The sequence below is a fragment of the Giraffa tippelskirchi genome, chromosome 10 (genome assembly GCF_054371585.1).
Source record: "Giraffa tippelskirchi isolate mGirTip1 chromosome 10, T2T-mGirTip1v1.2.pri, whole genome shotgun sequence".
Taxonomy (NCBI): domain Eukaryota; kingdom Metazoa; phylum Chordata; class Mammalia; order Artiodactyla; family Giraffidae; genus Giraffa; species Giraffa tippelskirchi.
This window is the reverse complement of record NC_137284.1, coordinates 160,631,569-161,768,791: the sequence shown is the minus strand read 5'-3', so window position 1 is coordinate 161,768,791 and position 1,137,223 is coordinate 160,631,569. Positions and strand designations below refer to the sequence as shown.

Here is a 1,137,223-nt window from a genome sequence, read left to right as displayed (position 1 = left end):
CTGAAAAGTACTCAAAAAGTTAAATGTTAGAGTTCTCAGTCCTTCTCCAGATGGCCTTGAGTGGACCCCATGGTCTGGGAGATGAAGCCACTTTTGTGTGGCAATAAAAACAATCCCTGCTTCAAACTTATGGGAAAAAAATTGACGTACATAAGTTGAGTGAATCTTAAGTGCATGACTCAGTGAATTTTACACACACATATCCCCCTGAATCCAGCTACCAGAACAACATACAGAGCCTTTCTGACATCCCCGACCCTCAAAGGATCTCAACTCTGACTCCGTCACCAGAGCACCGTCTGTTTTCATACCTGGTGTCTCCAGGCTCCTCCTTCGCAGACAGTCTTGGGTCTGACTTCCTCCCCGTTTGTCACATCGTGTACGTCAGCGGTCTGTCTCTTTGTAGCTGTAGCTTATCCCAGGGCACAACAATAGCACAGGTTACCTGTCTCTCCTATTATTGATGAATATGAGGTTGCTTTCAATTTGGGGATGCTATTAAAAGACCGCTAAGAGTATTGTACATGTGCTGCAGTGGACACACACACACACAGTCATCTTGGGTGTCACCATGGATGGAGCCAATGGATCACCAACTGACATAGGTTTGGTCTTCAGCAGCTACTTCAAATGGTTTTCCAAGGGGCTTGTACCAACTTTCACTCTTACCAACAAAGAATGTGAGCTCCCTACTCCATCTCCTTGCTAACACTCGATTCTGTTGGCGTGTTTAATTTCAGCCATTTCTTTGAGTATATAGAGCATTTCTTTGAAAAATAATGATGAGTAAGTAGTTTAACCACACTTCCATTTGCTCATTAGCCACTTGGGTCTCCTCTTTTGAAAGCAAGTGAAGAACATATGGTTTTAATTCTAAATAAAATCCTACTACATAACATTACGCTGCTGTTCAGTCGCTAAGTCGCGTCTGCCTCTTTGTGGCCCCACGGGCCGTGGCCTGCCGGGCTTCTGTGTCCTTTAGCATCTCCCAGAGTTTGCTCAAACTTTCAGATCACTTCACGAAATTAAAAGATGCTTGCTCCTTGGAAGAAAAGTTATGACAAAAGTAGACAGTGCATTAAAAAGCAGAGACATCACTTTGCCAACAAAGATATGGTTTTTCCAGTAGTCTAGGTTTGTCAAAGCTTTTCTTCCAAGGAACAAGCATCTTTTAATTTCATGGCTGCAGTCACCATCTACATTGATTTTAAAGCCCAAGAAAATGAAATCTGACCCTGTGTCCACTTTTTCCCATCTATTTGCCGTGAAGTGATGGGACCGGGTGCCATGATCTTAGTTTTTTGAATGTTGAGTTTTAAGCCAGCTTTTTCACTCTCCTCTTTCACCTTCATCAATAGGCTCTTTAGTTCCTCTACACGTTCTGCCTTTAAAGTGGTATCATTATGCCCTCAACAAAAATGGTCCATGAAAAATAATAGATGTCAAAGCATATCTTATTTTCAAAAATTACCTGAAAATTTCAGAAATGGATTTCCTTACTCAAGAATGTCACCCTGGAAATTTTTAGAGTAATAAGCTGACAATGAGCTGTCTGTGTCCAAATGATCTTAAGTGCTGAACCGCTGAAACCCACCCTTGAGAGCTTGCATGGAAACGGCTCAGCCTGGTCTGACGGCACAGAGTCTTTGCTCCGGTCACCTGAGGTCCTGTTGGTGAGTGACTGTGGTAGATCACGTGGGCGTGCGGGACGAAGGGTCTCTCTTATGGAGGAGTTCACGGCTCGTGGCTACCGCACTCAACTTACGGACACAGGGCCTCTGCTTCCCTCCCGCCTCACCTGTCTCTCAGAAAACAGCTTCTGTTTCAGTTCCCAGAGCACCTTGCTATCCAGACACAGCCTCCCTGTGACCCAGTGCATTCCCACGGTGCCTGTTGGGACAGGGGACAGGCCTGACGTGGATCATCCTCTCGGTGAAGCAAAGAGAAACAAAGAGCAGGCTCCTGGCCAACGTGAAACTGAGGGGCATGCGTGATGGGCTGTAGAAAGGCCCACACATCTCTAACTCCAGCAGCTTCCACGGGGGAAGCATCTTGGCCTCCCTCCTCTCTGCCCCAGCAGAGGTGGACCCAAGCAGCACCAGGTGGACCCATTCCTCCAGGCAAAACTCAGCATCGCCCATCCCACAGCTCAGGGGCTTGAAGAGGCCATGGGCAGGAGAGACCCCAAGAGAGACAGAGAGGCCAGACGCACAGGTGAGAAGCCGTGTTAGTGGTGGCTCCTCTGGCCTTAGCCAAGAGGGGCAGACAGCAGCCTTGTCCTTCCTGCACATCTGACCCGGAGCCATATGCAAGAGAAAACAGCCGTGTTAATGCCCTAACTTTTGTGGTAGTTTGTCACAGAGCAGTAAATAAGCAGAACATGCTCTGGTGGGGTGGGGCGCTGTCCACCCACGTGCTTTTCTGAGTGCAGAATACAGCGGGGAACAAACACCTAACCACTGGTTTCATCTCAGAAGAGGCATTAAGATCTCTGCCTGGGACTCAGTGACATCCTGCCATCTGTGCTCCTCCTGTGATAAGTGACGTAAGCCTCAGGAGTGGGCATCGTGGGAGCTGAGCACGGCCTCCAGGCAGACAGCTGTGGGCTCCGTCAGCTCCTCCAGCAAAGTGAAGACCGAGGCTCTCAGCTCCCCCCTTAGAGACTGTGATACACATGTGCAGTGAAGGCCTTGATCAATGACACCCTGGCAACCAATGGCTCTAATTACAGGCGAGTCTTCTTTTTAACGACTTCTAGCTTGAGGCTTGAGGATGACATCTTCAGGCTGCATCTGAATCGGAGGCTGACCCAGAGGCTGACCCGATGAAGATGTGGGCTTGTGGCCACTGCTCACCTAGAGGCTCTGTGTTTGTGCCCCAGCAGGACCCCTCCCTGAGGGTCAGGGGAGAAAATGCATCATCTGTCAAGTTTCTTTTGCAGCTGCAAGATGTTCAACATCACTAAGATTTAGCTACTTTTGCAGGACGAATTACTTCAAACCTTAGGGGCTTCAAACCAGCACTTTATGTTGCTTTTACACAAACTGGGGTGCAGGAATTTGGTAGGGACATGGCTGTGCACCTTTCACTTAGGGTCTTTAACGTGGTTATGCTCCATTGGCAGCTGAGGCCACAGTTGTTTGAGGGCCTGTTGCAGTGAAAAGGAAAAAAAGAGGAATGAGTTTTTCTCTTTCTCTTTCCTGAGAACAAAGAATATAAAGAGAACAGTGAATAGGCCTGAACATTCCTACATTTTTTACTTTAACTGCTCCTAACTCTGTATGTCTATAACTAAATTTGCTTTTCTGCCCCCTAACTCTGCAGAAGCTACACTTCGCACCTATTTTCCTTTGACTCTATGTTAAGTACATCCCCTATCTGGTGTTTACCCTTATAACACTCTTCCCCTTGTAGTCACATATCAGAAAGAAGGTGCAGAGCCACCAAACTGCCAAACTCAATTACTGGGTTACTACTGACAGTTTCTGACTATCTTTGACACAATGCAAGAGGGAGAAATCAAGATCCTATCCCCCTGTTCCCCATCACTGGCTCCCACCTGGGAGCCCTGCCGTCTGCAAGCCCCTGGACTCCTCGGGGTGGGGTGGGGGGTGTGCGCACAGCTCTTCAGGCATGAGCCTATGGGGTTCCCTCTCAGTCTGCTGAGACTAAAGCCACATTTCTATTTCCTCCAAACTCTGTCTCCGTATTTTTCATTCTCATTCGGTGGGCAGAGAAGACCAATTTTGGCCACTGACAGGGCCTGGAGCCAGATGCCCATGGTGGGAGCTTACTTCTTGGATTTCTCTGGGTGTGGGGCAGAGGCCCAAATCATTGCAGATGTCTCAGGATAACTCCTCACATGGCCTCCCTTGCTGGCTCCCCAACGGAGTGTCCCAGGAGAACCAGATGGAAACCATGGTAACCCAGATCTTAAACATTAAAAAAGTCAGAGTTGATTTTTAAGGACAAATTGGCAAACGATATAAAAATACAGTGAATAAAAATTTAAAGAACAAAATTATTTCATGAACTTTTCATTCGGTTCAGTCGCTCAGTTGTGTCCAACTTTTTGCGACCCCATGGACTGCAGCGGGCCAGACTTCCGTGTCCTTCACCCACTCCCAGAGTTTGCTCAAACTGATGTCCATCAAGTCAGTGACGCCATCCAACCATCTCATCCTCTGTCGTCCTCTTCTCCTCCCACCTTCAATCTTTCCCAGCATCAGGGTCTTTTCCAGTGAGTCAGCTCTTCACATCAGGTGGCCACATCAATATTAGAGCTTCAGCATCAGTTCTTCTGATGAATATTCAGGACTGATTTCCTTTAGGATAGACTAGGTGGATCTCCTTGCAGTCCAAGGGACTCTCAAGAGTCTTCTCCAACACCACAGCTCAAAAGCATCAATTCTTTGGCACTTAGTTTTCTTTATGGTCCAACTCTCACATCCATACATGACTGCTGGAAAAAACAGCTTTGACTAGCCAGACCTTTGTTGGTAAAACAATGTCCCTGCTTTTTAACATGCCTTCTAGGTTGGTCATAGCTTTTCTTCCAAGGAGCTAGTGTCTTTTAATTTCATGGCTGCAGTCACCATCTGCAGTGATTTTGGAGCCCCTCAAAATAAAGTCTGTCACTGTTTTCATTGTTTCCTCATCTATTTGCTGTGAAGTGATGGGACCAGATGTCATGATCTTAGTTTTTTGAATGTTGAGTTTTAAGTCAGCTTTTTCACTCTCCCCTTTCATTTTCATCAACAGGCTCATCAGTTCCTCTTCACTTTCTGCCATAAAGGTGGTGTCATCTGCATATCTGAGGTCATTGATAATTCTCCCGGCAATCTTGATTCCAGCTTGTGCTTCATCCAGTCTGGATTTCCCATGATGCACTCTGCATATAAGTTAAGTGAGCAGGGTGACAATACACAGCCTTGACGGACTCCTTTTCCTATTGGGAACCAGTGTGTTCTTCCATGTCCAGTTCTAACTGTTGCTTCCTGACCTGCATACAGCAGGCAGGTAAAGTGGTCTTATATTCCCATCTCTTGAAGACTTTTCCACAGTTTGTTGTGATCCACACAGTCAAAGGCTTTATTGTAGTCAATGAAGCAGAAGTAAATGTTTTTCTGGAACACTCTTGCTTTTTCTGTGATCCAATGGATGTTGGTAATTTGATCTTTTGCTCCTCTGCCTTTTCTAAATCCAGCTTGAACATCTGAAAGTTCTCAGTTCACATACTGTTGAAGCTTAGCTTGGAGAATTTTCAAAATTATTTTGCTAGTGTGTCAGATGAGAGCAATTGTGCAGTAGTTTGAGCATTCTTTGGCATTGCCTTTTTTGGGGATTGGAATGAAAACTGACCTTTTCCAGTCCTGTGGACACTGCTGAGTTTTCCAAATTTGCTGGCGTATTGAGTGCAGCACTTTCACAGCATCATCTTTTAGGATTTGAAATAGCTCAACTGGAATTCCATCACCTCCACTAGCTTTGTTCGTAGTGATGCTTCCTAAGGCCCACTTGACTTCACCTTCCAGGGTGTCTGGCTCTAGGTGAGTGACCACACCATCATGGTTATCTGGGTCATGAAGATCTTTTTTGTACAGTTCTTCTGTGTATTCTTGCCACCTCTTCTGCTTCTGTCAAGTCCATACCATTTCTGTCCTTTACTGTGCTCATCTTTGCATGAAAAGTTCCCTTGGTGTCTCTAATTTTCTTGAAGAGATCCCTAGTCTTTCCTATTCTACTATTTTCCTCTATTTCTTTGCATTGATCAGTTAGGAAATCTATCTTATCTCTCCTTGCTATTTGTTGGAACTTTGTATTCAGATGGGTGTATATTTCCTTTTCTCCTTTGTCTTTCACTTCTCTTCTTTTCTCAGCTATTTGTAAGGCCTCCTCAGGAAACCATTTTGCCTTTTGTGTTTCTTTTTCTCAGGGATGGTTTTGATCACGGCCTCCTGTAAAATGTTATGGACTTTCATTCATGGTTCTTCAGGAACTCTATCAGATCTGATCCCTTGAATCTATTTGTCACTTTCACTGTATAATCATAAGGGATTTGATTTACATCATACCTGAATGGTCTAGTGGTTTTCCCTACTTTCTTCAATTTAAGTCTGAATTTTGCAATAAGGAGTTCAAGATCTGAGCCACAGTCAGCTCCTGGTCTTGTTTTTGCTGACCATATAGAGCTTCTCCGTCTTCAGCTGCAAAGAATATAATCAATCTGATTTCAGTATTGACCATTTGGTGATGTCCTTGTGTAGAGTTGTCTCTTGTGTTGTTGGAAGAGGGTGTTTGCTGTGACCAGTGCATTCTCTTGGCAAAACTCTGTTAGCCTTTCCCCTGCTTCATTTTGTACTCTAAGACCAAACTTGCTTGTTACTCCAGGTATCTCTTGTCTTCCTAGTTTTTCATTTCAGTCCCCTATGATGAAGAGGACATCTTTTTTCAGTGTTAGTTCTAGAAGGTGTTGTAAGTCTTCATAGAACCATTCAACTTCAGCCTTTTCTGCATTAGTGGTTGGTTGGGGCATAGACTTGGATTACTGTGATATTGAATGGTTTGCCTTGGAAACAAACAGAGATCATTCTGTCGTTTTTGAGATTGCACCAGAAGTACTGCATTTTGGACTCTTCTGTTGACTACAAGGGCTACTCTATTTCTTCTAAGGGATTCTTGCCCACAGTAGTGGATATAATGGTCATCTGAATTAAATTCGCCCATTCCGGTCCATTTTAGTTCACTGATTCCTAAAATGTTGATGTTCACTCTTGCCATCTCCTGTTTGACCACTTCCAATTTATCTTGATTCGTGGACCTAACATTCCATGTTCCTATGCAATATTGCTCTTTACAGCATCAGACTGTACTTCCATCACCAGTCACGTCCGCGACTGGGCATTGTTTTCTCTTTGGCTCTGTCTCTTCATTCTTTCTGGAGCTATTTCTCCACTCTTCTCCAGTAGCATATTGGCACCTACTGACCTGAGGAGTTCATCTTTCAGTGTCATATCTTCTTGCCTTTTCATACTGTTCATGGGGTTCTCAAGGCAGGAGTCCTGAAGTGGTTTGCCATTCTCTTCTCCAGTGAACCACAATTTGGCAGAACTCTCCACCATGACCCATCCATCTTGGGTGGCCATACATGGCGTGGCTCATAGTTTCATTGAGTTAGACAAGGCTGTGATCCACGTGATCAGTTTGGTTAGTTTTCTGTGACTGTGTTTTTCGTTTTGTCTGCCCTCTGATGGATAAGAAAAAGAGGCTTGTGGAAACTTCCTGATGGGAGGGACTGGTTGCAGGGAAATCTGAGTCTTGCTCTGGTGGTTGAGGCCATGCTTAGTAAATCTTTAATCCAATTTTCTGTTGAAGGGTGGGGCTGTGTTCCCTCCCTGTAGTTTGGCCTCAGGCCAAACTATCATAGGGGTAATGGTGGTAATGGAGACATCCTTCAAAAGGGCTTATGCAGCATGCCCGGTGGTTCCCAGGACTGCTGTAGTCAGTGTCCCTGTCCCCCTGGCAGGCCACTGTTGACCCACGCCTCTGCCAGAGACTCCTGGGCGCTCCCAGGCAGGTCTGGCTCGTTCTCCTGCGGGGTGGCGGCTCCTTCCTCCCGGGTCCTGGTGCACACAAGGTTTTGTTTGTGCCTGCCAAGGGTCCGTTCCCCAGTCCTGTGGACGTTCTGTAATCAAACCCCATGGCCTTGAAAGTCAAATTCCCTGGGGAGTCCCAGTCGCTCTGCAGATCCCCAGGTTGAGGAATCTGTCGTGGGTCCTAGAACTTTGAAACAGCGTGAGAACTTCTTTGATATCACTGTTCTCCAGTTTGTGAGTTGTCTCCTCGGTTGTTCTATGGTGGAGCTAATTGCAACCTTCTCCAGGAGGATTTATGCCATATAGCACAGTTCCCAGGTCTGCTGCAGCCAGAGCCCCTGTCCCTGCAGCAGGCCACAGCTGATCCCTGCCTCCACAGGAGACACTCAAACACTCAAAGGCAGGTCTGGCATAGTCTCTTGTGGGGTCTCTGGGTCCTGGTGTGCACAGGTCTTATTTGAGCCCTCCAAGCATCTCTGGTGGGTATGGAGTTTGAGTATAAATGGAATTTTCCCCCTCCTACTGGCTTGTTGGGGCTTCTCCTTTGCCCCTGGGTGTGGAGTACCTTTTTTTGGCGGGATCCAACATTCTCCTGTCCGTGATTATTCAGCAGCTAGCTGCAGTTTTGGAGTTCTCACAGAAGAGGAGCACACATAACTTCTACTCCGCCATCTTGTAACTGTGTCATGAACTTTAACTTCAAATATAAGTTACAATTTCATTGGTTTCTAAATTTACTGCTAAATTATTTCTTATTGCATGGAGCTTTGCCGAGCTCACGCAGACCTGGCTTCATGGGTCAGTTCTCTGGGCTATAAGTGTCTGGGATGCAGAGTGTGGACAAGAGCAGAAGTGACTGCCAGGTGGGCTTGTTCATGATGGGGTGATCTTGAGTATTACTAAGGAAGGGACAGCGAGGAAGGAATCCCAATATGGGAAATGGCTCCAGAGAGTTGTGAGAATAAACTACTTTTATTTGGACTGAGCAAAGTGTTTGAGTGGGAAGGCAACAAAAATGTGTAGTTTGGTGGAGAAGCTAGGAGAAGAGAGAAGGCAGTTCTTGGCGCTGAGGAACACGGCTTTGGGTAAACACCTGAGGGAGAGCTAGCAGGGCTCCCCGGTCCCTGTTGCTCCGCCTTCACCACACCCACCTCCTGAGTCCCCAGTCTTGGTCTCCAACCGGAGAAGCAGCACTTTATTTTTCTGTCTTCTTAGGAATTAAACTCTAAGAAGATGGCATTAAAACTGCATTTTCAAAAGAGCATTTCATAAACAGAACTATACGGAAAATTAAAATAAACAGGTTTTATATTATTATTCAAAGGGAAGAAAATGTGAGCCCTGCCTGGGGTGCAGAGTGGGGCTGCAAACACAGGCGGTGCGGGGGAGGGGGGGGAGCCCGAGCTGCAGGTTCCCAGGGACCGCGCCCAGGTGAGGGCGTCAGACGTCACGACACCTGCCCGCCCACGTGGTCCGGTCACAGCCGCCCACACACGGCGCCGACCCCAACCGGCGCGGAGGCCGGCAGGTTGACCGCGCTGCCCTCTCCGAGCCTCCGTTTCCTCTTCCGGTTTCCTTTTCCATTCCTATTCCGGTTCCGGCTCCGCAGGTCTCGTGTTGTACAAGCTGCAGAGAGAGCTGACCGCGCAGAGAATCCAAGCAGGAAGTGAGCGTTTGGGGCATGAGCACTCTAAAGGGATCAGCAAAGTGCTCTTGGTTACAACCAGGCACAGCCTCAGGACACACGTGGGCCTAAGGGAGCTTCCGCTTCTGCAGTCACATCGCGTCCAACTCCTCGTGTTTACTTTATGTTGACTCATAAAGGCATTTGAGCTAAAGCTCACTGTTTATTTCATGTGTAATCATTTCTGCGTTCTCTGTGATCAGCCGGCTGAGTTTACCAGAACAAAGCACTGATGACAACTCTGCTTTTCCTGTCAGCGCCGAGGCGGTCTCCCTGCAGGCGGTGAACCCTGGAGGCCAGGGCGAGCCTCTGGTCCTCAAAAGTCCAGCACTGCCCACCACGCTCTGGGTGCTGACTGCTGACTAACTGTGTTGGACCACTGAACATGTGGTTAAAAACAGTTCTTTATTTTGTTTTCCTTTGCTGCTGCTGCTGCTGCTAAGTCGCTTCAGTCGGGTCCAACTCTGTGCGACCCCATAGAGGGCAGCCCACCAGGATCCCCCGTCCCTGGGATTCTCCAGGCAAGAACACTGGAGTGGGTTGCCATTTCCTTCTCCAATGCATGAAAATGAAAAGTGAAAGTGAAGTCGCTCCGTCCTGTCTGACTCTTAGCGACCCCACGGACTGTAGCCTACCAGGCTCCTCCGTCCATGGGATTTTCCAGACAAGAGTACTGGAGTGGGTTGTCATTGCCTTCTCCGTTGTTTTCCTTTAAACTTGCCCATTTTCTTCTCTTCTTCCTTAAAAAAATTAAGGGAAACAAGCCATTGAAAAGGTAGCACCTCTTTCAGATGCTCTGTGTGTGGTGTCTGTCCACACCACTGGTCAGGGCTGCCGTGTGAAAGAAACACCGCATGGGACCCTTCTCAAAACCGACAACGGCCTCCTGTGCAACCGGGCTCAGCAGATACCATCCCTCCACCCTGGGCAGTCCACATCAGTCCCCCGTCCCTGCCACATGCTCCACTAGTGGGCTCAGGCCCAGCCCCAGCCCCAAGGCCTCTGCATCTCTGCCCTCTGGCTCTCTCCCTTCTCCCCTCCTCCTCCTCTCTGGACCGGTCACCCCGTCATGGTCCTCTGGGCACCCCAGCATGCCTCCCCCCCAGCCAGCTCTGAGGGAAGGGCCCTGGTCTTGCAAGGCTGGGTCTACTTTGGAGGAGGACCTGAGGGGGCAAGGAGCATCCTACCCCACCTCCCTCCTTCCCCACAGCCCCGCCTCTCCAGGCTCACCACAGGGCATGCTCTGCCAGGCTTTTCTCAAAGATGAAGGGTCTGGGTTACCAGTTCCTGTTAAACATGAACGATTTAACACCTGTCACCTGCGCCCCAAAGCTGGGGCCTGGTTTAGGAGACCAGCTTCTCCTCCTGAGAGCTGCTGGCTTTGTTTCTGCTCGTTCTGCCTGGGGAGGGAGCCCTAGCCCCCGGGTTGCTCTCCCCGGGGCCTCCTCATGCCCATCTCCTGGCTCTGTTGGGTGAGAACTCCGGCCTGGCCTGGCGCTAAACTCTGCTTAGACGAGTGGAGAGTCTCCGTGTTTCCCTCAGCAAGGAAAACAAGATGCTTCCCGAGATGGGCTGAAGGTGAGAGTGTCCACCCTGGGCTTGTAGAACCTCCAGTTGTCCAATTGGGAGCGACAGCAAGTTTTGCTCATTGCAGACTCAGACAAGTGGTGAGAGAAAGGTAAGGAGGGGTCAGATCACCTGTGGCCTCAAGTCTAGGGTGACCATGGAATAGTTCCAAAGCAGGACAGGTCTGAGAATGCAAGTGAAACTGAAAGTTGCTCAGTTGTGTCTGACTCTTTGCCACCCCATGGACTACACAGGCCATGGAGTTCTCCAGGCCAGAATACTGGAGTGGGCAGCCTTTCCCTTCTCCAGGGATCTTCCTGACCCAGGGCTCCTGCACTGTAGGTGGAATGCAAGGGACACTGGTGATAGCCATGCTGGAGCAGCGGGTGAAGCAGATGGCGGACTCAGCATGATGCTGAAAGGCGTTTTAATGGCAGCCATAGGAGGGTTCTGGGCAGGAAGGGGTCATGGTCACTGCATTTTAAAAGTGAGTTTGTTGGTTGTTCAGCAGAACCTGTATCTGCAACATCCCCCGACCCTCCACTCCTGTCACTGCAAGGAACTCATCATCAGGGCTGTCCTTGAGCTGTGCAGGGACTTTGGGCTCACCCCCACGCTCCTGTTCATGGCCTTGACCACTGTTGTGCCCTGCATGATGCCTTCCTCGGGCCACACCATCAGTCCCCTACATCTTACAATGGTGTTGGGGAAAATCCCCACATGACCAGATCTCATCTTTCTAAGCTGATTGTGAGGTTTCATCTAAGGCTATGTCTCTCCAGTGGCTTTGTTGACAGGTCTGAAGGGTAGATCTTTAAGGTGAGGAAGAGCTGCCTACATCTTGGGATGCTGTGCACCTGACCTCACTGACGCTCACAAGCCCCTTCCTTTGCTCCACAAACCCCGGGAGGGATGGCTCTACCTGAGACAGCTGGTGGTCTGGGGCCTGTTTTACGCTCCCCACACTCACAGTCAGTTGGTGATGGAGGCAGCCAGTAAGAAGCAGAGTCTGCCTCCCAGGGTGGACCCTTGAGCTGGGGGTGAGGAAGAGTGTTGGGGGAGGGCAGGTGTGCAGGACAAGCTCTACCTGTAAGGACATCAGCATCCCAAAGACTGGCCCCACCCCCTGGACCCGGCATCCTGAGCAGAAGCAGCCCTGAATCCTTGCTGGCTGCTTTGGTACCTTTGTGTGTGTGTGTGTGTGTGTATGTGTGCATATGTGTGTGTGTGCACGCTCAGTCACAGAGACAGAAATACCTGTGACTTGGGCATTAAAAACACTTGATGTCACTGGTGAGATTTTTGAAAGAAAAGCTGAGGAGATTCCAGCTCAGTGGGGAAGCAGGTGCTTTGTGTGGCAGTGACCTGGGAGGCAGCAGCAGGAAAGGCCTTCTGAGCTCCCAGGCTCCCACTAGAGGCTGCCCAGCCTGATGTCAGCTCGGGCCATGCAGGCATCTGCAGGGGGCAGTCACAGCACCCACCGTGCAGGAATGATTTCATCAAGAGGCAAGAAGAGCACATCAGACGCAGAGCACGGGTCGGGGAGCCAGACGGAGCTAGGTGGGCTGGAAGGTTTGCTCTGTTCTGCCCCTTCCCCTCTTCTGGGAATGAGGGTCAACCATTCCGTCAAGGTCACTGCACTCTCCAGGCTGATAATCTCCAGCTTTTTGCTTTGAGTTTATCAACTCTGGAAAGTCAGCCCGCCATGTGAAACATTAAAGCTACAACTACAAGGCTCTCCTGATCTTCAAAAAGTACAGAAAATCTCCTTGTTTTATCACTTAATGTGCTGATCAGTTAATCATTTGATCCATTTTCCCTGGACTTTACCAAACGTTGAGTAAATGTTAGAGTGCATCTGATTTATACTCTGGCAAGTCCTTTAAAAAGTAATCCAGTATATTTACAGAAGTATCATGCTATATTCTACCCCACCCCTGACTTTCCTTAGGCATCCAGTTACTAATTCAGGACACAGGGAACTTGGAAGCCATCAGTTTTGTCTTCACGGCAAGAAAAAGCTGAACAACCTGGACATCAAAACCTCATTTAGAATATAAAAAATTGAGTTCAGAGGGCCCTCAAACTGGAGAGACGGACAGCTGTTGCAGAGAACCACAGCTTTCCAGACAAAAGCCCAGGAGCTGAGGCCATTGTGGGAACCAGGCCCAGGGCTGGAAAACCTGATTTGTAATTATTAATTGATGGAGGTTCATTGTGGACAAATTCAAGAGTTAAAAACTCCAAGGGGGACCCAGAGGGCTTCACACTTTCGTGACTTTTACCCCCAGGAGTGACCAGGCTCTCACAGGGAAAATCCCTTCATGCTTCCAGCAGGGGCGGAGAGAAAAAGCCATTTTTAAACACTCAGGGTGCTCTGTCCCTATCAAGGCCTGCCTCTGGGGCAGCTGACTGACCTACTGGGGGCAGGGAAATACTCAACTCCAGCACCCCCGACCTTCTGCGTAAAGGGAAGAAGAACCTGGGAAGCCCTTGGAAAGTTCGGTCCAAGGACCCAGGCCGGAAGGCTGAGGCCTCCCACAGGTTATACCCCACCCCACCCCACCACCCCCACTCCCACCCCCCCGCCGCACCAGTAGGGCTGCTGGTCACAGCAGGGAAAGAAACCAAAAGGCCTGCACCCCTCAGAGCTTTAAAGAAGAAGTCATCTCTGGAGACAACAGAGACGACAGAGGAGGAACAACCAAGAACACGAGAAACCAGCCTCCAGTAGCCAAGGCTTGTTCAGACAAGCAAAAATGAGGACGTTTGTTGCAGATAGTCCTGCCTTGCAAGAAATGTTAACATAAATTCTTCGGAAAAAGGAAATATGCCATAGGTTAGAAATCTGCATCTCTATAAAGAAGAGTGTTAAAGAAGGTATAACTGAAGGTAAAATAAATTTTTTTATTTTTATTTCTAATTGATCTAACACATAACACTTTGCTCAAAATAGTAAAAGAAATGGTACATTTTTTTAATAGCTGATGGATAAATAAATTGAATGACATAAATAACATTAGGATTTATTTGGGATATTCTGTTATAAGGTACTTATGTTCCTAGTGGTTTAGTGTCGGGTTTTTTTTTTTTTTAACTTTGCAAAATAAAACTTACTCAAAGGACACTTTTATACTTCAACATATTCCCCTAAAGACTTGTTAAAATTTCAAAGTATTGGAAACAGAGTCAGGCTGGAGAGACTGTCTCAGGCAGCTTTCCTATTTTACAGATGAAGAAGCCAAGCCTGAGCAGAGGGGACCCCAGGAATGCCAGTCTTCAGCTGGGGTGCAAACCCAAAGCTCTTGACTTCAGTGCTTTCTTTTTCCTTGTGTTCTGCCTGTCTTGTGGTTACATCTGTGCAGGGAGGTGTCCTTTGAAAGTGGACATGAATTGGTCATAAATGTATATTACAAACTCAAGGACTACCACTAAAAAAGGTCATTTTTTTAAGTACAACTAATATGCTTAGAGATGATAAAATTAAATTACATAAAATGATAAACCAAAACCAGAGAAGAAAGAAGAGCATGGAAGATGAAAAAACAAATAAGAAAAAAATACTCATACAGGGCAATGAATAGAAAACAGTAACAAAAATTGTAGATTTATCCAATTATATCAGTAACCACTTTAAATACCAATGATCTTAATATACACAAGTTATAAGGCAAAGACTGTCAGAGCTGATTAGAAACAAGGCCTATCTATATGTTGTCTACAAGAAACCCACCTTAAATAAAGACACAGCTAGATTACAGGTGAAGGAAAGAAGAAAATATGTCATGCTAACAGGAATCAAAAGAAAGTTTGAGTAGTTAGTTTAATTTCAGACAATGCAGACTTTATAACATGGAAAATTATCAAGAATAAAGAGGGGCACTGCATAATCTATATAACAATCATGGATGTGTGTGTGCATAGCAGCAAAGCCCCAAAATGCATCAGGCAAAAGCTGACAGAACTGTAAGGAGCAATAGCCTGAATCTGCTGTTTATGTTGGACTTCAACACTCCTCAGTGAGCAGTTGGCAGATCTACCAGGCAGGTAATTAGTAGAGACAGCTGAACTGAATAGCACCATCCATCAACTGGATCTAATTGACATTTATAGACCATGCCATTCAACAGCAGCAGAATACACATTCTTTTCAGCCTTACCAGGAACATTCACTAAGACAGATCACATTCTGGGCCATAAAACACGCTTTAACAAATTTAAAATAATAGAAATCATACACTGTGTGCTCTCAACTCACAGTGAAAGTAAACTAGAAATCTGTAACAAAAAGGTAGTTGGCAAACCTCTATATCCTGGGAGATTAAACAACATACTTCTAAATAACATGTGGATCTAACAGAAGTCTTGCGAGAAATTTAAAAATATTTTTACCTAAATGAACATAAAATCCAACTAAACAAATTTTCAAGATACAGGAAAAATGGTGCTTAAGAGAAATTTATAGCATTGAATGCATACATTAGAAAAGAAGGAAGACCTGAAACCAGTCATCCAAGCTTCCACTTAGGGAACTGGAAAAAGAAGAGCAAATTAAATCCAAAATAAGCACAAGAAAAAAATATAAAAATTAGAGCAAAAGTCTTCTGTAAACAGTTTTTTTGTCTCCTTAGGTAAGTTTATTCCTAGATATTTAAATCTTTTTGTTGCAATGGTGAATGGGATTGATTCCTTAATTTCTCTTTCTGATTTTTCATTGTTAGTCTATAGAAATGCAAGTGATTTCTGTGTATTGATTTTGTATCCCGCAACTTTGCTAAATTCACTGATTAGCTCTAGTAATTTTCTGATACTATCTTTAGGATTTTCTGTGTACAGTATCATGTCATCTGCAAATAGTGAGAACTTTACTTCTTCTTTTCTGATCTGGATTCCTTTTATTTCTTTTTCTTCTCTGATTGCTGTAGCTAGGACTTCCAGAATTATGTTGAATAATAGTGGTGAGAGTGGACACCCTTGTCTTGCTCCTGATCTTAGGGGGAATGCTTTCAGGTTTTCACCATTGAGAATAATATTTGCTGTAGGCTTATCATGTATGGCCTTTACTATGTTGAGGCAGGTTCCTTCTATGCCCATTTTTTGGAAAAGTTTTAATCATAAATGGGTGCTGAATTTTGTCAAAGGCTTTTTCTGCTTCTATTATCATATGGTTTTTATCTTTCAATTTGTAAATATGGTGTATCACATTGATTGATTTGTGTGTATTGAAGAATCTTTGCATCCCTGGAATAAACCCAACTTGATCATGGTGTATGAGCTTTTGATGTGTTGCTGAATTCTGTTTGCTAAAATTTTGTTGAGGATTTTTGCATCTATGTTCATCAGTGATATTGGCCTGTAGTTTCCTTTTCTTGTGTTGTCTTTGTCTGGTTTTGATATCAGGGTGATGGTGGCCTTGTAGAATGAATTTGAAAGTATTCCTTCCTCTGAAATTTTTTGAAAGAGTTTTAGAAGGATAGGCATTAGCTCGTCTCTAAATGTTTGATGGAATTCTCCTGTGAAGCCATCTGGTTCAGGGCTTTTGTTTTTTGGGGGAGATTTTTGATCACAGCTTCAATTTCAGTGCTTGTAATTAGGTTGTTCATAATTTCTATTTCTTCCTGGTTCAGTCTTGGAAGATTGAACTTTTCTAAGAATCTGTCCATTTCTTCCAGGTTATCTATTTTATTGCCATATAGCTGTTCATGATAGTCTCTTATAATCCTTTGTATTTCTGCATTGTCTGTGGTAACCTCTCCTTTTTCATTTCTAATTTTGTTGATTTGATTCTTCTCTCTTTTTTTCTTGATGAGTCTGGCTAACGCTTTGTCAATTTTGTTTATATTCTCAAAGAACCAGCTTTTAGTTTTATTAATCTTTACTATTATTTCCTTCATTTCTTTTTCATTAATTTCTGCTCGGATCTTTATGATTTCTTTCCTTCTTCTAATTTTGGGGGAGTTTTGTTCTTCTTTTTCCAGTTGTTCTAGGTGTAAAGTTAGGTTGTCTATTCGATGTTTTTATTGTTTCTTGAGGTAGGATTGTATTGCTATAAACTTCCCTCTTAGAACTGCTTTTGCTGCACCCCACAGGTTTTGAGTTGTCATATTTTCATTGTCATTTGTTTCTAGAAATTTTTTGATTTCCCTTTTGATTTCTTCAGTAACCTGTTGGTTATTTAGAGACAGCTTGTTTGGTATCCATGCGTTTGTGTTTCTTACACTTTTTTTCTTGTAATTTATATCTAGTCTCATAGCTTTGTGGTCAGAGAAGATGATTTCAATTTTCTTAAATTTTCTCAGGTTTGCTTTGTGACCCAAGATGTGGTCTATCCTGGAGACTGTTCCATGTGCACTTGAGAAGAAGGTGTACTCTTCTGCATTTGGATGGAATGTCCTGAAGATATCAATGAGATCCACCTCATCTAATGTATCATTTAAGACATGTGTTTCCTTATTAATTTTCCATCTTGATGATCTGTCCATTGGTGTGAGTGGGGTGTTAAAGTCTCCTACTATTATTGTGTTACTATCAATTTCTCCTTTTATGTCTGTTATGAAAGAAATCAAGACATAAACAGATGGAGAGATATTCCATATTCCTGGGTAGGAAGAATCAATGCTATGAAAATGACTATACTACCAAGTGTAATCTACAGATTTAATGTGATCCTTATCAAATTACCAACAGCATTTTTCACAGAACTAGAACAGTAAATTTCACAATTCATATGGAAACACAGAAGAGCCCAAATAGCCAAAGCAGTCTTGAGAAAGAAGAATGGAGCTGGAGGAATCAACCGTCCTGACTTCAGGTTATACCACAAAGCTACAGTCATCAAGACAGTATGGTACTGGCACAAAAACAGAAACCTAGACCAATGGAACAAGACAGAAAGCCCAGAAATCAACCCATGCACCTATGGGTACCTTATTTTTGACAAAGGAGGCAAGAATATACAATGGGGCAAAGACAGCCTCTTCAATAAATGGTGCTAGGAAAACTGCACAGCTACATGTAAAAGAATGAAATTAGAACACTTCCTAACACCATTCACAAAGATAAATTCAAAGTGGATTAAAGACCTAAATGTAAGACCAGAAACTATAAAACCCTTAGAGGAAAACATAGGCAGAACACTTGATGACATAAATCAAAGCAAGATCCTCTATGACCCACCTCCTAGAGTAATGGAAGTAAAAACAAAAGTAAACAAGTGGGACCTGATTAAACTTAAAAGCTTTTTCACAGCAAAGGAAACTATAAACAAGGTGTAAAGACAACCCTCAGGATGGGAGAAAAATAACAGCAAATGAAACAACTGACAAAGGATGAATTTCCAAAATATACAAGCAGCTCATACAACTCAATACTAGGAAAACAAACAACCCAATCAAAAAGTGGGAAAAAGACCTAAACAGACATTTCCCCAAAGAAGACATACAGATGGCTAACAAACACATGCCAAGATGCTCAACATTGCTCATTATTAGAGAAATGCAAATCAAAACTACAATGAGATATCACTTCACACCAGTCAGAATTGCCCTCATCAAAAAGTCTACAAATAATAAATGCTGGAGAGGGTGTGGAGAAAAGGGAACACTCTTGCACTGTTGGTGGGAATGTAAATTGATACAAACAGTATGGAGATTCATTTAAAAACTAGGACTAAAACCACCATATGACCCAGCAATCCCACTCCTAGGCATACAGCCTGAGGAAACCAAAATTGAAAGAGACACATGTATCCCATTGTTCATTGCATCACTATTTACAATAGCTGGAACATGGAAGCAACCTAGAAGTCCATCGACAGATGAATGGATAAAGAAGTGGTGGTACATATACACAATGGAATATTACTCAGCCATAAAAAGGAACACATTTGAGTCAATTCTAATGAGGTGGATGACCTACAACCTATTATACAGAGTGAAGTGAGTCAGAAAAAGAAAGATAAATACTGTATTCTAATGCATATATACAGAATCTAGAAAAATGGTACTGAAGAATTTATTTCCAGGGCAACAGTGGAGAAACAGACATAGAGAATAGACTTATGGACATGGGGAGAGGGGAGGAGAGGGTGAGATGTATGGAAACAGTAACACGGAAACTTACATTACCGTATGTAAAATAGATAGCTAACAGGAACTTGTCATGCGGCTCAGGAAACTCAAACAGGGGCTCTGTATCAACCTAGAGGGGTGGGTTGGGGAGGGGGATGGGAGGGAGGTTCAAAAGGGAGGGGATATATGTATACCTACGGCTGATTCATGTTGGGGTTTGACACAAAACAGCAAAATTCTGTAAAGCAATTATCCCTCAATAAAAATTAATTTTAAAAAATCAGAACAAAAATCAATGAAATGGAAAATAGGAAATTAATAGAAAAAAATCAAAGAAACCCCAAGGCTGGTTTTTTGCAAAAATCAATATAATTGATAAACTTCAGGGCAAGTTAACTTTCAGACTTAACTAAAGAGAGAAAACACAAATTACTAATATCAGAAGTGAAAGAGGAGACATCATTACTGATTTCATGGACATTAAAAGGATAACAAATATTAGGAGCAATTCTGTGCCCACAGGTCTGATAGCTTAGATGAGATGAACCAATTTCTTGAAACACACAATCTATCAAAGCTCACATAAAGAGAAACATATAATCTAAATAGGCCTATATCTGTTAAATAAACTGAATCAATAATTAATACTCTTCTAATACAAAAAAGAACCAGGCCCAAATGGGTTGCCTGGTAAATTCTATCACTTAAGAAAGAAAGTGTACAAATTCTCTACAATCTCATCCAGAAAACAGAAGTAAAGTAAATATTCCTAACTCATTTATTTCCTTAATACCGAAACTAGATAAAGACATTGTAAGTAAAGAAAATTAGACTAAGATCACTCATGAACACAGATGCAGAAATATTCAACAAAATATTAGCAAATGAAAGTCAACAGTATATAAAAAGATATGCACTTCAAAAAAGTGAGATTTATTCCAGGTATGCAAAGCTTGTTCAACATTTGAAAATCAGTTAATATAACTTATCACATCAATGGGCTTCCCTGGCGACTCAGCAGCAAAAATCCACCGGTCTTGCAGGAGACGTGGGTTCAGCCCCTGGGTTGGGAAGATCCCCTGGAGAAGGAAATGGCAACCCACTCTAGTATTCTTGCCTGGAAAATCCTGTGGGTGGAGGAGACTGGCAGCCTACAGTCCATGGGGTCGCAAAAGAGTTGGACACAACTTAGCAACTAAACAATAACAACAAATCACATCAGCAGGCTGAAGAAGAAAAATTATATTCTCACATAAAGTAGATGCAGAAAAAGCATTTAATAAAACCCAACTCCCATTCGTGACAAAAACTCTCAACAAAGTAGGAATGCAGGAGACCTTCCTAATTTAATAAAGAAAACCTAGGGGGCAGACACCTGCAGCCAGTATCATACTGAATGGTCAGAAACTAGATGCTTTCCTGCTAAGGTCAGAAACAAGGTAAGGATGTCACCTCTCCCCACTCCTATTTAACATCGTACTGCAAGTCCTAGCTAATGCAACAAGACAAGGAAAGAAAAGGGATACAGATGCACAATGAAGAAAGGAAGCTGCCATTTTCACAAATGACATCACTGCTTATGTAGAAAATCCCAAAGAATCAACAACAACAAAAGATCTCTTGAAACCAGTAAGTGATTACAGCAAAGTTACAGGAAACAAGCTTAGTATACAAAACTCGATTGTTTTCTTATATACCAGTAACAAACAATTGAGACTGAAAAATGAAAACACAAAATACCACTAACATTAGCACAAAAAAACCGTGAACTACTAGATGTAAATCTATAAATCAAAACAAAATATGTACGAGATCTGTATGAGGAAAGCTACTGAGTTCTGATGAATGAAACCAAAGGAGAACTAAATAAATGGAGAGATATCCTATGTCCGTGGATAGGAAAACTCGATAAAGTCAAGATGTCAGTTCTTTCCCAATTAATCTATGGATTCACTGCAATCCCAATTTAAATCCCAGCAAATTATTATCTGTATGTGGACAAACTGATTCTAAGATCTATATATGGAGAAGCAAAAGACTCAGAATAGCCAACACAATATTGAAAGAGAAGAACCAGATCAGAGAACTAATACCACCAGATTTCACAACTTACTAGAAATCTACAGTAATCAAGACCACATCATATTGGCAAAGAAATAGACAAATAGATCAGTGGAACAAAATAGAGAACCCAGAAATAGACCCTCACAAATACAGTCAACTGATCTTTGACAGTTGAGGAGCAAAAGCAATTCATGTTAGTCTTTTTAGCAAATGTTGCTGGAACAACTGAATATCCACAGGCAAAAAAGTGAGCCTGGACACTCATCTTACACCTTTCTCAAAAATTAACTCAAAATGGATCATAGACGTAAATGAAAAATGCAAAACTATAAAAATCCTAGGAGATAAATAGGAGAAAATCTTGGTAACCTTCGGTTTAGACATAACATCAAAAGCATAAGTCAAGAGAGGAAAAATTTGATAAGTAAATCTTTATTAAAATTAATAACTTCTGCTCTGAGAAAGACACTGTTAAGAAAATGAGAAGATAGGAAAATTAGAAGACTGGGAGACAATATTTGCAATCTGCTTATCTGATAAAAGATTGCAATGTAAAATTCACAAAAGATTCTTAAAATTCACAATAAGAAAACAAATGAAACAATTTTTAAAAAGCAATAAAAGATCAGAATAAGCACTTCACCAAGTTTAATTAGACAGATAACAAATAAGCATGTGAAAAAATATTTCACCTCTTATGTCATCAGGGAAATGCAAATTAAAAGAGAGAGATTACTGCTGTTCAGTCTCTAAGTCATGTCAGATTTGTTGTGACCCCGTGGACGGCAGCACACCAGGCTCCCCTGTCCCCCACTATCTCCCAGAGTTTGCTCGATTCATGTCCATTGAGTTAGTAATGCTATGTAACCATCTCATACTCTCCTACTGCCTTCTCCTCCTGCCCTCAAATCTTTCCCAGCATCAGGGTCTTTCCCAGTGAGTCATCTCTTCGCACCAGGTGGCCAAAGTATTGTAGCTTCAGCATCAGTCCTTCCAGTGAAAATTCAGGGTTGATTTCCTGTAGGATGGACTGGTTTGATCTCCTTGCAGTCCAAGGGACTCTCAAGAGTCTTATCCAGCACCACAATTTGGGAGTATCAATTCTTCAGTGCTCAGCCTTCTTTATGGTCCAACTCTCATATCCATACATGGAAAAACCCCAGCTTTGACGATATGCACCTTTGTCAGCAAAGTGATGTCCCTGCTCTTTAATGCACTGTCTAGGTTTGTCATAGCTTTTCTTCCAGGAGCAAGCATCTTTTAATTTTGTGGCTGCAGTCACCACCTGCAGTGATTTTGGAGCCCAAGAAGATAAAATCTGCCACTGTTTCTACTTTTTCTCCTTCCATTTGCCAGGAAGTGATGGGACCAGATGTCATGATCTTAGTCTTTTTTTAATATTGAGTTTCAAGCCAACTTTTTCACTCTCCTCTGTCTCCCTGATCAAGACGCTCTTTAGTTCCTCTTCACTTTCTGCCATTAGAGTGGTATCATCTGCATATCTGAAGCTGTTGATATTTCTCCTGGCAATCTTGATTCCAGCTTATGATTCATCTAGCCCAGCATTTCGCATGGTGTACTCTGTATAGAAGTTATATAAGCAGGGTGACAATATACAGCTTTGTTGTATTTCTTTCCCAATTTTGAACCAGTCAGTTGTTCCATGTTCTAATTGTTGCTTCTTGACCTGCATATCTATTTCTCAGGAGGCAGATAACGTGGTCTGGTATTTGCATCTCTTTGAGAATTTTCCACAGTTTGTTGTGATCCACACAATCAAAGGCTTTAGCATAGTCAGTGAAGCAGAAGTAGATGTTTCTCTGGAATTATCTTGCCTTCTCTATGATCCAACGAATGTTGGCAATTTGATCTCTGGTTCTTCTTCTGCCTTCTTAAATCCAACTTGTATATCTGGAAGTTCTCAGTTCACATACTGCTAAAACCCAGCTTGAAGGATTTTGAGCATAACCTTGTAAGCATGTGAAATGAGTGCAATCATATGGTAGTTCCAACATTCTTTAATATTGCTCTTCTTTGGTATTGGAATGAAAACTGACCTTTTCCTGTCCTGTGGCCACTGCTGCATTTTCTGAATTTGCTGGCATGTTGAGTGCAGCACTTTAACAGCACCATCTTTTAGGATTTTAAATAGCTCAGCAGGAAATCCATCACCTCCACTAGCTTTATTCATTAAAAAAATGAGATACTACTATACAAACGTTGTTGTTGTTTAGTCGTTGTATCTGACTCTAGTGACCCGACAGACTGTAGCCCACCAGGCTCCTCTGTCCACAGAGTTTCCCAGGCAAGAATACTGGAGTGGGTTGCCATTTCCTTCTCCAGAGGATCTTCCCAACCCAGGGATCAAACCTACATCTTCTGCATAAGCAGGCAGATTCTTTACCTCTGAGCCATTTGGGAAGCCCACTCACACATTAGAACGTCCAAAACCCAGAGCACTGACCTCGCCAAACGCTGGCGAGGACGCGAAGCAGCAGAAACCCTCCTTCAGGGCAAGAGTGCAAAACGGCGCCACCGCTTCCGAGGAGCTTGGCAGTTTCTTAGAAAAGCAAACATAGACTCACCGTACTTACCTAGCAGCTAGCCCCCTAGGTATTTAGCCAAACCAGGTGAAAACTTACGTCCACATAAAAACATGCTCACTGATGTTTTTAGCAGTTTTATTTATTTATTTGCAGTATAGTTAATTACATTGTTGTATAGTTTCTGGTGTACAGCAAAGTGATTCAGTTATACATAATATATATTTTTTCGTATCTTTCCCATTATAATTTATTACAAGATATTGATTATAGTTTCCTGTGCTACACAGTAGGACTGTTTTGTTTTAGCAGCTTTATTCACAATGGGAAGAAACTCGGACGTCCTTCAGTAGGTAAGTGGAGAAATAAACTGTAGTACATACAGATACTGGGAAAGTACTCAGCTCTAAAAATAAATGAGCTGTCAAGCCTCCAAAAGACATGGAGGAACCTTAAATGCATGTTTTTAAGTGAAAGTAGCCAATCTGAAGAGGCTGCAAACTATTTGAGTCAACTGCATGTCACTCTGGGAAAGGCGAAACTATGGTGGCAGTGAACGATGAACCTCAGTGAATAATAACATTGGCTCCTCAGTTTTAACAACGTGCCCCTGTGGGACAGGGTGTTAACACAGGGAAGTGTGTGTGGAAGGGTGATGGAAATGGCAACTCTGTACTTCCCACTCAGCTTTCCTATGAACTTGCTCTGCTCTAAAAAATAAAGTCTGTTTCCAAGACCGCAACCTTTCAGGGGAGTCCCGCACACCACCGCCTCACTGCCTCTCCTCTTGGGAAGCCCTGATGGCAGGTCTCTCCCCAGATGTTTCTGAAGGCCCCCTGGCCGCAGGGCTGAGAGTGTTGTCAGACATGGGAGGCAGCTCCGCTGGTCATGTCAGCGTGTAAGCCCGAAGACCAACACAGCTGTGATCGAGCGCCCGGTGTTTCAAATCGAGGGGCTGGACCATCCACAGGGTGTCGCCCTGGGTGACCCTGAGGCCCATAAGTCCCAGCTCCGGGGGGAGGCACTCTCAGAGGCGAGGGACCCGGGGCTCAGCACTCCCTTCTCCAGGACGGAGCGGGGAGCGCTCTGCACCCGCAAACCGAGTGGCGCTCAGCCCGCGTGCTCCGCGGGGGCAGGCCGGCTCCCAGCCTGGCCGCCCGCCCTCAGAGTCCCGGGAGGACGCTGTCCTGGCAGCCTCCGCTTCCCCGTTTGGCCAAGCGCAGGATGGGCTTGTGTCCTCATTAGCCTGAGGAGGACCATCTGAGAGGCTCCTGCCGGAGAGGACCGTCTGGGGACGGAGGCTGATCCAAACCAAAGGACCGCCTCTGGGAGCAGCAGGCGTCCTGAGAGGCTCCCACCGCGCTGAGGGTGGCGCTGGTCAGGAGGGGCCCCAGCTCTGCCAGGAAGTGGGACTGTCTGACCCCCCACCCGCCCTCTGAGCCTGGGGGCCCCCAAGCCTCGAAAGGGGCAGAGGTGAATCAGGGAAGAAAAGACACTGCCCGCCCCCGGCCCCTGCTGCCCAGCGCTCTGTCTTTGGGCAGCTCTCCAGACAGCCGTCCCTGCCCTGCCACCTGCAGAGGACAAAGCTCCCCAGCCTGGGGCTGGGGCCTGATCCAGAACAGGGCTGCGGGAGAGACCTTTGAACCTAAAGGAAGCGGGTGCTTTGCAATCCCAAGTGCTGGGCTTTTTCATAGCTGGAAAGGAAAGCATCACCAGCAAAGGGCCCAGGACTGCCGGCATCGTGCAGGGCTGCAGTTGTAAGGGAGCTTTGCCCTAATTATTCCCTTTCATGGGACAGGTTATGATTGAAAACAGGAGGGGCTGTAAACCACCCAGGGCAAATGAGCAGGTCAAGTAGGTCCCTGACCTCTCCTGAGGCCTGAGCCCAGACTGCTCGTGTTGGCCTGGGCAGCCCAGACCCCAGAGTGGGGTCACAGGGGCACAGCCCCAAGGCAGCATGTCACATCTGTATACTTGAAAAACGTCTGTGAAGGCTTTCCAGGGCTGGTATTTGATTTTATCTTCACCATCATTTTGAGAAGTAGGCTGAGCACATATTAGGAATTCCACCACAGCCTGGGGATCTAACTCAGTCTGATGTTACAAGCACACGTGGGCACCTCCTCTGTGCCACAAGGCAGCTGGGGTGCTGTGGTACCCAGGGGCCAGGATGCCCTGCACCTACGGGAACCAGGACGCAGCAAAGAAACATGTTCTAAGTCTGCTTCCAGGAAACCAGGAGGCACAGGCCAGGGTCCAAGCTCAGGAGAGTGCTCCCTGCCGCCTCGATCCCCCAGTCAAAGAGACTTCCAGTGACAGCATCTCCGACTCCCCTGGCTTTTTTAGCAGGAGGAAGAAGTAAACTTTTTACTAAAGTCTAGTCTCCCAGCTTTCAAAGGACGCAAAAAGAGGGACACAGGTGACAGTTACATTTCTTTGTAGGTACGAGTTAAAAATGCACCTGGGGGTGGGGGCATGTCCCCTCCCAAAGCAGATCTAGATGGAACAGAAGGACCAGGCAGCCGCACAGAGTCACATGGCTGCGAGGCTTCTATCCCCCTTTGGACAAAGTATAAGGTAACAGCATGGCACTTATTTCTGAAGCAATATCAGTTGCTCCTGATTGCAAAGGCCTGAGGCTTCCCTCACTGAACAAGTAGGTTTCCAGGCTTCTGGTGTGCGGGCTGGCACCCCAGGAGCCAGCCAGTTTCCACCAACAGACGAAGCTCAGCCTGGACACCCAGGGACGCAGCCGAGTGGGAGCGGTGACAGGCAAGGGTGTCCAGACAGGGAGTGAGGAAGGCAACTGAGAAGCGTCTCACCAGCTCGGCCCCTCCTGGGGCCTCAGAACACAGGCGAGTAGGTGCCGGGGCCCACGTGGTCCCGGTCGGGAGAGGCCCAGGAGCGGGAGACGCGGGTGGGGTCCTGGAGACCAGGGCCGGAGCAGGGACCCAGGCTTCCACGGGCATCAGAATAACCGCGTCTGGGGGCTGCCACGTCTCGGGTCGCCAGTGCCAGGGGTCTAGAGACAGGACCACCCACCCCACCGCATCAGACACCCACAGAGGAGCCCCTCTCCCCACCAGCCCCAAGGACACACAGACCTCCCCCTGCAAGGAGAAGTGGGAAAATTCCTGAAAGAACGGGCATTCACCCAGAAGAAACAGAGTAACCTTCAATTGACACATGTAGGTACCACTCATCCCAACATCAATTTTGAACAAGAACAGTCAGTCAGAATATAAAGAACCTTATGCTGCGCATTCGCAATGTGTTAACATTTTCAGTCCTGAGTGATTCGGGTTTTGCTCTCCATGGAGTGAAGACTGTTCTTCAGGCCCTCAGGCCTCCCAAGGTGACCCTTTCCTTACACAATCCTGGCCCTCAGGCTTCTGCCCAGGCGCTCCCTGCGGTGGAGATGCCTTCCCCGCCATCCTCCTCTCACTTTCCATCACGGCTCATTTACACATTCACTTCTCTGGGCCCCTCCTCCTCCCATTTGTCTGCATCCGGTACTTACCACACTTCTCTCCACATCACTCTCCCCTTCTCTGGACCACAAAATCCTACAGAGGGGAGACCATGTGTCTCGCCTGCAGCTGATGCAGTTAATGTTTACAGCATGGTATTTACATTCGGATAAATGGTCTACATTCTTGGCCATCCTCCAGGTGAGGGGCCGGTGTCAGCTTTCTCATTTACAAGGGCACTTGGCCCAAAGTTCAAGGCTTGTCCAGCTTCAAATAGTGAGTAAAAGAAACGTCTGTCAAATTGGATGCAGAATCGTTACGTTTCCAGATCCCAAGCTGCATACCCCGAGTCCAGATCCTGTCTCTACTACTGATCCCCGCCCACCCACCCACCCCCCCGACAGAAGGAGAGACCGTAGGTGATGATGACCAACAGACGACAGACTGATAGATAGATAGATGATAGGCGGAGGACAGAAATACAGATGAAAATTCCCGGCTTCATTTTTCATTTCTAGCGCTTTTCCATTTGCTGGGTAACAACCAGCTCTTAGGCTTCGCTGCTCCTTGCGAAGTTCTGAGGCAGGTGTGGAATGAGGCGGGGTCTCAGGCCCGGGGCCGCCCCTGCCCAGCGCCCAGCTCTGCGGCCCGGGAGCAGCTGCGGGGTGGAGGTCAGGGGTCGGGGTAGAGAATGACCTGCCCAGCTTGACGCGGGTCTGCCTCCATCAGGACGCCCTCCAAGTTTTTCAGTTGCCGCAACCGACCCACTTGCCCTTTCTGCCAACTTCTCGGGCGTCTTTAGTTTAGCAAAGAGGACACCGTAGGTGCAAAGGCCTGGAGCCGGATCTCCGATAAAGTGGGTCGCTCCGGAGTCGCTCTCCCCTGGCGTCTCCGCTAGGAGCTGGGCCGCGCAGGGAGCCCACTTGTGCGCACCCGTCACCCGCGGCTTAGAGGCGGGAGAGGGAGCGAAGGATGGGGGTCGCCAGGGAGGGGCCAGGGGCGCGGGGAAGTAGGTACAAGCGGCTGGGGGCGGGCGGCCGAAGGGAGTGCGGGTGGCCGGGGGCGGTTGCGGAGCGTGCGGCGGAGACCCAGGCGGCTAAGCCAGCGCGAGGGGCGGGGAAGAGACGGGAAGGCGGGGGCGAGGGGCGCGGGGTGGGGACGGAGCTGGGGGAGGGCGCGGGGGCGGAGCCGGGGCGCCGGGCGCAACCTCTGCAGACTGCCGACCCGGAGACGGCTGCCGGGCGCCGCGCACCGACTTCGGAGCGGGGAGCCGACCCCGGGGCCGCGTCGCTGCGCACGGGCGGCCCGGCCCATGTCCGCGCGGCAGAGCCGGGATGAGGGCGCCCGCGCTGTTGCCGCCAGCGCTGCTGACCTGCTGCGGCTGGCTGCTCGCCCCGGTGAGTGCGCTCGGACCCGCGCCCTCACGACCCGCCGCGCCGATCCTCCCTGGAGGGAGCGCCCCGGGCGCCCGCCTTTACTGCATCTCCGGGTCTTGCGCGGGGCTGGGCCGAGTTGCGGGGATCGGGGCTGGTCCCGGGGGCGCGGGGATCGGGGCTGGTCCCGGGGACGCGGGGATCGAGGCTGGTCCCGGGGGCGCGGGGATCGGGGCTGGTCCCCGGGGCGCGGGGAACGGGGCTGGTCCCGGGGCGCGGGGATCGGGGCTGGCCCGGGGCTCCACCTGCCCTCCGAGCTCGCTGGACGGAGCAGGCCTGCCGGGGACTCTGGACCTCCACGCAGAGCGCGAAGAACCGAAGCCCCAGCCCGGCCCGGTGTAAGACCCGGCTGGGAAGGTGCGTTTGCTCGGTCTGCTCCGCCGTCCCGGGTTTGCTGGGAATGGAACCCAATGCCTTGCTCGACGCCCTTCCTAGCAGAGCGGGTCCGGGGCCGTGGCGCCTTGGCTGGAGTTGGGGACAGGGCTGCGGTCACCTGCGCAGACTTCTCGTTTCAGAGGGAAACTGGAGTTTGCCTTATCATTAAATACTTCCCTTTCCACCTGCTAGTACTGGTCACGCTTTTTGTTTGTTTTAGTGTGCGTCAGGGAGACGTGATGTGGCTAAAGAAAGTTTCCTTTCGGAAATAGCCTGCTTTGATTTTGTTACCATTATTTAAGAGCACCGGAGGAGGTCATATGCTAGGTGGAAGTTTGTTGAATGAATGCATTTATAGACTATTTAATTCTCGACAATTATTCCTCTTACGTGAAGACCCTTAAACCGTAAGCCCCGTTTCTTGCTTCCTTCCCGCAGCCTGGAGCCAGTTTGGCTGTGTGCGCTTACGCACTTTACACCGGGGCCAGATCACCCTCTCTATTGACTCATAGCCCCTCTTAAGGTTGCAAGCCAGGGATGGAGCTATTTAGGGAAAGTCGTCCATGCTGAGAGTGTTTCCCGTCTGCACCTAGCCCACCCCTCAGCGCGCCAACTCCTCCTCTGAGTGAAGGCGAACCATGCTTTCCTCCCTCAGAGGAATGCTGTGGGGGTGAGACCCTGCCTGCTAATTTCAGTACTGTGAAAGAGCTACAGGAATTGTTACGCTTAATGCTGCTTTAACTTCTAAAATGTCCCAAAATGAGGCATCACTGAGCATATTCAAGAATATCTGATATTATGATGTCTTTTAGTACCTTATCAAAAATCCATTTAAGTCAATACAATTTTCCTAATTCTGACATTTAAGCTATTGACTTGTTAATGTATGAAAAATACAACCTGCTTGAAATCAGAAGCTTCTACAGTGTTGGTTGCCCAGTGATGAGCCATGGGAGAAAAAAAAAGACCAAGCTTCACATCTTTTTTAAATTTATTTTTATTTTTTTATAAATTTATTCATTTTAATTGGAGGCTAATTACTTTACAATATTGTGATGGTTTTTGCTGTACACTGACATGAATCAGCCATGGGTGTATGTGTGTTCCCCATCCTGAACCCCCCTCCCACCTCCCTCCTCATCCCATCCCTCTGGGCCATCCCAGTGCACCAGCCCTGAGCGCCCTGTCTCATGCATCAAACCTGGACTGGCGATCTGTTTCACATATGATAATATACACGTTTCAATGCCATTCTCCCAAATCATCCCACCCTCGCCCTCTCCCAGAGTCCAAAAGACTATTCTATACATCTGTGTCTCTTTTGCTGTCTCCCATATAGGGTCATGGTTACCATCTTTCTAAATTCCATATATATGCGTTAGTATACTGTATTGGTGTTTTTCTTTCTGGCTTACTTCACTCTGTATAATAGGCTCCAGTTTCATCCACCTCATTAGAACTGATTCAGATGTATGCTTTTTAATGGCTGAGTAATATTCCATTGTGTGTATGTACCACAGCTTTCTTATCCATTCTTCTGCTGATGAATGGACAATGAGGGTACATGTGGCAGAAGCATTCAGCATTAAGTTTCTGCTCTTAACACTTGCGCACATGCTCAGTTGTGTCCCACTCTTTGTGGCCCCGTGGACTCTAGGCCACCAGGCTCCTCTGTCCATGGGATTTCCCAGGCATTCTTGGAGACCTGGGATGGGAGTGGGTTGCCGCTTCCTCCTTCAGGGGATAGTCTGAACCCAGGGGTGGAACCCGAGTCTCCTGCATCTCCTGCCTTGGCAGGCAGATTCTTTACCACTGAGCCACCTGGGAGGCCCCTTAACACTGTGGGGAAGTGTTATTTCTGGTTAGAAATCTATTGACTTATTTCAGTGGTAGGCTAACTAAATATGTGAACATGTGTGCTAAATCGCTTCAGTCATGTCTGACTCTTTGCAGCCCTATGGACAGTAGACTGCCAGGCTCCTCTGTCCGTGGGGTTTTCCAGGCAAAAATACTGGAGTGGGTTGCCATGCCCTCCTCCAGAGGATCTTCCCGACCCAGAAACCAAACCTGTGTCTCCTGCATTGCAGGTGGATTCTTTACTCCTCAGCCACCAGGGAAGCCCAATTAAGTATAGATGGCCATAATATATGCAAAAGTATGATTCTCTTCAGTAAAATAAAATTTTGTTCAGACATGAGAGTGAGGGACACAGCTCCAGGCTACCATGTGACTATTTACAGGGGTTGGAGATGGTGATAAGAACAAGAGGATACTGGACCTTTGTGAAAATAAAGACCAGAGAATATTACCTTCCAGGACTCAAGCGGTATTTGGCTTTGGCTTTTGCGCACATTGACAGTGTTAATCACATCTTTGGTTCCCGTAATCAAGCCTGACGCGAAGTCCCCCGCTGAGCGGTGGAAGCCTCAGTGCTGTGACTCTGCCCCAGGCCTCTCCCTGCTCACCCCTCATCTTTTTGAAAAGTTCGTTCATACCAGATTCCAAGGTTCAGCTTTGAATGTGACCTGCAGCCTCTAAAAATAAAGTTATTCTATTAGGGCTCTCCAGTGAAGGCGGAGGCTGGCCTTAGATGGAGCACACTGGCGTCTGGGGCTGTGTGCAGCCACCAAGAATGGGCTGATGAGTAAACATGTATTTACTTTGATTAAATCAAGGGCTATGAAATGGAGGACTCAAATATTGAAAGATTATTGGATTAAAGAGCTCTATTGCCGCCAAATTAGTACTGACAACATACAATGTATTGTGTTAGTTAGTTTGCTTTCCTGCCAGAAAAAAAATTATATCAAGTTTCTTACTTGTTTACTAATTCCTTTACAAAGTAAATAGTGAAGCTTTTTTAAAAATAACCAGGCCAAAATATGAAGGTTATTGCTTTTAAATGAGTGTTAGTTTGGAACAGTTTAGAACTGTGAGGTTTAGGGACTTTTATGTAGAGTTTTTGCTTGCCTTTCCTATTACAGTGGAATTTTCCCTTTCTTTTAACCATGACTAGGTGAGCAGTATTCACCCAGAATGCCGATTTCATCTGGAGATTCAGGAGGAAGAAACAAGATGTGCAGAGCTTCTAAGGACTCAAACAGAAAAACACAAAGGTAAGGCAGATAGATGCTTGGTGAGACTCTCCCTGGGATGGACAGGCTGACTTGCAAGTAGCCTGCACCTCACTCAGAAAACTGGTGTTCACGCTCACTTGTGTCTTTTTTAAAAAGTCTGCTTCCACTGTTTTTTAATGAACTGCTGGTGAAACTCCTATAACATTGTGGGTAATGGGCAGTGGGGTATGTGTGTTGGGAAGGGCAGAGGGGAAGGGGTCCTTCACATAAACCTTTTAATGTAATAGTTTCCATGGTTTGAGACAATAGCAACAGTTACTAAAGTAATTTATGACGGTTACACTTTGCAAAGGCAACTCCTTTTCCCACGGAATGACGATTTATCTGATTTGTTGCATTTTAAATCCTTAGTTACATCACAGATGATTTCGATCCAGTTAAGAACAGTGGGAATTTATCAGAAATCAAACAGGGAATTGAGACTTTTGCTTTCTTGAAGAACAGACCAGTTACGAGTGCCGTGAGCTTACTGACTTTATTTCTCCCAGAAGCGAAGCTGGGGTGATGCGCACCCCCCCGGGTACCGTCTCCTGTTTGTGAACTCTGAAGGTTCTGGGATGACACCCAGACCGTGAACAGCAGCAAAAACCTCTTGTCCTTCAGCTTTCTTTTTCTCTGTTCTGGGCCTTCATTTTATTCTCTTCAAGAAAAAAATTAAAATCAAAGTACAGCCGTGTGTTACGAGTCTGGTGTCCTGCAGAGGACCGTGAGTGGGAAGTCCCAGGTGTGGGTGTTGCTCTAGACCAGTACTGCCCAGTAGAAGCAGGATGCAAGCCTATGGGTTGCTTGAGTTTTCTAGCGGCCATGTTAAAATAAGCGAAAAGAAACTTATGACTTTGACGATGGTTTTATTTATCCAAATATATCCAAATCGTTATTTTTTCAACTTGTAATTAATATAATATATTGATGAGAGATTTTGCTTTTTTTGTATATTGTCTTAGAAACCCAATATGCATTTCACACTTAGAGTGCATCACAATTTGGACCACACATTTCAGGTATTCATGGGTGGTCTACAGCCAGAGGGGTTCTAAACCGGTATTAAAATAGCTCTCCTGGGCACCTTCCTGTCTCCCTGGACCCTTCCCTTCCTCAGCTGAAAAAAAGAAGATTCTGGCTCAAGGGTTCCTTGCAGCCTTTGAGATCTGTGGTTCTGCAGTGCACACAGCGTCCTGAGAGCCATGTCTTCCAAAAGGTCTGGTCAAGCTCTGTCCAGAGGAAGACAAAACAGGCGGTTCAAACATGGACTCAGGAGCTGTCCTGTAAAAGCCACGTGTGACCGCTAGCCAGCTACTAGGATCCATGAAGCTGGGTCTTGCCAGTCAGGTCAGCCTCAGGACAAGACAGCTGCCACGGCCACTGAGGTCTGTTCTTTCAGAAAATTAAGCGACTTAGGGGAGCTAAGGACACGGCAACCCACTCCAGTGCTCTTGCCTGGGAAATCTCATGGACAGAAGAGCCTGGTGGGCTACAGTCCATGGGGTCGCAAGAGTCGGACACGAGTTAGCGACTAAAACCAAACCACCTGGGGAGCTAAACACTGGGAGGGGACAGGCCGAAACCCCAGAAGCCTCTGGTCGGCGGCAGCGAGCGGGTCTGGTCAGCACAGCACTCGGTCCAGGCCTCCCTCGTGGCAAGTGTGGGCGGGTTCCCTCCACCACGTCTGCAGGGGTGGCCCTCGGCCTTTGCCCCCTCACACCATCGTCACTGGACCGTCAGGTTGCTGGGCTCTAAGGCCACTCACAGATGGTGTCCACTCCCTGGCAGTGACTGGGGGCGGTTGTGAACGGGGCCCCTGCTTCACGCGGGGCATCAGCCGGCATTCAGAGGGCAGGCTGAATGCCTCCAGGTCCTGCGGCCCTCACCGGGTATGCTGCCAGGCCCCACCACAGGCTCTGGATACAGCAGGCACTCCTGACGTGGGGCCGGGGGGGACGCGGGCCCTGACACAGGGCAGACTGAACTGGAGTCAGTCCATCACCGCGGGTAAAGCCTCTGCCCAGCCGGCCTCGCAGTAGCCCGGGGCGGCCCCCTCCCGCCCCTCGTTGTCCCCTCGGTTTGGGGACGGCTCCTGAAACACTGGCCTAGTGTGGCCTCCTTAACACTCTTCCTCTCCCACACTCACCAAGAGCATTTTGCTAGCAAGGGGACCCTGACCCAGCGGGGAGCAGGGAGCGTTTACTTTTAGGAGACCGGCTTTGGCCGTGACTTTCCCTCATGGAGACCCCCCCCAGCTGGCCAGGGTTATTGGGCGTCGGGAGGGGCGCCTGCAGGTCTGTACCCACGACTCACCCTGACAGATGCGGGCCCGGGAGAGCAGGTGTGCGCGTCCACCGTGAGGCAGGAGGCGTGGTCCTCGGGTCAGCTCTCTTTCATAAAGAGACTCATCGCCTCTGGTTGGCCCAGGTGGGTGGAGTGCGGCCTCAAGCAGTGCAAAGCCTCATCCTTCAGCGCGTCTCGCCCCAAAGGCTCGAGTCTCTCGCTGTTCCATGGCCGACAGCTCACGAGTGTGCGCCAGGGCCGTGCCGCTGGGCAGGGTAACACCTGGCCGTGGGGTCTTGGGGAATGTCCCGCGCCACCCACTTGTCGCTGTGAAGAAAAGGGGAACCGAACCTCAGAAACGCACACTTTAGGTCCCTGTTGTTCAGTTGCTCAGTCGTGTCCGACTCTTCGCGACCCCACGGACTGCAGCACGCTAGGGCTCCCTGTCCTTCACCGTCTCCTGGAGTTTGCTCAAACTCACGCGCATTAAGTCAGTGAAAAAACTCCAATTCTTAAAAGTCTGCAACTAGTACTTTTTAAAAAGTTCCGTGGAGCAAGCGGAGCTGTTGTGTAGACGCTGCCTGAGCTGCTGGGCTGCTCTGCGGGGACCGCGGACCAGGCCGGCCCTGCTCGGAGAGCTGCTCGTGGAGCAGAGACGGGCCAGGGTGTTGAACGCACTCCTCAGGGCTCAGCCCTCGCAGGCTCTGCTGTCTGGCTCCGCGTTCCTCAGAGTGACCTCGTGGGGCCCGCTGGGCGTGCTGGCCGGGAACGTGGATGGCACAGCCTGTGCAGACTTGGCGTTGGCTCGAGCAGAGAGGACGTGGGCGAGTTAGATGACGGCCCTCCCGTTTGGAGTGGGGGGAAGGTGTCACTCAGTCTTTCTGCAGTGACAGCGTCAGTCCTTCGATGTTTTCTTGTATCAAAGGCTCTTATTTCACTGTTAGCTCGACAGCAAAAACTCCTGCCAGAGCCCCTTCACCCTGACTCACAGGAAGACTGTGTGGGCAGCCCTCTGCCCTCAGAGGAGGGAGAACGGCCAGGTAGCCTGCCTGGCACCCTCGCTTTCTGCAGAGAGAAGCAGCTTGTGTTCTAAATTCCCATCTTTTCCTTTTTGCTCTTTGAAATGTGCGTGGCTCGAATACCAAGGATATAAATAGTAATGAGTTACCAGAATAAAGATACTACAGATGAGGTAAACCGGGAGCTGCGCGAAGGCCTTCTCGCGAGTAAGAGGAGAACGCGTCCAGTATCCACAGTGACCGTCAGCGGAGACACTGAGGGTCTGCAGGAGCTGCAAGAGAGCGGGTGAGACAGCACCCGAAGTGGTAAAAAAAAAACCCAAAAACTAGTTTTCAATTCTGGTGAGGTAATTTGTATAAGTCTAACAAGGAATTCTTTTTATCACATGTTGGATCTAAAACAAACACAGACAAACCAACACGTAAATCTAGACAAAAGCCAACTTCAGCTCTAAGCCTCTTCAACGGATTCACTTTGTAAAAAAGGAAAGTTTAGGAGGCATTTAGAGCTCTGCGACTTAACATTGATTCAGCACGAAGACTGACTTAGTCCTGCACGTGAGGCTCAGGCCACCGATGCCTGGAAATACAGCTCAAAGCCGCTCTGTCCCTGCCTGCGCCACTGACCACGGTGGAAGGCCCCGAGTCAACGCTCCTCTCTGCCAGCGTTCCCGCCTGTGCCCAGGTCACCTGGGACCTTCCCTGTGACTTTGCATCATTTTTGCCCTAATTTTGGGAAGGGGGGTGCCGCTCTACAGTCTGAGCCGTGTCTTGAAGGTTCATGGCTGTGGAGGCTTTGATGACAAGCAGTAGCTTAAACCAGGGCCCTGGGAGGTGCTGGACTAGGAAACTTCCCGCTTTTGACTTTTCTAAACAAAGGATACTAGACTAATTTTGATTCACTCGTCGAGAGCCATGGTGGGTTTGGGTTTGCGGCCCTTCAAGCTAGCGGGAGGTCCTGGCACATTCCGGGCGCCTGCGGAGGGCACAGGCCCTGGCAGTTTTGTCATCAGAGGCGACTGCTCCAGGAAGAGCAGGCTGTGGGCGACGGGCTCTCACTCCCATGGGTGCCCTTTGCCCTGAGCTCCACGAACTGCGGAGCAAGGCCCAGGGCGGTGTGTCCTGCCTGAGGAGCCCTGAGCTGGGGGACCCCAGGGTTGCAGAGATGCTGGTGTGCCCACCCATCCTCCGCTCCATGAAAGATGCCCTCTCGTTATGGAGATCAGTCCCGGGGCTGCGCACCGTCTGCCAAGCCCGCTGCCCTACACTCATCCTCAGGGAGGGTCTGGAGCAAGGCTGTCCGTGCCACTCCCGAGGCACGCCCATGCCTGTCCCCGGCTCAGGGGCGACTCCCCGCAGGGTGGCCGTCCGCAGCCTCCGGGCAGCGGTTCCCGTGTGGGCTGCTGGCCCCTCAGCCGTGCTGTCCACTGTCCCTGTGGCCACAGGGTCCTGCCCGGCACGTGGTGTTGCCGGCCTCCTGGGGGTGGCCAAGCGCACCCTCTGGTGTTCCAGGCCAGGCCCTGTCTGCTCTGCCCAGCCTCCCGGCACCAAGGCGTCTACCACAGGGCGGTCCCGTCTGTTGACCCAGAAGCAGGAGTGCAGACCCCGCCTGGTGGGCAGACGGAAGACACTGAGGCTCCTCTCTCTGGACAAGGAAGGGAGATGCCCACCCGGCAGGCACAGGGCATCCCGGCCTTGATGCTTGAAGGTGCCCTCAGCCACCTCCCCAAAGTGAGGACACAGGACAGGACCTCAAGGCTCTTGCCCAAGCTGCTGGCCCATCCCAGCTCCCTGGACCCTGAGCCCAGTGCTCTTTTCATAAAACTGTACTTGGCACATTAGTGACAGAGGTGTGCTTCAGACCAGGGTTTTCTTCCCTCCCAAGCCTGCTTCAAAGCTGAGGGGCCTTCCCCTGAACCCCGACACCTGCCTCACTATCTGCACCTCTGCTCAGGCGTCCCCTTGGGATGAGGACCCTCCCTGGCCACTCACAGTGGCGTCGCCCTGCTGGGGTTTGGGGGCAGCATGTGGATTTGGTGAGTCCTTCCTGGCTGGCCGTCCTCACTACACGCCCGGTTCTCTGCATGTCCACAGGGGCCGTCAGAGGTGGCTGGGGTTCAGCTGCAGGCAGAGACCCCACAGTGTGGCCGCTGACCGGGGCCCAGGGCGCCACAGACGCCTGTCTCTGGTTGCCACCCTGGCTGTGAGGTGTGAGGGGCTCCCGCAGCCCAAGAACTAACAGGTCGCCTCTTCTCCATCCCAGGCATGGGCTGCTACTGCTTCTCAAGTCATCTGTGACTTCTTACAGCTCCTTCCTTCCCTTCAGGAAAGGACTGAGGCCAGTCTGAGCGGATGCGGAGAGTGAGGCCAGGCTGCTCGGGGCCTGCCGGCCAGGGTGACAAGGACAGTACGTGCCCCCTGCTGCCCCTCTGCTCCTGACCCGCCCTGTGCAAAGCACCAAAGGTCGCCGGGCAGGTGGCAGGCAGGTGGGGGGCTCGGGTTTGTTCCCGAGCTTGGAGAGCTGGGCAGGCTGCCTGAGAGGCCACTTGGCCGGGGACGCGGCTGTGGAACAAGTGGAGTGGGGGGGGGGCAGAGGCGCCCCAAGGCCTGAAGCTGCAGATGGGCGGGGTGAGAAGATGCAGCCCCTCCCTGGGGGGCAGCGGGGGCCCGGCAAAGGGGGAGGAAGGGCTGGGAGGAAGGCTGGAGGCCACCCACCAGGTGGGACCGTGCGGGGCCACCGGCCCCGGAGGCCGGAGGAGTGACCCAGGAGGAGGAAGGCAGGGAGAGGGGGCTCCCGGGCTTCGAGGTCAGCACGATGTGCCCCCGGGGGGCAGCGGCGGATGCATGAGGCGCCCCTGGCCCTGGCCACGCCCCTGGCCCTGGCCACGCCCACAGCCGCGCCCACCTCACAGGAGGGCAGCCGGCGGGAGGCTGGTCTGGGCAGCTCGGTGTCCAGGCCCGGGGGTCACGCCCAGCTGAGCGGCTGCCGGGCCGTGTGAGGATGCCTTGTCATAACACTGCGAGATGGATGTCCAGGGACCATCCCGGGACGGCACCCAAGTGCTGCTCGTAAATCCATGGAAGATCACCCTGGGAGTAGCATGGCAGGATTCCCCACGCGCCAGCCCCAGCCCGTCAGCCGAGTCTGGCCTCCCGTGGGATGCGGCTTGGCTCTGCCCACCCGGGAGCTTGTGCGGCACCAACAACGTCCCAAGGGGTCACAGACACCAGAGGGAAGGTTGTTGAGGATTTGTACAGAGGACGGCGGGTGAAGGTGCGCCGTCTGCACAAGCTTAGCTCTCCATCAGTTCTCCTGAGCTGACCCGCTGCGGGGCCTCATGGGTCTCCTGACGGTCCGGTCCTGGTGCTGTGGGAGGAGACGCCTGTCTCAGGGGGATTTCCAGTCAGCCCTCAGGCAGGTGTGCCTGCCCAGACACCCACCACAGGCACCGCATTTGCTCAGCTCAGTGTGGGGGACATTTTGATGTTTGGGGTTGACTGGATTCAGCATATTTTTTTAAATAGGTTCAAAGTGGATTTCCACATTTTTTAAAAAATCGTTTTGTTCAGTTAGCAGCTTTGGTTAGTTCTGGGTTTTGAGTCTTTGTTTTGGGTTAGTTCAAGTCCCAGAATATGACTCCCAACTATGGGATCCACCTGAACTGAAATGAAACCTTGCTGCTTCCTTATTTGAAATTCCAGAGTGATTTAATCAAGGCACCGTCTGGTGGCATTGTCCCCCAACATGGCATTTCCCAGACCTTGGTTGGTGGTTCGCCTTCAGCTTACCACAATTGGGGTCATTGTAGCACCCTAATTAGACTGAATATTGGGATATCCAGAAGGTGTCTGAAGAATGAAGTCCCCGTAAAACATTCCTTACAGCCCTCCAAACGCTTTTAGAGCTGGAGCACTGTTGTGGAGCCTGGGTTTGCTCCTGTATAAAGTCCAGGCTCCTGCACAGGTGGCCTAGGAAGCAGCGTGGCTCTGGGTCATGATCCACATCCGCACGGTTGTTTCTTTCTGGCCCAAAGGCTTAGCCTGCAGTGTGGACTCGGAAGAGCCAGCCCCAAGCTGGTGCCTTTGTTGGCTTGTGAATCTGTGCTGTTCCTGCTTCAGGAAGTCCTGGAGAGACCCTCCTGGCCCAGCGCCTCCATCAGGCCCCTTGGGCAGCCTCAGGACCAGTGACACTCAGTGAATATTTTTTTTTTTGGAGATGTGAACACTCATCACTTCAGGTGTGAAGAGTCCAAGGCTGTAGCTGGTCCCAGAGCTGTGCTGAGTCATGAAGAAGGTCCAGTCTGTTTGTGGAAGATGAGTGCTCCATCTCTGTCTGCACGGGCGGAGGCTGTGATCTCGCCCTGAGCCTGTTCTGTGAGTGCCTTCCAAGTCCTGGTTGTAGCAGCCCAGTCCCAGCACGTGGCTGATTTCACCTGCACTGACATCTCTGAGAAGTGCACCTCCCGACGTGGGCTGTTATTCTGGGGGGCTGTCCCCTCAGAAGGCTCCTTTCCTCTCTGCTTCTGCCCTTGGCAAGTACTGTTGTCATCCCCGATCACAGCATTTCTAAAAAGATGTTTGGCTCCATGTCCAGCTGAGGCAATGTGTGGAAATAGCGCTTCTTACACCACTGCAAGTATTTTGAGAACAAAGGGTGTAAATATGCATCCTTAGAACAACAGAAGAAGGAGGTCTCCATCTGGGAGAGTTTGGTCATTGCTGTTAAGTGTTCATGGTAACTGGGTTCTCTGCAGGATGTCGGGATACAGGACATTTGTAGTTGGACACCTGGACAGGTCACACCAAAGATGCCCAAAGGGTGAATCTGAAACTGAGGGAGGGGCTGGCAGGCCAGCATCTCAGAGCCTCCAGGTCCAGTGCAGGGGTCCCCAGGGATCACGTCACCGTCTGCGGGGCTGAGGATCTGGACCCACTCAGCATCACGTCCACTCCCTCGGTGCGCACTAAGACTGCTGGGGGCAGGGGCTGAAACATGGGCATTCCGGGCCGGCTCCCTGGGGGTACCTTCCGCATCTCAGCCTTGCACGCCCCAGGGTCAGGAGGCAGACCCTGGGGTCCTCCACGTGCTGTGTGGCCATTCAGGTTGCTGGGAAATGGTGGCCTGAGAGTCCAGGATGGGAGCGTTCTGAGAGGTGGTCTCAGCAGGAAGTCAAGGCGAGGCGGTAGTGAGGATGTGGGGAGGTTTCTGCTGGTCATGACCGCAGTCACCCTGGGAAGGGGCCAGACTCGACCAGGGCTGAGGGGGGAGCCTCCACGGAGCCCCACTTTGGCCGCGGGCATACAGCAAATCTGACCAGAGACAGAGGCCCTGCAGGATGGCTGCTTCTGGCCGCGCTGTTCTCCGTGCCCTGGGAGAGTTGGGAGGGTCTGGGCCGCCCCAGCTGCCTCTGTGGCCTCTTTCGAATCCCAGGTGCCCACTGGCCTGGGGAAGCCCTTTGGGCAGAGTCGTCCCAACCCCGGGGGTCTCGAAGGCTGGCCTGGATTTACCTGCAGAAAGTGGCAAATCACATGCCCACCATGCACCCGGAGCAGGGCCCTCGGGCGGCAGCCAGGTGGGAAGTGGCCTGTTTGGTGATGCGGGTCAGAACAGGTGAGCAGGTTCACGGAGACGCACAAACCCTTTTATTTGGGTTGACCAAAAATGTCGTTCGAGGTAAAGCTGGCCGGGTGGGCCCGAACGAACTTTTTGGCCAACCCACTTTAAAAAGGGTTTTTCCCAGCTCCATTGGTGAGATGGCCCATCAAGCTTTCAGTTACTTACATTGATAGTAGACGGGGGTCACTGGGAGCCCGAGGCCGATCAGTGGCTCTGAGGGCTAAAATGAAGATAACTCCTTTCTTTAAAACTGTTCAGTCAGAGTTTCAGAGCTCAGAGGACCCCTGGCAAGCCTCCTGGGTCGGCACACCCCCCTGCAGGAGGGGCTGCAAAGCTGCGTCTGCACAGGGCAGCTGGGGTCCTATTTTAAGGAGGGCGGTTTCACTGTCCGCCCGGCCAGCGGTGACCACATCTGTGCTGCCGCCCCGGCAGTGTTCGTCTGGCAGTTTCTCTTTCCCTACGGGCATGCAGAGTCCTCACCTTCAGGGAATAAGATCAAGTGAGCTACACAAGAGCGGCCACGCTTTCAGGCTCTGAGACTGGTCCTTTGAGAGCGCCCGAGGCCTCTCCTGTGTACAACTTCCCTCTGTCTCTGTGCCCTCTGCTCGTGGGCCCAGTGGCAGGCGCATGAGGCCTGGGTGAAGGCCTCGCCCCCCGGGGACCCTGGCCGCCTCTCTCCAGCCAGGGCTCAGGATCCCACATTGCTCCAGCTACTCCAGGGCCGGACCGGGCTCTGCAGGCCAAGGGACTGTGGCTTTCCCCTACTGTCTTCGTGAGCAGTTTTCCAGCAGAGAGGCTGCCCTTTCCGTGTGACTGAACACCCATGTAATCAGGTGTTGCAAAGGAGGCGTTAGGTGTTCAGCAGTTGTCAGCACTTCTGCACTTGCTGTACCGGCTAGTACAGGACACAATCCATGGACCATGTCCACAGAGCTGTGGGCCCTGACCCTAGGGGTGCTCCCGCCTGCACCCCCAGACATTAAGCAGCAGATCGGTCACCTCACAGAGTGTCCCATAGTCCAGGTGCGTTTCGGTGTGTCCTTCCAGCCCCCATATCTCCTTTATAGCAGCTTGGACACGAAGGCTCAAGGAGACTCAGGTCAGACCCTCTGAGAAAAGCAGATGCAGGTGACATGTGTGCTCCGTGGGGTCCCCACACTGGTGACCGATATGTCCCTCAGTATCCCATTTCGCTATCTGGCCCCTTGCTCTAAGTGGCCTCCACCAGGTTCTTTTCCCTCCGGTTGGCTGGTGGCCTTTGCAGCTGCTCGTCTTTCCCAGCCTTTCCCGCATCCTGTTCCTGATTCACACTTAAACCAGTCTGTCTCAGGTTCCAAAATGTCAGCTTTTAAAGTTCTAACCATTCTTTGCACATATCAATTAGCATTCTCTGTAAAGAAGAGCTTTTCCTCATCATTCGGGGAAGAACTGCAGTTCCTTCTAAAAGAACAGGGAACAGGTCCAAGCACCCGGGGGGCACCTACTAAGGACTTACTAACTAGAGTTCCAATCAGACAGTTATCTCCTCACTCCCTGTTTGTATCACAAGGAAGTGGATGTTGGAATATTAGGTAGTCATTAAAAATGCTGCGCACTGCAGAAATAACGGGAAAAATATGAGACATATATTGTTGAGAAAGCAAAGAAGACAGCATACAAGACACCCTGCTTTTCTGAAAGGAAAGCACGTCATGTCTCTGTGTCCGTGGTGCACAGAGTATAGGATGTGGTATAGAGTGTATACAGTGTTATACAGGATGTGGTATAGGATGTCATATAGGATGTGCTATAGGGTGTATAGGATGTTCTATAGGATGTATACAGTGTTATACAGGATGTGGTATAGGATGTCATATAGGATGTGCTATAGGGTGTATAGGATGTTCTATAGGATGTATACAGTGTTATACAGGATGTTGTATAGGATGTATAGGATGTTGTATAGGATGTATACCCATTTGAATGCAGGGTTCCAAAGACTAGCAAGGAAAGATAAGAAAGCCTTCCTCAGCGACCAATGCAAAAAAATAGAGGAAAACAATAGAATGGGAAAGACTAGAGATCTTTTCAAGCAAATTAGAGATACCAAGGGAACATTTCATGCAAAGATGGGCTCAATAAAGGACAGATAGGGTAGGGACCTAACAGAAGCACAAGATATTAAGAAGAGGTGGCAAGAATACACAGAAGAACTGTACAAAATAGATCTTCACAACCCAGATCATCACAATGGTTTGATCACTCACCTAGAGCCAGACATCCTGGATTGCGAAGTCAAGTGAGCCTTAGGAAGCATCACTACGAACAAAGCTAGTGGAGGTGATGGAATTCCAGTTGAGCTATTTCAAATCCTAAAAGATGATGCTGTGAAAGTGCTGCACTCAATATGCCAGCAAATATGGAAAACTCAACAGTGGCCACAGGACTGGAAAAGATCAGTTTTCATTCCAATCCCAAAGAAAGGCAATGCCAAAGAATGCTCAAACTACCACACAATTGCACTCATCTCACATGCTAGTAAAGTAATGCTTAAAATTCTCCAAGCCAGGCTTCAGCTATACATGAACCGTGAACTTCCAGATGTTCAAGCTGGTTTTAGAAAAGGCAGAGGAACCAGAGATCAAATTGCCAACATCTGCTGGATCATCGAAAAAGCAAGAGAGTTCCAGAAAAACATCTATTTCTGCTTTATTGACTATGCCAAAGCCTTTGACTGTGTGGATCACAATAAACTGTGCAAAATTCTGAAAGAGATGGAAATACCAGACCATCTGACCTGCCTCTTGAGAAACCTGTCTGCAGGTCAGGAAGCAACAGTTAGAACTGGACATGGAACAACAGACTGGTTTCCAATAAGGAAAGGAGTACGTCGAGGCTGTATATTGTCACCCTGCTCATTTAACTTATATGCAGAGTACATCATATGAAATCCCAGACTGGATGAAGCACAAGCTGGAATCAAGATTTCCGGGAGAATTATCAATAACCTCATATATGCAGATGATACCACCCTTATGGCAGAAAGTGAAGAAGAACTAAAGAGCCTCTTGATGAAAGTGAGAGTGGAGAGTAAAAAACTTGGCTTAAAGCTCAACATTCAGAAAACTAAAATCATGGCATCCAGTCCCATCACTTCATGGCAGATAGATGGGGAAACAGTGGCTGACTTTATTTTTCTGGGCTCCAAAATCACTGCAGATCATGACTGCAGCCGTGAAATTAAAAGACGCTTACTCCTTGGAAGGAAAGTTATGACCAACCTAGATAGCATATTAAAAAGCAGAGAGATTACTTTGCCAACAAAGGTCCGTCTAGTCAAGGCTATGGTTTTTCCAGTGGTCATGTATGGATGTGAGAGTTGGATCATAAAGAAAGTTGAGCACCGAAGAATTGATGCTTTTGAACTGTGGTGTTGGAGAAGACTCTTGAGAGTCCCTTGGACTGCAAGGAGATCCAACCAGTCCATCGTAAAGGACGTCAGTCCTGGGTGTTCACTGGAAGGACTGATGTTGAAGCTGAAGCTCCAATACTTTGGCCACCTGATTGGAAGAGCTGACTCATTGGAAAAGACCCTGATGCTGGGAAAGATTGAGGGCCGGAGGAGAAGGGGACGACAGAGGATGAGATGGCTGGATGGCATCACCGACTCAATGGACATGGGTTTGGGTGTACTCAAGGAGCTGGTGATGGACAGTGAAGCCTGGCATGCTGCGGTTTATGGGGTCGCAAAGAGTCAGACACGACTGAGCAACTGAACTGAACTGAACTGATAGGATGTATATGACTTTCTACAGGATGTTGTATAGGATGTATAAGATGTGGTATAGGATGTACAGGATGTTGTATAGGATGTGGTATACGATGTATAGGATGTAGTATAGGATGTTGTATAGGATGTGGTATAGGATGTTGTATAGGATGTGGTATAGAATATGGTATAGGATGTATAGGGTATTGTATAGGAGTATAGGATGTGGTAAAGGATGTCATATAGGATGTGGTATAGGATGTTGTATAGGATGTTGTATAGGATGTGGTATTGGATGTATAGGATGTTGTATAGGATGTATATGATGTTATACAGGATGTTGTACAGGATGTATAGGAGGTTGTATAGGATGTATAGAGTGTTGTATAGGATGTATAGGGTGTTGTATAGGATGTATAGGGTGTTGTATAGGATATATAGGCCAATGTATAGGGTGTCTTCAGGCCCTGAAGAGAGCAGGAACCAGGTGCCCATGAGCTGCCAGGAGGAGGCAACTCAGAGGGGTCTTTTCCCAACACCCACAGCACGGAAGCAAAGGGGCAGGACTGTTTGGGGAGCGGGTATCTCTGGGGAGAGTCCTCGGAATGCCCTGTGACTTCTGCTCCCCTGTGGAGGGAAGGGGGGCCCCCCGTCCCAGGGGACGCGGGGATGAGAGGTGACTGGCAGCCACCCCTGTGCAGCTGGCAGGGAGGCCTGCTGGGTCTGTAACTGTCCTCTGCCAGGTAGGACGGCTCCCAGAGCAGGGCTCAGGAGGGGTCAGGGCCAACACTTGGGGTGAGGAACCCCTGGGCCGTGGGAAGTGGAGGTGCTGGATTCTGCGAGGAGCCCAGAAGACCACCACCAGCAGGGCGGCCCCAGTCCGCCCTCCCCTGAAATAAGCCAGGGTCAGGGAGGCGCGTTCACTAGGGACCAGGCTGCACCTTGGAGCAGCGGCCACGGGGGCCGCTCCACCCGCAGCACGATGTGCCATCAGGCAGGAACTAAGCGGAGCAGGCACGGGCTCCTGGCACTGCGCACATCTCCTCGCACCTGGACTGACGCCCATGCAAACACATACCCAGGGCATGTGCAGCACTCGTAGTTTAGATCACACACCTGGAAGATTTTGTAGGATTGTAAGGGCATCTCCATGAAGGGCTGAGGCGTTCCAAGTGGACAGAGGCTGGTGTCGCAGGAAGTGGCCTGCGTCCCATGGGCCTTAAGACTCCTGAGACCCTCTAGGTGTGGACCCCATCTATGGGGCAGAGTGCCTCCAGGGATCAGCGGGTCCTCCCGGCTCTGACGCCCTCGGGCCCTTTTAGTGAGCCTCAGCTGGCCCCTGCCCCACAGCCCTTGTTCTCCAGGCAGAGCCCTGGCACTTGTTTTCAAAGGCTCACGAGGAGAATGACAGACGGAGTGAGGAAATGTGACAGTAATTCTTAATGTGCTTTGTTCCCGCTGGGAGATGTCTAGTAATTAGTGTGGCCTGAATCACCCCAGACCGGAACTCGGGACGAGAGCGGCCCCGACATCAGAGCTGTCCCGCGGCACCAACCAGCCAGTGGGTCACCCGTCCTCGGCCTGGCAGTGGGCTTGTGGCCCTCACAGGGGTGGCCCTGCAGGAGCACCAGGGTCGGGGGCCCTGGGGACCACTCGCCACCCGGGAAGCCCAGGTGGGTCAGCGACACTCCATCCGGCCCAGGCCGAGTCCACCGGCCCGGCACTGCCACTGACGGCCAGGGCAAAAGCAGCCTCACCGGGCTGGGCACCCGCTGGGTGTCTACCCTGCCCCACCCAAGACAGGTCATGCAGAGGCACTGCGGGCAGGACTGCTGGGCACTGCAGCAGTGCAGGCCCCGCCACATCACTCAGTCAGTCCAGTCACTCAGTCGTGTCCGAATCTCTGCGACCCATGGACTGCAGCACGCCAGGCCTCCCTGTCCATCACCAAGTCCCAGAGTTTGCTCAAACTCATGTCCATTGAGTCAGTGATGCCACTCAACCATCTCATCCTCTGTCGTCCCCTTCTCCTCCCGCCTACAATCTTTCCCAGCATCAGGGTCTTTTCCAGTGAGTCAGTTCTTCCCATCAGGTGGCCAAAGTATTGGAGTTTCAGCTTCAGCATCCGTCCTTCCAATGAATATTCAGGACTGATTTCCTTTAGGATGAACTGGTTGGATCTCCTTGCAGTCCAAGGGACTCTCAAGAGTCTTCTCCAACACCACAGTTCAAAAGCAGCAATTCTGTGGTGTTCAGCTTTCTTTATGGTCCAACTCTCATATCCATACATGACTACTGGAAAAACCATAGCTTTGACTATACAGACCTTTGTTGGTAAAGTAATGTCTCTGCTTTTTAATATGCTGTCTAGGTTAGCCATAACTTTCCTTCCAAGGAGCAAGCATCTTTTAATTTCGTGGCTGCAGTTACCATCTGCGGTGATTTTGGAGCCCTGCAGGGTAACAATATACAGCCTTGATGTACTCCTTTCCCGATTTGGAACCAGTCTGTTGTTCCACGTCCAGTTCTAACTGTTGCTTTCTGACCTGCATATAGATTTCCCAGGAGGCAGGTGAGGTGGTCTGGTATTCCCATCTCTTGAAAAATTTTCCACAATTTGTTGTGATCCACACAGTCAAAGGTTTTGGCGTAGTCAGTAAAGCAGAAGTAGATGTTTTTCTGGCACTCTCTTGCTTTTTCAATGATCCAGCGGATGTTGGCCTCCACGTACACATCCATGAGCTGAGACTGGGGAGCCACCCCCGCCCAGCTCCTTGGGTCTGGGGATGAGATGAGCTCCTGAGGGCAGAGCTGGCCCCTGGGGGTGGCATCGTGCACCCTGTTGCTCTCAGAACTCCTCCTGGGCAGCCCTTTCCCCAGTGGGCTCACGTGATGGGGCAGTCATCAGGCCCGGCCCCCGGCTCTGCGGAGGTGTTGGGAGTCAGTGTTGCTATCACAGCAGGAGGTGCCCCACGGCCACTCTGGGCTCCCTGGGCCATGCAGACCCTGGCACCTGCCATGTGGGGGGGCCGAGGTGCTGTTTCTCCTGAGCAAGGTCAGCGGGTCGTGGGGACGACCCCGGGCCTTGTCAGCCCCTGCTGTTTGCAGGCTGGGGTCCAGCGACCAGCTTGGCTCTGGCTTCAGAGCCCGGGGGCACATCCAGCACGTGCCTGCAGCGTCTGATTCTAGCTGCTTGTGGCTTCACCTGTAAACTAGACTTGCGTATGGAGGGGGGACGGTGGTCCCACTGCTGGCAGACCCCGCCCCTTCGTGCCAGTCGCACTTCGTTTTCCTTTCCCGCCCCTGCTCCTGCAGCCCCTCCCCCACATCGCGTCTGCATCAAGGTGACCCGGGGGTGCTGGGGTGCTGGTCCCTCTGCCCCCTGCTGGCCTGCCGCAGCAGTGAAGCCCCCCCCTGGCTCTCCTGGTGGGAGTGGGATGCTCCTGCATCACCCCTCACCCGCCCGCCCTGGCACCCCCAGTCTGCCGGGGTCCCTGGGCACCCGCGGCCCCATTGCTGGGCTGTCTCTCTCTGCCTTGGTGTTGGCTGCGAACTGGATTCCTCCCCCAGTGAAAACAAGGATGGATCAGAGCCCAGCCTTCGCTGGGAACGCCCCAGGAGCCTCACCCAGAGAAGGCAGGCAGCCGTGTCCGTGTGGTCAGAGCCTGCCTGACCATACTCAGAGGCTTCAGCTCCTCAGCCCCCAGGCGCGTGCTCAGAGCCGTCCTCTGTCCACATGCTCACCGGGACCCCGGCGCGCCTCTGGCTCTGCGTCAGGGCTCTGACCACAAACCACCAGTGGGGACATGGCCTTCAGAGGTCAGGGCAGTGGTGGCCAGACGGGGTTCCGGCCCCGACCTCCCTGTGTGCACCCGTAAGCAGGAAACACAGTGCCTGTGAAAGCTCTGCCAAGAGAAACTGTGACACCTGAGTAGTGAGACTCACGTGGTTTTCTGGAAAGAGATGTTTATGTCATTGAAATAATGACAAAATAAACCCAGGACTCAAACAACACAGGTACCCTCATCTGTGGTAGTGTGACTTGCCTGGAGGTAGCTTGGAGAGAAAATTGGTTTTGGGGAACAAGGGGATTAGGGTTCTCTCCATGATGGTGGGTCCCTCCCCCCTCAAGACTCCTGTCTGGCGGTGAATTGCCGCTGTCCCCTGGAGCTCCGGCATATTTATAGGCACGTGTTCCGACAGCAGCCCTGCCTATACGTGATTCAGCGGTGTCTCCAGCACATTCCTTGTGAGATGCCGTGAAGTTTCGGGGATGTCTGCAGGCTGCACCCTGCGTAAGGTCAGTTTTCCTGAACCACGTGGTCTAGAAGGTTGCTTTCAGGGCACTAAGCTGCCCTCGCAAGAGGAGCTTAGGAAGCCCCAGCACCAGTCAACGCTGGGCTCCTGTGCTTTCTTTTCCTGTGACCCTGGTGGGAGGCTCTTTGGTCCAGGCTCCCCGCCACCTTCTCCCTGCAACCACTGGGACCACTTTGCCGAGTTTACAATGTATTGTCACCGCCCACATCTGCTACTCAGTCAACTGCTTAGTTAAACAGTATGTAAGCTGACAGATACCAAAAGGCACTTGTTTCTGGGAAAACCAATTCGTGTGCTTTGGAAAAACTAGGAAAGTGAGTTGCTAAGCAGCCACAGAGTTAGAGGTGAGAATGATGGCTGGGAATGTCTGGAAATCTGGCTTTGCGAAGCAAAGCTTTGCCAGGTTCCTTTGTCCATGGGATTCTGTAGGCGAGAGTACTGCAGGGGATTGCCATGCCCTCCTCCAGAGGATCTTCCCGACCCAGGAGTCAAACCCGCATCTCTTACATCTCCTGCATCAGCAGGTGAGTTCTTTACCATCAGCAGCACCTGGGAAGCCCCGTATCTCTCAACAATTAGCATCAGACTTTGCACCAGAACAAGACAAGCTTCTCTCAGGACAAGCTAACACCGGGTGGTCCCCAACTGCAGTTCTCAGAGCGACTCCGGCCCGTCTCAGGTGGCCTGGTTGTCTGGGGCCTCCCCTGGGCACTGCTCCAGCAGGTGGCCAAAGCAGAGCTTCCACAAACACTTGGCAGGCTGAGGGAGGCTGGGGTTCCCAGAGTTCAGAATTCACACTCAATGATTTTTCCAAATTTAGTCCGCCCGAGCCCCATGTCCTGGGGTCCAGGGCCCTTCAAGGGCACTGCCCATTTCTCTCCTCCTGCGGGCTCTTCTCTTTGCTCTGCCTGAGTCTTTAAAACACACATGCTGTCTGTCTTCAAAGTTTTATGAGCTCTAGGAACTGCCCTTTCTGATTTCTGGACTGTCATTTTCATGAGGTTTGGAAAGTAGAGAGAGAAGCGCGTATGTTCCCCGTTATCTGTCACCTGTGCTCAGACTCACTGCCCAGGTAAACCCCCCACCACTGACCCCTACTCACCCACACACCCCCAGGCCTGCAAGCTGCACTGTCCACCTGACCGGGAAAGTGTTTCTACTGACATCTTTGTCCTTGATGACTTGTTCTAATTAATTTTTCAGAAAGCAACATTTTCTTTAAATATGTAAGCTACTGTAGTATGAATTTAGGTACTCAATCTCTGGTATGTAATTTGGTTTGTAGGATGAGTGTATTTTCATTTTGGGGCTTCCCTGGCGGCTTAGATGGTAAAGAATCGTCCTGCAATGCAGGAGACCCGGGGTCGATCCCTGGGTCAAGAAGATCCCCTGGGGAAGGAAATGGCAACCCACTCCAGTATTCTTGCCTGGAGAATCTCACGAACAGAGGAGCCTGGTGGGCCACAGTCCATCGGGTGGCAAAGAATTGGATAGGGCTGAATGACTAACCACACATCTTCATTTTATTTGTGAAAGCCTTTAGAAAGATAGTTTCAACTTTTTTGCAAAACTTGGTTTGGAGCCTACTTTTAATTATCTGTTTTCATAGAAGTAAAACATTCCTGCGGTCAAACCAAAACTACGTCACGGTTATCGTGCAGGTCTGGATGGCATGTCAGAGAGCAGAACTTGGTTTCTTTGTTTTAACTGAAGCCAGCACACTGCTCCTCCAATACTGAAGTTTAACTGAAATGTAAAAGTTTAGAGGTCACAAAATATAGTAGAAACACCTTGAACTTGTAGTAAAATATCCCTGGTTTCAAGGATTCATTTTCTGTTTGTTTGACGTTGAGAAGTCCTTGCACCATTTGAACCTCAGCGCTGTTTGTTGGTTAGATGATTAATGCAATGCTTGTGTGAATTACCCTCATGGGGTGGTTATTACGCAAAATAAGCGATCTGAAAAATGTTTTAGGCTTTAACATTATGCGAAGTTATTAGATAATTCCACAAAGGTAGCCTAATATCTCATCACGAATACATCATCTTGACTGCTGCAATCAACTAAATCTTATCAAATATTTAAATTTGCAAATTGTCCTTAAAGTCAGAATCCATAAAAGCACAAGGGTGTGTGCCTCAGGGGACCCTCACCTCCAAGACTTGCACAGGTACCCGGTGGTGCCCACTGTGTCACAGGGGCAAGCACATCGTCAGGAAAAAGTACTGATTCTGCTGAATTCCAAAGTGCACAGTGCACACTGAGTGCCTCAGAGTCGTCCCTGCACACTCACTCACTTCTGCAAAGCTGACCACAGTGAACCCATGCCAAGCATGTTCTCAATAATATCGTGGTGCGAGTTTGTTTCACAGGGGAATGATTTGCAGTATAATTATCTAATTGATAGGCTTTCTAGTTGCAAAGTTTCAGGGCAGATCTGGCCCCACCGCTCTGGGCGCCTCGTGCGCGGCCTGAGGGAGCTCCCCGAGGTGGGGAGCGGGCCTCGCTCACCCCTGTCTCCTCTGCAGCCTGCAGCGGCGTCTGGGACAACATTACTTGCTGGCGCCCCGCGGATGTTGGCGAGACCGTCACGGTGCCCTGTCCAAAACTGTTCAGCAATTTTTACAGCAAACCAGGTACCGTTCCGCTGTGTCATTTTTGAGCTTTTCGGGGGTTTTGGTCAGAGGGACTGGCTTCTCCACGAAGGCACAAGAAGTAGGGCATTGGTGGCCACGATCCGGTGGGTCTAGGAGCAGCCGTGCTGACCTGGCCTTAGAGCTTGGGAAGACAGCATGCCTCCTGCCAGGTCGTTCACCCCACAGCACATGCGGTGGGCTCAGATGGGAGACCCCGAGCAGGAGCCTGGCACACAGGTGCCCAGTGCAAACAAAGGGCCGTGGGCACCAGGCAGGGAGAGAACATGAATACCTGTCTTGCCTGGGCACCTGTGGCCCTCAGAGAGTGTCCTCCAGGTGTCCCCTGCTGGCCTGGGACGCATTCTCTCCCTCACAGGAAGCATCTCCTTTCCTGGACCGACTCTGGGTTCTCAGCCCCTGAACACCTGCAGGAGGTGCTCATGGGGCCGGGGCTGCCTCTTCCCAGGGCTTGCTCTGCATACAGACCCTGAAAACCCAGATGTTTGAGAAATACATCTGTTTTTTGTTTTTTTAAAAAAAGCTGTAGGTGGGAAATTGGCGGGGGGCGGGGGTGTCTCTCCAGACATTGGTGCACGTTGTCATGGCGAATATGCCAGTGGCCCTGGGGCCCACAGGAGGTCCGTTCCCCACCCCCCAAGCAGGGCTAGGATGGGGGTGGGAACGGCCCGCAGGAGACTCTGCCTCTGGGCAGGGAGCCGGGCTGGGTGTCGCTCCCAGGCAGGTCTTTGAAAGGGACGGTGTCAAACCTCCAGGTGCAGCAGGGCCAGGTTCAAGGACTCTGAGATCTGTTCTGATGAATGGACGGAAGCCCTCAGGGGGTCTACCCCATGAGGGGAGGGTGCTGCACCCTGCGTCCAGCAGCGAGAGGGCCCAGCCCTGCATTCCACCCGCTTCTCTCTAGAAGACGCGGGGCTGGTCCTCAGAGGGCTGCAGGGCTCTGACCTGCCCCTGACTCGGAGCCTGAACGAGACCCGGGATGGGAGCTGTTCCCCAGGACTGGTGCCTTGTGGAGCCCGCCGCCGCCCCAGCCTCGCCCCCGAGCCAGGACCCTCCGGAGCAGGGTCTGAGCCCAGCTGTCAGGACCAGACGCTGTGACCACGGCCCCTACGGGACGGTCACACGCAACCAAGCACTCAGCAGCAAGGAAAAGTGTGGGAAAAGTGCCAGCCGCTCTGTCACGTCTGAGTCGTTGAGACTCTGAGGACTGTAGTGACCCCCCAGGCTCCTCTCCATGGGATTCTCCAGGCAAGAATGCTGGAGCAGGCTGCCATTCCCTGCTCCAGGGGATCTTCCCAACCCAGGGACTGAACCCGTGTCTCCTGCACAGCAGGCGGCCTCTTTCTGAGCCATGAAGGGTGTGCAGTCAGCTTTGGGGGGCTGGGTGAGGGGGTGCCTGTCACCACTGTGCTGAGACCACCGTGAACCACAACTCAGCATGGCCAGAGTAGGGGGCGGCCTGGAGATACGGGGGCCCCGCAGCGGGGGGAGGTCCCACAGCGAGTGACACCCCCGGAGAGCCAGGTTCTCACAGATCCTGGGGGAGAGACGCTCTAACTGTGCCCTGCTTCCTTCACTGCCCCGCCCACTTCCCCTCACAGCCCCACCCCTCAGTGCCCCGCCCACTGACCCTCACAGCCCCGCTTCTCACTGCCCCTCCCCCGCCCTCACTGCCCCCTCCCTCACTTCCCCTCCCCCTCACTTCCCCTCCCCTCCCCCACTTTCTGTCCCTCCCCTCACTTCCCCTCCCCCTCTCCCTCACTTCTCCCCTCCCTCACTTCCCCCTCCCCTCACTTCCCCTCCCCTCTCCCCTCACTTCCCCTCCCCCTCCCCTCATTTCCCCTCCCCTCACTTCCCCTCCCCCTCACTTCCCCTCCCCCTCACTTCCCCTCCCCCTCCCCTCATTTCCCCTTCCCTCACTTCCCCTCCCCCTCACTTCCCCCCTCACTTCCCCTCCCCCTCCCTCACTGCCCCCCTCACTGCCCCCCTCCCCCATTTTCTGTCCCTCCCCTCACTTCCCCTCCCCCCTCTCCCTCACTTCTCCCCTCTCTCACTTCCCCTCCCCCTCACTTCCCCCCTCCCCTCACTTCCCCTCCCCTCTCCCCTCACTTCCTCCCTCCCCTCACTTCCCCTCCCCCTCCCCTCACTTCCCCCCTCCCCTCACTTCCCCTCCCCTCACTTCCCCTCCCCTCACTTCCCCTCCCCCCTCTCCCTCACTTCCCCCCTCCCCTCACTTCCCCTCCCCTCACTTCCCCTCCCCCTCACTTCCCCTCCCCCTTACTTCCCCTCCCCCTCCCCTCACTTCCCCCCTCCCCTCACTTCCCCTCGCCCCTCCCCTCACTTCCCCTCCCCTCGCTTCCCCTCCGCTCGCTTCCCCTCCCCCCTCCCCTCACTTCCCCTCCCCACTCACTTCCCCCCTCCCCTCACTTCCCCTCCCCCTCACTTCCCCTTCCCCCTCCCCTCACTTCCCCTCCCCCCCACTTCCCTGCGGGGCCCCCCCACCCCCTCTGCACTTTCCTGTCTCAGGTATCTCCTGCCCTCAGGTTTCACTGAAGAGTGTGACCCCAGGCAGATGACAGAAGGATGGATGGATGGGAAATTTGTAGGGTGAGGCCAATTGAAGCCTCTGCTTCGGTGTTTCCCGTGTACTAGCTGAGTAAGGGCCAGCTCGGCGCCCACTCCTGGCTGTCCAGAGCTCAGGGCACAGTCCCAAGGGCAGGTGGGCCACAAGCGTGCTGTGCACCTGAGGAGCTGACTGTACAGGCCTGAAGCGGACCGCTGGCTGTCAGCTGTGGAGCTGTGGGCCGGTGGCCACCTTCTTTAAGAGTCAGGTTTCTCGTCCACAACGGGGGATCGTTGCAGAGCCGCCTCATGAGCCGTCAGGGTTGCGGGAGTTACAAACGGAGCCCCGCACCCTGCTCTGCCATCGCTCATCTCTGTTCCCGACTCCATCTGGCAGGACAGGGTGATCGGGGTCTGGAGAGCAGGACGGGGTGATCGGGGTCTGGAGGGCGGGACGGGGTGATCGCGGTCCGGCTGCAGACACTTCCCACTTGACAGGATATGGCCCGTTTACTTCCACTCTGCTCTGTGGTGATCAGAGTACTGTTAACTTCACCCCACGTGACCACCATCATGTGCCCGTGCTTTGTTGGAGAACTTGCTCCCTCCAGACACTAGGGCCCCCGAACTGCAGAACCGCTGCCTGGGTTCCAGGGGTCAGGAGGCCTTCAGCAGTGGGCGCCCTGGTCCAGGCCCCGACCCTCACCAGCCCGAGGGAGAGAGAGGCCCCGAGGCGCAGGTGCAGGCCCTGGACACGCAGACAGACCCATGGCATTCACTTTCCAGGAAACATAAGCAAGAACTGCACCAGTGACGGGTGGTCAGAGACATTCCCGGATTTCATGGACGCGTGTGGCTACAGCGACCCTGAGGATGAGAGCAAGGTAAGGGCGCACGGCCCCCCCATCCTGCCGGCTCCCGGCGGGGCACCTTGTTCACTGCTCCCGGTCTTGTTCACATCTCCTTCCACTTCCGGTCAAATCCAGCCAGGCCCCTATTTCAGCTCAGCTGCCTGGGCTTCAGAATCGTGAAGGTTCTGTAAGGTTGGGGTGGGGAGACCTCTCCAGCCTGCTGCGTCTGGAACGTGACCCCAGAGTGGCGGTGCCTGCTGAGCCCAGCTGTAACGCGTGTCCTTTCTGCTGCGAGGGTTTCTTGTTCCCGTGGAGATGTCGCCACAATACAGGCTCTCGAGAAGCTGTGAAGCGGTTTTCTTAGCCTTGAGCCAGCCACAGGGATGGGACCAAGCTTGGAGCATCTTTGCAGACGTAGAGCTGGTGTGTCTGGCCAGAGCTGCCTGGGCTCAGTGCCTGCTGGTGATGCTTTCAGGCCGGGTCCAGACTTAGCCCAGGGTAGGCGAGGGTGAGAAGAGCCCCTCCTCCAGGAATGACTGCAGCTCCACTAAAGCCTGCCCTGGGCCTTCTGTGAACTCCCCAGCGCCGACTCACTCACCCAGCCGTGGCCCGTGATGGCGGTTACTTTGTTTACCACCAGAAGACCAGCCCACTGTCTCCCCTTGGGCTCTGTCACAAGTGCCATGACCTTGTGTGGACAGGGAAGAGCCTCAGGAGCCCCAGGTTGGGCCTGGTTCAGATGAGTCCTCCCTGCCAGCTTCGGGCGTTCAGTTCACTTGCTCAGTCGTGTCCGACTCTTTGCGACCCCGTGGACTGCAGCACACCAGGCCTCTCTGTCCATCACCAACTCCCAGAGTTGACTCAAACTCATGTCCATCGAGTCACTGATGCCATCCAACCATCTCATCCTCTGTCGTCCCCTTCTCCTCCCCCCTTCAATCTTTCCCAGCATCAGGGTCTTTTCCAATGAGTCAGTTCTTCGCATCAGGTGGCCAAAGTATTGGAGTTTCAGCTTCAGCATCAGTCCTTCCAAAGAATATTCAGGACTGATTTCCTTTAGGATGGACTGGTTGGATCTCCTTGCAGTCTAAGGGACTCTCAAGAGTCTTCTCCAACACCACAGTTGAAAAGCATCAGTTCTTCAGCACTCAGCTTTCTTTATGGTCCAACTCTCACATCCATACATGACTACTGGAAAAACCATAGCTTTGACTAGATGGGCCTTTGTAGGTAATATCTCTGCTTTTTAATACGCTGTCTAGGTTGATCATAGCTTTTCCTCCAAGGAGCAAGCGTCTTTTAATTTCATGGCTGCAATAACCATCTGCAGTGATTTTGGAGCCCAAAAAAATAAAGTCTGACACTGTTTCCGCTGTTTCCTCATCTATTTCCCATGAAGTGATGGGGCCAGATGCCATGATCTTAGTTTTCTGAATGTTGAGCTTTAAGCCAGCTTTTTCACTCTCCTCTTTCACTTTCATCAAGAGGCTCTTTAGTTCTTCTTCGCTTTCTGCCATAATGGTTGTGTCATCTGCGTGTCTGAGGTTATTGATATTTCTCCCAGCAATCTTGATTTCAGCTTGTGCTTTATCCAGCCCAGCGTTTCTCATGATGTACTCTGCATATAAGTTAAATAAGCAGGGTGACAATATACAGCCTTGATGTACTCCTTTCCCAATTTTGAACCAGCCTGTTGTTTCATGTCCAGTTCTAACTGCTGCTTCTTGACCTGCAGACAGACTTCTCAGGATGCAGGTCAGGTGGTCTGGTATTCCCATCTCTTGAAAAAATTTCCACAGTTTGTTGTGATCCACACAGTCCATGCATTGGGTGTGGGGCCCATTTAAAGAGCCTGGGGAATACCTGCCACCCAAACAGGACCCCAGAGAACCTTGGCAAAACCCTGTCTGTGGGGCTGAGGCCCACCTCCCGCCAGCCGCCCCTCAGCCCCCAGCCCCCATGTCAGTCTCACCGCTGAAGCCCCCTAAGTGAGACCCGCAGGGACATTGCTGCCCGTCGTTTTCCTGGATGACCAGGAGGCTCCTTTGCGCTCTTCACTAAGGTCTGTAATTTAAAGCCAGTTCCTCTCCTGTAGGATCAGGAAACCCTGGAGAAGAAGCACCTTTTTTTTGCGTATACCCCTCTAACTGGGAGGTCAGCCTGGTGAGCCGTGACTGGGTGGTCGGGGAGGATGACTGGTGGTGCGGCTGGGCGCCCGTGCCGTATGCTCCTCGCTGACAGATGTGAGGTTCTCCTGCGTGCGCTGTGCGTGGGGACCCACCAGCCCCCGCACAGACTCCATCCTTGGGGAGGCGCAGAGCCTACTCCTCTAACCACTGCAGGTTTGTGCGCATCGACCACCTGCCTGCCCCTCACCTCATTTAGTCCAGGTGATGGCCCACTTTATAGACGGAGAAACTGAGGTTTGGAGAAACAATGTGGTGTGGCCAGGGGCCCCCGCCATTCTGACGGGAGTCAGTCTGTCAGACCCCTCCTTGGGGGCAGTTCCCGAGCCCCCCACTGCCCGCACGAGGGGAAGCCACCCAGATGCGCTGGGATACAGCTGGGCAGCCAGGCCGGGGCTGCTGACTCGTCCACAGACCCCGCGTGGACCTGCCCCCTGGGGCGCTCTGCAGGGACCCCACAGAGAAGGGGCCGCCGGGAGGCCCCCCGTGGTCCCCGTGGCTGCAGCACAAAAGCAGGTGAGGCCTCGGTGCTGAGCCTGCGCCCTGGGTGGCGCTCACCGCCTCCACTGTCAGCCCCCGCCCCCCAGGACAGGCCTGAGTGCCACAGCCCGCGGGCTCGCTGGTGGCCTGGCCCCCAGGCGACTCAGAGACCACCAACGGGATCCAGGGCCAGCCACCTCTTCACGGGCCTGTGAGCCGTCTCAGGTTCCGGACTCACCCCAAACGGCTGTTCCGCGATATAAGGTGTCCAAACTGGGAACCGTCCCCTTGATGTTCTTCGAGTGAGCCTTAAACCGTGTAGCATTAACTCCAGTTTGAGGACCGTCCCTGTAGAGACAAGTGTCCCAGCCCTGTTCTGATGACCCTGTTCTGACCAGGAGCAAGGACAGCCCAACGACAGCCCAGCCCCTGTTGCCTCGCACGTCCTCCCAGATGGGCCAGGGCCACAGCCCAGTCTGGGCTGGAGAGCGCCCAGTCTGCGGGGCGTGGAGGGCGCATGGGGCTCCGACACCCACCTACCATTGCCCACAGCTCCTGTCCGCCGTCGCAGCCAGCCCGGCGTGGGTACCTCCCAGGCCTCGGGAGCCCGTCGGAGGGAGCAGAGTGTCCAGGGCCCCCCAGTGCTCATGTCACACGTGAATGTTCCGGGAAGCCCGGCGTTCCCCTCTGTCTTCAGACGACAAAGCACTGACGCGGCTTTAAAGGACACCCTGTGGGAACTGTGTCGGCTCAGACCCCTGAGGATGGAGCGCCTGTGACTTCCCGATGCTTTTCTATCCAGTGTGAAGAGCTATTTTTGTTCTCAGTTAAACATTTCAGAGACTCTGCAAGTATCACGAGTGCATATCCCCTGCTAATGGATTAGAAACTCAAAATATTTTAATATGAGAAAGTGAAGGAAATAATGGCACAAAGCCAAGATGAGTAACTCTCCCTGGTTGCAGCTCCCACGCGCACATACTTTGGATGCCTGGTTGTTTAGGGAGTCCGTGGAGGATGAGATCCTCCGGGCGTGGGGCTGCCCCAGCGAGGCCAGGATGGGCCCTCCCGGGTGGGGAGCGAGTGCCTGCAGCCCACCTGCCCCTCCGTGGGCTCCTGCTAGCGCGTCACTCCGCGTCTCACCAGCCCATCTTTCTCCCCAGTTCTACAGTTGTAATTGGATTTCCTGCTGTCACACAGCCAAACTCCACTCTGGGTGCTGTGCGTGCAACCTTTGTTGGTTTCAAAGTTAATTAAATTCAAGGGGAAAAACAGCCTCCACAAAAGCCACATATGGTGAAGGAATCAGGAGGTAAAGTAATGGGGATCGTGAGCCCTGAGAAGCAGACACAGGCTTGAAGACCCCAGAGGACCCCTTGGGTGACGGGCGGAGCTGTGACTGTGAAGCAGCGAGGGGCTGGGGGGCACTCAGCGGTCTAAGCCTGTGTTCCTGGTGCCGTGAAACCCTGACCCAGGCCCCGCTCAGCTTGGTACACCCTCTCACCGCATCCCAGCTTCCATAGATGAGGTCTCCCCCGTCTGTTCCTCCCCCAGCAGAAGCAGCTTCCAGCCTGTGTGTCTTCATCTTAAGCCTCTTCTCTTTTAACCCTTGGATAAAGGGCTTAATACCACTAAGAAGGTTTAAGGAAGCCCCGCCCTTATCATGGGAGTCTGGGATTTCCCTGCTGAGAGCTGAGGGTCTCCGGAGCCAAGGAGCTCGTCCTGCACCATGGCCTCGGCCTCAGGCGGGACCAGCCAGGACTGGGCGCTCCACCCGATGTCATCTGCCTGCCCACCTGCCCCTCGAGGCCCCCGACTAGTCCTGCCCCAGGCCCAGGGACTCTCCTGGCCCAGGGACTCCTCTGCAGCATGTCAGACAGACCCTGTCCTCCTGACTTCCCTTCTCTGCTGAAGGCCATCTGGAGGCTCCTGGCCAGAGAGTCCTGGCCAGCCTCCCTGCCTCCAGCTCCCACCTCCTGCCCAGTGTCCCACCCGAGAGCTGACAAAACATGCCAACAGCTCGAAGTCAGCAACCGTGATGAGTCTCTGTGGGCCCAGGAGGTCTCCTTTCCCCCGTTACCGAGAGCCTCCCAGATGAAGGACCCCAGGGCTGTACCCCGCTACAGCCACCAGGCGTGACTCAGTCACTGCATGTGGCTCCACGCCTCTCCACGGCCCCTCCCAAGGACAGCAGCCCAGCGACAGGCTGGCGTCCTGCGCTGGGTGGACACGCCAGGCCGGGCACTCCATACGTCTCCTACATTATATATTTGCTAACATAGGTCTTAAATAAAGAGCGCTTCTGCTAAATTTAGCCAAGAGAACTGTTTGGCATTTCAACCTTCCCATGCTTCAAGCAGACACATTTCTTCCATGTTATGCCATATTCCTAAAAATATTTCTGCGGTCTCCTCTCAGCTTTCAGACCACTGCAGTAACTTTCACATTGACCGCTACTGTCGCCTCCCCCAGGGTCCCCGTCCCTAGCGTGCGCAGTCCTTCCGTGTCAGATGCCTTCCATCTCTCACTCCCAGGCTCTGCAGGACCACGATGTCCCCGTGTCGGGGGGGTGGGGGGTGGGCGGTCGGCAGGGATGGCCTGCGTGGGGCGGAGGCCAGGATTGGAGCCCTAAGGTGCAGCCAGGCCCACACTCAGCTCCGTTACAGTGGCCAGTCCTGTTCTGCCTCCAAACAATCACCAAGGGCGGTGTCTTTGCCTCACTTTGCATCGAGTGGCGGGAGGAAGCTTCCCAGGGATGTTTCAGGGCACGCGAGGGCATGCTCACCGCGTGGACTGCGCATCAGATGATGGGGCGGCACTGCGTCGGGGCAGTGAGGCAGGCAGGGGAAGACCTGGCGATTCAGGCTGGGGGGGCCCCGCCAGCACGGCTGGGTGCCCACTGGCCCCAGCCATCCCCCCCAGGCACTCAGGAGGGGAGGCGCTGCTCCAGGGTGGGTTGGGGGCAACCAGGATATTCGCTGGATAATCCTGTCCATTTCCCCACATGACATACAAATTTCAGGACTAAAAGTCTGTGGTCCAAAGAGATTGAAGAAAATATGGAAATTAGCAATGCTTGTTTTACTGGGTGTTTGCAATCTGTTATAGACCTAGAAAGAGAGGACAGGCTTTGGGAGAAGCTCCCGTCTGCACTGTTAGGGTGGTACCACCTGTCACGGGGGTGGGATGTGGGCATTTCAGGGGCTGGACAAGGGCAGAAAGAGACTCCCCGCCCAGAAACGTGCTGATGAAGGCCAGGAAGTAGGGACCTCGAAGCTGCATGTCCCCTTTAGTGGTTTGGTTATATTTTCTACTTCTTCAAAAGTCAGCAAATACATTATTTCTATACTCAAATAGTTTTAAGTCCCCCCAGAACAAATTTCTGCTGTTTGACAAATCATCTCTCAGTGACATTTGCCTCCCACCCTCACTCTGTCAGGACAACGGGGAGACTCAACCATCAATTTCCTGCTGTCGAGCATTTCCTGAAGCCTGTTTGGAGGCAACTTTCTTGCAGGAGTGGTTCAAGGAACCCGGCTGGTTGTCCTGCAGCCTCTGAGGTGGGGGGGATGGAAGGGGGGCTGGGCGAGTGGCAGACCCCCGACCACACGCACACGCCGCCTCAGGTGTGATCAGCCCTGGTGTAACCCAGCACCGCGCGTCTTTGCGAAGGTGCTCCCTGACTGCTGTCTGGGTCCCCTGCCCAGGGCGCTGCCATCCGAGGAGCCAGGGTGGCTCTGGTGGTGTGGCCAGCCTCTCCCTCCCCAGCCTTTCTCTGTCCTTCCCTCGTCATGTTTGAGGCCTCGGCCCCACAGCCAGGCTGCCTGTGGGCTTTGCCTGGTGTTTCTAGAATCAGGCTCGGGTTCTCCACCGAGGGTGAGGATGCTCGGTGGCAAAGCACAGTTTCCCAATCTCTTTTTCTATCGCCTTTTCTTTATCATAAACCCTGTGCTCGAAATAGGTCTCAGTGGGAGAAAACATTCCAAAATATCTACTGCTTTTTTTTTTTAATCTCAGAAATGTCACATTTGGGTTTTAAAAGAAAATCTATTTTCCTCTAACCCATCCATACCAACAAAGGAGTGGTCCCTGTGGTGACTGAAAACAGGGAGCTGGGCGCACAGTTCTGACAGCTGTGCAGACAGGGACCCCGGGGCCCCAGGACCCCAGGATCCCGGGACCACTGCCTCTGGAGGGTCGCCTCCTGGCCCGCGGCCAGGCTGCCCGCCTCTCAGGGGTGCGGTCTCCACGGGGAGTCTGCCTATGCTGAGGGGGCATCAGTTGTGGGGACCGTCTGGACCCCCATCTCCTGCTCCTTCTTGAAGCCTCTGCTCGTCCTTGGGAGGGCAGTGGCCTCAGGAGCGACGTGAGTGATGTCCCCAGGTGAACCCGACTTGCCGTGACAAGGGCCTGGTCATTTCCTCCCGGGACAGCGCTGTCGGGGTGCCCAGCTGGGCTCAGGTCAGTTCCTCAGACGGCCCCGAAGGCTGCAGCGGAGTCCGGAGGGGCCCAGCACCAAGCCGGGGGCCCGCGTCTCCCCTTCGGGAGCCCCGCAGACGGGAGGAGGAGCTGCGATCAGCAGGAGCCCACCCGTCCATCAGCCCGTCCCCTGACACGATGCTGGCGGGCCGTGCGAGAGGCAGGACCACGCTGCCCCGTGGTGGGGCGGCGGGTGTGATTCCGGGCGCCCCGTGAAGCAGAGCATGAGCAAACGAAGCCTGACCAGGGGGACTCAGGGCGCCAATCCTTGAGGATCTCCTTCATCGTAAAAACGGTCTTCATTATAAAATCAGACCAAGCGCCGTAAATCACGTCTCGGGCGTTTACTGAGAGTGTTTACAGCTCTTGCATGGATTGTCTCATTTAACCCCCCGACAAGCCCAGGAGGTAGCGAAGGGACGCTCACCCCCGGGGTCCCCGGTGAGCGGAGAGGACGCACGCTGGTGCTCGCGCGGACACTGCCCCTGGGGCCTCTGTCTGCCCGGACACCCTGACCTGCGCTTTCTGGGAGCATCTTCTCACTTGGCTGTTTGCCATCTGAATCCGTTCTTTCCAGAAGCACCTGTTAAGTCCTTGGCCCATTTTTAATTGGGTTGTGTGTTTTCTCATTGTTGAGTATTAAGAGTTCTTTATATGTCTTGAATAACAATCCTTATCAGACGCTTTTGCAAATATTTTCTCCCTGTCTGTGGCTGGTCTTCTCATTCTCTGAAATTCTTTCACAGGATAGAATTTTTTAATTTTATTGAAGTCCAGCCTATCAATGATTTTTTTCATGAAAGGTGCCTTTGGCATTGTGTTTTTTTCAATTTATTTTTTATTGAAAGATAATTGCTTTACAGAATTTTGTTGTTTTCTGTCAAATGAATCAGCCATAGGTATACATATAGACATTGTATTTTAAAAAGCATCACAACCCAAGGGAATCTAGGTTTTCTCCTATGTTATTTTCTAGGAGTTATAGTTTTGCACTTTACCTTTACATCCATCGGAGCTTCCCTGATAGCTCAGATAGTAAAGAATCTGTCTGCAATGCAGGAGACCTGGGTTTGATCCCTGGGTCAGAACAATCCCCTGGAGGAGGAAATGGCACCCCACTCCAGTATTCTTGCCTGGAGAATCCCTTGGACAGAGTAGCCTGGTGGACTTTGGCCCATGGGGTCACAAAATGTCAGGACTGAGTGACTTCCAACTTCCTTTAGGGCTATAGCTCACTTTGAGTTAATTTTTGTGAAAGTATAAGGGTGTGTCTAGGTTCATTTTTTTGCATGTGGATGTCCAGTTGTCCCAGAAACGTTTGTTGAAGACTGTCTTTGCCCCAGTGTATTGCCTTTAGTTTTTTGTCAAAGACCAGTGGCTATCACATGGGTCTGTTTCTGGACTCCGTTCTGTCCTGCTCATCGATGTCCTTTTCTGCCCTTTCCACGGCACCAGTGTCTGATTCCTGCAGCTTAACAGGCAGCCTCGCGGTTCTGTTTGGGGAACCCCCCAGCTCCTGCTGCTGCCTGGTCTCCCCCTATTGTCCTGTGTCATCCCTTCTCTTGTGGACCCAAGGAGAGCCGTTGATTTCCAGTGTGTTCCGAGTTCTGCTCTTTGTTTGGATAGAGTGGTGATGTCCGGGTCCTTATCTGAACTGACCGATTCCTCTTAAAGGAAAAAGCTGAAACAGATGGGTAACTTGCCCTCAGGGAGGGGCCTCTGCAGGGAGAAGACACTGGGTCTGGGTGGGGTCTCAACCCTGCACCTTGGTGGCCCCGTGTTTTAGGACAGTTCCCAGACTCAGGTCCCATTTGTATAGGAGAAGGGTGGCAAGAATGCGTCTGCTCCTCCACAGGCCTTTGGAAGAAGAGAATGAATGAACTTCTGTGTTACATTCTGTAAACTGCAAAGCACCATCACAATTAGGTTATAGGTAGAATCTTCTAATCAGAATGGGTGGGTCTTAAAAGATATTTGCCAACGACCTTCAGGAGGAAAAACTCAACTGTGAGATTGTTACCAACGTGACAGCGAGCCTCCGCATGAATCCTGAGATGGGACCTGAGCCTGGACCACAGGCCCTGAAGACGGGCCAGGCTGTCGTTTCTGGCGGCCTCTAAAATGAAGACGCCCCCAGCTTCCATATTTGAGGTGAGAACAGGAACCTCCTTGCACGTGACACAGAGGCTGCCTCCTGGCCCTGCAAGGCTGCCGATCCACAGGCTCCAAGATCCTGCCCCGCGCCAAAGCCGCCACAAGGAAGGGCCCCAGACAGGCCAGCCCACTGTGTGTCCTGCTGTGGGCAGCACATGCTGCCCGCTCCACCCTCCGCCCCACCGGATGGCGTGCGTGGGTCCCTGCGGTGACTTCTCGGAGGAGCTGGGAGACCCAGCAGGACCAGCGTGTTCTGGGCAGCTACCAAGCAGAGTGAGTGCCCTGTGCTCCTGATGCCTCCACGTGACACCCGACGGCCCCGCCCCCGCCCTGTGCAGAGACACCCAGGTGTCCCCAGCGCCCCCACACCCCCTCTGAGCCCCTGCCCATCCTTACTGCCAGCCAGCCACGAGGGGTCCCTGCCCCTCCCTCCCCCGCCCCCCCAGTCCCCGCCTCTGCCGTGGCCACTCCGTCTGAGTTTGCAGTTAGAAGCACAGGTTAGCACTTACTCGTCCATTTTTCAGGATTTGTGTTAGTCTTGTTCACCCAACAGGACGTTGTATGTCCTACGTTCCCCAGAGACAGGGGCCGTGCATTTTAATCAAGTGGTTCCTGTCGAGACAGACACTGCGTATCAACGGTGGTTTCCTTTGCATTCCTGGGGCCCCAGGTACGCAGGTTAATCATTACCAAAAGGTCTGGGAGAATGAATTAGCTTTTGTGTTACAAAGGTAGTGAAGCATGGGGCTTCCGCGGGTTCAAAAGAGAACCCGTCAGGGTGTTTGTGCCTCAGCTGGGGGGTGAGGCGATGGGCCGAGCCAGGCTCTAATCAGAAGTTTCCCGAATCAAGTCTCTGGTCCAGCCAAGGAGCTTTCAGCTCTTGATTGAAATCCACAGTTAGAAATGGGTTTCACGCTGAGAGCCAACACAAACACTTCACAAAGCCACATTTTCCACGCTACCTTCTTATAAGTGTTGGTTCTTACCTTCGGAATTGATTGCATTACCCACTACTGGGTTATAAATAGGGTGGCTGTATAAAATATCGACCAAACCTGGCCTCTCAGGAGCGAACGGGAGCTATTAATATTCCCGGGGACGGCAGAGGCGAAGCAGGCCTGGTGGGCCAAGGGGAGGCTCCATCGCTTAGTTATGACTCGGCCTTTGCACACACAGGCCAGGCCGCGGGGCGCCTCGGGGAGGGCTCTGTGGGCAGCTCCAGGCAGCGGACACGCGTGGACGGCTGGGTCTGCGGGGGACTCGCTCGCCACCTGGCCCCACACGCTTGCTGAGGCAGGAGGCCGCCCTGGGTGATGGCCGGGGGAAGGGGCGGCGTCTTTGCCCAGCAGGGCCTCGACGGCTCAGCAGGCAGGGTCTCATCCCCGCTGCCCACCGCAGGCCCCTCCCAAGGCTCCGAAGCTTCGAGAAGGGGAAGCTCCTGGCGTGCTTTCCCCGCTGCCTGATCACGTGATGACGGTGACACGCTGTAAAGCGTTTTCCCAAGTAAATCAGAGCCTCACACTCGTGCCTGTGACACGACCTTTAGGGCATCTCCCCTTAGAGTCATGACGTGTGTGTTGCTGGGGGGCTCGTGCCGAAGCCCTGGAAACGTGGCCCCCCCCGCCCTTGGGTGTCCCCTTAGGGGGCACCCTCAGCCCCACCGGGACTGACCTGTCTGTTCCCTGATAATCAATCACCTTTACAGCTTCAGCCCCTCAAGAGCAGGCACCCCCAGAAAAGTTCTGCCCCCTCTCCACTCCCAGGAATCATCCTGTAGGCCTCAAGCTTCGAGAATCTGAGGACTCTCTGGGAGAACAAGAATACAGCATTGAACACGAGCGCGTTGTTTATCCTGGACGAGAAGGGACATGTCAGGTCCTGGGAGGCTCCGCCGTTGAGGCCTCCCCTCCTGCCATCTGTGCACTCGGAGACTGTCCAGCTCTCGCAGAGCCGTTCCGCAGGGACCCGCCTGCCCTCCTGGGCTCCCTGCGCTGAGTCACGTCGCTGGCAGAGACGCCGGGGTCCCTGGCCCCTGGCGCCCGCTCTGTGCCAGGCAAGGTCGCTTTGCTCCAGGAAGAACTGGCAGCCGGAACTCAGGCCTTCCCTTGTTTCGGAAGAGCGCGGGCACCGCATCCATTCAGGGAGGGAACAAAGCGGAGCAGCCGCCTGACTGAGGGCGGCGGCCGAATTAGCTGCCTGACTGGGCTTTTAGGTTTGCGCCCTTGTTTCGGGACGACAGGGTTTTAACAGTTCAGAGTAACAGTGGCCTCTGACCCACATGCTGATGGACAGCGGTCCCGCCTCACTCAGGCCCGACGGTCCCCGCACTAGACACCGTCAGTAGCAGAACCACAGCCGGGCCAGCCCGACCCCATTGCTGGTCCTCCGAGAGACACCCCGGGACAGTGGAGACGTCTGGCCACGGCGGGATACAGAGCAGTCGTTTCAGAGGACGGCTCAGGCCTCGGCTCTTGTGTGCGAGGCTCGTCTGCTGTTTTTAACGAGTTTTCTCCGTTCACCCCAATGTAATCCTTAGACACCCATCGGAGAAGCCTCGGGGAAAGCCCCAGAGGTCCCCTTCCTCCCTAAGATGCCCCGGTCAGGATTGGGGGATGTGATGTCAAGTCTGAAACCCAACTACATAAACTTGAGGACAGCACCACTGCAGGGCACACGTGAAGGTTTTCTCTTAGGAGACAGTGAAAAACTTACTGGGACTGCACGGGAAACAGCAAAATCCGCAACAGATGCCCTCCGTGATTTTTTTGCCCAAGATACCACAAGGGTCCAAACGTGTACAGTACACAGGTTAGGGTGATGGGCAACTCTGAACACTTGAAAGGGTCTGCAAAGGCCGTGTGTGTGGACAGAGGCTGGCAGAGACCGTCTGGCTCATCAGCAGTGTAGCCAGACATGGCCTGTATGACTCCAAACCCCATACAGTCAAACATCAGCTAAGCAGTGTATTCTCTGAGCTAACTTCTTACGGCCCGCAGTTTAGTGGATGCCCAAAGGGCTTACAAAGAAGGGAGTTAAGAACTGCAGAGTATACTGCATGTTCTTTGATCACCTCTCACTGGCATCAGGAAAACAAGTCCTTACTGACAATATAATTAAAAACATTAAAAACATCCTTTTGATACTTCACTAGACTAGATATCTAGTTCTAAGACTTCTATAAATTCACAAAGTTCATAAGAATAAGTTTGGGGAGGGTGTCATCCTATTATCCTGACTGGGTCACAAGTGAATATTAAATTGAGCCAGTCATGTGGAATAAATCTTTTGTGTATCAAGAAATTATCACAAAGGAGCGTTTAGATAAGCCCGTCACCCTGAAGGGGACAAAGGCTTCCGAATTTCAGAGGAGTTAGAAGGGGGGTGAGCACTGGACTCGTTGCAGTTCCCCCAGGTATTTGCGCCTTCAGCTCTGCTTCGTGAGGTTTGTGGTGCAGATTATGGATGTTAACAGATGATAGAAAATAGGTATTTTCTCCCTTGGGAGCTTGACAGTAGTTTTGCTGGGAACTGAAGGCTGAAGGCCCGTTACCGACCTCTGAGCAGCCTCTGTCCTCATGTGTGGTTTGTGCATAGCCGGCTCCTATTTCTGCTCCTCTGACTACACGAGCAGCAGTGTGAACAGGGTGGGGGCCCTCCAGGAGGAGAGCGTGGGCAGTGCCCACTCTGTCCCTCCCCCGCCCGCGCTCATGTGTTTACTTCAAAGTTACCATTGTGCGCAATGTACACCCTGCTTGTTCTGTTTTACAGAGTATTATATATCATGAACATTTTCTGAAGTCAGTCAACATCCTTCAAAAACAAGATTGTTAAGGGAGTGTGATATTCTGTTTTATAAATACGCTGAGTTTACTCAGTCATTCATAGCTTAGACTGTTTCTAATATCTTATTATTCTAACCAAACAAATCTGTGTACCAATCTCAAATTCCTGGTTAAAGGACATGAAGTATGAAAAGGATGTTTTTAATGTTTTTAATTATGTTGTCAAACAGCTTTCCCTGAAACGTGCCGATGTGTATTTTCACTGGGAATGGATGTGATTTAGCTGACACCCTCACCAGCAGTTTCACATTCTTTCAATTATCACCAATTTTGCAAACAAAAAAGTGATGGTATTATTTTCATTGTACTTGGTTGATCCTAGTGGACTCGGGCTGCCCGTGGGTTTCCTTTGCCAGCTTCCCTGTCAGGCTATCCTCCTTCCCGGCCGCCAGTCTTCCCCGGGAGCTGTCACCCTAGTTGTGCCTTCCTGCAAGCCGGTTTCTTGTTATGCTGCTCACTACGGAGACTCCGAGCTGAGACACGCAGGAGGAGCACTCCTGACCGGGCAGCGCTGGGGGGCCTGGCAGGTGCAAACACAGGTTCTCCCAGAAGGCAATCCTTGCCCAGGCCTCCCAAATTCCCGAAACCAGCCCCAAAGATGAGCTCACGCCTAAAAGTACAAACCGCACAAAGAAGCTTCCCAGGTGGCGCTAGTGGTAAACAACCCACCTGCCAATGCAGGAGACAAGAGACACAGGTTTGATCCCTGGGTTGGAAAGATCCCCTGGAAGAGAGCATGGCAACCCACCCCCGTATTCTCGCCTGGGAAATCCCATGGACAGAGGAGTTTGGCAGCTACCGTCCATTGGTTGCACAGTCGGACACAACTGAGTGACTTGGGACACACACAAAGAAGAAAGCACTGTGAACCAGTCAGCAGATCACAAACAGTGAAATCATATCCCCAAACTGGAGACAATGGATTCATCACACACAGAATACATAGGTGCATTTAAAATGTTTTTTTTTTAAAGGAGGAAACTGAAAATAACCAAAGACAAGATATTCCAGAAAGGACCTGCTCTGACTAGTTCCAAATAGGAAAAGGAGTACATCAAGGCTGTATATTGTCACCCTGCTTACTTAACTTACATGCAGAGTATATCATGAGAAACGCTGGGCTGGATGAAGCACAAGCTGGAATCAAGATCGCAGGGAGAAATATCAATAACCTCAGATACACAGATGACAGCACACTTATGGCAGAAAGCGAAGAAGAACTGAAGAGCCTCTGATGAAAGTGAAAGAGGAGAGTGAAAAAGTTGGCTTAAAGCTCAACATTCAGAAAACTAAGATCATGGCATCCGGTCCCATCACTTCATAACCAATAGATGGGGAAACAGTGGAAACAGTGGCTGACTTTATTTTTTGGGGCTCCAAAATCACTGCGGATGGTGACTGCAGCCATGAAATTAAAAGATGCCTACTCCTTGGAAGGAAATTTATGACCAACCTAGACAACATATTAAAAAACAGAGACATTACTTTGTCAACAAAGGTCCATCTAGTCAAGGCTATGGTTTTTCCAGTAGTCATGTATGGATGTGAGAGTTGGACTATAAAGAAGGTGGAGCGCCAACGAATTGATGCTTTCAAACTGTGGTGTTGGAGAAGACTCTTGAGAGTCCCTTGGACAGCAAGGAGTTAAAACCATCAATACTAAAGGAAATCAACCCTGAATATTCACTGGAAGGATTGGTTCTAAAGCTGAAGCTCCAATACTTTGGCCACCTGATACAAAGAGTGACTCATTGGAAGAGACCCTGATGCTGGGAAAGATTGAAAGCAAGAGGAGAAGGGGATGACAGAGGATGAGATGGTTGGATGGCATCACTGACTTAATGACATGACTTTGAGCAAACTCCAGGAGATAGTGAAGGACAGGGAAGCCTGGAGTGCTGCAGTCCATGGGGTCACAAGAAGAGTCATTCATGACTTAGAGACTGAACAACAACAACAAAGACTGACCAAGAAGATGAAAGACTTATATGCTGAAAACTATAAAACACTAATAAAGGAAATTGAAAATTATTTTAAACATGGAAAGAAACCACATGCTCTTGGATTGGAAAACTTATCATTAAAGTGACCATACTGCCCAAAGCAATATACAGATTTAATGCAATCCCTATCAAATTACCCATGACATTTTTCACAGAACTAGAACAAATAACCTTAAAAATTATATAGAACCACGAATGGCCCAGAATTGCCAAAGTAATACTGAAGAAAAAGAACAAAGCTTGAGGCATAACCATCCCAGACTTCAGACAATACCACAAAGCTACAGTAATCAAAACAGCATGGTATTGGCACAAAAACAGAACTATGGATCAATGAAACAGAGCAGAGAGTCTAAAAATAAACCCACACGTCTATGACCAGTGAATCCTCAACAAAGGAGACAAGAATATACAACAGAGGAAAAACAGTCTCTTCAGCAAGTGCTATTGGGAAAACTGGTCAGCTGCATATAAAACAATGAAGTTAGAACACTCCCTCATACTATATACAAGAATAAACTCAAAACGACTTAAAGACTTAAATATGAGGCAGTGCGCTATGAAACTCCTAGAAGAGAACGTAGGCAAAACATTCCGACATAAATCATAGCAGTGTTTTCCTCAATCAGTCTTCCAAAGCAATAGAAATAAAAGCAAAAATAAACAAGTGGGGTTAAGCTTATAAGCTTTTGCACAGTGAATGAAAGCATAAACAAAATAAAAAGACAATCTACGAACTGAGAGAAAACATTTGCAAATGATGAGACTGACAAAGGCTTACTTCCCAAAATATACTTCAAGCAGCACAAAAACAGTAAGATAAACAACCCAAAAAAAAAAAAAAATGAGCAGGAGACCTAGACATTTCTCCATAGAAGACATCCAGATGGTCAACAGGCATGTGAAAGCACACTCAACATCACTAATTAGTAAGGAAATGGAAATCAAAAGTACAACGAGGTGTCACTTCACCTGGTCAGACTGGCCATCATTAAAGACTACAAATAATAAATGCTGGAGAGAGTGTGGAGAACAAGGAACCCTCCTCCACTGTTGGTGGGAGTGTAAGCTGGTGCGGCCACAATGCAGAACAGCATGGAGGTTCCTTTAAAAACCAAAATAGAGCTACTATATGATCCAGCAATCCCACTCCTGAGCATATATCTGGAGAAAATTCTGATTAGAAAAGAAACATTCATCCCAATGTCCATCACAGCATTGCTTGCAGTAACCAGGGCATGGAAACAATGTTTGTCCATCAGTAGGTGAACGGATAAAGACGAGGTGGGGCATATATACAGTGGAATGCCACTCTGCCTTAGAAAGCGTGAAATAATGCCATTTGTCGCAACACGGAGAGGCACCTAGAGACTATCATACTAAGTGAAGCAAGAAAAGAAAAATGTCATATGGTATTAATTGTATGTGAAATGTAAAATACGATATAGATGAACTTACTTACAAAACAGAAACAGACTTACAGACACAGAAGACAAATTTGTGGTTACCAAAGCAGATGGGGGGAAGGTATAAATTAGGAGTTTGGAACGAAGGTACACACACCACTATCTGTAAAACAAATAAACAACAAAGGGAATTATGCCCAGTATTTTGTGATAACCTATAAAGGAAATGAATATGTGTGTATAACTGAGTCATTGTGCTGTACATCTGAAACTAACCCAACATTGTAAATCAACCACAGTTCAATTTTAAAATGAAAGTCAAGTGGATTCATCAAGGAGCAAAATCAGATACAGATGAAAAGAAATTTCTGAAACAGGGAAGATAAGTCCAAAGAAACTGCCAGGACACCGCAGAGGGGTGAGGGGCAGGCCGTGGAGGGTTCCCGGAATGAGGGGGCAGTGTCACTGTGATCGCAGCCCCAGCAGGAGGGACAGACCCCGGCCACCCAGGCACCGCGGTGAGACCAGAAGACACCCAGCCGCTGAGAGTCTGAGACATACTGCCCCCCCGCAGCCGCGCAGACGCCGTCTCCTCCGTGGGGCTCTGGGGACCCAGCAGAGAGCAGCGCTCAGAAGCGCAGGAGGGAGAGATGGTCCAGGAAACGAGCCTGATGGGTCCACGGCTGCAGACCCGCCTGACGTGCCTGAGGAGTGCGTCCAGGGGACACAGAAAGCAGAGAGGGGACTGAGAATCAGCAGACATGTGAGAAGAGGTCGAGAAGGGAAAAGGCAGCAGACCGTTCGAACGATAATAAAGGAGGCGGGTAACTACAAACAGGGTGACGGGCACAGGAAGGTGAGCAGCACGGCCAGGAGGGAGGCGGTTTCAGGAGAGGAGACCGCCCGCGACCCGACCAAGACCCAAGAACAGACCACGGGTGTTAAAGGCACATCAGGCCTGGGGAGGGTCCTCAGGCGCCCCTGGTTTTACTCAGCTGTGGCTTCGGTTCTGGGGTCTGTTTGCAGGTGTGTGGGCTCATCACATCATTTTCTGTGCTTTAGGTGGGCTTGAAATACGTCATTTCCCAACTGTCCAACCTGAAATGTAGCTGCAGCTGACACGGTAGCAGCTGCTCCAAACATGCCGGTCCCGCCTGTGATCCCGCGTCAGGGGGATAAGGGGGACAGACCCTCCAATCAGGGTTCCCAAGGATGCTGCTGAACCCCAGTGCATCCCTGCTTCCTCCCTCACGGGCTCGAGGCCACAAAGAGTGACACCTCCCCCACATGCTGACCTGTGAGCCTCGCAGTCACCACAGGCAGGACCTGCTGTTTCTCTCACTCTTGGCTCTGCCGTCTCCAGGCACTTGAGACCCAGATCACACCAGGAGTCCACGGTGGGAGCCGGGACCCACGCGCCACGGAAGGCAGGATCCTGCCTCCGGCTGGTCTTCCCGGGTCAGACCCCCCTGCTTCTGCTTGAAAGTGGCCATTTCCGTTGGCAGGGTGACCTCGAGGAAGACCATGGGGCTGGGCCGAGCACCCACCTGGGTGGGCTTCTCCCCCCGGAGGCGAGCACAAGCTGCAGAGATGGGTCCCTCCATCTGGAGGGCTGACCGCGTCCAGTCCCCCTGCCCTGGGCAGGCCTGGAGGCCTCTCCAAAGGTGCCGCCCGCCGTCCTGGCTTCCTGAGGTTCCCCAGCTCACGCCCTCCAGACAGGTTTGCCTGATGGAGACCAGACCAAGTTGTTCACGGTGCATTGGAAGGGAACAGGTGGGCATTTAGTGTCGTTTCTTGTTCAGGGCGGAGGTGGAACTCCAGGACGTACTGCCTCCTTCATGCCAGCAGCAGCAGCCCCCAGCCCCTCCCGAGGAGGAGGGTCCTGCTGTGGCTCACGGACACGTCTTCCTCTCTTTCAGATCACCTTCTACGTTCTGGTGAAGGCCATTTACACCCTGGGCTACAGCGTCTCTCTGATCTCCCTTACAACAGGAAGCATAATTCTTTGCCTCTTCAGGTAGGTAGCAGAAATGAGTGATTCTGCCCAAAACAGGAGATGGGAAATCACCCATTTAAGCTGTCTCAGCCTGTGATGGGGGCAGAAACCACTCCCCCACCCTCGTCTGTGCCGAGCCAGCCAGACTCCTTCGGAAGGTACAGTACAATGCCAACACTGACGTTTGCATGTCTCATTTGAGGAGAAAATGCTGACCGTGGATAAGAATGCAGTTCAAATGCTGGAATTCTCCAGGCAAGAAAATCAGAGTGGGTAACCATGCCCTTCTGCAGGGCAATGTTCCTGACCCAGGGATCGAACCTGGTTCGCCTGCATTGCAGGCAGGATTTTTTACCAGCTGAGCCACCGGGGAAGCCCCACACTGGTGTCATGCTTTGAAAACACAGAGGCAGCCTGGCCTCCCCTCCCCGCTCAGAAATGCCTGGGTCGAAGCCTCCCAAGGGCGCTCTGTTGAGAGACAGTGTCACGTGTTCAGGAGGATCAGGACAGGTTCAAATCCGGGGCGGTCTTGTAGCAGCTGTGTGACCCGGAGCAGACTGCCTTCTTTCTGTGCGTCTGTAAAGCACACAGGCTGACGGAGCCGGAGCCACGTGGCGTGTAGGAGGCGCTCCGTCAACACAGCCTGCTCCTCCCCTGCGCCCGGACCCTCGCTGCCTCTGGAGCTAATGCCAGACGTTTGCGGCGGGTGGTGGGGTGTGAAGGAAGTGTAGACGCTTCCACCTGAGAAAAGCCTTTACTTTTAGGTTAAATCCACGTCTTAAGCAGCAGCAGCCTTAGTAAAATGGGTGATATCCAGCTTATTTTAATGGGTTGTGATCACCTGTCAAAAAATAATCTGTAAACAACAAAGAGCTTTATTTGGGGGTCTTAGGAATTGCAACTTGGGAAACTCAAATTCGGGTAAAACTGAGAGGGTTCCAGGGAAGAGAAGGAGTCGGAGCCTGGTAAAGCAGAAGCCGCGGGTTGTTAAAGACGTCTGGTGGGAACTGGGATTGGCCCTGACTCAGAGGGAAATAATGTCCTTACGGCGTAGACCGTGACGAGTTGTCCAGGGTCGGGGTCCTATGTGTACCGAGTTTCGGGGACTGTGCAGACCTTCTGGGCGCCTTCGTCAGGACAGCAGGTGGTCAGAGCTCAGATTCCATCAGCTGAGATGTGGGCGGCCCACCTCCTCCAGGCCTCCAGCCCCGTGTGGGCGCTCTCTTTGCAAGACTGCCTCCATTTCCTTTTCCTCCACACACCACGTATCTTATTTCTCTTTGCTAAAATGTAGTTCGCATGTTGGTCAGTCTTCAGATAACATCAGTGACATAGCAAATGGAGTGTTTTCAAACATTAGGAGATCCGTTCTTGGAAGAAAAATGCGTGAGTGGAGGCAATGGAGCGTGTAGCCGCGATCCCAGCAGCTGTTAGGTGGGGCTTCTCTCGGTTCAGGCATCTCAGATGTGACAGGTGGCTGATAATTCTCAGAAAGAATGAGGCAATGCCTTTAGTCCAGAACTACACTTTGAAAAATGTAGGGAAGACCTGTCATTTTATATGATAAAAAACTCTTTTAAGAAACTGATATAATATTATTACTATTTGCTCTGCTATCTTCTATATTTTACTGTACATTTTAAAATCTTCAAATTTTAAATACAGAAAAAAAAAAGCAATTTAAGGAGGTAAGCTGGCACAGGGTAACTTGAATGAGAAAAACTCAGCTTGTTTATGAAGAGCTTCTATCTTGAGCAATCCATATACTTGACACCACTATGGAACTTCCCTGGTGGCTCAGCTGGTAAAAAATTCTGCCTGCAATGCAGGTGACCCAGGTTCGATCCCTGGGTCAGGAACATTGCCCTGGAGAAGGACATGGTTACCCACTCTGATTTTCTTGCCTGGAGAATTCCATGGACAGAGGAGCCTGGCTGTCTACAGTCCATAGGGTCGCAAAGAGTCGGACACAACTGAGCAGCTAACACTGACACCAACAATTTCTCTCAGGTTTGTACTTCACGGCGTATTTAACTATTGCAAGTACGGTCACGATCCATGAGGAGAATCTCAGACGGTTTTATGCGTATCAAACGCCGTCACCGTTTGTCACCAGATGGTGACACTTCCTGGTTGCAGGCAGGACATGCCCACAGTGGCGACCACTGTGCTGCTGGCCCGGTGTGTAACGGCTGCTGGAAGAGGCCTGCAGGCCGGGCGCCGCCCTCCGCCTGGGCTCCTGTCCGTCTGCTCACGCCACCCCCGGAGAGATGTGAGACTGAGCCGATTCTAAAATCCACGTTATAAAACAACACACCCCACTGTCTTGGTCATTACACCCAAGAAACAGACTTCTTTGCAGTCACCAAACATTTATTCTCCAAAACAGCCCAAAGGCTAAGGAAGGACCGAGCCACCACGACCTTGCTTTCAGACAGAGAGGGAGCATCCCGTTGCATCCAAGGGCGTGCAGACTCGGTGCCGGCTCAGGGCCTAGCTCTGCGCGGGAGTCGTGAGCAGTCACTATGGCTGGGTTCTCGTCCGCATCCCGCGGTCCAGGCATGTGGGGACGGCCTGTCCGCACGGGCCCAGGAGGAGCTGCGGTGACTGCTCCAGCCTGTGCTGTGCGTCTCGTCAGGGTCGCTGTTAATAACGGGGTCCTTACACCACCTCCGCCAGGTGAGTGCTCTTGGTCCCAGGTGTAGCAACTCGAGGAGGCCCTGCCGCTGGATAGGGGGTGGCAGGATCTGGTCCACAACCACGTGCACCCCGTTCACCTTCAGGAATCAACTGGCGCAGTCATGGAGCGTGTTACACACGCGGAACAGACTTCACTACTGAGGCCCCACGGGTGTGTTACACACGCAGAACAGACTTCATTACTGAGGGCCCACGGGTGTGTTACACACGCAGAACAGACTTCACTACTGAGGCCCCACAGGTGTGTTACACACACAGAACAGACTTCACGACTGAGGCCCCACGGGTGTGTTACAGACAGGAAACAGACTTCACGACTGAGGCCCCATGGATCTGTTGCACATGCAGAACACACCTCACTACTGAGGCCCTGTGGTCTGCTACACACAGAGAACAGACTTCCCTGAGTGCAGCCTGCAGCAGGGGCCTGGGTGGGGCTCCCCACGCTGTGAGATCCGTCTCCCCACGAGCGCAGCTCACAGGCCGCGGTCCAGCACAGGCGGCGCCAGGAGCCGGGCTTGGGACACTGCACATCCATCGCCTCCCACTTCCTAGCAGGTGACCGCTAGTCAGAGTTCTGACAGCAACGCTAATTTTGCCTCTTTTAGAACCTACGGAGGGAATGCCCAGCCTCTGGGCTTGTCACTCAGCGTTTTGCAGGGAGATTGATCCACGTTGTCACATGTGGTTGTCCTGTGTGAAGATAACACAGCTCACTCATCCATTCATTGTCCGTGGAGCTGGGGTGACTGACGACGGGCGGTGCTGCTGTGGACACTCATGTGCCGTCTCCTGCACACATGTACACGCTTCTTCAGACGTGTGTGTGCATGCCTCCCCTTATAGTCCCATCTGGTTTATAATCATGCGTCTCTCCTGATCACAGCCGTGCACACAGTCTCTGCAGGAGCTGCACACGCGCACTGCTGAGTGAAGATCCCTTCTGCTCCATCTCCCACCACCGTTTGTTATCCCAATTTTAAAAGATGTTGCCATGCGGTTTAAAAGATGTTGGGTCTGTATAATATAGAATTCTGTTTTTAATTTGCATTTCCCTGGTGGATCATGATGTCATATGTTTGGGAATTTTTTTTTTTTGCAGTACCATTTCAACTGTTTGCTCATTTTTCTGTTCAGCTGTCTCTCTTTTTTTTAAGTTAATTTTTAGGAGTTCTGAAGTGCAGCCTTTTGTCAGCTCTGGGGATTACAGATTTTATCTCCAGCAGTGTGGTTCAACTTTATACTCCCCGATGAGGTTTTTGATCAGTGAAAGTTCTTCATTTTAATGAAATCTGTTGACTGTTTGTCCTTCTGGTCAGAGCTTCCTGAGCCTGTTACCATCTAGAAATTTTATTATGTTAACTTGTGTTTGGGTTTATGGTCCACGGGTGATTTATTTTCGTGGATGAGTGAGGTAGGGATTGAGATTCATGTGCTTTCTGCATGTGTGTCTTCAGTCTCTCCAAGACCATACCTGGAGAGCCAGCCTGTGCCAGGGCACTGCAGAGGCCTCTTTAGGACCGTGCACTGAGGGGCTGGGTTCTCTGTTCCGTCCTGTCTGCCCCCTCATCTGTCGCGTGCCATTTTTGCGTCGTTGTGACTGCTGTGCCTTTATAATAAGTCCTGATTTCCAGCAATGTAAGCTTGTCAACTCTTCTTTCTCCTTATGAAGAGATTGGTCATCTGCACTTTCATGTGAATCTTTATCAATCAGTTTGTCAATAGCCATTAAAAAAAAAAAAAATGATGGGATTTCATTTTGGATTGCATTGAATCTGTAGATCAGCTTGGATAGACTGGACATCTTCACCATTTTAAATCACCCAACCAGTGATTTTAGTAGCTCCTTCCATTGGTTTGGGCTTTCTGAATTTCTTTCAATACTCTTCTGTGGTCTTCTGGGTAAATATCTTGGATATCTTTTGATAGTCATGCCAAAGTCCTTGTTTATGCTATTGTATACATTTGTGTATTAACTTTCTAGAAAAGGAATTGATTTCTGTATATTAATCTTGCTTCAGCAGCCTTGCTTAATTTATAAATTTTATAATTATTATGTAAATTCGTCTGGATTCTTCTATGTGCAGCTCATGTTTTGGTGAAGTACAGTGACTAGAAGTGATGGTAGCAGACCACCTTTCCTTATTTATGAGCTCAGAGTGGAAGTTTTAGATATTTCACTGTAAAGCATGAAGTTCACTACAGATATTTTGATGACACTCCTTATCAGATTAAGAACACGCCTTTTAATTCCAAGGTTTCTGAGTTTTTAATCATGAATAAGTCATGAATTTTGTGATAATTTTTCTGCATATATTGACATAAGTAGGTGATTTTCTCATAAGTTCATTTAATGTGGAAAATTATATAGGGAGATTTTCTGATATTAAATCTCCCTTCATTCCTAAAATAAACCTTATTTGGTTGTGCTATGTCCTAGCCTTTCACTATGTAGCTGTGTTTAATTTACTAATATCTTGTTTAAGATTTTTGTGTCTACATTTATGAATTTAATCTATAATTTCCTTTCTTGTAAAATCAGGCTTTGCTATGACAGTTATGCTGGTCCACAAGTGAATGAGCAAGTGGCCCTATTTCCTATTCTGTGGAATAGTGAAGGTTGAATAAGGCGCTGTTTCCTCCGTAGCGTTTGTGGAATTCACCAGGAAAGCCATCTGGGTAGAGAGCTGTCATGCGGGAAGGTTTTATTTTTAGGTTCAAGCTTTTAAAAACAGACATAGGATGATTCAAATTCTCTGCTTCTCTTTATGTTAATTATAAGCTGTATTTTTCAAGGAATCTGTTCATTTCATCTATATCTCTATATCTCTTATCATATTTTCATGTGTGTAAGAGCTATACTGATATCTCCTTTTTCATTCCTAGTATTGGTCATCTTAGTTTGTAGTAATGCTTCCTAAGGCCCACTTGATTTCATACTCTAGGATATCTGGCTGTAGTTGAGTAACCACACCATCGTGGTTATCTGGGTCATTAAGACCTTTTTTGTACGGTTCTGTGTATTCTTGCCATCTCTTCTTAATCTATTCTACTTCTGTTAGCTCCTTGCTGTTTCTGTCCTTTGTTGTGCCCGTTTTGCATAAAATGTTCCCTTGGTATCTTCAGTTTTCTTGAAGAGATCTCTAGCCCTTCCCATTCTATTGTTTTCCTCTATTTCTTTGCATTGCTCACCTAAGAATGCTTTAACTCTGCATTCAGTTAGGTATTTCATTCCCTTTCTCCCTTGCATTTCACTTCTATCCTTCTTTCAGCTATTTGTAAGGCCTCATCAGACAACCATTTTGCCTTCTTGCATTTCTTTTTCTTGTGGATGGTTTTGAAGACCCCTTCCTGTACAGTGTTACAAACCTCTGTCCATAGTTCTTCAGGCACTCTCTCTACCAGATCTAATCCCCTGAATCTATTTGTCACTTCCACTGTATAATCATAAGGGATTTGATTTGGTCATACCTGAATGGCCTAGTGGTTTTCCCTACTTTCTTCAATTTAAGCCTGAATTTTGCAGTAAAGAGCTCATGATCTGAGCCAGAGTCAACTCCAGGTCTTGTTTTTGCTGACTGTATAGAGCTTTTCCATCCTCAGCTGTAAAGATTATATCAGTCTGATTTTGGTATTGACAATCTGATGATGTCCATGTGTAGAGTCATCTCCTGGAATGTGAAGTCAAATGAGCCATGGAAGGCAGTACTACAAACAAAGCTAGTGGAGGTGATGGAATTCCAGCTGAACTATTTAAAATCCTAAAAGATGATACTTTAAAGTGCTGCAATCAACATGCCAGCAAATTTGGAAAATTCAGTAATGACCATAGGACTGGAAAAGGTCAGTTTTCATTCCAATCCCAAAGAAGGGAGATGCCAAAGAATGTTCAAACTACTGCACAATTGCGCTCATTTTACATGCTAGCAAGGTAATGTTCAAAACCCTTCAAATGAGGCTTCAAGAGTACGTGAACCAAGAACTTCCAGATGTATAAGCTGGATTTAGAAAAGGCAGAGGAACTAGAGATCAAATTGCCAACATCTCTTGGATCATAGAAAAAGCAAGAGAATTCCCTAAAAACATCTACTTCTACTTCATTGACTTTGGTAAAGCTTTTGACTATGTGGACCACAACAAACTGTGGAAAATTCTTAAAGAGATGGGAATACCAGACCACCTGACCGCCTCCTGAGAAACCTGTATGCAGGTCAAGAAGCAGCAGTTAGAACTGGACATGAAACAATGGGCTGGTTCAAAATTGGGAAAGGAGTACATCAAGACTGTAGATTGTCACCCTGCTTATTTAACTTATATGCAGAGTACATCATGCAAAATGCTGGGCTGGATGAATCACAAGCTGGAATCAAGATTGCCAGGAGAAATATCAACAACCTCAGATATGCAGATGACACCACGCTAATGGCAGAAAGTGAAGAGTAACTAAAGAGCCTCTTGATGAAAGTGAAAGAAGAAAGTGAAAAAGCTGGCTTAAAACTCAACATTCAAAAAACTAAGATCATGGCATCTGGTCCCATCACTTCATGGCAAATAGATGGGGAAACAATGGAAACACTGACAGGTTTTCTTTTCTTGGACTCAAAAATCACTATGGCTGTGACTGCAAACCATGAAATTAAAAGATGTTTGCTGCTTGGAAGAAAAGCTATGACAAACCTAGACAGCATATTAAAAAGCAGAGACATTATTTTGCTGACAAAGATCCATATAGTCAAAGGTATGATTTTTCCAGTAGTCATGTATGGATGTGAGAATTGTACTATAAAGAAAGCTGAGCACCAAAGAATTGATGCTTTTGAGCTGTGGTGTTAGAGAAGACTCTTGAGAGTCCCTTGGACTGCAAGGAGATCCAACCAGTCAATTCTAAAGGAAATAACACTGAATATTCTTTGGAATCAGCTGAAGCTGATGCTCCAATACTTTGGCCACTTGAGAACAGCTGACTCATTGTAAAACACCCTGATGCTGGGAAAGGTTGAGGGCAGGAGGAGAAGAGGCAAAGAGGGTGAGATGGTTGGATGGCATCACCGACTCGATGGAGATGAGTTTGAGTAAGCTCTGGGAGATGGTGAAGAACAGGGAAGCCTGATGTTCTGCAGTTCATGGAGTCGCTAAGAGTCAGACACAACTTAGTGAGTGAACAACATTGGTCATTTTTATTTTCTCTCTTTGTATCTTGATGAGTCATACTGTATAAAGTTTTATCAGTTTTATCAGTGTTTTCCAAGAACCAACTTTTGACTTTTTTCTCCTGTGTGCTTATTTATTAACTTGCTAACATGCCCTCTTATCTTTATTATTTTCTTCCTTTTGTGTTCTCTGGTTTCGACTTGGTGTTCTTTTTCTAGCTTGTTAAGTTAGATGTTCAGCCTTTCTTTGTTTAAACTGCTTTTATTTGTATCTACAAATGTCCTTCTCAGACCTGGTTCATTCCCACCTTTCAAGTTTAAAGATGTGTTTTTCATTATCATTTAGTCCTAGATTTTCTAAACTCTTCTTTTGATTATCCTGTAACTATAAAAGTTTATAGTTTAATTTCCAATCTGTTATTAGTGTTCTATTCAGCTTGGTAATGATTTCTGGCTTAACTCATGGTAATCAGAGAGCATACCACATGAATGAAATCCTCTGAAATTTGTTAAGATTTGATTTGTGACTCAGAATCTGGTCTATTTTAGTCAAAGTTTCATTTTCATTTGAAGACAATGCCAATTCTACAGTTATTGCTTTGTATGCTACATATATCATTTAATCATTTATCAATCATGTTATTTAAATATTCTAAATTTTACTATTTGGCTTAACTACTTGCCTGGTGGCTATGGTCCATGGAGTCACGAAGTGTCGGACACAACTGAGAGACTAACACTTTCACTTGTTCTCTCAGTTACCGAGAGGCGTGTATTAAAATCTCCAACTATAATTGTGGACTTACCTATATCCCCTTTATTTATTCCACTGTTTGCTATATATAGTTTAAGGTTAAGTTATTAGGGGCACACCCATTTCATGTTTTATCTTCCTATAAGCTGTCCATGTTTAGTAATGTCCCTTGCCTTAAAAATAAATCTACTTTTATACTAGTTAATTATGTCCACTTTCTTTTATTCGATATCTGCAAGATATATCCCTGATTTACATTTGAGTGTTCTCTAAGCTCCATTTAATTGAGATTTGTTGTTTCCTTCCGGTCTGTTTTTGGTCGTACACACAGCATCTCACACTCACGTTCCGACCGCTTGCTGACAGGCTGGAGTCTCGGTCTGCTCCTGTCTCTTCGCTGTTGTCTCAGCTGTTTTGTGGCCCCTGCACTCTATTCATGTTTGCTTTTAAGTTGTCAAGTGTTTTTATTATTCCAGTTTTTCCCTTTTGGATTGTTAGTCGTATATTCAGTATTCTTCCTCTGGTTTTCACCTCATTTTAACCGAGCGCATCCTCCTCTCACAGGCATTAACCTCTAGTTACTATTTCTCTCTCTTCCCAGGCAACTCAAGCCTTCCCTTCAGCCCTTATGGCTTCTGTGTCATTGTTATGTATTCTAATTGTGCACATATGTTAAATGCCACACGCATGATTACTATGTTTGTTATTTTCAAAGTCTGTATTTGTTTAGAATTGCCCATCTGTCTGTCTGTCCTTCCTGCGTCCTCACGTTTCCATCCAGGTCATCCTCCTCCTCCCTGAAGATCTCCTTTTAGGAGACCAGGGCTCCCAGCAATGAATTCTCACGGTTGTTGATTGCCTGAAATCATCTTAATTTTGCCTTCACATTTGAGGATATTTTTGAGAGTACTGAATTCTTTGTTGGCAGTTACTTTCTTTTATCACATTAAAGATGTACATCATTATTTCTTTTGAAAAATTCAGCTGCCAGTCTCACCATAATACCACTGAAGGATGAGTCTTTTTCTCTGGGTGCTTTGAAGATTTTTTTGTCTTTGGTTTTTAGCAGTTTTGCTGTCATGGGCCTTAGTGTGGTTTTCTTTATAATCCTCCTTCTTAGGGTTAGTGGAATTCCTTTAATCTGTTATTATATTTTGTAAGTTTCAAAAATTCTTGGCCAGCAGCTCTTCAAATATTTCTTCTACCTTATTCTCGCTCTCGTTTCCTTCTGAAACACCATTTTCCCATGATAAATATTTTCAACATTTCCTGTACATTTCTTCTTGTTTCTTTATATTTTCCATTAATTTGTTTCTCTCTACTTTAGACATGGGCTTCCCATGTGGCTCAGTGGTAAAGAATCCTGTCAATGCAGGAGATACAAGAGATGCAGGTTTGATCCCTGGGTCGGAATGATCCCTTGGTGGAGGAAATGGCAACCTGCTCCAGTATTCTTGCCTGGAAAATCCCATGAACAGAGGAGCATGGCAGGCTGCAGTCCATGGGGTCGCAAAGAGTCAGACACGATTAAGCACTCACGCATGCAGGACTTTAGACATAGTCTACCATCTGTTTTCCAACCGATAATACTCCATTTTACTGCGTCTAATCTAATATTTAGGCCCAGCCATTTAATTCTTCATTTCATTGGTTTTTTAAAGTTTACAATTTTCCATTTGATTTTTGCAATTAATTCCATCCTCTGATCAGTATCAGTTCAGTCGCTCAGTCGTGTTTGATTCTTTGCGACCCCATGGACTGCAGCACGCCAGGCCTCCCTGTCCATCACCAACTCCTGGAGCTTGCTCAAACTCATGTTATCAAGTTGGTGATGCCACCCAACCATCACATCCTCTGTCATCCCCTTCTCCTCCTGCCTTCAATCTTTCCCAGCATCAGGGTCTTTTTCAATGAGTCAGTTTTTCACATCAAGTGGCCAAAATATTGGAGCTTCATCTTCAGCATCAGTCCTTCCAATGAATATTCAGGACTGATTTCCTTTAGGATTGACTGTTTTGATCTCCTTGAAGTCCAAGACTCTTCTCAAGAGTCTTCTCCAACACCACAGTTCAAAAGCATCAATTCTTTGGTGCTAAGTCAGAAATAAAGGGAAATATTTATTACAGCATCATTCTCTAATTTTCTTGGATATATTAATCAGAGCCATTTTACAGCCATGTCTTAAAATGCCAATATCTGGATTTCTTTCTATTCTGTTTTATTTTTGTTTTTCCATTTTTAACTGCATTTGATCATTTTGTACTATTTCTGGCATATTTATTAATTAATTATTGAAGTTACATATAATTAAATTGTAGAGGCTTTAGATGGTATCTTACCATAGAGAGGATTTACTCTTTCTAGCAAGAGGGCAGACAAGCCTGAGCCAGGCAGGGATTGAGTCAAGCTAAGGCTGTTTTTCAGGGTCTCTGAAGGCTGGTTCATCATTATTCCTAAGTCACAGCCCTTTAGGGGTTTTAGATGACAGCCTAGGAATCCTTCTACTCATCCTACACATGAACACCTTGGGAAATGGAAAACGAGAAGGAAAACCTCTTAGGTAACTTCCTGCAGAATTTGAGGCTCCCTGTGGCTTCCTTTTTTCCACTCTGTTGCCTTGAAAGCCCTTAACGTCTTTTGTCGTCCATTCCATCCAGAGACGCTGTTACAAACTCTGGGCCTCCGCTCTCTAATCAGCACTGTGCCCTGAAACCTGGGTTAACCCTCAGCCAGGAGATGAGAGGAGGTTGCAGTGCCCGATGCTCCGCCCTCACCAGGGCCCCAGTCCTTTAGGTCCCAGCCGCCTCTGCTGCCCTCCAGAGCTCCATAGACAACTTTTAAAATCACAGTTGACATGGGAGGGAGGTCAGATAAGTTTCTCTTTGGAGCCACAAGTGGAAGTCTGCTTAGAATATATTTTTTAATATCCTTCAAATTTGTAAACTCTACTTCAACCTAAAGAGTTAATGTTTTAATGATCTTGGAAGTGCATTTGTGTGGAACAGCTTGTCTCCAAACAATTAAAAATCAGAGTTAAATCAAATATCTAATTAAGTCTTCTCCAAGCATAATTTAACTGTTGTGAAATGATTATAAACAAAATGTTCTTAACATGTTTTAGAGAAGCAAATATCACATAAGTTAAGTTCAAAGACAGGTCGTTTGAGGTGGGTCTTGCAGGAAGTTTGCTGCAGAGATGCATGGTGTTCACATCTGTGAAGTGGGGCGTGCTTCTGCAGGCTCAGACTCACTGAGGCTGTGCTGTATACATTTATCCCGAAATCTTGTTTCTGGGTCTCTGCTCTAACGCGCGAAGACAGAAATAAAGGGCAATATTTATGCACAAAAATGTGTACCGTAATGCAAAGCTGAAAACATCTTAAATACACAAGGAATACCTAAATTGTTTTACTTCCATAAAAAAAGAAGCTTTAAGATTAAAGTCACACAGTGTTTGACTCTCCATTTCCTGCCTCTTCCCATCACCCCCATTCGCCTCTGTCCCCCTCCTCCCTTCCCCTCCCCCCGCCCTCCCCTCGCCCCCCCTGGGCAGGAAGCTGCATTGCACCCGGAACTACATCCACCTGAACCTGTTCCTGTCCTTCATCCTGCGGGCCGTCTCGGTGCTGGTCAAGGACGACGTGCTGTACTCCAGCTCCGGAACGCTGCACTGCCCGGACCTGCCGTCCTCCTGGGTAAGGCTGTACGGGGCTGGGCCCTCTAGGCGGCCTTGTGAGCTCCCGCCCCGCCACCGACCTCCGTCTGGGATGAGGTCCAGAGCTGGGGCTTCACCGAGGCCCCAGTCAGGGGGGTGTGCGGCCTGCGCTCAGAGCATCTCAGGGCGCCACGAGTGGGGGCAGGGCACTGCCCGCTGGAGCTCACGGCCCGAGCGCTGCCCCGGGCAAAACCGGACTCACTCGAGGGCACCGCCCGGGGGCCCAGCAGCAGCTCGGGGCTGGAAGAAGGGGACATGGATGGGCACGCCCGACGCTGTTTTCTCTCCCGTGTCCGGGATTCAGAGCGGTGGATGCGTCCAGCTGGCCAGGCGGGTACCTCCTGGGGGAGCACGGCCCCGGCACTTGCCCTGGACGCAGTGCGGTGACCGGGCCGCGCGGGGATCGCCTGGACTGGTAGTTTCTGCGGTGCAGGCCAGGCTCGCGATGGACTTAGTGGGGCTTTAGGACGAAGCTCAGTTTGGTGCGTTCATTGAGCGCGCCGCGGTCCAGTCCTTCCCGCCACCCGGTTTCTTCACCTCACCCTGTCAGATCGGCTCTTCCACGTGGAGCCAGACCCGGCTCTCCGCCCGCATCCCTCACGGATGGACCCATCTGCTGACTCCATTCTCTGGACTGAAGAGGTCTGAGTCAGGGTCATTCTAAGACAGTAAAGCCTTTACCACGCCGTGCAACAGCTGCTTCCCAGGCCCGCAGGTTTATATACTCCTGGGGACAGTCCTGCCGTGAGGCGTGTGGACTGAATGCAACAGTAAAATCAGCAGCACTGCCCTCCACCCGGACATCCCACCCCAGGTGGAAGGGAAGCCCTGGGCTCTTGTCCTGGGATGGAGACTCTTCTGCACAGATGGGGGTCCCTCGGAGGCCAGGGGCCGGGAGACCCGGTTCTCCTCCTGCTAAGAAATCTTTGGCTGCTTCTCTGTCTTACTCAGAGGTCTGCCCTAAGGAGCCCTCCTTACTTAGTTCCTCCTTCATTAAAGGCCGTACTGACCCTGATGGACCTATGGACACCAGGCCCTTGCCCCGAGTAGTATACTGTCCTGCTGTGTAGACAGAGGACCTGGCTGGCTCCCGGCTGAGGGGGGGGGCAGGAGGCAGGAACTTGGATGTCCCTGCCCCGAGTCCCACCTGCCTGGGGCGTTGGGGGCAAACTCAGAGGCCTTGAGCTGTGCGGTGAGGCCTGAAACATCTGAACAGGGCTACTCCCAGAGAGGAGGGCAGAAGGCTGGGCTGGGGGCCTGACCTTGCCGAGGGTCCTGGGCTCCACAGCCCAGGTTAGACTGGGAGGGGATGGGAGAGAGGGAGCAGGAGGAAGGGAAGTGAGCAGAGCCCGTCAACACACACAGGTGCACACGTGCACACAGAAACACAGCTGTGCGTGCTCACACTCTTACATGCAGAAACACAGCCGTGTGTGCCCACACTAACACAGCCGTGTGTGCTCACACCCTGGCACACACACACTCTGTCCCATCAAGAAAGTTTGGCTCCAACCCTGGAAGGACAGCTCTGAAGACAGGGGCTTTGAGTGGTGCTGGGGGAGCCCGCATCCCCGAGTGTGGAGTGGCTGGCACACAAGACACCGGAAACCACACAAGCGGCCATGGCCGCGGCCCTCCCCTCTGCTGCTTGCTGAGCAGTGAGGGCTCTGGGCTCCAGGCCCGCAGAGGTGACAAAGCCTCCTTCCCCAGCCCTGCAGCCGTCACTTCCACACGTTTAAGTAAGATCTCCTGTCTGCTTGCTCTTAGCACCTGTGGATGCTGTAAGTCTCCCCAGCACCGTAGGGAAATGCCTTCTGTCCCCTTAAGGGCCTGAGAGGCAAGCGTTTCCAGGTATGACCCCTGATAGTGCCTTGGACAGTCCTGGACGTGGGTGCAGTTTTCTTGTCCTTTTCAAAGGGTTGGATCTCAAAGAAGCCAGCTTTATTGGCTCATAAAGTGGACCTAGAGACAGAACCTGGCTTCCGCCCCTACCAAGACCAGCCACACTCACACGGGCGCCTCCTTCTCTAAACTCCTTGGTTTGGCTCTCATCTAAACTGTGGAAACTGCGCTGCAGTCTGGAGAGAACAAGCGACCCGAGGGCCCCCGGAAACTGACCTTCAGCAGGACTTCCTGCGGACACGGGGGCTCAGCCCCCTGCACGCCTGGCTGCCGTGGGTGGTAGAGGCTCCCCGCCGGGACAGGACTGGCCGAGGACATGCTGGGCACCGAGCAGGGTGCCACCCTGGCCGCTTGACTCTTCGACCTTCCCACAACGGAAGGTCAGCAGACAGCCCCTCACCCCAGAGCCTCTGCCCCTGGAATGAGTTGGTGGCCGATGAGCCGCAGGGAAGAAGTGCAGAGTTGGCATCTGAAACATTTTACCAAGAAGAGGGGATTGGGATCATCTTAACACCCTTTGTCTTTTTTCCTCCTTCTGTAGTTTATCTTGGAAACTCTCTGAATCTACCAGTGCCTCAGGGTCTCCTTTGAATCTGGAAAGTGTGATGTAGTCTGTGTGACCGTCCCGCCAATAACAGACACACCGTGGTTTATGTTTTCTGCCACCACTCGGCCCGGGGGGACTAGAGAGAGACTGGAGGCTGCGAAGGGCACATGTATTTAAGCTGTAACAAGCAGAGCTGGTCGCCATGGGCGCCGCGTGTGCAGGATGCTTGTGCAGCAGCCAGCAGGGCTCATCGTGGACGCCTCCACCCACGGGCGTGGGGCTCCTTCTGCCCGACACCCGGACCTGCCTGTGTCACTGTTCCAACAAGGGGTGCCGGTCCCAGGGTCTCATCGTTGGGTCTTTACATGCCTCTTTCCACTTGCCGGGCCCAGCCCTGGTGTCCGGTGGGGAGCCTCCACACGCCGGAGCCCATACTTGGCATCAGTAAAGCTTAACCGCCTTAGAAAGACACAGAGCAGGAGAAGCCTAGTGCCAGGTAGCGGGAGCGGGCGTCCTGGAGACCGTGGAGCCGCTCTGAGTCAGGGCTCCTCACGGCCCGCCGCCCGCTTGAGAGGCTGCCGTGCGCTTCTTGCCTGTCCACCGAGTGCACGTGTGTGGCTCTATCCACACGTATGTTAGTGTATCCACCCCATCTGCCCACAAATACGTATTTGGGGAGCAGGATGTAAAGATACAGAATGATAGAAAGAAAAGTGCTGGGGGGTTGTTTTCAGTGCATTTGTATCAACCTAGTGATCTAAAGCCTTAGTTTCCCCTTTCTAAACACCTGAGGAAATAATTTGTTTGGTGGGTTTCTCTTGTTTTTCCTTTACTTCTCGTCTCTTGTTGAGAGTGCACAGTGCGGAGGGAGAGAGGAGGGAAGTGGGAGTGAGGGAGGGTTCGTGGAGCCGAGGAGGCAGGAGGAGAGGGGGCCAGGCCCCACGTGGCCACTCAGGGTGGCCGTCCCCTCGGGCGTGGTGCGCATCTGCCCGCGTGTCGCCCTCCGCAGGTGGCGGGCCTCGTGCAGCGCAGGGCGCCGTGCGGCCCGGAGCTGCGGCCTTTGACGGTGCCCTCCCCGCGCAGGTGGGCTGCAAGCTGAGCCTGGTCTTCTTCCAGTACTGCATCATGGCCAACTTCTACTGGCTGCTGGTGGAGGGTCTGTACCTCCACACCCTGCTCGTGGCCATCTTTGCCCCCGGCCGGCGCTTCGTGGCCTATCTCCTGATCGGATGGGGTGAGGACACCCCTGCCTGCCAGGTTCCTGATTCCTGTCCCCCCGGACCTACACACGGAGATGCTCTCCGCCCAGAAACACCCCGTGCTGCCCCTGGAGGAAGAGAGTCAACACCTTAATGTTTGGGGAGACAGAAAGTGAAAGTCGCTCAGTCGTGGCCGACTCTTGGCGACCCCGTGGACTATACAGTCCGTGGAATCCTCCAGGCCAGAACACTGGAGTGGGTAGCCTTCCCCTTCTCCAGAGGATCTTCCCAACCCAGGGATTGAACCCAGGTCTCCCACATTGCAGGCGGATTCTCTCCCAGCTGAGCCACCAGGGAAGCCCTAGAACCTGGTTTAAAACCACTGTGACTCTCATTCCTGGGGTGAACCCCAATGAGGGGCAGAGGGGGGGAAATCAGAAAGAAGGGGCCTGGGAGGAGAAGAAGCAGGAAGCCCGTCCACAGTGAGGTCCCGCTAACGTGCTCATCAGCGGGGCTCTGCCCAAGCCGGAATCGGAAAGGGGTGAAGCTGTGGGCCCCCCACCTTTACAGTGAGGGGCGCCCCTTCAGGTCCCTGCCAAGTCAGGACACAGCCTCTCCAGTGTGTATTTAATTATCTTCGCTGCTTAGTAAGGCGTGAGGGTAAGCCTGTGTGCATTTATGAAGAGTTTCCACTAATCTGTCCGTCAGAAAGCCCTTGTCCCTGCCGGCGGGGGCTCACAAGGGCTCCCATGTGTGTCCCCGCCGGGCTGGTCCAGGTGGCCAGTGCAGGGCTGGAGTGACCGGCGTCTCTCTGTAGGCATCCCCACGGTCTGCACGGGTGCGTGGACTGCGGCCCGGCTCTCGCTGGAGGACACGGGGTGAGTGCTGTGCCTGTGGCTAAGGGCGTGCGCCGCTGACTGAGGTCCTGGGGAGCCGGAGGGCAGCTTTGTGTCTGGGCAGAAGGCAGCCTCTGGACGCTCAGGGGGGGATTCAGGGCGGGGGAGCTCTGAGAGGGGCTGCGGAGCAGGTGGGACTGAACCAGGGCTGGCCGTGGAGTGGGGCCTGGGGTCCACCAGGCAGAAACGGAGTGGCATCTTGGGGAGACCGGTGCAGCCCGGAGCCCAGTGGGAGGGCATCCAGGCTCAGCCCTCTGAGGCCCTGAAGCTGGGCCAGGCCTGGAGGCTTCTGCCCTGTGCGCGGTGAGGCAGGCTGCGCCCAGCCTGAGGCAGCCAGCTCCCACCGTGGAGCCCAGCAGCTGCTGTGCCTCATGTGGGGCCGGGTCCTCCAGCCGCCCCCCCACCAGCCATCCCCTGCCAGTAACAAACACCCCAGGCTTGGTGCTGACACAGGTCCAGTTTATCTGGTGTGCTCCCGTCCCTGGGTCTTTGGGCAGCTCTCCGGCTCAGTCTCGCTCACTCACCTGCCGTGGGTACCTTACCTGCAAGGGAGGCCAGGGCTGTGGGTCTAGAGAGGCCACAATGAATTCTACAGACTCCACACCCTACTGTCGGAACCAGCCAGGCTCCAGGACGAGGGTGGGTCTGCTCAGCTGGGAGGGATGTGGGTAACAGGGAATCGGGGGGCATTTTACAAGCCTCCTGTCCCAGCTTCCTCCTGGAGACAGCACGTGGCAGTCAGAAGGGACCACCTAACAAACCTGTGAGTGAGGGGTTGGTCGTGGTGGGGCGGGGCGGCTTGTTTGGTAAGCCCCGCATATGGGGCGAGGCCACAGGCGTGTGCTTATCCTCCTGTGCTTGGATTGTAGATGGAATCCGTGATAATGTGATTTTCCTTCTCTTTCTTCAATAGTTGCTGGGATACCAATGACCACAGTGTTCCTTGGTGGGTTATACGAACACCGATTTTAATTTCAATTATAGTAAGTGACTTCTGTGCAGAAACCTGAGTTACCCGCCAGGTTGCCCTTGGGCAGAGAGCCCTGTGGTGAATACAGACGGCCCCGTTCCACTCGGCCTCCGAGACAAGAATCCCAGGCCGAGCTCTTCCACGGGGGGCTCGGCCCACCGTTAGGAGGAAGGGGAGGGCGAGAGGGAGACGCACCTTCGGAGGGGTCACGGTCAGCTCCCCCAAGTGCGCAGCTTTGGATCTGAGCTGGATTTCCATCTGTGGATTGCACGTCCTAAAATTAATTTTCTCAACTGCCGCACCCTGGGGTCAACACATGGGTGACGCCACAGACAGACTGCCACGCTCTGACTTGGGGAGGCAGGCAGGGGGAGCAGACCCCGACTGGGCAGGGCCCTGGCGCTCCTAAGACAGCGGAGCCCGGAGCCCCATTTTGGGCAGGGCTGAGCCACAGACATCCGGGCCTCGCCACCTCCCTTGCAGGGGGACTTCACACCCTGATATGTCATCTCCTCTTGTGCAGGTCAATTTCATCCTTTTTGTTAGTATTATACGAATTTTACTGCAGAAGTTGACGTCCCCAGACGTCGGCGGCAACGACCAGTCACAGTACAAGTGAGTATGTGTTTAGAGCCAGCTCGGAGCCGCCCTCACCAGCCTCACGTGGCCTGATAACTCGGGGTACCTGTGTGGAGAGCAGAGGAACTGGGGCTTGGGGACCCACACCTGACCCCAGGTCTTCTCCTTTAGTCACAGGAGTGTGCCCGTGGCCAATTTACAGGGACCCCCGGACATGGAGTAACTTGTGCAAGGGCGAGCATCGCCATGGCCATTATTCACGTCCTTCCCCTCCCTCCAGCGTGGGCCTCCTCTAGAGAGCTGGGAATTGAAGTGTTCTGTCCACTCTCCTGTTTCGTACCCTGACCTTTTCTCCTTGGCCACACGTTATTTGCATTTTATATTTGGTTCTGTCTTCCCTGTCGGACCACAGGGTCCAGGCAACACCTCACGTGCGCCTGGTACTTAATAATGACGCAGTTGATGTTTGTTGCCTGAATGATAACAGGAAGGTGGTTACCATCATCTCCCTCATGAGAAAGAGAGCGGAGTTTAAGGAATCACCCACCCTCATCTAGCTAATTAACAAGTACTGAGAACTCTGTAAAGGAACTGGAAGATTCTGTAAATGTCTATCAGGAGTTCATAAAGAACAAATAAAGCCTGTGACTCGAGTGTAAAATAAAACTAGTTCAGTGTGGAGGGGCTGCTCCAGCTGGTAGGAGCCTTGGGTTCAGGCAAATGGGGGCTGGATTGCAGCCCCCGAAGCTGCGTGGCCCCAGGGGGCTCCCCGCCCACCACAGGACGGTGGGCCCTCTCAGCTGCATCCATCCCTTCCCTCTTTGAGACGTAGGGTGGCCTGGGGAGACATTCAGGTGGCCTCCCCGAGGTGGGCAGCACCAGCTGGAGGCTCAGGGGAGGTGAGTGCCCTGCACCCCGCCTGCTTCCTCACCTGTGGAGTGGAGATGCTGCAGCAAGAGCAGCCACTAAGGCTGTGAGCGCTGAGAGAGGGAATCTTCAGATGACACCTACTGCTGGGCGCCAGCGAGCGCCGTGACGGGGTGTGGGAAGCACGCACGTGTGAGTGGGCCCCACTGAGCGCCGTGACGGGGTGTGGGAAGCACAAACGCGTGACCCGGGCCCAGGCTGTGGCAGGCTCTGCCCAGCCCTCGATAGGGTCAGGCCAAGAGGAACGGGCGTCCACCAGCACTGTCCCCGCCTGGGCTGCCCCCGGATCAGCTGCAGCTCCGGCCTCACCGGCACTCCGGCTTCCGCAGATCTCGCTCACTGCCACCTTGACCTTTCCTTTGGGCTCTGGGGAGCGATCGTAAGTGGATCTTAGAGAGCGATGCTTTTGTTTTGGAAACAAAATTAAGTGGGGATAATAGAATCTACTCTCTTTCCAGAATAACAACAAAGGCAGAGAGCACATCTGTGATTCTCGTCTGGTTGTATTTTGGCGTGTGTTCTGTCTCCATCTCATAACAGAAGTGACAGGTCCCCAGGCACAGGGCCCCAGGGGTCCCGCCCCTAAGCCACCTTTCTAGAGACCAGCAGAGTCTCAACAAGAGTCCAAGCAGGTCTCTCTGACGTTTGCCTAACGTGCCGCTCCCTGCAGAAACCCAGCCTCACTTGCCGGGCAGACACCAGCCGCGATGCTGAAGGCCGCGAGAGCGCCGTGAGCTGCGGTCAGGCGGTCAGGCCTGCACGTGCTGGCGGGGGGTCCTGAGGCCTCCCCTGCCCGGCGAGCCCCAGGTCACGCGTACAGCTGGGGCAGAGTTCATACAGATCACCCGCTACGAGGAAATCCCTTGTTGTGAACTCCTCAGGTGTCTCAAAATATGTAAACAAAGTGGTGACTTCTTTCTAAGTATTCAGTTCAGTTCAGCCCAGTCATGTCCAACTCTTTGCGACCCCATGGACTGCAGCACGCCAGGCCTCCCTGTCCATCACCAACTCCCGGAGTTTATCCAAACTCATGTCCATGGAGTTGGTGATGCCATCCAGCCATCTCATCCTCTGTTGTCCCCTTCTCCTCCTGCCTTCAATCTCTCCCAGCATCAGGGTCTTTTCCAAGTACTGAGTGCCGCCAACCCAGCAGAGACGGTGGGGAGGAGCCGGAGACGCCCCTCCCTCGGTGCCCTCCACGCTGCCAGGATGAGGCTGGTCATTGGGGTGGTGGCTGGTTGCTGGTGTCACAGGGGCACCCAGCCCCTGCCTGCCTGCCCAGCCTCCAGGGACCCCAGGGCTCCTGACCCTCAGACCGTGGTGGGGTCACTGCATCAGACACAGCCACAGGGACTCCCCCGGGAAGAGGCCAGGTCACCCGCAGAGACCTGATGTAACTGGGTTGGGGGGAGCTTGGATTCCAAGTCTGAAGAGCCGCCCGATGACTCGTGTGCAGTTGTGAGAGTCCCTGGCTCATGGCAGTGGTTCTCCACGGGGGTTCCGTTCAGCAGCCATAGCGCCTCTGTGCACGTGAAAGAAAAGCAGAAAAGCAGCTTCTCCGGCTGAGGCCCAGACGCTGAGTCGGAGGCGGCCTGCTTCAGCGTGGCCTCGGGTGGGGCCGGGCCGGCTCTGGGGCCTGGGAAGCGCAGACTTAGCGGAGCGGACCTGTACCTGGCTGGGCCGTGGGACGGGCATGGGGGCAGGCAGGACTGAGTTCAGCTGTCTTGCTTTCAACACCACCGCAGTGAGAAGGAAGTCTGCTCTTTGGTTAGGAGGGTGCGAGCTCCCGGGAGGGAAAGGAGATCGGGTGCAGGCTCCCCCACTCCTGAGACTTCTGGGCCCACAGCAGGGCCGCCTGCAGCACCCGTCCCCGGCTCTCGGGGGACCCGGTCGCGCTTGTGCCCCGGGGCAGCCCTGCCGCCCCTGCTCTTTTGATCTGAAACTGAAACTTGCCCCGTCCTCCGGATGCTGGGGAGGGTCCCCACTGCTAAAACCACCGACGCACAGGGCTGTCTGACCTCCTCAGACCGGTGCCACCCTTTCCGAGTGGCCGAGATTCCCGGGAGGGCTTTGCTGCTCTGCGTTCGCACGCTCTCCCGGGGCGGGCAGAGGTGTGGCTGCGTAGGGAGGCCCCTGGCTGGCCAGAGCGTGACCCCTCTCTCCGCTGCAGGAGGCTGGCCAAGTCCACCCTGCTGCTCATCCCGCTGTTTGGAGTCCACTACACGGTGTTCGCTGTGTTTCCCATCGGCGTCTCCGAGTACCAGATCCTGTTCGAGCTGTGCCTCGGATCCTTTCAGGTGCGGCGGGCGGGGCCGCGCGTCCGGGCGGGGCGGGGGGCGGGGCCGCGCGTCTGGGCGGGGCGGGGGCGGGGCCTCTGACCGGCACCTTCTCGCCCTCAGGGCCTGGTGGTGGCGGTTCTCTACTGCTTCCTGAACAGCGAGGTGAGTCCTCTGGCCTCCTGGGGAGCACAGGCCCCCGGCTTGTGAGGGATTCCTGAAAACACCCCTAAGAGACCGGGCTTCCCTGGTGGCTCAGCTGGTAAAGAGTCCACCTGCAGTGCAGGGCTCGATCCCTGGGTCGGGAAGATCCCCTGGAGGAGGAAATGGCACCCCACTCCAGTATTTCAGCCTGGAGGATCCATGGACGGAAGAGTGGGCTGCAGTCCATGGGGTCGCAAAGAGTCGGACACGACTGAGTGACTTCACTTCAAAAGATCTGGAGCAGGGACCCCCTGCCGGGGCCCACCCGGCTGGGGTCACCCTGCTGGGGTCCACCTTCTGGGGGTCACCCTGCCGGTGCCCACGGCTCTCAGCTCAGCCCTCCCGCGCGTCTCGGCTCCGGGTCAGAGCCCTCTTCTCTCGGCAACCCCCGCGTCCCCGTCCTCCCCTGGTTCCCAAGCCTGTCTGCCCCCCGTCCACAGATATCACAGCTTCCATACCCAGAAGGGGGCCTCGGCGGGGAGATTTGCTCCAGGGGCCGCGGGGGGAGGTTTGCTCCGGGGCCATGGGCCCCCAGCTCCGGCCCGCTGAGCCCACGCGGCCGTGCCCCGCCCTAGGTGCAGAGTGAGCTGAGACGCACGTGGCGGGGCCTCTGGCCCAGCCGGCCCTCCGCCCGGGACTACCGACTGCACAGCTCGTCCATCTCCAGGACCGGCTCAGACGGCGCCCTGCAGGGCCCGCGCGGCTCTCGCGCCCCGTCCTTGCTGCAGACAGAGACCTCGGTCATCTAGGGGCGCCTCAGTGCAGCCCCAGACACGCGAGGGGCACTCGATGGGACTCGGCGCTGACCCGCCAGAGCCGGGCCTGGCTGATCCCCCCGGGCGACTGGGGGACCTCGAAACTGCCTGAGACTTAAAGCCCATGATTGTTAAACTCCAGCAATCGGGTACTTTTGTTTTTCATGTTGTTTGGCCATGCAGATGGACCCATTTTCAAAGAGACTAGGAACGACCAAGGTGGTAGAACCCAGGACTTGGGTCCAGTGACTGTGGAAGAAAGAAGGGGTTTTCTAATCTCACCGCCAGTTCTCGGGGGGCGCAGGCATGGGCTGGGGCGCTGGCCCTCAGGGACATGGTCACCCCCCGTCTCTGCATGACCTGCACCGCTGGCCTCCCACCCCCAGTCACGGGGGCGGTCCACCCCGCTGTGTGCAGGACACGTGGACGTCCCCCGAGGGCTCCCAGGAGCCTCCGCAAGCCCAGCTGGGCCCCTTGCCTCCGCACCCCCGGGCACCCAGGGTCCCGTCCTGCTCACCCCGCATGTGGGCTCTCACCGCTCTGCTGCTACGCTCGGTTCTCCGGCCGCTCTGTGACACCGGGCCCCCTTACCAACGAGGCCACGGAGGCTTCGTCTCGAGGCGTCACGGAGCTGAGCGTGGGTGCCTGTCATCAGGACAGCCGGCGCTGGGCAGCAGGCTGGGGGGCAGGGCTGGGCTGAGGAGTGGGCTGCACATCCGGGGCAAGACTGGGAGGCTTGTCACCCAGCACAGTCCCTCTGGGGGGGTGCCCGGCCCCCGGTGAGAGGAGGCTGGCCACAGAGCGTGGGGCAGCCGCGGGGGGCCCAGCAGCGGAATCCCAGCTCAGACAGCGAGCGAGCACACGCCCGACGTGCCTGGAGAGCCGGCCCAGCGTCTCGGGCCACCGTCTGGCACGGGTGCTGGTTGCGTACCCGGGGGGTCTGTCAGCTGCCGGCGCCAAGGCCGCTGGCCTAAAACTGGGCGGTCCAGCCTGATGGGAGTAGAGGGGAGACTGTCCCTTCCTGTTAGCAGGACAGAGGTGACCGACACACCCGTGTAGTTGCAAAGTGTTGTAAACGTGTGTGCCTGGAGTGTCCCCCAGCCACCGCGTGACACCACTTGAATAAAACCCATTTCATGTCTGTTTGCTGGCTGACTCTGAGAGCAGATCCTGAGGACGTTCGGAGGAAGCTTCCCGCCTGTGAAGAGGAGCCCGGGCAGAGGGTGGACCAGTGGGGGAGGGTGGGTGGCGGGTCAGGGCCTCTGGACGCCATCGCCTCCCAGGCACTGGTACCACTGTCGGGACTGCTCCTCACTGGCCTGGTCAGTGGTGGGTCCACCTAGGGGCTCCCGTCACCCCTGGAGGCGGGGAGGGGGCTGCGCTGCCAGCACACCCAGCCCCACTCCATAGAACCTGCGAGCCTGCTCACCAGGGCAGGCTGAGCACGTGTGCTCTCGTGGGTACATGTGTGTGAGTGCACACTCGTGTGTGCATGTGAGTGTGCATGTGTGTGAGCATGCACGTGTGTGTGCATGTGAGTGTGTGAGCACACGTGTGTGCATGTATGTGTGTACATGTGTGTAAGCGTGCACGTGTGTGTGCATGTGTGTAAGTGCGCGCGTGTGAGCGCGCACACGTGTGTGCATGTGTGTGCACACACATGTGTACGTGTGAGTGTGTGCGTGCCTTCTGGGAGCACACTCCTAACTGTGGCATTTGCACCACAGACAGATAAAATCTATTTCTGATAAACTCCATGCTCAGTCAGACTGCCCCATTCCGAGGGGAATATCGTACCATGCGATCTCTGGAGGCTGAGCTGCAGAGGACTTAGAAAGGAGCAGAGACCCGCCTCCGGTGAGCTTCTGAGAGCCCCAGGCTCCAGGTGACAGGACTCTGTCAGCTGTCTGCTGGTGGAAGGAGCTTCCTGAGGACTTGCATCAGGTCTGTTCCAGACTTGGGGAATGGAAGCGCACACACAATGTGGGAATGGCTGTGTGCCCAGGGGCCACTCTGCAGGAGATGCCACCTCTATAGATGGAAGTAGCCAACGCCTTCCTTTCTTATCAATAATGGCAATTTTTTCCAGTGGTGCCATTTTCAGGCTAGAGAAGCTATTCACAGGCATTACCAAAGCTCAAATATTAGAGGCAGATATTAGCTAAAAAGTGAAAAAGCTGTGAATTCCATCCGCCATCTGCCTCTCAAGGCTCGGGAAGTCAACATTAACCATCATGAGTGCGTGCTGTTGCCCCGATATTTTCTTTTGGGCCGGTGCAAACTTCTCTCCCTCTCTCCCACTCTCCCTTCTCTTCCTTGTGGAGAGTACGTCATATTGTACAGACATTTCTGCAACTTGCCTTTCCATTGGGACAGACGTGTGTGGGTCTGGCCTGTCTGCACACAGATGTGCTTTACCCCTAACAGCTGCGCAATGCCCCATGGCACATGCGCTGGGTTTATTCCACCACCACCCCCCACCCCCCCGCTGGTGAGTGTCTGAGCGCTTCTGCGTCTGCGCGAGCAGCCCCGCAGAACCGGCCCAGAAGTGGGGGCCCTGGGTGTGTGCGCTAGGCTCTGGGCAGGCGTGGCCCAGGAAGAGGTGGGCACAGTGCCCCTCTGGCCGAGCTGCTGTTGACGCATCTCTGGGGTTCCCTTCTGTCCTCACCCCAATCTGCCTGTCTTCAGTCCTGAGGATGGTGAGCGTCTCTTCTTTACGGAAAGCTTTCCCTTTAGTCCCGAGCCTCAGCCCGACCCACTGACACAGGCGTCAGGGAGCCAGCCGCTGCTCCAGGCGGCCATCCTACCTGATGCAGGCCCTGCTGAAAGTTAACAGATTAACGCGTTTATTCTTGGAAATGGGGACGAGACTCAGCAGAGGCCAAGGACAATGTGCGTCTCCGTCACCTGTTTGCATCGGCGGCCACCGAGCCCTCTGAGAGGCGCCCTCAGCTTGTGGACATCACGAAGGATTTAGGGCATCTTTTATACAGAAGCGTGCTCTTTGGAAGACGGAAAGAAAAGAGCCTGTCACTTCCTCTCCTCTCTAAAGCTTTCCTGGGGACAGGGGGGCGGGCAGAGGTGGCGGGAGGTCCCCTCACTCCTGACAGCAGTCCCACCTCCCGGGGTGTCCTGGCCGGAGCCTTGGGCAGCAGGCCTCAGCGCCAACACTGACCCAGAGCTGCCACAGGGATCGCTGTTAAAGCTGCTTGTATTCAACCCCTGACCCTGAACCACAGGGGATGCAAACTGTTGGAATATGATCACCAAACGTGAGGCCGAGCAGCTCCAATCTCTCCTTCAGAGATGTAGGGTTTTACAAACCCTTGTGTGCTGGATGCGGTAGGTGACAAATATGAGAAGCATCGTGTAAACTCAAGACACCTGAAGGATACAAGGTTTCGTATTAATCATTTAATTTAATCATTGCAATCATGCACCCAGAATATGCAAAATTTGTGATTTTCTGATCTTCATACAATCACAACCCTTTCAGGTTTAAATCACACAATATAGTAAGAACCCATGATAAGGTGACTCGTCACCCTGCAGACTTTCCCATGCTTGGGTCGATGCGTTTTCCCAAAACTGTCAGCCTGCTCTGAAACCCAAGGACTCTCTGTTCTTGGCACTGTAGAAGGCCCAACTCTGGAAGCATAGTTCCAGGTTCTGTGTGTGTGTGTGTGTGTGTGTGTGTGTGCACAAAACACTCGTGAATGCCGGGCAGGGGATATTTCCAGCGAGGCACCCCTAGCCGCCTCCCCAGGGCCTGCGCAAAGCATCTTCCTCTCCCCTCCGTGAGGAGGGTCCCCCCTCATCAGACAGGCTTAGGGCTTCGTGATGGAGAAGCTGGAGGAAGGCAGGGCCATCCCAGCCCCTCCTCTGTGACCTCGTCTGGTGGGTGTTAACCAGCAGCTTCTTAGCTGGGCTCCCAGCGCTGCTTCTCGCCCAGATTCTCCCCAAATCATCCACAGGACGACCTTCCTGACGTGCACTTCAGGTCACACTGTGCTCTGGGGGGCCCTCACCACCGTGACCCCAGGTTCTCAGCCTACTCCATGAAGCAGTGTGCTCCCTGCCGGCAGGCTGGGCTAACCAAAAATGCACAACGTGGGAGCTGCAGGTTAAGTTTTACTGGGGGCAAAATGAGGACTAGAGCCCAGGAGACAGCATTTCCGATAGTTCTGAGAAGGCGCTCGTAAGAAGTAGGAGGGAAGGTCAGTATCCTCATGATTTCAGTGAAGGGGGCGTACATACAATTGGGCACATATTTTTCTTGCAGAGGTTTCTGCTAGTCACGAGGAGCAGTCATCACCGTGAAGGATTTTAATGTTCTAGATGTGAGGAGATAACAAGAACTGGCTCATAAACTCAGCTCCTAAAACGCCTACCTGAAGGCCTGTTGTGCCAGGTTCCCTGGAGCACAGAGCGTCCCGTCCCTCTCTCTGCCCTGAGCTGCTCTCGGGGGGTGTTGAGGGTCGGTGGCTGCGGCGGCACCTGGTCCAGTCCTTGCCGAGGTGGGTGGCAGGTGCCCGTCTGTAGCTGAGGTGAGGACTCCCCCAGGGGCCTGAGGCACCGCCTTCCCTTGGCACCCATCTCACAGTGAACAAGCTCGTCCCTCTTCTCATCTGGACTCTAAGTCTCCTGGGACAAAGAGTGTCTTGGTCACCTCTGCCCCCCCAGGACTGAGGCATCAGTGCAGAAAGCAGGTCCCTATTTACTCGCTCCACGTTCATGGTGGTGGCCGAGGCGGGCGTCCTGCCTACAGAAGTGTTCCTTGCAGGGATCTGGCCCAGAGCAGAAGTCGTTCCTCTGGCCCACGTCCCTGGGACTTGTGAACTCAGGAGGCAGATTTTCTAGATGGAATCAAACGGGCAGAGTGTCTCCTCTGCTTCCAAACGAGAGCGACGTCCAAAGGCTGCTTAGACGTTGGCCTACTGACTTTCGTCCATGCTCGGAAGCAGAAAACCTCAACTTAGAAATGGAATTCCTGGAGAGGTGCCGCGTTAGATTTCTCCAGGGAGGAGAGATCCAGGTGACTCTCAAGCCAGCTCCTTACGGATCCGTCAAGTCGAGGCACACCCTGCGCTGCTTGTCTGCACACGGCGGTGAGTGGAGGAGACAGCTGAACACGAGCGCCCGGGGCCCCCGGGTCTGCAGGACGTGGTCCCGGCGCCTGTGATCAGGGGCTGGGCGGCGGCGCCTGAAACAGAAGGACGCCCTCCACTCGGGCCCGGAGGCCACTGCACCAGGCCCCAGGGACCCGCATGAACCACGGTCCTTCCCCAGGCAGGCAGCTGCAGAGAGAGAGAGAGCGTGGAGCCCCCAGGCACGCCTTAGGCATGGTGACCACAGGTGTATTAACTTAAGAAGAAGGAGGTCTCTGAGAGATTCGGGACTTCATTAAAATTTTCCCTGGTGATAGGATGGGTCACAGACGGCCCCTGGAGGGTGGAGGTGCCTGGAAGAACACAGCCGTCCCAGCAATCGGCCCACCCACGGCCTGGCCTGGTCAGCAGGGGAGGCCCATACCTGATGAGACCAGGACTATCTAGGCCTTGGCTTTATTTTCCTGGGACTACATTTGACAACATTTATTTCTCTGAGAAAAAAAAAAACTTAAATAAAGTAACTCATTTTCTCAAGTAGTCGCTTTGGCTCCAGCTATCTGCCTTAGCAAAAGATACTTATTGTCATAGCAACAAGTGTGGAATGAGAAATAACCAGTCCAGAAATTTCAGAGTTCTTCCTCAGAAAACTTTTGGTTTTGTTTTGATAGGATCTTTTCATTAAGACGGTTTTGTTCTCAAATAGCAGATGGACCTGGTTTGGCGCCAGGGTCAAGGAAGCAAAGGTTTCCCAGCCTCACGGTCGGGCCGTGTCTCCCTCCAGCAGCCCGGCCGCCCTGTGCTGAGGACACGTTTACTGTCCCCGGGGGTCACGAGCAGGGCCCGGGCTGGAGACCTGGGGTGGCATCGCGCTGGCCAGGGTCTGGGCCAGGCCCGCCAACAGCCCTGCCCGTCCGCAGAGCTGCAGGCCCCCCATCGCCTCAGGGGGGCCAGTATGAGCCATGCCTGAGGCCCAGGTGCCCGTGGGCTCCTCGCAAGCCACGCACGTCCCACCAGCACCCCGGGAGCAAGAGACGCCTCACCTGACCAGGGGTTCTCAAGGGCCCTTCCAGAAAAAAAAATCAAAGCTTGTTTTAAAACCAGAAAAGAAAAACATATGCTAGTACTTCGCATTAAGGATGAATATGAACCTTGGATAGATAAAACAGTTAATAATGTATTAAAAATCAAAACCAAAAGATAGTACAAGAATATATAGGTTCACAAAAAAGTAATATATGGGTGAATTTTTTTTATCACTAATTGAGAAAACTCTTCCTAAATTCAAAGAAACGTGCTCCATTTTACCACATAAAGTTTACCATTTTAAAGTTCTGCACGTCAAAAAAAAAAAAAAAAAGCTGAAAACTAAATTAAAAGGCAAATGAAAATATTTGCAAGAACTGTGAAAAGCAGTTAGTATTCCTAAGGTTCAATGAGTAAGAAACCTGCCAAGACTCCAAGAAATACGTAGCCAGGTTACATAAAAAGCCAATCCATGTAGGTATGAATGAGAACGACTAATAAACATATGGAACTTGTTCAGTCTCACAAGCGAGTGAAGTGACACATTTTTATTTCCTGATACTTAACAGTAACTTGTGAAACAAATAAGGTTCAACTCTGACCATGTGAGGCAGGACCTGGAATGTGAGTGACAGGATTAAATTGGCCCAACAGTTCTAGAAAACAATTTGGTAAAGACAGCAGTAACTTTAAAAATGTTCACAAACTTTGACAGCTTAACTTCTGAAGAATCTGTCCTGGGGGACCTGGCTAGCGGTCCTGAGCCTAGGACTCTCTGCTCCAGTGCAGCAGCCGCAAGTTCAATCCCTGGTCAGGGAACCGAACCCCACACCTGCAACAAAGGTCCTGTGTGCCACACTGAGACCCGCGGCAGCCAAATAAAGACAGGTGCTTTTTAACAAGAATCCGTCCTAAGCAACAAAAGGGGAAAAAAGGTTTTAAGCAACTATTTATGCATAAGAATGCACACGGGACAAGAAATGGGAACAGGAGGCCGTGATCTGATAGCAGTGTGCCCATTCACTGGGATATAACTTGACCACTGGATACAGATGATAAAATGATGAAAGATAATGCTTAGGAGGTTAGATGAAAACAGAAACCTTAAATTGTATGTAGAATCTTCATATTGTTATTGTTGTTCAGTCGCTAAGTCGTGTCCGACTCTTTGTGACCCCATGAACTGAAGCCCGCCAGGCTCCTCTGTCCTTCACTGACTCCTGGAGTTTACTTAAACTCGGGTCTGTTGAGTCAGTCATGTCATCCAACCATCTCATCCTCTGTTGCCCCCTTCTTCTCTGCCTTTAATTCATATGATAGACATTAAAAATACAAAATATTAAAGTGGTGACTCCCAGGAGCACTAGTCACTCATTCTCATCAGCTCATCCTTCCTTCCCGTCACCTGGTATGTGTGATGTGCCCTGCACCCAGCAGGCTGCACCCAGCTTTGGGGCTCTGGGAACACACGTGGACGGATCAGACCCCTGCCTTCCCGGGACTCGCGCTCCAGTCAGGAAGGTGGATGGTCTGTCATGCCCTGCACACTCGCTGCACAGTCTCGGGGCTGAGGAGCATCGGGGGGTAAGACGGAGGTACCTGGACACTGTTACGATGAGAAGGAAACAGTGGAAACAGAGATCCCACAAGCCTGGCTTGCGGGAGTTCCTTCTCGCTTAAGCACACTCCTGCCATGTGCCGTGGGCCTCTGCCCTTTGAGGTCAGCGCGCCACCCTGAGATGCAGCTCCAACAGTCAGACACAACAGACACAAAGTCTTAGGACAGTTTATTCATCAAAACCTGCGTTCCATCCCAGACACTAGCTTTTTAACACAACCACACATTCCTGCCCAGGCTGCGTCTTCCAACCGTGGCAGGACCAGCCACTCTGTCTGAGCCTCTGGGTCCCAGGCGCACCCCTTCTGCCCTGGCTGTGAGACCTTCTCCTGGCATAAAGGGAGCCCCGCACAGCAGAGGCTCGGCGGGAAAGAGGGACAAGCTCTCCACAGACTTTAGAAACGATAAAGTCTGTGTTTACTTCAGCTTTTTATTTCCAATACTTTGTTTATACTAAATTTCATGTAGAACTGTGTGCACATGTCTTTAAAAGAGGAAAGCATCTTATTCTATTAACTAAAGACCTGAGTGAATACGTGCTCACTTATGTCTGACTCTTTGTGACCCCATGGACTGTGGCCCACCAGGCTCCTCTGTCCATGGGATTCTTCTGGCAAGAATGCTGGAGTGGGTTGCTATTTCCTACTCCAGGGGATCTTCCCGATCCAGGGATGGAAGCTGTGTCTCCTGCATCTCCTGCATTGCAGGCAGATTCATCACCAATGAGCCCCTGGAAAGTGCATTAACTAAAGGACTAAGTGTCCATAATGTAACTCAGATTTCCATTAAGTGGATTTTGTGATAATTCAGATTGAAAGTATGTAGGAGGTATGTGTGGCAGTAGTAATTGAGCTTCAAATTATTCTTCTAAATTGTATTTTGACTTTTTTGTAATTTAAAAAATCTTCTACAAACATTGAAACAAATAAAGGCTGAAAATCCAGCCACTGTCAAATTTCTCTGCAAACCTAGACATCAGATTTATACCCAGCCAGATCTCTACATGTGTAAAGGCAGGAAAAGATGTAAATGCTCAGCAAACATAAAACTCAGACGCCACCCAGGAACTCCAATCTTTTTTTAACAACGATACACGTCAAAAGTTCAACAAATAGAGAAAATGAAAATTTTTAAGAATGAAAAAGTGTTGGTATTATAAAACCTGTTAGCCCCGAATCAGTCTAAGAGATGAACCTAAATAATTAAACTGCTTTTAAAATGAAAATGTAAAAAGAAGCCCCAATATTGAATTACATGACATAAGATTATGTAAAATAGCTGCAATAGTCATCTAAAACAGTAGGTATTTCCTCCCATCCTGGGCAATGGACATACACAGGGCACATGTGGGAAGAGGGGCGGGCTCTACAGACACGTCTTCAGCAGAAGGGGGCTCAAGAGAGAGCACGACACCAGTGTCAACTGCAAAGTGGCACTTTCCAAGAGCATTGCCAACGACTCAACAACAAAGGCATTTGCCATCTGCCTCTACGGAGATTGAACCCCATGCTGCCATAGCTGGTGACACCCCCGAGGGAGTTCAGGGTGGAGTGAGGCCCTCTGCGCTCCAGGGGATCTGGTGGGACAGGTCTTTAGATAATCGGGTGTTTTTAGGAACAGAATTTATGATCTCAGTCCTTGCATCTCCTCATATGTAGAGAAACACTAAATCCCTTCATGGTGATATCAGATCCTCATGACTAACAAAAAGCCCTTTGTAAAATGAGTGCTTCATGGTATTGAACTCCCCCTTCACCAAAACCTTATATATAGGCCTTCCCCCACCGCCACTTTGGAGCAGTCTCTCAGCTACCTGAGATGCTGCCTCCCGGGCTGCAGTCCTCACTTTGCCCCAAATAAAACTTAACTCGCAACTCTCAAGTTGTACATCGTTTTTAATTCAACACCAGTGACTCTACTAATTAGGGAAATATGGCTGAAGAATGCCATTAAAAACTAAAAACAATCACTAGTTAGCACTGAATATAGTACATATTGCTTGTAAAACATAGAGAAAACTGAAGAAAATACAGTTCCAGTACCAAAAGAAAGAAGCTGCACGCAAGCCTAAGTTAAAATGAGGAAACAGTATTTAAATTAGATATGATTTTAAATCATTCCCAGGCTTCCCTGGTGGCTCAAATGGTACAGAACCTGCCAGCAATGCAGGAGACCTAGGTTCGATCCCTGGATTGGGAAGATCCCCTAGAGAAGGAAGTGGCAACCCATTCCAGTATTGTTGCCATGAAGAAGTCCATGGACAGAGGAGCCTGGTGGGCTACAGTCCAAAGTGTCACAAAGAGTTGGACACAACTGAGCAACTAACCTGAAATCATTCATAGGTTAATTCTCTGTGGAAGAATAAATCTAAAACTGCATCTAAAACCAAAATCTAACCACATGCTATTTTTGGAAGTTGCACCTAAAATAAATGATACTTGAAACACTACTATATTTTATTCATCTATTGGCAAAGAATCCAGGCAAATACAGTGCCAAGTAATTCCAGGTGGACTCAGGGAGGCTGTGATTTGGTTACTGGTCTGGTTTCTCTCCCAGAGTTTCTCTCCTACAGTAATATGCAGATGACACCACCCTTATGGCAGAAAGTGAAGAACTAAAGAGCCTCTTGATGAAAGTGAAAGAGGTGAGTAAAAAAGTTGGCTTAAAGCTCTCAACATTCAGAAAACTAAAATCATGGCATCTGGTCCCATCAGTTCAGTTCAGTTCAGTCACTCAGTCATGTCTGACTCTTTGTGACCCCACGAATCATAGCACACCAGGCCACGCTGTCCATCACTGTTCCCAGAGTCCACCCAAATTCGTGTTCATTGAGTTGGTGATGCCATCCAACCATCTCATCCTCTGTCGTCCCCTTCTCCTCCTGCCCTAATTCTTTCCCAGCATCAGGGTCTTTTCCAGTGAGTCAGCTCTTCGCACCAGGTGGCCAAAGTATTGGAGTTTCAGCTTCAACATCAGTCCTTCCAATGAACACCCAGGACTGATGTCCTTTAGGATGGACTGGTTAGCTCTCCTTGCAGTCCAAGGAACTCTCAAGAGTCTTCTCCAACACCACAGGTCAAAAGCATCAGTTCTTCGGCACTGAGCTTTCTTTATGATCCAACTCTCACATCCATACATGACCACTGGAAAAACCATAGCCTTGACTAGATGGACCTTTGTTGGCAAAGTAATGTCTCTATTTTTTAATATGCTGTCTAGGTTGGTCATAACTTTCCTTCCAAGGAGTAAGCGTCTTTTAATTTCATGGCTGCAGTCACCATCTGCAGTGATTTTGGAGCCCAAAAAATAGAGTCAGCAACTGTTTCCACTGTTTCCCCATCTATTTCCCATGAAGTGATGGGACCGGATGCCATGATCTTAATTTTCTGAATGTTGAGCTTTAAGCCAACTTCTTCACTCTCCTCTTTCATCAAGAGGCTCTTTAGTTCTTCTTCACTTTCTGCCATAAGGGTGGTGTCATCTGCATATCTGAAGTTATTGATATTTCTCCCGGCAATCTTGATTCCAGATTGTGCTTCTTCCAGCCTAGCGTTTCTCATGATGTACTCTGCATATAAGTTAAATAGCAGGGTGACAATATACAGCCTTGACGTACTCCTTTTCCTATTTGGAACCAGTCTGTTGTTCCATGTCCACTTCTAACTGTTGCTTCCTGACCTGCATACAGGATTCTCAAGAGGCAGGTCAGGTAGTCTGGTATTCCCATCTCTTTTAGAATTTTCCACAGTTTATTATGATCCACACAGTCAAAGGCTTTGGCATAGTCAATAAAGCAGAAATAAATGCTTTTCTGGAACTCTCTTGCTTTTTTGATGATCTAGCAGATGTTGACAATTTGATCTCTGGTTCCTCTGCCTTTTCTAAATCCAGATTGAACGTCTGGGAGTTCACGATTCACGTATTGTTGAAGCCTGGCTTGGAGAATTTTGAGCATTACTTTACTAGCGTGTGAGATGAGTGCAATTGTGCTGTAGTTTGAGCATTCTTTGGCATTGCCTTTCTTTGGGATTGGAATGAAAACTGACCTTTTCCAGTCCTGTGGCCACTGCTGAGTTTTCCAAATTTGCTGGCATATCGAGTGCAGCACTTTCACAGCATCATCTTTTAGGATTTGAAATAGCTCAACTGGAATTTCATCACCTCCACTAGCTTTGTTCATAGTGATGCTTTCTAAGGCCCACTTGACTTCACATTCCAGGATGTCTGGCTCTAGGTGAGTGATCACACCATCGTGATTATCCAGGTCATGAAGATCTTTTGTGTACAGTTCTTCTGTGTATTCTTGCCACCTCTTTTTAATATCTTCTGCTTCTGTTAGGTCCATACCATTTCTGTCCTTTATTAGACCCATCTTTGCATGAAATGTTCCCTTGGTATCTCTGATTTTCTTGAAGAGATCACTAGTCTTTCGCATTCTATTGTTTTCCTCTATTTCTTTGCATTGATTGCTGAGGAAGCCTTTCTTATCTGTCCTTGCTATTCTTTGGAATTCTGCATTCAAATGGGTGTATCTTTCCTTTTCTCCTTTGCTTTTCACTTCTCTTCTTTTCACAGCTATTTGTAAGGCCTCCTCAGACAGCCATTTTGCTTTTTTGCATTCCTTTTTCTTGGGGATGGTCTTGATCCCTGTCTCCTGTACAATGTCACGAACCTCCATCCATAGTTCTCACTTGCACTGTATAATCAGAAGGGTTTTGATTTAAGTCATACCTGAATGGTCTAGTGGTTTTCCCCACTTTCTTCAATTTAAGTCTGACTTTGACAATAAGGAGTTCATGATCTGAGCCACAGTCAGCTCTCGGTCTTGTTTTTGCTGACTGTATAGAGCTTCTCAATGACTTCATGGCAAATAGATGGAGAAACAGTGGAAACAGTGGCAGACTTTATTTTTTGAGTTCCAAAATCACTGCAGATGGTGACTGCAGCCATGAAATTAAAAGACACTTACTCCTTGGAAGGAAAGTTATGATCAACCTAGATAGCATATTAAAAAGCAGAGACATCACTTTGCCAACAAAGGTCCATCTAGTCAAGGCTATGGTTTTTCCAGTAGTCATGTATGGATGTGAGAGTTGGACTATAAAGAAAGCTGAGCACTGAAGAATTGATGCTTTTGACCTGTGGTGTTGGAGAAGACTCTTGAAAGTCCCTTGGGCTGCAAGGAGATCCAACCAGTCCATCTTAAAGGAAATCAGTCCCGAATATTCATTGGAAGGACTAATGCTAAAGCTGAAACTCCTATAGTTTGGCCACCTGATGGGAAGAACTGACTCATTGTAAAAGACCCTGATGCTGGGAAAGATTGAAGGCAGGAGGAGAGGGGGATGACAGAGGATGCAATGGTTGGATGACATCACCGACTCAATGGACATGAGTTTGAGTAAACTCCGGGAGTTGGTGATGGACAGGGAAGACTTGCGTGGTGCAGTCCATGGGGTTGCAAAGAGTTGTTCACAACTGAGCAACTGAACTGAACTGAACTGAAATGGGAGAGTCAATTCTTAGGTTGATAAGAAGTCCAGGATCCCCAAGGAGGAGAAAGGGGTCTGGGGCTCTTGAGCAGGAGAAAAGGACAACCTTCTTTTCTACATTCTTGTGTCTTAATCACATAAAACATTTTTTCTTTAAGCCCAGAGCTGATGATTACACAACAGAACAGGTCATCTTAAACTCTGTACCAGTGATTATATAACAACAATGTATCCTACTTGAGGACAGGGTTCTCCTTCTTGACTAATCCTGTCACCTTAAAATGTATATTACAGGAGTGAACCTGGTAAGATCTTTCTTTTGTTAGTTCAAATCTTGTTATCTCAAAATATAAATTGTGGAAGTGGGTCTGGTAAGACCTTTACAACCTTGAGACATTCTTCTGATGTACTGTAAGAGCTAGTTGAAAAAGTATGTACCTCCCTTGCTAAGACTAGCAGGGGGGCACTCTCTGTCCCCCTTCTGATGTCTATGTCAGAAGCTTTCTCTGACCCTTTCTCACTTTAATAAAACTCTGCTACACAAAAGCTCTTCAGTGATCAAGGCTGGTCCCTGGTCCCAAAGCTAAATCTTCTTCGCAGATCACGCATCCAACACCGTTCACCATCAACTCTCAGTGCCTGGCCCTGTGTTTCTGGAAGGACCAGAGAAAGATCACTATCTGATGCCCAGGCAGCTCCAGCTGCCCTCTGGGCACCCCAGCAACTCCGGTCTCCTCTGGAGCCTTGTCAGCGTCGGTGCTCTGGACCGATGCCCACATCTAAAATCGGCAGGGAGTCGGGGAGGGTGTAGGGGTGCGCCGTGAAGGCAGAGCAGCAGCACAAAGGTCTCAGGGGGCCTCAAGGTGGGGGTCTGCTGGGGCTCAGGGGCTCTGGGAGAGCGACCTCCCAGAGGCCAGCTGTCGCCCTCACACAGTGTCTGTCCTCCTAGGAGGGTGACTCGACGCGCAGTGACTCGCAGTTTCTCCTTCCAGGCAGGCGTTTCTTGGACAGTGAGGTAGGCAGGCAGCAGGACCATTTTTCTCTCACCGCAGGAGTCGCTTTCGACCCAGGCTCGGACCACGCTTGTTTCACTTAGGGTTCCCCCCGGGCACACCCCCAGACAAAGTCTTGAGTGCAGGATGTTTATCTGGGGAGGATGTCTGGAAACCCAAGGAGGGGCAGTAGCCTGACAGAAGAGTGACATCCAGCAGCTGACCTGTGTGGACCAGCCTGACGGGATGGACCTTCAGACACCCCCTCACCCCGTCTCCTGGACAGCACCCACTCTGCCCCCAGAGATGCCCTCTCACCCCGTTTCTGGACAGCGCCCCACTCTGTCCCCAGAGACGCCCCCTCACCCCGTCTCCTGGACAGCACCCACTCTGCCCCCAGAGATGCCCCCTCACCCCGTTTCCTGGACAGCGCCCCACTCCGGGCTGACACTGGGCCAATAAGGCTGGCAGGGACTTCCTCTGGGGCTCCTGCAGCGTCCCTCTGTTGGATGGGGCTCTCCCGCGGTGCCTACGACCAGCGCCCGGAGGGCCCGTCCGCCGTGGGCAGCTGAGCGTCCTCACCCTTCCCCCGGCGGTCTGGCCTCCAGGACACAGCAGCACACACTTGGTCCGAACCTGGCAGCTCAGCTGCTGCAGACCGGCTTCCGCCGCTGCGCTTCTCAGCGTGAGGCCAGGCCCGAGCCTCTCTCTTCGCTGGGCTGGGGTCCCGCGGATGCATCAGAACGTCCCTACGCTCTAAGGCGGCCGGAGACGGGCCCGCGGTCGGGAGGGTCCGCAGGCTGGCGGCCTGGACGCCTGCAGTCTCCACCCCACCTCTGCCGCCAACGTGGGGATGTGTCCAGTCTCCATGCCGACGGAGCCGGCGCCCGGAAGCACCCGAAGTCCAGGGCAGGGCGCAGAGTCGGCTCTGGTCTAGGGGTCGGCGAGTCCGCCCAAAGCCCCCAGCCGCTGCCACTTCCTTCCAACCTCCTCTCTCCGAGTCTGAGGAGAGCAGGCCCTCAGAAGGGACCAGTTTCTATTCCGTTCAAATCCCGTTTGGGGGCTTTCCCAGGATTTTGTGGTGTTGATTTTCAGATTAGCAAGCTCCAGCCTGAGGATTGTAAATCACTTTCAGATCATCCAGACTCAGTTAATCGTGAAGGCGGTGCCCCCTCACACATCCAGCTCCAGCTCCCCCGGGGCCACGGTGCGCGCACATGGTGGGACGTCCCACTTCTGCAGGGCAGTGGCTGCTCCTGAGTCCCTGCTGTGTGGACACCCCCCACACAGTGGCACCCCAGGAATGAGGGGAGCTGGGAGGTCCGCGTCACGAGAGAGAGAAGCCCCCGCCCCAGGCTGGTGAATGCGGTCTTCCCCTTGGCCCATGTATCACAGGGCAGGTCTGGCTAGAATCAAGACAAGAAATGCACGGACCCTCCAGCCACAGCGGCAGAGCGCAAATCAACAAGTCAGTACAGTCCTTCCGGTTCACCAGTGCGCAGGTTTCTCAGGGGCTGGCCCTCTGGGGGCATGATTTTAAGAGTCAGCGACCACCTCTCCTGGACCTCTCTTCGTATGATAAATAAACCCTCCTTTTCTAAGCTAAGTTTTCTGTTAACTTGCGGCCAAGGAGAGGCTGGGACCAGAGATTGGACCATGTCTGCCTGTGTTGCTCCCCGACCCCGGGTGTGCTAGTCACCCCCACTCTCACGGCACCCCTTCCCGGGGGAGAGGGGGGCCTGACCCTGCTTGGCCAGTCCTGCAGGGGTTTTGCCCTTTTTAGGGTCTTAGAAACCAGAAGCTTCCATGGCCTGAGTCTTGGTAAACACTGCCAGACCAGAATTACTCCAGCTGGTCCCCCTGTCAAGCTGGTTGTCTGACCCCTCAGGGGCTGTGGACCTCCTGCCCAGGGCTCACATCAGAAAGGCCAGTCCCCCCAAGCTGAGCCCAGGGTTAGAGGAGGAGCTGGCCGGCGATCCGAGAATTCCTGGCGCATCAGATGTTGGGTTACTCTTTTCGTCACTGACAGGTCTCGGTGTGATCATTTCTCAACAGTGTGCCTCAGTCCTCGACTAGATGGATGATCCTCACCCAGTGTCTTGGTGGAAACCTAGCAAAGGGCAGCTGAAAGCTGAGGCTGGCCACCTGAGGGCCCTCAGGGAGGCCTGGCCTCTCTGCCAGCAAAAGCCGCAGCAGCAAGGCTGCAAAGCTGGCAGTCAGGAGACCTGGGTGCTCTGGCCTGGCTGTCTGTCCACAGCCCTGGGCCCCGGGAGCTGGTGTCCAAGGCATCGTGCCTGACTCGCTGGGTCAGCCCACTGCAGGTGCCTCGCTGCCCTGCTTGTCAGTTCCTGCAGGGCAGGAATTTGGGATAAATGGTCCTCCTAATTTTCGAGACAGAGGATGAGATGGTTGGAAAGCATCAGACTCTATGGACATGAGTTTGAGCAAGCTCTGGGAGTTGGTGATGGACAGGGAAGCCTGGCGTGCTGCAGTCCATGGGGTGGCAAAGAGTTGGACACTAAGCGACTGAACAGAACTGGACTGAATTTTCTGTGATGCACGCCTCCTGTAATTAAATCAAAAGGCAGTTCTTCACTCAGCACAAGTAAGTTTCAGACATTTTGGGCCGGCAACTTGTGACTGCAGCATCGTTTCAAATGAAACCAAAAACGGCCCCCAAAGTACTTCAGCTGCTGCAAGAGGCCCCTCCCATAGGGTGAGACTTCGCGCAGACGGCCTTCCAGTCCACTGTCGGGGCTAATTTGTTGTTAATCTTACAGGATGTTATGGCATTTTCTACATAAGGGGGGCCTGTTGGGAAACGGAAGGCAGGAAGGCCCAGCTAAATGGAAGGACCGTATCCTTGCAGGCAGCTCACCCAGCCAAGCTCTGGGTCTCGATTACAGGGGCCAGGGGTGGCGGTGGGGAAGGGCAAGGGGGAGGCAAACTGGAGCCCCCACCTATAAAACACCCTGAAAAAGGTGCAGACGTGAACGTCGCCCCTCACGTGTACATGGCTGAGTGCTCCTTTGAAGGAGGTGCAGGGACGGGGAGAGGCTGGCCCCGTGAGCGCCCCCAGGGGAGAGAGGGGCTGGCCTCCCAAAGAGCCTTCACTGGTGGCAGGCTGACTCAGTGCCTTCCTGGAAAGATCTGCTAGCGGTGCCATCCCAGCCACCTGGACACTCGCTAGTCTCCCTCTTCAGGAACCAGGAACCACCGATACGACCTCACTGCGTGGACTCCTCAGCAGGACAGAGAAAATCCTGGGCTAAAGCCAAACACCTCAGGTGTCTTCACAAAGCAGTTCGTGAAAGGCGTGACCACATAAGTTGTCTACAAACACAGTGAACTTTTTTCAATCAACAAAGAGCACGAAAATACTTTTCTTTCAGAACCTGAGGCCCTGTTGCTTGGCTGGGAAGTTTGGCCCCTAAAGCCAGAGCTGCGGCCCTGACCCTGAGCAAATCATCAAATCAGACTCAGTTTACCAACTTGTGAAATGGGGTTCTTTCACCTTCCCACCTACTTAGTCAACCTGGAACATGTGAGAGCATCCAAAATGCAGAGTCATTGTTAAAATTCCGGTCCTTTTCTGCGCCACGCAGACAGGGCGACGAGGGCGCACTAAGGGAGTCGCCTGATTTTACCAGGTGGCGGGGTGTCGAGAGCCAAACGTCCACCAGACACGCCGGAGCAAACTCGGGGGAGGGAAGGAAGACAGCAGGCTGGCTCTGGGGCCTGGGTCTGCACGGAGCCCAGATCAGCCTTCTGTGACGGGGTCCCTCACGCATAGGTGGGGGCTCGTGAAGGATCACCTGAGCCCCAAGGGACGTCGGAGGGCGCGTGTGCCCCTTGGCTCTGCAGGACACCAGGAGTCTGGGAGGCCGGCTCTCCTCTCTGCCTGGGAGGGAATGCGGTGTCAGCTTCCTTAACACCTTCTCTGGGTGAAGAAATTTGAAGTGGAGCCTTCTCAAGAAATACTCTTTATAAAATAAAACCTTAACTCCCAAGATAGCTTGGCAGCCAGCACAGACACTCTTAGGAGAGTCTGCTGACCGTGCAGGAGTCTGGCCTCAGAGCCTAAGAACCAGTGGAACTCCAGAGGGCTTCCCCCTCCCCAGGGGACCCCCATCCCACTCACCACCATCCTGCCCCCGAAAGCTGTAAACTCTGGAGGACTTGGCATCGCTGTCCATTACTGCCCAGCCCCATCTGCTCCGCTTTCACTGGCTGCCAACAGAAAAACTTATGGACACGTGGCTGCTGTCAACCTGATCCGCTGAATTTTTAGTCCAAGTTTGGGGCAAAGGCTTGAACAGACCAACAGCATTGTTTAAACGTATCTCAGTCAACTCCTGCTGGCGGCTCCTACATCAGAAAAGTCTAACGCTCATCTCTGCTTTGAAACGAAGCAAAGCAGCATTTCAGATCATGTATGTTACACGCTGCACGTGGGGTGTTGGCTGAGCACAAAACGTTCAAGAGGTCCCCCACGCACGGACCCCACCAGCCACGTCTTATCCTGGCGAACCCCGCCTGGAGACTAGTCCAGGAGGTCTACCTGGGGGGCCTGGCCCCCCGCTCCAGACGTCTGGATCACAAAGAGTAATGCCCAGGTGACATCTGGGACGTGACAGGCTTGCCTGCTTAAAGTTTTGGCCAGTAAGGACTCAAAACAGAAATGACTGTCTTTTGTCATTAACATGACAAAAGACATAAAATTTTAAAAATAAAGGACACTCTGTTGAAAACATTTCTGCTCATCAGGACTGGAGAATCCTGGTATAAAACCGTCTCTGTCCCAGAGAAGCAGCAACAGCTCCTGGGCACAAACGTCGGACAAATGCCCACGTCAGTGGGCCTGCTCCGCCCACCCCAGACGGGACGTGGACAAGTCACCCCGTCATGGACATGAGGTGAGGCAGGCCCTCGGGTGAGACTGCGGCCAACCACACTCTTCTCAGCTGCTGGAAACCATCTGAGCATGTTTGGAGTGAAAAAGGCCATCAGATGTGGGCCAAAGAAACCAGCTCACACTTCCTGGGGCCACACACAGGGACACAGTCCTCAATCCAGAGTCCAGAAATCAAAGACAGACTGAGGAAGTAGAAGCTCTGGCCCAAAGCTGGGAGGACTTTAGTTAGCGTAATCAACCAGCAGAGAGAGAGGCCCTATGTTGGCCCTATATCTCATGGACGGCTTTCTGAGGTGCCAGGCGGGGCAAAGTGTTCAAAGTAGCACAGTCTCCGTTGCTAAGAGTCGCTTCCCCAGCTTGCAGGCAAAGGTCATTGACCTCCTGGACTTCCCTCCCTCCCTAAGTGAGAACGTCCCTGGACACGGACCTGACCGCCTGCTGCTGATCCAGGAGTCGGCTTTCCCCTCTCCACCCACGTGGTCCCGGGGAATTCTCTTGTTCCAGAGCACTCAGGCCTACAGCAGATGATGACACAGGGAGACAATGGTGGATTCTGACCCCAAACCCCCCAGGACATGAGCCTGCGGGAGCCCAGAGCCAAGGGCAGGGAGCACCACGCTGTCTGGGTGCGGGTGCCCGGAGAGGAGCTGTGCGGACTGCAGGGCAGACTCGCAGGCGCATCAGCCTCTCGTGAGGAGGAGTGTGGCTTGCCCAGCACCTAACCGCGGGTAGGCCGGAGAGCAAAGTGTCCTCCGCTCTTTCCCTGAAGTGCTGGCTGGGCTACAAAGGAGGCCAGGCTGCGCTCCATCCTTCAACCCTTGCAGAGGCTGTAACCACTTCAGACATGTCAGCTCTCGGAAATCCACATGTTAGCAGGTCCTGAGTGAAGCATTAAGAAGATTTGGGGCGTAGAGAACGTAGCACGGCTGTCACTCGGGCGATGTAGGCTTGAGGACGGTGGCTTTCCTTCCACAGAGGGCCACCGTCCATGCAGGTCATAAGCTCCCTTGATTAAACTCCTGTGCCTTAGCATACTTTTGTGATATATTCTGATATCAGGAAGTGTAATGCCTCCAGCTTTGTTCTTTATCAAGATTGCTTTGGCTCTTCTTTCTGGGTCCTCATTAACTTTAATTTTTAGCTATTCTCCATTTCTGTAAAGACTGCCATTGGGATTTTGATGGGGATAAACATTGGCCCTGGACATTATAACACTAAGTCTTCCAATCCACAAACATGCAGTATCTTTCCATGCATTTTTACCTCCTCTAATTTCTTTTTTTAATGTTTTGTAGTTTTCAGAAATAAGACTTTCATCTCCTTAGTTAACTCCTAAATATTTTATTATTTTTGATGCTATGTAAATTAGATAATTTGATCAATTTCCTTTTCGAATGATTCATGTTAGTGTATAGAAATGCAACTGATTTTTGTTTGCTGCAACTTTACTGAATTCATTTATTAAATCTAACAGTTTTTTTTATGGAAACTTTGAGGGCTTCTACATATAAATCATGTCATCTGCAAACAGATCATTTTACTTTTTCCTTTCCAATCTGGATGCTTTTTATTTCTTTTTCTCGCCTGATTGCCCAGCATGGGGACAGTCTTGTTTTGCTCTTGTTCTTAGAGACAGCGCTTTTGGTTGTCATCACTGAATATGATGTTAGCTGTTGGATTGTCATACATAACCTTTATGTTGAGGTAAATTCCTGCTAATTCCTCTAAGTCCCTATGGTGCATAACCCTTGTGATTTTGGATTCTGCAGTAACATGGAAATGATGAACACAGAAACAGGTCAAGGCAGAAGTTTGTCTTAGAAATAAAGGAAAGTCTGTTCAAAAACAAACAAACAAGCAACTCCAACAAACTCCAGAGTAAATCTCTGTGACATCAGCTTTGGAAGGTGAGCTCCTTTGACGTCTGGGGTCTGCGAGCAGTAACTTTGTTCAAGGGGTCAAGCTTGACCAGGGTCAGTCCCAGAGAAACTGGTCCTGTAGTAGTCGGAGACGAATTGGGTTAACTCTAAACCTTCTGCATCTTATTGCCGTGTGCACCCCTAGAATCAGGCTGATGGCTCCATTTGATTATCGACATGAGACCAAAAGTAACAGAAATGTGCTGCTTCACAAACTGCAGCAGCAGATTTTTCCCTGTTTCGATCTAGACTCTCGTGAGTGGTGGTAATAGTGATGCTTCGCTGTGTGAGAAACACTCCACGTCCTGCATGTGGAAGGACAACCAGCACCCTTATGAGGGCTGTTTCCAGGCAGCAGCCTCGGTTTTCACTGGAATCGTCTGACATTAAAGGTGTCCTCTGCTGAAACTATGACTGGGGTAGTGGCTGGAAGTGCCTTTAAAGGTGCAGATTACTTCACAGGGCAGAGCAAGTGCCCACAGCCTCCCTCATCTCCCCGCTTTTCAGTCCAAGCTCATCTCCCGGGGCAGCTGCTCCTGGTCTGTCACCGACTCCAAACACCCTTTCCCTCGGGCTCCAGGTTCCGCTCTGTCGAGTCCTCTCTGTGCACGTCGCTCTGTGTCCGAAGGCACCTGGACTCCTCTCCGGCCAGTGCAGGCCCCCCGGAGAGGTGCTGCTTGTCACGTCGTCAGACGTCCACCAGGAGCCGGGAGTGCTGAGCATCTGGAGAGACCTCACCCCCGCGGCAAGATCACCATCTTGCAGGGAAGGCAAAGAAGATACGGAGACTGTAAGCAAGCGTCCGTGCAGATCGTGGGGACTAAGGCTCTTATTCATGTGATACGTACTGAGCCCCTGTGTGTTGGGCGCAATTTTAAGAACTAACAGGGTTAAAGGGCTAACTTTTAATTCGTTTTGTGAAAACTCAGACCTGAGTCAAAGAGAAAAGTAATTTCTCTTCTGGAAAAAGAATTTTTAAAGAAAACTGTGATTGTTTGCCCCAGTTATTGAGTTATTAATGCATATAACAGTCAGAAGACTGATGGTCAGACAGAACTTTCTAGCAGCCATTCTGTAAGAGTGAGGATGTGACATCAGCTTTGGAAGGCGAGCTCCCTTGACGTCTGGGGTCTGCGAGCAGTGACTTTGTTCAAGAGGTCAAGCTTGGCCAGGGTCAGCCCCAGAGTAACTGGTCCTGTAGTTGAGCAGAGCTGAGCCGAACTGCGCAGTCAGTGGAATCAAAGCTGCCCTTCATCTCTCCCCAGGAAGACTTCCAGGGGTCACCTTCTTGGCTACGAAATATTTGGTCCTGGCTCTGTCACAAGTTACTTCGGCAATATCGGCTTGATATTTTTAAGTAGTAACTGGCACCTTCTGAAAAGCATGTTTGGCTTTGGGGGACTTCTTTATTGTTTTCCCATGAAGCCTAACCTTTCAAATAGAGTAGCAAATATCCTGACATATCACACTTACGACACTTTACCCACCGATATTTAGAGACTTGACATTTTCTGAGTTTTCCTGGCTTGCAAAGGCCAAGCAGATAACAGGCTCTACCCATCAGAGTCTGATCACATATGAGCGAAGCAGAAAGCCCTGCAATATTATCACAGCAGTTTCAGATGGGGACCTGAAACCAGAGTCTCTCCACCCTTTCAGGCTTGAGAGCTGCTCTGCGGCTCTCAGCATCACCACAGACAGCGACAAACGGCCGTGGGGGGTGGACTGAGGGAGTCTGAAGGAGCATCAGGAGCAGAAGCAGAGACCCCCCACCTGCTGCGGGGCTGCGGTCGGGGAGCCCTTTGGCCAGGGTCAGGGCTCCAGAGTCCTTGTCTCTCACACACTCACCTCCTCCTTGGAGCCTGGTCCAGGCTGGGGCCCCAAAACCACCTGACTTCAGGATTCCTCTTCCAAATCTGCAGGGTCTTCCACCACAGGAAAATACAAATATTTTTCACTTTTGAAGACACTTAAAAAAAAAGTGGTTTGTCAATTAAGGCTACTTGTGAGGGACAATTCACGTGGAAGAAACTGTGCCCGGTAGATTGTAATATTGTGCGGGAACTTCATGCTGAAGACCTGGATCTCTTCCCTTTTCCTAGATGACACAGATCTTGACTAAACTGGATTCCTACTCTTATCATATATGAAACAAATGTCTAGTTTTCCACACTTGAAGACTTGCCTAGTTAAAAAAATAAATCAAGAAATTCTTCAACAGCCACCTTTATTTTTACAGCCACATGCCTCTCCTTGGCTCCCTGACTCTGAAATGCCAGCCCACCCACCTCCCATCCACCAGCCTAGCCAATAACCACCCCCACCCCTATTCCCTAGAAAACTCCGTGTAGGCCTGAGCTGCTCTTTCTGCAGCCCTCATCCCACCCCTGAATTTGCATCACAGCTTGCCCACCCCTGTCCAAAACTTTGGGCCGCCCATGAGTGCCCACCTGTGAGCTCCCAGCCACGAGTGCCTCCCCACTGTGAGTGCCCATCCATGAGTGCCCACCTGTGAGTGCCCAGCCATGAGTGCCCCCCCGTGAGTGCCCAGCCACAAGTGCCCAGCTGCTCTGGCGTGTGCGCTGGGGTTGATGCTGCACAGGAGCCTGGGCCGCCCACCTTCTCCGCAGCACACACGTGTGCCATGAGCCACGGAGATCAGCTGTGCGAGTCTGAAGCAAGTTGGCAGAGAAGCCCTGGGGGACGGGAGACAGTGCGGGGCAAGAGCCCTTCAGACAAACTGCCGTCTGCACAGGGAGCGGGCGGGGCCGCCTGAGGGAGGGGCCGCAGGGACATCACGCTGCAGGAGTCTGCCCGGGTCCCTCTGTCATTGCCAACGATTTCATCCTCTTCCTTCTTTCCAATGTCTGACCGTGGTCATCGGAGGACTGCTTATGCTATCCTTCCTGGCCCTACCTGCCTGTCCTCTTAGGAGACCCATAAAAAGCTAAAAAAAAAGTCCGGAAGCTGAGCAGCCAAAACTGGGCAGAAGAAACACCAGTAACTGGAAGGACAGCGGGTTTAACTCAGAGGCAGAGTTGCATGGGCCTTAATGACCTCCTTAATGGTTTTCAAGCTGGCAGAACATTTTGTTCAAATTACATGGAATGCAGAATCCCAATTTATAAATGGATTTGTTGGTTCTGGTTGATGGAGGGGTAGCGAGTCCATTGGCCAACAAACCACAGGCTTGGCCTGTTCCCAGCCCCTCCCAATAGAGAAGCTCAGAAAGCAGTTTGAAACAAGCACATTTGTTCTGCCGCTCTTTCTACAGCATAGAAACTGACCAGGAAGGTTAAGCAACCTGCCAAAAGTGGTGTCCTGAGTTTGGGCAGGAAGTGTTAGTCACTCAGTCATGTCCGACTCTTGCGACCCCTTGGACTGTAGCCAGGCTCCTCTGTCCATGGGATTCTCCGGGGAAAGAGTACTGGAGTGGGTTGCCATTCCCTTCTCCAGGGGATCTTCCCAACCCAGTGATTGAACTTAGGTCTCCCACACTAGAGGCAAGTTTTTTACTGTCTGAGCCACCAGGAAAGCCCTGGGTCAAAGTTCAGGGCACCTGACCTCTACCCTAGCACTCCCTTTGTAACGCCAAGAGCGCCACTATCAAGAAGAATCACAGTGAAGTGTGGATCCGAAGGACAGGAGGGCCCTGATGCTCAGAAGTGGCAACTGCCACATTCTCCTAACCTCCCTTTTCATAGAAACACGGCAAGTTCACAGCTGTTAGATTTCCTCTGCACTAAGTGTAGTGCATTAACCAAAAAACAATGTCTGACACTGCAAATAAGAGTTTACTTGAGTCTTATGAATTGCCCTTCAAGAGACACAGATGCAGGTGAACCCAAGTGAATGTTCTGGGGAAGAGAAAGTCAGGAGCTTATAAAAGCAAAAAGCCAGAAAGTTATTAAAAGTTGCCTGCCAATAATTGTGATTGATGTGAGTAGGGAAATAGTTGTCCTTAAGGAATCATGAGTTATTCTAAGGTTGTTGTTGTTGTTCAGCTGCTCAGTTGTGTTCAACTCTTTGGGACCCCATGGACTGCAGCACACCAGGCTTCCCTGTCCTTCACTATCTCCTGGAGCTTGCTCAAACTCATTTCCATCGAGTCAGTAATGCCATCCAACCATCGCATCATCTGTCACCCCATTTTCCTCCTGCCTTCAATCTTTCCCAGCATCAGGGTTTTTTCCAATGAGTCAGTTCTTCCTATCAAGTGGCCAAAGTATTTGAGCTTCAGCTTCAGCATCAGTCCTTCCAATGAATATTCAGGGTTGATTTCCTTTAGGATGGATTGGTTGGATCTCCTTTCAGTCCAAGGGACTCTCAAGAATCTTCTCCAGCACCACAGTTCGAAAGTATCAGTTCTTTGGCACTCAGCCTTCTTTATGGTCCAACTCTCACATCCGTACATGACTATTGGAAAAACCATAGCTTTGACTATATTAACCTTTGTTGGAAAAGTGATGTCACTGCTCTTTAATATGCTGTCTAGGTTTGTCATAGGGCATATACCCTGAGAGAGCAAAAATAGCTGCCAAATGATCACACCATGAGAGACTGACCTAATCCATTTTGCTTTCAACAAGTGGTAATTTGCAGCAGCCATGTTAAGAGTTGTGTGAATATGCCCTTGAGTTCAGAGAAATCCTAAGGAAGAACACCCTGTCTACTCAGGAGGGGGCCAAGCCCAGAAGTTAGTTCTGCAAAGCCGTTGGGTTCCGTGTGGGGTTGCCCAATAAACACTAGGTCATCTGTCCCAGTCAGTTCCAAACCAGCCTTTAAAGTGACAGTTGCAGTTCAAGAATCACGTGGTGCCTATCCAAGATGTCAGGTTGAAGTCAGTTGGTGACTTCTTTTTCGTATGGTTATGCTGTCCCCAATAGACAGTGGTCTTGGTGTTTAGATATCCATACTCTGGTGTTAACCATAATCCATCCTACAGTTGGGTCATGGCATCCTCTAAAAGATGGGAGGTGACATTTCTAAGTTCTGGTCTAGCTCTTTCCTGAGATTGGACCTTGGTAGCACCAAGAAGAAGAGAGGAAGAAAGAAACAGCGTGCGGCATCCTTGAAGGTTGGGTTGGTGGGCTATTCGTGCGGGTTCCAGTTGGTGATATCTGCTATTGCTAGAGGAGCTTCCCTGGTAGCTCATGTGGTAAAGAATCTGCCTGCAATGCAGGAGACATGGGTTTGATCCCTGGGCTGGGACGATCCCCTGGAGGAGGGAGTGGCTACCCACTCCAGTATTCTTGCCTGGAGAATTCCACAAAGGAGATATAGAGTTCCACTATAATTCCCTTCTAAAATAAAATTTCCTAAGCTAATCAGTCAGATCCCTATAATGAGGATATCCATCACGGTAACCCAGAAGTACTGGAGCACGGCAGTTGTCTACAAATTCAGCAATTGATTTATTTTTTTAAATTAGCATATGCTTGTTGTCATAGAAGAAAAAGCATTGAAAGGTGGAAAAAAGCAAATAAAAATTAAGATTATACAGGCCTGGCCCTGAGTCTTGGGACAGTTGTCCACAATGGATGTTGTCTGCTAGCTTTTGTCTCGTTAATTTTAGTTTCAAGTCTTCAGATGGTTGTGAAGTCCAAGTAGGAGGTGATATCTTCTTTAAATGAGAAAAATGAATCCACACGATGATGTCTTTAAGTTTAGCAGCACAGAAGTTAATTAGAAATACGTAAAGGAAATCAACCCTGAATATTCATTGGAAGGACTGATGCTGAAGCTGAAGCTCCAATAATTTGGCCACCTGATGTGAAGAACTGACTCAATGGAAAAGACCCTGATGCTGGGAAAGACTGAAGGCGAGAGGAGAAGGGGACGACAGAGAATGAGATGACTCAATGGACATGAATTTGAGCAAACTCCAGGAGATGGTGAAGGACAGGGGAGCCTGGTGTGCTGCCATCTATGAGGTCTCAAAGAGTCGAACACAACTTAGCGACTGAACAACAACAAAGGTCCCCACGAGGCTGGAGGGCGTCTCTGTGAAAGTGTCATTCCCAGTGGGCACAGTCTCCAGGTTGGAGCGCATCATCACGTTGCCTGTTTTCGTCTCCCAGGACTGCACTGTGGGAAGGCTGCTCTGAGTTTGCTTTCAAGGCCCTGGTAAGCTCCCTACAGCAGGTTAAGATGCTTCTTTAATAGAGCAGGTTCACAGAAGCGTTCATCTGATCTCACAGGTCTGCCAGTCAGGATTTTGAATGGTGACAACCTGCGCTTCCCAAAGCGAGTAGATCTCAGGTTAAAGACAGTGCTCTAGGCCAAGGTAGCCTAAAAGATGCGGCAAATTTAGTTACTGGATCATTATGGCTCCATTAGTACATTCTGCCAATCCTGACGCCTGGGGATGAAGGCGCAACGGAAGCGCTGTAAAACTGGCCAAATTTTAGAAACAGATTGGGTTACTTGCCAGTAAAATGGGAACTTCTGTCACTGTCCCCTTTCCCATCTTCTGCCACCCTCACTAGGAGTCATAGGGTTTTCCCCAAGTGGGAATAATTCAACTTTACCTACTGCCATGGTCGAGGGTCTGTGACAAGCAAGTCTTCCCTGATGAGAGACACGCAAGTCACTACCAACACATATTTATATCCCTGAAAGGGCAGCAACCACCCCAGGGCAAGGGGAAATGGCTCATGAGAGTATGGACAGGTTGTCTTTCCTGGGCTATGTTTAGGACAAACTGGACAATTTAGGAATAAGTTGAGCCATTTTAGGAGATGGTTTTTTACAATATGGTTTTCCCCATTGAATTATCTTGTCCCATGAGTCAGATTAAAGGTATACCCAAGGGTGAAAGTGTTAGTCTCTCAGTCGTGTCTGACTCTTTGTAACCCCGTAGACTATAGCCCACCAGGCTCCTCTGTCCATGGAATTCTCCAGGCAAGAATACTGGAGTGGGTTGCCATTCCCTTCTCCAGGGTATCTTCCCGACCCAGGGATCGAACCCAGGCCTCCTGCATTGCAGGCAGTTCACATTCAAGGATAAGTTGAATATGAATTCATGTTCAGTTCAGGGAGGACAAGCTTACCATTTGGTCCTAACCAAAGGTTTCTCTTAGAGTCATGTACACAACCTTGTTTGATACAACTTTTTAAATCTCCCTGAATAGAGAGTTTCTGTGCTTCTAATTAGCTCAGAGTCCATCATGAGAAACGCTGGGCTGGAAGAAACACAAACTGGAACCAAGATTGCTGGGAGAAATATCAATAACCTCAGATATGCAGGTGACACCACCCTTATGGCAGAAAGTGAAGAAGAACTAAAGAGCCTCTTGATGAAAGTGAAAGAGGAGAGTGAAAAAGTTGGCTTAAAAGGAAAAGGGTAGTTTAGAACTAGGGTGACCGAAGCCAGGGGGATGAGGAAGACAGCCTTCAGTCAGCTTCTTGAGTTTCTTTCGTCCAAATGCTAGGTTTGGTCTGATCAGGCGTAAGGAGGGAGTACAGAGCTGGGCCATGGCAGAAAGATCTGGGTCCAATTTCCACAGAACCCTGGTCATCATGAGAACCTCTCAGTCGGCTCTTTGCTGTGCGGTGAGGAAATGTTAGGAGACCCTCAGTTTTATAGGGATCCAATACCGGCCATGTTCAGTAATTAAGTGGCCCCAACATCTGACTTTAGGTTTACAAAACTGGAGTTTTTCTCTTTGACACCTCATGTCCCCTTTCTGCAAGTTCTCAGAGAAAACGGAGGCTACCTTCCAAGAGTGCTTCTCCCGAAGGAGGGCGGGGAATATCATCCATATGCTGTAAAGGGGAAGAATCTGGAGGGAAGGGGACTTCAATCTTTAAATTCTGCAAAAAAAAAAACCAAAAAACAAAAAACACTGGGCTTTCAGTGTAGCCCCAAGGCATACAGGTCCATGTGAACTGTTGATTTCCCAGATGGAGGCAAACACATTTTGACTCTCAGGGCAGCAGGGGTGCTGAAGAAGACGCTACCGAGGTCGACCACAGTAAAGGTGGGCCCCTCAGGGGTGTGGCTCAAAGAGGGGTAGGGGCATTTAGCCCAACTGGGTGTCAGGGTGCAGTGATGTTGCTAATGGCTCTTAAGTCTTGGGCGAACCTCCAACCTCTTCCAAGTGGTTTCCAAAGAGCGTGCATGGAGTACTGCAGGGGCTTTTACACAGAACAATCAACCCTATTTAACATATTCTTCAATTACGGGTTAGATTCCTTGAACAGCCTCTGCTTTCAGTGGATATTGATGACTGCTTGGCAGAGGTTTTCTTTTACCCAGCAGAATCTTCATGCCTGGGGCAGAGTGGATGCGACTCTTAGACCAAGGTTTATCAGGGATGTTGTCTAAAAGAGGGTTAGGCTCAACTATGGAGGGTTAGGATCAAAAAAGCGGAATGGCAATAGATGAGTCTCCTGGAGAATCTTGAGGTTTAGGGTCTCCTTGGAGACGTAAAAATATTTCCACCTTTGGAGAGAAGGAAAGATGGACTTTATAAGCTTCTAGGAAATCTCTCCCTAGTAGGTGGATAGGGCAGGAGGCAGTGGATGAGTCCCCTGAATCAGTCATAATAAAAAGGGACTGGATGGTGGATGGATGGAGGAAAGGAAAGATAGGTGGATGGTGGATGAATGGATGATGGATGGATGGTGGATAAAATAATCCTCCTGTTTCTTTCCTCTATGAAAGTCAACTAATCATATTTCTAAGCTGCCTATTATACCAAAGGCAGCTTTCCCCAGTCATGATCCAAATAATTTTTCAAAACACCCCTAGCAGTCAGACGGTTTTGACCTGCCTTCTTCCATGTTTATAGTTAGTTAAACCACTTAACAAAGACCATCGCTCAAGTACAATTACATTTATTCTTGAGAAATGATGCCACTAACCTCAGTAAATATTTGTTGAATAAATATCAAGATGTACTTTCTGAAACAGCTAAAGCCATTGACTGGCAAATAAAAAAAATGTTAAATGTGGCCCTAAACTCTGAATAACCTGCTTTACAATCTCTCAGAGGGAAAGCTGGTTGTACCAGAGCATGAAATTTTGAGAGTGGGTCCCCAAACGCTTTAAGAACTTTTCTAATTGTGTGTTCATTATGAACACAATTAAACTCACAGCATTCCATGTTTAACTAGGGAGCACGTGGATCCATGTGGACTTAAACCCTGAGTCATTCGAGCCCAGAGTCTGCTTCAGAGGACGTGCAGTCTGAGCTCTGCCGTGATGGATGGGGGCGCAGGACGTCCTGGGAGAGGGCTGCCCACAGGGAGGTGAGGAGGACCGCCTTCTGCCCGGGACCCGGGAGCCGCTCCAGGTGAGGCCAGCCCTCCCCAGGTTCCCGCACAAGCCTGTCTACTGTTCGGGGCCAAACGGTGGGTGCTCAGTTTCTAGCTCCAGGGTCAGCGTCTTGATGAGACAGAGTTAAAAGTGCTGTAAGAGCTGCCCCGCAGAGGAAAATGCATCACAGAAGATGCTGGGCAGTGAGCCTCTTCCTGCGGTCGGGGGGGCTCTGGGGTGTGGAGACCACAGGGGCAAATTTGGACACTGTATTTTTCCTCCCCCTGGATCCGTGGGAAGACCTGGCCATCTGATGCCTACAGCTGAATGGGCTTGGGTCAGTCATGTGTCCTTGGGCACAGAAGCTCGTGTGACAAGCTTCAGAGAGGAAGCCAGCTCCCTCCAGGGGTGCCAGCCTCCGAGGGCCCCTTCCTGGCCCCCAATTCCGGGAGCGTGATGTGACAATTTAGGGATTGTGGCCAAGGACCTGCAACAGGAGGGGCACTGCCCGCCCACATCAGTCCCTTTTATTTTTGCAGCTTCAGGCTTTGGGTACTCAACAAGATTCTCCACGCAGAGACATCGCCATCATCTGCGGCACATACTGAGCATCTCTCCGGATGTGTCACTAAACAGACAGATGAAAGGACCTTCCTCCTTGAAGAGTCTACAGGATTGGTCGCAGTGTCTGCCTCGTGCCCCAGGAGGATCCCAGGAGAATCTATTTTACTCAGCCCTTAGTATGTGGACTCTCAGAGTCTTCACAGCTTTCCATTACTGTAAACAAGAAAGCCATCAGTATCCTGGTGTGGAACTTTGGGAGCAGAAATTAGCCTAATCTGGGGCGGCTGCATAGCTGTTGGCTCTCCCCTTGGGCTCATCAGCTTCCCACTTTGGTGCCCTTTCTCTTAGAACCACGATAAGGGTTCTGGAAGGAAGGTCCTGGCAAAATACTCCGGTTCACAGTTTCCATCTGAACTTGTAAACACTTCTGTGGCATCATCCCTGGACGATATCCAAATGAGCATGTAAGAGGTAATTGGAAGTAAACACAACTGTTCCTCCTGGTGTTTGGCATCCAGCAGCCCTTTCAGAAAACTTCTGCACAGTGTGATCTGAGACCCCCGAGTTGGTCCTGGGGACTGAGGTGGGGGGCGGGGGGTGCTGTGCAGGGAAGGCCCCCGCAGGGCCCTGGAAAAGGCACGTCTTTCGCTCCCCACTCTGTGGGAGCCCCAGCGGAGGGGGCCAGGCTCAGCGCCCTGGACCTTGGTCCTTCCTGTGCATCTGGGGGCAGCCTGCTCTTCTCAGCACTCTCCAGCCTGGTCAGCCCTTTGTCCTGGGAGCCGGCCACATGCTGACCCTTTGCCAATGGGGCCTAATTCTTCCGTGAACAGCCGCCACTTTGATGGAAATCATTTGTCTTTATCACTGTGGGGTTCTCCTGGTTTCCACAAGTATCTTCCAGATTATCAACTAGACCACGCCGTGCTGCCATCCATGGCGCTATCCTGCCATCGCCTGGGGTCAGCCCTTCACAAGGTGTGTCCAGGGGTCCCCACGGTGCATGAACATGTTTCTCCATGGTGGTGCTTGGCCCTAGAAACACTGAAGCCAGTTTTACAATCTTCTGTTATAAACGTTCTGTCATTTTAAAAGATGAGTTCGAGTTAATGAACCTCAGGGTGTTGGTTAAGCCATCAAGCGGGGACATGCTTTACCCTTGCTGTGACCATACCAGAAACAGCAGCATCTGCTATTTAGCGCCCAGAACCAGAGAGACACACTGGACCATAAACATAGCCTTCAGACATACGTAAGACGCTCCTGCAACTCAATAACCAAATTCACAACTGTGTGCTGTGCACTGAGTCACTCAGTCGTGTCTGACCCTTCGTGACCCCACGGACTGAGGCCCGCCAGCCTCCTCTGTCCATGGGATTCTCCAGGCAAGAGCACTAGAGTGGGTTGCCATTCCCTCCTCCAGGGGATCTTCCCAACCCAGGAACTGAACCAGGGTCTCCTGCATTGCAGGTGGGTTCTTTACCAGCTGAGCTACCAGGGAAGCCCTAAATTCAAAAATGTTACAATTCAAAAACAACAAAGGACTTGAGTAGACATTTCTCCAAATAAGGGAAACAGACAGCCGACGGGCACACGGGAACAGTCTCAACATCCGTCACGAGAGAAGCACAAATCTAAACCACGATGAGATACAACCTCACCCCCATCAGGGTGACCCTTGTCCGGGAGAAAACAGAAAACAACAAGTGTTGGGAAGGATGTGGAAAGGCTGCAACCCTGGTGCACTGCGGTTGGGCATGTAAAACGGTGCAGCCCTGCTGCAGGACACGGGATGCTGGTCTCTCTAAAATTAAACGGAAAATTACCCAGAAGAGTTACAAGCAGGGTCTCAAAGAGATCTTTATACACTCGTGTTCACAGCAGCATCATTCATTGTAGCGAAAACATAAGAAGCAACCCAAGTGTCCGCCACAGATGATGGGCCAGCAAAACACGATCTTGACACACGGCGGAATATCATCTGGCCTGTAAGGGGGAGCAGATTCTGACGCTCACTACAACACAAATGAACCGTGAGGACATTGCGCTCAGTGAGATAAGCCAGACACAAAAAGACAACACTGTGTGCTTCCGATCATGTGATCCCCAGAGGAGTCAGGCTCACGGAGACAGAAGGGAGGCTGGCGAAGGGGCAGCTAGTGTTTGATGGGGCAGAGTTTCTGTTCGGGCCGATGAGAGTTCTGAGGATGGTGTGAGGGTTGCCCAACAATGTGCTGAATGGCACTGAGCTGTGCCTTTGAAACTGGTTAAGGTGGTGGTTTTATGTTGTGCCCATGACGGGCTCAGGACCACGATGTCACCCAGTTTGGGGCAGACAGGAGGGAGGCGGGTCAGGGAGGCGGACCCAGCCCAGGACTGGACAGCAGTGGTGGGGGCGGCCTGGAGTCCACGTCTCAGTGAGGAAGCCGGGCCCTGGGACCCCGATCCCTCCTCCCCTGCCTCGGTCTCCATCTCTCACTCCAAAGTCACCAGCTTGGAGGGGCCAGGGTGGGGGCATCAGGAGGCCCTGGAGTGAGGCAGGAGTGAGGGGTTGGCCTGGCACTTCCACATCCATGGAGTTCTGGGGCTTCAGTTCAGCTACAGGAGCCCCCATCTGCCTTGGGCCCTCTGGCCCTGGACCAGTTAGTAGAAAAGACGTAATTTAACTGAGCATCATAAGAAAAGATGTAGAACGCTCCCAGCTGAGCAGACTTTACAATTTAAAGATGTCAACTGGAACCTAATAAATCCAAGAGCGTGATTCCAAACAAAAGGCCAGACGGGTGCCACCCTTGCTGGGGCTGGACGAAACAAATCTGAGCCTCACCTGCCAGAACAATGGCATGAAAGACTCAGATGCTGCTCCAGTTTGAAGACAAAGGAGGTGGACAATCAAAGGGACGCACTTAAGTTCACAGCGGTACTGCTCGAATGAAAGAAAAAAAAGTCAGCTCCGTAGAGAAGCCTGGTTATATAATAAATGGTGCTTTTCTTGCTGAGAGAATCCGGTGTTGATGCTGAGTCCCCACGCCTCCCTCCCACCCTGCGGTCAGGGCAGGGTGCTGTGGGGACACCACGCACCAGACTCAGCCTCCCCAGCAGGCAGAGCCCCAGCCACCCCTCTCAGTCCCGGGTCAGCCCTGGAGCCCCGGGACCCAGCCCCCCAGGCCTGCACGTCAAGCCTCCAGGCTCTGACTCACTTCCATGTCGGACCCTTCCACTTTCCTTCCACCAGCACCTGTCAAGAGCCCACAGCATCCACCATATTTGCAAAAAGATTCTAGGCTGGGGATTGGAAAACACAGTCTCTGAAGGAAAGTTACATGGCTCAAAATAGCCTGGAGTTAAAACTCCCCTCCAGGTCTTCTCCACCATTCTATAGAAAACAAAGAATTCCCTCACCCAAAGGAAAGAATGGACATTAAGGTTGATTACACCCAGCTCCCAGCTGGTCCCAGCCTCTGGCCATCTCTGGAATTCCTTGCCCCAGCCGTTTAAGAGAAAACTACCCTGAGCAACGTTGGAGAAGAACAGACCCCTTAAGACAGTAGCTTTCCACATACATGCCTGTATATGCTTACTCTTTTCCAGGGTTCGTGCAGCAGCTCACTAATCTGACTGCTGCCCCTTCTCGCCTCATTACAGGTGATCTGTTCCTGTAAAGTGCCGGCCTCGTTCTTTCTCCAAAGCTCGCTTTCTCTAATTCCCTTACCCTACCATCTCTACCATACTTTACAAAGAACTTCTCTAAACTTCCAGTGACTTGCAGACAGCCTGGGAAAGCACACGGGTGCCAACCACACCCATGTGCCCGGTCCCTCCAGCTCCCCAGGGGCAGCCCAGGGTGTGGCTAGGTCAGGGGAGTGTGTGTTTGGGGGACCCTCTGCTCCCACCTCCAGCCGTCCTGCCGGGAGCCGACCCACTAAGGAAAGTGACGCGCTCACATTTAACAAGCCAAATGCCAGGGACAGCGCTGAAGGTGGTAGCCACTGTCTCAGGGGAGGGCCTTAGAGAAACGCCGTTTCCAACAAGCCTGCCCCGCTGCCATGCGCCTTCCCCACAGCTGACTCAGCCCTGTGACTCTGACGGGCCCCGGGGATGCAGACTTCCGCACGGTGACACGGTACAGGCTGCTTCAGGGATGAGACCGCAGTTCAGAGCTCAGGAGAGAGCAGCCACCGGCGCCCTGAAATGTGAACAAAATGATGTCCCAGGGCTGACGGAAATGACCACCTGCCGGGGATTTCCAAGCCACCACGGGACCCACCTGCGTCTGCTCGGGACGCCGGGGAGAGATCACAGCGAGGCTGGAGGCTGGAAGGGCCGGCAGGCTCCGTGTCCGGTGGGAGCTCTTCCTGGCTCACAGACGCGACCTCACGGAGCAGCTGGGGCCCAGGGGCAGGGGCTCTCTGAGCCTTCACGGAGGAGCACCTACCGCACCGTGGGGGCTCCACCCTCCCGACCCCATCACCTCCCGGAGGCCCACCTCCGGACACATCCCCCAAGGTTTGGTTTCAGCAGGTGAATCTGGGGGACACAGGCCTTCGGCCCGCAGCGTGCAGAGCTGTTTGTAGAGCTGCTGACGTTCAGAGCTGCCCTGCAGGGAGAGGCGGACGGAGCTCCGCCGTCATGTGAAGACAAGTCAGTATGTGTGGTCATAAAAGGTTGCAGCTGTGCGAACTACGCTGGGATTCGTGGCCTCCAGGGGAGAGGAATTCGATCCAGGGCCAGAGAGGAGGCTTGATGACCAGGAGGTTTGCATAGCAGAGTTTTATTAAAGTGCAAAAGAGATAGAGAGAGCTTCTGACAGAGACATCAGAAGGGCCCAGAAAGAGTGCCCCCTTGCTAGTTTTTAGCAAGGTGTTTTATACCTGTTAGCAAAGCTCCTAATCAGAAAAAGAAACACCTCAAGACTGAGGGAGTGGCACCCGGCCCCTCTCCCGCAACAGGCATTTAGAGAGACAACGGCAGTGGGGAGCCGTCTCCGGCCGGAAAACACCTGACATGAGTATTGAGAGGCAGGTTTCCAAGCAAATGCACAGCTTCATTGACACGGCTTAAGAAAGTATCTCCAAAGGAAAGCGTGTTGGTGAGCTCAAGGCTTGGGATGAAGTTCGGGTGGAACCAGGTGTCGTCATGACAGCACAGGATTCAAACCGGCTCCTTTAATTTTGTGCAGGGAAGGAAAAAAAGAGTCTGCCACTTGGAATTTACTTCCTCCTGCCTCTTGGGGACCTCTGGCCTCCCTTCCGAGCCTGTTAACCTTCTCAGCCACACAGGGCGGCCGACCTGAGACCGCGAGAGTAGCTGTGCTGGACGCAGCCAGACACCACGCCAGGCAGTGAACCCAATGCCTTCAGGCCCGTCTCCCGAGGCCTCTTTTCTTCGCTCTGCCACCCTAACCCTCCCGTATTTATGAGCATGAATCACTTTTATAACAGAAAGCGGTAAACCATTTTTAAAATAAGTTACAATCATCAAGAAATCACCTTCAAAAAGAAGTCTGGTTATATAATCAAATCGTAGGTTTCTCGCCAAAAAAGTCAGTTGGGGCTTTTGTGCAATGTTCCCTTCCAATGTTAATATTCTGAAATCCAAAAATACTTGATTTCCCATAATCAGAAGACGCCACTATCCTTACAAAACACTACTGTGCAAATTAGGATGATCATTTCTGGGCCATGGAAAAATAAACTGGGGACATCACTTTTTAACATTTGTTGTTAACCTGGGATATAAATGCCTTTAATTTGGGATTTCTCTTCTAGCAGCTAATTTTAGATCAGCTATTAGAGTGACTGCCCCCCATGAAGAGAGTTTATGTTTATACCAGCTAACAGGAAGCTTCATCTCAGAGCCAGGAGGGGCCAGAGCTGACGTAAACATTTGGAGCCATTTTTAATACAGGGGTTCCTATTATTCTTAATAGAAAGAAGCATAATTCAAATAGTAACAACAAAATCAGCAACATGAACATTTTCTCTTAAAGATTTGTGGTGGTTGTCTTGGCCCCTAAAGAGGCACAGACTTCCTCTTTCAAATCCCATTTCACTTCCCGCCTTCCCCCACACTATTGTCTTCAGAGTAAACGCTGATGTTTCTGGCCAGGCAAGTGAAGAAACCAGTGTAACTGACTGGTCGCCCTTGAGAAATGTGTAGACCCCAGCTCCCTGAACTGAGTCCCCAAACGCTGCATCTCTGAGCTGTCAGAGGTGACAGGAGGTGGCAGTGATGGGGGGTGGGGCGGGGTCCTGTGGCTCAAGGAATTTTCCCTTCTTATTAGCGGACCCTTCACACTTGTGTCCCACGTGCCGGTGTACATACAGCTACGTGTTGCTTCCTTGTATATTCCTTGACTCCCTGCTGGAGGCTCACCCTCCACAGTAACTCTCAGGAAGTCCGCAGTCAACAAGCTTTGTTTTCAGCCCAGTTTTTCCAAACACACTGTATTCGACTAGTCTGTGTACTGAGGAAGTAAGAGAGGAGAAACAAGCCCCGCTAAGTACACTGAGCCCCAAAGGCTCGGCGTTAGGCTGTGTTGTTGTTGTGTTGTTCAGTCGCCAAGTTGCGTCTGGTTCTTTAGCACCTGTAGCCTTCAGCAGCCCAGGCCTCCGTGTCCTTCACCACCTCCCAGAGTTTGCTCAGATCCATGGTGGCTCAGCTGGTAAAGAATCCGCCCGCAATGCGGGACACCTGGGTTCGATCCCTGGGTTGGGAAGATCCCCTGGAGAAGAGAAAGGCTACCCACTCCAGTGTTCTGGCCTGGAGAATTCCATGGACTGTACAGTCCCTGGGGTCGCAAAGAGTCGGACACGACTGAGCGACTTTCACTGTCACATGTCCAGGAGACGTTGTGACTCTAAAAATGTTATGATGCTCTGATGAGCATATTAGGGTCTGCTGACCTCTGTTCTCTCTCCAGGCACATCGGCTACCCGCTGCCACCAGGCACATCCCCCAAAAGTCAGTGGTGTGAACAGTCCTCTTTATTTGCTCGGACTCCAGAGTCTGCACTGTGGGCCCAGTGGGGGGTTCCCTTGCCCACTCCAGGGCCCTCCTCTCAGCCACCAACGCGGGCAGCCTGTGGAGACGGCTGGTCACAGACCGTGCTCCCTCGTGCGTCTGCCAGGCCGCCTGGCGGAGGTGCGCTCAGGGCTCCGAACCGTCAAATGATGGAGGCCTAGGCGTGCTGTGAGAGCCAGGATGACAGGCATCACATCTTAAGGACGTCTGGGGCCGCTGCAGGTCAAGGGCCTGGAGGGAGAGCAGATTGGGGAGCCCCCAGACCTGAGTCTAGCTCCTCAGCCGCTTGGCGACCCCTGAATTTCACTGAACTCCCCTGGGGGAGTCCAAGGGCAGGGGAGGAGGGATCCTGGAGATGAAAGAGCTGAGTGGGAGGCCTCCGCCCTGGACCCTGGAGTGTGGTGTCTGAGTCTCTCCAAGCTCAAGGCTGCGGGCTGACTCTCCACTGAGGTCCTGGCAGAAACATGACCACAGCCAAGAGCCAAGGGGAAACTGAAATAGATCCGTCCTCACAGGCAGTGAAGCCAGCCTCCACGAGCTCAAGACCCTCCAGCACACAGCCCAGAACTTCCAAGGGAGTTGAGGGAAGCCAGCTCCAGAAAGTGCTCCTCACAAGGCCAGGGACAGAAGCAGAAACAGGAACACTGACTCACAGCTAAAGGTCAGTCAATAGGAGGAGACCCACCAATGAGTCAGAGCCTAACCAGTAAAGGGGCTTTAAAATAACTATGAAACACGTGCTAAAGAGTCTGCAGGTAAAGGATATACACAAGGAGCAGGAAATTTCAGAAGAGATTTAGAAACTTTTCTAGAAAGATATTCTAGACATGAAAAATATAGTATTTAAAGTAAAAAAAAAGTCATTGATTGGGATCAACATTCGATTAAACACATCAAAATAAAATATTTGTGAATTTGAAAACAAGTCAATAAAAAAGATTTATTAAAAAATGAAGAAAACCCAAATGACCTATGGACAATATCACATGGTTTACAGATATGCAGCTGGAGCCCCAGAAAGAGACAGAGAGCGAAAGAAGGCATAAAAATTATTTAAAACAAGTGGTGAAAAAAAAGGATGTTTAACGAAACTTGCTAAAGATGGTGAGGGTCTGCCCAAAGGAATGAACAAGGACCCTCTCCAACAGACGCTCCCCCTGCCCAGGAAGCCAGCGGAGGACATCTTTAAAGGGTATCTTTATCTTAGACTTTCCCCCGTTTCTGGGTCACTGTTTGCTATTCTGTTGCTGTGACAACACCCAAACTCTGGATTCCTTTTGTCTAATAAGCAGATCTCTCATGCACGACCCTGAGTCAGGACACACCAGTGGATCCCCTCTTCCACTTTTTCACAGTAAGTCACTGAATTCGGCCGTCCCTTACCTGAGTTACTCACCTGTCACTCACCCATGCACGCAGCTGTCTGTCAAGAACTGACTCAGAACAAGGCTCACATGTATTCAGCTCTTACCCTGTGGCGGGAACTGTGCTAAACACCCCACGTGGAAGGTGAATAAATTCATTAAACCTGCTGGCCCTCCATGCAGGGGCGTCATCGCAGCCTCTGTGCCAAGCGGAAGGCGCACAACCAGGCCAGGAGCCCCTGGTCTAAACACCATCTAAATCCATCCTTCCTGCAACATCCGAGTGCTGGAGCAAGACAGAAAACAGGCCGAAGCAACCGTGCCCCTAACTACTCCAGGCCTGCTTCTCTTTAGGAAGGCGACAGGAGCGGTTTGTGTGTCCACTGGTGTCAGAGAGAAGGAAACACAGGCAGGGGCCACTGTGCGAGGTTCTGTAGGGAGTCATGTGAGACGCTCCATCACAGAGGGACAACTCCGGGCCCGACCAGCAGCTGACCTCGGAGAAGACGCCTGAGGAGCCCCTCGGGGGCCTCTGGGAACCGACTCCCTCGGCTTCCCGTCTCTCCTTCATTCCTTCTGTGTTTGGGGTTGTTTCTAAAACTCGAACAAATGAGCAAAACTTCTAGGGTTTGAGAGCGTGAGGAAAGGCTCTGTGCCCGCCCCTCCTGTGGTGAGTGGACCTGGGAGACGCCTCCCCTGGGGGACAAAGAGGGGCCCGTGGAAAGCAGCGAAGGGTCAGTGGCTGAAATCAGGAGGAAAGGTGGCTTCGGGGATCAACAGGCCACGGAGGGACAAGCTTGGGGCAAGTCGGCTCCAATAAACCCTCCTCTCCCCCCACCCCCCCAAGCTCTTCCTCCCAAATCCTGGTCTCTGCAGGCAACTGCTCCACCCACACCCCACCGGAGCCTCACGGGAACCCCTTTACATAATAGGAGGGGTTGGATGGAAAGTAAAATAATCACCTGTTGAAGAAACGGATTTGACATCCCAAACAACAAGTGTAAAGGAGGTTTGGAATAACATCCGCTCATAAATCCCAGATTATTTGCATTTAAATAAATGCACAATTAATTTGGGAGAAAAGAGGTTCTAATATTGATAGATAAAGAAAACTCCGGTCATCCAATTACTTAGAATAGGCAGACAAGGTAGAAGGCCCTTTCAGAAGACGCAGAAATGGAGTCTGTGATGAGCCTGTGATGAGGAGGTTGTCCGGTAACACTAAGAAGGAAAGTGAGGAAGACCGGCTTCTGATAAACAGTCGTTAACAGAGCCAAGTGACCTCAGAGGTCACTCTTCCTGAGAAACTCTTTCACCCAGACTTTTGGGCATTCCCCGGGTGGCCCCCTAAGAGCCCACGGGTCAGAGACCGGCGCCTCTATGAACCCTGCAGGGGAGAGAGAACGCGCTCCCACACACGCTGCTGCAGAACAGCGGGAGAGGCGTGCTGCCTAACCGGAAAGAGGCAGCGGAGGCGCCCTTGACCCCTACTCCCACCGTCGGCGCGGAGGGCGGCGTTTTCACCCCCCCCCCCGTGCCCCCTTCCCACCCTCAACAGCGCTGGGCGGGAGGGTGAGGTCGTCACAGATTCGACGCTAAGGACCCTGCAGTCAGTTCGGGGCTGCTTTGCACACACATTGAGGCAACCTAAAAACAGAGTTTCCGCCTGCGCCTGCGGGGCTGGTGAACGGGGTTTGGGGAAGGAGCCTGCTGGTCAAGTTCGATCCTTTCCTGGAGGCGCCCTCCTCGAACTTTTGCTTTTCCTCTGCCGCCCTCTTCAGGGTGTTTGTGAAAAGTGCCCCGAATCTAAGGCCTCTGGGCGAGTCGTGCTCAATCTCTGGGCTACTGACACGGAGCTGGGGCGGCTGCCAGACCTGGGTGATGGAGGGACGCGCACAGGCCACCTCGGCCGGCCCAGAGCTGGGTCTCGGGGGGGAACCGCGGCCACCCCAGGGGACAGACAGGTCCTAGTCGGAGCCCGAGCCACTGTGCGTGAATCCTCTGGGGGACACAGCTGTGGGTGAGCTTGCCAGAGTACCTCCTTTAGGTTACAGGGAGGAAAGAGGCACCATCCTTATGAAGGTCCAGTGAGAGGCCCCTTGTGAGACCCAGGGCGCCATGCTCATACTAGGAGAGGCCTGGCGCTCAGCCTGGCAGGACTGGCCCCTCCCGCGGAGGCCTCCGGCCTCTGCCCAGGGTGGCCTGTGGTCCTGCGTGGAGGAGCCTGGTTGGACTTCCCTCTGGGGAAAGGGTTGAGCTCACCTTTCAGCAAGTCTCCCTCAAATCTCACACAGCACTCAGCTTGTCCTGGACCCACAGGATGCTGGTCTTGTGAGTCATCTAAAAGTTGCAAACACAGGCTTTGAGTCAGAAGGCAGCTCCGCCCCTCCGCACTGGGTTCAGGGTCTCGGATTTCATAAAGGGGACAGTCGCTGAAGGCCAGGCCCACAGGACTCAGCAGGAAAGGCTCTGATGACCAGGACCAGCCCAGAGGGAGCGGGAGTGGTCCTCAGTGTGGCAAGAGCTGCCACACTTTACACACTTTATGTGTAAACGTTTGTATGCTTACACATTTTATGGGTAAATATTTGTATGCTTACATATTTTATGGGTAAATGTTCGTATGTTTACAAATTTTATGGGTAAACGTTTTCACAAGAGGCAAGGGGACCTGTGGGGCTGCAAGTGGTTACTGTACAGGTTTTGGGGGGGTGGGATTTGGATACGTACGTGCCACCCACCCCAGATTATCCCGCGCTTTCTGGATGGGTTAGGCCAAGGAGCTGATGGGAGCAGACAAGCCACGCGGCTGCGTCTGAGCAACACAGTGCTCTGAGCAGGTGCCCTGGCCTCGCTCCCCGGAAGCCAGCAGCCACTGGAGGCAGGAGCAGGACTCTGGACCAGGGGTTCTGGGGCCCCGGTGAGCAGGAAAGAATGGCCGTGTCTGGGTCTCCGGCAAGCGGTGAGGTGATGCCACTGAGTTCTCAGAGGAGAGGACAGGCTCACACGTGCCCCCGAGCCGCAGCGCTTGCTGTGCGGTGATGTTTCTGGAATCCAGGCGTATCTCGGAACCAACACCAGAGGAAATCAAGTAGACACATGCTCACACTCCCAGCCCAGCCCCATGACCTAGCGGCCTATAGCTCCCTGCCTCTGTCGTATCACACACAGGGAAACCATAACTTCAGTTTCAGTCCCTAATTATGACTTCAAATAGTTTCAAAACCTCCTCAGTCTGATGCATTAAAATAAAAAGTTAGTGGGTATACCACTGACTGTGAGCCGATGGGCCAAACGGCAGAGAAACACAGCACCCAGGTCTTCTCAGCCCCACCATTCCCCTTCCCACCTCCTTGTCTGCTCTGCGCACAAAGGCTAAGGAAGCAACTGGGACGCGTGCTTCCCCTGATGCTGAACGCCTGAGGCTGGCCGGGCTGAAGGTCCCAGGCAGGGCCTTGCCTCCCTCCACAGGGACAGGCTGTCGCTGACCTGCAGCAGGCACACTTCTGGCTTCCCCGAGGGCACAGCACACTCCTGAACGTAAGTGGATTGTAGGGCATGCCCTACCAGTACAGATGGCGCAGACACTCATGTGAGAACTAAGGGAACGTTGCCCTGCATCTGGATGGATTAGCCAGTTGTTAGCGGCTCTGTTTCTTGGCTGCAGACTGAAATCTTAGCAAAGGCCAACTGGCCTGCAAAGCACAGGCTGGATCAGGGCAAACAGATTTGTGCAACCCACCAGAGCTTCTGGAAAACAGCTCAAAGGGCAGATAGTGCAGAGAATGGGCCGGGAGTTTCTTTTATAAATGATAGGGTTGAGCATTATGGGACAGGTCATATTCTTGATTTTATTTAAGAATAATTATGCTTCACTAAGTATTAACGCTGCCCCTAGATTATCTGATGCTCTATCTCTTATGAAAATAAGAGAAGTGCAATTTCAATATACCCTTTGTGACTCATTTAAAACCCAGACCTTTGGAAACATCTTCAAATCTTACTTTGCATCCTCATAGCTACCTCCTAAAATCACCCCAAAGCACCAACCAAGAAGAACTCAGTGTCCGCCAGAATGGAGCCCTTGGTGCAGAATGTCCCACTAGAATGGAGCCCTTGGATAGAATGTCTCACCAGAATGGAGCCCTTGGTGCAGAATGTCCCATTAGAATGGAGCCCTTGGATAGAATGTCTCACTAGAATGGAGCCCTTGGGGTAGAATGTTCCACTAGAATGGAGCCCTTGGATAGAATGTCCCAGTAGAATGGAGCCCTTGGAGTAGAATGTCTCACCAGGATGGAGCCCTTGGGTAGAATGTTCCACTATAATGGAGCCCTTGGATAGAATGTCCCAGTAGAATGGAGCCCTTGGAGTAGAATGTCTCACCAGGATGGAGCCCTTGTGTAGAATGTTCCACTATAATGGAGCCCTTGGATAGAATGTCCCAGTAGAATGGAGCCCTTGGGGGAGAATGTCCCACTAGAATGGAGCCCTTGGAGTAGAATGTCTCACCAGGATGGAGCCCTTGGTGCAGCAACACAGAGCTAGTAACCTGGTTCTTAGTTCTTGCAGAGAGCAGGGTGCAGCCCAGAGCATGGGAAGAAGGCAGGCACTCGCTCCGGGCCTTGCAGGAAAGAGTGGCCAGGCTTGGTGCTGCTGAGGAGGCTGACCTCCATGGACAGACCAAGCATGTCTTAAAGGACAACAAGGAAAAGGAGCAAGGGGCGGCACTGTCATCCTGACTGCATATAAATATCTCATTTAAAAGACAATGGTATAGCCACATGCAAAAGAATGATACTGGGCCCATATCTACTTCACACTATGTACAAAAATTAACCCAGAATGGATCAAAGAACTAAATTTAAGAGCTAAAACTAGAATATGCTTAAAAAGCATACAGTAAGTCTTTGCAATTTCTTGTTAGGCAAAGCCTCTTACACATAACACCAAAAGCACAAGCAACAAAAGAAAAAAAAACCCTAGACATCATCAAGATTAGAAAATTGTGTTACAAAGTAAACCATCAAGTAAGTGAAAAGACAAGCAACAAAATTAGAAGAAATATTTGTAAATCATATATTTGATAAGAGACATATCTAAAAATATATGAAAAACACTAGTCGACAATTTCAAAGATAAATTGCCCAATTTAAAAATGGTAAAACAATCTGAATAAACTTTTAAAGGGCCAATATGTATGAATGGCTGATAAGCACATAAGAATAGGCTCAACATCACCGGTCTTTAGGGAAATGCAAATCAAAGCCACAGGGAGACGCCAATGCACACACGGGTATAATCAGAGCATCAAAGGCGAGCGCTGGCAAGGATTCTACTCTGAGGCGTGTGCCCAAGTAGAATGAAAACAGGCATCCACACAAAACTAGTACACAAATACTCCTAGTAGCACAGTAGCCCCAAACTGGTAACAATTTGAATGTCCAGATGATGAAGAAATAAAATGTGGTGGATCCATACAATTGAATAAAAAGAAATGGAGTACTGATACATGGAAAATCTTGTGAACATCATTATGTAAGTGAAAGAATCCAGTCACAAAAGGCCACTTATTATATGCAATTCCATTTGTATGAAATATCCAGAATGGACAAATCTAGAGAGACATGACGTAGATCAGTGTCCATCCTGGGCTGGTGGGACTGGGGACCACGGGGAGAGACCACTATTGGATAACTAGGCACGAGATTTCTTTCTGCAGATACTGAAACATCCTAAGCTGGGTTCACTACACTGTGCTGGGTCTGCGGCACAGGGGACCCTCACTGCTGTGGAGGGCAGCCACGGCGGCTCTGTGGCGTCTGCAGGGGACCCTCACTGCGGTGGGGGGTGGCCTCAGCAGCTCTGTGGCATCTGCAGGGGACCCTCACTGCGGTGGGGGGCGGCCTCAGCGGCTCTGTGGCATCTGCAGGGGACCTTCACTGCGGTGGGGGGCGGCCTCAGCGGCTCTGTGGCATCTGCAGGGGACCCTCACTGCGGTGGAGGGCAGCCTCAGCGGCTCTGTGGCGTCTGCAGCACAGGGACCCTCACTGCGGTGGAGGGCAGCCTCAGCTGCTCTGTGGCGTCTGCAGCACAGGGACCCTCCGCTGCAGTGGGGGCAGCCGCGGCGGCTCTGTGGCGTCTGCAGCACAGGGACCCTCCGCTGCAGTGGGGGGCGGCCTCAGTGGCTCTGCGGCGTCTGCACTCTCAGTCCTCAGGTGGGGACGGCACCCTCCTCCCCTGCACTGGACGGGGGCTTTTTAGCACTGGACCACCAGGCAAGTTCCAGCCTGCAGTTTTAACACCAAAGCCACTGACCGCACCCTGTAAATGGGCGAACTGTACTGTATGTGAATTGTATCTCAATAAAGTTGCTTAAAAAATGAGAAAAAAAAGACACAGGAAAGAAATCCAGTAATATTGAAGATATTTGCCCCCGGATGGCCCAAATACAATTACCTTTTTCTTATTTACTTATTTAATTTGTAAATCTTTATTTTTTTAACCACAGAACACAGTGTGAGATGATTTATTTGTTGAGAAACTGGATATTTATCTCCAGCTCTTGGTGAGTCCTTGATATGTGATAGGGTATATCTTCATCCAAGTAAAACTATGAGCAAGAACCAGTAATATTGTATCGTGTTGAGTCCAAGCTCACTCTGTTCGCTGAATGACAGGCCAATGAATCCGAGACGAGGTGTTGAGGCAAGGAAGAGGCTTTAGTCGGGGAGCTGGTAGACCAAGAGGATGGCAGGCTAGCGCCTCAAAATAACCATCTTACTGGGGTCTGGATGCCAGGTTCATTTATAGATCAGAGAGAAAGGAGCAATGAGGAACTAAAGTCAAAAGGCAGAATAGAGAGGGAGATGCAGTGGGGAAGTAAAGTAAAAGGGTCTTTCAGTTCAGTTCACTCGCTCAGTCATGTCCAACTCTTTGTGACCTGCAGCACAGCAGGCCTCCCTGTCCATCACCAACTCCTGGAATTTACTCAAACTCATGTCCATCGAGTCGGTGATGCCATCTAACCATCTCATCCTCTGTCATCCCCTTCTCTTCCCGCCTTCAATCTTTCCCAGCATCAGGGTCTTTTCAAATGAGTCAGTTATTTGCATCAGGTGGCCAAAGGGTCTTTAGTCTTGCAAAACATCTCCAAGGGAATGTCTAGCCTTCGGAAGGGGTCTGCTAACCTCTTCTATTCATAGGCAGGCAGGGACGAACTATCTCTCCTTGAGCTGAACAAGGCACTTTAGTTTACAGTCAAGCGGAGGGGCAGGGTCCTGCAGGCAAGCCATTGAGTATGATTGTAATAATAAAAACAACTCAAAGAAACAGTTTGCAACATGAAGTCAGAATTGGCTTCCTCCCTGCAACAACTATATGATACCACCATATTTAAGAGAATTCTTCTCTTCTAACCACTGTACACAAATCACAGAATCCTGACAGATTTAGAGCTTCAGCTCAGCGCTGCTCACATAGCCCTGAGGACCCGGCCTTCCTGGGAGGCGGCTGCTGACCAAAGGGTAGAGCCACTCCGGGGCTCAGGGCGGTGCAAGGGGCGGTTCCACAAACAGATGTTGGGCGTAGGGTGCGGGGCAGAGGCAGGGCTTGGAGCAGATCTCCGCTCTGCTTTGCTAGGTCTGTTTCAGACCTGTCAGTTCCTGGGTATTGACACCACACCACACAACATGCTGTTTCCCTGGACCGATCACATGGAAGGAGCAAAACCCTCGCGGGCGCAGGCGGCTGTCCAGAGGATAGAGCCCAAACCCACAGACCAGACCCTGGACCAGTCTTGTTTACTGTTTCCTGTCTTAATTGCTTTTCCTCAAATCTCTGCTGCTGCTGCTGCTGCTGCTAAGTCACTTCAGTCGTGTCCGACACTATGCGACCCCCTAGACGGCAGCCCACCAGGCTCCCCCGTCCCTGGGATTCTCCAGGCAAGAACACTGGAGTGGGTTGCCATTTCCTTCTCCAACGCAGGAAAGTGAAAAGTGAAAGTGAAGTCACTCAGTCATGTCCGACTCTAAGCGACCCCAGGGACTGCAGCCTACCAGGCTCCTCCACCCATGGCATTTTCCAGGCAAGAGTACTGGAGTGGGGTGCCACTGCCTTTTCCACCTCAAATCTCTGTTAAATGTAAAAAAAGCAACACAAGATTACAAACAGCTAGATATAGAAGCCAAATTACATTCAGGTACTTTAGTCCATTCAGGAAAAAAAGATGAATGGAGGGCTGAACACTTTCAAAGTGAAGTTTTCGCACTGAAGCAGTGATGCTGATGAAGTTCTCTCTGCAAGAGGTTCCTTCAGCCGCTCCTCCAGGAAACCCTCATGGAGCCGGGCTGAGTCAGATGTTGGGGCTCTGACCACCAGTGGGGCAAGCACGCTCCCGCTCCCTGGAGCTCTTCCACAAGTGGGCAGAGACCCCGAGGCTGACACTTATGGAGCAGGCAGAGGGCAACGGAGGCTGATGCTCCAATACCGTGGCACCTGATGAGAAGAGCCAACTCACTGGAAAAGATCTGGATGCTGGGAAAGTCTGAGGGCAGGAGAAGCAGGCAACAGAGGATGGGATGGTTGGAGGGCATCACCGACTCCATGGACCTGAGTTTGAGTAAGCTCCGGGAGTTGGTGATGGACAGGGAGGCCTGGCGTGCTGCAGCCCATGGGGTTACAAAGAGGTGGAGACCACTGAGCGACTGAACAACAGCAGGAGACTTCTAGGGACAGGACCAGGGGAGGCCTCAGAGAGGAAGCGGCTCTGAGCTACGCACAGCAAGGGCCACGGCAGCAGGTACAGCAGGGCACAGGCTCTCAGAGGACCACAGGCAGCTGAGGGATTTACGAGAAACTCAGAGAACATAGGCGGGGGCCCTGGGAGCCTGTGTTCTCGGCTGGCTCCCAGGTCTGGGCTTAACCCTCCTGTCGCTGGCACAAAGCAGCAGCTGCTTGTGGCCCACAGAGAAGAGCGAGCCCCTCCCCCTGCTGACCGCTCACCTGTCACCACGACAGTGATACCGCGTGTGGGCAGAGGCCGTCAGCCCAGGGTTCTCCTGCCCCTAAATTGCTATGATAACTGTACAGTTAAGAGAACTTTTGTAGTCACATCATCCTTACACAAAGCTAACTGTTAACACTAAAGCATAAAGCAAACGTGCATCAGTAGATGTTCCAACATTTCCAGTAGAAGAAGCACAAGAAAGTCCTAAGAAAACACAGTGGGAGGTCATTTCACTGGAGTCAGGTCTTTAATTTAAACCAGTCAATATGTCATTTTATATAAGACTAAGAAAACTTCATTAAAATACATTTTCATTTGGAGTGTTTAAAAATCTAACAATAAATTTTACAATATTTCAATGCTGTTTCGAAAATGAGTAGAAATATCCTTGGAAGAGAGTGTCCCCCACGGCTCTCTGTTGCCTCTGGAATTTAGTATACACTAAAAGGTTTGCTGTTTCCATTCAAAAATAGTGATTTATTTATGGCGTATTGAAGTGACAGTCTTGAAAAATGAATTCTGTACAGACACATGCCTTCTATCTATACAAATGTGCATGCATCCAATGTAAGCTTGGAGCCACCACATGACTTCATCTCGGGGTCCCACCACCTACGGGGCTTCCTGCAGCAGCAGCCGCAGCCTCTGCAGCTCGTTGCTGGCCGGGGTCGCCCACTCCCGCCGCAGGTACTGGATGTCCATGCTGCCAGAGGCTCTGGCCAGCACCAGGGCCAGGAAGCCGCCGCGGGTTTTCTCTGCGTCCCCCATGACGGTCATGGCCACCAACCTGAAATCGAGAAGCACACGCTGTGTGACCCTGAGTCACCGTATTACCCACCTGCCCCGGGCGTAGCAGGAAGAAGAGAAACACTGAAAACACAGTGGGCAGCTCCCTGACATCAGTCTGGGGATGGTTTTCTGGAACTGAATCTAAAAGCAAACAGGTGGGATGACTAAGAAGGCAGAAGAAGCCAGAAGCAAACAGGAAGGGCCACCTAGAGATGGAGAAGACATTTGCCAATCCTATGTCTGTTAAAGGGTTAATATCTAAAATATATAAAGACTCCTACAACTAAACAGAAAAAAAAAAAAACAAATCCAATTACAAAACGGGCAGAAGACCTGAAGAGTCATTTTTCTAAAAGACACACAGATGGCAAACAGACATGTGAAAAGATGTTCAACATCACTAATCAACAGGGAAATGCAAATCAAAACCACACTGAGATATCAGCTCACAACGCTGAGATATCACCATCAGAATGGCCATCATCAAAAAGATATGAAATAACAAATGTTGGTGAGAACAGAGAGAAAAGGGAGCCCTCGGACCCTGTAGATGGGAATGTAAACAGGTGAAGACACAATGAAAACCAGTGTGGAGGTTTCTCAGGATTTAAAGATAAAACTAACATAGGTCCAGCAATCCCACTCCTGGGTATTTACCCAAAGAAAATGAAGTCAGTGTCTCAAAGGGATATCTGCACCCCGTGGAATGGGATGGAAACGACCTAAGTGTCGGGTGTGGGACACCCCATGGCCACGGCAGCACCGCTCAACAGCAGGACCTGGAAACGACCTAAGTGTCGGGTGTGGGACACCCCATGGCCACGGCAGCACTGCTCACAGCAGCAGGACGTGATGCAGGGCACCACTCAAAGTGAAGTAAGTCAGAGGACAGATGCTGTGTGATCTCACTCACTTGTAAGCCTCCCCATCTGAAGCAAGCTCAGCTCACAGACAGAGGACAGAATGGTGGCCAAAGGAAGGGGTGGGGTGGGCCAAACGGGTGAAGGCGCGCACGCTTCTAGTCATAAAACAGCAAGTCATGGGATGTAGTGTACACACGAGAACTGTAGTTAATAACACCATTGCAAATCTGAAAGCTGCTAAGAGAGTAAACATTGAAAGTTCTCATCACGAGAAAAAAATTCTGAAACTATGTGAGGTGACAGATGTAATCCTTTGACAAAATATGCAAATATCAAATCATTATGTTGTACACTTGAAATTAGCATGTTTTACACCAATGATACCACAATATAAATGAAAAACAACAGATAATAATTCTTTAATCCTGAGACTACTTTGGGCTATTATGAAATAAGCCCATTTTAAAGTGGCTTTTTCAGAACTTAAATATAAAAATACTTAAATTTAAGTATAAGTAACTATAAAGTACGGAGGCCTTATACATAAATCAAGCTAGAAAGACCATCAGTGATGCATCTGCAGAAAGTCACCTGTGCCATCCCACCCTGGGCTTTCCCAGACTCACCTGTCTGGACAGATGGGCTGCCTGGCCACAGGCCCCAGGTCGCTCTCCAGGAGGTCCCACACGTACACGCAGGACGTGTCGTCCTGCACCAGAAACATGGCCGGCCTCGTCAGGGCCCACTGCAGGCTGGTGATGGCGTGGCCGTGGGTGCTGTGGTCCCACTGCAGGAGCGGGCGCTGGGCCGTCAGCCGGTGCAGCCTGATGCTGCCGTCAGAGCAGCCGGCCTGGGGGAGGCGGGGAAAGCGTGTCACGGTCCTTTTCTCTTTTTCACTCAAACTCAGCAGCCAACGAAAATTCTCGGAACGTTAGCTTTCACACTTACACAGCAAAAGCATTTGTTTATTCTTTTGTTTCCCAAACATAAAATCATAACGTTCCATCTTGTTCTCGCAAGTTACAAAGGTGGGTATTTGGAGATCCTGACACACTCTGTACCTCCTCCCCTCCAAAGAGGGCTAATAATCAGCGAATTCAGTGAATATATAAATAGGTGTTTACTTTTTAACAAAGCTGAATATCATTGACTCAAACATAGGACATTAAGATTGGAAAGATTGACTTAAAAAAAAAACACATACATTTGTACCAATAATATGGTTTTATATTCTTTTCCAATTGAATTTCCCATAAAACAAAACTTAGCTGGTCTAGTACAAGGATAAATTTTTACCCTCCTAAAATTAATTCCTTTTTACTCAATATATTTAATTATTCACATATTTAATCTTTCCAAAAAAGCAAAGGCAAGAGACAGCAATCACGAAAGGTTCTGTGAATCCCAAAATGGAGGAAACAGACTTATTACAGATAACAGGAGCCGGGTTCCCACTATTGGGAGGACGGGGAGGCCCCTAGGCCAGCCTGGGACTGGGGCGTGGGGTAAGAGGACACCCTGACGTCTCTCCTGTACAATGAGCACTCTGACTGCCCAGGCCTGGTATCTAGGAGTCTTTCTTCTAACAGGAGCCAAGACTCCTCGGAGGAATGGCTGATCCCAAGGGTTCCTGTACCAGAAAGCAAGAGGGGCTCACAGATCCAGGTCAGAACCATCTCCAGGGGCTCCTGCCCCAGGGGGACCATCTGAGCAGAGTAAACAGAGGCAGTGACTCTGAACCCACTGAGGACACTGAAAAGCCTTGTGCCCACGTTAAGAAAGAAAATACACAAGGAGGAAAGGAAGTCTTCTGACCAGGGTGGCTCACATGGAGTAAACAACAGGGCGACAGAACCGCCCTGGGACAGAACCGCCCTGGGACAGAACCGCCCTGGGACAGAACCGCCCTGAGAACAGAACCGCCCTGGGGCAGAACCTCCCTGGGGACAGAACCGCCCCTGGGGACAGAACCGCCCTGGGACAGAACCGCCCTGGGGACAGAACCGCCCTGGGAACAGAACCACCCCTGGGAAAGAACCGCCCCTGGGGACAGATCCGCCCTGGGAACAGAACCGCCCCTGAGACAGATCTACCCCTGGGAACAGAACCTCCCTGGGAACAGAACCGCCCCTGGGAAAGAACCGCCCTGGGAAAGAACCGCCCTGGGAAAGAACCGCCCTGGGACAGAACCTCCCTGGGACAGAACCGCCCTGAGGACAGAACCGCCCTGGGGCAGAACCACCCTGGGGACAGAACCGCCCCTGGGAAAGAACCGCCCTGGGACAGAACCGCCCTGGGGACAGAATCTCCCTGGGAACAGAACTGCACTGGGGACAGAACCTCCCTGGGACAGATCCGCCCTGGGGACAGAACCTCCCTGGGGACAGAACCTCCCTGGGACAGATCCGCCCTGGGGACAGAACCTCCCTGGGACAGAACCGCCCCTGGGAAAGAACCGCCCTGGGGACAGAACCTCCCTGGGAAAGAACCGCCCTGGGACAGAACCGCCCTGGGGACAGAACCGCCCCTGGGAAAGAACCGCCCTGGGGACAGAACCGCCCTGGGACAGAACCGCCCTGGGGACAGAACCGCCCTGGGACAGAACCTCCCTGGGAAAGAACCGCCCTGGGGACAGAACCTCCCTGAGGACAGAACCTCCCTGGGGACAGAACCTCCCTGGGACAGAACCGCCCCTGGGGACAGAACCGCCCTGGGACAGAACCGCCCTGGGGACAGATCCGCCCCTGAGACAGATCTACCCCTGGGGACAGAACCTCCCTGGGACAGAACCTCCCTGGGGACAGAACCACCCTGAGGACAGATCCACCCTGGGGACAGAACCTCCCTGGGGACAGAACCTCCCTGGGGACAGAACCGCCCTGGGGACAGAACCGCCCTGGGGATAGATCCGCCACTGAGACAGATCTACCCCTGGGGACAGAACCTCCCTGGGGACAGAACCTCCCTGGGACAGAACCTCCCCGGGACAGAACCTCCCCGGGACAGAACCGCCCTGGGACAGAACCTCCCTGGGGACAGAACCTCCCTGGGACAGAACCTCCCTGGGGACAGAACCACCCTGAGGACAGATCCACCCTGGGGACAGAACCTCCCTGGGGACAGAACCGCCCTGGGGACAGAACCGCCCTGGGGATAGATCCGCCACTGAGACAGATCTACCCCTGGGGACAGAACCTCCCTGGGGACAGAACCTCCCCAGGACAGAACCTCCCCGGGACAGAACCTCCCCGGGACAGAACCGCCCTGGGACAGAACCTCCCTGGGGACAGAACCTCCCTGGGACAGAACCGCCCTGGGACAGAACCGCCCTGGGGACAGAACCGCCCCTGGGAAAGAACCGCCCTGGGAACAGAACCGCCCTGGGAAAGAACCGCCCTGGGGACAGAACCTCCCTGAGGACAGAACCTCCCTGGGGACAGAACCTCCCTGGGACAGAACTGCCCCTGGGGACAGAACCGCCCTGGGACAGAACCGCCCTGGGACAGAACCGCCCTGGGACAGAACCTCCCTGGGGACAGATCCGCCCCTGAGACAGATCTACCCCTGGGGACAGAACCTCCCTGGGACAGAACCTCCCTGGGGACAGAACCACCCTGAGGACAGATCCACCCTGGGGACAGAACCTCCCTGGGGACAGAACCTCCCTGGGGACAGAACCGCCCTGGGGACAGAACCGCCCTGGGGATAGATCCGCCACTGAGACAGATCTACCCCTGGGGACAGAACCTCCCTGGGGACAGAACCTCCCTGGGACAGAACCTCCCCGGGACAGAACCTCCCCGGGACAGAACCGCCCTGGGACAGAACCTCCCTGGGGACAGAACCTCCCTGGGACAGAACCGCCTTGGGGACAGAACCTCCCTGGGGACAGAACCTCCCTGGGGACAGAACCTCCCTGGGGACAGAATCTCCCTGGGGACAGAACTGCACTGGGGACAGAACCTCCCTGGGACAGATCCGCCCTGGGGACAGAACCTCCCTGGGACAGATCCGCCCTGGGGACAGAACCTCCCTGGGACAGAACCTCCCTGGGGACAGAACCTCCCTGGGACAAATCCGCCCTGGGGACAGAACCTCCCTGGGACAGAACTGCCCTGGGAGCATCAGGAGCTCAGTCCACAGGTCCCCCCGCCCGGCCCTGGCTGATCAGACCAGGAAAGAGGAGCCGATGGTCAGGACAAGGCCTGCCTCTAAACACGAGGAGACACCCCCAGACTCAACTCAGGGCATCAGGTGCCCAGGCCCTCTGTGAGGTGCTGAGGTTGTTCCCAGGTGAAGGCAGTGAGGACAGGACACAGTAAGTGGACAGGACTCCCGACGTGGGCCACGATCCCGCTCACAAAGGCCACTGTTAGGACAGTCACGGGGCTGCAGTCAGACCTGCAGAGAGCAGGACTGACAGACTGACCTGTGGCCACAGGAGATGAGCACGCAGACCCTGGGGTGGGGCGCCCCTGCTGCACGCGGGCCAGCGCCCTCGGGGCGGGGCGGGGCATGCTCTGTGCCCGCCTTGTGACTCCTCTACAGACTTACACTAGGTTAGAATAACGAGTGCAAAGAAGATCCGCACAACAGCGCAGTGGGACGCACTGTACTGACCACGCAGACGGGACTTCAGGACGCCCGGAGCCAACGCATACAGACCCAAGTGCTGGAGATTACAGCAGACACTGCCAAGGCGTCAGTGCTTACAAAGAGGCGTCCTTACCAGGAATACGGGCTCCTCAAATGGTGAGAAGTCAATCACGGTCACTTTCACAGGCCTGGAGCCCTGCTGCTGGGGCAGGAACAGCCTGGGAGACACTCTGATGTCCTGTCTGCTGCCGTGGCTGACGAGGCCCTGCGGGGGAGTAGGGGGTGGGAACCAGGCGGGGTGAGGCTCGTATTCTCGGAACTATTTAAACAACATTCTGATCAGAGCAAACAGGAAGCTAAGCTCCAATGAAGATACTTATTAAGCCACTGTAGTTACAGAAAGAGGTCTAGCTGGTTACTCACCACGTCTGTGCCGACAACAAAGTGATTAGGGTCCGAAGGCAGAAATTTAACATTTAGTGTCTGCACGGACCCCCAGGATTCATAACCTTTGTAAGAAAGGCTGGAAAAAAACAGCAAAGATGAATGGATGGGCAGTCTTGAAACTGTCAGGGCAGATGTGACAACACCACCGCCTGCCGTCTGCCGCTGGACGCATCTCCAGCTCCATTTTCTAGGCTCCAGACAGTCCCTTCCCCCATCCCGTCACCCACTCGTTCGCTCACCCACACTCCACGCATCCCCTCCAGCACGTCACGTGTGCCACAGCACAGGGACAGGGCACGGGCCAGCAGGACCCTCTCAGTGGAGGCCTTGTGGCCCCAGGGATCCCCCCATCCCAGGGACGCCCACATTCAGGGACCCAGGAAGGGGGCTGAGGCTGGCAAGGTGGGTGCTGAGCTCCGGGGCCAGGCAGCTCCCTGTCCCCCTCCTGCCAGAAGCCAACCCCGTGGGCCACAGTGGCCTGCACTCAGGAGCCCCTAAGGGAAGAGGCACCACACAGCAGCTAACAGCATGCTCCGTGTGGCCAGCGTGTGGACGAGGTCTGGGTGGATGTTGGCTGCCCCCGGATAAGGGCTGGGCACTGCTAGGCGTTCTGCGGGGGAGATCCAACATCAGCTCCAGGTGATACTTCCTTTAAAGCAGGTGAAGATCAATGCAATGCAAGGCACAAAGTGACAAGGCCGTAACGGAGACGAGAACAGTCTCACGGAAACTCCACGAGGGGCTGGGATGGCCCATGGGGGAGTCTGCAGTTTATTAGGTGGGTTTTTGCAAACGTAACAGACTCCTTGTTATACTTATACCGAAAGAAACGGCAGGTAACGTACAACCACAAAGCACGTACGGACTCATTAACGCAACCCGGAGGTGCTCCAATGATGGAGAGCAGGGAGGCGAATATCAGGGCTCTCCAGGTCAGTCGCAGGCTGGGAGCCAGCCCAGCTGCGGTGAGTGACAGGAAGAGACAGCTTCGGGAAACAACTTAACATGAGATAGATACATATATACAATACTCATATAGCTAGTAAGAGTTTTACATCACAGTAAGTTATCTGAGTGAAAACAGAAAACTAATTTCTGAATAAAACTTTCATGTCAATGTTTCTAGTTTCTGAATTTCATCTATTTAACTTCAGGGTTGTATTAAAACTGGATGAAAAACAGTCAAATAGTACCAATTCATAAGATAGAAAATATTTTAATCTCAAAAAAAATGTTAGCTCTAACACCCGTCAATTGCATTTGTTACACTGACTCATTAATAGCAAACCAGTTAGCAAATAAACTACTTAGCAAAAACACAGTGTGGGAAGCCAGGATTCTCCAGCTCCAGTCTGGCCATGACTTATTACCCAAGGCTGTTTCCGCCTATGGGAAACAGGGCTTTACGGGGCCCAGACCCACCTGTCACTCAGCTGGATTGCAGCGCTGTGCACCAGTTTTATCCGTCCTCCAGGTATTAAACCTACAAAGAGAGTAACCAGGAATAAAGGCAACTCTTAGTACAAGTTACACCAAAACCCAAGCATTCTGGAATTCCTTTTCACTGTTTAAGGCCTGCGCTGGGAACACCAAATGCAAGGCGGTGATGACTGGCCTGCCGTCTGCACGTGGCGCGGATGAACTAGGAGCTAGCAGTTGAGGGCCTGGAGGGAAGAGAGCTGCTGTAATCAAAAACCCTTTCCATTTTTAGATTTGATTTTAAAAGGGAAATATACTTCTAAAAGCAAAAAGTCAATATTCAACAATCCTCCAACTGCCCACAGAAACCCTCCTCTGGAAATTTCCTCCCACTGGCCTGGGTTACCTGTGCTGGCGGGGACGTCCCTCCAGCCCCATCCCACCCCGATGTCCCCCCCAGGCACCCCCGCTCGCACAGCCCCGCTCGCAGCCCAGGAAACAGAGCGGACTGCACGAGAGGTGGAAAAAAGGCCCCTTGGGAGCGAAAGGCTGTTGCTGAGCCATGAAAGATGCCAGGATTCTTGGCCTCCGGAGGAGAGGAATTCAATCCAGAGCCAGAGATGAGGCTTGATCTCTCAGAGTTCCGTGTGATAAAGATGTATTAAAGTATAAAAGAGATAGAGACAGCTTCTGACACAGACATCAGAAGGGGGCAGAAAGAGTGCCCCCTGCTGGCCTTGAGCAGTATGTTATATTCCTATCAGCAGGCTGCTACGTAGAGAAAGGAGATGTCTCAAAACTCAGAGTGGCACCAGGCCCCTCACCCACAACATGCATTTTGAGATAACACTGGCGCCAGGTGACTAGTCCCGGGACATAAAACCAGTGACATGAATCTTGAAGAAAGGCAGGTTTCCAAGCAAAGACACAGTCTCCTTAAAACACAGCTTAGCTATTATAAACAGTGCTGCGATGAACACTGGGGTACACGTTAATAGCCAGGACATGGAAGCAACCTAGATGTCCATCAGCAGACGAATGGATAAGGAAGCTGTGGTACATATACACAATGGAATATTACTCAGCCATTAAAAAAAATACATTTGAATCGGTTCTACTGAGATGGATGAAACTGGAGCCCATTATACAGAATGAAGTAAGCCAGAAAGAAAAACAACCATACAGTATACTAATGCATATATATGGAATTTGAAAGATGGTAACGATAACCCTATATGCGAGACAGAATAAGAGACACAGATGCATAGAACAGTCTTATGGACTCTGAGGGAGAAGGTGAGGGTGGGACGTCCTGAGACAATAGCTTTGAAACACGTATATTATCATATGTGAAACAGAACACCATTCCAGGTTTGATGCATGAGACAAATGCTCAGGGCTGGGGCGATGGGATGACCCAGAGGGATGGGATGGGGAGGGAGGTGGGAGGGGGGTTCAGGATAGGGAACACATGTAAACCCATGGCTGATTCATGTCAATGTATGGCAAAAACCACTACAATATTGTAAAGTAATTAGCCCCCAACTAAAATAAATAAATTTATTAAAAAAAAAAAAACACAGCTTAGGAGAACATTTGCATGAGTAAAACATACTGGTTTGTCAAGTCGGTTCTGAGTCTTAGGCGGAACTGACTTGAAGACAGACCGAGTCTAGGGTAAAGACACCGCACGTTAATACGGCTTCAGACAGACGTCTCCATGAGGAAAATGCACTGGGCAGCTCAAAGGATGAGAAACGTTAAGTTCAGGTGGAACCAGGTGTCATTATGGCAACACAGAATTTTAACAGAAACCCCTTTTTAAATGTGTATAGAGGAGGGGAAAAAAATATAACACTAGTTTCCTCCTGCCGCTTAAGAGAGATAAAAAACGTCTGACACTTGCAGCCTATTTTCTCTGTTTGGAGACCCCCGGCCTTCCTGCCTGTTACCCTCTCAGGAGGGATCCCCGAAAGGCCCTGCATCAGCTCCTGGCTCCCAGCATGGGCCCTGCTCGCAGGAGATGCCCCTCCTTCATTTCAAAAAGTCAGAGACAGTCAGAGTGACTCTGGTCCTATTTTTTGGCCGGATCTATGGCAGCACCTCCAGCCTGGTTATTTAACAACCGGCTGGGGCTCTGACAAGGGCAGGCCAGCGCTCCTGGGTGCCTGAGCCCTGGGCATCAGGACAGCAAACTGCCGGCCAACCCCCTCACCCCCGCCCAGGGGTGGGGCTGCGGTCTGAGGCCTCGGGGGTCACATCAAGGGCTCCTCAGACACTGGAGTCACAGGGACGCCCCGGGGGATGAGAAGCAGACGCACAGAGGCACAAGGAGGACACATGTCCTCCTGTGACAAGGGCGTCAGGCGGGTGCAACAGTCGGCCGGTTATAAAATACACAACTTTAAGCTCCATTTTCCACGCAGCTAGTTACTGATTCTTCAAAGTGATTCTGGGTATTGCTAATCTTTATTGATTTTAGCAAATGTTGACTAAAATTAGGTTTTTTATTTTTAGTTACCTAAGTCACTTATTGAACCTGCAACATCTGCCTTCTGTAATTCAACCACCACCTGAAACAGACCATCAGAGATGAGGGTCAGCACACGGGGTAACTGGGCAGCAGTCTAAGCAAAGCACAGCTCTGATCAAGACGACACGTCACACGACACACTAAAGACACAGTCGCTCCAGAAGCAAGACTAATGTTTAAATGTTATAAACCCCCGACTTTGACCTTCTTCTTTCCCCCGTGACAGGCCCTCATTCTGCCCCCTTCCATTCCTCATTCCCTCGGGAGTTCCCTGCAAGCTGCCTCGTCCTGGTTTCCTGGCTGAGAGCTCGGCCGCCTCTCACATACACGGCGCCCCCTGCCCTTCCCCACCCCCCCACACATCACCTCCTGTCCCCCCACCACTGACCACGCGCCCAACTCACCCACACGTTGAGAAGCCCACTTTCGTCCAAGGAAGCGACGTGGAAGGACAGGCCTGCCGTTTCTGGTGAGGGCAGAAGTGGGGAAGGACCGGCTTGTAACCAGAAACCACGTCTCACCACTGGAGCTCAGATTTACGGAAGTGAAGGTCACGTACCTTCTTGAGCAGAAAAGGGTGAAAGCACACAGCTCTGCCTCTTGCAGACAGACCCCGAGACGGCCTCTATTGCCCGGAGGGGGCTGCGGTGGTTCACAGACGTCAGGACGCCGTCTAGGGGAAGAGCACAGGCAGGGTGTGCACGCGGTGGGTCACGGAGCACAGCCACCAGCATGGGGCACACACATGTCCCCAGGCGCCCACCGCGTGCATCACCGTGGAAGCGCATGCCCCACCCGCGCGCATCACCGTGGCTCTCGGCATGGCTGAGGAGCAGAGACCCCAGGCCACATCCGCCTGGGAGGAGGAGGTGAGCGGAACCCCTCGAGCACCGTGTCTGCACAGCTGCAGGTGTGAGGACAGACTGGGGGGTGCGGGCACTCTCCACAGCAAGAGGGGGTCCCAGAGACAGCAGGAACTGCTTCCCAGGCCAGGGCCCCACGGGGCCCCCAGCTTCCGGAAGAGACGGAGGCTCACGGCCAGAGCAGAAGCACCTTCACAGCCCAACAGAACAGAGCTCCTCTGACCTGGCAAAGCCACCTACAAAATGCCCCCTAGCAGAGAAAGACACTCTCCACACAACACTACCACAGAAGCCAGATAGAAAACACAAATGGAAGCATTTCAACCCATGAAAATTCTCCCTCCAAAAACGAGCATGAAACAGTGCCAGAATCTAGCACCGAAACGACATCACGGGTCTTCAAAAAGCACTTGGAAATACACTTAACAAAGAAAAACACTTGGAATCAGAACAAAAATGGATTTAAAAACATCAGCAAGAAAATACGAGTTAGGGTTGCAACTGAAGAGAAAGACAAAGCGCTCTGGGGAGGGAGACTGACAGGCTTCAGGCCGAGTGAGCTGCAGGCCCCCCGAGGAGGGGTTCTCCGGCTCAAAGTTACCGGAGCTTCGAAGGTTTTAGTGACAACATTTAGATAGCAAAGAAAAAAAAATGAAGGGAGCATTTTAATGGAATATTAAGTTTCAAATCCTAAGCGTTTCAGTGTTTGGCGGTGAATTCAAAGGTTAGTAATAGCAGCAGCAGTTAGAAAATACACTTTCTTAAAAAATACCTTTTCCAACAGCGTCAGACCCATTAGGTGCCTATAAACTCACACATTCTCAACAGTGGCAATTTCACCCCCAAAGGGGCAAAAATTGGTTGTTGGGAGACAAAAGAAACGTTGCCCTTTTATGTATAAAACACAGATGAACTCACAGTACGTGAACAGGCACACAGTATACGCGATGAGTTCCCCAGAGCGGGGCCAGGACAGAAAGTTGAGGGCTGGCCTGGTTAAGGGTTGGAGACAACCCAGACAAGTCTACACAGGACGGTATTGAGAACACACGGACTCTTAAAGCACCACAGTAAGAGGCAGCAAGTCAGTTCACGCACGTATGGAAGGCCCGCACAGACGCCCTGCTGAAGACAGACACCTGGCACCCTGCGTCCTCAGGGACGCCCGCTGGAGCAGAAAGGCTGCCGGCCTGCAGAGAGGACCTGGAGCCCCAGAGCTGACAGGACAAGCAGCCCGTCACTGCCCAGAAAGATGCCGCTCCCCTGGCTGGCGCAGGCCTCCTGTGCCCTTAGGTCAGGGCATCCTCTGGGGCGACCTGCGTGCAGGACGCAAAGGGGCCTCACAGCTGCTCCGGGCACCCGAGCTGGTGGGCGGCATCACTGACCGGTGGAGAAGGTGGGGGTCCTGAACGTCCAGGAGCACCCGCTCAGCGTCACGCGGAGATGGATCCTGGGGTCCTCCCTCAGGTCCCACACGACCACCGAGCCATGCACGGTCCCCGCAAACAGCAGGAAGGCTTTCCCGGGGCTGAAGCAGCAGCACGTGACCTAGAGAGCCGCACAGAGAGCAAGAATGGGGGGACAGGGCGTGGGGGGCGGGGCCGAGGAGGCGGGGCCGAGAGGCGGGGCCGGGATGGCCAGGGAGAGTGGGGGTGGGGCCGAGAGGAGGCGGGGCCAGATGGGGCGGGGCCGAGGGGCCAGGGTGAGTGGGGGGCGGGGCCGAGGGGGGCGGGGCCGAGAGGCGGGGCCGGGGCCAGGGTGAGTGGGGGGCAGGGCCGAGTGGGCGGCAGGGCCGAGTGGGCGGGGCCAGGATGGCCAGGGCGAGTGGGGGTGGGGCCGAGAGGAGGCGGGGCCGGGTGGGGCGGGGCCGAGGGGCCAGGATGAGTGGGGGGCAGGGCCGGGGGCCAGGGCGAGTGGGGGGCGGGGCCGAGTGGGCGGGGCCGGGGGGGCCAAGGCGAGTGGGGGGCGGGGCCGAGTAGGGGGGCCGGGGGGCCGGGCAGCCTGGCTGGGTGGGGGGTGGGGCCAGGAGCACCGCCCCTGTGGACTCTCCATCCGGACACTGGGGGCCACCGCAAGCGGCTGGCGCCTCTGAGGGTCCCCTCCTCGGGATACGAGGGTGGCGGCCACAGGGTGTCCGGCACAGCCGAGCCGCCCGTCATTTTATCTACACCCTTCATCGTAGTAAGCTATTTTCAAACCCCCCACACCAACGAGCAGTGGAATGGAAATCAAATGGTTCTGAAGTCAAGAACCACAAGACTAGAAACAGCTCTCCCCCGCACCCATGCGGTCACCACGCCACAGCCCCACTCACCAGGGGCCGGGAAACACACGCGCTAAGGACTCGGAAAATCCTAGGCACGGTAGGAGACCTCTAAAGCGCCCGTGACCCAAACAGAGCAAGCCGGGAAGCTCGCTTCCGTGACCCCAAGGACGCCAGGCCGGAGCTTCCACGGAGCCACAGCCGGGCTGACGCCCACCGTCGGGGCCCTGGGGAGTGTGGCCATGTGGCCCCTCGGCCGACCTGGGCCTTCGTATTAAGAGCTCCTGCGCCCTCACCCTGCACACGGCAGCCGGGACGCCCCTCCCTGGGCCCCACCCCCTCAAGTCACACCCTTGGCTCCCCCAAGCTGTACCTTCGACTCGCACACCAGGACCTTCTGGGGCCCCGATGGCTGCCAGACGTCCCACACGCAGAGCACGTGTCTGTGGTCCAGCAGGGGCCCCAAGGCCTTCCCCGGCAGCCCGTGCACGGACACCACCGTCCGCCTCTGAGCCTGACACGCGTGCAGGCAGGACACTCTCCGGTCTGAGAACAAGACAATAAAAACGCTCCAGAACCCACGTTACATTAACACACAAGATCACTCAATATGTTTCAGCTTAGTGAAGAAGACATGGTCTTTCAAAGACACCCTCGCCTGAAATCGTGGTTTTGATGAGTGGCCAAGCTCAACTCGAAAACGTCTGAATGGCCTCATTTGCAAGAAGCCACCTTCCTCCACAGGCAGCACAGCACGGCCCAGGACCTCACCGTCCACCATCTACTCCCACAGGCCAGGGGTGCGGAGGAGACCTGGGGGAGCGGCGAGGGGCATCACGTCTGCCCTGTCAGTGCTTGTCCACCTGCAGCAGGGCCCCAGCCGGCCTCCTCCCAACTCCTGCCCTCAGACGCACCATCCAGCGCCCTTGTTCATCCTGGGATGCGGGGATTCTGTCCGTCCACTGGGGCTCCAAGGCCCAGGACCCTGCCCGTGCGCCCGAGTATCTGCGGGGCCCTCTGAAGGACGGTGGGCAGCCGGCGCTGGACGGCCCGATGACGCTGAGAAGGGCCCACCGCTCCCTCCAAGCTCAGGCCCAGGACAGGACCCGGGCTCAGGTCACGGGCACCTGCATCCAGGCTCAGGTCACGGGCACCTGCATCCCAACTTCCCTCTTCGCTGCCTCAAAACTCTACTAAAACAGACCCAAGAAAAACCTCCACTCTGCCCCCTCCGTGGGGCTAAGAGGCGAGTCCCGGGCCACACCCATGCATCCTTCTCTGAGGAAGGGTTCTGGGAGGAGCATGGCCTCCCCACCCCTCCTCCACTGCCCCCCCTTCCCCCACCTCCCACCTCCCACACCACGCCCGCCCAATCCCTGCCCCAGTCCAGGGATCAGAGGAGAGCGCTTCTTAGACTCCTATTTCCTGGGGTAGAGAGGGAGGTGAGTTTGTGGGCTTCTGTGTTTTCAATGTTACAATCTATTGTTTTTCTAATAGGATAACTCAACTTTTAAAAACAAAAACATGCTCAAATAACATGTGCTTGTTAACTTCACGCCATTGGTGCTAATGGTCAGTGTAGAGGGCTGGACGTGAGTCTGAATCTCCGCAGAAACTTCTAGAACAAGTGGCAGCCATGCACCAGGTCCCGCCGGCCCAGAGGTGCCCTGGAAAGCCGACCACAGGGCCAAGCACTGCCCACCTTCCTGCACTCAGACCACGACCCTGGCCCCACCCAAGTCCTCAGCAGCTGGCGAGGTGGACACTCACTGAAGAACTGAACACACGAAGTCTGTTCAGCTTATGATCACAGGCAGCTACACGCCACGTGTGAAGACACAGGCTTTACTGTGGTAGCGCTTGCAGTGTAACCACGGATCAGCTCAAATCTCACCACACGACTCCCACCTGGACTGCCCGCAGCTCCCACTGCTCCTCTACCCAAGAAACCAAAAGAAAGTAAGAGACACAGGGACTGAAAACAAATGTTCCCTTAAATCACTGCGTATCCCTCTCGTGAGGACCGTGACATACACGCTCGAGGCTGCAGAAGCCAAACCTCTGCTCAACAAACCCCTCCCAGGATGCACCAGTGAGGATCACCATCTCGAGTTCACGTCCACCCCGAGGGCCACTTACCCTGCAGGAAGGGCAGGCTGGTGTCCAGCCGCGTGCAGCTGTCGCTGAAAGGCAGGGTGCAGCCCTGTGCCTGGGACGTCCAGCCCGGCTCCGCCGCCGCCCGGTCCTCTTCCAGCAGAACTGCCATCACCTGCAACAGACACGTGAGCAAGCCTTCGTCGACCCTCCCAGGGGCTCGTTTCCAAAAAGCCAGAAACGCAAAGCACCAGCTCAACTTACCCGTCCCAGACTCACAGAAACGAACAGAAGGAAGTTATACTCTCCCTTCGGCACAGCAGTAGATATTACCAAGAAAAGTCCCCCCTCTGTAAACCCCAGAGCCATGATATCACACTAAGGCTGTTTTTCAGATACACACGGGAGGGGGGACAGGGCCCTCCAGCTCCTCCAGGAGAAGCGGGGGCACAAACACGTTACCCACAGCCACGCAGCCTGCCCGCTGGGCTGCGGGGAGGACCCGCGTGACACCAAGTCCTGCCACGGCCCTTGTGGGTGGGGGGCCACACTCGTGACGACCACAGGGAGGGGAAGGTGGTGGACACTGGGATCCTGAAGTACACGGGACCACATGTGCCCTCTGACCTTTGTATGGACTTTGAAAATTCCCATAACCAGTCTTTAAAGTCATGAGTTTACTAGTTTTAAAAACCCTAGACACATGCTTGCCTTGCCGACTTAAGTTATGTCTGTTCTTCTGTCTACATTTATTCTACAATGCAAGCGATCAGTATTACTGGTCAGAATCCAAGCAGCACGTGCAGCGCTGGGGTCCCTGCCCCCACGGAGCGCACCTGGCAGGCCGCCCGCAGGAAGCTGGACAGACGGGGCGCGTCGACCTTCGGGAGGACAGCAGGGTCACCAGGGCCGCTCCGCTCACTCCCTGAAAAACAGGCCACATCAACCCTGCTGAGGTGAAACCCACCGGGGGCTCCCAGTCGAGGCCACACACCTGGAAGGGCGTGCCAGCAAACCAAGACCCCGAGAAGGAGAAGCCGGGAGGTCACGTCTTATCCTCCAGAGCTCAGCTCCTCCTGATTCCTCAAGGGAAACTGTTCACAGAAGGTCTGTAAGCAGAGTCCTACACAGAGCGTCATTTTACTGTGCACGTTACATTTAGGATCTTGGTTCATTCCCAAGACAAATGATTCAACATCACAGTAATCCAAGTCAATGCCCCAACCACAATGCCACATTGACTGGTTCTATGAGACCTACAACACCTTCTACAACTAACACCAAAAAAAGATGTCCTTTTCATCATAGGGGACTGGAATGCAAAAGGAGGAAGTCAAGAGATACCCAGAGTAACAGGCAACTTTGGCCTTGGAGTACGGAATGAAGCAGGGCAAAAACTAACCGAGTTTTGCCAAGAGAACACACTGGTCATAACAAACACCCTCTTCCAACAACACAAGAGAAGATTCTACACATGGACATCACCAGATGGTCAGTACCGATATCAGATTGATTATACTCTTTGCAGCCAAAGATGGAGAAGCTCTATACAGTCAGCAAAAACAAGACCTGGAACAAACTGTGGCTCAGATCATGAGCTCTTTATTACAAAATTCAGACTTACATTGAACATAGTAGGGAAAACCACTAGGCAATTCAGGTATGACCTAAATCAAATCCCTTACAATTATACAGTGGAGGTGACAAATAGATTCAAGGAATTAGATCTGGTAGACAGAGTGCCTGAAGAACTATGGACAGAGGTTTTTAATACTGTACAGGAGGTGGTGACCAAAACCATCCCAAAGAAAAAGAAATGCAAGAGGGCAAAATGGTTGTCTGATGATACCTTACAAATAGTTGAGAAAAGAAGATAAGCAAAAGGCAAAGGAGAAAAGGAAAGATATACCCATTTGAATGCAGGGTTCCAGAGAATAGCAAAAATACATAAGAAGGCCTTCTTAAGTGAACAGTGCAAAGAAATAGAGGCAAACAATTCAGCACCACCAAATCAGCTCTTCAACAAATGCTAAAGGATCTTCTCTAGACAGGAAACACAGAAAAGGTTTATAAACTTGAACCCAAAACAACAAAGTAATGGCAATCGGATCATACTTTCAATAATTACCTTAAATGTAAATGGGTTGAATGCCCCAACCAAAATACAAAGACTGGCTGAATGGATACAAAAACAAGACCCTTATATAAGCTGTCTACAAGAGACCCACCTCAAAACAAACGGCACATACAGACTGAAAGTGAAGAGCTAGAAAAAGATATTTCACACAAACGAAGAGCAAAAGAAAGCAAGAGTAGCAATACTCATATCAGATAAAATAGACTTGGAAATAAAGGCCATGAAAACAGACAAGGACATTACATAACGATCAAAGGATCGATCTAAGAAGAAGATATAACAATTATAAATATATATGCACCCAACCGTGAAAAGAAAAGCGAAAAGCAAAGGAGAAAAGGAAAAATATACCCATCTGAATGCAGAGTTCCAAAGAACAGCAAGGAGAGATAAGAAAGCCTTCTTCAGCGATCAACGCAAAGAAATAGAGGAAAACAATAGAATGGGAAAGACTAGAGATCTCTTCAAGAAAATTAGAGATACCAAGGGAACGTTTCATGCAAAGATGGGCTCAATAAAGGACAGAAATGGTAGGGACCTAACAGAAGCAGAAGATATTAAGAAGAGGTGGCAAGAATACACAGAAGAACTGTACACAAAAGATCTTCATGACCCAGAAAATCAAGACGGTGTGATCACTCACCTAGAGCCAGATATCCTGGAATGTAAAGTCAAGGGGGCCTTAGGAAGCATCACTACGAACAAAGCTAGTGGAGGTGATGGAATTCCAGTTGAGCTAATTCAAATCCTGAAAGATGACACTGTGAAAGTGCTGCACTCAATATGCCAGCAAATATGGAAAATTCAGCAGTGGCCACAGGACTGGAAAAGGTCAGTTTTCATTCCAATCCCTAAGAAAGGCAATGCCAAAGAATGCTCAAACTACCCCACAATTGCACTCATCTCACACGCTAGTAAAGTAAACTGCTTAAAATTTCTCCAAGCCAGGCTTCAGCAATACGTGAACCGTGAACTTCCAGATGTTCAAGCTGGTTTTAGAAAAGGCAGAGGAACCAGAGATCAAATTGCCAACATCCACTGGATCATCAAAAAAGCAAGAGAGTTCCAGAAAAACATCTACCTCTGCTTTATTGACTATGCCAAAGCCTTTGACTGTGTGGATCACAATAAACTGTGGAAAATTCTGAAAGAGATGGGAATACCAGACCATCTGACCTGTCTCTTGAGAAACCTGTATGCAGGTCAGGAAGCAACAGTTAAAACTGGACATAGAACAACAGACTGGTTCCAAATAGGAAAAGGAGTACGTCAAGGCTGTATATTGTCACCCTGCTTATTTAACTTATATGCAGAGTACATCATGAGAAACACTGGGCTGGAGGAAGCACAAGCTGGAATCAAGATTGCTGGGAGAAATATCAATAACCTCAGATATGCAGATGACACCACCCTTACGGCAGAAAGTGAAGAACTAAAGAGTCTCTTGATGAAAGTGAAAGAGGAGAGTGAAAAAGTTGGCTTTAAGCTCAACATTCAGAAAACTAAGATCATGGCATCCGGTCCCATCCCTTCATGGCAGATAGATGGGCACACAGTGGAAACAGTGGCTGACTATTTTTCTGGGCTCCAAAATCACTGCAGATGGTGATTGCAGCCATGAAATTAAAAGACGGTTACTCCTTGGAAGGAAGGTTATGATCAACCTAGATAGCATATTGAAAAGCAGAGACATGACTTTGCCGACAAAGGTCCGCCTAGTCAAGGCTATGGTTTTCCCAGTGGTCATGTACGGATGTGAGAGTTGGATCATAAAGAAAGCTGAACACAGAAGAATTGATGCTTTTGAACTGTGGTGTTGGAGAAGACTCTTGAGAGTCCCTTGGACGGCAAGGAGATCCAACCAGTCCATCCTAAAGGAGATCAGTCCTGGGTGTTCATTGGAAGAACTGATGTTGAAGCTGAAACTCCAATACTTTGGCCACCTCATGCGAAGAGTTGACTCACTGGAAAAGACCCTAATGCTGGGAAGGATTGGGGGCAGGAGGAGAAGGGGATGACAGAGGATGAGATGGCTGGGTGGCATCACCGACTCGATGGACATGGGTTTGGGTGGACTCTGGGAGTTGGTGATGGACAGGGAGGCCTGGCGTGCTGAGGTTCATGGGGTCACAAAGAGTCAGACACGATTGAGCGACTGAACCTAACTGATGCACCCAATGTAGGAGCACCGCAATATGTAAGGCAAATGCTAACAGGTATGAAAGGGGAAATTAACAGTAATACAATAATAGTGGGAGACTTTAATACCCCATTCACACCTATGGATACATCAACTAAACAGAAAATTAGCAAGGAAGCACAGGCTCTAAGTGATACAATGAACCAGTTAGACCTAATTGATATTTATAGGACATTTCACCCCAAACAATGAATTTCACCTTTTTCTCAAGTGCACATAGAACCTTCTCCAGGATAGATCACATCCTGGGCCACAAATCTAGCCTTGGTAAATTCAAAAAAATTGAAATCATTTCAAGCATCTTTGTACTCTTGCCTAGAAAATCCCATGGATGGAGGAGCCTGGTAGGCTACAGTCTATGGGGTCGCTAAGAGTCGAACACTACTGAGCGACTTCACTTTCACTTTTCCCTTTCATGCACTGGAGAAGGAAATGGCAACCCACTCCAGTATTCTTGCCTGGAGAATCCTAGGGACGGCGGAGCCTGGTGAGCTGCCGTCCATGGGGTCGCACAGAGTCAGACACGACTGAAGCGACTTAGCAAGCAAGCATCTTTTCTGATCACAATGTGGTAAGATTAGATGTCAATTACAGGATAAAAGCTATCAAAAATATAAACATATAGAAGCTAAACAACACGCTTCTGAATAACCAACAAATCACAGAAGAAATCAAAAAAGAAATCAAAATATGCATAGAAATGAATGAAAATGAAAACATGACAACCCAAAACCTATGGGATTCAGTAAAAGCAGTGCTAAGGGGAAGGTTCATATCAATACAAGCTTACTTCAAGAAACAAGAGAAAAATGAAATAAGTAACCTAACTTTACACCTAAAGCAACTAGAAAAAGAAGAAGAACCCCAGGGTTAGTAGAAGGAAAGGAATCATAAAAATTAGGGCAGAAATAAATGAAAAAGAAATAAAGGAGACCATAGAAAAAAATCAACAAAACTAAAAGCTGGTTCTTTGAGAAGATAAATAAAATATGCAAACTATTAGCCAGACTCATCAAGAAAAAAGGGAGAAGAATCAAATCAACAAAATTAGAAATGAAAATGGAGAAATCACAACAGACAACACAGAAATACAAAGGATTATAAGAGACTACTATGAGCAACCATATGTCAATAAAACGGACAACTTGGAAGAAATGGACAAGTTCTTAGAAAAGTATAACCTTCCAAAACTGTACCAGGAAGAAATAGAAAATCTTTACAGACCCATGACAAGCATGGAAATTGAAACTGTAATCAAAAATCTTCCAAAAAACAAAAGCCCAGGACCAGACAGCTTCACAGCTGAATTCTACCAAACATTCAGAGATGAGCTAACACCTATCCTACTCAAACTCTTCCAGAAAATTGCAGAGGAAGGTAAACTTCCGCACTCATTCTATGAGGCCACCATCACCCTAATACCAAAACCTGACAAAGTTGCCACAAAAAAAGAAAACTACAGGCCAATATCACTTATGAACATAGATGCAAAAATCCTAAACAAAATTCTAGCAAACAGAATCCAACAACATATTAAAAAGATCATAAATCATGACCAAGTGGGCTTTATCCCAGGGATGCAGGGATTCTTCAATATCCGTAAATCACTCAACATAACATACCACATTAACAAACTGAAAGATAAAAACCATATGATTATCTCAATAGATGCAGAGAAAGCCTTTGACAAAATTCAACATCCATTTATGATAAAAACCCTCCAGAAAGCAAGCATAGAAGAAACATACCTCAACATAATAAAAGCCATATATGATAAACCCACAGCAAACATTATTCTCAATGGTGAAAAACTGAAAGCATTTCCCCTAAAGTCAGGAACAAGGCAAGGGTACCCACTCTCACCACTACTATTCAACATAGTTTTGGAAGTTTTAGTCACAGCAATCAGAGCAGAAAAAGAAATAAAAGGAATCCAGATTGGAAAAGAAGAAGTAAAATTCTCACTGTTTGCAGATGACATGATCCTCTACATAGAAAACCCTGAAGACACCACCAGAAAATTACTAGAGCTAATCAATGAATATATTAAAGTGGCAGGATATAAAATTAACACACAGAAATCCCTTGCATTCCTATACACTAACAACAAGAAAACAGAAATTAAGGAAACAGTTCCATTCACCATCTCAAGGAAAAGAATAAAATACTTAGGAATAAATGTACCTAAAGAAACAAAAGACCTATATATAGAAAACTATAAAACACTGATAAAAGAAATCAAAGATGACACAAATAGATGGAGAAATGTACCATGTTCATGGATCGGAAGAATCAATATAGCGAAAATGAGTATACTACCCAAAGCAATCTATAGATTGAATGTAATCCCTATCAAGCTACCAATGGTATTTTTCAGAGAACTAGAACAAATAATTTCACAATTTGTATGGAAATACAAAAAACCTCGAATAGCCAAAGCAATCTTGAGAAAGAAGAATGGAACTGGAGGAATCAACCTGCCTGACTTCAGTCTCTACTACAAAGCTACAGTCATCAAGACAGTATGGTACTGGCACAAAGACAGAAATATAGATCAGTGGAACAAAATAGAAAGCCCAGAGATAAATCCACGCACCTATGGACACCTTATCTTTGAAAGAGGCAAGAATATACAATGGAGTAAAGACAATCTCTTAAACAAGTGGTGCTGGGAAAACTGGTCAACCACTTGTAAAAGAATGAAACTAGAACACTTTCTCTAACACCATACACAAAAATAAACTCAAAATGGATTAAAGATCCAAATGTAAGACCAGAAACTGTAAAGCTTCTAGAGGAAAACATAGGCAAAACACTCTGACATAAATCACAGCAAGATCCTCTATGACCCACTTCCCAGAGTAATAGAAAGAAATACAAAAGTAAACAAGTGGGACCTAATTAAACTTAAAAGCTTTTGCACAAAGAAGAAAACTATAAGCAAGGTGAAAAGACAGCCTTCAGAATGGGAGAAAATAATAGCAAACGAAGCAACTGACAAAGAATTAATCTCCAAAATATACAAGCAGCTCATGCAGCTCAATTCCAGAAAAATAAACGACCCAACCAAAAAAGGGGCCAAAGAACCAAACAGACATTTCTCCAAAGACGACATATAGATGGCTAACAAACACATGAAAAGATGCTCAACATCACTCATTATCAGAGAAACGCAAATCAAAACCAAATGCGGTAACCATCTCACGCCAGTCAGAATGGCTGCCATCAAAAAGTCTACGAACAATAAATGCTGGAGAGGGTGTGGAGAAAAGGGAGCCCTCTTATACTGTTGGTGGGAATCCAAACTAGTACAGCCACTATGGAGAACAGTGTGGAGATTCCTTAAAAAACTGGAAATAGAACTCCCATACGACCCAGCAATCCAACTGCTGGGCATACACACTGAGGAAACCAGAATTGAAAGAGACGCATGTACCCCAGTGTTCATTGCAGCACTGTTTACAATAGCTTGGACGTGGAAGCAACCTAGATGCCCATCAGCAGACGAATGGATAAGAAAGCTGTGGTACATATACACAATGGACTATTACTCAGCCATTAAAAAGAATGCATTTGAATCAGTTCTAATGAGGTGGATGAAACTGGAGCCTATTATACAGAGTGAAGTAAATCAGAAAGAAAAACACCAATACACTATACTAACACATATATATGGAATTTAGAAAGATGGTAACAATGACCCTATATGCGAGACAACAAAACAGACACAGATGTAAATAACATACTTTTGGACTCTGTGGGAGAAGGCAAGGGTGGGCTGATTTAAGAGAATAGCATTGAAACGTGTATATTAGCATATGTGAAACAGATCGCCAGTCCAGGATCGATGCATGAGACAGGGTGCTCAGGGCTGGTGCACTGGGACGACCCTGAGGACGGGATGGGGAGGGAGGTGGGAGGGGGTGCAGGATGGGGAACACACGTACACCCGTGGCTGATTCATGTCAATGTATGGCAAAAACCACTACAATATTGTAAAGTAATTAGCTTTCAATTAAAATAAATACATTAATTTTAAAAAATAAAAAATAAAATAAAATGATAAAACTTTTAAAATACTCAAAAACAAGAATCTTGGTGACATCTCAAATAAAAACAATAAATCTTATGGTGTAAGAATATAAAAAAGAAAGATAGATTCTTCTCAGCCTTCCACCTATTAACATATGTAAACTTTCCTTATTATTTAGCCTGTTTTTAAATTACTAGCATATTTTCCCTATGCAATAATTTTGTCATTTTCCACTTTTTTGACCAATAAACAGTTTTAAACCAAAAAAGAAGAAATAGAGGAAAACAATAGAATGGGAAAGACTAGAGATTACTTCAAAAATTGGAGATACTCAAGCGAACATTTCATACAAGGACGGGCATGATACAAAACAGAAACGGTAAGGACCTAACAGAAGCAGAAGAGATTAAGAAGAAGTGGAAAGAATACACAGAAGAGCTATACAAAAAAGCTCTAAATGATCAGAATAATCATGATGGTGTGATCACTCACCTAGAGCCAGACATCTGGGAGGGCAAAGTCAAGTGGGCCTTGGGAAGCATCACTACAAAGAAAGCTAGTGGAGGTGACGGAATTGCAGCTGAACTATTTAAAATCATAAAAGATGCTGCTGCTAAAGTGCTACATTCAATATGCCAGCAAATTTGGAACACTAAGCAGTGGCTACAGGACTGGAAAAGGTCAGTTTTCACTCCAATCCCTAAGAAAGGCAATGCCAGAGAATGTTCAAACTGCTAGCAAGATTATGCCCAGAATCCTTCAAGCCAGGCTTCAACAGTACATGAACCAAGAAATTCCAGATGTACAAGCTGGATTTAGAAAAGGCAGAGGAACCAGAGATCGTATTATAAACATTCACTGGATCCGAGAGAAAGCAAGGAAATTCCAGAAAAAACATGTTTCACTGACTACACGAAAGCCTTTGATTGTGTGGATCACAGCAAACTGCGGAAAATTCTTAAAGAGATGGGAATACCAGACCACTTTACCCGTCTCCTGAGAAACCTGTATGGAGGACAAAAAGCAACAGTTAGAACCGGAGATCGAACAACAGACTGGTTCCAAATTGGAAAAGGAGTGTGTCAAGGCTGTATATTGTCACACTGCCTATTTAACTTACACGCAGAGTACATCACGTGAAATGCCAGGCTGGAAGAATCACAAACTGGAATCAAGATTGCTGGAAGAAATATCAACAACCTCAGATATGAAGATGATACCACTCTAATGGTAGAAAGTGAAGAGGAACAAAAGAGCCTCTTGATGAGGGTGAAAAAGGACAGTGAAAAAGCTGGCTTAAAAATCAATATTCAAAAAACTAAGATCATGACATCCAGGCAAATCACTTCATGGCAAACAGAAGGGGAAACAGTGATAGACTTTATTTTTCTGGGCTCCAAAATCACTGAGAATGGTAACTTCAGTCATGAAAATATAGACACTTGCTCCTTGGAAGGAAAGCTATGACAAACCTAGACAGTGTATTAAAAAGCAGAGATATCACTTTGCTGACAAAGGTTCGTCTCGTCAAGGCTATGGATTTTCCAGTAGTCATGCAGGGATGTGACAGTTGGACTATAAAGAAAGCTAAGCATAGAAGAATTGATGCTTTTGAACTGTGATGTTGGAGAAGACTCTTGAGAGTCCCTGGGACAGCAAGGAGATCCAACCAGTCCATCCTAAAGGAGATCAGTCCTGGGTGTTCATTGGAAGGACTGATGCTGAAGCTGAAACTCCAATACTTTGGCCACCTGATGTGAAGAACTGACTCATTTGAAAGGACCCTGATGCTGGGAAGGATTGAGGGCAGGAGGAGAAGGGGACGACAGAGGATGAGATGGTTGGATGGCATCACCGACTCGATGGACATGAGCTTGAGGAAGCTCCAGGAGATAATGAAGGACAGGGAGGCCTGGTGTGCTCCAGTTCACGGGGTCACAAAGAGTCGGACAGGATTGAGCAACTGAACAACAATGTTTAGGTTTGTTACTTCTTAGGATGAGGCTTCCCTGAGGAACGGGAGTGACAGAGGTAATTCCTCAGAATAAACAATCATCCAGTAAAGTAATATTTAGCACATAAGTAACTGATAAGAACCAGCGGGAGCAAAACGCCGCGTTGTCCTGGGCCTTCCATCTGCCTCGATGTGACACTCCTGGAGAATGTACTCAGAGAAGAAAACTCTCCAAGAACGTGAACCACGGAGAGCACAGGGTCTCTGAACGGCGCCTCCGCAGGTTGGGCTCCATCCTCTGCTCAGGGCCCAGACCAGGCCTCCAGGCTGGGCTGGTGTCTGCAAACTCACTGGTATTTCCGCACTCAGCACACCCACAAGCACACACGAGACCAAGAAAAGAACAAGAAAGGGGATGGACACAATCCCCAAGGCCGCGAGCAGAGGCCGTTACCCCCGGACACTGCAGCGCCTTCCCCCGGGTGCTGGGTCCACACTTCCCGAGTCTCCACTTCCTCGGTCTGGACGTCGCGGTCCACGCTGTCTTCATTACACTGAATGTAGGCCTGAGAAGGAAGGCAAGCTGAGTTAGCCCTGGATCTCCACCTCAGACCCGTTTCTCATCGCTGAAAAGAAAACAACTAAATTTAAGGGTGACACTGTTCTTGCTTCCGTCAAAATTAAGCATCATGGCATGAATAATAATCATGCAAAGACTGCTTGTGTCTTAAACGTTTGGAAAACATGGGCCTAAATTTCAAAAGTGTTCTTAAAAGTCTCATCAAACAGTTCAGCTCCAGTTTGAAAATACGATGACCTAGAGACTTCCCTCATGGTCCAGAGGTTGGGAATCCCCCTTCCAGTGCAAGGGACATGGGTTCCATCCCTGCTCAAGGAACTACGATCCCACTTGCCTCAGGACAACCAAGCCTGCACACTGCATCTGCTGGGCCCAACTGCTGAGCCCAGGCGCTCTGCAGCCCACACACCACAAGGAGAGAGGAGCCCACACACTGCAGCTAGGACCTGATGCAGCCAAAAATAAATAAATAAGTAAAATCTTTAAAAAATCTTATGACCGCAGCACTGTTTACAATAGCCAGGACATGGAAGCAACCTAGATGTCCATCAGCAGACGAATGGATAAGGAAGCTGTGGTACATCTACACAATGGAATATTACTCAGCCATTAAAAAAAATACATTTGAATCGGTTCTACTGAGATGGATGAAACTGGAGCCCATTATACAGAGTGAAGTAAGCCAGAAAGAAAAACAACCATACAGTATACTAATGCATATATATGGAATTTGAAAGATGGTAACGATAACCCTATATGCGAGACAGAATAAGAGACACAGATGCATAGAACAGTCTTATGGACTCTGAGGGAGAAGGTGAGGGTGGGACGTTCTGGGAGAATAGCATTGAAACATGTATATTATCATATGTGAAACAGAACACCATTCCTTGTTCGATGCATGAGACAAGGGCTCAGGGCCGGGGCAATGGGATGACCCAGAGGGATGGGATGGGGAGGGAGGTGGGTGGGGGGTCCAGGAAGGGGAACACATGTAAACCCATGGCTGATTCATGTCAATGTATGGCAGAAACTATTACAATATTGTAAAGTAGTTAGCCCCCAACTAAAATAAAAAAAAAATAAAATAAAAAAAAAATAAATGCACAATGAAGGAAAAAAAAAAAAAAAATCTTATGACCTAGTCGGCCGATACCCTACTCTCTTACAACACAGCAGCTTTGCAAAACCGGACACAAATTTGTTTCAAAAAGGTACATGCTTCAGTTTTGATACTAACTAAAAGCTTTGAAAAATTGATGCTTTCAAACTGTGGTGTTAAAGACAACTCTTGAGAGTCCCTTGGACTGCAAGGAGATCAAACCAGTCCACCCTAAAGGAAATCAATCCTGAATATTTATTGGAAGGACTAATGCTGAAGCTAAAACTCCAACACTTTGGCCACCTGATTCGAAGAGCTGACTCACTGGAAAAGACCCTGATGATGGGAAAGATTGAAGGCAGGAGGAGAAGGGGAAGACAGAGGATGAGATGGTTGGCTGGCATCACTGACTCGATGGACATGAGTTTGAGCAAATTCCAGGAGATGGTGAAGGACAGGGAGGCCTGGTGTGCTGCAGTCCATGGGGTCACAAAGAGTTGGACACGACTGAGTGACTGAACAATAACAACAAAAAGCTTTGAGATAAGGAAAATAAGCAAAGAAGTTAAAGAGTCTACTCAAGGTCAGAGTAGGTCAGCTGCAAAGCCAGGGTTAATCTGTCAGGCTCTTAAATTTCCAGCTGTGACCCTCTTCCTGTTAAAGGATTATTGACAGACAAACCCAAGAGCACGTTGAGGGACGGCGCCATGGGGACAGGAGAGGAACAGCGGAGGGACTGCTGACCTCAAGACTTCACCCCCCGGAAGGCCCGCTGGCACAGCCAATGGCTGGAAATGAGACGGGGAAGGGCAGAGTGGTGCCGGGCGGACTGAGCAATGCTGGGGTCAGAAGGCACGCAGGGATGGGTCACCTAGTTCACCTGGAGGACAGGCCGTGGACACAGAGAGACAGGCAGGCAGATACGGGACGAGGTGGGGACAGCACAGGCCAGGTAACGGAGAAAGACAGGCAGATGCCCAAGGGGCCTGCAAGGGGGTCCAGGGGCAGGTGGGGGGAGCCTGGTCAGGTGGGGGGACCCGGGGCATTTACCAGAGGGCCTGGCCAGGGCCGAATTTTCCCAAGTAAGGGCGAGTGGAATGGAACAGGCAGGAGGGACCCTGAGGCGCATCCAGAACCTTGGGAGCTCAGGGCGAGGTGGGCAGGGGGGCACTCAAGCCCAAATCTTGGAGCCTCTGCACCTAGGGTCACACATGCAGCCCCACAGGGATGGGAGCAAGTGATCTGAGGTGACACTCAATAAACCTTCTCTTCCTGGGGTGTCCTCAGAGCCCGGGAGCAAGCCACATGCGTGCCCAGGTGCCTCCAGAGCACAGGCTCCGGTGATGAGAGTGTCCTGGCCACCCCCGCTCTGATGTCAGGACAGTGCGCACCACACCGCAAGTCCTGCCACCGCAGGCGTCCTGTGCTAACCTGCGTGGTGTTCTTCTTCCCAAAGTTCCTGATGTACATGTCGTACTCGTTCACGGGCGGGAGGTCGAGGAGGGAGTAGGTGAAGGAGAAGTCCATGTCGATGAGCCGGAGCAATTTGGCGCTGCGCATCCTGGAGGGAAGAGGACGGGCGTGAACGGCGGGCGGGCAAGGACGGAGGCTGGGGCCTGGGAGCAGCAGGCGCCCCCCACCAAGGCGGCACCAAGTTTCGTCCATGCTCACAGTCACCACGCTGGGGCCCCCCGGGGACAGCGAGGCTGCGGGACTGGACCCCCACCTCCCACGCTGGGCCCCCCGGGGACAGCGAGGCCGGACCCCCACCTCCCACGCTGGGGCCCCCGGGGACAGCGAGGCTGCGGGGCCGGACCCCCACCTCCCACGCTGGGCCCCCCGGGGACAGCGAGGCTGCGGGGCCGGACCCCCACCTCCCACGCTGGGCCCCCCGGGGACAGCGAGGCTGCGGGGCCGGACCCCCACCTCCGATGCTGGGGCCCCTGGGGACAGCGAGGCTGCGGGGCCGGACCCCCACCTCCCACGCTGGGCCCCCCGGGGACAGCGAGGCTGCGGGGCCGGACCCCCACCTCCGATGCTGGGGCCCCTGGGGACAGCGAGGCTGCGGGGCCGGACCCCCACCTCCCACGCTGGGCCCCCCGGGGACAGCGAGGCTGCGGGGCTGGACCCCCACCTCCCACTGCTGTCAGTCACTCCCCCCGCTCCAGGGGTGCGTCCAGCCGGGCGAGCCCCCGCCAACCTCACCCTGGCTCTCTCTGCTGCAGAGGGCTGGCGCTCTCAGGGGAGGCGGGGTGGGGGGAAAGGCCGGCTCCTGCCAGCACCACTCCCTGGCTGACCGGACACTCTCCCTAAGTCCACTGTGTCCAGCCCGACCTGGTGGACTCCGACATCTATCCCCAGACTGCACTGGGCTCGGTACCGCAGACCATGGGCTGAAAGTCTGTCCTTCACTTTCATGAGCTTCTGGGTTCACGGCAGTCAAGTCTGGACTCTGACCCCACTGGCCCTGGCTCTTCACCCTCGTCTCCACCCTCACGGGGCTGACCAGGGCCTGCGACTGCTCGTCTGCACCGGGGGCCTGCAGCCCACGGAGGACACTGACCCGGGGGCTCGGTGCCCGGGACACAGGATGGCTGGGCCGACATGGGGCTCTCCGCCGTGACTCTCTGGCTCCCTCGCCTGAGACGAGGCAGGAGGCATGGGGCGCAGGCAGACCCACCCGCTCTCTGCTCTCGGTCCCGCCTCCAGAGCGCCTGTGACGCTGCCCAGCCATGACGTGGTGCTCCTGGGGCCCCCAGAACTGACACAGATGCTAGGTCGAGCCTGCCTACAGCACTGCACACCTGTATCAGGAACCACCCAGGACACGGGAACGCAGGACAAATGAAACCACGGCCTGAACACCAGCAGTGACAACAAAATAAATGCTAATATTTACAGGTCCCGTTGCAGGAGAAAGTACAGAAACTCCTAATTCCTTCTGCAATTTTCCCAGTATACCTACTTTTGCTTAAGGGCCTGAGTCCGATTCTTTTGACGGTGTGAGGCTGTTGCAAAATCCATGAAAATTCCACACAGGGGTGTTTTGGAAGGGGAGCTGTTTGCATCTGCACATAAAAAAACCTTATTGTTGTGAAACTGAAATATTTCTTTCAAGCAAAAGAAATCAAGAGTAAACCAATTAGATGCATATAAACAAATTATGTTCACACTCAACTAATGACAAATGTCTTCTATGTGCACCTAAGACCCACTTCTGCTCATTTCATCTAAGACTTGCAACAAAGCAAAATTTCCTACATCTGTGCCAGTCACACTGCTCCCAGAAATATTTAAGAACACATGTAAGAGGCGGGCGGTCCCCCACTCCCACCCCACTCTCCCCTGCCTGCTCCAAAACCCGACTTCCCAGGGAAGCGAGTTGAGGCCTGAACACACAGAGGCATGCCGGACAGAAGACAGGAACCAGGCGAACACAGGCGGGGGTCCCTCAGCTCACAAGGGGCAGGCTGGTCGGCCTGGTGACGGGCCACAGACTGCCAGAAGCCCCCACGGGACAGACAGCTTCACCCCCACGAAGCCCTGTGCTTCTCGTGCAGACAGACCCGCCTGTTTCTCTATGCGCTTATTCTCACTGTCTTCTCACGCCCCTTGGACGTGTGTTTGGACTCATGCAAACAGCGCGCCCTGTCCTGCCCTCTTGCAGCTCCACTGGCCCACGGGCCGCAGCCTCGGAGGCCGCCAGCGGGTGCTGACCGAGCACCTCCTGTTTCTCCTGCCTCAGAGCACCATCACTCAGGGCTGCCAGGAGCGTTCATGGAGAGCGCTCTCCTGCCCTGACAAGTAACCTTCTCACACCCAGATGCCAAGAGCTTTGGAGCAAAACACATTCCCAGGTTCACTGAGAAAGTCGCCACCAGGCTGCCCCACCGGCCCGCCGACGCCGTCACTTCCTCCGTCAGAAGAAATGCAGCCGGGGCCTCGGACGCCGACTGAGCGCCCGGCACGGGGCTGGCTGGCCCCGCCGCAGCGCCCTCCCCACGGCGGGCCTCAACACGCTCCCCGGGGCTCCGGGGCATCACGGGGGCGGGGCCGCGGCCGCTCACGTACCCGGGCCCGGCCCCCCAGCGCGCTCCGGGCCGCCGTGCTTCTGGAGCAGCTTCGAGGACAGCTCGCCGACCCGCTGGTTCTCTGCGAGGATGGCCTTCTGGATCTCCTGGATTTCCCTCCTCCTGGCCGGAGGCAGCTCCTCCGCCGCCTCTGCCTCTCTGGGCTCGTCCGCCCCGCAGTCGTCGGCCCCGTCACAGACCTCGAAGTCGTCCTCATAGTCCTGCGCACAGAGCGGACACGCTCGCGGGCGGAGCACGCGGCCGGCGGGATGCACAGACGGGCTCCCGTGTGCTCGGCGCCGGGCAGCTCGCACATTTCTGTGCGAACTGCTGTGTCTGTTTCTCCGCGTCCGCACACACCCTAGGAACTGTGCGCTCTGAGCGCTGGGTAAACAGGAAAGTGCAAACGTGCCTGTGCCGGGAATCGGAGCGCAAGCACACGGAGACCTGGGCACCCGTGTGCACTTCATGGAGACACACACACATGCACACACATCATGCACACACATGTGCGCGCACACACATTTGGCTGCAGCGCACCATCGACAGGCTAAATTGAAAAATCATTTAATTACACCATACTGGTCAGCAATGGTAGACGTCCGGCAAACTTTTTATAGGTACCAGATCTAAGTCAAATAGATACGGAGTACCCAGAGCAGTGAGAGGAAAAAACAATTAAGTTTCTGATTTTAGAACCAACTATCCTTAAGCTGAGAAAATTTTAAATACCTACTTCAAAATCATCTTCAAAAGTGGCTGTATACTCATCCGTTCCAGCATTTTCTAAATCAAGGTCTTCCTTTTCAATTTCCTACAGGCAGAAATCAAACATATAGTTAAAATATTCAATCACAGGTTGATTCTTGCAAATAGGTTGGAAAATACATGTTTTCTGAGGTTCACTTCAGGTTGTTAATTTAGAAATTCAAATATTTATAAAATTAACATAACCTAATTGCAACTCTTAAAGAAATATCCTGACTTACAAGTATGACCAGAAAGAGAAAACAGTTAACAATCACATTCTTTTTGAGAAAACTCTAAATTCTGATGGCCAAAGAAAAACGTGGGTCTCTGGTTACTGAACAAATAAACCAGAGACCCAGCATTGCAGGCTCACCACGTCCCAACAGCTCATGGCTCGGCAAACACGCCTCGGGCCCCCCAGCCGCCCGGGGTGCCTGCCAGGGACAGACGGGAGGACGGCAACAGGGCCTGCCGGGCCCCGAGCCCAGGGCCCCCCGCTCCGCCTCTGGTTGGAAAGAACGCCCCAGCGCCACCAGCAGTGCTCCTGCAGGAGTGGGCTGCTTCTCCACCCTGGTTTGGCGTTTATTTCTGCGAACTTTCTGCTCCCTGGACCGTTCCTCTTTGTGAGGCCTCTGTTCACTTTCTTGCATTCTCCCCGAACGCACTGACTTTCAAGGCAGAGCAACGGTGAAAGGCTGCGGGCACGTCCAGCCCGAGTTCCTGGGAGCGCACACAGTGGGGCACAGGGCAAGCGCACAGCAGCCCCCAGGGCGCAGACAGACGCGCCCTCTCCTCACCATGGCCTCTTCGCTCCCCTGCCTCTGCTCCAGCTTCCACACCAAGGGGCTCTCCTCGCGGCTGTGCTGGGGGACAGAGCACGGCGGGTCAGCCGGAGGGCGGAGGCAAGGGCCAGGGGCCACCCTCCTCCCGCGAGGACCAGGGTCCGGCGTGCAGGGGCATCAGCGGAGTAACGCCTCACAAGGAACTCGACCTCTCCGGGCCTCAGTGTCCTCCTCCGAGAAATGGGGAGACTGACCCTTCCTCCAGGTGCTGCTGAGGCGGGGGCACCTGGCTGTCCACTGGGGCCATGGCCACAGGAAGGCACGGCTCTCAGACGCCACCAACAACAACCATTCAATGCAAAGGCGTGCGGATGGCATGGTGCCCCCAGGAGGAAGGGGAACTGCTTTCCACCCAGAAACTTAATCTGGCATAGTGTGGGCTCTCCCTAAGTGGTGAGCAACTGCACCAAGGTAACTCAGTGCTGACACAATAAAACACGTGGCCAGTCACAAGCCAAACAGGCTGCCAGCTGTTTTCAAGATCACTTCTGGGCGCTCTCAGGGGAAAAACACCTCTCATATATTGAACTACATTCGTGAAAAAAAAGAATGTAAAATGTCTAATTTTGTATATTGGCTACACGTTGAAAGACTTTCAGAAATGTTGGATTATATGTTGTTAAAATTAATTTTATGTTTCTTTTTTAAGGTGACTACCAAAAAAATTAAAATTACAAATGTGGCTCATATTATAATTCTAGTGAACAATGCTAACCCTTACCAAAAAAATTGAGAGACAGAAAATATTAAAAACTGTATATTTTCATTCAATAATTCCAGTTCAAGAAACTTACCCATGAGAAGGCAGAGGAGAATCATTAGGAGGGAGATCTGAATCATGACAGCTAGAGGGGTTTCCACAGAGTCAGGACAAACAGCACATGTTGCGGGAGTGTGCAAGTCGGAAAAAAGGCACCAACCCCCCAACACAGACATCGGAACAGGACAGTGAAATATTATACAGAGAAAACACTACGTGGGAAGAATTACTGTAAGGCTCACTTTTTACTAAGGTGTGGCTATAGCTGGACAGGGAGGAATCCAAGCACTGCCCAGACTGAACAAAACATTCGGACATCAACCAACATGGCCGCACGACCTGACTTATCAGAAAATACTGTGCTTCCGTGTGTGCGCGTGGAACAGAGACCCATAAAAACACCGCACCAGATGCTAAAGACAGTTCTCTCACAGTCCAGTGTTTCAGATAACTATCAGAGAAAGAAAAAGATTATTCTTCACGGAAAACAGAAGGAAGTAGGTTAAACCATTAGGCCATTCAGCTATGACCTAAATCAAATCCTTTATAATTATACAGAGGAGGTGACAAATAGATTCAAGGGACTAGATCTGGTAAACAGAGAGCCTGAAGAACTATGGACAGAGGTTCATAACATGGTACAGGAGGTCTGACCAAAACCATCCCAAAGAAAAAGAAATGCAAGAAGGCAAAGTGGTTGTCTGAGGAGGCCTTACCAATAGCTGAGAAAAGAAGAGAAGCAAAAGGCTAAAGAGAAAGGGAAAGATATTCCCAACTGAATGCATAGCTCCAGAGAACAGGTAGGAGAGATAAGAAAGCCTTCTTAAGTGAGCAATGCAAAGAAATAGAGGAAAAGAAAAGAATGGGAAAGACTAGCAATTTCTTTAAGAAAATTGGAGATACCAAGGGAACATTTCATGCAAAGATGGGCACAATAAAGGAGAGAAATGGTATGGACCTAACAGAAGCAGAAGAGATTAAGACGAGCTGGCAAGAATACACAGAAGATCTATACAAAAAAGCTCTTCATGAACCAGATAACCAAGATGGTGTGATCACCCACCTAGAGCCAGACATCCTGGAATGCAAAGTCAAGTGGGCCTTAGGAAGCATCACTATGAACAAAGCTAGTGGAAGTGATGGAATTCCAGCTGAGCTATTTCAAATCCTAGAAGACGATGCTGTGAAACTGCTGCAGTCAATATGCCAGCAAATTTGGAAAACGCAGCAGTGACCACAGGACTGGAAAACGTCAGTTTTCATTCCAATCCCAAAGAAAGGCAATGCCAAAGAATGCTCAAACTACTGTACAATTGCACTCATTTCACATGCCAGCAAGATTATTCTCAAAATCCTTCAAGCTAGGCCTCAGCAGTACGTGAAACAAGAACTTCCAGATGTACAAGCTGGATTTAGAAAAGGCAGAGGAACCAAAGATCAAATTGCCAACATATGCTGGATCATAGAAAAAGTAAGGGAATTCCAAAAAAAAAATCTACTTTTGCTTCATTAACTACACTAAAGTCTTTGTGTGGATCACAAAAAACTGTGGAGAATTCTTAATGAGATGGCAAAGCCAGATCACATTACCTGCCTCCTGGGAAACCTGTAGGCAGGACAAAAAGCAACAGTTAGAACTGGACATGAAAATGGTTCCAAATTGAGAAAGGAGTACATCAAGGCTGTATACTGTCACCCAACTTATTTAACTTACATGCAGAGTACATCAGGTGAAATGCTGGGCTACATGAAACACAAGCTGGAATCAAGATTGCTAGGAGAAATACAAACAACCTCAGATATGTAGATGATACCACTTTAATGCCAGAAAGTGAAGAACTAAAGAGCCTCTTGATAAGTGTGAAAGAGAAGAGTGAAAAAGCTGGCTTAAAACTCAACATTCAAAAAATGAAGATCATGGCATCCAGTTCCATCACTTCATGGCAAATGGAAGGGGGAAAAGTGGAAATAGTGTGAGATTTCATTTTCTTGGGCTCTGAAATCACTGCAGACAATGACTGCAGCCATGAAATTAAAAGATGCTCCTTGGAAGAATAGCCATGACAAACCTAGACACTTTGCTGACAAAGATCCGTCTAGTCAAAGCTATGGTTTTTCCAGTAGTCATGTATGGATGTGAGAGTTGGACTGTAAAGAAAGCTGAGCACCGAAGAATTGATGCTTTTGAACTGTGGTGTTGGAGAAGACTCTTGAGAGTCCCTTGGACAGCAAGGAGATCCAACCAGTCCATCCCAAAGGAAATCAACCCTGAATATTCAGTGGAAGGACTGGTGCTGAAACTGAAGCCCCAATACTCTGGCCACCTGATGCAAAGAGCCAACTCACTGGAAAAGACCATGATGCTGGGAAAAATTGAAGGCAGGAGGAGAAGGGGACGACAGAGGATGAGATGGTTGGATGGCATCACCAACTCAACTGACATGAGTTTAAGCAAACTCTGGGAGAGAGTGAAGAACAGGGAAGCCTGGTGTGCTGCAGTTCATGGGGTCACAAAGAGTCAGACACGACTTATCAACTGAACAACAGAAGCCAAAATCTGCTTTTGCCACATTACCTACAACAGAACAAAAACCTAGGAAACGGTATGATAATTTTAACATCACAGTATACAATTCTAGAGATATTAAATAATCATTATGAAGATCCTTCTGATGATAATTATGAAGATGGCATAAAAAATAAAGACTAGGATTGTGGTGTCTGAATGATACCATATCACTGGCATGTGTTCTAACATGTACACATGCATGCATAATCCAGAACGTGAAAGAACTATTACACCTTATGACTTGCATGTGCTTGTCATGTACACACACATGCACACACACTTAATCCAGGATATGAAGTAACCATGAAAGGAATGGAGCCGTGAGGGCATCAGTGTTAATAACAAACGCCTGATAGAATCTGCCAGTGAGGTCACCAGAGCCTGTGCTGCTTTGTGGAAAGATCTTCAACACTAACGCAACTTTTTTACTAACTTGGTCACTCAATCGGTAAAGAATGTGCCTGCAGTGCAGGAGATCTGAGTTTGATCCCTGGGTTGGGAAGATCTCCTGAAGAAGGAAATGACTGCCCACTCCAGGATTCTTGCCTGGAGAATTCTATGAACACGGGAGCCTCGTGGGCTATAGTCCATGGGGTTGCAAAGAGTAGGACATGACTGAGTGACAGTATATATATAATTATACACACACACACACACACACACACGCTCGACTTTCTATTTCCCCCCGAGGCAACGTCACTAACGTCGATCTTCCAGGAATTTCCCTTTTGTGAAAGTGGGAGCTAAAGTCCTAATCTCTATTGAATTTTCTGTGTCTCCCTCTGATTCCGTCTGCTTCCGCTTCTTGTATTTTGGGGACCTCTTCTGAGCAGCATGTTCATTTACGCTTGTCCTGGCTTCCTTGCAGTGACCTGTCTTATTCCTATGATGTGTTCTCGGGCCTCTGGTCCAGCCACCCAAGCTCTGGTACAACTGTTGTTTGGTGGCTACCTTGTCCATCTTTTCACTTTAATCCATTTGAGTCTTTTAATCTAAAATGTATCTCTTATGTGCCTCCTGGAATCACCACTCACGCAAACCACGTGAAAAAAGGCCTGCCAGCCTCTGCTCTCAGCATCGCAGGACCGCACAACAGAATCCCCATGAAGGGTCTCACCTTCCTTCTTGAGTCTCTGTTCTTCCCGTTACTCCTCACTAAGTTCTCCATGTGCCTAAAAAGCAAATACGATCACAGTCAAACTCATTTTAAACAAAGACTTGAAAATTAAAGCATTTTCATCTCAGTGAAGGCTGTTGTCAGCATTTGATATGATTAAGAATAGCTGTAGGTTGGCATATTTGCAAAGCACGCTTTATTAGAACTATCAATCCTAAGGCCTTTTTAAAAATATTTTTTAAACTATATTTTTTAAACTTTTTAAAACTATTTTAACTGTCTTAGCAGTAGTACAAGATAGGACATGTCTTCAGTAGAGAGAAGAAATTTTGTGTTTTAACAAACTTGTGCTTATGTATAAATCTATATCCTTTAACAGTTCTAGAAAATTCCTATAATTTTATTAGAGAATTAATCCCAAATGTTTTAGGTTTAATATAATATTTATATTTCCAAAAGATTTATCTTGAACTATGTTCTATTTTTATAGAACATATTTTGCAGGTTTACTTTGGACCTAAAATTAAGGTTTTCAAAATTACAACCTGATTCTCAATTTTTGGAACTTACACTCATACCAGTTCAACACAGTGTATGTTTAAAAACATACAGAACCAAGCAAAAGCTTCACTGCATTTCTAGCAGATCTGCAATACAAAATCTAGGAAACTGCACCCCAGGCTTAAGTATAACTTTGTGCAAACCTGTAGGGCAAGGCGTGTAACCTGAATCTCCCTAATCTGTGAAAAAGAATCACCAAATATTGTTGCTGCAAAGAACAAATTAAAATCTGGAGCTCACATACAAAATGAGGATTTACACACAAACTCTAACCCTAATTTCATAAAACCCACAAAATCGGCCTCGTCCGAGCTTCACAGTAAAGACAGGCTCCGAAAGGCCAGCCACCCCCAGGAAGACGTGGACACGGCGGTGGGGCAGTGCCCACGCCTTGTCAGACCTGCAGACGTGGGGCAGTGGGTCTGCTGGGCACGTCTGTGCTCAGCGTCCAGGGGTCGTGAACCAGAAGCCCAAAGCCCACCTGCAGGTGCCCTGCCCCGCAAAGCGGAGACTCCCGGGGGACTGGCGCCCAGGGGGGCTGACATCCTGAGGCCGCACCAGCAAGCGTGTAAAAGGCAAAGCAGGATTCATAACCTATAACAAGCTCCCAGCTCCTGGAGGACCCCGAAGACACAGCTTGGAGGGTTCATGTCTGGAGAACCTGAAGTCTATCTGTGGTGAACCCGCATCTCCTGGCCATAATCAGGCCCAAGAGGAAAAGTCCATTTTGACGCATTCTGGGAGAAGTGAGCTATAAACACCGCAGTTGGCCAAAGGACACATTTCACTCACTGCCGGCCCGTGCCGTCTCTCCTCAGACTCGTACCGCGATGTCCGTGCTCCCCATCCTGTCAGAAAATTCCACAGCCGTTAATGAGTACAGCACAATGAACGCACCACAGTTAGTAGGCTCTGAAAAGGAAGTCATGGGCTCAAAATCTAACAGCCGCATCTATGCTACAGGCACCTCTTAAAATGACTGTTTTTACCACCTGACTTAGTAAAAGGTGCTTGATGTAAGGGAGATGGATAAGGTACACTAAAATGTGGTTATCCATCATCTCAGTAATATTACCTAAGTAAAAGAAACTCATCCTTACCAATTCTACACAATTTTCAGAAAATCTGACTAGACCCTTATACTGTTTAAAATGATAAAACTTTCAAACATATGCAATATGGCTGCTTCACAAATCTGCACACCTATGAAAAAAATTTAAACTGCTCTTCTCTTAAATTAAGTCAATTTTTTAAAACAGAATGTAAATCAACACATGAAGGTAGGCTGTTTAAAAGGAGAGCCATCTGTTGAGTGGGCACCGCCCAGAAGCACACAGGAAAGGAGGGGCGTTAGGCTGTTCCCAGAGGAGGCCTGGGGCAGAGGGGCCGCGCCTCCCAGACAGAGGGACTCCAGGCCTGGGGGGCCAGGGGTGGGGGCAGGGGAGCGGCCGGGTGAGAGCCAGGAAAAGCACAGAGCAGAAGGAAGCTTGGCGTGCAGGGCAGTACACAGCAAGTAGCAAACGCCTAATAAAAGCTAACATTATTCAGACACTTTCTCTGACCAATAAATTCTACTGACCTGCATGTTCAATATTAGGTTACTTGTAAATAAATGAGGTTATGACCATGACAGAATACCACACAGCTATTTAATGTCACAGTGTTAAAAAAGTAATTTCCAGAATAAAGAAAAAGCATAATTCCAATCTTGCATTTTTAGAAAGCTCATTTAAGCTCATTATGTAGAAACACGACTACAAATAAATACATGTTGTTGCTGCTGTTCAGTCACTCAGTCATGTCTGACTCTTTGCGACCCCATGGACTGTAGCCCGCCCCGGTCCTCAGTCCATGGGATTTTCCAGGCAAGAATGCTGGAGTGGGTTGCCATTTCCTTCTCCAAATATATGTTACAAAATGGATTAGCTCCAAATCTGAGATCACAGGTAACTGTTGTTTTATTCTTTTATTCTTCTTAATTTAAAAATCTTTCCAAAATCAATTAGAAAAAAGCATAATTAAGATGTTTAACTGGAGAACAGTCTGGCATCAGTCTATAAAATAGATTGGAACAGAAGAAACAGAATGAAATCAGTAGTGCTAGGTAGGAAAACATTATGATTTAATGGCTATCTAGGTATAAAGAATTCTCAAGGAAATAAGTCCTGAATATTCATTGGAAGAAGTGATGCTGAAGCTGAAGCTCCAATACTTTGGTCATCTGATGCAAAGAACTGACTCATTTGAAAAGACCCTGATGCTGGGAAAGACTGAAGGCAGGAGGAGAAGGGGACGACAGAGAATGAGATGGTTGGATGGCATCACTGACTCGATGGACATGAGTTTGAGCAAACACAGGGAGTTGTTGATCGACAGGGAGGCCTGGAATGCTGCAGTCCATGGAATCGCAAAGAGTTGGACACGACTGAGTGACGGAACTGAACTGAACTGACGGAAACACAAACAACCTCCAACAGCCAGACAGTCTTGCAAAAGAAGAATGGAACCGGAGGAATCAACCTGTCTGACTTCAGACAATACTACAAAGCTACAGTCATCAAGACAGTGTGGTACTGGCACAAAGACAGAAATATAGATCAATGGAACAAAATAGAAAGCCCAGAGATAAATCCACGCACCTATGGACACCTTATCTTTGACAAAGGAGGCAAAAATATACAATGGAGAAAAGACAATCTCTTTAACAAGTGGTGCTGGGAAAACTGGTCAACCACCTGTAAAAGAGTGAAACTACAACACTTTCTAGTACCACACACAAAAATAAACTCAAAATGGATTAAAGATCTAAATGTAAGACCAGAAACTATAAAACTCTTAAAGGAAAGCATAAGCAGAACACTGTCTGACACAAATCACAGCAAAATCCTCTACGACCCCCTCCCAGAGTAATGGAAATAAAAGCAAAAATAAACAAATGGGACCTAATTAAACCTAAAAGCTTTTGCACAATGAAGGAAACTATAAGCAAGGTGAAAAGGCAGCCTTCACAATGGAGGAAAATAATAGTAAATGAAACAACTGACAAAGAATTAATCTCCAAAATATACAAGCAGCTCACGCAGCTCAATACCAGAAAAATAAATGACCCAATCAAAAAGTGGGCCAAAGAACTAAACAGACATTTCTCCAAAGAAGACATACAAATGGCTCACAAACACGTGAAAAAATGCTCAACATCACTCATTATCAGAGAAACGCAAATCAAAACCACAATGAGGTACCATCTCACACCAGTCAGAATGGCTGCCATCAAAAAGTCTACAAACAATAAATGCTGGAGAGGGTGTGGAGAAAAGGGGACCCTCTTATACTGTTGGTGGGAATGCAAACTAGTACAGCCACTATGGTGAACAGTGTGGGGATTCCTTAAAAAACTGGAACTAGAACTCCCATACGACCCAGCAATCCCACTGCTGGGCATACACACTGAATAAATCACAACTGAAACAGACAAATGTACCCCAGTGTTCATTGCAGCACTGTTTACAAGAGCTAGGACATAGATGGAACATAGATGTCCATTGGCAGATGAATGGATAAGAAAGCTGTAGTACATAGACACAATGAAATATTACTCAGCTATAAAAAAGAACACATTTGAGTCAGTTCTAATGAGGTGGATGAAACTGGAGCCTATTATACAGAGTGAAGTAAGTCAGAAAGAAAAACAATACAGTATATTGTATATTAATGCACATACAGCATATTAACGCATATATATGGAATTTAGAAAGACGGAAACAATGACCCTATATGCAAGACAGCAAAAGAGACAGGATGTAAAGAACAGGCTTTTGGACTTTGTGGGAGAAGGCGAGGGTGGGATGATCTGAGAGAATAGCACTGAAACATGTATAATACCATATGTGAAACAGAGGACCAGTGCCAGTTCGATGCACGCAGTAGGGTACCCAAAGCTGGTGCAGTGGGATGACCCAGAGGGATGGGATGGGGAGGGAGGTGGAAGGGGGTTCAGGAGGGGGACACATGTGCACCCATGGCTGATTCATGTTGATGTATGGCAAAACCACCACAATATTGTAAAGCAATTAGCCTCCAATTAAAATTAATTAATTAATTTAAAATACATTTTAAAAAATCAGCTTCCTTTTTAATGTTAAATTTCAAAATGTTATGATAAATTTATGAATATACGGTAAAAGTTCATTCCACTTCACGTCTGCTGGGAGATCAGCCACGTGCGTACCTGGTCACGTGATACCACCCTGACTTTACACCGCGGTCACCGTTTGGGAAGCAGCCTCTCCCCGAGGGAGCTGGTCCCAGCAGCTGCGGGGCAAGGGCGCAGGGGGCGGGACGGGGACGGTACCTTCGCCTCCCTCCTCCTGTGCTCCTCCCTGCGAGACGGCTCCTTCCTCTCCGCGTGGCCCCACGGCCTCTCCTCGCCTTCGGGGAAGCCCTCTTTACGGCGCCTGTCTGCGTGTCTCTCTTCCCCTTCCTTGTCGGAGAACGAACCGCCTTTTTCTTTGGAATTCCTCTCCCTCTTCTCCCCCGCGCTGCTCTTTTCCCGGTGCTTCTTTTCCCGGTCCGGTCCTCTCTGCCTCCTGTGTCGCCTTTCGCCTTCCTCTTTGTACAGCCAGTACTTGAGGGGGTTGTCTTTGCTGTCGCCATACTGCAGCTGTGGACGTAGCAGGGACACACAGAGTGAGCTGTGGCACGCTCACTCCCCGCAGAGGTGGCGGACACAGGGCTCCCGCGCGGCCGTCCCAGACGCACTCGACGGCCGGGGCAGGAGATGGCAGGGGGCAGGGACGGCGCCACCAACACACCCACAGCGAGGCAGCCTCGCCCCGGGGGGCCGTCAGCCCAGCTCCTCCGGGGGGCGAACCCTCCCGACCTTGCTGCTCTCCCCTCCCCGGCTGCCCGCTCCCGAGCACCCGGCCCTCCAGGCCCCCCGACGGCGCCGTTTGAGGCGTCCAGGGGGAGACCGGCATCCGGGAGCAGCACAGGGCGCCTCTCCTCCCGGCACGCGTCTGCCCCCACCCGCAGGGAGACCACCGGGTCTCAAGCCCCAGGGGTGCCCGGTGACCCCGGGCACGCAAGGCAGTGAGTGGCTGCAAACTCATACAGCGGGTCGTGAGCGTCACCACGACGTCTTAACAGAACCCAAACCGCACCATCCTTTCCCTTCAGTCAGGGCCTCCTCCGTCTCTGCGCCCTGTGGGACCACCTCCACCACCCCTCTGGGGACAATCCCACTGCCCCTACCCACTCTGCTCACAGCACTGAAATATACATTTATATTATATATATATATATATATATAAAACATACATACAACTATCAGACAGTTCATCTTCAAAGCACCCTCATTCCCGCACCAGACAAGTAGGCAGACATGCACAGGTAGCAACAAGTAAAAAGGCAATAGACCCCTTCACAGAATGCCCTTTGTGTCTGAATCAAGTGAGCAAACATCACAAACTATGATAATGCCCAGGCGCTGCTCAGGACGGGGGGAATCACACTCGGATAACGGGAACGACTACACTTGGTGTGAAGGAAACAGGTGAGAGGACACAATGTGGTCCAGCAAGTTGACTTCCAGAAATTAATCATTAGGAAATAATTATGAATAAATGCAGAAGTGTTTAAATACACCTCAGGTGTCCTCATAATAAAAAAATTTTAGAGTCAAAGTAAATTTCCAAGAAAGCAGATGTGTCAAGAAAACTATGACATGTCGATATCACTGAATAATGTATTATGCAGCCATTAAAATACTATAGACAGATATGACAGCTTAGAAAAAAATGCTCAAAATGTATTCAGTTTAAACAGCTATAAAACAGTAAAAATCCAACTTAAAATTAAGTTTCCATGTGTATATCCAGACAGATACACATGTATGAATACACGGACACGAACCTACAGGACACACTCCTGAACACGGTCAGTGGTGACCTCTAGGCGGGCACCTACCTCTCCTTTTCTTCTTCTTTATTGACTCTCGGAGAAACACACTTGCCTGAGGGGTCTCAGCACCTGAGCAGGGTCTCAGGCCGTGGAAGCGCTCCCAGAGCGCCTGCCCGGGTGTCCTGGGCCCTGCAGCTGGGGCCCGGGGCCGCCCCCTGCGTACCTTTCTCTCGCGGTACCTTCTCTCCCGATCCTCGTCTCCTCGTTCAGAGTCTTCCTCTCTCTGCTCCCTCTCTCCGATTCTTGCCTTGCTCACTGCAAGAATGAAACAGAGTTTGAACGTCCTGCCGCGGTCCAGGGCACATCACAGTGCCACGTGTGAAAACATGTTCTTTAATTAAGACACTTTCTCCAGTCTCAAGAATGGAAAGGTCTAGAATCTAAACTTAAAATGGAATAAAGAAGGAGGAACCTGGAAAGTGTCAGAGGAGCCCAAGACGGGCACCAGGCCAAACACAGGCCTTCAGAGCTCCGGTCGCCGCCAGAGACTCAGGGAAGCAAAGTCCAGTCCAGCTGGGCAGGCGTTCCCTCCCCATGCTCAGCCACAGGGAGAAGTTGCCTTGGACAAACTGGGGGACTGCCCCCTCCTGCCCCCAGGTCCCCTGGAGCCCCGCCACCCAGGGCACACCAACGCAGGAGGCCCTGTGATGCGGGGGCAAGGACGGTCCACTCCACTGGCTCCGGGAGGAGGCTGGAACGCCCCCACCCCACCCTGTGATCTCTCTGCCACGGGGACCCAATAGAACCCCCTCAATCACCAGTGACGCCCGCTGCCCCGTCCAAGGGCAAAAAAAACAGACTTTCACTTTTGAATCTGCACAATACTTATTAGGCTTAAAGCTACAAAAACCCACATTTTTAAAGGTGGAGACAAAACTCAACATACAGAAATCACTAAACAAATTTCATTCACCACAAAAGTATTCACCAAACCTGACCACTTTCTAAAAGCTTTGGGCATACGAGATCAAGGGCTTCCCTGGCGGCTCAGATGGGAAAGAATGTGCCTGCAGTGTGGGAGACCTGGGTTTGATTCCTGGGTTGGGAAGGTGCCCTAGAGTAGGGCATGGCAACCCACTGGAGTCTTCTTGCCTGGAGACTCCCCATGGACAGAGGAGCCTGGCGGGCTGCAGTCCACGAGGTCGAAAAGCGTCAGACACGACTAAGTGACTAAGCACGCACATAAGAGACCAAATCAAACAGGGGGGCCCCTGGTGGGGGCGACGGGGGCGCAGGGAGGGCCAGGCTCTGAGAGAGAGAGTGGGCGTCAGGTGGTTCCCAGGGTTTGTGACATAACGAAGGAAGGGAGGGTCTGGGGATCCAGGGGAGACACGGAGACAAGGGAAGGGGCAAGGAAATGACCAGGCGAGGGGGAAGGACCAACCGAGTCAGGTTGCACAGACTCTGCACAGACTCCTAAACAACCAGGTCAATGCTGCACTGAGAAAACAAGACCAGGGAAACCAGAAAACAAAAAAGCCTTCATTATTAAAAAAGTACCGAGAACATCAAAATGATAATCCTGAAAAGAGGCAATGGATGGTAAGGGGGTCACTGTTAAACCTGAGTCGAGATAGCCCACTTAACCTCACCCTGCCCGAACCTCGGGTCCCAGGGCCCGAGCCCCTACACAGGGCAACACAGGCCACCAGACCGTGAACTGAGGTCCTGCGTCCATCACGATGACAGCCTGAGGATTCCGGAGCCACGATATGCTCTTCTAATACATTCCTTTTTAGTTTATGTCAGCTAGTTTGAATTTTTATAGGAAGAAGATACCATTTGTATAATAAAAAACAATGAAGATACTTAATTCCATTTGGGAAGAAAAAAGTACGTACCTCTACCTTTAGAATCTCTAGGAATTTGAACAAATACTTAACTACGGCTAAAATAAATCTGATACTTTTGAGAAATTCTTTTTATCAAAGAGCATGATTTTTTAATTTAAAACAGGAGCTATGAATTATGGAGGTAATAAATCTAAAGTGTATGTCAATAGTAAAATTCCAGCCAATAATTAAGCTGCTGCTCCTTCTGTTCACTAAAGACAACCAAAAGAAAACAGTGCCAAGCGCACACACAGGGGCACCGCAGGGCTCTGATCTCACAGCCAAAGCCTTTACAAGAACCACAGGAGAAGACTAGGGGGCGGGGTCGCCGCCTCGGAGACAGACCTGCCCGCCGGCGCTCGGGCCTGTCCGGGTCCCGGTCCCGGGCCAGCAGGCCGTGGTGCGCAGCCGCCTGCCTCAGCTCCTCGCGGTACGCCCGGTGCTCCTGGTCCCTCTCGCGCTCCTTCCCCCGGACACGCGGCTTCTCCGCGTCCAGCTCCCGGTGTCTCTCCTTCGGCCGGTCCCTGTCCTTCCGCCTGTCCCGATGCTTGTCCCGCTCCCGGTCCCCGCGGGGGTGCTCCCTGGCGGCGTGGCCGTCCCGCTCGGCAGCCCGCTCTCTGTGCTTGGCCTCGCGCTCCGGGTCCCGGGGTCGATGCTCTCTGCCCTCTGCCAGGTCCGCTTCCGACTCCCGCGGCAGTTTCCGGTCTCTGTGCTTCTCCTCCTCCTTGGGACCAGAGGACTGAGCCGCCTACACGAGGGAAGGAGAGCGGGGGTCTGCACCGCGGGGTCACACCCACCGAAGAGCCCTAAGCAGCACTGGCTTAAACTGTCGTCTGTCCCCGCAGGCCGGGCCTGCAGTCAGCTTGGCAGCCCTGTGACCAGCAAGGTGCTCACCTCCAGGGACATCTGAGGGTGCCAAGTCAAACCTGAAGGGCCACGTGAATCCGAAAGAAAGGAAGGGAGGTTGAGGCTGTGCCTGAAAGTCTCAGGACACTGGCCGCCAGGGTCCCCTCAGAGAACAAGGACCATCGCCATACAGTCTCAGGAGGTGTGTGTGTGACCTCACAGCATGGCATGCGGGGTCTTAGTTCCCCGACCAGGGTTGGGACACACGCCCCCTGCAGTGGAAGCTGGAGTCTTAACCGCCGGACCACCAGGGAAGTCCCTTCTCAGGAGGTCTTGATTGCAACCCTTCAGCTCCCCACATATACGAACGCAGACCACACACACACACACCAGGCCCGAGTTAGGAGCCCCAACAGGAGCCCCACTGGTGGGATGCTCAGGTGAAATGGGCCAGAAAACCCCAGCCAGGACGGTTCCTGAGCAACTAACCATGTGGCTTTATCTCTGCATCAAAACGCCTCTGAAGTGAGCCATGTGTAAGTAAAGCCGTGCAGAGCTGAGAACCAGGTAACACTATCCAAGATTACCATCCAGGGTCCACACAGACCCAAACTCAACATTTTTTTCCCCAAATCTTTAAAATATACTACCCAAAGGTGTTTTCGGAGGTCATCTGCTTTCCAAGTATCATCTTTGGTTCTTCTCTAAAAAGAAAAGTATAGAGTTAGAATTTAATTTTAGAGTTTAAAACATCTCGTTTTTTTATGCTCCAGTGAGCTGCTTTTTCATTAGACCATTTTAGTCAATGGCAATGCTTGATATGCCAGAAATTACTGTCTATAAGAATAAAAGGTATTATAAACAGATTTTTTTTAAGTTGCCCATAAACGATCACAGGCTACCCTGTATTCCTGCTGCTTCGAGGCTCCAGTGCAGACAGCCAGCCCCACCTCCCCAGGCAGACCCGCAACGGACCCCTCGGTGGGAGGTTTGCTGGGCAGATGCCTCTTCAGGTGCTGACAGCAACAAGGCCACAATACAGGGCCCCTGCTACGTGCCCTGGGTGATGACAGAAACCAGTCAAGGGTGGTTTCCTATAGAGAGCAAGATAAACCTATCCCAACTACGTCATTTGCCTTTGAGAAACACTGCCTTAAGAGCATAAATACAGGAGGACCTGGTGTGTTTCAAATTTAAAGCAAATGGAGTGCAAATAAAAAACGAAAACACATTCATGGATCAGCCACCAAAAATCATCCTGGTGATATGTAAATGAAGAAAGCAGGGGGAAAATTCACAACAGCTCATAACACTCTAAGGAGAAATAAATAAAAAGCAACCAGGTCAAGAATCTGCCAAAGTGCAAGCGGAAAGGGCATTGTTCTCTGCTCTCGGTGGATGTAACGAAAGCAGCGCACAGTAAGACGTGGAGAGCATGGTAAGCAACAGTCAGCATCACCACAGCCTGCAGCTGCTGAACTTGAAAACATTTTCTCTCAAGTTAACTGCTCTTCAGAGAGGTTTGATACACGATCTTTCCCAAACAAATGGCCCAAAGCCGAAAGAGTGTGCACTGCCGGTGGAGCAGGCAGTGGAGTCCAAGACCTCTACCCACGGGGGGCACCTGCAGGAATGTGATCCAATGTGGAAAACCCACTGGATCAGGGCTCTTAATGGTTGTAATTATATTACTTACACCAATAAAGTTAAAAAAATAAAAAGGAACAAGGCAACAGATCAGCAGAGACCCCAGGATTTTCCAGCTGCCTCTTACATTTTCACCAACAAAAACCTGGCTTCAGGCCTTACTTCATCCTGAAGCTTTACTTCCTTTCCTTTTTAAATTTCTCGTTTAAATGCTTTAAACTGTAACATGACACAGAGCTCCTCATGCCCATCACAAGCCCAGGAGTCACCCCGCATATGCTTGGCCACTGGCTTCAGACCAGGAGCCCCTGCCTCCTGCCCTCTGCTTGGCCAGGGTCCCATCCTGTGAGGCAGAAAAAGGCAAATAAATTAAAACTGAGGCTCCAAGTAGGGAGGCAGTGTTTTCCCCCTTGAGAGGAATAAACCGCACCCTGAAGACAAAGGAAAACCCCAGAAGAGATGCCTGAACAGCAGAACCTCCAACCTCATTATCCAAGTGTAACTTATATACAAACAAACCCATCCTATTTACGTACATGTAGGTATGTACACGCCCACATCGCTCTTTGACCAGCAAGACTGCACTTCTTCCCTTGGTCCAATCACACAACTTAGCTCTGCAGTGGACTCGGTGTGAACTCTGCTTCTATAATCACGATATGACAACCGAAGACAAACAGACATTATAATGGAGTGATCCCAGTTCAGGCAAACAAAAGGGGTGACCATTGAGGATCCGGCCTCAGACACTACCCCGCAGCATTGAGAAATTGAACTTTCTCTGAACAGCACCACACCTAAGATCACCAACAGAGATCAGAATAGCACCTACCAGCTGTAAGGACCCCAGGCAAGCCCTCATCTCCTCCCAGCTCCAGTGATAATTCTTGACAAACAACTCAAGCAGCTAAATGTAACATTGTAAATTCTTGCCTTTATAAGCCTCTCCCACTTTGCAATTGGGGAACACAGTTCAAGAGCTTGAATCTGTGTCTCCCAAGCTGCAGTCGTAACATAGGCCAAATAGACAACGTTTTAACCTCAATCAAATCTCCTTTTCTACAATTTTGGTTAACACAACTTTTAAAACTTCCTATAAACAAATCAGAGAAAACAAGTTACAGAATAACTTATGAAAATGTAAAGAACCGGTGCAGAAGATGACAGAAGTCAGGAAGTTGATGCGCTAACTCCTAATCGATATTACTAACATGATAAAAGTGAATGACACAAGACAAAAAAAGGGGGGGGGGCGGGAAATGCATGCAAACTAACTCCTCATCTTTTACGGGAATCCACAGACAAGCAGAACGAGACAGCTCATTTACTGGGTTAGTAACACCGTCCTGAGCACTTTCACGTACAGAACCTCATCCAGCCCTACTCGTAACGCCCCGATGTATCCGCTGGGAAATGGGACACGTCGGTAAGTTCCCTAAGGTCCCACAGCGCAGCTCCGGGGCGCCTCTCGCCCCCGAGGAGGAGGCGGCCCCGGCGGGCACGGGCTTGCTCGCGTGGCGTCCGCACCCACCTTCCCGGGCTCCATCGCCGCGCGCAGGCCCTGGAGGCCGCGCTGCCCTCCAGCCGGCGAGGCCGGATGAGAGACGCTCGGGCTCCCGCACCCCCAGCCGGCGTCCTGCCTCCTAGCAACCTGCAGGCGGGGCAGCCGAGCACCGAGCGACCGCCGGCCCAGCGTGCCCCGCGGCCTCCCCCAGCGCGCTTGCGCTTCTCCTCCTCCTAGCAACTGGTAGGCGGTGCAGCTGAGCGGCCTCCCCTAACGCGCTTGCGCCGCCCTGCCTCCTAGCAACTGACAGCCTGGGCAGTAGAGCACCGAGCGACGGCCGGCCCGGCGTGCCCCGCGGCCGCCCCAGCGCGCCTGCGCCCTCCTGTCTCCTAGCAACCGACCGGCAGGACCGCAAAGCCCTGCGCGACCGACGGGCCGGGATTCCCGTGGGGCCCGAGCAGGGGAAAGGGGTGCAGAGCAGGGCTGAGCGCGGCCGGAGCTCGGCCCAGCGGCTCTCTGGGCGGGGACGCAGCCGGGCAGAACGGGAGCTGCTGCAGGGAAACGGGCAAACCCGCCTTTTGAAGCGGAGCGGAACCCAGCCTCCGTCCGGGCGGGCGGCGGAGGGCGCTCTCCTTCCGCGGAGGCTCGCGCTGCTCGAGTCCCTCTGCCCGTGGTTGCCCTTTGACTCCGTGCGGGATTGGTAGGAATCACAAGGTGTCTGAAAAAGTAATTGTTGAAAGACTCAACTTTTACACAAAACTGGAGACAAGGGGACTGAGACATTAAGGCACTAGTCTGCATCTCACGTTTATAATATTTTATCACAACTATTTTAAGGTTAACATAATAGCCATCCTTAAGCATGCAAGACTGGAGAGGGATGGGTCCTACTCCCGTGATGCACATTGTAACTGCCATTCAGCTCTGATTCTGCGAAGTGTTTCGCGTCAGTTTAGCCTGCAAGTGTTACTTAGAAAAGATTTCACTTACCGGTAGAGAGAGAGAGAAGTCGCTCAGTCGTGTCCTACTCTTTGCGACCCCGTGGACTGTAGCCTACCAGGCTCCTCCGTCCGTGGGATTTTCCAGACAAGAGTACTGGAGTGGGTTGCCATTTCCTTCTCCAGAGGATCTTCCCGATCCAGGGATCGAACCCAGGTCTCCCGTATTGCAGGCAGATGCTGTATTGTCTGAGCCACCAGGGAAGCCACGGTAGAGAGAGAGAGGACTCAAATCTTGTGCTAAGGAGCACATCCGTGAGCGTGTTATTAGGGGATCTGTACTTTTGATGTCTTTTTCCCTTTTCATACTGTTCATGGGGTTCTCAGGACAAGAATACTGGGGTGGTTTGCCATTCCCTCCTCCGGTGGACCATGTTTTGTGTTGTCAGAACTTTTTACTATGACCCATTCATCTTGGGTGGCCTTGCACAGCATGGCTTATAACTTCGTTGAATTACCTAAGCCCCTTCCCCAGGACAAGGCTGTGGTCCATGAAGGGACCATAAAGAAGGCTGAACACCAAATAATTGATGTTTTTGAACTGTGGTGTTGGAGAAGATTCTTGAGAGTCCCTTGGACTGCAAGGAGATCAAACCAGTCAATCCTAAAGAAATCAACCCTGAATACATTGAAAGGACTGATGCTGAAGCTCCAGTACTTTGGCCACCTGATGGGAAGAGCCACCTCATTGGAAAAGACCCCGATGCTGGGAAAGATTGAAGGCAAAAGAAGAGTGTGGCAGAGGATGAGATGGTTGGATGGCATTACCGACTCCATGGACTTGAATTTGAGCAAACTCTGAGAGATAGTGAAGGACAGGGAAGCCTGGTGTGCTGCCGTCATGGGATCACAAACAGTTGGACGTGACTTAGCAACTGAACAACTTTTGATGTCATGGTTTTGCTGTAGATATGAAATTTTGCGGACGTTGTGTTTTTGAGTCACATACTGTTATGGTTTATGGATCTACTTCCCTCTGGATATAAAAGCCATTTTCTTGGCTGCTTGCCTCAGAGGAATTAGTATCAGATCCAATTGGCCTTTTATATTTAATTGTTCTCTGGTTTTGAACTTTCCAGTACTACCTTTTTCATTTTCACTAAAGCATTTAGGAAGAACCAAACAGGAAACAAGAATAGAAAACGTAATTTCAGTGATAGCTATGATTTACTTAGGGACTGCTCCAAAGGAGGCATCAAACTGAAAATTTCCCCTTGGTAATTCATTTAATCCTCCTAGCGTTCCTGTGAGATAGGCATGTTACTGTTTTTCAGAGGATGAGCCTGAGGGCCGGACAGATTGAGTTGCCTGAGCTCAAAGCTAGGCTGGTGGATGATCTGACAGCAAAGTTAATTCTCTTAACCACTGGGTCAGTCTTTGTCAGCTGAGAAAACAGCTGATACTGGAAAGGCTTCAGCCTTGACTGTGAGGATAAGGCGGTCAGCTACAGTGTTTGATAAAGTCATGGACACACCCACTGCATGAATGACCTGGGCTTGGCCCTGGAACTCCTCTCTCCCCTCCCGAGAGTAGTCATACACTCCTGTCAAGATCATTGTGCCTTAACTCTCTTCTTCCTCTTTTCCCTCTCCAGCCCTGACCAATCCATTGTCCATTGCAGCCAGCAATCCAACAGGTGACGCACTTCAACTCCCTGCTTCTGACTCCATCTGGCTCTCACCCAGTTGCACTCTTGGTCACCAAGCAGACTGACTTAGGGTTCCCCAGATGCACCATATTCACAGGTCTTTGCAAGTGCTATCTCCCCTCTCTCACCGTCCCCACCATATGTGCCAAGTAAATGTCCATAGAGGAAGTTGAAACAGTTTTTCTCTCCTTAGACCTCTGAATTCTTTTCTAAACAATTCATTTGCCAACCACATTTTATCTTGTGATAGTTTTTCTATCACTTTGTTCACTAGATGACGCTCTAATTCATTTGATGACGTGGGAACTCATAGACTGCTGAAGACAGATAAATAAAACACTGGGAGACGTCCCTGGTGGTCCAGAGGCTAAGACTCTGCACTTCCAATGCAGGGGATCTGGGTTCCATCAGGGCACTAGATCCCACATGTAACAACAAGATCAAAGATCCTGCTCGCCACAGTTAAGACCTGGCACAGCCAAATAAATAATGTTTCTTAAAAACGCTGCCTGGACCTCCAGTTGCTCATAATTGCAAACAATAATTAAACAACATGGAAGTGTAAGAGCTACTCATAAAAATGCAGTGACTGAGGAAGTCCGCCTGCAGGGAAGGAATAGTTTGGGAAGGGCGCCCTTTCAGGTGGACCCTGAAGCACAAACAACCCACAGGCAGAGACCCACAGAGAACATCTCGGGCAAAAGCAAATGTGGGTGCACGTACAGAGGAAGGGAGGGAAGAGTGTAGAGGGTTTAGGAGACGTAATAACTTATCTATAGCAGTGCTGTTCGATAGAAATAGAATATGAGCCACAGGGTCATCATAGATTATCTAGTAGCCACATTTTACAAAGTGAAAAACAGATGAAATCAAATATAGTATTTAACCAAGTATATACCAAATGTTATCATTTGGTCATAGAAAATATATTTAGAATTTTGAGTTGTTTTCTACTTTTTTCATACCGTCCTTGAAATCCAGTGTGTTTTTATACTGACAGCACACCTCGGTTCAGACTGGCCCCGTTTCCTGGGCTCACAGCCCCAGGCGGCCAGTGGCTTCCACTCCGGGCAGCGCAGGTCTGGAGCACAGGGTGTGTGAGTAGGGGCAGGGGACATGCCATGGGGGGGTGGTAGGAGATGAGACTGGGTCGGGGGGGTGGGGGGGGCAATTTGTCAAGGGCCTTGGAAGGTTTGAGGTAAAGATTGAAAGTATTAGATTAGGCAGTGATCCGTCCTTAACATGGGAAGAGAACGCGGCAGCTGAAGTCTGGGCCGGGAGAGAACTCCTGACGCCCAGAGACCAGGTGGTGGCTTGGCCTTCGTACAGGCCGCTTCTCTGCCTGGACCCTGCAGCTTCACCTCTGCTTCCCCAGCACCTCCTCTGCTCCATCTGTGTCTGATTCCTCTGCCACAGTCCCCCATATCCTTGTCCCTGCAATTTAAAAATGTATGTTCTGGACTCCCCTGGCAGTCCAGTGGTTAAGGCTCAGAGCTTCCACTGTCGGGGGGTGTGGGAAATGAGATTCTTCATGCCACGCAGTGCAGCCAAAAAATAAATAAAAATAGGAATGTATGTTCAGCTCTGGCAGGTTGTGGTAAAAACGAAACTTTTTTTCCCACAGTAATAACTTTGTTACAGAAGTCACATCACAATAGTGTCACGAGGTGTGTGGATGTGAAACTTGCCTGCAGTGTTAACTAAGGGCTGGTGAGAAGTCTGAGTTCAGGTCACTAGTAGAGTGTTTTACCACCTGCATAGAAGCAGGATCACAGGGCACCTATTCTGCAGGGATCACAAGGGCTGAACAAGTAATTCTATAAAGTACTGAGCATCTGTACTTGCAAAGGTGAGCAGTCAATAAATGTGAGTTTTTGACATTTTTATTATTGTTGCTCTTTTTTTTTTTAGGTTCAATCTAGTTTATTTGACTGGAAATTTTGATTTCATTTTTTTTCCAGCCTGGAAATTAATCAGAGAGGAAGCTTCCCTGCAGGAAGCAGAGTTGTTCACTCGCCAAGTCCAACCCTTTGCGACTCCATGGACCAAGCACGCCAGGGAGCAGAGTAGCCAGCAGCAAAAGTCAACCCCCACAGGCTGAGGATCAGGGCTCAGGCTATGCAAGGATTATGAGAGCAGTTTGGACATCCCTGACTGCTGTCTCCCAATTCAAGCTTTGCACTCGGGGCTCTGTAAACAGCATCCTTCCACATACTGATTCTTACCTACCTCCCTGAGCTACGGAGACTTAGTGATGCCAGCACTTGTGTCTTGGACAAGAAAGAAGCCTTGTAGCCTTTCCATCCATCTTTGTCACTGTGATGGGCTCTTGTCATTGCAAGGCCGACACCCTGGAGAATGAGTACCATGAGGCTCTGTTGTGATCACCAACTTGATGGACATGAGTCTGAGCAAGCTCTGGGAGTTGGTGATGGACAGGAAAGCCTGGTGTGCTGCGGTCCACGGGGTCACAGAGTTGGACCCGACTGAGCGACTGAGCAGAACTGAGGCTCTGTTGTTGTTCAGTTGCTAAGTCCGGTGACTCTTTTGCGACCCCATGGACTGTAGCCCGCCAGGCTCCTCTGTCCATGGGATTTTCCAGGCAAAAATATTGGAGTGGGTTGCCATTTCCTTTTCCAGGGTATTGTTGCTCTTATAGACTAGCGCCTAAACCATAAGCATTTAGAAATAAAAATGGGTGCAGTACCAAAATCATAGCCTTCCTTTGTAAATTCATAAATCATCTGCTACCATAGGAAACCAGGCTTCCCTGCTGGCTCAGTGGTAAAGAACCCACCTGCCAATCCAGGAGACTCAGGTTCGATCTATGGTCTGGGAAGATCCCTAGAGAAGGAAATGGCAACCCACTCCAGTATTCTTGCCTGGAGAATCCCATGGACAGAGGAGCCTGGTGGGCCATAGTCCATGGGGTCACAGAGACTTGGACACGACTGAACAGCAACCATATGAAACCATAATTGGAGCCCCTGTTGTGATTTCAGATGGCCCATCAGCACCCCTTTCTTCTCTCAGTCCACAAAGAGACCATAGTGGCAGAACCCTAAATGTCCCTCAACTCCGTGGTCCCCTCTCCGTGAGCGTGTGATGGGATTTCACACCCAAGACTAGTTTACTGATCAACTAAGTCAAAAAGGAGATTGCCCTGAGCGGGCCTAACAGCAAAGGAGGTGACACTTCAGAGAGACACTCCTGCTGTCCTGAGAAGATAAAGCGGGCTGCCACACGGGGAGCGGCAACACGGAGGGAGCCCAGGGCTAGCCCTGACTGTCAGCCCCACAGATCAGGACCTGCGTCCTAGAGCCGCAGTGAACGTGGAGAGGATCTCAGGTGAGGCTCTCCAAGAGGACTCAGCTAACACTTGACTTGCCTTTCTAGACCTGAGCAGAGGGCCCAGAGAGGTCACGCAAACACCATCTTCATTACTGGTAAACACTGAAATACGGCTTGTGACTCGATACACGGCTTCAGTTGGGGGTTCTAAAGTGTACTGCCTAATCCAGCCTTCCCCATGAACACCAGGGCTCCCCTCACAGGCACAGAGCTGCCTCAGGGCTCCTGAGGGCTGAGCTGTAATCACCAGGTAAATTTCATCATGGAGACAAGCAGAAAGTATAGACAAGATTAACTCACTACAACAAAAGGCTTCTCAGAAGTGGAGACATACAAATCAGGTTTTGAAAGATGCATGGGAATTTTGCATAAAGACAGAAGGAAAAAGTCCAGACACAGAGAACAGCGGTGCAGGTGCAAAGGCTTGGAGAGACAGAAACCCAACAGTGAGGTTTGGTGAGAGCAAGTGGGGAGCAACGTGCCGATGCAGGGTGCAGACCCTGGGTGGGGGGTGAGGCGAGATGCAGGTCAGACTGAAGAGCTCTGCTTGCTCTGAAGGTCTTTAGCTTCACAGGAGAAGAAAAGGAAACAGTTTATAAGCAGGGGAGAGATTCAATAAAACTTGCTCTTTAAATTGGCCAGGCAGATTCTTTACCATCTGAGCCACAAGGGAAGCCCAAGAGTTCTGGAGTGGATAGCCGATCCAATCTCCAGGGGAACTTCCAGACCCAGGAATCGAACTGGGGTCTCCTGCATTGCAGGCACATTCTTTACCAGCTGAGCTACCAGCTGAGCTTACCTATCATCTTTAGTTTTTTTCTGAGTCATCTGACAAAGGGTCTCAGATATGATTACTCATCACCCTGAAATACTCCAGTGCCTATATCCCCCAAATAACGACAGCCTCTGCTCCACAGCCCTCTCACTCAAGAAGTAAAGATGGATACAACTCTACTATCTAATCCACAAACTGTCCCTAGAGTATTTCCTTTGTGGCCCAGATCCCACTCTGCAGCATACACTGCAAGGAGTTGTGTCTTTTCAGTCTCCTGGGATCTGAGATAATTATAGTTTCTCAGTAGAAAAAAGGGCCCCTGAACACCCCATCTGTCTGGTGAGCTGCCAGGCTACACTTGGACCAAGATTTCTGGCAGAAATGCCACAGGCATGCCGCTCTGCTCCTCTCTGCTTGTGGAGTCAGGATGCAAAATTCCACCCTGACCCCCACCCCAACTAGGTCACATCTGCCAGTTTTTCCCTTTGAGATGGAAAAGTACCTTGTGACAGGTATTAAGGCCTCCACCTACCATCCTTGGCCTCCACTGATAACTCACTCCAGCCCCATGATGACTCTTAAATGGTGATTTTTCAGTTTTCATCACTCCCAATTATTTATTTCTACACATTCAACACTCACTTGTCTACCTATCTTGGTATGGACTCATGGGTTCCTGTTTTACTCACTGGATGGTAATCTGTCAACATCATTTTTGACTTTGCTGCTCAAATTCACTTCAGTTCAGTAGCTCAGTCGTGTCCAAGTCTTTGCGACCCCATGGACTGCAGCACACCAGGCTTCCCTGTCCATCACCAACTTCTGGAGTTTACTTAAACTCATGTCCATCGAGTCGGTGATGCCATCCAATCATCTCATCCTCTGTCAGCCCCTTCTTCTTCCGCCTTCAATCTTTCCCATCATCAGGGTCTTTTCAGATGAGTCAGTTCCTCACATCAGGTGGCCAAAGTACTGGAGTTTCAGCTTCAGCATCAGTCCTTCCAAGGAATATTCAGGACTGATTTCCTTTAGGATGGACTGGTTGGATCTCCTTGAAGTCCAAGGGACTCTCAAGAGTCTTCTCCAACACCACAGTTCAAAAGCATCAATTCTTTGGCACTCAGCTTTCTTTGTAGTCCAACTCTCACATCCATACATGACTACTGGAAAAACCATAGCTTTGACCAGATAACCTTTGTTGGCAAAGTAATGTTTCTGCTTTTTAATATGCTGTCTAGGTTGGTCATAACTTTTCTTCCAAGGAGTAAACGACTTTTAATTTCATGACTGAAGTCACCATCTGCAGTGATTTTGGAGCCCCCCAAAATAAATTCTGTCACTGTTTGCACTGTTTCCCTATGTATTTGCCAAATTACCCAGACTTAATCAATGGGCACCCTTCCCATTGCCTCCCATATGTCCTTTGATATCTCACTTGATTCTTTGATAATTTTCTTACTTTTTGGCACAACAAAGAATTTCAGGCTCAGTGAAGTACTTTCACTTCTCCAGCCCTGAAGTCAACTATTTCTCAAAAGATCTCTAGTTCCTCCTTTTACTGGAGAATGGTATTCAGGAGCAAGATCTGCGAAGTATGCATATGATCTCTACACTCACATCACACTCCCTCCAATGCCAATCCGACACCTCAGGGCTCTTCCTAGCCTCCCCTTTTCCCGTGCTGAGAAGGTCAACAGCTAATAGCCAGTGTATGTGTCTCTTCACTGGTATATCCAGGCTGACTAGTCACTAGTGCTAGGCCCACCACTGTCCCTTCTGTGCTGGGGCGCAGAGGCCTCTAGAGAGCTTTTAAAGAGAGAAAGATTAAAGGGATATCAATCAGTTAAGACACTGTTGTAATAATCTAGGTGAGCCAATGAGGACCAAGCTTTTTCTGATTCCTCTAGTTGCACAGCAAAGAGATCGACTTGGCGACTCAGATAAAGAATGCATGATTGTGTCACCAGAGAAGCATCTCAGAGACACAGGAATAGCAGTCTTGAATAGTTTGGGTAAAACGAGTCTGGCTGGTAGAGTCAGCTAAAACTTGTCGTCCGCTACCTGCCTCTACAAGGATGAGGTCACCGGCCACTACAGTCGCTGCCCTTCCACACCCCTGAAAGGAGTTCAGGACAGAGACCAGGAATGAGGGAGGCCCTCTGTGCTCTGGGGAAACTGGCAGAACAGGCTTTTAGGCAGTTCAATATGTTCAGGAGATTTTATGAGCTCAATTTCTTGCATCCTGTCATAGCTTAGAAAAGCACTACGATCATTAACAAAGATGTCTCCTCCTTGTGACTAGTAGCAAACCTTCTGCCAAAACGTGTCCGACTTCATGCACCTCCTTCACCAAAATCACACATATACTACACCCCCACCCCGACCCCGACCAGCTCTTTGGAACAGTTCCTCAGAACTATCTGACAGGCTGTCTTCTGAACTATGGTCCTCATTTTGCCCCAAATAAATCTTCACTCACAAATCTCGCTCTGTGTATTTATTCAGTCGACAGCATGAAAGGGAGGCCAACTGTGCCCCTCCCCTCTGCAGTGAAGCTGGTGTAGAGGTGCAGGGAATGAGCTAGGACACAAAGCAGGGAAAGGTTCATTAAGGCCCAGTTCTCCACCACAGGGGATCTAAACCAAGGCAGAATGGGTTGAACTTACAGAGAAGGCAGCACTTTGCTCTGAAACTAGACAAGATGAATGCAGAGGCTGAACTTCTACAGTTCTGCACTGAACACTCACGATCATGCTCTTCTTTCCTCTGAAAACTGTCTGCCCCAAAGGTAAGGAAAGAGGCACCATGAAGAGGTCACAGGAGACTGGGATGTAGAGTAACGTGCTATCAAAGACTTAAGAGCTGGGCTGGATTTGCTGACAGGCTCAATGCAGAAGGAGATGGTTCCGCCTTGCTGGGAAGGGGCCAGAAGTTCAGTGGGGTCACAAAGGCAGCAGAGAGGCTAGAGACTGATGAGTGCACATAGTATTTTATTAGGTTGGTGCAAACATAATTTCAGTTTCAGGCCATGAATTTTAAATCATAACTAAGCTCAAACACATCTTTATTAATCAAAATAGGAACCATTACAATCAACACATCTTTCCCAATGAGAAATAAGTTTGCTTATTCCTCTAGCATAAAAATCCACGCTTTGAGATTTGATGAACTCTTGGAAAGCATTTCCTGCCTCCTGCTGGTTGTGGAAGCATTTTCCCTGCAACAAGTTGTCAAGATGCTTGAAGAAGTGGTAGTTGATTGGCAACAGTCAGGTGAATATGGCAGATGAGGCAGAACTTCAGAGCCCAATTCATTCAACTTTGGTTAGTTGTACAACATGTAGTTGGGCATTGTCACAGAGAATTGGGCCCTTTCTGTTGACCAATGCCAGTGCGGCAGTTTTCAGTGCATCTCATCCATTTGCTGAGCATTCCTCTCAGATGTAATGATTTTACTGGGATTCACAAAGCTGTAGTGGATCGATGGGCAAGAGACGACCAAACTGTGACCATGACCTTTTATTGGTGCAAGTTTGACTTTGGGAAGTGCTTTGGAGCCTCCTCTCGGTCCAACCACTGAGCTGGTCATCGTCAGTTGTTGTATAAAATCTACTTTTCTTCACACGTCACAGTCTAATCACGAAATGGTTCATTGTTGTTGCACAGAATAAGAAAAGATGACAGTTCAAAACGACTTTTTTGATTTTCGGTCAGCTCACGAGGCACCCACTTGTGGAGCTTTTCCACCTTTCCAATTTACTTCAAATGTCCAACAACTGTAGAATGGTCAATGCTGAGTTCTTCAGCAACTTCTTGTGAAGTTGTAAGAGGATTAGCTTCTATGACCCTCTCAATTGGTCACTGTCAACTTCCGATGGCAGGCCACTACACTCCTCATCAAGGCTCTCATCTCCTTTGCAAAACTTCTTGAACCTCCACTGCACTGAACATTCATTAGCAATTCCTGAGCCAAATGCATTGATGTTGCAAGTTGTCTCTGCTGCTTCACAATCCATTTTGAATTTGAATAATAGAATTGCTCAAATTTGCTTTTTAATATCATTTTCCAAGTTTTAAATAAATATAAAATATACAGTAAGTAGTAAGTCATTAGCAAAAAATATAAAAGGAAGAAATTCACATTAAAATGATGTATAACATAACCACATTTATTTAAGAATGTACTCCAGTATCAAACAGCAAAGTTCAACAATGCAAAACTGCAATTAGTTTTGCACCAACTTAATACATCCCTAGGCCCCCAGGAAGCTTCCATAAGCCTCTTATCTTTATCTGTCAGAGGGCAGACAGAATGAAAATCACAATCACAGAAAACTAACCAAACTGATTACATGGATCACAGCCTTGTCTAACTCAATGAAACTATGAGTCATGTCATGTAAGGCCACCCAAAACGGACGGGTCATGGTGGAGAGTTCTGACAAAATGTAGTCCTCTGGAGAAAGGAATGGCAAATCACTTCAGCATTCTTGCCTTGAGAACTCCATGAATAGTATGAAAAGGCAAAAAGATAGGACACTGAAAAACGAACTCCCCAGGTCGGTAGGTGCCCAATATGCTACTGGAGAGTGGAGAAATAGCTCCTGAAGGAATGATGAGGTTGATCTAAATCAGAAACAATGCCCAGTTGTGGATGTGACTGGTGATGGAAGTAAAGTCTGATGCTGTAAAGAAGAATATTGCATAGGAACCTGGAATGGTAGGTCCATGAATCAAGGTACATTGGAAGAGGTCAAACAGGAGATGGCAAGAGTGAACATCGAAATTTTAGGAATCAGTCATCTAAAATGGATTGGAATGGGCAAATTTAATTCAGATGATCATTATATCTACTACTGTGGGCAAGAATCCCTTAGAAGAAATGGAGTAGCTCTCAGTCAACAAAACAGTCTGAAATGCAGTAGTTGGGTGCAATCTCAAAAACGACAGAATGATCTCTGTTCATTTCCCAGGTAAATCATTCAGTATCACAGTAATCCAAGACTATGTCCCAATCACTGATGCTAAAGAAGCTGAAGTTGAAAAGTTCTATGAAGACCTACAAGACCTTCTAGAACTAACACCCAAAAAAGATGTTCTTTTCATCATATGGGACTGGAATGCAAAAGTGGAAGTCAAGAGATACCTGGAGTAGCAGCAAGTTTGGCCTTAGAGTACAAAATGAAGTAGGGTAAAGGCCAAGAGAACACACTGGTCATAGCAAACATCCTCTTGCAACAACACAAGAGACGACTCCACACATGGATATCACCAGATGGAAAATACCGAAATCAGATTGATTATATTCTTTGCAGCCAAAGATGGAGAAGCTCTATACAGACAGCAAAAACAAGACCAGGAGCTGACTGTGGCTCAGATCGTGAACTCCTTATTGCCAAATTCAGGCTTAAATTGAAGAAAGTAGGGAAAACCACCAGCAGCCATAACCGTTCAGGTATGACCTAAATCAAATCCCTTACAATTACACAGTGGAAATGACAGATTCAAGGGACTAGATCTGATAGGCAGAGTGCCTGAAGAACTATGTACGGAGGTTTGTGACAGGAGGCAGTGATCAAGAACATAACCAAGAAAAAGAAATGCAAAAAGGCAAAATGACTGTCTGAGGAGGCCTTACAAATAGCTGAGAGGAGAGGCAAAGGGCACAGGAAAAAAGGAAAAATATTCCCATCTGAATGCAGAGTTCCAAAGAATAGCAAGGAGAGATGAGAAACCCTTAAGTGATCAATGCAAATAGAGGAAAACAATAGAATGGGAAAGACTAGAGCTCTCTTTAAGAAATACACAACGTTGACAAACTCCTTTCCCAATTTGGAACCAGTCCATTGTCCCGTGTCCAGTTCTAACTGTTGCTTCTTGACGTGTATACAGGTTTCTCAGGAGGCAGGTAAGGTGGTCTGGTATTCCCATGTCTTTAAGAATTTTCCACAGGTTGTTGTGATCCACGGTAAGGATCACAACAAATTTTCTCTTCAAGAAAATTGGAGATATGAAGGGAACATGTCATGCAAAAATGGGCACAGTTAATGACAAAAATAGTATGGACCTAACAAAAGCAGATGATATTAAGAAGAGGTGGCAAGAATACACAGAAGAACTCCACAAAAAAGATCTTCATGACAAAGATAACCACGACGTGTGATCACTCACCTAGAGCCAGACATCCTAGAGTGTGAAATCAAGTGGGCCTTAGGAAGCATTACTACGAACAAAGCTACTGGAGGTGATGGAATTGCCGTTGAGCTATCTCAAATCCTAAAAGATGATGCTGTGAAAGTGCTGCACTCAATATGCCAGCAAATTTGGAAAATTCAGAAGTGGCCACAGGACTGGAAAAGGTCAGTTTTCATTCTAATCTCAAAGAAGGGCAGTGCCAAAGAAGGTACACCTTACCATGGATCACAACAAACTGGAAAATTCTTAAAGACATGGGAATACCGGACCACCTGACCTGCCTCCTGAGAAACCTGTATACAGGTCAAGAAGCAGCAGTTAGAACTGGACACAGGACAATGGACTGGTTCCAAATTGGGAAAGGAGTTGTCAAGGTTGTATATTGTCACCCTGCTTATTTAACTTATATGCAGAGTACATTGTGCAAAATGCTGGGCTGGCTGAATTACAAGCTGGAATCAAGAATGCTGGAGAAATACCAATAACCTCAGATATGCAAACGACACCACCCTTATGGCAGAATGTGAAGAAGAACTAAAGAGCCTCTTGATGAAAATGAAAGAGGAGAGTGAAAAAGTTGGCTTAAAACTCAACATTTAAAAAGCTAAGATCATGGCATCTGGTCCCAATACTTCATGGCAAATAGATGGGGAAACAATGGAAACAGTGACAGATTTTCTTTTCTTGAGCTCCAGAATCACTGCAGATGGTGACTGCAGATCATGAAATTAAAAGATGCTTGCTCCTTGAAAAAAACATATGACAAACCTAGACAGCATACTAAGAACCAGAGACATTACTTTGTAACAAAGGTCCATATAGTCAAAGCTATGGTTTTCCCAGTAGTTATGTATGGATGTGAGAGTTGAACCATAAAGAAGGCTGAGCACCAAGGAATCGATGCTTTTGAACTGTGGTGTTGGAGAAGACTCTTGAGAGTCCCTTGGAGAGCAAGGAGATCAAACCAGTCAACCCTAAAGGAAATCAGTCCTGAATACTCACTGGAAGGACTGATGCTAAAGTCCAATCTTTGGCCGTCTGTTTCGAAGAGTCGACTCATCAGAAAAGACTGATGGTGGGAAAGACTGAAGGCAGGAGGAGAAGGGGATGACAGAGGATGAGATGGTTGGATAGCATCATTGACTCAACAGACATTAGTTTGAGCAAGCTCCAGGAGATGCTGAAGGACAGGGAAGCCTGGCGTGCTGCAGTTCATGGGGTCACAAAGAGTCGGACACAACTGAGGGACTGAACAACAACAAGGCCCCCAGGTCAAAGGCTTTATCACAGACATGTGGGATTTCGCATGTGGATCGTGTTCATCCAAATTTTTATCTATAGGATATGATTCTACAGGTTTTTAGAGGCAATATCACAAGACAGAAAGGCTCGTGCTTCTTCCTAGTTTAACAAGGCAATTACTTGAAGTTGTAACTTGCCCTTGAGTGACAAGTGGCCTTCCAGCTTTAAGCTGCTGCCTAGCAAAAGGGATGAGACTCACCCTTTTACATATCTACAACTCACATGATGTAATTTGGGGAAGAGAAAGAAAAAACCACTCCTTCCCTTTCTTGTGGTTTAGTGCCCTTGCTTAATGTTGTGTGTTCAAGACCCTAGAGCAATGTTATGAGATTATATATTTACATATATCTCCATAGCCACACACACACACACACACACACACACACACACACACACACACACACACACACACACACTTATGTATACCTACTCATACAGACTCACAGATGAGGGGAGGGAGTATCCTTCATTCACTCAGGACTTGCTGTGCCAGGTACTGCGCTAGCCTGAAGATACGATGATCAACAAAATAAATATGGTTCCTGCCCCTACCAACTTAAGCCTCAGTTCAGTACAGCTCACTCAGTGTCTGACTCTTTGCGACCCCATGGACTGCAGCACACCAGGCTTCCCTGTCCATCACCAACTCCCAGAGTTTACTCAAACTCATGTCCATTGAGTCTGTGATGCCATCCAACCATCTCATCCTCTGTCAGCCCCTTCTCCTCCCACCGTCAATCTTTCCCATCATCAGGGTCTTTTCAAATGAGTCAGTTCTTCACATCAGGTGGCCAAAGTATTGGAGTTTCAGCTTCAGCATCAGTCCTTCCAATGCATATTCCTTTAGGATGTGGACTGGTTGGATCTCCTTGAAGTCCAAGGAACTCTCAAAGAGTCTTCTCCAACACCACAGTTCATAAGCATCAATTCTTCAGCACTCACCTTTCTTTACAGTCCAACTCTCACATCCAAGCATGACTACTGAGAAAACCATAGCTTTGACTAGATGGACCTTAGTTGGCAAAGCAATGTCTCTGCTTTTTAATATGCTGTCTAGGTTGGTCAGAGCTTTTCTTCCAAGGAGCAAGCATCTTTTAATTTCGTGGCTGCAGTCACCACCTGCAGTGATTTCGGAGCCCCCCAAAATAGTCTGTCACTGTTTCCATTGTTTCCCCATCTATTAGTCCTGAAGCGATGGGAGCAGATGACATCTTAGTTTTCTGAATGTTGAGGCCTCTTTCACTTTCATCAAGAGGCTCTTTAGTTCTTCTTCACTTTCTGCCATAAGGGTGGTGTCATCTGCATATCTGAGGTTATTGTTATTTCTCTCGGCAACCTTGATTCCAGCTTGTGCTTCATCCAGCCTGGCATTTCTCATGATGTACTCTGCATATAAGTTAAATAAGCAGGGTGACAATATACAGCCTTGACGCACTCCTTTCCTGATTTGGAACCAGTCGTTCCATGTCTGGTTCTAACTGGTGCTTCTTGACCTGCAGATTTCTCAGGAGGCAGGTAAGGTGGTCTGGTATTCCCATGTCTTTAAGAATTTTCCACAGTTTGTTGTGATCCACACAGTCAAAGGCTTTGGCATACTCAATAAAGCAGAAGTAGATGTTTTTCTGGAACTCTATTGCTTTTTCTATGATCCAGTGGATGTTGGCAATTTGATCTCTGGTTCCTCTACCTTTTCTAAAACCAGCTTGAACATCTGGAAGTTCACACACTATTGAAAGCTGGCTTGGAGAATTTTGAGCATTACTTTGCTAGTGTGTGAGATGAATGCAATTGTGCGGTAGTTTGAGCATTCTTTGGCATTGCCTTTCTTTGGAAGTAAAATGAAAACTGACCTTTTCCAGTCCTATGGTCACTGCTGAGTTTTCCAAATTTGCTGGCAAATTGAGTGCAGCACTTTCACAGCATCATCTTTTAAGGTCTGAAATAGCTCAACTGCGATTTAAAGCCTGGTTGAATCATTGCTGAGACTTTGTCAAAGTTACCATATCTGCACGTGCTTCCTGTCCCATCCCCCTAAAAAGCTCACGGGAGCAGCAAAGCTTTCACTGGTTTCGTTTTACAGGGCTGTGACTGCAGGTGTCTTCAGCTGGTGGTCCTCTTCATTTTACAGGCTTTTACTTACCTGTGTGCACAGCAAAGTGGTCTATGTAGCACCACTGTTTTGTTCTGAAAATGGGCTTCTGCCTCCCTCCCTCTCCCAATTACTGCATAGTTTTCAATACTCCAGAATCGCTACAATATGGTAGGGAAGGGCCATATAACATGAACACACCCACCAAGAACTTCAAAACATGTAAGCATGATCTATTTCTCTCCAATAGGCCCTGTCCCTCCTAAAGGTAATCATTCAAGGCTGCCAGTAATTGAATTAAAATATCCTTCGAATCCACTGGATGTGCTTTAAAAACTTACTTAGGCTGTCCTCTGCAACTGTTTGGCTTTAAGGAGACTTGAGTGCAAATATAATTACCCTGATTGAGTTTAAGGGGAAACACAGCGATCAAGAGCGGTTTGGCCTTCTAGAGAAGGGATTCAGGAACCGCAGGCGCCCGTCAGACATCATGTTGAGGGCGAGCGCCGGGTCCCCGCGGTCCCGCGGACGAGGACAAGTCCCGCCCTCGCGCACACAGCGGCCTATCCGAGCTCCCGCGCCTCGAAGAAATCGTCCGTCGGCTGTGGGCGGTCAGTACCCGCAAACTCAGGAGCGTGGGCTTCTCCTTCCGCAGTATCCCGCACGAAGCGCGGCCCAGGCGACTGCGCGAGCGGAGCCCCCTCGGCGAACACGGAAGCCGCACCGCAACCTTCACGCAAAACCCGCCCGCCTCGCCTCCAGGCCCGTCTTCGATGACGTCACAAAGCACCGCCCACTCCGCCTCAGGGGCGCTCTCTCAAGCCTGTGAGGCGACACCCACGCCGGGCCCGGCCACCCCGCGTCAGAGGCGCCCCGCCCGTCCGCGACGACGTCACAAAGCACCGCCCACTCCGCCTCAGCGGCGCTCTCTCAAACCTGTGAGGCGTCCTCCACGCCGGGCCCAGCCACCCCGTGTCAGAGGCGCCCCGCCCGCCCGTGCGATGAAGCCACACACCAGCCAGCCCCGCCCACCCCCGCCACCGCGGCGTCGGCGGGCCTGTGGGATGACGTCCCACGCGGGCCGGGCCCACCCCGCGTTGGGCCGCACCCAGGCCCTGGGCCACGCCCGGCTGCCGCAGTGGAACACTTCGGCTCCTCGCCGACACCGCCACCGCCCCGTCCTGCGTGCTGACGTCACACGGCGCCGCGAGCGGAAGCGCGGGCGGGCCGGGCTGTTGCGCCGTCCCCTCAGAGGGGCGCTGCAGCGCGGACTGAGGCGCTGCGGCCGGGAGCTGGGGGGATCGCTACGCGGCGGGGCCATGAGCGGCTCCAGGGCTCCGGGCCCCGAGGCGGGCGCCTCCGGGACAGAGCCCCCCGGCGCGGCGCTGAGCGTGGACGTGGCAGGGCTGCTGGCACAGCTGGCGCGCAGCTTCGCGCTGCTGCTGCCGGTGTACGCGCTGGGCTACCTGGGCCTGAGCTTCAGCTGGGTGCTGCTGGCGCTCGGGCTACTGGTGTGGTGCCGCAGGAGCCGCGGCCTTAAGGCCACTCGCCTGTGCCGCGCGCTGGCGCTACTGGAGGACGAGGAGCGCTCCGTGCGCCTAGGGGTGCGCGCCTGCGACCTGCCGGCCTGGGTGAGTGGGCGCCGCGGACCCCGGCCCGCCTGCGGCCCTGACCAGCCCGCCCGCCTCCACCCTTCAGGGTCAGGGGTCCCCGCCCCTATGACCCCGCCTTCCCACTCTGTCTGGGAGGTGCTCGCTTACCTCGACTCTGGCCCGGGTCAGACCAGGGATGCCCGCACGCCACGGTCCCGGCCCTGACTCCGCCTGCCCGCCCGGCCGGGAAAGCCCGTCGGGAGTGCGGACTCGCCACTACCCCGCCCGAGTCGGGGTCCCCGCCCGCCACCACCCCGGCCCTGACCCCGCCCGTCAGCCCCATCAGAGGTTCCTGCCTGTCCTCACCCAACCCGACCGGACCCCGCCCGAGTCGGGGTCCCTGCTCGCCGCGACCCCGACCCTGAGCCCGGCCGCCCGCCCGGTCGGAAGTCCGGGCTCGCCTCCGCCCCTCCCTGGTCTGGGGTCCCCTCACTCCCAGACCCCACCCAGGTGGGGCGTTCTGAGCCGCGGGCGCCGGCGTCTGTCCGAGCCGTGCAAAGCGGGGGTCCCCGCCGCTGTCGCCGGGCCCCCCGCAGGTGGGCGCCTTCCCCCGGCCGCGCGGGCGGGTTCGCACAGGTGAGGCGCGCCCCGCGCGCTCCTCCCGCGGCCACGTCGCCAGGCCTCCCCGCGCGGTGCCGCGACTCCCGCCGCTGGAATGTGAGCTCGGGGCGCCTGGTGCGCTCCGCGGGCCTGGACGCCGCTCCCTTCTCCGCTGCGGAGAAGGCGGCCAGCAGTGAGCGCGGAAGGGCGGTTTCCTCCTCCCCTGAGACGCCTCAGCCATTTCTTGGTTGTTTCTGACACAGTTGAGCGGGGGGGGGGGGATGACCGGGGGGGGTGTCCCCAAAAGGTCCTCTGATGTTACGATAATTGGAGGTTTGTTGCACTTCTTTGGAAGTAACGTTATAAGCGGAGTAACTTTTATGTAGGGTAGACTTGAATCCGAGGTGAATTTTAGGTGGGTGGGAGCAGGAAGTTTTGCAAGAGTTGGTACTATTAGAAGGAGTCCTGGTACTGATTATTTTTACACCAGGGAATTCTCATAATTTATTTATGCAGTGTGGAAACTAATGGAGTTGGCTCCCTCCTGCTTTCTTAACCATAAGTTGGTGTCATAGTTTCAGGCAACAGGAAATAGTGCTTATTTTAAGATAAATGATGCTCATGTTAGGCTGTATGTAAAACTTCATGGGGAAATGGCCAGCCAGTGACTTTCAAAAGGGTCGTTTTCTCTTAGCGGAGAAAAGGACTTGGAGTGTGATCCTTGTTTCCAGTCATAAGACATTTGTGAAGCAAGGCATGGAGTACATGACACAGGCAGACAGGTTGGAAGACTGAAGTGCCCAGGGTCAGGAGCAACCTAACCCAATGGCTATTACCTGTGATGACAAATAGCAATTGTAGTAAGAATCTCACAGTCAGGGACTTTGGAAATTTAAAATTCTATCAATACATGGTGGATGTGTGCACTGTAGTATTTAGAAGAATCAGAATAAGTAGTGTGGTGTAGCTTTTCGCCAGAAGCAGAAAAGAGGAGTGAAGCGTAGAAAACAGGAACTTAGAAACCCAGGTGTGAAAAGCCAAGAACAGAGGTGCACTTTTTGGAAAGGCAGAAGGACTTTCAAGTGGCATCTTGTGTCTTATGTCACACCAAATTAAATGATTACAGAAAGTAACTAAAAACAGTGAGTAGTGACATTACCCAAACTGCAGACATAATCAGGGTTGAGATTCGCAGGAATTGGGGGTGTTGACATTCATAGATACTTGGTTATGGAGCAGTTGGCTAACATCAAATTTCCTTGTAAAAGCTGTGAAATGCTTGCTATTTTAACATAATAAATTAACAGGTATGTTTGTTACTATATTGAAGAACATGACAATTTTTTTTTTTTTTTTACCAGAAGAAGAGGGTGATTAGCCAAAGATTCCTTTCTTGGATTTTCCTCTGTGTGACTTAAACTGATGAACCTTGATGTTCATCTCATACAGTATGGAATTTCTACTTTTCACAGTTTTTCACCTGTTCATCAAATTTGTATTTGTACTCACATTACACATATATACACTTAAACATGCCTGTATTGCTTAGAAAACTGCTATGAGAATTCACGCAAAACTTGATTGTGATCATATCCAACAAAAGCCTAGGAGTCTGAGGTTTGAGGAAGATGTTTTAATACCTTTTTTATTGTAATACCCATGTGTTATTTTCCTAATAAAGCCAGTGAGTTACACTGCCTAGAAGTGGACCTGCTGTTCTGTTATACCTAGGAAACAGATCAGCAATAGAAATCATTCATATATAAGAAGAGTTAAGATTTCTGTATTAGTAGTTCTTTGATTTTTACTGTACAAACTTAGGTTCTTTGGGTTGGTATTTTGCTTTGAACAAGATGTGTTTGTGCAGATTTCATAGTGTGTCACTGACAGCTGTGATTCACAGCAGGGTAGAAGCAGAGGAAAACATGAACTAATGTTGTGCTCACTTCCTAACTTCACTTTTGAATATGTTCACTCACAATTTTTCTTTTTATTTAGTAAAGTAAAAACTTATGCTGGCTGTAAAATGAGATGATAAATAGAAATACTTTGAGAAAAATATACTATTTCAAATCAAGGCTATTAGGAGGATATGAAAAATGGCTCTCATTTAACATGTGACAATTCTGTAAGACTTTGATCTTACAGCTTTAATGTGAACCACAGTACTATTCATTTCTTCACTCTTTTCCCATCAACAGGGAAATCGCCTGGTAAGCTTGAGTTGACAGATTGAGGACTGGCCTTTTTGTTGTACCTGTGGTCATCCCTTGTTAATTGAGCCCTGTAAAATTAGACTATGGGTGAAGAAAATTCTTGAAGAGTTTTAATAGAGATGCATAAAGATGATTTTCCACTATGATTTTTGTTTATTTGAAAAATTAGAACTTGGTGTGAAGTCTGCCCTTTTCCTGTTTTCACTGCTGCCAATTAATGCTGATCCTATGGCTGCAAATAAGTAGAAACCCAAACCTGCCATAAATGACAATTGGTCTTCTATTCCCATGCACCTTGGTGATTGAGATTTAAATCATAGTCAACTTATGTGTTCTGCGGTTTTTACTGTTATGCACTAGCTTTTCTTTAGGGAGAGCTTTCTTCCTGTGGTTCTTCTGGGAAGTTCAGGAGAATTTAAGTCTAGCCAAAATTTAATATGTGTAGACTGAAAACCAAATGAGCAAAAGAAAAGGATACACTTTGGTCTTATGTAAAGGAAGGGCAAATACTTTTATTCTCAGTGTTAATCATTGACTTATACTATTAAAAAATTTTGTGAAGACTTATAAGTACATCAGGATCCAGAGTTTAGCTATTTTAAACTGCAGTTGCAACTTTAGATCCTAGACCAATTAAGTGCTTGGAGAAAATGTTCGAACCTCCTCAAAGCTGTGAAAGAGATATGGATACTCCGGGGTTTCTTTTATGCGCCCGCTCCTGCTGTGTCACCCTCATCTCGCTGTTACGCTAAGTGCCTCACACAGTTAGAGCAGAAGGCCCCACAGTTGCCGGACATAGAGCAGTAAATATCTGTTTTTTAGTTCAAGCTGAAAAATGGATTTAAATTCAGGATATATGCCTACATCAGGTTGGGTGCTCTGGTTTTTCTGCTTCAGGTGAATATTAGCCTCACTTTATATTTCAAGATAGGAGAATGTAGAGCTAGGACTAAACTGTAAATAATTTAAACAGATACAGGAATTGAAAATGTATGTAATATATTTATATTAAATTGCATTTAGTTAATATATGTTGTGTTAAACTATATTAAATATGTGTGTAAAATATAGATCTTGGTCCTGTGAAGAATCAATTATGAACAACTGACTAGTGACTTAGTGTCCTCCTTAGCCTGATGAACCTCTCACTATATTCTTTGTGAGTTTTCATGATTTCTACATTGGTTGTGACATTTAACCTTGAATGATATCACAGATGTTGAAAATAGATGAAAAACAACTGAATTGTAGATGTTAAATGAGTGAATTTTATGGTATGTGAAATACTTGTCAATAGTGCTATTGAAAAATATTATAGACATTAAATTTCTTTTAAAAATAAGTGAAACGGGTCATTAGTTATAGTACAGGGTAAGCCACACAAACCACCTTGCTTATGGAATCCAGATAAAGCTGTTATAACTTTTAAAAACTATTGTTTCAATGTAAATTTGAAGTAATTTATATTTTAAAGAATATTTAATGAAGGAGGAGGGCTGGTGAATGAAAAAAGTAACTCCATAAATATTTTTACCTTAAATCTAATGTTACTTTCAACTTCCCTATGGCTCAGTGGTAAAGAATCTGCCTGCCAATACAGGGATGTGGGTTTGATCCCTGGTTCTTAAAGATCCCCTGGAGAAGGAAATGGCAACCCACTCTAGTATTCTTGCCCAGGGACAGAGAGTCTGACACAACTTAGTGACTAAACAACAACAGATGTTACTTTAAGCATTGATGCTCCATTGGCTAAATGAACAAATAGAGATTTTGCTTCAAAGATATAAATAGCCTAAATGTGTGTGTGTGTAGGGGGTTGTGTGTGAGTTATTGTAAACTCTTAACTTTAATTCAAGGTAATGATACGTAATTACAGTGTGTGTTTGAGAAATTTAGCTGATAACTTGGTTTGTTTTTTATAAGATATATTCTATCATAGGGCTTCCCTGGTGGCTCAGACTGTAAAGAATTTGTCTGGAGTGCAGGAGACCCGGGTTCGATCCCTGGGTTGGGAAGATCCCCTGGAGAAGGAAATGGCAACCCACTCCAGTATTCTTGCCTGGGAAATCCCATGGATGGAGGAGCCTGGCGGGGTACAGCCCATGGGCTTACAAAGAGTCATACATGTCTGAGCGACTAACATTTATTCTATCATAGCGTGATTTTATTTTTTTAAGGCCTACTTTTTAAAAATTTCTAATTAATTTATTTGTTTATTTGGGCCACCACCGAGTGGCATGCACTATCTTAGTTCCTCTACCAGGGCTAGAACCTGTGCTCCCTGCAATGGAAGTGAGATTTTTTTATTTATTTATTGTTCGGCTGTATTGGGTCTTCACTATTGCACGGCCTCTGTCCTGTCACAGCGAGCGAGGGCTGCTTTCTAGTTGCGGTGCCCTGCCTTCTGAGCGTGGTGGCTTCTCTTGCTGAGCGTGTGTTCTAGGGCACTTGGGCGTTAGTAGTTGGCGGCGTGAGGGCTCAGTAGTTGCGGTTCACAGGCTCTAGAGCACAGACTCAATAGTTGGGGTACAGGGGCTCAGTTGCTCCACAGCATGTGGGATCTTCCTGGACCAGGGATCTAACCCCTGTGTCCTGCTTGGGCAGGTGGATTCTTTACTACTGAGCCACCAGGGAAGTCCTGGAAGTGTGGAGTCTTAACCTCTGGACCACAGGGAATTCCTCTTAGCATGATTTTAGAATGAATGTACTATTTGTAGACTCGTGCATTTCATTATGTTTTGTTAATTTATTACCTTTTTTGGTTTCCATGACAACACTGTGTCAGATGAATTTTCCTTCTTCATTTAAAGATCTAAGCACCCACTATCTACAGTTGTGTTAGAGGTCACCTTCCCTTCCTGTGTGTACTGACTTCCAGGTAGCTACGAGGTGAGGTGTGATGGCTGAAGAGTGCCCTGGTGGGTCAGAAAGTGGTTACAGATGGGGGGTGTGTGTATAGACACCCTAACGGACACTGAAGAATAAGTGGGAACACCAAAATCGGGCGTGTCTCAGGGTGGACGTGTCAAGTGTCAGAGCCCAGTAGGACAGCACAGTGGATACCTGGGCTCTTCCTTGGTGGGGGCTGGGGGGGAGTTGTAAGTAAGGTGGGAATTGTCCGCTGGGCCCAGGGGTGAGGAGCGGCGGTGCTCAAGCTAGGGCCTGGGCCACCTGTCAGGGTAGCACTCCCGTGTCTCAGGGAGACTGGGCGATGTATTCAGAGCCAGGCCTGTGAGGCCAGAACACGGGAACCCTGTGCAGTGCCGGAGATCTCCTGCCCTGGCTGCAGAATACTTAGCGCCGCACTGCTGCTGGACTGCTCAGCCCCTGAGGGGGGTGGAGGTGCCTGTCCACCTTACCTTAAACACTGTTCTGTTTTACTTCTAAGGATCTTATTGTGCTGTAAACACTGAGTCACCTTGTGTTCTTTTGGAACTGGGTGGGGCATAGTTCTTGTATAAATAGTGTCTGTAGTTGTCTTGCATGGAATCATTTTTCCATTTAACATGTTTAATTCAGAAGTTTCCTCATGGTCTTTCTCCCTGTCAGTGGCTTTGCTTCATTTTTTTTCCCTGCTTAACTGTTTTTTTAAAAAAAAGTCTTATAAATTTTTTTAGAGGAAACCATCAATTTTGGTGAATTTTTCCTAGAGTAGATGATATTTTAAGTAATAAGCCTAGCTTAAGTGCAGGAATAAAAAGTGAGCTTTTATTGATTCATCTGTTCACTGAGCCTGTATTTATTAAACCTTTGCTGTGTTCCATGTACTGTGCTAGGTGATAAGTAAGACAAGGCCTTAAACTCAGAAATTTATAGCTAGTAATAACACAAATCTAGGAATAATCCTAATTTTAGTTATAGTATGCACTGGTAGTTTATTCTTTCTTAAAAAATAAAAATAATATTCATTTTTCTTAAATAAAAAAAGTATATTAAAACATTATTCATATGGAAAAAGAAAGGCAAACCTTTATTAGGTCTTTCAGTTGGTGAAATAATATGTTCATTTTTTTAAAAGATTCTGCCTTTTAGAGCATTTTGTGCATTTGTTTAAGTAATAGCTCATCTCTTTAAATCAGTGTATTGTAAAAGATTTTATTGATAAGGATTAAACCCTTTTTTCTAGGGTTTGTAGAGGTAGCTAGCTGTGCATATAACTTCAATTCTATATTGTCCTGTCTTTGCCTATTTTGGGAAAGGCAGTCTTGTGATTACTCACAGTGGACGCCTCTGAGACCTATAGTTCAATATCTGTGCCTGTTAAAGGATTACAGCAGGATGTGCAGGGGAAAGCATCAGAGTGGCTGCACCGTCAGCAGCAGTGACTTCGTGTTTTAAAGAACGTCGTTGTTGCACCTGGTGACTATACTTGCGAGCTGGTGATAATCACACGAGTGGCAGATGTGGAAATACTAATAGGAAAGTGTTTATTATGCTTTCTTTTTTATTATTTGCAGAAATGTCATTGAAGTTGAGCTTGAAGTTCTTCTCTTTGTTCAGTCACTTAGTGAACTTTATCTTTCTACTTTTCATGAATATGCAGTCATGTATTTCTTATATTATGGCTGTGTGCTCAGTGGCTCAGTCATGTCTGACTCTTGGCAACCCCATGGACTGACTGTAGCCTGCCAGGCTCCTCTGTCCATGGGATTTCCCAGGCAAGAATACTGAAGTGAGCTGACCTTTCCTCCTCCAGGGGATCTTCCTGACCCAGGGATCAAACCTGTGTCTCTTGCATTGGCAAGCAGATTCTTTACCACTGAGCCATCAGGGAAGCCCTTATATCATGGCTGCTGCTGCTGCTGCTGAGTCGCTTCAGTCGTGTCCAACTCTGTGTGACCCCATAGACAGCAGCCCACCAGGCTCCCCCGTCCCTGGGATTCTCCAGGCAAGAACATGGAGTGGGCTGCCATTTCCTTCTCCAGTGCAGGAAAGTGAAAAGTGAAAGTGAAGTCACTCAGTCGTGTCTGACTCTTAGTGACCCCATGGACTGAAGCCTGCCAGGCTCCTCCAGCCATGGGATTTTCCAGGCAAGAGTACTGGAGTGGGGTGCCATTGCCTTCTCTGATATTATGGCTAGACAAGTTTTAAAAACATGTTTTTCCGGTGTGAGAACACATACTCATTGAAGAACATTTCAAGCTTTGGAGAAGAAGAAACGGAAAACAGTTACCTGCCGTCCTGCTAACGAGTGATAGCCGTTATTAATGGTGATTTTCTGAATTCTTAGTACTGAGATGATTGGAGATAATGGATGTATGTGTGCGTTGTATTTGCCTCCATTAAGCATTATGCTGTGAACATTATGTCACTATTCTTCAGAAACATGACTGGTTTTTGCAATAGTGTCTTGTTTATGGGAGTGCCATGCTTTATTTAAATTATATATCATGTACAGATTCCAAAAATGAGATTGTCAGTTAATGAAGGTTAAGAAAAGGTAAAACTAGAGTCTGAGATATTTAATTTTCTAGCTTTTCAAGTTACAAAAGGTGGTTTGCGTGAGCCATTCATCTAATCTGTCTAGGATATATGAAGTAACTTTGAGCTCCTAAGAGTAGAATAGTAATTTTATAAGCAGAAGTCCAGCTTTAGAGGGCAGTGTTTGTTTTTGAATGGTGTGATGTTAAAATAAGCACAGTAGATTTGTCCAGATCTCCTCTTACGTAAATAACCTTTAGAAGAAGGGAGTGCTCCCACGCAGTCGCTCTTCGAAGGGCGTTTCTTCCTCCGTGCTGTGTTGGCAAGTGAGAGTTGGCTAAGCCAAGTCATTGCTTTTTGTAGCTGCGTGCAGGGATGGTTGTTTGGGAATGGCTGAGAGGGCTCACTGCATTGTCCTTGATCTTGTCGGAAAATAACTGGCTGTGTGACGGGCGTCGTCAGTGTTACCTGGCAGCCCTTGGGCACTGAGTGCTGTGGGTCACCCTCAGGGACCTGTGTCACACGTGACGGCGTTGCTGCTCGGGCACACACTCGAGAAGCAGGCTCTGGGTCTGACCCATGTGGGTTCCTGTCTGAGACCCACCCACTCCCAGCTCTGACACGTCAGCACACCTTTCAGAACCTTGGTTTCCTCATCATTAGGTGGGCACTGACAGGAGCCCCGGCTGTGTGTTGCGGTCATGAGGCTGGAATAAGGAAGGCCCAGGGCTGGCAGCCGCGGCTGGAGGTCCCTCGGGGTTGGGGATCCGGTGCTGATGCCTCCTTTGAACTGTCAGCCGCCAGCTTCCTGCCGCCTGAGGCTCTTCTCTCACCTTGCTGCTCCTCCCCCACTTCAGCTGGAGCAGAAAATGACAGCTTCTGTCTGTGTCTTTCACTGTGGGTGTTTGTGTTGTTGCTAAGAGTTGATCTACCATAATGCTTTGTTATGAGTCGCACTTCAAAACATTCCTTGTATTTTCTTTCTTTTTTCTCTGAACATCCTAAAGTAATAATATCCAAGGAGCCTGTGTTATTACCCCTCATCCTCGCTGCCTCTTCCTTAAGACAAATTCTGTCCTGCTGCTGTTCAGTCCCTCAGTCGTGTCCAACTCTTTGCGACCCCATGAATGCTGCAGAATGCCAGGCTGCCCTGTCCTTCACCATCTCCTGGAGTTTGCTCAGACTCATTCCATTGAGTCGGTGATGCCTCCAGCCATCTTGTCCTCTGCTGTTCCCATCTCCTCCCGCCTGAGGTTGTGGTTACTCTCCCTCTGCTTGCAGCAGCTGCCCTGACATAGTAGATAGCCATAGCTAGTTCCATTAGGAGACTGTCATGTAAAATTTTTAAGTTCATGTACTCATTTCCTTCCTTTTGTGAATAAGTGTTGGTTGGGGACTAAAGTGGGGGTTTGAAACTGCATATCAATAACCTCAGAGACGCAGAAGACACCACCCTAATGGCAGAAAGTGAAGAGGAACTAAAGAGCCCCTTAGTGAAGATGAAAGAGGAGAGTGATAAAACTGGCTTAGAACTCAACATTCAAAAAACTAAGTTCATGACATCTGGTCCTGGCAGTTCGTGGCAAATAGATGGGGGAAAAATGAAAACAGTGACAGACTTTATTTTCTTATGTTCCAAAATCACTATGGACAGTGCAGCCATGCATTTCACTATGCACCCATGAAATTAAAAGACGCTTGCTGCTTGGAAGAAAAGCCATGACAAACTTAGGCGGTGTATTAAAAAGCAAAGAGATGTCTTTGAGACCTTTGCTGACAAAGGTCCATCTAGTCAAAGCTATGGTTTTTCCAGTAGTCATGTGTGGAGGTGAGAGTTTGACCATAAAGAAGGCTGAGCGCTGAAGAATTGATGCTTTTGAACTGTGGTGTTGGAGAAGACTCTTGAGAGTCCCTTGAACTGCAAGGTGATCCAACTAGTCCATCCTAAAGGAGATCAGTCCTGGGTGTTCATTGGAAGGACTGATGCTGAAGCTCCAGTACTTCGATGACCTGATGCCCGACTCATTGGAAAAGACCCTGCAGCTGGGAAAGATTGAAGGCAGAAGGAGAAGGGGATGACAGAGGATGAGATGGTTGGATGGCATCACTGAGTCAATGAATGAGTTTGGGCAAGCTCCAGGAGATGATGAAAGACAGGGAAGCCTGGCGTGTTGCAGTCCATGGGGTTGCAAAGAGTCGGACATGACTGAGCTGAACAACAACAACAAAATTTCTGGGTCAGCTTATATTAGATGTAGAGTTGTTTCCTTCTGTTTCCACCTGGTGGGTTATGTTTTGGGTTTCTTAGAGTATGGTGGGTCTGCAGAAGATAAATCCAGTGATGTGGAAAGACAACATCCTCCAGCTTGCTTTGTGCCGTAAATTCTATCCTGGAGTGCGTGTGAGATACTGGGTTTTGAGTCTGCCACTCATAATATGAGATACCAGCATCAGATGAAAGTTATTCATCTGGGCGATGCTCTTCCTTCCTGTTTTCTCACAGAACCATTTCGTATTTGTTAAATCCTTCAGTTAAGTGTGCTTAGTCTTGTAATGTGTGTAGGATCAGGAGTTTGAAGACAGGGACTTTTTATGTCTGCTGTAGCATCTAACAGTTTTGCAAAGAGTTTGCTTAGAAAACCTAGTGGGTGGTTGAAACATTGAACTGCTAATTGCTTGTTTTATGAGGACTCTCTACACTCAATTATGAATTGTCGTGTAATGCCTGTGTTGCCAATATACATATTTGAGGTGAGCTGCCTACTGAGATCATTAATTTATTTCATTTGTGCTATAAACATTTGAATGCATAGCAAGTGAGCACATAAGATCTATTAATGCTAAATTAATGTGAGTACCAGATTTTTAAAACCAAAAAGCCAAATATAATCTGTAACAAAAATGAAAATAATTTTTAATTATGTTTTTTCATATACATAGATTTTGAAATGTATTCAGAGCTGTTAGAAAGTGTTGATTTTACTTAATAGCTTGAATCTGATTGTGGTTTTACACTGGGGAAATGAAAGCATGAACACTGCTGTGTGTGTGAGGGGTGGTCTTAGCAGGACTTACCTGGGGGCTGTGTTTTGGCGTGGATGGGCAGGAGGGGAAGGGAGCAGCCCCCTTGGCATGCTGCCTGCACTGGGGCCACTGTAGGAAAGCTCTGCAAACTGGTGGCTTAAAACACCACAGATTTATCATTTACAGTTCTGGAGGCCAAAAGTCTGGAATCAGTTCCCGAGGGCTGAAAGCAGGGGATCAGCAGGGCCATGCTCCCTCTGCAGGCCCTTCCCAGCTTCTGGAGCTGCATTCCTGGGTGTGTGGCTCTTCACCTTCACTGCCGGCAGCTGATCCGATCAGTCATCACATGCTTTCTGTTTCCTGTCTGTGTCCATTCCACCTCTGCTCCCACCTGAGAGGACGTGTGTGATTGCATCACGGCCCACACGGGATGCGGGACAGCGCCTCAACTCAAGCGCCTTAGTTTATCACATCTGCTATGTCCTTTTTTTTTTTTGTCTCGTAAGGAAACACGAGTTCTAAGGAGTGAAACGTGGACATCTCTTGCGGGCCCACCAGCACCCCTGCGTCTTGGATACTCAGGAGGAGGGTAGCTGAGCACAATGGTGATGGCTCAGCTTTGTCTCATCTGCTCTGAAAGGCCTTTCCCTCCACTGGACCTCTCGACTCAGATTCATGTCGTGTCTCGGGTTCAGTGCGGTGACTGTTCCCCTTCGCTGCCGTTCATTCCCCCACGTGTGGCTTGTGGGGGTAGGTGGGTGAGAGGAGCTGAGCCCCTGGATGCAGCACGGCCCAGTTGGGCCCCAGTGTTTGCACTGGGAGCTGAGGAGCGGAGCAGGGCCTCCCGCTGCTGGTGTTTGGGCCAGATCTGAACAACACCAGGAAAACACCGAAACATTTAAAGGAATGGCATGTCCCAGTTTGAAAAATGGACATGTAGCAAGATAAATCTGGCTGTGATGTCCAGGGAGACTGAGAGGACAGAGTGGGGACCGGATCCAAGCCTGAGGAAGGCAGGAGCGCCTGGACCTGACGGCTCACTGGAGGGAGGGGTAAAGGGCGGGGCTGGCAGAGGGAGAGAGGCTCCAGCTGGGCTCCTGGGGGAGGACAGGTGATGGCATTTGCCAATACCCATTCAGTAGGAGCAGGAGTTTGGGGGCCTAGGGATGAGGCTGGGAGATGGTTAATCTTGTCTTATAAACGTTGAGTTTAAGAACCCTAAAGGAGTTCTGCGAGGAGTTGTCCCACAGCAGCCAGTGGCTGGTAAGGGAGACCTGGGAGCATAGCCGGATACCTCAGTTCACAGGCGATGGGTACCTGAGATCATGCTTGAAGTGGAGAAATGGAGGAAGTGCGTGTAGACAGTGTAAAAAGACCAGAGGGCCCAGGACAGGCCTTTGCGCCCCGGAGAAAATCAGGAGGTGGACAGTGAGGAAAGGGGATTGCCTGGCTGTCCAGTCGTTAGGAGTCCGTGCTTTCACTGCCATGGCCTGGGCTCAGTCCCTGGCCGGGGAACTAAGATAGCACAAGCCACACAGCGTGGCCAAAAAAAGAGGGGCACAGTTCATCCATCAGTGCTCACCGTGTGCAGGTTCTCTTCCAAGCACGCTGCGTAGAGGAAGTCAGCTAAGGCCCCCAGCGCACCTGGCACCCCGTCTTAAGGATGAGGGACAGACCACACTGGCACTTCCTTCGGGTCTGCGACAGACTGGACTGGGAAGTCTGAGCTCTCTGCCCTCCCTTGGTGGTGGTGAGGAAGACACTGAGGATTGGACACCACCTCATCCAGTCGTTTAGGGGTCGGAGACGACGGGGTGGCTTCACTTCCACTCTTCACTTTACTGCACTGGAGAAGGAAACGGCAGCCCACTCCTGTGTTCTTGCCTGGAGAATCCCAGGGACAGCGGAGCCTGGTGGGCTGCCCTCTATGGGGTCACGCAGAGTTGGACACGACTGAAGCGACTTAGCGGCAGCAGCATCTAGTCATTTACTAATGTGGGCAGGAATCCCTTAGAAGAAATGGAGTAGCCTTCATAGTCAACAAAAGAGTCCAAAATGCAGTACTTGGGTGCAGTCTCAGAAACAACAGGATGATCATGGTTCATTTCCAAGGCAGCCCATTCAACATCATAGTAATTCAAGTCTGTGCCCTAACCACTGATACCAAAGAAGCTGAAGTTGCTCAATTCTAAGACCTTCTAGAACTAACAACAAAGAAAGATGTCCTTTTCATCATAGGGGGTTGGAATGCAAAGTAGGAAGTCAAGAGATACCTGGAGTAACAGGTTAAGTTTTGCCTTGGAGTACAAAATGAAGCAGGGAAAAGGCTAACAAAGTTTTGTCAAGAGAACACATTGGTCATAGCAAACACCATTTTCCAACAACACAAGATACAACTCTACACATGGACATCACCAGATGGTCAATACCGAAATCAGACTATATCCTTTGCAGCCGAATATGTAGAAGCTCTATACACTCAGCAAAAGCAAGACCTGGAATTGACTGTGGCTCAGATCATGAGCTCCTTATTGCAAAATTCAGGCTAAGATTGAAGACAGTAGGGAAAACCACTAGACCTAAATCAAATCCCTTGGAGTGGGTGGTGACAGTGGAGGTGACAAGTAGATTCAAGGAATTAGGTCTGGTAGACAGAGTGCCTGAAGAACCATGGACAGAGGTTCATAACATTGTATAGGAGTCAGTGACCAAAACCATCCTGTTACTGAGTCCAAGCTCACTCTGCTCACTGCACGACAGGCCAATGAATCTAAGAGACAAGGGGTTGAGGCAAGGAAGAGGCTTTATTCAGGGAGCCTGCTGACCAAGAAGATGACAGGCTGGCGCCTCAAAAGAACCATCTTATCGGGTCTGGATGCCAGGTTCTGTTATATATCAGAGATGGGAGGAGGTAAGAAAGCAAAATAAAAAGGCCATTAATCTTCCAAACATCTGCTAGAATGGCATGCCTCAGGAAGAGAATGTGTTAATTTCTTCTTTTGTGCCATCTGCTGGTGGACAGGGTTCTGAACAGAGGTGCTTCAGTTTAATAGTCAGGCAGAGGGGCAAGATTCTCTGAGGCAGGTCATTCTGTATGATTATAGTAACAGAAGCTACCAAAGACAAGTCAAAGAAACAGTTCCAACATGGAGTCAGAATTGGCTGCTTCTCTGCAATAGTCCCGAAGAAAAAGAAATACAAGAAGGCAAAGTGGTTGTCTGAGGAAGCTTTACAAATAGCTGAGGAAGGAAGAGAAGCAAAAAGCAAGGGAGAAAGGGAAAGATATACCTAACTGAATGCAGACTTCCAAAGGATAGCAAGTAGAGATAAATCCTTTTTAAGTAAGCAATGCAAAGAAATAGGATGGGAAAGACCAGAGATCTCTTAAAGAATATTGGAAATATCAAGGGAACATTTCATACAAGGTTGCGCATGATCTGTAAGGACCTAATAGAAACAGAAGAGGTTAAAAAGAGGTGGCAAAAATACACAGAACTATAAAAAAAGAGGTCTTAATGACCTGGATCTGATTTCGGTGTTGAACATCTGGTGATGTCCATGTGTAGAGTCTTCTCTTCTGTTGTTGGAAGAGGGTGTTTGCTATGACCAGTGCGTTCTCTTGGCAAAACTATATTAGACTTTGTCCTGCTTCATTCTGAACTCCAAGGCCAAATTTGCCTGTTACGCCAGGTGTTTCCTGACTTCCTACTTCTTCATTCCAGTCCCCTATAATGAGAAGGACATCTTTTTTGGGTGTTAGTTCTAATAGGTCTTGTAGGTCTTCATAGAACCGTTCAAGTTCAGCTTCTTCAGCGTTACTGGTCATGGCATAGACTTGGATTACTGTGATATTGAATGGTTTGCCTTGGAAACGAACAGAGATCATTCTGTCGTTTTTGAGATTGCATCCAAGTACTGCATTTCGGACTCTTGTTGACCATGATGGCTACTCCATTTCTTCTAAGGGATTCTTGTCCACAGTAGTAGGTATAATGGTCATCTGAGTTAAATTCACCCATTCCAGTCCATTTTAGTTCACTGATTCTTAGAATGTCGACATTCACTCTTGCCATCTCCTGTTTGACCACTTCCAATTTGCCTTGATTCATGGACCTAACATTCCAGGTTCCTATGCAATATTGCTCTTTACAGCATCGGACTTTGCTTCTATCACCAGTCACATCCACAGCTGGGTATTGTTTTTGCTTTGGCTCCATCCCATCATTCTTTCTGGAGTTATTTCTCCACTGATCTCCAGTAGCATATTGGGCACCTACTGACCTGGGGAGTTCATCTTTCAGTGTCCTATCCTTTTGCCTTTTCATACTGTTCTTGGGGTTCTCAAGGCAAGAATACTGAAGTGGTTTGCTATGCCCTTCTCCAGTGGACCACATTCTGTCAGACCTCTCCACCATGACCCATCCGTCTTGGGTGGCCCCACACGGCATGGCTTAGTTTCATTGAGATAGACAAGGCTGTGGTCCCTGTGATCAGATTGGCTGGTTTTCTGTGATTATAGTTTCACTGTGTCTGCCCTCTGATGCCCACTCGCAACACCTACCGTCTTACTTGAATTTCTCTTACCTTGGACTTGGGGCTGCGAAGCGCGGCGGCTGCAACGGACCGCGCAGAAGCACGGCCAAGAGGAGCTACCCCAGGGCCGAGGCCTGGGGCGGCAGCCGAGAGTAGCTACCCCGGGCTGGAGGCTGGGGGCGGCGGCCGAGAGGAGCTACCCTTGCAGGCAAAGATGGAGAAGCTCTATACAGTCAGCAAAAACAAGACCGGGAGCGGACTGTGGCTCAGATCATGAACTCCTTATTGCCAAATTCAGACTTACATTGAAGAAAGTAGGGAAAACCACTAGACCATTCAGGTATGACCTAAATCAAATCCGTTATGATTATACAGTGAAAGTGACAAATAGATTTAAGGGACTAGATCTGATAGAGTGCCTGATGAACTATGGACGGAGATTCGTGACATTGTACAGGAGACAGGGATCAAGACCATCCCCATGGAAAAGAAATGCAAAAAAGCAAAATGGCTCTATGAGGAGGCCTTACAAATAGCTGTGAAAAGAAGAGAAGCGAAAAGCAAAGGAGTAAAGGAACGATATTTCCATATGAATGCAGAGTTCCAAAGAATAGCAAGGAGAGATAAGAAAGCCTTCCTCAGCGATCAATGCAAAGAATTAGAGGAAAACAACAGAATGGGAAAGACTAGAGATCTCTTCAAGAAAATTAGAGATACCAAGGGAACGTTTCATGCAAAGATGGGCTCAATAAAGGACAGATATGGTATGGACCTAACAGAAGCAGAAGATATTAAGAAGAGGTGGCAAGAATACACAGAAGAACTGTACAAAAAAGATCTTCATGACCCAGGTAATCATGATGGTGTGATCACTCACCTAGTGCCAGACATCCTGGAATGTGAAGTCAAGTGGGCCTTAGAAAACATCACTACGAACAAAGCTAGTGGAGGTGATGGAATTCCAGTTCCGCTATTTCAAATCCTGAGAGAGGATGCTTTGAAAGTCCTGCACTCAATATGCCAACAAATCTGGAAAACGCAGCAGTGACCACAGGACTGGAAAAGGTCAGTTTTCCTTCCATCCCAAAGAAAGACAATGCCAAAGAATGCTCAAACTACCGCACAATTGCACTCATCTCACATGCTAGTAAAGTAATGCTCAAAATTCTGCAAGCCAGGTTTCAGCAATACGTGAACCGTGAACTTCAGACGTTCAAGCTGGTTTTTGAAAAGGCAGAGGAACCAGAGATCAAATTGCCAACATACACTGGATCATCGAAAAAGCAAGAGAGTTCCAGAAAAACATCTATTTCTGCTTTATTGACTATGCCAAAGCCTTTGACTGTGTGGATCACAATAAACTGTGGAAAATTCTGAAAGAGATGGGAATACCAGACCATCTGACCTGTCTCTTGAGAAACCTGTATGCAGTAGGAAGCAACAGTTAGAACTGGACATGGAACAACAGACTGGTTCCCAATAGGAAAAGGAGTCCGTCAAGGCTGTATATTGTCACCCTGCTTATTTAACTTATATGCAGAGTACATCATGGGAAATGCTGGGCTGGAAGAAACACAAGCTGGAATCAAGATTGCCAGGAGAAATATCAATAACCTCAGATATGCAGATGACACCACCCTTATGGCAGAAAGCGAAGAACTAAAGAGCCTCTTGATGAAAGTGAAAGAGGAGAGTGAAAAAGTTGGCTTAAAGCTCAACATTCAGAAAACTAAGATCATGGCATCTGGTTCCATCACTTCATGGGAAATGGATGGGGAAACAGTGGAAACAGTGTCAGACTTGATTTTGGGGGGCTCCAAAATCACTGCTGATGGTGATTGCAGCCATGAAATTAAAAGACGTTTACTCCTTGGAAGGAAGGTTATGGCCTACCTAGATAGCATATTGAAAAGCAGAGACATTACTCTGCCAACAAAAGTCCGTCTAGTCAAGGCTATGGTTTTTCCAGTGGTCATGTATGGATGTGAGAGTTGGATGGTGAAGAAAGCTGAGCACCGAAGAATTGATGCTTTTGAACTGTGGTGTTGGAGAAGACTCTTGAGAGTCCCTTGGACTGCAAGGAGATCCAACCAGTCCATCCTAAAGGAGATCAGTCCTGGGTGTTCATTGGAAGGACTGATGTTGAAGCTGAAACTCCAATACTTTGGCCACCTCATGCGAAGAGTTGACTCATTGGAAAAGACCCTAATGCTGGGAAGGATTGGGGACAGGAGGAGAAGGGGACAACAGAGGATGAGATGACTGGATGGCATCACTGACTCGATGAACATGGATTTGGGTAGACTTGGGGAGATGACGATGGACAGGGAGGCCTTGCATGCTGCGATTCATGGGGTTGCAAAGAGTCGGACACGACTGAGCGACTAAACTGAACTGAATGACTTGGATAGCCACAGTGATGTGGTCACTCACCTAGAGCCAGACATCCTTGAGTCTGAAGTCAAGTGGACCTTAGGAAGCATTACTACAAACAAGGCTAGTGGAGGTGATGGAATTTTAGCTGAGCTATTTCAAATCCTAAAAGATGATGCTGTTAAAGTGCTGTACTCAGTATGTCAGCACATTTGGAAAACTTGCCAGTTGCCACAGGACTGGAAAAGGTCAGTTTTCATTCTAATCTCAAAGAAGGGCAGTTCCAAAGAAGATATACCCTACCATACAGTTGTGCTCATTCCACATGCTAGTCAAGTTATGCTCAAAATCCTTAAAGCTAGACTCCAGCAGTGCGTGAACCAAGAACTTCCAAATGTACACGCTGGATTTAGAAAAGGCAAAGGAACCAGAGATCAAATTGCCAACATTCTTTGGATCATAGAGCCCAAAAATACTGAAGTGTGTAGCCTTTCCCTTCTCCAGTGGATCTTCGCATCCCAGGAGTCGAGCTGGCGTCTTCTGAATTGCAGGCAGATTCTTTACCAACTGAGCTATGAGGGAAGCCCAGATCATAGAGAAAGCATGGGAATTCCAGAAAAAAACATCTGCTTCATTGACTAAGCTAAAGCCTTTGACTATGTGGATCACAGTAAACTGTGGTAAATTCTTCAAGAGATGGGAATACCAGACCACATTACCTGTCTCCTGAGAAACCTGTAGCAACAGGTCAAGAAGCAACAGCTAGAACTGGTTCCAAATTGGGAAATGAGTACGTCAAGGCTGTATATTGTCACCCTGCTTATTTAACTTCTATACAGAGTACGTCATGGGAGATGAAAGGCTGGCTGAGTCACAAGCTGGAGTCAAGATTGGCAGGAGAAATATCAACAGTCTCTGGTATGCAGATGTTACCGTTCTAATAGCGGAAAGTGAAGAGAAACTGAAGAACGTCTTGATGAGGGTGAAAAAAGAGAGTGAAGAAGTTGGCTTAAAACTCAGCATTCAGAAAGGTAAGATCATGGCATCTGGTCCCATCACTTCATGGCAAATAGATGGGGAAAATGTGGAAGCAGTGACAGATTTTATTTTCTTGGGCTCCAAAATCACTGCGAATGGTTACTGCAGCCATGAAATTAAAAGAAAGTTGCTCCTTGGAAGAAAAGCTGTGACAAACCTAGACAGCATATTGAAAAGCAGACATCACTTTGCCCACAAAGGTCCGTCTAGTCAAAGCAATGGTTTTTTCAGTAGTCATGCATGGATGTGAGAGTTGGGCCATAAGGAAGGTTGAGCGCTGAAGAACTGATGCTTTCAAATTGTGATACTGGAGAAGACTCTTGACAGTTCCTTGAAGTGCATTGAGATCAAACCAGTCAATCCAAAAGGAAATCAATCTTGAATATTTGTTGGAAAGATTGATGCTGAAGCTCTGATACTTTGGCCACATGACAAGCCGACTCATTGGAAAAGACCCTGATGCTGAGAAAGATTGAAGGCAAAAGGAGAAGAGGGCAGCAGAGGATGAGATGGTTGGATGGCATCACCGACTCAATGGACATGAATCTGAGCAAACTCCAGGAGTTAGTGAAAGACAGCCTGATGTGCTGCAGTCCATGAAGTCGAAAAAGTCGGACATGAGTTAGCAACTGAACAACAACAATCTAGTCATTTTGATGTTAATAACGTCTCCTTTTCAAAGAGGAGGAGACTCAGGCCTGGGGGTTCAGCTATCACCACAGTCTCCCAAGAATGAGATGCGATGTCCCTGCAACCACAGCCTCTGCACTCCCCCTTGGCCCAGAGAGCACCCTCATTGCACTGGGGCCCAGCTCCCTGCGTATGCAGCGTTAGTCTCCTGAGTGTTGGTTTAAGCAGCACAATAGACTTGGAGCATTTTTAGTCTCTATAGTTGTGAAGAGACCTTCCATTTCCACATTTTTGTGGGGGATCATTTTCTTTCTACCTGAAAAACTCACATTAATACTTCTTTTAATGCAAGTTGGACAGCAACAGGTTTTCTCAACTTAACTTGGTTTACAGAAAAGTCAAACAGATACAGTTCCCATATCCCCCCTGCAGGCAGTTTCTTGAGTTAGCATCTTGTATTAGTGTGCTACATTTGTTGCAATTATTGAAACAGTGTGATACATTATTAAGTAAAGTCCCTAGTTTACATTGGGAGGCTCTACTGGAGTCTTCCTTCCTGCATCCCTAAACTTCTTGGTGGCCACTTATCTTTTTACCATTTGCAGTATGTCAGGGAGTTGGAATCATGCACTGTGTAGTGTTTTCACGTTGGCTTCTCTCTCTCTTAGCGACATGTGTTCAAGATTTCTTCTTGTTTTTTCCTGGCATGATAGTTCATTTCTTTTATTCTTATTGCAATAGGTTTCAAGTAACATAAAATTATTCAGGTCATGTAGTACCTTCACAGTGTTGTGCAACCATCACCCCTATCTTGTTCCCCAAGTTTTCATCACCCCAAAGAAGCCCTATACCCCTTAGCAGTCATGCCGCATTTCACCCTCTCCGTGGCTGTGCCATCATATATTTCTGTCTTTATAATCTTACTTTTTCTTAATGTTTCATATAAATGGAATCATACAATATGTATCTTTTGTATCTTTCACTTAGCATAACATTTTTAAGATTTTACCCTATAACATACTTCTTATCTTATGGCTGAATAATGTTCCATTGTACAGATATGCCCCACTTTGTTTATCTTTTCATCCTTTGAAGAACTTTTTGGGTTGTTCCTGTCTTTTGGCTATTATGAGTAGTCTTCTGAACATTGATGTTCACATTTTTGTTTGAATACTTGTGTTCAGTTTTGGAGGGTATATACCTAGAAGTGGAATTGGTGGGTTTAACTTTTGGAGGAGCTGCCAAACTGTTTTCCATAATGGTGGAAGTATTTTATAGTCTCACCAGCAATGCAAGAAGGTTCTAATTCCTGCACCTGCCTGCGAACACGTATTATTTTCTGATTTTTGATTGCAAGTCGTCATAGTGTGTGTGGCCTGGGGCGTCACTGTGGGTGAGTCTGCGTTCTCCAGTGATCGATGTCACCTCCCATGTGCACTTCCTCCCAGCTTCACATGGTGAGGTTTTCTCGTAGTGTGAAACGGCGGTGGTGGGACAGTTTACCCGGAAGTCGGCAGTCCCAGGAACTGGCTGTGAAGGTGCCGCCTCTGCCCCTGCTCTGAACCATCTTCGTTCCCCTCCTCCGGAGATCTGCACCCCAACCTCTGAAGGCAGAGGGGACAGACCGCCTTAGCCCAGCAGGTTTGAGTTGGCCTGCAGGCGGGTGGCAGGGAAGAGTGCTCCCTGATCTGGACCACCTGTGCCCCGGGTTCCGTATAGTGGAGGCTGTACTGGAGCCTGTAACAGAAGAGGACCTGCCCTGTTGACCAGGTCCCTTCCAGTCCCTCTCAGAGTCCAGGCTGTGCTTTCTCGGTGCAGGACACCTGCCAAAAGCTCTAGTTTGCTTTTTATAGGCTAGCTCCTTGCCCTCAGTAGCTCAGGAATTTGGCAGATGCCTGAAGGGAAACTTAGTTGGCCTCTCCTCCCCTCCCCACCCCCCAGGGTCTGGGCCCTGGGAGCATCGCTCAGCCGACCTAAACTCCAGTTCCTTTCTCCCTGGTCTGGGGAGGTTTCTGTCAGCTCATCTGGCTTCTCAACTACATCCCTCTGGGTTTCTCAATCTCTGGTACCACGGCTGTGGGGGAAAGCCACCACAGAGTGCCGCGTCCCTGCCCTGCGGGCCTTCTGCCCTGGGTTCTCGTCCTTCATGCCTTGAGTGCCCTGGTCCTCAGGTAGGCATGGAATCAGGGTCTCTTCTGGATTTTCTCATGTTCTCAGCAGATAGGCTGCTGCAAGGTGCTCTGACCACCTTATCTGGAAGCCAGTGTTATTTTTTAGGAGAAACATCGATTTGCACTCGAGTATATTTCCATGTGAAAGTTGGAAGAACAGACACTTTCTGTCGGGAGGTAGGTTCAGAAGAAGCAGGGCAGAGGCTGGCTTCTAGGTGCAAATTGTTTCAAATATTTCCCTGGGCGGATAGTGTAAATTGAGGTGGGTTTCATGGTTTTGGGGGTTTGTTGTAATTGTTGTTTTCAGGAAAATACTGCACAAGGTATGAGGTAAATTTTAAGCAGTGCGGCTTGATGTAAACAGCTGTAGAAAAATTCCAGTTAGGGCTTCACTTGTTTTACCTGTGAAATGCCACCTGGCAGGTCTGGTAAACTCTTGGAAATACCTGTTTAGCTTGACCCTTTAGTGAACTTATAGCTTTACGAGTGGTGAGTACTGTTTCATGGATTTTATACTTTGTAGCTTCAGGACAAAGACAGCCTGAAAACACTTGGAGTGTTATAAATAGCGGAGAAAAGAGTTTTGAAAAATGGATTTTAGAACTTTTCACTAGAGCCCCTCCTGTGTAAGGAGGGCCCGGGAACCTGGCCCCCTGGAACAGTTTGGCCCAGCACTGCCTCGGGTACCCCAGGGTGCCAGCGTTGGAGCTTCGTCGGAGGCCAGCCTGGGCGTGCCCACCTGAGCTCCGTGGCCTCTGGCTAGTGCCCACTTTCTGGGAGTCGGATTCTTCACCTGCCGAGTGGGGAGGAAGCACAGTGATTCACCTGTCAGGTTCCTGCACGGCCTTAGAGAGAAAACAACAAAGGAGCCAGGAGTCGGGGCTTCAGTGAGGGGCAGCGGAGCAGAGCGGTGCAGAATAGGGGAGAGGCTGCTTTCGGGTGGGCAGCGGGTGTCACCGCGATGAGGAGGAAGCGAGAGGCGGTGAGGGAAGGAGCAGCTGGCAGTCAGGAAGTAGAAGCGTTGTTTGTTATATTCACAGTGGATCGTATGACAGGACAGTTTATTCTCAGTTTTATGCCTCAGGAAGTATTCTGGTTCTGCGTATAAACAGGTTTTTAACTTCAGGGATCATTTGGGGGCCCACAGTAGCGTCTGCTCTTGCTTCATCAGGGAGTGGACCAGGTGTCCGTTAAGGCCAGAACATCACCACTGTGTCCGTGTTTGTTGGCTAACCCATCAACAGCTCTGAGTCAAGCTGCCGGCTTGCCCTGGGACTCTGCAGCCACTTATTTGGTTTTGTGATTATTTGGGGAGATATTTTATCCCCACGAGTACACAATACTACATGATCCACGGTCAGTTGGAACTGAGGATACGGAGGACTGACTGTAAATTATATGTGGATTTTTGACTGGGCAGAGGGTCAGCTCCTCTAACCAACCCCTAAGTTGTTCAGGAGTCAGCTGTGTACAGTTCAGTTTTTTTTGTTATGTTCACAAGATTGTGTAACCATCATCAAAATCTAATTTTAGAATGCTTTTGTCCATAAGCACTGGCACTCACTCTCCATTCCCTCCGCATTCCTTATGCCAGCCTCAGGCAACCGCTAGTCTCCTTTCTGTCTCAAGGCTTCCCTTTTCTGGATGTCCCATGCATGGGGAATCAAACGGTGTGCGGTCTTTGTGGCTTTGACAACCCGTATGATAGATGATAGAGGTTGGCAGATAGGTGACAGAAAATGAGAGAGGTGATGTGATTGATAGATACGATGGTGATGGGTTGGTAGATAAATGGAGATAAACAGAGATACCCATCCATTCCCTCTTGTGGTGATGTACTCTAGTTGTATAGGGAAGGCTGGGTGGAGTGCACACAGGGGCTTTCTTTTGCAGTATTGCTCTTTGCTTCTATTGCTCTTTTGCAATATCTGTAATTATTTCAAAATACAAAAATTTTGAGTGTGATCTTATGATCTAGTTATTGATTTCTGTATAATTATGCATTTATAGTGAATAACCTAGTGGGTTTTTCTAGGAAAAATTGGGAGAGTTTGGGATTTGATCAAGAGATATATAAAAATTTTTGTAGTTTTTTTCCCTGAGATTTCTTGTTATTATTTTTTTCCCTGAGATTCTTGTATGGAAAACAAAGAATGATAAGGTAAGCTATAGTATTTCTCCCTGGGCTATCACTGTAACACCAAAACTGAAGGGTTTCTTTTTTATTTTTGTTTTTAGGTATTTCTGTATTGCATGATCACAGTTAATAACAGACAAGCACTGAGGGATGTACTGGAACTTTCGTCTCAAAGATCCAATAAAGATAAATGATTATATTCAGGAAAAAGTCTCAGTGTTTTCAGGTGCCTGATTCTTTATTGTTTCTCCATTGCATACAAATAAAGGAATAAAAGTAGCCAACAATAAGATTTTAGGTTGATAAATTTCTCTGTCTTCATTCTCATAACTTTTGAGATATTTGTGTCAGTGTGAGAGAATAAAATTAAGCTTTTAGAAATATCATATATTTCTTTACTGTAAATCAAACTATTTATTCATGGCTTTTCTGAATTTGCTTTTGAAAAAACAAAACCAAAACAAACACCTCTCCCCCCAAAAAAACTCCCACACGTTTTCCAGTATTTCTCAGAGCTCTAAGATTTTGCTACACTTATTACAATGGTAGTTTTCCCCCAGGATAATTGTGTAGATATCCACAGAATTGAAATACTGCCAAAAGTCACTCTATGTTAATGTTTAATTACAAGATTGCTTTTTCTCCTTAGAAGAGTATTTAAAAATTTAATAAATATACATGGTACTAAGCCTGTTTCTTGAAAATGAAAATGTTATGTAAAATTTCAAACATAATGTGACTTCTAGTTCCATGTAGATGTTTGGTATACCTGTCCGTTCTGTAATCTGTAAATTTAATCCCAACATCACAGTCTCATGGGTTCTTTCTTCCCTTCCTCCCTCCCTCCCTTCTTTCCCTTTTCCTTTCCTTTTCATTTTTATAACAGAACAAAGCTTGGTTGATTCCACATAGAACAAAGAATGTGTCCAGTTAATTCAGCACAGTAATTACCTCTCTATCTTCTTGTCCCTTCCAGTCAAGACATAAGCCTGTAAATTTGAAGGATAGCTTTGGATTTGAGTTAAAAAAAAAAAAAAAAAGCCATATTGTCTTATGTGTTTAGCAAAGGAGATGAGAAGACATGTTTCCTATTGTTGGACTCGTTTGAATTTGTGAGATATATCTCATGCCAAAAACTCAACTTTAAACCAAGATCGTCAAGTAATTTCCTTGTGTAAGGTTTTTTTTTCTTTTTAGCATTTACAGAAAGAATATGTAAATGACTTTAGAATTTTATTAAAATATGCTTCAAGTCTTTGAAAAATATCACAAGCATGCATCTATATGTAAGGCATTAAACCTCTTGGCATCAGTATTTTGATGAAGGGGGAATGTCTGCTTGTTCTCCTGGGTGGAGGTTACAGTGCATCACTGTTGTTGGTTTTTTTTTGCTTTTGCTTATTTTCTTGTATCCCTGTTTTGACCCAGCCATTGACTCTGTGTCCTGGCTTAAATCCTCTTAATCATTTCATGCATGCACTGAAATTTAAGTCCCGTTCAAAAATAAATGGATGGATAAATGGTGTACCTAACACAGCCGCTGTCTGAAATTATAGGGAGCCTCACAGTAACATTCTCTTTAGTGAATTAGAAGTAAGAATTGGTTTTCACATAATTTGGACAGCCTTCTTAATTATAGAAATCGTGCTGGAATAAATCTAGCTTTCTTTTTCTTGGCCATGCCATGTGGCACACGGGATTTTAGTTCCCTGACCAGGGATTGAACCCATGGCTGCTACAGTGGAAGCACGGAGTCCTAACCACTGGACCACTGAGAAATTCCCCAAGCCAAGCTTTTTAATTTTTATTTTACTGTTTACTGATCTGCAAAAATAGGTAGTGGTCAGTAATCAAAGTCTACATAAAGCTGATCAAACCACCAAGAAAATTGTAATTGTGGATGTTGAAAAATACTAATTGCTGTGTTGACTGTGTGACTGTGTGATTGATTGCCTGTTTTTTTGTGCACTAGACATAGATGAACCGAATTATTTTTTTACCCTCCAAAGGAGTCATTTGGCCCTGCTGCTACCATTTGACAGAGGTTCTGAGAGACATTCCTCCCCCACCTTTTTAGCCTTGAATACTTTATTCTTTATAGAAGTAGCTATTAGGAGAAAGTGTCTGGGTATTTTAGAAAAAAAATATCGTCAAGATTTCTTGACCCTATTTTTCCCATTTCCATGCACGCTGAATCTCTGGAGAAGAGGGGAGGCAGCAGATTGGAACTGGGGGTTGTGAGGCTTTAAAGACAGAGATGGTTTAATAACCCATGTACGAAATGGATTAAGAAGTTTTAATATAAAAAAATCAGAGGCTACACATTTAGCTGATGCCAGTTTGCGTTTGAGTCATTTTCTTCTGATATGCGTATCAGCCAGTCTTGAGGATGCTCAGAGTCCCCCTCTGCGGTGCTGGGAAGAGCTGACTGGGCCTGCAGGATGCTGGTGCCGTTTAAACTGTGTTCAAACCCTCTTATTTGGAAGTTCTCCCCAGTGTCAATGTTTGTTAGTGTCTCTGATGCTTTTTGCCCATCATAATTACATAGCATAAAGAGGTTTTGAGGGGCTTTTCCCCAGGCCCCATACAGATGCCCCCAGGGCCCCCAGTTCATCGCAGCAGGCCAGTCACACATGGTTTTCTGTGTCTGTTGTGGTTGGAAAGCACTGGCATAGAGACCTGTCGATGTCTGACTGACCCAGGGTCCAGAGAGGGAGAGTGGTTTCTGACCTCCTCTTGGACTGGCGTCCCACTCTTCCCCTTCATTGACAGCATCTCCTAGATCCTGGCTTCTCCAGGCAGTCCTGGCTTAATTGGCCAGTTTACTGTTTGAAGTTTAATGACATTTCATTTCTAAATTGATCATTTTATCCATTGTCTTTTGTATTTTACTTAAAGATGTTAAATCAGTAATGCTTCCGGTGTAGTAGATAGGCCGTCTTTACTTGGTTTTCCCAAACACTGACTGCCTTCTTTTAGATGTTTAAAATAAAGGAGTGAGTTACTTTAGTGCAGTTTCAGCGCTAATGATGCTCGTGGGGTTTCAGCAGGGCTCCCTGCAGCCCCAGGAGGGCGCCCACTGCACTGTGTGTGGTTGTTTTGGGCTGAACAGACCTGGGCACGAGTGCCGACCATCAGCAGGGTCTCCCAGAAGGGAGTCCTCTGTTTAGCTTCAGTTCCCAACGTTATCTCATGTTCAGAAATGGGGGAAATAGGATTTAAGTAGAAGATGTTAGCTGTGTGTAAATTGGTTCCATCCTTTATGCTTCGGGGAGGACTTTACAGCCATCAGGTCTGGGCCTCTTCCCTCTAGCTCACTTGTTGATTTGAACAGATTATCCTTGGAGAGATTATCCTTGTTTCCTCATCTGTTAGGTGGTGCATGGACTGCTGACAAGATTGTTGTGAGGATTAAAAAAAGGCATTGTTTGTAGGGTTCTGGCATACAGTGTTGTGTCATTGTGTATTGGATTTATTTTTCCTAAGCAAGCAGCTTTGATGATATCAACATCGTATTAGAATCGAAAATATGCCTTTGTTGTTTTTGAACAAAAGATTAAAGAGATTTCTTAGTGTCAGCTCTTAAGTAAAGTCAAAATTTCAGTGCTCCTACAATGGTTATTTCTAGTTTGTAAAGATACTATGAATAATAAGTGTGAAAACATGTTTCATAATTAGACATATAGAGATTTCAGTGGATTTTCTTCTTCCTTGGGTTTTTTAAATGATTTAGAACCAAATGACATGTGTCCACCATTCCTTTATGCTTTGGGGACACATTTTCTATTTTCCCTGTACATATTTACCTATCTCTGTGAGGTTTTTGCTGCTTTAAATTGTTTTGTGGAACATAAACAAATGTCTGTGAGTATGTATTAGTGAGAAGCAGATTTTCGACTTAGTAAACAGAATTAAAATGTGGTAACAGGTTTACTTACTTCAATTTTGAAATACTCTTTTTCTTTGGCACTTTGAAACAATCTGTTGTAAATTAAAAACCACAGAATTATTGAATATCTTGGGATTCTCTACTAAGAGATGGCTTGATTTTCAAATTCTTCTTATATAAACTTTAGTGATGTAAGCCGGTTCTCTTGCATTGAAAGCTTACTTGTGCAGATGGTCTCTCTGCCCTCTCCTCTGGTAGTGCCAGAATAGAGTTCCTCAAATATTAATCTTATGTAATTTCTCTCTTGAAAACCCCCAGGTTGACCCATTGCCAGTAGAACAAAATCCACACTCCTTTGTGTGGCACAGAAGGCACGTTGGGCTGTCCTGACCTGATTTTCCAGCTTCAGCAGCTGCCATTCTTCCCTTTTCTTGGTCCAGCCGGAGTAAATTACATGCTCCATTATTTTTGCTTAGAATGTTCTCTTTTCTTTGCATGGCAGACCCCAGCTAATCCCGTCAAACCCATGTCACACGCTATCTTCCTAAATCTCTCATGGACTCTTAGAGGCAGCATCAAACCCTCCCCAGCCTGTACTGTCCTTCCCTCTTAGGCTGGTGGTCACACCTGTCCTCGCCAGTGTGAGCCTCCCAAGGACATGACCACACCCAATTCTGCGTTATGTCCCTGGCCCTGGGCACAGCGCCAGACCCAACTAACTGAAAAGTGGCTTCTTCAGCCTGTTTATTTGAACAGAAGAACAGCCTGTATACTTGTGGTAGATTAAAGAATAGCACAGTGATGAAAACGCAGTAACAGAATCAGACTGACACCAGGAGAACTGTGCTCCTTCCTGGTGCACGGTGGGGAGCAGAGAAGTTCTCTTATTAGGAGTAGGTGACTCAAGGGACTGCTGTGTTTTGCCTGAGGTGTGTGACAGGATAAACAGGAGTTGCTGGTTTGTTAGCAGGAATGGCTTGAGGAATATCAGTGAGCTTGAAGAAATCACATTATGTTAGAGAAGGCAGATATTAAATTTTTGAATAGTTTTGCAGGAGTTATTATTTGATCATTAAGGTGTTTGTTTCAATGTAGTTATACTTTACCTTTAAAACTTGAGGATTCAGATAAAATTTTTTTTTCAAATCAGATTTAGAGTAGGTTACTTGTGTTGTACTGTTCATGGGGTTCTCAAGGCAAGAATACTGAAGTGGTTTAACATGCCCTTCTCCAGTGGACCACATTCTGTCAGACCTCTCCACCATGACCCGTCCATCTTGGGTGGCCCCACACGGCATGGCTTAGTTTCATTGAGATAGACAAGGCTGTGGTCCCAGTGATCAAATTGGCTAGTTTTCTGTGATTATAGTTTCACTGTGTCTGCCCTCTAATGCCCTCTCGCAACACCTACCGTCTTACGTGCGTTTCTCTTACCTTGGACGTGGGGTATCTCTTCACGGCTGCTCCAGCAAAGTGCAGCCGCTGCTCCTTACCTTGGACAAGGGGTATCTACTCACAGTGGCCCCCCCATGAACAGTATGAAAAAGCAAAAAGATAGGACACTGAAAGATGAACTCCCCAGGTCGGTAGGTGCCCAATATGCTACTGGAGATCAGTGGAGAAATAACTCCAGAAAGAATGATGGGATGGAGCCAAAGCAAAAACAATACCCAGCTGTGGATGTGACTGTTGATAGAAGCAAAGTCCGATGCTGTAAAGAGCAATATTGCATAGGAACCTGGAATGTTAGGTCCGCGAATCAAGGCAAATTGGAAGTGGTCAAACAGGAGATGGCAAGAGTGAACGTCGACATTCTAGGAATCAGCGAACTAAGGTGGACTGTAATGAGTGAATTTAACTCAGATGACAATTACATCTACTGCTGTGGGCAGGAATCCCTTAGAAGAAATGGAGTAGCCATCATGGTCAACAAGAGAGTCCGAAATGCAGTACTTGGATGCAGTCTCAAAAATGACAGAATGATCTCTGTTCGTTTCCAAGGCAAACCATTCAATATCACAGTAATCCAAGTCTATGCCCCGACCAGTACGGCTAAAGAAGCTGAACTTGAACGGTTCTATGAAGACCTACAAGATCTTTTAGAACTAACACCCAAAAAAGATGTCCTTTTCATTGTAGGGGACTGGAATGCAAAAGTAGGAAGTCAGGAAACACCTGACGTAACAGGCAAATTTGGCCTTGGAGTACAGAATGAAGCAGGGCAAAGGCTAATAGAGTTTTGCCAAGAGAATGCATTGGTCATAGCAAACACCCTCTTCCAACAACACGAGAGAAGACTCTACACGTGGACATCACCAGATGGTCAACACCGAAATCAGATTGATTATATTCTTTGCAGCCAAAGATGGAGAAGCTCTATACAGTCAGCAAAAGCAAGACTGGGAGCAGACTGTGGCTCAGATCATGAACTCCTTATTGCCAAATTCAGACTTAAATTGAAGAAAGTAGGGAAAACCACTAGACCATTCAGGTATGACCTAAATCAAATCCCTTATGATTATACAGTGGAAGTGACAAATAAATTTAAGGGGCTAGATGTGATAGACAGAGTGCCTGATGAACTATGGACAGAGGTTCGTGACATTGTACAGAAGACAGGGATCAAGACAATCCCCATGGAAAAGAAATGCAAAAAAGCAAAATGGCTGTCTGAGGAAGCCTTACAAATAGCTGGGAAAAGAAGAGAAGTGAAAAGCAAAGGAGAAAAGGAAAGATATTCCCATCTGAATGCAGAGTTCCAAAGAATAGCAAGGAGAGATAAGAAAGCCTTCCTCAGCGATCAATGCAAAGAATTAGAGGAAAACAACAGAATGGGAAAGACTAGAGATCTCTTCAAGAAAATTAGAGATACCAAGGGAACATTTCATGCAAAGATGGGCTCAATAAAGGACAGATATGGTATGGACCTAACAGAAGCAGAAGATATTAAGAAGAGGTGGCAAGAATACACAGAAGAACTGTACAAAAAAAGATCTTCATGACCCAGATAATCACGATGGTGTGATCACTCACCTAGAGGCAGACATCCTGGAATGTGAAGTTAAGTGGGCCTTAGAAAGCATCACTATGAACAAGGCTAGTGGAGGTGATGGAATTCCAGTTGAGCTATTTCAAATCCTCAAAGGTGATGCTGTGAAAGTGCTGCACTCAGTATGCCAGCAGATCTGGAAAACGCAGCAGTGGCCACAGGACTGGAAAAGGTTAGTTTTCATTCCAATCCCAAAGAAAGGCAATGCCAAAGGATGCTCGAACTGCCCCACAATTGCACTCATTTCACACGCTAGTAGAGTAATGCTCCAAATTCTCCAAGCCAGGCTTCAGCAATATGTGAACCGTGAACTTCCAGATGTTCAAGCTGGTTTTAGAAAAGGCAAAGGAACCAGAGATCAAATTGCCAACATCCGATGGATCATCGGAAAAGCAAGAGAGTTCCAGAAAAACATCTATTTCTGCTTTATTGACTATGCCAAAGCCTTTGACTGTGTGGATCACAGTAAACTGTGGAAAATTCTGAGAGAAATGGGAATACCAGACCATCTGACGTGTCTCTTGAGAAACCTGTATGCAGGTCAGGAAGCAACAGTTAGAACTGGACATGGAACAACAGACTGGTTGCAGATAGGAAAAGGAGTCCATCAAGGCTGTATATTGTCACCCTGCTTATTTAACTTATATGCAGAGTACATCATGAGAAATGCTGGGCTGGAAGAAACACAAGCTGGAATCAAGATTGCCGGGAGAAATATCAATAACCTCAGATATGTAGATGACACCACCCTTATGGCAGAAAGCGAAGAAGAACTAAAGAGCCTCTTGATGAAAGTAAAAAAGGAGACTGAAAAAGTTGGCTTAAAGCTCAACATTCAGAAAACTAAGATCATGGCATCTGGTCCCATCACTTCATGGGAAATAGATGGGGAAACAGTGGAAACAGTGTCAGACTTGATTTTTGGGGGCTCCAAAATCACTGCTGATGGTGATTACAGCCATGAAATTAAAGGACACTTACTCCTTGGAAGGAATGTTAAGACCAACCTAAATAGCATATTGAAAAGCAGAGACATTACTCTGCCAACAAAGGTCCATCTAGTCAAGGCTATGGTTTTTCCAGTGGTCATGTATGGATATGAGAGTTGGACAGTGAAGAAAGCTGAGCACCGAAGAATTGGTGCTTTTGAACTGTGGTGTTGGAGAAGACTCTTGAGAGCCCCTTGGACTTCAAGGAGATCCAACCAGTCCATCCTAAAGGGGATCAGACCTGGGTGTTCATTGGAAGGACAGATGTTGAAGCTGAAACTCCAATACTTTGGCCACTTCATGCAAAGAGTTGACTCATTGGAAAAGACCCTGATGCTGGGAAGGATTGATACCAGGAGGAGAAGGGGACGACAGAGGATGAGATGGCTGGATGGCATCACCAACTCGATGGACATGGGTTTGGGTAGACTCCGGGAGTTGGTGATGGACAGGGAGGCCTGGCGTGCTGCGATTCATGGGGTCGCAAAGAGTCGGACACGACTGAGTGACTGAACTGAATTGAACTTGTGTTATAAGAAAGCCTTGTTTCTAAGTATTCTCTCTGATGCAATCAATATGTTCAAAATCAGTTTACGGAAACTCGTGTTACACTCTTTGAGTTACTTATTATATAAAGTACTAATTTCTGTGTTAGAACATTCTTGGTTTTAATGTTAAGTTAGACTAATAACTGGAAAAGTAGTTTATGCTTCTTACAACTAGTTCAAATGTATAGAAATAGAGGAAAATGTAAAAGCCTCATTCCGCTCCTTGTTATACTACTTTGATGTGTATTTTTGCAGAGTTTTTCTGTACACTTATAAGCATGTGTAACATATGTAAAAGTATATGTTTATATGTACACAGAGAAACATATCAGTGTTTTTAAGAATATATGGCCTCTATTTAGTACATTTTCATTAACTGGAAAGTTTGGCTATACTTTATTACCAAACATAGTAATTTCTTGTAATGCTTTCATTGAAAGTAGAAGTTCATTGAATGTTATTTGCACAGGTGAATTTAGTCCACTGTACTGACTTGCTCCTTGGAAGAAAAACTGTGACAAACCTAGACAGTGTATTAAAAAGCAGAGACATTACTTTACTGACAAAGGTCTGTGTAGTCAAAGCTATGTTTTTTCCAGTAGTCATGTATGAAGGTGAGAGTTGGACTATAAAGAAAGCTGAGCGCCGAAGAATTGATGCTTTTGAACTGTGGTGTTGGAGAAGACTCTTGAGAGTCCCTTGGAGTGCAAGGAGATCCAACCAGTCCATCCTAAAGGAGATCAGTCCTGGGTGTTCATTGGAAGGACTGATGTTGAAGCTGAAACTCCAATACTTTGGCCACCTGATGCGAAGAGCTGCTGAATGGAAAAGACCCTGATGCTGGGAAAGATTGAAGGCAGGAGGAAAAGGGGACAACAGAGGATGAGATGGTTGGATGACATCACCAACTCGATGGACATGAGTTTGAGTAGGCTCCGGGAGTTTGTGATGGACAGGGAGGCCTGGTGTGCTGCAGTTCATGGGGTCGCAAAGAGTCGGAAACGACTGAGCAGCTCAACTGAACTGACTGGGAGACAGAAGGGATGACAAGGGCCCAGTTGGTAAATTAAGTCCCTTGTTTGGTCTGTGAAGGAGTTCTCTGATGCTGAGAAAGTAGAAAGGAGCCATGTGAGTGTCTTGAGGATTGGAAGAGTTGGACAGGGAGGCGAGAACTGTGGATCTGCCCCTTCCCTTGCTGGTGAACCTCAAGGCCTGTCTGTGCGGTGACAGTGGTGGCTGTGGGGACAGCTGGCCGTGCTCCCCGACGGGAGCGGGGCCGGGTGGGCGCGGAAGGGGGCTTGGGCTCTTCTGTGCTCGTCTCTTCTCTCTTGTCCTCCTTCCTTGGGAACAGTGTTTTTAAGTTTTTGTTAATTTTTATTTTAAAACTGCATTACATACACCTCCTCCCTCCACCCCACCTCCCTGAATGAATGGTAGCCAGTTGTACCTGCTTTTCTCTGTGTTTTCACTGAAAATAAGTCTTGGGAGTTACTCCACAGAAGTATCCCAGCAGCTCTGGCAGCCCCCGCCCTAGGCTGCTCTTCGCTCCTGCGGCTGCGCAGCCCTCGTGTGCGGGCACATCCGTTCCACCTGGCCACTCGGGGGATGGTGGCTGCTACTGGCCTGCTGCACACTCATCGTTTCTCTAGGCCAGTCTCTGAGAAACGGGATTGCTGGTTCACGGAGTGGATGGATGCACATAGAATTTTGTCATTACTACTTCATTATTATTTCGTGTTCATGGACACTAGTCCTTTCCTGTGGCAAGTTTGAATGTTAAGTAAAACTAGTCTTAAATTGCTCTGTTCTGAGTCTTGGGTAGAACATTAGGTCTGGTAATAGTATTTATTGTGAACTGCTGTCTGGTTTTCTGAACTTTGTCATAGCTGTTTCAGGATTTGTATAATCTCTGGAGTGTAGATTCTTGTTGTTCAGTCACTCAGTCATGTACGACTCTTTGTGACTCCATGGACTGCAGCACGCCAGGCTTTCCTGTCCTTCACCATCTCCCAGAGCTTGCTCAAACTCATGTCCATGGAGTCAGTGATGCCATCCAACCATCACATCCTCTGTCAACCTCTTTTCCTCCTGCCTTCAATTTTTCCCAGCATCAGGGTCTTTTCCATTCAGCAGCTCTTCACATCAGGTGGCCAAAGTATTGGAGCTTCAGCTTCACCATCAATCCTTCCAATGAATATTCAGGGCTGATTTCCTTTAGAATGGACTAGTTGGATCTCCTTGCAGTCCTAGGGACACTCAAGAGTCTGCTCCAACACCACAATTTGAAAGCATCAGTTCTTCAGTGTTCAGTGTTTATGGTCCAACTCTAGATAAATCACCATTAAACACACATTTTTTACTTCTGGCTACCACTCAGGACCTCGTATGTTTTAAGGCATGAAATCAGACTTTCAGGTTCTGCTCTTTGATGAGGGTGTGTTCTCTTGAGGGTTCAGTGTGCTCTGTGAATGTTGATCTCCATGCACTTTCCACATCCCTTGGTAGCAGAGTGGCCAAGAGCACAGGCAGGAAATCTGGTTTTTCATCCCCATTCTGTCACTAGTAGCTGTCCTGTAAATTTGGGATAGTAATAGTCCCAATTTGTAGATTTGTTCTAAGAATTAACTCAGGGAATGTGTCTGACTAACCTAGCACAACGCCTGCTGCATAGACAGCAGTTTATGCTCAGTAAGTGGTAGTTCAGCCTGGTGCTCAGTAGCTCAGTCATGTCCAACTTTGTGTGACCCCGTAGACTGCAGCCCTCCAGGGGATCTTCCCAACCCAGGGATCGAACCTGCAACTCTTGCATCACCTGCATTGGCAGGCGGATTTTTTACCACTAGCACCACCTGGGGAGACCGAATGGTAGTTACTTTTGTATTATTTTATACAAAAATGGTTGGATGACATCACTGACTCAATGGACATGAGTTTGAGCAAACTCCGGGAGATGGTGAAGGACAGGGAAGCCTGGATTTCTGCTGCAGCCCGTGGGGTCACAAAGAATTGGACACGACTGAGCGACTAAACAACAACACACAAAAACAGTTTATAGTTTAGTCATATTGTCCACCTTGATCCTCCAGAAACCTAGTTCAGGGGAAATCTATGATATGTCCATCGGCCATCCCTCAGCGTCTGCCTTCCCTCGCTGTCTGCTTCTCCAAATCTCTCACCTGAAAGACCTTGAAGAGACCTTGCCCTCATCACCCCCTAACCTCTCACCCCTCATGCCAGATCTAAATCTCTTGCAACCTAGTCTGGCTGGCCTGGCGAGCCCTCAGCTTTCCCCAGCCCCACATGCCTCCTGCCTCTGGGGAAAGTGCAGTCCTTTTGGTGCTCCGGTTCCTCTCAGGTAGAAATCGCTCCTCTGCAGTGACGTGACCTCCAGACGTGAGCAGCATTGTCAACATCCTTTCCTAAATCTCTGCTTCTTAAGCATCATCTTTGTCAACTCTTGAGCCTTTTCCTTAATTCTGGAAGGTTGCCATCTATTTGGTTTTGTCCCAGAATGGGTTCAAGCTAAAACTTAATTTAGGAGAATTTGTTGCAGGCACACCAGCCCACCCTGGGGATTCACGCAGATTAAAGGCTTCCCATCCTGCAGTGTGAAGGGGCAGGTCTTCTTGGGTTTGTGGGCGTGGGGAAGGTGGAGCTGTGCGGCCGTGACAGACGTGGTGACAGTGGTCTCGCCAGCCAGGACCTGGCTGCTCATGGCCCCATGCCCTGGTTTGTGCTCAGGGACCAAGCCTGAGAGGTGGAATTGGTCCCAAGGAAACATCTTCTTGGGCACATACCCCAGAATAATGTTTCCTGAGCAGCTGCTCTCAGCCGGAGGATGGGATGGGGCATGGTTCTTAGTGTATGTTACTGAGAAAAGTTGGCGTGGCCATGTCGGGCCCTGCCCTCCTCCCCACCCCCGGTCCCCAGGACAAAATTGCCATACTCCAGTCTGTCGTTGGGCCCCAGAGCAGTTTTGAGAATGTTCCTGTGGCCAGCATGTATTTCTTTCTTGGAGGGGCGTGGAAGCATTCCTCAGAGGAGAATTCCCTGCTCAAAACTGCTTTAGCCTTTTTTCTGCAAGGGTTGTTTTAATGACAGAGAAAGCACTTTCTCAGCTATTTCTAAGTAGGTTTTTTTTCCCTACCTCTCCACTTATTTTCTCCAGTATACAGGCCCCATCATGGAGAACTGTAATTATAATCCTCGTTTGGGAGACTGTGTGGGGAGGGGCCAATTAAGGAACATTGTGTGCCGGCTCCTTTGGGCCAAAAGGGGAAAAGAAGGGTGGGCTTCTGAGGCTCTGAGCCCGAGCCCTGCGGAGGGTGGGGGTGCTCCTGAGGCCAGCGGGGAGGTGGGCAGGGGTTCCAGAGTGTCCTCAGAACATGAGGGCTTGGGCCACACGCTTCTGTGGGAGGTTTCCCAGCACGGGGTGACAGAGCTGTATACACAGCGGAGATACACAGTAAGAACACTAGCTGACCTGTGTGACCCTTCACTTAGAGGTGTCAGGAGTCACTAAACTGTGTGTGTGTTTGCCTCTTAGGTCCATTTTCCAGACACTGAGAGAGCAGAATGGCTGAATAAGGTAAGAGGAGAGGAGGTGGGACACCAGACCTCACTGGGGGTCGGAGGGTGGGATGCCGCCTTTCCGTGTGTGCGGGTTTGGGTGTTGACAATATGTGGACGCATTTGGACTTAGCAGGTTGGCTTCTGCTCTCAAAATAACTGAGACGTTACTTTCCTTTTCTAAACAGTGCAGACTGTGTCTTTGACATAAGAAAGCTAATAATACTCTCATAGTTGGACGTTTGGCCCTGGGTCTCCTCACTTTGATGATAGTCGTAAGTGAAAATTTTAGAACGTTCTTATGAAGAGGGGAATAACTCCCAAGAAATCTAGCCTTTTTCAAAAGGTTATGTTTTTAAATCATTATACTTTGAAGTAGATCTCTTTTATCTCTGTATTTTATATATCCTTAGAATTGTATAGTAATGTATAGTATAGTAATTGTATAATAATTGTAATGTAGGTAATGATTACCCGTAATGTAATCACTGGAAGTTAGTCCATCCTTAAGGACAACTCATTAATGTTTGTTAAGAACAATACAGTTTTAGAAAGTTTTTAGCACTGAGTTGAAACTGCAGGACTATCTGACTGTTTGTGCATACCAAGTTGCTTCAGTCATGTCCAACTCTTTGACCCTGTGGACTGTAACCCACCAGGCTCCTCTGTCCATGGGATTCTCCAGGCAAGAATATTGAGTGGGTTGCCATGCCCTGCTAAAGGAGATTTTACCGACCCAGGGATCGAACCCTCGTCTTCTGTGGCTCCTGCATTGCAGGCAGATTGTTTACTGATGAACCACTGGGGAAGCCCTTTTCTGACTTTTTAGTAATGATTAAATGTGCTGATATGCTTAAACAAAATATTTAACTAGAATAACTAATTCCTGCAACATACTGGTTGGTTAATCAATAGTTTATTGTTACAATACATTTTTAAATCTTAGATGCTGTTTTTGCATAACAAAAAAGGACACCCCCCTTTTGCCTTTTAAAAATTCTGGTGAACTATACGAGCAGGATTTTTCATGATGATTTAGGTACTGTACTATTTGTTTGAGTGAGTGAAAGTCCGACTCTTTGTGACCCCATGAACTATACAGTCTTTGGAATTCTCCAGGTCAGAATACTGGAGTGGGTCGCCTTTCCTTTCTCCAGGGGATCTTCCCAACCCAGGGATGGAACCCAGGTCTCCCGCATTGCAGGGGGATTCTTTACCAGCTGAGCCACGTGTAACCCGAGCTTCTTCTCTTTTCCAGACTGTAAAACACATGTGGCCTTTTATTTGCCAGTTTATAGAGAAGTTGTTTCGAGAAACCATAGAGCCGGCCGTGCGGGGCGCACACACCCACCTCAGCACCTTCAGCTTCACCAGGGTGGACGTGGGGCCGCAGGTTTGTTTCTTCTCAAACTTTCCTACCTGTGCACCACTGGGGAGAATGATCAACCACTTCCCATTGTTTCTAGAGCGCGATGTTTTCCGGAAGGCTGGCTCCTGTCTCGGGGTCTCTCCTCCTCTGTCAGGACCTCGCCTCCTTTGTCCACTGTGGTGTCTCTGCCAGTCCAGGTCCATCTGTGGGCCCTTCGGCCGCACATTCTCCCGTCACAGTTACCTTTGTGCAGTTTCCACCATCTGTCCTGCTGGAGAGGGAGTTTGCTGTGGAAACTCACTGATGATTGACACAAGCCGGAAGGAGCCCCCACCCCCACCCCATGTGTAAAACCAGCAGCTCCAGGCTCTAGTCTGGGCTCGCAGCACTGCGCTAGTGACACAGGCGAAGGGAAAGGTGGGCTTTGTTCTTGGAACCGAGTTATATACAGAGGACGGTCACTGATTCCAGCACTGCCAGAAGCCTCGGGACCACCATAACAGCAGGTTTCCTTTTTTATTGTTTTAAGTCAGTGTTTACAATAACTAGCAACCGTTGAAGGTAACATTTTTTGTATTGAGACATAATTGACACATAACCTTATATTAATTTCAAGGTAACATTGTTTTTATGCCTAATAAGAGTTCAGAATTCAACAGTACTGTTTTTTAGTTTATTTTTTGGCCACACTGCAGCCCTGAGGGATCCTAGCTCGCCAACCAGGGGCCAGCGGCTGCAGAGCCCGACGCGCACCCTCCCCGTGCGCTGCGTCCTGATGCCAGTGCCCCCGCCCAGCAGGCCTGACCCCGGCTGTGTCCCTGCCCCAGGCCCCCTCCAGCCCCCTCCCGGGTGTCCGTTGCCTTTCCCTGTCGAGGTCCATCTTCTTTGTGTGGAGACGCAGGTGTGTGTGTCCTGGCCAGCTGTGTCGTGCGGGCTGTTTGCCCTCTTGGCTGTGAATCGGCGGCATGCTGCCGTTTTGGGTGCGGTGGTCCTGTTCAGCACGTGGGGCCAGTGCAGGACCCCTGCAGGACGCTGCCTCTCATTCCCACTTTACCTCGGTCCCCTGAGAGGACCGCGACAAGCGGGAATGCACAGCCAGAAGCCGGAACGCCACGTGAACATGAAATGGGGCTGCAAGGTTTCCTGTGAGGGACCGAGGGTGAATAGCGTACATTTTGATGGCTACATACTGTCTCAGAGGCATGTCCTCCTCCCGCCCTGCCCCCTTCTTTTCCAGTCCTTTAAAATAGCAGTCTCTCTTAGCCCACAGGCTGTGTCATAGAGTCAGGTACGCTCACGTTCATGCAAATTTGGAATTCTTGCTCCAGCTGGGTTTGTCTCAGGAAGAATTACATTCATGTTCTTGTGTATACTTTCAACTTAATGCTGATGAAGGGTAGGAATGTTGAGAGCAGTGCAGGTTCTGTCAGCTCAGTGTCACAGGCCGCTTGGACTTCTCGTGGGAATAGGGGACCCATGCATCTGATGCAGGGACCAGAGAGGGCATGGGAGCCTGAGCGGAGACCGTGCGACCTGGGGTGGTGGCAGCGTGGGCCCGGAGTCTGCTCCTGCGGCCGACTGGGGGGTCAGACTTCAGGACACCCGCACTGTCAGGGTGAGAGTGGGGACCCGGTGGTTCTTCAGCTTGAGTTTTTCATGTCCAGCTGTCATGTTGAGAGCTTCCTTAGAAAGGGTCTCAAAACAGTAAATTGGGAAAGATTTTGAAATGATGTTGAAATATAATATTTACTATTGTCTGCCTTTGTATAGTCATTTGCTTCTCACCTTGTTGCATGCATTATGTGTTGAAAATATAGTTAGTATTTTCGATTCAGTCATAAAGTCCCATTTTTATGAAAATATTAAGAAATAGAAAGTTATGACATAAAGATAAAATGAAAAGAACTTCTATTTTAGACAGGATATTAAGGGTGGACTAGAGGGAATGGGTCAGAGGTCCCCTGGAGGAGACAAGGAATGAGGGTCCTTGGGCAGGAGTGAAGCCGGGTCACGGCTCCGAGCCCCTGCCGAGCTAGGCCGCGCTCTGGGATCTGCTGGTCCCCCGTCCTGTGGGCCACTCTCAGCCTGCAGGGCCCTCCCGAGTGTCTTACCGACAAGGGTGCTCAGGGCCAGAGGTTGACAGCATCTGGGGGGTGAGACAACAGCGCGTCGTGAAGCGGAGGATTCACGCCCGGGCCTGTGACCCAGGCTCGTGTTCTGAGCCCTGCTGGGTTACAGGGTTTGCTTTTCTTCACCCTTCATATGTTTTAAATAAGCCTGTTCTTGTTTCAGCCCCTCCGGATCAATGGTGTTAAGGTGTATACTGAAAATGTCGATAAAAGGCAGATTATTTTGGACCTTCAGATTAGGTAAGTTTGTGTGCCCATAAAGTAGAGAATATAATGAGCACATATCTTACTGCTATTTGATGGAATTGGATGAACTTCTTGTTGGGGACCTAAACTTAGCTACTTTCTGGTTTCAGTTCCTGATAGCTTACATAATGGAGAAGGCAATGGCACCCCACTCCAGTACTCTTGCCTGGAAAATCCCATGGACGGAGGAGCCTGGTAGGCTACAGTCCATGGGGTCGCTAAGAGTCGGACACGACTGAGTGACTTCACTTTCACTTTTCCCTTTCATGCACTGGAGAAAGAAATGGCAACCCACTCCAGTATTCTTGCCTGGAGAATCCTAGGGACGGCGGAGCCTGGTGAGCTGCCGTCTATGGGGTCGCACAGAGTCGGACACGACTGAAGCGACTTAGCATAGCATAGCATAGCATAGCTTACATAATTGCCATTCGTAGAACATGTTAAAATAAAGGAAATTGAAGGCACTACCAGAGAACTACAGACCCATATCCCTTGTGGACATTGATGCCATAATCTTAAGAAAATGCTCACAAACTGAATTCAGCAACATAGTAAAAGGATTATACACCATGACCAAGTGAGATTTATTTCCATAATGCAAGGATGGTTCATTGTAAGAAAAGTGATCAGTGTAATACTCCACATTAACACGAGTGAAGGGGAAAACCACCTAATCATCTCAGTTGATGCAGAAAAAGCATTTGTTGAAATTCAACATTTACATGATAAAAACACTTAAGGCACAGACAGAAACAATGTTAGCATGATGAACTTGTTTATTGAACTTGTTTTATTGGACTTGGAATACTTGGCATGTATTCTCAGCAAGCAGCATGCTCAGTGGTGAAAAACTGAAACCTTTCCTCTGAGATCAGGAACATGATAAGGACACCGCTTTCACCACTGTTGTTCAGCACAGTACTGGAAGTTCTTTCAGGGCAATTAGGTGTGAAAAAAACAAAATAAAAGGCATACATTGTTGGAAAGGAAGTAGTAGTAAAGTAGAAGGATACAAAATCAATGCAAAAAAAATGTACAGTTGGCATTCTATACATTAACAATAAACAGTCCAAAAAGGAAATTAAGAAAATTTCATTTACAGTAGAAACAAGAAGAATAAAATACTTAGAAATTAACCAAGGCGGTGAAAGGCTTGTACAATGAACACTACATAACATTGATGTAAAAAATTAAAGAAGACGTCAATACATAGAAATACAGCCCATGTTTGTAGTTTGGAAGACTTAATATTGTTAAAAGCCAACACTAAAATTTATCTATAGAATCAGTGCAATCAGATATATGCATATAATCATATATATGATAAAGGATTGAGATCCAGAATATATAAAGAACTGCTAGAACTCAGCAACAACAAAAAAACAAATAACCTGATTCAGAAATGAGCAAGGGACTTGAGTGGACATTTCTTCAGAGAAGATACACTACTGGACAAAGGCACATGAACGGGCGCTCAACGTCGCTGTTAAAACCGCCGTGAGCCATCACCTCATACCCATCAGGATAGCAACTATCACAAAACCAGAATGGATTAGTGATAATGTACAGAAATTGGAACCCCTGTACACTGATGGTGGGAATATAAAAGGTACAGTTGGGATAGCAACAGAATAGTAGCTCCTTAAAAAAGAGAAACAGAATAACTACATGACCCAGCACTTCCATTTCTGGGTAGGCACCCAGAAGAATCGAAAACAAAATCCCCAAGGGGTCTTTGTGTACTTCAGTTCATAGCAGCTTTATTCACAATAGCTAAAACATGGGAGCAGCCCACGTGTTCACTGACTGTTGGACGGGTAAGAAGGCGTGTTATGTGCATACAGGGGAGCATCGTTCAGGCTGTAGAGAGAAGGAGATCCCGCAGTGAGCAGTGTCCATCCAGCTATGGTGGGATGGATGGACCTTGGGGACATCATGCTAAATGAAGTAGGACAGTCACAAAGAGATTGTGTGTGACTCCCCCCATGTGAGACCTCTCGAGGAGCAGACCCACAGAGACAGTGAGCAGGATGCAGGCTGCTGGGGAAGAGGGGAGGAGGATGGAAGTCACCGAGTGTTGGGCGTGGGATTTCAGTTTTGCAAGATGAAGAGAGATGGTGGAAATGGATGGAAATGACGGCGGTGATGGTCGCTCAACAGTCTGAATGTGCTTAATGCCACCACCATGCGCTTAAACATGAGTGAGGTGGTGATGCTGTGTGCATTTTACCACGATAAAAAATAATCGGGAAAAAATTGATTAGGGGTCTGCCGGGGGCCTTCCCTGGTGGTGAAGGGCTTCTCTGGCTCTCGTCTTTGTCCTTCAAAACCTGCTCGTGGCTTCCTGAGGCCCCTGCACAGGTGTGTGCCAGCTACTGACTGACACGGCTCAGCAGGCTTGCTTTTGTTTTGATTAAGGGTCGTTTTTTTCATCATGTCGTCTTTGAGTTTCTAAAGTGTATTAATGTAGTAAATGAACAGAGTCCGTACCAATTACCTTTATTTTAGAAAGAAGCATAGAGTGTTATGATGATGTAATATGGAAAACTCTGCGTCTTCAACACATTTGGCACCACTGCAAATACTGCTGTCATGAGTGGAGTAAAAGGGGTGGCCCCGTGTTTGTCTTGGGGTCAGCTGTACCTGGCAAGGCTGTGTCCACAAGGCTGAGGGTGAGCTTCAGGGGGTGGGAACCTTGTTCTCTTATTCCAGCACTGAGGGAGCACTTCATACACGTTGGTTAAACAAACACTGAAATGAGTTTGTTACCTGATGCCATTTTGAAGACTGCAGGCTGGCTTGTGTGGTTTCAGCAGACATAGCAGCATATGCAAAATATGCAGCTCAGATATTTATGTCTCTGAAACAGTCTGTATTCTACTTTTTCCTGTGTTCCAGACAAGAACCGTAACTAGATTACTGCCAGTAGAGTTGGGGAAGGAGTAATTGAGAGATAATAGAACATAAAATTATCGCATCTTAGGGTATGTGGAGAAAACTTGTCATTTGCCATATGCCTCTACAAGGATGAGGTCACCAGCCACTGTGGTCGCTGCCCTTCCACACCCCTGAAAGGAGTTCAGGGCAGAGACCAGGAATGAGGCCCTCTGTGCTCTGGGAAAACGGACAGAACTGACTTTCAGGCAGTTTGATATTTTCAAGAGAAGATTTTATGAGCCCAATTTCTTGCATCTTCTCATAGTTAGAAAAACTCTACAATCATTAATGAAGATGTCTGCGCCTTGTAACTAGTAGCAACCTTCTGCCAAAATGTGTCCTTGATTGCGTGCACCTCCTTCACCAAAAGAATCTATAGATAGTGACTTTTACGGCGGGAGTGTGACCGTTGGCAGACTTTCATCCCAGATGCCCTCTGTTGGTATTTTGCTCATGTGCTTGGACACTCTGCTGTGGTTATCAGATTCCTCCCAATGCTCCAGGGCAGAAGCAAGATGACCAGCTTCCAGCATCAAACCATTCAGGTTCCACAAAAACATCGTGGGCCTGTCACATTTTTATAAAGATAGGTGAAGCCTTACATGCAGCATCGCACAGTGTTCATGGATGTTCACATTAATGATTGAAGTGACAGTTGCTGAGTAAAATTGATGCCTCGAACAGGTGTAATGTCTCTGAGGGCCCAAGCACTACTAGTTTCTCACGGTGGGAGAGCACGGGCACAACAGTTATTTGTGGTGAAATATGATCTAAACATTGTATGTGTTTTAAACAAACAGAGTTATTTATGAGACAAATGAAAACTATACTCCATCAAGAGACTGCTCCAGAAGCTGCCCTTTGAGAAGTGACATTTGTACCAAGACCTCTGGCCAGGCAGCCAGCCTCGCCCCCCACGTGGCCGTGCTGACTCTGGTGGCCGTGGCTGCTGCAGCCCACGTGCTGGGACTCTGGCCCAGCTGGCCTGCAGGTTACAGCTTGCCTGCAGTCCAGTTTTGGTGGCTTTACCAGCATTGTATTCAGATTCTGTAGCTTGGGTCTGTGGTGATGAAGAGAATGTGATACAGAACTTTTTCTTTGCTAGTTTTGTAGGGAATTGTGAGATCGATCTGGAGATCAAGCGATATTTTTGTAGAGCTGGTGTGCAGAGTATACAGGTAAGGTTTTTTAAGTTTCATTTTCTTCTCATTCTCTGTGCTCTATTCAGAAAGAAAATTGTGAAGTTTTTATTAACTCAGAATTTCTTTGAAGTTAAAGAGAGAAGCCTAAAGTCATATGCTCAGGAATCACTGTGAGGACCTGGCATCCTCCTTTTGAGTCAGTAAGCGCCTGTGAAATTATTCCCATTCACATTTTGTTTTCCCGTTTGAGTTTAGATTCATGGCACAGTGCGGGTGATCCTGGAACCACTGATCGGAGACATGCCCCTAGTAGGAGCTTTCTCTATCTTCTTCCTTAGGAAGCCAGTAAGTCAAGGTTTATTTCATTCTCTTCTTCCCATTCACTCACGAGAATGTGTACATGCCAAAGAGCAGAGTAAGAAAAAGAGCTTATCTCACTTTATTCCCTTTGAGGCATGAATCCTGTGTGCTTTCATCTCTTTATGCTTTAACATCCCTTGATAGACAACTTTTTCCTCATTATAAAACTAATAAGTTTGGGACTTCCCTGATGGTCCAGTGGTTAATACTCCAGACTCCCACTGTAGGGGATGGGATTCTACCCCTGTTCAGGGAGCTAGATCCTGCATGCCGCACAGCCAAAAAATAGAAATAACGCTATAATATTAATTTCCAAATGAAACTTTAGTACTCAGAAAAGCAGGGTGTAGCTGTGAAAGGTTGAGAATCATTGGTACCCTTATATGATGAATTACAGCCCCTAAGCACAATCTTCAGAGAAAAGGGACTTTTTCGGTCACTTTCATCTGGAAAATATGAGGGCACAGTTCCCTGCCGTCTGCCAAGTCCTTACCCACCCCAATGAAAAACAAGAGATTTTGGGATTTTGACTGGATGATTTAGACGCATGGAAATCTTTGGAATGTGAAACTTTTGTACATTGTTCTGCTTGTTGATTTGTTTAGATTAGTTTTGATAATGTGCTACTTGCTTAAAAAAAAACAAAACTGCAAGTTTCCGAAGTGCTGCCCTCATGGAGCACATGGAGGCAGGACGGATGTACTGTCCCGTTTCAGGTTCAGTGATGGACGCAGGCCTCCCAGCCTCACTTCCCTCTCTCGGTTCCTCCTGTTCTTTGAACTGTGTTCTTTGATCAAACTGCCGTCTCCTGCCATCGGTCTCCACAGGGGATGGTCCCAGGACTCCCACAACCAAGTTACACAAATGCTCAGGTTCCTTAGTAAATGGCGTAGTGTTTGCTTATAACCTCTGCACAGCCTCTAGCATCCTTTAACTCATCTCCAGATCAGTAGTGACACCTAATACAGTGTAACTTCTGTGTTAATAGTTGAAATGTAAATGATATGTAAATGGTTGCCTTAGTGCAGCAGATTCAAGTTTTGCTTTTTGGAACTTTCTGAAATATTTTTTCTTTCTGAATACTTTTGATCCATAATTGGTTAAATCTGAGGAGACGGAGCTGGAACCCTCGGACACTGAGGCCCAACTGTTTTTGATTTCTGTAAGCCTCAGTTTCCCCATCAGTAACATGGAGAGTATAGTAATACCTCCCTTAAAAGATTAGATGTGACAACTAAATGTCAGTGGGTAAAAACACTCAGTATAGTACCTGGCATACAGAAGTCTTCAAATGTTTAAGAAATAAAATATTTTCCTATATGTAGGTTTAGCATTCTGGTGGGGCCCTAACAGCAGAGGTCAAGGTTTGGTAAGCTTGGATGAAGGTTCTGGGAAGAGCCAGGGAGACCCACTGTCTGCCCTTGGACATGTCCCAGAAATTGGTGGCCACCCACTCATGCTGACTTGACATTTGTTGGCATTGCCTCTGGGGTATACTCTTGAGGGTGTTTCAGAATCCTTAGGTCACATTTAGGTTCGTCTCAGGAGTGTGGATTAGACTAGACTGAATCAGGAGGCCTTCTCTAGAGCTTCCCCAGGAGGTGGTCTGGGCTCTGAAAGCGTTTATCCCAGGGGTCCTCCCCAGTGGCAAAGCACATGTCTTCTGAGTCTGTGATCCACAGATTGAGTTTCTTCATCTATAAAGTGGAATTAATATCTTCCTTTAAGAGGGATTGTGAAAAGAAATTGAGTCCATCTAGCTAGGACTCCAGCAGTTGAGGTTGTTGTTGTTCAGTTACTCAGTCAGTCTGATGCTTTGTGACCCCACGGACTGCAGCGCGCCAGGCCTCCCTGTCCATCACCAACTCCCAGAGCTCACTCAAACTCATGTCCATCGAGTCAGTGATGCCATCCAACCATCTCATCCTCTGTTGTCCACTTCTCCTCCCGCCTTCAGTCTTTCCCAACATCAGAGTCTTTTCCAACACCAGAGCTCTTCACATCAGGGGCTAAAGTATTGGAGCTTCAGCTTCATTCAGCATCAGTCCTTCCAATGACTATTCAGGACTAATTTCCTTTAGGATTGACTGGTTTGATCTCCTTGCAGTCCAAGGGACTCTCAAGAGTCTCCTCCAACACCATAGTTCAAAAGCTTCAGCACTCTACCTTCTTTATGGTCCAGCTCACATCCATACATGACTACTGGAAGAACCATAGCTTTGACTAGATGGACCTTTGTCAGCAAAGTGACGTCTCTGCTTTTTAGTACTCTGTCTACATTTGTCATAGCTTTTCTTCCAAGGAACAAGTAGTTGAGGTCATTAAGCAAAGAAGGAGGAGAAAGGGGGGACTTTAAAAACAGAATGAGCAGGTACTGCTGTCTCATGAAAGCCACGCAGGGGCTGCAGCTGAGGATCAGGAACAGGATGAATGTGGCATGTGGCCACTGTGGCTGCCGTCCTCTCTTGGGCCTGTTCTGCCTGCTTTATTCTCTCTCCCCGAGACCAGTGACCTCTGGTCCTTCAGGCCACAGGCCAGAGTCCCAGCTGCCATGGCTCTGAAGAGGAGCTAGCCTCCCACTCTTCCTTTGTCCTGGCGTGCGCTCTTCTAGTTGTATCAGGCACAGGTCCTTGGCCCTGAGACCAGGAGTGGGGAGGACACAGCGTTTGAACGAGGGTCCCAGAGGCTGATTCATGCCACCCTCTGGGGGAGGCAGCAGTGAGGTGATGAGGCAGAAATTGGCAGGCAGGTCCTTGGAGCCCACTGGACTGAAGAGGGCCCAGAATGGGGCCACTGGGAAGTTTGGTGGGTCTTTATCCTGCCAGATGTTCTCTGAGTTTCTTGGATGAGGGGTTTGCTATCCTGCATTATTTTGGAGCTTCTTGCCGCACTGCCAGGGTGCTGGTGCTCTCAGTGGCCCCTCCCTGTGCCCCGGGAGGGTCTGACAGCGCCCTTAGCACCCTGCATCTGTGTGGAGTGGAGGGAGTCCTCGTCCTGGCCTCCGAGCAGCGGGGGGCTGTCTGTCCTGCCTTTCTCTGTCTCTGGATCTCACAGGGCTTGCTCTGGCTCTGCTGCCCGGAGCGGCCCTGTCGCCTCGCCCTCTGTGCCTTCAGGAGTGACGCTCTTCCCAGTTTGCTGCATCCCACGTGGAAGCTGGAAGTCTCAGGACTGTTAAAGCATAAGAAAAACATTGGTGACCTTTATCACCAGCCCAAAGCAGCAAATTCGAAAGCTCTGGGGAAGGGCGGAGCCACCACTCTGTAACAAACTTCCTGTGGAGGAGGCTGGCGTGTAGTCAGCACTGAAATGAGCAGTGTCTGTGGGTTAGGATCCTGCTGGACCCACAGACCCTCGGAGGGCAGTCAAGGGAGGCCCAGCTGAGGCTGCCCTGCTGCTGAACCTGCTCAGGCTGCTGGGGCTCCAGTGGCAGGGGGGCCCGCCCCTCCGCTCCCCTCCCCCTCCCTCACTGCTACTTCTCAGCCCTCAGAGAGAGATGATTTCCTGTCCTTTGGAAACACTTCCCACTGGCTCTTCAGTTTCCCAAAAGGAGATCTGTCCAGCCTGGGGGCTGATGGGGAAGGCACTTATTTTAGTTGCTTTTTCTAGATCTGCCCCTCTTGGTGACTCTTCCCTACTGCACAGGCCAGGTGGACTTTTCTCTCACACAGCTGGACACCTGTTCAGTCACACACTCTCAGTCTCGTCTTCAAACACAAAATCACTCACACTCTTCTCCCTCCACAGCCCCTCCGGCTTGGCTGTTGTGTCCTTTGGCCTCCCTTGTGCTCAGGGACAGGCCAGCTCCCCTTTCAGGGCCTTGAACAAGCGTGCCTGGAGCCTTCTTTCTTGCATTCATATCTCTTCAAACTCAACTGAGTCTGTCCTTATGTGAATTTTGTCCCTGTCCCCCTAGTATTATTCTGTTTCTCGGAACTTGGGTAGCATTCAGGTACATCTCATCATTTTGACAACTGTCCTGCAAGTAGGTGCTCTGTTGCCCCTGAGTTTACAATCTAGTTTTAGTCCCTTGAGGTGATCGCCCTTTGGGGAGGGCCTTTGAGAGTTTCTTTGACCTTCTGATTCAGCAAGATGCCCCAGGTTCATGTTAACAGTTTTTGTCCCAGACCCAGAACCAGCCATTTCTTCAAAGTCTCCTGTTCCTTTTAGTGGAAGATGCATCTAGAGATCACAGTCAGGGTCTAGGGAATCCATGGGGCTTCCCTCTTAGCTCAGTTGGTAAAGAATCTGCTTGCAAGACAGGAGACCCGGGTTTGATTCCTGGGTTGGGAAGATCCCCTGGAGAAGGGAATGGCTACCCACTCCAGTATGCTTGCCTGGAGAAACCCATGGACAGAGGAGACTGGCAGGCTACAGTCTATGGTGTTGCAAGAGTCGGACACGACTTAGCAACTAAACCGCCAGGGAGTCCTACGGAGGTTAGTTTCTCAGGACTTAATATATATATTAAAGTTGTTGCTTTTGAGTTTGGGTTTGTCCAAAGGAATCTTGACTCTTCAGTTCATACTTAAAACTGCTCGCTCCCCAGCTCTGTCACTCCGGTGTATGTAAGTAATAGAGGTCATACAGTCTCACTTAGCATCTTCTACAGTATAAAGCACAAGCATTGCATTATGTGCAGTATCCGTCTTGACAGGAGAAGCATTGTTTTAATCAGTACTTTTTACCTGTCCACATCTGTTTAATGGAGTCTCAGCCAACTATATAGAAATTATACTAATTAAATACCCACTAGAAAAATGAGCAAAAAAAATACAAAAGTTGACTAAATGGATGGAACATGTCCCACTAATATCAGGAAAAAAGTGAAAGTCGCTTAGTTATGTCCAAGTCTTTGTGACCCCATGGGCTGTCCAGTCCATGGAATGCTCCGGGCCAGAATACTGGAGTGGGTAGCCTTTCCCTTCTCCAAATATCAGGAAAATGCTGTTTGAAATAGTGACAGAGTAACCATTCTTTAACTGCCAAATAGACTGATTTTTAACATCTGTGTTTGGTGTGGATGTAAAGAAAGTACCTTTTATACAATTTTGATGGAAGTGTAAATTAGTACAATATTAGAGCAATTAGGTACTGACACGACTTAGCAACTGAACACCAAGGTAACGTATATCAGAATAAACAAATGAACATATGTCTTTGACCAGAGCTTCCACTTTTTGAATGCTAGTCTCTGGAAGAACGTGTGTAGACAGATACCCACTCAGTCATTTTGTTATTGTTGTTCTTCAGTCGCTCAGTCGTGTCTTACTCTTTGCATCCCCATAAACTGCAGCACAACAGGCCCCCCTGTCCTTCACTGTCTCCCTGAGCTCACACTCAGGTCTGTTGAGTCGATGATGCCATCCAACCATTTCATCCTCTGTCACCCTCTTCTCCTCTTGCCCTCAAACTTTTCTAGCATCAGGGTCTTTTTCAGTGAATCAGCTCTTCACATCAGGTGGCCAAAGTATTGGAGCTTCAGCATCAGTCCTTCCAATGAATATTCAGAGTTGATTTCCTTTAAGATGGACTGGTTGGATCTCCTTGCAGTCCAAGGGACTCTCAAGAGCCTTCTCCAACAGTGTAGTTCAAAAGCATCAATTCTTTGGCCTTCAGCCTTCTTTATGGTCCAACTCTCATATCCATACATGACTACTGGAAAAACTATAGCCTTGTGTACACAGACCTTTGTCGGCAAAGTAATGTCTTTGCTTTTTAATACACTGTCTACGTTTGTCACAGCTATTCTTCCAAGGAGCAAATGTCTTTTAATTTCATGGCTGCAGTCACCATCCGCATTGATTTTGGAGCCCAGGAAAATGAAATCTGACACTGTTTCCACTTTTTCCCCATCTATTTGCCATGAAGTGATGGGACCGGATGCCATGATCTTAGTTTTTTGAATGTTGAGTTTTAAGCCAACTTTTTCACTCTCCTCTTTCATCTTCATCAAGAGGCTCTTTAGTTCCTCCTCACGTTCTGCCATTAAGGTGGTATCATCTACATATCTGAGATTGTTGATATTTCTCCTTGCAATCTTGATTCCAGCTTGTGATTCATCCAGCCTGGCATTCCCCATGATGTACTTTGCATATAAGTTAAATAAGCAGTGTGACAATATACAGCTTTGACGTACTCCTATACAGATTTCTCACGAGGCAGGTCAGGTGGTCTGGTATTCCCATCTCTTTAAGAATATTCCTCAGTTTGTTGTGATCCACACAGCCAAAGGCTTTAGTGTAGTCATTGAAACAGAAGTAGATGTTTTTTTAGAATTCCTTTGCTTTTTCTGTGATCCAGCGGATGTTGGCAGTTTGATCTCTGGTTCCTCTGCCTTTTCTAAATCCACGTCTCGAAGTTCTCGGTTCATGTACTGCTGAAGCCTCGCTTGAAGGATTTTGAGCATAATCTTGCTAGCATGTGAAATGAATGCAATTGTACAGTAATTTGAACATTCTTCAGCATTGCCTTTCTTTGGGATTGGAGTGAAAACTGACCTTTTCGAGTTCTGTGGCCTACTGCTGAGTTTTCCAAATCTGCTGGTATAATGAGTGTAGCACTTTAACAGCAGCATCTTTTAGCATTTGAAATAGCTCAACTGGAATTCCATCACCTCCGCTAGCTTTTTTCATAGTAATGCTTCCTAAGGCCCACTCAGGATGTCTGGCTCTAGGTGAGTGATCACACCATTGTGGTTATCCGAGTCATTAAGAGCTCTTTTGTATAGTTCTTCTGTGTATTCTTGCCACCTCTTCTTAATCTCTTCTGCTTCTGTTAGATCCTTGCCATTTTTGTCCTTTGCTGTGCCTATCTTTGCGTGAAATGTTCCCTTGGTATCTCCAATTTTATAAAGAGATCTCTAGTCTTTTCCATTCTATAGTTTTACTCTGTTTCTTTGCATTGTTCACTTAAGAAAGCTTTCTTATCTCTCTTTGCTGTTCTCTGGAGCTATACATTCAGTTGGGTGTATCTTTCCCTTTCTCCTTTCCCTTTTGCTTCGCTTCTTTTCTCAGCTACTTGTAAGGCCTCCTCAGACAACCACTTTGCCTTCTTGCGTTTCTTTTTCTTGGGGGTGGTTTTGGTTATCGCCTCCTGTACAGTCTTAGGAGCCTCCGTCCACAGTCCTTCAGGCTCTCTCTCTACCAGGTCTAGTCCCTTGAATGTATCTGTCACTTTCGCTGCATAATCCTGAGGGATTTGATGTAGGTCATACCTGAATGGCCTAGTGGTTTTCCCTACTTTCTTCAGTTTGAGCCTGAATTTTGCAATAAGGAGCTCATGATCGGAGCCACAATCAGCTCCTGGTCTTGTTTTTGCTGACTGTTTAGAGCTGCTCCATCTTTGGCTGCAAAGAATATAATCAGTCTGATTTCAGTATTGACCATGTGGTGATGTAGATGTGTAGAGTCATCTGTTGTGTTGTTGGAAGAGGGTGTTTGCTATGACCATTACTTATATAATAAAAGAGAAACTGCAAATATTCTAAGTGCTCATCAATAGGAGGGTGGGTATATAAATAATTTTGGATTTACTGGAGAAAATTATGATATCAAAAAACATAAGAACAGGCAAGCTATCAGTAGCAATAAGGGACAACAGCTTTGATATTTTATAAAGTGAAAATCAAGGTATAGGACAGCATTAGGTACTGAGTAACCCATTTCATTTATAAAGAAACAGACTTGTATAATTTGATAATGATAATCAGAAGTAGTTTGCATACTTATTATATTTGCCCTTTTTTTTAAAAACAGCTTTTAGAAATTAACTGGACAGGATTGACTAATCTTCTCGACATTCCTGGATTGAAGTAAGTACTCTGTCATGCCCTGTGGCCAGCTTGCTGAATGTGCGTTGGCAGCATCATGAGACAGCCCAGCGGCGAGCGCCGCCTCCCAGGCAGGCTCTCAGGCTCCCGGAGCCCGAACCGCGTCTCAGGCTCTGGGCTGCACGCGAGCCCTGTTGGAACCAGATGGAGCCATTCCATCTGTCAGGAGGTGTCTTTCTGGTTTTGCTGTTTTAATATCCCAGAAAAATAAAGAAAACTTTAAAAAGTTTTCAAGCTGATATGTTTCAAGACAAGCCCTTTCTGGCTGCATTGCCTTCTCTGCCTTGACCTACTCCTCCTGGGCGGGGAGGAGTCAGCCTGGACCTGCGGCTGCGGGGCGCACTGGGAGTCCTTTTGCTGTTCCGTGTGCTGTGGTGTCTGAACCGTGAGGACTCCTTCCAGATGAGCTGTGAAGCCTTCGGGGCACGTCCCTCCTGTGAGAGCAGTGAGGCTTCCTAGTCAGGCTTCAGGTCATCTGTCTTCCAAGATGGAAGGCGACAGCGGCAGACCGTTGGTCACCACGAAGCAGGGAACCTGCTTCTTCTGGTCTCGCCGCTGCATCTGAAGGTTCAAGTGCGTTAAGTGCTGGTTACAGTTACGTGTGTTCCTAGTGGACACTTTGTTAATCTGTGGGATTCTTTTGCCTAAAATAGCTTAGAAAATTGAATTATGAAAGCCTTGGTTCGCTTTTTTTTCTATTCTTTTGTATTTATTATGTCCTTGAGGAGAGTGAAAAAGTTGGCTTAAAGCTCAACATTCAGAAAACTAAGATCATGGCATCTGGTCCCATCACTTCATGGGAAATAGATGGGGAAACAGTGGAAACAGTGTCAGACTTGATTTTTTTGGGCTCCAAAATCACTGCAGATGGTGCCTGCAGCCATGAAATTAAAAGACGCTTAGTCCTTGGAAGGAAAGTTATGACCAACCTAGATAGCATATTTAAAAGTAGAGACATGACTTTGCCAACAAAGGTCCGTCTAGTCAAGGCTATGGTTTTTCCAGTGGTCATGTATGGATATGAGAGTTGGACGGTGAAGAAAGCTGAGCGCCAAAGAATTGATGCTTTTGAACTGTGGTGTTGGAGAAGACTCTTGAGAGCCCCTTGGACTGCAAGGAGATCCAACCAGTTCATCCTAAAGGAGATCAGTCCTGGGTGTTCATTGGAAGGACTGATGTTGAAGCTGAAACTCTAATACTTTGGCCACCTCATGCGAAGAGTTGACTCATTGGAAAAGACCCTAATGCTGGGAAGGATTGGGGGCAGGAGGAGAAGGGGACGACAGAGGATGAGATGGTTGGATGGCATCACCGACTCGATGGACATGGGTATGGGTAGACTCCGGGAGTTGGTGATGGACAGGGAAGCCTGGCGTGGTACGATTTATGGGGTCACAAAGAGTCGGACACGACTGAGCGACTGAACTCAACTGAAGTGGCCATTAGAAAGAATTTTATTTTGTTTCATTATCAGGAAAAAATGAAGAGTTTAATAAGCTGAGGCATAGTTGTAATAATAAGTCTTTTTTAGGTACTGTGGTTTATTGGGTATAGAAAAGTACCGTTATCTTGGGTTCTTGGAAAGATTCTTGGAAAGGACAGCTTTAAAAGAATTTTGTAAAAGGGTTGGTTAGGATTCTTGCTAACCCAAGAGCAAACCCAGCTCACTTGGTCTTCATTAAGCGAGTAAGGTTTTTTGAAAGACAGTCTATTCATTCATCCAACAAGCGGGTGGGGAGCGTCTGCTTTGGGCCTGAGTGTGGCCTGCGGCCCTGTCACGTGGCCAGACTGGGCCGGGTACTGATGTCCAAAGGACGGCTCCGGACTCGGGTTTTCTGTGTGTGGCTTTGTTGCCAGGCAGGCTCTTGCTGTGAAGTAGCAGCTTCTAGCTTCTGTTCTGCATGCATGCTTACCAACCTCAGTAGACAGTTCCCACAGAGGTCCCTCTGGTTCCAGCAAAAGTTCCAGAGTTGACCTCTGTTTGTCCACCTTCCTTGGACACATTCTCCTGGTTCTGGTGATCAGGTCTGGATCTTGTGCCCGCCCTGAGAGGAGGCAGAGAAGTGCTTGAGAAAGTTGCAGTGAAGGACAGGAAGTCCCCCAAAGGAAGGACTCCAGGAGTTGGAGAAAAGGATGCTGGTCAGTGGCCAAAACACCAAGTCCCTGCTGTCCTTTAGTGCAGAAAAGAATGTGCGTTCTGCTTCCCTCCCCTCAGCACCGTGACCGGGCTTGTCAGGCGTCTCCTCTGCAGGTAGCGCTGTGGCAGAGAGCTGGTGGGCGGCTCCTGCCTGTGAGCCCGCAGCTCTGGAGTCCGTCCCAAACCGCTGGGAAGGCAGAAACACATGTGCACAAGGACAGACAGACACACACGCACAGGCGCAGCCTCGTTTCGTTTCGGATTTTATGTGAAGACAGACTCTCTGTATGGTATACCTTCTAGCTATTGTTTTATATGTAGATTTTTATTCACATATAAAACATATTCTTATATATTAGGTATATATAGGATTGCATATATTGTTAAGAATATATATGCATATATATTAGAAATACAGGTGGAAATAGACACACACCATGCAAAAATGAGGCCATGGTATAAAAGAAATATAGTAAAATACTCCTTTAAAATTACATATATTTATATATGACATATAATTTATATATAATTATGTAAATTTCATGCTATAAAATATATGCATGTGTACTTAACATAAAACTTGGGCCACTATTTTGTGAAGATTTTATCAAGTAACAGCTGTGGCAGACCTTATCTTGTAAATATTCAATAACTTTGAACCTAACATAAGGTAATGAAATCTTGCCCCAAGCTTTACTAAATGAACGTCTGCCTGCTCCCTGCATTGACTGCAGAACAGAAGCCAAGGGGTGAGGAGGTAGCGGGACCCCTGAGTCGCTTCACCTCACCACGCGTGTTCGCGCTCCCTGCCGCTGTTCAGTGAGGAGCCCTAACCCGAGTGTGCGGGGTGACGACTGTCGGTGATGCGCAGGGCCAGTTCAGGAAGACCGGGAGGGCGGAAGGCGTGAGGAAGCCATGCTGTGTGCTGAGCCCTGCCGCAGTCAGGACGGGAAGCGGCGGCTCGGGGGGTGTGCAGCCGCGCTCGGGAGCTGTCGGTGGAGGTGCCAGCTGGGCCTTCTGCTGGCGGCACAGGCATCAGCGGGAGGTGAGGCACAGCCCACCACCGTGGCAGCTAACAGGTTCCTGAAGCACTTATGTCAGCAGTGAGGGGCCTTCTGTCTCAGTAGATTTTTCTATATAAACAAAACTCGTGCTTCTGCAGGGAGATTGCCCGAAGTGAGAGTGTGCTGGGTGCTAAAGCTTTGAGGGACCACTCTGTCATCAGCTTGGTGAGCACCAGTCCAGTGTCTGCCAGCGTACGCCCTCCGAGTCCCTCTGGAGTGTAGACGCTGGTTAACTGGCCTCTTCTCAAGAGCGGAGCTGTCTGGGGAGTGTGGTTCCCACGTTCAACTGAGAGGGCTGTCGCCGAGCCTCCACATTGTGGTCGGCATTTGGACCCCAGCCTGCAGCAAGGCTCAGTCATCTCTCAGGGCGTGGTAGGACTGTCACTGTGTCCCGGGGGATGTTCCGGCTGTGGTTCCTTTACGTCTGACATGTTCATAATGCTGACATCTGAGAAGTACTGGCAAGAAGCAAGTTTCTTCTAGGACTCTGCGGTTCTGGCTAAAGGTGCTCGCACAGGGCTCAGCTTCTGTGCCCTCAGAAGTGGTGTTGCAGAGAACCTTGGCTCTCCGTTTCCACACATTTACAAAGAAGAGACAAAAAGTATATTGAAAGTACATTAGTTTCTTTAGCCCCCACAACTTTATTCCTACTGCTGAATTCTCTGTGCAGTGGTGTATACTATTTCAAATTGATTATAGTCTTCAGTACCTAATAAAGTATAAAGAAGAATGAACTAAATTCTTTTACTTCATTGGGAGCTCTGCGTATATAACAAGAAAGATGAATTTAATGTAATAAATGTGAAATGAGTAAATGCTGATTTTCATATTCTCTGCACTTTTATGTGTGTTTGTAATATTTTATGTTAAAATAAGAAATTTAATTAAATGTATATTCAGTGTTAAATCAATGATAAATTTATGTGGAAATGTATGAATGTGATTCAGGACATTGAGAAATGTAGCCAGAATATTACCTTGTGTTCTCAGAATAAATCCCACATAATTGTCACCATAGCAGCATAAATACTGTGTTAGGGGAACTAGCTCTGACCTGTTGGTGGGATATTGTATCGTGTTTATGCTAAGTTCACTGTTACAAGTGGTAACTAACATGAAGTGTCTAATCATTGTTTTTTTTTTTTTAACCTCCCACCTAACAGTGGTTTATCAGATACTATCATTTTGGATATAATATCAAACTATCTGGTGCTTCCCAATCGAATCACAGTCCCTCTTGTCAGTGAAGTTCAAATAGCTCAGCTGCGATTTCCTGTACCAAAGGTAAGCATGTGTTCATTAACACTTAAAATAGACTGAAGGAACTTTTCACACCCGTGGGTGCTGTGACGTCTTGTATTTCTCCTAAAAACGACCTTGCCATGTGGATCTTGATGCTGTAAAAGTGGTCTGTCCTGCCCATCCTTAGGAGGTTGGATAAGGGCCATCTGGCCTAAAGCTTTCAGGGAGCTTTTTAAGGGCAGTTCTTAAACCTCAGAAGTACTCACAGGGATTTAATTCTGTAGATGTCGCTGCAAGTTGTAAAGGACAACTGTGATAGCTTATTTACTGCCTCAGAAAGCACTTGCTGCTTGTGTATAAGATGTACATTTTAGCCTGAGCTGGGAACCTTGTGCCAGGCCCCTGTCAGGCTTGAGAAGCTGTCGTCTGTGGAGTCCTTCAGGGGCAGACGCGGCAGGCGCGCCATGGGTGTTAAGCCCCCCGGACGGAGTGAGCGGGCAGGGCTGGGCTGAGTCACGACCTGGGGGTTGGCGGCAGCTTCACTCTGGGAGCGCATTCCTCAGAGTGTCTTCATTTGTAGGTTGGGGTGGTGCCTCACACACACAGGTGGCCACACGTGTTGGAGGCACCATCATTTGAGTAAACTAAACAGCCTCAGCCCGAGGCCACGAGAGCCTGCCAGCCACGGATGTGGAACCCTGTCCCAGGCCCAGCGCGCGTTCTCAGAGGGTTGCTCCTCCCGCTTTGCACCTCACCCCTGTGGTCTCGCTGACGGTGGGCTCCAGAGGTGGAGTGGGCAGCCTGTCATGGGGTGTCTGGTCTCCGTTTAGAGTTTGTTTCATGAAGTAGAAGTAGCCAGCCTTTCCCCCTGCCTGTTACCCTTCTAGTAAGCTCGACCTTACTAATAGTGCACAAACCAACAAACATTCATGAGCATTCCTACTTTTTTCAAAGTAACAGCACCCCAGTCCTCACATCTCAGTTAGTCATATTGCTGGCATTCAGCAGGGGTGATGGGACACGTGTGAGGTGGGGATGTCTTTCTTCCTTCACTAAGCATCCTCAGCTCGGGGAGTGCAGGCCTGCCTTTGCACGCGGGAGTCCTCGTGCTCCTGGGCCACGGGCTCTGGGTTCTGTGAGCACTGGGGACCATCTGCACCCGCCCGGGGCCACCCTCCAGGCTGCTCAAATATGTGGCCACAGTGTCTAAGCATTAGATCTGTGAAAACGTAAATGGGAGGTTGGTTACGATTTTTAAAAGTGTATTTATCTGTAAAAATATGTGTCTTCCTATGCTAATTGGTTCAGGAACAGTACTTGGTAACTTGTTAAAAAGTGTTTATGGTATAGAATGCTACTCCCTCAAAAGGTAACTTTACTACTTGTGTTTACCTTGAAAGAAATGAGTGGATATTTTTTATCAATTAAGCAACATTTTAGGGAAAGAGAACTATGTTGTCTGTGAGTGTATGTATCTCAGAGTTTCAGTCTCCTATCCATGAAATAGGTTTAATGACAGTATTTCATAGGATTATTCTAAAAATTCAGCGAAGTAATCGGTGTGCATGAAGGAGTTAGGAAGAGTCTCTTGCATCCTGTAGCGCTAGTTTTCACTGCAGTTACCGCCAGTGGTATTCCTACCGGAACACAGCGCTGTTTGCCACCCACGAGGCCCTGTGTCATCTGCCTCCCTCCTGCCGTCGGCCCTGCCCAAGCCAGGGCCCTAGGGCGCAGGGCGGCTCTGGGACCCCTCCCTCCCGGGAGGGTCAGCAGCTCACGCTGGCTCCTCCATCTCTGGCCTCCTGTCAGACCCTTGGGGCCCCGTGGTCTTGCCCCTGAGGCACTCACGTTTGCCTTCTTTGCTCAGGGGACAGGATCTGTCTGGTCCCCAAGCCAGCCTTTGCTCCGGGTCTGCGGGTGAACCGGTGAGTAGTCTGCTGTCTTCCTTCTTCCCAGGGTGTCCTGAGGATACACTTTCTTGAGGCTCAGGATCTTCAGGGGAAAGACACGTACCTTAAGGGGCTTGTCAAGGGGAAGTCAGACCCCTATGGAGTGATTCGCGTTGGCAACCAGATCTTCCAAAGCAAGGTCATCAAGGAGAACCTCAGTCCAAAGTGGAACGAGGTGTACGAGGTGAGGGGCGGGCGCCGCGCGTGCTTCCCCAGGGTCTGCTCCCGGTCCCCGTGTGGTGAGTGCTTAGCTCAGTGCGCGGCTCTCTCCGCTTGGATTGTCTCTTTAAAAATACCTCACCTTGTATCCCTACCTCACACACAGTTTTAAACCTTAACCACATGAAGCTATCTCAGTCATAACCGGCCACTATCACACGGATGTCCCCCACGATGAGGTTAGTTATGTGCTGCTGTGTAGGTTTTCATTTAGTGCATCTGGACATCTCTTCATGTCCCAGGTGCAGCCATTCACGTGAGAAGATGCCCTTATGTCTTTACACAAGGGATCTGGCCTTTGGTCTCAGCACTGTAACCAGTGCCTTTTGGGTGTCGTGGGGCCGTATTTAGTGGACTTGGCCAAGTTGCACCCAGAGAATGCCCCTCAGAGTGAACTGCTGCATCACAAGGCATCCGGCTTGGAAAGAACTGGAACCCCACCAGCTTCTGGTCCTCCCTGCCCCATCTGTTGCCAGATCCCAACTTCTGAGTGGTGGTGAGGGGCCAGCCCTGACCAGGGCTGCAGCAGGAGTGGAGAGATGTCCGCGCCGGTAGCCCCGATAACTGGGAGCAGACACAGTGCCATGTGTGAGGGTAGTTTCCAGGGGCTCCTGCCATCAGGAGTGTATCGGGTCTGATGGTGGGGGCCTGGGTGTGGAGCAGCTGCTGGCACCGATGTTAGCTGCTGTTATGACTCAGAACAGACGCTCGTAAGTCTGAGACAGCCGTGCACTGGTACCTTTCAGGCTCTGGTCTATGAACATCCTGGACAGGAACTGGAGATCGAGCTCTTTGACGAAGACCCAGACAAGGATGACTTCCTCGGAAGGTGAGCCTCTGTGGCCGGGGCTGTGGACGCTTCCTCTTTGATAATCACTCTAAAAACGTGTCACATCAGAGCAGATTTATCACATTATTGTGTGTATTAAAATGGCTTTTTGATGTTAGGTTTGTTTCACCTTAGACCTCTTAAAACACATTTTGTTCCTAAAGCAAGTTTTACAATTAAGAAAAGGAAAGCTAACTTAAACAAAACTTGAAATTCACTTTCTTGGTTGTGCTGCCCCATTTAAGTGCTCAGCCACCAGCTGCGGCCCCACAGGCAGTCCAGCCGCTGGGCTCTGGGCTCTAGAAACGGGTTTGTGAACTTCTGATTTGTTACTGGCCTATGGGGGTGGGGATAGATAGTAATTTACATGTGCCTAGATACTGGAAAAATAAATACTGACTTGTTTACTTAAATTGAACGTGTACAGCTGAAAAAATATGAACTATCAAAAAACACACTTTAGCCTAGTCTTATTATATAACTGAATTTCTTGTGGCAAAAAAAGATATAAGGGTAAATGACACTGAACAGGTCTGGTTTCATCAAGGATGGCCTGTGTGTTAGGCTGTGACCTCAGAATTCATTTGTGAGACCGTTTATCGAAGAGCAACCAAAAGGTTGTAAGCAAGGCAATGAACAGATGAGATTTGCAGTAAAGCCTCTGTTAGATATGGGCATCAGCGTCAGTGGCTGACGCCTGGCTGGGCCTCAGGCATCTGTGATAGAACAGGGCAGCGCTCAGGGACAGAGAGGAGGGGCGGCAGAAGACGGGCGTGTTATCGTCCTGCCCTGGGCTCCGGCTCAGGGGGCCACCTCACGCTTCCCAGCAGAGCAGGACTACTGAGGGAAGTGGGACAGGCTGTCGGGATCGTGCCAGGCATGAGGCAGAGGCCTTCGCAGCCCTAGAGGTGCCTGTCAGAGCTGAGGAAGCAAGGCTAGAAAGGCGGTCAGCACCTGATTCAGTGCACGGTGACTGAGCCCGAGCTGGAGCGGCGGGTCGCTCAGAGAGCACGTCCCATCGACCCTGGTCGAAAACGCCCGCCCACCCCGGGCTCCAGGGTGCCTACAGCCACTGACTGTGGGGAGGAGCGTTCCCAGGCCTGACCTCCGCAGTGCCACGCTGCGTGCTCCCCGCTCACTTCACACCCGGGTGGAAGCTTGAGGAAGCTCGGAGGATGGAGCTTGTTTCTTGATAAACTGTAGCATTCTATTGCTTCTCTGGAGTACTTTTTCATAGAGTAATGCTTAAGTTTATTTCACTTTTCAGAAGTGGTTTTCTGTGTTCTAAAGTTGTTGTATTGTTATTTCTATAGTCTTATGATTGATCTTATTGAAGTCGAAAAGGAGCGCCTTTTAGATGAAGTAAGTTTCCTTTGAGTATTGTTCTATTTCGTGAGTGTTGATGGAGAGTACCCGCTGCCACCATCCCCGATGGTCTGAGAACTTAACAGCTGCTCACAGACGTTGAGAACTTAGGCCTTCCAGTACGAGCAAAGTGAAAATAAATCAGCACCTACCAGAAACACAAAATTCCCAAGGATCCAAACACACACCCACTGTTTCAGGCAGGCATGGTCTGCTTCGGAGTCAGGGCAGAGTCTGGTAGAAGCTCCCGAGAATCGGGCATTAAAAGGTAGTTGGGGGTCATAGCAGAGCGGCGCAGTGCAGTTGATGAGACACTGTCCCAGGAAAGACACTCACAAACGCATCATGAACTGACAGCCACAGACGCTGCTTCAAGCAAGATGCTGCTATCAGAATAAAAAGGATAAAAAAGGAAGTTTGTGATGGCTGCTAAAAGATGGGTAAGATTTGGATAAGTAAGCTGCAGTTAACCAAATCACTGTTGAGCACTGCTTTCAGCTGCACAGCAGACACTGGACAGGCGTCTGCAGTCTGTCCTGCTGTCGCGTGTGCTGCGTGCGGTGACGGGCCCGCCAGACACGCCCTGCTCTCGGACGTCTCTTCTAACGCCCAGTGTTTGAGGACCGTCCTCAGTTAATAGCTTGATGGCTTTTAAGCTGAAACAAGTGTAAACTATTGTTATATAGTCATGAGGAAAAGCACACTTGTTAGCATGTCTGATATTGAAACCCAGTACTTGGGATCAATGTTATGTTTTTTCTTGGCCCCTAAAGTCTATGGATGTCCATACGTAGAATCCTGATAGTGCTGGGTGGTACGAGAGGACATTTGCATCCTTGCATGTCAGACAGGGATGGCATTGGGAGTCAGAGAGCTAACACACAGAGCGGCCACTGCTGTCGGCTTCTGGGGCCAGCAGCTTGTTCTCAGGCCTGGAGCTAAAAGTGGCAGGACGTGGGCCTTCCGGGTTTGTAGAGACTGCTCAGCTCGTGTGTCTGATCCAGAGGGGCTTTGGCTGAATGGTCTCACTTTCCCCACAGTGGTTCACCCTGGACGAGGTGCCCCGAGGGAAGCTGCACCTGAGGCTGGAGTGGCTCACGCTCGTGCCCGACGCGTCGGACCTCGAGCAGGTGCTGGAGGGGCCCCGCGACAGCCCGCGGTCCTGGTCGCTAAGACTAGTGCCTGAACCGTGCTGCTGCTCACTTACAAAGCTCACAGCAGTAACCTGGACTTCTGTGCTGTGAGTCACTGCGGTGGCATCGGCGCAGATTAGAGCCAGTGGGAGTTGGCAGGCGTCCGCAGCGCTCTCGGAGGCCTCAGGTCTCGTGCTCGGGTGCCCTTCAGGGACTTGGGGAGCCTCAGGTCACCTGAGCTCTTTGATCTGAATGGAATCTTGTCGTATTCGTTCTCTGTACTCCGTATATTGGAAGCTCATTTCTCCATCTTCCTTGTTTTCTTGAGCAGTATAGGCATAATTAGATAGAAACAGGAAGCTTGGAAACCCGCCTGCTGAGGCTTTCCCTCTCGCTGTAGGTGCTGACAGACATCAGGGCCGACAGAGACCAAGCCGACGACGGGCTCTCCTCCTCGCTGCTCATCTTGTACTTGGACTCGGCCAGGAACCTTCCGGTAGGTGCTGACTTCCGGCAGCGGCTCCTGCCGGGTTCAGCCTGTGCTCGGTGCTTGCTGCTCTGCTCTCCCTTCCCTGCAGCCAGGAGGGCAGCGGTGGAGAGGGGCACAGGCACATGCCCTTCATGAACGCAGAGTTGCATTTCCCTGTTACCGGCTTACCCAGGATGGTCAGAATTAGCTGACGTGTTTTGGTACACATGAAAGAATACACTTAGTGCTTAGGAAAGAAAATACCCTGTGGAAAAGTGTTAATTACTGAGATTCGTGCGTGAAGACGAAAACCGAATCCCTTTGGCATCGCCCCGGCCGTGGCACGGTGGGGTAGGGGCCGCATGGGGCAGGGATGCCCTGCGTGCACGGCTTCTAGCCCCGAGCACGTGCTCCTCCCTGCGGCTGTCAGCGTTCAGCCCTTAGAAACACCGTGGAGGACAGTTTCATAGATGCTAACCAGCGCGAGGGGAGGAGGGGTCATGCCAACCCTGCTGTGGCGCTGCCTCCACGCTGAGGGCACTGGCTTGTCGTCAGAGCTCACTGTTCCGACAGCACATTTTAGTGCCCGTCTACCTGCTCAGCAGACGGCCTGTCTCCTCCATTTCATTGTGGCGGAGGCCAGTTTTGTTGAAAGAAAGACTGCTGTCTCCAGAGGCAGGGTGTTTCCTCATGAGATGGCGTGATAGTCCGTGCCCAGTCACCTGAGTGCCCCGTGCGTGCCCCCTGGGTGCATCCTTGGTGGGGGGATGCCTAGGCATCCCACCTGGCCGTGCTCACATCGCCCTGCCCGTTTACCTCATGAAATGGACACCCTAATCTGTTCAGCACCTCTCCAGGGTTTAAATGGTGCATTACTTGGGCTTTGCTCAAAAGCAAACTTAATGTATTTTGTGTATGTCTGTTTTATTTAAAATTTTTAACAATTAAAATCTGCTTGATCATCTATTTTTTTTTCATTTTGCAAAGATGTTAACTGAACTGTGTTTATGAATGTATATAATTGTACCCTTTCTTTCAGTGAAGATTTAACCTTTCTGCAGAATTACTTGTACGGTAGAACTTTTTGTTTTTAACCACAATTTAAGTTTTAAAGTCTTTCATAATGCCTGATGGGAGTGAATTTGTTGTATATTTTAGAATAGAGGAAAGTAGTAGTGAATTGGCCTCTCTTTAGAACTGTGTGTTTTGTCACATTAAATTAAAATAGAGTAATGTCACATAAGCAAGAGACAGAAAGAAACGTGAATGTATTAACCTGCTATTAAAAGGGCACTTTGTGCATGAGTGTGCCCTGGCCATCAGCGGCAGAGAGTCTTGACCAGACCCCGCCTGGGGGCCTGTTGGGTGGGAGTGTGCCGCGCCCCCACGCCTCCGTGCGGCTCTCTGACTCTGCCCGTGGCATCCTGGATTTAGTGCTTCCATGCCTCCATTGACCACAATCCACCATTCTTTGCTTTCTCCTCCCATTCCCACTTTCCCAAGAGTATCTACGAGGGAAACTTTGGGTGTGGCTACTTAAAAGAGAGGCGCGCGTCGGGACTAGTGTTCTGTGAGAATACTGCCTCAGTCTGTAGAGCACTATTTGTGAGTTCCCAATGTTCTTCCTCCTTGTGTCTGGTGGAGACTGCGAGAATGTGGACTGGAGACTAATGCCGTCTGCTCAGTGCCGGAATGACGTGCATGCCTTTCAGTTTTGCATGATTTCAGTTCCTGTGAGTGTTGCTTTCATGCCTGTTTTGTGAAACGTAACTCTGCTGTAACTAACGTTGGTGACTGCATCTGATACCGAGGTGGACTAGCCCGATGAGCCATGGAGGAGCCTTGGGCTCTGACGCTGCTCCTGACCCTGAAAATTTTTTTTTAAAAAATCATCTGAGGAAACAGTGAAGCCATAATGATTAAAATGGATTTTCTTACGGTTCATCTCAATGTGAGATGTAAATATTTCTTTGCGAGCTTTCAGAAATCTTCCTTAAATCTGCTTTCTCCTCCTGACCAGACACAAAGGGGTATCAGAGCTGGGCTTTCCATCAAGTCCCCGTGGCCCCGGGAACAGTGGGTGAGACAGAAACTCACTGCTGCCTGAAGACGTGCCTTCCCCCGTGTACCCGGAGCTCCTTGGGGGAGGAAGTGTGTATTGACTTTGCGATTCGCTGCTTTTAAGGAGCTTCAGGAGTTCCTGGGGTGGGCAGTTGAGCATTCTGACCTTTATCTCTGGGAGGTGGTTTTCATCCCCTGTGTTTCCTGAGTCCATGCTCTGGAGCCTAGATTCCTGGCACTGTTCTGGTCCTTTTAGCAGAGTTATTTTCACTTGCTTCGGGCTCAGAGAAAGCCGATGGCTTAGTCCTTAGTCTAGAAACTAATTATTGATTTAATTCAATAACTAGTGAGATTCTTAAAGCTCACTCGTTTCATTTTCATTTGTTTTCATTTTTATTTCAGCATGCATACTCAGTTTATTCTTATTTTTAAAAAGAAGGGGTGGGGAACAAAACTGAAAGAAGCGGCATTTTGTCCCATTTGATGGATAAAGACAGTCAAGTCAGACCCCTGAAGGGTGGGTGAGCTGCTGTCTCCTCGCAGCCCCCGCCCCCTGGCCATCTGTTGGGGGGTCAGGAGGAGGCAGTTGTGCCTCTGGCCGCTGCTTCCGGTCACTCCCAGGAGTGTCCCGGTGGGGGTCTCTGCTGGAAGCTGCTGCCCGTGCCAGCCGAGCTGGCTGCATGAGTTACTGTTTTCTGTAACTGCTCCTTTTATAGGAAATACTTCTGACCTTGTGTCAGGATTTTTTTAATTGCTTTGTTATATTTAGCTAAGATGTTGGTTTATCCAAACTAACTTTCCTCCTGAGTTATCAAAACCGCATACTCCGCTTGATGATTCAAATATAGGTGTCACCGAAAAGTCCTGCAAAACGAATCTGGATAGATTGATCACCTCCCTGCTCTGGTTTCAGTATGTTGTAGATCTTTCCCTTTGTCAGCTGTCCCCAAAGGCTGAGCCTGTTGCTATTTCCAGCGGAGGTTTTGGGTGGCTGCCAGCCTCACACTCTGGCACCTTCTGCTGCTCGAAACTCTCCTCCTGTTCAGCCCCATCAGTGTGCTTCCACCCCTGGTCCCGTCTGGAAACCTCAGCACACAGAACTCGCTCCCAGGCTGGAAAGGGCCTCTTTATCCTGTGGCCTCAGCACTTGGACCTCCTCCTCTGGCCAGAGGAACAAGAGGGTGTTTTCTGACCCCCAGAGGCCTCCATGACCAGATGCATCTCCCGAGCACTTTCCAAGGGCTCTGCGTGCAGAGCTCATTGCATCTCAGGTCAGCGGGATGCCTTCTCAGATGAGGAGCTGAGATTAGAGACCAGGGTTGCCTCTAGGAAGCTGCAGAGCCAGGATGATCTGAACTCAGCCGTGTGACCCAGAGCCCACATTCTCCACCCTCCTGTCTAGTCCGTCCTCCTGTAGAGTGAACTTGGTACCACTTCGTTAAGTCTGTAAGTTCATAGGCTGTAGGTGGAGTTTATTTGCGAGGAGTGGCGTTTGCACCAATGTCCACCTTGTCCATAGAGATGCTGACTGTGTGGCGTGGGGCCCCTCGGGTGTGGTGCTCCTCGGCTCTCTGTTAACAGTAGTCTCAGCTCTCGCTTGAAAACAGCGCAGGTGACTGCTTGTGGTGAGTCGCCCCAGTGGCAGCGGTGCGGTGATGTCCGGAGGCTTCACACTGGGCCCCCACTGGGCTCTGTCCACCTTCTCTCACAGCCCAGGCCTGGGCAGCCTCTCACGCCCTCACATGGCTGCTCCTGCTCACTTAGCCCACACCAAAGCCTCTCTGCTTGCATCACGTCAGCTGGTCCACGCTGGAGTAACACGCACGCAGTAAGGTCACCTCTGCAGAGGGGGAGCTAGCTGCAGGGCGAGTTCTCGATGCCCGCACACCCACTGTCCTCACCCTCAGGGCTGCAGTGCCCAGCCCAGCCCAGCCCCACCCCGAGGGGATCTGCTGAACCCACTGGTTCAGGGTGCTTCATAAAGAATAAAACTCAATTTGAGGTTAATTCCAACTCAGGTGACAAAATCTTTCATCTTAAATGTTAATCCTCAAAGGATCTTGCAGAGCAACTCTCTTGCCTTTTTGAGGGCAGTAAAGTAATGAGTTTTTAAAAATCAATAAAAGTAGGACATAAAACCCATAATAATAATAATAATAGAATAGTAGAACTTTAAAGCGAGGGGAGCTTTTGAGATGATCTGATCAGCTTCTGCATTGTATGCTTGTAAAAGAGTGGGGGACGAGGTAGATCAGATCCCATCTTTGCTGCGATTTTTTTTCCACAAGAAGATAAAGTTTAGAAGGAAGAAAGGTAGCATTTGCTGTTCCAGGATATGATTGGCTTGAGAGCAATTGGGGCATCTCTGACCCATTGATTTGTACTTTAGATGAAACCTTAAGCTTAATTATGGTTGAAATTTTATGATTTTTTTCAAGGGACAAATCCTAGAGTTCGTTCACGCTAAGGATAGTAAACAGAACCCTTTCCTCAGGTGTCACTTTTGGATTTTTCAAATCCCAAAGACAAGAGGGATGGGAGTAAAAGAACAGTGATGTAGAGGCTGATCTGCTTTGATATTTACAGATTAAAGGTTTAGTGTAAGAAAATCTTGGGCATGAAGAATACTTTTATAGCTAATATTTACTGTTTCTTTGTGTAATTCTTGGTGGGTTTTGTTTAAAAAAATTTTTTTGTTCTCATAAGTTTTCATGTCATTAACCTTAACATAAACTCCTCATTGCATGTTTTATTAACCCTTGGTATATTCATTTTCTTCTGACTTGAAAGAGTAACCCATTAGAGTTTAACCCTGATGTCTTGAAGAAGGCTGCAATTCAGAAAGCTTTAAAGGTAAACTAATAGTTTTCCCTTCAAAAGTTGATGAAAACGTATTGAAAGAGATGATGCTTTAACCCATATAGGTTTATTGACAGATTCTTCACAAAGTAACAGAGTAATAATTACTTGTTTAGTTGAAGAGAGGCTACTTTTATTGTTAAAGAATTTAGTAGTTAGAAGAATTTAAATCAACTTTGATGATAAGTTTATAAGATATCAATATGGTAAATTAGACTTTTGTCCTGTTGGCCTTAGGCAGCAGTATCTATGGTGCTTTTAAATCATCTGTACTTTAATTCGATTTGGGTTAGTGAAAATGGTGAAATAGAAGTTCTGTTTAAAATCGTAACCAAGTTTTAGATTATGATTAAAGTGTGTGCCCAGTGCACTGTGACTTTCCATTAAAAAATCACCTCTTCCAATATGCTGCCCCAGGGCCGTCTCTGAGTCGGCGACCTTGGGCTTTTGGTGCTACTCGTTTGGGAGACACAGCTTTCGAGAAGCTTTAAATTTCATTAAATGAGGTATATTGAAAACTAAGCTCCACTTCTTAAAACAACATGAGCATGTATTTTCTGGCTAAATTAAAAATGTTTTATTATTTTTTTCTGATTTCTTTGAGGCTTTATTTTAAGCTTAAATATTTAGGGGGATGCATGAGGGGGTCAGTGTAGTTGTTTTAATTCTATGCAAAGGAATCGACAATGGGTTTTGATCAGTTTCATCTAGAAGAATAAGTTAAACTTCAAAAGAGGAAGACTAGCATTCTGCTTTGATACAGGATTTAGAAAGCCCTTAGCCCACCCCACTGTGAGGAGGGGAGGTGGAGTGCTCCTTTGGAGTACTACTTGGTTAGAGGGGTAGTTCCTCACCAGAACACTGGGAGGGAACATCTCCGCAGCCTTTGCTCACCGCTTCTTTGGTGAGTGAAGATTATTGACCCGCAGAGCGTGATGGCTAGAATGAAGGCTCTCCAGTGCAGGGGTTCAATGAAGGTTTGAACCCCTGCACAGCCAGCCGAGTGGGCCCTGCAGTCGGCAGCAGAGTCCTCCCTGCTTTGTTCTTCAGAGTGGCGGTGATGTTCTCTTCCCTGTCGGAGTGCTGATCATGCATTTAAAGTGCCCAGTGTAGCTAGCAGAATATGTGTTATTTTTAATTGCTATTGTGTTATCTTATTTAAGCCTAACAACTTGGTTCTGGAAATGGTTTTACACCCATGAAAACTGAGGTTCAAATAAATGAAATATGTAGATCTTAGTAATCAAGTAGAGAAAAAACTAAGGTTTAAATTCAAGACAGTCTGACTTTGAAAGCTCCTATTCTCATTATACCCTGTGTGTCTGTCTTGTGCTGAAGCGTTTTGAATATTGCGTCCTGATAGAAGACTTAGTCACTGATTTAACCTTGTTTCATAGCATCCAGAATATCATCCATTTCAGGACAGTCAGCCCTCGGTATCCGCAGATTTTGTATCCACGAGTTCAACCAATCTAGGATCGAAAATACCCTGGAAGAATCTACAGAAAGCTCCAAATAGCAGCATTTACATTGTGTTTACAGCTATTTATGTAGCATTTACACACTTTATTAGGTGTTACATATAATTTGGAGATGACATAAATTATATGGAGGATTATAATACTAGGTCATTTTATAAGTGAAATTTGAGCATCTTTGGATTTTGGCATCCTGACGGGGTCTTGGAACCAACCCCCCAGCAGATACCAAGGGATGACTCTACACCATTATTTTATATACGACTGAGAAAGAAAACATGGGCTTCCCTGCTGGCCCAGTGGTAAAAACCCACTTGCCAATACAGGAGACTATAGTTTGATTCCCTGGGTCAGGAAGATCCCTTGGAGAAGGAAATGGCAACCCATTCCAGTATTCCTGCCTGGAAAATCCCATGGACAGAGGAGCCTGGCAGGCTACATTCCATGGGGTTGCAAATGAGTCAGACAAGACCTGGTAACTAAGTAACAACAACAACAAAGAAAGAAAGTAAGGTACCAGTTAAGGTTTCATAGCATTTATTTTACACTTACTGAGAATTTTTAGACTTAGGATAAACATTTTTTAGGATGCCATTCACACACGCACATAAAAGGAAAATACAAGCAAAATAAATTGGGGAGGGCAGTGACAGCTACCACTCTGCCACAGTCTGCCCCAGAGCAGGCACTGAAAGTCATCCGTTGTAAATTCCATTTTGTTTTCAGAGATGTTAGAAAGTTTAGACAAGGGGCTGGGGGATGTATTTAAATTGATAAGCTACAGTAAATAGGAACAAATGGCTACTTTTTCAGAGATTAATAAAGCGTATAAAGTCAGCTTCTGTATCAAAGACACCAAAGTAGCAGTAGCTTAAGGAAGACAGACGTGTATTTCCCTTGGATGTCACAGAATGCTGACTTATGGCTTTGTGGTGCTCCATACCTCCAGCCATAAGGGTCACACAGCAAAGGCGAGACCCCGAGACCACTATGGGGCCACACCTACCACAAGGGAGATTCAGAAACAGAATCCTTGTCACACAGGATGTGTGCTCAGCTACAGCCCCAGGGCTCTCGTGTTAACGGAAGAAGGAGAAGTGGATTTAGGGGGAAATTAGTATTCTCCCACAGTAGTTTGTAGCCTTGGTTTTTTTTTTTAACAGTGTTTATTTCATTTTGCAGAATTAATTGACATCAAAAAGATGAACCAGAAACTAGATTATCACAGTAGGTTTGGGCTAGTAATATTTTATTCCAATAATCATAAATTTGACACCTCTGTCATTGCTGCAGTGTTGAGGAGTGACTCTAAAATTATTTAACTTAAAAACATTTTGTGACTTTCTTCTAATTAACTTCCACTAACACAAATATTTAACTGCATCTTCTTGTGGGGCTAAGTTACAAATAAACCTCATATATGTTGCATTTTACTATGTATTCTTCTATCAGCTATCTGTACTAAAGTATGCTTCTTACCATTTTAACTTATTCCTGAATTTTTCTCATTGCATTTGTATCTGCTTAAATGCAATTTAGATTGATGTCTATTCTTCCAGTCAAAATTACTTAGCAGCTGGTAAGCAAGATTTGATGATTGCTACATGTTCAAACAGAAGATACTAAATTAAAAATGTAAAAACATGCCTCTGACACGTTAGTATTTTTAAGATTCCAACCAAAAAACCTGTTCTGAATCAGCGCTCTCACATTGTCCTTCCAGTGCTTTTCTCTTTCCATTTGTTTCACTTTGTGCAGTTTGTTACCTGAGTCTTCAGAGCTGGAATTAACATGAAAGATTTTCAGAAGATTCCATTTGTCCAGGGTTGCTTGCTTCAAACGTAAAAGACCTTAACATTTTAAAATTGTTTGCAAATACAAGTTTCATTGATTTATGTAGATACAATTATGGCTTTGGGGTGTGCTTAGCAATTAATTGTTTTCCACTTAAATCATGTCTAGATACTCCCTGTAGCTGAAGTATCAGAAATAAATAGAAATGACTGTTAATATAAGCAGTAATTCCATTTTTAGTAATCCTATTTCAAGACATGCTGATTGATTTTATCTATTTTTCTTTTTGGATAGTCTGGGAAGAAAATAAACAGCAACCCAAACCCTCTTGTCCAGATGTCAGTTGGTCACAAGGCCCAGGAGAGCAAGGTAAGGTGGTGGCCCTCTGGGTGGCCCCTGTGGCCTCGCTGCCACAGGCACCCGTTGAGGAGGGGAGGGTGCAGGTATGGAGACGGTTGACGTCCGTGTCTTTGTCTCTTAGTCGCAAATCAATCATTTGATAATGAGCTACTTAATTTGGAATAAAATATATTCACTTAAAAATAACATTAAAAAGACATGAATATGTTCATTATGCTTTTGCTTGATTTCTTGGGTAGATGACATGGGACAAATTTCTAAGTTTCTTTTGAATGCACTATTAATATTTTGTTTAAAAGACAACGGTGTACTTAAAATTCAAGAAATGCGAATTGAGTAGAAGACATTGCTGTTGCTGTAACATGTGCTACGTTCAGGAAACATTTTGGGAATTCCTCCCTTTTTTTGACTGCTAACCATTAATTTAAGAAACTTCCTGAGGAGCAGCACTCCACAGGCCAGGGGAGTGGGGGCTCTCCATGCAGAGGACATGCTGTGGGGGGGCCGGGACCTGGGCTGGGAGCTGCTGGCAGTCCTCCTCCTGACACGCGGCAGCTTCCATAGCTGACGCCTAGTAGCACAGCCCAGCTGGAGAAGGGGTAGGCTACCCACTCCAGTGTCCTTGCCTGAAGAATCCCCAAGGACAGAGGAGCCTGGCGCGCTACAGTCCATGGGGCCACAGAGAGTCGGACACGGCTGAGCACAGCGCAGCCCAGAAAACAGGCGTCATCTCGGCCTCCATCCGCAGCGCTGGCAGCACTTGTCCACAGAAGACATCCTAGAGCTGATTTAGGATATTTTTTTCAGATTCGATACAAAACCAACGAACCTGTGTGGGAGGAAAATTTCACCTTCTTCATTCACAATCCCAAGCGCCAGGAGCTCGAAGTGGAGGTAATTTATTTGTGTGTTTACACAGATGTGTTTCTCTCTCCACATCACGCAGCACGCAGAGAACTGCCACCATGGACCCAGCAGACATGTTCCTGTTTAAGTGTTAGCAGCAGGGCAGGAGGGGTTAGTTTTTAATTTCGACTTGTGGCTGAGTGTTCCTGGTGTCTAGCGCTGCAGCTGGTGTGTGTCTCTTGGCATCACTGTCAGCCTTGCTGTGCGTGCTGCTCCGTAGCTTCTGTGCGGACACCCAGGGCGCCGCTGCCTGCTGTCCGCTCCCAGTCAGGCCGCTTCCCTTCCTCCCTCGCCTCGCTGCCCGCCCGGCCTCGGCCGGAGTGGGCCCCTTTGCCTCCTCCAGGTCCTGAGGCCCACCCTGGTGTTTCCCTGTTGCTGAGTCTGATGTTGGAGGAGGTTTCTTTCTGCTTCTGCTGGTTTGCTGCAGGCGTCTGTCATGAGTGGATGTCGAATATTGTCAAAGACTTTTCCATGGTGTTTGAGATGATCATGTGGTTTTTCCTTGTGAAGTTTGTAAATATGGTGAAATGCAGTACTGACTTTCAAATCTTAAATTTTGTAAACCTCTATTGATTTTCAACATTAGAAAGCCTTGCAAGCAAACTTTTTTGGGGGAATAACCCCGCTTACTTGTGATGTAGTATCCTTTTTACACACCCAATTTAATTTGCTAAAATTGTATTAAGAACTTTTGCATCATAAATAAGAATAAAGATGTATCGTGCAACACAGAAATAGAGCCATTATTTTGTAATAACTTTAATGGAGTCTAGTCTATAAAATTATTGAATCACTTTTGTACACTTGAAATTAATGTTATAAACTATACTTCAATTTTAAGAAAAGAATAAGACGAGATAATAATTTTAAAAGATAATTTTTGCACTACAACCCAGGGATTGAACCCGTGTCTCCTGCATTCCAGGCAGATTCTTTACCCACTGAACCCCCTGGGAAGCCCACTCATAAAATAATCTATAGTAACTGGACCTTGAATTTACAACAATAACTTTTAAAGTTCTGTAAACTTAGTTATTTCATTTAGAAATGCTTTTGTATTTACAGTTTAAAAAATAAGCAGTCAGGATTTTAGGTTTTCATGTGTAGTTAACTTACTTGATCATTTTTGTATAGTCTATGAAACCATCAAAGTTCGTACTCTTTTTGTTTAAACAATTTGTAGCATGACAATCTTAACAGGAATAATTCCTATTGTAGAGGTAAAGCTGAAAGTTATTATTCATCAACCAGATAGTGCCATGCCTTTAAAGCAGCTATTGTAGATTTTGAATAGAAAGCTTAAAAGAAACTTACAAATGTGTCTTTTCCATAAGCAAGTGTTTATGTTTATCCAGTAGAAACTTGGCACAACACCAGGAATGTGTATTGTCACCATTTTCGCAGGACTTAAGGCGTTTCGTTCTGATCCTCAGATTTGTGTGGACCGCTGCCTCGAGTTCAGGGTTCTTGTGGTGGATTCTTTGGACAGGACTCTGCCTCTCTTACTCTCATTACGACTGTGCTGAGGGGGTGGCCGGCCCTGTGACACAGATGCCCTGAGACGCGCCTTGTCACGGTGCTGTGTCTCCCGAGGGCCCCTCCTGCGTCACCTGTGGACGCGTGGCTGGGGGGGCTGCGCTTTGTGTCTCCGCCCCCGCGCTGAGCGCTGTGTCTTTGGCAGGTGAGAGATGAGCAGCACCAGTGCTCCCTGGGGAACCTCAGGGTCCCTCTCAGCCAGCTGCTCGCCCGCGAGGACATGACCCTGAACCAGCGGTTCCAGCTCAGCAACTCAGGTCCCAACAGCTCGCTGAAGATGAAGCTCGCCCTCAGGGTACTGAGTCTCCAGAGTGGCTGGGGGAAGGGTCCCGGGTGGACGGGTCACAGTGCAGGGTGCAGGGCCAAGGGGAGTGTGCAGATGATTGCTGACGGCTGTGTAGCTCAGGGGAGCGATGACCAAGGCTTGTGCTCAGACACCGATGGCTGCGGTGTTTCCAGGTTGTTGAGGCTGGAATTGTTCCTCACACTGTCAGATGAATCCAACCAGTCTTTTTTTTTTTTTTTTTTGATCCTTTGGCCCAGTAAGTATTGCTACCTAGATCAATAAAGTTTTCAGCTATTGTTAAATTTTCAAAAATCATTCAGAAGGGAGAATTTAATAAAACTCTGCAAGATGGTAGAGATTACAGGAAAAATAAATTTTGTCCAAAATAGACAATGATTCATCTGTAAGTACCTAAGGAAATGCTGAAAATAAAAGTGGCAAACATATGGGAAACTGCTAAAACTCTCTAATTTTTAAAATGCAAATTAAAATGAAGAACCAACTTCTTAAAAAATTCAGCAGTCTGTGGAGGGTGTGGTAGAAACAGTGTCCTTGGGCCTGGTCACAGCCTCTCCAGGCGGAACCACAGTGTCTCCGGTTGTAAATCATAGAGCTCTTTCTCTGGAAGCCCGACTCCTGGAGCCAGCACAGAACAGGGGGTGTTGGCTGCTGCAGCTTTACTTGGTAAAGGTGGGAAGAGGCTTCAGGCTGTCGGGATGAGCCCCGATGCCAGGCGTTCACGGGTAGGCCGCTCAGGGTGTGCACACTCAGAGCAGGTGTGGAAGGAGCACGCGGGGCGGGCCTGCTTGCACGTCGACCCTCGGAGTCTGGCAGCCTCGCCTTCCGTGACCACTGGTGAGACGGCGGGATGGGGGTCGGTGGAGGAGGAGTTTATGACCTGGGCTTTTCCACCACAGAGCTGCCACCACTGTGCCAAGAGTGGCCACTGGTGGAGGCCAGAGCACATTGCACTGTTGGGTGACCTGCACACTCCTGGTCCTACACTTTCTGTGACGTGGTAGGATAGCTGAATAGGTAGACTACTTTGAATGTTTTGTGCCAGGGTTTAAAGAAACTTTGCAAATGAGGATCTGTAAAGCTGTTCACACGTGAGCCCATGACCAGCATCAGCGGTTTTCATCCTGTGTTTGTTTTCACCCCGAGGTGCTCCACCTTGAGAAGCAAGAGAGGCCTCCAGACCACCAGCACTCGGCTCAAGTAAAACGACCCTCTGTGTCCAAGGAAGGGAGGAAAGTCTCCGTCAGGTCTCAGATGTCTGCGTCGCCAGGCTCGGGCGACAGTAGCACGGCCCCGTCCACGCCGGTCGTTGGGGGCAGCGAGAGGCCTGGCGTGGAGGAGCGAGCCCCGCCCACGGAGCCCAGCCTGCAGGGCCCGAGGGACCTTGGCCGGAGCTCCTCCAGCCTCCAGGCGGGCCCCGCCGGCTCCCCCAGCCACGTCTCTGTCAAGGAGCCCACCCCAAGCATCGCCTCGGACATCTCGCTGCCCATTGCCACGCAGGAGCTGCGGCAGAGGCTGCGGCAGCTTGAGAAGTAACTAGACGTGCCCTCGCTCTTGGGGAATCGGCGTGTGGCCCACGGGCTGCGCGGGGGGGATGCAGTCTTAAGCAAGACGGTTTCAGGCAGTGTGGCCCTTTTGCTCCCTGAGCTTCTGGCTTTCAGGATAAACCTGCTGTTTTCTGGTACCTAGTGTTTGGCTCACTTAAAGCTTAAGAACAGTAGGGTGACCCTCAGATCAGGAAGGCAGAGTCTGGAGTGGATCTGCTGGATCTTAGCCCGGGTCGTGGAAAGGCCTGGTGGCAGTGGGGTGTGTGTGCTGTTTGAGGACGAGCCCTGCTCTTTCATGCTTGGTCCACACCCGCCGCACCGCCCAGCGCTTTGTCTGGGGATGTTTATGTGGATTGCTCCCTCACACCCCTGCCTCCCAGGTGTGTCCATGGCCCCCTTAGATAAGGACAGAGTCTGCTGTTAGCCTGAGCCTCAGATGTGAGCCTTTTCCTCTCAGCGGGAGGAGAGACTTGCCCTTTGAAGCAGCTTCCTCTGCTGCCCTGCCGTGCTCAGTATGACGTGGGGGCCGAGGTGGGGCAGGCGGTGCAGAGCGCCCCTCGCGTCCGCGACCTCAGGAGACACGAGCTCTGTGCTTCAGCCTGAGACGGGCGGAGGGTGTGACCTCATCAGATGACCCGGGAGGCTGGGTCCAGGGGCTCCAAGAAAGGAGCGCAGATTCGGGCAGTGCCCGGGTAGACGTAGCCTCAGAAGGAGAGAGAGTCGATGTCTGTAAGGAGCGCCCATGTCTCGATTTTACTGTGGGCCCCAGTTTTTAGGAATCGGGCTATATTGAACCCTTGAGTGGACTGTGAATCCTGCTGGTCCATTTGTGCCCAGACGTTCAGACAGGGTTCCCGTTCGTGGGTTTCCTGCCTGCTCCTCGTGGGAGGGCAGGCGCGTGCTCACAGCCTCTGCACCGCCTGCAGAGCTCACGCCCCGCTGTGTCTCCGCAGTGGCAGCGCCCTGGGGCAGTCCCCCCTGGGGCAGGTCCAGCTGACCGTCCGGCACAGCGCGCAGAGGAGCAAGCTGGTGGTGGTCGTGCACTCCTGCCGGTGAGTCTGCGCGCGGGGCGGGGCAGGTGGGCGGGGCTCTGACTGAGGCTCCTGCCGGTGAGTCACAGCACGAGGCACGAGGCGGCAGGGCTGCTGCCGTTTGTGTTTGGTTATTAGTGTTGATGGTGTGGAGCTGACTGGTATTTATGTGGCTTGTCGGTCTCACTAGTAGCTGTGGTGTAAATAGGTGATATAAAAATTGGGGGGGTTCTAAAAAAGTGTTGGAAACAGGGAAGAAACATCAGTGATGTTCAGAAGCACGATCACGTGGACGCGTAAGTTGGTCCAGCACGTGTTTACTCACTGAGCACCTCCTGTGTTCCTGCTGGCGTGGCGCTTCCTGGGAGAGCGTCCAGAGCAGCAGGCTGGCCAGAGGACCCTCCTCTGGGCTTTCAGGCTCCTCGAGATGAGTGAGCGGTTGGAAGTGGCTTCAGGGACAGTTGAGCCTGGAACACTGTAGGCTTGAGCAGTGTGGCGACACCGACATGTAGATTTTTTTCAGTACTAAATATCACCACCCTATACCACGTGCTGTTGGCTGACTCCGCGGGTAAATAACCACATATGTCCTTAACCTCCGTGGAGTTCAAGATCAGCTAGAATTAAATACTAGGTGTGTGTGGCCCAGTTGTCTGGGGACAAGAGCCACGTGAAGGAGGTGGGCACGTGTCTGTGACAGAAGGGTTCAGGGGGACAGAGGGCGGAGGAGGGTGTCCTCGGCCTGAGCAGAGGCCAGGGAGCGGTCCTGGGGACTGCATCTGCACGGCCTCCTGGGCCTCCCGGGAGGCCGGCCTCGTCTCTCGCTCTCCGGGGCCTCCCGGGAGCCTGACCGCGTCCCTCCCTCTCCGGGGCGTCCCGGGAGCCTGACCGCGTCCCTCCCTCTCCGGGGCGTCCCGGGAGCCTGACCGCGTCCCTCCCTCTCCGGGGCGTCCCGGGAGCCTGACCGCGTCCCTCCCTCTCCGGGGCCTCCCGGGAGCCTGACCGCGTCCCTCCCTCTCCGGGGCCTCCCGGGAGCCTGACCGCGTCCCTCCCTCTCCGGGGCCTCCCGGGAGCCTGACCGTGTCCCTCGCTCTCCGGGGCCTCCCGGGAGACTGACCACGTCCCTTCCTGGGAGGGCCAGTGAAGCGCTGTGGAGGGTGATGCTGTGGTTTCCATGTTGGCAGCAGAGCAGGGAGTCAGAACGTCCCCCAGACTCTGGGCTCAGGAGATGGGGCTGAGGCCACCTCCATGGCCACTGGAAGCCGTGAGCACGGGAGAGGGCCGCCGCCTCCCTGGGCTGCTAGCACCTGGATAGATGCGAAAGAGGGGGTAGGCTCTCGTGTGGGGCTCACTGGCATTTCTCTAGACCCTGACACCCAGTGTCCTCTGCTCTGTGTTACCAGAAATCTCATCGCCTTCTCTGAGGATGGCTCCGATCCCTACGTCCGCCTGTATTTGTTACCAGACAAGAGGAGGTCGGGAAGGAGGAAAACACACGTGTCGAAGAAAACGCTGAACCCCGTGTTTGATCAGAGGTACGGTCCGGGTCGCCGTTTGAGGAAGGCCTGGTGGTGCCTGTGGGGAGAGTGTGTGTGAAAAACACCTTCCTGTGAGCAGTCGGGGGCTTGTTGGTAGATTTGAGTGCCGCGTGAACCCTCAGGCCACACCCCAGCAGCCTTGGCCTGAGCACGTGTGGATGGAGCCCCGTCCTCGTGGCTCAAACACCACCGACATCGGGGAAACGGTGAGCTGAGTGGCGCTGATGTCCACTGATACGGTCCCCATTCCATCGTTAAAGGTGCTGGTTGCTTACCGTGCTTTCACACCAGTGACTTCGTTTAAACTGAGGTCACGAACCAATGGGCAGGCACTCGGTCTTGGTCAGCCGCAGCCTCTATAAGTTTGGGGACCCACCAGCAAACCTGGGGTTTAGGCTGCTCGCTCTGGGAAGACCAGCACATCCACGTGTCCCTGTGAGGCCTCAGGCCTCATCCTCTGCTTTGCCAGCCTGGCTGCCGGAGGCTGTTGTCCTGCAGCCTCTGGCCTCAGCCGCCAGGAGCTGCCTCCTCCACGAGGTCTTCCTTTACTCAGAGCTCTGAGCTCTTGCTCCTCAGTCTGCAGGTGAGGGACTGGCCTGGACTCCCCGGGTGTCTCACACCACAGCCCAGGTTTTTCCCCAGGAATCAGGCATTGTGTCCACACCGGGGAGCCACAGGGTCAGCTTTCCAGTCTCCTGTTGTGTTTGGGAAATAATGGGTGAAAAAAACCTGAGTCTTCCTGAAGGGCCGGGGCTAAACATCTAGCCAAAGAGGTCACTTCTACAATAAAGAAACAAAGACCATGTTTGGAGCGGACGCATAAACAAAAATGCCATCTTTAGTTACAGTAAAACAGAGCGAAATCACGGAGACGTGTAGGGTGATCTTCTTTTTCCACTTTAGCTTTGATTTCAGCGTTTCACTGCCGGACGTGCAGAGGAGAACCTTGGATGTGGCTGTGAAGAACAGCGGCGGCTTCCTGTCCAAAGACAAAGGGCTTCTTGGCAAAGTAGGTTAAAAAAAAACAAGTTCTGTGTTTTGTAAAAATTAAACACGTGACCCAAAGTGAACGTTTTAGACTGGATTTATGTACATGGATAATCCACGTCAGCTAAGCTGCTGTGAGTGGTTTGTAAGTCAATATTGATGTGAATTGTGTCCACTGACACTTCATGATAACCTCCCATCAAGGCTGTTGGCTACAGGAAGGGCCTCTTGGGTATAATCAACTGTAGGTCATGGGTGGATCTTAAGGGTAGAAAAATTGAAAAGCGGGACACCCAAAATGCAAGTTGCCAGAAACCACTTCTGTAGGCGTTTTCTAACCCACAGGTGCTGGTTGGTCTGGCATCTGAAGAGCTCGCCAAAGGCTGGACCCAGTGGTGAGTGTCCCCCACAGACAGACACAGAGCCCGTGTGTCCACTCAGGAGCGCGGCCCTGTGACCGCGTGTCTGCTGTCTTCCTGTCTCAGGTACGACCTCACAGAAGATGGCACGAGGCCCCACGTGGTGACATAGGCCGCCGCCAAGAAGCCCCCACTGCACCCGCCAGCCCTGCACCAACAAGCCCCACACCCCGCAGACGCACCCACGCTGCCCCGCACTCCCCGCAGACGCACCCATGCTCTTTTTATAATTTCATGTACTTGGTTACTGGCCCCGTGATGGTTTTATAAAATGTTGATATTTTAGGCATATTTGGCCAATATTAGCATTAAGTTTTGTATGTTTAAATTTCCTCTAGTATTTCACCAGTTGTTACGGTGCACGTAGCTGTTGTGTGTGTAAAGCTGTATGTCGGCGGTCTCTCCCAGGAAGCCGATGTGTGGACCTGCTTATTACTGCCTTGTTTTGTATGTCACTGAAGTGCACTATGCTATATAAATAGACTATTTTTTATGATCTCTACATGCTGGTTTGAAATTCAGAGAGAATGGATCAAGGAAATATATATATTTTTTTCTTCTAAAACTTATTAAATTCTTATTACAAATAATCATTTTTGTCTTTGCAGGAAAAAGTTCTCAGTGACCTATTTTGTGGTGTTTCTTTTTAAAAAGAAAAGCTGAAAGATTAGTGAATGCTAGTATATTTCTGCTCGTTATGAATGGTAAAAGAATATATGCAAAATATTTACACTTTCATAAATATAAAGATGTATTATGAGGAGTCAGTTGTAGCCCTTATTAGGAAAAATGTTGCATAACTGAGCAACATAAAATATCACCAGAATTGTCACGGTTCAGAGTGCACTAATCTGACATTTCTTACATAAAATAGAATGTCTTAAGTTTATTTTTAGTTGCTTGTTATAACTTATTCATGAAACAGAACAGATACATAATCCTTTTCCTGAAATATAATACTTCAATGTTAGCAGTTAGTCTGTTGTGGGATTTTCGGTGTTTTCTCAGCTGTAAAAGAAAGACTAACTCAGGTTGTCGCTGCAGAGGCTGTGAGATAGGCCGGGGTGAGCAGATAGGAAATGACGTGGGAAGCCGCCTCTGGCGCATGCGCGTCTGTGTGCCACGCACGGGGCGGGGCAGGCGCCTCCACCGCGGGGACTCGGGGGTCTCGAAACGGCAGCCGCAGGCTGTCAGTAGCCTCCTGCTGGGTTTCCTCACCTCATGCCATGACTGACCTCAGTATTGGGATGTTGTTATACAACTTTTATTTGGGAGTATTTTTTCTTCTTAGATTAGGAAAAACATGTTTTATATCCATGTATATAAAGGTCCCAAGCCTCCTGGGAGGTGAGATTCCATAGCCTTGCGGCAGCTGTGCGTGCCCTGAACACGGTGCACGTGTGCAGAAAGCTTTAACTATTCTGAGCTGTGGGATGCAGATGACTTCCTTAGCCATGAGGACATCCTACAGCCCTGTGTAAATACCGGGGGAAGTGCGGCTCTGAGCTTAGAGACCGCACCCTGCGTCCCGCGTAAACTCCTGGACACTCGCGCGGCCTGACTGCCCAAGTGCCTGTGGATGCTGCCTCTGCCTCTCCTACCCTCGGGGCTCAGCTCTGGCCCGCGTCACACTCTGACCCCGGGCGGGTGTGGTGGAGCCCGGAGCCTCGCAGCTTCCTGGGCCCTAAAGCTGCTCCGAAGCTCCAATGAGACCACCTCCTCTGTCAGCGCGGGAGGGCGTGGCAAGCCTGGTGACACACAGGGACACCTGACTCGGTGTTTTAGCGGCAGGAGAAAAACAGGCCATTACTAAACCCAGTGGCCTGCCCATGCTGTTAGATTTATTGGAGACTTTTTGAAAATTGGGTTTGTTGTGGGAATTCCCGGGTGGTCCAGTGGTGAGAACCAGATGCTTTCACTGCCAGGGACCTGGATTTAACCCTTGGTCAGAAATGAGATCCCGCAAGCCTTGAGGTACCCACTGCTCCCCCCAAAACCAGGTTTTTTGAAGGGCTTCTGGCATAATTTCTAAAAGAAGGGAAACACTCACTGAAATTTAGCACACCCATGATTTCTGCCACCATCCCCAGTATTTGGGTTTTGTGGCCATGCACTTCACCTGTTCAACATGCTTTACTTGATGGATTGCTTTATTTAAGCAATTAGGCAAAATTAATGCCACGAAAGGTGCAAAACCCAAACAAAGCCAGTTAGCACGATGCCCACCCTTTGTGTGGACGGTGGGGCCTGGACAGACCCAGCAGCCAGCACCATTCTCTGTAAAGGGAAGAGATGACTCGAAGGCCGGGACTCGGCCTTTATGGCCCACGGGGTGTTCAGAGGAAACCTCTTGTGTCCTGGTGGGGCAGCTGAGAGTCAGCTTTAGGCCAGACCCTGGGCTCCATGATTCTGGCGATGGACCCTCAGTTCTCAGAACCTTCATCGCCAGTTCTGAATAACTGCTTCATCTGGTAAAAGGGAACTTCAGCTTTTCTACCTTGACCCAAACCAATGGAGGGAAAATTAACATTCGTTAATTTGAATTGTTACTTTACTGCTTATTCTGTGCCTTAGAGTATGAAGTGTGGGGCGTTGCTTCAGGTTAAAACAGAAGATGCCTCGCAGCTGAGTTCACCACAGTGTATCCTCATCAAGGGTCAGCCCCCCTTTGTCAGGAACTGAAGCCAAATGCAAACAGTGGTGGTTTGTACGCGGTTGTTGCTTTAACGCCATTCTAGCTGAACCACCCCCTGCAGATGGAACACAGCAGAGGGTTTTTTGTTTTTGTTTTTTATTGTAAAATGCCCTTTTTGCTCCACTAATTTTACATGACAGTGCATGTATTTATTCAATAAAACTTTTTGTGTTATCTCGCTTGTGATTTATTCTTCCTTTGTCTTTTGAAGTAAAATTTTTAGTGTGGAACTAGGCAATTGGAAAAGTGTATGTAGTATAGTACTTGTATTTCTTATTTGTGAATTCTGTTCTTTTCAAAACTATATCAGATCAATGATATTACTCCTTAGTTTCCATTTTAATTTGACTCTTCTCTGCCTCTCGCAAACTCTGAGTTTTGAAACCAGCTCTTCTGAAAGATAATCATGAATAGAAAAAAACAAGTCTTTAAAACCAGAGTGCTGAGAAGTTGTTAAGAGGGTCTGGTTTGAACAAAAGGAGGGAAGCCACTAGAGGCGGTGTAACTGAGTCCAGGTCACTCTGCTGGCCACAGGATGGGCCAGTAAATCCAGGAGATGACGCCCCGAGGCAAGGAATATGACTGTATTCAGAGAGCTGGCCGACCTACAAGATGGCAGGCTACCGTCTCAAAATAATCATCTGGACCAGGCTTGGATGCCAGGTTCTTTTATGTATCAGACATGGTGGGAGGTGAGAAAACAAAGCAAAAAGACCATCTAGTGTCTGCAGATAGCTCCTAGAGTGGCGAGCCTTGGACAGGGGGATGTGGCGGCTTCATTTCCTTACAGCCATTTCACAGGTGGTGTGAGAAGGAATATTTCCTGCCGTATCAATAAACAAGGATGAGCTAACAAGGGTTAGCGGTCTGTCATTTCAGACCCCAAATGTGAATTTTGAGCAGGCACTACTCTCCACTCAAGAAATTCTGGAATGTCACAGTCATTCACAGGTGGGGCCGGGGCAGGTTATCTCCCAGTGAGCTCAACAGTCACTTTAGCCCTGTTCCTGGCACACAGTTGATGAAAAGGTGTCTGCTGAATAAAGGATGTATAAACTTGGCAGACCTTAAATAACAATAACATGAATTTGTCCTAACAAGTTTCCATTTAACGAAAGATAGACACCGATCAACAGGTCTTGTTATGGCTAAAGAGAAAGATACTGATGAACACAGTAAAGAATACTGTTGAGACAAAAGCCAATAGTGTAACTGTCTGAGAAGTAATTGAACCAGGAAGTCTGTTTTTGTGTTAGTCTGGAAATCCTGGGCAATACAACAAGGACAGAAAAAGGTTATAAATTTTGTCTTGGTAAAGAAGGTCGTTTTCAAATATGAGATTGTCAACCTGAAAAGCCTAAGCAAGTCATATGAAAACCCTTGAGCAAGTATTTCATAAAGGACCAGTTATAAAAACATAGAAATTTCTATGTCTTATCCAGTAATAGCTACTAGAAAACAGAATGGAAAACATCCTACAGCAGGCCTGGCGCCACACCAGCGGTGAGACCCGCAGCCCATCAGGAGCGCGGCGTGATTGGGCTCAGCTCCCCGGAGCCCGCCCGGAGCACTGCTGCTCCCATGGAGACCGCCCGGGAGCACCACTGCTCCCTGGAGCCCGCCCCGGCGCACCACCCCTCTGGGTCCTGGGGGACCATGTCGAAAATAGTCAGTGGCGGTTGTCTGACGTTGCAGCTCCCTGGGGTGGTGAGGCCAGTTGGGACCAACAGGAGACTGACTCAGAAATCTTAAAGGAAACCCTGGGAGACAGATGTCAGAGGCTTGGAAAGCCTCGCGAACCCCTGGGCTTCTAGGAAGCTGTGCTCCTGTGCGGCTGCGCCTGCGCCCACGAGTGAGACTAGGCCGGTCACCTCTAGCTGTGCCGGAGGTCAGCGGGGTGAGGGCCGAGGCAGGACCACGTGATGGGGCACTGAAAACAGCGCCCACACACACACCAGCTCTCACCCAGTACGGGAAAGTGAAAGCCACTCAGCCGTGCCTCTGCGACCCCACGGACTGCACGGTCCATGGGATTCTCCAGGCCAGAACACTGGAGTGGGCAGCCATTCCCTTCGCCAGGGGATCTTCCCCACCCAGGGATCGAACCCAAGTCTCCCGCGTTGCAGGTGGATTGTTTACCAGCTGACCTATCAGGGAAGGCTAAGAATACTGGGAGATGAGTCCAAAGTATTAAAGAAACCTCTGAGCGGTCATCAGCTAACGAAACTGGCCAACTGGAGACTTCAGAGGCAGCGTGTGACAAAGAATATGGCTTCTAGAGAATTTATCCAAGAAGGCTACTCAGTGACAAATATCTGAGTCGAGGGGAGGCCTCTTACTTAAACAACGTTGCCACACTGTATTATTTTAAATTTTCAACAGCAGCAGCAGACATACACAAAAACAGGATAGTATAAGCCACATACGGGAAAAAACAGTCATCGAATGTGCCCCTCAGGAAGCCCAGGTGTAAGCAGGCACAGACCTTAAATCAGATATTAGGTAAGTATGTTCAAAGAAAACTATCCAAAGAATTCACAGAAAGTGAAGAGTGGTTTTCAGCGAAATAGAGAATAGCAGGCAAGAGAAATTATCAAAAGAATGAAAGAAGAATTCTGGAGTATGAAATACAGTACATGAAATGTAACTGTCACTGAAGTTCAACGATAGACGAGTTGACGGAAGAGTCAGAAACTTGAAGCTGAGTCCAGACCGTCCCCTCTGAGCACAGAGGGCAGCGTGAAGGGACACTCAGTGACGCCCCAGAGGGCAGGGAGGGACGGGCCAGGAAGAACATGGAGCGGGACGATGGGAAACGCCCGGGTTTGCTGGAAACATCACACGTGAAAGAAGCTCAGCAAACTTCCCACAGGAGAGGCAGAGGCCCCAGCAGGCGCGGCTCAGTCTAAGCAGGGAGGTCAGGCTCAGGCCTCTTCCACAAGGACGCGATGAGGTCCTGCCCGTGGCTCACCCGCAACCACAGAGACCAGGACGCGGGTGACCGTGCCAAGCGCCCATCTCCAGCAAGACTGTCCTCCGGAAGGAAGGGGGGCGAGCCCCCAGAGTCTCTCTTCACCGCTACACCTGCCCTGCAAGGGCCACCCGGGGACGGACGTCTGCCTCCGGCCATCCCCTTGGGAGTCAGTCCCGTTTCTACCGGGAGCGGCCGAGGCGAGAGCGGAGCCCCCGTCAGACCCGCCCGCGCGGCCCCGCACGCGTCTCGCCCTCGGCTGTGCGGACCCAGGGGGCAGCAGCGGCTGCAGCCGTGCCTGGCGAGCGAGCGGGACGAAGGGGCCGAGTCGTGGGGTCCGTGGGAAGGTGTCTGGCGTGAGCGGGCGGGGGGCAGCCGCCGTGTCCCCAGCTCGGCACTGGCTGCAGGCCCCCCGAGCAGCGGCCCCACGGGCGCCATCTGCTGCCCGCGGCCTGCCTAGGCCCGGGCCGGGGGCCTCCGAGGGCCGCTCCCCGCGGCCCCGCCAGGCCTGGCTGAGAGGCGGAGGACCGTCCCCGCCGCACAAGTAGCCCACAGTTTGTAACGACTGCTTTCATTCATCGCGGTGTAAGAGAAATGTGCAGAAGCCCTAATGGCTGTGCCCTGAATTTTCACAGACCGGCTGCCGGGTGCTGCACATGTGGTGACCAACAGCACTCAGGTGCCCCCGCCCACAGGTGCCCTTCGGGATGCCCACCCTGGCCCGCGGGCCCTCCATGAGCTCCCTGCGGGCCCTGGGCCATACGCCCCCGGGCAGCGCCTGCCTTCTGCGGCCTGGTGGATTCTCCTCGAAGTCACTGCAGAGGAGGGCCCGTGGGCAGGCCGGGCAGCACCGTGGCAACCCCAGGAGGGTTTTCTGCACCAGCCAGGAGGACGCAGTCATGGGCCACACATCGCAGCGCTCGGTCTCCAGGCTGGTCCCCGTCCCTGGTCCCCCGCGGGACAGTTGCACACGAGACACATGCTTTTCTAGAAGCGTCTCTAGAATCCGACAGTGTGGGGGAGGCTGGTCCTCACAGGTTCTGGGTCATTTCACTGCTGCCAGCTGCAGGGCTGGATTTGTCCCCAAGGTGAAAGGCAAGCAGTTCATGGCAGTTTTCTAAATATGTAAAAAAGTAAATGCGCAGCCCTCCGTTCTGTGTGCAAGCCCACCTCCATGTGATGGAGACGGGTTTTCTTTTCTTGGACTTTACTTTCGTTTTCACGCTAATATTTCATATCAAATAACCCAAGATTTCCTTTCATTCGCCTGCAATTTTGCAAGCTGCTTCAACTCAGCTTGAGAGGCTGAGCTCTTTATTGGTGAACACTTGAGCATAACTTAAATGAAACATAACACCAAGAGCTTCTTGGATCATTTTTTATGGAACAGTTTTTCCAAAATCTTGCCCGGATTGTCCCTCACGCCCTCCCAAGTGTGTGAATGCCCCTAACACGAGGAGCCAGGTCTATCTGTTCTTTAAAGAGTACAGAAAATAGCTTTGGGGAAATTTGGTTGTACACACATATTACCCCTCTTTGAAAGTATAAACCTCTGAAGTATCTTGTTGACTTTTTCCAAATGTAAAAGGCCAACTGCTTATAATGCTACCCATCGCTTGGTAACATTTAATCACGTCCAGTACTCATACAAGCCGGCACGCGAGGCCGTGAGGGGACAGCCTGTCTTCACGGGCAAACTGCACATGTGTGCCTGTGTCTGCAGGCAAGAGCGCGTGGGAATTGCCGGTGCGCGCACGAGCGGACACGTGTGTGTTGTGTGTGCATGCTGACTGTGCACACACCTGCCTTGTGTGTTTACACGTGTGTGCACACAAGTATATGGATATGTGCTTGTTGTGTTGCATATGTGTATGGTTTCTGCATATCTATTCACTTTGTGTGCCTGTGTATAAGTATACGTGAGCATGTTTGGCTTCTCCAAGGCGTCCTTCTCACACTCAGGGTCCAGCCTGGATCTCCTTGAGAGCAGAGCCTAAGGCGAGACTCGTGTGCTTAGGGTTATTTGATAACATGGGCCTGAGAGCGAGACTTCCCTTCTCTTCTGGTCTCTGAAAAGGTAAGTTTGCATAAGAGAGTGATCACCTGTTTCTTAACACTTTGGTGAAATTTGCCTATAAAAATTTCTGAGCCTGATGCCTTTCAGGAAGAATTTGATTACCATTCATTTTAACATGTGGTATTAGTTTATTTTCAATTTTTCATCAAATCAGTTTTGCAGACTATCTACCTCATGCTTTCCAATTTATTGGAAAACAATTTCTTATGAATCTCTATTATATTTGTAGTTGCAGCTCCTTTTAATTTCCTAACAACATTGTTTCTGTTTACCTTCTACTTTTTTCTTGATTAGAAATCCATTTATCTTATTAGTTTTGTGAAGAAGAAAAAAAGACAGTGAAAGTGTTAACTGCTCGGTTGTGTCTGACTCTGCAACCCCGTGGACTGTAACCCACCCAGGCTCTTCGGTTCATGGGATTCTTCAGGCAAGGACACTGGAGTGGGTGGCATTCCTTTCTCCAGGGGGTCTTCCTGACCCAGGGATCGAGCCTGGGTCTCCTGCATCACAGATGGATTCTTTACTCTGAGCCACCAAGGAAGCTGATTAGTTTTGTAAAGATATTATTTTATTATGTCAGTTGTTTTCTTTATATTAAATTCTGCTCTTGCCTCCCTTCTGCCTACCTTGGTTTACAGAGTTGAACATCAAGCTTATTTTCCATCCTTCTTTTAAGACAATTAAATGCATTTAATGCTGGAAGTTTCGCCCTACACACTGCTCTGCTTCCCCTCCCAAGTTTCGCTAAGCACGTGCTTTCATCTCGATCTGGATGTTTTCTAACTTACACTGAGACTTACTCTTTATTCAGGGAGTTACACAGAAGATTTTTTAAGTTTCCAAGCATGCTTCCCCCACCTTCTGGTGTTGGTTATGAATTTAATTGCACTGATGTCAGAGAAGACCCCCTTCGTGAATCACTGCCTTGTCGTGGTGAAAGGGCTTGGGTAACTCAGTGAAGCTCTGAGCCGTGCCGCGCAGGGCCACCCAAGACGGACGGGTCACAGGGAAGAGTTCTGACAAAGCGTGCTCCACGGGAGGAGGGATGGCAACCCCTCCAGTATCCCTGCCTCAAGAACCCCATGGACAGCATGGAAAGACGTAACACTGGAAGATAAGCCCCTCAGGTTGGAAGCTGTCCAATATGCTGCTGGGGAAGAGTGGAGGCAATTGCTAATAGCTCCAGAAAGAATGAAGAGGCTGGGCCAAAGCAGAAATGATGCCCAGTCGTGGACGTGTCTGGTGGTGAAAGTAAAGTCCGATGCTGTAAAGAACAATATTGCATAGGAACCTGGAATGTTAGCTCCATGAATCAAGGTGAATAGGACATGGTCAAGCAGAAGACGGCAACAGTGAATGAGCATCGACATCTTAGGAATCTGTGACCTAAAATAGATAGGAATGGGCAATTTTAATTGAGATGACCATTATAACTACTACTATGGGCAATAATCCTTAGAAGAAATGAAGTAGCCGTCATAGTCAACAAAAGAGTCTGAAATCCAGTACTTGGCCGCAGTCCCAAAAACAACAGAATGATCTTGGTTCATTTGCAACGCAAACCATTCAGCATCACAAAAATTGAAGTCTGTGCCCCAACCACTAATACTGAAGAAGCTGAAGTTGACCAGTTCTATGAAGACCTATAAGACCTTCTAGAAAGTGAAGTCGCTCAGTCGTGTCCGACTCTTTGCGACCCCATGGACTATAACCTACCAGGTTCCTCCATGCATGGGATTTTCCAGGCAAGAATACTGGAGTGGGTTGCCATTTCCTTCTCCAGGAGATCTTCCTGACCCAGAGATTGAACCGGGGTCTCCCGCGTTATAGGCAGACGCTTTACTGTCTAAGCCACCAGGGAAGCTCAAAGACCTTCTAGAACTGACACCAAAAAAAGATGTCCTTTTCATCACAGGGGACTGGAATGCAAAAGAAGGAAGTCAAGAGATACCTGGAGTAACAGGCAAGTTTGGCCTTGCAGTACAGAATACAGCAGGGCAGAGGCTAACAGTTTCATCAAGAGAACACACCAGTCATGGTAAACACCCATTTCCAACGACACAAGAGATGACTCTACACATGGACATCACCAGATGGTCAACAGCAAAATCGAATTGACTACATTCTTTGCAGTCAGTGACAGAGAAACTCTATATAGGCAGCAGAAATAAGACCTGGAGCTGACTCTGACTCAGATTATCAGCTCCTTATTGCAAAATTCAGGCTTAAATTGAAGAAAGTAGGGAAAATCCCTGGACCATTCACATATGACCTAAATCAAATCCCTTATGATTATACAGTGGAAGTAACAAATATATTCAAGGGATTAGATCTGGTAGACAGAGTTCCTGAAGGACTATGGACAGAGGTTTGTAACATTGTACAGGGGGTGGTGTAGCCACCCAAAGAAAAACAAATGCAAGAAGGCAAAGTGGTGTCTGAAGAGGCTTAACAAGGAGCTGAGAAAAGAAGAGAAGCGAAAGGCAAAGGAGAAAAGGAAAGATATACCCATCTAAATGCAGAGTTCCAAAGAATAGCAAGGAGAGATAAGAAGGCCTTCTTAAGTGAACAATGCAAAGAAATAGAAGAAAACAATAGAATGGGAAAGACTAAGAGATATCTTTAGAAAATTGGAGATATCAAGGGAACATTTCATGCAAAGATGGGCACGATAAATAAAGAAACAGTATGGACATAGCAGAAGTAGAAGAGATTAAGAAAAGATGGCAAGAACACACAGAAGACCTGCATGAAAAAGATCTTAATGACCCAGATAACCATGACGGTGAGGTCACTCACCTAGAGCCAGACAGTCTGGAGTATGAAGTCAAGTGGACCTTAGGAAGCATTACTATGAACAAAGCTAGTGGAGGTGATGAAGCTCCAGCTGAGCTATTTAAATTCCTAAAAGATGATGCTGTGAAAGTGCTGCACTCAATATGCCAGCAAATTTGGAAAAGTCAGCAGTGGCCACAGGAGTGGAAAAGGTCAGTTTTCATTCCAATCCCAAAGAAAGGCAATGCCAAAGAATGTTCAGACTACTGGACAATTGTGCTCATTTCACATGCTAGCAAGGTAATGCTCAAAATCCTTCAAGTCAGGTTTCAACAGTAGGTGAGCCAAGAACTTTGAGATGTACTAGCTAGATTTAGAAAAGACAGGGGAAACAAGGGTCAGATTGCCAACATTTGTTGGATTTTAGAGAAAGCAAAGGAATTTCAGAAATACATCTACTTCTGCTTCATTGACTACACTAAAGCCTTTGACTGTGTGGATCACAACAAACTGTGGAAAATTATTGAAGAGATGGCAATACCAGACCATCTTACCTATCTCCTGAGAAACCTGTATGTGGGTCAAGAAGCAACAGTTAGAATCTTACATGAAACAACTGATTGGTTCAAAATTTGGAAAGCGGTGCAACAAGGCTGTATATTGTCACCCTTTTTACTTAACTTATACGCAGAGAACATCCTGAGAAATGCCAGACTGGATGAATCACAAGGTGGAATCAAGATTGCAGGGAGAAATATCAACAACCTCAGATATGCAGATGATAACACTCTAATGGTGGGAAGTGAAGAGAAACTAAAGAGCCTCTTGATGAGAGTAAAAAGCTGGCTTGAAACTCAACATTCAAAAAAAACTAAGATCATGGCATCTGGTCCCATCACTTCAAGGCAAATAGGAGGGGGAAAAAGTGGAAACAGTGACAGATTATATTTCTTGGGCTCCAGAGTTACTGCAAATGGTAACTGCAGCCATGAAATTAAAAGATTCTTGCTCCTTGGAAGAAAAGCTGTGACAAGCCTGGACAGCGTATTAAAAAGCAGAGACATAACTTTGCCAACAGAGGTCCGTATAGTCAAAGCTATGGTTTTTCCAGTGGTCATGTATGGATATGAGAGTTGGAACATAAAGAAGCGCTGAAGAATTGATGCCTTTGAACTGTGGTGTTGGAGAAGACTCTTGAGAGTCCCTTGGACAACAAGGAGATCCAACCAGTCCATCCTAAAGGAGATCAGTCCTGAATATTCATTGGAAGGAATGATGCTGAAGCTGAAACTCCAATACTTTGGCCACCTGATGGGAAGAGCTGACTCACTGGAAAAGACCCTGATGCTGGGAAAGATTGAGGGCAGGAGGAGAAGGGGGAGGCAGAGGATGAGATGGTTGGATGGCATCACTGACTCAATGGACATGAATCTGAGTAAACTCCAGGAGATAGTGGAGGACGTGCTGTGCTGCAGTCCATGGGTCACAAACGGACAGGGCTTGGTGACTGAACAACAGCAGCATAGATGTCTCCACAATGTTGATTCTTTGGGGGGAGTTGAGCTCGTCCCCCCATCCCTGTCTTTGCCTCCTGGCCCCTGGTCCAGAGCAGATCTTAAAGGAGGTTCTGAGACCCACTCCTTGAGGAGAGCTGGGATCTTGAGATAGCAGCTCCTGCAACCAAGTGAGAAGGGCCTTGATGTGGCTGCTGGTCAGGGTCTGGGTCCGGGGCTGCTGCGCCAGAAGCACCAGCTTTTGAACCTTTCGGCTTCTTTTCCTGGGCAGATGGGTCTGCCTGGCACTTGGCTGCAAGCAGAGAGCCCAGACCTGGTATCGGTCCTCTGTGGGGCACACGCAGCCCACTTGATGGCAAATAGAAAGGGAAGAAAGTGGAAACAGTGACAGATTTCATTTTCTTGGACTCCAAAATGACTTCGGAGAGTGACTGCAGCCATGAAATTAAAAGACGCTTGCTCCTTGGAAGGAAAGCTATGACCAACCTAGACAGAGTATTAAAAAGGAGGACCCACACTCCGGCTGTACCTGCCTGTCCGTGGCCTGCACACGCGTGGCCCCAGGACCTCATTCTGCAGTCCTGTTCCAATTTTGCTCCACGGGTGCAGCGATGCATTTTTTGTTTTCTCCATTTATATCCTGTCTCCTGAAGCTGCTGGGGCAGGAGAAGTGAGCAGAGCACGCGTTCACGTCACCCTGACCCAGAGTCCTCACGTCCGTGTCGTCCTGAGACAGTCGGGCTGCTGGTGATGGACACCTCCTCGCCGTCAGGAGCCGTGGTCCCACCAGGTGGCGCTGTGGCCAGTGCGAGACCTTGCGGCTTTCGAAGGTTCAGGAAGGGGTCGTTTCCTTCATTTCTGCACGTGTTTTAGAGCCAGAAGGAGCCACTGATTGTGACCGCTCCGCCTGCCGTTTTCCCAGTGAGGAGACAGGCTCGCAAAGGAAACGATTTGCCAGAGATCTTGTTAATTGCAAGAACCAGCTATGGCCCACCAGCATGCTTTACCAGTGTCTCGGGATGGCAAACTTGCCTAACAAGGAATCTCCTTCTAAAGTAGAGATACTGCCCAATCTAAGTACAGCAAAATACTTACAATAAAGTCATTCTTATGAGACTAAATGAGTTGATGGTCAGTTATTATTTTACTAAACTATCTCAATATCACAAAAACCTTTAGGCCATCTCTTGAATTTAATTATTCAGTAACAGCCAATAATTATAGTTTCCTTACTCTCTCAGGAATAGACTTATAGGAAAATATCCACTACATGTAAGATAAAGTTTATGGTGTAAAGTGACTTAACACGATAGACAGTTGATGTTAATTTGGACAAGACAAGACTAACCTCTGAGCTGTGTACTGTAGGTACTCAACATGTATGCTCTGTGACAGCCTCACTTTCCCGCACACAGCACAGTGTTCAGGGCCCTGGTCCTGACCAGGAGGTCCAGACCACATGTTTCATAGACATCGCTGGCCATGTGTGAGTGACAGCAGGAAGGAGTCCCTGCAGGGACAGCTGCGCACGGGGGCCCCTTTCCTGCGTCCTGGGAACCGCAACCTGCTCTGCCTGCTGCCCCGTGCGAGGAGCAGGCACTAAAGGCTGCCTTGCAGGATTCCTGGCACAGGTCCAGAAGAGCCAGATCCACAGAGGTGCTGTGCCAGCTCCCACTCCTGTCTTCCCAACAGGCTCCCCTGGGACCATGTGCACAAAGGGCCCCCAAGAGAGCCGTTCCCACCTCCAGAGAGCCTGACTGGGTCAGTCTGAGGAGGCCCAGGCTGGGCGGTAAGGACTCCCGGGTGATCCTGGCGTGTCCGTAGGTGAGAGCTCCTGTTGCTGAGTGCGGCCACCTTCCGGAAGCTTCCTGTGCATCCCACTGCCTGTGAGCACTACCCAGGAGCGTGGGCCCGGTAGATGCTTCCACACCAGCCCTGCTTTCCCACCCCACTTAACTCGGATTCGAATCACCAGCTGGGTACATCTGTGTTGGTACTCAGCCTGCTGAGATTTGTTTATAACAGCTTTATTAACATATAATTCACATGCTATAAAATTTACCCTTTTAAAGTATACAATTCAGTGGGTTTTAGTATGTTTACAAGGCTGTGAACACATTACAGCCAATTCCAGATGGTTTTCCTCACATGAAAGGCACCCTGCACCCATAGCAGTCATTGTCAGCCTCTGCCATCTCCTGAGCTACCTTTGCCTGTGGATCTGCCTGTTGCAGACATTTCCTATTAGTGGAATCACACACGGTGTGTCTTTCGTGTCTGCTTCTCTCACTGGGCATCGTGTCTTCAAGCTCATCCACATTATGGCCTGAGTTAGAGCCTCGTTTCCTCTAAGGCTGCAGAGGACACACCGTGTGGATGGGCCCGCCTCGCTCGCCCATCCGTCTGGTGCTGGATGTGGGGTTGTGTGCAGTCTCATCGTGCTGGTGCCCTTTGAGAGGACAGTGACCATGACAGGTGTTGGAAGTCTGGCTCAAAAGGGTTCCAACAGCGGGCAGTGCCCCCCAGGCAATGCTTGCTCACGCTGCGCTCAGCATTATAGGTTCTACGCTTGCACCACTCAGATTTCCTCTTGTCCATCTTTTCTGCCAGCAACTTCTGCCCATTAGGATCACCTGAGATTCTGATACTAGTTAGACACACGAGTGCTCCCTGGGCCTCCCTCCCATTGTCTGAGTTCATTGGTCTGCACAGGTACAGGTTCATGTTCTCATTAGCAGCTCAGGAAATTCTAACCTGCAGTGTGGCTAAGGGTGATTTGCTCTGGGGATATATCTCACACTCCTCGGAGTTACCTACCCAAGAGACCCCCACCTAGCTCAGTGGGACTCTCCTGGGAGGAGCTGCCCCGGCCCCAGGAGCCCCGAGGAAGATGAAGGCAGATCGCTCCCCTTTCCCATCTTGTTCCAAGGTCATCATAGAAGGTTCAGTTCAGTTCAGTCCAGTCACTCAGTCGTGTCCGACTCTTTTCGACCCCATGGACCGCAACACGCCAGGCTACCCTGTCCATCACTACCTCCTGGACCTTGCTCAACCTCATGTCCATTGAGTCGGTGATCCCATCCAACCATCTCATCCTCTGTCATCCCCTTCTCCTCCTGCCTTCAATCTTTCCCAACATCAGGGTGTTTTCTAACGTGTCAGTTCTTCCCATCAAGTGGCCAAAGTATTGGACCTTCAGCTTCAGCATCATTTCTTCCAACAAATATTCAGGACTGATTTTCTTTAAAAAGAAAAGATCTCTTTGCAGTCCAAGGGACTCTCAAGAGTTTTCTCAACACCACAGCTGAAAAGCATCAACTCTTTGGTGCTCAGCTTTCTTTATGGTCCAACTCTCAACATCCATACATGACTACTGGAAAAACCATAGCTTTGACTACACAGACATTTGTCGGCAACTAATGTCTCTGCTTTTCAATATGTTGTCTAGGTTGGTCATAGCTTTTCTTCCAAGAAGCAAGTGTCTTTTAATGTCATGGCTGCAGTCACCATCTGCAGTGATTTTGGAGCCCAAGAAAAGAAAGTCTGTCATTGTTTCCATTGTTTCCCCGTCTATTTGCCATGAAGTGATCGGACTGGATGCCATGATCTTAGTTTTCTGAATGTTGAGTTTTAAGCCAGCTTTTTCACTCTCCTCTTTCACTTTCATCAAGAGGCTCTTTAGTTCCTTTTGGCTTTCTGACATAAGAATGGTATCATCTGCATATCTGAGGTTATTGATATTTCTCCCAGCAACCTTGATTTCAGCTTGTGCTTCATTCAGCCCAGCATTTCACATGATGTACTCTGCGTATAAGTTAAATAAGCAGGGTGACAATATACAGCTTATTGACATACTTTTTTCCCAATTTGGAAAAATTCTGTTGTTCCATGTCTGGTGCTAACTGTTGCTTCTTGACCTGCATACAGATTTCTCAGGAGGCAGGTCAATTCAGTTCAGTTGCTCAGTTGTGTCTGACTGTTTGCGACCCCCTGCATGCCAGGCCTCCCTGTCCATCACCAACTTCCGGAGTTTACCCAAACTCATGTCCATCGAGTCGGTGATGCCATCTAACCATCTCATCCTCTGGCATCCCCTTCTCCTCCTGCCTTCAATCTTTCCCAACATTAGGGTCTTTTCAAATGAGTCAGCTCTTTGCATCAGGTGGCCAAAATATTGGAGTTTCAGGTTCAACATCAGTCCTTCCAATGAACACCCAGGACTGATCTCCTTTAGGATGGACTGGTTGGATCTCCTTGCAGTCCAAGGGACTCTCAAGAGTCTTCTCTAACACCACAGTTCAAAAGCATCAATTCTTTGGCGCTCAGCTTTCTTTATAGTCCAACTCTCACATCCACACATGACTACTGGAAAAACCATAGCCTTGACTAGATGGACCTTTGTTGACGAAGTAATGTCTCTGCTTTTTAATATGTTGTCTAGATTGGTCATAACTTTCCTTCCAAGGAGGCAGGTCAGGTAGTCTGGTATTCCCATCTCTTGAAGAATTCTCCACAGTTTGTGATCCACACAGTCAAAGGCTTTAATATAGTCAATGAGGCAGAAGTAGATGTTTTTCTGGAATTCACTTGCTTTTCTATGATCCAGCATATGTTGGCAATTTGATCTCTGGTTCCTCTGCCTTTTCTAAATCCAGCTTGAACATCTGGAAGTTCTCAATTCACGTATTGTTGAAGCCTAGCTTGGAGAATTTTGAGCATTACTTTACAGCGTGTGAGAGGAGTGCAATTGTGTGGTAGTTTGAGCATTCTTTGGCATTGCCTTTCTTTGGGATTGGAATGAAAACTGACCTTTTCCAGTCCTACGGCCACTGCTGAATTTTTCAAATTTGCTGGCATATTGAGTGCAGCACTTTCCCAGCATCATCTTTTAGGACTTGAAATAGCTTAGCTGTAATTTCATCACCTCCACTAGCTTTGTTCGTAGTGATGCTTCCTAAGACCCTCTTGACTTTGCACTCCAGGATGTCTGGCTCTAGGTGAATGATCACACCAACATGGTTATCTGGGTCATTAAGATCTTTTTGGTACAGTTTTTCTGTGTATTCTTGTCACCTCTTCTTAATATCTTCTGCTTCTGATAGGTCCATACTGTTTCTATCCTTTATTGTGCCCATCTTTGCATGAAATGTTCCCTTGGTATCTCTAATTCTTGAAAAGATCTCTAATCTTTCCCATTCTACTGTTTTCCTCTATTTCTTTGCACTGATCACTGAGAAAGGCTCTCTTATCTCTCTTTGCTATTCTCTGGAACTCTACCTTCAGGTAACCAAAGTATTGGAGTTTCAGCTTTAGCATCACTCCTTCCAATGAACATTCAGGACTGATTTCCTTTAGGATGGACTGGTGTGATCTCCTTGCAGTCCTAGGAACTCTCAAGAGTCTTCTCCAACACCACAGTTCAAAAGCATCAATTCTTCGGTGCTCAGCTTTCTTTATGGTCCACCCTCACTTCCATACATGACTACTGGAAAAACCATAGGTTTGACTAGATTGACCTTTGTCAGCAAAGTAATGTCTCTGCTTTTTAATATGCTGTCTAGGCTCATCACAGCTTTTCTTCCAAAGAGCAAGCGCCTTTTAATTTCATGGCTACAGTCACCATCTGCAGTGATTTTGGAGCCCGAGAAAATAAAGCCTGTCACTATTTCCATTGTTTCCCCATTTATTTGCCATGAAGTGATGGGACCAGATTCCGTGATCTTAGTTTTTTCAATGCTGAGTTTTAAGCCAACTTTGTCACTCTCCTCTATCACTTTCATCAAGAGGCTCTTCACTTCCTCTTCGCTTTCTGTCATGTGGGTGGTGTCATCTGTTTCTCTGAGATTATTGATATTTATCTGAGGTTTGTTTCTAAACATCATTTTGACCCTCTTACTGTCTTATTAGGGATTCTCCTTTGCCCTTGACAGGGGTATCTTTTTTGGTGGGATCCAACATTCTCCTGTTGATGGTTGTTCAGCGGTTAGTTTCAAGTTTGGAGTTCTCATAGGAGAAGATGAGCCCACATCCTTCTACTCTGCCATCTTGAGAGGCAGATGCATATGCAGATTCCTCTGGGGACCTTCTGGAAGAGTCTTATTGCTCGGAGTGGTGGCACCTGCAGAGGGGCCCCTGTCTGCACAGCCCCTCCCCGCTGTTGCCCTGAGGTCCTTCAGTCTTGGGCGCAGTCCGCAGGCAGAGCAAGGGTGGGCCTTGAGCTTCCAGTGACTTCTGCTTTACCTTTCATTGTTGTTGAATCCACCCCCATGCACGTTTCCCAAGTTCAGACTTTTACTGCAGAGAAGGTAGAGTGTCAAACCACAAAAAGAAGGACAGGTTTCCACAGGGCCTCCTCCCCAGCCAGCTGGCGTGGCCCCGCCTCCTTTGATTCCTTTCTGCCCCAGGGACTGAGCACACCCCACCCAGAGAACGGACTCTGGGATGGAAAGAGGGAGGAAGCGCAGCAGGGTTTGCATGGGGCAGAGAGGGGGTATGGGATGTGTGGGACTTGTGGGTGTGTGTGTGTGTGTGAGGTGTGTGGGTGTGTGGGTGTGTGCGAGGGGTGTGGGTGTGTGTGTGAGGTGTGTGGGACTTGTGGGTGTGTGTGTGTGTGAGGTGTGTGGGTGTGTGGGTGTGTGGGTGTGTGCGAGGGGTGTGGGTGTGTGTGTGAGGTGTGTGGGACTTGTGGGTGTGTGTGTGTGTGTGAGGTGTGTGGGTGTGTGGGTGTGTGGGTGTGTGCGAGGGGTGTGGGTGTGTGTGTGAGGTGTGTGGGACTTGTGGGTGTGTGTGTGTGTGTGTGAGGTGTGTGGGTGTGTGGGTGTGTGGGGTGTGTGGGTGTGTGGGGTGTGTGGGTGTGTGCGAGGGGTGTGGGTGTGTGAAGGGTGTGGGGGATGTTGGGGTGTGTGGGGTGTGTGGGGGTGTGAGGTGTGTGGGTGTGTGTGTGTGTGTGTGAGGGGTGTGGGTGTGTGAAGGGTGTGGGGGATGTTGGGGTGTGTGGGGTGTGTGGGGGTGTGAGGTGTGTGGGTGTGTGGGGTGTGTGGGGGTGTGTGTGTGTGTGTGTGAGGGGTGTGGGTGTGTGAAGGGTGTGGGGGATGTTGGGGCGTGTGGGGTGTGTGGGGGTGTGAGGTGTGTGGGTGTGTGGAGGGTGTGGGAGATGTGTGAGGTGTGAGGTGTGTGGATGTGTGTGGGGTGTGTGGGGTGTGTGGGGTATGTGGGTGTGTGTGTGGGTGTGTGGTGGGTGTGTGGGGTGTGAGGTGTGTGGATGTGTGGGATGTGTGGGGCGTGTGTGGGTGTGTGGGGGGTGTGTGTGTGTGGTGTGTGGGTGTGTGGGCTGTGTGGCTGTGGGGTGTGTAGGGTGTGAGGTGTGTGGATGTGGGGTGTGTGGGGTGTGTGGGTGTGGGGTGTGTGGATGTGGAGTGTGTCTGTGGGTGTGGGGGGTTGTGTGTGTGCGGGGGTTGTGTGGGGATGTGGGTGTGGGTGGGGTGTGGAGGTATGGGGGCTGTGGCGTATGTGGGGGTATGGGTGTGGGGTGTGTGGGGTGTGAGGTGTGGGGTGTGTGGATGTGGAGTGTGTCTGTGGGTGTGGGGGTTGTGTGTGTGCGGGGGTTGTGTGGGGATGTGGGTATTGTGGAGTGTAGGGTGGGAGGGTGTGGGGTGTGTGGGGTTGTAGGGGTGTGTATGTGTGTGGGGGAGTATGGGGTGGGAGGGTGTGGGATGTCTGTGGGTGTGGAGGTGTGGGCGTGGGTGGGATGTGGAGGTGTGGGGGATGTGGGGGTGTGTATGCAGGAATATGAGGTGTGTGGAGGATGTGGGGTGTGGGGTGGGTGGGATGTGTGGGGTTGTGTGCATGTGGGTGTTGTGTGGGGATGTGGGTGTGTGTGGGGTGTGGAGGGTGTGGGTGTGTGTGGGGGGTTTGGGACGTGTGGGGGAGTGTGGGGTAGGAGGGTGTGGAGTGTGTGGGGTGTGAAGTGTGTAGTGTGTGTGGATGTGGGGTGTATGGGATGTGTGGGGTGTGAGGTGTGAGGTGTGTGTGGGGTGTGTGGGGTATGTGGGGTGTGGGGTATGTGGGGGTGTGTATGTGTGTGGGGGGTGTGGGATGTGTGGGACGTGTGGTGGAGTGTGGGGTGGGAGGATATGAGGTGTGTGGTGTGCGTAGGATGTGTGTGGGGGGGGGTGTGAGGTGTGTGGGGGTGTGTGGGTGTGGAGTGTGAGGTGTGTGGGGGTGTGTGGCGTGTGTGGGTGTCGGGTGTGTGTGAGTGTGTTGTGTGGGGGTGTGAGGGAGTGTGGGGTGTGTGTGGTCTGGGGTGTGAGGTGTGTGGGTGTCGGGTGTGTGTGGGTTGTGTGTGCGGGTGTTGTGTGAGGGTGTGGGGGAGTGTGGGGTGTGTGTGGGGTGGGGTGTGAGGTGTGTGGAGGTGTGGGCGTGGGTGGGGTGTGGGTGTGTGGAGGGTTTGGGGGTATGTGGTGTGTGTGGGTGTGAGGTGTGTGTGGGTTGTGTGGGGGTGTGAGGGAGTGTGGGGTGTGTGTGGTCTGGGGTGTGAGGTGTGTGGGTGTGTGGTGTGGGGGTGTGAGGAAGTGTGGGGTGTGTGTGGGGTGGGGTGTGAGGTGTGTGGGTGTGTGGTGTGTGCGGGTTGTGTGGGGGTGTGGGGGAGTGTGGGGTGTGTGTGGTCTGGGGTGTGGAAGTGTGGTGTGTGGGTGTCGGGTGTGTGGGGGTTGTGTGTGCGGGTGTTGTGTGGGGGTGTGGGGGAGTGTGGGGTGTGTGTGGGGTGGGGTGTGAGGTGTGTGGGTGTGTGGTGTGTGGGGGTTGTGGGGGGGTGTGGGGGCCAGCGGAAGAGTGGGGCGGCTGGGACCCAGCGTAGGCCGGGAGCGCCCACAGCCCCCGAGGTTGCTGTAGGAGGAGGCGGGCGTGGCCGCCCGGGCGGGGTGAAGGGCAGTGTGACGGGGCGTGGCGTCCGGGGACTTCAGGGGCGGGGGCTGAGCGGAAAGGGGGAGGCGGGGGTGTGGCCTGCTCCCGAGGGGAAGTGGGCGGGGCCGCGCCGACCCCTGGGGACAGCCCAGACGCCCCGGGCCTCCAGTGAGCTCTGGCCTCGCTGTCACAAGCGTCTTGACAGACCAGGACCACCCGCTACCTCCCCAGATGGCCAGTTAGTCCAGGGTCCGCTCTGGACGGTTTAGCCTGAGGAGTGGCAGCTGCAGGGCTGTCCTCACAGGCGCAGTGAAAGGACTTCAGACGTCGGTGATTTCAAGTGACTGGGTTCAAATTCTTTTGAAATTCAGATGGTTTCCAAGTCTTTGCTTCCAACGAAAATTGAGGGAAAGTCCAATCAAATTGTTAGCTGATACAAGTTAAATTAAAAGAAATTGATGATAGATCAGTATGTGATTTTTGGCATTTAACAAAAATATGTTCTTTGCTAGGGTATGAACATATTTTAGTTAAATGCTATTGTATTTAACTAGGGTACATTGCTATCAATTGTTTTTTCATTTCTGTCTGCTTTCTTTTTTTAGTGTAAAAAAGTTTTCTCAGTATTTACAGCAAAAAACATAATCAGAATACAACTTATTAGAAAACAGTCTTAAACATAGTATTAAGAAGTGTGCTTCAACAAAAGTTTAGTTTTGTTTGTAATACTTACCACATTTACAATCGATTTATATATGACTTTGATATATTTGTAGGCTTCCCTGGTGGCTCAGATGATCATCTGCCTCCAATTCAGGAGACCCAGGTTCCATCCCTGGGTAGGGAAGACATCCTGGAGGAGGGCATGGCTCCCGCTCCAGTGTTCTTGCCTGGAGAATCCCGCGGACAGAGGAGCCTGGCGGGCTGCAGTCCACGGGGGCACAAAGAGTCGGACACGACTGAGCCACTAACACTTTCACTTTCATCCTTTGATATATTTGTATCCCAATTAATATGTTGGTGAATCTAGAGGATTTTGATCACAAGATAGTAAGTATATGTGTATACATTTATTTATAATTATATTTTGCTGGACAGTTTCTATGGTCCATAGAAACTGCATGGCAGAAACAGATACTGCATTAGGACATAATTATGCGCGAAACGGAGCTCAGCCAGACCCGGAGTTCAGTTGCTAGTGTTCAGACGTCACTGGATGCATGTAAAGGGTGATGTCACAGTTTTATTCTGAGTCAGTCTTTATAATTATGTCAGAGGTTGTATCTGTTTCAATCACTTAAGCCAAGACAAACTTTGATGTCAAGTTAAGAAACGTCACGATCCGAGCTCGCGTGAAGAGGCGTGGCCGGAGCAGCGGCTCTTGCAGCCTTGGAGGCGGGGCCGTGGGGGCGGCCGGGGCGGGAAGTGCGCGCCCTCCGGCGGCCCCGCCCACGCCCAGTTATCGCGAGAGCGGCGCGTGTGACGCGCGGGCGGGTGGGGCGCGTCTGGGGAGCCGGCGGGCGGGTTTGAATCTGGTCAGAACGCGGGAAACGGCGGGTCCCGTGGACGAGGTGAGCGCCGCAGGGTCGGCTGGCGGAGGGCTGGGGGCGGGGGACCGGGAGACGGCGGGCTCGGTCGGGTCGGGTCCCTAGCACCGCAGCCTCCGCGTGGGCCGCGATCTCAGCCCGCGGCCCGGCCGGGGCTCTGAGGCGGCCAGGAAGGTGGCCGCCGGGGCCGGGAGCGCGCCACACTCCGCGCCTGTTCCCCCGGGACTGAGTTCAGAGGCCCCGCAACCTGGGCCGGGCTGACCCCGGGCAGGATCGCCTGAGCCCCGGACCGCGGGCTGACACACCGGGCAGGGTCCCTGAGCCACGGACCGGGGGCTGAGCCCGGACAGGATCCCCTGAGCCCGGATCAGGGGCTGACGCCAGACAGACGCCCCTGAGCCCTGGACCGGGGGGCTCACCCTGGACAGGGTCGCCTGAGCCCGGATCGGGGGCTGACGCCGGACAGACGTCCCTGAGCCCCGGACCGGGGGCTGAGCCCGGACAGGATCCCCTGAGCCCGGATCGGGGGCTGACGCCGGACAGATGCCCCTGAGCCCTGGACCGGGGTGCTCACCCTGGACAGGGTCCCCTGAGCCCCGGACGGGGGCTGACACTGGGCAGGGCCCCTGAGCCCTGGACCACAGACTGATCTCAGAGAGAGTTCTCTGAGCCCTTGTGCCCTGGGAAGACTGTCCTCAGGTGTCTCTCCTAGTTCTGAGATGAATGGTTGGCTCCAGGTGACAGGGGTTTTCTGCGATGACAACGTGACAGGAGTCTCTCTTAAATGCTCATCTTAATTCGGTACCAGCCCTCCTGTGCACAGAGCACCCTGCAGTTGGGACGGTAGGAGGTGATCTCTCCTAGAAGGTAGCTCTGGTTGGAGGGGCGAGGCATTGTGCACATCGTAGTGGTCACTTTGAGAGAGACTGAGGGAAGTTGGAAAATTAATCACCCTTAAAGAACTCCAGTCACAGTGCCAGAGAGAACATGGGGGCTATGGCAGTGAATCTGGTCGTCTACTGGAGGTGGGTTACTGTGGAAATTACGCTTGGAAATAGAGCAAACCAGAAAAGCTACCAGAATCACAAACAAGCAAGGTCCCTATTTTAAGGTAAATTGTTCTGTGTAGTTGGCTGCACCTTCTTTGGAATATCGTTCATTTAAAGTCTTAAACTGAAACTAGCCATCATCATGCGTTAGGCTTGTTGCTGGCGGCCCTCCTGCCTGCTTGGCGGGTCAGAAGTCATGCCCGTCTCTCAGCCATATGAGTTGAGGGCTGAGGAGGCCACACTTTGGTGTTACTTATGTGGAGAAGTTATTTCCCGTTCTTGTTGTTTGACTTAAATGCTGAGATCTTGGGGTTCTGCATTTAAGATGACTCTGTCCTGGTAATTGTTGCCATTGGCACCAGTAATTTTCCATGTTGCTCTACTTGTGACTGCAGGAGGTTTTCATTTATTTTTAAGGTAAGTGTCCTGCTACATGTATGTTCCATCATTTTGCAGTTGCTTCATGATGTCTTTCGAATCAGGTACTGCAAGCACTACGTGGTGTACATGGAAAATTGGGTTTTTAGGGGAGACGCAGTCCCTGAGCTCTCCTCCCGCGGGGCTGGGGAGGAGTGCCCCTGAGGCGCATACTCACCAGCTCCCAGGCGGCCTGAGGCCGCCACTGCACAGCAGGGCGACTGGCAAGGGTTTTCTTAAGGCAGGAATGGTGCCTGAGGAAGGAGAGTCTTCAGGTGTTAGCAGCTGGGCTCCGTCTGTTCTTTGCTGAGCTGCCTCAGACCTGAAGGAGCATCTTGTGAAGGTCCTGAAAGGGGAGAGAAGGTGAGCCTCCTAGAGCTGTTGGCTTTCTCTTTCCTTAGTCGGTAACTTCATTAATAATCGATAAAAACATGATGTTATGTTGATACTGTTCTCAGTGAAGAAAAGAAGGAAGTTATTTTTATTTATTTTTAGCTATTTTTTATCAAAGTATAGTTGATTTACAATGTTGTGTTAGTTTCTGCTGTACAGAATCAATTGTACACTAACCCACTCTCTTTTAGATTCCTTCCCATATACGTCATTAGAGAGCGCTGAGTAGACCCCCAGTGCTGTCATTAGGCTCTTACTCGTTATCGTTTTACATACAGTAGTGTGTATGTGTCGGTCCCTTTCCTCCTTGGTAACATAGTTATTTTTTAGATGTAAATAGCTTGTTTATGTCAGACTATTGTAAGAAAATGTCTGTCACAGGTAGTGTATGGATTTTCTTGCAGTTTTGGATACTAACTGTGATTGTGTTTTTTTACTAGTGTTGCAGAATAAATGCCATATGAAAAACAGTTTGATCTGCTATGGAAAAACGTAAGACATTCATACAAGCAGTGTCTAAGGAGCTGATTGGAAAATTTTTGCAATTCATTCAACTTGAGGTAAGTTTTATGTTTAGCTTTATTGTGATTTTGACTGTTAATATAAGACGTTTTGCTAAAATCATTATATCCACAAGTGAAATATAGTCATTTCAGTGAATCCGTATGGACCAAGGTATATTTAAAAAAGTAAAGCAAAACTATATACTGAAATAGATCTGCCGATGGGCAACTACTCACAGTGTTTCCTGTTTGCTTTAAGAAGGTTGTTGTGAGGATGCTAAGTGGCGTAACACAAGATGTTTCTAATTACTTACTTAAGTATTTTTTGATCTCTTGTTCCGTGCATGACATTGTGAGGAAGACATCCTTTTTTGTCCTCAGGTTATTTACAGTATTGTGGTGAATCCAGGTGTGTAGATACAGCAGGGTGAGGGCTAAACCAGGGCAGGGGTGTAGAGGGACCCAGGTTTAGACATCGAATGTTTCCCATCCTGATGAAAAGGCTGTGAAACCAAAGATCTAAAAGGTGAAATAAGTTAACCAATCAGAGAGGGGTATGGAGAAGGACTGCTTTAACCAACTGGGTTAACTCTGAAGACTGCAGAGGTACCTTATGCTTGAACTTAAAGCTGTTTGGTGTAAAAACACCAGCTGAGGAAGAAGGCAAGAGGTGACACCTGGAATGAGACCTCGACCATCCTGAGGGATTGCGACTGTCCTGAGAGGAACAGGGACTTTTAAGCAGAGAGTGACCTGTGTGCAAAAGGATGAAAGAGGGAGAGAAAGCTTATGAGGCAAGAGAGATAAAGACAGAAAGATAAGACTTACCTTTGGGAATGTTCCTTTGAACAGAGTAGGTTGAAGAGAGCTGGATGCTGGAGAGTGAGGGAGAGGCTGTGTCCTTTGTGACACAGGTCGAATCTGCGCATGGACGTGGGAGGGTGTCAGCCCGTGTGCGCTGTCAGGGGATCTGGTGCTGGCCAGGGAGGAGCCCGGGTTCCTGAGTCTGAGTCCGTTCAGCGAGGTCCTAAGTGGGAAGAGGGCAGGCTTGAGGGAGGAGGTGGCTCATGTGGAACGTGCTGAGAGGCTCCAGGACGCACGCATGAGAGGTGCAGGAGGAGATGGAGAGGCAGCCCTGGAGCCAGGAGCGGCTCTGGGCTGGAGGCAGGCTCGGGGGCGTCAGCTCTGGCTGGGATGCCTGGGATCATCTACGCAGTGTAATAGGAGAAAGGCCTAGGACCGACTCTGGAGGACCCCAGCTTTAGGGCCTCAACTCTAAAATACTGTGACCTCACTAGATCTGATCATGCAGTGCAAGTCAAAGTAGTGACAGCTAAGAATTGCTTGGAGATTGCGGGAGAGAATTCTGGACAGAAGTAGTGGGAAAGACAAAGATCCCTGTGGAGAGGAGGCTGGTAGGACTGGGGTGGAGAGATGGCCTTGCTCCTCTGTCCTGCCTTGCGAGTTCCGCGGCGCCCCCTCCGTGACTGACAGTCTTGGAAGCGTGCAGGCAGCTGCTCTGAGGCCTGTCCTTCCCCTGCCCTTGTTTGCTCGTTTATGCGTATGGAGGGGCTGCGTGTGTAACTGGTGCCACAACCTCCTTGGTGAGGCACCTGGTGTTGATTTGTGTCATTGCTGGTGCGTTAGTATTTCCACTTTTGTAATTAACAAGTGATCTGTGGGGAAATGGGCTTCCCAGGTGGCACAGTGGTAAAGAACCCACCTGCTAGTGCAGGAGACACAGGAGACGTGGGCTTGATCCCTGGGTCAGGAAGATCCCCTGGAGGAGGAAATGACAACCCACTCCAGTATTCTTGCCTGGGAAATCCCGTAGACGGAGTTGGTGGGCTGCTGTCTGTGGGGTCCCAAACACTAAGTGACTGATCATGCACGCATGCTGTGGGGAAGTAAATTGAGACTAGATAAATTCTTTTCTCCTCAACCAACTTCCATTGCCCATTGGAAGAAAACGAAAAGATGAAATACCACTGTCTCCCACCAGACTGAAAATACTACGTGTTGGGGAGATGTGGAATATTTGAAAATTTCATCGCTGCTGGGGATGTGGAAACTGCTACACCACTTAGAGTAACAAATATATATTCAACTGATAATGTTGAATGTATACAGACTCTTCAATTGGCAATCCATTCTTTATTTAGTCCTTAAATAAGAGCCATGTAAAACAATGTTCTTTGCAGTGTTTTTGTGAAATAGCCAAAACCCAGAAACAACTAAATAGTGATCAACAGAAGAACAGATAAATATATTTTGTTACGTTTATGCAATGGAAAACTCTACAGAAGTAAAAACAAAACTATATGGAAATGAAATGAAACTAAATGAACTGTAATGACATTCAATGTATGGATGAGCATCACTAAATAATGTTGGGCAAGAGAAGCAAGATATGAAAGAACAGAGACCTTGTGACCCAATTCTCTACCAAGTGGAAAATAGACCTGTTTACACAGCATGGTTTAGGGATGCAAATGGTGGTGAAGTTATCAAGAAAAGCAAGGCAGTAATTACCATAAAAGCCAAGGAAGCTTGGGAGGGGAGGGAGGCAGCCCTGGAGGCTGGTGGAGACACTCGGCTTTGTTTATCCACCTACAGTCACACTTAGTACGCTTTTCCATATGTATGTGTCACAGTATCTTTAAAATATATTGATAACTGGTATTTCTTGCCTGAATCAATTATTACTGTGATCACTACAAAACTGTGATTTTCCAATCCCAAATTGCTGCTGTATTTATTTATTGCTATTAATAGCGTGCCAGTGCCATTAGTTCATTATTGATTAGTTATTGGCTGTGTGTGTATGCTCGGTTGCTTCAGTTGTGTCTTTTTCTGATGCTGTGGACTGTAGCCCATCAGGCTCCTCTGTCCATGGGATTCTCCAGGCAAGAATACTGGAGTGGGTTGCCATGCCCTCCTCCAGGGGATCTTCCTGACCCAGGGATTGAACCCATGTCGCCTGCATCTCCTGCACTGTAGGCGGATTCTTTACTGCTGAGCCATTGGGGAAGCCCAGTTATCGGCTACTATTTATTATCAGTATGGCTTCATTGGTTTTTATTTTATTCAGAGTTGTTACTGTGGCTCTTGTGGTGCTCAGGTTGTACCAGGTTGGATACAGGGACAAAGTCAGGGCCCAAGACTGGTTGGAGACCAGAAACTCAGCTTGCAGTCCTTGGCATGGCTGTATTATTACTGTTGTGGCGCTTACTGTTACTTGAGCTTTGGCATACACTTGTAACCAGACTTCAGGCCTGGAGACGGAGGACATCTGGGTGGATTGATGTTGGGGGCAGCTTTGCTAAGGGGGTGAAGAGGAGCATACCGGAACTGACTAGGGGAGGAGGAATCTGCTGCTTTCTGTCTGATCGTTCCTGCACTTTGCCTTTAAGGACTGGATTTCAAAAACTACAGCCTGACCCTAGAATCTGAAACTTAGTTACTAGCACATAAACTTCTTCTGATGCCATTATAAAGAAGATAGAACTGTTGTCTTGTATTTCAAATGTAACAGTTGCTATTTATTTTGCAGAAGGATACTTCTGACCCCTTCAACCTAAATGAGTTGCTAGATGAATTATCAAGGAAGCAGAAAGAAGAACTATGGCAAAGGCTCAAGAATTTGCTAGTAGATGTGTTGTTGGAGAGCCCGGTGGAGGGGTGGCAGACAGCAAAAGCCCCCAGTGAAGACAGTATGAAAACAGAGCAGGACTCAAAAATGGTAACCCTCGTCCTTCAGAAATAGATTTCCTTTTTCTTGTTAAAAAAGTAATTGTTTATCGTATATAATGAATTTTACGTTGTTAAAGTTAGAATATGAGAGTGAAGTGAAGTGAAGTCGCTTAGTCGTGTCCGACTTTTTGCGACCCCATGGACTGTAGCCCAACAGGCTCCTCCGTCGAGCACCAGAAGTCTATTTAATGGAGTTATACCTTTTTTGATCCTACCGTTATTCACCTAGTATTCAGGGTTGCTCTTTTCAAACTGCTGACCTATGTTCAACTTTAATTCACTTTTTAGAATAAGTGTCAAGTGTGGCTTTATTTTCATAAATTTAGTAAGTTTTACCTTTAAAATTAAATTTCAAGTTGATTTTAACTTACTTGTGCTTTGATTTTTTTGTTTGTTTTACTTATAGCATAGAAACATAGAAATAATCCATGCAGTTACATCTGTGATTCTTGCTTCTGTGTCGGTGATAAATGAAAGAGAGAATTATGAAGCCTTGCTGGAGTGCGCTGTTATCTTAAACGGTAGGTTGGCTCTGCAGTAACGTGGGGCGTGAACAGGTGCTGTGTCTGAGCGACATTCAGTAAAAGGGGGCCCCCAGCAGTGGGGAGGCAGAGCTCTTGTACTTCAGCTGAAAGAAATGAGCAAAGGAGCATTCTTTTAGGGGCTGTCCTGAGTAATTATTCCATTTGAGCCACGTATAAATGTTTCAGATGGTGAAAATGTGCATTGCTGGGCAACTGATTGCTGTTTAGAAGTTTTTTAGATGTGTCTTATTTGAACCGTCAGGACCCATAAGAGCTGGTAAAGGGGAAGCAGTCATTGTAAGTTGCTCAGTGGGTGATTTTCTGCGCAGCAGTTCCGGGTAGCCCAGTACCTGTGACGCCGCATTTTTCTCTTTAATTGTGTCATGAGGGTGACCTGGGGAATAACTGTTGACGGCTCCTGCTCGAATGTTCCAAGTTGGTGCTCTTCAGATTTTAACTAAACTGTGAAGTGATAGTTATTAATTCAGTAGGAACACTAGTCTGAATTTATGAGAAGATCTGATCATATAATGTTTGAATGAAATTATAGCTATAAAAGATGCAAAGGTAACTTTGAGTGATTTTTTTTTTTTTTTTTAAGAAAAATCGCACAGGTATCCTCACCTCCTACTATGTGAATCTGGTTAGTTCCCTAATGAGATTCTGTCATCAGATTCTCACTGGCATTTTCATTTCACACATAAACCAGAGCCACTTGGCTTAGATATCTGTTTCGTATGCTCTTTTATTCAGAATTCTTGTGCTGAATTACTGTGTCTTATTAAGATTACCCCAGTCAGTATGGAAGGCGCTCCCAGATGCTTGTGGGTGTTACCACCCGTTCATCCTCAGTCTCCAAACATGCTTTATAAAATTCCCCATTAATTCAGGAATTTCACTTTAGAGTAATGGCTTTCAGATGTCTGTGGATCATAGTTACGAGCGCACTGTCAGTATTTTAGTTTAGCTCTTGAGCTCTTCTGTTAATAACAGCACTGCAGCTTTTCTCTTCATTATAATAGTTGCTTTTACTATTTTTCACCAATGAGCCAGAACTTGAGGCCAAGAAACTGAGGGGTAGTTGTGGGGTAACTGGTCGCTTGGCCTGCCCTGGCTTGGCTGTTGAGTGTTGCCATGGGTGTCCCTGCACTTGGGTTTGGAGCCTCTCGTCATTAGGAGTTTGGACAATAGGACCTCTTGGTCTTCTAAAATTTCCTGTTCTATTGGGTCTGCTTTTACAATATTGGTGGAACAGTGTTTTCGTTAACATTGTCTGTGTGCTGGAAATCTCGTGCAGAAGTCCTGGTGAGTTAAACTAACGTCTGCTGGGCGCACCTTGTGAGTCACAGGCTCTTTGGGTTGGAGCTGGACTGGCCCCGGTTCACTGCGCGCACTCACTGTGCAGCGCCTGCTCTGTTGCAGGAATTTTGTACGCGCTGCCAGAGGGTGAGCGAGCGCTGCAGGGCTCCATCCAAGACCTGTGTGTGAAGTGGTGGGAGAGAGGCCTGCCCGCCAAGGAGAACATGGGCAAGACCGCCTTCGTCATGCTGCTGAGGAGGAGTCTCAAGACGAAGACAGTGCGTTCCCTTTCTAAAGTACACGCTGTGCTTTGCGGAGAAGTACACGCGTTTCTACCAGTTAAGAGTTACGTCTGCTTGCGAGAGGCCTGGCCCAGTGGCTCCCAGTCGGGGTTTTTCACAGGGTGATGCTCAGAGGTGGGCGGTCAAGGGTGGGCAGAGGCTCCATGTGCATGCGTTGTACACAGACTCTCTTCCCGTCTTCCTTGGTGTGTGGCCTGTGGAAGGCTATTCCCTTGATGGGAACTGCTCCAGGGAGAACCGAGGCGGTGGGGGTGTCAGGGAGAGCCTGCCGACCCGAGTGGGTGGGCAGGAGGGCAGCTGGGCGGGGCTGTAGACTGCCTCTCAGAGCTGGGGAAGCTTCGGCGGGCCAGCAGAAAGCATGGTGAGCGCAGGATATAACGGGCTGTTTCTCACCCTTCAGTCTTTGGCATGCAACTCAGAGATCCAGAAAAAGAGCAGTTCCCCCCCTGATCAAACAGCAGCAGACACTTAGGTTCATCTTAGAAAACTGGGCAAAAGAAGAAGAGGGAAAATGAATAAAAAACCAAAAATCGTCAGTAGCCCCACTTCCAAGGTGACCCTTGTGAATTGAGGGATCTTTGGGGATTTCTCTTTGACCTCCCCCTATATCTTTGCTGACTTGTCACAGATTCCTGCAAGTGAGATTTGTAAGTCAGTGGGTTTGAACTTGGAGCTCGGTACACATTGCCAGCAGCTTTCTATGCACCTTGCAGCTGATCACGTTCTTACCTTCCGTGGGACGGACTGTCCCACGGTGGCCTCCAAGGAGCAGTCAGTTTTACAGCAGAAAAGAACCTTTTTGCCTGCATCCTCAGCTCGCACTCTGACTCCCTGCTGGCCATAGGAGTAATTGAAAAATCGTTGTTTGTGTCAGAACTTACCCATAAGCCATCCTTGATTTGCCTTTTTAAAATCCATTTTCCCTGCCATTCTTGTTCAGCTTTAAGATCAAGGCTTTATTTAAACGTCTGCACTTGTGCCATTTACCACGGTAGCCAGCAGCCCCACGGGCCGATTACATTTCCACTTAAGAACATTAAAGACTTGGTTCCTGGTGGCGCGGTCCTGTGGCGGTCGCTCTGTGGCTCGGGATGGCCCAGGCTCTGCACGCTCAGCACAGGGTCCCCTCCTCGTTGGTGCACAAAACAATGCGCAGTGCTGGCTGTCAGCATCTCTGCTTGCTTTTGCCTGGGTTTTAGGAAAATGTTCTCTGGAGCTTCATTTGCAAATTTTAAACTGTTTTCTCTTGTCATTTGTTTTTTTTTTGATGACATAAAATAGTCTCATAGTTAATTTGAAATGTGACCTTACCCTTTATTAAAAAAAAAAAAATTAGTTGTTTTTCTTTTCCTGTCATCCTCAGGGTACAGACATATGTCGGCTGTGGCGTATCCATCAGGCTTTATATTGCTTTGATTATCATTTGGAAGAAAGTAGAGAAATCAAAGACATGCTGCTTGAGTGCTTCATAAATGTCAATTACATCAAAAAAGAAGAGGCAAGTAGTTTTTCATCTTAGTGTGTTTGTGAACTGCTTTTTAAACAATTAATTTATTTTCTGGCTATGCTGAATCTTTGTTGCTGCGTGCAGGGGCTATTCTTCGTTGCTATGCGTGGGCTTCTCAGAGCTTCTCTTATTGTGGAGCACGGTCTAAATTGGTGTGTAGCATGTGGGGTTTTCCCGGACCAGGGATCAAACCCATGTTCCCTGCATTGGTTCAGTTCAGTTCAGTCGCTCAATCATGTCCGACTCTGTGACACCATGAACCGCAGCACACCAGGCCTCCCTGTCCATCACCAACTCCTGGAGTCCACCGAAACCCATGTCCATTGAGTCGGTGATGCCATCCAACCATCTCATCCTCCGTCGTCCCCTTCTCCTCTCGCCTTCAATCTTTCCCAGCATCAGGGTCTTTTCCAGTGAGTCAGCTCTTCACATCAGGTGGCCAAAGTATAGGAGTTTCAGCTTCAACATCAGTCCTTCCAATGAACACCCAGGACTGATCTCCTTTAGGATGGATTGATTGGATCTCCTTGCAGTCCAAGGGACTCTCAAGAGTCTTCTCCAGCACCACAGTTCAAAAGCATCAATTCTTCAGCGCTCAGCTTTCTTCACCGTCCAACTCTCACATCCATACATGACTATTGGAAAAACCATAGACTTGACTAGACAGACCTTTGTTGGCGAAGTAATGTCTCTGCTTTTTAATATGCTATCTAGGTTGGTCATAACCTTCCTTCCAAAGAGTAATCATCTTTTAATTTCATGGCTGCAATCACCATCAGCAGTGATTTTGGAGCCCTCCAAAAAATAAAGTCTGACACTGTTTCCACTGTTTCCTCATCTATTTCCCATGAAGTGATGGGACCAGATGCCATGATCTTAGTTTTCTGAACATTGAGCTTTAAGCCAACTTTTTCACTCTCCTCTTTCACTTTCATCAAGAGGCTCTTTAGTTCTTCTTCACTTTCTGCCATGAGGGTGGTGTCATCTGCATATCTGAGGTTACTGATATTTCTCCCGGCAATCTTGATTCCAGCTTGTGTTTCTTCTAGCCCAGCATTTCTCATGATGTACTCTGCATGTAAGTTAAATAAGCAAGTTATAGTATACAGCCTTGATGGACTCCTTTTCCTATCTGGAAGGTATTTCCTATTTGCTGCATTGGTAGGTGGATTGTTAACCACTGGAGCACCAGGAAAGTCCTGTGAGCTGTTTTTTAATGGGTGTTTTTCCTAAGTTTGTGAGTTTGCTGTTGCATTGTGCTCAGTTTTTTAATAAAAGAGGCAGCTTAACTGTCAAGAGCTATTATATTTATTGCAATTCATATTTACTGCATGGCAGTGTTAAGCAAACATTTTACAAGTCATTGTGTATTTCATCATTAAAGGAGATGGTAATAGGTGGCTGTGTGAATCCCGGGGGAACCATGATTGCATTTTAAATTAAAAATGACTAAAAATGAGGTTGAGAAGACACTTCCCCGTGGATCCGATGTGACCTTCTGCCCTAATTCCAGGTTAACTGACATATAACTCAAAGCTGTCATCACAGGATTCTTGGTTTTTTCATTCCCATCCAGTAAATCCAAAGCGAGGTTCCTGGCCCAGTGCTATGCTGTCCACCAGTGGTCACTCCCACACTTGGCTACTGGGCACATGAAATATGGCCAATCCAGTTGTGGCCTTAAATGTAAAATACATAGGGATTTGAAACTTGATATGGAAAAAGAATGTTAAATATCACATTAATAATCTTTGTGTATTTATTACATATTTAAATGTCACTTTGGATATATTAGATTACATAAATATATTATTAAATTAATTTACGGAGTGGCTTGCCTAGTTCTCTTGGACATGCTCATCTGTTATCTTTAAAGTTTTCTGCACTTGTTTTATTTTATTTATTTTTTTAAGAAGTGCTGAGAACATGAGCCTCTTAATAATTTGTTGTAATTTTGGGTAGAGTTTTGGTTCCACTGGGCCTTTGTTGCTGCTCGGACTCTCGTTGCAGCGAGCGGGGCTGCTGGCCGTCGCTGTGGCGGCTTCTCTTCCCGCTGAGCGTGGGCTCCGGAGCACAGGCTCGGTAGTTGTGTGCACGGGCTGGGTTGCCCCATGGCACGGGGTCTTCCTGGGCCGGGGACCAAGCTTGTGTCTTCTGCACTGGCGGCCGCATTCGTTACCACTGGGCCCCCAGGGAAGCCCCTCTGTAGTCTTTCTGTTCATTGTTGAGTCACTCAGTCGTGTCTGACCCCATGGACCCCATGGACCCCATGCCAGGCTTCTGTGTACTTCACTGTCTCTCAGAGTTTGCTTAAACTTATGTCCATTGAGTCAGTGATACCATCTTATCCTATCCTGTGTCACCCTCTTCTCCTCCTGCCCTCAATCTTTGCCAGCATCAGGATCTTTTCCAGAGAGTTGGCTGTTCACATCAGGTGGCCAAAGTAATGGAGCTTCAGCATCAGTCCTTCCAATGAATATTCAGGGTTATCCCTTTAAGATTGACTGGTAGTCTTTTTAGAGTGACTGTATTTCCATGTTGGGATGCAAAGCATGTTGTTTTTGATATAGAATATAGCCCTGTTTCTGACTGCTTGTGGCCTCAAACATGATTTGAGGCAAAAGGGGGCAGCGGTCACCCGTCCCTGAAGGCGGTGTGGGGAAGGACCTCCCAGAGGAGGAGGGCCCCCTGAGGACCTTGCTCGGGCCTCACTCGGAGTGCGACAGGGCCGGGCAGGTCCTGACCCCAGCATGCCTGCTCCCCACGCCCTCTCTCTCGGGTGACACCAAAGGGCTCGACCTGACTGCTGCCCACACTGGCTGAACCTCCAGCTCTGGGTCAGAAAGGCTGTGTTCAGACCCCTGGTGTCCACTGAACAGGTGGGAGCCTTGATCACACACCGTTCAACCTCGGTGTTTCCTTCTGTGGTGTAGGAACAGCGGCCGCCATCTCCCAGGGTCCTCTCGGGGGCACACGGGGCCTTTCACAGGGGCCTCCGTGCCCGCGTGACAGGAGATACTCTGACTGCCGTTGCTGCTCTGATGTCGCTGTTGGAGAGACACTGGGCCTCTGCCCTGAAGTGTGGGAGAGTAAAGTATAGAGTGGATTCAGACACACTTCGTATTGACTTACACGTCTGTGTGTATGTTAGCCGCTCAGTTGTGTCCAGCTCTTTGCAACCCCATGGACTGTAGCCCGCTGGGGTCCTCTGTCCATGGAATTATACATAGCAGTGGGTAAACTGTGCTTGTTTCACACACACACATACACACACACACACACACACACACACGCAAATGTAGATGTAAATGGTCTTTCCCAGGAGGCTAAAGTGGTAAAGAGATGTGGGTTCGATCCCTGGGATGGAAAGATCCCCTGGAGGAGGAAATGGCAGCCACTCCAGAATTTTTCCGTGGGAAATCCCATGGACAGAGCACCCTGGCAGGCTCTAGTCTATGGAGCTGCCAAGACTTGGACATGATTTACCGGCTGAGCACTTAGACATGAATATATATGTGTGTGTTAAAACTCTCTCTTTTTAACATTTGTGTTCTCTTTTGAATTTAAGATAGCTGAACTTAGTGTCCTAATCAGTTATTTGGTCAGGTCAGTTTCCAGTCATTCTAGGTAAATGATAAACCTCTTCTGGACTCTACTTGACAACTTATTTCCATTAAATACTTTTTAAAAACCTTGCCTGTCAAAGCATGATTGCCCTGCTGTTTGCACCCGAGTGTGTGGCCCCCGCCTTCCTGCTGCCCAGCTTGGTCCCCCCGCAGCTTCGGCGTGAAGGGTCCGAGTTAGAAGTATGGGTGCTTCCTTTGTTGGGTGTAGTGAATTCAGTACTAGTTACACTTTCAAAGAACTGTTTGTTTTTAGTTACTGGGAACTTTTTATTTGGTTGCAATTTTAACATTACATCCTATTTTTGATTTATAGGGAAGAAGATTTCTTAGTTCTCTCTTCAATTGGAATATAAATTTCATTAAAATGATTCATGGGACCATTAAAAACCAGTTACAGGGATTACCAAAGTAAGTATTAAAAGCAATTAATATTTTGTGCTTAGTTTGGTTTTGAAAGTTTCTATTTGACCTGACTTTGGTCAGGTCAACTTTTAGGGGCTTCCCTGGTAGCTCAGATGATAAAGAATCTGCCTGCAGTGCAGGAGACGCAGGTTTGATCCCTGGGTCAGGAAGATCCCCCGGAGAAGGGAATGGCTACCCACTCCAGTATTCTTGCCTGGAGAGTCCCATGGACAGAGGAGCCTGCTGGGCTCTAGTCTATGGGGTCACAGAGTCAGACGTGACCGAGTGACTAACATGACGATGATGATGATTAGAAGCTTTAGAAAGTATCCAAGTTATTATTTGTTATGTGCTGCTGTATTACTGAAGACTTATTTTCCTTGCTATAGGAAACCATTCTTTTTCAGTAGTGACGCTGAAATTAAGACTTTCCTTTGTGGTAGTTGTTTACATAGATGATTCACTGGTTCCAGCTCAGCCTCAGCCGTAGTACCGTTCATGTGACTAGCGCGTCTGGGCCTCTGGGTGCCGTGTGCACACTGATCTCCCGAGGGCGGAGCTGTGTGGTGGTGCAGGAGCCCTAAGGAGGGGCTCTCCCGATTCCCCGGCCTCGGGGCCCTGGCAGCGTTTGGAGCTGTTTGCCGCATCCGAGGTCAAGTCCTTCACCTGCTCTGGAGTTTTCAGATCCTCTACCCCGTCAGGCGGCTGTGTGAGAACTGAGTTGGGGCTCGATGCTGGGTCTCTGACTGCTCACTGGAGTGCTGCCTCCTCTCCCCTCATCTGCACAGTATTGGGTTGGAGCAGCAGATTTTCCTACTTATGAGTCTAAGCCAACCCCGGTGTTCAGGGGTCCCTGTGCCTGAGCTGGTTAGTCCAGAATGACTCCGAGTTAAAGTGTGTTTGTATTTAAACTTTTTATGTTTATAGTTTGTATTAGAAATAAATTTATCTTTAAAGTTTTTTACTTAAGAATTTGGTTCTGGGCATATGTGTCATAGTTTCGCAGAAAATAGTAAGTTCTGGGGAAGCAGTGACTGAGAAGGAAGAAGTTGTTTGACATTTCAGTCCTTCTCCAGACTAGTTTCTGCTTCCTGCTCCAGGCAGACCACCTGTCTCTACTTTGCAAAGCACTAGTGTAGAACAGTGTCTCCCTCCCTGGGAGAGGAGCGGACCTGAAATGATACATGTGGAAACCATAGTTCTTCAAACTTGGATTAAATTTTTTCTTTTTTCAGATCTTTGATGGTACACATTGCGGAAATTTATTTCAGAGCTTGGAAAAAGGCTTCAGGGAAAATAATGGAGGTATTTCCTTTTTGTTTTATGAAATGTTAGCACATTTTTATTGTGTTCTGGTTACTAAATAAGTAGCCACAGTAGGGCTGTTTGAAACCCTTGCTTGTGCCCGTCCGTCAAGCCAGAGCTCACAGTGAGTGTCCACACCTGCTCGGGTCACGTCCGCACTGAGCGCCGCCTCAAGAGGTCCCTCACTCACCACGATGTGCAGTTTGAGTGGAACCAAGGCTTTTGCCCATTTTGGCAGCTCTAGACCTGCAGTGTCCAGCCACATATATCTGCTGGGCCTTTGGGACGTGGCCAAAGAGATGGGCTATAAATGTAAGAAACTCACCAGATTGGAAGACAGTCTGGAAAAGAAGAATGTAAAGTTTCTCGTGGATATTTTAAAAAGAATATTGATTGCATGTTGAAATGATAGTGTGTTGGATAATTGGGCTAAACAAAATATATTATTAAAGTAAGTTTGCCTTTTTTTTTTTTTTCTGTTTTTAGTGTGACCACTAGAAAGTTTAAAATTGCGTTTGTGGTTCATGTTGTGTTTCTGTTGGCAAGTGCTCCTTGGGAGACTCAGGCCATCTCTTTAGCAACATAATTTAAGAATTTAAAGACGTTTGTTTGCATCAGGCTTAGAACCTTTAATGACTGTAACACCTACCTTCTGGCTGTGTAATTCACAATTAAACATTCATAGGCTCTTTTGGAAAAAAATCAAAAGAGAGTCTCTGATATCCCTTACGTTCTTCTCACAGTAGGTTCTTAGATGTATTTTCTTCCTTCTGAGAGTAAAATTTTTACTCTAAGTCATAAAAGGGTCTTTTCTCCTGGGGGAGCAGGCCCTGGATGGGTGTCAGGGGCAGAGGGGAGGCTAACCACCCGATGTTTGTAGCTTGTTTCTGTTCACTCTGCTCTCTTGCCCAGCTTGAGCCTCAGTTAAATATGCTGTCAGTTATCACTGATGCCTGCTTCTAGGAAACAAAAACCATTCCTGTTCCCATGTAGACAGCTTCTACAATAGTTTCTCGGTGTATAATTTTGGGGGAAGTGGCGGAACCAGGATGTTCTTACTCATTTTTTGCATCGCTCTATACTCCGTGAAACTGCTCACAGGAAGGAGTATTTGTTCCCCTTTTCTCTAGCAGTGATTTAAAGAATAGGAATTTGTGATTTAAAGTGTAATTGTTTGTCCAGATCTGTACCAAATTAATATCAGAAATTTGTGCTTCTCAGTTTCACTCCCTTCCGTCTGTCCCTTCAAGTTTATAAAGCAAATTCCAGATGTGACACTTCACTCTTGTGTGCTTCAGGATGCATCATCTCTGAAAGGTCTGGTTATACAGTGCCATCATCATGCTTACTTTGTGACCCCCATGGGAAATAGTCCACCAGGCTCCTCCGTCCATGGGACACTTCAGGCAAGAGTACTGGAGTAGGTCGCCATTTCCTTCTCTGGGGGATCTTCCTGACCCAGGGATCAGAGCCAGGTCTCCTGCACTGTGGGCGTATTCTTTACCATCTGAGCCACCAGGGCAGCCCCATACTAATATTTAAACTTTTCTGCTTTGTGTAAAACATGTCTTCATTTTGAAGTCAGGATCCAACAAGTCTGCCAATGGCATTTGCTTATTACATCATTTAAAGCCTTCTTCTCTTTGAAAAAATCTCTGCCATTGACATGTTGGCAAACCTGGTCAGTTGCAGAATGCCCATGTTCTGGTGGTTAGCTCTCAAGGGTCAGCTTCTGTGGCCCAGATGCCTGGCTGGTGGTGCCGTGAACCTCCTGTGTGATCACAGGTCGGGCAGCGTGGTTCCCATGGGAGTCATGCTGAGACCGAGGGTTAGCTTCAGGGAGCATTCTCAGTTAATGGAGAGGTGGTAAACGTTAGTAAGGAGTCTCCCTCATGTCCTTCCTCACTGCTGTGGAGTCCTGGGACCTGCCTGTACCGCCGCTCACTGGGGCACCTCCCAGACATCTGTTTCTGTCAGTTTGGAATCCTGGCCTCCACCTTAGAGGTAGTTCGGTGTGAGTTCTTGGGCGGGGCGTGGGGTAAGCTCTTGGAACAGATCCCTTTTTCTGAGATTATCAGGTGAGTCAGGAGGGGTGCTCCCAGGCCCACCTTTGTCTCTGAGCCCTGTCTGGCTTGATCCAGGCTCGGGTGCCATGCCATTTGGCACAAATGTGATATTTCCTCAAATAAGATAAAGGAAAAGAGAAGTTCTCTGGTCAGTGCGTTATGTGCTTTCTAAGAGTGTAGACAGTGGAGAAGCTCTGATGGCGGGACCCAGGCCTTTCCCCTCGTGAACGGGAAGATGAGCCGGTCAGACTGTCCTCTCGTGCTGGGACCGCTGCTCCGCCCGGCCTGCTGTCTGTGGGGACGCGCTCACCCGTGCTCTCCCGCCCGGCTGTTGCTCCAGGCCATCGAGAACGACTGCATCCAGGACTTCATGTACCACGGCGTCCACCTTCCTCGGAGGTCCCCAGTGCACCCCAGAGTGCGCAAGGTGAGCCATGCTCTTGCAGCTCTTTTGAAAATCGTGTCTCATATTTTTTGTTTTTAGAGCATTGTTTTTGTGAAATTTTGTTAAGCTTTCACAGGCATCAGTTCAAGGAATTTTTTAGAATCTTGACATTTGGAATTCTGGGAGATCTACCTTGATACCAAAGTTTTGATTAGGAAAGCAAACATGTATTGTTAAGACATCAGAACTTTATTCAGACAACCTTTGACTACGTTCTTGGACATAAAAATGTCTAGAACCATCACTTTCTTACTGCCACTACTGCTGTTTACAAAGAAGAGACTATTTGAGATTATTTTTATTGTGTACTTTCATATATTACATTTCCACTTTGTATTCTGCAGACCATATTAAATAAATATTTTGGTAGTTTCTCTTGATACAATTTTGTTTTTAACAGGTAGTCTCAGAATTTGGGTATGGGTTTTATCCTCATTTTGTACATGATCTAACTGAACAATTCTCTGCTGTTGGTATGGTTGTTGTCCTGACAGGAGTCTGGTAAGCAGGGTTCCTGCAGGAGGCTCTGGAGGCTCTGGCCTGCCGTGTGGGGCTGTGTCTGATCCCAGGCGAGGCCTCTGTGCTCTCTGCTGGCTTGGGCGACTGTGTGTCAGGAACCAGAGGAATAAGGATGAGCTGCCTGCTACTGTTTGTGTAGTGGAGTCATTATTTGTAGGCATGAACTATATTAAGTTTGAATGGATAAAAAACATTTCTTATTATTGATGATTTAGTTTATATTATCCAAAGATAAAGAACCAGAGATGAAAATATACCCATGTGCCTTCCCCACCCCCCACCCCACCCAGCACACACAGTCTCTGGCACTTCGTAAGTTGTAGATAGTTTGGGTCATTTGCTTCCCGTGTATGATTTAATGTTCAGATTCTGCTTGATTGTAAGCAATGGTGTCGTGTTAAACTGTACATATTTGTGATGTGGTTGCTTCACTGTTGCTACCAAATAACTAAAGACTTTTTCATGCCTGTTTTTCTGTTGTGATAAAAGTAATGGAGATAAGTACAGATATCATTGTTTGTTCGATTTATGGAAAAATGCACAGCAAGAGTTGAAAGGCAGAATATTAGATTTCACTTCTCAAGTGAAATGTATTCCTGGACTCCAAGTCATTGTTCTTACTGCTTATAACATATTATAGCTTCTTCCTTGAATCCTTTTTTTGATAAATACCAAATTTACTTGATAAGTCACTGTATTGATATGTTGAAAGAAGCTTCAGAAACTACCTTAGAAGTCACTTGAAAGTAAGAAATCCCCATATTGTTGATGAAGATCTTCTGAAATTAGATAGTAGTAATGGTTGCACAACTCGGTGTATGCTAAAACCCACTGAATTATACACTTTATAAGAGTGACTTATGGTGTATGAATTGCATCTCAACACAATTATTTAAAAACTTTCTATGAAGCAAGTGTACCATTAATACCAAATTAACATTGTACACAGAAAACAAATGACAGATTGAAATCTCCTAAATGAAACATTAACAACCAGAAAAATAAAATCCCTAGACTGTAGTTCTTTTGTTGTTGTTGTTGTCCAGTCGCTGAGTCGTGTCTGACGCTTTGCAACTCTGTGAACTCCTGATCTCCAGGCTTCCCTGTCCTTTACTATCTCCCGGAATTGGCTCAAACTCATGTCCATTGAGTTGGTGATTTATAGTTCTTTAAGGGCAAAGTTGATTGACTTTCATTTAAAGTCTGTTGTTTTATAGCCTAATTTATAAAAAATTTCTATTTTTCACTCATATAATTTTGGCTCCAAGAGTTGTGAATTAAGGAAAAAAGGCAACGCCGATTGTTGTTGGGGACAAGAGTCGCAGGAAGGTCCTGGCGGTTAAAGCGGTGTGTTTTCCGATCATCCATGACTTTGGGGATGGACCTGACATCCAGGTTTCTACTGGAAAGGATCACTAGGCAGTGGCGCCCCTTTGAGATATAGTCGCCCCTCGAGGTGTGCGGGCGATTGGGTAGCAAATCCATGGATGCTCCGGTGCCTTTCTGAACACTTTTCATCGTCTCTGGATCACTTATACCCAGTGCAGTGTAAGTGCTGGTTCAGTGCAGTCGCTCAGTCGTGTCCGACTCTTTGCCACCCTGTGAACCGCAGCACGCCAGGCCTCCCTGTCCATCACCAACTCCCAGAGTCCACCCAAACCCATGTCCATCGAGGCGGTGATGCCATCCAGCCATCTCATCCTCTGTCGTCCCCTTCTCCTCCTGCCCTCAATCTTTCCCAGCATCAGGGTCTTTTCCAGTGAGTCAACTCTTCGCATGAGGTGCCCAAAGTATTGGAGTTTCAGCTTCAGCATCAGTCCTTCCAATGAACACCCAGGATTGATCTCTTTTGGATGGATTGATTGGATCTCCTTGCAGTCCAAGGGACTCTCAAGAGTCTTCTCCAACACCACATTTCAAAAGCATCAATTCTTCGGCGCTCCGCTTTCTTCACCGTCCAACTCTCACATCCATACATTACTACTGGAAAAACCATAGCCTTGACTAGACGGACCTTTGTTGGCAAAGTAATGTCTCTGCTTTCAAATATACTATCTAGGTTGGTCATAACCTTCCTTCCAAGGAGTAAGCGTCTTTTAATTTCATGGCTACAATCACCATCAGCAGTGATTTTGGAGCCCCCAAAAATAAAGTCTGACACTGTTTCCACTGTTTCCCCATCTATTTGCCATGAAATGATGGGACCAGATGCCACGATCTTAGTTTTTTGAATGTTGAGTTTTAAGCCAGGCTTTTCACTCTCCTCTTTCGCTTTCATCAAGAGGCTCTTTAGTTCTTGCTTTCTGCCATAAGGGTGGTGTCATCTGCATATCTGAGGTTATTGATATTTCTCCCGGCAATCTTGATTCCAGCTTGTGTTTCTTCCAGCCCAGCATTTCTCATGATGTACTCTGCATATAAGTTAAATAAGCAGGGTGACAATATACAGCCTTGACGTACTCCTTTTCCTATTTGGAACCAGTCTGTTGTTCCATGTCCAGTTCTAACTGTTGCTTCCTGACCTGCATACAGGTTTCTCAAGAGGCAGGTCAGATGGTCTGGTATTCCCATCTCTTTCAGAGTTTTCCACAGTTTATTGTGATCCACACAGTCAAAGGCTTTGGCATAGTCAATAAAGGAGAAATAGATGTTTTTCTGGCACTCTCTTGCTTTTTCGATGATCCATCGGATGTTGGCAATTTGATCTCTGGTTCCTCTGCCTTTTCTAAAACCAGCTTGAACATCTGGAAGTTCACGGTGCACGTAATGCTGAAGCCAGGCTTGGAGAATTTTGAGCATTACTTTACTAGCGTGTGCTGCTGCTGCTAAGTCGAGTCAGTAGTGTCCGACTCTGTGCGACTCCATAGACTGCAGCCCACCAGGCTCCTCCGTCCCTGGGATTCTCCAGGCAAGAATACTGGAGTGGGTTGCCGTTTCCTCCTCCAGTGCATGAAAGTGAAAAGTGAAAGTGAAGTCGCTCATTACTAGTGTGTGAGATGAGTGCAATTGTGCGGTAGTTTGAGCAATCTTTGGCATTGCCTTTCTTTCGGATTGGAATGAAAACTTACCTTTTCCAGTCCTGTGGCCACCGCTGAGTTTTCCAGATTTGCTGGCATATTGAGTGCATATTAAGTGCTGGTAAGAGGCTGTAAATCTGATGTGATTATTACATAAACAGTTGTTAGCAAGCAGCAGCTTCAAGCTTTGCTTTGAAACTTTCTGGAATTTTTCTTTCCCAAAATGTTTTCTATCCACGCTTGGTGGAATCTGCAGATGCAGAACCCGTGGATGTGAAGGGCTGACTCTGCCCACCGTTCCTAATGCCCGAAAGAGGTTCTCAGAACAAGACCGTTGTAGCCAGTGCACTTTAGAGCCAGAATGGGCTGCAGAAACAATCAGGATGGCTCCTTTTCCATTTGACCCTGGAGGTCAGAGGTGTGTCTTTTTAGAGGTTTTGTGGCTATTGGCAGAAGAGTAGGAGTTGGAGCCCACACCTTTGTGCGGCCCAAGGCTGTAGGTCTTTCTCCCACCGTAGGTGCCTCGGTGAGATGACCGTGTGCCGTGCTGTCAGCCTGTCTTTCTGTCGTGGTTCCTGTTAGAAAGAACTGTGCGTCCGAGGCTTGTGGCTGCAGGGGCAGCCTGTGCTCCCTGTTGTCTCCTCAAAATAGGATCTTAAGTGCTTGTTTGAAAACACCAGGATGACTGTTCCTTTCCTCTTTTCTTGGCTCTTAGGTGCTGAGTTATTTTCACCATCAAAAGGAAGTTCGGCAGGGAGTGGAAGAAATGCTTTACAAGCTATACAAGCCCATCCTTTGGAGAGGATTAAAGGTATGCCTCTTAACTGTCCATGTTTAGGATACTGATTATGCTGTGGGGTTTAGCATCTTCTAATTCAGAATTGCAGTAAGGCACTAAAAGTAAGACTCGAGGCTGGCTGTGTGTGAGATTCTGAATCAATACTTTATGCTTTTATTCAAAGCATTTCTTAAACTGGGAATCTGAATTGATGTAGTGCTGGCTGCACAGCTGGAAGGAGGGCCGTCATGCTCAGGGAACCGGCAGGGGTGGTGTGTGCAGAGCTGGGTTGAGCCTTCCTGGTCCTTAGGCCCTCCTGTCGTTGTCTGAGGGCAAGGTGACAGCGTGTGAGGAGGGGTCGGACGAGCACGCGGGTCATTTCAAGGTAGGTGACCCTGGTCTGGGGGCAGGACACGACAGCCACTGACGCTTCACGACACAGTGGACTTCGAGGGAGGGAAACGGCTATGCCGATATGGAGCTGGGAGTTTGGTTTCATTTAAGGAAGGCTCACAAGCTTGGTTAGTTTAAATGTTACAGTTGTCTTTAATATGTAAATAGGAATATGTCTGTGTTGAGACACTAGAAGCATTGCTTGAGGGATTCTGCGCTGACGCCTTTGACTGTCAGCTCTTTGGATTCTGAAACTCCTCTCACCATTCCAGGCCAGAAACTCGGAAGTCCGGTCCAATGCTGCCCTGCTGTTTGTGGAAGCGTTTCCTATTCGGCATCCAGGGTTTAACGCCATTGAGATGGACGGCGAGATTCAGAAACAGTTCGAAGAACTCTACGTATGTATTTCTGTGGCCGGGCTCCCAGCCTGCAGCCAAGTCTGGGCCCGGGTGTCCCCGTGACCGCCCCGTGCGGCCTCTCCAGAGGGCAGTCTTGCCAGACCCTGAGGTTCTTCCGGGATCCCGGCCTCTCCCGGTGCCTTCTGTGGCAGCGAGGACTCGCAGGGGCTGTTTCCTCCTCCTCTCCTTCTCTTTTGGAACCTCTTGTCATTTATTGTGTGTAGTTTGAAGTGTCTTATGTGTTCCCCGGGGCAGTGTCATGGTGGTCAGGACGCAGCCCGGGGTTGGTCCCTCTGTCTGATAGCTGTGTACCTTGGGGCAAGTTGGGCACTGACTTTTGTCTTTTATCTGTGTGGCGGGCGTGGTGGTAGCACCTGTGTAAAGTGGGGCAGTGTCGTGAACACAAACACAACAAGTTAGCTTTTAAGGCAAGTAATGCCTGTTGCAGTGGTCTTTTTCTGATGACTGATTTTCCTAGTGAGACATCAGGACATCAGGATGTGACATTTATTTCCAAGGGGTAATCTCCAATCTTTCACTGGTAGGACAGTATAAGCCTCTGCTGATTTCTCTACAGCCTCTGGCATTTGCAGGGTCTCCTGACACAAGCTAAGAGATACTACTTACTGTCCTAGTTAGTAGAGTAACATTTTAGGAAGGGGTAGCAAAAATGCCATGATAGTGATGGTTACCTATAGCTGTCCTAAAATACTTGCTTTGGTTTGTTTGTTTTCTGACCCACTATAAAGAAATATCAGACATGCAGAAAGTTGAAATAGTAGTATAATTAGTATGTCCTGCTTACCCTCTTCACATTTACTCAGGTGTGCATTCACATTTCACCCCCAGACACCACCCGCGCGTGCAGAGACACGCACCCCCTGAAGTGAACCATCAGTGTTTGGCCGCGTGTGCCTCATCCACATGTGTGTTTATTTAAAAGTTCCTTTGAGGATCATGGTTAACTTTGTGGACAAATGTTGCTGGGCAAGCCACAACTAGATTTTGGAAGCTTTTAGCCATAAGACGATGAAAAACTTATGCTCCTTTTAGCCCAGGTGTCCAATCTGTGAAGCACTTGTGTCTTTGCCTGCAGCGTTGAAGACTCCGCACTGGACGCAGAGAGGGAGCATGTGCCCGAGGCCTGGCGCCACCCCTCTTACATGGGATCTGTTACAGGTGCCTGGGCCTGGCCACAGGCCTGACCGATGAGGGGGAAGGTGTCACCCCAGCCCCCAGATGGGGAGGCCGGTTGCATGCTTGTTTAGAGTGTGTAGTCAGGCAATTTGTTTGAATCCCAGTTCCCAATTAATGTCTGATTTTTCTCAAATTAACCTCTTTCAAGTCCTGTTTCTTCTTTAAAACTGGGGAAAATATTTTATCAGATTGTGATAAGGTTGCAATGAAAAATTGTATATAAAGCATTTATCCCAATCCCTAGCACTAAGGTGACAGTGGTTGTAACTGTCCAAAACGACATTACAATCTGTAAAGTGATTTAACCGTCCCACAGAGTCCGCTCGGACATCAGCTCAGTTCAGTTGCTCAGCAGTGTCTGACTCTTTGTAACCCCATGGACTGCAGCACATCAGCCTTCCCTGTCCATCACCAACTCCCAGAGCTTAACATAGTCCCCCTGTATCATAGACAGTCTGTATTCAGGTTAATCATTGTGAGTTTTGTATTTGCTTTATTAACTATTTAAAAAATAAAAATTAACACTTCCTATTTTGTCTGAATTTAAGGAAGGAAAACCATTAAAGGAATTTCAAGTCAGTTAAATGTTTTTCTTTTTTCAGAACTATAAGTATTAAAGTCTAAATAACTCCTTTAAATTAAAAAAAAAAACTAGATTGTAGAGAACATAGATTTTACGTTTTTTTTTCAGTTTAGTTACTCAGTCGTGTCCGACTCTTTGCGACCCCATGGACTGCAGCACACCAGGCTTCCCTGTCCATGAACATGTCTCAGAGCTTGCTCAGGGTGGATGGCTGAGGTCGACAGTCAACACAATGGAGTGGGTGATGCCATCCAACCATCTCATCCTCTGTCGTCCCTTCTCCTCCTGCCCTCAGTCTTTCCCAGCATCAGGGTCTTTTCCAGTGAGTCAGCTCTTCCCATCAGGTGGCCAAAGTATTGGAACTTCAGCTTCAGCATCAGTCCCTGCATTGAATATTTAGAACTGATTTCCTTTAGGATGGACTGGTTGGATCTCCTTGCAGTCCAAGGGACTCTCAAGAGTCTTCTCCAGCACCACAGTTCAAAAGCATCAATTCTTTGGCACTCAGTTTTCTTTATAGTCCAACTCTCACATCCATACACGACTACTGGAAAAACCATAGCTTTGACTACATGGACCTTTGTCAGCAAAGTAATGTCTCTGTTTTTTAATATGCTGTCTAGGTTGATCATAGCTTTTCTTCCAAGGAGGAAGCACCTTTTTTTTTTTTTTTTTAACTTTCATGGCTGCAGTCACCATATGCAGTGATTTTAGAGCCCAAGAAAATAAAGTCTGCCACTGTTTCCATTGTTTCCCCATCTATTTGCCATGAGGTAATGGGACTGAATGCCATGATCTTAATTTCTTGAATGTTGAGCTTTAAGCCAGCTTTTTCACTCTCCTCTTTCACTTTCATCAAGAGACTCTTTTGTTGTTCTTCACTTTCTGCCATAAGGGTGGTGTCATCTGCATGTCTGAGGTTGTTGATATTTCTCCTGGCAATCTTGATTCCACCTTGTGCTTCAACCAGCCTGGCATTTTGCATGATACACTCTGCATGTAAATTAAATAAACAGGGTGACAATATACAGCCTTGAAGTACTCCTTTCCCACTTTGGAACCAGTCTGTTGTTCCATGTCTGGTTCTATCTGTTGCTTCTTTGCCTGTATACAGGTTTGTCAGGAGGCAGGTCACGTGATCTAGTATTCCCATCCCTTGAAAAATTTTCCACAGTTTGTTGTGATCCACACAGTCAAAGGCTTTGGCATAGTCAATAAAGCAGAAATAGGTGTTTTTCTGTAACTCTCTTGCTTTTTCGATGATCCAGCAGATGTTGGCAATTTGATCTCTGGTTCCTCTGCCTTTTCTAAAACCAGCTTGATCTGGAAGTTCACGGTTCACATATTGCTGAAGCCTAGCTTGGAGAATTTTGAGCATTACTTTACTAGCGTGTGAGATGAGTGCAATTGTGCGGTAGTCTGAGCATTCTTTGGCATTGCCTTTCTTTGGGATTGGGATGAAAACTGACCTTATCCTGTCCTGTGATCACTGCTGAGTTTTTCAAATTTGCTGGCATATTGAGTGCAGCACTTTCACAGCATCATCTTTTAGGATTTGAAATAGCTCACCTGGAATTCTATCAACTCCACTAGCTTTGTTGGTAGTGATGCTTCCTAAGACCCTCTTGACTTCACATTCCAGGATGTCTGGTTTTAGGTGAGTGATCCTACCATTGTGATTATCTGGGTCATGAAGATCTATTTTGTATAGTTCTTCTGTGTATTCTTGCCACCTGTTCTTAATATCTTCTGCTTCTGTTAGGTCCATAGCATTTCTGTCCTATATTGAGCCCTTCTTTGCATGAAATGTTCCCTTGGTGTCTCTAATTTTCTTGAAGATATCTCTAATCATTCCCATTCTATTGTTTTCCTCTATTTCTTTGCATTGATCGCTGAGGAAGGCATTCTTATCTCTCCTTGCTATTCTCTGGAACTCTATATTCAGATGGATATATCTTTCCTTTGCTCCTTTGCCTTTAGCTTCTCTTCTTTTCACAGCTATTTGTAAGCTCTCCTCAGACAACCATTTTGCCTTTTTGCATTTCTTTTTCTTGGGGATAGTTTTGATCACAGCCTTTGTACAATGTCACGAACCTCTGTTCGTCAGGCACTCTGTCTATCAGATCCCATCCTTTGAATCTATTTGTCACTTCCACTGTAAAATTGTAAGGGATTTGATTGAGGTCATACCTGAATGATCTAGTGGTTTTTCCCTACCTTCTTCAACTTAAGTCTGAATTTGGCAATAAGGAGTTCATGATCTGAGCCACAGTCAGCTCCTGGTCTTGTTTTTGCTGTCTGTGTAGAATTCTCCATCTTCCACTGCAAAGAATATAATCAATCTGATTTTGGTATTGACCATCTGGTAATGTCCAAGTGTAGAGTCATCTCTTGTGTTGTTGGAAGAGGGTGTTTGCTATGACCAGTGCGTTCTCTTGGCAAAACTCTGTGAGCCTTTGACCTGCTTCGTTTTGTACTCCAAGGCCAAATTTGCCTGTTACTCCAGGTATCTCTTGACTTCCTACTTTTGCCTTCCAGTCCCCTGTCATGAAAAGGACATCTTTTTTGGATGTTAGTTCTAGAAAGTCTTACAGATCTTCATAGAACCATTCAACTTCAGCTTCTTCGACATTAGTGCTTGGGACATAGACTTGGATTACAGTGATATTGAATGATTTGCTTTGGAAATGAACAGAGATCATTCTGTCAGTTTTGAGTCTGCACCCAAGTACTGCATTTTGGACTCTTCTGTTGACTATGAAGGCTGCTCCATTTCTTCTAAGAGATTCTTGCCCAGAGTAGGAGATGTAATGCTCATCTGAGTTATATTTGCCCATTCTGGTCCATTTTCATTCACTGATACCTAAAATGTCGATGTTCACTCTTGCCATCTCCTGTTTGACCACTTCCAATTTGGAGCAGGCAGGCCAGGCCCCCGGGGCGGGGATGGAGGGTGTCCTGCGGCGTGCTCCGCTCTTCCTGCCTGTGCTGCTTTCAGAGCTTCTGCCTGCTCCCCTGTGTTCCCGGTTCCTCAGCATCTGTCTCAGCTCTTCCCAGCAGCTTGTTTACTCCCACGCCTCCCACCCCCTCCCCAGCCCTCCCTCCACGAAGTCTGCCAGGGCCTGGCCCTGGTTCCGTGCTCTGAGCTCTGGGCACAGTGGTGCCCGCTCACAGCCCTGCTCAGGGGAGCGGAGCTCCTCGGTGTTGGAGGAGAGGAGGAAGGAAGTGCTTACTCATCCGAGTTCAGCCTTTTTCTGGTCTAATTATGGAGTAAGGGTTATTTTTGCTTTTAAACTTTGGATTGGAGACTTCCGTACATAGCAGCAGCGGGCCTTGTGCGGGGCCCCTGGGCCCGCAGACAGTGCTGGCAGTACTGGCCCGGCCCACTGGCTTTCTGCTCCTCTCTCTTTAAGCAGATCTGAGCCACAAAGCATTTCAGCTCTTAAGTACTTCAGGGAATGTGTTTGTTGCTCAGTTGAGTCCAGCTATTTGCGACTCTGATAGCTTATGGTGAATGATGTCTGATTCGTGATATCTGAAGAAGATTTAACTTTGCGAACAGGGACCAGGCTTGATCACTCTAGAGCGTTTGTGAAGCAGAATTTTATTAGAGTGAAAAAGGGCAGAGAAAGCTCTGACACAGACCTCAGAAGGGGGCTGGAGACTGCTCCCCGAGCTAGTCTGATCAAGGCCTTATATGCTTTTACCAGATCTACTCCCATAACTACATCTTAAATTAACAAGATTAGAGTTAACAATGGAAAGGTCTTACCAGATACTCTCCCACAAGTCTTAAGATAACAAGATTAGTCAGAAGGTTCTTGTTAAAAAGGAGAAGCATGTCCTCAAGCAAGATACATTGTTGTTACATAATCCTTAGTATATAAGGTCCCATCACTTCACAGCAAATAGATAGGGAAACAATGGAAACAGTGACAGACTTTATTTTCTTGGGCTCCAAAATCACTGCAGATGCTGACTGCAGCCATGAAATTAAAAGACGCTTACTCCTTGGAAGAAAAGCTATGACCAACCTAAGCAGAGACAGTACTTTGCCAACAAAAGTCTGTCTCGTCAGAACTATGGTTTTTCCAGTAGTCACGTATGGATGTGAGTTGGACTGTAAGAAAGCTGAGTGCCGAAGAATTGTTGCTTTTGAACTGTGGTGTTGGAGGAGATTCTTGAGAGTCCCTTGGACTGCAAGGAGATCCAACCAGTCCATCCTAAAGGAAATCAGTCCTGAATGTTCATTGGAAGGACTGATGCTGAAGCTGAAACTCCAAAACTTTGGCCACCTGATGCGAAGAAGTGACTCATTGGAAAAGCCCCTGATGCTGGGAAGGATTGAAGGCGGGAGGAGAAGGGGACGACAGAGGATGAGGTGGTTGGATGGCATCACTGACTTGATCGACATGAGTTTGAGTAAACTTCCAGGAGATGGTGATGGAAAGGGAGGCCTTGGCGTGCTGCAGTCCATGGGGTCGCAAAGAATCAGACACAACTGAATGACTGAACTGACTGAATCCTTAGTACAGAGCTTAGGATGAACTGTTTTGTTGTGTGATCATTAGCTCTGGTCCTAAAGAAAGTGAGGTGTTAGTCTTACGTGGCAGAGACAAAGCACAAAGACAAAAGTTTGTCCTTTTCTCCTCCTTGAGAGCCCCAGACCCCTTTCTCCTCCTCGAGGGCCCCGGACCCCTTTCTCCTCCTCGAGGGCCCCGGACCCCTTTCTCCTCCTCGAGGGCCCCGGACCCCTTTCTCCTCCTCGAGGGCCCCGGACCCCTTTCTCCTCCTCGAGGGCCCCGGACCCCTTTCTTCTCCTCGAGGGCCCCGGACCCCTTTCTTCTCCTCGAGGGCCCTGGACCCCTTCCTCCTTGAGGGCCCTGGACTCCTTATCAACCTACCTAAAATTAGCTGTCTCGACCCCATGGACTGTAGCCCACTAGTCTCCTCTGTCCATGGGATTCTCCAGGCAAGAATACTGGAGTGGGTGGCTATTCTCTTCTCCAGGAGATTTTCCTAACTCAGGGATCAAACCCAGGTCTCCTGCACTGCTGGCAGATTCTTTACCATCTGAGCTACCAGGGAAGCCCCTTTACTTCAGTAGGTGTCCTTAAAAGACAGGGATCCTTTTATAAAAACATAATCCTACTGTTGGCACAACTCAAGTAAGATGAATCATGATTCCTTGATCTGATCAGATATTCAGACATTGTTTTTCAGCGACATTTCAGTGATTTTTTTTTTTCCAGTTTTGAATCTGTGTCCGAGCAAGAGCTACGTTGTGACTGGCCGGTGTGTTCATCTCTTGGACAACCAGCTCCTGCTCCAGCAGTCACGCTGTCTCCCTCTCTCTTTGTTGTTATTCTTTTTAGCTGGCTTCTGTTGTTGAGGAAACACAGCTATTTTCTCGTTTCCCATAGAACCTGTCATACTTGTTATTCATATGTTCCTCTGCCCTTTAAATTTCCCGTAAGTTGGTTAAATATGGAGTAGGTTAGGGTCACGTCTCCTCTGTTAGGTGCTCGGTGGGATCCATGTATGTGGATCATGGGTGTGTAAGCTCCTCTCCCCACCTATGTTGTTGGCTGCCACCTTGCCCACTGCTTGGACAGTTGATCATAAGCGGGTTCACTGTATCCTGGGCGTAGTGTGTTATGGCACTTTGGAGGTTCATGAGAGTGGTTAATACTCTGTGTTTCACAGGAATGACCAAAGTCCCTGTGTGTCCCTCTGTGTGGCCCTGTGGTGTTGGAGACCCTGCAGTCAGCAGAGTCACAGGCAGGGTCGGCAGGCAAGGCACCACGTGTGTCTAGATCAGTTCAGTTCGGTTGCTCGGTTGTGTCCAACTGCGACCCCATGGACTGCAGCACACCGGGCCTCCCTGTCCATCACCAACTCCCGGAGCCTACTCAAACTCATGTCCATTGAGTTGGTGATGTCATCCAACCACCTCATCCTCTGTCGTCCCCTTCTCCTCCTACCTTCAATCTTTCCCAGCATCAGGGTCTTTTCCAATGAGTCAGTTCCTTGCATCAGGTGGCCACAGTATTGGAGCTTCAGCTTCAGCATCAGTCCTTCCAATGAATATTCAGGACTGATTTCCTTAGGATTGACAGTTTGGATCTCCTTGCAGTGCAAGGGACTCTGAAGAGTCTCCTCCAATACAACAGTTCAAAAGCATCAATTCTTTGGCTCTCAGCTTTATGGTCCAACTGTCATATCCATACATGACTAGTGGAAAAACTATAGCTTTGACTGCATGGAACCTTGTTGGTAAGTAATGTCTTAGCTTTATAATATGCTGTCTAGGTTGATCATAGCTTTTCTTTCAAGGAGCAAGCATCTTTTACTTTCATGGTGATTTTGGAGCCCAAGAAAATAAAGTCTGTCACTGTTTCCATTGTTTCCCCATCTATTCGCCATGAAATGATGAGACTGGATACCATGATCTTAGTTTTCTGAATGTTGAGTTTTAAGCCAACTTTTTCACTTTCCTCTTTCACCTTCATCAAGAGGGTCTTTTGTTCCTCTTCGCTTTCTGCCATAATGGTGGTGTCATCTGTATATCTGAGTTTATTGATATTTCTCCCGGCAATCTTGATTCCAGCTTGTGCTTCATCCAGTCCAGTATTTCGCATGATGCACTCTGCATATAAGTTAAATAAGCAAGGTGACAATATACAGCCTTGATGTACTCCTGTCTAGATGGTTTTCTTTAAACACCCGACTACAGGAAGCACATATGACTGGAGGTCCCCGGGTGTGTGTGTGTGTGTGTGCACATGCGTGTGTGACTGTGTGGGAATGACACGTGACTGGAGGTCCCCAGGTGTGTGTGTGTGTGCGCGCATGTGTGTGTGTGTGTGTGCACATGCGTGTGTGACTGTGTGGGAACGACACATGAATGGAGGTCCCCGGGTCTGCGTGTCTCTGGACTTGAAATGGGTGTTGGGTTATGACTGCCATTGTGCCCACGAGTAAAGCCAATGTGGAAAAAAGTGAACTAATTTAAGATAATCCAGCCTTTTTCCCTTTTGTACTTATAGAGCCTTTTAGAAGATCCTTACCCGATGGTCCGTTCCGCAGGGATCCTTGGTGTTTGTAAAATAACCTCCAAATACTGGGAGATGATGCCTCCGACCATTCTTATTGATCTCCTCAGGAAGGTAACTGAGGAGCTGGCGTTTGATTTGAGCTCTGCTGATGTGCGCTGTTCTGTCTTTAAGGTAAGCTTTTAAATTATATAAGGAGTACCTGTTTATTGTAGAATAGTTCTAAATTATAGAGAAAGAAAAATTGAAAAATCACCCCCAGCTCTACTCCATAAGTATAGCATTATTCACATTTTTGTTGTATATCCAAAGTCACTTGTGAAGAAAACAGAATAAAAGTGTTATCCAAAAAAGAAGTCTACTTGAAATAATACTAGTTTGTCATGTATGTTAGTGGAGGAGGCATGGTGTTTTAGAATAGGAGCTGCATGTATTTAAAATTTTTTAATGTTTTACATCAGAATGAACTTTTTGTATACTGTATGTACTTTGCATAAGAACCTACAAGAACATTCTTTGTCCATCACCCATTTCAGCAGTTCTCAGGACACATCCACACTTGTTTCACTGTAGCTGCTTCTGTCATCTCTCACACACCATTACTTTGATGCAAACCCAGGACATTTATCAGCTCATCTGTAGTCATTTCAGTGTGATGTTTAGAATATATCGTCTTGTAGGGATGTCCTTGGTAGGTCCTGTGCTTCAGACTCTGCTTTCACTGCGGGGAGCGCAGGTTTCATCCCGGGTCCGGGAACTGAGACCTCACATGCTGTGTGTACAGCCAAAAAAATAAATAAAAAATAAACTCTCTTAAAAATACGTATCCTTTTTCCTGATGACTGGAAAGAGAATGTGGTGGAGCGTGTCAGCTCTCCAGACATGCGTGTCTGGTCTGCGCCTGGGCCGCTCCCTCGGATGCCCGTCTGAGGTGCGGGGACGGCTGTGGGGGAGCACGGGTCTGAGATGTGGGGGGCGCTGTGCCCCCCGTTTCCATGCAGCATCAAGTCAGGACATACAGGGGCGCAGTGGGCGGTGAGGAGGACTGGAAGGACTCGGACTCTGGCTTCGGGACCTCCCTACCAGAGCCTCCTGTTTCTTTCAACTCCACTAAAACCCTTTAACATTTAGCTCGGATAGCTCTGGAAAATTATTTTCAGACTCATAACTACGCTTTCAGTCGTGGTTGAATGAAGCAATGGATGAATTGACTATCAAGCACTGAAACCATATTAATTCATTCAATGAATGCTTTTCTATGAAATTGTATTGGTAAAGTATTATTTTCTGCGGATATATTTATTTTACCAGTGATTTTAGTAAAGATGGAACTGAATTTTTCTTACCCGAACTTTTCCTTGTTTATGTTCCAATTTTGAACTGTTTGTCTTTCTTGTTTCTCGTAGTGTCTGCCGATAATTTTGGATAATAAATTAAGCCACCCGTTATTAGAACAGCTTTTGCCAGCATTAAAATACTGTCTCCATGACAATTCAGAGAAAGTGAGAGTGGCTTTTGTTGATATGCTGCTGAAAGTTAAGGCTGTGAGGGCTGCTAAGGTAAGGTGACTGGAGGTTTCTTATTTAGTACCTGAAATAGATAAGTTTACTTATTTTCATCAACAAAAAGACAAAGCAATTTTAGTTCCAAGAGTTTCAGTGACCACATTTTAAACTGACTGATGTCTGGTATATTCTACCAGTTGTATCGTAAAATATAATTTGTTTTGTCAACGTGTGCTTTCTTTTTGAAAGACATTAATGTAAGCAGTCCCCACCTTATAGTTTTATCATATGCCTGAAAGTTTTTGTTGCAATATTTAAATGCTTGGCACACAGTAAGCACTTAAAATATTACTTGAACATGTAGAATTTGAGATCCCCATCCTCCAACATCTTACAGGAGGAAGCAGGGAGGTGTTTGTTGATTTGTGTGCATTTTGGTGTAAACCACTGAGGTGAGAGTGCTTTCCCTTAAGTCTAGTTCTGTTCAGCTTTTGCCTACAGATGTCACTTACGAGGTTGCTAACTGCATTATTATTTGGTAATAGAGTTTTCTTCCCCTACACAAGAGTTCTCTGAAGTTTACTTTAAAGTGCTCTTTTGTTGAGGCTCAGGGGTTGGGAACAAGCTGGCACGTCTGTCGATGTGGGGTCAGTGCCCAGCCCTAGGGTGTGTTCATGCCGTGAAATGCTACCACGTGGCCATGACGAGGGGCACGCGTACGTGGAAAGACTGCTAAGTTAGAGTGAGTGCGGATGAGCTGTGGGGTGCTGCCGGCTCTGAGAACGGGGACACACCTGTGTATTTGCTCAAGCCGCCTCACATGTCCCTGGAGGAAGACAGGAAGTGGACACCAGTTTCTGAGGCAAGGGGGGGATTGGGTGTCTGGAGATGGACGTGCCCCTGAGAGGATGCACATTGTTTTATGCTTTTCGAATTTTCAACTGGATTTTTTTTAATGAGAAAAGAGTATTTTACGTGGCTTCGGTGGTCTCACTGCCTTGGTGTGTGGTCTGTTTCCGGACCATGTCTGCCCATCCTTGGCCAGGGCCACACCCCGAGCTCCCTGCAGCTCTGTGGACGTCCTGGACGCCCCCCTGCTCTTCCTTCAGCGTTCCTGGTGCTCTGAGCCTTTGCATTTCTGTATGGAGTCTAGGATCAGCTTGTTAGTTCAACAGAAAGGCTGGCTGCAGGGTTGACTGGATCGTCGTAACGGCCCGTTCAAAGTGTGCTTGTGAGTCTGAAGGGGGAATTGTGCTGTAGTGTTTTGTTTCAAGTGCATATCCGTTTGCCAAGGACCACTGAGGGGACGGCTGGCGAGACAGCAGAGAGACCAGATGGCCTGAGTCCTGTGGGTCTCCCCAGGAGAGCAGGGGAGGGGCCAGGTAAGACCTGGACACCAAAAACATGTCTGTGACCGGAGAGTCTGGGGTCTGCGGAAGGCGGTGGAGCAGAGGAGGAAGCATAACGCTTCAGTGAGATGCTTCTTGCATCTTAACGCTAAGCTTGCCCAAGCAAGGCGGAGCGTGATTTAGCTGTAAGGTCTCTGGAAGGTTTTGTTACGGGCACACCAGCCAGTTCTCTGAAAATCAAGATTGCAGATGGACAGGCTGGTGGAGAGGCAGCTGAGAGGAGCGGGCGAGTGCCGCTCGCCGCCGGGTTGGAGCGCATGCGCGGGTGACAGGCAGGGCCGCCCTGGCCTCTGTGCAGCGAGGGGCGTCCTCCATGTCCTGCGGGCCCTGGGGGGCCGCCCTGGCCTCTGTGCAGCGAGGGGCATCCTCCACATCCCGCGGGCCCTGGGGGGGCCGCCCCTGAGGGCCAGGCATGTGCAGTGAGGGGCATCCTCCACGTTCTGCGGGCCCTGGGGGGCCACCCTGGCCTGTGTGCAGTGAGGGGCGTCCTCCATGTCCTGCGGGCCCTGGGGGTGCCGCCCCTGAGGGCCAGGCAAAGGCTCTGAGCGCAGAGACTGAACCCTGGGGAATAATTACCGCTGATTCGATAGCCAGGTCCTCAGGCCTGGGGCAGTCACCAGCTTAGTTAATTAGGCTTCTGTTTATGTCTTCCATCCTCAGTGCTGGTGATTTCAAGTTGTTTACTGTTTGTTTTGAAATTCTGCAGATTTTATGTTGTATAGCTGAGATTTAGGCCAAATCAACAGTATACTAATACTGAAATGTTTTTATTAAAAAACCATTTTGGGATTTCTTAATATGCAATTATTTTTAACTTTAGAAATGAAACACCAGTTAGCAGTTTTGTTTATGGTCTTGTCTGCTGTTAATGTCACCTGTGGGTAATATGTTTGGATACAAATAAAACCTCAGGTAATTGAAGAACCCTGAATTAATCCGAATTGTGCTGTTTTATTTCAGGAAAAGTAAATCAAAGAAAAATAGGTTAATATGGGGCTTTTCTGGAAAGGCAGACTTGCAGGGAATGTTCATTGCAGAATCACCCACCCCTGGAACCTTGGCATTCGGTGTTTGTGCCAATTGCTTGTTTCCATTCAAGGTGGTCTGGTCTCCATGAATGCTCAGAAACCAACCCTTTCAGTGTGAAAACCCTCTCTTTTTGGCGCTGCCCCTTGGTCAGGGTTTCCTGGGTGTCTTGGTTGGTTTCAGCAGCTTTGGATGAACTCGGCGGTCTTGAGGCTCAAGGGCCCCTGCTCTCCTGAGCACCCGGCTTCTCTCTTCGCATCTGGTGCTGTGCCAGCTGCTCTGGGTTGACACTGCTGATGGCGTGGCTGGCGGCTCCTGTCTTTCCTGCCGTAACTTTCAGAAATAACGAGTGTGTGCGTGGAAGTGTCCCAGGAGCGTGTGGGGAGTGGTGGTAGGGTCGGTGCTCAGACACCCGCTCCAGGGGAGGTGGAGTGTGTCCGTCTGATGCACGGAGGTGTCGCGGGAGTGTGGAAGGCACTGGGCGGGCAGCTCAGGAAGCCGATCCCTGGGGAGGGGTCTTTGTGTTTATGGCTTGGAAACAACCTGAAAGATCCACCGAAAGTCCTGGAAAGGGGACTGTTGTGGGAGCCAGGTCCTTGAGAAACGTCCGTGTCGCTGTGCTGCTCCCGTTACACAGATGAGTGTGCCTGCACAAGTGACAGGCTCTGAACGCTTCCCACTGGAGTCTGTTTTATGTCTCTTATTCCGTGGTGTTTCCCATTGTTTAAACTTCTTGTCGAGGAGTTTGGCCCTTTTCTATGGGCGGTGGACAACTTTGATGCTTTTGAGCTGAGGGCAGCAGGCAGTTCTGTGTGCATGTGTGTGCGGCAGCTGTGGGCGGTGGAGGAGGCACGTGGCCACCGGGTTAGCGCTCGGGAGACAGCAGGAGGGGTGCGCTCCAGGGATGCCTGTGTCTGAGGTGGGAGACCAGGTGCTCACTTTAGCTTTCTGTGCCAAACCTGTTGCACATGTTTAAATTCAGTTTTCATGTTAATGGCCCGAAGGTTATGTTGTTTCAGGAAACTTTAAAATGACTAGGCTGATAATCATCACTGTCATTTGGGAGTCCACTGCTGCCCTGACGGATTATGATGAACCCCGGCAGCCTCGAGCTTAGCTGCCACGTGCGTCAATCTCATTCAAATATGGGCTTAACAGAAGGGCCCCAGGTTCTGGTAGAGTCATTTGAAATGAGTTTTGTTGAATATAAAAATTAGCTCTTTTTTGATTGTGATCTTGAAATTTTGCTTAAAATGTTTTCATGGTTTTCTTTTGCACGTGTGCCGTGTACACAGTTTTGGAAAATATGCCCCATGGAGCACATTCTGGCCCGTCTGGAGTCGGACTCCCGGCCGGTGTGCCGGCGCCTGGTGGGGCTCATCTTCAACTCCTTCCTGCCGGTGAACCAGCCCGAGGCCGTGTGGTGCGAGCGCTGTGTGGCGCTGCTGCAGATGAACCATGCGGCCGCGCGCAGATTCTACCAGCACGCGCACGAGCACACGGCCTGCACCAACATCGGTACGCGCAGCCCTGGGCCCGCCCCGCGCCCCGCACCGCGTATGCCCCACCCCGGTGCCCCAGGACCCCCACACCTCCAGGCCCTCCCACACCCCACGTCCCCATGCTCCTGCACCCCCATGCCCGGCCCCTCACCCCGCACCTCGTCCTGCTCCCCGCCTGCCCCTGTGTCCGCCTCGTGCGCAGCGCAGCTTGGAACATAACTCAGTACATATAGTGTACACACACATACCCGTGCAGTTCTTAATGAGGTCCCTTAAAATAACACTTTAATTATTTGGGATTATAATTTCACTGTTAGAAAATTTTGTTGTAGAAACACGTGTGATTGTCTTACTCGCTTTAGCAAAGCTGATCCATGTGATCCGCCATTGCCTGAACGCCTGCATCCAGAGGGCCCTGAGTGCCTGTAGGGAGGACGCGGAGGAGCCGGGGAAGGAAAACGCGAGCGTGAGTCCAGCGCGGGCGCCCGGCGACCTGCTCGGGGTGGGGCCCGGGACGGGCGGCTCCCTGGTGCTTACAGAGGGCCGGGTGGCAAGGCAGAGGTGCTGTTTCCACAAGCTGTTACCTTGACAATCTTTTATTTTTCATTTATTCCTTTAGTTCTGATATGCCAACTAATTATTTTGGAGAATCATAAGTAATTTTTTGGAGCAACTTCCTGTGTATTCTTTGTAGTTCATTGTGGAGTCTGAGTAGGATCTAATATACAAAGGAAACATTATTATTGGTGACGCCCTTTTCCCAGTTTTCTTTATGTTAAGCGTCTGTGTATTTAATGAGACAGGGGTGGCACACCTGGATGGTCCTATTCGTCACAGTGTTTTACAGCTAGATGGGTGGTGGGGCCCCTAAGGATTTGTTCACTCCCCCTGCCCTAAGATTCTACTACCAACATCCTTGAGTTGAATTTCAGGATATGAGCTTTATTGAGAATTGTTTAAAAAAGTAATTTATTGAGGAGACTATGTAGCTGATATTTATTTAGAATCTGAAGTGATCAATTATATCATTAAAAAAGGAACATTTAAGACTTAGATGCTTATTACTCATAAACAGTATCTTAAGCTTATAAATAAACTGTCATGCTTATGTACCTCTAAAGCAGAGTCCCCGGGCCGGACTAGCCTGTCCCTGGTGTGTAAGGAGCCGGGCCGCACGGCGGGAGGTGGGCATCGGGTGCTTACAGATGCTCCCCATCGCTGGCATTACCGCCTGACCACCCCCTCCTGCAGCTCATCAGTGGCACTAGACTCGTAGGAGTGCGAACCCTACTGTGAACTGTGCATGCGAGGGCTCCAGGTTGCTCGCTCCTCATGAGAATCTAACGCCTGATGAGCTGGAGCTGAGGCAGTGATGCTGACGCTGGGGGACAGCTGCAAATACAGAGTGTCAATAGCTGACGGGTTTGATAGCACAGAGACCACAGTGAACAACTGCTTGCAGACTCATATCAAAACCCTATCAAGTGAGTGGCAGGTGACAGCTAAGCTGCATCTGGTGGCTTTAAGTCAGAACCCCACGCTGATTTTAGTCCACGCGCGGCCTGCCCGTTATTTTATTTACCGCTTCTGTCCGTGCCTCTTTCTCGTTGTGGGCAGTTTTGGTAAGCCCATGAGCTTACCCTAGCCAAAATGAGTACAAAGCCAAATGTCACTGAGCTTCCTTGAAAATGGGGAAAGACCTCACGGTGAGAGAGCAGAAGACTCTAAGACCGCCAACAAAAAGAGACGTGCATTTGAAAGAAAATACTGAGGCCTACTTAAATTATGAGTTTATAGCAGCAGGTGATTCATATTCTCCAAGCCTGCCTTGTATAATATGTGGCGGCCAGCTATCCAGTGAAGCCAGGAAACCATCAAAACTGCTTCACCGCATGGAGACCAAGCACCCTGCATTAAAAGACAAGCCTTCGAAGTTTTTCAAAAGGAAAAAAACATGAAGAACAGAAGCGATTACTGAAGGGCCACCACTTGATCAAATGTGTCTGCACTGAGAGTATCATTCTTACTGGCTGACCGCATTGCTGAGCCTAAGACGCCCTTTACTATTGGTGAAGAATTGATCTTGCCTGCTGCCAAGGACGTTTGTTGTGAACTTTAGGAGACGCTGTAGTTCAAAAGGTGGCACGTGGTCCTCTTTCGGCTAGCACCGTAACCGGATGAATTGGTGAAACAGAGGATAGTGAGGCACAGCTGTTAGAGAGGATTGAGTCACCGTGGTATGCAGTCGAGGTTGATGAGCCTGCTGATGTTCGTAAGGCAGCAGTGCTTGTTTTCGGTGACATATTTTTCAGGAGGATGTGCATGAGGCTATGTGCACTTTTGTTGCCATCCAACACCACAGCTGCAGAACTATTCGAGGCTTTGAATGAGTACGTGCCAGGAAAATTGAACTGGTCATTTTGTGTCGGTGTATACTGTATCCGTGTATACACGGATGGAGCAGCTGCCAAGACTGGGCAGCCTTCTGGTTTCACTACTCGGGTCAGAGAGGTCGCTTCTGAATGTGTCTGCGCACGGTGTCGTCCGTAGAGAAATGCTGGCCAGCTGAGAAATGGCACCTGAACTTCCTGTTGCAGGGTGTAATTAAAATTACAACCACGTTTAAGTCCGTGCCTTTAACTGACATCTGTGTGTGCAGATTTGTGAGGAAATGGATGCAGAGCACACACGTCTCCTTTTACACACAGAAGTGAGGGGGCTTTCGACACCTAGGTCACTGGCCAGAGTTTTTGAGTTATGAGAGCCGCTCCAGAGATTTCTTTTAGAAAAATAGTCATGGCTGGCAGCACGTTTTAGTGACTCAGAATGGGTCACAAAACTTGCTTCCTTGTGTGACGTAGTCAGCCTGCCCAGTGGACTCAATCTGTCGCTTCAGGGAGGAGTGACAGCTGTGTTCCGGTTAGAAGGTGAAGTGGCTGTATTCAAAGACAAACCAACTGTGAGGGCCACGAGTGAGCACTGGGATTTTTGACATGTTTCAGACATAAGCAGAGATTCTGAAAGAGACGGAGCAGGGTCGTCTTTCTCGGTTCACGTCCTGCTGAAGCCTCGCTTGGAGAATTTTGAGCATTACTTTGCTAGCGTGTGAGAGGAGTGCAACTGTGCAGTAGTTTGAACTTGTCCAATCTACTCCGTGATCCCATTTTGGTTGCTGTCACTGCGGAAAACCCTGCTTCATAAAGATAGGATGTTGGAAATGGAAATGGGCCTTAGGAAGCATCACTGCAAACAAAGCTAGTGGAGGTGATAGAATTCCAGTTGAGCTATTGCAGTTCCTAAAAGATGATGCTGTGAAAGTGCTGCACTCAATATGCCAGCAAATTTGGAAAGCTCAGCAGTGGCCACAGGACTGGAAAAGGTCAGTTTTCATTCCAATCCCAAAGAAAGGTAATGCCAAAGAATGTTCAAACTCCCATACAGTTGCACTCCTCTCACATGCTAGCAAAGTAATGCTCAAAATTCTCCAAGTGAGGCTTCAACAGTATGTGAACTGAGAACTTCCGGACATTCAAGCTGGATTTAGAAAAGTCAGAGGAACCAGAGATCAAATTGCCAACATCCTTGGATCATAGAAAAAGCAAGAGAGTTCAAGAACCACAGCTACTTCTACTTTATTGACTATACCAAAGCCTTTGACTGTGTGGATCACAGCAAACTGTGGAAATTTTTTAAAGAGATGGGAATACCAGACCACCTTACCTGCCTCCTGAGAAATCTGTATCCAGGTCAAGAAGTAGCAGTTAGAACCGAACATGGAACAACAGACTGCTTCCAAATTGGGGAAAGGAGTACATCAAGGCTGTATATTGTCACCCTGCTTATTTAACTTCTATGCAGAGTATATCATGTGAAATGCTGGGCTGGATGAAGCACAAGCTGGAATCAAGATTGCTGGGAGAAATATCGATAACCTCAGGTACACAGATGACACCACCCTATGGCAGAAAGTGAAGAAGAACTAAAGAGCCTCTTGGTGAAAGTGAAAGAGGAGAGTGAAAAGCTGGCTTAAAATTCAGCATTCAGAAAGCTAAGATCATGGCATCCGTCCCATCACTTCATCACAAATAGATGGGGAAACAATAGAAACAGTGACAGGCTTTATCTTCTTGGGCTCTGAAATCACTGCATATGGTGACTGCAGCCATGAAATTAAAAGATGCTTGCTCCTTGGAAGAAAAGCTATGACCAACCTAGACAGCATATCAAAAAGCAGAGACATTACTTTGCTGAAAAAGGTCCATCTAAGTCAAAGCTGTCTATGGTTTTGCCAGTAGTCATGTATGGATGTGAGAGTTGGACCATAAAGAAAGCTGAGATACCATAAAGCGCCGATAATCTAGTGGATGTTGGCAGTTTGATCTCTGGTTCCTCTGCCTTTTCTAAAACAAGCTTGAACATCTGGAAGTTCATGGTTCACATATTGCTGAAGCCTGGCTTGGAGAATTTTGAGCGTTACTTTACTAGCGTGTGAGATGAGTGTAATTGTGCGGTAGTTTGAGCACTCTTTGGCATTAATAGTTTTACTGTTTTTTAAATTTAGTCAAAAGTCGTTCCAAGTATTAAGAGCCTATTGAAAAATCTACCTTTGCATAGCAACTGTTTTTGTTTATTCTGTACACCCTCTTTTGCTGTTCACTCAGTCACGTCCGACTCTTTGTGACTCCATGGACTGCAGCATGCCGGGCTTCCTGGTCCTTCACCATCTCCCAGAGCTTACTCAGACTCATGTCCATGGAGTCAGTGATGCCATCCAACCATCTCATCCTCTGTCATCCCCTTCTCCTCCTGCCCTTAATCTCTCCCAGCATCACGGTCTTTTCCAATGAGTCAGCTCTTCACATCAGGTGGCCAAAGTATCGGAGCTTCAGCTTCAGCATCAGTCCTTTCAGTGAACACCCAGGACTGATCTCCTTTAGGATGGACTGGTTGGATCTCCTTGCAGTCCAAGGGACTCTCAAGAGTCTTGTCCAACATCACAGTTCAAAAGTATCAATTCTTCAGTGCTCAGCCTTCTTTATATTCCAACTCTCACATCCTTATATGACTACTGGGAAAACTGTGGCCTTGACTAGACGGACCCTTGCTGGCAAAGTAATGTCTCTGCTTTTTAATATACTGTCAAGGTTTATCATAGCATTTCTTCCAAGCAGCAAGCATCTTTTAATTTCATGGCTGACGAAGCGTGGTCCACTGAAGAAGGGAATGGCACCTCAGCGTTCTTGCCTTGAGAGCCCCGTGGACAGTAATGAAGAGGCAGCCTCTGTAGTTCAGTTTATTTGGTCCCTGTATCTTTTCCCATTCCGTCTGAGTAGCACAAAAATCCCCGCACTTGAAATGAATCATCCTTTGCACTTCGAGGTGGTGATGGGCTGTGGGCCCACATGCTGTACAAACATGGAGGACTCACTAGAAAGCCTCAGGACATAGCAGTGCTCTGGTTCCCTGCCCGCCGCCCTTGGAAGGTGCACGTAGGTCTGCTACTTGAGACCAAGCTAGAGCAGCCCCTGGTGCGGGGGGTGGCTCCCCTCAGACATCACACCGCAGTCCTGGGGGTTCTGCCTGCCTGGCCTTGGCATTTCTGCTTTAGGGCTGGGATTCTGAGATGTGCTTTTAAAGACAGTGCTGTTCTCTTAATAGTTGCTGTGATTCATTATTTCACAGTGCAGTGATTTGTATCTTAGGCTCTCGACCAGACGCTGTCAGTGAGCGATGCCACGTCCATGGCGGGGCTGCTGGAGATCGTGGTGATTCTCTGGAGGAGCATTCACAGGAGCCTAGAGAATAACAAGGAAGCCCGAGTGTACACCGTTGACAAGTTTGCCTCGGTGCTGCCGCAGTACATGCGCGTGTTCACGGTAAGACGGCCGCCCCGAGGCGCGGAGCAGCCCCGTGCGCAGGGCTGAGCCAGCTGCCGCCCGCGGCGCTCGCCCTGCGTGGGTAGGGCCGGGCGTCCGCCAGCCCCCGCCCCAGCGCCTCCGGGCGGCTCGGCTCTTCTGTTGCTAATGGCCTGCGACCCGGTTTTAGGATCTAGTTTGATTTGCTGGGAATTGAGAGAGAGGAGTTTGTGAACCTCCAGGATGCACAGCAGCGTGCTGTGGGGCCTCTGACGGCACCCGGTAAGCACCTGTTTCTGAGGCCTCTGAGTCGTGTTTGTGGTGTCGGGGCAGATGGACCATGTGTGTGTCTTCTGCTTAAGTGAAGGAAACCTCCTCTCTGAACAAAGGCCGTGTTTCAGAGCTAGTGGAAATAAAACTACTATGTAAAATGCAGGTTTATTTCCAGTTACAAAGGAAGCATGGCTTAGATATAGAATGGTCGTAGCTCTTAGGAATCATTCTTCTCTTGGTAAAGTTTACTTTTGGTTCTTCTACAACTGCTTATGTGACCTTGGACCTTTTAGCTTTTGGAGCTGTATCTCTGTGACTGTTAGATCTCCAAGCTCCATTCTGCCCCTGAACTGCCAATGGGACCTGTCTGTGAAGATGAAGGATGAAGGCTGCCCCATCACTAGGACGTTTAAAGGCTCAGACAGTCACACTGGGCTGAGAAGCAGATAAGACACGGAGGCGGTCGGATCCTGGATGAGATGAAGGAAGAACAGTGTGGCCTGGGTGTGTCTGGGAAAAGGCAGGCAGTTCATTAAGTGTTTTAATCCCGAGCGATTCTGGCCAGAGAGCGTCTCTGCCCTCAGTCCCTCCGAGAACCCCATGGCCTTCCTGTCAGTGGGTAATCTGTCTATGAGCCACACGTAGAGCGGAATCGGGAGTAGTGATCAGCTGTCTGTTTTGACCTTAGGAAAACATTTTATTTCTTGGGAGTTAGGAGTGAGGGTGGGTTCATTCTGCCTGAATGCGGATTAATAATAGATGGAACTGTGAGTTTGCTCCTGTTTATTTTTCAGGAAAATTGTTGTTTCTCTTCCTTTTAGGACCCATCGTCTTTGATTGTGTCACCATCTAAGGGTATTCCTTATTAGTGATCTGGGTGGCGTCTGGCCTGTCGGCCCTGTTACTGTGACAGGGATGGTTGTGGGGAGGTGGCTGCCGTGTGCGAAGTGCCCCCACGGGGGGCCCGCGTGGTTTCCTCACGGGGTCCTTGCCAGCCCCGCCCAGAGACCAGCCCTTCTCCCTGTTGCCCCTGCTGGGGGTCTGTGGGCTCTGGTGGGACTTGGGCTTGGCCAGGTAGCTCCGTTGCTCTGCCCTGCCTTCCGAAGGTATTCTGATTCCTCTGAGAGCTTTCCTGATTAGCTTCATTTCCTTGAGTTTTGTCCTCAGGACACACCGAGCGCATAGGGTTGTTGTTGTTCCCTTTCATCAGTATTCTTTTTAGAATACAAGTCAGTGCCTTGATAGCAAGGGCTTGCGTCTGTTCTGGCCACGACGGTGTCCCCAGGATCTCCTGGGACACAGTCGGTGTGTAATAAGTATGTGCAGAAACGACACCTCACAGGAAGTGGTGCAGCGTCCTGTGAGGGTCGGAGAAGGCCCGGCGCACCCGGAGCCTCCCGGGTTAGGCCCTGCCGTGCGCTGCTGCTACCCAGCAGCTCTGAGCTGGGCTCCTGGGGGTGGGGGCCCTTGGGCCGCCGCGGTCACATCCCTGTCTCTGTGTCTTTTCCTGCCCCCAGGACGACCGCTGCAGGACCCCTTTGTGCGTGCTGGCGTCCCTGATGCCCGCCCCGGCTGTGCCCGCCTTCAGGTGCCTGCCCCCCCCCCCCGCCCGCCCTCTGGTCTCCCCAGTGATGCCTGCGCGGCCTTCAGGCCCAGCGCTCCCTGCCGCCGCCTCCAGGCGGAAGGCCAGGGCAGCAGCTTCCAGGGCGCGGGGCGCTGAGTGCCGGGACTCCAAGTGCAGGTGGGGACACGCGAGGTCTGAGCTGAGCCGCCGCGGAGCTGTGGCCACACGTGGCCCTGAGCGCCTGTGGCGTTGAGGCGGGATGAGCTGTGAGCGCAGGCTGCGCACTGACTCCGGGGGGTCTGGTGTGGAAAGAGGACTGCGATGTGTTCCATCCGTGGTTTTCTGCGTTGCATCTTAGACAGTGTTGTAGGTGGGCTAGGCTGATGTATTACTGAAGTCAGTCTTCCTTTTTAGATATGGCTATTAGAACCTTTAAAATGACACACTGGCCTGTTTTTGTGGCTCAAGTTATATTTTTATTGGGCAGTGTTGCTTTAGAGTGTTGGTTATTAACTCAATAAAAATTACTTATTTTTATTCATATGTGTTAGAAAATGAATGTTTTGATGCTAAACAAATTATTTCCCCCAAATGAGGAATCTTTACAGTTTGACAGAGGCAGCACAGAAACAAAAGACTAGGGTTTGTATGTGCCTGGCGGGTGCCTGGCACCTCACGTCCAAGGTGCGTAGGCTTGGGTCTGCGATTCTGCTGGCAGAGTTCCATTCCTGGAACTCACCCCACGAGTTATTGTGGAAAACAGTGGATTTTTCCTGCAGTGGAGAATGTCCACGTGCTCCCATGATAGGAAGGGTTTATGTCCCTCAGCTTTTAGCTTCTCCATTTTCCCCACCTTTTAGGAAAGCGAACAGTTGTTATCGAGATACAGATGTGATTGTATGTATGTGGCCCTTTCAGCTGCGGTGTGATTTCCACACTGAGGAACCAAGAGGAGGGAACCGCTGACAGGACCTACTGCATCCTGCTGGACTGCCTCTGCTCCTGGGGGCACGTGGGGCACGTCCTGGAGCTCGTCTGCGACTGGCTGCCAGAGGAGCCACCTCAGAGCAAGGTACGGGTCTGCACGCGGCGCTCCGCAAGGGGTGGCGCACCAGGGCTCACGGCTCTCCTCCCGCCTGTCTCTCCCTGTCCCTCAGGGTAACTCGGTCTCCAAGCGGAAAGTGCGGGTCCAGGACCCACGTCCACTCAAACCTGGGCTGGCGCTGGTCTATGTGGAGTATTTGCTGACCCACCCCAAGAACCGCGAGTGCCTACTCTCTGCGCCCCAGAAGAAGCTGAACTGTCTTTTGAAAGCACTTGAAACATCCAAGGTAATTTTGTAGGACAGACACAGGCTCTGGGGAAGTTGATAAAGTCAGATCCAGGGTTTCCGTGTTTACAGTGTCATTTTTCACCTGGGGGCGGGAGGGCGCTGGGTGCACATTTCTGGGCCGTGGTCTTTCCACCAGGTCTGTTCAGAGCCCGATGCCCTGTCCCGTCTGCCCCTGCGGGTGAGCCTGCCTGCCGGAACGGGCCATGGGCAGGAGACTGCCTGCCACCCAGGCCCCTCGCTCTCCTCCTGCTCACGGCCGTGGTGGCTCCAGCCCCCCGAGTTTGGGGCAGGCTGTCCCGGGCTCTTTGCACGCAGTCCTGTGGATTAATTCCCTCTCTCTGCGGCTCTCTCCTCCCGCCAGCCCCGGCTGCTGCTCCCGATTCTGTCATGCCAGAGGCTCCCACGCACCAACAGCAGGCGGAGCGGGCGGGGGTGTGGGAGCCGACAGAGCTTGGTCTGGGCTCCGGGGGCAGCGCCCGTGAAGAGCTGTCGCCTTGCCGCTTTGCGGGAGGCCTGGCGTAGGGAGGAGGCAGCGGGCTTCTCAGGACGCCCTGCTGCGCTGTATGTGCCCAGCGCCCCGGGCCGTGGTGTCATTTCCTTCCATGCGGGCTGCTCGGCCGGAGCCCGGCCTGAGGAGTCCTATTCTACAGGGGGATCTGGAGTCCATTCTGCAGTCGCCAGATGGCAGCCCTCAGCGCCTGAGTGAGGGCACCGCCCTGCGGGCCTTCAGCCTGTACTGTCGGCTGAGCATCCATCTTCAGCACAAGGTGTGTCTGCAGCTCGGGGCGGAACACGGGGTGAGCGGACCCAGGGGCTCCGCGGCTAACCTGTCTTCTGTTGTTTTCGGACAGTTCTGCTCAGAAGGCAAAGTTTACCTGTCCACTTTGGAAGACACCGGGTCTTGGTTAGAAAGCAAAGTTTTATCTTTCATTCGCGATCAAGACGAAGAATATCTGAAGCTTCACAGGGTGGTTTATCAGCAGATTATCCAGGTTAGGAGTCGTGGGACGTGGGGACCCTGCTCCACCTTGTGATGGGCTTCCGGGTCTCATTTTCCAATCTGAACTGTGACTTCGGTCAGTAATGCTGCTTTCTTGAGTACCTACGCTAGCATCTGAGTGTCCAGTTTGTCTTTTGCAAAGGATAAACTGTGTAATTTTAACGTAATTTTACACAGTACAGGTAACAGGTGTTCAGTGCTGTTTCTGGAATTACAGAAAATGTGTTTCTAGACTTCCTATGGAAAGAAAAATGAGAATGGATGTGTCTTTATGGAAACCCCTCTGTGAACACCTTCTCTGTGAGACCCCTGGTGGCCCCTCAGGTACCAGGAGCTCTGCCGGCTACGTGCGGCTCCTCTGGCCTCTGTGTGGGGTCACAGCTACGTGTCTGTCTGTCCTCCAGACCTACCTGACTGTGTGTAAGGATGTCATCATGGTTGGCCTTGGCGACCACAAGTTTCAGATGCAGCTTCTACAGTGGAGCCTTGGAGTCATGCAAACAGGTACTTGGTTTGTTAAAGGACTAGTTAAGAGCAACTCACAATAAGAACCAGTCCCTCCCTTTGCCGGACTCTTGCTTTTGAATGACAGACATGTAATACAAACTGGTTTACATCAAAAAAGGAATTAGCAGGCTGAGGCAGCCAGGAAGTTCGTGGTACTTCCGGTACTGGACGTGGCCAGTGCAGCACTTCCGGCAGGGTCCGAGGCTGCTCCTCTGGGGGCTGCGTGGTTGTGGATGACTGCGCTGCGTGCTCACCTGTCTGCTGCGCCTGTCGGCTGTCCGTGGGCAGAGCTCACGGAAGAGTGCTCGCCATCTGCCTATGAGTCAGGAGTTGTTCAATGGCCCCCCCACTGTGGGGCCCCTGGGAAGTTGCTGTCACCCTGAGGATGGGGTGACAGGGTAGCCCTGGTAGCTGACCCCGCAGTGTCCATACCTGCCTCGGGCCAGGTGCCAGGCAGTTTGTGCTGAGTGAGTGTGGGGAGCCAGGTGCCAGGCGGTTTGTGCTGAGTGAGCACGCGGGGAGCTGGCTGCCCTCAGGCCGCCCAGGCTGAGGGTCACCTGGAGCCCCCCCGGGGTCCGGGCAGATTCCTGCAGCCCCTCTCCCGGTGGCGGGAGGAGTGTGGGGCCCAGGCCGTCCCCTTGGCCTCACACCAGGCTCTGGCTGAGAGCCCCGCCCTGCGGCCTCCCCGGCTGCTGCCAGGTGGCCCCTACTCCACACCCGGGGCTGTGCGTGCTCCTTCTGAGGGTCACAGAGGCTTGGGAAGGAGGGGTTCAAAGGGCTCTAACTCAAATATTTGCTGGAAGAGACTGGAAATGGTATTATCACTTAGCAAATCCAACAGTAAGTTTGCATTAGTCTCCTGGGGTCTTATGTGGACTTGAGCATTGTCGTGCAGACCTCAGAGATGGCTTGGCCTCAGACCCCACGGCCCCATTCTCCCACGCTGCTGTCCCCGGGGCGGTGGCTGTCCCCGGGGCGGTGGCCAGCCTTGGCCTCAGACCCCACGGCCCCATTCTTCCACACTGCTGTCCCCGGGGCGGTGGCTGTCCCCGGGGCGGTGGCCGGCCTTGGCCTCAGACCCCACGGCCCCATTCTCCCACGCTGCTGTCCCCAGGGCAGTGGCCTCGGGTGGCAGTTGCTTTGCTCTGCTGCCTTGATTATACGTGTCCTTATCTATAACTAAAGGGGCTTCAGCAAGATTAATACATTATTTGTTTAAAATACCCACAGAGGCTAAATATTAAATAGAAGAAACTTTTTTGTTTTAAGCTCTAACTTTTTGCTTTGTTTAATTCATTATAACTCTCACTTTCATCTTAAATTTAGGGTCTTCCCTGGTGGTCCAGTGGCTGACCCCATGCTGCCAATGCAGGGGCCCAGGTTCAATCCCTGGTCAGGGAACTAGATACCACACGCCACAAAGAAGACCCAGCGCAGCCAGATAAACAGACAAAAGTTTAAAATAAATAAACCTAAGCCTAATTGTTAGAACGTTAAAAATTGTTTGCATTTGGGTAACTCAATTTATCATCTAGGAATTATTTTCCCCTAAGGATTGAATCTGGGCTTCCCGGGTGACGCTGTGGTAAAGAACCCGCCTGCCAATGCAGGAGACGTAAGGGATGCAGGTTCCATCCCTGGGCTGGGAAGATCCCCTGGAGGAGGGCATGGCGACCCACTCCAGTATTTTTTCCTAGAGAATCCCATGGACAGAGAAGCCTGTGGACTGCAGTCCAGGGGGTCACAAAGAGTCAGACGCAACTGACATGACTTACCAGCACACAAGGATTGAATCTATTTTTAACACTTCTAAAATTCTAATTAGCTCCTTGGAAATTTTTATATCTCCAATGTAGGCAGGTATAGAATTGTCTGTTCCCCTCAAGTATAAGGCCCTTAGCTGCTAACCTTACCTTGGACCGAGCTGAAATGATCTTTGTATTTAGATATTTTAATAATCAGCATTTCCTGGGAGAGAATCTGCTATGAGCTCATTCTTTTAGAGTTTTGTTAGAAATAGAAATAGATCTTCCCTGATAGTTCAGTTGGTAAAGAATCTACCTGCAATGCAGGAGACCCCAGTTTGACAAAGGATAGGCTGCCCACTCCAGTCTCCTTGGGCTTCCCTGGTGGCTCAGCTGGTAAAGAGTCCGCCTGCAATGCGGGAGACCTGGGTTCCATCCCTGGGTTGGGAGGATCCTGGCCAGTCCCACAGGGAGGCAGCCCTGCATGCAGACCTGAATGTTGGTCAGGGCTGGGCAACGTGGGGGCTGCAACATGGGGTGCTCGCCAGAGGGCGAGGCCGCTGGCTCTGGTCACAGTGCAGCTCACAGACAAGTCTGGAGAGAGACAGAGAAGAAAACCGAGGTCCTCAGGTGAATTGTAGGACCAAGTTCTCGCTCTGAAAACAGTTCACCAAGTTACTGCTGCATAGGAAAGGAGAGAAAGACACCAGTAAACTGCAGTGTCGGGGGTTGAGCAGAATTGGCCTTCGAGAGTCTTTGGTCATGAAGCTCGTGGGCCTTTCCTCTCAGACTTGTCATCAGTGTCACCGTCATGTGAGAAAGAAGACACGTCCTACACCCAGGTGTTGCGGGAACTACGCTGTCCACGTGTGCGGGGACTCTCAGGGCCTGAGCCGCGTGTGTACTCACTGTGAGGACATTGGCTTCGTATCTAATCAAAAGAGCAGGTTGTGTGGATGTCAGATTTTACATTCGTGTGGTCAACTTGGTACTGGCTCACCAGTAGCACTCCTCTGAGTTACCATAATATATGTGTCAAGTGAGAAACGCAATAATTTCAGCTCAGTTGTGTGATTAAACAACAGATTTTCCCAACTTTGTTTCCAGTGAAGGGATTCTTTTATGTTTCACTGCTTCTCGGCATTCTGAAAGAGATAACTGGAAGTTCCTTGACGCGGAAAACGGACTCGGAGGAGGAGGTCGCTGCAGTGTTTGACATGGTCCAGAAAGTATTTCAGCAGATGCTGGAATGCATGGCGCGGAGCTTCAAGAAGCAGCCAGAAGAAGGCTTGCAGGTATGGGCTCCTCCCCTGGCGGGGTCAAAACTAGAGCGACAGCGCCCAGCTGGTGGCCCACGGGTATGGAGCCAGGCCTGCAGGCCCCGGAGCCCGTGGGTGCTGTCGGCGTTGCGGGGGAGGTGCTGTGCAGCAGGAGGCGGCTGCCAAGTGCCGCTTCCCACTGCTGCTGCCCCCTCTCCCTGGGGCAGCGTGCTCTGGGGAGGGAGGCTGGGGGACCAGGAGCCCACCTCTGGGTGCTGGTTTGGGGACCAGGTTGGCGGTTCGGGTCAGCGGGCCATTGGTCCAAGAGCGCCTCTGCTCGGCAGGACAGAAGCAGAGAACTAATTGCAGTAGCTTGTGAGTACTCAGCTGCTAGGAGTGAAGATGTTAAAAATGCTTAAATGGGAGGATGTTTATGAATTATTGGAACTTTTCATTTTATTCAGCCTTTAGCTTGTAGAGGGAACTGAAGATCATTGGCCATATTTTCTGTAGCCTGATTCATATTTGAGTTAATTTGAAAGAGTCCTGTTTTTGATGAGTTGGTTCAGGTGTCTGTGATATATTCATGTAATTTGTGCCAGAATTTTTTTTCTTCTCACTATTGGCTGTGCAGCTTTGTTCAGAACACATGGCCTCATAGTGGGTGTCTTCTCTTAATGTCAGTGATACTTCTTCATCTTTCCTTTTGAGAATTTGATTTACGTTGTTGATACTCTTGTTCTCGGGTTTTTTTTCTGGTCTGGGGTAGAGTGCATTCAAGGTACTGCCCAGGGCCTTCAGAGCTGTGTGTCGTCTGCCAGCAGCAGACAGGAGGGCATGGGCCGCAGGGGCGTCAGACGGGACGGGCCTCGGCCCCGGGGAGGCAGGACGAGGCCGCGTTCCTGACGGTGATTGTTAACGGACTAATGCTGAACGGTGCGTTTCTCGTAGCTCCTTTACTCTGTTCAGACTCCTCTGCATGAGTTCATCGGCACCGTGCAGTCCTGGCACGTGGACACGCCTGTCCACCGGGGCGTGTTCTCCACTCTGATTGCTGCATCTGTGGTTGAGATAAGCCACCGGCTCCGGAAGGTGCGTTGTCCTGAAACTGCTGTGTCTCATTTTGACTATTGAAGAGGCTGTTTTCTGCTGGCAGCACATTTTTGTCTTTTTCTAGGTATTTTTCAGAGCTCAGGTACCGCGGGAGGTCAGCTTCTTCCATAGCTGCACCTCACGGTTCCGTGGCTGGTTTGTGTTTAGTCGTGTGACCATGGGGAGGGAACACACGAAGGACGTAGTCGGTCTTTAGTGAAACCACGCTGGTCCTTCCTTCCTTTTCCATACGTTAGAGATTTCCGTGAGTTGATCCATTTCTTAAGACGTCCCTCTCCTGACATGCGGAAGCGGCCACGCTCAGTGGTGAGCAGGATGCGTGAGTGCTTTGGGCTGTTTCTGAAGCAGCTCATATCTCTGACTGCCGTGCGATACATAAGCCTTACTTTTTCTTTTAAGCACAGGAAGTATGAACCTGTAATATCAGTTTAGACAGGTAGTTTGCTCCTAGTCCATAAAGGACTGGCCAGTTCCTGGCAGGAGCCTGTTTCATATGATTAGTCTGCTTGGTTCAGGGCTGACATAATCAGGACGATAATTCAGGTCACAATAAAGAGCGCGTTGTCATGGCATGGCATCCTGATGCTAGCGTGCGAGGGCGTGCAACAGTGCCTTAAGACAGTCAACAGAGATGCTTTGTCTCAGTATGGAAAGGTGAAATCTGACAGGAAACATCATCGAAATATATAAATGCAAACATACAATTTGTACAAATTTTGTATTATGAAGTCACGAATATAAAAAAAGTTGACAAAAATTATAAGACAATAGAATGTCAGGCCCTCTTGAAAACTTGAAGGGAGATCATTTTGGTTTAGGAGTGTGATTCCTGGCCTATACACAGCCTAAGAACTGAAAGTTACTCAGGCCTGTGAGTTACACAGCTGACAGCTGTGAGTCCATCAGTGGCTTGTGGGCCACTGTGGCCCATTTATTTACATTTTTTATCTATGGCTGCTTTGTGCTATAACAGCAGAATTGAGTAGTTGTGGCTGAGATCATTTTGCCCACAAAGTTTAAAATGTTTAATATTTACTATTTTACTGCTTTATAGAAAAAGTTTGAGTTGAGAAAACCTGATCTGGGCTAGTAGAATAACAGTTAAATTTGCTTAGTGTAGAAGCACATTGTTGACAAAAGAAAATAATCAAAGGGTGTTTGACAGAGGGCTTGTCAAGTGACATGTGTCTTTTTTCTTCTGTCCAACTGATCGACACCGCTGTGTATAGTAATAGGTGAATCATAATTATGATAGGCATTGCAGAAGTTAACAAAAATAATTATTTTGAGTTTCTGGAAAGCCTTTGTTAAGTTTGTAAGAAAGTTCAGAGAAGTATAAAATGAGTGATTAGCCCAGTCTCAGTCTTGATTCATGTTACTAACTTGACTATTTTTTAGGTTTCTGATACAGAAGAGCTTACCCCGCCAGAGGGTCTTTCAGCCCTTCCACCATTTTCAAGGTGTTTAATAGGAATAATAATAAAATCTCCGAATGTAGTCAGGTAATCCTTTTCTCTTGACTGTCTTCTTACTCCCGTGGCTGTAAGCTCTCAGTAGCTTTAGCTCCGTTCCTTTTACTCTCAAGATGTTAGCATTATACTTATACAAAGAGAAATTATAACTTCCTCAAAGACGCATTCATCCAAATAGTCTCTGGTTATGCTTATCGTAACCCCACTGCATTTAGAGGGAAACATTTACGTGTCCCTGTGCACCGCAGCACTCCTGACGGCGGGTACTTGGTGAAGCGCTCGTGGTTTTCACTGGGCATGTGCTCATCTCTCCACGCGCGCGTTGCCTGACCTGATCCAGTGTGTCCTGTGGCCCATGCAGCACTGATGGGTACAGGAGGGAGAGTCCTGCAGATATCTGATACCTGTGGAACTTCAGTGGTAGAGATGTTTGTTGCAGACTTCAAAAGCATGATTTCAACAGCTATGACTTATCTTTCAATAGCACATTAAATCTTTTTTGTGATATTATGAGTATGCAGAGGGCTTCATTCACTTACCAGAACATCCCTATTGTTTTTCTGGTAGCATCATCTGATTTTAGTGTCTCACCTGTATGATTTGGCATACTTACAGTGAAGAGTGTGGAAAGAGTTTAATCAATTTTCCATGTTACTGAAACATGGTATTTCCCATTCCCTGAAAACTGGAATTCATGGTGGTTGATGAATCTTGGCTATTATTTGTCTTTCTATAAAGTATTAAGATATACTATAGAGTAATTGCAATTGTTTTTTACTTTTTTGCAGGTCATTTTTAGATGAATTGAAGGCATGTGTCATTTCTGAGGATATTGAAGGCATTGTATGTCTCACAGCTGTTGTGCACATTATCTTGGTTATTAATAAAGGTTGGTTGAATTTCCTCTTGTATTATTTGGGACACTGCTGAGTGTCTCTTACATAGATGTGTTTTGGAATGTTTGGGAACGAGTCCCCTGCCAGTCAGACTCTCCAGGCGCTTTCTCCCAGCTTTTCACATTCCACTCGTGTGCTGTCTGCCGGGGTGTCTGCTGTGTAACTGCCCTGCACCAGCATGAATCACGGGAGTTTTCTAGCGCAGCTCCTGTCCACTTTTCCTAGGACCCATTATGTCTCCTTCTCTGTACCTCAGAGCGAAGTTCTGTTCATTTGTCATTTATTGCCTTTGTCATGTATGTTTAAAAATCAGAATCGTTTTTGCCAACGATAGTGTGTTTTGGTATTAATATTTAACCTATCTGTGTTTTGCTTAGCTTTAACTGTGTGTATTCTGAGTATACCAGCCAGTTGAACTAGTATTGGAAAAATAATCAGAGATAACTCTGAGATGCTTACCAAAGTGTAAAATATACTAAAAACCCTGCAATTGACTACTGTGGTGTTTCTGTATTTTTTGATGAGTTTTACTAATGTTGAAGTTATTTTCTAAGGTATTATGCATAGGGGGCTCCTCGCAAAACAAGTTATCCCCATAAGCATGAATGCATAGTATGGCTGCAGATTCGTGACAGGAATTTGTAGCTAGTGTGACCCCAGCTGGGCATCTGGAAAGACTTGCCTGAGGGTGTGTCTCCTGGGGGCCAATCAGGAAGGTGAGGGACGTTCTCCATGTGGAGGGTGTGAGGTGACTGAGGAGAGAGTGCGGGTGAGGGATGTTCTTCTCATGGAGGGTGTGAGGATGGAGGTTAAGGAGTGAATGAGCATCTAGTACTTAATAGGTACGTAAACATTTACCAAGCAGATGATGATTCTGAAACGTGTTAGTTTCATCACTGTTGAAGGTGCTGATGATCAAGTCTGGCGGCACGGGCAGCACTATGGGGCCGCGCCTTTGGGAGCTGCCTCAGATGAGAAGGGGTGTTTGTGATCCCTCGCCGGGTCTTCTAACATCCCTCTAAAGGGGTTATTTCTGTTCCACGGTCAGTGATGCACTGACTTAGGCGAGGACAGGAGGCTTTGTCTTAATTAAAATTGTACGTGCATTGAAAAAGTGCGTGTGCTTTTTGATTGATTGTGTTCAATATTTTTTTGTCTTTAACAGGTAAACACAAGACTTCAAAAGTGAAGGATGTTGCAGCTACTATTGACAGAAAACTAAAGACATTCATGGAAATTACTTTGGAGGAGGACAGCTTGGAAAGGTAAAGCACTAGGTGTACACCAGCTGTGATTATCTGAACTCTACTAGGCATCCCTTAATATACATTAGATCTCACTTTCACTTCTGCTAGATGCAACCAGGCAGAAAACTGGGGATTGAAGGGACAGAAATGTTTCTGTTGGCAAGACCCCTTGAGCGTGTTTGAATTGCTTCCCCATTCTGTCTTTAAAAACAAAAACAAAACTGTTATTTCCGAGATTCTGCCCTGGAAAAGTTCAATTCAGTTCAGTCGCTCAGTCGTGTCCGACTCTTTGCGACCCCATGAATTGCAGCACGCCAGGCCTCTCTGTCCATCACCAACTCCCGGAGTCCACCCAAACCCATGTCCATCGAGTCGGTGATGCCATCCAACCATCTCTTCCTCTGTCCTCCCCTTCTCCTCCCGCCCCCAGTCCTACCCAGCATTAGGGTCTTTTCCAATGAGTCAACCCTTCGCATGAGGTGCCCAAAGTATTGGAGTTTCAGCTTCAACATCAGACCTTCCAATGAACACCCAGGATTGATCTCTTTTAGGATGGATTGATTGGATCTCCTTGCAGTCCAAGGGACTCTCAAGAGTCTTCTCCAACACCACAGTTCAAAATTCTGTGGCGCTCAGCTTTCTTCACCGTCCAACTCTCACATCCATACATGACCACTGGAAAAACCATAGCCTTGACTAGACAGACTTTTGTTGGCAAAGTAATGTCTCTGCTTTTAAATATGCTATCTAGCTTGGCCATAACCTTCCTTCCAAGGAGTAAGCGTCTTTTAATTTCATGGCTACAATCACCATCAGCGGTGATTCTGGAGCCCCCAAAAATAAAGTCTGACACTGTTTCCACTGTTTCCCCATCTATTTCCCATGAAGTGATGGGACCAGATGCCATGATCTTAGTTTTCTGAATGTTAAGCTTTAAGCCAACTTTTTCACTCTCCTCTTTCACCTTCATCAAGAGGCTCTTTAGTTCTTCTTTACTTTCTGCCATAAGGGTGGTGTCATCCGCATATCTGAGGTTATTGATATTTCTCCCGGCAATCTTGATTCCAGCTTGTGTTTCTTCCAGCCCAGCATTTCTCATGATGTACTCTGCATATAAGTTAAATAAGCAGGGTGACAATATACAGCCTTGACGTACTCCTTTTCCTATTAGGAACCAGTCTGTTGTTCCATGTCCAGTTGTAACTGTTGCTTCCTGACCTGCATACAGGTTTCTCAAGAGACAGGTCAGATGGTCTGGTATTCCCATCTCTTTCAGAATTTTCCACAGTTTATTGTGATCCACACAGTCAAAGGCTTTGGCATAGTCAATAAAGCAGAAGTAGATGCTTTTCCTGGAGCTCTCTTGCTTTTTCAGTGATCCAGCGGATATTGGCAATTTGATCTCTGGTTCCTCTGCCTTTTCTAAAACCAGCTTGAACAACTGGAAGTTCACGGTTCACGTATTGCTGAAGCCTGGCTTGGAGAATTTGGAGCATTACTTTACTAGCATGTGAAATGAGTGCAATTGTGCAGTAGTTTGAGCATTCTTTGGCATTGACTTTCTTTGGGATTGGAACGAAAACTGACCTCTTCCAGTCCTGTGGCCACTGCTGAGTTTTCCAAATTTGCTGGCATATCGAGTGCAGCACTTTCACAGCATCACCTTTGAGGATTTGAAATAGCTCAACTGGAATTCCATCACCTCCACTAGCTTTGTTCGTAGTGATGCTTCCTAAGGCCCACTTGACTTCACATTCCAGGATGTCTGGCTCTAGGTGAGTGATCATACCATCGTGATTATCTGGGTCATGAAGATCTTTTTTGTACAGTTCTTCTGTGTATTCTTGCCACCTCTTCTTAATATCTTCTGCTTCTGTTAGGTCCATACCATTTCTGTCCTTTATCGAGCCTATCTTTGCATGAAATGTTCCTGTGGTATCTCTAATTTTCTTGAAGAGATCTCGTCTTTCCCAATCTGTTGTTTTCCTCTATTTCTTTGCGTTGATCGCTGAGGAAGGCTTTCTTATCTCTCCTTGCTATTCTTTGGAAGTCTGCATTCAGATGGGAATATCTTTCCTTTTCTCCCTTGCTTTTCACTTCTCTTCTCTTCCCAGCTATCTGTAAGGCCTCCTCAGACAGCCATTTTGCTTTTTTGCATTTCTTTTCCATGGGGATTTTCTTGATCCCTGTCTCCTGTACAATGTCACGAACCTCTGTCCATAGTTCATCAGGCACTCTGTCTATCAGGTCTAGTCCCTTAAATCTATTTGTCACTTCCACTGTATACTCATAAGGGATTTGATCTAGGTCATACCTGAATGGACTAGTGGTTTTCCCTACTTTCTTCAATTTAAGTCTGAATTTGGCAATAAGCAGTTCATGATCTGAGCCACAGTCTGCTCCCGGTCTTGTTTTGGCTGACTGTATAGAGCTTCTCCATCTTTGGCTGCAAAGAATATAATCAATCTGATTTCAGTGTTGACCATCTGGCGATGTCCACGTGTAGAGTCTTCTCTTGTGTTGTTGGAAGAGGGTGTTTGCTATGACCAGTGCATTCTCTTGGCAAAACTCTTACTAGCATTTGCCCTGCTTCATTCTGTACTCCAAGGCCAAACTTGCCTGTTACGCCAGGTGTTTCTTGACTTCCTACTTTTGCATTCCAGTCCCCTGTAATGAAAAGGACATCTTTTTTGGGTGTTAGTTCTAGAAGGTCTTGTAGGTCTTCATAGAACCGTTCAACTTCAGCTTCTTCGGCGTTACTGGTCGGGACATAGGCTTGGATTACTGTGATATTGAATGGTTTGCCTTGGAAACGAACAGAGATCATTCTGTCGTTTTTGAGATTGCATCCAAGTACTGCCTTTCGGACTCTTTTGTTGACCATGATGGCTATTCTGTTTCTTCTAAGGGATTCTTGCCCACAGTAGTAGATATAATGGTCATCTGAGTTAAATTCACCCATTCCAGTCCACCTTAGTTCGCTGATTCCTAGAATGTCGACATTCACTCTTGCCATCTCCTGTTTGACCACTTCCAATTTGCCTTGATTCATGGACCTAACATTCCAGGTTCCTATGCAATGTTGCTCTTTACAGCATCGGACTTTGCATCCATCACCAGTCACATCCACAGTTGGGTATCGTTTTTGCTTTGGCTCCATCCCATCATTCTTTCTGGAGTTATTTCTCCACTGATCTCCAGTAGCATATTGGGCACCTACTGACCTGGGGAGTTCCTCTTTCAGTGTCCTATCCTTTCGCCTTTTCATACTGTTCATGGGGTTCTCAAGGCAAGAATACTGAAGTGGTTTGCCATGCCCTTCTCCAGTGGACCACAATCTGTCAGACCTCTCCACCATGACCCGTCCGTCTTGGGTGGCCCCACACGGCATGGCTTAGTTTCATTGAAATAGACAAGGCTGTGGTCCCTGTGATCAGATTGGCTAGTTTTCTGTAATTTTAGTTTCACTGTGTCTGCCCTCTGATGCCCTCTCGCAACACTTACCGTCTTTCTTGGGTTTCTCTTACCTTGGGCCTTGGGTAATTCCTCTTGCCGCTGCCACCGACCCCCAGCCCCCTGCCCGGCCCAGCCCCTGTCAGCCGCAGGCCCCGGCCCCCGGCCCCGCCTAGGCCCAAACTCATTTTATGTGGTTTTAAAGCTAAGCAGATTATATTTGCTGGTTTGCTATATTTTTGAAACCATGGATATTCATTGAACATAATTATCTGTTTACAAGTATACATGTTGGGAACGGGAAAGATCCCTCCAGAGACTGAGGAAATGTGCCTTGTTTCCTGCTTTCTGGGTGGCGCGTTGGTGCCACGTGGACTGCTGTCTAAGAAGGTGCTCGTCGCTCTTTCCCACCAAGTGTTTCTGCCACTCTGCACTGGTTTTGACATGCTGTGCAATCTCCTGTAGCCTCTTGCCTGAATTGTGTCTGACTCTCAGACCAGCCCCAGAAGCAGTGCTTTGCTTCTGTTTTCTGAACACCATATGGTTAGGTGTTACAGGACTTTGAACCAGGTAATTAGTTTTATATAAGCCTGGGAAATAAACCACTTTTCAGGTCTACTTTCTCCTTAGAAGAAAGGCTTTCAAAATCCTCAGTTGCTAGCTTTTAACAAAGATAGTCTTTTCTCCTTCTTGCCAATCCGTAGACTTTTCCTTACTCTTCTTGTCTTACTGTGTTAGCTAGGGCTTCCAGTACAATATTGAAAGGGGGTGGTGGAAGGACATATTGTCTTACACAAGATCTTAAGGGGAAAGCTTCCTGTTTCTCACCATTAAGCACAATGTTAGCTGTAGATGTTCTTTATCAAGTTGAGGACATTCCCCTCTTCCTGATTTACAAATAGTTCTTATCATAGTGGGTGTTGGATCTTGTCAAAAACCTTTTCTGCATCTACTTACAGGATCATATCATTTTTCTTCTTGAGCCTGTTGATGTGATTGGTTACAGTAGTTGATTTCCAGATACTAAACCAGCTTTGCATACCTGGGATAAATCCCAGTTGGTCATGGTACATAATTTTTTAATATACTGTTGGGTTTATGTTTTATTGAGTGTTTTTGCATCTATGGGGCTTCCCTGATAGCTCAGCTGGTAGAGAATCTGCCAGCAATGAGGGAGACCTGGGTTCAATCCCTGGGTTGGGAAGATCCCCTGGAGAAGGGAAAGGCTACCTGCTCGAGTATTCTGGCCTGGAGAATTCCATGGACTCTACAGTCCACGGGGTCACAAAGAGTCGGACACGACTGAGCGACTTTCACTCTCACTTTCTGTTCAGAGTGTTTGTTTCTCTTGAAATGGTTTTGGCAGACTGTGCCTTTCAGGAAGTTGGTCCATCTCATCTAGGTTGTCAACTTTGTGGTCATAGTATTCCTTAATTATCTTTTATAATGTCCATGGGATCTGTAGTGACGTCCCCTCTTTCATTTCTGCTGTTAGTAATTTGTATCCTCTTTTTTTTTTCTAGCCTGACTAGAGGCTTGTTGGGCTTTCCTAGTGGCTCAGTGGTAAACAATCTGCCTGCCAAGCAAGAGACCTGGGTTCCATCCCTGGGTGGGGAAGATCCCCTGGGGAAGGGAATGGCAACCCACTCCAGTGTTCTCGCCTGGAGAATCTCATGGACAGAGGAGCTGGTGAGCTTCAGACCATGGGGCCACGAAAGAGTCGGACACACCTTAGCCACTAAACAATAACAAGGAGGCTTACTGGTTTCATTGATCCTCAAAAGAGCCAGATTTTAGTTCATTGATTTCCTCTATTGATTAATCTTCAGAAGAGCCAGATTTTAGTTCATTGATTTCCTCTATTGATTAATCTTCAGAAGAGCCAGATTTTAGTTCTTTGATTTCCTCTATTGATTTCTTTTTTTTCAATTTTTTTGCTTTTTGTCCTAATTTTTATTATTTCTTTTCTTTTGCCTGCTTTGGATTTAATTTAGTCTTTTGTTTTTCTGGCTTCCTAAGGTAGAAGCCTAATTACTGATTTTGGATCTTCTTTCTTTTCTAATATATTCAGTCGGTGCTATAAATTATTATTATTTTGCTGCATGGCACAGATTTCTATGTTACATTTTCACTTAGTTAAAAATATTTTAAAATTTCTCTTGAAATTTCTTCTTTGCCCCAGGTGTTCTTTAGAAGTGTTTTATTTAATCTCTCAATTTTCCAGTTATTTTTCTGTGATTGATCTCTAGTTTAATTCTGTGTTGTCTGAGAGAAGACACTGTATGGATTTCTGCTCTTTTAAATTTATTAAGGTGTGTTTATGGCCTAGTATGTGATCTGTCTTGGTGAATGTTCCATATGAGCTTGAAAAGAACATGTGTTTTACTGTTGTTGGGTGAAGGCATCTCTAAATGGCAGTTATATCCTGTTGGTTGATAACGGTGAGTTCATCTCTGTCCTTACTGATATTCTGCTTGCTGGATCTGTCTGTTTTTGATAGCGGGGTTTTGCTTTATATATTTTGTTATCCTGATATTAGGAGCATGTGAATTTAGAACTACTTTATCTTTTTGATGAATTGACCCTTTTGCTTTTATGAGAGGACCATCTTTTTCTCTAGCAATGCTTTTCTCCATAGAATCCATTTTGTTAGGTATTAAGATGGCTCCCCAGCCTCGTTTGGTGAACATATTCAGAGTGTTGGTGGTTTTAGTCACGAGGCAGAAACCCCACAGCAACAGGACAGCCTGAGCTCCAAGTCGCATTCCTGTCAGGTGTTGGTGTGATGGGTTGGGGCTGGTGAGGGTTATAGTGAACTCTGAAGTGTCAGGAGCCATGCTTCCACTGGGCAGGACTCACAGCCCAAGGCTGACCCTCACTCCCAGGCTGGAGAGGTCCTGAGGCCTTCTGGGGGGACCGCTGCCCATCTAGTCCCTGGGTGTTCAGGGGGCCCCGTGCACATGGAGGTGCTGAGAGCTGCCGAGCCACAGCAAGCCTTGCTGGGCCCGTGTGCTCCTCCGGGTCAGCAGCCACCCTGTAGGGCCTGGAGGGCAGGGGCCTGCAGTGCCGCTTCTGCTGTCTGGCCTCCCGCAGAAGGCGGGACCTTGTGGGGAGCCCTCCAGTGGCCCTGCTCACCAGGTTGGCACCATGCCTCGGTGACAGTCAGCTGGGCACTGGAGGAGGGGGCTTGAGTGTCCTTGGTCATGAGCCAAGGACTGCGTTCAGCTACATGTTTTATTCTGGAGACTGTTGACTGTTTCCTGTGCAGTTTAAGAAGGATCTTTGAGGGAGAAACCAGCAGACTCTAGGTTTTATGAACCTGTTTTATTTCTGCGTCTGTGGGGAAGAGGAACGTGAGCTTCTGATGTGGAGGAAACTGAGGAGCGTGTGTGTGTTTCTGAGAACACTGTCACCATTTAGTTGCTAAGTGTGTCTGACTCTGTGCAACCCCATGGACGGTAGCCCACCAGGCTCCTCTGTCCATGGGATTTCCCGGGCAAGAATACTGGAGTTGGTTGCCATTTCCTTCTCCAGGGGATCTTCCTGACCCAGGGTTCAAACCCGTGTCTCTTGCATTGGCAGGCAGATTCTTTACCACTGAGCCGCCTGGGAAGCCAGGAGAGGGAGGCAAAAAACCTACAGCACCCAGTACTCCCAGGTGATTCCCCATCCAAGTACTAACCAGGCCCGACCCAGCTTAGCTTCTAAGATCAGATGAGATCAGGCACGTTCAGGGTGGTATGGCTGTTACAACTGGGCAGTGCAAATATTCAATAACGCTGTCAGAATTACAAACCAAATAATGATAAGTAATTGTCATAGGACATAATCATAACCTCAGAAACGCGAGCATCTTACAAGATTTCTCTCTTAGAAATGCCGTCTGTAAGGACAGTTTTTGGAATAGTATGGTATGAACTGCTCTGAGGGACATTTGCACTTGTACAGGGGTTCAAGGCAAGTACTTGAATTGTGTTATTATTAACATTGACAGGAAAAAGGCCGTAGAGGTTCAGAACTTACCCTACGGAAAAGAAAAGAGTATTCATAGAATTTTTAAACAGGCATGTAATATTTGGAGGGCTTATAGCTGAGCCCTTGACAAGAATCATGAGTGTTCAGTGACGAATCAGTTGGACTCAGTGACTAAACAACAAAATGAAATGTTTTGTTTATTCATTGTTTCTAGAACTACATGCAGTTTCCTCTGCTGAGTTGATATAAAGATGGCAAGAAAGAATTCTTCCCTTTAAGGAGGAAATGTCCTAAAAAAGCAGATAGGTAGAGACTGAAATACTGGCTTCCTTCTTAAACATTCAAGAAGCACACTGTAGAAAAACCAGTGTTTGAGGTAAAAGAAGAACCTAGAAACCGGAACATAAAGATCAATCTAATGGAAGATATGCAATTAAGATTTAAGACTATATTTTAAAATATTATTCATGTTTGTCAGCATAGAGACATTAAGGCAGGTTTGCCTTCAAGGCCCTAGGAGCCCTTTGGTCCAGTTAGAACTGAAGGCCGGGGGAGCATTAATTGGGAAGTGAGTGTCTTCCGAACAGACGCAGCAGCCTTCTCTGCAGGAGGGTCAGCGTTTTGTTGACTGGTCCATCAGGTGCTGGCGTTGCACTCTCAGTGCCTCACCTGCCGCGACAGCCAGGCCGGAGGGGCGCCAAGGGCAGTGCTCAGCACAACATCACGCCTAAGTCTGAACACAATTCCTGAATTTTGAGACAAAGAAACATCTTAAAAACTTGTCTGTGTTGGCCTCTACGTGGCCCCTTGTGAAAACTGGAACAGCTGAGTCTTACTTGAGATGTGGCCCAGGTGTGGAAACGCACAGGCTCTGCTGCTGGTGTGCAGAGGGCTCTGAGATGCACCGGCAACGGTGTGTGTTGGTTACAGGTCGACTTTCTTCAGTATATGGAGTTAGATAAAATACACTGTTGGCTGCTGGACAGCACTGGTCTGAACTGTGTGAGTCTGCTTGTATGCAGGTATCTCCAGTGGTAAATACCCTGGGACTGCCCTGTCCTGGCTGAATCTGTGCATGTGGGGAACCGCTTTCTCAGGGCTAGGTTATACTGATTTTCCACTTTGCAGAGGATTGGCATCCCAAACCCATGTGTTGTTCAAGGGCCACCTGTATTAAGATGAATTTCACCAGATTTCTCTTGATCTCTCTGAACGTGGCTACTAGAAAATGTACAGTTACTGTGAGCCTGTGTTGTTACTGTTCAGGGCAGGACTCAGGCAGGCCCGAGTGCTCGTGACAGCTCCAGGCTGAAGAGGGAATAAGCTGAGGCCATTTGGGGCCCAGATTGCGCCTCGGCTCAGCAGGAACTCAGAGGTTGGCTGGCCCACACCCTCTGAAGGAGTTTGGGGGACAGAGAAGCAAGGGGAGGGGCTGACAAGCTGCCTCGCATCTGTGAGCCACCCAGAGTCACCTGGGGACAAGGGTGCGGGGCTGGGCGAGCGAGGGGCGTGCGCAGGCCTCGGGCGATGGAGAAGGTGCGTGCGCAGCAGTGCGCTGTTGGGGAAGCAGTCCGCGTTCACTGGCACTCAGTGGGCCAGTGGCCGTGGGTGTGGAAGGGGCGCCCAGACGGCATCGCACGCCTGCCGCGTGTCTACATAGTGAGTGGGCCCTCCAGGGGCCAGAGCGAGTCCTTGTGCGTGAAGGAGGCAGCGCGCCCAGAGAGCGCGGGCCCCATGAGGGTGCTCTGTCCATCTGTCTGTCCTGGGGCGAACGCGGGCCCTGTGAGGGTGCTCTGTCCATCTGTCTGTCCTGGGGCGAGCATGGGCCCTGTGAGGGTACTCTGTCTGTCTTTCTTTCTGTCCTGGGGCGAGCGTGGGCCCTGTGAGGGTGCTCTGTCCGTCAGTCCATCATCCTGGGGCGAGCGCGGGCCCTGTGAGGGTGCTCTGTCCATCTGTCTGTCCTGGGGCGAGCACGGGCCCTGTGAGGGTACTCTGTCTGTCTGTCTTTCTGTCCTGGGGCAAGCGTGGGCCCTGTGAGGGTGCTCTGTCCGTCAGTCCATCATCCTGGGGCGAGTGCAAGCCCTGTGAGGGTGTTCTGTCCATCTGTCTGTCCTGGGGCGAGCACGGGCCCTGTGAGGGTGCTCTGTCCGTCAGTCCATCATCCTGGGGCGAGCGCGGGCCCTGTGAGGGTACTCTGTCCAGCTATCTGTCCTCGGGCGGCGCAGCTCTCTGCAGGTGGCTGTGTCCCGGTGCCACGTCACACTGAGCTTCTGTGACGCGGGTCTTACTCCACTTACATGAAGGACAGTGGCTACTGCAGTTCTCTCTTTGTTCTGTTGCAAACCTTTTTTGCAGTTACTTTGTGGAAGTTTGGCCACTTTTCTGTAGCTAACTCTCTCTCTCTGTGTTTCAGGTTTCTCTACGAATCATCGTCAAGAACTTTGGGAGCACTTTTGAATTCATAACCAAGCCAACACTTGGTCATGTAAAAATAGAGGACAAGGACCTTACAGAAAGTGCGCTGCATGTGTATTTTTCTAGTTTTTTAATGTTAATAACCCATATAATAGAGAAGAGGTAGGGCTGCTTTTGGGGTAGGTGCGTAGAAAACTGAAAAGTTGTTAACATTTTTGTGGAGTGCCTGTGCAAAGGATACGTTTAATATAACAGGCTCTAGATGTCAATGACGCAGAAACCCACAGTGCATGGAAAAAAGGACAATTTTCTAGCAAACCTGATTGTTATAAAAATGACTTTTATATATAATATTGCTTGCAAGCTATGAGTAACAAAGTGGTGACAACGCCTGTTTGTGTGCTTGATTCATAAATAGCGTGCGTCTTCCCCTCAGCGACAAGGGCTGAGTTCTGGGCCAGGCCTGGCTCTCCGCCAGGGGCAGTGGTGAGACCCCCGGCAGGGCCGGCTGGGTGTGGGGAGAAGGCCACTCGGGGGCCTGCCACAGGCAGGTTTGGTCTCAGCCCCAGCAGGAAGTCAGGCAGTGCTGAAGGCTCAGGGCCTCTGCCCCCCCAAGAACGGCCTGCACTGCAGCGGTGGGAGCTGGGAGTGAGGCGGGGCGTCTGCAGCTGAGGCGGGGCTGCTTGTCGCAGCTACCTCTGAACATGAGACCCTGAACACCTTTGCTGCTGAACTAAGCCATGCTTTATAGTGGTGAATGTCCTTTCTTTTTTGCCCTTGATTTAGTTTCTAGAATAGTCAGGCCTCAGAAAGTGAACTGAGGACTGTTCTGTCTTTATTCCCGGGAGAGTTTGTGCAAGATGAGAAGTAGTTCCTTGGATTTTTGCAGCACTGAACTCTAAAATGGAGCTTGGTGTTTGTTTTCTTAGTGGGAAGAGGTTAATTTGCTTTTTAATTCAAATGAAAGTCTTCAGTCAGGTTTTCTTTTGTCTCAAACGATGTGTCAGTTCAGTTCAGTCGCTCAGTCGTGTCCGACTCTTTGCGACCCCATGAATTGCAGCACGCCAGGCCTCTCTGTGCATCGCCAACTCCCGGTGTCTACCCAAACCCATGTCCATCGAGTCGGTGATGCCATCCAACCATCTCATCTTCTGTCGTCCCCTTCTCCTCCCGCCCCCAATCCCACCCAGCATTAGGGTCTTTTCCAATGAATCAGCTCTTCGCATGAGGTGGCCAAAGTATTGGAGTTTCAGCTTCAACATCAGTCCTTCCAATGAACACACAGGATTGATCTCCTTTAGGATGGATTGATTGGATCTCCTTGCAGTCCAAGAGACTCTCAAGAGTCTTCTGTAACACCATAGTTCAAAAGCATCAATTCTGCGGCGCCAGCTTTCTTCACCGTCCAACTCTCACATCCATACATGACCACTGGAAAAACCATAACCTTGACTAGATGGACTTTTGTTGGCAAAGTAATGTCTCTGCTTTTAAATATGCTATCTAGGTTGGCCATAACCTTCCTTCCAAGGAGTAAGCGTCTTTTAATTTCATGGCTATAATCACCATCAGCAGTGATTTTGGAGCCCCCAAAAATAAAGTCTGACACTGTTTCCACTGTTTCCCCATCTATTTCCCATGAAGTGATGGGACCAGATGCCATGATCTTAGTTTTCTGAACGTTGAGCTTTAAGCCAACTTTTTCACTCTCCTCTTTCACTTTCATCAAGAGGCTCTTTAGTTCTTCTTCGCTTTCTGCCATAAGGGTGGTGTCATCTGTATATCTGAGGTTATTGATATTTCTCCCGGCAATCTTGGTTCCAGCTTGTGTTTCTTCCAGCCCAGCGTTTCTCATGATGTACTCTGCATATAAGTTAAATAAGCAGGGTGACAATATACAGCCTTGACGTACTCCTTTTCCTATTTGGAACCAGTCTGTTGTTCCATGTCCAGTTGTAACTGTTGCTTCCTGACCTGCATACAGGTTTCTCAAGAGACAGGTCAGATGGTCTGGTATTCCCATCTCTTTCAGAATTTTCCACAGTTTATTGTGATCCACACAGTCAAAGGCTTTGGCATAGTCAATAAAGCAGAAATAGATGTTTTTCAGGAACTCTCTTGCTTTTTCGATGATCCAGCAGATGTTGGCAATTTGATCTCTGGTTCCTCTGCCTTTTCTAAAACAAGCTTGAACATCTGGAAGTTCACGGTTCACGTATTGCTGAAGCCTGGCTTGGAGAATTTGGAGCATTACTTTACTAGCATGTGAGATGAGTGCAATTGTGTGGTAGTTTGAGCATTCTTTGGCATTGCCCTTCTTTGGGATTGGAATGAAAACTAACCTTTTCCAGTCCTGTAGCCACTGCTGAGTTTTCCATATTTGCTGGCATATCGAGTGCAGCACTTTCACAGCATCACCCCTGAGGACTTGAAATAGCTCAACTGGAATTCCATCACCTCCACTAGCTTTGTTCGTAGTGATGCTTTCTAAGGCCCACTTGACTTCACATTCCAGGATGTCTGCCTCTAGGTGAGTGATCACACCATCGTGATTATCTGGGTCGTGAAGATCTTTTTTGTATAGTTCTTCTGTGTATTCTTGCCACCTCTTCTTAATATCTTCTGTTCTGTTAGGTCCATACCATTTCTGTCCTTTATCGAGCTTATCTTTGCATGAAATGTTCCTGTGGTATCTCTAATTTTCTTGAAGAGATCTCTAGTCTTTCCCAATCTGTTGTTTTCCTCTATTTCTTTGCATTGATCGCTGAGGAAGGCTTTCTTATCTCTCCTTGCTATTCTTTGGAAGTCTGCATTCAGATGGGAATATCTTTCCTTTTCTCCTTTGCTTTTCGCTTCTCTTCTCTTCCCAGCTATCTGTAAGGCCTCCTCAGACAGCCATTTTGCTTTTTTGCATTTCTTTTCCATGGGGATTGTCTTGATCCCTGTCTCCTGTACAATGTCACAAACCTCTGTCCATAGTTCATCAGGCACTCTGTCTATCAGATCTAGTCCCTTAAATCTATTTGTCACTTCCACTGTATACTCATAAGGGATTTGATCTAGGTCATACCTGAATGGACTAGTGGTTTTCCCTACTTTCTTCAATTTAAGTCTGAATTTGGCAATAAGCAGTTCATGATCTGAGCCACAGTCTACTCCCGGTCTTATTTTTGCTGACTGTATAGAGCTTCTCCATCTTTGGCTGCAAAGAATATAATCAATCTGATTTCAGTGTTGACCATCTGGTGATGTCCACGTGTAGAGTCTTCTCTTGTGTTGTTGGAAGAGGGTGTTTGCTATGACCAGTGCGTTCTCTTGGCAAAACTCTTATTAGCATTTGCCCTGCTTCATTCTGTTCTCCAAGGCCAAACTTGCCTGTTACGCCAGGTGTTTCTTGACTTCCTACTTTTGCATTCCAGTCCCCTGTGATGAAAAGGACATCTTTTTTGGGTGTTAGTTCTAGAAGGTCTTGTAGGTCTTCATAGAACCGTTCAACTTCAGCTTCTTCGGCGTTACTGGTCGGGACATAGACTTGGATTACCGTGATATTGAATGGTTTGCCTTGGAAACGAACAGAGATCATTCTGTCGTTTTTGAGATTGCATCCAAGTACTGCCTTTCGGACTCTTTTGTTGACCATGATGGCTATTCTGTTTCTTCTAAGGGATTCTTGCCCACAGTAGTAGATATAATGGTCATCTGAGTTAAATTCACCCATTCCAGTCCACCTTAGTTCGCTGATTCCTAGAAAGTCGACGTTCACTCTTGCCATCTCCTGTTTGACCACTTCCAATTTGCCTTGATTCATGGACCTAACATTCCAGGTTCCTGTGCAATATTGCTCTTCAAATGATGTGTGAAGTAATGCAATTTGTGAAAAAATATAATTCAGTTTTTATTGAGTCAAAATAGTTCAGAAAATCTTGATGTAGACATACACCCTAGAGAAATTCCTATATGTGTGCATAGAAGACAGGGCAGGGTCTCGATGAGGAGCGTGGGGCGCTGGGAGAGTGTGGCTTCACAAGAGGAGCAGGGTTAGCACATGCGACACTGAACACTGTTGACTCAAGCGCACGTGTGACGGGATGTGGGTGAGCAGGACGGGAACTCGGAACACTAGGCGCACGTGTGACGGGATGTGGGTGAGCAGGACGGGAACTCGGAACACTAGGCGCACGTGTGACGGGATGTGGGTGAGCAGGACGGGAACTCGGAACACTAGGCGCACGTGTGACGGGATGTGGGTGAGCAGGACGGGAACTCGGAACACTAGGCGCACGTGTGACGGGATGTGGGTGAGCAGGACGGGAACTCGGAACACTAGGCTCACTTGTGACGGGATGTGGGTGAGCAGGACGGGAACTCGGAACACTAGGCTCACGTGTGACGGGATGTGGGTGAGCAGGACGGGAACTCGGAACACTAGGCTCACGTGTGACGGGATGTGGGTGAGCAGGACGGGAACTCGGAACACTAGGCGCACGTGTGACGGGATGTGGGTGAGCAGGACGGGAACTCGGAACACTAGGCGCACGTGTGACGGGATGTGGGTGAGCAGGACGGGAACTCGGAACACTAGGCGCACGTGTGACGGGATGTGGGTGAGCAGGACGGGAACTCGGAACACTAGGCGCACGTGTGACGGGATGTGGGTGAGCAGGACGGGAACTCGGAACACTAGGCGCACGTGTGACGGGATGTGGGTGAGCAGGACGGGAACTCGGAACACTAGGCTCACGTGTGACGGGATGTGGGTGAGCAGGACGGGAACTCGGAACACTAGGCTCACGTGTGACGGGATGTGGGTGAGCAGGACGGGAACTCGGAACACTAGGCGCACGTGTGACGGGATGTGGGTGAGCAGGACGGGAACTCGGAACACTAGGCGCATACCCATGACCGGAGTATGTGGGTGAGCAGGACGGGAACTCGGAACACTAGGCTCACATGTGACGGGATGTGGGTGAGCAGGACGGGAACTCGGAACACTAGGCTCACGTGTGACGGGATGTGGGTGAGCAGGACGGGAACTCGGAACACTAGGCGCACGTGTGACGGGATGTGGGTGAGCAGGACGGGAACTCGGAACACTAGGCTCAGTTGTGACGGGATGTGGGTGAGCAGGACGGGAACTCGGAACACTAGGCTCACGTGTGACGGGATGTGGGTGAGCAGGACGGGAACTCGGAACACTAGGCGCACGTGTGACGGGATGTGGGTGAGCAGGACGGGAACTCGGAACACTAGGCTCAGTTGTGACGGGATGTGGGTGAGCAGGACGGGAACTCGGAACACTAGGCTCACGTGTGACGGGATGTGGGTGAACAGGACGGGAACTCGGAACACTAGGCTCACGTGTGACGGGATGTGGGTGAACAGGACGAGAACACTGAACACTACGCTCACGTGTGACAGAATGTGGGTGAACAGGACGGGAACTCGGAACACTATGCTCATACCCATGACCAGAGTATGTGGGTGAACAGGACGGGATGCAGACACTTCCATGCTGGCCCGCCCCGCACATTTCCTGCCTGCCTGCTCACAGAAGGCCTGTGACGCGTCATCACAGGTGGAGTAAAGGCAGGGTCCCTTCACGGGGGGAGTCGACATTCCCAGCGGGGAGGCCCTCCTTGCTGTGTCCACCTCCGGAGCTCTGGAATCCTCTGAGTGTCCAGGCCTCCCGTGCTCACCCCAATTGCTCTGAGCTTTGGGGTGCAGGTCCTGTCTCCCAGTCTGGGCTGTGCCCTGGAGCCGGCAGCACTCTGGGACAGAGCTGTCCCCTGGGCAGGACGAGGATGCACTTGGGGGTGGGCAGTGGTGGCCCATCCTGAGCTGAGCTGGGCAGCCTCTGCAGCAGCGGGATGGGGAGCACTCCCCCCGCCTCGAGGAGGCTCCGAGGGGGTCACGGGCTGGCAGCCATGGGCCCATTAGTGGCATTTCTCCTGGCGGTCTGGCAGCCCACCTTCGCTCCTGGTGGAACCAGGACTATCTGATGACTCACACTGGGTTCACAGTTCAAACAGACCTGGGCTGTGTTTGTGCGATGAAAACCTGCCAGCTGAAAATGGCCAATGGCAGTTCTGACGGAATTAGTCAACAATTCGAATTTCATCACAGCTGACCAGAGTGAGGGACAACGAAGACCAGTAACCCGGGGCTGTCCGTCACTCCTGTCTCAGGCGCCCACCAACACATGGGCTGTGCGGAAGTGGCCTGACTGCTCCCTGAACGCCCGCTCCATGGCTGTTGCTTTGGAGAGTGGGTCCTGGCCGAGTAGCAACCCAGCGGGCATCCCAGCCCAGCGCACCGGGCACCTGCCGACACGAGGGATGACCCCATCAGTGCTGCTGACCTGGCTGAGAGCCTGGGGTCCATGAAGGAGCCCGCCTCCCAAAGGCTCCCACGCTGCCATCCTGCTGAATCCCGTGAAGCAGCCATATTTTCAACACGGAGAATAGGAAGCCCAGCTCCCCATCCTGACAGCTTTCTGGAGCCAGTAAGACCAGGCTGGTTGGCTCCGAGCAAGTCCAGAGCGCTGGCTGACGGGTTTGCCAGCCATCTCGTGTGTCGCCGCTCAGCAGTGCCAAGGCCGCGGGCCCGGGGTCTGAGCCCCACTTGTGGAGGGAGTCCCCCTCTGCTTCCTCCTCGGGTGGGCAGGAGACCCCGAAGGGAGTCATTCCTTGACCCGTGACTGCAGCTGTGTTCTTGCTGTGCAGCGTAGGACTGGATCACACACAGGCCCCGGCATGTGTACATCGTCAGCACCAGCAGTGTGTCAGCGGGAAAGGCACCCACCCCACCCGAGGGGCTCAGAAAGCGAGCACGTGTCTGGGTGTGCGCCGCACACACAGTGGACAGATCCGCGTGTTGACAGCACTGACGTGCTCACACGCACACGTCCTGACCGCACCCACACGCATCCGTGCTCCTGCGTGCACACTCGCCCCTACGTGTCAGGGCCCAGCACGGGCTTCCTACTGTGACCACCTCCCCAGCGGCACCCGAGAGGGCTGTGCGCGGCCGTCCCGCCCGGGGGAAGTCGGCTGCCTCGGGGCTGGCCCTGTTCTTCCCACACGAGGTTTCCTTTCTCCTCTCCTGCCTCAGGTCCCCTTCTGCCCCGGGAGCTTCCTCTGTCCTGCTCCCGTTGGCAGAGGGCAGCCGGATGCTAGGTGAAGCAGGGCCCGGCACAGTCTGCCCTGCTCAGAACCCCGCCCTCCCGTGGGTCCATGCCTCTCCCCATGGGCTCTGAGTGCAGGCTCCCTGCGGTCCCTCCTGTGCCTCCGGTCCCCATGCTCCATCCCGGGGGCCTTGCCCTCTGTTTCTGGGACTGTCAGTCCTGGAGCTGGCCCCGGGATGAAGCAGGGCCTGTTTCTGGAAACAAGAGTTGGCAGCATCCAGGCAAACAAGGCAGGAAGGAACAGTCCCGGGCCCTCCCTGGAGCCCGTGTAGCCATGCCGGGGGTGGGGCGGGGGGAGCGCCACAGCCCCAGATGCCAACAGCCCCGTGGGGTGTGGGCTCAGAGCGCCTGGCTCCTCTGGGTCCTTCACCACGGCCAGCCTGTGCGTGCCCTCAGATTTGCTGCTGACGGAGACCCATCTATGGGACAGGTGGCCCTAGGCCCTTTGGTGTCTCGAGGACATTGCTGGACAGTTTGAGCGGTAAAGATTCAGCCTGCAATGCGGGAGACCTGGGTTCAATCACTGAATTGGGAAGATCCCCTGGCGAAGGGAAAGGCTACCCACTCCAGTATTCTGGCCTGGAGAATTCCATGGACTGTGTAGCCCATGGGGTTGCTAAGAGTCGGACACGACTGAGCGACTTTCACTTTCACAATGCCCTAACCCTAAGCATCTTTTCCCTGGTGGCTCAGTGATAAAAGAATCTGCCCACAGTGCAGGAGACACGGGTTCAATCCCTGGGTTGGGAGCACCCCCTGGAGAAGGGAAAGGCTACCCACTCCAGTATTCTGGCCTGGACTGTACAGCTCATGGAGTCACAAGGGGTCGGACACAACTGAGCGACTCTCACTCATGCTTCAGAACCACTTCACAGCCTGTCACCAACGAGCTCTACCTTCTACCCGCCCTGGTCTTATTCTTGCCTTTTCCGTGTTCCTGTCAGCGAGTGTATCTGTCGGCTCTCGGGACATCAGGACAGGTGTGCCTGCTGGCCCCCGGCCTGCAGGGGTGGGTCTCAGTCCTGGAACCCATGTGTGGGCTCAGCCCCGAAAGCTCCCGCCGCGGTGGCGGGGTGCTCCGCGGGGCTGAGGGACGACCTTCTGGAGCCTTTCACCCCAGGGTGCGTCTATGCGGGGGAGGGCGCACGGGGCTGACGCAGGTCCGGCTGCAGAGGATCGTCAAGCGCACGTGCCGGCCCCCGAGAAGCCCGTTCTGCACGCTCTCTCCAGCCACTGGGCCGCTTTTGGGGACGCAAAGGAGGAGGGAACAGCGCTGGGACCACCATGGATGCGTCCTGTGGGCACGCCAGCAGGGCGGACGGCACTCTCGGGCTGCCCCGAGGCCCCCAGGTCAAAGACAGGATAGGACTTAGGCCCTGCCTGCTGGGCTGGGGGAGACAGAGAAGCTGCCTCTGGGCACAGGCGTGGGCGTGCGGGGGAGGCGGACGGCCCAACACTCAGCCCCAGCCCCAGCCAGCCGGCAGCCGCGCACACAGCCCGGCCTCGTCTGGGCGGGGAGGCCGTGGGGTGAGGGCCACACGGGCACAGCTGACCCCGGGGCCAAGGAGGGCCGAGGGGCTGGGCGGGGTAGGGTGTGAGGACACACAGTTCAGCCACACACATGCACGCACACACCTCACTTCTGACACAGACACGTATGCACACACCTCACTTCTGACACACAGACTCGTGCATGCACATACCTCACTTCTGACACACAGACATGCACGTAATGCACACACCTCACTGACACAGACATGCACATACACACACACCTCACTTGACACACAGACTCATGCACGCACACACCTCACTTCTGACACACACAGGCACATACGCACGCACACACCTCATTCCTGACACAAACAGACATGCACATACACACCTCACTTCTGACAAAGACACACAGCCCACCTCTCTCACACACACACGCACGCACAAAGCCAACCTCTCTGACACACACACACAGCCTACCTCTCTCACACACACACATGCATGCACACACCTCACTTCTCTGACACACACACGCGCACATACACAGCCCGCCTCTCACACACACGCATAGAGCACAACTCTCTCACACGCACACACATACCCACCTCTCTCTCACACACACATGCACACACCTTACCTCTCTCTCACACATACACACGCACGCACACAACTCACTTCTCTCTGACAGACACACACAACGCACGCACACACCTCACTTCTATATGACACACACACACACAGCCCCCATCCGCTGAAGGATCCCCACACGCGGTGCCTAGGTCTTTAGAGAGAAAAAGTCTCCTGGGGAGGGACACACGGTCCCCAGCGACCCCTCCGGACCCCGACAGCGGCCAGTGCAGGGCAGGGTGCAGGGAGGAGGGAAAAGCCTCCGGAGACTCCACTTCGGGCCGGGTTCTTGCTCTGGAATCCTGACCTGGCGGACAGCAGCTCAGGGCCGTAGTGGCTTCCGGGGCCGCGGGCCCGTCCCCGCTGACCCCCGGGTTAGGCTCCCATAGCCTCTCAGTCCCAGGCTGAGGACCCCCACAACCCCTGCACAGCGTCTCTCCTCATGAACCCCGGCCCCTTTCCGGGCAGACCCGCGCTGCCCGCGCTGCGGGCGCTCCGACTCAGGCCCCAGCGTGGGCTATCAGGTGGGCGGGGGCGCCTGCAGGCCCGGAGACGCAGCGAGGAGGCGCACTGACCCCTTCTCGAGCAGGGGTCCGGGAGCGCGGGCGCGGGGCCGCGCGGGGTGGGGCCGGGCGTGCCGGGGGCGGGACCAGGAGCGGAGCGGCGGGAGCAGGCGTGTCGGGGGCGGGACCAAGCACGGAGGGGCGGGGCCGGGAGTGCCGGGGGCGGGACCAGGCACGGAGGGGCGGGGCCGGGAGTACCGGGGGCGGGACCAGGCACGGAGGGGCGGGGCCGGGAGTGCCAGGGGCGGGACCAGGCGCGGAGGGGCGGGGCCGGGCGTGCCGGGGGCGGGGCCGGCGGCGCTGTCCGGTGCTGAAGCCGCGGCAGCGCCGGGAGCGCGGGGAGAAGCGGCCGCCATGGACTGAGCGCCGCCGACATGGGGCTGCCGCTCGCGCTCCTGCTGCTGCTGCTGCTGCTGCTGCCGCGCGCCCCGCCCGCCGCCCCCGCGCCCGCGCCCCGCGCCCGGCCGCTCCCGGGGCTGCTCGGTGAGTGGGGTCGGGGTCGGGGTCGCGTGGGGGAGGGGCGCCGTGTGGCTGAGGGGAGCGGGGGAGGGGCGCCTGAGTGGGCGCGGGCGGCGCTCCTGGGGGCGTCCGGGGCGGGTGGGGGAGGGGTGGGGGGGTGTGGGGGCGGGGGGCGCCCAGCGAGCGGCGTGGGGGCGCGGGCGCGGCGGCGGGCGCGCGCTCTGCGGGGGCGTCCCCCCGAGGGGTGTGGGGGGCGGCGGGGCGCGGGGAGGGCCGGGCCGCCGCCCCGCGGCCTGCGACGCGCTCCCGCCTTGCTGTTGAGGAGGGTCTGTTGAGGCGGGTCCGCGGGCGCCGGCCCCGGGCCCCTGAGGTGAGAGGAGCGCCTGCCGCGGGGCTGCGGCCAGAGCCGGCCCGGGCCTCGCCCCGCCGCCCCCCGGGCGCCGCCGTCCCAGAGCCCGGGGGTTGCCGACACAGGTGGGCAAGGCCGCCCCAGGTCCCGAGCCCCGAGCGCCGCCCTGGCTTTTCTGGGCGCGCACGCAGCCCTGGCCTGCGGACGGCGAGCACGGGGAAGCCAGCGCCCCCATTGCGGGGGGGGGGGCTCGCCGCCGGGTGGAGGTCCTCGCCTGCCCCGGGAGGTCCTGGGGGGAACAGCGCGTCTGGTCCCCGCACCTGGCGTCCTGTCATCCAGCCACTTCCCCCCGACCCACCGTGGGCCCAGGTGAGCCTGCCCCACTGAGCCCCACCCGGGGAGGCTCGGGGGCCCGGCTCACTCTGCCTTGACCTCCAGGACCTTGCCCCAGAGCAGCCACAGAGGCCTGGCTGTGTGCTGGTCAGCTTTTGCTCGGCTGTGCTCCTTCCTCCATCTGGCCGGAACTGGCATGTCACCTCCTGTAAGAGCTGTTTGCTCAGCTCTCCAGACACCGCCCTCCACACACACGGTCAGGGAGAACCAGGGTCAGCTGACACTGGCCACTCGGTGTTCCAGGGAGGACAGTTTCTATGGGATGAAGGCGAGACTGGTCCTCGACTATTCTCTTTCCATTGTAACTGCCCGTTCATCGCAAGCTGAAAATCTCTACGACTTTCAGAAATGGTAGAGAAAGGAGGACGGAGGGGTGGCTCAGGGAGGGAGGGAGCAAAGGAAAACCCAAAGGCAGACACAAGTGAAGAGAAGAGAGCCGCTAAGGCCCGAGACAGCGCTGCTCGACACAGCAGTGGTGTTCTGGCTACCAGCAAAGTTGACTTGTATCATTAAGGGGAGCCTCATTCCCCCTCTGTTCTTGATGTGCTAGGGAGCCTCCTGAACGCAGTCTTGGTGTGGGTCGACCTTAAGGGCCCAGACCTTGTTAGAACTGTCTCAGGGACTCCAGCTGATGGGTGTAGCCTACTGGATCCCGGAATGATCGGTCGCTACTGTGGCGGGGTGCACAGGTAGCCAGATGGAAGTGTCGTCTTCCCACTAGGGGACCCAACCTGGGGCTGCATGTAGCCATGCCTACCCAGATACACGCCCGAGGTCCTGTGCACTCAGCTTTCTATCCCTGCACTGTCCTCACCCAGGGCATGCTGCTGTGTCCTCAAGGTTCACATGCACAGTCTCCAGATGGTGCCGGGGGACCATGGTCACCCAAAAAAGGCATATGCTGCTGTTTTTCTCTTTCTCAGCCGTCTGGACCTTGTAAATAATGGTCACAGCAACTACAGTGTTCCAAATAATGATGGACAAGGAAAGTTGTACTCCGAGAACATAGATCTGGTCCCAGCCATGTCACTTATACCTATTTATTTAACTGTTAACATGCAACTTCAGGTTAAGGTCTATAGAACACATGGTTCAAGGCGATACACAGTTTTACTCCTCAGATGAATCTTAGAGTTGCAGGTTAGAATCAGGGGTCAAATGTCACCAAGACCTGAGGCCAGTTCTTTCTGCACAGGATGCCTTGCTTTGAATTAGGGGCCTTTTCATGTTTAGACAGTGAAGGAGCTCTTGTTGAAAGCCCGGATTGACAAAACGACCATGTCTGAGTTTATGGTCATTGCTCTGAGCCATGTGCCACAGTCCACACAGTTGTTGGCAGCATCTCAGTGACAGTGGACATCTCACCTCTCCCTTTCCTAAAAGGCTCCCTCTCCCCCTTAATCACGTTAGCCTTCTGACCTTCAACACCTATTCTGCCCTGTCTTTCTGGTGCAGAAGGCTCCCTTATGGCATATGGTAGCCTATTATTTATGACACAGTTATCAGAGGTGTATGAGGCAGGAATAAGGCACTTCTTCTCAACGATCGGACTCAACTCTGCTTGTCGCCAGAACACCATTGCTGTCAGGAAGCGCTGCCCTGGGCAGCTTAGCGGTTCTCTTCTGTCTCTGGGTTTTCTCTCTTCCTCGCTCTGCCATTCTCTGTGATTTTAGGACATCCTTTTGTTCAGGTGCTCAGTACTTTTTCCATTATGCTGCTGTGAACTTGAGCCTTTTGTCTTTAAATCATTCTTCAGTTATAGGGAGGCTAGTTTGTGAACCTGCTCTGGCAGCCCCCACATTTAAAGGCAGTCATACATATTAAAGATGCTCCTCTTTTGCTAAAGAAACACGAATTTCATTTGCTAAAGGACAGAATCCACCTTTTCTGCAAATGTAGCTTGGAGAATCCAAAGTCAGACCTACCTGGCTTTGAAGACGAGCGCTGGTTTCTTCTTCTCCTTTGTTTTTGCCTCTCTATTTGCCCACACGCGTTTTTCACTCACCAGTGAGCCCACACAGCTGAGGGGAGAGCTGCCGGGAGCAGTCGGTGTGCTTTGTCACCTAGATGGCATGATGTTTATTTTTAAATCGGAGCATTCTTCCTGCCACAAGAGCACAAATCCATCTTTGCTTCTTGGGGTCTGGAGCTGTTGGTTTTGCCGCTTGTATGGTGGTGAGCAGCCTGCCCCTCCCCCGAGTGGGAGCTCCGGCCTTGCTGCCTGCTCTCCAGCTGTGAGCCTTTTCTCTGCCGGTTGTTGCCTCCTCCTCCTGCTCTGGCCCTACAGCCCCAGGTGCTGATTGATGTCCCTGTGCAGCGGGACTGGGGCGCATGGAGAACCCCAGGCTTCCGGGAGAGGGAGGTGCTGACAATGGGCGCCCCTGTTGGGTGGGATGGTGGTGTGGCTGTCTCCCGCGTCCAGAGATGGCAGTTAAATATATCAGGCTCAGGAGGAATGTGCAGGGAATGAACGCGGTTCTCAGATGGCTTCCTCTCTGTGCGAAGCTCAGCTGTGCATCTCGGCGTCTCGCATCTCTCCTTTTAAACGCTCATCTGGTTTCGCACCTGGTTACCAAGATCATCATCTGTGAGTGTGCCCAGGAGATGCGGGGGTGTGCTCAATCCGTCATAGTCTTCTTTCTCCTTTCCTCAGTGGTGGTGCTGGTCCCCACCGACAATCTCTGAATGCCGTGAAATGTGCAGGCTTGCTGGAGGCCCGGCTTCCCCTGAAGAAGGGCAGCAGGGGGTCCACAGCTCAGGCAGGGTGCAGCCCCAGGCTCATCGTCCTGGGGCACGTGGCTTGGTGAGTTCTGTGGCAGTCATTGGTTCTTTAACATGATATTAATTTCTGCATCCTGAGTTTATTTTGTCCTGTGTTTTACATGTAGTACTATCTAACTTGCAAATGCAGTTATTCACCCCTTTTCTTAGGATTTTTGGAAGTTAGGAATATGGAGTGAGGTAGTGAAGTATGGAGAGATGGGGTCGCCTGAGCTGTCATTACACACGGTCTTATTAAGAAGGGTTTCCATTACCACAACCTCTTTGAGCAATACCTTAGAATTCCAAGATTTTTAAATGAAAACATGTTTGTAACTAATGGGACCCAAACTGAAAAGAACTCTCAGGCTTTGGGTGGCAGATATTTAAGATATGCCTGGGCATATGCAAATCTTGCTAGTTTAAGGATGTTTTATGTGTGGAAAGGTGGAAAGAAGCCTAAGGAGTGGGTGAGGCTTTCATCTAGATGTGTTGGCAGATGCAGGCCTGGTGAGGCTCAGCTAGCTAAGAACCTGTCTTATCTCTTCTGACTAGATGTTCCATTTCCCGAGAAAGCAAACAGTTGAATTCATGGCAGATAACCCTCTGTGCCATATAAAAGCACCTGGCAGCTGTTTTCACATTAGTCTAAATTGACCTTCATAAATGTAGACCCAGCTGGACTTATTTTTCACATCTTGGTTGATAGGAGGCCAGAAAACAGGAGAAGCAGAAAACAGTCAATGGACTTGTCTGCTGCCTGGAAACAGAGTCTGTAGAAGGAGGAAGGAAATTTTTTCTTTTAATTCGTGCCTTCTCTAACAGCTTGGCCACAACCACTATTTAAGTATCTGGGGCAGGAAGTGAAAAGAGGTGCGGTTCTCCTGGAAACACTTATGTTCACATATTAAGTAACATTTTTGTTTGTTAGTCAGCTTCCAAGCTGATAAGTGAGTGACTCCCACATTAGTCTAGGAAAGTGGACTTTGGACTTGAAGTGCTGACGTGTAAAACGTCAGGGTCCATCTGTCTCTAAAATGGCCTTCATGTGAGGTGCGATGTGAAGAAAGGAGGAGAGCATTGAGGGGTTTTCAGTGATCGCTTGGTGTTGACTCTCCTGTGTGGAGGTGGATAGGGGAGTGTTTGGTTCACTTATTTTGCCCAAGTATCGGCTGCAATTCAGAAAATGCAAGGACACACCGTCTTGACCTCATGTGACTAGTGATGGTTCCCGTGAGGGCAGTTCAAGAGCGTGATGGGCCGAAGGAAATGAGCTAATAGTTATAAAACAGACTGGGGTGATTTCTCTCTCTATTCAATTAAAAATTATCACACAGTGAAATCGAGTTTCCCTTTGGTGTGTGTTCTGTGTGCAGATTCCAGTGACAGGTGGTAGGACAATCCCGTAACCCCGGCTCTGCCCGTGCCTTCCCCCTGCCGTCAGAGCCCGCCCGGCCCCTGAGCCTCGGCAGCCCCTGGAGCGCCCTGCGTGTGCTTACGTGTTCGCCCCAGAACAGCTCTGGTAGGCGTGCGCTTCTGTCTGCATCTCACAGGTGGGAAGACTGAGGCCCAGAGCAGCTGGGAAGCACGCTGTAGGACACTGGTGCTGGGATTGGGTCCTGGGCTCTGGCCTCCTCCAGCAGCTGACCCCAGGCTGGGGCAGGGCCAGCCCCGTGGGATGCAGGTCCCGGCAGATGATCCTGTGCGCCCTCAGAACCTGTCCCTCCAGCTCCCAAGAACAAGGACATCTGTAGGAGGGCGTTGATGTTCCAAATTGGGGTTTGTTCTGGGTGTCGGATTCAATTATCTGGTTGGCCTTTCAGAGGGAATTTTGATGTTTAGAAACGGATGACTTGTCTTTGGATACCCAGCCTTCCCAAGATGGCAGGAGTGCAGCGCCACCGTAGCCTTCACAGATTCCTGTGTTCATGCACTCTGCTCAGATGCCTCTCTGCTTCGACCAGATTTTTTGAATGTAGCAATACAAATGCTTGAAGAAGCTAGCTTTCACTTGAGACTTGTCACAGCAAATAGTCTGATTCAGAGTAAGGGAGGAAGGAGGGGTTAGGTTCCATTTAACTTGACATCTAGAGTAGCAGGCAGGTAAGGGAGGGTGCCTTCTGATCATTCCTTATTCTTGCCTGAGGAGGTGAAAGAATGAAGTTTCCCTTGTGTGATGTGGGCAGTCTGTGTCCCAGGTGGTTCTGAAAGCCCATTTTGCAGTGTCCTAATGTACAGTGCAAAGGATGTGTTTGGAAGTTTGTTTAGGGGAAGGAATTTTCAGAAGAAAAACTGACCTGGTTTCCAAAGGGGAAAGGACTTTACATTAATGGTGCAAGTCAATTCTGACTCCAACAGCGAAATATAGTCAACTTGTAAATGGACGGAGCAGCCCCTGAAGGTGGCCCTGGGAGGCTGATGCCTTTTCCATCTGGGGCTGTGGCTTTAATCCAGCTCAGAGCAGTAATTAACCTGAGGTGAGGCTGGAAGCCGGTTCAGCGATGTGTATGTTCTCTGAAATGGCTGGTGTTTTAATGGCACCAGGTGGCAGACAGGTGAGAGGGAGCACGGGCTCTCCGTGGCGGGTGGGAACGGGGTCGTGGGTGAAGAAGCAGCCTGAGGCGTGGTCCGCCAGCCCTCCCACCTGGAGCTGTCTTCCATCCCGGAAAGGTACGTTTACTTTGTCAGTACTTCGGGTCTTCTTGAATCTCCTTTTCTGCTTTTGCCTGGAAAGAGGCCAAGGTTCAGATCACCATACTTGCATCTGAGTTAAGTGTTGTCTGAGCAAAACACGAAGTACCAGGGTCAGTTCTGGGAGACCAGGGCCCACCTATGTGACTGAGCCTCCCCCCGCCTGGTACCTGCCTCACCAGCGTGTTCTGGTCCTTGATTCCATGACACGGTCAGTGTGCAAACCAGAGAGGGTTCTAACAGTTTCCAAACACGTGGTGGGGGGCTGAGTGGATATGGGTCCGGGACCCAGATCGCATGAGAAGGGTTGTCATTTCGGGGTGGGGGGCGTGTTGATAGATAAGAAGCTGCCTCATCTTTCTGTCTGCACTCACAGTGGGACTCAAGAGAAATGGAGGACTTCACCTGAATCTCTCTGAATTTATACCATGAGCAAAACACCAATTTTTTTGTGCTTTTTTGAGAGACTTGGTGGGAGAATTGTTGATAATGGCAGTCCTAGTTGTACCCTTAGTTGTTTTTAGAAGCTCTAGGTTTGTCCAGCTTGCTGGCCTGACACAGTGGAATGTTGTTATTATTGAAAACAGTGTGACTTTGCTGAGTCCAAGTCTCAGCTGAATTGACTACTGAGGTTTTTTTTAAAAAAACAGTTCAGTTCAGTCGCTCAGTCGTGTCCGACTCTTTGCGACCCCATGAATTGCAGCACGCCAGGCCTCTCTGTCCATCACCAACTCCCGGAGTCCACCCAAACCCATGTCCATCGAGTCGGTGATGCCATCCAACCATCTCATCCTCTGTCGTCCCCTTCTCCTCCCGCCCCCAATCCTACCCAGCATTAGGGTCTTTTCCAATGAGTCAACCCTTCGCATGAGGTGCCCAAAGTATTGGAGTTTCAGCTTCAACATCAGACCTTCCAATGAACACCCAGGATTGATCTCTTTTAGGATGGATTGATTGGATCTCCTTGCAGTCCAAGGGACTCTCAAGAGTCTTCTCCAACACCACAGTTCAAAAGCATCAATTCTTCGGCGCTCAGCTTTCTTCACCGTCCAACTCTCACATCCATACATGACCACTGGAAAAACTATAGCCTTGACTAGACGGACTTCTGTTGGCAAAGTAATGTCTCTGCTTTTAAATATGCTATCTAGGTTGGCCATAACCTTCCTTCCAAGGAGTAAGGGTCTTTTAATTTCATGGCTACAATCACCATCAGCAGTGATGTTGGAGCCCAAAAAAATAAAGTCTGACACTGTTTCCACTGTTTCCCCATCTATTTCCCTTGAAGTGATGGGACCAGATGCCATGATCTTAGTTTTCTGAACGTTGAGCTTTAAGCCAACTTTTTCACTCTCCTCTTTCACTTTCATCAAGAGGCTCTTTAGTTACTCTTCACTTTCTGCCATAAGGGTGGTGTCATCTGCATATCTGAGGTTATTGATATTTCTCCTGGCAATCTTGATTCCAGCTTGTGTTTCTTCCAGCCCAGCATTTCTCATGTTGTACTCTGCATATAAGTTAAATAAGCAGGGTGACAATATACAGCCTTGACGTACTCCTTTTCCTATTTGGAACCAGTCTGTTGTTCCATGTCCAGTTGTAACTGTTGCTTCCTGACCTGCATACAGGTTTCTCAAGAGACAGGTCAGATGGTCTGGTATTGCCATCTCTTTCAGAATTTTCCACAGTTTATTGTGATCCACACAGTCAAAGGCTTTGGCATAGTCAATAAAGCAGAAATAGATGTTTTTCTGGAACTCTCTTGCTTTTTCGATGAACCAGCGGATGTTGGCAGTTTGATCTCTGGTTCCTCTGCCTTTTCTAAAACCAGCTTGAACATCTGGAAGTTCACGGTTCACGTATTGCTGAAGCCTGGCTTGGAGAATTTTGAGCATTACTTTACTAGCATGTGAGATGAGTGCAATTGTGTGGTAGTTTGAGCATTCTTTGGCATTGCCTTTCTTTGGGATTGGAATGAAGACTGACCTCTTCCAGTCCTGTGGCCACTGCTGAGTTTTCCAAATTTGCTGGCATATCTAGTGCAGCACTTTCACAGCATCACCCCTGAGGACTTGAAATAGCTCAACTGGAATTCCATCACCTCCACTAGCTATGTTCGTAGTGATGCTTTCTAAGGCCCACTTGACTTCACATTCCAGGATGTCTGCCTCTAGGTGAGTGATCACACCATCGTGATTATCTGGGTCGTGAAGATCTTTTTTGTACAGTTCTTCTGTGTATTCTTGTCACCTCGTCTTAATATCTTCTGCTTCTGTTAGGTCCATAAAACATTACCATTTAAAATAATAATATCAGAAATCCCCTGGTGGTCCAGTGGTTAGGATTCTGTACGTTTGCTTCTAAGGGCCTGGGTTTGATCCCTGGTCAGGGAACTAAGATCCCACAAGCCATATAGTGCAGGCAAAAAAAATAAAGGCAATATTATTTATGTTTTCTAATAAACATATTTAAAAAATAGTCAGAAGGCAATGGCACCCCACTCCAGTACTCTTGCCTGAAAATCCCATGGATGGAGGAGCCTGGCGGGCTGCAGTCCATGGGGTCGCTAAGAGTCGGACATGACTGAGTGATTTCCCTTTCACTTTTCACTTTCATGCATTGGAGAAGGAAATGGCAACCCACTCCAGTGTTCTTGCCTGGAGAATCCCAGGGATGGCGGAGCCTGGTGGACTGCTGTCTATGGGGTCGCACAGAGTCGGACACGACTGAAGCGACTTGGCAGCAGCAGCAACTAAGTAGAATGGAGGCCTGATTGTGTTGTAACAATGAGACCAAGTAGTGATAACACATCTGTAGCTTACGCCATCCCTTCAAAGAGCATAAGGCCCCTGAATAAAAGAAAGAGGGCTTAGATAATAGTCACACAGATTTTTACACATTTGAGTGTAAAGTGTACTAAAAAGAGATAGTACATTCTCTTTTTCAAATGGTCAACACTTTGTTTTAAATAATATTTAACTATTTGACTGACATTTGATAAATTAAAAAATCAGAGCACCTTTGGGGGTATATTTGACATGTCTAGTTTGCACTGTTATTGAGTGTCTGTATTTTTGTCTTATCTCCAAAGCATAAACAGTATTTGATGATAGAGACCAAAGCCCTCACATGTCTTGTGGAAGCATTGGAGGGGTCACACCAGCACTTGGCACCCATGCAGGGCTCCCAAGGCCACTGCGGTCCGCACCACTCGCCTGGGCAGGTGTGAGGACGCCCTCGTCCCGCTGGTGAAGATGGCCGTGATGGTAGGAGCGGGGTGCGGAGGCTTCCTGCCCCCAGGTCTGAGGACCACAATGTCTCTCCCCGGGCCCCGGGCTCAGATCTTGATTTCCGACCCAGGGTGCGTGGGCCTGGCACCAGCCCCCTCTGGGTCTGGTGGCCACTGCAGTCGGTCCCTCGGGCCTGTCTGTGTGGCTCCAGGAGGGAGCTAGGGACCGTGGCCGGTTGCCTGCCCTTTAACTGCCCCGTGTTGGCAGGCCTGCGGGCTCCTTTGGCCACTGGGTCCCTGCTGGGAGCCCCGCTGGGCTCCGGTCAGCGCCCTTTCCCCGCGGTGAGCCCCACGTTCTCCCCTTCTCCCTGCAGCCTTTCTCTGGGAGGACGAGGGGTGGCACGCCCTCTGCTCCTGGTCTCCTCAGGTTCTCGGGCTGGCAGTGGGGGTTTCCTTCCCCCCGCCTGTTTCTGTCAGGGCCAAGCTCTGGGGCCATGCGGGTGAGCGCGTGTGCCTGGGGAGATCTGACTCGCGCTTGCCGGCCTCTCTGGCCGCACTCCACCCCTGTCCTCGCCCGGCGTCCGCAGCTTGTCCCTCCCCAGAGGAACCCGCAGCAGATGTCGGGGGGTGGGGCAGAGGTGCCAGGGCTGCCCTGCGGGAGCGGGCGGGGCCTGAGGCCCTGTGCAGTGGCTGCCCTCCTATAGGGGCTGGCGCCAGGGCTTGAGCAGCAGGACTGCAAGCTCTCAGCCTCGGTGTCTGCTCCGCATCTGCGGCCTGGAATGTGCTTTTAAAGAAGGGCTTTAGGCAGAGCGCGGGTGGGAGGGAGAGACAGCGGTGTCAGAAGCTGAGGCGCCCATTCCTTGCAGCGCCAGAGGTGGACTGGATGTCTCTCTGGCAGGGTGGCCGGGTGCCTGGCTGTGCATGGTCTGTCTCCCTGGAAGTGGCCCCGGTAGGCTTGGGTCTCCCATTTGCTTTTGTCTTGCTTGGGGCAAGCACTTCAAAGGGTGCATCAGGTGCAGATGCTGAAACCCCAGAGATCGCTCTCTGACATGAGTTGTCATTGTGGGAGTTTAAGCAGAAGGAACCATTTTGATGACTGAGTAAAGAAACCTTCTTTAAGTGAAAAGAATATTTTTCAGAATAAAGATTAGATTCTCAGTCTGCTAAGAAGCAGGATCACTTATTTCCTGCAATCTGTGATCATTTCTAATGGTTTTATATCCCTAACATATCATAATGAAAATTAAATTTAAATTGACCCTCGTCATAGAGAATGCGGTGCACACATACAGACCTATAACCAGGACACGTAGAGGACATTGCCAGTGTGCTGGAAACCATTGTGTGGAATTCATCGGACAGCTACATGCCTAGAGGAACGGACTGATGCGATATCAAAGGAACAGCCTGGGAATGGAAGCTTTCTTAGTAAAGAATTCTGCAAGTGGGTACGGGATAAAAAGCGTCAGTACTCAGCAGCGAGGCTAGTTTCTGCTTAGTACATCTGTTCTATCTGAGAAGAAGCAGTTCTTAAAGAATATCTTGATTTAGCACTATCCTGAGAAGATAAAAATGTGCAATCTGTTAAAGGCTGAAGCTTGGATATTTATATAGACATGCCTATTCTTGTTCTCCAAAGGTGGTTTTGCTTGTTTTCAATCTGTATCTAGTTGGCCGCCTCGGGGCTTAGCTGCGGCCCTTCGCTGCGTCAGGCGGGACCTCCCGTCACAGCGCGTGGACTTGGACTGTGGCTCCCGGGCCCAGGAGCTGCAGCTCATGCGCTTGCTAGTTGCTCCGCGCCACGGAGATCCCAGCTGCCTGACCAGGGATCGAACCCACGTCCCCTGCATTGCAAAGTGGATTCCTAACCACAGGACCCTCAGGGAAGTCCTTCTGAAGGGTCTGAGGGAGTGAAATACAGATGTCAAACCAAGTTTAGGGTTCCAGGAGACTACATTATTGACATGTCAGCATATTAACTAAGAAGTCTGTTGGTGATGTTAAAAAGCGATGTATTTGATCTGAATTGATACTATTGAAGAATATGTTGCATTTGTTTAATGGTTAGATGTTTTCCTTAGGAACTCTGAAAGAACATGAGATATCCATAGTATGTTTAAAGTCAAACACTAGGAAAAAAGAGTGATCCAGATTGTTAGAGGAATTCTTACAGGAAATAAGACGTTTCACAGTGATTGTAGGAGATTCAATGGGTACTAACTCCCAAATCAAAGCCTTAACTTGAAAGTTTCTACCTCGGTATCGGCATATGTGTTTCGAGTGCTGTAATAGTTCCTCCAGGATATCACAAGGTGCTGCTTTGCTGTGTAAAATAAATGAATAATGGAGGGAGAGTTTGTCCTCTGAAAATAAGATAGAGGGTTGTTTTAAGTGTCTCCTTGAGAACGAGGTGTTTAGGTCCTTTACTAGCCCAGTGGTTCTCCCCTGCGGTCCCGGCTGCCTTGGGGACATTTTTGGTTGTCTCAGCTCGGGTGGGAGGTGTGCTACTAGGGTCTCCAGGGAAGGGGTCGGGATGCTGGACGTCCTACAGTGCCCCCACCTGAGGAGCCCTGGCGCAGACGGGGCTTGGGAGGGGCTGGTGGCTGTGCGCTCACATGCGGGGCTGAGGGGGCTGGGGAGAGGCAGGTTGATAGGGCGGCAGGACAGCTGTAACAGAAAGAAGCTTGCCTTCTCCCCACAGCCCTCCAGTTCTGGTGGGGTGACCATGGACCACCCTCAAATCTAACTGTCTTCTGCAGGAAACCTTACCTCATGGACGTGGCCTGCACCACGTGTACATGTACGCATATAGGTATACATATACGTGTCCATGTATTTGCAAATCAGATATGCTCTACTGAACTAATGCTTATTATAAAAAAATTGAAAATAAATTTAGAAAGAATGAGATAACATTGTTGTGGTTGTTCAGTCACTAAGTTATGCCTGACTCTTTGCGACTCCATGGACTACAGCATGCCAGGCTTCCCTGTCCTTCATCATCTCCTGGAGCTTGCTCAGACTCACGTCCATCGAGTCGGTGATGCCCTCCGACCATCTCATCCTCTGTTGTCCTCTTCTTCAATCTGTCCCAGCATCAGGGTCTTTTCTAATGAGTCAGCTCTTCACATCAAGTGGCCAAAGTATTGAAGCTTCAGCTTCAGCATGAATCCTTCCAATGAATATTCAGGGTTGATCTCCTTTAGGATGGACTGGTTGGATCTCCTTGCAGTCCAAGGGACTCTCAAGAGTCTTCTCCAACACCTCAGTTCAAAAGCATTAGCTTTCTGGCTCTCAGCCTTCTTTATGGTCCAACTCTGACATCTGTACATGACTACCAGAAAAACCACAGCTTTTACTATACTAGCCTTTGTTGGTAAAGTAACCTGTGCTTTTTAATATGCTGTCTAGATTTGTCATAACTTTTCTTCCAAGGAGCAAGAGTGTTTTAATTTAATGGCTGCGTTCACCATCTGTAGTGATTTTGGAGTCCAGGGAAAAAAGTCTGTCACTGTTTCCATTGTTTCCCCATCTATTTGCCATGAAGTGATGGGACCGGATGCCATGATCTTAGTTTTTTGAATGCTGAGTTTTAAGCCAGCTTTTTCACTCTCCTCTTTAACCTTTTTAAGTGGCTCTCTAGTTCCTCTTCGCTTTCTGCCATAAGGGTGGTGTCATCTGCATATCTGAGGTTATTGATATTTCTCCTGGCAATCTTGATTCCAGCTTGTGCTTCATGCAGCCTGACATTTCTCATGATGCACTCTGCATATAAGTTAAATAAACAGGGTAACAATATACAGGCTTGATGTACTCCTTTCCCAGTTTGAACCAGTTCATTGTTCCATGTCTGGTTCTGTTGCCTCTTGACCTGGATACAGGTTTCTCAGGAGGCAGGTAAGGTGGTCTGGTATTCCCTTATCTTTAAGAATTTTCCAGTTTGTTGTGATCCACACAGCCAAAGGCTTTAGCATAGTCAGTGAAGTAGAAGTAGATGTTTCTCTGGAATTCTCTTGCTTTTTCTATGATCCAATGGATGTTGGCAGTTTGGTCTCAGGTTCCTCTGCCTTTTCTAAATCAACTTAAATATCTGGAAGTTCTTGGTTCACGTACTGTTGAAGCCTAGCTTGAAGAATTTTGAGCATTACTTTGTTAGCGTGTGAGATGAGTGCAATTGTATGGTAGTTTGAACATTCTTTGGCATTGCCCTTCTTTGGGATTGGAATGAAAACTAACCTTTTCCAGTCCTGTGGCCACTGCTGAGTTTTCCAAATTTGCTGGCATATTGAGTGCAGCACTTTCACAGCATTAGGATTTGAAATAGCTTTTAGGATTTGAAATAGCTCAGCTGAAATTCCGTCACCTCCACTAACTTTGTTTGTAGTGATGCTTCCTAAGGCCCACTTGACTTCACACTCCAGGATGTCTGGCTCCAGGTGAGTGATCACACCATTGTGTTTATCCAGGTCACTAAGATCTTTTCTGTGGAGTTCTTCTGGGTATTCTTGCCACCTCTTCTTAATATCTTGTGCTTCTGTTATGTCCATACCGTTTCTGCCCTGTATTGTGCCCATCTTCATTGTGCCCACCTTTGCATGAAATGTTCCCTTGGTATCTCTGATCTTCTTGAAGAGATCTCCAGTCTTTCCCATTCTATTGTTTTTCTCTATTTCTTTGCATTGATCGCTGAGGAAGGCTTTCTCATCTCTCCTTGCTATTCTCTGGAACTCTGCATTTTTCCTTTTCTCCTTTGCCTTTCGCGTCTCTTCCCTTCTCAGCTATCTGTAAGGCCTCCTCAGACAGCCATTTTTCCTTTTTACATTTGTTTTCCTTGGAGGTGGTTTTGATCACTGTCTCCTGTACAGTGTTATGAACTTCCATTCATAAATCTTCAGGCACTCTGCCTATCAAATCTAATCCCTTGAATCTATTTGTCACTTCCACTGTATAATTGTAAGGGATTTGATTTAGGTCATACCTGAATGGGGTGGTGTCATCCAGCAATCTTGCTTCCAGCTTGTGACTTTTCCAGCCCAGCATCTCTCATGATGTACTCTGCATGATGTACACCTGCTTTCCAGGTGGCGCTAGTGGTAAAGAACCCTCTTGCCAGTACAGGAGACATAAGAAATGTGGGTTCAATCCTTGGGTCGGGATGATCCCCTGGAGGAGGGCATTGCAACCAGCTCCAATATTCTTGCCTGGAGAATCCCAAAGTAGAGGAGCCTGGCAAGCTATGGTCCATAGGGTCATGAAGAGTTGGATATGACTGAAGCAATTTAGCCTGTACAGCATGCACTCTGCATATAAGTTAAATAAGCAGGGTAACAATATATGGCCTTGACGTACTTCTTTCCCAATTTTGAACCAGTCCATTGTTCCATGTCCAGTTCTAACTGTTGCTTCTTGACCTGCATATAGGTTTCTCAGGAGGCAAGTAAGGTGGTCTGGTAATTCTATCTCTTTAAGATAACATTGCCAATGATTAATTATTGTTGAAAGTAAAAAAACTTTTGTACTCATTAAAATTATTAATATTGTTTCAGATGCTTAGTTTTTAAATGTTTTTTCAATCTCAGTGGTTTCAGGGTATAATTATCTACTGTATTGAGGCATAATATGCAGCTTGGACAATGTCTACCATTAATGATAATATATAAAAATCCATATTTGAAAAAGTCTGAAGGATGGTTTTTAATCTTCTTGACTGCTTTCTTGTTGGGTCTAATTAAATTGCTATTCCTTTGACCTCGTGTCTGAACAGTTCCCACCAGGACAAGTATCAGCTCATCCCATTTTCTATGTTAGTGTCATCATTAACAATCTATGATTTCTTTGCAAAAATCCTTCGAATCTGACTCATTGTGTTTAGTTAAAATTGATCATAAATCGCATCACTGGGCACACATGAGGGGTCCACCCTTGCACCTTCCTTCACCAGGACTCATGGGCCTATTTGCCACAGACCTAGTAAGGCTGCAGAGTGAGCCCTTAGTTTGAGTCGGTGTAATGGTGAGTGGACAGAGGAGCCTGGCAGGCTACAGTCCATGGGCTTGGAAAGAGTTGGGTATGACTTAGCAACTAAACTAAACAGTTTATACACTCAGTCATTTTTGCTGATGAATGGATGAGCCAAATATAGACCTTCAGAGCTGGAAGATTCCCTGGTCCAGTCTCATCAGTTTTTGTTAGTGTTAGTCTCTCAGTCGTGTCTGACCCTTTGCCACCCAGTGGACTATAGCCGTCCAGGCTCCTCTGTCCATGAGATTCTCCAGACAGGAATACTGGGGTGGCTTGCCATGCCCTCCTCCAGGGGATCTTCCCAACCCAGGGATTGAACCCAGGTCTCCCTTATTGCAGGCATATTCTTCACCATCTGAGCCACCAGGGAAACCCCATTTATAACTTCTAGGTAATGAGATTTCAGACCTGAGGACATGGTAATCACAAAGCCTCCCAGACTGACCCAGAGAGACACTGAGGAGAGATATAGGGATCCTCTTGGTCTGAAAGTCTTCAAGGAAGTCAATAAACATGGCTATGAAGTGTGGGCCAGCCTTGCTCATTGGGATGCGGGCCCAGTTATTCTTCCAGAATCCTTCCAGTTATTCTGGAATTGGACTCCTTATTTTCAAAAGTGATAGTAAAGGATGATATTTTTCCACAAATACACATTGTCTTATTTTGAAAATTTCTTGACTATCTGAACATCTCTTCTGGCCTCATCAGCATCCAAAGCTGATGTTTTGTGTGTTTTTAGGAAGCAGAGTCCCTTTCTTGTTCCCTGCCTCATTTCTCTGGGTCGGTATAAAATGTCAGTGAATTACAGAGGACTACTGATGATCAGATGATTAATTCCTGTCAAGTCTTTTTGTAAAAGCAGGATGCGGGAAGAGAATATCTGATATCAGTCAGATTTTCTTGCTACTGTTCTTCATGCATCACTCTCTCCTCCAGAACACTTAATAAAATCTGGATTCTCATTCTAAGAACATTTCAAAATGAGTGAATGGCTTGTCTTTACCTTAGAAAATGTCAGGAGCGAGATTTACTTATTCACTTGGAATAAAATGTAAACATTCAGAAAGTATAAACTCTTATTTGGGACCTTACTCTATTGGCACCTGTCAGTGGGCTGAAGGACCTGTATCATGGTCTCATTTTCTTTTAGAAACCACCATTGTTATGTCAGTTTAATCGCTCTCTACTAAAGAACAAACTCTAAAGCTATTTCAATGCCAAAGATCCCAGAGGCAGTTCCATTCCCATTAGTGGTGGGCGGAGGCATTTGAGTAACCCACTAGAACACAAGAGGGTCTGGACCAGGCAGGGAGACAGAAGAATCGGAGTGAAGAGTTGGGGGGACCCTAGGGTCAGAGAGTCAGCCGGTCTGGGGAGGGCTCCCCACCTCCCAGGCAGGGGTCCCGGGAGTGTCTCTGAGGTGCTGTATGGAACCCGAGTGCGTTGTGGATGAGAAGTGGTTCAGGGGAGAGAAGACAGGCCTCGCAGGGTCAGAGGTGCAGTGCGAGCCATCTCATCCTGGCCAGATAAGGCTCTCGGGGGCCTTGCCTTTGCCTTCAGCCGGAAGCAGGAGCCAGGCTTCTCTGAGGAAGGTGACACCCTAGAGATTAGAGGGGGCTCCAAGTTCACGTCTGTGCCCAAGGCACAGACGACAACCCACCCGTGAATGGCACAGGTTCGAACTGCACAAATCCACTTATGTGTCAGTGTTTGTAATTAATTCATTACACTGCCGTCTGAGGTTGGTTGAATCCATGGATGAAGAACCACAGACACGGAGGTCCAGATGTGGGACTGTGGCATCCATGGATCTGGTGTCCGTGGTGGGTCCTGGGACTAACCCCATGTATACCAATGGACAACTGTACGTTGAGGAAAATTCGGATGTTTATCCTTCGTCAGGTTTCTCTATTCTCATTATGAACAAAGAGTGTCAATTTTCCCTTGAGCTATACAATAGTCATATAATGCGCTGAGCACTCGCCGAGTGCTAGGTCCTGTATCAGCACTGACATGCAAGCACGTGTGTCTCTGCCCCCCGATCCTCCCTTGCCTCTGAGAACCTTCCTTGCCCTCCAGAATTTTCCATGACCTCCAGAATGCTCCTTGCTTTTGAGAACTTTCCAGAACTTTCCATGCCTTCCAGAACTTTTCATGATCTCCAGAACTTTCCTTGCTTTTGAGAACCTTCTAGAACTTTCCATGGCCTCCAGAACCTTCCCTGCCCTCCAGAAGCTCACCAGAGCCTCTTTCCTGTGCATTCCTAGTGCTTGTCATACAATGAAATTTTCCCACGTGAGAAGACCTTCATGTGTAAGTACTGTGTTTTTCCTTCTGTGGATAGTTATTTTGTTGTGCTTCTTAATTCTTGCCAGGAAATGCAAGTAACACTTGTGAAGTTGACTTTTACCTTTTGGGACCCTGAAGGAATAGATGTTTCTCATTAGCTGTGCTGATGAACATAGGCTTTATTAAAAAATAACAGCATGCCAAAACAAACAAAAATCCCAAACCCTGCAACAGGAAGAATAAAATAAATGAAATATGGCCCCAGTTTGAACCTGGAGACTCAGCAGGCGGAGCTTCAGGTCCAGCTTGAGAGCACACCTTTCAAAACACTTCTGTATGAATGAGGTGGCTCTGGGGAAGCAGGCATTTGGGAAGGCAGGCCTTGCTCCCCACCTCCTCCTCCTGCATAGCCTCAGTTGTTTGGGTCCTTTGGAGCTTTGCATGGGGTAGCTGCTGGGATGAGAGAAGAAAGCCCTTCTGTGAACCCCTAATCGAGGAGCTGCCCCTGAAAAGAGAGAAACATTTCAGCTCTGTGCTGTGAATCGTCTTCTTAGCCACGAACTACCGTTGAGCTCGATCTAGCAGTTTATGACGTGCTCCGCGTATCAGGACTGAGTGGCTGAGAGGTGACCCATAGTCTGTAGGTGCCTTGCTGTTTGCTCAAGGGCTTGTGAGGATGTTCTCTGTGTCTCTGCTCTGTGCTCTGCATGGCTTGTGTTTGGAATTGACCTTTGGCTTCTTCTCTGGGTTGTGTCCTAAATTAACAACTAGGAAAAACTGAAAGGGAAGTGTTTGTGGAAAGGACGCGGGAATGAGAAGGAAGGGCCCTTGTCTAGATTTGCACACTTGGTGGTGCCGGCAGGGGCATAAGTGGGCAGACCGTGTGTGACACTCGGCCAGTCGCGACCTTCCGGGCCCACGGCCCAGGCTGTGAGTGGACAGCATCGGAATCTTCGGTGGATTTGTGGCTCAGAGTTGCGAGTTTGCTCTCTGGCGCTTCAGTTTGGCTCAGAGCTCCCGTGTTCGTCGCCTCAGAGGCTCCCCCCTTTTCTGTATTGGGGTTCCAGGGGTTGGGGCAGCACCCCCGTAGTAAGACCTGGCAGAGCAGCTCTGGCCCTGAGACCTGGAGGTCCTGAAGCCGGAGAGGGCAGCGGTGGTGAGAGAAGAGCCGGCCTCCTGCTCTGCGCCCGGCGGAGGCCTGGGGGTGAGGCTTGTCCCCTGGGCAGAGAGGAGACGGGACTGAGCAGGGGCCTCCTGACCGTCTGGGGTGAGCTTTCCCTCTGTGCTCGCCCTGGGCCTCCTCGTTCTGGGCCTGGCGCTCTGCATTTCCTGACGAGCTGAGTGCCTGGCGGCCCTGGCAGCCTTAGAATTCAGACTGGCGTGCGTGCTCGCTGTCGGAAGGAAGGGGCGGCAGTGTGGTCGTGGCCGGTGGAAGGACAGGCAGCCCGCCGCAGCCTCCGTGGTCTCTCAGGCCTCTTGAGAGGGCGGCCCCTCCACAGGAGACCAGGATGCAGCTGCATCGCGGGCCCCTCCAACCCTCCTCCTGCCGACGCTGGTTCTCCTTCTCCTGTTACTGTTAGTGGCCGGGTGCCTCCTCTGTGGGCGGTGCTGAGGTGGGTGCTCACCCCCGCTCCACCCAGTGCCCCGGGCTCCGCAAACTGCCCTCGCCCGGTTCTCTGGCTGCTGCCCAGCCTGCAGTGGTCAGCGCTGTGTCAGGTCACCACGTGTCAGCACTGTGGTGTGGGGCGTGCCCTCTGTTTTGGGAAGGCCCAACTCGATTTCTTGCTAGGGTGCTCAGTGATGAGTCAGTTCTGGGAACTGAGTCCACACTCCTTGCAAAGCCCGATTTGTAACCCACAGGTCAGTGTAGTACCGGGAGGGGGCGGGGGACGTGTGCCCCAGGCAGTGACGCGTGTGGACCGTTCCCACTGGGCCACCCCAAGGGCTGCTCCCCGGAGACGGTGCACAGACGTCACGTCCCGATGGCAAAGGGACGAGTGACTCATTTCCATCAGTCAGATCTGTTCACCTCAAAAGACTTAAAAAAAATTATGTTTTCTGTTTTAAGATATGTAATTTGATCAATTCATTTATTTCTGGCTGTGCTGTGTGGGCTTTTTCTAGTTGTGGCGAGCAGGGGGTGCTCCTCACTGCCGCGCTGGGCCTCCGCTTCCGGCGGCGTCTCTCGTCATGGAGCGCGGGCTCTAGGGCCCGATGGTTGTGGTGCGTGCGGGTCTCGGTGCTCCGCGCCTGTGGAGTCTTCCCGGTTCAGGGCTCGAACCCGTGTTTCCTGCTTTGACGGGCAGATTCTTTACCGCTGAGCTGAAAGGGAATTCCTCTTCTCTCTTTTTTTGATGCTTGTGATTTTTCTAAGAAATGATTGTGATAGCAGCTGGTAGGGTTTTTCTTTAAGCTTTTAAATTGGAAATGTAAAGATTTGGCAACTTTGTATTGGTTCTCCCAATTTGAAAAAAATGGTTACTAGTTTGTGGGATTAAAAAAATGCAGCCTGCTATTCTAAGGAATAGTTATGTTTTAAATTTCAGTTCTATTGTGATGCAGCTGACATACAGCACTGTGTGAGTTTGAAGTGTACAGCGTTATGACTTGACTTCCATTTATCGTTAAGTGATTATAGTAAGTTTAGTTAACTAACATCCACCATATAGATAACAAAAAAGGGGAAAGTTTTTTACCTGGTGATGAGAACTTTTAAGATCTACTCTCTCAACGACTTCCAAATGCAGTGCATGAAGCGCCCCTGCGGTCCCTGCTGACGCAGGGTTTCTGTGAGTGTGTGGTGGACGGACGCTCTGCCCCAAGATCTCTCCAGGGCATCTGTGGTAAGGGTCACAGTGGCTGCAGCGTGCACTGACGGCAGTGGCGTGTGACTGACAGCAATATTTGAAGGCCTGCTTTCCCTGCAGATTCCCTTGTATGTTGGAAAAAGGAAACCTAGCCTAAAAGTTGTTGTTTTTCCTCCCAGACCAAGGGCCCCAGAAGGAATGATTTAATGCATCTATCATGTCTGTGAGTAACAGAAAAAAAGGAAGGGGTTTCGTGATATTATGAGTGACCGAATTCTCTACTCTCGTGGACCTCAGCTTCCCTGTCTGTCTAATGAGGGAGTTGAACTAGATGTATCCATAGGTGTACACTTTGTAAACACTTGTTGTTCAGTCGCCCAGTCGTGTCTGACCATTTGTGACCCCATGGGTTGCAGCGTACCAGGCCTCCCTGTCCCTTACCATCTCCTGGAGTTTGCCCAAGTTCGTGTCCATGGCATCAGTGATGCCGTCCAGCCGTCTCCTCCTCTGACGTCCTCTTCTGCTCTCACTGTTTCCCAGCATCAGGGACGTTTCTTACAAGTTGGCTCTTCACATCAGATGACCAAAATACTAGAGCTTCAGCTTGAGCATTCCAGTGCGTATTCAGGGTGATTTCCCTTAATATTGACTGGTTTGACCTTGCTGTCCAAGGGACTTTCAGGAGTCTTCTCCAGCACCACAGTTCGAAGGCATCAATTCTTTGGTGCTCTGCCTTTATGGTCCAGCTCTGCCAACTGTACATGACCACTGGGAAGACCATAGCGTTGACTAAGCAGGCCTTTGTCGGCAGAGTAATGCCTCTGCTTTTCAATACACCATCTAGGTTTGTTGCAGCTTTCCTGCCAAGAAGCAGTTGTCTTCTGATTTCATGACTGCAGTCACCATCCACGGTGATTTGGAGCCCAAGAAGAGGAAATCTGTCACTACTTCCACCTTTTTCCCTTTTATTTGCCATGAAGTAATGAGGCCGGATGCCATGATCTTAGTTTTTTTTAAGATATTTAGTTTTAAACCAGCTTTTTCACTCTCCTCCTTTACCCTCAGCAAGCGGCTCTTTAGTTCCCCTTCACTTTCTGCCACTGGAGTGGCATCACCCACGTATCTGAGGTTGTTGGTGTTTCCCCTGCCTATCTTGATTCCTGCTTGGACTCATCCAGCCCAGCATTTCTCATGACACGCTCAGCATGTAGTTAAACAAATAGGATGACAGCAGACAGCCCTGCTGTACTCCTTTCTCAGTCTTGAACCAATCAGTTGTTCTCTACAGGGTTTTAACTGTTGCTTCTTGACCTGCATACCGAAAGCCCTAAAGGATGATGCCATCAAGGCATTGCGTTCAATATGTCAGCAGTGGCCACAGGACTGGAAAAGGTCAATCCTCACCCCAATTCCCAAGAAGGGTAGTACTAAAGAACGTTCTAACCATCGGACAATTGCACCCATCTCCCACGCTAGGAAGGTCATGCTTAAAATCTTGGAGGTTTCTCAGGTAATATGGTCTGGTATTCCCATCTCTTTAAGGGCTTTCCACAGTTTGTTATGATACACACTGTCAAAGACTTTAACGTAGTCAGTGAAACAGAGGTAGATATATTTTTGTAATTCTCTTGCTTTCTCTATGATCCAGTGAATTTTGGCAGTTTGATCTCTGGTTCCTCTGCCTTTTCTAAACCCAGCTTGAACATCTGGAAGTTCTTGGTTTGCATAATGCCTAGCATGCAAGATTTTAAGCATGACCTTCCTTGCGTGGGAGATGGGTGCAATTGTCTGATGGTTAGAACGTTCTTTAGTACTACCCTTCTTGGGAATTGGGGTGAGGATTGACCTTTTCCAGTCCTGTGGCCACTGCTGACATATTGAATGCAATGCCTTGATGGCATCATCCTTTAGGGCTTTTGGTATCTCTACTAGAATTCCATCACATCCACTAGCTTTATTAATAGCAGTGCTTCCTAAGGCCCACTTGACATCACAGTCCAGAATGTCTCGCTCTGGGTGGCTGACCACACCTTTGTAGTGATCCAGCTCATTCAGCTTGTCTTTGTACAGTTCTTTCATGTATTCTTTCCATCTCTTCTTGATCTCTTCAGCATCTACTAGATCTCTACCATTTCTGTCCTTTATTATGCCCATCTTTGAGTGAAATGTTCCCTTGATATTTCCCATTTTCCTGAAGAGATCTCTAGTCTTTCTGCTTTTTTTTTCTAGTTTTATGCATTGTTCATTGAAGAAGGCCTTCTTGTCTCTCCTTTTTATTCTCTGGAAACCTGCATTTATTTGGATGTACCTTCCCCTTCCTCCCTTGCTTTTCACTTCTCTTCTTTCTTCAGCTATTTTTCAGTTCAGTTCAGTTCAGTCGCTCAGTCATGTTTTGACTCTTTGGACTGCAGCACGCCAGGCCTCCCTGTCCATCACCAACTCCTGGAGTCTATTCAAACTCATGTCCATGGAGTCGGTGATGCCATCCAACCATCTCATCCTCTGTCGTCCCCTTCTCCTCCCGCCTTCAATCTTTCCCAGCATCAGGGTCTTTTCTAATGAGTCAGTTCTTCACATTAGGTGGCCACAGTATTGGAGCTTCAGCTTCAGCATCAGTCCTTCCAAAAAATATTCAGGACTGGTCTCCTTTAGGATGGACTGGTTGGATCTCCTTGCAGTCCAAGGGACTCTCAAGAGTCTTCTCCAACACCACAGTTCAAAAGTATCAATTCTTCGATGCTCAGCTTTCTTCACCTTCCAACTCTCACATCCACACATGACCACTGGAAAAACCATAGCCTTGACTAGATGAACCTTTGTTGTCAAAGTAATGTCTCTGCTTTTTAAGATGCTGTCTAGGTTGGTCAGCTGTTGTTAAGCCTCCTCAGATAACCACTTTGCCTTCTTGCTTTTCTTTTTCTTTGGGATGGTTTTGTTCGCTGCCTCCTGTACAATATTACAGACTTCCATCCATAGTTCTTCAGGTATCTTGTTTACTAGATATAATCCCTTGACTCTATTCATTACCTCCACTGCATATTTATAGGGGATTTGATTTAAGTCATTCCTGGCTGGCCTAGTGGTTTTCCCTGCTTTCTTTAGTTTAAGCCTGAATTTTGCCATGAGAAGCTGATGATCTGAAGCCACAGTCAGCTCCAGGTCTTGTTTTTGCTGACTGTATACAGCTTTTCCATCTTTGGGTACAAAGAATGTAATCAATTTGATTTTAGTATTGGCCATTTGGTGATGTCCATGTGTAAACACTTGTTTTCAATACATAAAGAGGTCGCCTCCCTTTGCACTGTCTCAGCTGATGTAGCTGGCAGTGTGCTGCTCATCTCTGCGTCCAGGACAGCCTGCATATCCATCCTGCACCCTGGGGCTGGGGCACCTCCCTCGCCGAGGTGCCTCTTCATCTCTGCTCCTCCTCCCCAAGCACCCGCAGCAGGAGGCACCTGCCTCTCCCCTCTGTCCTGGAGGCTGTCCTTCCTCCAGCATTTCCAATCTTTAATTAACTTGGACGTTGGGTTGCCTGCTTTCATGGGTGGGCCAGGCTGCCCAGCACAGGTCAGCCTGAATGTGTGTGTGTCAGATAACGAGTGAGCCTGGAAGTCTGGAGGGAGCCCATGAAGTCAGCCTTGACATTTTACATCGCCGTAATGAGAAGCCTTCCTAAAATACACGCCACCTGGGCAATGTCTGATCTTTTCTGTTTGGAGGGTGGAAGCATCGCAGGCAGCGTGGCCTCGGCCAGCCTGCGTGTCACAGTGACAGGCCAGCCTGTCGGGAGCCCAGAGAAGCTGGGAAGCAGCCCCACACATATCCAGAGACGTGCAGCGGAAGATGCAGTTCATTCGTTCAGTTGGATGAAGGCCTTTTGGCTTCCATTACCATTGGATCACTTCCATGGTTTTAGTGCTTGCTCATGGACCCACCACGAACAGGACTCTTGGTCACCTGTGACAACCTGGGAGCTGTGCCCCGCTCCCTCTGGGAGAGCACTGTGAGGATGAAAATCCTTTTCTCCTTTGGAGATGTTCGAAGGGAGGAAGCCTGGAAGTTCAGAGAGGACCCCAATTTTGCTAGTCCAGGGCCCCCCACCTGTGAAGGTTGCAAGCACAGGGACCTCAGCACCCTGGGTTGAATTCAGGCTGCCCTGCGGGTGACCAGCAGGGCATGGGCAGGGAGGCAGGGCGTGGGGTTGTGGGCTGGCCTGGGAGGGCTCTGCAGTGGGCGCTGAGCCTCCGTCTGAGGGGCTTGGTGTGCCGTGTTCAGGAGCTGACGGGACTTCCTGCCCGCTCGGGTTGGACTTCAGTGTCTTCAGACCTGTTTGTAATCTCTGGGGGAGGTTTTCAAGGGGAGGAAATGGCTCTGACAAAGACCTCCTGGAGTGCTGCTGTGGTTGGTGAGTGGGCTCGGGTTCAGATGAGAGGGAGGCAGGCACCTCCGTGCCTCACCGTGTGGTCCTGGAAGGGGCGCTTTGCACAGAGGCTGGAGTTGGATTGTTCCTGTTTGTTGTGCAGAGTCGTGACGCGGCAGAGCGTGTCTGCTCCAGGGGCTCCACTTGGACTCTTGGCTGAGGCTGGGCAGGTCACACATGCAGTTAGGGGCCCTCACCACACTGGGTTTCCCGGGGAAGCTGTACTTATGTGGGCATGGCCACTTAGTGCTGGGCTGGACGGAGCCTGGTGGCCCCTGGGGTGGAGGCGACCGGCCGGTGGAGGTGGCTCCGTCTCCTCCTCCAGGTGGGACTCTGCCGACCGCAAAGCTCCCCTTGGCGGACAGCGGTACTGGGAAGGTGCTTCTTTAGCTCTGTTTTGACGGTCAGTGTCTTGTCGTCACAAATCCTGCCTGTATGAACTGCGTATTTGCAGTTAAAAGGTAGCCCACATTGCAAGTACCATCAGACCCCGTTCCTTAGACCTGAGGCAGCGTGGGGCACCTTCGCTTGTGGGAACCTAACGGTTTAGAATGGGGAGGCCTCCTGCCTGTTTGGTCTGACCTCGCCTCTCTCCCACCGTATGGCACGTCCTGGGGCTGCCGTCTGTCCAGAGCCTGGACCTGGTCTCCGGTGGCTTCTCCCAGATGCAGACCCCGTGGAGAAGCAGGAGCTGGCACGGAGGGGTGGCATGGCCCTGCTGGCCCCTGGCACGGTTCTGCTCGGGCTTGCGTGTGCTTCTCTCTGCTCAGCGAGGTGCTCACCCGTCCTCCTTTGTGCTCCTGGCTGACTGAGGTCACAGAGCCTGCTCTGCGGTGAAGGACTGGTCTGCTGGCTGGGCTGGGCCCCAGCTGCCCTGTAAGTAAACACGCGCAGGTGAAGGCAAAGCAGAATGGATCCAACTGGAGATGGGGGACACAGTCGGGGCGAGGGGGTCAGGGGAGGTGCCCCCAGGGCACCCGTCACCGGGACGGGGCAGCTGCTCCCAGGCTGGCTCCCTGCTCACGTGTCACCCTGGGCTCGGGGGCCGCTCCTGTTCTCGTTCGGTCCCCATGCCTCACAGAGCATGGGCGTGACCGGCCGGGGCGTGAGGGTGCCCCTCCCTCTTCACTGCTGGTAGGAGTGGGGTCGCCTCAGCTTCTGCCGTGATGTATGTGCACAGATCTTCACAGCTCCTTTTTTCTGTCACAAAATGGTCCTGGAAAAAACTTCCTTTTTCATAATAAGAGCCTGGTTGAACGCGTGCTGTATTCATACGGCAGAATCTGCAGCTGTCGCAAAGACTGGGGTGGCCGAGTCTTTGGCGGTGCGGTGAATGATCCTCGGAGAAGAGTTCATCCTTGTGGAGAGCTTGCTGTGGGCCTGTGCCGCCCTGCCCTTTGTCCTCATGGTCTGCTTTCATCCTCGCCACCGCCCTGTGCCGGGGGAGCTCCTCTGACGGGTGTTCCATAGACAACTCAGGCTCCAGCCCGAGCTCTTAACTGAGACACTAAATGTCAGGTGTAAAGAATCACCCCACTGGCACATTTTAAATATATATACATACTGCCTGTAAGTGGAAAAGACCGTTCATTAAAAGATGGAAACCTTTACCAAGTTTATTAGGGAATGAGATGAAGGGAGGTGAGCCGGGCCTATGGAGTCCTGGGATCTTAGGCCGCCTTCCCCGTTTCCTGCCAGGCTGGGCCTGTTTCAGCTGTGGGGCTTGCTGAAGGCTGTGGGCCCAAGCTGACAAGGATGCCCACATGCCAGAAGCAGGAACGCACGTTCGCTGCTCCTATTCGAGCTGCCGGGAGCAGCTGAATGCGGCGTGATTAGCTCCATTTGGGAGAGGCGTTCGTTGTAATCAAGTTGTATTTCCAAGGTTTTGCAGCCCAGTTGTTTTTCCAGCTTGCACCAGCTGGGTGTTGGCACTGCCTCCCCCAGACTTCAAATTATGAAACATCACGGCCAATTTGCAAACTGCTCTGTGAATATGGCTTTGCATTCATTACGCTTCTGGTTCTTCCTGAAGCACCCTGTGTCTGTTGCATTTGAGTCCTTCCGGTGTCAAACTTCAAGAAACGGGCATTGGTGAGTAGTTAATGCTGGATGATCCGTTGGTGATTCTGCCTTTTCCTAGAAGCCACTTCAGGAAACACCGCCCCCCACCCCCTAAGACTTCAGCTGTGAGTCTGTGATCCTGCCCCCCTACCCCAGACTTCAGCTGTGAGTCTGAGGTCCTGCCCCTACCCCCCAAGACTTCAGCTGAGAGTCTGCGGTCCTGCCCACCCCCCAGACTTCAACTGTGAGTCTGAGGTCCTGCCCCACCCCCCAGACTTCAGCTGTGAGTCTGTGGTCCCGCCCACCCCCCAGACTTCAGCTGTGAGTCTGAGGTCCTGCCCCCCACCCTGGCCCCCCAGACTTCAGCTGTGAGTCTGTGGTCCTGCCCCCCACCCTGGCCCCCCAGACTTCAGCTGTGAGTCTGTGGTCCTGCCCCCCTACCCCAGACTTCAGCTGTGAGTCTGAGGTCCTGCCCCACCCCCCAGACTTCAGCTGTGAGTCTGTGGTCCTGCCCCCCTACCCCAGACTTCAGCTGTGAGTCTGTGGTCCCGCCCACCCCCCAGACTTCAGCTATGAGTCTGAGGTCCTGCCCCCCACCCTGGCCCCCCAGACTTCAGCTGTGAGTCTGAGGTCCCGCCTCGTTGGCAGAGGTTTTTGGCTCCCGTGTCGCTCCATCCCAGGCACCTTCCTTGTCTGCATGAGGCAGTGGAGGCTCCTGTGCATGAGGGTTTAGCCATGGTGGGCAGTTCTCTCCAGCCAGGAGGACCACTGTCTGCCTCAGAGAATAATTGCTGTAGGAAATACTGAACTACCAGCATTTCCAAACCTGGATCCACTCAGCAGATGTGCAGCACAGCAGTCTACTGATGCAGGGCTGTGGGGAGGGGAAGTACAGTGTTTATTGCAGGGCCAAGAGTGGGGAGCAGGCGGCTCGGGCTCAAAATACCCGAACTCCCTGATGGCTCTCAGGGGAGGGGCTTTAAAGACAAGGTGAGGGAGAGGGTCCCAGGGTTGTGATCAGCCTGTGCACACTTCTCTGACTGTTGGTGGTGAGGTGTCAGGGCGATGTTTTGGAAATCTCAGTCACCAGCCTCTGGTTCCAGCCGGCCCAGAGTCTGTGTGCTGATGGTCCGCATTAGCTCCTTCCCCTAGTGGGATTGCCATCTCTGCAGAACAGCTCCTGTGGTTCAGGATGTTACCTGGGGCCTTTGAGGTCCTTGACTTTGTTATATGTCTAAACAGCTCCTATGGTTCAGGATGTTACCTGTGGCCTTTGAGGTCCTTGACTTTGTTATCTGTCTAAACTCTTTACTGCTTTGTCTTGCTTGATTGTTTTTGTTTCTGCATTTTCTCATTTTTCTGATTAAATTTGCTCTTTGGAACTTGGGGAAGACCTAGGAGGCTAAACCTTCTTTTGGAAACAAGAGGTGGGGGTGTAAGGGGGCTCTGTCCCCAGGAAGGCCTCCCGGTTCCTGCTCGGTGTCACAGCCTCTGCCACCCACTGGTGCCGGGACAGAGCGGGGAGGTACTCCGTGCCTCTTGAAGGAGCCGGTCAGAGTGAGGAAGGCGTTCCATCTCAGGCTGGTGCTCGTGGGCTCCGCCCGCGGGGCTGGCTCCCCTCACACACGGGCGTGGCCCTGCAGCCCTCCTCACCCTCCACCCTGGATTCCTGCCGCAGGCCTTCCTGCCCCGAGGAAGAAGAGGGGTGACGACACAGCAGAGGACAGGCCTGTGCGCGGTCGAGCCGCTGCTGACTGAAGGGCCCCTGCTCGTGGTGCTGCCCAGCGCATCGTGGCCCTTCCCCAGGCCTCCCGGGCAAGCGCCAGCACTGCTGTCGGCCCCGAGCGCCCGAGGATGACGGGAAATGTCCCTCGAGCGCTGGCTCTGTCTGCGGAAGCGGAGGGGGCCCTCACGCAGACAGGCCCTGGGTGCGGCCGTCTGGACTTGGACTTGGTTCACTGGTCCCTTTCTGAGTGAGGGTAGGTGGAGACAGGGCTCACGCCCCTCTCTCCATCTCAGAAGATGGGGATGAGGGTCAGGCGGTCTCAGGAGGCCTCGTGTCCATTGGCCTCCGTGCTGGCACCCATGGCCCTAGACCTACGCTCGCAGGTCTCACTCTGTTGAGATGTCCAGAGACTTCCATCCCTGCACAGCCTTCAAGTTGCTTTCTCAGTGACCACACTCACCCGAACCATGGCGTCCCCGCTGAGGAATCCTGTGTGATTTCGGGAGTGGCACGTCCTCCACAGGGACGCCCGCCCAGCAAGCAGCCTCTGTCTCCACAGGGATTCTCCACCTGAGAGGTGGTCAGTCGTTGGGGGACGCCTCAGGATGCGGCTGCAGATTTGGAGCCGCGATTCTGCATTTCCAGGGCCACAGCTGGAGAGGAGGCATTTGTGCTTGTCAGCTTCCGTCCCAGGCGGAAAGAGCCGCGTCCTCTTTCCGGTGGCGTGTTAGGGGTTTCCTCGTCTGACGGCGGGGCGGGCAGCTGGGCCGCATCCACAGGCACCTGGGGCTCAATGAGGCGCCTCATCCGCGGTGCGCAGAGGGCAGGCTCTGCTGTCCCCCTCCCTGAGCGCTCTGAGAGTCGGGCCCGTAGTTGGCGCTCAGCAAATATCAGGCCCACTTTCTCCTGATGACAAATCAAAAGCAGCCCTGTGTTTTCTCCTGACTGGGTCGAAACATTCACTTATGATTCTGTCACCTCATTAGAAATCATGTAATGTAAAAATTAACGTATGTCCCCTTCTTATATCCAGAATAACTGAAAGCAGGGCTTCAAAGAGATCGTTGCATGTTCACAGCAGCATTATTCACAAGAACCAGACTGTAGAAGTGACCCAAGTACCGTCGACGGATGAGTGGGTAAACAACACGAGGTCCATCCACACAGTGGAACATGAGTCAGGCTGGATCTGAACGTGGAGGACATTATGCACAGGGAAATGCGCCAGTCCCCGGGGGACAAGCGCTCTGACTCACTAGTATGAGGCCCCTGGAGCCGTCAGGCTTGTAGACAGAAAGCAGGATGCTGGGGCCAGGGGCTGGGGTGGAGAGTTAGTGTTCGGTGAGGACAGAGTTTCAGATTTGCACAATGAGAAAGCTGCAGAGGCCTGTTGCACAAGATGTGCCAATACTTAAAAATGATTAAGGCGGTAAATTTTATGAAATGTGCTTTTTATCATATTGAAAATGTTAAAATGGATAAGCGGGAAGAAAAGAGCAAGGAGGGTTGGGTTTTGAAGGAGGGTTCGGTTTGAAGCTGGGTGTCCTGTGGAGCCCTGCTCCCCCAGGCCCCCGGGGCACGGCCGTGTGCAGTGGCCGCTTGCGCCCCTCCCTGCCGTCCAGGGGTGGGGGAGGCGAGGCATCCACAGGGAGGCAGGGGGCCTGGTCTGACAGGGTCGCCCCTTCACCCGGGGCCACAGCTGCAGCATCACCCGCGCAGTGTGTTGTGAGGCTGTTTTCCTCCTCCGCGTGACAGAACACTCGTCTTCACAAGTCTGCAGGCGGGTGACTGGGGGCCGAAGCGTGCCCCTGGGCGCCTGGGGTCAGGCCGTCCGTGCGGCGGGCGCGTCCTCGCCGCCCAGGCTCCCATGGGTGCCCGGGTCAGGCTGTCCATGCGGCAGGCGCGTCCTTGCCGCCGGGGCTCCCATGGGTACTCGGGTCCTCTGCGTCTTCCTCCCAAGTTGTGTTTTCACCAACAAGACTGAGGCTTCTCGACTTCCTCCTGATGTCGACACACGCCGGGATGTTCCTGCCGGCTCTGCAGCATGCGTCAGGGTGCAGGGCCGCCTCGGGGGCTGGCAGACCGTGGGCAGCCTGGGCGGGCGCACTGGGCGATAGCCCACCCCAGCCAGCGCCAGGCAGAGCAGCTCCGCTTCTGCCCTGCGTGTCCTTGAGAGGACTCAACCTCCACTTTACAGACAGCAGGCGAGGACTGCGGGCCAGGGGCGAGCCCCCATTCCCAAAGCCGATGCCCAGGCGGGGGGCCTCTGAGCAGTATGTCTTCCCAATCATGCGCTCCTGGGAGGGACAGGCGCTGTCAGCAGGGATCTCCCCGAGGGAAGGTCTGCTGCGGGCCTTCACAGGCGCCTGCTGTGTCGAGCACTTTCTTGACAAGAGACCATTCTGGGAGCAACCCCGGGGACGTCCCCGCTCCTGCCATAGGCCACGCGGGCCCAAGAGGCAGGGCCGGCATGCCTGCTGGGGTGGAGTGGGGGGTCAGGTTCCCGACTGCCAGAGGGGCCTCTGGGGGTCCCTGGGTGCAGAGGGAGCAGAGGGGCCGTGTCTGGGGCGTAAGGACGATGCCTCCTCCGACACCACCGTGGCCCGTGCTCTCATCAGAACCCCTCAGCTGAGCTCCGTGTGGCTTTGGGGGTGCGGTGGCGGGCCCCCCTCCTCCCGCCCCGGGCCTGCACAGGGGCGTCCAGCAGGGCTGCTCTGTGGAGCTGGGACTGGCGTTTGGCTGGTGCTGCATCATAACTGACACCAGGCCGTGTCTTGTGCCCTCTGGGTTCCTGCCCTGGACTCCATAGCTCTGCTGGCCTTTGTGGATCCACTGCCCTTGCATTATTCAAGGAGGAACTGGATCCACACAGGAAACCCCAGGGGAAGAGCACAGCGGTGGCTGTCTCTGCCTTCCGAGGGCACACACAGGGTAAAACGAGGCTTGTAGTCAGGGACCACAGCTTTCCTGGGGGCTCAATGAGCCTTTATGTTTGTTGCTATAAACTGGTGCATGGAGCCAAGTACAGCCCTGGCAAGTGTCTGCAAAGCACCGTGGATGGGGCAGGGCTGCGGGTGGTCTTAGGGTGGCAGCTCTGAAGGCGGTCAGGGAATGCTGGCTTCAGTGGTGAACTCAGCGCTTCTAGGACTCTGCAGTAAGGGTCCTCCATTTCCAAGGGAAATTGGCTGTCTGACCCACCTGAAGACCACTCTGAGGGGATTTTGGTCTTCCAGAAGAGGAAGCAAGAATAAACCAACATGAAGAAAGTCAGCTCTCCCTGCAGAGAAGTCAGTGCCATGGGGTCGCTGGTGTGCGCTGAGCGGGGTGACGGACAGAGGTCTCCGAGAGGAGCGAGGCCAGAGGGCAGCTTTATGAGTCTCCGGCTGCTCAACTGCTTGCCCACTGCACCTGCTCCGTGGCCTCGCCCTGGGGAGGGCACTGGACACACTTGGCTGCCCTCCTGCCCGGCAGGTAGCCAGTCACCGTTCACGTGCCCTGGGGAGAGAAGGTGTGACCTGTGACCCCTGTGCACGCCCTGGGGAGAGGAGGTGTGACCTGTGACCCCTGTGCACGCCCTGGGGAGAGGAGGTGTGACCTGTGACCCCTGTGCACGCCCTGGGGAGAGGAGGTGTGATCTGTGACCCCTGTGCACGCCCTGAGGAGAGGAGGTGTGACCTGTGACCCCTGTGCACGCCCTGGGGAGAGGAGGTGTGACCTGTGACCCCTGTGCACGCCCTGGGGAGAGGAGGTGTGACCTGTGACCCCTGTGCACGCCCTGGGGAGAGGAGGTGTGACCTGTGACCCCTGTGCACGCCCTGGGGAGAGGAGGTGTGACCTGTGACCCCTGTGCACGCCCTGAGGAGAGGAGGTGTGACCTGTGACCCCTGTGCACGCCCTGGGGAGAGGAGGTGTGACCTGTGACCCCTGTGCACGCTCTGGGGAGAGGAGGTGTGACCTGTGACCCCTGTGCACGCCCTGGGGAGAGGAGGTGTGACCTGTGACCCCTGTGCACGCCCTGGGGAGAGGAGGTGTGACCTGTGACCTGATGGTTCAAGACACAGCAGCCCTTCTCAGCCCACGCCCTTCTGGCTGCTGGCACAGGCTGCACCCGTTGGGGCTGACAGCTGGGGCTCCCATAGAAGGTCATGCTAGCCAGTCTCCTTCCTCCGCATTGGCCCTCTGAGCACCTCGGACATAGTTCACTTATTTCTCAGGGGACAGAGGCTGCTTCTGTCCAGTGATCACGTGCTTTCAGAGAGTGACCTTGGAGGGCAGCCAGTGGATGCCTCAGGCTGTGTGCACATTGCCAGCAGCGACTTGTGAAAGGTCTAAAGCTGTGCTCAGAGACTGTGGGGCAGGAGTCCCCATCTCCGGGGCGAGTGGGAATCTCAAGATGCTGGCGCGTTCTCGTACGTGGAGCTGGAGCTCAGTCCTCTGTGCCTCTGAGCCAGGAGAGAGTGTCCACGGCCATGATTCCTGCTGCTTTCTTGCTCACTCCCAGGAGGACACATCCCGACCCCAGATTCCTCACTTACTGTCACCATGCCCTGTTGGCATCTCAGAGTCCCCCTAGAATGTGACACACGCTGGACTGAGCCTCTGGCTGTGTCGCTGTCCAGTTTGTTGAGGGTTCTCCCGGGGTGATGGTGAGGGGTCAGGCCTGGCTCTCCTGAGATCTACTGGACATTAGGGTAGGTGATGGGAAACAGATGGGGAAACAGTGTCAGACTTTATTTCTTGGGCTCCGAAATCACTGCAGATGGTGATTGCTGCCATGAAATTAAAAGACGCTTACTCCTTGGAAGGAAGGTTATGGCCAACCTAGAGAGCATATTTAAAAGCAGAGACATTACTTTGCCAACAAAGGTCCGTCTAGTCAAGGCTATGGATTTTCCAGTGGTCATGTATGGATGTGAGAGTTGGTGAAGAAAGCTGAGCACCGAAGAATTGATGCTTTTGAACTGTGGTGTTGGAGAAGACTCTTGAGAGTCCCTTGGACTGCAAGGAGATCCAACCAGTCCATCCTAAAGGAGATCAGTCCTGGGTGTTCATTGGAAGGACTGATGTTGAAGCTGAAACTCTAATACTTTGGCCACCTGATGCAAAGAGCTGACTCATTGGGAAAGACCCTGATGCTGGGAAAGATTGAGGGCAGGAGGAGAAGGGAACAACAGAGGATGAGATGGTTGGATGGCATCACCAACTCAATGGCCATGGGTTTGGGTAAACTCCGGGAGTTGGTGATGGACAGGGAGGCCTGGCGTGCTGCGATTCATGGGGTCGCAAAGAGTCGGACACGACTGAGTGACTGAACTGAACTGAACCGAGGAATTCCTCCGAGGGTGAGAGGGTCACATGCCCCTTGTAAGTCTGCATTTCTGCATCTCAGTTTCCTCAAACGTAAAGTGGGCCATGCAGTGCCTGCCCCAAGGGCTGGGAGGAGTGACTGAAATGCCGCAGAGCACATCGAAGTCGCGAAGGTGCTCGGTGGACTGGACTGTCACCGACCTCTCCCTCGGCAAGCGGGCCAGCTGGGGCTCAGTTGCCAGCTGCTCAGGGTCAAACATTTTGGTAAAGGTCCAGCGTGCAGATGTTCCAGTGAAAATGTAAATGCTTTGGTAACAAACGTGACACAGTTATGTCTTAATAGTGAAGTGAGCTCTGAGCTTCCCAGCAACCAAAGCAAAAGCAAAAACTCATCAGACCCCACAGCTTATATTCACAGATCAAAGGAAGCATCGCAAAGGAGCTGTGCACCTTTGTTTCAGCGAAGGCCCCACCCTGGGCACAGGAATCACCTTTAGCTTCTTGTGAAAAAGAGTTCAGAACTGGGCCCTGAGCGGGAGACGCGTTTCCGGTTGGACCAGAGGACAGCGAGGGTGCCAGAGGCCAGGTCCAGCCTCGCGTCCTGCCCCTGCTTCTAGCGGAGCTTGCTGGCTCAGCACATGCGGAGTGTCCCAGGCCTGGTCTCCAGCTCTCACTGCTACTCAGTTACATCTTGTAACATTTGGGAGCCTTAAAGGAAGAGGGGACATGAAGCGATCCCGGGGGAGACAGCAGTTTAGAGCAGAGAGTCCCTGGTCACTTGCTGCTTGCCTGTGGGCCCTGCTTCCCCTCCACGAGGTCCCTCCAGGGCCCCGTGTTTATCTGCACGCCTCCAGTAGCTGGTGCGGGGCTCAGGAAGCAGCTCTGTGGTGCTGTTTTGAGAAGGTGCTAACTCGAGGCCCTGCAGACGCCTGTCTGGGCTGAAAGTGGCCGTCTCTGCCGTGGAAGGGTGTGGGGAGGAAGGGAGTGACACAGACATGTCACTGGAGGGAGGTTGGAGGGTTTACGTGGGAACCAGAGGGCATTGGGCTTTGTGTGCCCTTGTTCTCGAGGGTAGAGAAGGTTCGATGGAACCCTGACGTGGCCAAGCTGCACCCCACTCGCCCCCTTTTGGACCTTCGTTGGCTCCCCTGGCATTGCCTTGGTGTTGCCAAGAGCCCGGAAGGTCTGGCACTGGAGTGGTGTGTGGGCTCCACATGCTGCGGCACCTTCTGGAAGAATCCCCTTGTGGATCGCTGCGGTGTGACAAAGGCCAGCCAGGATGCAGGACAGTGGCGAGATCGTGATGGAGGGGGATTGTGGGGTTGAGCGTCGAGCTGAAAGACAGGCTGGCGCTGCCCTTCCTCGTGGCCGCACCAGAAAGCAGGCGCAGGCACCTTCCTGCTCTGCGCGTCCTCGCCAGAGTGTAAGGGGACCACGCTTGACTGTATGTGTGGTTCTTTGATGTTCCAGACCAGGCTGAGAAATCAGTAAGAAAGAAACAAAAGTAAGGGAGATGCTGAAAAATCTAGCAAACATATCCAGTTCTGTTTTTTTTATAAAGAGTGTAACTAAAACCAGACACATTTTTGCATCTGTTCTTCCTTAGAGTTCTTATTTGATGTGTGTGTGTATATATATGAATGTTAGTAGTTAGCACGTCAATTGGCAGTTTGAAAATGGATGCTTGTAATACAGCGGTGTCTGTGGTCTCAAGTAGGTTAGACCAGTTCGCTGCATAAATCAATTTAACAAACCACAATATCGTGACCATCCTAAGTTCTGCGCAGGTGCCGTGCGGGGGTGAAGCCTTGCTCCTCCTCTGCATTCTTTTGTCTCCGTTTCTCCGTGTTGGCCCCTCCTCCTTCCAACAGAGTCTCCTTTTGTAGCACTTCAGCCGTGGCAAGCGTTAGCGAGTATTTCGGTTTTCTTTGAATCACTTGCTGAACCTTAAAACACTACCTGCTGTCCACAACTTGGTAGACTTACAGCCAGACTTTGCAGAGGGCTCATGAAACGGCAGCCGTGTGGCCTGGATTCAGGCTTACCCGGGAGCGCAGCGGGTTTCCTGTCTTGCTGACGTGCTGTGTGAGCTCGCCTGGCTCGGGGACCCATCGCCCATCTCCGTGGTGGTGACACTGGGTTGCTCAGCAGGATGGGAGGAGGGGGCGCCTGACCCTGGGGTGCAGCAGGACTGGGCGAGGAGCTGCTGCTTTTCTGGTGTTTTGACTTGAGCTTAAAAAACAAGTGCCGTTTGCTGTGGGCTTCCCCTGTGGCTCAGCTGGTAAAGAATCCATGTGCAATGTGGGAGACCTGGGTTCGATCCCTGGGTTGGGAAGATACCCTGGAGAAGGGAAAGGCTACCGACCCCAGTGTTCTGGCCTGAAGAATTCCATGGACTGTATAGTCCGTGGGGTCCCAAAGAGTCGGATGCGACTGAGCGACTTTCACTCCATTTGCCGTGCTTCTGGGCAGACCAAACCTGGTGGTTCCCTGCCGTTGCAGCCGTGACTCTCGGCACGTCGGGCGGCACATGGCGATGGAGAGTCCTCCGGGCGTCCCAGAGTGTCACCCTGACATTTGCGAATAAACTCTGCCCTCCGTCTCCCAGAGGAGAGGCTGGTGGATGCATGACGGGAGGGCCATGCCCTCTGAGAGCAGGTTTGCTCGGGGGTTTGTGGCCGTACGGTCTAGAGCAGGCCTGGATTCCAGTCTCAGCCCTGACGCTGGACGAGCTGCCTCAGATCGTTTAACGTCTCAGAGCCTCTGTGTCCTCATGTGCAAAATGGGGACTTCTATCTCACAGGTTGTCGTGAGGATTAAATGGGGTCATTACGGAGAGCACTCTGGGCGGGACTCAAGGAGTACTTGATAAACGTGACGTATCCTCACTAGATGTCAGATGGCCAGAATTGAAGGTATAACCCTGTAGACAGATGCGGGCACAGAAGACTTGTTGATCCAAGTGGAAGGAAAAACTGGTGAGATTTTGAGGGTGGGCGAGGCACGGGTGGTGGGTAGCTGTGTGAGCACCCCCGGTGGCCGCAGGAAGGCCTGGGGCCACCCCTTGCTGCTCCAGATCCGCGGTGCTGGAGGAGGGCAGGAGCTCTGCTCCATGTCCCCGGGCGTGGGGGAGGCCTCCGCAGAGACCCCGACCCCTCACAATTCCCGGGCGGCGGAGGTCACACAGCCTGGCCCCCCTCGCCCACGGGGCCCCGCCGGCCACTCTGGCCTGTGCCATAGACTCAGGTGGGGAGCCAGCGGCCTGCACGGCCCCAGGAAAGTGACTCAAAGCTAGGTCTTCTGTGGGGCCGAGGGCAGCGACTGACCCTGAAGTGCACCCCGCAGCATGGAGAGCCAGGAAACAGATCAGGGCAGCGAGAGCCACGCGCCGCGACAACCGGGCCAAGCACCTTCCTGACGGCAGTGGGCGTGGTGAGGCCCCGTCGCGCCGGTTCCAGTGGACACTCCACGGCCCGCGGCCCCGGACACTCCACGGCCCACGGCCCCGGAGCCGGAGCAGATGGTGCAGTGACGGCCCCACAGAGGGTGGTGGAGGAGGCCCGCCCTGGCCAGCACTGCAGGCGTGTTCTCTGCAGGGGTCCGGGCCCCTCCTCCCCTCCGGGGGCAGCCCTTCAGACACCTTCTCCTGCCCGCCCAGGGGCGGGGGCGTCAGGGTTTGCTCTGTGGACTCACGTGGGGGTGGTGTCAGCCAGGTTCCGCCTACCCACCTGCGTGCTGGGCTGCTCAGGGTTACTTCTGTGGAAACAAAACACCTCTTTTAAAGGAGCAGCCCCTAGGGTGTTGAAAAGGCAAACACCTTGCCAATTTGGGGGTAAATCTCTGTAAATTAAATGCAGACAACCAATATTACTATTAGTTGTGGCTTAAAGCACAGAAAACGTGAATAAGATAAATAGTAAATCCACCTCTCAGTACATTTGAATATAAATTTCAAAAGATTCTCAGGCTCATTTGAATTCACAGTCATATTTTTAGATGCAATTTGGGGAAATATTTCGTGGAAAAATGTGCCAGGTTCCTAGTTTGTCATCAGTGTAAATCTTTGCAGCGTCTGACTGCGGAGAATCACAGCTAACACCCAGAGCACGGTTTTCCTTGGATCTGCGCTTTCGTTCCCCTCCGAGCTTTTGGAAGGAAAGGGGCGATCACCCCACTGGGTTTGGAAAGAGTGAGGGCATGGGCTTGGGGGTGAGAACTCAGGGTGCAGGGCAGCCAGCCTGCCGCCCCTCTGTCTGGTCGCCTCTGAGATGACAGTGGGATGCCGAGTCTGCGTAACTGAATTACCAGATGAGAAGGTAGAGCGCTCAGCCGGGTGCTCGCACGTGGCCTGTGTCCACAGACATCAGGAGCTGTTCCTCCCAGGCCCGGCCCAGCCCTCTCCCCTCACCCTCCTGTTTGCACCACACAACCCACGTTCCTTTCTGGAGCACGGCGTGCCAGCAGGTTCAGAGCCACAGAGGGCCCGGTTCCACCTTTGCTGCCGGGGTAGAGCCCTGGTCCCGTCCACGCCGCGTGGGGACTGCGAGACCCACCCCTGGGGCTCAGGAGCACCGCAGAGCTCAGGGGTCATCCCATCTGTTCCTGAAGCAGGTGTGTGAGCCGTGTTGGACACCTGGGACATGCATGTCCTCTGGGATCTTGAGGTGTGCCCTGGCTGGTGTGGGCATGCGGGGCACTCAGATGTAAGGCGTGCACTAGTGGGATTCCACGGATGCCTTCAACACCAGAGCTGAATGAGTGGCTCAGAGGGAAACCACGGAAAATAAAGGCTTATAAATGTGCTCATTAATTACGTGGCAAACAGAAGGCGAGCCTTGAAAACTGTTTCAGAGTGAGAGTCGGGTCCCAGCCCTGGAGGTTTGCTTTGTGAAGCGTGAAAATAAAGCGGCCCACGGGGCTCCCTGAAAGCTTGACACTGATCCAGAACTGCCTGCGCCCTGGTGTTAGTCACTGTCCAGAACAGAGTTCCTTCACCGCCCCAGGGGGATATGAAATTCCCTGGCGTTTTCCTCACTGCAGCACTTGGAAAGCCAGCGTTTTGCTTCCAGAGCTAGAAGAAATAAATTATGAGCAAACCCAGTATTTTCTGTCCTCAGCTCTAAAATGACAGCTTTCCGGCATTTTAAAAAGCAATTCTGCTGCTAGAATTTGAAACAACAAATTAAATTTATGAGGTCAAGGTGAAAGTAGCAAATATAACAAGGAAACGAACATTCATAAATAAAAATGAAGAAGAGACAGTCATTCATTAGAGAACTAAATAACAAATAGGCTCAGAGTGCTACCAAGCGAAACTGTTAGTATAAGGGTAATTTAGCCCAACATTCAGATTTTTATGCAAGAAATAAGAGTTTGGCAGAGGAGCCCAGGGCAGGCTGTTTGCTCTGCTGGTAGGACGTGGCGGGGTGTGATTTGTCCCTCTGGGGTGACCCCCTTCCTGTCCCCTCGAGCCCCCCGGGTGCCCCCTTCCTGTCCCCTCGAGCCCCCCTGGATGCCCCCTTCCTGTCCCCTCGAGCCCCCCGGGCGCCCCTTCCTGTCCCCTCGAGCCCCCCCGGGCGCCCCCTCCTGTCCCTTCGAGCCCCTGCTGGGGTGCGGTCCTGGCGATTCTGTTGCTGGCGGCTCAGGGTCCCCGGGCAGCGGGAGCCCAGCAGGCGCTGAGAGGAGCAGGGGTGTCCGGGGCCTCCTCCTCAGAGCCCTCCTAGTTGGCCCTGTCATGGGCCTTGGGTCACGGCCCCTCATGGCGTCTTCATCCCCGGGTGCCAGCCCAGAGCTCCCACAGAGCCCTCCACGCACCGTTGTAAGCGGTCCCTCTGTTAAGCTCTCTCCCTGTGATCTTAACTTGGCTGAGCCATCTGTCTCGGTCCCTTTGGACGTCGGCGGTGAGACACTGCAGACGAGGCAGCTCGAGCAGCAGACGTTTGTCCTCACGGTTCTGCAGGCTCAAAGTCCACGGCCAGGGTGCAGTGCTGGGGAGCCTGGTGTGCTGAGCGGTCTCCTCCGGGCCTGCCGGCGGCCGCCTTCTTCTCGTGTCGTCGTGAGGTGGACAGGGAGCAGGACGCGCTCGCGCGTCCCTTCCTGCCAGGGCCCCAGTCCCTCACGAGGCTCTGCCCCAGGGACCCACCCACAGCATCACCCTGGGGCCCAGCGTCTCAGCGTGAACTTGGGAGGGGCCGTGCCGTCCACGGCTGGGCCTCCTCACCTCCTCCCTGACTCAGAGGACGTCCTCTCCGTCTCCCCCGAGTTCTGGCTCAGCCATGCTGGAGCTAGACACCCAGCAGCCCAGCCCAGCGCAGCCCAGCCCAGCGGGTCTCTTACGTTCTGGGTACAGAATTCAGACGTCGCTCAGCAGGCTCATGTATTTAGTTACTTCTTATCATTTGTTTTTCTTGAAAGTGTCATCAACCCGTAAAGCCTCAAACCTAAAATCTTCAGTTTCACTTGGCGAGGTGTCCCATCCCTATCTGGACCCTGGACTGGAGTGAAGATTCATCCAGCCTGAAAGAGCATTTCAGACCTTCCTGTTTGAATTTTCGTGTTGTCAAATGTGTTGTTTTAATTGATCAATGACATCTGGGCACTGTATCACCAACAACCACAATAAAAACTGATTGGGGACTGGACTGGGTGTACAGTTGCTTTAGGAGGTCTTAACCTTTGACTGTAAACCAAAAGCTTATTTCCCTGTGCATCTTATCTAGGACTTGGACTTTTAGATGAGTCATTTTTGAAGTATTTTTCTGAAATAAAAAGAACACAGGCTCATGGTAGAAAATTTAGACATTCTGTAAAGAATGAAGAGGAAACTGATACTGCTGAATATAGCCCCTGTATTAAGACTTGCTATACTTCTTTCGATCTTTTTTTAAATGAGTGGTTGAAAAAAATGCATGGTTGTGGACATACTTGATGTACAATTAGTACCCTGTTTTTTTCACTTTGCATTGTGTAAGCAAGTTACCTAGTAATTGAAAACCTCTTGATGACCTCCTTTTTAATGATTGCCTCATGAGTGTTTTCATCTGTTTTGAATGAGGAACCATCTGAACGCTGTGAGCGGGAGTCACCTGTGCCATTATCTGGTCCCCAGGGAAGCCCTGATCCGCGCCCCCCCCGTCCCCGCTCTGGCTTTTTCTCTTTTTTTTTTAACATGTGCATTTGACAGCAGTTCAGTCAATGGCACCCCACTCCAATACTCTTGCCTGGGAAATCCCATGGATGGAGGAGCCTGGTAGGCTGCAGACCATGGGGTTGCTACGAGTCCGACACGACTGAGCGACTTCACTTTCACTTTCCACTTTCATGCACTGGAGAAGGAAATGGCAACCCACTCCAGTGTTCTTGCCTGGAGAATCCCAGGGATGGGGCCACCTGGTGGGCTGCCGTCTATGGGGTCGCACAGAGTCGGACACGACTGAAGCGACTTAGCAGCAGCAGCAGCAGCAGCAGCAGCAGTCGCTGAAGGCAGGACTTCAGACACAGTCATGTACAGGGAGACAGCGAAGCCAGCACTGCCTCCAGGCTCCCAACCCCCTGGTGCCCACGAGGTGGGGACCATCCATCCCATTTCGCAGAAAGGAAAACGGAGGCAGTCAGTGTAAACAGCCTGCCCGGGTCTCTCAGCTGGAAGGGATGCGGTGGGGATTTAAATCAGGTGCATTTGGCCAAAGGCCCTGGCTCCCCACTGCCCTGGGTTGCGCAGAGTATCAGAGACCAAACCTGCTGTGTTCTTTGACAAGATTGTGGAAGGAGCATAAATTGCCTTTTCTAGAGGGTAACTTGGAGCGTAAACCCTCAGATTATATAAGAGCCCCAGCCCCCTGGAGACTTGACCTTTCCAGCCTGGGACTAGTCCGTGTCTCAGGCCCTGGGCTGGTGTGTGGGGTGGGGCTTTGAGGCCGGCTCCAGTTCCAGGCTGGCGACTCCTGCTGGCCGGCACTGTCACTGTCGCCTCCTGTGGCTCCCGCGCAGGCTTGCCTGTGTCGTGCCCGTCCGCCTCAGTGCTGCAGAGAGGGGGAAGCTGGGTGCTGCCTTTGTGATCCAGCAGCACGTCTTCGTTGATAAGCTTTCTGTGAGGGGCGCGCTGTCTCCAGAGCTGAGGTCGGACACTGTGCTGGGGAGGCGACCATGAGTGACATCACTTAGCGTTGGCCTGCACGGTGAGGGCCAGCTCGACAGAAATGGCTGTGCAGGGAGGGGCTGGGTGCCCAGCCTGCACTGCAACCCTCTGGGCCTCCCGGGGTGCCAGGAGCGCTGGGGTGGCAGGACGTGCCGAGCCCCCTTTCAGAAGTCCAGTGGCGGGTCCGGGGTGTCCTGACCGGCGCCCTGGGCCGGGGCAGCTATGACCCCACACCAGGCCCTGGGCACTTGGGTCAGGCCGGGCCGCAGGCTCCAGGCATCTCTGGGTGAGGCGTCCTCCAGCAAGGCCGTCGTCTGGACGGGCGGGGGCGGGCCAGGCCACAGCCAGGGGGTGAGCGTTGCCGTGGGTGCTCACGTTCTGGTCTGTTCTCTCTGCGCGGGGGTCTGGGAGGGGGTCCCTGGGACGCTTTGGAGAGCCCACCAGGGCACCTTGGAGAGTGTGATCAGGCTTTGTGAGGGGAACGGCCCCCACTGTAGCTGGGAGCTTTCGTGGCCCGTGGGCGTTGGCTGGTTCCGCACGGCTCACCCTGTGAACCTCGGGGCCCCGTGTGTCTGCAGGGTGGGGAGCAGCTGGGCTGGGGTGAGCGCGTCCCTTTTTCTCTCTGCTTCTGTTGTTTGCAGTTTTAATGCAGCAAAATCCCGTTCTAAAAACAACATAAGCATGATTTATTATCGGTGGAAGAGCACGCAGACTGTGGCTCTTTGCGCCCGTGTTCTTGCGGACAGCTGGCCGGGGCGCCTGGGCCCTAACCCCCAGGTGAGAGTGCATGCAGCAGGCTTGCACGGAGTTCAGGCTTCCAGGTGGTTTTGCAGGGGCGGGGCTGGCGGTGGTTGGTGGCCGTGGGTGAGTGGGCGTGTGTTGTAGAAGGGTGGTGGGGGGAGCACAGCTGGATGGGCTCATTTCCTCTCCACCCCGGGGCTGGGCGCCAGAGGAGGGGCCTGGGGCGGGTGTCTGAGCATCGCTTTCATGGGACATGGTCCTTAAGTTATTTTTCCACGGGTGGTGTTTTAACAGCTCTTTGGTTTTATTCTTTGCTGAACTCTCTAAAGGCTGTGCCCCTCTTGGCCAGGACAGGTCACTTTTGCCTGCCGCTTTCCAGGAGGCTGTTGGTGAAATGCGTGTGTCTGCTCACCCACTGCGCGCCGCGGGCCTCTGTGAGAGCCGCGGGCAGGCCCATCACTGTCCCCGGGCCGAGCTTTGGCCTCGGTTCACGACTTGCATCTGGACGGCCTCACGCCTGCTCTTGGCCCCCACGAGCGTTCACGGAGCGGTCCCGGCTCGTGGGTGCGACGCGACCACTGGCAGTGAGCTGTGACTCCGCGGGGTGACGTGGGGAGGCCGGCACGGCCGGGCGGCGGGCAGCCTGGGGCGGACCCGGGGCTGCCGCGGTGCTCACTCCCACCAGGGGCCCCGAGGGTCCGCGGGGCCCGTGCAGCTCAGAGCAGCCTTGGTTTGGGTTTTGTTTTACTTTGCTCTTGGCCTTGTGGTGGTGACTAGTGTTCACGTGAATTCCATCAGTGGACTTTCAGCAGGTGGTAATGCTGACTTTTCTTTGAGGAAAAATGAGCTCTGTCTGCAACTCTAAAGTTGCTTGTAGGTTTTCCTTATTTTTTTTCCTTTTTAAATAAAAACTGTCCTGAAACATACAACATGCTTCCACTCCTGGATTCTGCTTGTGTCACTCAAGGAAACAGCGGTGGTTTAGCCAGAGACGCGAGTGTGCGCGCACGTGAAGCCGTGCTCCTTGGGCACTCCCCCTCCCCCAGCACGGGGGGGACTGCAGCCCCAGCTCTGCTTTCTCATGCATTTGTGAGAGCCTGTGCATATTCACACTCACAGCCGTGTACACTCCTCACACGCCTGTGGCCCAGGGTGGCTCTGCGCCCTCTGCTCACACCCGTGTCTCACACCCCCTCACCCCACAGCGCTCCTCACGCTGGGAACCGTGCGAGCGGTCCTGAGGGGAAGCAGTCAGACAGGAGGGGTGCGGGCAGGGGAGGAGCCGAGGGCCAGGCTGGAGGACCTGGCCTCACCCGGAAGGCTCCCGGGGCCTCCGAGCTGCCTGCGCTGGCTCAGCTGTCTCCCTCAGTCCGTTGCATCAGCACCCTGAGATAGCGGCGGGAGGAGGACCAGCCTGCCTCATCAGCACCCTGAGACAGTGGCGGGAGGAGGACCAGCCTGCTTCCGGGGCACTGCAGACGAATGTGTGCTCGTGAGCAAGGGGAGCGCTGCAATTCCCGTGTCATACATTTTAATTACACCAAAGAATAATTCAGCGTTGCACCTGTTACGTTCATGTCCCTGGGGACCTGTAGCTGAGGCTCCTCTCAGGAGGGACAGGGGAGCGGGAAGTGTCACTTCCAGGGAACATCGGCCTGGGCCCAGTGCAGCCAGGAGGTGTTCCCCGGCTGCTTCTGCAGAGACGCCCTCACCGCCGGCCCAGTGGCTGCAGAGCCGCAGAGCTCGCCCTGGAGGAGGTTTGTCTGCGTGTCTGAGATTCCTTTTCCTCTTTCTTTTCCAAACCCACAAGGGGTTCAGGGGCCAAGCTCACTGGGAGAGGGTGAGTGAGCTGAGGTCTAGAGTGGGAACTTCTCTTGGCGTCCGGTGGGAAGAAGAGCATCCTAGACCCGGGAATAGCGCGTGCAAAAGCAGGGAGGCGGCAGCCGCCCAGAGCTCAGGGAGGGGCTGGGACCACTGAAGGGCCCTGCGGCTTTTATAGAGGAGAGGAGCCCATCGTTGGGGGGTTTCTGTCGTTGGGTGCGGTTCATCTGGTGTCCTAGGAAGTCCTAGTTCAGAGAGAATGGCTGGAAGGGAGGTGGCTTGAAGCCTAGGACTAGTGAGTGGGCTGCTGAGGCGGGAGAGGCGGGAGGGAAGGCGCGTGGGGGGCGGGCGGGGTTTGGGAGGCGCGGCCACGTGGGCGCGGGGGTCCTTGGTGCCATGAGTGGGGCAGTGGAGGAGTCCAGCGTGGGGCCGCTTAGGAAGAGGGCACGTGCCGTAGGGTGACTGTCCAGAGAGGCTGGATCCCACACTGGGGCTCTCAGAAGAGTCTGGAAATGTGTTCAGGACGCATTGCTGACGAAGGCCATCCCCGTGGAGAGAGACCCAGGAAAGAGTGTAAACCGTAAGGCGAGACAGGCAGCGCTGGGACTGGTGGACGTGGACGTGTGGTGTGAGGGGGCGGACTGGCAGGGAGGAGGGGGCGGCCGGAGGAAGCGGGGGGCCAGGCCTGACGGGGCTTCCGGAAAGGCCGGGGGCCGCCTGCCTGCAGGGGCCGTGGGCCCCGGGGACAGCTGAACCGAGAGGGAGGGGGCCCTCCTCACATCAGACGCCGGGAGGGGCGACATGGACACGCGACACGGACACGCGACACGCGAGCGCCCCCCGACCACCGCTCACCCCTGCAGCGGGCTCTCCGGCTGCTTACGCGTTCCCTGACCGACTTCAGTGTCTTATGTCTTCAACGTTCATTGAAAGTTACTTGGGCAAGAAATAGTACTTTGGGTATAAGTTAAAATGATACAGGTGGACGGTTTCCTTTGCTTTGGGTACTTTTTCCCTCACTGGCTCCTCTGAGGTGTTTGTGATGAGAGAACACAGGTCTGGCTGGCCGCCAGCAGGCGTTCCTCAGGTGGACGGTGGTTTTCCTGAGAGGAGTCAGCCGTGTGGTTATGTCTGTGAGGTCTAATTTCAGTCCCTATTTTCTCTTCTTTCTTTTTCAAGAATGCTGCTGCTGCTGCTAAGGCGCTTCAGTTGTGTCTGACTGGATCAACTTTGAAAGGGGAGTTTTCAGAGGGAAATATCTTTTGAGCTTGAAATTCTATAGAAACTGTTCCTGTTTTCTTTTTAATGGAACAGACTGGGGCAGATTCATCCTCCAGTATTCTCCTTTCATAAATATTTTCCAAGTCTTTCATTAGCTCTAAGTGAGAAAGAAGCAAACTCAAGAAGCTAGCTGCTTATGTATTGGTGGGCACCGTGTTTGTGTACTGGTGGTGTGTGTGCGTGTTGGTGGTGTGAGTTTGTGATATGTGTGCTTGTTAGTGTGTGTGCACGTTGGTGTGTGTGCGTGTTGGTGTGTGTGTGTTGGTGTGTTACTGCTGTTTGTGTGTTGTGTTTTGTGTGTGTGCACGTTGGTGTGTGTGCGTGTTGGTGTGTGTGCACGTTGGTGTGTGTGTGTTGGTGTGTTACTGCTGTTTGTGTGTTGTGTTTTGTGTGTGTGCATGTTGGTGTGTGAGCATGTTGGTAGTGTTTGTGTGTTGGTGTGTTGGTGGGTGATAGGTTTGGAAAGCGTGTCTGGTTCTTACCTGTTTCCTTGACCGTGCTCTGGACACAGAGGAGGGGTGGCTGTTACGCGTACGTGAGCTCTTGCCTCTGAAATGATGACTCTTCTGCCAGTGGGAGCCATCTTCTTGTCCTGGACTGTGGGGTATGTTATGTCCCTCGGGAACACCCAAAGCGGGGGGTGTCCACCCTCAGCACACCCAAAGCTGAGACTGTCTGGTCTTGGGCCACGTGGACTAAATTATTTCACTAGCTGTGAGCATCGCTTCTGATTGGCTCCTGCCTGTTGTCACAGGCTCCCCCACCAACTGTGTGTGCCTTCCCAGTTTATTGGCGTGTGGTCAAGAGATCTCAACCCAGAACCCCTGATATTCCTGAGTGTGATAAGGAAACCCTCAAAGACAAAAGGTTGAGACCTGTTGAGTTACCCTTCTTGGTATCAGTCTTGGCTGGAGCATCAGGAAGGTCATGTGGTTACAGCTGCTCAGTTTGGGATCTGCTTTGTTCAGTTCAGGATTTGTTGATACAAGGTGCTGGGCATTTTAACAATGAAGCAGACTTCTTGGTTTTCTTGGGGTGATGAGCTGAGCAAGTGAACAGTCAAAACCACTTTCAAACTGTGAAGAAATCAAGACCCTGTCCTCAGCTTATTTTATCCAATGAGTTATAAATCCAGTAACAGATAACCTGTAGAATTTTTCATACTACAAAGGCAATAGCATGTTTAAAAACACAGATTCACAAAAGAGGAAGAAAATAAAATGGCCATATATTCCTACTGCTCGATATAGAAGGCCGCTGCAGATTTCAGTGCTGCTTTTTATACTCTTGGTATTTTTAGCAAGCTTTTCAGAACTTAATGTAGCATAGGCTTATTATTGAATTATAGAAACGTTGACTTATGGAATGTTTGGTTTCATGTATTCCATTGTGTGACTATACTATATGCGAGTATATACATACTGGGTTAGCCAAAAAGTTCACTCAGGTTTTTCCATAACATCATATATGTGTGCTCAGTCACTCAGGCGTGTCCGACTCTGCGACCCTGTGGACTGTAGTCCACCAGACTCCTCTGTCCATAGGATTCTCCAGGCAAGAATACTGGAGTGGATTGCCATTTCCTCCTCCAGGGGATCCTCCCAACCCAGGGATCAAACCCATCTCCTGCATTGTAGATGGATTCTTTACCGCTGAGCCACAGGGGAAGCCCATATAAATGCATATATATTTATTTATTTAAAAACAACTTTTTAAAGGAACAACTTTAGATTTGCAAAAAATGGTGACGATAGTACAGAGAATTCTCATATAACCCACACCCAGTTTCTTCTCTTATTAAATCTTATATTAGTACATATATTTGTTGTAATTAATGAACCAATATTGATACGTGTGTGTGGGAAAGTGTGGTCGCTTCCGTCATGTCTGACTTTCTGCGACTGTGTGGACTGTAGCTCTCCAGGCTCCTCTGTCCATGGGATTCTCCAGACAAGACCACTGGAGTGCATGACCATGCCGTCCTCCAGGGGGTCTTCCTGACCCAGGGGTGAAACCCACATCTCTTATGTCTCCTCCGTTGGCAGGTGGGTTGTTCACCACTAGTGCCACCTGGGAAGTCCAATATTGATACATTACTATTAGCTGAATTTCGCATCTTATTTAGATTTCCTTAGTTTTTCTCGTGTCCTCTTTGTGCTCCAGGAGGCCATCCAGGCTCCAGTTACATTAGTCAGTCATGGCTCCTGAGGCTCCCTTGGCCATGACCTTTCCTGAGACCTCCTTGGTTTTTGGCGACCTTGACAGTTTTGAGGAGTGCTGGTCAGGTGTTTTGTAGAATATCCCTCAGTTTGGCTTTGTTCTTAGTTTGTTCATGATTACACTGGGTTATGAGTGTCTGGAAGGAGGACCGCAGAGGTAAACACGGTTCTCGTCTCGTCACATCGCATCCCGGGTGCGCACGAGCATGGAGACTTTCCCCGTTGGTGCTGACCTCGCCCTCCTGGCCGAGGCGCGTCTGCTGGGCGTCTGCGTGGAGACTTTCCCCCTTGGTGCTGACCTCGCCCTCCTGGCCGAGGCGCATCTGCTGGGCGTCTGCGTGGAGACGTTCCCCCTCGGTGCTGACCTCGCCCTCCTGGCCAAGGCGCATCTGCTGGGCGTCTGCGTGCAGACGTTCTCCCTAGGTGCTGACCTCGCCCTCCTGGCCAAGGCGCATCTGCTGGGCGTCTGCGTGCAGACTTTCTCCCTAGGTGCTGACCTCGCCCTCCTGGCCGAGGCGCGTCTGCTGGGCGTCTGCGTGGAAAGTGACTCTTTCCTCTGTTTCCACGCTGTTCCCTTTGGAAGGAAGTCACTATGTATGGCTCACGTCTAATGGCTGGGGTTTTGTTGCACGTTATTTGGAATCCTGCACAGGAGATTTGTCTCTTTTCATCATTTATTTATTCATTGATTCCTTTTATACTTTGGTTAATAATCTTGTACTACTTTATTTTTTCTGCTAAAAATGCCCAGCTTTGGTCATTGGGAACTCTTTCAGCTAGCTCTCTCTGAATACTCCCATCGGTATGGCTTTTTAACAAAATACATGTATTTATCGATTTATTCACTTCCAGCCGTGCGGGTCCCTGTTGCTGTGCTCGGGCCTTTCCAGCTGCGGCGGGCGGGCTGCCCTCGTGGTGCGCAGGCTTCTCACTGCTGCGGCTTCTCCTGCTGCAGATCAGGGGCCCTGGACTCACGGCTTCAGTCGCTGCTGTGTGTGGGCTCAGTCTCCCCAAGCCACATGGCATCATCTCAGACCGGGGAGCAAAGCTGTGTCCCCTGCGTTGGCAGGTGAATTCTTAGCCAGTGGACCTCAGGCCATGGAGAGTCGGATGTGCACAATTTCACAGTATACAGAGAAGTCTCCCTGCTCTAAAATTACTCTACTTCACCTAGTCAGCCCTTTCTCCCTGGACCCCTGGCAGTCACTGAATATTTTCCTGTCTCTATGGCTTTGCCTTTTCCAGAAGTCCCAGACTGGCTTCTTTCACTGACGGATGGTTTCTCTTTAAATGCTGCAGCAACAACCCTGGTCTGCACGGGGACGCAGTGCAGGGCTCCTGCCCACGTGCTTGTGCTGACCCTCTGGGGCCCCAGGGACGCGATGCTTGAGCGGAAACGTTCAGGGGAATCCGTGTGTTACCCGCAGGGCAGGGCTGTAGAAGTTTTCCTTTCTCTTCAGCAAGACCTGTGGACTGTCTGCTGGGGTATGTCCAGGGGACAAGGGCACCCGCCCGTTTGGAGGGTCTTTCACGCGGCTCCAAGGCGTGCAGCTTAGAAGAACTGGAGGGAGAAACCGTTCTGTGGTCTATGGGTCTCTCCTACCTTCTGACTTCTGCGTCAATTGATGTAATCGCCACGTACATGCCTCAGTGGGTCGCCTGCGTCCGGTCGCTTAAGTGGAATCACAAAACCAGTGCCGCTCTCCAGGGACAGGGTGCGGCTGGGGACGCCAGCCCTGGGGGTGGGCCCTGCCGTGGTCTTGCCAGCCCTGACCCATCAGTTCTCCCCAGCGCCTCTCTGTTGAGGAAGGGGGGGAAGGAAGAGAAGATGCAGAGGGGAGGGAGGGGGCCCCACAGCCATTTGCCCCTCAGAAGAGGGTGGAGAGCTGTAGCCGTCAGGAGGAAAGTTAACCCGGCATTTTTCCTGGACCCGAGTCCCAGCCAACTCTTCTCAGCCTTTTGATTCCAGAAAAAAAAAAAATCGTGCATCAGTTGCACGCGTTGCACTGGTGAGATTCTCTGCGGGCCCCAGATGGTCGCGCATCTGAGAGAGGAAGGCTGCTGCGGGAGGGGCCGTCAGACGGCAGAGCCGGGGTTCTCAAGGCGCCCGAGCCGGCCCTGGCCCTCCCTCGTCAGCTCGGCGTCTCTGGGTCGCGCTCGCCCCGCCTTTGTGCCCTTTCTGACTGCCTTTCTCACTCACCCCTGACCTCTCCTTCTCCTCTCTCCTCCTCATTTTCCTAAGAACGTGGTTGCTTCTCCCACAGGGAGTTCTAGCTTTTCGTCAAACTGGGGAATTGCGGATGTCCGTGAGCTGCTTTGCTGTTACAGAGGATAGAGAGAGCCCGGGCTGGAAGGGGAGACAGTGGATGCGAAGAAGGGCGGGGCTTTCTTTTTGTGATGAAATCTTTGAAAAGATAAAATAGGCTTATTCAGCACTTGCGAGAAGGAGAAAGGGGGTTGAGGGAGTGAGGTTTTCACTGGGTGAGAATTTGAGAAATGGCTCCCTCATTCACACGTGTGTTTAGTTACTCGCCGAACCTCTGCTGTGGGGTAAGTGGGCCCTTGGGACGTTAAAGTTATTCTCTGTCTTGGGGCCACGAGGGACCCGAGAGGGAGAGGCCAAGATGCAGGGTCATAAAACTGGGAACATCGAGTGTTCCTCTGAGAACCAGGCCCAGAGGGATGCCCCCAAGCGTTCACAAGACAGAGTGCATTTTCCGGCCTGCCCTTGACACCTTGGGGACGGAGGCCCTGAAACATTCCCGGTGGGTCACCATCCCCGAAGCGAGGGACGCAGCATGTTCCCCCAGTGGCTTCTGGGGACAAGCCTCTGTATTTCACTCGTGTTTGTCTGCGTTTTATAATTTAAGGCCCATAAACGACCTTGAATGAACGCTTGCTGAGTGGAACTGCAGTCTGAGAGGCCTGAGCTGCTCACGGCCCTCCGCGAGGCGTGCAGCAAAGTGGTTGTCCCGTCGCCCCACGCTTCTCCCGTGCAGACCTACGGGCAGAGGTGTTCTCGCCTCGTGTGCCCACCAGGGCCTCCGGCCAGCCTGCCAGTGCCAGACAAAGGCGGGGCTCGGCACACCGTCCCCGCCGCGCGCTGCCCGTGAGCTCGTGCCTGTGGGATGCCGGCTGGCGGCTTGCCCTCTCCTAGAGCGTGTTGTCAGCAGAACCCATAATAGAGACGTCAGCGAGGCTGTGGAGACCGAAACGGGAGAGAGAAGTCTCGAGAGTCACTTCCTCCTGATTCCGCTCGGGAACGCGCGCAGTTCTGGTCCTGCTCTCCACGGTGACGCTCAACTTTGGTTCTACGTCACCTCGACTTTTTTTGTCCGTGCCACGCAGCATGTGGGTTCTTCCCTTTGAGGGATCAAACCTGTGTCCCCTGCATTGGGAGCATGGAGGCTTAACCACTGGACTGCCGGGGAAGCCCCACCTGACCTGTTAACTCCGGTCGGTAGAAGAGGAAATGGGGCGGATGCCGGGTCCTTGACCTGAATCATAGAACTGACTTGCGGTTCCTGCACCTCCTATGGGGCGGGGCTTGGGGGCATGGTGACTCGTTGACTGTGGTCTCCCCCTCCTCTGGAGGAAGAGTCCGTGATTCTACTCCCGGGGTCAAAGAGCTGCGGCAAGTGCAGAAGGCTCGGGGGGGCATTTGGGGCAGTTTTTTCACCAAAGACGTTGGTGGTTAGCCCGCTCTGGACATGGTCCCGGGTCCAGTGCAGACTTGGCTCAACCCTGCCTGTCTAAGACGTAGATACTGCTGGGAAGGACTGACCTGCTTATTAAATCTGTATAGGATTCACAGCTGGGAGGTCTGGAGAGAGGCTGGAATTGCACAGGTAGACTCCAGACTTAGGCTGCGGCTTCGGCAAGACTGAATTTCCACGAGAATGAGGACAGACTCGGGTCTTGGGGTCCGGAGGCCAGTGGTGGGAATGGTACAGGATGGGCCAGGCTGGGGACAGAAGCCCACTTGGCTTAGGCGAGGCCAGCCGGTGCCCCTCCCAGCCCGAGCACGGTGGGAAGGGAGGCCCCGAGGAGCCCCCTGGGTTGGCTGCATCCCTGGGTGGGTCCTGGAGGTGTCTTGTCTTGGTTCCTGCCCATCTTTTAAGCCTAATTTCTAACCTCCTTTTGGTCCTAGAGCAGCCTGCTTCCCTTCTAAGGGACCGGGCCACCTAAGTTTTCCGTAAATAACTGCATAGCTCAGTTGGTAAAGAATCCGCCTGCAATGCAGGAGACCCGGCTTCAATTCCTGGGTCGGGAAGATCCCCTGGAGAAGGTATAGGCTACCCACTCCAGTATTCTTGGGCTTCCCTTGTGGCTCAGCTGGTAAGAATCCGCCGGCAATGTGGGAGACCTGGATTCGATCCCTGGGTTGGGAAGATCCCCTGGAGAAGGGAAAGGCTACCCACTCCAGTATTCTGGCCTGGAGAATTCCACGGACCGTATAGTTCATGGGGTCACCAAGAGTTGGACACGACTGAGTGGCTTTCACCCTTTCAGGCCGCAGCGTCTGTCACAGGTGTTGCGCTCAGCTGCCATGGGCCACAGGTGAGGTGGGTGGGAGCAGGCGGGTGGGCCGGTCCCAAGAGCATTTGGCCTGCAGCGGCCTGTGGCCATGGCCTGCGCGCCCCGGGGAGCCTGCAGTGCCCCTCTCTGACCCCGGGCACTGATGGGTGCTGGTGACAGGAGGGGCGGGTTGCAACCAGGGACTATGACAACCTGTTGTGCAGTTGTCTTGTTTTAAGAGAGAAGCTTTGCTCTGCGTAATGCTCAGAATCGCAAGGTCAGTAAGGGAAGCACCCAGCAGATAAAATTACACTCAGCAGAATAGAATGCTGATATAGTTGGAGCTGGCCCAACACAAGGTCCTCCTTATCATGAAAACATCCATCACCACGTGTAGTGTAGCTAGCGGATGGGAAGTTGCTCTGCGGTGCAGGGGGCTCACTGGGTACTCTGTGAGAAGCTTACGGCTCTGGAAGGTGGGGTGGGGCGTGGGGGGGAGGCTCAGGGGGGCAGGGACATGTAATGCCTGTGGCTGATTTATGCTGACGTATGGCAGAGACCACCACAACACTGTAAAGCCATTATCCTCAGATTAAAAATAGATAAATTAAAAAAAATGGTATCCTATTCAAAATTTTAAATTAAAATCATTTCTACATGCGATGTCATTGCTTCTTGTTGGAAATGAAGAAACTCGAGATCCGCCCCTGGCCTCTGGAGTCGACATGGCATTTTATCAGGGCCCTGGATGATTCACAGGCACTGAGATTTGCGAACTGTGTGTTCTATCATGTGATGATGGCAAAGTAAGATAGATTTCCTAAGGAGGGTCCTGGGGTTTTATACGACTGCATGGGCCCAGTAGGTGAGGAATCGCCGAATCGCTGGCCTGGTCTCCCCCTCTCACCGGAGCTGGAGCACAGGCAGAAGCACGGCCAGCCTGCACCCCGCGGCCCCGCGGGGCTGGGCTGCGTCCCGTGACGCTCCGCCCGCCGCGTCTGTCTCCGGCAGCTGCTCTCCCTTCCACGCCGCTCCTCCATGCGGAGCTGCTGCGCTTGGCCTGGCTCATGACTGTGCGAGCCGGGGGTCTCTGGGTTCCAGTTCTTTCTCCTAACACAGCGGCTATTTGTACCCTCAGCATCTGACATTCAAGGCTCCTTCTTAAACATTTTTTTTCAAAGCTTTACTTTACTTTTGTATCTATGGAAACAAGCTTAGAAATGCTTTCTAAATCCAAAAGAGTAATTCAGCAAATATCCATTTTTCGGAAGGTACTATTGCATTTCAGAGAACCTGAGGACAGAAAGCTAGGAGACACTCACAGTACCACTCAGAACCCACCTCGTCCCGGTGAGGCAGGCGTGTGGGGCTGACGTTACTGCCCCAGCTGTGCTTTGCCCGCCGCGCAGCCAGCCACCCAGGTCTGCCGCAGAGAGAGGCCTGTGCGGCCCTCGCAGAGCCCCGGCCTGACCCCCAGGAGGGGAAGGAGTCGGTGGACGGGTGAGGGGAGGGGACGTGCAGGCTGTGGGAGGAGGCCTGTCTCAGCTGCTCGTGGGGGGCAGGCCGGGCCCCCGTTTCCCCCTCCCCTCCCACTCTCCCCTTTGGTCTCTGAGGCCTCTGCTCTGGCTTTGATCGGAGGTCCGGGTGCCCTCGCTGCCCAGGTGAGCACCATTTTCGGGCTGTGCACTCTGGGCTTCAGCTCTTTAATATCTTGCTTGTTTTTCAGAGTCTTGTTCCAAGAAAAGGGGGTTCTTACGTGGAAGTGGTTTTCAGGTCCTGCCTAGATACCCTGCCCTGAAACACATTTTTACTTTTGATCTGATGGAAACATCCAGAAGCACACAGCGGGTGCAGGGGCGCCTGTGTGGGGTCTGTGCCTGGGGTTGAGAGCGGGGAGGAGACGGGGTGGAGCGGGTCTCGCGCTGCCCCTTGGATATGGCAGATGAAGACGGCTTTCGAGAGGGCATCTCTTCATCCTCACACCTACTCTGTGATGGAGTTCCTAGAAAAGGAAGCATTGTGATTCACAGAACTTCAGGGCTGCAAGCCCTTAGTGATTCCGTGAGAGACAGGGCGAGAAAGTGGCGTTTAGACTATGGCGCTGAAGCCATGTTGATAAGGGGAGGCTGCTACCCAGGGTGTGTGGACTCCTGAGGGTTAGGGGGACCAGGCGGACACAGCACTGCTGCCAGGGCGTGGCCGTATCCCGGGGGCATGGCTGTGCCGGGGGCGTGATAATGTGCCCGGGGGCGTGGCCATGCCCTGGGGGCGTGGCGGGGCAGGGGCGTGTGCCTGAGGGCGGGGCCGTGGCAGGGGCGTGGTCGTGGGCAGGGGGCGTGGCCGTGCGCCCGGGGGCGGGGCTGTGCCCTGGGGGCGGGGCTGTGCCCTGGGGGCGGGGCTGAGGGCCGGGGGCTGGGACTGTGTCGGAGCAGGGTCACTGTGCTGGGGCATCTGCAAGTGAGGGAGAGGCAGGTTTCTGTCCTGCCGTCTTAGAGTGTGTAGGCTGTCACCTGCCTCGTTCTCCCCACCAGGGCTGCTACAGCTGTGGTGAGAACACCTCCTTAGACGCTGTGGCTGAGAGGGGTTGGGTGTCTGTCCCGAGAGGCCGGCGTTCGCACTCACAGGACTGCTCTGTGCGCCCCGTGTGAGCACCGGAGCTGCACTGGGTACCATCCTCCACCTGGGGGCCGGGGTAACTGCTCAGCAGAGAAGGCGGGCGTGTGACGTGTGAGTGCAGGCAGCTGCCGCGGGCCTCGAGGAGGACAGGCCTGGGCCAGGTGTCCAGGTGACAGCTCTGATCCCATCCGGCTGACGGCCGCTTCCTGTGTCAGACGTGAGCTCCATTCCACCGAGCTTGACAGGCGTCTACGAGGTGGGTTAGCGCTGGTCTACAGCCGCCTGTGGTCCCTGCGGCTGTCTCTAGGGGCAGGAGTGAGGCTGAACCTCCCCTGCGGCCGTGGAGGGCGAGCCCAACACGCAGGCCCAGCGCATCTGCCTCTCCGCTGTCCAGGGGTGGCCCCCGCACCGTGAGCCCGGCAGCCACGGAGAGAGAGGGGACCGGCGGCGCCCGGCCCACCAGGCCCTGCCCTGGACTTCTGCCCTCAGCAAGGGCCCCTCCTGGTGCCCAGTGGCTGGTCAGGCGCGGGGGCATCCTGCCTCCGGAGCAGGGTGGGCGATCATGGAAGGAGGGGGGACATGCTGCACTGAGCCCCTCATACCGCTGTGTCGGTGCCCCGTCGCTGCATAAAGGGAGTCACCGGGCCGGCTGAGCCTCGGGCCGAGTGTGGATGCCTCGGTCCGGGAGGCCTTGGAGAGTTCTCGTCCAGCTCCTTCGTGAGCTGGGGAGCGCTCCTCACATGCCAGCTCGGCTGGTTTACCCAGCACCTACCCTGCCCCCGGGAAGGCCTGCACCGCAGGTCACCTGTGCAGGCATCACGAGGGCCCAGGGACCTGCCCAGCTCTGCTCCGAGGGCCTCCAGGACCCATCCTGAGGGTCCCCCAGCCGCGAGCGCCGTGCCGGGGGCGACTGCCTGCTCCCTGCTGGAGCCTCCAGGACCCATCCTGAGGGTCCCCCAGCCGCTAGCGCCATGCCGGGGGCGACTGCCTGCTCCCTGCTGGAGCCTCCAGGACCCATCCTGAGGGTCCCCCAGCCGCTAGCGCCATGCCGGGAGCGCCTGCCTGCTCCCTGCTGGGGCCTCCAGGACCCATTCTGAGGGTCCCCCAGCCGCGAGCGCCGTGCGGGGGGCGCTTGCCTGCTCCCCTCTGGGTCCAGTTGCTCGTGTTCCCCATGGTTTCCTCAGTGTCCGCTCTGAGACGTGCCTCAGCCAGGCCTCCTGGTACCCGGTGCACGGGTGGGCTTTGCTGCACCTTCCCTGGTCTGCAGGGGGCTGATGGCCCCGCGTCCAGGCACACCAGTGGCCCTCTCCGAGTGACCTCCCGTTCCCGCTGCCGGATCGGGAGCTGCTCCCGGGGTGCTGGGCCGGGGGCAGAGCCGCTGCAGGGGTGTCGCCATGGGGGTGTGGCAGAGGGCCCCCGAGGTTGTCAGTGCCTGCCCTCTGCATCCCTCCTGCCCTCCCTCCGGCCTTCTGTCCCCCCGGGTGGCCAGTCATCGGTGGAATAACGCACAGACCGTGCTCCTCCCCCAGGTCTGCTCCCTGCACACGAGAGAGAAGGGCCGCAGGGTGGGGGCAGCTTGAGGAGTCCGGCTGAGGTCTGGCCCTGCCTCCACCAGTGAAAGTCCCGTGGCCTCGCTTGCTCCAGGAGCTGTGGTGAGCACACACCTCTTCCCTGGAATGGCGTGGGGTCGTGGGGAAGAGCATGTTTGGGGTAGAGACAAACTGGGCTTTTGGACATGGGTGATTATTCTCCTTTTTGAGTCCTGGTTTCCTCATCTGTAAAATGGGAACAGCGCAGGGCTGTCATAGGACCAGGTCACAGCGCTCCTCCGAACGGGGCCGGTCGCAGTGTTCGTCCGACGGCAGCTGGGGAACAAGCTGTGCAAGGTATTGGGAGGGCTGCACAGCATATCGTTCACCCAAGAGAAGGGACAGGCGACGGAGAAACGGAAGACCCGCGTGTGAGGAGACGTTCTGGGGAAAGCTGCCGCTGGGCAGCCAGGACATGCTCGTCACCAGCACGCGCCACGGCGCCCTTGTGCCAGGCGATGTCGCTGTAGTTTTCTTTGGCTCCGATAGACATTCTTGGCTAAGGAGCATGATCAGTTCTCAGCTTAACAAAATTGGGTGTGAATACCTTGGTTTCTGAGACTCTTCCTGTTGCCTTGTAGACGATCCATTATCCCTGCTCCCATTCTTGTTCCGTGTGAGAGGGAAACTGTTTTCCTTCTGGTGAGATAATTTGCTTTACATTCATTTTTTTTCTTACATTTTTTGGTCATAAAGCCTCTGGGTTTTGTCAGTGTTTCTCAGCACTTTTAGAAGCCCTGGGGGAGGGGAGCGAGCTCTTTTGATTCTGGCTGGGTGCGAAGGCCAGACCCGGAGGTGATGGGCTGGAGCAGAGGTGCTGGGGTCGGGGGGCCCGCCTGGGGTGGGGCACTGCCATGGAGAGGACAGCTCGGGGCAGGTGGTGGTGAGTCTTCAGCCAGCAGGGCAATGGGATCCAGCTACACAGACTGTTTCCACCACACACAGGACAAAATCCTTCCTAAATGCCTTGTGGGAGTGAGGGGCTGTGAGAGGCTGGGCGGGCCCCGCCCGGGAGAGCAGGTCGATTGCAGTTCTGAAGAGAGCGGGAGAGGGCACAGCAGGATGGTCACGAGACCCCGCTCAGAGTTCAGAGGGAGCGAAGGGAAGATGTCACACTAGAGCTCAGTGTGTGTGTGTGTCTGTGTGTGTGTGTGTGTGAGTGTGTCTCCTGTGTGCTCACGTGCATGTGCGCTCTGAAGCCAAGGGAGACCTGTGGATGTCAGGAGTCAGAGGACTCTGCACACACTGCCCAGCCTTCAGGGACAGGGCAGGTCAGGGGACTCTGCACACGTCACCCAGCCTTCAGGGACAGGGTGGCCCACATCCTTACAGTGAGCCAGCCTGAGCTTTCTTCTGAGATTTAACTCTGCCTTCGGAGCGACCCCTGGCCCCGAGGCCATCCTTGCACTTGACCGGAGGCTGCGGCTTGAGCAATGGTGAGTGGGGTCCGGGGGGTGGGGGGGTGGGGGTGGGGGTGTGGACCTTGGCCAGGAGTGTGTCTGAACCAAGCTCCATCAGACAAACCTCTTTCTCTCCTGACGATTTATGGTTTATATTTAAAATGCAGTTTGGTCTTTCTTAATTTTAGCACAAGTAACAGCACAAGTAAATTAGTGGTCAAATCAGCGAGTTTCCTGGCTGGGTGAGATGTGCTCTGGCTAAGAAAACCTAGAAACGTCGAGGTCTCTGTAGCGCATTTTCTCCAGCCCCCCGGGATGGACCAAGCCGGGTGAACACTGAGCAGGTCTTTGTTCGGGGCTGGCGATCAGGAGTGAATTGTGAGGCGCGTCCTACTCAGACCCACCTGACTGTCAGCAGGAGTCGAGCGTGGGGGGGTGGGGACGCGGGGGGGAGTGAATAAAGCGTTTCCCTGCCGTCTGTTCCAGCAGCGCCACCCCCCACTTGCCTGGGACACACACAGTTCTCATGGTGAGTGAGTCTCCGGCCCTCGCGCCTGCACCCTGCCTTCCCTGAGGTCTTCTGGGGGCAGAGGAAATGCACTGCCATCATCCCAGGCAGTAACGGAGAGGGCCCCCCGAGGGCCTGGGCAGTGGGACAGGCGGCCCGAGCCCCAGGAAACTCGCAAGGCCCTTGGCAGCTGCTTCTGGTCGTCAGCTGAGCGGTTCTCCCTCCGGGGGACTGAGCAAACCTTCGTTGTTCAGATACTCAGTCATGTCCAACTCTGCGACCGCATGGACTGCAACACGCCAGGCCTCCTTGTCCTTCACTGTCTCCCAGATTGTGCTCAAACTCATGTTCACTGAGTCAGCGATGCCATCCAACCAGCTCATCCTCTGTCGTCTCCTTCTCCTCCTGCCTTCTATCTTTCCCAGCATCAGGGTCTTTTCCAGTGAGTCAGTTCTTCACATCAGGGGGAAAAAGCATTAGAGCTTCAGCTTCAGCATCAGTCCTTCCAATGAACACCCAGGACTGAACTCCTTTAGGATGGACTGGTTGGATCTCTTTGCAGTCCAAGGGACTCTCAAGAGTCTGCTCCAACACCACAGTTCAAAAGCATCAATTCTTCTGTGCTCAGCTTTCTTTATGGTCCAACTCTCAACATCCATACATGACCACTGGAAAAAACATAGCTTTGACTCTATGGACCTTTGTTGGCAAAATAATGTCTCTGCTTTTTAATATGCTGTCTAGGTTTGTCATAGCCTTCCTTCCAAGGACTAAACGTCTTTTAATTTCATGGCTGCATTCGCCATCTGCAGTGATTTTGGAGCCCGAGAAAAGAAAATCTGTCACTGTTTTGACTTTTTCCCCATCTATTTACCATGAGATGATGGGACCGGATGCCGTGATCTTAGTTTTTTAAATGTTGAGTTTTAAGCCAGCTTTCTCACTCTCCTTTTTCACTCTCTTCAAGAGGCTCTTTAACTCCTCATCACTTTCTGCCATAAGGGTGGTGTCATCTGCATATCTGAGATTGTTGATATTGCTCCTGGCAATCTTGATTCCAGCTTGTGCTTCATCCAGCCCAGTGTTTTGCATGATGTTCTCTGCATATAAGTTAAACAAAGCAGGGTGACAATATACAGCCTTGTCTTGCTGTGCTAAGTCACTTCAGTTGTGTCCAACTCTTTGTGACACTCTGAGTATAGCCTTACAGGTTCCTCTGTCCACGGGATTCTCCAGGTGAGAACACTGGAGTGGGTTGCCATGCCCTCCTCCAGGGGATCTTCCCTACTCAGGGATCAAACCCATGTCTCCTGTGGCTTCCACATTGTAGGCAGATCTTTACTGCTGAGCCACCGGGGAAGCCCACAGCCTCGTCATACTGCTTCCCAGTTTGGAACCAGTCTGTTGTTCCATGTCTGGTTGTAACTGTTGCTTCTTGACCTGCATACAGATTTCTTAAAAGGCAGGTCAGGTGGTCTGGTATTCCCATCTTTTTAAGAATTTTCCACAGTTTGTTGGGATCCACGCAGTCAAAGGATTTAGCATAGTCAATGAAGCAGAAGTAGATGTTTTGTTGGAATTCCCTTGATTTTTATATGATCCAATAGATGTTGGCAATTTGATCTCTTGTTCCTCTGCCTTTTCTAAATCCAGCTTGAATATCGGGATGTTCTCGGTTCACGTACTGTTGAAGCCTCGCTTGGAGAATTTTGAGCTTTACTTTGCTAGCGTGTGAGAGGAGTGCAGTTGTGCCATAGTTTGAACATTTTTGGGGATTGCCTTTCTTTGGGATTGGAAAACTGACCTTTTCCAGTCCTGTGGCTGCTGCTAAGCTTTTCAGATTTGCTGGCATATTGAGTGCAGCACTTTTACTGCATCATCTTTTAGGATTTGAAACAGCTCAGTGGAATTCCATCACTTCTACTAGCTTTGTTTGTAGTGACGCTTCCTAAGGCTCACTTGACTTCACACTCCAGGATGTCTGGCTCTAGGTGAGTGATCACACCATCATGGTTGTCTCGGTCATGAAGATCTTTTTTGTAGAGATTTTCTGTGTATTCTTGCCACCTCTTCTTAATATCTTCTACTTCTGTTAGGACCATGCTATTTCTGTCCTTTATTGAGTTCATCTTTGCATGAAATATTCCTTTGATATCTCCAATTTTCTTGAAGAGATCTCTAGTCTTCCCCACTCTATTGTTTTCTATTTCTGTGCATTGTTCACTTAAGAAGACGTTCTTCTCTCTCCTTGATATTCTCTCGAACTCCGCATTCAGTTGAGTGTATCTTTCCTGTTCTCCTTTGCCTTTCACTTCTCTTCTTTTCTCAGCTATTTGTATGGTCTCCTCAGACAATCACTTTGCCTTCTTACTTTTTTTTTTCCCCCTTTGGGATGGTTTTGGTCACTGCCTCATGTACTGTGTTATGAACCTCTGCCCATAGTTCTTCAGGCACCTTGTCTACCAGATCTAACCCCTTCAATCTGTTCATCACCTCCACTGTATAATCATAAGGGATTTGATTTAGGTCATACTAGAATGACCTAGTTCTTTTCCCTACTTTCTTCAATTGTAGTCTGAATTTTGCAATAAGAAGCTGATGATCTGAGCCACAGTCAGCTCCTGGTCTTGTTTTTGCTGACTGTGTAGAGCTTCTCCATCCTCGGCTGCAAAGAATATAATCAATATGATTTTGGTATTGACCATCTGGTGATATCTATGTGTAGTCTCTCGGGTTGTTGAAAAAGGGTGTTTGCCATGACCAGTGTTTTCTCTTGACAAACGTGTTAGCCTTTGCCCTGCTGCATTTTATACTCCAAGGCCAAAGCAAAGTCAGTCAGTCATGTCCAACTCTTTGTGATCCCATGGACTGTAGCCTGCTAGGCTCCTCCATCCATGAGATTTTGCAGGCAAGCGTACTGGAGTGGGTTGCTATTTCCTTCTCCAGGGGATCTTCCTGACCCAGGGATTGAACCCAGGTCACCTGCACTGCAAGCAGACTCTTTACCATCTGAGCCACCAGGACTTGCCTGTTACTCCAGGTATCTCTTCACTTCCTACTTTTTCCTTCCAGTCTCCTATGATGAAAAGGACATCTTTTTTGTTAGTTCTAGAAAGTGTTGTAGGTCTTCATAAAACTGGTCAACTTCAGCTTCTTCAGCATTACTGGTTGGGGCGTAGACTTGGATTGCTGTGATGCTGAATGGTTTGCCTTGGAAACGAACAGAGATCATTCTGTTGTTTTTGAGATTCCACCCAAATACTGAATTTTGGACTCTTTTGTTGACTATGTGGACTACTCCAAGGGATTCTTGCCCACAGTAGTAGATACAATGGTCATCTGAATTAAAATCGCCCATTCCCGTCAATTTTAGTTCACTGATTCCTAAGATAGTGATGTTCACTCTTGTCATCTCCTGCTGGTCCATGTCCAGTTTATCTTGGTTCATGATCCTAACATTCCAGGTTCCTGTGCAATATTGTTCTTTATAGCATTGGACTTTACTTTAACCACCAGCCAAGTGAGCATCATTTCTGCTTTGGGCCAGCCTCTTCATTCTTTCTAGAGCTATTTCTCTGCTCTCCCCACCAGCATTTTGCACACCTACTGACCTGGGGGACTCACCTCTGGTGTCCTATCTTTTTGCCTTTTCATACTGTTCATGGGGTTCTTGAGGCAAGAATACTGGGGTGGTTTGCCACCCCCTCCTCCAGTGGACCACGTTTTGTCAGAAGCTCCCCACCATGACCTGTGTGTCTTGGGTGTCCCTGCACCGCATGGCTCACACCTTCATTGAGTGATACAAGGCCGTGGTCCATGGGATCATTCTGGTTAGCTCTCTGATTGTGGTTTTCCTTCTGGAAGCTGTGGGATTGTAGATCTTGCTTCTTCTCTCTGCCCTTTGATGGATGAGGATTAATGGCTCATGCAAGTTTCCTGATGGGAGGGACTGGCTGTGGGGAAAACTGGGTCTTGCTCTGGTTGGCAGGGCCATGCTCAGTAAATCTTTATTCCACGCGTGTGCTGGTTGGTGGGGCTCGCTCCCTCCCTGTTAGTTGTTTGGCTCGAGGCAGCCCAGTCCTGGAGTCCACAGCTCTGTGGTAGGGCTCAATGGCGACCACCTAAAGGACCTATGTCAAGACATCCCTCCCAGGACTGATGCTGCCAGTGGCCCTGACCCGTCGACAGGCCACTGTAGACGCGCCTGCGCAGGAGACCCGCACACTCACAGGCAGGCCTGGCTCAGACCACTGTCGACGCGCCTGCGCAGGAGACCTGCGCACTCACAGGCAGGCCTGACTCAGGCCATTGTGGGGTCTCCGCTCCTTCCCCCTGGGTCCTGGTGCGCATTTGGCTTTGTTTGTGCCCTCCAAGAGTCTCTGTCCCCGCAGTCCCGTGGCAGTTCTGTAGTCAAATGCCACTGTTCCTCCAAGTCGGATTCCCTGGGGATTCCCGTCCCTTGGCTGGATCCCCAGCTGGAGAAGTGTGCTGTGGGGTGTAGAACCTTTGCAACAGTGTGAGAACGTCTTTGATATGACTGTTCTTCAGTTTGTGGGTTACCCACACGGCGGATATGGGATTTGACCTTTAACGTGATTGTGCCCCTCCTACCGTCTCTTTGGGGCTCCTCTGGTGTCCTTGGATGGAGAAGGCAATGGCACCCCACTCCAGTACTCTTGCCTGGAAAATCCCATGGACGGAGGAGCCTGGTAGGCTGTAGTCCATGGGGTCGCTAAGAGTCAGATATGACTGAGCGACTTCACTTTCACTTTTCCTCTTCTTGCACTGGAGAAGGAAATGGCAACCCACTCCAGTGTTCTTGCCTGGAGAATCCCAGGGATGGCGGAGCCTGGTGGGCTGCCATCTATGGGGTCGCACAGAGTCGGACACGACTGAAGCGACTTAGCAGCAGCAGCAGGTGTCCTTGGATGTGGGGTGGAGGTCAGCTACCCTGGCCTGATTTCACTGCTCAGAGTGCCAAGGCCAGAGGAGCCGGGGGACCTCCTCAAGGTCACTCCTTTGGGGGAAAGCAGAGCAGAGTCAGTCTCCCTAGGCTTCCCTGTGCCCGGCTGCCTCTGGGCGGGTGGGGGCATTCGCTGACTTCCCCCCAGGATGTTCTCCTCTCCTCCGCTTGGCCTGGCTCTGCAGGGAGAGCGAAGGGGGCAGGAAGCAGAGCTCTGAAAAGAGGGAGCAGGGCGTGGGGCTCTGTGCATGGATGAGGGAGGTGGTGAAGGCGTGCGCTGAGACTGGACTGAGGAATGCTGTTCTCACCAGGTTTGTTATTTCAGGAGGATGGAGCTCTGCTTAGAGCTGGGGCCCCGGGCGGCGTCCAGCTCACTGCGCGTCTGTGCCCGGGGCCTCCGTCCGAGGGCTTCTCCTCTGGGGCAAAGGGGCTGTAAAAGCGCGTGTGTAAAGTAGTCACAGGACAGGTGAGACTCCTTTATTCTTGTGAGTGTGGGCGGTTCTGCCCTCTGTGAGACTTGCGTTCTTGGCCCTGCACCATGCTTCGCCTCCTCTGCAGATCTGGGCCTTCCTCCGTCCACATCTCTCTGGAGGAATGAGTTCTCCAGCTGTGGGATTTCAGAGCAATTCCCTTGTGAGGAAATTAATGGCTGCAGGCTTTACATGCCCCCGGGGGCGAGTCTCCCTGTGATTAGCAGCTTCCGTCCACTCGTTCTCCTCTGTCCTCCTCTTCCGTTTACTCCTGAGCACCTGCCCTTCGCCAGACACGGGGGCAGCCATCCAGGAAACGGTGGAGGCTAAGAAGCCCCACTTCTGTGGTTCCTCACCGTGAGAGTCTCATGTTCAGAGACGTTTTGCCCTGAGGCTGACATCAGAACACAATGTGGAGAGTCCCACAGTGGACGCCTGGACTGCAACAACCGACCAGCCTCGTCAAGGGGGTTTCCACGGGTGATTGTGGACGTGGGTCTCAGTGGCCGAATAGGAGCTTGTCAGCTGGAGACACAGGAGTACAGGCTTTGTGCTTCTGAAGGGATGTGCATATTCAGGAACCATCTGGCTTTTGTTGGCTTCTGCTGGAGCAGGTGTGGCTACGCTTGGGGCACCCTAAGGATCGCTCTGAGTTTGTTCCTGTTGTTCACACCCTCCTGACTGGCCACAGCAGGCACCGAGGCTGCATTTAGGGCAGGACGTACCCCTCCGTGCACTTCCCCTGCCCCTGCTGTGGGTAAGCGCTTTCCTCACCTCCCGTCCGGTCTCCTGACGGAGCACACGGGCCTCCATCCGTCCACCTCTGCTGTCCGTAGGCCCTGGCGACACCTTGGTGCACGCCACGGGCGTTAGGCACAGGGGGTTGACAGAGGACCCAGAGGTGCTACCTGAGTGGGGTCACGTGCAGAGCACTGTGGGCCTGGCCCCGTGGGGAGCTTGCCACGGAGGTGCCCCCGACGGGCTCACCGCTGGGCTCCCAGCAGGAGGTGGGTGGCCCCTCCCGGTGACAGAGGGACAGGGTGACTGGTTGTCCTCCCAGCCCTGCTTCATTCCGTCCCCCTGACCCGAGCCAGGGGCGTGTGGCCCTGGCTTCCAAATGCCCGGCATCCTCTTACGGAAGCAGGCCCCCTGGATTCTGGGGCCAGCGGGGCTGCCCACGGGCACTGAGGCTCTGACTCTTTCCCCTCTGTGTCTCCTCCCAGGCTGCCTGTTTGAGGATGGCCTCTGCAGACCCGCCGAGACCTGTGTGAACGGTAAGTGCCGGCCCCGCAGACTCGGTCTGTTACGCCAGCCACGGTGACCCCAAGGCTGGCTTCACCACGTGGAGCAGGGTCCCGGGTGGGGTTCACGCTCGATTCTTCCGAAGCGTGTGCAGACGTTGGCCTCGGCCCCTCACGTGCTGACGAGGGTTGGCCAGAGCACCCGCCACGCCCTCTGCACACGGGACCCCAGGCGTGCCGTGAGGACCGGTGTGAGGTGGGGTCGCCTGTGCCCCACGGTGAGTGTTTGCAGGGTGGGCTCTGTCCTCCCCACCTGGCGCGGGCGCCCCGGCTCCACCCAGCTCTCTGTGCCGACCAGAGGCCTGTGGGCGGAGCCCACGTGCGGGACGTGTGCCTGGGACCCTTTGGTCCAGTCCAGCCTCTGCGCTGCCGCCTCCGAGCTGGCTTGTCTCTCCAGGCCCCCAGGCGTGCTGTCGAGGGCCAAGATCCAGGGGCGGCAAGGCCAGCATCCTGGCGAGAAAGTCCCGGTCGGAGCCTGTGGACGTGGGGCTGGGACAGCTGTGTGTGCGTCCCCACAGTGAACGTGCCCTGGGGACCACGCCGACAGGCTGGACAGTCCTGTTGGGTGTTCGTTCTTTTTGGGGAGAATTCTGCAGATTGTGGCGAGCAGTGACCTGGGCTGGAGGCTACAGCAGCTGTGTGATGGGAGGCCACCCGGGTTGGGCTGTCGCGCGCTGGCTGGCCTGAGTGCCTCCTCAGCGCAGCCGCGCGGGCGGGCCTCTCGCTGGGCCCCAGCGCGGCTCCTTGTGCTAATACCTCATGAAGCTTTTATCTGGAGGCAGCTTTTGACAAAATAATTTATTAAAAAAAAGTGTCATCTGCCCTGACTTGGTGAGGTTGGATCATAAAAGAAACAGATGTGTGTTTACTTTAACTGGAGGCTAGGGTGGGCCGGCAGCATAAAAGCTGTAGCTCTGTGCCTCCCCTCTGTCCCTGACTGGGAGCAGGCCTGCCGCTGGCACGGCTCCTGGAGGCTTTCCTTCCCCCAACCTCCGCTTGCCTCCCTGCCGTGGAAGGACACTAACATCATGTAGCAGAATAGCTCTGAGTCATGTGGAAACAGAAGGCAGTTTAAGTGTAAACATGAACACGCAGGCCTTGACTCATGGAGACAGCCGGTGTTTGATATTCCCTCCGGTCCAGCTGAGGGCCCGCTGTGGCCTGACCGAGTGAGCAGGGATGGAAGGTGCTGGCCCGGCTCTGTGGCCCTGGGCGAGGCTGCGGGGCTCAGCCTGGCTGGGGGTGTGTGGGGGCATCAACGGACACTGAAGTCCCTTTGCATCCCTTCATTTAATAAAGCGGTCCTGTGTAACTTTTATAATAAGATTCATCTAATAAAGACGTTTCAGCATCTGCTGAACTGATTCTGAGAGGCAGGTCTGCCTCAGGCCTGCTGCCGTGGGCGCTGACTGAGTGGGCCCAGCCCCCAGCTCCCGCTCAGGGCAGCCCTGGGGAGCCATGGACCCTGTTCTGGCTGCAGGGGGCAGCTTCTCGGCAGAAATGTGCTGGGTGTCTGAGGTGGGTGGGCAGGAGGACAGATTGTCTTCAGTTAGGGTTGGCACTGGGGGTGGTAACGGGACAAGAACCTGGGCACAGAATGGCTCCCCAAGTCCAGTGATGAGTTGCAGGGGGGCCCGGAGAGGAGGAGTAAAGGCCGCGGCTGGGAGGGGCCTCCAGGATGGCCGCCTGGCTCATGAAACAGCGTCCGTCCCAAGGCAGCCACTCCCTGGGCAGGCTGGCAGGGCCTCCGAACCGGGAAGAGCCTAGGTCAGGTCTCAGGCCACCCTGCCTTCCTCCTGAGTTGGCCTTTCTGGGGTCTCGGATCCGCGGCCTCCGGTCCTCGGGGCACAGAGCCCCAGGCCCCAGGCTTGTGAAGGACCAGGCCCCGGGCTTGTGAAGGACCAGGCCCCGGGCTTGTGAAGGGCCAGGCCCCGGGCTTGTGAAGGGCCAGGCCCCGGGCTTGTGAAGCTCCCTCCCTCCCTGCTCACTTGCTTCGTTTCCTCCCGAAGCTTTCTCGGAAGGAGAGACCAAGTCAGGATTTTTGTTGGAAGCTCTCAGAACACGTTTTCCATGTTAATGTTCGGTGACCACAGGCGGAGTCTGTCAGCTGCCGCTGTGACCTGCTGTGCACCCAGCATGTCTCTGCGAGTTTGACAAACGGGGCCATTCTGTTCTATTGCACTGGAAAAACAAAACAGTATGGAGCTTTAATTTGACAACTTGGAGACTGTGAAAAAGTACAGCCAGTCTGAAAAACAGATTAGGTCGGAGCAATAAAATCGATGTGGCCTGAATCACGGGCCACCCGAGAGCCTGGAGAGGCCGTGTGGTCCGGACACCCCCAGGCCGCGGGCAGAGGCTCCGGGACTCGGCCCTGGAGGCTGCCGGCTCTGGGCGGAGCAGCTCTGCGGAGGGGCTGCTCGGTGTTCCCCACCCACCAGCTCTGAAGGCTGACTTTGAAGCTTGATGCGGTTCCCATGGAATGGCTTCACAAAATCCACTTTGTGAGAAGCATTCCCGCATTGTTTCAGGAAGGTCATGCTCCCCTTTTGACTTCTGCTGTTGAGGTAATAAAAGCAGTGCTGAGAAATGGTTGGCTTACTGGTTCTTCACTTGATAATATCCTGACTGGACTTCTAGATTCCAAGGAGGTAGAGTTTGATGATAACTTGTCTGGATACATTTCAAGTTCACGGTGCTGCAAAGCTTGGTTAGGGATGTTGAGGATGTGGCCTTTCAAGCCCTGTTTTGTCAGCAGGATGCAGAAGCCAACCTGTGGGTCTGACCCTCACCAGTGGGCCATCCTCACGCTCTGCTTGGGCAAGTCCAGCTCTTGCAGCAGCTCTTCGGGGTTCAGCTGCAGCCTTTGCGAAACCCTGGGGTATATCTGAGGAGACCCCTGTGCTGGGAAGCGATGCCTGGGGGCCAGCCCCCTCCTCCACCCACCTCCCCACAAAGCGCTCGCTGAGCTCACTGTGGTACAGACGGCAGACGAGACCAGTCACGGAAGTGCAGGGTCTGAATATTCTGAAGTCTGTTGTTTGGGGCAGCTCAGCTGCTGTCTCTGATCCATGCTGCTGTCGGTCCTCTGAGAGGGGTTTTCCTTAAAAAGTCCCTGCATCATGGGAGAGAAGTTGTGTCCATCTGTCTGCAGTTTGCCCAGATGGAGGGGTGGCATTTGTAACCTGGGAGAGTTTTCAACTGTCCCCAAGTCCATTTGTCTGCGTCAGAGAAGCGATCCTCTAAGGAAGCACATTCTTGTGCCGTGTCCTCAGCCTTTCAGTCTCATCTCTTCACTGCGCTGTGTCCTGGGTCCTTGATGGTGTCCTGCTCTTTCTGCAGAGGAGGGGCTCCGGGAAGAGGCTGTGTCCTGGCCAAGGAGAGTGTCAGGTGGACAAGCGCCCCTCCTTGGCGGCCTGGGGACATGAGCCCTGAGTAGTGATGCGACTGCTTCTCAATGAGCAACTGCTTTTGCCTCAGCCGCCCGGGCCCAGAGGGAGGGCTCGGTCCCCTCCACAGGTCTGCAGACACCCTGAGCTGGCCTGGGGCGCTGAGCTGTGGAAAGGTTGTCACCGCAGCCAGGCGTTTCCTCATGAGAAAGATCTAGCAGGGAGCACACCTAACGGCCTCACCGCTTTGTCTGGTGCGGGGTGTGGGTCCGCGGCTGTGCGGGCAGGACCTGGCTCCAGCCACAGCTGCCCAGAAGTGTGTGGCTGGGAGGCTCGTTCCCCTCCCAGATCCCAGTTAATCAGAACTCAGGGGGAATGAATGGGGATTAATTACTGAGTTAAACGGTGCGAAGCAGAGTTTAATTTGGCATGTTAACAGGAAAAAAATGCAATTTCGAGCCTCACATGAATGACTGGAGATGAGTTACAATTGATGCGGCTCCATTTGAGCGGCTGCCACGCGCACGCAGCCGGCGTGCCCGCAGGCGCCCTGGGCTCTGAGGGTCCCTTTGCTGCTGTCCGTCAGGCTCGGATCCTGCAGGGGAGCCAGGAGGGGCAGACCGGTCTTCTCATTCCTCCTTACCTGGCTACCCTCGCATCTCAGCTCAGGAGCCAGGAAGCTGCTCCTGGAAAGTGCCCTGCTTTCCTCCGTGTCAGCCTCTGGGTTGGCTGTCGGGTCACCTTGCAGGAGGCAGGCTCGTGTTCCCTTCCCTCTAGGGCCCCGGGCCCTGAATTCCCAGGGAACCCCTGGGCCACCTCTTCCTGCTTCTGCGCGGGCCATTTCTGGGGGACTAGAGATGCCCCTGTGTCAGAGGTTGAGGACTCCCTTCTCTGCGGCTCACAGGGCGGCTCACAGCATGGCTGGTGTCACCCTCGTGTTTGGATCTGGTGTGTCTTTGTCACCACAGTAACCAGCCCTGGAGGGGGCGGGGGTGTTTTATTGTTCTGAGGAAACAGCGAGAGGACACGTCCCGTGAGTAAAAGTGTAGCTCCAGACCTTGCTGCCTGTGTCCTTCCCTGGGGTCGGGGGGCTAAGGAGGCAAACTCCTGCGGGTCCACCCTGCACAGGGCGGGCGTGAGTGCCCTGATCCCAGACTCCGCAGCAGACTGCCCACCAGACTCGCCTCGCCTGTGCTGCAGTCACTGCTGGACTTGGTCGGCCCCGCTGAGTGCATCCGTGTGCTTGGAGTTTTGGAGCGCTGTCCCAGGTCCCTGCTGCGGCCCCTGCTCCCAGGGCACACAGGCAGCTGCTGCCGCGACCGGCTGTCCATCAGTGCTGGTCCCAGGGGGCAGTTACATGGTCCGGCTGGGGCCTTCGCCTCCCCAGGCCTCTCCAGGAGGCCCTCCGTCAGGACACGCCCTCGGTCAGGACACGCCCTCCGTAGGGACACGCCCCCGGCGGGACACGCCCTGTACCAGCCCCCGCCCCCAACGGGACACGCCCCCAACGGGACACGCCCCCGGCGGGACACGCCCTCCATCGGAACTTGGCCCCCGGCCCAGCAGCCCACCCTTTCCCAGCGCCCGCTGCCCGCCTGCCTACCCATCCTCAGCTGTCGCCTGCTGAGGGTGTCCCCCACCTGGGGACCCTCCCCACGGAGGAACGAGGGGAGATGGGAGGCGGCGTTGCCGTTTCCCGGCGGAATGCCAGCTTTGAGGGGAGCACCCTGCTTGGGGTGCGCGTGTGTGTCTTAAAATGCTCTTGAAATGTTATTTCTTCCTTCCTACCAGTTTCTAGATTGATTTACCAGTTAGTCCAATTAACTCTTAAAAGTCTTTAATTATAAAGACAAGAGAGGATAATGAATTGTCTAGTAGGTGAAACTTACTTGCATGTTTTCCACTGTGTCCAAACCAGGGCTGTTTAGAGTGTTCTATGGGGAAAGTTAACTGGAAGTGCCAGTTATGGACAGCGTCTCCTACGAGGTCCAGGGTCCAAGAGTCTGCCCGTGATCTCAGCGTGTGATGGCTTCTTGGTGGATGGGCAGTCTGTGGAGTCCCGAGGCGCTGTGGCTCTTCCCCTTGGCTGAGGGTTTGCTGTGGTGATGTCCAGTGGGCCACGCTGCGGGGCTCCGTGCAGGCAGGTGAGGGCATGAGACCCACCCCCATGCCCACCGGGTCTCCCTTTCTGGCCTGAGTCTCTGCTCATCGGTCCTGTGGTTTTGGTTTTGGTCTTATAAGTACTGGGTCTTGGTGTCTACTTAAGAGCGTCACCCACATACAGAAGAGAGGTGTCCTGTGGGGCAGGTGCATCGGGGCCTGGGTGAAGCAAGTTAAGCCAAGTAGACTCTGTCAGGGCCAAGACGCATCCCTGTTTGAGCTGTGTATTGAAGTGCTACCTGCCTTGCAGTTTTTTTCTTTTCCTTTCAAATGCTTAAAAATTTGGTTTTTAAGATACTTATGGCAACCTGCTTTTTTCCTGCGTTAATATTTAAAACAACATTTTTTTCCCCAGTTTGTCATTGTCAACTGTTAGATGGTTGGATGATTTGAGCTGTTTCTTGAAGCCAAGATTGGAGTTTTAATTAGTTCTTTTCAAATGAATCTAGATTTTCTGAGGCTATGACCATGTCTTTCTCGGGAGCCCCGTGTCTGCATTTCTACGCTTTAGGAAGCATCCACTGCTCAGAGTTGGGAATCCTTTCCTCCCCAGCCCCTGCCTCATCCAGTTGCCGTAGTGATTATAACGCATCACGTTGGGCACAGGACTGTGGCGTGGTCCAATCTGCAGGTGCGTCTTCTCCCCTGCTGAGCGCAGATGACGTGGGCACGTGTGCCCTCTCTGCTCTGTGCAACGTCAGCCTGCCTCCTTGGAGCTGTCTCAGGCGTGGGCTTCTGCTTACCCACCCTGTCCACACTCACACCCTGAAGTGGCTCCTTATGGAGACAGTTGCTTGTCGCTCTTGAGGAGGGCTGTGGGTTTGCAGCAGGAAGGGTGTTAAAGTTTTAACATATTTTCATGGCTGCTCCTTCTCCGCTCATAGGACTTTGAGTCTAGAATTGCTGCAGTCTTGAGAGAAATGTGCTAAATCCTCGTTCAGTTTTGGTTCGTTTTGCCAGAGGTGTTGGAGGAGACTGGGAGCTGGCTCTGGGGGTCATGAGCTCTTGATGTTTTTAGCCCCGACCAGAGACTGGATGAGTGGTGCATACCTGTGGTCATGCTGCTGTGAAAAGCACAAAAGTCTGTGTTTTTAGAGCAAGATTTTATACTAAACTTGAGTCCTAGAGGTTATACATTGGTATTTTTAAAGAGCTTTTCTTTTCTTTTTTTTGGTCTATGGGTAGCTGTGTGGGGCCTAGTTTCCGTGGTTCGGCCAGTGCTGTGTTGGTCAGCGGTCAGCAGCTAGCTCCGGGCGAGCTGTGTTGATTTGTGGTCAGTTTCTGTGGCCTAAACTTTGCCACTGATTCCAGTCAGCGCAGCTCCACCCTGGGGCAGCTGGGGAGACAGTCAGGAGCTGTGGCCGCCCCCTGGGAGCCTCTGCCCTCCTGGGACACTGGACGCACAGGTTTCACAGGGCGGGTCTGTGGAGGGTCAGCTGGCGTCTGGGTAATGGCAGAGGTCTCTGCCACCCACGGCTCAGGAGTGACCCGCAGTCGAGCTCGGTGGGGCTGTTTTGGAATGTGCCCTGGTTGGCTCCCTGGCTCAGAGCCTGTGAGGGAGTTCCGGTGGACTGGCGCCCCTCACGTCGTTTCTGTAACTGAAACAGCATCACCCGGCAGCAGTGTGCGTGCAGAAGGCTCCGTGCGTCTCTGAGTGTTTTACACATGGACCCCCTTGGGTCGCTGCCGCCTCCCTGAGAGGTTCTTTCCTCCTGAGTTGACTTTGTCCTCCTTTAATGGACGGCAGACCCGATCTCTTCGATGTTGAATTTGGGTGAACGGGTCCGAATCGGATCTGGAACCAGGGCCGACCCACCGTCCCTCCAGCTGAGCCCAGTGTTTGCTTCTCACAGCGGCACAGGGGGTGTGGGGGTCAGTGTTGTGGCTTTGCCACTTGTGAATCTGCAGATGCTGCCACGGCAAGGAAATGGCCATCTGTGGTGAGGTGGGGGTTGAGGCGAGAATGACCACATTGCAGGCACCTTCGCCAGGGCCAGGGCCCGGGGCCTGGCTGGAAGCACCAGCTGGGCGAGCTGCCAACTGGTGTCATCTTTTTCCCTGAAGGCAGATTCCGGTGATGGAATGAGCCAGGAGCCCCACGCTCACCCAAACCCCGGAGAGATCCTGGGCCGGGGCACGCGTCACCCGGGGTCTTGGCTGCTTCCGCTCTCATAAATATTAATCAGAGGAAACCGCCTGTGGAAGGGCCTCCCCTTTATTCATTTGGCTTGAAATTGGTTTTGTTAATGGGTTTTAAACTTGTTCTCAGAATTGGAAGAAATCCCAGAGACTGGAAGCCAGGTGATACTGTGGGTGGGAGAGACCCTGTGGACACAGCCTGTAGCCAGCCTGGGGCTCTGTCAGGAGGGGGCGGCCCTGTGGAGCCCTCCTCTGGCCTCGAGGAGAAGGCTCACCGGCTCTGCATCTTCCAGTGGGGAGGCTCTTCCTCAGCTGCCCGCTGTGAGGTCTCACAGGGGACAGTTTACTTTCCTATTGTTTCCTCCATTTTGGGAAAAAATAACAGCTCTGATTTTTGCTTAGAATAGAAATGATCCTCTGGGAATACTTGGAGAGAAAGAGGGGGAAAGCATGATGGCCTGAAGGACTCTTGGTGGTGGGGCCGGTCTGCACAGACCCCCCCACCCCGCTCTGGGTCTGTGGAAGTTAGGCCAGCTCAAGGTCAAGTATCCAGGTTTTTAAACATTGTGACGCGGTGAAGACATTGGAAGTACTACAAGATTAATGGATGCATTAAAATAGCGATTACCCAGGCTGTGGTCCAGGCGTGGACTGGCTTTATCAAGACTGATGGCCAGGGTTTCACATCCTCGAGCAGCCAGTCCGACAGAATGTGGGCAGTCTGGACACCCCGCGGGTCCCGGCCCCTCCCCACAGCATTGCCCGGCCTTCAGGGAGTCCCTGGCTGCCTGGTGGGCTCACCTGGGACGGGGCAGACCCTTCCCACCCCCGCGCCTTCTCTGCTCGCCCAGCAGCAGGCACCCCACAGCTTCCTCCAATTCTAGTGATGTAAAAATCCACCGAGACTCAAGCTCAGGGTTGTATCTGTACATTACCCTCCCGCAGTGACGGGGGTCCTGAGCCTCCTCCCCGCCTGGCCCTCTGTGGCCCTCTGCGGCCCGCGCCTCCTGCCTGTGCTGCTGAGCCCTGTTCTGTCGGCACGTGGGCCATTTCTGGGTGGGTTTCAGTGTTTGGCTGTGGTAGGAGGGCCCCTGGGAACACCTTGTGTGGGCCTTTGGGGGCTTGCTGACCTCCTACTAGAGGAGAAGGCGGGGCTTGTCTTGGGGTACATACCTGGGAAGTTCCCTTGAGTCAGGTTACTGGCGATTCTGCTAAGATGCAGAAATGTAAGAAATAAAAGGCAGATTATGCCACAGGCCACTAGAAATACACACAGTTGGGAAAACTCACCATAGGATTGCATACTGGGCAGTCTTAGTTCTTCGACAAAACAGAATAAATTTTATGTTCCCAGTTGTTGGAATGAACACTGTGACCTTATTTGATTATAACCTGTGTCCAAATGGAATCCTTCCACGTCTACTTTACTGTTTTCCAGTGTCAGACCTTGTTCCGATGGGAGGAAAAACCCCCATGCCTTTTGCTTTCCATTGGCCAGGGTCTCTCCCTCTCTTACCCAGTGGCCTGAACAAATGCTCTGAAGGCAGCTCTGAGGACTCGCAGGACTTAGCTGTTCCCATCTGTCTCAGGGAACAGAAGCATGCTCAAGCGTTACCCAGGCCTCTGCGGGTCATGGGGACAGGGGGTGGGGGGGTGTCCGTTCACACGGCCGAGCCCAGGCCGTCAGCCCCACCTCTGGTCTGACTGACCGGCCTCCGTGGCCTTCCGCCTCCATGTCACGTCCTTCTGCCCAGGGGCTGGGGTCGGGGGGCCTGGGCTGCCGACGGCCGCTGTCTCCGCAGGCTGGCCGGCTCTTCTCTGCCACAGACGTAGGTGTGTCAGCAACTTGTATTTGGTCTCTCTACTCTTTAAAGGAATTTCACAAGCAAAACAACTAGACCCAGACTTTAAAAAAGCTTCTGTTTGGTGTGGGGTATCGCGACTGAGCACACACAGACAACACACACACAAACACACACACACACACGGCCGACTAACAACCCGAGTGCAGGATGGTGATGGTTTCAGGTGAATAGCGAAGGGACTCAGCCACACAGATACGCGTACACGTTCTCCTAGACCCGGGTGTTCACGTTTTGGGTCTGTTCGCCGTAGATTAATGTTTTCATCTTCTTAATCTGAAGGCCCGATGCTGTTGATTCATCCGGTGTGTGTGTGCGTATGCACCTTCGTGCACACACTGTTGTTCTGATTTCTGAGGCACAGACAGAATGGACCGAGAGTCGGGACACTTAGGGCCGGTCTGGGCTCGGCCACCAGCCTAGACTAATAATTCACTTAAATATTAAGTGAATTCTTCGTGGAAGGAGCTTCTCCTCCTTGGAAAGAGCCCATGTTCTTCCCTGTAAAGCGAGGTGTTTGACTCTGTCACGGTGTTTAGCTCCATCAGGGGTTGCCAACCATGGCTGTGCATCGAGGCTTTTAAACAACCGACGGCCAGGCACTGCCAGAGTGGGGAGAGGGGATTGGCATCAGCTCTCTTCCTGTTTTAAAGCTCCCTGAAGCGGTTCTAGTTTACAGCCATAGCTGAGAACCACTCGGCCACATGATTCCTAAGAAACCTTCCAACCCTGAAAATTCCTTGACATCTACACTGAAACGCCAGCTGTGCTTTGTGCAACAAAGCCAAACGTATGGAGGGGGCGTTCAGTCTCCTCAGTGTTACTTGTATGATTTGTTAGCAAGAGCATCATTAGCATAGAAGATATTTCTCTGTGGACATGCAAATCGATGCACACGACGAGTCTGCCGTTTAAGAAATTGCAGATTTCAACACAAAACTGTCTTAGGTAAATAATCCTAGTCCAAGTAGTTGACAGTATTCTACACTTAGTTATTTAGGATATTTGCCCAAAACACAGAAGCCTGTAAATAGCTATAAATATTACTAATGGCTGCCCAGTGTTTTATAATTTATGGGAGATTTGTACGCTTCATTTCACTTGGGGCTCAAAGTACCAGTTGCACCCCAGACTGGCTGCTTGTGTGGCTCTTCGGTCAGGTAGAGACAGGATAGGGTGCCTGGCAGAACAGGGATGAAAACAGTTGGCACAACTCAGTATAACCCGACCCACCCCAACAAGGCTAGACCTGGTACGGGGCTACTAGGTCTTTGGCGGTAGAATTACCTAAGTTCTGGAGGCCAGTGACTTAATCGTGTGCCGTGGAGAGTGAGGGAGGGAGTGCCGTGCTAAGCTTATATCTGTCCTTCCTGTTGCTGCACGAAGCACCGTCCAACAGAGAGACCCTCGGGGAGGGGGTTGGGGACCTGGGACCAGGTCTGAAACATCGTCCAACAGAGAGACCCCAGGGGAGAGGGCAGGGGACCTGGGCCCAGGTCTGAAACATCGTCCAACAGAGAGACCCCCGGGGAGGGGGCCGGGGACCTGGGTCCAGGTCTGAAACATCGTCCAACAGAGAGACCCCAGGGGAGGGGGCCGGGGATCTGGGTCCAGGTCTGAAACATCGTCCAACAGAGAGACCCCAGGGGAGGGGGCCGGGGACCTGGGTCCAGGTCTGAAACATCGTCCAACAGAGAGACCCCAGGGGAGAGGGCAGGGGACCTGGGTCCAGGTCTGAAACATCGTCCAACAGAGAGACCCCAGGGGAGGGGGCCGGGGACCTGGGTCCAGGTCTGAAACATCGTCCAACAGAGAGACCCCAGGGGAGGGGGCCGGGGACCTGGGTCCAGGTCTGAAACATCGTCCAACAGAGAGACCCCAGGGGAGGGGGCCGGGGACCTGGGTCAAGGTCTGAAACATCGTCCAACAGAGAGACCTCGGGGAGGGGGCAGGGGACCTGGGTTCAAGGTCTGGAAGATTGTCCAACAGAGAGACCTCGGGGAGGGGGTGGGGGACCTGGGTTCAGGGTCTGAAAGTAGGTCCCCAAGCGAGCAGCTTCACAGTGTGACCTGGGAGCCCTATGCGGGAGCCTCAGGAGGCCAGAGGCCCTCTGCCCAATCCCTGGTGCCCATGTGGGCCAGCCCTAGGCGGGCACCGCTGGAGACCAAGTGCTTAGGGTGGCGTCCGGTGCATCATCTGTCACCCGTCTGGCGCTTGCTGTGTGTGTGGCCTCTGGTCTGTCTGCCCCTAGAATGTGAGTGCATGGCCGGGGTCTTGACTGTCCGGCTAATTGTGTTTCTGGGCGTCTACAGTAGCGCCCATGGCAGAGCTGGTCACAGCAGATGTCAGTTTATTTTGTGTTTATGGGACATGGTGCTTTAAACTTTCCCTCAGTTAACCTTATCAAAGTGATGCATATGCGTGGTTTTAAACAGTCAGTTGACGTGAGGTTCTATAAAGTCGGAACGCTCTGCCCGCCTGCCCAGGCTGCCCCCCGTGAGCACCACCTGCGTATTCATGTTGTGCACCTCCGCCCGTGGTCACCAGGGCCCCCTGGTCCTTCTCTTGCTCCTGCTGTAACAGAGCAGGACCCTGTGGGGCCTTCCCAGAACAGACTCTGCACCCCCTGCCCCAGTCCTCTGTTTGCATTTTGTCTGTAGAAAAACTGAAGAATAAATCAGGGACGTCAGAAAATGCAGAAACAAAGGGAAACGGTCAACATGAAATAATAATGTTGTTCTGTCATTTAGTTCTGTCCGACTCTCTGCGACCCCATGGGCGGCAGCACGCCAGACCTCCCTGTCCTTCACTACCTCCCGGAGTTTGCTCAAACTCATATCCGTTAAGTCGGTGACGCCATCCAACCATCTCACCCTCTGTCACCCCTTCTCCTCCTGCCCTCAATCTTTCCCAGCATCAGGGTCTTTTCTAATGAGTCAGCTCTTCCCATCAGTTGGTCAAAGTATTGGAGTTTCAGCTTCAGCATCAGTCCTTCCAATGAATATTCAGGAGTGATTTCCTTTAGGATTGACTGTTTGATCTCCTTGCAGTCCAAGGGACTCTCGAGTTTTTTCTAGCATCACAATTCGAAAGCATCAGTTCTTCCATGCTCAGCCTTCTTTATGGTCCAACTCGCACATCCATACATGACTACTGGAAAAACCATACCTTTGATTATATGGACCTTTGTCAGCAAAGTATTGTCTGGTTTTTAATAAGTTGTCTAGGTTTGTCATAGCTTTTCTTCCAAGGAGCAAGAGTCTTTTAATTTCATGGTTGTAGTCACTCTTCGTGATGGTTTTAGAGCCCAAGAAAATAAAGTCTGTCACTGTTTGCATTGTTTCCCCATCTATTTGCTATGAAGTGATGGGACCAGGTGCCATGATCTTAGTTTTTTGAATGTTGAATATTTTGAATGCTGAAATAGTAATAGTTTAGCCATTAAAGAGTCAAGGAGCTTTAGTTCTCCTCGAGGGCTCTAGGTAGTATTCTGAGCCATGTCCTTTGGGCTGATTTGCGCATGCCGAAACCCCCACCGGGCGGAAGAAGTTAACTGCATGATGAGCAGACTGCAGCCATGACGTAAGCTGGCACCGTTTGGAGAACTGGCCTCAAGGAAATAGGAACAAACCAGCCCTGGAACTGGAGACTAAGTGTACTTAAAACAATCAAGATGACGCTGGTCAGACCACCACTGATCTCAAGACAACTGTCAGAGCTGCCTGTTTCCCAGCGGAGGTGTTGGGGTGGCGAGAGGGTTGGCGGGAGCACGGGGTGCAGACAGGCTGCAGGTGGTCCGGTTAGGTGGGGATGAGCCGCAGAATTGTCTCCCCCTGAGAAGGAGGGAGGCTCCTATTTTAATTCTTTCCTGGTTCATAGAGGGTTGTGGGTGGGGCTTCTCGACATTAGGCTAAGCACTGTGGAGCTCAGACCCGTGGGAGAGTCTCTAGGTGGTGCTGTGCCCACTGCAGACTCCTGCCTCGGGGCTCCCCGCGTCCAGAGCACCAGGCCAGCCCGGACACTCGTGGGCTGCTCGCTCTGCTCCTGGTTTGTACACAGCACGTGGTGGGAAGTGCTTGGGGTGTGACAGTCTGCGAACTGTTTCTTGGGGTCCGAGGCAGGCAAGGGGCCTCACACCCGCTTTGCCAGCTGCCCGAGTTCCAGACGGCAGAGTGTCCCCCAGCCCCACGGCCTGGCCCAGTGCTGGGTCTCAGAGTTACTCCTCCCGGGATAGGCGGGAGGCAAGTACCGACCTCCATTCAGCCCACGGAGAAGGCCAGCTGCCGTGGGGCACCGATCGTGGGAGCCCCGAGTATGACGGGGAGACCCTCCCTGCTCACGGAGCTGAGCAGACGTGAAGTGTCCCCGCTCTGGACTGCGAGTGCCCCGGGGAGATGCACGGAGCTGAGCATGCTCACGCCCACACGCTAGTGTACCTAGTTCCAGTTTATCTGGGCGTGGAGGACCCTGAGTGGGGGTGCAGCATCATCTGAGGTCTGAGTGCCTATTAGCTCCTCACTGCCTTCCAAACGTAGCCGTTGACAGAGAGGGTAGCGTGGAGGAAGCCTGGATGCTTGAGTGGAGATGGGATCCAATCAAACTATTAAAAGTCTCCACAGATACTCCTTTGGGCAGAAGTAGGTAAAAAAGCCTACTGCAGATTAATGATTATTAAAAGTCATTCAAGAGTGGTCTTTTTTCCTATTCAATTCTGTTCTCAATTTTATCTGATTACCTTAAGATCAAAGTTTTTAAAAATGTGCTTTGGTTTTCTCGTGTATCTCCTCTGTCCTGAGTCAGGCTCCCCTCCAGTCACGTGTAGCCGCGGTCAGTCTATCCTGTGGGGTAAAAGGCCTTGCTCTCGGGGCCCGAGCAGGCTGGGCAGGAGGCAGGCTGAATCCCAGTGGCCTGTGTGTGCATGCTCAGTCGCTTCGGTCGTGTCCGACCCTTTGCGACTGCATGGACTGTAGCCCGCCAGGCTTCTCTGTCCATGGGATGCTCCAGGCAGGAATACTGGAATGGGTTGCCATGCCCTCCTCCAGGGGATCTTCCTGACCCAGGGATCGAACCTGCTTTTCTTGAGTCTCCTGCATTGGCAAGGGGCTTCTTTACCACTAGTGCCACGTGGGAAGTCCCCAGAGGCCTGTAGGCAGTGCTTATTTTAAGCAAAAGGTGCTGACTGGCATGGCCCAAAGCACAGAGTTTTATGGAGGTTTTATTTATTTTCCATTCTAAAAGCAGTATTCATCATTAAAGAAAAGTTAGGACATGCAGGAGAGCAGGGAAAAGAGGAGCCCATGGTCCAGTCACCGGAGACAACTTCATTTTGATCTGTTTTTTTCTGTGTCCTTCTTGTATTGGGACATATTTTATGCATTCATAAACAGATATTATTATAATTCTCTTTTGAACTTATAAAATACGTATTTCCCATCTAATTCACTCTCTTCCTAAATACAGCCTTTAAAAGAAAAGTAGTTTGAGATCATAAAATCAACGTCATAATCACGATCCCTCTTTCTTACTTAGAAAATCTGCTTGTTCCTTTGTTTGTTCATTCACTCATTTTGTGAAGAGACTTCTTTTGCGTGTCGGTGCCAGACACTGGTTGGAGCTGGGGTTTAGCCCCCCACCCAGGACGCAGGCGTGTGGGGACCGCCGAATCATGGGGAGGGAAAACCCTCTCCCCTCAGCCATGGCGCCTCTGACCCCACCCCATGTGGGGAGGGGGTGGCCAAGGCCCAGAGGCTTAAGGAGGAGGAGCTTTGAGGGCAGAGAGAAGCATTGTGGGCAGGAGTTACTAAATGTCGACCGCTGGTTTAAACGAGGCTTCTTCTCTGAATCCTCCCTGACCTTTTGTGATGGTTGCTTGTATCCGTTTTCCTCCCCGGGGAAAGGAAGTTTTGTATCCTCCAAGACCACTGACCAGTGTGGGCACACGCGGGCATCCGTGTGTGGTCCCTTGGACTGCGCTGGTCATCCTCAGTGACATAGCAGGAGGCTGGCGGCTCGCACGTGGACTCAGCTGTTGTCCAGATAGACTTTAACACCGGCAGGGCTGTGTGGGGCGCTGGGCCACCCATCCTGTGTGCGTGCACATAGGGGTGCTTTGCCTTAAGTCCATCTTAGAAGAAATGAACTGCACAGAGCAAGTTTTTACAGCAATAGTGTTTATTAAAATGCCATCTTTCTATCCACCTTCCAAAGAATTGATAAATCCAGTGGTGACATGACACAGAGAACCTTCAAATTCTCTGTTACAAAACCAGCATTGTCACAGAAACTGAGACGGCCTACAGGACTTCCCGGGGGTCTGGTGGCTGAGAGTCTGCCAGCCAGTGCAGGGCACACGGATGCCATCCCTGTTCCAGGAAGATCCCACGTGTGGCGGAGCAGCGAAGCCCGTGCACCACACCTGCTGAGTCAGGAAGCTCTGGAACCCCTGCTCCACAGCAAGAGACGCCTCTGCAGTGAGCAGCCCGCACGCCATGTCTGCAGAGGAGCCTCCTCCACAACCAGAGAGAAGACCCAGCGCGGCCCAAAAAGAGATCGCCCGGTCAACAAAGTCATAGCACCGTGCCACTCAAGCATTCTTATACGAATCTGAAATAGAACGTTACTAACATAATCCAGTGGCACACTGCAAGAATACTTTCTAAGAGTAAAGAGTGACTCGACAGTAAGGCGTTGATATGACTTCCCATAGTGATAGGTTACAGCGGGACACACGTATATTTATCTGTAGAGTACCAAAAAGAGAACATTCAAACTCTGTGCCTTAAGATGATAGGACGTATAGGTAGACAGACTGACTGTCAAAGCCTGGCTTCACTGCATGGATTCTTGCCCGCACGTGGCTGACAGCGTGTTGCTGAGCACAGCTCTGAGCCTCAGCCTGGGGTCCGCAGCCTTGCCCTCCTTGGGGTCACCTGGGGACATTCAGGAACTTCCTGTCTTCATGCTGCCTCAGGTCAATGGAATCAGAATTTCCAGGGTGAGACCACTGTGTCAGCTCATCAAACAAATGTGAAAAACATAAGAGGTATAAAACCAAAGGGAAGAGACAACATGATCTTTGTTTTCAGATGATTATTTACGTGGAGAGCCTCAATGAACCCACTGAAGAACTACTGACAGTGTTAGTGCCATGATTAATGTGGAGATGAAGGGTTTTCCTAAATACCAACAACCAACAGAAGACCCTGGAAGAAAATAGGAACGTAAGGAGTTAAGCCATCTTGGAGTAACCGAAGAACGCGCAGGTCATTCATGAAAACCCCCTTGAGTTTTGCTGAGGGCATTTCTGCTTCTGGGTGTGATGGCCAGTTTGCAACAGAAAGATTTTACCTCAAAGCAAATAGGAAACCTGGACAAAGCACAGAGAACTTGCAGCAGAAGACGCGCGGAGCTGCAGCGACAGCCAGGACCCGAGGGGCCAGCACCGCGGACGAGGGGCCGTGCAGGCCGGTCAGTCATCGGCACCCTTGGGGGGAGGCCAAGAGAGAGCAGGGCTCAGAGCAGGTGCGCAGAGCTGCTGGGGCGGGAGCGCTGGGCCAGGGCCTGCCAAGGTGTGAGGACCCTGTGGACAAGCTGGGCTTTCAGTCGGACCCTGCGAGGCTGCGTGTGCAGCAGGAGGAGGGCTGCGTGGCCGTTCGCCCTGCGCCTCTGGCTGCCGGGGGCTGAGGAGCAGCCCTGTGTGCGGTTGAGATGCCGGCAGGTCCTGTTCCCTGTTCACACGCTGTGCCAGCGTTCGGTCAAAACCGCCTTGCGTGTCAGGTGGCAGGGCTGAGAGGAAGCGGGTGGGTGGTAGAGACAGGTGCCAAGTGGTACAGGTAGTGAAGTCATCAGCCTCTGATGCCGAAAAACTGACGATTCAGCTGTTTGAAATGGTAGTTGATAAGTGGAGAGTTTCAGAGAAGTTTTAGATTTTCTACAGTCTGTAGAGAAGAACCACGTGCACGGGATAGCCCTGTAAGATGCACATGCTGAATTCAGAGATGCAGTCGAGGGGTCTAGCAGCACATGACACAGTGGGAGTGGGGTGAGTGACGCAGGTCAGGAGACCGTATCCAGGGGCTCCCTGGGGGTCCATGGTGCAGACTTCGCTTTCCAGTACGGGGCATGCAGGTTTGGCCCCTTGTCAGGGAGCTCCGATCCTTCATGCCTCATGGCCAAAAAACCAAAACATAAAACAGAAGCAGCATTGTAACAAATTCAATAAAGGCTTAAAAAACGGTTCACATCAAAAAAATCTTGAACACAATATCCAGAGAGAAAAAAGAATGCAAAATATAGAGAGAGGGAGAGAGCCATGAGCAAGGAGGGAGCTTACTGTGAATCACAGTCCACAGGGTAGGAGACAGAATGGGTAGAATGTTTGGGGAGATGAAGACTAGTAGGTTTCCAGAACATGGGAGAGACATCAAACAAACACTCAAGAAGCGCCTCGAATCCCAGGAAGGGGCGTGCGGGCAGGCACACACGCCGGGGAGCAGTATGGTGAAACTGTTGAAAATACATTTTTAAAAAGGCCATCACAGCTAGAGAAAGCATAACCTCAAAGGGTCCAAGAAGACCACGGGCAAGACGGCCGCAAGCCCCAGGTCTTCCCTCTTCCTGCACGCGTGCCCTCTGCCAGCCAACCCCGGGTCGCGGGCGGAGCTTCCTCCCCGCTGCCCGGTTCTGGCCACGCCTGTGGCTCGCTTGACCAAGGAGGAGGTCCTGATGCTGCTGCTCTGATGTTGTTACACGCAGACCCCCAGGAGGAGCGTCCCGGGAGCACAGCCCCGCAGCTGGCCCCCGCTCACTCGCAGACTCATGCACAATTGCACTGCTTGTTTCAGCCATGGGTTTTGGGGGTGGTTTCTTACGCCATTGACAGCAGCTTCTGCAGAGTTGGGGGTGGCTGGAAGATAATGGAATGATGTCTTTAAAGAACTGAAAGAAAACAGCCACCAAACTGAACATCTATCCCAGAGAAAGGATCTTTCTAAACGGAAACTGAAATTATGACATTTTCAGGTCATCAAAAAAAAGAAAATTTATTACTAGTTGCCCTAAGGAACAACCAGCAGGAGGTCTTCAGGCAGAAAGCCTGTGACCCCAGACGGCAGCCACAGGAGAAGGGCCTGGAGAGAACGGAAAGGCGCAGACACACACACACAGACACGTGCGCACGCACACACACACACAGACACACACACACAGAGACACACTCATACACACAGACACACACAGACACATGCGCGCGTGTGCACACACAGACACACACGGCAAGACGGGACCCGCTCTCAGACTGCGAAGGAGCAAGTTGTCAGCAGACGGTGTTTGCGGGTAGGAAGCGTCAGCACCGGAGCGCATCAGTGCTCTCTGAGTTAACCTCGGAGTTTCAGTGAGCACAGCAAAACGTTAACAGAATTTCTTTGGAAACTGGGCAAGTTAGTTTTAAAGGTCACACTGGGACATACTGGGAAGGTCGTGAAGCAGGGAGGTTGTGTGGGGGCCGCTGACCGTCCCACGCTTGGTCCTCTGAGACGGTGGAGTCCTTACATCCGAGTGGTGGCAATCATGAACAGACAGACGGATTGAAGGGAGGGAATAGAAAGCCTCGAAATAGACCCCGTGCATACGAGTATTTAGTATATGATAATGATGACATTTAAAATCAGCAGGGAACGATGGATTATTCAATAATGATTTGGGGACAACTGGCCAGACATTTGGAAAATATATAGCTGGATCCCTCCCAAACTTCTTACCCCAAAATAAAATCCAGATGGCTCAAAGGCTTAAGAGTATAACGGGACTTCATAAACACTAGAAGAAAACTTAGTGGAATTTTTTAATAATTTTGACAGAATTAATTTTTTAAAACAAGACAGAAAAACCAATATCTAAGAAAATGTAAAATGCCTTTGCTTTTAACTCTCCAGGCCTATGCCTGTGAAATCCATGATGAATATGATTAAATACGTGTGTAAAGAATCAAATGTAAAATGAGTCTTTGAAACACTGGAATAGAAAATCACATGAATATCGTAATTACTCTTCAAGTTATGGTTTATCCTCAAGATGGAACTGTGTATGTGCAGATACAGAAAGAGCTCAAGGTATTTTAAATGAAAAAAACAAAGCTGTAGAACAGCTGGGATCCATATTAGAAAAGGTGAAACTGGACCTACTTTCTTTATCTAGATCAACTCCTATATACTTAACTGAAAACTGTAAAGATTTTTAGATGAGAACATACATTTTAATGACCTCAGAGTAGACAAAGATTTTTGAAACAGGACTTAAAAAACACTAACCACAAAGTTATTGTTGTTCAGTCGCTTAGTCCTGTCCATGAAGTAAAAGATTGGTAATTTCAGCTATGTTAAAATCAATAACGTCTCTTAATAAAGACAGTATTAAGACAAGGGACAGTCGTGGGAGAAGGTAAAGTATTTGCGCCCAGAAAAGGCCTCATGGTCAGTGACATAGAGACTCCCCTTAAATCTTTAAGGGAGAGACAGACGTCCAAGAAGAAATCGGTTAAACACCTGCACAGGAATTTCCGAGGTGGAGGCGCAGATGACGGAAACGCATACGATGGCGTTCAAGCTAGTTACTGGGTCAGAGAAGTGAGCTGGAAGCCATGAGATACGGGGCGGGCCACCCGCTAGACGGGCGGGGTTCCGGGTGCTGCCGAGAACGCAGAGCGGGGGAGTGTGGGCCGCTGCTGGAGGAGGGTCTGCCCGAGCCCGGCCGGCCCGTGGACGGCAGCCGCAGTGCCCTGCGCGCCCAGGACACCCCCAGACGGCGCTCACCAGTAGCCTTGTTCCTAAGCTTCCCAATCAGGAAATCCCCAAACGCACTTAAGGGGCAAAAGACACAAAATGAGTGTTTCATATGATGGAATTTATGTATTTTGTATATTGTATGAATATTCTTCATATTTATGAGTATAAACTGAGTATATTGTGGATTCCTTACATTCACACGGTAGAAACAGTCCACAGCAGTGAGCAAACCATGGTGACGAGGATCACGAATAAAGTCGAGGGAAAGCAGGACGGCAGGCGGGAGTCCAGGCCACGTGGTCCAGTCCCGAGAGGGGAAGGCCAGAGAACCAGAGGACACAGCGGCCACTGCACGGGGCGCTTGGCCTGGGGCTTCCGGCTGGACTGTATTTCTTGACCGGGGGAGTGATTGTGTGAGCAATTGTGTGTTATACTTGATAACTGTGTGTTATACTGTGAATTTTTGTGCACATTTCTCTGTGTTCATTACCTTTCACAAGAAGACTCAAAAAATGCAAGAATGAAGACCTATTGAGTTTAATCAATATGGTTCTATACAGCCAGCAAAAACAAGACCGGGAGCTGACTGTGGCTCAGATCATGAACTCCTGATTGCCAAATTCAGACTTAAATTGAAGAAAGTAGGGAAAACCACTAGACCATTCAGGTATGACCTAAATCAAATCCCTTACAATTATACAGTAGAAATGACAAATAAATTTAAGGGGTTAGATCTGATAGACAGAGAGCCTGAAGAACTATGTGCAGAGGTTCGTGACATAGTACAGAAGGCAGTGATTAAGACCATCCCCAAGAAAAAGAAATGCAAAAAGGCAAAATGGTTGTCTCAGGAGGCCTTACAAATAGCTCAGAAAAGACGAGAACCTAAAGGAAAAGGAGAAAAGGAAAGATATACCCATTTGAATGCAGAGTTTCAAAGAATAGCAAGGAGAGATAAGAAAGCCTTCCTCAGTGAACAGTGAAAGGAAATAAAGGAAAACAATAGAATGGGAAAGACTAGAGATCGCTTCAAGAAAATCAGAGATACCAAGGAAACATTTCATGCAAAGATGGGCACAGTAAAGAACAGAAACAGTATGGACCTAACAGAAGCAGAAGATATTAAGAAGAGGAGGCAAGAATACACAGAAAAACTATACAAAAGAGATCTTAATGACCCAGATAACCATGATGCTGTGATCACTCACCTGGAGCCAGACATCCTGGACTGTGAAGTCAAGAGGGTCTTAGGAAGCATTGCTACAAACAAAACTAGTGGAGATGATGGAAGTCCAGTTGAGCTATTTCAAATCCTAAAGATGATGCTGTGAAAGTGCTGTACTCAATATGCCAGGAAATTTGGAAAACTCAGCAGTGGCCACAGGACTGGAAAAGGTCAGTTTTCATTCCAATCCCAAAGAAAGGCAATGCCAAAGAATGCTCAAACCACCGCACAATCACACTCATCTCACACACTAGCAAAGTAACGCTCAAAATTCTCCAAGCCAGGCTTCAACAGTCCATGAACTGAGAACTTCCAGATGTTCAAGCTGGATTTAGAAAAGGCAGAGGAACCAGAGATCAAATTGCCAACATCCATTGGATCATAGAAAAAGCAAGAGAGTTCCAGAAAAACAGCTACTTCTGCTTTATTGACTGCACCAAAGCCTTTGACTGTGTGGATCAGAGCAAACTGTGGAAAATTCTTTTTTTTTTTTTTTTTTATAAATTTATTTATTTTAGTTGGGGGCTAATTACTTTACAATATTGTAATAGTTTTTGCCATACATTGACATGAATCAGCCATGGGTTTACATGTGTTCCCCTTCCTGGACCCCCCACCCACCTCCCTCCCCATCCCATCCCTCTGGGTCATCCCATTGCCCCGGCCCTGAGCCCTTGTCTCATGCATCGAACAAGGAATGGTGTTCTGTTTCACATATGATAATATACATGTTTCAATGCTATTCTCCCAGAACGTCCCACCCTCACCTTCTCCCTCAGAGTCCATAAAATTGTTCTACGCATCTGTGTCTCTCATTCTGTCCCGCATATAGGGTTATCGTTACCATCTTTCAAATTCCATATATATGCATTAGTATACTGTATTGTTGTTTTTCTTTCTGGCTTACTTCACTCTGTATAATGGGCTCCAGTTTCATCCATCTCAGTAGAACCGATTCAAATGTATTTTTTTTAATGGCTGAGTAATATTCCATTGTGTATATGTACCACAGCTTCCTTATCTTAAGGAAAATTCTTAAAGAGATAGGACTGTTAGGCCACTTGACCTGCCTCCTGAGAAATCTGTATCCAGGTCAAGAAGCAACAGTTAGAATCAGACATGGAACAACGGACTAATTCCAAATAGGGTAAGGAGTCCGTCAAGGCTGTGTATTGTCACCCTGCTCATTTAACTTATATGCAGAGTACATCATAAGAAACACTGGACTGGATGAAGCACAAGCTGGAATCAAGATTGCCGGGAGAAATAACAATAACCTCAGATGTGCAGATGACACCACCCTTATGGCAGAAAGTGAAGAACTAAAGAGCCTCTTGGTGAAAGTGAAAGAGGAGAGTGAAAAAGTTGACTTAAAGCTCAACATTCAGAAAGCTAAGATTATGGCATCCAGTCTCATCACTCCATGGCAAATAGATGGGGAACAATGGAAACAGCGACAGACTTTATTTTCTTGGGCTCCAAAATCACTGCAGATGGTGACTGTAGCCGTGAAATTAAAAGACACTAGCTCCTTGGAAGAAAAGTTATGACCAACCTAGACAGCATATTAAAAAGCAGAGACATTACTTTGCCAACAAAGGTCCATCTAGTCAAAGCTAGTGAAAGCTGAGCACCAAAGAATTGATGCTTTTGAACTGTGGCGTTGGAGAAGACTCTTGAGAGTCCCTTGGACTGCAAGGAGATCCAACCAGTCCATCCTAAAGGAGATCAGTCCTGGGTGTTCATTGGAAGGACTGATGTTGGAGCTGAAACTCCAATACTTTGGCCACCTCATGTGAAGAGTTGACTCATTGGAAAAGACCCTGATGCTGGGAAGGATTGGGGGCAGGAGGAGAAGGGGACGACAGAGGATGAGATGGCTGGATGGCATCACCAACCCGATGGCCATGGGTTTGGGTAAACTCCGGGAGTTGGTGATGGACAGGGAGGCCTGGTGTGCTGCTATTCATGGGGTCGCAGAGAGTCGGACACGAATGAGTGACTGAACAGCAACAACAACAGAAGGCCAGGGAGGGTAGATGCTCCGGAAGCAGGTGCAAAATGAGTGAATCGGCTCAAGTTTCCTCTGACGCCTCTGAAGTCTATTGAACATGGAACCACGAGGCTGGCTTCCTGGGGCCACTCTCTCTTTAACCCCCAGAGAAAACATGCTCAGGTGTGAACCGCCTTTTGTTGGGTGATTATGTGGACAACGCACCCCCTCCACCCCCACCCGAGTCTGACTCCTGACAGCTGTGTATCCAGGAACAGTCTCCCTGGAGCCCAGCTCCAGGACTCTCCAGGATACAGCTACCCAAGGATGGCCCCAGGGTGGGGCGCCCTGTGCCTTCTGCCGCCTCCCAGCCTCCACCTAGACATCTGAGTTTATTTAAGACCAGGCCGCGTAACAGCCCGCATTATTTCATCACATGGTGTCTTTCCTGTAGCAAGATGTGCGGGTCCAGTGCTGGTCGGGGGAGGCGAGGAGGGGAGACCGGAGTCCTGGGGGGCGGGCCGCTCCCTCGGACCACCAGCAGCCCCACCGCGTGAGGTCAGGCCGGGTCCTCCCTGCTGTGTGCGCAGCGGCTTTGCCTAGTAAACACTGCATTTATGCAGAGTGGCGTGGATGAAGCTGATGGATGGGCCTGCAGTGAGTGGGCGGGAGAAGGAAGTGCAGACGCTGCCGTGGTCTCCGTGGAGGCGCAGGGAGAGCGTCTCTCTGTTTGTGCGTCTGGAGGGGCAGCGAGGGTGCAGAGTGTGCGCGTGAGCAGTGTCTGCGCCCAGTTTCCTGTCTATTAAAGCAAGGTTTGAGGTTGGACCTGGCTCTGCTGGCTTCATTTTAATACCAATTATAACATGATTTTGAGAAGCAAATACTTTAGGAATAAAAAGAGGCTCAGTATTGATATTTATGTTTGCTGGGAAAATCAGAAAGGGTTACTTGATTACAGAAAAGAGTGAAAGCCCACAACCAGTTACATGGCTGCTGAAAACAGTATGACTTGTTAACAATTTCATTAAGATGCTCCAGCTGCAGTCCTCAGGCTGCTGAACGCAGGGGACAAAGCTTTCAGCTCCATCCTGGTCTCCTTGACCATGGTGCTGGTGATGTGGGTGACCTCAGGAAGGACCGAGCAAAAGTCTAAGCCCTCAGTGCTTTCACCGCTACCGCCTAAAACCCCTCGGTTCAGTCCTACTTGATGGGCGGTGCCCCTGCGAGCCTCTGTCGGTGGGCACCGGCCCTGTGTGCGCTTCCCTGCTTCACACCCGAGGCGGCCTCCCGTTCCCAGGGCGTTTCTGTCCAAGGCGCAGGGGGCAGCGGTCAGCAGGCGCGGTGACGTTTGTCCAGGGCGTGCATCTGTCAAGTGGTTGCGCGGTCAGGCTCAGAGGAGGTCCCTGTGCTGCAGTCAGACCTCCAGCGGGGCCGGCTCGGGGGGAGGGGGAGGCAACCGCAGCCTGGGTCTCTCTAGGGAAGGGACGGCCAGTTAGAGGGGCAGGAGAGGCCCAGCCAGAGCTGGTGTGAAGCTGGACTGCAGGCCCTCTGCATGGCGTCCCTGGCCCTCGTACCCAGGGCCCCTGCCCAGTGGGGAGGGCGGAGCCCCTTCTGCAGACTGCTCTCTGCCCGCTGGGGTGGGGAGCCTCTTCCGCAGACAGCTCTCTGCCCGGTGGAGGGGGGAGCCACTTCCGCAGACTGCTCTCTGCCCGCTGGGGTGGGGAGCCCCTTCCGCAGACAGCTCTCTGCCCTGGCACCGTCACGTCATGCCTGTCCGCGTCAGCCTGGCGTGCACACCACCCCCTGCACTCGGCAGGCCCTCTCCTTAACGCTGCAGGCACGGGTGCCTTTCTTCCCCCTGCATTCTGGGAGTCTGGGGAGCAGTCCATGGTCCTGGCCGCAGTGATGGGGCAGGAGGGGTCATGTGACCCCACTACCCCATCGGGGTGAATCACAGGACTTCCCGCGGGTGCTCAGATGGACAGAGCGCAGGTGTGAGCATGCAGCCGTCATCACCCAGAGGCGGGAGCCCGCAGGTGAGCCTGTGCCAGGGGCTGGATCAGAGAGGGCACAGGGCGGCCAGACGTGCGGCTCCCCAAGATCAGTGCTGTCTTCTGGGTGCTTTAGTCACATGAACCAACACATTCCCTACTTTTAAGCCAGCTTCAGTTATATTTTCTCTGATTTGCACTGAAAGTGTCCTGTTACAGGGTCGGAACTTCTAATCGCTTCTCATTTGTTCACAATTTGCTCTGCTAACAAACTGCTGTTGTTCAGTCGCTCAGTCGTGTCCGACTCTGCGACCCCGTGGACGGCAGCTCGCCAGGCCTCCCTGTCCTTCACTGTCTCCCAGAGTTCACTCAGACTCATGTCCATCGAGTCGGTGATGCTATCCAACCGTCTCATCCCCTTTTCCTCCTGCCTCCAATCTTTCCCAGCGTCAGGGTCTTTCCCAGTGAGTCAGCTCTTTGCATCAGGTGGCCAAAGTATTGGAGTTTCAGCTTCAGCATCAGTCCTTCCAATGAACACCCAGGACTGATCTCCTTAAGGATGGACTGGTTGGACCTCCTTGCAGTCCAAGGGACTCTCAAGAGTCTAACATCTTTGCTAACAGAGAGCAGGGACCAGAATTTGAGCTTATGTTTTCCCCGATCCAAGGCTCCTTTCCACTGCACAGTGCCCGTCGCTAAGGCTCGAGACGCGGGCCCTCCAGAGCGGTGGTCTCGGTGAGTGGACCTGTGCCCAGACAGCGGAGCTGCCGCAGGCCTGCTTGCTGGAGCCATCCCACCTGGAGCGCAGGCCTCTCCTGCTGTGGGAGCCCCCGCTGCGCCTTAGCAAGGGCTGAGGAGCTGGTTCCTTGGGCAAGTACAATTCAGTTGGATTCTCTTTCCCTGGGACAAGCTGTTGTTTGAGAAAACCCCACATTGCAAAGTAGGTGTTTGTACCCCGTGTGGTCTTAATGAGCGCGCCCAGCAGGGCTGGTTGGGGGTGTCCTTAGTCTCCGTCCGGGCCCGCCTTCTGCTGCTCGGCCGCCCCGGGTTTCTTGTCTTTGTGATCGGCTAGAATGTGCCTTGGTTCTGACTGCAGCGTGCTCTCCTTGGAGACTCCGAGGACCCCTGCTGCGGAGAGACGTCTGAAAGCCAGGCCTGGGTGCTCGGGACCAGGGACAGCCACTCAGGCGTCCACTACCCACAGACGCTGTTCTCCAGGAGCAGAGCAGCGATGAGACTGTTACCAGTTAACAGCTGACGTAGCCGGAGCTGGGAGTCCAGGCCTGGGCTCTGTGGCCACCCCGCCGAGTGCCCCGGGGAGCTGGGGGGCTAGGGTTTCTCCCGCTCACTCCCGGCCTGCAGTGAGGGGCGCTGACACCAGGGGGCGATGAGAGCAGGTCAGCTAGTTTTCCCATCATCAGTCCAGTTCAGTGCAGTCGCTCAGTCATGTCCGACTCTCTGTGACCCCATGGACGGCAGCACGCCAGGCCTCCCTGTCCATCGCCAACTCCCGGAGTTTACCCAAACCCATGTCCATCGAGTCAGTGATGCCATCCGAGCATCTCGTCCTCTGTCGTCCCCTTCTCCTCCTGCCTTCAATCCTTCCCAGCATCAGGGTCTTTTCCAATGAGTCAGTTCTTCCCATCAGGTGGCCAAAGTACTGGAGCTTCAGCATCAGTCCTTCCAGTGAATATTCAGGACTGATTTCCTTTGGGACTGACTGCCTTGATCAATCCTAATTGATCAAATTGATCAATTTCATCAAATTGATTATATAGTTTCCCATCATAGTTTCTTTTTATTTTTTGCTGTAAATTCTCATACCTATAAAATATAGCTGTCTTTATTGGAAATAATTCTGGGAGGAGTGACTAAATAAAATACAAATACATGGGTGGAGCTTTCTGAGCAAAGTCTGGGTGATAGCTGTAGTCAAGCTGTAACTCCCTTCCCGCTGGATTTTGTGAGAATCTGCCACAGTCCACTCAGAGGACGTTTGCTGGTTGGAATGACCTTCGTATGCAGACGAGGGCACTAGGGCTAAGAACCCGCCTGCCATGCAGGAGACCCAGGGGACGTGGCTTCGATCCCGGGTCAGGAAGGTCCCCTGGAGGAGGGCACAGCAACCCACTCCAGTATCCTTGCCCGGAGAATCCCATGGTCAGAGAGCCTGGCGGGCTGTCGTTTATGGGGTCACAAAGAATTGTACACAACTGAGCACTCACCACACACACACGTGCAGAAGAGAAGCCGGCAGCGTAGCCACGAGCAGATGATGGGTGCTCTGTGCCGATCAAATGAAAAAAAAATGAACATTTTCTAAGGACAGAAAAGCTTCCTGAGGCACAACGTTACATGAAAAAGGAAACCACGATTGTGCAGATAGCGTCTCCTGCACTATGTGGAGAGAGCCGGAATGGAAGGAGGAGGAGCTGCCCCAGGGTTAGCAGTGGGCCCTCAGATGGTGGGGTGGTGAGTGCTTTTGGTTTTCTTCTTTATACTTTTCTCTGTGTGAACAAAAATGCTTTAAAAGGTCAGCCTTTGACAGGACTTTTGGGAAAGTCTCCCTGAAGGCTCTCGCCACCTGCCTCTTTCTGAGCCGGAGGGAGCAGCCCCCTGTCTCAGACGCTCTGTGAATCACCCGGAATCTTGTGTGCACTCACCAGGCATGCTGCCTATTGGAAAGATGACTTTCTTTCCTTCTGGCCTGAAGCAAAGTGCTCAGTCCTACATTCCCCTCATAGGGGCCAGTTCCATGAGCAGGGGGTTTGTTGGGTTTCGTGACAAATAGATTTAAGGGACTAGATCTGATAGACAGAGTGCCTGATGAACTATGGACAGAAGTTCGTGACATTGTACAGGAGACAGGGATCAAGACAATCCTCATGGAAAAGAAATGCAGAAAAGCAAAATGGCTGTCTGAGGAGGCCTTACAGATAGCTGGGAAGAGAAGAGAAGCGAAAAGCGAAGGAGAAAAGGAAAGATATTCCCATCTGAATGCAGAGTTCCAAAGAATAGCAAGGAGAGATAAGAAAGCCTTCCTCAGCGATCAATGCAAAAAAATAGAGGAAAACAATAGAATGGGAAAGACTAGTGATCTCTTCAAGAAAATTAGAGATACCAAGGGAACATTTCATGCAAAGATGAGCCCAATAAAGGACAGAAATGGTATGGACCTAACAGAAGCAGAAGATATTAAGAAGAGGTGGCAAGAATACACAGAAGAACTGTACAAAAAAGATCTTCATGACCCAGATAATCATGATGGTGTGATCACTCACCTAGAGCCAGACATCCTGGAATGTGAAGTCAAGAGAGTCTTAGAAAGCATCACTACGAACAAAGCTAGTGGAGGTGATGGAATTCCAGTTGAGCTATTTCAAATCCTCAAAGGTGATGCTGTGAAAGTGCTGCACTCGATATGCCAGCAAATTTGGAAAACTCAGCAGTGGCCACAGGACTGGAAAAGGTCAGTTTTTGTTCCAATCCCAAAGAAAGGCAATGCCAAAGAATGCTCAGACTACCGCACAATTGCACTCATCTCACACACTAGTAAAGTAATGCTCCAAATTCTCCAAGCCAGGCTTCAGCAATACGTGAACCGTGAACTTCCAGATGTTCAAGCTGGTTTTAGAAAAGGCAGAGGAACCAGAGATCAAATTGCCAATATCCGCTGGATCATCGAAAAAGCAAGAGAGTTCCAGAAAAACATCTATTTCTGCTTTATTGACTATTCCAAAGCTTTTGACTGTGTGGATCACGATAAACTGTGGAAAATTCTGAAAGAGATGGGCATACCAGACCGTTTGACCTGTCTCTTGAGAAACCTGTATGCAGGTCAGGAAGCAACAGTTAGAACTGGACATGGAACAACAGATTGGTTCCAAATAGGAAAAGGAGTACGTCAAGGCTGTATATTGTCACCCTGCTTATTTAACTTATATGCAGAGTACATCATGCGAAACGCTGGGCTGAAAGAAACACAAGCTGGAATCAAGATTGCCAAGAGAAATATCAATAACCTCAGATATGCAGATGACACCACCCTTATGGCAGAAAGTAAAGAACTAAAGAGCCACTTGATGAAAGTGAAAGAGGAGAGTGAAAAAGTTGGCTTAAAGCTCAACGTTCAGAAAACTAAGATCATGGCATCTGGTCCCATCACTTCATGGGAAATAGATGGGGAAACAGTGGAAACAGTGTCAGACTTTATTTTTCTGGGCTCCAAAATCACTGCTGTTGGTGATTGCAGCCATGAAGTTAAAAGACGCTTACTCTTTGGAAGGAAGGTTATGGCCAACCTAGATAGCATATTTAAAACAGAGACATTACTTTGCCAACAAAAGTCCGTCTAGTCAAGGCTATGGTTTTTCCAGTGGTCATGTATGGATGTGAGAGTTGGACGGTGAAGAAAGCTGAGCGCCGCAGAATTGATGCTTTTGAACTGTGGTGTGGGAGAAGACTCTTGAGAGTCCCTTGGTCTACAAGGAGATCCAATCAATCCATCCTAAAGGAGATCAGTCCTGGGTGTTCATTGGAAGGACTGATGTTGAAGCTGAAACTCCAATACTTTGACCACCTGATGCGAAGAGCTAACTCATTGGAAAAGAGCCTAATGCTGGGTGGGATTGGGGGCAGGAGGAGAAGGGGACGACAGAGGATGAGATGGCTGGATGGCATCACTGACTTGATGGACATGGGTTTGGGTGGACTCCGGGAGTTGGTGATGGACAGGGAGGCCTGGCGTGCTGCAATTCATGGGGTCGCAAAGAGTCGGACATGACTGAGCAACTGAACTGAACTGAACTGATAGGTTTAGAGAACCACTGAAATGGAGACTGGGCAGAATTAGACATGAGGCATCAGCCTTGCCCCTGGTAGCGAATCAGGCAGCGCTTCCAGCATATCATTCTGGGCTCTTGGCTGCAGATTCCAGCGGACGGGAGCTGCCCTCCACAGCGCTTTCCCCTCTGCTCCCAGCAGCACGCCCTCCCCCAGCCCCACTCCTGGGCACCGTCTCTGCCTGGACCTGCTCCGTGTGGACCCGCACCCCCCTGCTGCGTGCACTTGGTCAGCTGTCCAGGTAAAGGTCCAGCCTGCCTCCCACGAGCATCTCTCTGACCCCAGGTTCACACTGACCAACCCTAGTGCGTCTCTCCTGCACCCCGAGTGCTTGCACAAGCCTCTAGGTCCACACCTGTCTCACGACATACTGTTGTAAGGACGTATTTGCACATTTCTCTCCCTCCTCACCCCCCACCCCACCCCAACTGCTGTATTGTCGGGGTTTCCAGAGATGCAGAACCGACAGGATGTGTGTGTGTGTGTGTGTGTGTGTGTGTGTGTGTGTGTGTGCAGGGTTTATCTGCAGGGGTTGGATTCTGTGATCGTGGGGTGGGCCTGAGGTTGCAAACTCAGGCAGGAGATGACGCTTCGGTCTTAAGAAGAGCTCCTCCTCCAAGGGGAGCCTCAGTCTTTGCTCCTCAGGCCTTCAGGTGAGTGGCTGAGGCCGAGCACATGGAGGGCAGTGCCCTTTACCTACAGTCACCGATGACGGCTGGTAGTCCCACCACAGGGCCACGCCTGGACCCGTTTGTTTGAACAGCCGAGAGGCCAGCTGACCACGCACAGGGGCAGCATGGAGCCCTTCTGGCACCCAGCCCGGTGCCCACCCTGCTCTGAGGTGGCTCCTGCTGGAGGGCATGGACTGCCCTGTGTGCCCAGAATGCACTTAAACTGGGCCAGAGGCCTGTCGCGAAAGGAGCCGGGAGGGTCACCACGTCCCCGCTCCTGTGAAGGGTGCGCCCCCGGGCACTCGGAGCCGAGTTCTCTCACAGACTTGGCAGCACGTGCTCCGAGGGGTCCTGACAGGGGTGCCCCCCCTCACCCCCCGACCGCGTCCTTTACAGCGGAGAGGGGTCAGTGCGGCGTGGTGGACCCCTGCCTCCCTTCGGCTTCACCAAGCCTAGCAGAGAATGGCCCCCCGTGAGGAGAGGGGGCAGAGCTGCTCACCCTGCTGTTCAGGCTGCAGGCTTCATGTGTGTGGGGCCCCCTGTGGGGCGTGGGCCCCGCAGGCCGCGTGCGTGTGTGCACCTCCCCTGGGAACACGCTCGGTCCGCGGGCTGGGAGGGCTGCGCAGGGTAGTCGGATAAAGGGTGCAGGCTCCACGCCCCCAGCTGCCGTCTGCTGAAGCCCCCTTGGCCCTGCTCCTCCGCCAGCTCTCTGCGTCCCTTTGTCTGTATCTGGAAGAGGCGGAGCCGGTCAGGCCCGTCAGAGGAGCCCCGGGACGTCCTGGTCTCAGTGAAGACAGGCTGTGTGGGGTCCACAGCGGGACAGCTGGGCCTTGAGGGTACAGGGAGGTCCCCAGGACTGGGCTGCCTGATGCTGGCCGCCTGCGCTTTGCCGAGGCCCTGCCAGCCTGAAGCCCGGGCCGAAGAGGGTGGCCGAGGCTCCCCTGACCTCAGCCCTGGGCCTCTCACCTGAGTGTTTCCCCCAAAGGCTCACTTCATCCGTCCGATGCCACTCGGCCTGTCCTTTGTTACCTTAAAAACGGGTGGTTTTGAGACACGTTTTCACATGAGGGGCTTCGCCTCTGGTCTCCGCTCCTTGTGGCTTTGGGTGGACGAGCAGGCCTGTGGGCTCAGATTCAGGCGGGATCCGTCCCCACCCGGGGGGCGGTCTGTGCTCCGCCGCCTCGCTCAGTTTTCTTTGGAGGCTCTCAGGACCCGTCCCGTCTCCGTCTCTCCCGCGCAGTGAGCATCAGACGGACTGGTTGGGCGGCCGAGCTCTGGAGCCCAGGGCCCAGCCATCAGCGTCACCCGGAGCCTGGGTGTTCGCCGGTCATGGCCTCTCACGGGGTATCTGCTGCTTTGGGTGCAGCGGGTGGGTGTTTTTCTTCTTTTCATCTTGAAAGTGAAAGTAAAAGTCGCTCAGTCGTGTCTGACTCTTTGTGACCCCATGGACTATACAGTCCATGGAATTCTCCAGGCCAGAATACTGGAGTGGGTAGCCTATCTCTTCTCCAGGGGATCTTCCCGACCCAGGAATTGAACCGGGGTCTCCTGCACTGCAGGCGGATTCCATCTCACCTTTCTTTTCTCCTCTTGGAGACATGCAGGAGTACGTGTGTGTCTGTGACTTGGGACCTGGTAGCACTGGGCGTGGTCCTGCTCGTGCCCGCGTCCAGATCTGTGCCGCAGGAAAGGGGGGTGCCCCCCACACATGGGCTCTGAGTCTCCCCGAGCCCAGGGAGCCCCCGTCTCCACTTCCGGGGGTGTCTCTGCAGCCCAGAGCCCGCCTGGCCCTGGGCCCCTTCATGTTTAAATGTCGTGATTGGGGTTCCGTGGAGCCCTAACCTCAGCCCTGCCAGCTCCGTCACGGTTTCCAACTCAGAGGCGAGATTCAGTAACTTGTGAAATAGGAATTCCAGCAAATTTGTGTTTTCTTGACAGGTTTCTGTAGGTATTCTTTGAACGGTGGATTTTACTGAAGTATCTCTGTGATGAAGCTTGACTGCTAAGGACAAACCTCCGCTTTAACAGCAGTGTGGCCTCCGTCTCAGCCCCTCTGGAGAGACTGCACACATCTTACAGTGAAGGAAAGAGACCTAGCTGTTTATAGCGAAGACAAACTTTATTTTTTTTATCCCCAATAGTAATTCTTTATTCCATCACAGCTACTGCTGAATATGTGACATAAATGTTTGATCACTACTTCTAAATGTAAAAGGTTTAAATTTCAGCTATAGCCCATTTATATCAAACAGACCATATGGCTCTCAAAGCTGCACGAAGCGTATTGGAGAGAAAACCAACGACTTGCTCCACATTCGGCTTCATTTTTCTTTCACTTTCATGGAAACCATAGATTGTTTCTGTGTTTCAGATCAAACATGTTTTTGAGCAAAGAGTACATTACCCAGCTGTCCTAAAAGTCATTACTTGTCGCTGTTCAGATTTAATCCAAGCCATCTGGTATGCTTCTTTCTCTGCATTTATTTTTGAGGCACATCGCAGGAAAGCTGCTTCTCGACATATCTCTCTTGGAAAAGTTACAAAAAGGAAAATGTGTCAGAAACTTTAGGTATCGTTTTATCAATGCATTTTTGCATAAATAATTCAACTATAGTCTAGTTAGGGTTCAAAACCTCAGTGCTATTACTCCAACTTAGAAATAAAATTGAAGACTCCAGAAAACAAACAAATCTTATATTTATGTTTCTAAATGGGGTGGGTCTCAATACTGTGCAACAGGTTAAGTTCTTCTTTTAAATGTGGTTCTGTTGAAATTTCTATCTGAAGACTTGAGACTCCATGGGGGTTAGTGTGTAATGTCTAAGCTAGTGTATTTGTAATTGGTCGTGTACCCAGTAAACAGGTAGAACTGGACTATTTTTATTCTGAAGCCTGAAATGAAGATCTGGGCCCCAGGGGCTTCAGGAAGTGTAAAAGTCATCTCTCGAGAAATGAGCTTGAGACGCATTCGAGCCGTCACGCGGCCATGGTGAAACAGGGCCCAGGGCTGCTTTCTGAAAAATGCATCAGCTTTAGAAACTACAGGAGGATAAGGATGGGGTTCTTTGCACGGCTCTGCTGGATCCTGGGGTGTTTTGTTCCCCTGGCCGCAGCCCCCGTGGTTTCCCGCTCTGTGACTCGCTAACAAGGACAGGGAGGACGCAAGTCTTTGGCCACCGTGTCCATGCAGTGTTACAGGTGTCAGAACAGGAAGCAGGACAAGCGACAGAATAGGTTTTTCTGGAAGCCGTTTGGTTTAGAGTGAAGACACTGCTTTCCTGATCCACATCCGTGACAGCCCCGTCTTTGGGGAAGGAGAGCTCAGAAGTAGCGCCTCCGCGTGTGGATGATTGTGTAACAATGACGACGCCTCCACTTCCCGGAAATGCCTCCTGAGTTGGGAGCAGAAGGCCGCTTTGCAGCCGTGCTGCTCTCCTTTGCCGGGTATGGGGTGTGGGCCCCTCTGCTGGGGGTGGTCCTGGGCTGCACCCTCGGGAGGGAAGCCTGAGAGAAGGGAGGCGGGGAGGTCCGGGACACACCGTGGGAGGCGTGGTCCTGCTCCAAGCCCTCCCGGAGGCCTCAGGCGGCCTCGGCTCCTCTGGTGTCTGCATCCGAGCCCCAGCCAGGCGGTGGCTGTGGCGTGCGCTACGGGCCTGCTCTGGGAAGGAAGGTGGATGGTAGTGTGTCAGGAGAGAGGCGGCTCTCAATGTCCTCTGCTGTCTTACCGAGTGCAGGACCCTGCCTGGCAGAAACCACTGCCGTGTGGCTTGTTCCCACTTGGGCTTGGCCGGGACGGGTGAAATCGTGTGCACAGACAGCCCCTGCTTCCCGAGTGGATGACAGGTGGGCGACATCTCACCGCTGGGCCGGCTCTGCCTGGCGGCTTCTGGCTCAGCGCTGGCGGCCTCCCCCACGCCACCTTCAAAACAGAGACCTCCACCTACCTCCACGCCTAGAGGTGGGGAAGGACAGAATGCTGAGTGTCCCAAGACACTGAAGCATACTTCTCAGCAGCTTGGAGATCTCCTGGTGGTGAGCGTTGGCGCGGGAAGGGAACCTGGGCTTGTTAACTGGACTCTTTACCCTCACGTGTCATTTTAATTCCAGCGGGCGGCACACTGCTGGTTGGCCTGCTGGCATGAAGCGGAAGAGGAAGGTCTGCAGAAATCGGTGTCAACCCTGGAGGACTCATGATTGGGAAGCAAAGAGCCGATGCCCCTCTGACTTCCCACTTTACCAGTGTTTTTGTGAAGCAGCGCAGTTTTGCGAATCTCAAAGCCTCCCCGATGCACTTGACACAGACTCCCAAGTCTATGATTAGTGATTACAGCAGCAAAGGGATGCTGTTGCGCTGTGTGTAATGTCTGCCAAAACAGCCGTTTCCTACAGTGGCGCCTTCTTGGCCAAAAGGGCATCCTGTTCAAAAAAGCCTGGCAGGCCTGTGCCGTCCTCCCAGAGTGTTCTGGGGAGATGGAGGTGCTCGTGCGACCAGCCGCCAGCCTGCAGGCTGGACGACTCCCCCTCAACGCTTGGCGCGCGGCTGTGTGCCGAACAAGGCGATTGAACACGGAGGGCCTTCACGGGGCCGGTGCCCGACGTCCTCGCTCTGCCCAGAGGGGCAGTACTGGGCTGAGGCCTGGCCAGGCCACCCCGAGACTCCGTGACCCTCAACCGTCAGTGGGGAAATTGTGGTAATCCCAGGGACTTTAAAAGAGTTTGTAAAAAAAATAAAAGTCTCTTAATGCTGGTTTTGTGTGTACAAGTGGAAATAGAAACACTGGTATTGATTTAGTGCCCTGAGGGCCGCTGGTCTTAAGTCTGGCCCCAGCGATCCCCGCCCTCTTGGGCCACAGCCTGCAAGGAGGAGCGCCTTCCCTGTGCGTTGGGGCGCTGTCCTGTGCCTCTCTGCCTCTGGCCCAGCTCCCACCGTTCTACCCTCTGCACGTTCCGTGTCCAGAGTCCCAGCACGAGCACTTCCGCTGACGTCGCCTCCTCTGCTTCACCTCCTTCCTCAAAACCGCGTCCCTTGTTTACGTGGTGAGTCGTCCTCACCGCCTTCCCGGGGCCGCGTGTCTCAAGTGTCTGGAGGGTGGCCGTATGCACGCGCCCCTGGCCAGCGGGCTGCTCCGCGACGCAGGTTTCGCTGCCGCCTTGTCACTTCTCCTTTCTGTGCTGCGCTCCGTCCTCCGGGCTTAGTCTCTGTTCCGATGATCCTCTTCTGGGAGCCGTTCTGTGGTTTGTCCCTGGGCATCCGGGCCTCAGCACACACCCTGCTTGTCTGACGGGCCCTGGAGAGGAACTGTGCGTGGCGCCCAGCACTGTGAGCTCTGTTACAGATGCAGTGATTTGTGGGTGGAGGACCTGGCAGCAGGCTTTGTCCTTCGGGCGACTGGCACCGTCATCATCATGGGAACCAGATGCGAATGTGTGCTTGGGGGCAGTGCCGTGTAACCTAGCTGCCTGCCTGGGGTGGGCAGGGCCGGGATGCCACCATCCTCACGGACAGCAGGGCCGGACCTGAAGACCCGAGTGGAACTGGACTCGGGGTCCCGTAACGCATGTAGGTGCTCTCTGGGCAGCTCTGACGTAGGGCCAGGTGGGATGCTGACAGGTAGGGTCACTGTCCGCAGTCAGGTGTGGACAGATGCAGGCCAGGCTCGGTGTGGGGGTGCTGCGGGGCGACCTCACGGACAGGGAGCCAGGACAGGGTGCAGGGGAGGCCTGGGGCAGCCCCGGGGCCCCGCCTCACAGCTGCAGGGCTTCTGAGGGGACCACCCAGCCCCCGATGCACTCCCACGAAAGATGCTGGGAGCTGTGAGTTCAGGAAGTGCTCTGGAGTCCGTCCTGGTGACTGAGTCTAGGCTACGTCACCCTGAGTCATCGAGTCTTCCTTAAGAGATTTTCTGTTTATCACACAGGCAGACGCAGCTTGGCCAAGGAGCCTTGAAGAGGGTCTTTGCTGACCGTCTCCTTCTTGTGTGTGTGATGAGTCACTGCAGCAGGGTGGCCTGGGGTGCAGAGGAAGTCGGCAGACACCGTTCTGAGGGGGGCGCCGTGGCGTCTGATTGGTGGCTGTGGACTCAGTCCAGGGTTCTAAGCTCCTCTGCGTGTAGAGTCCCCAGGGCATCCGTGCTGGAGTCAGTGAGGCTTCCCACGCCCCCCCAGTCCCAGCAGAGTCGGGCCCAGGCCCTGCATCCCAAGGCCCAGGTGCCTGCGGGGTGCCGCCTGGGCACGGAGGTTGGTGGGGCAGCGGGTAATGCCCAGGGACCCCAGGCCGGGAGGGGTGGGCCTCTGGCTGGCTCGAGCAGCTGGTTGAGGGGCCGCTTCGCCCAGTGCAGACGAGCGGTCTCAGAGCAGAGGCTGGAGAGGAGAAGGGAGTCTGGAGGCGAGAAGCAGCAGGTGCAGCCTGTGGCCTGACCATCAGTCAGGAAAGTGGACGCCTGGGCCACTGTTACAGGGCCTTGTGTGGGAGCAGCCGGTTCCTGTCCAGTCCAGCGGGGGTGTCTTTCCTGGCCCGGAGGGTGGATAGCTAATAAATACCTTCTCCTTCCAGCGCCACAGCCTGGCCGTTCGTGTGAGGGGTTCGCAGAGGGTGGGGCCCCGCACCCCGTGTCCATGGCCCCGGGGGTGAGTGGGGACCGTGACACGTCAGCAGTGCTGGTGGTCTCTGACGGCCTCCGCCGTGTGCAGGGGACTTGCCGCTCAGGGACCAGAAGGGGCACGTGGGGCACTTCCCCGCGCATGGTGGCCCCTTCCTGGCATAGACTGAGGGTGATGGTGGGGGCTTCTGGTGCCTGACGGGGACAGTGGGAAGCTGCCTGGCACTGTGAGCCGGGGCTCCTCACACAGCGGGCAGGCGGAGCAGAGCCCTGCCTGTGTGGGGCTGCCTCTGCCCGCCATCCACCAGCCTGGGAGAGAAACAGACTCTGCAATCTACAAAGCAGCGAGCTTCGTGACTGTGCACAGGAGACCTTACTGACGGGCGGACACTAGTGAGGGCCGAGCTCTCGGTCTGAAGGCAGGACTCAATCTCAGAGGAGCTGGGGCCGCGGTGCGGGCTTCAGGCCGAGCACCTCTCCTGCTGGCACCTCCCTGAGGCTTGGCAGAGGTCAGAGGTCAGACTGGACCATTCCACATCCTGGTGCAGGTCTGCTGGGAAGTGCTGACGGACGCTCAGCCTGACGCTGCGGTGGGAGGGGCAGGGAGCTAGCTCCTCCAAGGCTGTTGCTGAGCTGCGTCCCTCCCCGCTTGGGGAGACCAAGGACGTGTGACCTTCGAACGCAAGCCTGGAGGGGCTTTGAGGGACTCCTCAGCCAACTGAGCTAGTTTCTGCAGACGCTGAGGACTGTGGCGTGAAGTCTGCCCTGACCCCTAATGGCAGGACCAGCTGCTGGGACGTGGGACTTCCTGTGGCCCCGTGCGCTCTGGGAGGGTGTGGCGACCCCGGTGGGGTGAGTCGGGCAGAAGGAGGAGACGGGAGACAAGTGAGAGGCGCTCGGTGCCTCAGGTTGGAGGCCCAGGGCTGCGCACGTCCACTCGTGGGGTCAGAAGGGCCAGGCCCACCGGCATGCTCGCGGACGCAGGGGCTTGATCCCCGGGACCTGCTCTGCACCCGCCAGATGCCTGCTCAGCAAGAGGCTGAGCCCCAGGTGGGGAGTGTCTTGTCTTGGGGGGCCCACCCCGAGGGGGAGATGGTGTCCCGAGATGCCCCAGCCTGGCCTCCCCATGCTCCGCGTGCCTCCTTCCCGAGGGACCCAGTCAGTGGGTCCCAGTGTCATCTCGAGACCCGCAACCTGCAGAGACTCCATTTCCAAGTATGGTCGCGTTCCAGGTGGACGTGAATTTTGTGAGGACTCTTGAGCCCATTGCAGGACCCTATTCTCCAAGGGGTGCAGAGCCACGGACATGTTTGCTCTCTTTCCGGCCTAGGAAACAGAGGCTCGGAGAGGCTGGTCTTGCTCAAAGGCTTCAGCTGCTTTGGGACACCCTGGGAGCCTCTGCCGCCTGGTGCCCAGAGGGCCTGAGAGTCACTGGCTTTAGCAGGAAGAGACATTGGCTAGGGCTGGAGGTCAGCTGAGAGAGTGCCCACTCCATCTCGTTCCTCCTGCAGAAGTTTGGGGTCAGCTGTGTAGCCTGGCAGGACGGCAGTGGACCCTGCCATCTTGACCATCGGCTCTCTTCCCAAGCCGCCCTCCCCAGGAAGACACACGCGTGTCCCTGTTGCCCCTGATGAGGCTGCTGCTCTGGGAGTGGGGAGGGTCTGCAGAAAGAATGTGCCCTGGTGGGCGTGTGCTGGGACGTGGGCCTGTGCTGGGAGGTGGGCGCTGTGGACGTGGGCTGCCTGTTTCTTAAGCAGCTGCACGGGGCGTCCACTCCGGGAGGCACTGGCTTGCTCTCTGATGCTGCGTCTCTGGGTGGGCAATGTCAGCACACGTGTCTGAGCTCCACATCTTGGTCTTGGAAGGCTCCTCAGCTCCTCTAGGAACTGTTCTGAATGTCAGCACCTTTGCAAGAACCCCCTCCCCAGCCTCGGTGGTTGAGGCTGGAGCCAGCCAGCAACTCCGTGCCCTCAGGACCTCCAGGGATGCCCTTGCCATCGTCAGCCACTTGGGGTTCGCTCCCTGATGCCTCTTCAGGGCCTGAGCTGCTGTCCGCTGTGGATATGTCCCGTGTGTGGCAGTGGTCCACTTGCTGGTGGACGAGCCTGGGTCCCAAGGAGGAGGGCTCCCTGTCCAGTCAGCATGCCGGCAGGGGCTGGAGCGCAGAGGCTGAGGGGACGCACTGATTGGCCTCCTCCTTCTCAGAGAGAGAGTGGCTGCCCGGGCCGGTGGCTGAGTCTTGGTGGAGCCAGCTCAGAAGCAGAGCCCCACAGGCAGGGGCACACAGGTCCCCCCTTACGGACCTGCGATAGGCTGTATCCTGACCACTTGCGAGGGGCAGGCCCGGGCCTCTCCTCAGACCTCACGACTGTCCGGGTCGCGGGCTTTCCCTTCTCACTGTATAGCCTGCTCGTCTCTTCAGAAGCTGCCGAAGCTCAAACCTCCAGAGCCCCAGGGCTGCAGCCACAGGGCATCCACCCAGCCCCGGGGGTTGCGGGTGGGCAGGAGGGGGGCCTGCTGTGTGCCTGCACTCCTCCCTGGTGGGCCTCCTCCCTGTAGGTCTCCTCCCTGTAGGGCTCCTCCCTGTGGGGCTCCTCCCTATGGGGCTACTCCCTGTGGGGCTCCTCCCTGTGGGGCTCCTCCCTGATGGGGCTCCTCCCTGTGGGGCTCCTCTCTGTAGGGCTCCTCCCTGTGGGGCTCCTCCCTATGGGGCTACTCCCTGTGGGGCTCCTCCCTGTGGAGCTCTTCCCTGTGGGGCTCTTCCCTGATGGGGCTCCTCCCTGTGGGGCTCCTCCTTGGTGGGGCTCCTCCTTGGTGGGGCTCCTCTCTGATGGGGCTCCTCCCTGTGGAGCTCCTCCCTGATGGGTCTCCTCCCTGATGGGGCTCCTCCTTGATAGGACTCCTCCTTGATGGGGCTCCTCCCTGATGGGGCTCCTCCCTGGTGGGGCTCCTCCCTGTGGAGCTCCTCCCTGTAGGGCTCCTCCTTGATGGGGCTCCTCCCTGGTGGGGCTCCTGCCTGTGGAGCTCCTCCCTGATGGGTCTCCTCCCTGATGGGTCTCCTCCCTGTGGGGCTCCTCCTTGATGGGGCTCCTCCCTGGTGGGGCTCCTCCTTGATGGGGCTCCTCCCTGGTGGGGCTCCTCCCTGTGGAGCTCCTCCCTGATGGGTCTCCTCCCTGATGGGGCTCCTCCTTGATGGGACTCCTCCTTGATGGGGCTCCTCCCTGTGGGGCTCCTCCCTGATGGGGCTCCTCCCTGATGGGGCTCCTCCTTGATGGGGCTCCTCCCTGTGGGGCTCCTCCTTGATGGGGCTCCTCCTTGGTGGGGCTTCTCCCTGTGGGGCTCCTCCCTGTGGGGCTCCTCCCTGTAGGACTCCTCCTTGATGGGGCTCCTCCCTGTGGGGCTCCTCCCTGTAGGAGTGGGTGTTGCCCGGGAGGAGGAGCAGTGGGAGGGTGGGTGGGAGACAGGTGGGCCAGACCCCAGGCCTCCCTGCGCATCCGGGGAGCTGAGAATGTCCGAGGCTGAAACGTAAGCCCGTGGTGGGTGCTGTCCACACCTGGAGACGCCGCTGGTTCATCTGTGAGACAGGAGTCGTGCATGAGAAGGTGTCACTCCTGGGTGCAACGAACATTGGATGAGACCCTGCTTGCTGAGGGAGGCAGGGATGGTCCGCCTTTGATGCCTTTTTTTTTTTTTAATTAGAGACGGTAAAGTGATTGCTAGAATGGGTGGCAAATGTGGGGATTAACTTTATATCTTTAAAAGCAACATTTTCAGCAGCAGACAAACAAACAAACACAACCCCCACAGGGGACGTGCACTGTCTGTGTTAGCAGTGTTTCACAGAGACACACTCGGCCTTTGATCAAAGCTGGAATTCTGATCCGACCTCCCATCTTCTCCGTGGTTCACAGTCACCACCACAGTCAGAGTGAAAGGGTGCGTGAGTGTTTGAATCTATTTCCGCAAACTCAAGGGAAACACATATACCGTGAAAGTACCTCTTCCCATGATTTGGATTTTTCTGGGCCCTTGCATTACCCATTTTATTAGTTTGCTCTTGACACACACAATAATCAAGGTCGCTTATGCAGAAATAAGTGGTGAATGTTCACTTTCTCCTAATTTTACAACAGGAGACTGTCCGGAACTTCCTGTGAGATGCTCCTGGGTGTTCAGCATCTGTGTTTGCACTCTCCCAGAGGAGAGAGGCCCCCTGGCTGGTGTCCACAGGACTGATTTCCTCCTCTGCATCTTCTTGTTCAGTTCTGTTTGAAAAATTCCTCTGAGCACAGAACTACTCCAGTTTGGCTGTTAAGCTGTGGCCCAGGAACAGGTTTATTCAAATAAAAATGATATAAAGATGTGTTCTTAATAATTTCTTTGGTTTATGAACATTTTCTAGTGCCTCTGGTGGTGGTGGTTGTCAATCACAAAGAAGGGGTGAAGGTGTGCTTTGATTATGTGTGTGTTTAGGTTAGAGTGAGACTCCGCCAGTTGTCAGCGTAGCTCAATGGGCAGAGTCTCAAGGCGGCCCTATGGCTGCTATCAGGGGGTCTCCACTGACCTGAAATCGGGGAGCTTTGAGGACTTGAGTCGTGAAGTATTGCTGTTGCCCCGGAGGAGTTTCCAGTTGATCTGCTTTGTCTCAGCTCCACAGCTTTCCAGGCCACGAGAGGGCTCCCGCCTCAGGCGAGGCGGTTCAGTCTGGGTCTGGAGGTCTTTGTCTGAACTTTGACCTTCTCAGAGGCGGAACCCACCCCCCCCCAGGAACTCTCACTCCAGGGCCCTCCCTGACAGCCAGAGGGTGTGCGCCTGTGGGAGGTGTGGCCCACGGGGCCAGCGGCTGAGTGTTTGCCGTGGGTGAGCCTGTGTGGTGTGCACTGTGTCCACTGCACATTTGTAACTTTCTCTCCACGCTCCACAGTCGAGGGAGTGAAGTAATTGGCCTGAAGGCACGGGTCTGTCTCGAACTTGGCTCTGTTTGATGTCAGGCAAGAGAAACAAAAACTAGCTGAAATACAAACCTCAAGGAGACCCCAGGGCAGGGGCGTTTGAGTCCAGGAAGTTTTCACGGAAGCCAAGTGTGGAAGGTGGCAGCTGCTCGTTCAGCAGGACAGCGGGTGAAAGTGGCCTCGTGACGCCGCAGCAGGACAGGACCTGGGCGGCGAGTCCAGGCTACAGCAGGAGGCCATCGGGTGACCAAGGGGTACAGACGGTGGGGGGCAGCCCGGCCTCCATGGGAGCCGCCGCCCTGGGGGCCGTGGGGGGAGTCCAGCCCTCAGGGTACCAGCCTCTCCATGGCAGAGGCCGCCCTCCCATCTCCATTTCAGCTGAACGTCTCAAGAGCCTCAGCATCTTCGGCCAGAGGACACGGCCTCCCCGCTTTGCTATTGGAAAGGGTTCTAGGCTCTCCACGGTGAGGCCCCACAGAGGAGTTTCACCTTTTCAAGCATGGACAGAGTATAAACTAGGTGGAGTTCAGAAAAGTAAATTCTGTACGTTCAGGAAAATACTGGCTACTGCACAGCTGGACTGGAGAAGGCAACGGCACCCCACTCCAGTACTCTTGCCTGGAAAATCCCATGGACGGAGGAGCCTAGTAGGCTACAGCCCATGGGGTCGCTAAGAGTCGGATACGACTGGGCAACTTCACTTTCACTTTTCCCTTTCATGCACTGGAGAAGGAAATGGCAACCCACTCCAGTATTCTTGCCTGGAGAATCCTAGCGACGGCGGAGCCTGGTGGGCTGCCGTCTATGGGGTCGCACAGAGTCGGACACGACTGAAGCGACTTAGCAGCAGCAGTAGCAGCACAGCTGGACAAGTCGCATTTTTGCAGTAGGGAGAATTGTGCAGGTAAAACACTATTTATTAGAAATTCTTGCAGTTTGTGGTTTGTTACCTGCCGATTCCCACGGGTCAGATGCCTGTAGCTCCTTTTGTGTCCCTGTTGAGCAAGCGCTGAGCAAGCGTTTCCTCCAGAGGCCTGTGCTGGACAGGCCAGCTCTGCGGAGGTTTTAATTAGGACTTCAGACTCGGGACCAAGCCTTGGTTCACAGCCAAAGCCTGCGAAACCTCCATGGCCACACCTGGCCTTGGCTCTGGGATCCAACGCTTGATGCCCACCGCCCCCCTTGCTAGCATCGGGCACCACATTTACAGTCACTAAAACCAACTGTAAAACTTTGGTCGGGGGCAGTGCATTCTGCGTAAGTGATTTTTTATAGAATTAATTTTTCTTATTGTCACGGTGATGCCTTTTAACTTAGAAAGTTCAGAGGGCACAGGTGATCAACAAGAAGGTCTGGGTCGCTCCAGTGTTGTGTCCGTGCTGATATGTGTGTCCTGTCTTCTCTATGGGAGGTGCCTGAGTGTTCCTAGAGATGAAGTCATAGTGTAATTTTAACCTGCATTGAAAATTGGCTTCCCTCATAGCTCAGTTGGTAAAGAATATGCCTGCAATGCAGGAGACCCTGGTTCGATTCCTGTGTCAGGAAGGGCCACCGGAAAAGGGATGGGCTACCCACTCCATTATTCTTGCACTTCCCTTGTGGCTCAGCTGGTAAAGAATATGCCCGCAATGCGGGAGACCTGGGTTCGATCCCTAGATTGGGAAGATCCCCTGGAGAAGGGAAAGGCTACCCACTCCAGTATTCTGGCCTGGAGAATTCCATGGACTGTATAGTCCATGGAGTTGCAAAGAGTCGGACACGACTGAGCGACTTTCACTGATCACTGACCACTGAAAATTTTATTACCTTGATTGGGTGAACTTTTACATTAACCTAAGAGGTAAAGCAAATCTCCATTTCCTCCCTTTCCACAGCTGTTGATTTTTCCAAAGTGTGTTATCCTGTAACTGGCTTCAGAACTCTGGGAAATCCAGTGGAGTCGGATCTCAGGACTGGTGGGTGGGTCTCCTCTGAGCAGTGGCGGCCAGTCTGACTCCCAGCCTGCCGTGGTGCCCCCACCCCAGTGGGCTCTTGGTGCCACATGGAACCCCCTTCTGGAGTCAGGGCCTCACGTGCAGTTTTTACTATTAGCCCCTGGTTCTCAAACCTTCTGCCCTGGGGAACCACCTGGCAGCCTGGGTTCGGCGCCCGGGGCCTGGTCTAATTGGCCGGCACATCCCTACGAACCTTCTTGTTGGATCCCCACATCCAGTCAGGATGGAGGAGGACTGCTCTAGGTCACACCCCGTGATTATTTTTTAAAAAATTATGCAAGAAAGGAAATCCCTGCTTTTGTGTCATTGGCTTCTTTAGCTAAGAGGCCCTTCACTGGATTTCTGTTAATGGAGCCCCGTGAGCCACAGTTCTGCCATTTGAGCCTTTGCTGGGGCAGGTCTGTCCCGTCATGTGGCTGAACGAACGTGCTTTGCCTCCTGTGGGCACATCAAGAAACGCACCATGATGCCTTGCTGGGCATCTTACCCAAATTCCTGAGCTGTCTTACCAGGAAGAGGCAGGACGTCCATCCTGTGAGGTGGGGTGTGTGGGGACAGAGGGCGGGAGGTGTCCAGGGTCCCCCAAGCTTGGAGGGAAGCGTGGGGTCAGGAGACACTGAAGACGCACCTGCCGCTCATCCTGTCCGAGTTCCCTGTTGATGCCCTGAGCCCGGGCCCTGCAGACGCGACTGGTACTTGGAAGGAGGGTTGTGGCAAGTGTGACGAGTTGGGCTGAGTCATTGGAGTGGCCCTATTGCTGTGTGACAGGGTGTGGGAGGAGGGCTGGCCGCTGAGGGCACGGGGAGGAGACAGCCGAGGGGAGAGGCCCCCAAGGGCCGGCCTCCAGGAGTGAGGATGTGCGATTCTGCTCCTCTGAGCTGCCTGGTCTGTGGACTTGGCTACAGCCGCTCCCCTGGCTCCTTAGCTGGGACTCAGGTCCGTCCTGTTCTGGGGTGTCATCTGGCTTCTCCAGGGCACATAAGCCGCCCTAGCGGCTTTCAGGTCTCTGACTCTGGACGCGCATCTTTTTCTCTCACTCAGCTCTCAGCCTTCCTGCCCCTGAAACCAAAAATCTCAACTTCCCATTTGTGCGCCAGATGGAAAAAAATGCTCATTTGGTCTTTGCCCAAAAGTAGCCTCTTTTTTTCTCCTGAAAGTCAATTCAGCCTCTCTTGAGTGACAGGAATAGGGAGAGCCTGTGAACTTTTCTTGGGAGTAAAAATAATGTCTTGACAAGGTTGCCATATCCATTCTGGTTTGATGGGAGCTGGTTTTCAGTCCAACCTCAGAGTATTTTTAAACACGTGCAGATAGTGTCACATGCTTTGGGAGGAAGGGCAAGCAGCAGATGAGGCAGCTGACTGGCCCTGGAGTCTCCGTGGCATGAGGTTGTGTGGTCCTGGGAAGACGGGGTCGGGAAGGCTGGCTCTTATCTCAAGAGACACCAGGACGGGTGGCTGTGACCTGCGTCCTCACTCACGCTCAGGTCTGTCGCGTGGAGGACTGATGCCCCCACTGTGGGCACCGGGGAGAGGGCCAAGGATGACCCCGGCAGGGCCGGGCCTTGGGAAGCACTCCGTCCCTGTGGCTGCTTCCTCTTTGGTGCAGGTTCCCAACTCTCTCTTCTGCTCAATTGCTGCAAACACTGAAATCAGCCCTGGATGTGCCGCCATCAAGAGGAGAGGCCGGTGGCCCACCATAATTCCACGATAGAGCACTTCCAGCTGCGCATGTCCAGGGGCCCGGGGTGAAGGTGGTGCTTGCAGCAGAGATCCAAGTTCCCTGGAGTTGTCTTTCTGTGTTGGATAGCACCTCATGCCAGCCCTGCATGTGTGAGGCATTTGGAGGGCTGAGGTGGACGGAAATGAACAGACACCATCACATAACCTCCCGGGAGGGCCAGTGGGATGGAGGCCACGGCTGAGGGGAGCCGTGGTTCAGTCACAGTAGAGATTAGAGTCATTGCAGGACTGACTGGGGAGGACTGACTACAGGACTGACTGGCTAATGAGATACCTCTCCACAGAAGACCCAGCTAGAGGCTACTTAATCACATGACTGTCTAGGGCAGTAACTCAGGTCCGGAATCCACGGAGAGCTGCAAGTTCAACTGAGGGATGCGTTTCACTGAGAAAGAAAAACAAAGCAGGAGGATTCTGAGGAAGTGGTGAAGCAGGAAGCAGCGGAGTCTGTCTCCCACCTGGACCACAGCTGAGCCGGCAGAACCTCCCGGATGGCACTGTTTGGGGACTCGGCCGTCTCGGGAAGGCTGGCGATGTCCAGGAGAAGCCCTGGGTGAATGACACAGTAGCAGTTACCTGCTCCCCCAGCCGCATGGCGGCCCCTGTGCGTGCTCCCCGAGCCACCTGCACGGACTGTGGCAGGGAAACTGGGACGCGTCCTCCAAGTGCAGGGACCCTGTGGTCTGCTCTGACCACACAGATGCAGTCAGAGCCCAGGCCCGCATGGTTACACCTCCCTGTTGTCACATGGCCCTCGCCCTCTGGCTGAGGTGACTTCCAGGGCGTTTAAAGGGCCAGCGTCCTTTTATTCACCCCTTCGTTTTTCATTTCCCCCTTTTGGGAGCTAGACGTTAAAGACTAGGACATTAAAAACAACCACGTATACGGGAAAATTAGAAAGTGACTATATATACCCAAAGAAAAGCTCCAGAAAAGACTCCCAAAGACATTAAGGTCACACTTCAGACTGACCCTCAGCGCAGAGCCAGCCTGACAGTCACAGAAACGGCAAGCCTGGGAAGGGTGAGAGTCTGACTTCCAGACTTACCACGTTACTAGAGCTCAACACAACAACAACAGCAGCAACAGCAACAGCAACAGCAGCAACAACAACAGCAACAACAGCATCAGCAACAGCAACAACAACAGCAGCAACAACAGCAACAACAGCAAATCACAGGGCCTACAAAGAAACAGGAAATATGGCCTAGTTGAGGGAAAAACCCGCAGAATCTGTCCTGAAAATGAGCCTAATAGCAAAGGCTGTACAACGGCTGTCATAGAGATGCTTATGGAACTAAGGAATGATGTGGGGAAAGTCAAGAAAACAATATGTGAACAAAATGGAACTATTGATAAAGAGGTAGAAACCTAAAAAGAAATCAAAAAGAAATTCTAGGAAAAATATGAATATTGCTATTTGCAACAACCTTAAGGATGTTATGCTAAGTGAAGTGTCAGGAGGAAAAAGACTAATATCACATGCTTTCAGTCATATGCGGATGTAAAAACATGAATGAATGAACACACCAGATCACAGGAATGAACGTGTAGATCTGAAGGACAGAGTAGAGGTTACCAGAGGCGAAGGGGTGGGGATGGGATGGGAAAATGGGTAAGGGGAGGGAGCTGTACGGGGACACAGGTGTGGTGGTGAGCACGCAGAAGTAGGAACGCCACGGTGCACACATGGACCCTGTATAATGTTATGAACCGCTGCTACCTCAATTTAAAAAAAATTCCGGAGCTGAAAAGTACAGTAACTCAAATGAAAAATTAAGTGGAAGGATCCAAATGAAAATTTGAGTGGTCAGAAAAAAGCATCAGTGGATTTGGAGAAAGGGCAGCAGTGGAGACTGAGTCTGAGGAACAAAAAGAAAAGTTGAAGAAAAGTGAGCAGAGCCTGCGTCCCGGGGGACCCTGTCGGTTGTTACATGAAGAGGCACTTTGTGGGGTTCCCAGGAGAAGGGGGGGTGGGGAGGATATTTGAAGAAACAGTGGCTGAAAACGTCCCCAGTTTGTGGAAAGACATGAGTCCAGGGAGTTCAGTGGACTCCAATAAGATCAACTCGAACAGACCCACATCCAGACTCACTATAATCAGGCTTTCAGAAGCCAAAGATTAAACCTTAAAAGCAGCGAGATGTGAATCATCACATACAATGGTCTAAATAAGATCATCAGCAGATTTCTCATCAGAAATTCTGGAGGTCTGAAAGCAGGAGGCTGACATATTAGAAGTGCTCAAAGAAAAACTGTTAACCAAGAAACCTGTATCCGCAAAAGTGTCCTTAAAAAGTGAAGGATAAATCAAAACATTCCCAGGTAAACAAAGGCTGAGGGATCTCATGACCACTAGACCTGCCCTTCAAGAAATGCTCAAGAGAGCCCTGCAGGGGAGCCAAGGGGCACCTCTAAGCCGTGTGCGGGATGAAGGTCTCACTCGAGGTAAAGACGCGGGCTGTTACAGAAGCAGGTTTCTGTAACCTGTGTAGCTGCACACTTCATTTTGTCCATGATTTAAGAGACTAGTGCATTTAAAGGAAAAAAAGGTAGTGCCAAAGCCAATGTTGCTGTAACTTTGGTTTGTAAATCTGAACCTCATTTGCTACATAATTTAGTGGACTGATGAATTTAAAATAATTATTAGTTTGTGTTTGGGGGCACACAGTGTATAAAGATGTAATTTTGTAACAACAAATGAAAAATGTGGAGATGGAGCTGTAAAGGAGCAGAGTTTTTGTATGTTGTTGAAGTTAGGTTGCTATACATTCAAATTACAGTGTTAAAACTGTAGGATGCTAAATATAATCCACATAGTAAACACAACATAATCGCTATAGAATGCACACCAAAGGAAATTAGAAAGGCGCTGAAACATTTCACTGCAAACAATCAGTTAAACAGAGAAGACAGGGATGCAGGCAATGAGGGACAGAAGCTGTGGGCGCATAGAGAGCAAAGAGCGAAAGGGTAGAAGCCTGTCCTTTAACTGTAAATGCACTAAATGTTCCGAAAGACAGAGGTGGACAGAATGGGTAAAAGTGCACGGCCCCACTGGGTGCTGTCATCCAGAGACCCAAAGAGGTGAGAGAATGAAAAGGCGCAAGGCTGATAGTTGCTATAGAAACAGGAAACAGCAAGTAGGCCGTGAGGAAACGGGCCCTGGTGCACGCGTGGTGGGAATGTAAACTGTGCTGCCGTCGTGGAACACAGTCTTGAGTTTCCTCAAATTATTAACGTAGAGCTGCCCTGTGACCCAGAAGATCTCTGCATCCCTTTGTTCATGCAGCTCTGACCTATGATAGCCAACTGTGGGGGCACAGATACAGTCGTCTGTTATTCAACCTTAAAAAGGAAGGATACTCCATGATGTGATGCAACACGGGTGAACCTTGAAGGCAGTGTGCTCAGTGAGCTAAACCAGTCCAAAGGACAGATGCGGAGAGTCCCTGCAGGAGTCCCACTCAGACGTGGAAAGCAGAGCAGTGGGGGCCGGGGTCTGGGCCGGAGTGGGCAGTTAGTGTTTAATGGGGATAATTTCAGTTTTCGAAGATGAAGTTCTGGAGATGATGGTGGTGAGGCTGCACAGCAGTGTGAAGGTCACCCTGAACCCACGCGTGGATGGTCACGTGGGGCTGTGGGGTGACAGCAGATCCTCCACCAAGACCCCCCTTCCCCGGGGGAGCCGCGGGGGCTGCCCAAGGCGTCGGCCTCAGGAGGGGCTCAGACGGATCCCCTGCAGTGGGGGCAGGTTCACGTCCATCCGGCAGCCGTGGGCTGAGCCCTGCATGCAGGTCAGGATGAGCGGTGCTGTGGCGCCATGTGTGTGCCCGCTGGGACCCCGGGTTCTCACTGATGCGCGCGCCTGCGTGGAGGACAGCAGTGTGTCAGCACAGACCCACGGCACTGCCGCCTGTTCCCGAGCGCCCAGGAGACCTTCTGACTGTGGGACTCACCCTCCCACCTGAACAGCCGTGCACTGAGCTTCGAGCCGCCCTGCACGGAAAACCGGGGTGCCAGGCCCTGAGCCTGCGGTCACGGCCCCGAGGTGGGCTCAGTCATCATGACCGCTCCGCCGCGGGACGCGGGTTCCTGAACGCGCTCGGTTCTCCGGCCGCGTGTGGACTGAGGCTGACGGTGCCACCTTCCCAGCGCCTCTGTCCCAGGCCCTGCTGGACACCGGCCAGGCGTCTCGACTCCCCTGAAGGCGGGAGCCAAGGCGGGCAGCGCACGAGACGGCTCTCCCACCCCGTGCTCAGCCTCCCGTGCCCACCCCGCGCTCCTGCTGTGTCCGGGCCACCAGGGCCGCCCCCAACCTCCCCTCGTCCGACCCCGGAGCCCCTCAGACCTGGTCTTCAGCTCTTCTTTTTTCTTTTTTAAATTAACTTACTGATTTTAGTTGGAGGCCAGTTACTTTACAGTATTGTGGTGGTTTTTGCCAGACATTGACCTGAGTCAGCCGTGGGTGTCCATGTGTCCCCAGTTCTCTCATCCTCGGATACATCAAGGTGTTTTACTAACTGTGCTTTTTACACGAGAGTCTCCTGCTGGCTGTTCTTGTTTGTTTTCCACGGCTGAGCTGAGTCTTCATGGCCACACGTGGGCTTTCTCTGCTTGCGGTGACCGGGGGCTCCTCTCAGGTGGGGTGCGGGGCCTCTCGTTGCCGAGCTGGCTCTGGGCACGCACGCTTCAGCCATAGCGCGCGGGCTTCGTTGGTCCACAGCACGTGGGGTCTTTCCGGACCAGGGGTCAGGCCTGCATCCCCTGCACTGGCAGGGATCCTTTACCACTGAGGCTCCAGGGAAGCCCCACGGTTGGCTATGAAGCCAGCCCTTCTTCCCCTACTCACGACCCTCCAGCGGAGTGACCCAGGCCCCAGGGGCCCCCTGCTTCACGCCCAGGGCGCGGGCCCTCCCGCCATTGCCTTCCCTCCTGGGCTGTGCGGTCCCACTGCCTCTGTCGCAGGTGCAGGGCAGGGAAGGCGCTCCTGGCATGTCTGCTGCTCCGCGGGGGCTCTGAGGGGCTTGTCCCTCTGGAACAGCGCTGAGCAGCACAGCGGGAACCACGGAGGAGGAACCAGGCCCCAGGTCCCAGGCCTCCCGCCAGCGCGCAGGGAAGGGGCCTGCCCCTGCCCATCCTTGGTCCGTGTTTCTGAACAACCGTCAGCGCCTCGGGCGTCTCAGGAACCCTTGGGCCCCTGAGGATCATGGCACAAGCCGCACCCCCGCCCCCAGGGACGGCTTCCTGCCTTCCCATTTCCTTCCCCGTCTCCCAGCGATGCAGAGAGCGCCATCACGGCGACGGGCCTGCAGGTCAGCGGAGGTTGGAGTGGCACACAGGCCCGTTTGGAGGAAACCCAGGCTTCCTGCTTGCTCAGCTCTTCCCCACGAAGGGAGAAGATCCTAGATCCTTGGTATTTTTCAGGGGATCTGGGTAGGGAAGGTAAGGGATGGGGCCGTTGGCTGCTGTTTTAGGAGCTTCACCAGAGCCAGAGTGCCTGGAGACCTGCCCCGGCCGGCGTGGCTCAGGCCCTGCCTGTGTGCCGGACCCGGTGGTGAGAAGCTCCGAACTTCTGGTCGGTGCCGCGGGGTTAGGGACACAGGCGTCCCACCTGCACTCCTGGCTGGGCGGGTGGCCGCTGACTCTGCTGCTCCCTGGGGGGTCTCGGTGCTGCCCGCAGCGCCAGCCGGGGGCTCACGGGGACCGCGACTCCCGACCAGTCCTCACTTCAGTTCCATTCAGTCGTTCAGTCGTGTCCGACTCTTTGCGACCCCATGAATCGCAGCACACCAGGCCTCGCTGTCCATCACCAACTCCCGGAGTCCACCCAAACCCATGTCCATCGAGTCAGTGATGCCCTCCAGCCATCTCATCCTCTGTCGTCCCCTTCTCCTGCTGCCCCCAATCCTTCCCAGCATCAGGATCTTTTCCAATGAGTCAGCTCTTCGCATGAGGTGGCCAAAGTACTGGAGTTTCAGCTTCAACATCAGTCCTTCCAATGAACACCCAGGACTGATCTCCTTTAGGATGGACTGGTTGGATTTCCTTGCAGTCCAAGGGACTCTCAAGAGTCTTCTCCAACACCACAGTTCAAAAGCATCAATTCTTCGGCGCTCAGCTTTCTTCACCGTCCAACTCTCACATCCATACATGACCACTGGAAAAACCATAGCCTTGACTAGACGGACCTTTGTTGGCAAAGTACTGTCTCTACTTTTTAATATGCTATCTAGGTTGGTTATAACTTTCCTTCCAAGGAGTAAGCGTCTTTTAATTTCATGGCTGCAGTCACCATCAGCAGTGATTTTGGAGCCCCCCAAAAAATAAAGTCTCTTACTGTTTCCATTGTTTCCCCATCTATTTGCCATGAAGTGATGGGACCAGATGCCATGATCTTAGTTTTCTGAATGTTGAGCTTTAAGCCAACTTTTTCACTCTCCTCTTTCACTTTCATCAAGAGGCTCTTTAGTTCTTCTTCGCTTTCTGCCATAAGGGTGGTGTCATCTGCGTATCTGAGGTTATACCTGACCATTCCTCACTCTGATCTTAATTGAAGCCAGAGGCCAGAGGTTAATGCAGTTCAGCTGTTCCTGTCGGGTGTGCAGCGGACTGTGCTGCATTGTGATGTCAGGATGGCTTGGGCACCAGAGACGCGGACTTGAGTGACTGCAGAGCAGTCCCATTGATTTCTGTGGCTGTTATTTTGTTGTGGTGATATAAAGAGGTTTCTCTGTCAGGTTTTTGAGGGACTGTATATCTGATAAAATACGCTCTCGGGCACCCGCCGCTCCGGGCTTCCGGGTGGCACAGGCTGCCGTGAGTCTCTGAGGGCGCTGCGCTCCGCCCGCCCTGCGTGCGTCTGTATATTCGAGGAGCTGCGTTTACTCTGGTTATGCTTTTACCCTGTGCTTGTTTCGTTTTGGCTGCAAATGCCTCACAAGACCTTGGAGCAGCCCAAGCAGAGGCTCACAGGGATGCGACTGGTCCGTCAGTGGCAGGACTGTGCCCTCCGGGGAGCCTGGGACCAGCGTCGGGATTTCCGACCGTCTCTTCCTCCTCCTGGGAGGCCCAGCAGATCGCCAGGACGTGAGGGGCTCGGGTGGAGTCGTCCCGGCCCCCCCAAGGCGGGGACACTGGGAACTGTTTCCCTGGGAGGGTGGGTGGGGTCCTGGGACACGAGACACCCGGGCACCGGCCCTCGCGTCCCCCGCTGCTGCCCCAGCCAGTGCCCCACGGGCAGGTCCGCGGGGGCGTCCAGGCCCCCATCTGCAGGATCGGTCAGGGTGGGGTATGCCGCCCACCTCCACGGGGGGCCCATGCCCCTGGCCCAGGATGCAGGCTGCAGGTCCCCTGGAATCTTGCTGGGTTTGAGAATGATGCAGGGCAGGGGGACGAGCAGAAGTCCGAGCTCACGCGTGTGGGCAGGGGGCGCCTATAGCAGGAGGCTCTTCTGGGTCGGAGATTACCGTGGTCCCCCCAGCCTTAGGGCCTGGGCACGCCTTCCTGGTCTGCAGCTGGAGCGTGAGGGCGGGGGCGGCACCCCCTTTCTGGGCCCATTTCCGGGGGACTTTCGGTTTTAGGCAATTCTACATATTTGAAAGTAAAAGTATACATAGTACCATTACCCTCGGGGTTTCCCTGGTGGCTCAGCGGTAAAGAATCTGCCTGCAACGTAGGAGCCGCAGGAGAAAGCAGTTCAATCCCTGGGTCGGGAAGATCCCCTGGAGGAGGGCATGGCAGCCCACCCCAGTACTCTTGCCTGGAGGGTCCCATGGACAGAGGGGCCTGGCAGGTCACAGTCCACAGGGTCCCAAAGAATCGGACACGACTGAAGCAGCTTAGCACACATGCATGCACCATTACCTCAGGTGATACTTTTAGTCTGTGTTTCAAATAGCTTCTTCTTTTTTTAAGTAAAAATGCTCAAAAGTTATTTGATACTGAAAGTGAGAGAAATGGTCTTAGTGGGGAACAGTGTCTCCACTGGAAGAGGGGCCCTCGGTTCTATGACCTGTGGCCCTGAGCGGCGTCCCCAGGCTGTCTCCAGAGAATGTCCCCAGAGCAGCGTCCCGAGGCCGTCCTTGGAGCAGTGTCCCAGGCTGTCTCCAGAGCAGTCCGGGGTCTGAATGCAGCCTCCTCTTCTCCCTGAGAACTTGGGCAGCTTGGTCACGGTGCAAGGAGGCTGGGGCCAGCCTGAGTGTGAAGCACGCTTGGGAGGGAGTGGCCCACCCCCTTGCTCACCCTGGACTTGCTGGGCCCGCCCTGGTAGCTGGAAACTGCCCTCTCCTGGGCCCTTCTCCAGAGGCTCTGGGTGGTCCGCGGGCCCTGCCTTCACCCCTGTAAAAGCCGGGAGGGAAGAGCTGACTCCCCCTCCCTGCCGCCCCGGGGAACCAGCTCTTGCCTCTGGAGGGAGGGCACTGATGGCCAGGTCCCCGGGGCCCGTGAGGCCCCCCAGCGCCTCCTGTATCAGGTAGGCGGCTGTGCCTGGGATTCGGGGTAAGGCCTCTTCTGGTGCCATCTTGTGGCCACTTCCTGGTATTGCAACCGTCTTACCCAAGCCGGGCGCCCGTGCCCAGTCGCTTCAGTTGTGTCCAACTCCATGGACTGCAGCCCTCCAGGCTCCTCTGTCCGTGGGATTCTCCAGGCAAGAATACTGGAGTGGGTTTCCATGCTCTCCTCCAGGGGATCTTCCCGACCCCGGGATTGAACCCGAGTCTCTTATGTGTCCTGCATTGGCAGGTGGATTCTTTCCTACTAGCACCACCTGACCAAGCCAGCATCCCACAGGTGGGTGGAATTAATTCCACGCTAGCGGCCTTCCTGGGGGCTCAGTGGTAAAGAATCTGCCCGCAGTGTGGGAGCCCTGGTGGCCGGGGGAGGTGGCAGGGGGCTGCAGGCAGGCGTCTGATGTGCCATCAGGGGTGTCTGGCTTACCCCGGGGTCCCGGCTGCGTCCTCAGCTCTGTGCACCTGCCCGGGGGCTGCGCTTGCTGCCGAAGCTCCCCCTGCGCCTACAGCCTTTGCTGCCCCGCCCAGAGAATTAGACCCCCTGAGGTTTATTTTTCTCCCGCCAGAAGGGAAGTTTCTCGGTCCGCTCAGCTCACCCTGTGTCTTACCTCCTCCCCTTGCTTTGGGGGCCCCGCAGCGGGTACTCAGCGGTGCCTGGGCGGGGGCACAGGGGGCTCATGGGTCCTAAGCAGCCGTGCTCCCAGCCCAGCCCAGCCCGTCCTAGGGGAGCGGCCACCACGTCACCCCGCACACCAGCACCTCTGCCTGCGGGGCCCTCCTGCTCCCTGCACCAGGAAGATTCTGGAACCCTGGAAGATTCCTCCAGGCCTTCTCTCACCTGCTGCTGTCTCTTTCTTCTGAATCGTGTGTCCCCAGGGCTCCCTCACTTTACCGCCCAGGCCCCGGGTACAGGCCACAGTGGTGTCTGACGGAGTCGTGTGGTGAGAGGGGGAGAAGGCAGGCTGTGGAAGCACCTCATGCCTTTTCCGAGAAGCCAGTAAATGATATTCCATCATGAGGAGCTTCATTGCTGTGCGTTGCAATTACACTTCATAATTCCACCTTTTTCAGTATTAGGTAATTAGGTTATAATGAACACCATTAGAGTAATTACACCGTTTGGAAGGCTCACCCAGTAAGCCATGAGAAATTGCTTTGAAATACAAGGAACTTGATCAGATGAAAATTACATTTGAAGAGTTTCAGTTCTACGGTAGCCAATCCACCAAAGTAAGAAATGCAGAGTGAGGTTTACCCCAGCAGGCCGCAGACAGGGGCCCTCCTGTTGGCCTGAGAAACGCTTCAGCCCGCGGTTACCCCTGTCTCCCGCCGCGCCGTCCCCGCGGGGCTGAGCGCGGGGCGCCCCAGTGGGTGTGTCTGAGAAGCCGGGCTGCCCGCGGTTTCCCGCGTGGGAGTTGGGGCGCTTGCGCCATTCTGAATTTATAACCAGTTAGGTGTCTCGATTGTCTGCAGGGTTTTCGAAGTCGGGTGTTTGGGCTGAAAGTAGACCGGGTGAGGGAGGCGGGTCGTGGCTGCGGTCAGCCTCGTGTGCCGCCTCTGCCGCCTCCCGGCCCCGCGTCCGCCTGCCCGTGGCTGCTTTCCGGCCAAAATCAGAGTCAGACCACGGCTCCTGCTGCGTCCAGGGGCCCTGCGAGGGAGGCAGTACTGTGGACACTGTCTGGTGACCCCTCCCCTCTGGAGGGCATGCCCCACATCATGGGACGCAGGACGGTCAGAAAGGTAGACAGGCTGCCCTCTGCGCCCTGATCATCCTCCCCTAACAAAGGAGTTACTTCCCAGTTGTACGCAGGGGCTGCATGGGGGCGACCTGGGCAGGAGAGGAGGTCTGGGAACTTGATGGGAGACTGGTGTGGAGGCCAGCGTGCCGGTTCCTGCTGGAGGCGGTGGCGGTTTGGGCGGCGTTGGTCGGGGATGGGGCGGGGCTCAGGGCTCAGCTTCGCGTCCTGCAGGAACCCTCCGTTTCCGCGTCATCGCCACGTGGTGGCGTCCGGTGCCTGAGTCGGCTTGACCGCAGGGCGCGTGCACCTGGCTGCTGGGTGGGCACTGGGGCAGCACCGCCCCACCTAGGCTGCGCCCTGGGTCTCTGACCAGCTGGGGGTGCCCTGGCCCAGCAGTGGAAGGCCCGCCTCACATCAGGAGTGGCGTCCAGGGGGCAGCACACGGGGGTGGGGGTGGGGCCACTTCCTGCCTGCCCCTACCCACTGGGCTGATGTGCAGGCAGACTTGCTCATTTCCCCAGTTTTCATCTGCTCTTCCCAGGACGAGCCTTGGTTCCTTCTTGCCTCAGCCTCCCGGGCCCGGCGCCCTCGGTGGTGCCCTCAGGGTGCCCCCACATAGCCCCCAGTGTCTGTCCTCCAGTTCTGCCTGCCGTGGGCACACCAGCCAGGCTGCTGCCCTTGGTCAGAAGCCCTCCACACCAACCCCCTTCCCCGGGGCGTGTCCCCTCCCTGGCCCCTCTCCAACCCCCTGGTGGGGCATTGTCCCCGAGATGCCATCCCACACCCCCGTGGCCCTGGGAATGTCCATCTTCTAAAACCCTCGTAACTGCCCAAGTGGGGTTTTCTGTCTGTCTGCATCCAGGGTGGCGGAACAGTACTGTTTGAAGATGTCCCTGTTCACGAGGCTGGCTTTGCCTGGGCTGCAGCTCCTCGCCCTCACTGACCACTGGGGCTCCTGGCCCAGCCCGGGGCAGCCCACCCCCATGGAGAGGCGACCTTTCCACCCCATCCCTGTCATCCACCCTTGGCACCCCAGGGACTCTCTGCCCTCATGGGGGGCCTCAGGAGCATCGGCACCAAGCGTGCATATTGGAAGGCCCATGTCCTGTGGGGGTTACGGGTTTCTTGTCATATGGTGAGCCAATTTGTCCCCTAGTTTGGTGATTTCTGTTACAGGAAGAGCAGGGGGTGTCCTGCTCGGGTGGGGGCCCTTCCCAGAGCTGGGTCACCCCCTGATGAGGCCCTGACAGCCAGCGTCCCGGAAGGGGGGCCTTTGACTCAGGGAGCAGGACCTGGCTTCCAGGAGAGCTGAGGACAGCCAGGATAGGGGGGTCTTCAGAAACCGCCGGCCCTGGTGCACCAGTGTCATCGAGTCCCAGCTGGTCTGTCCCCCACACAGCCGGCCAGTGAACCCGAGAAATGAGGGGTTTAGGCAACAAACACACGCTGGCAGACTGAGAAGACGGCAGACTAATGTCTCAAAATGACCATCTTACTGGGGACTGTATGCCAGGTTCTGTTATAGATCAGAGATGGGGGAGGTGAGGAAACAAAGAGAAAGCACCATCAATCTTACAAGCATCTGCTCAGATGGCAAGGCACGGGCAGGGGCTGTGTTAGTTTCTTCTTTCGTGCCATCTGCAGGTGGACAGGGCTCTGAACAGAGGTGCTTTAGTGTAACAGTCAGGCCAAGGGGCAGGATTCTCTGAGGCAGGCCATTCTGTGTGATTATAGTAACGGAAGCTACGACAGGCAAATCAGCGCAACAGCTCCAACACGGAGGCAGAACTGGCTTTCCTGTGGCAGCGGCACCCCTGCCCAGGGAGCTTTTCAGGAGCAGATGTTGACGCCTGGGTGGTGCCTCTGTTCTTCGAGGAGCAGCAGCTATGAGTCGGGGCCTTGGGAATAAGAGGTGTTTGTTTCAGCTTGTAACTGGTGGTGTCGCATCTGAGCTTTAGAGTAACGCGGCTGCGCTCAGAGCCTTCTCACGCAGGAGTGGCAGCTGGTCTGCTGTTGGAACACTTCACCCCCACGCGCCTCGTGCCTGTGGTCAGTGGTCTGCACGGCGAGCACGGAGGCCTGGGGCAGCGTGTGATGTAGACAGTGAGGCGACACCACGGTTTCCCAGCTGCCTTCCTCCGGTGTTTTGCGGTCTCCCCTTCCTTGTGTTCGGACGCTGCACAAACAGGTTCCCCATTGGCCCTGGTGCCGCACTCCGTGAGGGTGTCTGGAACACAGCAGGTTTGGAGTGGTGAGTGGGGCAGGCCCTCCCGTGGAGGGAAGCAGGGCTTGTCCGCAGCTGCAGAGGCCGCCGGCTGCACCCGGCAGAGGGCGGGACGGCCCCGAGGACACTCCGGCTCTGTAGAGTCCTCCCTCAGACCGGGCGGCCGGGGCCACGGCTCCGAGCACTGAGTCTCAGTTCATCTGAGTCCTGTTTTGCAGGGACAAGGAGGAAGGCCCAGCAGTCCGGGGTCCCCATCCCACTCCACGGGGAGGAATTCCTCCCCGCTTTCACCCTCTAGCCCATCCAGCTATTGGTTCCACTTTGCACTTTTTTTTGAAGGCGAGTCCATTTTCCATAAAGCAGATTAGTTTGATTTGACTTTTCCTTGTTCCCTGCCTCCAAATAGCTTCTCAGAGAGGACACGTTCCTGCTTCTCCAGAGCTGCGAGCACTCAGTAGGCTGAGCTGAGCTGTGGGGCCCGTCAGAGAAATGGGGAGAGACTCGGGGTGAGTGATGCCCTGGTGTCCAGGTGGACCTGTGTTTGCACACACTTCAGTGCATCTGGCAGGTGGGTGACAGGTGGGTGACAATGGGTCTGAATGGAAGTGGCTGAGGCTTGAATGGTTTGAGAGTTACGACCCTCTTAGGCTCCATCTGGTCTTCGGAAAGGACCGTGAGTGTAAATACGTAGCATCGTTTCCCGGCCCCTGGAAGGGAAAGCTGGGCTCCACACCTCCGGGAAGCGGGCTGGTCTCCAGGCTGGGCTGCTTTGACCGCAGCCGGGCCCAGGGCCTCCTGTGTTTGGGCTGTATCTGTGAAAGCTGTGAACCTTGCCCGAAGACCCCTGATTTGTACTGTTTTCTTGCCAGTGGCCCCCGTTTGTGAAAATGAAGAGGACGTGCTGAGGAGGCAGGGAAGAAAGTGGGAAGGGTGGGTTTCCGCCCAGCGGTCTCTGTCTCGGGGGCTGTAAGGCTTCTAACGGAGGGACAGACCGTCACGTCCTTCAGGCCCACGGGGAGGCCAGGGCCCTGCTCTGCAGCCGGAACCAGAGTCGGGTTTGTGAAGACAGCATCTCCTCATTTTCAGGGTGTTTTCTCCTGTACCCTGTCACAGGGCCTGTTATTTTGAGCTTACTCACCGAGCAGAGGGTTTGTTCACTGGTTCAGAAGCAGCGCTGCGGTTGCTCCCGTTTGCTCCCGTATCTGGTGGGGCGGTGGGCCCCCTCCCCGCTCAGTGACAGAGACCCGCCCCCCAGTCCCTCTCTTGATGGACTTGCGCCGAGGAGCTTCAGCCCCAGGAAACTGTTCTGTAGCCAAGTGCTCAAGCTCCACATCTCGTGGTCAATGAACGCAGCCACGTGTCATCCACAAGTTACCTCGTGTGTGCACTGATTCTAGAAACGACTTCACGAAAAGTAGCTGTGTTGGGTTTTACTTGTAAGGAGCCACTACCTGAACGTGGGCCAGGCCGGGGGGTGTCAGCGGGTCCTCGTCGGCATGGCCTGCATTCACCTTGTGTTCCTGCGGTTTCTGGCCCACGTGCAGGCAGCATCACCCCCAGCCGTTTCTTCTCATGTTGCGTTGAGACCCTGTCCTCAGATTCTGTGTCCCCTGGGGGACCTCTCCCTGGGGACCCACCACGGCCGAGCCCAGCGCCAGGGGTTGGAGTGACCCTGAGTTTGGCAGGATCTTGTGAGCTGTAGTCTGCTTTTACCAAAGCAAGCATTAGGTTGAGTTAGCAGGCTGCTTTTCAGAGCACTGTCAGGCCCACGGGACATCGAGCGGGCCACGGGGAGTCCCCACGCCCACAGCCCCGCTGGCACTGCCGTCCTGCATCTGTGTCCGCGTCTGTGCGGACACTCAGCATCGTGGTTTGTCAGAACTGGAATGAAGAACAGGGTGAGACCCAGCATGGACCCTGGGCCGCAGGGTGTCTGTCATGGTCCTGGTCCCCAGCTCGCGGCTCCTGAAACCTTGGAGTCTCCAAGGGACGAGTAAGATCACCTATGCGCTGATGCGGCGGCTGGGGCCCGGGATGGGGGCAGGGTGGGGCTGCTCCCCAGAAAGACCAGGCATGGATTGAGGGCTGGGACTCAGCACCCCCCACCCCTGCCGGCACCCCCAGGGGAGAGAGGGGCTGCGCCTTGGACCAGGGCCAACAGCCGATGAGTTGATCACAGTCACACCTTTGTGATGGAACCTCCATAAACCACATAAAGGACTGCGGCTCAGAGAGCCTTGGGCCGCGAGCACAAGCAGAGCTGGGAGCTGGGCGCCCCGAGGGCTGGGAGCTCTGCCCCCCACCCCCGTGCGTCCTCCTCCCTCGCTGGTTTCCGAGTTGTGTCCTTTATGATAAACCACTAACGTCCCTGGGCAGAGTGTTCCTGAGTCCATGGGCCGTGTGGGCAAGTTACCAGCCCTGTGGCGGGGGTGGGGGTCAGAGGGGGTTATGAGGACCCCGGTTTGTAGCTGGGACTGGGGCTGGCGTCTGAAGCTGGCATCTGAACCCAGCTGGGACTGTCCCACTGGGCAGCCTCATGGGACAGAGCTGTGACCTGGGGGTCTGCCCTAACTCCAGTGTGAGTGTCAGACGTGGGTTAAGTCCTAGGACATCCAGTCTGTGTCGAGTGTCAGGGGACTGGGCGTTGGGCTGTGCTTCCTGCCATGAAGGAGGACTTGGACTTGCTTGTGTGCGTTTAAGTGCCGATTGCTCACCGATGGACATGATCCTCACCTGCTTGGTTTGGGAGAGTATGACAGACACGTGGGAAGCCGCTTTCTCGGTGCACGTGGGGCAACACCAACACCTGGGAGGAGGGCGGGGCCAGGGTGGAGGTGGCCGTCCCGGAAGAAACCATTATTGGATTTTTGTGATCAGTTTAGTACTAGATATTGTTGGAGGAAAATAAAACATACTCATAAAACCGTAAATGAAGTGTTAGCCAGCCGTGGGGAAGCAGGAACTGTGGGTGAGGGAGCCCAGAACAGCACATTGCGAGCGTCTGGTCTCCAGGCCAGCCCCCCACTCTAGCAGTTGCATGAGTGTAATCCTCCTGAAGCACATCCCCCTGGAGCACATCCTACTGTGGAGACCTGGCAGCAGCTGCACGTGTGGTTCCCACCACCTGAGGCTCAGCCCCCGGGCTGGACGGGCACCACCTCCTGGATCCTGGGCAGGAGGTGATGGTAAGTCCTGAGCCTGAGCGAGTGTTTGCTCCAGGGCCCAAGCTAGATTGCATCTCAAGGACACATCTGAGCGGACTCTGGGCAGCGGAGCCTGCTGGTGTCTGAGGGGCCCTGGGTGGTCATCCCACCTGATGGGAAAGGATGAGCTGGAAGGAGGGGCTGCCCTGGGAGCAGAGTTGTGCACGCCCAGACCCCTCGGAGCAGGACCCGCCACCCCACCCGGCAAGTGCAGGCAAAGCTGCCGTCCAGTCTGGGGACAGAGGCTCACGATCTGGACCATTCAAAGTGCACTTGACTTTGGGAGCAGGCTTTGACAGGAACAAGTGATTTGGGTTTTCAGGAGAACGATCTCAAGTTTCCTTTCAATTCAGAGGAGATGTAACCCTGCGCCTGCCTGTCTTGGGCACAAGGACGAGGAAGGGAGGACAGGGTGAGAGGCCTCGTGGGGAGCTGGGGCCTCAGCATCACCCCAGCACCCCGGGGACCACTCGCAGTTTGGCCAGAATCAAAAAGAATTTTTTCCGAAACATGGAATTTAAAGAGGAAATGATTGGCATTCTAATCACTGAGAGAAGTGGTGTTATGGTCTCAATTATCTGATTTTCAATTAACTAGGACATTGTATGTTTGCCCAGGTGAATCTGGGCCTTTGATTACTGCCGAACAGCTCTTGTTGGTTGTAATGCCACAAGAAATAAAAACAGAAGTCAATGCTACTTTGGTAGTTTTGTGTTAACTTTTAAATCCCTTCAAAGCTGAACTTCATCAGAGCAAATTTTCATGACTGTAATTAAGAAAATTTCCCTGGGCCTCTTGCTTTAATTATAATGAATGAAACAGAATTGGCTGGAGTTCTGGTCTCCTGAGCTGCTCCCAGGACCTCATATCAAAGCAACTTTTGTTAGCCAGGACTTAAAGAGTGGAGGCCTCGGAAGAGGGAGTTCAGGTTCTTGTCCGTGTTGCCAGAAGGGCTGAGTCATCTGCTCTTTACCGCTCAGTGTCCCCAGGGCCCTGGGACTGGGGACAGAAAGCTCGGAGGAGGTTCACCCACGCGGGCGGCCGAGTCCGGGGGGCCTTCCCGTGAGCTCTGCTTGGTCCTGCACGGCCTGTCCCCTGAGGACGTCGCTTCAGGGCCATGCCGTTGGTGCCTTGTGCAGGCAGGCACGAGCCAGAGCTGAATATCACCATTTTTCCTTAAAGGAAATGTATTTCAACCCTACAGAGTTTGCTGTGATTTTGGACAAGGTGAAGGTCCTCTCTGCTGAGGAGCCCACGCGGGCTGACAGCCCCTCAGGGGTGGCCCCCGAGCCCCAGAGCCTGCGGATGCGCTGCTTGGTCCTGGGGCAGAAACCTCTGAACGCCGGAGCCCTCGCCCCGCAGACTCAGCGGGGGGCAGCCTTGAGGCTGCACTGCTGCTGCCTCCGGAGTGGTGGTCTCTGCTGCCCGTGGGTCCTGCAGCTGGATCCCTTCCAGTGCCACCTCGAGTGTGAGCTGCCGAGAGGCCTTCCTGGTCCCCACGTGGCCTCGGGCCCTCCGAAGCCGCGGACTGCTCGCTGTGGAAGGCGCGATGGCGCAGACCCTAGTGGTCTTCCTCCTCCGCCTCCCACGCCGCCCGCGGGGCTGTCAGTGGACACAGGCGTGTCCAGCGAGGGTGGGTGAGGAGGGCAGGAGGCGAAGCAGGCAGCCCCCATGGTCACTGTGCGGGACATTTGAGGCCGGTCCGCGGTGGGGGGACAGGGTCTCGAGAGGGGGTCCTCAGAGCCCAGTGTCTGCCGGGGTCTCTTCTCTGTAAGAGAAGAGTGCTCCATTTAAAACGATCTTTTCTCCCAAAGTGTTCAAAGTCCTCAACGAGGAGTCGCAGCGCAGAGTAGGGAGCCTTGCAGACAAGTCTTCTGGGAGGATGGTTCCGTCTGTGTGCTCAGACCTTCTGGGTCACAGTCTCTCTCCTGCGTCAAAAGAAGCATCACTGCCCACGCTCGGCAGCGCCTCCCCAGCAGAGGGGACCCAGGCTGGTGAGCCCCGTGCCCGCCTCGGCCTGCCCTGCCGCCGGGCCCCTCGCCGCCCCTGCCCCGGGCTCAGGCCCAGGCTCCCGACTGTCGACTCTGTCTTCCCTGCCACCTTCTCTTGCCTTCTGCCTTGATGACTCTGTCTAGAGTGTTACCTTGACTTTTGAACTTCAACTTATGTTTCTGACATTCTGACAGGTTTAAAGTCGCCCCTTGGATCTCCTGCAGGATATCAGTATCTGTAAGTGTGTAATTAGGAAGAACTGGAGCACGCTGGGCCCAGATTGCCTGTGTCGTCCCGGCAGCTCTGCACGGCTGGGCGTGGGCTTCGCAAGATGCTCATATTTAAACCCCAGGGTGCCCAGGCTTCTGTTTTGTTGGTAGGAGTGATGTTACTTACATGGCTGTTGAGTCACAGCTTTCCTTCCAAGGGGCAAGTATCTTTTAATTTCATGGCTGCAGTCACCGTCCACAGTGATTTTGGAGCCCAAGAAAATAGAATCTGTCAGTGTTTCCACTTTTTCCCCATCTATTTGCCATGAGGTGATGGGACCAGATGACATGATCTTAGTTTTTTGAATGTCGTTTTAAGCCAGCTCTTTCATGCTCCTCTTTTACCTTCATCAAGAGGCTCTTTAGTTCCTCTTCACTTTCTGCCAGTAAAGTGGTATCATCTGCATATCTGAGGTTGTTGATATTTTTCCCAGCAATCTTAATTCCAGGTTGTGATTCATCCAGCCCAGTATTTCACATGATTTACTCTGCATATAAGTTAAATCAACAAGCAGCCTTGACATACTCCGTTCCCAGTTTTGAACCAGACAGTTGTTCCATGTCTGGTTCTAACTGTTGCTTCTTGACCCACACACAGGTTTCACAGAGACAGGTACGGTATTTCCATATCTTGAATTTCCCACGGTTCACTTTGATGCACACAGCCAAAGGCTTTTGTGTGTGTTACTCGCTCAGTCATGTCTGACTCTTTGACACCCCGTGGACTGTAGCCCACCAGGCTCCTCTGCCATGGAATTCCCCAGGCAAGAATACTGGAGTGGGTAGCCATTCCCTCCTCCACGGGATCTTCCCGACCCAGGGATTGAACCCAGTTCTCCTGCATTGCAGGTGAATTCTTTACCATCTGAGCCACCAGGGTATAGGAATCAGAAGTAGATGTTTTTCTGGAATTCCCTTGCTTTTTCGTGTGATCCAATGGATGTTGACAATTTGATCTCTGGTTCCTCTGCCTTTTCTAAATCCAGCTGTACATTTTTTCCCATGACATTTCATAAATGGCAATTCCTTATATATTTTTAACTTAAAAAAATTTCTTTCATGCTTATATGCTTATTCAGGAATTTTTCAACTGCTTTCTGAGTCAAATCTGGTATTTGTTTCCCAAGAAAATAATGATTTGCCCAGACTTTAATTTTTTAAGCATAGTTGTATATAGCGCATATTTTTAACTTTTGTCTTACAATGGGCTGCTTTACCAAGACTCTTTAATTTTAATAGTTCATTTGATTCTTTGTAATTCAAAAAAGTTGCACGTAAGGACTTTAATGTGGTGTTTGGGAAACTCTTCCATCTTCAGACTAGAACTTTGGTCCTGGAAGCTTCGCTGGCCCAGGCCTTGATTCTGCTCCCTTTCCTCTACCCGCTCTTCCTCCTGCCCTCCTGCTCCTCTTCTGGGTTCTGTCCTGACACTGGCTCGCCTTCTCAGTCTTGTCTGCGCGTCATCTTCGCCACCACAGCTCCCAGCACTGTGGTTTGCATGTTGACCAAGCTTTTCATGTTTCCGAGTCTGGCTTCCTTGTGGCCACCTGGGTTCTCCGTGGGGATGGCTCTGTCCTGTGAGTCTGTGGTCCAGATTCCACCATCACTTCTTCCCTCCTTTTCTAATCAAACCTACTGTTTTCTTTGAGTCTTTCCTCAGCTCTCTTTACATCTGTCCTGTTGTCCTGTTATCTCCTTTTCTGTAGTTGCCATTTCTCTAAATTTTACTGAGAACAAACATCAGATGCTTTTTAGAATGTATGTGGGTTTCTGATAGTAAGTTTTAAAAGCATGTTTCTTGCGCCACCCGTGTGGGTTTAGCTTTCCATGTTGCAGAATCCTTTTTCCCCGTCATGCTCTTGTTTTGGTGTCTGATGTAGACTGTAACTCTTCTTTATCGTCACAACAAAGAAGCGTGTATTCAGGCTGATTCTGCCCAGAACAGGACACATGGGTGTCTTGGATCCCGGGGGAGGCAGGTGTCCTTGCGGTTGGGCAGTGCCCCCTGACGAATGCCCACACCGGCATGTTTCTTTCATGGCCTCGCCAGACAGGGGCACTCTGAGCCTGCCCCCTGGCTGCTGGCCAGGTGTTGAGGGCTTGGTTCTCGGACGCTGGGTTGTAAAGTACTGCTCACAACCCACCTCCTCATTCTTCACCTTTGTCCCATGCGGTTTTGTCCGAAAATCGTCATTCCCACATGGACATTGGGGCAGAGAAACCAGACCTGAGGTTCCCTGCGGCCTCCGCACGAGCTCATCCCCACCTTCTGGGAGAACTTGCCTTTCTGAGCAGAGTCAGTTCCCCGACCCCTGCGTGTTTCAAGTCCAAGGGGAAGAGGACAGGTCTTCGCAGCTTTGGTGGGTTTGCACCGCTGCAGCAGGAGCACCCACCGGAAGCTGGGAGAGGGATGACTTCACCCTCCTCTCCTTACATGTCCTTAGTTATCTTCACGGTTTTTTTCCACCCGCAAACCCTGGAGGCAGAAATTAGTTATGCGGCAGCAGGTTCGGATCTCTGGTGACCAGAGGTAAAGGGAAAAATCGCGGAGCTGGCCGCCGGGCCAGCTGGGAGTGATGATTGATTTAGCAGGTGCATTCCTTGAGCCAGGCCCCCAAACGTGGCGAGAGAGCTGCCCATAACCGTGTGGCCTCCCGTCCTTCAAACAGCGTGAGTGCCAGTTGCCGAGATGCGGCTCTGGCTCTGTGTTGGGCGCGGGACGCCAGAGGTGCCGCTCCTGCTCAGGTTGCCATGGCGACCCCTCATTACCACCGACCTGCCAGGAGAGCGTGCATGGGTGGTGGTTCACGTGTGTCCTGCTGCTTCTTGTTGTGCTTGTGTTCATGTGCATGTATGGTGCACACCAGAGCACACGCCAGGGCACACGCCAGGGCACACGCCAGGGCCCTGGGTGGGCACAGGCTTCTGGCGACCCCCCCCCGCACTGCACACTTCAATCTGCACCCCTACCCTGGAGAATAAATACCACACGGCTTGTGGTGGGAGGAAGGAAGAGACAGTCCATGGCTTTTTCATGCACAAAAAACTGTGTCTGCCTAGGCTATAGAAATTTATTCCTTTCATTTCTGTGAACATTTTTAAAACTATAAACACTTTCTGTAGAAAATTAGGGCAGGCATGCAAAGGCAACATCTCACATTTTGCAAATGGGTATTATTTTTCTATAGAATTAGAAGGATTTTTTCTTAACTAACTGAATATTCTCTATCCACTGAGTCCCTAAGTATCTCATACAATCATAATATGACAAATTTAAATGTAACAGCTTGTTCTTTGAGACTTCGGGAGTTTAGAAGAATTGATCACAAGCACCAGTCCTTGTCCTGTTGCTTTGGCCACGACGTGGTGACAAGCAGGGGAGAAGCTGGGGTTGTGTTGCTGACCCACCCGCGGGTTAACCACGAGCCTGGTTACAGGCCGCGCTGCCCTGGGGTCGGCAGGGGCTCCCCGGGCTGTTTGGCAAGGCCAGCTCTGAGAACACCAGGCGCCTTAGAGAGTGCTGTCAATAGTTGATAGCTTTTTGACAAAACCGTAATTCAGAAAGGGTGCGTCCCACTTACGTGCTTCCCAGGTCATTTAGTTTTGAAATGGACAAACCTGTCACACTTACCACACGCCAGCAGCCAGACCGTCAGCCCTCAAAGCCTCTGCCAGCCTTTTGGGCAAAGCCTCTCTTTGCTGTCATTCGTGCCTCCTTCATTACAGGTCAAGGAAAAGGTTTCTGTGTGTGTATGTGTGAGTGTGTGAGTGTAGGTATATGTGTATGTCAGTGTGTGTATGTGTGAGTGTGTGTGTGTACGTGTGAGTGTGTGAGTGTAGGTATATGTGTATGTCAGTGTGTGTATGTGTGAGTGTGTGTGTGTACGTGTGAGTGTGTGAGTGTAGGTATATGTGTATGTCAGTGTGTGTATGTGTGAGTGTATGTGTGTGTGTGTATGTGTGAGTGTGTGAGCGTGTGTGTATATGTGTTTGTATGTGGATGAGTGTGTGTGACTGGGTATGTGTGTGAGTGTATGAGTGTGAGTGTGTGTGAGTGCATGCATATGTGTGAGTGTGTGTGTGTAAATGTGTGTATGTATATGTGTGAATGTGTGTGAGTCTATGTGAGTGTGTGTGTGAATGTGTGTATGTGTGTGTATATGTGTGTGTGAATGTGTGAGTGTGTATGTATATGTGTGTGTATGTGTGTGTGTGTGGATGACTGTATGAGTGGGTATGTGAGTGTATGAGTGTGTGAGTGTATGCATATGTGTGAGTGTGTGTGTGTAAATGTGTGTGTATGTATATGTGTGAATGTGTGTGCGTGAATGAGTGTATGTATGTGTTTGAGTGTATGTGTGTATATGTGAGTATGTGTGAGTGTATGTATGTATGCGTTTGTGTGAGTGTGTATGTGTGTATATGTATGTGTGGGGTGTATATGTGTGAGTGTATGTGTGTATGTATATGTGTGAGTGTGTGTGTGAGTCTGTGTGAGTGTATCTGAGGAGTGTGTGTGTGTGTGTGTATGCTTGTGTATGTATATGTATGAGTGTGTATGTGTGTGAATGTAAGTGTATGTGTGAGAGTGTGTGTTTGTGTGAGTGTATATATGTGAGTGTATGTGTGTCTGTGTGTGTGTGTGTCTGTGTGAGTGTATATGTTTGTGTGTCTGAGTGAGTATATATGTGTGTGTGTCTGAGTGTATATGTGTGTGTGTGGGGGGGTGTATACATGTGAGTGTATGTGTGTGAGTGTGGGTGTGGGTGTATATGTGTGAGTGTATGTGTGTATGTATATGAGTGTGTGTGTGAGTCTGTGTGTGAGTGTGTGTGTATGTCTGTGTGTATGTGTGTGAGTGTATATATGTGTATGTGTCTGAGTGTGTGTGTGAGTGAGTGTATATGTGTATGTGTATGTATGTGTGATGTATGTGTGTAGGTATATGAGTGTGTGTGAGTGTGTGTATATGTTTGTGTGTCTGAGTGAGTGTAAATGTGTATATGTGTGTGTATATGTGTGTGTGTATATGTGTGGGTGTATGTGTGTATGTATATGAGTGTGTGAGTCTGTGTATGAGTGTGTATGTGTGTGTGAGTGTATGTGTGTATGTCTATGAGTGTGTGTGAGTCTGTGTGAGTGAGTGTATATGTTTGTGTGTCTGAGTGACTGTAAATGTGTATATGTGTGCGTGTGTATACGTGTGAGTGTATGTGTGTACGTATATGAGTGTGTGTGAGTGTGTGTGAGTGAGTGTGAGTGTGCATGTGCTCTCTGTGCCAGCCCTCCTCTGGCCATCTGGCTCCGTTGCCCGGCCGCACGGTGCTCTGACGTTTGGTGATGGCGGGTGCAGACGTTCTCACCTCTCCACTCTGGGGCTGGGTCTTAAGTTGCATCAGAGAAAAGGTCTGGATCAGACGGCGCACAGGAAGGGCGACGCCGCCAGAGGGCGAGGAGAGAGAGCAGACGTGGGCGAGGGAGTGAAGTCGGCATTCAGAGAGAAGTGAAGCTGACCGCGGAGGGACGGTCCGCAGGCCGCCCAGGGCAGGAGGCCAGGCGGCCACACAGCCCACCCGGGAGCTCTCTGCACCTCCGTCCCCGGCACGCCGTGCACTGCCGTCAAGACACCCTGGAGGCCCGAGCCTGCCCAGAGCCCCGGGTGACTGGCCGTGGGCAGGGGAGGCCTGGGAGCCACCTTCCCAAGGCCCGTGTGGGCTCATCCGTGGGGCCGGTGCAGACACAGGGTCCTTCACGTCCACACCCACCGTGGGCCCCACCTGGAAGGTCAGCGAGTCGACTCCCCTGGCCGGCTCCGGCTGGCTGCAGAGCCTGTACTGAGATCCGCGGCTCCGTGTTGCAACGTCTCAAGAACCTGCTGTGTGTCCCCCGTGGCTCCTGTGGTCTCAGAGGCTGAAAACTAAGCCCAGACTTGGTGAAGACTCCGGCAGTGTCAGGGCATCCTGGGTGCGGTGGACATGGGCCCAGGCCCCCGTCTGGGGCACTCTGTTGGGGGTGGTCTCAGTGGTCCACTTCTGCGTGTGCCCCAGATCTCGGTTCTGAGAGGACAACCCCGTCTGTGCGTGCAGGGCCTTGGTATTACAGCTGTCACAGAGGAAAGTGGTCTCCTCCAGACCTGAGCTAATGAGGCTGGCTGCACACCCCTTTCCTCAGGCATCTGGGCTCTTGCTTGCATGGACTGCCATTCTTAATCATATTTTAATTTTCAGATAAATCACTTTCATTATCTTTCCATTTACCGTGTGCGCATCGCTGCCTGCTCATGTCTGTCGGCTCCTTGGTGAGCTCGGTTTTCAGTGGCCGTGGCGCCAGCGCAGTCACTAAGGACCATGCGTGTTGGTTTACAGGGATTATTATTTTTCACTCTTTGAGAAAACATCGTAGAGAGTTGCTGAAACTGGTCCTTCTGATGGAAACCATGAATGCCATGTGAGGACAGTGACTGTTATTGGCTTTGTCAGGATGAGGCCCCTGTGTCTGGCTGGCTCTCCATCACGTCTGTCCAGGGTCCTGCAGGGGCTGGGCCGGTGGTCAGCCTCGCAGGACATCTCTTTGCCAACAGGAAACCAAGTGAAGTTGTTTTTCAAAATCTACCATTTAAAAAACGAATCCCCCCCAAAAGCTGATTTTGTCCAAATTGAAACCAAGACAGCTTTGAGTTGAGTCCTGGGCTCCTGCACTGTTTTCTTGTCTCTCTGAGGCTTAGTTGACAAGTTCCGACCCATACATGGATGGCTCTGGGCCGTGGGTTCTGGCTCGTTGGCCTTGGGTCAGCGAGGCTTCTTCCTTATCTGTGAGCAGCTCTCCAGCCGTCACTTCTTGCCATCTGGAATTCACAGCCTGGTGAGTCTGCAGGCCTGTCCGCATCACTCGTCTCCACGTGGAGAGCTTCTCTGTCAATCGCTCCTCATTCTTTGCCAAGTATTTATCGCTTTTTAAAAATCATTGTAAAATATACATGGCATAAAGTTTACCAGGGTTCCCTTTAGTCCAGTGGTTAAGACTTCATTTCCAGGGCTTCCAATGTGGGGGGCATGTGTTAAGTGCTCTGGTTGGGGCACTAAGATCCCCCATGCCATGCAGCGCGGCCGAAAGATTAAAAAGGAAAACAGCATGTTTAGTGACAAGAATGAGATGCACAGTACAGTATCATTAACAGCGAAAGTCCTGCACTTACAGCGCACATTGATCTTAACCTGGGTGGACGGTTCTGCGGCTCGCAGCACCTTCGCACGGTCATGCAGCCGTCACCACCGTCGTCTCCAGAACACCTCACCTTCCCAAACAGAGCCTCTCTCCTCATCACAGAGACCCCACCCCAGCCGCTGGGAACCCACCTACGTTCTGCTTGTGTGAGTTTCATCATTGTAGGTGCTTCTCAGGTGGCACAGAGGTAAAGAATCCGCCTGCCCACGCAGGAGATGCAGGAGGTGGGGACGTGAGTCTGAGCAGACTCCGGGAAGTACAGGGGACGGAGGAGCCTGGCGTGCTGCCGGCCGTGGGGTCACAGAGAGCAGACGCGGCGTAGCGCCTGAGCCGCAGCACGGTGTGGCGGGAGGGCAGTCACGCAGCGCTCGTCCCTCTGCGTGTGGCTCCTGTCAGTCAGCCCGACGGCCTCGGGGCTCATTCCCGTTGTAGCAGGGGTCGGGGTGTCCTTCCTTTTTCAGGCGGGATTCTGGATGGACATTTTGTTTACATGTTCACCCATCAGTGGACCCTTGAGTGGCCTCCGGGCTGCTGTGACCACGGAGGTACAACTGTCTCCTTAAGGCCTGCGTTAGACTTTGGGGTGCTATTCTTAAGTAACTTCCACGGGCCGAGACTTCTGGTGAGCGCCTTCTGTACTGCAGGGGGGCAGATGAGTGTGGATGGTTCCGGAATGTAGGACTCACTGGGCCCCGGGGGCGGCAGGAGAGGGGGTCCTGGGAGAGGGATCCGGGGGCCCATGGGCGGACATGGGTGAGGAGGGGCGGGCCTCCCACACGGATGCCCGCTGAGCACGCGGAGCGCTGGGGGCCAGAGCAGAGGGCGGCGGAGCGCCCGACCCTGCCCTTCACGGCAGGAGGCTCAGAGTCAGGGTCATCGTCAGGAGGCGCGGCTGTTGCTCGGCGCTCAGCTGGTCCACCTGGGCTCGAAGGCACAGCTGTGGGTGACTCAACGGCTGGGACCCTCCATTCTGAGGCGCTGCGCTCATCCTGTGAGAGTGGAGGGGCCAGGGAGGCAGGGAAAGAGGAGGGGTAGGGGCCGGGAGGGGGGAGAAGGGGGAGGGGAGAAGGGGGGAGGGCTGGGGCCCTGACGGGGCTGGTGTGGGCCAGTCCCTCCCCCTGCCCTCCCCCTGCCCTCACCCCTCTCCAGCTTCGGGGCCCTGACAGAAGGCTGGTGTGAACAAGTCCCCTCCCCCCTCCCCGCCCCCTCACCTCCCCCGCTTCCCCGTCTCTCTCCCCTCCCCCTCCCCCTCCTTCACCACCCCGCCCCTCCCCCTTCCCTCCCCCTCCCCTGCCCCTCTCCAGTTGAGGGACCCTGACAACAAGCCTGGTTGTGGACAAGTCCCCGCCCCTTCTCCTCCCCCTCCCCTCCCCTCCCCCCCCCCCCCCCGCTTCCCAGTCTCTCTCCCCTTCCCCTCCCCCTCCTTCACCACCCCTCCCCTCCCCCTCTCCCCTCCCCTCCCCCTCCCCCCTCCCTTCCCCCTCTCCCCCTCCCCCCGTCCCCTCACTGCCCCTCCCCTTTCCCCCTCCCCCTGCTGTCCTCCTCCCTGGGAGGTGGGCGCGACCCTCCCTGGGAGGTGGAATAGGAGTGGGTGCAGGGCAGGTGATGGACGGCTGTTTCTGAGTGACTGTCACCTTCCCGATAAGATGAGGCTGACAGATGCTACTCCCGGAATCCCACATGACGTGCTGTTCTCCTTCAGTGCGGCTGACGGCCCACAGCGCCAGGCCTTTCTATTCTCCTCGGAATAGTCAATGAACAGTCCAGGCTGATAAGAGGAGGCCTGGTTACCTGGCAACAGGCTGGAGCGGAGGGCTGCTGATGGGAAGATCAGCTGCGGCGATAAACTGCCTTCCTTTCCCGCTGCTTCTCTGTGGACCGGCAGACAACAGCAAACCCGGCAGCCCCAGAGAGTTGGGGGGGGGTCTGAGCTCCCAAAGGAAGCTTGCTGCGTGCCCTTGAGCCAGCATTGGGCAGGTGCCCCTGCCAGGAAGAGCATGGCTTCCTGGGACCCGCGGGGGAGGCCTCTAAGAAGCTGGGGAAGCACCATTGAAATCCCCACAGCCTGGCTAGCGGGTCAGCCAGGCCAGGCCGAGACAGCAGCAGGACAGGCCGGCCTGGGGCAGAGTCAGCCCCATCGGGACCCCGAGAGCTGGCAGCGAGGCTTGAAGATTGGGTGCGGTCGGTGGTTTGGTTCCCGCTTCTTCATCGTCTCTTCCAGTAAACGCCTTTGTGTGGATGAGGCCTGCCGGCCGCTGCATCAGGAAGCTGTCTCCCTGCCCGCCGGCCCCATGTCCACTGCACTCTCCTCTGCCCTTGAATCTTGCCTTTTGTCTGCTGGTCGTTTGTACAAGACATGGAATTTTAGAACTGGGAGAGGTTCAGACCATTTGCTTCTCTTCCGTTATTTTCAGAAACAAACAAAATCCAAACCCCAGACCCCTGAGGACCGGAGAAGTGGAAGTCGCACAGCCCTCTGGGCTCCTCCAGGCCAGGCTCCTGGCCGGCACTGCATGGGTGAATGGCCACCACACGTTTCTGCTGGTCCACGGGAACGTTCTGTCCTGGTCATTCCATCGGATTCCACGTAGAAAAGGCAAAGGCAATTTGGCCGCTAGACACTATACTTTAGCATTTTTACTGTGATACCTGGCTGCTCAGATATGCGGTGAGCTCATCTCCATCACTGCATTTCCTTCTGTGCGTGCCTGGTGCGGGTCCAGTCTGGCTTCTTCCTCGGAGGCCTGCCTGCCGGAACTGGAATTCTGGTCGCCTTTCAGATGGGAGTTTAGAGCGATGGTGTTTGATTATGTTCTGCTTTCCTCTAACGACAGTGAAGGGAGCAGCACGGAGCTGTGGGAGCCTGGTGCATCTGAGCTGAAACGAGACATCCTCGCCGAGGAGCGGAGGGAAGCAGGCAGCCTGCCGGCTGCTGGAAGGCGGCCCCGCACAGGCCTCGCTCTGGCGGCTCTCTGTGGGATGAAAGGCCTGGTGCAGGATGAGTGGGTGCTGGCGGGGTGAGCTGCTGCTCAGAAGGGGTGAAGCAGCGCAGGTCCTGCTCTCAGAACAGCTGGAGGCTCAGCACTGCCCGGGGGTTTGCACTCGAGCCCGGAGCCCTCAAGCTGAAGAGACCTCAGGGAAGGTCTCATTTGGCAGCTGTGTTTCAGGAACTGGGACACAGAGAAGGGAGGCCGTGCACCGGGGGCTGCACAGCAGGCTGGCGGAAACGCCGGGCCGGGGGCCTGGCTCCTGCCACTGTCTCCTCGCCCTTTAATGGGACTCAGGACACGGCGTGGGGGGGGGGGGGCAGACACAGTCGTACCACCCGGTGAGGGGGGCCGCAGCTCCAGTCTCCTTGGCCAAGTGGAAGCCGTCTGACCAGGTCTTCTCAGGACCCAGCCCGAAGCGGGGCTGTCTTTCTGCCCTGACTTTCCGTGTTGTTCCACTGTCACCCGCCCAGGGAAAACCTCGATGCCCAAACCTCTGATGCCAATGCGTCACACCAGGGCTGGGAGCGAGGGGGGCGGCTGCTGACAGCCCGCGTCCTGGCGCTGAGCGGGGCTCAAGGACATTGGCGACCCTCGGGACAGCAGCTGTCCCACCTGTAAGCCAAAAGTGAAAGCCGCTCAGTCGTGTCCGACTCTTTGTGACCCCGTGGACTCTACAGTCCACGGAATTCTGCAGGCCAGAATCCTGGAGTGGGTAGCCTATCCCTTCTCCAGGGGATCTTCCAACCCAGAAATCAAACCGGGGCCTCCTGCATTGCAGGCGGTCCTTCACCAGCTGAGCTCTCAGGCTTGAATAAAGGGCAGGCTCTGTTCTCTTCAGCTCCGGTTATTCCAGGGTCTCAGACTGTGCTCTGGGGCCTGTGGTGCGAGCGTCTGAGGCAGCGGGCAGGGTCCGGCCATTTCGGGAGCAGGAAGCGGGCAGAGCAGCCCAGTGTGCGGAGGAGGCGCTCAGAGGGGCGGCTGCTCCCTTCCGGCCCATGACTGCTCCCACCTGCGTCCCGAGTCCACGCCCCCTCGGTGACCCTGCTGGGGTTTTCTTGCAGGAGCCTGGGTGCTGGGGGCTCTGTGCCAGTCAGTGCTCAGGATCGGCCCCCACTCCCACCCCGACACCTCTGGAGCCCAGAGCCTCTGTGCTGGGTGGGCAGCGCTTCGTGCTCCGGGCGGGGCAGTGAGGGGTGAGGCTGCAGCCGTGTGGGCGGGGCGCACCCAGATCCTTCGGTTCTCAAGGCTGGCAGTGGGCGACTGTGCTGAGGGAGGGCGCAGCCTGGAGCCCGCGCCGGGGTCAGCAGAGGGCAGCTCCCGGGCCTCTGCCCTCCTCTCAGCTCTCTCACAGCCAGAGCTGAGCAGCTGGGACACCCACGGCCTTCCACGTGGGGGTCCATCCGTGTGGGGGTCCTTCCACGTTGGGGGGGGTCCATCCATGTGCAGGTCCTTCCGTGACACGCGGGAGTCCTTCCACGTCATGTCACAGTACTTCCTGTCGGGCTCTGCAGGGGCAGCAGTGCATGGGGGGGGGACTCCCCGCTGCTGGCCTGCAGGGCCCCCGAGGGACACTGGCTCAGCCAGAACTGCCATGACGGTCCTCTCCCACCTCGTCAGAGCGCTCCTGAGGCTTTTCCCTCTGCAAAAAGTGCCACGCCCCGGGATCTAACCAACCAAAGTCAGTTTCATTTAAACGGATCCTTGTGGGTCCTTCCACTGGGAGAGACAAGAAAGCCTTCCTGAGTGATCACTGCAAAGAAATAGAAGAAAACAACAGAATGGGAAAGACTAGAGATCTCTTCAAGAAAATTAGAGATACCAAGGGAATATTTCATGCAAAGATGGGCTCGATAAAGGACAGAAATGGTATGGACCTAACAGAAGCAGAAGATATTAAAAAGAGGTGGCAAGAATACACAGAAGAACTGTACGGAAAAGATCTTCACGACCCAGATAATCACGATGGTGTGATCACTCATCTAGAGCCAGACATCCTGGAACGTGAAGTCAAGTGGGCCTTAGGAAGCATCTCTACGAACAAAGCTAGTGGAGGTGATGGAATTCCAGTTGAGGTATTTCAAATCCTAAAAGATGATGCTGTGAAAGTGCTGCACTCACTATGCCAGCAAATTTGGAAAACTCAGCAGTGGCCACAGGACTGGAAAAGGTCAGTTTTCATTCCAATCCCTAAGAAAGGCAATGCCAAAGAATCCTCAAACTACAGCACGATTGCACTCATCTCACATGCTAGTAAAGTAATGCTCAAAATTCTCCAAGCCAGGCTTCAGCAATACGTGAACCGTGAACTTCCAGATGTTCAAGCTGGATTTAGAAAAGGCAGAGGAACCAGAGATCAAATTGCCAACATCCACTGGATCATCGAAAAAGCAAGAGAGTTCCAGAAAAACATCTATTTCTGCTTTATTGACTATGCCAAAGCCTTTGACTGTGTGGATCACAATAAACTGTGGAAAATTCTTCAAGAGATGGGAATAACTGACCTGCCTCTTGAGAAATCTGTATGCAGGTCAGGAAGCAACAGTTAGAACTGGACATGGAACAACAGATTGGTTCCAAATAGAAAAAGGAGTACGTCAAGGCTGTATATTGTCACCCTGCTTATTTATCTTATATGCAGAGTACATCATGAGAAACGCTGGGCTGGATGAAGCACAAGCTGGAATCAAGATTGCCGGGAGAAGTATCAATAACCTCAGATATGCAGATGACATCACCCTTATGGCAGAAAGTGAAGAACTGAAGAGCCTCTTAATGAAAGTGAAAGAGGAGAGTGAAAAAGTTGGCTTAAAGCTCAACATTCAGAAAACTAAGATCATGGCATCTGGTCCCATCACTTCATGACAAATAGATGGGGAAACAGTGGAATCAGTGTCAGACTCTATTTTTCTGGGCTCCAAAATCACTGCAGATGGTGATTGTAGCCGTGAAATTAAAAGATGCTTACTCCTAAGAAGAAAAGTTGTGATCAACCTAGACAGCATATTAAAAACCAGAGACATTACTTTGCCAACAAAGGTGCGTCTAGTCAAGGTTATGGTTTTTCCAGTAGTCATGTATGGATGTGAGAGTTGGACCGTAAAGAAAGCTGAGTGCCAAAGAATTGATGCTTTTGAACTGTGGTGTTGGAGAAGACTCTTGAGAGTCCCTTGGACTGCAAGGAGATCCAGCCAGTCCATCCTAAAGGAAATCAGTCCTGAATATTCATTGGAAGGACTGATGCTGAAGCTGAAGCTCCAATACTTTGGCCACCTGATGCGAAGAGCTGACTCATTTGAAAAGACCCTGATGCTGGGAAAGATTGAAGGTGAGAGGAGAAGGGGACGACAGAGAATGAGATGGCTGGATGGCATCACTGACTCAATGGACATGAGTTTGAGTAAACTGCGGGAGTTGATGATGGACAGGGAGGCCTGGTGTGCTGCAGTCCATGGGGTCAAAAAGTGTCGGACACAACTGAGCGACTGAAGTGAACTGAACTGAACTGTGGGTCCCAGAAGCTGGTTCTGATGGCATCTGATGGTCTCAGGACAAGGCTGCCCAGTTCACTCTTGGGGGGTGGTTCAGGCCATCACCAGGCAGGTGTCTCCCTTCCCAGGGCCTCACTGGAGGGGGACCCGGGGGAGCCAGCAGCCTGAGAAATGGGGAGAAGACGTGTCCATCCAGCCCTCTGGCCGGGTCTCCTCTCCCAACCTCTGCCTCCCTGCGGCGTGTCCGAGCCTTCAGCCATGGGGTTGCTGGGTCCTGCGTGGAGAGTAATTCCATTCTTTCCCTCCTGCCTCTCTGCACACACTCAGCAACTGCACAGGGGCTACTCCTGCAGGTTGTTTGCTTTTCAAAGAAAAACCACATTTGTCTTGATCCTTTATCCAGGTGTTAATTTCCTAAGAGCCGGGTCCCTCTTGGTTCTCCATCCTTTCAGACACGGTGCGTGTCTGTGAGTCACAGTGACCGTCAGACCCTCTGCCTTTGATTTCGTCTTGTTGGAAAACATGGAGGCTGCTAAGCCGTGAGAACATCCTGGCCTTGTCCAGCCTCAGCCGCGAGCTGGGCTGGGAGCCTGGGGCGGCTCCCATTGACTGAAGCAAGCTCTGACTGTGACCTGCGGTAAGTCACTCAGCCTCTCTGGGCCCTAGTTTTCCCGACAGTGAGGTTCACTTCAGCCGCTCGGTTGTGCCTGACTCTGTGTGAGCCACTAGTTTGATCTCCATGTCTGTGAGTCTGTTTCTGCCTTGGGATAGTCAGCTCAGCTCAGTTGCTCAGCCATGTCTGACTCTTTGCCACTCCATGGACTGCAGCATGCCAGGCTTCCATGCCCATCACCAACTCCCGGAGCTTGTTCACACTCATGTCCATCGAGTCAGTGATGCCATCTAACCGTCTCATCCTCTGTCATCCCCTTCTCCTCCCACCTTCTATCTTTCCCAGCATCAGGGTTGGCTCTTTGCATCGGGTGGCCAGAGTATTGGAGATACTTGCTCCTTGGAAGAAAAGCTATGACAAACCTAGACAACATGTTAAAAAGTAGAGTTATCACTTTTCCAACGAAGGACTGTATAGTCAGAGCTGTGGTTTTTCTAGTAGTCATGTACGAATGTGAGAGTTGGACCATAAAGAAGCCTGATCACTGAAGAATTGATGCTTTTGAATTGTAGTGCTGAAAAAGACTCTTGAGAGTCCCTTGGACAGCAAGGAGATCAAACTGGTCAATCCTAAAGGAAATCAGTTCTGAATATTCATTGGAAGGCCTGATGCTGAAGCTGAAGCTCCAATACTTTGGCCACATGATGCGAAGACCTGACTCATTGGAAAAGACTCTGATGCTGGGAAAGATTGAAGGCAGGAGGAGAAGGGGACGACAGAGGATGAGATGGTTGGATGGCATCTCCAACTCGATGGACATGGGTTTGAGCAATCTCCAGGAGTTGGTGATGGACAGGGAAGCCTGGTGTGCTGCAGTCCATGGGGTTGCAAAGAGCCAGACACAACCGAACAACTGAACAACAACAATACATGAGACCACAGGGCTCTGGAGAACACACTCCGTCAGCGCAGCGTGACTGTGACGATCACATTTTCTTCATGAGAAGGTGGGACGGCGTTCTGGAGGAGGCTTATGCTCAGGGTGCTAATGCCGGAAGGTGAAGGGGGCATTTGGAGGATCCCCGGGGCTCGCGGGTGCCGCGGTGGGACCCGCAGCTGTGACACTGGTGAGTCCGGATCGTCCGCGTGAAGTGGGCTGACGGGCATGTGCAGCGCGGGCCGGAGTGTGGCTGGGACTCCACAGCTTATGACCAGTGAGCGCTCCGAAGGCCGCCTGGGCGGGAGCGGGCTCCGTTCCGTCTTCTCACTCTCGGCACGCGGGCGACCTCAGCGCAGCTCGGCCCAGTCCTGCCCGCCAGCCCCGGCCCTCGGCCTGGGGCTCATCAGCAGGCTGACCTTCCCGGAGATCTCTGCGCGCCGGGGGGTGGGGAGGTGGACCCGGAGACTGACGGCAGGGGCGGTGGGCCTCAGGAGCCGGGGCCTGGGGCTGAGGGCAGTGGGCGGCTGAGGACGGCTCGGGCCTCGGTGCTTCCCGCGCGCAGAGAGCGCGTGCGGCCCGGCTCAGGAGCCGGAATCCATGTTCCCGAGAACTGAGACAATTTAGCTTCGCTGCAGAAATTATGTGGAGGATATTTTATCAATTCAAAGGAGAGTTTTTTCTCCTCTCTGGAGAATTCAACAGGGCAGTGATCCTGGGCCTTACTCTTCTCTTGATCGGGAAACTGCAGGGCAGTGGGCGCCTTCCACCCTCTGCGCTAGTGTGAGGCCCCTGTGGTCAAGAGAGCCTAGGCGCCGGGGGCGCTTCTGCCCGGAGGGGTGGCTGGGGAGGTGGGAGGAGTGACAGGGCGGCCAGGCCGGCCGGCGGACACCTGGTGGCTGGAGGGCCTGGGCTGCCCGCGAGCAGGTGCGGCGGCCGCCTGCGGACGGGGAGACAACTCCGCTGTGGAGGAGGCCGCGGAACCCTGGCTTTGCGCCTCCAAGGGTGAGGGGCCTGTGTGGGCCCGGGGGCGGACGGACGGCCCTCCCTCCATCGGGCATCTCCAGCCCAGAGGAGAGGGACGGGCCCCTGAGTGAGCCTGCGCTCTGATCCCCCACGGGGTCAGCCGGCCGGCCGGTGAGGTGCGCTCGCAGCGCCGGGAGGGTGAGGCTTGTGCGGGGGCGCCCCGCCCAGGGAGGAAGCCGCGTCAAGCTTCCAGGGCCCCGAGGGAGACGCTCGCAGAGCCCGTGGGGACACGGCCCAGGGGTCACTGCCCTGCTGTTCTCCGTGTGCGCTGGTGGGAGCGCGAGTGTGCAAAGCCTGTGTGGCTGTGTGCATGTGTGGCGGTGTGTGAGCACGCCCATAGGTGTGCAGGTGTATGCGTTCATTGCGTGTGTGTACTCGTTTGTGTGCACGCACGTGTGCTCGAGTGTGCGTGTCTCACTCCCCAGCCTCCCTAGTCCTGGGAGCTGTGGGACTGCCCGCGAGGTTACAGCCAGGAGCCGGCGCTGCAGGCGGGGGTCACTGCTGCTGCCGCAGCCTCCCGCCACCTTCCAGTCTCACGGGGTGCGACTGAGTGGCAGGGGCCTGCTGTGTCTGAGCAGGTCACAGGCCACAGGCCTAAGGCCCTGCGGCCACACCTGATGCTCCTGCCAGTGGTGCTGGGGCTCCCAGGGCTGCTCACCCAGATTCCTGCTGTCTGTCTCCTCCCACGGCTGTTTCCTTTTGGTGCTTGCTGTATACAGTTTGGTGCCTGCTGTATACAGTTTGGTGCCTGTGGTATACAGTGCTCTGAGAACCCGAACAAGGCCACAGGCGTGCGGTTTCCTGTGGTTGTGGAAAGGGTGAGGCTGGTCTGGCGCCAGCCCCATGGGTACCACCTGTCCTTCCCTCACGAGGAGTTCTGACCTGGACTGTCCGTGTGGCATCCTCGCCTGCCCCGTGGCTCTTCCAGCACTGCCTCTGGCACATCCGTGTTTTCAGAGACTTTACCATTGTGGCGCCTTTGCTGCCTGTCTTGGTCCAAAATAAAAATCATTGATTTTGAGGTTTGCACTGAACCAAGACTATACATTTACACACGTGTGTTACTGGCATGCATGAAGTGTTCACACAGTCACTGAGCAGCTGTGTGTGTTGCAGTCCTTAATTAGTCCTAAGCTAATTTGCACGCTGGGAAGATCCGGGGAGATGGCGGCATCGTCTTTATTAATCTCCCATCCTGTGGTCCCTTCCCAAAGACGATGAGCAAACGTAAGGAAGACACAGACCCAACCAAAGCAGGCAGAAACCTCAGACACCAGGGAGAGCAGACGGAGCATCATGGGAGCAGGACAGAGGGGCGCTGGCACGGAGGGTGACCGTTCTCAGCAGGTGTGCAGCTAGGTTCCAGAGGCCTTTTCCTCGGAAGGTCCTTCATGCAAGCCGAGACACATCTAAGTGAAACGCAGCGACCATGGCCGTCTCAAGGGAGCCCGGCCGACTTGCTCAGGCCTGTGGCCGCCTGCCGGTCTGACCCGGTGGCCCAGTTGTCCTCCAAGACTCAGCCACAGTATCCTGGGGGTGAGGGCTCAGCATCTCCCAGCAAGGTCCACTAGGACCGCCTCCTCCACGAGCGAGGCTGGCGTGTGACAGGGAGGGGCGCGGCTGGCTGAGAACACGTAGGACACGTGCCCCCATCTGCTGGCCCCACCATCCCCTGTGTTTTGTCTCGGTGTTTTCTGGTCCTTAATCCAGCCAGGTCATCGGCCGGGAGTTGAAATCTAAATCTACGTGAGATTCCAGGAAATTAGGAGTCTAACTAAGGGTGTTACACATTTCTGTGGGCATCTCAGGTTTCTTCCAGGCAAATGGAAAAACACCAGCTAATCAGGCACACGTGCCTTCTTAATCCACAGTGGCTGCAGGGTGCAGTGTCAGGTCTCTGGGAGGCTTACGAGGGGGAGCTGTGGGGTCTGCCTACTAGGAGATCAGGCTCTGCTGGACCAGAGAAGTATGTTGTGTCTGAGGGTCGTGGGCATGAGGGAGTATTGTCGACGTGGGGATGACAGTGTGTGTGTGTGTGTGTGTGTGTGTGTGTGTGTGTACGTACATGGGGGCTGTGTGAGAGTGTCTGTGTGTGTGCATGTGGGCATTGTATGAGTGTGCGCATATGCATGTTTGTGTGTGTGTACATGTGGACTGTGAGCGTGAGCATGTGTGTGCGTGGAGATTGTGAGCATATGTGCACTTGTGTAGTGTATATGTGTGTGTGTACATGGGGGCTGTGAGTGTCTGTGTATTGTGTGTGTGCACATGTGGGCTGTGTGTGTGTATCATGACTGTGCATATGTGTGGTGTGAGTGTGTACATGTGGGCTGTGTGAGAGCATGTGTGTGTATATATGTGGTGTATGTGTGAGTGTGTACATGTGGGCTGTGTGAGAGTGTGTGTGGATCATGAGTGTGTGTGCATATACATGGTGTGTGTGTGTGTACATGGGGGCTGTGTGAGTGTGTGCATGTGTGTGGATCATGAGTGTATGTGAATCATGAGTGTGTGTGCATTTGTGTGGTGTGTGTGAGTGTGCACATGTGGGCTGTATGAGAGTGTGTGTATGCATGTGGGGATCATGTGTGTGTGCAGGTCTGTGTGCACACACGTGTGGTGTGGGGCCTGGGGCACATGCTGTTGCACAGACTCCGGGGAAGTGAGTCTGGAGAGCTGGCCCGGGGCAGGGCTGGCTCCGTGCTGAGAGGCTGTGACAGTTGGACTGTGGGTGCCTCTCGCTATGGGAGCGGAGCCCCAGGGGGTGCTGGTCAGAACAGCTGAATAGACAAGATGAACAAGCGGTGTTTTCACATCCTTCCAAAAATCCAGTGAAAAAATTGCCAATGTTTTCCCTTTCCAGGGGAAGAGATCAGCCTCTCCTTCGAGCCAAGTGCTAGCCAGACTCTCCACACGAGCCCTGGCCCCTCAGAACCTCCAGCAGTGTGCTCGGTCAGCTAGGAAGCAGCCGTCTCGTCTCTGGGGGCTCAGCATCCCTCCTGGTCCTCTCTTTAGACCCACCTGCTGTCTGGTCCCCAATCTTCTGCTCTGCCGAGAAAGGAGGCTGTAGGCATGGCCTCAGAATTCTGCTGAGCTCATCAAGCCTTGGGGTCTTCAGTCCTTGCCCACACCTGTGGTTGCTGTGGTCACTCTGCAGGGAGGTCTGGGGGACTTCCCGTTGGAAGGGTGCAGCCTTGGTCCCCTGGAGGCCTGTGGGCAGGGCCCGCGTTCTGTGCTCTGCGATGCCTCCTTCCAGAACATGCCCTGGACCCCAGAGCCCCTCTGGGCCGCACACCCGTGGGTGCCGCCCTGTAGATGCGGGCTCGCCTCTGAAGAGACTGTGGGTCTGTCCAGCTCTTCCGTCTGCATTGCCCCCGCCTCGCTGAGCCCCCCACCCCCCCATGGACAGCTCCCTTCGGCCCCGCGGCTCCTGGTGTAAAGTGGCCCCAGCTCAGGGCCTCCTGCGCCCCTGGAGGATGGCTGACTCCCCCCCCAGATTCCATGCACGCCCTCGCGTCTGCCTGACCCATGGCTCGCTCTGGCCTCGGAGCTCTGCCCTCTTGGCCCTGGGCCCCAGTGACCGTCCTGCTCCCCAACCTGCACGTCCCTGGCACCCCCGTGCAGCTGCCCATTCTGTAGATGCCACCCCCCAGATCCTCTGCCTCCTGTGGGTGGAGGAGCTGATGCCCCTCTGCTGTCCTCGAGGCCCGTCCACTGTCGCCCACATCACAGTTAGAGATGGATGATTCTTGTGGGAGTGGTGCCCTGAGTCCAGAGGCCCCTGAGAGCAGAGCCTGTGTCGTGCATTTGCCCCAAGGGCCTGTCCCGTGGCTCTTCTGCCTGTTTGTCCAGCGGGGCGTTAGGGCAGGGCTGTGTCCCGGGGTCAGGACACAGGGCAGTGTGAATGGGGACGAGTCCACGGTGAGAGCAGGACGGGGCCTCACAGACTCGCCGTGGACATGGGCCGGACGCGCTCGGTGTGCTGAGCAGAGGGCAGCCCGCCCGCCTGTGGAGGTGGACGAGAGAGGCCTGAAGCTGTTTGTTGAGGGATGAGCGGGGCGGGGGGGTCAGGTGTCTGGGATGGAGGTGTTTCACCTTCTGTTTCTGGGATGAGTGTAGAGGTTGGAAAAGCAGCTTCCTTGTTCTATTGCTGAGTTTGGCAGATAAAAAAATGTAGGAGGCTGTGTGTGTATTTATATATACACACATACATTCACGTGGACACACATGCACACATATTATATTGTTCAGTCACCAAGTCAAGTCTGACTCTGTGACCCCACGGACTGCAGCACGCCAGGCTTCCCTGTCCCTCACCATCCCCCAGAGTTTGTCCATTGACTTAGTGTCCATTGAGTTTGTGATGCCATCCAACCATCTCACCCTCTGCTGCCCCCTTCTCCTCCTGCCCTCAATCTTTCCCAGCGTCAGGGTCTTTTCCAGTGAGTCAGCTCTTCACATGAGGTGGTCAAAGTATTGGAGCCTCAGCTATATCATCAGTGCTTCCAGTGAATATTCAGGGTTGATTTCCTTTAGGATGGACTGGTTGGATCTCCTTGCAGTCCAAGGGACTCCGAAGAGTCTTCTCCAACACCACAGTTCAAAAGCATCAATTCTTCGGTGCTCAGCCTTCTTTATGGTCCGACTCTCACATCCGTACATGACTACTGGAAAGACCATAGCCCTGACTAGACGGAACTTTGTCAGAAAAGTGACTCCTCTGCTTTTTAGTACACTGTCTAGGTTTGTCATAGCTTTCCTTCCAAGCAGCTATCATCTCTAATTTCATGGCTGCAGTCACCAATCGTAGTGATTTCAGAGCCAAGAAGAGGAAATCTGTCACTGTTTCTACTGTTTCCCCATCTATTTGCCATGAAGTGATGGGACCGGATGCCATGATCTTAGTTTTTTAATATTGACTTTTAAGCAGGCTTTCTCACTCTCCTCTTTGACACTCATCAAGAGGCTCCTTAGTTTGTCTTCACTTTCTGCCATTAAAGTGGTATCATCTGTGTATCTGAGGTTGTTGACATTTCTCCTGGCAATCTTGATTCTACCTTATAACTCATCCAGCCCAGCATTTCACATGATGCGCTCTACATATAAGTTAAATAAACAGGGTGACAGTAAACAGACTTGTCATGCCATGCAGGGCCACCCGAGATGAACAGGTCACAGTGAAGCGTTCTCACAAAATGTGACCCACTGGAGGAGGGAATGGCAGGCCCTCCAGAATTCTCGCTGTGAGAACCCCATGAACTGTTTAAAAAGACACAGATTATCAGCTCAGTTCATTCATTCAGTTGTTTCTGACTCTTTGCGACCCCATGGACTGCAGCACACCAGGCCTCCCTGTCCATCACCGACTCCTGGAGCTTACTCAGACTCATGTCGGTGATGCCATCCAACCATCTCATCCTCTGTCGTCCCCTTCTCCTCCTGCCCCCAATCTTTCCCAGCATCAGGGTCTATTCCAATGAGTCAGCTCTTCACTTCAGGTGGTCAGAGTATTGGAGTTTCAGCTTTAACATCAGTCCTTCCAGGGAACACCCAGGACTGATCTTCTTTAGGATGGACTGGTTGGATCTCCTTGCAGTCCAAGGGACTCTCAAGAGTCTTCTCCAACACCGCAGTTCAAAAGCATCAATTCTTCAGCGCTCAGCTTTCTTCACCATCCAACTCTCACATCCATACATGACTACAGGAAAAACCATAGCCTTGACTAGACGGATCTTTGTTGGCAAAGTAATGTCTCTGCTTTTTAGTATGCTGTCTAGGTTGGTCATAACTTTTCTTCCAAGGAGCAAGCATCTTTTAATTTCATGGCAGCAGTCACCACCTGCAGTGATTTTGGAGCCCCCAAAATAAAGTCTTTCACTGTTTCCATTGTTTCCCCATGTATTTGCCATGAAGTGATGGGACCAGATGCCATGATCTTAGTTTTCTGAATGTTGAGCTTTAAGCCAACTTTTTCACTCTCATGTTTCACTTTTATCAAGAGGTTCTTTAGTTCTTCTTCACTTTCTGCCATAAGGGTGGTGTTATCTGCATATCTGAGGTTATTGACATTATTGATATTTATATTGATAACGATACACATTATACACATACTCATAAAATATACACACACAGTAGACATGTATATACACACATACATACACGTAGGTAGATATATACACATACACAATACATGTACACATATACACAAATTCAGATACATACACCTACACACATATGCATGTACACATATATGCATAAACACACATGTAGCCATACATGTACACACATGCACATACACGTATACCTTTAAATCAGGTGATAAATGTGGATTATGTTGTTGAAACATGCATTGGGTAAGACAACAGTGGCGTAGCACTGCGCGCCTAGTAGAATAGCCCAAAGCCAGACACTGGTGACACGGAATGGGGCGAGAATGCCGAGCACCAGGAATGCTCATGGTTGCTGGTGGAGATGCAGAATGGCTCAGCCGCTTTGGGCAAAGGTTTGGTGATTGATTGCAAAACCAAACATGCTCTTACCATGTGATCAGCAGTTGTGCTCCTTGGCATTTACCCAAAGGGACTGAAGGCGTGTCCACACCAAAACCTGCACATGGATGCTTCAGGCAGCTTTATTCATTACCGCTCAAACTTGGAAACAACCAAGGGGTCCTTTGGTAGGTGAATGAGGGAGTAAGCAGTGGTCCAGCCAGATAATGGAATATTATTCAGTGCTGATGAGAAATGAGCTGTCAGTCCATGAGAAGACGTGGAGGAAATGCAGATGAATATTACCGAGTGAGAGAAGCCAGCCTGAAAAGACCAAGCACTGTGTGATTCCAATCATACGACATTCTGGAAAAGGCAAACCTACGGAGACAGTGAAAAATCACTGGTTGTGGGGGCGAGGGAGGCGCAGGAGTGAATAGTGGGGCCCAGAGGACGTGGGGCAGCGAGGCCGCTCTGTGCGGAGCTGTGTGGTCACACACCAGTCCACCTTCGTTCAAGCCCGTGGCCGGGGCAGTGCCGAGACGGAGCCCTCACATGCCCCATGGGCTCTGTACGCAGTGACGTGTCGTGGGGGTTCACTGGTGGTAGCAAAGGTTCCCTTTGATAGGAAGGCTGATAGTGGGGGAGGCTGTGCCTACACAGGGGCAGGAGGTTGATGGGAAAGCTGTGTACCCTCCTCCTAATTTTGCTGTGAACCCAGCACTGCTCTGAAAAATAAAGTTCCTTAATTAAAACGATCCGCGGGGGACAGTGTCTCTACCTCATCAGCATGGGTATAGTCTAGGGGCAAAGAGAATCTACAGTTAGCTTTCAAGCAATTCAGATTTTAGCTAAAACTAATTCTAAAAGCACAAACAGTATTACATATTATGTTATATATATTCTAAATATAAATTTAAAAGAAAGGTTTCAAGAAAATCTAATTCATGTTTTTCTTAGAGTATGTTTACAACACGGTCCGCCACAAACCAAATTTAAAGAATGATTCGATTATACTGCAGGCCGGAAGTGACTTACAAGGGGTGTTCCAAAGCACATAGGAAATGTCTTTGCACGTTTTCCTCTGCCAGCCTGAGTGGTGGGGTGTTTCCCACAGGTCTCAGGCGGGTCCTGGAGGCCTGGGGAGCCTGGGGGCTTCGCTGCTGGCGGCTGACCTGCTGACCCCTCCCCGAGCTGCAGGCCGACACTCGGCTTTCCCATCTGAAAGGTGCGGGGCTGAGGCATCCTGGTGCTCCTTCCAGTCCCTGCTTTCAAGGTATTTGGGTTCGGAGAGTGAAACGGAAGTTCCGTGTGTTCTGAAGAGCTCTCCCGTTTCTCCTCCCGACGCCACCGCCAGGCACTGAGTGGAGCTCTGCGGAAACAAGCAGAGAACACGGACACGGACCGTCTGAGTTGTGGCCGCACAGACTGTCCATCCTGCGGGGTGACAGTGGGGGCGAGGCCCTCCCTCAGGGGCAGCAGGGCCCCCAGTCACTGGTGGCAGGCGGGTTGGTTTTAGCAGCGCTCAGAGGAGGGGCAGTGCCCCCGGTCCGAGAGGAAGGCAGAAGGTTGAGCTCCGTGGCCAGTCGGGCAGCTGGACAGGTTGCCTCCTGGATTCTCCAGGCTTCACAGAGGCCCCAGAAATCCAGGAGACACTTGTGATGCTTCAGATGGCTTTCTGCTGCTCCTGTGGGGCATCTCGGCATAAGCACACGTAGCACCGACCAGCACCGACCAGCAATTACCCACCAGCCCGGCCCGGCAATGTGCTCCTGATAATTAAACAGGCTGCGTGTGAAAGGCTCTCCTCTGCGGCGTTCCTGCAATGAGACTGTGTGAACAATGGAGGCGCCTTCGCCTGCGGCCGGCGCAGATGCACCCTGTGTGAGGCCCTGGGCCCTGAATTAGCCTTTTGTACCCAAGGCAGTGATTTGAATGTTTGAACCCCCACAGGAAGCTTGTCTCAAAGTGAACAATTCCCGAATAAGGGCTAATTAGGGCCTAAATTAATTAGAAGGTGTGGTTTGAAAAGATATTGAGGAGCAGAGTCTGTCACTTCAGACAAATGGGACAGAGCGGGGTAAATGGGGCCCCACTAATATCTCAGTCTTCCTGGAGCCCCCCTTCCCCTCCGCGTTCTCAGGAGGCCCCCCAGAAGCAGCCCCACTAGCCTGGTGCCCCCATCGCCAGCACCTCCTGCAAATCAGCGCTTATGCCCTAGGGGCCCCGTTTCTCCCCTGGAAACCAGCCTTGAGCACTGTCAACTTTTTGGTCACTGGACGGTCAGAAGCAAAGCTTCACATCACAAGTGTGACGGTCTCAGGCTGAAAAGGACAGAAAGGCGGGGGGTGGGGGAAGGAGGGAGAGCTGGAAGGCAGCCTGGAAGCCACGCTGCACTGGACTCACCTGTGCATTTGTGGTTTTCACGATGAGCTGCTTTTTGTTTAAAACCATTCCTTTCCATTAGGCTTCGCTGGTGGCTCAGATGGTAAAGAATCCACCTGCAATGCAGGAGACCCAGGTTTGATCCCTGGGTCAGGAAGATCCCCTGGAGAAGGGAATGGCAAACCACTCCAGTATCCTTGCCTGGAGAATCCCATGGACGGAGGAGCCTGGCGCACAACACCCCATGGGGTCACAAAGAGTCGGACACGACTGAGCGGCTAACACACAACACACTCATTCCTTCCCAAGGGCTCCTGATCCTGGCAGCTGCTCGGAGCTGTGCCTCGGGCTTGGCCAGGGCTGTCCACCCATCTGTCTGTCTCCCCCCTCACAGTCTCTCTTCTCTGCCTCCCTTCTCGCAGACGGAGTGTTCGGACGGTGTCAGCAGTTTCCGGCGATGGACGTGTTCCAGTATGAAGTGTCACCGGGGGTCCTGCAGCACCTGGCGGCCACCCTGCAGAAGCTCTCCCGCACAGGTGGGTGGGCCCGGACCATCCGCGTCCTCCTGGGTGCTGAGGCGTTAGAAAAAGAGTGGGTCAGCCTGCCAGTGGCGGGCAGGGAGCAGGCGGCCTGGGTCCCTCCTGAGCTGGAGGCCGTCCCGGCAGCAGTGGCCTGTGCTGCGGGTCAGTGAGAGTGGAGGGCTGGCCACATGCACCAGAAGATGACCACACTGCTGAAACCCCAGTCCTGGTGTCCCAGCCCAGCAGCCTGGCTCCTCAGGGCCAGTGGTCAGGCTCGCGTGGTCTTGGCTGAGGCCCAGGATCAGGCCGAGAGCAGCTCCTACCGAGGAGGGGAGTCTTCTCCAGACGGTGTCGTGCGTTCCTGCCCAGACACCAAGGGTCTGCACTGTAGGTTCACCTGCCGCGGCCTCCCAGGCGCCACGGCGTCCTGTCTGTGGCCGACCCTCTGAGCACAGGCTCCTTACCTGCGGGTGTGGGCCCAGGGCTATGGACCATGCACGTGTGCCCGTGTGGACCTGTGGACATGGGCCCGTGTCCGCCTGCAGCCCCATGTCCTCGGGGGTCCCCATGTCCCCTGCATGAGTCTCGAGGGAGGAAAGGTGAGAGCCGCTGAGCCCCAGAGGATGCTGGGGGCTGGAGTGCTGGCAGGAGACACTGTCACTGGCCTGGCGTGGGGTGATGAGATGGTTGGATGGCATCACCGACTTGATGGCCATGAGTTTGAGTAAACTCCGAGAGTTGGTGATGGACAGGGAGGCCTGGCGTGCTGCAGTCCATGGGGTTGCAAAGAGTTGGACATGACTGAGCGACTGAACTGAACTGAGCTGAGCTGAGCCCCAGAGGATGCTGGGCACTGGAGTGCTGGCAGGAGGCAGTCGCTGGCCTGGCGTGGGGAGAGCGGGTCACAGGCAGCAGCAGTTGGGCCCCAAGTGGGTCCTGTCCTAGAGCTCCAGCCGCTGACCTCCAGGGCCCGCCGTCTGCAGATGGCATGTGTGTTGGGGGGTCATCAGCCCTCCTTGGTGGCAGCACCAGCCCCTGCCAACCCCCTCTGGAATGGCTGCTGCCTTTGGTCTGCGAGTTTGTCCCTGGAAGTCGTGGTGGGTGGTGTTGAGTGGGGCAGTTTGGGTGCCCTTCCACCTCGACGGCTGTCACCCCACAGGTCAGGGAATAGGGGGCGTCCTAGCAGCTACCGAGTGCGTGCATTCCAGACCGGGAGCAAGCCCAGGACGGCTTTGATCGCTGCCCCGTAAGCCCCAGGGTGTCTGGTGGATGCTGTGAAGTTCGGGGTGCTCTGGTGCTAGTGTCAGCTGAGGACCGGTGTCCAGTGGTCACCGGAGAGTCTGCTGATGTCCTTTCATGGTCAGAGGGCTCAGGTCCTTCAGGGGGCCCTGGGGGCAGATGGAAGGATGAGCATTGGCTTGTGTAGTAGGGCCTTTCCTCCAGGGCCCCCATCACCCACGCTGCCCCGCCATTCCAGGGCCCCCACCCCCACAGCTCCCCCCATTCCAGGGCCCCTACCCCCCACCCACTCCAGGGCCCCAACCTCGCCCCCCAATTCCAGGGCCCCCACCCCCCAACTCCCCCATTCCAGGGCCCCCATCCCCCACCCACCACTCCAGGGCCCCCACCCCGCCCCCCCATTCCAGGGCCCCCAACCCCCAACCCCACCATTCCAGGGCCCCCATCCCCCACCCACCACTCCAGGGCCCCCACCTCCGCCCCCCATTCCAGGGCCCCCATTCCCCACCTACCACTCCAGATCCCCCACCCCCGGCCCCCCATTCCAGGGCCCCCATCGTCCACCCACCATTCCAGGGCCCCCACCCCCCAACCCCTCCATTCCAGGGCCCCCACCCTGCCACTCCAGGGCCCCCACCTCCGCCCCCCGACTCCAGGGCCCCCACCCCGCCCCCCCATTCCAGGGCCCCCATTCCCCAACCCCCCCATTCCAGGGCCCCCACCCCCACCACTCCAGGGCCCCCACCTCCGCCCCCCCATTCCAGGGCCCCCACCCCGCCCCCCCATTCCAGGGCCCCCATTCCCCACCCACCACTCCAGAGCCCCCACCCCCGGCCCCCCATTCCAGGGCCCCCATCCTCCACCCACCATTCCAGGGCCCCCACCCCCCAACCCCCCCATTCCAGGGCCCCCACCCCCGGCTCCCCCATTCCAGGGCCCCCACCCCCACCACTCCAGGGCCCCCACCTCCGCCCCCCCATTCCAGGGCCCCCACCCCGCCCCCCCATTCCAGGGCCCCCATTCCCCACCCACCACTCCAGAGCCCCTACCTCCACCACTCCAGGGCTCCCACCCCGCCCCCCCATTCCAGGGCCCCCACCCCGCCCCGCCATTCCAGGGCCCCCCATTCCCCACCCACCACTCCAGAGCCCCTACCTCCACCACTCCAGGGCCCCCACCTCCGCCCCCCGACTCCAGGGCCCCCACCCCCACCACTCCAGGACCCCCACCCCGCCCCCCCATTCCAGGGCCCCCACCTCTGCCCCCCGACTCCAGGGCCCCCACCCCCACCACTCCAGGGCCCCCATCCCCCACCACTCCAGGGCCCCCACCCCCCCAACTCCAGGGCCACCACCCCGCCCCCCCATTCCAGGGCCCCCATCCCCCACCACTCCAGGGCCCCCATCCCCCACCACTCCAGGGCCCCCACCCCGCCCCACCACTCCAGGGCCCCCATCCCCCACCACTCCAGGGCCCCCACCCACCACTCCAGGGCCCCTACCTCCGCCCCCCCATTCCAGGGCCCCCACCCCGCCCCCCCATTCCAGGGCCCCCATTCCCCACCCACCACTCCAGAGCCCCCACCTCCGTCCCCCCATTCCAGGGCCCCCACCCCGCCCCCCCATTCCAGGGCCCCCATTCCCCAACCCCACCACTCCAGGGCCCCCACCTCCGCCCCCCCATTCCAGGGCCCCCACCCCCACCACTCCACGGCCCCCACCTCCGCCCCCCGACTCCAGGGCCCCCACCCCCACCACTCCAGGGCCCCCACCCTGCCACTCCAGGGCCCCCACCCCGCCCCCCCATTCCAGGGCCCCCACCTCCGCCCCCCGACTCCAGGGCCCCCATCCCCCACCACTCCAGGGCCCCCACCCCCACCACTCCAGGGCCCCCATTCCCCACCACTCCAGAGCCCCCACCCCCACCACTCCAGGGCCCCCCCCCCACTCCAGGGCCCCCACCCCCCCCGACTCCAGGGCCCCCACCCCCCCCCGACTCCAGGGCCCCCACCCCCACCACTCCAGGGCCCCCACCTCCGCCCCCCCATTCCAGGGCCCCCACCTCCGCCCCCCGACTCCAGGGCCCCCACCCCCACCACTCCAGGGCCCCCACTCCAGGGCCCCCACCCCCACCACTCCAGGGCCCCCACCCCCCCAACTCCAGGGCCCCCACCCCGCCTCCCCATTCCAGGGCCCCCATCCCCCACCACTCCAGGGCCCCCACCCCGCCCCACCACTCCAGGGCCCCCATCCCCCACCACTCCAGGGCCCCCACCCCCACCACTCCAGGGCCCCCACCCCGCCCCCCCATTCCAGGGCCCCCATCCCCCACCACTCCAGGGCCCCCATCCCCCACCACTCCAGGGCCCCCACCCCCACCATTCCAGGGCCCCCACCCACCACTCCAGGGCCCCTACCTCCGCCCCCCCATTCCAGGGCCCCCACCCCGCCCCCCCATTCCAGGGCCCCCATTCCCCACCCACCACTCCAGAGCCCCCACCTCCGCCCCCCCCCATTCCAGGGCCCCCACTCACCATTCCCGGGCTCTGATCCGTGAGGTGGAATCCCTCAGTCTGGAAGTGGAGGAGGGGCCGTGACTGTTCTGCTTGACTCAGTGGACGCAGAGCTTTCCTGCCGGGCAGGCGGGCCGTGGACGCTGGTGGAAGGCCGTCCTGTTCACTCTGGGAAAGCTGCAGTGGCTACGAAGCCCCAGTCTCCGCGGTCCCTCTCTTGTGGTCAGCGCTCTGTGGCGGCCACGCCCTTCTCCTAAGCGCTGAGTGCCCCCCGGGGCCATGCCTCCCCCAAGCAGTGCAGCCGGGGGTCCCGGATGAGGACACACAGCGCCCCGTGTATCCCTGACATGCAGGGCATCTCCTGCACTCTCGGAGGAGGCTGGGCCCACAGACTTATTCTCGTGACCCCGGGCCCTCCGGGCTCGTTGCCAGGTCTACCGTGCCGACCTCTGTAAGCCTCCGTCACGTGATGAGGCGGCTGCGGCGTGTCCGCCTCACTTCACGGAGGCCGCGTGTCCCTGTCTGTGGACCAGCAGTGGAGAGTGTTGGGGCCGCCGGCTGAGACCCGTGCTCTGGGCCCGTGGTAGGCCTAGCCTGGTCCAGTTCTGCCCGTGCCCCCTGTCTCACACCCGTGGCTCCATGCCCACAGGTGTTTCTGCTGCTGCAGATCAGCCCGGTTCTTCCACGTGCTCTGCCCTCTCACGGCCAGGCCTCACTGTCCCGGCCCGCCGCGATCGTCCAGATGCGAGCGAGACGCTGTGTCCTGGGAGGGTCTGCAGGGCTGCAGGACCACCGACTGGGGGTCCCAGTTCCTCAGGAGAGGACGGGTGCCCTTCCCTGCAGAGCAGACTGGAGGGCTCCATGTCTCAGCTGCGTCAGGATGTGTCCACGCCCGCGTCCAGCACCCTTCCCGAGCACTAACCGGGGGCCCAGTGTGCATCGCAGTCCGATCGCGGGCTCAGACTCTGCGCTCCTTCCAGAGGGAATTTGAGACACATGGAGGGTGCTTCCTGGAGGAGGCAAAACAGACAAAGAAGTACATTTTTAAATGCGTCAATGTCCTTGTTGAGAGCAGTTTTAGATTTACAGAAAGGTCAGGCAGAACGAGGAGAGCTTGCATACCTGCCCCCCTGAAAGGTTCTCTGACTTTGGGGTGGCACCTGGATTGGCACTGAGCATTGGTATCGCTGCGTTATGATCAGCGAACACCCATAGCTTACTTTAGGGTTAACTTTGTCCTGCATGTTCTGTGGTTTGACAGATGCGTGAAGTCACACAGCGCAGTTATGGATCCGGGTGGAGAAAGCTCGCTGCCCTAAGAGGACCCGGCCACCTGGTCACGCCCCCCCCCCCCCCAGTCCTGGCAGCCACTCCTCTTCCCACTGCTGTTTCCAGACGTCACGTAGCTGGGATCAAGCGGTGTGTGACCTTTTCAGACTGGCTTCTTTCACCTAGGCCTATGCTTTGAAGTTCCTTCCATGACTTTTCATGGCTTGATAGCTCACTTATTTTTAGCACTGAATGACATTCAGTTGTCTGAATGGACCAGTTCTTCAGCTGACCCCCTGAAAGGCATCTTGACTGCTCCCAAGCACTGGCAATGGTGAATAGAGCCGCTATAAACATCCGTGTGCGGGGTTTTGTGCGGACAGGAGTTTTCAGCTCCTTTGGGTAAATACTGGATCTTATGGTAAGAGCACCTTTAGTTTTGTAATTGATTGTCTGTCTTCAAGCAGCAGGTGTGGCCGTGAGGGTGGGGTCAGTGGGGGGAGTCACTAAAGCCCTTAGAGGTGCAGTTTCTTCCGGGTGTGTGTGGACATCAAACAGGGCCATCGTGAAGGTCAAACAATGACATCCTGGAAAGTATTTTAGACCTGTTTATAAATGTGAGTATTTCCAAGTGTTAATTGTTGTTTATTTGATACTCGGTTTCCAATTTTTGGAGCGCTTACCCAGTTCACAGGCCTCCAGGTGGCACTAGTGGTCAAGAGTGAGTGACAGTCGCCCTATGGACTAACCTGCCAGGCTCCTCTGTCCGTGGAATTCTCCAGGCAAGAATACTGGAGTGCGTTTGTTCTTTTCTCCAGGGGATCTTCCCAACCCAGGGATCGAACCCAGGTCTCCGCATTGCAGGCAGATTCTTTACCATCTGAGCCACCAGGGAAGCCCAAGAATACTGGAGTGGGTAGTCTATGCCTTCTCCAGGGGATCTCCGCCTGCCAATGTAGCAGACACAGGTTCAATCCCTGGGTCAGGAAGATAACATGGAGGAGGGCATGCCAACCCACTCAAATATTCTTGCCTGGAAAATTCCATGGACAGAGGAGCCTGGTGGGCTACAGTCTAAAGGGTCACAAAGAGTCAGATACGATTAAAGTGATTTAGCAGGCACACATCAACCAGTTCATACCCACCTATTTTTTTTCAGTGGGAATCATTGCAAAGTTTCTGCTAAGTTGGTTAGCTCTGTGCATCAACTCTAATGCCAGAAGAGCAACCATTCTCCAAAGGATACAAGTATGTTCTAGTTTTTTCCTTACATCAGTGGTGGTAACGATGATGATGCAGGTTGAATCACTGACAGATGAGAATGGCTGTGCCTTGAGGGAGGGAGCCTGTCTAGAGTGACGGTACAGGCAAGATGCACCCTCGGGGCCTGGAACAGAACCCACATCCTTCCCTGAGCCCAACTCAGCCCTCCTGGGACACCCATTCCTTCCGTAGAACTCTTCCCCCCACAGAACACACAGTCCCTCCCCAGAAGACCCTATTTTTTTTAAACTTTCTAGTTTCTTGGACTCCAAAATCACTGCAGATGGTGACTGCAGACATGGAATTAAAAGACTCTTCCTCCTTGGAAGAAAAGCTATAACCAACCTAGACAGCATATTGAAAAGCAGAGACATCACTTTGCCGACAAAGGTCCATATAGTCAAAGCTATGGTTTTTGCAGTAGGCAAGTATGGATGTGAGAGTTGGACTATAAAGAAAGCTGACCAATGAAGAATTGATGCTTTTGAACTGTGGTGTTGGAGAGGACTCTTGAGAGTCCCCTGGACTGCAAGGTGATCAAACCAGTCAATCCTAAAGGAAATCAGTCCTAAATAGTCTTTGGAAGGACTGATGTTGAAGCTGAAGCTCCAATACTTTGGCCACCTGATGCAAAGAGCTGACTCATTGAAAAAGACCCTGATGCTGGGAAAGATTGAAGGCGGGAGGAGAAGGGGACGACAGAGGATGAGATGATTGGATGGCATCACCAATTCAATGGACATGAGTCTGAGCAAACTCTGGGAGATAATGAAGGACAGGGAAGCCTGGCGTGCTGGTCAGTGGGGTCACAAAGAGTCAGACATGACTGAGCAACTGAACAACAGCAATTTTGTGTTGAGGTATAGCCGATTATGAATGTTGTAACAATTTCAGGTGAACGGGGAAGGGACTCCACTAGACATATACGTGATCCATTCTCCGTGAAAGCCTCCTTCCATCCAGACTGACACTTAACATTGAGCAGAGTTCCCTGTGCTTTGTGGTGGGTCCTTGTTGGTTATGCATTTTAAATAAAGCAGAGAGCACCCTATTTTTAAGTTAACTCCTACTGGCCAGTCCTGAGCAGGTAGCGCTCGGACTTGAGCAGGTCTTGGGAGCCATGTGGGTGCCTCCCACAGAAGCTGGAGCAGTTCTGCTGGGCTTGGGGTCCTGGTGGGGACAGCATTTTGGCTTCTGCTGTTGGGCTCCCAGACGGCGTGTTGGAGTGACTGGATGGGCCCAGCTGCTGTACCTGGTGGCAAATTGCATTTCCTTGTGTCTCCAAGGCACTGGGGGACTTCCCTGGTGAGCCTGGAGGTGCAGATGTGAAATAAAACTTTATAGGTTCGGTTGAAAACCAACATCATGGGGATGCTCATGGTCTCCTAAACTGCATATTCTGGGACTTCTGGAAACGATCTTGAGTTTCTCCCTGGACCCGTGTGCCTGCTAACACTGTAGCTCTCTGCGCTTCCCTCCTCTGGGGAGACCGATGCCTGGGACCCCTCCCTGCCCTCCCTGCCTCTCCCCTCCCGGGCCAGCCCACTGGACGTGGTGGCCCTGGACCTTAGGGGTAGACTCCTGTCCCGTCGCCTTTGGGTGTGAGGCTCAGCTTCTGAAGGTCAGACCTGCAGTTCTTGTACTGTGCGATGCTGGTTCCTGGGGAAAGTCATCCTCCTCTTTGTCGGGGTTGGTGGTATTGTGTTTCACCCTCTCGCATGGAAAACCTCAGGATGCAACCTCCCTGCCATCCGGTGGGCCCGGCGCGTCGGGCAGAGTGGGCTGTGCGTCTCCCCTGCCCCGCCTCCTCATGGCCACGCCCAGAAACGCAGGCCTGGTCCCAGCTGAGGTGGCGGCTGGCAGGGCTGTCAGGAGCCTTCCTTTTGAAGAAGGGAAAATGGGGCTTAATTGTGTAACATAAATACATACATGAAAGAACAGAAGATGTTCACTTTTTATTTGCTATTCTTGTCTCCTGCTGGCGACATTGTTTCGTGAGTAGATACATTGTTCTCTCATGTATTAAATTTTTTAAAAATGCATTTCACTTCTGACACTTCATTAAAATTCAGCGTGTAAATGTCACTCGTTGGCACGTAATTTGCTGTCATAAAAACAACTTTGCATTTACTTCCTGGCAAGAATCTCCTGATATATTGAGCTGTATGTCAAAAGCAAGAAACAAAAAAGCAAAAATTAAAAATCTAACACAATGTCACATTTCCTTAAAAGAGAATGAGCAGAAATCCCCTAATGAAATGGAGCAGAACGCAGGAAACCAGTATGGGCGGCAGAGGTGGCCAGAGGCGAGTGTGGCCGCAGTACCCGTCCTGCGCAGGTGGCTCCCTGCCGGTCAGCCGGGCTGAACTTTGACCCCTGCTTGGCAGCTCCCCAGCTGCTGGTGCTGAGAGCAGTCCCAGCTTGCCTTTGTCTCGCCCTCTACACCTGTGCACTTGGCATCCCACTTGTGTGCATGGTTGTATCTATCGACCTGGGTGCCCGGTCTCTCGGTGAGCCTGAGCTGCAGGCTCCCCAGGACCCTCGCTGAGTCCCGAGCCCACAGGAGCCGTGTCGCTGCCGCCCGTCGCTCCGCTGCGGCCTGCTTTCCCGTCGCTGGCAGTGGCGTTACTCTGCCGCTTCCCTTCTCGTGCCTCAAGGCAGCTTTTTATGGGACTTGATGCCTACAATTGTTTGACTGCCCTTTTTAAAAGTGTGGACTCAGTTTCCCCGAACATTTAGAGGGAGGCTGGGTCCCTAAAGCTTTTCTAACTCCGTGGAGCTCTCCCGTCTGTGTTTTTATTTTCTTTCTCTTTTTGTGCAGTGTCAAAAAAACACGTGGCAGGTTACTTCTTTTTAGTATCATGATAGAATTGACGCCACAAATGAACCCTTTGGAGGCGCAGAGTTTAGTAGTTTTTAGTGTGTTCAGATGTTCATCACCACTGTCCAGTATCAGAAACTAAACCTCAGTGATGACTCAATCCTCACTCCATCTCCCTGCCCCGGTGATCGTGGCTACCCTGATCTAGTTTCTCTCTTAATGGATTTGACTGTTTTGGATATTTCATGCAGATGAGTTCATATAAACATGGCCGTTTTGTGTCTGACTTCTTCCCCTTGGCACCGTGTTTTCAAGCTGTGTTCATTCTGTGGCATGTATCAGTTCTGTGCTCACTTTTAAGGCTGAATAATATTCTGTTGCCTGGATATACTGTATTTTGTTTATCCATTCATCAGCTGTTAAAGTGCCTCGCTCAATATGCCAGCAAATTTGGAAAACTCAGCAGTGACCACAGGACTGGAAAAAGTCAGTTTTCATTCCAATCCCAAAGAAAGGCAATGAAAAAGAATGTTCAAACTACTGCACAATTGCACTCATCTCACATGCTAGCAAAGTAATGCTCAAAATTCTCCAAACAAGGCTTCAACAGTACGTGAACTGAGAACTTCCACATGTACAAGTTGGATTTACAAAAGGCAGAGGAATCGAAGATCAATTTGCCAACATCCTTTGGATCATAGAAAAAGCAAGAGAATTCCAGAAAAACATCTGCTTCTGCTTTATTGACTACACCAAAGACTTTCACTGTGTGGATCACAACAAACCATGGAAAATTCTTAAAGAGATAGGAATACTAGACAACCTTACCAGCCTCCTAAGAAATCTGTATGCAGGTCAAGAAGCAACAGTTAGAACCTGACATAGAACAACAGACTGGCTCCAAACTGAGAAAGGAGTACATCAAGGCTGTGTATTGTCACCCTGCTTATTTAACTTATATGCAGAGTAGATCATGAGAAACGCTGGGCTGGATGAAGCACAAGCTGGAATCAAGATTGCCGGGAGAAATAACAATAACCTCAGATACGCAGATGACACCACCCTTATGGCAGAAACAAAGAAGAATTAAAGAGCCTCTTGATGAAAGTGAAAGATGAGAGTGAAAAAGTTGGCTTAAAGCTCAGCATTCAGAAAACTAAGGTCATGGCATCCAGTCCCATCACTTCATGGCAAATAGATGGGGAAACAATGGAAACAGTGACAGACTTTATTTTCTTGGGCTCCAAAATCACTGCAGATGGTGACTGCAGCCATGAAATTAAAAGACCCTTCCTCCTTGGAAGAAAAGCTATGACCAACCTAAACAGCATATTAAAAAGCAGAGACATTACTTTGCCGACAAAGGTCTGTCTAGTCAAAGCTATGGTTTTTACAGTAGTCATGTATGGATGTGAGAGTTGGACTATAAAGAAAGCTGAGCACCAAAGAATTGATGCTTTTGAACTGTGGTGTTGGAGAAGACTCTTGAGAGTCCCTTGGACTGCAAGGAGAGCCAAGCAGTCAATTCTAAAGGAAATCAGTCCTGAATATTCATTATTAGAAGCACTCATGCTGAAGCTGAACCCCAATACTTTGACCACCTGATGTGAAGAACTGACTCTTTGGAAAAGACCCTGATGCTGGGAAAGATTGAAGGCAGGAGAAGGGAGTGACCAAGGATGAGATGGTTGGATGGCATCTCTGACTCGATGGACATGACTTTGAGCAAGCTTTGGGAGCTGGTGATGGACAGGGAAGCCTGGAATGGTGCAGTCCATGCTTTCACAAAGAGTCAGACGTGACTGAGCAACTGAACTGAACAGAGCTGATTTATCATTTGGCAGACTTTCCATTGTTCCACTTTTGGCCATGATGAATAATGTGAATCCTCAGTACACGTCTTTGTGACAACATATGTTTTCAATTCTTTTGGGTATACCTGGAGTGGGATTTCTGGGTCATATGGAGTGGCTTTACACTTGTCTTATGGCCTGTCAGTCAGTCTGTCTGTGAGACTCTTCCACGGCATCTGTAAGGAGCATGTAGCCTGCTGTGTCGTGCGGCGTGTTCTGCAGTGTCTGAGGTCCAGTCGGGTTGAGTGTTGTCCAGGTGCTCTGTTTTCTCGTTCTTCTTTTCGTTAGTTTCTCTACCCATTATTGAAAGTATAGTATTGAAATCTCCGACTATCATCATTCTACTCTTCGATTCTGATAGTTCTTCTTTTTGTGTATAGGAGATTTGTTTTTAGGTGCGTACATATTTATAACTGTTGCACATTCTTGGCAGATTGCCCACTGGTCTCTAGTAACAGCTGTTGTCTTCAAGTTGATTGCATCTAATGTTAGTTACACATTCCTGTTCTTTATTTTTTGTTTGTTACTATTTAATGACATTTCTTTTTAAAATCCTTTTAATTTCAGCTGTTTTTGTCTTTAAAGATAAAATATGTTTCCCATAGCATATTTTTAAATCATGCTTTTTAAATCTATTCTAAGAAGCTCTGACTTCTACTTGGAATATTTAGCCCATTTACGTTAATGCAGTTACTGATTAGATGGGATATATGTCTTTTGTCTCCAGTTCCAAAGAAGGGCAATGTCAAAGAATGTTCAAACTACCACACAACTGCACTCACTTCACACGCTAGCAAAGTAATGCTCAAAGTTTCCCAGGCTAGGCTTCAACAGTATGTGAACCAAGAACTCACAGATGTTCAAGCTGGATTTAGAAAAGGCAGAGGAACTAGAGATCAAATTGCCAACATCCATTGGATCATAGAAAAAGCAAGCGAATTGCAGAAAAACATCTACTTCTGCTTCATTGACAATGCTAAAGCCTTTGACTGTGTGGATCACAACAAGCCATGGAAAATTCTTAAAGAGATGGGAATACTAGACCACCTTACGTGCCTCCTAAGAAATCTGTATGCAGGTCAAGAAGCAACAGTTAGAACCGGACATGGAACAACAGGCTGGTTCCAAACTAGGAAAGTAGTATTTCAAGGCTCTATATTGTCAGCCTGCTTATTTAACTTACATGAACAGTACATCATGTGAAATGCCAACCTAGCTGAAGCACAAGCTGGAATTGAGATTGCCAGGAGAAACATCAATAGCTTCAGATATGCAGATGATACCACCCTTGTGACAGAAAGTAAAGAGGAACTAAAGAGCCTCTTGATGAAAGTAAAGAGGAGAATGAAAAAGCTGGCTTAAAGCTCAACATTCAAAAAACTAAGATCATGGCATCCGGTCCCATCACTTCATGGCAAATAAATGAGGAAACAATGGAAACAGTGGCAGAATTTATCTTGTTGGGCTCCAAAATCACTGAAGATGGTGACTTCAGCCATGAAATTAAGACACTTGCTGCTTGGAAGAAAAGCTATTACCAACCTAGATAGCATATTAAAAAGCAGAGACATTGCTTGGCTGACAAAGGTCCATCTAGTCAAAGCTTTGGTTTTTCCAGTAGTCATGTATGGATGTGAGAGTTGGACCATAAAGAAGGATGAGTGCCAAAGAATTGATGGTTTTGAACTGTGGTGTTGGAGAAGACTCTTGAGAGTCCCTTGGACTCCAACAAGATCCAACCAGTCCATCCTAAAGGAAATCAATCCTGAATATTGTTTGGAAGGACTGATGTTGAAGGTGAAACTCCAATACTTTGACCACCTGATATGAAGAACTGACTCATTGGAAAAGCCCCTGATGCTGGGAAAGATTGAGGGCAGGAGGAGAAGGGGATGACAGAGGATGAGATGGTTGGATGGCATCACCGACTCAATGGACAGGAGTTTGAGCAAACTCTGGGAAATGGTGAAGGACAGGGAAGCCTGGCGCGCTGCAGTCCATGGGGTCACAAAGAGTTGGACATGACAGAGAGAGTGAACGACAATGTCTTCTGTTTTGCTATTTGTTTTCTACCTTTTTTTATTTGGTTTTTACATCCATTACTTTCTTCATTTTTTAGTAGGTATTTTGTAGTGTATCATTTAAAATCCCTCATCATTATATTAATTTTTTTGCAAGTTTTATAGTGCCTGCCCTAGGGATTACAATTAGTATCTTAATTTACAATATCTAGTTTATATTAATACCAGCTTGATTTCAGTGGTACACAGCAACTTCATTCATATATTGGTTCCTCCTGTTTCACCTCCTTTGTGCTGCTATTGTCACACATATTATATTTTTATACAATATCTATCTTTCAAAACAGGTTCATAATTATTGCCTTGTGTAGTTGCTTTTAATTTGGGAGCAAAAAAGATACACAAAATATACATATTCTGTCATTTACATGGCTCACATAGTTCCCTTTTACTGTGCTCGTGATTTCTTCACTGGGATGATTTACTGTCTGGTTTCCTATTGTGTTTGCCTGGGGCACTCCCTTTGGGATGATTTACTGTCTGGTTTCCTGTTGTGTTTGCCTGGAGCACTCCGTTTGATATTTATTTTAGGGAACATCTACGACCACTGGATTCTCTGGTTTTGTTTGTCTTAATTTTGAAAGATAGTTTTGCTGGCTATAGAATTCTTGATTGACAGTCTTTCTCTCAGGATTTTGAATTTGTCATCTCACTGCCTGTGGTCTCCACCATTTCTGATGAAAATTAACTGTTAACATTATTGAGGGTCGATTGTATGGGATGAATTGCTTCTCCCTTGTGCTTCCAGCATCCTCACTTTGGCTTTTGTCAGTTTGATACCGATGAGGCTCTCTTTCAGTTTGTCCTACTTGGAATTTCTCAAGCTTATGGATGTCTGGATTTATAGTTTTTATCAAATTTGGGGAGTTCGGGTCATTATTTGTTTAAATATTCTTTATGCCCCCTCTCTTTCTCCTCCATCTGAGACTTCTGTTATGTGTATATTGGTACATTTGATGATGCCTCACCAGCTCTGTTCATTTTTCATCACTTTTTTTCTTTCTGCTCCTCAAGCTGGATAATCTCAACTGACTATCCTCAGTTCAGTTCAGTTCAGTCACTCAGTCGTGTCCAACTCTTTGCGACCCCATGAACTGCAGCACGCCAGGCCTCCCTGTCCATCACCATCTCCTGGAGTTTACCCAAACTCATATCCATTGAGTCGGTGATCCCATCCAACCATCTCATCCTCTGTCGTCCCCTTCTCTTCCTGCCCTTAATCTTTCCCAGCATCAGGGGCTTTTCAAATGAGTCAGCTCTTCACATCAATTGGCCAAAGTATTGGAGTTTCAGCTTCAACTCAGTCCTTCCAATGACTATACTCAGGATGACTGATTCTTACTCTGCCTGCTCTGATCCACTGTTGAGCTCTACTGGAGAACTTTTCATTTCAATTTTTATGATTTTTAACTGAAGAATTTCTATTGTTTTTTAATATTTTTATCTCTTTATTGATATTTTCTATTTGATGACTCATTCTTTTCATGAATTCTTTAGACATGGCATCTTTTGGTTTTTTGAACATATTTAATATAACTCCTTTAAGCTCTCTGTCTAGTAAGCTCAGCATCCAGTTCCTTGGGGACAGTTTTTATTATTGTTTTTCCCCTCTATATGTGAAGTGTACTGTCTAATTTCTTTGCATGTCCCCAAAATTTTCATTAAAAATTGGATATTTTAAATGATGCAGCCTGGTAACTCTTGAAATCAAAATTTTACCCCATTCAAGGTTTGTTGTTGTAGTTACCATTTGTTTAGTGACTCTGGTAAACCAATGCTTTAAAGCCTGTACTCTGTGTCATGTGTGGCCACTGAAGTCTCTGCCCAGCTAGCTTAATGGTCAGAAATGGTGGGACCAGTTCCCTTGAACACCTGAAACCAAGTCTCTAGGCCTTGCAGTTCTGTACGTGCTGGGCAGGCCCTCATTACTCAGCCAGGTAGTGGAGAACTCTGCCTTGGCCTTCAGTTCCTACCGACTCAGAGCCTGAAGGTCACAGAGAGGTGACCTTCTCGTGTCTTTCCTGAGCACATGCCCAGTCCTGGGCATGTGGTCAGCCGTGCACATGCTTGTGGCCATACTAATTCCCAGGACTATGGGAGAGCTCTACAAACCCCTGTGGGTGTCTCGTTCCTGAGTTTCTCCTTTACAGCTTCTGCTTAGTCAGTTGTTTGCCCCAACTGTTACCCCTGCCATCAGCTGCTGAGCGGCTCAGTACACCTCTGAGTGTTTTCAACAGCTGCCCTGGGGATGAGGCTTTCATACATGGTGAGCTGTGAGTCAGACTAAATAAAGACATGTCGGGTCATCTAGGGAACCACAGGCAGGTCAAGTAGTGACAGTCTCCTGGTAGCGAGGTTGAGAAGGAGCTCCAGCCCGTCCTGCCCTGTCCCATGGCCGCCAGCCTCCTGTCTGCACTGTAATTGTGGCTGTTCATTTCCAGGCTACGGCGGAGCTGGAGAGGGTGGTGGAAACGGGGCAGGTTACAAAGCCAGTCGGTTGATGGCTTGTACTGAGCATCAGCCATATTTCCTGAGTGAATGCTGCCCCCCCCCACCGATTCCTGCCAGCCTTTGATTTCCAGAGTTTTGAAAAGTTGATTCTGACCATCTTTGATGGTTTTTTTCATCTTTTTTTTTTTTTTTTTTTTATGAAGGACTGCCATTTTTACTATGCCTAGAGCTGGCTTCTTGAGGTTTCTCATCTCCAGTCCTTTTTCTGGACATTGTCTTGGGGTTACCTGTCCTTGGAGATGACTTCACTTAGATTTGATTTAAATATGCTCCTGGATTTTGCTCACTACCTAGTCCCTATCTCTACTTTTATGTGGCAATTGGGGATTATCTAAAACATTGCTGCCATGGCCACATCCATCTTCCCAGAATCAATTGATCACTCAACTGATTTCTATCCTCCCCCCCTCCATCTATATGAGAATATATATGTGTCCTCTCTGCGTTGCCCAACATGGACATGAATGCCTGTTTAATCCATGGCCCTTTCCTTGATGGGAGTACCCACTGCATCACTCTGCATGCAGGAAGCAACCCATTCTGTCTCCAGAGCATCAGTCTCAGCCTTGGTCTTACACAGCATAACTCAGGAGGCCTTAAAAAAGAGGATGTCTGGGCCTTACCTCCAAAGAGCCTAACCTGAATATTTTCATAACGGGCCTGCCCTCAGCAGCTCTTAAAAATTCCCCTGGTGATTCTGATGTCTTAATATCTCTTTTTTTCATATAAAATGGGACTAACAGTCTCTGAATTACCTAGAACTTATTTAAATACAAACATACAGATCACTTTTTCCCTATTTGTGTCTTACATTTTTTATCTGAGTGTTGTAATATTTTCAAGTTGCACGTTTAATGGCATTTTTTAATCCTATAGCTGCTGCTGCTAAGTCGCTTCAGTCGTGTCCGACTCTGTGTGACCCCATAGATGGCAGCCCACCAGGCTCCCCCCATCCCCAGGATTCTCCAGGCAAGAATACTGGAGTGGGTTGCCATTTCCTTCTCCAATGCATGAAAGTGAAGTCGCTCAGTTGTGTCCGACTCTTAGTGACCCCATGGACTGCAGCCTACCAGGCTCCTCCATCCATGGGATTTTCCAGGCAAGAGTACTGGAGTGGGGTGCCATTGCCTTAATCCTATAAGGTACATTAATATGGCATGCTGCTGCTGCTGCTAAGTCGCTTCAGTCGTGTCCGACTCTGTGCAACCCCATAGACGGCAGCCCACCAGGCTCCGCCGTCCCTGGGATTCTCCAGGCAAGAGTACTGGAGTGAGGTGCCATTTCTTTTTCCAATATGGCATGTTTTGTTATAATTTTCATAGAATAATGGAGAATAGCAATACTTAGTAGAGTATAATTTTTAGATAGATACAACTTCAGTATTCTGCGCAAGCTTTCTTTTTGCTGTAAGAAGAATATACCTTTTTATTTAGAAGATTAAAAAAAAAAAACAGGCACAAAGTGATTGAAGGATGTTCCCAGTGCCGTATATTTGGAGCATTGTTGGGGCTAGAGCTCCTAACAGCAGAGTGTAGAACAATAATGCTCAGAATTCTGACCTCAGGACACCTTCATACTATTAAAAATTATTGAAGAACCTAAAGAGCTTCTGTTTTTTGTGGGTTACTGCTATCCACATTTACTGTCTTAAAAATTTTTAAATTGAGAAAAATTAAAAAGCTACATTTTAAACTTTTACAATTAAAATAGTCACAATAAACTTGATACATAATAACCACAGTAGCTCTGTCTTCCAAAATATTAAAGTGGTGTGATGTTTTGTTATGCATTTTTGCATGTTTCTTTATGGTTTGTCTTAAGAGGAAACAGCTGGGCCCTCCTGTCTGCTTCTGCGCTCTCGCCAGGCAGTTTCCACCCACACGGCCGCTGGAAAACTCCAGTGTAATTGAAATTACAATGAAGAGGAAAGCAGAGCCTTAGAATTTTATGAAAATAATTTTGACCTGTTTCCCACATTAGAGTCCCAGGGACCCATGGAGGCCTTCAGGTAGCACTTTGAGAACAGCTGTAGAGAAAAGAGTGTGGGTCTGAAGTCAGGAGGAAGCGTCCACTCCAGTGGTGCCCCCAGTGGGCCCTGTCGGCTGGGCACACACGTCCTGATAGCATGCCCGCTCTCTTGGTTTCTCTGCCTGTGAAACAGGGGCAGCCCCGCACCCCTTTGGTCTGGCACCCTGGACCTAAACTGAGATGGAGTGTACCGAGGGCGGGTCACTGGGCATGCTCGGGACATCACACCTGTGCAGGTGGCAGGAGTCAGGCTGGCAGAGGGGAAAGAGAAGGGCATGCCCTGCAAGAGCTCCAGGTCTGGAGGCGACCCAGTGAGGGCACGGGGCTGGGCCTCTGTGCCCCAAGGGGCATCTGGACCGGACACGCTCTGCCCAGGAGGAGGTGCGGCGGGGGTGGGGGTGAGGGTGGGGGTGCTTTGGGGAGGGGCAGTTCCCGAGGCCGAGGCTGAGAGCTGTGGTCCGCCAGGGTCAGAGCCGGGCTTGGTGGCGGAGGGTTCCTGTGCAGCACGACCCCCTCAGCCACCACAAGGTGATCCCTCCTTTCTCAGATGCACTTTGTGTTCACACGTTAACACCCCTGAAATCAGCGTGCATCTTATATCAATAGCGCACCGTCGTTTAACTTGCAGCATTTTGGCTTTTTCTTAGTAATACTGAAATGATGGACTGTCTTAAAATCGACGATTTTTTATCTTGGATGAAATGTAGTAATAGCATCTCATGGGGTTGCTCCGAAAATGAAGTCAGGCGGTGCTGCTCTCTAAACACTCAGGAAGCGCCCTTCCACGCGGGCGTGAACGGGGCGGCCTGGGCAACACTGACCGTCCTCAGCTCAAGACTGCTGGCTGGCGTGACCATTTCGTGGGCCAGTTAATGAATCTAGAGCGTTCTGCTAAGTGTCTCAGGAGCTAAAACGATAAACCAGAATTGGGAATTCTGGTTAGCTGCTTGTGATTCTGAATGAATACATTTGTTTAGCTTTTCAGAACTGGGCGCAACTAGCACAAGCAGATCGTTAAAGGAAGGCAGGGGTGCGGGGCGCCTCCGCGCACAGAATCTCAGCGCAGAGCATCTCAACACCCAGCCCAGAAGCAGCGCTGGGCAGGGCTAACGTCTGCGCATGCTCGGCCTGCGCCTCCGAAGGCCCCGCGCCGAGGGCGAGCAGGGGAGTCTGCGCATGCTCGGTCTGCGCCTCCGAAGGCCCCGCGCCGACGGCGAGCAGGGGAGTCTGCGCATGCTCGGCCTGCCCCTCCGAAGGCCCCTCGCCGAGGGCGAGCAGGGGAGTCTGCGCATGCTCGGCCTGCGCCCCCGAAGGCCCCGCGCCGAGGGCGAGCAGGGCAGTCTGCGCATGCTCGGCCGGCGCTTCGGAGGGCCCTGCGCCGGGGCCGGCGGAGGAGGGACCCCGCAGGAACGGAGGCGTCACGTCTCCTCTCCACAGTGTCCTTCCACCTGCTCTGGTGTTAACACTAGCTGTTCAGCGTCATTCTGAGTCAAGAAAAATTATTAGCATAGACTTTTATCATTCATGTTCATATGGTGCAATTCTGATTTTAAAGCCAAGTGGGTGGCACACTGGTTAAGAATCTGCCTGCAGTGCAGGAGACACAGGCTTGATCCCTGAGTCCAAAGACCCCCTGGAGGAGGGCATGGCAACCCACTCCAGCATTCTTGCCTGAGAGTCCCATGGACAGAGGAGCCTGGCGGGTTACAGTCCATGGGGATGCAAAGAGTCGGACACAATTGAGCGAATGAGTACAAACATAAGAGCCATATAATTCACACGCAAAAGCACCACAATGATCCAACTCCAATTTACGGCTCGGATGTGCGTGCGCGCTCGGAGATATTAGATGGTGGAGACTCTGCTCTGCATCACTTCCGGATTCGCCTACATCCCACCAGCCACCCTGGGCTCCCATGGGCGCGAGGGCGGGGGGACTGTGGGCCCCACTGGCCCCTCCTTCCAGGTCCTCACTCAGCATCAAGGGCGGGAATCTGGGAAGCAGCAGGAATCAGAGATGGAGCCCTGGGCGGTCTGTGTTTCTCAGAGCACCGCTGCTTGCTTTACGCGTGGGAAGCGGTTATGGGTGGTAGAGAGCTGGTCTCTGAGAGGCCCCTGGGCTCTGAGTTGGGGGTGTCTCCGAGTCCACAGTGTGAGCAGACCAAGAAGGGCAGTGGGCACACAAATAGGGTACCCTCCCCAAAACAGTCACTGAGCGTGGGTCACTAGGAACGCTTGCTTCTGCCTGGGCCCAGGGACATCATTTGCTTGCTGCGAAAAGCGTCCCAGGTTTCACTTAGAACATAGATCCCTTGACTCTCTGATGCTGGGAAGATGTACTTCCCAGAGGAATGGGGGCTTGTGCCGTTCACCTGACCCCACGAGCCCCTGGAGGCTGACTCTGGGAAAGGCGTCTGCAGGACTCGCAGGTGGTTCTAACTGGAGGAGGGGGCAGGAGACGGGGGAGGCCGTGAGGGTGGCAGAGGACACGCGTCCGCTGGTGGGCTCACCACGAGCTCCATGCGGGCAGGGTGGGGGAGGGGTGCACTGCTGGGGCTGAGGGCGGGCAGCGTGGGGGCACAGGTGAGTCGTGGGGGGCAGGACAGTGCTGAGGGTGTGTGGTGGGGGGCACGGGTGGGCGTGGCCGTGGGGCCAGAAGGGCCTTCTTTTCAGGGCTTTGCCCCTCGCCTATAAGAGCACCCTGGTCTGAAGCATGAGGGTCAAGTGTGTGGGAAGGGACTAAGTTTGGGGGCGGAGGCCGCTGCCTGAGGATGGCTGTGGGCACAGGCGCTCTGAGCCGAAAAGAGGTCCCCAGCTTGGCGAGTTGTTACACATGTAGCCAGCAGGAGTGAGTAGCCATTGGAGAAGACCCCCATGTGTAGGTGATGGGGGCCCTGCCAGACGGGTTGATAGTCGACTGGCCCCTGACGCGTTTGCTCCTGACCCTGACGCTCTCTGGCCTGGCTGAGAGCTTGGCCCAGATCCACTGTATGGCTTGAAATTACACACAGGCCAGGGAAGCATTTCAAAAATTAGCCAGTGGTCTATCAGTTATCCTTAGATTACATGGTTCACTCTAGATTAGTGTGAGTTCTCTTGAAAAGTTAACTTTCTATTAAATGAGTCAAGACAGAGAACAATTCCGTGTTTTAGTCTGGCTTCTTCTAGAGATGGTGGTGAACATTAGTTTCCTCTGTGAATTAGCCTTCCACTTTGGTTTCAAAACCAGTGATGCCCTCAGACTGATCCAGATGTTGAACACTGGAGAATGGTCAACTCCTGAGAGGCTATCGCATGCTTATTCCCAGCTGAGCTACCTCTGCCAATGGCACTGTGGAGGCTGCACTTGAAAATGTGACCAGAGATCAATCTGCCTACTTAAATATTCATTGAAGGCAGAACAGTTTATATGTGGAAAAATACGTGGTGATTTTAAGACATCTAAATGTGCCTTGGAGTTAAGTAAAACAATCAGGAAGCCCTCCAGTGAGAAACAACGTTATACAATAAAGAATATGGACTATTTACATGTAGTTATGAAGACAGTTCCTGAAAGAAAGCCTCTGAAGTTACTCTGAAGGTTGGCATTTCTGGGTGCGTGTTTGTGAGCTCCGTCTCAGAGGACTGTGTTTATTGGACAGTTTTCCAACTGCTGAGGTTTCAGAGGCAAGTGGAGGCCATACCTTCCTGACTTTGGATCCGGGATGAGCTGGAAATCCTGATTTAAATGATCAAAAAGTAAAGATCATAGGATGAAATAACCCAATAGGATGAGCCAGAAGAAGCAGCAGATAAAAGAATCCGATAGAACAGAAATCCTGGAGTAGGCTGAAAGAGACTGCCTATTCAGGGTTTGAAATAATTAAGGAAAATGTAAGCAATAATAAAAAATGCAGCAGAATGAAAATGGAATGAGAGGTTAAAACAAAATTACCAGAACTTATGGAAACAGAAAATGTGGGCCTGGAAGCTAGAAACTCTGTGGATGGATCAGACAGCTGGTCAGATGCCCATAAGGTGGGGGTTATCGAGGGTCTGGAGAGATGATCCCAAGTGCGGCATCCAGAGCAACAGGGGTGGAGACGTGCGGGGCTGGGGAAGGATGGAAGGGCCAGGTGGCGTCACGTGCGAGTTTTGGAAGGGGTGGAGGGTGCGGGGGAGGTAGGAATGGTGCCAGAGACCCCAGAAGGGCAAGGGGGTGCCAGGCTGTGTTGCTGGAAGTCGCGGGTTCCCAGCAGGATGTTCCAAACCAGACAGTCAAGGTTGGATGCATTGTAGTGGGCCAGCAGGAGACCAAGGTCCCAGAGAAGAGACAAAGCACATGGGGAAGGATGACATTCAGGCCACGCCTAAATATCAACAGCAAGGGCAGTGGGAACGGTGGAGAGTCCTTCCAGGCTCCGAGAGCTGACCGTCGCCAGGCATTGCACATCCCCTGAAGCTGTAACAAAGAGCAAGGGAGAAATGAGAAATGGAAACTAGACTTCCCACTAACAAACCAGAGGAACGTCTAAAGCGTTTACTTCAGGGGTGACACAGGCCCCGGAAACGATGCTGAGGTGCAAACCGAGGAGGAGCAGGGCGAGAAGAGACCGAGAACGTTTGTGTGGGCGCCTCAGGAGGGGAGCGCGGAGGAGGGTGTGGGCGGACGGGGACCCCGTGACATCAGCACCCAGCCCTGGAGAACACGCGCCAGCCAGGAGGAAATGGAGGCCGCTCAGGCTCGCTGGAGATCCCAGAAGGTGAGGCTGAAATCACAAGGTATTATTTCATTAACTCTTCAGACTGGCAAAAGGAAAGACTGACAGCCTCAAGTGTGGGCCAGAATCTGGGGCAAATTGGAGAGGCTTAGACGCCGCTGTGGAGAAGGCAATGGCACCCCACTCCAGTACTCTTGCCTGGAAAATCCCATGGGCGGAGGAGCCTGGTGGGCTGCCGTCCATGGGGTCGCTAAGAGTTGGACACGACTGAAGCGACTTAGCAGCAGCAGCAGCAGACGCCACTGATAAAACTGTTTCGATGTTGTTTTGGCAAAAACAAAAAACTGATTGTGTGCAAGTCCTCAGTGAAGCCCTCCGTGCGCAGGTGTTCCCAGCTGTGCTCTGCGCTCTAGGAAAAGCCTGTCCCTAACGGCCGTCCAAGAGCAGTCAGCACCCCTCAGCCAGAGAGGAATTCAGCAGCGCAGCCGCCGGGAGGCACTGGTGCCCATGAGTCTCGTCTCAGGGCCTGGGGAGAGGCTAAAGCACGGAGCGGGAGTGTATGAGGCCAAGAGCAGCCACTCCATGTGCTGCTTAGGGGGGCTCGCACACACAGGCGCAGCCGTGGAGAGCGGGGGACGTGGGGTGTGGCAGCCAGACAGCGTGAGCTCGGCGGGGAGGAGAGAGAGGTGCCGTCAGCAGTGTTTCGTTTCTTCCACAAGTCAGTGATGTGCTCGGGCGCTTCCGTAGGTCACTTTATTCCTCGGTGACCCCCTGAAACGTCATAATAAAGAGAAAAAAGGCCAAAAGAGCAAGGAAAAGACATTAGAAAGAGGGGCATAAAGCAGAAAGGGGCAGAAAATGACAACTAGATGGAAATGCAGGCATCAAGGGAACAGACAAACAGAAAACCTAGTTCTTTTAGAAACACCTAAAACAGACCCCTGTTTGACCAACAGTAGTGAAAGGGCATACATACGCAGTTATTGAGGGAAGGGAGCACCACACTCAGTGAGCTGAGCTTAAAAACCACAAGAGGAGACTATGAAGAGTTGTTCTGAGGAATGTGAAAAAGCGATTTAAAAAAGGTCACTTTTCAATAAGCTTATCATGGTTAAAAAATCACGAACCTAAATTTTCAGAAAGTTGTCTTTGAGGATTCCATGAGCGCTGTCTGCACTCACAGTGGGAAATGCATGCGGTCCCCAAACCGCGCTCTTGCAATGACTCCCCAAACCTGGGGCTGGCTCCCAGAGGTGAGGCGTGGCCACTAGCCAGGGGGCACGTGGAAGCCCGAACTCTGCAGAAGCCTCCGTGAAACTGAGCAGTGGCCATCATCTCCTGTTTGACAAGAAAGCCCTGAACCTTGTATTTTTCTGGGTCCGTATTTACTTGTAACATTTCCTTACTGACTCTAAAGAACCCCTCCTTATTGGTGGGTTTGGCAACAAGAGCCTTAATTCAGTGAAGACTCTTCAAGACAAACGCCTCTCTGTCTCTAAGGAGGCAGAAAGAGCGGTCAGAGGAGCTCGCTGTGTCCTGGGCCGAGGGTCGCCGAACCGAAAGGAAGGACAGTGTTCCAACCGAACACCTCGGCCACCTCACCGATGTTGCAAAGGGGGCTTCTCAAAGCATTCTCTGCAGGTTCCCTTTGAGCGCCCCGCCCTTGGAACGTTTCAGTTCCTGACCCCAGGGCAGACATGTGAGTGCCAGAGAGCTCACAGCTATATGTTACCGGCCTGAAAAGAAAAGAGAGCAGCCTGTGGTTGGAACAGAAAACACGATCGGTTTCTAAAGCTCCCTCCCCCAGCCCCTTAGAGCCATGATTCCAGAAACATGCAGGGTTCTGAGAGTCAGCTTACTTTGCATGGTGCCTTCTCAGCGTTTCCCCTGAAGGAGCAGAGTAACCAGGAGGCCCTGTGTCCGTGGTGTGGGGCCTCGCGTTTTCTATGACATTTGAGGACTCCCAGTGTGTTGCCGTCTGCATGGCCCTCTCCAGGCGCCCAGCCTGGCCTCTGGGGGACTCAGCAGCACGTCTGTCAGGGGTGGGTGCACCAGGCAGGGGCACAAGGGCCACAGACGCAGGTTCTGCCCCATCAGATGCCGCAGAAAGATGGACATCGACCGTGAGGGGATGGACCGAGGGGGCTCGGGTTCATCAGCACAGACTCACCCTCCGACCACCTTGTCCTGTATCTGAGAGTCGACAGTATGGCTTGTAATGGCTCCAGCTGTCTGCGAACAAGCCGGTTACCATGGAAATACAGGAAGGTGCCAACAAGGCTGGTCGTGGACACCTCGCGTTTTCAGGTCTCAGCCCGAGAGGGCGCCCCGCGGACGTGTGCCCTAGGGCCCCCCAGGATCTTCCTCCATCACCCGTCCTCACCAGGGCCTCTGCTCTGGCTCACCCCCCCGTCCTGTTCTGCCACAGGCCCAGGAGCTCCCTCCAACCATTGGAGGTGACGCAGACGCATTTCTGAGGCCACAGTGTGTCTCTCTGGGGCGGATGGCTGGGATCACATGACGTATTGCCATGGTGGAAAGGGAGCCCTGTCCCCCGAGGTGACCCCTGGGCGAAGCTTGAGGTCACACAAAAGACCCGGAAATGCAGACAGAAGTATCCCAGAAGTGTCACCACTCTGGGGGCAAACCAAAATCTTTCTTATTTATTAATATACTTATTTGACAGCCAAATTTCCTGTCTTTTAGGAGATGCCTAGGTATCCCAATAGTTTCAAGAAATATTGACAAACTGTATACTGTTCTTATCATTAAAGCTAGATTTCTTAACTTTGAACACTTTAAAAGCTTGCATTTTCTTCTGAGGCAAGTTAGAGATTTTTGCTTTTAATTTTGTCATATGAGGTCAGGTAGACTTCATCTGCACTAAAATTTAACAAGCTGAGTGAAGGCTTGGTTCAGGGTGCGGCTGAGCATTAATGGAAGTGCCGAATAGGGATACAGGCAGGCGGCCATCTACCTTTGAACATCCTGGAGTGGGGTCTTCCTGCCCAACACGACAGAGTCTTCACCCTCAAGAGAACTGGATGATGTCACAGCAGAGGCGGAAGCGGAGACCCCTGGAAACCTGGAAGCTTCCCAGATGGCGCCGAAAACCCCGCGTTTCTGAGAGCGGTGACCCGTTTATGGGCTGCATGGAATGTAATTTTGTCTTAAACCTCACTAAAAGCAATATGGGTCATGGAGACAAACAGGCTTTTGTTTGTTGAAATAATTGACATTACAGGCTTGCGTGTTACTTGCCTTATCAAATGAAAGCCTTCAGACTTGCATGGGCAGAAAACTGCAAATTGATTTCTGGACCTCGCATTTGCCCCTCCTCTTCTTCCTCTCCCTCTCATCTCTCTCTCCAGTTAAACTTTGTGGTCTCGTAGGGTTCTGGGGCTGTTAACCGGCCATATGAGTGGATGGGAAAGCTGCATGAAGTCCCTTTTATTTGAATGCAGGAACTGAATTACAAAGCGCAGGAACATGGGTGCAGGCAGAGACTTTCTTCTAACACTGGGTTCAGCCTCTGAAGGATCCTTACAAACCAGAAGCAGTAAGCCCAGCTGCAGAGGTGCTGGAAGCGCCCGTCACAGTGGTTCCGGGCTGCGTTCTTGACACAGGACTCTCTTAGTCACCTCATCAAATCTCAAGTTTCAAGATAAAAAGAGGTGGACAAACACCTTTTGTAAAACACTAGAAACCAACCAAAATCTAGTTTATTCATCAAAGCAAAGTGGGATCAGTCCTGGGTGTTCATTGGAAGGACTGATATTGAAGCTGAAACTCCAGTACTTTGGCCACCTGATGCGAAGAGCTGACTCATTTGAAAACACCCTGATGCTGGGAAAGATTGAAGGCGGGAGGAGAAGGGGAAGACAGAGGATGAGATGGTTGGATGGCATCACTGACTCGATGGACATGAGTCTGAGTAAGCTCCAGGAGCTGGTGATGAACAGGGAGGCCTGGTGTGCTACAGTCCATGGAGTTGCAAAGAGTCAGACACGACTGAGCGACTGAAATGAACTGAACTGAACTGAAAGTGGGAGAGTTGGAGGGTCCTAGACCTTAGACTGAAAAACAAAACAAAATGAAAATAAACACTCGCATGAATGAAACCTCCATTATCTCCCATGTCCAGTTCTGTCCCACGACTCTGTCTAGAACCCTCAAAAGCATTCGGATGGTCAGACATGGTCAATAGTGCAGAGTAACATGGCAAGACCCACAGCAGACAGTCGTGAAGACCCACGGGTGGGAGTGGGTGCGTGGCCTCGGAGGAGCACAGGGCAGGGGGTGGGGCTGTGGGGGCAGTGGAGACCCCTCCCCGGCCGGGCTGGGACCACGAACCCCGGCTCTGCCGCTCCTGTGCTCTGTGCCCGGTAATTACTGCGTCGTGTTCACTCTGAAGGAGCACACTGTGTTCTCGGGTCATCCGCCTCGCCTTAGGTTTCAGAAGCAAAATGTGCTTTTCCCCTCTGCTTTTGATCAGTCACTTTCCCAAGACAACAGGAAAAGACAGGTGACTCAGGTGTGGGTTTTAGGATTATGTGCGTCTCGTGCAGGTAAGAGTCTGTGCAGAAACAGCAGAAAGGTGTCCTGAGCTTTCCTGGGCAGGCGCCTCGTGCCGTCTGATTTGCTGCTGCAAGAAGGAGCCGTGCAGGGGCAGCTGGATCGTGAACCACAGGCTCTCTGTCAATAGGCGCAACCTGACCGCACGAAAACCTTTCAGGGCGGGCTCTGGGGCCCTCACTAGGCCGAGGCCGGGGCTCGCTCTCAGGAGGCAGCACCCCCTCACCCTGGACAGCTGAGCATTCCACCAAGCCACGGAGCCCGGGAGGCGGCGGCTGGGAGGCAGTGGCCAGGTCTTGCGTCCCGTTAGCTGAGATGCGCTGTGTGGGGTCGGGCACCTGAGACCCTTGAACCTCAGGAGAATGATCCGGATTTCTCCTGGTTTATCTGTTACTGACTCACCAGCCTGCACAGAGGGCTGTCTTTGCTGGGAGCACAGATTGGGGGCTGTGGCCCCAAAGGGCTTGGATTCCCGGGCAGGTTCCCGTGACCTTCAGGGGGTGTGTGGGGAGGAGAGCCAGTCCTCTGGGGTCAGCACCCGGCTCCAGGCCGGCTCCCTCCACACCACCCGCGTGTGTCAGATCGGGAGCTCGAGCTCCAGTCTCGGTTGGCAGGATGGTGCCGCGTCGGGCCCCACGCGGGTGGCTCCTCGGGCGGCTGCCCCCGGTTCATGCCCCTCCTCTTAGGCTTACCTTTTCATTTCTTAAACAGTCTCTGCAGAAAACACTCCCATTGTTCCGCGTTTGGGAAAATTTAAAAATTGATAATACGGCCCTCGAAGGAAAGAGGTCTGCGCTGTCCTCTTGTTGAGTTAATGAAGCGGCTCTGAGACCCGGGTTGAAGAGCCTGGGGCCGCATCTGGCCCGCACCACGTCCTCACATGCCTGCTTTTGTCGTCCGTTCCTCCTTTCATCTCCTGCTTCTCATTTTATCTGCTCTTTCCTCTCTCGATAAACCCCTGCTCTTTCGAGCTTTATCTCAGCACCACAATGAAATATCTTCAAAGAGCTAGTTTCAAAAACATCCCCCAGAGAGAGCCAATTAAATACATGAAAATGGTTTGTGGTGGAGGCTGGAGTCTTTGGGGTCATAAGAGTGTCTGGAATTTGCAGGTGAAGTATGGAAGCCAGGGGCACCCCCCCACCCCCCTGCCCCCCCAGCAGAGTGCTGGAGCTCTGCAGGCCTGGAGGACCCGTCCTGCCCCGTACAGGGCTCCGCGGGTGGACAGGGCGTCTTCAGCTGCCACTTGGCACATTGAGGAGAAAGCACGGCTTCTCTGAGCTTCAGCTTCTGCTCAGGTCGCTGGCTGGGGAGACTGTGAACCAGGGCCCATGGACCCAGGACTGTGAATCAGGAGTGGAAGAACCCAGAGGCCACGTCTGCACAGACACATCAGAGCCTCATGTTCCCCGGGCTGGAATTTCACCAGCCCCTCCCGGCTTTATGTTCACAGGGTGGTCTTGCTGGCTTGGGTTTAGTCAGATCGGGAGGTGGTGGTCTCCTCAGTCACAGTGACTGATTCAGTGGTGGGACTTAACCTTGAACCCCTTTCTTCTGGGGGGAGGCAACCTGTGGGAGGCAGCTGGTTGCTGCTGTTTCATCCATGAGCAGTTGCATCTGGGAAGGAGCCCTGTCCTGCTGGGAGCATCCATGATGAGGCTGGAGGAGCAGGCTGGCCGCCCTGGGAGTTCCGAATCCCACACCTTTCTCTGGACAGACAGCACCCTCATCGAGGAGGAGGTGGTGGCCACCTGGCCCTGCCAGCTGCCTTCTCCCCTGGGAGACCTGGCCCGGGGGCACCGCCCACGGAGGCTCCTTGAGGGAGGCCCAGCCCGGCCAGGCAGCAGAACACAGCACCTTGCCTCTCACCGAAGAACAAAAATTACTCCCAATTACATGCAATTAGCTATTTTAAATTATTAATGGTGGTGAAAGAATGTGTCTATTCAACAAGTAATTTGTGGTAATTTTTAGTAATTGAAAGTGATTTCTAGCAATTAAGTCCCAGTTTAGTGCATTTTCGGGTGATGCCTTTTTCCAGGGGTGCCTCTGAGTTGCATTGCTGGGCCTTTTCTCTAGGCACTTTGTTCAGTAAATTTGCCATGTTGGGTGTTTGGGGGAGCTCAGTAACCGTGGTCTGGGAGATGAAGTAGGAACAAAGGGTTGACCCTGGCTAACACAGGACAACAAAAGTCCATCTAGTCAAGGCTATGGTTTTTCCAGTGGTCATGTATGGATGTGAGAGTTGGATGGTGAATAAAGCTGAGCGCCGAAGAATTGACGCTTTTGAACTGTGGTGTTGGAGAAGACTCTTGAGAGTCCCTTGGACTGCAAGGAGATCCAACCAGTCCATCCTAAAGGAGATCAGTCCTGGGTGTTCACTGGAAGGACTGATGTTGAAGCTGAAACTCCAATACTTTGGCCACCTCATGCGAAGAACTGACTCATTTGAAAAGACCCTGATGCTGGGAAAGATTGAAGGAAAGAGAAGAACGGGAAGACAGAGGATGAGATGGTTGGATGGCATCACCGACTTGATGGACATGAGTCTGAGTAAGCTCTGGAGTTGGTGATGGACAGGGAGGCCTGATGTGCTGCAGTCCACGGGGTCTCAAAGAGTCGGACACAACTGAGCGACTGAACTGAACCGAACACAGGATCCCCATGGAGTTCCCCCTCTTGGTTTGTGCAGAGTCACTTGTGGAGCTTGGTCTAGTGAGGAGCCCCAGAGCCAAGCTGGCCCTTGGAGCACCCGCTTGCCGGGTCCCAGGACGCAGGCCAGGGCGCCCGCTGGCCCTCTGGATGGTCAGACTGGAGCCAGGCAGCCCAAGGGCCCAGGTCTCCTTGCTGTCTTCTGCCTTCACTTCCGGAACTGAACCCCCTGCTCAGTGGCGTGGGGAGAGCTGGGGCCAGTGAGGGCCGGAGGCTCCAGGCTCACTAAATCAGCCTCCTTGAGGTGGTCTGCATGTGGATGGCAGGCAGGAGACCACCTCTGTAGACCGAGAGGGGACCTTGTCCCCAGTGAACTCTGCCCCTCCTTTGTCATGTGGCAGATAAACATTCCGAGTAAAGTCTTAGGAAATGAAATGACTTGGGTTCCTCTGGAAACCTTGCAAACTGGTCATTTTAACTGAGACAACACCTGCATCCTGGGCGGAGGCTGAAATGTAAGTGTGGTTCCTGCCCTCTCGAGTTTATTTTCTGTTGAGATAGGTGGGACTAGCCTCCACCAGAGATGAAGGTCACCCATGGTTACACACATTTCTTTCTCCCAGGGAAACTGGGGCCAGGGTGACCCTCCTGCCCTCCCAGCGTGTCCCCGCCCCCCCCGCGTGTCCCCGCCCCCCAGCGTGTCCCCGCCCCCAGCGTGTCCCCGCCCCCCCAGCGTGTCCCCGCCCCCCAGCGTGTCCCCGCCCCCCCAGCGTGTCCCCCACACCCCCAGCGTGTCCCCGCCCTCCCAGCGTGTCCCCGCCCCCCCAGCGTGTCCCTGCCCCCAGCGTGTCCCCGCCCCCTCAGCGTGTCCCCGCCCCCCTAGCGTGTCCTCGCCCCCCAGCGTGTCCCTGCCGTCCCAGCGTGTCCAGGGCTCCCTCCTTCTTCTGGTCATTCAGCTTCCTTTGCCGAAGCCACAAGCCCACCCCCCTCCCTGGAGCCCCTCAAGTCCAAGTCCACAGCCGCTGCAGGAAGTCACGGCGGGTCTCGCCTGGCTCAAGTGGTGGGGTTCAAGCTTCAACCAGATCCCAGCCCTCCTTATAACAAGTATTTTGTAATGCCCCCTTTACTACCCTGAAATAAAATTAACAATAGCACCCCATCACACAAGAATTTAAAACAGTGAAATACTGTGATATAGAGGACAGGCAGGAGAAAACCGAGTGATGATAATGCAACACGGGTTTGGGTCTGTGCACACCTGTGCCCAGCGGTCCAAGGGTGGAAGAGGGTGCCTGGGGCAGGCGTCGGGGCCACCGTGCTCCTCTGGGGGCTGGGCCTGAGTCTGAGTTGTGACAGGGCCCCAAAGTGATGAGCAGAGATTGACACTGTGTCCTGCAGGCTGCAGTCCTGCCCGAATCTGCAGAGGGTGAGCAGGACCCCAGGGAGCAGGCAGGGTGGGTCCTCTTGGGTCCTCCCTCCTAGCGGGCTCAGGGATGCCTGAGAGTTGAGACGGGGGTGTCCTGGGAGGGCCTCGGGGAGGCCGAGCTCCCCGGCACTTGAGCGGCCCTGTGGGATGGAGGCTGGACACCAGGTCTTCTCCCACTGGCCATCTGTCCTCGGGCCTGACGCTGGAGACCCAGCGCCCACTGTGTGGGCGGTTCCCCGAAGGCCAGGCAGAGGCCCGGCTTTACTAGCGATGCTGTGGTGTTCACACCAGCACGAGGGCCTCCAGGACACTCAGAGGCCCTGGCGCCTGCCTGTTCCTGGGTGGCTGGTCGGGGAGCTGGGCTCTGGCCTTTGCAGCTCGTGTCAGCTGGTCTTTCTCAGGGGACACCTGCCAGAGTCGCCTCAGGCAAAGCATCTGGCGTGAAGGAAGCAAGGGCGTGGGATCCTGCAGACGTGACTAAAGGGAGGGCTGCAGGTGACGGTGGGCTGACGCTTGGGGGTGACCAGCATGCTGACCAGCGGGGTGGCCAGTGGAGTGACCGGCTGGCTGACAAGTGAGGTGACAGCGGGGTGGCCAGTGGAGTGACCGGCAGCAATGCGTGTTGGGTCCTCTGTCGGTCGTCCTGACTCTGCTCCACCCCTTTCAAGTCAGCACTCTCCATCATGCCCACCGGCGCCCAGGACAGCCTCCCTGGGCACTTGTGAGTGTCAGGTCGCAGCTCACGAAGGCAGGTCTCATTGCCAAGGGCCCCCTGGCCCACAGCAGTGACTCCAGGTTCCCTGCGCCTGGTGCTCAGAGCTCGGGTCTCCCCCCTCGTGTTGCTGTGCAAGCCTCGTGTGCCGTGTGTCACGTCGTGTGCCCTGGGCTGTGCTGTGGGCGGGGGACCATGTGCCGCAGTGGGAGGGCAGGGTGGGGGGCGTTGGAGCTCTGGTGCCGGCAGGGCTCCTGGGGAGAAGCCTTCCTCCCCCACCCCCCGCCTGTCCCCACGGGATTTGGGGCCATGTCCAGTCTCCGTCCAGACTGTTGCCCCTGAAGTCACCTCCTGCTGCTCGCCCGTGGAGTCTGCACGGGACGCGCTGGGCAGCCTTCCTGCCCTGAGCGGGCCCAGGGAGGCCCTGCTGTCCCGGGGGTCATGAGCATCCAGCGCCGGGCATGGACTCTGAGGTACACGGTGGGCAGTAAGAGCCCACCCAACGAGTGCGCCTGTAGTGCGACGTGACTTCACACAAGTGTTAGCAGCTCGCGCGGGAACTCTGCACGTCTGGCTTCTGCACGCTGTTTATTCATTTCCATCAAAATGCACATAAAACGCCATGTGCATTTTACTGCCTCTGCTGTGTTGGGTGATTTTATTCCCCACCTGGGAGGTGTGCCCTCTGAGAAGATGGCTGTGCCTGTACATGGTGACGTGTTATTGATGGGGGCAGTGATGGCAGGGAGGTCAGAAGTTGGGATAGAGTCACCTCTTCAGTGTCCAGACTCCTTCCGCTTCGCCCCTCCCAGGATGCAAAATGTGAGGGTCGGAGGGCGAGTGTGGGGAGGGCAGATCTGGTCTGACTCCAGGGAGGGAAGCCAGCATCGGTCAGCTGGTCAGTGTGTTGCCGGCCGACCCGGAGGAGCTGCGGTCTCGGCTCACACGGGCGGAGCTGTGTTCCTGGCTCCGTGTTCCCTGCCTGAGCGTCCTGGCCCGTGGACTTCCCAGACCACTCCTCCTCCTCCTCTGCGGAGGAGCGCAGGGGTGGCCGGTCGGAGGCCCTGCTGTCAACAGGCCCGCCAGCAGCACGGCCCCAGCTGCTCTGTGCCTGCGGGAGAGTGTGCTTCTGGGCCACAGGCCGCCAGTCGCGGCGCCATGTTCTGGAGCCTGTAGGAGCACACCCTCTGGAGCTGCAGCCCTTCTGGGCTCTGTCCATACAGACGCTGGTCTCCCCGGCCTTTAGGAGAAGTCACACCCGGCTGGACTCATGGTTTCTCTACCCACAATGTACGAGTGCTCGCATCACTATGCGTTACTGACAAAATATTTATAAAGCAAAGTTTTGTGTATAAAATCTTATTTCCCTGTGGAATTATCTAATAAAATTTGAGCAGTGCTGAGGAGGCAGTCTTGCAGGCGGTGGTACAGTAGACAGCAGAAGGCAGCATCCTGGCCCCACTGGTATTTGCTCGACTTTGCTGGGTTTAGAATGTCTGGTGGATGCACACATGTGTGCCTCCAAGCCTCACGGATGGACAGACAGGCCTCTTGTCCATCAGGCATATAGGTGTTCTGTTTCCACCTACAGACTCTAATCCCCAACACGTGTGTGCTCATGCACACACACACACAAGCACAAATGTACACACATGCTCACAAAAAGCACACACAAACACAGGGAGGCACACACACATATACACACACATGCAGACGCGTGCATGCAGACACTCCCACACAGCTGTGTCTGCTCCCTGGCAGAGGTTGAAGGGGTGTGTTACCCTCCTCCCAGCAAGGATCCCCCACCATCTGCGTGCAGAGGAGGGTCTGCGGGGAGGTACTGGGCCATCACAGTGGGGGAGGGAGCTCCTGGGTGGCGTTTCTGAAAGTCTGAGGCTCGGGTGGGTTTGGGATCAGGCACTAAGGCAGAGAGAGTGGAGAAGACGTTGGGTGGGACATTTGGCAAAGTCTCACAAGGAACATCAATTGAGAAAGAATCAGAGCCAGTTCTTGATAAACCTACTTGAAGGCAAATTATATGAGGGGTCTCTCAACAAGTGGCTGGTTTCTTGAAGCAGGGTTAGTGCTCCACCTGGAAAGTAAAAATTTCCATATAAATGACTTGGATGGGAAAGAATGAGTGGAAAGTAGTCATAATAAAAATGCATGATGTTCAGCACTGCTGGGGTGTGGCTAAGGCAGCGCTCAGAGGAAGAGTCATAGCCCTCACTGCCCATGTTGCTTTGCAGGCAGGAGCGCTTCCAGGCGAGTGAAGGAAATCCAGTGGTGGCTTGCAGTGCAGGAAGTTCTGGTCTCCCCTCACAAGGAGGCTGGGAGTAAATGTCTGTTAACTGGGCCACGATATTGGTTCCAGTCCAGACTCCTCATTCAGAACTCCTCCAGAGTTCTCAGCATGTCAGCTCTCCTTTCTCTACCTTCTCACCCTATCCTTGTTACCTGATGACTCCAAATGCCTCCTGCAGTCCAGGCACCACATTTGTGATGAAAGAGGGAGGACGAGAGACAAAAGGAATTTTCCTTGAGTGGCTCCTTCCTTTCATAGCCAAGCAACTAATTTCCACCCCAGCCTAGCACACCCTCCCTGGGTGGACTCCCATCTTTTCCAGGGGTTGGAACTGGTCACCTCCCAACCCCCAGGTGCATGGTGAGGTTGTCTAGCCTTAATGGGAATAATAAGGGATGGCCCGGGTCGGCTGTGCACAAGTGTCCTCACGATGCCTGAAACAGAAAGACTGGGAAAATGAGTGAAGCGTTTGTTAAGAAGTTAGAAAAAGAAGACGCACTCAGGAAAGATAAGAAGCAAACAAAGATGAAGGAGACAAAGCAGGAATTAACGGGTCAAATGCAGAAAGCCAGTAAAAGTTGACGAATAACGTTAAAAGCCAGTTCTTTGAGAAAAATGAAGAACAAGAAAATAAATGCTGACTAATCAGGAAAAAAGAGAACACAGATATAAAGACTTAGATGCAAAAAGATAGATGATTAAAGCAAAAGGTGAGTGCTTTGTAGAAGCATACAAGTACATTGAACATCTGACCAAAATAGACACGTTATTACATCTGATCACAGAAGATGGGGGCTGCCTCGACAGGTCACTGGTAGTGGGAGACCAACCAGCTACACGACCAGCCCCCAACCCACCAAGGGCCACACCCCCTCCACTAAGGGCCACACCCCCCACCAAGGGCCACACCCCCTCCACCAGGGGCCACACCCCCTCCACCAAGGGCCACCCCCCCCCCAAGGGCCACAGCCCCCACCAAGGACCACACCCCTCCACCAGGGGCCACACCCCCTCCACCAAGGGCCACACCCCCTCCACCAAGGGCCGCACCCCCCACCAAGGACCACACCCCTCCACCAGGGGCCACACCCCCTCCACCAAGGGCCACACCCCCTCCACCAAGGGCCACACCCCCCACCAAGGACCACACCCCTCCACCAGGGGCCACACCCCCTCCACCAGGGGCCACACCCCCTCCACCAAGGGCCACACCCCCAGGGCCACACCCCATCCACCAAGGGCCACACCTCCTTCACCAAGGACCGGACTAGCTGATGTCACAGGAAAATTGCTTCAGATCTTCAGGAAATGGACAGTTTCAGGGCTATGTGATCTACTCCAGAGTAACTTCTTAGAGAAACAGAGGAGAGTCCAGAAATAGACTAAAATATGTATAGAGTTTGAGTCTAATGAAGATAGATTTTTAAAACAATAATTCAATTCAGTTCATTTCAGTCACTCGGTCACATCCGACTGTTTGCGACCCCATGGACTGCAGCACACCAGGCTTCCCTGTCCATCGCCAGCTCTCGGAGCTTGCTGAAACTCATGTCCATCGAGTCAGTGATGCCATCCAACCGTCTCATCCTCTGTCGTCCCCTTCTCCTTCCGCCTTCAGTCTTTCCCAGGATCAGGGTCTTTCCAATGAGTTAGCTCTTCGCATCAGGTGGCCGAAGTATTGGATAAAGATAGGTTTTTAAATCAACAGATAAATTGGACAAAGATAGATTTTTAAATCAACAAGAAGAAGACAAATTGTTCAATAAACTGCGTTCTAGTTTTTTGGGAAAAAGTATTTGAATTCTTATTTCTTTCAATAAAAACAAATTTGGAAAGGATCAATAACTTAAATGAAAGTGATAAAAAATGCTGTAGAATAAAGCATGGTGAACTTGATTTGTATCATGAAACCCCTTTTAAATTGTGATGCAAATCTTAAGAAGCCATAAATGGAAAGAGTAATAAATTTGACTATATAAAACTTTAAAAAAATTGGATGGAAAAAATATCATAAGAAAAGTCTCAAGGCACATGTGACTGGCAAGAGCTAAATTTCTCTGTACGTTACACCTCATACACGGGTGCAAAGAGCACAAACCAGCTGATTGAGAGTGGCCCAGGCCGTGAGCAGGAGGCCTGCAGAAGCAGGCGTGCGAGTTGGCTGCAGACGCGAGCCCCCAGCCTCACCGCGATTAGAGAAATGGACGAAGTGACGCCCAGAGCCCCTGCTTAGTGAGGCTCTTGCTGGTGCCCGGTGCCCAGAGAGGTGGGGAGAGGCACCCTCACACGCAGCCGGTGGGAATTTAAATCACACGCTTTCTGGGAGGAGAGGCTGTCGTCTCTTCTTTACAAGCTCTCGTGCCTTTGGACCAGTGACCTCCGTGTCCTGTGGTGGGCCTGCGGGTGTGCGGTTCTGGGCGCAGTTGTGGCCACAGCTGAGACGAGCCAAGGGTTCGTGGCAGCCGGCGCTCCTGCCGAGGTGCTATTCAGAGGACCACTGCGCCCTGCAGCAGGCTTCTCCTCCTGCCCCCAGAAGGCTGGCGGGGCCCCCTTTGTCCAAGCTCCAGACTCCGCCCTCCTCCTGCATGAGGGGCTATGATGCTGGGGTTGCCGTGGCAACGGAGAGGCGGGCTCAGGCAGGTGACAGGACCTTGGACTCAGGCCTCCTCTCATGGGGGGTGCAGGGATCGTGCGAGGTGCCTGGAAGCCCAGACCGCGGAGTCATGGCCCTGGCATGGCTGTGACCCTCGGGGCACCTGCCCCAGACCAGCGTCTGCAGCTCACACCATCCTTGGGTGTGTGACACAGGCCTGGGGTCCACATGCTCTCCTTGCTCATTGAACATATTCTGCCTCGTTCCACTCTGAGTGGAGCCCCAGATGGGGCGGAGACTGCTCACAGTCTGGGGGCCAGAGGTCCAAGGTCAGGGCACCCCGTTTTGTCCCTGGTGCGGACGCTCGTTTTGTTTTGCAGACGGCGCCTTCCCTCCATCCTGATAAGCCGGCAGGGAGCGTGGTCCTCTTCCTCTAAGGGCACTGATCCCACCAGGAGGCCTCCCGCAAGCCCCGCCCCCCGCGGGGGCTGGGCTTTAGCACGCGGACTTGGGGAACACAAGCCCGCAGCCCGTGACTCCTCCTGTTTGTCTTCATCGCTCACCCCAAGGAAGCTGCCTCCAGGTCACAGGAGACTCCCACCGCACTGGGCCTCCACACGGTCATCTCCAGAGCCCAGGCACACTGGTCTCCGCACGCTGGTGCCCTAACCCCTTCCCGTAAGTGCGGACTTTAACTTCTGTGGTATCTGTATTGTGCTCCATGTACCAGCTGCAATGCGGGAGACCTGGGTTTGATCCCTGGCTTGGGAAGATCCCCTGAGGGAGGAAATGGCTACCCACTCCAGTATTCTTGCCTGGAGAATTCCATGGATTGTGTGGTCCATGGGGTCGCAAAGAGTCAGACACGACTGAGCGACTTTCGCTCACTCACTCACTCCATGTACCAGAGGTAGGAGGAAGTGTGTTTTAAGTAAGTCTAATAAATAAAGCCGTCCATCTGCGCCCGAGCCTCGCCCGCATCATGCTCTTGTGCCGTGTCCTGCCCCGGCACCGTCTGCGCACCACGGAGGCAGCATCGTGGAGACTTAGGGCTCAGGGAGGCGCCTCCCTGCCTCTGTCGCAGGACCTCGACGTGGCCGAGATCGTGTTTCCCAGGCGGGCTCTCTGGGGGAGTCGGGTGGGGGGCCTGCTCAGGGGGGGCTCGCAGTGCCAGGCGGGTGGTAACAGGGACCCCGTCAGGACAGCGAGTCCTGCGCGCACCCCTCCTGTGCGGCCTCCGGGTCCTGCCCACAGCCGGGTGGGTCCGTCCAGGTCTCAGGAGAACCGATCCTGCTGCTGTGCCCTTGGGCCAGCCCGCCAAGCAGGTCCAGTCTGGGGCTCCTCAGGTTGGCTGTGGGGGGCTCCCTTCAGGGGGTGCCGTTCTGTGTCAAGGGACCCGCTGGATCAGGCTTCTCGGATGAGGCTTCTCTGCTGGGTCTCAGGCTGGGGCTCTGACCCCCAAGGAGGACGTTGCAAGCACCCCTCTGGCCACACGCCCAGCCAGTGAGCGAGCACATCCCAGAACCTCGCGCCTGCTGGGAGGCTGCCTATGGGCACCCGAGACACGGGGGCTGGGGCTGAGGCCTCGGGGCCGCTTTGGAGAGGTCAGACTCCCCCACGTGGGTCCCCTCCACGTGCCGTTTCCATGGGTACCTCAGTTACAGGGTGGCCACGTGCCGGGTGTGAATGAAACACGTTTGGTCTGATCTCTCACTTGTGGCAAACATGAGACGGTCCTTTTACACGTGAGGAAGCTGCTCACCTGAAGGGTGACGTCCCTGCTGGAGCCTGCAGCCCGAGGCGTGGGGCCTCCTCCTCCCTCCCCCTCCCCCTCCTCCCCTTCCCTCCTCCCCCTCCTCCCCTTCCCCTCCTGGTCTCCCTCCTCCCCTCCTCCCCTCCCTCCCCCCTCCCCTCCCCTCCCCCTCCCTTTCCCTCCCCTCCCCCCTCCCCTTCCCTCCCCTCCTCTCCCCTCCCCTCCTCCCCCTCCCCCCTCCTCCCTCCCCCTCCCCTCCTGGTCTCCCTCCTCCCCCTCCCCTCCTCCACCTCCTTCTTCCCCCTCCTTCCTCCCCTCCTCCCCCTCCCCTCCTGGTCTCCCTCCTCCCCCTCCCTCCTCCCCCTCCCTCCTCCCCCTCTCCCTCCTCCCCCTCTCCCTCCTCCCCCTCCCCTCCCCTTCCCCTCCTCCCCTCCCCCCTCCTGGTCTCACTCCTCCCCTGCACACATAAACGTCCTGCTCAGAATATTGTTATGGCTCTGCACTGAACGCAGAGACTGCCAGCCATCCTGGTGTGGTGTCCAGGCCTCCTGTGGCCTCACTCTAACCCTCCAGCCCCTCCTCTGCCCCGGCTGGACTTACATCCTTGCTGACCGCATCCCACCCTGGCCGCGGTCTTCCGCTTCTGCTCAGCCCCTTTCTGTCTGCTAGAATTCTATGTATCCTTCCAACGTTGGCTCAAATACCACTTTTCTCTGTGAAGTTTCTCCCAGTTCCCCATCCCAGTGAGTCTCTGCGCGTCTCTATTTTCCATAGGTGTTTGCTGGTAACTTTATTGTGTAGCCAGCACAGCTGGCTTGGATGCTAGCTGACTGTGTTCTCATCTGTGTCAATACTAGACTGTAAAGGGTCAAGGGTCAGGTGTCCGGGCTGGCCTCTGGAGTGCCTGCCTGCAGTGGAGCACAGAGTAGGTTACGGATGTTACGTAATGAAGTCATGCAGTATGGGGCTGTTTTGGGTGGGCTTTTTTCACTCGGCAGAATGTTGTGGCTGTGTCTGTGGTTCCTCCCTTTTACTCACGGGGTTGTTGTTATTGCTGAGAACTAACTAATTCACACAGTGACAGACCTGCTTGATTCCCCCTCACTCACGGGGCACCATCTGGGCTATTTTCAGCTGGTTGTTGCTCAGTTGCTTAGTCCTGTCTGACTCTTTGTGACCCCATGGACTGTAGCACGCCTGGCTTCCCTGTCCGTCACTATCTCCCAGAGCTTGCTCAAACTCATGTCCATCGAGTCCATCCAACCATCTCATCCTCTGTCGCCCCCTTCTCCTCCCGCCTTCAATCTTTCCCAGCATCAGGGCCTTTTCCAACGAGTCAGCTCTTCCCATCAGGGGGCCACAGTATTGGAGCTTCAGCTTCAGCATCAGTCAGTCCTTTCAATGAATATTCAGGACTGATCTCCTTTAGGATGGACTGGTTGGAGCTCCTTGCTGTCCACGGGACTCTCAAGAGTCTTCTCCAGCACCACAGTTTGAAAGCATCAATTCTTCTAGGAGTTTTTTGTAGATTCATTGGAATTTTCCATGTGGAAAATTATGATATCTGGAAATAGGTACAGTTTTGTTTCTTTTTCATATTTTTAATCTCCTTGTCTTGCCCTATTGCACTGCTGAGAACTTTTAGCTCTGTTGCGATCAGTGCTGAGAGAGGACGTCCTCACCACGTTCCTTATCTGAGTAGGAAAGATTCTGGGTTCTAAAGGTTGTAAAGGTTCTCACCGTTAGGTACAATGGCAGCTGTAGGGCCTGTGTGGATAGATGTTCATTATCAAGTTGATGAATAGTCATCATAAAAAGGTGTTGAAGTAATTTATTTACTTTGTATTAAACCAGTCTTGCACCCCTTTAATAAACCCCACGCTGCGTAATTATTTTCATATATTGCTGGATCTTGCATGTTAATATTATCTTATGGATCTTTACGTCAATATTCATGAGGGATATTAGTCTGCAGGTTTCTTTTTGTGTGTGTGTGATACAGTGTTTGTCTGCTTTTGGTTCAGGTTAATATTAGCTACATAAAGTTAAATGGAAACCTTTTCCTCTTTTTCTATTTTCCAGAAGGGATTCTGTAGAATTCATATTGATTTTTCCTTAAATGTTTAGTAGAATTATCCAGGGAAATCATCTGGGTCAGGAGATTTCTTTGGGGGAGGTTTTAAATTAAGAATTCAATTTTTATAACAATTATAGGGCTATCAAATTATCTGCTCCCTACTGGGTGAGTGGTGGTGGTTTGTGTTTTCAAGGGGTGGGTCCATTTCATCTCAGCTTCTCTGTCTGTGTGTGGGGGCTTGTGTGTTCCCGGAGGGGTCTGCAGGGTCTGTACTGCTGTCCCTGTTTCACTGCTGATGTTGACTGTTCGTGACTGCTCTCCCGAAAAAGGAGAGCAATTTTACTGACCTGTTCAGGGAAGCAGCTTTGGTTTTCAGTGATTTCTCTAGTTTTAAATTTCAGTTTTATTGATTTCTTCTCTTTCCTTCTTTCTACTTATTTGGGTTTATTTTGCTCTTCTTTTTCTAGTTTCTTTATGTGGGAATTTAGATGATTGATTTGAGACTTTTTAATCTAAGTATTTAGTGTTAAAAATTCCACTCAGTGCAACTTTAACCATGCAGCTTTAAACACAGATTTTGATATGTTGTATTTTCATGTTCACTCAGTTCAGTGTATTTTCCCCTTGGATTCTCTTTGACTTGTGACTTAGTTAGAAGTGTTGTTTAAGTTGCAAGTGTTTGGAGACTTTTCTTATTACGTCTATGTTATTGATTTCTAGTTTGACTCCATTGTGATTTTGGTTTTCATTTTGCTGAGTTTTATTTGTGTTCCAGGACACGGTCCACCTTAGTTGGACGAAGACGCACATGTTCAGGAGGGTAATTGAGATGCTGAGATTGTGGAGAGTGTTGTCAGTTTCTGCCTCTCCTATTTACAGCTCTCTGTTTGGTGCATATACATTTAGAACTGATATATCTTCTTGGCAAATTTACCCTTTCATCATTATATTATGTCTGTGTCCCTAGTAATTTTGTTTGTTTTGAATATTACTTCATCTGCTATTACAATAACTACTGCTATTTTTCTTTGATTAATGATTATTTTTTTTATCCTTTAACTTCCACTCAAATATTGGAGTGAGTTTCTTATAAACAGAATATGATTGGGTCATGCATTTTTAATCCATTCCATGTCTGTCTTCATTGGTATATTTAGCGTATTTATATTTAGTGTAATTATTGATTTGTTAAGACTTAAACTCTTATTTTTTGTTTTCTACTTGTTCTATTTTATCTGTATTCTTTTTCCTACATTACTTTAGGTTAACAGTTTTTTACAAATCCATTTTAATGTATCTATAGGTTTCCCTCTGATACCCTTTTTAGTGGTTGGTGTAGATACTACATTATAGATACAAAACTCTCACAGTTACTGGTGTCATCGTTTTACCATTTTGAGTGGGGTATAGAAACCTTACCAGCCCTTATGATTCTTTCCCTTGTTTTTTAATAATTATTTTAAATGTTTCCTCTGCATATACTGAGGAGCACATCCTACAGTGTGGCCCTGTCGCTTCGACTGTCAAATGTACCTTAGAAAGCTCAGAAGGGGGAAGCTTGTCGCGTTTACTCGTATCTTTACTTTTCCTGCTTTTGCCTCCTGGATGTTCCAAGGTTCCTTTTGTCATCACCTTATTTAGAGAAGTTCTTTCAGTGGTTCTTCTGGGGCAGGTCTGCTGGCAAAGGAGGCTCTCATTTTCACTTATCTGAGAACGTCTTCTTTGCCCTGTCGTTCCTGAACCATACTTTTGCCAGGCGTCTGGGTTGGCCGCCTGTCAGGATTCTGGACTGACAGCTGCTTCTTTTAGCTCTTGAAAAATGTCACGTGATTTTATGTGGCCTCCCTGGTTTGTGATGAGAAACCCTCTGTCATGTGAAGTATGTTCCCCTTGTAGGTAAGGCGTCATTTCTCTCGCTATGTTCAATATTGTTTTTTCCTTTGCTTTTAGGTCTCAGAAGTTTAACTATCATGTGTCTTGGAGGCGATTTGGGTTTATCCTATCTGGGGTGCTCCGCTTCTGGAACCCTTTGGTTTATGCTGTGGCTGTGGTTCAGCCACTAAGTCGCGTCCACTCTCTGTGCCCCGTGGACCGCAGCGCGCCAGGCTTCCTCATCCTTCAGTGTCTCCCAGAGTTTGCTCAAACTCATGTCCTCTGAGTCGGTGACGCCATCCAACCATCTCATCCTCTGTCACCCTCTTCTCCTTTGGCCTTCAATCTTTCCCAGCATCAGGGTATTTTCCAATGAGCTGGCTCTTTGCATCAGGTGACCAAGATATTGGAGCTTCAAGTTTATCTCTTGCCAAAACTGAGAAATTTTCAGCCATTATTATTATTTGTTTAGTACTTTGTCAGCCCTGCCTTCTTTCTCCTCTGTTTCTGGGACTCTGATGACAGTACCTTAGGTCTTGTGTTACAGCCCCACAACTGGAGGCACTGGCCTTTTTTTCAGACTGTCTTCTCTCTGTCCCCTCCATCGTTCCATGAAGTGCATCCAGTGAGCTGTGTATTTTGGTTATTGTATTTTTAGTTATAACATTTTCACTTGGTTCTTTTTATATTTATTTCTTTACTGAGAATTCCCACTCTTCATTTGTTTCCAGAATGTTCCTGATTGTTCCCTGAAGTGTTTGTATCATGGCTGTGTTACATCTTGATCAGATAAGGCTACCATCTCAGTGTTGGTGTCTGCTGAAGGTCTTTTTTCATTCAGTTTGAGGTTTCCTTCGTTTTGGCAAGAGTGGTTTTCTGTGGAAGCCTGAGCATTTTGGTATTACATGATGAGACTCCAGATTTCATTTAAACTTGTGCTTGGCGGCCTTTCTCTGGCACTGCTCTGCCGAGGTGGGGTGGGGGCTCTGTTGCTGACAGTGGAGGTAGAAGCCCAGGTGCCCCCGGAGCTCTGCAGACCCCTGAGGGAGGGCTCCTGTCCTCACTACTGGGCAGTGGGGTCGGTGGGAGTCTGAGCCCCCGCTTGGTCTGCACTGGGGCCTGCGGAGGTGTTACCCCACCCCCCACCCCCGTGGGAGGGAAGCCCCTCCCCATCAGCTGCTCTTGCGACTCTGCAGGGTCACTGTGGCCTCACAAGGCGGAGCCCAGGCCCCTGGGGGCCTCTGCGGTGCTTGGTGGGAGGGAGCTGTTCTGTCTGCAGCAGCTCAGAGGCTCCTATCCTGACCCTCTCACTAGAGTTAGGGGACTTCAGCTGGGGCCTGGTTGGCACCGGGGCTGCTGGTAACTCAGCTCCAAGTCCAAAATCACAAGCCTGGGAGGCTCCGGGGGCCCAGCACCTGTCTCTTGGGCCCTGGCTCTGCTTCCGATGCTGTCAGCCTCCCACGTGTGGTTTCCAGGGACTGGCTGTGCTGGAGGGGCGCGCGCGGCCCGAGTGTCTTGCCGTCTTCCAGACGGGGGCCGTCTCTCCCGGGGGCTTCACCTCCTCTCCCGGGCGACGTCCAGCCCTCGGACCTGCGCCTTCCTCTGACTTTCTACCCAAGCGCCCCATTTCTGCCTGCTCCCAGGACAACTGAGCGGGCTGGGCTAGGGGTTCGGCACTCTCCTCACGGCCCATACACACCCCAGAGTTGGCATGATTCAGGCTTCTGCGCTCTGCAGATAAAAGTGTTATTGAAGTTCTGTTATTCAGATTTTAAAAATGAACTTTTTTCCACCGAAAGTTCTGTTTGTGCTCTTGATTCTGTTTCCTGGTGGATATTAACATGAAGACCAGACTTTGGGGAATGACATGGTAAAACCAGGCCTGTTTTCCGGTCCGAGGTGCTAGATACTATGCTCATGTTGCAAATGTGCTTCCGATTGTGGGTCTTCTGGGAATGGACCAGTGACAGCCACACAGGCATATCTCACGTGGGGTGCTTTCTCGCCCTGCTTGCTTACATTAAGCATATTTAATCCTGAAGCAGGGGCGGCAGTGCCTGGGGGGCTGGTCTCCCTGCAGCGACTCCCCCTCACCGCCCCCGAGTCGTCAGGGCAGCAGCCGAGCCGCCCGCGGGCGTGCTTCCCGCAGCCTCCGTTCAGGATAAGGCCACGGACTTCTGAGACTTAGAAGCGATCCAGCTGTTTGAATCTGGCCATTCGTAAATTTTAAAAAATGTTAGATTTGCATTTGAAAAATCCTGAAGTGTGTTCATGAAGGCAGCTTATGTGCGAGACGTTCTAATTCTGCCCAGAATAAGTGTTCTCAGTGAGCTCTGGACCTTCTTGCTCCCCGCTCACACACACACACAAACAACCACAGCCATCCTGATGCGAAGATTTTTGGTAATGTGTTTTTGTACAGGGCATAAAAATATATCTCTGTAATTACATGATATTTAGTGATTAGATAATTATGGATAATTGCATGGGGTAGTTCTAAGTGCTAAAGTGTTACTATAAGATCTAAAATGTACAAATTGCATAATAATTATTCTTGGGAGTTATTTGGTAATTCTGAGCATAATTATCATGTGATCTGCAGTGCATGTAATTAATGCATAAGCACATGGATTTTGCCTTCATAACTACTTCGCCCTTGTTATAAAACTCTTTGTCATAACATTTGAGTATTAAATATAATGTAATTGGCTCCCAGATACAGTACATTAAGCCCCATGATAATTGCTTTCATAGTAACAATAACCCTTATTTCATTTCCAACGTGTGGCTCTTAAGCAGGACCGAGTTGCGAGGAGCAAACCGCCAGGACGTGGCGGCCGCGAGCAGGCGGAGCGGCGCTGGGCGCTGGGTGCTGGCGCATTGTTGGGTGAGGAGCGCCTCCTGTGGCCAGGCCTCCCCCGGCGGAAGGGTCGCGTCTTCCTCATGGACAGAGTCCATCTTCTGACCACAGCGCATACCTCCTGTCCAGCCCGGCCCCGCCCCGCCTGTGTTCTTCGTATAGCAGAGCGCCCACCACGCTTCTGGTCTAGGGTGGGGGGCTGGGGTTTTATAAGGAGAAGAGCTCATAAGAAGCCGCAGAGAGGGGCCTGGGCTGGTTGGTGAGGCTGCGGGAAAGCTCCCTGAGTAGCAGCAGTGACTCGGGGACTGCAACGGGGTCTCTGGCCCGGCCTCCACGCTAACGTGGTGCCCACCACTCTCTCTCCAGGTCTCACGTGGCAGGATGACTACACCCAGCGCGTGATGGCCCGGGAACTCGCCAGCCTTCCCCAGACCTACCCACGCCACCCCGAGGCGTCCAGCCCCGCCAGGTAAAGTGGACCTGTCCGTGTCTCTTCACTGGCCAGTGCCCACCAGCCCTTTCCTTGTTTCATGGAGCAAAGAACCCTGTCTTTCTGGTGTAGATGCTCCAGGAAGTTGGGATGTGGGGAAGGGGCAGACGGGAGCCCCCCCCCCCCCCCGCCGCCACAGGGTCTTGGCCCCCGGGGAGGGTGTGAAGGGGATCCTCCCACAAGGGGCTGGTCTCACCAACGGACGTGCCCAGGGGTCCCTCTCCCTCCTGGGACTCTTGGAGAGTCTGCGTCTCCAGATCCTTTGTTAAAAGCAGGAAAGTCAAGAATTCTCATTTCCCAGTAAGAGTTTATGTTCAGTTTAGTACAAAAAGCAAATGAAACCACGAAAGCCGCGTCGGGCCCCCAGCACAGCAGCCTGCGAGGGCCAGATTAGGGCCACCTCATCGTCTCTACACACGTGTGGAGGGTGTGGACGCTTTGCCCACTCGTGCAGGAGGACACAGGCCTGGGGAGGGGAGGGCTTGGCCCACGGGCAGCATGCAGGAGCAGGCTGCCGTCCCCTAGCTGACGGGCGGCCGCTCCGCAAGGTCAGACAGCAGGGAAGGGACCGCCCCCTCGGCTGAGCTGGAAAGCCCACCTTCGTCCGCAGCCTCGGGTAGAGTAATCCCAGTGCAGAAGCATCGGGCCTCCGCCTTCCTGCTCAGTCTGTCCAGCAAAGGAGCGGCCAGGCCCCCGGGTCCCGCAGAGTAAACGCGCCAGACGTGAGAGCACGTTCACCGGGCGGCCCTCCCCTGGCCAGAGCGTGCGCGTCTTGAGGGGCGGAGCTCTGCCTTGTCATCCTTGCCGGTCTGTTGAGCTTCATCAATGAGAACCTGCCTTGGGAGTCTGTTCTGCAAAAATAAAACTCAGAAACCAGTCAGGCTGTCCGTTTTCACCCGGGCGAGTTCACACTCTTTGCGCTGGTCTTTCAGCGAGGCGTGGGCACTTCATGCAGCCCACGGTGCCTTCCTGCCGGGTGCTGGGTACACTGTCCCAGGCAACCTCGGACTCCACCGAGGAGGCCGCGGGGCAGGGGGTCAGGAGCGCCGGGAGACAGAGCAGGGACAGCTTCCCGGGCTGGACAGGCGCTGAGCGTGGGGAAGGCCAGGCCGCCACCACAGAAAGGGTGCTTCCAGAGAGAATGGCCTGAGAAATCAGACAAGGCAACACCCAGGTCGCCACATTCTTACCAGTGGTGATGCTGTCATTTAAAACAATTGCCTGTTTGCTGTGAAAAATAGCTTTTTTAGATTACAAGTGAGAATAAATTTTAAAAATACACATGTGAAGAGGTTGGAGCTTTCTATATGAACGTCTCTGCACGATCTTTGTCCGTATAGAGTGTTTCTGTATGATTCTGTGTTGTTTCTCTCCGCATGGAGTCTTCTGTGTAAGGCTGCGAGCTCTTTGCGTGCCCCGTTCTGGAAAAGCAGATCTGTGGTCTGTTCGCACGTGAACGAGGTGTGGTTGCCAGTGGAACTGGGCTCATAGCCCTCCTGGGCTGGATGGGTCATGGCTTCCTCGAGGGTGTTGAACCTGAATAAGCCAATCGTCTGGCTCTAAAGGCAGAGCCTCGTGGGGGGGCACTCTGGGATGCTCCCTAGAGCCACCCCACCATGCTGCACCCCAGGAGACGGGCTGCCTGGCAACCAGCAGGCCGTTGGCCTCAGGCTCAGCGGATTTGGCCGGACTCACCCCAAGCTGGGAGGCAGGGCTGGCAGCACACTCACCTTTCTGCCAAGGCCACGGCCACTCGGACCCCCGCTCTGCCTCTTCAAGCCCTCCTTCCCTAGACTCGGCCATTCTCCGCCGTAAGCTTGCGGTTCTCCTGGTCCTGCTGGGTCTTTGCAAGCAGATCCTTTATTGGAGATGCCGCAAGTCCCGTCGGGCATCTGCTGGTGACTCAGCAGCTGGAACTGGAATCCTGGTCGCCCATGTTTTTCCCCAGTGTTTGTCAGGAAACAAACATACACACGGAATAATGCACACGAATGCTCACGGAATAATGTTCCTTCTTTTCAAAACCTTCTGCAAAATTTTCGTTAGTGTTGAATGTCTGCTGCCCGGTATATATTTTAAACAATCTCTCTATGTGGTTAAATCCCGTAACACTCCCATTATCTTCTCAGATCATTGGTGAAATACGCTCACAGGTCTTACTGTGTGAATTTGGAGCGTTCACATTTCTGCAGAGCACTCTCATCCATTTCACAGGGATTCCCAGACGTGTTGACTTAGTGTGATCGCAGTACTGTGTTATCACTTAAAACTTGCTCACTGCAGGTGTGGTTGTTACACCTTGCCATTGACTTCTGTCTTTACCCTTTAACACAGTTTATAAAAAGAATTATCTCTTGGATTTTCCTCTTTCTACTATCATTAGATTTACTGTTGGCTTTTTTTTTTTAATGAAACTCCTTGAGCTGAAAGTTTTGTCCTTATTTTTTCATCACTTGAGGCTATGCATTCGCCTGTGAGTGTGGTTTTGGCGTCATCCTGTAGTGTCGACAGGCCCGTTTGCTTTTGTTGTCAACTATCTGCCACTGTAGTTGTATATCCTTTGGGAGCAGTAAGTGGAGGCTTTCATTTTGTCCTAGTCATGTGTTCTTTAGACTTTAAATTACTGTCTACCTTTACTGCATTTTCATCAGAGAATGTGACATGTTCTTTTTCTTTTTAGAAATTTGGGGTTTCTTTGTGGCCTAGTTTATACTGCATGTTTATTAATTTTCAATGGACACTTAAAAGTCTTGTATCCACTATTTAAGAGTACACATTTTTATATATGGTTAAATTAGACATAAAATTTATAATTATGTATAAACATAAATTATTCAGAATCAAATTATTTATTTATATTTTGATTTATTGAAATGTCTCAGGCAAAAACCTTGTTTCCGTAAACTGCCCTTCCGTTTTCACTGTATTCTGCCTCACACACCTGGGGCTCTGACCTTCAGCCCAGCTCCCAGCATTTCCTCCTCACTGTGGGCGTCACACCTGCAGCTGGTTTCAGACGGAGCCTTGTTGTCTTTATTGATGTTTGTCTTGAGCCCACTTTTCTACAACTGGCATTGCCACTTCTGTGGCCTCTGGGTTCTGCTGCCTAAGTGATCCTCTAAACTCCTGCCCTTTGGATGCTCTGATTTGCATGTGGCTTTTATAAACAGTGTCAGGTGGCATTTTTAGGACCCCTGGGGCATTGGGGTGTCTCTGTGAGACCCCTGACTTCTCTGCCCTTTCTTCCCCCTGTGAGCCTGACTCTTTGCTTCCATCACCTTTAGTGTTTGTAACCGAGTCTTTTACTTACAGTCTGTGGCCGTCACCTTTAGGCTCTCCAGGTAGGTTTTGAAGTGACAGGTCAGAGTCACTCTTAACAGAGGAATCCCCCTTTGGGTCCCCCGCCTCCTTCCCAGTGCACCCCTGGCACCTGCCATGTCCAGGTGGCCGTCCAGCCCAGAGCTGCTGACTAAAGAAGGAGGAGCAGGGGAAAGATCTCATGACACATGGTTACTACAGGAGGAACCACAGTGACCAGGAATCCTGCTTGCCCTTCGTTCCACAGAAGACGTGACTGAGCTGTGAACTCTGCTTCCATGAAAAATAAAATGGTTAGAAATAACCATTTCCAAAAACAAATGATGGTTAGATAGGGCTAGGATTGTGGACAAAAGGAGTGAGAACCAGGTCGCTGCGTGCTCTTAGCAACGATTCTATTTATAATTCGGAGTTTTTCCTCTAGCACACTGGGGGACAACATGAAGCAGTCTGTGTTACTGGAGCCTGAAGGTCAGTGCGGGGGGTGGGAAAGTGACCAGTGGAGACGACACGCTTGGTCTTCCGAGGTAGAAAACGGACTCTTACAAAGTTTTGATCCGCTTCAGGAGAATGACAGGCAGAAGTCGGGTTGCAGGCTAATTCCTGCAATGCCTCACAGCATGGTGACGGCCATGCCCATCGCTGTTATGTGTTACAGCTGCAAACAGTCCTCCAGCACAGACACTCGGGAAGATGAATAAGACTATTTAAAGGCACATTTACGAGGTAGTTCTATTTGCATTGATTAGCAATTAGTGAGAAAAATAGACAAAGTACCAGAAAAGTAAATTGACTTCACTTAAATTACTCTGACAACACAGAACATGAAATTTCATCCATTAAAAACTGGGCACGTAAGCTATAGCCATGATTTGAGATGCAAAGAACCACGTGGCTCCTGAACGTTTACATCCTATTAAGTCTGAGCCGATGTAACTTGAAAAGGCTTCAGAAATAATAACAGGACAGTTTTATCAACTGTGATAATTAAGCTCAAATGTGAAGATTTTCTGTAAGTCCTAGCTTGTATGAAATACATACGGGTATCAAACCTCTAACATTAGTAATCTGTTCTTGAGAATTAGACTTTCTATGTGAAAACACTAGCCAGGAGGCTGTTCTCTGTCACCCGGTGGGAAATCAGCCATGAGGCCGCAGCCACCCGCACCCCAGCAACTGCTAAAGTGTCCATCGCTCAATCGTGTGTGACTCTGCGACCCCATGGACCGTAGCCCGCCAGGCCCCTCTGTCCATGGGATTTTCAAGACAAGAATGCTGGAGTGGGTAGCCATTCCTTTCTCCAGGGGATCTTCCCGACTCAGGGATTGAACCCAGGTCTCCTGCATTTCAGGCAGATTCTTTATCATCTCAGCCACCAGGGAACATTCCTAGAGTGGGTCTAAACCACAGTAAAGACCCACATGTAGGTAACTGATATGTTTGTTACCACATATAGGTAACAGTCCTGTTTGGAGTAAAATATTTAAAACATTTTTTCCTGGTCACTGAAAGTGGATATGGTTATTAGTAACACAACCTTACCCAACACCTGCAAAACACACAGACACACATAGACACGCACACACCTAGTTACACAGACACACACACTTAGGAACACACGGACATGCACACGTAGATACATATATGCACATACTCAGACACAGACAGACACAGACACCTAGATACAGACACACAAGGTGCGCACAGAGAGGAAGCTCGGCTTTGTGTGGTTTCCAGGCACAACCAGAGCTGGCGTCATCGCGAGACCCAGTGGCGCCCCAGGCCTCGCCCTCTCACCTGGATGACGGGTCAGATTCCTCCTGTTAAGGTTGTTGTCCGAGAAGACACCAGGCTGTGGGGCAGGGGGCCCAGCAAGATCCTGCCGCGGTCAACCCCTCAGTCGGGTCTGAGCTGTGCAGGCTCCGGTCCCGGGGAGCTCGGAGAAGAGGGCGGCAGCGATAACAGGCTCCAGAGTCCTGACCGTTGGGGCTCTGGGGCTGGTGCGGGTCTCCCGCAGGAGTCCAAGGCAGGCGGGCAGTCCCCTCTGCACACAGGCTGCGTGCTGCCTTCCGGCTGCAGAGCGAGGCTGGCCCTGCTCCCAGCTCCCGGCCACACAGAGCCAGCCCTCTCTGTCCCTCGCTGTGCCCACGGCCTTCCCATGCCACCCCGCGCCCTCCCCGCCTGGCTGGGAGCGCCACAGGCCCATTTCTGCCCACCCTTTCCTGCAGGTATCATACTTGATGCATTTGTAAGTAAACATAAAAATCCAGCTGCTCCTGAAAAGCCACGTCTCTCCACACACAAACACCAGGGGAAGGACAGGAGAAATGAGGCAGCCGGCGGACGTGCACTCACCCTCGGCTCGGGCCTGCAGCGCATGCCTGGGCTGGGAGCGCTGCCTCTGCTGGGAGGCCGGGCTAGCCTCCTCCAACTTCCAGGGCACTTCCAGCAGTCAATGCGGAACCAAGCGCAGGTGAAACCCGGCGTTTTCTCGTGAGCGCGTCAAGCGCATTTAGTAGCTACGAGAGAACGCCAGGGCCGCCTATCTGCAGTTTGCGGCTCACGATCGCCACCCGCCTGCCGAGCGCCCGCAGAGCGCGCTGTGAGCCCGCGTGTGGTCACCTCGGGAGCCTGTCCACTCCTCTGCCCACAGATGGCGTCTGCAGTTGTCCAAGTTCGACAGGGGCTGAGTACTGTTTTACATGATTTGAAAATGCATTTTCATTAAAGAAAAAAGAAACAGGACATTTTTTTTCCAAGTAAGTTCATGACCTGCGTCACTGCCATTCACTGCAGGCAGCCATTGGTTGTCCTAAACTCACCCCCAGTGACAGCAGAGTCTGGTCACAGGGACGCCCTTCCTGACGCTGCAGAGATGCCATCTGCGAGGTCAGCGGTGGGGACATGGTTTCTGTGCTAACTCAGCATCACCTCAGTCTACTGCATGTTCCCAAGCTCATTTGTTCAGCGGACCCTGTTTCCAGTGCTGACTGTGGTCGAGGCCCCATGCAGATTCTAGGGAGAGCGATGAGCAAAAAAACCTGCAAGAATAAGGTCCCTTCCTCCAGGCAGCTCCCCAGGATTGCTGCCTGCCCTTTGTGGTCACACTGGGGCACCAGGAGGGCCCGGAGTCATGTCCCCACCTTAGGGTCAGCTGACTAGCAAGCCAATGCCCCGCGGACCCCTGTGGTCACAGCTTCCGGGAGGTGGTCATGAGCACGACCGTCTTACCCCGTGTGCCTGCTCCCCGGCACCCAGTGGGGAGGGGAGGGGAGGCCGCTGACGGAGACGGGTCCAGAGCAGGTGGGCAGCAGACCCAGGGCTTTCCCATCTCCCCTGCCCACCCGGGAACCCTCTTTGCCGCTGAGGTTCTCCCTGGACTTAGTTAAGTCCTGGCCGACCCCACACTCCGGCGTGTCTCTGTCCCCAATGATAGGGTGGCTGTTGAGAATGTAAGTCGGGGTTTGCTCGCCGGGTCCCCCTGTATCCATGCACCAGGCTCGGGGTGCAGACGGGGTCCAGCCGTGGGCGTTGTGAGCGGCCGGGTTGGGCCCTCACTGCGTGGCCTGGCGCCTGCGTGCCCGCACAGGGCCTGCCGCCACCCTCCCCATCGTGGGTCCCGTGGGCGGAGCCGACGCTGTGCCCCGACGACCGCCTGACGCCTCCCTCTCCTTTGCAGAAGCTCGAAGCAGAGTGTCCCGGATGAACGGAGCCTCAGCCTGGAGGGTGACGTGCTGGCTGAGGCCTTGCAGCGCTACCTGCCCTACCTGGAGGCCCTGTCCCAGGCCGCTGCCAACGATGCGCTCCCCGGGCTGGAGCCCGACAGGTCGCCTGCCCAGGTGAGCCTTGTGGTCCTGGGGTTGGGTGCTGATCCTCCCGGCGCTGGGGTCGGGGCGGTGACCCTCCCAGCCCTGGGGTCGGGGTGGTGACCCCGCGGCCCTGGGGTCAGGGCAGTGACCCTCACGGCCCTGGGGTCGGGGTGTTTCACCCTCCCAGGCGCACACAGAGGATGTTTCCCACGCCTGCGGCCCCTCTGGGCTCTCCCCACTCCCCTCCATGTCCTGGGCGAGTGAGGGGCGGAGTGGAAAGACAGGGCGCCTCCCCGGCCCCTGGAGGACCTCTGTGCACCCCTGGTCCTCCTGTGTCCTGGGACAGCTGTCCGTCCTCACCCCTCCTTTGGGTCGTCCTGTGCGCCTGCTGTCAGGCCCTCGGGTGGGGGTTCCTTCTGCAGAGGGGCCAGTCTGCTCTGGCGCCCTCCGGGACTCAAAGCCCGTGGAAGAGAGCAGTCTACAGAAGCAGCGAGCGGTCTCCTAACCTCCCAGATGGGAAAGGAGGCGGGCTGTTATGACAGCCGGTTAAAGCTGCCAGCTGTTGGCTTGTCTGGGGGAGAAGGGCCTAGCGGTGGCGTCTGGGGCCCTCACATGTCCCGAGGAGGGACTCTGGGGGGAGCACCCAAGTCCGCATGCTCGGGAGGGCGGGGTGTGGGACAGCTGTACTCCCGCTGCCTGCAGAACTCGGCCTTTGGTCTCACCCAGAGGCCACCAGGAAGGTGGATGAACGCCCCGGGGCCTCGGTCCCCTCACTCCCCCAACCCCTCCCCAGGCCGCACGCCCAGGGACCCCCGGGGGCAGGGTGGGCCGCTCCCCCAGGCTGTGTCCCTCTCCCAGCTCTGCGCTAGGTGCTGGGTGGCACACACGCCCCTTTCCGCAGCCTCACGCTCGTGGCTCTTCCCCATTCGCAGCTCCCGGAGGAGGGGCGCTGACTCGGTTCCCCAGGTACCGCAGCTCGCGTTGGCCCAGTTCTCAGACCCCTTCGGGCTTCTGGCTGGCTCCAGGGCATGCAGGGCAACTGTGTGGGGTGCGGGGCGGCCGAGCGTGGGCCGGGAGGGGAGTCGCTGGACGAGGGAGGGCCATACCCCTACTCCAGCCCGAAGTCCGCTGCTCCCAGGGGGGCTGCCTGAGGGGGTTGAAAGGCTCTCCCGCAGGCCATCTGCAAGCTCCTCAGCACAGGCTGTAACCCCTACTGACCCGGCTGCCCCAACACTGATTCAGTGTAGGAGCTGCTGAAGCGGGCGCACTGGGCATCGTAGTGTTAAACTTGGGTGTTTCATCCTGCATTTTCTGTGAAGCAGATGCCCAGCTGGGTACTGTGGGGCTGCGTTGATGCCACGACCCTACCCTGGGGGCTGGTGGACGGCAGCCCACGAGGTGACCGAGGCTCTGACGCCGCGGCTCCTCTGCCAGCGCTGTGCAGCCTTGGGAGGCTGCTCCCCTCACTGTCTTCCGGGGTCTTGCCGTGACGTTGGGCAGTGATGGTCGGGACCTCAGTGGGAGGATGAAGCTCTCAGCCCAGGGCTCAGTTCATCGTTGTTACTAGAAGTAGTCATCCCTGTTTTAGAGTCAAAACGGAAACCAGGTCAAGTCTGAAAGCCATCTGCTGGATGCTCAGGGGCGTGCTTGGCTCCACGAGGGACTCACAGGGGCACAGCCTGCTCACAAAGGACATCTGATATGTGACCACCCCCCCCCACGCCCAGCACCCAGGGGCGAGGCCGCTGCCTGGCACCCCGCCGGCCAGGACACACTGCATCTCCTCTCATAGCGGAAAACCAGCCTCGCTCCTCGCCCTCTCGATGCTGGGGATTTGAGAACATCAAACAGAAATCGTCTGGGGCTCCCGCGACAGGAGGGCAGGGACGCGGCTCCATCAGCGACAGAGACGCCGGAGAAGTCGGAGTGGAAGGGAGTCCGGTGAAACGTCCCCACGAAGCAGCTGGACGAGCCTCCTGCTGCGGTGGCGGGGACGCTGAATGTAGCCTTGTGCCCAGGTCCCGGGTGGGCGCGGCAGCCCGCTCAGCTGGGCGGTGACGGCGGTCCGTGGCGGTTAGTCCTGAGCCCGTCAGCCCGTTTCTCGTGGTTTTGGGCGCTCTATGACGTGAGCTCTGGCACCAGAGCTGGAAACACACGTGGGCAGCCTTGCTGCCTGGACCCCAGGTGGCTGGCTGCTGCCTGGGGGGCACTGAGCTGTCAGAGCCCAGGAGACCGGGGTGTGGGGTGACGGGGCCACGGAGGGGCATGGGAGGTGGGGCCTGGGTCCTCTGGGAGGGGCCGCAGCGACGCCGGGGAGCACAGGCGGGCTCAGCTCTGCCCGCCTCTTGGGGCCCAGGCTCTGACCCTGGGATTCCCTGCAGAGCCTCAGCGCCCGCCCCAACGCGGTGGGCCCAGCCCTGGGCATTGTCCAGCACCCACCCCATCGAGGGAGACCACCCGCTCTCTGCTGGGACCAGTCACTCCTCCTGGGGCTGAGCCCTGGGCTGCCCGCGAGATGACGCCTGCGCCCCAGGCCACTCTCTGTCTCAGCACACGGGGGTGCGGGCACACCGCGGTCCTTTCTAGCCGTCTGCAGCAGCCGGGCCAGGAGGTCTGGCTGCTCCAGTCTGTGAAACTCCCACCCAGGGAGGCCCGCACCTGGGGTCCAGCCTGGACTGTGCTGCGTTGCGCTGCTGCTCCTTGAAGTGACCAGTGAGCCCTCCCCCTCTCAGGAGCCTCCAGTTTGAATGACGGATTCCGTGGTCGTCTCACCACACAGCGTTTTAGCGTGATGGTCACAAGGATCGTTCGGAAAACGAGCACTCGGGGGTCAGGGCTCAGGAGTTTTTATTCTGTGTGAGATAGATGCTTCTCAATATGCATAAAAGACGCAAAAGTCTAGAAATTATCTTCTCTGTCCAGGGTTTAACTGAGGAGAAAGCCCTCGTCTCCTCTCTGATGAGCTGACGTGGACTTGGGTATGAGAAGCGTCCGTGCGGACCCGGCCAGGGCTTTGGGCGGTGCTGGCCGACCTCCCCTCCCCCGGTCAGCTGATGACGTCTCTTAGTTGGAAGTGTTAGCTTTCTACACTGATGATGCAACCAATTTCCAGTGGATTACTGTATGAATCATCTTTTTGGAGTGTGTCTCATCAAACATCTAGCTGTCATGATCGTCAGAGAAGTGCTGTGAATTTATTGCGCTGAACTTGAGCCAGGGGAGCACATGGGGTCGGGGGCTTCCCAGAGGATGGGTGTTGGACGAACAGCCGGAAGTCAGCAGTTGAAGACAGTTGGATTATCTCAAAGGGCAGAATGTCAAGAGACCACTCCAGTCCACTCTGGCAATAGGAACAAGCCAGGTGAGCTACTAAACCGTAGCCTTAAAGGAAAAAACCCAGGGAGCTGAGAATACAAAGACCTCTGAATAAACTAAATTCAGAAGGGGAAGAGTCCCTTCTAGGGAAGAAGAGACTGCAGAGACGTCCCTGGAGGCAGGGACCATGGGGGAAGCAGGGGAGAATGCAGCTGAGGTTTTTAAGGAGCTGTTTTCAGTGGAGACTAGCATGAGGGTGGAGTCCAGAGTCAGGCCCAGAGCACCAGTGCCCGAGAAGGACCTGGGAGGTGGGATCAGGGACAGGCACTGAGAGATGTCCTTCCCAGGAGTGCCAAGCCTTGCTGAGCACATCTCAGCCCTTGAAGGCTTGGGGCGAGACAGCGTGGCGGAGAAAAGTCGATGTGTAGGGTGCAGGAAGCCAGGAAAAGAAGTGTCTTGCACATGTCATGTGGGGCTGTGAATCAGAGAGAGCTCCAGGTTCAGAAAACTTCGGCTGACTGCAAAGCATGAGGCAACGCTCCAGGCTGACTCCGGCTTGGACCTGAGCCTCATCCTGTCCTCAGTATCTGACCAAATCTGACCGACTGGCAACAAAATCCACACCCATTTCAGTGGCAGATTCCATGGACTCGGACAGAGAGAAGAAGGGTTAAATATCGTTTGCTTCGACCTCCATTGCTCACTCATGCAACAATCAAACGTACAATCCCAATTATGTATGACTGATCCAACATACAATCAAAAGTCGGGAGACAGGTGAAGGAACAACAAAATGTCACTCTGGTCAAGAGAGGAGAGTTGATGGGAGGAGAACCAGGGACGACTCAGGGGTTGGAATTATTAGAAAGGCACATCTCCATAAGTGAGGTAGGTGTGTCACGGGATTGAGTGGGGAAGGGCAAAAAGCATGAATGAACAGAGGGAAAGTTGCAGCAGAGAGAAGGGAACAGTAAAAAGAACCCGCTGGTAGAAATTAAATTAAAGGAAGATCAGAAGTGAAGAACTCATCCGAGGAGCTTAACAATAGACTAGCCACAGTAGAGAGAAGAATCAGTGAATTTCAAGTCAGGTCAGTAGACATGGTCAAAAATAAAACAAAAAGTCCAGAAAAAGAGTGTGAAATGGAACAAAGCGCCCAAGACACAGGGTGCAATTTCAAGTACTCTCACATGTACGATTGGAATCCTACATGGGAAAGAGAGGAAGGGAAGGAAGCAGGAGAAATAGTTAAAGAAATAGTGGCTGTTGTTTTTCCAAAAAGTGATAAAACAAATCAAAGCATGGATGCAGGAAACTTAGTGAGCCTCAAGCAGGATAAATACAGAGAAAACAAAATCTAGGCATATCATAAGCAAGTGGGGGAAAACCAAAGATAGAAAATCTTCAAGGCATCCTCAGGTAACAAGCTGCCTTGCATCTGGGGGCTGGTTATAAGGACGATGTCTCACTTCTCGTTAGCAAACCAGAAAGCAGTGGAACCACTAGAAAGGGGACAAAACCCTGTCAACTTGAATTCTACACTGTTCACAACTGTAGGTGGAGCAGGAAGGATCTGTGTCTGGAAGACTCGTACTTCAGACGTGCTGAAAGACGTTCTTTAGCTTAAAGAAAATTGATACAGAGACGCCAATATCTACTAAAGGGAAGGAAAGAAGCAGAAATGGTAAATTGGCAAGTAACCAGAAATGACAAAACCACATAATATATGTAAATTTCTGGACAAAAACAACTGGATACTTAAGGCAAAACAATTAAAATGTACTGTGAGGTTTTTAGCTTTTGTGGAAGATAAGTACGTGCCGACAGGAGTACAAAGGGTCGGTAGGAAAACTGTACTTCGGGGGAAAGCACAGAAACTCGGGGCCCTGGAGTCACTGTCCCGCTTTCACACGTTTATTTTTTAAGCTGAAGCAAGGTCCCCAAGTTGCCTCCTCCAGACCCAGCTGAGCGCAGTTCTGCATTTTCCACCAGGCAGCCTGCAGGTCGGCCCGCTTCCCTGGGGCTCTGCCTGAAGCCAGGCCTGGGGCCGGATCCCAGCTGGGCCCTCCTGCCCGGAGAGCTTGTCTCCTAATCCACGAAATGAGGGTAGTCGTGTCTCTACCAGCGGGTGGCTGAGAGGGTCAGAAAGAAGTGAAACACGTCAAGTCAAAGACCGGCCCAGCCCTGGCGCTTGGAAAATGCCACCCACGCTGTGACTGTCATCCCGAGTCCTCCGGGTGGACCCTGCAGGCAGCGCGCCTCCTGCCCGCCTCACGCTGACCCAGGGCGCACAGAAGGCGGTGGCGGCTTCCTGCTTCGGTGCACCCCCGGGGCCTTCTGACCACAGGCGTGAGGCTGTGGGTGCAGCTGCTGTGGAGGATGGAGCGGGAGGAGGGTGCGCTGGAGCAGAGGTGAGGGAGGGCCGGGGCAAGACACCGCACGCACTGCCTGCCCTCCGTGGTCTCCAAGACCAGTTCCAAGCTACCTAATGTAGCATCACGGGCAGACGTACGGAACAGAACACCCAGGCTTCGTATTGCTGTAAACCTCCTGCAGAAATCATCGCCCCTGTGGTTTGGAACTTAACACCCCGTCAGCATCTGATGTCGTGCGCTCTAGAGACTGATGGCACAGACAGCAGCAGAGAGCACGGGCGCCGTGGTCAAAGGCAGGCCCGCGTGAGGCTCCTCCGGATGCAGGAACGCCCTGTCCTGGGACAGCGCTGTCGGGGAGAGTGACACCTCAGGAGACCAGCATGGGAAGTGGGCAGGGCACTTAGGGCCTGAAGAGTGTTAAGGGGAGAGAGAGACTCGGAACGACTGGCCAGGATCACCCTCTACGGCCTGAGCACAAGAGGGCAGCGCAAAGCACCCGGCTGTCCATTATGCTCTGGAAGTGGGGGTTTCCGAGACCCACCTCCGGCCCCCAAACCTCGCCGCCGCTAGTGGCACTGGGGCGCCTCGTCAGGCAGCCTGTGGACAGCCCCCCGCTCCGTGCTTTGTCACGCCCGCAGCAAGTGTGTCTTGATCAGTGTGCTTGTCAACGCTGCCTTCGGGCTGTGAGACAAACTGGAGGAAGTGTTTGTTATGTGGTCAAAAGATGGCCCAATTTGGGCTTCCTAATTTGTTTTGGATGCTTGGCACAAGAGAATATCTGACGAGCGTGAGTGACCAGTGTATACATAAAAATCTCACTCACTCAGCGTCTCCTGGCATGTGGCATCTGAGAGCCTTCAGGCTCTGGCAGGCTGAACTCGTAATTGAGCAATCTGGGACTGGGGCCGGCGGACTTCATGGGAGGAAGGAACCCTGACTTTTGGGTCCAGGACCCCGGCCCCGGCACGGCTCGGAGCAAGAGGAGCCGCCCAGGCATGGAGGCGATGCACCCTGTGGCTCCAGGAGGGGCGTCGCCTGGCTCCAGGAGGCGGCCCTGGTTTCTTCCCCAGCTCAGGATGACTAATGCCTTCCAAACTGCCTGTCACCAAACCTCTTTGATACTCTTTCCACTCTAGTTACTCAGGTCTGTGACTTGACTCCCATTGCAGTTGGCAAGCTGTTTGAAGACAGGCCCACGTGTGAGCCATTCTTCCCCCACAGAATGTAGAGTGTGGTCCAGAGCTCAGCACACAGTGGCGGTGGTAGTGATGCTGGTGATGCTGATGGCGATGCTGGCGATGGTGGTGATGCTGATGGTACTGATGCTGGTGATGTTGCTGATGGTGAGATGCTGCTCTGGTGATGCCGCTGATGCTGATGCTGGTGATGCTGAGGCAGCCACCATTTATCTAGTGCCTCCTTTGAGCCATACGCTGAACTGGGCACCTATACTCTCCCTAATACAACTGCTTTAAGAAAAAAAGGATTCAGTGCCTCCCTCCCCACAATTTTGCAAGTGGTAAAAGCAGAGCTCAAAGAGGTTAGAAAGTTACAAAGATTGTGCAGAATCGTGTTGACAGGACTCTGCTGGTTTCCCAAGCATGCCTTCTGTCCCCCGGATCACTCAGCAGACCCTTGAGGGGCGTGTAGGGAGTTGTCTGCGTGTCTCATGTGGACCACGGTGGGCTGGGTAGCGTCTCAGGGTCCGTTTCTGCCGCGTTGACTGCAGTTCTCAGCCGTAGCACACACAGCGAGCACCACACCAGCGAGGCCCAGGTCAGATCTCCTGACTCGTGGTTGCAGGGTTAACGTATCGGGTGCTGGAAGCTGGCCAGTTCTCACGCTTTTCGGCCGCTAATCTCCAGATCTGGGCAACTGCCGACTTAACGATTATTCAGCATTACCTTGGGAAACCTGAGGTCACAGGTCTGTTGAACTGAAGTTTAAAACACCTTCAGAACAGGGCTTTGAGGACGGTCCCAGAATTTTATTGACTCAGAGGTGCGAGTGGGAAGAGTCCATGGATGGCTGCCCCGGGGCTTGTGCCCGGGTCCCTCCGTCTTAGACGAGGCGCAGGTGTGAGATGGTAAAGAGCGATATCACTGGTGTGAGTGAGCCGGGGGCGAGCCGCGAGGAAGCGGGAGCACCTCCACTTCTGTGCTGGGTGCCACGGCCACCCCCTGCCACCTGGAGTTAGATAACCCATTAGGGCAAAGGTCACTGACAGCAGAAGTGGGGTCCGAGACAGGGGCCAGCACCCTCTGCTCGCTCGTCAGGACATGAAGCCGCGGACATGGGGTGACCGTGAGGATGCTCCCTGCCCCTGACCATGCTGGCCTGGGCACCTGGGGGCGTGGCACACGATCCCCAGACACCAGGGCCCCTGCCACCTCTCATGGTGCGGGGCGTGACTTGGGAGAGTTGGCGTTACTGTGAAACCCCCCTCTCCCTCTTCACTAACTTGGCTCAGAGCACACGGGGACCCCACCCAGCTGTTCATGCCGCTCCGTCCGTCCCGGAGCTCACGGGGCCTGACGGTCACCCCCTCGGGGGGCCCGCGGGGCCTCCACCCGCCTCTCCACCCGACCGTAATGAAAGGCCCTTCGAGCAGAAGCTGCTGTCGCACGTAGAGGGCTGGTGCTCCTGGCAGGTTAATGAGCCTCCCAGAGGCCATCCAGCCCTGCGCTGGGCCCCCAGGTGCTCCTAGGCAGCCTCGCTCAGCGGGAGTCAGCGGAACTCGAGGTTGAGCCTCGCGCCCAGTTTGTGCAGAAGTGCTGGAGGGCTGCTTGCTGTGGCGGTGTCTTGTCTCCCTCCCCTCCTTCTCTCCGTTGTGAATCTTTCTTTTCCTCCTCTAAAGGAAAAGCAGTTGATTTCAGCCAGCACTTGGATGGAGTTAAACATTTTGATGACAGCTACAATTACATCCCTGGTGGCTCAGACAGCAAAGAATCCGCCTGCAATGCGGGAGACCTGGGCTCGATCCCTAAGTCAGGAAGATCCCCTGGAGGAGGGCAACCCACTCCAGTATTCTTGCCTGGAGAATCCCCGTGGACAGAGGAGCCTGGCGGGCTGCGGTCCATGGACTCAAAGAGTCGGACACGACTGAGCGACTGAGCACAGCGCAGTTCCATCACTTGAGAAATAAAAGCGATGCTGCAGATAACGGTCAGTCTGCTGTAACAGAGGCAAACCGAGCATCAGAAGGTCAAGCGACTGGCCCAAGTTCGTATGTGACAAAGGAGACCATGCGGAGTGCCCGGGGCTCCTGAACCAGGCTCGCTGCCCCAAAACCTGTCCTGTTAGGCTGAACCCCGGTGTTATTAATAAAGACAGACAGCAGCCTTGGGAGTCTGAACCACCGAAAGTTCAGTGATGGTTGCTTGTCTTAGCTAGGTCCCCAGGCACGTACCCTTGGCCCGACACTGTGCCCCGAGGGAGGCTGCTGCTGCTGCTAAGTCGCTTCAGTCGTGTCTGACTCTGTGCGACCCCAGAGACGACAGCCCACCAGGCTCCTCTGTCCACGGGATCCTCTAGGCAAGAACACTAGAGTGGGTTGCCATTTCCTTCTCCACCCGAGGGAGGGGAATGTAGAAAATGTGAACCCATGCGATTCTGAGAGTTTGCGGCCCCAGCACCCGGAGCACGCCATGAAGGCAGTGCCGAGTCAGATTCTAGTGGGAGATCACTGTTTGGCCATGAAATTTTGATGGCGCCGTGTCAGAGACTTCTAACGTTTTTACAGCCGTCCCCGAGATGAGGAAACTGGGCCTTATTTTGTGGGCAAAACAGAATGTGATGAGACACATCCTCCTGAGAGAGTGTCCTGAGTGAGGAGGGAAGGCGGCGGAGGCCAGGGAAAGGCCTGGACCCAGGCTGTGTGTGAAGCTAGAAGCCCCGGCAGTGTCGCCGGCTGGACACCACTGTCGAAAGGATCAGATTCAAAAGGGGTTTCAGTGACTGGCGAGGAAAGGAGCTGCAGGGAAACCCAGGCGTCAGACTCAGGGTGGTGCAGCTGTGGGAGACCCTCTGCGGGGCTCCAGCAAACCCCGGGGCAGGGAAAGGCGCGGGCAGACCTTCCCCGCGGAACACACAGCGCGGGCGAAGGGGTCAGCATCACTCCGCGGTGGGGAGACGCAGACCCGACCCGCAGGAACCGCCTCACCGCTCAGGCCGGCACCGAAGGCAGACAGCGGTCACTACGGTGGAAGCCGGTGACTGCGGACATCGAGCCCACGCCGCCCCCCGGCGAGGACACGGTCCGCGGCTCCTGCACAGTTAGTGCAGGGCCACCCACCTATCAGCCGGGAGGAAGGAAAACCCACGGCCGCACAGAGGCTTGTACACGGCTGTTCACAGCAGCGTTCCTCACAATGGCCCCAAAGCGGAAAGAACCCAAAGGATCCCCAGCTGATGAATGAAACACACGGCGCGTCCTCTGTCCTCAGAGCTGACTTCAGGGTACAAAGGAGCGCAGTGCCTGCCGCGGCCTGGTGGTGCCCCACGGGGTCGGCATGCTCGGCGCAGACCCCAAAGGCTGCGCGGGGCTGCCCTACAGGAAGCGTCCCAGTGGGCACGCGCGGGAGAAGGACGCGGATGAGCCGCTGCCTGCGGGAGGGGAACCGCGAAGGGGTGAAGGTGCCCGGGGTCAGACAGGTGGTGTCTGAGGACGGATGGGCCGAGGCTCGTGGCGTGCGGGCTGCGCTTCAGTAAAGATGCTGTGGAAAGACTGCGGGAGGAACGCGGAGGCGACCACCCATTGGTGGAGGCGAACCTGGGCGCATTGGGGGTGCGCCTTCGGGGTGCCGGGTGCTGGGACACGTCTGCAGTCCAGACCCAGTGCCACTTCGGGGCGTGGCTGGCGATGGGCACTCACCGCTGTTTGTCCCCTGCCCCTGCAGGATGAGGACGCCCTGGCCGACAGCGTGCTGACCTTCGTGGCCCAGACGTCCGCTCTGACCTACGCTCCCGCGGCGCGCACCGATCTCGCAGGGGCCCGCCCCCTGCGCACGCTCCGCCGGCTGCAGCCGGACGAGCTCAGCCCCAAAGTGGCCGGCGGGGTGGACAGGCAGCGTCTGGTTGCTGCGCTGGGTGCCTATGCGGCCCGGAAGGCCCCCGCGCCCGCCAGGGACGGCGACCCCGCGCCCCGCAGCCTTGTGCACGCGCCTTGGAGAGCGCCCCGGGTCCTGTCTGCACCGGTGGCCCCTCAGAGATGGCCTTCGCCTGCGGACCCCAGGGACGCCCCGGTCACAGACGATGGTAAGCACCCTGCGCCTTTTCGGAGGCTCCCGTCTTTCTCTGGCACCTGCCTGGGCTGGACCTTCGAGGGTCTCTTCCCCTTCCCGGGGCTCCCCTTAGAGAGGGACAGGGTGTGGGGAGGTGGCCAGTCTGGTCCTATGGGGAAGGGGTGTCAGACTCGGGGGGATGGGGTGGGCCCTGTGTTTAGCTGCCCTGCCCCCACAGCCTCACTGTTTCCTGGCTCTGTTGATGAAGATGCTGGGGGGAGGGTCACAGGCCCAGCGGGCCCACGTGGTGTCTGCAGGATTGACTATGAAGGGGCGTCAGGGTTCCTCAGGCCTCCCCACTCCCGTGGGCAGACTCACGCCCAGCAACTTGGTCTGCGGGTATTGCGGGTCCCCAGGAGACCCCAGCATAAAATGAGTGCCGTCCCAGTGCTGTGAGTGAACCTGGGCCTGTGAAGTGCCCCACCCCCAAGCTACACCTCAGCACCCTGGTGTGAGTCGGCCCGCTGTGGGCTTCGCTCGGGGACGGATGACCGCTGGCCAATCCTGGTCTCTGCGATGCTCGGGGCCCTCATCTCTTCTAGCAGCCTTTTCCTGAGACTGTAAAATATAAAGTAAGATTGTGATCAAGTCTGACTTCTCCTTTGAAGATATGCCAATCATAACATCAAGGAGGTAGAAGATTAAAAAAAAAAAATTTGACTGCGAACCTGTTCCGGTTAGCGCTCCTTCTGTGAGCAGAGGCATGATTGAAGCCGCTGTGCGTCCCCCGTTGCCCACGCTGGGCCCTTCAGCTGGTGGCTCTCTCCTTGGTCCCACTTTGTCCAGACGGCCGCCGTCGTGCCGCAGCTAGAGGGCATGCAGCGCTGTAACCGCAGGGAAGGCGAGGTGGCCGTCGGCCGCCCCGCCTTGGGGAAGAAGGCGTGCGAGGGGCCCCTGCGCACCGGGCTCAGGTGGCCCCGGAGGGCGGCCTGCGGGAGCGGCTCCTTTGCTCCCTGCGTTCCCCGCCCCACCGCAGGCTCCCCCAGAGCGCCTCCCGCTGGCCTTGCTGCCTTCCGCCGCCCATCGTTACCCAGCGCCGTCGGTGCTCTCTGTGGTCTTCCTGATGCGGCCCCGCTGGGCAGCCAGCACAGCTGTCCGCACGCTGCCGACGGCCGCCCCGGCCCGCGATGGGCAGGCAGAGGCCTGTGTGGGCCCAGCCCTCTCCATGGTGCTGACGCCACCTCCTCTGCAGTGTGTCCACCCCGCCGTCCGGGTAAGGGCTGACCGCCCCTCCTCTGGCTCCTTCCTCACCTCCCCCAGCTTAACACAAACCCTGCCTCTGCCCCATGTTGGAAACGGGAAGAGAGAAATACCGACTGCAGGTGGGCGGCTCCTGCCCCCCGCCCGCCCCCGCCAGCTCCGCCCCCGGCACCGGCTCCTCCTCGCTCCGCACACCCCGAGGTGTGGGGCTTCGGGAGCGCCCGCGGAGATGCTTCTCTCTCCCGTGGCCCTCACTGACGGCATCTGTGGGTTGTGGTTCCCCCTGTGCTAAGCTGCAGTGTCGGTTATCTCTCTATATATGTTGCCTCCCCGGCCACACCGTGCGCTTTAAAGGGAGTCACGTAAGACGTCAGCCGCAGAACAAGCAGAGAGCCTTGTAGGACGGACGCCCACACGCGCGCTCCTCTCGCTGCTTCTGTGACCCCCGCTCCCCTGCACTCCCCATCAGGTCGCATCTGTCACGCTCGGCACCGCATCGCCCAAAGACACGGCTCTCGAATAGACCTCACCGAGTAGATTTATCACGTGCCAAAGTTGATGCTGATGTCTTCATATCACCAAACAGCTAACCAATGCTTAAATTTTTCAGTTGAAAATTTTCTTTACAGTTGGTTCTTTGAAGTCAGATCTGAAGAAGGCTCGTTGAATAGGTGGATGCACCTGTTAAGCCCCTTTTAAACTACAGAGGCTTCCTCCTCCCTCCTCTCTCCCCGCTCATCATTTTTTTTTTAATATTTGAAAGTTTCAGGTGCACAACATTATAGTTTGAAACCTGTGTGCGCGGCAGAGTGATCGCCACCAGAGGCCTGATTGCCATCCCCCCATGCAGCTCGCCTCCGCACCCGTTCCATGCTCCCCGCCCCTTCTCCTCTGTAGTCCCTGATCTGTTCCATGTATCTATGAGTTTTTGTTTAATTTTGTTTGTTTTGGATTCCACATATGAGTGAAATCCTATGGTATTTGTCTCTTTCTGCTCAACTTATTTTACTACCTTAATACCCACTAGGTCCATCCATGTTGCAGCAAATGGCAAAATTTCATTCTTTTTCCACAACTGAGTAATATTCCATTATGATAATGGATAAAGAGGTGGTGTGATATACACACACCACATCTTGTCTTTATCCATTCATCTGTTGATAGACACTTTGGTTGCTTCCATATCTCAGCTATTGTAAACAATGCTGACCATGAGGGTGCATATTATATATAGTTTTTGAATTAGTGTTTTTGCTTGCTTTGGGATAAATACCCAAGCATGGAATTGCTGGATGATCTGGTTCTCTTTGTTTTAGTTTCTTGAGGAGCCTCCATAGTCTTCATTAAAGTGGCTGCACTGACTGACGTTTCCGGCAGTAGCACACGAGGGTTTCCTGTTCTCCATATTCTGTCCAACATTTACTTTTCTTTTCTTTTCAATAATAGCTGTTCTCACAGGTGTGAGGTGATATCTCAGTGTGGTTTTGATTCTCACTTCTCTGATCGTTAGTGATGCTGAGCTTCTTTTCATGCGCTTGTCAGTCATCTGTACATCTTCCTTGGAAAAATGACTATTCGGATCCTCAGCCCATTTCTAAAATTCAGCTTGTTTGGAGTTTCTTGTTGTCACTGTTGAGTTGTATGAGTTCTTTTTATATCTTGTTGGTCATCTGTACATCTTCTTCGGAAAATGACTATTCGGATACTCAACCCATTTTTAAAATTCAGCTTGTTTGGAGTTTCTTGTTGTCGCTGTTGAGTTGTATGAGTTCTTTTTATATCTTGGGTATTAACCCCTCATTGTTATATGCTTTTCAGGTCTCTTTTCCCTTTCAGGATGGTGCATTTGCATTTTCATAATGGTATTCTTTGTTGTGCAGAAGCTTTTCAGTTTGACATTGTTCCATTTGTTTATTTTTTTGCATTTGTTTCCCTTGCCTTTTGTGTCAGATCCACGAAAATATCTTTAAGATGTCATGAAGTTACCGTGTATGTTTTCTCCTAGGACTCTCAGGATTTCAGGTCTTCCATCCCAGCCTTTACTCCGTTTGACCTTAGTTCTGTGTGTGGTGTGAGGTTGTCGTATAGTTTCATTCTTTTACATGTGGCTGTTCAGTTTTCCTGACACCATTTACTGAAGAGACTGTCTTTTCTCCTTTGTATATTTTTAGCTCCTTTATTGTAGATTAATTGACCATACACGTGTGGGTTTATTCCTGGGCTCTCGGTTTTGTTCCATTGATCTGTGTGTCTGTTTTTGTGCCAATACCATGCTGTTTTATAACTGTGCCTGCATGTGTGGTCAGTCGTGTCCGACTCTTTGCAACCCTGTGGACTGGGGCCCACAGGCTCCTCTGTCCATTGAATTCTCTAGGCAAGAATCCTGGAGTGGGTTGCCATCTCCTCCTCCAGGGGATCTTCCCATCCCAGGGATCGAATTGACATCTCCTGAGCCTCCTGCATTGGCAGGCAGTTTCTTTAACCACTAAGCCACCTTGGACACCCCTTGGTGTAGTATGAACAGTTTAACAATATTCATTCTTCTGATCCATGCACAAAGAATGATAACCTTGCTTGCTAGAGAATTCTTGGTTGGAAGTTGTTTCCTTTCAGCACTTTGAATATGTCATACCACTCCATTCTGGCCTGTAAAGTTTCTGCTAAAAAACCTGCCGACAGCCTCATGGGGGTTCCCTTGCATATAGCAAGTTGTTTTTCTCTTGCTGCTTTTAGGATTCTCTCTTTATCCTTAACTTTTACCATTTTAGTTATAATATGTGTTGGTGTTAGTGGAGGTGATGGAACAACGGACTGGTTCCAAATTGAGAAAGGAGTACATCAAGGCTGTATATTGTCACCCTGCTTATTTAACTTATATGCAGAGTACATCATGCGAAATGCCAGGCTGGATGAAGCACAAGCTGGAATCAGGATTGCTGGGAGAAATATCAATAACCTCAGATATGCAGATGACACTATTCTTATGGCAGAAAGTGAAGAAGAACTAAAGAGCCTCTTGATGAAAGTGAAAGAAGGGAGTGAAAAAGTTGACGTAAAACTCAACATTCAGAAAACTAAGATCATGGCATCCGGTTCCATCACTTCATGGGAAATAGATGGGGAAACAATGGAGACAGTGAGAGACTTTGTTTTCGTGGGCTCCAAAATCACTGCAGATGGTGACTGCAGCCATGAAATTAAAAGACGCTTACTCCTTGGAAGAAAAGTTATGACCAGCCTAGATGCATATTAAAAAGCAGAGACATTACTTTGCCAACAAGGTCCATCTAGTCAAGGCTATGGTTTTTCCAGTAGTCATGTATGGACGTGAGAGTTGGACCATAAAGAAAGCTGAGTGCCAAATAATTGATGCTTTTGAACTGTGGTGTTGAAGAAGACTCTTGAGACTCCCTTGGACTGCAAGGGGATCAAACCAGTCAATCCTAAAGGAAATCAGCCCATCACTTCTGAATATTCATTGGAAGGACTGATGCTGAAGCTGAAACTCCAACACTTTGGCCACTTGATGCAAAGAACTGACTCATTTGAAAAGACCCTGATGCTGGGAAAGAGTGAAGGCAGGAGGAGAAGGGGACAACAGAGGATAAGATGGTTGGATGGCATCACTGACTCGATGGACATGAGTTTGAGCAAGCTCCGGGAGCTGGTAGTGGACAGGGAAGCCTGGCATGCTGCAGTCCATGGGGTCGCAAAGTGTTGGAAATGACTGAATGACTAAACTGATGTGTTGGTGTGTCTCTTTGGGTTCATCTTCTTCAGAACTCTGTGGACTTCCAGGACCTGCATGTCCTGTCGGACTCTTTGCGATCCTGTGGACTGGGGCCCTCCAGGCTCCTCTGTCCATGGAATTCTCCAGTCAAGAATCCTGGAGTGGGTTGCCATTTCCTCCTCCAGGGTATCTTCCTGACCCAGGGATCAAACTGACATCTCCTGAGCCTCCTGCATTGGCAGGTGGCCTGGATGTCTGTCTCCTTCCCCAGATTAGGGAAGTTTTTATCACTATTTCTTCTAACAATTTTTCTGGCCCTTCTCTCTCTGTCTCTTCTCCTTCTGAGTCCCCATAAAGCAAACGTTATTTCACTGGATGTTGTCCCAAAGGCCCTTTAGGGGCTCTTCACTTTCTAGGTTCTCTTTCACTTTGCTGCTCTGTCTGGGGGAGTTCCACCGCTTTGTCTTCCAGCTGCTGATTCATGTTCTGCCTCATCCAGTCTGCCGGCGAACCCTTCTAGCACATTTTTCTGTTCAATTATAGCTTCTATTTTTCTTATAGTTTCTATCCCTTTGTTAATTTCTGGTTGTGTTCAGCCGTCCTTCTCCCGGGTTCAGCCGTCCTTCTCCCGGGTTCGCCCGTCCTTCTCCCGGGTTCAGCCGTCCTTCTCCCGGGTTCGCCCGTCCTTCTCCCGGGTTCAGCCGTCCTTCTCCCGGGTTCGCCCGTCCTTCTCCCGGGTTCGCCCGTCCTTCTCCCGGGTTCAGCCGTCCTTCTCCCGGGTTCGTCCGTCCTTCTCCCGGGTTCAGCCGTCCTTCTCCCGGGTTCAGCCGTCCTTCTCCCGGGTTCGTCCGTCCTTCTCCCGGGTTCAGCCGTCCTTCTCCCGGGTTCGCCCGTCCTTCTCCCGGGTTCAGCCGTCCTTCTCCCGGGTTCGCCCGTCCTTCTCCCGGGTTCAGCCGTCCTTCTCCCGGGTTCGCCCGTCCTTCTCCCGGGTTCAGCCGTCCTTCTCCCGGGTTCGTCCGTCCTTCTCCCGGGTTCGTCCGTCCTTCTCCCGGGTTCAGCCGTCCTTCTCCCGGGTTCGTCCGTCCTTCTCCCGGGTTCAGCCGTCCTTCTCCCGGGTTCAGCCGTCCTTCTCCCGGGTTCGCCCGTCCTTCTCCCGGGTTCAGCCGTCCTTCTCCCGGGTTCGCCCGTCCTTCTCCCGGGTTCGTCCGTCCTTCTCCCGGGTTCAGCCGTCCTTCTCCCGGGTTCGCCCGTCCTTCTCCCGGGTTCAGCCGTCCTTCTCCCGGGTTCGTCCGTCCTTCTCCCGGGTTCAGCCGTCCTTCTCCCGGGTTCGCCCGTCCTTCTCCCGGGTTCGCCCGTCCTTCTCCCGGGTTCGCCCGTCCTTCTCCCGGGTTCAGCCGTCCTTCTCCCGGGTTCGCCCGTCCTTCTCCCGGGTTCGCCCGTCCTTCTCCCGGGTTCAGCCGTCCTTCTCCCGGGTTCGTCCGTCCTTCTCCCGGGTTCAGCCGTCCTTCTCCCGGGTTCGCCCGTCCTTCTCCCGGGTTTGCCCGTCCTTCTCCCGGGTTCGTCCGTCCTTCTCCCGGGTTCAGCCGTCCTTCTCCCGGGTTCGTCCGTCCTTCTCCCGGGTTCGCCCGTCCTTCTCCCGGGTTCAGCGAGTGTCTTTATTATTTCACACTCTTCCAGGTGAGTTGTTTCTCTCTGTTTCGCTGAGCTCTTTTTCAGAGGTTTTGTCTTGTTCTTTTCATTGGAATGTATTCCTCTGTCTCATTTTTTTGCCTAATTTCTCTGTGCCTGTTTCTCTGTGTTATTAGGTGTATCAACCACCTCCCCAGTCTTGAAGGAGCGGCTGTTTGTAAGACGTGTCTTAGGGGCTCAGCAGTACAGCCCTACTGGCCACCAGAGGCAGGGCTCAAGGAGTGCCGTGTTGGGGTCAGGGTTGCGGCGGAACGAGGTGGCATTACCCCGACTGGCTGAGTCCCCCCTGAGGTGCTAGGGTTACCCTGCTCTCGGCCCAGTGCTGAGGGTTTAGGTGGCAGGTTTCCACGCTGGTGCCCACAGGGTCTCAGTCCCTGGGGAGCAGCCCAAGCGGCCTCCGTTCCTCCAGCAGGTGCTTCCAGGTCAGTGAGGGGTGCCCTTCCTCTGTGGCTGTGCTGGGCACCCAGAGGGCTGACGCGCAGACGACAGGGATATGGGCGACTCAGAGCGGGCCCCTCCTGCGGGATGGTCGAGGCCGATTTATGGTCCTCCTGGCTCAGGAGAACCCATCCCCGCTCCCAAATACGTCAATCTGACCGCAGCCTTCATGTGTGTGGGGAATGTGCGTTTGGTAAAAACTTAGACAAGAGACCCTCTTCCTTTGTTTATTCACTATTTACACCTTGTCCCTGTGAAAAAGCTTTAATTCACATAACTTAAAAGCCCCGCGTGCCGTAGGACCCCGGGAAGGACGCGTGCCGGCATGCAGGGTGGGGCTCAGCTGCCTGGCGCGCGTCTGCTGTCAGGACTGGCCTGGTCGGGCAGCCCAGAACGCATCTCAGCAGAGCACTGTTCTCAGATTTTGTCCTCGGCTCTCTCCAGGAACCGGAGCCTGTGAAGACTGTTTGCTGTGCTTTTAACCAGTTGTGAAAGTAGTGAATGGTTACGGGCAGACCCAGAGTTATCCACGTGCAGAGAGCAGGTCGCCTCTGAGCGCCGCCCCTGGCTCAGCGCTGTGCGCGCTGGGCGTGCCCTCCGGTGCCCGGGTGTGTTTGCAAGGCCTTGCCCCCCAGCCCACCTGGGGTGCAACCCTGGCAGCTGCTGCTCCACCCCTGGTCCCTCCAGCTCATTTGCCGGGGCTCGCTCTTCCTCCAGCTCTAGGTAAAAATTCAGGCGAGGCTCACGAACCCCGGGCACCCATAGGTGATGAAAACTGCCCCGTCCACTTTTTGTCTGTAAAAGCTGAGGTGCATGCACACTGGCTCTGGTCGCAGATGCAGCTCTCAGCTTCAGAACTGCAGTGTGAAGCTGCATGCCTGGGCGCCTGCCGTCCAGCCTTTGCTGGGAGAGAGTTCACAGCTGTCACACCCAGAGCAGATCCTGTGAGGGGGATCCAGGCGCCTTGTGGGTTCAGCCCACTGAGTTGACAGACAGGTTTCAGGGGCTGGTCCCTGGCAGCCCTTCCTGTGGCGTTTTCTGCTCCAGGCTGCGTTTGCCACCCAGCGCGTGTCTAGGATGCTCCCCTGAGGGCTCAGCCTCACGTGAATCTAAAGGAACCATCCCTTAGCAACATTTAGACTTCCAGCCCCACTACCAACTGAATCACGTGAGTAAGGCCAAAGCTGATATGATTTTTTGTGCTTTGACTCAATACTACATGTAATAGAGAAAGATTACACACAGTAATCTCTGCAGTCTGTGAGTATGAACACCGTGGCCTGCGTGGGCGGTGGGCGCTTTATCCCAGCTGCAGGCTGGGCTTTTCATTCAGCCTGAGTGATGCATGCCACCTGGCTGGGGTACCGCAGGCCCCAGATTGGAAGGAAAACACAATTTACTTGTGCTGCTTTCAGTGAAAATGGATAGGAAGCCAACGTGTGACGATTATGCCCGAATCTCCTGGGTGGAGGCCCAAGTGAGGTCAGAATAAAATAATAATCTCTCACAGAATTTGTCTAAATCCTTTGCAAAATACCAGGGATGGACTCTAGCAATTAAATGAATTGTATATTTTCTAAACAAAAGGAGCCCAGGAAATTCCTCCTGATGATGATGGTGCTAGTGATAGTGATTATGAGGGTGATGGTCTTTACGGTGATAATGGTGGTGGTGATGGTGGTGGTGGTGATGATGTGGATAATGGTGATGGTGGCAATGATGATGGTGGTGATGGTGATGATAGTGTTAATAATGATGGCGATGATGATGGGGTGATAATCATGGTGATGCTGGTTGTGTAATGATGGTGATGATGGTGCTGCTGCTGATGGTGGTGATAATCATGGTGATGGTGGTTGTGTAATGATGGTGATAATGGTGCTGATGATGTGGGTGATGGTGATGATGGTATTAACAATGATAGTGATGGTGGTGATAATCACAGTGATGGTGGTTGTGTAATGATGGTGATGATGGTGCTGATGATGTGGGTGATGGTGCTGATGGTGCTGATGGTGCTGATGGTGTTAATAATGATAGTGATGATGGTGATGGTGGTGATAATCACGGTGATGGTGGTTGTGTAATGATGGTGATGATGGTGCTGATGATGTGGGTGATGGTGATGATGGTGCTGATGGTGCTGATGGTGTTAATAATGATAGTGATGATGGTGATGGTGGTGATAATCACGGTGATGGTGGTTGTGTAATGATGGTGATGATGGTGCTTATATGGATAATGGTAATGGTGCCAATGATCATGGTGATAGTGGTGATGATGGTGTTAATAGTGGTGGCGATGGTGGTGGTGATGATGATGATAACGGTGATGATGGTGATAGTGATGATGATGGTGTTAATAATGACGGTGGTGGTGGTGGTGATGGTGATGATGATAATAACGGTCATAATGGTGACGGTGGTGATAATCACAGTGATGGTGGTTGTGTGATGATGGTGCTGATGGTGCTGATGATGGTAATGGTGATAATGATGGTAATGGTGATGATGGTGTTAATAGTGACGGCAATGGTGGGGGTGGTGGTGATGGTGATGGTGATGATGATAATAACGGTGATGATGGTGATGGTGGTGATGATGATGATGTATGTGTGGACCTGCCTAAACGGTGTACTCTCATGTACACATGGTGCCAAAGGTACTTAGGAGTAAACTCAGTCGTGCCTGAGTCACACCCTCTGTGACAGCGGTTTTGTGGTGAGGTTAACTGCTCACTTATCCTCTGGAGCTGTGGCGTGTGTCGGGGGACCCTATTCAGACATGTAATTCCCACAGGGCAGGCCGTAGTCGTTGCGCAGGGAGCCCCAGGCCTCCCGTATTTGATGTCCTGACATTTCATGTAATTGCTCTCCTAGAGCCCACTTGGCACATTGAAAGCTACTTACAACGTCGTTATGAGCCGCCGGATCTCGGAATTACATGGTGCGGCTGATGGAAAGAGTGTTCCGCTTTGACGTGTGTGGCATTTGATTGTGCTGCAGTCCCTCCTCAGCCCACGGGGCCGGCTGGACTCTTTAAAGAGGGTCTCCTCACCGCTGCCCATCTTCAGAGGCTGACAGCGGACACCTTTGTGCTGACTCAGCGCGGGTGACGGCACTCCCGTGGTGGGTGATCGCTAGTTCTCGTCGATGCCTTGCCTCCTAAATGGCCAGCCGCTCCGCATCTTGCATTGTATACCTAAGGGTTTCTTAGTTATTTTTCACTCATGGTAATCTGAAAAGTTTCATTTTGGGGTGAGAAGAGACAGTGTTAGGGATCTATTTTATTCCATTTTGAAGGTGTGTGTTTCTTACTGCCGTCACAGAGGCCCGTGGAAAGTCCCTCCTGTTCGCTAGTCTTTATCTTAAGGAACGCGAGCTTCTTCATGCTGCTCTTCCCTCCAGATAAGGAGGTGAGAGCTGAAGGACGTTGAAGGGGAGATGTGTGGTGACCTTAGGGAGGGTTTCCCGAGTTATTAGCCATCAGGACAGGTCGTTGGAGGAGGGCACAGCTTCCCCCTTTCACTCTTTGGTTGTTGGATATGGTCGGCAGTCTACAAGTTTGATTTCGTTTTCTCAGTAACCCCTTCCAGTGGGAATCCCTGCCTCGTCTACACAGGCCGACCCCGAGACTGGAGGGGCTCCCTGCAGAGCACTCTGTATCCTCACACAGTCGTGGCCCCTAGTCTGTGGTGGGTCTCTTCTCACTTGCCCTACGTGGATTGCATAAAGCATACCACCACCCAGTGGGATGCTTTGAGGGGCTGTCGAGGGCCCCAGGTTCCCAGACATTGGGAGCTGACCTCATAAGCTCCAGCCTCACCATTGGTCACTGTCTGCTGGGCTCGGCTCCGACCCCTGCGCCCACTCCGGTGCACCCAGCCCGGCCGCAGGAGTGTGCGCAGACCCCCAGCAGCTCCGCCTGCCCCATGCCGTCCTGCCGGGTTCCTGCGGGAGCCCCGTGCGGCCTCCCTGCTCTGCCCTGTCTCATGCCCGCAGGGCTTGAGTTGACGGCTCTCTGCTCAAACCCAGCAGGGGCTGCTCCTCCCGCTCAGCAGAATCGCGGGGGCTTGTCGTGGTCTGAGAGCCTGTAAGCCCCCCTGCGCCGCCTCTCCGCTGCTCCAGGTCACCCTCTAGCCATCCTCCATCCTTCCAGCCCCTCTGCCCAGGGCTTTGCACTTGTCTCCTCTGCCAGCAGAGCGTGCCCTCCGGCTGGTCCCTGGGCTCAGGACCCCATCCCTGGGTCTCTGTGAGCTTTTCTCCGACAGTCCTGTCAACAGAGCATCTGCACTTCCCATTGCCCCGGCCTCCAACTCTGGGTTATTATTTCCACAGCCCCCCCACCACCAGGGCCTTCCCTGGTGGCGCAGCTGGTAAAGAACCCACCTGCAATGCAGGAGACCCCGGTTCAACTCCTGGGTCAGAAAGATCCACTGGAGAAGGGATAGGCTACCCACTCCTGTGGTCTTGGACTTTCCTGGTGGCTCAGATGGTAAAGAATCTGCCTGCAATGCAGGAGACGCGGGTTCGATCCCTGGGTTGGGAAGATCCCCTGGAGGAGGGCATGGCAACCCACTGCAGTATTCTTGCCTGGAGAGTCCCATGGACAGAGGAGCCTGGCGGGCTGCAGTCTGGGGGGTCGCAGAGTCGGACACGCCCGAGTGAGTGAGCACACAGCACATCACCGCCAGATGAGTGTGTTGGTGTCTGTCTGCTTCCTGTCTCTTCTGCGGAGGATGACGCTCCGTGGAAGCAGGGCCTTTGCTGACTGCTTCGCTCCTGCTTCTTGACAGACCACTGGGCACAGAAAATGCACAGCAGGAATTCGAGGAGGGAAGGAGCAGAGGGAGGGCGGGGAGGGGCCCTGCTCCTGGGCACCGTGGTTTAGGTTGGGACCCCTGGGCGGCCTGGGTCTCGTGGGCGCCAGTCTCCCTTGTGACCTGGCTTCTGGCACCTGAGAGCCCCGCTGGAGGGACGTGTGTGGGCAGAAATGATGGAGGGTCTGCTGTGCGGGGAGCTGACAGACCCCGGCCGCCTCCACGGAGGCGGGCACCAGGGAGGCAGGGGACGTGCTCCGGGACTGGAGGTGGGGCGGGGGTCCCCAGTCCCCGGGCCGTGGACGGGTGCTGGCCCACAGTCCGTCAGGAGCCGGTACATGGCAGGAGGGGAGTGGCGGGCAGCGGGCCCAGCTCCATCTGCGGCTCCCCATCGCTCCCCGTCACTCACATCACCGCCTGAGCCGTGCCCCCGCCCCTTCCGTGGAAAAACTGTCTGCATGAAACTGGCCCCTGGTGCCAAACAGGTTGGGGACCCCTGAGGGTGGGAGGGCTGAGAGCTGAGATCTGAGGAGGAATTCTTCTAGACGCCTTGAGACCAGCCATCAGCACGACTCAGGGGCTTAACTTGGTCGTGAGATGTCCTCGCGGGGCACAGTTGGCGCGGGGTCCGCCTTCTGCACCCTCACTAGGACGGACACAGCCCTGTACCTCGGGTGGCCCAGTGGAGACTGGGAGCAGGTCCCCGGTGAGCCCCAGAGCTCAGAAATAGAGCATCATCCTGGGCCGACTTTCCTGGTTAAGTTTGCGTCCAGCAGAAACACACGTTGGATCCAATACTTGTCAAGACCTCTCGTACACGGACGTTTCCCGCGGGGGTGAGTCCGTGTCTGGGGCGCCTAGGCGGGAACAGCGCCCGCAGGGCTTGTGCTGTCCTCTGGCCCCAGGCTGGTGTGTCTCCTCCCCTCATCACCCTGGCTGTGATCAGACAGTGAGGGGGTGATGTGCTTGTACAGTGGGAGGCTTGATAAAGCACTGAGTGGCGTTCTTCTTGCTCTTCACTCTACCTTAGTTTTTCTCTTTTTTATAAAACAACACGGGCCCTTCGTCAGTCCAGAAGAGCAGGAATCCTGACCCTGTTGTGTGCGGTGGGCGGGGTGGTGCAAAGGAGAAGCATCCCACTGGGCTGTGTCAGGCACACTTTTCTGTATTTTTACAGTGTTTGTGAGGAAATGGGAAGTGCTTTCCCAGGTTCGCTGCTGGAAGTTATTTCTGAGCAAGCGTTTGGTCCCTGAACGTTCGGGGGGCATCTGTGGGGCTGCGGGGAGGGCTACGGAGGAGAGGGTGCAGGGGGCAGTGCCTCCCTGGGGTCTGGGGCGTGGCCCCTGGGGCAGCAGCAAAGGGAAGGCGTCCAGCTCGCTTCCCTCCGGGGGCAGCTGTCTCGAAGCGCAGATTTTATTACTGTTCAAGCTTGATGAGACCAGCAGGTCAGGAGAGGGTTCTGATGGAAAGATTGCTTCCCTAGAGGCAGGTGCTGGCAGGGGGAGGGAGGGAGCCGCAGGGCCTTCGGCTGGTTTTGCAGGAAGTGGGTGAGGCAGGCGGGGTCGGGGGAGGGGGCAGGTCTGGCAGGTGAGAGGACAAGGCTCTGGGGCAGAGGGCAACCTGGCTGCTGGGACCTGGGCTGGGGCGATCAGAAGGGCTGGCGGCCCAGGGGGGTGGGGCCCAGCTCTGTTTTTTTCAATAATATGAAAATGAATGTCTTTCTTCCACTCTTGCGTTTGAACAGTATTCCCACTGGGTAATCTAGACTTCTGAATTTAGACACCTTCCCTTTCGTGGTTCAAATGCGTCCCTCGTGTGTCAATGTCCCAGTGTGTAACTGCACATCACGTCATGTGTGTCCCAGTTACGCGTGTGTAACTGCATCACGTCACGTGTGTCACAGCTACACGTGTGTAATTGTGCATCACGTCACGTGTGTCACAGCTACGCGTGTGTAACTGCATCACGTCACGTGTGTCACAGCTACACGTGTGTAATTGTGCATCACGTCACGTGTGTCACAGCTACACGTGTGTAATTGTGCATCACGTCACGTGTGTCCCAGTTACGTGTGTGTGACTGTGCATCACGCCACGTGTGTCCTGCTTCCAGGGCAGGGCCGTGTCCTGGCCCCGGGCGGGGCACTGCAGCGTCTCATCCACCTGGTTTCCTGGGGGTGAGCCTGGCCGCGTGCCGGTCTTTGTTTCTCTTCCTGAAGCTGACCAAGGGCCTGAGCCTTGGACCTGATGCCGGTCGCTGGGCTTGGGGCTTTGTGGGGGTTTGTGCTGGTCGCTGGTCTTGGGGGTTTGATGCTGGTCACTGGTCTGGGGGTTTGTGGGAACTTGAGGCTGGTCACTAGTCTTGGGGGCTTATGGGGGTTTGATGCTGGTCTCTGGTCTTGGGGGTTTGATGCTGGTTACTGGTCTTGGGGGTTTGTGGGGGTTTGATGCTGGTCACTGGTCTGGGGGTTTGTGGGAACTTGAGGCTGGTCACTAGTCTTGGGGGCTTATGGAGGTTTGATGCTGGTCTCTGGTCTTGGGGGTTTGATGCTGGTTACTGGTCTTGGGGGTTTGTGGGGGTTTGATGCTGGTCGCTGGTCTTGGGGGTTTGATGCTGGTTACTGGTCTTGGGGGTTTGTGGGGGTTTGATGCTGGTCGCTGGTCTTGGGGGTTTGATGCTGATCTCTGGTCTTGGAGGCTTGTGGGGGTTTGATGCTGGTTGCTGGTCTTGGGGGTTTGATGCTGGTCATTGGTCTTGGGGGTTTGTGGGGACTTGATGTTAGTCACTGGTCTTCGGGCTTGTGGGGGTTTGATACTGGTCGCTGGTCTTGGGGGCTTGTGGGGATTTGATGCTGGTTGCTGGTCTTCAGGGTTTGATGCTGGTCACTGGTCTTGGGGGCTTGTGAGGATTTGATGCTGGTTGCTGGTCTTGGGGGTTTGATGCCGGTCGCTGGTCTTAGGGGTTTGTGGGAGTTTGATGCTGGTCACTGGTCTTGGGGGTTTGATGCTGGTCACTGGTCTTGGGGACTTGTAGGGGTTTGATGCTAGTTGCTGGTCTTGGGTGTTTGATGCTGGTCGCTGGTCTTGGGGGTTTGTGGGGGTTTGATGCTGGTTGCTGGTCTTGGGGGTTTGTGGGGGTTTGATGCTGGTCGCTGGTCTTGGGGGTTTGTGGGGACTTGAGGCTGGTCGCTGGTCTTGGGGGCTTATGGGGGTTTGATGCTGGTCACTGGTCTTGGGGGTTTGATGCTGGTCTCTGGTCTTGGGGGTTTGTGGGGGTTTGATGCTGGTCGCTGGTCTTGGGGGTTTGTGGGGGTTTGATGCTGGTCATTGGTCTTGGCGGTTTGTTGGGGTTTGATGCGGGTCGCTGGTCTTGGGGGTTTGATGCTGGTTGCTGGTCTTGGGGGCTTTGTGGGGGTTTGATGCTGGTCTCTGGTCTTTGGGGTTTGATGCTGGTTGCTGGTCTTGAGGGTTTGTGGACTTGATGCTGGTCACTGGTCTTGGGACTTTATGGGGTTTGATGCTGGTCGCTGGTCTTGGGGGTTTGTGGACTTGATTCTGGTTGCTGATCTTGGGGCTTGTGGGGGTTTGATGCTGGTCACTGGTCTTAGGGGTTTGTGGACTTGATGCTGGTTGCTGGTTTTGGGGCTTGTGGGGGTTTGATGCTGGTCGCTGGTCTTGGGGGCTTGTGGGGGTTTGATGCTGGTTGCTGGTCTTGGGGGCTTGTGGGGGTTTGATGCTGGTCGCTGGTCTTAGGGGTTTGTGGACTTGATGCTGGTCGCTGGTCTTGGGGCTTTGTGGGCTTTTCCCTTCCTCTGCCCCTCCCTCTCAGGTCCTGTCTCACCTCTGTTACCCGATGCCGTGCCCGGGCTCCAGGGCTGTCTCTGTCCTGCAGGTCCCAGTCCTTCCCGCGCTCTGCTCACAGACTCACTGGCCCTTTGTCCCCATCAGTCTGCGGGTGGGCCTGTCCAGGGCGCTCTAGGCTTCCGACGCTCCGCTCCACCCCCGCAGAACTCCCGCTCTAGGGCTTCTGCTCCCAGACCTTGCGCGTCATCCACCCGTCTGCCTGCATGGGCACCTCCTTGGCCGGCCTCGCCTCCTCGTCCTAATGCTGCCCTTGCCTCCGTGTGTCTGTCCCTTTTGCATGTCTGTCTAGAAGCTCGTGTTCAGAGCCTGCTGAAGGACCTGCGGAAGCGCCCGGCCGGCATGGAGGGTCTGAGTGCCCTGGACGTGGACGAGGTGGCCCGCGCCCTTGCGAGCGCCATGCCAAGTGGGGGCCTGGCCGGGGCGCTGGGCGTGGCCGGGAAGGGCGGCGGACGGGGAGCGGAGGCAGACGGCACGGGGGCTGCGCTGCACGGAGACCGCGTGCCAGGTGAGCTCACACGCATGTGTATCTGGGCACGCGGCCGCAGGCTGGCCGCTAGGAGATGGGTCTGCAGTGACGACTATTGTCCGTCTGACTCTGCCTCTGGACGCTCTCCTAACGGGCTGAGCTTGCCGGGCAGGCGTGTTGGAGGGTGAGCTGCGCTCTGGTGAGGGAGGGGAGGCTCCCCCACGCAGGTGCAGGGCTGATGGAAGGGCTTTGTGTGGGGTTTGTGAGTGAAAGTTACAGAGTCAGACATTCCAACGGTCACGTGAAAGGGTCTGTGGGAGGCTCACACCAGAGAGAGAGCCGAGACCCTCACACCCCAGCACACACACTCACATCCTTCTCACACACTCACACAACCCATATCACACACACATGGAAACTCACCCCACACACACACACTCACCCACATACAGTCTCACACACTCACCCACCATACACACACTCACACAACCCACATCGCACAGACACTCACACACAGATATACTCACACACATAGCCACATACATAGATGCACACACCCACAGTCTCACACACTCACATACACTCAGAGACACTCCCTCACTCACCCGCAGCACACACACAGACACATACACAAACAGCGGGCAGCGCATGCACATGTGCACACACAGACTCCCACACTCACGCTCACCCACACGCACTCACTCACGCTCACGCACACGCTCTCACAGGCCGGGCCGGGCCCCTGGGGGTGGAGGGCTGAGCCGGCCAGGCTCGTCTCCCTGTCTGGTCTGTTTCCGGGTCAGGCAGTGAGCCTGACCCCTGGGCGGTGCCCGGCACACCGGGGGCACCAGGAGGAGCCGGGGGAGGGCGCAGGTCCCCCCTCTCGTGGGGTGGGGCGGGCTCGGCTGGCGCGGGGAGGATGCCCCTCGCCGTCTGGAGGAGGCGGTCTAGGGCGACGGTCCCTGTGCTGGGCTGAGGAGCCCGCAGAAGCCACGCACCAGCTGCTGCTGTGTCCTTAGAGAAATGGCCACCGCAGAGAAGTAACCCGACTGAAGACGCCTGGAGCTGAGCCGACTGGGCCCGCTCTCCGCTTCCCTCCTGGGCTGCTCCCTGCCCCCGGCCCGGCGGCTCTCCCCGCTGAGCGGACGTGAAGGAGCCACGTGGTTCCCCGGGCCTGGGGTCCCGGCCCGTCCGCAGCCACCCCGTGCCGTGGGGTTTACGGAGGGCGCGCCGTCCCTGCTCTGCCGGGGGCGTCAGGCTGTGGGCCTCACGCCGTCCGAAGGGCCCTGGCATCCGCCCCGGGTGGGCGGTGACCTTTTGCTTATGTCTCCCACAGAGAGCCGCGTGCGAGACGGCGCCGGCGGAGCCGACCGGGAGGTGAGGTCCGTCTGTGTGTTCGGGTCCCGTGCAGCGTGAGCTGTGTCGCCTGCCTTCTTGTCTGTGGTTTAGGAACACAGCTGAAATATAAAAACTCTTTTAGCAAAAAGATAGGAAAACCCTCATCGTCTCCAAGTTGAGAAAAATCATGAAGAGTATATACAAAGTTGTATGTATTTCAATATATACTGTTGTCTGTTTTCAGATTAGATACTAATATGTGTCCGTTGTAGGAGTATGAAAAATGGTCAATACAGGCAACACGTTAATATTCCTTAGAACTTTCCCACCCAGGGAAACGGGGTGGTCACATCACGTGACAGCACCACACGCCCACTTTGTGTCGTCAAGGTCGCGTGTGTGTGCTGGGCACCGAGGTCCCTTTAATGGACGTCAGCAGCCTCTGGACCCTGCAGACCTGTGCTGTCCGCCTGGTGGGGGCTGCTTGGACTCGAATCCATTAGAATCCATTAGAATTAAGTAAATAAAAACTCACTTCCCCAGCAGTGCAGCTCCTGGTAGACAGGGCTGGGCTTCCAGTGTGTCCAGGTTTCCACGACAGTGCTGGTCGGGAGGGCGTGGGACAGGCTGGACGTGGAGGGCACCTGCCCGTGGAGGGGCCCGTCCTCCTGCCGAAGAGCTTCTCCTGGCCTGCCGTCATCTGAAGGACACAGGAAATCTGTTCATGAGCAAGGACAGTGCTGTGGTTCTGGACGCTCTGTTCTGTGAGTGGCAAAGAAGACCGTTTGCCTGAGCGCAAGTGGAGAAGAAAACACCGATGATTGTTTTAAATGTCCATCAAAAACAAAACATGGAGGGATCGGCTGTCGGAGTTGTGGAGGGAGGCGTGGGGTCTGGGGACACATTTCCTAATTCCAGATGCAGGGGACTAGGCCAGCGGAGCTTGGGGTCTCCAGGCGAGATACACAGGGCTGGACCCTAAATCTGCCCCCTGTGGCCCTCAGGCCCACATACACCGGCCCCCCATCCCCAAGCATCCAAGACGGGCGGTCTCTCTGCTGCTCAGGGCACGTTCTCAAGCTGGTTTCCTTTCTGCCAGGTGAACCGTCCGGGCGTCCGACTTGGGGACCTCCTGCAGGGCCCTGGGTCTCCGTTCCTGCCTGCAGACCCCCGTCTCACCGAGCCCTTCAAGACGGAGAACAAGAAAGGGGATGACACCGAGGCCTCGCTCTCTTCTGAGGAGGAGCGCGCGGGTGTGGAGAACGTGCGGAGCCAGACCTACTCCAAGGAGCTGCTGCAGAGGCCGCTGCCCGTGAGGCCCGAGCCGGGTGCGGCCCCGCAGGAGGACCTGCATCTTGGGGCCGGTGCACAGGGGCCCCCCGGCCCAGGCCTGCGGCTGCAAGTCCAACCCCCCGAGGAGGAGTATGGCTACATCGTGATGGAAAACGAGTGAGTGGGCGGTTTCACCTCTAGTGGATGCTATCTGGTGCTGCAGGCCGGGAAAATGCCTTCGCTTTTCTGTCCTCACCTGGAGGTGTCCCTGCTCCTGCAGCGCGGGAGAATGGTCAGCAGTCAGCCCGTCCCCCTGACCTGTGTTCTGGGCGGGGACCCCAAGCTTGAGGTCAGTCCTCCACTAACCAGGCCAGACAAAGCCTTGCAGCTCCCTGGCCCCCTCGCTGTAGCTTAGAGCACGGGGCGCCCTTGGGGCCGGAACTCCAGCAGGGTGAATGGGCCTGGGGTGCTCAGGGCAGCGGGCAGGGTGGGGGCTGTGCCGAATGCTGGCTCCACCCCCAGAAAACTCCAGAAGCTTTACACCGACCACATCCCAGGGTATGCATTGCCCTTCAGGGGGAAAGACGAGCCTCACGGCATTGATGTCCTGTCCTCACCTTAGTTCTGATCGGAGCCTGACGCGGGACAGGGTGCAGCGTCACATGCCCAGTGAGCAGCGGGTGTCGCTGATGAGTCTGACGTGGGCGCTGTGCTTTATAATTGTGTGTTTTCTTCAGGGGACGGAGGCAGTGTGTCCAAGGGGAAGCATGTCTGTCTGTCTGTGTGCACAGGCATGTGTGTGTGCAGGTGTGTATACACGTGTGCATGAAGGTGTGCGCACAGCCCTACCTCGTAGTTTTGATTTTGCGCCATAGTGTGCATTGGCTCAGGGGTCGAGCGTCTTTCCGTGCTGACCTCATGGGAGAAGGGGCTGTGTTGGAGCTGGGACCCTCTCCTGACTCCGTCAGGGCCTCTGCGCGTTTGCCTCCATACGTGTTTGCTCTCGCTGCCCCGCATGCAGCACCCAGGCCGTGTCAGAGCCAAACGGAACTGAAGGTGCGTTCTCGCCTGGGTTTGAAGGCATCCTCAGGCTGGCGTCTCTCCAGGCCTTTCCTGAAGACCCGCCTGCCCATTCCAGCCTCGTCACCTCCAGACGGAGACCGCTCTCTCTTTGCCTCCAGCCCCTTTGCTCAGAACTGTTAGCGTCTGCTGCGTGTGTCAGAATCACGTGTGACACAGACACACGGGGCCTGGACGGCGGTCCTGCCGAGGGCGCAGCTCCGGCTGTTGGGTCAGAGCCTTCCTGCTGCCCGGTCGGACCTGTGCTGGGGGTTTTCTGCCTCATGGCAAACAGTGCTGCCGTGTGTGTGTGCATGCCTCCATGTCTGTATCTGTGTGTGTGGTGTGTGTTTGTGTGCATGGGTACGTGTGTGTGTGTGTGCTGTGTATGTGTCCCTGCATGTCTGTCATATGTGTGTTTCTGTGTCTGTATCTGTATATGTGAGTGTTTGTGTTTGTGTGCATGGGTACGTGTGTGTGTGGCATGTATGTGTCCCTGTGTTTGTGAGTTGTATGCATGTTTCCGTGTCTGTATCTGTGTATGTGAATATTTGTGTTTGTGTATGTGGGTATGTGTGTGTGTGTGGTGTATGTGTCCCTGCATGTCTGTCATATGTGTGTTTCTGTGTCTGTATTTCACATGTGCTTATGTGTTTGTGTACATGGGTACATCTATGTGTGTAGCATGTATGTGTCCCTGCGTGTCATATGCATGTTTCCATGTCTGTATTTTGCATGTGTTTATGCGTTTGTGTGCGTGGGTACATATGTGCGTGTGTACTTGGGTGCGTGTGTGTAGCGTGTATGTGTCCCTGTGTCTCTGTGTCATATGCGTGTTTCCGTGTCTCTATCTGTGTATGTGAGTGTGTGCGTGGGTACGTGTGTGTGTGTGTACTTGGCTGCGTGTGCGTAGTGGGTATGTGTGCCTGTGTTTGTGAGTTGTATGCATGTTTCCGTGTCTGTATATGTGTATGTTTGTGTTTGTGTGCGTGGGTACGTGTGTGTGTGTGATGTGTATATGTCCCTGTGTGTCTGTCATATGTGTGTTTCCGTGTCTGTATTTTGTATGTGTTTATATATTTGTGTACGTGGGTGCGTGTGTGTGTAGCGTGTATGTGTCCCTGTGTGTCTGTGTCATATGCATGTTTCCGTGTCTGTATCTGTGTATGTGAGTGTTTGTGTGCGTGGGTACACATGTGCGTGTGTACTTGGCTGCGTGTGCGTAGTGGGTGTGTGTCCCTGGGTGTCGTGTATGTGCACGGTCACTGGGGCACCGCTGCCCCGCTGCCTGAGTGCCTTTCCTCCCGCCGGGATGGCCTGATGCTGGAGGACTGCTCCCCAGCATGGGCGCGGGGTTGCTCCTGTCTGGGGCACGAGCGTGAGTCGTGAAAGTGCTGGAGAGGATTCCAACCTCGAGAAGACACTGAGTCTGCATGAACCATGGAGGCCAGAGGACGGTGGGCTTCAGGGTGGCACCCTCCACGTCACAGGACGTCCAGCATGAGCAGCCGGCACCTGGATGCAGGGAGACCCTTGCATCGGGCTGGCCTCTTGCTCTCCCTGACGTTCCTGTAAGCGGGAGCCGCTGTCAGAGGGTCTCCTCAGAGGGTCTCCTCTCTGCATCCCGAGTTCATTCCCTGTAGGGCTTTCCTTGGCTGCACCTCTGGGCCTGAGCACTTTCCTGCTCTGAGCACGGGCTAAAGAGAAAGACCATCATTTTATCTTAGCTTCTTCCGCCAGGTGGAAGGTCTGTGGTGCCGAGAGCTCTGTCCGTACCTCTGTCTGCCTCAAGCGGGATGCTTACAGACGCACGGAGGCCACCTCTAGGTCAGACTAGTGGGGATTTGAGGTTCTCTGGGGTGGGATTTCACCAGGCCTCAGCTTAAGCCTTAATGCATCAGCTATTAACTGACAAGAATCCAACACCATCCCCCCCCCTTTTTTTAAGTGAAAAAGGACTTTGTATGTTTGGTTTTTCACAAAAGGAGAAGGAATGTGGTGGGCAGCTTGGCGTTCTCTCTGAGGTTCACGGGGACCACGCAGCTGACCTCACTGCCTGCACTGCCCTCATTCGTACATTTCCTGATGGGCGGGCAGGAGTCTGATCCTCCATTTACGTTTTCATACTTTTCACAAACTGGGTGGATTCAAAATGTGCGAAGGGCAGGGTAGCCATGCCTGGTCCTCCCAGGATGATTTAAAAGTCATTTCAAGTCAGGTTGACAGCAGACCACAGGTGGACAGTGCGTGTAAGATAGAGAAGAGCCCGCCTCTACGACAGGTAAACAGGTGCTGAGGGTGCCGGCCGGCTCGAGTCCTACAGGGACCCCCGATCCTGCACAGAGGTCGTCCCAGCTGCGGAGCCTGAGTTTGGGGAAGTGAACCCGCGGCTGAGAGCACGTGCAGAGGCCCTGCCCACCTCGAGTGGTTTGCGGACGAGGAAGCCGGGGCGTCGACCCTACGAGCCCAGCAGCCCTCCCCTGACTGCACTCCAGGGGCCCGGGAGGTGTCCCCGCAACCTGGGCTCAAGGACGCAGGAGCCGCGGGTAACGGGATGGAGTCACGGGTCCCTGTCCAACAGGCTAGATGGGGGAGCGGGTTTGTGTTTGCTCTTCCTCGTGCAGAGTTGAAACACGCACAGGAGCCGGATGCTGACCTGCGCCCAGTGGCCTGGCCAGTCACCCCCCCACTGCCCGCCCTCATGCGCTTTTTATAAAGGTGACTCTAAGACATTTTGTACTTAGATTTGTATTAAGACTTTGGCAGATTTTTTTTTCCCCTGGAGAGTAAAATTGTTATGGAGACTATATTTGTGGAGAATATGTTTATTCAAATGTCCTATGGAGAACATATTTACTAAAATTTTGAATATATCTATGTTGAGAAGCACAGTCTCATCTTGATGTTAAAAAACGATGTTGGAAAACAGCAGTTTTTTTCTTCCATTTTTTTTTTTACCTCTGAAGAGTTGATGGTTGTTAGCAGTCTTTTGAAGCTAATTTACTGAGTCGCTCAGGACTGCTAGAGACTCAGGTGGATCTGCCTGTGTCCAGCCCTCACGGGAGTTCAGTTTGGCCCACAGGTTATCGTGGGCTCACTCATTCCTGCTCTGAGAAGTGGAGTCTTTGTTAGACTTCTGCAGGGAAGGAAGGGGGTGCACCCTGGAGCTGGAATTGTGAATTATCACGGTGGCCTCCGCCTGCATCCCTGTCCTTGTCAGAAGCATCACTTGTCTGCGCTAAGGAGAATCCCTGTGGGTTAGCAAAAATGTTAACTACCTTGAAAGATTATTTTAAAAGATAAACATCATGATTTTTATAGAACAGTTGGTGAATCCCATGAAAGCCTCATTTTATTGACTGATTGCAAGTATCATCTCAGCAAAAACGTTGGTATCGAGGTCGACTCCTTTTTGTTTTGTGATGCATCGCTCAGTTGGTTCCCGACCTTTGGAGAATTTTCAAATAAACCGTGACATGTTCACATTTGGGAAGTGAAAGCAGCCGAAGCCCTGCCAGCTCTGGGAGGCAGCACCCCAAGGTGGATGTCTGTGGGCCGGAGTGACAGCCCGTTTTGAGCTGTATCTCATCTGTCCCAAAAGGAACAGGCAGTGACACTAGGAAAACAAGACCGGAGAGACTGCGGGAGCGATTGCCGCTCCGTCTGCTTGGGGTTAAGTTCGGGCACAGGTGCAGTGGTCGGAGTGGGGGTGCGGTGGGGGTGGGGGCGCGGTCGGAGTGGGGGCGCGGTGGGGGTGGGGGCGTGGTCGGGTGAGGACGTGCAGTGGGGGTGGGGGTGCGGTGGGGTAGGGGCGCACGGTCAAGGTGAGTGCTTGCCCCACTGTCGCAAAGCTGCCACCCCAGGGTGCACTTAACCCTTTCCGTTTGTGTCTTTCTTTGAGGATTTACTGGTAGTGTGATCTTTGGCAGTGAATTTAATTTCTGGAGTCTCAGTTTCCACCTCTTTCAAGGGAAGTTAATACAGGCCCTTCCTCCCAGGTTTGTTGTGAGCAGCGAAGGAGATAATTTCCATAGAATCACTTGTGGTTGAGGGCGGAGAGTTGCCTTTAAGTTCTCACTGGTCTTAATGTTTCTGAAAAGACCCTGATGCTGGGAAAGACTGAAGGCAGGAGGAGAAGGGGACAACAGAGGATGAGATGGTTGGATGGCATCACCGACTCGATGGACATGGGTTTGAGCAAGCTCCGGGAGTTGGTGATGGACAGGAAGGCCTGGCGTGCTGCAGTCCATGGGGTGGCAAAGAGTCGGTCGCGACTAAGTGACTGAATTGAATGTTTCTGACCCTCAGGTCGTTGTCCCTAGTCTTTGTTTTGAGAATAGCCTCAACGCTCCCCTGAGAGACTTGGATTTTCTCATTTTGACCCAGTGGTGACCTAGGCTGTGCAGGGGTGGGGCGGCTGTTGTGAGAATGGAGTGTGGCTGCCTCTGGGCAAGCTTCCAGTCCGGGATTACCGGCTCCCGTTTTGCTGACTTACAGGTTCCCCAGCACATGCCTCACTTAACTAGCAGGCTGTGTCTCAGGAAGGAAGTGCCTCAGAGGGGAGGCCCTGCCAGCTCTTGGCAGTGACCCTTCCTGCTCTGACGGCACAGCAGGCAGAGCACCCGCCACCACTCCCGCTCCAACCTCCGGGACCTCCGGCTGCTAGAAGTGTGCCGTCTCTCTTCCAGGCGGCGGGCATCCAGGAGACCCGGAGGCAGGTGTCACAGTCGGGCTGGTGAAATTGCAAGAGCTGTGTCCGTCCAGTGATTTTTGAGATTAACTCCAGCTGCTTTCTAAGGAAGTTCAGACCATGAAATGACAGCTGATGGCCACGTAGTTTAAAAACAAAAGAGAAATAATTGCGTGCTCGGTTTGAGTACAGTCGACAGCCTCTCATTTGTCTGACTTGAACAAGAAAGGGGCCACCATTGTCAAGAGCCATTTGCCCTGCCTGCCCGGGGCCCTGACAGTGCAACAGGAGGGGCCGAGGTGTCCCCCCTGCAGCTCCTGGGGAGTGTCTGTGTCCACGGGAATATGTGTGCACTCCTAGGGAGTGTCTGTGTCCGCAGGCGTGTGTGTGCACACTCAGGGAGTGTCTGTGTCCGCAGGAAAGTGTGTGCATACCCGAGGAGTGTCTGTGCCCGCAGGGAGTGTCTGTGTCTGCAGGAGTGTGTGTGCACTCCTGGGGAGTGTCTGTGTCTGCAGGGGTGTGTGTGCACACTCAGGGAGTGTCTGTGTCCACAGGAGTGTGTGTGCACACCTGGGGAGTGTCTGTGTCCGCAGGGGTGTGTGTGCACTCCTGGGGAGTGTCCGTGTCTGGGGGCTGTGTGCACACCTGGTACGTCCGAGGCTCTCCTCAGTTGCATCTTCTGGGCTCAGCCTCACCGCTGGGGCTGCAGCTCTGGTTCTGTCCCCGGGCACTGGGCGGGAGGACTCCAGGGTAGCCGCACATGCAAATGCACCACTTTTAAAACAGTCTTATTTTAAAACCTGGTGACACAAAAGCCTGTGGAGAGTTTAAAAACAAAGTTTTTAAAAACACATAGTTTAAAACCTCTGGGAGGTTTGGGCTCTCATCCATCCTTGAGGCGTGGGTTCCCAGCCCTGAGGGCTACTCACTGTCTCAGGAAGCAGGATGGTGGGGGTGGGCGGGCAGCCCCCCTTCGCAGAGCAGGGACCAACCTGCTGCTCCTTGGGCCCGTCTGGCTCCCCAGCACCCCCATTCCCACCGTGTGGCTCCTCTTACTGGTTTAAAGTGCGGTGATTCACCCCGGCTGGGGTGAATCTCCCCGCCCCCTGCCCCGCCCCAGGCCGCGTAAACGAAGTACAGGCAGGGCGGCTCTTGGATCAGGGCAGGGTGGGGGCGCAGGGTCCCCGTTCCTCAGTGAGGGGCCGGGGGGTGCGGGGCCCCTTCCTTGCAGTGAGGGAGTGGGGTCCTGGGTCCCCGTTCCTCGCAGTGAGGGGGCGTGAGGGGTCTCGGGGTCCCGTTCCTCGCAGTGAGAAGCCCGCCCAGTAACCCTGCCGTCTCCCCACAGCTCCCTGAGCCTGGACAAGGGCACGCAGGCGCTGGAGGACGTGGCGCGGCTGCTGGAGGTGCCGGCGGGCGTCTTCACGGACGTCGAGTGAGTGCGGGGTGGGGAGTGGGGGGCTCTGGCGGCTCCTCCTCCTGAGCGTCCCTCCAGCAGGTCCCCAGTGGGGCATGTTCACTGTGTCACAGAGGCTGGTGCGGGAGGAAGAGGGGGGAGCATCCAGGGGGTCCGGTTAGCTCTGTAAGCGCAGCTGAAACCCAAGTGTCAGCAGGACTGCGATCCCGAGAGGGCCCCGCTGACCCGGCACCCCCGGGGGCTCTGGACGGTGGGGCGGGCCCACCGCAGGTGAGCCAGGGCCTGGGGCTGGCGCCTGCAGTGTGCGCGCCCCGAGGAGTGGGCCCTGAGGTCCCCGAGTGCCCCAGCCCGTCTCGTCCTCAGTGGGCTGGGTTTTAGAAAGAGCTGGTGCCACGGAGTCCAGGGCTGGCACGTGGCAGGTGCGTGGGTCGGGCCCACCCCGGGTCGGGCCCACCCCTGTTTGCTGATGAAACCCTGAGGCTGGGAAGAGCGTGAGGGGCTGTCGGAAATGCACTGGGGCCCGGGGCTTCCGATGGGAGGGGGCGGGGCCCAGGGGCTCCGGGGGCGGGGCGGGGCGGGGCGGGGCGGGGCGGGGCGGGGCGGGGCCCGGGGGGCTCCGGTGGGAGGGGAGGGGTGGGGCCCGGGGACCTCAGGAGATATGGTCCTGACCTGGTGCCCCTCTCCAGCCCCTCACCTAGGTCTGCTCCTCACTCCTTGGCTCAGTCCCCCCCAGACACGCCGCCTCCAGGTCTAGGGGTCCTGGGGGCTTTCCTGCCTCCAGAGGTGGGCTGGTTATCAGCCCAGCTCTTTCGTAAATATTACTTGCTGCGGTCTCTTTCCTGCTTGGTGAACGGGGCCTCCTGTGTCCCCTGGGGGCCACAACGACCCCACCGCCCTCTTTCAGCCTCTTTCAGTCTTGGCCACATTGTGGCCGAGTCCTACCCCGAGGCCTTGCCCGGGCCTGGAGCCCCCAGCCGGCCCGCACGTCTGTGCCTCGGGAGCCCGGGTCCTGCCTGGTTGATGCGGGGCCAGCACCTCCGGGTCTTTAATGCTGCACGTGTGTGGGGTGCGTGTGGCGTCCCAAGCGGTACATACGAGTCCTGTGTGTCGCCCCCAGGACCCGGCATGTGCGGGTCCACAGCGCCTGTAGGGGTGACCCGGGCCGGGGGCCCTGGAGGGAAAGGACTGCAGCGGCCGCAGGGGGTCTGCACGTCGCGGTGCTGGCACGGTGGTGCTGGTGCGGTGGAGGCGGATCGTCGCTCCTAAAGGCGCGGCGGCCGCCGCTCCGAGCGCTCTGCCAGGGCTGTGTGTGTTTCCGTGGAAGGACTAGTTATGCCTAATATGTTTTGTTAATGGCTCTGTAGCTGTCAAGCAAATCCCATTATTTCTTACTACATCATTAGAGGCCATTAAGACGGCATCGGCGCGCCGCTGTAATTGCGCTGGCAGACGCCCGGCCACCGCGGATATGCTTTTATAATCGAATCCCGGCTGTGGGCGGTGCTGATGGATGCGCTGCTCTGGGCTCTTGCCGGGCGAGCGGACAGGAGGCCGTCTGAGCGCTGGATCCCCCAGCCCCGGCCTTCAGCTGAGCCTGAGGCGAGCCTAGGCGGGCCGCTGCCTCAGCCTGAACCCCCTTCCTGAGTCCACAGCAGGCCAGCAGGGTGTGGTTTGCCATCCGTGTGGTGTCCTGCATGGCGAGAGGCAGTTCCTGAAGACACTGCGGGAATTCAGCCCTGGACACTTCCGGCAGGTCTCCCGTGTGCAGGCCCGAGGCTCCCTCCTGTAGGGGTCCCGCTCCTCCCACCCCCCCTCCTCCCTTCATGTGAGGACCCCTGGAGGTGGGAGGGTCCCCGAAGTCGTGATTCGGTTCCCACAGCGGAGTTTGTTCTTATATGCCCCTGTCTTGTCTCCCTGGCGACTTGAACCACCTCCCATTTTACAGCTGAGCCGCCGGAGGCCTCGGAGCTTAAAAGGCTCAGCGGGGTGACAGGTGGTGATCTGGGACATGGACATGCAGAGATCTCTGTGCAGAGACTCCACGTGCCTGCCCGGAAGAGCAGGTGACAGGGAGAGAGCGCCGAACTCACGCCGAGGTCAGCCAGGAGGTCGGATCTGGCTCGCACTGCCAGTGACCCTTTCTCCCTGGCCAGGGCAGAGCTCGGCCATGTGGGGCTGGGCGATCAGAGACGCTGAGCCTCCATTCACAGAGTGCTTTCCACGCAGGGCAGTCCCAGGGTCACTTGTGTGCGTGTCCTAAGGTCACGTGTGCAGCACCCCAGGGTCGCGTGTGTGCACGTCCCAGGGACTTGCGAGTGCTGTTCTGGAAGGAAGGAAGGGGGGCGGGCCGTGGTGCTGCAGGTGGGGCCAGCTGAGTGAACCTCGGGCTCTGTCGTTCGGGAACCAGGAGTGTCCACGTGATCTTCAGAGAACACTCAGCACCCAAGGGCAGGTTAGGTTTGGGGGGCCCTACTTACCCGGGCCTCTCCAGATGTAGGTTAGAGAAGTCTCACCTCACTGGTCACCAGGAAGAGCAGCTGTCCTGCAGGCTCTCCTGGTGGGAAGGGCCGCCCGTGCGGTTCCCACTCCTGGGACACCAGCCCCTGGGGGGTGTCCAGGGGGTGACGAGCCAGCTGCCCAGGTGGCGCTTGGGGAGTCCTGATGGAAACAGCCCCCTGCTCCCCTCAGACGAATCAGTTGTTAAAAGAAGGATATGCTTTTCAAAGTCATGTTCAACACAGTATTTAAAATGCTTTGAACAATTTTGATAACTCCTGGCAAGCAGTCCCCTGCCAGTTATTTTTATACTGAGTAGTTCTTAAAGATTTCAATAAGTTTTCAAGAGAATTTTAAAAATACTTGTCTCTTTCCTGTCTGTTCTTGGCTCCTGTGGCTCCCTGGGGAACTGACTACTAAAACCTGTTTCCATAACAATTTTCTTTTTCCATGCAGGAGTGTCTGCTGGTTACTGTTGGATTATTGGGGTTGATTTGAATTTTTTTGTAAGAGCCCTGCCACATGTATCTTTAGAGTGGCAGAGCCTGTGGGTAGAGTCCCTGGGACCCACGGGGGCCCTGGGGTGTGTGGGGCACGCTGAGCAGTCCTGATGCCTCTTAAACGGTCTCTTCCAGGGTCGAGGGGCCAGCGGTGACCTTCAGGGTGCGCGCCAATGCCCAAAACGTGACTGCGGCGGTGGCGGCGAAGGCAGCAGGTAAGGCTGTTTCTTCGAGTGCTGTGCTAGGCACAGGATGCCCAGTGTAGCACAGAGGGACTGTTTCAGCCAGTCTTAGCCACTCCTGTACGTCTCTGAGCATATAAACTACTGTAATGGAATTGATGCTTCCTCCCGGTGTGCGGTGCAGCGCGTGTCCTGGGTGACTTAGAGACCTGACGCTCAGTTCTTGGCAGTTGAGGTGTGGTCATATTGTGTCTGTTAACTTAAAGATTATTTATCCACTGACAGTAAACAGGCATAAAAATAGAGGTAATGCCCCTTTCGGTGGAACAAATCCTAGGTCTTCTTGATCTTGGTTGCTGTTGGCTTTTACTTGCAGTGGATTTTGGCACCCTTAGTAACGCTTATTTGTTGAAAGTAATGATTTTGGGGCCTCCCAGTTGGCGTTAGTGGTACACATCCCACCTGCCCGTGCAGGAGCATAAGAGATGTGGGTTCGATCCCTGGGTCAGTATGATCCCTGGAGAAGGAAATGGTAGCCCACTCCAGTATTCTTGCCTGGAGAATCCCACAGACAGAGGAGCCTGGCAGGCTACAGCCCAGGAGTTGCAAAGAGTCGGACAAGACTCAAGCAACTTAGCACAATGATTTTGGCGACAAGAATTGTCAGTTAAAGAGTTCCTCGCACAGTTGTACCAGTTCCCGTAAATCTGACAGATCTGCTTGTGGAGACTGAGACTGCTCCCAGGCTTCATTCCACTGCGGGGGTGGAGGTCGGGGTGGAGCCGACTAGGCCGGGCAGTCTGCCTGTCCAGCAGAGTGGCCTAGCGGGTCCTGGGAAGGGGGCAGCAGGCTCTGGTCTGAACTCTCTGCGCCCGAGGAGGAGCAGGTTCCGGGTTACTGGCTTCGCCCCGAGTGGCCACGGGCCCCCTCACTGCATGGACTGGTTTCATGCCCCTGCTTCCTCAGTACAAGAAATTACTGAATATGTTTAAGACCAAACACCAAATATATCAGTCTTCTACCCAGACATGCACTCATCATTCCGTCAGTGACGATCCATCCCAGTACTGGGAAATACTACATTCAGAACTGGATTTGTTGGAACTTAAGGGCAATATGAATGGAATGAAATGGAGTGACATCTTTTTATCTGTTTAGAATTTTGACAGTATGCTTGTGACAATGGCCTTTCATTGTTTTGTTGCTTTCTGGGGGAAGTGAGGTCGATTATCTGAAACCTGGTGTCGTGGTTTTTGTTGGACTTCCCTGGTGGCTCAGACGGTAAAGCATCTGCCTACAATGAGGGAGACTTGGGTTCCATCTCTGGGTCAGGAAGATCCCCTGAAGAAGGAAATGGCAGCCCACTCCAGTACTCTTGCCTGGAAAATCCCATGGACAGAGGAGCCTGCTAGGCTGCAGTCCATGGGGTGGCAAAGAGTCGGACAGACTGAGTGATTTTACTTTGGGTTTTGTTGATGTAGCCATGTCATACTTGGAGAGGGAATGGTACCCACAGCTTGAGCATCAAGTCACAGCCTCTAAACTCAGATGTCTAAGTTGCACCAGCATGTCCGTGAACCAGTGTGGGGGTACCAGCCGCCGTGCGAACCGGTGAGGGGTGCCAGCTGCCGAGAGAACCGGCGTGGGGGTGCCAGCCGCTGAGAGAACCCACGTGTCCGTGGACCCGCGTGGGGCGCGGCCACGGAGAGAACCCACGTGTCCGTGAACCGGCCTGTCTGTGAACCCGCGTGTCCGTGAACCCGCGTGGGGCACGGCCGCCGAGAGAACCGGCGTGGGGTGCCAGCTGCCGAGAGAACCGGCGTGGGGGCACCAGCCGCCGAGAGAACCAGCGTGGGGCGCCAGCTGCCAAGAGAACCCGCGTGGGGCGCAGCCGCCGAGTGCCTTGCTGGTTGTGCTTGTGCAGAATGGGCAACGTGCACCCACAGTTTAAGAACGTGGTTCCTTTTATATTTTAAGTACTTTAATGATGTTTTGAATGTACTTGATGCTATAAGGGAAAGGATTACAGAGAATTAGTCTGTGACCACAGGATCGTAGTGTTTGGTGCTGAAATACCAAACTGCAGAGTCACCTCAACCCCCGTCCGCCTTGCGGGCATGTCTGTTGTCACCAGCAGAGGAGGCCTCCCACCGGCTGCAGCGTCCACATGGGGGTGGACTTGATCCTGTGCTGTCAGGGAGGTTGGAACCCCGCTCAGGAAGTTCCTGATATAAGTGGATTGATCCTGTGCTGTCAGGGAGGTTAGAACCCCGCTCTGGAAGTTCCTGATGTAAGTGGATTGATCCCGTGCCATCAGGGAGGTTAGAACCCTGCTCTGGAAGTTCCTGATGTAAGTGGATTGATCCCGTGCCATCAGGGAGGTTAGAACCTCGCTCTGGAAGTCCCCGTGATGACATGTGGGGCTGCTCCCTCTTCATACTTACTTGATGATGAAATTTGTTTCTGTTTTGAAAGACTTGAAGGCGTTTCTGTAACGAACCTCCTCTCTCATTCTTTGCCCCAGGAAGGTATTTGGGGGCTTCCTTTTCGTGTCTTTGCCACTACTGGAGGCCTCAGCAGAGGGGATGGGAGGAGGACGGGGGCCTTCAGGGCTCGGGCCGCACTTTCCTCCTGGAATCCTGGTCAGGTGTTGGATGCCATCAGGCCCAAGGGCTGTCCATGGGCCCCATCGCTCTGGACCGAACGCCGACACAGGTGCCCCTGTGGAGGTGGAGGTGGAGTCGGGGACTTCAGTGGAGACCGGAGCTCAGGGCTCCTGGAGGCCAGGCCCGCGCAGTCCTGGGCGCTGCAGCACGGCCGGGGCTGGGCACATGGACCCAGTCACCTGTGGGTGCGGGACCAGGGCGTGGGGAGGGGCTGGCGTAGCTTCAGGTGTCCACGCCGAGGACGCTGAGCCTCGGAGTCTCTGAGGGCCCAGGCGTCTCCTGGAGATGCTTTCAGTCGAGGCCAGCTCCCCACTTAGTGGTCATCGGTCGGTACAAATGTGGCTCGGCCGCGCCAGGCCCTGTGCGGACCGTGGGCGTGCTGCACTGTGACTGAATGAGACTCGGCTCTGGCAAAGGTGCAGCCCCGCCGGGGAGGCGAGGAGGGAGTAAATACGGTGCATGGTGTGACGTGGTGTGGCTGGTGACGTAATGTGCACTGTGTGTGATCGGTGGGGTATGAGGTATGCAAGGGAGCATCACATGTAACATCACGTAATGTAGTAACACTGTTCCCTGACTGCACAGTGTTGCCCAGTGTGCCGTGTAACACGTGGAAAGCGTGGCACAGGGCATGGCCTGGCACGGGGAGTGGCAGTGTACTGTAGTGAAGCGCAGTACACTGCTCTGTTGTGTGGTGTTCATCGCATCATGTCAGGAAATGGAGAGGATTCTGGAAAGAAACCAGGCCACACGTGAGACCTGAACAGATGTTGGCCAGACAAGGTGGCGTGGCCGTGGGACAGAGGCAGGGGCTGCCAGGTGCCAGGGAGACGGCGGGAAGGGTGGGTCGAGCGGGTTGGGGGACTCGCCGTCCTGGGTGTTGGGCCTCCAGGACGAGTGTCTGGACGTCTGCATCAGTGGGCCGGGGCCTGGGTCTGCGAGCCGGCAGCGTGGCACCCAGCCCATCTTGGAGCCATCTGTGGCTGTCCAGGTGGGTTTTGTAGTCTCACCTTTATCAGCCCCTCCCCTTCTTTCTCTTTCCGACTCTGTGCTGAGTGCCACAGGCCACAGAGAACCAGCCAGAACCGCTCTTGTCCTCACTGGGCCTGTGTCTGCTGCAAAGAGACGTTGGGGCCCAGATGTCTTGAGGAGGCAGGGAGGGCTTCCTGGAGGAGGCAGCCCAAGGAGAGAGCTTTGGGGCTTCACGGGGGACGGTGGGGTGGGACCTGCAGTGTTAACCATAATACCTGAGGCTTCGGAGAGCTCCCAACTTCTGCGTGAGGGACATCTGGCGAGGTGGCCCGGCGGGGGTACGGGAAACACTCTAGTGGCATTTGGGTGACGGGGCCACGCGTCACCGGTGGGACACGGTGGCATCATGGATGAGCTCGGTGCCGAGGAGCTGGCCGCGGGCCCTGGAGACGCGGCTGGTGCGTGCTGGCGTGCGGGAGGCACCCAGGCTGAGGGCCCCTTCTCTGGCTGGGCTCGGTGGAGGGGAGCTTGTCAGGGAGGCAGGAGGCGCCGTGGGGACGGGCGCATGCGGCCTGGCCATGTTCTCTGGGGCCTCAAGTCTCTGAGATGAGACGTGCCTGCGTGGCTGGAGAGAGGCAGCCCCTGTGGGCGAGCAGGTGCCCGGTGGGGTCTGCATTGAGGCTCGCAGCCCAGCCCTGTCTGGCCCCAGCGGCGCTGGGCGGGGGAGCCTGGCAGACGTGGGAGCGGGCGTTCCTTCCTGATGCGAGGCAAAGCTCAGGTCTCTGATTCTCAAATCGTCCTGATGCTGTAGCTTCAGAAGCCCTGTGATGCCCAACTCGTAACGTCTAACAGCCTTCCCATGGGCCCAGCGGCGTCAGCAGGCCACCCTCCTTTCTCCTGGCCTTACCTGCAGCCCCTCTGCACGCCTGGCAGCCGTGGACGGTCACCTGGCTGGCCCGGGGCAGGGCCTGCGGATGCTGAGACAAAGGACAGGCAGAGGCGCCGCTCGCTGAAGGCCGGCTGAGGGGGGGACAGGGCCCCGGCCTCGGGGGCCAGCCTGAGTCCGTGGTGCTCGGCAGGAGGCCCTGAGGAGCTGGTGGGGACAGTGGTCACAGGCGGGTCTCATCTGTCAGGCTGCTGCGGCCAAGGCTGCCTCCCAGGGCCGCTTCCTGCCATTCGCTTGTTTCCTCCTGCACTGCAGCCCTGAGGCTCTGATGGTCGTTCCTTAAAACGAACTTCTAATTCGCAAGGCATGCTGCACCCCAGGTCCATGGAGTTCACAGGTCACGCCGCACCCCAAGTCTATGGAGTTCACAGGGCATGCTGGTACCCCAAGTCCATGGAGTTCACAGGGCACACTGCACCCCAAATCCATGGAGTTTACTGGACATTCTGGTACCCCAAGTCCATGTATCTCACAGGGCATGCTGGTACCCCAAGTCCATGGAGTTCACAGGGCAGGCTGGTACCCCAGTCCATCTAACTCACAGTGGACACTGACACCCCCAAATGCATCTAACTCGCAGGGGACGTTGGAACCCCAGTCCATCTGGCCCTGAGACACAACTCTGTGATAACTCAGGGTGTGCCTCGGGGCGTGGAGGTGACACTGCGTGTGGCCGTGTTATGGGACCACACTCTCAGGGCGGCGATGAATGTGTGAGATGCAGATCAGCCAGCAGATGAATCACCCATGGTCCACAGGGTGAGGGCGGCCGCCCACGGGGTTGAAGCCCTGGTGCTGATCCAGGCGCTTCTATAACTGTTCCTTTCTCCTTCAAAGACGGTTTGCTCTCTGTCAACACCTTGTCTTATTACAATTGCAGAGTAAGAAAAAGCCAATTCAAAATGAAAAGTCTTCAGCAAAAGCAGCTATAGGGTCCCCTCCCACGGGATGAAACGGTATAGATAAAGTCTCACCAACGTCGCAACCAGATCCATGTCCTCGGGGAGGTAGCTTAAGCTGCCCCTTGTCGGAGGAAGCCCGGTGGTGGTGAGCAAGCGGCCAGCCTCGTCCTGCAGGGGTTGCCCAGGCCCAGTGACCCCCTGGACCCTGTGACTGGACGTGGGCAGTGGTGCTGTCTGGGAGCCTTCCCTCCGGGCGCCGGCTCCTTCTCTCGGCCGGAGAGCTTGGAGCAGAGCGCCGAGGGTGGGCCCTCCATGACCTTAGGGCGCTTGGCGAGGGGAGCAGGCCTCGGGGCTGACACCCGCACCCAGCACTCCCCGGCCTCCAACGTCCCGGGGTGAAAGGGAGGGTCGGGCGGGGCCCAGCGCTGCTGCTGGGGGGGGCACCTGCTCGTGTCCTGCCCACCATCCACTGCGACGCGCCAGCCCCCCCGCCTCTGCCAGCTCTTCCCCCAGCCCCCCGGAGCCACTCGACCACGTCTGTGGCCTGTCCTCCCCGGGGTGGCCGGACAGAGGGTGGGCAGGACGGAGTAGGCCTGTGTGGAGACGTGGCCCTGGCCACAGTGGCCTGCGGAGGCGGGTGGCCGAAACGAGGCTGCCGAGGAGGCAGAGCTGGACGGGGCCTCCCTCCTCGGGTTGGTTAGAAGCGTCCCCCTGACCGCCGACCACTGTGGGCCACTGAGCAGACTCAGGTGTGGACCTCAGGTCTCTGCCTGGACTGGCACCCGGGACACGGAGCAGACACGGGCAGCTGGTGGGCCCGGGGGGCTGGCGGGCTGGATGGAGGGGCAGAAACGTCGGGCGAATGGCCCCCAGGCTCCCAGCTTTGTCAGCGGGCACATCTGGCGGGGGGTCAGTCGGCGGTGCCGCCCGCCATGGGCCCCCCTGGTCACTGGCTGCTGGAGAGCTGGGCTGCCCGACAGGCCTCTCCCACCAGCCACGGGAGGTGTTCAGAAACATCAGTCAGCTCACAACGGCATCTCAGAGGTGATTCCACGTTCGTAAGACTGGACACCAGGAGTGGGGCGGATGTGTGCCCTGCATGGCCCCCACGGAAGGTCCACTCCCCAGAGCCGCCCTGGAGCGGGGCATCCACCCCCGCTGTCCCTTCTTGGGTGGCGGGTTTCCTCCTGGTTCTCAGGGTGCGGACTGGCTGCAGTGGTACCAAGCAGAGCAGGGGGGCCCCATGGGGCAGGGGGGGCCCATGGGGCAGAGGGGCCCCGTGGGGCGTGGGGGGCGTGGGGCAGGGGGGGCCCATGGAGCAGGGGGGCCCGTGGGGCTGGGGGGGCCCCGTGGGGCGGGGGGGTCCGTGGGGCAGGGGGGTCCGTGGGGCGGGGGGGCCCCGTGGGGCAGGGGGGGGCCCCGTGGGGCAGGGGGGGTCCGTGGGGCGGGGGGGCCCCGTGGGGCAGAGGGGCCCGTGAGCCGGGGGGGGCCCGTGGGGCAGGGGGGGGCCCGTGGGGCGGGGAGGGCCCGTGGGGCAGGGGGGCCCGTGGGGTGGGCGGGGGCCCCGTGGGGCGGGGGGGGCCCGTGGGGCGGGGGGGCCCCGTGAGCCGGGGGGGGCCCCGTGGGGCAGGGGGGGTCCCGTGGGGTGGAGGGGTCCCATGGGGCGGGCGGGCCCTGTGGGGCAGGGGCTCCTCCCCAGGTGCTCCCCATCCAAGGACCCCCATCCGAGCCCCTTTCCAGCCGACGTCCTCCCCAGAGGGCCGCACGCTCACGCTGGGGGTTCCTTAAATCCTCTGCTGGGCTCACACACCCTTTACATGAAGAAAAGCTTCCTTACGGTGGCCTCCGGAACACGCCTCTGTTCCGTATGAATGTTTTTCTTTGACCACATTAAACAGACTTAGCCCCTTTAGTGGCGGTTTAGTTCCTAAGTCTTGTCCAGCTCTTGCAACCCTACAGACTGGAGCCCGCCAGGCTCCTCTGTCCATGGGATTCTCCAGGATACTGGAGTGGGTTGCCATGCCCTCCTCCAGAGGATCTTCCCAAGCCAGGAATCAAGCCCAGGTCTCCTGCATTGCAGACAGATTCTTTACCAATGAGCCACCAGGGAAGCCCCTTTAGCAGTTTGTAATGCAGCACACGGGGCAGTCTGTCTGCACGTGGCACGGAGCTCCTCGCTCTCTGAAAGCCCACTTGGGTAGAAGATGGGTCTTTTCCTCTCCCTTTTGAATGCTCTCGTTTCCTCTGTCCCACTCTCTAGTGACCTTCCCCCTGAAGCCACCCAACATCACAGGCCCCCTGCTGCCCCCTGTCCTGTGGGGACCCTCAGAGTCACCACAGTGCTGGCCCTGAGCCCTGACCCCACCGGCAATAGCCTGGACCCTGGACTTAGGGGGAGGACCAGGCTGCCAGCCAGCTGTGGCTCTGCAGCAGGTTCCCGACAGAGATTGGAGCCCCAAGGAGGTGAGGACACCGCTCTGAGGTGGACGGAGCCCCCAGGGAGGTGATGACACTGATCCGAGGTGGGCAGGACCAGCTGTCCCCCAGGTCTGGGGGTGAAGGAATGGCTGAACCAGTTCATCATTTTAAGAATCTCCCCCAAATCACTCACAGACCCCTTGGTCACTGATTTTGGAGGAATCTAGTGGGAGCTGTCTGTTCTTCCTTAACTTTCAAAGTCCAATTTCCAGACTCTGTCTTTGGTCCCTTCTGAAGAGAAAGTCGGAAACCAGGGGACAATTGACCAGGAGGTCAGAGATCACTTACATTAGAAGATGCTGCCCGTGATAAGCATCAGCACCTGCTCGGCAAGAAAACCTGCTCCTCAGCGTCATTCCCGTGTTCGGTTGATGCCACTGTCTGCGAGAATGTCCCTCCTCTGAACCAGCCCCTCAACTTCACTGCCCAGGACCCTCTGATCAGAGGCCGCGCGTCTGCCCCCAACGGGCTCATCCGAGGTGACAGCCTCTGATACAGGTGGGGACCCTCCTGTCGGTAGCTTTTTGTCAGAGACGGAGAGAGGCTTGCGTGTGTGTTCACATCTCCCCTTTGCACGAGTGATGCCAGCTCCGGGCGCTTCCGCCCTCGTGCCAGGCACTCCCAGCAGAAGCAAACTTCACCCTTTGTGTTTGGAGCTGGCTGTGCCCGCAGAGCTGTTTAGGGAGGCCTGGAAGCCGTGTCCAAGTTCAGTGTGTGTTTTGACATGTAAATTTACACGAGGCATATTTAGTCAGTCACAGTGGTACACTAATTGGATTCATCTGTGGACTGAATGAGACACACATCTGAAGAAAAATGAAGGGAACGCATCGCCAGCGGAGACACTTTGTAACAGTGCTGTGCGTCATCAGAGCGCGAGAAGGCCAGGGCGCCAGGCACGTGTGGGGCCTCGCCGCCGGCCCAGGTCTGTCCCTGCCTCACGGAACACACGGCAGGACCGTGTCGCTGTCCGCGGTGCTGAGTTTAGGAGCCCTGGGGCGCCTGACACCCCAGACACCCAGGAGCCCATGACGGAGTGTGTGTGTGAGCACGACCTGAGACACTATGCGGAGTGTGGCATGAGCATGCACACGCAAGTGCAAGCGTGTGCGCGTGTGCGAGCACCAGGCTGCAGGCCCGCAGAATGGAGAGAAGGCTGTGTCCCCGCCTGTCCCAGCGTCTCCCGGGCTCAGATGGGGCTGCCACCCTCCACGCATGTAGCTCGTTCATAGGGGCCTGGGGTCACCCTTGGGGAGCCACACAGGGGCCGTGGGTGGTCTGGCTGCATCCGACTCTGGGGGGAAAGTGACCGCCCTTGCCCTCCCAGCACACCCTCCTGGGCCACCGTGGGCACCCTGCTTGCCATCACATCTGCTTCGCGTCCTTTTGCTTGGGCAGAGGGAGGCTGGAGCTCTCAGGCGTGAGGGCCCCTGGGCCCAGGTGCCCCACGGGGGCAGCGTCTCCGGGTCCCACCCTCCCACTGTCCTCACCAGCCCCCTGCATACGTTCGCAGGTGGGGGCTTCCCGCGCTGTCCCCTGCAGCAGCAGGCAGGGCGAAACTTACCCAGCGAAGCCGTGGTGGACGGGGAGGGTCAGTGTGGCTGGATGGAGGCCGGGTTGGCGAGGCTTCTGCTGTGTTGAGTGTCTTTTTGCAGGATCAGGGATGCATGAGCCATGAGTAGGTTTTTCCTTTTTGTCAGGCAGGGACTCACCAAACAGACTCACCAAGCCAGGAACAGGCAGGCAGGACAGTGGAGGGACAGAGTGCGGTGGGGTCCCGGCCATTTCCCCCACCAGGGATGCCTCTGAACCCTGAGGAGGAAGGAGCCCAGCCTGGCTGCAGAGACCAGGAGGGTGTGCGGGGGGGGAAGCAGGAGGCCAGGATGCAGGCGTGTGGCCTATGGGGGGCTGGGATGCCTGGCGAGAAGGGCTCGGGGCCAATTCACCATCCCCAGAGGACCCAGAGCGGCAGCAGCTTCCAGAGTGGTCCTGGGCCCCGCAGGTGAGTCTTGCAGGCAGGTCAGGGTTGCTGCCCGATTCCTTTCGCTGGGTAAGTGAGAGGACACGTGTGGGCAGTGGTGCCTCTGGGGAGTGACCGCGGGGTGTGGAGCAGGGCTCTGCTCCATGACTTGTGGTTTTCCTTTTGTTCAAAGAGGACAGAAATAGAAGCATGGTCGCTGCAAAACATGCGTGACTCATGAGAACCCGCCTTCAGTGCGTGGTTCTACTCTTCAGGATGACTCTGTCCGGCTTCCACCGTGACGCCTCTCAGGCGATTTATGCTGTGGTTTGCGTGGACAGTCTTCCCAGGGACTCACTTGTTCCAGGTCTGGGCACCCACTGGGGCATTCGTAGGGGGTCAGTGTCCTCGGGGCACTAACGTCTGGGCCCCGAAGGTGGCCGAGCACCAAGAGTCTTCCCAGAAGTGAGCAGCCGCCGGGCTATGCAGGGAAGCCTGACCCCGGGTGCTCAGGGCTGAGCCGCAGTATGAGCACCAGGCCTGCTGGTGCAGCCATTTGAGGGTCTCCGTGAGTAGGTGCAGAGACGGGTCAGCGTCCACCAGGGAGGCCGAGGGCCACGGGAGCTGAGATGGTGGCCGGGAGGCGGCAGGGGCGGCCCGCTGAGGATGAGGAGGTGGGAACAGGCGGCAGCAGTCCCGGGAGCAGCCGGGCCCTGGGTGGGGCGGCAGGGGGACCAGGTGGTAGGTGGGCAGGACGTTGGGGCCCTGGAAAGAGGATTTGGTGGCCAGGCACCCGCCCTGCCTGCTTCATCCTGCCCGACCCCCAGCACAGCCTCCTTTATCCGCTGTGGCTCAGGGGCCAGGACGTCTAGGCGGCTCGGTGTCCCGTGGAGAGTCCTGCTGTCCGTCCGCACATCGCCCCTCATCTCGGCTCCCCTCTGGCTCCGCCTCCATCCCTGGGCCCTCCCGGTGCTGCCCCCACTGCGGGCTGGGGTCCCTGTGCTGGGCGCTGGCGGGGGGACACTCCAGCCCCTTCCCCGGGGCTGCGGCGACATATTTGGTCATCGCCTGTGTCCCTGGTCTTCCTCCCACACGGAAGGCCTCCTGGGAGGGAAGGAAGCCGCCCGTCTGCTGAGCAGGTTCTGGGGCGCGCGGTGCCTGGGGTCCTTCTGACGCCCCGCAGAGGGCTTGGTGGGCGGCTGCGTGTGGGGGAGTGCGGAGCCCTTCTTCCGTGTTGGTCAGCGATGTGTCCGGGGGTCCCATCCCCGCGGGGGCCCTGCCCTCCCCAACCTGGCTGGAGGTGGATTGCCCGCCCCTCTGCTGACCCAGGAGGGTTGGGGTTAAAGTAGAACTGTGCCTCACTGGGTGGAGACCGTCTTCTCCAACGCCAGAGGGGGACAGGGCGCAGCGGTGGTGGGGCGGGGGTCCCCACGGGGAAGCTCGCCCCCCGCCACGTCCAGCAGGCGCAGGGGCCCTCGCAGCGGTGGGGGGGCGGGGGTCCCCGCGGGGAAGCTCGCCCCCCGCCACGCCCAGCAGGCGCAGGGGCCCTCGCTGCGGGCGCTGCCCGCTCCCCTCCTCGTCCAGGTGTGCATTGCGTCCGCGGGCTCGGTGTCGTTAGCGCGGGGACGGTGTGGGGAGTGCGCCTCCCGGGACCGTTCCAGGTGGACTCAGTGACCGGAAGGGCGGTGCCCTGGGAGAGGCAGCGACAGGACCTCGGGGCTTAGGTTTTGCCCCGGGTCTGTGCTTAACTGGCTGTGTCAGTTGTCACCAGCTAGTTGTGCCGTGATTAGGAGTTGCTTGCTCCACGGGCCCCTCCAGCCCCGAGTGATAGAACGGGAGGTGTCTGCCAGGCAGCCTCTGGAAGCCCTGCCAGCAGAAGGCGGCTCGATCCCCAGGCGTGTCCACGGTCTGCTCTCGCCTCCCTGGCCTCCCTGCTGCTCCGCCCGCCTCCGGCCTCTCTCTCTCTCTCGTGAGCGTCCACACGGCTGACCCAGGCCGGCCCCACCGGGGATCCGGGGTGCCCCCCCAGTGTTTGTCTGCATGCCAGGGTCTTGACCACTGGAAGGTGGAAAAGTGGAAATCTGGAAAATGTAAACATCTTTCCAGTTCCCTGTTTTAAAAATGAGAGCAATTATTTCTGCAGCCACTTGGAGCCGCCTGACACGGAGGCTGGCTCAGCTTCCCTCGTTCACAGCGTCTTCACCACAAACAGACGCTGGTGCTGCAGTCCAGGTTTCCAGAAAGCCTCGGCTCCTGCTGAGGCGGGTCTGCACCCCGAGCTGTGCGTTCAGGTGGTTTCAGCGTGAGCCGCTGGTGGATGTCAGGGTTGGTGCCCGTGTGTGGGCCCAGCACTGGGGGTTCGACAGGAGGCCCCTTTGGTTCTTAAAGTGGGAGGTGTGCTCGGAAGTCGCCCCGCGGAGCTCAGCTTCCCTGCTCCTGCTTCTCCTCTCGGCTCCTGCCCTCCCCACTGTGAGGGCGGCCCTGTTCACCTCCTCGGGGCTTCCTCTACTAAAACCGCATGTCTGGAGGCTTGTGTGAAGCACAGGGCACCTTTCCTGGGCATCCGACACCCCGCCTGCAGCTCTCAGGCTGGTCCCCTCATGGTCATCTGGGTTGGGGTAAGGATTAGGGTCGTCTCAGCCTCTCCCCTGCGCCTTGCACTCTGCTGATGAGTCTGATTTAATAGCCATCTTTGCAGTGATAGCTCAGCTGGCAAAGAATTGCCTGCAATGCAGGAGACCCTAGTTTCATTCCTGGGTCGGGAAGATTCCCTGGAGAAGGGATAGGCTACCCACTCCAGTATTCTGAGGATTCCCTTGTGGCTCAGCTGGTAAAGAATCCGTCTGCAATGTGGGAGATCTCGGTTCTATCCCCAGGTTGGGAAGATTCCCCTGGAGGAGGGAACGCCTACCCACTCCAGTGTTCTGGGCTGGAGAATTCCCTGGACTGTATAGTCCATGGGGTCGCAAAGAGTTAGACGCGACCAAATGGCTCCCACTCACTCGGCCCCGAGTCCTCACGCAGGGTCATCCTCGGCACTGGCTGAGCCCTCCTCCCGGCCGCTGATGTCTGTTCTCCCCTTGGGGCTGGGAGTGATTTAAACCCAGCCCCTGGGTAGCAGGAGCTGGAGACCCAGAGCTGGAGCCCTCTTTGCTTTGTGTTTTCTGGTTTCTGCAGAGATGCGGCATCTGGGGGCGGGTGAGGGCAGACACGGATGAAAGGGTCACGGGAGCTCCCGGCCCCGCGTCCCCGTCTGTTCTCCACGCTTCTCCTGGGAAGTGCTCCCTAGACTCATCGGCTCCATCACGCCTCTCCTGTCTCCTGTGCCACTCAGCCACTTTCTATCTAAGCAGAGACTGCTTTGGACATTTCACGGGCTGTTGGTTTATAAAACCTTGTAACTCAGATAAAGTGTTTTGAAAATTTTCTGATCTTAAGGATCTTATAGGGTGCTTTGGGGGTTAGTTAACTGTATAACAACTGTGTGCGTGGTGGTGCAGGACAGGAGTGTGAGGCGCGCTGTTGGGTCCAGTCTGTCCTCTCCCCAGAGTCTTCCTCCTCCACCACACCCCCTGCCCCGTCCCCTCACCCTCAGGTGCTCGGCGAACCTTTCAGTGAAAGAGATAAGTTGATCTCATAGATTCCGCGGAGGCTGCGCTGGCCTGCTGTGGGTTCTGGAGGGGGCAGGTGTCTTCCCAGGTCATGTGTCCAGCTTCAGGAACTCTTGGCGTCTTTAATTGCATCTTCCTTTCAGTTCAGTTCAGCTGCTCAGTTGTGTCCGACTCTTTGTGACCCCGTGGACTGCAGCACGCCAGGCTTCCCTGTCCTTTACCAACTCCCAGAGCTTGCTCAAACTCATGTCCATCACGTCGCTGATGTCACCCAACCATCTCCTTCTCTGTCACCCCCTTCTCCTCCTGCCTTCAATCTTTCCCAGCATCAGGGTCTTTCCAATGAGGTGGCCATCAGGTGGCCAAAGTATTGGAGCTTCAGCTTCAGCATCAGTCCTTCCAATGAACATTCAGGACTGATTTCCTTTAGACTTGCTTCTGTTGACTTGACTTTCCAGGAGGCTTCTAACAAGTGCTGTCTATACAGGAAGCCCCCAAACCGTGTGATGAGTAAGAGCGTTGCAAGATGGAAGCATTCATAAAGGAGCTAGTAGCAGCCTGTTAGTCACTCAGTCGCGTCCAACTCTCTGTGACCCCGTGGACTGTAGCCCCCCAGGCTCCTCTGTCCATGGGATTCTCCAGGCAAAAGTACTGGAGTGGGTCACCATTTCCTTCTCCAGGGGATCTTCCCGACCCAGGGATCGAATACTTGTCTCCTGTAGTGCGGGCATATTCTTTATTGCCTGAGCCACCTTCTCAAACACAAGCTCAGTCACTGGCAGGAAAGGGTGTCATTGGGAAGAGTCTCGTGACAGACTTAGGAAGGGCTGAGAGCTGACCTTACAAGAGCCAAATCCACAGAAGCTTGATTCCTTTTTCTGGACCTAAGTACTCAGGTCTCTGTCTGGCCAGATGGCCAGAGGTTTTCCCAGAGAATAAATATTGACTATTTGTACCTTTCAATTGTTTCTTTATATTAATGGTATTCAGAACTACTTCAGGAAAAACCAGTCAACAAATTTTAGGCAGATAATGTATTTTTATCCTTACTTTCCTCATCCCTTAATAATGAGTAGGTGCATTTCAATTTCCAGGTTCTCCTCGGACATTCCCGGCAGGCTCCCTGGGCCCCTGCAGGCGCCTCCCTGATACTTGCATTTCTTTACGTAGATTCAGGTTTCTCAGCTACTTCGCAGAGAGATGGGCTTCCCTGGTGGCTCAGATGGTAAAGTGTCTGCCTGCAGCGCGGAAGACCCGGGTTCAATCCCTGGGTCAGGAAGATCCCTTGGAAAAGGAAATGGCAACCCACTCCAGTATTCTTGCCTGGAGAATCCTATGGACAGAGGAGCCTGGTGGGCCACAGTCCACGGGGTTGCAGAGTCGGACACGCCTGAGTGACTTCACCTTACTTTCACTTTACTCTAAGTTTCTCACCTACATCGCGTCCCTTCTCTCTAAGGAGCTTCTTTCCACGTTTCTTTGGAGGTGGCTCAGCTGTCGGCGAGCTCGCTCCTTTCTCGTGCCTGAGTCTCCATTTCCCCCGTGATTCTGGTGGACGTGGCATTGCTCGGATGGTGTGGGTGCTTCCTCTGCTCACTCAATGCTTGATTCCGTTCTCTTCTTGCTCGCGTACTACAGGTCTCTCCTTGTCCCCCTGGTAGCTGCTTTTTTCTGTCTTGGATGTTGTGCAGTGTGAGCGTGACGGGCGACTTTGAGCGAGGGTGTCCTGCTTGGTGTCCCCTGAGCTCCCTGGGCTCGCGCACTCTGAACCTCTCCAGCTGTCCTGTCCTCCTCGGGGGTGCGCCTCTTGCAGCTGCCCCCCGCAGCTCCTGGGTCACTTCGTCTGTCTTTTTTCCTCTCTCTCTGCAGAGCGGCTTCAAGCTGTCTTCCCTCAGCCCCGTCCCGCCCAGGCGTTCGCCGTCTCTTCTACCGTGCCCCAGTTTCTGGCGTTTCTTTTTGGCTCTTCTTGAGCATCTGCATTTCTCTACTTTGTCCAGCGGTTGTTACGTGCTATCACTTTTTCCATTAGCGACCTTAGCAAATTGATGATAGGGATTTGAAATCTCTGACCTGGTTATCTCAGTCTCTGTTCTGAGTCTGGTTCTGATCTCACTTTGTCTTTTCAGAGCGTGATTTTTTGTTTCTGTTTCGTTTTGGTTGCCATTTAATATGCTGTGTAATTTATTTGTTGTTGTTGAAAGCGAGGTGTGCACGCGTGTGTGCATGCTAAGTCCCTTCCGTCATGACTGACTCTGTGCAACCCCACGGACTGTAGCCCACCCGGCTCCATGAGATTCTCTAGGCAAGAATACTGGAGCGGGTTGCCATGCCCTCCTTCAGGGGATCTTTTAGACCCAGGGATCGAACCTGTGTCTCTTATGTCTCCTGCATGGCAGCCAGGTTCTTCACCACTAGAGCCAGCTGGGAAGCCCTGGAAGCCGCACGATGGGGCAAAGTGGACCAGGATAAATAAGCCTTCAGCGGGAGGACTTTCACGCCTCTGTGTGCATCAGGCAGAGTTTACCATCAATGCAGCCATGGGCGGCAGAGGCTAATAGTTTCCTAGTGTCTTTGTTTTGTCTCCTCTGTTTTCTGTGGGTTTCTCTAGGGGATGCTTCTTAAATGGAGTCTGAGATGCACACTTCCTTACCTGTAATTCCCTGTGATGTGGGCGGGGGACCCAGGCCCTGGTCTGAGGTTGGGTCTCAGTCTTCGGTGAGCCTGGGCTGTGCGCCTCACGCACTCTGCTCAGCGTTTCTGTCCCTGAAGTGAGGAACGAAGGCTGGAGGGGCTGGAATTGGGACCACGTAGGCATACTTGCTGTCTTACACATGGTGCACACGCACTATCTGCAGCGTACTGTATATCATATGATGTGTGCATTACAAATGCTACACACGTTTTACACAAACACATGCAGCTTACCCTTGAACAGTGTGGGAACCATGGTGCCAGCGCTCTGACAGGCGAAGCTCTGCAGGTGACTCTATAGTTAGTCCATCATTATCTGCGGTTCCACTTCTATGACTGAGCCAACCGCAGTCCTGTGGTATTTGCTACCAAAAACCCATGCAGTTCAAGCCTGTGTTGTTCAAGGGTCAGCTGTATTTTATTTAAAAAAATGTAAATATAATGACTTACATACAAATGTAATATATTTTTCAGTTCAGTTCAGTCATTCAGTCGTGTCCGACTCTTTGTGACCCCATGGACTGCAGCACATCAGGCCTCCCTATCCGTCACCAACTCCCAGAGTCCACCCAAACCCATGTCCATTGAGTTGGTGATGCCATCCAACCATCTCATCCTCTGGCATCCCCTTCTCCTCCTGCCCTCAATCTTTCCCAGAATCAGGGTCTTTTCCAATGAGTCAGCTCTTCGCATCAGGTGGCCAAAGTATTAGAGTTTCAGCTTCAACATCAGTCCTTCCAATGAACACCCAGGACTGATCTCCTCTAGGATGGACTGGTTGGATTCCCTTGCAGTCCAAGGGACTCTCAAGAGTCTGCTCCAACACCACAGTTCAAAAGAATCAATTCTTCGGCGCTCAGCTTTCTTTATAGTCCAACCCTCACATCCATACATGACTACTGGAAAAACCATAGCCTTGACTAGACGGACCTTTGTTGACAAAGTAATGTCTCTGCTTTTTAATATGCTGTCTAGGTTGGTCATAACTTGCCCTCCAAGGAGTAAGCCTCTTTTAATTTTATGGCTGCAATCACCATCTATAGTGATTTTGGAGCCCCCCCAAATAAAGTCTGACACTGTTTCCACTGTTTGCCCATCTATTTGCCATGAAGTGATGGGACCAGATGCCATGATCTTAGTTTTCTGAATGTTGAGCTTTAAGCCAACTTTTCCACTCTCCTCTTTCACTTTCAAGAGGCTCTTTAGTTCTTCTTCACTTTCTGCCCTAAGGGTGCTGTCATCTGCATATCTGAGGTTATTGATATTTCTCCCAGCAATCTTGCTTCCAGCTTGTGCTTCCTCCAGCCCAGCGTTTCTCATGATGTACTCTGCATATAAGTTAAATAAGCAGGGTGACAATATACAGCCTTGAAGTACTCCTTTTCCTATTTGGACCCATCTGTTGTTCCATGTCCAGTTCTAACTGTTGCTTCCTGACCTGCATACAGGTTTCTCAAGAGGCAGGTCAGGTGGTCTGGTATTCCCATCTCTTTCAGAATTTTCCACAGTTTATTGTAATCCACACAGTCAAAGGCTTTGGCATAGTCAATAAAGCAGAGGTAGATGTTTTTCTGGAACTCTCTTGCTTTTTCCTGGATCCAGCAGATGTTGGCAATTTGATCTCTGGTTCCTCTGCCTTTTCTAAAACTAGCTTGAACATCTGAAAGTTCACGGTTCACGTATTGCTGAAGCCTGGCTTGGAGAATTTTGAGCATTACTTTACTAGTGTGTGCTGCTGCTGCTGCTGCTTCTGCTGCTAAGTCGCTTCAGTCGTGTCCGACTCTTTGTGACCCCATGGACTGCAGCATGCCAGGCCTCCCTGTCCATCACCAACTCCCAGAGTTTGCTCAAACTCATGTCCATCGAGTCGGTGATGCCATCCAACCATCTCATCCTCTGTCGTCCCCTTCTTCTTCCACCTTCAATCTTTCCCAGCATCGGGGTCTTTTCCAGTGAGTCAGCTCTTTGCATCAGGTGGCCAAAGTACTTGAGCTTCAACTTCAGCATCAGTCCTTCCAATGAGTATTCAAGATTGATTTCCTTTAGGGTCAACTGGTTTGATCTTGTAATTTTTCTTACTTTAAGTCTTGTAAGACCCTTTGTTAAATAAAAGGACTCTACTCACCCATCACTTTTTCAGTGTTTCGTTTTGCAAAGGAATGAGGTTTGCTGAATGATTTTTAGCTGAAAACCTTTATTTAAGTAAGGAAGTTGTATTCCTAGTTTCTTAAAATTTTTTAAATTTTGAATGGATGAAATGCTTATTCTTGATCTCTAAAATATTATTGGATCTTTCCTCTCTTTATCTCTTAGTGAAACAAATGACATTGAGAGACTTCCTGCTGTAGAAGCATTTTTGCAATTCTTGGTTAGACGCATTGGTTATGAAATTTTGTTGGATTCACTTGGATTCACTTTTTTGAGAAGTGAGATTCACTTATTTTTCTTTCTCATGTTTTTGTTGTCCAGTTTTACTATCCAGGTGTCTCCCAACTGTGGGAAAACCCGAGCAAGACAGGGAACAGATGGTGCTGGGGTGCCGGGCCCCCCAGGAGCCAGTTCTGATGCAGCCGTTCAGTGTTGTGACAGCAGTCAGGTTCTAGTCGCAGTTCAGCTTTGGAACTTTGTATTTTTTCCTGAAAATGATTCATTCCCTTTATGTTTTCCAATGATGTTTATTTTGCATTATTTACAATGTCCTCTTGTGATCTTGTGAATTTCTCCTGTGTCTGCTGCCACACCTTTCTTTGTTCCTGATGGTGCTTATTTTTGCTTTCTCTTCTCTCCTGGTAATTTTGATTGAATATCTTCTGAGTTTGCTAGACGTTTCAGTCAACCAGCTTCTGGGTTTTTGTCAGTGTTCTCGATTGTTTACCTTTTCGTTAATTTCTACTGTTGGAGTCTCTTTCAGATGATGACATTGTCTCAGTTTTATGGTGTTAATTGTCCTGTTTGCCTTTTCTTTTGAATTTTTCTGACATCTCCTCTTTATGGTTCATGTTCTATGTGGCTTATAATTTTCACTGTATACTTACCTTCGATGGTTCCCTTCTTCTTGGGAGAATCACTTGGGAGACCCCAAACCCGTCACTGTTGGAAATGTTCCTCCAAGTGGTTTTAAGGAGAGTGATTCCAGCTGGAGTGTTAAGTCCACGAGAGTCCTACTGTGTTAGGACGTGACAGCCTGTGTGGTGCACACACTGGGGCTCTTTCCTGCCAGAGAGATTCCTCTTTCCAGAGCCTGAAGACAAGGTGCCCCCAGTCTGGCAAGGGCGGGTGTCGCTGCTGCCTGAAGACAGCTCCGCCCACACGTGCCAGCCCCCTTCTCTGCGCAGTTTCTGTCGTTTCTGTCGTGCTCTTTGGTGGCTCCTGACCTTGCTTCCCTTTAAAAAAAAAAAACAAACGTGAATAGTAACAGCCATTACTGTGCGACGCAAGCACCTTTTGAAGGTGCGAGGACACTGTTCCTACAAATAGCCTCTGCCTCCCCCCAGTTATTTTATCTGAAGTCGGAAGAAGCATTAATTTCCCAATTCCTGAATGTGCACTGCTAGTCTAAATATAAAGCAACTTTTTCACACTCGCATTTGTGAACAATGTTTTATCTCAAAGCAGTGGTATTTCATGCAAACACACTGCTTATAGGTGAATATCTTATTATAATTAAGGACATTTCTGTGGCCTTACTGTCTGCTGTTGTACCCTTGTCAAGACCCATCTTTCCTTGAAAACAAAATATTAATAGACCTCAGATGTCAGACATGGGAACCTCTGAGTGCGGAAATGCAAGAAAACTCAGAAAGGTGTGATATAAGATTTATTGTGCTGGCGTTGGTGTTTGTATCATTGCAGGATCAAGGCAGCTGTCAGATCACAGAGTCTTCCAGAACAGATGTTTGGCTTTGCTTCTGAATTTTAGCAAAGCCAGACAAGGGAAATATTAAAGAAAGCAGCGGTTCAGTAAGCAAGCCGTGTTGTTTTCCATTCTCCACCCACGGCTGGCTGATTAAATGCATTACCTCGGATCTTGGGCGTATATTGCGAAATACTCAATGGCATTATTTAATGTAATTCTGCTTCCAACTTGGAATTTTCCAGGCAAGAACACTGGAGTGGGTTACCATTTCCTTCTTCAGGGGATCTTCCTGAGCCTACCCAGGGATTGAACTTGGGTCTCCTGCATTTCAGGTGGTCTTTTGCATTGCGGCCCAATTCTTTACCAACTGAGCCACAGGAAATCCCTGACAACCACAGGGTGGAAAGTAAAGCGAGACCCTGGAAGGGAGCAGCTGAGGGCCATGAGGAGGCCCCGGGTGTGGGTGGGGTGGTGGGGCGCCGCGTTGCTCCTCCGCCTCTGTGTCTTTGGTTGCATTTGGAACTGGTTCCCGGAGGATGGTTTAGGCGCAGCATGTCCTCCCAGTTTTGTCAAGTGTCTGACTGCTGGTCTGGGGTTGTGCCGGGCGGGCCCAGGCGCCCAGCGCTCCCTGCACATGTGGTCGGAGCTCCAGGCCGGCCGGGCTGTGCAGGAAGCGGGTGTCGGTGGCTCACACAGGCCGTGTGCTTGGTCCCTTCCTCTTCTAGGGCCGACCGAGCTTTGTCCCATTATATTCCATGTTATAAAGGGCACAGCTCAGGGAAACGCAGATGGAGGGGTGGGGGCAGGGGCGGGGACGGGGCTCCAGCCCCCACGGCCCACCGGCCCACCAGCTCGGAGGCTTGCCCAGCCCTGTGGTTGGGGGTGTCGTGGACTCCTGTGCAGGGTCTGTGACTGGGTGCGTGACGACCAGACCCCTGCTATTGGTGCTGAGCTCAGTGTCCACCCTCTCCCCCGACCCCCGGAGGTGGCGGCTGCAGCTGAGAGTTCAGGCTTCCGATCAAGGTTTGCTCTCTCTGCTGACCGGCCTGTCCTGAAGCCCCCAGGGGCCCCAAGAGCCGCCACGTTAGAGCAGAAGTGCCCTGTCATCCTTGTCCCTCAGGAAATGTGGGGGCGTTAGGCACTTGTGTCTGGAAATGGGGGCATGGGCCAATATCCTCCCCTGAGGCAGCTTCAGGCTTCAGAAGGGCTGGTGCTAAGATGCACGCAAGGCTGCTTCCCCTGAGGTCGGAGCGGTGCTGGGGGAGGAAGGTCACAGGACCGCCTCTCTGCTGAGGGAGGCATCAAGCAGACAGGATGGGGGCCAGGGACTTGCCCTCCTAGAGGCAGAGGGAGGGCTGTGGGCAGGACAGACAGACAGACAGACGTGTCGGCAGTCTGGCCTTTCCACCCAGTTGCTGGGGCACTTTGCTGCCAGGGAATGACTGGTCTGAGCCCACAGCGGGATGTTCTGACCGGGTGTTAAGACAGCTGCTTTCGCGGGCTTGACGGATCTTCGACCAGGTGGTCCTTGTGCCGCCCTCCCCCGCGTCGGGGTCCTTTCTCCTGCTCGGGAAGGGGGTCTGGCTCCCTCCGTGCTGTTGTGTGCTGCTCCCCTTCCCTGGATCGCGATTCCTTCCCGAGGGTGCTGGTTTAGTCCCCGTTCCCCGCTACCCACCCACCCCTCGAAGGTGGTGACCCTGGGGCAGGACGCACGGGTCTGGGGGGAGAACAGCCCGTGGGTCACTGTTTCAAAAAAAAATGCAGGCCTTCTTCCTGAGCTTGCAGTTCCAAACTGTTTTTTCTTCCAAAACTTTAGTTGAAGCCGACCCCAATTCCTTTTAAAGTTCACATGAAAACTTCGCCACCACCCTGGGAAAAGGATGTGGAACTGAAATCACTGCCTGGGACCAGTGTTTAAACACAGAACAGAGGCTGAAGGCAGCACACCAGAGTTAGAAGCCTGTCCGCCGAGACATGCAGTGTTGAGCGTGTTGGTTTCAAACCTCCAAAGACCCAACACTGTACCACTGGGGGCAGGATCTGTGTTCCGTGTTCAATTATCGACATTTACCTTCCTGTGTGTTTTCCATGAAGATTTCCTAATGTCCTCTTTCTTAACATGTAGTTGTTTTGGGCCACATCACTGAGTGAGTTTCTCGCCATCTTGTCCTGAGTTAGGAAAGGTGTCTGTCGGTCATCACTGTGATTCTTTTTCTCTGCCTTTACTTGGTTTCATTCGAGGCTTGTGAACTCGGTTTCCTATGATTACTGTGGCTTGAATCTCATCCAACTTCTTCCTAATACCTACTGTGTCTTAACAAGTAAATACAAGCATTTAAAGCCTGAGAAGCCAAAAAGGATGTCGGCGAATTGGAGGGAATTCAGAGCAAAGCGCAGAAATGGTTAAGAGGTTGGAAGGTCGACTTGTGAGGAAGCTGTAAAAGAGTTGAGTGTGTCTGCCTTGGCAAAGCCACGGCCACGACAGCAGAAATGCCACAGGGAGTGTTGAGGGTGACGACGCAGAGAGAGACGACTGTTTGGGGCTGCAGGCGGCATTTGACCGAGAGAGGCGGGGTGCGTGGAGGGAAGTCTTCTGCGAAGGCGGGCCCGGCGGAGGGGAGTGGGGGCTGGGGTGAGCCCGGAGCCGGTGGGAAGTGAAGTCAGGTCGGGGGTGATGGCCTCACTGAGTGTGCCCACCCGCCCCGGCTCCTCGGGGCAGAGGGACCCTGTGCCTGCGCCTCCTGCAGAGCACACTCCTCGGCACCCCCGAGCTTGGCTTCTCCTCCTCTGCCCTCGTTCCGTGTGAGGATCATTTTTGCCCTGGTCGTGGGACCCCTGGCGAGGCGAGGCTGGTGCCCTCGGCACGCCACGCTGACGACCGCACGCCACGCTGACGACCGCACGCCTCGCTGACGACCGCACGCCACGCTGACGACCGCGCGCCACGCTGACGTCGGCACGCCTCGCTGTCGACCGCGCGCCACGCTGACGTCGGCACGCCTCGCTGTCGACCGCACGCCACGCTGGCATCCCCTCCGGGAGGACCCTGGGCCAGACCGTCAGCTGCCGACCCAGTACCGCGGGCGAAGACGCCCCCCGACCCAGTCTTGGCGAGCTCTCGGCAGGTCAGAGCCCCCCAGGGGCCGCTGGATGCAGATGGAGCCCCAGGGCCCCCGCCGCCTCCCGCGTCCCTTCCCAGGCTCCCGGCAGCCCCACGTGCTAAGTCGCTCCTCCAGGCTTAGACCCTGGGGGTCTCCTGCCTGGAATCCACCCCCGAGGGAGCCCCTGCTGGTGTCGGAAGCTCAGTGTGGGCAGGGCAGGAAGGCCTCCCAAGACCCCGGGGCACGTCAGAGGTGGCCGCCGTGGGCCCCTCGCTCCGTGGCGTTGCCCCCAAGGAGGAGTGAGAATGTGGGCACAGGGTTGCACCTGCCTTAGTAGTAACAGCAGGATGTCACGGGCAGGAGAGGGCGGCGCTGGGCTCTCAGGGACACCACTTGGTCCACACAGCACCGAGCAGGCGTGGAGCCAGCCTGGGCCCTCTGGGAGCAGGGCTGTGACACAGAAGTCCCTGGTCAGCACAGCGCTAGAATTCCTAGCGACCCTGGGCCATGGCCTGGACGTGAGGGTCAGGGTCTGGCCTGCAGGGGATGGTCTGGGGAGGCCGAAGGGACAGTGGGAGCAGCGGAGGTCCTGCACCGGACCGGCCTGACTCCCAGGGGCTCGTCCGTGGTCAGCCTCAGCTGACCCAGCCGGCGAAGGTGTTTAATGGGACTGTGGGCAGAGCCAATGAGACCCTCTTCCCAGCAAATGTGTGTCACGCACTCCCCAGGTGGTCCGCAGAATCGAGCATTCTGCATGCGCAGCTCTTAGGCGACTCGAGTTTCTCTGCTAATGTTACGTAAGCTCCCCATCTCATCCTTGGAATTCTTTAGAGAAAAGAGACCAAGGAAGGAAAGAAGCATCATAAACACAATCACTCTGCTAGTAGGTCCTGCAGGCCCACTGCTCTCTGGCATCCTGCCCTTCAGCTGGGCCCGTCCACCAGGACCCTCCCACCTCCGGTGTATCTTCACCCATCTTCCTGTGCCCACTCCCAGGGGAGCAGGGCTTCAAACACTCACCGTCTCCCCGCTCCCCTTAACGTCTATCCAGTCCCTATGCTGTTTATTTACAGTGCTTGTTAATTTATAAATATTTGTGCACAGAGAATACTCGACACAAAATAAGCGTTGTTACGATCACAGACACAGTCCTGGAATCAGGAAGGCGTCCCCTGAGTCTGAGATGCAAGTGGCCTCTTATCTGCAGGTCAGGATGACCTTTGCCCTTGAACCATTAGGTGGGTGGACACTGGCCCGAGGCCCTCTCAGTGTTTCTCCCCGCAGCTCAGAAGGATCCAGAACCACTTCCATCATCCTGTGTTACAGGTGATCACACTCAGGTTGTAACATGTTGTACTTCCTAATTTTAGTGAAGTAATTTTACCGGATTTATACATTTCTTGTATTCTTTAAAACATTTTTAAAAATTTTTATATAAATTTATGAATTGAGGTATTATTGACGTACAGTGTTTCAGATGTACAATATAGTGTTTCATAATTTTTAAAGATTACACTCCATTTATAGTTATTATCAAATATAGGCTATATTCCCTGTCCTATATGATATATCTTCATAGCTTATTTATTTTATACATAGGTTGTGCTTCTTATTTCCTACTCCTGTCTGGTCCCTCCTCCTTCCCACCCCCACTGTTACCCGCTAGTTTGTTCTCTATGTCTGTGAGTCTGCTTCTGCCTTGTGATAATCAGTTCAGTTCAGTTGCTCAGTCACGTCTGACTCTTTGTGACCCATGGACTGCAGCAAGCCAGGCCTCCCTGTCCATCACCAACTCCTGGAGCTTACTCAAACTCATGTCCCTCGAGGGGTGATGCCTTCCAACCATCTCATCCTCTGTCGTCCCCTTCTCCTCCCACCTTCAGTCTTTCCCAGCATCACGGTCATTTCCAGTGAGTCAGTTCTTTGCATCAGGTGGCCAAAGTATTGCAGCTGCAGCTTCAGCATCAGTCCTTCAATGAATATTCAGGACTGATTTCCTTTCAGATGGACTGGTTGGATCTCCTTGCAGTCCAAGGGACTCTCAAGAGTCTTCTCCAACACCACAGTTCAAAAGCATCAGTTCTTCGGTGCTCAGCTTTCTTTACAGTCCAGCTCTCACATCCATACAGAACTATTGGAAAAACTGTAGCCCTGACTAGATAGACATTGGTGGGTAAAGTAATGTCTTTGCTTTTTAATATGCTGTCTAGGTTGGTCATAGCTTTTCTTCCAAGGAGCAAGCATCTTATAATTTCATGGCTGCAGTCACCATCTGCAGTGATTTTGGAGCCCAAGAAAATAAAATCTCTCACTGTTTCCACTGTTTCCCCATCTGTTTGCCATGAAGTGCTGGGACTGGATGCCATGATCTTAGTTTTTTGAATGGTGAGTTTTAAGCCAACTTTTTCATCTCCTGTTTTCACTTTCATCAGGAGGCTCTTTAGTTCTTCACTTTCTGACATAAGGGTGGTGTCATCTGCATATCTGAGGTTATTGATATTTCTCCCAGCAATCTTGATTTCCAGCTTGTGTGTCCTCCATCCTGGCGTTTCACGTGATACACTCTGCATATAAGTTAAATAAGCAGGGTAACAATATACAGCCTTGACTTAGCCCTTTTCACAAGTTGGAATCCATCTATTGTTCCATGTTGGGTTCTAACTGTTGCTTCTTGACCTGCATACAGATTTCTCAAGAGGCAGGTCAGGTGGTCTGGTATTACCATCTCTTTCAGAATTTTACACAGTGTATTGTGATCCACACAGTCAAAGGCTTTGGCATAGTCAATAAAGCAGAACTAGCTGCTTTTCTTGAACTCTCTTGCTTTTTCTATCCAGTGGATGTTGGCAATTTGATCTCTGGTTCCTCTGCCTTTTCTGAATCCAGCTTGAACATTTGGAAATTCACAGTTCATGCAATGTTGAAGCCTGGCTTGGAGAATTTTGAACATTACTTGGCTAGCGTGTGAGTGCAATTGTGTGGTAGTTTGAGCATTCTTTGGCATTGCCTTTCTTTGGGATTAGAATGAAAACTGACCTTTTCCAGTCCTGTGGCCACTGCTGAGTTTTCCAAATTTGCTGGCATATTGAGTGCAGCACTTAAAGAGCATCATCTTGTAGGAACTGAAATAACTCGGCTGGAATTCCATCACCTCCACTAGCTTTGTTCATAGTGATGCTTCCTAAGGCTCACTTGACTTAGGACTCCAGAATGTCTGGCTCTAGGTGAGTGATCACAGCATTGTGGTTATCTGGGTCATTAAGGTCTTTTTTGTACAGTTCTTCTGTGTATTCTTGCCACCTCTTCTTAATATCTTCTGCTTCTGTTAGGTCCATACCATTTCTGTTCTTTGTTGTGCCCATGTTTGCATGAAATATTCCCCTTGGTACCTCTAATTTCCTTGAAGAGATCTCTAGTCTTTCCCATTCTATTGTTTTCCTCTATTTCTTTGCATTGGTCACTGAGGAAGTCCTTCTCTCTCCTTGGTGTTCTTTGGAACTCTGCATTCAGATAAGTATATCTTTCCTTTTCTCCTTTGCCTTTCATTTCTCTTCTTTTCTCAGCTATTTGTAAGGCCTCCTGAGACAAGCATTTGCCTTTTTGCATTTCTTTTTCTTGGGGATGTTCTTGATCACTGCCTCCTGTACAGTGTCATGAACCTTCGTCCATACTTCTTCAGGCACTATCTATCAGATCTAATCCCTTGAATCTATTTGTTACTTCCACTGTGTAATTGTAAGGGATTTGATTTAGGTCATACCTGAATGGTCTAGTGGTTTTCCCTACTTTCTTCAATATAAGTCTGAAGTTTGCAATAAGGAGTTCATGATCTGAGCCACAGTCAGTTCCTGGTCTTGTTTTTGCTGACTGTATAGAGCTTCTCCATCTTTGGCTGCAAAGAATATAATCAGTCTGATGTCGGTATTGACAATCTGGTGATATCCATGTGTAGAGTCTTCTCTTGTGTTGTTGGAAGAGGGTGTTTGCTATGACCAGTGCGTTCTCTTTGCAAAACTCTGTTAGCCTTTGCCCTGGTTCCTTTTGTACTCCAAGGCCAAACTTTACTCCAGGTATCTCTTGAATTTCTACTTTTGCGTTCCAATCCCCTCTGATGAAAAGGACATCTTTTTGGGTGTTAGTTCTAGAAGATCTTGTAGATCATCATAGAACCATTCAACTTCAGCTTCTTTGACATTACTGGTCGGGGCATAGACTTGGATTACTGTAATATTGAATGGTTTGCCTTGGAGATGAACAGAGATCATTCTGTCATTTTTGAGATTGCCTCCAAGTCCTGCATTTTGGACTCTTTGTTGACTGTGAGGGCCACTCCATTTCTTCTAAGGGATTCTGGCCCACAGTAGTAGATACAATGGTCATCTGAATTAAATTTGCCCATTTCAGTCTATTTTAGTTCACTGATTCCTAAAATGTCAATGTTCACTCTTTTCATCTCCTGTTTGACCACTTCCAATTTGCCTTGTTTCGTGGACCTAACATCCCAGGTTCCTATGCAATATTGTTCTTTACAGCATCAGACATTACTTCCATCACCAGTCACATCCACAGCTGGGTGTTGTTCTCACTTTGGCTCCATGTCCCACAAGTTTAGACTTCCCTGTGGCTCAGATGGTAAAGCATCTGCCTACAATGCGGGAGACCTGGGTTCAGTCCCTGGGTTGGGAAGATCTCCTGGAGAAGGAAATGGCAACCCACTCCAGTATTCTTGCCTGGAAAATCCCATGGACAGTGAAACCTGGTAGGCTACAGTCCATGGGGTCACAAAGAGTTGGACATGACTGAGCGAGTTTGTTTTATTTTTCAGATTTCACATATAAGAGATACCGTATAGTGGTTGTCTTCTCTGTCTGATTTATTTCACTAAGCATTATGTTCTCCAAGTCCATCCATGTTGTTGTAAATGGCAAAATTTTATCCCTTTAATATCTGGGTAACATTTCACTCTTTACATTGTACACGCCCCACATCTTTATCCATCTATCTGTCTGTGACACTTAGGATGTTCCCGTGTCTTGGCGCCTGTGAATCGTGTTGCAGTGAATGCTGGGGTGTGTGTGTCTAAGTCGTGTTTTCCTTTTCCTCAGGCAGAGAAAGAAGTAGGATCGCTGAATCAAATATTAACTCTGTCTTTATTTGTTTGAGGAACCTCTGTACTGTTTTCCACAGTGGCTGAACAGACTTCCATTCCCACCAGCAGTGTAGGAGGGTTCCTTCTCCACACTCTCCCACATTTGGTATTTGTAGGCTTTTTTTTCAGACTGCCATTCTGACGGGGATGAGGTTGTATCTCATTGTGGTTTTGAATTGTTTTTCTCTGAATATGTTGAGCATCTTTTCATGTGCTTGTTATCCATCTGTGTGGCTTCTTTGGAAAAATGGCTATTCAGATCTTCTGCTCATTTTTTAATTGAGTTGCTTGCTATTTTGATACTAAGTTATATGATTTGTTCATATATTTGGGATATCAACCCGTTATTGGTTATATCATTTTCAAACGTTTTCTCCCATTCAGTAGGTTGTCTTTTTGTTTTGTTAATGATTTTACTTTTCTGTACAAAAGCTTTTAAGTTTAATTAGATCCCATTTGTTTATTTTTGCTTTTATTTCCTTTGCCTTAGGAGACAGATCCAAGAAATACTGCCATGATTTATGTCATAGACGGTTGTGCTTGTTTTCTTCTGATTTCTGGTCTCACACCTAAGTATTGGATCCGTTTTGAGTTTCTTTTGCATATGGTATTAGAAAATGTTCTAATTTCATTCTTTTACATGAAGCTGTCCAGTGTTCCCAGCACCACTTGCTGAAGAGACTGTCATTTCTCCATGGTGTATTCTTGCCTCCTTTGTCATAGATTAATTGACCATAAGTATCTGAGGTTATTTCTGGGCTTTATCTTGTTCCATTGATCTGTGTGTCTGGTTTGTGCCAGTACCATGCCGCTTTGATTACTGTAGCTTTGTAGTATAGTCTGAAGTTAGAGAGCATGATACTACCAACTATGTTCTTCCTTATCAAGGTTGCTTTGGCTATTCAGGGTCTTTTGTGTTTCTATATAAATTTTAGAAATTTTTGTTCTAGTTTTGTGAAAAATAGTATTGGTATTTTGCTAGGGATTGCATTGAATCTGTAGATTGTCTTGGGTATTATGGTCATTTTAACAATATTAATTCTCCCAATTCATGAGCACAGCATATCTTTCCATCTGCCTCTGTTGTCTTCAGCTTCTTTCATCAATGTCTTAAAAGTTTACTGAGTAAGATCTTTTATATCCTTAGGTAAGTTTTTCCCTGGGTAATTTATTTTTTGGATGTGGTTGTAAATGGGATGTTTCCTTGATTTCTCTTTCTGATAGTTCATTGTTTGTGTATAGAAATGGAGCAGATTTCTGTATGTTAATTTTGTATCCTGCAGCTTTACTGAATTCATTGATGAGCCCTAGTATTTTTTTTTTTTTTTGGTGGCATCTTTAGAATTATCTGTGTACAGTATCATGTTATCTGCAAACACTGACAGTTTTACATCTTCCTTGCCAGTTTGGATTTTTTTAATTTGTTAATGTTGTCTGATTGCTGTGGCCAGGACTTCCAAAGCTGTGTTGGATAAAAGTGGTGAGAGTGGGTGTCCTTGTCTTGTTCCTGGTCTTAGAGGAAGTGCTTAGGGTTTCATCCTTGAGTATGACGTTAGTGAGTATCTTAAATGGCCTTGATTATGTGAGATATATTCCCTTTATGTTCACATTTGGGAGAGTTTTTTTTTTTTATCATAAATAGATGTAAATATTGAATTTTGTCAGAAGCTTTTTCTGCATCTATTGAGATTATCGTATGGTTTTTATTCTTCAGTTTGTTAGCATGGATTGATTTGAAGATACTGAAAAATCCTAATATTTCTGGTATAAATCTCACTTGACCATGGTGTATGATTCTTTAAATGTATTGTTGGATTTGGTTTGCTAAGATTTTGTTGATGAAATTTGCATCTGAATTCATCATTTATATGGGCCTGTAATTTTCTTTTTTGTATATCTTTGTCTGGTTTTGATATCAGGGTGATGCTCATCCCGGAATAAGTTTGGAAACATTCTTCTCTCTGTAATTTTGTAGAATAGTTTGCCGCTGCTGCTGCTAAGTCGCTTCAGTCGTGTCCGACTCTGTGCGACCCCATAGACGGCAGCCCACCAGGCTCCCCCATCCCTGGGATTCTACAGGCAAGAACACTGGAGTGGGTTGCCATTTCCTTCTCCAGTGCATGAAAGTGAAAAGTGAAAGTGAAGTCGCTCAGTCGTGTCCGACTCTTAGCGACCCCATAGACGGCTGCCCACCAGGCTCCCCCATCCCTGGGATTCTCCAGGCAAGAACACTAGAGTGGGCTGCCATTTCCCTCTCCAGTGCATGAAAGGGAAAAGTGAAAGTGAAGTCACTCAGTCGTGTCCCACTCTTAGCGACCCCATGGACTAAAGCCAACCAGGCTCCTCCGTCCGTGGGATTTTCCAGGCAAGAGTACTGGAGTGGGGTGCCACTGCCTTCTCCAGAATAGTTTAAGGAGAGGCATTAACTCATCTGTTGGGTAGAATTCACCTATGAAACTATCTGGTCCTGGATTTTTGTTTGTTGGGAGTTTTTTAAAATAACTGATTCAGTTTCATTACTGATAATTGGTCTGTTCATACTTTCTATTCTTCCTGGTTCAGTTTTGGAAGATAGTACATTTCTCAGAATTTTTCCGTTTCTTCTAGGCTGTTCCTCTTACTGGCATATAGTTGTTTGTAGCAGTCTCTGATGACCCTGTGTGTGTCCATGGCATAGATTGTACCTTCTGCTTTTCTAGTTCTGATTTTATTATTCATTCTTCTTTTTCTAGTTCCTTTAGGTATAATGCTATGGTGTTTATTTGAGATTTTTCTTGTTTCCTGAGACCGGCTTTATCACTCTAAACTTCCCTTTTAGAATTGCTTTTACTGTATCTCACAGATTTTGGATCATTATGTTTTTGTTTTCATTAGTCTCTAGGTATTTTTTATTTTCTCTATGATTTCTTCAGTGATTCATTGGTGGTTTTGTAGCACATTATTTAGTCCCCATGTGTTTGAGTTTTTTGAAGTTTTTTTCTTATAGTTGATTTCTAGTCTCAGCATTGTGGTCAGAAAAGATGACAGGTATGATTTTAATCTTTTAAAATTTATGGAGACTTGTTTTATAGCCTAGCATGTTATCTATCCTGGAGAATGTTTCATATGCCATTGAAAAGAATATGGATTTGGCTGCTTTTTGATGTAGTGTCCCTTATATATCAATTAATCTCATTTGGTCTAACATGTCGTTTAAGGCCTGTGTTTCCTTATTGATTTTCTGTCTGGATGGTCTGTCCTTAGATGCAAGTGGGTGTTGGAGTCCCCTCCTACTGTTGTGTTACTGTCAATTTTTGCCTTTATGTCAGTTAATTTTCCCTTTGTGTATTTAGGTGCTCCTATGTTGGTTGCATATATATCTACAGTTGTTATATCTTCTTGGATTGATCATTTGATCATTTTGTAGTGTACTTCTTTGTCTCTTTGGAACAGTCTTTGGTTTAAAGACCATTTTGTCAGATATAAATATTGTCAGCCTGGTTTTCTTTTGATTCTATTTGCATGGAATACCTTTCTCATCCCCACACCTTCATCTCTGTGTGACTTTAAATGTGAAGTGGTCTCTTGTAGGCAGCTTATATATGGGTCTTGCTTTTGTAGCCATTCAGCCAGTCTGTGCTTTTTTTGGAGCATTTAGTCCATTCTCATTTAAAGTAGTTGTTAACATGTATGTTTTTATTGCCATGTTGATGATTGTTTGGGGTGTTGTTGTAGTTTGTTTTTGTTCCTTTCTTCTTCAGTTCTCTTGTGATTTGGTGATGATTTTTAGTATTATGTTTGGATTCCTTTCTCTTTTTGTATATATGTATCTATTACAGATTTTTGGTTTGCAGTTACCATGAGGTTTATATATAGCCAGCTATTTACATATGTGATTGTTTCGAGTTGCTACTTCTTAATTTCAAATACATTGAACTATCCTGCATCTGTGCTCTCTTCCCCTCATAATGACTGTTTTTGATATCATATTTTTCATCTATTTATTTTGTTTATCCCTTAACTACTTGTTGTGGATATAAATGATTTTACTACTTTTGTCTTTAACCTTCCTACTAGCTTTTTGTGTGGATGATTTATTACCTTTACTGTATATTTGTCCCAATCAATGAACTTTTCCTTTCATAATTATTGTATTTCTAGTTGTAACCTTTTCTTTTTCATTTAGAGAAGTGCCTTTATCATTTATTATAAAGCTGGTTTAGTGATGCTGAATATTCTAGCTTTTTCTTGTCTGTAAAACTTTTAATCTCTCCATCAAATCTGAATGAGAACCTTGCCAAGTAGAGGATTGTTGATTGTAGATTTTTCCTTTTCATCATTTAAAATATACGTGCCACACGCTTCTGGTCTACAGTTTCTGCTTCATAGTCAGCTGATAGTTGACTACAAGGCAGGTCCCTTGTATGTTATCTGTTGCTTTTCTTTTGCTCCTTTTTATCTTGAGTTTTTGTCATTTAAAACACAGTGTTTCTTGGTGTGTCCTGTGTGGTCTAATCCTGTGTGGGACTCTCTGTGCTTCCTGGGCTTGGGTGACTGTTTCCTCTCCCAGGTTAGGGAAGTTTTCCAGCTATTATGTCTTCAAATATGTTCTCAGCCCTTTTCTCTCTGTCTTCCCCTTCTGGGACCTCTATAATGTGAATATGAATATGCATGGTGTTGCCCCAAAGTCTCTTAAATTGTCCTCATTTCTGTTCGTTCTTTTTTCCTTTTTTCTGTTCAGCAGCAGTGATTTCCACGATTCTATCTTCCAGCTCACTAATCCCGGCCTCTGAATGACGTGGTCTGCTGTCGATTGCTTCTGGTGTGTTTTCCATCTCAGTCCTTGTATTCTTCATCTCTGTTCGGTCATTCTCTGTATTTTCTAGCTCTTTGTTAAGAACTTCTGACTTCTCACTTCGTGTATCCGTTCTTCTCCTGAGATCTGTGATCATCCTTATGATGTTACCCTGAGCCCTTTATCAGGTGGGAGGCCTGTCTCCACTTTGCTTAGTCCTTTTTCCTGTGTATATGGCAGATTGCTGATGTTTCTTGACCTTTTGTCTTCACCACCTGCTGTGAAAATCTGCAAAGTATTCTCCATCTTGACCAGATAATCAGAACTTTGCAGGAATCCTCCGAGGACTCTGGGCCAGTGATGGCCACCCCTGGCACGGGCATCCAAGAGCCCACGTTGTAGGGATGCCAGTAGGGATGCTAGGGAGGATGCACCATCACTTGGGCTTAAATCCACGTGACTCCTGTCTTCACAGTGATGTTTCTGCAGTGAGAAAAAACAGAGAGAGGAAAGCAGTTTACTGAGAGGCCGTTTGTTGGCGCAAATGAGTCACATTTGTCTCCCATCTCTGTGTCAGGTTGACTGGCCAGCCAGTTGCTTGTGTGCCAGTTAGAAAGGATGGTATGTTCATACATGGGGCGGACACAGTGCCTGTGGGCCTCGGGGGCCTTCTTTGTGAGGTCAGATTGCTGACCCTCGCGTTGGAGGGACCATGGGGCTGGGTGCCTCCCACCTTGCCTCCCCATCCATCTCCAGGCCCTGCTTTTTCTTGGCTTTATTAGGAAATCATTGACAAACAACATTAAAATATATGATGGTTTGACTTATGTATACATTGTGAAACTGTTCTCCAAATCAAGTTAATTAGCACTCCCGTGACCTCACATCGTTACCTCCTACACTTTCCTTGGTGAGAATGCTTGCAGGCCACTCTCTCATTAGCCCATTTCAAGGACATGACTCAGTGCGGTCAACCAGTCTGCATTGCATCCGCAGAACACCCAGCCACTCACTCTTAGGACGGGGCGCCGGTCACCTCTGGGAGGGTCTTCCGCAAGGACCTGGTGTCCAGATGAGGAGCGAGGGTAACTGCCCGCACCCTGCCCTTTGCTTGGTTCCTGACTCGTTCCTCAATCACTGCCCGTACACTGTAACGTGAACTTAGGCAGAATTGGGGCAGGTGATTTGAGAAATGAGAAAAAGAGCACAAATTCTTCTGAGGGGCCTCAAACTCAAGCCCAACCCAGATGTGGCTACCCCTCCAGGACGGCTTCTCCTCAGACCTGGACTCGCCATTCGAAAGCCCTGGACCAACGCCAGTGCGGCCAGGAGACCTCTCTGGGTCCTGGTCTGGGTCTTTACCCAGCCAGAGGTCCGCCCCGTCCCCACTGGCTGCTGGGCGCTGACTCAGCTGGTTCTCAGGACCTTTCCTCTCCCTGACTCAAGGATGGCCTCTCTGTCTGATGTTCCTCGTTGGGAAAATCAACAGTGGATAATTATCATGACCTTTCTTCTCTAACAGGTTTAAGCCACACTTGTCAGGAGGCGCTGGCGTTCATCTGCAAATGCACCTTTCTGTAATTCTGAGGCGGAAAGTGCATTTCAAGAGACATCATCCCGCCCTTTGCTTTGGTGTTTGTTAACATTATTAATCTGATTTAAGTGAAAATTATCCTTTATATTGCTTCCCACATATGTACATTTTTCCCTTTAAAATTGGGAGGTTATACCAAATGCTATGTTTTCCTTTCCTGCAAGGATGTATGGGGCTGTTTTAACACAGATTAGTCCAAGTGCAATAGCAAAGCTCTGTAGGTGGTGAAACTCACTTATCATTTGTATGATTAGTTTCACCTTGTAGCTGTGTCTCCGAAAATGCAATTAACAGTTTCATATTCAGCTTAGCCAGCTTTTATTTCTGCTGCGTGCTGTGCAACATTTGCATCATAAAAAAAACTAATTGGTAAACACAGTCTTGCCAGCTTCTCTGCAATCCACCCAATTCTCTTCACGTTAATTGGCTCAGCTTCAACACACACTGGATGGAATTTCAAAGGCTGCTGCAGATGAGAGAGCTCGCGAGCACTTGTGTTTCACAGAACTGACTCCAAGGAGACTGGGGGAAAGTGTTTTAAATTAATGCCGAATACAGGCAACGCTTGTCCGGCCGTTGCCATGGAAACCATTTTGTCTGCTAATCTGATGGGGGGATGTGTGTTTACTGGGGTTGGTCCCCAGTGACCTTCAGAGAGGAAGTGGGCTCCGAGGGAGGACCCTGGAGCCCCGTGTGTCTCTCAGAGGCATCCTCTCTGCTCCAGCTCAGCCGGGAGCGCACGGCCCGTGTGCACGCGCGTGACCCCAGGTAGCAGCGCTGCAGCGGAGACACATCCGTCCGCACAGAGACGCGGCTCCCTGAGCAGGACCGTCGCTTGCTGTCCCCGCCTCTCCACGCCCCCCGTGAGCTTTCACGGCGTCGGATGGCGCCGGAGAGATACGCTTGTGTTTTCTTTCTCGCAGAGAAATGCTGATGATTGGCCAGAATAGACCAGGTCTGGAAAGCAGTTCTTACTCCTCGAGCAGAGGCCGGCCTGTGGGTCACGGGTGCTGTGTCTTCCGCGGAGGTTCACAGAGCCTGAGCGGCTGTGGCGAATGTCCACTCGGGGTGGTTCCCTGCCGCCCCGAGGCGTCCGCAGCGGCCTTAAAGGGAGACGCGCCTTCCCTGCTGTCCCGCCCGCCTTCCCGCCCCCCCCCCCCCCGACCTAGACTCGGCGCTGCTGTGTCTTAATTGCCAGGATCGAAGGAGTAGATGTTTCCCCCGATGGTTTACCATGAGGACTGTCAGACAATTGTAATAGACATGTTTGTTGTTTGCTTTGAATTCACATAAATAGCTTTTTTGCTTCATTGCAGAAAAAAAGGAAGAAAGACTCCATATATTCAGCTTCCTTTCCAAGTGGATTCTAACATGTAGATGAGGAGTGAGAGGGCATGGGTGCCGGAAGCCGATGCTGTCCCTGCTGTGGGCAGGTGAGAGTGGAAGGAAGTGTGAGACGGGTCACAGTGCAGCGCTGCAGAGCCAGGAAGGATCCCGAGCGAGCGCAGAGGGGTCTCCGGCGCCCGCGCTCCCCTGCAGCGGCTGAGGGCCCCGCCCGCCGCGTGTCCAGAGAAGCGGCTCCAGGCCCATCCTCTCTGGCGTTTCTCACAACTCTTCTAAAATCCCTTGAATGCTGCGTCATCAATAGACTAGGGATTCACTCACTTCAGTATTTTAGGTTACAAACCAGATGAGCAAATGAGGGCAAATGGAGAAAAGGGAACTGCAGCTGTTACGGGTTAGAGAAGCTCAAAGATGGTCCAGTCACTGGACCAACACAAAGACAGATGGGGCCAGACTGGTATTAGGCCCTGTGTGTACAGACAGTTCAGCTATGTGCCAGGCTCCCTGGGCATTAGGAGCTAGGATATTTTCTTTTGCTCTGTCCAGGCCTCCCATTTCAGCTATATACTTTTCTCTGTGGAATTTGCAAGATAAAAGGGAAGAAAAAAAGAGTAGAAGGGGAAAAACCTGAAAAGTTTTATTATATTAAAAATTAGGAAATGGAAGTAAGTTTTTTAATTTAAAAAAGTTTTCATGAAAAACAGTAGCCTTGGCTCATTTTTTTCAGAACAAAGGGAAAGATAAATGAATATCATAGAAGTATACGATGGATGGATGGATAATGGGTGGATGGATGGATGATGGGTGGATGGATGAGTGGGGGGTGGATGCATTGATGAGTGGATAGATGATGGATGCATGGATGGGTGGAAGGATGAATAGAAGAATGGGTGAGTGAATGGATGGTAGATATATGGATGAATGAATGGAAGATGGCGGATGGAAGGAGAATATTCAGTGGGGGCTAATCCCCCTAGAAATTGTGCCTAATGGATTGGTAGCTTGGCAACTTGCCTAATCTGCTCAGGAGCTGCCTGGCTGAGAGAGAAGGCACTGGTCTGTGATTCCAAAGTGGAATTCAGGGAAGACTTTTCCTTCTAGAAGCAGGCCATTAAGGTGATGGGAACCACAGCAAGCTGGAGCATGAGTAGTAACGTGAATTTTTTTCTTTTGGTTAAGTTTTTGGCAACCCCATGCGTTTCCTCCTGCATTTCCTCCTGTCCAGCAGAGCAGCTCTCCAGCGAGCGAGGACAGATCCAGGTCTCCATTGTGAGTGTCGTGAGCTGCACACGTGGGTGGTTGTGAGCAGTGCGCCCTCCAGACGGGCATGTCTTCCAGATCATTGCAGGCGGGCCCCTTGACTAAGACCTGGCCAGTAGGTATCAGCCCGAATATTCTGCACACATTCTCTGTTCCTCTCTCATTTCCTCTATCGCATTCCCACTTCCAGAGTATAGATGTGATGGCCGGAACTGCTGCCACACTGTGGTCCATGAGGCGACTCGGGAGCTGAGACTGCACAGCAGAGAGCGAGTCGGGGAAAGGAGGACCCGTGAGGTCGAGGCCCCGTGTTAGCCCTGAATCGCCAGGTTCCCAGTTTACATGAGACAAACCTGCCGCACTGCACTCTGGGCCAGCCCTGTCACACACCGCCAGAGTCAGCAACAGCAGCCACTGACGCACATGGAACCCCCCACCCACCGCACTCTGAGAGCTTGAGACACCTTCAAAAATCTCCCTTCTATCTGTGAATTCTTGTTTTTCTTCCATGGAGAGTTGTTATCCCTCACTTTAGAATTTTTCCACTCTGATTTACGAAATACCATAGGGCGTCTTCTGTGAAACATTGCTGCCTAAACTCTGCGGCTTGCTTGCGTCTGTTTCACCATGATTCACTTTACGTCCTCTGGATATGACACTCAGTCCAGGCCTTTCTCTCCTCTCCCCTCACTCATCCACTCACACCAGCCAGATATTTTCAAACGTCCTCTTGGTAAACAGTGTGTATCAAGCACTATGAAAAATACACGAAGGGATGAGCTGTGGGCCCTGCCCTCTGGGCTCCTGCCACCGGTAGGAAAGATTCTCAAGGAAACATATCTAATAGTTATACAATAAATGACTTCTGCAAAGCAGAAATTGGAGTGACTTTCATAACAATCTTGAATTCACCGAGTCTAAAATGCTTGCCAAGTTATGAAATGGTTATTTTGATATCTTATTGTTATAGTTTTCTAAAAAGAATCAAAGAGAGGAGGAAAATGAAAGGAAAAAATTCTACACTATGACTGGACTGAGAAAGAGCTGGAAAAGGTGCCTTGTTATAAAATATTACTAATTACCTATGACCAACTAAGCCAACTAGACTTAAAAACTAATATTATTCTTTAACTTAGCGTTGTGTCCTCCAGGTTCATCTATGTCATCACAAATGGCAGAATTTCTTTCTTTTTTTAAGGCTGAATAATATTCCATTGTATGTATGCACATAATTTCTTTATCCATTCATCCATTGACATACAATTCGATAGTTTCCACATCTTAGCTAGTATGAATAATGCTGTGATGAGCAGGGGTTGCGGAAGTCCCCTACAGATATGGTTGGGTTTCCTTAGGGCTTTCACCCGGAAGGAGAATTGCTGGCAGTTGCATTTTTAATTGTTTGAGGAACCTTCGCACTGTTTCCCACAGTGGCTGCACCAACTTACATTTCTTTCATTGGTGCACAACAGTCCATTTGTCTTCACATCCTCACAATAAAACTGAAAGAAAAAGATTATTCTTGCTCTTTTTGAACAGTGAGGCCGGTCTTGGCACACCGCCTTTCTCCGTGGCACTGGGTTTGGTGCATCGTCTCTGCTGCACTGGGCAGCTCGCATCCTAGTCCCTGACCCGCCTTGCGCCGTGGTCACTGGTCTGTACCCTGGTGTCTGCAAACAGCAGAATGGACAGAACACAGGGCTGGGCTCCTGCTTCCATCTTGTTTTATATTCTGTCTTTGTTGACTATAGCTGGCTTACACTGTTGTGTTAGTTTCTGGTGTATAGTAAAGCCATTCAGTTGTACATGTATGTATTCCTTCCTATATCCTCTTCCACTGTGGCTTATTACAGGGTACTGACGAGAGTCCCTGTGCCATGGAGCAGGGGCCTTGTTGTGGTCTGTGTGTGGTCCCAGGTGCTCCCTCCCCACCCTCAGTCCCCGTCGGTAGCCATAGCTTGTCTTCTATGTCTGTGAGTCTGTTTCTGTTTTGTATAATAAGTTCACTAATGTCAAATTTTAGATTCCACATATAAATATCATATGATATTTGCCCTTCTCTGTCTGGCTTACTTCACTTGGTACAGTAATTTCTAGATCCATCTGTTTCTGTAAATGACATTTTTCATTCTTTTTTATGGCTAAGTAGTATTCCACTGTATAAATGCATCGCATGTTCTTTATTTGTTCGTCTGTCCATGGACATTAAGCTTGTCTCCAATTCCTGGCTGTTGTAAATAGTGGTCAGTGAACACAGGAGGGCATGTATCTTTTCAAATTAGAGTTTTCTCTGGATATATGCCCAGGAGTGGGATTGCTGGATCATATGAGAATTCTATTTTTAGCTTTTTAAGAAATGTCCGTATGATTCTTCATATTGGTTGCACCAATTTACATTCCCACCAATAGTAAAGGAAGGTAATCCTTTCTCCACACTCTCTTCAGCATCTGGTATTTACAGATTTTTTTGGAAATGGCCATTCTGACTCGTGAAATTGTAGTTTTGATTTGCTTTCTCTACTAATTAGCACCCCTTCATAGATCACAGCTTTGTCATGGCAAAAGGACTTGTGTGACTCAATAAAGCTCTGAGCCATGCCATGCAGGGCCACCCAAGATAGATGGGTCATAGGGAAGAGCTCTGACAAAACGTTGTCCACTGGAGGAGGAAGAGCAAACCCCTCCAGTATTGCCATGAGAACCCCAAGAACAGTATGAAAAGGCAAAAAGATATGACACCGGAAGGTGAGCCCCCAAGCCGGACAGTGTGCGGTATGCTCCTCGGGAAGAGCAGAGAGCAGTCATTAATAGCTCCAGGAAGAGAGCAGCAGCCGGGCTGAGCGGAAGGGAGACCCAGTTGGGGATGTGTCTCACGGTGCCAGTAGAGTCCAACGCTGTAAGAACAGCACTGCGTAGGGACCTGGGACGCCAGGCCCATGAGTCAGGGGAACTGGACGTGGTTAAGCAGGAGATGGCATGGCTGGACATCGGCATCTTAGGAATCAGTGGACTAAGATGGGCGGGAATGGGCAAATTTAATTCAGATGACCGTTATCTCTACTACTGTGGGCAAGAATCCCTTAGAAGAAACAGAGTATCCCTCACAGTCCACAGAGTCTGAAATGCGGTTGCTGTCGTTCACTCACTAAGTTCACTCTCACTCTGCGGCTCTGTGGACTGCAGCACGCCAGGCTCCCCTGTCCTTCACTGTCTCCTGGAATTTGCTGAAACGCAACACTTGGGTGCAGTCTCATAAAGGACAATGATCTCAGTTCATTTCCAAGGCAAACCACTCAACATCACAGGAACCCAAGTCCGTGCCCCAACTACCGATGCCAAACAAGCTGACATTGATCAGTTCTGTGAAGACCTACAAGACCTTCTGGAACTAACACCAAAAAAAGATGTCCTTTTCATCATAGAGGATTGGAATGCAAAAGTAGGAAGTCAAGAGTTACCCAGAATAACAGGCAAGTTTGGCCTTGGAGTACAAAAGGAAGCAAGGCAAAGGCTAACAGAGTTTTGTCAAGAGAATGCATTGGTCACAGCAAACACCCTTTTCCAGCAACATTAGAGATGACTCTACACATGGGAATCACCAGATGGTCAATACTGAAAGCAGATTGGTTATGTTCTTTGCAGCCAAAGCTGGAGAAGTTCTATACAGTTTGCAAGAACAAGACCTGGAGCTAATGGTGGCTCAGATCATGAGCTCCTTATTGAAAATTCAAGCTTAAATTGAAGGAAGCAGGGAAAACCACTAGGCCATTCAAGTATGACCTAAATCAAATCCCTTATGAATATACAATGGAGGTGACAAATAGATTCAAGGAATTAGATCTGATAGACAGAGTGCCTGAAGAAATATGGACAGAAATTCATAACATTGCACATGAGGCACTGACCAAAACCATCCCAAAGAAAAAGAAATGCAGGAAGGCAAAATGGTTGCCTGAGGAGGCTTTACAAATGGCTGAGAAAAGAAGTGGAAGGAAAAAGAGAAAGGGAAAGAAAAACCTGACAATGCAGAGTTCCAAAGAATAGCAAGGAGAGATACAAAGGCCTTCTTAAGTGAACAATGCAAAGAAGTAGAAGAAAACAGTAGAATGGGAAAGACTGGAGATCTCAGGGAAGATTGGCGAGATCAAGGGAGCATTTCACGCAGGGGTGGGCACAGTGAAGGACAGAGATGGGAAGGACCTCACAGAAGCAGGAGAGGTTAAGAAGAGGTGGCGAGACGTGGATGAACCTAGAGAGTGTCATACTCAGTGAAGTGAGTCAGAGAAGGTAAAATATTGTATGATATCTCTTACATGTGAATCTACAAAGAAATGATACAATTGAACTTACTTGCAAAACAGAAAGGACTCAACAGACTTAGAAAACAAACATATGGTTGCCGGGGGAAGGGATAGTTTGGGAGTTTGGAAAGGTCATGTACAAACTACTATATTTAAACTGGGTAACCAACAAGGACCTATTGTATAGCAGATGGAACTCTGCTCAGTGCAGTGTGCCAGCCTTGATGGGAGTGGGGTTTGGAGGGGATGGATACATGTGTAGCTGGCTCCCTCCACTGTTCACCTGAAACTACCCCAACATTGTTAATCGGTTATACTCCAATACAAAATAAAACGTTTAAAAGGTTAAAAAAAGGTGACAAGAATACACAGAAGAACTATACAAAAAAGATCTTAATGACCCAGATAACTACAGTGGTGTGGTCACTCACCTGGAGACAGACATCCTGGACTGTGAAGTCAAGTGGGCCTTAGGAAGCATTAGTACGAACAATGCTAGTGGGGGTGACAGAATTCCAGCTGAGCTATTTCACATCCTAAAAGATGATGCTATTAAAGTGCTGCATTCACTGTGTCAGCAAATTTGGAAAACTCAGCAGTGGCCATGGACTGGAAACGGTCAATTTTCATTCCGACCCCAAATAAGGGCAATGCCCAAGAATGTTCAGACTTCTGTGCAATTATGCTCATTTCACATGCTAGCAAGGCAGTGCTCAAAATCCTTCAAGCTCAGCTTTAGCCGTATATGAACTGAGAATTTCCAGCTGGGTTTAGAAAAGGCAGAGGAACCAGAGGTCAAATTACCAACATTCATTGGATCGTGGAGAAAGCAAAGGAATTCCAGAAAACATCTGCTTCTGCTTCATTGACTATGCTAAAGCATTTGACTCTGGATTACAACAAACTGGAAAATTCGTAAAGAGATGGGAATACCAGACCACCTGACCTGTCTCCTGAGAAACCTGTATGCAGGTCAAGAAGCAACAGAACTGAATATGGAACAACTGACTGCTTCAGAATTGGGAAAGGAGTACAACGAGGCTGTATATTGTCACCCTGCTTATTTAACTTCTATGCAGACCACCCTAATGGCAGAAGGTAAAGAGGAACTAAAGAGCCTCTTGATGAAAGTGAAAGAGAAGAGTGAAAAAGCTGGATTAAATCTCAGCATTCAAAAAACAAAGATCACGGCATCTGGTCCCATCGTTTCATGGCAAGTAGGTGGGGAAACAATGGAAACAGTGACAGACTTTACTTTCTTGGGCTTCAGAATCACTGAGGACGGTGACTGCAGCCATGAAATTAAAGGACGCTTGCTCCTTGGAAGAAAAGCTACGACAAACTTAGCGTATTAATAAGCAGAGACATCACTTTGCCAGCAAAGGTCCATACAGTCAAAGCTATGGTTTTTTCATTAGTCATGTGCAGATGTGAGAGTTGGACTATAAAGAAGGCTGAGTGCTGAAGAATTGATGCTATCAAACTGTGAGGCTGGAGAAGACTCTTGAGAGCCCCTTGGATTTCAAGAAGAGAAAACCAGTCAGTCCTAAAGGAAATGAACCCTGAATGGTAACTCAGCTGGTAAAGAATCTGCCTGTAATGCAGAATACCGCCGTTTGATTCCTGAGTTGGGAAGATCCCTGGAGAAGGGATAGGCTACCCACTCCAGCATTCTTGGGCTTCCCTGGTGGCTCAGCTGGTAAAGAAACCGCCTGCAATGCGGGAAACCTGGGTTCAATACCTGGGTTGGAAAGATGCCCTGGAGGAGGGCATGGCAAACCCACTCCAGTATTCTTGCCAGGAGAATCCCCATGGACAGAGGATCCTGGCAGGCCACAGTTTATGGGGTCGCAAAGAGTCAGACACGACTGAGCAACTTAGAACAGCACATTCATTGGAAGGACTGATGCTACAGCTCCAATACTTTGGCCACCTAACGTGAGGAGTTGACTTATTGGAAAAGACCCTGATGCTGAGAAAGAATGAAAGCAGGAGGAGAAGGGGACGACAGAGGGTGAGATGGTTGGATGGCATCACCAGCTCAGTGGACGTGAGTTTGAGCAAGCTCTGGGAGATAGTGGAGGACAGAAGCCTGGCCTGCTGCAGCCCCTGGGGTCACAGAGAGGCCGACACGACCTAGCCACCCAGCAGTAACGACAGTAATTAGTGATGGTGAGCATCTTTGCATGTGTCTGTTGACCATCTGTGTGACTTTTTTGGAGAAATATCTGTTTAGGTCTTCTGCCCATCTTTTAAATTGGGTTGTTTGTTCCATTGTTACGGAGGTGCATATCCTGTTTGTATATTTTGGAAATTAAGCCCTTGTCGGTCACATCATTTGCAAGCAGCAGCAGCCTGTAAGTGGACTGTTGGCTTTGTTGATGGTTTCCTTCACTGCAGAAGCTTTTAAGTTTGATTAGGTACCACTTGTTTATCTTTGCTTTTATTTCTGTTGTCTTGATAAACTGACCTAAGAAAACGTTGGTACGATTTCTGTCAGCGAGTGTTTTGCCTATGTTCTTTCCTAGGAGCTTCATGGTGTCCTGTCTTATATCTAAGTGCTTAAGCCATCTCGAGCTTATTCTCGGGTACAGTGTGAGGCAGTGCTCTGGCTTCATCCGGCCACAGGCAGCCGTCAGCTTTCCCAGCACCCCTTGCTGAAGAGACTGGTTTTCTCTGCCTTGTCCTCTTGTCCCCTTTGTTGAAGATTAATTGGCTGTAGGTGTGCGGGTTTATTTCTGGGCTCTCCATTCTGTCTCACTGGTCCATGTGTCTGTGCCAATATCAGGCTGTTCGATCACTGCAGCTCTGTAACATTGTCTGAAGTCTGGGATGGTTATGCCTCTAGCTTTGTTCTTTTCCTTCAGGGTTGCTTTGGCCGTTCTGAGTCTTTTGTGGTTGCATATAAATTTTGGGGTTATTTGCTCTATTGGTGAAAAATGTCACGGGTAATTTGATAGTTGTTGTTATTTAGTTGCCAAGTTGTATCTCTTTTGTGACCCCATGGACTGTAGCCCCCCAGGCTTCTCTGTCCATGGAATTCTCCAGGCAAAAGACTGGAGTGGGTTGCCATTTCTTTCTCCAGGGAATCTTCCCAACTTAGAGATTGAATCCACATCTGCTGCATTGGCAGGCAGGTTCTTTACTCCTGAGCCACCAGGGAAGCCCTATATGATAGGGATAACATTAAGTCTGTATGTTGCTTTGAGTAGTATGGCCATTTTGACAATATTAATTCTTCTAATCCAAGAGCATGGGATATTTTTCCATTCTTTGAAACATCTTCAATTTCCTTTATCAGTGTTTTTTATTTCTCAGCATATAAGTCCTTTACCTCCTTGGTCAGGTTTATTCCTAAGTATTTTATTATTTTTTTTGATGCAATTTTAAAAGGGATTGTTCTTTTACTTTCCCTTTTTTATATTTCTTTATTAGTGTAAAGAAATGCAACCAATTTCTGCATGTTAATCTTGTATCCTGGAGAAGGCAATGGCATCCCACTCCAGTACTCTTGCCTGGAAAATCCCATGGACGGAGGAGCCTAGTAGGCTGAGTCGGACACCACTGAAGTGACTCAGCAGCAGCAGCAGCAATCTTGTATCCTGCTACCTTGCAGAATTCTTTTATTAGTTCTAGTAGTTTTTGTGTGAAGTCTTTAAGGTTTTCTATATATTGTATTATGTTGTCTACGTATGATGACAATTTTACCTCTTCTTTTCCAATTTAGATAATGTTTATTTCTTTTTCTTACCTGATTGCTGTGGCTAGGATTTCCAATAGCATGGTGAATAGAAATGGTAAGAGTGGGCATCCTTGTCTTGTTTCAGATTTTAGTGACAAGGCTTTCAGCTTTTCACTATGACGTATTATATTGGCTGTGAGTTTGTCATAAATAGCTTTTATTATGTTGAAATCTGTTTCTTTTATACCCACTTTGGTAGGAGTTTTTATCATGACTGGATGTTGAATTTTATCAAATACTTTCTTCTGCATTTATTGAAATGATCATGTGATTTTTGTCTTTTCTTTTGTTCATGTGGTGTATCACATTGATTGATTTTGTGTATGTTGAACCATCCTTGTGACTATGGAATGAATCCAACTTGATCATGGGGTATGATCTTTTATTGGATTTGGTTGGCTAATTTTTGTAGAGAATTTTTGCATCTATATTCATCAAAGATATAGGCCCATAATTTTCTTTATTGGTAATGTCTTTTTCTGATTTTGGGATCAGCGTGATGGTGGCTTTATTAAACGACTTTGGGAGTGTTCCTTCCTCTTACGTCTCTTGGAAGAGTCTGAAAAGGATTTGTATGAATTCTTTGTATATTTTGTAGAATTAATCTGTGAAGCCATCTCATCCTGGACTTCTATGTTCAGAGAGTTGTTTTTTTTTTTAATTACAGGTTGTGTTTACTTCTAGTGACCAGTCTGTTCAAATTATCTATTTTTTTCTTGATTCAGTTTTGGTGGGCTGTATGTTTCTAGGAAGTTGTATATTCCTTCTAGGTTGTCCGGTTTGTCGGCCTGTGATCGTCCACAGTGTTTTCTTTCTTATGTTTTTGTTGTTATTTCTGCAGTACAGGTGTGACTTCTCCTCTTTTAGTTATTATTTTATTTGTTTTGATATTTTGATGCTCTCTCTTTGCTTCTTAGGGAGGCTGGCCAGAAGTTTGTCAATTTTGTTTACCTTTTCAATGAACTAGCTCTTGGTTTTATTGATTTTTACTTTTGTTTCTTAGTCTCTGTTTTATTTATTTCATCTCTGATCTTTATTATTTCCTTTCTTATACTGACTTTAGGTTTTGTTTGTTCTTTTTTTCTGCTAATTCTTTTAGGTGTTAGGTTAGGTCGTTTATTTCAGATTTTTCTTACTTTTTTGAAGAAGACCTATATTCCTATGAACTTTCCTCTAAAAACTGCTTTTGCTGCATCCTGTAGATTCTGTGTGCTTTTGTCCGCTTTGTGTTCTTTTCTTTCTCTTGGCCCACATCTTCTTATGAACCCAAGCACCATAATATGTGCTTAGCCTACTCTGTAGTTTCATATTACCAGATGCTGTTATTCTGGTTGTGATGATGATTGATTGTTCAGGGTTCTTTTAAGCACGTGCTCCCTCTCCTGGTTGGATGGACGCGTTGAATTGGGGTGGAGCCAAGCACATGTGTGCCTGTGAGTGAGGGTGTTGCACTTTTAAAAACCATTCCAATAAAGGGTTTCGAAAATGAAGATAACAGAGAAGACCTTCTACCAGCTCTTAATGTTAATTGGGAGATAGAGACTGTGGTTCCGTTCTTTTTGTAAAACCCCTCTGTAGGCGTCACAAGGAAGCCGAGGCCACTGTGAGCGTCGCTTTCAGCATCACAGAGGCCCACTCTGTCTTCTTTAGCAACGGCATGCAGACAGGGCCTTGTGTTGCTGAAGACACCATGGAGATCCCATGATGAGCATCTTCAGTCATTTTCAAAGACTACTTGACTGTCACGTCCCCATGAGCCCATCTGTGTTCATAAATTGGTGAACTTCTAAAATCTTCTGTGTGTAGAAGTGGGTTTTATTCAAAGCAGAAAGATACTATTAAAGTGGGGACGTTCCTTCCCTTCCACAGCCAAAGGGGACCATTGGAATGGAGGAAGCAGCCTCCTGTCCCGCAGCATCTCAGGCCTTGGGTGTGACCGAAAGCCCTGTGCTGATATGTGAAATGAGGCCTCTGAGTCATCAAGTGTGAATGAGTGTCTATTCATTCTGCCAGGCTCAAGGCATCAGAGAAATAAGCAATCCTTTTACAAAAGACTTTAATTTAAAGCCTCTCAAGTGGGCTCTTATGTATGTATGTTTAAGTTACCCTGGAAATGCATTTTTTGGAATAACTTTTATCTAACTTATGCTAAATGAATGAGATGCTACTGTACCATCTCTAAAACTGAACTTTTCTCTGAAAGTGAAAGTTGCTCAGTTGTGTCCGACTCTTCGTGACCCCGTGGACTATACCGTCCATGGACTTCTCCAGGCCAGAATCCTGGAGTGGGTAGCCTTTCCCTCTTCCAGGGGATCTTCCCAACCCAGAGATTGAACCCAGGTCTGCCGCATTGCAGGTGGATTCTTTACCAGCTGAGCCACCAGGGAAGCCCACCAATACTGGAGTGGGTAGCCTAGCCCTTCTCCAGGGGATCTTCCCGACCCAGGAATTGAACCAGGGTCTCCTGCATTGCAGGTGCATTCTTTACCAGCTGACCCACCAGAGCTAGAACTTTTCTCTAGTTGTCAGTATTTGCACGACTCTTCCATTGCCTGTTAACTGCATGCATGGAGTCACTGTGCAATGGAATTGGTTTCATTCCCCACTGTAACCACTGATCTTGGGATTCTTCCTTTTCCAAGTTTAGAAGAGATGTGTGTGTAACTGGCTGGATTTGCAAACGATGCACCTGAAGGGGCCCTGTTAGCGGCTCTGTGTTTCTGTCAGTGTTGGATCAGTGGATTCCAGACAAGGCTTGGTGACCTTTCTCTCTTCTGCATTTTCTAGAAGAAATCAACAAAGACAACTATAGTAACCTTTCCATGTTCATTACCATAAGCTGTAGTGACCTTAAGGAGAGGCCTGGCACTCATGGCAGCCTGGACGCTGGATGCCTCTGCTCGCCTCTCGAGCAGGCGATCCTGCAGCTTCCAGGCAGAAGGGAAATTGATTGTCTCACATCTTGTTTACTAGACTATTAGCATTTCTGCAGCATGTCTTATGCTCCTAGAGGCTCTAAAATCATCATCGTGGGTATCTCTATTGTTGTGTGAAAAACGGAAATAAGCATTTTAAATATAAAATTTGGTGAAGTGGATGTAACTCTTCTCAAGCCATTCTTTGAAAATGAACTCAGAGTCAGAGTGAAATTTACATTTATTTTCCTGAAGGACATGGTTTATAAAACCTTCAGGAATAATATATTGTCACAAATTTTTAAAAATGGAAACAAAATTTAAGGAGTGCAGAAAGCAAGGGGATAAACATTCTCATACATGCATGTCGTGTTACACAGTCCTGAAATTAAACTGTCGGCAGATGATACGATTTGTCCGATTCTATTACCTCAGAGAAATATAACGTAAACAAGCAGCAAAACCGTAGTAAAAAAACAGGCTCGATCTTTAATCCCTTCCTGTGTGAAAGGTGAGGCACAGATGACAGCAGAGGAACGTGTCTAGTCCTTTAGGAGCACCTTGGTTAATGTGACGTTTGCTGGTGTGAGCAGCGGCCCTGTGGTGGAGGCTGAGGCGGGTCAGCGAGGGGTGGGATGGAGGTCTCTTGCTTGCAGTCAGAGCTTGTCTCAAGGGCGTGAGAGTTCTCCTGGGGCAGGATGGGACGAGTGGATGTGTTCAGGAGACACGCAGAAATGGCCGAAACCCTGCGTGCTTTTCTCAGGCTGACATCACATTGGTCTCTTTCAGGTGATAATATTCATTCTTTTCCCCAGAATTGGACACTAGAAGCATTAACAGAGTGATTGTGTGCCTTTTCCATGTCTCTGGGGCACAAAGCATTTTAAATGAGGAGCTAAAACACAGCTTCTATTTGGATCAGTTTATTTTAGCTCAGTATAAATTTTCTGGAACTTAGGGAAATGAGAAACATCAAATGGGGAACAAAGTGCTGACAAGTTTGCTGTAATACGTGACAGTAGGTAGCAAATGAGTTTTGCAGTTTATAAAATTGTAAATGAAGTTTCTGATTAAGTCAGCAGCAGTGATGAAATTAATAGATAGGCTTGAAGTAATCAGACAAGGAGGCTATTCTTTAAACAGGAGAGAACCTGGAAAACTTGATTCCATTTTGTCAGTGACCTCAGACACCAGGGGAGGGAAGGGCGAATGAGCCCAGAGGGTAGGCCGCTGCCTCCTGCGAGGGTTCGGAGCCATGCTTGGCCGCAAAGACCGAGGAGCCCATCCTGTGCTGGTCAGCTGCCCCGACACAGCCCACAGTCCCAAGAGGGCGGCCCGCTGGTCCCCAGGCACCTTCAGGCCGCTGCCCCCTCCATGACCAGTGAAGGGACGGCGCCCCGGCCCGGCCCCACACCTGGGTGGGAGCACCGCTGCAGCCCCGCATCTGCCGGAGGCCTTCCAGGCCCCGAACCCCCAGCGCTGTCCCTCCCCACCCCTTCCTCTCACTCCCTGCAGGCCAGACCCCACGACCCAGAGGCGTTTCTGTGAACAACCACCGGGCCTTGAGCGCCTGGCCCTCTGCTCCTCAGCAGGCTGTGTGCTCCTGGAGGGGTTGGGCGAGGAGATCCCCTTCCTACAGCCTCCTCGGCTGTGCACGTGGTCTTGGCCTCCTGTGCTATGTGGGGATTTCAGGGGCTCTTCATCCACCTCGTTCCTTCGGCATCCTTCAGCTTTCTGGGCGCTGCCTGCTGTGCAAAGCATCAGGGCCCAGAGTGGTCATCCAGCGAGAGGCTGCCGTGTCCAGCACTCTCCTCACCATCTAACACAGCCTCTTAACCAGGCACACGGTCCTGCTGCCCTCACCCTCCCCAGGGGCTGAGTCCTGCACCTTCTGTCCTCAACTGAGCCAGCACTGAGGACAGCTGCCCTTGAGTGAGTGAATGAGTGAATAAGTGAATGCATGCATGCATGCATGAGTATGAATGCATGCATGAGTGAGTGAGTGAGTGAGCAAGTGAAAGCTAGTGAATGAGTAATGAATGCATAAGTGAGTGAGTGAGGAGTGAGCGATCAGTGAATGAATGCGTGCACGAATGAATGAATGAGTAATGAATGAGTGAATGAGTGAGTAATGAATGAGTGATGAGTGAATGAGTGAGTGAACGCAAGCCAGCACCAGCAGGGAGCTTGGGCGCTGCATCCCTGAAATGGGGCCTCCCTGTGGTCAGTGCTGGCCAGGACCACTCCTGCTTGGGTGGCCGGCAGCCTGGCTAGTCTCCAGGTTGCTTCTCACAAGGGCGTGTGAGAGGCTGAGGCTCCCACCTCACCCGTGGTGCTGGTGGGGCCGCCGCGTGTACTCTGTGGCTGCTGATCTTACTCAGAGAGAAATGGCATCAGATGTTTCTTGGCGTAAAATCTCACAGCCCATGTCTTTCTTTATAACCCCCATCCTGCTAGTGGAGATAGTTTATCTAGTTTATGGTGCTCCTCTGCTTTTTGACTCTGAGGGGCCAGGACGTCTGTGTTCGGACTGCCTCAGAAGTGTTGCCGTAACCCAGTGGTCTCCTTCAGACAGATCTGGTTCTGGGTGAGACGCCGCAGTGAACAAGACAGACCAGATCTCCAGACACGTGAACAGTCTTGCCCGTGTTTTAAGCAGTGGTGCACCTTGAGAGTCGCATGAGAATTGTATCATGGAAGTGGCTGAACTCCCATCCGTGCTTTCTCAGCTCATATTCCACCAGTTACAACACTGGCTACATCTATTTGCAGCGTCCAGCTCCCAGTAGGCGTGGGGGTCAGCCCCGCCACCCTCTGTCCCCTAGGAAAAGCCCTGGCTTTGGCTGCCGGGATTCCAAAATTCTGGCTCTGGTTGTAGCGAGAGCTGAGGCAAGTCCTGTAGGTGTCTGAGCTTCAGACCCTCATGCACCACCGGCCGAGCCCAGACCCCTTCCAGCCCACCCCTGCCATCGCCCCAGTGGCGGTGGAGGCCCCGGGCGCCTGCTGGTCCAGAGTCTCCACTGAGCCTCCTCTGCGCTTGGCAGCCTTGGAGTTGTTGAGAAACCAGGGAGCCAGCACTTGGCATGGACCCAGTTCCATTTGGGAGACAAGCTGTGAAGATGGTTTGCTGTTTATTTGAAGGAGGACGAAGATGGACAGACAGACTAAACCCCAAAGGCTGGAGCAATGTTGACGCAGGCGGACGGAGACCTCTGCCAGCGAGGAGCCTGGGAGATCCGACCCGCAGAGCTGGCGCTGCCATTCTAAGAGCCATCCTGAAGAGGAGCGTGAATGGGCTGCTGGGCCCGACAGGGAAAACGGAGGAGCCCGGCCTGCACAGCGGACACGCTTGCAGTGCTCGGTGCATGCATCACGCACTTCCTTCTCACTTGCCACACTTCCTACCCAGTCATCTAACCGTGCCTGTGTCTCATCACCCCACCGCCTTAAAAGCCGAGCTTCGCTGACCGGGGCGCTGCTGGGCGTCTTTGGCGCTGCCCAGGAGAACTTCTGGTGGGCTGCACCCCCAGTGGACGCCTCTTGACACAGCTTGTCCGAGGCACTGGCCATGTGGCTGGTCGAGTCAAGGGACTGAATTTTTACTTTACATTTAAATAGCCGCACCGGGGTTGTCGCTCCCGATCGAATAGGACAGGCCCCGCCACCTCTGGCCCCATGGGCTCAGTCTGATAGAGTGTGGTGTTTGGAGCCAAGACCGTGGACAGAGAGCATTAGAGCGTCACCGTCTACCGCCCTGCAGCCACGGGCCCTCGACTTCTCTGTCTCCTCTCCCCGTCCTGCAGAAGCGGGTGAGGGGGGGAGGGGGCCCTGCACCAGGCCCTGTGCGGTGTGGATGTCACGTCAGGCGCTTCACGCTCGGCCTACACCCAGGGAGTGTGTGGCCCGCAGAGCCCAGCGTGGACGTGCGGGGCCCAGGCCCACCAGGACCCCCTTGTCTCCATTGTTGTTGCTGTTCTGACGTTTGATGGTGAAGCCTGCATGTCTTCCGAGGCCCACGGGGAAAACCTTCATCTCAGAACTGGAAGCAGATCCCCAGCTCCTAAAAGGCCATTTTACTGGAGGCTTCACCCAAGAAAAAGGCAAGTTTTCTGAATGCTGGGACCCTTTTTGGTGGATTCACCGCCAGGCTCTCCGTCAGATGAACAAATGATTAATCAAAACAGAAGCTGAAGTAGCCACTCCCCAGCCCCTGCGGGTCATTCATCACCCCGAGCAGTGCAGACTCGGATGGTTTCCATCAGAACCTCTCATCCACTCGTGGGAGTGGAGCCTCAAAGATGCTGGGTCCTTAGGGTCGGGGCACATTGTTAAAGCAGGTTAGCGACTTTTGAGAGAAACGATGTTATCATTTTCTCTCCCAGTGGCCCCTACTTTAATAATGTCTGGTCAGTCCCTGTTGGGCACTCAGGTGACCCCTGCCCTCACCCGTGCTCAGCTTCACCTGGGACCAAAGACGAAGTGTCTGGTGGAAACGCCGGCCACCTCGCGTGGGGATGGAGGCTGAGCGCCCTGCCTCCCCATGCGCAAGGAAGAGCACTAAGCCGAGTTACAGCTCTGCCAGCCGGAGCCCCCACTCTCTCGGGTAAGGAGCCGATGGCGTGCTCTGACTGACCAGAGCCGAGCGAGTGCTGCGCAGTCTCTGATGCCCTCGCTTCATCGGAGCGTCTGCTCAGGCTGGGGAAGCCGGCGGGAGTTCATGACCAGCCCCTCAGCAAGCCAGCACCCAGGCTGGCCTCGCATCACGGGGATCCTAGGCTGGGCTCTGGGAAGCTGTGACCTGGAGGAGGGAGCCGACGGGCCTGCCATCCCCGCCTTTGGCAGAGGAGGCAAAGGCCTCTCACGCTCCCTCACCACCACGCCCGCCCTGCAGACCGGCTGGCCCTCCTTCCAGCCTTCCTTGAGGGGGGCCCCAGCTCCAGACAGCTCCTGATCACTCGTCTCCCCTCTAAATAGTAGCTGCCTGGGGGGGGAGTCTCCCCCCGCTGGTCACTAATTATTGAGGCAGGACAGTCAGGAGGGAGAGCGAGACACGTGGATGCTTCCCGGGGCAGCCGGCCAATCCTCGTAGTGAGGACAAAAGCTGTGACTGCTGAGGCCGATCCCTGGGACGCTGGGGCTGAGAAGACCACGGTCAGGACCCTCACACGGACGGCGGGTCGCTGTGGAGAGGCTGAGGTTCTTGTCTGGGGTGGGATGCTTCACTGATGGCCTTTCCCCTTGAATCTGATGGAACTGACTGTGGCTGACAACCAGGCAGAGCCCCTCACCTCGAATGGGGGCTGGATGGCATGGACGTTTGGAACCACCCTGCCCCCCAAACTGTGAGACTGTGTTTTGTGAGGAAAGGGCCTAGTCTGGACCACGGAAGTCCCTCCTCAGAGCCAAAGGGGCCTCCACTGGCCCTTGGGCCTGAGCTGCCGGACCCTTCAGGAGAGCAGGGCAAGCCCCAGGGAGTGGGCTGAGTCAAGGGGCAGGTCCCTCCCAAGGACACAGGGGCAAGTGGGGCATCAGGGCTGCCACAGGCACTGGGGACCTGGCGTGGAGCCCAAGGGCATGGTGGGCACTGGACGGTCAGGCCTCTCCTGTGGTTCTGTTTGGGGATCAGCATGGCCAGGGGAGGGGAGGACCCAGGCACAATGAGGACACACATCTGTGCACATACAACGGTATATGCATCAGGGATAGGGGACCCTCACCAAAGCCATCTGATGGGGTTGTTACTAATCTTAACCGTAAATAGGAGACTTTGACTCTGGGCACCGAGGGTTGAGCAGGCAGACACCCTCCTCCTGTCAGGAGTGGAGCCCTGTACGCAGGGCAGACCCGAAGCCTGTGGGTCAGGGTCAGATCATGCTTCTGGACTCCTGAAACTTTGGAGTCATTGCCCTACGGGGGTCATGGTTCCAGGCCATTGGGTGTGTTTCATAAGTGCTAATAAGTAAAGTTGAGATGGACAATTATCACTTTGCAGATTTGTGCCTTTATCTTCCAAATGTGGCTGGACTGACCAAATAGTCTCCAAGTGACAGGCAGGCCCCAGGACAGTAAGATGGGAATAAAACGGGACAGAAACCATAGACCATGACTAGGCGTTTCTAAGTGGGGAGCCTGACCTTTGGGATTTGTGACCGCTGTGTGCAGAGAGGCCGGGCTGGCTCCCGGGCCCGATCCTCCTCCTGGGCCTGGATGCTGTCTTCTGTTGGCTTGCTTGTGTTTCGTCAGTTTTAAAGACAGAAATCTTGGATAACTTCTCCATGATTCTTACTGAAGTAAAGGAGAAGGAAAAAGTGGGGAGGATGTCACTGCCCCCCGTGGTGCTGGCTGTGTGGTCAGAGCGGTTGCTGCCCGAAGCTGTGTGACCACTTGCCCTCCAGGAGCCAAAGGCCACTGGTGGCCGCAGGGCGCTGCTGCGCTGAAAATGTTTACAGAGGATTGTGTGTGAGGTGTGGGAGGGCTGCCCAGCTGGTTTCTGAGAAACACCGGATGTGCCTCCAGCAGTAATATGGCCCTGACAGTGAACATTCAGGTCCAGTTTGTTTTGTGAATTGTAGCTGTGCCAGTGAACTTGAGGACGAGGTGGTTGGATGGCATCACTGACTCAATGGACATGAGTTTGAGCAAGCTCCTGGAGAGAGTGAAGCCTGGTGCTGCAGGCCACGGGGTCGCAGAGTCAGACTCGACTGAGCGACTGGACAACAATGTGGGCTTGGGGCGGTCACCGCTTGTGTGTGTGGTGGCGCGTGGCATGCCACCAAGACCGCCTTATTTTCGTTCCCTGATGGCCCTAGGCAGTCACCGCTTGTGTGTGTGGTGGCGCGTGGCATGCCACCAAGACCGCCTTATTTTCGTTCCCCGATGGCCCTAGGTACCTTGGGGAATGGTACTCTGGCTCTAGAAAGCTCTGCCCACTCCCACGTCCTTCCATCCCGTGAATGGACAGCGTTCGTCTGCCCTGGAAATGGGATTTCAGTCAGGGTTGACCAATCCCCTGGTCCTGGGCTGGTGGTGGGTCCGTCTCCCACGACGCCCCGGCGCCTCCTCAAGCCCTGCCTCCCATGACTCCCTGGCATCTCCTCAGGCCCCGCCTCCCAAGACTTCCTGGCATCTCCTCGGGCCCCGCCCCCAGGGCTCCATGGCGACTCCTCTGGTCCCGCCCCCAGGGCTCCCAGGCGCCTCCTCAGGCCCCGCCCCCAGGGCTCCCTGGCATCTTCTTAGGCCCCGCCCCCAGGGCGCCATGGAGACTACTCAGGCCCCGCCCCCAGGGCTCCCTGGCCCCTCCCAGGCCCCACCCCCAGGGCTCCCAGGCACCTCCTCAGGCCCCGCCCCCAGGGCTCCCAGGCACCTCCTCAGGCCCCACCCCCAGGGCTCACAGGCGTCTCCTCAGGCCCCACCCCCAGGGCTCCCTGGCCCCTCCCAGGCCCCGCCCCCAGGGCTCCCTGGCCCCTCCCAGGCCCCGCCCCCGGGACTCCCTGGGGTCTCCCTGGTCCCGCCCCCTCACGTGGGCAGGTCGGGGGGGGGGGGGAAGGGACGGTTCTTCCTGGCTGGAAGCTGTGGTCTTCTGGGCGGGCAGGTGATTGAAATTGCATCTGCCCTCTTTGTTGAGCGTTTCCAGAGCCTGGCGGTTTCCTGCTGCGCTTTCTCTTTCGCAGTCCCCAGTCCTGGGTGGGTACAACATGGAAATTACTTTTCTGAAAGGAAAAGAAAATTGACACCCGCAGTGAGCATGTCAGCTCTGCACGAGCGCCGGGCCAGGCTTGTGGGTCTGGTGGCTGCTCGGATGCTAATATTTTTAATGTCAAGTCGTACCACCTACAAAAAAATCTTTTCCTCTACGCCCTTGGACTTAACCTGGACTGTTTCACTGATATGGGAAACCCGCTCTTTAGAGAAATCTGAATCTATTTAAGTGTGATAGAAAATCTAGCCAGCCGCCTGTAATACATTGTGGGAAAATGAGCTCGCCAGCCGTCGGAAAGTGGTCCCTGTGAAACGCGGCCCATTGGAAGCGCATGGCGACGATCAATGATCGGGGTCAGAGCCGGGAGCTGGGGGAGGAGGGGCCGAAACCTGGCCCCGCGGCCCGTGGGAGGTCGCCGTGCCCTCCTGGGCGCTGCAGCTCCTCCACCGGGAGCTGCCGACTCCTTGTCTGTTTATCTCCTTCAAGGAGCCTGTGGGCAGATACAGAAAGGGCTTCCCAGTGCCTCCTAAATGAAGACGTCCTGGGGTCGTTTTATTTGGTGTTATTCCTAACACTTAGGTGTTTTCAGTGATCAAGCCTAGAGTCTGGAGACACCTGTATGACTGTTTGGAAACACGACACTGATCGGCCCTGACCCCGGGGTCCCAGGCTCCCGGTGTAGCTTGGCCTCTGTCTCTGGCCTGTGGCCTGGGCCCCCCCTCCCCCTCCCCTGGGCCCCTGGCTGGGATGAGAGCTGAGCCTGCCTCCACAGGTGTCTTCCAGGGGAAGTCGAGTCTGGCTTTTATTTTAGCTTCTGTGTGTTATTTAATATGTGTGGAGAACCTCACAATGTGAACCACGACTTCACCAGAACTGAGTGGACACGGGGCTGTGAGGTTGTCCTGCTGGACCCGCATCCTGCCTCTGCTGGACGGCTCAGCATCCCACCCAAACTGCCCCTGCAGTTCCTGCCTCCACACCCCTACATGGGCCAGCATTCAGGATCAGCTCCAGACCCTGCTTACTCCTTAGCATAACCCTCCCTCTTCTTGTTGAAGGAGGGTCCTCCCCTAGTACTTTACGGTTTTTTTTTTTTTTAATGTAAAATAACACTGTGTTTTCTTTTCATTGTTCTCATCTTTAGGATTGCTTTCTTGCAGCAGTGATGCTGGTTTTCATTAACAATAGTGGTATGCACTTTTCCTATAGTACTAATTTATTCAGTTAAAAAGACTTAGAAGATACTGTGCACACAGTAGCTCAGCGGGTGGGCGAGAGCCCTGAGGAACAGGGTCCACAGGTTTATTCTGTTTATTCTAAACGCCCATCTGGAGTTTCCCGCGTACCCTGTCAGTGTGCTGTGACCACAGGCACCTCTGTGGGCTTCAGTCTCTGCATTCGTAGAATGAAGGGAATGGATGCGCTGGCCCCTTGGGCCTTTATCTGCTCCAGAGTCCTGTGATTTTAAAGACTCTAAAGCTAGTGATGTTCCAGTTCTGCCCGAGGCCTCGTGGTAGAAACCGCAAGATGCTCAACAGGTGATAACGAGTCAAGTGGCAGCTGCCCCAACGCGATGGCTCCTGGCTGTGGATGAGGTTGTCTGGCAGTTCCTCATATGCAGGTATGCTCGCCTCTCTCGTCGGTGCTGGAGTCCGTGATCACATTTCAGGGAGGGGCCTCGTCCACAGGGGCTCAGGAGTCACCCTCACTGAGGGACCCGGTGGGACAGCTGGCTGGCTCTTCTGCTCCCACTATCCGGGCTCAGGGCCTCTTACTTACACGTCTCCCAGGACTTTGCTCAGGAGGGAAGCTGGCTTGCAACACGTAGAAGACACACTTGCTGTGTCCCACACAGAAGGAATGATTAAAAAGAGCAGAAGGATGGAGCCTTCGAGACCACAGTGATGGATCTGAGGGTGATTGAATCTTCAATACTATACATACTCCTCTCCGGCCAAGGCCTTCCATAGCATTTCTCGTCTCTAATCACTAGTGCTACATGTCAGTATCTTTCCTTTCTTTCCCGTTTTGAGTGACACAGTGTGATATGTCTAATGACAACTAGAACAAATTCTGGTAATGAGGTCACCTTGGGCCTGTATTACTGTCTGACTGCTGTTTTCCATAGAAATTATTTGTGAAAGCACCCCACGTGCTCAGAATAACTTCCTCTACATAAGTGTGGGTGTCGACAGGCAGATATGGTAAAACTCGCAAGACACAAATGGCTTGCTTTGGCCTCTCCAGTTTAGAGTGTAAATTGGTCTGTAATGAGACAGCTTCTGCTTTCATCGAAAGGAAAGAGTGATTGGTTGTGATTAAGTTATTTAGTGTCCTTTAGACGCAGGCTTCTTATGCAGGATGTACTGAGTGGTTTAAATGTCAATTGGGCCCAGAACATCTTATTAATTTTTTAAGAGGGAGTTTTTAGTGAGCACATACCATGCTTCCAGAATTCCGGCAAGGACTGTAGTCGAGATGAGTGTCTGGGAGGGACAGAAGGAGGCCGTGGGGAACTGGGGAGATGGACAGGACTTGGGGAGGGAGGGGGCAGGCCTTCCATCAGGGCGCAGGGCAGAGGGTGCTGTGGGCCGGGACCGAGCCGGCCGGGGAATGGGGACCATGAGGAGCCACGACAGGTCCCGAGGGCTCAAGCTGGGAAGGTGGGGCGTGCCTGGGGGCCGAGCGTTGCCCAGGTGTGAGAGTTGCCACGGCAGATGGAGTATCGTACCTGCCACGTTGTGGGGCGGGTATATGGGACGTGTGACGCCACTCGAGGGTGGGGGGCCGGCCTGTGGAGGGGCTGCTCGGAGGCCAGAGTCATGGAGAAGGTGTCAGGGGGACCCCGCTGCTTCCTCCCTCGCTGGACGCCACTGCAGGGTAACGAGGGAGCACGGGCTGTCCACGGACGCCGCTGCTGACGCCGGCTCCACGGCTCCCTTTGTTTGTGCTCCGCCACGCAGGTGCCTGTAAAACCAGCTCTGAGTCCTAATCCCGAGGGCCAGGCAGCACCTGCTGAGCTCCCGACTGCTCTCACAACCCGGGACACGTCTCGTCCTCACCGTGTAAATAGCCCATCAGGGGCCAGGGCCACACGGAGGTGGTCAGGGCAGCGGTCAGCCCGGTCTGTCTGCAGACACTCGCAAACGTGGGCATCTCGCACCTGTGCGCACGCATGTGCACACACATGCACGGACACACGTGTGCCCACCGTGTACACACGCACATGCACGCACACGCAGGCTGCTGCCCTTGCTGGACGCAGGCCACCGGGGACTGTGCGGACGTGGCTGGAGGCCCTCTGCTTGGCGGAAGGTGGCGCATGCATGAACGGCACATCCTTTGAAATCACGTTTCGGTCTCTCCTGCGTCAGGCTCGTGAGAACACTACTTGCTCTCCTGTCTCCTGAGCGTGACCCGCAGGTCTGGGTGAGGCCGCAGTGTGCGTCTCTAACTATTCCCAGTTATTCGCAGTGTGCTCGGAGTGCCTCGGCTTGAAGAGACCTGTGAAGAACCCCTTCACTTCGTCAGGGAGCGACCGTCACCTTAACGTGAGGCCTTCAGATCGTAACTGTGCGGTTCCGGAAGGGTTGCCCATTAATCAGCCTGGCCTCGGGCCACTTGTAATACCCAAGGCAGTTCTGGAGCAAGCCCTGGTGATGCAGTGGATGTAGGTGCTGAGAAGTTACGAGCCAGAAGGACTTTAGAACATTGGATCTTTAAGTCATTTGGTGTACTGATTTTGTTTAATTTTAAAACTGAATTACTAAAAAATAAATAGAAGGACTTCCTGGTTAAGTAAAAGGGAAAAACTCCTTTTAACACAGAGAAAATTATTATTTGTAGAAAAAAAGTATTTTTTTTTTTAAATCTTCTCTTTTATCCACGATTGGAGTCAGAGCTGAGTTTATTCCAGTGAGTCCGTCTGTGCTGGAGAAGAGTTGCAGCGCCCGCTTCCCACCAGCACAGGGGGGCCTCGGAGGCGCCCCGTCACACCTGTTTGCAGGTCCTCCTTGGAGTCTCCGTGGGGCTCTTGCAGGACGTGAGGTCGCTCCTTGGGTAAAGTCTGTTTATCCGGTGGACGTTGGCGTGTGTTTTCTGCGTGTTCCTGATTCAGACATGTTGCCTGAGGACCGTGCCGTGGGGGGGCTGGGGTCAGGGGTGTGCGTGGGGGCCTGGGATTCAGTGGCCCGCCATGACCCTGAGGATGTTAGCATCTCTCTCCCCACCTCTCAGGCCAATCCTAGTCGGAACATCTTCGTCTGTGCTATTTGTACAGACTCAGAGAGAGAAGAGAACGCCTTCACTCTCCCATTTCAACCTAAAAGCCCAGGGTAGAAATTACTGTTTTTAAAACATCTGCTATTTTATCTCTGACTGGAGTCAGAATTTCGCATGTTTAAAATGTCTTGGCTGATTTGTTGGCCTCAGGAGAGCAGACGCCGGCTGGTCGTGCCATTGCCTTGCTCTCAGCTCCTCCACGGAAGGGAGCCTCCCCGACTCCTGGGGCTCCTGCAGGCTCGCTGCCGACCCTGTGTGGAACCAAAGATCTGCTGAGCCAGATGGTTCTGGTTCAGAGTTGTTTAGCAGTCAAGCTGCCCCTGAGGGCTTGACTAGGGCTACTTCTGAAGTGACACCTTCACACACCTGTCGGCTGAAGGCCTCAGTTCCTCACTGCACAAACCTCTCAGAGGGATGTCCGCGGCAGGGCGCTGGCTGCCCCCAGAGCAAGTGATCCCAGGCATAAAGAGCCAGCAGGAAACCACAGCACCTTGGAGACCTAGTCGTCCATTTTATTCTATTCACTGGACATGAATTTTTAGATCCAGGTCACATTCCACAACAGGGGAGTTTCGCTCCTCCTAGCAGCAATGAGCAATTTGTGGACATCATAGAAACACCACACATACTGATAATAAATCAAGGAACTAAAAACGTAGTACTCCTCTGCAGCCAGTTACCTGGGATAAGATGCTGGCTTTTCTGTGTGGTGATCAAGTAACCTTAGACAAGTTTCCTCAGTTTCTCTGCAAAACGCAGTGATAATAGTACCTCCTTCATAGGATTCTGAGTGAAATATGATGTAAAAACTTAAGGTAATGACTAGTACAGAGCAAACACTGCAGAACAGTGTTTCTACTGACATCGTCATCACCACCACCATCATCATCACAGTCATCATCACCATCATCAATATCATCACCACCACCACCACTATCATCACCACCACCACCATCCTGCCATCATCACCACCATCATCACCATCACCACCATCACAATCATTAATAGCATCACATCACTGTCATCATCACCATCACAGTCATCATCACCGTCATCACAGTCACCACCACAACCATCACTACCATCATCACCACCATGATTATCATCACCATCATCCATCACAGTCATCATCACCATCATCTGTCATAATCACCTACATCACCATCCCATCATCACCATCATAATCATTAATATCGTCACATCGCCATCATAATCAACACCATCACCACCACCACTCTCACCAGCATCAGCACCACTATATCCTTGGTTATTACTGCTTCAGCCACAGTCATGCAAAGAGTGTTTTCTCTGATGTTTAAAATTCTAGAGTGGTGGTTTTTCCAGAGAAAACCATGGAATAAAGATAGCATTTTTTAAACTATACTATATAGTTAACATGTCTTTCTATTGGGAATTTTTGCCCAGCTGAGTTAAGTAATAGCCCTTCATCTCCTTTGAGTATTTCAAATATTTGATTTTTTTCTTTGTTATCCATTCAACACACATTCATTAACCACCAACTGTGTACGGAGTCCTCTGGTAGATTCTGAGTGTACAAAGAAAAAGACATGGTTCCTTCTGCCCGGGTACTCCCCGGGCCACGGGGTGATAAACATGTGAGCCTGGCAGTGGGGGGCTGCACTGGGGGTCGGGGTGAGGTGGCCCCAGGCACACATGGTCCGTTTTCCAGCTGTAGCAGCGTCCTGGCTGAGTAAGCTTGAGCAAGCCACTGTGCCTCCCCAACGACCAGCCCCCCTGCGTGTAACAGAGCCGAAGCTTCCAGCTTCACAGGGCACTCGTGAAGATCGGTCCGTGGCTCAGGGTGCAGGGTCGGGCCCATGCTGGGCTCTGTCCGTGGCGGCCAGGCGGCAGGGGCCTGAAGGAAGCATGCCGGCATCCAGTGGGGCGAGCGCCGACCTCCCGAGGATGAAACGTTGCCTCACGCCCTGAGAGAAGCAGGAGGGAAGGACAAAAAAGAACCAAACCGGGCCTGGTTCCGGAGGGAATCCGGGGAGGCTGAAGAACCCTCTCTGGCCCCGTAAAGTGTCAGTCCTTGAAAACGTGGACAGTGCGGTCAGCTCTCAGCCTCGAGAGAAGATTAGCTCTGGTTTCTGTCCTCCTGGATTTGTGACTTTGAGGCGTTGGTTCAAGTTGCCAAAATTGATACCTTTTTGTTAGCCCCACAAACGCTATCACTGCGGGCCTGAAGGGACGGCTGCCTGGCCAGAGGCTGAGACGTGCTGGCCCTCGGAGCCTTCTCGGGAGCGCGGGGGGCAGTTGCCGCGAGCCTGACTCCTCTTTGCTGGGGGCGGAGTTTGATCTGCATTGTCTGGGGGGAGAGGCTTGGCCCTGAAAGGGAGGGTCAAGGAAGCGTGTTGAGTATGTCAAGTCACTGTATCTTGCACCCCTGACGCAGACCAACCCCGCCAGCCTGTCCCAGCTGAGCTGTTTGAGGAGCAGGAGGCAGAGGCGTGGAGCCCTTGGCAGGGAGCCCCCGGGGCAGCCTGCCCACCCTGTCATCCTCAACAGCGCGAGCAATGAAGGCTCACCCAACCATCGCCACCTCTGTTTAAAAACCTGTCTGGAACCGAGCCTGTGGGTGACCACGCGGGCCTCCCCTTGCCTGAGTTGCCCTCCGGCCCCCTGCTCATCACAGCTGCATCGAAGCTTCCACGGGTGGCTGTTTCTGCTTCTCCCCCTGGCCACCGTGTCCCCCCGAGACGGCCCACACCTGCCTGCACCCCGCCCCTCCGCCCTCTCGTTCCCCCCAGGCCCTGAGCCGGGTCACTGATGGCTCAGCCGCAGAGCCTCTCGGCCGGCCTGTCCTGGTTCCTGTCTCTGAAACATTCCTGCTCATCAATACTCTTACTCATCTCAGAACCATGTCACCGTCAGAAATAATCTCGTTCCGTTATTGGTCTTCTCTCTGAGCACTGGAGGCGCTGCTGACGGGGAGCTCCATGCCGCCGGCTGCAGGGTCCACGCTGGGACCCAGCACCCAGAGCTGCACCTGCCTCCTGGTCTGGGCCTAATTGATCTGGCTGCATTAATTAGTCCACTGATTAATTAGACGCCAGGGCTGCTGCCTCTGGTTCATGTCCTGGAGTCCATTTCATTTTCCATAACCACTAATAGTTTTGATTGAAACTGTTACTGTTAGTCATCACATATACCTTTGAAACAGAGAAGGCAATGGCACCCCACTCTAGTACTCTTGCTTAGAAAATCCCATGGACGGAGGAGCCTGGTAGGCTGCAGTCCATGGGGTTGCTGAGAGTCGGATACGACTGAGCAACTTCACTTTCACTTTTCCCTTTCATGCACTGGAGAAGGAAATGGCAACCCCCTCCAGTACTCTTGCCTGGAGAATCCCAGGGACGGCGGAGCCTGGTGGGCTGCCGTCTATGGGGTCGCACAGAGTCGGACACGACTGAAGCAACTTAGCAGCAGCAGCGGCATACCTTTGAAATTTCATGAAATCTGTAACAGTTTATGACGTGTCAGTGACCTTTGTCAATAACCTCTAAATGGGTCAACTCACTTTTCTTATCTGAAATCTGGTCCTGGTGATTCTGGGGCTTCGATAAAGGCATTTATATTGTCTAGTGACTTTGCAAAACGCTCCCCACCACCACGCAACTTAATATAAACTAGGTAAAATGGGTTTAGATACCTCTTATACCAAATATTAAGAGTTATTATGAATTATGTCTTAAGCCTGCTGCCTCGATTATCTGGTGTAGGGGTATTTAGTTCAACTCAGTGCATGTTTATGAGGGGCTTGAGTCACGTTTGGGCCCCCCAGGTGGTGCTGGTGTAAAGAACCCGCCTGCCGATGCAAGAGACGCAGAGACATGGTCAGTGCTGCACCCAGATGGTCTGGAGGACTTGGGGAGGAGGAAGTTGCCTGGGGACAGGGCTCCTCGGGCTCTGTAGGAGGTGACCGTGCATGACAGCCAGGAGAGGGCAAGGTTTGTAGCGTCGCAAGGAGGGGCCCCCAGCACTGGACACAGACTCCCAGCCGGGACTCTGAGACCTGGGAGGAGAGAAGAAAGCCGCTGGGGAGGTGGCCTGAGTGTGGAGACTCGGGACAAGGGAGGAGACGCGGGTTCAGGGACTGGAGGCCTCCCGCCGGGGCGGGGGCAGGGGTGCGGGGGAGAGCGTGGGCACGCGCTGGCCTGCGGCTTTGTCCGTGGGCTCTGGGCTCAGCCTCTAAGAGCTGAGGCATGCTTGGCTTGTCCCCGGCGCCTCCGAGCGTACCTGTCGCCCCTAGAAAGACAGGCATGTGAACCGCAGGAAGAGTGGGAGACGGGCCTGACTTCCTGCGGCTCTTGTGAGGGCGGTGGTGTCCGTTTGTGGGATCCTCCCCTAACCACACCTCTGCACCCTGCCGCGGCGTGTGTGCGCCCCTCCTGCCACCCCGACGCCGGATGCCCATCACAGCGGAGAACGCGGTGTTCCCGCTTGCGGAGGCCACGCTTTATCCCCTGGAAATTGAAAACCTAACCTTAAGTGGCAAAGAAGGTTTTTTCTGTACCTCAGTCTAACTTTGCATGTAAATCTCTGCCTTCCCATATGTCATGCACGTACACTGTGTCTCTTTGCGAATCAGACTCTTGTATTTACTGGAGTATTCAATGCACATTTTAAAACCGCTTCTGTGCCTCATAGGCAGTTAATATGTTCGAGTCCAGGAAGAGGTGTTTCAGTCTGCAGCCCCGCCCCCTGGGAGTTCGGTCCAGCGGTCAGCGTGGCCGCCGTGGTGAAGGCCGGGGGAGGGCTGTGCTTCTTTGCTCCCCGATTTCCTTCTCCACCGGCCCAGGATCTCCCTCTCAGTCAGCATGTGCCGGCAGCGCGCTCGCTCTGGAGGCACGGTGACACTGACGTGTCGCTCTGGTTAATTGACGCGGGGTGGCGCGGGACGTGGCGGGAGCGCCTGTGAGCTTCCATTTTACACCAGGCGAGTCTGCTGTGATTAATGTTATCGTAGGAAATACCAAAGGAATTAATAATGATTAGGCCATTACTTCCAAGTGGTGCTGGAAACTCGGAGACGTGTGCTCATTACCACGAGAGCTTTCGGAAGATGCACCAGCTCGAGTGTCTCTGTACCCAGCGCCCGAGTGGAGCCAGCCCCAGACCTGCCCGCCGCTGTGCCTCTTCCTTCCAGAAGGGTTCAGATTTGAGGTCGTGATGGGTCACAAGGAGGACTTGAAGTGTTTTGAGGGGTTAATGCTTCAAAAATTCATATATTCATTTCCAAACATGTTAAGTACCAATACAAGCGTTTACTGTGCACGAGGCCCCGCGTTAGGTGTTTGGGGGGAGGCAAATTGAACGTGACGTGGCCCCTTTTCTTGGGGACCAGGGAGGAACACCGCACACACAGATAAGAGAGGACTGCGAGGTGCGGAAGCCGAGACGGATACGCCCGGGGAGAGGAACACGGTGACCCCCGGGGAGGGGGCCGGGGTGACCCCCGGGGAGGTGACCCCCGGGGAGGGGAACACGGTGACCTCCAGGGAGGTGACCCCCGGGGAGGGGAACACGGTGACCCCCGGGGAGGGGGTCGGGGTGACCCCCGGGGAGGTGACCCCTGGGGAGGGGGCCGGGGTGACCCCCAGGGAGGTGACCCCCGGGGAGGGGAACACGGTGACCCCTGGGGAGGTGACCCCCGGGGAGGGGAACACGGTGACCCCCGGGGAGGTGACCCCTGGGGAGGGGGCCGGGGTGACCCCCGGGGAGGTGACCCCCGGGGAGGGGAACACGGTGACCCCCGGGGAGGTGACCCCTGGGGAGGGGGCCGGGGTGACCCCCGGGGAGGGGGCCGGGGTGACCCCCAGGGAGGTGACCCCCGGGGAGGGGAACACGGTGACCCCCGGGGAGGTGACCCCTGGGGAGGGGGCCGGGGTGACCCCCGGGGCTGTCTCCAGGACAGAAGGAACTCCTCTGGACCCCAGGTGGTGGGGTCACCAGGCGGAGGAGCCAGAGGGCCTGGAGTCTGGTGCCTTCAGGTGGGAGGACTGGGTGAAGCCTGTGAAGGCCCCGGCACAGCAGAGGAGCCGGACGGACAGGGGGTCCTGCTCTGCGCAGGCGGCATGGCCGCCGTGGGCACCGGGCCGCAGGCCCTGTGAGTCGGGGCAGAAGCTGCGGGGTGAGCACGAGGAGCCCTGAGGGGTGCCCCACCGTGCACTGCCCCCCAGCCAGGTCCGGGCCGTGAGCAGGCCCCGAGGGGGTGTGCCAGGGCCACAGGGCTGCTGTCCCGGGCCCGCCTGGGGTGCGAGCAGCATCTGAACCCTCTGGGCGGGCTGAGGCGGGGGCAGCCCGGCCCCGGCCCGGGTGACGGGGCTCTGCTGGGAACTGGGGGGCCGCAGGATGGTGAGCCCCCCTCCCCCCCGCTTTCTGGCCCAGCCCTCCTGGCGCTTGGCCCTCCTCCTTCTCCTGACAGCGCGGGCTTGGGCGGGACTGGAGGCGGGGCCCGCCAGCCCGGGTGCCCTTCTCCTCTTGGCGGGCGGGCGCTGGCCGAGGGTCCGGAGCTGGCCTGACGGGTGTCCTCGCCCTGCTCTTCCGCATGTGTTCGGCCCTCGGAAGCGGGGGGCGGAGGGGCTGAGTGCTGGAGCCTCCCCGCTTGGAGACTCGATCCCCACTGACCGCTCCTGCGTCCCTCCCGGCCCTCTCCCTCCGGCCCCCCGCCCCTCCCGGGGCCGCGGTCACTGCTCTCCAGACCTGGGCCTCCAGCCGCTTGCTGCCCTCGAGCTCGGGGCCGTTTGTGACCCGTTCCCTCGGGGCCTCCTTGCCGCCTGCTCCACCGGCCTGGACCCAGATCCCCCTGGGGGCTGCTCCCGAGCCCTGCCCCCCGCCTCTGCGCCCAGGGTTCAGTCCACATCCTCAGAGCTTCCTTCCAAGCCTCTCGCCTCTAGTCACGCTCCCTTGTTTCCATGGTGACCACCTGGTCCCTGGAGCCCCTCTGATGAAGCCGCAGTCCTGTCCGCCCTGCTCAGCAGGCTTTCCTGCTGCGACGCCACTTCCGCGGCAGACAGCCTAGGCTGCAGAGTGGGACCTGGCCGAGGCGGGTGGGGGGTGCAGCCTCATCATTTAGCCTGGATTAAAAGGGAGGTCACTGTGTGACGCGAGGGGGACCGGGTGGCCTCGTGCTCCTCTCTGCAGCTTCCTCGAGCCCGGGAGGGCAGCTGTCTGCGGGGGGCGGGCGCGCCCCCACCGCTGGCTGGAGCCCTGGGCTGTGACGGGCGTGCGCTGGGGGCCCTTCTCCTCCACCTCTCATGCTCCTTCACAACAGGCGTGGAAACAAAATGAGAAAGGTCACATCAGAAATTCCCGTTAACAAACAAAGCAATTCCTGGCTACACCCTGCAGCCCAGGTTCTCCAAACGCAGAGCTGAGAGCCCGCTGCGGGGCCTGGGCCAGCCTCCATCCTCCAGGAAAGGAGAAACGGAGGTGGAGGAAGTTGACCCCCTTTTCTGAGCCCAGGACACCTCCCGGGGTGCTGGTTGCCTGGACTCCAAATCACGGTCAGCTTGGACAAGCCCTGGCTCATGGCCCGGGGACACCCCCAGAAATGCAACGAGCTGGCCCCCGCCCCAGCCCCCCGCGCAGCTGCCCTCCTGCTTGTCCACCCCAGAAGCCCCGGGGAGCCACGCGTTTTCTCAGGGCCCGCCTGGCAGCAAGCGCCCCGAACTGCCATGAGTTCCATGCTGACCACAGCCCCCAGCTGGGTCCATTCCGCTGCAGGACAGTGGGCGCCAGCCTCTGGGGTGTGGCCGAGACCACTGCCGGCCAGCCGGCCTGATCGTGGGCGGAACCACGCATCTCGGGACCCTCTGAGTCCCAGACAGTGTCAGGGCTGTGGAGACGAGGGCTGGGCCTGGAATGCTGGCCTCTCATGGCTAATTTGAGATGAATAGTGAGTGAGGTGGAGAAGGCAATGGCAACCCACTCCGGTACTCTTGACTGGAAAATCTCATGGACAGAGGAGCCTGGTAGGCTGCAGTCCATGGGGTCGCACAGAGTCGGACACGACTGAAGCGACTTAGCAGCAGCAGCAGTGAGTGAGGGGCTTCCCCGGGGGCTCCGATGGTTAAGAATCTGCCTTCAGTGCAGGAGACTGGGATGTCCCTGGGTCGGGAAGACCCCCTGGAGAAGGGAGAGGTGCTTGGGGAACCACAGACAGTCAGGCAGCTGGTTTCCATCTGCCCTCGAGGGCACCAAGCGGCCCAGCGGGCAGCTCAGGCCCTGGCCCTGGGCGTCCGGGCTGCCACGCGGCTCCCAGGCCCCGCCTCCTCCTCAATCTCACTCCGCAGCTGCGAGTCGTCCGGTGCCCTGGTGGCTTCTGTCTGTGGGACCTTGAAGAAGGGGCGAGTCTGAAATTCAGTGCTTCCTTTGAGAAGGCGGTGTGCGCCCTTTCCTGTTTACATTTACCTTCGTCTTTCCTGATGATTCACCCCGAGGTGAACTCATCTTCCCCACAGAGGCCGCTTGCTGCTGTTCTCCGCTTCTGTCCCCTTCCTCTCTGCACCCAGCAGCTTTCATAACTGACGCAGTACATGGCGGGTGTCTGCCTGGACCGTCTGCTCAGCGGGGAGCGGTCGGCATCCTGTCCCCTGTCCACCTCCGCTGCCTCAGCCCCGCTGCCCAGCATCCAGTTGCAGCCACTCCTCCGCCCTGTAAGGGTCTAAGCGACGGGACTGACTCAGACACCACCGCGGTTCCCGCTACAGGGATGAGGGTCAGTCCCAAGAAGGGGTTTCCCCTGCCCCCTGTCCTGGGGTGGCTGCCATGACCCCCATGGCCCTGAAGGTGCACGGTGCGTTTGGTGATCGTGCGGGAGAGAGTGCAGGCTTCTGGGGGTCGTCACCCCGTGGGGCCGGGTGAGCCTAACCCCGTACTGTCTCACACCTGGAGGAACCGCCGTCCACACAGTAGCAAGCCCCACGTACGGTGACTGGCCCCCAGGGGCTGGTGGGGTTGGGCGGCTGAAGGGGAGTAGGACAGGCGTGCTGAGGACAGAAGGGCTGTGGAGTCCAGCCAGCCTGGTGACCGAGTCTCAGGCTTGTGAGAACAGAAGCAGATTCCCACGGGGAGGGCGGTCAGCTCCGGACTTGGGTGGGGGAGATGTCCCCACCACCACCCTGTCCTGCCCAGGGTCACTGACTGGACCGCTTGACTAGCTAGCTGATCACCAGAGTGGAACACTTCAAACGCAGTCAGTTTAACTCTGAATTCTGTTCTGATCAGTCGCTCAGTCATGTCCAACTCTTTGCGACCCCATGAACCGCAGCACGCCAGGCCTCCCTGTCCATCACCAGCTCCCGAGCCTGCTCAAACTCATATCCATCAAGTCGGTGATGCCATCCAACCATCTCATCCTCTGTCGTCCCCTTCTCCCACCTTCAATCTTTCCCAGCATCAGGGTCTTTACAAATGGGTCAGTTCTTCGAATCAGGTGGCCAAAGTATTGGAGCTTCAGCTTCAGCATCCATCCTTCCAATGAACACTCAGGACTGATTTCCTTTAGGATGGACTGGTTGGATCTCCTTGCAGTCCAAGGGGCTCTCAAGAGTCTTCTCCAACATCACAGTTCAAAAGCATCAATTCTTCAGTGCTCAGCTTTCTTTATAGTCCAACTCTCACATCCATACATGACCACTGGAAAAACCATAGCCTTGACTAGACGGACCTTTGTCAGCAAATTAACTCAATTAACTCCTCTCAAATCAAGCTGTCCTCAAGCTTTCCTGTCCCGACTAGTTCCAGTGACCCTTTGTTTTTGTAGTGGCCAGAGCAGGCGATCATCTCAGTGTCTCAATGACCATCTGATCCAGAGTCCCACCTCTTGCTGCCCTTAGGAATCATCTGGGAAGATTTATAATTTTTTCATTTGTCTGTTTTTATTTATTTACTTAATTGGAGTATAGTTGATTTACAATGCTGTGTTAATTTCTGCTATACAGAAAGTGATTCATCTATACACATATATATTCTTTTTCCTGTTATCTTCTATTACAGGCTTTTACAGAATACTAGGTACAGTTCTTGGTGCTATACAAGAGGAGTTGTTGGTTGTCTGTTTTCCACATAGTAGTGTGTTTATCTTAGTCCCAAACTCCTGATTTATCCCTCCCCCCCTTTCCCTTTGGTAACCATAAGTTTGCTTTCTATATCTGTGAGCCTGTTTTTATTTTGTATAAGTTCATTTGTATCTTTTTTTTTCAGATTTCACATGTAAGAGATATCGTAATGATATTTGTCTGTGTATGCCTGACTTCCTTCACTTAGTATGATAATCTCTAGGTCCATCCGTGTTGCTCCAAATGGCATTGTTTCATTCTTTTTCATGGCTGAGTAATATTCCATTGTATGTCTATGCCACAACTTTATCCATTCATCTATTGGTAGACATGCGAGTTGCTTCCATGTCTTGGCTATTGGGAATAGTGCTACAGGTGAACAAAGGGGTGCATGTGTTTCTTCAAATGAGAGCTTTCTCTGGATATATGCCACGGAGTGGGATTGCAGGATCATACGGTAGTTCTGTTTTCAGTATTTTAAGGAACTCCCCTACTGTTCTCTGTAGTGGCTGCACCAATTTACCTTCCCACTAATAATGCAAGAGTTTCCCTCTTCTCCACACCCTCTCCAGCATTATTTGTTGACTTTTTAAAAAACAATGGCCATTCTCCCTGATGTGAAGTGATGCCTCATTATGGTTTTTGATCTCATTTCTCTGATAATGAGTGATGCTGAACATCTTTTCATGTGCCTAGTGGCCATCTGTACGCTTTCTTTGGAGACGTGTCTATTTAGGTCTTCTGCTCCTCCCCCCTTTTTTTTGTTGTTGTTGATTTGTTTTTTTAGTTGTATGAGCTGTTTGTATATTTTGGACATTAACCCCTTGTTGGCCACATCTTCTGCAAATATTTTCTCCCAGTCTGTAGGTTGTCTTTTTGTTTTGTTTATGGTTTCCTTTGCTATGCAAAAGCTTATAAGTGATTCTGTCCCATTTGTTTATTTTTACTTTTATTTCGACCACTTTGGGAGACTGACCTAAGAAGACATTGGTACAGTTAATGTCAAAGAATGTTTTGCCTATGTTCTCCTTGAGGAGTTTTATGGTGTCGTGTCTCATACTTAGGTCTTTAAGCCAGTTTGAGTTTGTGTCTGGTGTCAGGGAATGTTCTAACTTCATGGACTTACATGCGCTGTCCAGTTGGGGAAGATTGTTTAAATGCTGACGTCCAGACCCCAGACTCGTGAATCAGCAGCAGGTAGTGGGGCCCAACGTCTGCACCCCAGATCCCTCATGAGGTTCCCTGTGCACACAGGCCAGAGCCCGGGCTGGTCTGTGGCCTCATGGAACGAAGGTGCTGAAGACACTGGCTCTGGGTCCGGGGTTGGGGGACCCAGCACAGCACTCAGTGCTCCCCACCCAGTTCTGGGAGGTCAGGGCGAGGGAAGGCCAGCGGAGGGTGGATTGCCCACAAATGATGGTTCCCTAACTGCATCTTACAGATGCAGAGCAAAATCTGTTAAGAATAGTCCTCATTAAAACATATATATTGTTTGAACTTAACCAGGACAAACAGCATATAAATAGGATTCAGTCACAGAAATCACATTTCATCCATGTCGCCTTCCCTGCTATCAGGTTGGAAAGGTACATGGAGTCCCCGAGCAACTGGAGTTAATACCCACCTGCCTCTGCTTCGGGGGGCTTTCTCTGCTGGTGCTGAGCTCAGCTGTCAGAGGCATCCCACATGGCAGGTGTGAGCGTGAGAACCTGATCAAAGATCAGGCACCAGGACTTGTGCCCCAGGACAGAGCTGTTTGCAGGCGAGGTGGCGAGGAGATTCTTTATGTTTATGGAGCACATTTCCAGAGAAAATGTGAAGTAATTAAATCCAAGCTAATGGACTATTTAGCAGCTGAACTGATGTCTTTAACACGCATCCTGTGTAATTCTTTTTAAGAACTGAATCTTAACCACAGCCACAGTGCTTAAAGAGAAATAATAAAGCTGAATCAATTCTTAATTATTTTAGCCCTAGAACAGGAAGATGCTTTCAGTAAGTGACGTGCACAGGTTGCTCGGAGCCTCGTATCTGAGGGAAGTGGGTTGTGTGTCTCACGCCCACTCTTCCGGGTGTAAACCTGCCTGCTTCTGCTCTTATCCGCTGCCCCGCCCCGAAGCCTCGGTGGAGACCACGCTCCCGTCTCTCGTCCTGGGAGGGTGCATCACCCTCACTGTGCAGACGGAGGCTGGAACCTGCCTGCCCGTCCACCTCACACTGGCTGGTGGTGTTGGGTCTCTGTCACTTGTGGTTCACCGGCCCCAGGGTCCACGCCGCAGATGGTCCCCAGGCCAGACAATAACAACTCTCCTGAAACAGGTAGCCTCAGATGACCTCCAAGAGTCCCCGGAAGCCGAGGCTGGGACAGCTGAACTTTCCCCATGGCTCTGCAGCTTTTGTTGGAAGGACTGATGCTGAAGTTGAAGCTCCAATACTTTGGCCACCTGATGCAAAGAGCCAACTCATTTGAAAAGCCCCCGATGCTGGGAAAGATTGAAGGCAGGAGGAGAAGGGGATGACAGAGGATGAGATGCTTGGATGGCATCACCGACTCGATGGACATGAGTTTGAGCAAGCTCCGGGAGTTGGTGATGGACAGGGAGGCCTGGCGTGCTGCAGTCCACGGGGTCACAGAGAGTCGGACACGACTGAGCGACTGAACAACAACAACTGTTGCAAAAGCAGAGGTCAGGGACCGGGCTCCTCTGGAGGCTGATTCGCGTCTCCTCCCGGAGTGTCCTCTGCCCGTCACAGACGTCATCGAGCATGGGGTTGTAAAGAGTCGGACACGACTGAGCAAATACCACTTTCACTTTCAGTGACTGGTGATGCTGAGCTTCCCTTCATGTTTAATGACCTTTTTTTTTTTCGGCAACACCATGAGGCATGCGGGATCTCATTTCCCTGACCAAGGATCAAAACCAATCCCATTGCAGTGGAAGTGATGAGCATATTTTATATTTTCTTGGGAGAAATATCTATTCAAATCTTTTTTCCATTTTTAAATTATTTGGTTTACTTTTAATTGGAGGATAATTCGTTTACAATATTGTGTTGGTTTCTATTGGAGAGGAGGTGGAGAAAAGGGAACCCGCTTGCGCTGTTGGTGGGAAGGCAAATCGATTCAGCCGCTAGGGAGAACACTATGGAGATTTCTTTAAAAAAACAACTAGGAATAGAACCACCATAGGACCAAACAGGTCCACTACTGGCCACATACCCTGAGAGAAGCGAGACTGAAAAAGGCACACGTGCCCCGGTGCTCACTGAAGCCCAATTTGTAACAGCTAGGACGTGGACGCTGCCTGGATGTCCATCTACAGATGAATGGATAAAGGAGGCGTGATACATGTATACAGTGGGATATTGCCCAGCTATGAAAAGGAATGCATGTGACTCACTTCTAATAAGGTGGGTGAACCTAGAGCCTGTTGTACAGAGTGAAGTAAGTCAGAAAAAGAAAAATAAGTATCATATATTAGCACATACATATGGAATCTAGAAAGATGGTACCGATGAATCTATCTGCAGGGCAGCCATGGAGACGTGGACGACAGAAAACAGCCTTGTGGACATGGGAGGAAGGAGAGGGTGGGACCAGTTGAGAGAGTGGCGTTGAAGTGCATACCTTGACCATGCAGAATAGATAGCCAGGGGGATTTGCTGTATGATTCAGGGAGCTCAGATCTGGTGCTTTGTGACAACCTAGACGGATGGGATGGGGTGGGAGATGGAGAGAGGTCCAAGAGGGAGGGAATGTATGTATACCTGTGGACGATTCATGTTGATATATAGGAGTTATTTGTTTTTTCTTAAGTATCCTATATTGAGGCTGAGAGTTCTTTATATATTCCATATGGATTGCTAAGTCACTAAGTCACTTCAGTCGTGTCCGACTCTGTGCAACCCCACAGACGGCAGCCCACCAGGCTCCCTTGTCCCTGGGATTCTCCAGGCAAGAACACTGGAGTGGGTTGCCATTTCCTTCTCCAACGCAGGAAAGTGAAAAGTGAAAGTGAAGTTGCTCAGTCATGTCCGACTCTTAGTGTCCCCATGGACTGCAGCCTACCAGGCTCCTCCCTTCATGGGATCTTCCAGGCGAGAGTACTGGAGTGGGTTGCCATTGCCTTCTCCGAATTAATCCCTTACAAAATAGGTGATTTGGAAATATTTCTCCCATTCTGTGGGTTACCTTTTCCCTTTCTTGGTGATGTCCTTTGATGCACAAAAATATTAGTTTTGGCCAAGTCCAGTGTACTTTTTCATTCTTTTGTTACCTATGCTTTTGATGCACATCCAAGAAACCATTGCAAAGTCCAGTGTCAAGAAGATCTCCTCCTGTGCTTCCTTCTAAGAGCTTTGCGGATTTACCTCTTGTAGTTGGTCTTTGGCCCATTTTGATCCCACTTTTTAGATTATGTGAGACACAGGTTCAGCTTTATCCTTTTGCATGGTGGATATCAAGTTGTCCCAGCACCATTTGTTGAAAAGACTGTCCTTTCTCCAGTGAATGGTCTTGGCACCCTTGTCAGAAGTTGTTTGATCCTACAGGAGAGAGTTTAATTCTGGGCTCTCTGGTTTATTCCATTGGTCTGTGTTTCTGTCTTTACTTCAGGATCACGCTGCTTTGATTACTGGCTTTTGAAGCCAGGAAGTCTGAGTCCTCCCGTTTTGTTATGTTTTCCAGGTTAGTTTTGGCTTTCTGGGGACTTTTGAGAGTCCGTATAAATCTTGGGATGGATTTTTCCTAAATGGAGCACTGCAAAACGTGGCAGCACTGAAAAGATCGGGATTCCGACAGGGCGTGTGCTGACTCTTGCTCTGGGGAGTACTGACAACTTAACACCATTAAGTGTCATAGCCCGTGAACACGGAATGGCTTTCCATTTATTTGTGTCTTTTAAAATTTCTTTCAGTAATGTTTTATAGTTTTCACTGTACAATCTTTCACCTCTTTGATTAAGTTTATTCGTAAGTATTTTATTTTTAATTGCTGTTGTATAATCACTGGAGTCATTTTTTAAATTAACTTTTCAGATTTTTTTTTTTTAGTGTATAGAAACACAACTGACTTCTGTATGTTGATTTTGTATCCTTCAGCTTTGTCAAGTTTGTGTATTAGTTCTAACAACCTCTGTGGTGTTTTAAGGTTTTTATATATAGAGGAGCCTATCACCTGCAAACGCAGCTACTAATCTTACTTAATGCTTGTGGATTTATATGCCTTTTACTTCTTCTTCTTACCTGATTGCTCTGGCCAGAACATCCCATAGTGTCTTGAATAGAAGTGGTACAAACAAGTGTCTTCTCTTTCCTGGTCCTGGGGAGACGCTTTCAGCCTTTGATCGTTGAGCGTGATGTTTGCTGTGGGTTTTCACGTTTAGCTTTTATTTTGTTGTTGTAGTTTACTTCTACTCCTAGTTTGTTGAGTGTTTGTTAATCACGGAAAGATGTTGAATTTTGTCAGATGCTTTTATTTTGTTTGCATTAACTGAGATAATCATGTGACTCTTTTTTCCTCTTCATGTTCTCGAAGCATATAACATTACTCTATTTTTGTATGTAGAATCATCCTTGCATTCCAGGAATAAATCCTTCTTGGTCGTAGTGTATAATTCTTTCCATATCCTGCTGAATTATGTTTGCTAGCATGTTGTTGAGGATTTATACATCAATATTTTTAAGGGTCTATATTTTTTTCTTGCGGGGTCATTATTTGGCTTTGGTATCAGAATAATGTTAATCTCGTAGAATGAGTTAGAGAGTGTTCCAACCTTTCTAGTTTTTTGGAAGAGTTTGGAAGACTTTGCCGTTAATTCTTCTTTGAATGTTTGTATCTGATCCAGGGCTTTTATTTGTTGAGAAGTCTCTGATGACTGGCCCAGTATTTTTACTAGCTGTATATCTGTTCATACTTTCTGTCTCTTCGTGATCTAGTCTTGGTATGTTGTTTGCCCAGGAATCTGTGCACTTCGTTATCCAGTCTGTCGGCAAATACTTGTCTGTAGTCGTCTCTTGTAATACTTTATATTTCACAGCACACTTTGAAAGTGTCGAATGTTACTGTGTTAAAGCATGACTTGACATTTTCATCTTTTCTCCATTTATTGTATAAATATTTGTCTCTAGAGGTCGTTTCACCACGCTCTGATTCTTACTTCGTTCTGTAAATATGCTTCCCTCCTGGTCTCTTACCCGGATGAGTCTTTAGGGTGTGGGATTCCTTCATATGGCCTAATACTCAAGCCCCAAAGTGGGACACAGGCATGCCACGCGTGCGGGCTGTGATGCGGCTTATGCTCTGTGGAGGGGACAGACGTGAGTGTGGGCACCGCCTCCCCGGGAGGGACAGGCGTGAGTGTGGGCACCACCTCCCTGGCAGGGACAGGCGTGAGTGTGGGCACCACCTCCCTGGCAGGGACAGGAGTGAGTGTGGGCACCACCTCCCCGGGAGGGGACAGGAGTGAGTGTGGGCACCGCCTCCCCGGCAGGGACAGGCGTGAGTGTGGGCACCGCCAGCCCGGGAGGGACAGCAGTGAGTGTGGGCACTGCCAGCCCGGGAGGGACAGGAGTGAGTGTGGGCACCACCTCCCCGGGAGGGGACAGCAGTGAGTGTGGGCACCTGGGGCCGCGCGAGCTGGCAGGGGAGAGAGGTGCAACCCTGGAACGCTTGCCCCCGTGGCCCGCCTCCCTGCCCCCCTGCCGTCAGGGTCAGACGAGCATGTTCTGGGGGGACTGCCCTCCTCTCCACTCAGGTCGGGTGCCCCCCTCCCCCCGTCATCTTCCACCTCATTCCTCTTGAGGGGCCTTCCTGAAAAGCAGAAGGCGCTCGGGTGCAGGTTTTAACGGCTCTGATCAGGAGTTCCAGCCCGGATGCAAATTTAAGTCCTCCCTTTTCTTTGTGGCAATAAACAAACTCTTCTTGTGAATTTCTAGTGAGTAAGTCACTCGGATTAATTCCAACTCTCAGACCTAGCACCGCAAAGACAGCAGGCTCTGTATGTAAAAATGTATCCTCTGGGAAAGTAAGATTTTTATGAAGAACTGAAGCGGTGACCGGGACCCTGGGCCACCTCTGCGGGCCTGGCGTCTGGTGGAGTCTCCGCCCCTCGTGGGCGTTCCTCACCCCCGGGGCTCCAGCTGCAGCATCTCCTCCCTGACTCCTTTGTTTCCTGAAGGCTGAAGGCTGGCTCCCAGGACGGGCAGGGCCCAGAGGGCCCAGTGTTCACACGGGTGCCCGTCTCACAGCTCCCCAGTTCAGCAGTGCCCGAGGACTGCCCCGTGCTTCTCGAGCCAGGGGCCCGCCTGTCCTGGCCTCGCTGACCGAGATGCAGGATCAGCATGTCCCTGGCGGCTCACGCACAGTCTTTCGTGGGCACCACACTGACCCCCTGTGAGCCAGGCTGTGGTCAGAGCCATTGCTGCCCCCCGCCCGCCGCCCGCAGACCCCCTGTGCCTCTTCCCGGCCACGTGTGTCCACGAGCGGGGGGGGGGGGGGCGGCGTATCTGCTGCTCCGACTCCGCACTGCCCCGCATCACGACGCAGAGGCGCGCTGGGAAAGCCTAAAGCCCAGCAGTTTCCTCGCGATGCTCACAAGTCAGCCGTCCTTGGGCGAGTGCCAGCTGCCAGCGCATGTGGGAGGGATAAGGCGTCCTGCAAATGGCACCGGCGCTTCGTGGTGTCGGGCGCTCGGCGCGCCCGCAGCTGACCCCAGGATGTGTTTCCTACCTGCCTTCCCGGGTCCCTGCTGACCGGACTCTCCTTAGAAATACGCAGAGGCCGCTTTTCGTTGCTGACCACGGCACTGGTTTGGGGGCTTTCTCGGAGGTGATGCTTGGGAGCCTCTGGCCTGTGTCTTGGGAGCCAAGAGCCAGCCACATGCTGCGTGCTGACCGCGCCCTGGACGCGCGCCTCCCTCGGGCCTCGGTCAGCCCCCTGCACCGCGCCGACCTTACCCTTCCTGTCCCCTCCTCTGAGTTGCACCCTGACCCTTAAAAGCAGGATGGGGAGTGTCCGAAGCAGGGATGCGACCCCGGGACCCCGTCTCCCTTCCCAGGGTGCCCAGACGCAGACGCCGATGCAGAACTGGGGGGCAGTCAGGGGTGGGGAGCTGCCTTCCTGAGGGACCAGAGACAGCTGGGATGCTTTCCAGGCTTTGCCTTCAGAGAAATTGATGTGGTTTGAAGATTGCTGGGAGGGCCTCCCCGTCCACCCATTAGATCTAGAAATAGCCCCCCACAGGGAGGGCGTGAGCCTGTCTTATCTCCGTGATGGGTTTCCAGCTGCAGGGAATTTCAACTATCACAAACATGACGGTTCTTTTGGCTACAGCACTTAGAATTGCTTTTCTCTCCCAAAGTACTTATGATCTGGCATAAATTGAAGACATTTATTGCCCCAAAGAAGGCTGCCTAATCGGCAGAGAAGGCCTACGCTGAGACAGAAAATTCCAGGCTTCACTCGAAACTCACGTATGGGTGTGCTGTTCCAGGGCCCAGGAGTGGCCTTGGAGAATCGATACTCCTGGAATACAGGTTGGAGGGGTGTTCCTCTCAGAAAAAAGAGATCTATTTATGCCCACCCAGCGGCACTCCGCTCCATCCCTGGGCAGGGTGTGAAATGAACAAAAGAAGCAGAGCTTGGTCAAGTTCAAGGAGAGCCAGAAGCACCCCAGCTTTTATTCAGCTCAGTTCGGTCGCTCAGTCGTGTCTGACTCTTTGCGACCCCATGAAACGGCACACCAGGCCTCCCTGTCCATCACCAATTCCCGGAGTCCACCCAAACCCATGTCCATCGAGTCGGTGATGCCATCCAGCCATCTCATCCTCTGTCAGCCCCTTCTCCTGCCCTCAATCTTTCCCAGCATCAGGGTCTTTTCCAATGAGTCAGCTCTTCGCATCAGGTGGCCAAAGTATTGGAGTTTCAGCTTCAGCATCAGTCCTTCCAGTGAACACCCAGGACTGATCTCCTTTAGGATGGACTGGTTGGATTTCCTTGCAGTCCAAGGGACTCTCAAGAGTCTTCTCCAACACCACAGTTCAAAAGCTTCAATTCTTCTGTGCTCAGCTTTCTTTATAGTCCAACTCTCACACCCATACATGACCACTGGAAAAACCATAGCCTTGACTAGATGGACCTTTGTTGGCAAAGTAATGTCAGGTTTTATATTTTACATCTATTATTTTGATGTATTATTCTTATTTATTTTAAAAGACGGTTTATTGGGAATAGACATAATTACTGTGAAGCATGTGGGATACTTAACCCCATCACCTGACTTGGTTCCAGAGATTCAGAAGGAAGTGGCCGGGTCTCCCCGGGAACTCAGAGTGACCCCTACCCCCGTGGGGGTGACCTGCCAGCCCCCCGGGACACCCAGAGCCCCCCTGCCCTCCCCACGGCTCCTCACTTCTCAGTCTGACATCACTGGCCTCCCCCTGCCCCCCACCATCTAAAGGTCCTTCAGGCAATTAGGAGCAAAATAACAATTTAAGATCAAATGCGTAGCATTCACTTTTTAGCGCAGAGACTGAAACTGGTTCGCTGTTGCTGGAGCCTCCACTAATGTGACATTTTGAAAAACTATGAGCTCTTTGAACTGCCTTTTAAGCTCGTCCTCTGGGCCAAGCTGCTCCCGCGAGCAGGCATCTTCAAAGGGGAGCGTCTTTGGCTCAGAGAGAGGAGACATCCGCACGCTGTTGCTCCTTCCCGGGCTGATGCTGTGTGGTTCCCAGCGTCGCTGCCGGTCACGCCCTCCCGGTGCGCCCAGGCCCCTCTCCCTCTGCCCCTGTGCAGGCCTCCTCTCTGGGGCGGCGCTGCGTCCACGGGCCCCGTTCCCGCCTGGCCCCCGACCATGGCGTGGCTTGCAGCAGCCCTCAGACCTCCCAAGGACCGGGGGTGGACAGGGGCCGGACCACTCGCTCCTGCAGGCCTGGACTGGATCAGGGCTGGCAGGAGAGAGCCGGAGCTCAGGCGCAGGCGGGCAAGTCCCACCCGTGAGGAAGACGTGGCCGCGGCGGGTGGTGTCACGGGGGATCTGCGGCTTCAGACACTCAGACGCTCCTTCTGCTCATGCCCGCGCCCCGTTGAGGGGGAGGCCCAGGCAGGGCCTGGGGCACCCTGAAGGGTCTACGGGGCGGCGGTGATGGATCCCACAGGAGCCCAGGGGCAGGGAGGGGCACTCACGTCGGGTGTCGGGGGCACAAAGGTGGACAGGCCCCTGAGCCCCCAGGCCGGCTCTCAGGCTGGCCCAGCAGGTGTGTGCACCCCACGCTGACATCCGGGGTCCCCGCGCTGCATCCCCGTGCGTGGGAGCGGGTGGCCGCCGGGAAGGAGGAGACCCTTGAGGGGCCGGTGACTGAGCTCACACAGCCCCGTTGAAACCGGACGCTCAGCCCCTGTGGCAGACTTGAGATCCAGTGGCCGACGTGGACGATCAGAAAAGCTCACTTCACGCGCCCTCTCCTCCTGCAAATGACAGCGGCTGGGGGCCTCCCGGGCCTCAGAGAGAGGAGCTCGAGGCAGGACGGAGCGGCCGGCCGAGCAGGGGCAGGGGCCCTGCGGGGTCCTCTGGCAGCAGGATCTCACCCTGCGCTTCAGGCCTCCGCGGTTTGTCAGGCTGACGTGTTCGTGGGGGCGCATGGGGCCCCTGGCATGTGGACTGAGGCGCCCGTCTGCGGGGCTGCTCAGCGGGTCTGCCCCAGGCGCTGCACCTCCAAGGTCACCTCCTGAGGGGAGAGGGGACCTGCCACGCATCCTTAACTTCCGTGCAGACCTCCGCGCGTCCTCTCGGGCCCCCTCAGCCTCTGCAGCTGCCGTGGAAACAGCCAGCCCAGCGCCCTCCTGACGCTCGTCTGGGGGCTCCACCCCTGGCGACCGCATGTTTGTGGGCTCCCCCCACCCCCAAGGCCCACATGGCCCGTGCCTCATGGTCTCAGCCGGGCCTCCCTGGATGCCCGACCTGGGGTGGCGCCCCCTCCCCTGACTGCCTCCCTCAGGTCCGTCGTGAATTTGTTGTTATTAGTGTCGGCCTCCCCTGCTAGGACGGCACCTCCGTGAGATCAGAGCTTTTGTCTGTTTCTCCTGTGAAGCCGGTGGCTGGGGGTGCTGCTGGGGCGTGGACCTTGGGCAGTGGGCCCAGGGAGGGCGGACATGGGCTCCCGTCTCGTCAGAGCCCATCAAATGTGCCACACACCCCGCGTAGCTATAGGAACCGGGCTGGTCGCCGTCTTCTCCTCACAGGTGAGACTTAACAGGCTGTGACTGCGTCTTAGACAGCTGTAAGGAAATGTTTTTAGGAGAGAAACTGAATGTTTTGAATACAGCCCTCTCCTCCATCTCTATGGCTCCCAAGTATAGTGACTCCTAGTGAAGGAAACCCGTCAAAGGAACATGATTTGCAGGAACTGGACAAATAGGACTTGGCCCCCAGGTTTCCCGAGTCCTCCCCGGCGTGAGGGTGCATTTCTGAGAAGGGCCTGCCTGCTTTCTTGGGGGCCGCAGAGCCGCTGATCTTTCACCAGCAGCGTCGGTCCCGAGGGCGGGAGATCCAGCACGACTGCTGCTCCGGGACGCGCCCGTGGACGGGCCTGCCCAGCACCTCTGTCTGTCGGTCCTTCCACAGCCGTCACTGGGGGCTTGAGGCCTGGCCCGTCCTGGGACCGTGCAGGCGGCAAAACTTGTTGGGGGGAGGGGGTGAGGGCGGCCCTTCCAGAACCTCCTCACACACTGAATGAACTGGTGCAGAGACGAGGCGGGGGCCGCTGCTCTCTGAGCTGGAGGGGTGGGCGGGGGTCACCCCTCCTGCAGCTGGAGGTGCCCACTGGAGGGCATGGCGTGGCCCTGTGTGGGCCACCAGTGTGGTCACGCTGTGAGGTCACTCCGTGAGGTCACTCCTTGTGGTCACTCTGTGAGGTCACCGTGAGGTCACTCTGTGAGGTCACTCCTCGTGGTCACTCTGTGAGGTCACTCCTTGTGGTCATTCTGTGAGGTCACCGTGAGGTCACTCTGTGAGATCACTCCTCGTGGTCACTCTGTGAGGTCACTCTGTGAGGTCACCGTGCTCACCAGTGCTGCCCAAAGGCCTGGAGCCGGCGACACCATCGACGAGAACCTGGCCCGTCCACGCTCTTAACCCCCCCGGACCGGAATCCACAGCTGTGAGTAAAGTGGAAGCAAATGAGGATGACGCCACTGAACTGATGGCGCCTTAAAGACAGATTAAATTCACATGGCCTAAGACCGGCCCCTTCAAAGTGGACAGCTGAGTGGTGCCTGGTGGTCCTCTCTCCTCTCTCACAGCCCCCCACCTCTGGGCACGGCATGTTCGTCACCAGGCCCCCTGCGGCCCTGCCCACCCCCGCCCTGGAGACCCCTGCAGCCCTGCAGGGCAGCCCCTATCTGCGGGCAGCATGGGGCCCTAAGCCCTGCCTCACTCCAGCGGAACAAGCTCGATCCAGGTCTGAGGCGTATCAGGGCTGCTCGTGGGCTATTCCTCAGACACCTTCAGGGGGCGAGGGTGGAGCTCCTAGATCCACACCTGCTTCTCTGCCCCGGAGAGATGCTGCGGCACATTCCACGGACCCAGACCCTCCCCTCCTGGGCACTCATCTTCACCGCCCTCCTCCCCTCCTGGTCTCACCGTCTCAGCTCGTTCCTGGGATCATTTTCCCACGTCCTTGTTCAGAATCTGTTTTTGTGAAAGCAGCAACCTTTCAAGTGTTTAACGCCATGGCCATGCCCGCAGCTCGTGGTCAGCCTTGTGCCCGCTCAGCAGCAGGAACCGGCCGGGGGGGGGCGGTGTCCGCTCCTCACAGGCACGACCCCCGCTGCTGGCTGTGCATCTGGGTCACACGCTAGTGCTTCGAAGCTCCTCATTTGTGTACAGACGTGTCACCTTGGGACAAGAACAGACACGTGTGAAACAGTGTGGAAAACGTGGTTTACAGTGTTTCTGGTCCCTGTGACCTCACTTAGTGCACGAGCAAGGTGTCCCAGCTGAGTTTCCCAGACGTGGAAAAACCTTTCTCTCTAAGGACTAGCAGGATCTTACTTTGTGTGTGTGTGTGTGTGTGTGTGTGTGTGTGTGTGTGTGTGTGTGTGTGTGTGTCTTCTTAGCAGAAAGATCTCTAAAAGCTCTCATGAGGCACGAGCCGGCGGACGAGACTTCAGAAAGCTGGTTTGGTTATCTTACAAGAGCAAAAAGTTGGTGATTTTTCCTCCACTTTTCCTCAAGTGAGGTTGGGAGGAGCTAACCGTTTGGTCTCCAGTTCTGAGAAACAGCTGAGCGACTTCTCTGTCATCTTCCCCTGGCTCCATGCCCTTCTCGGATGGCCGTGGCCAGCACCAGCGGGAAGCGTGTCCTGGTTCTCCTGCCGCCCTGGGCCCTGTTAGCTTGCGCCCCAGGAGCGGGGGACAGTGGGTACAGTCAGGGCAGAGGCTCCGGAGGGGACGGCCTGTCTGCAGTCACATCCTTTCTGGTTGCTCTTCCTGACTGCGGACAGAGTGAGCACAACATGCTGACCAAACGGAGTGGGGGCTGCTGACGTGCCAGGTTGGCCTGGGGCAGAACCAGGGGCCCAGCCCACTCAGGGGCCCTGGGTCACAGCCCCCACCTCGCTCTCTGCTCTGCTGGCAGGCGTCCTGCTCCACACTCCCCACAGCCTCGGTCAGAGCCCTGGGCTGCGGGGAGCCCTGTGAAGGCTGCTTCTCCCCCAGCAGCTCGGGGCCGTGGGCAGCTCAGCCACCATCTGACAGAGGCCGGTGGCTGGTGATGTATCTTCTTGACGGGAGCACCCAAGAGCTCAGGGATCACTGTGGCGCCTCCAAGAGCGTGGAGGTCGCTGGGCAGCCCCTGAGAGCTCTGCCACGCGCAGGGTCCAGGCAGGAGGCGGGGGGCGGTAAGGGCGCCGTGGCTTCTTCAGCCAGTCCTCCTCCCGTCCATGCTCGGCCGTCTGGGGCTACAGGCGAGGTGGGCGGAGCAGGCTGACATCAGGAGCTGCTCGATTTGCAGGAAGCGGTTTAGGAAGCTTACTCTCAATAAAGCAGCCCTCCAGACTGCTGCACTCAATATGTCAGAAATTTTGGAAAACTCGGCAATGGCTAAAGGACTGGAAAAGGTCAGTTTTCATTCCAATCCCAAAGAAAGGCCATGCCAAGGATGTTCAAACTACTGTACAGGTCCACTCCTCTCACACGCTAGCAAGGTAATGCTCAGAATCCTTCAACTGAGGCTTCAACAGTACGTGAACCGAGAACTTTCAGATGTACAAGCTGGATTTAGAAAAGGCAGAGAAACCAGAGATCAAATTGCCAACATCTGCTGGATCATAGAAAAAATAAGAGAATTCCAGAAAAACATCTACTTCTGCTTCATTGACTATGCTAAAGCCTTTGACTGTGTGGATCACAACAAACTGTGGAAGATTCTTAAAGAGATGAGACTACCAGACCACCTGACCTGCCTCCTGAGAAACCTGTATGCAGGTCAGGAAGCAACAGTTAGAACCGGACATAGAACAACAGACTGGTTCCAAATAAGGAAAGGAGTATATCAATTCTGTATATTGTCACTCTGCTTATTTAACTTATATGCAGAGTACATCATGAGAAATGCTGGGCTGAATGAAGCACAAGCTGGAATTAAGATTGCCGGGAGAAATATCAATAACCTCAGATATGCAGATGACACCACCCTAATGGCAGAAAGTGAAGAGGAACTAAAGAGCCTCTTGATGAAGGTGAAAGAGGAGAGTGAAAAAGTTGGCTTAAAGCTCAACATTCAGAAAACTAAGATCATGGCATCCAGTCCCATCAGTTCATGGGAAATAGATGGGGAAACAATGGAAACAGTGACAGACTTTATTTTCTTGGGCTCCAAAATCACTGCAGATGGTGACTGCAGCCATGAAATTAAAAGACGCTTGCTCCTTGGAAGAAAAGCTATGACAAACCTGGACAGTGTATTAAAAAGCAGAGACATTACTTTGCTGACAAAGGTACATCTAGTTATAACTTTGGTTTTTCCAGTAGTCATGTATGGATGTGAGAGTTGGACTATAAAGAGAAATGAGCACCAAAGTATTGATGCTTTTGAACTGTGGTGTTGGAGAAGACTCTTGAGAGTCCCTTGGGCTGCAAGGAAATCCAATCAGTCCATCCTAAAGGAAATCAATCCTGAATATTCATTGGAAGGACTGATGCTGAAGCTGAAACTCTAATACTTTGACCACCTGATGGGAAGAACTGACTCCTTTGATGCTGGGAAAGACTGAAGGCAAGAGCAGAAGGGGACGACAGAGGATGAGGTGGTTGGACAGCACCATGGACTCAATGGTCGTGAGCTTCAGTAAACTCCGGGAGATAGTGGAGGACAGGGAGGCCTGGCGTGCTGCAGTCCATGGGGCCGCATAGAGTCGGACACCACTTAGAGACTGAATGACAACTACCAGGCTCACACTGGAACTTACAGGCAGAATGAACCTCGAAAAAGGAAGGCAGAACCTTCCAGAACCAGTGAGGCTCCTCTGTGTCCTGGGCCCGTGGTCGGCAGCTGTTGGGTCTGCTCTGAGCCTGTTCTGGGAGCCAGTCCCAGCGTCCAGGCGGTTCTGGGCCCTGGGGGCCAGCGTGGCAGACACCGCCTCTCACTGAGCTTTCTGGGTCTGCGTCGAGAGAAGCCTCGTGGACCACTGATGCTCACGCGTTTGCGGGACATCCTGGGTGACGGTGACACGTCTCTTCAGGGAGACACCAGGGGGTCTTCCTCCTGTCCGCCGTTTCCTTCAGCACATGCCGTCTCAATTCCCTCCCCTGGGAGGAACTCCCCGGCCAGTGTCGCGGATTTCTTCCTGTTTAAAGCTTCTCCCCTTCCTGCCGCCGGGCCTGCAGAGCCGGGTAGAGGGGCTGCCTCCTCCCTGCTCCCCACTCCACCCCGGCTGACCCCAGCTGACTCCGGCTGACCCTGGCTGCACAAGCTCCCCCGTCTGCCCCGGTCACAGCCGACCTCGTCTGGAGTCCCCGCTGTGTGAGTGTGAGTGGCGGGCATGTGTCCGTGTCTCAGCCACAGAAAGCTCTGCTTATAACGAGTCCAGTTCCGGCGGCGGGACTCACCTGCTGTGGCCGCTGTGTCAGTGGACAGTCTCCTGACCGCACAGACCTGGGGCCGTACACTCGGCAGTCAGTCCACGCTTCCCTGAGATCACAGGGCTGATCGCCCCACAGAGCCCCAGGGGTTCAGGGCCCTCCTCGGGCCTTGCTCAGGTGGTCCTGTGGGTTCGAGGGAGCCGGGCAGCAGGACCCGAGAAGTCGTGAGCTCTCCCTTCTGACGACGGGCACCGAGGCCAGGCCGGGGGCTGGTTCTGCTGGCGTGCCCTCCCCGCAGAGAGGCGTCTACCTGTTGGTGAGCTGGCCTGCAAGCCCCAGGATGCCGGGGGCGTGGATTTGCTGTCAGGGAGGCGGTGCCGGCGAGGCGGCCAAGCACCGGGGTGCTGCTGGGATGACTGAGGACTTCAACTCTGCATCTCATTTGCTCCTAGTTGATTGCAGTCTGTGGCTCCTGGTTGTGCGGGGGGTGGGGGGGCTCTCTTGGGCCTGAAGACCCGGCTCATTTGCTTTGGTGCCCATGTGACCATCGTGACAGGGACGTTGCTCCTTGTGGGCCAAACCAGTAGATTTTAAAACTCTCTGTCTCACCACTAGATGTCAGATTGTCCTGCCCAAGTGTTGAGTCCCCCAAGGCGTGGTTGTTTTCATGAAAAGGTGACCATGTTCAGTGCATCAGGAAGATGATGTGTCTTTGATGTTGAGTAGAACCTTAGTATTTGACTTTGACACAACCTAGACATGTACCGTTCCATGTGCCACAGTGGAAGGCCTCATACTAGCCACGCTGATGTGTGGTGCAGGTCAGACAGGGTCCGGGTTGCGCCTTGGCACTGTGTGTGGCCAGCACTCTCCAGGGCCCCTCCTCCCGGTCCATCAGGAAGGGGCATCCCTGGCTCGTGGTGGGCTAATGGGAGGGCAGGATCATGGCGGGGATGAGCCTGAGAGGCTTGTCCATCAGGAAGGTGCTTCTGATGCTCCCCGAGGACTTGGGAATTCTCAGAAGGGAGCGAGAGGCCTTTGAAGAGTCTTCTGCAGGGTTTTATGTGATCAGACTTGCAACTTAGAGCTCCCACTCTGGCTTCAGAGCAGAAGCGGTGTTGGGAATTTTACCTGCTGGTGTTGGAGCAGTAAGGAGTCTCTGTGATGATCCAGGAAGGCAGAGCGCCCCCGCCCGGTTGGGGAGGAGATGGAGGGGCCGCCAGAGAGCAATTAGCAGAAGCTCGGCAGATCTGGTAGAGTGACTGGGTGTGCAGAGCAGGGCCAGGGACCGGCTCCAAAGGCTGCAGCTGGGTCGCACGTGGAGGCGGCTGTACCCGTGGAGCCTAGGATCTCGCTGTTGTCTCCCCAGCAGCACAAGAGAGCTCAGCCCACATAATTGCAGGCTCGCTTTTTTAAAAGATAACTTGAGGCAAAACACCTTTTCAGACTTCCACGTAATAGTGTCATGGTAGTAGTAAAATTCAGTGGTAGTATTAAGCATCCTCGTACAAGAAATTGTGGTAATAAGTTAAAGTAAAGTGAATATGTTTGTATTCACTGTAGTAATAGATACATGATTAGTTCACTTCGGGATTGCAAAGTGTACAGGTCAGAATGCTGCTGGTGCATGTTCCAGGGATCACTAAACAGCTCTACAGAAAGGAGAACATATACTAACAGATGTGATACTAGTAACCCGCAGTTATTTCTGAAGCAGTTAATGAGGTTTAACTAGATTCCCATGATGTCCATTCACAATGTCCAGCATACAATCAATAATTACTAAGCTGTGGCAAAGCAGGATAACGTGACTGGTAACGAAAGAAGAAAGTAGTCAGCAGAGACAAACCTGAGGTGAACCAGGCAGGGACTTTAAAACAACCATCACAAATACGTACAAAAACTTAAACCAAAATATGCTTATGGTGATTAGAGACATGGAAAAACTCAGCATAAAAATGAGGACCATACAGAACACCACACAGAAATTTCAGAAAAGTACATGAAAAATTTTCAGAAGTCACTGGATGGGCTGAACTGCAGATTTGAGACTGCAGAATAAACGATTGGCAAACATGAAGAAAGACCAATAGAAAATATTCAATCTGAAGAACAGAGAGACACAGTGAAAAAAATACCCAGAGCCAAGGTGATGTGTAGGACAACATCAGGTCATCTAACAGGCACAGGAGCGGAATCCAGGAAGAAGATGAGCTGGAACGGCACGTGGAAAAAGAACGACGTCCACTCCCCCCAGATCTGTGAGAAAGAAGCTCCGTGAACTCCGCACAGAATCAGTGAAATCAGAACCAACCTAAGAACAGCACACTCCAAGTGCTCAGACGTCAAAGGCAGAAACTCTTACAAACCTCCAGGAAGGGAGCCACATCGCCTTCTGAAGAGGGGACACAGGGCTGACAGGCGACAGTCACTTCACCCTGGAGACAGCAGAAGCCAGGAGACAGCGTAACAGCTTAACAGTTCCGCAAGGGGGAGAGGAAGTCAGCCCAGAGTTACACATGCATCAAAAACATCCTCCCAAATAGGGCAAAAGAAAGGCATTTTCGCGCCAGCTCAGCATGAGAGAATCTGCAGGCATGGACTGTGACTCTCCAAATGCCGAAGGACGCTCTTCCACCAAGGGAGCAGTCAGCAGGTGGACACCCACATCTTTAGGAATGGGCAGCGGGAAGTGGCAGGTTCTCAGTGACCCAGGGGCAGAGCGGGGCTCAGGACGAAGGGGCAGGAGAGCGATTACACCCTACAGCGGAGCCGGAGGGGTCCCGCACTCGTCTGCTCCCCCAGCAAGAGGCCGTGGACCAAGGGAGGCTGTGCAGTGGGGGCAGAGGACGGGGGACGGAAGCCTGCGGAGATGGCGGGTGGACGTCTGTCCATCTGTCCTGTGCGGACAACGGCAGCGAAGCCCGAGGTGCTGACAGCTTGTCTGCTCAGACCCTCCTCCCTCGCTATTCCATGGAAGGAACGATTCCCACATTCACCGTTGATAGCTGTTAATGCTTAAAATCTCCTCCTTTCATGCTTAAAAATTGATATTCTTTACAGTAAAATCAAATACATCTTGACGGTATTTGATTCAGGCCGGAATCATCAATGCCTGTGAAGATGACTGGGTACCATTCTGAGGGAAAGCAGGACGAACCTCGTCACAGGAATTAACTCCAGTGGGAATGTGGTGACGTTTCCATGGAGACAACACCCCTGCCCCTTGACACATGCCCTCGACAGCGCTCCTGCCGAATGCAAAGCCTGCATCTCACACAAGCTTGAATCGAGGGACCCAGTGTAAAATAAGTGACTGGCACGCGGTAAAAATGCTAACATGATGAGAGACAAGGAGACCCTGAGACCTCGCTCTTAACTGGAGGTGGTTAGAGACACGACCACCTAATGTGATGTGTGGTCTAGGCTTTATCTTGCCATAAAAAATGTTATTGGGATAGCTGGACAAATCTGAATAAATTCTATTGATTAGATATCGGTACCATATCAATGTCAATTTCCTGATCTTGATAATTGTACTATGATTATGTGGGAGAATGCCTTTGCTTTTGGAAAATATACACCTAAGTTTTTAGGGCTAAAGGGATATCATGTCTTCCTCTCAGTTGGTTGAGGATAATAAAATATAGAGTAGGCAAGAGGGATACAGTAGGGTAAAATACTGGGGGAATCTGGGTGAAGGGCTTTCAGCATTCTAGCATGATATTCTTACAACTTTTCTGTAAATCTGACACATGTCAAATAACAAGAAGCAATGGAAAACCAGGGCCGCCCTAACCAGTGTCCACCAGTGGAACTGGTGGCAGTCCTGATTTAGACACTGCTTCTACAGGTGGCTGTCGGCATCCCCAGGGGACTGGTTCCAGGACCCCTGGCTGGTTCCACAATCCACAAGTCTCACGTCCCTGGTATAGATGGGGTAGTATTTGTGAACAACCTGGGCGTGTCCTCACACACACCTGAAATCCCACCCCCCCAGGTCAGTTGTAACACCTAATACAGGGTAAGCCCTAGGTCACTAGTTGCTCGTGCACGGCAAATTCCAGTTAGCTTTTTGGAAATTTCTGGAATTATTTTTTTAAGCATTTTTGGTTGGTTAAATCTGCAGATGTGGAGCCCACAGTTACGGAGGGCAGACTGTATACATCAGAAGCCCTGGCGCATTGCCGAGCACAGAGTCAGAGTCAGTGATAAAAGTCCAGTCATTCAATGAGGTTAGTTCACCAAGGCTAACCTAACAACAGTCTGTAAAGAGCCCTTAGTCATATGTAAAAGTGAGATTATGTGGAATTAGCCACACACATTTTAAAAATTATTTGCACTTTTTGGTTCATTCATGACCCATTGAGATGCCTGTGAAGTTGCCCCTGGGGCAGTGGATTCAGTGTTAGAATAAGTGCTTTCACCCCAAGCAGACACTTAGGCCCCTGTGAACAGGGGGGACCAGCCGTCTAGCCCCTGTCTAACGGCTTTTGTCTAAGTGTCTGTTCAGCGTATACCTGAGGGACTAGGAGCAGAGAAGAGTCACCTGATCCCTAGTGCTTCTGCTCAGGCCCCAAGCTTGCCTGCCCTCCTCAGCATCACGGTTTCTCTCCTGGACCTGCCTTTTTCTTGTGCGTCACCCGCTGGAGAACTCCGGGAGACCACGGGGGACAGGGGAGCCGGGCAGGCTGCAGTACATGGGGTCACGAAGGGTCAGACACGACTTAGCAATGGAACGACAACAACCCTCTGGAGACCCTGTCCTTCGCTGGCCCCCAGGATCTTGCAGCAGTCAGAATTCTTGCGATCAGCGGAAGAGCCTGGTGTGAGCCACCAAGTCCATTCTGAAAGGTGTCGGTCAGCCTGGAGACCCACCTGGAGAGCTGGAACCAGGCCTCACCACCTGGAGGCACTGGGGCTGTGTCGTGGTGCTGCGGGTGCTGACGTTCACACCTCAGGGTCTAGAGACCCCCTCTTGCAGCCCCTCAGCCGCACGGGGTCCTGGTTCCTCTGCTCCCAGCCCTGGTCCAGCAGGAGGGAGGGCGGGCTGTGCCTGCACCATCCCATGGAGAGGGGGTGGAAGCCGAGGTCAGGGTCAGCATCCCAGCTCGTGTGCAGGCAGCTGGTTCTGCCTTTTGCCCAAAGAAGTCTCTAAACATAGGGAGGCAGCAGGGGTGTGGGCGACAGAGCCTTCACCTTCCCACAAGCACGGACATTTCATCCACAAGGAGCCGAGTTGGTGTGCAGTCCCAGGAGACACACGCCCCTTCTCCATCTCGCTCACTTCCGTGGACCTGGCCTCCCTGTGGACGCTCCCTCCCCAGGGAGGTGTCCAGCGCCCCTGCCCCTTGGTGCTTTGGCCCAGGGAAGCCCCTCCAGGAGGAATGCTGTTGGGGGGAGGTCCGCAGCTCCACCATCTCAGGGGAGGCGGGTGGGAGTGGGCAGAGCGTGTGCAAACACAGCCACTGCCAGGCAGTGCGCAGACACTGGCGCAGACACTGGCGCAGACGGCCCGGGCAGGTGTGACTGCAGACCACAGACCGCAGACCTCTGGGGGTGGGGGGTCTGACCACAGACCTCCGGGGGTGGGGGGGCCTGGCCATGAGGGGACGACCGAGCAGAGCTCCTGCGGGAAAGTAACGATGTCTTGAGAGCCTCTACGGCCCTGGGTACTGCTGCCTTTGTGATCAAATATTAATACATCAGACCTGCTTTAATTGCTGCCATTTGACACACTGCGCACTATGAATATTTTAGAATTGTGGGCAAGTGGGGCTTGCGGAAGTGTTTTCGCGGAAATGCAGACCCCCCCACGTGGGCCAGGGGCCCGGCCACGCATCCCTGCACGGCCCCCAGGGCTCCCCCCACAGGGCCGTCTGGGTTCACCCTGGGTAAACCAGGGGCTGCAACTCCAGTGTGAGTCCCTGATTCTCTCCCAAGGCTCCTGGAGGCACTGGGCGTGGGAGCCACGTACATTAGCCCTTGTTTGTGGCCACGGCCCCTGGGCTGAGCCTCTGAGCTTGGACTCAGGCCTGGCCGCGTGGGTAGGGGTGGGGGTGCTCTTCACCCGCCCAGGTGGACTTGGGGGTGACAGTGGACCCTTAAGCCATGGGTCCGGGGGACGCCTCCATCCAGGCCCTCTGAGGAAGCTTGTGTGTGGGAGCAGGGACAGCTCCTTGGGAAGAGAGTTCCAAGGGTTGTGAATAAATGTGTTTAATGAGGGTGGGGGACTACAAGTGGGGGGTGAGGGAAGGGGTGCTCCAGGTGAAAGGTGACGGCCTCGGTTCTGGCAGAGACGGCTCCTTGCCTTTGAGCTCAGGAAACCTTCCAGGCCCTCGACGTCAGAGGAGCCGGTGAGGCCCAGAGCCGTCAGGACATTTGTCCTCAGGGGTCGGGGGTCCCCTCGAATTGGCCTTCGGGTCTCCTGAACCCACCCAGGGCCCCCCATGAGGGGGTCCCCATCAGAGAAGCAGCAGCGGGTGGGGCAGAGGGGCCTGGCTGTGGGCTGAACGGGGTGTGGGAAGGGACCTGGGCTGAAGAAGGCTCTTCCTCGCTTGGAATCTTCAGCCGGTCAGCACGTCCCGGGTCTCGGTTCTCCCGCCTCCCAGTGGCCGTGGTGCGTCACCTCCTCCTGCTTCACGTGCTGGGACAGTCCCGGGAGGCCGACGCGAGAGCAGCGAGCAGCGTCTTCCTCTGACCGTGAGGACGTGCAGGCCGATGCAGGGAGGGGTGCCGGGTAAATGGGCCCGGAGATGAGAATGGCAGCCATGTACATGCAAAGACAGATACAGTATATGAATATGTCAGATCCACTCATGGGCCACAGATGCACTCAAGAGCTTAGCAAAGTCTATCTTGATACGCCTTAATTATTGTGCATATATTGAAAATTATGACAAAAGTACACAGTACGTTTTGTAGGGAAATAACCCCCTCATCCCTGGGAGAAGGGGTTTATAATTACTCAGAATAAGGGAAATCTGATGAAGAACACTTCGAATAGCTGCCCATTTTCCTCCCCTTTTTAAAAACATCATTTCATTTTGTCCTGATTGTTTTAGGTTTGGGTGGGGTGATTGGGCGTTCGTTTCTCGAGGCCTCGACCTGGAGCTGCTGGGAATTCAGGCTCTCCTGTGTCAGAGTCTGCATTCTGAGCAGATTGCAGGTGACCCCTGCACGCCCACAGCTCGAGAAGCCCCGTGCAGGGCGACCCGCGGTCCCCACGTGCCCCCAAGGCAGCAGCCACAGAGACGGTCCGTCCAGCAGCTCCGAGCAGAGCCCAGGTGGACCCGGCTGGTGCAGGACCACTGGGAACGGAGCCCATCACGGGGCTCTGACAGCAGACACAGGTGACTAGACTTCCCGGATCTGGAAGGTTCTGGAGGAGATCTAACCACTGCAGTGAGGTCCTGTCCCCGACGGCTCGTGAACGGCGGCACGTGCCCTTTTGAGCCTCGGCTGCAGTGTTCTCATCACCCGGACAGGGTGAGGCCCACACATCCTTGTTCACTGCAGCTGGATGAGCTGGGGGTGGGGAGTGCGGCTCAGCATCCTGACGCGGGGCTTCTTACCCTGGTGTCACCCCAGTACCCCCGGGGCACCTCTCCAAGCCTGGGGGGTCCACACTCGTCTTCTTTTGGGCTCAGGAACGGACTTAGCCATCGTGGGGCAGGGACACCTCTGTTGGCTGCGACTCGGGACCACGCCCGGGGCCTCCACAAGCAGGTCCCTGTGAGTGGGGCCCAGGGGCCCTCCTGGGATGGGGGTCCTGGGGTCGGAGCCACAGTCGTGGAGGAGCCGGAGCCCCTGCCGGGGCCGCTCACCTCACACCTTCAGTCAAAGAGGACACCTCCGCTCCGAACCTGGGATTCTTCCTTATGACGCTTCGTCTGAGAGCTCCTCCTGTCGGCGAAAAGGAGGAGGAACGGGAGGGTGTCCCCCCGGAAGCCCCTCAGCTCCCCTGATGCTCTCTGTGCTCTGGTCCTGCCCCTGGTGAGGAGGGTCCCTGCCGAGACTGGGGCGCTCTGGGCCCCCCACCCCCTCTTTCCAACGTGACCTCATGACAGGGCTTCCCCCCACGGGCCACGGGGGCCTGAAGAGGTGCCATTGGAATGAAAACCATATTCAGATGGCTCGTCTTAACCGAGGGGCAGTGGTCTCGCCTGTCCTCTGACTTCCCTTCTCACTGGCCTGGAGCCCAGCACGTCCACATGTCAGGGCCTTTTGCAGAAGCGACCGCCTCTCCAAGTTCCTGCGTTTTGTCCGTGGTTGAGGGGATGGGAGTTAGGCCCTCTGAGGTTTGGCTCTGCCCCAAACACTGAACTCAGATGCTTCAGAGCTCGGTTCTGGCCTCAGTCTGGACCAGCTGGACCGCGGGGAAGATGTGATGATGTTCTCTGCGGTTCCAGATGAATTAGGGGCAGGTCCCGCACCCCCGGCCCTCCGCAGAACCGCTGGCCTCCCCCAGGTCCAGCCCACGTCTTGCCTTGCCCGGCCCCCCAACCCTGCTGGCTCCCGGCCGGGACACGCCCTGCTGGTCTTTCCTTGGTTGCAGGCAGTAACGAAGCGCCAGCTGCTCCTGCTACACCCACGCCGGCTCATAGGAAGGTCCCTGGTGGCTTATCTGATTGTTATAGCTTGGGGTTAAAGAATTTCCCAGTGGAACTGCCCTAATATTGAGTTCTGCAGCGTGCTGGAATAAAGATGAAAAACTCAGAATGATGTTTTATTTATAGACCTGCATTGAAACACACACCGTTTAGGCTACATTTCATGTGAGGCCCTGGTGACAAATACGCGTGTCCATCTGAGTCAACAGTCTCCGGGGTCTTTATTAGCATTGCTTTGTGGAGAGGGGTTTTAACTGCCAGTGATGGAGGCCACGGGTCAGCTGGGCCCAGGGCGCCGGTTCTGATGGCACCACTTACAGTGGGTATTTTCACTCTGCTCTGAAGCAGAGCAGAGAGATGTTTGTGAGCGAGGGACCCGCGGATGAGCCGTGTTGTTTGGACTTGGGGAAGCAGTCAGCTGAAATATTGAAAATGTTTCCCCACTCAGCTGATGCCAGCACAGCACACACAGGACATCAGCCCCCTCGCACGGCCTCCGAGGTTTGGAGGGAAGGACGTAGCCTAACACTGATGCTGCTCCCCGCCCAGGGCGGGGGGGGCCCGAGCAGGCCACTGGGCGACCGTCTCCAGCAAGAGAAGAGGGTCGCGTCGAAGCCAGCACCTGGCCGTGCGCGAGGGCCTTCTCGGGCTCTGCCGGTAATTTCCTCTGCAGCCTCAATTTCCCAGGGGTGACTGGACGCTGCCCACCCTGGCCTCTCGTGCTGCAGGACCGAGGCCCAGAGGTCTGTTTTCATCTTTGCTGCAGGTCAGCACGTGCCAGGGCCCCGGGGCGTGGGGCGAGAAGTCAGCCAGAGCTCCACCTCTGCGGGGAGCCTCCCCTCTGCCCCATCACCTGGTTTTAAAAAATTAAAAATCCCGTATTTGAGATGTTAGACAGCGAACAGCAGTCAGTTGGGGTGGAAAAATAATAATCGCTCTTCAAGATTCCCCCAAACATTCCTCTGCGGTGATCATCTTTTCTGAGAGGATGCCCTCTTCCTAAAGTCTTTAAGACATCTGAGCGTCTACCCAGGGCTGTCCGCACTTCACACACCAACAGCTGACCCCACGTTGGGCTTTCAGGCTGGTTGTCCCCGCTCCCTCAGCGTCGCTGTTGTGAACACCCGGCTCTGGCTGGTACACGGGTCGCCCCCGAGGAGCCAGTATTGATGCCTGATTATTGATTGAAGCCAGTTTGCAGCAGGGGTCGCTCCTCTTGCCGAACGTTCTGTGGGTTTGAGAAGCGTCCGATGCCGTGTCTCCTGCATTCCGGGTCCTGTAGGGTCGGTTTGCTGCCCTGGGGAGCCTCTGTGCGCCGCGGCTCATCCCCGACCCCAACCCAACAACCGCTGGTCTTTCTGCTCCATAGTTGGGTCTTTTGTCTCCATAGTTTTGTTTTTTCCAGAATGTCATATAGTTGGGATCATAGAGTGTGTAGCTTTTTCAAACTGGTTTCTTTCACTTAATAATAGGCATTTCAGTTTCCTCTACATCTTTTCATGGCTTGATAGCTCATTAGGTTTTAGTGCTGAATAATATTCCGTTGTCTGGTGGGCCACAGTTCATTTGTCCTTTCACCTTCTGAAGCACATCTTGGTTGCTTCCAAGTTTTAGCATCAGTTGTGAAGAAAGCCACCATCAACATCCAGTGCAGGCCCTGCGTGGATAGAGTGTTCAGCTCCTTTGGGTGGATATCAAGGAGTGGGATTGCTGGATTGTCTGATAAGATGATGTTCAGTTTTGTAATTGACTGAAAAACTGTCTTCCAAAGCGGCTGTGCGTTCGTGCTAAGTCACTTCAGGCACGTCCGACTCTTTGCAAAACCATGGACTGTGGCCCGCCAGGCTCCTCTGTCCGTGGATTCCCCAGGCAAGAATCCTGGAACGGGTCGCCATCCTCTTCAGAAGTGGCTGTACCATTTTGCATTTCCACCAGCAGTGAGAACTCCTGTTCCTCCACATCCTTGTCCGCCTGTGGTGTTGCCAGGTTCACATTCGGCCTTTCTGATGGGGGTGTGGTGGCGTCTCGCTGGTTTAGTTTGCATTTCCCTGATGACAGGTGGCATGGAGCATCTTTTCATAGGTGCTTATTTACCATCTGTCTACTTTGTTGAGGTGTCTCTTCAGGTCTTTTGTACACTTTTAATTAGGTTGTCTGTCTCCTTACTATTGAGTTTTAAGAATTCTCTGCATACACTGTTAAGGTGCTTGTATGTATTTCATATGGACACACACCCTGGGTCAGATATGACTTTTGAAGTGTTTTCTAGCTTTTCTTTCCATCCTCTTCATTGTCTCTTGCGGACATTTCTCATTGTAACCAAGTCCCATTTATAGATTATGCTATTCATGTTGTGTCTGAAAGTCATCGCTGAGCCCCAGGTCACCTACGTCTTCTCCTCTGTTGTCTTCTATAAGTTAGTTAGTTTTACAATTTACATTTTCTTCTAACTTTGGATTAATCTTCGTAAGAGCTGTGGGGTCTGTGCCCGGACCCACCCTCTGCGCATGGTTGGTGGTCACCCCTGCACCTCCCCCATGAACTGCCCTGGCCCCTTGGTCTGAGGTCAGTCATCCCCTCCTGTGCAGCTCTGACTTGCAAGTGTAGAGATGAGATGGGCAGTCCTGGAATGTCACCACTGGCCCTGTCTGTCCACAGTGTCACGCTGAAACCAGAAGAGGTAAGCCGGGCCGTCAGCCCACAGGCCATGGGGCCACAGGGGCCAGTTCCCAGGCTGCCCTCGGCCGTCAGAGTCTCCTGCCCCGACCGCTCGCTCCGCGGGCTCCCATGCCGGCTGCAGCCCTGAGAGGGCCTGAGCAAGGTCATTCGCTCCAAGGTGTTCAGAGCTGTTACTGACCCAAACTTGGGTCTGCTCACCCAGCCCAGTAAAGCCAACCTACTGCCCCCGGGTAATGGTGAAGGAAAGGGCAGCGTTATTGCAGGGCCCGGCAAGGAGAATGGGCAGCTCATGCTTTAAAGGCCTGAAGGCTTCAGGGAAAGGTTTTTGAACAGAAGGTGCGGGAGAGAGTTGCAAGGTGTGTGATCAGGTTGTGGGCGTCCTTCTGATTGTTTGGTGGTGAGGTAATCAGGGGTCAGCGTTCCCAAACCTCTGCTCCACCCCGTCTGAGGTCTAGCGCTTGTGGGCAGCACGTAGGTAACTTCTTCCACCTGGTGGGGGTTTCAGTAGCTGCAAAATAGCTCCAAGGACACGGCTCAGAATATTATCCTGGAGAAGGAAATGGCAGCCACTCCAGTACCCTAGCCTGGAAAATACCGTGGGAGGAGCCTGGTAGGCTACAGTCCATGGGGTCGCAAAGAGTCGGACACGACTGAGCGACTTCACTTCACTTCACCTGAGGAGGCACTCAAGGTCCTTGGTTCTGCTCAGTGGCTAAACTACTATTATTTTGTCTTGTTCAACTGTTTTCCTTTCTTTCTGCATTTTCTCACTTCTCTCAAGTTTATTCTTTGACTAAAGTTTTTCTGCAGACAAAAGGCAATGGGGGACATGGGGTGGGTCATCCGTCCTGCGAAGACCTCCTAGGGTCCTGCTCAGCTTCAGGGCCACTCTGCTTCCTCAGTCTGGGCCGCATGCTTATCCTGGAGGAAATTTCTTTGACAGTCTTTTCTGTTTCTTTATAATTTTCCCTCTTCATACTTTACCAGTTTAGTAATTTATATTTTCTTTCTTCATAGTTCGATTCCTTAAGTAGTATCATTAGCTTACACCTCTAAAATTTCCACTGTATCTGTGGTTATGTTTTATTTTCATTATCAATTTTTAGTAGTTTTTGCATTAGGGATATCTTACACTGCCATATTAGACTTCTAGTAAGAGTTTTTGTGTCCCCCCCACCAAAATCAAGTTCTTGGATTCATTCGTCAATCCTGTTTCCCTTGTATGATTTATTAGTTTATAATTTTATTACTTATTTCTGTTTCTTCCTCAAGTTTCAGCTATTTCACTTTTGACTCCTTAATTCAGATGCCTGGTTCGTTGTGTTATTTCTTTCTTACATGACAATGAAAGCGTGGCTGGTGCACACCCACTGTGGCACCTCCGCAGTTCAGATTTGTAGGGCTCTCACCGCCATTGCTGTGTGCATACCCAGTAATCACAGCTTTGATTTATCCTCTAAATAAGAGTTGTTGACGAGTGTACTTTTCAGCGCCCAACTGATTAGAGAGTTTATTTCCTGTTGTGTTAGTTTCTAATTTCGTTAGGTTATGGTTAGAGATGCAACTTGTATAATTTTTACTCTTTGGGTACCATGAAGGCCTTCTCTGAGGCCCAATGTCTTTTCAGTTATGGCTTTGTTTTTATTCCAGGGAGTCTGCCCAGCTGCTCCTGAACTATCTTTATTGATTGGATTATTAAGACTCTCTGTGCCCCCCGGGGGTTGGGGAGACCAGTTTGGAGTCTGGCCTGTCCTTGCGCAGGGGCAGTGGACGGCGCCTGCCCCAGGGGCTGCCTCCAGGGACGGCGCCCGCCCCAGGGGCTGCCGAGCAAGCAGAGCGCTGGGCTCTGCCCCCAGGACCTCGTGAACCATCAGTCAGAGCTCCCGTCTGAGCCCGAGCAGCGAGTCTGTTCTTCTTTACTATTTCTGCGTTTTGTTGTATTTCTTGGCACATGCTGGTTCATGAATACTATACCTTCATTCTGGACTTGTTGTAACATTAATATGAAGGAAATGGCGACCCACTCCAGTACTCTTGCCTGGGAAACCTCATGGACGGAAGAGCCTGGTAGGCGGAAGCCATGGGGTCGTGAAGAGTCAGACACGACTGAGCGACTTCACTTTCACTTTTCACTTTCATGCACTGGAGAAGGAAATGGCAACCCACTCCAGTATTCTTGCCTGGAGAATCCCAGGGACGAAGGAGCCTGGTGGGCTGCCGTCTATGGGGTCGCACAGAGTCGGACACGACTCAAGCGACTTAGCAGCAGCAACCTTATCTATTTCACTTAAAAAATTATACATGACCTTGATGTTAATGCCATGACCACCCTTTCATTTGTTTATATTTACCTCATTTTTCTCACTCTTTCTGAACTGCTGTGTTGTATATGGGTTTTCTGTAGATAACATACAGTTAGGCCTGAGTGAGAAAATTTGTCCTTATATAATTTAACCTATTTACATTGACTGTCCTATCCTTTTGCCTTTTCATACTGTTCAGTATGAAAAGGCAAAAGGATAGGACACTGAAAGATGAACCCCCCAGGTCAGTAGGTGCCCAATATGCTACTGGAGATCAGTGGAGAAATAACTCCAGAAAGAATGATGGGATGGAGCCAAAGCAAAAACGATACCCAACTGTGGATGTGACTGGTGATAGACGCAAAGTCCGATGCTGTAAAGAGCAATATTGCATAGGAACCTGGAATGTTAGGTCCATGAATCAAGGCAAACTGGAAGTGGTCAAACAGGAGATGGCAAGAGTGAACGTTGACATTCTAGGAATCAGCGAACTAAGATGGACTGGAATGGGTGAATTTAACTCGGATGATCATTATATCTACTACTGTGGGCAAGAATCCCTTAGAAGAAGTGGAGTAGCCATCATGGTCAACAAAAGAGTCCGAAATGCAGTACTTGGATGCAATCTCAAAAACGACAGAATGATCTCTGTTCGTATCCAAGGCAAACCATTCAATATCACGGTAATCCAAGTCTATGCCCCAACCAGTAACGCCGAAGAAGCTGAAGTTGAACAGTTCTATGAAGACCTACAAGACCTTCTAGAACTAACACCCAAAAAAGATGTCCTTTTCATTATAGGGGACTGGAATGCAAAAGTAGGAAGTCAAGAAACACCTGGCGTAACAGGCAAGTTTGGCCTTGGAGTACAGAATGAAGCAGGGCAAAGGCTAATAGAGTTTTGCCACGAGAACGCACTGGTCATAGCAAACACCCTCTTCCAACAACACAAGAGAAGACTCTACACGTGGACATCACCAGATGGTCAACACCGAAATCAGATTGATTATATTCTTTGCAGCCAAAGATGGAGAAGCTCTATACAGTCAGCAAAAACAAGACCAGGAGCAGACTGTGGCTCAGATCATGAACTGCTTATTGCCAAATTCAGACTTAAATTGAAGAAAGTAGGGAAAACCACTAGACCATTCAGGTATGACCTAGATCAAATCCCTTATGAGTATACAGTGGAAGTGACAAATAGATTTAAGGGACTAGACCTGATAGACAGAGTGCCTGATGAACTATGGACAGAGGTTCGTGATATTGTACAGGAGACAGGGATCAAGAAAATCCCCATGGAAAAGAAATGCAAAAAAGCAACATGGCTGTCTGAGGAGGCCTTACAGATAGCTGGGAAGAGAAGAGAAGCGAAAAGCAAAGGAGAAAAGGAAAGATATTCTCATCTGAATGCAGAGTTCCAAAGAATAGCAAGGAGAGATAAGAAAGCCTTCCTCAGCGATCAGTGCAAATAGAGGAAAACAACAGATTGGGAAAGACTAGAGACCTCTTCAAGAAAATTAGAGATACCAAAGGAACATTTCATGCAAAGATAGGCTCGATAAAGGACAGAAATGGTATGGACCTAACAGAAGCAGAAGATATTAAGAAGAGGTGGCAAGAATACACAGAAGGACTATACAAAAAAGATCTTCACAACCCAGATAATCACGATGGTGTGATCACTCACCTAGAGCCAGACATCCTGGAATGGGAAGTCAAGTGGGCCTTAGAAAGCATCACTACGAACAAAGCTAGTGGAGGTGATGGAATTCCAGTTGAGCTATTTCAAATCCTCAAAGGTGATGCTGTGAAAGTGCTGCACTCGATATGCCAGCAAATTTGGAAAACTCAGCAGTGGCCACAGGACTGGAAAAGGTCAGTTTTCGTTCCAATCCCAAAGAAAGGCAATGCCAAAGAATGCTCAAACTACCGCACAATTGCACTCATCTCACATGCTAGTAAAGTAATGCTCAAAATTCTCCAAGCCAGGCTTCAGCAATACGTGAACCGTGAACTTCCAGATGTTGAAGCTGGTTTTAGAAAAGGCAGAGGAACCAGAGATCAAATTGCCAATATCCGCTGGATCATCGAAAAAGCAAGAGAGTTCCAGAAAAACATCTATTTCTGCTTTATTGACTATGCCAAAGCCTTTGACTGTGTGGATCACAATAAACTGTGGAAAATTCTGAAAGAGATGGGAATACCAGACCATCTGACCTGTCTCTTGAGAAACCTGTATGCAGGTCAGGAAGCAACAGTTAGAACTGGACATGGAACAACAGACTGGTTCCAAATAGGAAAAGGAGTACGTCAAGGCTGTATATTGTCACCCTGCATATTTAACTTATATGCAGAGTACATCATGAGAAACGCTGGGCTGAAAGAAACACAAGCTGTAATCAAGATTGCCAGGAGAAATATCAATAACCTCAGATATGCGGATGACACCACCCTTATGGCAGAAAGTGAAGAAGAACTAAAGAGCCTCTTGATGAAGGTGAAGGAGGAGAGTGGAAAAGTTGGCTTAAAGCTCAACATTCAGAAAACTAAGATCATGGCATCTGGTCCCATCACTCCATGGGAAATAGATGGGGAAACAGTGGAAACAGTGTCAGACTTTACTTTCTTGGGCTCCAGAATCACTGCTGATGGTGACTGCAGCCATGAAATTAAAAGACCCTTACTCCTTGGAAGGAAGGTTATGGCCAACCTAGATAGCATGTTTAAAAGCAGAGACATTACTTTGCCAACAAAAGTCTGTCTAGTCAAGGCTATGGTTTTTCCAGTGGTCATGTATGGATGTGAGAGTTGGACGGTGAAGAAAGCTGAGCGCTGCAGAATTGATGCTTTTGAACTGTGGTGTTGGAGAAGACTCTTGAGAGTCCCTTGGACTGCAAGGAGATCCAACCAGTCCATCCTAAAGGAGATCAGTCCTGGGTGTTCATTGGAAGGTCTGATGTTAAAGCTGAAGCTCCAATACTTTGGGCACCTCATGCAAAGGGTTGACTCATTGGAAAAGACCCTAATGCTGGGTAGGATTGGGGGCGGGAGGAGAAGGGGACGACAGAGGATGAGATGGTTGGATGGCATCACCGACTCGATGAACATGGGTTTGGGTAGACTCCGGGAGTTGGTGATGGACAGAGAGGCCTGGCGTGCTGCAATTCATGGGGTCGCAGAGAGTCGGACACGACTGAGCGACTGAACTGAACTGAACTGACATTGACTGTCATAATGATATATATATATATATATTGTGTGTGTGTGTGTGCTTTCTACTTTCTATGCTTCTTTCCCGTCTCTTTTATTGTCTTCTGCCATGTAGATTGTATTGGTTTCATATTGTTCTCAACTGAGTTGGAGATGATAGTCACTGTTTTATGTTTTTTAGACTTTTCAAAAACCATTTTGATCTGCATATTTCTAATTATCAACTTGAGTTTAGCTAATTTTCTCCTCTTAGGAAGGCACTTGAGGACCTCTGACTCCCACATTTTATGACATGGAGGCCTGATTTTACTTGATGTTCACCTTATCAAAAGTGTGTCTTTACTAGTGTCTGTACACCAGCAAACAAAAATACAATGAAAAGTACAAGAAAGCTCCAGCAGTGTGTCTGGGGGGAAGGCTCTCGTGCGGGCAGGTTAAAGGCCTGATGGCTGAGAATCGATCAGAAAGATGTGTTGATGAGGGAATGTGGCTGTTTAGATACCTTTTAATAAAAACACCTTTGTCAGATTTCACTGAAATTTGCTTTGGGAAAGCCAATTACACAGTGAAATTGGTGGAAAATCTTATTATTATGAGCTCCTGGCCCTTGTTCTACCTGCTTTAATGTCTAGAGATGGACGGCAGGAAGGCAAACCCCCATCTCTCCTGAACACCAGGTCCCTCCTCCCTCATCACTTTTATTGAACTCCCAGTTTGCCAGGACCCACGCATGGAAAATTGCTGAAGATAAACATTGTATTTTAAATTACTCCAGGCACCCAGGCAGACTGGAAAAAAAATCATTTGAACAAATTGAAAACTGAAATGTTGATATCAGATATTAAATTAATGTAAGTGAGATTGAAACAATATCTAATTAAAATAATTTGAAAAATGAGTTGGAAATTGAAGCTGACATAGCTTTTACCAGCTTGTCATCGTTGTCACCGTGTGATGAAGCTCCATCCCCACCGAAGCCCAGCCTCTCCCCGGAGACCTCACGGGACACCCAGCAGATAAAAGCCCTTATGTTGACTCAGTCGGGGCTGGAAGGCGAGGCCGGGAGGACCTTCCCTGGGACCCCACGGCGGGGTCTGACGTCAGGCTCTCGTCTCCAAGGGAGGATGGCTCTTGAATGCGTCCAGCGCTCCGCCTCGCACGGGGCGGTCGGCAGAGGAGGGCAGGTCTGGACTGCGGACTCGAGGCCAGAGCTCCGAGACGCCGGGCCCTCCGAGCAGGCGGGCTGTGCGGCTCGGGTGCGCTCGGTGCTCCGCTCCGGGAGCGGTGAGCGTCCCGTGGTCGGGGTGACACGCACGCTCGCTGCGTGAGGGGCGGTGAGCGTCCCGTGGTCGGGGTGACACGCACGCTCGCTGCGTGAGGGGCGGTGAGCGTCCCGTGGTCGGGGTGACACCCACGCTCGCTGCGTGAGGGGCGGTGAGCGTCCCGTGGTCGGGGTGACACGCACGCTCGCTGCGTGAGGGGCGGTGAGCGTCCCGTGGTCGGGGTGACACGCTCGCTGCGTGAGGGGCGGTGAGCGTCCCGTGGTCGGGGTGACACGCACGCTCGCTGCGTGAGGGGCGGTGAGCGTCCCGTGGTCGGGGTGACACGCACGCTCGCTGCGTGAGGGCGGGGCAGCGCCTGGCGCTCTCTTCCTGCCCCTCGAACAGCTGCTTGGGAACCCTCTGCGCGTCTCTTTCTGAACAAAAGGCGACGGGACGGGAGCCGTTTGTTGTACTGGAGCACGTGCTTCCTGATCTCAGCCGACCTGAGGCGAAAGACGTCCTGCAGTCAGGACGGCCTGGCTTCGTGCCCGCAGCCACGCTGAGAGGATGAGGGGGTGGGTGACGTCAGGGGTCAGGACGGCCTGGCTTCGTGCCCGCAGCCACACTGAGAGGAGGGAGGGGATGACGTCAGGGGTCAGGACGGCCTGGCTTCGTGCCCGCAGCCACGCTGAGAGGATGAGGGGGTGGGTGACGTCAGGGGTCAGGACGGCCTGGATTCGTGCCCGCAGCCACGCTGAGAGGATGAGGGGGTGACGTCAGGGGTCAGGACGGCCTGGATTCGTGCCCACAGCCACGGTGAGAACCCTGGAGGGGGTGACGTCAGGGGTCAGGAAGGCCTGGCTTCGTGCCCGCAGCCACGCTGAGACGATGGGGGGGTGACGTCAGGGGTCAGGACGGCCTGGCTTCGTGCCTGCAGCCATGCTGAGAGGATGAAGGGGGTGACATCGGGGTCAGGACAGCCTGGATTCGTGCCCACAGCCACGGTGAGAACCCTGGAGGGGGTGACATCAGGGGTCAGGACGGCCTGGCTTCACGCCCGCAGCCACGCTGAGAGGATGGAGGGGGTGACATCAGGGGTCAGGACGGCCTGGCTTTGTGCCGGCAGCCACACTGAGAGGATGGAGGGGTGACATCAGGGGTCAGGAAGGCCTGGCTTCGTGCCCGCAGCCACGCTGAGAGGATGGAGGGGGTGACGTCAGGGGTCAGGACGGCCTGGATTCGTGCCCACAGCCACGCTGAGAGGAGGGAGGGGGTGATGTCAAGGGTCAGGACAGCCTGGCTTTGTGCCCGCAGCCACACTGAGAACCCTGGAGGGGGTGACGTCAGGGGTCAGGACGGCCTGGCTTAGTGCCCGCAGCCACACTGAGAGGATGAGGGGGTGACGTCAGGGGTCAGGACAGCCTGGCTTCGTGCCCGCAGCCACACTGAGAGGATGGAGGGGTGACGTCAGGGGTCAGGACAGCCTGGCTTCGTGCCCACAGCCACGCTGAGAGCCCTGGGACGACTCCGCCTTTCTCTGAGCCGGCCACTCTGGAGTTGGTCAGGCCCAGGCTGCTCCCCAAGGTGTAGAAGACAGAGACTCAGCAACCTGCCGGTTGGGTGGAAGGACCTTGTCCAGACTCTGCACGTGACACGGAGAGCAGCAGCTAATGACATCCCACTTCACAGTCCACACAGGCGTTCCTACAGCAGACCACGCACAACATTGAAGAATCCATCTTACACTTGTTTACCTGTGGTTATGTTTAGTATAATATAACCTGGGTCGGGAGGATCCCCTGGAGGACGTGAAGGCAACCTGCTCTGGTATTCTTGCCTGGAAAATTCCATGGACAGAGGAGTCTGGCGGGCCACGGTCCATGGGATCGCAGAGTCGACAGGACTGAGTGACTGAGCACACACACCCACCATCGCTGGTTATGTACAGTGACACACCTCACATTTATCATCCCACGCCACTTTGCTCAAACCCCTTTAAGCCTGAAGCTGTCAGTGATGGGGTGGCGGCTTCCCAGAGGGTGGCTGGAGTGTCTCTGCTTCATCGTTGCACCGAGAGAACCAGATCCTGGGACTAATCTCCGTTCAGAAAGCAACCAAAAATGCCAACATATCAATATAAAAAGACGATTGTAAACACATTAGGGATATGGCAGTATTGAAATTCTTACAGATCCCAGACTGAGCGAAAACAGGAACCTCAGGTGTGAGGGACAGCAGTGTTGACCTTCATCTTGAGAGGAGTTTCCAAACCAGGACGCGCTTGAACTTTAGCATTCATGACCCTGGAGGCTGTGGAGGGCAGGAGGAAGACCCAAGGTGGGACCAACCCAGAAGGGTGGCAAGGACCTACCTCAGGCAGCCAGGACCACCTCAGAACCACAGGGGCAACGGCAGCCCCCATCCGCTTTGTTTGAGCCAAGGGATGGAAACTGCCTGTTCCCCGTGTTGTCACCAGGCGTGAAGGTGGCAGGGAGCACTCCCAGCCGTCCGCCTGCACGCCACCTGCCGGCCCCAAGCCCAAAGCACGCATCTCAGTTTAAACTGGGGCCCCAGATGGGTGGACTTCCAGAAGCCTGGAAGGAGGAAGTGCAAATTCTCTGGAGGAACCCTGCTTTTTCTCTGTCCTCAAAGCAGTCCCATAGTTAAACCCCCAGCAACAGGAGCTTCAGAACACGCCAGAGACTTAGACACCATGAGAAAGGCTGCGTGCAAGCACAGTTGCTCAGACGCTGACTAGGAGGATTCTTAGTGAACCCAAGAATCTTAGTCTGTTTAGAGGAATACAAAAGGAAGTTAATACAACCTGAAGATCAAGAGTCTTAATAATTACCAAAAATGCTGTTTAAAATGAAAGATACAATTATGGAAATTTTAAACACAGGAGGTGAGTTTAATGACAGATTAAATCTAATTGAAGAGGGAATTAGTAAACTAAAAGGTAGAACTGACTGAGTTATCCAGAATGCAGTCTAGAGAGAGGGAAAGAAATGGAAAACGTAAAAAAAAAGAAAAAGGTAAATATTCTTAGAAGGAAATCTTTTATATACTTACTAGGAGTTCCAGAAGAGAGGAGAAAGTGGTCAAGCTTCAGTGTTTGAAGATATAACGGCTAAAGAATCCCATCACTGATGGAAGACACCAGTCCTCAGATTCAAGAAGTCTACTGGAGCGAAAGACAATTCCACGTACAGATTCATAACAGAGAAACTGCAGGACATCCGAGACAAAGAGAAGATCTGATCAGTAGCCAAGGAGAGAGACAAGCGGTACAGGGAGGAAAGAGAATCCAATTTGTGGCTGACCTCTCAGCAGCTGAAGGGAGACCCGGAGACAGACATGTAATGTCTTCACATCGCTGAAGGGAAATTGCCGTCCACCTAGAATTGTACGGGGCTTCCCTGGTGGCTCAGCTGGTAAAGAATCCGCCTGCAATGGGGGAGACCCGGGTTCGATCCCTGGGTCGGGAAGATCCCCTGGAGAAGGGAATGGCTTCCCACTCCGGTACTCTGGCCTGGAGAATCCTAAGGACAGAGGAACCTGGTGAGCCATCGGGTGGCAAAGAGTTGGACACGACTGAGCAACTTTCACTTTCACTTTAGAACTGCACCAAGAGAAAGCGTCTTTCAAAAATGAGGGCTTACGTGAAAATGTGTTGAACAAAGATACTTTGAACAAAGATACTGGGAGGACCGCTGCTCACCTGGGCCCCCTGCTCAGAGCCTAGGAGGGGCCAGGCTCCCAGAACTGTGGCATCAACTTTCCTTCCAATCCGCCCCCCTTCCCAGGCCTAGCGTCAGCCCAGCAAGTTCTGAGCAGCCAGCATCTCTAAGGAAAGGTCCAGTCACTTCCCCGGCTGTTGACCAGAGGCCGTGCTGATTTCAGCAAGGCTGGTCCCGGCGCGTTGGGTCCGGTCAGTGTCCCAGATGCTCTGGGCTGTTCGCTTCTGCAGAGGTCGCTGGTGGGAGCTGGTGCAGAGGGGACACGTGTCTCCTCGGGCAAACGAGCACAGGGGTGCGGACCCGCACCCCAGGGGCGGCACCTCTGTCTCTTCCAGAAGCCGGCTCCACGCCCTCCTGAAGCGGCCGGTCCCTGGTGTCCGCCCGCCGCCCAGCGCTGCTCACCGCCCTCACGCTTTCTAATGGGCACGGCCATTAAGTCGTCCCTGTAGCGATTTAGATCGCAGAAGAGACTTCTGCACATCCTTTCAGGTTAAAATCACGAGGATAAAGAAGGAGGCAAAATTATTCCACTGTAGCTACGTGCTTAATTACATGGAATGCTGCATAAATTGTCAAGTGCGAAGAATTATTCTGATAAATTAAAATACTAATTAAATAGTCTATTGAGGAGTTTTGAGAACATTGTGGGGTTCTGCTCCTCCAGGTAATTTGCATATCCTTCATCTAGCGAATTTAATTTTAAAGGACTTCTTTTTGTGTTTGGAAACCCTTTTTGTCTCCTGTGAAGATAAGAATGGGCTTTATGCATTGTTCTCGCCTTTATTAAAGCAGCTTCTCCCGGAGTCTCTGTGTCCTGGCCTGCTGACGCTCACGCCCACCAACTCAGGGTCCATGTTTGGCTATGAAAATAACTGGGAGCCGACGTCCAGCAGAACATCCAGGCCCAGAAGGGCTCCTCTGTGCCCTCAAAAGGCTTCAGCCGCGCCTGGGAGTGGAGAAGTGCAGCTTGTCACCTCCACGCCCCGTGGAGGGCGAAGCTCATCTCCCACGTGTCTCCAGGGGGTGCTGGGCGGGGGGCACATGGGGGTCGGTGCCCAGGAGCCAGGTCTGGACGCCTGATGGAGCTCAGGGCACACATCTAGGTGAGGGGCACGGTGTATGAACACGCAAGATCCCCTCCACTCAGCAGAGGGACGCGTGAGACGAAGTCCATGCAGCTGGGCCAGGAAGCCTTGGGGCAAATGGACACAGTGCTAACTGTCTAAGAACAACGTGCAGAGGATTCGGAATGGCTGAGACTTACAGAGCGTGCTGGAGACTCCCAGGCTGCTGGCTCTTTAGGTCAATGTGAGCTACAATAAATGGATGTGAATAAACAACCACAAAAGGGCTCAGCTTAATATAAACTGTACCGTTCACACAGGCTGGAAGAAAGGTACCATCCCAGAGTGTGTGTGCGGCTGCCATCCCCACCGGTGAGAAATTTCAAAAGGGAGTCCTTGTTGAAAAGGACTTGATGCCCAAGACTGAGACGGTCACAGAAGAGCCTGAGGCCTGGAGAAGAGCATTTAGGTCCCATAGATGCACACGTTCCGGCCGCCGAGGGGACATGCGTATGCTGGAAACCACACGGACGGTCTCCTGGGAGGTTTCTCGGCTGAGAGAGGGAAGACGGGGGTTCTGGGGGGGCTCTCGGGGGACCCCCGCTCCGGGCAGCGCCTCGGGGCACTGTTGCTCTCTGGACGAGGATGGAGGTGGACTGGAGATGGACCCGGAACCGAACTCAAGGCAGCATGATTTGTGATTCTAGCTCGAGCTGTTCGGAGAAGGTGCCCATGGCCTCCAGAGGCCCCATGAGCATCCCGGCAAAGACTCCACGCGTCCTTCGCGAAAGAGCCTGTCGGGGCGGGGGGCAGCCTCAGGGGGACACTGGCGGCTGGTGCTCTTCTTGGACAACATGACAAAAGTGGACAGTGTGGGGTGTTTGGGGCAGACACCCCTTGCTGAACCACGGCTGCCACAGCAGAGTCTGTGGGTTAACGTGAAGCTGAGCGAAGCTGGCTGGTCCTCCCTGCAGGGTGCTGCTCCAGGATATGCACTGGTCCTGTGTGCACGTGCGTGTGTGTGTGTGAGTGTGAGTGTGCACGCCTGCGGTTATTTGGACGATGCCCACTTACAGGGGGTGTTAACACCCTGCAGCACATGAGGACCACAGTAGGATCAAAGGATGGAGCATACTCTGCAAATCGGAAGAGAACAGGGGCAGACGGACGTCCTGACTCGAGAGGCAGGGATGGGCCACCTGCCCTGCTGACCCATCACCCCTGCAGAGCAGGGGATGCTCTGGGTGCTTCTGTGGGTGGTAATGGAATGCCCGGGGAGACAGGGATCCCTCTGGCTGATGTGGGAGGGACCGGGTCATGTCCAGCCCCTCCCAACAGACCCTGGATGCTCTGACTGCCTGCAGGACACACCGGCGCCAGCATTTTGTCTGTCCCACCTGTTTGGCTTTTCAGGGACAGTCCCCTTGAGTGCTGTGTCAGTTCCCAGGGAAAATCCTTTAGCAGATGCAGCCCCTTGTCAGCACGAGTCTGAGTCCCCAGGGTCCCTGGTTGGGCCCCTGAGAGGCGGTTAGCTGGGGGAGCCCGCCGTGGGCACACTTGAGGATGGCAAGTGATCCTTGGCGGCTGAGCCTCAGGTGTCTCCACCTGGTTCTTCCTGACAGGTGTGCGGACCCCTGGCTGGGTACTTGCAGCCTTCCTGCCCGGCTGGCTTTTCACCCTGAGCCTGGAAGGCCCGTCCCTTCTCTGCAGCAATAGTGGAGCACGTTTAATTCCATCTTTAGTGCTTTGTGTCCTCAGCCTATTGAAGACTCACTATTATCTCCCCAAAGTAGCCTGTCATTCAGTAAAATGCCTCCTTTGTTCGCAGGAGAACATTAAAATCAATTGCTTTATACCCTATCTCTTAAAGAATATCCTCCATTCAAGGCTTACCTTTGAGCCGCTGCCCCCTCCCTGCCCTGCTGCCCCCCCCCCAGCTTAGAGCCTCTTAAAGCGCTGGTGCAGTAACCCCTGGGTTTGTGTCTGCCTCCCCCAGCGCTTCCATAATTACCTAAATGTAAGAAATAACATTCATTTGTTCAAAGGAAAACTTTCTGCCAAACAAGGAGAAGGCCCCGGAGGCTGGGGAGGCTCTGTATGTGTCCCTCTGAAAGATATAATTCCATCACCTAAGATGCACAGAGCTGTTTCACAATAAGAGTGAATGTAATTGCTGTTTTCTTGCTATCTCATTCTGCATTAATCACAATTGCAGTACACTTTTCCTTCTTAGGGTTTGCAATAAAACTCTATTTCTTCTGGTTTTCATTTCCAAAATGACTTGGGCTTTATCCGAAAGAATATTCCCTCAGAATCGTAAGCCAAGGTCAATTGCCTTGTGACACACTTCCTCTCCAGGAGGTGGGGACCGCGCACTTGCTGCGCTGGCGTAGGGATTAACTGGGCTTCGTTTCTGGCAGCTAATTGTTCCCAGGGCCCATTCCACTTGGTCTGATACGGAGGGTAATTCTTTCTCCGAGAGTCTTGCTCATTCTAAGTCAGGAGCAAGCTGGGACGAGGGTTGTGCTGGAGGTGGGTCCTTACAGGATGTTCTACCAGAGGCAGGAGCCAGAGGGGGTAGACAGCTCCCAGAGCGGGTGAAGAAGGCACCGTCAGGCCCACCGGCTGGTGAGTCTGTCTGTGAACACAAGCCTCATGACCAGAACCTACTTCCCAGTGATTGCACACCTGCAGCCATCCTGTTGTTCAAGACTCCGTGCGGCAGGCCTGCCTCCCGTCTCTCGTCCAGGCTCCATAAGGATGCTGTGAATTTCCTATGATGACATTTTATGGGAGGGACCCACAGCCTGCCCCTCGGTGGGGAGCCCCCCGCCCAGGTCTCCACCGCAGGCTCGTCCACAGCTGACCCGGGCCAGGCAGTGACCGTGGGGCTGGGTGGTGGGGGTGCTCAGGTGTCTGGAGAAAGCTCTCCTCTCCTTGCTGACCTCTTGCCTCTCCATCTCTCCTGCAGCTGACAACAGAGACCAACTGCAGACAATGTCTGGGCTGAGAGTCCTTCAGGCCGGAGTCGGCTCGGTGAGTGCGTGGCCGGGCGCCTGGCAGGCCCCAGGCAGGGGCTCAGTCGCGCCGTGCGGGCCGTGGCGGAGGCCGGGTGGTGGGCCGGGCTAGCCCTCCGGCCCGGGGGCGGGGATGCTCACGCATGGTGCCCGGCTTGTGTGGCGCTGTTTGGTTGCCTTTAAAACCGTGCTCGGAGTCTCCCCGAGAAAACGCTGGAGCCTCTGGGAGTGCGATCTCCCTTCTTTCAGCGACTCAGCTGTGAGGTCTGTAGCGGGAAAGTTGTTCTCTTCTTCCCGTGGGAGGGGCCCTTCCGTCTCCCTAGTTACAGACCCCATGGGGTAGGGAGAGAGAGAGGGTAGACTCGAGTCCCAGCATCTCTGCGCCGGCCTCAGAAGCAGGCACTCGACCGAGCCCTCCATCAGCAATTAGAGCCGATGGCACTCAGCCCCGTGGCCCTGGCGCAGGCCGAGCTGGCCGCGGGCAGTTAGTGAAATGTGCTCTGTGCGCCTGGGGTGGTTGTCCCCCTCGTGAGTCAGCGGGCAAGAGCCAGTCTGTGCGCGCGCATCTGAAATCCCTGATTTCACGCCCGCCGCGACAGTAATTAACCGTTAAGGGCGCTTATTTAGCGCTCCTGGTTCAGGGCGAGATGCCTCCACGTGGCCACTCCAAGGCCCGCCAGAGCCCTGGCTCTTGAAATAAGAACATATTTAGCAGCTGCTTCGGCACAGAGGCAGGCTCTGTGCTCCATGGACGGCAGGCAGGGCACCTTGCAGGGGGCCTGCCTCGAAGTCCCTGTGTCCCCAACCTTGGCAATCGGTGATGAGGGGACGCTGGGGTTCTGTGGGCCTCCAAAACCATCTGTAACCCTCGGGGGTGCAGTGACCACTGGCTGGAAGGCAGAGGGTTCGGAGGATCCAGGCCCAGATGGAAGGTTCTGATCCGCGGCTCCCAGCCTCTGCAGCGTGTCCTTCCTGCAGGAGGTGCCTGGAGCCCAATGGTGGAGCGGACCCAGACCGACTTGGGGGAGGGCCCTGGGCGTCGGGGGTCAGAGGCCGCTCGGGCGCTGGGCCCCTCCCCTCCTGTGTGGTGGACGGAGAGTGTTCTTTGGAGGTGGCAGGCTGCCCTGGACAGAGGAGGGGAGGAAGGATCCAGGTGGGGGTGTGGAGCCGGGGGCCGCTGTGGTTCCGGGCGGCGGGGAGCTGGGGGTGTGGGTGTTGCGACTTTGCAGACTCCTCTGACTAGAGGTCGCAGGGACAGGTCTCAGAGGAGGGCGCTGACCGCCACCCCTGCTCCTGGTCTGGCCAGGCACACACCCAGCTTGCACGCAGGGCCACCTGCCTGTGATCTGATGCCCGTGTCACGGCCCGGAGGCCTGCCCTGCCCCGTGGCCCTCACTGCCCATGAGCACCAGGCCCCCCATGCCCCGACCTACCCCCGCCTGGTCAGTGCTCCCAGCTCCTCCTGTTGGCACACACACGTATGCCAGCATGTCCAGCTCCCTGGACGCCCATCTCTCGGCACACTGGCCCTCTCGCCTCCCTGCCGCTCCCTGCCTCCTCCTTCCCAAAACCAGCCCCAAATGTGCAAAGGTGTCTGGACGCCTCGCGCCAGCTGGTCAGCACCTGCTCACTCCTGACACCTGGCCAGACCCGGCCCCTAGCGTCCCCCGGATGGTCCACGTCTGCGGCCCCGGGAGCTCAGTGGTCAGCAGCAGTGGTCACTGTCCTGAGCGTGGCCTCTGGTCCTCCTGGCCTGGCTCACTGGCCTCCTTCTGAAGCCAGCTGCACTGAGGGGTCTTCGTGTGGGGTCTGTGTGTCCCCAGGGGTCTCTCTGAGGCCATGACCTCTACGTCGTCCTGTGACGATGACCCCACCTGGCCCGTTCTCCACACTCCAGGCGCGCACAGACACCAGCCCTACCTTTCTGTCCTTGGAGACCAGCGAGGGGTCCCTGAGGCTGGGCAAAGAAAGACCCCTAAAGCCCCCCCACACACACACCTGGCCGTGACCCGGACCCCGGCTCACAGCAGAAATTGGTGACGCGCCGTCTGGGGCCCGGGGCACCCCACGAGGGGAGCCCGAGTCACTGGCGGCTTGTCTGCGGAGATGATGACCTACACTCGGAGGGGAGCCCCAGCTCATTTCTGGGTGCCCTTCCCACGAGCTGGCAGGGGTGCTGCCTGGATGCTGGGGGCGCAGGGCAGAGCAGACCCCACCCCCACTGCACTGCTCCTGCATATCCACCCTTTCCGGCTTCTCTGCTCCTCAAGCGGCCAGAGCCTGACCTCACCCTCCCCAGGGGCAGAAAACGGCCACGTCCCAGACCGCGCGCGTATTCCATCCAGGGGCTGAAGTGTGGCCGCGGGCGGCTCTCCTCCCCGGATCTCCCCAAGCCACCTGTGTCTTCTCGGGGCCCCAGGTTTCCACGGCCCGTGGGGCGCTCTGAGCCCAGCTCCCAGGCCCCGTCCGGTTTCATCTCCGGAGGCCGTGCCGCTGTCGCCTCTGCGGTTGTCTGAGCTCATCCTGATGTGTTCTCAGGCCCAGAACCCCAGTCCCACGTAGCTCTGCCCGATAGAGGGAAGGGCGTGTGCGTGCGTGGGGTGGGCCCTGGGTCGTGGAAACAGGCGCAGGAGGAGCAAGTGGAGATACGTGTAAGAAGCTAACGTTTCTTTTTCTAATTTTAATTGCCTCATGCAGTGTTGAGCCTAATTGTGACGCTTCTGATTTTCCTTGGAACGTATTTGATATGAATGTCTCTGCTAATTCCTGACTCTGGAAAGTGGAGCAGAGTCTTGATTCCTAGAAATCTGCCAGCATTTACGGGATGTCTCCCTGGTGCTGCTGATTCAACATGCGATGACAGATAGTGGAATTAAAGCCTTTTAAGCCAAATGGAAATATCTCAAAACAAAATTTAAAGGCAATGAACAGATTAGAGGGGATGCACACATTCCTGATAGATTGGTGGTATTTTGACATTTTTCAAAATCTAGTTTCTGATGTCTTGAAAGTCTTCACATTTTTTCAAATGAATAAAGTCATGTTTTTTTTCCAAGAGAAAATTATGATATTACCAAAAAAAACCTCAAACATTTGGAAGAAAAATCATCTAGATGATTGTCCCCAAGCCAGCATTTCCGTGAAAGTGGCTTCCGTGGTGTATCTGAAATAAACCGCGGCTTCCTAGGTCTCTAGAGTGTCGTAAATGCAATACGATTAGCGATGTACCTGCCTGCATTTCAGGGGGGCCCCAGCACAGATGCCCTGGCGTAGCCTCGGATGGCAGCCTCGTGGCAGAGCCAGGCAGGAGGGAGACTGGCCTCCTCGCAAGTTGTGGGAAAAGGAGGAGGGGTTCTCCTGCGCCCCGTGAGGGCCCCCAGCCCTGAAAGTTAAACTGACAAAGACAGGTGCGCAGGAGCAAAGCCACCTGTTCACTTGGTCTGAGTTCCCCAGGGCATGTAGGGAGAGAAGCCCCCATTCGTGGGTAGACCAGGTGCCTTCTGCTGGGTTGGGGCGTGGGGGTGTGGATACCAGGTGGGTCTCTGCGCAGGGCGTCTCTCCCAGAGGGTCTGGGCCTGCCTCAGGAAGAAGGGGTGGGCGAGGCTGGAGCCACCCTCGGCCACAGGGGCGTGTCGGGGGCGGCGTGTCCTGGTCCCGCCGCTCGTCCGTGAGAGGTCGCATATGGTTCCAGGGGCTTCTAAGAGCCTGGGCTTGGGGACCTCTGCTGGGCGGGGCAGGCGGCCGTCCATCTCCCGGTTCAGCCCAGCTGCACTTCCCTCCCGTCGGTCACTGTTTCGGCTCCTGGGTAAGATTTTTGTCCAGAGGAAGGATTCTGCGGCCAAGAGCGTGTCGGTCCCCACAGTCCCTTGAGAGTCTGTGAAGCTGTGGTCGCGCTCCTCGCACGATGACTTTTCGTGACTCAGCTGTGTGACGTGTGTGCTGGCGGGTGTGTGCGGCTGCCCACAGTCGTCACGGGAGACTGAGAGTGTGGCACGGGGACGCTCCACGGTCATTTGAGGAAACGGCCTAGTTTCCCCCAGAAACGCCCCCAGCGTTGCCTGTTTGTGGAAGGACATGGCTGTTTCAGCAGCTGTTATGAAAGCCCAGGGTTCAGGGAACCTCTGAGAGGAACTGGGTATCATTCACGGACTGGACAGTCGGCAGCCAGAGAGCTGCAGCCAGGCCGGCCTGGGTCACGGGGACTCTCGGGGGTGGGGGGTAGTGTTGAGCCAAGTCCCCGGGGACCCCTGCAGCCAGTCCGCTTGGACCTGGGGTTGGCTTGATGTTGAGGGCCCTTTGCCAAGGTGCAAAGAGGCACATGGTGCTCCCCTGCCCTGAGAAGACAGTGGGAACAGAGCCCCGTGTGGTCCTCAGGCCAAGGGGAAGCTGTCAACCCCGGCATCACTTTTCAAGTGTGGATGGAGTGGCACCCGGCTTCATGATGCTTAGTAAATACCCACAGGTGTGCAGGTGGTACCCACAGGGGTGTAGGCGGTACCCACAGCTGTGTAGGCTGTACCCACAGGTGTGCAGACGGTACCCACAGCTGTGTAGGCTGTACCCACAGGTGTGCAGTCGATACCCACAGGTGCATGGTCGGTACCCACAGGTGTGCAGGCAGTACCCACAGCTGTGTAGGCTGTACCACAGGTGTGCAGGCAGTACCCACAGGTGTGTAATCGATACCCACAGGTGTGCAGGCGGTACCCACAGGTGCATGGTCGGTACCCACAGGTGTGCGGGCAGTACCCACAGGTGTGTAGTCGATACCCACAGGTGTGCAGGCGGTACCCACAGGTGTGCAGGCGGTACCCACAGGTGCATGGTCGGTACCCACAGGTGTGCGGGCAGTACCCACAGGTGTGTAGTCGATACCCACAGGTGTGCAGGCGGTACCCACAGGTGCATGGTCGGTACTCACAGTGACGAGGTGCTCGTCACAGAAGTGCCTCGTGGCTGTGCTGCCCGGGGACTGGCTCTCCGGGGGAGTAAATTCATGGTGGTGCAGGAAGCCCCATGGCAGCTGTGGGGGTGGGGGACATGGCAGACAATCCTGGAGCGTGGAGCCTACAGATGCGCTGGGGCCGTCCCAGCGCTGATCTCAAGCCTCATCCTTAGACGTGGTTACACAGGTGGCTGGTGGGTAATAGTCTCAGATCTTTAATAAAGATCAGAAGTGCTAACGCTTCCACTCGACTTCAGAAGCTGCAGGACAGTGGGGATCTGACACTTTAAGGAGGTCCTAATTCTCAGTGGAGTCCTCACACCCCCAGAAACTTGTCTTATGAGGATAACGCACCAGGCAAGAAAATAAAGGCTTCTCTTGTGGCTCAGCTGGTAAAGGATCCGCCTGCAACTCGGGAGGCCTGGGTTCAGTTCCTGCGTCGGGAAGATCCCTTGGAGAAGGGAAAGGCTACCCACTCCAGTCCTCTGGCCTGGAGAATCCCATGGACTGTATGGTCCATGGGGTCACAAAGAGTTGGACACGACTGAACATCTTTCACTAAGAAAATGAAAATGCAGAGCTTTGGAAATACCCAAACTGACCTAAGTATAAAACCCCAGGAAGGTCATTAATTATATCATATTATTTCATGAAAATTGTCGCGACAGCTCTGAACCTCAGCGCAGCTGTGAAAACTGTGCCCATGGAGTCGGGCTGGGGGACCAGGTGCAGACGTGCGGTCACCCCTAGAATGGTGGGGTCACAAGCCAGTTCTCTCCTTTTCCAAAATCTCGGTCAGTGTCATTTGTAGCTTTTCGTTTTGACATCATTGTAGACTCACAGGAGGTTGCAAGGGGGGCACAGCGATGCCGCGTGTTCTCACTGGGTCCCCACTCCGCGGCGGCTGCACCCACGCCACTGCAGGGTGAGAGTCAGACCAGGAGGTGGGTGTCGGTTCAGTGTGTGTGTGGGTGTTTGTCCTTTTGTCTTTGACACCATTTCTTATAGTCCTGTAAAGAAAAAGCGTGCAACCGGAGTGACTGAGTACATGTTCGCTTTCGAAGAAGCGAGGACGCGAGAGGAAACACCGCCGTGTGTGCGTGGGGCATGGCTCCCAGGCGGCTGTGGAGGACATTCCAGACAACGCGCGTCCTCACGCACTCGTGTCTGGGGATGCTCCAGACATCCAGCATGCTCCAGATGCTGTGTGTTAATATAGACACTCAGGCAGGAAGTGGTAAGTGGTCACAAATGTCCCGGGTTTAGACTGAGGCCCGTGCTCGGAAACTCAAGGGGAAGCACCCTGGGGGTGTGTGGACGGCAGAGGGCAGGAGCGGCCTGGAGGGACCGCAGCTGGACCCGAGCAGGTGGAGGGCAGTGACAGGTGGGGCTCGGGGATGGGTCTTGTGAGACGGGAAGAGCTGCGGGCTCCAGAGTGTGTGAAGCGGAAGCCGGTCACATTTGAGTATGAGCACTGACGCAATAAATAAGACGGACACGTCGGAGCCGGCAGGCTGTCCTGGGTAAAGACTATGAGCTGAGTGTGAGACGATGCTGGGTGTTGGCAGGTGGCCACTGGACCCTGAAGATTTCAGGGCCACTTTCAACCCCCGCGGCTCCCCCACCCTGTCTGGCTGCAACCAGAGGCTGGAAGGTGGATCCTGGCAGCCACTGGGGGCTCGGGCGTCCTGGGCTGCTGGGGGACCTGCCCTGTGCCCGTCCTCCTGGGCTCTGGTTCCTCAGGTTATATTCTTGTGCCTGTCACTTAATTTTTATTCTAATCTGTGTTTCCAGACAGAGAAAATTGGTATTTTTTTCTTCAAAGTGTAAAATGTGCGTCATCCCAAGAAAGGCTTCTTTACTTGTAAATATTCGTATTTATGTTTGAAAAAGAAAATCTGCATAAAATTGTATTAAAACATTTGCCGCGGTCTGTCCAGGCTGCCCTGAGAATTCTAGTGCTGGGCTGAGGCGTTGGTGTCAGAGGTCAGAGTTCAGGGGAGGCCGCGAGGTCCCTTCCGTGATGACGGGTCCCCAGCTCTGCTGGCCGGGCCCCTCAGAGCTCAGCACAGCATGCCCGACGCAGCCTTAACTAGGGTTCCTCATACTAATTTCTTATTTCTCGAAAGTGAAGAGAATCAGATGAAAATATGTTCGATATAATTAACTGCACTTGACACGGTGGCAAATGTGAGTTTAGTATGAAACGGCATCCTTTCCCTCCGAGGTGCTGTATAAAGTCACCGTCACGTGGGCCGCAGGGTCTTTTCAGTACTTTCCGTGGCTTAAAGCAGGCGAGGTGCCGTGTGATGCAGTTGCCATGGTGACACGTTCAGTTTTGATGCAGCATCAGGGTAGACAGTCAGGTAAGATGGAGTGGGTATGGTCTGCCCGTGGCATCCCCCACCACATCCCATGTCAGCTGCGTTGCTATAGACAGTGCCTGGCGCGTGTCTCCCTGTCGGGCAGCGCTATGCTTCAACTGGGGATGGACGACTGTCCCCCTGGGACGCGGGAGCAGGCGTGTCTCAGTGATCTGGGAGCTGATTCCGGGTCCTCCTCCCCGGAGCTGGGCAGCCTGGATCAGGAGGCAATGTTCATGTCAAGCTGAGCTCTGCAGATGCTCGGAAGAGCCCTCAGAACACAGTATTCCAGAAGCCGCTTTCGGTCCTCAGCCCCAGGACTTGGAATTGCCGAGAGAGTGCGAAGACCACTGGAGGGGGGGGCGCGCAGAGCACCCCAGCCTCGTTCGAGTCGGCGGCGGCGGCCGTGTGGCCGGGCTCAGCCCCCAGGAGACGAGTGTCCCTGGCACCCATGCGCCCACCCTGCCGGGCCGAGAGGCAGGCGACCCCTGAGCCTCGGTCCCTGAATCCAGCCTTGCCTTGAAATTAGAAATCTCCTGAGCTCTGCCTTTGAGCTGAAGGGCCCCTGAGGCTCCCGTCACTGGCTAGTGCGTCCACTGGAGGGTCAGCCCTGGGGCTGGCTTCCGGTCTCCCACCCACGCAGGTCCTCCGGGAGCCCCCACACCCACTGCCGCCGAGTCCCCACCTGAAACGCCACGGGGAGACCAGTCCTGGGGGCATCACTCAGTGGAGAACCTGGGCTCAGGCCAACCCCGGTGACCTCCCTGAACCGCCCTCCTCTGGAAAGGTCACGTCCCAAAGTCCCGGGAGCCAGGACCCCACTCTGTCCATCCTGGGGGGACATGGTTCCCCCCGAGGCAGGCTGGTGGTGCTTGCCTCCTGCACCCCCCACCCAGATCGGCACTTTCACAGCCTCCCTCCCTCCCTGGGGATCCCAGGATTGGGGGGTGGCGGGGAGCTGCTCTGAGAGGATGGCTGCTCCGCCTTGAGGGACCCATCCCCTGCCTCTGACCCGCCCCCTCCATGGCGCTCCCCAGGCTGTGCTGGGTCACGTGAGCTCAAGCCAGTCCCTCCTCTTCTGCAAGCTGGGGAGCAAAGCCTCCTGCGTCTTCCCCAGGTCTGACACTCCGCGGCAGCTCAGTCACCCCTGGTCGGGGCAGAGTGACCGCGAGCCCCGGGCAGCAGGTGGACGTCCGCCTGGGCACATTCGGTCTTTAACTGTGAACATCCCAGGCCACATCTCCATGGCGACGGGTGTGCAGCCCTTCACTGATTTGAATACTTCCCCTCTGCTTTATCCGTGAGTTCAAAAAAATAAAATGAAAGGCTGTGTTCACCCATATGAAATAATTAGTAATCAGTGTAACACTAAATATAATCAAACACCAAATTTAAAACACTCTCACGTCAAAACAGATACGCAGCCAGCGCCACACTGGCGACCACAGCAGAGGCGAGCCTGTTCTGTCGAGACAGCCCCCAGCTCCCCTGCAGTGAGGAAGGGACCCCACGCGGGCGTCTGCCCGGGACCAGACCCATTCCTCAGTGTGTCCGGGCCCAGCCAGGCTGTGCTTCACCAGCCATCACGTGTGGACCCGCATCTGAGCAGAAGAGCAGCTGGTGCTGGAGCCGCAGCCCTGGGCCGGGGCTCAGTCCTGAAAGCATCCAGGGAGGTCAGAGTTCCCATGGGCCCAGCGGAACCGCCCTCTCTTTACCTGGACCCCCAGAGCCCTGGGCGCAGAGCCGCTCCGTGCATGGCTCCACCCAGGCCCTGGGATGGTCCACAAACTCCGCCCTCACTGGGGCTACAGGTCCTGTGACGTCCCTGCGCCCCCACGTGGGACCCTGTTGACAGGCCCTGGTGCCCGTGTCCCGTGTCATCCCTCTGCAGGGCCGGCCTCCCGCCCTGCCTCATCCAGGCCGCCTCGCCTGGCGGCACCTCCTACTGCCCACAGTCTCTCTCCCAGACCGTGGCCACCTCTGACCTGGAGTCGGGGTCCAGGGCTGACTGTGGTAATAAAGCACCGCAGACCGGGACACAGAGGTGTGTCCTCTCCCGGCCCTGAGGCCAGAGTGCAGAACCCAGATGCTGTGGGGCTGCGTGCCCCGGGGGCTCCCGGGGAGGGTGCTTCCCGCCTCATCCCACTCCTGGGGCTGCCCCGTCCTCAGTCGCCTCCTCCAGCCTCTGCCCCGCCACCTCACAGCCTCCCCGGGGGTCTCCTCTTAGGAGGACTAAGGCCACCCTGCCCCCCAAGTGACCTTGCTTCCCTGGATCACAGCCGCCAAGACCCCACAGCCAGGCAGGCTCCCTCCCAGGACAGAGGCTGAGGAGGTGCACACAGCTTTCGGGTAGACAGTTTGCCCTCAACACCCGAAAATCAGATGTCATCCAAGCGCCAGGAGCGACTGTCCGCTGGCCCACAGCCGAGTTTCTCTCCCTTTGGGGTTCAGGTGCCTTGCTCGTCTGGCTGGTAAATGGAGTTCCCCTCTCCAGCCGGTTAAGAGTCAAGTGGGACTGAATGGACCTCAGGCTACACTGGCTCCCCGGCTCCCCAGGCCCCTGTGCACTCACACACAAGCACACACACGTACACACATGCACACACATGCACGCTTATGCTCCCCAGCTCCGCCCCCCCCCCCCGCCCCGTCTGACGGGTGTGAACTATGTGGAGGAATCGGAGCTGGAGAACTGGACTGAATGACTGTCCAAACCCAGGGTTGGAGCTGTGATTGATCTCACCTGTCCTGAGAAACGCATGGAAATGTTCACTTAGAGACCTTTCTGATAATTGCACACTTCAAAGAAAACATGAAACGTGAAGAGTCTAATTTGTTACTTGTCATTAAATTAGTTAATTCTCGCTGTATTGTCATGTTATCTTTTTCTCAAGATTCTTGAAAGTTGAAATCCCTTAGGTACTTCTTGAGGCACATGACAGCTGCTGCGCTCCCTGAATAGGACATCATTTAAAGCTAGGGTGACTGCACCTATAAAGCTTTTAGCTGCAAAGTTCATGAGACAAGTTGTGGTTGTGGTTGTTGTTGTTTAGTTGCTAAGTTGTGTCTGACTCTACGACCCCATGGACCGCAGCACACCAGGATTCCCTGTCCTTCACTATCTCCCGGAATTTGCTCAGACTCATGTCCATCGAGTCGGTGATGCCATCCAACCATCTCATCCTCTGTCGTCCCCTTCTCCTCCCGCCTTCAATCTTTCCCAGCATCAGGCTCTTTTTCAATGAGTCAGCTCTTCGCATCAGGGGCTAAAGTATTGGAGCTTCAGCTTCAGCATCAGTCCTTCCAGTGAATATTCAGGGTTGATTTCCTTTAGGATTGATGGGTTTGATCTCCTTGCTGTCCAAGGGAGACAAGTGTAAAACCTGAACTTCCCAACTTCTGGATAAGCTGTGCGTTGGGGGGGTGGGCAGGTGACCGGGCTTGGCTCCTAGAATGAGGTGGTGGTCCTACCTGGATGCACCTGGACCAGAGCCCAGGGGCTGTCCTCCTGACACCTGGACGGCCCTTCCTGTCTGCGTCTTACTCATGGTCGCTCTTCGGGGTCCCCAGGACAGCAGGCTTAGGGAGAGCCCCTCCCTGGGGTGATGGCACCCAGCCACTCAGGGAGGGGGCACCAGACTCTCAACCGGCACGTCTGCACAGACTTAATCTCTTGTTTGTGAGGAAGGAAGGATGTTTTCAGAGGTGAGTCAGGCTTCTGTGATGTAAACTCTGAGCCACAGCTCTGGTTTTGAGCGAGAGCATAAAGCAAAAACAAATTTTATGAGGTCTCCTTCTTCCCTTGACAAGCACTGGCGTTCACCCAGCAGTAAACACGTCTAACTCTTTTCTGTTCCTGGGGGTGACATTGCCTGCAGTGGAGGGGAAGGGTGGCCAGGGTGAGAGTCTCCACGCAGATGCACTGGTTTCCTGGGGCCGCCTCAAGGGGTCCTGTGGTCGGGTGTCCTGGGAGCTGGGATCTGACACCCAGGTGTCGGCCAGTCATCCTTCCCAAGGCCACCCTCCTTGACACGTGGACGCTGTGCTCCCCCCGTGTCCTCCCATGGTCATCCCCCGTGCATGGCTGTGTCGTGGTCACTTCCTCTTACAAGGACCCCAGTCACACTAGATCATAACCCACCCATAGAACCTCATTTTACCTTCATTATCTCCTTAAAGGCTCATCTCCAAATACGGTCAGACCCTCGGATCCTGGGGTCAGCCCCCAGCACTGACCCACAGTCAACTGTGTCCTGGTGGTGTCCCATTAGACTCAGTAGCGCCTGGATGAGTCGGCTTCTAAGAAATGTCCCTGTCCTGTGCTCTACACCGTGCCAGACAATAAATGGAAAAGTGACGCATTCTACGTGCCAATCACGGAGATAAGCACAAACAAATACAACGTACTGTGGATGGCTAGAAACGTGTGGCGTGGTCGTGTCCAGAGCTCCGCCAGATCCGTGGTGTGATCTGGGACCCCAGTTGTAGCAATGAGGTCACAGCAAGCTACCTTACAAGGTAGCTTGCAAGCTTTAGTCACTCGGTCGTGTCCGACTCTTTGCGACCCCGTGGAGTGCAACCCACCAGGCTCCTCCATCCATGGGATTCTCCAGGCAAGAATACTGGAGCAGGTAGCCATTCCTTTCTCCAGGGGATCTTCCTGGCTCAGGGATTGAACCTGGGTCTCCTGCATTGTAGGCAGATTCTGTACCTTCTGAGCCACCAGAGAAGCCCAACAGCTACCTTATTGGAGTACAAAAATGGAGCAGAGCAAAGACTAACAGAGTTTTGCCAAGAGACCTCACTGGTCACAGCAAACACCCTCTTCCAACAACACAAGAGATGACTCTACACATGGACATCACCAGATAGTCAATATCAAAATCAGACTGATTATATTCTCTGCAGCCACAGACGGAAAAGCCCTGTACAGTCAGCAAAAACAAGACCAGGAGTTGACTGTGGCTCAGATCATGAACTCCATATTGCAAAATTCAGACTTAAATTGAGAAAGTAGGGAAAAGCACTAGAACATTCAGGTATGACCTAAATCTGTTACAGTTATACAGTGAAGTGACAAATAGATTCAAGGGATTAGATCTGATAGAGTGCCTGAAGAACTATGGAAGGAGGTTTGTAACATTGTACAGGAGATGGTGATCAAAACCATCCCCAAGAAAAAGAAACAAAGGAAAAATGATTGTCTGAGGAGGCCTACAAGTAGCTAAGAAGAGAAGCTAAAGGCAAAAGAGAAAAGAAAAGATATCCATCTGAATGCAGAGTTACAAAGAATAGCAAGGAGAGATAAGAAAGCCTTCCTCAATGATCAATGCAAAGAAATAGAGGAAAACAACAGAATGTGAAAGACTAGAGATCTCTTCAAGAAAATTAGAGATACCAAGGGAATATTTCATGCAAAGATGGGCTCGATAAAGGACAGAAATGGTATGGACCTAACAGAAACAGAAGATATTAAGAAGAGGTGGCAAGAATACACAGAAGAACTGTACAAAAAAGCTCTTCATGACCCAGATAACCATGATGGTCTGATCACTCACCTAGAGCCAGATATCCTGGAATGTGAAGTCAAGTGGGCCTTAGAAAGCATCACTACGAACAAAGCTAGTGGAGGTGATGGAATTCCAGTTGAGCTATTTCAAATCCTAAAAGATGATGCTGTTAAAGTGCTGCACTCAACATGCCAGCAAATTTTGAAAACAGCTGTGGCCACAGGACTGGAAAAGGTCAGTTTTCATTCCAATCCCAAAGAAAGGCAATGCCAAAGGATATTCAAACTACCACACAGTTATAGTCATTTCACACTCTAGCAAAGTAATGCTCAAAATTCTCCAAGCTAGACTTCAACAGTAGGTGAGCCGAAAACTTCCAGATATTCAAGCTGGATTTAGAAAAGTCAGAGGAACCAGAGATCAAATTGCCAACATCTGTTGGATCATAGAAAAAGCAAGAAAATTCCAGAAAAACATCTGCTTCTGCTTTATTGACTACACCAAAGCCTTTGACTGTGTGGATCACAACAAACAGGAAAACTCTTAAAGAGATGGAAATACCAGACCACCTTACCTGCCTCCTGAGAAATCTGTATGCAGGTCAAGAAGCAACAGTTAGAACCAGACATGGAACAACGGACTGGTTCCAAATCGGGAAGGGAGTACGGCAAGGCTATGTATTGTCACCCTGCTTATTTAACTTATATGCAGAGTACATCACGCAAAATGCTGGGCTGGATGAAGCACAAGCTGGAATCAAGTTTGCAGGGAGGAATGACAATAACCTCAGATAAGCAGATGATACCACCCTTATGGCTGAAAGCTAAGAGGAAGGAACTGAAAAGTCTCTTGATGAAAGTGAAAGAAGAGAGTGAAAAAGTTGGTTTATAACTCAGCATTCAAAAAACGAAGATCATGGCATCTGATCCCATCACTTCATGGCAAATAGATGGGGAAACAATGGGAATAGTGGCTGACTTTATTTTCTTGGGCTCCAAAATCACTGCAGATGGTGACTGCAGCCATGAAATTAAAAGACACTTACTCCTTGGAAGAAAAACTATGCCCAAACTAGATGGCATATTAAAAAGCAGAGACATTACTTTACTGACAAAGGTCCATATAGTTAGAGCTATGGTTTTTTCAGTAGTCATGTATGGAGGTGAGAGTTGGACCATAAAGAGGGCTGAACACTGAAGAACTGATGCTTTTGAACTGTGGTGTTGGAGAAGACTCTTGAGAGTCCCTTGGACTGCAAGGAGATCCAGCCAGTCCGTCCTAAAGGAGATCAGTCCTGGGTGTTCACTGAAAGGACTGATGTTGAAGTTGATGCTCTAATACTTTGGCCACCTGATGCGAAGAGCTGACTCATTGGAAAAGACCCTGATGCTGGGAAAGATTGAGGGCAGGAGGAGAAGGGGACGACAGAGGATGAGATGGTTGGATGGCATCACCGACTCAATGGACATGGGTTTGGGTGGACTCTGGGAGTTGGTGATGTGCTGCAGTCCATGCGGTCACAAAGAGTTGAACACGACTGAGCGACTGAACTGGCTGAACCCCCTGGTGCAGATAAACGACCAGCCCGTGGGTGTTCAGTGGGGATGACTGGCCATGCCCTCCACTGACCAGGCCCCCTTGGCGATTTTGGAGGGCAGGCGTGTCTCAGGATGTGAGGACCAGGGTGTGACAAAGACACATCACTCCCTTCTTTGGGAGAGGAAGGAGGCTGAGTGAGCCTGGACACTGAAACAATTTCTGTTGTGTTGCCATTTTATTTCTTTGGTGAAGGGTGTCTTTCTTTGACTTGTACAGCAGGTAGAAGACAATTTATTTTAGGATTTACTTAGAAATGTCCGTGATGTTGCCTTCGGCAGCAACATTAAAGGGCCTGCTTGTTAAACTGCTAATTTACAGATCTTCTCTAAGTAAATGCAAACAAAGCCCTGCTAATGTACAATGTTCAATTTTTAATTTCCAGTCCATCTTAGATTATAGGACTAAAAACAATATTTAATCCCTCGTTAACACATGAATAAGCGGAAGCTGTCATTTTCAACCAGACGATAACGGGATTATCTCAAGAACTGTCAGTTTATGTGAAAACATTATGTTGCCCAAATTTTCATAAAAATTAGTGGTGGATAATATTCAAGAACAGAGCAATGGAAGGAGGAAAGTCTGCATCCATGGTAATAAATATTCATATTTGTCTGCTCAGGAGATGAAAATCTAATCAAGGGACTATTGATGCACTGGCTTATTTTTTTTTTAACCAAGACTTTTCATCTAAATTGGGTTTGATATGGAAATTCCTCTCACTGGAGTCTCCCAGGCCATGGGCACTCGGGGCTCGGGGACGGGGTGTCCGCCAGGTCAGGTGTGGCCGCTGGAGACCAGCTCCCCCAGCGCTGCGGGCCTTAACGACGGGACACCTCACTGCCCGCAGCGCCCTCTGCGTGTGTGTGTGTGTGTGTGTGTGTGTGTGTGTGTGTGTGTGTGTGTGTGTGTGTGTGTGTGTGTGTGTGTGTGTGTGTGTGTGTGTGTGTGTGTGTGTGTGGCACACTGGGCCCTCCCCCCCTTTTTTTTAAGGAAAAACTATATAATCTCGTGCCAGTTAACTACGAGCTTCTGCAGGGTTAAAATTGTGTCTTTGCTTTTGTTGACAATTACCATAAATCAGAAGACTCTCTGCATGAAGCTTAATGAAATATGTATGATTTCAAAGAGAAAAGATGGTGGGTGCAGGACACTTCTTGTGTGTTCCCGTGACTGTCCCGACCCGTCAGCAGCTGTGAGAACACCATGTGGACCAGCCTCTGGTTAGTGAGCTCTGACACGGTGGGCCACAGGGGGTGCTGGCCCCTCAACATGCCTGGCCTTCCCGCGTAGGGGCGTCCAGGCCCCTCGGGCCCCCGTGCTTGGGCCCCCTTAGACTCGGGCCACCAGGGAGCAGGGCCTTCGCTAGTTCACGCTCATAGACCCGAGCAGGCCGTACAAAAGCTGGTGGCTTCAGCCTTGGCCAAGCAGCAGACGTGGCCCTCAGCCGGCGGTGGGACGGCCCGGGGCCTCGCGCCCATCAGAGGCGGCCCCACTCACGCGGACAGGACCCGCTCTACGTCACGACTGATCTCGGCCGAAGCAGGACGCTGACGTGGACGTGTGTGTTAGATTGTGACCCGACGTGCCCTTCCCGTTCGCTTTACCCCCGACTCAAGCAGAGCAGTCTCGGGGTGGTCTGGTCACCTGGAGAAGACGTGGACGTGTAGCCCCTGAAGGGGCCCCTCCGCCAGCTCTCCCCGCAGGCGTGGGCGTGGGGCTGCGGTTTCTGCGCTCAGACTGTGTGACTCTGACACCCTGTCTGTTTTCCCCTCCTGTCCCCACCCCAGCTGCACACCATCAGGACCTCGAGTTTCCTGTCCGGGGACGTCTCAGTCCCCAGCATGGGGCGAGGGGCTGCATAATGAGAGGAGAAGAGCGTGACCCCAGGACGGGGGTCTCGCAGGCTCAGGTCTCTCAGCTGAGCCGCGCCCCCCACCCGGTGCCCTGATTGTCCCTCCTGTGCAGATGGAGTCTGTCAGTCGCAGTGTTTTCAGGACACCCTCCTCCTAGAAGTCAGGTTTGGGTGCGTCCCCGCAGGCCACTAGCCTCCTCTGGGGCCCTCGGGGCCCCCACAGCCTCGCCCGACTCCTGACACGTCTCCACTGGTGGCCCTGCGCCACGCGCCTTGACCTCCCCTCACCTGCCGGCGGGACCTGCCGCCGCCACCGCGGTCAGAGCCACATCATGCATGTCTGTGCACGTGGTGGGTGAGCAGTGAGCAGTACCCCCCAAGTGCTGGGGCAGCAGTCGCAACCCTGTGTCGGCCAGGGCTCCCAAGGGCAGCAGGACCCAGCAGGGGTAAAGAGGGACAACACGTGATGAGCAGCTGGACGTCCTTCCTGAGGCTGCAATCTGCTGCCTGCAGGCCGGAGGCCCAGGGCAGCCAGTGCTGTAAGTTCTGGTCGATCCCAAAGGCCTGGGACCTGGGGGATCCACAGTGCACGTCCCAACCCGTGTCTGAGGCCGAGACCCCGGAACACCAGTGTCCGCGGGAGGGAGAAAGTGGTCTCCACCCAGGCAGCCAGCCAAGTCGCCTACCTCCATCCCCTTGCTTCTCCTGAAGGGCCGGACCGCTACAGGGCTTGAGGTTCGGGGGGCGGGGTTTGTATTGCATCTCACACTGAGCTTCCTCCAGGTGGGTTCCACTGCCATGTGACCTGGAGCGTCATCCTCAGGGATTAGGGGGGACAGTGTCCTGTGACTCCTGGGCTCATCCTTCCCTGGAGGTGAAGACTCACCATTGCAGATGCCCCATGTCCCCGCTCCTGGTGGGCCGAGCGGATCCGCACAGCCCAGGGGCCTGGACCAGGAGGAGCAGCAGCAGGATGGGGGCGAGGGGAGAAGGGGAAGCTCCAGTGACTGTGGTCCTCGAAAGTGGGCTTGGCCGTAACGGGGACTGTTTGTGGTGGTGCCAGTGTGAGTCTGTTCTTTCAAGGGGGTACATTTACCTAGTACATGTGATGTGTGTACACGTGTGTGCATGTGTGTGAGTGTGTATATGTGTGCATGTGATGTGTGCATGTATACATGTGTGAGTATGTGTGTACACATGTGTACATGTTTAAGTGTGTGTGCACTGTGATGTATGTGCATGTGTAAGCATTGTGTACACATGTGATGTGTTACATGTGTGACATGTACACACGTGTGTGCATCTGTACATGTGTGCAGGTGTGCTTGGGTGTGCACAAGTGTACATGTGTGTGTACATGTGTGGTGTGTGCGCACATTGTGTGCCCATGTGATGTATATGCATTGTGTGTGTCTGCATGTGTGTGTGCACATGTGATGTGTGTGTGTGCACACATGTGCATGTTTGTGCGTGTATATGGTGTGTGAGAGGGATAATTTGCCACAGCAACAACTAGGATTTAGACGCACTCTGGTGAGCCAGTCCACCCAGGACTGCTGCTGCTCGGGTCCTTCTCCGCGGCGCTGGGATGTCCTGCTCGGTCCCTGCTCCGCGGCGCTGGGATGTCCTGCTCGGGTCCTTCTCCGCGGCGCTGGGATGTCCTGCTCGGGTCCTTCTCCGCGGTGCTGGGATGTCCTGCTCGGTCCCTTCTCCCCGGTGCTGGGATGTCCTGCTCGGGTCCTTCTCCGCGGCACTGGGATGTCCTGCTCGGTCCCTTCTCCGCTGGCATGTCTGCAGGATGATGGCCCAGAGGATGCGCTGCCTGTCAGAGTCAGTCCCGGAGCCAGGGTGGGAGGGGGTGCAGAATAGTCAGCAAGCGTCTCCCGCGACAGCAGGGCCCACAGGACTTCCTGGTGAAGTCACGGCACTTGCTTACCAGCTCAATCGTCCAGACATCCCCGTGAAGGAAGCAGGGCCGGCCGCAGGGCGGGTACAGGAGGCAAGTGCGTGAGCACACAGGATCTCGACCTGACCTTGTGGGAAGCAGCCCTCGCAAATGTCTCCCCAGACGAGGGCCAGCTTCCTTCCCCGTAGCCGTGGCCAAGGCCCCCCTCGGGCAGAGCAGGACTGTCCTCTCCTGCCCCCCTGTGTCAGAGCCACAGGCCGAGGGGAGGGCGGCCTCAGGTACCGAGCTGACACTGCAGGATCTTGGAGCGGGTAGGCGGGGGTCGGGGGGGCAGCAGGGACAGGCAGGTGGACCCGTCCATGCTCTGTTCTTGGGGAAAGCCCGCTGTCTGGGACTAGGGCTCCCCGTGGTCCAGTCTGTGGGGGCGGGGCCGTGGGACTAAGCCCTCGTGCTGGCGTCCGAATGGACGGTCCGTGGTTGTCAGAAGTGGGCTGGAAGGCAGGGGCCTTGGGCTCCAGGCGAGGGGCTGGTGTGTCGGCAACAACCGGGCGGGTGAGAGCTGGGTGGGCAGCAGCCTGTCCAGTTGGGGGCAGAGGAACAGGAAGCCCGGGGGCATCTCGGGGACTGGGGTTGCGGTGCAGGGCGGCCCCGACCCCCCTGGCCAGACTTGCATGTGGTGGGTTGGTGGTGGGAGGGCCTGGTTCCGCCTCCCAGCACCCCAGGGCTGGACCCAGGCTGCCAAGGACTCTTGGGTTCTGTGGAAGTCTGAGTTTTGAGGTGGGTGGGCAACCAGGTGAGGAAGAAGGGAGACCTGGTGTGAATCAGGGAAGAATTTAGGAGCCGAGGAGAAGCAGGCGGGCATCAGGTGGCCAGAAGGGCCTCCTCCTCAGTGGGTTTTCAGTTCCATCTGAGGCGCCTGTACAAACCAGAATCACAGAGAAGGTCACGGCCTGGGAGCACGTGGCCCTTCCGGGGGGCTCACGGAGTGCTGGGCACAGGAAAGGGCCAGCAACCCCTCCTATCGCACCGGGCCACTGGCGGGGCGGCCAGCAGGACGCAGGCCTGGCGGCACTGTTTGCTGAGCGCACCTGTCCCGTCCTCAAGCCGACAGCCAGCCTGGCGGAGGAATGCGTCTCACCCCGTCCTGCCCGGGACACATCGCAGGCAGGGCAGCGCAGCCCTGGTGTGTGTGTGTGCGTGCATGCATGTAGACGAGTGCAGGCATGTGTTTGCAGGAACTTTAACCCTGTGACATCCTCACTCCCTAGGAAACCTTCCCTTGGCAAATAACAGAGGAGCCAGAGGACTTAGCAGCCATGAGGGGTGGGCAGGCCCTGCAGGTGAAGTGGGGCTGCTGGCCGCGGGCTGGAGCAGACACACGGGCACCTTCCGGCCGAACGCCCCGGGGCCCCCAGAGGCGGTGCTCACCTGTCAGGAGCGCCGGCTCAGCACGCTCACATCTGCCCAGGCCTGGAGTTCAAGGGTTGGGGCCGGGCCGCCGGGAGTGTGCTCCTCTGAAGGCCGAAGGTCAGGAAGCAGGCTCCCCAGGGGCCCAGGTCTCAGCAGGCAAAGCGAGAGGGGCATCGGGCCCCTAACAGTGACCCTCAGGGCCTAGGAAGCCCAGCTTTCTCCCGAGGCGTGGTGTGACCTTGGTGTCCTGTGCAGCCACGTGGCAGTAAGAGCCCCCTACCCCACTCCATTCACGCTGGGAGGGCCCGGGGGGGACGTTCTGGGCACCATGGAGCCCAGGAGAGAGCTGTGCCCATCACGTGACCTTTGCAGACCTCCTGGGCGTCCAGGGGCCGCCTCGGTGCCCGGCAAGCCTGCAGAGTGCTCGTTCTGGCCCTGGAAACATTTGTAGGAACAACCTGATATTTCAGTAAAACTCCAGGTGGGAATCACCACACTGACCTCTCTACTCTCATCCTGAAACCCTCATCCTGTGTGTGGTGTGGCTTCAAGGGCTCTGGGAAGTCCGTGACCTTGACTTCAAAGCCTGTGTGTATGCGGAGTCAGTCCTCCCAGAGCCTGGCCTGAAAGCGGCCAGGTGGTGGCGAGCTTGGTGGCTGGGCCTCTCCTCAGCTTCCTGGAACCTGGGAGTTATGGACCCCCAGCTGCTCCCTGGCCACAGAGGCAGGAAGTGGGGGGACGGCCCTGGAGAGGCCGCCATCTGGTGGACCAGCTCTGTGCTCGGCCCACAAGGGTGGCCCGTCTGTCTCCCGGGCCACTGTGACCAGCCCTCAGCTCCCTCCCAATGGCTCCCGGCTGTTGCCCCTAGGTGGTCCCAGGAGCCGGTGACCTTGGTGTGCTTGGACTCTGCGCCCTCAGAGACTGGCCACCGGTCGGCTCTGTCCCTCGCGCCCCTTGGCTCTGGGCTGCTGAGCTTCAAACTGAGATGTGCACCAGCCCTGGAGCCCAAGCATGAAGAGGGGGACAGGGCTCCCGGGGGTCTGTGGGGCTGGCTCCCCTGGCCCGTCTTCTCAAGCATCAGGCAGCACACAGGCCTGGCCAGTCTTTCCTCTGCTTGTCTCTGAGGTCCACTAAGGCTGATGGACGGGCATCCGTCCATCCTTCTGGCCCTGGCATCGGGCTCCAGTTTAAACCCTAGCCTCAGTTTATCCATCTACCCGGAGGATGGTCCAGCTGTCCCTCTGCGTCTGAACAGTGCACATTCCAAATGCCAGCTGTGTGGGTCTTTCTTACACAGCATCTTATGTTGGATAAGAGGCCCTGGCTGTGTGTGTGTGTGTGTGTGTGTATTAAAGTTTCCTTGTTTCCTTCCATAAGCATTTTGTTAACCTCAGGGTCCACACTCAGCTCTGGAACCACACACTCCAGAGGCTTCCTTCTCAAGGCTTTTCAAGGCATCAGGGTGCCAATTTCTATGCTGAAATAGAGGTGAATTTAAAGATGAAAAGTCACAGATCCTGGCCTCCGTTGCCTTATAATTTAGTGGGAGAAATGTGAAGACAGGTCAGCAGTGTGTGATGAATTAGCATATGGAAGTAAACGAGAAACTCCTTGTATTCAGAAAAGACTCTGGTGGCTGAGGGCTCCAGTCCCCGGGGAACGTGGGACAGAGAAGGTGCTTAGGCCGCTGTGGACGTCCAGTCCTGTCCAGGGCCCTGAATGTCCCCTTGTTCGGAGCTAGGGTGGCTCTGGTGTCACTACTTTAGTTGAGATGAGCCTTGGTGGGGCAGGTGGGCCCTTAACCCCCTGCAGCCGTGTCCTTAGAGAGGGAACAGCATGGGACAGAGCAGAGGCCGCAGTGGGGCCGGGTGCCGAAGGCGGGGCGCCCGTCCCTGGGGACCTGGGTGGGGGCCCCCATGCCCTGACCTCAGGCCTTCCTCCAGACTCTGGGAGACTAAGCGTCTGCTGTTCTGGGCACTCGGGGTGCAGTGACTAGTGGTGGCCACCCAGGGGGCTGGGGCCGCTGGACATCCATACGATGTAAGCTGTCTGGGCAGAGACGGGGACGGGCAGCGGCCAGGGCTGGGAGAGGACGAGGTCCCTGGGGGCTGGTGGGGAAGCCAGTCAGGAGCCACGCGCTGGTCCAGGGAGGAGACGGGGGTGCGGCTACTCTCATGGGGAGGTGCCGGGCCCCAGACCCACCGCTGGCCCGACCGCTGGATGCACACGGGTGGGGAGGCCTGGACCCTCAACGGCCACCAGCGTGCCCACGCCACTCCAGGCGGGATGCTAGGCTCCTGGCCACCTGCGGACCCCCCACCACCCCCGACCGCGTCCAGACCGTAGGCTGGTTTTACACATTTCCCACCTAAACAACCCAAGAACAGCACTCAGGCCTCCCAGGGATGAGCCGTCCGCCAGGAAAACTGCCTGCTTCCCGCGGCGGCTGCTCTCGGGCCCTTTAAGAGAGAAGAGCTGCCCCCTCCGCCTCCAGGCTCCCTCGGAGGAGCTGCAGAGGAGCCGCGTTTCATTTATCCTCCTCTTGATTTTTAATTAACTTTAGGCTGGTCCAGCTGTGCCTGTTCTGGACTCCAATTTTGACAACTATTGACTGAATTGCCTGGTCAGTCCCATGAAAAAATAAAAATAAAAATGAACCCAGCCAGCCAATTGCTGATTGAATCGACCGTGCGATCAAACGGTTTCTCAAGTCACCCGCTTTAGACGGGGCTCTGAATGCATTCAGTTGTTTTATTTAAAGCTAGTGCATTTATATAAACGTAAGGGACGGTCTCCTCTCTGCCCACTGAGTAATTGTCTGGCTCTATCACTTAATTATCTCCATATGGTTAGTGACCAAGATATTAAAACAGAAGATTAGATATTAAAAGCATTGTTAAAACACAGAAATGAGATTTGCATAGATGTCTAATTCCAAACCAGAAATGCGTTCACTGGGGATGCAGTTAGATACTGAGCCCCATCCTGGAACCCGCACAGGAGAACAGATGAAAATTCATGACTGCATCCAAAACATTGAACTCTGCCATTTTTAAAAAAAATTTTATTCTTTTATTTTTATTTTATTAATACAAGACTGTCGCACAACCTTTGTCATAAATTTTGTACTAAAATAGGGACAAACCAGAAAATGTGTGCCACATAGGGGTTGGCTGGTTATGTGGTGAAATATTTCAAAAGAACTGAAGGGCTGTATGGGCCCACGTTCACAACATCTACATGGATGGACAGATGGATGGATCGGAGGCTTCCTAGAAAAAGTCTGCAGATAAAATGAACCTTCAGAGCAAAGGAGACATTTGGAGATATGTCTCTTTCTGTGTGAGACCTTTCAGGATTTGAATAGCTCAGTGAAAGTGCTACACTCAATATGCCACCAAATTTGGAAAATTCAGCAGTGGCCACAGGACTGGAAAAGGTCAGTTTTCATTCCAATCCCAAAGAAAGGCAATGCCAAAGAATGCTCAAACCACCGCACAATTGCACTCATCTCACACGCTAGCAAAGTAATGTTCAAAATTCTCCAAACTAGGCTCCAACAGTATGTGAACCAAGAACTTCCAGATATTCAAGCTGGATTTAGAAAAGGCAGAGAAACCAGAGATCAAATTGCTAACATCCATTGGATCATAGAAAAAGCAACAGAATTTCAGAAAACATCTGCTTTTGCTTCACTGACTATGCTAAAGCCTTTGTGTGAATCACACCAAACTGTGGAAAATTCTTAAAGAGATGGGAGCACTAGACCACCTTACCTGCCTCCTGAGAAACCTGTATGCAGGTCAAGAAGCAACAGTTAGAACCAGACATGGAACAACTGACTGGTTCCAAATTGAGAAAGGAGTACGTCAAGGCTGTATATTGTCACCTTGCTTATTTAATTAATATGCAGGGTACATAATGCAAAATGCCAGGCTGGCTGACAATAACCTCAGATATGCAGACGACACCAACCTTATGGCAGAAAGTGGAGAAGAACTAAAGAGCCTCTTGATGAAGGTGAAAGAGGAGAGTGAAAACGGCTGGTTTATAACTCAACATTCAAAAAACAAAGATTATGGCATTGGGTCCCATCACTTCATGGCAAATAGATGGGGAAACAATAGAAACAGTGAAAGACTTTATTTTCTTGGGCTCCAAAATCACTGCAGATGGTGACTGCAGCCATGAAATTAAAAGATGCTTGCCCCTTGGAAGAAAAGCTATGACCAACCTAGATAGCATATTAAAAAGCGGAAACATTACTTTGCCAACAAAGGTCCATCTAGTCAGAGCTATGGTTTTTCCAGTAGTCATGTATGGATGTGAGAGTTGGACCATAAAGAAGGCTGAGCGCTGAAAAATTGATGCTTTTGACCTGTGGTGTTGAAGAAGACTCTTGAGAGTCCCTTGGACTTCAAGGAGAACCAAGGAGTCAATCCTAAAGGAAATCAGTCCTGAATATCCATTGGAAGGACTGATGCTGAAGCTCCAATACTTTGGCCTCCTGAAGTGAAGAACTGACTCATTGGGAAAGACCCTGATGCTGGGAAAGATAGAAGGCAGGAGGAGAAGGGGACCATAGAGGATGAGATGGTTGGATGGCATCACCGACTCAGTGGACATGAGTTTGAGCAAGTTCAGGGAGTTGGTGATGGACAGGGAAGCCTGGTGTGCTACAGTCCACGACTGAGTGAACTTAATAGCTGAATAGCGTGAGACCTTACAGCTTCAAGAGCCATTAGAACAAGGAACAAAACAATACTCGGCTTAGAACCAAACCTTCAGATGTCTTTAGGACAAGGTATAAATCCAATCTTAGCAAAAATAATGAAGCCTAGTCTATGGGGTCGCAAAGAGTCGGACGCAACTTAGCGACTGAACTAAACTGAACTGAACTGATGCAACCATATGATTGTCATTAAAGTGGTTATCACTGAAGTATATTTGAGAGCAAAATGATCTTTATGTGATCATGTAATATAGGAAGTTACTTTTAAATGCTGTTTATTTCATCATTTTCTCATCCTTTAAGAGTTACTTCATAGATTCTCTACAGAATATGGCTCCCCAGGTGGCACTAGTGGTAAATAACCCGCCTGCCAATGCAGGTAGACGTAAGAGACCCGGGTTCAATCCCTGGGTTGGGAAGATCTTCTGGAGAAGGAAATGGCAACCCACTCTAGTGTTCTTGCCTAGAGTCTCATGCACAGAAGCGCCTGACAGGCTGCAGTCCATAGGATCGCACAGAGTCAGACACGACTGAAGCAACTCAGCGCGCACCACAGAATACCCTGTGTGTCAGGACAGTAGGAGACAGAACATTGCCATAAATCAGTAACGACTGGCAGGTGCTCAAAAGCACAGAACGAGAACATTTTAGAGTGGAGCCGGATGACTGATGCTGATTTGAACACTGACATTTTTTTCCTCATTCACGTCTGTATCTCTGCTGTTTCTCCCAAAAGGCTGACCTTTGTGATCCTGACCTCCGACCTAGATCCCTGAGGACAAAGGTCAGCTTCCTGCCACTGTCCCTCCAGCCGAGCTCCCTAGGCCGGGCACCCTCTCTCCTCAGCGCGGCCCCAGGGGCCATCTGCATGGCATCCTGCGTGCGCAGCAGGGCCTCTCCTGTCCCCTGGCCCGGGGCGGCCACGCTTGGACCCTGGACGGACAGTGTCGCTCAGTCCAGGTGGAGGGGCTTCAGGTCAAGTGCACGTGCGCAGCACAGCCCTGGCCCGCAAGCCCACGGCTCAGACCCGGAAGCAGCCAGGCCGGACCCCGGAACCTGGCCTGGACCCCGGAAGCAGCCAGGCCCGGACCCTGCCCGCCTTCCCTTGTGCTCAGGAGACCCTCGGTGCCCCCCTAGGGCCCGAAGCACAGGACGTGGGGCAGGAGACGTGGCTGTGGCCATGGTCTGGCTAAGGCGGGCACGGGGCACGGGTTCCGGGTCCTCTCCAGCTCAGATGTGTGTCTCACACCCGGAGGCTAGAATCCCCGATCCAGGTGTCTGCAGGGCCGGTCCTCCTGAGGCCTATCTCCTCAGGTGTAGATGCTGTCATCCCCCCGAGTCCTGACACGGTCGTCCCTGTGTGCGCGTCTGTGTCCTGATCCCTTCTTACAGGACACAGTCCTGTGGGGTCAGGGTTAGGGTTGCCCACTCACCTCTGTACAGACCTGCCCCAGGTCCTGTGGGGTCAGGGTTAGGGTCACCCGCTCACCTCTGTACAGACCTGCCCAGGTGCATCCTGAGAACCTGGGATTGGCATTCGGCATGAGAGTTGGGAGCACAGCTCAGCCCTAACCGGCGGGAAGCAGTGTCTCCTCTCCAAGCCCGACTTCCCTCACACACCAGAGGATGGACTCCTCTCCCTATTGATGGAAACGCCCGCTGGTCCCCTCGGGAAGAACTTCCTGGCAGAGGTCCCGCTCCGCCTCCTCTGTCTGATCTTCCAGGCCTTTCTGATGAGGCGTCACCAAGGAGACACTTGGTGACAAAGGCCGCCTGCCCCCTGGGAGAAAGGGCTCAGGGTGTTGACCGTGAGGATTTCCACTTCACATTTACAGAGTCAGACACAAAGGAGCTGAGCGAGGTGCCGGGTGGAGGGGCACAGACAAAGCACCGGCCCTGGATTAGGGGGTCCCTGTGCCCCTTCCTTCCTCGCGGATCTTAAAGAAAACGCGCCTCCTTCCCGCCCGTGCTCGGCACTGGGGCCACCGCGCCCAGGTCTGTGCCCACTCTGCCGCTCGCTGGGGAATTAATTACCCCCAGGAGAGCTGGGCTCCCCGGCCCCGGGCAGCCGTCATCTCGGTCTTTCGGACAAGCCCCACTGTGAGCGCCCAGCAGGTGGGCGACGGGCGGTGGGTGGACCCTGGGCAGGAAGCCTGCTGCCCCCAGAGGTCCCCAACCAGGGGGACCCCTTCCTTCCAACATAAGTGCCCTTCCCGTGGCCTGGACAGTGAGTGCCCTCCAGAACTGTGGGCTAGTGGGAGCCACTCTGAGCCTCACGCTCGGATGGTTTGCTGGGTCACTAACAACATCCACGTCCCTCCCCGAGATCTGAAAAATCCGCCCATTCTTTGTGAGCTCTGACCCACCCCACAGGCAGACTACGTTTTCTAAGATGAAGTTATTTAGCCGCTTAACTTTAAAACAACCATTTTGGAGGGAAGGCAGCCTGGTATGGAAGTCATAAGATTAACATGTCTTGTTATGGCCTCATCACCTGAACGTTGTTAATAAATTTATCTCAGTGTAAGCGGACCTCCCTGCACTTTGTAAAGTAACGAGCTGCTTAATACTTGTTTTCAACAGAGATGTACAAGTTAACTTTTAAAAAATATACATTGGTGCCTCTTACTGAAAGCATGTTTAATTGGGCAAAAGTGTGCTAACATTTGGACTTTTAAAACAAAATAATCTCTATAGAAATACAATTTTCCTTGGTTCTATCACTGTGACACTGGGTTGTTTTTAGCATATTTTAAAAATCTAGTTACAAAGGTAGGCACCATTTTAAGCAAACTTGACCCTAAAGCCTGATAGCACTGTCGTATCGTTTTTAGCACAAAAAAACTCCACACGGAGGTAATTGTTCTTGTCTTGTCTTTACCAGGCGGGGAAGCATCCCATGTAGAATGTAGTTCTGACTGTGCATCCTCTCCCCGTCTCTGGGGGAGTGTGTGTTGTGACTGAGGCCGTGGGTAGGTGTGTGTGGTCTCCAGTGAATCCGGGGCAGGCGTGTGCTGCAGCAGCATCAGGAGAAAGACTTTGCTCAAATACACAGGCTGTGGGGCTTGCACATGGGTGTCTTGCTTCTCGTGTGAAAGAGAACCCAGTGTGTTAGAGGATCCAAGGACACATGGGTGCTTCCCGAGAGGTCCCGTGCATCCGCAGGGCCTGACTGCCCCCTGGTTCTGGTCTGGTCCTTGTGGAGAGTGGCTGTGGTGGCCGGCACCCTGGCCTTCAGGGTGGTGGCTCCTGCTGCTGCCCACAATGGGCAGGAAGGTGCGTGCCACCTGGTATGACACCCCAGGCCAGCCTGTCCTCAGGATGGGCTCGTGTGCTTGGCCCAGCCTGGCCGGAGTGACTCTGGACAGGAAGCCCCTGGACAGAGGAACAAGAAGAGCTGCTCTCTGGGCCTGGATCAGGGCCGAGGACGCCCAGAGGTGGGGTCAGGGAACTCCTGTTCATGCAGATTTGTCGTTAGAAAACAGAAGCACATTTTTATTCACAAGCTGCGTTTATGTGAATTTTCGAATGGATGTTACGATTGATCTGAGAAGTTAAGGACAGTTTAGGTCCTCAGCTGACACTATGACTTAGCCAGCACATGCGCTTATCAAGCATTACCTGCTACCCCGTGGGGGTGGGGACCAAAACAGGACTGTTAAAGGGAGAGTTCAAAGGCCCTGGTAAAGACGCCTCTGCAGGGGTCATGGCCAAGGTGTCCACTGAGGCAGAGGCCAGGGGCAGCCAGGGTACCTGTGCCCTCCGTCAGTCCTCGTTCTCGGCTCTGGGGTCCAACCCCCCTCACCCTGCGTGAACGCACTGTGCTTTGGGCAAGTCAGGAAGAGTGAAGCTCTGAAAACCCTCGTTTATAAAGCATTTCGGAGCTGGTCATTCATTTTGCTGAAAGAGAAGCATTTTACACTTGGACACTCAGTTTCCACCTGTGGCTATAGAGACGTCCCACTGCCCCCAGACTGGCATCTAGGCCTTGTTGTCTCTGGAGACGCTGGGGGTCTGGACCTCCCCGGCCCCACTGAGGCCCCCACTGAGGGGACTTAAAGCCAGACCAGGCGGTTTGAGCGGGAGGCCCTGGACGCCGAGCAGGGCGGCCTGTGTCCTCTCTCCATCCTTCCCTCCCTCCCTCTGTCTCGCCCTCTCCTTCTCCTTCTCCCAACTTCCTCCAGAAGCACAGCTCCAGGAGCCCTGCGTGCGGCTCAAGCTCCTGTGGACCACCAGGCCCCCCGAGGCTGGATGCAGGCCCCCACATGGGAAATCTAGCCCCTGCTACATCACCCCCCACAAAATATTTCCAAGCACATTTGATCCAAGTTGTGGTGCTGGAGAAGACTCTTGAGAGTCCCTTGGACTGCAAAGAGATCCAACCAGCCCACCCTAAAGGAAATCATTGAATATTCATTGGAAGGACTGATGCTGAAGCTGAAGCTCCGATACTTTGGCCACCTGATAGGAAGACCTGACTCATTGGAGAAGCCCCTGATGCTGGGAAAGATTGAGGGCAGGAGGAGAAGGGGACGACAGAGGATGAGATGGTTGGATGGCCTCACCGACTCATGGACATGAGTTTGAGCAAGCTCCTTGAGATGGTGAAGGACAGGGAGGCCTGGTGTGCTGCAGCCCACGGGGTCACAAAGACAGGACTGAGCAACTGAACAGCAACGACGACAACGGTGTTTGAGTAGAAGCCAGTGTGAACAAACAGGAGAGTTTAAACGTGTCGGTTCCTGGAGGGCAGTCCACGGCGCAGGGGAGCCCCCCACAGTCTGTCCTCCCCCGTGACAGACCCTGGTCCCAGCCCAGCCCAGCACCCCAGCCGCAGGCGTGCACCCCAGCCTCCCAGGCCAGCACGTGCTCGCCCGTCACCGGGAGGCCGGTGGTCTGGGGGTGGCCGTGGGAGGGGGCACTGCAGGGGGACCTGAGAAATGCCATCTCCTGCTGTTTGGAGCTCCTGGAGGGTCAGGGCTATCTCCTCACCTGGACGTGGGTGGTTGGGTCTCACTCTCAGGGTGGGGCCCCAGTCACTGAAGTAACGGGAGCCCCCATGAACGCCCCCTCGGTCCTGGGGGCTGACCCCTGGTGTCGTTATGGTGACCATCTCGGCAGTGCTGGGCCCAGGCTTGCTCCTACATCTCACTGACCAGGGGTGGGGCTCCCGCACTGTTGGGGCCCCACCCGCTCACCCTTCCACCGGGGGTAGGTGAGGGCCTTACAATTGGGAACCCCCTGCTCTCCACCCCTCAGCTTTCTCTTCGTGGCCCCCAGCCTGCCTTCCGCACCCAGCGAAGGAGACATGGGTGTTTAGGGTCCCTAAGAAGCCGGCTGTCCTCACAGTCAAATTAAGCAGCTCCCAGTTTTCAGGGTCAGTTTCCTGTGTCTCTCTTTGTCTCCCGTGTTGGGGCCCAGTCACTGCAGTGTCACATGGGGCCTCAGTTCCCTGACCAGGGATCGAACCCGCGCCCCCTGCATTGCAAGGCGATCCTTGACCCCTCAGTTCAGTTCAGTCGCTCAGTCTTGTCCGACTCTTTGTGACCCCATGGACTTCAGCACGCCAGGCTTCCTTGACCGTCACCAACTCCCAGAGTTTGCTCAAACTCGCATCCATTGAATCAGTGATGCCATCCAGCCATCTCATCCTCTGGCGTCCCCTTCTCCTCCTGCCCCCAATCCTTCCCAGCATCAGGGTCTTTTCCAATGAGTCAGCTCTTCACATCAGGGGGCCAAAGTATTGAAGCTTCAGCTTCAGCATCAGTCCTTCCAATGAACAGCCAGGACTGATCTCCTTTAGGATGGACTGGTTGGATCTCCTTGCAGTCCAAGGGACTCTCAAGAGTCTTCTCCAGCACCACAGTTCAAAAGCAGCAATTCTTCGGTGCTCAGCTTTCTTTATGGTCCAGCTCTCTTAACCCCTGGGTCACCAGGAAACCCCTAGGTCAGTTTCCACTTTTCTCATTTCCTCAGATGCAAACTGGAGTCACAGCTGAGAGCTTCTAAAGGGCCAACTCTGTGATTTTCGCTTTGTCTCCTGAAAATACCAGTGACTCATCCTCTCCAGTCCCTCACTGCCCAGGCACAGGTGACAGGACCGCCCGCTCTGCCTCAGCAGAGCTTTCTAACCGCCCTGTCCCCACTGTCCAGCAAGTCCGAGAGGCCCTGGAGACTCTCCTTGGACTCTGACCCCACTGTATCCTCTCTCCCTTGGTGGTTCATGCTCCCCTGCTTTCAGAACAGTGTTTGGATATTTTCCTTTGAAGCGTTTACAGTTCCGTGTCCATCTGCCCGGGCTGGCTCTCACGTGTGGAGGAACACGGGTCCAGCTGGGCCTCCTTCCTCCCCGTGTGGCCCTGGTGCCCCCGCAGCATCCTCGCGTGTCTGGGCCCCTCCTCTGCCCCTCCCTGCGGTGCCCATGTGGGGTCCTATTGCTGGACACCGAGGCCCCGGGCAGTAGGGCGGGTCCCCGCCTTGGCCATCAGGTTGTCTCTGTGTCCGTGACCACATGTAACATACAGCTGCATTCGTCTGGGGAGAAACCTCAGAAACGTAGGGATTTCAACAGCATCGGTACCAGAGCGGCCGTCTGTGGGGTGTGGGCCGTGGGAGCCGCTGGCCGGGCCCTGTGCGTCTGCCTCCCTACCCTGCTGGCCGAGCACCCTCTCCAGGTGGAGCAGCATCCACTTGTGAATGCGGAGAGAGAATCTCCTGGCCCGTCTCTGTCTTTCTTGATGGAGATGCCCTGGGGTCCGGGCCCCACCTCTCGCCTGTCTGTCTGATCCTGTGGGCTCCAGACCCCTGAAGGGCACCCAGTGTTGCTCTCTGCATGGGAAAGCAGGCTGCCAGACCTCCCAGTGGGCCTCAGTCAGAGCGCACGAGAACATGCTAATGTAGTGAAACAGAAGGAACACGTTCCACGGGGTGCGTGGCCACCGGCATGAGTTTGGGGTGACCCGTCCTGGCCCAGCCCTGCTCCCTAGCCTGGGGGCCTGAGCTCGGCGACTGTACATGGAGGTCAAGGCTGTCCCCTCACCCTCATCCCCCGTCCCTCCACCCTTTGGCCAGCAGCACTGCCCACAGCATCAAAGGGACCCAACGTGGAGACGCTGTGACCTGGGTCTGGGGGCTGCTGCACTGCCCGCCTCCCTGGCGCCTCCCCTCCTCATCAGAAAACCCGTGTCCGCGTGCAGACCTAGCAGTGGGTGAGTGGCACAGAGGCAGGAAATGAGGAGGTGGGTGCGAGCCTGTCGGGGCGCATTTAGGGACGAGCCTGATGGCACCCACTGTGTTAATACTCACCCAGCGACCAGCCTCCGACACCTTGCTGTTCTTGGCCTGGCCTCTCCCGCCTGCAGGGACTCAGCCTCCAGTGCCAGGGGAAGGTGGTGCTGCAGGAAGGTGACCCAGGTAGAGGCAGGTGGGCGCAAACCCAGGAGGCGGTGCATGAACCGGAGCGGCACATCGACCCCCGGGGACGATTAATTCATTAGTGCCCGAGCCAGCCTGCATTGTTTCCTTGTAATTACACCCACCTCACATGCTTGCTTTTGAAGACATTAATTGCATGATTAGTTTTATGATTTCTTCTGATTACCAATTAGGTTACCTTTTTTTTTGTATTTCATACATGCCATTAGGGTTTATAGTGCAGCTTTTTTAATTTCTCACCTAGCGGGGGATCTCACACATTGGAAGGCTACATTATCCACTCAATAAACAGGGAGAGTTTAATTTTCTGTACAAAGTATTGGTGCGGACTTGGAAAGATGATGTTTCGGGTATTACGCTATCAGGAGTGACATTTAATTTTACAGGGGAGAAATCTTGTTTTTCACTGTCACAACGATGTTCACAGAGCATGATTCAGGGCCGTGTGGGGACCCAGCACGAGGCTCCTACGTCTGCCGCCATGCCCCTTCCCTGACCAAGGCTGCGGTTACTGTTCCCTGCCTCCTGCGCCCACATAACTACCTCTGCTCTGCCCTAAGGCCTGGGGGCTACGTGGTGGGCTGCCCCTGTGGGCACTGGGTGCCCGACCCCCACTGGGCAGGTCCAGGGGGCCACACCGGGCAGGGACCGCGCAGAGGCACCCATGAGCGTGCTCCCATGAGGTCAAGGAGAAAGTAGACTGGCCAGGCTCCTGCAGCTGCTTGAAAGGTGGCCTTCGACCGTCCATTCTGCTCCAAACTCTCCCCCTTCCCACAGGAAGATAAGTGCAAATAGATCTGTAATCAACAGCCGGTCACGGGAAGAGCTGCCTAATTGGACGCACTGAAATGACTCCGCAAGCGGGCGTGCAGGAGGGAGCCCAGCCCTGTGATTGAGCAGCATCGATTCACAGCCCAGCACAAAGGGCCAATGAATCACGCCCTTTACAATACCGTGTGTGGGCTGGGGGCCGGCGCCTCCGTTGAAAGTGTTGAAAGTGTCTGTGTGGTTCCCGCCTCTGACAGCCAGGCTGCCCGGCAGGGAGGCTGCTGGAGGTCCAGGGACTTTTAATTGGATGTGGCTGCAGAGAGAGAAAGTTCCAATTTTGATGTTGATCCTTGAAGCATTAGCTGACAAAGCCCTGCACTGCAGTGGGGGATGGGAGGGGCCCCCACCCAGGGCCTCAAGCCCACCAAGAGAGTGCAGGATGGACGGTACCCACCGGAAAGGGAGGCACCCAAGCCCCGAGGCTGCAGTATGTCCTCAAATGTAGGGAAAATAGTGTGATTTCTTGAGTAACATTTATTTACTTCCCGCTTCCCTTTTAAACCAAACTTTCTCTCTTTTGAACGCCAGCTTCCTGTACGGTCCTGAATAATGTATGAGCCAGGCTAGGTCAGCCCCGAGCCACAAAGGTCCCCTGGGGGCGGGGTTCACGGCTTGTGCCCCCGCCCCGGTCGCTCCCCCCATATCTCCGAGTCTCTCTCTAAGGCTAATTTGGGGTTTCTTTAGGGCTTGACGAAGCCTCTGTGTCGAGTGTCATGGGAAGCGGGAGCCTTTCCCCAGGTCTCATTGAAACACAAATACAGTATTACATTACACAGTTATATACAGTGTTATAAGTCAAAGAAAACCTATCAGGAAAGAAGACCGTCCTGTCGGCTGGCCATGAGCTGGGCCCTGTCCCGTGGTGGCACCTGCCTGGGCTTTGTCCTGAGTCGGCAGCTGTCTGCCCAGCTCCCCCAGGCCACGGGGAGCATGGGAAGGGTGAATGTGGCAAGATAAAAATGGTCCAGGCCAGTACATCTTGTCAGGACGTGGCTCATAGGCAGCTTTCTAACTTTTCAAAGACAGGAAATGCATATTCTTGTTAAAACACTTGTTTTATTTTATTGACTACTTGATGAATCCTTCTCTTGTAGCTCAGTCAGTAAGGAATCTGCCTGCAATGCAGGAGACCTGGGTTCGATTCCTGGGTTGGGAAGATTCTCTGGAGAAGGAAATGGCAACCCACTCCAGTAGTCTTGCCTGGAGAACCCCATGGACAGAGGAGCCTGGCGGGCTACAGTCCATGGGGTCGCAAGAGTTGGACATGACTTAGCAACTAAACCACCACCACCACTTGATGGAAAATTTAAAAAATGTAGTTTGTTGTTCAGTTGCTCAGTCGTGTCTGACTCTTTGTGACCCCATGGACTTCAGCATGACAGGCTTCACTGTCCTTCACTATCTCCCGGAGTTTGCTCAAACTCATGTCCATTGAGTCAGTGATACCATACAACCATCTCATCCTCTGTTGTCCCCTTCTCCTCCTGCCTTCAATCTTTCCCAGGATCAGAGTCTTTTCCAGTGAGTCAGTTCTTCACATCAGGTGGCCAAATTATTGAAGCTTCAGCTTCAGCATCGATCCTTCCAATGAATATTCAGGACTGATTTCCTTTAGGATTGACTGTTTTGATCTTCTCGCAGTCCAAGGGACTCTCAAGAGTCTTCTCCAGCACCACAATTCAAAAGCATCAGTTCTTCGGCACTCAGCCTTCTTTATGGTCCAACTCTCATATCCATACATGACTGCTGTAAAAATCATAGCTTTGACTATATGGACCTTTGTCAGCAAAGTAATGTCTCTGCTTTTTAATACACTGTCTAGGTTGTTCATAGCTTTTCTTCCAAGGAGCAAGCATCTTTTAATTTCATGGCTGCAATCACCATCTGCAGTGATTTTGGAGCCCAAGAAAATAAAGTTGGTCACTGTTTCCATTGTTTCCCCGTCTATTTGCCATGAAATGATGGGACCAGATGCCATGATCTTAGTTTTCTGAATGTTGAGTTTTAAGCCAACTTTTTCACTCTCCTCTCTCACTTTCATCAAGAGGCTCTTCAGTTCCTCTTCACTTTCTGCCATTAGGGTGGTGTCATCTGCATATCTGAGGTTGATGGTATTTCTCCCAGCAATCTTGATTCCAGCTTATGAGTCATCCAGCCTAGCATTTTGCATGATGTACTCTGCGCAGAAGTTAAATAAGCAGGGTGACAATATACAGCCTTGACATACTCCTTTCCCGATTTGGAACCAGAAAATGCAATAAAAGAATAAAATTGCAATAAAACAATAAAATCACTAGTAATTCTGCCACTCAAATTTTCTCACTCATTGGTCTCTCTTTTAGAATATGTGCATGGTACACACTATATAGACTCTGTATATAATACACAGTACACAGAGACTTTCATCTAGCTTTCTACTTTGTGTGATTGGCCTTGCCGGACAGTCTTTAGAATGTTACTCTATTGTGGTTGTTGTTGCTAAGTCGTGTCTGACTCTCTGTGACCCCATGGACTGCAGCACCCCAGGCTCCCCTGTCCTTCACCACCTCCCGGAGTTTGCTCAGATTCATGTCCATTGAGTTGGGGATGCTATCTAACCATCTTATCCTCTGTTGTCCCCTTCTCTTCCCGCCCTCAATCTTTCCCAGAATTAAGATATTTTCCAATGAGGCTCTTTGCATCCAGTGTTACTTTAAGGAACCATAATTTGTCTATTATTAAATAAGCAATCTGCTAGTGCTGAACATTTAGGCTGTTTCAAGGTCTTCACTTTTACAAATCTTGCTGCTATTAATGTTCATATATGTAGGTTTGGTCTTTGTGACTTTCTTCTGTAGGACACATTCCTAGAAGTATAACTCCTGTGTCAAAAGGTGCAGACTCTTCTTGGTCTCTTGGTTCTTATTACCCAGTGGGGCCACTGTCTCCCCAGGTCCCAGAAGGTTCGGGCAGGGGGGCGGGCTGACAGGCTCTTGGCAACAAGGAGATGCCTGCTTGGCTTGTGTTTTGGCATTCTTTTTAAGTCTGCAGTTTTATTAATTTATGGCTGGGAGGGGTCTTCCTTGTGGAGCTGGCTCTGGTTGTGGGGAGCAGGGGCTACTCTCCGGTTGAGGTGCACAGGCTTCTGGCGGTGGTGGCTTCTCTCGTGGTGGACCGCAGGCCCCAAAGCACACAGACTCCATAGTTGTGGCTCCTGGACTTCAGAGCACAGGCTCAGTAACTGTGACCTGGGGGCTTAGTCGCCCTCGGCATGTGGGATCTTCCCAGACCAGGGATTGAACCCCTGTCCCCTCTTTGGCAGGCGAATTCTTTACTTCTGAGCCACTAGGGAAGCCCTGTTTTGGGCATTCTTTAAGGCAGATTATGGCATCTTTTCATGGCGTCACTCTGTGGGTTTGAAGTCTTGTAAAGTGGAGGTAGTCTCCCAGGCTTGGTCGTAAACCTCTCCGCTCTGGGAGTGCCCTGCTCAGGAACCTTTGTCGTCTCTCTTCCTGGTCTCTCGTCTCTCGTCCTGCAGTCTCTGAACCTCGGTGTCCCTGCCAGGGGAGTTTGAACTTCAGGCTGTATTCAGTGCATCAAGTTCGTTCGTCACTCCCTTTCAGAATTCACCAGTCACTCTCTCACGCAGAGGGCCCCTGACCATTCTGTGGTCAGTTCAGCAGTTTTCCTGTAGCTCTTCTTTGGCTCACGGGGTCCCACTTACTCGTTTAATTTACCCAATCATCCTGGGCGACTGTTGTCGTGTGCTGTGCAGCGAGGCACCAACTGGACGCTCCCCCAGGTAACACCCTCGTTTGCTGAGTGGCGTCGTGGGCAGTGTTTCCTTCATCAACTCCGCCATGTCATCAGCTCCACCTGAGACGAGGCTGCACGCGGCAGATCCGTGTTGAGTCCTCCTGTGAGTCCTTCTGATCCTCACCCCAGCGTCCTCTCAGTGCTGGAGACTCTTCCTCAAGCGCGAGTCTGCTCTTGTTCCTGCCGGCGACCCCGGCCGCCCCTCTGGTCACGTCCAGCGGGAAGTCCCCCGCTTCCAAGGCAGGTTTGGTCAGCTTTCCTGGGTGCGATTTACTTATGATAAAACCCACCAGCCTGATGAGTTCTGACAACTGTACAGCTTTGCTGCCACCCTGACCCCGGTCCAGAACCTCCCCCAGCCCCTCCGGGCTCTCTCCCCCACATCCGGGCCCCCCTCACCCTGTCCCCCACTCCCCAGGCTCTCCCCAGCCTCCCCATAACCCTGGGCCCATCCCACCCTACCCTCCTCACCCCGACTCTGGCCAACACCCACTTGCTTTCTTTCACTCTGGCCCCGCCTGTTCTGGAATTTCCTAAAGATGAGAGAGAGCAGATCCTATCTTTGTTTCTGGGGTTTTCCATGGGGCAGGTGCTGGCCACTCTCCTATGCTCTTCAGGCTGGCGGGGAGGAGGAGGTGAGGGGGCTCCTCTGAGAGCAGCCTTTCCCCATGGGGCCAGCTGACCCGCTCCCGGGCTGGGCTCCCAAGTCTAGGCCAAAGGAACATGCAGGAACCTCCCCCTAGCCCAGCTGCCACACAACACCCAAGGCTCCAGCTCCCCCAGCCCAGGGAGACGCAACCCTGAATCCCTGGGGGCCAGCCAGCCCTAGACTGGGGGGCGGCCAGCGAGGCCATATCTACACAGGACTCAATGTCAGCGCCCCCCTTGGGCTGTTAACCAGGTTCGTGACGTGTTTACAAGTCACCCTGGGTCAGGAGGACCGGCCGGGCTCGTCTCTGTGGCTCTTTCCTCCCAGATGGGCCCTCACTATCAGCGAAGGTCTCACCTGCAGCTTCCCCACAGCGGGTCTCCATCCTCCAGGGTGTCTATATCCTCAACCCCATCCCTCCGTGCCTGCCTGCCCACAGGGAGATCAGCGCGGGGCCCGGCCCACCGTCAGTCCAGTACCTGACCAACGTGCGCTTGGACGGGAGGCCAAGGACCTGGGCGGGAGCGGACCTCTGCCACTAGGGCTCCAGGTGGGGCGGCCAGGGCCCATCCATGTCATGGCCCCAGGCGCCCCAGGGACAGCAACTGTGGGACCCACAGTCCACCTGCCGCCTCCCCGACGTGGCTCATGATGGCCTGCTGCTTGATGGGGCTGGCGACTCCTTAGTCCTGCCATTTCCTTAAGGAAGAGTTTGACCAGAAGAATGCAAAGTGCTGGTTTCTATCTGGAAGGAGGCCCGGGTGTGTCAGCTAAGAGTGCCCACGGCTGGCGGGCTTCAGCCTTCACCCGGATCCCGGGCACCGCTACGTCCAGGCCTCGGGACAGTGTCTCCGTCCGCCTGCCTCCTGGGGACCCTGGGACCACTTGGGTAAATTTTCTCACTGCCGCGTCTGGATTTAGCACAGACGTCCTTCTCTCCTTGGTTGCTTTCACCACAAGAAGGAGGGGAGAGGCTGGAGGAGCAGAACTACTGGGCCGGGCCTCTAGCGACGGAAGAGCCTCCTAAACAGCCCAGATTCCTGCTCAGGACACGCTTCTGGAAACTGGCAGAGACAGTGCGTGCTTCCTTCTCCCCCTCCGTCCTCCACACTGTTCCTCTCCTTCGTGTCTGGAGCTTCTTTGTTCCTTTTTCAGGGATGACTCTGGCGCCGTCGGGAAACAAGCATGGGGATCTCTGGGTCTTGGGGGAGCTTGGATGCATCCCCCCGCCAGGCAGAGTTCTGGATCAGACTCTGAGTCGGGGCATGTCTGTCCCCTCGGCTGAGCCGCTGAGCTGTCCTGCCTCCCACCCGTTCTGCAGATTCATATTTAAAACAAAAGCAGCAGTCTCTCGTCTCTGTTTACACAAATGCAGCATCCTTAACAGCACAAATGGACTAGAGCCACTGCCTCCGCGGAGCCCACTTAGCAAAGTGTGCGACAGTCACCGCACAAGGTAATTTGCAAAAGGCAGTCGCCTCTGATCAATCTGAAATAATCCTCCTGTTTATAAAACAGAACATAGGACGCGGCAACGAGCCCGATGCCAATTACACTGGTAACACGGTTTTCAAGTGGCGCCCAAGCCGGGGCACCTGGGGGCCGGCCAGACATCGTGTCGCCTGGCAGGCTCGGCTGTTCCCTTTCTGGGGTGAGTCGAGAGTTAATCCCATGGTCGTGGGAGCGGTGTCCATGCTTAGGAATTAACAGCAGCTCCAGACACTGCGCACCACTGACATCCTGCCGGCCCACGAATCCCCCACGGCCGGGAGCAGGATGGCGAACTTCTCTCTCCGTGGTCAGCAGGCTCAGCCGTCCAGAGGGCACGCGTCCACACCCCTTCAGGGCTCCGTGGCATCGAACCTCCGACCCGCACTGTATTTCAGGTTCGATACCCGCGCTGCAAAGGGCCCCCTTCAAGGAGCGTCAGCAGCTGCCTCGGGGGACACCTGTATGGGAACACTAGCCTGGGGCTGCCCACAAGCCTTCCCGGGTCTCCGTCCCAGCCCTGAAGCCCAGAGGAACCCAGGAGAGCATGTCTGTGCAGTGGCCTCCGGAGGGCCGAGTGTCCTCCCACGTCTGGTCGGTGCCGGTGGCTCCGACCCTCGGGGCCCCAGGGAGAGGAGGCTGGGCCTGCAGAGGAGGCCGGAGCAGGAGGCAGGGCGTCCGAGGCGGTGAATCCAGCCGTCCTCCCCGTGGTGGCTTCTGTCCCAAGCTTGTCCCTATGGTCATAGGACGCTAGGCCATACCCACCACCTCCTCTCCCCAGAGCCAAGCTCGTGGCAGAAAGGAGACTTTCCTCATGTTTCTCCTCTTACCCTCGATTTTCTTTTGCAAATTTCAAACTTGTGAGCAAGCTGAAAGCACAGTCAGCACCCACAGCCCTTCACCTGGATTCAGCAATGGTCAGCAGTGCCCCGTCACCCATCCACCACCTGATGAAGCTGATGAAAGTAAGCTGCAGACATGACACTCCACTTGAAGTGTGTTTTTAAACGTGTGTGTTCTCTGACACCACCCCCCAAGCACAGCTTGGATGTCATTTATCACAACTTGTGTTCGGATTTCCCCCTTGTCCGCTCTTCAGAGCTGCTCTTTCCTTTTTGATCCAGACTGAAGTCAGGGAACACTGCTGCTGTGTGGCCACGTCCCCTTAGCTGTCTTTATGCTGGAACACTCTTCCTGCCTTTTGATTCTCTTTTATTATTGGCCTTTCCTAATACTGCAGTTTTTAAAGCCACTGGGCCAATCGTCGCGTGGAATACGTCTTAATCTAGGTTTGTCTGTTGTTCCCACGGAGCCAGGTTCAGATGAAAGGTTTGGGGAGGAATGCCGCACACGTGGGTCTGTGTGCTCCTCCCGGGCGTCATGTCAGGAGGTGGACGGCAAGGGTGCCTCCGGGTGCGGGCCCCCTGCTGAGGGGGGGCCCCCTGCTGAGGGTGTGGGCCCTCTACTGAGAGTGGAGCCCAGCCCGTGACTCCTCTAGGCAGGGACCCTCTCTCCTGGCTGTTGTTCAGTCACTCAGTTGTGTCTGACTCTTTGTGACCCCATGGACTGCAACATGCCAGGCCTCCCTGTCCATCACCATCTCCCAGAGTTTGCTCAAACTCATCTCCCTTGAGTCAGTGATGCCGTCCAACCATCTCGTCCTCTGTCTCCCTCTTCTCTTGCCTTCAGTCTTTCCCAGGGTCTTTCAATGAGTATGGTCTTCGCATCAGATGGCCAAAGTATTGGAGCTTCAGCATCAGTCCTTCCAATGAATATTCAGGACTGATCTCCTTTAGGATGGACTGGTTGGATCTCCTTGCAGTCTAAGGGACTCTCGAGAGTCTTCTCCAACACCACAGTTCAAAAGCATCAATTCTTCAGCGCTCAGCTTTCTTTATAGTCCAATTCTCACATCCATACATGACTCCTGGAAAAACCATAGCTTTGAGTAGATGGACTTTTGTCAGCAAAGTAATGTCTCTACTTTTTAATATGCCGTCTAGGTTGGTCATAGCTTTTCTTCCAAGGAACAAGCGTCTTTTAATTTCATGGCTGCAGTCACCATGTGCACTGATTCTGAAGCCCGAGAAAATAAAGTCTGTCACTGTTTCCACTGTTTCCCCATCTGTTTGCCATGAAGGGATGGGATTGGATGCCATGATCTTAGGTTTTTAATGTTGAGTTTTAAGCCATCTTTTTCACTCTCCTTTTTGACCTTCATCCACCTCTCCTGGGTGGTTAACCAATAACGTGGGACATACTTGGAGATGGTGAGATGCCCTGCTCCCCTGAAGAGCTACCTTCCCCAGGCGCCCTTTGTTTCAGGCCGAGTAGGGGAGCTGAGTGGGTCTTTACCCGGGGAGCAGCCTCTCGCCCACCTGCGTGGCCCCGAGGCGCTCAGCGGCGCCCCGCGGCCATGCAGACAGAGATGCGGCACCTCATCCTTGTCCCATCTCATCGCAGTGGGAGCTTATCCTGGGGCCAGGAAGCAGGACGGTGCGGGACCAGCACGGGAGACGGGGAAGTGGGGGGCGTGCTGTGCAGACGGGGCTCTGGGGGTCGGGATGCCTGAGGTTTGGAGCCGGAGGACGGAGAGTGTCCCAGAGACAGGCTGTCCCCCCAGACTGAGAGCCTGCTGGGAGAGGGGGCAGCTCCGAGGGGCAGAGGGGATGGTCTTGCTACAGAAGGCTGCTGTCTGAACGGGATGCTGTCCACCCAGGGCTGAGTGTGGGCCCCCGAGTCTGTATCTATGGCCAGGCACTCGGGGAGGACCACACCCCCCAGGGGAACCCTCGAGATGGACAGTCCCCACACCGTCCCTAGGGGCCTGGGCACTGCCGCAGAGCTTCCCTGGAGTGGTGGCCACATAGACACGGCGCGGCTCAGAGCCGTGGTCCTTCTCGCGGTTTTGAATGCAGCCTCCGCACACTTCCCAGCCGAGCTCCCCTCATCCTGCAGGAGCCTCGGAACAGCGGAGCTCCCCTGCCATTTGACAGACCTCCTGTGGGGACGCCCCGGGGGGCACAGCCCCGCCAGCAAGGGGTCCTTGCGCCCCGGCCACGTGAGGTCTGCACAGGCACTCGTGGTCACGTGTGGCCTTAGAGCAGGGCTGCCCCAGAGGGGCCCCCAGATCATGGCCTGATTGATGCGGAAAAGCTCTCTCTGTCATTTTTACAGACGTCTGCTAACCAACCAGCTTTGCAAATCGCCATAAAACCTGGCGTCTCTTTAGTGGGCCGACAAGTTTGGCGTGTGGGTAGCACCTGTCCAGACAATTGCTTTGGGAACGAGGCTTTGCATGTCTGCTTTTGACTTTAAATAGTTTCTCTTTAGAGACGGCAGTTTAAAATACACTTGTAAGGCAATGGATTTAGCCATCCTCTCTAAAAATATATTACGTTATTTCAAAACTAAGCGGCTCACTAGGATGCCGGGCTTGGTTGGACCTCACACATCAGCAGCGCGTGAGAGGAAGTGCTCCGAACGCGTTTGAAATTAAAATAGTGTTTACTTTTAGGATGGGGACATAATCAATTTTCCTTAGAAAATTACGGAAAGTGAGATGCAGAGAGAAACGTGGTTTGAAGAAACGGTGACGCCGTCTTGTTTGAATTCACGACTCCGGACACCTGCCCCGGAAATGATGTTCACAGGAGTCTCGAGAGCCGCATCCAGGCGCGGGTGCTCTTCCAACTGCTGTCCGCCCTTCGGCCACGTCAGCGACCCCGGAGCTTCCCCCATCTCCTGCAGGCTGTTCTGCAGGAAGCAGTACTGGCCATCGATTGGAGTTTGCTTGGTTTTGAGTTCCTGTCAGCACACTGTTGACTTAGGTTTCATGTCTGCAGTGACCGCAGGCCCAGTCCAGCTTCCCCCGACTGGCCCATCTCTGCCCACTTCCCTCCACTCCACCCTCTGGGTGCTGCTGGGGCTGCCAGGCCAGGGGCGGCGGGCATAGCTCATCTCCTACTCGACGGCTCCCTCGCTTCCCTCACCGGCTCCTTGATTGGCTCGACCTCTGATGTGCACCACTGAGGCACGGACTGTGTCCACATGCAGACGCGGTCCGAGGCAGAGAGAAGATCCCCAGTATCCAGACAGGTTGGGACGGGAGGCTGGCATGGGGAGGGGTCTGGGGGAGTCAGCACTGGGGGTCCAGGGAAGCGGCGATGGTGCCCATGGTCTGTCCAGGGCTCGCGGCATGTCCCCTAGATAGCAGCTGCCCGGGTCAGGGCCCGGCCGCCTGGTCTGCACAAGGGGCCCTGAGGTCAGAGCTTGACGAAGTACAGCTGGGCAGGGAGAGCGAGGATGGATGCGGTGGCTCTTCCTGACGGCTTTCTGTGCGGGGAAGCCATAAGCATGTTATCAACTCGTCCAAAGGTGCGCCGTCCGCCCTGACGCCGTGGGAGCGGCAGGTCTTCTGGGTCCACGTCCTGCCCTCCCTCTGCTGGGATTCTCCATGACTCTCCCCCGCAGAGCCTGCCGTTCGCACCGCTCAGGAAGGATCCGGACATCTGGCTCATGGTTCAGGAAACTCGCCAAAATCCTCTGGATGAGGCAGCTGACCCCTGATCCTCCACCTCCATCTCTGACACCAAGGTCTCTGGCTCCAAGCAGCAGCTGCTGCTCTCCATGCAGCTCATCCCTGGGGAACCCTTGACAGCGCTGGAGTAGACAGTGAAGTCCGTGAGCCTGTGCCTGTCTCTCGGATGTGGAGCCCGAGGCTTAGAGAAGCTGGCTGCTGCTCCGGGTCCCTCAGTAGAGGAACGTTTCTGCCATCTTCACCCAGGGGTTCCTAGTGGCAGGAGCAGACCGGATCTGGTTTTCTTCGGCTGGATTACACCCCTGCAAGCCTGGCCCGTCTCTCCCATCAGCTCTGAGTGAGGCTGCGGGACCGCGTCCAGGGCGGGAGGCCCCTTCTCTCCTCCACCCCCCATCTTGCTGGGGCTGGAGCTGGACAGCACTGCACCCGGGAAGCACGGCCGCCGCCGCGGTTTGTGTGAGACGCTGTGATTAGTTGCTAAAGTTTTTTTCTGACTCAGAAAACCAGGCTGGTCCCAGCTCTTATCTGAATCTGGGGAAAATTAATCCAGGAAAGGAGGGACACCAGCCCCACGTGCTTGGAGGGGGCGCCTGGCTGCGAGGAGTCAGCCAATCTGATTTTACTTCCCTGGTGGTTTCTTTTCTCGCTTCCTCTTTGAGTAATACGAATAGGGTCCTGATATGGCCCCAAGTCTTCCCCTGAAACGGGCTCAGCAGGAGGAGAAACATGGTGGTGGGAAATGCCTGGGGAGCATGGAGCCAGCTTTAGATGCTTCCTGGCCCAAAGAGCAGCTGCCAACTCTGCCGGGTTCCTCCCAGAGTGTCTTGCTCCACCTCCTATGCCTGGTGCTGTTGGCATCACACTAAGTGGGTTCCGGAGCTGTCCAAACATGGGGCATCTCCCCCAGGGCTGTCCAAACATGGGGTTCTTCTGAAGTCATCCTGAGGAAGCAGTTAACCAGACCACAGTGGCAGGATGTGTGACCATGGCCCAGGTCCCACGTGTCAGGAGGAAGACCAATGAAAGTGAAAGCATTAGTCGTTCAACCATGTCCCAGGCTTTGCTGTTCCATGGACTGTAGCCCTCCAGGCTCCTCTGTGCATGGCATTCTCCAGGCAGGAATACTGGAGTGGGTTGCCTTGCCCTCCTCCAGGGCAATCTCCCTGACCCAGGGATTGAACCCACATCTCCTGCATTGCAGGCAGATTCTTTACCATCTGAGACACCATGTCGGGGGGGAGTCCTTGAGAAAGTTGCTGTGGGGTGAAGCATCATTCCCACCCTACGAGTTCCAAGGACAACGTGACCTCTGTGGGGAAGGACTCGACCCCAGGCCTTGTCAGAGCCCCAGGCTCACCCGCTCAGCCCAGATCTGAGCTCTTTCCTGGTCCTGTGGAAAGTGAGCCCAGTTTCTCCTGCTTCATCCTCAGGGAGGCCCAGTGCCTTGACCCTGGAAGGCAGAATCAGGTTTAGGCAACCACACGGAGGGCATTCCTCACAGTCTCCTGGGAAAGGCGATTCCAGGAACCTGTGGGCTCCCTGAACGCTGCTGAGGGGAGGAGGTTTTTATATTTTAGAAACAGTGGAACAGGGTTGATGTTTACAGATGAAAACTTACAGCCAGCCTGCCTGCTCAGATGGCACCCTCAGACCACGCCTTCCATCTGGGGAGATGCCCGTTGGCAGAACCACTGAGACACACCCATCTCTCTCAGACACTCGCGAGTCCCGTGCTCAGAGCGGCCTGGGGGTAACGCAGGTTCTAGAACAGGTGCAGTGACCCATCTGCAGGGTGTCGGGGCTGCCTGGCTCCCTAAACACTGGCCTTTGCTCCGAGGTCCCACCACATCCAGGGGTGCTCCCACCGGGCTGGATACCCCATCACTGCCTGGCTGAGATCAGGCTCCACCTCCATGGCTCCTGGCTCCCCGCAGGGCCTTCCACCTGGGGTCCTCACTTGGAAAAGGGGACATGCAAGGCCTCCCCGTGTGGAAGGTGCCCGGCTCCAGACTCGTTACACTCACCTGCTAGCGTGTCCTCGTCCCTGCCCTGTGCCCCTGAGGCAGGACCACATTCTCCAGTGAAGACACAGGCGAGCAAGTGGAAAACGGACAACAAGGGACACTGAGCTCTTCCAGAGCAAACTGCGGGCGGAGTGCGCAGAAGAGCCCCCGGCGCTCGGCCAGGAGCTCTGCCCGGGAGCCCCTTCTGCACAAGGAGCAGGAGGGGCAGAAGGACCGCGGGACAGCTTTGTCTCCCCAGTCCTTCCCGGAGGCCCTGCCCACGGCCTGGGCCCCAGCTGTACACTGAGTTGTGGGGGCACATGGGGCCCCCTGGGGTCCTGTCTGCCTGCCCTCGCCGCCTTCCCTTGGCCTCCCAGGCTGGATGTGAAGCCTCCCTCATCCAAAAGTGCGATTCAGAGGCTGACTTGGTGTTCTCACACGTTTGAGAGGATAATCCGTTTACTGGCAAACGCATGTGCATTATTCAGGATTAGTGTGACTGACTGTGACAGAAAATCCAAAATAATAGCAGCTTAAACAACTAGAAATTTATTTTCATTTCTTGGAGAAGAAAAAGTCCAGAGTCAGGCAATCCAGGAACCACCTGACATCTGAGATGACACAGGCTTTTCCCCTTGTGTGGCTCCCACACCCTCAGCACAGGACTCCCTCCTCATGGCCCAAGGTGGCTGCCCACCTCCTACCATCAGCTCACATCCCAACATCAGTGACTGCGGAAAGCACGCACCAGGGGACACCACCTGGAGGAAGCACTGGCCTCAGGTAGAAGTTTTATTCTGGCAGTTGTGGGTCCAGCTTTAAAGGCCAGGGGTTCCAGGAAATCGAGGAGAAACAACAGGCATAGCATGAAAATCTGGCTTCAGTGGTGCTCTGGTGACCCTGCCCAGGCCCCCTCGCTGTCCCAGGCCATGTTACCTACGGCTGGTTGGTCACCTGCTGCTTTTCTGAGGCCTGGAATCTGCTCACCCAGGAGAAAACTTTTCAGCCAGTCCACCCTCCCATCCCTGGGGAGACAGGAAATGCACTGGTTTCTCCCTGGGGCCAGCGAGCTGCCCACCCAGGGCCTCCTCCAGGCTCCCAGCTCCGCCGAGGCTCTGCTGAGGCCCCGCCCAGGCCCCGCCCAGGCTCTGCCGAGGCCCCGCCCAGATCCACCTCCAGGCCCCGCCCTGGAGGAGCTGAGGCGCACAGCAGGCACCCAAACCCCTGGGAGCCACGCCCACCAGGTTTCTGAGTTCTTGGGGCATCTTTATCGTCAAGGAAGAGCTTGATGTGATGGGAATCAAGCCGCAGGACCTGAGCTCGGCCGTTTAAGGGGACTGGAGAGCAGGGCCCTGAACAGTTCACAGGAACCCCGCCAATGAGTGAAAGGAAAGCTGACCACCCACCCGGTGGCCTTGGATGACGGCGCCTCGGAGACCCAGCTTCGAAACGGTGTCCCGGAGGATGGAGACCCCAGGGTGCTGGGGGTCCAGCTCCAGACGGCTCTCCCGTCGGGAGCGAAAGTGGGTGCAGCCCCCGGCACGAGGGAGCGCCTGACCTGTAGCAGGGGCTGGCGGGCCCAGCGCGGGACCCATGCTCCTTGTCAGGAGCCCGGACTCTGCGCCTGAGACGGGGAGTCTCTCGAGGCCGACGATAACCTTATAAATGTTAATTAAGAGTTCTCCATTTCATTCTGCTAATAATTTATTTTTCCAGGCTTTTATATTCTAAGTAGTCATAATATTTTAGGTTTCATTAAGTATCTTATATAAATATTAAAAAGCAGAGACATTACTTTGCCAACAAAGGTCCATATAGTCAAAGCTATGGTTTTTCCAATAGTCATGTATGGAGTGAGAGTTGGACTATGAAGAAAGCTGAGCACCAAAAAACACGCTTTCAAACTGTGGTGCTGGAGAAGGTTCTTGAGAGTCCCTTGGACAGCAAGGAGAGCCAACCTGTCCATCCTAAAGGAAACCAGTCCTAAATATTCATTGGAAGGACTGATGCTGAAGCTGAAGCTCCAATACTTTGGCTGCCTGATGTGAAGAGCCAACTCATTGGAAAAGACCCTGATGCTGGGAAAGATTGAAGGCAAAGGGGACGACAGAGGATGAGATGGTTGGATGGCGTCACCGACGCGATGGACATGAGTCTGACTAAGCTCCGGGAGTTGATGATGGACCGGAAAGCTTGGTGTGCTGCAGTCCATGGGGTCGCGAAGAGTCAGACACGACTGAGTGACTGAACTGATACAGATATTAGCTCTCTTTCGTGCAACATGTGTTCACAGTGGTTCAGAGGTGTGCGCTCATGGGAAGATGGGTGGAGGGAAGGATGGATGGAAGGAAGGATGGATGCTGGGTGGATGATGGACAGAGGGACAGATGAACAGGTACATGGATAACTAGGTTGGTGGGTGCATGAACAAGAGGGGATGAGGGTCGCTGGTGTGGTTTTCCTGAGTAGAAAGAAAGGACAGAAGGACAAGCGGGAAGGGGTGAGGTATGCAGTGGAGGGGGGGCCGGGGCCGACCAGCCAGGGGCTTGAGTCTACCCCGGCAGCCGTAGCCCCGGGAGGAGGTGGCCGCCATGTGGGCAGCTGGCCCCCCGGAACGCATGGTGGGTGGGGGAGCCTCACGGTGAGCAGGGTCATGAAAGAACACGTGTGTGTCATACATGTGCATGTCAGGTGATGCCGCCTCCCCGTGTCACACCGTGTCCCTTGGCGTGGCTGTCTCTGTCCAAATTCCCTCGTAACAAAGACCCTCGGGACACTTGATGGGGCCCCCCAGGTGAGCCCGTCGTGACCCCATCATCTGCAGAGGCCCCCGTTCCCGCAGTCACTGAGGTCACAGTCACTGTACAACGGCCACATCTCTCGAGGGGACACAGTTTAACCCACGACACCCACTGGCGACGGCCTTTGACCCTTGCTGAGTTTTTCTCCAAGTTGTTCCATGAACACTGAGACAGCAGTGGCGCCACTGGGCTGTGCCCTTCGATTTCCACGGACAGAGCTCACGTCCCTGCCCAGGTCATAGCGGGCGATGGGCCAGGAGAACGGCGGCCTGAGGGTGGAAAAGGCCGGGCCCGGACCCACGCCGCGTCTAGGCCCTCAGAGCCCAGCCTTGCCCCTAACGCGCCTGTGGACAACCTCAGAGCAGAGGGGTTGGGGGGTGAAACCAGGCTGCAGACGCACAGGGGCCAGAGCCAGGGGTCTCATCTCCACCTTCCAAATCAGGAAGAGGGGCTCACCCCCCCCAGTTCTCCAGGGCCTGAGGCACGCCAAGTGTAGATGCTAATAGTGAGGATTTGCGTGTGATCATTGATCTGCATGTGAACATTCCGGCTGAGTGAAAGGGATGTTTAAAGTTCAGGAGAGAGCTTTCTTTCTGCCGGTTCTGCTGGGAATTAAGTGCCGACTGTCGCACTGTTTTATGACCCAAAGTCAGTTCAAAGACTGAAAGACGTTTGCACTCTTCATTCTCCAGTTTTTGAATAATGGAATTCCTGCTGGTGTGGGGCTGGGGGTCCTGGGGTGATGATAGTGATGGAGGCAGGGCCACTGGAGCAAAACCCGGACTCGGTCCGAGCACCTGACCCTCCCCTTCCCTGCTGGAGTCCCGTCTGCACCGTCACCCCTCCGTCCTCCCATCGAACCTCAGGGGGTTGCCACAGCGTGTCCTGTGAGCTTGGTATTAATTCAGGGCCATCAGCACCCCGACTTCCTTCCCTTGGACGAATGCAATCCGAGCTGCATCAGGAGTTGCCCTGGGAGTGAGCAGAGGGCGAGGGGAGGAACAGGCTTTGGCTGGAAGGAGGGGAAGCCTGGGGGTGGGGTCCCTGAGAAGGTCACTGGGGAAGCTCTCCAGCCGTAGCTTCGGGGGCTGAGCCCACCCTGGGGGCCCGCCGGCTGTGTGCAGGGCCTCACCTGGAGACACAGGTGCAGCTGGCAGTCAGCCCACCTCGCTGGGCAGGACAGAGGAGTGGCCTCTGCACGCTGTGGTCCATGGCAGTGGATCTCCAAGTGGGTCCCCGGAGAAGCAGGAACCTGGGAAATGCTGAGTGTCAGGCCCACGCCAGACCCAGGGACTCAGCACCTCTGAGGGCAGGAGGGGGCAAGTCTCTGGTGATTCTGACTCATGATCAGGTTTGAAAACCACCGGACGAAGGGGTGCCCGCCATGTAGACAGCCACCAGGGAAACAGCTCCAGGGCAAGGGGTGGCCAGCAGGGAGTGCGGGAGGGGCTCGAGGGGACCGTGAGACGCAGATACCGGGGTCGCCCCTGGGGACTGGCCCCCCTGCGAGGGAGCAGAGTTCTGCTCCCTCCCACCTGCCGCCCCGTCCCCCCACCGGCCATCTCCCCTTTCCTGTGCCCACCCAGGTGCGCCCCCACTTCCTCCGGACCCCCTCAGCTGTCCTGCCCCCAGGAGCCGCCTCTGTGGAGTCTCCTGGCTTAGCCCCCAGCCCCCTGGGGTGGTTTTGCTGTCACTGTGGGTGTGGCAGGAATGCCCTTGGCTCTGCGCAGGGTCGGTTCTCTCCCTTGAGAGGAGAGCCGGGCCTGAGCCACACGCTCCGTCCTGCTCTGGACCCTGAGTGTGTGATGTCACACCCACAGCCCCGAGACGCGTCCCGTCACCCTGTGTGTCAGGAGACCACGGCCCGGCCCAGAGCCTGGCCGCAGGGTCCCCGCACACCTTGATTCTGAGCTGTGGCTCCCGCTGCAGCGTCCCTTCTTCACTGGAGTGAACTGGGGTTTGTTTTTGTAACGGTCGGTGCTGAGCTCACTGTGGGGGCTCCTGTCTTTGCAAACGAACATAGTGGACTTGTTCCCCAGAGCGAGGATCAGCGCCTTTTAAAGCTGAGCCTGGTTTGCGGGCCGCTGATTTGCACGTGTTGGTTGTAATTGCTCCAGAGTTACTGCCACAAGCTCTGCCCCCCACACCCCCATGACGGAGGGGCCCCTGGAAATTCAGAGACGTTTGGTTGGAATTTTCACAATACTACTTAGGAAGTGCAGTTCCCAGTCCATCCCGTAGTGCCTGCTTCTCTGGCCCGATGGTCGCGCTCGCTCGGTGGTGCCCGGGTGGGACAGACGGCGTGTGGTCTGTGCGGTGTGGGCGGGGGGATGGGCTGAATCATGGGCACCAGCGCAAGGGAAGGGCCCCTCAGAAAGGCCATGTGGGCCTCAGGTGAGAGCAGGCCGCCTGAGCCCCGTGCTGACGCGTGCCGGGTCCAGAGCCCGTCCGCTTTGTCCCAGCCTGTGCTCAGGGCCCCTGAGTGGGCTCCCTGGTGGGAAGCCGCCGGCTCCAGGCTCCTGCAGAGAATGTCCTGCAGAGGCTGCTTGCCCGAGCTGAGCTTTTCCCAAAAAAGCAAATAAAACAGATGTTCGTGCAGAAGTGCTAGATGGGCTGCGCTGAGCCGACCGCTCTGGGGGGCCCCAGAGCCGGTGCTGAGACGGGGTGCAGCCGCATGGAGAATGCGGAACCCTCCTCCGCCTCCTCACTGCTGGGGGTGCTACCTGTCCCACCTGCACCCACCTGCCCCCAGGGCTGCGATCTAACCCTGTCTGACCACTAAGTAAGGCAGGATCCTCATGGGACGTTCAGAAAGTCCTGCAGGCCGTGGAGGACAAGGAAAGTCCCCTGTCCCCTGCCTCCTTCCCGAGGCGTCTCGCTGGGCTTTTTTCTACAAGACTGAACTTCCTTTTGTGCAGAAGTAGGACCGGCAGGTTTTGTGTACTGAGCTTTTAGGTGTAGCAGACCGTTCCCACGTCCCAGGCTGTTACGTGGACCTGCTCTCAGACCCTCAGATTGTCCCCTCTGCTGGGCCCAGGCTGTTCCCCGGCGCTGGTCGCCCTGGCAGGAGCCCCACTCCTTTCCAGCCAGCAAGTGATCAGGGCCCATCCCGCCCTGTGGGAGACCCCTCGGGACTGAAGCTTGTGTTTACAGGGTTGTTGCCTAGTTGGAGGGATACTATCCCGTATGTTATCTATATTATATGTGTATATGTCATGTGTGTGTGTGTGTGTGTGTATGTAGATCATGTATGTGGTGTCTCACCCATGTAAACAAGGACCTCAGCGGGTGCCCAGCACACGGTGGTGCCGGAGATGCTGCTGAAATTCCTCACGTCCCCTTTGGGCCCCAGTTCTCTCTGAAACCACAGACGCCTGTTTAGAGGCGTGCCTGATTCACATGGTCGGCCTAGAGGAGGCTGGAATGTGAACAGGAATGTGCGACTTCTGAGCGAAAGACGAAGGTCTGCTGGATAGAGGGTGTGGGACAAGTCATCCACATTTTGCTGCCGATTTGCACAATATTGGTCCCCGACTGGAGTCTCAACACAGGGAGGAGATGACAGTAAAAGCCTTGGGTCCCTTCTCCACGAACTCGATCTCTGTTCCCTCGGGCCCCTGTCTCTCTCCGGTTGTAGGTCAGGTGGATGAGATTACAGGCCCCTCTGGCTATAAATTAAATGGAAATTGGCTGAATACCTGGTCACCATGGGGTGACCGTGGAGGACTGCAGGCATCTCTCATCTCTCCTTGGGCCAGTTTCCCAGCAAAACACAGCCCCGTTTGCTCTGGCTGCTTCCCCCCTTATAGCTGGGAAAACTCGCTTCATTTCCGGTGGCCGAGCGGCAGTACCCTGTGCGCAAGCACGAGGGAGGCGCTCTTCCTGCTGCTCGGGGCGCGCGAGGCCTCTGGACCCGGGGCTCTGGCCTTGCGGGCATCTGCTCCCCCCACACTGCCGCCGTGTGTGTATGGACCGCTGGGGGCGCGAGCTGCTGCTGCAGGAGCCGGGGCAGGTGCTGGGGTCCTCCTCCCTCACAGACAAGCACAGTGAGGCCGCCAGGCGTCTGCTGGGGGTCCGGGGGGTGGGGGGAAATGTCAGGTCACATCCTCAGCACAGAGCCCCATGTGTCCGCCTCCCACGCCCGGGCCCCCCTGGGCGGCCATCCAGGCTCGGCTCCCACATCCGGGGGCCCACGGCCCCGCCCACCTGGGCTCGGCTCTGACAAGTGCTGTGCCCAGGGCACCTGTCTCGCCAGCCCCGGGGTCTCACCCGGCCCCTCTGGATGCCTGAGGGCACTGCAGCCACCAGACCCTCCAGATGAACTGGTGTTGAAAATCCCTGCCGCTTCAGACTGTAGAACCGCAGCCCTGGAGACAATGCCCGCCCCTGACATGGGCGCTTCTGAGCACAAGGGCCAAGCTTAGCCAGACGTGCACTTCTGTCCACAAAGAAGCTCTGTTTCCTGCAAACTGAGGGGAAGGACAGCCCACCTGTCAGGGTCCCGGAGCAGTGTGGGGATGGAGGGCACTGGTCTCCATGGTGACCAGGAACCGCCCCTGCTCCCCCAGCTCTGCGATGGGGCCTGGGCAAACAGAGGAAGGGTTTGGGGACCAAGACCCGGGAACAGGGCGGGGCAGGAGCAGAGGCTCAGGCAGGCTGACCGTGAGACATGGGTCAGCATCCATGGGGACCTGGTGTCCAGGCAGACAGCTGGCCGGGAGGCCCAGGGAAAGACCGAAGAGGAGACAGAGCCGCGAGGGGAGAACAGGCTCTGAGACCCAAGATCCAGGGTCTGAGGGTGCTGAAGGCTGGGCTGAGGGCGGGGGATGAGGTCTCAGGATGGGTTTGCTGGTGCCTGATAAGGGCGGTTCTCTGAGTCTGCACAGTACAGTGTAATGACAGCATCGCCGTCTCCTCCCCATGTCCTCACGCCGTCCTTCTGGGCCTGTGTCCTGATCACCTCTTCTCATAAGGACACGGGTTACGCTGGATCTCGGCCCACCCATGGCCTCATTTTACCTTAATCGCCTCTTTAAAGACCCACCTCCAAGTGCGGTCACGTCCTGGGATTGCCCTCGGCTCTAACCGTCGCTGTTTCCCTTTTGGTTCCATTTTGCAAAATACGGTTCTTTTACTAAAGTTACATTGTCAAGCTAATTAATTAAGATTTTCCTCTTCCTTAAATATTAGCCAAGTCCTGCCCTGCCCCCTGCCCCGTGAGTGAGGCCAGGAGCCATCCGTTGACCATGTTAATCGTGTGTCGGATGCACGTTGCCTGTATCCGATTTTCCTTCCTGCTGCCCATTGAAATTCTTCACATGTTTTAAAATCTTATTTCTTCTTTTCCCATCTCCCGGAATTTTACAGTTGCCTAATTTATAAGAAAAATGTGCTTTGAACTTTTAACTAGGATATTGGAGCAGAAGTCAGCTTTCCTTCTTAATAAGCTGGCGTCCTTTTCCTTTTCTTTAAGCCTTCAATTGCTGCTATTTTATATATTTTTTCTCCCTTTCTCAAGAAAACAACTAGTCTTTAAAAGATCATCCACAAGTGGGAAGAAAGTTAATAATCATCATTAGAGGAGAGAGCTGGTCCTGAGTTCTTACTGGAATTGGCAGTTTTCTGGCTTTCTGGAGAAGGCATCTGAGCGTGTTGGCATGCTGGTGGCGGGAACCTGTGGTTTTGTGGTTGTTTTCAAGAGCTGAAGGGAGGGGTCTTTGTCAACAGCGCTGCACGAGCCCCCTGCACTGCGGTAAAATGAGGACAGACCGCATGACCCACAATAACAGCAGGAGGAAGACGGGAACCCTCACCTGGATGAGGCGCTCACCTGGGGCTGCAGGTGTGACTGGGGAGGGAGGTGACTTCAGAGCTCTTGACAAAATCACCACCACAAGGGGTCAGGTCTCAAGTTCTGTCTGGAGGATGGGCTGGTGGGCTCCTTAATCACCTGCTGGTCACCTGCCAGGGTCAGGAGGGCCAGAGGCAGGCAGAGGGAGGGGTGTGCGCACGCGCTTGTGTACACGCCTAGGTTCTCACCTATACGGGCCGTGGTCTCATCAAGAGCTGTTTAGCTGGAAACAGAAACTCCCTCTCAGAGTAACTCCCAAGCGAGTCAGCTTGTTTCTTGAACCAGGAAATTCATCTTCCCACCCTGGGTAGCTGGGCACGACCAAGCTACGTCATCACAGCACCTTAAGTGGAGCCATTCCGTACGTGACGGAGGTCTGGGTACTGCTGGGGATGGAGGGTGTGAGCCTGCTTCTTCGGGAATCCTGGATGTGCGAAAATTCCACAGAATGAGGTCTTTTATTTCAACTCTTGGTCAGTTAAGGGTACATCACTATTACCCACTCTTCACCTATTTATTCCAGATGTTTTCAGTAGCTCCTCTGAAGGGGCTCTTAGAAAATGTTTATTTCACTGTCAAAGGAAAATGTGAGTTGGCAGTGAAAAAATTACACCAAACAGGGTAGCTGGCATGCTATGCTGTCATGATAAACCTGCCCAGAAGGCAATCAAAGATCCTGCAACGACTCCTGATCTCAGAACACATCACGGAGCTCTGGCCATTTGAACAGCACAGCACTGGCACCAGAACAGACCCATAGGTCAACGGGCCATAAATTACAAGACACCTGCTCCTTGGAAGGAAAGCTGTGACCGACCTAGACAGGGTATTCAAAACGCAGAGCCGTTACTTTGCCAACAGAGGTCCGTCTAGTCAAAGCTATGGTTTTTCCAGTGGTCTTGTATGGATGTGAGAGCTCGACCATAAAGAAGGCTGAGAGCACCAAAGAACTGATGCTTTTGAACTGTGATGTTGAAGAAGACTCTTGAGAGTCCCTTGGACAGCAAGGAGATCAAACCAGTCCATCCTAAAGGAAACCAATCCTGAATATTCATTGGAAGGACTGGTGCTGAAGCTGAAGCTCCAGTACTTTGGCCACGTGATGCAAAGAGCCAACTGGTTAGAAAAGACCCTGATGCTGGGAGAGATTTAAGACAGGAGGAGAAGGGGGCGACAGAGGATGAGATGGTTGGATGGCATCACTGACTCAATGAACATGAATTTGAGCAAACTCTGGGAGATAGTGGAGGACGGGGAGGCCTGGCGTGCTGCAGTCCATGGGGTCGCAAAGAGGCGGACACGACTGAGCGACTGAACAGCAACGACAACGTAGGTCAGTGGAGCAGAACAGAGAGGCTGACAGTGAGCCCACGTGTGTACGGGCGACTCGGCTGCTGCAAGATCGCTGAGAATACACTATGGGGAAAGGACAGTCTCTTCAATACAATAAATGTTGTTGGGAAAACTGGACAATCACATCCGAAAGAATGAAACTGGACACTTATACCATACATAAACATCAACTCAAGATGGGTCAAACATTTCAGCATAAGACATAAAACTGTGAAACTCCTAGAAAAAAGCAGAGAAGAGCTTCATGACATTTGGCTTGACAGTGATGTCCTGGATACAACACCAAAATCTCAAGTAACAAAAGCAAAAATAGCTGGGATCACATCAAACTAAAAGCCTCTGCAGAGCAAAGGGAACGGTCAGCAGAGTGAAAAGGCAACCTACTGAGTGGGATAGAATATTATTATTTGTTTGATAAGCAGTTAATATCCAAAATATGTAAGGAACTCCTACAATTCAATAGCAAAATAGTAATATTAATCTGATTCTGAGATGAGCAATGGACTTGAATAGAAATTTCTCCAAAGAAAACATAGAAATGGCCAACAGGTTTGTGAAAAGATGCTCAACATTACTAATCATTTGGAAATGCAAATTAAAATCACAGTGAGGTATCACCTCATACCTATTAGGGTGGCTGTCTTCAAAACGACAAAGATGACAAGTGTTGGCAAGAATATGGAGGAACTGGAACTCTTGTCCACTGTTGGTGGTAATGCAAAATGGTGTAAAATGATGCAAAATGTGTAGCTTCCTCAAAAAGCTAAAAAGGAGAACTGCCTTAAATGGAGCAATCCCATGTCTGGGTATTTCTCCAGGAATTTAAATCTGGATCTTGTAGAGATGTCTGCACCCCATTGCAGCATTGTTCACAAAAGCCCAACGGTGGGAACAATCCAAGTGTCCGTCGCAGATGAACAGGAAAGAGAACCTGGTTTGCCCGCAGCGACTGTGATTCAGCCTTCGCAAGCAGGCCGTCTGGGGATGGGCGACCCCAGGGTGGACGTGGAGGGCGAGATGCTGAGTGAGAGAGGGAGTCGTGGGACAGTCACTCCTGATCCCGTGAAAGACCCGAGCGGGTCAGGCTCACCGGAGCAGAGGGCGGACTGACCGTGCTGGAGCCGGGGGGGCCCTGCAGTTCCCAGTCCGCGCCGTGAAGCCTTCGTTGTGGGGACCCACCTTCCCCCCTGCACCGGTGGCCAGCGGCCCTGAGAGGTGCCAAGAGGACAGAGGCCGGCCTACGTGTCCTCTCTGCCCGGGAGAGGTGCCGGAAGGGGGCAGGGTCGGAGGACAGCCAGGGGCTGGCTCTGAGGGGCCGAGGGGCAGGGGGCACAGAAGCTGAGAGAGTGAGACCGGTCCATGATCCCAACCCCACAGAGCCATGTGGGACGCCTGGCCCCTAAAGCAGGTGAGGGCAGAGAGTGAAAGCGTGCGAGTTTCGCAGAAGCCTGGGCGCTTTGGAGGAGACCGTGGAGCCGAGGACGAGGCTGCAGCCTCTGTGCCCCTCCTGTCTGGGTGACAGCGATGCCCACCCTGCCTCAAGGCGTCACCAGCCATTTCTCCTCCTGTGCATCTTCCTCAAGAAACCGTTTGGCAGTAGTAGCACCACGCCCACCCGTCCTCCCTCGAACCCTCAGAACATTGGCTCCTTCCTTCTCCCAAGATAATATTCGCTTTCAAGCAGACTGAAAAATATGCGTTTTTTTATGCCACCCTGTCACCCACAGCCTTCTCAGCCCAGTGGGGCAGAAATGGGGATCTGTGCTGTTTGCGTGTGGAGTCTGACATGAAAACCCGGTGCGGCTGCCCCCCACCCCCGCCCCGGGAGCCTGGCCTCACCCTTCAGTGGGTTCCAGAGTCACGCTCTCGACCCGCTCGTCCCGGAAGGAGCCTGATGAGTGAGTCACTGCAGCCCTTTCTGGACACGAGGAAGCAGTGCTGGCTAAGTGGCGGCAGTTACTGTGATTTACAGCTGTTGCTCCAGATGGAGAAGCCGGGAGACTGATGCCGGGAGGGTTACGGGGGGCGGGGGGGCTGCCGGAACCGTGACACTCCGGGCCTCCTTCAGCTCCTGGTTTGGAGTCAGCGCTGCCTGCACCAGGCAAGATGCACAAAACCCACCGCGACCCCAGAATGATTCAGGGTGAACTGTGAGCTGGATATTCACATTTTTAAGTTTTTACAGGTCCTCTCTTTGACAAGGCCTTGACTCAATTGAAAGTGAGCCCAGGGAAGCAGGGGAGCGTTTCTGCTTCAGTGAGGACCGTGCCGCCCGCCGGGCACCGACACCGTCGAGGGTCAACGGGGACACACCCGGAGAGGCCGCCGGGCCCTGGGGCCCAGGCTCCAAACCGGCAGGCGCACGGGGTTATTTCAGACGATGGGGGATTCAAAGAAGACAGACCGGGGAGGAGACGATGCTGCCGGCAGCAGGAGACCCTGAGCAGGGTGATGAGAAGTGGCCCCTGGTTCCAGAGGAGAGCGAGGATGGGACGTGCGGAGACCACGTGCCTCTGACCAGACCCAGCGGGGACCCAGAAGGCAGGCAGACCAGGGAGGGGCAACTGCAGGCTTGCCCGGCACCGACGGGCACCCTGTTTGGGCTCTGTCCCCACAGGACGAGAGCCAGGAGGTCAGTTAGCAGAGGGACGTGGTTTAAATCTTACAGTTTCAAAAGATCGGTGCGATTCCCCCTTGGGGACAGAATGTAGGACAGGCAGGTCGCGGGCTGGCCCTGTGACCAGCCTGGAGGGCAGGAGGGCACGGCGGGTGGGCCAGGCGACCACACGGCAGGAGGGAGCGGCAGCGGCCATCTCGGAGGCCGGCACTGAAACGGAAAGGTGTTCACGTGGCCGTGTGGAGCCCGGGCCCCCGCTGCCCCCTCACTGGGCCTGCGGAAGCCAAGCGGAGAAACGTCTGTCATACCTCACAGCCTCAGAGTTCTTCGTATCAACAGGCAGAGAAGAGGTAATTAATAAAACGAACATGAAGTCCTAATTATAGGGTGTAAATATCTCTCATCAGCATCATTAAGAGGAGAGATGGGCTTTTGATAAGCAGGGGAAGGAAGTAACCTATTCAAGGAGTGGAAACGGAGCAGAGGTCCTCAAACAGAATTGATGAGCGTGTGTGCGTCTCGGTGTGTGCACATGCGTGTGCAGGCGTGTGGGCATGTGCATGCATATGTGTGCACGTGCGTGCTTGCATGAGTGTGCACGCGTGTGCAGGAGACACCACCAGGACTGCACAGGCACACAGAAGCGGCGGCTGCCCTGCTCCCCGTGGGGACGAGGGGCCCAGCCTGGTGACGAGACATCCAGGCCCGGGGACGATGCGAAGGCACCCTCGCACCTCCGGAGGCGACAGCCCCCAGGTCTGTCTCAGAGGCCGTGTCCCACCCAGGAGGCAAGATCACTCTTGAGAGCAAGGCAGGGGGGCAGACTTCGGTCCCCCAGTGTGGACGCCAAGGCAGCCCTGAAGGTCCGGCTGGTCTCAAAACCGTGTCCTGAACGGGAAAACGCACAGGGCATCAGTGCAGCGGGGAGCAAGCGGGGCCCAAAGAGAGACACGGGCAGTAGAAGGTTCTAGGCGGAGCTTGGTGAGCCAGGCTGGTCGGCACCGCCCCCCGGCCATGGTCTTAGCGGCCGGAACACGGCCAATCCTCAGGCCTCCAGGCTCGGACGGTTGGGATGCGGTGTCGTTTAAATCCAGGCCTTTTCACTCACGCGTTGGCCCCTGACACCAGCGCTGTCGGTCGGGCTCATGTACCTGAACCAGGAGGTGGACACACCTTGGGTCCCGTCTTCCTGTCATCAGTCTTGGGAGCCGGGCAGGTGGGCCTCAGCTGAACCAGGTAAGCCCCTTCCGCCTGCCCGAGAGCCCCTGCAGGGGCACCCCAGTGCTTCTTTTGGAAACTCCTCTCAGCCGGGCACTGGGGGGAGGGAGGAGGGGCCGTGCGGCTCAGGAGCGGGGACCATGCCCAGCCCTGACTCCTGGACGATTACCGGACGGTTTGCAGGGAACCTGGGCGGCCAGGCGTGGCCTGGTGAGTCTCAACACCTCGGTCAAGGACGCCCTGGTGTGTCCGGCCTGCAGACCTTCAGGGAGACGGTGGGCCTGGGTCTTGGCAGGACAGTGACTGGACAGGCAGGGCCAGCAAGGGCTCGTGGGGTGGGCTCTGTGCTCATCGTCTCAGAGGGGTTTCGGTGGGAAGGTTCCTGGGAAGAAAGCAGGTGCTCTCTGCCGGCCAGGGGCTCGCACACCCTCAGCGGGCCTGTTTCAGGTTTTCTAGGCTCCCTTGCAGGAAATGGCAATAAAAGATGCAGAAATGCATCCAGGGCCAGTCTCTCTTTTTCTGGTTTCCCTGTGGGTTCACAAGAATACCAGCAATGGAGAAATGGGATCCCAGCATGTGGATGGAGCAGAGACAGCTGGGCAAGGGTGCTGTGGTGACTGCCCCTCCGCCCCATCCCTCATGGCGGTGGGGGGGGGTGCGAGGAGGAGACGCTGTGCTCCTCATCACCCAGAGGCGGGGCAGCTCCGCGGGGACACAGCTCACCCCACTGACGCTTCGTGACCGGGCACCCTGGTGCAGCCTGAGAAGCCGGTGCTGGGCAGGGCTGGGCCAGAAGGTGGGGTTCTGAGAGCAGGGCGGTTCAAGCGCGTTGGTCACGGAAGCCAGGACCCAGAAACCCAGGATGGTGCTGAGACGCTGCCCGAGGTCCCCACAGCCAAGTCCTGGCCCCGAGTGTGGGGGAGCTACCCCTGTGGGCCCGCTGCAACCTGTGCCCCCGTCCCTGGCTCTGCCCTGCCAGCTGTGGGGGCCCTGGGCCTGGAGAACGTCAGGGAAAACCCAGAGCCTTGGCCGTGGGCCTGGTTCCGCACAGCAAGGGTGCGGCTGAGGGACCAGCAGAGGCAGTCCAGCTGTCCCCTCTGCAGCGAGGGCAGGGGCCCTGCTACCTCCCCAGCGGGGGTTGTGGGGGGAGACGAGGGACTGGCACCCCTCCCCCCACGGCAGGGGCTTCACGGTGGTGCCCTCTGCGCTCCACGCTGCTCTGTGACCCTCAGGTCCTGTCACCCTCAGGTCCAGGCGAGGACGCCCAGTGCCCAGAGATTACGTAGGTTTCTAAAGATTAGACAGGGGGATGTGCCGACACCAAGTCTGTCCGACCCCGATGTCAGCCGCCAGCCCCTCTGCCTGAGGTCTTCGTGGGCCTTCAAGAACCAAGCCGTTCCCAAAGCACTGCCCTCCACAGCCCAGCCCCAGTGGAGGCCAGGGCACCACATGCATCCCTGCCCTTCACGATGCTCCTGGCCCACCAGGGCCCTTCAGGGCTCTGGAATGAACAACACGCAAATCTGCAAAGAGCCCGGAGGAGCCAACAGGGCTGAGCACGCCCGGCACAGGGCAGGTGGCAAGGGTGTCTGTGGTCCTGTGTCCCCAGACACCCGGGTGGGCTCAGGCGTCCCACAGGGGCCGCCTCGCGGGGAGGTAGGTGTGTGGCCTCCATAGGAGGCCTCAGTGGGAGGCCCGCCTGCTGGCCAGGACAGGGCCTCGGACATGCCTCTGGGCTCAGATGCCAGGGCCTTGCAACCCCTCGGTGTGGGCATGTCCTCCAGGCTGGGGCTGCTGAGGCACAGTTCAGGCTCCGAGCAGGGCAGTGGTCCCTTGCTCCTACCAGCTGGGCGGGGAGCTCGAGGGAATCTCACATGGACCCAACTCCACGCGCATGCCCCATCCCCCAGGAGAAAGAGGACACTGAGATGTCAGACTGGACCCTCCAAGCCCTTCCTGCCCCAGTTCCTGTGATTTTGTGATATTTACCCATCTGAACTATTCGAGAGTGAAATTCTACCCCTGGACACACAAGTGTCTGCAGGGCCAGTTCAATGGGGAGCCCACACATTAAAGCTTCACCCCATCACCTCTGATGTGGACGCTGAGGTCTGTAATGTCACATAAAGCACCAATTAAACGTCTCCAGCAAGCCTTGCATTTTATTCATGTGTGACATTCACTTTCAGTAAACACAACGCTTTGCTGTGCAAATGTAACGGCAGGGGTGCAGCTGGGCGCTGTCCCCTGCCCTGGAGGACGCTCCGGGGAACCCCACCCCCACCCTTGCGGCACATGGGGGCTCCATGAATTTGGGCAAAAGAAACCCTGCAAGATATATAGAAAATTCATCTCGCTTATTTAAGCTCATCACCGCTGATTAATCCCAAACCGAAGTCCCGTGGCTCCGCTTTAGAGAGAAGCAATGGGCTTTAAACCCGCGTCGGTGGCCACGCGAGCATGACAGAGAAATCGATCCGCCCGGCGAGCTCTGCGGTCAAAGCGGAGGGCGAATTGATTTCTTGTGTTCAATCACCAGCGCCGCTTTCAAATGGAAAGCCCACGGATAAGAAGTGCCGAGCTCCCCAGGCCCCAGCCCGGCCCGGCCCAGGGTGAGAGTCTGACCCCTGCTCCCCACATCCTGGGACATCTCACCCCCCGGGTCCCGCACATTGGAGGCCTCACATACCTGGGCCAGAGCAGCGAGGGCACCTGGTGGCCCGGTGGGCAGAGGAGCGGATTCTCTGTTCACTGAAGCCCGGCTCTGCGAGCACCTGGCATTCCTGGGTCCACCCGGCGGGCTAGGGGGCCCGGAGGAGCTCAGTAACCGCACAGACCCTCGGCATGTGCTGGGCGCTGTGCCCTGGCCAGACCCTTCCCCAGACCCCGGAAACCCTGGGCCTGCCGGGCACTGGGCTCTAGATCTGCTCCTTGTCAGCCTGTAGCCCTCTCTCCCTCTCCACCCACAGACACGTAGAAGACGGGACAGTCTCTACAGGAGGTCAGGGGACACTATAGGGATGTCAGGGGACACTATAGGGAGGTCAGGGGACAGTCTATAGGGGATGTTGGGACAGTCTATAGGAATGTCAGGGGACAGTCTATAGGGATGTCAAGGGACACTATAGGGAGGTCAGGGGACAGTCTATAGGGAGGTCAGGGGACAGTCTATAGGAGGTCAGGGGACAGTCTATAGGGGAGGTCAGGGGACAGTCTATAGGGAAATCAGGGGACAGTCTATAGGGAGGTCAGGGGACAGTCTATAGGAGGTCAGGGGACAGTCTATAGGGGAAGTCAGGGGACAGTCTGTAGGAGGTCAGGGGACAGTCTATAGGGAAATCAGGTGACAATCTATAGGGAGGTCAGGGGACAGTCTATAGGGGAGGTCAGGGGACAGTCTATAGGAATGTCAGGGGACAGTCTATAGGGATGTCAGGTGACAGTCTATAGGGAGGTCAGGGGACAGTCTATAGGAGGTCAGGGGACAGTCTATAGGGGAGGTCAGGGGACAGTCTATAGGGAAATCACGGGACAGTCTATAGGGAGGTCAGGGGACACTATAGGGAGGTCAGGGACAGTCTATAGGGAGGTCAGGGGACACTATAGGGAGGTCAGGGACAGTCTATAGGGAGGTCAGGGGACAGTCTATAGGAGGTCAGGGGACAGTCTATAGGGAGGTCAGGGGACACTATAGGGAGGTCAGGGACAGTCTATAGGGGAAGTCAGGGGACAGTCTGTAGGAGGTCAGGGGACAGTCTATAGGGAAATCAGGGGACAATCTATAGGGGAGGTCAGGGGACAGTCTATAGGAGGTCAGGGGACAGTCTATAGGAGGTCAGGGGACAGTCTATAGGGAAATCAGGGGACAGTCTATAGGGAGGTCAGGGGACAGTCTATAGGAGGTCAGGGGACAGTCTATAGGAGGTCAGGGGACAGTCTATAGGGGAAGCCAGGGGACAGTCTGTAGGAGGTCAGGGGACAGTCTATAGGAGGTCAGGGGACAGTCTATAGGGGAAGCCAGGGGACAGTCTGTAGGAGGTCAGGGGACAGTCTATAGGGAGGTCAGGGGACAGTCTATAGGAGGTCAGGGACAGTCTATAGGGGAGGTCAGGGGACAGTCTGTAGGAGGTCAGGGGACAGTCTATAGGAGGTCAGGGGACAGTCTATAGGGGAAGCCAGGGGACAGTCTGTAGGAGGTCAGGGGACAGTCTATAGGGAGGTCAGGGGACAGTCTATAGGAGGTCAGGGACAGTCTATAGGGGAGGTCAGGGGACAGTCTGTAGGAGGTCAGGGGACAGTCTATAGGAGGTCAGGGGACAGTCTATAGGGAGGTCAGGGGACAGTCTATAGGAGGTCAGGGGACAGTCTATAGGGAGGTCAGGGGACAGTCTATAGGAGGTCAGGGACAGTCTATAGGGGAGGTCAGGGGACAGTCTGTAGGAGGTCAGGGGACAGTCTATAGGAGGTCAGGGGACAGTCTATAGGGAAGTCAGGGGACAGTCTATAGGAGGTCAGGGGACAGTCTATAGGATGTCAGGGGACAGTCTATAGGGAGGTCAGGGGACAGTCTATAGGGGAAGTCAGGGGACAGTCTGTAGGAGGTCAGGGGACAGTCTATAGGAGGTCAGGGGACAGTCTATAGGGAGGTCAGGGGACAGTCTATAGGAGGTCAGGGGACAGTCTATAGGGAGGTCAGGGGACAGTCTATAGGAGGTCAGGGACAGTCTATAGGAGGTCAGGGGACAGTCTATAGGAGGTCAGGGGACAGTCTATAGGAGGTCAGGGGACAGTCTATAGGGAGGTCAGGGGACAGTCTATAGGAGGTCAGGGACAGTCTATAGGGGAGGTCAGGGGACAGTCTGTAGGAGGTCAGGGGACAGTCTATAGGAGGTTAGGGGACAGTCTATAGGGGAAGCCAGGGGACAGTCTTTAGGAGGTCAGGGGACAGTCTATAGGGAGGTCAGGGGACAGTCTATAGGAGGTCAGGGGACAGTCTATAGGGAGGTCAGGGGACAGTCTATAGGGGAGGTCAGGGGACAGTCTGTAGGAGGTCAGGGGACAGTCTATAGGGGAAGCCAGGGGACAGTCTGTAGGAGGTCAGGGGACAGTCTATAGGGGAGGTCAGGGGACAGTCTGTAGGAGGTCAGGGGACAGTCTATAGGGGAAGCCAGGGGACAGTCTATAGGGGAAGCCAGGGGACAGTCTGTAGGAGGTCAGGGGACAGTCTATAGGGAGGTCAGGGGACAGTCTATAGGAGGTCAGGGGACACCTCTATAGGGAGGTCAGGGGACACTCTATAGGGGAGGTCATGGGACTGGCCGGGGCAGGCCTGGGACGGCAACCCAGTCACCCCGCTAAGTACCCTGGAGCCTCTCGCTCCATGCGTGTGCTCTGCCCTGAACCTCAGGAAAACAGCAGATGTGGGTCTTCTCCTGGTTGTTGCGGAGGCAGGTGCAGGGGGCCGTGGCTTCAGGCAGGTGGAGGGGGCCGTGGCGTCGGGCAGGTGCAGGGGGCCGTGGCGTCGGGCAGGTGCAGGGGGCCGTGGCGTCCGGCGGGCAGCCTGCAGGAGCCCCTCCCACTGGGGCCCGCTGCGGGGTTGGCCGGGGCACTTGCCTGCTTTGACTGTAGAGCATGGAGTGAGGCAGGGGGCGGCCAGGGAGGGGGGCTGTTGGGGGCCCAGCCTATTCAAAGGTCAGGGAAAGACAACCTGGCAGCAGAAAGCTCTGAGACTAACAGCCTGGGTGCTCAGCAAAAGCAGGGACCGCTGAGGTTCTGAGCAGGGATACAGCTGGGACTCTTTATTGCCAAATTAACCTAAAAGCCAGAAGGTCTTGGCTGAAAGGTTGTTGTAGGAAAGTAAATAAAGCCTGGGGCCGTGAGCTGGGGCCAGTGTGAGGCTCAGGTTTGGAGGGAGGAGGAGAAAGTGTCCGTGGAGACTCAGGCCCTGAGCCCAGGTGGACGCCTGGGACCCAGCGCGCTCTCGGGTCCAGCGTCCCGCGGGCCGCCACGCCCGTCCACAGGAAGCCTGGCTTCAGAGCTGCGCTCGGCGCCACCTGGGGTCTCCCGTGAAGACGGGCGGGGTCTCTCCACACACTGCCGCCCTGCACAGAGGGACCCGCCGTCAACACGGTCTGAGCCACCCATTTGCCTGGGCTGGGCAGTCAGTCGTCCTTTTAAGCTTTTCCTTCACCCAAAAAATATCAAAAAGCACAAGCTGCAGGAGAAAATGAACACAGCCTCCACACGCCTCAGGGTCACGCTGCAAGGAGTGTGTGAGCTCCGAGGGTCTCAGCTCGCGGCCCGCCCGCCGCGGCCCCCAGAAAGGAGCCCCGTGAGGAGCCTGGGTTCCCCCAGGTACACAGCACTCAGACACGCAGGCTAGGGTCACTGTTGCTTGTTAGCTTTTTATCGTTTCATTTTCAAAAGTAAAATTGGATGTTGGCCATTGTTCCATGATTTGCTTAAAAGATGTAGCGAGCCATGGATATCTTTCCCAGGCAGAACCCAGGGGTACATTCTTTCTAAAGACAAAACGGTTAAAGATCCTCACTGACGGCTCACCTCCTACTTGTTTGTTTGCTATTGCAGGCGATGCTGGAGTTACTGTTCTTGTACAAGGATATGCATTTATGCTATAATTTTTGTAAATCAGATTACAAGAAATGGGATTTTTTTTGCTCATAGAGTATGTGCATTTTTATTGCCAAATTACCCTCCAAAAGGGCTTTACCAATTTATACATATAATAGAAGTATACAGGGAAAAGATATTATCAAGCTTTTTAACTTTTGCCAGTGCAATAGGCAAAATATGGTTTAGTTTTTATTTTGTATTCATTACAAAGGTGAACATCCCCTTCACGTCCTCTGCGGATGACCTGATCATAGTCTATGCTCGTTTTTTCTCTTATTCTTTTCTATACTGGTTGGTAGGAGTCATTTGTACGTTGGAAATATTAATCTTTTAAGATAAACGGATTTTTAAAAACAACTTAGGCTTTGTGACAATCAAGTATTTTACACTTTGTTTCTAATTGCTTTGTAGTTCATTGTTTTTTTTAATGTGTGGATGTAAGCCATCTAATTTTCCGTGTGGAATGTGGTGGGAATCGCATCTGATGTTCTTACAAACGGGTGTATATTTCTTGGATGGCTCCTTTGTCGCCCTTGGTGTGAAAAGCTACTTTCATCACTAGACTCCCGGGGGTCGCCTGCCCTGCTTCCAGACGCTCCAGTTTACTCCAGATGCCGGTTCCCGTGCCCTCACGACGCCTCCGCGGTGTTTGATGATGTATCTTAATATCTGCAGAGCCGGCTGTTTATTCTTTGCCCCAGTTTCTTGGCTGATCCTGAATGTTTATTCTTGTGGGACCTGAGCCCCAGTGACCTTCAGAGCCACGTCATCAACTCACACTCACCCGCGAGACTCACCTGGTCGGGGTTCTCATCACGAAAGTGTGCAGATCACATATTACTTTGTAACGGCTGGCTCCTCGCCTCTGACAGCCTTGCCTTCCAGAAGCGTAATTAATTTCTCCGTTTCTGAAGGACTCGCTTCAAGTGTTTGGGTGGCGCTCTGTGTCGCCCCCACAGACACCCCACCTCTCCGGTCGAGCGCCTTCCTGGGCGCTCACGGCCGTCTCTGCTCAGAGGCCTTTCCGCGGCTCAGTTTCCTGCAGAGCAGAGATGCTCTACGCTGCACGCCCCCCGCGTGCCTGCCCTGATGGTTCCCGTCAGCACTGGCTTGGCTGGCGGGGCCTTTGGGGCTCCCCTGGTGGTTCCGCGGTAAAGAATCTGCCTGCAAAGCAGGAGATGCGGGTTCCATGCCTGGGTGGGGAAGATCCCCTGGAGGGGGAAATGGCAACCCACTCCAGTATTCTTGCCTGGGTGCAGTCTCCCCAGAGAGTCACTTCGTAGCTTTCAACAGTCACGTAAGTGTCACCACGCAGCAGGAGCTCGACCCATGAGTGGCCCAGTCCTGCTGGTCCCGTGGTCTCTGCTTAAGTCTGGCATCCCAGAGTGTCCGGGTCCCGAATTCTGCCACCAGTGCACCAGCCGTCCTGATGGCAGAGGCAACCCAGATGGCACAATCGTCCAGCCTCCTTGGGCCGAGGCAGGGGCCAGAGAAGCAGACCCTCCTGCCTCAGCGCCGCCCGCCAGCCTCCCTGCCCCCTGCCAGTGGAGCCTGGTGGCCGCTCCTGTCATCATAAAGGGGTCATTTGGAGGTGATAAAATCAGTCCCGGGACGTCTGACTTCATGATCTCACCAAAAAGGATCAGTTAGCCAGAAAATGGTGGTTTTTTTCCCTCTCATCAAATGTAAGCATTATTAGAAGATGCTGACAATAAACTGTGGGAAATTCTGAAAGAGATGGGAATACCAGACCACCTGACCTGCCTCTTGAGAAACCTGTATGCAGGTCAAGAAGCAACAGTTGGAACTGGACATGGAACAACAGACTGGTTCCAAATAGGAAAAGGAGTATGTCAAGGCTGTATATTGTCAGCCTGCTTATTTAACTTATATGCAGAGTACATCATTTGAAATGCTGGGCTGGATGAAGCACAAGCTGGAATCAAGATTGCTGGGAGAAATATCAGTAACTTCAGATATGCAGATGACACCACCCTTATGGCAGAAAGTGAAGAAGAACTAAAGAGCCTCTTGATGCAAGTGAAAGAGAAGAGTGAAAAAGTTGGCTTAAAGCTCAACATTCAGAAAACTAAGATCATGGCATCTGGTCTCATCACTTCATGGCAGATAGATGGGGAAACAGTGGAAACAGTGGTTGACTTTATTTTTCTGGGCTCCAAAATCACTGCAGATGGTAATTGCAACAATGAAATTAAAAGACGCTTACTCTTTGGAAGGAAGGTTATGACCAACCTAAATAGCATATTAAAAAGTAGAGACATTACTTTGCCAACAAAGGTCCGTCTAGTCAAGGCTATGGTTTTTCCGTTGGTCATGTATGGATGTGAGAGTTGGACTATAAAGAAAGCTGAGCGCCGAAGAATTATGCTTTTGAATTGTGGTGTTGGAGAAGACTCTTGAGAGTCCCTTGGACTGCATGGAGATCCAACCAGTCCATCCTAAAGGAAATAGGTCCTGGGTGTTCATGGGAAGGACTGATGTTGAAGCTGAAACTCCAATACTTTGACCACCTGATGCGAAGAGGTGACTCATTGGAAAAGACCCTGATGCTGGGTAGGATTGGGAGCAGGAGGAGAAGGGGACGACAGAGGATGAGATGGTTGGATGGCATCACCGACCTGATGGACATGGGTTTGGGTAAACTCCGGGAGTTGGTGATGGACAGGGAGGCCTGGCCTGCTGCAGTTCATGGGGTGGCAGAGTCGGACATGACTGAGCGACTGAACTGAACTGAAAGAACAGAAGTAAGGGCACCAGGATTTTGTGTCTCATGCACACCTCGTGCGGGGAAGCTAATGAGAGGCTTCGTTCCTGGATCGCTGCGCCCACCCCCCCAAATGAAGCCGTGAGCTGTATCGCACCATCGGTGGCCCCAGAGTGTCTTCTCTGGGGAGCTCTGAGGGGAGCTGGGCGGCATAGCACCTTCAGTGGCAGCAGTGTCTTTGCTGGGGAGCTCTGAGGGGAGCCAGGCCTCTGGTTGGGGTCTTGGGTCAGCACGTGAGCCTCCCCCCAGCCGTCCTTGCGTCTTATCTCCTTGGCGTTTTTTTTTTTTCCTCATTTTATAAATTTATTTATTTTAGTTGGGGGCTAATTACTTTACAATATTGTAATAGTTTTTGCCATACATTGACATGAATCAGCCATGGGTTTACATGTGTTCCCCTTCCTGGACCTCCCACCCACCTCCCTCCCCATCCCATCCCTCTGGGTCATCCCATTGCCCCGGCCCTGAGCCCTTGTCTCATGCATCGAACATGGAATGGTGTTCTGTTTCACATATGATAATATACATGTTTCAATGCTATTCTCCCAGAATGTTTTTTGAGGGACCTTCAGAATCAACCTACAGAACCGGCCTGCATCACCAGTGACGGCCTTGGCCGTGGAACCGCCTCTCCTGAGGGGGTTTGTCCTGGCAGACGCTGTGGAGCACAGGGCTGGTTCTCTGGTTTCGCTCTGTCCTCTGAGAAACTCAGGGGTCCAGTCCATGGCTCAGAGCAGGCGTGCCGCCTGCAGGCCTGCCACCCAGCCTCACACCGGGATTTGTTCTTTTCTTGTTTCTGTCAGTGTTTGCCCTGGACCTGATTTTTTTTTAAATATTTGTTTATTTATTTGGCTGCACGGGGTCCTAATTGAGGCACGTGAACTCTTAGTTGCAGCAAGTGATCAGGGATGGAACCTGGGCCCCTTGCTTCGGGAATGCGGAGTCTAAAGCACTGGACCACCAGATTGTTTTCATTCACATATTTTCCATTTTATTGTATGTATTTTTGTCTTTTGTGGAATAAGATATAAATAAATTTTAGTGCACAAATAGATAAATAAGTAAAAATATAAAATGTTGGTATATCAGATACACATTTTAGTGAAGTCAGAATCACTCAGTCATGTCTGACTCTTTTTGACCCCGTGGACTATACAGTCCATGGAATTCTCCAGGCCACAATACTGGAGGGGGTAGCCTATCCCTTCTCCAGCAGATCTTCCTCACCCAGGAATCGAACCGGGGTCTCCTGCATTGCAGGTGCAGTCTTTACCAACTGAGCTATGAGGGAAGCCCAGATACACATTATACCCTTAATATTCTGTTATGCGGGGGTGAAGTGAATGCGGTGTGCGGAGCATACTTTGTGCTTACTCATTCAGCGAATAATTACCGTGTGTCGACGCCACGTGGGTGGCGATGGCCTGGTCCCAGCTCAGCATCTAGCGGAGGGGACAGTCTTCACTGTGGGACCAGTTGCCCCCGCCTAGACGCATGGAGAGCAGCGGGGGAAGGAGGGGTGGGGATGGGGCGCGGGGCGCGGAGACGGAGAGGCCCTGGCGGAGGGACGCAAGCCCTCCCGAGGGTCCTCGCAGGTCCAGTGTGGACTCTGCAGGGCGTGCGGAGGATTGGGGTCTCCACCTAAAAGCAGTGGTCAACCTCTGAAAGCTTAAGCGGACGGACAGGCAGCGCAATCTGGGGTGGGTCGTGGGAAGAACCGACTGGGGCGGAAGGAGGGCCGTGGGGGTCCCCGCGGGCGGCTGGGTTGTGCGGGCGGGGGGCGAGGGGGCTCCGTGTTTAGGACGCGGTCGGGAGGCCGGGGGGCGGGGGGTAGGGGCCGGCAGCCAGGGCGCCGGGAGATCCTGGGGGGCCCCACGTGGAGGCGGCGCCCAGCTCCGCTCTGCTGGTCGGAATCTGAGGCCCGTGTGGAGCGTCGGGGTGAGCACTCGGACCCCAGGGACCCCGGAACGCGGCGAGCCCACGTCCTCGAAGCCCGGGGTTGGGCAGGGACCCCACCCCCACCCCGCGCCGCCTGCGGGGTCGCGGCCCCCAGGCGTGTGCCGCTGGCTCGGGGTGGCCGGAGCGCCCGGCCCCGCAGCCTCCGTGGTTGCGAGGGCTCCGTCCCCGTGTCCACCTGGAGGCCGAGCGCCCAGGGCGCGCGGGGGCGGGGCGCGGGGCCGCCGGCAGCTCGTTAGCACGCCCCCCTCAGATTAGCAGTAATTAAACTGTGAAATCAGCCCGGCCGCGAGCCCAGACACCATGCCAGGCTGTCAAGAGCGGCCGCGGGAATAAATCAGCGGCGTGCGCCGCGTCCCCCGGCCCGGGCGGGGCGGCATAATGAGGACATTGAGCGGCTCCCCTCGAGTGGACGCCGCGCGGGACTCGCCAGGCGTTGCCATGACGATGGCGGCGGCTGCCTCCCGCTCGCAGGGCCTGGGGGAGCGGGGCCAGCAGCGCGGACGCCGCGCCCACGGCCCCGGACCCGGGGAGGCGCTAAGCACCCTCCCCCCGGATCCCACCGCCTTCTCCGAGCCTCCCCGTGGCCTGGGCCTCCGAAAACGCCTCTCATCACTTTCCCTTGTTTACGAAAGAAAAGGCAGAGTGATTAAAGCGAAAACTGCTCCCCTCAACAGAACCTAGGAGGCCAACATAAATTAAAATATTTTAAAAAAATTTTTAAGGAAATCAGTATTATTTTCAAATTACTTTTCCTGTGGGGTGACGTTTTTGGGTTTTTTTGTTTTTTATTAAACTGCTTTTCCCTGGACATAAACCTTTGGGCTGGGGCAGCGTCCTCACCCTTCATCCTCACCGCCCTCCCCAACCGGCCGGCTGGCCATGCTCTGCCCCGGGCGGGGTCGCTTCCTGCCCTGCACTACCCGTGCAGATGAGCCACTCAGAGGAGCGCAGGGTCATTCATCCACTGTGAGCTTGACCTGCAGGACGGTGCTCTGAGCGTCTCCTGTGAGGACCTGAAGTCCTGCCCGTGCAGGGATTTCCCAGAGATGCACAACCAGAGGCTGTGCTTCCTTCACGGCGTCCTCCGCTTGTGGCTCATAGCTGGGCCCCCGGGGGTGGGGGGAGGCGTCTGCTGTGGGAGTGCCTGGGGGTCCCCCGGGGGTGGGGGGAGGCGTCTGCTGTGGGAGTGCCTGGGGGTCCCCCGGGGGTGGGGGGAGGCGTCTGCTGTGGGAGTGCCTGGGGGTCCCCCGGGGGTGGGGGGAGGCGTCTGCTGTGGGAGTGTCTGGGAGCACAGTGCCTGACCCGCACTGGCCTCTGTGACTCGAGGGAGCACCTCTCTGTCCACGGTGCACCTTCAGCGGCGGGGCTGGAGAGAGGTCACTCTCCTATCACGGCGCCCTTGAGTTCTGGGTGCCCCAGTGGAGCCCCGTCGGATCCTCCTGCCTCTCCTCCTGCGGCCCTCGCTGCACCTGGCGGTGCCAAGTCCTGACTGCTGGTTGCTTCCCGGCCGTGTTTGTAAACGTGCAAGAACCACCATCGACTCCAGGGCTGCATGTCCAGCCTGGGTGCCATGGACGGTCAGCCTAACGATTACAAAGAGAACTCCAGGAAGAGGGCAGGACCGCTCCCTGCTTGCTCTGCCCTCGGCGTCCCTGTTGTGGGTGTGAGTCAGAGGGTGAGTGTGTGTCACAGCGACGTGTAAGCTGACGGGGGACGGTGGGGGGATGCTCACCGTGCCACCTCCGGCTCCTGGCGTTGGAACAGCCGAGCAGGTGCAGCCGCGCGTCCCTGTTCTGTAGACGAGGGAGGTGCACCCCGGTCCTGAAGCACCTCGTGTCCCAGGGGAAGTAGGGTTCTCACAGCCTACATCACCCTGTGCCTCACCGCATCCCCCAGAACCACAGGTCTGCACTCACGTCGGGGCTGCCACTCGGGGGGGCCCCATGAACCCGGGAGGGGAGTTCTCATGCCTCGAACCCCTGAGCAGATTGAGTGGCGAGTCGGAGGCACAGACCGACTCCTGTGTCACTGTGGCGGCCGGGGAGGGTCGGTGGTGCAGAGACGGAGGAGGCTGGGGGGCCCGGGGGCGTTGGGAGTTCCAGCGGCAAAACCCTGTGTGTCACTGAGCTCCAGCCACGCTCGCCTCAGCTCCGCCGCCCTGTGGACTGGGGTGGGAACAGTGCAGGGTCTCAGAGAGCGGCCTCAGGCCCCCAGGGAGCCCTTGGGACAGAGCCCGGCAAATAGTCCTCAGGGACAGCAAGTCCCCGCCAGCAGACACTCCCCTGAGCCCGGGCTTTTTCTGCTGTTGTATGTGCGGTGGAGGTTTGCTGACTGGATGGGTGGGAGGATGGACCGACGGAAGGGTACACGGAAGCCAAGTAACCTGTTTGCGCCAAATGGTACTGTGTCTCTGGGGCGCTGCCCGGCTGCCTGCACTGCAGACCCGCAGCCTGGGCTGGGCTTCCCGAGGCCTCCCCTCCTACGCTGGTTCAGAACAGCCCACCTTCTCCCCCCTGGTGGAGGGAACCCTGGGGGCTGTGTCCACTCCTTGGTGAGGAGGGGGCTGTCGGGACCCTGTTCTGAGAGCAGGGGGACAGCCTGAGCCCTGAGGAGCGATGTTCCTGGCGGGGTCCCAAACCAACCTTGCCACCACGGCACTGGGAGACCCCAGACCAGCCTCGCCACCACGGCACAGGGAGACCCCAGGCCTGGGCCGGCTGGGTGCCCTGGGGCCACTCCTGGGTGTTCCGGGCCCCGCGAGGCTGCCTCAGCCGTGATCCCAGGTACGGCGGGTCTGTTCCTCTGACTGGTGTCTGGCTGGTCCTCTGACATGTCCCAAAGCCCTCCTACGTGGGCCAGAGGGAGGGTCCTCGTCTCTCCTTAGAGAAGAGTGGGCGGAACCCGCCGGGTCTCAGCGCGGCTCCGTGTGCGGGCCCGTGCCAGGAGGGGAGGCGGCCGGGTGAGGAGCTGGGCGCCCGGGGCGCACAGGAGTCAAACCTTGGAGCGCCCTGCCTGCCTTCCACGTGTGGCGGACGTCCATCCATGGCCGTCCTGCCGTCCCCCGCCACAGCGTCCTGCCGCCCAGGGTGTAACTCTGTCTCCAGGAAGGGCGGCCTCCCCGTCCGCTGCCCTGGCCGGGTCCCCGTTCTACTCTCCCATCTGTGAGTCGGGCTGCTCCGGGGCGCTCGCAGCCGTGGGGTCACACAGGTCTCGTCCTTTGGTGCCGCCCCCCCCCCCAGCATGACACCCTCAGGGTTCAGCCACATTGTAGCCGGGTCAGGCTTTCCTTCCTTGGAAGGCTGAATCGCGGTCAGACCACGTTTCATTTGTCCGTTTATCCATCCATCAGTGGACGTTTGGATCGTCTGCCTCATTCTTGTGAATAACGCTGCTAAGGACATGGGTGCTCATGGTCTCTGAGCCCCTGGTCTCAGTTCTCCTGGGTAAATGCCTCTGCAGGGCGTTGCCGGGTCACACGGCAGCTCTGCTTGGAGTTGTCTGAGGACCCTGCACCCTGGTCTCCCTGGTGGCTGCTCCACTTTACACACCCGCCAAGAGGCACAAGGACTCCTCCTCCACACCCCCGCCGACAAGTACTTCCTGGTTTCTTTTGTTTTTTAAAAATGACACCTTTCTCGTGGGCGAGCACACAGCCTCTCTCGACCTGCGCTGAGTCTCCTCGGGGCTGTGACTCAGGCCGCTGCGGCTCAGGGCACCTGGGGGCTCTGCTGAGCGTGAAAGGGCGCGGGGGCTGCAGCTCCGGTGGGACCGCGGGCGTGGTGGTGGTTTCTCTGAGGTGGGCGCTGGCGTGAGCCAGGCTGCACCAGGTGCAATCAGGCCCCGGGGAGCACAGCCGGGGAGAGAGACACCAGCAACAGCAGGGAGACGGGGTGCAGCCAGCCCCAGGCCCCCCACAGCCCTCCACTATGCAGCGCCTCTGTCCTGCCCCAAGGCTGGCCGCCGGAGGCCGAGTCCCTCCCCGGGGAGCAGTGTGTCCTGACACCGGTCTGTCTGTCCCCCGGGGCCTCCCCACCTCCCCGCCCTGCACGGCTCCCTGTGTCAGGAGAACGCCACCAGCCAGCGCCATCTGGGTGAGAAATTAACGCCTAATGAGGGAAGAATCAGCCGGTGAAGCACTAAGCCCTTAAGTAGACTTTCATCTGCAGCAAAGAGCCTTCACAGAGGGGCGGGCCCTGATCCGAGGGCCAGGCCGTGGGGGCCACTGCTCCCGCTCAGTGCAGCCCGCTGGTCCTGCAGGGAGGCCTGGGGCCGCGGGAAGGGCCGCCACCCAGGCTGCCGGCCCAGCCAACCAGTGCACTCCGGGGTCACCGCCACGAGGACTGGCCACTGGTCACCTCCTCTCCAGCCCGGAGAGCCCAGCTCCGGGCGTCACGGCAGCTCTGTGCCCATGGTGGGTGCCCCTTTGTTGAGAAAGAGGAGGGAGAGACGGATGAGGAGGGCCGGCCCCTCTAGCTCCATCTCTGGCACCCCGTCCACTGTGCCCTGGGCCCCGAGGAGGGCCGGCGCCTCCAGCTCCATCCCTGGCACCCTGTCCACTGTGCCCCTTGCCCCTGGGCCCCAAGGAGGGCCGGCCCTAGAGCAGAGGACGGCACGGGGCCCCCTTCAGAGGGGCTCTGCCCTGTCCCTTCTGCCCACTTCCCGGCCGTCACCCCTCACTTTGGCTCTTGAGTTTTTTCCCCACTTCTGGACACCTTGATAAAAGCTGGTGTCCCAGGACGTCCCGGGGCCAGACTGCCCACTGGAGCGGCCACGGGGAGGCCGGCCGGGGCCTGAGGAGGGTGGGGCCGGCCAGTCGTCACTCGTTTGCATCTGGGATGTTTAGGGTCGCGTGTGTCGAGCAGGATGTAAGGCCCAGGGGTCGCAGCTGGTAAGGCCACCCCCTGACAGTGTGGAGTCCGTTCCATGCAGACACTGACCCCTGCTCCGTGTGGGCCAGGCGGGGCACCCTGTGCGGCAAGGCCCGCGGGGCCCGGGCTGTGGCGTGGCTCTCGCCCGCATCACGAGTCTTCTCCCTGCGTCAGGCAGGCAAGGCCAGGTCTGGGGGTCTGTGGTGCCTGGGCTGCTTTCTTCAAGGGCTGGAACTGGGTCTCCACCAAGAGCTGAATGTGGCCATGAATTAAAGAGACAGCTGCAGAAGGAAGTTTCCTCTGACCGAAATTCACCCAGGACAGGTGCTGCCCCGGTCTCTGAGAGGTGGACAGGAGAGTGCAGCAGAGAACATGTAACGTCCACACCCGACCGGAGATCCCCGTCCAGTCCAGTTGTTCTCAAAGGCTTCCGGGTGCCTGATTTTTTCAGACCCAAGGGGGACATCAAAATCAGTCCTGGTGTGACTTGGGTAACTTTGAATGTGTGACGTGAATTCTAAGTACAGAAATTCTAGAACGATTCCTTCCTTCACTTTCTCCACCAGGACCTCTCTCTGCGAGTCAGGGGAGCCTGGAGGGAAGCAGGAAGCTCAGGGCTGCCGGCTGGAGCAGAGCCGCTGACTGGCCATCAGGGACCAGGCGGGGCGGGCAGCTGCTGCGGCCCGGGGTCTCGAGCCCCTGCGGGTCCATGGGCAGGCGGCCAGCAGGAAGCACTGGCGGCTGGAGTGGCCCTGGCCTCCTCTCCCTGTCTGACCTGAGGACAGTGACAGTGAGGGGGGCGTCCTGGCGAGGCGGGACTCGGCAGGCTGATGGAGGGTCTCTGCTCTGAGTCCAGGAGCAAGGCTGCCTGTCCGTGCCCTCTCTTTGAGGGTCTCTGCAGCAGTCTGTTCTTAGAGCAGAGGGGTCTTTGGGCAACTGTTTCTCTTATTCCTCAAAATATGTTTTGCAAGTTTAGTTTTTTTTATATAACATAATATAGAGATGGGGGAGATTCTTTAAAAACAAACAAACAAAAAACCACGTGTTTAGAAAACAGTCTAATGAGTGAGTGAAATACCCAGCGTCTGGACGTTCCTCGGTGGACAAAGGCAGGCTCAGTCACTCAGTCGTGTCTGACTCTTTGTGACCCATGGACTGTAGCCCGCCAGGCTCCTTCATGGGATTCTCCAGGCAAGAATACTGGAGTGGGTTGCCATTCCCTTCTCCAGGGGATCTTCCCAACCCAGGGATGGAACCCGCATCTCTTACATCTCCTGCATTGGCAGGCAGGTTCTTCACCACTAACTAGCAGAAGAGTGAAACCAGCTTAATAAGGCGTGGCCGACACCTGCCCTGAAGCGGGACGGGCCCCAGAACCGGCCAGCACCCGAAGTCGCAGCTTCACGTCTGCCGGTTCCCAGTTGGCCTGGAGCTTGTGGGGAGCTCAGCCTGCCCCTCGTTGGTGCCAGCGGTCACTGGGGACCCCGAGCGCTCCTGCCTGGGACCAGGGGACAGCGGGGTCCCTCGTAGCAGGCTGCTTCTGCCCTGGGTGCCCGCATGGCCCCGGGGCGGGGGAAGCTGGCATCTAGCCGCCCTTGGGGTCTCTTGCCTGCACTTCGCTGGCATCTTCCCATTTCCCGCTGGGAGCCCGCGGCCCTCCTGCCTGCTGGGGTCCTGCCCCGTCCCCGCCCTGGACCGTCTGACGGCCTTGGAGCAGCGTCGCCCACGCAGGCTCCCAGGCTGTCTCAGAGGCTGCCTCCTCCTCCCGGATTATTGACTAGCGGCTCAATCCATTCCCCATTGGCAGGAGAATAACGGAGTGGAAAAGCTATTTCTTCTTTCTCTCGAGTGGGTTCTCATCCATCAGGAGCGATGGTTTCCCTCCCTCCTCCTGGCCCCCCTGTGCCTGCTGTGAAGTGAGGCGTGGCTGGCTGTGCTCACCACGGCCTGGGCTTTCCTGGCCTCCTTGCTGAGGGGGCTGTGTGGTCCTCACGTGACAGCGATGTTGTCACTGTTCCCGCCTCCCCCGCAGATGGGACAGAACCGAGCCTAACCAGAGCCCAGCCAGCCACCGAGGCCAAAATTGTACCTGTCAATAGAAACTCCTTTCTGGAAATACCACCTTTCCAGGGAATTCCACCTACACACACACACACACACACACACACACACACACACACACACACACGCACATACATACACACACACACACAGACATGTATATACACATACATGCACACACACAAAAGACATGCACACACATATGCAAACACACATGCACATACATATACACACATAGACATGTATACACACGCATGCACATACACATACATGCACGCAAATGTAACACAGATGCACATACGTGCGCACATACGTGCGTGTACACACACATACATATACACACGCACACATATCTGCACACACATACACACACTACTACTTTATAATTAAGACCTAGCCTGTCACTACACTCTGTACCATTTTTCACGCATGTATTTTGCTTAAAACTATTCTCCTGTGGTTGCACAAATCCTGTCCATAAACTGTCAGAAGAGTCAGCCACCAAGTGCCACTCGGTTTTCTGCCCGTGAAGTTCACCCCTGTAGTGTCCTGGGGTTCAGGACGTGACCGTGGGAAACACCTTTGACAATAGAAAATTGCCCCATTTTTATGCCAAATGGAGATGATTCAACTGCACAAAACTCAACCACGAACCCAAAGACATAAATACGAAGCTTTTAAGTTTGATGAACTTCTGAAAAAAATATTCTCTGTAGTCCTCATTGGCACCCTAGTACCACGTGATCATTTAAAATAACAAAATTTATTAGAAACCCATGCTTTAAATTACAGTTTTTCTGGTTTTCTCAACATTTAGAAGGTACCCGTTTCCTGGGTAAGTGTCTTTCCAGCTTGCTTAATCTAAAGTTTCCATGTTTGTGTTTTCCACAAAAAGTAATTTAAAGTAAAACTTCATATTAAACCTTATTTGCAGCGACGCAGACCATACCACATCCTTTCCATCACAGACCTTAACTTCAGCACAGCCTGTGTTTCCTCCAGGTTTTCCTGCAGTGCTTGATGTTGTACGGCTGTTTCCCCCCTCCCACAACCTGGGCAGGGGTCTTCAGGCAGACAGCTGCGTGTCCGGGACAGGCCTGAGCTCGGGGAGCTGGAGAACAAGCCGCCCGCCAGGCTCCCCTCTTCCCGCCTGGAGGGTGTCGGCCGAGTGGGTCTGTGTGGTCCTCCTCCTCTGCCCGACCTCCAGATGTCAGCTCCTCAGGGCGTGGCCATCACCCCTCGCCCAGTACCCACCCACAGACGTGGCGGGCGTGGGGCCTGCAGGACAGGACTTTCCAAGAGTTTGGGTTCACTGGCGATGAGCCCTCGGGTGGGGGCCCAGCTGGCTGGAGCAAGCGCTCGGCCACAGTGGAAGTGTGAGTGCCGGGGCCCAGTCCCAGCCTCCAAGGAGCCGATGGTATGAACTGGGGGTGAGCAGAGGTGAATGTCCACGTCAGCAGGTGGAAGCAGTGAAGCAGGAGGGGGCAGCCGAGAGGTGGACACTCCCAACGGTGGGGATGGGGTGGCCGAGGAGGGCAGAGCCACGTCCCCAGGGGTGGCATCCACCTGACTTCTGGTGGAGCAGGGTGAGCTCCGGCGCTGGTCATGTCTGCAGGGGCATCTTCTGGGGCTGTGTGCTGATGGCCCGGGGGGACAGGGGCAGAGAAACAAATGGCTGTGCAGTGAGCAGTGCTTCACGGTGGTCTGCAGAAGCGTCCCTGAGCAAAGCGCCTCTGAAGACATGTCTGCGGCGCGTTTATCACGAGGGTCCAGGCAGCATCAGCTCACTTGAAGGTCGTGGCTGCAGCTCCCGTGGTAGCACCTCAGGGAGCCTGGTGCCCCGAGGGTCCCGAATGTCCGTGCTGGCCTGGCTGGGCCTCCTCAAGGTTAGGGTCAGCCTCGCCCTGACCGGCCCGTCTCCTCCTGGAACCAGAGAACCACACCATGGCCAGCACCCCACCCAGGCTGCCTCTGTTTCCAACCCCGCCGACCCCTCGGAAGCTGTCTCGGGCCGTGTCCCCAGCTGGACTTCCTCCACGATGATCAGGGTGCAAGCCAAGGCCCAGGCCTCCTGAGTGATGGCTGGCCCTCTCCCCGGCCGGGCTGCAGGGTTAGATTCGCCAGAGCCCCCACGGTGCTGGAGCAGGACCCGGGGTCCCTCCAACACCGCCCTCTCGCTGGGGACACCCAGCCTCTCCTTGTCCCTCTGGACCCGCTGCTTTGGGGTGTCTGCCCCCGAAATGAGGTGGCCTCGCAGAGCAGGTGCTTCACGGAAGCCGTGCAGGGACCCAGGCTCTGAGGCTCAGGCCCTGGAAGCCAAACTTGGTCCCAGCACCTCTGACCCTCGAGGGTCAGGCAGCCTCTCAGGCCACGTTCTCCAAGGCAGGTTCAGGCCCCGTGGCTGCCCAGGCCTAGGCCGTCCATGTCAAGAAGCAGAGGTGTGTGCGGGGTGCTCCCTCACCTGAACCCCCAGCCCTCCTCCCTGCTCCTTTTGGTTCTCTCTCCCTCCCCCTCCTCCTGCCTCCTTCAGGGGCAGGAAGGTGTTAGAGGGGCGTTTTCCCCACAGGAAGGGGTCCTCTCGTTTGGGGGGGTACAGATAACAGAGTTGTTACCATGACACTCAGCTCCACCCACCTTGACGGCCGCGCCACCAGGGCCGGGGGGGGGGCAGAAAGAGGGCAGGGCCCTCCAGACCCGGCCTCACCTGTTCCAGCGGCTGCAGCCCCTCTGTGCCTTGGCAGAGACCCTCCCCCGAAAGGAGACGGAAAGCTCGCCCCCACCCGAGGTCTTGGAGAGGGCGCCAGAGGAGGCGCGGCAATTAACCACTCAGGAGAGCTGTCGGCCCGCGCACGCCCAGGGCCGCTGATGCCTCCCTGCGAAATTATATCTGACATTTAATTTAAATGCACGGAGCTCTCATTCAGAAGTAAAGCCCGCTGCCGAAGGCAGGCTGCTCCCGGGATGGATTCCTTTCTCTCCGCCGCTCTCCTCGCTGACCCGGCCTCACCTTGTCCAGCGCACACACTGCAGTCAGCAGTCTCTCTACTCTGGATGTGGCCCTGCGCCCCGGGGCTTCCCTTCGCCTGGCAGGATGTCTCCATTTGCAATTTGTAACCGAGAAAGAAATCAGTTCCCCAGATGGCCCCTGCGTGTAACCCCCCAGCCATTAGTGGGTGTTTGGAAGGCCGTCCCCCTCGCACCTTCATGGTCAGAAGGCCTAGGACTCAGGAGGGGGAGGGCGCTCACTGGGGAGTCGTGTCTGCAGGGAGCTCCGGGCCAGTAACCCCTTCCATGCGGACGCTGAGGTCCAGGGCGCTCCTGCCCAGCAGGACGAGCCGATGCCTGCACCCCCAGAGCCCACGCCCGGCCACCAGCAGGCAGAGTCTCTGCAGGTCGGCTCCCGCTCAGTTTGGTCTCAGGACCCCGGCATCCTGGCCGCTTCTAAGCTGACTGAGGAGCCCACCCCCAGTTACGCAGGCCCCTCTCAGCAGGTGGGGAGTGTGTCGGCCACGGAGCCTGGGAGCGGACACGCTAGAGGCCAGAGACGTTTGTTTGGCTGCTAAGACCTGTTTTCAAAGGAACTGGAGACACACCCCAGTCATTGCCAGGGAGGGGACGGGACCCAGGGCTTGCCCCCGCTTCTTCTTGGCCCCTCCCCTCCCCTTGCTGTGCAGGGGTCCCCAGGGCTCGAGGAGACCGTGGTCAGCAGCTGTGAGGTGCCTGCACCCGGGAGCTGGGCTCCCGAGGCAGGCCCAGGATTGCCTGGACAAGAGGCTGGGGGCTGCCTGGCTCACAGTGCGTCCTTGGGGACCAGACACGTGGGGAGTCCCCGCAGGGATGGCGTGGCCTGAGTGGGGGTGGAGCTCAGCCAAGTTCAACCCAGGAAGCCCCCTCTGAGTCCATGCAGGCCGGGCCGGCCCGCTGGCCGCCGCGTCTCCTCCCCCTGGACCACATCCTCAGGCGCTTCACACATCGGAACGTGCAGAGAGCAGACGTCAGAATTCCCTGAAGTTCAAAAGCAGACCAACCTCACATCCTAACTGAGGTGGCTACAGAATCACAGGCCCACTTGTTTTAAATAGAGTGCCTTGTAACATGTTAATACTAAATGGGATTCGGGGTGTGTTTGCAGAAGAGCCATTCACTATCCCTGGGGTGGGCCCTATTGCCATAGCCCCCCCTCAGGGCCTGGATGCTAAGAATGGGGGTCAGGTGCAGTGAAACACCAGACCGGGGGCCCCAGTCACCTGCATTTTGGTGAATGTTCCAATGTCTTCCATTTCTCTGAACTCTAAACTTTTTAATTCAACTCAATGTCTTGGAACCCCTGTGCTGGGGGGGGTCCCGGGGGGGTCCCACCCGGGGGGTCCCACCCCACCCTCCGACCACCCCACCCTCCGTCACATCGCCCTCTGTCTGTCCCCTCCGCCTGGACTGTCCGTCTCCCGGTCACTCGTGTGTGCTTGTCCCTCCACGACACTGTCACTAACATGTAGCAGCCGCGCAATAAATATGTGTGGAAGTAAAGACTCTGCACAAAATAGAAAACAGAAAGTATCCGGACAGTGTCAGATAAGAGCTCTCCCTGCGGTCGAGTCATAGCACAGAAAACAACCAAGCGGAGCCGCTGTCTGACTCGCCAATCGATGGTCCTCCGGGGACACATGGACACGCAGTGTGGCCGGAGCTCACGGTTCCCGCAGGTGCAGCAAGGCGGGTTAGCGTCTCCTTAGCATCCTTGCCGGGGCCTTGCTGGAAACTCGCTCGGCCCACCAGGAAATAGTCATTTCATCTCAGCGTAAGAAGGGTGGATGATGGAAGCAGAGCGGTGTGGACCATCCCTCCCGATGCCCCGGCGGGTGGGAGGCGCGGGGCTCCATCAGCCTTGGGGCCCCGTCAGCCTCTCTGGAGACAGCACCTCCTCAGCAGAATGGAATGAGGCTGAGACTTTGGTGACTTGCATTTTCGTTTTCCCCAGGCATTCCTACCCACCCCCCACTTGGTGGCCATGGGCAGCTTGCTAGGCTGAGACCCTCGCCGTGTCGTGGGCAGCGGGAGGGCTTTAGAAGTGCCTGGCACCCAGGAGGGGTGGCTCTGATGGCCGTCCAGTGCCGGCCTGTGGCTGGGTCCCTGACGGTGACCTGGCAGGTCTGTGTCTCAGGCACCAAGAGAACCTGCTCTCTCAGTGCAAATGTCAGATGAGGACATGTGTCAGCTGGAGGCGACCTGCTTCCAGGAGGAGGGCCCGGGGCGGGGGGGGGGGGCTCCCCATGGAAGGAAAGCGAGGAGTCTATGCGCATAACGCGGTCAAACTAAAGGGTAATGTGGAAGAAGGGGGGCACTGTGGGCCAGCAGAAAACCACATGTAAGGCTTGTGTCTGAACAGACGCCGAGATAAGAAGTCGATAGAGGAAATCCCAGCTGTGCAAGATATAGGCGTGCACGCAGGTGGGCACAGGGACCCAGCTCCAGCCCGCTCTAGAGGAGGACGGTGTTGCTGGGAACACTGCGGTCTCTGGCTGGAGTCCGCCAGCAGGCACCCCTCCCCGGCGGGCATCGCCCCAGACCCGTGTGCAGAGACGGGCCGTGTGTGAACCAGCTCAGGCCTCGTGTCAGCACCTCTGAGCTGCCCCCTGCCCTCCAGCGGCACAGAGCTCAGCCCACAGAGGCCGGTGCTGCCTCCGGGGGGGGGGCCCTGCAGGGAGACTGGAGTGAGCCTCCTTGATATTCGCTATCAGACTCGACAGCGGCCTTGTGGGTCAGCAGGCAGAGGAGAGGCCGCGCCAGCCCCGCGGTGTGCCCAGAGCCCGCTGCGGCGACAGTGGGACGCGGAGGGGCCGTCCCAGCATTAAATGTGCCCCAAAGCTTCCAGCCGCTGGTGCAGGAGCTGGTGTCTCCCCCTCTATGGAGAGAGGAGGGTGGGGTGCAGGACCCCTGGGGGTGACGTGAGGACCACCCTCCCCGGATGAAGGACTTGGCGCGGACCCCTCCCCAGAGGCCTCCAGGGCTTGGGATGCAGGAAGTCAGGACAGGCCAGGAGGTGGGGCCCGAGGCCACCTGCACACGCTGTGACCCCCCCTGGGCTGTCCCTGCCCCAGGCTGTGACCCCCCCCCAGCTCTCCCTGGCCCCACGCTGTGACCCCTGGGGCTGTCCGTGGTAGACGTGTGGCTTTACTGGTTCCTGGCTAGCTGCATGTGACAGACTTATTCTAATCAATCCAATAAACAATCAATAAATAGATATTTTAAAGAAATATAGTACCGAGAGGGCTTGTTGTTGTTCAGTCACTAAGTTGTGTCCAACTTTTTGTGACCCGATGGACTGCAGCGCGCCAGGCTGCCCTGTCCGTCACCAGCTCCCAGAGTTTGCTCAAACTCATGTCCGTTGAGTCAGTGATGCCATCTAACCCTCTCATCCTCTACCTGCCTCTTGATCCTTTGGACTGTAGCCCGCCAGGCTCCCCTGTCCTTGGGATTCTCCAGGCAAGAATACTGGAGTGGGTTGCCATGCCCTTCTCCAGGGGATCTTCCCGACCCTGGGATCAAACCCGGGTCTCCTTCATTGTTAGCCAGGTTCTTTGCCCTAGTGCCACCTGGGAAGCCCCCAGGAGGGCTTAATATTGCTTAAAAGTGAAAGTGCTCACAACAAAGCAAAAGTTTTAAACGGCAGTCCAGAGCAGAGAGGCCCTCTGGGACCTAGGGGAGGAAAGGCAGAGACAGACCTCTGCAGCCGCCTCCCAGAGGCCCCTGTGAGCAGGCCCGGTGGGCTCGGGGGAGGACGGTGGTGGAGCCTCTCCTCTGGCCGGCGTGTCCGCCTGAGCCCCGGCCCCGAGCCCCGGCCACCGGGAGCCTCCGCGTCTCTGGCCTCGGACGCAGCCGTCCCCGTCGGTGGGGGTGCGTGTGGTCTAACGCAGCGTCCTGAGTCACGAGAGGGTCTCTCCAGACTTCGCAGCAGCCGACATGGGGCCTGTGTGTTCCGTCCTGGAGACTGCAGGAAGTCCTTCAGCCAGGACACCAACTGCGCCTAAAGACAAGCACTCTGGTCTTGCTGGGGAAACCCTGGCTGCTTCCCATCAGCTCTGACCCGGGACCATGGAACCAGAATGGGAATGCCAACCCTGGGTGGGGGTCAGGGGCCCTGGAACCTCCCCTTGGAGGTTCAACTCTCCAAGAGTTGAACCAGAGCCAGAGCCTCTGGAGCCAGAGCCTCTTGGGGACAAGGATCGGGGGCCGCAGCATCCTCTGGGGGCAGGTACCAGGGTGTGTGCGCTGAGTGTAGGAGCTGTGGCCACTGGCTCACGGGCTGGTCCCGCGGGGATCCCAGCCTGGCTGCAGCTGAGAGAAGCCTTGCCCAGCATCCAGCGAAGGACAGACAGGCCACAATGAAACCGCGGGCCGCTTCAGAGTGTGCCAAGGCTGCACGAGGCACCTGTGCAGTTGCCCTGTAACGAGAGTTGTTCGCGCACATCTAGACCCGGGCCCCTGCTGCGCGTGTCCATCCACGTGCCTGTGGGCATCCGCTGGGCTCCCCCTCACGAGAACACGAGTCCCCTGGGGGCTCTGGCACCTCTGGAAAGGGCAGCCAAAGCTGGAGCAAATTTATTCTCCCCTTTAGAAATGTCACACACACGCACACATACACACATACAGCGCCAGCACGGAGCAGGCTGTTTGTGGAGGGCAGAGCTGCCCCTTGGCTCCAAGGCCAGTATGTGTCCAGCCTGGCCCGGGAGGAACTGTGCCCCTTTTGATCTTTGTCTCTCAAAGTGGCGGCAGCTGCACAGGACCCAGGTGAACGGCACGCTCTGCATGAAAGGGGAAAACAGGAGCTGCTGCAACGCGAGGCTCCGGTGGTCCCCAGGACCCTGGTTTCATCCAGAGACAAGCCCTGCCTTCCCAGGGCTGCCCAAGGCCTCACACCCTCGGTCTGCGTCAGCCCAGGCTGCCGAGTGACGAGTGTGACAAGCGCAGGCCGTCTTGCAGTCCTGAGGCTGGACGCCTCGGATCCAGGGGTGTGCTGCTTTGTACTCGAGCACCGGCCGCTCCTGCTTTGAGCTCACTTCCGAGGGGCGGGTTCAAACTTCTTCTCAAAGCCAGTCCACAGGCCCCGTGCCCGGTGCTTCTGCTTGGGTGGGAGGGGCCCAGATAGGTGGATCCACTCTGACCTCTTGGACACGCGAGGCCCGGAGAGCCTGCCTGCCCCCACCCAACGGCCAAAGGGATGCTCTTACCCACCGACTCGGCTGCCCAGTAGCCGCAGCTCCAGGAGGGTCTTGGCCAAACCCACTCAAGGCTTGTCCAGCTCGTCTGTTTGGTTGAAGCTGCCCATCCAGGTGTGTGGGGGAATGGTTCTTGGTGAGAGATTCTGTAATATGGGAGGGAATACGTGTTCCACTGAGGCCCCTGAAAAGTGCTGCTGTCCAGGAGCCCCCACAGCGGCTGTCAGTGGCTGACCCCGGGTCTCACACGTACATCTCCTGAGAGTGGCCGGAGCGGTGGCCGAGGGGGCAGCTCAGAGCCCCGGGGGCCCCGGCGTGGCTTTGCTTTGCCCTGGCCGAGCCCACCTCCTGCATCTCCATCCGTGACGCGGGGGTGGGACTGAGTGGCTGGTGAGGGTGGCCCTGGCGGTTCCCGGTGATCACGACGCTTTGGCCGTGTCTTTGCCAAGCCACGTGAGAACGGCCATGTCCCAGATGTGAGCCCGGTGACCGTGGGGGAGATGGCGCAGATGAGAACAGAGTGCTGTTTACTCAGGCCGTGTTGGCTGAGTCAGTTTAGTCATCAGATGTTGCTAAAATATTTGTGTGTCTCTGGGCCTGGAAGATGCTGAAATGTCATCTCTGCCTTCCTCTTTGCTGCAAACGCGAGGAGCCAAGAGTCACTGCAAAGGGAACCACTCTCCCTGCAGGGCACCTGTTACTGGCCGTGGATCCTCGTTAAGGACTGTGCTGTGCTTTCCTGGAACAAATGTTAAGGGTGCATTCCCTGCACACCCGCGGCATACCACACTGAGTGCCGGAGACACAGAGGTGAGCAGCAGCTCCCCTGTGCCCAAGGAGCTAACTCACTGCTCCCCAGGGGGTCTTCCTGAGCACCTGTTCTGTGCCCGATGCTGTCCGGCAGCTGCACGGCTCACAGTGCGGACCAGCGGGCGCAGCGGAGACGGCGTGGCTGCTGTGGGTGGGGACCGCCGAGGCCAGGCCCGCAGCCCCCCTCCGTCCAGCGCTGGCTTCCAGGCCGGGAGGTGCACACACACTCGGACTCGGAGACCCCTGATCACGTCCCCACCTGATCACGTCCCCACACGGGCACACCCTTCACCCTGGAGCGACCTCGGCGTCTCAGAGAAGGCGACGAGGCGCTGAAGCCCAGGAAGGGGATCGCCGTGGGTGAGGGCGGGCCCATCCCGCTGTCCCAGCCCATGGGCCGAAGGTGCCACATCCATCTTCACCCATTGTGGTCCCTGGGGACCCGGGTGACAAGGTCGCATCTGCCCTCGTGTCTCCCACGTCCACCCTTTAAGCCAACGGCAGCGTTCGCACAAGTTTCAGCAGCGGAAACCTTTCCTCAGAGAAATGTTTTCCAGGAATTCCAGTGCACGATGGATCTCAAGGCAGAGCGAGGGTCTAGGAAGGGGTCCAGCCCCCGAGCCCTGGGCGGGATGCATTCTGCAGCCATGGATCCAGAAGACAGCGCACCTGAGCCAGTCTGCACCAGGAGCCTGCACCTTCAACTTCTTCCTGCAATGCGTGGAAATTCAGAGATGGATAGAGGGGAAGATGAAAAACACAGTTCTCTATATTATATATTTGAAGTTGGAGAAATGACTTTTTATATTACTTTTAAATCATTTTGGCAGTACAGGTAAATCAGGAACCCATTCTACTTAAAACTCATTAGAAAAGACCCTGATGCTGGGAAAGATTGAAGGCAGGAGGAGAAGGAGACAACGGAGAAGGAGATGGTTGGATGGCATCACTGACTCAATGGACGTGAGTTTGAGCAAGCTCTGGGAGATGGTGAAGGACAGGGAAGCCTGACGTGCTACAATCCATGGGGTCGCAAAGAGTTGGACACAACTGAGCGACTGAACGACAGCAACAAATACTATATTTAACGAAGCTTCTACTCCAAAAGGCTCGTGAATCCAGGTGATTACTGACCTCCCAGCTTTGAAGTCTCCTCCCCCTTGTTTATTTTCCCTTCCCAGAGTTACCGCCTGGATCTCCAAGGCTGGGGAGCGCTCAGGATCGCCTGTCCGGCGCACCCAGCCCCCACGGACGGGCCCCCCGCCAGGCCGAGCTGACCCCCTGAGGAAGTCCCCGGGGCAGAGCAGTGACCCAGGCACCACTGCTCCCAGCTCGTGGGAAGGAGGTCTCTGGGCTGGGGTCCCGGGCTTTGGGAATTCGTCCCCGCTTTGTTCGCATTTCATTAACCTCATATGAGAAGCAGGTGAAAGCAATTTATGCAAATCCTCTTTTCAATAGTGTCAGACTTTTACCTTTTGATAACAGGCAGCCCGCCCGAGGGGGGGCCCGCAGACCAGCACATTTTGAGGCCCAGTTTAAAATTTGAGCTCTCTTCCCCCACCACTTCAAAGGCTTCTCTGAGGAGAAGATAAGAGTGTAATCCCTTAGTTTGGTACAAATGTTTAAGACTGTGTGTTTCTAAAATCCAATTTGAGTTAGCCTTGAATTTAAAGCCGTTTTGTCGGCTGAACCGAGAGACACCTTGAGACTCGTATAATGGACAGCAAGTGCGGCCTCTGTCCCCCCACTGACCCCACCAGGACACGCCGGGAAGACGGACCAGAGGCAAGGGTCACGACTTCAGAAAGCAGCAGCCCTTGTCTCTTTTCAGCAGAGACTTGGCTAAGCGTCCCTTCCTGGGGCTTGAGGACTCTGACCGCATAATAGCCGCCCAGCTCTCAGACATGCCTGGGCCGACCTTGGCATCATCAGAAGGTCGCTGGACACAGACAGGCGGGTGCGGACGGCCCCCTCGCCCCTTGGGTAGGTTAGCTCTGCCTATCATCGTCTGGGCCCCAGGGGTCCCGGCCACCCGTGCCTCACAGGACTTCACCAGGGTACACTCCCTGGGCGCCCGCGGGGTTCCAGCCACCTCACAGGAGCTGGTGTGAGGCTCAGGCATAGACGGTGAGGCAGGACGGGCTGGAGCTCAGCTGGGCAGAGGCCCCAGCTCTGGAAGGCACAGCCACTCCTAGAGACCCAGGACACAGCCCCAAGGGTGCAGGGTCTGACCCAGGGGTTTGCTGGACTGGACGAGGCAGAGGCCGGGCAGTGAGCCCGGCCTGGGGCCCCAGCAGAGTGCCCCCCTTCACGCTTGTTCACCCACCTCTCGAGACATTGTCAGGAGTGTAGCATTCCTAGAAGCTCGGTAGGTTAGATTTTTTTTCCCACTATCATGTCCTTTTTCTCTAAATTGTAACAAAATATACATAACCTAAAATTACCATTCTAACCGTTTTCAGCTACAGCTCAGTAGTATCGGGGACATGCACACTGCTGGGCCACCATCGCCTCCAGAATTCTCCACCTCTCAGAACCGTAGCTCTGTTCCATGGGTCATTGACTCTCCATGACCTACCCAGCCCCTGGCCCCCACCCTTCCAAAGCTCCTCCTGTGAGTAGAATCGTTCAATATTTGTCCTCCTGTGATGGGCTCATTTCACTGAGCATAATGTCCTCAAGGTTCATCCATGGTGTGGCAAGTGACACAATTTCCTTCATTTTTAAGACTCAGTAGTATTCCATGGAGCTGACTCATTGGAAAAGACCCTGATGCTGAGAAAGATTGAAGGCAAGAGGAGAAGAGGGCAGCAGAGGATGAGATGGTTGGATGGCGTCACTGACTCAATGGACATGAATCTGAGCAAACTCCAAGAGACAGTGAAGGACAGGGAAGCCTGGCGTGCTGCAGTCCGTGGGGTCAAAAACAGTCAGACACGACTTAGTGACTGAACTACAGTAACAACAAATACCCTGTGGTCTGTGTGTCCATCCTCTGTAGATGGTCCCTTGATCTGCTTTCATCTTCCAGATACTGTGAACACAGGTCCTTGGGTCTGTTTGGGTCCTGGTTTTCAGTTGTCCACGGCATATAATGAGGGTGGAATCACTGCAGCGTGTGGTAATTCCAGGGCTTCCCTGCTGGCTCAGATGGTAAAGAATTTGCCTGCAATGCAGGAGACTCAGTTTCGACCCCTGGGTCGGGAAGGTCCCCTGGAGAAGGGAATGGCTACCGACTCCAGTATTCTTGCCTGGAGAATCCCATGGACAGAGGAGCCTGGTGGGCCACAGTCCGCGGGGTTGCAAAGAGTAGGATGTGACTGAGCGACTGAACAACAGCAACAGCAGTAAAACCGTATTTTCTTTGGAATCGTGACTCTGTATTTGGGCTTTCCTGGTAACTCAGTGGTAAAGAGTCTGACTGCAATACAGGAGACTCAGGTTCAGTCCCTAGGTCAGGAAGATCTCCTGGAGGAGGAAATGTCAACCCACTCCAGTATTATTGCCTGGGAAGTTCCATGGACAGAAGAGCCTGGCAGACTACAATCCACCTGGTCGCAAAGAGTCAGACATCAGTTAGTGACTAAATAGCAATGAAACATTGTTTTCTTTGGAATCCTAAAAAAAAAAAAGAAGGTTTTTGAAAAGTCAGTTTGTTTCTGTATAATATATGGAAAAAACAAGTAACTTTTAGGTAAAAGGGTTTGTTACAGTTCAGGTTGGTACATGTTTAAAAAACTATATTATAAAATTTATTTATTATCCTTTAATATTGATAATATATATAAAGCTAAATTTTGACTACCCTGATTAACACATTCTGCATACTTTTAAATTGGATTTAAATTAATTATGTAAAAAAGCATAATTTGTGAAAGTAAACTTAACAATAATATATCATGCTTAGTTTGGAAACCAAATACCTATTTAAAATGTAAATTAAAATTTAAATAGGTGTTATAACGATAATAGACCAAAAAAATGCTTTAATAAACTGACATTTGAACATTCTTTTTTTCAATTAAAAATGGTTTATTTTTATAATTTCAGTTTTTAAAATGAAGTCTCAGGCCACTATTGGTAAGCAAGTCTTTACAAATGAACACATTTCAGTTGTGAGTGGTCTAAATTCTTTCCAGGTTGGACACCCTCCCCGGGAGCCTCAGCTCTGACATTGACTCTGGAGTGCAGAGTGAGACGGGAAGGGGGCCCTCGGGAGCTGGCCACCCCCAGCTGGCGACTCACAGGCTGGCTCAGAGCTGTCTCCCCAGGGCCCACCCTTGGCCAGGCCTGCAGGCCTCTCAGCAGAAAAGCCGAAAGTTTAGAGCGCGTACCACGTGGACCTTCCATGCTGCTGCAGCAGTCAAGGCTGAGATGGACTGTCTGAGCCAGGATGCCCGGTGCAGGATGGTGTGTGCTGGGGCCAGAGCCGGGGAGCCGGGCAGCAGCACTGGAGGGACGGAGGGTTTGGGCACGTTAGTGGCAGGATGGATGGGGGTTAGGAGGGCAGAGTCAGGGTGCCGTCTGGTACTCGTGCCATGGACCGAGAGGGGCTGGGCGCAGGCGCCCAGCTCTGTGGGGCCCGGCCCAGGACTCCAGGGGAGACATCCGGCCAGCGCAGACTGAGGCCAGAGCTGGAGGCAGAGCTCCAGGCACTCAAGTGCTGGAGGTCAGGGACGGAGCCCGGGCTCTGCCCGCTAACGGGGGTCCAGCCCAGGCACAGCTCGGCGCCCCCTCCCCAGCTGGATCCAGTGAGCCCTCCGTCAGGGAGGGTCCCTGAGCCCTGCCCACTCCCTCCTGAACTTCTCCCCTCCGTTAACCACGACTCAGGGACCGTCTGCATCACAGACCAGCCTGAGGTCTACAGCTTCCTGCAGCGTACACAGAGTGTGACTCACCGTGTCTGGCGATGCAGCTGACAGGTGGGAAGCGGACAGCGCGTGTGTGTTTGCGGCTACTCCCCGAGCACTGGCCCCGCACAGGAGCCCCCATCCACTGCCTGTTCCTGCCTCTCCTTGTGAGACAAGCCCACGGACTCCCGGGGGTGACCCCCAGCAGAAGCAGCCGACCCCAAAGGGCCCCTCACAGGGTCACAGGCGTACATCCTGCAAAAAGCCCGGACCCAATAACCCGCACGACCAGTGGATGGGGCAGACCTGCCCCCCGGCTTCCCCTCTCAGCCCCCGTGGTCCCCGAGCTGCCCCTCTGTGTGTGATGGGAGGGCCGGTGTCCCCCTGCGCCCCCTCCTGCAGAGCCAGCGTCCGTGTCTCTACCCCCACATCTTGTCCAGTCTGACCCGTTCCTTCCCACGGCCATGTCCTGAGCCTCCAGATGCCAGCGGCCGAGGGGGCTCCACACACTAGCTCCCCGGACCCCCCTGATGAGGGACGCCTTCCTGTTACTCTGCTGAGGGCCCAGCCGGGGGTCATTGTGAGCTCAGAGGCCACCGCCGCTGCCCGTTTCAGCCTCCTTGAGGACCCCGCGCAGGCGGACCCCAAGGACAGGAGGAGAGGGGCCCTGGTGTCCAGAGCCCCTCACCTCACTGCCTCCCTGAGCCAAATCTCCCTGGACTTCGGGAAGAAGCGGGTTGGTGTGCCGCCTGCATGACCCAGGAGGGGCTGGAGGAGTGGCTGCAGGCCTCCAGGGCCGCCGGGCCCACGAGCAGGACAGCACCCTCCGCAGCCGGAGCGAAGCTGGGGACGAGGCTGACCCTGCGGTCGGGGGCCTCCTGCCCAGGGTGTCCCCCTGGTCTCCTGGGCCTTGGGGCTGAGCTGTTCTACGTGTGTGTGGACCTGACAAGGGTGAGGGCCCCCCAAGACCTCCTTGCAGCCGTGGGGCCCGAGACACAGGCCCTGGGGCTGTGGCCGGTGGAGCCCAGCCCACAGGGGGCCCTGGCGGGAGTGGGGGGCCTGTGACCCGAGCTCCCGGCATGGGCCAGCCTCTCAAGAGACACCAGAGGGGCTTCGGGAGGGCAGGGTCACCACCTGGCACCACGGCTGCCCCTCAGAGATGTGTGTTCTCAGTGGCCCAGTGACCTTTGACCTGTATACTTGGGGAGGCCAGAAAGTGCACACGTTATTTTGGACAGGAGAACGCGTCTGTTTGTCCTGAGGGTGGTGACCGCCAAGTGGGGGGAGGGGGGTCTGCCTGGGCCACATGCCTGTCTTGGGCCTCACCTCGGGGGTCAGTGCGGCCTGGCCTGGAGCTGGGCGGCTTGGATGAAGGGGAGGGGGGGGGAGGACAGCCACCGCTCCCTCGAGGGGACCCCGAGGCTGTCAGGCTGCATGTCCACTGACAGACGCATGGCCGCGGGGGCCGGCCCAGACTCAAGACGGCCCAGTTGGCCGCAGTCCCGGGCATCTGCTCCAGAAAGCTTGTCCCCGCCTGTGACGCGGCCCCGGGGCAGGGGGCCTGGGTGGGACTCAGACCTCAGTGGATGGCTGTGCCCTGAGGGCCTCGGGGGGATCCTGGCGCATCACCCCGCGAAGCTGAGTCTCGGCCACCTTCACCATGTTCTCTGATCCCAGGATCTTGCCCCTGACGGTCACACTGGGTTCGTGCACCGTGAGTCATGGGAGCTGATATTCTGAAAAATGTCCAACAGAATAGTTTCTGGTTTGGGTCATTTTTTTCTTACTTAATTTTCTTCCGTGGGCTTTTCAAACCAAGGACACTTCTTGGGGTGAGAGGGAGTTGCATATTAGAAGGTTTAAATGTTAAATAACTACGTAAACCATTTTCATTTAGGAATCGCAGCACTAACGTCCCTTTAGGGATTCAGGTTGACTATGACTGTGCATTTTCAGCTGGCTGTGTGCATCACAAAACCACTCAGTAAATAGCCACGTGCTGGAGATGTTTCTTTCTCTGCCTGTTCCCCAGAGATCCTGTAACGAAGTGCACAGACCAGGCGACTTAAACAAAGGCAGAGCCTGCTTCTCTCACAGTCCTGGGGGCGGTTTGCGATGCAGGTGTCAGCTGGGCCAGGCCGCTCTGAAAGCTCTAGAAGATGACTATCTGGGGCTGTTTGTTTGTTTTTGTGGTGAGAACGCTTAAGGCCTACTCTCTTGGCAAATTTCAGGTTTTTAATACAGTGTTATAAACTTTACCATGCTGTGCATTAGTTCTCAGAACTTAGTCATCTGGTGACTGAAATTCATCCCTATTGACAGGCAGCTGCCGCTCCCCACCCCCACCCTCAACAGCCACGGTATTCTGTTCCTCCAAGGTTAACTTTTTTAGATTGTGCATAGAAAAGTGATCCTCTGGTAGCTGTCTTTGACTTATTTCACTTCCAATAATACTCTCAAAGTCTATCTGTGTTGTTGCAGATGGCATTATTTCATTCCTTTTTATGGCTGAGTAATATTCCATTGTGTATGTGTGTATGCATTTCTTGATCCATTCCTCTGCCGATGGACACTTCAGTTGCCTCCATATCCTGGCTACAGTGAAGAGTGCTGCAGTGAACATAGGGATGCGTGTGTGTGTGTGTGTGTGAGCATAGTCCCTTCAGTCATGCCCGACTTGTGACCCTAGGGACCATAGCCCCCAGGCTCCTCTGTCCACGAGATCTCCAGGCAAGACTACTGGAGTGGGCTGTCATGCCCTCCTTCAGGGGTCTTCCTGACCCAGAGATGGAACATGCCTCTCCTGTATTGCAGGCACATTCTTTACCACTGAGGCCCCAGGGAAGCCCAGGGATGCATGTATCTTTTCAAATTAGTTTTTTTGTTTCCCTCGGATGTATACCCATGAGTGGAATTGCTGGCTCATATGGTGGACCTATTTCTCACTTCTCAAGGAATCTATCCTGTCCTTCATAGAGGCTGCGCCAGCTTACGTCCCCACAGCAGTGCAGGAGGCCCCTTTTCTCCACATCCTCGCCGGCACTTGCTACTTCATATCATTAGAACAAAGCCATTCTGACAGGTGGAAGCGATACCTCATGGCAGTTTTCATCTGCATTTCCCTGGTGACTGGTGGTGGTGAGCATCCCGTGGGCCATCTGTGCATCTCCTTTGGAGCCGTGTCTGTTCAGCTGGCTCCTTCCTCATCTCTCAGGTTCTAGGTGCTCCTGACCATCCTTGGTGCTCCCCTCGCCCTCTGCCTCCGTCAGCACTTGTGCCTGTCTTCAAACAGTGCAGCTTCTTCTTGTAAGAACAGCAGTCATATTGGATTAGGGCCATCCTTTGACCTGACCCTAACTGAGTACGTTTGCAGCAATCTCATTTCCAACAGGGCCACATTCTATGGTGCTGGTACGTCTTGGTCCATCCAGGTTGCTGCAACAACAACAACAAAATAGACTGCGTGGTTTAAACATCAGACGTTCGTTTCTCACAGTTTGGAGGCCGGAAGTCCGAGATCCTGTTGCTAGCAGATTTGATGGCTGCCCGGGGCCGGGTTCCTGGTTTACAGTCGCCTGTCTTCTCGCTGTGTCCTCCGGGGGGAAGAGCGAGGGAACTCTCGGGGGTCTCCTCCTCCAGGGCACTGACCCCATCGCCCCCCAAAGGCACCACCTCCAAACACCTTCCCAGAGGTGGGGATTTCACCAGACGCGTCCGGGGGGACAGACTCGGTCCATAACTTGGGAGTTGGAACACCAGCGTTTCTTGTTCTGGAGACGATAGAGCTGAGCCCCGACTGCCTGGGGTGCCATCCGCTTCCCCATGAGACAGACTTCGCTGACCTGATTCTGCCTGGGGTGCCGTCCGCTTCCCCACGAGACAGACCTCGCTGATAGTGCACGCTGACAGACAGTACACGCTGATGTTTGTGCATTGTTCTCAGATGGGCGGGAAGGGGAGCTGCCAGCCACTCGCCAGCCCTGCCCTCCCCACACCCCGAACCTCACTCTGGACCAAGGAGACCCAGCTGGGAGGTAGCCAAGGACACAGGAAGGTGAAGTGCATGGCCCACTAGGTGGTGGCCACATCTGGAACCGGTCGTGAGAGGAAAGGCCCCGGAAGCGGAGAGGGGCTGGTGAGGAATCAGTCCTGTGAATGAGTGTCTGAGCCCAGGCAAAGGCACAGTCCTCGCCTCTCCGCCGCGGGAGCCGTGTTCCCCCGTCACAGCACTGCCTGCGTGTCCCCGTGCCGCAGTCACCGTGTCGACGGCTGCCTGCCTGCCTCCCTTAAATAGGGAACCGCGTCTCTCGTGTTCACGGCCCCGCAACTCGATGGAGCGCGCTGGACTCACAAGGACCCAAAAACACGTGATGAACAGACAGCAGGGGCTGAACTGGCTGACATGCGACCTCCTCGGTAGTGGGTCTAACGTATCTCTTGGTCCAGTTAGACAGTAGATTAGCGAGGCCTCTGAGACTTGGGGGGATGGATGGGAGATTCCAGAAGGTAAGAGGCTGAAGAATTTCTCGGGAGAGGAGTTCCAGAGCAGGCTCCCCAGCTCCCTGCCCACGCCACCAACACGCGAAGCCCCGTCAGCAGGGGAGCCGGGAGGAGGCTGCCTCCCGCGTGAGCACGCGCTCACACCTCGGCGCGCTCGCCTCTCAGACGAGAGGTTCATGCCGGCGGTCCCACCACTGCCCAGCATGACAGAGAGAGACAGAAATAGAGAACAAGCCTGAACACTTGATGAGCGTCCTGAATTCTCATTCTGAAGACGCCCCCACTCACCCTCCGGAGCCCTGCCGGCCCTGGTCCCACGCACATGGCCAGCTCCCTCTGTGCGTGGCCCGGCCCGTGGTCTCACCCTGCTCTCCTGGGGAGACTCATTCCCGCGGCCCCCAGGCCATCCGTGTGCTCTGGGCTCCGCGTCATTTCCCTGATGCTCCTCAACACTGAGGAGCCAGCGGGAAGGGAGCCCTGAGCCCACATCCAGGCCAGGGCAGGTCAGCCCCCGGGGGCTTGAGGGGGGTGGTCGGGGCGTGGGGGCTGCGGGACACAGGGAAGCCCCTTTCCGGCGTTCTCCTTCCACTCCGCTGGCGAGGCTCCCCATCCTCAAACCTAACGGGGGCCCTGGGGTCCCCCGGAGGGCCTGCCCCCCAGGCTGGAGTGGAGACTGGGGGACATAGGTCTGCAGAGACCTGGCCTGGACAGCCTGGAGCCGGTGGGCAAGGAGTCAGGGGCGCTCCCACAACCCCAGGGGACCCGGGACCCAGATCTACAGGAGTCCACTCGGGGGGGGTTCTGCTTGAGGGGCACCTCCACCAGAAAGGATTCGGGACTTGGACTTGGCTGCAGAACCAAGCTGGTGGGTGGAGAGGTGGACAGCCAGCCAGGGGAGAGGAGCCACGTAAGCACGCTGGGGGCCCCTCCTTGGGACCCCGAGAGTCAGGAGATCCCACGGAAGGCCCAGGGAGCTCCGCCAGGGGTCAGAGCCAGCAGAGGAAGGCGGGGTGCCTGCCTGGAGGAGGAAGCTGGAGGGCCGGGTGGGCATGGAGAGCACACGTCAGGGACCGCTGACCACACTGAGACAGGACAGACTGCATCTCACTGTCCCCGAGTACTGCGAAGGTGCTGTGCCGCCCAGGAGGCGCCCAGGACAGAGCAACAGAGCCCCCGAGGAGGCCCCGGGCAGCAGGGAAAGCGCACGCCCTGCACAGCACCTTGACTGACCGTGTGGTTTCCAGCCTGGCCTGTCCCCTCGCTAGGGGAGGTTAGCACAGGAGGGGTGTTCTCAGCGCCACTGTCCGCAGCGCACGTGAAGGCGGAGATGCCAAGTTGTTTGTAAAAATAATCTCCTTTTCTAACGAGCTGATAGTTCAAAACCCTACGGTTGTTTGATGCGTTCATTCAAATTATTCTGATTTTTACCGTTCGTCCCACACCCCATGTTTATTGCAGGTTTGTTTCCTCTTTGCTGCCGCCTCCCTCTGAGTGACAGCTTAGGAGCAATTGCAAAGGTTGTTTATTAGGGGTTAAGAAAGAGCGGTCACCCCACATGTGTCGGGCAGGAAGGCCTCTCGCCAGAGGCAGGCATGGGTTTGGGGGAGGCGAGTGAGAACGTGGAGACAGAAGGGCCTGGCGTGTGTCTCAGTCGCCAACAGATGCGTCCCGTCAGCTCCCTGAAGCCACACGGGGGTCGGAGCCCCTGGTTCTCCTCCGGCCACTTTGGCTCCTGGGGGCTCCTTGCTGGCGTCATAGTGAGCGACACGGGTCAGGGTGAGGGCCCGGGGCGGTGCCCGTGGGAAGGCCGGGCTGCTCTGAGTGTGTGGAGTGACCGGGTCCTCCAGGGCAGAGCGGAGAGGGACAGGTGCCCGTACCCACAGACACTCATGGCTGAGGACCCGGGACAGGCCACCCCTGCTCTGCGGCCCACGAGGCCAGGACAGGGGTGCAGGCTGTGCCCACATGGGTGACTCCCCAGGAGCAGCTCAGCACTGCAGATGGGCGGGGACCCTGACAGCTGTGCTCTGACACACACAGACACACACACGAGTGCACACACAAATACACATGTATGCGTGCACCTATACACACACGTCACTTCTGCCGACACCAAGGAGGACCTGGGCTCCAGTCGGGTGGGTGAGTGGTGTTCAGAGCTGGGTGGGGTGGCCCACGCCTCCTCCATCAAGTGCTTCCTCGTGAGGGATCTCAGGGTACCCCCTCGGGGTCTCTGCCGGTCGCCCCAGCCCGTGGGCTCCACTTTTACTGGGCTGTTCAGTCTCTTCTGGTTCCTGGGGTTGTGGTCTTTGTCCCTCGTTTTGTGGACAGTTGGAGTCTGAGACAGGTTTGGTGTGAACCAAAAAAAACTTAGCTAATCTGAGATTTGACCACAGAATCCTCAAAGCCTCTGCGTGTCACCTCCTGTCACTCGCAGCTTCACCCACGGGGGTCCTTACACACAGCCCCCTTGGTCCAGGAGCAACTGGAAGGGTAGGACCCCCGCCCAAGACGGCAGGGCCACGTCCTCCAAGCCCACGCTCCCCTCAGAGGTTCCAGCTCCTGGCAGATTTACTGGGAGTCTCTGTTGTCAGTGTCCTGGGCTGATGGTTCCTGGAGTGGCTGAAAGTCAGGATGGACAAGAGGAAGGGTGGGTCAGTATTCAGGTCACAGCCAGGGTCAGCAGAGCCCAGAACCAATGAGAAGAAGGCTGTGCGCACCACCGAATCCTGGGGTCTGGGCCCCCACCCCACCCCTTCTCCTGTCCTGACTCCTCGGCCCTTCTGGGGCCATCGCAGGAGGAGGACTCATGTCCCGAGGGCCTCGAGCCTCATCTGGGTGCTGGGCCCGTGCACCCCTGTCCTCACCAGGCTCCAGCCCTGACCCACCCAGCGCCCGTAGGCATCCATGTCCCCAAGAGAGCACCCTCCGCAGGCCCGCCGCCCAGCCTCTGGCATCACCAGATGTGTCTCCCAACCTGCAGGGAGACGGCTCTTGGCAGAGACCCTTGTGAGCAGGCTCACTCGTCACAACGAAGGCGACATGAAAGGCCCCGGACACGCATTTGGAAGCAGGGGGTGTGCTGTTTCCGGGGCCGGGTGGTGTGTTTCCACGGGACGCTGGTTCTGTGTCCCCTCAACCCCCGCCCGACCCCATGACGGCCAACGCTGGCTTTTCTGAGGCATCAGCATGTTGATTTTCTGAGGAACAAATTAGTTTGAACGCTGTATGCGGTAGCAATCAGTCAGTTCAGTTCAGTTCAGTCATGTCCGACTCTTTGCAACCCCATGGACTGAGGCACGCCAGGCCTCCCTGTCCATCACCAACTCCCAGAGTTTACTCAAACTCATGTCCATCGAGTCGGTGATGCCATCCAACCATCTCATCCTCTGTTGTCCCCTTCTCCTCCCTCCTTCAATCTTTCCCAGCATCAGGGTCTTTTCCAGTGAGTCAACTCTTCACATCAGGTGGCCAAAGTACTGGGGTTTCAGATTCAACATCAGTCCCTCCAATGAACACCCAGGACTGATCTACTTTAGGACGGACTGGTTGGATCTCCTTACAGTCCAAGGGACTCTCAAGAGTCTCCTCCAACACCACAGTTCAAAAGCATCAATTCTTCAGCGCTCAGCTTTCTTTATCGTCCAACTCTCACATCCATACATGACCACTGGGAAAACCATAGCTTTGGCTAGATGGATCTTTGTTGGCAAAGTAATGTCTCTGCTTTTTAATATGCCATCTAGGTTGGTCATCATTACTTATGGAATCTTCTCTCTAAGACACAGGCACCACGTTGGCAGCCGGGGGTGACGATGCGTCTTCGCAGTGATGAGCGCTTGGCAGCTCCTTACAGGGGACTCACCCTGTCCATCCTGGTCGGCGTCTCGCTGTGCGAGTCCTGTCTCGGGGATCAGGGGAGCTGCGTCAGGCCCCGAGTTGCCCGTGACAGAGCCACAGAGAGTGGGAGCAGCAGGTAGCAGAATCGTGTGCGTGGTCACGGAGGGCTCAGGGCAGGTTCAGGGAACAGTGGCCAAGGTGCCCGCCCTGGTCTTGTAAGATCCTGGACCCGCCACGAACAGGTGGCTCCTGGCACTTTGGGGGGTCAGGGGTTGCTGATCTCTTCCTTGAGGGTGTCTCTCTGGGGAGTCAAGGAACCGCTGTTGACCAAGAATATAGATTCCAGGGATTTTTTTTAAACAAAATCTTCAAAAGCAAACCTAGGGGAGTGGAATGAAAGCGCCTTCAAATAAATGTCTCGCTGAGTAAACCAGCCTCTTCTCACAGGCTGTTGGGTAAACAACCAGCGAGGAAAGCTGGGTGCACGAGAGGAGGCCCCCGGGAAGGGGCCTGTGGGGCGTCACCTGAGCTCCGCTCAGCAGCTCTGTCAGGAGCTAAAGGACACCTGTGCATGCGTGCCTGCTCTGTTGCTCAGTTGTGTCCGACTCTTTGCGACCCCGTGAACTGTAGCCTGCCCGCCAGACTCCTCTGTCCACGGGATTCTCCAGGCAAGAAGACTGGAGTGGGTTGCCATTCCCTTCTCCAGGGGATTTTCCCGACCCAGGGATCGAACTTGGGTCTTCCACACTGCAGGCGGATTCTTTACCACCTGAGCCACCAGGGAAGCCCCAAAGAAATGAGCGTGTTGTCCCGTGATGGACCCTGAAGGCCTCGTGGTTTGGCCAGCGGCTAGAAGGGACTGGAGGAGGATACTGACGTCCCGTGGGGCTGCGGAGTCAAGAAACAGAAGGAGCCTCCTGGGGGAGTGACCGCGCGGGCGGGGACACCCCACCCGTGCCCCGCCGGGAGGAGGCGAGTCTTCTTGGGCCTCGTGCAGAGGCTCCTTTCACTGGTCTCTCTCAAACCGGAAACTGGAAGTCTCACCTCTTACGTGTCATTTCTATAACAGGTCTATTTGGGTGCCTAAATCTGCTTCTTCTCGTCCTCACTGTCCCTTTTGCCACTGCCTTAATTCAGGTGCTCATAATCTGGCATCAGAATTTTTAGGAAAAGTAAGTTTTGACGAGCACATAACCACATCTTCACATGTTTGAAAGCCCAGACAGGAGAGACGGGGGTTACATTTGTTCTGAACGTTCCAGAAAGCACGGCTAGAACCTACAGCTGGGGAGGTCTGAGGGAGGGCTCCTCCCCCAGCTTCCTCGTGGCGGGGGGCCGACCTGGATCCCCCACTGGAGAGGTCGCCTGGAGCCCTGGCCGTGGCCTCGCGCCTCGCCTCCCGGTGGGCGGGCTTCACCGGCCCTCTGCCTGCTCACTTCGGGGGGTTTCTCTTCTGGGTTTTCATGGCCCTGCTTGAACGCTAACTCCCAGGAGGCCCCGCCTGATTAGGGACCTCTGCCCGAACAGTCAGGGGGCGGCTGAACAGAGGACGTGCCTCTGAGCTCCGGGAGCAGGTTGTGGAGTCCTAAGTTCTGTATCCTTGTGGCTGCCCTGCCGTGGATGAGATCCCCGAGGAGTCAGAGGGGCGACGCTGGGAGAGAGATGCCGTCTCTGGAGGGTCTGGGCTTCCTGCCCCCGCGTCTCCTAGACCTAGGAAATCCAGCTGTCGAGTCTGTGTGAGGGTTTTCACACCCAGCACACTTGCCTTCCACGCCTCACACGCGCTTTCAGTCCCTTGAGGAAGGGAGGAGCTAAACCAGTCAGAGGTCAAGATACTCGCCGTCATTTTCTGGGAAATAAACTTCAGCAGCCCCGTCCGGACCTGGGCGTTGGGCTTTTGTACAGAAGCTGTGCTTTTGTACAGACGTGTGCCCACTTCTCCCGCGCGGAGCCCTGGGTCGTGTCAGGCAGCCCCACAAACAGGCCTGGCTCCGTCCGCAGCGGGACCCCGCCCCGGTCCCTGAGGCGCGTGGCCTCCCTCCATCGGAGGACTGGGGGCTCACTCAGCATCGGGCCCCGGGCGCCCTCTCATCAGCCCGGAAGTGGTGCCTGTTCTCAGGTGACGGTTAATCTCTGCTCAGGACGCTGTGCGGGAACCAGACTCGGCAGAGAAAATTAATGGAAGAACATTTCCAGTTCTTCGTGATAATTTTTATTGAGCCCCACTTGATTTGTTATTAAATTGTGCCTATGACCCATAGTATGTCTGATAGAAAGGATAAAGATATTATGTACCTCTGGGTGATTACATTGCATTCGTTGGTTTATGAACCTCTCAGTCCCACAGAGAGAATTACACATCACAAGGCACCTTCGTAGCTAACGTGAAGCATCAAGTCGTGAGTGGCTTTAGAGTTTGTACAGGCAGGGCCCTGACTTCCGGCCACGCTGCCGAGGTCTCACGGGCAAGGCCCCCCAAGGACGGGCATTTCAGACGGAACCAGAGACAGCAACTGTCCGGGCCCTGCTGGGAGCACCTCCTGGGGCAGGAGGGCCTGCCCTGATGAGCCGTCCCGATGACCCTTGTGGACAGGCAGGAGGGACAGGGCGAGGGTGGACGGGACGCTCAGCACCTAGACGGCGCTCTCAACAGGAAGAGAGGAGGTGTGAGCAGAGGGGAAGCCAGGACAATGACGGAGCACAGCCATGGGGAGGAAGGCCTGGCTCTCAGGGATGAGCGCCTGTGGATGACCACGGTCCCCCCGCCCGGCCGCAGACCCCCAGGACCGGTCACCCGCCTTTCCTCTCGGCGTCTACAGCGTGAGCGTCAGAGTGCTCGGGACTGTCGAACCCCCACGTTTTTGGTGCTCTTTCCTGAAATCGGATAACCACGGGGATTTTTCTTTGAGGATGAAAACCAGAAGCACCAGGTCTCTCAGGGCACTCTGGTTCTGAAGTCTCATGGGGCGCTCTGGGTCGGATGATGTCAGAAGGAAGATCCCTGCAGCCTTCACCGACCCGGAGGGACTGGGTGCCTCGGGGATTCTGCTCAGACGTGGCCGTTTTCCGTCCTCGCTGCCACCGCAGGGGGCCCAGCGGGGCGGTTCAGACGTGCTCCCGTGACCTGCCCTGGGCCTGCAGCCCGGTCCCGGATCTGGGGAGACCCGAGTTTCTGCTCAAGGCCCTGCCTCCAGCCACAGGCGACCCCGAGAAGCACTAGCGCCCGAACCCTCCCCTGGATCCTGCCCGCGGCGCTTGCGTGAGGCCAAGCTGCCCTTCCCTGTCCTCGTCTGGAAAACGGAGGTGGTAATGCTTCCAACCCCGTAGGATCGTCGGTTTTAGGAAGGTGCCTGAGTGACTCCCACAGGCTGGGACACAGCACAGAGCTCGTGGCTCACAAGCGTTGTCCCAGCGGTCCTGGTGGGAAAGGGCTGCCCTCAGGTGGCAGGTACTTAGGTCTGAGCACTCCGGAGATGCACCTGTCTCTGGCCCTGGGCCGCCAGGGTCTGCCACCCGCTTGCTCTCCCGGGAAGAGCAAGTGGACCGACCTGAGACCTCCACCGTCCCTCTGATTGCCCCGGGGAGAAGCCGCAGACCAGGGTTCAGAACTGGGGGCCTGCTCACAGGCGCGCAGGGCCTCCTCCCTCTGTTGCAGACACTTCCTCTTTGCACTTCCATTGCTGAGCTGTGTCACCTTAAATCACAGCGTCAGCGTTGGTCTGGACCCAGGATCTCCGTGTGCCTCGTGGAAATGATGGTGGCGCCCACCAGGTGGAGAAAACGCTAACAGGCAGCAAGCACCCCCAGCACTGACCTCCACCCTCCTCCGAGGCCAGACCTCTGTTCTGACTCTTCCAACGCCCACCAGACCATCCCCCCTCATCTCCGCTTCCAGAGGCCCCAGGCAGCGGAGCTCCTTGCTCAGGCCAGAGTCAGGAAGTGGCAGGAGTTGGGTGGGAATCCTTTCTCTAAACCATCTCACTGGGTTGCCCCTGTGTGTGTGCGCTAAGTCACTTCAGTCGTGTCTGACTCTCTCTGACCCCATGGACGTAACCCTCCAGGCTCCTCTGTGGTGGGAGGAGAGGGTCCCACAACCTGGGGATGAGCTGGCACAGGTCACAGCGAGAAGGGAAGGGGTCAGATGGAGTGGGGAGGACCCTGAGGCCTGAGGGCAGTGCCCTGCGGACACGGGACGCAGCCGACCTGAGCTGGCTCAGGCGGGGACCGCGGTAGGAGGTCAGAGCCTGCCGTGGTCTGCAGGAAGGGCCACACCTGACCGCGGGGGGACGGAGGATGAGAAAGCCTCAAGCCTCACCCTCAGAAGGACGCTGAGGACAGAGAGGCCGTTGTCATGGAAACCAGGACACCCAACAGACGAGAAAGAACCGCATCTGCTCTGACCACACTGAGCCCACAGGGGCCTCCGGTCCCCAGCCATGACCTGGGAAGCCCCACGCCCAGCAGACCAGTGGCTGCTACATTTGGGCAGTGCCCGTGTAAATGGCCTTTTAAAAAGTAATCTTTCTTTAAAGGTTTATTTTGTTTTTAAAGATACTCAAGAAGCCATTTGGCGATAAGGAGAGTGAACTAGACAGTGATCAGGGTAAATAATAGGGTCTTGGGGGAATGAGAAATCCAAAATGTTGAGAAAACATAAAACCAGATTTCCAGTTTTGTTTGAGCACATCCCCAGATAATTCTGAACGGGAATTTCAAATGTGACGGAGAAAGGTCGAAGGAAGTATGTAATTTCCTGAAGTGTTTGAATTGAAAGATCTCGGGGGATTGTATGTGTGTGCGCACACGGGCTGGGCATCTCGGTCCCCCACAGCACCCCGTGTACAGCAGAACGATGGGTGATTTTGTCCCCGACTCTCTAAATGTGAACGTGCATTGTGCGGCATCCACAGAGAAGATTCGACTGCTCTTTATTCACTCGGGTATTTGGCAGCGACGGTTGAATTCGTACAGAATCCTGAAGGCCATTACTGGATTTCTCAGAGTGACAGCTAACCCTGAGTCTTCTGGGACTGCGCCACGTCGTGTCAGAATGACAAGCCACTGGCTGCTTCCAGGAGCTCTGCACCCATTAGATCTCAACACTGGTACACGTTTGCAACGTAAACCAGAAAAGACCACTTTATACTGAGTCCTCTTTTGCGGACTCCAGGTACTAAGCCCACTTGTCAGGCTGTGACGGTTTTACAGTTAATGGGAAACTATGTCCATATACCCTTCCGTGTTTTCCTAAAAAAAATATATGTGGACAGTAGGAAGCTGAAATGCATAATTATGAAATAAACATTTACGTGAATTATTGTCCTTCTTTTAATTCCAAAGCAATTTCAGGAAAAAAATAAAACTGCTTCCAAGCAATCATAGTGGACGTGCATATGTAATGTGCATGTGACGTGTATGGCAGAGCATGTGAGGGCGCTTCTAGCCTCCAAGGAGAGAGAAGCCACACGGTCCTCACAGCACTGCTGCGCTTCATGTGAACCTGACGGCCTGACGCACACATTCCCAAAGAGTCAGGTGCTCCGTCAGTGGTGATGAGTCTCTCTCGCCAGTATTCACTGTACTTTACAGAATTTCAGGGCAGTTTTGTGAAGAAGAATAAAACCTAGTATGAACATACAATGTATTTACTATACTGGACGTCAATGATTAAATATGTATTTTACAGCATTGTTTTGTAAATAATAAAGATCTTTACAAAGAGGGAAACCGAAAATAATATCTTTTAGGCTAGCATCTAGAGAATAAAAACCAAATTAACTTGTAGCGAGACTGCTCTATTTGTAAACCTCTGTCCCTAGGAAATTTTTCAGAATGCTACTTTTAATGGACAGACTAATAATAATAATAGTCAGGCTTTGAAACTTTTACTGTCCTTACAGGAACTGCAATTTCAAAGTTTGAAAAAGTCTAAAATTCCTACATATTTGCTAATCAATCCTTCAAGCACAGATTCTCGCTGAAATACATTTTTTGGTTTTAATATGATGCTTTTGTGTGATCATGTTAAGCCATTGGAGGTAATAGCAACTCTGTTTCATAAAAGAGTTCCTATTTTTGTATTTCAAAAATTCTAGATCAATCTGCATGTGTGTGTGTGTGTGCGTGCACGCACTCAGTCGTATCTGACTCTTTGCGACCCCATGGACTGTACCCGCCAGGCTCCTCTGTCCATGGGATTCTCCAGGCAAGGATACTGCAGTGGGTCCCCATTTTCTCCTCCAGGGGATCTTCCCGGCCCAGGGGTCAAACCCGAGTCTCCTGCATTGGCAGGCAGGTTCTTTACCACTGAGCCACCTGGGAAGCTCTAGATCAATCTGAATAGGAGCCAAATGAGAATTAATAATAAAAGCTGAATTATGTTGGTAATTTTTTAAAAACCAAAAAAAAGACTTTCTTTGAGTAAAGAATTTACATTTTTCTTGAAATAAAGTAAAATATTTGAACCAATAATTGTATTATTTTTCCATTCCTCTCAATTTTAAAGGTTTTGCAGCAATGTGTTAAAGTTGCTGCAGAAGCACCCATTTGTAAATTTGCTGGCCCTGCTCTGGTGTGCAGGGGAGACTGGCAAGGGCTGCATTCAGACATTGCCGTGGACTTGTCCCCTGTCTCCACGACGAAGGACTTCCATTAGTGTCTAAAGCTCTTCCAAACGTTGCCCTTGAAAATACTGCTGTTTACAACTAATGCAGTTCAATTCTGAGTCGTCTACACTGACCTGTGCAAGCATCCTTTTTAGAAAACTATCTGTGCCAGTTACTGTTTCACTAGGCTGACCAATTAAAGCATCCTACTTTCCAAAATTCATTCACTGATATAAAATGTTATGTTATTTAACATTATATATGTATGAAAATACAATATATACATAGCTACAATATTCAAAAGGATCAAATTTCATTTTTATAATTTAAAGTCATCTGTATAGATTTACAAATCAAAAGTATTTTAAATATAATGCATGTGCCATTATTCAATATTTTAAACAAAATTGAGTCAGATTTTATGAAATCAGGCAAGTATTTCAGAGGGTGTTTTTGCCATTTTCTATCTTATCATAATTTTGAAATTTTCTGAAATAGGTATTGTTTTGCTTTATAATAATGTTTCCCATGATTGTTTTTCTCTATATTGTTTTAAAATACATTTTCTTTGATAATTTAGTTCATTGGAACTTTAGTCTAATCAGTTGAATATGTGATCTATAACGGTTTGGTGTTCCCTAAATTGAAAATGAGATTTTTAACACAGAACATTAGGTTTTACACATAACAAATATGAACTTCACTTTAAAAGAAGTCTTAGCAAAATCAACATGTCATTTTAAACTGTTTATATTGTTTAGATACTTTGTAGAATTTCACATATGCTATTCTTTTTATTCATCAGCTAAACAATCCTAACTTTTATATGAATAATATACTCATCATATATAAATAATTTCAGTCAACATGCCTCTCAAAAACACTCTGCATCATGTTTAAAGCCTTTCTCTGAAAATGTCATTGAAATTGTAAATTGGAATTTATTATTAAATGAAGTCTAAGCTCTCAGGACAAAAATCAAAATCCTAACATTCTCCAAGTTATAAGCTGAACCTAGTCTTACATTATTGTCAAAACACTTTCCTACTAAAGTATTTTCAAGAATTAAAAGATGATACATTTTTCTTTGCCCTGGATATAAGAAAGGATTTTAAAATAAAGGGAAATAGAATGAAAATCTGGTGGATTAATTTATCAGTTTCTGAAACAGACTAAAAGGATCAGAACCTAAAATACAAATACCTTCTTTAATGAATTCCCTAGGCAATCCGTTTATCTTTAAGCTCCGAAAGGGAGTGTTGGAGTCAGGCGTGTTGGAGTCAGGCGTGGTGTCCTGGGGTGGGGTTGGGGGGTGTCGGAGAGGAAGGGGTAGGGGAACTTGACGAGTCAGGGCCCCACAAACAACACACCATGTGGTATGGGGTGAGAAAAGACTTTTCTGCTTATGAAAACCTGCATTCAGAGTTGAAGGCCCCTCTAACTATACACTAAAGTGACCACGAGCAAACCCACTGTGCCTCCGTGGCGCCTCCCACCCTTTCTGAAAGCACTACAAAGACGCGGCTTTCAATTCAGACGAAACCTGGAAACCCGGAATGCGCGGCTTTGATGTCGGAACTGAAACCCTTTGGGACAATGGGAGAACTAGCAGGATGAAATGAATGTATCGATGTGTTATTTACTTCTTTAACATGTCGTATGGTGTCTGTGGAAAACAGGACAGTATCTGGCTCTGAGCTGCACGTCCTCTCTGGGGTCGCCGACCCTCTGACCCCCACCCCACCCCAGGGGCCCTGGACGACGCGGCCACGGTCCTGCTCGCGCAGCCGTAGGGCCGGGGGCCGCGTGGGGGCCGCGCCACCTTGGTGATCGAGGCACTGGACCGGGCCTCCCCCGGGCCACTCCCCTGCCCGTCCGAGCGGGGTCCTCACACCTGGCTGTGGCTCCCGGCCATCGAGTGGAGCGCGAGGAAAGCCAGGGGCATGCGCCGCGGCGGCCGGCAGGGAGGGCGCCCCCGGAGCCCCTCGCGCGTCGCTGGGGGCCCGCGCAGCGTCCCCCCCGTGCGCTTTCCGGCCACTCGAGCCCCGCCGCCCCGCGCGCCGACCCCAGGTGCGCCCGGCGGACCCCGCGCGGGCCGGGAAGGAGGCGCGCCCACTGCGGCCGCGGGGCCTCCTCCGCCCTTCTCGCCGCGCCCCGCGCCGCACCTCGCAGGGTCTAGGTGAAGACCACCGCCCGCGCTCAGCCCGCCAAGCCCCAGGTCCCCGTGACCGCGGCAGGCGGCCGGACAGCCGGGGCCCGGCCCCTCGGTGCCCCTACGGCCCAGTGCGGGGCCCGGGCTCATCCCCCCTGCTCGGCCGGTGCCTGCCGCCGCGTGCCCAGATCCCAGAGTCCCCAGCACGTCCTTAAAGGCCGGGCCCCCTGTTCCGGAGAGAACTTCCCTGTCCCCCGCCCCCAGGGCTCGCAGATCCCCTCACCGTGGCCTACGAGGCCCGCTAGCCCACTCCCCCGCACACAAACGAGCGCGCACACAGACATACGCGCGCGCGCGCGCGCGCACAGGCGGTTGCTATGGAGAGGCCGGTTCCCAGCCAGGCTGAGGGCCGCAGGTCCCCTCCTGCAGGCCTCCCCGGCTCTCTGGGGCCCTCCTGCCTCCTCCCTTTCCCCTCCTCTTTCCAGGAGGTACCCGGGCCCCGCGGAGGGCGGCCGGGAGGGAGTCTGCACGCTGTACCCCCGCGCAGGGACGCGAGGTTCGGGGTGGCCCCCCTTCTGTACTGCCGGCTGTCTGGGGCTGTGTGCGCCGCTGGTGAGGAGCCTGGTTCCCCTTTGCCCCCCACCCCGGAACCGAGTTTCCGCTCGCGCTTCTGGCAGCCGGACGAAGCGGCCCGCAGACCTCCAGCCCCCACGAGCTCGGGCCCTCCCAGGCCTAGCGAGCCCGGGTTCGCCGAAGCACTCCACTCTCGGCCCCTCAAGTGTTAGTCGCTCAGTCCTGTCCGACTCTTTGCGACCCCATGGACTGTAGCCCACCAGGCTCCTCTGTCCACAAAACTCTCCAGACGAGAATACTGGAGCGGGTTGCTATTGCGGTTCTCCAGGGTATCTTCCCGACCCAGGGATCGAACCGGGGTCTCCTGCACTGCGGGCAGATTCTTCACTATCTAAGCCATCAGGGAAGCACCAACCACAAGTAGTTCTCTGCTTAAGCCTTCGGTCAGAGGAAGAAGTCCTTGGGACACTCTAGCCGGAGGCGAGCCCTTCGCAGGCCCTCGTGCCCTGAGCCCCGGGCGGAGGGTTTAGGCATTTCTGTGTCCCTGAGGGAAGCGCCACGGCGGAGGCCGTCGGCGCGGGGCGGGTCTGGGGGCAGCGCGCCAGGGGGCCGGAGTGGGCTGGGGGGGCTGACCAGCGAGGAGCGTAGGGGCTTCGGCCGGGCCGCCGGGAGCGGGCAGGAGGGGCGTCGGTGAGGAGGGGCCGCCCTGCTGGCGCGGGCCGCCGTCTCCAGCTGTCCTGAGCGCGGGAACAATGGGAAGGCGGCGGGAGAGGGGGCCCGGGAGGAGGGCGCCGGGGTCTCCAGAAAAGGGGAAGCGAAAGAGCCCTCCGCAGACTGTCACCGCCTGTGAAGGGTCTCCCCTCCTCCTGCCCTTCTTCCCCCTGTGCCTGCAGCTGTGGGCCCGAGAGCGCATTGTACACACAGATGTTGGCTTTCTTCTCTCGCTCCCGGCCGCTCGGCGGGGGCGCCGCGCACCGGGCGGCCCCGACCTGTGGCTGCGACCAGGCGTCCAGGGCGCGGCGGAGGAGAATGTGGGAGAGGGGCCTGGGGAGCCCTCGAGAGGCCACTCGCGAGGCCCAGCGGGTCTGACGGCCCCCCAGGCCCCTGCTTGACCTGGGCCGCCGCCGGCCTGGCTGACTCGCGCCCTGGGCCCTGTGACCCGCTCTGCCCCTCCCGCCGGCCGGCGTGACCCGGGCGGCTCGACGCCTTGGTTTCCCCGCCATCTCGGTCCGACGTCTTGGGCAGATGGCCCCACGGCCCGCCTGGACCGAACGATGGCAAAAGTTCTCGGCAGTTCCTGCGTCCGCCCAGGCGAAGGCGGGAGTCGGGGGTGGGGGCGGGGGCGGTATTTACGCGCCGATTGGCAGGTGGTCCTGCGCCGGCTTCTAGTCAGAAAGGGAATGGAAGGCCCCCAGGGCAAAAGTGTTCAAACTACCTCGGAAGAAGGATTTGTCCTGAGATTTTCTCCTGCCAAGAGTTTGGACGTCCGTTCCCCCCCCCCCCCATAGCAGAGGTCACAGTAGAGCCGCGCAGGTTGACATTTCTTGCCGAGTGCCCTCTCCCCCGGGTGCCACCCTGAACTTGCCCAGTCTGAAGTGCGACTCGGCCGATGAAAGGGAGAAAGGCTGAAAAGAAAGAAAAGGCGAGGGCCCGGGCTGCCGCGCTGTACAAATGACTGACAAAGCCGATGTCCATTCATAGTCTCGGGCGGGAGAGGGTGCGCGGAGAGCCGCGGCCCCTTAGCCAATTGCTGTCAGCAACATGTGGGGGGTGGGGGGGACATCGCTATAGCAACCGGTGGCTGGGCCGCGAGCCGCGCCGCCGCCGGCCGGGTGCGCGCCGGGCCGGATATAAGGCGGGGCGCGGCGGCCGCGCTGGATGGAGCTGCGCGCGCGGCCGGGGGCCCTGCGGGGACCGTCCCGCGCCCAGCCGGGCGCCCGCCCTCGCCGCACCCTGACCCGAGCGCCCTGCCCCGGGCCCGGGCCCTGGCGGAGCCCACGGAACCTGGCTGAGCGCCCGGGCGGAGCGCAGGCTCCCGCGGGCTCCGAGCTGGTACCGCCGCCGCCACGGCCGGGGGAGCTGCGGCGCGCGGCACCTTTGTCTCCGCCGGCTGCCCGAGAAGTTTGTGGTCAGGAGCAGGATGGTCCCGCTTGTCTGTGGATCCGGCACAGGGAAAAGGCTGGCAGTGGTGATGGCGCCGCCGCTGCCCGCGGCCGCCGCGCCCCGAGGCCGTCTGGCCGGACGCACGTCCCCCTTCTGCTCCGGCTTGGGCGCCCGCGCCCGCCCCGCTTCAGGTAACCAGGGACGCCGGGCCGGGGCGTGGGCACTGGTGGGGCCATCGGAAAAGGGACAAGGGCTGGGTCGGGGGCGCGAGGGAGCGGGCGAGACCCACTGAAGGAGGCACCTGCCAGGCTTGTAGGTGGCGCGGAGAACAGCCCGAGCCGGGGAAGGACGGAGACTGCACGCGGCGGGGAAGGAGGGGTCGGGTGGGCGACCCGGGCTTTGGAGAGCCCTATCCAGGGGCTAACTCTGACTCGCAGCAGGCTGCCTGCCAAAGGCTCTGTTTGGCTGAGGAGGTCTGCGTCTGAGGTCATCCCCCGCGTGGGTCAGGGGTGGACATCCCCTGGTGACCCGCCTGGTGGCAGCTCGTCCTGAGCGCGAAGACTGAGGGGGGTGGCCGCCGTCCCGCCGCACGGCTCCGGCGGGGACCCCCGGGGCCGGGCTGCGGCCACTGCCTCTCGGACTCTCCCTTCGCATCGCCAGCCCCTCCGGGCAGTTCAGACCCGCAGGAGAGCGGGGCGGGGGCGCGGGGCGCAGACAGGCAGGGCGGTGGGAAAAGGTGAAGGACAAGATGCGCAGCCAGGGTGGAAGGAACCAGCGTGGGGGCATTTTCCTCCCAGCCCATTTTGGGGCGCTCTTCGCCCTCCTCATTGGGGCCGGGGCGCGCCTCCGAGCCGTCCAGCGCCGGAGAGGAGAGTGCGGGGGCGGGGGGAGCGGCCTGAGAGAGGGCAGGGGCCCCTGGACCTCCCGGCCCGGTGGAGAAAAGCCTCGGCGCGGCCGCTTCCCCTCCCCCTAAAGGAACCTGCGCCTTCTCGCCCCCTCCCCGGCGGGGCGGGCGCGCGCTTGCCAGAGAAAGTTCTGACGCGGAGCTGTTTGAATGAGGGACTCGATTTCCTTCCTTCAGCACTCCCTGTGTGGTTCTGAACTGGGACTTGCTTTGGGGTTTTCCAGCAGCGTCGCTCGGGGCAGTCGGGCAGACCCCGACCTAGGGGTGGGAACCTCAGCCGAAGAGGCCTTTCTGAGCGGGAGATGGACTCCCGCCCTTTGGCGTTATCACTGCTCAGAGGTTGCTCCACGTTGGACGGCTGGGGGTGTCGTCACCGTCACCACTGCCCATGCACCCTCCAAACACACGGCCGGGGGGTGGGGGGCCGGGAGCCCCCGCCGCTTGGGCCGCAGTGCTCACCGCGCTCCAGCCGGCTGCCCAACGCCGCGGGCCGGTCCTGCCCCGGCCCCGGCCCCCGCGCTCCAGCCCTGCGGCCCGGTGGCTGAGCGAAGTGCGCAGACAGCGGCCCCAGGCCTGCACCAGGGAGCCTCCCCGCCTGGGGTCAAGCGCGCTGCAAGGCAAACCCACCTTCTCTGAATTTAACTCGAACCGAAGTGTGAGAAGGTGGAGGTCTGTGTGCAGGAGACATGGGAACTCTCGTCTCTTTATCACCCCCTCGCACCCCACGCAGCCAAGGGTCCGCTGCTTGGCTCTCGAGAGGGGTGGCGAGGTGAGGCGGGGGGCCTGCCGGGCTCCCCCCTCCCCGGGCCCTGGGGTGGGCATCGATCCTTGCTCCGCGGCTCGCGCGCTTTGTGGCCGGGGAGGTTAGGCCCCCCCCCCATTGTCCCCGGGAAACGAGCTGAGGCCGCCTGGGGACCCCTCGGTGCCGTGAATACCGGCGGCGCCCAGGAACCCTGAACCCTTTGTGTCCGGCGCTGCGGTCTGATCTTTCTGACCTCGGTGCGGATCGCGTAAATAGGAAGGGGGGAGGGACAGGGAAGGAGGAGGGAGAAGGCCCGGGCCTGTCGAAAGGGGAGGGGCCGAAAACGGCCGTGCGCCCCCGGGAACCCCGCTCCGAGCGGCGCCGCAGCCCGAGCCTGACCCGCGCGATTCCAGGCGAGTCTCCAGGCGGCGGCTTCTCAGGCTCCGAGAAGGAGACGAAGCGGAAAGTCCAGTGCTGAGAAGGGCTGGGTCCTTGCCTAGGGGAAGCTCCTTGTAGAGCAGGGGCGAGCCTGCGGACCGCTGACCCCAGGGGCGCGCCCGGCTCCAGGCAGGCCGCGGGCAGACGGTGCGCGCCGGCCTCGCGGGCCCCTGGCCGCGCTCCGAGTTGATTGGCGGAGCCTGAGTTCGGGTGCAGTAAACCTGCTGCGGAGTCGGAGCGATGGCCCGGCCGAGGCGCGCCCGTCCCTTCGCGGAGCGCTGCCGTCCATCCCTCCGGCCCGGGCCCCACTCCCTCCACCCCAATTTGGTGCTTATGAAGCTCTGCTAAAAATTAGTTCACAGGGGAGTGTTTTTCCCACTTTAAATATAAATGTCGTAAATCTTCCCTGACACCTGAAAACAGAGTGTTTCCCCAAAACTGATCTTCCAGGAGTACTTAAAGATGCAAATAGACTATTTATCATCTTTTGTGTATTTATTTTTATGCCTATGCCTGAAAAACACCTCACAAATAGCCGATTTTAAAACGGCGTATCCCTACTTTATTTTCATTAAAGTTTACATTTAACAATTATTGTTTCTTGGAGATTGTTTTCTTTTGCCCTTATAGGCTTTTTTTTTTTTTGGCTACTTGAATGGTAGATTTGCAAGTACAATTTCATCTGCACAGACGAACAATAGCCTTCAGCTGCACAAAGGATTTCTCCCACCCTGAATTCAGACCGCAATGCCTCTTGCTCTGATAATAGCTTCTGAAAAGATTTTGTAATGCAGAGAATTAATACATGATTATTTCCGCCTGACTTCTCTCATTTATTAGAATTCTGTGGCGGGGTCCAAATTAAAACTAGTTCAGTTAACAGCTTTTAAAAATACTTTTAAAATATTTTAAGACACCTCCCCCCTATATTTTTAAGTTTGGTCATTCCCATGGCTTGAAAAATGTTAAAAATTTTTGATCAGCTTTAAGATGATAGTTACTATATCTTAGCAAATATATTTTAGTAAACTTATCATGAAATTCCCAAGTAATTCTAAGATGATTCATCTGGGAAACCAAAGACAGACTTGTTTTAGCAGCTCATGAGTAGTCCCTAAAATTAATTTCTAAATTTTACAGAGAAAAATATCTTTACCATTATAGTAACATAAAAGTGCAGAGGAACACAGGATAAGGCTGGGTTTGCAAATCAAATTCTTTAGAAATGATGCAAATGAAAACATCCACAGTATTAGAACTTTAGTATCAATGAAATTGCTACATGCCAGTGCCCATAAGTTTTTGTGTACAAGTGTGTTTTAAAACTGAAGTCAGTGACTTAGGTAATGAATTACTCTTGCTAACTGGTTACATAGCACAGTCTTAGAAAAACACTAAATTTTTCTACCTGTCAACAAATATTTTTACCATGAAGTTTTGTATTTGTGTGGTTGCCTCTATTCTCAATCAAGTTTGGGTATAGAGTGTTCTTTTTTCTCCTCTCTTCTTTTATTTTAAGATTACCACATGGACTGCTAAAAAAACTGTTCTGAAGATATTTTTCCAGAAATGGCTCAGAAGATAACATAAAGGAAGCCCCATGCACCTTCACTTGTAAGCACAGATCAAAATAGTTTAACTAGGTCAGGACAATGTCTGCGGGTGCTGAGGGCAGTTCCACTGATTGCCTCTGTGGTCACATGAGTATTTCAAATCACAGCTTCTCAAATATTTTATATTATAAATTCAAGGAGCTGCAGGTGGAGATGGTTGAGTGGGAAAAAGATGAACTTCAGTTTACTCTCAAGATGCATCTAACCTGATATAAAGTTGACTTAACTCTTCCTGAATATTTTTAAAAATCATACTTTTCCTACTTCCGAAGCTTAGTAATACATATTAGTGTGTATGTCTCCCCTACATCCTAGGGTACATGACACCCCACACTCTCGGTGTGCCCAGGCTGCAGGGACTGCTTCCTCCAACCCTCCTCCTTCCTGCTCCAAACTTTCCGGGAGGGAAGCGAGCTGCCACTGTACAGAAGGAGGCGGTCCGCTTTTAAAAGACGCCTGACTGTAAATGTCAAAGTCATAAATATTTAAACATTATTTTCTTTCAATTCCAAGTCAAGACTGACAAGATGCCTCTAATTAGTGGAGGGCTCTCTGCAGGGCTCAGCCCCAGGTTGAGATGGCAGGAAGCACCTGTAGTCGCAGGCGCTCCGCAGGGGGACCCGGGCCCCAGGTTACTCCTGGAAGGACGGACTCGCCTTTAAGCGAAAGCACACGTGTCCTTCTCTCACCTCTCCTGGTTAGCAGGGGTCCTGAGATTTTTTTAACTCTACGAAAAAGAAAGGAGATGAAATAATCCTAAATTATTTCAACACAATCACTGTGACAAGGAGGGAGTTTGTGCTCTTTAATTTTTTTTTAAATGAATATAAATTTTTGTTTCTTCCAAGATTCCTAACACTGGACTTGCAGTCGACAGTCGCCGCCTCCGCACTCTCCTGGCGGCACTCTGTAGGCCGTGGAGTCACTGAGCCGCCCGCCAGGAGCGTGACTTTTCAGGTTCCGACCGAGGTGCCCTGGCGCCAGCGGGAGGCAGGGTGCCCAGCCGGCCGCTAAGCTCCTGCGGCCTCAGCACCACCGTGGTCGGAACCCGGGTCTCCCGGCCTCTCGCCGCCCCGCCCGCCATCCTCAGCCTCAGCACACCTCTCCCGATCCACCCAGCCTGCCGACCCAGCCATCCCTTTCCTGGGGGGGCAGCTCCGGCCCGGGGAAGTGGGGAGCAGGGCAAGGGCGTAGAAGAGGGGACTCCGTGGGCGTGGGTCCAGTTCTACACCCTCGGGAGGCACCTGGGACCCCGCGGGGATTGGGCAGTGGGGGCCCGGGAGGAGGGACCCGCAGTCCCTCTCCTGGACGCTCTTTTTTGACCTCTGAGCCAATTCCAAGCGCGGCGCCAGGGGCAGCAGGCAGGCTCCTTTCCGCTCCCACCACCCCACCCCCCACCCCCGCCAAGCGCACCGCTGGTCACGGCGCCCGTCGGGTTCGGGCATCAAGGATGCTTAGGCCGCCTGGCCTCCCCCGGGAAGAGCCTGGGGGGAGGGGGCGCGCCCCGCCGGGACCTTTCCTGCCGCCCCAGGCCTGGGCCAGGGTAAAGTGTAGGCCGCCGCCGGCCTCCTCCGGGGGCTCCCGTGCGCTCATGGCCTCCCGCCTGGAACCGAAGGGCCAGCGGGCGTGCACCGCCCGGGAGGAGACCGGCGCAGGCCTCCGTCCCCAGCGCGCTGCGACGGCCCGTCGGTGCGCACTGAGCTGTGGGCCACCCACTTAGGCGCCGCGCTTTCCCTCGGAGCCAGGCTGGTCACCGCGCGCGTGTGCGCGTCCCGTCGCGGGCCGAGAAGCTTCGGGAAGCCCCCGTTCCGGGGCGCGGTCAGTCACGTGGGCGCGGGGTCTTCCCGAGGCCCGGGCAGGACCCCCCTAGGTGGGGCGCGGGGATCGCCGCTCGTCTGTGCCTGGGCGGGGTGGGGAGCAGCGATGGCCCGGAGGGCCGAGGTGGGGGGGCAGCGGGACGCCCCCTCCGCCGGCCGCGGCCCCTCCTTTGTTGTTGTCCCGGCTGGTCTGCGAAGACTCGGCGCGGCGCGTGGCAGGGTGTGGAGGACCCGGGCCTCTCTGGGAGCAAGGGGGGCGGCACTTAGGGGATAGCGGCGGAGCGGGAACCCCCGCGGCCGAGTCCCGCCGGCCTCTTGGGGGAGCGTCCCAGGCCGGCGCGCGTGGAGAGGGGCGCGCATCCCGTTAACCGGCCGCGGCCCGACGGGCGCCAACCACCGGCCCCGCGTGCGGGCGAGGAACTGGGCGCAGGGTGGGAGGCGCAGGGGTGTCGGGCGCCCTCCGGGCCCGCCCGGGGGTCCGGCACCGCGGATGGGCCCCCCGCCCCGGTCTGTTTCTGGGCGCGGGGAGCGGGGGCGGCAGCCGGCGGCCTCGGGGTGACTGTTCTGGAAGCAGCGGGGTGGGCCGGAGGAGGAGCGAAGGGAGGGTCGGGAGGGGCGGGGAGGCTCTCCCGCCCGGTGCTCCGTCCACGCGGAGGGCCGGGCTGACCGGCCACCCCGGCCGGGGGCCCCGCGCGCGCTCCCCGCGCCCGCTCCCCGCGCCCGCTCCCCGCGCCCGCTCCCCGCGCCCGCTCCCCGCGCCCGCTCCCCGCGCCCGCTCCCCGCGCCCGCTCCCCGCGCCCGCTCCCCGCGCCGCCCGGCTTCCGGGTCCCTCCCTCGACCCCTCCCTCCGCGCCTCCCCCCGCGTCCCCGCGCCTCCGTCCCTCCCGCCGCGGGCGGACCTGCCGTCCTCCTCGGAGCCGAGCATCCAGGCAAGAAAATCCGGCGTCTTTTCTCATTTCGCCCGCGTTTCCATTAACCCAGTCCTGGCATCAGCTAATCCGCCGCACGGAAGGCAAAGGAGGCTAATTAATGACCAGCTTTTCCAGTCAAGACCGGCGATAATTGCTTTGGTGGCCTTTATGATTACAAGATAAAAACGGCCCGGCCTGACATAAGAGGCCCTGTGTACACTGGGAGCCGGAGGAAGTGAGGAGCTGGAGGCCGAACGCGGCGCAGAAAATCACTAATAGAAGGGAGATAATGAATAGGCCGGCCAGGCATTCATGGGGAAAAGTCCATTTTGTTACCGCGCGAAATTAGGTGGTGGAAAGGCGTCTGCTAATTGTGCTCATCCCGCAGCGACCCGCACGAGGCGGGCGCGTCTCTATTCATTTCCCGGGTAATTGTGGACGGCGTGCTGGCCAGAGCCGGTCCATCCTCCCCCTGGCGTTTTTTAATTGTTGCTAATATTCCTTATAATGAAGCTAATGAGGGCGCACGGAGACAGTGAGAGCACAGAAAGGGTGTTCTGACCCCCCACCTCCATCAGGCCTGAGAAGCTGATGGACCTGGCTCTCTTACCTTTCACCCGCTGAGCAGTGAACTCCTGGACCATCGCGAGCCCCTGTCTTGCAGCTGCTGTCAAGGAAAAGTGCCCAAGTCCGCCATGTGGGGGTCTGCGCGGGTGCAAGCGCCGCCCCCCACCCCGTCAGAGGTCTGTACCGGGGGGATGCTCCTCAGAAGGAGAGCAGAAGGGCTTCTGAACTGGCCTCTCCCTGCAGTGTAGCCAGGAGTAGTCGCCTGCCTTCACAGCTCGGCCACTGGTCCGACCTGCGGCTTCTACCCCCCCACCCCACCTGTCCCTCCACCCCAGATACCTCGGTGATGGCCCTAAATGCCCCTCTTACCTGTTGTGAAGGGAGAAAGGCTTTGTTTTACTTAAGGCAGTGAGTTAGCTGCCAGATACTTTGTGTTGTTGAGTCTGAGTGATGCTGCTGCTGATCTTCTTGGTGAAACTGCTGACCCAGGTGCGCCGTGTCCAGAGGACCCTGGCCGCTGGGCTGGGGGCTGTACTGCTGGGCGCCCTCAGGTCGGTCGGGTGCCAGCCCAGAGCTTTACACTTGAGGGTGTGTTTGGAAAGGATGGTTTTCAGGAGCTGGGAACTCACCTGCCCCCTCTCGTTTGCAGAGAAGCAGAATCAAGCTTCTGCCTCACCAGCAAGCACAGGAGGACTCGACCAAGTTCGTCGTGCTGACCCTGGTCTCCATCGCGGCCATCGTGGGGGTCTTGCTGGCGTCTGGCGTCATCTACTGCCTGCGACACAACTCTCAGGAGAGGCTGAAGGAGAAGCTGTCCGGACTGGTGGGCACCCCGGGCCCAGACGCCACCAGCGCCTACCAGGTAAAGAAACGCTTTTCTCAGTGCCGTTTCCATCCCATCCACCCTGAGAACAGGCCCTCCCCGTGCCCAGCGGTTGCTCGTAGTTTGGGTTCTTGTGTGATGACGATTTGAAACTTCTCATTAGCATTCATGTAAATACCTTGCAACCCTGGTTTTCCTGCTCTAAATTAATCTGACGCTGTTCTGGGATGGTCTCACGTTAGCTGTGAAAGCAGGCTGCTAATTAGAAATGTGGAGGATGTACAATACATGAATTATGTATTATCTGTTATCTTTCTTAGTTTGGGCACTATTAATAAAAAAACAAAAGGAGTTGGAAGATAAACTGGTTGTATAGATGCATGAAGATGTCTCTTAAATCATTGACTTTCTCGGGGTCTTAGATGAAAAGACCCTCTGACCCTGTCTGTTGCCGCCTTCGCTGTGACTTGGATGACGTGGAATCTCAGGCTGGTGGCTGGGAAGCACACCAAGCCGTCTTTAGGAGAGCCTTGCGGGGCGGGTTACAGGAACAGCCCCAACACACCTGGAAAGAAATGGGGGCCAATGAGAGTGAGGGGAGGCAGGTTCAGACCAAACTGGACAGGAAAAACTCACAGGATGTCTGGGGGTTCTGGAGCACACACTCCGGGTTCCATAGTGCTCTGTAAGGACAACACGCCTCCAGTTTTAACAGCCGTGTGAGCCCGGAATATATGCCGGCCAGGGCATTCGACTGCTTTTAACAGAAAATATAATATAACTCTGAGTATATTTTCCACCTGGGAAAGTAATTTACTCAATCATCTTCTTTAAAATTCAATCGGTCTATTTTGTAAAAGACTTTCTCTCATTGCATTGGAGTGCAGTCTTTGTTTTCTCAGGTCACATGACTGGTATGGAATATGTCATGTAAATAATGCATCCTATTTTACAGTCACATCTATAAATATTATCATTCTGTCATCACAGTTACACTGTTGGAGGATGCTCAAGCTCTTTCCAGAACCACCCGCCCCCAGGAGCTTATCTGAGAGACACCCTGACCCTATCTCACATAAGGCACTGGGATGAGTTTATAAAATCGCTCTGCTTAAAAGAGACCAGAAGACAGCCTTCTTCCCCATTTCAAAACTCTTGGTGGTGTTGCTGAATGAAGAGAGTCTCTGGTTTTCTGGAGGGGGTCAGAAGCCTGGTCGGTGCAGTCTTTTCTTATTAAAGAAACAGCAACTTGAGATGTGTGGGAGATGGCATTTCAAGAGCAGAGCTAGCTTTGCTTCAAAGCAAAAGAAAAAGCACGTTTGAAGGAGAAGCTTGGGGAAAAATGTCACACCAACTAGTAAGACTTTATCCAGAAATTCTATTGAGCAAGGCCAGTATAGGCAGCCGGGTCTGCTGGGCCAGGCCTGTGCCAGGACATAAATAAATTATCACACCGGTTCTGTTCTGTGTGTGAGAGACGGGAGATCACACGGGCGGAGGGTTTTAGAAAGCATGGCATCCTTTGATACGCTTTGAAATTCGAATATGAAATATTGATAGAATGGAAAGGTTGGGCTTGCATGCAGAAGTGACTCATTCTGACAAAAGTGCAGGTTGCAAATGCATACTTAGGACACAGTTTGTGATAATTAACAGGAAAAAAAAAGCTTCCCAGTGACAGCTCTAATTAATAGTATCTGTAATTAAAATCATGCCCTTCCAGCAGGAAAATTGTTTGAATTTCTTGGAGTGACCTTTATGTGGTTCCTCCTGGGGGCATGGTGGTTAAGTTGATATTGATTTTATAATGAGCTCTGGTTTGTTTAATAAGAATCTGTAATCCAGACAATAAATGAAATGTGTGCTTTTCTCCAATCCAGATTAATAAAAAAAAAAAAAAGAAGGAAAGAAGACAGAAAAAACTTTAAAAATAGGGTCTAGGAAACTTTGGAAATGAAAGCATTGTGGAGATTTTCTGGTGGGCTTGGCTCTGAGATTGTACAGAATACCCTTGTGGGAACTGCTTTGATTGAATGTGGAGGTTTGCTCCCTCGGAGTGGACCGTTCGCTGCTCGGAGCACGCTGGCCCTGGGCTGTCGTCTCGCTTGGGCTTGTTTTTAGCAGAGCACGCTCAGCAGATGGGCTGAGGCTGTCCTCCTTCTCAGCTCTGCATTTGCTGAGTCATGTATTAAGGACTGGTGGGGGTGCCGTTACACAGAGAGGAGTCTGCATCTGTAAACAGGGCAGGTATTCATGCATTCATGGATCCATACTTCATTAGGGCTTTCTATAACTGCCGTGGAGACCCCTTCAAGTTTAAAAATCTGCCTGAAAAAGTTTTTTAAAGTATTTTGAACCCAAAACAGTCATTTTCAGACGGTATCTTGGGCTCCCGTGCTTCGCTTTCAAATCATTGGACTTCCGCACTTTGCTAATTCTACCCTACACTCGAGGTTGCGGGTACCCTCATCCCGGGGTTACAAGGAAGACGGAATGACTTAATATGAAGCTTTATTTCATGGGGCGTCTGGGAATATCCCGTTCATTTTATGAAATTTCTGAAGGAGAAAATGAGTACTGTGCACGTTCGGGGAGAAGCAAGTGGCCTGGGAATGATGGAGGGGTAGGTGGCCGTGTCATAAGTTTTACTGACCTCAGAATAGGAGGAGGTCACCCTTTAAAGGAAAGAGCTGAGAGTTTCCTGCAGGCCTTGTCAGGGGGTAGTGGCGGCTCAAGGCTGGTGGTCTGCAGGAGGGCCTGGTGCATCTGGGCGTCTGCCTCCTTCTTCCCAAGCAGAGAGGCCACGCGACTCAAATAAACCGCACAGCAGTGGCGCTGCTGTCAGACTCTGCTGGCAGGACAGCCCTCGTGCGGTTGACCCTTCATGAAGCCCTGGTCCTTCGTCGGCTAAAATCCGTCCCTGGACGTCCCTGGTGCCCCGTGCCAGCCCCCGCCTGCTCGTAATCCAGGGTTTAGGGGTTCCTGTGGGCTCGCGGAGTGTCCCTGAGTTCTCGGCGGGTTTTTTTTTTTAAACTTGTTTCCAAACAGCTAGTAATTTGCATTCTTAGCTTCCAGTGCAAATACGTGTAAACATTTTTTTCTCTTGTCCCTTAAAATAGAACTATCTTATAGACAAGAGTCAGCATTTTAAAGACTCTTACATACGTGTGAGAGTGTGGTATTTTCATTAGCTTTTCCTATTGGAAAAATCACGTCTTTCTTGATAGACTCATATTTTAACAAGATATCAATTTCACCAGGTAATCTATTGAAGTTTAATTTGCTTGGACTTGAAAGAATTGAGTGTATTAACTTTTAGAAGAACTGAAATCCATCTTTAAAGGTCATGTTTTAATGGGATTCTGCAATTAAACTTTCTCCATTGTTTTAGCAAATGTTACTTTTGTCCTCTAAATAGATAAACATAAGATACTTGGATTAAATCTGTATTTTTGATCTAAAAGGCCAATTTCTTTGCTTTTATTCCTATTTTCCCCACAAATGGCACATCACGTGACACGCACATTATATGCATACGCGAGCGTGTATTCACACACACGTGCTCGCTGAGGGCAACCCCGGGGCTGCAGGACCAAGTCACAGCCCATCAGTGAGTTTTGTCACGTCAGTGTCCTACTTCCGTGGAAGGGGATTGGGCAAGACTGGGCAGAAACAAGCCGCTGGATGATCAGAGGTGTCCCCGCCTTCCCCTCCGAGTCTCTTTGAACGCCGCTCTGCGTCTTCCAGGCTTTGATCATCTCAGAGCAGCGGCCACTCCCCTTCCCCTTGCGAGGGTGCAGCTCTGCAGAATCCCCGGTGAGGAGGCCTCCTCTGATGGTCTGTCTCCTGGTGCCCACAGGCTTGGGGCCTTCGGAGCCAGACCCAGAGGAGAGGACGGGGTCGGGCCGGGGGCACGTAAACAGTGGCCCCAGGAGCCCAGAGGCCCCCTGACCCCACCCTGGGGCGAGGAGAGCCGGGCTCAGCGAGGGGCAGGCCCCAGGCCAGCTCGTCTCCTGGCCTCTGACTCGGGCCGGCTCCCAGGTGAGTCTCCTCTTCTCACCTGGTGTAGCTCCCAACACAGACACCGACCCCCCTCGAGGTGGACAGCAGTGAATTCCTGGGGTTTACTTGATCCAGCTTCTAAACTAGCCCTTCCCACTTCAGTCCACTGCGTATCTTTTAGCAGCTTGGCATGGCTTTATGTTTAAATTCTCAGGTTGAAATAATTTTGTGTGCAAATTCCAATAAGCAAAATCTACCCTGCTTTAAAATTGGAAGGGTGCCCTGAAATACTGTTAAAGGACATTTCTTTCTGTGACGACCTAGTCAGGCCTGAGGACTAGTCTTTCGGGTTTTGCCTCTGCAGAAGTGGCCGTCAATACCAACCACCGCAGGCAGAATTCCCTCAGGACGTCCCGAATTCTGGTCACGTGGCAGGGGTGTGGGTTTTCAGGCAGCAGCCAGGCTGCTGAGGGCAAGGCCCCGAGATCCCTGGACAGGCCTGGGCCCCGCTGTGAGTCTGCAGCTTCCCTGCCTGCAGCCTTGTGAGAACCCCAGGAAAACGTGCTCACTTTTTGGGTGATGAGAGCAAAGGGACCCGTTTCCGGAACCTGGTTTTTGCCTGTGTTTTCGGTGTCAGGGGATCCGGCTCAGGGCCGGCGAGCTCTGACCTGCGTGCTCAGTCAGACTTTCCCGATACCTCTCCACTCCGGGTCTGAACGTGGAAGACCTGAATTGGTAGCATGTTTTTCTCATAAATCTTAAATTTTCAAACGTGCTGTTTCCAAAAGCAGCGACTGTACACACGTTCCCTTGGAAATAGGCCCTGAGATTTGGAAATGTCTTCTTGGGGAGGCTGGAGTCTAGAAGGGTGGCCAAAGAGACAGCTGCGCATGCCCGGCAAACATGCCATCCCGATGTAGCAGCCGCTGCCCTGATCGGACAGTGCCAATCAGACAAGACTTAGGAAGCACCGAAGACCCCCCAGTGATGTGTTTGGGGCGTCTAACGCGAAGGATGCTGGGGCCTGGCCTCTGCGGCGCCCCCGGCACCCCGTGTTAGGCACTGCGGTCAGCTCTCCTCTTGGCAGTGTGTCCGCGGATCTGGAGTTTACCCCAGGCGGCCTGGGGAGTGGCGGCAGGAGGGGCTCGCCCGGCCTCCTCCGTGCAGGCCGCTTTCCCGGTCTCGTGCTGTCCTGTGGCAGCCGAGGGCAGAAAGTGTACCCGAGAGGGAGGTCCAGGCGGGCACGGTTTGGGGCGGGCGGGGAGGGAAGGTGCATCACTTTCATTGACTCTGACTCTGGCGGGGGGTGGTGTCCGCGTCCGCCTGCCCTTCTTGGTTAGCATGGGCTCTCACCTCCACCTCCCAGACGCCCAAGCCACGCGCCGTCAGAGCCCAGGGCCTGGAAGACCCTCCAAGAGCCCCACCCTGTGCCCCCAGCCAGCAGGTCCCATGAGCGGTGCCCGTAGACATGCTGGGAAAGCCTGCTCTTGCCCTGGTCCGTGCCGCGGGGCCACTCCAGGCAGCAGGGCCTGTCGTACGCGTGCAGGAAGTGGGCATGGGGTGGGTGTGACTGGTCCCAGGCCCCAGGTGGCGGGCAGCAGAGCTGAACTGGCCCCAGGGGACAGGCAGGTGGCAGGGACGCTCGCTGGACAGGACGCCCTGCCCCCGGTCTGACAGCCCCTGTGCCACCTTCCTCCCGAAGTGAGAGCACCAGGGAGACACCAGAGAGGCGGGCGTCGTGCCCCGCCGGCTGGGGGCTTCTCGCAGACGCGGCGGCGGCTGCAAACCCACCCCAGGCCTGGGCACCGCGCCGCCTGGGTGACTGAGAGGTCGTTGGCACGATGCGGACCTCCAGCACCAGGGTCACGGGAGGGGCGCAGAGCCCGCTGGAGGGTGGGCCGGCGTGCTGGACCCTGCTGGCCCGACGGGCACCTTTGGGCCCAGGGTCCCCCCCAGTGCCACGCACGGTGACAGGCACCCACCCGTCAAAGGCAGCCAAGCCCAGCTCTTAACACCACACGGGCCCAGCACGGCAGAGGGCAGAGCTCACAGAGGGGAAAGCGGACGGCCGTCGGCTCAGACCGTCGGAGGCCACAGAAGTGTGTTTACGAGGGGAGAAAGCTTCGAAAAGAGCAGCTGCACCACCCAACCTGGGGGTGTCAGGCAGGGGACAGCGATTTCCAAACGTCAGAGAGGACCATGCGGGGACGAGGTGAGGAAGACGGCCCCTGCGAGCTCCCGATGCAGGGCGGTCTGCTGACCCGCCCGGAGCAGGCTGAACGTCCACACTGCTGTCTCTTGAGGCCCCTTTGGCTTGGAGTCTGTGTGCCTCGGTGCTGGGACCCTGTCCCCACCCCTGGCCAGCGGCTGCAAGGCCTGTGTCACCCTGGGGGAGGGAGCCTCGGGAAGACCACATGCCTCGAGCCAAGTAGGACTTTTCCAGAAAGTCTTTTCCAGAATCCACTTCTTCCAGTGATGACATCACAGTTGCTAAACAGCAGGGGCAGAAGAGAACTCTGTTTGAAGCAGGGTTCACAGGGGGGACCCGTTCACGCTGGGTTAGGCATGTGCCTGAGATGAGAGCTCTGTGATGGGCCCTGGGAGCCTGGGGCGGTCAGGGAGGGCTTTCCAGAGGAGGTGAGCGAGGGAGCTCAGACGGAGAGACAAGAGGCAGGGTGCCCAGGGGAAGAGGGAGCCGAAGTCTGGGCAGTGGACAGAGGCGTCTTTTTGGAGCTGAAGCTTACACTGAGGAGAGAGAGGCCTTTGGAGGCGGTGGAGCCCAGGTCCGAGAGGGTCTTGAATAGATGGAGGCGGGAGTTCCGGGAGCCAGGGAGGCTGTGTCTGTGCTGCCCGAGAGGCACCTCTTCGGGAGACGTCACCGGAGGGACGCCTGTGACGGGAGAAGCTCCGTGACAGTGTTTCTCTCCTGCATCTAGTCAACTGCTCTTACACTTTGTGGCTCAAGATATTTGAGTCTCTGTTGGGGTTTTCTGCCTTAGAAGTGAAAGTTGCTCAGTCGTGTCCGAATCTTTGTGACCCCATGGACTATACAGACCATGGAATTCTCCAGGCCAGAATGCTGGAGTGGGTAGCCTCTCCCTTCTCCAGGGAATCTTTCCAACCCAGGGATTAAACCCAGATCTCCCGCGTTGCGGGCGGATTCTTTACCAACTGAGCCACAAGGGAAGCCCAAGAATACTGGAATGGGTAGCCGTTCCCTTCTCCAGGGGATCTTCCCAACCCAGGAATCGAACCAGGGTCTCCTGCATTGCAGGCGAATTCTTTACCAACTGAGCTATGACGGAAGCCCTCTAAAGCCTTCCTGCTTTGAAAGACTTGCTGATAATTAAGAATGGAATTGTGGCGGGTTATTTATTAGCAAGGGCAAGGTATTCATACAGGTGACTTCCGATTAGGAAGGTGACAGTCGTGAAAAAGTATTGTTTTAAGATTCTTTAATGTAAAAAATAATGCAACCAGCAAAGTTAGGTATCTGGGTGTGTGTTTGCATGCGTCTGTTACTATTTGGAGAATAAGAAAAGGAAGACTCACAAATGATTGTATCAGCAAGGAAGGCCAGATGCTTTAAGATGCTCGGTTGTGTAAGGTGTGTGAGGGTTACCGACAGGAAGCACAGGTTTCTGATATTTCATCGTAAATGAGCTGGAAGAGTCTGTGTGATTGACGGTGGGGTTATTAACACTGCCCAGGATGTTACTGTTAGTATGGAACTAGATGTATATCCTCTAAAGTTAAAATTTTTGGATCCGTTTTATATGTAAGCATTTTATCATTTTCATGTTGTATATAGTGAGGCAGAAGAGTAAGCAGTGAAAGGAATGCTCTTTAGATTACACCCTTCACAATCCTGTACACTGCGCTCTTTAAGTAGAGTCCCGGTGGTCTTGGGTGGGGGGGAGGCGTTGTCTGTGCAGCAGCCGTCAGCTGGCAGGGCGGTTACAGCTGGGTTACCTGGCCCCCGTCTCCCCACCCCGGCTTCCCCTCCCCTCCCACACCCGAGGAGAGGTGGAGCCCTGAGTTCAGCGACTGCAGAATTTGACTTTGAAACGAGAAGGGGAAAACGAAGGGAAAAACTCAGTTCTCCTGGTGTTTGCTTTCGAACTTTCTCTGCTGACTTCGGACCCAGTGTTTCCTGGATGATGGCCGTGAAATGTGCGTTTTAACTCTGATCCCCCATCCTTGTGGCCCCCCACTTCCAGAGACAGATTCCTGGGGCGCGTCTTGGGTGCCCAGACGTCACACTGGCTCCAGCAACCTGCGACTCACGGCCCCGTGCCCTGGCCAGCAGTGCCCTCGTGTCTGCTTGCCCTCGGGTCCCCTCCCAGCCCCCCTCCTGAGCCGCGGACGCCCCTTCTCGGGCTTCCCTGCAGGGCTGCCGCCAGCTCGGGCCTGCTGGGGAAGGTGGGCCCCTGTGCCTTCCTGGCGGTGACTGCCTGAGGCGTTCCTGCTGGCCTCAGAGGTCAGAGCCTCATCTCACAGCTGGGAGAACCGAGATCAAACCGACTGACGGCGACTTGCCCCCATCACCCCGCGCATCAGCATTGGGGGGCCACATCGCCATTCACAGCAGCTTCGGTGGCGTAACCGGGTCCCCAGAGGACGCTGTGAGTTTGTCTCTGAGGTGGAGGCAGCTGCCTGTCCTCCCCCACGCCCCCGCGGCCCTGCCCTCTGCCTTAAGGAGGCAGCGGGCGGGATGGGGAGCTGTGGGGCCCTTCTGTGCCCTGCCTGGCTCCGTGTTGGCCCCGGACGCCCCCTCGCGCTCCTCTGCCCTGGAATCTTTGTGCAGGCTGCAGCCTCACTCTGAAAGCCCTCCCCCAGCTCTACCCCCGAGCGTCCCATCTGTCCCCCGGCCGCCCAGCGCGGCCCCTCCTGAGGACCCTCCTCGGCACCTTGGAACGCCCTTCACTTCTGGAGGGGCTTTCGCCCCGGGCTGAGCCAGACCCGAACTCGACTGTTCCTTCCCTGGCGTGTCCTCTGAAAAGAAGGCGCGGATCCGTGGAATGAACACTCAGCCCCAGCAGGGACCTCTCGGTGCCGGTAAAGCCTGATCGGCAGGTGGGTCTAAGGTATCGGTGCGAGAGGAGCTGGTCAGGGGCGTGTTTAGAACTCTCCCGAGGACATCACCCTTGACCTCCAGCATCCAGAGCAGCGCCCAGCACATGGCGATGGGCGTGTGTTGAGCTCCACACGTGGATGAATGTGACAGCGGTGATGACGGACTATGGGGATTCAGCATCTGCTGAGCAAGGAGAAAACCAGGAAGGTGACAGAAGTTTCTTGTAGGAAACAGCTGCTCATCCATGTCCACGTCAGGTCCAGGGTTCTCTGAAGAGGTGGGCAGTTTGTTTCCACTTGACTTGGCTGTTTTTTTTAATTGTCTGAATATGAACCTGAAACGCCCATGCACACAGATGGGGACACTCCAGGCCACCTTTGCTCGCAGAGGCCGCGTTGGACGTGAGCTGTGAGGCGTCTCTGACGTTCAGGACCCAGTGAGCTGTCAGCTGCAGGAGTCCAGGAAGTGTGGGGTTTGTTTCCTGTTTTATTTGTCTTACGATGGTGGCCCCACTGGGGGGCTTCTAGCTGGACTGGAACCCTCCTGTTTGAGGGCTTCTGGGTCTTGCCGGGGTTGTGGGTCAGACACAATGTCTCCTGCACCTCCGTGAATTCCAGCTTTTAGTTGAAGCATCAGAGATCATTGTGGAAACCATGGTAACTGGGTCAGGAGAGAAAGGAGATGCTCCGTGGAGTCACGTGTTTCCTTCCCATGTTTTCCTTGTCGCAGCTCTTCCCCGACTTCACGCTGATGGTGATCAGAAACAGGGCAGACAGCGTGTGTCCCAGGTCTGAAAGGACATGCCGGCTTGGGGCGGGACCTCGTGCGCGGCGGACGAGTCAGATACACCGGGAGGAACTTAGTAACGTGTCTTCTGGGCCCGTCTTTAACCAATAGGCCAGCCGTAACTTTGTGATTTCATCTCCTGCGCTGTAGAGCTATGGAAAATGAGAGCAGTCTCAAGCTGTCACCGGCGGCTCACAAGTGATGTCCCAGCCCCACCTGAGGGCCTGAGTCCAGCCCCCAGGCAGCCCCTGCCCCCCGCAGCCTCTCGGCCACTGCCCGGTGTTGGGGGCCTGGGCCCTAGGGGCTGCTGGCTGCAGGCGGTACCCACTGATGAGCGGGCATCCTGAGAGCCTCATTGTTCTGTGCCAGACACCAAGTGGGACAGAGGACAGGAAAGTGACTGCTGCTCTTGGCTTGGCAGTCGAGGACCGTCCAAGTGGCAGTAACTGGATGCAGGGCGGGGCTGGGGGCGAGTGCAGAGGCCAGGAAGGTGCAGACGGGCCAGTCCCGGCCGCACATCTCTGACTGCAGACTGCTCCAGACTGAGATGCGAGCAGGATGCCCTTCTCACCTCTGTCAGCTGAGGTGTGTCTCTGTCTTTACCTCTCATTTAGAGAAAATGTTTACAAAATGGGAGCCATGACTCAGTATTGCTCCGTAAACACTGCTGACTGGGGGGCTGTCCTGGACAGTTGACTGATGCCATGGGAGCCGGCACTTAAGGCAGCTGCAGTCTGGCCAGAGGAGCCCGGGTTTGCAGCCAAAGCTGTTCTCAGGGTGTTGGCTGCTGGCGGGGCACAGGTTAAAGGTCAGAATGAGCACTGCCTTGTGGAGACTCTCAGGCCAGCTCGGGATTCACTCTGGAGACGTGCTTCTCCCCTGCATGGGCACGTGCACGGATGTATGAGTGTGTGCATGTGTGTGCATTCATGTGTGTACACATACATGCATTCGTGTGTGCGTGTGTATCTGTACACGTGTGTGTACACGTGTGCGTTCGTGTGTGTACGCATTCATGTGTGTGTCGTGTGTGCACGAGTGTGTGCATGGTGTGTACACTGTGTACATGGGTGGGTGCATGTGTGTGCACATGGTGTATGCATGTGTAAGCATGCTATTCTGCCAAGGGACTGGAAACGTGATCTGGGCATCACCAAGCAGCTGGTGGATGCAGTGCAGAGGGTCCAGGACAAGTGGTGGGGACCCCGTAACACACGCCAGGGATGGAGAGACAGGCCAAGCACCGGCTCTCGTCCAGGGAGCAGGAGGCAGCCTGGGTCGCGGACCCCGCCCGCTGCACCTGCTGCGGCTCTAACCTCCCCAGGGCCCTCTGCTTCCTACCCAGAAATGGCCAGGTCACCCGATCCCTTATGAGGACGCAGGGGAGCGCTGTCCTGGTGTGCACGGAGCACGCACCTGTATCCATGTCCCAGAGCAACGCTGAGCAGATGAGCTACTTTCAGTGAGAGGGTTCCCGTAAAACCCCACCCTCACCCACCGTGAGTCTGTGCTCACGGCCACCCCTGGCCTCGTGGCTGTTCCTCCCGAGTCACACGTGTCACATGTCACAGCTGCTGGGGGGAGAGCCCGGCTCACCAGGCGAGGCTTCACTTTTCTTCCTGTGCTTTTTCTCAATGGGACATTCCTGGACCCGGAGTGTCCAGGTCAGACATTTCACTCATTTATTCATTTTGAATGTAGAAGTTGCCAGTGTTAGACATACCTTGTGTGGGTTTTTATTGGAAAAGTAAAGCCTGACCAGTCAACTACAAACGATCAAACTAAGCGGTAAGAGAAGACCTGCCTGGGCCTCACCCTGAGGGCCCGATCCAGGGCCCCCTCCTGCCCACGGGCCGTTTGCCATGGGGCTCGCGCTCACGCCACCTCCGAGCACATTCGTGGTGCCTCCCTGACACTGCGTCTCCGTGGCCTCTTGCACGTGACCCCACCTCCCCGAACGCCACTCTGGGGCCCCCTGTACCCCTTGTTCTCACCGTGTTGTGGGGTCCACAGAGCCTTCCAAGCTGGGCTGAGGCCCTCCCAGGGCAGCCGCTCCTTTCCAGCGTTTTTATCCGCTCGGAGAGTAATTGCCCCCTCCCACCCACCCCCACCGGGCACCTAATGAACCCCTTTCGCTTTCTCCCAGCTTTGTGCATCCCTCCTCAGCTTTGCCCTGCTGCACTAATTACGATCCCAAATAGCCCCACAAACCCGGCGCCTTTGTGTGCACACTGGCGTCCCCTGCTTTGTTCCCGCTGCTCCGTGAAAGGGACAAAGAGGTTGTTCTCAAGCCCGGGCAGTCCTGTCTTTCCTCAGGCGGAATCCAGGGACGGCAGGCCTTTTCTCTCAGAGCAAGCCCCACTTGGTCCAGGTTCTCCATCAGATAAGATTCCAGAGAGGAGACGCTGGTACGTGTGAGGGTGGCCTTCTGCCGCCAGAGTCCTGTTCAACTCACTATGCAGATTGTGCCACAGCGCAGGGACCCTGGACACTCTGCAGACGCATCCCAGGGCCGGGGCCGCAGACAGCGGGGAGGCAGGGGGCTTCACAGACAACGATCTGGACACGCTGTGCGCTCCTGGCCTCTGAGCCCGCATCCCTGCACCCCCGCACGCCCGCACCCCCCTCCCGCACCGCCACACCCCCGCACGCCCACACGCCCGCACCCTGAGGACCCCTGGAGTGGGAGGCCTCAGAGCTTCAGCGGATGCTGTGCTGACTCTGTCCTCTGGACCTGCCCGCTCGGGTGGCTGGCAGGGCTGGCCGGACTGAGGGGGCGCCTTGCACGGTGCCAAGAGGGGGACCCACGTTGGCTTGATGGAAAGTTCATGCCCCGTCTCACCTCTCTTGACCAACAAGGATGCGGTTGGATGTTCTAAAGTATCGGGACACGTGCGTCATGTGTTTGATGACTCTGTGATGGAGTACTTGATTTTAGGGGGACTGAAATGCTGTTCTTTTCTCTTTAGCAACTTCTGAACTCTGGTGTCCCCAGGAAGGGAGGGAAGAGAGCCTTCCCACTGCAGACAGTGGTCGGTCAGCAGACTGGGTTCCGCACGGCCCGTGCCCTCCCCAGCAGGGGCACAGTGCGCGTGGAACGCTGCCTTTCAGTCACGGTGTCCTGGGAGCAGGACCTGAGCGGGCGTCCTGACCCCCTCCCGCATACCCACATGTGATCCAGGAAGCTGGTCAGGGAGCCCGTGTCCGGCAGAAGGAAAGCGTGGACGGGGGCTGCACGCTCGCCTCACGGCCCAGCCCTGCGTTAGCTCTTTGCCCTTGCGCTGTTGGAATGCCCCCTGCAGCCCTGCAAAGCCCTCCTACCATCATCCCCACCTCTACAGGTCAGGAGGCTGACGTCCAGACACAGGCCGCTTGTCCAAAGCCTCGCAGCTGCTGAGCGGCCGAGCTGGGACTCAGGCCCAGGGCTTCTGGGTGGGAGTCGTTGCCTGGACACCCTCGACCCGAAATGCTTGGCATGGACGGGGTCTGTCTCCAGCCAAGCTCTGTCCCCTGACCCCTGTGACCCAAGGACGGGGTCTGTCTCAGGCCAAGCTCTCTCCCCTGACCCCTTCAGCCCTAGATGCCAGATGTGGATGGGTCTGTCTCGGGCCAAGCTCTCTGACCCGCTGGGTCCGTCTTCTTCCTGGACTGGCTTCTGAGATGCTGATGGCTCAGGAGCCCCTGCTTCCCAAGAGGAGAGGCCCCATCGACGCTGGTGCTGCTGCTGCGGGCTCGCCAGCCACACGGCCCCGTCTCCCTGTGACTGTGTGTGCCACCCCACCCCAGGAGCTCGGGACACTGCATCTGGCCGCCTCTGTGACTGTCCCCAGACCTGCAAGGGTCCGGAAGCTGAAGACACACAGACGCGCAGAGAAGCATCAGCTCCCCGGAGACCGGCGTCCTGGAAACACAGCAGCGTGGCCCCAAACAGGCGGTTTCCTCTTCGCTGTTGGAAAAGTACTTTTCTTTCACACGCGCCGTCTTCTTTCCTGCTAAAGCGCAGGCACTGTGAGGAGAAACAGATCCGGCCAGACTCCTAGTGGGAGTGTTCCCTGAGCCAGGGCTCTGGTCACAGCTGCGGAGAGCACTCGGTGGGAAGGGAGGCCCCCATCTGTGGGTGCAACCCCGGGGGCTCCAGCTCTGTGCTGGCGCCCACTCTGCAGGGATGGATGAGGGGCACCCTGAGCCAAGAGCTGTTTGAAGGGAACCCATGGACGACTGGTCGACCCACATGTAGGTCTGCGACCAAGAGACACCTGTGGCTGAATGTGCCCGTCTTTCTCTTCATAATGGACTGCCTCTTGGTTATTGAGTCACGTGAGTCAGAACCCGAGGATGGTAATTGCCTTTATCCACTCAAGGGCATCGTGCTAAATGCTCAGGATCATCCTTATGAGAGTAGCAAGTCCTGGATCATGAGCAGAGTCTGTTTTTAATCAAAAGAGAGTTAGTCTGGATCTTAAACTCCCTAAAGATTGTTTTTCAGTGGAGGGGCCTGAAGGTGCGGTCCAGCCGAGCACAGGCTGTTTGCAAGACTCTCATCTGTGCTCAGGACGAGGCCCCGCTGAGGACACGCCCCGTCAGCGAAGCTGAAGGGCCTGTGATAGCAGCGAGGAAGCAGTGGGCTTCCCCGGTGGCTCAGTGGTGAAGAACGCCAGTGCAGGAGATGCAACTTCCCTGGGGCGGGACGATCCCCTGCAGAAGAAAACGGAAGCCACTCCAATATTCCTGCCTGGGAAATCCCACGGACAGAGGAGCCTGGCGGGCTACAGTCCATGGGGTCGCACAGAGTCGGACATGACTGAGGGACTGATACACACACACACACACACACACAGTAGTTCGTACCTCGATGGGCTGCGCCCCACAGTTCTCATTCTGGGGTTTCCGTGACCTCTTCCAGGGAGTCAGTGTTCGGTGTGGATTCTGCCCCGTCTGCTGGCTGCCAGGGTTACAAATGAGGAAAAGTCCTGAACGTGAGTGGGCTTGTCTCTGGGTTTCTTTCAGAGCCGGCTGTGGAGTTCGTTCAGCGCGGTCAGTTACCTTTCGCTCAAGTGGGACGCCTTCCCCTGATGGTCATAGACCATAGCTCTGGACTGTAAACCCCCGTCACAGGCTGTTACTTACAGGAGATTAGTCTTGGCGACCCCAGTGTTTGTCACTCGAGGCTGCGAGTGTCCTGGCCGATGCTGCATGGCCCTTCCTGGTCATAAATGCAGGCAGTGAACTCAGGGAAGCGCGTTGGCCGGGTCGCGGTTCTTCCCTGTGATGGAAACTCACGTTGTGAACTGCACATTGCATTTAAAATAAGTGGTTGATCCCAGCTGGTGCGCTCTGTTGTTGCCTGAGGGGTCAGCGGGTTCACGCCTTCACTGTCACTGTGCGGACTGCGGATGCCTTTTTAGGGAGACGTGGTCCTTTTAAATGAAGAACGAGGCTCCCTCTGCTAGGTCCCCGTCTGGTCGGGGGGCAGCCTGGTGAGCCCACCACAGCAGGCAAGCGGCCTTGCTGAGAGACCCACAGAGCACAGCCTGGGACATTCCCACAAAACATACCCCTGGGCGATGAAAATCCACCCAGTTAGTCTCCTGGCCAGACCATTACTAAGGCAGGTAGTAATGTTCTAAAAAGTTCATTTTTCCTTAGAAATTTTTAATTTTCAAGCAATAGCTCAGAGCATGGACAAAATATAGAATTTCTGTTATTCACTTACAAGCCTTAATCAACATAAAGGACTAATTTAAAAGGCTGTACGGTGATCCCCAGGGATTTCCGCATCTTTCTGTGACTGTCTGCCTCTCTGGGCTCACCCGGAGCATCCTGTGCCAGTGCGGGGGGGCGGGGGACGTGGCCGCCGGTCGGGGAGGTGGCCACAGTGACCGTGAGGGACTCTGCCTGGTACTGGGGAGCCAGGACCGAAGCACTCGAGCCCCTTTCTCGGACACCGGGACCCGTGTGTCCCCTCCAGGGGGGTGTGGTCATTGTCAGACTGGGGCGGGTCAAACTAAACTGCTTTGGGGTGAGCCCCGTTTTTGCCTTAGATGGACCAGTCTGGCCCTCTTGGGTTAGGTCAGGAGCTGCGGCAGGGGTGGGACTTGCCTCCTTGCAGGCCTGGCGTGTGCGCGGCGTGGCGCTCAGCTCTTTTCGGCCTGCAGCAAGCACAGCTCCGGCCCCACAACTTCTGATGGTGCCACAGCCTGCTAATCCGAGCCAGACCCAGCACGTCCCCACGTCTTGGGTCTGGAGGGCGAGGCTGGGACTCCAGCCTCGAGGACTGCCGCAGGCAGACCCCAGGGGGAGCCAAGCTGCAGGTTCGGGGGACCCGGGGAGCTCAGCCCTGAGCCTCACTGCCCCAGCCACGCCAGGTGCAGAGACCTCCCCACTTCTTGCTTCCGGAAACCCAGGTCCCCCAACGGGGGCCAAGCAAGGATGTGGGATGGGAGCCCAGCAGCGCTCCCCCAGGGGTGACGCGGCAGCTCTGCCTCCTGTGCCCCCGCCTGCGGCCCCCCTCCTGGGGGACTCTTCCAGCCACGTGGGCCCCTGCCCTCTCGTCCTCGCTGCCCGCCTCCTGGCCTCCATATCCACCTTCGTCCACCCCACGGGGGCCCCCGTCCTGACCCCTCAAGGCCCCTTGCCGCTGCTCAGCTCCGCCGGCCTGCCAGCCAGGACGTGGGGGCCTGACTGCACCCCCCAGGGTCCCCGGCGTCCAGTATCAGGTGGGCGGCTTGCTGAGAAAGTTCGTGACGATGCTGAGGGTCACCCGGGAGCTCAGGCCTGTTCCCGAATGCTCCACCAGAGCCCAGTCTCCCACACGGGCCTCTGGAGGGCTTTGCCTGTGTCCCCATTTCAGAGGAGGAGGTGGGGGCGCAGGGACGCTCGCTGGTTTTCTCAAGGTCACACAGCCAGTGACCGCGGTCCCCAGGACTCAGCATCAGCATCGCAACTCCGGATGTGAGTGGATGGACCCTTCCCGGAGCCAGAAGAGAATCAGCATGGGCGATGCCTCTGTGCCCATCGCAGCCGCTAGAGCAGCAGGTGCAGGGCCCTGAGCTCCCGGCGGGCTGTGCTCAGCCAGGGCGGCCTTGCGTGCTGTCCGGAGGGGCGGCTTCACGGAGGACTGGGCTGCCCAGTGTTCCCTCGGGACTTGCCTCCGCTGGTGATTTGCGGGAGCTGGGGCGAGGCAGCTGCTGGGCCCTGGGCGTACCACCCCTCCTGACCTGTCCACTGGCGCCAGGCCGGGCCCTCCCAGGCCCCCGGGAGCCTCATCTGGCTCCGGCCCCTTGGTGTCTCATCTCCCCCTGACCCTCTCCTGGCTCTGCCACCTCTCAGTTCGTCCTGCCTCGTCATTTATCACGTAGAAGCTGGACTGTGGTCAGTTTGAGGTCAAGCATCCCCCCTTAGCGGCTGCACCCACTTCTATCTGCAGGTGAAAGAGGTCTGACCCTGCGTGGGCCCCCCGGCAGTAGGCATGTGCGGCCCGGAGCCCGCTCTGTGCAGGCGAGGGGCCTCCTCTCCAGCCTGGGGCCCGTGGTCACTGCTGGTGCTCTTGGATGGGGGGTGATGGCCTGTCTTGGATCTTTGCTGCAGCTTTTATTTAAAACACAAAGACCCACGAGGAGAATCCGCTCTCAGTAGTGGCCTGGCAAGTGCTGGACCTGAGTTGCAGGGCCAGTCCCAGGGGGCTGCAGGCACCTATGTGAGCTTGGCTGGCTCTCAAAGTCGGTCCTAATCACAAGTGACTCGTGAGGAGACCGTGGGGGTGATCTGGGGCACCCCCACCTCTAAAATTCCTGCTTCCCTGAGAAGTGTCTCTGACTCACCAGGCCACCAAGAGCTGATCTGGTTTAGAGAACGGTTCTGTCTTCATTGCACCAACACCCATTCCTGCACTGGTCAGTGACCGGACCACCTCCACTCCTGTGCCGGTCAGTGGCAGGACCACCTCCACTCCTGCGCTGGTCAGTGACTGGACCACCTCCACTCCTGTGCTGGTCAGTGACTGGACCACCTCCACCCCTGCGACCACCTCCACTCCTGTGACCACCTCCACTCCTGTGCCGGTCAGTGGCGGGACCACCTCCACTGACCACAGGTCAGTGATGGACCACCTCCACTCCTGCGCTGGTCAGTGACTGGACCACCTCCACTCCTGTGCTGGTCAGTGACCGGACCACCTCCACCCCTGCGACTACCTCCACTCCTGCGACCACCTCCACTCTTGTGCCGGTCAGTGGCGGGACCACCTCCACTGACCACAGGTCAGTGATGGACCACCTCCACTCCTGCGCTGGTCAGTGATGGGACCACCTCCACTTGTGCGACCACCTCCACTCCTGAGACCACCTCCATGCCTGCGCTGGTCAGTGACGGGACCACCTCCACTCCTGCGCTGGTCAGTGATGGACCACCCCCACTCCTGCACTGGTCAGTGACCGGACCACCTCCACTCATGCGCTGGTCAGTGACGGGACCACCTCCACACCTGCGCTGGTCAGTGACGGGACCACCTCCACTCCTGCAGTGGTCAGTGACGGGACCACCTCCACGCCTGCACTGGTCAGTGACGGGACCACCTCCACGCCTGCACTGGTCAGTGACGGGACCACCTCCACTCCTGTGCTGGTCAGTGATTGGACCACCTCCATGCCTGCGCTGGTCAGTGCCGGGACCACCCCCACTCCTGCACTGACAGTGATAGTGATAGTGATGGGACCACCTCCACTGACTACTGGTCAGTGATGGGACCTCGTGGCCGGGGCCACGCTGGCATTTCGCACACTCGAACCCTTGAGTCTTCCGTGCTGTCCAGTTCCTTCTGTCTCAGAGTGAAAGCACTCGGGCCGGGGCCTGAGTGCCTCGCCCAAGGTCACACGGAGTCTGGCCGGGTGGGGGCCCTGCCAGGGCATGCCCTCTCCACGGGGACCGAGGAGGGATGGAACCCGGAGTGGCCATCGCCCTTCATCCCGGTGCCTCCAGGGCAGACAGCAGCTGCCCTGATGTTCTACTTTTCTGGGGATGAACTGCCAGCTTCTCAGATCCTCTTCCCCAGAGGAGCGGTTCTTGGAGGACATTTTCTGTTCTTTTGGGTGAACGATGTGAAACCTCCCAAGTTACTGCTGAAAGTTTTTGGTGTGCTTTTCTCAAAATCAAGGAGCATTCGATGTGCCTAAGTGGGAACCAGCGGGACGTGGACTTGGCTCCTGGAGTCATCTTCGTCGGTATCGGCACAGTCACCTGCTACGCGGGCTCCCCTGGGGGCTCGGTGGTAAGAATCCGCCTGCAGTGCAGGAGACGCAGCAGGTGAGGGTTCGATCCCTGAGTCGGGAAGATGCCCTGGAGGAGGGCACGGCAACCCACTCTGGTATTCGTGCCTGGAGACTCCCGTGGACAGGAGCCTGGCCGGCGGTCCATAGGCAGCCTGTGGACACGACCGAGAGACTGAGCACACCCGCCGTGTTTGTGAGACTCTGTGAAGCCGAGCAGGGAGTTTCAAGCAGATTCGTTGTCCGGGAGCCGCGGGTAACTCTGAGCCCCGGGGGAGAGCGGCAGGGCCCCCCTCACCAGCGCCCTTCCTTCCCGTTGGTCTCTTCCGCTGGCGTCTCCAGGGCCCACACCGCTCCCCGCAGATGCTCTGATGGGCCTGGGGGCTCTCGGCCAGGCGGCCCCCCTCCCAGCGCCCTCTGACCCAGGGAAGGGTCAGCTCGGCGTCCCCGGGGAGAGCGAGCCCTCGGCGGCTCAGGACGAGCTTTAGTCCCAGAGATGGGCGGCCGGGCGAGAGGACACGGAGCAGGCACCTCCTTGCCCGCAGGAGCCTTGGGGCCCGGGACAGCAGCCGGGCGTGCGGGGTGCGGCCCCCAAGGGCGCCAGGGAAGAGGAGGACCCTGGGGTCTCCACACCGCCTCTTTGCCCCGAGCAGTCTTCAACTCGTGGGCCCAGACTCTCTTGTAGACCTTCTCTTCACGTCATTTTGCTGGACGGCTCTGCTGACCGTGTTCGCTGGGCAGGTCTGGGAGTCACCGTAGCCGGAATGATGGGATCTCCCCAAGGCTTCTGTGGGTCAGAAGGGGGGAGCGTCCGGCCGGGTCTCCTGGGGGCCAGGTGACCCCCGAGCCCTGAGTCTGGCAGCCGCGGGCACGGCCAGGCCTCCCCCGCCAGGCTGGTGATACACCCCTGCGCCGGGGGCCCTGAGGCCCTGCGGGGACCCAGCCGGGCTCCGTCGGGCCCAGGGACTCGTCCGTCAGGCCCAGGCCCCGTGCCCCGTCTCTGCCCCGCAGGGCCGTGCCCCATCCACCCTGAGCTTCCCCCCCGTATGCGCTTCTGCAGATTTTCTCCCACGTGGGCTTCTGTGAGTGAGGCTTTGGGAACAAGAAGAACCAAAAGGAGGGTTTTTCCTGTAAATACCGTGACAACGGTACCAGTGTCTGTGTCTTGGTATGAGCCCTGCCCCCCACCAGGGCCCCCATTCTGAGGACGGAGGAGGCGCCCAGAGTCCGTCCACACAGCGCACTGGTCCCGGGCGGCCACGGAGGGCCCGGCGGCCCCGCTCGAGGCTGTGCTTGTCTGTGTCTGTGTGTGTGTGTGTCTGTGTGTCTGTGTCTCTGTGTGTGTGTGTCTGTGTGTCTGTGTGTGTGTGTGTCTGTGTCTGTGTGTGTGTGTCTGTGTCTGTGTGTGTGTCTGTGTGTGTATGTGTGTCTGTGTGTCTGTGTCTGTGTGTCTGTGTGTGTGTGTCTGTGTCTGTGTGTGTCTGTCTGTGTGTCTATGTGTCTGTGTGTGTGTGTCTATGTGTGTGTGTGTCTGTGTGTGTGTGTCTATGTGTGTGTGTCTGTGTGTGTGTCTGTGTGTCTGTGTCTGTGTGTGTGTCTGTGTGTTTGTGTGTGTCTGTGTGTGTCTCTGTGTGTGTGTGTGACTGTGTGTGTGTCTATGTGTGTGTGTGTCTGTGCGTGTCTGTGTGCATATCTGTAGGGTGTGCACGCTCACGGGTGAGCCCTGTCCCCCCGGCCCCGGGACATAGTTGGGAGGCTCTGACCGGCCGCTGTCTTGCAGGAGCTGTGCCGTCAGCGCATGGCAGTCCGCACGACCGAGCGCCCCGAGGCTGCGCACACATCCCGCGTCAGCAGTGTGTCCTCCCAGTTCAGCGACGGGCCCATGCCCAGCCCCTCTGCGCGGAGCAGCACCTCGTCCTGGTCAGAGGAGCCCGTGCAGCCCAACATGGACATCTCCACCGGCCACATGGTCCTGGTAAGGCCCTGCCCACCAAGGAGAGTGGCCAGGAGAGGCTGGGGGCTGGTGGTCCCTGACTGCCCAGCCACAGCCTGCCCACCGGGGGAGCAGCTGGGGGAAATGGGGTTGGTGGGGACGGCCCCTGACTGCCCAGCCTGCACCCCACCCCCAGGGGAGCGGCTGGGAGAGACGGGGATGGGGCAACTGCCCAGCACACTGGTGAGGCGGCAAGGGGAGGGCACCCTGACGTCCAGCTTCCCCCCGAGGCCTCCCCAAGGGAGGGTTGTCCCCACTCTACACAGAACACTGGCCCCACTGAGCAGCTGTGGGGTTTGCCCTGGGAATGTGCACAGGTGAGCGCCGACTGTATGCGAGGCTTTCCCCAGCCCCTGCTCACCGAGCAGCAGTGTCTGGGTGAATGAGGGTCAGCTGCCCACCCGGCACAGAAGCCTCCCCATAGGAAGCCCCCCGCCCGTCCTGGAGCCCATGGTACTTGATGCATAATTGCTGTCCAGGTTTTATAAGAGGCGCGCGTTCAGAGCTCAGCCCCTTACACCGTGTGGACGGGTCCTGACGGCTGTGGTCCCCGCCCTCGGGGTCTTTCCCTGGTCAGTACCGTCTCGCAGGCCGCAGTCCCTCCTGCTGGGGGTGGGCCTCAGGTAACCCTGGGCAGAGCCTGGGCTGCTGCCCCCAGAGCAGCCGGGCCCCCGTGATCAGGGAGGAGTGTCTACCACCCAGTTAGCGTCCCGAGACCCGCCGTGGGGTGGGTCCTCCACGCCACCCTTGTTGTGTTAAACGTTTGCTCTTTATGGGACTTTCCTACGTGTTTATCTGATAACAGCGTGCACCGGGGGTGTGGCCACGAGAAGCCACTGTCGTGGTCCCTCCGGCACGGAGACCAGCACAGATGGGCGGCTTAGCAGGTGCTTGAGCCCCTCAGTCTGGAGGCGAGGGGCTGAGACGAGGCCAGCAGACGTGGGGTTCGGTGGGAGCACGCATCCTGGCTCTCAGATGGCAGCCTCTCAGCGTGTGCTCCGTGGGGAGGGGGCAGGGAGCTCTGGGGTCATGAGGGTCCTGATCCCGGTTCGAGGGATTGGACCTCTGACCTCGTCACCTTGGGGGCCAGGATTCCAGGGAATGTGGGGGACACAGACGTTCAGCCCCGAGCAGCTGGGAGACCACATGTTCGCTAAAGAGCCTCAGTGGGGAGCTGGAGGTGAGGCCTGGGGTCGCCCGCGGTGACCTCGGTGGGCAGAGGCCTCACTCCCGGACGTGCGAGTCCCGGGGCTGGAGACATGGGTGCCTCACGGACTGACAGACGCAGCTGAGACCACAGGACAGGAGGAAGCCGAAGTCCGGGAGCTCAGCTCTGCTCCGGCCCCCGCGGGCGGAGGGCCCGGGGCTCAGTCCGCACGACGCTCCCAGGGCTCCGTGTGGACGTGGGGGTGTCCTGAGTCCCGGGTCTGCAGTTTCTTGGGGAGACAGCTCCCCGCCCGGGTCTCAGACGTGCCGGCCTGCTGTGCCCACAGCCAGCAACCTGGGAAGAGCCTCTGCTGTGGACTGGTGACTCTGAGACACCGCGGACTGCAGCCCCCAGGCTCCCCTGTCCAGGGGATCCCCCAGGCAAGGATACTGGAGTGGGGTGCCATTTGCTTCTCCAGGGGAGCTTCTCCACCCAGCGATCAAATCTGGGTCACCTGCATTGCAGGCGGATTCTTTACAGACCGAGCCACCAGAGAACTTCTCTGCGGGTAAATAACTGTAGTTGTATTACTTTAGAGCTGATTTTTTAGAGAACGTTCCAATGTGTCCCTTTTAGAAGAGGAAATTTATCCCAAAGTTCAGATTTCCGAGATTCAGTATCGGGGCCAACGCGTCAGCGAGGGGCATTTATCTGGCAAGTTCCCTCCGGGAGACGCGTGTTGAGAGTCTTTGTCGTGTTGTGATGTTGCCATATTTCAAGATCTTCAAGTTACAACTTGATACACCTCACCTCCAAACGGGAGGTGAGCGTATTGTGTTTTCCATAGAAAATCGTGTCTCTTAGTTCCCGCGTGTGGAGGCAGGTGTGAGAGGGAGCCTGCTGGTGGTCTCTGGGTGAGTCCCTACCCCACAGAGCTGACCCGCCATCCACCAGCTGCCCGCGGCCCCCCTAACGTGGGGCGACCCCCAGCAACAGCAGCGACCCCCATCCACCACCATCCAACGCAGAAACCCGCGTGCCCTGGGCCGGCCCATGGACTCTAGGCTCCCTCTCATTAATCGATGCTTCGTTTGAATGGGGGTCACCAGCTGCTCTTCCCGACTCGGAGTGGGGAGCGGGCAGCGGGCAGCGAGCCCCGTGGAGAGAGGCCAGCGCGGCCACAAGGACCACTCTGGGCACGGCCCAAGCCGCTGCCCCCTGACCCGCGCACAGAGGGGTCTCAGCCCGCTGTGGTCTTCGTCCCCCGCACGGGACCCCGAGACATAAGGACAGGGCAGAAGCGAGTCCCCGGGGTGTTTTTACGCCGTCTCACCCACGATGGCAGCTGAACCGGCTCGTCTCTTAGGCTCTGGAACCGCGGCCCTTTCTCACGGGGGCCACCTTCCTGGGCCAGGCGGTCTTGTAACTGCTGCGTGGACGCTGGCCCCGCGTCCGCATGGACTGTGGAGCACCTGAACCTCAGGACCTGACCCCCTGACCTGCTGATCCGTCAAGGCCTCCAGGAGACGGGCTCGCGCTGCTTGGTCACCCCGGCCCTCCGTCAGGACCGGTCCCGGTCATCAGACAGCCGACGTGACCATCCCCCGGGACCACGCACCAAGGGTGCAGGGGCCACGAGGGCAGTTGTGCAAAAGTCCAAGCAGATCCCAGGAGCCAACTGGGAACCTGCTGGGAAGCGCGTTCGCCCCCAGGGTGCGGGCGGGAACGCGTCCCTCGGCAGAGGCCGGCACCTCTAAAGGACTGAGGAGCAGACAGCTGCTGAGCCAGGTCGCTGTCACCCCAGGGCAGTGGGGGGCCGACCTGGGGGGAGCCCTCGGCCGAGAGCACCCTCGCCCCACGCCCCGGCCACGCGGCCTGTCGTCGGGTTCTGCGCTGAGGCCTCACGCTGGGAGCTGCTGTACAGAGCGCTCGACACCAGTCCTCCTGGGGGGTGAGAAGGAGCCATCAGCCCTCCCCCCAGAGGAGGCAGGCAGCCCCGCGAGGCCTTCGCGGGAGAAGTGCACGCGGTCACGGGCTGCGGTCCCACCCGACCCGGGCGGTCTCCATGACAGAGGAGACCAAGCCAGCTCAACCACAGGGATGGTCTTCCCACTGGGCCGGGAGTCCCGGGCCGGGGGACAAGGCACAGAGAAGTGGGCCAGGGAGGCGGGTGTTGCTGCAGGCCCAGAGGCAGCGAGGTCCCAGGGGGCCGGGAACGGGAGGGGAGTCCGGGCGGCCGCAGTGGGCAGGTGGGTAGGGCAGGCCGGCCATCAGGAGCCTGCTGCCCCCAGAGCCACCTCCCCGCACAGGGCCCAGCACAGCCTCGGAGCTGCCGAGCCCACAGCTGGACCTGGAGACGGACATCGTGCTGGCAGCGAGGGCGCCAGGCCCCCGCAACGGGGAGAAGCTAGGAGGCATGGCCGTCCCCGGGCCCCGAGTCCCTGATGAACCCTCTGACCTCTGTTTTCTCATCCCCAAGACGTGCTCAGCGGTGGCACCTCCCGCGAGGAGTTCCCCGTGAGGGTTAAACCAGAGAGGGGGAGACGCCCGGCCTGTGGACCTGCAGCTGTGACGAGTAGGCCGGGAATGGATTAGGGCCAAAATCGGAGTAATGTTCCTCCGATGAAGCTGAGGCGACAAGGGCCTTCTCTGTGGGGAGACGCCCGGTGCCCGGGACACCGCAGCCCCGGGGCTCACGTGGAGGTGCTTTGGGGGGATTTCCGAGCCCAGGGTGGGGCCCGGGAGGCTGGGCCTGACCACACAGAACACAGGCCTGGGGCGAGGTGGGGGCCCCAGCGCCACCACGAGGGGAGGTGGGAAGGAACCGCCCTCGGCGGAACCCGGCTGGCTTCTGAAGACGCGTTTCCAAGGCAACGTGACCAGGTCTGCTCAGGCTCAGGACAGCGCTCCGGAGACAGGGGCCTTGTGCCAGGGACCGCATGGGGCCACCACCAGCGCCGTAGCTTACACGCGTGACGGGGCATGGCTTCTTCAGACCCCCATCCGCCCTTGAGAAAGCTAAAGGGTCACCTTTGAATTTACCCTTCAAAAAGGCCTGTTTCTAGACCACGCTCATCTTCAGAGGCTGGCTTGTCAGCATGCGGCTTTGGGGCGGTGCTGAGAGCAGCTGGGGGTCCCGAGGGCCTGGAGCCAGAGGAGCACACACGCGGGGCCGTGTAGATGGAGCGGCCGCGTCTTCAAGGTGAAGGTCGGGGTCTGGACTGGATCATTGCGTGCCCTTCACGCCTGGAAAATACAGCCGGAGTGAGCGCCCCTGAGCAGCTCTGTCCCGAGAAGCTGTGAGGTAGGACCTGGGTTCAGCCCATTTCACAGATGACAACGGTAAAACCGAGGGCGGTAAAGTAAGCCCCTGGAAACTGGGAGGTCACCACACCGCAAACCGTGACCGAGGCCGCCCCCGTAGCTGAAGGGAGGACGCTGACGGACGGAGCCGGGGTGTTTGGTGACGGGCTACACGGGCGGAGGACGTGCTGTGTCCACGGAGAGGTCGGCCACTCGGCCCTCACGGCCGGCCCCGGCGGGGCTCCCCGGAGCCGCCTCCTGCGCACCCTGACCGCTGGGCCTGCGAGTGCTGGCACGGTCTCCTCCCCCCGAGGCTCCTCAGCTCGTGTTAACAGTTCTGTGCCCCTCGACAGCAGAAGTCAGAGGCCCAACCCGGAAGGCGCGTCTCTTCCCCAAGGCCCCGTCTGTCAGAGGAGACGGTGGGCAGCCTCAGCTTCTTTGTCTTTAAATTCCGCGGCTATGTTCCTTCCCCCGGAGGCGTGAGTGTCCAGCTGCTGTGGGCCATTGGCCCTCATGTGGCCTGTCTTAGCTTGGCGGTCAGCACCCTGGACAGGGCATCTCAGATGACAGAATCTGACTGTCTCTAGTCCTCGAGGCTGGAAGCCCGAGGCCAAGGTGTGGGAAGATTTCATTTATCTGGGCCACTCTCTCTGCCATGTGGACGCGGGGACCCCCATGTCCTCCCAGAGCCATCCCTCTGTGTGTGTGTGTGTCCTGACCTGTCCTTATAAGAACCCCGGTCACAGTGGACCACGGCCCACCCTCCACTGGATCAGCGCATGGCAGTGCGCCTCGAGGCTCCCCCTCCAGATAAACGCGCACCCGAGGTGTCGGGGGCCGGACTTCCTCCTGTGGGTTTGGGGACACGGTTAGCAGGTGACGAGGCCTGAGGCCTGAACCGCGAGTTTGCTGCTCATGTGAAGGCAGGGAGAGGCCCGACTACTTTCTGCCCCAGCCCTCCACCGCACACTGTGCTGGAGGCGATGGGCTTACCCTGCCAGGAGCCGGCCAGCTCCCCAAGCTCCGGGGGCATATGCTCTGCAGCCCCCACCTACGGCGAGGGGGCTGGAGGGGAGGCTGGTGGACGGAGGCTGTCTCCTCCCCCTCTGGGCGTGGTGACCCCACCCCTCCCCCTCCTCTGGGAGAAGGCGCATCTCCAGGAGGGTCCTCAGGAAAGGAGGGTGTTAGTTAGCACAGGAAGCAACAGCACATGGCAGGAACCATGTGGGCCCATCAGCATCTCACCCAGGAGCTGGGGCGGGGACCATCGCTCAGCGGGGAGTAGAAGGTGCGGGAAGGCGAGGCCAACACTCAGACACACGGGCCTGGCCCCGGGCTTCCGCAGAGCCGACCCGCGGCCTCTGCTGACCCTGCCGCCCACTCGGCCGGCCCTCGGCTCGGGGCTGCTCTGGCGCTTCGAGGTCAGTGACTTTTGTTGTTGTTGTTGTGCCTCGAAGCACGCGGAATCTTAGTTCCCCAAACAGGAACTGAAGCTGCCCCCCTGTGCTGGAAGCACTGGGTCTTAACCCTGGACCATCAGGGAGGTCCCAGTGACATCGATGGCCAGGGGGGCCCTGGTGACGTCCATGACTCCTCACTGTCCATGGACAGAGTGCCATCTCCCCTGCCCAGTACTGGGGGGCACAGAACTATGGTTACAGTTTTGGAGGGGGCTGTAACTTGTCTTGTGATTATTAAACATCTGATTCATCTTTTAAAGTGCTAGGATGATGCCAGAATGGTTTCCTTGCTTGTCATACCTCCTTGTTGAGAGTGAGTTGTGTCAGATATAGTGGGATCAAGCACTCAGTATTTATTGAATTAGATTGAATCCTCAAGCACAATCTGGTAGTAAGTCTGTGAGTTAACGTTTCCGAGGGGTAAAAATGGAAACTGGTGTCCAAATGGCACTTGCAAAGTGTCCGTCCACACGCACAGACACGAAACACTCCCCGTGTGCATGACCGCCTCCCGCAACGAAACCTGACGTGTCGCCCAGGAAGAGGTCCTTCCAGCCCAGAGGGCTCCTCTGGGGTCTGGCAGGTTAGAAATACTCGGGACACTGAGTGACGGCAGTGAGTCCAGGCCCGGGGCGGAGCTGTGTGTACAATCAGTGGGATAGAACGTGCTGTTGTTATTGCCGAGTCTCCAAGTCGTGTCCAACTCTTTGCGACCCCATGGACTGCAGCACACCAGGCTTCCTGTCCATCACCAGCTCCCAGAACTTGCTCACACTCATGTCCATTGAGTAGATGATGCCATCCAACCATCTCGTCCTCTGTCGTCCCCTTCTCCTCCTGCCCTCAATCCTTCCCAGCATCTAGATCTTTTCCAAGGAGTCAGTTCTTCGCATCAGGTGGCCAAAGTATTGGAGTTTCAGCTTCAGCATCAGTCCTTCCAATGAACACCCAGGACTGATCTCCTTTAGGATGGACTGGTTGGATCTCCTTGCAATCCAAGGGACTCTCAAGAGTCTTCTCCAACACCACAGTTCAAAAGCACCAATTCTTTGGTGCTCAGCTTTTTTTATAGTCCAACTCTCACATCCATACCTGACTGCTGGAGAAACCATAGCCTTGACTATGCAGACTTCTGTGGGGAAAGTGATGTCTCTGCTTCTCACTGTGCTGTCTAGGCTCACCATAGCTTTTCTGTATAACGTGGAGCTTCTGAAATTGCACCCCACCAGCAGTTCATCGGTGAACCACTTTTGCTCGTCCTCCGTCCCTGCCGTGTGGCACAGCTCCAGGGCACGGCACGTGCTCCCGAGTGCCTGAGTGAAGTAATCAGTCAACATGTTGCCCCGAGAAGGTTTCAGTCTGTGCCGTGAGGAGAAGGGTGCAGCTGGAGCACGTTGGATGCAGCCAAGTGCCGGGCACGGTCCTTTGCTGGGAAACCCTCTGTCCTGGGAGGCCTGGGCAGGGAGGAGCAGCTGTCCGGGTGGGCAGGAGACGGCAGGAAAGGTCGCAGCTCCTCCAGGAACCCTGATCCTGCTCCCAGGGTGGGAGTCCTCGGGAGAAGTAGGACATTCATACAGCCTTGAACGGCAGTGACCCTGGCCAGCCGTAGGGGGGCCGGAGCGCCAGAGTGAGGCACTGCGCTCCCTCCGCGTGTGGCCCCTGCAGCTCCCTGAACAGGGAGAGTCCAGTTCTCCCTTTGTTCAGCTGAGCGGGTCTGCCGGAGGTGAGGGCGTGACCCAACATGCGGGACCCAAGGGGTCACGACCTCTGACCTCTGACAGTTTCTATTCCAGAGTCAGAGGGACGACGCGCTGACGGAAGTTGGTCCCAAACCCAGAGGCTTCCCCCCAGGGTGACCCCTGGGGCCACTCAAGACCATCAGCTCCGTCTCCCCACCCGCGGAACAGGGTGGCTCACAGAGCCCTCGTGAGGGTGCCCGAGTCGCTCAGCCTCTGCAGGGCCACCCAGGCCTCCGTGTACCAGAGGGCTGGGGCGGGCCGCCCGCACCCCGCGTGCCATGGTCTCGTCCCCTTGCTTCCTCTGGGAGGCCTGGCTTCGCCTGAGTCCCTCTCCCCGCTGCCCCGCACAGGCTCAGCAGTTGTAATTTAATTATTGTCCGGGTGATTTTAATAAGCATGTCTCTGCCCCCTCCCAGATAAGCTCGGGGACGCTGACTCTGACCCTGATATCTCCCTCTGGGATGTGTATTGTCATTATCCAGTATTTTAGTTTCACTGTACGTTTATACCCTCAAACTAACCATTTTTTAATTATTGATTTTCATAGCCAGCCCTTATTCAGATTGAGTCATTTTTTCCCATCAACATCACTCTTTCTCAGTTCTTTGTTTTGGGTAAAATTTCCTCTTGTCCTAAAACATATTCTTCTTTCAGTCCTTTAGTAGGAAAGTTTTCCCATTTTTGTCTGAAAATGTCTTTAATGAATCCTCACACTTGGGTGATAGATTAGACAGGGATCAAATTCTAATTACTTTTCTCTCATTACTTTAAAACCACTATTTTCTTGCCTTTGATGCTGTTGCGACGCTGTTTGTTGCTGGTGTGGAGGCTGCACCTCCATGACGTCTCTTACTTTCTTCCTGAAGTCTACAGCCCTGTTGTTCAGGAACTTCCCTGTGCCCTGTCTTCGTATGGACCTACTTTATTATATATTTTTCTTTTTCTAGACTTACTACGATTCCTGAAGTCAGAATTCCTATCTTCCACCAATTCTAGAAGATGAAAAACCATTTACAGTTCACATCTGACTGTAGGGTGTTCTTACTCCCCAGTCCGTATTCTCTCTCTTGGTCCCTGTGCCTTGCGTTCCAGGCACTTCCCCAGCCCTGCCATCCAATATGCCTTGTTTCCCTTCAGCAGGGTCTAGTTTACCGTGCGATACACCCTCTGTGTCTGTGGTCTCCAGGGGTGTGTTTTTATTTGCAGTTTTCGTTACTTGTTTCCAAGTCTGCCTGCTGTGTTGCTCTTGTCTTATATTGTTGAACCTCCTTTGACAGTTAATATAAATGTAGCATTTGCCTGTGTCCATGTAATATTAATACTTCTATTATCTAGGTTCCTATGAACTGAACTCACTCTTGGGTATGTTTGCCATCTGCTGGATTCTGGAATTTCAGATTATAAGCTCCTCATCAGTGGGGCTTTATATCTCGGAATTTTGGGTAGCCCATGCTGACAGTGTTAACCTCAAAGGAGAGGTTTTGAGGTTGATATTCCAGCCACTCCTGGCTTTCATGAAACCAAGACCATCTTTACATCAGCTCTCTACCCAGACATTTCCAGGTGAAGTACGTGTTGTGAATTTGACCCTCAATCCTAGATGAGGCCCCAGGTCCAAATGTTTTCCCAGTTTGAGTCTGTATGGACGCAGGTAAGCTCCTTGTGGCCTGAGCAAATGCTTTCACTGACAGTGTGGTCTCTGAGCATCCTGGTTTGGGGGGGGAGGTGTCTCACACCCAGCGCCCTGCCTCCTACGTGTCCGGTTGCCCAAAGGTTTCATGTGGACAGTGGAAGCCCAGTGCCCAGGACTTCCCTTTATGTTGTGAAAGGCAGACTGTGCCGTCCACTCACCATCTCCAGGTTCTCATAGAGGAGGCCTTTCAGGTTATTTGTTCTTGTCTTCAGGAACACGAGACTCATTGCAGGTTAAACACAGTGTAGCCGGCCGCTGCCAGCTGATTTCACATCGCCTTGAGAATCATATCTAAGGCCCAACTTTACGTTCTGCATAATAAATGAGACACCTCAAGGTGCTGCCGTATTCTGAGGGTGACCAGCCACCTCATTCAGGCCAGTTCCCACACTTCCCTTTTGTACACGGGCAAAGGGTCAGCAGTGCCAAAGAAGGGCAATGCCAAAGAATGTTCAAACTACTGCACAACTGCACTCATCTCACACACTAGCAAAGTAATGCTCAAAATTCTCCAAGTCAGGCTTCAGCAGTGTGTGAACCATGAAATTCCAGATATTCAAGCTGGATTTACAAAAGGCAGAGGAACCAGAGATCAAATTGCCAACATCCATTGGATCATAGAAAAAGCAACAGAATTCCAGAAAAACATCTTCTGCTTTATTGATTATGCCAAAGCCTTTGACTGTGTTGATTGCAATAAACTGTGGAAAATTCTTCAAGAGATGGGAATACCAAACCACCTGACCTGCCTCCTGAGAAATATGTATGCAGGTCAAGAAGCAACAGTTAGAACCAGACGTGGAACAATAGACTGGTTCTAAATTGGGAAAGGAGTACGTCAAGTGTACGTCAAGAGTACGTCAAGTGCAGGGTGCATAGTGTCACCCTGCTTATTTAACTTATATGCAGAGTACATCGTGCGAAATGCCAGGCTGGATGAAGCACAAGCTGGAATCAAGATTGCTGGGAGAAATATCAATAACCTCAGATACACAGTTGACAGCACCCTTATGGCAGAAAGTGAAGAAAAACTGAAGAGCCTCTTGATGAAAGTGAAAGAAGAGAGTGAAAAAATTGGCTTAAAGCTCAGCATTCAGAAAACTAAGATCATAGCATCTGGTCCCATCACTTCATGTCAAATAGATGGGGAAACAGTGGAAACAGTGAGAGACTTTATTTTGGGGGCTCCAAAATCACTGCAGATGGTTACTGCAGCCATGAAATTAAAAGATCCTTGCTCCTTGGAAGAAAAGCTGTGACCAACCTAAACAGCATTTTAAAAAGCAGAGACATTACTTTGCCAACAAACGTCTGTCTAGTCAATGCTATGGTTTTTCCAGTAGTCATGTATGGATGTGAGAGTTGGACTATAAAGAAAGCTGAGGGCCAAAGAATTGATGGTTTTGAACTGTGGTGTTGGAGAAGACTCTTGAGAGTCCCTTGGACTGCAAGGAGATCCAACCAGTCCATCCTAAAGGAGATCAGTCCTGAATATTCATTGGAGGGACTGATGCTGAAGCTGAAGCTCCAATACTTTGGCCACCTGATGCGAAGAACTGACTCCTTGGAAAAGACCCTGATGCCGGGAAAGATAGAAGGCATGAGGAGAAGGGGACGACAAAGGATGAGATGGTTGGATGGTATCACCGACTCGATGGACATGAGTTTGAGCAAACTCTGAGAGTTGGCGATGGACAGGGAGGCCTGGCCTGCTGCAGTCCATGGGGTTGCAAAGAGTCAGACACGACTGAGCGACTGAACTGAAAGGGGTTACCTCGCTTCAGGAAGTGCCTGCACACCTGTGTGTGCAGCATAGGCTGGCTGTGGACGTGCGTGGACAGGCGCCTTGGTCAGCAGGCAGCTGGGCAGGTGAGTGGACCCCGGATGCTCACGTCTGGTGGCCACAGGGAAATGCCAGTGATGCATATGCTGCCGTGACAGTCGAGGCAGCTGTTGGGAGGGGTCCGTGCGGGTTCCCAGTCAGGTTGTGCTGGAGGAGCGGGAAGACGGACATCTGATAATCCTCCGCTTCACCCATCAAACCTTGAGAGCGCGTAGGCGTGTCTTTCGGGTACCACACGGTATGATTGGCAGCTGAACTGGGGAGAGATGAAGAATGCATTAGGTAGTCTTATCTCTGACTTTTCGTCCTAAAAAGTGAAAATAATTTTTGATAGATCAACTCTCTTCTCTTCCACCTTGAACTCTCCATTTCAAAGCAGCTGAACAAAGAGCACTTGGCAGCCAACTCCTGGTTATTGTGGCTGATGATTAAATCTTCATTTTTCCTTTTTCTTGCTGTATTTTAGCAGTTTCGCTGCTGTTTGGAAGGTCTTGGGGAAGACAGGAGACAGATGTCTAGGCTTAATTCCCTCTCAGCAGGTTGGTTGGTGAAAAGATGAGGATAAACGTTGGTGTCTTATATTAGCTTTTCCTGTCTTGGTGTCACTTCTATCCCCCTGTTCTCATATTATTGCCGACGAGCGTGTGGCCTGTCGGTTTCAGAAAATTAAAAACCAGACATTGTACTTCCAAATAGCACTTTTAGAACGTCTGCAAATATCCCCTAATAATATTCTGTAGAGTCCAGCCTTTCCCATCTGGACATGGGAGAGGAAATTCATGTGTATGTTGCTCCCCTAGCTAACCTTTACTGCACCCGCTGGAATGCTTTATTCTTCCTAAAAACTTCATCAGAAAATTGTAATGAGTACATCACTGGTACAGAACAGAAACGAATGCTGCTTGGTGATGCGCGAGATGCTGTCTGTGTGTTGCCAGGCAACCATCCCCCCGCTTCCTCTTCCTGAGAGGTTTCCCTATTAAGCGGTTGCCGTCATCCTTGGAGTGAAAATTGCCTCCTCTCAGCTTTTTCGTGTCAGCTAGGTGATGGTGAAGGTGTTGGGTCTCAGAATCTGCTCTTACCATTGTGATTTGAGATTGGCCACTTGAATTTTGTAGGTGACCATCTGGCTGGCAGGTGTGGGCGGATGGCCCTTTAAACATATGGACCTGCTGGTACACACAGAGAAACATTATTCACAACTGCTTTTCAAGACGATCTTAAGGCAGCACTGCCTGAGTCGCCTTACGGCAGTGAAAACGCAGTGATTCTTCATCTCTCACCTTCTTGTCTGACGTCACCCGTCAGGTCCCCCACCCCAAGCTAGAGAGGGCAGGGGTGCTCTTTGGGAGAGTGTTGCCTCCCAGAATTAGAGTCTTCATTAGGGGATCTTCGAGGGCTGCTTGTCTTAAAACTGCATTGTCATGATTCTGTTTTTTCCTCTTATTTCCTATCAGCTCTGGAATCCAAGGTTGGTTTCCAACTACATTTTGAACATTAATGGAATTTCTGAATAACTCATGGTTGAAAGTGTTTTTCCTATGTCAAAAAGACATGATTGAGGCTGGAATCAAATGCTTATTATCTCATTTAATAAAGACTTTATTAATCTATATTAATAAAAATTTGATTAAAACTAATATTTGCAAATGCCTTCTTTCCTATTGTCCAAGTAATTTATAAAAAGTAACCAGAGAGGTAGCTACAGCTAGACAGTTTACTTTTCTAGTTAAACCATTCTGATTTCTCTTCCACGTCAAAGCCTCAGAAACATTAACTGTCTTTGTAAAGGTTAACAATGGCTTCTACACTAAACCATCTATAGACAAACTGTGAATATCCAAGGAATGAGAGGATTTAATTATCGTTAAACACAGGGGTTTGCAAGGATGAGAAATGACTTAGGAGAGTTTAATCTATTCAGAATGATTGGGGCTTCTGTTTTCATCATTCTTGCAGTTTCTCCTGGTTTTCCAGGTCTTTCCATTTATCTATGAAGATGAGTGTATTATTGGTAGAAATAAGACAGCTTAATAGTAATTTTTTGTTTGATAAACAGCTGTTTCAGGCATTTAAAATGCCATGGGTAGACATCTTAAGCTTTTAAAAGGCAGAAATTAGTAGAAATATAATAAAGTTGAATTAATTTTTCTTTAGACTTGTGTTAATGGAAATAGCTGCAGCCTGGGAGACTGATGTTTAAAATCACCACATTGTCAATTGTGAGGTCTTTTTTTTTTACTGTCTGTAGACCAAAAGTACAAAAAGAAGAGAAGCTCACAAAAGATATTTGGTGAAGGCAGGTGGTCCGGATGAATAATGTTTCTTTCATTAACATATTTCCCTTATTAACTGTATAATTAATTGTACATAGCCAAGGGAAGCTATGGAAATTGCATTTTGAGATGTATCAAAGCCGCCTTATGCTTCAGACTTCCATGCAATTTACCATTAATGAATCCAGAGATGGGAGCCTCCAGTCTATAATTATTACTTACTATTTGAATGACAAGCAAAGAATTTTATCAGCAGAGTTTTAAATGAAAGGGGATTAGCCGCTAATGTTGAAATTGTTCATCTTATGAAAATAATTTTGAAGAAAATGTTTTAGTGGAAAGAGAGGTTTGAGGAAAGCATTTGCCATTAAAATAGCCATTTTCCGATACTCTGTATGAATCTGTCCACGTTTGACAGCAGGGTGCAAATACTTTTGAAAGTGAATGAATATTTTATAAGCTCCAGAGCTGCTCATGCATCCCAGGAATAGATTATGCAATATTCCCAAATATCCCAACGAAGGTGAGAATGTTGGTAAGCTAGGCAGAGAAAAAAGCAAGGTGGAAAAAAAGGAAATATATGAGAATATGCTGCAATAAATTAAAATTTGTTTCATAGCATAGAAGTCTGTCCTTCCCTCTGCTGAGTGCTCACTTAAGATAGTAAATATTGTGGAGAAAACTGAACAATGAAGCACTGATACCCATTTTTCCAAACAGCTTTCACTGTCGAGGCCGGCGCGGCGCAGTGTCTCTCAGGGTGACCCCCGTGTCCACCGTGCACCTCTGGCCTTGGGGCTGAGGCTGCGTCGGAGGCCCTGGAGCTGGGGCCCCTTCTCCAGATGGGGCTCAGTGGGTGGGTGCACCCCCTTCATTCATCAAGTGTTTACTGACCACCTAGGCCATGCTGGGCTCCACGCCAGGCACTGGGGCGGTGAGGAGTAAAGCGATTGGCCTGAAAACGCATCTTTCATTTCTCTGCGCTGGTTCCTCCCACTGAATCGATAGCCAGTTTATGGCAGCACCTGGTTGGAGCCTGGTGTCCTGCAAACAGGAGAAAGGCCACGCTGGGATTTCCCGAAGCGTGGGAAGGTTGGTCGGGGGGCGCGTGGCTGCTAGGGCCTGTGGCAGACCCCACGAGTGTTCTGGGCGCTCAGGGGTGGTCCTGGAGCCCTGCGGGCTGGAGGAAGCTGCTGGGCCCGGGCTCTGGGTGGTTCCCTGGGGGTCCTGGACCCCCTCCCACGTGGGGCCTGAGAATGGCGAGCCGGCAGGGACACCTCCTGCAGGTGTGTGCTCTTGTCCTTTCCTGGAAGTTCTCGCTTTCTCAGAGCCTGGTGTCATCTTGGTTTCACTCAAGTGCATTCGCGTGCACTGGGCCTGCTGGCTACTCCAGGGTGCAAATCTCTCAGAGGGTGCTTTCGTGTCAGCGGGGAACCGATCCACGATCAGCAGGGGGATTGAACTCCTGGACCCAGGTGACCCGAAGAGCTGATCAGTATTTCTGTGCCACCAGGAGAATTTGCTCCCTGGGACTGTGACCGGTTACCACGTGCTTCCTCAGGGCCGTTCTTGCGTTTGGAGATGCAGGCATGCTCGCACACCCTTGTCTGTATTTCAGGAGTTGCCTTATTTGTGTAAGTATATCAATGAATCCCATGGACAGAGGAGCCTGGCAGGCTACAGTTCCCAGGGTCGCACAGAGCTGGACCCCACTGAAGCAGCCTAGCACAGCACATCCAAGTGTATCAAGTTGGTTTAGTTGTTAGATTGATTTTGCATAATAAGTTTGCATTAAGTATTGGCTGTTTGTTTTCTGTTGGGCAAGCTGATCTTCAATGAGATTTTGTAGAACAAAGCTAAGATAAAAATTAGTGTCATCAAATATCTGAAGATTTTGTCTGGATAATGAAGCGTGAAGGCTGTTGGAAGTGTCAGGGTTGTTGAGCATTCAGATTTCTACCCAGGTTTTTGACTTCAAGTGGGTCTAGACCACAGCTTTGATTCTGAGACCAGACCTGTCCTCACCGGCCGTGTGAGGGGCCAGGGTTTGCAGACATTTAGGAGGGCGAGGAAGAGCAAGCAGGGTGATGAAATGAGCAGGATCTGTATTAAGTCAACCCAAAGCCTGTGCTTAGTTCTGTTAGCAAGTCCGGGCAGCTCTGCCTGCACTGTCGCTCCTGGTCCAACCCCTGAGCTCCTCTCGGGACGCCTGGCTAGGGTCCTCGGTCCTGCCCGGGGCTGGCACGGAGCGGGGCATCTTTGTCATCGTGTGCCTCTCTGCGTAAAGCCCCCGGCGTGGCCCCTGACGCCCCCCTCCTGGCGCCCCTCCCCCCGCCTCCGCTGTGGTTCTGGAGCTGCTGGGCATTCTCCCTCCAGCGGCTCCTCTGCAGAGCGGCTCGCCTCCCCGTCTCGCAGGAGGGGCTGCCTTCCTGGGCTCCTCACCCCCGTCGCCTGTTTTAGGCCCCACCCCCTGCCGTTGCCTGAAGTGTCTTCTAAACGGTGCTGACCTACTGTGTGCAGCCCTCTTCCAGCTAAACTCCAGCGCCCTGAGGACAGAGTCTGTGACCTGCTGGGTCCCCAGAACATGTAACACCCCCGCTCCTGTGATGCTTTTAACAAAGCTAGTTGAATGAACAAATAAATGACTAAATCTACCAACACACGAACAAGAATCTGAAATAATACTGCAATTCTTAGCTTCCTCTTCCACAATTAGAGGCAGAATCCACGTTTCACTCATAATGCCAGGCAAAGCTTTTTTGCCTTCAGTTTAAATATAAATAGCTGTACATTTATGGAAATATGGTATAATTCTCTTAATTATTTTCCACTGCTTATAAGTATTCACCTTTGTATTTTGCCTATGTTCATATAACCTTAATTGTTAAGATGTTAAATAAGATAATAAGGTTCATACAATTGTTCATTTAAAATTCTTTGAGCTTCTTGAACATGTCAGCCCTGAAATGCAGGTGAAGTTATTGTTGTTGTTATTATTACCACATGGCTCTCGCTCAGACTCACTGCAGAAGACCTTTGTCACTCTCTCCTACGCACGCACCCAAAATTACATGGCACTAAAGTGCCCAGTGTGAAACAAACTCAGTTGTGTAAAAGAGCAAGACTTTCTCCTGTTTATAAAAGGAAGTGGTGAGGACAAAATATTTATTTTTTAAAGTTTACTGATTAGAACATTTCTGGAACAGACTGTGTCCCTTATTAACATTTGCCACCAGAGTTTCAGTTTAAGTCTTCATAAAATTGTGATTTCCCTTTTCCATAAATCTGTAAAGCAAGGTGAGTGCAGGTCACAGCAGGTTTGATGGGCACATCAGTTAGTGTGGGAGGGTCTCTGAGGGCATCTCCCACCCACTCAGCCCCCCATGGGGACGACCCAGCTATGAAGCTGGAGGCTTCCTGAGCCTGACCCTGCAGAATTCAGAAAATTCTCTGTTATCAGTAAGTGAAAGTGAAAGTTGCTCAATCGTGTCCGACTCTTTGCAACACCATGGGCTATAAAGCCCATGGAATTCTCCAGGCCAGAATACTGGAGTGGGTAGCCTGTCCCTTCTCCAGGGGATCTTCCTGACCCAGGAATGGGACCAGGGTCTCCTGCATTGCAGGCGGATTCTTTACTAGCTGAGCTATGAGGGAATCCTATGTTATCAATAAGCCTCCCTGCAATTAAGGACTCTTCTAGAGTTAGAATACCAAAACTCAGAATTATAATAAAAATATATTAATTAAAGCTTCCAATCAGTTAAGCTCTACAGAATCGAGATTTAACTCGTTTTCGTGTACTCTCCACGCCCTGCTTTGCCAGCAGTTGCCCTTTCCTTCTCTTCCAAAAGCACAGGCCTGCTCGGTGCCGCGTAGGGGCGATGAACCCATCCCGCGGAGGCTTTCCCAGCAGCACTTTGAAAAAGCACATGGTTTTCTTTAAAGCTTTGGTTTCTTTGTTTTCTTGGTTCTTCCGTTAGTTTATTTTTTCAAGTACAAAAAGAACTTTAGACCAAACGGCTAACCCACTGGGCTCGCAGCCCCCAGCCCAGCGCCGAGTCTTCCGTTTCTCCTTCGCTGCCCCTCTGTCCCGGGCTGTTACTTACTCACCGTCTCCGCCTATGTGAGCGTCAGTTGGGGACTTGCTCTTAAAGGTTTTGCGTTTGGAAGCCTGTGAACTTTTCAGCACCATTTTAACAATTTAACGTCTCCACCACCACATAGTCAGGTTGGTCACATCGGAAAGGGGAGCTTGATTCCAACTCTCGCTGAGACAGCGTGAGGACAGCTTTCCGGGGTCACTGGTCCTGCCGAGATTCCACTCCAGCTTCAGAACAGCTCGGCCTGAGAGACAGAGCTTTCAGGGGAGGCCGGGGGAAACGGCTCTGGCTCACGTTTGCTGGCGAGGCCGCCTCCGCTGCGCATGCCCGATGCTTTCGCTGGCCCGTGTCATGCTTTCATCCTCTTCCCAACTCGCCAGGTAAGGGAGGCGGACTGCCCCCTGCAAGCTCACGTGCAAATGTCCCTCCTCGAAAATGGGTTTCCTCGGCGGCGATACTGAAAATGCAATAGAAAGAGGAAAGGCCGCCTGAATGGGCTTTCGTCCCGTCTTCCTAATTCCTCTCTCCTGACTGGGCTCCCTCAGGCTTTGCACACGCAGCCCAGGGGCTGGAGTCCAAGTCATGCTGACTTTTCCCGAGTGAGCCCCCGCTGCCAACACAGGGCCACACGCTGGGCCGCCTGGTCTGGGTCCCTGCATGCTCCTTCCTTCTAATGGGGCGCATGTGTAGCTGCTCGGCACTTTAAGCTTCCGGTTTGAAGGAGATAAAACAGCACGTGTGTAACTGTCCGGTGAGACCCTTCGTCCCTCGGCAGGTGAGACTGGGCGGGCGGGGCAGGTGTGAAAACTTCCTGGGAGGAGGGTGCCAGCCGTATCCGGAGGTTCCAGTGTAGTTATTGTCACTGGAGTCAGATGGCAATTTGAATACGCTTGATTGTATGGTTTGTGATTCCCATTTCAAGCAAACCTTTCCTAAGCTAAGAAACAATAAAACTACCCTCTGATCATCTAACCATATCTGCCCTTCCCTGAGTTTGAACGGACTACTTTGAATTTCTAATTCCAAATATCTTAGCCTGCCTGATGCATAATATTAACAAATACCATTTAAAATATGCCAGATGCAGCAATCTATGACAGACAAAATGCCCTCCTAAGCCAGCAGTTTATTGTGCCCGCGTCTGTGTCCATGTGGGCTGAGCCCCGACAATTGACCCCACCTCGTTTCTCCTTTCATCTTCCCATGTTTTTTGCTCATAACTTAAATGTCTTACTTTTGGAACTCAAACATTTAGCATACACATCTTCCTTTAATGCATTAATAAAGACAGGTGACCATGTTTATTTTTAAGGGAAAAAGGTCATCATCTCCCCACATGGCAGCAGAAGCAGCTCCCTCCTCGCTGTTAAAATCCGATTCCATCTGATTTTAAAGCACCAACCTTCGGGTCCTCTCACAAGGCAAGAAAATGTAAAGGATGTATTCTTATTGTAACGAACAGTCTGATTGCTGTCATGGGCACCCATACCAGCTTCCCATGTGGCCCAGTGGTAAAGAGTCCGCCTGCCAATGCAGGAGATATGGGTTCAATCCCTGGGTCGGTAAGATCCCCTGAAGAAGGAGACAGTCTGATTGCTGTCATGGGCACCCATACCAGCTTCCCATGTGGCCCAGTGGTAAAGAGTCCGCCTGCCAATGCAGGAGATATGGGTTCAATCCCCGGGTCGGTAAGATCCCCTGAAGAAGGAGATGGCAACCCACTCCAGTATTCTTGTCTGGAGAATCCCATGGACAGAGGAGCCTGGTGGGCTGCGCTCCATGGGGTCACAAAGAGTTGGGCCAGACTGAGCATGCAGAACAGCATAGGCGCCCATATAGAGTATAGAATAGAGACAAAGCTCTCCTAGTCATAACTGGATCTTCCAAAAACCCAGCCTCTGTTATGACACCCTCTCCACAGTGGCAGAAGCTTGTTTCTGGCAGTGTCACTGTGAAATGGGCTTTCACTGGGACAGTCTGTACTGGTTTCGTGTCTGAAGACCCACAAAGCCACAGAAGTCTCCAGAGATCTGTGCAGACATGGTTTTATGCTGACACGAGTGGTTTCCATCTGTACTGATCATTGTGACGTAAAGCCAACTGGATCTTAGAGTTTGCCAGATTTTAGCAATGACCTGCCCTCCTTATGAGTTCTAGCTTTTTGTGTTAAAAGCTTCCAAATTTTGTGTTAAAAGCCTATTTTCATTCTTCCCTTTAGTAAGTCCTCTTGCCCTTCTCAGGATGTTGCCCTCTCGTTGCTAGTGGTGCAAGTGTGCGTGCTCAGTCGCTAGGTCGTGTCCAGCTCTTTGTGACCCCATGGACCGCAGCCCGCCAGGCTCCTCTGTCCATGGGATTCTCCAGGCAAGAATACTGGAGTGGGTAGCCATTCCCTTCTCCAGGGGATCTTCCCAACCCCAGGATCAAACCCATGTCTCCTGCAACCTCTGCATTGGCAAATGGATTCTTTACCACTGAACCACCCGGGAAGCCCCACTGCTAGCGATAAGAAATGCCAAAATAACACCATTTCTGTGACTTTTAACAGAACTAAAGCTGCACTGTTCACCCAGGCTCTTGTGACCAGTCCACGTGAGTTTGGTCAGCACTTTGGCAGCCGGGATCTACAAGGATCCCAGCTTTGTGGGCTGGATTCAGACCGATTTGCACGGGTCTGCAGACCCATCCTCCCAGCATTCACAGGTGGGCAGCAGCAGGCCTGCAGCACAGAGGACGACCTGGGGGCCGCGGGGCCGGGTGCCCTTGGCTCTCCTTGGAGCAGTCACAGCCCAAAGCCCTTGAGACCACAGATGCTGGCTTGTTTTGTTGTTCAGTTGCTAAGTCAGGCCCAACTCTTTGTAACCCCATGGACTGCAGCACACCAGGCTTCTCTGTCCTTCACTCTCCCAGAGTTTGCTAAAACTCATGTCCATTGAGTCGGTGATACCATCCAACCATCTCATCCTCTGTCATCCCCTTCTCCTCCTGCCTTCATTCTTTCCCAGCATCAGGGTCTTTTCCAGTGAGTTGGCTCTTTGCATCAGGTGGCCAAAGTATTGCAGCTTCAGCATCAGTCCTTCCAGTGGATATTCTGTTTCATGAGGAAGGTGCTGGCTTGTTGGATGTGGTGAAGTAGATGATTTTAGTAACTGGGATTCTTTCCTTGTGACCCTGCAGACTGATCCTTGATATCGATGCTGGTAAAACAGTGCTGGTGAAACAGTCCAGATCCCGACATGATCTGAGGTGCCGGGTCACAGCCCCACACAGCATCACCAGCTCTTTCCACCCAGAAATTGGCAGCTCAGTTTCATGTCTCTAAACTGGCATTCCCAGTAGTGCCTCGAGACTGGCTCATGACATCTCCGTCTGAAACCAGTGATAAGAAGCACATAGTGGGGAGGAGCTCTAGGATCCACCCTGACCCATGCTGTGAGGAGGCTGCGGGCTTGTTAGAAGGACCACCAGTGTTGAAACCATGAACTATGTTCCTAGTGGTGGTGCTTCTCATCTCTTTAATAGTGTCAGGGAGGGTTGACCGCAGACAAGGTGGGTTCATAGTAACAATTCTACTGTGATCCCCCCTCCTGTGCTCAGGCCACAGTTGGCAGCTGCTGTTGGTGGAGACTTAACATATTGTATTTCATTAGATATGGTACTGTCCCCAGAACACTGTAGTCACAGAATATGGAAGAGACATTAAGAGATTCTCTAATGAGAAACACCATCTTTTCCATCTGTATATAGTTTATAGTCACACAGTATAATTCATATGTTAACTCGGTCAAGCCCCAGAACTACCTTAGAAATATATACTAGATTTCCCATTTTTGCATAGCAGTATATTAAGGGTAAGTAAAATTAGACGGTTTGCCCAAAAAGCCTCTGTGTGGGGACCAAAGCTTTTTGTTTATTACATCATTAAGAAGTTTTTTGAAATCAAGCTCAATGCCTTCTCTGTTTTATTAAAGTTGCCTTCCTGTTGGAAAACTCCCTTCGGCATTCACAAAGGCTCTGAGAGTGACGGTAAAATTAACTTCCCAAAGATACAAAAATGTGCCTGTGATTATTTTTTTAATATGTGCCTGTGATTATTAACAAAATTCTTTTATACTCCAGAGCATCCCAAACACTCCATATTCCTAGGAATCACTTTCTTGACCTGAAGGTGTTGACAATTTGATCAGAAAACCATGCAAAAAATACTGGGGCTATATTAACAAATTGTGGGCATACATCTCCACATTATAATGCAGTAACACTTTTGTCCCAAAGGTTTGAGATTCTGTGTAAATTGATTCTATTAAATGTGGAAGCCAGTTGGTTTGTCCAACATATGGAGAGCATTTCCTGAAAAGTCATCTCATGGCACGTGTTCCTTGTGGCCCAGAAGCTGTTGGTCATTTTACTACCCAAACAGTCTAATCATGTGGGCCAGAAAAGGGCATGCGTGCTCAGGATCTGGAAGATTAAAGACAGAAGTATGAGGAAGATTAAAGAGGAACACCTTAGACTTAGTATCTCATGAGCTAGGTCCTGTGAAAGCTGATGCCATCCTCATGGTAGTATCATGTGCTCAAGGCTGAAGAGGTCAGTGTTAGCCAGGCTGACTGCAAATGTAGAACACCCATATTCTGAAAGCTCTAGACTTTTTTCATGAATGGTTTGATCTGGAGATTATCTTCTATTCAAGTACATCAAACCTAGGCTCTTGGAAAGTACCGCAATTCAAGAAGATTTTAGAAACCTTCGCACTCAGGACGCACCTGAAATCAGCCCAAGTGAAGTACCCCTGATGGAGCCCAGGCTTATGGAAACACAATGCCTATAAGCCCAGAGCCCGTCAGAACCCACGTCCAGGGGAGTATAGTGAGCAACTCTTCGGGATTTAAGACTTGCTTCCAAAGGTCCCTATGAACTACAGTAGCTGTCTTAACTCAACTATCTAAGCTCTTCAGGTTGAACCAAAGGGTGCTGAGCCCTGACTCTGCACTTGACTGGGGTCTTCCAAGTGGTGGGGGGTCCCCCTCTCTTGGCCAGCCCCCCTCCAGTGCTGGTGACCCATGCTCTGTTCTGTGTACCGAGCTTCCTCTCTGCGGGGTGATGGTGTTGGTGGAGGACAGGTCCCTCCGCCCTAGGAGCTCACCACCCGTGGGGAAGACAGACTCCTTTCACGGTGACAGCGCACAGCATATCCCCAACGAGGCTGCTCACTCAGGGCACGGGGTCCCCAGAAATGACCCGCAGAGACGACACAGACCTGGACGCTGAAGGGGGTTAAGAACAAACAGCCTGGAAGAAGAGCTTCCTGAACCCTGGCCATGCCTCCAAACCTGTGAGACCTTGAGATTGTCACGGGAACATTCGACATGAATTGTATGGATATTCCTTGGGTAACTCAGAAAGGAAGAAGGCAGCAGGATATATTTAAAGAAACATTCCAAAGTCTTTATGGTGCTTTTGGGGGCAGTTCTTCCAAGTTTTCAATTTGATGGCAAAGATTTTGGAATGTCACTAATCAATATACAATTTTACCTGTAATACAAATTACTTCAATTTGTGGTGCTGGAGAAGACTCTTGAGAGTCCCTTGCAACAGTTCTTGGATTGGTGCAGAGGTCAAACTAATCAATCCTAAAGGAAAGCAACCCTGCATATTCATTGGAAGGACTGATGCTGAAGCTGAAGCTCCAATTCTTTGGCCACCTGATGCGAAGAGCCGACTCATTGGAAAAGACCCTGATGCTGGGAAAGATTGAAGGCGGGAGGAGAAGGGGACGACAGAGGGTGAGATGGTTGGATGGCATCACTGACTAATGGACACGAATGAGCAAACTCTGGGAGACAGTGATGCACAGGGAAGCCTGACGTGCTGCAGTCCATGGGGTCGCACAGTTGGACACGACTTAGCGACTGAAAAACAACATACAGTTTTCCAGATTATGTCAGTCATTCAACAAATATCGACTCTGTGCTAAGTGCATGCAACATTGGCCCCAGCCTGGAGCAGGTGATCTCACGAGAGGATGGAGGGCCTGGCGCCCACAAAGCAGAATGGGATTCACGTCACAGAGACGCAGGTTTTACAAGTGTGAGTATCTGATGTGGGGAGTGGGTTGTAGGAAAGGAAGATCAGGGCGGGGACGGTCCTGAAGGAGGAGGTGGCGTCTGCACTGACCTGGACATCTGGGTGGATTCATGGCAGAAGAATTGGCGTGAAATGTTGAGAAAGACGGTGACGGGGTAAGAGTTCAAACGGGGAAGTGTTCTTACTGGGCCAGCGTGGCAGGTTGGTAGGAAGTCTGGACAAAGGACATGCTGTCGGGGCACCACTGGCGGCATTTGGAGCAAGTGGTATGGTGACCACAGTCCCGGCCCGTGAAGGAGGCGAAAGGGGGCCTGAGAGGGGAAGCGGAGAGGCAGCCGAGGCGGCAGGATGGTGTGTCTGGAAGACCCTCGTCTCAGCATCTTTCCAGCTTAAGTGAGAAAACCTCCTAGTATTGATGTCGTCGAAGGCCTAAGCAACAGCTGTCAGGACAGAAAAACAACAGCAACAACAAAAAGCCGCTCACGGGCCAAGAGCGGTGGCGTTTCCCGCGGCCGTGCGGCTTCGCTCTGGGGGGAGTAACCAGCGGCTTCTGTTTTCTCTCTGCTTCCCTTCACTTTCTGTCCTTTTCTGCATGTGCTGTTTATGGAGTAAAAAGGTACCGTTTTTTACACTAAGCCCTCCTGCCATTCCCACTACCCCCCCCCCGCCACACGCACTCACACGTACATGCACATACATTAAATGAAAGTGTTTTAAATGTCAGCTTTTAGGACACCTATGGTCGGGGAGAGGGGCACGCAGAGGGATTTAATTTCACGTCCACTTACCTAGTTATTCCAGGAGGCGGCTGTGTCTGGGGAGGACCCTCCACCTGTTCTCACACCCTCAAAAAGAAGGCGCTTTGTGGTATTAAGTCATGGGGGCAGGTTTTGTTTTTGTATAAGACTCATTCTTTTACGACCAAAGCCTAGCTTCCCCACAGACAACGTGAAACCCACTCCCATGTCTCAGAAGAAAAGCATCTCATCCACAAGCGTAAGGAGCAAAGGCTCCTCAGACATGGATGGGGAATATATCCATTTATCATGGTGAACGACGCTCTGTAAAGATGCTAACGGAGAAGCACAGAACAGATCAAACGGAGGTGACCAGAGCAGGACAAACACAGATGGCTACAGCAGCGCGCGCTGAGAGGAGGAAACTTTACCTGTGTTTTCCTTCCTTGTATTTATTTTTACTTTTGGCTGCGCTCCGGCTCTCTGCCCGAGTGGGGTTCCTCACCACGGTGGCTTCTGTGGCAGAGTATGGGCTCTACGGCACACAGGCGCAGTAGATGCAGCTCGCGGACTCGAGTATGAGGCCCCTTTTACAGACAACATTTGAGATTTGATTAAACCTTCCAAGGTTCATCATTTTAGTATCCATCACGTTTTATCGAAAGAAGCTCATTTGGGGCTTCCCCGATTGCTCAAGCAGTGAAGAATCTGCCTGCAATGCAGGAGACCCTGGTTGGATCCCTGGGTTGGGAAGATCCTCTGGAGAAGGAAATGGCAACCCATTCCACTATTCTTGCCTGGAGAATCCCATGGACAGAGGAGCCTGGTGGGCTACATACAGTCCATGGGGTCACAAAGAGTCAGATGTAACTGAGACTTACTGTTACAGGAGAGATCCAACAGTTCTCCATATAGCTTACTTCTAGAAAACAACAGTTCTCAGAAAGAAGCTCATTCTTCTGTGATGGATTTTTGTGAACAGCATTTTCCAAAGAAAAGTGAGGATCCCGAATCATTTTGCCAGGAACCATTTTACATCCATGTGTAAGACTGTACATTAACCAGTCTTGGGAAAAGTAGCCCCAGAAGCACTGAGACTATATACTTACCCAGAACTACTCCTCCTTCCTGGGACCTCCACCCACACCATATTTTAGGCTAGATAATAAGCTGGTCAGTATTTCCACAGATTTAAGTACTGTGTCATGCAAAAATGTCATCCTTATTAGAGTAACTTTGGTACAAAAAATATGTATGTGATGTTCCATGATGATTGTCCCAAAAGAAAGCAGTGTGTGGTTTATATTTTCTGGACTGTGCCCTAAAGTTGCTTCTTCAGAGATGTTTCATTTTGCTGTGTGGTCATATTTGAAAACCCACAAGCAAGCTGTTAGAAGATGAGGCTATTTCCTTTGGGCCCAATAAAGCCACCTGGGTCGGTCGTTTGAAATTCTTTTCCTGAAACCCAAAGGCCGTGTCAGGGGGTGGGCTTAGAACTGCTGTGATGTTTCCCTTCCTCACGAGGGTGAGCTACTGAGGTTCACGGTCTGTCCCTGAAAAGGGGTTCACGGTCACAGTTCTTCGTCATCTGCACGAAAGGCCATCCACCAGTCCCCTAAGCGGCTGTAGCAGGGGATCAAAGGACGTGTGATAATCGCCCAGGGCCTCGTCACTGGCCCTCCTGGAGCCACCGGCCAGGGGCACCTCGGTTGGGCCAGGCAGCCCAGAGCGTGACTCCGTCCCCTGGAGCAGCGCCCTCAGGCACCTGCCTTCCACACCCTGGTTCAGCGCGTGCGCACTGATGCACACCCCAGTCGGACCAACATGGACAGAGTCAGTGTTTGTTAACTGAATAATACAGAGCAGTTCAGACCAGCTGTACTCCGCATTTTACTGAGAGGTGTGAGATCTCAGCACGACTGTCCATGGGCTTCCTTCCTTTTCCTGTGCCCGTCTGTCCCCTGGGCGGATGCCAATGAGGCAGGGCAGCCAAGAGCAGTGGTGGTCAACTGGAGGGGTGGTCATTGGGCTGAGCAGAGGAAGGGGCCGACAGGGGGTCAGGGTGGGCCTGGCAGAGATGTCAACCTTGGCCAGACACTGGAGTGCCTGACCACCGGAGACCTGACTCCGAGTGTGCACACGTATGTGTGTGTTCACAGGTGTATGCATGCATGTATGTGTGTGTTTCACTCTGCCGTGTAGACATGTTTGAAAACCCACAAGCAAGATGTTAGATGAGACTATTTCCTTTGGGCCCAATAAAGCCACCTGGGTCGGTCCTTTGAAATTCTTTTCCTTAAAACCACGGTCATCTCTGGACTAAACAGATCAGTAAGGTGAGTGAAAAAGACTGGCTCTGGAATCTGTGGAGGGAATGTTCCGGAGGCCTGTTTGCTGGTCCGCCTCTCCTGTGTCACTGCCCACAGGCAGGTGCCTGGAAAAATTAAGATCGGAGCAGACGAGAGTCAGATATTTGGTTTGTGTTTTGGGGTTTTGTTTTTTAACACTGACGGCCACGTAACACTGCACCCATCAGAGCAAACTGCATCCGCCCAGTGGGTTCAGAGAAGCCGGCCAGTTGTAAGGAAAAGACTTCTGTGCAAACAGAGGTAAGTGGGAGCAGGGTCAGCAGCCCCAGCGAGGGCTTGGCGTGGGCTCCCTGCCCCGGGACGTGGGACACACGCCCCCGCCACGTCTGCTTCCTGCTCGGCCCCCTTCCCAGCCGCGGGGCCAGCCCGCCTCGTCCGCGCAGGTAAAGCGCAGGCTCCGCCTGGGGCCGCCCCCGGGCCCACGCCCCCCAGGCGCCGGGCCGATGCTCGCTCTCCGTTCCAGGCCTACATGGAGGACCACCTGAAGAACAAGAACCGCCTGGAGAAGGAGTGGGAGGCGCTGTGTGCCTACCAGGCCGAGCCCAACAGCTCGCTCGTGGCCCAGAGGGAGGAGAACCTGCCGAAGAACCGCTGCACGGCGGTGCTGACCTGTAGGTACCGCCCGGCGCGGGGGGCGGGGGGCGGGGGGCGGTGCTGACCTGTACGTACCGCCCGGCTCGGGGGGCGGGGGGCGGGCCGTAGGTGCTGACCCGGCTCTGGGGGCGGGGGGCGAGCCGGCGGTGCTGACCTGTAGGTACCGCCCGGCTCGGGGGGCGGGGGTCGGGGGGCGGGCCGGTGGTGCTGACCCAGCTCCGGGGGTCGGGGGGCGGTGCTGACCTGTACGTACCGCCCGGCTCGGGGGTATTTTTTTATTTTATTGGCGTAGAGTTGATTTACAATGTTGTTGTTAGTGTCAAGTGTACAGCAAAGTGATTCAGTGACCCACACACATATACTCTTTTTCAGATTCTTTTCACTTATTACAGAATATTGAGTATAGTTCCCCGTGCTACCCAGGAGGACCTTGTTGCCCGCCTGCTTTATATACAGAAGTGTGTGTGTGTGTGTTGATCCCAAACTCCCGCTAGCCCTTCCCCGCCGCCCCTTTGGGACCCATCGGTTTGTTATCTGTGTCTGTGTGTCCCTTCCCGCTTTGTAAATAAGTTCATTTGTGTCGCATTTTCGATTCCGAGCCCATCGCCCTGCACGCCCCACCCGGCCCTGGAGGCGCGGCGGTGGGGGTGGGCACAGGTAGACGCCAGCGAGCTCAGGGTCTGCTGCTGCTGCTGCTCTGGACTCGGGGCTTGGTTCCGAACGCCTGGAGCCTCGTCCTCCCCTGTCCTGTGGGTCACACCGTCGCCCTTGGACTCAGGGCCGTGGGGTCAGTGAGGCAGTCCTGCAGGCAGGGCAGGCTGTGGGCGGAGCACAGGGGCGTCCCCAGCATCACTGGGCACCTGCTGCCTGGCCAGGAGTCGCTGCCAAGAGAGGGGACACGGGGAGATGCCAGCCCTCCGTCTCCTTGACGTGTGAGCCGACAGGCGACTGCAGAGGCAGACGCCCCGGGGATGTGAAGAGATGCGCGGGCTGAATGTGCGTCTTCCCACCCGGCCGTTCCTGCTTTCCGTCACTATCTGGAGACGCTCCAGCCTCCCGTGTTCCAGCAGGTTCCACGCCGGGGTTGGTGGCAGGGCGGGGGCGGGGGAGGTCTGCGACTAATACACACCCCCTGCAGGGGTGGAAGTCTGACGTGTGTTTGTGACCAAAGTTTGATGTAAATGCCAGCTTCACGTGACGAGTGACGTAAGTGTGACCTCGTGTGACATGGGTGCTCGTGGAGTGAGTTGGTGGCGGAGGGTGGGAGGGATTCAGGCAGACTTCAGACGTGACAGCACGTATTTCATGGGCTGACATGTCCGAGGGCTCAGCGAAGCCACTCAGGTCTCAGAGGAAAGACCAGCACCCTGGCAGGGATGGCTACCCTGGGTCACAGCCTCCATCCAGCGCTGGGAGCAGGGGGCCGGGCGGTGCCACCCGAAGGCAGGACCGGGGTCCTGTCTGCTGCCCGTCTGCCCGAGGGACGCAGTGGCAAAGGCAGCAACTCCCTCCCTGCTCACAGGACGGGAAGAGCAAAGACTGGCGCCTGTGTGGCTCTGGACCCGAGCCTGGGAATGACACACTGCTGTAAAATCTTAACACGCTTCTAGATGTAAGGTTTTTCTAACAGCTTAGTTGGTGTTCAGACCAGTTCTGTGATGTCTGAAGGGCTTTTCCCTAAAGAGCTCCAAAAATAAGAGCTGTTGCAATTTGTTTTATATATAGGAGGAAAGCCAATAACAAACATATTTAAGTACCTGCTGTGCGCCAAGAAATATCAATATATCAGTAACCTCAGATATGCAGATGATGCCACCCTTATGGCAGAAAGCAAAGAACTAAAGAGTCTCTGATGAAAGTGAAAGAGAAGAGTGAAAAAGTTGGCTTAAAACTCAACATTCAGAAAACGAAGATCATGGCATCCAGTCCCATCACTTCATGGCAAATAGATGGGGAAACAGTGACAGACTATCTTTATGGGCTCCAAAATCACTGCAGATGGTGACTGCAGCCATGAAATTAAAAGATGCTTGCTCCTTGGGAGGGAAGTTATGACCAACCTAGACAGCATATTAAAAAGCGGAGACATTACTCTGGGAGTTGGTGATGGACAGGGAGGCCTGGCGCGCTGAAGTACGTGGAGTCACAAGGAGTCAGACATGACTGAGCGACTGAACTGAACTGTGCACCAAGGACTGCTGGCCAACTCAGGGACGTCCGGTCAACCGAGCTTGGCCCTTGTCCTCGGAGAGAATCTGGGTGGGGGATTCCAGCTGCACCCCAAATGAGTAGCGGTGTGGGGCAGACGGTCAGCCTGTGTGGAAACCTCTAGCTTCCTTGGTTGTCGGGCCCACACGATAAACACTCAAGTTCAAAGGCTCTTCCTCAAGCGCCTTCCTGCAGCGCCAACCAGAGCACGACACATTCCGGGCCACACGCCCTGCAGCCGGTGGGTCCCAGGCCAGGGCCTCGGGGACGTAGGGCAGCCTGTCTTCAGCCTCTGGTGGGGGCAGGGGTCCAGCCCCAAGGGGACCAGGGCCCTGGGAACCCTCGGACCGGAGCCTCGGGCCTGCTGCCCGCTGGTGGGCTGGAGCCAGGGCTTCACACGGAAGTGCTTTCTCGCCCGGACTCTGGCGCGGGGCGCTCAACAGAAGCCGCCGTTCCTGACCGCGTGGCCGTCGCAGAGCCCAGCCTGCAGAGACAGGTAGGCAGACGGAGCCTCCCTGGACGCGTGGGTCTGGTCGCACATGTTCATCCCAGGTTCGGCCCTCCACGCTCCCGCCCTCTCAACTCTCAGAAGGGGACCCTGTGGTCAGGTCTCGGCCTGCACCTTCCCCGAGCGGGACCCTAGGGCGACGGCGTGCCTTAAACTCCTGGTGGTCTCGCCAGACTCCACCAGGGAGAAAGGCCGCTTCCTGAGACCTGCTTAGTGTTGTCCGACTGTTCCGTCTGCTCCGTGATGGAGCAGTGTAGATAGGGTGGGCCTCCACGCACCCTGGTCCCTGAAGCTGATGTTGATGCCACATGGGTGTCGGGGCGCTCACTACAGCGTCATGTGTCAGACACACTCCCCCAGCACCCACGTCCACCCTCTACCCGAGAGACAGGAGTGCTGCTGGGCTTCCACCATGCTCCCTGATGGGCATGGCCGGGACACCCACCTGGACCCCCCAGGGCAGTGTGCGGGCTTCGCCCCTCCACCCCGTCCACGTCTCTGCTGGTCGGCTGCCAGCCTGAAACACCTCCCCACTGCCCACGCCCCGCCCACACTGGGGCCGGTCCAGCTGAGGCTGGGACACCCCCGGCACGCCCATCAGCAGGTTGGTGGGAAGTTCAAAGTGGCCGGGCCAGCAACTTTCCGTCCCTGACAGCCCGGAGGTTCTAGCTGCAAACAAATTGTCTTTCAAAGAAGAAGGCAGATTTACAAGATGTTGGCTGGTGCTGTGCTGAGTCTAGTCTATAGAGCTCAGAAGTTTAAAGAATTTAAAAAGCTTTAATATGCTTTGGTTTTTTTGCATTTTTAAAAGAATTATGCAATAATCCCCACATTCCTGTTCTTTACAAGCTAAGGACAGGAATAAGATGCTGTGGTGTTGTACCGTCTTAGACAAAGTCTGAGATTCTGACTTATGATAACGAGAGAGACACGGGGGTTCGGGGTGCTTAGCGATGACACCGGACAGAAGGTCACGTCGGGGACGCAGACACGGGGTGGACAGGAGGGCCCTTGAGGCCGCGTCTCGAGGTGTGGCCTTCAGGGTGTCACTGCTGACACACTCACAGCCGCGCCCCGGCCTTACCTGGCAGACGGGGCGAAGGAGGCTCTGAGTGACTCCCGCCCGGCTCTTCCCTGGAGCCGCGTCACCCATGGCACCAGGCTTCGGCCACGTGTGACCCAAAGGACCGTGGCCGGCTGAGCATGTCGCGTGCCACCCCCGAGGGCCCGGGCCTGCCCCCCACCCCTCCCCTGCCTGCCACCCACCCTCCCCGGCCTGCCGCCCACCCTTCCCGGCCTGCCGCCCACCCCTCCCACGCCTGCCCCCCACCCGCCCTGGCCTGCCCCCCACCCCTCCCCTGCCTGCCCCCCACCCCACCTGGGCAGATGAAGGCGCTGGATCTGGATCCGAGTTGCCCTGTGATGATGGAACACCCTACGTGTTTCTGTGGACTCATCTGAGACTCTCGTGTCAGCAAAGTGAGCAAAGACTTCACACTTCCACGGACAGAACGTCTAAAATACACCCACAGCCGCCGTCCTTGACAGAGCACCACTTCCCTCAAAACACACAGAAAATTTCTTTCCGAGCAAACCTTTGGTTGACACGTTTCCCCAACTCTGAACAGGATCTCCGCAGGGAACATCCTGGTTTGGTCACGTCTGAGTGACCAGCTTTGCCTGCAGCGATCGGTCGTGGGAAATTCTCCCGAATCTGACAGCGAGCCAGATTTCTTCTCATCTTGTGTGAGGCAGCTGCCCAAGAAAGCGACGTGTCCAGAGAAGTACCTGACCGGCTGTCTTGTCTTCACCCCCCCTTTTATGGCCTCAGAACCAGCCGAGTAACTGCCTCCAGACGGGGGAGGCCGTGGATATGTTGGTGCTGAAAAGGAAATACTGCGGCAGTGTGTGTGGGGGCTGCTGCTTCCTTCGCAGAGGCTGGGCTGCCTGGGGCTGAAGAGTTTCGAAGGGAAGCAGAGAAGAGGCAAAAGCCGTGTTCCAGATGCTCCCAGGCCTCCTCGTGGGGCTGAGCCCTGCAGGGCCAGAGCGTCTGGAGTCTGGGCCTGGGGCTGTGGGCACAACACCCCGGAGCCCCCCAGAGCGGAGGGCTGCTTGGCCAGCTGGGGGCTGTGCCAGCCACCCGGGTCCAGCTTCTGCCTCCTGTTCACTCCCTTCCTGGAAGCTGGACCACTGGCCACGCGAGACGTCCGACCTCCTGGTGTCCGCACGTCTCACCTCCCACAGCCGAGGCTGCACAGTCTCAGCTTCAGGGGGACTCGGGCCAGGGGCCGGGATTCAGGCCGGGGGCCAGGCCTGGGCCCCTCTGCTGGGCCCGCGCTGGATCCCACGCTCCGAGCAGCCGATCACAGCCTCCGGAGGCCACGCCGGGCTGTGTTCCCTCCGTGCAGACGTTCCCAGTGTCTGTTCATCATGCGATGGGCTCCTCACAGGGCCCAGCTCCCCTCCGTCCATCCTAAGTTGGAACTGAACCCTGCATTCACTTCCGATAAATGCATCCTGTTCAAAGCCTAGGGGAGTTGGACACCAGCTCACCACGGTGCCTCCTCGTCAGCATCTGCTCTCTGCACAGTTCATAAGCGTGTTTCAGATGCTTCCGAGTCACTGATGAGATCGTATTCAAGGAGATGAATGCAGGGCGCTGCCTCCCAAGGCACAGACCCGGAAGGACCGTGCCCATGGCTGTTCCCTGCCTGCCCCCGGCCCGCCTGCCGCCGCCCCTGCAGCCCTGACACCCCTGCACAGCAGAAGGGCCACGTGTGCAACGCCCCCTTTACACTGCCACCCGAGAACCTGGAGCCAGAGGTGAGCCAGGACATCAGGGGGATGACAAGGGTCATCCCCCCATCCCCCTGATCCCAGGGGTGCTTTGCAAAGAAGGCCAGCTTGGCACCATTTCCCCCACACTTTTCATTGCAAAAGTTTTCAGACCCTCAGGTTGAAGTGATAATTTGATGATCACCTGCATCCCCACGGGCCAGACTCCACACGGCTGCCACTCAGTATTTTGCCTTTTTTGTGTGATCCGTCTGCTTTACTTCATTGTTGGCTGAATTATTTCAAAGTGGGGTTTATGTGTCTAAATGGTTTAGCCTGTGTCTCCTAAAAGTAGAGACCTTCTCCTGTGTAACTGTGGCCCATCGTTGTAACTGGCAACAGCGGTTGCTGCTTAGACCTCCAGGAGGTCAGCGGTCAGCAGGAGGGTCCGACTCTGCCAGCTCTCCTCCCGTTTCTGACGCTCCTCCCCTCCCCTCCCTCCTTCTTCTGCCCCCTCTTCTCGCTGCACTTCGGTCAGACTTCTTAGCAGACCGAGGCATCCAGAGCCGTCAGGTTGACTGCAGTCTCCGTCAGCCTCGGGGCTGATCTCGGCCCTAGGTGACGGGGGCACCGCCGGCACCGCCCCAGGCCTGTGACGGGCAGCAGACACCCCGGCTCGCAGAGTCGCTTTGCTCTTGAGAGGGAGCCTGAGTCTGACCGGTCACACTTGGTCCTCCTGCTGGTTGGCAGTGGAGGACCAGCCCCAGGACCCACGTCCTGCCCCCGGGACCCATGCAGGTGCCGCCTTTGTAACAAAGTGAAGGTGGGGTTGCAGATGAGACTGAGGTTTGCTCATCAGCTGACCTTGACTTAGGGAGAGGGGCTGGGGTTTTCCAAACAGGCCCAGGGTCATCACCAGGGTCCTTGGCGTGGAGGAGGGAGGCCGGGCCAGGAGCAGGTTAGGGTGACGTGCTGAAGAGGGACGGTCCTGGCCAGGATTCTGGGCGCAGCCGGAGGCTGGACCTCCGAGAACTACCTTCATTCAGACTCACCCCAGGCTTCTGGGCGGAAGGACAATGGAGCATAAACGGGCGGCACTGAAGGTCTGTGGACACGGGTTCTGCTGGTCCGCCTCCTCACTCAGCTGGGCTCTGCCCCCACCCCGCCCTCTGCCGCAGCTCGCCCAGAGCATCACGAACATGTTTCTGTGTGAAAAGCCACACTGTAAACACGGCCAGCTGCCTTTCTGGTGGAAATGAAGAAGCAGAGAAGCACGGTCGCCTCCTCACTACTTAGACCCGTGTTGGTGGACCTCCCAGTCTAAAAGCACAAGTAACCAGACTGTTTGGTTAGGCTTCGGCATGTGCTGGGATCGGGACGATCTCCTGAGAAGGAAATGCAGCCCACTCCAGTATTCTTGCCTGGAGAATCCCATGGACGGAGGAGCCTGTAGGGCTACCGTCCACGGGGTCACAGAGAGTCAGACACGACTGAGCGACTCGCACACCCAGGAGGACAGATGATCTCCTGCAGCAGCGTCAAGTGCCGGAGGCCTCGGGGGCTTCTGGGCCATGTCCCCCCATGCCCGATCTCCTTCAAGTCTCCACCTAGACCCCAGCCCCGTGCTTCCCCAGCTGCGCTGGGTCCTGGCCCCCGCCCCTCCCGAGGGTTCTTCTTTCCTGTAAGATCCACCCTCCCGTGCTGTCCCGTCCTGTGCTGTACACAGAGGCCCAGGACCCCGAGGCCGGGCTTCCGTGCGGGGCGGGGGTGCAGGCGGCCGACCCCCCTGCCGGTCACAGGTGCAGCGGAGCCAGACGTGCTGCTCTACCCCGTGTCCCTGGGACTGTCCCCGGACCTCCGCGGGTCTCCCCCGCCCTGGCCCTTTGAGGCCGCGCCCCTCGCTGTCTGTGTCCGCAGCCTCTGCTCACTCGGAGAAGCCAGTGACCGGGGTGCGCCGACTGACGGTCTCTGGGTGGGTCCCTGCGGATGGCGCGGCTTCGCTTGGTCGGTGCCCGTGATCTTCTTTCTGCAGTTGTTCTTGTGTGTGTGCCACCAACTGCTGCGGCACACATGTGCACACCGTGCTCCCCGCCATCCTGCCTCCGGGCGCGAGGACGGGGCCCTGGTGTCTGCAATGCACCCGCCCAGGGCCAGGCCCGGAGCCTCCCGCGGTCCCGGGCCGCTGGGGACTCTGAGCAGAGCTCCCCTCCCTTCCTCCAGGCTCGTGAGGGCTCGCTGCATGGGTGGGACGAGTTACTGAGGTTTCCTCATAGAAAACTCACTTTTTAGGCTGGTAGGAAAGTCCTGGTCTTGGTCGTTGAAGATGTGGGGCCTGGAAGAGCTCAGATGCAGGAGCAGGGCACACAGGCAGGTGTGTCCAGGCCGGAAGCCACGCCCAGACACAGCCCAGCTCTGGGGGCAGGTGTGTCCAGGCCGGAAGCCACGCACAGACACAGCCCAGCTCCGGGGGCAGGTGTGTCCAGGCCGCGGAGCTGTGTCTTTACGGGCTAGAGGCCGGGCCCAGGACGAGGCTGGCCCCTCGGGCTCTGAGGGGCGTCCGTCCCAGGCCGTCTCCTCAGCCTTCATGTCTGCATGCCTCCTTCCATCTGCCCGAGTCTGAGTCCAAACCTACCCACTTCTCTCCGGGCCCCAGACGCGAGGGGTGAGGCCCACCCATGCCTGCGACTGCGCTGTGCCCGCCCCCTCTGCACAGACCCAGCTCTGCGTCAAGGCCACAGCCCAAGGTCCTGGCGGGCACAGTTCAACCTTGACCCCAGGAGCCCCGGGACAGCCTGGGCCACGACCTGAAGCCCGTGGGGTCCATTCCTGCCCGGCACACAGGCCGAGCCCCAAGGGGCCTTCCCCTCATAGACGCTGAGCGCGACATCCGTGCCTAGTTACAACAGGGGTCCCGCTATGCTCCGGCCCCTGTGACCCACCTTCACGCCCATTCACCTGCCGAGCTGGGCGGCCATCCTGCAGGAAGCCCTGGGGATGTTTGCGGTTTGCTCGCCCATTGGGAGACCCACAAAATTCAGGAAGGAACTTGTGACCACTGGGTCATTCCCGAGCACGGCCCGATATGGGGTCTCTGTGGAGGACTCAGAGCCCTCCAGACAGTGCTGGCCCATCTCAGACGCCCCTGCCATGCCCTCCAAGTGGAGAAACTGCTGTCAGCCAGCATGATGGTCACGTCTCAGTCTTAACAGCAAATTGAGGAGCTCGAGGGCTCCGAGGCAACACTGGCAGACCATCCAGAGGCAGCAGTTCCCTCGGCTGGAGCCCCTGTCAACTAGCGGGTTCTACAGACGCCTGGCTCATGCTACCATCAGCAGCATCGATGATTCACGTCCTCAAGGGAGGTGAAGACCGTTGACTTGCCCACATATCAACACACTCGGCAGTGTGAGTGACATGACCTTGGAGCCCAGGAAAACCCCATCCTGACAGGCCCGTGTGAGGAGATCGCAGTGGAGGCGGCCTCCGCACACCGTCCGTAGGTGGGTTCCGGCAGTGCGGGTGACGGTCTACACCGTGGCCCAGGCTGGAAGGAAGCCTGGATGGTGACACTCAGTGACCTCCAGAGTCTGCCGCCTCAAGGCTTCTCTGCCCTTGTCGTAGCCAAGCAGCTCCAGAACCTGTTCCTCGCTGGCGTTTGTGAAAACCATCCTGAGGTTACTGACAACTCGTCACAGCCACACAGCGAGCTTCGCCAGCCCAGCCGACCTTCCACCAGTCAGCTGTGCATCCGTCTGTCGGCTTGCCCTTGTTTCTAAATCCCTTCCGTCTGCCAGGCCTCACGTGGCACCTTACGGAAGCCGTTCAGCACAACGGCCCTGTGAGTCGGACTTCATCGTCCTACGCTTGGGATGATAAATCTGACACTTTAAATGCTGAACCGTTCACTCAGATATCACGAGGCTAGCAGGTGGCAGGGCTGGGTCGAGCCCTTAGCTCTGTGGCCTTTGCCATGTCAGTTACTTTATCTTTTGGAGCCTTAGTTTGTTCAGCCTGAAGATCTTTAGTTTCTTTAGCCTTCAGCCTAAAATTGGAAAGTGGTCCCTGTTCTGTCTGGCACAGTGTTCCAGGAAGAAGGTGATGAGTGTGAAACACTGGGACGGGTAGCGGATAGAACACAAGGGGAATCATGGGATAACACCAGTAACTCTTCAGAGACTCAGGAGGGACACTCACAGGGGCCAGTTCAGCAAAGCGGCTTCCTGAGGTGTCCGTCCCCTTCCCTCCTTGACTGAAGTTACCGCTGCGGGTCTCGTGAGAGGAGGACGGCCCAGTGATGGCGCCAGGTGCAGCGGGAGACGCGCCCTGAAGTTCCTCGTGTCCTGCCTTCCGGGGGTGTCTCAGACGCAGACCTTGAGGACACACCCACCTCTGCGTTCAGACACCAGCGCTGCGGGCGTGAAATGTCTTGCTCTGTGCTTGGGGTCGTCGTGTTGTTCGCTCCCGAGAAAGGCGTGTGTGTTCATACGAGGAAGACGAAGGAATCATTCGGGGGAGGGGTGGGGACTTGCTCACCCCAGCCCTGGCATCAGCTCCACCGCCCCTGCTGACCGGGAACGAATTGGTGATCCTCCAGCACTCTCTCTGCCTTTCACATCATGAAGAAAACTTGCGGCCGCCCTCAAAACAGGAACTGCGAACCACAAAATAGTAAGGCGTGCCCAACCGAGTGAAATGTCCCCTGGACCATCCCTGCTACGTGCAACCGCCCTTCACTGGACTCTGGCCCTCCCGGGGTGGCCCTCGGTGTCTCCAAGGGAGGTCAAGATGGTGCTACGCTAAAGAAATCAAGTTCACTGTCAATTTTAAAATGGGCATGTTGCTGCCAAGTCAGATACGTGATAGGTAGGAAGCAGAACTCTGAGCTTTCGAAGCCTTTGCCCCAGACTCAGGGGCGTCGCGGTAAGGGTGCCTTGTAGGGACGAAGGCGGCTGGGCCAGTGCCCACAGGGTGCAGGAGGCTGCGAGCTGTCCTCACAAGCACATTCAGGCTCCAGCCCTGCTCAGTCTGTCTCGCCAAACATCAGAGAGCCAAGCTCACCAAGATGCCCAAACTTAGGACGCGTTTTCTTGACTTTCCTGCTAGAAAATCCAGCTGGTGCTTGTTTACTGGGCCTGGTTGCTCATGGGGCTCCGTAGAGATGAAGGGGACCCGACAGCCCCCCAAGGCTGTGCCAGTTCAGTGCTACACGCAGGCCACACTGCTCCGGGTGGGACGGGCACCGTCTGAAGCTCCGGGCCCCGCTCCCTTGCGATCGCCAGCAGCCCTGCCCTGGGTTCTGGGTTCTCAGACCCTGGAATCATCTGACTACTGCTGTCAGCAGAGCCCACAGTGGGCTCGTGGAGGATGCATGCAGTGAGGCCCTCAGGAACCCTCTGGAAGGTGCTGGGAGCCCTGCCCTGTGCGTCCAGACCCCTGTGTGGCTGCAGCAAGCACGGCCTCCATTCAGAGAGGGGCCCGGCTTCCGAGCGGCTCGTCCAGTCTCTGGCTTGAGGTGTCTGAACACCCCCTCCCCTCGACACACGGAGAAACCGGGCTCTTAAAGTGCATTTAAGGGTTAGTGTTTGTCACGCGTTGGAATGTCAGAGTTGACAGATTTTTCTTGTAAGTTTTATTTCAACTTGCTGCTGCAATCATTTCTCAATCTCTCAAGAAAATAAATCTGTGCAGGACCCAAAGTCATTGGGTCCAGGGGACTTTAGAATCGGTGGCATCCGTAGCAGGAGGCTTGACAGCTGCCGTTGTAAACACCTTCAGAACATTCCACAGGGTGTGTTCCATGTCACCTGTGCTCAGGTAAACGTGCCAAGTGTGAACTCCTTCCTGATATCTAGATGTTTCTTACCTGCCTTATCTCTGCTGGGAAGCAGCCAACATTAATACCTTAATAAGACGCGCAGGAGGGTATCCGGTCTCCAGTAGATGTTCCTCTCCAAGTTCAGTCAGCTATAGGCCTCGCCGAGTTTCCCGACCCCCAGAACTGTCTAAAACAAGAAATAAGTGAATAAAGTCTCCCAGAGAAATGAGTGAAGCCTCTGAGCTCTCCTGCCCCCACTGCCCAAGCTGCTCCCAGGGCTAGGGGCAGGAAGTGGGGAGACCCGGCTGAAGTGCCAGGAATCCGGACTCGGACTTGGGGTGACATGTGCGCTGCCATGGAAACGCAGGCCTCTGGGGCTGCAGCAGGGCTCTGTCTTCTCAGCAGAAGCAGGTGTGGGGCGGCCCTCGGGCCCCGCTGTCACACAGGCTGACAGCGGGGCTCAGCACATCCCATTTTCCAGGTCGCCCCTTGCCGAGGGAGGGGAGGAAGGTGGGAGACTCGGGGCCCCTCGGGGTGCACTGTTCACTGCAAAGTCCCTGCAAATGGGCAGAGAGAGTTACCACTGAAGGCAGGGGAGTGCTTGTTCCAGAACCAAAATTAGGGATGATTCACAGATCAGATACATCAAGCTATGAGGGAGCATGTCCTCACTCCCCACTGAAGCATCTGGTTTCAGCATCGGCCAAGTTACTGTGCCTGTTGAAAGCACATTTTCATGTCGATGAGTCCTCATGTGGCTCCTGGCTCCCTCTTCAACCTCATTTTCTTTTGCCCTTATTTCTCTTTTAAATCGACATTCTTCTAAACACGAGTATCTTGTCATTTCTAGATCACAAAACTGGCTGTATTGAATGGTGGGCTAATAGCTTAATATCTCTGTTGGTATTTATTTTCTCTATGTTACTGAATATGTGTCATTTAAAAGCAAACGCTGCATGAGCTATTGCTGTGGAGTTGATTATCTTTAGCTCAGAAGGTAAAGAATCTGCCTGCAATGCAGGAGACCCAGGTTCAATCCCTAGGTTAGGAAGATCTCCTGGAGAAGGAAATGGCAACCCATTCCTGTATTCTTGCCTGGAAAATTCCATGAACAGAGGATCCTGGTGGGCTACAGTCCATGGGGTCGCAAAGAGTCAGACATGACTGAGCGGCAGCCGGCTTTGACATTGAACTTGGCACCAGAGCAACACTGGGTCCCCACACAGCCTGCTGCTCTTCTGCTGGACTGAGGGACCCCAGTGGGTGATGGAGGGTGGAGGCACGGGCTGGGAGCAGTGGGAGGAGGGGGCGAGCAGTGGCCCTTGAAGATGCACCACATGGGTTAATGCTCTGCTCTTGGGCTTGCAGATGACCACTCCCGGATCCGGCTGAAATCGGAGAACAGCCACAGCAGCTCCGACTACATCAACGCCAGCCCCATTGTGAGTATCAACCCTGCTACCCGCCAAGGCTGGGGGGAGGAGTAGGCCAGCCTGGCCCTGGGTCAAGAGCTGATGGCCAGTCTCCACCTGGTAACTAGTCTCCACCAGGTAACTACTTCCATCTGATAATTAGTCTCCACCAGGTAACTCTCCACCCAGTAACTAGCCTCCACCCAGTAACTAGTCTCCCTCCGGGTAAATAGCCTCCAGTCTGTAACTAGTTTCCACTTGGCAACTAACATCCACCCTGTAACTAGTCTCCACTTGGTAACTAGCCTCCACCCCGTAACTAGCCTCCACCAGGTAACTAGTCTCCACACTGTAACTAGCCTCCACCAAGGAGCCTCCACCAGGTAATTAATCTCTACCTGGTAACTAACATCCACCTGGTAACTAGCCTCCACCAGGTTACCAGCCTCCACACTGTAACTAGTCTCTACCTGGTAACTAGCCTCCACCTTGTAACTAGGCTTCCCCCTGTAACTAGCCCCCACCAAGTTACCAGACTTCACACTATAACTAGCCTCCACTCAGTAACTAGCATCTACCCTGTGACTAGTCTCTACCTGGTAACTAGCCTCTACCAGGTAACTAGCCTCCGCCTGGTAACTAGCATCCACCCTGAAACTAGTCTCTACCTGGTAACTAGTCTCCGCCTGGTAACTAGCCTCCACCCTGAAACTAGTCTCTACCTGGTAACTAGGCTCTGCCTGATAACTACTCTCCACCCTGAAACTAGTCTCCGCCTGGTAACTAGCCTCCACCTTGTAACTAGTCTCCCCCTGTAACTAGCCTCCACCAAGTTACCAGACTCCATGCTATAACTAGCCTCCACCTGGTAACTAGCATCCATCCTGTAATTAGTCTCTACCTGGTAACTAGACTCTACCAGGTAACTAGCCTCCACCTGGTAACTAGCATCCACCCTGAAACTAGTCTCTACCTGATAACTAGCCTCTTCTTGGTAACTAGTCTCCACCTGGTAACTAGCCTCCACCTTGTAACTAGTCTCCCCCCTGTAACTAGCCTCCACCAAGTTACCAGCCTCCACACTGTGACTAGTCTCCACCTGGTAACTACCCTCCGCCTGGTAACTAGTCTCCACCTGGTAACTAGCCTCCGCCTGGTAACTAGCCTCCACCAGGTTACTAACCCCCATCAGGTACCGGGGCTGGTGCACTGCCCCTGCCTGCTCTCCATGGCCCTTGTCCCCTGCATCCGGGGCCGAGGGGGCACAATGCAGGGTGCAGGGCCTGGTCACCCCATAGCAACAGCGTCCTGAGAAGTCGCTGCTGGAACCCATGGCTTTGGGGAAATCCTTATTCCCTACTTGGGGGAAACGGGAAAAAACAGGCCCAAACCTGCTGCATGTTGAAGTGATGGATGGCCTGGAGGGGGGTGGAAACTGGGTTGGTTCCCTCTGGGTTTTCCAGCGGGCAGGGTCTTCACCTCCTGGGGTGGGGGGGCCACAGCCATGCCTCCCTGGGCAGCTGGTATCAGACGGGGGCTGGGGGAGGGTCTCTGTCCTGGAGACCCTGGGGCCAGCAGGCATTCCTGGCTTCTGGAGAGTTCCCCCCACCCCCCGGCCACAGCCGCTATTCCCGCTGCTTCCTGCCCTGCCCCTGGGCGGGGGGCATAGGAGGAACCTCTGGAGTGGCCCCCAACACAGGGGGAAGAGGGGCTGGAAGGTGGGCCTGAGGGCTGGAGTGAGTGTAGGTGGCAGGTGGTGAGATGAGCTTGCTATCTACACCCAGAGTGCCAGTTGGCACCAGCTGGGCCCGCAGCAGAGCGTGGGGAGTGGGTGTGGTCTGTGACCCCTTGGTCTCGGCACTGGTCTTTGGGGAGGGTCAGGCCACCTCACTGAGTTCTCAAGTTGGCTTCAAGGACAGGCGGGCCGGACGCAGCACGTCCTGGGGCTCTGATGACTGAGGTTCTGGGAGTGTCGGTGGCCGAGAGGGTGGGGCTGTCTCTGATTCCTGACAGAGCCTTCTGCGAGCCACAAGCCACAGTCCCTGCTGTCATCGGGGGTGACCCTGGTGAGACAGTTCACCGCCTGCCATGAGCAGGACCGCTGACCGCAAACCACTGTCATCATGGTGGTTGATTGCAGTGCCTCTGTTGCATAAACCTTATTATCACAACACCAGGGCACCGCAGGTCAGTCCCACTTCCTGACACTTCACAATCACACGACGGGAGCTCCGTGTAACACACTTGCTGTGAGAAGGGGATTTGTGGTGAGCACCCCGTCTACACCCGCCCAAGCCCAGGCCCGTGTCTCTGGGGCTATTTTTAAGGAGTCAGGCCTTCGTTTCCAGCAGCGTAGACGTCAAATGTTGGCTGCATGTGTGCAGAGCCCTCACTGGAGCCCTTCAGTCAGTCTTCTCAGTAAACACTCTTGGGGAGTTTGGTATTTTTCCATCAATTCTAATTCAAAAAGCCAAGCAAAAGCCCCATTGATTTCGCAAGTCTCCTCTGATGAGGCTGGGGTTTGCACCTGCCGGGTCTTGGTGATGGGCTGCAGAAGGGGGAGCAGACTTTGTCCTGTTGGGCTCCTTCCCTGGAACGAACACGTGACAGGCCAGAGAAATTCCTTCAAGTCTGAGAGACGGGAGTTCAGTGTGAGGGGTGCCCGACTCTCCCCCGTGAACGGCTTCCAGCTTCCAGACATCTGGGCCATTTCAGGCTAGTTAGGACCAGGGAGGATAAGGGGCTGGAGGCCGCATCACCGCCCCCTCCTCTCCGAGCTGCCCAGCTCCCCACTCCTGCACCTTCCCCGTCTCTCTCCTGTTGGCGGAGATTTAGAACAGCCTCCTAGGCACAACGACGGGGCAGGGGCGTGGGTCAGAAGGTGAGGCCAGGTGAGGGACGTGATTTTTCAGTGACTTTTTGTTTTCCTTTTATTTCACCCCACAATTCTTTTTGTTCACATTTGGGAGGTAAGTATGAATTAGAAGAACTCGACTCCTCTTCTCCCTGAAATGACTGGTCCTGTGACAACAAGCTTCCTGGCAGAGCTGAATGAGAAGCTACGATTAGAAGCCCAAGAAGCCCCAGCTGTGCAGAACAATACTACAATAATTACACCCGTCATATTTGTACTTAGTCCTCATTAAAGTTCAGAGAAGCCATCAGTGCTAAATAACGTGCCATCTCTGCTTTGAAATCAGAGGTCACCGAAGTCTATGGGAATTCTGTGAGAGAAACCGTCAGCCACGCGGGAGTTTGGTCACCACAGTCTATGGGAATTCTGTGAGAGAAACCGTCAGCCACGCGGGAGTTTGGTCACCGAAGTCTATGGGAATTCTGTGAGAGAAACCGTCAGCCACGCAGGAGTTTGGTCACCACAGTCTATGGGAATTCTGTGAGAGAAACCGTCAGCCACGCGGGAGTTTGGTCACCACAGTCTATGGGAATTCTGTGAGAGAAACCGTCAGCCACGCAGGAGTTTGGTCACCACAGTCTATGGGAATTCTGTGAGAGAAACCGTCAGCCACGCAGGAGTTTGGTCACCACAGTCTATGGGAATTCTGTGAGAGAAACCGTCAGCCACGCGGGAGTTTGGTCACCACAGTCTATGGGAATTCTGTGAGAGAAACCGTCAGCCACGCAGGAGTTTGGTCACCACAGTCTACGGGAATTCTGTGAGAGAAACCGTCAGCCACGCGGGAGTTTGGTCACTGTCGGGCATGGACTAGGGGTAGTGCCACCACGACAGCACACAAGTTCCCCACCAGGGGCAAGTCTGAATATCTCAATGACGCTTGAAATTAAACTTACTCTTCACTCCTCTGTTTATTAATAGAGGGGGAGAATTGTTTAATTTTTAAACTCAGTGCATTTAACAAGTTTCAGTTCAGTTCAGTCGCTCAGTCATGTCCAACTCTTTGCGACCCCATGAATTACAGCACGCCAGGCCTCTCTGTCCATCACCAACTCCCGGAGTCCACCCAAACCCATGTCCATCAAGTCAGTGATGCCATCCAACCATCTCATCCTCTGTCGTCCCCTTCTCCTCCCACCCCCAATCCTACCCAGCATTAGGGTCTTCTCCAATGAGTCAACCCTTCGCATGAGGTGCCCAAAGTACTGGAGTTTCAGCTTCAACATCAGACCTTCCAGTGAACACCCAGGATTGATCTCTTTTAGGATGGATTGATTGGATCTCCTTGCAGTCCAAGGGACTCTCAAGAGTCTTCTCCAACACCAGTTTAAAAGCATCAATTCTTCGGCGCTCAGCTTTCTTCACCGTCCAACTCTCACATCCATACATGACCACTGGAAAAACCGTAGCCTTGACTAGACGGACTTTTGTTGGCAAAGTAATGTCTCTGCTTTTAAATATGCTATCTAGGCTGGCCATAACCGTCCTTCCAAGGAGTAAGCGTCTTTTAATTTTATGGCTGCAATCACCATCAGCAGTGATTTTGGAGCCCAAAAAAATAAAGTCTGACACTGTTTCCACTGTTTCCCCATCTATTTCCCATGAAGTGATGGGACCAGATGCCATGATCTTAGTTTTCTGAATGTTGAGCTTTAAGCTGACTTTTTCACTCTCCTCTTTCACCTTCATCAAGAGGCTCTTTAGTTCTTCTTCACTTTCTGCCATAAGGGTGGTGTCATCCGCATATCTGAGGTTATTGGTATTTCTCCCAGCAATCTTGATTCCAGTTTGTGTTTCTTCCAGCCCAGCGTTTCTCATGATGTACTCTGCATATAAGTTAAATAAGCAGGTTGACAATATACAGCCTTGACGTACTCTTTTTCCTATTTGGAACCAGTCTGTTGTTCCATGTCCAGTTCTAACTGTTGCTTCCTGACCTGCATACAGGTTTCTCAAGAGACAGGTCAGGTGGTCTGGTATTCCCATCTCTTTCAGAATTTTCCACAGTTTATTGTGATCCACACAGTCAAAGGCTTTGGCATAGTCAATAAAGCAGAAATAGATGTTTTTCTGGAACTCTCTTGCTTTTTCGATGATCCAGCGGATATTGGCAATTTGATCTCTGGTTCCTCTGCCTTTTCTAAAACCAGCTTGAATATCTGGAAGTTCACGGTTCACGTATTGCTGAAGCCTGGCTTGGAGAATTTTGAGCATTACTTTACTGGCATGTGAGATGAGTGCAATTGTGCGGTAGTTTGAGCATTCTTTGGCATTGCCTTTCTTTGGGATTGGAACGAAGACTGACCTCTTCCAGTCCTGTGGCCACTGCTGAGTTTTCCAAATTAACAAGTTTAAGTAGGTACAAATCGACTCTTCAGAAAATGATAACTGCACAGATACACTGAACATCACAAGAAATTGTCCAAATAGGGGGAACAATTCCTTGGTTTTCAGATTGATATGTGTACATCCACGTATTTATAATTATAGTTGGCATGTGTACATGCTAAGTTACTTCAGTCGTGTCTGACTCTTTGCGACCCTATGGACTGTAGCCCACCAGGCTCCTCTGTCCATGGGATTCTCCAGGCAAGAATACTGGGGTAGGTTGCCATGCCCTCCTCCAGGGGAGCTTCCCAACCCAGGAATCAAACCCGCATCTCTTACTTCTCCTGCATTGGCAGGTGGGTTCTTTACCACTAGCGCCACCTGGGAAGCCCAATTATAGTTTATATCCAATATTTTTCTTAAATCTCTACTCGTAAGAATGTGAAAATAATTTAAGCTCATAAGCCACACTCTCTCTCACTGATTTTACTACAGTTTCCCAGCAAACTCTCACAGTAAGACTTGGTGTCTGGAAAAGTGACTTGAAAACTCTGCTTGGTAGGGTCTTATTTTTAAAAACCGTGTGTGAAATTTGCTTTGCATATTATGAAAAGCAAGTAGAAGTGGTCTGGGGCAGAACCAACCTTGCCCTCACCTACACACCAGCCCGCAGCCTCCCCCAAGTCAGTCGTCAAGGCTTCAGAACATGGGCACCCTGGTCTTAATATACTGAAGGCTTAACTTTTAAGATGAGTTTTGTTTGGAACATCAGGGAAATATTGGTACGTTTTCTGATGCAGATTAGAGCGAGTCACTCTATTATAACTCTCCTTCTACAGCTTGAACCAGATGTCTACGGATACATCTTGCAGGCACCCTGGTTCAGGTTGTGTCTGATTTTCGTATTGGCGGATAGTTGATTAATAATGCTGTCCGAGTTTAAGGAGTGTGGCAAAGCGATTCAGTTAAGCATATACATGTATCTCAGTCCAGTTCAGTCGCTCAGTCATGTCTGACTCTTTGCAACCCCATGGCCTGCAGCACTCCGGGCTTCCCTGTCCATCACCAGCTCCCGGAACCTACTCAAACTCATGTCCATTGCATTGCTGATGACATCCAACCATCTCATTCTTTGTCATCCCCTTCTCCTCCCGCCTTCAATCTTTCCCAGCATCAGGCTCTTTTCCAAAGAGTCGGTTCTTCGAATTAGGTGGCTGAAGTATTGGAGCTTCAGCTTCAGCATCAGTCCTTCCAATGAATATTCAGGACTGATTTCCCTTAGGATGGACTGGTCGAACCTCCTTGCAGTCCAAGGGACTCTCAAGAGTCTTTTCCAGCACCACAGGTCAAAAGCATCAATTCTTCAGTGCTCAGCTTTCTTTATAGTCCAACTCTCACATCCATACATGACTACTGGAAAAACCACAGCCTTGACTAGACGGACCTTTGTTGGTAAAGTAATGTCTCTATCTATTCTTTTTCAAATTCTTTTCCCATTTAGGTTATTACAGAGGACTGAGCAGAGTTCCTTGTGCTATACACTAGGTCCTTGTTGGTTATCCAGGAGGCGTCTTCATGAGAGTTAGTCAGCCACATGGACAGTAGACTCAACACAAACTTTGGGGGTCTACTTTTTTGGAATAAAATCTCAGAATCCCAGAGCTAAAGGACCCGTAGAGACCACGTCCCACGTCTCCAGCCCCTGCCACCCGTTTCACAGACACAGACGGAAGCCAGAGAGCCTGACTTTGCCCACGGTCCTGGCGCTCTGTGTGACCACAGCGGTCATTCAGATGAAAGTACGATACAAAGAAGTGAGGAAGAAGGGGGACGATCGGCTGTGACGTCAGTGGAGGCCGACGCTCATCCCCACCAGGAGCGCCGGTGGAGACGTCCTCGCCCACCCACCGGGGCGGCAGCCAGCGTGCCTGCACGAGGAGTCATGTTCCCAGAAACACAGTCTCCTCTAATTACCACGCCTGTCCTGCCCTGCAAGTCTTAAGTGTGCTGAGACTTGTGTTGTTCAGTTAAACGTTTGCTTTACTTTGGTTCAGTCACAGATGCACAAAACTGGACAGAGGCTGCTGTGTATGAGCAAGGGCTCATCTTTGCTACACGCACAGAATCTGCGTGGGATGAGGTGACGGTGCTTGTCTTCCGAGCGACTGTTAAGCTGGTGGCACAGGTTGCCGCTCTGTGATCATTTACTGCCCTCCAAGGGGCAGCCACGTGACACAGTCAAGGGGGAGGGGAGTGACATGGGCCATCGCGCACCCCCTGCCCCCAACCCCACGTCCTCCCATCTCCAGCTCAGGTTGATGGAAATGCAGTGACATGGAGACCTCTCCCTACAGGGGGCCTTATTTACCTCCCGAAACCCTGATCCGATTTTTGCTTTCAATCACATATTTCTCACTGCGAAAGCAGCTAAATGTGCTGGCTTGTACATATGAAGGATTTTAAAATGCGTTGCTCTCTGAATTGCTTTGGGCAAAAAAGCACATTTGAAAAGGAGGTGGGGTTATACTTTTCATGCAGAACTATTTGCAAGGAAGAGACAGGGTCCCTGTAAATAGCTGTCACCCCCAACAAAGGCATATTTTAAACATCAAAACTCCTTACTTCTGCCAAGCACGTTCCCACTGAAACATTTTAATTGGGGCTTTCAGCAAGAGTAACATAATTTTACCTGTATTGTGTGTTGTTGTGAATTTCCAGTTTTAATTACGATCACTAAATTAGACGCACAGAAAGCGTTTCTTTCCTGCCCCCACCCCTTAGCCAGCGTCATCTCGCTGTGCTGATGGAGTGACTTACATCTGTTCTCCTGTGCTCTTTGCCGCTCTCATGGTCCACGTAATTATAAGGTGCACTGGGGGTGTCCTTTCAGGCTGACAGCCGTGGGCTCTGAAAGTGCTGACGGGCAGGCAACACCGGATGCATGTTAAAGGGCACACAGCCCTTCTCAAACCCAAACTCGGAGGGGGCCTTAGGTGACCCGAGGCTTCCAGCCGACACCCTCACGTGTCACCGTTGAATCGTGCGTGGTTGCACCTTTCTTGTTTTTCACCATGTTGGGAAATGAGTTCTTAACAAGTACCTTTAAATTTGGAGCATTTTAAATCTTTCATCAAACCCTGGTGTCCAAGAGTAGAAACCAGTGCTGGATGGAAAGAATAAAGGAGGCTGTATGTCTGATAAGTGAGCGGTTGCCTGACACCCAGGGGAGACGGAGACCCGCCTGCTGTCTTCTGGGGGGGAGTCTCTGTGGTCCCCAGGGGGGGACAGTGAGGACGTCCAGCTGACACCTCACCTGGTCCCTCCCTTGTCCTCTTAGGACACCAGCGTGAGAGGGAGAACACCGTCTGATTTAATCTGATTTGCTGCTCCAGGCTTTGTTCTCATGTTTTTTTCTGCTTAGTCAGTCTTGGAATTAACTGTTCTAACGAAGGTCTTTTAAGCCAGACTTCCTCTCTCGGAGCCAGCAGATCGACAGCCAGGAAGCTCACTGCTGCATTCTCCTTTGTTTGTTTGTTTTCGATCCTTGTCTTGCGAGGTGGAAAGAGAATATGAAATGAGCTGCTGGAAGCCTGGGCGGGCCCGTCCCCGGCCAGTGCCTGCCGGGCTGGCTCTCAGACCTGGGTGACTCGGCTGGGCCCTTTCGGGGTGCAGAGCCACACAGCAGCACCGGAGGGGATTTACCTCATCTTGGGAGGCAGGAGGCACTGTTGCTGGGCCCCTCCAGGTCTAAGCGATGCCCGTCCAGTGCCCGCAGTGCCAACCTCGGCCGCATTACTTTTGAGTGTGGAGGCCACGCACACCAGCTGAGCAGCTCCACAATCACAGTCGTCCACGGACCTGTCACCATGTGGGTGACCCGGGCACCTTCCCTGCCTCCCCCCGGCGCCGCTTCACACGGCCCCTACGTGGCTGATGCTCTGGCGTCCGGTCTCTGGTTCACTGGCCTCCATTTCTACCGATGCTGCTCAGTTACCACCATTCCAGGTGTCAGAAGAACGTTCAGCCCCATCGCCAGGCACAGGGTCCCCAGGCCCCCTCTAAACTCCAGGCACCAGCCCCCCAGGTCCCCCTAAAATCCAGGCACTAGGCCCCCCTAAACTCCAGGCAACAGGTCCCCAGGCCCTCCCTAAAATCCAGGCACCAGGCCCCCAGACCCCGCCTAAAATCCAGGCACCAGGCCCCCAGGCCTCACCTAAACTCTAGGCACCAGGCCCCCAGGCCTCGCCTAAACTCCAGGCACCAGGCCCCCCTAAACTCCAGGCAACAGGTCCCCAGGCCCCGCCTAAAAGCCAGGCACCAGGCCCCCAGGCCCCCCCTAAAAGCCAGGCACCAGGCCCCCAGGCCCCCCCTAAAAGCCAGGCACCAGGTCCCCAGGCCTCGCCTAAACTCCAGGCACCAGGCCCCCCCTAAAACCCAGGCACCAGCCCCCAGGCCCCCCTAAAATCCAGGCGGGTTTGAGTCAGGAGGGGTCTGGCAGGCGCCGTGGGGTTGTGTTGGGCCTGGGGGCTGCCAGCCAGGCCGCAGGCCCCGGGCCTCCCCGCCCTGCCCTCCCTGAGCTCATCTTCCTCCTGTGCTCCTGTCTCCGCAGATGGACCATGACCCCAGGAAGCCCGCGTACATCGCCACCCAAGGACCCCTGCCCTCGACTGTGGCTGACTTCTGGCAGGTGACTCTTTTTAAATTAAATCTTGTTCTGAGACTAACAGCTTAATAAATTGATCATGAGTAATGCCTTGGATTCAATTAAGCCAATTCAGGTTTGTTTACAGGTGTTCATCACGTGTTCCTTATTTCAGAATTTACATGAGCTTGTTCATATTTTTTATGATCAGCCTTCTTTTCCAAAACTTGAGATGAAAAATTCCCTTTGAGATATTAAATCTTTAAAGACTTTTACTTTTTAAGCCGCTTCAGTCATTTTATCTTATGAAATAATGCATGCTTAAATTATTGCATTTTAGTCAAATGTGTCTCTTATCGATAGTTTTAATCTTATGAAGGTTAAAAAGTGGTGCTCAGATTATAGTCTCTCTCTTTCTGGATTCTCTGTAATAATGCATTTTAGAAGCCAGGCTGGTCTGTTTTCATCCAGCGAAATACCGCACACTCGGATCAGGCTCGGACGCTGGGGACACTGGCCAGTAAGAGAGTGCCAGGAGGCCAGCGGGGCCTCCCCTCCCCGCCAGTCTCCCTGCCCACTGTCCACGGAGGGGCAGAGCCCCGGGGGCACAGCCTTGGGAAGGCGGCACCAAGGGGTGTGCACGTGGGGTCACGCCACTGCTTGGCGGTTGAAACAAAGCCCTACTGTGTGTCAGGCCCACGGGCGTCCCAGGACTCACAGAGTGCACCCTGAGGACGAGATGAGGGAGACGTGGCCTCTGGGTCCGCGGGCGATGGGCAGGAGCAGTGTGTGGGCCCCAAGGCCGCGCCATCTCTAACCCAGAGGGACCCACTGAAGTTGGCAGAGTCCATGTTCCCTGCTCCCTGTCCCTAACTCTCCAGCCAGCCCTGTCCTGGCTCCACCCCGGGAGGCCTGTGCTCCTACCCACCCAGTCTCTGCGGGCTTCTAGGAGTCAGGAAGGGACCCGGGATCTGCTCTTGCCTTGTAAGCATGTTCACACAGCGGCGTCAACATCTCGGTTCTTCACGGGCAAGACGGGCGCGCGTCAGTGAGACCACGTGGCTCACCCGAACCTGCAGGCAGGAGCCCAGATGGGACACTTCTGCGTGGCCCTGCCCTTCCATGCTGCTTCACCCTCTTGGGAGGAAAGACCAGGCTGAGCCCTGTGATCGTGGCCTCGAGCCGTCAGGCTGGACCAGCGGGTCCCGCTGCCCTGAGGGCTGAGTCTCCTCTTCGTTACACCTGCCGAGAGGTCGTACAGCCTGGGAGGACCAGGCGGTCCAGGCTCTGGCCTGGACCCGAAGGGCACCCCACACAGAGCTGTCCCCCTGAGCGAGCCCATCCATCCCGGCTTGCCTACGGAGCGCTGCTGGAATTCCATGGAGGGTTTGCTCAGTCACCTGCCTGCTGCCCCCCAGGATCCTCGTGCTCAGACAGAAAGAACACAGAAAACCCTGAATCGTGTGGTGGAACAAGGGACCAGCAGAATTGCACAGTCACCGCGTCTTCCGGTCGGCCTCAACCCGTCACACCAACATGCACGTTTATGTAGGAGTGCCTCAAAGAGGGGTGGTTTCATTTTTACCAGTTTCATGTCCCGGTTGTGACTGCCTGTGGGCAAAGCATCTCTTGCCAACAGAACCACAAGTTCCTGAGGTCGTGTCGACACTCACACAGTCATCACTTACATCCATGGACCACTTACCCTGTGGCAGGCCTTGTGCTGGGGTTTGTGTATTGTGACCTCTAGACTTTGTGTTCTTCGAGACTAGCGGTTCATACTCTGCCCTGGTTCGCGTGGTTAGTACACGGGGCCGCTGGCACATTTTTCTTTCTGCTTGTTCTGAGTGATTGGCATTGTTGGGAGCCGTTCATTGTGCCCGCATTTGCAAACCATAGGATGTCCTAGAGCATTTATGGAGGTCTGATATCAAGGAGCATTCTTGAAATGGAAACATCTCTAAATGACGCGACTGGAGAAGAATATTCAAGTGAGATGAAGTGCAAGATACTTTGCGAGACACCTAGTCAGCACTTACCAAACCTCCGGGAAACACTGGCGTCCCTCAAGGTGGGATGGACACTCTGGCCAGTAGGCCGCCCTCCCAGGCTGTCTCAGGCTCGTCAGCTCATCGCAGCCTCTGAGACACCCTGGAGCAAAAAGACTTGCCTGCCTGGTTCTCCCAGGTGCCCTTGAGCCAGATGCGTGGTCTCCACACCAAGCCTGTGGGTCCAGTGGCAGGAGGAACCCAGTGGAGGGGCACTGGCCTTAGAGGAAGGGTGTCTGAGCATCTGCTTCTTAGCACAGTCACACTGGCTGGACTGGCCTCTAGATCATATATTCTAGAAGTGGCATCTAGCAAGCACGGCTCCTTATTAACCACCCAAGGTCACAGGCTCAAAATTCCAGGTTCCCGTCACTGCCTTGGGCTCTGCAAAAAGTGTGTGGAGGAGACAACACCTCCCTTTAAACTCGCAGAAGACAGAGCCTCTCAAAAACCACGGTGAAGTGGAAGTTCCTTTAAGAATAATACCTGCTTTGAAGCATAAGAAGTTTTCTGTGGCAAAGACAATACATTCTGAGTGAGAGTTCACGTCTGGATTTATGGCTTCCCCAGTAGTTCAGCAGGTAAAGAATCTGCCTGCAATTCACGAGACACAGGAGACGTGGTTCGATCCCTGGGTCGGGAAGATCCCCTGGAGAAGGAAATGGCTCCCACTCCAGGATTCTTGCCTGGAGAATCCCACGGACAGAGGAGCCTGGCGGGCTACCGTCCAATGCATTTCAAATTGTTGGACGTGACTGAGCAACTAAGCACAGCACACAGCCTTTGACAAGGACGGACACAGGGACTCGGCACACGCCACAGAAAATATCGGAGCATCTTCCTTTCATTTGAGCTCTGGAGTGTGCCCTGAGCCCCTCCCTGGAGGAGCTCACAGGGTTTGTCCTTGGTGAGCAGGGTCCCACACGGAGCCCAGGCTGGGAGGGGACACAGCAGGGTGTTCCTCCCTCGGCTTCCAAACGAGGCTGCGTTCACAGTCTCCATGGACGTGAGTCTGGGAGGCGTTATTCCCCCAATAGGATGCCAGTGAGGAAAACGGCCCTGGAGCCCTAGTGTGGCACCATCGTGACCAGGCAACTGGAGGAGACTGGAGACAGACGGCAGGGCGGGCGGAGGAGGCCGTCAGCAGGGGGCGCGAGAGGTGGGCCTCACAGGCTCGGGGATGAGGGGCGACACCCAGAGGGGAGGCTGGGGGAGGCTCTGTCTCCACGCAGGCGTGGCGCTTCCAGAACATTCCACTGTGGGTGTGACCCAGCGGCAGCCCACACCGTGGTCACCGCAGGATGGGGTCTCCTGCCCCGGCCGGGCCCCTCCCTCCCGAACCTGCACACCCTGGGGCTCTGCCAGGACACAGCGCCACTCGCCCTCCAGCGATTAGAATTCTTTCTCTGAATTCACACCTCACGTTCTAAGAATTTGATTCCAAAACCAAGTGCACATAAGACCCACGACCTTCCTGTAGAAACGTGTTCTGACCTGTGAGGATGGCCCAGGCGTCCCCTGGCCCGACGTGCCTGCTCTGAGAGAAGGCAGCCAGCATCCAAGTCCAAGGAGGGGAGGCAACAGTTATTGAGCGCTTACTGTATGCTGGGCCCTAGGCAGGCATGGGGGGACGTGACCTCACCTGACGACCTGGGCTGGAGCCATCACGAGCGCGTGATCCCCAGACGCAGTCCTGCAAGACGGGAGGTGGCTGGGGATCGGGGGTCAGGGAGTTGGTGTTTGGTGGTGCAGAGGCTCAGTCTGTGGAGATGAGAAGGTTCTAGGGGTGGTGGTGGTGAATATCCTGAATGCCCTTGAACTGTACACTCAGAACCCATTAAGAAGGTATTTTTACGTTACGTATACTTTACTAGAATAAAAGAAAGTCAGGATCCTGATCCAGCAGAGCATTGAGGCCCAGGGCTCCACACGACCCCCCTCCCGACCCCCACAGCAGCTACACAGGCATCAGACCCGACCCCATGATCAGACCCGACCCCGTGATCAGGCCTGACCCTGTGATCAGACCCGACTCCCGGGATCAGACCCGACCCCCCAGATCAGACCCGACCCCCGAGATCAGACCCGACCCCCGAGATCAGACCCGACCCCCGAGATCAGACCCGACCCCCGAGATCAGACCCGACCCCGTGATCAGACCCGACCCCGTGATCAGGCCTGACCCTGTGATCAGACCCGACTCCCGAGATCAGACCCGACCCCCGAGATCAGACCCGACTCCCGAGATCAGACCCGACCCCCAAGATCAGACCCGACCCCCGAGATCAGACCCGACTCCTGAGATCAGACCCGACCCCCAAGATCAGACCCGACCCCCAAGATCAGACCTGACCCCTGAGATCAGACCCCACCCTGTGGTCCACTGCGCTTCTTGCTGCCCCACAGGCTGTGAAGTGAGGGGGCGGTGAGTGGGCAGGTGTGTCTCTGTAAAGAGGAGAGAGAGGCCATCGGCAGTGGGGGCGTTGTGCTCAGGGCCAGCCCCCGGTGTGAGGACCTCAGGGGGCCTCCTCTCCGGGCACAGAGGGTGTGTACCATGCCCTCCAGGTATGCATGTGTGTGCAAGTGTGCAAGTCCAGATCAGGGTGAAGACTTCTCAGGAGGCCGTGGCTTCCCCATGGGGAGGGGAGCAGGTCTGTCACCTGCCAGGGGCCAGACGCACCCGTGAGCACCAGGCAACTTGGGGGCATGGGGGCAGCTTTCTCAGAGAACAGCGGCCTCGGGGCTGTGAGCGGGGAGGACGAGTCCCGGGTGCAGGCTGCCGGCGCTGAGCTGCCCGATCGGGCATCACCCACCCACCCTAGAGATGCTCTGGCCCCCAGTCCACCAGCCCCCTTGCCACCATCCAAGGAGCCCTGTCTGCTGTCCCCCCATATCTTCAGACCAAGCAGAAGTGCAGGCAGTGCAGTCAGCTGGTTCAGGCGTGTGAGCACTGTCCGCGCGCGTGGACCCTGCAGTTGGCCGAGCAGTGCCTGAGCTCAGCCCGGGGCCTCTCGGGGCCAGGACAGGTGTCCGGCCCTGCTCACTGGGAGCTGAGGGGCAGGAAAGACACTCTAGAATTTCCAGCCTTGCTCTCTCTGCTTGGCAGACTTTTTGGTAACTTTCAGATGATGCAATCAGAGGCTGGGGAGCTGGGCCTCGACCCCCAGGTAGAGGTGCTGAAGGCAGCTGGCATTCAGCTGGTGCCCAATTAGTACGGACACTTATTATTAACATTTTACCAAGAAAAAAACCCACGTTGCTTTCTGTTTCCCACTTTCTGAAAGTATATTCTGCTATGAAGTCTTCACTGGGGCAATGTACTTTCTTTTCCGAGCAGTGGGGCTTGGTTTAACTAAAGAACTTTAGCTCCTCAGCACCCATCAGTCACCGCTCTTAGGATGGACAAGGAGAGACCCGAGTGGAGGGCTGTGGGAGGTCCAAGGAACCTAAGGGTTTTCCTCCAGGAACTTCACGATGAGAAGGGCAATGATGAGCTCCACGATTGAGCAGTGCGCCCGGGCGGTGGTGGGTCCAGCAGACGGGGAGCCGGAAGGCGGCAGCCCCCGCCCCCACCTCTGGCAGGTCAGCTAAGGGTGACCCCTTTATAGCTAGTACCACCGAGCCCCAGGAGCCGAGCCTGGAACAGCCAGAGGTGACCCTTGCAGACACCCAGCACCCCCCAGTCTGCAGGACGCCCGGTCAAATCATACCCACTGGCTCAGAGACCACGTCACATCGGGGCTCGTGGTTTCTGGTGGCCCTAAGAGGTGGGACACAGAGTAGGAGGAGGTCCCCAGTCCCCGTCCCCCTGTGATGCCCACGCAGTCACTTCTGCTGTTCATCCTACACAAGCCCTGGGCAGTGAGTGATGGGAGAGGAGGGCTTGCAGAGGTACCAGTTCTGGAATGTTAAGAGGCTGTGGATGGAGCGATGTACTCGGGGGCCCTGTTAACTTACAGATTGATTGATTCTAGAGCACATTATCTGATTGGTTGTCCAGTTGCTCAGTAGTGTCCGACTCTTTGCAACCCCATGGACTACAGCACACCAGGCTTCCCTGTCCTTCACCATCTCCCAGAGTTTGTTCAAACTCATGTCCATCGAGTTGGTGATGCCATCCAACCATCTCATCCTCTGTCGTCCCCTTCTCCTCCCGCCTTCAATCTTTCCCAGCATCAGGGTCTTTTCCATGAATCAGTTCTTCACATCAGGTGGCCAAAGTATTAGAGCTTCAGCTTTAGCCTCAGTCCTTCCAATGAATATTCAGGACTGATTTCCTTTAGGATTGACTGGTTTGATCTCCTTGCACACAGTTTGAAAGCATCCATTCTTTGGGTCCCAACCTTCTTTATGATCCAGCTCTCACATCCATACACAAAAACCATAGCTTTGACTATACAGACTTTTGTCAGCAATGTCTCTGCTTTTTAATACGCTGTTTAGGTTGCTCAAAGCTTTTCTTCCAAGGGGCAGCATCTTTTAATTTCATGGCTTCAGTCACCATCTGCAGTGATTTTGGAGCCCAAGAATATAAAGTCTGTCACTGTTTCCATTGTTCCCCCATCTACTTGCCGTGAAGTGATGGGAACGGATGCCATGATCTTCGTTTTCTGAATGTTGAGTTTCAAGCCAACTTTTTCACTCTCCTCTTTCACTTTCATCAAGAGGCTCTTTAGTTCTTCTTCACTTTCTGCCATTAGGGTGATGTCATCTACATATGCAAGGTTATTGATATTTCTCCCAGCAATCTTGATTCCAACTTGTGCTTCATCCAGCCCAGCATTTCGAATGATGTACTCTGCATACAAGTTAAACAAGCAGGATTATCTGATTAAATTAAAGGAATACAGGAATTGAGGACAGCGAGTTTCCTAAGAAAAACCTGATCTTTTGTTTCTGTGAGTTCATAAGCATTTTAACCACAGGCTCTAGATTTTCCAGGACGTTTTTCTTCAAACATTTATTCCGATTGAATTTTCTGCACATGAATTCACACATCTTTACAGATAAAAGGCAACTTTAGTCAGATCATCTTACGTCAAGGTGGGGTCTGGGAACCGTGCCCTGCGTGTAGTCGGGCGTGGCGAGCCTGGCAGCCGGACATACACGTGTCCTCCCACCAGGCATGCAGGTCAGAGCTCGGGCTCGGGTGAGAAACACAGCCTGCGTTTCTTTCTTAACCAATGTTTGTGGCCCTCAGCTGAAAACAGCCTGCCTTCATGTGTGATGTCAGTTCCCTCGTCTGTCTTTCCTTTCTTCTTTCTTTTGTTCTTTGACTTTTTCTTCGCTTTTCTCCTCCTTCTCCTCTTGGTTCACAAGTGGACCCGACGCATCCACGTCAGGTCCTGGTTTTGAAACGATGACAGCCCGAGTAGCGCTTTACCTAAGAAGTCGACGTGTGTAATAAATGTGAAACGTGAACACGGCCCAGGGGCCGTAAGTGCTTCTAAGTGACAGCACGCCCGGGCTCAGGTGTCCTCCCACACGAGCACCTGACGGAAACGCCTCCGCGCGGCTGCATGACGTTCGGGTGAACAGGCAGCTGGGTTTGCGTGTGGCCCCGCGGTGGAAATGCCTGAATGGCACACACGAGCCGCCTCGCCTCTGCTCAGAGAGAAGCAAAAGGATGCTTGCTGGATTCCAGTGAGCTGGCAGTGTTTCTGTGTGGATGGCTGTCCTTCCTGCCTGGGCACAAACATTGCTGGTGGGGAAACACCCTTATCAGCATCAGGACTGACTTGAGCTCAGGTCAGATTTGTTTTAAGATTGATTTATTTACTTCCTTATTTCTGGGTGCTCTGGGTCTTTGTTGCCTCGGTCAGGCTTTCTCTAGTTCTGACGAACAAGGTGCACAGGCTGGCCGCTGTGCTGACCTCCCTGGTCGCAGGGCACAGGCTCAGTATCTGCGGTGCATGAGCTTAGTGGCTCCGCGGTATGTGGGATCCTCCTGGGCCAGGGATTGAACCCGTGTCCCCTGCATTGGCAAGCCGACTGTTACCCACTGGACCACCAGGGAAGCCCTGGGTCCAATCTTAATATCTGCAAGACTCCTTCCTCCCTGCTCAGCCCTTCTGGGGGTCAGCATTAAGTACTGGCGTTGCTCCCGTTACTTCGGGGGTTTATCTGCGAAGGAGGCCCATGCTGACGGCTTTGTGTACAGAGAAACAAACCAAGTGGGTTTGTGTTATGAGTCCTGCATCAAGACAGAATGAAGATTTCATCACCTTCATTCGCATTTAGCCAGATCACTACCCGCCTCACTCACAGCTTGACTCAGGGCCAGTGGCCCTGTGGCCGAAACAGACCAGAGGCTGGGAATTCTTCTTACGACCATCCTCTGGACAGGGCGAGAATGGAACTGGGGGTCTGCCCTGCAGAAGGTGCTCAGACACTGCTGTTTTCTCTTCTTTAATCGATTTCAGAGTGTGTGGTTCCAGCTGATTGACATAAAATGTGTTCTCAGACCTCTTTGTCAGCATCCTCACTGCCAGGCTTAAGCTGATCTCTCCTCCACCTATGAAAAGGAGTTGGCAGCAGAAATGAATCGTGCGTCAGGGATGGAGGGGCGCGCTCGGCCTGCTCTGGAGAAAAGCTGTCTCCACTTCATGTAGCGGCCGCTGCAGCGGGTGTGCAAGCAGCGCATGGGCTTTCAAGAGGCCCATGTCTGCGCACCAAGCAGGTCCTGGGAGGACTCTGCCAGGCGAGCCTTTGATAGCGTTTTCTTTGAGTTCTCTTTTCAGAGAGGTAGTCAAATGGTCTCTTTTTAAAATATGTATTGTTTTCAACCAAGCATCAACTATAATAAAGCCTGGTGCCAGATGCCTTGGAGGTAGAGCCAGCAGCCAGACGGGCTGCCGTCTTCAAGGAGCTGACAGTCTGGTGGAAGAAAGCCGTGCCCACAGAGACGAGAGCAGAACAAGGTGGGGGGTTTTCACAGCAGATGCGGGGAAGGAGAGGGGACGCGTCCCCCCGGAGGGGCCAGAGCGCCTTGTAGAGCAGGTGGCCCCGGACTTTTACCTGCTCACGCGGACCGTCTGCCTTTAATCAGGCCTCAGTGGACTCCGAAGGAGTTTTTTTGCTAAACACGTTGTACTCAAGAAAGACTTCAGGTGAAGAGAATCTACAGTTTCCTTCCATCTGGTTTAATTCGATGAATAAAGAAGCTTTGAGCAGCCGTGTCCCGACTCCTGTGGACGATTCGGGGGCTGGCGTAGAGGCCGGGCATCGGTGAGTGTACGCGTTTCCTGTGCTGCCGTAACAGAATTCCACAAACTGGGTGGCCGAAAGCTGCGGAAGTGTGTTCCCTCTCAGTTCCAGAGGCCAAGTCCAGCCCTGGTGCCAGCAGGGCTGTTCCCCCGCCTCCGAAGCGCCGAGACGAGGCTCCTTCCTGCTCGCAGGGCCCACGTGTTCCGGCAGCATCTCCCCAGCACCGTCCTTGCGGTCACCTGGCGTCTCCCTCCTTTGTGCTCAATTAGGCCCCACCCTGATGCATCGGAACCTCATCTTCTTATCCCAGTGACATCTGCAGAGACCTTCTTTGCAAATCAGGCTGCAGTCATCGGTGGCAGGGGTTAAGACGTCAGCGTGTCATTTCAGGGACAAAGTCCAGCCCATAGCCAAGGGCAGCGTGGCGGTTCTTTTTAACCGACAGTTGGTAAACTTGCTGTTGTTGTTTAGTCTCTCAGTTGTGTCCGACTCTGCGACCCCATGGACTGTGGCTCACCGGGTCCCTCTGCCCATGGGAGTCTCCAGGCAAGAATACTGGAGTGGGTTGCCATTTCCTCCTCTAGGGAACCTTCCCAACCCAGGAATCGGAGCCACCTGTCCTGCGTCTCCTGCACTGCAGGCAGGCTCTTTACCACTGATCCGCCTGGGACACTTACTCATTGGGTCAAACAGCCGCCAGAGGATTTGTTTCACGTCACTCGAGCCCGTGGTCTGAACTGCTGCGTGTTTGCCTTTCCACTCGCCCAGGTCTGATGACCGTGAGCAGCTCCCATGCTCAGCTGTGTCAGCTGTGTCGTCATCACGTGTCCCTTCTCTGGGTGGCCTCTGAGTGCCACAGAGAGGCTGGGAGCATTTCTGGTTGTTCTCCAGGCACAGCACCGGGACCTTTCCTTGGGATCCCCACCGGAGATCATGTTTCATCCGACCCAGGACTGGCAGCACCTGCCTCCTGTTTGGGAGAAGGAACCCACTTTTTGTCAGTGAAGGACGTTCCAGCCCGGCCGCTCTCCCCCTGCCGCGGCCTGTGGTGTCCTGACCTGTGTCAGGTGCCCAGTACACATGCCGTGTGCTCCGGGAGAGGACAGTGTGCTCTCTGAGCCCTAACCAAACGGCAAGTGTAGAAGGTGCCGTTTCTGGAATCAACCACCTGCTCTTCAGTTCAGCAAAGCCGCTGCTGCAGGGGCCCACAGCAGGATCAGGGGGCACTTCAGGCTGCTGTGTGCTTCCCTGAAGAGAGCGCTGGCGATATCTCAAAGGCTGGGCATAGAAATCGCGCCTTTCCCATCCCGGGCACGACCCTGTGAGACGGAGCCCGGAGAGAGTGCGATCTCCCGTCAGAAACGGGCCCTACTTGACCGGGACTTTCACCAGACCCTATACTCCCTTCAGAACCCACCATGGCTTTCCCGGTGTGCCCTTGAGTCTAGCCAGCCGGGCACCGTGGTGGGAGGCGGGCAGGGAGTGGGTGCCCGGGCGGGTGAGACAGCTTCAGTTTAGTCAGTCCCTCTCTGCTTCCACACAGTGACCTAAAAAGAAGTATTATCCCCTGGGGTGCTTTTGAAGTTGTTGGTCTAAATTGTTTCATTTGGATTCACTCTCAACCACACCTTCAGAGAGCCCCGAGGGTCCCCGGACAGAAGGAACCTCGGTGGGGAGGGCTTCCTGATGCCACACTCGGGGGTACAGCAGAGCCTCGGTGATTAGTTTATGGCCCGGATCATTGTATTTTTATTACACTCATAAAACCTGTGTTTCTCCTCATTTTCCTAATGGCTTCAATGAGCTTCTGTACCTTCTCCAGGCACATTAAACCACGGCGTGCGAGAGGGACCGATTAGGGCCAGTCTGGGAGCCGCCAAAGCTTAGAGCAGGGAGCCTGCCTTGAATTGTTGTTGGATTTGCGCTGAAGAAGAGGGAAGCGTGTGGGCTTTTTTTTAAACATTGCAGCAAGTCCCATTAAATCCCACTGCAGATGGTACACCATGAGGGGCCTTAAGAATACTAGCTGTTTCTATCACGGGGGTGGGGGTGAACCAATATTAAAAGAGAAAATACCGTGCACACGTCTGATTTTCAGAATATAATTTAAAGGGGAACTCAGTAACAAGAACATGAAAAGGAAGCATTTTCTATCTGAGTTATATGGATTTTGTAAACTACAAGATCTTAATCGCACTGTTAAATCTACGTTTTAAAGAAATGGAAGCTCTGATACAAACTTCACGTCTAGATGCAGTTGTTTGTAAAGACTTCTGAGAAGTTAACGTGACCCAGCACAGGGAACGTGGAGACCTCGTCACTGCGTTTAACCTGCCGGCAAGTGTTCAGGCCGCTCGGGGAGCCTTAGAATCAGTGAGTTGAGCGACTGAGCTCCAAGTTCACGGCCAGCGGCCGTGACATGTGTCTGAAGCGTTCGAGGGCCTTTGTGTCTTCGCCGGGCCTGGAGTTCAGATGTGTGTCCGTTTGCTTGAGTGTCCCAGAGCGGGTTTGGGCTGCGGGGATGACTCGCAGTTTAGGGTGCCCGCTCCTTTGGGCAGAGCTGCTGCATTTTGGTAGAAGTGATCGCTCTCTGTAACGCACGAGGGGAGGAACCTTCCAGAGTCGGCTTCGGGTGGGAGGGCAGCTCCACAAAGCAGACCACTTCTCTGGCCCCACGATGGTGACGAGCCCTGGAGCACACACGTGTCCGTGATTCCCGCCCATATCCCTCAGAACAGCGGCGTGTCCGAGCCGGCAGACTGCCCACTCTGGGGCCGAGCACCCGACGCCCGGTGGCCTGTTCGTGGCGCGTCAGAGACCAGCCGTGAGGAGCCGCGGCGGAGCGGAGCAGAGGACCCAGCGGGTGTTAAGGCATGGGACGAGTTTACTAGATTCTGTTTGTAGTGTCTCCTGGAACGTGCAGACGGTGGGCCCGCGTACTCAGAGCGGCAGAGGTAGGGCTCACCGCCTCGTGAGGTGGAGCCAGTTTCCTGGGGACGGAGCCCACATGAGCCGTATGTCTGGGGCGCTAACCCCGCACGTCGCGGGGCTCAGCGCCTCACGCCGCCTCTCGGTCCGCAGATGGTGTGGGAGAGCGGCTGCGTGGTCATCGTCATGCTGACTCCCCTCTCGGAGAACGGCGTCCGGCAATGCTACCACTACTGGCCCGACGAGGGCTCCAACCTCTACCACATCTACGAGGTACTTCCCGGGGCGCCCACCGGGCCGTGGGCAGGGGGCCGTGGCAGCTGTGGGCAGAGGGCCAAGGCCCGTGTGAGTGGGCCCATCCTGGGCAGACACCAGGCCGCTGTCCCTGGAAGCCCCCAGGAGGTTTGCCCAGCCCTGAGGTCAGCAGACCCTCCAGACAGCCGTGCCACAGGAACTCTGCTAGAAATGGCATGGTTTCCATTTTTAAACTCTATGAATCCAAATTTGGACAGAAAGCACCCAAAAAAGGACCTCACTGGGTGGTCTGTTTCCAGGAAGAAGTGCCTGTTGACCCTAATTCTTCACGGCCCACCAGCACCCCGGCTCCTGCTGCTTTCTGGGCTCTGTGTCCGTAGCACCCGCTTGGCCTTTTGATTCGGGGGTCCCCTGCTGACCAGCTCATTGCCCACATCAAGAAGGAAGTAAAGAACCTCAGGCAGTTAAAGCAACACCAGAGTGTGGCCTTTGACTCTGTTTCCCACTAAGATTCGTCAGAACACCAGAGCCCCTTGGGCCCACCTCAGACATGTGGACGTTCCCCTCTAAGCTGGTCACGGCTCTGGGGTCCCTGCCCTGGGCTTCCAGCGCTCAGGGCCTGGCAGCGTCCATACGAACCTTTTGGTTTCGTTTTTCTGCAGCTGGGTGGGGCCTCTCTTATGAAATGCCAGTGAGAACAGAACCTCGTTTGAGTTTTTGCTCAAAAGTATGATTTTTTTCTGGTGATTTTTCTTGAAAGTTTATATGGCTTAGAAAAGACAGAAACTGGACTTGTTTCTATTGTAACACATTTTTTTCCCAATAATTTGACTATTTGGCCCCTGAGTGACATATAAAAAAACAAGCACAAAGTGACCTTTTGTGTAAACCGTGCTGAACTTGGAAAGCGGAACAGGCCACCCGCCTGCCGCGTGCCGTCTGCCCTCAGGGTCCCCAGCCCTCCCTGCACACGCGGCTCTGTATTCAGGGAGCCGGGCCCCCCGCTGACGCGCTCTCTGCACCCCCCGCCCTGTCGCTCCCCCGCCAGGTACATCTGGTCTCTGAGCACATCTGGTGTGAGGATTTCCTCGTGAGGAGCTTCTACCTGAAGAATCTGCAGACCAGCGAGACGCGCACAGTGACACAGTTCCACTTCCTGAGCTGGTATGACCAGGGGGTGCCTGCCTCCACCAGGTCCCTCCTGGACTTCCGCAGGTAAGACCCACAGCCCGCCAGCAGGCTAATGCACTCGGGTTGCCCTCAGAGAGCGGGCATCTGGGTCCAAGGGGCTGTTTGCTGTGAGACGTGCCTTCTGTCTTATACGTGGACATCATAGGTTCATCGTGTTATCTGCAGCGGAGAGGAGGGAGATTGTGGTAAATCACATGTTGGGTGTAAGACGTCTCTAGCTTTAGAGGTGTTAGACGTGAGGGGGGCTGGGTATCTTAGAATTGTGGAAATGTGGTCATGGTTATCAATAAGATTCTTCACGCGGGGGAGAATTCCTGGGGTTCGTATTTCACGGGTATGGATGAATACAGCCCAGAGTTTTGGCTACTCAGGTGGTTAGAGATGGTGGTGAGAAGGAGGCCCAGATGACTAGCTAATGGGTGACCTTGGATGAACGCCCAGCTTGGGGTCACACATAACCCTCTATCTGTGGTGCAGTTTCGAAACTGACTGTATTAAGCATGTAGAAAGAGAACGAAGGTGTTGAGAGCTACCCAGAATCATGCTCTACGCTCCCTGGAACCTCCCTTACATGTAACTGATTGGAAGTAGGCTTCCAGTAAATCTTCAAAACAAGCAATTGGAGAGTCAAGGCAAAACGCGCTTTAACCCACTTGAATTGCACGTGATCAGAAGCTGACGTGTGTCTGAACAGTTCACAGACTCGTAACTCCTGGGAAGTCAGAATGGCAAGTGCTGTTGTCATAAAGGTGGGGTTTCGAGCGTAAAGCTCGGTTTCTTGAATTTGGGGTACAGATTCTGAAGGTTATTTTGATACTGCTTCTTTTCCTTTTAGTCCACTTTGGAAAAACAAAACAGAGTTTGTTTTCTGTTTTTATTGGATAATCCTTTGTATCAAATAGCGCATGAAACAGCTCCAGGAGAGACACTTGCTTGGTGTCACACCCGTCACCCTCCGCCCCTCCCCGAGGAGGCAGGGGGTGCAGATGCACCCGGACGTGCCCCCGCCCCCACCCATCCCAATGGCCTGATCATTTTTTACATTTTCTTAATACAAATTTATTTCTAAAAATCTTGCTTAGGGCCCGTTTCCTGATAGAATCTTCAAAAAGCAGTCATTACTGGCAAAATGGGTACAGCTGCACAGACGGCCACCCCCCGCGCTCTGGCCGCTGAGCTTGCTCATACGTGCACGTGGGCATGCTTCTAGCTCCACATCCATGTGTGGAATCGGACAGTACATACCCACCCTCTGAGCGCGCAGTCCGTCAGGAAGACAGATGGGATTCCCCCGATGCCCTCTCTCCAGGGTCCCGGGAGACAGGGCCCGAGAAGGTTTCGGGAATTGAAATGCTCACGGGCCCGTGGGCCCAGCTCGCTGGAGAAGGCCGGCCTGCCCTCAGCACCGGTCGGGGCTGCTCACGTGGCCCCGGGCCTTGGTCCCGTCACATCCTCAGGGCACGTGGCGCTCAGGCACGGTCGCTGCTCTGGGGCTCTGTCCGGCAGAGGAGACGGCGGGGAAGATGCTGGTCACCGCAGTGCAGCGGGCCGCACGGCCCCTTTTGAACAATAGACCCGCGCTCGTTCCCTCTCTGGCCGAGCGTGTTCGTCAGAGACCGAGATGTGTAATTAAATATTTCTGGCACCCAGAGGGAGCACATTTACACTTTAAAGAGAAACTGCTAAGCTGAGAGATAATTAGCATCACACGCAAGGGCTTTGCTCTAGAAGAACTCTCTGTCTCTTCCTCTCTCTCTCGTGGCTGTGTGCACTGACATCCACTAATGCTTCTCTCTGTAAAAACGGACAACCCTTACTTTGCCAGCTAATTAGCGGTGGCCAGTGTCATTTTTGTGATGTTGCAGCTAGTAATATGAGCCCAGTTGCATAGTCACAAAAGTGATCATTGGAAACTGTGACTGTACTGCAGGGACAGTGTGGGAAGCCCCCTTTCTGAGCCTCTCACGACCTCTGACCTTTGCTTGCTGTTGGTTGCATGGCGCTTCCTTCTGACTCAGTGACCCACGGGTTGGTTTGTATCACTAACCATTCTCTCTCGGCGAATTCCTCCTGTTGCAGTATGCGCGGTAGCCATTTTTCTCAATATGTGGCCTCTTGCTGACTGACGATTTGTTCCAGTAAAGTGAGCCAGACAGCCGTGCGTTGCTCCTCTCCATGAATAACCCGCGTCTCTGTCTCGGGTCGACCAGATGGACACTGTGTGGACTCTGTGATGCTTCTGCTTTGCCCCTTGTGATGCTCTGTGTGGTAACCACGAGTGCCCGGTTCTGTGATAAACTTCTCCACCACAGCAGCACCCGGACCTCACTGCACACCTGCTCGGTTGCTCATGGCTGTCAACAAGCAGGGTTAGCGCAGGGCGGAGCTGGCATAGATGTTGAATTGCGGTGAGACCTCCCTGGGGGGCCCCCCCCCGAGGCAGCCGGTCACAACACACATGCAAGAATAACACTTTAGACAGTCCCACAGGAGAGACCGGAGCTGCAGGCACGGGAAGCCAGTGCAGCCAGACCAGCCAGGAACCCGCTTCTCAGCGACGATTCGTAGCCAGGGAGGTGATGCTCGCTGCGTTTTGCCAAAGGGCAGCCTGACCAGCCGGTACAGGGAGCTCCACTGGTCTCCCGATTCCTTGTGCTGTTCTTGCCCGGTCCAGCACAGTTTAAAGAACACTGTCTGGTCGTTACGCTTATTTCTTTTTAATAGACCCGTTTGTGCTTGGTCCCATAGAAAAAAAAATGAGCAAAACTTGGGTGACTGACCAAAAGTTGGGTTTAGCCTCTAGAAACACGGGCAGGACCTTCAGGCAGGAAATTAACAGGAGGGCCAAGCCGAGGTGGCCCACACATAAAAGGTGCGGGGACTGAGAAGCGTCCAGGATGACTTGCCCTCTGAAGGCACCGGGCCCGTAGCGGCAAGCCGCCCCAGCTCCCGGCTCTGTGCACACACATGCACAGTGCGTGCATCACGCCTGGACACACGCCTGTGCACACGCACACACACGACCTCTATGGGGCTGGCAGGCTCCCCGCCGCTCACACTTGAGGCACGTCCTCGGGGCCTGGCATCTGTTTTGTCGGAGCTGAAGCTCCCGTTGCCTTGACAACCTGAGTAGGGGAAAGAGAGGTTTAGAAGGAGGAGCCGGCGGGTCTATTTTCCAATCTCTTTCATCCTCAGAAGGCAGAGCGCTTTCCGGGGACCCCGCGCCCATGCGCCCTCAGCTCTGAGCCGTCCACATTCCCTCTGCCCCAAGCCTTGGTCCAGCTGCCAGCCCAAGCAGGGAGCCACTGCAGCAGCAATGACATGGCCTCGGGGAGCAGCTGGGCTCCTCAGCCCCAGCTGGAGGGCTGGGCCAGCGGGCAGTGGCTGCCCTGAGGGCCCAGGCGTGGCCACCCTGGGCCCCTCTTACCAGGACACGGCCAGGCCCGCAGCCCTCGTGCTGGTCAGGAGGGCGGGGTCTCCCTTAGAGGCACCTGTGCTGTTCAGCCCACAGCGAAAGTGGGAGCTCAGCCCGGCTCCGATGTCTGGGCGTTAGCGTCATTGTGCATGATGCCGCAATACCCCTCAGCTCCTCTGTCAGACACCACCCTGGGCTTCCTCCCAGCCCCACACCCTCTCAGGCTTTCCTGGCAAAAGGACCCGCTGATTGAATGTCCACGTTCACCTATCTCCGTGCTGAGCGGACAAGCCTTAGCAGAGAAATGTGATATTTTCCCATTTCTGGCATGAAGTAAGAGATTTTTCTCCACCATCATCCTTTTCAGAATTTTATTTTCCATCTTAAATTGTGTAAATTCACACTCACAGCCCATCTCACACACCCACTCACACACTTTTCCTTCCCGTTCACCAAATCTCCGTGTTTGCTTTCCTTCATTTAGGAAGGTTTCCCTGAGAACTTGGATGTACTTTATAAACATGTTTACTTGTTTCATTGAATTACAAAAAATTTCGAGCTTACACAGTGAACTTTAACCTGTGCTCTGTTTTGATTTAGGACTTGGGTACAAAATCCTAATCTATGCTTCCTGTTAATTTTCATAAACTCTGATCTAAAATCTGCACAACAGAGTTGTTTTACATGAAATCAGGTTTATAAAAATGGAAAAATTTGTCTTGAACATAGTTGAGGTTTAGATGTCCTTACAAAATTTAGATGTCCTTACAAAACTGACAGATCCAGAAGTGTCTTTAAGTTGCTGTTTTGAGATGTCACGGTGATAGTACATTCTAGTATGATGTCTAGACTGTAAGAAATTCAGAGCGTAAATTGCGAAACTCAAAAATTTCAGTGAGGAGTCTAGACATGCCACAACAGAAGTCAAATGAATTAGAGCAACAGGAGGAAAGGGGGGGCCGGGGGGGTCCAAGCCGATGGACCCGTTGACCCGAGGCCAGAGTTCATACTTATTAAGGGAAAAAGCAAACTGCGCAAATGTAAGAATTGTTTTCAAAGCTCTGTCTAATAATGTAATATTGGAAAGAAAAATAAACCTTGGAAAATGTGTGTGTAATTTTAATTTTCTTTGTCAAAACAGGCCATTACAGAACAATGTCCATGAGACCGTCTGTCTGCTTTGGCTGCGGGCTGTTTGGTGACTGCTATGGAGCCTAGCACATAGTCATAACTTCTGTGTCTCTCTTTATTTCAGAAAAGTAAACAAGTGCTACAGGGGCCGTTCTTGTCCAATAATTGTCCACTGCAGGCAAGTACAACTTCACCCTGGATTAACACATGTCTGCTGCCTCAAAAGTTAAACACTGTTAAATATAGGAGCTCAGCTTCCTAATTGCTTAATAACATATCTAACTGGTGCTTCCTAAGGAAACAGGATAATAGCTTATTTTGTGTTAAACCTCCCGGGGCCACTACACAAGCAGCTCGCAATTGTGTGTGTGTTGTGTGGTGGGGTCTCAGCCCAACACCCTTTGCAGACATGTGGAACCTGTGCCAAGCACTCGGGGCCACTGGTGGACAGAACAGAACCTGGAATCAAAGGAGTGGCCTTTGGGTGAAGGTTCAGTGGCTCGTGTCCTTGAGAAGGTCACACCCAGCCTGGAAGAGGAGAGCTCCCTCGGAGGGTGGGCTCCACACCTGCCTGCGTCCGTGAGGAAGTGTGCTCTGACTTCCAGAACGTCTCACAGACTGTACCCTCTGTCTGGGGTAAAGAAGAACTAGGTCTCCAGAGACCAAACACCAAGTCTGCCCATTCCGTCAAGAGCGTGTGCATGCGTGTGTGTGCGTGCGCTAGTCTGGGTGTGCTCCAAGTGTGTGTGTCTGAGTGCATGCACCCGAGTGTGTGTGTGTGTCTGGGTGTGCACCTGCATGAGTGTGTATGTGAGTGCATGCACCCTTCTGAGTGTGTGTCTGTGCGTGTGTCTGGGTGTGCATGTCTGAGTGTGTACACCATCTGAGTGTGTGTCTCAGTATGTCTGTGCATCTGCATGTGTGTGAGAATGTGAGTCTGTATGTAAGTGCATGCACACATCTGAGTGTGTGTGCCTCTGTGAGGGCGTGTGTGCATCTGAGTGCGTGTGTGTGTGTGTGAGTGCATGCACCCGTCTGAGTGTGTGTGCCTCTGTGAGGGCGTGTGTGTGTCTGAGTGCGTGTGTGTGTGTGTGTGAGTGCATGCACCCGTCTGAGTGTGTGTGCCTCTGTGAGGGCGTGTGTGCATCTGAGTGAGTATGTGTTTGTGTGTGTGAGTGCATGCACACATCTGAGTGTGTGTGCCTCTGTGAGGGCGTGTGTGCGTCTGCGTGAGTGTGTGTTTGTGTCTGTGAGTGCATGCACCTGTCTGTGTGCATGTGTGTGAGTGCACGGGTCTGAGCACGTGTGTCGTGTGTGTCCCTGAGGGAGGAGGAGTACAGAGGATGGTTTGGGTCCCCGGGAAGTGGACCAGAACACCCCTGACCCGGCTGAGGAGCAGCTCCGGTCGGCACTGGTTCCGAGGCAGGTCTGGGAGGAGCCTTCGGTGGCCACCGCTGGGACACCAGTGACCTCGACATGGCTGTGTCCCCACCCCGCAGTGCTGTGCAGGGTGGTTCTCCTTCCACCTGTGGCTTTTTCTGCTGTTTGAGAAATACATTGACACCAAACCCAGGGTCTCTTTGCTGTGAATGGACAACTGACAGGCTTCCGGGCTACCAGCCGGCCAGCAGGTCTGAGACAGAGCAGACGCCATGGCCATGCAGGTCCCCAGGTCCTGAAACGGAGACGCTTCCCTCCCAAGTCAGCTGGCTCTGCCAGGAGTGTGCTGCCAATGCCTCCGCTTGCTCCAGGCGCCCGTGGGCTGAGGACAGCCTGCTGGGCCGCACGGCCCTCTCGGCACCATTTAACTGGTGTTTAACGAGGGAGCAGAGATGCCGGGCCGCCCCTTGAAAGGCCACCTTCCTTTCCTCTCGCTGCCTGGTGCAGAGCCACGACTCGGAACGCTCTCACAACCCTCGTCCAGAGGAGGACTTTCCACTTACCGCTGGGGCCGGGGAGGATGCAGGGAGGCTGTGAGGTGGCGATGGGGACAGACGCGCCCGCGGCGGAGAGCGACGGCTGGGCGGAGGACCAGCCTCCACAGGGTGGCCCTGCCGAGGCCGGCACCCAGCCTTCCTCCCCCACAGCCAGCCCCCTGCAGACACCTGAATACAAGTGCCTCAATTCGGACACTGTCAGCCAGTTCTTTATGTCCTTTTTTTCTAGCAAAATTTGCTGAATCTTTGACCAAAGAGGGGAGAAAAAGGAAAGAAAGGAACAGATCAACACAGGCACAATAGCTAATCCGTACTGCCATTAGCACAGGCCGAGAGAAAGCTTCGTCTCCTCCCCCTCCCCCCTCCCTCTCCTCCTCCTCCCCATCTCCTCCCTCCCCCTCCTCCCCTCCTCCTCCCCTCCCCCTCCTCCCCTCCTCCTCCCCTCCCCCTCCTCCCCTCCTCCTCCCCTCCCCCTCCTCCCCTTCTCCTCCCCTTCACCTCCCTCCCCACACTTTTCCTCCATCCCCCTCCCCTCCCCTCTCTCCCCTCCCCCGCATCCCCTCTCCCTCCCTCCCCATCTCCTCCCTCCCCCTCCCCCTCCCCTCCCCCTCCTTCCCCCTCCCTCTCCCCTCCCTCCCTCTCCCCTCCCCCCTCCCCGCCTCCTCCCCATCTCCCCCCCGCCTCCTCCCCATCTCCCCCCTCCCCTTCCCCTCCCTCTCCTCCTCCCCACCTCCTCCTCCCCCTCCTCCTCCCCTTCACCTCCCTCCCCACATTTTTCCTCCATCCCCCTCCCCCTTCCCTCTTTCCCCCTCCTCCTCCCCTCCCTCCTCCTCCCCTCCCTCCCCACACCTTCCTCCATCCTCCTCGTCTCCTCTCTCCCCCTCCCCTCCCCTCCCCCTCCCCTCCCCTCCCCCTCCCCTCCCCTCCCCCCTTCCCCTCCCCTCCCCCTCCCCTCCCTCTCCCCATCTCCCCCCTCCTCCCCCTCCCCCTCCCCATCTCCTCCCCCCCCACCTTCTCTCCCCCTCCCCTTCCTCCATCCTCCTCCCCGGCTCCTCTCCCCTCCCCCCTCCTCATCTCCCCTCCCCCTCCTCCCCTCCCCTCCCCCTCCCCTCCCTCTCCCCATCCCCCCCTCCCCATCCCCTCCCCCTCCCCATCTGCTCCCCCTCCTCCTTCCCCTCCCCCTCCTTCCTTCCCCCCTCCCCTTCCTCCATCCTCCTCCCCGTCTCCTCTCCCCCCTCCCCCTCCCCTCCTCATCTCCCCCCTCCCCCTCCCCTCCCCTCCCCTCCCCTCCCCCTCCCCTCCCTCTCCCCATCTCCCTGCTCCTCCCCTCCCCCTCTCCTCTCCCTCCCCCTCCCCCTCCCCTCCCTCTCCCCTCCCCCTCCCCTCCCTCTCCCCTCCCCCTCCCCTTCCTCCATCCTCCTCCCCGTCTCCTCTCTCCCCCTCCTCCCCCTCCCACTCACCCCCCACGCCCCACTCTGTGTCTCTTCCTCTCCAGTTCCCCACCCTCCCCTCCTCCCGTGGGCCCCCTTGATCACAGAGGGCACATGCTATCGTGGGCACGTGGGGAGTAGGGGCAGCACGGCCTGTCGCGTCCTCATCTCTCTCCTTCTGTTGACAGTGACGGCGCGGGCAGGAGTGGCACCTACGTCCTGATCGACATGGTTCTCAATAAGATGGCCAAAGGTAAGACTCGGAGCCAGGCAGTTTTGTGAGGCTCCAGCCGGATGGTGTTGCCATGGCAACCTCAGTGCAGCAGTCACAGAAAGCCGTGGGGAAAATTAGCCTGTTGTCCCTTTTCTGAATCGCAGGGAAGCTGTTTGCAGCAAGCATGTTCGTTTCTGAGGGTCCTCCTTTGTCACCACCTCCGCCTGGGGTCGCACGCCGGGCTCAGTACGCGGTGGGTGATCGGCGTCCTGTGTTAACTTCACAAGTGAGGAGAAGGCCATCTTGATATCCAGGACTGCAGTGGCTCAGAAGAGCCTTAAACAAACCCTCCCTGTTGTTAGAACTGTATTTGCAAAATTCAGAGCCTAGACTTCTCTGGTGGAGACTGTCTCTGCAGTAGTCCCCTTTATCTCTGGTGGAGACTGTCTTGGCAGTAGTCCCCTTTAGACGCCCCACATGTAGCAGCGTCTGGGCACTTGGGCTCGGAGGGCTGTGATCTGGGCACAGACACTGGGTGAGCTCGTGGCTTGGGTGGGGTTTAACCCCCAAGAGTGCGGGGACTGAGGAGGCTGGCAGCTCCCCGGTGTGGTCCACACACCAGACCTCTGAGGTGTCCCCTGAGACACCAGCGCGCCCCAGAGCCAAGTGGGAGATTCCCTCGGGCCCGCCTCTGGGGGAAGCAGGCTCATGTCAGCGGGGAGACCCCAGCCTGACCTGCTGAGGCCACTCCTTGTCCTCAGCCTCCCGGGACTTGGGAAGGAAGCACTGGGATGGGTGCCGTCTCCTGGTCTCCTTCCTGCCAGAGAAAACACTGTCTCCTCTACATGGACACACCCGTGCACACACGCACACGTGTGTCCTTAGCTAGGGCGCCTACCTTCCAGAAACCCACTCTTCACCCTTTGCCTGGCAATAAGAGCAGACACCAGTTATAGAAATGGGTTTCTGTACATTGTCAGACAAGTGCCAGCAACTCTGAAATAGGCGTCTTTCTTACTCCGTCTTCTCCTGGTTAAAATAAAAGCAGAAAAGCAGAACACACCTCTAGCCCAAGGATATGGTTGCATGAAGATGAAATAGTGGCCATCGTGTTCCGCGCGGGACTAGAGAGCACAGATGGGCTCCGAGCCCTACACTGGTGCCCAGAGGACCAGCCGGGGCCCAGGGCAGCCCCCCACCCCGTGGGTGCTGCAGGCTCCCTGCCGGCTGTGGGGGCGGGGGACAGTGGGTGCAGCTCAGACTCCAGAGGCTGTTTCTCACGCCCTGAGGAAGCGCGGTGCTGAGACGTGCAAACAAAGAAGCAGCAAGCCTGATGCAAACGCTCCGTTAAGACGGTGCCCTAATAACGTGGCTTGGTCTTAGATCCGCAAAGCCAACTCTAGTGGGCAGGCCGTTTTTGCCTCTGTATCTCGGCGACTGTGTCTGTCTCTTCATTTGCAAGCACACGGTTTCTGCAAACCCAGCGTCTCCGCGGGACTCCTGCCTCCTCCCCACCCTGTCCCCCCATCCCCTGCCGTCAGGCCCAGAGTGCTTCCACTTGCTAAACTAAACACCTTCCGAGAATGAGGGTCATCTCGCACGTTTGAGGTGATGCCTGTGTGTGCGAGCAGGTGACACATGGCCTCACGGGCACACACCACCGCGTGGAGTCCGGCTCCCCCGAAGGAGCGGGCCCCAGCAGTATTGGAGGGGGTCGGTGTCCAGCTCGCCGGTGGGACAGCACCGGGCGCTGAGCAGAGCCACAGCCCGGGGCAGGGGGCGGTGACTCCCCATCCCAGCTGGGCCCCCCACCCCCGCATCCACCAGCGGTCCTGCCTGCGGCATCCTGTCAGATTCCACTGGAAGTGCAGGCTGGCGGCAACAATGTGAGCCCAGCCATGTGGAACCGGCCCGGGAGGGCAGGCGCTGGGCCCTTTCTGAGATTGGTCACCCCTCATTCTGCTCCTGACCTGCTCCCCTCTGCCCGAGGGGCCCACGCTGAGCCATCCCCTGACCCGGGGCCTGGCCTCGGTCTCAGGACAGATCAAAGGGCAGGGCGGCCCCTCGGCCGGCGAGGGGCCCTTTCCCAGGCCGCCCCGGCGAGCGGCCACCAGGGTTTTGTTCTGGGCCAGGCCGCGGGGCCTGGGTAGTGGAGCCGCCTTTGTCTGGCCTGAGAAGTTGGAGGCCCGACTGCCCGCCTGTGTTCATCAAATGATCAAAGGCCCTGGGCCTGGACACGAAAGCTTTCTTACTGTTTCCTTTTCTTAAAAGGAATGAATTGCAGAAGGACTGGAGAACGCCTCTCCTGCAGCCGGGCCCCCGCGTCAGCCCTGGGCCCCGAGGCCCGCGGGGGACACTCAGCGGCCGGGCCGGACCACTGCCCAGGGCCTGGTCTGTTAGTGCGCAGACCGGGGGGGGGGGGGGGTGGGGGGGTGGGTGGGGGGGGGGTGGCGGCTCGGCATCCGAATGGGGCGCTGCGGCTCCGCCAGGTGGTGAGAAAGCAGGGATCACCCTGGAAAATCCTGCGTATTTTTCCTGTGTCCGCAAACGCGTTTCTAACTCAGGGTTACCATCTTGGGTAGAATCAGGGTTTGGTAGCATTCCCCTCTCACAGAGGAAAGAGCAGCAATGCTGGCTTTGCAGCCAGGGTACTTTCTAAGCTATGCCTTTTACATTTTTGTCCAAGACATCTCTTCGCCCAGGGTTTTTCATATTTCACCACAATTTTTTAAATGAATGGAGAGTGCCAGACAGATGGGGGGGCTTCCCAAGGATCGCGTTGGCTGGTTTGTCAGGAGGCAGCAGCCTCGCTGGCTGAGGGCCGCTTGGAAGGAGCCCCGCCTCTGGGAAGCCGGCCGTGCCGCCTGAGCCCCGGCCACTGGGGTGTCCGCGGGCCCAGGCCAGCCTGGGAGCCCATTCCTTTTGTTTCACTGGGATTTCATCGCACGACGCGGAGCGTGGGCCCAAGTCCGCAGGTGCGCCAGAGACGCCCTGGAAGCTCGCGTCGGCTGGGAGTTGGTCCTAGGTGGTCTCAGCACGGAGTGTGGACGGGTGTCCGGCGCCCGTGTGGCCATCTGTCCAGCCCCCAGGCTCCATCCTCGGCAGGCTCACCTGTTCCCTGTTTCCTGTCCCACGGTGGCATCGGTGAACATCTCCTCCTCTGAGGGGGTGGATAATCCCCACCGCACACAGGGTGTGTCTCTTCGTGTCTGGCTTCTCTCTGAGCATCACGTCCTGGGGTTCACCCGTGCTGTGGCAGGTGTCGGGATCGCCTCCCTGGTTGAGGCAGAGTCACACTCCCTCCCGGGATGGACCACGCTTACCTAGTTCACCGTCCATCCGGGTACACGGGTTCCCTGCCCCTTTCAGCTGTGGAATCACTACTCCTCCAATCATGGTGTACAACTGGCTGTTTGGTTTCTGCTGTCAGTTCTTTGGGGTGAAATACCCAGAGTGCAATTGCTGGGCCATGTGGTCTTCTTAGTTCTGATTTCTCGAGGAGCTCCCATTACTGTTTTCCACAGCAGCTGCACCGTTTTCCATTCCCAACAGCAGGGCCCAAGGAAGGGCTGTGGTTGATTTCCCCACACCCGCTTGAACACTGTCGTTTTCTGGGGCTTTGACAGTAGCCATCCTCGTGGCCGTGAGGTCTTGCTGCTGTTTTGCTTTGCATCTTCCTAAAGACTAGAAGTGTCGAGCATCTTTTCATGTGTCTGTTGACCCTTTGGATATTTTCTTTGGGGAAATGAGTACTCACGTTCTTTTCACATGTCTGCTGACCCTTTGGATACTTTCTTTGGGGAAATGAGGACTCGCGCTCTTTTTTTCCATCTTTTAACTGGGCTGTTTCGTTGTTAATGTGTTGTGGGCATTCTTTATATATTGAGAATATCAACCCCTTATCAGATATGTGGTGGTGCAAATACTTCCTCCCATTCTGGGAGAAATAACTTTTCTCCTTGAACTTTAAAACCCAGCGCTCCTCCAGAACTGTACTGCTCAGTCAGCAGCCGCCAGCCACATGTGGCAGCTTACGTGGTGAGATTAAAACACTGACCACATGCTGAGTGCCCCAACAGCACGGGTGCCCAGGGCCTGCCACACGGACAGTGCAGAGAAGGCTTCCTAGGCAGGAAGCCCCGTGCAGTGGCTCTGCTCCAGGGAGCGTGCCGAGGGTGGTCGTGCACGCGTGTCCAGACCACCATCTCTCTGTCTCCCTGGGCCCCTCGCCCTGTGTCTCCCTCTCTGGGACCTCTCAACTGGTCTCTTCTGCTCACAGCGGTTGGTGGGGTGTTAGAGTGGCCCCAGGAGACCCCTCTCTCGGGGCCACGCCGGCTCTTTCCTGCAGGACCCGGGTCCCAGCCCCAGACTGTGGGGTAGGCGCCCTCCCCAGCCCCTTCCCCTCTCACGGGTCCTTCTGCTCCTCTCAGCCACCACCACCGTCCTATTCCTCCTTTCGGCAAATACTGGGCTGACCCACGAAGTGCCATTCCAATCTGCTATTAACTGAGCACCAGGACTTCTCGGCGACCCCATCCTCCTGGGGTCTGCACTCCGCGGAGAGAAACGGGCAGTGTCCGCAGCTCAGTGGGGTGCTGAGCACTGTCAAGGCCCCAGGGTGCAGGGCTGGGGTCTACTTTGCCCCCGACCCCGTCACAGAGCCCCGTGTGCATCTGTAGCCCATCCTCATAGCACCGAGGGCTCACCGATTCTGACGCCTGGTTGCAAACTGAGAAAGCAGATCTCCAAGGTTTGGGGACTTGCTGGGAAGCACCCAGCTGGCCAGGCAATGCAGAGCCCTGGCCTTGCTGCAAAGCGACCAAGCCCCAGTGGCTGGGGGCAGGGGGGCTCAGCACAGCAGAGATGCCACCAGGCTGCGTTGGCCAGGGACAGGGTGGAGCAGGCAGCTGGACCGTTACAGCCACAGCGGAAACTCCACCAAGGAGCGGAGATGGAGATTGGACGACAGGACCCTGGAACCACTGGCTCGCTGATTCAGGTCTGCCTGGCGCCACGGGGAAGGGGCACGTAGAGCTCGTCCGGCAGGACTGACGTGGTGCCACTGGACAAGAGGGCTGGGGGGTTAGGACCCCAGGGGTCTGTGCACACAGGGGTCTGCAGGGAGGGCTGAGCTGACCCCGGCCATGGACGCACACGTGGATGACCCTTCCACAGGCAGGACTGATTGGGAGAGGCAGGCTGCAAAGAACAGGGTACATCGGGGGAAACGTCTCACTTTTATGTTTGGCTGAAGCACGAAGACCCGAAGGTCCAGCAGAAAACAGATACTATAGAGATACTATAGACCGGTCTGCCTTCTGCGTGGCTTCAAGGTGGTCACACCCTGTCCTCAGCTCGTTGGAATTTCAGGCTGAAAGAAGTGCTCAGAACCAGGGAGAAGAGTCTTCCCTTTTCTTGGAGAACTTGTGTCCCGCGAAGTGACAGGTGCCCATCTCTTCCCTTGTCTATCCATTTGGAGCTGAGACTCAGGTGGGGGTAGGGGTCCAGGAGCAGCATGGCTGGGGTGTGACCCAGGCCTGGGTGACATGATACACAAAGTGAATTTAATCGGAGAGAAATGAGACGAAATGGAACCAGCTGTTCCTGGAAAACTTCCTAACAAGCCCATCATCTTATCTGGGTAGTTTTATGAACCGTATCCTGCAATTTGCCTCCTAAATGGTCTCCAGCCTGTGGCTCGTCCCTGGGCAGGTACAGCTGATGGTTCTTCCCTGTCTCCCACCTGCCGACAGGTGGATAGGGGCCCCGTGCACCTCGGACCACAGCAGGGGCTCCTGGTCGGTGTGGCCACCCCCGCCCCATGCCTCTCAGGGAGCAGCCCCGCCCACATGGGCCCCTGGCAGCCCCTCCTTCCTCACTCACCCGATGAGAAGCCAGGAACCTGGCTGGACCCCCTCTGCCGCGGTTCAGGGCCGCCCCTCCCGGAGCACCTCCTTCCCCTGGACAGGCAGCAGCCAGCCTGTCTTCTGGGTTCTCCTCTCACTCGTCCCCAAATCCCGACGGCCTCCGTCCGCATGAGTGTCGGCCCCGTCTGCCCTGCTGGCCCTGGCAGGCCTGGCTCTCCGTGTTGAGTGGCATCACTTCAGCTCAGAGGCCGCGACAGTCCTCCTGCCGCACAGGTGCCCTGCACAGCCATGTGGCCACTCATCCCGGCTGCCTCCCCAACCCGACGCACTGTCTCCCTGGTGGCCTCTGAGGCCCAGGAAGGCTGCCATGCCCCAGCCCCTTTCAGCAATAGTTCACAGCTCCTCACCAGGCGGTGAGGGTCTGTCCCTGCTCCTGCCAAGGACCTCTCATCCCTTGCAGGGGACGGGAAGTCCCAGAGCACAGCCTCCCAGTCACTGGACAGTGGCGGTCCAAACGCCGTGTTAAGAAGGACTGTGAGCCCTGTGCTCTGGGCAGGCGGCAGGGTCGGGGACCAGGCCTCTGTCACTTTGCATTAGTGACCCCTCCCCCAGAACTCCTGTAGAACGTTCTGTGACAAGTGCTGACATCTGTGCTGCCCTCATGAGCTCACAGCGCCCCTGGGGCCTGCCTGGGCCCCTGCGTCTCCTTTCACCAGGAGAGGAGGCACGAGGAGTCCTTAGAACAGGGTCTGGAGCTGCCGTCCGCTGAGAAACTGAATGGTACAGTCCCCAGCCAGGCCTCGAGCTGGCCGCACACTCAGCTTCTAAACCAGAAAGGGACTCGGGGCCGAGGGGGCCGGAGGGCAAGGAGGGCCTTCGATGGGGTTTGAGGGGCCGCTTGGCGTCCAGCTCCCCGGAGTACTCGTCCCACAGTCCACGGGAAACAAGGGTCTCCCCGTTCAGGGCAGCCGTGGGTCTGTGAGGCCTGTCCGCCCGCGCTCTGACTCAGGAGCGTGTCCAGGGCCCCACATGCAGGTCCTGGGGGAGGTGGGCGGGCCCCTGCTCCCGAAGCTTTCGTGTCATCAAGGACTCAGTGGGTCCCCCGCCTCTTCTCTGCAGCCACAGACATCACCCAGATGACCACTCGCTGTCCCCTTGGAATTCTGACCCGTCCACTGGGGACCTGAGTGTGTCCTGGGCCGTGTGTGTCCTGCCTGGCTTCTTGTTGTCACTCAGGCTGTGGTGCTGGGAGGTAGTGAGGTTCCAGGGGCGGAGGTCTCTGCCTCTGTGTCTGGCCCAGCTGCGACTGCAGGGACGGGTGTGATCGGGGGCGGGTGTGATCGGGGGCGGGGTTGGGGAGTGATGGGGGGGGCAAGGTTAGGGGTGTGACCAGGGGGCGGGGCTGGGGGTGTGATCAGAGGCGGGGTTGGGGTGGTCAGGGGGCGGGGTTAGGGTGCGACGAGGGGGCGGGGTTGGGGTGGTCAGGGGCGGGGTTAGAGGGCTTATCAGGGGGCGGGGTTGGGGGCTTATCAGGGGCGGGGTTGGGGGCTTATCAGGGGCGGGGTTAGGGGCTTATCAGGGGGCGGGGTTGGGGGGCTTATCAGGGAGCGGGGTTGGGCTTATCAGGGGCGGGGTTGGGGAGCTTATCAGGGGCGGGGTTAGGGGCTTATCAGGGGGCGGGTTTGGGGGCTTATCAGGGGGCGGGTTTGGGGGCTTATCAGGGGCGGGGTTAGGGATGTGATCAGGGGGCGGAGTTGGGGGGTGATCCAAACAGGGAGCGAGCGTCTGGCGACTCTGGCCTCTCAGCTACTCCTGGCCTTCCCGCCCACCGTTCCTCCACGAGTTCAGCAGTCGCTCCTTCCTGACGGCCTGCGTCTGCAGCCGCAGAGTGCTCGCAGAGTGCTCGCAGGCCCACGGTGCCGGGCTCCAGTCCTGGGCGTTGCTCCCGGGGGCGCGCCCAGCATCACAGCTGGCCCTGCCGGCACATCGCCGGATGCGTCACAGGGTTCCGGCGCCTCTGGCGTGTTATGTGGTGGCGACCTTACTGGGGCGATGCATACACAGTCCTACTTGTGTTTTTTATGAAGATTTGGAGGCATCCCAGTTTCCCCTGAAAAAATGTTATCGAGTTAGTTTCTAAAAGCATGAGAATTACCTGGGCTATTGGGGTTCTGAGGTCCCCAGTTATCAGTGGACAAGATGCCCATTTGTCTCCTTCATCCCAGCGAGACCTCATGAAAGGGAGATTACAGTTAATCTAGAGAGCTTGCCAAAAATCGTCCTCGTTGTAATTTTGACAAATCTTCCACCGATTCAGAGCATCCAGAAACATGAAGTAGAAACTGCTTGGCTCGGAAGACCCAGGACAGAGCATGCGTGTGTGTGTGCACGCGCACACCCCTGGGGAGCGTGTAGGAGCTGTGTGCACAGTGTGAGCAGGCATGCGTGTGTGTGTGTGTCAGTGTGGGGCTGAGGTCAGGAGGGGGCACTCCCACTGGAGGCACCCCGAGTGGGAGGAGGGCTGTCCTCTGGCTGCGGTGACAGCCACTCAGGCCGACCACCGGGTGAGGACTCGCACAGCCCCTGCCCGTCACTGCCCAGCCCTTCCTTCCAAAACGGAGCTCAGCCAGCGAGCACAGACCCTGGGGCCCAGCTCAGCGCACGGACAGCTCTGCCCTGGCCCTGGTCCCTTCAGGTGTATTTAGCGTTTCCTGGGTCCCCCCAGAGGATGGGGTCGAGACAGTTTCCTCCCGCAAGATTCAGACCTTTCTCTATTGCGCACTCGACGCGTAATGTTGTTTATGCTAAAGAGAGAGGGACCCATCACCTCCCTGCAGTGCGGTTCGCAAAGCCTTCTGGGCAAAACTCGGACCGGGACGTATTTCTGTTCCTGACAGGACGTCACTGAGGGCCCGGGGCGCGCTGCTGAAGGGACAGAGGGGCTGGCTCCTGACCGCGCGCCGCGGCCCCCGGTCACGGGGAGGAGGGGCGCGCCAAGCTCGCGGGTCCCACGCCCCCCTCGCGCGCGGGCCGGCGCCGGGAAATCAGGCAGAGGCCGGGGGACGGGCGGCCGGCGGCGTATTGGCTTGGTTTTCTCCCACTTCAGATTGATTCTCTCGTCATAAAAAAAAGCAGTTTTAATATTTTTAGTACTAGTGCTCTTTTACTGTTTCTCCTGTAATGGTTACTACTTCTGTCTAAAGCTTACAAAACCTCTGTTGTCCTAAAAACGCATTTAACCGATATATGAACTCCAGAGCCGATGGCCCCTGAGTGCGTTGGGAAGCTGAAGCCCCAGCTGTTCCTGTGTACCGAGCGGTGCCCGGGCTGGCCCCAGCCAGGCTCTCTCAGGACCCAGCCGACCGGCCCGTGTGCCCGGAGTCTGCAGTGTGCCCGTGGGGTCATGGGCACCGGCAGAGACGGGTCAGACTGGACGCTCACCTCGTATGTTGCTGGGCCCACACCCACAGGCGGCCTCTGCCTCGGACGCACATTCATGGAGCCACCAGCTCACACTGACCACAGAACGACTCACATGCGTTCCTCTCGCGTCTGAACAGTGGTGGCGCCTCTCCGGTGGGAGAGACCGAGAGCCTGTCCCCAAACCACCCCGAGCACTCCCGGTGCTGGTTCTTGGCCCGTCTTCTGTCTGAGTTTTATTTGCATCTGTGAAGGTTGAGCACCGAAGAATTGATGCTTTCAAACTGTGGTGCTGGAGGAGACTCTTGAGAGTCCCTTGGACTGCAAGCAGATCAAACCAGTGAATACTAAAGGAAATTTATTCATCAGAAGGGCTGATGTTGAGGTTCCAATGCTTTGGCCACCTGATGCAAAGAGCTGACTCAGTGGAAAAGACCCTGATGCTGGGGAAGATTGAGGGCAGGAGGAGAAGGGGACGACAGAGGATGAGATGGTTGGATGGCATCACCGACTCAATGGACATGAGTTTGAGTAAACTCCGGGAGATGGTGAAGGACAGAGGAGTCTGGAGTGCTACAGTCCATGGGGTCACAAAGAGTCACTGTTCACATGCCTTTCAACCTGGGCAGCGCACCGCGTATATCCGTTCACCTGGACTCTAATGTGTGGTCAGTTGAATGGGATTTGTAGAGAAAACTCCATCTAAATGTGCTCAAGGGAGCTTCCTACGTGCTTAAGGGATTTAAGTAAATCCTTTTACCTTCGGTGAAGCCTGTTAGAAGGACACACACCGCCCACCCCGCCCGCCCCTAGGCTGCCTGTGCAACTCCTGCACCACGAGGTCACCAAGATGCTCAGGGTCACTGAACGGGCTGCAGGCCACGCCTCCCCACCCCTCAGAAGAGGTCCTGCATGGGTGTGCTCTTAAAACGTCTCCCTGCACACCTCAGGTGACTAACTACTCCAGTCCTGATGTTCAGGGAGACAGTAGCCGTCCACATCAGACCGCTGACTCCTGATAAATCCAGTCTGCTTCCAGCTGCACATTTGTAAGCATCCTTTGACTTCCTCCACTGCTGAGTTTGGGGTTCAGGCCAAGCGTGATTCTGAGACATCGTGCCCTGGCATTTCATATTTTAAAGACCCTGTCCAGGGAAAACCTAGTGACACTTCCTCTGTCCTCTTGGTCGCTTCCTCACCCAGCATCACTGCAGTAAAGCCAGGGAGACTTTGTCCTTGGAAGCTGATTGGGGGATCACCCAGACGCTGCCTGGGGAGGGGACTTCCCGTGGCCCCACGTGGAGCCCTGCTGGGAGTCCTCTCAGGGCGACCGAGTGACGAGGGTTTGAGACCGCGTGCCGGCTCTCCTGCTCAGACTAGCCTTTCGGGGACAAATGGCTGTTGAAAGAGTCTTTCAAACCAGTTCCAAGGAGCAAAGATGCACCTGAGCAAAGTTCAAGAGAGAAGAGAGAGGGGTTAGGTCTGGAGCCCCTGGACCCCTGAGGCTTTCATTGTAAAGGACTAGGCTCATCTCCATCTGATGAATCCGCACCAAGCATGCGCAAATGTGACGGCGGTGGGGCCAGAGCTGCCCCAGGGGGCGGCCGGCCTGGGATCTCTTCCACGTCTGGGTCTGATGATCACAGCCACCGGCTCTGCAACCCAGACAAGCCTTGATTTCCTCTGAACAGGGGGTGGTAACCGGCCTGATGCGTGAGAGGAAGTGTTGACAGGACACCTACCCACTGTGGGGCTGGTGAGTGGGTCCCGGCCAAACCCACTGTGCTGCCCGCCCAGCCTCCGCGTCTGCCAAGATCGCACTGCAGACGCTCACCTCTCAACTGGGAGAGGCTCAGGCGCTGGAGACCCAGCCCTGTTCACTGTTCACCTACCAGAGGTCCTGGCAAGACAGGAAAACGAGAGTATATGTGGAATTCATAATTCATAAGATTGCATTTTTAACCCAAACAGTACTGTTTCCGTGGCCCCCGAGGCACCTGGGGGGGGGCGTGTCTGAGGGGCTCTCAGCCACAGTACCGACCCTCCCGTGGGCACACTGGGCGCCTCAGCCTTCCTTAGCGTTCGGAACACTCACTTCTAACAGAAGGCAGCTCTTTAGAAGCCAGCATTAGGGGTATAAGACAGACAAGGTTAGTCTACCCTTTTCATTTCTCTAAGTGAAAATCCTATGCAAGAGAAGCTAAAGCTTACGTGCTCCGTTCTGTGACTGAAAACTTCTTGGGACTTGCTGGCGGCCTCGTGGTTAGGACTCACTGCCTTCACTGCCCTGGCCAGGGTTCAGTCCCTGATCGGGGAACTGAGATCTTGCAAGTCTCACAGCCAAAAAAATAAAAATCTTGAAACGCCACCAAATAAAACTGAGTCAAGCCCTAGTGTGTCCTGACCACAGCTTGGCATGGGTGTGTGTTTCTGCCTCTGATAGCATGCTTCAGCCCAGCTTTCTTGAGCCAACACTAACGAAAGCCACCTTGCCCTGTGTTCCTGTGTGAACCCCGAAATGCCCCTCCCGGCCAGGCAGCCAAAGGATGACGGTCACTGTCATCTGGCCGCTGAGCCCGGAGGCCCCGGCAGTGGGTGAGGGGCACCAGTGTGCAATCTGCCTGTCTGAGCCCAGTGTGTGTCTGTTGCAGGCGCTAAGGAGATCGACATCGCCGCCACCCTGGAGCATCTGAGAGACCAGAGGCCGGGCATGGTCCAGACCAAGGTACGAGCGGCCAGGCCTGGGGCTCGGGGGCTCGGGGCTCGTGGGGGGCAGTTTTCTCAAGAGGAGCGAGGGGCAGGCCAGCCGGCCACCTCCCACACCAGCTCTGCTCGGGACTGGATGCGGGCTGTCCGTCCCAGGAGGTCGGGGCAGCTCCAGCTGCAGCCCCAACGTTCCAGCCTGAGCAGGTGCGGTCAGACCTCAGGTCCCGGGACCCTCCGTGTGCCAGACGGGGGAAGCCGGAGAGCAGCGCAGTCTCCCCGTCAGAGGCCAGCGATGCGTGTGGCATGTTCTGTCCGCCCAAGCCCACAGCCACAGCCCCGCCATGAGGTTATCAGGATGGCGGTCACCAGAGTGCCCCCGGGCCGTGCTGGGCCCCTGGGCACCCTGAGGAGCTCACTTGCGTAGTTACTGAAAAGGCTAAGTTTGCAGCCAAAGGAGCAGAGACTAAAGATCCCTGGACAGCCTTGGGTTCACCGGAGCTGGAACCAAGGTCCACGTGATGGCCCATCCCCTTAATCTTGGAGAAGTGTCTGTGTCCAGCCACAAACACCCTGCACATCCTGCAGTCGTAAACACAGGATCCTCTCCCTCCCGGTGTAGCCCGGACTCTCCAGGTGCCGTCAGCCACCCTTGCAACATCATGGCTTTATGCTGAAGAGGACTTCAGTTATAAAAGTTATAAAAGCTCTCCCGGGAGACCAGGCCACGTTGTGCTCCAGTGCCTAGTAGTGAGGGTCTGGGACCCCTGTCGTCCCAGCTCGGGGTCTTACTCTCCCCACAGGGTGTGAGCAGCTCCTGGGTCCTGCTCCATGCCACAGGCAGGACTGGCAGCGTCTGAACCTCGAGGGAGGGAGCACAGTCTTCACTCCGCCCACTCTGTTGGGAGGGAAGGAGCCCAGCGCCTCCTGAACTCCGGCGAGCACACTTTGACCCTGAAGGTCATTTCTCAAAACACCTTCGTGGGCCCCTTTGGCTGGTTCCACGTTGTCAAAGTCAGCCCCGAGCATTGAGGCAAAACCAACTCAGTTCCTTCATGTAGAGCCAGGAAACCGTTCCGGGTAGAACCGGAGGACACGCCTGGAGGTCGGATCTCTGCGGCCACCACCGTTCTCTACTGCCCACTCTTCCTCCGCTGGCAGTTGGTGGGGCCCTGGGGAGAGCTGGACCCTGTTCACGCCCGTTTGCCATCCAAGTGACCAGCAGCCCACGGGTCTAGTGCCCCTCACGGGGCCGTCCTACTGGACTGCCCGTGCCACGGGTGGTGGCCGGCTCATCCAGAAATCCAGGGTCGGCTCCCTGTCCGGGAGGGTCTGGCTCCACGTCCACCAGCAGCCTCACAGCTTCACGCGGCCCAGAACCGGGGTGGAGGGCGGGGGCAGCTCTTGCCCAGGAAGGAGAAGCAGGTTCTGTCTCTGGCCGACCCGCTGCCTCATGGCACCGCCTCCCGGTCCCGCGAGCCCAGGGCTGTGGGGTCTGCTGCCCGCCCTCCCAGCCGGCCGGCACCTCGGCAGCGCTGTGAACGGCCCTGCTTGGCCCCAGGCCCCGTCCACCGTGCGGGTCAGTGAGCGGAGAGGGATTAATGACCGCAGTCGGGGCACAGGGCAGGTCTGCCCCGGCTTTGTCACTTTACAAAGCAGCAGGACCCAAAGAGCTGTCCTGCGCCTTGTCCTGTTTCTGCGTCATCACGAGACTGCAGTCTGCCGTCAGCAGGCCGCCGTTCCGGAGGAGGCGTCCAGTGAGGCTGCGCCCGTGTCTTGGACTCTGTCCTGCGCACACCATGCGCGCTGGCCAACCGCTGGCTTGAGAGGCGGTGGCGGGAGGCGGCTTCCCCGGGGTCTGGCAGTCCGGGTGACTGCGGGCCTGAGCACAGGCCTCGAGGGGAGGAGAGGTCCATCCAGGTGGGCACACGGGGTGGGGAGGTGCCAGACGCAGGTGGATGGGCCTCCTGCCGACCCAGCCCTGAGGCAGCCCCTGCACGCGGGCCTGGAGGCTCGTCCCTGGGAGGGCCCACCGCGTCAGGGGAGACTCGTGGCCGCCAGCAGAGGCTCTGAGCTAGAACCTGGCAGGTCATCCCTGAAGGCTCAGACGGTCAGGCATCTGCCTGCAGTGCAGGAGACCCAGGCTTGATCCCTGGATCAGGAAGATCCCATGGAGAAGGGAATGGCAACCCACTCCAGTATCCTTGCCTGGAAAATCCCGTGGACAGAGGGGAGCCTGGCGGGCTACAGTCCATGGGGTCGCAGAGAGTCGGACACGGCTGAGCGACAGAGCACAGAACAGCACGTGTGTTTCTATTATGTGCGGGTCATTCAGAGTGGAAATCTGTCATTCTTTTTGGTGTTGGACTCCAGTCTATCGATGACTGGATATCATCATCTATTGATGACTGGTTATCAAGTATCTAAGCCATTGATAGGGCTCTCCTCCATCAAAAATCCTTAACTGCTGTTAAGGGAGTGTTTGCATAGTTTCTTCTTTTGTAATTTCTTTGGTATGATGGGGAAGTACTGCATACACTGCTCTGAGTGTTTCATGCCGAGTTGGGAGCAGGTTGCGGACCCGGGAAGCCTGCAGGACAGATGGGCTCGTCCTCTGTCTGCCGAGCCCCTGTTTCTGGAGGAGCAGACGGCTCCGACACCCGGGACTTGCCCCGGTCTCCCCTCAGCAGTCCTGCAGGTTCTGCCGGCACGAGAAGCCTGTCCCACCCCGGGTGCACACATGTGCTCACGTCTTAGGTTGGCACAGTTGAGGGTGAGACGAGGTTTCTTGGCAAACGGAAGCGAGTCGGATTGAGCTGGACGGTGGGTGGATTTCCAGAGAGCGCGAGTATCACCCTTTCCATTCTGAGGCCAGGGAACCCCGAGGGGTCGTGACTGTGACCGTTTCCAGTGAGTCTCAGAAGGACGGGAGGCTGCGTCCAGCCCCGCCCCTCGGGGGCCATGCTGGGGCTGGGGTCAGAAGGAGCCGGGGAAGGGGGCCACACGGAGCCTCCGCAGCCTCTGTCCCACACACACGTCCACCCCAGCTTCTCCAGCGACAGAGGGGACGCGAACACGAGGCATGCAGCCTGTCTGCACCGGCTCTCCTCCCGCAAACCCGCACCCTGCCCACCTCCCACGGAGTCTGCAGCTCTTCCCTTTCCCCCCTAAACAGCTTCTCTCTGCAGGTGACACGGGAGCCCACGGCTGGAGCAAAAGGGGCACCGCTCATGTCTGCCTCCTCTGTCCCTCCAGGAGCAGTTCGAGTTTGCCCTGACGGCCGTGGCCGAGGAGGTGAATGCCATTCTCAAAGCCTTTCCCCAGTGAGGTCGGAGGCGCCCACGACCCGGGGCCCCGTCGGCGACCACGGACATCGTGACCGCGTCTCCTAGTGCAACTGCCTAGTGATCTAGTCCTTAAGACTCTACAGTCAGCGCAGTTCAGCAGATAAATGTGTGTTTTTGTTCAGCCAAATAACGATAAAGGGAAACCTGTGGGCAGATGCAATGATGGGGGGCAATCAGTTCATCTATTTTCGATTTCTTGAAAAAACTTTATTTTTCCTTAAAACACACATCCACGTTCTTAATTGCCAATCATGTCGTACGGACGGCGCCGTCAGGGCAGTCCCCAGAAGAGAGCTGCCTTGTGATCTGTCCATTTCTGGAGGAGGGTCAGCCATGCAGGGCGGGGCCCAGAGGGGCCACCAGGCCACCCGCAGTAGAAGACACACTTGGCGTTTGTGCTTAAGGCTGTGCACCACCGGGAGAGACCGCCAGCTTCTTCAGGAGTTAGGTGGACCTGATGGTGGCATTCTGCAGCTTTGGGGTAGATCATAAAACACAATCGTGCCAACTCCTCGTCCAATCTGGGCTGCTGCACACCCTTCCCCAAGCACTGCTGGGGGACAGTGACAGCCCCTCCCAAACTTCCTCTCCCCCAGGACAGCCAGGGCCCCAGGAGCAAATGCTTTCCCACCCAGAGTGCCTCCTTCCAGGCCAGCAGCCCAGGGACACTTGGCAAGGCTCTGGCGGAGCCCCGTCCTCCAGACATGGCTTTTAACTACAAACAGGGGTTTACATGTGTGTGCTAAGTCACTTCAGTCGTGTCTGACTCTGCGACCCCATGGACTGTAGCCCGCCAGGCTCCTCTGTCCATGGGATTGCCCAGGCAAGAATACTGGATTTCACCAAGATGCAGCTAAACGCTTCCTTGAGGGGTAATGAAAATGGGGGGCAGGCCTGTGTGGTCCCCTCCCCAGGAAGGCTCGGGCCCTGCTGGCATCTGGAGAGGACCAGGAGTGCCCTCACTGTGGGGGAAGTGCAGGGAGACCCGCGATTGTTTGCTTCTTGCCTGCGTGGGATGCGAGCATCTGGGACACGTGGCAGCCGGGCCCCTCCCGGGGCTCAGGCTCCTGGCCTCTCGGGCTGATCCCTGTCTGATGTCACACAGACACGCGTCTAGCAACCCTTCAGATTTGCCAAAATAGCACTCGGGCACCAAAGTTACCGCCCCCACCCCAAACAGAAGAACGCACCTCACTAAGCTGAGGCAGTTCAACGCCTAGGGAGCTGAGCCGGCTGCTCTGTGTCGCTGGCCTCGTTTTAGGGCGTAAAACGCTCCCAGTGGCCCTGGGCCCTCTGCTTCCTGTGTGGCACACCGTTCTTTCATCTTAAATAGATGCCACGTCTCAAAAAACGGAAGGGGAAAGGTGGCCGACCGAATGGGGAGAAAGATGCCAAAATACTGTTTGTGTCTTTAAATGCTGTTGTCCTGTGTTATCTGCTTTAATATATCTATCATTTCCTTCCGAACGTTGTTTCTCTCTACCTGGAATCTAAACAATTAATGGAAACTAGTTTATCTGAACACAGGAAGCATATACCTACTTGTAATTTCTAACATTTTATGTTTCTTCAGTGTGAGATACATAAATATATTCAATTGTGTCTGATTAAACTTCTGATTTCACATTTGAATGATCTTTATTTGGATGAGAGAGCAGTTTTTTGGGTTTCTTTTGGTCCCATCCATCCTGTTTCGTGAAGGTGTGGGCGTTTAGATGCCAGAACAAAGTGTGCGCATCCATGGAGCTCTATACCGAGCTGGGTGTGTACAGGGGGCCAGAGTGTCGCATATGGCTGAGAGTCTGTTCATTCAAAAGTGATGGAACAGCCTCAGGCAAACGTCAGGGCGTGCTCCGTCCTGGTGTCCCTGCCACCTCTCCGCTGCATGTGTCTGCCCAGGGAGCAGCCGGGAGTGGTGGCCCGTCCTTGCTGCCCACAGGAGAGGGGGCTCCCCCATCTCACAGAGACATGAGCCTCCCCAGGAGCCGCTCAGCCCGGGGACACGCTGGGAGCAGTGAGACCAACCGGGATGGCCCTGCTGCTGTGACGCGCCCCGCTCGCCTGTGCGGCCTGTCTCCCCGGGCGGTGGTGAGACCCGGGGGCCTGTTTCTCAGGAAATCAGCACCCCCACCACCGGTCTCAACCGTGGGGCATCCGCCTCCGCTCCGTTGGCTCTGCCCCTCGGGCCCCTCCTTCCCTGAGTTTGCGACTCATCAGGGTCCTGCCCTGGCGTCCAGCGCGCTTCTGGGAGTCGTTGTCATTGATACCTGAGCACTTGACAATGGGTGACACGTCTCGAGACAAGCATGTGTGAGAGTCTGCGTGGGCCCCTCCAACCAGGGTATGTGGGGTGCTGAGCAGAATGGACTTTGAAAATGTCACACGTAGCCAGCTCTGAAGACAGACGGGATGCGGAGGGAGGGCGGACCCTCAGGCTGGGGGGCCAGTGCGGGAGGGGCTGGGGCTGCACGCAGCCAGCTGCCCCGCCGTCGGCCCCGCCGTCGGCACCCCCGAGCTGACGGGCCGCAGGAGCCAGCTGCGGTGCCACGGGGGCCCTGCGTCGGCGGCTCCCGCGTGGACAGCGGCGGACGCTGCCACCTGGCCCGACGAGGCGGCGGAGACATGCTCATCCCCGGGCCGGCAACTCCTCTGTGGAGCTGGGGCGTGGCCTCTGGGCCTGGAGGTCCGTGTCCACATGTCTGCGTGCTCTTTGGACCCTCGCTTGCAGATGCCACACGTTTTTAAGTTTAATCCGCATTCGCAGTGTCTTCCCCAGCCCGTGCTTAAGGTCTAGGCAATCACCCAGACAACAGTAAAGCCTTGATTGGCCAGACTTGCTGATTTCTGGGCCGCAAACACACCCACCAGGAATGGTGTTAATGCGGACTCACTAGGTGAACTGTGAAGACAGCTGCTAGAGCCGTGAGAGGGAAGTGCCATCCAAACAGGAAGGGATGCGTTTTGAGTGTTCCATCACCTATGTCTTCATCTAATGTGTCAGTTAACATAATTTGATATTAATAGTGGCTATATTTAACAACCAGCTTGTAACACTCCCCAAAATTTAACAGTTTGCTCCTGCCAGTCCACACAAGCCGGCTGTGGTACGCCTCTGCCTCGAGACCATGGAGAAGTCTGGAGAAAGGCCGGCCCCACCATCCAGCCTGAAGAAGGTGGGTGCCCTGTCGGAGAGGCTGGGGCTTGTTCCCCACGCCCACGGGGCTCAGGGAGTCCTCGACCTGAACAAGATGAAAATCTAGCGAGATGCAGATGAAGCCCTGAGGTCTCCACCTCATGGAGGGAGAACGACTCAGATGGACCACGTGCAAGCCCCAGAGGAGACATCCCCGTGATGCTCAGTGCCAGATGAACCCTCACTGAGCGCAGGAGGCCAAGGATGCCGCTGTGGTGACGTGCGGGGACGCGACTCAGGAAGACAGTCGATTTAAACACCGGAAATGGCAGTGAGGAAGAACAGCAGAAAGCAAAGGGCAAGGGGCTCTGACACAGGACCGGCAAGCTCGGCGAGGCAGGGGCAGTGTCCCAGGCAAGCTCGGCGAGGCAGGGGCAGTGTCCCAGAGGCAGGCCAGGCCGCCAGAGGGGGAGAGAGATGGGCGCCGGAGACCCCGAGGGGCGGACGTCCAGGTGCGAGGGAAGAGTCTCGGGATGAGATGAAGTCAGGAACTACCTACCGTCTTGGCACAGGGACACGCGGTAGCCAGGCATCCTGGCGACGGTTCCGAAATGTGCAGAAATATTGAACAACCGTGTGGTGTAACAAGAACTTACATAGCGTTGAAAGTAAACGCTACTTCAAAAACCAACAAACTTGTGGAAAAAGAGATGAGATTTGTGGTTACCAGAGGCGGGAGGTGGGAGGAAGAGGAATTGGATGAAGGCCATCAAAGGTACAAGCTTCCAGTTATAAGATAAGTACCAGAGATGTGATTTACAACGTGATGGATATAATCAACACTGTTATATAGGAAAGTTCTTACAGTAAACCCTAAGAGTTCTCATCACAAGGAAAAAATTCTGTTTCTTTAATTTTGTATCTGTTTGAAATGATGGGTGTTCACCATAATTATGATAGTCATCATTTCATGATGTATGTATGTGTCCAGTCATTCCACTACCTGCCTTACTTATCCCGTGTGTATGTAAATTATGGAAGGAGAGAGGAAAAGAACCCAACCAAGCTCTGGAAGGAAACCCAAGGGGAGCAGTTATTCAGAAACCAGAGAGGTCCAGCTCTCATTTTACAGGCAGTCCAGACGAGACAGAAGGTAGGCAGCAGCTGAAGCCAGAGCTGCGGACTGGAGGATGGAGCTGGAAACACGCAGTGAGCGTGCGACAACGTGACCGCATGCAGGTCGCAGCGGGCAAGACGCATGCCCTGAACCAGGGACTGAAGAGGGTGCCGAGGCTTGCAGGAGTGGCGGCCTCCTCCAGGGTGTATGCCGAGGCTGCCTCCGGGGTCCACATTCCATCCCCAGTCTCAGTCAGGAGAGCCGGGCCCTCAGCACCCTTCCCACAGCCGCTCCATCTCAGAGCCGGCAGCAGGCCCTGTGTGAAATTTCATTATCAAGGTGGAGAAGACTCTTGAGAGTCCCTTGGACTGCAAGGAGATCCAACCAGTCCATCCTAAAGGAAATCAGTCCTGAATAATCATTGGAAGGACTGATGCTGAAGCTGAAACTCCAGTACTTTGGCTACCTGATGCAAAGAAGTGACTCATTTGAAAAGCCCCTGATGCTGGGAAAGACTGAAGGTGGGAGGAGAAGGGGACCACAGAGGATGAGGTGGTTGGATGGCATCACTGACTCAATGGACATGAGTTTGGGTGGACTCCAGGAGATAGTGAGGGACAGGGAAGCCTGGCATGCTGCAGTCCATGGGGTCGCAAAGAGTCGGACATGACTGAGCGACAGAACTGAACTGAATTGAGCCTTCCTTCTCTATTGGCACCAGGGACCCAGGCTATGAGTCTCCCAACCACTAGGAGGGCGCTCTTCCCTGACAACACCCGGCAATTAGTGTGCGCCATGTGTATACCCTGCTGGGGGTGGGCCGTGCGGTGGGAGGTTCAGTTCCTGGTCTTCAAGATCCACCAGGAAACACGGGTGCCTGGGAGGCCACAGAGCAGTGTGTGACGCTGCCTTGGACCCCAGTCCTCCCCAGGGGCCCGTGAGGAGGGGCCTGGGGGGTGAGCCCCCCCTTCACGGGCTCGGCGGCTCTCAGCACACAGCTGGGAAGACAGGCTCCAAACTCATCCCGACGCTCGCCAGCGCCCGCACGGCTCCCGGGCACAGAGCGTGCTGGGGCGGGTGTCTCACCGCTCACCTTCACAACCTCGAGGCTGAACCGTCACTGTTCCCTGAGCTGACGGTGACTTTCACAAGCTGTTAGATGCGATCTGGCAAAGAGGAAACCAACAGCCCACGTATCGAATGCCATACACTAGGCCATCCACAGCGTGCCCGGCGCTTCTCCAGACGGTGCCCCCAGGGTCTGTGTTAGGAGCGGGGGTGGGCTCATTGGAATTCCCGGATGATGTGCCGGGTTGGGGGGCGTGGGGGGGAGGGGGCGGGGGGGTGGACACCCATGCACCAGCTGGCAGGTCCAGCCTTGTTAAAAACGCCCACCTCCCCTGGAAGCCCTGAGCCCTCACGGGAGGGCCTGGGGTCCCTGGGGCAGCCCACAGCCTGTCTCTAAGAGTCTGCCCCTCCCCCCGGTGTCACTCTCCAGCCCCGCCCCCCAAAAAACTAACCGCAGTGTCTTCAGGCACCCCAACCTGCCCTTGGGGGTCAGTGCTTGTAGAGAATTCTGCATCCTCCCCTGAGACACCCAGGTCACGGGGGTCAGCACCCCCTCTCCACCCATACCAAGTCCATTCACCACCTCGGCCTGGCACCGCTAAGGTCCTGCAGCCAGGTCACCCAGGTCCACCCCATGTCCACCTCGTGTCCTCGCTGCTCCATCTCCATGGCTGGGAGCAGCGTCTCCTCTGCAGGGTTGTGGGTGAAAATGCTCCCTGCAAACCCCTGCCCAATCCTGGCCCACCATCGAGTGCTGCCTCTGGGCCTCCCTGGCCAGGACGTGCCACGTGAGTCGATGCTATTGATCTGATTTATTGGGTGGCGCATGCGAAGAAGGCATGTTCAGGAAGCTTTGCTTTTTTCTTACAACATTGACACCATGCTTTTAAAAAGCCGTTTGCTCACCTCTGCTCCCAATCGTCTCCCTGCTCTCTCACTCCTGCTTTCAAATTCGAACAGGGAAGCCCCACCGTCAGCCCGCAGCAATATTATGTGTCGTCTGTGTTGTGTGTTTATTAATCAAGTAGAGCGCTAATAAAAAACCTTCATAATCAGCGGAACAGGCATTAATTCAAAGATGTTTATTGGAATAGAAAATTAGAATTTGATTACACCTTTGTTCCTAAACAATGGCTGGTTTTCGTTTTGTTGGGGGTATTTGTTTAGAGAAGGGTCTTCGCCGCCGTCGAGGTCGCTCCGTTTCTTAGAGAACCTTATGGCGCCTGTCGTCTGTCTGAGTGGCTGCGCGCCATTGACGGAGGCCGCGGTCGGCCCCAGACCGCGCTCTCAGAAGCCGGGATGTGAGCCTCCGCTGGGCCATGACCGCTGGTCCCCGGGCCGAGCCCGGCGCGGTGCAGACTCGGTGGGGTGGGCGTGGGGACGCGTGGGGACCCCCGCAGGCACGGCCCCTCTTTCCGGAACCCGGGCTTCCAGAGTCCGTCCGCACAGGTCGGGGCGCTGCGCGCTGGCGGGTTTGCTTCCGTCTCTGAAAGAAGCCGAGTCCGGAGGGAGGCCGCCGGCGAGGGGAGGCCGGTTCTCAGGCTGAAAGGAGGCCAGAGGCGCCTCCGTGGCCGAACTTGGCTTCCACGCCGCCCTGGGCTCACCCTCCTCCGCTCACCCTTGCCGAGGGGCAGCCTCGTGTCCAGCCCCTCTGCCCGTCTCTCTCTCCCTGCTTGTCTGTCCTCCACCTGTCTGTCTGTCTGCTCTCTCCTCCCTCCTGGGGTGTCTGCTTTGAAAGAGCAGCTTACACACACGTCTCGGGGTCTGGACTGGCTCAGTGTCTAATTCAAACCCAAGATCTTGAACATTTCCTCCTGTCCCTACTTTATTTCCTGACACAATCATAGTTACAATGTAGTGATAATTTATCAAGTCATTGAAAATAGCTTCTCCCGTCCACAGACGCTGTTTCCTCAGGCCCCAAGTCCGTCAGACCGACTTTGTAATATGCCTGGTGGCAGGATGTTTGGGGTTCTTTCTCCTCACTCCTGTAAACTATCCCGGGAGAGGAAGCACCCTCGCGAGGCCACAGCCTCGGGTGTCCTCACGCCCGGTCTCCGCCCTGAGCCTCGGTTTGTCCCCGAGTTTAGAAGGAGAGGGACATGGTCCCCCTCGGGCATGGATGGGGACCCAGCCCCGGGCAGGCCACCCCTCACTCACCTCGGCCACACGAGCTGAGGATCAGCCCCGGCTGCTTCCTCCGGGGCCACTGGTCCCTCCTTGCCGCTCAGCCACCTGGAGAAGCCCCCCTTCTGCTTAACTGCGGCCAGACTGCTTCCTTCTGGAACTCCGAGGGCCACACACACTCTCCTTTTCTTTTCCGTTTCATGGAAATCAGGAAAACCGATCCACGAGCAGTCAGGCTGGTCAGTCCCTGCAGAGGAGGAACAGGCTGCCCCTGAGCAGGGTCCCCGGGGGCCTTTCCAGGGGCTCCCCAGACCCCCCCCCCGCCTCCTGCAGGCAGACGGTGCCCCCACCATGCCCACTGTGTGCCAGGCCCCGAGCGGGGGCCGCGGGCAGGAGGGTGGGTGGCGGGCGTGGGGTGCCCTCCTTTCTCACCGTGTCAGCAGCCCTGTTTATTCGCATTTGATAATTGTTTTGTGAGTTCAAATGTGTATTTATTATCAGAACACATTCTCACTAAGAAACTGAAAATTTTCAGAATACTGAGAAACAAAGCTGTTTCGGTCAACTCCAAAATCCTAAAGTCAGGATTTACAGAGATTCCCGCAGTCTCATAGCAAATAGGACCCAGTGGAAGGCTGAGGATCCTGGCTCCTCCAGGCTTGGGGGGCTCAGCATCTGGAAGGCCCAGGACTGAAGGCTGGCTCTGCAGGGGTGAGGACACCCCAACAAGGGCTGCCGGAGGGGCTGCGAGACCCCTGTTAAGAGGCTGACCTCACAGAAGGCCTTCTGCTGGGGACAGCTGGACACGGAGAGACAGTGTTGGCAGGTGGGAGGGGGCGGGCATGCAGTCAGTAGAGGGGATGCACATGTGTGCACATGTGCGTGTATGTGCTCATGTGTGCTTGAATGTGTCCATGTGCACACGTGTGTGTGCATGTATGCTTGTGTTTTCGTGTGTGTGCATGCATGTGCTCTTGTGTGTGTGCATTATGTGATTGCTTATGTGTGCACGTGTGTACACTCGTGTGTGTGTGTGCGTGTACATGCACACATGTGCTCAAGTGTGTGCACATGTGTGTGCCTGTGTGTCAGCGTGAGGAGGTGGAGAGGCCCTGGGGCAGCAATGGGGGGGGAGGCGCCAAGGAAAGTTGGGTCGCAGATTTGAGAGGTGAGTCACAGAGGAGGCAGGATTGGCCCCTGTGGACCCCAGCCGGGGCTGACTGTACTCAGGGCTGGCAAGGCTGCCATGGTCAGTCAAACTGCTTAGCACCTGGGAGGAGGCGTCACTGAGGCCCGGACAGGCGTCACTGAGGCTGGCCCTGCGGCCATGTGTGCTGCCCTGGCCCACAGGCCAGGCTGGTTTTCAGCCCCCATTTGCCCCCTCAGCCGAGGGCCCTTGTGCAGTGCACAACACACCCGACTGCACTTGGGTGGTGGAAAGCCCGGGTACCTGGCCTGCCGCACACAAGGCTGAGTAGCAGCTGGACGGGCACAGGAAGGCAGCCAAGAGCTGGTGGCACCAAGTCCCGCCAGCTGCCCAGGCTCAGGACACAAGGTCCCATCTAGCCATGAGGGCCATGGGGAAGCCGAGGGCAGAGTCCAGGGCCCAGCTCACTGAGAGAAGCTGGGTATCTGGGTTTGTAACAAGCGTTGCAGGAGCGTCAGGGTCCATGTCCAGAGAGACACTCAATCTCAGGCTTGGCAGGAACACAGGGCAGAGAGCGAGAGAGACGGGGCACACACCTGGGCTGCACTCTGCCCCCCGTCATCCCCTCCACGTGTTCATCTTTGCAAACCGCTCCCAGTTCTGTTGTGGAACAAGATAAAAGACAGAAATAACACTTAGAGGCAACGCCCGTCACCCAGAGAGGTTCTGTCCAGAGACCACCTGGTCTGCCAGCCCCACGCCGAGTCCGCTGATCCTCCTAAAGTGGCTTCTTTGCCCAGAGTCGACCCTGCATCTCGGTCCTGTCCCCAAACCAGAAAGGGCTGAGTTGAGGGTAAATGTCAGACAGACGCAGGTCTTTTTAAATTCGGTTCATTTCAGTTGCTCAGTCGTGTCCGACTCTTTGTGACCCCATGGACTGCAGCACGCCAAGCTTCCCTGTCCATCACTAACTCCCGAAGTTTACTCAAACTCACGTTCATCGAGTTGGTGATGCCATCCAACCATCTCATCTCGTCATCCCCTTCTCCTCCCGCCTTCAATCTTTCCCAGCATCACGGTCTTTTCCATTGAGGCAGTTTTTCGCATCAGGTAGCCAAAGTAAGGTTTCCAGGCTCCTGTAAGCATAGGGAAGCTATTATCACAGGCTCTGAAAGACTCAGAAACCAACCAAAGGGAAATCAAGTTTGGCGGTAAGAGAAGCTTCGCCTGCCTAGCGAGTGTTCATCCAAAGCCAGAAACGATTATGTCCTTCTGCACGGCTTACTAAACATTGATTTCAGCAACAGCATATTTGCAGCAGGAGATAGAAGTAGCTTCAAAATCAGTTTTACCAAAAATATGAAATCAAAAGTGTATTCTTTGATCTGAAGTGAAGGCCGAGTCCACAAGTCTTTAGCTTGTTGGGAGACACTCGTCTTCCACCAGCCACCCCCAGCCTCCCAGTCTGCACGCCCGTCCCACCCAGGGAGATGCGGGTCACAGCTCAGCCACCACGGGGGAGGAGCCAGCGGACACCTGGGGCCACACGGACCGTCCCACTGGAGGCCGTGGCACCTGCCAGCACGGGGCCAGCGCTGCTGACACTGCGGACGGTCAGAGAGTAGGGGAAGCTTCATGGAGGTATTACACTTTGGGGGGTCAAAAAATACGCATACAAGTGTGACTGGTAGAATGAGGCAGAAACCCTGAGACGTGTTATGTCAGGTTCACAATCTCTATAAAATTGTTCGGTGTACGAGCATAAAATGAAACCAAGTCATGCTTAAGAATCTTCAGTGATTTGCCTACATTTAGAAAGTCAAGAACAATTCTAACTTGAGAATACTTTTCTGCTTTTGAGAATGAATGAAAAGCTGAATGTTAACTTTGCAATTTCACAAATAGGAAAAAGTCCACATGGGCGTCCACTTATAGCCAGAAAAACGTCACCTTTGGTTCAAATGTGGGAAATCGAGTGTGTATGAGGACAAGAAAAGTGTGTGAGAGACCCAACATGTCCTGTGTCCCACCGACCTGGGTCAGAGGCATTCTCTCATCACAGACACGACGCGGGACGTGGGGCCAGCCACTGGCATGCTAAGAAGTACGAGCTTTGTACACAAACTCCTTAAACTTTAATGCTGACGGTTTGGTTTCTAAGAATAAAATTGTGACTGTGCAATTACTGGTCCGAAGCACCTCCTGTGATGGAGACATTTGGCTTCTGTCCCAGGGTGCACTGGCTTTTATTTTAATGTTTGGTCAGAAGCCATTGGCCATGAGGTAGTTTCCATGCACCTGTGGTCAGAGCCTTGTTGGACTGAGACAGCGACCAACTCCACCCTGCCCTCCTCCCTTCGTCCCTCCCAGCCCTGGGATGACCCGGGTCCCAGCAGGTCCTGGGCACACTTGGCCGGGCGCCGAGACACACACAGAACACGCGTGTGGCTACAACGCGCCATGTGCAGCCTGCAGCAGGGCCCTGGGCCTGGAGATGGCCGAGGAGGGTGTGGGGATGACGGGGATGGGAGGGAGGGCCTGTGTGTGTGACGACGCTCGGGTCTGTGGTCTGCAGCCCCTACCCTGAGGCTTGCCCTGTCCTCGCCAGGAGGGAGAGGGGCCCTGCAGGTGGTCCCAGAGTCTGGGGTCCAGACAGAGAAGCGAGAGGGCTCCCCAGCTGAGCCGGGAGGGCTGGGAGGGACAGTGAGCAGAGGAAGGTGGAGTGGCCAAGCTCCAGGCCGCGGGCCAGCCCCACCTCCCAGACCAGCCTGCAAGCTTCTTCCCCCAGCACCTCTGCACTCGTCAGCCATCACTGCGTAACAAGCATCCCAGGCTCCCTGGCTTCAGATGACGGCCGCTTGAGTATTTCTCACGATTCTGCTGCTGACCAGGCTCAACTACAGATGTCACTGGGGTCTCTCGCGGGGCCATGGTCAGGTGACTGCCGTGCTGGGACACTCGTGATGCCTCTGCCACCTGCCAGGGCCCCACGGGGGACAGACCAGGCCTCCGTGTGTCTCACTCACACACGCGCGCTTCTGGTTTTCTCCCCAGAACTCCCAGTGGCCCTTGTGCACTAGGGCCCCGTGGGCAGCAACCTGAGGCATTGGCGGCACAGACAGTGAAGGGCACTGGCCGCCCTCTAGGCCTCCGCCCCCCGCCTGGCCTGGGGACGCGTGTGGACGCCTCTGGTGAACCTCCAAGCAGGAGGCGGTCAGCTCTGGAACCATCAGTCCAGAGCAATCTCTCTTTTTATTTGAAAGGGAGGGTGTCCTCTTGGCTTGGGAACAAATTGTCTTTCGTAAGTGGTTTAGAATTGTTGGCTAACATTAAACCCTGCTTGGCAGACATTTTTGGACTCGGTAGTTCTCCATGCGGGCCATGCGGTAAGTATCCACTTTATTAGAAGGAAACGCCTGTCTTGCTTGTGCAGAGGCTCCATGAGTCTTCGCCTGTGTGTCGCCGGCTCTCTGGGACATGCGGGAAGGGCCTCTGTACGTCGGGGCCGGGCCCTGAGACAGCAGCAGGAGGTCCAGCTCCGTCCCCGACCCCAGGCCCCTCAAGGGCGTGGACAGCAAGCGGCCCAGGGCCCTGGGCAGCGCCCCCAGCTCACATCCTCCTCAGCTGAGCCAGGGCGGCCACAGGCCCTGGAGATACGGAGGCTGTGTGGGGCGAGGCCTGGCTCTCGGGAGGGTGACGGCCGGGGGCCTCAGGGAAGGAGGATGGGGCAGAAACAGGAACCGTGGACGCCGGGCGCAGGTGGCGGGCAGGCTGCTGTGCGGCGGGCCCTGCATGACTGGCCCCCAGGGCAGGTCACGGATGGGGACCCCCAGAGAGGGGGGCCTGCCCGACGGGACATGACCAGCTGGTGGGGGCAGGTGTGCAGGCTGCCTGGCTCAGGACGCACGGTCCTGCCCCTGAGTGGTCAGATACCGAGCACTTCTAGAGGAGTAAGGGCGGGGTGGGGGGGTTAAAGCCATGTGAAAGGCCCCAGCCCAGAAGTGGGGACGGATGAGACCCCCAACTGGCCAGAAGTCGGTGTCGGCCTCAGGGGGGAAGGGGGCAGGAGGGAGCTTCGGGAGGCCGACAGCCCGGGGCAGGGCCGCCCAGACGGCGGTGCGGGTAATGCGCTGCACAATCCCCATCACAGCCGTGTCAACGTGCCCCTGAGCTGGGCGGCTGGGCAGCCCTGTGTGTGACCAGGCCACGGGGCCTCGGGACGGCAGGGAGTGTGGCAGGGAGGCGCGGCTGCAAGGGGGCCTGGGGTGGGAGCCAGGGCTCCAGGGGCCTCGTCTTCGGATGAAGACACTGGACTCTGCTTCTGTTGAGGCCACGAGAGTCCCCACCACGTGGACACTTATGTAGACGTGACTGCAAGTGCTGGGGGCGATCAGATCTACCCCACGGCAGGGAGAGTGAAGCGCAGCAGGCAGAACCCTGGAGGGGCCAACCCCAAACAGAAACGCAGCTCAGGGGAGCGCCTGGTGTCACCCTTGGGGCGGCCTGGAGCTGGGGCCGCAGGGCAGCCGGCGCTACCCAAGGGCAGGCCCGGGCATCCAGGGCAGCCACAGCCTCTGAGCAGCAGGGAGGAATCCCAACGAGGGGCCTTCGACCTCCGCCCCAACCCCTGCCAGCCCCTGCAGAAGCAGGCACAGGGCTCTGAGCAGGCTCCAAGGAGGAGCAGCTGAACTGGGGCCAAGGCCCCCTCCCCGAGGATGAGCCTGGGCTGGGGAGGAGGCCCCTCCCCGAGGATGAGCCTGGGCTGGGGAGGAGCCCCCTCCCTGAGGATGAACCTGGGCTGGAGCGGAGGCCCCCTCCCCGAGGATGAGCCTGGGCTGGGGCGGAGCCCCCCTCTCCGAGGATGAACCTGGACTTGGGGGGAGCCCCCCTCCCCGAGGATGAGCCTGGGCTGGGGAGGAGGCCCCTCCCCGAGGATGAGCCTGGGCTGGGGCGGAGCCCCCCTCCCCGAGGATGAGCCTGGGCTGGGGCGGAGGCCCCCTCCCCGAGGATGAGCCTGGGCTGGGGCGGAGCCCCCCTCCCCGAGGATGAGCCTGGGCTGGGGAGGAGCCTTCCCTCGAGGGTGGTTTGCAGTCTGAGGTCGGCTCTGAGCTGCTACAGAAACAAACGCAGGGGAACATGCCCTCCGGAGTCTCGTCTGGACCAGCAGGCCCTCCACCAAAAGGAAGCAGCAGAGGTCACACTGCATGACCCCCAGGGTGGGGTCTTCAGAACCCAGGGGACTTCCACCCGCCCCTCTGCCTCGCATGGTCACCCATAGACCCGGCTGCCACGTGCAGGCCACGGGAGCCCGTGTGTGTGAGCTGCCAATCGCCCTGCTGGGCCCCGGCCCACAGGCATCACTGCTGGCCAGACGTGTGGAGAAGGCATCTCAGATGTGAACGGACACCGTCCTACTGGTGAAGTGCCAGACACCGCGAGAGAGGCAAGACTTCCCCGCAGTGCCCAGGGTAAACCGCTCACCCACAGTCACTGCCCAGGGTAAACCGCTCACCCACAGACACTGCCCAGGGTAAACCGCTCACCCACAGTCACTGCCCAGGGTAAACCGCTCACCCGCAAACACTGCAGGAGCGCTGCCCAGGGTAAACCGCTCACCCACAGACACTGCCCAGGGTAAACCGCTCACCCACAGTCACTGCCCAGGGTAAACCGCTCACCCACAGTCACTGCCCAGGGTAAACCGCTCACCCACAGTCACTGCCCAGGGTAAACCGCTCACCCACAGTCACTGCCCAGGGTAAACCGCTCACCCACAGACACTGCAGGAGCAATAACTCACTATTATTGTGGTTTTCTAAATTGAATAGTTGATTTAGGGCTTCCCTGGTGACTGAGGGGTAAAGAATCTGCCTGCAATGCAGGAGATGCCGGTTCAATCCCTGGGTCAGGACGATCCCTGGAGAAGGAAATGGCAACCCACTCCAGTATTCCTGCCTGGAGAATCCCATGGACAGAGGGGCCGGGCATGTACAGTCCGTGGGGTCACAAAGAGTCAGACACGGCTGGGAAACTGAGCGGTGAGCACGCCCGGGCACACCCCCACACACACCACGATGCCTGTGTACACACACATCACACTCACCTGAGGACACAGGGCCCAGAGGGGTGGCACACCCATACACACACCACGATGCCTGTGTACACACACATCGCACTCACCCGAGGACACAGGGCCCAGAGGGGCGGCCTGACTTCCTGAGTTAAAATACAGGCAGTATCTGGGCAGAGAGGGAGACGGTTTCTAGAAACACATTGGAACTCGTACACGGGGACTACACGTGACGACTTCCCACTTGTCCTGGGCCCCCTTTCCCAGAGCAGGGGCGCCCCCGGGGAGGGGCTGGCCTGTCGTCGCGGCCGCGAGAGTCAGCTGCCGACCCCGTAGTGAGAGCAGCCACGTGGGAGAGCCAGTGGGGGAGACCCGGCCCGGCAGCTTCCCCGTCCGAGGTCCCCTGACAGCCCCAGGGCCGGCCGCGCTCGGGAGAGGCCAGGCCGTCCACCAGACGCGAGGAGGCCGCCCCAGCCCGCACACACGGGGCCCGCCACGTGGCAGGCCCTGCGCTTCTCCCAGGCCGCGCCAGGTGGGGGCTCAGATGGGCGGGTGCACACTTGCCGCGGAGCCAGCCGCCCTCCGGTGCCCTGATGCCGGAGGGGCCTGGGTGCCAAGGAGGACAGAGACCCAGTGGCTCGCCGGCCACTCCAGCACGTCTGCACAGCCGCTCTCACAGATGGCCCCATGCACGCGTGTTGGCGCGGCAAAAGCAGTCTTACCCAGCTCATTCCCAGGCCTTGCAGACAGAGCTGGAGACAAGGCTGCACAGACCCACCTGGGCAGGCCGCAGCGCCTGGTCCGGCTCCGGGCACTGGGCCCGGGGCCCTCCCTTCGGGGAGGCTCACACCTGCTCTTGTCCTCACGGGGCCCGGTCTGCTCTTGTGCAGAATCAAACTTCTGAGGGCCTGAGGCTTCTCCTGTCCCAGGACACAGCAAGTCTGACCAGCAACCTGACCACACCTTCTCCTCTGCTGAAAAGAAAACTAGGAACCCCAGCACCACGAACTGCGCCTCCGTTTCAGGCGCACCAAGGCTGCGTCCTCTCTCTGCCTGGCACGGACTCCGTCCTGCTGAGCCTCACCGCTGCCAGGCACCCCCGTGGACTCTGGGGGTCCCTTCCAGCTGAGTCCAGGACCCCTGGGACAGTACTCATGCTCCGGGCGGGTTGTTTGCATTCCTGCTGCAGTTTTGTTAGGATGTTGGTCAGGGCAGGGCTAGGGGCCGAGCCAGGGTGGGCATGGCTGCAAGGGTGGCCTGTGTGTTCCCTGAGTCTCGGTCCCCCGCAGGGGAACCAGAGGGGATGGGGCTCAGAGGTGGCTTCTCTGTCCCCATCTCAGTGGTCTGTCCCCATCTCAGTGGTCTGTCCCCATCTCACTGGTCTGTCCCCATCTCACTGGTCTGTCCCCATCTCATTCCTCTGTCCCCATCTCACAGGTCTGTCCCCATCTCACTCCTCTGTCCCCATCTCACTGGTCTGCCCCCATCTCACAGGTCTGCCCCCATCTCATAGATCTGTCCACATCTCACAGGATGTCTCAGGGTCACACGGGCGCTGACCGCTCACAGGTCAAAGTTGTGAGTCGATACCTGATGAGGGCTCCCAGCTTCCTCTCCAGCTGCCCCCATCCCCTGCTGGACACCGCTGGATTTCTGCAAGAGTGTAAAGAGAGCCTTGGTGGTGGGATTAACGGTGAGCGGGGACCGGATGCTCGCGTGTTCCAAGCTGCAAAGGTGCTTTCCAAGCAGGCACCTGGAAGCCGGGTCTCTGGAGAGGCAGGAGCCCCGTGGCTCGCTCAGGCTGGATTGAGGGGTGCAGACGGCCCGCGTGTGGGGGGGGCTCTCCCAGGCGGAGGACTCCCCCCCCAGCCCCGCCCCCACCCGCCAGGAGCCTCCAGCCAGCATTCATTAGCCCTCCCATCTCTCACCAAGCTTCTGGGTGTGATCAAGAATTAGGTTTAGCAAATTAGGTGAGGAGAGGGCGTTTGGAAATGACACCTCAGTGATTGATGCTGCTAATAAGCCTTCAGCCAGGAGTTCCCGCCCCCGCCCAGTGCCCCCACCCCGCGGGCTCACCCCCCCGGGCTCCCTCCCCTGCGCCAGGTGGAGGGGCACCCATCCCGGCCTGTGTCCTGAGCGCTCCCTGTGTCTCCCCGGGGTGGTGCAGGCCTGCCTTCCCAGACAGGGTCCTTCCCCTTCCATCCCCCTCTCCTCCCACCGCCCCTCAGATGCTCACACCTCCCTAAACCGAAGGAAAGGGTGCACTGGCCCCTCACACGTCGCCCTCGAGCTCGGCCCCATCTGCCTCCGTCTGGGGGTCTCTCTCCATTTTCCTCCCCTCTGGGGGCCACAGGAGGCTCACCCATCGCCCCGATGGCCCAGCGGCAGAGGTGCCCGCTGAGGCTGCTCCAGGACAAACCTGCCGGCCACACTCCACTGACCACAACCCACCGAGCACACTCCACCGGCCCCGCTGCTGGTGACTGTCTGGGTTCCTCCCGGTGAGACTGTCTGTAGAAGCAACCCCGCCCTCAGCCTAGTTCCCCTTACGACCCAACTCATCTCGTTCTAACAGAGAAAAGCGTCCAAGCAACGAAAGGGCCTTTTCTTTTCGACTCATGGTAGGCAAGAAGCTTCCCGGAGCAGCGCGTTGTCCTGAGTGTAGTGAGAATGCACAGCACCTGCCCTTCAGCAGGTGACCGCAGAGGCCAAAGGGGTCCTAAAAACTAAGGCAGGGGGTCTGCCAGCAAACTGCCAGAGGCGCAGGACTCCAGCCGCAGGGGTGGTCCCTGGGCAGACAGATCTGTGGTGCTGCTCCAACGGCGGGGACCCCGGGAACACGGGCAGACCCACAGGTCAGAGCAGAGCGCCAGCTCCAACAGGCAGCAGGCCCGGACAGGAGCTTGAACCCTCACGCAGGGGTGGCATCGGGCCAACAACGTACACATTCTCCTGGAGGTATCGGGAGCTGTTGACGGGTCTAACCAGAGACCACCAATGCAGCAAAGAGGCCTCACTGGGCTGAGCCATCTTGCAAAGAAGAGGCGACATGGGTGGCCACAGCAGAAAGGCTGGTGTGTCCCTTCCGAGAGTCGGAGCCCCCGCACCCAGACAGGACAGTCCCCTCCTCTCTGTCTTCCTTCTGAGCCATGGATGCCCAAGGCCGTTACACGTCCCACCCCGTCTGGGACCCCCTTGATGGCGACTGAGTTAGCCCCTCCACTGCAGTATTGTCCCGGATGGCTCAGATTAAATTGCTTCCCTTCACTGACAAACGCTGCTCCCAGACTCACAGAAGAGTGTCCACCCCTGGCTCCCGGAAGGGTGGTCCCGTCTCGGGAAAGCTCCCGGGGGTCGGGCAAGGAGATCCACCTTCTTCCCTCTCGTGAGGAGTCTTTTTGAGCGAGGTCCTTTCTCAACAGAGGGGCTGGCGGGAGGTGGACGGGTCCCACTCCGGGAAAGACACGTAACATCTGCTGATAGCGTCCCCGGGACAAATAAAACACTGTGTGCGGGAGCGCGTGCGGCTGAACAGGGGCACCCACGTCGATCGGGTGCCGGGACGCAGATGGAGGTCTGGGAACGGCGGCAGGCCTCCCCCGCGGCCGTGTTTCCCAGGAAAGAGTCCTCGCCAGCCGCCGACCCTGCACACACGAGGTCAGAGTCTGTCCCCCTGGACCCCACTTGCAGCTACACGTGGCTTCTCCACCGAAACCACCACACCCCGGATCTGCGTGACCGGAAACAACCACACCCCGGCTCTGCATGACCGGAAACCACCACACCCCGGATCTGTGTGGCAAAACTGAGTGCCGCCCCCCAAGCCTCCACCCCGCGTGCCTCCAAAGCACCCCCAAGCCCAGGGAAGGTCTTCCTGGAATTTCCTCTCTGTCGCTCCTCCCCCATTCCTCCAGACCCCTCCCTCCATCTGCACCGTCCCCGGGGGCCACCCGCTCGTAGCTTTTCCCATGTTTACAAGCCCCCTCTCCCCACCACTGTCTCCCTCTGGGCTGGCCCCTAACCCACACCCACCTCCAGGGCTCTGTCCTTCCGATGGCAAATCTGATGGCGTCACTCCAGACATCAGCAGCTCTCCATCCCAATAAGATGCATCCAAGGCCCTTCACAACCTCTCCCCAGCCCCCCAGTGCACACTGCGCTCTGGTCAGGCCCCACTCCTGCCGCCCAGGGTCCCACCTTCTTCCAGGGCTGTTCCCATGACAGCAGCATCCTCTCTGGTCCCTCCAGGAAACCCTTGCTGGTCCTTAAAGATGGGCCAGGTTTGGGGACATCACAGCAGAGGGGCTGTGACACCCCCCAGCAGACCACCCGTGCCTCCCTCACCACAGCGCTGTCCCGGGGTCTCCTTACGCTGCCCACCCCACGAGCGCCCTCCCGGAAGGGCTCTCTGTTCTTCCCGGCACCCTCAGAGCCTTGCACAGGTCAGGCAGCCAGTGGACGTCTGCTGGACACGGAATCCACAAGCTCCTTCCCTCCCCCAGCGCTGACACCCACCATCTTTGCAGGTATTATTTTTGTCCTGCCTTGTTCCAAAGGGATTGAAGGATGCTTTGATCAAAACTTCACAAAGACCAGTTTCCTGGGATCCTAATGATAAATCTATTCATTCGATCAAGAAATACGTGTTCAGCTCAAAGTGTGGCAGTGATTCAGTTCCAGGCCCAAGTCCACCCTGGCTGTTCTCGGAAGCCAGATTTTACTCCTGATTCTGGAGGTTTGGATACAAACAAAATCCGCCTGTAGTTTGTACATGATCCCAGGGGAAGGCAGTGAGAAGTCGCTCATCCATTCTTTGAAAAAGAGCTGCAGAGGATGCTAGTTCTGGGCACCCCTCCTCAAATCTGAGCACGTTTTCCGAGGAGCTAGTCCACCCAGGCGGCAAGCTTCCACAGAGGGGTCAGGAACGCCAGCTGGGCAGAAGGGATGGAGGGTCCTGGGAACCATCCCCAGCCAGCATCCAGGCTCAGATTCATCCCAGTAAAGAAAGGAGCTAGACGGGGGCCCTCAGAGCCCTTCCATGTCGGGAGCTCCAAGGTTCTGATTCTCTGCTCCACCTGAGGGGGCTTGTCTGAAAGAACACCCGCTAAGAGAGAGGGGCATGGCCTCTGCAAAGAGAGCCCCATGCGGGCGGCTGCGGGGCGGGGGCTGAGGGAGCCCGCTGGCAGACTCTGCTCCGTCCACTCATTCGGTGCGTATCGGGTACTTATCCGCAAGATGCCATCTGCACTGAGGGTCAGCAGCCGTGAGCAAGGCGGCCAAAGTCCCGCCACGTCACTCGCAGGGGCGGGCAGTGGACAATCATGGCGCGGCTGCGGCGAGGCTGAGGGGGCACGAAGCCCGCGGGGAGGTCGGAGCGACGGAGGGTGAGGAAGGCTGCAGCCCAGCCGGCCTGGGAAACTGGGACAGCCGTGCAGACGGAGGACGCGCGGGTGCACGGACCCAGCGGTGCGACGGGGGGTGGCCCCTGAGGGCATGGCGCAGGAGCTGGGAGCCGGGACCACCCTGACCCAGGATCTGCCGGCGGGCAGGGAGGGGGTGCCGGCCCGAGGCCCGGCCCGGAGCAGCCGAGGGGCCGCTCTCAGAGGCAGAGGGCCTCCCCAGGCTCCTCCTCCCACCGCCGTCCACTCGGCCTGCGTTCCCAGTTTCTCTGCTTCCTGCAGGGTCCGCCCTGGGCAAGACACTAGGCAACAGCGGCAGTGGGTGGCCACATCGTGCCCCTGCGGCCAGCGCCCGGGCACAGGGGACACTGGGCGGGAGGCCGAGGTCGGGGGACCAGGCGCCAGGCCTGCCCGCCCCCTCCCGAGGTCGGGGGATACCAGGCGCCGGGCCTGCCCGCCCCCACCCGAGGTCAGGGGACCAGGCGCCGGGCCTGCCCGCCCCCACCCGAGGTCAGGGGACCAGGCGCCGGGCCTGCCCGCCCCCACCCGAGGTCAGGGGACCAGGCGCTGGGCCTGCCCGCCCCCACCCGAGGTCAGGGGAACCAGATGGCCAGGCCTTCCCATCCCCATCCGAGATCAGGGGGGATCAGGTGGCCAGGCCTGCCCGCCCCCTCCCGAGGTCAGGGGGACACCAGGCGCCGGGCCTGCCCGCCCCCACCCGAGGTCAGGGGGACACCAGGCGCCGGGCCTGCCCGCCTCCTCCCGAGGTCAGGGGGGACCAGTTGGCTTTGTCCCCACTCCCACAGCTCCTCCTCCTCAGGACCATGGGGACCCATGGGGACCATGGGGACGCCATCAGGACCCATGGGGCTCTCACCCCGAGTCCCTGCAGCTGCTCCATCTCCTCCAAACAGTGATGTGGTGGCATCTGGAAGGGAACCTGTGTGGGAGCAGCCCTGATAGGACAGAAACAGGGGAGCTCGGACACGAGCACTGTGAGGGACAGCACCCACCCCCGTGGGCCCAGGGCCACCCTGAGAGCAGAGACGAGGAGGGGCCCACGGGCCAGTGAGGCGCCAGCTGAGTGGTGTCTAACACACCTCAGGGGCACATCCTGGCACCTCTCCTGCCCCCAGGCCCAGGACTGGAGATTCAGCAATAGCAATACCAGCAAATTTCATGTCGATCATTAGCAAAATCCTAAAGCACTTTGTACCTCAGCTACCTGATGCAAAGAGCCGACTCATTAGAAAAGACCCTGATGCTGGGAAAGATTGAAGGCGGGAGGAGAAAGGGACAACAGAGGATGAGATGGTTGGATGGCATCACTGACTCGATGGACACGAGTTTGAGTAAACTCCGGGAGTTGGTGATGGACAGGGAGGCCTGGAGTGCTGAGGTCCATGGGGTCGCAAAGTGTCAGACACGACTGAGCGACTGAACTGAACTGAAACTCTGAACAAACCCCAGCAGCCTGAATCCAGCAACGTGCAAGAGTGGTACATGAGGACCGGGTGGGATTTATCCCAGGAACACGAGTCATTTAAATCTGAAAATCAATTAAAGGGATATATCAAATCGATAGAATAAAAAACAAAAAAACCACATGACTGTTTCAACACACACAGAAGAAGCATTTGATAAACCCATGATCTTTTCGTGGTAGCAACACTGAGCAAACTAGGAAAAGAAGAGAAATTTCTCAGCCTGACAAAGGGCATCTGAAGGAAACCCCACAGCCAATGTGACGCTTCATCGTGGAAGGCTGATGACTCATTTCCCTGTAGGATCACGGAGACAGATGTCCAGTCTCACCCGGCCATTCGCACACCTGCTGGGGCACTCCCTGGGCAGCGAGGCAGGAACAGGAAATAAAAGACATCCAAGTGGGAAAGGAACAAGCAGAACCGTCCTCGGTTACAGGTGACACGATGCAGTGTGTGCCACAACCTAAGGGAGCCGCTGAAAAACCGTCACAACTGATAAACCGGTTCAGCAAAATAGTATGATCTGGTCAGGGCATGAAAGCAATTATATTTCTATCCTCTTGCAATGAGCAAACTAAAGCATGAAATTATGGAAAGAGTTACATTCAAGATAATATCAAAAAGAATGAACTGCTTAGGAATAAACTTAACAAGTAAAACATACACTCTGAAAACGACAAAGTGTTGTTGTGAGAAATGAAGATCTGAAAGAATGGAAGGACATCCCATGTTCATGGAAGACAGAGCGTTCCCCAGGCTGAGGGCAGATTCACCTTGGTTCGCATCAGAATACCAGCCCTCTTCCTGTAGGAGCTGAGACGCTGCTGTAACAACAGTCATACTGGGGCACGCTGAACTCCCACACTGCTCTGGAGCCCAGAAGTCTGCCGCCGCGTGGGTGGGCTGGGCTCCTTCTGTGGCCCCCAGAGGGGAGGTCCTCACCCCTCCAGCCCACGTGGTTATAGCACCGCAGGTCTCCCAGGCTCACAGAGCATCAGCCCGGCCCCTGTCTCCATCGTCAGGGTTTTCCCTGCATGTCTGCACCTCCCCCGCCCTGTGGACGCCTGTGCTGGGCCGGCCACCTCCTCCAGGGTGCCCTCCTCTCAATGAACTGCAGAGACCCAACTCCAAGTACGGGGTCAGGACTTAATATATCTTAGTTGGGGGAGGCACAACATTCTGCCCTCAGCTGGCCACAGGGACTTGCCTTTAGCGCAGACTTCACTGACCTCTCCTCCTTGGGTGCGGGGGACACCAGAGGGCAGGAGGCTGTGTCACCAGGAAGCACCCGTTGTCCACCGGCATGCCATCCTGCTGTGTCCTGGCTCATCCGCTTTGCCTGCGTGGATGTCTTTGTGTTTGACTTTTTGAGTTTTTCTTTTTTTGTTAAACAGTGTTCACTGTACAAGCATCAAGCCTCACACACAGTCTTGAAGCATCTACTCCCTACTTTCTGTCATCAGAACTTGGGCCTGGAATGTGCCCTAGGAAAGGCATTTCAAGAGTTAAGCACCATCCTAAGATCAAACCAGTCAATCCTAAAGGAAATCAACCCAACACTTTGGCCAAAGAGCATCAGAAAAAAAGAGCATCACTGGGAAAGACCCTGATGCTGGGAAAGACTGAAGGCAGGAGGAGAAGGGGCAGACGGAGGGTGAGATGGTTGGGTGGCATCACCGACTCGACAGACATGAGTTTGAGCAAGCTCCGGGAAATGGTGAAGGACAGGGAGGCCTGGCGCGCTGCGGTCCATGGGGTCACAAAGGGTTGGACACGACTGAGCAACTGACCAACAATGTGGAGGGAAGACTCCGTTCCTCCCGCAGGGGCCGGAGCCGCACGGCATCAGGATCTCTGGTGTTTGGACAGGAGCGGTGCTGCCAGGACTTGCAGGTCAGAACAAAGAGAGGCAGCCCCCCGCCCCCCTGCTCGACCAACCCTCTGGGAAGGTCTTCAGTAGAGGCGGTGCCTCCCCAGAGCCCTCATCTCGTTTTGCTGCCTTTCTTGCTCCACGTCTGCTGTCCTGGAGGGGGGCGGGGGGGCTGCCTGACTCATCTTCACCTTTGCGCCCCCAGCACACACTGGGAAAATTTTTAGAGGCTCCATCAGGGTATCTGTGGACTGAAAGCTCGCAAGCGTGGAGGGATGATAACAGAACGCCTGGCCTGTAACCACGGAGATGCTCTGATTGACAGCTCCCCCCGGCTTCCCTCCCCCAGGATCCGAGCTTCTCCAGCCCCAGCCCTCTGGGTGGTCACCTTGCCTGGGAAGCTGCTGGCTCGAGGTTGCCCCCGGGGGAGTGCAGGGTGGGCCTCCCTCCCATGGTGTCCCAAGGCTCCCTGAGAGCAGCTGGCCCCAGGGGACAGGAGGAGACGGCCGGGGCCATCCACCCCAGAGCTCGGGCCCAGAGAGTGTGGCGGGGAGATTGGGGAAGAGGGACTCGTGACAAAGGCCAGGACATCGGCCCCAAACGTGAGGGGAAGAGAGACCCCAGCCCACTCCAGAGCTGCCAACAACAGGGGCTTTAACAGTGAAAGGGCTTTAAAGGCCACTGTGCATTTATCAGGAAAAAAGCAATGGAAATTTCTAAGAGTGACAGCTGGGAGGAGCAGAAGACGCCTCCTTCAATCACCGTGGAAATCTCTGCTCATCACACACAATCATACTTAGCTATTAATAGACGTCGGTGAGACTGACATTTTGCACATTTCATCCCAAGACGCGTCGGGGACACTTCTGGCGTTTAGTTTATCATTTTCGTCAGTGCCTTCCACGGACGGACCGGCCCGACCCCAAGTCTCACACTGTCACTCATCATAAGTGAATTTATCAACATGTACGGAATCAGAATACACAGGAGAGTTTTAACTGTTTGCATACGAAATTACTTCATTCTCCACGCTTCAGAAAAATTCAATTTTGCATAATAAATGGTGATAAGGGCCAGTTGACAATTATATAGGTGGGAAGAGTGGGAGGGAGGGAGTGGAATTTCAATAGGCCCCTGAGTGTGTCTGGGGGTTGCCTAAGTAATCAGCGTGCGGGCTGATTCGCTCCATTGTTGGGGGTTAATACAAAGCCCTTCAGCTCCTATTAGAGGCGGCCCTACTTCAGCTGCAAATTGGCACATTCCTATTAGTATTTTCCTCCTGTGACACATCCTGCAACTGACTTAGATGCACAGTCAGGCGAATATTAAAATTAATTAGGCTATTATTTGAATTCAGAGAAACAGCAGCCTGCCTCAAAAAAATCTTACAGGGGGACACACGCGCGCTCACACACACCGCAGCCAGCCTTGCACAGAACACAAAAGACTGCCATCACCTGCCTACAGACCCACCCAGAACGCCCGAGAGCCTCGCGTATGGAACCGTCACGTCAAAGAAGAGGGAGCACAGCTCGCTCTGGGGTTTTCCACCGGCGGCCACTCTCCCACGGGCGGCCGCTCTCCCGCCGGCGGCCGCTCTCCCACCATGACCAGGTTGCGCGCAGACGGAAGTGTGATTTTACGTCCTATCACAGCGGTTTCGGGCCAGGGCTGTAATTCGCTTCATTAGGCAGATGTGTCCCCCGTGTTCTGACCCCGTTATGGCATCCGCTGTCTGCCTGCCGCTCTGCACCCGTTCTGACCATGTCAGGCTGAGACACGAACACGGCTGCGGGAGGCTCCCATCCTTACCGCGGACGACTGCCTGCTGGTCGCCCGGAGCCCGGGGCAGGCGCAACCCCCACAGCTGTTGCACAGAGAGGGCTTTGGGGAGCGCTAGCTTCCCCTGTGATTAACAAGCACATCCATACACCCGTGTAAGCCTAAGATCTCCTTCCTGTGAAGGTGAGTGCACGTGTGCTCAGGCGCTTCCATCATGTCTGACTGTCTTTGACCCCATGGACTGTAGCCCGCCAGGCTCCTCTGCCCATGAAATTGCCCAGGCAAGAATACTGGAGTGGGTAGCCATTTCCTCCTCCAGGGGATCTTCCTGACCCAGGGATCGAACTCAGGTCTCCTGCATTGCAAGCAGATTTTTCACCATCTGAACCATCAGGGAAGCCCAAGGTGTCTTGTCTGCAAAACTGAGTTGCACATTCTCACCTTAAAAATTCCTATTTTTTTCCCATGGTGTGTCTGCACATTGCAGCCCCTGAAACCGTGTGGGACTTTCCCAGCCGTGATGTTGCAGAGAGTACTGGGGTCCACACCGTACGTGAGCTCGACCCCCACCCCATCGGAGGGGCTGTGCACTCCGGGCTCCATGTTTGGCGCCTGCCCTCCTGACTCCTCCCAGACCCAGTGTGGAGTGGTGGCCACAGTCACTCTCTGAGGAGGGAAGTGGGAGATGAGACGCCAAGGAGAGGAGGCCCCTGTGCTGCCCCGGATGGTGGCTCTGCTGCCCGGGCACGCGGGGGACTCCGCCCGCCTGGGACACCTACAACCTTGGCTTAAATGGGGGTGAAGTCAGGTCTACCCGCATCTCCTAGGATGTGGGCTGACCATCCATCATCAGACTCACCTGGTCTGAAAATCTGCCCAAAGACGGGGCAAGGGGAACACACCAGCCTTCCAGATTTGGCTCTAGATTCACGAAAAGGAAAATACTGCCATTTAAACCCCAAAGAACAGGACAGAATTCAGTGGAAACACGGGTGCCTTCTTAACAGCTGACTGCGGAGTCCAAGGGCACGTGACAGAGTGGGGTGCTGCACACGCAAGGGCTCGGGTCTGGTCCAGCCCGAGGAAGGGGTCACGCCCCCAACACCTCAACCCCAGGCTGACGTGGTCCTGCAGCAGCAGCCGTCCTGCCCGCACGCACGCCAGCCTGGGGAAGGGCAGACCTGTCTCCACTGCTGGGCGGCAGAGGGTCCAGCTGAGTCCAAGTTCCAGCTCGGGGGTGGGCCATGCAGAGACGCTGGGCTCCACTGCGCCCCCGTGACCCCCTCCCAGGGGCTCCACCACAGCCCCCTGTGGCCCTTTCCCCTCGACCCCCTCACGTGGCCCCCTCCCCACGCCCCCCTCAGGCATACGCGGGACCCGGCGCTGTGTCTCCAGGGTGGAGCCACTGCTCCCGTCCACGTTCAACTGTGCTGTGCTTAGCTGCTCAGTCATGTCCAACTAGCTGTGACCCCGTGGACTGTATCCAGCCAGGCTTCTCTGTCCATGGGATTCTCCAGGCCAGGATACTGGAGTAGGTTGCCATCCCCTCCTCCAGGGGGTCTTCCCAACCCAGGGATCAAACCCACGTCTCCCGCATTGCAGGTGGAATCTTTACCAGCTGAGCCACCAGGGAAGCCCAAGAATACTGGAGTGGGTAGCCTATCCCTTCTGCAGGGGATCTTCCTGACCCAGGAATCAAACCAGGGTCTCCCGCATTGCAGGCGGATTCTTTACCAGCTGAGCCACAAGGGAAGCCCCCATGTTTGTCTACACAACACCAAATACCACGACAACCACGGAGTCTCCCCATCCACATGGCACTGCCCTCGGCTCTGTGCCCCAGGGTGTCCCAGGGTGCTGCCCCTCCAGGTCCCAAACCTCACGCCCCTCAGAGTTACCCAGGGTGAACTCTGGAGAAACGTGTGCCTGGACGCAAAGCAGCACCGGAACAACCATGAGGGCTCTTTGAAGGGTTTAATCCATGAGGGGTGGTGAACATTGGACACAGGGGAAGGAGAAACTTCTGGAAGCTGGAAAGTTGATCTGCTTGTCCAAACTGACTCATCAGAGCACTGACTGCTGATGCTGACTCCTCGGTGGGGCAGCGGGTGCAGAGGGGTATGGCGGATGCCATGGTCTATAGTGGGGTGCTGTGGGTCTATAGTGGGGTGCTGTGGCCTATACTGGGGTGCCAAGGTCTACAGTGGCTGCAGGGGTGAAGTGGGTGCAATGTGGTTGTTTTCAAACCACAGAGCCTGGACATCTCGAGACGGAAGGCTGGGGGAAGGGCTGGATAGCAGGGGTGGGAGTGTGGGAGAGCTGCTCGCTGGATTCCCCAGGAAGCCGACTCTGAGATGGAGCTGACCCATCAGGACGTGCACTGGGGTGACCGTGGGACCAGTGACTCTGATAGGCAAGGGGGTGGCCACGTGGTCTCACTAGAGCCCCTGCCAGCCCAGCAGTGCACGGTGGAGCCAGAGGGCCCTTCAGAACTGACAGGCTGAGCCCGAGGGTGGGGCCGCATGCCCATGTGCTCACACTCGTGCACACGCACACACTCACACACAGATGTGGCCCTGAGGAGCCCCTCTCTCAGCTGGGACCGTTCCAGAGGGGCTGGGAGAGGCCTGCCTCCCCAGGCCTTCCAACCACTCACAGCGGGCACTCCACTCGGGGGGAGTCCCCACAACCGCCCACCCCTGCTGCCCAGCTGAGAGACCACCCTCCTTCACCCAGCTCAAGACAGCCTTCCCCTAGCAAGGGCTACAGGACTGAGACCCTGGGACCAGCCGAGGGCAGGGGCCAGCCTCAATGAAGGGGGCCATCAGCCCAAGTCTGCACATGCGGATACCCAGACAGCGGGCAGATGGGGATATCCTAATACTGGGCACACAGGGAGACCCAGAGAGTGGGCGGACGGGGATACCCAGACACCGGGCTCATGGGATATCCCGACACCGGCAGCAAGGCGTACACGCTGCGCTAGGCCGTGGCCTCCCGAGGAGGCATCGCTGGAGGGGCCTGTGGGGAGAGGGCCGGGGCCTCCGAGCCAGCTGCAAGAGCCTGACTCAGAATCACTGCACGCCCGGAGACGCCCACGCCCGAGGGTTTTATTTATGGAACCAAAGCTACAGGGAGAGGCAAACTTCATAGAAAATATAATTAGAATGTTCAGAGAGATGAGCAAAGATATTGCAGCCATGGGGGTGGGGAGGCAAGATGTTATTTAAAACAGAACAAAGAATCAAAAAGAACTCCTGTGACAGGAGAAATAAAAATTTTAATAGAATGTTTGGAAGAAACAGCTGAGGGAAGGGCCCTAAAAGTGAAACTAAGGCTGAACCATGGGGAAAGGGGTATGCAGAGCACAGTCTCCATCCGGGGGCCTGGTGTGAGGTGGGAAGGGCTGCAGAGAGCGAGGCCGGGGAGGCCACTGTGGACCGAGGCCCTGGGCCACGCGGGTCCCACACTGCCCCCCATGGGGCTGCACCCCGGCTGCACCAGGAGCTGCCTGAAAAGGGAAGGGGTGGGGCCCTGAGCAAGACCCAGGACGAATTCCTGCCAGGGCCTCCCTTCAAGACGGCAGGTGTGTGCTAGTCTCCGAGGAAGTTTCCAGCAGACCCGCAGTCTTGCTCTTGCCCTCTCTGCTACAGCTTGCGGTTGCAGAGGGTGTGACGTACAAACCCTGAGCTGGTTGTGTGTGGTGGTTGTGTGCAGCCGCTGAGGACGTGTGTGACATTAATTCACGTCACGCTCAGCTTTGCACGTGCACAGCTCTGGACCTACTGCGTGTGAACTGCCAGGTCCCTCACACTGGTAACCAGACGGCTATTGGGCAAGAACCAAGAGTAGCTGTGTCTTTGCAACATTTGAGGGCTTCCCTGCTTCCCAGGTGGTGCTTGGGGTAAAGAATCTGCCTGCAATGCAGGAGATGCAGGAGATGTGGGTTCAATCCCTGGGTTGGAAAGATCCCCTGGAAGAGGGCATGGAAACCCACTCTAGTATCCTTGCCTGGAGAATCCCACTGACAGAGGAGCCTGGAGGGCTACAATCCGTGGGATCGCACAGAGTCGGACACGACCGAGTAACTAATAACTGGTTCACTTCGCTGTACAGCAGAAACGAACACATTTTAAATCAACTATACTCCAATAAAAATTTTTAAAAATGAAGATAAATGAGAGTTGAGCATAAAAATAATAAAGAGCATCATTTACAACGTTTAAAAATCTGTGCCCCTGTTGAGTCAACACACACATTGGGAAGAGAGAAAACAGAGACGTGAAACCGAGGGAGTGGGTCAGGGGAAGGTCATGCGGGTGGTCACGGTGCTACTGGGCAACGTCCCGGGGGGCTTGCAATGTTTCCAGATTTAAAAACAGAATGAAAGAAGACAAGCAAATAAGTAAAATCTAACGTGGTGGAAACACAAAGGAAAGACGCATGTTGGTAGGAGACGGTGAAAAGCCGAAGCGGAAGCCATGGGAACCGTCGTAAAGACCTGAGTGTGTCTCAGAGAGACTTGGCTATAAAAAGTGATGGTCATAGTAGCTTGTCTGGGGGACTTCTCTGGTGGTCCAGTGGTTGAGAATCGCCTGCCAAGGCAGGAAACATGGTTCGATTCCTGGTCCAGGAAGATTCCACATGCCTCTGGGCAATGAACCCTGTGCTCCACAGCAAAGAGAAGTCACCGCAGTGAGAAGCCCGCGAACCGCAGCCTCCTCCCCGCAACTAGAGAAAGCCCGCGCGCAGCTACGAAGACCCAGCACGGCCAAAAATAAATCAATTATAAATGTTTTTAAAAATAGCTACCTTTTAGGGTAGGCTTGTAAGCAAAACAGAATTAAAATGCAGACGGAAATCACATGGGAAAGGGGCGGAGCCATCAGGTGAAGCCGCCCTGGGCCTGTGTGTCCTGGAGGGATAAGAGAAGAAGGGAACCTGATCGATCCAACCGCGAATCATGCAGGAGGGGGAGGAGCAACGGCAGAAACCTGAGAAATAACACAAAGTGGGATGACAGCGAGAAATCCCAAGTCATCCACTTTCACAAGAAATGCAACTGAATTTAGTTATCGGTTAAAATAGAATCTCCAGTTGGAGCTTAAAAAATATATACAGTTTATAAGAACATGTCTAAAATGAAATGGTTTGAAAACACAAAAGTAAAGAAATGCAAAAACTAAACCAGGCGCGTGCTGAAGAGCAAAGACCAGCATAAGAGCCCCAAGTTTAGGACATGTGTTGTCCAGTCCCCCAAAAAGTGCAGAAGCAGAGGGGGACCAGGGAAGTTCCCAGGAGAGAGTAAGACAGTGACACTCCTGAGACCGGAGACGGGGGAGGGGGTCTTAAGGAGGCAGGAGAGGCCGACCACATCCGCTCTCCAGCAGTGGGAAAAGGGACACAGGAGGGACCTGTCTGCACAGACATCCGTCTGTCCGAACCGCACCCCTCTGCTGGCTTGTCCACCGCGGGGACCGCAGGCTGGGTGCCCTGGCCTGCTCCAGCAGCAGGGCCGCCCCTGCCCCCGGTGGGGTGCCCCCTGCGGCATCAGCAGAGGCCTGTCTTCAGCACTCGCAGGACTGGCCCGTGTGGCCCCTCGTGTGGGGCCTCTGGGCTGCTCACAGGACCCCCACGCTTCTTGTGATGCTGACCCGTGTCTTGGGGCCCATACCCCCAGGGCACTGGGCTGGGCCCAACGCGGTCAGACAGCAGCCCACATGCTGTAGGACACCCACAGCAGCTCAGCACCTTCAACCCCTGGGTCCGACGTGGGCTCCTGAAGCCACGTACAGAGACGTCGGCTGGCCGTGGGCGCTCGGGCAGGACCATCCTCCGCGCTCTCCGGGGCGTCCACGCCTCACCTCCAGCCTGGAGCCCGGGCTCTGTGCGGCCGGAGGCGGCCAGGTGAGCTTCTTCTCCAGGTACAAAGCACAGGGGTCAACCCAGGACCCCCACAGGCTCCCTGCCCTGGTCTCCGTGGCCAAGACCCACCCGCTGCCCAGGCACCGTGACCTCGCCCCGACCCCTCCATCCCCGGAGACTCCACTTCCTCGACGTGAAACGCCTGCACAGGCTCGGGCGCCGCGGGTCCCTGGCTGTGCAGGGGTCCCTGTGAACTGCGAGGGGGTAGCTGGCAAGGCTCTGGGTCGTCACCGGGAGGTTTAGCTTCATCAGTTCGACCAGCAGCGTCCCGGATGCAGGCTCCCCTGGGCCGGCCAGCACCACCGCCCTTTCTGGCCCGCATCTCATCTGCTCTGGTCCTTGGCCGGAGCCCGCCATTTCCAGCCTGTCCTCGCGCTCCGTGCATCTCCCGCGGGTGGTGACGCGGGACGCGATGCTCCTCCTGACCCGTCTCGTCTGTCCTCCCAGCAGTTACCCCGCTGCTTGTGCCTGACAAGTCGGAGGGCCCACGGAACTAACCATGCGCCGATAGTCACTGCGAGCTGGTCAACCAGACAGGCCGTGTTTTAGTAAGAGTTACTAGTCCTGGAACTGGCTCAGACTTTGCCTAGCACAGAAATGGAGGGCCGCCCGGCTTTGTTCTACTTCAGCTGAGGTGTCACCTCGGCTCACAGACAATCCTGGGTGGATTCTCCTCAGTGTTGGTTTGCCTGTTTTCATGACAAGAAACTGGATAACACCAAACACACCTCTTCAGACACCGTTTTCCTATGAGCCCGTCTGCACTGTGTCCGTGCCTGGCCACCCCAGGTGTGTCTGACCCTTTGTGACCCTGCCTCAGAAGCTCCCAAACGCAGCTCTTCATGGGCCTCCAGCGCGGGTGCCGTCAGCCCGTCACCCGAGTTCCACCAGCTGCAGGAGCCCCGGCCACTCTGCCCGGTTGCCCCCGTCTCCACCTCCCCGTGGGGTGCCCAGGCCGGCCGCACACACGCCGCAAAGGGACGAGACTGGAGGCCTCGGGCAGGAAGGACCGAGCCACTTGCACGCTGGCGTCCAGCACCCAGACTCTGCCGCCTTCTTCCAACTGACTGCCTTTGTCTACCCGCCATCTCTGCGGGTGGACGCGGGAGAGAGCCAGGGACTCCCAGCTTTTCTGTTTCACTGCTTTTACATTCTTACACAATCAAAGTTACCGGTGACTGTCTCTAGGTGACCCTGGAAAGAGCAGGTGATCCATGGCTCTTCATGAAAACCGTCCCTGCGATTCTGAAAACAACACCCCCCACCATCCCCACAACAAAAAGATAGAAAGGCTCAGACTTCAGACGCAGACTCAATGTTCTGGAAGGAAGTTCTGTCGATTGTTCCTCTCATCTTTGGGGTCTTGCAATGCTTAGAAATTCCTGGGCTGAACCGGCCCTTGCTCAATAAATGCTGTGATGCGGGGGTGACAAATGTAATTTTCACCTAAACCACTTCTCCGTCCCTCTGGAATAAAGCCTCTGCCTCTTTGAAATAAAGTTCTCTCTCTTCTCTTTCTTCCGCGTAATAGTCATGGGGCTCCGGGTGGTGAGAGACGGCCTGCTGGTCCGGGCAGGTAATGACAGGTATTTTCGCAGCTTTTCCAGAGAATTGGCTTCTTGTGTTGAGTGCTGGGCATAGGTCACCTCCCTCGTAGAGGCCACGTCTGTGAGTCCATCTGTCCTCAGGAGCCTCACGTCCTGCCTCCAGGGCAGGGTCTGGGGTTAGGGGAGCCGCGGCAACGTGGGTGGAATGGAGGAGCCCAGAGCGAGGGGCACACAGCCGACTCCCCTCCCCGGGCAGGATGGCCCCTGAAGGGGGGCTCCAACCCCCAGGCGTTTACCGCGGAACAAGCTCCTGCGCTGTTAACCAAGCTCTGGGCCCTCAGGCGCTGCCCAGCCCTCCTGCTCGGAGTCCAGTGCCGGGGCAGCCGACAAGGTGGGGGCGGGGGTGCCTGGCCCTTTGTCCCCTCTGTGCCCCTCTGCCTGCCACCAGCCGGGCAGTGGGGCAGCAGACACCGCCGTGTGGAGACCAGCCCAGAAACTCAAGCCGCTGTGGACGGGACGCCCCGGAAAGGGGGCCAGGCTGCTCTCCCCCAATAGGGAGGGAGGGCGCCGCGGCCGCGGCAGCGCTGGCCCAGCTCCGTGGACGGAAGAAAGGCCTGGCAGCCTGTCGGTAAATGTTTCCTCGCCTCTGGGGTGGAGGCTCAGGGAGCCGAAGCGGGAGGTACGGAGAAGGGTCCTCGCTGATCTGCCAGCCAAGGACCCGACCCCGCCCGGCTTCCGGCCCCGCGGGCCCGGAGAAGAAGCGTCTCAAATGCAGAAAATGCCACTTCTAGTGTTTCTATTCCACCTTGTCTCTGATCACACACACAAAAAAAGGATGCCCCCAAAGGGTCACAGGGTTCAGTGAAAAATCCTACGAGCTTTTCCAGAACAAATAACAGACACTGACCCCTGGCCCTCTCTTTGCATAAGAATTAACGCCGGCGGCCCAGCCCCTCTAGTGGCAACTGGGACTTCGTAAATGCCAGCTTCTGATTTAAAACTCTGATTTTTTTTTCCTCCTTAAGAAGCCAGAAGAAAAGGGGTAACTCAGAGCTCATCTGCATCACAGATCAAGCCTCTCCGAGAAAATCAAGCATCCATAATTCATGGCATGTTTCCTGCCGGGGCTGGAGGCAGCGAGATCCTAGCAACGGAGTCCTGGCAACGCGGCGCAGCCAATGGGGCGGGCTCGCCGCCCGCGGGAGGAGGGGACGCGTGCCTGCGGCGGCCTCACGCCTGCACCAGCTTCAGGGGCTCCTGCTCGGGAGGGAGCGTCTGGGCTCGGCGCAACTCGACTCGGCTCGGCTCGGCTCGGCTCGACTCGACTCGGCTCGGCTCTACTCGGCTCGACTCGGCTCAGCTCGGCTCGGCTTGACTCGGCTCCGCTTGGCTCCTCTCGGCTCGACTAGACTCGGCTCGGCTCGACTCGGCTTGACTCGGCTCCGCTCGGCTCCGCTCGGCTCGACTCGGGCGGGAGGACTAGAGCCGCTTACAATCCGGCAGGGCCTGGGTTTTCTGAAGCCGCGGTAACCGCCACGCCCGCTGGCAGACGCGAGAGCTCGCGTTACTAAATTTAAAACAACACCTTCTCTCACCAGCCAGCAGTGTTCACAAAAATAATGCGACACAGGCCCCGACTGCCGGTCTAAGAGGGTTCCTGTTGGCGCTCGAGGGAACGTCGTGTGGGAACAGCTCCGTGGAACGTCCCGTTTCTCTTCCAGTCGCGGGCTGGTCTCGCGTTCCTCTGAGAAGGGCTCTCGCCCCTCAACTGCTGGAAACCCACGCCAAGCCAGAGCCCTCGTCCCTCAGCAGGCCGTGAGGGTGGGCTCTTCCGCTGGCTCCGGGGGCCGGTGGCTGAGGAGCCCCGCAACCCGCGGAGGCGGGCGTGTGCCCGCCGACCAGGCCGCGGGCGCGGTTGTCTCTCAGAACGACGCCCTCGCGGCGGCAGCGACTGCCTCACCCCGAGCCGTCTCTCCACGGGGTAACAGCGGAGCTCACACCGCGTAGCCCGCAGGTTCTCGGGAAGGATTCCGTTCAAGTCACCCCACCGCCCCGAACCCCGCTTTGGGCCCTGCAGCGGAACCTGGGCGTCGGGCCCTGCGAATCTAAGCTTACACTTCGCACACACAGACACCCTCTCCTACTCGGAGATGTTACCGTGCGGTGTTCTCTGTGCGGCAGAGCCTTCAGCGTGCCCTTCCCACGAGGAGACACCAGAGAAGCCTCGAGGGCTGGCAGCAACGAAAACATGTCTTACGGATGCTCCAAGCCGTATCTGGGGACTCGCTGCCCTGCATTGAACTCCGGTGAATTGAATAAATTAGCAAGAGCCTGGGCAAGCTGCCAAGAGCAAAGTGGAACCCGCAGGATCCCCACGGAGCCCAGGTCCAGCCCGGAAGCCCCTCCGGAAAGCAGGAGGGGCTCACCTTCAAAACCGCTCTGGAAGGAGAGCTCGGGAGAGGTGGTGATTCCCTGGCTGGATTCATTCTGATGGCTCTTCAAATGTTACTGCAAAAAATATTCATCTCTGAAAAATCAGTGGTTTTTTTCTTTGTTGAAAAGGGTGGTTTCCGTCAAGTCAAATGGGAACATCACCTTTGCCAATGGTTTAGATTTAAAACCACACTGACATCTCTGCAGACTCAAATGGGCTCTGCAAAGCTCATCACACTTTAAGGAAGAAATGCACGGGTCTTCCCTGGTGGTCGAGGGGTTTGGAACTCAGCACTTCCAATGCAGGCTGTGCGGGTCCAATCTCTGGTCGGGGAACTAGTCACTCAGTTGTGTCTTTGTGACCCTGTGGACTGTAGCCCACCAGGCCCCTCTTTCCATGGGATTCCCCAGGCAAGAATACTGGAGTGGGTAGCCTTTCCTTTCTCCAGGGGATCTTCCCCACCCAGGGACTGAACCCAGGTCTCCATCATTGCAGGCCGTTTCTTTACAGACTGAGCCACTAGGGAAGCCCCAGATCCCACATGCCATGGGACCAAAAAGAAACTTCTTTTTAATTTGAAAAAGAAAAAGCAGACAGACAAACACACCCAGAGGCAGTCACTGCAGTGGAAACACGAGAGGCTGCGGGGGTGTTGATAATGGGACACATCACTATCTTTTCTGCGTTTAGTCACAGGAAGGAAGACTGTGTGCAGCAGATCTGACCTTTTATTAAAATCACCCCAGGACCCTCTAGTGCATGCGGCTGAAAGACACACCCGCTAGGGAGGATGCTCCTGGCCACCCCTGCTTCCTTCAGGGGCACACCCCCCCCGCAGACATCCTCTGAGGAAAGCAAGCTTTTAGAGCCGCTGGGAGCACAGAATTCAGTGAAGACATTTCTTTTCCTCTCATACTGGTAAAAGCTTGCAGTAGGAATCAAAAAAGATGCCTGCTATTTTAAATACCTTTGCACACTCTCCTTTATCACAATGTATTCCCTAAAAAAGGAAAAAGACCCTGGCGATCGGGCCGCAACCTGACTCCCTGGTGGCCCCCCGTCATCATCAGAGGCCCGTGGAGAGCAGAGAGCCTGCACACGCTCGGTAGTAACAGATGTGGGAAAGGCCCGGCTCCTGGAAGAGCTAGCCTCTCCCTGAGAATGGCTCATGGCCGAAGTCACCACTGCCTCCTCCCACCGGGTGCCGGCAAATGGAAACCCGCTAGGCATCCGCGGCACAGTTCATGGTCCTCATCCTCAGTCTTCAGGCCTGGTGACCACAGCACGGCCTCGCCTGGCTACACCCGCACCCAGCGGCTCCAACACAAGAGGACTCTGGGTCCCACTTGGGTCACCTCTGTGGGCTTTGTGTGACTGTGACATATGGTGATGTCAGGGTTCCCGGACCCCTGTCCAGCCCAGACAAACCTGGACCCTCCACCCCCAGAGAGGAGCAGGCAAAGACCTCCATGTCGCCAGCTCTGTGCCTGGGTCTGATCTCAGGCACACATGTGTGCAACCATGCGTGCACACACACATTCACATACAGGTTTACTTCTCTACCTGCTGGCTTTCTCGTGCCTCGAGATGGTCAACCCCTGGGCTGGAGAGCGAGCAGCAGGGCGTGTGTCCACTGCTCAGCTCCTGTCTTGGAAGGTGCGTCTCTATGAGAGCCAGCCGGATTCGAAAGTGTTTCCATGTTGAGCTTTAATACGAACCAAGCACAAGTGAACTCACATACAAAACAGAAACAGACTCACACAAAACACACTGATGGTCACCAAACGGAAAGGGGTGGGGATAAACTAGGAGTTTGGGATTAACACACACACACCACTCTGTATAAAATAGGTAACCAACAAGGAACTGCTGTACAGCACAGGGAACTCCATATTTTGTAATAACTTAGAAGGGAAAGGAATCTGAAAAAATAGATATAGTAGCAGTAACTAACCTCAGATATACAGATGACACCACCCTTAATGCAGAAAGTGAAGAAGAACTAAAGAGCCTCTTGATGAAAGTGAAAGAGGAGAGTGAAAAAGTTGGCTTAAAGCTCAACATTCAGAAAACTAAGATCATGGCATCTGGTCCCATCACTTCACAGCAAATAGATGGGGAAATAGTGGAAAGAGTGGCTGACTTTGTTTTTGGGGGGCGCCAAAATCACTGCAGATGGTGCTTGCAGCCATGAAATTAAAAGACGCTTGCTCCTTGGAAACAAAGTTATGACCAACCTAGACAGCATATTAAAAAGCAGAGACATTACTTTGCCAACAAAGGTCTGTCTAGTCAAGGCTATGGTTTTTCCAGTAGTCATGTAGGAAGGTGAGAGTTGGACTATAAAGAAAGCTGAGCGCCGAAGAATTGATGCTTTTGAACCGTGGTGTTGGAGAAGACTCTTGAGAGTCCCTTGGACTGCAAGGAGATCCAGCCACTCCATTCTAAAGGAAATCAGTCCTGGGTATTCATTGGAAGGACTGATGTTGAAGCTGAAACTCCAATATTTTGGCCACCTGATTTGAAGAGCTGACTCATTTGAAAAGACCCTGATGCTGGGAAAGATTGAGGGCAGGAGGAGAAGGGGACGACAGAGGATGAGATGGTTGGATGGCATCACCGACTCAATGGACATGAATTTGGGTGAACTCTGGGAGTTGGTAGTGATGGACAGGGAGGCCTGGTGTGCTGCGGTTCATGGGGTTGCAAAGAGTCGGACACGACTGAGTGAACTGAACTGAATAGTAACTGAGTCACTGGGCTGTATACCTGAAACTAACACAACTTTGTAAATCAAGTGTGTGTGTGTGTTAGTCCCTCAGTCGTGTCCAGCTCTGTGCAACCCCATGGACCATAGCCCATCAGGCTCCTCTGTCCATGGGATTCTCCAGGCAAGAAGACTGGAGTGTGTAGCCATCCCTTTCTCCAGGGGATCTTCCCAACCCAGGAATCAAATCTGGGCCTCCCAATTAAAAAACACAATTAAAAAAGAAGCAAGAACAAGCACAGTGCAACACCTCTGAAGGGTGTTGCTCCATAGCTATTTCAATGATGTCCTGGAAAGGGCTGATGACATGAGAGATGTCCAGGACACATACTGTTAAGTGGGAAGGCAGGATTCACAACTGTGTCTATATGAGGATTCACTTTGTAACGAAATGTGTACCCAAATCTGCTCCCTAGCCAGAGGACGGAAGGAGTGTTCTGACACTTTCACAACAGCGCTCTCCGTGATGGGCTATTACCGCTGCTCACGGCCTTCATCCATTTCCCTGCTCTCCGGCTTCTCATGAGCCAGGGTCTTTGTGACAGGGCTGTGCCATTACCCGAGGGTTCTGGAGCCTGTGGCCTGGTAGCAGGGCCAACGGCTGCCTCTGGTGCTGCTGGGACTTTCCGAAGGACCAGGAAGCAGCGAGAGTTGAAGAGGGGGGCTGCCGTGAGGGTGGGAGATGGGGGCTGCGGTGAGGGCCGGAGAGGGGCTGCAGCAGGAGCCCCACGGCCCGAGGGCAGGCCGGGGAAGGGACGCAGGCCCGCGAGGACCTTCGACCTCAGCACAGGCCCCTCGTGCCCCACACGGCCTTCCATTCCCCCAGCTTCCACTTTGAGGAGCAAGAGGTTGGTGGCAAGCCCCCCCCCAGCTCCTCCCCTAGGAGGGGAGGAAGAAGACGTCAGACGACGCGGTCCCCCCTCCTGGAGGGGATGTGCCCTCGCTGACCCTGCTTACGGGCCGCGGTGTGCCCGGTGATGCACAGAGGGGGACGCGCTGCCCAGGATGGGCCTGGGTCTTGTCCTCCCTTTTCCCCATATCTCAGCGCCCACCCTGGGCACTGGGGGAGCATCAAGATCAGGGGCCCCAGAGCCTTTCCTCCCGAGACAAGCTGATGCGCAGAGCCTGGGCCCACTTCCCACGGCCGCCCAGGACAGCCTCCGGGGTGAGCCCAGCCAGGGAAGCTGAGAACGTGACCTTTAGCCCTTGGCTCAGCAGGGGTTAGGCTTCAAAGAGAGGTCAAGGATGAAGGTGATCAGACCCCTCGCTGCACTGTGGGGGCCGCAACTGCCCCTCCGGATGCCCCATCCCTCACGCCGGGCAGAAGCTCTGAGCCCATTTGAAGCAAGAATGAGTCTCAAAGTCTCTGACCCAGAAATCAGAAGAGTGGGAAAAAATTAAATAAAAAAATCAGGGACAAGGCAGGGAGTCAGGGAGGCCCCACCAGAGGGACCTAATCAAGACAGAGTCACAAGTCGTGATGTTTTCATTAAAGAACAAGTTGCCAAGGAGGCCTAAGATGTGTCCACACCTCTTCTTCCTCCTGAAGGCGCGGGGCCCCAAGCAGGGCAGGTGGACACCAGGGGCAGCTTCGGGCCATACCTGGTCAAGTGTGGATTGTTGAAGGAAGTTAAAGGTCTAAATAAATGAAAAGTATCCCGTGATCACAGGTCAGAAGACACGGTGTTGCTACGATGATGATTCTCCCCAAACTCAGCTACTGATCTGATTCAGTCCTGGTCAGAATCCCAGCTGATAGAGTTTAAAAAATCAGAAACTGATTTAATAATCACATGAAACTTCAAGGGGCCCAAAAAGAGCCAAGGCAGTGTCATCCCTGCAACTAGAATGCAGGCTGCAGGAGACAAGCTTTCCCTGTGTGCCCAGTGAGAGGGGTGTCTGGACTAGCGGGGACCGGGCCCCCAGTCACACAGCCGGGAAGCCTCAGGCTTAGTGGGACTCACCACTGCCTTCTTGTCAGGTGGTGCCCGGTGGGATTGATGAGTTTAGGGGCAGGGACAACATGCCATGCCGCTGATATCCTGCTCACCTACAGTCAGGGGCGTGGAAGTAGGAAGGAGGTCTGCAGATGTGGACAGACAAGGCCCAGCAGGACAGAGGGCAGCTCAGCACAAAGGCTGGGCACAAGGACAGAGAGGCCTCCATCTGGACGCACCGAGGTTGGACCAAGTGCCCGTCAAGATTCCATCTGCTTTCGCCTCCAGTGTGAACACAGTGGCAGGTCCCTGGTGGTCAAATACTCGAAATCCCTGTCTGGCTCAGACGCTGAAATGAATGGTCAGCCATCAGCAGGGCCCTGCCCGCCTGGGAGCAGCCAGTACCCACCCCAGGGGGCTTTTTCTGCTTTCCCAAGGGGCTCCCACCCAGCTGGAGCCCCTCGAGCCAAGACCTGGGTGTGAAGGCAAAAGATCCACGCAGCGCGGCCTGGACAGAGCATGTCCAGGGCAGGTGCCCACCCTCCTGGATGTGGGGGGACCCGGGGCTGGGACATGATGGGGAAGCCTGACTCGGGTCACCTGGAGGGGCCTCACTGGACTGAGTCACTGAAAATTCACTGTTGCTGAATTTGCTTTCTTTCCGACACTTCCCTTGGCCTCTAAGTTTCTGTGTAGGAAACAGCAGGATCTAGAGGAAGTTAATTATTGAACAGCATCCGCTTTTAAAAAGAAAATTTTAAATAATTAAAAAATACTCAGATCTCTCCTTCCTCCCACCCTGGGATCAGGGGCCTTAGCATAAGAAGTAGGAAGAACCTAGACTGAGTCAGAGCTTGAAGTGGGTCCTCCCCACACCATACCCCGGACCTCAGCCGCAGCCCCCAGGTCCTGGCTGAGCTGGCAAGGAGCCCACACCCTCCGCGGGCAGGTGGCTGGGAGGACGGGACCCACGGCTCCTGGGCCGGGTTGCTCATGTGCTCGTAGCCCCCCAGGCCTCTGTCCTGGCCGGCCGGCCCTCCCGAGCCCTACCTGGGTGCCTGCCCCTGCACACCCTGGAATCTCTCCCTCCTCAAAAGGACACTAATCTCGTGGGCCCGGGCCCCACCCACCTGTGACTCCTCTTCACCTTCATCACCTCCCCGCAGGCCCGGTGGGGGGTCAGGGCCCCGACACAGGAGCCGGGGGACCCTCCAGGCCCCTCTCTTTGAACCCGCCAAGGGGATGGCCGTGCCGGCCCGTATCCTCAGGAGGCTCCAGTCCAGCTATCCCCACAGACCTGCCCTGCAGCCTCAGGTCACCTGCATCTGATGCTCAGCACAGCCTCCTTGGAGCTCTGCCCCTGTGTGCAGGTTCAGGAGGCCCATGGGGGGGCCCAGCACCCGGGGAAAGGGGGCAGCCGGCGGGCAGGGGTGGGGGAGACAAGGAGACGGGCCCCTCTAGGACAAGAAGTCCCTGCTGGCTGGTGACACCCCTCCTGGAAAAGAATGTGTCCGAGCAGGTGTCTCTGCCCTGGGGACGCTGGGAGCCCACGGCTCTTGCTCCAAGCGCAGGTGCCCTGTCCACACAGGGAGGCTGCCCATGGGTGCTGCCCTCATGGAGACATCCACAGTCCATCAGCAAAGCGGGGATCAGAGGCTTCTTCCCACCCCGTCTGGCTCTCCTACGTCTCATTGCTACGTCCTACGTCACCTGTTGCCAGTGGGGGTCCCCCGTCCAACTTGTCGGTAGAGCTGCTCCCCCTGGGTACTCACACCACTTCTGTTGGCTGCATCCCCATGTCACGCGGTGACCCCACAACTGCCCTTGGGGGTGCATGGAGTCGGGGCCGCCCCCACCCACCATCCACCCGTCAGGGGTCTCTGCACCTGAGCCGCTGGGCAGGCCCCTGACCAGGGTCTCTCTCTCATCACAATTTCCAAGCTGGCAGAAGGAGAGTGCTCCCAGTCTGCTGACCACAGCAAGGCTGGGGCTCCTGGGCCAGCAGTAGCGTCGCCCCCCTCCGACCCAGCTGATGGTGGCCACACTTGGTCCCTTGGGAACTGGAGGGGCCGGAATGGAGGTTGTGCGGGGCGGATGCCGGCCTCCTCTGTCCCCCTCCCCTCCAGGCCCCCACTTCCCCACAGAGTGACAGCCCAGAGCAGGGGCCTGGACTGCGGCGCCTAGCCTGCCTGGCCCCCAGCAGCTCCGTGAAGCTCAGCACTCACCTCCCCAGGGCTGGGTGCCCACACCAGGCAATGCCCAGAGTCCCATCTCCCCCAAGTGACACCCGGGGACATTTGCGGCTGCCCGCTGGCAGTGGCTAAACATGGTAAAACAGCCGTGGGGATGGAATAACACTCCCAGAGACGTCCAGCACTGACCACTGGAGCCGGGGCACCCTCGGCAGTGGGCAAAGGGGCTCGGCAGACAGCAGGGGCTCGGCTGAGCCCTGTTGACTGCATGCAGCTCCCCTCGAAGGCCAAGGGGCTCCTGGGACCTGGCGTTGGGGAGTGGATGCAGGAGGAGAGGTCAGGCGGTGGGGCTACTTGCTGGCCCAGGGGAGCCTCAGGAGGAACCGGCGGCACTGGAGGCAAAGATGCCCCCGTCGGGGAGGAAGTGACCCCCGTGCTACGGCCCCCAGACTAGGACCACACAAGCCCATGGTCTCCTCCCGCGGAGCCCGCAGACCAGACCAGCCCCAACGCCTCTCTCACCGACAGGCCTGTGAGGGCACCGGACGTGTGAGTGTGAGCATGCGCTCACACAATGGAGGACATGGGCAGATGCCATCGCGATGGGGACAAGGCCGCATCACTTCATGAGGGCATGACGCCACCTAAGTAAGGTCAGAAAGCTGGCGTGACGAACCATGCTGCCCTCGTCAGGGTGGCAATTCCACGGGCGCCGGCTGTGCGGCCAGAATGGCCAGTCACGCCCTCCGTGAGTGCGTCCCTCCTCAGCGGAAAGCTTTTTAAACCAGCCCCCAGGCCAGGACCCGCTGCAAGGCCGGCCAGTGGCCCCCGGGTTCCCAGCCGCCGCGAGCCCGGGGTGCCCTGGGCGCTGGACGCCGGCCACGGCACCTCACCTGTTCTGCCCGCCGGGTCCAGAGAGCTGGCCAGAGCCATCCCTGCGGGAGCGCCCCTGGGGCCCTGCCCAGGGCTCTCCTCGCCCCCTCTGGCCCTGACTTTCGTGAAGGTAACCGAGGATTCAGCAAGGATGGAGCGCGTGGGGCTGCGCCGGTCTCCCGGTGGGATGACGGTTGGGGGCTGGTTGCCTGGCGGACAGAGCTGCTCAGGAACATCTGCGCCACGACCGGGACACGTGGAGCGAACGTCTGACTCCTCCTGCACAAGCGGTCCCGCGTGGAGGCTGGTGTGACACTTGTGGGTGCCCTTCGGGGACCGTCTTGGAGAACCCAGTGTTGGTGCTGACCAGCTCAGGTTGAATCTCTTCTTCCCTCTCACGGAGACCGTGACCGCGCCCCACCACGCCCCACCACGCCCCACCACGCCCCCACCACGCCCCCACCACGCCCCACCGCCCCACCACGCCCCACCACGCCCCCATCACGCCCCCACCACGCCGGGCTGCCCACCCTGTGGTGCTCTCCTCTCCACTTGCCAGGCTCCCTGATGAGCCCCTGGCTGTTCCCAGGATCAAACGCTCTCAGCTGAGTACATCGAGCCTCCAGCGGGCTGGAGGCCACTGCGCGGCCGCACAGCTGGACGCGTCACACGCCATGACCGTGTTTGTGACACCCGCAGACGTGGACTGGGACACGCGCCACGTGGCACCTGGGGGCCTGCAGGGGCTGCGAGAGCCTCTCGTCCAGGTGACGGTTCCACGAGAGACGTCGCGGAAAACCCAGGCCTGTGGGTCAGCGAGTCCTGCCACTTCATCTCGAGAGGCCCTCCGGGACCGTCCAGCAGGGACCACGCTTCCCCGGGACGACGGCGCGTCGCCTGCAGAGAGCTTCCCCTGACCGCTCCCTCCACGCGGCCGGATTCCGGTCACCCCTGAGGAGCGCGAGGACTTCAGACAAACCTGGACTCTGCACTGGTTTCAGCCGCTGCCATCGGCCCGGGCCAGCCAGAGAGGTCTGATCACAAACACGGCGGCAAGCCGGGGTTTCACAGTCTCCAGGAAGCCTGCACGCCAGCCCCGGGAACGGAGCTCCCCGCCCCAACGAGGAGGGCGTCTCGGCATCAGCCTCCTCCGCGTTTCTCTGAAAAGGCTCCAGGCACCCGCCGGCCCGGACCGTGTGCACCATCCGGCGAATGCTCACGTCCTGGCTCCCGGCTTCAAGACCAGCAAGGCTCCTCCAGACATACCCCGCTCAGACCGCCCGACCACTTTCTTCCACCCTGAAAAAGAAGGGTTTCAACAAAAACCACTGAAAAAAGAGAAAAGAAAAATCGTGAGTGCTCCCCACAGACGCGTTTGTCACAGTTTGTTTGCTGTGATCAACATCAACGCATTGAAAGAGAAAGTGTTTCTGCGTCATCAGAACCACATTTACGAAGGAGACAGGATGCTCAATTCGAGGAAATCCCTGGAGTCATTGGTACCCACTGTGACAGAGGCGAGGCAGCGGGTGTCCAGGCTGCGTCCCCGCCGCTGACCGCTCCGAGTCACCTCGAGTAAGTATGTACACGTATGTATTAGTCGCTCAGTCGTGTCTGACTCTGCGACCCCGTGGACTGTAGCCCGCCAGGCTCCTCTGTCCACGGGATTCTCCAGGCAAGGGTGCTGGAGCGGGTGCCATGCCCTGTATTTGTTTACTTCAGCTTTCAGCGTCTTCCACATTATCTATCGTTCTGAACGCTTCATAAATGGTTTTGAAAATGTGAAGAACACCTGGGAGGTGCCACACACCCTTAACCACACACACACCCTTAACCACACACACACACACACATCCTTAACTACACACACACCCTTAACCACACACACACACACACACACCCTTAACTACACACACACCCTTAACCACAAGCACACCCTTAACCACACACACACACACACACACCCTTAACCACAAGCACACCCTTAACTACACACACACACACACCCTTAACTACACCATGTTTTGACTGACAACAACGTTTTGATGACTACTCCATCTCTGGTGATGTCTCACACATGAAATTCCTTGGGGAATTTCCTGGGGCAGCTATAATAACCACTATTTCTATCAAATTTAGAACTTATAGATTGTGAATCCATGTCCCTGAAAATAGTAATAAAAGTATGTATTTCAGAGCAATGACCATTTCATCCCAGGGATCTTATTTTATGAAATGCTTGCTTGCCAAAGACCACAATTTACTTTTTACAGTTTCATTGAATGACTGACATTTGAGACATTCCCTAATTAACTCCAGCTCTTTCTAAGCCGGCTGTGATAAACATAACCTGTGCCAAGATCAGAGCATCAGTTCTGGCAAGTCCACAGCCGGGATGAAGGGGAGACACACGCGCGCGGGGAGTTCGGTTCTACCAGGGGCCCACTGGGGGGCGGAGCCTGGGCTTCTGATTGGACGGCAGACATTGCATCAGTCTGTAAACCGTAGAGACTGTATATAAGGAAGAGAACTCCGGAGATGTGCAGCAGCCTCTGAACCCGAAACGAAGCTGGCTGCCTGGCTCTAATGACACCTATTTAGCTGGCAGATAAGACTGTATTTATAGTCTCCCGAGACGGCTGGGACTCACAGAAAGTACCCGTCAATGCAGCTGAAGATTAGAAGAAAGTAAATTTAAGAGCGTGTAAAAGGGGCAGAGGGAAGAAGTTCCAGCCCACCCCGTATCTCCTCATCCAGAATCTGGACGACAGGGCGCTGTGACTGCCCGGCCCCCTCCCGCCGACCCGCCGGGATCAGAAAGGTCTGGCTGGAGTCTCAGCAGGGAGGGCGGTGTCTGGAGACTCTCGAGCACCCAGATGAAGCAACACTCCCACCACGATCCAGAAGGATGCTTGAATCCCATCCTCGTACCACGCACTGTGCTTTCAATGCGGACAGTAAGCCCTCTGCGCATCAGACTGAAGGTCACAGGGGAGTCACATGAATCAGTCGACTGGCATCGAAACGGAAGCCCAGGGACCTCGCTGGTGGCCCAGTGGTTAAGAATCCGCCTTCCATCGCAGGCTGCTGGCCTCCCCCATGCCACGGAGCAACCAAGCCCGTGTGCTGCAACCGGAGACAGCTGAGCACCGCAGTGAAGACCCCGCACAGCCATCAAAACAAACCGGAAGCTGATCTCATAGAAGGATGTGTTTCCCTGGACTGACTGGTGACCCTGGAGGGTCTTCTACGTCCGAGTTCAGATCAGGGGGTTGTTTTGAGGACGAGGCCGCGGCAGGCCCGGCAGAGCGCCGCAAGCATCTCCCAGTCCACCCGGCGTTTTCCTGGGACGGCGGGTGGGGGCGATGGCTCCCTGGGGCGTCCTTGTTGGGACTGGGGCAGCTCCGGCCTGGCCTCTGCCTGTTTCCCCTTTGCTTTATTTCTTCCACAGCTTGAGTTTTCATCTCGGTGTCAAGAACAGCCTGGCAGGGAGCCAAGGGCGGGGCCACCAGGGGTCACCCTCTCTGATGTCGCAAAGTGTCAGGAGCAAGACACACCAAGCAGAGGTGACAAGACACACAAAACCGAGGGTTAGTCATCAGGGTGTTACCCCACACCCCGGAGAAACAGCTAATCAATCGCAGAAGTTCAGATTAGTGACACAGCTGCGTGTTTGCACCAAAGGCTTCAGAAACAGTTCAAGACAGGTTTTGTCAAGTGCAGAGACGCACGCCTCCCGTTTGCTCCCAGCCCGCAAGCATGGGGGGGGGGGCTGGTCACGTGAACAGCCCCGGCAGCCGTGATGACGGGGCTCTGGGGCAGGCTTGGGCGGACTCGGCGTCTTCTTCTTGTTGCCCCCTAGTGGGGGACAGGTGTGGCGTTCACAGGGTCACGGGATTATTTTAGCTAGAAGGTGCTAGAAATATTAGCAACTGATTTTATTTTTTTCCATTAGCCCAGAAAACTGGAAATTACCATTTTTCAGGTGTTATTTGAGTAAAATATGTAGAAATATTGTTGGCATGTGAGTGTAGGGAAAAATCTGGAACTTTCGGTAGAGCCAAATTTTACCTTTGAAAGTGTCCTTGTGAGCCCTTTGATGTGTTATTTATAACACAATGAGACTAGATGGTAAATGTTGAACGAGAAAGCTCCCTGCTCTCCAGTAAAACTATTTTATTCCACCAGGGGGACAGGAAACCCTGTGGTCCCCCCACTTGGACTCACTTTAGCTTTGATTAACTTCAACATTATTAAAGGCTAAAGCCAACTGATTTACTCTACCGTGTCTGCCTGTGTGTGCATATGTGCGTGTGTGCAGGCCTGTGTGTGCAAGCATGTGTGTGCATGTGTGTGCAAGCATGTGTGTGCATGTGTGTGCAAGCATGTGTGTGCATGTGTGCCTGTGTGTGCAAGTATGCATGTGTGCAGGTGTGTGTGCGTGTGCAGGTGTGCATGTGTGTGGATACCTGTGCATGTGTGAAGATATGCATGTGTGTGCATGCGTGTGCAACTGTGTGCAGCCTGCACTGGTTGGGGCGGAGGTGGGGGCGCCTGCCCACACTCGTTTTCCTTTATGGAGGCGCCCTCTTGTGGCCACAGAGAATATTGCGCCATAGCCATCCTGCACACACTTTTCCCCACTATGACCTTGGATAAGGAAAAATTCCCTCTAAGCTGCGTAGACACATAGGAATTTTCAGGAAATACTTGATGTGGGGTTTTTTAAGTGGAGATGCTGAAGGCACGGAAATGGCATTCTAAGCTACGATCTCCCAGATCAGGGCCCGTAGGCAATGGATGGATGGATGGGGCCAGGGTGTGACCCAGGGCGTGGCAGCGTGCCCCCGCTTCCCCTGGGCTCCCGCCAGCGTGTCCGGCCCCCCGATGTCCCCCTCCTCCCTCAGGACGCCAGTCACTGCTCTGGGGCTGCCCTCACTCGCACCGCCAGGGCCTTTGCTGGGTGGACAGTGTCTACAAAGATCCATTTTCCTCGCGGTTCGGGGCTGGGACGTGGACCTCCTTTCTGGGGCCGTCGTTGACTCCTGCAGAGGACGTGGGGTCCGGGGGCGTGGCCGGGTGGGCAGCTGTGGCCCACGGGCAGCAGGATGCTTGTGGCCAGCGGGCACCCTTGCTGCCGCCCCTCACCCTGAGCCCCTCTCCAGGCTCCTCTCCCGTGCAGGCGTCCACGAGACGGTGGGGGGAGAAGCCCTTCACGGGCTCCTCGGGGACGAGCACCCGGGGCAGGGGCAGAACCATGACGCGTCAGGTGACGGGGACCCTCAAGGCCACCGGAAGACTGTGGTGTCACTGCCTTTGGAACAGCGGGTGTTCATGGTGACAGTGAGTGGGCACTGAGCAGCCACCCCGTCGCCCCCCAGCCCCAGCCCCAGCCCGGCCTGGCTCCCTCTGCCCAGCTCGGCTCTGACACGGGGAGGGGCCCTCACAGGTGAGCCCGCCCTGCCCATCGCGGGTGAACACAGCCCCCAGGGCCGGCCCACCAGCACGGAGCGTGGGCTGCGGGAGGGGGCAGAGGCCCCCGTGTCCAGGCCAGGACGGCTCTGCCAGGCTCAGCACCACACCCGAGCTCTGCTTGTCCTGGAGGCTGCCCCCCCAGACCCCACCCCACGGCCCCCCATGCTCTCGCCCAGACCCTCCTCCCCGCGAGTTCTCCTCACCTGAAACAACCACCCGCCTCCACCCACCAGCCCCCACTGGGCCCGACTCTGCTGGCCGTGGGCTCCCTCGCAGTCCCCCGCACCTGGGCCGCAGCGGGAGCCGGGCGAGGCCGTGGGGCCTGCTCATCCCACCCGTACAGCCGTGAGCACTTTCCGAAGGACTGCAACATCGCCCGGCACAGACACCCCGCCCCTCTGCTCACAGGCCAGAGCCTCCTGCTGCTCCGGGTCCTGGGAGGACCTCGGCTGGATGCACGCCTCCCTCAGTCACCCAGAGCGCCTTGGGGTGTCAGGGTATCTGAGACTAAACAGAGAAAGGAACTCTTTTTAGTTTTTAGTTGTCACCTTGGGTGTTCTTGGAGGAAGCCAGAGAACAAGCACTGTTCTGAGGACTGGAAACACAGCACGTACCAGGCCTTTGCTGTACACGCTGGACTTCAGCGAAAACCCGCCTCTGTAGAACCCAGCTGAGGACGCGGAGGGAGAAAGTGGCGGACCCTCAGAGGCGAGAGCAGACGACGGCCAGGCCTTGGAGGGAGGATCTGGGCCGGACAGATCGACAGGGCCCTGGACTCAGTCCACTCGCACACGAGGGGCCCGCGATGAAGACTTCTCATCAGAAAAGCTAAGAAGGCAAGGTCAGGCGATGTGGCCACAGAGGAGGGCGGGGCCTTAAGTGAAGCGTAGTTTTAAAACATTTTTTTTTAAAAATCATTTTGAAAATGTTTGGGAGTTCAATGGCCTTGGGGAATTAATGTGAATTTTGGGAAGTGCTATAATGGCATTGAGGTTGTGTGAAGAATGCTATTTTTGGAAATGCATAAAAAGTATTTAGGAACAAAGTGTTTGATTTACTTTTAAATGGTCTGCAAATCACACACCCATTCATGACTGTCAAATCAGCTACTCTTCTGTAGGCACATCTCCCTATAACCAAGTTAAATAGTTAAAAAGCGAACAGAACCCAGGGTGCTCGGCTCCCTGAGGACCGGCGTCTGAGGTCCCAGGCCTGGGCACGCATCCCTGCCGCCGTGGCCAAGTTTGTTCCGAGCCCCTTTCAACCCTCAAAGCACCCGGGTTGGGTTGACTCACCCCTAAGCTGCCTATCCGGGGATCCACAGGGGGAGGGCTAGGGTGACGTCACAGGGGGCTCGGATGTCTGGAGGCCCCCAGGACCACTCCCGCCTGAAAGGGGACAAATGGATGCTGATGCCCCTTCCCCGTGGGCAGACGCCGAGGCTGAAACTTGCTGCAGCTCTCCGTCCGCAGCCCCGGGGGCTGCGTGAGGCCTGTGTCCACTCGGGACGGTGCTCACCTCTCGGGTTGGAACATGCCCTCATCAGAGCCACCCGGCGGGCTGTGGGCCCCAACAAGGGGCGCAGTGTCCCCAGCCACCCTGAAAAGTGACACAGGGCCCAGCTTTTCCAAAACAAATCCGGTCTTGGGTGAGCATAACCAGGTGGTCAGGAGGAACCTCACGGCAGACGCAGCCTGGAGCCCACTGGCAGGTCTCTGCGGGCGCGGGGAGCCACCAGGCTCCTGGAGGCTGTGGTCTCCTCTGTGAAAGGATGGTGGCCCAGCCGGGCACCTCGCGCCTCTCCGGAGCAGCCACAGTGCCCGCCTGGAAGCCGCCCGCTCCCCGCTGGGTGGGCAGACCTTGTCCCTCCTGCTGCCCCTGGTCCCGGGGAGCACAGGACACAGGCATGGGCCCGAAGCAGGCCGCCCCGGGGATGGGCCGCATTTTCGAGGCCTGGCCGGTGGACACAGGGTCTCCCCAGGGCCTGCCCTCTCCCGCCCGGGCCCCATCGTGCAGCAAGGAGCCCTCCGCCCAGAACCAGGCCTCTGGGCCAGGAGAACGGCCGGCGTTCCGACCAGCCCCGGCCCTTCTTCCAGACCCCACTGCCCGGCCGGACCCACACATCACGTTCCCTTTCCCGGGAACAGAAGTCCCATCGCCCTTGTCGTCCGGGGCCTCCCGGTCACTGTGTGAATGGCTACTCAGCCAGAGAAACAGTAATTTCTATGCCATAAAACTGAATTCTGTTTGTTCACTAAAAAGGAATGCTGTTGACCAAGCGAAGAGTATAAAACCCCAGACACAGAGGCAAAGGATCGCCTGCCGCACGGGGGCCCCGGGGAGCCGCGTCCCCCAGACTGGGCGCCTCGGCGGGGCTGTGCCGGGCAGGGAGGGACGCGGCGTCTCTGCCAGAAGCCGGCCTGGCGCCCACGTCCACACGGACTGCTGAGGGAACACGGCCGAGGGAACACGGCCGCACCGTCAACCCGCCCCTGCTCTGGGCCGCGGCCAGAGCTGCTGGGCCCGGGTGTGGACGGAGTCCGCTTCTCCTGGGAAAGAACGCCTGAGCCGTGTTCTGACGAGCATCAGCGGGGCGGGGGTCCACCTGAGAGCCGAGGGTGGGCCTTGAGCCGGGCGGGAACCCCGACCGTGTGATGGCGCATCCACACGTGACCCTGACCCCACCCCAACACCGGGAGGCTCCTGGCCCCCCCGTCCTCACCCCGCAGACTCGGCCGCGACCCTCGTGGATGCGGCAGGCGGAGGTGCGGCCAGGTGCCCCAGGCACAGGGAGAGCGAACAGAAACCCGGGCGCCTCCCAGCGTGGCAGCGGGGTCTGGGCGAGCCGTGGGGGCAGCGGGAACTCGCGGGCCCGCCCTGAGGGCCGGCCCCGGAACCCCTGACGCCCAGACGGCAGGACAGCCTGCCAGCCGCCGTGCGGGGCGGGAGTGGACACAGGGCCGCCCCCGGAGGACGGACGCCCTGCTGCTCGGACGTCCGGAAGCGGGCGGCTCGAAGCTCAGCGACAGCGACCCAAGCATCCAGCCCTCCTGGGACCGATGGACAGGCAGGCCGTGCTCACCCAACACGGACGGTCCTCAGCCCCCCGGACGGGCCTGCCCGGGGATGCGACCCAGTCACAGGAGCACAGACCCTGCGGGCCTCTACCCACAGGATGCCCTGGAGCCCCTGAATCACAGACAGGAAGGAGGACGGGGAGGGGTCGTGTTGACGGGGACAGTTTGGGACGATGAGAACGTTCTGTGAACGATGGTGCGATGTTTGCCCAGCTGTGTGAAGGTGCTGAACGCGCCCGGCTACACGGTAAAAAATGGTTAATACGGTAAATTTACGTTATTGGTCCTGGAAACACTGATGCTAAGAAGCTCCAGTACTTTGGCCACCTGATGCGAAGAGCTGATTCATTGGAAAAGACCCTGATGCTGGGAAAGATTGAAGGCAGGAGGAGAAGGGGACGACAGAGGATGAGATGGTTGGATGGCATCACCGACTCAATGGACGTGAGTTTGAGTAAGCTCCGGGAGTTGGTGATGGACACGGAGGCCTGGCGTGCTGCCGTCCATGGGGTCACAAAGAGTCGGACACGACTGAGTGACTGAACAGTATTTCACCAGGACTAAAAAAAACAAAACTCCAAGCAGCTCACAGCCCCCCCGTCAGCTCCTCTGCGGGCCGGGAGCCGGGCCTCTCAGCCTGGCCTCCCAAACGCGGCCGTTCATTCATTCACTCATTCAGTTCATCAAGATACACGGATTGAGCGGCCCCCCTGCGAAGCCCTGGGCTGGACGCTGGTGGTCGGGCAGGGTCCCAGGCCAGGCCCCTCTGAGTCTGTGGTAGAGGCCGGGCTGTTGGGGTCTCCGGTTGTTGTCCGAGGCCTCTGGCTCCGTCACTGCCGGCCAGGTGACGGGAGCAGCCCAGCGGGCCACGTGCATCTGTCCAGGCAGCCCAGGGGTGCTGGGGCACCGGCCGTCTGGGGGTGCATGGCCTGTGGGCAGGCCCTGTGGGCAGGGGGTGACAGCCCCAACCTCCGGGTGGGAGGCGGGCCCCCTGCTCTCGACGAGGGTGACAGGCCTGCACGCCCCGGAAGGGTGCGGACCTCAGGGGAGTCGCCTGGCTGCGAAGGCGCTGAGGGCAGCTGGCCGCCTCCCCGGACCCCCAGTGAGGAGTCCCTGCACTCCCAGGGGCCTGTTCCCAGGTTCCCCCGGCCAGTGAGCACAACGGGGGCCAGCCCGGGGAAGCTCCGAGGGGGCTCTTTAGGGAGAGGGGCGGCGTGGGGCAAGGGAGGGCCCGGCCCCCAGCATGCCCCTGCCAGGGCCGGCCTCTGCCAGCTCGGTGGGGGCCGTCCGCTCCTGCCCGCGAGGACGGGAAGGGGGGACACACTGGGCATCTTTCAAGCCCCGAGGGCCCTGCCTGCTCCCCCACCTGTTAAGGCCTGGGCTGGGAGCTGCCCGCCCGCTTGGGGCTGGACAGAAGGGGCAGGGCAGCAGGGACCGGGCCCCAGCCCCGGGGGTCCTCGTCCACCTCGAGGACAAGCTGGTCCTCGCCCACTCTGGTCCCAGGCCGTCCGCAGGTCCCCAGGACGACACCCACGGGGACAGGACACGCTGAGGACTGGGCCATGCCAGGTGGGCCCCCAGGCGGGCAGGTACGTGGACTGGACCCTGAGTCCGGGGGGTCCTAGGTCCCCCTACTGATCTACAAAATAAAATCTCATTCTGGCAAAACATCAGCCATGACTGTTAACGTCACTGGGGCCCACGTCTTGAAGCTTCCCTGGGAACCGTTCCTGGTTCCATGCTGCCCTGACAGACGGGACAGGACACAGGCGCGCGGTGGTGCCTCTCCTGTGAAAAGTGCACCAGTTTCAAAACCAACGTTTCCCAGCATCTGCTGAGGTGAGGTCCTCAGCCCCCTAAGGCGGGAGAAGGATGGTGCCTGGAGGGCCTCCTGGGGATGGGCCCAGACCGCTCCCGCCCCCTGCCTCCCCCGGCCCTCAGAGCGTGCCCCGCACCCACGGAGCCCCGCCTGGGGATGGGGGCACCGCCCTCCCGGCACAGCCCTCCCCGGGGCAGCGGGGGCCTGGCCTCTGGGGGCTTCCCTGTCACTTGGGAGCCACCGGCACGTCAGGGTCGGGTGGAGATGGACATGGGGACGCGGCAGCTGGCTGACCCCTCGCAGACGCAGCATCCGTCCTGGGTCCCCACCGCAGGACGCTCCAGGGTGTGGCCCGCTGAGCTGGACCCCAGTCAGAGGCCGTGACGGGTGGGTGGTCCTCACTCAGAGAGGCAGCCCTGAGCCACGTCCCCCTCCCATGGCCCGGGACGCAACTGCGGCCCCGCCGGGACGGACTCCTAAGCCCGCACCTGCCCGGCTTCCCACGCAGCCGCTGTCTCACCGTCCCGAGCCCGGTGGGGACGTCTCCCCCAGCGGTCGCACATTTCAGGCTCTAGACCCCAAAACCTCACCGGATCCCTCATGACTGAGATGACGGAGGACAGTTGCTGTTTTGTTACTAGTAACTGGGGTTCACAAATGCCAGGTAAGTGTCAGTCAATAACGCTTACAGTTTATTCACGTGGGTAGCACTTAAAATCCGTTATGCTTTCATGGTTACATTTTCCACACTAAGCATCAAATACCGTCCACTCTTCCCCCTAAGGGCCCTGCACCACCTCCCCACAAGGTCACCCAAAAACCACACGCGTCACGCTCACTCCCGTTGCCCATGCTCGGAGCCGCCCCACACGCCCGGGCCCCTGGGCAAGGGCCGCTGGAGTGTGAAATCCCTGCAGAAGCTTCTCACGGAGCCCTCGGTGCCTAGGGGAGAGCGAGGGGCTGCTGGAGAGGAAGGCCCTGCCGGGGCAGCTGCGGGAAGCTGGAGGACCCCCACGCGAGGGGGGAGCTCTTTGGAGGAGCGGAGCCGAAGCTCCAGTTCTCAGCTCAGCGCGCGTGCTCAGGACCCGATGAGCCCGGACCCACACTGAGAGCCGGAGGTGGCCCGCAGGGCAGAAGCTTGTAGCCTCCCGCCTTCCTGCCAGGAGAACAGCTCCGGGTGCAGGAGGAGATGGGCGAGCTGGGGTGGAACGGACTGCTTGCAGAGGACTGGGATGAAAACCGTCAACGTGAGGGCGACTCCAGCCCTCGAGCGGCCAGGTCACCTGGGGAAGGTCGGCTCCCTGAAGCTGCAGGAGGGGTCGCCCGGGGTCGGGGGTCACCTTCACGCCGCCCTGTGCTTAACTGGAGCCTAGATTCACACACGCAGCGGCAGGAGGAGAGGGCGTGTCAGAGCATGCACACGCACCCCGCGCACGGCCGAGGCGGCGGGACCCCGGGGGGGCGCCGGGCAGCGGGAGGCTGCGGGGGCGCCGGAGGGGACGCGCGGGCGCGGCGGATGGGGCAGGGGCGCGGCGGATGGGGCAGGGGCGGCCGGCGGCTCCGCACCCCGCCCCGGCCCCGCCGTGCGCCCCCGCAGGATTCCTGCGGGGCGCACGCGAGTGCACACAGCTGCTCCGCCGCGGCCCATCTAGAGGGGGCCTTTGGTCGGCTTCTTCTTCTTCGACTCCTCTCTGTGCTTCGGCTTCTTCCTCTTGCCGCCTTCTTTGAATCCTACGGAGACAGGCGTGTGAGACGCTGCAGCGCGTGTCTCTAAACTACCCCCCCACCCCGCACCCCGCTGACGAGACCAACCGCACGGCAAACTCCCGCCTGCTCCGCCTCTGAAGCCCAAGGGAAACATGCGCTGACTCGACACCTGGCGGTGAAAGCCTCTAACACCAGCACCCCGGGTCCCGGAGGCCGAGTGCCCGTCCGCCCGCCCGCCCCGCGACCCAGCCCCAGGCACCCGGAGGGGGACGGGCCCCCCGGGGGCCCCTCGGCAGCCAGAAGCCCAGCGGGTACTGTGTCCAGCGTTCCTGCCTGCCCGAGGCTGGGGAGGAGAACGAGGGCCCGAGCCGCTCGCCTTCTGGGGTTCCACCCGGAGCCAGGCGCCTGGGGCCGCCCCGCACGAACAGCTCAGGGCCTGTGTGCGCGTCCACACGGACGCTGACTGTGGGGGACAAAAGGCCACTGTGAACGTCCTGCCCAGAACCAGACCACAGTCACCGCGGCTCTGTAAGCCGGCACACGTGGGCCCCTGAGCCTGAGAAGGCCAGCAGGTGCGACTCAGAGCGTGACCGCCAGAGCCCCAGTAGGTTCACAGGTCCTGCACCCACTCAGGGATGCTCTTCTCACAGAACCAACACCCGCTGGCCCTCGCACAGGGAGGTGGGGCCTCATCCTCGCCCCGACTCAGCTGCGGGCACAGAACGCCCAGACACAAGCCCCGCCGACACAGACCTCCTCCAGCCGCCCCGTCCCTGTGACCGGGCTGCCCCGTCCACTCGAGGTCAGTGGAGCCCGGACCCACTCCTGCCCACTCGGGCCTCACAGGCCGTGAGACCCTGACCCCGACCCAGGAGGGCCCGCAGCGCCCCCGCCAGGTCTGGGGAGGTAAAGGACCAGTGCTCTCCTCTCTCTCAGGAGCATCTGTTTCATGCTGAATAATTTCTGTTCTCCTTTTTAACAGCTCTACATTCTGGACAGACCTCTGGTGTGTGTGGAATCCATAAATGGACAACACTAATCCTTTCTCCGCGTCTCGCTGTCCGATTTACGGGTCCCGAGAGGCATGCAATGCGCCCTCTGAATAAAGCTGGGTCGGTCACCACACTTCACAGGAGCACCAGCAAGAAGGGACCACCAGGGTGAACAGAGCTGCCCCACGCCCCCCGCGGACCAGCCCGACCCTGAACCACACGACACGGGCCACACCGTCCACCCAGGAGGCCCTCCCGGGGCCCGCAAGTCCACGCCCCGAGGGCTGAGCGCACGCCACGATAAGAACCTGCCCGCCAGCCTCTCGGGCACCTCATCCAGGCAGGGACACCGGACATGCTGTGGGGGCCACGCTCCTCCCCACACGCTCCTAAGAAAACGACCCAAGATGCGGCAACATGGCTGCAGTCACCATGGGACCCTCCCCGCCACAGGGGGGCACGCCCCGCCGGGGGCAGCTTATCTCGGGGATGAGGGTGCCCGGCGGGGGCCATCACTGCACTGCGGGCACTGAGCTGCTGGGGACCTACTCGCCCTGTGACCCCAGCGACCTTTTCCAGCTTCTGGAACCTTCCTTCGGAGCAAGCAGCTGTCATCTCCCAGTAAGAAGCTGAAGAGCTCACTACAGTCACACAGACATCGTATCTTGAACCCTTTGGCAGCTTCACGCTGGCGCGCTGCTGAAGGCCTCAGGGCTCGGTACGGGAGGCGGACGTGAACAGCAAGAGGTGGACTGGCAGTGCCAGCGTATGTCAGGGCCCCCAGCCACCCGAGGCCACCCCGAGACACGGCGGGGAGCAGGACCCGGCAGAGAGGGAGCCCACCGCCTGCTGTGTGTAAGGACGTGCTGGGCTCCTGTCGACACCCTCCCACCTGCAGGCACCTGGGCGGGATTGCAGTCACTTTGCTTCTCCTGCTGAATCCTACTCTCCCGAGACCCCCTGCAGCGGCCACTGGCCTCCCCTCCATGGGCCCGGCCTCCGCTACCCACAGGCAGCACGGGCCTCGCCGTGGCCCCCGGTTCCACCTCCTGACCAGACGTCTAGACAAGCGCCTCGAGGCAGGCCTGGGCCCCAGGCCCTAGACAGGTCCTTCCAACCCGAGGGATCCCTTCCAGCCACACAACCCCTACTCAAGTCCTCTGTGTCCGGGAAGCTGGACTCATGGCCCTGCCCCCCATACGTCCAGCCTGCGTGCCGTCGGGGCCAGGAGGTGGCGATGAACTGGGGAGCACGCCCGCAGGCCCACGCGAGGCACAGCAAGCCTCTTCTGAACTCACCCAGCCCTTCTGTCCGTCTCTATTTTTCACTTGGCCACCCAGGGGAAGGCTGTCCGCCATCCCGGGGGCTCTGCGGACCTGGCTCGGGGCCCAGCACACCCACCATCCGGCAGGCGGACGGGACAAGCCCTGTCCTCAGGGGCAGACCCGGACCTGCTCCACGTGAGGGGGGGGACCAGGGGGGTGCAGGCTCTGAGCTCCCGGCAGCAAGTTCCAGGAGAATAAAGCAGCGGGCCTCTTCCTTTCGGGTCCCCCCCGCCTTGCCCCAGGTGCGCAGTTCACCTCACTGAGACGTCACCCTGACCCCGGGGATGGGGGCCACCTGTCCCCCACCCAGTGGCCTGCTGTGGTCAACCTGGCGACTTCCAGTGCTGAGAGCCAAGAGGGGCGCTTGGAACGGACGAGCCACCCAAACTGTAGATTCCCATCGCCTGGCTCCAGACTCAGCCAGGTCCAGCCTGCACACAGCCGTGTCATCAGACGTGACCCAGAACCTTCTATGGGGACCGCAGTTCACAGACCCACCCAGGCCCCCCAAGATAACGGCGGGTCAAGAAGCTGGAAGAGGGCAGAGACCTCCCCCGGGTGAGGGTGGGCCAGGTCAGCACCCGGCAACCGGCGAGAGGACCCTCGGGGGCAGGGGCCCCAAGGCCCCTCCGTGAGCAGCAGGAGGGCGGGGAGCGGGGCTCAGGCCGCAGACGGAGGGCTCCCGGGGGAAATGCCCGCGGGCTCTGCCGAGACAACACACACATGCGGTGCTGGGAGCCTGGCGCCCGTTTAATGTGGCCGCGCCCGGCCGCCCCCACCCACCCGTCAGGCCAGCACGCAGCAGCACAGGCGGCGTCTCCGTCCTCGGGGGCCCCGCGGCGGCCGGGGGGCGGGGTCCCGGTGCACACCTGCGCAGAAGGCGCCCGGCGCGTCCTCGTCCATCCCCGCGGCGTGGGCCGCCGGCCGGGGCGGGGGCGCGGGCCGCGGCGGCCTCAGCGAGCGGGCGCTGGAGCTGGCGGGCTGGGCGGGCAGCGCGCTCTGGCCTCGTCGCAGGCACTCCTCCGCGAAGGCGTCCTCGTCGGCCACACCTGAAAGCATAGGACGAGACGCGCGTGAGCCGGGCCGGGGGCCGCGAGCTGAGCCTCGAGGAGAGAAAGGGGAATCCAGGCTGGGCCTCGCCGCGCCCCGGGCTCAAGGATCCCGAAAGCCCACCGCCGGCCCCAGGGTGACGGCGGGACCCGTGCTGCGCGGGCATCACCGGCCGTGGGCCCTGCTGGGGCAACTGCCCCCCAGGCCCTGCTGCGATGGAGGCGGCGGACACCCCGCGTCCCCAGCTCAGGCCAGAGCGCCGCCGGAGCTGAGCTGAGGACCCGCGCACACGGTCACCGGTCACACAGACACACGGCCGAGCGCGTGCCTCCGCGCTCTAAAGGCTGGGTTTGTATCAGTCTTTTCGAAAATGGAAGTTCAAAATGTGATGTGAACACCAGGAACAAATCAGAAAACAGTTCACAGCCGTCACAGAGCGACTTCCGGCTTCCTCCTCTGCAGTCCCAGCGCCCAGTCCCGGAGCGGGAAACAGGGCCCCTGGGGGGTGGTGGCACCCCTGTGCTCCCCGGAGCGAGTGCGGAGCCCCGAGCCCCTGCCGGCTGGCGTGCCCTGCGGGGTCGTCCAGGTCCTGGCCCCGCCCCGCCCACCGCAGACCCCCTCCAGTCCTGCTGGCCCCTGGCAAACGTGGAGGACAAGACGACCGAGATGCTCCCGAAATGAAATGTGTAAGGAGAGCCCTGCTCTTTCAGGGTGGGGGGCTGCAATCACAGCTGCTTCTGCCCTGGTAACCGGTCCCCAGGCCCCAGGCTTGGTGCTGGGCAGGGGCGCAGGGCCTCGCCTCCGTCTTCTCCAGACGCCACCTCCTCCCCAAACCCCACACCTGCCCCGGCAGAGGCATCCTCCTCCAGCAGCACAGACGCTCACCAGTGAGGCAGACTGACCCTGGGGGGGGCCCAGACCCGGGGCCTGTGCTTCCTCCAGGGCTCTCGCGGGCAGCCTGGCTCCTGAGTGGACACCGCGCCCTGCTTAGCCTCTGCCCGCCCCGCAGCCTGGCAGGCACCATGGGGTGGGCCTCCGCCAGCCTCACAATCCCCCCCAGGATGCACACTCAGGCCTGACAGCAAGGAGGGGCACCTGGTGGTCAGCACAGGGGCCCTGGCCGCTCTCACAGCAGACGCCCACCCCGAGGGGCGCTGGCTGAGGAAGCAGGCCCAGGCGTGGCCCTCACCCCCTGCCCCCCCATCCGCCCTCCACTGACCCGTCACCCCTGAGGGGTCGCCAGCACCACAGGGACACGGGGTGTGTGCGTGAACAGAGCACCTCAGGGACACGACCGTCTCGGGAGGAAAGCGCCTGAGTGCAGGGGCCTGCGGCGGGGCAGGGCCGGGAGCTCCCGGGGGCCGATCCACCCCGGGGGGCTGGGGGCCGCGGGGTCCAACACACAGACACAGGCATGGGACCCCCAAATACGCGGAGCACTCTGGGGGAGGGGGCCCCAGAGCCACAGCTAATACACCGCCGTGACAGCGACGCGACCTCCAATCCACGCTGGATGCAGCAAGTGGGGGAAGGTGGGCAGCCCGACCCTGCAGCTCAGGGTCACCCCTGAACCCATGCTTGGCTCCTGTCCAGCCGGGAGGAAGCGGCCAGCCAAGCACTCCCGGTGGCTTCGTGGTTTGGCAGGGACACCGCGCCGCCAGGTGGGGCCCGAGCGCCCAGGTGCTGGGCAGGCTCACTATGAGCAGCCGCATGCCCGCGGCAGCCTGGACGTGGGGGGGGCAGGCATCCTGGGGGCCGGCCTGCTGCCAGTACCTGCCTCGGGTCACATTGGACCCTCAGGGCCCGTCAGCTGTCCAGGAAGAGGCGGGGCTCCGCCAGCCCCATTCCGCTCAGGGAAACCCACCTGTGCAACCTCGCGCATCCGTGAGGGCGAGGCTGACCCGCCAGGCGGGGCGCAGGACGCCTGTCTGCTCTGGACGGGCTCCAGGGGCGCCAGCACACAGGCAGGGAGGCCTCCATAGGACCCGCAGACCCTGGAGCTGCACGGGGCCCCCTCCCGGCCCCAGCGCCTCCCCGGTCCTTGGGGCTGCACCTGCCGTCTGTCTGGAGCACGAAGCTGTCGCTGAGACGCCAGGCCTGCTGCTCAGGGCACACAGGGAGCCCCTGTCAGTCGTCAGACGCCAGGCTTCCACTCCACCGCGGGGGGTGAGGGTTTGGTCCCTGCTCAGGGAACTAAGATCCTGTGTGCCCCGTGGCATGTAAATAAAATGAAGAACATTGTAAAACTTGACAGCTGCTCTTATTTTTAAAAAAGCACACAGCATAGAACATACTCCAGAGCTCAGGGTCTGGCGATCCCCCCGAAGACCGGGACCCGGTGTGGGCGAAGGGGGGACCCTCCTGGGTCCCAGCGTCCACTCGGCATCCAGAAGGCCATCTGACCACCGACCAGGGTGCGCACGCACCCTCGGGGCTGGAGCCCAGGGCAGCACGTGCGCCCGCTCACGCAGGGTGGCCCCCCTCCCCGGGCAGTCCTGCCCCCAGGGCACACCCAGCTCGGTGAGGGGCTGTGCTATGCTGACCCAGGCGGCCCTAGCCCAGGGCCGACTCCTGGCACCCTCCCGCCTCCTGCCCGCCGTCATGAAGCCCTCTCCCCCTCGCGAGGACCAGGCCACAGGGTCTCTGAACCAGGGACTGTCCAGGGAGGGCGGAGGGGCCATGGCCTCTGGGAGCCCCTGAGAAGCGCTGGTACCTGCACGGCTGTGCTCCCCACTGTCCCATGGGCCGGCCCCCCACAGCGTCAGGAGCCCCGCGGCCCTGGGTCTGGGGCAGGACGATCAAGTCACCGACCCCACAAGGCTCCCCTAAAACCCCACCTGTGTCACGCGCCAGGAGAGGGTCCTAGGCGGGGGCGGGGGGCTTGCAGAAAGAAACGTGGATACTGAGAACTTCTCCCAGTATTTCCGCTGAGTACTTTCTGCAAGATCCTTGGACGTGTGCTCATCCAAGCGCTCATTATGAACCCACTATTACACGCAGAGTAACACTGGGCATTAACAGGTTTACAAAACGTGAGGCCACCATCCTCTTAGACGCAGAGGACATCATGCAAAGCGCTCGGCTGCAGGAGGCTCAGGCTGAAATCAAGACTGCCGGCCATGTGCTCAGTTGCTCAGTCGCGTCCGACCCTTTGCCGCCCCGCGGACTGCAGCCCGCCAGGCTCCTCTGTCCAGGGGACTCTCCAGGCAAGAACACTGGAGTGGGTTCCCATGCCCTCCTCCAGGGGATCTTCCCAACCCAGGGATCGAACCCGGGTCTCCTGCATTGCAAGTGATTCTTTACCAGCTGATACCAGGGAACAACCTCAGAATATGCAGATGATACCACCCTAGTGGCAGAAAGTGAAGAGGAACTAAAGAGCCTCTTGATGAAACTGAAAGAGGCGAGTCAAAAAGCTGGCTTAAAACTCAACATTCAAAAAACTAAGATCATGGCATCCGGTCCCATCACTTCGTGGCAAATAGATTGGGAAACAGTGGAAACAGTGAGAGACTCTTTTCTTGGTCTCCAAAATCAGTAGAGACAGTGAATGCAGCCATGAAATTAAAAGATGCTGTTCCTTGAAAGAAAAGCTATGACAAACCTAGACAGTGCATTAAACAGCAGAGACATCACTTTGCTGACAAAAGTCCGTATAATCAAAGTATGGTTTTTCCATGCACAGATGTGAGAGTTGAACTATAAAGAAATCTGATAGCCGAAGAATTGATGCTTTTGAACTGTGGTGTTGGAGAAGACTCTTGAGAGTCCCTTGGACTGCAAGGAGATCCAACCAGTCCATCCTAAAGGAAATCAGTTCTGAATATTCATTGGAAGGACCGATGCTGAAGCTGAAACTCCAATACTTTGGCCACCTGATGCGAAGAACTCACTCACTGAAAAGACCCCAAGACTGAAGGCAGGAGAAGAAGGGAGAGACAGAGGATGAGATGGTTGGGTGGCATCATCCGATGGACATGAGTTTGAGCAAACTCCAGAAATGGTAAAGGACAGGGAGGCCTGGTGTGCTGCAGTCCATGGGGTCGCAGAATCGGACACGATTGAACCACCACCATCCTCAAAACTGTGCCCAGCGGCGGGTGACACAGACTGCTGCTAGAACACAGTGCTCCCCACAGGGAGCTCACTGCACACCCTGGGCACTGGCAAGCCGGGCCCCATGAGGGCCCCCAGGCTGTGACCACACCTGGGACCAGGCCTGGGTGAGGCGGACTTGTGGCTCCCATGGCTTCTGAGCAGGAGAAACAAGCATCCAGGGCCAGAAGCATCGGCAGACATGGGCCCAGCTGGCATCTCAGAACCAAGGCCAGCCTCTGTCGGTCTCCACGTGCCGCAGCCAGGCCCAGCTCGGGAGCTGCCCTGATGGCCACGGAACGCGCATGGCAGAAGTCTGCAAGGTTCCCCAGCGATGGGCGTACACGCCCCAAACCCAGGCTCCAAACCGATGCCCCAGACACTCTCCAGCCTCTCCCAGGGCAGCGGCGTCCAGAGCAGAGACGGCTCTGCCCTCAGGGCGGCCGGGGCCGCGGATGCCAGTGCCGCGCCTGGGAGCCAGACGCCCCATCCTGAGGGGGCGCAGGACACTCCTGGCAGAGGCAAGGCCAGCGCTAGAGACAGAGGCGCCGCCCACAGCTAGGGCGGCCCTGCGCACGTCTGCTCTGGGGCTCCCGGTCACACTACCCTGGGGTCACATGCCCACAGCCTCCTTGCACCCCCAGGGCTGCATGTGCCCCCATCGGGGAGGGACAGGATGCATAGGTCTCTGCTGGAAGGCGGAGCAGGTCCGGGGCCAGCCACCCCCCAGGCGCGGCCGCCGTGGGCCCAGCAGCCTCGGCCACGTCCTGCCCCCAACCCCTTTCGCCCCAGCAAGACCCCCCCAGGCGAGGACAGACCCGGCTCCTTCCTGGGAAAGCCCGGGGCAGCAGAGGCACCCCAAGGGGAGAAGCCTCGGCAAGGCCTGGAAGACTGTTCACCCCACCGCACTCAGCCCACGAGGGCCTGGACGGGGGATTCGCGCCTGGAGGCAGATGTGGGGTGTGCCTGCGAGGGTGAGAGCCCGTCATTAAGTCTCGCGATCGCTGTGCTTCGGGTCTCCGAGTCCGTCCTCGGTTTTGGGCTGGAGAGCATGTTTCTCACAGGGGCGACCGGTCCTCGGAGGCCCGGTAGCTCTGGGGAAGCACTTAGGGTCCTGACCTCAGGCGGCAGGAGGGCGGGACACACACACCGGCCGTGGGCAGTGCCAGAGGAGACACACTGCCCGAGACACCCCCCGGCGGCGACGCCTGGGCCACGGCTCCGACCGCAGACGCTGTGCAGAGGCTGACGGAGGCCCTTCCCTAAGGACAGGGTGGCCCCAAACCCAGGCCTGTCCCCACCCCGGAAACGCCTGCAGCCAGGAGTCTTGCACTTTAAGTAACAGCATCGGGCCCTGTGATGCTCAGCTGCTACACCCGGGGCCAGGGCCCCACACAGCCAGCATCCACCACGTCCCCTCCGCACTTCTGACCCTGGCCCCCCTGTGGACAGTTCAACAATGGCCAGGGCTGCTCCTCGCCGAACAGAAACCTCCAGAGAAAGCACACTGTCCGCCAAGGGTCACGGAGCACAGAGTGCCACCACGGAGCTTTGGGTCGCTCTTTAGCACCTGCATCGCACCCCCCCCACCCTCAAACAGAGAAGGCTCCCGCTGCAGGCCCCCCAACACCCTGCAGGGGACAGTCCCCCACCAACCCACCCACCACGGCACCAACATCCTCACATCCACGCACCGCCCCTGTGGTACAGCCTAAAATTCAGGACTTTAAACCAGCAAGTGATGATGGCCACTGCCATCCCACCCCTACACCTAACATCTCACCTGCTGACAACCAACCACTTTTAGGGCTTCTTTCTACAGCTTCTTCCAAGTTTTCCATATGATCCCATCAATTACAAGACATTGCTCGCCTATGAGAATTCACTGGGCGTTTTGTTTCAACAACTTACTACATAAATGCAAAGCACCTCACCCGAAGGAATGTCAGTCACACCAATCCAACCACCCAAAGAGAATCGACTGGTTTTGGCGTCATTTCCGCTAGCCTTTTCCCGTGCAGGAACTGAGCGCTAACACACGGGTTAGCTCAAGCTCCTGTGGGTTACCATCCACGCGTCCTTTTCACTTGGGAAACTACACACACACCAGAAAATATCCTGCCCTGTGGCACCAAGTGAGATAAAATTTCAACACAAACTGCGACCTGCCGGTCCCTGTGCGGAAGCTCAGTGAAGTCAGCGAGGAGCTATGAGGGGAATGTCCTAGCAGCAGCCACACGCTTCGCTTCTTTCCCCCAGATGGAGTCCCAACACAAGCAGGAATCTGGCTGATAACGTGCAAATGAACGCAAACCTCCTTATATTAAAACCAGTCACTTTTTCCAAATATGTACAACCCCCCAGGCCTCAGTGCTGGCTGCGTTTTGCTCTTCTTTGGTAAGGGGGTGAGCGCGGGGTTAATCCCAGGCTTCCTCACAGGAGGAATCCCAGTGACACATACTGGGATTACTCAAACACCCAAAAATGCACCAGTGGCCTGAGAGGATCCCAGTACGCGCCCGCCGGCACACGGGACACTGCCCTGTTCTCACGGGGCTCAGCGCTGACCCACGGTGGGCCCCGGCCCCTGGCCAGGGCCCAGACAGGCGGGGACGGGGAGGGAGTGGTCCCCAGGATGAGACTGAGGACGGGAGACGGAGGAGCGCAGCGGGTCCAGGCCCTCAACCACAGGCAGACCGAGGCGGCCGGCAGCGCAGGAAGGGGGCAGGAGGGACGCGGCTGGGTATGGAGGCCAAGGCCACAGCAAGGGCCTCCTGTTCCAGCCGCCCGAACCCAAGCCCCGCACAGCATCCACGCTGGTGACGCCCCGAGGGGTCGGCCTCCCCACCAGCACTGCCAAGGCGTGACCTTGCCTCCCTCACCCTGCCCTGAGGCAGCCCCACCGCCCCCTTCACCACGCGCCTGTGGAGCTCAGCACAGGGCGTCCATGAGCCGCGGGCTGCTCCAGAGGAGACGGGCCCGCCCTCACACCCCAGGGGTGGACGGCTGGAGGCCCGTGGGACGGCCACCAGCAAGGCAGAGGCCAGCCGCCCTCGCTGGGCACTGGGGCTGCCTGAGGGCCCCCGGCCCACATCCAGGCCTTCGCTCAGCTCTCGAGAAGGAGGCCTTGGGGGGACCTGCGTCTGCCCTCAGGAGCCACTGAGCAGCTCGCCTGCAGAGCCCCCAGCCCGCAGAGCCCCCTCCCCTCGCCTGCAGAGCCCCCAGCCCGCAGAGCCCCCTCCCCTCGCCTGCAGAGCCCCCAGCCCGCAGAGCCCCCTCCCCTCGCCTGCAGAGCCCCCAGCCCGCAGAGCCCCCTCCCCTCGCCTGCAGAGCCCCCAGCCCGCAGAGCCCCCTCCCCTCGCCTGCAGAGCCCCCAGCCCGCAGAGCCCCCTCCCCTCGCCCGCAGAGCCCCCAGCACGCAGAGCCCCCTCCCCTCACCTGCAGAGCCCAGCCCACAGAGCCCTCCCCCGCCCACCCCACTCACAGAGCCCCAGGCCCCCAGGCTGATGCCACCCCCCACAGAGACCACTGGCTGGGGCCTGGGCCACGTGGCTGGAAGAGGCCCCAGGAGAAGCCATCAGGGCCAGACTGGATGGGGGGGACCCCCCCTCTGGTGTGACTGGGCTGGGCCCTCCCTGGCTCGGTCTGCACTCAGGCGGCAGCGCCTGGGCGGTGCGGCAGAAGCGGGGCTCTCCCCACGATGACCGAGGGCCGTCCCCACAGACAGTGACCGACATAAACCATCAGAGAGGACGGACTGATTTCTGCAGGGCCCCACGGTCACAAAATCTGACTTTCCTCAAGACACCATTTAAACCACATAAAAATCTCAGGATGAGTGAGTCTAGTTCCTTAACACTGACATCCGTTAAATACATGTTTTAAAAACCTGTATTACACAGACTAGCAGGTATGTGCCAAGGAACTAGCAGGTATTTCACCAAAACCCCCACCAGCGGGCACCACAGTGATGGTGCAGCCTGGGTAGAAAGAAGACCCGAAGGACAAGATGATGCAAGAGTCCCCAACAGGGGCGCGTCTAAGGAGATTTCAGAGATACTGACGAAACCAGGGAGCAAGCCGGATGACGTCAACACACACCAACGTTCCAAGTAAACCAAAGCCACACACGGACAAATGCAAGTGAAAATACGTGAAGGAAAAATAAAAAGCTTTCAGATGTGCAACATGTACGACATTCACCCAAAGGCCACCCCCAAACACAACACAGCTTTAAGTCAAATGAACATGCGACAACTGAAAAGGGAAATCGCCTTATCAGGGCAAGCGAGCAACACGGTGGGACAGACGCCTGTGAAATCCAAGGACGACTGCAGGACAGGGCGCCGGACGCTCACCCTCCAGCAGGGGCCCTGCGTCATCCCAGAACCACGAGGGAGGCACCCCCTGCTCCTTGTGGGAGGAGACTAACGACTGCCAGCTTCCAACGCACACACTCCCGCACCCGACTATTCACCGCTGTCCGGGCACCGAGCCCAGCAGGACCGCTCCTACAGGACACCGCCCCACGCAGACACCTCGACGGCTACCGAACGAGCAAATGTCCACGCTTCACCAGGCAGCACAAGCCCTGGGGCGGGGGCCGCGATGGGCGCCCACAGCCACCAGCAGACCCTGTCCAGCCACTGGACAGCTGCCCCAACCACACCCGTGGTGCCACAGCTGTTCCAGAAGCGACTGGAACCCACAGCCCGTGTGGCAGGATGCCAGCTTCAGGCCCCGGACTCCACAGGAGCCTTCCCTGACGCTCCTCAAAGACTCGGGCCCCTCACGCAGCCCCCAGAGAAGGGAGGCAGAGACGGGGCTCGGAGGGATCACCTCTCCTCCCGCCCAGCTCTGGGCTCCGCGTCGCCTCCACATGTGGCAGGGCCTTGGGCTGCAGGCTCCGGGGAGGGGAAAGCTCATCAGCATGGGAAGAGAGCAGCAGGTGAGGCCAGCAGGGCCTGCCTGCACTGGCCTGCAAGGGGCACAGCCACGCCATGGGAGGCCCCGTCCCCCTCTCAGGCGACCTCAGGGTGTGCTGTCAACCCCCGGTAGGCGCACCGTCTTCCCAGGAGCTCCAGAAGCATTTTTCAATAGAAGGCAATTCCACCTCATTCCACTTTCAAGTGTAAATGCTCTTGAAGAGGTCAAATCACGTGGGGGTTTTTTTTTGGTGCAAGCAGAAAAGAGTGCTTTTTGAATGCCAGCAAACATTGCAAAGACGGTGGGACCACAGCCCGCCAGGCTCCACTGTCCATGGAACTCCCCTCCAGACAAGAATACCGGTGTGAGTGGCCATTTCCTTCTCCAGGGGATCTTCCCGACCCAGGGATCAAACTCAGTCTCCTGCGGCTCCTGCGTCGGCAGGTGGATTCTTGAGCGCTGAGCCAGCTGGGAAGCCCAGTGCCTGGCTATTGCATATCACTCAGCTCTTGGGTCTCCGCCCCTGCTTGGGTCTCCGCCCCTGCCTCCCGCTGCCGCCCCAGCGCTGACCTCCACCCGACGGTGCAGGCCTGTCCGTCCAGGGGCCACCGACATCTGCACGTGAGAACCGCAGCGCACATGAGAGTCAACCGGGCAGTTGCTGGACTCAGGTCCTAACAGTCTGGCCACTTCTCAAGGTGCTGGTAGTTGACATCCTTTTAAGGAAATTACGACTCCCGATTTTAAGCTGGAAAGTCACTTGGAATTACTGCTTAAAAAAGAGTCACAGCTTCGTGACTTTTTCGACTTCGGAAACACAGTAACATCTGTGTGCGTCCTCTAAACTACCAATATCCCTCAATCACTGGAAAAAACAAACAGGAGAGCCAAAGACTCCGTCTCTCAAGACCGGGCGCGCTCTGGGCGTGGAGGGACAGCTTCCAGGACGTGAGGACGGCCCCAGAAGGGCAAGGGCTGACCACCCTCCACCAAGGCAGGCCGCCTCGCATCCCCAGGAGGTAGCACGGCCTCCGCAGAGCAGCGGGAGAGGGCAGGCCACACTGCATCCGCTCCAGCGCTCCCAGCTCCAAGAGCCTGCAACCCTGGACTCACGCCCCTGCTCGTGAGTCTCCCGTGAGACGCCAGGACGGAGGGAGAGGGCGCCTCTCCAGGGGCAGATGAGCCCTCCGGGGGGAGAGACGGACAACGCGTAATCCACTGCAGGATCCGCTGTGAGACCAAGCCACCGGCATCCATGATGCAGGGTCCAGAGGACCGGAACCTCCCACGCTGGACGCGGTGGTCACGGAGGGTGGGAGGCCTGGGGGACGAGGCGCCCAGCTCACTGTGGGGGCTTCGGAAGTGAGCCCTGCGGGGCCGGGGGGGGGGGGGGCAGGCGCCCTGCAGACCACGCAACAGACCCCTCGGGCGGACCCAGCGCCCGCGCGGAGGCAGAGCAGGAACGGACAGCCCACCCTCGTGGGGTCTGTCCTCCCACGACGGCTGGGATGCACAAGACGACTGTTCTCTGAGTACCGGGTCAGAGCGAAAAGGAAGACGTCCGGCCACAGTTTCCACGCGGTGCGCACCTCGCCCGGTCCAAACCTCAGTCAAGGCTTCGGGGGGCAGCCTGGTGACAGCGGCAGATGGAGCATGAGCAGAGAGCAAGCAGCGGGCCTGCCAGGGCCCAGCGCCCCTGCCCACCGACAGGACGACCATGCACAGTCCCAGCGAGGGGTCCTGCACACCCCTTATCACCATGATGCCGAGATTCCTGCTCACAGAGAAAGAGCTACTGTGACCTCCCTTCCTCTAACCTTGCTAAGTAGCAAGACAGTATGACTAGTCACCAAAAAACAGGGGGGAAAAAAGTCTTACCACATTTTAACTGCTGGTCGCACTCAGTACTAACTCTCCATCTAGCTAAGCCAATTCATTACAACTGCAAGGACTCGCAGATTCAAAGGTGCGAGACAAGGATGGACAGTCACAACGTGACCAGTTCTAGAAGCAGAAGCCTCAGACAGACTTAAAGGATGTAGCCAAGGATGAGAGGAAGAAACCAGTGATTTATGCCAACGCCTTTACACCTGCGTCACTAAACCACCCACTGTGAGAGCAGCAACCACCTCAGAATCACTCAGGCGGAGCAGGATCTGGTGTTTCAAGTAAAAGGCCACTGGTCACATACATGCAGTCCACTCCGACCGGAGCAGACAGCAACAAGTGAGCAAATTCACTCAACCATCCTGGCTCGAAAGCCCCCTGAAACTGTACTGATTGCCTGTCTTGTTTGTGAACTTCCTGATGACTAATCACTGAGAAAACAAGAGCAGAAACAACCGATTACAAAATTACTGCTGGATTCTCTGCTGGACGCTGCTCACGTGAGACAGTCCCTGAAGGGGCTGGATTCTCGGCTGGACGCTGCTCACGTGCGACAGTCCCTGAAGGGGCCAAGAAGAGCTGGTGGGTGACGAGGCAGGCAGGACGGGGCTTCAGCAGATGACGAAGTGAAAACCGACTGGAACAATGCCATCCCACACACAGAACGGTGGCTGAGACCCCGGCAGACCAGAGACACGGGGTACCAGGGCTAGCTGCAGGAAGTCTACAGCTCTCCCCGCAGACCTGCACAACGTGCCCTGCATGGACCATCGGGAGGAAGAAAGGGGAGCCACCAGGGCAGGCGTGAACACCGGGATCATCTGTATCACAAAGAAACCCTGACTGGGCTTCAGAACGCAAACCCGGAAGCTTCGGAGCCCCGAAAAGACAGGAAGGAGGCACCAGCCCTCAGTGAACTACACCCGGCCAGCAGAGGGGCGAAAACGAAGAAGCAGAAACAGCGTGAGCGCGAGAACTACAGCACTGCTGTCCCCTGAGACTGGGCTCCAAGGACTAAATGAAGCCCTCCATCCCGGACGGCAGAGGGCTCCCTGAACGTGGACAGAGCACGGCCACCGGCAGCCTCGGGGGACGGGGGGCTCAATTCCTACTGTGAAGACCCCGGGGCTCCAGGAAGGCTTTTAACCAGTGAGTACAGGGACTAACGAGAGCAGAGCGGTGCCGACAGTGAGAAGCCGCTGCTCGCAGGGCCCCGGGCTCGGGGACGCCGGCGGCGCCGCACACAGCAGCCTGCCTGTGCACAGCCGCTTCCCGGCACAGGGGCCTGAGACTGCAGACACCAGCCTGACCGTGTCCAAGGGCCCCGGGAAGACGAGCTGACCGCGCCGAGCTCGCCACCTGCCTCGCTGACGGGCCTGTCCACGGCCGTGGGGACACCGGCGACTCCCCGGGCGGCGCCCCCAGAACACCATCACCACAGACAGCCCTCTGCGCGCACGCGCTCGGCCGGACGCCACGCCCAGAGACACGCTCTCGGAGACACTGACCGCTGAGGGGTGCACCAGACTCTTCTTCACTAACCTGGTGTCCCGAGGCGGCCTTGAACCTGTTCTACTCAGCAGTCCATCGCACCCATCAAATACCAATGTCAAGTCCCGGGACCCTCTCCCTGAGTGACTGAGGCCAGCCGCGGGCTGATAGCACAGATGCAGCACGCCCCCCGGGGCCGGGCGTGGCCCCGGCGGACTTCACAGCGCGGCCTTCCAGCGTGACTGCCCACATCCGCCTCCTCGCAGGCTCCGTGTGCTAAGACGGAGCTGCACAGCTGCCCTTTCCTTGTCTTCCCAGGTCCAGCTGTCTCCCCATACTTACATTCAAGTATCCAATGCTTCTTTTTAAATAGCTTCTTCTAGCAGTCTCACACTGTTTAGTTTGAAAACAAACTTGAGTAGGGTAGTAAAAAGACCAGCTAGCTCTCATGTAATATTCCCTCTGGCTGGAATTCCAGTTATCAGTGGTCATCATGACAGATCATACTGATCGGAAAACAAAACGGAACACCTTTATGTTTGCCCACGCCGGCATCACTAGGTGACTAACCTAGGCATGTCATCTTTAAATGAGCGGGCATCAAACACAGCCTAGAAAACTGAACATGCTCTGAAGGGTGGGAAGGTGGACAGCTGTTTCCTCCCTCCCTGAAGAAATGTTCAATAAATTGGTAATCGTTATTCCACATCAACAGGGAATTTTCATCCACTCTCCAAATACAACAAAGAACACGTCAATGAGGTCCAGTGTCAGCCTCAGCGTCCAGACGCAGCAGAACGAAGGACTCCAGGAGCCCAGGCACGGAGTCACACACACACAGGAGGACAGGCCCCACTCGGGAAAGAATGCACCGAACACATTTGCATTTATTTTCTTTTTTTTTTAAAAGCAAATGACAAAGACCCAGTTTACCAGCTTAACTTTTTTAAACCTAAGCTTAACATTACATATTTAAACAATTGTCCAAACTTACTAAGTTGCCAGCATTCATGCACAACTAGAAAACATCCTCAGTGCATATTAAACCAGAAATGTATTACCATTAATGTATTAATATCGTTCACTACTAAATATTGAAAAAAAACAAATTATTTTGTGGAAGATTCGTCCTGGCAATGTTCACTTCACAGCAGGCTGAGACTACTCGGCTCACGCTTCAAACACGATGGAAAAGCAGTCCGTGCTGGTGTTAGTGTACGAAAGAGTCACGGCCACCGCGGATCACGTTTAATAAAAAGCAAAGTGCATACAGAGATTTACAACAATTTTAAAGACAAATAAAATGGTCCTATTACGTGGTCCCAACAATAAACTCAAAAGTCTATGACAAACAGGGCTCCGACGAGCTGTGTATAAATACTTTAGATTAGGTACAGTTATACTGAAAGTCGAGTTCGTTTGAAATCTTCAAAACATGTTCCCGTTAGTCCTCGCATGGCGCGTGCCAGAGTTAGGTTCTGCTACGCGCGTGCGGTCAGCTACTTGTTATCCAAGCGCAGCAGTTGCTCCTTACCATTTATCGTCAAGGACTTTAACTGGCCGTCTTCTTCAACTTCCACCCTTTCTTGACCGTTCTCGACAATCCTGCGGGAGGGGAGACAAGGGAGATAAAACGCACCTTAAAACCGCACTATTAAATAAGTAGACGTATATGAGAACGTGAACGCCTATCTTTAGAGGACTTGCCACGGATATACCTGAAGTCACTAATTCTGTGGCTGAAGCCCACCTCCTGAGCACAGACATTTACAAGAGGTAACTCTGACACCGAACACAGGCACCAGCCGTCAAGATGGCCAAGGTGCTACAATGGATGGATTTCCATTTCAACACATCACTGCACACTAAACGGGGTGGTGTCTAATGTGTCACGTGAAGCAAACACTTCAAAGGAAAAGCTCTGATTGGAGACTGGACAGACGTACCAGACACCCTGCCCTTCCCGCGGGTGGCACCGATGGCGCCCCCCGGCCCCACCCCTGCGGGTGAGAACAGGCGCCAGGCCCGCACCTCTTGGTGGTGATCTTCCTGCCGTTGACCACTTTCGTCGATGTCGATATGGACTTGTAGTTGCCCATCCCACTCCCGCCGAAGGCCGAGGAGGAGGAGAATGCCGTGAGGCCCCCATGGCCTAGCGAGCCGAAAGAGGAGAATCCTGTTAAGAGACAGCAGAGGGGTCAGGGACGAGCGCAGCGCACGCGGCCAGCCCAGGGAAGCAGACGCGCGCCCCTGGGGAGCCGGGCCCTGCACAGACTGCGGGGCTGCCCAGGCACCTCCCCTACCGACGGGCCAGCACCCTGCCCCCCCCACGCATCTCACAGGATGGGGCAAACCCCGCCACAGACTGGCACACCCCCACAAACTGGCACACCCAACAAGCTTCTGCTGGCTCCTTGTAACTGTGACCACAGGGAATATAAACCCTGAATTACCAAGAAGCTGAAATAATTTTAGCAAGAATAGCACAGTAAGTATCAGGAGAAGTATGGGTCTAGAGTTCATGGACTAATTCTCAGCTATGTGGTGCTCACCTAGGACACGAAATCCCGACTTGCAGAAGTCACAACAAAGCAAGTCCACTCTGGGCTGGGGCTGAGGCCAGCCTGCCTGTCCCATTGTGAATGCCCCGTTACAGCAGAAACACGCCCTCCCCATGGCCCCTTAAAGGGGAGGACTGCGTGCCACACACACTCTCTAAGGGAAGTACTGTTTGACAGGGTTGCCCAGCTTTATTCCCTTTGACTCTCCCTTCAATTCTGGCCTGCTACACGCTATCTGAGAGCGTCTGCCGGAGGAAGGCGCAGCTACACCTGCCCCGGGTGACACAGCCCCTGGCTTCGGAGGGGCAGAGTCTGGGTTAGGGTTAGCATCCCCTGTGCTGCCCACAGAGTGTGTGAAACACACACAAGGGAGGTCCAGGACAGACAGAGGAGCTGGGCGAGCGTCAGGGAAGAGCTGAGATTCCAACTCTCCACGAGAAAGGCGGCTGCGCCGGGCTGCGTGCCCAGTGCCAGTCACCAAACCTTACCAAGTGACTGTGTGGCTCCAGGTACACGCAGGCCCTACTACAGCCTCACCTCCTGATCCCATCAACTTGGACTCCCCTAGGACACCTCTTTTTTTTTTTTTTTAACTGCCGGGGAGGTTAGATTAAAAAGGATTTAATGAGATCATCTGAGTTATTTCAGTTATTTATCCCCAAACCTCACTCCTTGTAACCAGGAATTTCATTAAATACTGGCTTTTAATAGTTAAGATTAGAAGTAGGTTCTCAAGTATAACATTCTTGGGGAAATTAAGGGAAAAAATGTGGGTTACTAAGCAAAGATTTGTATACACACAAACAGTGGCGAACCCAAGCTGTTCCACAAAAGGCATGTGCCCACTGCAAGTGCCCTAAACGAAGGAAGCCTGCACTGGCGTCTGCTCAGACACCAGGCTACGTCTGAGGGTGTAGTACCTGTACCAAAGGAAGGAAACGCCCCTCCGAAAGAGGGAAATCCGCTGAAAGCAGAGAAGAACGAGCCTGTGCCTCGGCTCCGGCTTCCACGGGGGCCCCTTCGATTCCCAAATAAGTCCTCAAACGGGTCTTCTAAAAAGAAACAGAAGTGCTTAGTGAAACCTTGACCCCAGGGTGCTTCTCCACAGGAGAGCTGCAGAGGGAACATGGGTGATGCCTCCTGACACTGTTCCAGCAGGAGCAAAGCTTCTCCACAGTGCAGCTGACTTTCAGAGCACCACAGTCCATCTAACCTGCGGCTTTACTGCGGTTTCCGAGCCTCATCTACAAACAGAACACTACGTGTCCCAGCAGGAAGCTCGAGGTCACCAATACGCACCGCAGACCTGGGCAGGGAGCGGCAAACAGAGCTCTTTCTGGTTGCTGTTATCAATCAATGAGCACTTACTGAAAATATGAATTATACAAACTTTTAAAAAAATTCACTGAGGTTCACTATTCAATTCACTATGAAATCAATCCGTGCTGTATTTTTTCTAGAAATGGGAATTCTTTGAGACATAAAGCAAGGACTCCTGACGGATGCTAAGAGAAAAGCACCCACAACACAGAAATGAGAGAGCCAGCTGGCATGTTTCTAAGCCAAGGCAAGCGCGATCCAAGCAGGAGATTCATGCCCTTGAGTAGTGAGAGGAACAGAAGAAAAGTAAATGGAACCAGCTCGTGAGCACAAAGCCAAGTAGAAACGGAGGTTCCGAGTGCACCCGCGCTTACAGACGAGTGTGACTCAAGAACCCCCAGGTAACCGGCAATGACCTGAGGCAGGCCTGAGCTTAAGGAACACTCAGAATGCGGACGGGGAAGCAGGTGGAAACACTACAAGCCTTTCTTAAGCGAGCTGTCAGAAGTGCAGGAAAGCAGGCCTGAAGAAGCAGGTATTTAGCAAGCATGGTCACTGGTAGCTTCTTCAGTGATCTGGAGAGAAGGGAGGAGGATCGAACAGGAACAAGCCCAATGCAGAGACTGCTCCGCCAGCCCCACGGGGCCCCGGGCAGAGCTGGGAGGGAGGTGCCGCTGTTAACAAGACAGAGCCCAGAGGCTGCTGCTTCTGAACCTCGGTCCCACGTTCCACGTTAAGTGCCACGGTGTGAAGCACAACTTGAAGACAGTCCCTTATACCAGCTACTTTGTGAACAGGGCCAACAGTCCCGATATTACCATATTTACAAGCATAAATACAAAGTTTAATCATAAACTTAAAAGTTACACATTTTATAAATCTCTAGAGAGACTTCATCCTGTTCAAATAAAATCCAAGCGTTCTATTCGGTAAGTCACTCCTCACTTTATCCTCATCAGGGGTCTACACAGCTACGCTGACAACGTTTTCCATTCATCCAATCAGAAGACAGCAGGTAATTAACACTCCTGTTACAATCACCCAGGTTAAGGCACAGAAATGTGAGTACAGTTTAAACTCAGTGCGATCACCTTCTCAAGAGGCAGCCGTTAGGAAGGGTCACATGAGCAGCTTCAGACGCTCACTGCCCTTTGTGAGCTCCTAAACCACGGGTCTTCCGCAGGCTCCCAAGTTTACTTTACAAAGAATTACACAATTCGTGTCCTCCTGCAATGTTCCTTTTATTACTGCTCTAACAATTTGTTTAGTTATAATTTAAGGTTCATACAGCAACTGAAATCTTCAAAGACTCTTCACAAAACTCCTGGGACCAACTTAAACCAGTGTCCACTTGATACCATCATTAAATGGTTTTAATTTGTTTATATGAAGCTAAGTGAACTTTCATGATTATAAAATCACCTTGTTCAGAAGCTACTTCAAAAGATAGTTGAGTAATGTTATAAGAATAAAGCCAGTTGGGTTTTCAGTTACATTTTTTTATTTTCTTGTATTCTTGCATTTTTGAAGTCTTTTACCCTGAACGTTTTTCTATTATACAGCCTAAATATGGATTTTTACAATTTCAGTAGCCATCGAATTTTAACGTGTAATTTCAGATAGTTAAGTCACAGCAGTTAACCCTAAAAATGAGAAGTCTCATCCGTAAGTCATGGTGACACTAAAAAACAATTTTTTTTAAAAAAGTTAGGATTATGATGACGTGTTAACAGGAGCCACTCTGAGACCAGCGCTCGGATCTCCCATCACAGGCTGCTGCGGGTGTGGAGAACAGGTGGCGTTCAGCTTTTGGGCTTCCCAGGTGGCTCAGTGGTAAAGAACCTGCCTGCCAACGCAGGAGACGTGGGTTTGATCCCTGGGTCGGCAAGATCCCCTGGAGGAGAAAAGGGAACCCACTCCCGCGTTTCTGACCGTGGGAGCCCCCACGGACAGAGGAGCCTAGCGGGGCTGCAGCTCACAGGGTCACCAAAGAAACAGGCGTGACGGGGCGCGTCATCAGCCTCCACGGCCTCCAGCCTCCAAGCGAAACACAAGGGTCACAGACCCTTCCATCCAGCGATTCAACCTACTTCGGGGACATCAACTCACCAAACATGGAAATAACTCACTCAAGGGCCCCCAAGCATTTATAGTGAAAACTGAAAATTACCTAGTTATGTAATTTTCCAATATACAAATGGAGAGCATGTTAAATGAAGGTTTTTGAAGGGTCATCAAGTTTAAGCTTTAAAAAAGTACACATCACAGTGCTAACATCTGAAAAGTGTTCGCAGTGGGCTTTCGACTGGTGACAAGACAAAGGCTGGTCCCCCCTCTGTCCTTTTACCTCATTTATGTTTTCTAAATTCGTATGTTCAGTGCGTATGGTTATTATTTTTGAGGTTAAAAGGGGTACTCCACCAGGCGCCCAGCACCGCCCCACCCGCCGAGGTGCTGCTGAGGGCGGGGGCAGAGGGCCTGCCTGCAGGAGCCACAGCCGGCTGCTGCGCTCTGAGCATGCTGCACACGTGTTCACACTACTGCACACGGCTGTGTCTTCCTGCCTGTTCACACCCTGCCACAGCACACAAATGCAGCTCTGTGTCAGCGTCTCAGCAGGGCCCTCCAGGAGAGGTTGGCGCCTGGACCTCACCTCCTTCTTGGGAAAGGTCAGCGTGTTCTCCACGACACGCACGTTCTTCATCGAGTTCGGCTCAATTGCGACCTTGCTATGGTCTGCTAGAGATGAATTACGGTTTAAGGAGATAGCGCGTGTAGATGTCAAGGAGTGGACAAATTCTGTGTCCACGTGAAGGGGCCGCCTCGAGGGTGTTCTCAGATGAGAGGACCGTGTGATCAGCCAACCACGTGGAGCAGACTGGCCCCCAATCAGCGCCTGGGCTGAACGGACCACAAGGCCAACGCTTCCCACAAACACAAGAGCTTCCTCCCGTCTGACCGCCTCTGACCTGGAACACTGCTGGTTCTTCAGCCTGATGGCCTTCGGAGTCAAACCGGGACATCGGCCCGCAGATCTGGAAGCTGTGTGTCCTCATAATCAAACAAGTCCACGATTAGGCTAAACCTCTGACAGAGAGAGCCACACCCTGCTGGGTCTGTCTCGGGAGAACCTAAACACAGAACTGACAACTCCGTCAGAAACACCTCCCTGGTTACAGCGCAGTGTGTTCACCAGGTCCTCTCCGGCAACAAAGCTGCGTCATGGGATACCGACACACGGGGACAGGCCCATGTCCAGCCTGTTAAGTTCATGAAGACTTAACTCTTTCGGTTCCCTGTCCCAGGCATCCTGGATAAACACTCCTCTGCAATCTTACAAGGTCCTGCTCTTCTCAGAAATACCAAGCCAAATCCACTAAGGTGATGCTTGCAGAATACCTAAGTAATAATGTCAAACTTATGACAAAAAGTACACTAACTGAATGCTGTGAAACAACAACACAAAACAGGTCACAACTGTTTACACAAGTCCATACTGTGAGAAGATTTAAGAGAAAAACTAAGTGAAAGATGTTTAGAACCATACATCTTAACTTTGACCGACATTCAGTCCCTGATGGAGGAACCACACCAATTCCAGCCAGACGCTGCCAGCCACCAGATGCCCCCAGGAGCAGAGCTAAGGGCCTGACCGAGGGCACTCGTCCCTCAGTCCTGAGCGAGGCGCTCAGTGAACACAAGGCCCGGCAGGCCCCCTCCTCACAGGCCCTCTCCTCAGGCGGCTCACCACCCAGTCCCCAAGCCACACACACAGACAACTGCACAACAAAGGAAAATGTCACAAACTCTTAACAACCACTGTGAACATTTCAAACAAACAAAAGAGGCCACTGCACTACAGTCTCAACGCTAAGCCACAGCAACCCTGAGGAAAGAGCGACACGTGACATTCAAAAGCAGACAGACTCCAATGGGATCACCCCACCCTCACTAACCCCAACGCCACAAGCTAAAATCAAAACACTCCTTTACAACACCTCAAAGTCTAAAACGTCTTCTTCTCACATATTCAGAAGTAGGAAACAACGTATTTGGAAAGAATCTGAAATGGACAACCCTAAGTGGCTCAGAAACAGCCACGGGTGACACAAGGCTGGGGCCCTGGGGAGGAGGGCTCTGGGGCACTTCTCCACGGCTGACCCAGCACCCGGGCGGTGCCTGGCACTGAAGAGCAACCCTGGAATTAATACTTGCCAAACGAACATCAAACTTTCAACCGGGCACACACCTTCGTTACAAAATGTGATTTCTAGCTACACTATAGGTCTAGTTGGAACACTGTATCTTCTAACAGTTACAAACATCTATCCAAGCCAAGGATGCCAAGCACCCACAAGGGATCCAAACCCCCTACTTCAGTTGTGACAGAAGCTGGGGTCCCTGCAACTCTACCCCTGGCCAAGGAGCTGCGAGGGAGCCGCCCTCCCCCTGACCTGCAGCCAGCACAGCCCAGCGCCTCAGCCACAGGGACCCCCACACCAGGAGGCAGGAGTGCAGCCTGGACTCCTGCATGGACTCGGGAAGCTCTGCCATGTGGAGCCGGGAAGGCCATTAAACTCTCAAAACCAACTCTGGATTCCCAGGGAAATCATACAAAGCCTGGGGACCGGCCACTGCTCTCGTGACCCAGAAAACAACTCTGAGTGACCTTCTCAAGAAGCCTTTCCTCTCCCTGTTGAGGGCGGAGGTGGTAGGACCACGAGGCCCACCTGCCCGACACCCACCCGCACAGAACTGTCCTGAAACGGCAGCTCAACCCCCAACAGTAGGTCCCAACCACCGAGGGGCCAGGTCAGCACAGCACCCCTCCCCCAGAGGGGGTCAGGGGCTCAGCAGGGCCTTCGCAGTCACTCTGAGCCACAGGGAGAGTGGCCCCCCGGGAGGGGCCATCACACCTCCCCTGCCTCCACAGCCACGGGCTACACTTTCCCACTTGTGGCTTCCCCCAGCAGCCCAACGTCACCAGTACCCCTTCCAAACCACGCTTCCTCCAAGCTGTGCGGACGACTGTCTGCACGTCCCAAAGATGGCCAGCAACCCTGACCTTGGGTGGGAGGCAGGGCCACTGCAGACAAGCAGGCATGCCCGCATCCCGTGTCACTCCTGTCCACATGAGAAGGGACACGCGATGTGCAAAGGAGACACCGTGTGAAGACACCGCAGACCCCACCTGCCCCAGGGGCCGTCGAGGCCACCAGAGCAGCGGGAGAGCCGGGGCAGGGGCAGGGCCAGGCGCGCTCTCAGACCACCGGCCTCGAGGCTGCGGCTCCCACGCGCGGCCCCTCGCACGGCGCTGCCTCGGGCCCTGCGACACCACTGCAGGCGGGGTGCCCTCGGGGGCCGCAGGGGGCTGTGAGGCGCGGGTTGTGGAAACTCTTTATTCTAGAGGCTGTGCTCAAGGGGCTGCAGCAGGGCCTCGAGCTCAGGCCCGCTGTCCTCACTCAGCAGCTCCTCACACTCCTCGAGGAGCTCCTCCGGGTCCCCCGGGCTGGCCTCGTCCTCACTGGAGATGAACTCCAAGTCCTCACTGGGGAGCTCAGCCCCGCCCAGGCTCGCGCCCTCGCTGGGCGCGTCATCGCTAACGAGGTCGAGCTCCTCACTGGACACCACGTCCAGCGCCTCACTGTCCTCCTCGCTCGTGCTCTCCGCCACTGCCTCCTCTTCAGGCTCCAACTCCTCGCTGGCCGCCTCCTCGAACCCTGGGGGGAGAACGACCGGCTCACCACCCTCCAGCGCAGCGCCGGGCGGGCCTGCCTGGCTCGTCCCTTCCTCTCCCATCACCCCAGCACCGGCCGGGCCCGAGCGGACGCCAGCCAACGTGCACGTGCTCCTGGGGAAGCTCCCAGCTTCAGAGCTCGGTCACAGAAATACCTCCCACACAGCGGTTCCTGCTTGGACTCTAGGGGCCAGTGGCTTTTCCATCTGAGAACATCATTTTACTAACACCATCCTTTAAGGATAAACCAAGAAAGAGATCACCGTAATTCAAAGTAATATGATCCCTACACTTGCATGTTCCCAAAGGAGGTTCTCCGAAGGCTAGCTTTTGTGTGCCCGTCGTGGGGAAGTCAGCTAACCCTGGCAGCCCCGCAAGCACCCCTCCGTCTCACAGCCAGGCTGCAGCGCGCGTCTCAGAATCGGCCTCTCCTCCCACTCCTGGGCCCACGGCCTCTGCCCACGGGGGACGTTCCTCACAACGAACGCGGTTCTGGGCACAGGACTCAGTCCTTCCCGCCAGCTCTCTTCAAGGCCCCTCCCCTCTCCTCCGGGCCCTCTGAAATCAGACACGGGGTTTTACATTCCACTAAGTGCAAAGTGAAGCTCAGAATGTCTTTTAATAGATTTTGAGCTCCTTTTTTTTGGGAAAACAGGAGAGGAAAGAAGTTGGTCATGTGGAAAATTACGACAAAAAATAACACACTCCTCTAAATGGACATCGTAAAAGGGTTGCTGTGACTGCCGAGGAACACCAACTCCACGCCCGCTGGAGCAGAGCACCCTCAGCCCGACATCCAGGCGGCCCCGCACCAGACGTACCGCCAGCGCGCCGCACTGTCACTTCACACGTGTAGCAGCCGCGGAGCAGCTTCCTCTCCCGCGTGTGAATCCTGAGAGCCTGAAAATGGAAGTCACCTAGAACACCTACAGGAACGGAGTGGAGAAGCGTCACCGTCACAGCGACCGTGAGAGACGGGGACGCGTCACCGTCACAGGGACCGAGGGAGACGGGGACGCGTCACCGTCACAGGGACCGAGGGAGACGGGGAAGCGTCACCGTCACAGGGACCGAGGGAGACGGGGAAGCGTCACCGTCACAGGGACCGTGAGAGACGGGGAAGCGTCACCGTCACAGGGACCGTGAGAGACGGGGAAGCGTCACCGTCACAGGGACCGAGGGAGACGGGGAAGCGTCACCGTCACAGGGACCGTGAGAGACGGGGACGCGTCACCGTCACAGGGACCGAGGGAGACGGGGACGCGTCACCGTCACAGGGACCGAGGGAGACGGGGACGCGTCACCGTCACAGGGACCGAGGGAGACGGGGACGCGTCACCGTCACAGGGACCGAGGGAGACGGGGAAGCGTCACCGTCACAGGGACCGTGAGAGACGGGGAAGCGTCACCGTCACAGGGACCGTGAGAGACGGGGACGCGTCACCGTCACAGGGACCGTGAGAGACGGGGACGCGTCACCGTCACAGGGACCGAGGGAGACGGGGAAGCGTCACCGTCACAGGGACCGAGGGAGACGGGGAAGCGTCACCGTCACAGGGACCGTGAGAGACGGGGACGCGTCACCGTCACAGGGACCGTGAGAGACGGGGACGCGTCACCGTCACAGGGACCGAGGGAGACGGGGAAGCGTCACCGTCACGGGGACCGAGGGAGACGGGGAAGCGTCACCGTCACGGGGACCGTGGGAGACGGGGAAGCGTCACCGTCACGGGGACCGTGGGAGACGGGGACGCGTCACCGTCACGGGGACCGAGGGAGACGGGGACGCGTCACCGTCACGGGGACCGAGGGAGACGGGGAAGCGTCACCGTCACGGGGACCGAGGGAGACGGGGAAGCGTCACCCTCACGGGGACCGAGGGAGACGGGGAAGCGTCACCGTCACGGGGACCGAGGGAGACGGGGAAGCGTCACCCTCACGGGGACCGAGGGAGACGGGGAAGCGTCACCCTCACGGGGACCGTGAGAGACGGGGAAGCGTCACCGTCACGGGGACCGTGAGAGACGGGGAAGCGTCACCGTCACGGGGACCGTGAGAGACGGGGAAGCGTCACCGTCACGGGGACCGTGAGAGACGGGGAAGCGTCACCGTCACGGGGACCGTGAGAGACGGGGAAGCGTCACCGTCACGGGGACCGTGAGAAATGGGGGAACTGCTAGTGCGGACCGTGCGCATCTCTGAGTCCCACACAGAGGCTGAGGGGGCTCGTCCCCTAATGGACTCGGAACCCAGGAGGAGAAATCTCCACCCAGCGCCCCGCAAACCGTGACTCTTCTGACCGAAGTTCACACGCACGCCAAGATTCCCTCATGTGCACAAACGTCAGCTCAGGAGACGCGAAGGTCAGTGCTCACAAGGGTAAAACCGCATTACTTACTCCTCTACCCCCAGTTACCATCTCTACCCCCCTTCACTCCAGAAACAGCTGCTCCAGGAAAATCATTTTTAGTGAGAAAGCTTAACAGGTCAGATTTTTTTCCCCCCAAGAAAAACACAATCTGTCTACCATCACAGGACTCTTTCCTGACACTCTTTATGTTAAAAAAACCACCCCGTGCCAGAGCTGGTGTGAGCGGGCCGGCCTTGGGCTTGGTGAGGCGGCCTGCCCGCCCACCTCAGGCCTGAGGGATCCTCCGTCCCCAGCCCAAGGGGGCAGACTCCTGGCCAGTTTCACCGGACACTACCCTGCTCCTCCAAAACACATCGGGAGCTTGCTAGAGGTTGTAATGAGACACTAAGGCAATTTTAAGGCAGAAAAGTCATTAAAACTCTTCTATGTTTTTCTTACAGTAATATTTCCTACCATTATAAACAATTAACAAAGGATATAATTAAATTTCATATGATACTTATAGGGAGCCTTCCCAATATGTATTTGTTTACTGCAGCAGTAATTAATGCAAAAAAAGCCTTCAAAAAAGATGAGTCTCTTCCCCCACCCCAACACTCCCCGGCTTGGCTTCTGTTGTTATATTTTATACACTAGCATATATACACATCCCTCCTCCACAAGCCACTCTCTCAAAACGTAAGCTGTACCACAGTAAACAAGAAGCACGGTCCCTTCGAAGCCCCACATGAAGTGACGGAAGGGCTGCACCCTGTGAAGGGCCCACGCCTACCGGACACAGCGGCGCCTGACTCCTCGCCACGCCTGCGACGTGCAGGCCCACGGCCCCCATGTCGTCTGCAGACAGGACTGCTCTCCCTGTTGCTCTCCTGACAGGTTGCAGCGGGTGTCTTGTCTCTTCAACCAGGCTCCAGGCAACGAAGAAGCAGACCCAGGGTGCTGTCCCCCCACCCAGGGGCCGCGCACGGCAAGCGGCCCAGCTCACCACTGCCAGCCAGACCCTGACACGCCGCCCCGCGTCGGGCACCAGGCCCCAGAGGCCGGCAGCTGGGGACCCTCTCCTACAGTGAGGAGCAGCCAGAGCAGCAAGGTCTCCCGGCAAGCTGTCCTCAGAGACGAATCCTTGTGATGCCTCGCTCTAGAGACGGCCTTTCCTTCCCAGAACTGCACACTCAGCAGTCCTAACACCACAATCAGAAAAACAAAGACAAGCTTACGGATCAAAGGTCTTCTGAGCAACACCTGCCTTGCTGCTTAGTGTCTTCAATCAGACTCCTACACGGGAAATTCAGAGAATTCACTGTCTGACCAGGAGCAGCCCCACCTCCTTCCCACTGCAGAGGAAGCTCCCGAGAGAGAAACACACAGCCACGGACACAACGCATTCAAACCTGTATTACGTTAACGTGCAAGGTGTAAATTCCGAAACATCTTCCAAAGGAAGAAGGGAAGAGGGGCGCTGCTCAGATACCAAGTTGAAGGACAAGCTACAGCAGTGGTGAAGCGGAAAGGGTGCGGCCGTCTTCCTGAGTCATGAACACGGTCCACAGGCAAAGACCCAGATGATGAACTTACCGAAGAAGTCGAATGAAAATGGGTCCCTTCCACCAAAAAACTCCCTGAAGACGTCATCTGGGTTTCGGAATGTGAAGCCAAACTCAAACGGACTGTCGAAGTGACTTCCACCTACAGAGGCAAGCACAGCTCAGTCAGGGACTTCCGCGCGGCAGGCACACAACCACTGTCTACAAAACATTACTGCATGCTTCCTGACCCAAAGAAGGAAAAAGTTTCATCAACTCGAAGCTCGCTCAAGTCCTGCTGAGAGCAAAGCCTCCTGCGCCGGGAGCTGGGAAACGCGTGCAGGTCAACCTCCCCGAGCCACACACGTGCCCAGGACTCCCACCAACTAACTCTAGATGTGTCACCAACACACAGTATTTCAGGCTCAGAACAGTTGCTCAGGTGTGTGTACAGGCAGTCTGAAGTGTGAGTGTCCACAAACACTCACGGTGGAGCTCATGGGACAGCAGGTTACCGCATAACTTGTCATCAAAAACACACACATCTAAGCCTCACCACCAGAGGCAGTTACTTTGGTGGTTTGGTCTTTTGACAGCACATCCAGGAAGGATGTCTTTGGCACAAGGGCACAAACGCAGAGTGTTACAGTCAGGTCCGCGTCATCCCCATCGACAAGGGGCACATAGTGTGTGCTTTCGAGGCACATAGTGTGCACTTTCTAGCACAGCAGATCTTCAACAGGCCTTTTCCAGGCTATCTCCTTCCGCTCCCCAGTTCAGCCCACTCTCCAAACTGCATCCATATGTACTGACAGACTGAATCCCCTAAGACTGTGTCGTCAGACCACCCCCTCTCATCACAAGGCCAGAAGGCCGGCATGCACACACGTACCTCCACTGCCACCGTTTAGTCCTTCTTTGCCGTATCTGTCATAGATGTCCCGTTTTTTAGCTTTAAATTTAAAAAAACAAGTCAGTAAAGACCCAAGTTCTCTTCCCTCCAAATTCAATAAAGCGTTTCTGAAGCTGTAAACCAAAGACCCACCACAGCTCTCAATGCCCACACTTAGTTCTGCAGAGCCAGGACTCCCTCACTGTCAATGGGAACGGGAGGCAGGGACCCTTGAGAGCATCAGAGTCGGGGGCTGCGGTCCACGGGGTCGCAGAGAGTCAGCCGCAACTTGGGGACTGACCAACAACTCCCTTAAAAACACCTCAGAATATTTTTAAGTAAAGTTTAAAAGACTTATTTCAAAAAAAAACCAAACAAACAAATTCATTTCACTCTACTGCTCACCGCATGCCCATGCACTGCATCAAAACCGCACTACAAGGCTGCAAAGCGACTCCACCCCAGACCTGAACCTGACTACGGTCCAACTCGGGGAGAAGACCAAGGCACGACAAGGAGCAGGACAGGGCCGTGGCGAGGACAGGAAGGAGCCACACTGAGGGGCGGCCCACAGCCTGGCTCGACCCCTGGTGAGGCAGCAGCCCACCCAAGCCCGGACGATGGCCGTCTCCCCACTCAGGTTCTCGAGTAAGAGCAGTTAAAATGCAGCCCTGCTCAGACACACAGGCTCCGTAGATACACCTGTGTGTGGCAAAGTAACAGGGTCATGGGGAAACAAGTGTGGAAGCAAACTCTCTGCAGCCAGGGTGGTCATCAGAGCCTTAAGAACAGTAACTGTGTATCTGTGGCGGTAACCCCTGGAACTGAAGGCTTCCTAAGGAAGCATGAAGAATATACTCCCCCTTACAAAAACACATAAAAAGCAGCATTTTCATGGGAGTTTAAAGGTTCTGCTTCTGCCAAAAATCAAGTTTGAATTTACTTCCCAAGTTTCCCAATGTTCTTGGTCTGTGAATCCACAAACCTGGGAGCGCTGGGTGAGGCACACAGACAGGGCAACCACAATCATGACGAAAAACACTCATGAAGTAAGGTGATAGGCCTGCTTTTAAAATGGAGCAGGGATCCACTTCCTCTGGTCAGTGAATCCACCTCTAGTCTTTTAAATGCCTCGGCCTGGATTCACACCAGGTCATTCAGTACTGCCTCCTGGCAAGGTGGTGTCAGTACTTTTCCAGTTTTCTCCCGAAGTTCCCTGCCCCGAGGCTCTTCTTACCAAGAACCCAAGGTCTCGCTAACACCCTCTGTACGACCCATGAAACTAAAACAGACCTGAGCTTCCAGTGCTGTTCAATTCCTAACTCTGTAACGGGGCGAGCCCGAACCTCGGCTGTGGGCACAACGCCTGACCTCCCGAAATGCAGGAGAGCCTCCCAAGGAGGCGGCCAGCACCTTGGCACAGGGTGCTCAGGGGGCTGATGGGGACGAGGCCATGACACCCCCACACAGGTGGCCTCCACCGCCAGCACAGTGACCGGGCCTGGCCTGTCTGTCCTCTCTCACAGAACCACCCAGGAGACTCCTAGAGGCCAGGGAGCCCGCAGCACTCACAGGGACAGGACGCCCAGCCTGCCCAAGAAAACCCCCCTCACAGCTCCAAACCCCCCTTGGCCAGGCCGCCCTCTGCAGGCCCCCCTCTGCAGGCCCCGCCCTGGGCGAGGGGAGCAGCCCCCACGCTGCCAGACTCACCGTCCGACAACACTTCATACGCCTCAGCTACTTGCTTGAATTTTCTCTCCGCTTCTTCCTTGTTCTCAGGATTTTTATCTGGATGCCACTTCAGTGCCAGTTTCCGGTATCTTAAAAAGGAATTAAGGGTACTGATCACATCCAACATCCAGGGTGGATGTTTTTCAAAGTAAAAGCTCTAATTGGAGACTAGACAGACATTAACACACACCCTGCCCTTCCTCCAGGGGCAGCACCAGTGACGCCCCCCGACCCCACACCTTCGTATGAGAACACAGACGCCAGGCCCGGCCCTCTCGGTGGTGATCTTCCTGCTGTTCACACCTTATCTAAGAAGAGTGCAGTTACTGCGCCACGCCGTTCCTGGCTGTGAGAAATCCCACAGCCCACTGTGACACAGCTAAAACACTACCCATTTTCTGCTATACATTAATACCAAGTGAATTAAAAAGACCCCAGTTTACCCTGAGAGCTGCCTGTGACCTGAGACTTGCCTCAGGTGCGTCCCTGGAGCCAGGCCCTGGTCACAAAGCTGCAGCAAGGACACGGCGGTGCAGGGCTCAAACACCCACGAGGACCCGAACCGGTCACACAACGGGGACTGGAAGCAACCCCGCTGAGGGTGTAACGGCAACAACCCCATGAGCGCCAAGGCTGCTCCGCTTCTAAGTCCAATATCAAAGTTCTTCGGGCTGATTTCATATCCTCAGTGAGTTTTTGATCTAATTCCAGCAGAAACAGAATCCATGTCCCAAGATAAAGTACCAGAGGAAACCAAGTGGCCTTCTTCTCCCTGACTGACAGGTGGGCCTGGGTCTAAAGAGCCGCGAGCTAACTTGTTAACTGCTACCAACATTCAAACTAGACCGCACAGAAACCCACACCACGCCGACTGCCATTTGGTTTCCACAGGCCACGCAGTCACACCACACGGGCAGATGCACCCCTCCAGAACACGATTACTTACGCCTTTTTAATATCCTCGGCCGAGGCATGTCTCTGCACGCCTAGAACTTCATAGTAATCCACCATGTTTTAACAGGCTGCTGGAACAAGTCCTGCAATCAGAAATCCACGGTCAGTGACGAGACGGCCCAGGCTGGGCTGGTAGCGGGGTACAGGGGTGGGGGGACAGAGCAGGAGGTGGGAGATGTCACCTTGCCTGGGCACTAACCACCAGCCTGTAGGGCGAGGGGAAGCCGATTCCAAGTCTCACACCCTAAGACCCTTCCTGATATAGGAAAACACGCTTTGAAATAGGCTAAGAATAGCCTCAACTCAATAAAACCGACAGGTGACCGTGCAGCAGCCTGGGGCCCGCTGCCCACCAGCTGCCAGGCCCCTGGGTCCAGGCCGACCAGAGCGTCGGTCCCCCCCTCAACACCCAGTCCCCGGCCTGGGGCCGCCACAGGGAACCGCAGACACCTCCCCAGGCAGGCTGCCCCCGCGGGCTCTGACTCGGGGCTATTCCCGGGCCTCCAGCATCTGACGTGAAAACACACACATCATCCCCCTACTGGCAGTGCGGGGAGAGGGCAGCCCTGGAGTGGGCCTGCGGGGACTCACAGGACAGGAATCCCTGCGTCCACCTCCTCTACGAAGATGGAGCCTCGAGTCACACGCCGATCACGACCTACACACCTGCCGTCTCTCAAGATGTGAAATCCAGGAGACTTTCATCTTTAATCTGACTGGTTAAGTCACCTTATTAAACCAATGACCAACAACTGACATGAAACAGACCTACACCACACAAGCATACAAAATAATTTCAGCCAATAAATTTAAGTTTTTCTGTCAGGCAACGGAGCCCTAAACTGAAGCCAGGCTTTCGGTAGCCTTTCCCCCAATTCTAGGACCAGATTTTGAAAAGAAACATTCTGACTGTAAACAAACATATGAGACCATAACCTCCCTGAGACCATTCTGCTGAAGTTAGATATAAATACTGCCACAACTGGGAGACAGTCTGTCTCTCAACACAGAGCGCACAGCTGTATTGTATTTCCACTTCTCCACACTGGGGAGCAACCCATGGTGAAAACACAAGTCTGCTGCATCGTGACTCAGCATGCAGGTATGCACACCCGCCTGCACAGCCCTCCTTGACTTTACAGAGGGCTGGCTGCATCTACCTGAGGGTCAGAAAGACACACAGGGAAAAGCCCTCCTTACCAGTTCAAGGACTTCATGCAGAAAATAACTCAAAGATATTAAAGCAGAATCAAAACTAGAAACCCCTCTGACCAACTCAAAATCCCTAGAAATGTTAGGTAAAAACCCAACACACACATCTAAAGAGCCAACTGAGCTCCCAGGAAAGCAGGAGCTCAACTACCAGAAACAGAATTAATTATACCAGGAATGGTGATCCCGAGACTGGGGGGGCGGTTCTGTTGTTGCTGAGTTTTTCAGGACGGAACTTGTCACTGTGGACGGGAAACTAACGGCTGCGACGAGGATCCACGCAACAATGCAGGCTCCCCTGAAGGCTGTGACATCCTCTGGCATTGCCTTTGGGATTGGAATAAAAACTGACCTTTTCCTGTCCTGTGGCCACTGCTGAGTTCTCCAAATTTGCTGGCATACTGAGTGCAGCACTTTCACAGCATCATCTTTTAGGATCTGAAATAACAAATTAAATTCCACCACCTCCACTAGCTTTGTTCGTAGTGATGCTTCCTAAGGCCCACTTGACTTCACATTCCAGGAAGTCTGGCTCTAGGTGAGTGATCACAGCATCGTGATTATCTGGGTCGTGAAGATCTTTTTTGTATAGTTCTTCTCTGTATTCTTGCCCCCTCTTCTTAATCTCTTCTGCTTCTGTTAGGTCCATACCACTTATGCCCTTTATGGAGCCCATCTTTGCATGAAATGTTCCCTTGGGATCTCTAATTTCCTTGAAGAGATCTCTAGTCTTTCCCATTCGATTGTTTTCCTCTATTTCTTTGCACTGATCACTGAGAAAGGCTTTCTTACCACTCCTTGCTATTCTTTGGAACTCTGTATTCAAATGGGTATATCTTTCCTTTTCTCCTTTGCCTTTCACTTCTCTTCCCTTCTCAGCTATTTGTAAGGCCTCCTCAGACAGCCATTTTGCTTTTTTGCATTTCTTTTTCTTGGGGATGGCCTTGTTCAGTCTCCTACACAATGTCACTAACCTCCAACCATAGCTCTTCAGGCACTCTATCAGATCTAATACCTTGAATTTATTTGTCACTTCCACTGCATAATCGTAATGGATTTGATTTAGGTCCTATCTGAATGGTCTAGTGGTTTTCCCGAATTTCTTCAATTTAAATCTGAATTTGGCAATAAGGAGTTCATGATCTGAGCCAGTCAGCTCCTTCCTGGTCTTGTTTTTGCTGACTGTCCAGAGCTTCTCCATCTGTGGCTGCAAAGAATATAATCAATTTGATTTTGGTATTGACCATCTGGTGATGTCCATGTGTAGAATCGTCTCTTGTGTTGTTGGAAGAAGGTGTCTGGTATGACCAGCGTGTTCTCTTGGCAAAACTCGGTGAGCCTTTGCCCTGCTTCATTCTGCGCTCCCAGGCCCAGCCTGTCTGCTCCTCCAGGCATCTCCTGACTCCCTCCTTTCGCCTCCAGCCCCTGGGATGAAGAGGCGTCTGTTCTGGGTGCTAGCACTCATCTCACACGCTAGCAGAGTGATGCTCAAAGCCGGGCTTCAACAGCGTGTGAACCATGAACTTCCAGATGTTCAAGCTGGATTTAGAAAAGGCAGAGGAACCAGAGATCAAATTGCCAACATCTGCTGAATCATAGAAAAAGCAAGAGAGTTCCAGAAAGACACCTCCTTTTGCTTTACTGACTACGCCAAAGCCTTTGACTGTGTGGATCACAACAAACTGTGGAAAATTCTTCAAGAGATGGGAATACCAGACCACCTGACCTGCCTCCTGAGCAATCTATATGCAGGTCAAGAAGCAACAGATAGAACTGGACATGAAACAACACACTGGTTCCAAATTGGGAAAGGAGTATGTCAAAGCTGTATATTGCCACCCTGCTTATTTAACTTATATGCAGAGTACATGAGAAATGCTGGGCTGAATGAGGCACAAGCTGGAATCAAGACTGCCAGGAGAAATATCAATAACCTCAGATATGCAGATAACACCAGCCTTATGGCAGAAAATGAAGAACTAAAGAGCCTCTTGATGAAAGTGAAAGAGAAGAGTGAAAAAGCTGGCTTACAACTCAACATTCAGAAAACTAAGATCATGGCATCCGGTCCCACCACTTCATGGCAAAGAGATGAGGAAACAATGGAAACAGTGACAGACTATCTTTTTGGGCTCCCGAATCACTGCAGATGGTGACTGCAACCATGAAATTAAAAGATGCTTGCTCCTTGGAAGAAAAGCTATGACAAACCTAGACAGCATATTAAAAAGCAAAGACATTACTTCACCAACAAATGTCCGAATAGTCAAAGCTATGGTTTTTCCAATATCCATGAACGGATGTGAGAGTTGGACTATAAAGAAGGCTGAGAGCCGAAGAATTGATGCTTTTGACCTGTGGAGTTGGAGAAGACTCTTGAAGGGTCCCCTGGATTGCAAGGGATCCAACCAGTCCATTCTAAAGGAAATCAGTTCTGAATATTCATCGGAAGGGCTGATGCTGAAACTGAAACGCCAATACTCTGGCCACCTGATGCAAAGAATTGACTCACTGGAAAAGACCCTGATGCTGGGAAAGATTGAGGGCAGGAGGAGAAGGGGACGACAGATGGTTGGATGGCATCACCGACTCAATGGACATGAGCTTGAGTAAGCTCTGGGAGTTGGTGATGGACAGGGAAGCCTGGCATGCTGCAGTCCATGGGGATGCAAAGAGTAGGACATGACTCAGCGACTGAACAGAAAGGCTGTAACTGCAGGAAAAGGGGACGAGAAAAACTCCCCAGCGAACCAGAAAACGGGACAACTGAGAATCGAAGCATGAAGCCACAGAACTGCGGAGGCAATGCCACTACCTCCACTAACCCAGTGCCCCCAGCACGCCAAAGCTACCAAATGCAACGCAGCACGGGGACACCGAGAAAGCTGTGCTGGGGAAGCTTACTGCTCAGTCACTCAGTCGTGTCCGACTCTTTGTGACCCCGTCAACTGCAGCCCACCAGGCTCCTCTGCCCACGGGATTCTCCAGGCAGGAATACTGGATTGGGCTTCCGTTTCCTCTTCCAGGGGATCTTCGGACCCAGGGGCCAAACCCGCATCTCCTGTACTGCTGGCGTGTTCTTTACCACTCATTCCCAGGAGAGCAGTTAACTCCACCACCAGGCTGTGCACACCTGATGGGTGTGGAGAGTTTTCAGTGAGCTATGGAGATCTAATGCCCACACGGTCACTGCTGCCAATAAGACTGTGTCATTCATTCAGAGTCACTAAGAAACCAGGTCTTAAATGTTATCCCTCCAAAGAAATGATAATCTCATAATGAAAGGGGTGGCCGCTAACTCAGGTGGCAATCACAGCAATATATAAACAATTCAAATAAGCATGTCTCCAGTCAATTATACCTCATTTTTTAAAATAAAACGTAACTTTATCGACGAGAGGAAGGAGCACACAGGAAACTTTGTGAAAAAGCACAAAGCAGGACTTTAGTATTTTTTTATTTTCTTTATTTTTATGTAATATTTGTTTAGTGGGAATAATTCTTTTGGGGGGGGAATAATTCTAAGTGTTCAAATTCTAAGTGTTCTGTAAACATTAACTCATTTAATTCAAATACTTTAGTAAAACAATAACAAAATTAAGATCAGTGATATCCTAAAACTGAACATCTTGTTTTTCTAGCTTCATCCGGACAACTGGCATTGAACCTTGGCTAAGCTTACGGTATGGGCTGTGCACCTTAATTTCATTAAAACTGCATTTTTTAAAAAACTACAAATGACCTTTGAATAAGGTGGGTTTGGCTGCACAGGTCTACTTGCATGCATATTTTTCGCAAAAAACATATTGATAAAAATTTTTTTGGAGGCTTACAACAACTTGAAAAAGCTCACAGAAGAACCATGTAGCCTAGAAATACTGAAAAAAATTTTAAACAGTTTGTCAAGAATGCAAAGGCATAAGGGAGTGACATTTAACACAAAATGATTGAACAGCAACATTTTAGTTTTCTGTTCTGTAACTCTGCTTTCAAAGGATTACATATTCACACAGTGTATCTCTCCCTCCAACATCAGTTTATCACCATAGATAGGTTTTTTTAAAAAAAGTGTGTTTCCAATACTGTTTTATGAATGAGTGCAATACTGCACGTCACAACGGATTCACTAGCGTATGGGCTATCGTGAAACAATCGTATCAATTACACCAGGCAACCATATAGCAATCATACTGCTCCCACTTCATTATAAGGGATGAATTATGCTTATAAACAACCGTGAATTTCTTCTTTACATTATCTTTTCAGTTTTCTTGGCCTGTGTTACTAATAGGTCTACAGGATTTGGTATCATGTAAGACAATATTGATGTAGATACTGACAGACAATCCATCTTGTAAAAATATAAACTTATGGTATCAATAAATAAATACAGTGAATACAATTTCTCTTTAAAAATTTTTTTAGTATTTTCTCTAGCTTACTTTAAGAATACAGCAACGTAACACACAAAGTATGTGCTAATCAATGTTGCGTTATCAGTAAGACTCCAGCCAGCAGCAGGCTATTAGGTAAGTTTTGGGGGAGTCAAGAGTCATGCACAGCTTTTCAACTGTGGGAGGTCTGCACCTGTAAGTCCCACACTGCTCAAGAGTCAACTGTACCCTCAAGAGACAGAAAAAAATCCAAAGTCACGGGGCAGGAAAGATGCACAAGGCAACACCAGGAAGCGTGTGTCAGCAGCAGGAGTCTGTGGGAGGGAGCAGTGGGACACGGCCGATGGGGAACCACAGAGTCACGTGGGTAAACTCCCAAGGCCTCAACCGCTTCCAATCAGGAAGCGCATCACAGGGGCAAAGGAAACATCCCCACGGGGCTGGATGGGAGCGGGAGTGGGGAGCTGCCGTTTAGTGGGTACAGAGTTCCAGAGCGGGAGGACAGAAATGTCCTGGAGATGACGGTGCTGATAAAACACACAACAGTGTGAACGTAATACCCCTGAAGCGTTCACTCAGAACAGGGTGCATTTTCTGTCATGAAAAAAATGAGCTGTGCCGCAATTCATAAATAAACACATTTTTAAAAAGACACACCCACAATCATATGCTTAATCGGACAGAGACGTAACTTGTAAGATCTGAGCACATTTAACAGACCTGATGTAATGGGACATAAAACAGGGACCTGGAACTAACAACTAGCAAATACCAAGCATACACCCACAAGATGGGGTATACCTACAGGATATCTGAGACCACAAAGAAACAGCTGTGGAAACAAACGTTGTTTAAGAAAGCCTTTGGGTCAAAAAAATTATAAGGATGTTAGGATATTCAGACGTACATGAACTACGTTATCAATTTCATCAACTGGACAAGTGAAATTAAGGACCTCAAATACATTAATAAAAGCTACAGACATTAGAAGGTTAAGAACTCGAAACAGACAAGATTTGCCATTCTTTAGAATATAAAAATATTAATATTTTCATTAAATAAAATCCCAGAATTTTAAATTACAAATTAGAAAAAACTGTATGGTTACTATTTCCCTGTAATTTATCCACTTTAACGTTAAAATCAGCTATGACAGATACGTAACAGAGATTAACAAAATACTAACTGGAGAATGTACCTTTGGGTACATGGTTGTTCAATGTACAGTTTTTTTTTGATTGTGTCTGCGTATGCTCAACATAAAGTGTTGGGGATCTTGTTTTCAATCCAATCAGATTTGGGAGTGAGCACCCAATTATAAATATAAAAGTCTTCCTCACTGGTAGTTCCACAATCCAAAGCACACTGCTCAGAAGACACGGCTGGTAGGCACCCAACAACTGCACCTCCGGGGATGAGACACCTGCCCACGGCCAAGGGCAGCTGGAGCACAGTGGGAACCGGCAGGCGGCCACCTGCGCTTCAATCTGCTAACAACTGACTCTCGGCTAAGGTAGGACTTGACTAACTGACCCTCTGCCGACAAGTGACTCCCTCCGTGGTTACTGACTTCTGAGCTCCAGCTGCTGCTGCTACGAGGGGACAGCTCAGTGCCCAGCAGAAACTCGGGATGTGGGGAAACCCTCCCAGACCACGGTCACCAAAGGGACGAGGGGAGAAGCCTCAGGCCAGAGCTACCCTCTCCCAACAGGAAGCCACTGCCTGAACCACATGCGACCAGATCACGAGTGTAGCAGATGCCACCACTCAGACACTGCAGAAGGTCCACAGGCGGGGACAGACTCCTGCAGAGCACAAGCCACACCACGTGTGCACCAGGACCCAGGGAAAGGAGCAGCGACCCCACCGGAGACTGAGCCGGACGTGCCCGTGAGTGTGCTAGGGTCTCAGTTTTCCCCAGAGCCAGTCCCTCCCTCCCATCAGGAAGCGTTGCACAAGCCTCTTATCCTCATCCCTCAGAGGACAGACAGAAGCAAGAACTACAATCCCACAGCCTCCAGAACCAAACACACAATCACAGAAAGCGAACCAAAATGATCACATGGACCACAGTCATGTGTAACTCAATGAAGCTATGAACCATGTCGTGCCTGTCCACCCAAGACAGTCAGTATTAAAACCTTCGCAATCAAAGACGGAGACGCTCTACACAGTCAGCAAAATGAGACCTGGAGTCAGCTGTGCCTCTGCTCAATCATCAGCGCCTTGTTGCAAAATTCGGGTTTAGACTGAGAGAAGAAGGGAAAACCACTAGGCTATCCAGGTAAGACCTAAATTAAATCCATTCGGATTATGCAGTGGAGGTGACGAATAAATTCAAGGGATTAGATCTGGCAGACAGAATGCCTGAAGAACTGTGGACGGAGATCTGTGTCACTGCACAAGAGGCAGTGAGCAAACCCATCCCTAAGAAAAAGAAACGCAAAACGGCAAAGTGGTTTTCTGAGGACTTACAAAAAGCTTAGAAGAGGAACGGAAGGCAAAGGTGAAAGGAAGCAATATACCTAATGAATGCCGAGTTCCAGAGAATATCAAGAGATAGAAAGGCCTTAAGTGTGCAATGCAAAGAAACAGACGGAAACAATAGAACGGGAAAGACTCGCGATTTCTTGAAGAAAACTGGAGATACCAAGGGAACATTTCATACCAAGATGGGCTCAATAAAGGACAGAAACGACAGTGACATAGCAGAAGCAGAGAGATTAAGAAGAGGTGGCAAGAATACACAGAAAAACTATACAAAAAGGTCTTCATGACTCAGAAAACCATAACAGTGTGGTCATTCAATCTAGAGATCGCCTGACATCTCAGAGTGCGAAGTCAAGTGGGCCTTGGTAAGCATCACTATGAACAAAGCTACTGGAGGTGATGAAATTTCAGCTGAGCTATTTCAAATCCTAAAAGATGATACTGTTAAAGTGCTGCACTCAATACGCCAGCAAATTTGGAAAACTCAGCAGGGGCCACAGGACAGGAACGGTCAGTTTTCATTCCACTCCCAAAGAAAGGCAATGCCAAAGAATGTTCAAACTACCGCACAATTGCACTCATTTCACATGCTAGCAAGGTAAAGCTCAAAATTCTTCAAGCCAGGCTTCAACAGTACGTGAACCAAGAACTTCCAGATATACAAGCTGGGTTTAGAAAAGGCAGAGGAACCAGAGATCAAATTGCCAACATCTGCTGGATCCTAGAAAAAGCAAGGCAAATCCAAAAGAAACCAACTTCTGCTTCACTGATTACACTAAAGCCTTTGACTGTGTGGATAACAACAAACTGTGGAAAATTCTTCAACAGATGGGAATATCAGACCACCTTACCTGCCTCCTGAGAAATCTGTATGTAGGTCAAGAAGCAACAGTTAGAACCAGACACGGAACAACAGACTGGTTCAAAACTGGGAAAGGAGTCACGTCAAGGCTGTATATTGTCACCCCGCTCATTTAACTTATATGTAGAGTAAGCACATCACGCGAAATGCCAGACCGGATCAATCACAAGCTAGAATCAAGACTGCCAGGAGAAAGGTCAACAACCGCAGATGATACCACTCCAATGGCAGAGAGCGAAGAGGAGAGTGAAAAAGCCAGCTTAAAACTCAACATTTAAAATACGAAGATCATGGCATCTGGTCCCATCACTTCATGGCAAATACATGGGGAAACAATGGAAACAGTGGCTGACTTTATTTTCCTGGGTCCAAAATCACCGCAGACGGTGACTGCAGCCATGAAATTAAGACACTTGCTCCTTGGAAGAAAAGCTGTGACAAACCTGGACAGCGTATTAAAAAGCAGAGACTTCACTTTGCTGACAAAGATCAACTTAGTCAAAGCTATGGTTTTTCCAGTTGTCATGTACGGACGTGAGAGTTGGACCATAAAGAAGGCTGAAAATGTTAGTCACTCAGTTGTGTCCGACTCTTTTCGACCCCATGGACTGCAGCCCACCAGGCTCCTCTGTCCACAAAATTCTCCAGGCAAAAATAGTGGAGGGGGTTGCCATTCCCTTCTCCAGGGGCTCTTCCCAACCCAGGGAATGAACCTGGATCTATCTGACCCACCAGGAAAGGCTGAGTGTCAAAGAATGGATGTGTTTGAAGTCCGTTGCTGGAGAAGACTCTTGAGGGCCCCCTGGACTTCAAGGAGATCAAACCCGTTGATCCTAAAGGAAATCAACCCCGAATATTCACTAGAAGGACTGATACTCAAGCTGAAGTTCCAATACTCTGGCCACCTGATGCAAAGAGCTGGCTCACTGGAAAAGACCCTGATGCTGGGCAAGACTGAGGGCGGGAGGAGAAGGGGGTGACAGAGGATGAGATGGCTGGCTGGTGTCGCTGACTCGATGGACAGGAGTCTGAGCGCACTTCAGGAAACAGGGAGGGACAGGGGAGCTCGGCGCACTGCAGTCCACGGGGTCACAGTCAGACACACCTGCGCGAGTGAACAAGACACCTTTGGTCCCAGTTCAAAGCTCACAATTTCCTAAGTCCAATCACTTCGCCCTGTATTGGCAATAATGTGCCAGGGGCTGTGCTGACGGTGGTGGGAAGAGCAAGACCCTAGAGGCAGGCAGCACAGACGTGGCAGGATGGGCCTCAACTCGGGCCATGCCCGCCAGAGGTGACCGCTGCTAGCCCTGCAACACCCCTGGGAAGAGCCATCCCCCGCAGGACCTGCACTGGGCTGGGGGGCGCACAGCGTCACAAGCACCCACCCGGGGACAGAGCCACTCTGTGGTGGGGCTGTTTCTTTCTCAGTGGAGACTGCCCCGGAAGGAAGTGCGGACGGCTGGGGTGAGACCAGCTGGACACCCCGGCTCTGCAGCCACCTCCTGACAAGCACGCCTTCACCACAGTCCTGGCCAGCACCCGGCCGGCCCACCGCTTGAACTTTACTCTGATATAAGGTCACGAGGAAATGCTTCCCCGTTAACACCCAGGCACATTTCCAGGGCTCAGGCTGGCAGGCTCGGCAAGCCTGAGCACACGGGGGCTCCTCCCAGAGGCCCCCAGTCCGCCCTCCGCCTGCCCCCCTCAGCCAGCGGTGGGACGCCGGGGCTCAGAGCCCTCTCACCCCACTCCCGCTCCGCTATTTAAATACCGTTTATGGAGCGATGATTCCCTCATGTTAGCCCCAATCACAAGCCTCACTCTGGCATTTCAGACACAAATAGACAGATGGCCACTCAGCACAGCCACTTGGACGTCTGACAAGACACCCCAAATAGAACATGACCACATCTCATGCTCCGTCCTCCCCACTCCCAGCTGGCCTTTTCCTATAATTCTGCTCCACGGCTGGAAAGCCTCGCCACGCTCGACACCGCTCCACCCCACACACAACAAACCAATCCAGTTTTGTGTGGTTCACTGCAGACCCCTCAAACCCCTTCACTTTTCTCTATCTTTGGTGGCACCAGATAACCTTTCTGAAATCCTGTGGGAGCCTCTTTTCTCACAGCCAAGATGAGCTATAAATATGCAAACGCTATCACAACAGATACAACATGCTGTCCAGACCAGAAAAAAACAGCTCCAAAGGACACGGTCAGCTCCACTGGGGATCCATGGAATGAAGCTCTCCTGCCCTCGCTAACGCTGTGTCTGGAACAGGAAAGGTACAAGATGAGCCTAGGAGATGCTGTCAATCAAGAAAGCAAAGATGCTACCAGCAAAAAGTGCGGGCCTGGTCAAAACAACAAGGCAAGACTGCGGAACAGCGCCAGCTTGGACATGACTAAGAATAAACGATAACTAAGTGCCATCTGAGTTCCTGGACTGGTATCTGGGGCAGGAAGAGAATGTTGGAAGTTGGGGGTGCGGCGCGAAACTGGTGTGATGTGAATGAAGTCTGTAGTTAACAGTACTGTACCAAACTAATTTTTTATTTTTCATAAACACACCATGGTTACATGTTATATTAAGGAAAGCTGGGCAAGAAGCACACAGGAAAACTCTTGTATTATCTCTGCAACTCTTCTGTAAATACCCAATGGTTTCAAAATAAAGTTAAGATCAGAAGGGATTCTGAGCATGAAAAGAATGGCTGGCTTGTATTTTTTCCTTCCAGTTTCATTAAGACATAATTGGCATATACCACTAAGCACATTTAAGGTGTACAGAATCACGATCTGACTTACATCATGACAAAAGTGAAAGTGAAAGTGAAGTCACTCAGTCGTGTCTGACTCCTCTTTGTGACCCCATGGACTGTAGCCCACCAGGCTCCTCCATCCATGGAATTTTCTAGGCAAGAGTACTGGAGTGGGTTGCCATTTCCTTCTCCAGGGGATCTTCCCGACCCAGGGATTGAACCCGGGTCTCCCGCATTGCGGAGAGACGCTTTACCGTCTGAGCCACCAGGGAAGCCCTACAGCATGACAGGATCACCACAACCAGTTTAGTGAACATCCATCATCTCCTGGGGGGCTTCCCTGGGGGCTCAGTGGTAAAGAACCTGCCCGCCAATGCAGAAGACTTGGGTTCAATCCCTCGGTCAGGAAGAGCTCCAAGAGAAGGAACTGGCAACCCACTCCAGTATTCTTGCCTGGGAAATCCCACTGACAGAGGAGCCTGTAGGCTGGCAGGCTACAGTTCATGGGGTCACGAAAGAGTCAGATATGACTTAGCAACTAAGCAACAACAATCATCTCATCTAAATACAAAATAAAAGAGATAGAAAAGTATTTTTTCCTTGTGATGAGAACACTTAGAATTTACTCTTAGCTTTTCTATGTAACATATAGCAGTGTTAATCATATTTCTTATGCTATACCCTGAATCCCTAGTAATTCTCTCTGGTAACTGGAGTGACTGTCATGCGTTTCAAGTACAGACACCAGGGAGGTCCTGTGGTCCCGGGGTCAGCACGCCGCCCTCCACTGCGGGGGGCACAGTGGACCCCACCACTGCTTCTCCTTTCTCAACTGTCAGTGCCGTGGCAGCTCTCCCGGGAAACCTTGGAACTCAACAGTCAACACAAACCGGGCTAAGCCGTGGTCTTCTTCAGCCTGCAGCCACGTTCTCTCCTGCTACCCCCTTTGTGCGACTGTGGCTCTCCAGATACGCCAAGTACAGGGCTTGCCCGATATATTCCACCTTGGGTATCTTGGCCCACTGACTCACCAGATCAAAACCTTTTGGTACCAATTATACCCAATTACTCAGTAAAAACTAAAGTAATTGTGAGCAAATTTATATTTATTTACTAAGTAAAAATAATCGTGACACTTTGGGGACCAAGTTCAGAAGACAGACATGTAAAAAAACTCAGGCATACACAATTCAGAAAGTATGAACAGTGTTGGGGAGAGGTTAGACACAGCGGAGCAAAGAAGTAAGTTTATGGAGGCAGCCTGTGCCATCAGGCCGTGCCACAACTGTAGCCAGCCCGTGCCGTCTTTCAAACTTCTTTCAAAATTGGACTCAATCCTCAAATACTGCCACTGCTTTTTCTTTTTTATCTATTTTTTACTTTACTATATATATTGTCTTTGCTTTCCCATACACTGACATGAATCCGCCACGGGTGTCCATGTGTCCCCTTCCCGAACCCCCCTCCCACCTCCCTCCCCATCCCACCCCTCCGGGTCACCCCGGTGCACCAGCCCCGAGCGCCCTGTATCGTGCGCCGAACCTGGACTGGCGATCCGTTTCACAAATGATAACTGACATGCTTCAGTGCCGTTCTCCCACATCGTCCCGCCCTCGCCCTCGCCCTCGCCACTGCTGTTTGGCCAACGACCTTCAGAGTACCTTCACCAGAGGAGATTCCATCTCAAGAAAGCACTTTCTCTGCGCATGCTTCTAAAGCAGCAGCTCCTCATCCGCTCACACTTTCCTGTAAGACTGTAGCAGTTCAGTCCCATCTTCAGGCTCCACTGCTAGTTCTAGTTCTCCGGCTGTCTCCGCCACATCTGCCGTCACTTCCTCCACTGAGTCTTGAACCCCTGAGTCATCCATGAGGGTCAGAACCAACTTACCCCAAACTCCTGTCAATTATAATTAGCTGGTGTTTTGACCTTTTCCCATGAATTGCAAATATTCTTAACGGCATCTAGAATGTTGAGTCCTTCTCAGAGAGTTTTCAACTGACCTTGCCCAGATCATCAGAGGAATCACTGTCTATGGCCACTATAGCCTTACAAAGTGTATTTCCTGAATAACAAGACTGGAAAGTCTAAAATTACTCCTTGACCCATGGGCTGCAGAACGGAGGTTGTGTCAGCTGGCATGAAAACAACATGAATTTCACTATACATCTCCAGACTTCTTGGGTCACTGTCCATGAGCAGTAATTTTTGAAAGGAATCTTTTAATCTGAGCAGTAGGTCTCAACAGTGGGTGTATAATATTCAGGAAACCACGCTGTCAAGAGATGTGCTGTCATCCAGCCTTTGTTCCGTTTCCAGAGCACAGGCCGAGTCGATTCAGCGTCATTCACAAGGGCCCCAAGATTCAGCGGTGGTCAACGAGCACTGGCTTCAAGCCCCCAGCCCCCCCCCCAGCCCCATCAGCCTCTCACAGGAGAGCTGGCCTGTCCGCAGAAGCTCTGGAGTCAGGCACTGACTGCCCCTCTCTACTGCGAACGTCCCGACAGGGTCCTCCTCCAGCACCAGACTGACTCATCAGCACTGAACGTCTGCGGTGCCGCGCAGCCGCCTTCTCCAGTGACCCGAGCTAGATCTCCTGGATAACCTGCTCCAGCTTCCACATCAGCACGTGCTGCTGCACCTTGCGCTTGATGTTACAGAGACAGCTTCTTTCCTCAAACTTCATGAACCAGCCTCTGCCAGCTTCAGACTTTCCCCGGCAGCTTCCTCATCTCTGTCAGCCTTCACAGAACCAAGAGTTAGGGCCATGCCTGGGCTTTGGCTTAAGGCAATGTTGTGCCTGGTTTAATGATCTCTCCAGACCACGAAAACTTTCTCCACAACAGCAGTAAGGCGATTGTGCTTTCTCACCACTCATGTGTTCACTGGAGTGGCACTTTCCTTCAAGAATCTTTTCTTTGCAATCAGAACTTGGCTGTCTAGCACAAGAGGCCTAGCTCCCAGCCTATCAGCTTTCCACAAGCCTTCATCACTAAGCATGCTCATTCCTGGCTTCTAACTTAAAATGAGACAGGAGACTCTTCCTTTCACTTGAAGAGCCCACTGCAGAGATATAACTGGCCTAATTTCAGTATTGTTGTGTCTCAGGGAACCGGGAGGCCTGAAGAGGGGAAGAAAGATGGTGGGTCAGTGAAGCAGTCAGAACACAGAGTCTTAGATGGTCTTACAAGGGCCCTAAAATAAGTACAATAGTAACGTCAGAGATCACTGCTCACAGATCATTTACATAATAATGAAAACCCTTGAAATATTGTGAGAATTACCAGACTGTGACAGTCACAAAGTGAGCAAACGCTGTGAGAAAAACAGGGCCAATAGACTTGATCGACGCAAGGTTGTCACAAACCACCAATTTGTTTGAAAAAAATAAAAATGCAACACCTGCAATAAAGTGAACCGCTATATAACAGGATCTGCCTGGGCCTGAACTACTACTACGCACATCAAAACCAAAATTATAAATGCTGAAACAAGGAATACTTGTCTGTACTTACCACCAAACATGGTTTCACATCGTAATTAGCTACTATCTCAACGTACCCTGGAAGGAGAGACGCACAGCTGACAAAGAGGTGGTCGTCAGTATGAACACCCAGTTGTTGCAGTCTTTCACCCCTTGACCAGTTCAGTAACACAGATGTCCCCTGCTTTTCCAGAGCTCTCTTCACAATACTTCACCTTTAAGAAAGACCCACATGGAACTTCCCTGGTGGCCCAGCGGCTGGGACTCCATGCTCCCAATGCAGGGGCCCGGGCTGGGGAACTGGCTGCCATGTGTCACGGCCGGGAGTGGGCACGCCACCACTAGAGATGCCCCATGCCACATAAGACCTGGTGCAGCCCGATACACAAGAATAAAAAAAAGGATGCATAAAAAAAACACACATTTAGTACCTGTTTTTGACAATCATGAGAAATTCGAACAGGATTTTCACTTTTATAACAAAAGGAAACGTTAGAGGCAGCGCCCATTCCAGCAGTGAACGGCCACGCGCCTTCCCAGGGACCACACACAGCTCCTCAGCACCGAGCGGCAACAGCTGTGAACTGTGTCTGTGAGCACCTGGGCTTCCCCTCCGTTTATTTTGTGCATCGGTGAGCAAGATGGGTCCTCAGCTCACTGCTTCTTCCCTTCAGGCCTTTGTGGCTCAGAAAGGGTTTCCCAGGCTGCCCCTCCTTCTGAGCGTGGGTGTGACTGCACAGGTCTCACGGGGTACGCACCACAAGGCTGCAAACGCTTAAGACAGAGCTGCAGACCTTCCCAGGGGCAGGGCTCTCCTTCCTCAGCCTGGGTCCTCATCTCAGTGGTTATGGAGGGGGTGCCAGGACAGACTTGTAAATTTTAACTGACAATGGCCCACTCACAGAAGTGCTTCCTTCCCCTCTTCCTCAACTATTCATATGCAAGATTCTAAACAAGCACCTCAGGTGACAGTCACAAATATCCACAAAAGGTGCCCAGTGAGTCAGATCTGAAAAGCCAAGTTTCTTGAACAGCTTAGCTGGTCCCTTTTAAGTTATAACACTGTGTCTCTACTGAATTTCTAAAGAATTTCCAAGTCATTACACATGCCCCATGGTCTCATCGACACTAAAGAACTTATGTGCCCAACATGACTGTTACCAACACATCGGCCTTCCTGCCTCTACATGATGACCCCAAGTCATGTTCCTCAAGCTTGGGGTATGACAAAGACATCTCTGCACTGAGTCCTTTGGCTATTTTGTCCCAAATCTTACCCATCTACACAAATTAAAAGCATGTAACTGGGCTAACCTGACAACCCCGAGAATTCCCTGGCAGCCCAGTGGTTTGGGCTCCTCAATCCCCCTGCAGGAGGCATGGGTCTGATTCCTGGCTGGGGAACTAAGATCCCGCATGCCACACAGCACAGCAAAAAAAAAATTTTAAATAACCATCTTTCCACCCAAGAGACTGTTCTCAAATATCTCTCCATCTAACATCTAAGAAACCTTGCTTTGCTTGCAATAAACATGTTCCTTATTCCTTTCCAATCCAAGAGACTCCATGTTGAAAATGGAGCTGAAGGGGGAAAATCAACGTTCCTCCTTCCAGATAGCTTTGACCCCATAGATTGCTACATATTACACAAGATTTTACATAATGCAACTTGTCTCTTGAAGACATTCTCTATTCTTCAGCTTAAAAAATCAGCAAATCAAAATACTTGTTACTTCTAACTTACAAGTGGAGAAATTTTAAAGTAGGCACCTTGTTTAAATGTTGAATTCATGTTGCGACATGGAACTAATTTTGTGGAACACTATTGCTTAATGAAAGGAAGGAGGCAAGTTTAAAAAGAAACAGATGGCAAACGTGGACAAGTCCCTCCACATCATCTCATTATCTGATGAATGAGATGCAGCACTGAGAGCGGGGAAGGCAAGAGGTAACTGTCATTCCCACAAACCATCTTCCTCCCTATCTTGTTCTTACTCAACATGCCTTCAAGTATTCCAGAAACAAACAAGGGAATTTATTTCCTCTATAACTCAAGATCCAAGACCATTCTCTCATCTGGCAATCATCACCCATTAGACACTTAAAGGTATGACTAACTTCCTTTCATTAAAATAATACACGGCAAGCACTGGTGTTTCATCAGTCCTGGTACTTGTGAACTGAATCTGTACGCTATCTATATTGTTCTCTAGCTCTCCCAAACTCTGGATTCCATTATTAACCACAGAAGGGGCACAGATAAACCAGGAAAAAAGGATCCAATTCAACCAATATTTTCCGAGCACTCTGGGCCCAGGACAACACTACAGTTACAGAAGCACACGATGGAAAATCTACCCAAAGGCCCTCACAGGAGGGCCCAGTGCGCCAGCACAAACACAGTGAAAGAGCAAGCGACAGTCACTCAGTCATATCTGACTCTTTGCGACCCCATGGACTGTCGCCTGCCAGGCTCCGCTGTCCACGGGATTCTCCGGACAAGAACACTGGAGTGGGCTGCCATTTCCCCACCTCTCTTGGTGAAAAAAGCAGGATGAAAATTCCAAAGGACACAAAATCACATGCTGCTGTAAGAAATCGCCATTCCAAAGACATGGGATCTTTGCACCTGAGTTTAAGAAACCTAAAATACCTGAAGCATTCTGACATACAAATAGAGCCACTGCCTCACAGCCAAATGCAATGACTGCTGCTTTTTATTTAGAACAGTCAAGAAGTCCTTACAAATAGGTTAACAATTTTGAGAGAAAACCAAACTATGCCTAAATAAGGTATAGCTTTTGAAGTAAGGTTTAGAATTAGATGGAACCTTCTCTACTTTGATATATACTGCAACACTTAGAAATTTAACTTTTTAGTATTTTTCCCAGAAACTTCCCTCACTTTAAAAATGAAGTATTATCAAAATTTACTTTTTTTCAGTTCAGAAATAAAGTAAAAATTTTACTCTGATAAAAGAATGGATAGGCACAAGCTTGCCCTCTAAAGCACTCTCCAACATTTACTTAAGTAGCATATTGAAACAAAAGGACTCAACTGTTTTTTGTATGTCTCCCTAAAAACAAAAGTTTGAAAAACCCCTTATAATCTGTAATAGAAACACCAATTTCCTCTTGTTGACAAGCCCAGTAAGCCGCCTTCTTCAATCAGGCTTTAAAGCTGCCTTTCCATGCACTCTTCTTACCTTCACCAACTTCTCTTTTCTTCATTTCTCTCACTTTTTTTAAGTTCGACGTTCTCTTAAATTCTATTCACCAAGAGAAACAACAGCACTTCTTAAATCTTGCCATTGATCTCATTCTAATTCACAAATAAGCCTGCAGTTCACCTGCTCTCGCCACTGGGTGGCGTCCTGGACGAATTTTAAGCAAACCAGGTTTATAAAACAGAACACCGGCCTACATTCTAGATCGTTTCCAAGGAAGTGAAAAGGCAAAAACAAAAAACACGCTTTCTAAAAATTCTGTTAAGATATCAAAAGACTGACTACGTTCACTTACTTCTTACCAACAGACACCGAGAGTGACATTTAATACCTTTAAGCATTAACCCAGGTAGCAGCAGCTGACCTTGACTGCAGTCACATAGACTGCACCCCAGTGGAAGGTGAGGTGACCTCTACATCACTAAGCTGACAGGCTGAGGATTACACTGCGATGCTGAAAAACCGAACTGAAAATAACTGTGTCTTCTTTAAAACCATGAAAGGTACAGACGCACTCCACCCCAAACCTGAGTCCAGGTGGAAAACGTCATTGCTGGTGAGGAGCACGATTTTCTGTTTGGAGCTGTCCAAAATAGAGTCAATACAAGGGAAAATGGTTGAGATCAAACACCTAAAACTTCAATGGGTTTGCCTGAAGAGTAAGGCTACTGTTTGCCACTCACTGCAGGTAGTCACACCACAATTCCCTATCCTCCACTTAGCATCCAGAGTATTACTCAAACCATACTCTCCACCCAGCCCTCCAGGTAAGTCCCTCTCCTGCCGCCAGAAATAATTCTCAAATCTACCCCTTTCAGGTCAAGAAAAACGAATTTAAAACAATGGTATTTTTAAGAGGGTGCTGAACACATGTCATATTTTTGGAAAGACCCTTAAATTCCCAACTTTCTCGTATTGTCCGGCACTACACACCAAGCCTGCTTAAGCCAATCTGTAAAACCAACATCTCATCCATCCCCTTTTGTTCTCCTCCCACTTCAAGTCACCCACACCTACAAACGACTAACCCAGCCAATTTACTCCCCAAGTTCATACTCTGCATAACCCCCAAAATCCCACAGCGCCTTAGATAACACGCACAAAGGACACTCATAATGGTGCAGCTGGTAAAGAATCTGCCAGCAGTGCATGAGACCGGGGTTCGATCCCTGGGTTGGGAAGATCCCTGGAGAAGGGAAGGGCTACCCCACTCCAGTGCTCCTGCCCGGAGAATCGCAAGGACAGAGAAGGCTAGCGGCCTGGAGTCCACAGCGTAGCAGAGTCGGACACGAATGAGAGACGAACACACACAAACACACCCACGGGAACTGAGATCTCTGACTGGAGACCAGAGAAGTGCGAATCCAGCTTCCCAGACAGAACCAGGGGAGGGGTGGTCTACAAATAGGTTGGGGAAAGAAGTACAAAATGCCTTTCACAAATCAAGATAACACTGATTGGCTTAACTACTAGAAAAAAAGCGACTAAAACATGAACAAGCGAGTTCAAATATTAAGAGTTTCTCTTTCCTTTTTTGGTCATTCGGCCTAACTCTTCCACTGAATCAATTAGTCGCCTTAGAAGATTCTAGCCATAAAGTCTTAGGACGATTCCACAACTACAACAATAAAAACGTTGAGAATACAAAGGGCGCCGCCCCGCCCACGCTTTCCAGGCAGCCCCCTTGGGTGGGTGCGGAGACCCTCTCACAAAGGCCGTGTCCTTTCCGTGGTTCGTGAGTTAGCAGTGAGATTTAAACGTCTTGACTGGCAACCCATACACACTCTGAAAACGTTTCGCGAGAAAACACAAGTTTGCAATTTCCACTTCTTGCGTCAATTTTTTCCCTACTTGGGCAAAAGTTGACAGAAACTTCAGTTGTATAAACTGCCATACACCCTGAACAGAAACCAAGCGAACCGATTTTTTTGGTAAACTGAAAAGCCAAGCACTTCATTTCGACCATCCATCCACACGCTTCGGAGGAGCCGGCGGGGAGCTCCGGACACTCGGCCCCCCACTCCTCCCGCAAACGCACTTCCCTCCTGGGCTCAGGGACGTCTCCGCGGGGCCTTCAAACACTTAGACCCTCAGCCTCCCACGCGGCAGCTCCCTCGCCCCCTTCCCCAGCCGCTGCTCGGCGACTCCAGCCCCGAGCCCGCCGCTCGGTCCCGGCACCCGCCCGCCCCCAACCGCCGGCGCGGGGCCCCCAGGGCGCCGGGAGGAGGGGGCCGCCGGGACAGGCGGCGGCGGCCAGGAGTTGGAGGGGGAGGAGCGGGGACGGGGACGAGGGGACAGGCCGGAGCCCCCCGACACGCGGCCCCCGCCCTCCCCGGCGCGGCCCGGCCCCGGCCCCGGCCCCACACCAAACCCCGTCTCCAGCCCTCAGGCCCCTTGCCCGAGTCCTCGGCCCCCGGCCCCACACGCCGCAGCCGAGGCCGGGTTGGGCGGGCCGCCGGGCCCTACCCCCGGCCGCCGGCAGCCCTCACCGAGGACGCGGGGGCCGGCGGCGGAAGGCGCGCTGGGGCTACGGCCGGGGCTCCTCGGCTCCGGCGCGGCGGCGCGGTGGCGGAGGCGGCGACGGTCCTCGCGCTTTCCTTTCTCTCCTTTCTCCAACAACAAACAGGAAGTGCGTCAGGCGGCGGCGGCGCGGCGACGACACTTCCGCCCGGCCCTGATGCCGCGCGTGCGCAAAGCCCCGACCGCCCCGACCCCTCCTCCCCCGCCTTCCCGAAGATTCTGCGCGGCCCAGGACGCGGCAGGCAGCGCGCACGCGCAGCCGAGCCCCCGTCGCCGGCAGCCGCGCGGCCCAGCGTCCGGGTTCCTGGCGCGGAGTCCGTGTCGGTTGGGGCCTGAGGCGTGGGCGCTGTGGGTTTTGGTCTTCCCGCCCTGGATTCTGTGGAGTCGCTTCTTGTATTTCTTCAGCCCTCCCTGTCCTACATACCTGGCTCTAGGCAGGTGACCAGTTAGCAAAAGAAAATGTGTTTACTCTGAGTCAATTCTCGGTCCCTTCCTTTAGAAGGTTACAGAAGCCTCTCCGGGCGGGGCGGCTCAGCGGTGCTGGGTTTTCGCGTCTCCTGATGAAGCGGAGATGACCTCGGCGGGGCTGGAATTTCCCTCAGTACCGCCGCCGCACGCAACCCTATCTGCCTGCAGGCCCCCAGGCTTGCTTTCCCTCCGGGGTGGCAGTGCTGTCGAGCGACGAGCGACGTCTCACATTTAGAGATCCCACCTGAGGCGAGCGGGAGCTAAGCTGCACATGCGGACGGCAAGAGACGTGGGGTCTAACGGGCTAGCCACCAATAACTTGGTCTTCCTCCAAAAAAATATGTATTAAAACATCTGTCCAAGCAGTGAACAGTGGCAGGAGGAAACCAGACGGTACCAACGAAGCGACTCCCAGCATTCCAGGGGGACAAACACTCTGAACGTTAGCCAATACTCCATGTGTAAAGAGCGGTCTGTGAAACAATAGGGAAGATCTTCAGAGATGAAAGACATTGTACAATAAGTGTTAGCTCAGATGGAGGTGCTGCAGGACACTACTTCAATGGAAGAAGACTACAAAAGGAAACTGCAAGGATTTGCATTTGCAGACGCGTGGGGGAAGGGCCTCGGGCTGTTAACCTGGTAGGAAGGGAAGCCCGGCCAGGACTAATCTGCAGTTTGCAGGTTGGAAGGAAGAGCAGGGCGACAGTGGCTTTGGCTCCCCATCTGTAAAATGGGGATATGGGCTCCCCGGGAAGGTTCATTGTCTGTGCTGGGCTCTGTGCCTATCACATAGTGATACTCAGGGAATCATAGCTCTTCTGTGTCGAGAAACTTCTGTCTCTTCCAGAAACCGATAAAAGGCATGGACTTCTCCCCAGCCGAACGTGCAAGTGATAGGAGAAAATTTTTAGACCCGGCACACAGGCAGCCTGCCAAGTCCAGGAACCAAAGGTGAAGGTCCTCAGTGACAGCTTGGCAATTTTTACTATCCTGAAAGATTCATCTCTGACGGAAGAACAACATTTGGAAATAATTTGCCGTGAGGCAATAAATGCGAGAACAGAAAATGAAGGAAAAAAGAACAAAAAAGAACATACAAGGTTACTGATACTGACTTTGGAAATAATCTGTTCCTCCTTATCAGGAACATTTTGCAAGCCATAAAAATAATCATATAATTATGCTTACTAACATCGAATGCAGCCAACTTGCATTATTGACACAGTGGGTATAGTGCTCTCCTTCTTGTAAAATTGTATTTGCGGGGGCGGGGGGGGATGGGGATGGGGCGGTACACATATAATTTTCTGTCTTTGCTTTTAAGTTCTTGACTATAATGAAACTCCCTATAATGAAATACAAAGAGAAAAACAAATACAAGTTTTATTAACATGTATGTTCTCAGTTGTGTCCCTCTGTTTGCGACCCCATGGACTGTAGCCTGCCCGTCTCCTCTGTCCATGAGATTTCAGGCAAGAATAACTGGAGTGGGTTGCCATTTCTGTCTCCAGGGATCTTCCCAACCCTGAGATGGAACTGGAGTCTCCAGCATTCCAGGCGGATTCTATACCACTGCCACCTGGGAAGCCCCTCAGAGGGAGGAAGATGCATATACAAATGGAGATTTCCCTTATAAATGTAAATTTCCCCCACAAAAGGGTAAAGTTTGATTCTGTTCTCAGTTTCTCCTGCTTCTGCAGTTTCTCAAAAATAAAGGAAGTCGCCAAATAATCTTTATGCCCAAGAGTCATACTTAGGATGGCATATTCTACCAGTTCAACACACTCACAGAAAACTGGAAGAATGTTTAGTAAAGAGTATTTCACATAATTCTCACTTACTTTTTTCTTTTCTTTTTTAAAATATTAATTTATTTGGCTGTACCGGGCCTTAGTTGTGACACACCAGATCTTTTGTTGTAGCACGTGGGATCTCGTTCCTTGACCAGGGGTCAAACCCTGGCCCTATGCACTGGAAGCTTGGAGTCTTAGCCAGTGGGCCACCAGGGAAATCCCCTTACTTTCTTTTTCCTGATTTGAACTATTGTTTGAACTTTTGTGTATAAAATCTTTTTATTTTACTATTAGTTTTCAAAACTAATAAAATCATGTTTGTGAAGTTGAAATCATGAGTCTTCCATAACTCCTTAGTACAGTGGTGTGAAGTGGTGAGAGATTGAATACAGCTGTGGGATAAACATGAGTATGTTTTCATTTATCCATCTCGTGAGCATATGTTGAGCACCTACTGTACACCAGGACTCAAAGAAGGCAGGACTCTTCCCCTTGAGGACCTTTGCATCCAGTGAGGAAGACAGGTCCATAAGCCAGAGCTTCAAGGATCTAAGGTTACAGGCTCCAGGGCCCAGAGGAGAGACATGCAAACCAGGATGAGGGTGGGGGTGGGGGTGGGGTGGGGCAGGGCGCAGATGAAGAAAAACTTCTCAGAAGAAGCCAATCTTTTTTGTTTGCTTTGTTTTTTTAATGTTTACAATGTTGTGTTGGTTTCTGCCATACAAAAATGCAAAGCTGCACTCACCCTCTCACCCTCTGCGATGGCCCACACTCTGTGGAGAGTGCTTCTCTCTGAATCTGAATAAATCTACTTCTTTCCTATCAAAAACAAACAAAAAATGCAAAAGGAAAATGAAAAGTCTTCATCGTTCAGTCGAGTCTGTTTGTGACCCCATGGACTGTAACCCACCAGGCTCCTCTGTCCATGGAATTCTCCAGGCAAGAATACTGGAGCAGGTAGCCATTCCCTCCTCCAGGGGATCTTCCACTCCTGGGAATGGACCCAGGTCTCCTGCATTGCAGGCAGATTCTAATCAGCCATAATTATACACAGAGCCCCTCACTCTTGAGCCCCCTGCCTTCCCCCCACCCCACCCATCTAGGTCATCCCAGGGCACTACGCAGGCTAGTGTGTGTATGTTGATGCCACCCTGCTCTCTCCCTGCCCCCGCCGTGTCCACAGGTCAGCCGTCTACATCTGTGGCTCCATTCAGAAGCGGCCCGTCTTGAGTGAGTTCTGAAAGACCAGGAGGAGTTAATGTTTGAAGCCCTGTGTGGGTGGAGAGAACTCCAGACAGAGGAAATCCTTTCAAGGGTGACCAAGAAGCTGACTGATGACTGAAGAGCACTCTTTCTAAAACTAAAGCTGCCCCACACTGTGGGGATGGTGACAGGACTCCCCTTTCGGAAGGAAACCTCCTGTTGGGCTCTGCAGAGATCAGGGCGGCAACAAGGGCTAGAGGAGAGAGGCCGGCTGGAGGGCTGCAGGACGGGGTGACACTGTGGGAAGAGCATCTTCGCAAAAGCTGTGACTTTTAACTGCAGAAGGTGGACAGGAAGGGAGGGCTGGGGGTGGAGGGGGAGAGGCCTGGTTGGGAGGACGGCTGGAAGGGGCCACCTTGGAGGAATGACAGCAGGGAGCCCAGGGACCTCTGATCACTGATGTCGGATCATGAAGAGTTGTTTCCAGGCGTTTTCATTCCTTCTGTGACATCTCAGGGTTGCAGAAATGTGTATCAGCCTTTACATCCTGGTGTTATCTTTTTGTGTGTGAAAGGTCATCTTGAGGAATGAAGCAGGGGCCGGGCCTGTGTGCAGAAGACAGTGACCATGGAAAAGATCCCAGCCAGGAGGCCCTAGAAGAGGAGCCCAGTGAGGGGACAGGTTCTGGATTTCTTGCAGTCATGTTATTATGTTTTTAGTAGGTATACTCTCTTTTTTTAACCATTTTCGAAAAATGATGGACTGACTGTGGCCGAACTGGGTCTTTGTTGTTGCCTGGGGGCTCTCTCCAGTTTCTGTGTGCGGGGGGCCCCTCTCCAGCTGTGATGCGAGGGCTGCTCACCGCGGTGCTTCCTCTTGCTGCAGAGCACAGGCCCTAGGCCTGCAGGCTCAGCAGTTGCGGCCCTCAGGCTTTGTTGTGGGATCTTCCCGGACCAGGCATCGAACCCGTGTCCCCTGCATTGGCAGGTGGATTCTTATCCACTGGACCACCAGGGAAGTCCTTGCGGTCACTTTAGAAGGAGACTCAAATTATTTCATTGGACAATGAAAGGAAACAGTGACCGTGAAACCGTGGAAATGTTTTTGGGTTAGAGAAGAAAAAGAAAAATCTCGAGCACCCGTGCCTGACAAGGCGTGAGGGTGAAGGAAAGGAAAACTCGATTCCACACTGTGAAGGTTCTGACCAGGAGGAAGAGCTGCTGCGGGTGAAGAGGACAGAGTGGAGGTGTCGGCTGCGGGGAGAGAGGGGACCGTGGAAGCCTGCTGGGAGCACCCAGCAGGTGTTGCCACCAGTCACCCAGGACGCCAAGACCTGTCAGAGCTGCTCAGCAAGGTTTAAGAGCCTGGTTGCCATGGGAAGAGAAAGAAGCTGAGCGAAAAGCTGGCGGTGGGGTGAACCTAGAAAAAAGTTAACATCATCAAGTAAGAAAAGAAGGATGGGAGCTGAGAAATGTTCATGGTTTACAAGTTGGTGGCCTCTTCTGGAGTAATTGCAGGAGACTGGATTACAGACCAGTGCTTTGTGGGAAAGCCTGGCAGCAGTCAGACAGATTTGTCCCCAAGATAGAAGGAAGGAAAGAAGACGCCCAGAGAGAGAAGGTCATGCGCAGGCCTGGTGTTGGCCTGGCTTTGCTGTGTTTGTTTCTGCAAAGACAAACATCGCTGCGTGTTTCTAATTAAAGAGGCCATGGACAAAAAGGGAATTGAAGATGCTGGAGAGAAAGCAAAGGTTAACGTCATTCTCAAGGAGTCTGGATGCTCGGAACCCGGCATAAAAGTCAAGAAACTCACCTTTCTTTAAAACAGACGGGAAGTCGAGGGGGTAGTGACAGAGGGGCCAGAGGTGGGAGGCGCGTCTGACACAGTACCCCCGGGGGAGGAGGCAAGGAGGACACAGATGGATTGCAGACAGTTGTGAGGAGCTTTGGGATTCCAGAACATATTCAGCATGCGTAAAGGGCGAGCAATAGAGAAGGTCTTCCGTCTCGACAGACAACGAACAGGTAGGAGCTTGTAACTGAAAACCGCCACACTGCCGGACCTCTGGACAGTGTGGGTCTTGGGTGAGCGGGAAGGGGTCAGAGTGCCAGCACCCAGGCCTAGAAGGAGAAAGGCTGCTTTTACGTTGGGACCACCAGGACCTGATGCACGAGCTTAGCTCTGTGCCCTGCGTCCCCGGGAGGCCCAATGAAACGTCAGTGTTGACGATGCTGTGACATTAACTCTCCCACGGGCCTCGTTTCCCTGTCCGTGAAATAGGAATGATGATGACTGTACCGTGTATGTGTGCTGGAACTTTTAAGATTAGTTCTTTGAGAGTTGCAGATAAAGGGTATGGTGAAAGCTCCAGGTGTTGAGTGAGACATGGGCAGTTTCACATATATATTTAGCGTATATGTTTCTCTACTCAGAACACTGCCTTCAACGGGCGACAGAAACGTGTCAATCAAAAGTGTCCACACACGTCAGAACACCCAAAAAGTCTACAAACAAGGGCTGGAGAGGGTGTGGGGAAAGGGAGCCCTCCCACACTGTCAGTGGGAAGGTAACTCGGTGCAGCCACTGTGGAGAACAGTGTGGAGGGTCCTTAAAATACTGTCAGTAGGGACTTGCCTGGCGGTCCGGCGGTTAAGGCGCCCTGCTTCCACTGCAGGGCATTTGATCCCTGGGGAGGGAACTAAGATCCCGTGTGCCCCCACCCCCCACACACACGCAACAGAGCCGCTGTATGATCCAGGAATCCAGTTCCTAGGAACATGTCCGCCTCTGTGACCCCATGGACTGCAGCCAGCCAGGCCCCTCGGTCCATGGGATCCTCAGGCAGCCATACTGCAGTGGGCTGCCACGCCCTCCTCCAGGGGATCTTCCCGACCCAGGATCGAACCTGTATCTCTTGTGTCTCACAGTGGCAGGCGGGCTCTTTAGCACAGTGCCACCTGCCACGAGTTCCCTTGTTGTTCCCAAACAAAGATGTATTTAATATCTTGTAATAAACTCTAATGGGAAATAACTTCTAAAAGGAATATAGTTATATACCTGTATGTATAACCGAATCACTTGCTATGCACCTGAAACATTGTAAATTTACCGTGCTTCAGTTTTTTAAAAAAAGATAAAAGAAAAAACAGTGGCTTTTCCTTGATGCCTGACTGACTGACCAATATCACGGCAGTGACAAATGACGCATTAGTGTAATTTAAGTGATGAAAACGCTAGAGAGTAGTCCCGCTCTCTGCAACTAGAGAAAACTCTCACAGCAATGAAGACTCAGTTCAGCCATAAATAAATTAATTTTTAAAAAGACATCATAGACCCAAATGTCGATCCAAGACTATAAAACTTCTAGAAGAAAGCACGGGTGAAAATATTTGTACAGGCACAAAAAGCATTTACTATAAAAGAAAAAAAATGAAAAATGGACTCATTAAAAGCAAAAACTTTTGTTCATCAAAAAGCACAGTGTTGTATGAAAGGAGAGAAGGTTAGCACTCCCCTTGACAAGGATGGAAGAGACTCTCGGGCCTGACAACGTGCATGTGGTTAAGGCATTGCCGCTACTTCGTGGCATCTAACCACCGTTTTCAGAAGACATACAGATGGCTAACAAACACATGAAAAGATGCTCAACATCGCTCATTATTAGAGAAGAGCAAATCAAAACTACAATGAGATATCACCTCACACTGGTCAGAATGGCCATCATTAAAAGTTTACAAACAATAAATGCTAGAGAGGGTGTGGAGAAAAGGGAACGCTCTTGCGCTGTTGGTTGGGAATGTAAATTGATACAGCCACTGTGGGAAAAGGTATGGAGATTCTTTAAAAAACTAGGAATAAAACCATCAGATGACCCAGCAATCCCACTCCTAGGCATATACCCTGAGGAAACCAAAATTGAAAGAGACACATGTATCCCACTGTTCATTGTAGCACTATTTACAATAGCTAGAACGTGGAAGCAACCTAGACGTCCATCAGATGACTGGATAAAGAAGTTGTGGTACATATATGTAATGGAATATTACTCAGCCATAAAAAGGAACACATTTGAATCCATTCTAATGAGGTGGATGAACCTAAAACTTATTATACACAGTGAAGTGAGTCAAAAAGAGAAAGATAAATACCTTATTCTAATGCATATATACGGAATCTAGAAAAATGGTACTGAAGAATTTATCTACAGGGCAGAAATGGAGAAACAGACATAGAGAATAGACTCATAGACATGGGGAGAAGGGAGGAGAGGGTGAGACGTATGGAAAGAGTAACATGGAAACTTACATTACCATGTGTAAAATAGATAGCCAACGGGAATTTGCTGTCTGGCTCAGGAAACTCAAACAGGGGCTCTGTTTCAACCTAGAGGGGTGGGGTGGGAGGGAGATGGGAGGGAAGCCCGAGGTGGGTCTCTCAGGCGGGTCATAGATGGGCACAGGCTTTGTCCCAGGCTCAGCCCCACCCCCTGTCCCTCTCACTAGACTTCAACCCTCGCTCCAGAACAGTCACCGCTGGCCACTCACCAATCCCTGCCGGCCCCTGGGCAGCATGGACTGGACTCGGGCAGCAGGCGGTGAGCCTGAAACAAAGCCATCAGCGCTTCCCCCAGGGGGCCGGGCTCCTGCAGGGTCACCAGACCGCACAGTGGCACCATCAGGATATCTGGGAGGAGTGGGCGTGATGCAATTTCTCTAGAGGAGGATCGGGCGCCTGGGAGACTCAGAACTCTGGGCGACAGGAGCGGGTGGGGGTCCCACGGCCCAGTGTGTGCAGCCTGTCGGGCCCTTTCCCTTCCAGTCACGTGGCCTCTTCTTTAGTTAACCAACACACACAGAACATTTATAATTTCCCACGTGAGCCAAGAAACGCAGAGCAGATGACCCGCGGGCCAGCCAGGCGCCAGGCCGCGGCCGCGGTGCGACCCCCCACGGCCTCTAGAAAGCGGCCTCTGGCGCTGGTTCATGGAGGATCTCAGGGTTTGGACTGAGCGCCTGGCTGAGCTTGAGGACCACCTCCGTCACCAGGGAAGTGCTCCAACTTCTGCCCGCTGGATGGGTTGCATCACCACTTTGAAAGACTCTCCTGGAGGAGATTTCAAGCAACAAACCAGACACCCTTAGGCAGCTGGGGCCTTCATACCATGCAAAGTCCCTGCTCAGCCCTTTCCTTTTCCTCTCCATGGCGCTGCTCTCCCCAGAACCAGGTCCCTCGGATCTCCAGAGGAGGAAACAGGCTCAGAGACAAGGCAGACCGGTGCCCGAGGCAGCCTCTGGGGCCTGGGAACAGGAAAGAACGGAGTGGTTCCTGGGGGCGAGGCCTCCTCCAACGGATCGCCACTTGCTCTGCAAAGGAGTGCCAGCAGCTCGGGTCCCTTCCCTTAGAGCTCAGACCCACTGCCTGGACACAGAGCACCCGGCTGAGAAGAGGAGGAAGCGAAGCCTGCCGGTCCCAGAAATCTGCCGCCTGGCATAGCCCTTCCTACCCTCCAAGAAGGCAAAGCAGAGGAAAGGAGCACGGGTTCTGTAACTGAAGCTAACACGGATCCTTGCTCGCTCTTGAAAGCTTCTCCAACGGACGACCTCTCCAGCAGCACCCCTGCAGAATGACCAGTAAGCTGCCGTACTCCCCTCACCTCCCCCCACTATTTTTTTACTTTATTTTATCTCAACATATTTGACTTTTTTAAAAAGTTATTTATTTTTAATTGAAGGATAACTGCTTTGCAGGACTGTGTTGGTTTCTGCCAAACGTCCACAGGAATCAGCCGTAGACATGTATATGTCCCCACCCTCCCGAGCCTCCCTCACACACCCGACTACTCTGAAGCCCAGATGAACCTGGAAAGGGCTGTCTGGTTGAAATGGAACCTATGGTCACAGGACCGAGCTTCCCCGGCACATAGCCACCAGCAAGTGGAGGCCCCCCAGACGGAGCCAGGGCTCCCAGGTCTGCCAAGGTTCAGGCAAACAAACCAGGGCAGCCCCCTGACACCCCCTAGCTCTAACGGACTGCCCCTTCAACACAGACCCTGCCCCCCTACCCCGAGTTCTTAATTTTTCAGAATATGGGAAAATTGAAAAACCAGTCGAATGAACATGTATCTTCACCTCCACTCGCCAGCTGCTGCCACCTCCCACAGCTCAGTCTCTTTCTTCCTTTTCCGGTTTTTGCTGAACCATCTGAATGCAGGTTACATTTGGCCTCCAGCTATCTTAGCACGTATGATCTCTTGAGGAAAGCTTCCTATATAGCCTCAATACTGCCATCACTCGTAAGAAAAGCAACATTCATTCAAGAACATGATCTAATATGTAATTGCAGGGGGCTTCCCAGGTTGCGCTAGTGGTAAGGAACCCACCTGTCAATGCTGTGCGTGAAGAGGAAGAAGAAAAAGAGACACAGGTTCGATCCCGGGGTCGGGAAGACCCCCTGGAGGAGGGCGTGGCAACCCACTCCAGTATTCTTGCCCGGAGACTCCCCAGGACAGAGGAGCCTGGAGGGCTACAGTCCGTGGGGTCACAGAGAGTCAGACACGACTGAGCATGCATGTACCTAGAGTGAACCACCCCAAAATGTACCACTTCGCATGCGCATTGTTTGAGCCAAAGGCAATTAAGAGGCGCAGACTCAAGAAAACTTTCCTACTGCTCCTTAACTGCCTAAAAGAGTCTAGACAAGTGCCTGGCCTAGAAAAAGAGCTAGTCCTGGAGAAATCTGTACGGCAGGGCGGACCCCTGGAAGAGATGGGCCTTGGACCCACACACTTGTCCCTCTCACCCTCCTGTGAAGCCCCCCCCCGCCCCGCCTCCTTTGGAACCCAGACTGACTCCTGCCCATCTCCTTCGCTTGGGGGGGCGTAGACGTCTCAGCTCCCTGCCTGCCGTGGAGTCTTGTGCTTTTATGGGACCCCCACAGGGACGGAAGGTGCTTTTTACCTGTTATCTGTCTTATGTCAGTTTGACTGTTAGACTGGCCAAAGAACCTACAAGAGGAAGGAAAGATTTTTCTCCCCAACAGAATCCCCAGCTGTGTCCACAGCGTCTTCACTTTGTTCTGAGGTCGTGGAGGAGGAAGATACTCCCAGTCTGTCCAAGGGAGGCCTGGTGTGGAGTGGAGTGGACGTGGGGGAACAGGGGCATCCCAGGGCCGGTGCCCACGCGGGGGTCACCTCGGGTCAGCTCTCCAGTCTGGACAGAAGGCCTGCTCCCTCTTGTTCTCAAGTCCCCTGGCTGCGAGGGGACCGCTCTGTCCAGCTATGCCCCAGCACCTGTGTCTCCTGTACCCCGTGCCCTGGAAATCAGGCCCTTTGGATGTAAACCCTCCCAGGCCTCTCCTCCCTGGGGATGTCCATCAGCATCGCCGTGGCCCGAACTGTCCCAGTGCTGTCTACCCCTCCAGCCAGCACCCACAGCCCCGTGCCCAACCCCCAGCGCCTTCCAGGGTCTGAGGCACATAGTAGGTCTCTGCAAACATTTATGGACTAGGTGGGTGAATGTGTGCTGACACCTTCCAGCACCCAGAGGCTGGAGATGGTGGTCTACGAGAACCTTGGCCAGAGGACTCGTTCCAGCTGGAGGGGTGCTGACGGCCAGCTCGGGGCCCAAAGAGCAACCTAGGGGGCCGGGGGTGACTGTGCAGCACCCCTGGACAGCCGGGCAGCACAGGGCGGCCGGAGGGCAGCCTGCTGACTGGGGTGGGGGAGCTCCCAGAGTGCGAGCTCCGGGGGCGTCGGGCTCAGAGGGCTGAGCCCCTCGGGGGGATGCAGGCGCTGGGGGTGGGCTGCCTTCCCGTGACCCCGCCCTCCGGAGGTCCCCTGTGCTGTGCAGGCGGAGGAGGGCCACGCAGACGTCTCCCAGTGCCCGGGTCCCGGGCCGGCTCCTGTCCTGGGTCCGGTTCGTCCTCTGATGGACTCAGGGGACCACTGGCTCCCCAGCCGGCTCGGCCAACGGTCACCCTCCCGGAAGGAGAGGCCTCCCTGTGTTTGGGGGGGTGCCGGGATGCAGGTAGACCACCAGCCGCTCAGAGGTGTTTAGAGATGAAGCTTCTCTGGCTGGGGTCGCAGGAGCCTCCAGGGCTCTGAGAGCTGGCCCCCAAAGGCCCACCAAAGGGACCCCACCGGGCGCACGTCTGCACACCTGACGACATCTTGCACAGCTGCGTTAGCCATCGACACGGGCCTGTGTTTTCCAGAAAGAAGGAAGGCCTGGAAGCCCGCCCGCCGCCCTCACTCAGACACCATCCGGCTCTCAGACCCACGGCCATCACCAGGATGACCCCAGGAAACCTCACACCGCTCAACAGATGAGAAGGACAACTTCAGACAGCCACGCGCGAGGGCTGAAAGGAAGGCGAGCTCTTGTCTCTTATCCGCACCTTTTTCATGCAGACTGAAAGCAGTCACAGAGCTGGAAAGCCAGGGCGGCTGCGAGGTTCGCTCGCTGGAGTCACGCTGCTCCCCAGGTGGTTTCCCGGGGGCGGGCGGCTCGCCGCCTGGCTCCAGGCCCCTTTCTCTGGGCATCAGGTGACGGAAGTCTCGCTTACCTGACCTGACAGGCGAGCAAGCCCGGTGTCCGTGCCCAGCTCTCCCGGGTGCCCGGCGCCCGCTGGCCGCAGTCCACATTCCTTTCCTTTCTGTCTGCGCCCACGTGGCTCTCGGCGCCCTTACAGCAGCTGGACGCCCTTCGTCTTTCTAGCCCCTCATCACTTGGCAAATACTCATGGTATTAGCAGGATTTGTGGGTCAGGACGATAGAAGCAGAGGAACCAGATCCAACTGGACGACGTTTAAATCCTTTCGGAGCCAAAGAGCTGCAGCTGCGTCTGGAGGGGGCTGTTGGCCAGTGTCCCTGTGGGGCTGCCGGGCGTGTTCCAGCCCTGCCAGGAGAGCCGAGATCCTCCAGGCCTCCATCAGCTGGTGGGCAACCCCCCCCCGTCCTGATGGGGGTGGTTCCTGGTCCTTAGGGAACTCAGGGCTCTGGGGTGATGGGGGGTCAGGGGGGCATGTTTCCTGGTCCTTAGGGAACTCAGAGCTCTGGGGTGACGGGGGGCAGGGGGTGGTTCCTGGTCCTTAGGGAACTCAGGGCTGTGGGGTGGAAGCCTCAGTTCTGCTGGGTCAGCAGACGATTGTTTCCAGGGAGGATTTGGTAGAAACTGCCCTGCCCTGCCTACACTTTCCCGGCTTTGTTCTCTAGAATTAAGCCTCAGGTTCTAGGTTCTTGGCCATTTAGAACTATACGCTGATTACAACAAAGTAAAATAAATGTAACTTGTTACATCTGTTAAGATCAGAGAAGATCTTGGAGTGATGGGAAATTAATTCTTTTTCCCCCCAAAGTTGTTCTAATTATACTACTCATTTGAAAAGACCCTGATGCTGGGAAAGATTGAAGGCAGAAGGGGACGACAGAGGATGAGATGGTTGGATGGCATCACTGACTCAATGGACATGAGTTTGGGTAAACTCCGGGAGTTGGTGATGGACAGGGAGGCCTGGTGTGCTGCAATCCATGGGGTCGCAAAGAGTCGGACACGACTGAGCAACTGAACTGAACTGAGAATGAAGACAGCATCCCAGCTCGGCTCTGGCCAATGGGGCGAGGTGAAGGGTAACGTGGCAGACTTCGAGCACTTTCTTTAAGATGCCCCAGGCCTCCTGCAGCAGGGCCTGGACTCCCCTCCTCTGCCCCCTGCCCCGTCCCCCCGGCCTGCCCCGTCCTGGACTCCTCCCTCACCCTCCCCCTTGGGCCGTGGCCGGCATGGGCTCTTTCCTCTCTGCCCACTCTGTCCTGATGAACACAGCAGGAAGTACTCCGGATTAGGACCCCCTGGCGGTGCACTGGTTAAGAGTCCGTGCTTTCAATGCTGGGAACGAGGGTTCAATCCCTGGCCAAGGAGATAAGAGCCCACATGCTGTGGAGCCGAAAGAAAAGTTAGGATGAAGCTTAGAAACAGCAGAGGGATAGCGAAGCCGCCGGTCAGCAGGCACCGGTGACAAGTGCTGGGACTTAAAATAAACGGAAGCACAGTCTTCCTCCAGGTCCAGCACAGACCTCTGAGACCCCTGGGATCTCCTGAGCCATAAGTTGATATTCATAAGAAGCCCCTTTCAACCACACCTGGGCTCCTGTGAATGGGGTGACTTTTGTGAACCCCCGGAGGAGGATCGCCAGGGGAACCACCCTGGCGATTAGGAGTTGGGCTGTTAGCCCCACCCTGGTGACCTCTGGGCGGGGGAACCGGCTGGAGGTTGAGCTCATCTCTGATAGGGACAAAGCAGAGGGGAACAGCAGGTGATTAAATAGCTCATCTCACTAGGAGATTGTAAGTCAGAAAGTATGGGAGACCCTATGAGTTAATGATCACTCGAGAAAGCAGGTTTGCTTAACCACAAAACCAGGCAGGCTAGCTTAGCAACAAAACCAGGCAACAGAGGCACGAGACCTGCCCCCAGACAAGGAAACAACGGTGGCAGGAGACCCGCCTCCTGCCCGGAGAGCTCAGGGAGTTAATGGTCCCTAGGACACGTCCTCTGCACTCGTGAAGATCAATGATTTGTGGACCTAGCTTGACCATGCAGGGACCAGAAAACTCCCCTGCTCAACCTGGAGGAGGAACTGATGATGGGAGCATGCCATCCACTCAGGAAAGACAGAGAAGGTCTTCTCTCCCTGCCTAGTCTTCCTTTGATTATAAAGCTGGAGCCCAGTAAGTTCTCAGGGCACCGCACCCCCTCACCAGCCCGCTTGTGAACCTCGCTAGCATCCCTTTCTAATAAATCACTTTCTCCTCCTGCTGAATTCTTTTCTACATTAAGACATAAAGGACCGCAGTATGGGAGCTCTTCAGAGCCCCCCTGAAATGACACCAGTTTCGTCACCAGAAGCCAGTCATTTAATCCAGCACGCCTGTGGAGCGGAACTTCCTCCACACAAACCGCCACCTGAAGGCATCCCAAGAGCTTCCGGGTGAGCACGTGGAGGCCCTGGGAGGGCAGGGCCCCCTCCCCAAACCTGGCCTGGGGGTCTCTCCCAGCTGACTGGTCCTGACCTGCATCCTTTATGGGAAGCAGGTCATCTAGTGAATGAACTGCTGCCCAGCATCCTGCGAGCAGCTCTGGAAGGGGCTGGACTGGAGGAGGGGGTCTTGGGGCTCTGCTGAGGAGCGGGCTGGGCTTGGGGCTGGCTTCTGGGAGGGGGCCAGATAGATCATCATATCAGAGCTGAGTTAAACTGCAGGACCCCCAGCTGGGTTCCCCGGGTTGCTTGATGAGGGCGGCTCCCCCATCACATTTGGAGAGCAGCAGTGTGTGCGAGGCGGAGGGCACGGCAGCCCACTCCAGCGTGCGTGCCTGGAGAGCGCCATGCGCAGACGAGCCTGGCGGGCTAGTCCCTGTGGTCGCAGAGAGTCGGACACGCCTGACTGACCGACAGCGGTGTACAGTGCAGTAATGAGAAGGACCGATGGTGTGATGTGAATGCAAATGATCGCTTTTCTCCATTTTCATTCACAACGCTAGTCACTGGGTTTGGGGTCCCCGCCCCCATCCTGGAAGACCTCACCTTCACTCAGGACGCCTGCAGAGACGTTTCTCCATATAAGGCCCCATCCTGAGGCCCTGGGTGGACATGAAAACCAGGGACACTGTCCAATCCAGTGCAACGTCTTACGAAGTCAGCATCCAGCCGAACCCATGCAGACGGAGTGCTCTGGGCAGGTCACTTCCAGCCACTCAGAGCCTCAAGTGCAACAGCTGTTACACGTGGTACACACGTGTGGGTCGGCAAGCCCTTCTGCGAAACTGTTGGGGCCAAATATGCTTTGGACTTCTGAATTCTCCCTGACTTGGAGAGGTAGTTCAGTGCGAGGACCGTATATTCCCTCATATCTGTGGACAGAAGCGTGTTACTCACCATCAAACCATCAACCACTGCGGGCGGCCCCCACCCCGGACAGTGCATGCTGAATTCAGGATGTGGAGAAACAGCTCAAAGGCCCTCCCCAGCTGAGACACACGTGTAGGATTAATTTGAATGACCCCAGACTCTTGCATCTCCCCACACACAGCAAAGCACTAAAATCACTAACCTGAATGGCTGCTTTCTGTGATTAGCAGTAATGTTTTGATGTTCAACTTTTTTTTTCACCAGAACTCCTGGCTCCTCCCTGGCCTCTTTGGAGCAGTTCCCCAGAACCATCGGAGAGGACGGTTTCCCAGCTATAGTCCTCAGGAAGGTCCCCAAATAAAGCCAAACCCAAAACTTTTGTGTGTGTTTTTTCAGTTGACACATTCTGGAATTCTTTGCTGTAAAATGGGTGAATGTTCACACTGACGATTATAAATGGCTTCAGGTCAGTTTACATCAGGTTTCACACCCAATGACCTGTGGGGGAAAAATGTGCTTTGTAGAGATTTTTGTGTTTCAAAATTGTGAGTACAGGGTCTTGGAGAGATAGACACGCACGCAGACTGAACTCAGAGGGGGGTTAGGTGGTGGAGCCCGCCCAGCGCCAAGCGCCTGGAGGGACAGAGGCGTTACGCGCCATCATCTGTGGTCAAGGGACTGCCTCCAATCAACAGCTTCTTGTTGATGGACATTTCAGTTATCTCTAGGATTCCCCCCTTATAATCTGTTCTGTATCCATCTTTCTAAATTTGTGAGATCCTAGCTGTCAGAAAGGGGCTTCCCTGGTGGCTCAGCAGTAAAGTATCCACCTACCAATGCAGGAGATGCAGGTTCAATCCCTGGGTCAGAAAGATCCCCTGGAGAAGGAAATGACAAACCACTCCAGTATTCTTGCCTGGGAAATCCCGTGGACAGAGGAACCTGGTGGGCTACAGTCCACGGGGTCACAAAAGAATAGGACATGACTTAGCGACTAAACCACAAGAACAAGCTGTCACAAAATATAGTAAAAAATTTCTACATGAGTAAAAAAGTGATTACAGGGTATGCTGTGTACAATAGCTTACCCATCGGTTATTTACGCCTTTCACTGTCTTGGAGGCATTTTTTGACTCTGTAATTGCAGAAAACATAATACAAGGGTTCTGTGTCCATGAATGTGAAAGTGTAAAGTAAAAGCGTTGGTCGCTCAGTCGTGTCCGACTCTTTTCAAAACTACTAATTACTTTTGTTGTTAGAGTTTTGATTGTCTTACTCTTAAAAATAAAGAATATTTTCTTGGCCTCAGGTACCAGGCCGTTTTCCCACATTCTGTTGGTGGTTCTCAGATTCTAACACCAGTTGGAATTGCCTGGAGAGTCGTGAACACCCAGATTTCCGGGCCCCTCCCCTGGAGTTTGCTCAAGCAGGTCTGGGTGGGGCCTGAGAACATACACTTCTGGCACTTTTCCAGGAACCCCACTTTGAGAACCACTGCTTAAAGCACCCTGCAGGATGACTGACTGTGATGGGAGGTGACCTCCGCAGAGGTGAGTCAGCGAGCCCGTCAGGCCCAGGGTCGGTTAGGATCGCGGCAGAGACTGGAGGGGATGAAGGTGTGCCACAGCCAAACAGGACAGTCAGCAAAGAGATCATCTTAAGCTCAGGATGTCTGAGAGTCTACAGACGAGGGACAAGGCCTGCCCATCACCTTCTTATCTGGCTGAGAGGGTGACTGCTGGGAATTGAGGCCACCAGGGACCTCTCTTCTGCACAGAAGGGAGAAGAAAACCCACCCAGCTCCTTTCCCAGGGCGATGCGTGGCTTTGAAGGAGGTGGGAAGACTGCTCGCCCCTGGGCAGGCAAACATCATCCCAAACTTTATCTCCTGTCTGTTCTCCTGAAAACCATTCATCTTCCCCAAAAGTCATCTGTTTTCCCACAAGTGCCTTCCCTTCCGCCTCAAGTATTAACGCGGTGTTTAAACCCCAGTTTGAACCACCCCTCAGTTACTCATCACTGAGTTCTCCTGTGTCTAAGTGTGTTACATGTGCAAATAAACTCTGGGTTTTTCCCTTCCTGTTAATCTGGCTCTTTGTCAGTTTAATTTGCATTGCCTCATGGACAGAACATAAGACAGTAGAGAAAAAAGCTTTTTTCCTCCCCTACAAGATCAACTTGAACTCATGGACTGAGGTTAGATTTCATATTCATGAATGCCAGTGTAAAACCATACCCAGAAAAGAGGTGATATGCCAACAAGAAGCATCACAATGCCTACCCTTAGAGAACTTACATCCAGTACCTCAGTAAACGCAAAAATGCAGTTCACGGTGGAAGGTCTGTCCAAAGAGTGTATTGGCAACACCTTTAGAGGGAGCTGTTCATGCCTAGACCACCCACTAGGGAAGCTGCCTTTCATTTCTGGATTTCAACCCCTGTAGAGACTTGAACGTGGTCATACTTGGCCCAGCATTTCTGGACTCTGTGGAGGGTGGGGACACGGATGTGGAGCTGTCGGAAGCAACACAAGGGCTCTTCCGTTTGCCTCAGGGGAGCTGCGGGGCAGGCAGTCCGAGCCCCCCGGACGAAGGACCTCAGGGTGAAATTCTCGCCCGATTTATGAAGGCTTAGCCGAGCTGCTCTGCAGCGATTCTGCAGCTTGAGCAGCTGCCCTCCAGCCAGAGGGGCAGCCCTTGACTCCAGCAGCAGCACCCTTGGAGCTTCAGCTTCACTACACTTGGGTTTTGCAGAAGGTCAGAGGGAAGGCAGCCCCAGGGGTGGGGACTGAGGGCCGGGGTCGCTGCCCCGCACTGTTGGGCCCAAGGCAGGGGAGGCCCCCGGGGTGGCTGACCTGCTCTGACACCTTCGGCCTGGTGCCAGGGACTCCCGGAAGGAACTGGCTGTGCCCTGCTCTGCCCCGCGGATGGCCTGCCATCTCACACCCCGGCCTGCAGAGGCGGTTCCCGTCAATTCCCACCGACCCAGAGGACGGCAGCCGTTCACCCCTTGACTACGTCCTCTTGCTGTCAGAGTCTTCACTCGCCCCTCCAAATTCCATGTTGCCAATTACTAAATCTTTTCCAGAAATCTCACAACTGAAATGATTTCTATTTTTACAAATCATCGCCAAGAATAACTGTTAGCACTCTGTGAAGGTCTAAAGCTCTGTTTTGAAAAGTCTCTTCTCGTACAGAATGGCTCGAAGACCTCCTCAAATGCGTTCTGGAACGCAGCAGAACAAAGTGAGGGGCCAGGGAGATCCTCAAACCAGCGGACGCTGTCCAGGCCGGGGGCATCTCAGGAAAGGAGGCCTGGGAGCAAGGTGGATTCCAGCCACGGGATGAAGAGCAGGGACCTGTGGGGAGGGCCCGCCGGCGGGGCGGCCAGAGCAGGACGCTGGCCCCGGGCGGTGGAAGCCAGGTTCTCCACCGAGCCCCACGGGCAAGAATCCAGTGAGTCAAGAAAGAAATGCAAGTGACTGGAGATGATAGCTTACGGTGTCAGATTCGTGATCTCCGAACAGGGGATTTACCTGCAGGACCAGGGACCAGGCTTGATCACTCAAGAGCTTTTGTGTAGCTTAGTTTTATTAAAGTATAAAAAGGGACTGGGAAAGCTTCCGACATAGACATCAGAGGGGGAACGGAGCGAGCCCCCCGTGCTAGTTTTACAAGCTGTTTTTTGTCTGTTGGAAAGCTATTAATCAGATAAGAGAGTCACCTCAAGGCTGACGGGGTTTCAGCAGGCCCCTCTCCCACAAAACGCATTTTTCAGATAGGATGGCGAGAGGCGTGTCATCCCCAGCCATAAAACAACTGATGTGACCACTGGTTTGTTGAGCTGTTATCAGCCAAAAGTTAGTCTTAAGTGGAACCATTTTGAAGAAAGGCAAATTCCAAAGCAAATACATAGTTTCATTAACACAGCTCAAGGAAAACACTTCCATAAGAAAAACGCATCGGTGAGCTCAGGGTGTGAGAAAAGCTAAGTTCAGGTGGAACCAGGTGTCGTCACAGCAACACAGAATTTTAAGCGACACTTGCAGCCTATTTCCTCCGTTTGGAGCCCCCTGGCCCCCCTGCCTGTGACCCGCTCACATTGCCCCCCTGCCTGTGACCTGCTCATAAACAGAAGCACGAACCTCCCCTAGTGATCAGAGGCGGGCCACCACCCCCAGAGCAAGACACGGTAGCTGAGCGGCCGGCAGTGGCAGGGAATTGGCAGGCACCTGGGTTCCGAGCACTCTGGGGACCGCTGCAGCCTTGCTGGGGGGACAGTATCTGGATGTTGAACACGCATCACCCTCTCAAGTTCGGGTTAGTTTTAGATTTTCCATCGAGACCCAGTTCACATACATAGAATTCACCTTCTTCTGGGTCTCTGAACATTCTCTGGCTGTACGACGTGCTGGCACCGACTCCAGGACACGCACGTCGCTCTCAACCCAGAACGCTCCGCTTTCTGTCTCTCTGCCTCTGCCGATTCTGGTTGATCCACAGACAAGGAGTCTCTTCCTTCCTTCTCTTTTAAACTAGTCTGGGTTTTACCCGACACGGCAGCTCCTAAGTGTCAGAATCTGTAGCCCTTCAGTGTGCGCTCGTAACCTAGTCAGGATCAGAGAAGATGCACATGACCTTTGACCCCCAGCTCTGCTAAGAGGTCAGGCACATGCTGATGCTGTCGGAGCAGCAAAAACGGAATTAGCCCAGACGCTCACTGCACGAAACCCCGGCATCTTCACGTGATGGAGCCGTGTCCTGGCCTGGCGCAGAAGGGAGTCCATTTTTCATAATGAACGTGCATTTCTGTATTACAGGAAATAAATCTAGAAATACAAATCAAAGTCGAGACTTCCCTGGAGGTCCAGGGCTCCATGCTTCCGCAGAGGTGGCGGGGAACTGAGACCCCACGAGCTGTGGGTGCAGTGTGGCCAGAAAAAAAATAACAAAGGAAATCAAAGTCACCACGAGGAGACAAAAACCAGCAAGCAGGCAAGTCAGGAAACCACTCAGGACCCTCACCCGTGCACCAGGCGCCCACGTGGTCAGCGGAGCGGCCAGAACTTGGCTCGCGACCCTCCTGGTACCAGGCTTCTGAGAATCCAACCTTGTCATCCCCCTCGCTGGGTGAGTACACCCCAAGCAAACAGAAGTGTGTGGTCTTCCGGTTGTTACACTTGAGTTTATTTGGTTTCCAGAACAGTGGTTATCTCTCCAGGCTGCGGGGGAGGCTAGTATACTGGGTGGGGAGGGCGGGGGGCAGGGAAGCTGGGGGTAAAGGGGGCGGGGGGCAGGGAAGCTGGGATTGGGGGTAAGGGGCGGGGGTCAGGGAAGCTGGGATTGGGGGTAAGGGGGCCCATGGGGGTGAGGGAAGCTGGGATTGGGGGTAAGGGGAGCAGGGGGCAGGGAAGCTGGGATTGGGGGTAAGGGGCGGGGGTCAGGGAAGCTGGGATTGGGGGTAAGGGGGCCCATGGGGGGCAGGGAAGCTGGGATTGGGGGTAAGGGGAGCAGGGGGCAGGGAAGCTGGGATTGGGGGTAAGGGGCGGGGGCAGGGAAGCTGGGATTGGGGGTAAGGGGAGCAGGGGGCAGGGAAGCTGGGATTGGGGGTAAGGGGGCCCATGGGGGGCAGGGAAGCTGGGATTGGGGGTAAGGGGCGCATGGGGGTCAGGGAAGCTGGGATTGGGAGTAAGGGGGCGGGGGGCAGGGAAGCTGGGATTGGGGGTAAGGGGCGCATGGGGGTCAGGGAAGCTGGGATTGGGGGTAAGGGGGCCCATGGGGGGCAGAGAAGCTGGGATTGGGGGTAAGGGGGCGGGGTCAGGGAAGCTGGGATTGGAGGTAAGGGGGCGCATGGGGGGCAGGGAAGCTGGGATTGGGGGTAAGGGGAGCAGGGGGCAGGGAAGCTGGGATTGGGGGTAAGGGGGAGGGGGGCAGGGAAGCTGGGATTGGGGGTAAGGGGGCCAATGGGGGTCAGGGAAGCTGGGATTGGGGGTAAGGGGCGCATGGGGCCAGGGAAGCTGGGATTGGGGGTAAGGGGGCCCATGGGGGGCAGGGAAGCTGGGATTGGGGGTAAGGGGGCGGGGGTCAGGGAAGCTGGGATTGGGGGTAAGGGGCGCATGGGGGTCAGAGAAGCTGGGATTGGGGGTAAGGGGCGCATGGGGGTCAGAGAAGCTGGGATTGGGGGTAAGGGGGCCCATGGAGGGCAGGGAAGCTGGGATTGGGGGTAAGGGGAGCAGGGGGCAGGGAAGCTGGGATTGGGAGTAAGGGGGCGGGGGGCAGGGAAGCTGGGATTGGGGGTAAGGGGGCCCATGGGGGGCAGGGAAGCTGGGATTGGGGGTAAGGGGAGCAGGGGGCAGGGAAGCTGGGATTGGGGGTAAGGGGCGGGGGCAGGGAAGCTGGGATTGGGGGTAAGGGGAGCAGGGGGCAGGGAAGCTGGGATTGGGGGTAAGGGGCGCATGGGGGTCAGGGAAGCTGGGATTGGGAGTAAGGGGGCGGGGGGCAGGGAAGCTGGGATTGGGGGTAAGGGGCGCATGGGGGTCAGGGAAGCTGGGATTGGGGGTAAGGGGGCCCATGGGGGGCAGGGAAGCTGGGATGGGGGTAAGGGGGCGGGGTCAGGGAAGCTGGGATTGGGGGTAAGGGGGCGCATGGGGGGCAGGGAAGCTGGGATTGGGGGTAAGGGGAGCAGGGGGCAGGGAAGCTGGGATTGGGGGTAAGGGGGCGGGGGGCAGGGAAGCTGGGATTGGGGGTAAGGGGGCCAATGGGGGTCAGGGAAGCTGGGATTGGGGGTAAGGGGCGCATGGGGCCAGGGACGCTGGGATTGGGGGTAAGGGGGCCCATGGAGGGCAGGGAAGCTGGGATTGGGGGTAAGGGGAGCAGGGGGCAGGGAAGCTGGGATTGGGGGTAAGGGGCGGGGGCAGGGAAGCTGGGATTGGGGGTAAGGGGAGCAGGGGGCAGGGAAGCTGGGATTGGGGGTAAGGGGGCCCATGGGGGGCAGCGAAGCTGGGATTGGGGGTAAGGGGCGCATGGGGGTCAGGGAAGCTGGGATTGGGGGTAAGGGGGCGGGGGGCAGGGAAGCTGGGATTGGGGGTAAGGGGCGCATGGGGGTCAGGGAAGCTGGGATTGGGGGTAAGGGGGCCCATGGGGGGCAGGGAAGCTGGGATTAGGGGTAAGGAGGCGGGGTCAGGGAAGCTGGGATTGGGGGTAAGGGGGCGCATGGGGGGCAGGGAAGCTGGGATTGGGGGTAAGGGGAGCAGGGGGCAGGGAAGCTGGGATTGGGGGTAAGGGGGCGGGGGGCAGGGAAGCTGGGATTGGGGGTAAGGGGGCCCATGGGGGTCAGGGAAGCTGGGATTGGGGGTAAGGGGCGCATGGGGCCAGGGAAGCTGGGATTGGGGGTAAGGGGGCCCATGGGGGGCAGGGAAGCTGGGATTGGGGGTAAGGGGGCAGGGGTCAGGGAAGCTGGGATTGGGGGTAAGGGGCGCATGGGGGTCAGGGAAGCTGGGATTGGGGGTAAGGGGGCCCATGGGGGGCAGGGAAGCTGGGATTGGGGGTAAGGGGGCGGGGTCAGGGAAGCTGGGATTGGGGGTAAGGGGAGCAGGGGGCAGGGAAGCTGGGATTGGGGGTAAGGGGCGCATGGGGGTCAGAGAAGCTGGGATTGGGGGTAAGGGGGCGCATGGGGAGCAGGAAAGCTGGGATTGGGGGTAAGGGGGCCCATGGGGGTCAGGGAAGCTGGGATTGGGGGTAAGGGGAGCAGGGGGCAGGGAAGCTGGGATTGGGGGTAAGGGGCGCATGGGGGTCAGAGAAGCTGGGATTGGGGGTAAGGGGCGCATGGGGGTCAGAGAAGCTGGGATTGGGGGTAAGGGGGCCCATGGAGGGCAGGGAAGCTGGGATTGGGGGTAAGGGGAGCAGGGGGCAGGGAAGCTGGGATTGGGGGTAAGGGGCGGGGGCAGGGAAGCTGGGATTGGGGGTAAGGGGAGCAGGGGGCAGGGAAGCTGGGATTGGGGGTAAGGGGGCCCATGGGGGGCAGGGAAGCTGGGATTGGGGGTAAGGGGCGCATGGGGGTCAGGGAAGCTGGGATTAGGGGTAAGGGGGCGGGGTCAGGAAAGCTGGGATTGGGGGTAAGGGGGCGCATGTCGGGCAGGGAAGCTGGGATTGGGGGTAAGGGGAGCAGGGGGCAGGGAAGCTGGGATTGGGGGTAAGGGGGCGGGGGGCAGGGAAGCTGGGATTGGGGGTAAGGGGCGGGGGCAGGGAAGCTGGGATTGGGGGTAAGGGGAGCAGGGGGCAGGGAAGCTGGGATTGGGGGTAAGGGGGCCCATGGGGGGCAGGGAAGCTGGGATTGGGGGTAAGGGGCGCATGGGGGTCAGGGAAGCTGGGATTGGGGGTAAGGGGAGCATGGGGGTCAGGGAAGCTGGGATTGGGGGTAAGGGGGCCCATGGGGGGCAGGGAAGCTGGGATTAGGGGTAAGGGGGCGGAGTCAGGAAAGCTGGGATTGGGGGTAAGGGGGCGCATGGGGGGCAGGGAAGCTGGGATTGGGGGTAAGGGGAGCAGGGGGCAGGGAAGCTGGGATTGGGGGTAAGGGGGTGGGGGGCAGGGAAGCTGGGATTGGGGGTAAGGGGGCCCATGGGGGTCAGGGAAGCTGGGATTGGGGGTAAGGGGCGCATGGGGCCAGGGAAGCTGGGATTGGGGGTAAGGGGGCCCATGGGGGTCAGGGAAGCTGGGATTGGGGGTAAGGGGGCGGGGGTCAGGGAAGCTGGGATTGGGGGTAAGGGGCCCATGGGGGTCAGGGAAGCTGGGATTGGGGGTAAGGGGGCCCATGGGGGGCAGGGAAGCTGGGATTGGGGGTAAGGGGGCGGGGTCAGGGAAGCTGGGATTGGGGGTAAGGGGAGCAGGGGGCAGGGAAGCTGGGATTGGGGGTAAGGGGCGCATGGGGGTCAGAGAAGCTGGGATTGGGGGTAAGGGGGCGCATGGGGAGCAGGAAAGCTGGGATTGGGGGTAAGGGGGCCCATGGGGGTCAGGGAAGCTGGGATTGGGGGTAAGGGGAGCAGGGGGCAGGGAAGCTGGGATTGGGGGTAAGGGGGCGTATGGGGAGCAGGGAAGCTGGGATTGGGGGTAAGGGGCGCATGGGGGTCAGGAAAGCTGGGATTGGGGGTAAGGGGGCGCATGGGGGTCAGGGAAGCTCGGATTGGGGGTAAGGGGGCCCATGGGGGTCAGGGAAGCTGGGATTGGGGGTAAGGGAGCGGGGGGCAGGGAAGCTGGGATTGGGGGTAAGGGGCGCATGGGGGTCAGAGAAGCTGGGATTGGGGGTAAGGGGGCGCATGGGGAGCAGGAAAGCTGGGATTGGGGGTAAGGGGGCCCATGGGGGTCAGGGAAGCTGGGATTGGGGGTAAGGGGCGCATGGGGGTCAGGGAAGCTGGGATTAGGGGTAAGGGGGCGGGGTCAGGAAAGCTGGGATTGGGGGTAAGGGGGCGCATGTCGGGCAGGGAAGCTGGGATTGGGGGTAAGGGGAGCAGGGGGCAGGGAAGCTGGGATTGGGGGTAAGGGGGCGGGGGGCAGGGAAGCTGGGATTGGGGGTAAGGGGCGGGGGCAGGGAAGCTGGGATTGGGGGTAAGGGGAGCAGGGGGCAGGGAAGCTGGGATTGGGGGTAAGGGGGCCCATGGGGGGCAGGGAAGCTGGGATTGGGGGTAAGGGGCGCATGGGGGTCAGGGAAGCTGGGATTGGGGGTAAGGGGAGCATGGGGGTCAGGGAAGCTGGGATTGGGGGTAAGGGGGCCCATGGGGGGCAGGGAAGCTGGGATTAGGGGTAAGGGGGCGGAGTCAGGAAAGCTGGGATTGGGGGTAAGGGGGCGCATGGGGGGCAGGGAAGCTGGGATTGGGGGTAAGGGGAGCAGGGGGCAGGGAAGCTGGGATTGGGGGTAAGGGGGTGGGGGGCAGGGAAGCTGGGATTGGGGGTAAGGGGGCCCATGGGGGTCAGGGAAGCTGGGATTGGGGGTAAGGGGCGCATGGGGCCAGGGAAGCTGGGATTGGGGGTAAGGGGGCCCATGGGGGTCAGGGAAGCTGGGATTGGGGGTAAGGGGGCGGGGGTCAGGGAAGCTGGGATTGGGGGTAAGGGGCCCATGGGGGTCAGGGAAGCTGGGATTGGGGGTAAGGGGGCCCATGGGGGGCAGGGAAGCTGGGATTGGGGGTAAGGGGGCGGGGTCAGGGAAGCTGGGATTGGGGGTAAGGGGAGCAGGGGGCAGGGAAGCTGGGATTGGGGGTAAGGGGCGCATGGGGGTCAGAGAAGCTGGGATTGGGGGTAAGGGGGCGCATGGGGAGCAGGAAAGCTGGGATTGGGGGTAAGGGGGCCCATGGGGGTCAGGGAAGCTGGGATTGGGGGTAAGGGGAGCAGGGGGCAGGGAAGCTGGGATTGGGGGTAAGGGGGCGTATGGGGAGCAGGGAAGCTGGGATTGGGGGTAAGGGGCGCATGGGGGTCAGGAAAGCTGGGATTGGGGGTAAGGGGGCGCATGGGGGTCAGGGAAGCTCGGATTGGGGGTAAGGGGGCCCATGGGGGTCAGGGAAGCTGGGATTGGGGGTAAGGGAGCGGGGGGCAGGGAAGCTGGGATTGGGGGTAAGGGGCGCATGGGGGTCAGAGAAGCTGGGATTGGGGGTAAGGGGGCGCATGGGGAGCAGGAAAGCTGGGATTGGGGGTAAGGGGGCCCATGGGGGTCAGGGAAGCTGGGATTGGGGGTAAGGGGAGCAGGGGACAGGGAAGCTGGGATTGGGGGTAAGGGGGCGCATGGGGAGCAGGGAAGCTGGGATTGGGGGTAAGGGGCGCATGGGGGTCAGGGAAGCTGGGATTGGGGGTAAGGGGGCGCATGGGGGTCAGGGAAGCTGGGATTGGGGGTAAGGGGGCCCATGGGGGTCAGGGAAGCTGGGATTGGGTGTAAGGGGGAGGGGGGCAGGGAAGCTGGGATTGGGGGTAAGGGGCGCATGGGGGTCAGGGAAGCTGGGATTGGGGGTAAGGGGGTGAGGGTCAGGGAAGCTGGGATTGGGGGTAAGGGGGCGGGGGGCAGGGAAGCTGGGATTGGGGGTACGGGGCCCATGGGGGTCAGGGAAGCTAGGATTGGGGGTAAGGGGCGCATGGGGTGCAGGGAAGCTGGGATTAGGGGTAAGGGGGCGGGGGGCAGGGAAGCTGCGATTGGGGGTAAGGGGCGGGGGCAGGGAAGCTGGGATTGGGGGTAAGGGGAGCAGGGGGCAGGGAAGCTGGGATTGGGGTAAGGGGGCCCATGGGGGGCAGGGAAGCTGGGATTGGGGGTAAGGGGCGCATGGGGGTCAGGGAAGCTGGGATTGGGGGTAAGGGGAGCATGGGGGTCAGGGAAGCTGGGATTGGGGGTAAGGGGGCCCATGGGGGGCAGGGAAGCTGGGATTAGGGGTAAGGGGGCGGGGTCAGGAAAGCTGGGATTGGGGGTAAGGGGGCGCATGGGGGGCAGGGAAGCTGGGATTGGGGGTAAGGGGAGCAGGGGGCAGGGAAGCTGGGATTGGGGGTAAGGGGGCGGGGGGCAGGGAAGCTGGGATTGGGGGTACGGGGCCCATGGGGGTCAGGGAAGCTAGGATTGGGGGTAAGGGGCGCATGGGGTGCAGGGAAGCTGGGATTGGGGGTAAGGGGGCGGGGGTCAGGGAAGCTGGGATTGGGGGTAAGGGGGCGGGGGGCAGGGAAGCTGGGATTGGGGGTAAGGGGGCGGGGTCAGGGAAGCTGGGGTTGGGGGTAAGGGGGCGCATGGGGGGCAGGGAAGCTGGGATTCGGGGTAAGGGGGGGGGCAGGGAAGCTGGGATTGGGGGTAAGGGGGCGGGCGGCAGGGAAGCTGGGATTGGGGGTAAGGGGGCCCATGGGGGTCAGGGAAGCTGGGATTCGGGGTAAGGGGCACATGGGGGTCAGGGAAGCTGGGATTGGGGGTAAGGGGGCCCATGGGGGTCAGGGAAGCTGGGATTGGGGCTAAGGGGAGCAGGGGGCAGGGAAGCTGGGATTGGGGGTAAGGGGCGCATGGGGGTCAGAGAAGCTGGGATTGGGGGTAAGGGGGCGCATGGGGAGCAGGAAAGCTGGGATTGGGGGTAAGGGGGCGCATGGGGGTCAGGGAAGCTGGGATTGGGGGTAAGGGGAGCAGGGGGCAGGGAAGCTGGGATTGGGGGTAAGGGGGCGCATGGGGAGCAGGGAAGCTGGGATTGGGGGTAAGGGGCGCATGGGGGTCAGGGAAGCTGGGATTGGGGGTAAGGGGGCGCATGGGGGTCAGGGAAGCTGGGATTGGGGGTAAGGGGGCGCATGGGGGTCAGGGAAGCTGGGATTGGGGGTAAGGGGGCCCATGGGGGTCAGGGAAGCTGGGATTGGGGGTAAGGGGGCGGGGTGCAGGGAAGCTGGGATTGGGGGTAAGGGGCGCATGGGGGTCAGGGAAGCTGGGATTGGGGGTAAGGGGGCGAGGGTCATGGAAGCTGGGATTGGGGGTGAGGGGGCGGGGGGCAGGGAAGCTGGGATTGGGGGTACGGGGCCCATGGGGGTCAGGGAAGCTGGGATTGGGGGTAAGGGGTGCATGGGGGCAGGGAAGCTGGGATTGGGGGTAAGGGACGCATGGGGGGCAGGGAAGCTGGGGTTGGGGGTAAGGGGGCGGGGGGCAGGGAATTTGGGGGTAAGGGGGCGGGGGCAGGGAAGCTGGGGGTTGCGGTAACGGGGAGCGGGCTCCCCCCTGCCCTTCATCCTCTCCTCCATCCCCTGCCCCTCTATCCCCCTTCCATCGCCGCCCCCCCCTCCAGGGGACCAGCCAGCCTGGCCTCCTCAGATGCAGTCCCATCAGCGCCCACTAAGCTGCTTTCTCTGACTTCCCCTTTCCTGGCCGCTCCAAAGATCTCCCCACTTTTCCTCACAGGCAAAGACGGAGCGTTTCCACTGAGGCTGTGTTAGGGCCGAACTGCGTCCCCAGGGGTCACATGCTGCCGTCCTGACCCCCAGCCCCTTCAGGTGACGGTGTCTGGAGACAGGTCCTCACAGGGTGATCGCCCGAGTCCTTAGGGTGCCTGGGTCCTCCCAGGGTGCTCGGGGCCCCGAGTCCTTAGGGTGCCCGGGTCCTCACAGGGTGATTGGGGCCCCGAGTCCTTAGGGTGCCCGGGTCCTCACAGGGTGATCGGGGCCCAGGGTGATCGGGGCCCGAGTCCTTAGGGTTCCCGGGTCTGCTGTTTGTTTCTGCTCCCACGCCAAGTCCGACTCTTTGCAGCCCCTCTGCACCTCTGTGGCCCGCCAGGCTCCTCTGTCCGTGGGAGTCTCCAGGCAAGAATACTGGAGTGGGTGGCCATTTCCTCCTCCAGGGGATCTTCCCGACCCAGGGATTGAACCTATGTCTCCTGCACTGCAGGCGGGCTCTTTACTGCTGAGCCACCAGGGACGTTCCCCTCAGGTCTGCAGGGTGACCCTAACCAGCATGGCTGGTGTCCTTTGACAAAGGAGAAATCTGAACACAGGCCCAGGGAGGGTGACGAGGCCGCAGGGAGGAGACGCTGCACACAGGCTGAGGAGGGGGCAGAACATCCCTTCAAGCCTCAGCTGGAAGCAGCCCTGCTGACGCCCGGATCTGGGCTTCTGGGGACAATCGCCCTCTGTGGTGTTTGCAGCCGGGCGCGTGGGAGGCGCTCACAACAGCCCTGTCCCGTCAGAAAAGAGGACAGAGGCTCCCGGCCCACGTGTCCCCACGCGTCTGCCGAGCTCCGCTCCGGCCCCTGCAGCTCGGCTGTTTTAAATGAATCACTCAGCGGCTTGACTTCTCAGTGTCTGCCCTGTGGTTTTGCTCACCCCTCAAGACATCTCCCAGAGCTGTCAGGTACTTTGTTTCAGACACACATCTCTCTGGTACAGTCTCACTCTCTAGGATGTGGGCGTTTCCCATGTCAGCTGATTCCAGACCCCTTCCCGGTGTATCCGTCCTTGGTTGGTCCGCGGTCCAAGGGACCACCCTTGTCTCCACGACACAGTGACAGTGTCCTGCCCTGACGAGGAGCAGGAGGCGGGGGTCCAGCCCAGAGTGTCCCGGGAAGGGGGTCCAGCCCAGAGTCCCGGGAAGGACAGACAGTAGTTCAGACCTTCGGGCCCACACGTGGCCTCCGCTGGCGTTTGTGCGTCCTCGCTTTTTACAGCCCTTTACACTGACCTGTTGCTTGGTCGCTCAGTCCCGTCCGATCCCCGCGCCCCTGTCACTGCAGCGCACCAGGCCTCCCCGTCCCTCAGTGCCTCACGGAGTCTGCAACTCTTTATAAAATGTATACATAGAAAAGCTGTTGCTGGCTCCAGGGCCACGGGAAACCTGTCTGACTCCATTTGGTTCCGGGGCTGTAGCCACTGTCCCTCAGGAGGCAGGGCTGTGGGGTCTCAGTTTCTGCAGGACCCGCAGGGATGACGCTGAGCAAACACGCTCAGAGGAGCACCCAGTGGAGGCCGCGTGAGTGACAGGGAGCAGCCTGAGGAGTCGGGCCCCCCGCCGACACCCACCCCAGCACCGGGAGGCGGCAGGAGGCAGCCAGGCTCTTGTTCCCCGCAGGTGGAGGTCGGGGGTGCACAGGGAGGGCTGTGTGAAGAATGAATGGGCGACATGCTGTGGGGGGCAACCTGACAAGCAGGACGTGCTTTGGGAAATTGCCTTGTTAACTCAAGGGTTAAGTCCAGGGCAACCTGCAAGCAGGATTGCTTTGGGAGCTGCCTTGTTAACTCAAGGGTCAAGTCCAGACATAGCTCTCTGTCCCGCCACCCTTATTGTTTACTAGGGAAACTCCTTGCAGCCTTCTGGAGCGCATCTGACGCAGGACAAATGGCTTTTATGACCTGAGTCCTGAGAAACAGAATCATGGGAAAATCATGGGAGCTTGATTAATAGATTTATGTTCTTTAGGTGATTTCTGATGCATGTTATTTAGGTGATTTTTTGATGATAGTATTGTATAAGAATTTCCTGGTATAAGGGTATAAAATTCTGTGTGTAAAAATAAACAGGCATCACTGGCATTACAGGTTGCAGTGATCCTCTCAACCCCCGCTGTGTCTGTGTCTGTGTCTCTCTATGTCTGTTTCCTTTTTCAGCCGAAAAATCCCGCGTCCGTGCCTACGTTGACTCGTCGGCCGGTTCCGACAACATGCTAGCTGTTCTGCCGAGGACTCGACCAGGGAGAGCCTGCGTGGTTCCCCCTTCCCACTCAGTTTGCCCAAGTCCTGTTCTAAGCAGCTCCCCGATTCACCCCCAGCAGCCCCATCCACACGACGGCCAAGCGGGGCAAAGCAGAGAAAGCAGAGGACGGCAGGGCCAGTGCGCGCAGCAGGGGCGGTTGGCACGGCGCCTGTATTTGTAACAGCCCATCTTTGAGTGATTTCCTGTTTCTCTAAGAAATAAGTAAATGCCGATGCTCTCGGCGATTATAGAACCAAGCTGTCCTGGAGTCTGTTTGAGAGAAGGGCCAACTGTTCACCGGGAAACCTGTACACACAGGTTCATGGCACTTGACTCATCAGAAATACATGCGGTGAACCCAGCCCTTCAGCAGGTCACTGGCACACGAGCCCTGGGCACCGCCCAGCAGTGAAAAGAAACAAACCACGATCCCGCAGCACCCAGCTGACTCCGGGGAGGAGGGCTGAGTGTCCACGGCTGTGGACCAGCCGTCCACACCGTCCACGGCCCCCAAGCCCCTGAAATTTCCTGAGGGACGGGATAATGTTTGCCTCTTGTCCTCAATTCTGGACAATGCATCGGGCAAGGGAACTGTTGGATGCCACCCAGGGTGGGGGCTGGTTCCTGCAGAAGCTGCTCTTTGATTAGAGGGTTGGCACTTTCCACCCCGCCCCCGCCACCTGAGCCAAGAGCGGGTGAGGGCGAATCCATCCCAGAGGCTGAGGAGCCAGTCAGTCATCCTGGGAGGCGGGGCTCCATAAAACCCAGAAGTCCCAGGCAGGGGCAGGCGAGTTGGCAAGCTAGGGGGCTGGGAGCGTGCATCTAGGGGGCAGGAAAGCCTGTGCCTGCACCCCGTTGGGGGTCTTCACCTGACTGTATCCTTTATAGTAAGCTGGGAATCCAGGAAGTTAAGCAAGTCTTCCTCAGCTCTGTGAGCCGACCTAGCAGACGAATTGAATCCAAGGAGGGCATCTTGGGGACCTCCAATTTATAGCCAGTTGGGCAACCACCATGGAGGTTCCTTAAAAAAAATAAATGGAGCTAAAAATGATCCAGCAATCCCACTCCTGGGCATATATCCAGAGAAAACCATGATTCAAAAAGCTACACATACCCCAGTGTTCATTGCAGCAGTGTTTACAATAGCTAGGACACGGAAGCCACCGAGATGTCCATCAACAGAGGGCTGGATAAGGAAGATGTGGTACGTATATACAATGGAATATTACTCGGCCATTAAGAGAATGAAATAATGCTATTTGCAGCAACATGGATAGACCTAGAGATCATCATACTGACTGAAGTAAGTCAGACAGAGAAGGAGAAATATTGTACAACATCCCTTATATGTGGAATCTAAAAAAAAAAAAGCGATACAAATGAACTTGGGCCTCCCAGATAGTGCCAGCAGTAAAGAACTCACCTGCCAACGCAGGAGACAAAAGAGACTTGGGTTCGATCCACGGGTCGAGAAGATCCCCTGGAGAGGGGCATGGCACCCGACTTCAGTATTCTTGTCTAGGAAATCCGATGGACAGAGGAGCCTGGTGGGCTACAGTCCGTGGGGTCGCAAAGGGCCAGACATGATTGAAGCATGCATGCAAACGCTCACAAATGAACTTACTTATAAAAGAAAAACAGACTCACAGACTTAGAGAACTAAGTTACGGTTGCTGGGGGGAAGGATGGGGAGATGGGACGGTTAGGGAGTTTGGGATGAACGGGTACACACTGCTATATTTAAAATAGACAACCAACAAGGACCTATTGTACAGCACAGGAAACTCTGCTCAATGCTATGTGGCAGCTTATTTAACTTATATGCAGAGTACATCATGAGAAACGCTGGGCTGGAAGAAGCACAAGCTGGAATCAAGATTGCCGGGAGAAATATCAATAACCTCAGATATGCAGATGACACCACCTTTATGGCAGAAAGTGAAGAAGAACTAAAGACCCTCTTGATGAAAGTGAAAGAGGAGAGTGAAAAAGTTGGCTTAAAGCTCAACATTCAGAAAACTAAGATCATGGCATCCGGTCCCATCACTTCATGGCAAATAGATGGGGAAACAGTGGTTGACTTTATTTTTCTGGGCTCCAAAATCATTGCAGATGGCGATTTCAGCCATGAAATTAAAAGACGCTTACTCCTTGGAAGGAAAGTTATGACCAACCTAGATAGCATATTAAAAAGCAGAGACATTACTTTACCAACAAAGGTCCGTTTAGTCAAGGCTATGGTTTTTCCAGTGATCATGTATGGATGTGAGAGTTGGACTATAAAGAAAGCTAGCGCTGAAGAATTGATGCTTTTGAACTGAGGTGTTGGAGAAGACTCTTGAGAGTCCCTTGTACTGCAAGGAGGTTCAACCAGTCCATCCTAAAGGATATGAGTCCTGGGTGTTCATTGGAAGGACTGATGTTGAAGCTGAAACTCCAATACTTTGGCCACCTGATGCAAAGAGCTGACTCATTGAAAAAGATCTTGATGCTGGGAAGGATTGGGGGCAGGAGGAGAAGGGGACGACAGAGGATGAGATGGCTGGATGGCATCACCAACTCGATGGACATGGGTTTGGGAAAACTCCGGGAGTTGGTGATGGACAGGGAGGCCTGGTGTGCTGCAGTTCATGGGGTCGCAAAGAGTCGGACACGACTGAGCGACTGAACTGAACTGAACTGAACTGAACTGGATGAGTGGGAGGTTTAGGGGAAAATGGACACATGTATATGTGTGGCTGAGTCTCCTCACTGTTCACCTGAAACTTAGTAACATTGTCTGTTAATTGGCTATACCCCAATAAAAGATAAAAAGGTTTTTTTAAAAGATATTTTAAAATCAGAATGGGTTAATATATGATGGTGGGACTTGGCTATTAATTTTTTAAAATGCTAGAGCTCTACTGAATTCTGTTTATAAATATGAATTCAAGAAATATTAGAAGTATAAACATTAGAAGTGTACATGATGTTTTTTATTTATTTATTTATTTTTTCACATTTCCAACGAGCATTTAAGATTTTTTTTATAAATTTGAGTTAGGCATGACATTCTTAAGCAAGAAGTGAAATCCAAAACAATAAAGTGCTGATATATTTTGCTACATAAAATTTTTTAAATTAAAAATAATATATCAAAAAAAGATGTGGTACATATATACAATGGAGTATTTATTCAGTCATAGAAAAAGAATGAAATAATGCCATTTGCAGAAACAAGGATGGACCCAGAGATTATCATACTAAGTGGAGTAAGCCAGACAAAGGCAAATATCATAGGATATCACTTATATTATAAGTGGAATCTTAAAAAAAAGTACAAATGAACATACTTACAAAACAGAAACAGAGTCACAGATATAAAAAGCAAATTTATGGTTACCAGGGCGGCAAAGAGGGGAAGTGACAGAGAGATTGGGATTGAAATACACACACAAATGAAAGCGTTAGTCGCTCAGTTATGTCCAACTCTTTACAACCCCATGGATTGTAGACCTCTAGGCTCCTCTGGCCATGAGATTCTCCAGAAAAGAATACTGGAGTGGTTGGCATTTCCTTCTCTGGGGGATCTTCCCGACCCAGGGATTGAATTAGGTCTCCTGTGTTGCAGGCAGATTCTTTACCATCTGAGCCATCAGGGAAGCCCATATACACACTGCTATATATAGAATAGATAACTAATCATCTACTGTGTAGTACAGGGAACTCTACTCAACACTCTGCAATGACCTATATGAGAAAAGAATCTAAACTTTTTGAGTAGATATATGTATATATATAACTGAGTCACTTTATTGTACAGGAGAAACTAATACAACATTGGAGATCAACTATACTCTAATAAAATTTATTAGAATGTAACTCTGGGAGTTGGTGATGGACAGGGAGGCCTGGCGTGCTGCGATTCGTGGGGTCGCAAAGAGTCAGACACAACTGAGCGACTGAACCGAACTGAACTGATGTATATATATAGACAACTAGTCAGAAGTACAGGTTACAACGAGACTTCCCTGGTGGCTCAGCTGGTCAAGAATCGGCCTGTAATGCAGGAGACCTGGGTTCGATCCCTGGGTTGGGAAAGATTGAAGGCGGGAGGAGAAGGGACGACAGAGGATGAGATGGTTGGATGGCATCACCGACTCAGTGGACATGAGTTTGAGCAAGCTCCAGGAGTTGGTGATGGACAGGGAGGCCTGGCGTGCTGCAGCCCACGGGGTCGCAGAGAGTCGGACACAAATGAGCAAGTGAACTGAACGGGTGACAACAGACTTGCAACTGGGTGTCTGACAGGGAGAGTGGTCCCATGGGGCTGAGCCCTGCAGCTGTTGGGTCTGACTCCATGTCCAGTCTGAGTTGGATTCTCAGAGAGCCGGCTGGTGTCCGGGAATTGCCTGTTGACATGGGGAAGCCACCTGATGTGAAGAGCCGATTCAGTGGAAAAGACCCTGATGCTGGGAAAGATTGAGGGCGGGAGGAGAAGGGGACGACAGAGGAGGAGATGGTTGGCTGGCATCACTGACTCGATGGACATGAGTTGGAGCAAACTCTGGGAGATGGTGAAGGACAGGGAAGCCTGGTGAGCTGCAGTCCAAAGAGTCGGACATGACTTAGCAGCTGAACAACAACATCAATAAATGGGAAAGCCACACACACACACACACACACACACACACACAGATTGGAACGGGCCTGGGAACCTAACGGAAGGAAGAGGTGGCCCCTGCCCTCCTCTGGCTCCTGGATGGCTGGCGATCCTCGCGGTCTGCACCTCTCTTGGGGCTTTCTCCCTGTGGCTCTAAGTCCTGCTCCTTATAAGGCCTCCTGTCACAGGATCAGGCCACCGTGTTCCAGTAAGATCTCACCTTGGTCACGTCTGCAAGGATTCACAAGTCTGGGGCCATCAACACGTCTTTCTGGAGACACAGTTCAACTCCCCACAATGCAGCCTTTTCTCTTCGCAGGCTGTACCTCCCAGGTCGGGGCTCCTCCTGCGGGCCGCCGCCCCCGGCATCCTGTACACAGCAGACCCGGACGTCGACGGAAAGCATGGCTGCTAGAAAAGTGAGACAACGCATGTGTGCAACTCTGACTCACGGACTGAAACCCACGGTAAATGCTCCTGAATTCCCTCCTATCGATAAATAAGCAAATTATAGCTGCTGCTACTGGAGGGGCCCCAGTCAGGTTTTGGAGTCAAACATGGTCCCCGCACTCAGAATATAGAAGAGCCACGCCTGTTGTGTTCAACCTCAAAGATAAATCTTGTCAAAAAACTTATTGTTCGACCCAGCACATTTGAAGATTTTTTTTTTTTTGCGGAGGTGCGGTATGTCCTCTTTTGACGGGGGTCCTAGCTCCCCGACCAGGGATGGAGCCTGGGCCCCAGCAGTGGAAGCGTGGAGCGCCAGGGAAGTCCCGGAAGTTTCCAGATCTAAGGGGCTCTGACGTGCTTCATGGATGGGCCGCATCCCATCTGGTGAATCGGAGGTCCTGCGGGAGGCCCCGCAAAGCGGATCATTTTCTAAGGCAGCAGGAAGGCGGAGCACGGAGTTGTGAGCCAGAGAAAGGCAGGGCCGTCTTCCTTGGGGCATGGAGCGGCCTCAGGACAGATGACCTCGCTGGGCCACCGTAATTACAGGCTGCTGGACCCGGGGACATCCCCGGGGAGGCCGAGCCTCTGGGGAGGTCAGGTGCCCTGGGCCTGAGCGCAGGTGACAGCAGGTTTTCGCTCTGAGCAGACGCTCCCCTGTAAAGACCTCAGCAGGATGACAACATTTTGCTGTAGGTCCCAGGGACCCGAGACGTGACCAAAGGCAGACCCCATGTGGCCATTGCTCAGCAAGAGGTGACTCAAGGGGTCAACAGCAAACAAAACCCAGGTCATGAGGGAGTCTCTCCCTCCCTGGGTGCCAGCCCAGGAGAAGGACCTCCGGCCCGGGGAAAACGACCTCCGACCTTCGGGGAAAACAGGCTCAGGGTGTTCTGGGCAGTCCAGCCTTCGCAGGGTTTCTGCTGCTGGAGCTTCCTTTTCTGCTTTGCTTTCTGGTCTCACAGAAACTTCCTTTGCGATCTCTGGGGAATTCCCACTTCGCCAACAGGGGGGATGGAGCAATAGTGCCCTCAGGGACTCCCCTGGCGCTCCCGCGGTGAAGACTCCGCACTCCCAGTACCGGGGGCGCAGATGGGACCCCAGCCGGGAGCTAAGAGGCCACACGCAGCCAGCACAAAACAACAGCCCTCAGAGCGGGTGTCGTGGCTCCCCAGCACGGGTGACTACGCAGCTCGATCAATGGGACTGCAAGGTGATCGCAGATCCTCTTGTGCTGTTAGGAGACTCCGGTGGAAGGGGCGAGAGAAAGGCAGGGCTGGGGGCAGTGAGGAGGGGCTGCGGGGGGTGGGGCAGGGGGTCACGAGCGTGGGCCCGCCGACTCTGCACAGCCGTGCTCGCCTGTGAAAGCAGAGAGACGCCCACCTTGCACGGCCACCTGGCCTCTGGTCAGGGCCGAGCCGTCAAGGACGCAGGGACGCACCCTGCTGGGATCAAGGGAGTTAAAGCGAGTGAACGCCCTTGCAGGCCCCGGGGCCATGACTGCTGCTTTAGAGATTTAACGATCTCTCCTGGGGCGGTGGGCCCGGCCGGATGTTGTGCTGGGTCAGGTCCCAGGGCCTCCCCCTGTGATGTGGACTCTCCCAGCCCGGCAGCTGTGCCCCAAGAGCTGGGGGGACGGGTCAGCTGGGCCCCGAGCGTGGCTGGGGGTGGGTCAGCGCAGCTCAGCACCCGATGCTCAAGTCCACTCTGCCAGCGGGCCCTGCTCATCCCCAGGCTCCCCCGAGGTTGAGGTCCGGCCAGAGTCAGGGACCGCCGCCCAGCGTCCTCTCCCGGCCTCGCCCCTCCCGAGTGGCTCCCTGGGCCTGGAGCTGTCCTCCCCCACCTCTGGTCCTACCCCCGCCCCTTCCTCCCAGTCCCTGGCGAGGTGGTCACTCTCAGAGATGAGTCCAAATTGTCAGCACTTCCACAGGCTTCTACGAAGCCAGGACCCCCTGAAACCGAGTTCCTCTGCCGCGCTTTATTTATTCCCTGTGTCCCTCAGGGTTAAGGAGCATCAGAGAAAAGCGGGCCCTGAAACCAAGCAGGACCCTCTGGGGCCCTCCTGGGTGCAGAAGCCCCTCGGGTCCTGTTTGTCCTGTTTCTTGTTTGTGGAGAAAGGCTTTGGGCTCCGAGGCCCTCCCTGAGTTCCAGAGAGTGGACTCGTGCAGTGACTAATCAGGGATGTGAGGGAACAGAACGGGGACAAAGGAAAGACACTCAAGCAAGGACAGGAAGGACGGTTCAGCACCGAGTCCCAGCTCCTCCTCAGGGAGCCTGCGTGACAGCGTGAGACACGCCTCTGTGCGGTGGAAACAGGTGGAGGACCGTGACCACCGCTGACCACAAGCAGCGGACTCCAGAAGGGTGATGACCGATGTTCCGGGAGCACCACCCTGACACCTCACCCCAGCCAGGTAGAAGGAGGCACGTGAGCTACAACCTTCACCCCAAACATCGGCTTCAAAACCCCTCCCCTGAGGGCCTTCTGGGAGTGTGGGTCTTTTGAGCCCCCCTCTCCTTGGTGGGCCCTGCAGCAAACACCGCAGCTTTCTGCACTGCAACCTGGGGTCGGGGGTGGTCTCTACTGCTCAGCCGGTGAGTGGACTGGGGCTCTGTCCAGTACAGCTGGGCTGGGACCGGGGGCTTCCTGCACAGCACTTTTCAGAGCTCTAACTGAAACCCTGCTTGTGGAAGGTGGACTCAGGGTCCACACGTGAAGTCAGGGGCTTCATCTGCCCTGTGTCCTGCAGCCGGTGCGGGGCCGCCTGCGCCCAGACGCCCAAGAGGCGGCCTTCGAACGGACAGGTGATCAATGAGCCTGGGATGCGAGGATGGAGGCTGGGTGAAGGAGGGCTGATGAACTCACGCGGCAGCGGAGACAATTTTTAGGCTGGTGATCGGGTAGGATAGGGCTTCCCTGGCGGCTCAGACGGTAAAGAATCTGCCTGCCATGCAGGAGACCCGGGTTCGATCGCTGGGTCGGGAAGATCCCCTGGAGGAGGGCATGGCAACCACTCCAGTACTCTTGCCTGGAGAATCCCATGGACAGAGGGGCCTGGCGGGCTACAGTCCACAGGGTCACAGAGAGTCGGACACGACTGGCTGACTAACAGTTTCAGTTTCGGGTAGGATGCTTGTGTTGGATCTGTGACTCACCTTTGCTTCTCTGACATTTCTGTCTTTTGCACCTAAACACCTGCAGACCTGGAGGGGCGATTCTAACAGAAGGACCTGGACAGGACACCCCTCAGGAAAGGGACTCTTGTCACTTCTGCGTCCGGGGCAGTGGGGATGAAGGTCCCGGCCCGGGAAGGGCTCGCGCACCCTCAGAGCCCAGGCAGCAGTGCATTCACCTGGCCCAGCTCCACCACAGATCAGAACATTTCCAGAAGTTTCCGGTGGGCGCTCGAGTGGAGGTCAAGGCCGACTGTGCCCAGGTGCTCCTGGGGGCATGTGGCCCAAGACAGGCACAGGAGAGGCTGGGCCAGGCAGTCCTGACAAGATAGGGGCCCCTTCCTGCCTTCCTTCGGGTTCACTTGCTGACGGTGGGCATGGCCACGCCGCGGGCACAGGCTGACCCTCCCGACCATGGGGACCTGGGCCACTGTTCGATGCAGACCTGGGGCTTTCCGGGGCTTGCCCTGGGGTTGGCCACCTGGCAGCCCCACCCTGCCGTCCACACCCAGGGCTGAGCCCACAGATCCCGGCCTCGCCCAGCGCTCACCGGGGCCGGAGCTGCGGCCGGGGCTCTGCTGCCTTGACCACGGGCCTCCCAGCCCCTCCTGCCCATGGCCCAGTGCCCCTCGGCCGAGGCCCAGGCCCCTGCAGAGCTGGCGTGGACGGTCTGGGCTCTGGTGCCACAGGACCATAGGCACACATGCACACTGGCACACACACGTGCACACTCCGATTCCTGTACACGCACGCTCCCTGCACGCTCACGCTGAGTCACGGTGAACTCCCATCGCCCTTCACTGAAGGTCTAGGGACAAAGAAGAGGTTTGCCCTGTAACAACGGGCACCTTAATCTTTACCCTTAGGTGTGTCTTTGGTTTGAAAGTGAAAGTGGAAGTGTCAGTCGCTCAGTCGTGTCTGACTCTCTGTGACCCCATGGACTGTAGCCCACCAGGCTCCTCTGTCCAGGCAAGAATACTGGAGTGGGTAGCCATGCCCTCCTCCAGGGGATCTTTCCAACCCAGAGATTGAACCCAGGTCTCCTGCATGGCAGGCTGATTCTTTACCAGCAGAGCCACCAGGGAAACCCTTTTTATTTACATAGCCACATGGAATGTGATTTGTTAGCTCCCTGAACCAGGCACCAAACCTGCGCCCCCTACCTTGGCAGTGTGGTGCCTTAACCTCTGGACTACCTGGGGATGCTTTAAGTCCCTTTAAAACCAATGTTTTGAATCGCGATGTTAACACTGGCCCACAGAAAACATTCAAACAGCACAAACGAGTCCTCCGCCCGAGGCAGTCACTGTCTGTCCCTTATCTACAGGCCATGCCAACCTCAGACACCTGCCCACGGAGCCTCCCGGGAGGCTGGCTGGGAGGGGCACATCTGCTCCAGCAGGTTCCCTGAGCGCGGCTTCCTGCCCCCAGCCCCGCACCTGTCCCTGCTCTTACCTTCTCTTGACTGCTGAAGGGTCTTTTATCTTTACTTGTGGATTTCTTTTCTTTTTTGAATTGTAGTAAAAATACTCACAACATAAAATTTACCACTGTCACCAGTTTTAAGCGCACAGTTCAGGGTCGCATTATTTATCTGTACTGAGTCTTAGTTGAGTCATGTGGGATCTTGCTCCCTGACCAGGATCGAGCCCCGGGCCCCCTGCCCTGGGGGATGGAGTCTTAGCCACTGGACCCCCAGGGAAGTCCCTGGGTCCCGTGGTTGTGGAACCAGCATCACCGCAGAATTTCCGGAGCTGTCCACGTCAAACACGACACCTCTGTCCCCCCCCCCCCCGCCCCATCCCCAGGCTCCACCTTCTGTCTCTGTCTCTAGGAATCTGACGACCCCAGGACCACGGACAAGTGGAACCAGACAGTATTTTCCTTCACCTCTGGCTTCTCTCACTGAGTGTCTGTCCCCAGGGTTCACCCCAGAGGCAGAGAGAGGATTCCCGCCCCCACTGAGGCTGAACACCCTGGGAATCTGTTTAGACTGTGCCCCTGGGCCTCTCTCCACCCAGGACAGGCCCTGCCGGCTCCCCTTCTCCTCCAGCCCGGGAGCCGGGGGGAGGGAGGCCTCCCCCAGACGTTGCCCAGCTTGCACTGCTGGGCTCCCAGCAGGCACCAGGTGGCCGCGAGGGACGACACAACAGGCGATCATCGCCCAGCCGCTCTGAGCATGTGGCAGCTGCACCCATGGCTCCTCTCGTATCTTCATCCCAGAGCAGACAGACACACGGACGGACGCATGGACAGACGGACGCATGGACACACGGATGCATGGACAGACAGATGGACAGATGGACGCATGGACAGATGGATGGACGCATGGACACACTGATGCATGGACAGACAGATGGACAGACGGACGCATGGACAGATGGATGGACAGACGGACGCATGGACAGATGGACGCATGGACACACTGATGCATGGACGCATGGACACATGGACGCATGGACAGATGGACAGACTGATGCATGGACACACAGACACATGGGCAGATAGACAGATGGACAGATGATGCATGGACAGACGGACGCATGGACAGATGGACAGACGCATGGACACACTGACGCATGGACGCATGGACAGACGGACGCATGGATGGGTGGGCACAGGGTCCTTAGGGCGAAGGCCCTGGTGCCGTGGGGCCTGGCACCCACTGGGAGGCCGGAGGTCGGGCCTGGACTTTCTCCTGCACCTCCCCAGCCGCTCCTCACGCAGGGGCGCCCAGGGCACACCTGACCCTGTCCTCCAGCCGCCTTCCAGGCCACAGGCGTCCCGGGTGACTGGCTGCCCTGTATGCTCGCCCTGGTTCCGGGAACATTTGCATTTCCTCCGGGAGTCTTGGAGGCCTCAGTTGGGTGAGGGCTTTGGGCAGGGAGCCTGCAGGCGGGCGATCGCTAGGGCAGGCCATGTCAGGACGCCGTGGACTTGAGGCAGGTTCTGCGGGGGCACGCCCCGAACCTCCCTGGCCTGCCCGGCAGTGCGCCTGCCCACCGCCCAGCGGGCAGACGGCCCCTCATCTTCCTCAGCTTCCCCCCCGGTGGGCAGACGGCCCCCTCAGCTTCCTCAGCCCCCCGCCAGCGGGCAGACGGCCCCCTCAGCTTCCTCAGCCCCCCACCAGCAGGCAGATGGCCCCCTCAGCTTCCTCAGCCCCCACTGGCCCTGCTGGCCCTCCCCGCCCCTCCTCCAGATTCCCCTTCCGCCCCGGCTGCCGTCCAGGCGCTGACTCTGCCTCAGGGAGACAGAGGGGCCATTCAGGGCGGGGGCAGGTCCCAGAGCGGCAGGAGCAGCTCGCCCCCAGTGAGCGGGCCAGGAGGGACCTGGCAGGAGGCCCCGGGTCCCCAGAGAAAGGCCTGCATGTGAGGAGCCTCTGGCAGGACAAGCGGGCCTCTCAGGATTCCTGTCCCGTGCCCTGGTGCTGGGACGGCCGGCTTCCTCAGGCGGCATCTGGGCCGTCCTGGGACCTGGGACCACGTCCTCTCTGGGTCTCCGTGAGGCCAGGGGGCGGCTGGCACTGACCGCTCTGTGGGCCGGGCTCCCGGACGTCCCCTCCAGGCGGTGGCCCAACAAAAATCTACAATTCTCCTCACTGTACCACTTAGCCCCTGGGTGAGTCGGGGGGCGGCCTCCGGCCTGGGGTTTCTGTCTTGTGAGGAGGGACGCAGGTGCTTGGACAGCCCCAGCCTTGGTGACAGACAGGGACTCGCTGGGGGCAAAGGTCAGACGAGACCTCAGGCCCACCGCCAGCCCCAGCGAGGGCCTCGGTCCGTCACCTGGGTGAGCTCTGTCCTCTCCTCCTACAATGGGCGTGTGGGGGAGGAGGCCGCAAACAAAACGCCCTTTCTCCGCCTCAGGGAAATGAAATCCCTCTGCCGCAGGGTCTTATCGCAGCTTCTCTCCTCTTTGTCAGCCTTGTCTGGGCCCCTGCCTGCTTCAGTTGGTGACCCCACCCAGGGAGACGGGGATGCGCAGGGAGGCCTGGCGGGCTGCAGTCCACCGGGTCGCCAAGAGTCGGACACGACTGAGTGACTGAACAACAGCCCGGGGACCGCACACAAGAGCCGGCCAGGGCCAGCGCACGGGCGCCGGGGCCCCGGCACCAGGAGGGGCAGGGCCTCGTGGGCCTGCGGCCCCCACGCGCCCAGCGACAGGCCCCCTCCTGCCCCGGCTCTCTCAGGGACCCTCGGGTGACGGGCTCTGCTGCTCCTGGTCTGGCCGGTGGTCTTCAGGCCTCTAGGACTGGACACCCCGCCGGATAAATGTGTGCGCGCCGTGATGTGTGTCTGTAGAACCTCCACCTTGTGAGGCCCCATCAAGCTTGGACCAGGTTGGCCTCCCTTGCTGTCAACTCTGAAAGTTAAGTGTTGTCCCCAAATTAAGAAAGACCTAACATGCTGGACACTCCTGGTCCAGTGGTTAATAATCTGCCTTCTAAGGCGGAGACTCAGGTTTGATCCTTGCCCTGGGAACTAGATCCCATATGCAGAGGGGCTCTGGGGCCCTGGTGTCTCAACGAGAAAAAAAAATAAAGACATAAGGTGAGAACGAAAGGCCTTACAAATGGCTGAGAAAAGAAAACTGAAAGCCAAGGGAGAAAGGGAAAAATATACTCAACTGAATGCAGAGTTCCAGAGAGTAGCAAGGAGAGATAAGCAAGCCTTCCTCAGTGATCAATGCAAAGAAATAGAGGAAAACAATAAAATGGGAAAGACGAGATCTCTTCAAGGAAATTGGAGATACCAAGGGAACATTTCATGCAAAGATGGGCTCGATAAAGGACAGAAATTGTGTGGACCTAACAGAAGCAGAAGATATTAAGAAGAGGTGGCAAGAATACACAGAAAAACTACAAAAGAGGTCTTAATGACCCGGATTACCATGAGATGTGGTCATTCACCTAGAGCCAGACATCCTGGAGTGCGAAGTCAAGTTGGCCTTAGGAAGCATTACTATGAACAAAGCTAGTGGAGGTGACTGAATCCCATCTGAGCTGTTTCAAATCCTAAAAGATGATGCTGTTTAAGTGCTGCACTCAATACATCAGCAGATTAGGAAAATTTAGCAGTGGCCACAGGAAAGGGCAGCTTTTATTTCAATACCAAAGAAGGGCAAGGCCAAAGAATGTTCAAATTATCATACAATTGCACTCACTTCACATGCTAGCAAAGAAATGCTCAAAATCCTTCAACCTAGGCTTCAACAGTACATGAACTGAGAACTTCCAGATCTACAAGTTGGATTTAGAAAAGGCAGAGGAACCCGAGGTCAAATTCCCAACATCCGTTGGATCATAGAAAAAGCAAGAGAATTCCAGAAAAACATCTACTTCTGCTTCATTGACTACACTAAAGCTTTTGACTGTGTGGATCACAACAAACTGTGGAAAATTCTTAAAGCAATGGGAATACCAGTCCACCTTTCTTGTCTCCTAAGAAACCTGTATGTAGGTCAAAAAGCATCAGTTAGAACCAGAACTGATGGACTGGTTCAAAATTGGGAAGAGTATGTCAAAGCTGTATATCGTCACCCTGCTTATTTAACTTATATGTAGGACACATCATGCAAAATGCTGGGCTGAATCACAAGCTGGAATCAAGATTGCTGGGAGAAGTATCAACAACCTCAGATATGCAAATGATACCACTCTAATGGCAAAAAGTGAAGAGGAGCTAAGGAGCTTCTTGATGAGGGTGAAAGAGGAGAGGGAGAAAGTTGGCTTAACATTCAAAAACAAAGATCATGGCATCCAGTCCCATCACTTCACGGCAAATAGATGGGGAAACAATTGAAACCATGAGAGACATTGTTTTCTTGGGCTCCAAAATCACTGTGGATGGTGACTGCAGCCATGAAATTAAGGTTCTTGTTCCTTGGAAGGAAAGCTATCACAGACCTAGACAGTGTGTTAAAAAGCAGAGACATCACTTTGCTGACAAAGGTCTGTCTAGTCAAAGCTGTGGTTTTTCCAGGAGTCATGAACGGATGCGACAGCTGGACTGAAAAGAAAGCTGAGCGCCAAAGAATTGATGCTTTTGAACTGTGGTTTTGGAGAAGATTTTTTTTTTTAATTTTTTAATTTTTTTTTGGAGAAGATTCTTGAGAGTCCCTTGGACAGCAAGGAAATCAAACCAGTCAATCCTGAAGGAAATCAACCCTGAACATTTGTTGGAAGGACTGATGGTGAAGCTGAAGCTCCAATACTTTGGCCACCTGATTCGAAGAGCTGACTCACTGGAAAAGACCCTGATGCTGGGTAAGATCAAAGGCGGGAGGAGAAGGGGACGACAGAGGATGAGATGGTTGGATGGCATCACTGACTCAATGGACATGAGTTTGAGTAAACTGTGGGAGTTGGTGATGGACAGGGAGGCCTGGTGTGCTGTGGTCCATGGGATCACAACGAGTCAGACACAACTGAACAATTGAGTAACAACAATGAAAAGCCAAATTTGTTATTTTTTAAGTGGATCTATATATGAAATTTCAATAAAGCCTAAATTTTTTATATTTTTTTAACAAAAATTAAATCTAAATAGAATCTCTCTTTTCTCCCTGTGCCAAATAGATGTCTCAACGCCACTTGTTTGATTAATCCTGAGAGAAGTACTGTTAGCCCCTGGCACGGAGGGACCTAAAGGCCAGTCTAGAGTCCTTTGCAGCCCTCTGGCTGTGCCCAAGCTGCTCCGCCCACAGGGTGCTGGCCTCGGAGACTTGCAGCTAGCCAGCCAGTGGCTAAGCCTGACTGAGTTTCCCCGCAGGACTTCCTTCCAGTAGTTCTCAGGAAATTCATATGTATTTTTGAATCCCAAGAGAGAAATCAGTAAGACAGGAAAACAGACGATCGTTCTCCCGGAAGAATTAGAGCTTACTAATCAAAACAGAGACGCTGCCAGCTGGGGAAGTCCCTGGAGTCACGTCAGAGCTGGAAACGGGGATGGCGGTGTGGGCAGGTTCTGGAACCAGGCTGTGCCACATGGGTAAGGTCCATGCAGCCTCCCTGAGAGCTGCTGTCAGGGCGGAAGATGCCCGCGGGCCCGTGAGTCATTCCTGCCCACAAACTCCAGCGCAGTCAGCACACAGGCCCAGTGCTCCGTTCAAACCCTGTGGGACGTGCTGAGGAGCAGCGTCCTCGGGGGGGTCTGGGTCTACATCACGTTGTCCCAGACTTAATGTTCCTCCTTAAACAGAACTCTCTAAACATCCACAGTGATGAAGAGGGTCTGAGAAATGTTGCAAGTATTTTAAGAACAATAAAGGGAATCTACCAAGTTGTGGCCAGAGCTATATTAAATCAGAGAATGGTGCATTGATTATCGTTATCTTCGTAAAATAGCAAAGGGAACGTCCCAGGTCTTTCACTGCTGGGGGCCCGGGTTCAACCCTTGGTTGGGGAACTCAGATTCCAGAAGCCACCTAGGGCAGCCAAAACAGTAAAGACATAAAGATAAAGGAAAGAGAAACGCCACCAAACTGTTTTTGGGGAGAGGGCGGGCATTGAGTGGCATGTGGGGTCTCAGTCCCCTCACCGGGGATCGAACTCCGCGCCCCCTTGCCTGTGAAGCCTGGAGTCTCAGTTAACCACAGGACCACCAGGAAGTCCCAGGCCCTCAAATTTTCAACACAACCTCACAGAAAAATGACTCAGTCATTTAAAGCAATCAACATTAGAGATGTGGAAATTCTCAGGTGTTCTGACTTCCCGCCCCGGACTCTTGAGGATGAAGACCTGTCAGGAATTCCGGACGCTGGACGCCCCGCCCAGGGATGGTCCTTTCCCTCTGGTCATCGCTCCCCGCCCTCCGCAGCTGACTCAGCAGCTCGAGAAGTCTGACCACACCCGAGCCGAGGCCCTGGGACGCAGAGTGACTGGCTGAGGGCCCTGCCCGCCTGTCATCAGGCAGTCGGGGGCGGCCGTGAACAAGTGGCTAGAACTCTAGGCCCGGGGGGGCCGGTAGCCAACAGTCTGGGCTCCGATGCCCGCCTGTGTGCCCAGCAGACCTGCAGCCACAATTAGAGACAACGCCATTAGGTCACGGAGTCTGGGGCCCCACCTAGCCAGGCAGCCCTGATTCACGTGGGGCGTGGCCGCCAGGAGCCTGAAGGGCGCGCTCAGGGTGTGGACCTCCCAGGGCGGCCGCTGTGGGGGCACCCACGTGAGTGGCCTCGACCCAGCGACCCACAGGGCAGGCTCGAGTGTGGGTCCCCCCCCGGGGCCTGCTCTTCCCTTCGCCCGGTCCCCCCGGTACACGTCTATCCCCCAGACACGCGGATCGCGAGGGCAGCGACCCTGAGCAGGCTTGCTCCCAGCGGACCAGAGCAGACTGGCCCCACACCCCTCGGGAGGGCCAGGAAAACAGCTTGTGGACGGACGGTGGGCGCTGCCCACAGCGGTCTCCAGTGTTCACGTGGGGTGTGTGCAAGTGTGAATTCACTTCACTGAGTCGGGAAGCCCAGGGTGACATTCGAGGAGCAGTCATAGGCCGGGCATCAGGACGCCGGTCGGGGTGGGATGAGGGTCACACTGGGCGAGTGGCCCCAGATGTCACGGACGCCCCAGTGCGGGCACAGCGTGCTCTGGGGCGGAGAGGACTGCCCGGCCACCCCGAGGCGTCTCAGAGGGCAGGGTTCGGCTCCCCCCGGAGTCCACGGGACAGTGGGGTGCACTGAGGGGTGATGAGGGGCCGCCCCACCCCCCGGGTCCACCCCGCTCCTTGTCTCTAGACTCTCTGGCCCTTGGCCCCAGGGCTGGGCAGAGGGCAGAGGGCAGAGTCCACCTGACCCGAATGCTCTGTCCTGACCCCCACCCTCCTGCCGGGGCTGTTCCAGAGTCTGGACCTGGATCCAGCTGCCCTCTGCCCTCCGCTCTCTGCCCCAGCAGGCCCGCCTCCTCCCCCAGGCCCCGGCGTGACCGGAGGGGGCCTGCAGATGCCGGCGGGTCACCCTGCTGCACCTCCGCCCACTGTCTGCCCGCACCCACCTGTGCACCCATGGTGCTCCAGGGGCAGGCCGCCAGAGCAAACCCGGGAGTCCCGGGAGATGGGAAAGTCCACCCGTGCTGCAGGCCTCTGTCCACTATCGGCCTGAGACCCCTTCCCTCTGGACATCAGCTCGCAGGCCTGGGGATGGCCATGACCTCCCTAGGGGGGTCGTGACCTCTGGGGGCAGCTGTGACCTCCCTGGGGGCCGTGACCTCTGGGGGCAGCTGTGACCTCCCTAGGGGCCGTGACCTCTCAGGGTGGCTGTGACCGCCCTAGGGGGGCTGTGACCTCCCTAGGGGGCCGTGACCTCTGGGGGCAGCCGTTACCTCCCTGGGGAGCTGTGATTTCTCTGAGGGGCCGTGACCGCCCTTGGGGCCCATGACCTCTGGGGGGGCCTCGAACTCCCTGGGGGCCGTGACCTCTGGGGGGCCGTGATCTCTCAGGGCAGCTGTGACTTCCCTGGGGGCCGTGACCTCTCGGGGCAGCTGTGACCTCCCAGGGGGTCCGTGACCCCTGGGGGCAGCTGTGACCTCCCTGGGTGGCTGTGACCTCTCTAGGGGGGCCGTGACCTCCCCATGCGGCTACTGCCCGGGGACCTGGCACCCAGGTGCCCCATGCTGCCTGGTCGCCCGTGGTCAGTGTCCTGGTAGCTGAGCCCTGGGAGGTGGTGCCGGGCACTGCATGGCCTCGAGGCCCCGACAGAGGGTGCGAGAAGCCACGTTCTTCCCCCCCCGCCATGGGCCACCTGGACCTTCCTGTGGGTTAGGCGTTTGCACAGATGCACCACCTCATGCGACCGAAGCTTCTGCCAACGGCGTGAATAATTGAAGCTACGTCTTCAGTTACTTGAGATTGAATGTGCTCTGCAAACCCCACGGCCCAGCCTGGCGCCTCCCGCTCATGGAAACTGAGCGTGGATGCCTCCGGGGAGGGTGTGGGCTGGTGGATGAGAGCAGAGGCCCGAGATCAGGTGTCCGGGAAACACGGCCTCATCCGGCCGCCCGCTAGTCACCGGGGCCTGGGCCGAGGGGTGTCTGGCTCGGCTCGAGGGGGTCACCGGGGCCCACCTGGAAGACCTGCCTCCGAGGGCCACCCCCAGGGGCAGCTGGGTTGGAAACGTGTTCTTTGAGCCGTCAGCACTGAGGAGGCCGGTCACCAGGCTGGCATGGGTGTCGCCCGAGTGACCCGGGCAGCCGCCCCAGGCCAGGGTCGGCAGCCGTGCTGACCTCGTTGTCTCTGCTCCGCGCTCCAGGGAGACCTTGGACGGCCAGCGGCCGCTCTCCGTGCCGGGCTTCCCCTGCCCTGCAGACGTGCGACACGCTCAGAACAGCCCCCGCGGGCAGGGACACCGCTGGGGGCCCTGGTCCTCTGGGTGGCCCCGTGGGCCCTGCCCGGCCGTGGCCTCGCTGACCCAGACGACCCTGCCCCCGGCGGTCTCTGCACCCTCGGGTCTCCTGGCCCTCGGGTTTCACGCTTCAGCCCAACCGACCCCAGGGAAGCTTCCTGACCTGAGAGGGGCCCGGGGTCTCCTCCTCCATCCACACCCGCCCGCGCCCTGGACAAGGGCTGGTGAGCTCGTGGGGACAGGGTGGCGCTCAGCACAGAGAGGGAAGGCCCGGGGCTCAGAGTGATGGGGAGCCGCCCGCCACGGCGATGGCGACGGCGGGATGCAGAAAACCCAGGAGCCCAGGAGCGGCTCGGAAGGAAGGCCCCTGGCTGAGACGGCGGTTGCCCAGGCCGCCCAGGCCGCCCAGAGCCCCAGACGGGCAACAAGGCCTTCCGGGCCGGTGTGCCCCGGAGTCATACACGGCGCTTGTCCTTCTCGCTGCTCAGCTGGCATCCGACCTAAGCGAGTCCTGCATGTTCAACTCTGTGCCAGGCGGTGGGCAGAGCGGGGTTCAGGAGGCCGTGGGTGCGGGTCGGGGAGTTCTCTTTGTATTTTTATCAAATTAAAGAATCAAGGGACTCTTCGTACTGCGCGCATGTGCAACTCTGACTGAACAGAAGCAGCAGCTAAACTACGTGCAGACGGGTGGGAAGGCAGGCTCCCAGAAGAGCCCAGCCTGAGCGCTGGCCCCGGGGCAGGGAGGGCCCGGCTGGGGACACACGCCCAGCAGGGGGAGGGGCTGAGAGACTTCAACCTGAAAACCAGCAGGCAGAGCAGGACA

The 1,137,223-nt window shown here is 53.3% G+C and overlaps 6 protein-coding genes, 9 long non-coding RNA genes, 1 other non-coding gene and 1 pseudogene across 87 annotated transcripts; 7 read left to right on the top strand and 10 right to left on the bottom strand.

The window, feature by feature from the left end:
• The first annotated feature begins 28,220 nt into the window (after positions 1 to 28,220).
• On the top strand, positions 28,221 to 97,231 carry VIPR2 (vasoactive intestinal peptide receptor 2). Of its 2 annotated transcripts, XM_081535584.1 has the most exons (13): positions 28,221 to 28,388; positions 31,816 to 31,915; positions 51,432 to 51,539; positions 54,906 to 55,003; positions 73,440 to 73,537; positions 85,674 to 85,815; positions 89,368 to 89,518; positions 90,301 to 90,361; positions 91,293 to 91,362; positions 91,873 to 91,964; positions 95,026 to 95,152; positions 95,255 to 95,296; positions 95,911 to 97,231. In XM_081535584.1, exons 1-13 carry the CDS (start codon positions 28,326 to 28,328, stop codon positions 96,082 to 96,084), a joined length of 1,326 nt encoding a protein of 441 aa, XP_081391710.1. In that variant the 5' UTR covers positions 28,221 to 28,325; the 3' UTR covers positions 96,085 to 97,231. The 2 variants fall into 2 exon arrangements, with proteins under 2 accessions (XP_081391710.1, XP_081391711.1); XM_081535585.1 differs by lacking the exons at positions 73,440 to 73,537; positions 85,674 to 85,815.
• Positions 97,232 to 131,741: 34,510 nt separating this feature from the next.
• LOC145524068 (uncharacterized) lies at positions 131,742 to 140,726 on the bottom strand. The gene is made up of 3 exons (XR_014067117.1): positions 138,104 to 140,726; positions 137,636 to 137,713; positions 131,742 to 134,240 (listed from the first exon to the last, which is right to left on the bottom strand). It is a non-coding gene; the product is annotated as an uncharacterized LOC145524068 (long non-coding RNA).
• A 3,882-nt stretch (positions 140,727 to 144,608) lies between these two features.
• DYNC2I1 (dynein 2 intermediate chain 1) lies at positions 144,609 to 194,858 on the bottom strand. 7 transcript variants are annotated; one of them, XM_081535576.1, is made up of 25 exons: positions 194,737 to 194,858; positions 192,209 to 192,262; positions 191,058 to 191,460; positions 189,044 to 189,135; positions 187,274 to 187,582; positions 183,715 to 183,770; positions 182,362 to 182,416; positions 177,871 to 177,936; positions 177,060 to 177,137; positions 176,325 to 176,544; positions 175,219 to 175,321; positions 173,685 to 173,814; positions 171,026 to 171,137; positions 161,084 to 161,172; positions 160,293 to 160,422; positions 158,527 to 158,699; positions 157,276 to 157,438; positions 155,587 to 155,700; positions 155,432 to 155,493; positions 155,016 to 155,067; positions 152,498 to 152,558; positions 151,052 to 151,151; positions 150,762 to 150,893; positions 146,659 to 146,882; positions 144,609 to 145,167 (listed from the first exon to the last, which is right to left on the bottom strand). In XM_081535576.1, exons 1-25 carry the CDS (start codon positions 194,749 to 194,751, stop codon positions 144,993 to 144,995), a joined length of 3,168 nt encoding a protein of 1,055 aa, XP_081391702.1. In that variant the 5' UTR covers positions 194,752 to 194,858; the 3' UTR covers positions 144,609 to 144,992. The 7 variants fall into 7 exon arrangements, with proteins under 7 accessions (XP_081391702.1, XP_081391708.1, XP_081391703.1 ...); XM_081535582.1 differs by having other exon boundaries at positions 189,060 to 189,135; XM_081535577.1 differs by lacking the exon at positions 177,871 to 177,936.
• Positions 194,859 to 212,308: 17,450 nt separating this feature from the next.
• ESYT2 (extended synaptotagmin 2) lies at positions 212,309 to 295,952 on the top strand. 7 transcript variants are annotated; one of them, XM_081535574.1, is made up of 24 exons: positions 212,309 to 212,697; positions 236,903 to 237,027; positions 249,823 to 249,864; positions 251,104 to 251,238; positions 253,507 to 253,583; positions 257,632 to 257,704; positions 257,924 to 258,013; positions 265,783 to 265,838; positions 270,221 to 270,341; positions 272,256 to 272,432; positions 273,214 to 273,296; positions 274,610 to 274,658; positions 275,702 to 275,791; positions 276,195 to 276,290; positions 281,115 to 281,177; positions 284,750 to 284,824; positions 285,623 to 285,709; positions 287,403 to 287,552; positions 288,708 to 289,093; positions 290,062 to 290,160; positions 291,543 to 291,674; positions 292,581 to 292,686; positions 293,010 to 293,059; positions 293,150 to 295,952. In XM_081535574.1, exons 2-24 carry the CDS (start codon positions 236,992 to 236,994, stop codon positions 293,193 to 293,195), a joined length of 2,319 nt encoding a protein of 772 aa, XP_081391700.1. In that variant the 5' UTR covers positions 212,309 to 212,697; positions 236,903 to 236,991; the 3' UTR covers positions 293,196 to 295,952. The 7 variants fall into 7 exon arrangements, with proteins under 7 accessions (XP_081391700.1, XP_081391699.1, XP_081391696.1 ...); XM_081535573.1 differs by lacking the exon at positions 281,115 to 281,177 and adding an exon at positions 277,767 to 277,868; XM_081535570.1 differs by lacking the exon at positions 236,903 to 237,027.
• Positions 295,953 to 315,477: 19,525 nt separating this feature from the next.
• Positions 315,478 to 381,035, top strand: NCAPG2 (non-SMC condensin II complex subunit G2). 50 transcript variants are annotated; one of them, XM_081535521.1, is made up of 29 exons: positions 315,478 to 315,587; positions 317,275 to 317,392; positions 317,863 to 317,982; positions 321,479 to 321,667; positions 322,085 to 322,199; positions 323,625 to 323,779; positions 325,167 to 325,301; positions 329,250 to 329,344; positions 330,574 to 330,643; positions 333,050 to 333,136; positions 337,406 to 337,501; positions 338,134 to 338,259; positions 347,089 to 347,268; positions 348,501 to 348,653; positions 352,330 to 352,552; positions 352,899 to 353,002; positions 358,239 to 358,412; positions 360,182 to 360,252; positions 361,147 to 361,300; positions 361,386 to 361,559; positions 362,212 to 362,328; positions 362,413 to 362,553; positions 362,966 to 363,065; positions 365,921 to 366,108; positions 367,024 to 367,164; positions 368,584 to 368,687; positions 369,446 to 369,546; positions 370,719 to 370,818; positions 380,642 to 381,035. In XM_081535521.1, the coding sequence occupies exons 3-29, from the start codon at positions 317,905 to 317,907 to the stop codon at positions 380,691 to 380,693; spliced, it is 3,423 nt and encodes a 1,140-aa protein (XP_081391647.1). In that variant the 5' UTR covers positions 315,478 to 315,587; positions 317,275 to 317,392; positions 317,863 to 317,904; the 3' UTR covers positions 380,694 to 381,035. The 50 variants fall into 50 exon arrangements, with proteins under 50 accessions (XP_081391647.1, XP_081391673.1, XP_081391644.1 ...); XM_081535547.1 differs by having other exon boundaries at positions 325,167 to 325,305; positions 329,255 to 329,344; XM_081535518.1 differs by having other exon boundaries at positions 323,625 to 323,839.
• Positions 377,887 to 378,005, bottom strand: LOC145524981 (5S ribosomal RNA; annotated as a pseudogene).
• Positions 381,036 to 390,786: 9,751 nt separating the features above from the next.
• PTPRN2 (protein tyrosine phosphatase receptor type N2) lies at positions 390,787 to 978,694 on the top strand. The gene is made up of 23 exons (XM_081535514.1): positions 390,787 to 390,993; positions 456,509 to 456,559; positions 546,437 to 546,550; positions 592,004 to 592,106; positions 599,125 to 599,284; positions 609,843 to 610,200; positions 626,254 to 626,469; positions 627,767 to 627,807; positions 628,868 to 629,217; positions 636,135 to 636,221; positions 639,335 to 639,414; positions 751,634 to 751,698; positions 870,176 to 870,388; positions 891,258 to 891,452; positions 918,685 to 918,832; positions 931,490 to 931,563; positions 941,385 to 941,462; positions 953,753 to 953,872; positions 954,903 to 955,069; positions 959,716 to 959,769; positions 963,147 to 963,211; positions 975,111 to 975,184; positions 978,418 to 978,694. Exons 1-23 carry the CDS (start codon positions 390,885 to 390,887, stop codon positions 978,487 to 978,489), a joined length of 2,994 nt encoding a protein of 997 aa, XP_081391640.1. The 5' UTR covers positions 390,787 to 390,884; the 3' UTR covers positions 978,490 to 978,694.
• LOC145524058 (uncharacterized) lies at positions 500,962 to 513,364 on the bottom strand. Its single transcript, XR_014067111.1, has 4 exons — positions 513,230 to 513,364; positions 512,275 to 513,084; positions 503,975 to 504,109; positions 500,962 to 503,475 (listed from the first exon to the last, which is right to left on the bottom strand). It is a non-coding gene; the product is annotated as an uncharacterized LOC145524058 (long non-coding RNA).
• On the top strand, positions 512,863 to 516,769 carry LOC145524060 (uncharacterized). Of its 2 annotated transcripts, none has more exons than XR_014067114.1 (3): positions 512,863 to 515,426; positions 515,806 to 515,967; positions 516,269 to 516,769. It is a non-coding gene; the product is annotated as an uncharacterized LOC145524060 (long non-coding RNA). The 2 variants fall into 2 exon arrangements; XR_014067113.1 differs by having other exon boundaries at positions 513,485 to 515,426; positions 515,806 to 515,905.
• On the bottom strand, positions 585,599 to 589,900 carry LOC145523134 (uncharacterized). Its single transcript, XR_014066370.1, has 2 exons — positions 588,439 to 589,900; positions 585,599 to 586,595 (listed from the first exon to the last, which is right to left on the bottom strand). It is a non-coding gene; the product is annotated as an uncharacterized LOC145523134 (long non-coding RNA).
• On the bottom strand, positions 658,063 to 662,400 carry LOC145524059 (uncharacterized). Its single transcript, XR_014067112.1, has 2 exons — positions 661,535 to 662,400; positions 658,063 to 658,990 (listed from the first exon to the last, which is right to left on the bottom strand). It is a non-coding gene; the product is annotated as an uncharacterized LOC145524059 (long non-coding RNA).
• On the bottom strand, positions 744,189 to 746,896 carry LOC145524061 (uncharacterized). Its single transcript, XR_014067115.1, has 2 exons — positions 744,674 to 746,896; positions 744,189 to 744,546 (listed from the first exon to the last, which is right to left on the bottom strand). It is a non-coding gene; the product is annotated as an uncharacterized LOC145524061 (long non-coding RNA).
• Positions 893,181 to 895,470, bottom strand: LOC145524057 (uncharacterized). The gene is made up of 2 exons (XR_014067110.1): positions 895,076 to 895,470; positions 893,181 to 894,561 (listed from the first exon to the last, which is right to left on the bottom strand). It is a non-coding gene; the product is annotated as an uncharacterized LOC145524057 (long non-coding RNA).
• A 39,449-nt stretch (positions 978,695 to 1,018,143) lies between the features above and the next one.
• Positions 1,018,144 to 1,021,813, bottom strand: LOC145524053 (uncharacterized). Its single transcript, XR_014067107.1, has 3 exons — positions 1,021,405 to 1,021,813; positions 1,018,920 to 1,019,028; positions 1,018,144 to 1,018,668 (listed from the first exon to the last, which is right to left on the bottom strand). It is a non-coding gene; the product is annotated as an uncharacterized LOC145524053 (long non-coding RNA).
• A 325-nt stretch (positions 1,021,814 to 1,022,138) lies between these two features.
• On the top strand, positions 1,022,139 to 1,025,658 carry LOC145524055 (uncharacterized). Its single transcript, XR_014067109.1, has 2 exons — positions 1,022,139 to 1,022,959; positions 1,024,836 to 1,025,658. It is a non-coding gene; the product is annotated as an uncharacterized LOC145524055 (long non-coding RNA).
• A 6,766-nt stretch (positions 1,025,659 to 1,032,424) lies between these two features.
• On the bottom strand, positions 1,032,425 to 1,087,364 carry DNAJB6 (DnaJ heat shock protein family (Hsp40) member B6). Of its 9 annotated transcripts, none has more exons than XM_081535505.1 (10): positions 1,087,240 to 1,087,364; positions 1,066,310 to 1,066,400; positions 1,065,343 to 1,065,452; positions 1,063,633 to 1,063,692; positions 1,062,793 to 1,062,903; positions 1,052,710 to 1,052,841; positions 1,051,260 to 1,051,404; positions 1,050,763 to 1,050,833; positions 1,036,563 to 1,036,828; positions 1,032,425 to 1,033,486 (listed from the first exon to the last, which is right to left on the bottom strand). In XM_081535505.1, the coding sequence occupies exons 2-9, from the start codon at positions 1,066,372 to 1,066,374 to the stop codon at positions 1,036,566 to 1,036,568; spliced, it is 957 nt and encodes a 318-aa protein (XP_081391631.1). In that variant the 5' UTR covers positions 1,066,375 to 1,066,400; positions 1,087,240 to 1,087,364; the 3' UTR covers positions 1,032,425 to 1,033,486; positions 1,036,563 to 1,036,565. The 9 variants fall into 9 exon arrangements, with proteins under 9 accessions (XP_081391631.1, XP_081391630.1, XP_081391635.1 ...); XM_081535504.1 differs by having other exon boundaries at positions 1,036,649 to 1,036,828; XM_081535509.1 differs by having other exon boundaries at positions 1,052,710 to 1,052,838.
• A 6,853-nt stretch (positions 1,087,365 to 1,094,217) lies between these two features.
• On the top strand, positions 1,094,218 to 1,094,342 carry LOC145524967 (U6atac minor spliceosomal RNA). Its single transcript, XR_014067996.1, has one exon. It is a non-coding gene; the product is annotated as a U6atac minor spliceosomal RNA (small nuclear RNA).
• Positions 1,094,343 to 1,137,223: the final 42,881 nt, after the last annotated feature.

What these genes read in the sequence shown, in the direction of transcription:
- VIPR2 (XM_081535584.1), top strand. Translation starts at nt 28,326, where the DNA reads ATGAGGGCGCCCGCGCTGTTGCCGCCAGCGCTGCTGACCTGCTGCGGC. An exon ending in ATAATTCTTTGCCTCTTCAG is followed by an intron (nt 73,538 to 85,673) that starts GTAGGTAGCAGA and finishes CCCCCTGGGCAG; the next exon opens with GAAGCTGCATTGCACCCGGA. An exon ending in ACTGCTTCCTGAACAGCGAG is followed by an intron (nt 95,297 to 95,910) that starts GTGAGTCCTCTG and finishes GCCCCGCCCTAG; the next exon opens with GTGCAGAGTGAGCTGAGACG.
- DYNC2I1 (XM_081535576.1), bottom strand. An exon ending in CGCTGGGGGGCCGGGCCCGG is followed by an intron (nt 175,322 to 176,324) that starts GTACGTGAGCGG and finishes TTTTATGTGCAG; the next exon opens with ATGCAAACAGCTCCCCTTCC. An exon ending in ACCCTTTTCTGCTCAAGAAG is followed by an intron (nt 155,494 to 155,586) that starts GTACGTGACCTT and finishes TGCCCTCACCAG; the next exon opens with AAACGGCAGGCCTGTCCTTC.
- ESYT2 (XM_081535568.1), top strand. Translation starts at nt 212,386, where the DNA reads ATGAGCGGCTCCAGGGCTCCGGGCCCCGAGGCGGGCGCCTCCGGGACA. An exon ending in GCCAGGAGCTCGAAGTGGAG is followed by an intron (nt 285,710 to 287,402) that starts GTAATTTATTTG and finishes TGTCTTTGGCAG; the next exon opens with GTGAGAGATGAGCAGCACCA. An exon ending in AACCCCGTGTTTGATCAGAG is followed by an intron (nt 291,675 to 292,580) that starts GTACGGTCCGGG and finishes TTTCCACTTTAG; the next exon opens with CTTTGATTTCAGCGTTTCAC.
- NCAPG2 (XM_081535515.1), top strand. Translation starts at nt 317,905, where the DNA reads ATGGAAAAACGTAAGACATTCATACAAGCAGTGTCTAAGGAGCTGATT. An exon ending in GTGCGCTGTTATCTTAAACG is followed by an intron (nt 322,200 to 323,624) that starts GTAGGTTGGCTC and finishes GCTCTGTTGCAG; the next exon opens with GAATTTTGTACGCGCTGCCA. An exon ending in CACGGCCTGCACCAACATCG is followed by an intron (nt 352,553 to 352,898) that starts GTACGCGCAGCC and finishes TACTCGCTTTAG; the next exon opens with CAAAGCTGATCCATGTGATC.
- PTPRN2 (XM_081535514.1), top strand. Translation starts at nt 390,885, where the DNA reads ATGGGGCTGCCGCTCGCGCTCCTGCTGCTGCTGCTGCTGCTGCTGCCG. An exon ending in TTCAGGCCGGAGTCGGCTCG is followed by an intron (nt 751,699 to 870,175) that starts GTGAGTGCGTGG and finishes TCTCGTTTGCAG; the next exon opens with AGAAGCAGAATCAAGCTTCT. An exon ending in CTGTGGCTGACTTCTGGCAG is followed by an intron (nt 941,463 to 953,752) that starts GTGACTCTTTTT and finishes CTCGGTCCGCAG; the next exon opens with ATGGTGTGGGAGAGCGGCTG.
- DNAJB6 (XM_081535505.1), bottom strand. Translation starts at nt 1,066,374, where the DNA reads ATGGTGGATTACTATGAAGTTCTAGGCGTGCAGAGACATGCCTCGGCC. An exon ending in GCCGAGGATATTAAAAAGGC is followed by an intron (nt 1,065,453 to 1,066,309) that starts GTAAGTAATCGT and finishes TTCCTTTTTAAG; the next exon opens with ATACCGGAAACTGGCACTGA. An exon ending in ACTAAACGGTGGCAGTGGAG is followed by an intron (nt 1,062,904 to 1,063,632) that starts GTACGTGTGTGC and finishes TTGCCTCTGTAG; the next exon opens with GTGGAAGTCACTTCGACAGT.